This window comes from Lissotriton helveticus, chromosome 2_1 (assembly GCF_964261635.1).
Source record: "Lissotriton helveticus chromosome 2_1, aLisHel1.1, whole genome shotgun sequence".
Classification (NCBI taxonomy): domain Eukaryota; kingdom Metazoa; phylum Chordata; class Amphibia; order Caudata; family Salamandridae; genus Lissotriton; species Lissotriton helveticus.
Genome location: NC_136059.1, coordinates 779,077,005 through 780,230,437, shown reverse-complemented (window position 1 = coordinate 780,230,437; position 1,153,433 = coordinate 779,077,005). Strand labels below are relative to the sequence as shown.

Sequence of the window (1,153,433 nt, the reverse complement as noted above, 5' to 3'; positions counted from 1 at the left end):
ATATACATTCACTATTTACATGTGCATTATTGCCATTTGATATATGGGAACTTGCTGCAATAAAGATTCCCTTTAACTTGGCAACGGAGTGTTGAGCTTGGTTTATGTTGTATTTTGGTATTCTAAAGGGTGAAGAGTCCTATTTTGAAGAGTGTTCATGTTCTGTCTTGGTATTTTGAAGTCTTACTCAGGTGTTCTGAAGAGAAAGCAAGACAACATCGTAAGACCACAGTGAAGGAAGCACTCTCTTGCATTGATGGCCTAGAGGGAGAACTTAACCCACCGTGCAGGGAAATGCCCAATGCACTGGCCTCCTACAAATGCACATAAAGATTGTCATCATTATAGCATGTGGAGGCGGGAATCATGGCCATCATCTCCACTGTCATTTCCAAAAGCTGGTTGAGTCTAATCACAGTCAGAACCGAAAAGTTGTTGATTCATTGTGGATGGATCTGAGGTAAGGGCATGGTTGTGTTGTAATTTATTAAATTGGGAGGATCCTTACGATTTTAGGACGTGCGCTCTATCGAGATGAATCCGGCTTGGAGTTGGGCACAACTGTTTGAGCAGAATCTTCCTTCAGTGACAGCAGCTTCATGGCCGACAAAGTGACTCTGGGGATTTCGGCTCCGGATTGAAGTCGGCTCCAAAGGTGGAGCAAAACCTAAGACTGGATCCGACAGCTCTGAAGACAGATCTGAAGGGAGTAATCCGACTGGAGGCCTGTGCAGATCCTTGGGGCCCAAAGGTGTGCCACACAGACAGAGGTGTGTCAAAAATATACAGCATGGTCTCCTAAAGGCCTCCATCCGTTGAGATGTCTCGGATGGCCAAGAAAACTCAGGGTGCTTCGGCAACATTTGTGGATACAACTTCTTGGCAGGGAGCCAAGAACAAGACCAAAGGCACCCTCACAACCTTGCACTTCTCTGGCAGAGAGTGGCGGGGGAGACAAGTCCCACTTGGCCTTCTTGTGCTCCCACTTTGCTTTAAAGGAAGACCTAGACTACAATAAGGACCTGTTGTGGGAACGACCCTGAAAGCGGGACTGGGTCTCCACTCTTTGGCTTTCCCCTACCATAGTGGCCATAAAAAAAACAATTAAGTAACAATCTGTATTGACCTATGTTTTATTTGAAGTAGGAGAGATTGACTGCAAGATATGAAAGACTCAGAACAAAGTTAGTAGAGTTCAGTTTTTGTATTGAACATGTTCCTAAATCGAACAACAGGAGGGAAAATTTCATATACATTTGGTGGCCAAGAATTCAAGGTTAAAGTGTGCAATATTTGCAAGGGATCGGACAAGCATTTGATCAACAGGAATTCCCGCTTATCCCATCGTAACTCTGAAACTACATGAGAATATATAGGAGATAATGGTTTTGGATTTTCTGTGACCTTTTGCTAGTTTTGTAAACAGTTTTGCTCTGATCCTCACTGATTACATGTCCAAATGAATCAAAGAGGAATTTGCGAGATAACCAGGCACTGCATTTGTGATTGAGTTCTTGACTAATCTTTCCACAGCTACTCACCTTGTGACTGATGATGGTGTCCAGCTTATATCAGTGATATGCATTAGTTCTTGAACAAATCAGGTATTTAACACAAGACAGTGCATCTGTCCAACCCTCAAGGGAATGGACTGAATTCAAGAGGGCCAAAGTGATGGCTGGATGCTGTGTCCGGTTAGCATTGCCTATGGGATTGAAAGTTAACAGAATTCTGCAGGAGGAATTACTTTTTTATCATGCAGCAACTCAAACTACGAGAATTTCCCTGTTTGAGGCCTTTAAGGGTCGCAGACCTTTTACATTAGTAGAACCGCAGTAGATAGCGCTGTTATTGAAAGGTATAATGTGAGAACTGTGCAAGGGTAAGAAAGTCTTCGACAGTTAAATGGAGGTAAGACAAATCATGCAGCAGGTACAGTTTGTTGAACTATATGCAAAAGAAAGAGATTAAAGTGGAAAACATTGTTAGAATCAACCTCCCAGATAAATCAGAAAAGGTAAACTTAAATTTTATGCTGAACAAAGAATTACTGAATTGTCCAGGTCAGCTCTTTGCCTAGAAGGGAGAAAATGGTGGAATACATTTTCTGCAACACCCATCTCCTGCCATTTTGTGAGGGTGATCACTGACTGTTTCTGGTGTTAAACCTAAAATGGTATCTCCATCTTGTGCTTTGACATCAAGGCACAAGATCACTGTTGCGAGACCACATCAGAATTGTAAACAGCAGAGGAAGCAACCTGTGTGAATGAAAGACTATGCATGATTTTATAGAACAAGCTGTGGATCATCACTCAGTCTAGTTCATGGTATTTCTGTATTCTAAAGTGGATGTTATTTTCGTCATAGCATTTAATAATCAATATATTCCTTTATTATGGCATCATCTTGTTTTGAACCGGCAAGGAGCACGTGGATGCTGGAAAGCTGGGAAAAAAACTATTGGAATTGGTGTTGTGAGGGGAAGCCTGTTGCACTAGCTCTGCGAGTGTAATTGTAATAAACTAAATTATCTCTTGAAACCAGATTGAAGAGTTTTGACTCACCCCAACAAAAAAACTAACTTTTCCATGCATTTTCGACACGGTAGCATCACCCACATACACAGCTGACTACTTATCGTTTTTCTTGAGTCCCACGTTTTCTGAATAGGGCAAGCCATGAAATGAACACTGCTCATTGTGCATAACCTCTAAGCAAAAGTAACAATATATGAATGATTGTGCAATAAAGGCTAATAACCAATATCGTCTATATTTTCCCAGTAAATCAATCAATTTGACATTCGATACTAACACATGTTTGAATAGTAGTCCCTCGGAATAAATGAAACAACACAAGTTGTTAGTCATCATTTCATTTGCAAATAGACAACTTAAAATCAGACACCATTATTTCTTTCAAGCAAGTCATATCACACATCCACAGGTCTGGAGAAATTAGAACTTATGACAATAAGTGGGACTCTACTGCGCTTAAAAAACTTAATTCAGAGACCTAAATAACTTAATTTTCATCCCATAGGAACCCAGACAGAGAACATGGTCATTGGCAAGACAATGTGCCAGATAATGTCAAGGCCTTTACCATATAACACATGTACATTTAAGCATGTCTCTTAAGTCACATAAAAGGGCCACTATCTACAGAATAAATAAATGTCTTGAATTTGTAAAGGGGTTTTCAGTTGGAAATAAAGCCTGGAGTAGATTGTGCAGCAAGCAGTTGTAAGACTGAAGGCATCGCAACACCTGCAAGACTTTACAATGACATTGCTTCAGAGAAACATGATGAAAAGGACAAAAAAACACTTTCCAAAAAAGTCCCCATGGCAAAAACATACTCTACGCTCAGTGATAATGTTTGGGTGGCCTACGTGAATGTTTGACAATTATGGTACAACGACAGGCTCTGTGAGAGTCTGAGACATGCTACCCTCTGAACACAGACAACACTTTGTTCTCATGTTTCATGGTATTGTTTTCAGTCTAATCTGTCAAAAGCACAAGAAGGAAGTTGTGGGGATAGTGAAAGTCTAGCAGCCCACATTTAAAGTGCATTTTTAAATTAAGGTTCTAGAGTTAAAAGCTGCAGTACTAACTAAAATGTTTTGGAGAAAACAAGACGTGCCACGGTAACATTTCCATGCACCTGGATGTTGCAGTACATTAATGACATAGAAATGCAAATTTAATGAACGTTCATTTAAAGTTAATTTATATCACATGACTGAAAATCAAGAAAACTTTCCCCACATGACTGAAAATCAAGGAAACTTTCCGAGACCTTTATGGAAATTGTCCTTGCTGCGACCCATGTGGTCTCTGCATAAAATACATCAAGAACACAAAAAATGGTCAATAGAGGGAATTTCATTACACAGCTATGTGTGCTACTTGACCAAAAAAAGATAAATAGTTTTTGTTCCAAAACAATGCATAGTCCAAGAACTATTGTTATTGGCATTAACGGGAAGTCCAACTAGACCAAGAAGAGGCCTAGTCTGAAGAAAAAAGCAAATCATGTTTTACTCACAATTCCGGGCACCACTGCTGCTTTAGGGCGACATTTCTGAAGCGAATATGTATAATCACTTCAAAAAAAGAAAGCGCCTCCATAAATATTCATTGCATTTGAGTGATTTCATTCATTCATTGCCATTCATAATCCATATAACATTAATTTCATACATTTGCATTTTCTTGTCTAAGTGGACCATTGAGTGGTCAAGTACACCATCTATATTAGACTCCGATTGATCTTTAAGACGCATTATTCAAGAGAGTAGAATATATGATTTTTGTTATCTGTAGAACCGCAGCATGCACAGAATACTGCACAATGACAGCACCAAAGCCCTTGTAAAAGCCAAATGTCCCTTCTTCTCGCTTTATGGTATTGAAGCAGTCTCTCATGCCCTCATACTGAGTGTTGATTGGGACTACTTCGAAGCCAAGGTCTGTATTGTCAATGATTGTGCGTGTTCCCTGGATGTGCAGGCGGTGCAACACGGTCTCCAGTGGGTAAAGCAGGACATCAGCGCAGAGATTGGCAACAAAAGTTGCAATAAGTTCAGGGAAATAGGCTTCCAAGGGGTTCTGAACAGGTTTAAAATCATCCTTCAGTGGCTCACGGGAATTCTTTTTATTCAGTACGTACAGAACACATTTTTGGACGGTGGAGCTGATGATGTAATGCAGAACTCCGTGCACAACAGTGGGGAAGGTCAGGACCATGAGGGGAAGCAGTCGTTTGCTGTGCGGCACTCCCATGTTGATCACTCTTCCAATCCCTTCTTTTATGCAATCCAAAATTCCAGGATTATCCCGAATGATCTCGCTCTACATTTGCCCACAAAAAAAATTTAACATGTTAGTGCAGTATAAAGGTTGTCTGTCCACAATTAAAGATCTGTTAGCTAAATATCTTTTTTTTAATACAATACAGGGCACGGTTACTAGCAATAGAACTGTTAATTTGAAGGCAAAAAAGTGTCTCATAGCAAAGCAGGGTTTAACACAGCAGACTTATCACATCATACTATCGTTTTAGCAACAGGCATTGACAAAGCTTTTCGGAGAATCTTTGTAGTGCTCCTAGCCCTTTCATGCTAGTCAGTGACAAAGTCAGTAGTCAAGGACTCCATTTCAATGTGACTTCCAAAACCAAAAAAGTAAGTAAGAAATAAGAAAAGTGTTTTAATTTTGATAATGCTTTGTGTTACATTGAGAGAGCGTAAAACCATATAACAAACCTTTGTTGGGAGGTATAACAGTGACCTATTTTAACTATAATTTACTGGAGACGTGAATAGGCAACCACCAGCTAGTCCCTAAAAAAATAACTGAATTATGCAAGGACTGTTTTCATTACGTCAGATTTCAAACCTATTTTCCTTTTACCTCGGGTTAATCTAGAGGAAGGCTTTCCGGCTTCAGAAATTGCACACCGAGAACCCGGTAAGTGGTCCAACTTCAGGAACTCTTACATAGCCCTAAAGTTAAGCTCAGCTCGCTGAGAATTAACAATCCTTTACACAGGACATTAAAATCTTGATTGTGGGTTCGAATGTTTTCTGTAACTGAACCAAATATGCTGAAGGAAGAACGTGCTTTTGAAATGACTTATTATTGGCTAGTTTAATAATTGCGTCATGACAGCAACATATGAGGCAGAAAGACGGTCACCACTGGTGCTATGGCACTTTCACCTTTCATTGATATCAGACAAGTGATATGTCCTCAGAAGGAAAGAGATCTAGGGGCTCATTAGGATGGCGGACGGACTTGCGTCCGTCCGCCACCCTAGAGTAGGAGGGACCGTCCGCATGGGCTGCGGCGGTCCCTCCGTGCAAATTAGGATGTGACCGCCACCCTGGCGGTCACATCCTGGATATTTAACATTGCGGCGGGTGCAGCTTCAAGCTGCACCCGCCGTAATGTTAAAAAAGCATACATTGCATATGTATGCAGCAAGCAGCAGGCACCGCGCGGTGCCTGCCACTTGCTGCATACATATGCAGGGGGGTACCATAGGTACCCCCCATGTGCACCCCCCACCCCCCCTTCACCCAGGGGGCCTGCAGCGGGCCCCCGCAGTGAAGCACCGTATGCTTTTACACGGCGGAATATCCGCCGTGTAAAAGCATTTCTTTCTGTGCATCCTAATATGGTGGACGGTGTCTGAGAGACACAGTCACCATATTACAGCTTTTCCGCCGCGGTTGTAAGCCAACCGCGGCGGAAAAGCTGCGGACGGAAACCAGGACCCACCAGCCATCCTAATGTGGCGGTGGGTCTTTGGTCGGTCCGCTGCGGTTTTTCCGCATCCTCCGGGCCGGCGGTGGATTCCGCCGGCCCAGAGGATGCGGAAAAACCGCAATCCTAATGACCCCCTTAGTTCTAGGCAGGATTCATGCAGGTTTATTAATCTCTGATGGGACTGGCAGACCTTTGGTTTGCACACTAGGAAGGACATCAGATCCATTGTGATGTCTTTCCCAGGAGTTGTTTCAATCTCCCCCAGAATCTGACGGAAGCGCTCTACAATGGCTCCTTTCTGTTCAATCATTTCTGTCCCAAGTTTCTTCACCCACCCCTTCAGGGCTAAATCCAATAACATCCCATGTGGAGTCTCACAGGGTTGAGCTCTTTCATGACTCCATTACCTCGTTACGATTTAGGCTTTATTGTGTAGGAAACATTACTGATTCTGGTCTGTCTGGTCCACAATTTCGTTAACCCCACCTCCATCTCTGGGATTATCTTGTCATCCTCACCCATGCATGGATAAGCACTACTTTTCCTACCATAACAGTTTTGAAATGGAGGTCCTCTGGAGTTTACAGGCAAAATGACATGAGACGTCATTACATTTTTTTTTCATTTTCAAAGCTTTATTCGACTTTTAGTCATAAAAGCATACTTCCTAACCATAATACAATAAATACTAAGCATAAAAAACAGTCAATTAAAAACATATTAAACAAGAAAAGTCGAATGCTGATAAGATCTAAAATAATACATTAAAAGGTCGTTTAGAAAAAGATTTTAAGAACATACGTCATTAAAAGAGGCAGTTATTAATACATATTAGCTATAAGGCTTTAGCAGCACGTAATCTTATTACCCACACCCAGGCCAAAAATTTTGCTACGCCTATTACCAGTAATGTAGAAGAATCAGATGTTAAGATTCTAAGGGCTTGCGAGGAACAGCGAGTGCCCATATTTTTACAAATTGGTTTTAACCATTTTCGCCGGGGGGTAACATATAAGGGGCAGACAAAAAACAAATGTGCAATGTCTTCTATTTGATTTTTGCAATGATCGCAGTAAGCATCCTGCGATGGAGACCAGTTTTGTCTAAAAGCATTCACTGGGAGTGTTCCCACACGAAATTGAAAATATAATTTCCTGTCAAAAGGGCGTTCGATTAAATCCCAATATTTTTCATATGATGGAAGTTGTTTAGAATCCATAAAGCGAGATGACAGGGTGGACGTCATTACATAACCATGCCACCCTGGCTGTGGAAATAAGAGATGTGGGTGGTTTGATATTATGCTTACTATTAACTCCGTGCGATCCTCCTGCTCTTACATGTCCTGCCTTCTCAAAAAAAGTGTATCCCTTTCTTATTCAATACTTAGCATTGTATCTTTGCCAATGGGCGTATCCACTAGACAAGATTATGCAAAAGTCGTTAATCTGACTTTCCAACCTTGTTGGCAAACAAATTCCAAAGAATCAAAAGATTAATTGTAAGCTTGGCTCATAGCTTTAAAATACTGTACTCTGTCAGTCCACACATAGACAGTTTCAACAATTACCATCATCAAGGAATACTGAATTTAAACCTTTATGCCTTATCCACACTGTGTTTCTATGTGCTTTCTGTGTCGTTTCTAGGGTGTAGATTAAACATTGTGGAATGCGCTACAATGTAATATTCATCTTATTAGTAGCCACTTAACAATTAGGGAAGCTGTAAAAACTGAAATCTTCTGCTAATTGTTGGACTGAGTCCACTCCCTTCTGGCTCCATGATTTCAACTGGTCAGAGTGGGAGGATCAGTCAGCTCCAACCCCGGTGCTCCTCTGTACATTCTAAGCTCCAATCTGACCAAGTCTGCTAAACCATTAATCTAGTTATTGGTTCCTGCAGATATGAACGGATAGGACTAGATTAGCAATACGGACGCCTGCTTTCACTGGAAGCACGTGTTCAATTTAAGTCATGTGTTGGAGGACAGAAGAAGTTTAACCAGATATTAAACCAAGAATTTCGGGTGGTTCCTGTGGTCCACAGAGCATGGCACATATCTCTTTGGAGGTTTGAAGTTCTGTAATAATTAATCTCTCGCCTATTACCTCAGGTAAATTATGAATGTTTCATGCAAACTTCCCCTACAGCCGACAGCAACTACCGATTTTCGGAAAACACTACATTACTGGCTTATTTATGATGTTTTTAATGTTGATTTTATGTTGTTACAATTTTATTTACTCCCAAGTGGATTTTGTACGACACTTTAACACATACTGGTCCTATTGGGGATGTACAGGGCTAGCCAAAGGCAATTATCCGAAACCTTGTTTTAGTCGTAGAAACTCCTGCCAGTGGGACATGAACTTTAAATCTGTTAAGAATACATGATTCCATTGCCAACAAAAATATTTCGCTTGTTATAATTTCAGCTTGATTCACAGGACAAGAGACTTCCGAGCAACAAGGGCCCAGGGAAGACTCCACCGCCAGCAAAAAAAAAAACACTTGGACAAAAACAAACCATTATAAACGCAGTTTCAAAAGGTTTTCACTCAAAAGTCGTAGGTTTAGAAACAGATCTGAATTACATAATAAGGTACACATCTGTTAAACAAGCCAGCACTATTATTCTTCTGAAGCAATTTAGATATGTATGCATCCATAAGAAAAAGGTGTGCAAAGTAGAAACACATTAAGGCCACAGGAAATAGAATCTCCATATAAAAATACGGGTCAAAGCCGAATTCCTCCCTACAGGCATAGCGCATCTCTGCTATTGGGGCTTCAACTCATCATAAAGATTAACTGCTGGCTTGAGCAAGAATAATCGGAGCAAAAGGCTTAGGTAAAAAAGGAGGAAGTTTTCCAAGGCTTTCCAAAAGATAGTGCGTTATCAGGAGATCAGATGTATACGAGTAGAACATTTTAGTACCACAACAATGAGCATCTCCTACGTGATCCTTATTACTTGCAAAGGCTGACCTTTCATAAGACACCCTGCTGGTACAGAAAAAAATGTTTCTTTTGTTAGGCTCTTATCCACTTTAGTAGTGCAATGCTTCATCATCACTCCTACTCCTGGGTCCTAAAAACCAGGATGGGCTCAACCAGATTTCAAGGAGCACTTTGGATATTCTAGGCCGGTGTCCTAAAAAGATAAAAATACTTCAAACCAACCTTAGTATCCCTTCATTAGCGGTTGGTTGGGTATGATTAAAAAAAGGTTCTAAAGTGGGGGTAAGGATATTTTCATTGAACCGGACCGAAGGTTTTAGGAACAAGATAACCCTAATTTAGTGTTACTTAGTGGAAAATGTATCTTCAGATTTTCAAATTCTGGTGCTTCCCCTCACACATTAATTGTGTATACGTACTTGTGGTATATATTCACAATCCAACATTAGATTGGTTGTATATTGTGAGGGTGATGGTAATCTAACGTTAATCTCAAGTATTTGTCAGGGAATTGTCTTTGTCATTCAATTTGTTCATAGCTAATATGAACGTATTGAGCCTAATATCTCTTGGGCTTGTATTTCCCATGTTTAGAAGGAAGGTCTACTAAGGTTGGTGTCTTGACCTATTATATATATATATTGTAGTACACATATTGGAGAGGGCTTAACTATTGCAGAGAGTTAAGTTGATTCAAAGGAACTGTGTCATTTAGGCCTTTTTTCTAGGACCCTAATCTGTATACCCAACATTAGTCTTTCTCTAGGAGTGTTCTCATCATATCACTGTGTGTTATTTTCTCTATGATGGTCCAATACATATCACTGTCCTTATGTTCTTTTTCAATATAGAGTGATGTTAGTTTTATTGATGACTTCTTGCAGCGGATGCTACTATGATGTTCTCCAATTATGATTTTTATTTTCCTCGAATTCATTCCCACATAGCGTAATTTACATGGGCATTAGATCAGGTACACTACGTTTTCCGAATTACAATTTGTATGTGTGTGTTGTTCCCAAGAGGTAAGCAAGCCTAGGTCCAAGGTCTTGGTAAGGCTGGTGAAGGGCAAATTGAACACTAGCCTCAGGGATAGTGGCCTGTTAGCATAGGTAGGTTCCAAAGAGTGTTTTGATTAGGGATGGTTTTCTTTATGGGTCTGGTATGGACCAAGATATTGCTGAGGCTCCTATTCTTAAAAAAGAAGAGGGGTTTTTCAAAAGATAATTGATTTGGTGTCAGAATGCACAAAAGTTCATTTATAATGTTTTTGACTTGCTTAGAGGCTTTGTTATATATCCTTCTTCTTCTTCTTCTTGTTATCCTCTAATAGGGCCTCACTCTGATTGTTCTGTGCCCATTTCTTTGCCGTCTCAATGATTGGTCTTAGATATTCCCGTTCTAATAATTTTTCTGTAGGGGTCTCTACCTCTCTTCTAGTCCTTAAATTCTGAGCAATTCCTCCTAATTCATAGGAACTGGCCAACTGGGAGATTTTCCCTCAGGATATACCTTTAACGTGTACAAAACTATTATTGTCCATTGGTTTGGTGTAGAGTTGTGTAGCAAATGCGCCTTCTTTGCCCTGAATATTCAGGTCCAGGAAAGATAGTTTCAGCCTATTACTGGTCTTCGTGAAATTCAAAAAGGTATTGCAGTTGTTTAACCAATGGAGAAAGGATGTGGCCTTTTCCTCATCGCTGTACCAGATTACAAAAACATAGTCAACATAGCAACGCCATATGCATAATTCTTCACAAAAAGGGTTATAGCTCAAATGTGGTATTCTTCGAAATAGTGAAAAACAGGCAAGATATACTAGGAGCAAAAGAATTTGATAATCTGAAGATACACTTTCTAATGAGTAACAATGTATACAGGTTATTAGAGTCCTAAACACTTTGGCCAGATTCAATGACAAAGAGCACTTATTGGTCCGCCAAAACTACATTTTCCATGATTTGAAGTACACTGGCCGGTTACAATGGAAAAGTGCAGTCATGGGTGCACCCATACTACAATTACCAGGATTCTTGGTACGAAGCGGACACCATGACCTCACCAAGTATGTATTTTGGGACGCAATTGCCCTCAGAGTTTGAAATACCGGGAACCAATCTCAGGGGTATGGCGACCTGGGTGGAAAGTGGGACATTTAAAAAGGGTGGAAAGCAGCATATCACCCTTGATGAAGTAAGTGCAGGGCCTTTCAATTTTTTTTTCGTGCGATCCGACACCAGAACCTAGAAATTAATATTTTACATTTGCGGTTCAGTCTCCCTCATATTTACTTATATTTTCTTTATTATATGGGATTTCTGGTGCCAACCTTTCCCTCGACCATTTTCTGTGGATGATGGGAAACTCTTCTCAGTGTGTGACTACAGGAGTGTGCCCTTCCCCTCCTCCCATGTGAATATTTAGGATTCCCCAGTAGGGTAAGTCCCTGTGTGTGTATGTGATCGTGTAGACTACACCAATACGACATTATTTTCACAAAGCATGGTATGCAGTTATGTCTTTATTCATGAGATGAATACACATACAGTTTGGTATATGGAGTACGGTCACAGCATCATATTAAGTGGCTAATTCAGGACTGTATGTATATGTTTTCGTGAAGTATCCAGCACAGCATTTTCAGAATACTGACCACAAATGAAGGTGAAATTGACAAAGAGGTATGTTGTGCATGTTGTTCTGTAATTCCAAAGACACCATTTTGCTGAAAAGATTTGGATTTATGTGTCTTCTCTACCACAGGAAGCAAGACCTATTACGGTAAACTATAGAGGAGTACTGTCTCATCTTTTGCATGCAAGAGAGGTTTGCATGTTTTGAATGTTGTGAATATAAAATCCAGTGCAGTGTGTTCTGCATCCTAATGAAAGCTCTGGGCCCAAGATGCCCAAAAATAATGGGTAAATATCAACCAATTGTTCGGGTAAGAGGACCATAATATCCTCACCTCCACTTTAGGACGTTTTTTAATCATACCCAAACAACAGTTGATAAAGGGATACAGAGATTGGTTTGATGCATTTTTATCTTTTTAGGACCCCGGCTGAGAATATACAAAAGGCTCACTGAAATGTGGTCGAGCGGATCCTGATTTATGGGGACCAGTATGAGACGTGATGATGAAGCATGCCACAACTAGAGAGGGTGAGGGTCTAACAAAAGAAAAAAATATTTGTATTTCTGTACCGGCAGAGACTTTTCTGAAAGGTAAGCCTTTGTAAGCAATAAGGATAAAAGAAGGGATACTTATTGGTGGGGTATTTGCTCAACAAGGGAGAGTGTATCCCCTTTGCTATTGAAGGTAGCTCTTCACTCGCAGAGAGCAGGACCCTTCTTGGGCTCTGCCTAAGATTTTTGGCAGAAGAGAAAATTCGACTTTCTGTGAGCCAGAAAAGAGAGGGAGAGTGGCAACATCTAACTGTGGAGTTCTGGATGTGCTGTAGATACTGGATAGAATAGAGACCTTAATACAAAGAATTACAGTAATCCAGGTGGGAGCGTACCGTGGCTGGACTATTGCCTGATTAGCAGGAAGATGGGTAAAATTGTACAAAGAAGTAAAACAAGGGCCAACAGGGAAATTAATTGATCTTAGCAGACACAAAGATTGCGACCAGGGTAGATACCAATATTAAGACCTATGGAGACTGGGTTTCGGGCCACCACCAGTCAGAAGGCATCTTTTCCTTTCATGAAGGATACCCATTTTCTCTATATTAAGTTTTAGGGAGCTGTAGTGCATCCAGGAAACCAGGGGAGTGAGACACAAGAAGTTATATACATTTGAAGAGGCACAGCCCAGCTGGATAAGAAGCGGAGTATGTCATGTAGTAAACAAGAGAAACAAAGGATATCAGCTGGGCAGAAAGAGCGATCTAACTATTGAAGAGAGTGAGACTGAGGAAGAATCCTGAGAAACTACATGGACAAAGGAAAGAGAATCAGAATGGAAAGGGAGAGAGGTTAATACTTTGATTCTGGTTCCTCAGGCAGATTCCGACCCAGACACAGTCCTCATCATGGACATCCACAGACCCCAGATAGGAAAGGAGCACGGTGTGTTTACCCATATCCAAATCTGGCGACGGGGTGAGAAGCAATAAGGTAGCAACGCCCCCAAGGCTTGAGAGAAGATGGAGTTCATCAAGAACCAACATAAGTGTGGTTTCTCGGTTACACAGAGGATGGAATTCTGATTGAAAAATATCTAGGATCTAGTGTGCTTTAAAGGAGTTAAATAGTTGAGCATTCACATTTTGGAGGATTTTGATGAGAAGTGGAACAAGGGTGGCAGTGTGGATGTAGCTGTGGACACCAGCACCAGGGTTCGGCTTTTACAAGAGGGAAAAACTAAGGCATGTTTCAAAAGGGAGGGAGCTTGGTATTTTGCAGAGAGAAATTAGAGAGGGCATGTGGTGATGGGGCAACAGCACCAGAGTCTTTATGGAAGACAAGGGAAAAACAACGGTCCCAGAGAGTATCAGGATTTAGCTGAAAGTAGTAGGCAAATGCACCTCTCTTAAGAGAGGGAGAAGTAAGCTGTACTTGCAGAAACGAGTGAAGTGAGAGAAGACAAATGGCCAAGTTCCAAGGTCAGAGCTGCTGCAAACAAAGGAGACTTTCTTATAGGAAATGAGGAAAAGAGTTACACAGACCTTAAGAAAGTGAGATGGTGGAGTCACAGCAGGTCAGTTTAATAAGCAATTGTACAATTCTGATTTTTTCATTTAAGGCCTTAGAGTGTATGCTATGAACCAGGGGGCAGAGCAAGAGTCAAGTATGGAGGAAGGGGAAGTTGTGGGTGAAAATTAAGCTGCACCCACTGTGGAAGAGCCCAAGTGAGGTGAGCTGTGAGAGACACAGGGTAGGAGAGGACCTGCCATGAGATTTTGCGCCATGGTCGTTATGGGTCAACGGAATGGAAGCACAAGGATATCCATGAGAAGCCAGGTGAAAAAAGGAACTAAATATACTAGAGTTGTTAGACCACAGAAGTTGTCGAACTGAGGAACTGATAAGATCTGGAAGGGAGAAACATTGATGTATGGTATGGCTTCGGCAATGGGTGAGGCCACAGGTGGTGTGGATTCGAGGAGATTAGGAGACATAGGGCAATGAGGACAATCAGCCAAAATGTCAAAATTGCTTAGAAATAGAGAACATGTAGAACTGCGAGGAAGCGGTGCAGAAGTCAGATAAGACCTGGTGGAAATTAGCAGTTGAGGCTGTATGCTGATAAACCAGGATAGCAGCAAGCATAGAGGCAGGAGATATGATAATTTTCAGACTGAGAATCTCAGTCATCTGAAATGCTGAGTGGGAATATTGTAGCAGGTAATGAGTCTTTAAGGATAATGGCTAAGCCTCCATTGCAGGTAACCATGTTGGGGAAGTGTGACACTTTGAAATCAACAGCAGTGGCCAGAGACAGATGCTTTGTGTGCCCAAGATTCTTTAATACAAAAATAATATTGAGTTTGAGGTCTGGACCAGCATATATCTATTACTGTAAATTAAATATGCTCAAAATTCAAGTACATTATTCTAAATAAAATCCTGGCAATATGTGGGAAACTACACATTGGAGGTTTAAAATACACTATTCTAACTTCAACTGAACCAACACTGTAGAAAATGCATACATTCGGGGTGGGTTATGTATATTTGTGGTAGTTCTATAGTGCTAACCTAGCGAAAAGGCAGGAGAGTCCTTACAGGGCAAAGAGAAATATGAAGCAAACAAGTGATAGGCGATGTAGCTGGTTTGTTGATTGTAAATACATTTTGATGTAGTGTTCTTTAAAGAGGTGTGTCTTCACCTCTATTTTAAAATAAAGCATGTTAGGGTGCTCCTGATGGATAAAGGGGTGATGATCCATATTTTGAGTGCATAGATTGGTTAGAATTACTATTATAACTCAATTTTAACAAAAATTGGGGAAAGTGCATACCTTGGGAGGGAAGTGGTCAGACTTAGTATTCTAACTCCAGTCGAACAAACTTTGGGCACACACTGAAAAGGCCAGATTTTCTAATATTTTTTATTTTTTCCAAAAGTATTAATTTTCATCAGTAGCCAAAACCAGTTACATTATTGCGGGAAAACCACTAAGCAATAGAATACAACTTTGTACGTAAACAGAAGAATGTTTATCTAGTACATTCTGCATATATATCGAAAGACTGTAAAGAGAGTCCTGTTCAGTTTTTTGAAGAGAAGGAGGTATGAGACGCAGCTGAAATCTTTCTCTCAGAGTCCAGCTTCCATTTTGTGTCACCACTGTTAGTCATCGTGAACTTTAACTTAGGTCTGCATCGTTTTCATCCCGACCTCCTCAGCTAAGAGCTACCCAGACACCGAACTGCAAAGAGAGGCCTTGCAGCCGTATCCAGTGGGCTATAATCCTGCACTTGGCTAATAATATTATCAATGACAGCAACTTATAGCAGATTTTCCCTTTCTTAGATTTGGAATGTAGACCCCATATACTAAAATGTAGAGATTAGTTTACCTGAACCCCTCGCACCGAGGCCAGTGCCATCACAACCTTTCTCCAGTATTCACTGACCACAGATCTGGTCTAATTGATATGCAGAAGGATTTCCCACACCCTATGGACATCAGGGACACTCGTGTCTGTGCTGAATATATTTTGCTAAGGATATGTGCTGCATGGTAGGTCTGATGTAGTTCCTAAATTGGAACAGGAGTAAGCGGGTGTTACTGGACACGATCTTATGATACAACAAAACTTTGGTCCAGTTTGAATTGGTCAGTGGAGTACGTCGCATTCTCACTTGAACCAAATAGCAATGGTCCCCATCATTCTGTCCTGTAACAATGCCCTTTACTACAGACCCACTCGCCTGCACCCATCAGCGAGTTTATTGATTGATTGCATTGTGTTCAGTTCCAGTGGTCATCCCAGGAATCCTACCAAACAGGGTCGGGCTGTGGCAGTCATCTTCACACCCAGCACCTCTGTAAATTTCTGCCTCGCCTATTCAAAGGTTATGAAGGGTCCTTTGTCATACGTTATCCAGCTTCCCTAACCCTCAATAAATCCACTCCGCAATCTCAGCTGTCCGTTTCAACCTATGAGAACAAGGGTTGCTCCATATTTCTTCATCAAATAGAAAGTGGGGCCAGTCCCCACCAAACACAATTACAGAATATAGCCCAAACATTAGCTCTATTAAGTAAAGAGATTACTTGGTCTCCTCATTTTAGCACCAAGAGTGCTGAGGTCAGATCGTGTAGGGGGTAGCACCCTGCCAAGCGATTCCTTTCCTTATTAGCATGCTCGTCCCTCCGCCATAGTAGATGTTTCATCTTAGAAGCTAAATAATAGTACTCGAAATCTGGGAGGACTAATCCTTCCTACTCATAGGGAAGTTTCAGAGTGCCCAGTTTACATATGGGTCCCTTCAGTACTGAGTCAATCCTGCAGAAGACAGATCTAGGAAGTAGACACATCACCCCCTGGAAGACATCCAGACAGCTGGGTAGCAGGATCATCTAACTAAGTTCCACACTCCCTGCAAAGGACAGTGGGAGTTTCCACCAGAAGAGAAGAGATTGTTCCATACCGTGAACAACCCTCTAAATATTTAGCTCCATATCCTCCTGAGCTGTGTGAGACACATGTATACTTAGATGTTTAAAAGATGCCAGGTTGCCATACCATACCCAGATCCGGAAGTTCTATTCTTGCTCTATGTGTCAATACCCCATGGGGAACAGCCACGATTTGGACTGATTAGTAAACAAGCCAGAGAATATCCCGAACGGATCAAAAAGCTGCAGCAGGTGCAAGTCAGAGCCCCTGTGTCCTTCATATATACCAGGGTGTCATACGCATACAGTGACACCCCATGTGTTGCGAGGCCTATCTCAATGCCCGTATTATCCATTTCTTTTTTTTGGGGGGAAATATTTTTTATTGCAGAAACATACAGTGCATAATCATTCTTAGCAACATTCCTGCTTTGACATTGACAAGATATAGGTTGATGAGTAAAACATTACACAGCCAGCAGACCCGTATCCCGGAGGATGGGCGGCGCTATCCGTAAAAGCAATATAGGCATAGTAACAACGGACAAGTGCAACAATTCAGCAGGAAGTCCTTGCATCTGCGTTTCTGTTTTACCCCCCCCCCCCCTTCCCACCCAGTCCCCAACATATAAACTGTTATAACCTCAGGAGGCAACATCACATTGTCAGTCCAATCTTTAAGAGCGTTTGTAGCATTTTTCCCACAAGGCAGTATCCAGAACATGCATGCCATCATCAATTAGTGACCCCACGTCCCCGAACCCGTATCCTGCCCTCTCCCGTCCAAGTGTACACCATTATTTCCACATTCTAATTGTTCAGCTGTTACAGCTCTCCCCGTGCTTCCCATCAACCGTCTCGGGTCCCTCCGCTTCCCTCACGTCTACTGGCCCGCTCATGACGTATTATCCATTTCTAAGTAAAATATGCTAGCTAGTGGTTTCACGACTAGCACAAACGGCAGGGGCAAAAAAGGGCAACCCTGACATGTGCACCTGCCCAGCTCCCATTGTTGGGATACCAGTTCACCAAAATTGACCCAGGAATGTATACCACAGTTTCACCAAGTGCAGGAAGTGAGGCCAGAAGTTCATCTCCTCCAATACTTGGAACAAATAGTTTCACCGCACTGTATCACAGGATTTCTTGATCAAGCGAAACCACTATACAATCCAAGCTGTGGGTGAATAGGAAATATTGTACACGTGCCAGTCTCTGTGAATTGAGAATCGTGCTTCAATTTGGTATGAACCCCGCCTTATCTCATGCAAGAATGTCGGTATTACTCATGTGAGCCAGCGAGCTAGTACTTCAGATAATCTTCATGTTGGCGTTGATCATGGACAGAGGTCGATACACTATCTCCCCTAGATCCCATCCTGGTTTGGGTATCATTACAATTGATGCCACTTGCGTTTGGGGCTTTCCTATCCTGCATATCCTTCAGCACTGCTCAGTCCCGCACTTGTGAGAGGTTGGTCTAATTCCTCCCTGTCGTCTACAGACAGCCTTGAGAGTCGTTCTCTGTGTATGCATAGTCGTGTATGTTCCCATGCAGGTGTGGGCCCCTGGGTATACATTCCTTGCAGGTGCTCCTGGAAGGCATCATTATAATTTCTTTCCTTCCTCTGTGTTCTGTGGCTTACCTCAAGTGGTTGCCCATCCCCCACCAAGGAGTGCATGGTCCGCTGGGGCTGACTCTCAGTCAATGAGTGCAGATTGTCTCCCGCTCCAGCAATCACAGCTCACTCTCCAGGGTAATGGGCATGTCTCCATCCAAGTACTTTGACTCCCCTGCAGTGATTGCCTATGTGAGATTAGAGCGGGCCAGTCCCCGGCGCCCAAGCATGCCTATGTGTCTCTTCGCAAGTTAGTTATAGGAATGGGCTTTGCACCTCTCTGGGGCTGACCCGTCCCGCCGCTACACCTGTGCAGTCTAGCCCCGGGCCCGCCAATAGGTGCTATTGGGCGGTGGCAGGTTGTCTCCAAGCCAGTTGTGCACATTCTTTCCTGGTCACCCCTGGTGACGCCAGAGCAGGCTCACCCGAAGTCCAGGAGCCTCCAAACATGTGAGGGTTCCCTCTTCTCTGCCGGGACTCTCCTTCTCCTGTAGCAGCTGTGCAGCCTGTCGTGGAGTCCAACCCAGTGTGCCTATGAGCCCCCTCCCACTAGGCCAGAGGCCTCCCATCTCTCGCCAGCCGAGAATGTGGATATTCTTTTACTTCGGTACCAATATGTACCCATCAAGGAAATGAGGGAGTATATCTGTAGTGTTTAAGGATCGGTTGCTGGATTTAGAGCAGGATAAATGAAGTCAGCAAATGCCCGCAGAGGCCGAAAGCTTTTAGCAACTAGAGGCCTGATGAACACTAATAGTTTACACTGGAAACATCAGTGAGTGCAGGTTAACACTTTAGTAGTGTAGTAAAAAAACGATGTCTGAGGTGTTGGCTACATCTGCTCTGTCACCTTGCTTAAAACACCCCTCCCAGATTTAGTATTCATACAGCATGACAGAATACCACACAGTGCAGAGGGGAATGCAACACAGAGCTGAAATTCTGTTTGGGATCTTGAGGTCCTACACCCTTAAATACTCTCTCTTGCTAATAGTTTCCCCAGAGTCTCTAATCACTGGCGTGTAATTTGGGAAATGGTGCTGATCAGGCACAGGTGCAGTTCACTCACTCGCCCAACAGTTCAGTATCCTTTTCACCGGTTGTTGTTTTTCGTAAAAAGTCTCAGTTCATAAACCACTGTCTGCATCATTCAGGCTCCACCTACCTAACAGCTGTATGTATAAATATCGACTACAGATATAGATGTATTGAAGATATTGTAGTAGGGCGATGTTCTGGAGTCATCATTATGGTGGTATAGATCATTTAGAGTTCTCAAGCCCTACAGATACCCGCATCCTATAGTTGCTGTTCGGGCGTGTGCGGTACTGCTACTGTGGCCGCAGCTTCTTTGTTGCCGGAGCAGAGGCAGTTGCCTCACTTAGAAATTGAAAATGTTGAAGATTTCCATAAGAGGCCCCCTGCAGCAGTGCTAACTTTAGGCAGCTGTGGCCTCACCGGACTGGGTGCAGATAAGTTGATTTTATAGAAACTTTGGTCTCCTGGTCGATCGACTTCACTGAGCACTTTGGCATTTGAGGACTGCAGGCAATCAAGGTGCTTACCTCGGTTATGAAGGCGCATTCAGACCGCAAAGTAATCAGTGGCTGCTCCAATCTCTTACTTACAGCGAGTGGAGTGCCGATCACGCTCCATACTTTATTTTTGCAGAAAGCTGGATGCGGCTCACAGCCAGAACTGTTTGGGGAGACTGGGGGACACCTTCCACAACCAGGTCACTGCAGGCTTTGCTGCCTTCCCTTCGTTCATTGTCTCCGACTATTTCCCATGCTGGGAACACCCTGTGCTTCATTCTGGACAGGGTCTCCTTCTGCTGGGTCAGGTACATTCCTTCCCTTTCAGCAGGCAGGCTTCTATGCTCTAGGTCAACACTCAGCTCCTCCAGGAGAATGTGCAGATTTCAGGTGATTCCCCCTCACCTTGGGTAGGCTGGCTGTGGAACTGGAACAACATGGGGTGGTTTGGATCTCAATTGTACACACATTTTCAAGACAAGGGATGTGGATCCTCTGTCTCATGCTTCAGAAGCAGTTTGGAATAGTTCTCTTTCAAATCAAATTTTCTGGCTGTTCGCCTGACACAGTCTTCTTGTTAGGTGATGGCTGCCACAGCATGTAGCAATGACGTTGGTTTCAAGCAGGAGCATCCAAAAAAGGGCACCATTAAGTGTGAGATCGCTGAACCTGGCTGTCATCAGCCTTCCTGAAGTAGTAATCAAGGAAGGTCGCGGTCAGGCCCTCTATAAAAACACCCTCACCTTACAAAAACACAGAAACATTAGCACACAAGAAAAAAGCAGCATTGTGTAAGTAAAAAAACTGTTGAAAAAAAAGTTAGGAGTACGCTCCAAATCGATCAATAAAGGTGCAGAGAAAAATAAATGACATCGGCTCACAGGAGTAGAGCTTATATGTGGCTCCACAGTCACTTCCAGACTGGAATGAAATCAATGCGGAACTGCACAGCACCTAAATTCGGTGCATGGGAGCAATGTTGCTCAATCTTCCAGATCCAGGGATTTTGTAAAGGTGACAAGTCCGCGGATAGAAGTAACCATACAATTGTTTTCAATTCTCGTTCTGATATGGTCTCCGAAGCAGAGTCAGTTGCTATACACATTTAAAAATGCATTAACGGGTGGCGTGGCCAAGATGGCGAGCGGGTAAGACGTGTTTCACATCGTCGCCCTGCTCCCGGGCGCCCAATCGGCCCAAAGCAGCGAGTTATACCCTCCAGCGGTCCGGACTCAAGGGGTGGGGGGGGCACTCCTTCAGCCCGCCAACACAGATTACAGCGAGAAACTCGGGCTGGAGGCCTGCTTGAGAGCGAAGCGTGTCCCGCGCAGCCGCGAGGCAGGGAGATGGAAAAGTTGGCCAGACCTGACCGGATTGGCTGGGTCGGTGAGGGCACAGACCAAGCCTGAGAGCTGATAGAGGTACCGTAGGGCCAGACGGGAGCCCATCAGGAATTGCTGTGCCAGGTGAGGGGCGCGGCAGGGTGCCCTGAACAGCGACCAGCATTGCCCTGCGAGAGCGGGCGCCAAGGTGCATGGCGCAAAGTGAGGCCTAGAGAGCTGCGAGCAGCCCGGGACCTCCAGTGGACGGGGCAGAGCAGAGTAAAGAGGCGTTGCGGCAGCACTCCCTCGAAGAGCATCGGCCAGAGCGGTCGACTGGTGCCCGCGGGCAGGAGTGGTGACTAGGGAGCCGTCTGGGCCCGGGAGTAGAGGAGAAGGTCGATCTGCACCGGGAAGCGAGTGACACAAGCGGGCCCCCGAGATCGGACGCCCATGACGGCGTGGGTGGTGGATGTGCAGAGGTGCCTGGTGGGCCGCGGGACGACTGCAGAAGGCCGCGCACCTCACATCGTAGGTGCGAGACATGGGTGGAAGCTGTATGGCACGAGGTGACTGAGGTGAGCCACAGCACAACCCTAAGAGGACCGGGGACCCAGCGCATGGAGACCTAGCGTTCGGGAGTAGAGAGAAAAGGGGATCCCAATGGGGCTCCCCCCCAGAAACGTGAGGACAGCAGAGCGGGGAGCAAGTCCCGGGGAAGAAGTGTTCGGGACTTGTGTTGCCGATATCTTCTTTGCGGCCTATCGGCTGGTTCCAGCAGCGGACCTACGTGGTGGCAGATGCAGCCGATCCGGAGCCAGAGCCTAGGAACTGCGGAGCAGTCTGAAGACAATCCGGAGACCGATGTGATGCATACTGATGTAACAGAGCATGAACGTCTCAGAGAAAGGTAGTTAGGGGCTGCTGGAGCAGCACCACTAAGACTTGGGAAGAGCAGGACAAGTGGAAAGGCAGCGTGGTCGTCGGCACCGCGGGGGAGAGGCCACAGGGCCAGAGGGTGCCTAATCTGCAAGAGGAGCCCATGAATAGTGGTGGTGGCCCGGGGGCTACAAGACAGATATACAGCAGTGCGAGAGGGCGGACCGACTGGAAAGGACCCCCATATCCCGGGTTGAAGGGCAGCGGAGGATAGGACAGCGGCCTATGGACAAGGAGCTGAGCCACATGTTTTGTTTTCGACACGTGACGACCGCTCGTGCCTACAGACCTCCCATACCATATCCTCCCTAACAGTCGCAGGAGGGGCCTCAGGGGGTCCACCGGGTAACCCAGGAGGGAAGCCAGCCGAGGAGTGTGACTGGGGCTGGCTGGGAAAGGAGAAGTCGCAGGGGAAGTGAAGGAGGTTCGACGAGATATGGATGCGATCGGAGAGAGAGTGGCGAGCATAGAAGACCAGGAGCAGGCCAGAGATGAGGAGGTGGAGCAGCACCAGGAGAGGGGATTCGTCTCAGGGCTCAGCAGATTGATCTCCAAGCACACACAGAGGACCTCGAAACTCGCTCTAGGCGCAATAATATCCATGTGAATAATATCCATGTGAAGGTGGTCCCATCGGACGAAGAGGGCTCGAACATGGTTAAGTATTTGTAGGAGATGTTCTGGGACAAACTAGGGGTCCCCACGGACTTTGAGATTCGCATCGACGGGGCGCAAGGGCTCCGGCACCCCCGCCAGACATCCTGACCTTCCTACCGGACTATCTTCTCAAAGAACACATTCTGCGGGAGGCCAGGGCGAAACATCTGATCACGTACCAAGGCCATCCAATAGCACTCTATCAATACTTGGCTTCTATCACCCTACAGAAGAGGCAAGAGTTCCGAGCAGTGACCACGCACTTGCGGGAGCAGGGGGTGGCCTATTCCTGGGGCCACCCATTCAGGTTGATCTTACAGTGGAATGGCAAGCTTCCCCAACTTAAATCCCTACAGGACGCATGCAAGATCCTAGACTTGGAACACCACAGCAAAGAGGATACGCCCAGTCAAGACCGGAGGCCCCAACGAGAGCGTTGGAAGACCCCACAACCATGGCACAAGAGAAGCAATCAGCTTTAGAGACAGTGCTTAGGGACACCGCCTCTCAAGATAGCTTGTGATCTCTGCTGGGAGGAGTCCAAGCATCAGAGATAAGCGGGGCAGGGGGGGAGCGGTCAATGGGAGCGGGGAGACGAGGAACTTTGGGCCACAAAATGCTCCTTACACTTTTTTTTCCAGGTGTATGCGATTATGCCCTGCAGGCACTGGATGATATGAGGGGTGTTGGGGGTTCTAGGTTGGGGTTAGGGAGGGAGGGGGCAGAGAACTGGTGTGCTGCAAATGGGGATTACCATGTGAATGTACGAATCAGGGGGGACTAGACCGGGGGGGGGGGAGAGTTCACGGCGGAGCAGCGGGATAAGAGTCCCCCGGGAACCGAGGTCACGCTCCAATCCTACAACATGTCACACTCTCACCTGCATGTAGTTACCCTCAATGTGAAGGGTCTAAACAAACCTATGAAAAGGAAATCCATTCTGTCTTATTTGGAGAACCTTGGAGCCGAAGTGTGTCTCCTCCAGGAGACCCATCTCCTCTCCAGAGACTGGCACCAGATGCGGTCCAGGGATTTCCCAACAATTCTATTCTTCCACCTCTGATAAAAATGCGGGAGTGGCCATACTGCTCGCTAAGCGATTTGCGGGGCGAGTGGGAGAGAAAATAGCTGAAGTTAAAGGCCGTCTCCTAGCCTACAAGCTCTGGACTGGGGGATTTTCTCTTGTGGTGGGGGTCACTGTATGCACCCAACTCAGGTCAGGAGAAATCTTTGAAGGCGGCTCTCTCAGAGGTCATGAGCGCACAGGAGCGGTGGTTGGTGGTGGGAGGGGACCTTAACTTAGTCATGGATGCCACCCTGGACAGATCAGGTCATCGCTACACCCCGACCGGGGAATTGTCTCATGAAGGGAAGACCTGGCTACAATCTAGGGGACTGGTAGATATTTGGCGGGTGGCTCATCCGCAGACCTCTCAATGCTCTTTCTATTCACATGAACATGGTACTTATGTCAGACTTGACCACTTGATATGCTCAACACAACTATTTGACTTGGTGGGGGATGTAGACATTCCGACAGCACTCTCGTGCCCGGACGCTGTCCCTCCGGGTGCCCCAGATACGTAGACGGACGGGTAGCTGGCAATTACGGGAAAGCATGCTCCATAGAGAGGCGGTGACGAAACAGATACACAAATGCATCGCAGATTACTTGGATCTGAATGATTCACCAGACATCACCTTGTCCACGCTGTGGGGGGCCCTTAAACCGGTGGTGGTGGTGCGGGGAGCTGATAGCCATCTCTGCAGCTGAGAATAGGGAGCGCAAATAAAAAAAGTGACCACCTCACTGCCCAAGTGGTAGAGTTAGAAAGGGTGCACAGCAGGACTGGGGCCCCAAGGGTCTGGCGCCAGCTGAAGGTGGCGGGGGCTCAACTTGCGGGGCTTGACATCGATAGGGCTGAATATGCAGCACTCCGCATTAAGCACTCCTACTATATCGGAGGGGACAAGACGGGGCGCATGCTGGCGAGCAAGCTTAGGGCCCGCACCCAGCTGACGAAGGTCCAGTCGCTTAAGAATGCTAGGGGGGAGGTGGTCGAAGGAGAAGAGGAGATCGCCAGGGTCTTTCAGGAATTCTATTCTATTCGGACCTCTATCGGAGAGAGACCCCCCTCAGGCTCTCACATAACAAAGTACCTGCAGGGGGCGAACACGATGGCACAAGCTTAGGGGCAGGCAGAGTTGTTAGAAGCACCGATCTGGGTGAACAAAGTGATAGGGACGATATCGCGCCTCAAGCTCTTGAAATTGCTGTGACCGGATGGCTTCTTGGCGGGTTTCTATAAATCTTTCTGCCATATCTTAGCCCCGCTCCCGACGCAGCACTTTAATTCCTTTACAGGGTCAGGAACTATTTCTTCTGATATGATGGCAGCCTCGATAGTGGTACTTCCCAAACCTGGGTAGGATAAATCCCTCTGCGGCTCTCATCGTCCTGTGTCCCTTCTCAACGTTGGCTTGAAGTTGTTCACCAGCATTTTAGCGGCGAGGCTGGGCCCCTTAATGCAGGACATTATCGAGCCCGACCAGTCGGGGTTTATCCATACCGCCAGCGTAACGATAATACCAAACAAATTCTCCATCTGGTAGATACGGCTCACTGCACGCATATGGACACCCTACTGTTGTCGGTAGACGCCGGGAAGGCATTTGATCGGGTGGACTGGGCCTTCTTAGACAAAACCTTGGTTCGATTAGGTTTGGAGGACCGATTCAGGGTGTGGGTGTCAAGCTGCTATAGCGCGCCCACAGCAACTATCAAAGTGAACGAGCTTTTGAGCAGCCCCTTTGAGATCCAAAGAGGGACGAGGCAGGGGTGCCTGTTGTCGCCCCTTCTCTTTGCCTTATACATTGAGCCGCTGGCACAAGGATTACGGGATAACCTCAACATCTTGGGCATCCCTTTTGGCAGGGAGAGACCTACAATAAGCCTCTACGCGGACGATATTATAGCAGCCTTAGAGCTGACTCAGTTTCAGCATTCCTGCAGGAGTTGGAATCCTTCAGCCAGGTCGCTGGCTTCCTAGTTAACGTCAGGAAGTCAATGATCCTCCGATTAGACCAGTGCGGGGTAACCTTGAGGAAGGATAGGGACACCTATGCGGGGATACAGATCATAAAGTCTATCCCATACCTGGGGCAAGAACTGACTCCATCCATAGCACAGACGGTCACACTGAACTACTCCACATTAGTCGACCAGGTCACCAGGGAGCTTCAAAATTGGAAGCAACATCAGCTGTCATTGCTTGGCCGGGTAGCAGCATTTAAAATGTCTATCCGTCCCAAAGCGTTATACCTCTTCCAGACACTCCTGGTCTGGCCCCTACAGGGGACAATGCACAAACTGCAACAGGCAATAATCCAGTTTGTCTGGGCTGGGCAGAAGCACCCTCCGTATGCAGAGGGAATTGGGCTATCTGAGGCCAGAGGAGGGAGGCCTGGGAATCCCGAGCGTCCTGGCTTACTTTAAGGCGGCACAGCTTCGGTACTTGGTGGAGTGGAGCAGACCGGAATCGGAAAATATATGGCTATTCCAGGACAGGGCACTGGCGAAACTCTCCTTGTGGAAAGTCCCTTTACTCAAACGGGCGGATAGACCTATAAATCTTCAGGGCTCACTCATCACAAACACAACGCTGCGGGTTTGGGATGGTGTGGCCACTAGACGGTTTTGATATTCTTTTCCATCCCCCATGACTCCTTCATTTGATAATAGGGAGTTTATGCCAGGGATTGATGAGAGGGCGTTCTCGGCCTGGTGGGCGACAGAGTGTAAAGCGACAGGGCACTTATTTGATGTGGAAGGGATTATTCAGTTTCCCGATCTGCGACATGATCACTCTCTCCCAGAAACTGAAAGGTTACATTATATCCAGATTCGTCATTGGCTCCTCCACTCCGAGGTGTAACCACACGTAAATCGGAAACTGACAAAATATGAGAAGTGGTTAGTGACGAGGAACACGGACAAGAAAATTATCTCTGAATGATATGATATGCTGCGAACACCAATTCAGACGCAGCCAACTGCTAGTCAGAAACGCTGGGCGACAGAGTTGGGGACCTCATGGAGAAAGAATGGGGTGACATCTATTATAGAGTCAATCATACAGCACGCAACACTGCCAGCAGGGAAACCACTGTCAAGATAGCCACATACTGGTACTTCACGCCGGTACGACTCAATAAGGGGAACCCAGACCGCAGCCCAACTTGCTGGAGAGGTTGTGGGGAAGAGGGCACGTTAGTGCATTTGTTATGGGACTGCAGGGAATTGACAGGATACTGGTCCAAGATCCTAGATGACGTGGATAGACAATTCAAGACGCAAATCCCGAGAACCCCGGTCTATGTTGTGCTGGGACTCCCCAACTCACTCACTTATCCCCTAAGGTCCAGGAGGGGGAAGCAGATGGGGTTGGTCTTAGGGGCAGCCCTCCAAAACATCTTACCGCACTAGGGGGTGCAGACATTACCGACGCATACGGGGTGGCTACACAGACTATGGAACATCTTAGGTATGGAGCGAATACAGGCTTCCCTTACTACTTTCACAAAGTGGTTCAGAGAAGTTTGGCGGCCAATAGTGTCTCCCTTGGCCACCGAAATGAACCAAATCACATGACCAAAGTACCTTTGTCTCCTTCGACTCACAGCTCCGGAGGAATTCAACACTGAATCCTGATTTGAACTTCCATTGTTGCTACGCACACTGTTCCAAAGCTGGGACGGGCCTTTGGCACACCAGTAAGTGGGAGGGAAGGGGAGGGTTTGAAAATCTTTTTGACATTGTTGAGTTTTTGTGACTTTGAGTTATATCGTAACACAGATATCTCAAAGAAGCGCCTCACAAAGTTGGAGGGACTATCCTGGACTGCACCCGCACAGAAGACGCAAAGTGTTGAAATGTAGGTTATGGGGCGGGGGTAGAAACAAGACTAAGGAAGGGGCTACTAGAGGTATATGTTTCTCTTTGCAGCAGTATGTCAATAAAAATAAAGTTAAACCTAAAAATGCATTAACAAATTCTGTGACTCTCATCAGCCAGGGTAAGTTGAAAGTCTCCCTAGAGTATCAACTCCTGTCAATCATTCAATTTGCAGATTCAACCACTCTTAAAGCATAGCATAATTCATTTCATAACTCAACCTTCAAGAGTAGACCTAGTTGCAGGAGACACATAGTCCAAAGGTTGAGGAAAAATGCATTCCCTTTAGAATTTGTTTTAGGTACATGGACATGCTAGAATACAGTTCACATTTTATCCATTCTGTAGTGCCCATCCTGTCCTAACTCATATTTATTGTATAGATACACAACTTCCTATCTCTTTATTAATATGCTGTACATTGACTAGATATACAATATAGACCATAATCTGTTACCTGCACAGTCTCTATTAGGCTTGCTGAGTAAAACGGAGTTGCTATCACATAAGTCAGCCTATTGGAAAATAAGAAAAACAGTTTACGTGAAAATAAAATAAGCACATACTTTTATATACATAACTGAAACGTTTTACTATACAAGTTAAACTACATCATTTTATTCACATTCCAATGGTCATTTCTTTTCAGGTAAATGATAAATTCGCAAATAAATGCAACTCTGAGCCCATTTTGTGACAAAAAGACCTCTAAGCACAGCTGGCATGGGCCATAATTATGGCACCATAAAAACTACTGTAATATTATGTAAAATGCACTCCCAAAGTAAATGAAAATGAGGAAAATGTGGGTTCTGTCGGGTACCGAATTGATTCTAGGTTAAATGAATAATAATACTCAAACCTTTCAGTAATAATCAATGAAAAGCGAAGGGAAGAAAAGGCAAATACCATGAATCAAAGAAACAAGAACAAAAACAAAAACACACCAACATTAAATCAATCAAGGTCTGTATTTAAGGATAAATCCATATGTTCTTTACATTTTATTGTGTCAAAATTACATTAACAGGCTGTCAAGGTTCATGAATATGTAATTTGTTCCAACGGCGCAAGTGATGTGGTGAAAAAAGTGCGAACAAAAAGTGCTGAATGTGACCAATATATATACAGTGCTGTAAGCAATCTTGAAACTGGTCATCCAAAAGACATCCATCCCTTGGTACACAAAGCTCTGCACCGCTTGAAGTTTTAAGTTTCCATTTCACGAGAGGCGGAGAAATTAGGGTCAGGATTCTCACAAGCACGTTGACATTTCGACACGATGGGTTGTGTGATTTACTGATAAGTACGGCGGGTCTTCCTCAGGACAAGGTGATAAAAGGGACAGTCAGGATTTATGCAAGAATGGCCTTCCACCATGGGTTGGACTCACAATGACTATGGAAGGAGTCCTAGATGGTGATGAGCCGCATCAATAGGGTAGCATCGTTCTGTAACTCTCCGGCGTGGTTTGAGAATTGAAAGTAAGTCAACAGACTGAAAATCTTCAAAACTATGGGGCCGATTAGGATGGCGGATGGACCTGCGTCTGTCCGCCACCCCAGAGGTGGAGGGACCGTCCGCAGGGGCAGCGGCGGTCCCTCCGTGCGAATTAGGATGTGACCGCCACCCTGGCGGTCACATCCTGTATGTTGAACATTGCGGCGGGTGCTGCTTGAAGCAGCACCTGCCGCAATGTTAAAACTGCATGCACTGTATTTGCATGCCGCTTTGTGCAGGCATATGCAGGGGGGTACCATAGGTACCCCCCATGTGCACCCCCACCCCCCAACACCTTGGGGGCCCGCAACGGGCCCCCAGAAGCAAGGCTACACATGCTTTTCCACGGCGGAGAATCAGCCGCGGAAAAGCATGTTTCCTCACCCATCGTAATTTGGCTGGCGGTGTCTTGAAGACACCGCCACCAAATTACAGACAACATACCGCGGATCAGCGGCGGGCGCCGTCCGCCGCTGATAACACCGCCATCCTAATGTGGCTGGTGGTGTTTTGGAGGTCCGCAGCGGTGAATCCGCATCCTCCGGCCCGGCGGTGGCTTCCGCCGGCCCGGAGGATGCGGATTCACCGCAATCCTAATAGGCCCCTATGTGGCTATAAGGCATATGATCTATCGGATGAGTGTCAACATAAAACACGATTTGAAAGTGTTCAAGGCTTACAGTAGATACAAAGATAAAGTTAAACGTTTTTTGCATTGTACACAAAGCCTACTGGAGTAGGGCTCAAGGATATAAGCCAGCAAAAACTAGCACCCCAATATGCACTCTGCGTAACTCCCATCTCAGCGATGAAACATCGACTTACCCAGGGATCCTTCATTACGAACAGAACCACACTATGGGGCCTATTAGGATGGCGGACGGACCTGCGTCCGTCTGCCACCCCCGAGGTGGAGGGAACGTCCGCAGGGGCTGCGGCGTTCCCTCCATGCAGATTAGGATGTGACCGCCACCCTGGCGGTCACATACCCTATGTTTAACATTGCGGCAGGTGCTGCTTGAAGCAACGCCCGCCGCAAGGTTAAAAGTGCATGCTTTGCATATGCATGCACAAAGCGGCAGGCACCTGGCGGTGCCTGCCGCTTTGTGCATGCATATGCAGGGGGGTACCATAGGTACCCCCCATGTGCACCCCCCACCCTCCAACACCCTGGGGGCTCACAACGAGCCCACTAAAACGAAAGACCACATGCTTTTCCACGCCGGAAAAGCCGCCGCGGAAAAGCATGTCTTCTGCCCCATCCTAATATGGCTGGCGGTGTCTGATAGACACCGCCACCATATCAGAGCTTTTCCGCCGCGGTCGGAATGCGACCGCGGCGGAAAAGCGGCGGACGGTCTTCCTGACCCACCAACCATCCTAATCTGGCGGTGGGTCTTTGGAGCCTCCGCAGCGGTGAATCCGCATCCTCCGGGCCAGCGGTGGCTTCCGCCGGCCCGGAGGATGCGGATTCACCGCGATCCTAATCGGCCCCTATATTGGTTTTGTTATAGTCTAAAACTGAACTGCTCCAGCTCACATAAACCTACTTCCACATAACCGTGGGCAGAGCCTGAAGAATATCAGATGGGGACTCTTTCTCCAACAACTGGACTCTACCATCTAAGTTCACATCTGATAGAATTTGGCCACAGAGCTCTGAAGTGACCAAATGGCATTATAACACTTTTTAATAAATGAATACTATGCAGAGAATTTGCTTCAAATATTCTAAAAAACTTCTTACAAACTAACTGTCTTGGCTAGTGCATGCATTGAAGCAGGTTAGAGTAAATGATGAACTAAACATGTGATGTAAAAAAGATCTGTACAGCACAGCAACCGCCTGTGCAACCATCATTTTTGACATGAGGAAAAGAACTGCTTTTCACCAGGCAAGCTCCTTCATGGACTACAAGATGTGTATGATTCTACACAAAAGTTTAAGAGATCCACTTAAACAAATAAAGCAATATATTAAAAGCTAAGACTTCTACTAAGTTGTAAGGAATAGGACTCGCGCTTCCATACATGCCGTGATTTATAATGGAAGGACGAGGGCAAAAATTCTGTTTAGTTCATAAAAACGCAAACATTTAGGGACATAGGTGGAACTGGAATGGCTGGGCTTTAAATACTATTAATAATGCAACTCATCCTTGTTTCAAGAAGTAGGGCTGAGCTGGGGAAAAATCGCAAACTCTACAGTAATCGTGGCTGGTCTGTCCAAGAAGTAACTGTTTTTGCTAAATAAAGAGAGTTTAATGTTAACATACTACTTATACCTTGCATAATACACATTCCCTAGAAGAAGTACTGGAGATTACTGGATACCTATTTAGTTTTTATTTTTAAATGAAAAAAAAGACTTATCAAGCAAAACAACGTAGTACTACTGGGATTACAAATGGTGTGCATATTCAAATCGTACACAGCCAACTCACAAAAACCTTAAGCTACTTTAGAGCTGAAAAAGGCAGCAATTCAAGAACCAACATTATGAGACATACAGTGGTTTGGTAAGAAAATGAAGAATAACGGGGAGACTGTGGGAGGGGACACAACAGAAAAAAATTCACACTATAGGCATGGGAGATAACTCTTGCAGTCTCTCTCCAAGTACTCCCATAGAAACGCTCTATTCCACACTCTGAATTCGACAAGCATTAAATCTAGGCACAACCCAGAAATGGAGGAAAAGAGGAATCTCAAACTACATATAATTACAGAGCATTCAAAAAGCTACCTTTCCCTCACCACCCAAGCCATGTAGGAAAGCCTTGGCTGCCTCTACCAGAGAGGGTGCATGTTTTCTCCTTATGTCAATCACCTTCAGGTTCCCCAGAAGACGAAAAGAGGTCACCAGACCTTAAGTGGCCAAGCCTTTTTTTTTTTACACTTAGTAATGCTCTTTCTGGAAGACTGTCTGGACTTAGTTCGAGGAAAAGCAGGATGCAAATGTTCTATAACATCACTGGCTTTGTGAGATCAGCGGCTGTGCACCCTTTTCACAGCAGTCATCAGAACACAGGATCACCATCACAGTTCCTCCTACATGAAGTACTCTTCACTCAGCATCAGAGGACAGTCTACATGTCTGCTGTACCATTTGTTATTGTGCACTACAAATGTTATTGTGCACTAACTTGAAAGTATATTCACCATCACTTCGGTTTGTAACTCGTCATGAATCACAGGGAGAACTTCCAGGCTTACAGGTGGGCACCCCACATTTCCTGTTGACCAGCACTTCCAACCTCCAATCAAGATGAATTGTTTTCGACCACACAATTCCTAAAGGCCACCATATCTTCCATCCCTTCTTTCAGCCTTTCTCTCTGGCCCTCTAGTGTTTGTATCTTGCCAGTCAAATCCACTAAATCTACTTCTTTCTTCTCCACAGAGTTGGACAGACCCAGCAACATTCCTTTCATAAGAATCAGCGCAATCTCAGTGCTACCCATTTTCTGAATGAGGTCAGTGTACCGGGCATTGATAGTTCTCAGCAACAACCACTCCCTTTCAGTCACACCTGACTACTCAAGGGGAGTCTCCAGCTTTATCTACCTGCTACACAGTATAAGGCTTAAAGAACACTGCCTTGTTCCTTACCAGTCATCCTTTATTCTTACAAAGTAAAAGACCAATTAAGGACATCTCAGAAGGATATGTTTATAGAAATAAAAGCTGTACACATGTAGCAAACAAGTTAAATGGTGGTGGAGGGGGCAGGATTCTAAACCTTATCTCAAATGTACACATGTAGAAGGGCAAATCAATGGAGACTCTGATGAGGGGGCGAGTTCAGAATACATTCAGGCATGCAACTAGTGCCCCATTGAAGCGGGACAGCAATCCTTGAAGCAGGTGAAAAAGGCCGTTTGAGAAACAGCATTTCCTGTAAGACGCAATAACGGCTGGATAAACTTGTAAGGAAGAAGATTTTAAGGCAGACTGTGCAAGCTAAAACCTAGATTATACTGTAGGGCCGCTTATCTGTATCACTTTATACCCCACGTGAGAAATACGAGTGCTTTCAACAATTTAATAAGGTAAAAACAGGTATAGGTTAGTAGGTTCAAGAAGAAAGATTAGAGTAAAAGGAAAGAAGATGAGGATCAAGCAGGAGACAAAAGTACAAACATAAAGGGTTAGTGTAGAGAACTGGGCTTTTGTTGCAGTTACCCCCCCCCCCGCCCCCACCCCCACTATCTGACCCCTTTTTAGCTACTAGATGCTAACTTTCGACTCTAACAGGGCACTGAGGCCAGACCTCTGTGGCAGTGCTTATTCCCTAAAACAAGGTGTTGTCTAATTGTGCTACAATTGGCAAAGGACTTTAGCACCCCGTAAGTCCCCAGTAAATGGTACTCCAGGTTCCTAGGGGAGGGGTACTAAAGAGGTTCTCTTAGGGCTGCAGCATATCTTATGCTGCCCTAAGGGACCCACATACAAACTCCACACAGACTGCCACTGCAGGCTGCGTAACATGGTGCTAACCATGAGTGAAAACCCGACATGACACTCTCCAATGTGTCATGCCAAAGTCACTTCATCCTTCATATGTAAGATTATCTCCTTCAAGATGAAGCCATTGCACTCCAACAGAATGGGGGAAATTGGATATACTTTCTAGTGCAAGATGCAAGCCTTGCTACAAAAGAATTTGTTTTTAAAGCACGTGAGAAATTTGAAGTATCGACTATGATTGTGTTTCCATAGTCAGTTCTAGCTAACACTAAGGTCTGTCAGATAGTTTACAGGGCCTGGGTAGAGCAGTAATTAGGGTAATGACAAAGTATATAATTTTATTCTACAGTGATTATTAGGATCATTAGATAAACAACAGTTCAAGCAATGTTTTTTTCCCATAAACACTTATTTTATTAATTGCTTTCTTCCTTTTTAGGTCTCGCCTGGCGAACGCAGCGTGAAGCGCTGCAGTCGCTTGCGAGAAGTATTGTTACGGAGTTGCCTCTCATGCGAGACAAGAGATGGGCACACGCAAGAGACTGACTGTAAATGTGGACGCGCACATTAACAGGAGATGTTAACATGCGTAGGGCTCAGCTCGCTCCCTCTCTCCCCCTCCCTCCCTGTCTACGCGCACGCAGAACAGGAGATATGCAGGCGGGCATCGCGTGCTTTCACTCCCTTCACCCTCCCCCCGTCGGCTCCACGGAGAAAGCTTAGATAGGCACGCGGGCATCGCTCGCTTTCACTCCCTCCCCAGTCGGCTCCACGGAGAAAGCTTAGATATGCACGCAGGCATCGCGTGCTTTCACTCCCTCCCACCTACCCCCTGTTGGCTCCACGGAGAAAGCTTGTTGTTGCAGGAATCATGTATTCTGTTATTTCAGAATCATGAGGTGGCCTCGCAGTCGGTGTTTGTAAATTACGTAGGTAATGCACGATGGAAGATACTAAGGAAGATGCTGTGAAAAAGACGTAGGACTCCAGTCCCATAGAACCTGCAAAGCCTACTCCCGATGTTGACAATAGTACCACTGAGGATGGGCTGTGCCAGTCGTCGTAAAAGAGGAGAACTCTCCTGCTATGCTTTCTGTCAAGCGTGAGGAAAATGAAGAAGAAAACGATGTAAGTAATTGCTTTTTTTGTGTGATCTACTATACCATTATAACTTTCGCAGGACACAAGCCTGCAGCAGGCATTTTTAACTAAGGTGGGGAGAGCATGAATTTTATCATAGCCCCAAACATTGATTTAGGGTTCTTGGGCGGACAGACTGGTATTGCTGAGCCTTAGCTGTGTTAGTTAACATAATTTGCCACTGGTGTCTCCAGGCCAGTCCTACAATGACTGCAAACTTGGCCAAGTACAATACTTTTCTACTTCGCTGTAATGTAAGGGTGACGTCAGCAGGCAGTCAAACGTTTCTTAGGGAGGTATGGTCGGGTGCTTGATCTCAGAACTCAAACAACAGACAAAGTAACTTTAGTGTGAAGCTCAGTGTTAGTTTTAGAAGGAAAATAAAGTATATTTAAATACACAGCTGTTCTGATATCTGCACAATTCAATTGGTTATTCATGTTTCCCATATCAAAAGCCCAGTTCATGATTGTTTTCGAGTCTCCCCCCATCACCTTTTGGTATAATGGGTGGGTGGCTGTTTCTCACCACTCTTGAGCAATGTAGCTGGCCGTATGTTGTGTGTGTACTGCCTGGTAACCACAATTAACAAGATTTGCAATGCAATAGGTCTCGCATTTACGCGAGTTTGAGCTATTGACATTGCAAATAACAATGCCTTTTATTTTTGTTTTTGAAACATAAATAAAATGCATTGTCATTTATAATGCCAATAGCTTAAACTTGCGAAATGCGAGACCTATTGCATTGCAAATGCTTGTTATTTGAAGTAGATAATTCAATGATCTACTATAATCAAAAGAGAAACAGATTCTTAATTGACGAATTATATTTAATGGCCAAAATCCGGACTTGTTCTTCCCCAGGAAGCCTATGAATTACTCCAAGGTTTCTTACTTCATCGGAAGTTACTGTAGGAGTGCAGTGCTGTAAATGCAGCCTAAGCACTCACTGGTCAACAGCTTTACGGCAATGCTCTAGTCCTGCAGTGTTCAAGATGTTGTTTTGGGGATGATAACATCACAAACTATCAGCGCGACGCACTGGAGCTGTTGATATTATTCGAGTTGTTATTCGTCTGGAGCTGCTACTCATACTCGGGGTGGAGTTTATTCACTATATCTTGTGTCTTTTCACCAGGCTCCTGTAGGAGCTTTGTGTTGCGTCACCACTTCTGTCTTTTCTGTTGACTTGGGAAACCGCTATGTCTGGGGGTTTGAAAGTATTGATTTCCTGAGTATTTGAAGGGCCCTTCGCTTCAAGACCTATTCTAGACTATGAACAGAAAAGTAGGACACTTCGCTGGCTATATTGCGGAGCGGCCATCTTGGAACGGTCAAACTACAATAAGGCACTTCTAGTCTGCTTTCAGTCTGTGATGAATAAGAAAGGTTGGTCTTTCCCCCCTGGCACACCTGGGATTCGGCCTGCTTGGAATCTACCTGACCGCAATAAGGTTCTAGGCTCCTGTTTGGGGTTATCATATCAACTAGCTAGATCAGCCTCTTTCTTTGCTAGGTCAAACCAGAATCCTAGTAGAGGGCCAATGCCCTTTTAAACTGAAGCATAGTAGAGGGCTAATGCACTGTGCGATCTCGTAATTGTAACCCATAAGTTGAACTTTTAGTGGGCTCCAACAAGGACTGTCGCCTCTGGTGTCTTCGTAACATCGTATTAGAGCTTTCCAGTACATAGCTCTCTCGATCAGATAACGTAGGCGAAGTCTATTGCACTTTGTGTGGATGATCCTGTAACCCTGTAACTTGATCTCCTGATTGGCCTGATTTCTGAGTGTTGTCTTCATGCTTACATCCTTCATGCCTGCATCCTAGGGGCCTGTGAGGCGCTGGGGGGCCTCACAGGCGTATGTTTTTGTTTTTGAATTACTCTTGAAAAATATGACACAACTATAAGGGCCACCATGTGAAACCCTGTTCTTACTCAGGCCACTGTTCTCGCTGCCACTTCCGATCCGGGCTTCCTGATTTACTGAATCTCCAAACTGGTCAGACTCCTGACTGCTGTTTTCTTTCCTACTGCCTGCTTTCTACCTTTGGGATTTCTTGAGCGATTGAATGAAGACTCATTTCAAACGAAGACATTTCTAAAACGGTTTACCACATGAATACCAGCCTATCTGTAGGCCCATAGATTTTGTTGTTGAACTCACTAGCCCGCTGAGCCCCCGCTAAGCTTTATCCCCCACCAGACTTATATGGCAATGACTTAGCACTGTTCTTTCCTTTTCTCAATCTACAATTGTAATTGTTCCTTCCCAGACAGTCTAGACAATTTTATCTTGCACTCCTGTGGAGGCCATATTTCTTCTTTTACTCTCTTATTTTCATGTTGGTGCTCAAAAATTGCAGCCAATTAGGAACACTTGGCAGAAACGCACATGCTGTAGATCACCGTTGCGGTCTCCCTCCCACTTCCCTTCCCCCCCGATTCATACTCTTTCCCGTACCCCTAACTGCCCTCACGACCTCCCGCTAACTCTCCATTTCTCAGCCCCGTAACCAACATGCCCTTCCTCTAATCACGCACACACCCCCCATGACTACCTACCCAAACATGGCCCTAACTCCTGGACCATCCTTTACCCCCTCGATCTGTCTAAAAACGCTAAGAAAAACTTCAAGCATACACTACTCATTCGTAACCCAGAAACTCTTACTGTTGATAACTAACTCAGCATCTCTTCTCCCATAAAAACCAACTACATCTTCTATTCCAAACGCCCCTCCAAATGGAAAAGCATTTTCCTACGTCAGCTTCCAGTCACTTACTCAATCAAAATTCCCTATGGATTTAAATTATCCACTACTCCCTCCCCAATCTTTGCAGGTGAAATAGATATCTCCATCTTCAAAACGGGTACCATCCTCATACAAGCAGCCGAATCACACCTCACCATCTTTGAGCTCCACTTCAACACCTTGTCTTTCCACCTAGACAAAATTAACCCTAATCCTCCGAATACCCAATTGCTCAACACCCCGCTCTCTCCCCTTCCCCCTACCCCTCTCTCCCCCTCACCGGTCTGTCCTCCGCCCAACACCACATTCCAAATTCCTATTCCCCACTCCCCCTACCATGTCATCTATACAGCCAACGCCATCTCCCAACCATCATCACCCGAACGTTCTCTCCCTCCAATGATCCCCCCTCTTCCTGATATCCCCACTGCAAACCCCCTCTACCACTTACACTCTCCCAACAATCTGTCCCCCTAAACCTCTTCTAAAATAACTAACCACTTCCTTCCCTCCTGGATGCCAAGGCCTGAATCCCTAACCCTTCACCCTGGCTCTACTATCGTACCACCTCTGGCACCACCTTCACAAAAACCAAATTTCTATCCACTGTTTATTCCGGACACAGTCCTTCTTCACACTCTTTATGCCCTCATATCTTTATCCACATCCCCCGAGTTCTCAAATCTCTTGTCCTCCATCATGCCACCACCCACGCCTAATTGCCTTAACTCTACTCATTCCAACACCATTGACCTCACCCACCTTACACACAATTACCCAGTCTACAACAAGCACTATCCACTCACTCTCACCCTCATTCTCCACTTTAGAGATCCCCCTTTCCTCTATAACCTTGACCATACACCACAAACACCATAATCTTCTAAAACGAACATCAGCTCTCTCTTGTTAACAACTCTGGCCACTCTGTGGAAAAGTAAATTTTGCCATGTTCTGTGTCCCTACGTGTCCCCCATCTTATGTTGTATGTGCATGATTAATATGCCTATGTATTCCCCATGATCGATTAAAGACGCAATTACAGTTGTGTCCATCTCTAGTATGCCAGTTTCCAGTTCTCGTGAAAGCTACGAGTATTAGGCCTATGTAAAGCTACGTTGCCACGTTTCTCAGTGTGCACGTTATTTCATTGAAAGTCCCCGTTTCTAGGCCTCAAAAGGGCCCGGACTCAGATTCAGCTCCTGTCTCCTGAACCCTCTCCGAGGAGCGATACAGCCCCCACCTGTATCCCTGACCCTTCACTTACTTCCTGCCTCATAGTGCCCGGCTCGGCCTGGCTCTGCCTGTCAGTCTGCCAAGAGTATGTTATGATTCTAGTTATCAGTCCAGCTCTCCTTCCCTGCATTCCTAAGCTACTGAATCGCATCAATAGTTTCCGTCATGGTCTAGCCTTTACGTCTCCATGTAAGAGAAATACTGTATTAATGGTCATTTAATATTCCTCAACACACACTACATGTAGAATAATGCATGCACCAGTCTTAGTGTCTGTTAGCCTTTGCCCTGATAACTTTTGGATTCCATCAACATGTTCTCTAAACATCAGATACTAGATAGTGTTTAGGTACATGTCGCTCTGACTCTCCAGACTTTCGTCTCTCCTTCTAGCTCAGAAGTCATAGCCCCCAGCTTCTCCCTAGTAACACGTCATTGCCAGCTTGCGCGCACCACTAGGTTAGAGGTCCCGGCTCCTTAGGTAGCCCCACCCACTGTTCCGCCTACTGTATGTACTGTAATGCAATTGTTTTAGTATATATACTTGTGTATTGTTATTAAAAGCCAGCGCGCTCATTCCAGCTCCTGCCCGACAGCTGTCGGGGCCCCCCCCCCCCTGTTGGCTAGCCATCCCAGATCTTGCCCGTGCAGGTTGTCCTGTTCCTGTCCTTTATGCTGTATTAAAACCTGCAAACTCCTACTACCTCGAATCTTGACTCTTATTTATTGAGCTATCTGTTATTGTTATGTCCAGTCAAAAATAGAGGTATTATTTATTTATTTACCACATAATGGCGCCCGAACAGGGACTTGCCCTTTCCCCACGCGCCGGAGAAGCCACGCAAGCCCCCTGATCCTCTGCAGCCGTGACGGAACCATACCGTGCACGTGCAGATATTTCTGCTTCAAGTATCCCTCAGGCCCACGGAGGAGACGGAGGTTGCGGTCCAGCATCCAGACGAGGCGGTGGAGGAACGCGGCGAGTCCCGACCAGAGCCCAAGCCGAGAGTCCAAGGTCCGAGGTATCCGGAGGCCCACCCGTAACAGAAGTCCGAAGTTCGTCCGTCCGGCGTCATAGCAGTCCAGTCCAGTCCGAGGCCTTCCGTTCTTGCTGCCCGGTGAGTACCATTGCTGGGGTAGTATCTAGACAGGGTCAATTGCATTGTCTCTGGTCCGTGGGTTTGGGTACGCAGATCCAACACGAAGTGTCCACTTAGGTGGATGCGGGTCCTGACGTGTCTCTTTATGAGACCGGTAAGTTTCGTACTGTTTTAGCAGTGCATCTAGTTTCTGTTCTAGTCCGTTCTGTTCTCGAGAAATTCATGTATTCTGTTTTCAGTATTGCAGGTAGTGTTTTGTCCGAACTGTTATCCTAAATGTCATTCATGTATTTCAATGTCGTGGTATGAATGTGTTGTTTAGTAATCATCGTGTTCATTGTGTATTGTATTGTGTCTAGACTCCAGCCCAGTCATGCCATTGTTTTCCAAGTTACGTCAGTTAAAAACTAGAAAAGGTCTGTTAGAAGAAGCAGTTCCTGTCCCGCCTAGGGACAGTCCAGGTCATTTTATGTATCAGAAGCATGGCATAAGTGCCATATTATATCTAGATTTATGGGTGGAGTACACCAAACAGTTAGAAGAAAAGTACAGATGGCCCATATCGGGTACATGGGATGCCGAGTGCATCATGCGAGTAGAAGAAGTATTATGGAAAAAGAAAGCCAGACAGTCACAGAAAGATGCCATCGAGTTATGGCGCAAAGAATCTCATAAAAGAACCGAAAAAGAAATCAGAAAGTCAGAATTAAGTAGAGAATCCTTAGAAAGAGCCCAAGAAAGGGAATTAATCGAAATAGGTGAACGAGTTAAAACCGAACAGTCAGATAGACAGAGGAATGCCCTCATTAAGGGTATGTATCCTCTTCTTGCCGAGGGCTTGCCAAAAGCAACCCCGGAAGCACCATGTAATTTTCCGCCACCCTTAGTTCCGACCAAGCTACGTCACAAACCGACCGCAGCTGATATTTTTCTCTCGTCCTATTTGGACGACACAGTCCCAGAATATGCAAATCCTGTTCTGCCAGCTCCTGTAAATAATGTAATTCATGATCCTCCAGCCACCGGGGCACCTGTTGCAGTACCTGTTACGGTACCCCCGGTCCAGCCCGTAGTACAAATTCCCGCTACTTCAGTCACTCTGCCAGCACGAAGAGTATCAGTCGACGATTCCAGTTTAGGGGCCGCGGGAGGAGGTCCTCCTGGTACCCCGCCGCCAAGTAGACGTTTAGGAGCAGTCGAGTTACATGAACGTGCGTTACAGCGTACGCCCAAATATAAGACTATTGCAGAAATCAGGCGACTTCTTACTGAATGCTGTTATGATCCAGTCCCAGGCGAGGATAGTATGGTTATATATTCCGTACGTATAAGGCAGGTGTCCGAGTATTTGGTCACCCTACCGAATATGAAAGAAGATCTAGACAGAATGTATCGTTTCATTCGTACAGGACAAGATCCAGAAAGTATTGCTGAAGTCATGTCTCTCAGGAAATCTGAGATCCAGTTCATGTTATTAAAGTTTCTGATCAATTGTTTAATTAGGGAACAAGATTCCCCGACTAAAGATCCGACCGAAATGAAAATTCTGACAAGGTGGAGTGATAATATAGCCGAGGGTAAGCACAAGACACTCAATAGTATAGAGAGTATGTACAAGAAAATACGTAAAGAAATAATAAGGTTACACGAACAACGCAAAGAAGCACAAGTAAGCGAGAAAGAAAATGACTCTTCTACTGAAGAGGTAGACGACGAGACTACCGCCAGAATAGCGTATGTAGGTAAATCTAGATTTCCAGACCGACATTTACGCCTAGAACACAAGAAAGTCTTTCATCTTCCAGCACCGGAACAAGGCTCTCTAGAACAAGTATTTCAAGCTACCGATCAAATTTTGAAATCACGAATCGGTTATAGTGAGTTAAGTACTATGCATGAACAAGAACTAGCCCGATCAGCAGTCCGATGGATTACTGATTCTACCACTTTTCCAGACGAAATAGTGGCACAAATGTTTCTGAAATTACCCCCAGCCGAGCAGCGACTGGTGGGTATGTATATGATCCAGCACCTCATTACATTGTATGAGGGTCAACATTCTGATCCAGGTCCGTTACATGATATCCTGAACGAGTTACTCCAGTATAGATGGAAAGGTTTAGGTACTGATTTAATTAGTGTCATTCTAGAACAGCGCCATAAATACAGAACGTTTTTGAACCCGCATTTTGTTCATGTCTCACCTCCAGAAAGTAAACCGTTTTACATAGACAGGCAGCATCCGTTACGAGAAGTACACCCAGTTAGGACACCAGATGGTGAAATGCAACGAGTATTTGTTTACACCCCAGTTACCAAGATGGAACTCTTAGAGATGAAGAAATTAATTCCCTGTCACGACAAAGATCCAGCAGGGTTCCACCGAGAATTAAAAGACATGCTCCGTATGGGAGAATACACGTATCCAGATATTATTAAAATGTTAAAAGTCCTGTTGCCCGCAGGGGTATACGAAAAACTCAAGGAAAAAGATTGGGAGGTGGGAGAGAAAAAGATCGATTGGACAGCTCTAGAAGCTGAAGATAAGATACGAGTACCAGGTACCGGTCTTGGAGATAAATGTAAAGAATTACCAGAATTATTGATACAAGTTTTGCCTAGATTATTAGCCACTAAAAAGGAAGACTGGGATGCAATCTCAGCCTGTAAACAGAAACAAGACGAAGACACTAGTGATTTTTATTCTAGATTTGAGAAATGTTTTAGCATCAACAGTGGTTTGAAGACGAGTAGTGAGTCATACCCTCATCTTTTTGTTACTAAACTAGTAGAGAATTCAAGTCCACAAGTTAAGAATCGAGTTTTGAAAGTCGAAAGTACATGGCAAGCTAGTACCCCGTCCCAGATGTTACAGATGCTCCAGTATCACCAGAATAGAATCAGAGAAGAGCAAGAACACGAGAGAAGACGCATGAAAGACACGAAAATGAAAGTACTAGTTGCACAATCTGTTCCTCAAGACAGTCAGAAGAGGGGTCCGAATCAAGCCAGTCATCCTGCAGCTCCCGTTAAAGGGACATGCAATTATTGTAAACAGCCAGGTCATTTTATAAACGAGTGTGCAGTTCTGAAACACAATATAGCCACTGGTAAGACTAAAGAAAGACCACGTCCGCCTAGACAAGAACAAGTTTCACAGACTTCTCAGCCACAGAATGCACAACAGACAGTTCCAGCACCGCAGCCTATAGCTGCAACACAGCATGTTACACAGCAGATGTACCAGTATGCACAGACAGAGTATCCAGAGTATCAAGCGTATTCATGAAACAGCCTAGAGAGGGAGGTAGGCTTGCCTCTCATCGAGATTCCTGTAGATCAAGAAGGTCCCTATGTTCATAGTCAAGTACTAGGGAAAGACAGAAAGTTTCTGATTGATACAGGGGCAAGTAGGACGACTATAAGTCACGACGAGGTTCCAGGGGCTCCGCTCTCAGGCTCTAGAAATGTTTCCCTTGGTTTTTCAGGAAAGCCTATTGTAAACGAGATATCAAAGCCAGTTACTCTAGAAGTTGGTCCATTGTCCCGAACTACTGATCTATTGCTTACGAAGTCCTGTCCAGAAAATTTGTTAGGCATTAAGACACTGAAAGAATTAGGTGCAGTTATTTGCTGTTCCCCAGAGGGAATACGTTTGTTTTTACGTGACTTCAAGGGTCACTATGTTTTGCGTGATTTTGATCCAAGATTGTCTAATGTTCCGCAGCATCTATGGGCGCAAGGTCCAACTGATGTTGGTTTTATGCAAATCACACCCCATCGTGTGACTCTCAAGCAAGGTGTAGTGTTACCACGAATCAGACAGTACAGATTGCCACCTGAGGCTGTAGCAGCCTTATCCAAAATTATTGACGAGCGCATTGCTCAAGGAGTAGTTGTAGAAACTGACTCCAATGTATGTAATTCTCCTATCATTCCAGTCATGAAACGTACTGATCTAAATGCACCTCCAGTATATCGATTAGTGATTGACCTACGAGAACTTAATAAATGTATCATCCCCCAGTATCCAGTAGTCCCAGATATCTCATCTCTATTGACAGCCATTGATTCTGAGGCTACATTTTTCACAGTCATAGACCTCAAAAACGCATTTTTCAGTGTTCCAATTCATCCAGACAGCCAGTACCTTTTCGGTTTTTGTTTAAATGGAAGGAGCTATAAATTCACACGAGCTCCCCAAGGTTTCACAGAAAGTCCTAGCATTTACAGTCAAGCACTTAAGAGACAACTAGACAATATTCACATGCCAACTGACACTGCCCTGCTCCAATATGTCGATGATCTACTGATCACAGCCCGTTCTGAACGTGCTTGCGAGCGAGCATCACTTACAGTCTTGTATTTCCTAGCCGAGATGGGGCACAAGGTGTCTCCTTCGAAGCTTCAATTCTGTGTCCAGCAAGTGATCTACTTAGGCCACTTACTGTCCAAGTGGGGTAGGCAGTTGACACCCGATCGCATCCAGTTAATAGCGAGTCTTCCACAGCCCAAGACCCAGAAGGAGGTACGTGCTTTTATCGGCCTTACTTCCTATTGCAGACAATGGATTCCTCAGTATGCATTTCTAGCTAAACCACTGATACAGTTAACGACACAGGAGGCAGCCATATCGACTGTCCTCCCTTGGACATCTGAACATACACTTAGTTTCAATGAATTAAAGAAAGCTTTATGCCAAGCTCCTGTTCTAGCTACACCGAACTACAGTAAGCCTTTCACACTTTTTGTCACAGAACGTGATGGTACTGCATTATCTGTTCTCACACAAGATCAAGCCGGACAGTACAAGCCCTGTGCTTATTTTTCGAGCACACTAGATCCAGTAGCCCAGGCTCTGCCTGCGTGCCTCAAGTCAGTTGCAGCCACAGCACTAGCTATCAGACCAAGTGATTCCATAGTATTACGACACTCCCTGACAGTACAAGTTCCACACTCCGTGGAAGTTCTTTTAAACCGAACACAGACCCAGCACTTGACAATTGCACGTTTGACAGGTTATGAACTGACACTGTTCCAGCCACACATAGAAATCAGACGCTGCAACGTTCTAAATCCTGCTACACTGTTACCGTCAGTTACTTCAAATCCTGTCACACATGATTGTGTGGAAGTTGTTAACACTATGACTAAACCAAGACAAGACCTGACAGATATTCCATTACCAGATCCCGACCTGACACTTTATGTGGATGGTTCATGTATGAGAACGAGTACAGGAGAACTAGTAGGCGCGTATGCAGTGACTACTGACACTGAAGTTATTGAAACACACTGTATTGACACCCTGTCTGCTCAAGCAGCAGAGCTAGTCGCTCTGACACAAGCCTGCATACACGCCAAGAACCTGACAGTTAATATTTACACAGATTCACGCTACGCATTCGGAGTTGTACACGACTTCGGAGTGCTCTGGCAGGAGAGAGGTTTCATGACTTCTCATGGAACCAAGATTCAGCATGGTTTCCTTATTCAAGCTCTGTTAGATGCAATACATTTACCGACATCTATTGCCATCATGAAATGCAAAGCACATACGAAAGTTACAGACATTATTTCTCAAGGAAATGATCTAGCAGATCGAACAGCCAAGCTTACAGCTCAGACTCCAGACATACCAGTTAACAAGACACCGACATCCACTCTAGAACAGACTACTTGTATGACAGTTAAGGACCCTACTCAAGATGTCATAGATATCCAGTTACATGCTAACCCCGAGGAAATCAAGAAATGGTCCGAACAAGGAGGGGTCCAGACAGATCAGGGATGGGTGACGAAGGGTAGAGCCACATGGTTTCTCCCCGACTCAATGGTTCAAGTCATTATCAATACCGCACATAGTCCTGCACACTTAGGAGAAAAAGCCATGTTAGACAGTATCCAGAACGTTTGGTCCAACAAGCATTTACGAGCTGCAGCCAAGCAGAAAGTCCGTACTTGTATGATATGTTGTCAATTCAATCCAGGTAAAAGTGTCCCGGTGGAACAAGGTGGATTCCAACCCCCTGACCACCCTTTTGAAGTCCTCCAGATGGATTATATTCAGATGGAGCGATGTTGAGGTTTCAAGTATGTCCTTGTAGTTGTATGCGCTTTGTCCAGGTGGACAGAAGCATATCCAGTCCCAGATTACACAGCCGCGACCACTGCCAAGCAGTTGGTTCGTGAATATTTCCCCCGTTATGGACTCCCAAGGGTCATATATTCTGATAACGGCCAGCCATTCTCATCTGAACTCATGAAGCATGTTTCCCTTTTACTAGGGTACCAGTGGAAGTTCCATTGTGTACGCCATCCAGAAGCAGCCGGTCTCGTAGAGAGACATAATCAAACCTTGAAAATCCGTATTGCCAAAGTCTGTAAAGAGAAAGGTGTAGACTGGTTAGTTGCCCTGCCAGTTGCCCTATTTTATATGCGCATGGTCGCACATTCCAGATCAGGTCTGTCCCCTTATGAGGTCGTATTCGGCCGTCCCCCGAATATGTGGGGTACACCTAGACCCCGAAGTATTACAGATGTTTCCAGTAATATGCTGACAGATTACCTAGCTTCCTTGATGTCTGCCCTACACTCTTGTCGTTCACAGGTTGCCGCCGCATTTCCAGACAATACCGAGGTGAAACCGCATGAAATCGTTCCAGGAAGTCTAGTGCTTGTCCGGAATTTCGATCGTTCAAGTCCGCTGGAGCCTCGCTGGAAGGAACCGAAGCAAGTCCTTCTGACCACCCGTACGGCCGTGAAGTTGGAGGGCCGTAAGGGGTGGGTCCATCTGTCTCACGTCAAGAAATTTCATGGACTAAAACCTAAAACTTTTGCCAAGGATTGCATTTTACCTAAAGACTGCCAAAATACTATTCTCAAGGACTGTCCCGCAAATGACATTGATACCAAGCCTCCCCTGTTAGAGGAAACTCCGCAGCAGGAGTATAAAAAGATGCTTCGGTCTTATAAAATAAGTCAGCCAGTTTAATTGTCTAAGTCCTCCCCTAGGTGAAACGGTTAGACAGGTATCTGACATGTATGAAATAGACCCCCATAGTGAGAGAGTTAGTCAAAACTCAATCCGATGTATCGTTTTTCTAAGTTTTATATTGTTTTTAAGCTTAATGGTTACCTGCACGAGCTATGCATTTCATTTATGTTTTCCAATTTCTCATGTAAATAAGTCTTCTAATGCTACAGTAGAGCACACGTTTAGTGATCTGCCTCCTCACGAACTATCCTATCGTCTTGCTATGCGCAACAATTCATTCATCCGTATGTTACATTATTCACACCAGACCAGCAATGCCACTAATTGTTGGGTGTGTGGTCGACTCCCCCCTTTTCAGACACCGAAGGGAGTTCTGCCACTCTTTCCTTATCCGTTCTCACATAACGGTTCATGTGGAGCATGGTCCATGTTAACGTCATCCTCAACTGATATGTCCCTTCTGAACAGTACATGTTTTCCAGACAAGCAAGGTCTTCCCCACAGAACAGGGTTAGATCTAGAAAATGAAGTTTATAATTTGGGTAATTATTCTTCGAATTTCATGGTCCTGAATGTTCAGTCTGATCCTACTCCAGACTTACCTGCTATTTCAGTACTACCAGTCAAAGGCGAATTATGTGTCCGAAATAACGGTTCCGTACATGTAGGACATAGTGATTGTACTACTATTGTCGAGTATAGTGACAGTGGGAAATCTATTTTTAAAGCTTCACGTCATTCTTATTTTGTTTGTGGTCAGACCGCATATGTTCGTCTGCCCCTCGATTGGGATGGAACCTGTTACATTGCCTTCCTACTGCCACCAGTTTTTCTAGCCCCATCTGATTATCACAGAAACACACATCTAGTACACATTAGACATAGAAGGGAGATCGAGTCCCCGATTGTCGACCAAACTGAAACTGCTCTAGAACAGTATACAGATTTCAATAGAGGATTCTTTTTCTTTATAGGACCTATCCAGAATAGTAAGTTAATCCGTAGATTAACCAGAACCCTTGAAGCAGTAGTGAATGAGACTGCTTCTGCCCTAGGTAACTTAACCGAAGAGCAATCTGCTATGAGATTTGTCGTGCTCCAAAATAGTCTCGTTCTTGACGTCATACTGGCCGATAGAGGAGGAGCATGTAGAGTCATCGGATCTAGTTGCTGCATTTTCATTCCTAATAACGCGCCGTCTGTTTATTCAGCTATAACCAGACTTCATAAAATTGCCCATCAGTTACACCAGGATCCAGGCACCTGGACATGGTCCGGTTGGTTTTGGAGTATTATTTCTGCCTGGGGATGGAAAATATTGTCACTTCTAGGTATTGCAGTAGCGATCATATTCAGTTGCTGCCTCTGTATACAATGTGGCCCTGCGATTTGCGGCATTTGTGCTACCTCTTGTATTCCTAGTCCCAAGTCCCGTCCTAGATCCCGTTCCAAGAAAATTCGAGACGAGCAAATGATACTGTATGAAATGATAGATGGTATCATGAATATTGATGTTTCCTGATGGAAACGTAGTGACAAGGAGGGAATGTGGAAAAGTAAATTTTGCCATGTTCTGTGTCCCTACGTGTCCCCCATCTTATGTTGTATGTGCATGATTAATATGCCTATGTATTCCCCATGATCGATTAAAGACGCAATTACAGTTGTGTCCATCTCTAGTATGCCAGTTTCCAGTTCTCGTGAAAGCTACGAGTATTAGGCCTATGTAAAGCTACGTTGCCACGTTTCTCAGTGTGCACGTTATTTCATTGAAAGTCCCCGTTTCTAGGCCTCAAAAGGGCCCGGACTCAGATTCAGCTCCTGTCTCCTGAACCCTCTCCGAGGAGCGATACAGCCCCCACCTGTATCCCTGACCCTTCACTTACTTCCTGCCTCATAGTGCCCGGCTCGGCCTGGCTCTGCCTGTCAGTCTGCCAAGAGTATGTTATGATTCTAGTTATCAGTCCAGCTCTCCTTCCCTGCATTCCTAAGCTACTGAATCGCATCAATAGTTTCCGTCATGGTCTAGCCTTTACGTCTCCATGTAAGAGAAATACTGTATTAATGGTCATTTAATATTCCTCAACACACACTACATGTAGAATAATGCATGCACCAGTCTTAGTGTCTGTTAGCCTTTGCCCTGATAACTTTTGGATTCCATCAACATGTTCTCTAAACATCAGATACTAGATAGTGTTTAGGTACATGTCGCTCTGACTCTCCAGACTTTCGTCTCTCCTTCTAGCTCAGAAGTCATAGCCCCCAGCTTCTCCCTAGTAACACGTCATTGCCAGCTTGCGCGCACCACTAGGTTAGAGGTCCCGGCTCCTTAGGTAGCCCCACCCACTGTTCCGCCTACTGTATGTACTGTAATGCAATTGTTTTAGTATATATACTTGTGTATTGTTATTAAAAGCCAGCGCGCTCATTCCAGCTCCTGCCCGACAGCTGTCGGGGCCCCCCCCCCCTGTTGGCTAGCCATCCCAGATCTTGCCCGTGCAGGTTGTCCTGTTCCTGTCCTTTATGCTGTATTAAAACCTGCAAACTCCTACTACCTCGAATCTTGACTCTTATTTATTGAGCTATCTGTTATTGTTATGTCCAGTCAAAAATAGAGGTATTATTTATTTATTTACCACAACTCCAACTTCAAATACCTTGAAGCTGAACTTAACATTCCAGGAACCCACTCTATTCGATTACATACTATCTACCACCCACCTGGTGATACACACCCCTTTATTGATGAACTTTCTGACTTGACTACACAATCCTCATTAGCCAACTCGAAAAATCTCTTCATTGGGAGACCTCAACCTCCACTTGAATGACACCAATGATCCCACTACCACCCTCTTCACCAACCTTCTTGCGATCAATTACGTCAAACAACTTTGTCAGTCCCCCACCCACACCAAAGGAGCCATCCTGGATGCCATCATTACCAACAATGACTTAGCCTTCCTGACCAACATCATCCCCATTGACTCGTCCGACCACCACCTCATCCTGTTCACCATTTCCATCACGCCGCCTCCCCTCACCTTGAAACAAATTAAACCTACGAAATGGACCGGAAATCTAAAACGTATCCCTCCTGGCGAACTGGAGTTCAAACTACAAGCTCAACTGCTCCTCACTCCTCTCTCACAAAATGCAAATGAGCTTACTGATCACTTTAATAAAGCCGTCACGAATGTCCTAGACCAATTGTCCCCTCCTAAACTTAGAACTATAAGAAACATCCCTTCCAAATCTTGGTTTAACCTCGAACTTAACAACGAAAGACACTCCATAAGACTAATAAAGAGCACCTGGAGACAGCATCCCTCCCGCTCTAACCTGACACTCCTCAGATCAGCTAGATCTACATACAAAAAACAATTTTTTAACGAAAAGGCATCCTTCTTCCGTACACAAATCGATCGGGACAAAAACAGACCTAGAGAACTGTTCAACATTATCCGGCACCAAACCTCCTCAGCTCCGCCTATCCTAATGGCCTCCACTGCGAGATGTGAAGAAATTGTCCACTTCTCGGAAAAAATAAATAAAAAAAATAGCCAAAATAGGTCAATCCTTCCACTCAACACAGATCTCAACCAACCCCCTACTTTCTCCTGACATCTCCTCTAATTCACACTGCTGACACCCCTAGGTCCCCCCTCATGCTCTCCCCCTACCTCACCTCACCCTAACCCCTCATCACACATTCCTTCTCCTATCCCCTCCCTAAACTACCCCCCACACTTTCCCACCCCTACTCTTTTCATACCCAACCTCCCAAACTCACGGCCAAAAAACAATGCCTCCCGGCATAATTTCCTCTCTGTAACTGAGCACGAAGTCCAAAGCATTATTACTAAACTAAAACCATCCTCCCATACCAAAGACCCCCTCCCTTATAACCTTGTCCAAGACCTATAGCACATCATCGTCCCATCCTGGACCACAATCATCAACACCTCCCTTGCTACGGGAAGTGTCCCTAGCTCCCTCCAACTTGGTCAAATCTCCCCATGATCAAAAACGCTAATGCTGATCCTAATGACTTATTCAACCTCCTCCCCATCACTAACCTCCCCCTTCTTACTAAAGCCCTGAAAAAATGTGTCTTGCGACAATTAGACAAACTCATTAAACAATTCAACCTTCTGGACCCCTTACAATCAGGCTTAAGAAAAGGCTGCAGCACTGAAACTGCCATACTAAACATTGTTGATGACAACCACCACTTCCTTGATAATGGTGAGACATGTCTTCTTATCCTCCTTGATCTCTCCACAGCTTTTGACACGGTTAACCACTCTACTTAATGTGCTCAAAGATCGCTCTGGCCTCAATGGTACTACCCACAAATGGTTTGTCTCCTATCTCCAACATCGAATCCAACAAATTAAAATTCAAGAAGGTCTATCTAAACCCACTCCGGTCAACCTAGGAGGCCCTCAGGAGCCTATTCTCTCACCCTCACTCTTTAACCTCTTTATGGAACCGCTCAACACCATTCTAAATCAAGCTGGTATCAACTACCATCTTTATGCAGATGACACCCAACTCTATTATAAGATCAAAACCCACATGGACATCATACACCTTAATAACACCCTCACCTAAAACCAATCCTGTTTCCACCTTCAGCATCTCAAACTCAACCCCCAAAAAACTGAAATCATCCTCTTCTCCCCCAAAAACAACCCTCTCTCCATTCAAACTTGGATCTCAGACCTCAATGCCCTCAACTGCTCTCTCTCTCCTTGTCCAACTCAGTAAACTCTCTTGGTATCTCCATCGGAAACAGTCTAAACCCCAATGTCCACATCAAAAATTCGGCTAATTAAGCCCTCTTCACTCTGTCATCTCAAGAAAATCAAACCCTCTCTCCCAACTGAAGATTTTAAATAAGTGGTTCAATCCCTGGTCCTTTCACAAATCGATAACGGCAATGCCATCTTCACCGGAATCCCCAAGGTCCACATAGCTCCACTCAACCTTGCAGCCAGGCTCATAAACGGCTGCAAACGGTCCAACCACATTTCCCCAGCTCTCAAAAAAATGGCTTCCCATCGAAGGCAGATCCGCCTACAAACACGCATGCATCACACACAAAGTCCTCCATCAAAATGCACTACCTTACCTTGCCGTTAAAGTCTCCATAGCGGGCAGCACACGACCCCTAAGAAGCACTAACGCTCTCCTCCTTGTTCAACCCCTGCTAAAAAAATCCCGCTCCTTCTCCGGAAATGCCCCTTACATCTGGAATGCCCTCCCCAAAGACCTATGATGCAACCCTTCCTAAACCAGCTTTAAAAAAAATCTCAAAAAGTACCTCCTCAATAAATATTGGGGGTCTCTTCCTGCGTCTTAAACTCGCTCTTCCATATCTTATAGGTATTTCAACTCTTTTCTCCGAGTATCTTTTTACATGATATGTATAACCTCAAGACTTTTGTGATTCTCAGTCTTACCTGCTGTTTATCCTATAATGATATTGTAAATGTTGTAATTTTGTTTTTCGATATGTTTCTCAGTCTGGTAAAGCGCTCTGAAGTTTTTGATATTCTTTAATGCTGTAATTTGTCTCTTACCGTTACTAGCTCTATCATATAAAGTGCTCTGATACCTCAGGGTCCAGCCAGCGCTATATAAAACCTCTAAAAATGAAAATAAATAAATAAATAAATAAAAGTCAGTTGGGTTTCCCACCTTTAGGATGAATATTGTAGACTTTGTCGTAGCATGCTAGGCTGAAAGGGCTCGAGTCCGTGGTAGCGGTCAGAGGGAGGCACCAAAGAGCATCAAGTTTTCAACCAGAACTGCACAGTTCTTTCAATAAATGTGTATTGCTTCAGGACTGTCATGGTGGGGTGCTACCCACTGTAAGATCCAGTACTGCATCAGCACATTTTAAACTTTTACATACTGAGGAGTGGGGTCTTTTGCCTCAACCGTTTTTGCTCCAAGCAAACAGATACGAGAGGATTCTGCCCGAGGTGTAGTACTACCAGCTCACACTCGTCTCAGAGAGAACGCCCATGTGCCACAAGTAAAAACCAGCTGCTCCTTAGAGGAAATAAGTGATGCCAACCAAATGGCAGACTTAACATTTGAGGGCAGCAGTTACGCACACATAAATGCAGCACAGTTTTTCCTTTCTCTTCCTGAGCTTCTCAACCATCGGGATGCCAGTGCCATAAAAAAGAAAGGTACAAATCTTTATTACTTTATCTCTCAATATGAGCTCTTTTTAGTTCAAAACCGTCAGCCAGACATGTATGTTGATTCAGCTAAAAGTGTTTGGAATACACCAGATATAAAATAGAGCCTTGCTTAGCAGATTAGGGGAAAGCTGTGTTCTACCATCTTCTTTGGTAGGTGGATCCAGTTTTCCGATTATATATTCACAATCCTGCAAACCTGGTACAAGTTTTCTTTTGGGAAGGATAGTAATCCAGTTGTTCTTTTGATACCAGCAACCTTTGCAAGATGCTTGGAAATGACTTCATTGCACCTTTGTGTTTGCTCTAAAGGTCACTTCTATTCAGCTGTACAGACCCAGGGCTTTCTAACAGTGAGTTGAAACTTTATTGGAAGAATTAAGTTTTTTGCTTGATCTAGACGTCATCCAGTAGGATCTTCATTTTCAGCTTATCCTGTCACCTCACTCCAGTTGGTACCAGACCTTTATTGATAGCATTACTTCCTATTCAGAGGACTTTTCCTGTTTTTTAAGCTTTTCTCTGAAGAAAGAGTACCATCCAGTTTCTAATGTCTCATCTCATCCATAATCGTAAGCTACATCAGGGACTTCAGTGTGGGAGGAGGGAAGTAGCATCCTTTACCTTCATAAGCAAACACGAAAGACTCATCTGGCAAGAACCTAAGTTAAACTAGGAAGAGTGGAGAGATGACTGAGCCCTAGGGGACTTAGATTTGGTGCGGTAAAGCAAGGATGTGAAAAGAATGGAGATGACACTATATGAGGTAGGATGCCAAGTGGAAAGGAGAACTGAGATGATGCTAGATCAGTCGAAGAGGTAGGCTGCCAAGTTCCTCCTGGAACATGACAAAGTCGATAAACAGGGACTGCAGAGATAAGGCAGCAAATCTGTTTCTGTTCGTAAAAGTCTTAATAACCATTTTCGGATCTAAAGCCCATTTGATGGTGAATGAAACTGGGGATCTGAGTGAAAATAATCCTTTCCATCAGTTTTATTGAGAGATTAGTCAGTAATTGGCTGGTGAGGAAGCATCTTTTCTTGCTGACTTCTACTACGAGATATTCTGGTCTAAACACTATATGCACAATCTATTGCAACTCAAAGGCTATAAGGCTTAGAAACAAAAATCATGGCCTGTTTTAGAATGTCTACAGTTCAAAGGACATTCAAATATCAGTACTACAAGAACTCAAAAACCAAGTAGCTAAACTTCTGAGAAACATAAGGCTGCCCCACAACACCCCCACTCCGGTTCAAAAAATCAGGACTGCACCAAAATCTATTGTGACTTCTCGGTTAGGAGGGGGAGGAGGCCTGGAAACCATAAATGATATGGCCACACATTGGCCATCATATGATCTTTGTCCTAGTTCCCAAAGATTGAGAATGGCTTTTGGCCGAAGAGGAATTGGAGAAAAGATGCAGATCAAAATGTCTGACCAGATTATCAAGGGCAATTGTCTTGATATAGGAATCTGGATAACAGGATACAAAGTATCTTTCTCTTGCGTTTCTCACAAAAATCTTTCTGAGACAATTCGGTCATTGAATCTCATCAGAAAGAATTGCTGAAAGTACCCATCTACATTTCCCACACCATGGAATGAACAGTTGTCACCCTTAAGTCTTAGGCAAATATCCAATGGCAGGCTGTTTAAGCTTCCTTACTCCGTCTGGAGTCATATGCCCCAATATTTTGTTGTGGTAGTACAAGAGATGTGTTGTCTACGGGTACCATGGCTATGTCTGATGTAATTTATGGAAGAGAGGACTAGAAAGACAGACTTCATCTTTAGCATGTTGCCATGGTCTGACTTCAGACAGTGCTGAATGTCACTACTTAGTGATTAATGAGAGTCCATTAAGGAAGTATTTAATAGGCCTAGATAAAGAGATGGCTGCTTTTGATAAACTACTCACTTGCGTGGGACTACCAATGGAAACTGCTACACCGTTGAAAGTTGACCTTTTAGACATTCTTATAGATACCCCATGAGAACATGTATGAGTCCGAGACATTCTGTAAACACCCTAGTCGAGCTATAAATACACTAAAGTGAAACTAGACACAAAACAAAAGCAATAGGTGTTCATTGAGTGGTTGTCTGCCTAAGCAGAAAAGGGAATCTATGTCAAGGGAACCTCAGCACATGGTGCAGTTGGTTGTTCATGGGCCTCTTTATCAGTGACAAGACACATCATTAAAAAAGGATGACTGAGATTGAAGGAGCTGCACGGCGAAATGCACTTTCCCAGAAGTGACTGTATTTAGCTTTGCTCGAGCCATACAATAATCTGTTGTATTTTATCCAATGAAAGTGATGCCAAGAACAGACAATATTTAGCCAGACTGCAGTAGTAAAAATAAACCTAAATAAATCTCAGAAATTCTGAGAATGGACCTCTTAATATTTTAAGCCTGGCCCAAAAGAAAGGCTCCGGTACTCATAGGTCCTCCTGTAACAATCAAACACAGTAATCTAAAATGACACCAAAGGTAAAACGATTAAGGAAAATGCAGATTATTTTTTAATCATTTGGAGATATTCAATGCCTACTTATCCTTAGACGATCCTGTCCTTTAATGCTAGAAGATTTAGTAAAAGTGCTACCAAAAAATGGACATCACTAGCAATATGATGGGATGAGACAGATGATTATCCAGCAGTGCATGAATTATAGAGTTCCATGGATTTAGCAAGGATCTGTTTGTAAACATTACAGCCAATACATGCTAAAAAAAAATGAAAGCAGGACAATATACCATACTCACGCTTTCAAAAGAAGATGGCCTCCTATTTTCTTTGCATTCCATTTGTGGGAGAGCTCTCTGAATCAAAACACAGAGATGGGAGGTTACTGCAGAATTAAGTCTACAAAACAAACAGCTTTTTACTCAATAATAAGAAAGAAACATATAATGCTTTAAACAACCACAGTGTCAGTGTTACATTGTAGATCAATTAAGAAGAGAAAGAGGGGAGTACTATCAATTGAGAAGTGTCCGAAGCATGCTGCTGTATTAGCAACTATTTTCATATAGCAAGGAGACTATCTCGGTCTGAACTGGCTCACAGATGTAGCATGGGCGACAAAGATAAAGGACCACTAAAAACCTATTTTCACACTTACAATTTAAATTGTTGGAGTTTCTTATGATTTTTTACCCAGAGAAACCACGGGCTAAAGCACTAACATTTAATACTTTATGGATACAAAGTGTTAATACAAACACTCAATTTGCACATCATTCATGGTGACTTTTTTTTTAAACAAAACATACAGCTCAATTGTCAGGAAATGTTATGTACAGAAAGGGCACAGGAATGCGTGGGCCTGTGAACAGAAAGTGACTGTTCCTTTTTATAGTAGTAATTATTTATACCGATTCGTGCCATTGATATAGTGCAGACCAAGCCACAGCGGGCTTACCAAGAACCAAACACATAGAAATTGGAACTGGAAAGACACAGTAACCTTAGCACAGTGGAACAGGGTTATGGGATGAGGGTAAGAGTAGGGAGGTATTGGAAGGATGCGTCCTTCTTCATTCGAGCAACGTAGCCTGAATACATTTTGAGTGTTTTCCTAAAGGATGGATTTAGATTCAGTCTGATGTTTTGCAGATTTTGGTTCCGTAATCTTGGAGGTGAGCAGGATAGGGCTTGCTTTGTTATTGTGCTTTTCTTTGTTATGGGGATCTCGAGGATAGGTCCTTTCTCTTCTGGTGGTCTATAGTTTGTCTTTGTCTGATCTGGGGGATAAAGCACAACCCTCAAAGACAAAAATCAAAATGAAGTTTGCACATTTAATAATTGTTACTGGCCAAACAGCGGATATCCAGTCCGAGGATGGTGGGATGGGCAGCAGAGATAGTTAAATGGGTTGAAGCTGAGATAGCCATAATCAGAAGTCTGAGTAGAACAGGAGCCACAGATTATTGTTTTGGGTACTGGTTATTATTCCTGTAAATAATGATTGTATGTACTCCCCTTATCTCTCTATGCTCCATCGCACAGCACATTCCTACTCGTGTACTCAGGGTATATTGAGCTGTTATGTTACTAGTTGATTCAATGCCCATTAGATTCCCCATGTTAGACACATTTTCTGATTTGTTACCTTTACCTCAAATTGTAAAGCGCTCTGATATCCTTCGGGATCAAGTTTGCGCTATATAAAACTTTATAAATAAATATCTTTAATTCAAGATTCAGCAGATTGTGAGACTTCAGTTATTCATGAAAAGGGAAGCAAGGACCTATAAAACAAATTATTGAAACATAACAGTGGTGTAAATCTATAATTCAATAGATTTTCACTGCATCCAAAGAGGACTTGAGGAAACCATGACAATCCGGGCATAAATGTGGCATCCCTGGTACCATAAGAACACTTCTGGAACTGTGAAGATAAGGAGGAGGACTGCCCTGTTGTCTGAAACCTGAAGGAAGACTGGTCCTACTTCCCTTGAACCCAGGATCCCAGAAGTAACTCCATGGTTGGTTGGCTTCCCTCTTGTTTGAGCTAAAGGGACACAACAAACTTTCCTCTCTGCCCAACTGCCCAGATGACTAGTTCCACATTGACTTGTCCTCGACAATGCTGCTGGCCTTCATTGGAATGAGTCCGAAGCCCCAAATGGTTCCCCCAAGTCATTGTTAAGAGTTTATTCCTCCTGTCCCAAAAACTGCAAGAAGTGGGACTTAGGAACCTTTTGCCAACTTTCTTCCTTGAGAACCGACAAAGATGGGGATAGTCGTCAAAGCCTCCGCCATCGAATTACCAGTGAGCCTCAACTTGCTTGTTTGCCCTGCTGAGGAGATCTGATTTCTAGAACGTTTTTTAAGTCTGAATGTAGAGGGCTTTATCTGGACCGATTCAGACCAGTATCAGATCGATGTTGAAGCCCTTCTAGTCATGGACTTCAGACCTCGCCTGCTGAGAACTATCCTGATCTCCGTCCCACTTCGGATCCAGCTTGGCTCCTTTTGCAGAATAAATGTTTTAAGTGCAAACATAAACTTTCCAGTAGGATGAACCTGGTCCCTGAACCCGACCAGCGATCCATCGCAGCTGGCCTTAACTTTCACTTTCATCCTGTGTAGTGCAACCAGGTAATCGTGGTTGGTACTTTGTGCCTTTTGGCACTATGTTTTATTCAAAATGTAAAAAATCATTATTCTGGTTCTACTTATTGCATTCTTGTCACTTTAGAGTCATTTTACTTATTACAAATTTCTCTAGTTTTCTAAAGTGGTTTGGAAATTGTCTTGAGTTGTGTTTCCACCTAATTACCATTTGAATGCAGCATAAATAATTTACACATGCCTCAAAGGTAAGGCTGATTGCTTTGTGTCAAGCTACTAGACGGTAAAGCAAAGGTTTATTTAGTGACTTTAGTAGTTTACCCTTACCCCTCAACTAATACTCCAATTTATTACACTATACATAAGGATTTTCAATGGTATATTGGGGCTGTGTACCCGTTTAATTCTCCTCTTGTAAATCAGATTTTTTTTTCCATCATGGCTCAGTAAAATATCACATTTACATATAGAGCTACATACATGCAGCAGCACATGCGTTTTGTAAACACACCCATTAGCTGGACACAACCAATACAAAATTAAGGAGAGAAGTAATATGGAAATTGCACACCACTATGTAAACTATAAAACAAACTAGCACACTCACTGGATGATGTAATCAATGATGTCATTTGATATGTCACGAGTAATGACATAAATGAGGTCATAGAAAATGTTAGGAGTGATGTAATATATGAAGTCATAAGCAGTGCATTGTGGGGCGCAAGTTATAGTTCTGTAAACAAAAGCTGGTTAATTTATGTGTTTTTTTTTTTTTAGTTCAAAACGTTAATGTGGTCATTGACATTCACCAAACTGTAACGTTACTTTAACCTTTGTTTTTTTAAGTGAATTTGTAAGTTTTCTTTTTAAAGAACAACAAAAAAACAACAACTCCTGGCAGCCAATCAGAGCGCTCCTTCCCGTGTGAGTCTGATGCCCTTGGGAGACAATAGGCCCAAGGGAAAACAATCTTCCTACCCAATCAGGATGCTCTATTTTTTTTTATTGGGTTTGAGGGACTCTTGTGAGAGTCACTAGAACCCAACTGCCCAGATATCTATTTTTTTTAACTTTACTTTTTCAGCCACTACTGAATGGAGTTACATCAAATCACAAAAAGCACAATCTAAGTACCAAGATGTAGCTTCCTGCCACTTTTGCTGTAACCCATTTTTTGCGGTAAAATTCTTAAAGAAGTCTATGAAAAACGCATGCGGATTTTGCGACCCCCCCCTTTTTGCTTGACGGATCACCCCAAAAGTTTCCATGCACAAACTAGTCAAAAAGTATAATATTTTTGGAAAATTTCGTGGAGATTTGTAAAATGGGGCCAAAGTAATTAGCAACACGAAAAACACATTTCATGGAACCGCTGACCTAACTATAACTATGATGTATTGCATCATATTTACTGAAAAAAACGGAGGTTAAAGTGATGTTTTAGGGGCCCATTACGATGTCGGGCGGATTGCCCCCGCCAGGCTGGCGGTAGACACCGCCAGCCTGGCGGGGGCAATCCGCCCGACATCCTCACTCGTTCCCCCCCCCCCCGCCATATTAGGATGGCGGGGGGGGACCACGACGGACAGAAAGACCGTCCGCCGCTTTTCCGCCCCGGTCGCTTTGCGGCCGTGGCGGAAAAGGAATAATATGGTGGCGGTGTCTATCAGACACCGCCAGCCATATTAGGATGCCCTTCTTGACAGACTCGTTGCAGGCCCCCTGTGAGTCTGGGGGGTGTACATGGGGGGTACCTATGGTACCCCCCCGCATTTCAAAGTGCAACATGGCAGGCACCGCGCGGTGCCTGTCATTTTGTGCTTTGAAATGCACAACGTGCATTTTTACCATTGCGGCGGGTGGCGCTTTCTGCACCGCCCGCCACAATGGTGAAAATACAGGATGCGCCCGCCAGTGTGGCGGGCGCATCCTAATGCTCAAGGCGGGACCGCCGCTCCAATGGCGGGCGGTACCGTTTTGCACGAGGATGGCGGGCGGCCAAAGTCCGCCCGCCATCCTAATGACCCCTTTAGTTAGATGAAAATGCCAGTTAAAAGTTAACATTTTAAACTGAAAAGGCCACATAAAGGCACCCGTTCTAGTTTACGGAGCTAATTAGAAAAGTCTCTCCGGAAGCGAAAGTTTGTCTATGGTGATAAATGCCTTACAGGTGATAAGAAACAAGAAATCCTCTATCAATGGGGCTATACAGGAATTAAGCAAGGACTTTACCTACATAAAATTAGGTGGGTTGCCTAGACTGCTGCACCGGGAAATGGAATTGGTGGTGCAAGAACTGGAAATAGAGTCATGGAAAAGGGGAAAAGTGCATGATTACTCTGATTTCTCTATTGGAGGATAAGGTTGAATGATTGAAGAATACAATGAGAGCCTCATAGCCTCAGGTTTTGGAAGCTAATTTTCCCCAGAGACTGACAATGTCAGGATAGCATTCCATGGTTTCCTGAACACGGAGGTTCAGGGACTTTTTTCATAGGGTGTTGCAAGAGTATTCAGGGCAACACGATTGTCCTCTAGCACTCCTGCTGGCAAACAGTCTGGGTGGGGCTTTTCCTGATGACGCTGGCTGATCACAAACAAAGGGAGGTAAAATAAGTAGCGGCTGCAAACTTGAATGATTCGACTGTGCACACACCTATCAAGATCTTAGCCATATTACGTAACTAAAATGACAGGAACTACAGGATATATAAATGAAAAAAACCTATTATAACAGGTGGACTTCTATCATTGCGCTTGCCAGGTCTATTTGTGTGAGCCGGGGGAGTGCAGGTGTATATGTTTACACATACAACCACCACAGATTATGGCCTGAACGTACATTCCAAGCTTTGGACATTTTCACAGGTATCGCTTCAGGACTGTTCAGGTTTTAAGGGTTGATGACAATTTGTCTGGCTGAACTCTCTTAATAAAGATGCTTCAAAAGTAAATTAAAAAATGTCAAAGAACACACATGTATTCAGTCAATATATGCTAACCTCGAAATAAAAGACATTTATCCAGCTACAGTTGTAATAAGCACATAATAATACCTTCAAATCAACAAAAAATGGTGTCCCATATTTCTGAAAGACATATACCACTCCTTTTTAGGTTTTGCCCGCACAACGCTGTGCTTGCAAAATCTCTTGCATTAAAAAAAAAACAATCTTAAGAGGGGCTTAGAACTTGCCCAATACTTACCTGAACTTACCATTTGTTTATTACGTCGCTCTAATTTACATGCTTTTTTATTGGTCAGCACGTCAACTGTGCACATCTAACTGCTTTGCATATCCATGCCATGGAGCCTGGCCTAAGTACAGCTTCCGGTCACTGACCTCTGGCCAGTGTCCTTTCACTGGCTACCTCTCTGAAGGTTCTTTTTTTTCTCCATTTCCTATAGAGCACTCTGCTTTTCTCCTCCCAGCTTGAGGTCGCTGCTCCTTCACCCGCTCGCTTGCCTCCCCCTGTTGCTGTTCCTCCCCCACATACCTACCTGATGTTCCCCTCCATTGCTTCCCGAAGAACACTCAATGACCAACGTGCATAGATCCCGCAGATTGGAAATAGCACCATGCTATGTTCACATTTTTTCTGCTCAAAAGCACAAGAAATACTGGGACTTGTAGTTTCACAGATTCTTTTCTCTCTCTTTTCTTTTAAAAACTTATGGTGCTACAAGTGTTAGCGTGCTAAGCGCTGCAAAATAGAGAGCAGGATTGGCTGAAAGTATCCCATATGACACAAGGCATCTAACAAGTACTTTGCATTGGATGAAAAAATACAGTTGGTAAAATATTTCCTAAACACGCTATAAAACACGGTTTGCATTGAAGGGGCACTGCTTCTAGCCAGAGTAGTGTGAGCTCTGCTTGGAGCTGTCCTCACGCTCACCGGCAGCTGTTTCCCCCTTACTTGGGAACACAATTAGACTTTGAAAAAGATACAAGGCTTGTGACTCGACAGAGCCCGGATGTGCATGACGGCTGTTGTTTAAAGTTCACAGGGCATAGGTATCGCAAGCATAGGGGCGTAGGGTCAGCTGCCTGACATTATAGCTTTGTGGAAAGCACGTTTCAAATTAATTGTGTGGAAGTTATTTAAGATCTAGCAAGGCATTTGGAATGCTGTGTGGCCAAATTAAGATATGGAATGTTTTAAGATTATTGCAAAATGGAACCACCAACTCTCCCTCCAATTCAAACTTTCTTTGTAAAACAGAGTAAAGAGCAACACCGGGAAAGCCAAGGAGTTTTGCCTCTGCGAAATATACTGGTTTTGTCAATTTTTTTAAGACATGTTGCACAGCGGCGCTAGCTGCTGTACAGCATAGCATGGCTTAAAGCTTTTTTTTTTTTAAACTTTGACGCGGACAGTGTTAACAGGGTCATACTGCATTTTTTTCTTTTACTTTAAGGCATCCTGCACAGCAGTTAGCGTTGCTTTGTGACATGTCTAAAAACATTAACAAAACCAATGGATTTTACAGTCAAAACCTATTGGCTTTGCCAGTGTTTGTTTTAAATGATGCACAATTAATTAATTTCGCAAGATGGGTTTGTGAGGTGCTATACATCACATTGCATGAAGCAAAACACCTCTTCAACCAACTGACAAGAACTCTTAATGACAATGACAATCATTATGGGTACATTTCGGAGGAGTAAAATACCTTGGAAGGGGGGTGCATTCGCTTATTATCCCTTCTGCTCCCAGTGTGATGCCTTGAACAATGAAGGTGCTTCCCATGCCTTTCCAAAGAGCCCTTGGCCCCTAAAATCCAAATGAAATACTATTATTGTCAATTAATCATTTTGCTATTTATTTTATTAAAGACATAATTAAACAATTTCTGATGCTACTCGAGTGGAGTTAGTGAAAGCACAAAAACCATGCAGAGTATTTATGTTTTTTTAAAGTAATGGTTACTGAAGCTTTAGTAATGTCCCTCAAAATTACCCTTTGTCGGCATAATAAATTAACTTTGATGGAAAATGAATCATGTGCAAAAGCCTAGCTGCAGAATTCTATTTCAATGAGCTGCACGCCCATTTACTAGCTTGCCATAAACATGCTTGCAGAATGAAATAGTAAAATCTCAGCATCATTAAGTCACAAAAAGTAGATGAGATGACTTATTGTCTCAGAACAGTTAAGTCTAAGAGAAGATATAGCGGGTGCCCTGGTTTCCCAATGCAGCATGCTACTATTGCCAGTCGTATCGCAAAGTAAATTGTAAAACTTATACAACAATACAACAATTTATGAACTGTAGGAAACAGTAAGGATTTGGAAACTGGAAGAGTTCAAACAAGCTCCTATTAGCAAAAAAACTGGTTGAGAGTTATAAAAGAGGGCATTATGGATTCCATGCGAGTCAACAAACTGTTCTTTACTAAAGGGATCTTCAATAAATTCATAAACTCTAGAAGATAACCATGCACATGCAGCGACCTGGAACACTTCTAAAAGAGAGAAAAAGATACATCTTGAACCATAGATAAACAAAGCCTATGTAGAGGTTATGTTTTCTTTTTTATCACTTACCAATAGGTATACAGTATATATTAAAAACCAACTACAGATTAAAATGGGATGTAAAAATACAAGGAGCTGCATTGCTGTTACAATCTTTGCCATTTTCACCATCTGGAAAGAAAACAAATGAAACTGCTTCCAAAAGCCTCATGAAAAAAAAAACTGCATTGCCACAGTAAGGGAGCAAAGGGCCTCCACAATCTTGCGTGCATCTCAGTGACAGTGGATTTCCCAGTTCTAGTGAAGTAAGTACAATGATCTTCTTCCCATTAAGAGTGCTTTTTTTTTGTTTGCAGATTTATATAAAGCGAACTCGACCCAAAGGTATTCGAGCGCTTTACATGAGCACCGGTTACGTTACACAAGGACACAATCATTTCTTTTTGTTTTCTTTCTGATAGGCACAGGGAGATTAAGTGATTTGCCCAGAATCACAGGATGTGGACGCGCCCCTGAGGCTTGAACCATGGTTTCCAGCACCAAAGTCGGCAGTCTTTGGTGCTGAAATTTATAAACATTAGATCAGAGTAGCAAGCTCATCCCTTACTAGATGGAAGGATAGGTGTGTCGGAGGACCGGCTCAGGGAGGGGAGAACATGTATAAATTATTTAAGGAGGAAAACACTGGACTACTCCTAAATCCTGCTTTGGGTAAAATGGTGCACAAAGGAGTTCTGCTCTCTTACAAACAAAGTCTCACCCAGCCCTTCAACAACTTACCCTTTAAGAATGCTCACATATCAAGGCCGAATGGCCTTGTATTTCTATACTTGGCATTCTCAACCGAGCTCTGAACGACTTATTGACCATTATACCTTCCAGTAATGCACGAAAACCAAAATCTGAAGTGGTTCTGGCTGACTACTGCACTTCTAGCAGGAACACCCTTCATAAAGGAAAGTCTAACACTTATAATTAGCTTCTGGTGCATAGTAACGAGTTGCATTGCACTGATATATACCATAACTTATAGAAATAAGGAATGGACATCCTTTTCACACAACGTCCTAATTGTAATTGGGAACTAGTCACAAAAACCATTCAGCAATTCAGAATGGGTTTTTCAAATCACAAAAAGTGTTCAGGGCCACATGTATGATGCATTTTACCAGTCCCGTTTGCGACCGGTAAAATGCATTTTTCTATTTACAAACACTATTTTGCGAGTCTGTAACCTATTACCGACTCGCAAAATAGGGTTTGCGCGTTGCTATTAAGCAGGGGCTCGCATAGTAATAGCGAGTCGCAGGGGGATGATCAAATTTTTTGCGACCGGAATGCGATCTGAAAACAATAGCAGTTTACCACCTATTTCAAGTAGGTGGTAAGCTAGTCCCAAACGGGAAGGGGTCCTCAAGGGACCTCTTCTCTTTTGTGAATCATAGCGAAAATGTTTTTTAAGAGCTGGCTAAGTCCCATGGACCACTGTCTACCCTACAAATATTTAATTTTTCTTTTTGAAACGTACCCTGTTTTCCTTTAAGGAAAACGAGCAGCATTTAAAAAAAAAAAAAGTTGGTTTATTCAAAAGCAAACAGACATGGTGGTCTGCTGTCCACAGCAGTCCACCAACCCTTTTTTATTGCCCATTGCGAAATTACGACCTACTTCATGAATATTGTTGAGGTAGGTCAATTGCGACCCCATATGGAATTGCTAATGTGTCTGAGATACAATAGTACATTTCATTTGCGAGCCTCTAATTGAGAGTCATAAAAAATTGCAATTAGAGACTCGCAAAATGAAATGGTCGTACATCTGGCCCTTAGTTCATTGCAAAAAGCAACAAGGATTTTGTGAAACACAGGTTTGCAACTGCAGAATGGGCTTTGTTCATGAAGCTGGCTACCATGCCTATGAAAGAGGAGATTCAAGCAAGAAAATATTAAAGAGTAAAAAAAAAAATTAAGTGCTGCACGTTGCTGTAAAATTATCTGAGGCCCTCATTACAACTTGCATGGAATAGGATGGGGTATTTACCATACACGCAAATACAATTACCGTAAGATAAGGTATTGATCACGTGTGGCAAATACCAGCTTCAGAGCTTTCAGCATCAAAATGCGGCATAACGCAATAAACTGTTTTGAATACACTGAATTCTGCATGTTTTACCGCTTCTGCGGGATGTTTCATGATCCTTTCGGTAGGGTATATCGGTCATAAGCTATCAGGAGAAAATTGTCTGGGTGTGATAATCACACAACTCGTAACTCCGATCCTTGTACAAACTCTTGTATATACTCTTGTACCCAAGGCTTGATTGGTTAAAAAAAAAATAGAAGGTCCAATTGCCACTTCGATGCATGCTGTGATTGTGGGACCTCCTGGATATATTAAAGTGACTGCAATATTTTCTTTACATAATAATAGATACCTATCAAAAACGATTTCGTCCATCTTTTCCATATTTTTGAATAAAATGTTTTAATACATATGTCAATTTTGTTAAAAGATAAAGAAAATGTTGCTTATACATAAACATTGGCTGGTTATGGTCAGAGACAGATCTCGTTGTAAAAGTGTTGGGGATCCTGCACATCTGAGATATTTCAATCTAATGACAATCTAATAAAGAATTCCTTTTCTGGTGCGAAACTCTGTTAAACAGCACACTTTTAGGACACACTATTACATTTGCAAATGCTTTACATTAAGATCGATTTCTAGTTAGCTCTATAACTTTTACAGTAACCTGGAGCTTCGATGACAACCGAGACATCCACAAACACGCACCTGTGCCTTGCTGAAGCTGTACATAATATTGACAATGGTAAATGGAGTGAGGTGGTAGTTCCTGGCATGATAATTAACCTGCAAAATCAGCATTAAAAAAATACATTTAATAATAGTTCTTGATGAATTAACAGCATATAGTATGACGAACATGAAATATAAACGACAAACAATTCAAGTATACAAATCTCGAGAAAATATAGGAATCTTATCGAAAGATTACTCACCTTTATTAATGCTCTTTCTGGTGGATATGCTATATAACATCTGACTTTCCCTCTTTAGAAATCCCACCAGACTGGATCCAGAACTTCTTCCAGCAATTATTCCCATACCCCGGAGGGTAGAGCTATCGGACTCCACGGTGGTCTCGTCCCACCATTGGAAGGTACAGTCCAGAGCAATGACGTCAGTTTAAATTTGAACTCCTCTGTCTCTTGGATGTGGAGCAATAGATTCAAAAAAGCAACAAAGTACAGTACTTAACATAGAACCTTATTAACATCTAAAACCCTGCTCGGGAGGGGTCTTAGGGGCACTGAGGAATCTGCAATTAAAGTATCTGCAAGAAAGAGCATTAAAGAAGGTAAGCAGCTTGATCTTCTGATGGACACTGCTGATTACTCACCTTATGAAGACATGCTAAAGCAGTAACTCCCAAGGGTGCAGGGTCTGCGGAGTTGATTTCGCAGCAGAGATACCTGCAGGACTGGGAGGGCAAAATGGCCCTCTCCGAGGAACAGGCAGTCAAGGCAGTAATGCCTGGTGAGGTGTGAATGGATGACCATGTAGCAGCAGAGCAGATGTCCAGCACTGGAACAACACCTGACCAAGACTGTAGGGGTGACCTTGGCTCTGAAAGAAAGAGTGCAAAGGGCCTCAGGAGGCTCCTTCTTGACCAAGGCATATCACATTTTTAAGACGACAACAATCCATCCAGAAAAGGTCAGTTTCTGAATTGCCCTTCTTTTCTTAACACCAGCGAACTCCATAAAAAGTTGACCACCTACTAAATACTCATTAGTTTTAGCACTATTAGAAGCAAAAGGGCATGAGGCACCAGAAGGATGCATGAGACCAAAAAGCCTCTGAACAGTATGATTTGCAACACAGAATGAGCCAGAAACATATGTATCATATCATGAATGCCCTGCATTTTCTACAATGTAAGCCAACCAGACCCAGTAAACAGCCCTATAATTGGAATCCACTGTAGGGGTTGAAGATGAGATTTCAGTTCAGTGATGGAGAATCCAGGAGGTGGGGAGGGAGACTTAGGGGAAGTTGAAAGGCAGGACAGTGAAGTAGATGTGTTTCAACTGACAATAAAGCAGAGGGTATACTTGTGGGGTTTACTGGAGACCATGTCCTCTGTCCCCCATGCACCCTCTTGATGCGCGAGGGCAGAAGACATTTCCACTCATAACAAATGGTTGTGTGGGCTGACAAATGGTTGAGTAGGCTGCTGCGCCTACTGGGAGGTTGGTCTTTGGCAGTAAAGCACAGAAAGTAGCTCCAGAACTCCAGGGATTGCTGATGAAATTGGCAGGGTGGAGAAAGCAGAATTCCCAAGGAGCAGAACGTAGCACGGCTATAACTGAATGGCTCCAGCACCAAGAGAGCCTTATCCACTTGGAACCAAATGACATTACCATAAAGGACTCCTGGCTATCCAGGGAATAGTCTGTGGTGTGCACCCAAGCATGATGCCAAATCACCACTCCTGTGCCCATAGCGCAGTCACTTCAGTCCGCAGTGTCCTGCTCAGCGCATAAACTGTATTTGACCATGTCAAAAAGGCTGAGTCACCAGGCAACGGCCTGTGGCATATCACAATAGGGCGACTCACTGGTGGCCCAGAACATGGTTTCAACCATGTCATCACCAACTCTCCATCAAGTGCAGCAAGGCTGTGGAAAAGTAAATTTTGCCATGTTCTGTGTCCCTACGCCTCATCCATCATATGTTATGTGTGCATGATCAATATGCATATGTTATTCCCCATGTCTGATCAAGACGCAATTATAGTTGTGTCCACCTCTGGTATGCCAGTTTCCAGTCCTCGTGAATACTACGAATATCAGGCCTATGTAAAGTAATGTTGCCACGTTCCCCAGTGTGCACGTTATTCCATTATAAAGTCCCCGTTTCTAGGCCTCAACAGGGCCCGGACCACAGATTCAGCTCCTGTCCCCTGAAGCCTCGCTGAGGAGCGATACAGCCCCCACCTGTATCCTCGACCCTTCACTTACTTCCTGCCTCGCAGTGCCCGGTGCAGCTCGGCTCTGCCTCTGAGTCTGCCAAGAGTATGTTATAGTTCCGGCTATCAGTTCAGTCCTCCTTCTCTGCATTCCTAAGCTACTGAACTGCATCAATAGTTTCCGTCATTGTCTAGCCTTCTCGTCTCCATGTTAGAGAAATACTGTATTTAATGGTCATTTAATATTCTTCACCACGCACTACATGTAGAATAATGCATGGTCCAGTCTTAGAATCAAGTTAGCTTTTCCCCTCATGACTTCTAGTTTATATCAACATGTTCCCTAAACATCAGATACTAGATAGGGTTTAGGTACATGTCGCTCCGACCCTCCAGACTCTAGTCTCTGCTCCTAGCACAGAGTTCATAGCCCCCAGCTTCTCCTAGTAATACGTCATTGCCAGTTTACGCGCACCATTAGGTTAGAGGTCCCGGCTCCTTAGGTAGCCCCCTCCAATGATTCCGCCCATTCATGACATATTCTGTTACGTTTGCACCACATGTCTATGTATACGCCCAGTTACACCTACTTTTACTGTTATCTTTCGCGACTGCTACGCGTCACGCCTTCTGCTCCACCCACTGCTACGCCTACTGCAATGTAATGCTATGTGTTCACGCTATGTATAAATGCTCATGTATTGTTATTAAAAGTTAGCGCGCTCATCCCAGACCCAGCCCCGGCAGCTGCCGGGCCACTCTAGCCCTGCCATTCTGTTCCTATGCAGGTTGTCCTGATCCTGTCCTTTATGCTGTAATAAACCTGCAGAAACTCCTACTACCTCGAATCTTGACTCTTATTTATTGAGCTATCTGTTATGCTATATGCCTAGTCAAAAATAGGGTATTATTTATTTATTTACCACATAATGGCGCCCGAATAGGGACTTGCCCTTTCCCCACGCGTCGGTGAAGCCACGCCGACCCCCTGACCCTCTGCAGTCGTGACGGAACCATACCGTGCACTGGCAGATATTTCTGCTCCAAGTATCCCTCAGGCCCACGGAGGAGACGGAGGAGGCGGTCCAGCATCCAAACGAGACGGTGGAGGAACGCGGCGAGTCCCGACCAGAGCCCAAGCCGAGAGTCCAAGGTCCGAGGTATCCGGAGGCCCACCCGTAACTGAAGTCCGAAGTCCGTCGTCGTAGCAGTCCAGTCCAGTCCAAGGCCTTCCGTTCCGTGCTGCCCGGTGAGTACCATTGCTGGGGTAGTATCTAGACAGGACCAATCTAAATTGACTCCTGGTCCGTGGGTTGGTGGTGCCCAGACTCACAAACGAAGTGTTCACCTAGGTGGATACGGGTCTTGATGCGTTCCTTTATGGGACCGGTATGTTCCGTACTGTTACAGCAGTGCATCCAGTAATTCTAGTCTGTTCCGTTCTCGAGAAAATTCTTGTATTTCTGCTCTCAGTATTCCAGGTAATATTCTGTTCAAACTGTTATTTATAATGTTCTTCATGTATTTGAATGTTGTGGTATGAGTGTGACGTGATTTCGTGTTTATTGTGTATTGTATTGTGTCCAGATTACAGTTCAGTCATGCCTATATTTTCCAAGTTACGTCAGTTAAAAACTAGAAAGGGTCTGCTGGAAGCAGCAGTTCCTGTTCCGCCGAGGGACAGTCCAGGTCATTTTATGTATCAGAAACATGGCATAAGTGCCATATTGTATTTAGATTTATGGGTAGAGTATACCAAACAGTTAGAAGAAAAGTATAGATGGCCCGTATCGGGTACATGGGATGCCGAATGTATCATGCGAGTAGAAGAAGCATTATGGAAAAAGAAAGCCAGACAGTCACAGAAAGATGCCATCGAGTTATGGCGTAAAGAAGCGCATAGAAGAACCGAAAAGGAAGTCAGAAAGTCAGAGTTAAGTAGAGAATCTCAGGAACGAGCCCAAGAAAGAGAATTAATCGAGATAGGTGAACAAGTCAAAGCCGAACAGTCAGACAGACAGAGGCATGCCCTTATTAAGGGTATGTATCCTCTTCTTGCCGAGGGCTTGCCAAAAGCGACCCCAGAGGCATCCAGTAATTTCCCGCCACCATTAGTTCCGACCAAGCTACGTCACAAACCGACCGCAGCTGATATTTTTATTTCGTCCTATTTGGACGACACAGTCCCAGAATATGCAAATCCTGTTCGCGCTCTGCCAGTCCCTGTAAACCAGGTAATTCCTGCTCTTCCAGACACCGGAGTACCTGCTACGGTACCCCCGGTCCAGCCAGCATTTCAACTTCCCGCTCCGCCACGAAGAATGTCCGTCGATGATTCTAGTTTAGGGGCCGCAGGAGGAGGTCCTCCTCAAACCCCGCCGCCACACAAGCGTTTAACGTTAGCCGAATTACATGCACAAGCGTCCCAGCGTACGCCTAGGTATCAGTCTGTTGCAGAAATAAGAAAGTCCCTTGCCGAATGTTGTTATGATCCAGTCCCAGGCGAGGATAATATGGTTTTGTATTCGTTCCGCGTAAGAAAGGTGGCCGAGTATCTAGTCACCTTACCGAATATGAAAGAAGATCTAGACAGAATATATCGTTTCATCCGTACAGGGGATGATCCAGAAAGTATTGGCGAGACCATGTCTCAAAGGAAAGCCGAGATCCAGCTCATGATATTAAAGTTCCTGATCAATTGTCTAATAAGAGAACAAGATTACCCGTCTAAAGATTCTGCCGAAATGAGAATCCTGACAAGGTGGAGTGATAATATAGCCGAGGGTAAGCACAAGACCGTCGGTGCTATGGAGAGTATGTACAAGAAAATCCGTAAAGAGATAATAAAGATACACGAACAGCGTAAAGCAGCACAAGTAAGCGAGAAAGAAAGTATCTCTGATCCCGAAGAAGAAGAAGACGAGAATCCCGCCAGAATAGCGTATGTAGGAAAATCTAGATTTCCAGATCGCCATTTACGTCTAGAACCCAAGTCTATTTTTCATCATTCAGTACCAGAACAAGGTTCTCTAGAACAAGTATTTCAAGCTACCGATCACATTCTGAAATCACGAATCGGTTACAGTGAATTAAGTACTATGCACGAACAAGAACTAGCCCGATCAGCAGTCCGATGGATTACTGATTCTACCACTTTTCCAGACGAAATAGTGGCACAAATGTTTCTGAAACTGCCCCCAGCCGAGCAGCGACTGGTGGGTATGTATATGATTCAGCACCTCATTACTCTGTATGAGGGTCAACACTCTGATCCAGGCCCGTTACATGATGTCCTGAACGAGTTACTCCAGTACAAATGGAGAGGTCTAGGTACCGATTTAATTAGTGTCATTCTAGAACAGCGTCACAAATATAGAACGTTCTTGAACCCGCATTTTGTTCATGCCTCACCCCCAGAAAGTAAACCATTCTACATAGACAGACAGAATCCGTTACGAGAAGTCCACCCAGTTAGAGGGACGGGTGGCGAAATGCAACGAGTGTTTGTATACACTCCAATATCAAAGATGGAACTTCTTGAAATGAAGAAATTAATTCCCTGTCATGACAAAGATCCAGCAGGGTTCCATAGAGAATTAAAAGACATGCTCCGTATGGGAGAATATACTTACCCAGATATCATTAAAATGTTAAAGGTCCTGTTACCCGCAGGGGTGTATGAAAAGTTAAAGGAAAAAGAATGGGAGGTGGGAGAGAAAAAGATAGATTGGGCAGTTCTAGAAGCTGAAGACAAGGCACGAGTACCAGGTACCGGTCTTGGAGATAAATGTAAAGAGTTACCAGAATTATTGATTCAAGTTTTACCCAGATTATTGACAACGAGAAAAGAAGACTGGGATGCAATCTCAGCCTGTAAACAGAAACAAGATGAAGATATTAGTGATTTTTATTCCAGATTTGAAAAATGTTTCAGTATTAACAGTGGCCTCAAGACAAGTAGTGAGTCATACCCTCACCTTTTCGTTACCAAATTAGTCGAGAATTCAAGTCCACAAATTAAAAATCGAGTTTTGAAAGTCGAAAGCACCTGGCAAGCAAATACTCCGTCCCAGATGCTCCAGATGCTCCAGTACCACCAGAATAGAATCAGGGAAGAGCAAGAACACGAAAGAAAACGTATGAAAGATACGAAAATGAAAGTGCTAGTTGCACAATCTGTTCCTCAAGACAGTCAGAAGAGGGGTCCGAATCAAGCCAGTCATTCTGCAGCTCCCGTTAAAGGGAACTGCAATTATTGTAAACAGCCAGGTCATTTTATAAACGAGTGTGCAGTTCTGAAACATAACATAGCTACTGGTAAGACTAAAGAAAGACCACGTCCGCCTAGACAAGAACAAGTTTCACAGATTCCTCAGTCACAGAATGCACAACAGACAGTTACAGCACCGCAGCCTATTGCTGCAACACAGCACGTTACATCGCAGATGTACCAGTATGCACAGTCTGAGTATCCAGAGTACCAGCCATATTCATGAAACAGCCTAGAGAGGGAGGTAGGCTTGCCTCTCATCGAGATACCTGTAGATCAAGAAGGTCCCTATGTTCACAGTCAAGTATTAGGGAAAGACAGAAAGTTTTTGATTGATACAGGGGCAAGTAGGACCACAATTAGTCACGCCGAAGTTCCAGGGGCTCCGCTCTCAGGCTCAAGAAATGTTTCCCTTGGATTTTCAGGAAAACCGATAGTTAATGAGATTTCAAAGCCAGTTACTCTAGAAGTAGGTCCATTGTCCCGTACTACTGATCTGTTACTTACTAAGTCATGTCCAGAAAATCTATTAGGCATTAAAACACTGAAAGAATTAGGTGCAGTTATTTGCTGTTCCCCAGAGGGAATACGTCTGTTCCTACGTGACTTTAAGGGTCACTATGTATTACGAGATTTTGATTCAAGATTGTCTAATGTTCCGCAGCATCTATGGGCACAAGGTCCAACAGATGTAGGTTATATGCAAATCACACCCTATCGTGTGACTCTCAAGCCAGGTGTAGTGTTACCACGAATCAGACAGTATAGATTGCCACCCGAGGCTGTAGCAGCCTTATCCAAAATTATAGACGAGCTCATTGCTCAAGGAGTAGTTGTAGAAACTAACTCCAATGTATGTAATTCTCCGATCATTCCAGTCATGAAACGTACTGATCCAAATGCACCCCCAGTATATCGATTAGTGATTGATTTACGAGAGCTTAATAAATGTATTATTCCTCAGTACCCAGTTGTCCCAGATATCTCTTCCCTATTAACAGCCATTGATTCCGAAGCCACGTTCTTCACTGTCATAGACCTCAAGAACGCATTTTTTAGTGTTCCCATTCATCCAGACAGCCAGTTTCTTTTCGGATTTTGTTTAAATGGAAGGAGCTATATGTTCACACGCGCTCCTCAAGGTTTTACAGAAAGCCCTAGTATTTACAGTCAAGCACTCAAGAGACAACTAGACAATATTCATATGCCAACTGACACTGCCCTGCTCCAGTATGTCGATGATCTACTGATCACAGCCCGTTCTGAACGTGCATGCGAGCGAGCATCCCTTACAGTTCTGTATTTCCTAGCCGAGATGGGGCACAAGGTGTCACCTTCGAAGCTTCAATTCTGTGTCCAGCAAGTGGTATACTTAGGACACTTGCTGTCCAAGAGGGGTAGGCAGTTGACACCAGACCGTATCCAGTTAATAGCGAGTCTTCCCCAGCCCAGAACCCAGAAGGAGGTACGTGCCTTTATCGGCCTTACTTCTTATTGCAGACAATGGATTCCCCAGTATGCATTTCTAGCCAAGCCACTGATACAGTTAACGACACAGGAGGCAGCCGTATCGACTGTCCTCCCTTGGACATCTGAACATACACTTAGTTTCAATGAGTTAAAGAAAGCCCTATGCCAAGCTCCAGTTCTAGCTACACCGAACTACAGTAAGCCTTTTACACTTTTTGTTACTGAACGCGAAGGTACAGCATTATCTGTTCTCACACAAGATCAAGCAGGACAATACAAGCCCTGTGCTTATTTTTCGAGCACATTAGATCCAGTCGCCCAGGCGTTGCCTGCGTGCCTCAAGTCAGTTGCAGCCACAGCACTAGCTATCAGACAAAGTGATTCCATAGTTTTAGGACACTCCCTGACAGTACGAGTTCCACATTCCGTGGAAGTTCTTTTAAACCGAACACAAACTCAGCACTTGACAATTGCACGTTTAACAGGTTATGAATTGACACTGTTCCAGCCACACATAGAAATCAGACGCTGCAACGTCCTGAATCCTGCTACACTGTTACCATCAGTTAATTCAAATCCTGACCCACATGACTGTGTGGAAGTAGTTAACATTACGACAAAGCCAAGACAAGACCTGACAGACATTCCGTTACCAGATCCTGACCTGACACTTTATGTGGATGGTTCATGTATGAGAACTAGTACAGGAGAACTAGTCGCCGCGTATGCAGTGACTACTGACACCGAAGTTATTGAAACACACCGTATTGATACCCTGTCTGCTCAAGCAGCAGAGCTAGTTGCTCTGACACAAGCCTGTATACACGCCAAGAACCTGAAAGTTAATGTTTACACAGATTCACGTTACGCATTCGGAGTTGTACACGACTTCGGAGTGCTCTGGCAAGAGAGAGGTTTTATGACTTCTCATGGAACCAAGATTCAGCATGGTCTCCTTATTCAAGCCCTGTTAGATGCCATACATTTACCGACATCCATTGCTATCATGAAATGCAAAGCACATACGAAAGTTACTGACATTATTTCCCAAGGTAATGATCTAGCAGATCGCACAGCCAAGCTTACAGCACAGACTCTAGACATTCCAGTTAATCAGACACATACTCCAGATCCGACTACATGCATGACAGTTAAGGACCCTACACAAGATGTCATAGATATCCAGTTACATGCTACTCCCGATGAAATCAAGAAATGGTCTGAACAAGGAGGGGTCCAGACAGATCAAGGATGGTTAACGAAGGGTAGAGCCACATGGTTTCTCCCCGACTCTATGGTTCAAGTCATCATTAATACCGCACATAGTCCAGCACATTTAGGAGAAAAAGCTATGTTAGACAGTATCCAGAACATTTGGTTCAACAAGCATTTACGAGCTGCAGCCAAGCAGAAAGTCCGTACCTGTATGATATGTTGTCAGTTTAATCCAGGTAAAAGTGTCCCGGTGGAACAAGGTGGTTTCCAGCCCCCTGACCACCCTTTTGAGGTCCTCCAGATGGATTATATTCAGATGGAGCGATGTCGAGGTTTCAAGTATGTCCTTGTAGTTGTATGCGCTTTGTCCAGATGGACAGAAGCATATCCAGTCCCAGATTACACAGCCGCGACCACTGCCAAGCAGTTGGTTCGTGAATTTTTCCCTAGGTATGGACTCCCTAGAGTCGTATATTCTGATAACGGTCAGCCATTCTCATCTGAACTCATGAAGCACGTTTCCCTGTTGTTAGGGTACCAGTGGAAGTTCCATTGTGTACGCCATCCTGAAGCAGCCGGTCTAGTCGAGAGACATAATCAGACCCTGAAAATCCGTATTGCAAAAGTCTGTAAAGAAAAAGGTGTGGACTGGCTAGTAGCTCTGCCAGTCGCTTTGTTTTATATGCGTATGGTCGCACATTCCAGATCAGGTCTGTCCCCGTATGAGGTCGTATTCGGCCGCCCCCCTAACATGTGGGGTACTCCTAGACCCCGAAGTATTACCGATGTTTCATGTAATATGTTGACAGATTACCTAGCTTCCTTGATGTCTGCCCTCAACTCATGTCGTTCACAGGTTGCCGCCGCATTTCCAGACAATACCGAGGTGGCACCGCATGAAATCGTTCCAGGTTCCCTTGTGATGGTCCGGAATTTTGACAGATCAAGTCCGCTGGAACCTCGTTGGAAGGAGCCACGTCAGGTCCTCTTGACCACCCGAACTGCCGTCAAGCTGGAAGGCAGGAAGGGGTGGGTCCACCTTTCTCATGTAAAACTTTTCAATGGATTGAAACCCGTTTCTAAAAACATTTCCAAGGAGTCCCAGGATTTTAAAGACTGCCAAGACATTGCTCTTAAGGACTGTCCCGCAAAAGACATTGACACAACCCCTTCCCTGTTAGAGAAAACTCCGCAACAGGAGTATAAGTTAAAACTCAGGTCTAGTAAAATAAGTCAGTCAGTTTGATTGTATAAGTCCTCCCCTAGGTGAAACGGTTAGACTGTTTCTGACATGTATAAAATAGACCCCCATAGTGAGAGAGTCAGTAAAAACTCAATTCAATGTATCGTTTTTCTAAGTTTCATATTATTCATCAGCATAATGATTTCCTGCACCAGTTACGCATTATTCCTGTATTTTTCAGTTTCTCATGTAAATAAGTCTGCTAATGCTACAGTAGAGCACACGTTTAGTGATCTGCCTCCTCACGAATATTCATACCGCCTCGCTATGCGTAACAACACATTTATCCGTATGTTACATTACTCACACCAGACCAGCAATGCCACTAATTGTTGGGTGTGTGGTCGACTCCCCCCTTTCCAGACACCGAAGGGAGTTCTGCCACTTTTTCCTTATCCATTCTCACATAATGGTTCGTGTGGAGCATGGTCCACGTTAACGTCATCCTCAACAGATATGTCTTTTCTTAATAGCACATGTTTCCCAGACAAGCAAGGTTTCCCCCACAGAACAGGTTTAGATCTAGAAAATGAAGTGTATAATTTAGGTAATTATTCGTCGAATTTCATGGTCCTGAATGTTCAGTCTGATACTACTCCAGACTCACCTGCTATTTCAGTACTACCAGTCAAAGGCGAATTATGTGTCCGTAGTCATGGTTCTGTACATGTAGGACATAGTGAATGTACTACTGTTGTCAAGTATAGTGACAGTGGGAAATCTATTTTCAAAGCTTCACGTCATTCATATTTTGTTTGTGGTCAAACCGCATATGTTCGTCTGCCCCTCGATTGGGAGGGAACCTGTTACATTGCCTTCCTACTGCCACCTGTTTTTCTAGCCCCACCTGACTACCATAGGAATTCCTTCCTAGTACACACTAGACACAAGAGAAACCTCCCGATTGTCGATTATACTGAAACCGCCGCAGAACAATTCATTGATATTGATAAAGGTGTTTTCCCTTATTTAGGTACAGTTGTAAATAGTAAGCTAATCCGTAGGTTAACAAGAACCCTCGAAGCAGTAGTAGATGAGACTGCCTCCGCTCTAGGTAATTTAACCGAAGAGCAATCCTTTATGAGAATTGTCGTTTTACAGAATCGTCTCGTCCTTGACGTCATACTGGCCGATAGGGGCGGGGCCTGTAGACTCATCGGATCTAGTTGTTGCGTTTTCATTCCAAATAACGCGCCGTCTGTTTATTCAGCTATAACCAGACTCCATAAAATTGCCCATCTGTTACATCAAGACCCAGGCACCTGGACATGGTCCGGTTGGTTCTGGAATATAATTTCCGCATGGGGATGGAAAGTCCTGTCCTTTCTAAGTATTGCAGTAGCGATCATATTTAGCTGCTGCCTCTGTATACAATGTGGCCCTGCGATTTGCAGCATGTGTGCTACCTCTTGTATTCCTAGTCCTAAGCCCCGTTCTAAGTCCCGTTCCAAGATAATTCGAGACGAGCAAATGATACTGTATGAAATGATAGATGGTATCATGAATATTGATGTTTCCTGATGGAAACGTAGTGACAAGGAGGGAATGTGGAAAAGTAAATTTTGCCATGTTCTGTGTCCCTACGCCTCATCCATCATATGTTATGTGTGCATGATCAATATGCATATGTTATTCCCCATGTCTGATCAAGACGCAATTATAGTTGTGTCCACCTCTGGTATGCCAGTTTCCAGTCCTCGTGAATACTACGAATATCAGGCCTATGTAAAGTAATGTTGCCACGTTCCCCAGTGTGCACGTTATTCCATTATAAAGTCCCCGTTTCTAGGCCTCAACAGGGCCCGGACCACAGATTCAGCTCCTGTCCCCTGAAGCCTCGCTGAGGAGCGATACAGCCCCCACCTGTATCCTCGACCCTTCACTTACTTCCTGCCTCGCAGTGCCCGGTGCAGCTCGGCTCTGCCTCTGAGTCTGCCAAGAGTATGTTATAGTTCCGGCTATCAGTTCAGTCCTCCTTCTCTGCATTCCTAAGCTACTGAACTGCATCAATAGTTTCCGTCATTGTCTAGCCTTCTCGTCTCCATGTTAGAGAAATACTGTATTTAATGGTCATTTAATATTCTTCACCACGCACTACATGTAGAATAATGCATGGTCCAGTCTTAGAATCAAGTTAGCTTTTCCCCTCATGACTTCTAGTTTATATCAACATGTTCCCTAAACATCAGATACTAGATAGGGTTTAGGTACATGTCGCTCCGACCCTCCAGACTCTAGTCTCTGCTCCTAGCACAGAGTTCATAGCCCCCAGCTTCTCCTAGTAATACGTCATTGCCAGTTTACGCGCACCATTAGGTTAGAGGTCCCGGCTCCTTAGGTAGCCCCCTCCAATGATTCCGCCCATTCATGACATATTCTGTTACGTTTGCACCACATGTCTATGTATACGCCCAGTTACACCTACTTTTACTGTTATCTTTCGCGACTGCTACGCGTCACGCCTTCTGCTCCACCCACTGCTACGCCTACTGCAATGTAATGCTATGTGTTCACGCTATGTATAAATGCTCATGTATTGTTATTAAAAGTTAGCGCGCTCATCCCAGACCCAGCCCCGGCAGCTGCCGGGCCACTCTAGCCCTGCCATTCTGTTCCTATGCAGGTTGTCCTGATCCTGTCCTTTATGCTGTAATAAACCTGCAGAAACTCCTACTACCTCGAATCTTGACTCTTATTTATTGAGCTATCTGTTATGCTATATGCCTAGTCAAAAATAGGGTATTATTTATTTATTTACCACAAGGCCACACAATTAAAGAGCCAGGCTGTAAAATTCCTTTCAGCAGATTTGCTAATCTCGTCCAGCAGGTTAACTGCATTTTCAGCATTTACAGACCGCCACACAAAAGAGGCATTTTTTTCCGTTGGGGGCCCTACTGTGGCATCCAATTCAATTGCAGGGTTGGGTATCAAGCCCACTGGCCTTCTGGCGGTTCAAACACAGACCAGCATCAGTACAGTGAGGAGATAAGCAAGATGTCCACCACCTTCTCCTTACCATCATCATATGGAACATTCAGAAAAATGCTACTCACCTTCAGTAACGCTCTTTCTGATGGATACACTAAAAACAGATTCCTTACCTTGGAATACTCCTAGCCGCCAGATTGGATCCTGAAAGTAGTAGCACTTCGCATCAGTGCTAGGTGGCACTGTGAAGCTCTGCGTAGGCTCGTTCCCGACCCGGAAGGGACAGACCAGAGCTGCATTTATGTGTGCTGACATCATATTCTCAGTTTCTCTTTTCCTCACTGTGTAGATGCAGAACAAGTACAATTGTTGGAACCAGCATGCTGAATACTAACTTGGGATCTCTTTTTTTTATGCTAAGAGGCCGCCCCCATGGAATTTAGAGGGGAGTGTGGAGTGAGGGATCTGAAGTTAGAGAACTCGCCAAAAAGAGTGTTATTGAAGGTAAGTAACTTGTTCTTCTGATGAATAAGTCTAACTGCAGATTTCTCACCTTAGAATAGATATCAAAGCAGTACCATGCTATATGGTGGTTCTGTGGAATGGATCAAGCAGGCAAAATGCCTTCCACCAGATCTGGCAGTCGGGCAATAGTGCTTCGGGAACTTATGCACAGATGCTCATGCTGCAGCCTGGCAGATGTCAAGGAAAAGCACTCTGCAAGCAAACGCAGTGGTAGCAGCCTTATCGCTTACCTATTCCGGAGTCTACTTCTTGGTCAGTGCCTGGACATGGCCCTCTTCTGCACAGCCTTCCCTTTCTGCACATGGAGAATTCCATAAAAAGCCGATTGCCCACAAGCTGTTCCTTGGTACAATCAATGTAAAAGCTTAAAGCCCTTTTGGGGTCCAGCGGATGGAACCCTCCTCCTTTTTTTGAAGGGTGGATGGGAGCGAAGAATGTAGGCAGAATGATGGATTGCCCAAAGTGAAAGGGCGTCACTACTTTTGACAAGATTTACACCCCAGTTCTCAGCACCAACTTGTCTGAGAAAGATGGTTTATGGCGGGGGCACAAACAATGCGTGGAGTCTGCTCACACAACAAAATGATGTAATAGTGATGAGGAAGACAGTCTTCAACGTCAGGAGACCCAGCTAGCAACTCTGCATTGGCTTGAAGGGCGTACACATGAGAAATGTAAAGACCAAGTTAACGTCCAACTGTGGCTTTACATACGGCTTCGGAGACAATATATGTCAAGCCTTTTATTAACCTCATCATAACAGGCTATTTAGTCTGGTACAAGGCTGGTTAGTCTGGTAAAACTAGACAGGAAAACGGGCCAATGAACAATCATTATTAGTAGTGCCCACTGCAAAGCTTTCTGAGTCAAACAAAAGAACATACGACGGCTATTCTTGTAAATAATTGGTTTTATGAGCAACAACACCAGGCTACAGTTTTGTGCCAAGGCCCGGCATAAACGGATTTCGTGGAAATCAAGGCAGCAAGGATGACATTTACCACCTCCGATGTCAGATCAAATACAGTAAATCCCTGTCACTCAATCTCCAAGCATGTAGGTAGAAATTGCGCAGACTAGGACGGAGGTCTCTGCCCTTCTGCTGTGACAAAAGATCCTCCCGAAATGGTAATGTGATTAGAAGACAGATGCTCCTGCCCATTTGTGATCGGTATCACACTTTCCTGGCCCAATCCAGAACCACTAGGATGACTTGGGCTCAGTCGTTCTTGATTTTGTTCAGAACTGGGGCAAGAGACAGGAGTGGGAAGGAACTCAACCGTTCTATGTTTCATTCCAGCCAGAATGTATCTCCCAATGAGTATTTTTGTGGAAATTCCAATGTGCAAAACCTTGATGGGGCATGTTCTCAATGTGGGTTAAAGATCTAGCCAGGGTCCTCCCCATTGATAGAAAATGCCTTGCACCACCTCAGGATGTAGCCATTACTCATGATCTGCCAGACACTGCCTACTCAACTGGTCTGATCCAATCATCCGCTACCCTACCAGGTGGTTCACTATCCAGGAAATGCCCTGCATCTCCAACCAACTTCAGAGGCGCACAGTCCTCTGGCACAGGTCTCAGGACCCCACTATTCCCTGCTTTTTGCAATACCACATGGCAGTGGTGTTGTCCACAAGAACCAGCACTGCCTGCCCCTGAAGGATGGCAGGTAGGCCTTCACAGCCAGACAGATGGCCTGCACCTCCAACAGACTTATGTTAGGTTAAGCCTACCTTGAAGACCAGAGTCCTCTGATTGCCACCTTTCCAGATGACTTCCCGAATCCAGAAGGGACACCTTAGTCATCAACACGAGCTCCGAGAGGGGATGGGAGAGGGGTCTGCCACTAGTCCAATTCCGTCTGAGCAGTCACCGTTGCAGATCTGAGCCATCTCCTCCAAGATCTGGATGACATCTGTCAGATGCCCTTGATGCTGGGACTACTGGAACTAGAATGACTGCTGTACCGGTAGGGGAGATTGTTTCTGCAAATACGCATCCCTCTGAAACAGCCTCGAACATTTTGAATTGATGTTCAATTGACTTGGCAGGGGTCAATAGACGCAAGGAGCTTGCAGTGGGTCTACTTTTTTAACCTTTTCCATGCATCAGATGGCGATGTCACTGTGGGCGTGTGCGTTGGGCCGTCCAATCTCCCCACGCGTCAAATTACGTCGCACCGCGGCAGAGTGTTCGCCGCGGTGAAACGGATAACAAGCTCCAATGAAGTATGTCTTCTCATCGAAAAGGTGCGACCCATTAAAAATATATCTATGAGGGAGGTCTGTACATCGCTGGAAAATACAAAATTGGTGCCAACTACCCACCCCAGGGAATCATTAGTATCTAGACCGGCACGGGTAATATATTTGGCCATCATTAATTCTTTGAGCCAAAGAGGCCTAAAAGTCTTTTTTGGGACCGCAAGAAAGTTATCTCTAGACCTATCCTACAGGGCATGTGTAGTACCACCCAGTAAGCAAACAGCATTAACAGAGTGCAATAACAGACTGGCGGAGAACAGATGCTTGACAACTAAAAGCCTTAATCCTCTTGAAATTCTCTATCTAGAGGAGTTGTGCGAATCAAGCCGCCTGCTTCTTCAACTGTGGCGTGAACAAGAAATTGACAAAGTGGCAATCAAAGTATCAGTGAGGTCATCATTAAAAGGGAGCATGGCCTGAAAAGTAACTGATCTAATTCATGGGGTGTTCTTTGCTCTGAATCAGAGCCAAACAAATAATGGAACACACGCACATGGGAGATTTCAGTTATCCCGCCTTATCCATTGACCTGCTCGAATGACAGTCACATTTTGACTTTGCCCACCATAGCATACTGAATTGGGGGGAGAAAGGGCGAGCCTACTGGATTCCTTGCCTATCTTGTACTTTGAGTAAAGGTATTTTTCCTGATCACATGTGCACAGCCTCATTGCGAGTTCTGCTGGCCACGCTGTTATTTTTTTAAAATAATTTTCCCAATCATTTTTGTGTACATTGCGTATGTTGTACACATTTTTTCAAACAAATAGTAGCATTGCCAAGGCCTGGCCTAATGGCCATGCAAGGCAGCATTGCACCTGCACTCAATGTTATGAAGGCCCCCCGAGCTGCTTATTTCACTGAACACAACGAATAGCCCTGAGGCTAGTACGGCGTGTGGTTCACAAAAATGTGTGATCCATGTGTTCTTTTGCAGCTGGATGCAAAATTACTAATCTCCCCCCAAAAATAAATTTCAATCTATTACAGAATTACATGACTAGCTACACAGACTTTTTTCAGATTTTAAAATGATGTGCGGAGGTCTTTCAAATTGTATGCTGAAAGTTAAAAAATAAACTCCAAACTAATCTCACATGTGTAGATTACAATAATGCCTTGTACACTGCTTCTTAACGTAAGGTATCCTTCGCAGATTCAAATCATTGGATAGCCTGCCACCTGCTGGTCCGATCCAGGAACAGTTCTGAAAAAAGTTCACTATTTCATCTTCTAAAAACACACACATTACATCAGGTTCTTATTTGGACTATGGACAAACCGACCTTTCTAGGTGAAATCTTCTTAAAAGGAGAAACGAATATTTAGTGAGATTCTGTAAGCAGTGATCAAATGTCAAAATAATATATTCATTCCCTGAGGACTCTGTAAGCGGCTATAAGTAGAGATCGAAAAGTGATCAAAATTTTTTTTAATCGATTTAGCAAGACAGCTAGACAACATAGTTGAATCGGCTCTAAATAAATGTTATGTTCATAATTTATATTTTTTTGGTTCTGTGTATTCAAAACGTTGGCACTTGCAATATCTTACGGTGAATAAACTCACGTTTTTATTTATTTTGTAAATTATTGTAAAGTGGAATTTGTACATGTTGTCACATGGAGTTAAATGGAGTTAAATTTGCCTACTGAGAGAACCGTAAGATATTTCTTAATATGAAAAAACATAAAACCTTAAAAAGGGTGTACTTTCACATCATTGTATACACCTTTCAAAAATTGGTGTAGCAGATATGAGTTTCTATCACTGGTGACCCTCTTTTCAATTCCATTGCTATTTACAAGCTGCCAACATTGGTCTCACCCAACAATGGTGCGCTTTCTAAGCCACATTCATTTAATATATACGTTCATCACATGACTGTCTAGATAAATACTGCACACACAAAAGGAAATGTAGCATCTGTGCATTGTACATCCTGGGCGTTAACGCCTTGCACACAAAATATGTTGTTGTGTGCCTTTGTAAAATTCAATATTACCCGCAAGGGTATCCTGGTGAGGACTACTCAAGGACAGACAATGACAGTATCAAATAAGAAACTGGAACTCTCCTTTAGGCGATTTGAACCATTAAATATTTGCCCTATAACGAGTCACTATTTTTCTCCATACATAATTCCTCTGCAATCCAGCAGGGAATCGGTGACATGACGCTGAAACAAATGTCAAGCAAGATTACCTACTGGTACATTTTGTACAATGCTTTTTAACTTTGTGCAGTATTGAGTTTTTTTCTGCCTGCTAAAGAATGGATTTAGGGGAAATAGAGAAAGAACAAGACACGGCTCTACTTGGTGAGGCAAACACATTTGTTTACTGTTGCAGCATCTCCACACAGGTAAACAGCTGGTCTCCATTCGCTGCTTGTCAGGCAGCCACTTATATAGCAACATACAAAATGCTTATTACAAAAACTAAAATGAGTTACTTAGCAATTGCATATTGGTTACAGAAAACATTTTGTCACCTGTGCCCCTAACCTCCTATTTCCTACACATTCTTCATTGTTAAATCTAATAATGCTTAACAAGCCATGTATTTACTTCATTTGAATGCATGTGTATTTGCATGTATGTTTTATTATCCTGCTCCCTAGACTTATCAGATTCAGTGTACTCTTGACTAATTCAGTCTTCTGCTCCTGTTCGTCAATCATGTTTTCATTGTACTGGGACAACAAAATACCTGCTTGTGGTGAGACCAAAATTCCTTCAAGCTTACAAACACTGAGTTTCAGGGTTTCCTTTAATTAAGACATTGCAGGCCATGCACTCTATTTTCTAGTGAACTTTTCACCTCTTCTTGCATCTGCATGAGATTGGGCCTACACTGCTCTTTCACCACGTATAATTTTATATCGCTTTCTGTTGTAATTTCCTCTCCAACAAATGCATGCTTAGTTACATAGCATGTTTTACGCCGGGTAATATAATCAATGACATCCATGCTTTTACTTTTCGCCCAACATTCCTTAATGTTGTACTTAAATATTCCAATGGAACTTCGGTTTTTGCCTGCAACTCTGCAAGGCACAAGTTACCTGCACCACCTACCAAGCCAGACACTCCAGTACATGAACTGCTCTAGAACTAACAAGTTACATTTCTTATATACACTACAGTGAGTCCTTAGATTGCCTATACCACGCGACTTCTACCCCTTCTGCAGCTCATCACTGTACTGCACCCTGCATTGTTTAGCAGTCTTTCACAATGCAGTCTTCAAGAATGGAGAACTTCTTGACGATTGTGAAAATGTGTTTGCTGTTGTTGGATCTGGCTTAGAGTATGAGAGTTAGTGCCTTTTTCCTTGCGTGTCACAGTTGTTGATGGTGGAGGTTGAGGGTGGCTTTGTATGTGGATCTTGCGGTAGAGTTTTTGTTGAGTCTCCATTTTCTCTTGAGACGTTTGCAGTGGTACTTGGACTCCCTCATGTCATTCATGTACCAGCTGGGTCCTTTGTTCTTTTTTTAGGTCTTGTTTCTGGTAGAGCAGTGTGGTTGGCGCATTGGCCAAGCCATTTATCGAAGAGCATGGTGTCGACACAGAGGTTACCAGCTTTCTTCAGACATCTTACCCCAGCGTCTTGATGGTGCTTTGGGTTTTTCTGGTGGGTTGGCGGGTGGGTATCTTGAAATGCATGTTGTAGTGGTCGAACCATATGACTGAGGTTGTGTGGGTAATGGTGATCCTGTTGCTGGAGGAGAAAATAGGAATTAGGGTGTTGCCTGATGTGTGGGTTGGTCCTTGGAGGAGCTGGGTGAGTCAGAGGTTGCTGAGGCTTTCGAGGTGGGCCATGGAATTGGGATCCATGGTGTCTCTTCGGTGGAATTTGAGATTAGTTACCATTTTCTGACCCAGAAGTTTATTCTGATGTTAAAAAAAATACATTAAAAAAATACCACAAAGAAAACATCAATTTAGTTTTCCCTTCAAAAGTACCTGAAGAAAGTAGGATGCTGTATGCAAATCCCCAGTATACCGCCTCACTCAGGGTGAAAACACCTACCAGAAGGGATACGGAGGCAGAGATTTATAAACCCGCTTAATTGATATACTAATTACACATTAGTCTAACTGAAGCTTACCAGCTACCCAATTTAGATGCAAAATTATTTTTAGGGTTTCGGCTTTTTATTAAATTTGATGTTCCCAAATCTCCTCTATTCCTACTGTTTTTCTTTTTGCAAGGATATGTGTGTTAATTTCCAACAAGCTTCCATCTTTTAGTATATACACCCTCATCACCAGATACTGCAGGGTTGACTAAACAATGCAGTGAGAAAATGTAACATATGAGGAGCATTGCTGCACTGTTTTGGCTTTTTGACACACATTAAAGCTGTCTCAGCAAAATGTTCATCTCATTAGTATAAACTTAACACTAGACTACTTCATTTAGTAACAAGATGACCAGCTAACCATTGAATGGGCATACCACTGTCTGAAGTGTCCTGTGACCGTTCCCACTAAGAACATAGCCAGAGAATTATGCACATCAGCAAGAGTTCTCTCTCTCTTTTTTTTCTCCCCGAGAATCAACTGGAATATGGCTGCTCTTTTAATATTCTTGCCAATTTATCGGCACAATACCACAGTTCTGTAGTCTGCAGATATATTTGATCTTTTAATAAAGCACACTGATGCTTTTCAATGCTTTGACTGCACAGAGGAAAGATAATAGGGTTTTAGCCTTTTCTGTGTTTCAGGCTCATAGGAAACTTGGGGAGTTGGCTGAAGGGTTTAAAGCTTGCGTAACTCTACCCACTTCCAGTCCACGTAGCTAAATCAAAATACACTTATCATTGCCTACCTATTAACATTAACTCCTGTTTGTTACTTCTACTGATTTCCCTCAACACTAGGCAATGCCTCTGATTTTTAGGTCTTGCCTGCGTGAACATGCAGCACTTTTGTGTTGAGTAACGGGCTTGTTGCCCGCCCATTGCTTAGTATTCGTATGCTTTATTGCTGCCTCCCAATTAGGCAAGATTGCCAGCCGTAACTTTCTTTTCTTTTGGTGGAGCAGGGACCAAGCACTGACTGATTCATATGAATTAGGGTCCATCCACTGCTGGTGCAGTGATTAATGCACTATTTTTAATTTCTTCTTTGACTGGCTCAATCACAGCACCAGCAGCGAGAGGCCCATCAGTACTGCTGCCCTTGTTGCTTCTTACTAGCCCAGCCCCAACCGTGTTCCTTTTTCCCATCCCATCCCTATTCATATTGCTGATCTTTATCACCTGCCAGCTCCCTGTTTCTTCTTTGTTTCTTCTCCTCTCACCCACCCTGGCCCCTGTTTCTTCTCCCACACCTCCCAACAGAGAGAAGGGAAAAAAGGCCACTTCATAGTGCTTTATTTGAAAGTCCTGCTCTCAGCAACCCGCTGGAACTCCCATTCTTCACCACCCCCACCCAACTGCCTGAGCCAATAGCGCACCCATAGGTGAGACCTATTGGCTTTGCCAATGCTTTTTAGGTTTGGCAACAGACAGCTTTAGCTGTCAGCCAGACATTCGTTACCAATTCTTTAAAAATACACAGGTTGGGCGTTGGCTCCACCCCAGGTGTGTATTTCTATTACCTCGTGCAACTGGCTGTTTGATGTCTTATTTAACCTCATACCGAGTACTTGCATTACATTGCAAGAGGGGCTATTTTCCATCTAAAAAGTATACTCTATCACAATACAAAAATATGTATGTCAACAATGCATTTGATACACTCCATACTTGATATTATTTTTCAAAACAGGAGCCTTTCTATTGAAAATGACTGGAAATACATAGGGGTTGGTCATGTTCTAAGATCTTCTCTGAGCATGAACTAGTGATTAACATTTCTCCTCCAAGCATTTATGTCTTCTACACCAGCCTCTAGGCACTTCACTGATTGAGAAGTTGTACAATTCCACCTATGGAGTGATATGTAAGTGAATGAGCAAGAACAGATGACAAACGCAGATCACAAAAAATGGAAATGGTGGTAAGAAAAGGATTTCAGTCTCTTTTTTGTGAAACTGTCTTGATCTTAACTTTCACCGTGCTGGAGGTGTTCACTGCTAATCCAGACATTTGGGAAGCACCAAGGGTCAAAAATATGGGATCACAAAGATGCAAAATGCAATAAGTGACAGCAAACCTTTGGAAATCTTCATGGGTATAACATGATCAACAGCAGACACCTGGACTAGCTCACTTAAGAAAAAAGTCCATCACATACTTCTTGAAGACCAGTAAGGCACTAAGTAATTGAATCCTCCATTTTTGTTCATGTAATATTCTTAAATGCAGCATTGAGCTCACGGCTGCCCAAAGTACATGGTAGTGCAAGTAATCTGACACAATGTTTCAAGAGACAGGCAATCAAGGAGAGCAATGTCCGTTTAATTTTGGTACACTTAGAAAGTTACAACTGTTAACCAGTTGGTTTAGTGAGAATAGGATGCCAAATAGCAAGCTAATGAACTACTAAAATAAAAGAGTCACAAATATGGGTATTTTCGAAGTCGCCCGACAATAAGATTGTCAAAGGAGACATCCTCGAGGTCGGTAGTGTCAAGTAACTGCTGCTCGGCAGGCACAGATTTGTGTCATGCAGACACAATATTCAAATCTTTTGGGTACAGACTCACTAACTCCTATGATAGACATTACTTTCCTTCGGTTTTTCTCACAAACAACCAAATTCCCCACAAGCACAGATCAATCATTCCTCACTCACTAACTTTTTGTGAGGTCTCAAATAAATATCAAATAAAATAAACTTTATTCGGTTTCACGTGTGCGAAAACCATAAAAGTTACAACACATTCAAAATTCATTAAAAACATGATACAATAAAATTACAATTCATGTACAATATCATGGCACTTATAATCGGAAACCAATGGACAGATACCCCAATGACACTAACAATGAAGTGTACAAGCGGATGATAAAATGAACACCCCTTAAATTTGCACTAACCTACACAGGTAACCTAACCATCATGAATCTATTCTCCTGGTTTAATCCACACGTGGGTAACTAGTTATCCATTCAAACCCTGTTTCTCACAGTGGATTTCAGATAGTAAACAATAAAGAAAATACAATCAGCCTTCAATAATTGCAGGTACAAGAGAGCTGGACGAACCTGATTAAATTCAACTTCTTTAGTAGAGGGACTAAAAAATATCTCCGGGGCACCACATGAAATTTGCAAAAACACATATAATGTAGCAGGTCCTGCGGAGACTCACTGTGGCAGCCGCAGGCTGCTAACACATGACCTCTACTGCACCCTTTTGGAACAGTAAGCAGGAGGTGAAAAAAGTCCAGGCGAAACCTGGACAATAAACACTGCTCATAAGTTCATAGGGCACCCAGGAGATATGGCTCAGCCGATGGATTTGTTTTTAACATTAGAAATTTGCAGACACTTTGTTTCCGCACTTCTTGCTCGTCTCTTTCTAGTTTCCCTAAACTACTGATTGCTTCCCTAACAAACTTCACATCCTTTTTAGGTCTCGCTGATCCAGCGCGCATGCGCGGTCAGCGAGACATTTAGTAACTGGCTCTTTAAAGGGCTTTCTCCGGCCACCAGCGAGTGGTTACGCGCACGGACACGCGCTTAAGAGCACAGGTGCCATCTCGCAACTACTTTCACTTTCGCGGCCCGATGGCTATGCGGCTAATGCTTGTTTATGAATGCATCGAGCAAGCAAAAGGCGCGTCCGCTTTCTTGGGAGAAAAAAAACATACACCTCTTTAAATTTCTAAATGTAAATTCAGTGGGGCGAGAACATTTCAACGTTATGGACGGCTTATCAAGCCAAAGTATTTATAATGTGTGTGAGCTTTTCTCTCGGTGCTCTTGAACTACTGTCCCCTTGGCACTGTTCTACCTTGATTTCTTGGTCCCATCAGAAACAGAAAAGTGTACGCTATTACTAGACTTCCTAATTGAGAGCATGCTGGGATAAATTCAAAGTGAACGTAAGGAGTTGCTCAACTAAATCAGTTGTTTGCAAAAGGAGCACAGATCCTTTTAACTGCCTTCCCTGAAGGTACAAAGGTTGAACTAGAGGGAAGTGCAGTCCAGTCCACCCCATTGCTTATTTGCATTATAAAGGTCAACGCATTTAAAACTGAGGATATAACCGACGAACAAGGAAACAAATATTTTCCACAGTAAGTACAAAATGTGTTATCAATCACAAGGGTAATGTTTTGTGTTTTAATTGTGCGTCACCAACAAAAGACAACGAAGTTTAAGAGCGACGTAGTTGACTTCTTCCGCAATCTGCAAATGAGAACAGGAACCCAGTGTGTTGATATTTAGCAGAGATTACAGATTCTAATGAAACACACACTTTAAAAACACAAATTGTTTATCCAGGGTAGATGCTTAAATTTGCGTACGATTTATATGCGAATCTACCTGACCAATCACATCTACCAAAAATCGTCAACCCCAATGTCAAACGGAGGGGCAGGAAATGTATTTTTTAAAATGAAAAATATGGGCGTTTGTAGTTTTTGTTCATCTTGGTTTCTTCACTAGCACAGCAGGTACCTATTGGTTACAGTTACCAAGATTAAAATACAGTGATTTTAGTTTATTCTGATAGAAACAATGGGTAATTTTAACTTTCTAAAACTCTTTTTTTGCTTCCTGAGAATATGAATCTTTATCTAAATTCACAAAGAAAGGAATGACACATTTTTTTACGTCATACAACGGGTCTCGAGTCACGTCCCATGGAAACACGTGTGGTATAATTGCACACTTCCTAAGGCTCTTGGAAGCCAGGTTCACAACATTATTGCTGGGGCCTGGGTCGGATAACCCAATTTTGATAACAACTTAGAAAGAAGGTCACGTACAGGGCACAAATCCAAAACAAGCATTGGCATAGCCAATAGGTCTCGCTTTTGGGACCTTATAAGTATTTAGTTATGCAGCACAATATCCTTGGTGCAATAACATCAACTGTTGCATGGCTAAAAACGTATAAGGTCCCAAAGGCGAGACCTATTGGCAATGCCAATGCTTGTTTACTATGGATTCGGGATTAAAAAATAAGTCAGGTCGCGCTAGCTCTTCAAAGTTAGCTTTAATATATTTGAGCCAATGTATACGGGACATGTTATCAAGATTCATGCATTTGGTTAAGATCAGGTGGCTAAGAGCTAAATATTTGTTCAACCAGCAATTAAGCCAGAAGACAAGAAGGCGCAGAGCCAGGAAATCACCTAAATAGGGCACCCCCAATTCCTCATGAGCCACAAGGTTCAACAGACCACTCGGGCGCCCAACATGCACTTCAAAAAAGTATTCTCCACTACCTGCAGTGCATCAGTGACAGTATGCCCCCACATTTTGCTGCCTTAGCAGGCTGTAGCTATGCTGTTTGCCTGATACACTTTCAGCATAGCTGCAATTGGACACTTACCTATTTTAGCGGCAAAGTTAAAGATAGCAGCATTTAGCCGCTCCAGGTCCCCCTTTTTCCTCCGAAGTAGTGCCCCCCATTTTAATTGGTCGTCCATTAGAACCCCCAAATATGAAAAAAACAGTCGCCCGGGGAGACCCCTGGCAGTTCTGACTAAGAGAACAGCATTGTCCGCATATAGTAGGACGGGAAGCCCTTGGCGCCCTACATGTAGATAATCTACCCCCTTATCTACTAACACTCTATCCAAATCATTATTATAAAGCTTAAACAAAAATAGGGCCAGAATACAGCCTTGTCGTACACCCTCCTGATGTCAAAATCCTTAGAGACACGAAGATCGTGGGAGAATCTAACATTGGCCTTCGTGGCCCTGTGGAAGACCTCAATAAAGTTAACGATGTTACTCTCTACCCCATAGCCCTCATGGACTGCCACAGTTTAACCCGGTTGACACAATTATAGGCAGACGATAAGTCCACGAAAGCCAGGTAGATGGGTCCAGGGCAAGCGATCATATACTTACTAAGTACCATAGATAGATTGCGGCATTGGGCCATGGTTGACCGCCCCGGGCGGAATCCATATTGGATATCCGAAAATATCTTATGCTCATCATCCCATGTGGATAATCATTCTAATAATATGTGGCCCACAACCTTTACCAGTGATTCAAGGAGAGAGATCGGCCTATAGCAAAAAGTGCTATTGCGGTCCCCCTTCTTGAAAACAGGTACCATAGTTGAGGTTGCCCAAGACTCAGGACAACCATCGTTGGCTGCTGCATTGAACACCGCCAAAAGTACTGGCCCCCAAAAAGATGGATCTGACTTAAAGAGGTCCGGGGGGGTGCCGTCTGGGCCTGGAGCTTCGTTGCTGGTTAACCACGTAATACCTGCCACCACCTCGTTCTGCTCGAAAACAACTACAGGGGCATCCGTAACACCACCTATCTGATGGGATTGCTCTGTTAGGCTTTCAAGCATAATTTTAAAATGAAGCACCCATTGATCCTCGGTAATGTGGGATCCTAGTTGCCCACCTACCTCGTGCTCAAAAAGCGGTCTATTGACAATGCTCCAAAACCTGGAGCTATTCCTTAGGGTGCTCAACTCTAACAGCTCCCTCCATGGCTCCTCCTTCAGAGCACCCTTCCGTTTAGCCAATGACACTTTATACTTCTTGTGACAGGCTCGAACCAGGGTTTGATTTCTTGGGATAACCTTCAGGGCCTCCCTCAGCTTCCTCGCCGCCTGAGAGCAAAGTGAGTCAAACCATCTAGGGAATGGATTGACTACTTTACGTGCTGGAGCACTTAAGAACCGAACTCCCCGACCTTAATGGAGATAGTGTTAAAAGAGCTGAAAACGTCCTCCGGTAGAGTACCCGGGGTAGTACAAAGCGCTAGTTCAACAGCACATGATTCTCTTACCTCACGGTAAAAAGCCTCTGGGGAGATCTGGGTTCATTTAAGCTGTCGCCTACCATCCCTTGGTCACTACATAGGGGTTAGATTCAGGCGGTAGATGAATAACTGGTAGGTTCTGAAACTGAACCTCTTAACTCCTATACAAACCCGGCTGTCTTCCCCCTAAAAGTTGACTTTCATCCAGTACCTGCACACGTGCAGGCATATCCCTATTTATACTTTGATTTTTACTGGATGTTTCAGCCCCCCCCCTACTAAAGATTGGGACGGACACTGGGTTTGTGGCTGTTTTAAGATGGTAACAGGTGGATTTATCAAAGAACCAGGATCCCTTGCTGAACTTAGTTCTGGACCATACCGAGGCCCACCAGCTGTAGAGGATTTTACATTCTGGTTGCGCTCAACTAGGTTTTTCTTAATCATAGTCAGCCTCTCCAGAATGGGGCCTAATTTTAAGTCCAATAGGTTGTTCATCATTGCCTGAAGGGGTTCCAGTGCCACCAGTGGTTCCATGTTAGGGGGAGCCGGAGCAAAGAATGCAGGCCTACTAACCAGTTTGGATTTAGATTTCTTAGCTTTGCCCCCAATTGGCTATAGTTTCCTTTTGGTGCCCGCACCAGGCCGTAACTTCCCCTTAATTGGCAGTTGTTCATTCTCCCTTCTGGTGGCTAAAGATATGTGCCCAGGTTTATTTGTTAAGTTACCAGCTATCCCTTGTGGTTGGTATGTAACCATACCCCCCTCCGCCCCCCCTTATTCCCTATTATAATAACAGGGGAGAGGGGCCTTAACGTAGACTCTGGTGGACCTGCTAACAGGCTGGGTGGCCCAGCGCCAGCCTGTGATCCACATGGGACCCAGAGCAGCTAGATAAGTTTACGGGACCGGGATCAGTATCGGACTCCACCGAGAATGCACCATTACAGACAAGTGGAAGAGGAAGACCAATAGTTGGGGACCTTGAGAGACGCCTGTTGACCAGCTCAATCTCTTTATCTATTACTGCTGCTGCCCGCTGCAAGAACGAATCCATGGTATTTACTGTGGCTTTGGTACTAGTTTAGCCCTTGTAGTAGCTGTAGCTAACTTACGCCTCCCCATGACTTGGTTAACAAGTGCAGTGTTACTACAGTGTCCACTCAATAGAACAGGTGTGTGACTCTGAGGGAAAGGTGTGCCCATAGAACAGTACAAACACCAGACAAAAACTCCGGTGACGCTGCTGCTGCGAGGTGTAGTCCTCGCGGTCCCCAGTGGAGAAATGCAAAACCTGGCTTGGGCAGCTGTGAAAAGCGTCTCCCGTCACTACCGGACTCTTTGGCTGGAATTGCTAGGGCAAATGAGCTGAGCTTTTTGGGTAAAGATTCACTAACTCATATAGTAGACATTACTTACCTTCGGTTTTTCTCACAAACAACCAAATCCCCCACAAGCACAGATCGATCATTCCTCACTCACTAACTTTTTGTGATGTCTTATTTCTGGACAGTCCGTGTTTAATGTGCATCATCCCAGGGATGGAGGTGCGATGGAAGTTTATTTAATTGGATAACCAGATGCCCTATTCGTACAATCCACTCTCCAGGGTAACTAGAAAAAGCGGACGAGGCTTAGTTCTGAAGATGTTGAATCGAGTTCAGATGCTGTAAGGTACCCTAATCACACACAATTACTTCAATGTGCAGACACAAAAAAAAAATAGCTAGAAAGAAGTCCTGTCCCCCCCAATGCTTTGTTTGTGAATGTTTCTTGTACAAAGACACGTGACAAATAAGTTGCCTATTAACAGTGCTGGGGAGATGCGGGCCTTCACCCATGTAAATACGTATTGCAACAGTAGTCCCTGGCACTGAAAGGGACTACATGTGTGGATGTGCACATTGTGCCATAGAGAAATGCTGTCACACACAGTCAGGAAAGTCAATGGCTGCAGGGGGCTGACCCCATTGCCACATGCTGTATCTTGTGGTGGGAAAAAACAAAATGTGAACACCACCAATGGATGAAGAAGGCAGATTTAAAGCTTCTGAAAATATGTAGAATATATATCTTTTAGTTAAAAACAAAAGGTCTTGGCTAACGCCTGACCCAAAAGGTTCTGGTCATACTAAAGAGTCACAAGAGGCAGTATGCTACCCAAACCTTTATTTGCTATATCCAGGATAGCAACCACAGTCTACTGCCAACTATGAGGGGCGCTTGGTGCACCCCCTCAGATCACAACTTGAGAGATCTTGAACCTCGCATTGTCAGGCCTAGCTTCGGAGCACAGGCTAGATAAGCATGACACCAGGGCCAAAAATAAACGTCAGGATACCAGTTTCAAAAGCAGTCGGCACCCTAGGCAGGGGAACACACTCATTTACCAAGATGACACATTCTGTCCCAAACCCAAGGGTTTAGGCTAGGACGTGAATCTTAACAAGCAAGTTGTGTAGGGACTGGACGTATTGAGGAAATTACATGACCCCGATTCATCACTGAAACAGTTGTCCATTAAATAACTACTGGAAGGAAAAGATTTATCTAGGAGCCCTGCAGTTTGGCACTTTAAGTTAAAGTTCCTTTTGGGAATCAATGGCATACACTTGCCCTGCAAGACCTTTGGATTAACTGGCAAAAGGTTGAGCGACTCTTGGAGGCTCAATGCTTTACTGTCTATGTCCAAACACAATTAGACCAGGAGGTAGTCACTAGTCCTAACACCTCATTGCAGGTGGTAGATAACGCACACTCATTGTGCAGATCATTGCATTAATTTTCTGTAAACAGACTCTTATCAGCATCTGATCCACCCTTTGATGCTGATGTCAACTCCTGGGAAATAAACATGAAAAAATACATGGTCCGTAGACAGTGACGTGGTTGAACTTTCCTTCTATCCAGGGATGTTCAGCTGATGCCAGAGAACTAAAAACTCCTTCACAACTGATACAGTGTTTAGCAACAAATGTACAGAAAAGCAGCAGCGGCAACTCCGCTAAGGTGGAGGAGCGTTGCCCCACAGGAAAAATAAAATGATAATAACAATGTAATTATCATTTTATTTTTCACTATTGGCTCCGTAAATGGGCAGGGCTGTACTGCCGGCAGAACAGGAGGAAGAGTTGTAGGCACTCTCTTAAGTGTGCATGATGGTTTGGCCGGCCATCTTGGGCCACGGTGCTCAGACCAATCAGGACGCTGCTGTCATGGGGACAGCAGTGGCGCGATTGGCTAGGGGAATCTGGGATCATGGGTGCTTCCTGCTTTATTGACCCAAGAGGACGGAGGAGAGGCAGCCACTGGGAAGGCAAGTGTAATTTTTTCTTTTTTTTAACCTCACACCACAATGCCCCACCACTACTGCCTCTACTGGCTACATCACGCTAACTTAAAATGAGGAAAGGACCAGCAATTGCCAGTGTCTATACCAACTTAATACAACCCTGCACACCCCAAAAAACATACAACAGAAAGCCTCAGCACTACAACAACTTAAAAATACTTAAGGCACCCCCTAATTCCATAATGAGCTGCACTAACCTTGATAAATGACCGATATTTACTACTACATGTCCATCACTCTAGCCACCATATCTGCCTAGGTGAAGCCTGCACATAAGTATGAAGGAAGAGCCTCCCTATGACATCTCTGAATGGAAATGTTTTTCAAGGGACAGAGAAAAAACATATTCAAAGTGATTGGATGGACGAACCCCGTCTAAAAGAAAAAAAAAAAACACTAACAAAACTGCATTATTTACCTGACATTGGCGGCGTATAACAATACATGGATGGGCCAGGACATTCTCTGTAAACAAACTTAAAAAAAAAAAGTAGATTAACACAATGTATGCATTTCGTCAAACAGTAAACCATACAAGATATATTTTAAGGTATATGTAAAGTTGGGAAGGTGACAGACTGTCGCAACCCAGAAAAGCAGTGGTTCATTAATAAAGAAAAAACAGCAAATGAAATCGGAGACATTGCATGTGTTATGAGTGTAATGTGTGGTGAAAAATCAACCACTGTGAGAAAGTACACCTGTTAATATGTCAGTTACGTCACATGAGAGATGTGCCTGCTATGGAGGAGAATAACGAGGATTTGCCCACTCCCTGGGAGTGTGATTCAAGTGCCGGCTGCAAGGCAAAAGAGAAGGGTGGCATGGTGGCTAGAATGTCTTAGAAATTCTGACTTTGTACATACAACAACAGTCCCAAACATACAAGCAGAACGATAAGAATAAATATAGACAGAATCAATCTATATTACGAGTGACATGTCCAGCCAGACAGTGGTCTTCAAATTTTACTCAATATACAAATCGTTAAAATAAGGAATACCTTCCACAGTTCAACCAGTGTGGTACACAAGCCTGTGCCCAGCACTAACAGAACGGGTACAGAGGGTGAATATACAGAGCGAAGAAGGGCTATTAAGGCAAAAGGACGTTTCTGTCATAAATACAATTGTACAGAATTTTCAAACATAGCACCATTACATCACATTGTAATCACGTTTAGTATATAGGTGCTAAATTGGTCGACGGCGTTTCGGCCCCCCTAGTAAATCACGGGGACCATCATCAGGACAATTCAGTGAAAGCCTTAGCAAGAATTTAGCCTCTAATTGCCAATAACCCGATTGTGTCGGGCAGTTAGGAAGGTAGTGAGGAATATTCGGCAGTGGAAACGCTCACAATCGAGCGCGATAATCCGCGGAACGTGATAATGTCCGTCGGGGCCTGGTGAACCGGGTGATTCAGTCGGCATGTGTCTTCCCAGGCATGATCGGGTTATTGGAAATTAGAGGCTAAATTCTTGCTAAGGCTTTCACTGAATTGTCCTGATGATGGTCCCCGTGATTTACTAGGGGGGCCGAAACGCCGTCGACCAATTTAGCACCTATATACTAAACGTGATTACAATGTGATGTAATGGTGCTATGTTTGAAAATTCTGTACAATTGTATTTATGACAGAAACGTCCTTTTGCCTTAATAGCCCTTCTTCGCTCTGTATATTCACCCTCTGTACCCGTTCTGTTAGTGCTGGGCACAGGCTTGTGTACCACACTGGTTGAACTGTGGAAGGTATTCCTTATTTTAATGATTTGTATATTGAGTAAAATTTGAAGACCACTGTCCGGCTGGACATGTCACTCGTAATATAGATTGATTCTGTCTATATTTATTCTTATTGTACTGCTTGTATGTTTGGGACTGTTGTTGTATGTACAAAGTATGTTCCCCGAGGTCCCTGCTGACTTATTTGGGGCCCCTTGTTGTTGATAAATTAGAAATTCTGACAACAGTAAATGCAGTCTGAAAGCAGCTATGATCATTTTTGGTCGGTTAGCGCGATTGTCTCAAGTGTCGAAACCCAACACTACAGAGGTTCGTATTTCCAGCACAAACTTGCTATGCATGTCAGAGACTTCTGCCCAACTTCGAACCCACAAGACTAGGGTCTCGGAGCCATGCATTTAGTGACGTATTCACGAGTCCACTTTAAAGTTTAAAAACTTAAAAATGTGACCCTGCCTGTTATTGATTACAATACAAAGAGACGAATGAGGATGCACTAGGTAGACCCTGCAAAAAAATACTACAGAAACAAGTTCGGAAAACCCAATCGGCTCACTTTTCATAACTATGCAATAGGCAAAGCTAACAAATGTGTCTTTTTGTTAGGGCAGGTGGTTGTTAATAGCTGGATAACTGTTTTCGCTGCTCCCTGCTGTCATAGAAAAAAAAAAGACCACAATAAAGCAAACTCTTGGCAAAATAACATGGTAGCTGGGAGCATGGTCTCTTTGATGAACAGACCAACAGCAGAGTTATGCTTTATCCTCAATTAAGAGCGTTATTAAAAGGAGGCAGGAGGTGAAGTTTGTTGTTAATGGTGACTTTTAAATGGCAACAACAGCTACATTTGGCATTGCAGATACTGTCGATGATTGGACAATATTATGGGTGAAGCTGTGAGAAAGAGCGTGTCTTTACATTGTGAACAAAAAAGCTGTAATTCAAGCAATAGGTTATTAACAAAACTAATGAACCTATAAGAGAGATTATGGCAGGTCAAGGATATTCACTAAAGGTGAACAGGACATGCTTCCTAAATAAAAAAGCCATAAACCAGCAATTGCAATGTCTTTCTGTTAGTAAGGTAACTACTCATTGACTCTGAATTACTAACTACATATCAGAGGTCTAACGAAAGGACTACTTGAGCACCAACAGGAACACGAATCGGACAGTTTAACAATCCTCAAAATCCCATGAAGTTGATGGACAGCCCATCCAAGCAATGGCAAACCATGTAAGTCAAGGTCTGTAAAGGGTTTACCAAACATCCACTCTCTGTACTACTTCTTACATGCACTTCATTTCAAGTATTGGTAACACGAGGTGTCCTACCACACTACAGCTGGAAGAAGCAAGACCTAAAAAAGGACAGGTACTCGTACAAAGGTAAAATAAATAGTGACATGCATGCTATTATACGACATGCTTCCATTTAAACACCACCCAAATGAAAAGGTAAGTGAAGTGATTTGGAAACTATCATACACAGTTTAGAAATCAGCAACATTTAGATGAACATGTTTAAAATCTTAAACACCACTTAAAGGGCACAATACAGCTTCAAGAACAATCATGAAAAAAATGTAAAAAATAAAATAAATATACCCAATTACACACTGAGCAATAGTACTATTTCAATGCCAGATCTTTAATACTTCAACACATCTAGTCAACGGGCCAAGTACAGATTAGTGCAAGTGCAGTAGAACGTGCTGTTAGTGTTCTCTCGTGACTAAGTCTGTTACATTTCATACGTTCACTTTATCGCAATCAAGGACAGGCTTAAAGCAGTCTTAGAAGATTAAGGGATTTGATGTCAAAAAGAAGGGTTACAACATAGAGGTGTGAGGTTTCTAAGGTAGCAACTATTGACGTAGTTTGCTTTATTAGGCAAATGGAAATGCTGATGAGGGTACTAGCTGATTTTGGGGTGCTTTCCCCTGTACTTCCCCTCCTTACAGGATTCATCTACGCCATGGGGGCCCCACTGCAATGTCAAAAGCTGCCACTGCAAGCATGATCGACATACAGTTTGGAGAGGGGTGAGGTGGGCAGAGGCGCACACCTGCCAGTGCTCTGAACAAAGCTCTGAAAAGCTCTAGCAGGAAATGCTGAAGGCAACCTGACGTTTCTACTGCCTGATATACACTCATTTTGCTCAGCTCGAAGGCTAAGTAAGTGACCACCTAGGGACTGCTTGCCGATTGATCAACTGTGTCTCAATACGTGTACACCACTTCTGATAATGCCTTATGTTCCTTACAATTCACCGCTAGTTTTTTTTTGCGCGTTGGCCTCTGACATTCCTAATGTATTAGCAGTGTCGCACTGAAAACGACCCGATAGTTCATATTTCTGTTAATTAACCTATAAATTTAAATGTTGACTATTTCCCACAGTTCTGAAACTTTTTTTTCATATAGTCTAGGAGGTCCTCCGAGTTTTCTTACTCCCTAAATATTCTGAAATAACATTGCTTTCTAAATCGACTTTTTAATTTTTCTGATTTTTGTCCGCCCATACCAATTTTCTATTTTTCCTCAAAGTCTACATATGAGCGTTAAATAAAAACGATTTAATATGGGTAAAAAAGCAGACACTGCAATTTGAATGGAACAGGTGAAACAGAAAGAAGAAAGCACCGTTTTCCATAAACTCATAACCATTAAATCCCTCCTATTTCTCCGCATTTACCCAAGTAGAAAGATAAATTAACTGTTAGTGTTAATAAGTATCTCTGACATGTCTTACTTCTAATGTATATGGACTGGTATTTCTATCAGCTGGAGCTGCTGGGTCATTTGGGAAAAGCTTGCCATCGTTGCAGATTGCGCGGGAGCTGCAAATTCGCTGCGGTTCAGAGCGCCAGTGCGTGACGTTGGAGAGGCGGGAAGAGCCCAACACGGTGCCACTGAGTGGCGCTCCTAGAACATTGCGCTTTTAGGAGCTTTGATCCCTGCCTTCGCCGCTGCAAATATCGCGTGGCCCCTCTGCTGGCTGTGGAAAAGCTTGGCCCGGATCGGTCCATCAGAGGTGCTTATACTATCCGGACCTTGGGGGACCCAGACGGGCGGTGTGGGGCGTGAAGTTACATTATCGGACCGGAAGGCACCGGTGTCCTGGGTCAATCTCGTAGCTCTGCATTGATGTGTGTGACGCTGTGCTGGACTAACCGAGGTACGGCCGCCGCCGTGCTTTGAGTGTCTTACCAGCTGCTATCAAAATGGGCAAGCAAGATGCCAAGCAGCCAAAATTGACCTTTGAGAACAAACGCACCGCGCAGCATACGGAACCTGACTTAGAGGAGCAGGGGGATGGTCAACACGAGCCGCTGACAGGAGATCATGGGGAAGATCTGGGGACCCCTTTGTTGGAGATGCGCTCCAGCCTGCGCAACATTGACCCTAAATTGGACACTTTAACTGAGCAACTAGATTCTGTGAAGACGCAAGTGGCAACACACGAGACCAGACTAGATGTCCTTGAAAATTGACAAACGGAGTTCCATGAATTTCAGGTGGACTCAAAAGAGCAATTGTTGCATATGGATAAGCTTCTGGGAATCATAAGGGCCAAGAATGATGATTTGGAGGCGAGGTCAATGAGGAATAACTTTCGCATTACTGTTATCCCGGAAACCACCGCCATTTCTAGGATGGAGACTTTTGTGACTGACCTATTGCATGAACTCTTTGATCCTCATTTGTCATCAGTTTTTGTGGTGGAGAGGGCACATAGATCTCTGGGGCCTAGACCTCCTGTTGGCGCGAAACCCAGACCAATCCTGGCAAAGTTGTTGAACTATCAGGACAGAGATCTCATTTTGCACCTGGCCAGGAAAAAAGGACAAATTTCACATAAAGGCAACACCATCTCATTTTACCCCGACTTCACTCCAGCAGTGCAAGCGGCGCGTCAGCAATTCCTTCCCGCCAAGCGTATTCTCATGCAGGCACAGATTCCTTACTCCCTGCTCTATCCCGGCAAGTTAAAGGTTTCACACGATGGCACTGTTCAATACTTAACAGATGCGAAATCCGCCTTGAAATTCGCCAAACATGTCGGTGGGAAAAAAGTAAAAGTCTCCCGTGTTGCAGAGAGATCTCTAGTGGACCATCTGAGTGACAATGACTGACCTAGTTTCCTTGATTCTGTTCATTTTACAAATGTGCCGCAGTAGGGTGAGATGGGGTCAAACATAATTTCTGTTTCTTTTTCCTTCTATTTGATGTAAGGTGTCCTGGGGTTCCACAGCCCGAGGTTTCTTGTGGGATTCGTTATTGGAGATATTAGCTGAAAGCTTTTCTGCAGAACTCCCTTCCACCCTGTGCGAACAGGAAAGTATGCCGGTGCTTCCACGCCCTCATGGGACATATCCCTTTACTGCTTTGTGGTTCTTTGTTTTTACGGTTTGGGGTGGATACTCTGCAACCTGATTGGGGGGTTGGAGTGGGAGGTAGGTGGTGGGTAGGAGACGTTCTATTATTCACAGTTAGTATGCTCGCACATTGTAGGTCAGGTTATTGGGATTGTAATTGGGTGTTGTCATGTTGTCTCTGCTTGTATTACATATGTGAGCCTACTATGCAAAACTTCAAGCTAATACAATAAATGTTCTCACGTGGAACATCAGAGGGCTGAATGACGATAGGAAGGCTAGGTTAGTGCATGCCTATCTATCCAGGCACAATATTGATGTATGTCTATTGCAGGAAACACATTTAAATGTCACACCATCACAGAGGTTTCGACACAATAATGTGGGGTAATGTGTATTCTTCTGTTAATTCCAACTATTCCCGTGGGGTGGCGATGTTGATAATGCCGGGAGTGGACTGGCGAGAGGGACACACCTACGTAGATCCCGAGGGGAGGTTTCTTCTCATACGTGGAATTCTAGATGGCGTTTCACTAGTTATAGTAGCAGTATACGGCCCCAATGTGGATTCACCAGAGTTTTCTTTAAGTATTTGGACTAAGAACAGAGTGACCGATTGTAGCACGATATTGTGGGGAGGGGATTTTAATGCTACTTTAGATGATGCAATTGACAGGTATGGCGCGGCTCATTCCCTACATCCAACTGCTAGTGCTGCCATACAAGCTATAATATCGGATGGTGATTTAATTGGTATATGGCAGAGACGACATCCCTTAATCGGGGGGGGGGGGCGTGCATTTCTAGCCACTGCATTGCCTGGTTTCCGTTGGACTTCTGGTAGGTTTCACGAGATATAGCGGCCTGGACCTCGGAGGTCTCACATTTGGCACGCTCTCTATCAGACCATGCCCCTTGCCTGCTAAGGTTGCATCTTCCCAGTGCACCCCCTGTGCTTTCACTTGGCGCCTTCCGCCACATGCGCTTCTTGATGAGGCCTTCAAAGAAGAAATACGCTCGGACATTACTGATTATTTCACCAATAATGTGGGTTCAGTAGACACTGATGCCTCGCTGTGGGAGGCGTTTAAAGTGGTTATTTGGGGTCAGTGTATTGCCAGACAGGCGGGAGTACTGAAGGCCATTAGAGGCACGATTGCTTCATTAGAAGCCTGATAAAAGATCTTGAAAACCAGTTTTATTCTACCAATGAGCCTGAAACCGCTGCCCTCTTGAAAGCCAAACAGTTGGATTTCACCGAAGAGTCCCAACGAGGTCAAGTTCCTCGGTAAATATGCTGAGGCGCGGAGGTATGGCGAGGGTGATGGACCAGGCCGCACGCTGGCTGGTACGATCCGTCCATCTAGGTCCGCCATGTTTATTCACAAACTTCACACCACACAAGGAGGCGCCACCAGGGGACAGGTGGAAATCTTGGATGCCTTCTCTGTGTTTTATTCTCATCTCTATACTGCTACCCAACAATCGTGCCCAGAGGGATGCAAGAATTTTTGGATTCCATTGCATTAGTTTGGCTTAATCATACCCATAGACAGTACATGGATCTCCCCATTACGGTGGAGGACGTTGCTCAGGTTATAAAAAGTGCTGCCACTTGATAAGGCTCCTCGGCCTGATGGCCTGACAACCTCGTTCTTTGAGAGGAGGATTTGGCGCCCAGTTTGTTGGCGGTTTGTGAGGAGGCTCTAGAGGTGGGTGTCCTTCCTCAGTACATGAGAGAAGCAATAATTATCACCCTCTTAAAACCCGGAAAGCTAGAAACTGAGATAGATTCCTATAGGCCACTATCGCTGATAAATGTGGATGTTAAAATCCTCGCAAAGTTGATTGCTAAGACTGCAACCTCTGCTCCCCATGGTTGCGCTCCCTAATCAAAGGGGGTTTATCCCTGGGAGGGCGACTGATCATAATTTGAGAACCATTTTCTCAGTGCTACATTATCTCCACCAGGAAGTGCATGCAGCCGCTATATATTTAGACGCCACAAAGGCATTTGATACGCTTGAGTGGCCTTATTTGTTTGTCATACTGAGTCGTATGGGGTTCAGCCCGCTTTTCATCAATCGCATCCGTCTGTTATACACATTGCCGGCGGCCCGGATTAGGGTGAACGGTTTACTCTCAGATCCTTTCCCAATATCGCGTGGTACTAGGCAGGGGTGTCAGCTTTCTCCCTTGCTCTTTGCCATTACGATGGAGCCCCTGGCCGCCCGTATCAGACAGCACCACACAGCCCGGGGCATTGGCTTTAGTACTAGAAGCCTACTCATTTCGCTTTATGCAGATGATGTGACCTTAAACATCATTAACCCAGAGGTAAACCTAGACCCGGCCCTTAGAGAGTTCATTCGTTTTGGGGGCCTCATTGTTGTATCAGTTAAGTGGGCAAAATCTGTAGTTTTTTCCTCTAACGGATGGCACGCCCTAGGTAGCATCTGAGTTCCCCTTGAGATGGGAAGCCGAGGCAGTTAAGTATTTTGGTGTGTGGTTAAGTCGGGATACACAAGAGGTGTGGAATCTGAATTTTGGGAGGGCGGTCACTTGGCTGGAGGAGAAGGTTAAAATTTGGTCCAAAATGTCTTTGTCAATGGCAGGGAAGATAGCATTAGCTAAAATGGTTATTTTGCCAAAGTTTTTATATTTGTCAATATTCCAATCCCTCTTACGCAACATTTCTTTAACACCCTCAAATCGCAGCTGATTTCCCTGTCTGGGCGGGTGGTCAGGCCAGAGTTTCCTGGGACCTACTGACTCTCCCGTTGCGGCAGGGGGTTTAGGGGCTCCAGATATGCATTTATATGCACTATGCGCTCAGGCCCAATTTCTACACTATTAGGTCCTTCCGACCCCTATCAGCCCCATGTGGCGATCCAGATTGATGCGGTAGCCATGGTTCCGATTGGGGTAGCGCTCTACCAGGCTTCATGGTGCCCCCGAGGAGATATAGACATGGCTGGGACTCTGCGGTGGGCATGGGGAGAGCTGCGGAGAAGAGTGGACATCCCATTGCTTTACGCTCCTTCCGTCCCGCTGACACAGAATCCCATGCTGCCTTGTATCCAGAATGGGGTCAGTAAAACTCTGACTCATGACAAGAACCAACACACATTTGCAGATTTGTATCCTGGAGGCACATTCAGGTCTCCACCCGAGGTGGGTGCAGATCAGACGGTACCCTTTGCTGAGCTCCTCTTATATCAGAAACTGGGTGTAGCGTGCCCTGCCCTTTGAGACGGCTTCCCTGCAGCTCCTCCATTGTTGCCCGCATTGGAGAATGTGTTGAAGTCTTCTTCTCCACGAAAACTTATAATGTGCTCATATACCCAAATGCAAAACACAAACCCGTTGGTGAAACGAAGGGACTTCAGTGCTGGAACAGCGAGCTCCCCACTCCATTGACTGAGGTCCAGCGGGATTTCTGCTGTGGACAGCTCACTGAACTTTCTCCAAACTATAGGCTACGTTTGATCCACTTTAAATATTTGCATAAATATTATAGGACGCCTGTGGGTCTGTGACGTATGAAGCTCAGGGAAGACGAGAGCTGCTGGCGCTGCAGATAGGCTCCGGCTTAGTTTTTACATGTGGCGTGGGAGTGCCCACGGATAGCTGAATTCTGGTTCAAAAATCTTGTACCAGTGAACCAAATCATTGGTAGAACTGATGTTTCGGTCCCAGCCCTGGACCTACTGGGTTATGTTAAAGACACACCGCCTAAGCAACGTAAATTGCATGCACTTCTCCTACTCTTTGCTAAAAGGCAGGTTGCAATTCACTGGGGAAGGAAGAAGGCGCCCTCAATCAAGGGTTGGATAAATGATGTCACGTACGGCCACATACAACCGAGTACGGTTGAGGAGTGTGGCTCAATGGTTAGAGCGACAGACCCTGATGCAGAGTTCTTGCCCGGGACCAGGGTTCAATTCCCGCCTCGGCGGGTCTTGGGCTCAATTTCCTCGGAACTGACAATTCTCGCCTCCGTGCCTATTCTAATCATGGGCCCCACGCTGCAACTCTGGGCAATAGCTTGCTTAACCTCCACACCGGCTCCAACAGCGCTAGGATGCCTGGCTTCACCCTGGGGGTGCCCAGGAGTGGACACTTCACAGGGAAAGCCAGGAAGGGTTCCACAGCGGTATGAGTAATAGCGCCAGGAAACCGCTTGGTGGCAGTGCACTCTACAAATACCTTGACATTTACATTTACATTTACGTTTTGGGAACTTATGCCCCCGACCTCAAGGCCCCGTTACATATGGGAACCATTTTTAACCTGGGCTCAAGGGCAGCCTGAGTCTTCTACGCTGGCACACACGGAGGAGGATTAGTTGTGATACGAGCCTTTGTACTGCATATGCCTTTCTATGCTATTTATACTATCTTGCACTTCCATGGTCCATAAGCTGGGCCTGTTTGTACGTTTTTAGGTTATACACTCTCTATAGAATGTAAGATAATGTTGTGTTAAATGTCGAAGATTGATGCTTGAAGTTGTGGAAACCATATCTTTTCCGCAGTCATGTATACGTGGGTCACTTAATGTCATTGACTGTATTTCAATTTTTTTTATCATGACTGATATATTACTTGTGCTGCTGTAACACCATGCTGGCTTTTTGTGTTGTAAGTGTCAGTTGTTTTTCTTTCATTTGGAAAATATAAATAAAAAATCTTGGTACCGGACCTGCTCATGCCCTCCCACTATTCGTGGTCGCACCGGGTTGAGGCTCCCCAACATCCACTGCCTCCAACTCAGTTGGCCTCCTCTACTCAACTAATCCAGCACCTCTACAGGGTCACACAGTGTTGTATCAAGTTGGTATACACCAACCTCTTTTTCACACCACAGGCTGTCTGCCCGCTCAATTACCTGTTCGGACATGGGGAAACAAGATGACCGGTGTTGTATTTACTTGTGCTTATTGGGTTCCTTTCCTGGAACCTTCCTGTTGTCATAATGCTTTACATGTTATAGTTCTACTTATTGTTAGTTGGTGTGACTCTGTGCCAGTGTATGGTGCGGTGGCTCGTTGTTCTTCAATAAACTCACCAACCAACTAAAGTTCTGCTTCCTGAGAATTATTTGACACCCACAACATTATTTTGGCGACAGAGGATTTTGGGGTCAATTAAAAACGAGCCACTGCTTCGAGATTCATCTTCCTTTTGCTGTTTCTACAATTCTTCAATCAATTCCTCTTGACCTTACCACCTCCTCCAGCGGCAGCAAGTTAAAATGGGAATTTATTTCCCCAGCGGCAGTATATTTATTTTTTGAAAGGTGAGGAGGTCGAAGGGTGGGTCACTTTCAAGAAATGGAATGCAGTAGCTAACTTATCTACTTGCTAAAGTACTTTCGTGACTTTAACTTTCATTTCTACGTGTTGGAAACACTCGGTCTGCTGTGTGTTTGAAGTACTGGCTTACCTAACCTTTTTCTGCTGAGCTCTGCTGTCTTCTTGTCGAGCTCAGCCGTCTGCTACTTCTACAGCGAGATCATTACCCTCTCAGCTCTCCTTCAAACTGATGACGTCGTAGAATCTGCGTTAGGAGTTGGTGATCTCCTACACGTCACAAGCCAGCGTGTTTTCGAATTCTCCACCACCTTATCTGCTCGTAATTATGTTGCCTGGCAACTGTTTCTGAAGCTCTGCCTTGTGTGCGTCCAGAGCAGCACCGAGAATCTACGTGTGTGTAGACTGTCTTCAGAACGTCTCTCAGAGCATTGGCATTCTCCCTGTGTGTGTAGAAGGTCATCTGAGCATCAACGAGTCTCACTGAGTCCGTTTTTTTTTTTAGAGCAGTCGCATATGATTGTTTTTCTCTTGTTTTATTCCTACCATATCAATTCATGAAAGTTTCTGATTGGAGTGAATGACAGATCCAGTTTTACACTTTATTGGACATCTATAATAGTAAGCTAGTATTTCTTTTTACTATTGCTGTGTTTCTACTATCATTTTCACCAAACTTGTATTCATTTTGCTTATTGACTATTGTAATAAGGATGCAATCAGTCAATCAACCCCCTCCTTTCCTGGAAAGCCCTGGTACGCCTCAAATTCAATGGAGGCAATGGTTTGACGCCTTCGAAACTTACATTGGTGCTATTGGTGCCTCTAGATACAGGGCGGAAAGGAAGAAATTTTTACTTTTGAATTGTTTGGGATTTGAGGGAATGGAGGTTTATAAGCATTTACCTGATTTGGTTCTTGCTGAGGGTGAAGTAATCGATGAATATCAAGAAACAATTAAAAAACTTGTGATCAAATTTGATGTACAACCAAGTTTAGTTGTATTAAGACACAAGTTTTTTAAAAGAGCGCATCTTCCAAGTGTGGATGTTGATTCTTACTTAAGTGCTTTACGAAAACTTTGTGCTGAGTGCCAGTTTGGTGATTATAGAGACCAACTTGTGAGAGACCAGTTTATTGCACATTGCTGTGATAAACATATTCAACAAAAGTTGCTCACTATGGGTAACCCAACTTTGGAAGAAATTATAAAAGTAGCTAAGAGTCTAGAGCTCGCTCAAACTTCTATTAAAGAATTGAGTAAAACAGAGGTGCAAAAAGAAAGTGTAAATGCTATTGTTTCTCAGAACAATAAGTCTAGTTTTACCAGGAAAGATAAATCGAATGACAAAGGTGCTTATAAAAAGAATATGTGTTATAGATGTGGTTATCTACCGCACTCTAAGGAAAAAAGTTTTTGTCCTGGTAAAAATGCCAAGTGTTATAAGTGTGGGAAATTTGGCCACTTAGCTAAGGTTTGTCAAGCCATGTTGAGCAAAGCTGAAAAAGTTAGTTGTGTGTTGGAAGATGAACATGTTTCAGAGTTTGAAATGGTGAAGGAATTCAAGGATATGATTGTCACTGTTACTGATGATGGTGTTGTGACAGGTGATCCTGCAGAATGTGTAGATCCCTATGTGGATATTTTGGTGGGTGATGTTTGTTTAAAGCTACTTGCAGACTCAGGTGCGAGAATTACCATGATTTCTTTGGATTTGTTCAAACAATCTTGGGCAGACAGGGAGTTGTTTCCGCCCGATAGGGCGCCTGTCTCTTATGAGGGACGTAAAATAGTTTTGGAAGGTTACATTGAAGACATCTTACAGTTTAAAGACAGAAGGATTCAAGGAAAGATTTACGTTGCTGTACGGGGCTTGAACATTTTAGGTTGGTACCATCAGGGTTTATTTGGTATGTTGTTGAGACCTGGTGCAAAAGAACAAGTGCTTGTTGTGCTGGATATGCCTGATTCGTTATCGCTTGAGAAAGAATTTCCTAGGGTTTTTTCTGATTCTCTTGGTGCAATTTCTGGTTTCAAACATAAAATAAAAGTTAAAAGCGACGCGGTCCCCGTGAAACATAAAGTCAGGTCTGTACCTTTCAGTTTAAGGTCGGACCTTAAAACTGAACTCGAGAAACTAGAGAGAAATGGTATTATTGAGCCTATTGAATCTAGCCTGTGGCTCAGTCCTCTAGTGGTTGCACGCAAACGGAATGGAGAGATTCGTCTCTGTTGTGATCTCAGGAGTCTTAATAAGGAGATCTGTGTAGATGCTCACCCTCTTCCTAAGATTGGTGATTTGCTAGAAGAGCTAAGGGATGCGCAGTGGTTTTCCAAAATTGATTTAGCTTCTGCTTACCATCAAATTGTTCTGGAAGACGAGTCAAGACACTTTACTGCCTTCAATTCTCCCTTTGGCACTTTTCAATTTTGTAGGATGCCGTTTGGGCTAGCCTCTGCGGCTTCCGTTTTTCAAAGGATCATGCAGAGTGTGCTCAAAGATGTTAGGGGTGTCGTCATTTTTCAAGATGATGTGTTGATTTTTGACAAATTTTTAGATCAACATGATCACATCTTGCGGTCGGTTTTGAAAAGATTTGACGAAAGGGGGATTGTTGTCAAGAAGACCAAATGTGAGTTTTGGAAAAAGGAGGTTGAGTTTCTAGGTCATTTGGTTTCTGGTTTGGGAGTTTCTCCTAGACCTGGTTTGGTTAAGGCTGTTGTTGATTGCCCAGCACCTAAGAACAGGGATGAATTGCGTTCGTTTTTGGGCTTATGTGAATTTTATTCACGTTTTATCCCTGATTATGCCACTAAAATGAAGGCTCTTTCTAACATGCTTAAATCCAGTGTTACCTTTGTTTGGGATCAAGTTTGTCAAGCTACTTTTGATTTTGTAAAATCTGAATTGGTAAACGCTAAGGTCTTGAAAGCGTATGATCCTAGTGTCAGTTGTGTTATCACGGTTGATGCAAGCAATTATGGTTTGGGAGCTGTTCTCACTCAGGTGGTGGAAGGAAGGGAAGTAACCATTAGCTATGCCTCGAGGGTCCTTAGAGATCCAGAAATCAATTACTCGGTCATTGAGAAAGAGTTACTAGCATGCTACTGGGCATGTGAAAAATTTCGGACATATGTTTGGGGAAGGAAGTTTGTAATTCAAACTGATCATAAGCCTTTGGTTTATATTCTGTCTGGAGATCGTATAAAGTATGCTACCCCTCGTATTGCTCGTCTCACTACCAAGTTGTTGCAATATCAGTTTGATGCAAAATACATACCTGGAAAAGATAACTGTACTGCAGACATGCTCTCTAGATTACCTTTGCAAGATAATGAAGGCCCTGACTTGGAGGAGGATAGGGAAGATTGTTTTATTGCCTCTTTGGATGCTGTTTTCGATGGAGGTTGTTCCGAAAGAGAATGGTTTGATGCCATAGGTGCTGATGTAACTCTTTCAAAAGTTAAAGACTATATTGTTGCCGGATGGCCAAAGGAAAGAAGTTTGCCTCAACATATTCAACCATTTTGGAAAGTTTCTGATGAACTTTCTATTGAAGATGGTGTTGTAATGAGGGATGACCGGTGTATTCCTCCTATGAAATTACGTGTGTATCTGATTGATAAGGCGCATGAGGGTCACCTTGGCCTAACTATGACTAAGAGACGATTGAGATTACACTACTGGTGGCCTTCAATGGATGGTGATGTGGAAGAAAGAGTTAAGCTTTGTTGTGTTTGTGCTTCCGCTGAGAAAGGTTTAAAGGTTGTTCCTCCTCTGCAACCTATTCCTTTTCCTTCCAAACCATGGCTTAAGATTGGTATTGACCTTGTTGGGCCTTTTAATTTTCTTCCAGCCCATCTCAGATTTGCCTTTGTACTGATGGATTTTCATAGTAAATGGCCTGAGGTCAAGTTCTGTTCCAATCCCACTGCCAGCTGTGCTATTCTTTTTCTAAGGGACATTTTTATGAGGGAGGGTTTTCCTGAAAGTCTGGTCTCTGACAATGGTGTGCAATTTGTTAATTCTGAAATGTGTGTGTTTTTGCAGGAATCTGGTATTAAGCACTTAAGGAGTTCAGTTGGGCACCCTCAAACCAATGGCCAAGTTGAGCGAATGAACCGTGTGCTTGTAGAGTGCATCAAATGGGCCAAGGCAAATAGTTTCAATGTGGAGAATACTGTGAGATCTATGATTTGGTTTTATCGCACTACACCACACTCTGTCACAAAAGTTGCTCCCTTTGTTTCTCTCAGAGGAAGATTACCCGCCTCTTTCCTTTATCCTGCCTGGCTTTTGAGAACTGTGGGTCACAAGTTTTCTTTCCACTCTTCAGAAAATGATGAAGTGCAAGAGCGAGTTAAATCTGCTCAGGGCAAAATGTCTGACAGGTTTAATGAAAAGAAGTCTGTTAAAGTCTTGAATATTTCACCTGGAGATTTGGTCCGTGTAAAGAATTACAGAGCTGTTAAAAAAGGTTGTGAATCTTTTGGTGAGCCAGTTTGTGTGGAGAAAGTATGTGGAAATGCTGTCATGGTGGAGGGTGGACATTGGTGGAATCTTTGCAAAGTGGTCAAAGTCAGAATGGGTGACTCTGGCATTTATTCAGCTGGGTCTCAATTTCCACCTTCTGATTCTGTGCAGGAATATTTGCTTTCTGCTTCTAGTTCTTCTTCTAAAATGTGTCCCATGGAGAGTGGAGCTATCAGGAAGTCTTCACGTGTCACGCAGCTTCCTTGGAAACTGCGTTAGTTTTTTTTTAATATGTTTTATTTAATTTCATCTCTTTTGTTTTATCTTTGCCTTTTACTTGTTAATTTTGAAAAAAGAGGTAATGTTGTATTTACTTGTGCTTATTGGGTTCCTTTCCTGGAACCTTCCTGTTGTCATAGGGCTTTACATGTTATAGTTCTACTTATTGTTAGTTGGTGTGACTCTGTGCCAGTGTATGGTGCGGTGGCTCGTTGTTCTTCAATAAACTCACCAACCAACTAAAGTTCTGCTTCCTGAGAATTATTTGACACCCACAACAACCGGCAATCAAAGTTATCTTTTGAAAGCACTAGACACACCCGGATCCTCCTGACCGCCCCACGTGGGTACTCCCAGCAAGACAGCAACCTTAAAGGGCTCCTAGTGGAGGTTAAATCTAGCCTGAGTGCATAGATACAAAACTAGATCTCTTGGCAAGGTGTCTCAACTGCATGAAGGAGTGGATCGACAAACATGAGGACAGGCTGGACCACCTTGAAGTCCGCATGTCGGATGCGAACAACCCCCTCAGTTGCCTCCAGCGAACATTTCCTACACCAAGATGCCTTTAAATCTGTTATCTTGTCACATTTGCTTGACTTTGAGAGTCAGAGGTCAAAAGTCAGTTTATTCCTACATTTACTTTTCTTTCTGTGACTGAAGTTAGAGGATTTTGTAAAGTGAACTGTGGGACAATCGCGCTGTGCAAAGCATGTTTAAGAAAGTCTGTAAGATTTCAGGCTTTTTTCTAACACAACACTGAAATCGCTAATAAGTGAACTTTCCAAAAATGTCAAATATATTTCAATAGTTATGAAGACATTTTTGTAATTCTGTGGTGAAAAAAAAAAGATTTTTACAGCATCAAAACAAATCAGAACACTTTACTTAATGATGTGCAAATTTTACATATTTTTGCTGAAACCCAATTCCCAAACATGGTTTATGCGCTATATTGTTTTATCAATAAAACTATATATGTTTGTGGGAAATGTTTGTGGCCATTTCAATGGAAAATGTGCTATCTGTAAAGCACATTATGCTTTAGTAATATACTTATGAAAAGCGATAGATTTTAAACTGGGAAATATTCCTGCTCCTGCCCAGATGACAATGCTATTAGTGAACTAAGAGGCAAGCCAGGGATCGTTTGTACCCTATTTGTGTGCCCAATTCTTATTATACATGGATCAAACATTTAGTCTAGTAAATAAACAGAGTGTTTTTGTACCGCAGAAATAATGAACTTGCATATTTAAAGAAGCTCTCTTATGAGATAATGAAGAAAAAGGCGGCTCTATAAGACAAAATATTTTCTTATGTTCACACAATTTGAGACCAGTTCATGGGTCAAGTACATTCTAATTAGGTCTAGTAGATTATTCACGTTACTAGACCTGCAGGTCTAGTAACATTTGTATGATTTTTCGAGCCCTGGCCGGAGTCCACTGTAATTGACCGAATGGAGGACTACGCAGAATTCATGCTCCACATACTATTGGGGGGAGGCCCTGTCCCCGGTATTCATCTAGAAGCGCGCCCATCACTCCCTTGGTCCGCGGCCCTCCCAAGGCTCCCTTGCTCGCCCCATTGTTGTCAGACTCCTTAACTACAGGGACCGGGATGTCTTCCTGCGCCTGGCCGGGGAGCGCCACTCAGTTCAGTATCAGGGCAATACAGTCTCATTCTACCCAGACTTTACACTGACAGTACAAGCTGACTGATGGGAGTTCCTATCGGCCAAGAGACTCCTCCAGAAAGCTGCAATCCAATACGCACTTCTCTACCCAGACAAATTGTGTATTTCACACAAGAGGAAACCTCACTATTTCACAGATGCCAAGGATGTCCCCAAATTTGCTCAACAGGTCACTGCCGGGAAAGCATCACCTCACGTACCCACGCGGCAGCAGGAAGCGGCCCACCTCTGCGACAATAAAGAAATCTTATGTGCTCAGGGAGGCGCTGGGGCTCCGCTGATATGGCTACTCTCACCCGCTACTTGTGAGATGCTCCGGCGAACCCGTGCAGCAAATCTGTGAACTGTTGGTCTCGCACACCCTCGAGCCTGCCACAGTCATTGGTTCCGACAGACTGCTCTTGGAGGTCCTGGACACCACTTTGGGTACCTTGTGCCCAATCGGCCACCCACCCAGCCCTCGACTGGGAAGAACACCTGGCTTGCTACTACCTTCCGGGATGATTTCCATGATATTTTAATGTTTTTGGGGTGGGTTAACTGTTCTCAACCATGTTTGGGGGTCGGAGTAGGTGGTTTTTGTTTGCGTTGGATTGTTGGTTGTTTTTTCCTCTCCCAACATATTCCCCGCATGGCTACACATCATGCTTTTGTCCCCCCACCCCCTCTTAGCGGCCTGCCATAGAACTTCCCAAACTATCTTCTAATTGCCCCTACGCTCAGTGACATGACTAATTCCAGATCCCTCACTTAGAACATTAGAGGGCTCAATGATCACAGAAAGGCCTGGTTGGTCCACGCCTACCTCAACAGGCACCACATAGATATTTGCTACCTCCAGGAACTTCACTTAACACAGTCCACAGCGCCAAGACTGCACGCAGGCTGGTGCGAGGACGCCTATGTATCTGTATACTCTAATTACACCAGAGGGGGTAGCAATGCTGATGTGCAAATGTTTGCCATGGCAATTGAAACACGCCCAATATGACGAAAAAGGATAATATGTCCTCCTTGCTGGTACATTAGAGACACCCCGTTAAATGAGCTGCACTGGGCGGTCCCAACATGGACAGCTCTGATTTCTTCTCTGAGGTCGATTGGCAGCCTGGGCCCGGGAACCATCCTCTGGGGAGGAGACTTTAACGTGACACTAGATGACAGAATGGGCAGATCAGGAGTTTCTAGATGCCCCAATCCAACTCTGTGACACAACTCAACACAGTCATACAGGACAACTATTTTAAAGCTATTTATCGGATCACACAAGCAGATAACTCGGAGGAAACCTGTGTCACTACCTTCCACAATGCATGGTCACACATTGACTACTGGCTTCTATCTTGAGACGCCCCAACCAGGGCCACCTTGGTGGAGAACCTGCCTTGCACTCTATCAGACCATGTCCCTGTCCTATTGGAGCTCGCTCTGCCACTCGCAGCCCCCAAGCCTTTACCTGGCGTTTACCCCCCTGGGACAACCCGAGCAGGGTGTTCCGTGACAAGGTCCGCACTGTGATCGTAGATTACTTCAACAATGAGGGGTCAGTGACCCCCTCGATGACCCTGTGGGAAGCTTTCCAAGTAGTCATTTGGAGTACATGTATAGCAAAACAATGTATCATCCTCAGGACTATAAATGGGCAACTCACCAGATTGGAAAGGGATTTATGATCTCTAAAACTAGACTATTACACCTCAAAAAGCACTGTCAATGCTATTCGGGCAACAATAATTGAATTTGATGAGGCCACACGTGAAAAAGTACCTCGGCTGCGAGGAAATGGCATGCCGGTATATGGAAGGAGACTGCCCCAGTAAGACGTTAGTTGGCATGTTCCACATACTAAGGGTCTCCGCCTATCTGTTAGAGCTCCTGGATGACAGGCAGGAGTGTCAGTCCACTCATACAGGGCTTTTGAACATGAGGATCTCATTTTACTCAAAGCTTTACGAAGCAATGACGGTACATGTCGTGGAGGAGCAGGCTGCATACCTAGAATCCAACCAGCTGTTGCAGCTAGACCAAGCTCCCTGGTCATATATGGACTCCCCATTCACTGTGGAGGAGATTGCACAAGTCATTAAGAGTCTCCCAGGACTGGATGGACCGTCTACCTCATTTTATAAGGAATTTGCTCCCATACTGGCCCCTCATCTGCTAGCGATGTACGAGGAATCTGGAGATTGGGGTATCACCACCATCCCTGCAAGAGGCGGTCATAGTGATGCTTCTCAAACCACATAGCTTGCGGACCAATGGAATTCCTACCGGCCACTCTCTATGATCAATTTAGATAATAAAAAAAAGCCAAATTGCTAATCAACCGTCTCCTACCCCCGATGCCTACTATAGTGCGACCGAATCAATCTGGACTTATTCCACACCAATCCACTTCACATAACCTTCACACTATATTCACCTTCACGCAGACTGTGAACCCTCAACTCGTTGCAACTGCTGTCCTACCATGAAGGCCTTCGATTACCTAGAGTGGCTGTATTTATTTTAATTACTGGCATGACTCTGCCGTAGTCCTCGATTTATCCTCCAGATCTAAACCCTCTATACTTTCCCTCAATGGAATGTTATCTGAACCTTCTCTGATCACCCGCAGGACGTGCTAGGGGAGCCCATCTTATTCTCTGTCGAGATGGGGAATCCCCTGGTGGCCCAGCTGCAGCAGCACCATGCCCATTAGTGCCGAAGCTTCATTGCCAGAGGCCTGGGGGTGTCAATGTATGCAGACGACGTGACTCTGTACTTTCGCAAGCCGCAGAAGAACCTAGTGCAGATTATCCATGAGGTCATACACTTCTGAGGGTACTACGGTGTCCAGGTTAACGGGGCCAAGTCCAAACTTTTCCCCCTAACCGACTACACACCGCCCTACTCTGACTACCAACTGCAGTGGGCCTCTGACCCAGTTCGCTACCTGGGCATCTGGCAGAGCCGAGATCCAGATGAGCTCTGGAAGGTCAACTATGGCCATGCCGTGTTGTGGCTGGAGGCCAGGGTCCCGGTATGGTCCTGCCTGCCCTTTTTCCTGGCGGGACAGATAGCCATTGCAAAAATAGTTATACTACCCAAGTTCATGTACCTATTTCTAAATATACCTCTCCCACTCACTGCTCACTTTCTGGGGTGGCTATGATCAAACCTTGTTGCGCTGGTCTCGGCTGGTAGGCAACCCAGGATTTCCTGGGAAATACTCACATTACCTCTCCCAGGGGGGGGATTGGGCACGCCAGATATGGCTCTGTATGCATTAAGCACCCAGGTGCAAAACATTAATTTCTGGCTCTACCCCACACAATTTCAACCACACGGCTATCGAGGCAGACCATGTGTGGCCCGCTCTCTTGCCACAGCGCTGTATGTACCCCACAAACCACCGCAAACTGAGACAAATATGGTGGAGTGCATACGTTGGGCATGGGATGGCATGAGACAGTGTGCCAGACACCCCTGCCTATACGTGACCTCTGCACCCATTGGGTGCAACTCCCTCCTACCGCCCCTACAGGACGTAGGTGTCAGTTCAAGAGCACAGCTGCCTCAACTTAGCTGGCCTAAACCCAGAAGATAACTTTATAACCCCGTTTGAGGCCACAGCCACGACGCACCCTTCTGAGCTTGAGATAATTCTGTACCATCAACTTCGAGCTACCTGCTGCGTGATACACAATACTTTCCCTGCTTCTCCTCCTCCTCCTTTACAAGTTCTAGAACACATACTTTACCACGGTGCACTTAAACTCAGAGCAACTGCAATATAAGTTTCAAAACATAAATTCAGTACAAAGTCCTAATTCATCAAAATTTAATTTGCATTTCAAACATCATTTATAAGAACTGAAAAGTTAACAATAACTCATGTTTATTTCAGTGATAAACACGTATTCCATAATCACATAAATCAAAACATTTCCAAAATTTTTCAATTTCACTTTCTAGCCCAATGCATTTCGGGCCATGGGCCCTTCTTTGGGAGGTAAGCAAGATCCTTGCTCCAAAGAGAAATCTTTTGGATTAGGAAGCTTGATACACAGGACCCCAAAGGTCTCAATGAGAAAATTGATTATGGCTGTTATCTCGGACATTAAAATTTATATAAATGCGTATTTTGATTAATTAGGACTTTGTTCTGAATTTATGTTTTGAAACTCACATTGCAGTTGCACTGAATCAAAGTGCACAGTGGGTTAGTAGCAGGGCGTGAATAGACTGCACGCACACCACTGTAGCATGCTGAGTTAAAGTAGTTGATCACAGTGGAATTTGAGAGAAAAAAAAAAAGGGGGTGCTTCACTCATCTATTACAGTCAAGAACACATACTTGCCAACCCCTCACCACGCAAACAAATTAAAAGCCTCTACTCTACTATGGAAGCCACGGCACCCATCCAGACGCCAGCAGCGCGCACCGCCTGAGAGTCGGACACTGATCCCCCATAACAGATGCCCAATGGTCCCATGGCTGCGGCCAGATGGAGTCCCCCTCTCCCAACTACAGACTGTGGCTAAAACACTACAAATCATTTCACAATTTATATCGTACCGCGATGCAGATCCACCGCATGGGTTTGGCGGCGGATGCACATTGCCTTCGCTGCCCTGCCTCTTAGGCCTCCTTCCTACACCTTAAATGAGAATGTCCGCGAAAGGCAGATATCTGGGTTGGGGTGCTCTACACCATAAATAACATCACCGGACATTCTCCACCAAGGACTCCCTGGTCGGTCTCCTTGGATATGTCAAGGATGTCCCTCATGAAGACTTCCGCCTCACTGCTATGCTCCTTCTCCTGGTCAAATGTCGAGTCGTCATGCACTGGAGGAGAAAGCCTGCCCGCACCCAAGAGACATGGTTGCAGGATGAAACATACGATCAGGAGCAACTATCCAACTTTTGGGGACACATGCCACCACGGTTTCACCCAAAGGACATCTGGGAACCTTTTCCGACCATATTATGCCAAAGAAACACATTCCCCCACCTGGGGTGGAACTCCCTCCCCCTCACAGGTCCTGAACATGCCTCATGACGGAGCCGTGCTTGAACCCCTCCACACTCTAATGCCTGTGACACAGTGGCCGGGAGACCAGTGGCCACTCGCCCAACTGATGGATGGCCAGACTACAGTGTATATTCCCTTTGGGAGGTGTTATGTCGATATTGCAGTAGTTGTGGTCCTCCATGGCAGAGTTAATGTGCCGTATAGATCTTTACTTGGCTCGCCTTACGACATACCCCCCATCCCGTCTCCTCGTCCAATTTGAGCAATGTTGTTTATTATCAAAGGCAAATAAAGATTTTTTTTAAATATTGCACAATACCTCTTGAAATCCAACGTCTAATGATTGATCCTTGCTCAATGTTCGTAGAACAAGAATTGCTACTTTTGATAACTGTCCTTTCTCCGTAGTTGCTGCTAGAAAGCAGAACTCCTTACCTCAACCCATTCAATCTTAAATAATCACTTGCTCATTTTTTGGATGCTTTTGAAAATCGTTCTGCTCTTTAATTGACGCTGTCATTTGATTTGGGTCATCATATTGCCTAGAAGCTTTGATACACATGAGTCTTACATGTAACATAGCATAGCAATATCCTCAAAAACCAAACATTACATTTATTGGCCCTTCAGGGAGTCATGTTTTTTGTCATTCATTTCAGGGTGGCACTTGGAAGACAGACAAGAAAAAGAGACCATCAACATGAGCGTGTTGGAGAGCAGAGACAGCCTGGGCAGGAATGTTGTCCTGGTTGCCTCTTCATGAGACTGAACTAGTAACTTCTAATCTAGAAGACAAACAGAAACACCTTTCAAGGTTTCAGTGAAGGCTTAATGACATTTAAGGGTTGTGAATTAGCAATATAATCCATCATTTATAGGTTCCACGCAAATTAGTATCTTTAGGAAGGGCATTCTTTCCTTTATTGTTTCTCTTCCTTTATTTTTATGAGGATGGGATCCTTGCCTCCACAGCGAGGTGGGTTCCTCTCTGAAGATAAAGGCGTACATGTTTGCAGTGTCAGGCTGGCTCATATAGTTTCACAAGAAAAAATCCATAGTTTCACAAGAAAAAATCCACTTATGTATCTGATGGACTTTGGGGGTGACCAGTGAACAGGCGGCATGACCAGAACTATTTAAGAGCTTTACATCAGAGTTTATGTCACCCTCTCCGGAACTCACAACAAGACAATATGATCTGGGAAAAATAAGCAGAGCGACCAGGTAAATATTCTTACAATCTTTTCTTATGTGTTTTGGGAGATTCGAAGTAGAGAACTCAGTCAGTTTAACAAACCAGGGCTCATAACCCTAATGCAAGTCTAAGGTTTTGAAAATTAAATTGTAAATTCACACATTACACACCAGCAAACATGTATTTACTGAGAAACAGACAATCTATAAATGATTATATTATGGCTGATCTTATGGGTGTGGCTGAGGTACAGGGCTTTCCAGCTATTTCCCCTTAACTGTATGCCTCAATAGAAGGGCTACTAGCTTGATCAAGTCAAGTCAATTTTTATTGTATAAAATTATTAAAAATGATTACAAAAACATTTCTAAAAAGTTAAAAAAACATATGTAACTATTACTTATATTAGAGTTTGTTGGTCATATGAAGAATAAAATGAAATATATTTCAGTTTTTTGCTATAATTCCCTGTTCGGCTTGCTGTAGGAGGGATTGGGCTTTCATCATATATTTAACCCCCCTACATGCCAACATAGGAGATGATCCATCTAGCCATCGAATTACTGCTTGCCTACATGTCCGAATGTTCAATTTGTTAAAAATGTCTTTTAAAAGCCGTCTCCTCAAATTATTAAGTGCCGGGCAAGTACATAATAAATGAGTTAATGATTCATTTTGATATCCACATAGACGACAATGAGAGTCAATGTAACAATTTTGCCAGGATGGTAACAAGTGCTTTGAAAACTGTAGGCCTAATCGAGGGTTTATATATCTTTGTTTTAGGAACCTATTGAAGTGACTTTCCAGATATGTCTGTGGCTTTATCCCGGAGTATGAATTTATCACGGTCCACTCGTGTCGTCGTTTTGCTGTACTTGTTTTATCTTCCAGATAGGATTCCCATTTGACAGCATTGTTTGTGATTTTGTCAAAGGTATTTCTATCGGTCATTGAGGCCCAGGTTTCTTCGATTCCTATACTGATCAAGGATTGAGACAAAAAAGCTCCCCAACTGTTTGGCACGTGTTGTTTCTGCTGAGTGGCAATTTCTTCCCAACACAGGTTATCCAGTGAATTTTTTCTGACGGTCGTAATTTGTGGCAGAGTTTCACAAAGGTTCCCATACTGCGAAACTTCTGGTTCAAAAGGCCAAATTCTAGACGAATCTGCGCCGGTGCTGCCGATTTTGGGAGGTTTAGGGCGGCTTTATAGATCTTTGTTTGTAAACTGTTTAACAGTCCTGCTTCCTTACCACACCAGGTGACCAATGCATATGACAAGGTGGGTAAGGATTGTGTTTTCATCACTTCCAGCAGATGTCTGTAGTTTGGGCAGCTTAGTTGTTTTTGCAAATGTCGGTATGCGTAGATCAAGGACTGTGTTTTTGCTTTTAGATCTGTTTTGTGTTCTTTGTTCGTTTGGCCTCTCCCCAGTTTCAGACCTGGGTACTTATATGATGTTTCCTCTCTTATTGGGGTACTGTTTGCGTACCATTTGAATGTTGTCTGTTTTGGACCCACGATGCGGACCACTTTGGTTTTGTCTTTATTTAGTTCCAGGCATTCGTGTTCCAAATAAGTTACCAAGTTGTTAATCAACCTTTGCAGGCCTATTGGCGTTTGACTCAGAACGACAATGTCATCAGCATACTGCAGGAAGGGGATTGGGATTTTTGACAAATAGGGAGGATGACCTTTCCCGACCTCCATGTGACTGACAATGTCTGCCATATATAGGTTGAATAAACTTGGTGCCAGTACACAGCCCTGTTTCAGGCCCTGTTGTGTTGTAATTTCGGCCGTGACGCTGCAACCGTCTCCCAATTTAACTCGGGCCCAGGTGTTACTATACAAGCTTATAATTGCATCCAGTAATTTCCTCGGGAGACCCCATGATCTCAGTTTTTCCCACAGTCGTGTTCTGTTCACCCTGTCGAAGGCTGCTCGCAGGTCTATAAAACAAGCGTACAGTCTTGTCTTCCTTTTTTCTGCTTTTTCTTTCAACAGAGACAGGGTTATCAGGTTTGTTAGTGTACCGGTTCTTGGACGGAAACCCGTTTGGAACATTGGTATTATATTCGTGGTTTCCATCCAGTCTTGAAGTTGAGATAGTAAGCATGACCCATATAGTTTTGCCTCCACATCCGTCAGTGAAATCAGCCTATAGTTCCCAGGCTCATTGTGATCACCTTGTTTGAAAATGGGGTGAATTATGCTCCCGTTCCAGGATCTGGGCAGTTTTTGCTGGTTGTAAATTGCGTTAAAAAGTGGTGTTAAATATTCTGCCCAGAATTCAGGTGAGTGTTTAAAGATGGAGTTTGGAAGCCCGTTGGGACCCGCTGCCCCCTCTTTTTTCAAGCGATTTATAATTGTTTTTAGCTGGACTGTTGTTACTAGGGTATCGGGCACTATATCTACTAATTTTTCTGATTTACTTGTGAGAGTGTTTTCAATTTTCCTTATGTTCCCATTGTCACAACCCGCAGGTATCTCTGAAGTTTCATCTGGTAAACTATTTCTTGTTCTTAGGATAGTACCCGCATGTTCAGAGTTTCTGGTGCAAGTTTTACAATCTGATATACAATGCCGGTTTAGACCTTCTGCCCTATCGATAAACATGTTTTTAACATGTTGGATCCACTTACATTCTCCAATGCCTGCCTCGTTTCTTAGGGTATTACCCTTTGTCAATTTGTTAATGATACCCCAAAATTTTCGGGTGTTTTTCTGTTTCCCGGCAATTAGTAAATTGGTCCAGATTTCTTCCTGGTATGTAGTTTTTGCGTTACTCAGCATGATCTTGTATCTTTTCCGCATGGATTTTAATTTTAGCTTGTCTGGATTTTTTCCACTTTTTATTATTAATACCTGCTTCCGGATTTCTCGTGCGATTTTCCTTTTTTCCTCTCTCAAGGTAATATTGTACCAAGGCTTTTTCCCAGTTCTGAATCTTCTTGCAATTTGATTTGTGATTGGGGGCATCTTGTTATGACTTCACATAGGTATTCCCATGTTTTGATTGGGTTTTCTTTTTCTTCCGGTGTTAGTCTAAGCAGTTCGTTTTTGAATGTATCCATTGTTTGTTTTATTTCCTTTCCTCCCCATTTCAGTTTACGCAGATTAAATTTTTTTGTATACTGGCTGCTGGTGTTTTGTTTTTCCGTCTTACTCACCAGCATTTTTATCTTGGTAATTAATGGAAGGTGGTCACTTTCCACGCGTTGTTCCACTGAAAATGAGCTCACCTTCTATATCAAATTTTTGCTTATTATTGTGAAGTCTATTGTTGACTTCCGGGTGCCACTTACAAAGGTTACAGGTATGCCATTGTCCCCATTGTCATTCTTGTTCAAGATAAAAAGGCCCAGTTTACCGAGAGCTTGGATTATTTTGTCATCTTTTGTTAGATTGCTATTAAAATCCCCGGAGATAATCATGGAACAAGACTCATGGGTGTTTTGCATTGCCCTGATCAAAGTTAATAGTGTTATCAATTTTTCATTTTTCTCTTTCTTTTCTGGGTGTACATAAACATTAATCACTAATAAGTTACGAGTACATGGGCCCTAGTCCAGCTTCTCCGTAAGTTTTATTGCTAGTATCCAGTTCGTCCCAGTGTCGACTTCTTCTGCTTGCCATCTGTATTCTTGAGGAGTGATGTATGTTGATAAGCCTCCTCTCGGGTGACCAAATTTTGATAATTTTTCAGCGAGGACGTGAAACTCAATATAGCCCGGGATCGATGTTTTACACAGGTTCCAGGTTTCTTGTAGCAATATTAGGTCGTGCTGTTTCAAGAAGTTTGCGGTATCTTGGTCGTGCCCCAAACTATCAAAACCATGAACATTCCAAGAGCAGAGGCTGATCATATGTGGGTTTGTATCAATTACACTTTTCTGGTTACAAACTGTAATCTCTAGATTTAATTTTCTATTTTCTTTTAAATGTGTAGGCTTGCTAGGTACACTTATTGCTCAAGACTGATGCCACCCAGGACCAGTCATCAATCTGTTCCTGTTCTCCTTCTTGCACCACTGCCATTTCTTCACCTCTTGTGTTTTGTGATATTTTTTGCGGGGTTACTGAGCATGCTCACTTTAGACATGATTTTTGGGTATTCCCCTCTTCCATTTTCTTTTTGCTTATGGTTGTGCTTTTTAGTAGTGGGAATGGGTATTTTTTCCGTTTTTTCCCGCCTTAGACTTATACCCCAAGCTTCAAAAGACGTACTCGTAGCAAGTTTTCTATCTACTATGTCCTTAGACGACCAGGTAGTTAAAGATTCTTCTACTTCTGTTTTGTTTTTTGTGTTTAAATTCTACAGACAGAAGGTTTTGGGATGTAATGTCGTCCAGTTCTGGTATTTCTCTAAGTAGCCGCATTATATTACCTCTGTTCAAAAAGTCTTGACCCCCTATTGTCTGGTAATTGGGAGTAAATACTAGTTTATCGTTTATATCTGTTAGTGTTTGTGAAATCCATTTTGCTTCTTCCAATTTTGAATCTTGTGTTATTTCACCATCTACAATGATTTTTCTCCCTTGACTCAGAGTATTTATTGTTATTTTTTCATTAAAATCGGCTGTTCTACTAAAGTGAGTGATGAGTTCGTTACTCCTGTCCGTGTTCAGTTTATAATCCTTGTTATTTATTGTATCCATGATTTTGTCCATATTTCTATTTTGAAGTATCTGAGTGCACACTGTTTGTTTGTTTGTTTGATGAGTAGTGCAGGTTCGTCCATCTTCATTCGAAATAATTTTTATTGGTGTTCTTAAGTTTCCTTTTTCCTCTTCACTTTTTATAATTTGTCTTAAGTTTCCTTTTTCCTCTTCACTTTTTATAATTTGTCTTTGGTTGGTTTTGTCTATTACATTTTGTATGTTGTCTGCGCTGATTGCGGCATTTTGATGTCTCATTTCTTGATTTAATAATTTGACCTCAGGTAATTGCATTTTATCTGTCTGGTGATTCGTTACAGTCCGTTTTACACAGGGTTCTTGGACTAAAACCCTTTCGTCAGCCTCATCTTGAGAATTGTCTTTATCCTGCACTCCTGTTGGTTTTTTAGGAGTATTCAAATGTTTACACAGTTGTGTTTGATGTGATTTTGTATGAGTAGGGCCTGTAGGTGATTCTATAATCAGGCTATTCCCAATCACTGCATTTGACTGTGCTTGTTGATCTGGGGGATTGTCTGTATGCTTAGAATCGGTTACTTCAGAAACTTGTTTCTCTTTCTTAGAGGAGTTATGATGGAAGATGGGGTACATATGAGTGTCTACTGTAGGTTGGAATTTAAGTTGTATCCTTCCTTTCCTAGCGCGCTTTTTTTGTCTTTTTGTTAGTTTGACTTTAGTTTGGATTATTGCTCTTTGCGCCTCCTCTACTTGACCTGCTCCATTGTCGGACTTTTCTTCACTTGTCTTACTTAGCTGTTCCTCTAGGTAACTATTTTGGTTAGGATCAATTTCTATGTGTTGGCTCCTAGTTTCTAATTCTGAATTTATTGCCTTAGTATTGCTTGTGGATTTGAAGTTTTGTTTTGTATCCACTGATGATTGGACCGCCTTTAAGATAGTTTTTTTAGGGCCTTCATGCGCCAGCGAGAGTCTATTCCGAACAGTGTGGGGTGGATATGGGGTGGATATAACAGAAAATTGTCTCGTATCCCACTCACCGGTGCTCGCCGTAAGATGTCGCAGTCCGTGCTCTGTAATCTGCAGCGACCATCTGCCAAGGCCGCCTCGATGCCTGCCAAGATAATCACCTACAGTGCGACGGGGGGACGGCGTCCTGCTTGGCGTCCTTAGCGTCCTTCTCGCTTGTTCTACCTCTGCCACTGCTCTCTGCTTACTCTCCCTGTTGCACTCCGCTGCACTCTGCTTCTGGACACTCAAGGAACGTGACAGCGCTCCACTTGCTGTTACTCTGCGCTAAGCAGCTCTCTCCCGCTGCCTCCTGCTGACTCCTGAGGTCCTGAGATCCTGCTGCCCCAGTCCAAATCTTGGGACTTGGAGGGGTGGCTCTGGCCAGGGGCTCGCGGCTCTTGGCGAGTTTCTTTTACTTCCCCGGATCACTGCAGGTCTTCGTGTCAATTTACCGCTTTTTATTATTTATTGATTTTTTTTGCCTCTGAGCCTCTCACCTCTCTCCTCTTGCCTCTTCTCACTCGGCTGTAAAACAATGTCAGCCGCCTCTGGGGGCAGTGCTGTGGTTTTCGATGCTTCGGCGCTCTCTTCACCAGCAGCGTCAGCACTCGCCGTGTCACACGCCGTCTCACTCGGCTCACTCTGCTCACTTTGCTCCTCAGTCCGCGGTCCCCCGTCTGCCTCCCTCACCTCGATGGCAGGCGGCCGCTATCCTGCCGCTATCCGATGTCCGCCGTATCTGCTGCACCTCCTCCAGGCCCTCCTGGCCTTACTGGTCCTGCTGGCTGCGTAGATAGTGTAGCGTTTGGTCCACAGAGCCTTACTGGTATCTGGTGTCTGTGCAATCAGTGCACTCTCGCTGTGGGTGTAAACTCCGCTACGGCGGCGACGGAAGTATCATTGCCGCGCTGTGAAATCCTGGAATTAAATTGAGATATCTTGTCAGACCACCACAACAGCCCACTCGCTGCTGTCTGCCCGCTATTTCCGCCTGTGTTGTGGTTAGCAGCCCGAATGGACCGCAGCCGCAGCCTAAAACTCTGTGTTAAACCGGCGTTCGGCGTCCGTGCAGAATGGCGTTCTGATGTGTTCTGCTCTGCTCTGCGGCGTCTCTCGCAGCTCACTATCGCACTCTGCTGGCTAGTCCAATAGTATCACTGTAGCTTGATCAGAATCTAACCGGTGTTGGCCTACTACTACATAGAATTATGGAAAAAATATAGAAGTAAACCCTGAAAAACAATAAGTGTCACAATTGTCCGCTGATTACTACAAGAGAGGGAAGCAACTGAATTGTGTTACTCAAAATCTGTTGATTGGGTTTTCATCATCAGAGTTTTTAAAATGTTTGAAGGAGACATATAATAGCAACATTAATCTTAGCCAACCACAATAAAGTTAACATTTAGGGCCTGATTCTGATGCGGGTTAGAAAGCTTCCCGGCCGAATTGGTTTGAAAATGGTTTCCGACCCACTCGGATTGGGAGAGTCCGACCGACAGAGTACGATGCATCCGGATGCTTCAAGATACAATTTGTTGGACTCCCATTGACTTCAATGGGAGCATATGTTCCTAACTGCATCATAATTGGGCCCTGGGTCGGGAAGACACGTTCCCGATCCGATTTGGAAGGAGCAAAAGCCATTAGGAAGCCTTCCTAACCGTATCAGAATCAGGCCCTAGGTGGGAATGCTTTCCTAATTGCAATAGAATCAGGCCCTTAATGTTGAAAAAAACCAAAAACAGAAATATTTCTGTGCTCCTTGTACTTACAACTGAAGGCAGGATGGAATAAAGATCATAAATGACAGTTGCCAAATTGTTTAGATCACTTACACCCAACCAATGGATTGTTAGCTAAAGAAAGGTTTTATTTCATGACAACTGTTTTCAGAGGGTTTCAGCTAAAGATTGAAAAGAAAGACTTCACCACTGTGATGGAAATAAACAAAAGTTTTTAATTTACTAAAAAAAGGTTAGATTGCAGGGCTGCCTTTAAATATAAAGAATATGGATAGTTGACAGAAGTCTTCGAATTTGTGACAGCTGGAATGTGCATTTTGGAAAGGAGTACGTCTCCTATAATAGAAGAACTAGCTAAAATGAAATCAGAAATACATTATGGTAAGTGCTATGAAATGGGGGATTTGTACCATTTTAGAGAGCTACAATGCGAGACACACTGAATTAAGGTTTATTTGCACACAGAGCTAAGAATCCAATAGGTAGTTCCCCACACAATGGAGATACTCCTAGCGCAACACATCTATGCCAAAGAGGGTTAGTCGAACTGCAAAATCCAATGAAAATTAAAAGACTACAAGACCAAATTTTGTAATTTCTAAGCAACTGTAATGCATTTAATTTTTACGAGGCTTCGCTCTTATTACCGAAAGGCACTAAAGCCAAAATAAAATGACTAAATCATTTTTCCAGTAGTGAGGAGTACATCCTTGGTTTGAAACCTAAAAAAACAAGTTGCAAGAATTCTAATGCTAATGAGGCAGTTTATGATGGACATTTAGAGTTAGAGAAACTGGATGTGCCATCTCCAGTTAGCCGGTCCTAACCCAATGCAAAGGCAAAGAATTAGGTAAAAGGCACATAACAGCAAAAAACCCTAACTTGCACAAATAAAAAAAGACACATTGTAACTAGGCATCATTTGCAAAGTGACAAAGAAACAGGGTCATGGCACAATTACATTCTATTCAGATTTGGAGAGACAAAGTGAAGAGTGAAGAGAAGAGTGGGCAGAAGGTGGGTGCACAGTGCACTAAAGGTAAAAGGGATGCCTAGAACGTTTCTAATGCTGGCAAGATATGGTTCTGTCCATAAGGTAGGAGTGAATAAAGCTTCCAAAACCAATCCCTGAATTGCCTCTTCAAAATAATCCAAATCTGGGGACACTGATGTATTAAAAAATGATATTAATGATCAAATTAACTTAAACAATATCTAATTATTAATCCTTACCTTGCAAGTCCAATACCGAATCCTGCAAATCTATTCAACTGCTCTGAAATAGATTTAAAAGAAAAAATAAAGTTTCAGGTTTTCATTCAAGGAGGAGTTTGAGAAAAAAAAACTTGCAAATCTTTGAATACTATGTAACTGAATGGCTGTATATCAAATATAATTTGTGACTTTCTGGATGTTTACATTGTGGTCAGTACATCGGGAGAACTCCAATATGCAAGTAAGGTGGTACAGAGACGAATACTGTTTCTATCCACAATATACACACACCCCTCAAAATACATACATATGTGATTCAATTTTGAAACTCAAATAAAAAAATACGCTGTATTTTACACTTCAAATACATCTTAAAATAACCAATACATTTTAGAAATCAAGTTAAACTACATTACTTTTTTTATTATAAATGTTTTAACTTTATGTAATTTAAATAAATGAAAACACTACGTAGGTATACATTTTCCTGTATTTTTAATGGTACAACTTAATTTAAATGGTTATTATATTTAAATTAACATTTCACTTTTGCTAAATACATATATTTCTATCTCTCTATATATAAATTAATACATAAGAGTTCTCGCCACTGCAGTCCTCAGTATATTGACGATGCAGACCCAAAATCTGTGCAGAAATTATTTCTTTATTTGTGGACCCGTTTATATATATATACGTATATATATATATATATATATATATATATATATATATATACATATACACACACACAGGTATACCTATATATACACAAACACACATATATATATATATATATATACACATACATACATATATACATTTATACACACACACACACACACAAAAAACAAAGGATAAAGTACCGTTATAGTTCGGTAAAATGTTCAGTAACAAAAAAATGTTTTGAATAAAAAAAAAATTTTTAAAACACAGAAATTCACCAGTTTGGTATATCAAGTAACTATTGTGCCCTTAGGTAACTATAACTCGTGTCACCGCCATGCACAGTTTTCTTATTAATAATTTCATTGCAAGTGTTGCAGTAATATTATCAATGATGTCATAGAAGTAGTCATGAGTGACGCAATATGTGGGGTAATTAGCAGTGTATGGTGGGGCGCAAGTTATAGTTACTTGAGATAAGTACAACTATAACTGGTGAATTTCTATGTTTTTTTAGTTTAAAACGTTATTACTGAACATTTCACTTAACTAGAACGTTAATTTTTCTTTTTTTCGGTGACTTTCTAGTTTCTTTTTTTTACTTAAAGTAATATTTTGCTAGTATACGTAAAGCCAACCTGCCGAACACAGGGGTTGGTCGCAGGGCCTGGCCTAAGGCAAAGCCCTGCTTCCAGCCCCCTGCAGGCAGTCACCTCCACACTGCGAGGTTGGCCGCAAGGCCTGCGGCCAGGACCTGTAGCCAACCCACCCGGAGGCAGACAACCTCACACTGCGCACAGCTTTTGGGAGTGTGTGGCAAGAAGTTGGTTGCCCTGTAACCAACCCCACTGCACGCTGGCAACTTGATGCCGCACACAGCCTTTGGCATGTGCAGCGTATGGTTGGCCTTCGTACCACGGGGACCTCTTCGACCATATGTCTGCCCAAGCCTTGATAAGTCCCGGGGACTCCACCCCCAGCGTCAAATTGCAGGAAAAAAAAAAAGAGGAGGGGGTGGGCGGCCCCCCTCCTAGAGCCTTATCAGGCTCTGGGGACCCCCACCCCCGAAACCAAAGCCAATTAAAAAAACGAGGATTGGCATAGCCAATAGGTCTCACATTTTGGCCTTTATAAGTGTTTAGACATGCATCATAATATCCAGAACACAGTAGCGATTTTTTTTAATATGTTGGCGGTGTCTCTTACCTTAAGCATTGAATGGTAAACTTCCTAACTTACACTGCCACTGAAACTGCAGATTAAGCAAAAAAATATCATACTGTTGTAGAAAACACCAACACCAGGATGGACGCTGGTAAACACAACGAGACATGAGGCACGAAATATGGATAATGAGTTGTGTCAGTGTGGATACACATCCATGTAAGTAGCAATGACAGGCATCGACCTAGAAGCCAAGTGCTGAATAATAAACACATTGAAGACAGCATATAAAGAAGCGTAGGCGAGTAGTAGAGTCTCAAAAGACTGCAGCAATAAAATCAAGGTAGGATGTGTTTGGTTGGAGGATGTATACCAACCTCCCATATGTGATTCCAGGACACCACACACTCTGGAAATGCTAGTTAGTTACGAGAAGGATGAAATGAAAACGGAACAGAGAGAGCAAGAAGCACAAGCAAGAGAAAGAAAAATGTTAGAGGGAGTATAGAAAGATAGATAACAGACAGCTAACCGATAGATAACGGATAGATAGATAACGGATAGATAGATAACGGACAGATAGATGATAGATAACAGATAGATGATAGGTAACAGATAGAGTACAGATCGATAGGTAACAGATCGATAGATAGATACCCAGATAGAAAACAGCCTGATAAATGCTGGACAGACAACAGATGGCAGAGAGATAACAGACAGATAAATAGATAACACACTATACAGATGGCTAGAGGATAGATTTTGTGTGTTGTGCACCTAATATAGTGCAACACTGTATCTTGTTATTGCAGTGCCATACTATGCTGTCTGTGTGTTTCTGCAGCATGGTATAGTACAGTATAGCGTATGGTACACTGCAATCTGGCGGAGGTGAAGTATGGGTTGAATTTTGTATTGAGGAATGTAAAATCTACAAGGAACAGCAGCAATACCTGTGGTGATCAAAGTATAACATTGTATGTTCCATCTTTTTCAACTAAAGAGTTTAACTTGTTGGAGTTGTTGAGTCTCGTTTTCTGGGGGAAAAACATGGTCATCATATGAACAAAGTTTGCATCGTAGAGTCCCTTTTTCTTCAGCCAGTTAGTAGGGGAAATGTGAAGGCCTAACCAGAAGCTTTAGAGGGCTCAAGAATCAATACAGTAAACGGAAAGTTAAAGATGGGCTTCTGGAGTATTGTGATATCCTGCTGCTCAGCCAGAATGACTGCCTGATGGAATGTTAGTGTTTGGAATGTGTGTGTGTGTGAATCAGTTGGATAAAGGGCTTAGCAGCAGGGAAGCTGCTCCTGGAGGGGCTCCTACTTAGACTCTGACTTTACCTCCCTGTATCTTAACTTACCACCTCAATAAATCTACGTGGTAAACTACCTGGCTTGAAGCGTCCTTTTCTTCAATACTACAAGTATGCTGTAAAGGGCTCTCTTTTTTCAAAACGCTCCTAAAACAAGAAATAGAAAAGCAGTGCTTAACATAACACTAACCGAAATGGAATGGCACTTAAAAGTAGAGGGTGGACAAGGCATGGGGGGTGCAGTCTTGAGACAGATAAAGTTAGGCCTGGTTTTCGCAGAAACAGTGTGCAGAAAACACCAAACATATTAGAATGTTGGGAGCTCCATTGCAGACAATGGAGTGCTCCCTGCTTCTACGGGCCGGTAAAGGCCCGCAGAGCAACATTCCAATGTTCTACAAAGGCTTCTCGAAGTTCGAGGGGATTTATATCCCCTCGAGCTTCGAGAACCCTTTCTTTAATTTGTTGGAACATTCTGCCCTCTAGTGGCAGAATGTTCTAATAGCCTTATAGCCCTTCGTAGCAGGGCTATACCGGCTATTAAAGTCCTGCTGTTTCGTTAAAGTCCCTCGCCTTCGGCTCGGGCCTTTAACGATTCAGCGGGCCTTGTATAGCCCGCTACGGCGGGCTATAAGGCTATATTAATAATCCGACCAGTGGATTTTTCGCAATTTTGAAATTAAACAAAATCCTTAGAAACCCCACATGAGGGCGCTCAAAACTAGTCGATGAAAGGCACTATTATTAAATCAATCTGGGATAGATTTGTCGCATACAATCCGCAGTTCCTTCACAAATGCGAGTTGGGAGTCGGAGGCCTTTTATTCTGAGTTTGGATTAAATTTATCATCATGTATGTTTGTTACAGTTTGAAGCACGGCCCACTGAAGCATGAGCTGCAATCCGAGGACACAGCAAGTTATACACAGTACGTTTCTCTTTTGAATTGCACGTCCTTTAAACAACTGATGCAAAGTTGACAGAGTTTGGCTTGGCTGTACTGCTTTGTAGCATAAAACATTGTTCCCCCACAAAAGGAGATCTTTTTCCAAATGGGAATGCGTGGTAACGTGGACGACCAAGAGAAACCGTGAAAATGTTGAGATGGACAACCAAAACGAACAATGAGTGAAATCAGACAGGAGGGAACCAAGCACCCAAAGGAGTGACATGCACCCAGCAAAAGGCAGCATTTCTGAATTGCACAACAAAGGACCAATGGTAATCGACAGGCATGCATTAAGCCCAAACAGTTGATACACACTGTCTTGCGGACAGTGCAAGCGCTGCCTAGGCTCAATCATAAAAGGGTGGGAAAGGGGCCTCCCGGGCCCTGGCCCCAAGCCTTCATAGGACCCGGCGGACCGAATCCCCCCGGACAAAAACGAAAATCCCCATTCAAAACAACAGGGCACCCAACGCCAAAACAGCACCCTGCACCCAGCTGGTCCTGCGGGGGCACTTTGTGTACGAAAATGGATCCCCCTTTGCCCTGAGCCTAACACCAGTAGCTTGGCTCCCACAACCAAGTGGCCTGCCGATCAGCAGCCACCAACCGGAGGCAACCTATCCCCCATTGGATAACATTAGGCCTCAGCATTCTGCACCTGGCCGTCCTAGTGCAGCTGAGGGTGTAACAAGAGTGCATCCTTGACCCTGGGGGACTCCTGAGTCTACCCCCAGAACCTCAACTCCCACTACCAAATACTTACCTAAAAACCAATAACTCTATTTTCCTCCATAGGACAACATTGAAAGTTTTTTCTTGGAAAACTGTTCTCCAACTACATATCTATTGTATTATCTCACAACATTCTCATTCCCATTCTAAGAAAAGTGTACATAACAACATTTTAGCAAAGCACATAATATATGTCACACGTCTAACTCCCATAACAGGCACTCAACCATTTGCCACCACGCCCACCATTGCAGTCAGTCAGTCAGTCAGTCAGTCAGAATATCTTTATTCGACTTTTTCCAAGTCATACAAAGAAACAAACACAATAAAAACATCACATAAAATACATATTCCTAAATTGTCTTAAAAGCAGCAGCCATGCTGCACATTTAGAAAAGCTATATACATAATTAAAAATAGATTTGCATTTCATATCGAAAGGAACATTGTAAGACCATTGGTTTTAAGGCGAAATTTGGCCGGCAGCTTTCGCCCTTGCAGCGGCCACCAAAAAGTTAGCAGTGCAGAAGGTAATGCGAGGGTTTGACATAAGTTGTAGAAAGAGCAACGCCGGGCGCACCTGTGTGAAGCCGGCTTCTTTCAAAATTGGCAGCAAATATTTTTTCCTCTGCTCATGGTACAAACTACAAAACATGACGAAATGCATTGTATCCTGCACGGAGAAATGGTCGCAGCTACAAGGAGGGGCTAAGTCTGGTTTCTGCCAGCTCTTAAAAGAACCTAAACAAAGATGTAACAGGTTAAACCTAAACTTAGTTAATAAAAACCTGTGGTAAGGGAAAGTAACTAAGGTAAGGTGCAAGCGAGGATGCGCTAACCAGAAGGCTATGTGCCCTTACTGCTGGTTTCAGCAATTCGTGTGCCTCGCGGCGCACTTCCTTCCTGTCCCTAAATGACTTTTTTATATAGTCTATGTCCTGGACCCTAATTTTCTCTGGGGATGAAAAAAGTTCAGGACGACCCAATTCTGTAAATGATTTGGCTAAATACGCCAGCCATGGGATGCTGCTGTATTTGTCAAGCGCTAAGACGTCATGTAGAATTTTATGGTTTAAAGGAAGGTCTTCATTCAACCACGTTTTCAACCACAGGATCAGGGGGGCTAGGCTCAATGTATCTGACAGATAGGGTAAGCCCACCTCTTTGTGAATAGAAAAAGTTGGGGTTGACTGCGGTACAGAGAGCAGGGATCTAATAAATCTATTTTCTGCTCTCTGAATAGGGTCAAGATTTACATACCCCCACAAAGGGGACCCATATAGTGCAATAGCCACAGGCTTACTCTCATAGATTTTTAAAAGAGCTTCCATAGGCCTAGCTCCTAGCTTGCCAGCGAAACCTAAGAGCGCTGATGAAGATCTAATTACAGCCAGCCTCTTTGCTCTTATCTGTGGGCCCCACGATCCTTTCTGGTCGAACAATACGCCCAAATAGGGGAATGTGGTTACCTTAGAGACGGGAATCCCTCTACAAAAGAATGATTTGTGTCTTTTTTTAGTGCACTCACGCCCCATTACCATCGTGTGTGACTTAGAGACGTTAACCTTGAGGTCCAAATTATCCATATAAGAACCAAAGGCGTCCAGAAGGAGCTGAAGGCCAACGCCAGTTCGAGCAATCAACACGGCGTCGTCCGCATACAGGAGTGCCGGAATTTGGGCACCTCCTGCACGCGGAACGTCCGCTTCCTGGCTCCGCAGATGTTCCCCCAGGCCATTAATGTAGATGGTAAAGAGCAAGGGGGCTAAGATACAGCCTTGCCGTACCCCCTTTAGAGATTTAAACACTGGAGTACATCTGCCATGATTTGACACTCTAACAGCTGCAAAAAGCTCCTGGTGCAAAGTGGCCATGAACACGACCAAGGCTTCATCGATACCCATCTCCAACAAGATCAACCATAGTTTTGTCCTATTGACCAGGTCGAAGGCCGAGGAGAGGTCCATGAAGGCAAGAAACACGGAACCCTCCTTAGCCACAGTGTATTTAGAGATAAGTAAGTGCAGATTGATACATTGTTCAATGGTCCCTTTTCTCTCTCTAAAGCCATATTGTAATTCGGACAGCCCACCACAGCCCTCAACATTCTCCCTCAGTCTGGATAAAAGTACTCTGCCCAAGATTTTTATGGTTGAGTCCAAAAGGGATATGGGCCTGTAACATGCGGGATCGTCCCGCTGGCCTTTGTTTTTGAAAATAGGGACAATGGTAGATATGGCCCACGATGCAGGGGCTTGATTACTACTGACTGCGTTGAACACATTTGACATGACCTCCGCCCACAGGTTTGGTGAGTACATAAAAAAGTCAGCAGGGACTCCGTCAGGGCCAGGTGCCTTATGTTTTGTGGTTGCCAAAAGAGCTTTTTTCACTTCTTCGGGATTAAAGATGATAGGATGTACCGCCACGATGGGCAGTGGGGCCTCTTTATTTCCTTCTTCCGCGCCCCCATAGACGTTTTTAAAGTGAGACAGCCATTTTTCATCGGTAATCACGCAGTCCATGGGTGCGTTTTTGTCTTCAGAGAAAAGGGGCTGTTTAATGATCTCCCAAAATCTCCTACTTTCCTTCAACACTGCCGCTGAAAGGAGATTATCCCATGCCTCGCGTTTGATGGTATCCTTACGATTCTTTATGGCTACCTTATAATTTTTCCTTAATCTAGAAATATCATCTTTAACCCTGGGAACATTTTTTAGAGCTACCAGCAGTTCTCTATGGGCGTTCGAACATGCGGAGTCAAACCAACGCTTATTTCCTGGGGTTCCCTTTATAGGTTTGGCTAGAAGATCCTTTGACACCTGGTCACATATTGCCTCGTATGCTGCTACTATTTTTTTCCCCTGAGCGCCAGGTTTTTTACAGAACTCTACCTTGTCTTTAATTTTTGGAAAGTTTATTACATAGAAGTTTTCCGGGATCACTTTGGCCCATTTCACTCGTCTATCATTATCAGTGGTCCTCAGGGGTTGTACAGGTTTTGCTGTAGTTGGGGGTACCCCCATCTGAGCTCCCCAGGCCACTTCGAGTAATACGGGGTTGTGGTCGCTATGATGTGTTAAAACTGTGCGATAATCCGTGGTCTGGCTTAAGATGCCTTGTGAGACAAAGATGTAATCTATCACTGTTCCATGTTGGGTACCAGAAAAGGTTGGCATTCTCAGGCCCCACTCAGGTTCGTACAGATCATAATTAGCGAGCAGTTCTTCAAGCTCCTGCCCCTCTACGGAATGTTCAAAGTGAGGTCCCTGTAAGGCCGCATCGTCATCCTCATTAACACTACTTCCCTTACATGCTAGGTTACATAAATGAATATTAAAATCGCCTAATAAAATAAACTCAAAAGCAAACTGGATATTCTGAGATACTGAGTTTAAAATACTATCTAGGTTAGCAATATTGCGACCTCTATAATCGCTATTCCCAGAGTTATAAAAATTGACATATAGGGTCCTGCTACTATTATTGATCACCCTTTCGACCATTAAGATATTATCAGAGTCAGTGCTGATCTGCCTATAGCTACCTTTTAGGTCTAAGGAGAACAAGATAACCAAGCCGCCTTTAGCTCTGCCCGCTCTGCTGGAAACTGCAGGTTTGGTGAAACTGGTAAACCCATCCCACCAAAGATTGGCGGATGTGTCCCAAGTTTCTTGCAGGGCGATGATGTGATGGTTTGAGATAAAACTCAACCAGGCGTTATCCTGACGTTTTGCATTTAAACCTGCTACGTTCCAGCTTATGATCTTGCAGGAGTCAGTGGGTAACCTAGGTTCTTTTACCCCCTCCGAATCCCCTTCTACTATACGTTGCGTTAATGATCCCTCATTGAGTTCCCCTTGAGGGAGGCTCTGTATATTTTCACTGATTGGGGTCGGCACGGCGCAAACCTCCATCCGATATAAGATCGGGGGCTGGTCGGAATTTGACGGCTCTTGAGACCCCAATGCTTCCTTGTGACTAGGTTTGCTGGGGTATTCAACAATGTTATGTCGACCACTTTTTAATAATGGCATATTCAGTGCCTCACTTACTAGATCGACTCCTACATTAAGTCAATCACAGGTATTTAAGTCGGATAGAGGGCCATACCTATTTCCCGTACCCAATCCCCACCCAAAGGGGGTAGCTACCTGGCCCTGTCCAAAAGCTGGTGTGTTCCACATAGGTTGTGGTGTATTTGGACGTATCCGAAACTGGTCATTTCTCATCGGATGTATAAACCTATTGCCCCGTCCATGATGATCGTAACCCGAGAGACCAGTGCCCCAACCATTTATACTAGACTCGTGTAACATGGCAGGCCTGATGTATAGCTCATTCGAGTAGTTAGATCTACCTGTTTCTGGGTTAGTTGTGGGCTGGAAATGATCGTTAGAATATCGAGGTCTGGTGTCCCCTCCCCAGCTAATGATGTTAGTAGATCTCTTATATCTGGGGATCTTGTGGATGGTAGCAGACTGAGATTTGCTATAGAAAAATTTAAGGGTGAGGGGGATTATGGAGCCACTGCGGCGTTGGGGTGGGAAGATATTGGTCAGAATGTCTGGGAGGACCTCCGCGTTGGCGAAGTTTAAGATTACACAATCCCCCTTAAACTTTTTTGGGTTGCTCCCAATCCAAGATACCCTCCTGGTCATGATGATATCCCCTGCCAGTTTATCAAACCCTTGATGTGCCATGTGCATGTTGTTAGTGAGCCAATGTAACGCTTTGTCTTTCAAACCCTGATTGGACTCTATTTTGTCTTGTGATAGAACAGGGACGTTTGCCAGTACGAGTACTACTGGTGATGCTTCCAAGATGAATTGGGCTGAGACATCCTCTGGTTGCAGATCCGCTTTGGCGGCAGTTGTGCTGATGGGGAGATCTACAGCTTCTGCTTCCTGTCTAAGTACAGGTAATGATGGAGATGATGGCAACGGCTCTTGTAAGATGGGCTGTGGATTGCTTTCAGTTGGGGTAACCACCACGGCCATAGCCGCCATATTTGTAACGAGGGAGGATAGATTCTCCACCTCTTCAGCCAACTTGCTGTGTACGCCTCCCAACTTTTTAACCTCAGATGTTAGTTTGTCCAGTTTCCCGGTCAGGGGCTTGATTATAGTCCTGATTTTAATGTCTATCATGTCTTGAATCCTATTAAATAGGTCATCATCAACAATGCGTCTAGACTCTGCATCAATGTCGAGCTCGACATTTTTCCCTTCACGTCGTGGAGGAGGGGTGGCGGGCTTTTTCCTACCTTGTTGTTTCCCCCCCGCTTTGCTGGGTATTTTCTACAGGCTCTGACCGCCCGTGTTGAGGGCTGCGGGGGTGATAGGACTTCATCCGCTGTGGCTGCCTGGTGGTTTGAGTCAGCAACAATATTATCTGATAGATCTATTAGATCTATTAGTGGGTCAGAGTCATCAACCTCGTTGCCATTAGCTTGAGGAATAGGGTCTGCTAGATTTGTAGGGGAATTTTCAGGCGGTATATCCGGTGTCGCTGTGCTTAGAACGCTTGTGGAAGGGCTTTCTGGGGGCAAAATAGGCGACTGGCTCAAACCTAGGGATTGCCTTCTCTCAGTGTTGATCTTGCTGACCACTTGTACCAAATATGAGTCTAGGGTGTTAAGTGGCTCAGTGGGGGCAGGTACCAGTTTCTTCCCCATATTTGCTGCAGTCTATTGAAGGCTGTCTAGGGCTGGGCGGACTTACAGGATTTAGCTCAGGTGAATTCAAATAATAATAGCGGAACAGTGAGATATAGAAATCAATGAGTGGCAACAATTTGACAAACTAATCTCATCAGCGCGATATTATATGCTGGAATGTCAATCTGGAAACAGTACCTTATCGACGCCAAACGGTAGATGACAGGGAGGTGGCCTAGCCTGGCCTTTTCGTGCCTCTGAGGGCCGCAGAGGGCCCGCCCTTTGCCCGGGCTTTGCTCCGGGCTGCGTCCCGCGCTGCGGGAGTAGGTGGTTATGAAATAGGGGGCGTGTTGGACGGGGGGCGGGCCGGCAGGGAGAGCGGACCGGATGCTGGTCTCCGTGGTCTCGCAGGGGCTCCTGGTAGTCGGAGTCCCCTGCACCCTCGCAGCCCCGCCGAGCCTCACGCCCAGCCGCCTTGCTACCTGAAGATCCGAGCCCCGCGCACTCCTGTGCGATGCGGCACCCGCGGAAGCGGGTGCGGCGAGGTGTAGGTGAAAATCCGGGAAAGAATGCCGCCTGAAAGGGTATGCCTCCGTGGATACTGTTTAGTCAGGAATCCCGCCGGTAAGAGGTGCTGGGCGCCTTAACAGCCCTCAGGTGGACGGGGGGCGGGCCGGCAGGGAGAGCGGACCGGATGCTGGTCTCCGTGGTCTCGCAGGGGCTCCTGGTAGTCGGAGTCCCCTGCACACTCGCAGCCCCGCCGAGCCTCACGCCCAGCCGCCTTGCTACCTGAAGAACCGAGCCTCGCGCACTCCTGTGCGATGCGGCACCCGCGGAAGCGGGTGCGGCGAGGTGTAGGTGAAAATCCGGGAAAGAATGCCGCCTGAAAGGGTATGCCTCCGTGGATACTGTTTAGTCAGGAATCCCGCCGGTAAGAGGTGCTGGGCGCCTTAACAGCCCTCAGGTGGACAGGGGGCGGGCCGGCAGGGAGAGCGGACCGGATGCTGGTCTCCGTGGTCTCGCAGGGGCTCCTGGTAGTCGGAGTCCCCTGCACACTCGCAGCCCCGCCGAGCCTCACGCCCAGCCGCCTTGCTACCTGAAGAACCGAGCCCCGCGCACTCCTGTGCGATGCGGCACCCGCGGAAGCGGGTGCGGCGAGGTGTAGGTGAAAATCCGGGAAAGAATGCCGCCTGAAAGGGTATGCCTCCGTGGATACTGTTCAGTCAAAGGACACGCCTGCTAAGAGACCAGAGGCAAAAGAGTCGACCTCCGAACAATGAGCCAGTGCAGCTGGTCCGTCTGTTTTTACTTTCGACGCTCCGTGCGCTATAACTGACAGGGAGTTTTCATCCAGCCTGAAATTAGATGCGCCTATGAGGGGCCACAGGGGACCACAAGCCAGATTTGGAAATTCATATTGTTGAAATATTTGCATCACCTCATTTTTGGGTCCGTGGTTGCGGGCTCGTTTGCAGTGTTGTGACTTTCGTGAGTGACGCTGTCAGTCAGCATCGGGGAACAACAGATACACAGAGCGAACAGAGCCCCCCCCCCCCCCCCCCCCCCCCTCAAATAAAAGTGTCGACTCCTGCTGCAAGGTTGAACAGTTTGGGGGCCTGGACTGGAGAGGAGGCGTCTATTCCCTCGAGCACATGTAATGCTGAGGTAATTCCATTAATTGTGTTCTGTCCAGCGAGGGCCCCAGGGCTCTGGATGCTAAACAACATCAGCGAAGGCAATGTGTCTGTATTTGCAAAGACAGTGTGTGCCAGCACTTGTGGTTTCTAATGGCCCCGGCCCCGCCCCTTCGATTGTCCATCTGTAGGTGTTCAGAAGCTGTGTTGGAACAGTGCAAGCAGCAGTGGTTCTCTCTCCCCCGCTGGGCCCTAATGGGTGTCATGAAGACCTGTAACTGGCTCTCCCGGGGGCCTGCTTGTTAGCTAACGATGTTACAGGTGATGAGGATTCGGAGCGAGTTAACAGGAGGTGGGCGAGGACTTTGCTAATGTGGTAGTGGGAAATGAACGATTCCTCAAAACCCTGGCTTCTGAGCACTGTCACTGCAATTTTAAATTAGCGTGCCTTTTCACTGTGTCATCCTTTTTTTGGAGAAGGAGTTTGGCTCTTTTCCCACTCCAAATATTACGGCTTGGGCGGCAGCATTTACAACACTGGCACCAGCAGTAGAATAAAGATAAAAACACCTCCCCACAGCGTAGATTTCTGCAGTGTCGCACACCAGCAGTGCAAGCTTCCGTCCTGCGGGCACACAACAAACCAAGCATCATCCTGGAAGGCAGTGTGACACAGCTGAGTAACACACTCGTACACAACAGGTTTGTACAGCACAGCCTGCAGCTGCACTATCTTCCTGTGCACAGAGAGGGTGTGCTGGAGCGTACAAGTCCATGACTGACACAACAGGTTCATTGCGGCCAGGAGCAGCGGCAGCTTTCATCACTCACAGTACAGAAGAAGCACAGCCTGCGGCTAAGATAACTTCCTGCACATGGACAACAGTATTGGCTACAGTACAAAACTGCCACACACAAAGAACAGGTAGAAGCAGTGCTTAATTATTTGTAAAATAATAAGTGCCTGTGCCAAAAGTATTTCTCAGAAGCCCACAGGTGGCACCTACTAATCTCTGGAGTGCTGCATGCCAAGACCATGTAGGCTTGTTGTGGAAAATGTGTGGTTTCAGGAGCAATGAACTTGCACTTTGTAACTGTCTACCCCCTACAGATAATTCTAGCTTTTGAACCAGATAAAAGGGGGTCTTAAATGGAGGGCTTTGGGAGTCATGCTTTAGCTGTGTTCTTGCTTAGTAAGGCAACCAGTTTAGGGATTTTAGGACTGGGGATATGTGAGAGTTTCTTTTTGTACCAGTAATCAATCTGTCTGCGGCATTCAAGGAGGCCCTTAGTGGGGCCACGGTATATGTGGGAAGGCCACAGAGCCTTCTTCTGTTTTTCATAACTCTCCTTCCTTCTTGTAGAGGTCTCCCAGGACATTACTCACACAACCTTTATTCCAAAACATACACTCTGGACACACTTTTGTAGATGGAGCTCTACCTGTTAACAGTTCAAATAGCGATATACCTGTGGTGGACTGTGGGGACATGCAATATACAGCTTCAACACAACTCCATCTTCCAATCAAGACCATTCACTTTATACCCTTGCATAAATGTTTTTTATCATCCTCTCTCAATTGCACCTTTTATCTGTGGGTAATATGAAGCTGAAGTTTTGTGTTTTATTTCTTTTTTTAACGCACCTGTTTATTCAAATATTTGCTCAGATGCAATACACTTGTGCATTACAGTAATTTAACACAGGTTTTAATCCCCTTTTTATCCTAACAATGGAATACATTATCGGTGGTAACTCGTATCGCCCTTCGTAGTCTGCCTAGTCTCGCCCCATGATCCCTCGCTTCATACTGAGGGAACAGAGGAGTCCCCACTGTGTCCTTTGTAGCCTCATCCCCCCCCCCCCCCCCAATCTTCATTCATTTCCCTGGGCAGCCCCTGCACTGATAGATAACCTTCTCCGCCTGGCTGCATCAATCCAGATCTTGTTCCCATGCCTCCAACCTAGGCGGAAGGGTCGCTCCCAGTTCCCAAGCCACATTCTGTTTGGCAACTGCTGTCACCATCAGATGCAACAGTCTCTGATATGTGGGCCATAGCTCCTCCCCCGATACACATAATATCAACCATATCGGCTCTAGTGGGACATCCCCGTCAACTACTTTCGACATACCTTTTGTGATTTCCGAACAATTACTCCTGATAGTAGGACATTCCCATAGGATGAGGAGGAACGATCCCACCTCCCCTTCTACACTTGGAGGAGAAGCTTGGCTCAGTGGTTAGAGGCGGCAGACCCGGAAGCTGAGATCAGCCGTGGACCAGGGTTCGATTCCCCGCCTCGGTGGGTCTCGGGCTCAAAATTCCACGGACTCGACAATTCTCGCTCTGGTGCCTACTCGACTCACGGGGTCACACTCTGCGACTCTGGGCAATAGCTTGCTTAATCTCCACTACGGCCCCTCGCGGCGGGATGCCTGGCTTTCACCTTGTGAATACCCTGCTGGGGTATCTCACAGGAGAATACCAGGACGGGTTCCCTAAGCAAGCGCCTTGAGACCCCTGGGTGATTAGTGCGCTATATAAATCGAAATACATTTACATTTACTTGTCTGTTTCCCCTCGTCCCAGCCTATACAGGAGTGAACTAGAGAGGTAGGATTGGTGCAGTATTCTTAGCTGCACTCATTTGAAACGCGATCCTATGGTCACCTCACACGGTCCCTGCAGTGCCTCTGCCGAGTCGTCATCTTCTAGGATTCCTACTTTTGTTTCCAAGTGCCTCTCGCAGGCACACTAGCAGGTCTGGTGAATTATTGATGATTTTCTTATATATTAAGGAAACTGCTTTAGACACCAAGGGGTCCTGCAGCAGTCTATCCTCCAGTGGCTTGTATTCAGGTATGCTATCCCCTTTGCGGATGTGTGTCCTTAGTGCATGTTCCATTTGCAGATAGTGGAATCTTTCAGTGTTCGCCATGCTATATTCATCCTGCATTTCTTGGAATGTTATCAGTGCTTGGCCCCTCCACACATCCCCAAGTGATTCTAGTCCCAATATCCTCCATTTATGAAAACCTTCCAAGTCTGCCCACTTCCCTTACCAAATCGATATCCCATAGGGGCGTTCTTTCGGTAAGAGTATTTGCGCACTTCAAATATCTATTTGCCTTGTGCCACACCTACGTAACTGTCCAAGTGATTAGTGGGAATTGTTTCACACCCTTTCTTTGGTATAGTACTGCTGGCTATCCTCTATCTACCGTTGCTTGCCTGTCAACACTGTATGCTGGCTCCTCCCTGTCTGAATAGACCCATGCATTCACTGTGCATTCATTGTGCTGCCCAATAATACTTCTTAATATCTGGGACTGCCAGCCCCAATCATAAACCCCACTCTGTAGCTTTGTAAGGGCTATTCTGGAGCTGCCTCCGTTCCAGTGAAGCCCCCGTAACTCCCCAACTATCTTCCGAAAAAAGTCTTGCGGGACCCGACTTGGGGCATTTTGTAGAATATGAAGAAAACGGGGCAGGGCCATCATTTACCCGTTAAGGATAGTGGGGGGCCCCTCCAGTGTGCCACGTCCGTCAATGGAGAAAGATTATCTCTTAGGAAATCACGTAGATCTCTGGTACTCTGTATGCTCAGATACTTAAAACTTGTTCGCACTAACAAGGGTATGTCTCTGGCCAGTCTGGATGGAGTATATCTGGTCAAGGGGAGTAATTGGGGCTTGTCCCAGTTAATTGTGTAGCCGGAGTAGCTACCAAAAATCCCAAAAATGTGGACAAGCTTGGCCACTGTACTATATGATCTAGTAGCGAATAGGAGGATATCATCTGCGTATAGCAGGATTCATTCTTCCCATTCCCCAAAGCCTCCAATGCCTCTCAGCATGTGATCCTCCCTTACTCATGCTGCCAGTGGTTTCAACGCCAACGCGAAGAGCATCAGGGAAAGCGAGCACCCCCGTCTTGCTCCCCTTCCCAGTGTAAATGGTCTGGACACCATCCAGTTTACCAGCACTCTTGCCCTCTGTTCTCTATACAATAACCTGACCCACCCGAGAGAGCCACGCCCAAATCCCAATTTCTCTAGTACAGCAAATAGGTATGGCCATTCAATGCTGTTGAATGCCATTCGGGCATCTAGCGATATCAGGACAGCCTCTTCGCCTGGTCTGTCTTGAACCATATGGAGTACCCCGTATAGGTGCCTAAGGTTTAATCTGGTGCTTCTTTGTGGTATAAAACCTGACTGGTCTGGATGCACCACTGAGGATATCGCTGTGGACAGCCAGGATGCCAGAACTTTCGCCAATACCTTAACCTCCAAATTAAGTAGGGACATGGGCCTATAAGAGCCACATTGCTCCGGGAGTTTCCCTTGTTTAGGAATAGTTATTATTAGAGCTGTACGCTGATCTTCTGGCAGACATCCCTTATCTTTCACTGCTTAAAACATGTAGAACATAAGTTTCCCCACTAGACCAGCCACTCCTTTATATAGAATTCGATTCGCAGGCCATTCGGGCCCGGGGCTTTACCCCCTTGCAGATCCTGGATAGCTCCCACAATCTCCTCCTCAGATAAATCCTGCTCCAGCATTTGCTTGTCCTCCTCAGACAGTTCTGGGAGTGATGTATCGTGCAGGAGCGCTACACCATCCTCTGCAGTACGTGCCAAAACTGGGACGTACAGCTGTTCGTAGTAGTCTGCAAAAACTTAGGTCATTTCCTCATTGTCCTATAGAGTGTCCCATCATACCCTTTTATTTCCTGAACCCAGTTCCTACCCCTTTGTTCAAGCATTGCCAACATCTTACTGGCCTTATCCCCTACATTATAGATTTGTCAGTGCATGGGCCCTGGCACTATTCTCTGCTAAGTCTCTCAACTCTTTCTGCTTAACCCAAACCGGGTGAGCAATGTCCTCCTCCTCTGCCTGGACATTAGTTTCTAGTTCTGCAATTTCTTTCTCGAGTTCTACATACTGTACCTGCCTTTCTTTTTGTTTCCCTCTTATAAATTCCTACACTTGTCCCCGTAGGACGGTCTTATATGCCCCACACAGTATATCTGCCGATGGAACTGATCCTTCGTTTTTCACAAAGTAGAGCTCCGACTGCTCCCTTACCGTCTGGCTGAAATCTTTGTCTTTGAACCCCGTGCGTCTAATCTTGGGGGAAGCATGTTGTCCCGTTTGAGCCCCCTTAACTGTACCTCCACCGGTGAGTGGTCGAGATCGCCCTCGCACGGTGGGTCATCGAACAAAAGAGAGTGAGTTTGCAGCGTAAATATGTAGTCCAACCTAGCATAACTACCATGGGAGGCAGAATAATATGTTTAATGTCGCTATGGGGAATTATTTCCACGCCATATATCCGACAGTCCCTTTGCTTCTACAAACGCTTGCAGAGATTCCCTTCCCGGCCCATCTTGTTACATGTAATTCTATCCTTTACTGGGTCCAAAGCCGCGTTAAAGTCTCCTCTCAGTACTAGCACTCCCCTTAACAATTCCAGTATTAGAGTGCCCAGTTCCGGCAGTGTGTCCCCATGTAAGCAAGGGGGGGCCATATACCGAGCAGAAGTTTACTGTTACTACATCCCACGTTCCTGAGATTGCAGCGTATCTGCCCATTTTGTCATGCCATGTCTGTCCTAGTACCAACAGAGTTGAGACCTTCACCAAAACTCCCACCCTCCTCAAGTCGGATGTATAACCTGCATGTCCATAACAATCCAATACTTTATAATGGTTATATGCGAAACAGATCAGCAAAGAAAGAAAGCGGTCTTCCGCTACATCTGACCGAAGAGAGGGCAGGGGATCTAGTGACAATGATTGAAGCAAAGCCCCAGGATGTAAATACACCGATGGAGCGCAATGAGAACGAGGGACAGAACAGGCAAAATGTACTATACTTGTGCTGCGCCGCCCAGAAGAGGGGGCGACAAACAAGAGACTTCGCCATTCGTGCTTTATTCACCCAATTCCACAGAACACTCGGCCACCTCGATGTTTAGGTCGGGGTGACCGCCTGGTGCGACCATGCCCTCGTGGGATAATTCCCCTGCCACCGGCATTACTTTAAGTTGGGGTTATTTAATGGGGTGGGGGGGGGGTAAATACCTCAACCTGTTTTGAGGGTTGGAGTGGGTGGGGAAGATGGAAGTGGTAGGGGGATTTTATCAGCAAGTTACTCCCCGAGTTGCACATACTAAAACAGTGCAGCAGCCTGAGGAAGGGAGGGACACATGTTGTGGTATATTACTTAACTGTTTTTTATGTTTAGTTAAAACTTGAGACCCCCCCCCCCCTAAACAAAATGCTCTACAGTGAATCCCTTTCAATTGAGTTTCCTGCAGGAGGACCACATCTGGGGCGTATCTCTTGATGCTTTGTAGGACTATTGTACGCTTTATCTTACTTCCCAACCCATTCACGTTCCAAGACATGACTCAACGCCTCTTCGCCTTGGGTACCCGGCCAGAGTCGGGCTCGCCTATCCCCAGTTTACTGCATTCCCTTCAATATACTGATTCGGACGGATCACCTGTTCCCCATATCGGGCTGATCGTTGGGCATGTAATCCCCTCCCCGTTTTCCTCATTTGTTCCACACTTCTATTCCTGTGCTGTATTTGTATCATCTTTAGAGCAAACCTTTCCAAAACAGATACAACAACTCGCATAACGGGTTCCCCATTCCTTAACTCCCCCTCTCCCTGCTACCCTGCCTAGTGGGTGTAAAACTCCCTTCCTCCCCTATTTGCATAGTACCTGTCGCCCAATAACTAGCATCAACTTATTTCAGAGTGGGCTAGGTCCGACCAAAGTGTCCTTGTGCGGCTCGTATTGCCTACGACCACGATGAAGTCATTATAGGCCTAACCTGGGAGTTTTCTGCTTCAGTTTCACCTTCCCCACCCCTCCTAGTTTCCTCCGATCCCTCCCCAAATCTAGACAAAAGGATATCGCTTGTATTTCAACTCAGTGTTCTGCCAACTGTTCTTTCCCAGACTGCTATCGCCGTCAATGCTCCTTTTCTGGCTGGAGCTACCTCTCATCATGCATGTCCGCTGTCTCTGTACTGCTTTCCTATGATCGACTTGGCGTGACATGGCCCCTGGGTATCTAACCGTTTCCCGACCCCCGAGGTGAATGTCACCCCACTGTTCGCCAGCCCTCCAGCAATTCCCACGTTTCTTCTGGTGTGTTGAAGTGCCATGTTCTCCGGCATGCAGCTCACCTACTCCGTCTATTTCGGCACACCGCCTGGGCTTCCTAGAAGGACCCTACCGGAACATTGCCCTGCCCCGACTATTTCTGGACGGCTTGGTTTTTTTTCACCCCTCCTGTGACCTTCAGCTTCCTGGCAGGGTTGGTTATACCATTTGCTCATCGTCTCATACACCCTATCCTGGCTGGATTTAGGTTGTTTGCAGCTCTGCCCGGACATGTCCTTTGCCGATTGGGCACGCTCTATGGCTTAGTGCCTCCTCTCAGGCTGTATATGCCTTTGTCCTGATGATGATCCACCCACGCTAGTGGGGATAGAAACATCGTCGACACACGACATCTTCACTCCCATTGCTTTTGCATTGATCTCTGTAGAGCACAAGATGTTTTTTATACTGTGACTACTGTAAATAGGGAAATTGTTGTTAAAGTCACTATATTTATACACACATGCCTGAAGCTTGGAAATCTGCTGATTTCCAACCCTGTTTTTACCAACTGCACTTTGTTGAACAAATTGCCTGTTTGGCTGTTCGTCTAAATAAATACTTTTCTATTTTGAATGTAAAACTTTGCAGATCATTATGATGTTCTATATAACATTTCCTATACTTACTTGATAGGGACGTTTGTCTCTTACAGCATATTGTATACCATGGGTCCCTTCGGACTCACAGGGTTCCCTTGTTCCTCTATAATCTGGTTTCCCCTCTGCCACAACCCGGAGCCTGGCAGGGAACATCATCATATATTTAAGATCTTTGAGGCAGTAAAGACGGACCTACAAGCCAAATGACCTTCGTTGTCATTGAACTTGTAGTGTGAAGTCTGGGAAGAACTGAATTACTGCGTTTACATATTTCAAGCCTCCATGTGAGCACGCAGCTTGCAGGATAGCGTCTATCTCTGTAGTTTAGGATCCGGGTTATGACTGTGCGTGGGGGCGCTCCCGGTCGTGGCCTGGGGACGAGCGTCCTGTGGGCCCTCTTAATCACGAAGAAATTAGACATGCTTTTGGGTCTCCGATGTTTCAGGACCAAATCCTCCAGGAAGAGGTCAACACTCTGTCCCTCTGCCCCTTCCGGCACCCCACCACTCTGATATTGTTCCGGCGGGACCTCCCCTCTTGATCCTCCAACTTCGCTGCCAGAGCTGCCTGTTGTTTAGTAAGGTGGTCTACCCGTTCTTCAAGGCTCTTTGTCGATGCTTGCAGTTGTGTTATATTAGCCTCAACTGTGGAATTATTTTCTGAGATCTTGTTAAAGTCCGCCCTGAGGAGACTGACATCTGTTGTCACCGCATCTAATTTGGGCTCCTGTATACCCTTGAGCATTGCTTTTGCCGCCATTATGGCTCCAAGCGTGAGCTCCCCCTGTCCTTCGTGGTCTGACTGGTCTCCTGCTTTCCCAGCCGGGGTTCTGACCACCGCAAAGTTGTCCATTTTATTAGTTTGAGCAAGATCCTGCTTGGATTTACCCATGTCTGCCTTCTTGTTTCAACTGGGTGTGCCCACCACCCTACTGTTCTCCGCCACTTTCTTGTCTCGCTCCCAGGGGACTCACCACCTATGCTGCTCTTGGCGGCTCATGCACTGCTTTGGCCACGTCTGCCATCCTGGCTCGGTCTTCCAATCTATCCCACAGGGTTTTCGGCTGCCACTTTCTCCCGCAGGACTCTTCTGTCTGGCATTCACTGCATTGAGTAGGTTAGACGGACCAGGGCTTTTTGACTTACTCCTCGTGCCTACGCAGCTATTCCCTTGCAGGAGTCTGCTTACTGCCCAGTCTGGCCAGGTCCCACCTGCTATGCTTTGTAGGCTGGGGTGCAGTACTTCCTCGGATGTTCTTCTGAGCTGGCTGCCCCCTTCTTATCCTGTCAGCGACTATGTATGACCCCCTGTCTTCTCTTCTCAACAGGGCACCCGAGCCCTGCCTTCCAGCCAGGTCAGCAACCTTCTCTGCCTGTTCCCCATGCTATTCTGGCCTCACAGTTGCTGCTCGTGTGGCACACCTGCCTCAGTTCTACGTTTTAAACTCCACTGGGGGAGGACTCCCACGCTTATACGGTCACTCGCGTTACCTCCGGCCTCCGTGCCTCTGCTTTCTGGGGAGGATCCTTCCCTGCCCCGGTCTCCGCTCTCACCCGCTGTTCTCTGGCTCGCTGTTCCCTGCCCCGCCGGGAGGGGTGCTGCGCACGAAAGGCTTGTGGGCTGTCCCTCGCCCTTAGCTCGGGATCCCTCCTGCCCGCTGTTCACTTTCCTGCTGGGCCAGGTGCCAGCCCAGGCGCCCTTTGCTGTGCAGCCCCTCACCTCCGGCCCGATGCCCTCGCCGATGGTCCCGGTCCGCAGGGTCCCCTGGGGTCTGCGGCAGGGTCCAATCCTCCCGAATACTCACTCGGCTGCCTGTATTGTGCTGACTTGCCGGTTACACCAGAGTCCCTCGCTCCGGATATTTCTTCTCGGGCCTCTGCTGTACTCGGCTGCGCCTCTGTGATTCCGGCTATCTGGTGCCAATCGGGATGGGGAAAAACGTCACACACTGCTTCCGCTGCTACCTTAGGTCACCTGCTCCATTTCATAACTGTCCCAGGCTGGTACGGATTAGTGGATCGGATTTTGTGGACCAAAAAGTCGGTCTTGGCACGGCGCTCTGGTAATGTGCGGCCGTTACGGTCGGCGACGTAGTCACGCCCCCTTTGTGTTCTATTTCACATCCTTTTTAAGAGTTTTCTATCTCTCTGGAACTGAACTATACCCCATTATCTGTGAGTAGATATCAGGGGGTTAACTTTCAATCAATCAATCAGTCATTTGTTAAGCGCACTACATACCCGCGAGGGTCTCAAAGCACTGGGGGAGGGGGAGGGGGAGGGGGAGGTTGGGGCCGCTACTGATCGAACAGCAAGGTCTTTAGTATCCTCCTGAAGGTCAGCAGGTCTTGGGTCTGTCATAGGCTCAGTGGGAAGGTGTTCCATGTCTTGGCGACAAGGTGGGAGAAGGATCTCCTGCCGGTGGTTGTTCTTCGGATGCGCGGAACTTTCGCCCTTTTATATATTCTCTACAAACTTTATCACAGCTGAACTAGAAATATCTTGTAAACATGACACCTCCACCCACCTGGAGTATATAATCCATCAGCACTATTATATATGGAGTAGCATGTTCTCCCACACCACCCCCAAAATATCTATGGGGACCTCCTCCCAGGGATAAGATGTAGCTTCCTGCACACCATGGAAGTATTACTGGTTCTCAAAGCTTTTGTCACATGCCACACATTCAACACATTCCCAAACCATACACTCTACATCATGATCAAGTGCTGACCTCCAGAAATCTCTTTGAAGTCTCCCTTTTGTCTTTACTAACGCTAAATGACCTTCATGTGCCAATTTTAGCAGTTTCTGCCATAGACTCAAAGGTGGTATTAATATCCTCCCTCCAAAAAGAAACCCTTTGTTAATGGCAGGCTCTTGCCTTAGCATCCACAAACTTCTAACACACTTAAACTCTCTTTCATTGAGTTGCTCTGCACGCAAGTCACTCACTTGCTTGCTTTACTTCCTCATCTCTCTAGTTCTTGTAACCAAAGTCCCTCTTTAATACTCCCCTGGGTAACCTCGCAAACACAGACATCCTCCTCCACTGCGTTTCCTACATTCATGTCATTGGAATCACACACATCAACCAGCCTTGATAAACATTCCACAGAAAAGTTTCCTGCTCCAGGAGTATTCTACAATGAAGCAACAACCCACCTTCGAATACTAGAGGAAATGACATCAGGATCCTTCCGCATGAAGACTTCTACCAAAGGTTTGTGGTCAGGTTGAACAACAAATTTCATTCCAGACAAAGAAAATGTTTTAATCGGTTATTAGCCCCAAAAAACGCAAGTGACTCCCTTTTTATAATTGAATAGTTACATTCAGCATCTCTTAAGGCTTGGGAGACACATGCAATAAGTTTCTCTTGGCCATTTCTAATCTGAACAAGAAGGGCAATGTTGGGATTCCACTTTCATCATATTCTTGAATTAGCAAGGGTTTGTGGAATGTTTACCACTGATAATTTTGTTGTCAAGGTGCTACTCTCTGAACTCAGTCAGGGTGGCAGTTGCCACTGGCTGGAGAGAGGAGCCCCACATAATGAATAGCTGTGAATCCAAAAAACCTTTCCTCAAGTAGAGATGGTGTGATGACCCTTTATCACTGAATAAATTTGTCGACGAGGAGCCTGCCAAGTGAGCTCAGACCCCTTTATTCTTGGATGTGAACCAACACGTTAATAACACACAGATAAGTGTCTCAAAAGCTTTGTATGAGTTAATAGCACTGTGTATTTCATGCGAGATCAGATGCGATGTGTATCCGGTAGCAGATACACTTTGTTAAAGACAAGTGATGTGTGTAGCACGAGCTTACGCGTTACCTTCCACATGCAGCCCATGTGCGAAAAGTAGCATGCGCCGATATCACCATGCTGCTCTGAGATCACTATGACCGTAATAAAGAATCCTTCGTCACAGGCCTCCTAAATGCGCTGCTTACGTGCGAGTCCCAGAGCTGTTAAGTGCTGCATGCACTAGGGTCCTGAATGCTAATAAAGGACACACTATCGCATGGCTGATTAGTGGCAGCAAGTGCTCTGCTGAAAATGCGCTTTTTCAGGGCACGCTAATTTCACTGGGTTTGGATCTTCAAAGACGTTTGTGCTCACAGTAGATTACAACGTTATTGGCGCTAGGTCGATACAGGCAATGAACAGTGTGCAGTATATACGCCCACTGCACGAGGGAAGGAAGGAATATTAGCCATGTCTTTTTAAAGGGGAAGTCACACTCTTGAAAGGGAAAGTCCAAAGGTGTGACAAATCTGCTCTTGAATTAAAGGAAGCTTTTAAAAGACAAGTTTTTTGTGGAAATTTCTCTAGATCTTTCTGTATTAAAGAATACAATATTGTGGCAAACAAATACTCTTAAAATGAACAACAAAAACACAAGCACTCCGGTTGGCCTTAAATATAGGGGAAACTACATAGAAACAGAATGAATGTCACTGCAATTACACCACCACCATGCTCTTTACCAGCTATAGAGTCGGATGAAGGGATGGAAATGTTTGACAATTATTTGGAGGCACTAGATGGTCAAGGATTTAGACCTAGTAGGAAGAGAGCAATTCTTTTAAGTACCCTAGGAAAGGAGTGGCAACATATTTTCAAAGACTTACCTGCAGTGGTGAATAATGATTGTCAATCTATAGAGAATGTGTAACACTGAATTTTTCATCTCCAGTCTTTTTCTTGCTTCAAAGGAAACCATGTAGTGATGAGGAGTACCACAGAGAGTAGGCGAAACCATACATGAGTTCATTACAAGGCTACGTGAACTCTCAGTCAAGTGCAGATTTGGAGAAATGGCAGTGCAAATGATAAGAGATCAGCTTATCATTCAATGCATGAGCAGTAAAAAGCAGGAGTATATTTGGCCTGCCAAAGATCCTGCTTCAAAGAATGCCGTAGAGATTGGACAAATAGTAAAAGAATTAGAGTACTTAATGAAAGAGATGGAGTGGAGAGACATTAAATGAGGCACCAGGGGAGAAGGTGAAGCATCGACAGTGGACAAAGTGGAATGAAGAAATAGCTATGATGTCCAAGTGGAGATCGAAGGGAGGAAGAATTTGGTGTTGGAAAAATGTTGGAACACGAGTAGTAAAAGGATGTATAGTAATACTAGAGTGGGAGTAACCTCCACACTTCTGACTCAAAACATTGTTTTGCAATTGGGAAGAGTGCAGGTAGTCTGGCCATAAAGGGCACTTTGCCAGGATGTGTAGGGATGTTGTCAAAGGCAGAGTGGAAGTATTGATGGATGTAATATCTACTGCAGACTACAACTGACACCCAGATATAGTTTTATATGTAGGTGGGTCAAACAGTGGAGACTGAAGGCCTACGGCAGAACATAGTTTATGTACAGATGGGGTCTTATATGCAGGAGGGTCTAACAGTGAAGACAGGTAGAAGAATAGGACCAAAGCAGATTTTACCATCAGGCAAAAAAGTGGACCTAATGGTTGATTCTGGATTAATGCATAGAATGATTCCCAAAAGTGTATTCCTCAAAGAGTAGCCCAGTGTAAGATTGTTACCAAAAGATATAAATTCGGGATGGTATCAAGGTAAACACATAGATATTATAGGATATATGCATACAGACTTTGAGTGCAAGAGCAGGAACATTAAAAAGTTTACAGAGCTGAGTCGGGCCACCCATATTAGGGTGGTTTCACCAGTATGATCTTCATATAAGGATTGATCCACATATATCAGTGCAAGTGATGGTTGTGGATGATATAACAGTGGGTAACATCTTAAAAGGTGCAAAGGAGGTCTTCAGAGAAGAGTTGCGGCACTTGTATGTGCATGAAATAAACCTCAAACAAGGAGCCAAGACAAAATCAGAAGGGTTCCGATCATGAGAGGGAAGTGGTGAAAAGAAATGTTGGATGAAATGTTGAGCGATAGGATTATTGAGCCCATCGAGGCTTCTGCGTGGATTTCACTAGTGGTGATCACTAAAAAAAAAGATGGAAAATTGCATTTTTGTGTAGCTCTGAGAAGTTTAAATCAGAATATTGTCTTGGATACCATTCCGCTATTGAACATCAACAAGCTGAGTTCACTGTTGCGAGGGAGGTATTTCTCTAAATTAGACTTGCGATATGCGTACCATCAAATTAGCTTCCATGATTCCTCAAAACCCTTGAATGCTTTGATTACCATTGAAGGCACTTATCAGTTCACAAGAAGGCCATTCAGGCTGTCCTTGGCTGCTAGTATCTCCCAAAGGATGATAAGTGCAGTTTTCAATGGTTTAAAAACATAATCTATTTCCAGGAAGATGTATTGGTATTTGGTGACGGTATGAGTACCCATAACAAGGCCTTGAAGGAGACATTGGGCAGAATGGCAAAGCCAGGTTTAACGCTCCACAGCAAAAAGTGTGCATTTTTGTAACTGAAGTGGAATACTTGGAACACAGATTGTGACTGGAAGGAGTGAAACTGAAAAAAGATTTACTTGCAGCAATACGATTGGCAACTTTTCCAAATAAAAACGACCAGCTACAGTCTTTTCTAGGGTTAATCGAGTATTAGTCAAAATTTGACCAAGTGTCTGAAAGCATTGATGAGAAAGGGGATTGATTTCCTGTGGAGTGCTAATCATCAAAAAATGTTGATAATAAAAAAAGAGATCAGTGGTGCAAGCATTCCTGTACCATTAGATACCAAAAGAAACATAATTGTAATGGTTGATGCCAGTGCAACAGCCATTGGTGCAGTGTTATCGCAAAAGACTGGCCCATCTGAAAGAACTGTTGCATTTGCTTCATGCTCCTTGGCTGCTGTTGAGAGTCACTATTCTGTCATTACCTAAAGGAACTTAGCAGCAGCATAGGGTATACAATATTTTTAAACATATATGTGGGGACATCAGATTTCTGTCTGTACTGAACATAAGCCTCTGTTTAAGATATTGTCTCCAGGAGTAGAAGGGAAGTATTCAGCAAGGCTTGCAAAACTGGCTTCTCAGTTGCAAGAGGACAATTTCGTTATAGAATATATATTGGGCTAGCAAAATGTTCAGGCCGGTTGCTTGTCACAGTCGTCAGTAGATTGGAAGAGTGTGGATGAGAAAGGTGTAGGAAGTTGTGCAGAGGAAGGGGTGGCGGCCAGCGTAGAAGATGTTGTTCAGTAAAGCCTGAGAGCAGTTGATAAGTTAGAGTGGTCTCATGCTATGGAAAGTGATGAGGAGTTAAAGGCAGTACAAGTGATGATCAAAAAAAGGAGGTTGAAGAGAAAGTACCTTCTCTAATGCATTGAGGCCTTTCACAAAGTTTTGGATGAGTTGTTAGTAGTGGCTGATCAAGTGATTATGCGAGGCGATAAGATAGTACTGCCCAATGATGCTGAGACAAGACTGTTAGAGATAGCGCATGAAGGACATCTAGGCCAGACAGTTACTCAGAAATTATTAAGAATAGAATTTTGGTGGCCGGGATGGACAATGATATGGTGTTGTGGATTGAACAGTGTGTTGAATTAAAATAATGCGAGAACAGATTGAAAGTGGGTGTCCAAGCAGAAATAAGCAGAATTTGTGATCCAGGTCAAGTGTCTTGATTTCATTGGGCCCATGGAGTGAGTCGACAGTAACAAAAGGTTTGCCATTGTGTTAATAGATGTTCATTCAAGGCGGTTGATTGTGCGATTTCTTCCTGAGATTTCCACAAAGATCACAATTTGTGTCTTGCGTGATGAGTTCAGAGAAGAGAGTTTTCCTGCTGTACTTCTAACCAATAATGAAACTCAATTGACTTCTCATGAGATGAGAGAATTTTGGAGTGTCTAAGGAATTAGGCACTCGTGCACCACACTTTACAATCCTCAAGCTAATGGTATTGTGCAGAGAGCTAACTGCGTGGTTAAAGGTGCAAAAGAATTTGCCTAAGTCAATAAGTTGGACATGGAGGAAGTGGTTTTAGACTAGATGGTGGGAGTACCACACCACGGTAAATGCTACCACCAAAGTGATTCCCGTTTGTGCCATGAGAGGGAGGAAACACGCAAAAAGCTGTTCCCTTTCTGGATAAGAGCATTGATTGCAGAGAAAAGTGTGCCAGTAACTGGTGAGGTTAATGGCGAGGGACCTGGGGCCGTTAAGAGTAAGGGGAAAATCAATCCTGGTGATTGGGTCAAAGTGAGGTCAGGATGAATGTAGAGAGGGTTAAGCAAGTTCTGTGGCCCCTTCAGGTGAAGGAAGTGCATCAGTGACATGTTCTGTTGGTAAATGGGGAAAGATGGACTCTCTGTGGAGTGGCCAAATATTAATCTACTGATGGTGAGGAAAGTAAACGAAGGATGAAAGAAGGCGGTGACGGTGTGGATGCATGTTGGCGGAAAATAGTCAGATAGTGGTTAATACAGGATTGAATGGCAATCTGCTAGCTCCAGGTCCCGAAGGAGACAACTTGGGGAGTAACAGAGTTTATACTGAAGAGGTAATAGAAACACCAACTACTCAGATACCTCTAAGAGTAAGAAAGCCCCAAAGTTACTTGAAGGAATGTGTGCTAATCTTTATTCACTAGTTATTTTCTTACAGGTGGTACAAGAATTTGTTCCACTCGTGATTCTGTGTTCTATTGTTCAGTAAATACAAATGTTTTACTTTTAAGTTTTACTAGTTTTTGGTTTTCCCACAATTTTATGCTTGTAAAATTTCAACAACAACATATTTCAGTTTGTCAATCAAGGTTTCATGCATGTATATAAGTCAACCTGTGTTTGCTTTGAGGTGTGAAGAAAGGGAGATATGTTGTGATCTCACTTGCTTCACATTATTGCATTAGAGCTGATAATTCTGTTGTGATCTCACTTGCTTCACATTATTGCATTAGAGCTGATAATTCTGTTGTCAAGGTGCTACTCTCTGGACCCAGTCAGAGTGGCAGTTGCCCCTGGCACAAGAGAGGAGCACCACATAATGAAGACCTGTGAATCTAATACACCTTCCCTCAAGTACTGATGGTGTGATGGACCCTTAATTACACCACACTCCTAGACTTTTGCACTTGCACCAATTCAATTCAGGGGGTTTGCTACAGCGCAAGCACCGCAAAGGCTTCCCAGCGCTAGAACAACACATAATGCCAACTCACTGGAGGAGCTAATTTGAATAGAGCCAGGTTTTCAAGGCCTTGCGAAAGGGGAGGTCAGAAGGTACAAGGTGTAGCTCTAGAGAGAGGGTGTTCCATTACATGGGGGTTAAACAGGAAAAGGAACGCCTCCCCGAGATCTTCCTACTTTTGGAACGTGTAACAAATGGTCGAAGGAGGATCTGAGTAGTTTTCCAGTTATATAGAGAGGGTTTAACGGTCTTAACAAAAGTGTGACTTCTATTCTGGCGTGCTTTATGCAAAGTACACAGGGTCTTAAATTGAATTTGTTGCTTCACAGGAAGCCAGTGGAGGAGTGCCGCACCATTCCTGCAGATTAATAACTAGGGAGGTACATTAGTAGCTGGGCTGCCGCATTCTGTATAACCTGAATCCTACTAGTCACATATTGAGGGAAGCCAAAATAAAGAACATTTCTGTAATCAAGGAAGGATTAGATGAAGGCCTGGAAAATTAGTCTTCTTGCTGAGAAGGGTGGAATATTTAAAACCTTTCTCAAGAGTCTAAGGATGCCAAAACGGGTGTCAGCAAGTTTTTTCATCTGGTACTCCATGGTGTGATTAGAGTCTAGCCACTCTCCAAGGCTCTTTATCACGCATTTGGGGAGCCATTCCAAACAGACAGGTAGTGAATTTGGAACTGTCTTGTTGAGGTTATTGCCCAGCCTCACAATCTCCATTTTATAGATGTTATGCTTGAGCTTACAACTGGCCATCCAACTGGATGCGGCCCGAAGGCAGGGAGCCAAGTTGTGATGGTTGGAGCTGGGTTTAGGTGAAATGGATATCACCAATTAAGTGTCATCAGCATATGAAAATAATGTCAACCCAAAGGAGAGCAGAACTCCTTTGTGTCACCACTTGGATCATGAGCTTGCAGAGATGGAGCATGACTCAGTTTCTCTTTTCCCTACCTAAATTCCACTGTACATGGATTTCCCCACAGAAATTCTACTTTTTTCATTAACAGTTTTCTCATGTTGTATGTTTTACCAGCAAAATCGCTCACAAACTTGCTATAATATTCAACTATTAAGGGCATGATGATAACTCTTCTTTGATGTAGGTTCCTTCATCAACATGAGTGTGTCCGCCTACTCCTTACGAGGATGGATACATCACCTGAAATTCATAACCAAGGTACTTCACCTCACTAACACCAAACATGCACTTCCCAGTCTTTAAATTCAGCCCCACACCCTGCATTTGCTCAGTACTTCTGGGACTCTCTCATGTTCTTATATGGTTGAGCCGAAAATCAAAACGTAATCCTGGAAACATTTGACCCAGAAATGCCCTTTAAAATCATCATCATCATCATTGCCCTTCGAAAAACAGATGCCGGTGAGATCAAACCAAAAAGCATTCTTTTAAACGATACACTCCTGTTGATGTCACAAAATCTGTGAGATCTTGTGATGCCCCATCAAGTTCTATTTGTGGGTGCGCTGATAACAAACCTGGTGTTGTAAAAACATTTGCTTCTGAAAAGGTTGAAATAATTTCCTCAATATTAGGCAACTGAAATGTGTCTATAATTACCTCCTTGTTGAGTGAACGCAGAGGCGTCTGTCCCCATTCCACTTGTGTGTAACAACAATGAGAGCCAACTTCTTTGTTACTTTCATTGGTTCAATCACCTCACATTTTCTATAACTCATCGGTTACGGCATCCTGTATACTCAGCAGAATGCACCTTACTGTTGCCACCACAGGAACTACACTCTCCCTTAACTTTATCTTGTGTTTGTATCCAATCAGTCTCCCAAGTCTGCTCCGAAACAGCCTTTGAAATTCCTTAATAAACCCAATATCCCCAGGATGTACCTTCCTCAGCTTGAACCTGTGGAACCTTGTTGGGGGTTAAGCTTACTACTAAGCTACCTTGATTAACACATCCCAACAAATCATTTCCCTCATATGACACATACTTTCTCATGTGTGTTCTTGTTTTTTAACTTAAAAGCTGGCCCGGAAATATCCGAGCATTATAATCACTGAAGCACCATACCCGCCAATTTTGACATCCATTTTCATAAAAAAATTTCCCTTTGGGAAAACATTTCCCCAGTGTGTCCTTGGAGATGAAGGTAAAATGTGAGCATGAGTCAAACTTCATGGAAACTTGTGCTCCCTCAATCACCACTACCTCTGTTGCATAACCCATGGTCACTCCTTTCACCTGCAATACTACTTCTGAAATTCTAATCTTGGGCAATTTTTTTCCCACTGCTCCTACAACACTAGCTGAAATGGCCCTTACCCCCACAAGCATTGCATGTCTGAAACCAGGCTAAACATGAATTCTCATTAGCTCTGTGGCCTTCCACACCACACCCAAAAGAAGGCCCTTTAAAGTCTGAGTGACTTTTCTTTTGTGGAATCTTGGTTTTTACCACACACACTTCAGCTGCATTGTCTTTTACTACATTAGACTTCCCTCCCTTTTCAGCACCAAGTTCCTCTACACATTTCAACATGTGTTCCACATGTTTAGCCACCAAAAGCAATTCCTCTAATGGTGGTTCATCTTCCATCCAAAGTTCCTTCCAGATCGTGTCACTGTTACAGCTCTCTTCTTAAGTTCCTCCAAATTTAAGTTCGAGAGCAGTTTGCTAAGACAAGTGACAAATTCCTCCATAGGTTAATCTTTCCCTTGACTTCTCAAACTAAAATGATACCTTTCGAATATCCAGTTTAGTAATAGCGAATGTCTACTCATTTAGATCTCTCATCTCATTTGGGTTTAGCTCTGGTACATTTTCTAAGACTTCTTGTCCTTCCGCTTCCAAACAGTGTAATAAAAGAGTATACTTTTTTCAGCACTCAGATAGGTGCCACAAACTCATGAATAATTGCCAAATTATTTTTTCCATTTACTCCATTTGAGAAAGGGTTCTTATCTTGTTGGACCTGTCTGTGGCATTTGACACAGTGGATCATTATACTCTGATCCACTGTTTGGAAGCAATTAGTATTAAAAATCTCGCCTTAAGCTAGTCACCTCCTTCCTGTCAGACAGGGCTAATGTTATCAACATTGATGCTTTCTCTTCAAACTCCTTTCGCCTACCCTGTGGTGTTCCGCAGGGTTCTTCGCTCAGTCCCACCCTTTTCAATGTGTATGTAGCAGAACTGGCCTCACTTGTTGAATCCTTTAGCTTTTCTCTCTCCTCATATGCGGATGACAGGCAAATCGTGCTCTCAGCTTCTAATAATGCAAAGGATACCAGTCATTGCATTCAAAACTGTATGAGACACATCAATGTCTAGATGAGCAAACATTGCCTCAAGCTCAATGCCGGGATGACCACTGTGATTCTATTTAGTAATAACCCTAACTTCTGGTCAGCTCCATGCTGGCCTGCAAAAATGGGACCCCTTCCTGTTCCGACCAGTGAAGCTAAAAGTTTGGTGGTCATCATCGATGATCGTCTTATCCTAAGCAAACATATCAACATGGAGGTTTCCACTTCTTATAACACTTTTTAAGAATACTTAAGAAAATATTAATCTTTCTTCCCACCTCCGTCAGGAAGTCAGTTATTTCCACACTAATATTATCAAAGATAGACTATTGCAATAGCCTCTACATTGGCATGCAGGCCCAATATCTGAACAAACTGCAAGTTCTTTAGAATTACTCATCCAGATTGTTACTGGGATTGCCCAGACACCATTCTGTTTCTTCCACACATAAACCACTTCACTGGCTGAAGGTCTAAAACAGAATCAAGTTTAAGGCTCCCTGTTTGACCTATAAAGCCCTCCACTATTCTGGACCCCTCGTCCTGAAGACAGCCCTATCCTGGTATACCCCTACGAAAAATCTAAGATCATCAGGCACGTTCAAAATTAATTCTATCAGATTTAAAAAATCCAAATGGTGAGGGAGTAGTTTCGTGGTAAGAGCAGCCACTTCTTGGAACCTCATCCCACACGACATTAGGTCAGCTCCCGCCTCACTTCAATTCAGGAAGCACCTGAAAACATGGCTTTTCAATCAGTAGGCTCTCTTTCCCTTCTCATTCTTGCTCATGGATTCAGCGCCAAGACACCTCCGGGTATACGCTGCGCTTTACAAATTGGATAACATAACAAGGTAAGGGGGAAAAAACTGTGGTGCACTGACATTTTGCATTTCACACCACTAATATTGTAAATAATGGCACACAGAGCAAAAATTCAATGTTGGCTGTGGAGCTATTGTTTTAGGGTGGCGTTTGTGTCACTGTAGATTTATATGAAATGCTGTAAAAAAAAATGTTTTTAAATTAAAACAAAACTAGTATTTCCAGCCAGCACTCCTAAATGTCATCTGAGTATTCTTGCAGTTACTGCTCAATTTCCCTTTGCTCTTCCCAAGCTAAAATGTCCGTGTTAGTTCTTATCAATGGTCCTTGAATTACAACAATAAGATGACCACTCTGTTTTCTCCAGCTGATGTCTCCTCATCTGTATGTCACTGTGTAATGAACAGACAACTGTCTCTATTTAAGATGGCAGTTTGGGAATAATTAGCAGACGTCACTTGGTCTTCACACCACTGTGTAAGTGACACTTGGTTGTCCCAATTTAAGATAGCCATGTACCCCCTGCCAATGACTGCGTCAGCATGGTGCTGATTACTAACAGTCTGGTTGTGAACTGAGCGCACATGACCTCTTTGTGCATGTTGATAAGCTTGCACTGATAGCTTAACGTTGACAGGCTTGCACTGATTTAGTGCGTGTGTGCCCTTCAGCATACATGATCGAGCAAATACACGCACAGCACTTACTTTTCAGGAACTCCTCAATGTATTCTCCACCATCGCACCTCCCCTGCAGACATACACTGCTACTGTCCCGCAGACGATCAACATCAATGTGATGTTTCCCTGCCTCTATTTTTAGGTTGAGCGTCAGCGCGTATGCGCTGTCTGCAGGACCTGCTGTCATCATAGAACCACTTTTTCCCCACCTCCTACTTTCCATATGCTGACTCTGATCTTATTTGCTGCCTCCTGAAGGGTTCCTGCAGCAGATGCCTCACTTCAGTTGAAGCAGGTCTTGACTGACATCACTGATGCCATCAATGTTGAATTATAGATAGAAAGAAACATAGAGAAAGCAAGAGGAGTTGTCAGCAGTGACGTTGAAGCCGTGTGATATCCAGTTTCTCTCCCTACCACCTTTGTCTTGTAGATTACAGACTAGTCAGTGCACAAACAGGTCTCCGGCACTTGTGGCCGGCCTTGGATCTGCCCCCTCTCTGCCAGTGGTGGAAGCCACTGTCATTGGGAAACACCCACTCACCCTTGCTTTCACTTCCCTGCGAGCTGGGACTTGTGCACTGGCAGCACAGTAGTTTTATCACAGGTTCCACTTCAGCAACCTCTTTGGACAAGTGGACGGTGTAATATCATTATAGTATCGTTGGAGAAACTCCACTGATGAAACAGCTGGATGACAAGAACGTGCGCAAGCTTTGGGGAGGGGAGAATGTGGGGTAACAGCCAGAGCAGCCAGTCTCAGAACTAGGGAACCGTCTCAGCCTCGGTGCCGGCTCCGCATCCTGTGATTCTGGGCAAATCACTTAATCTCCCTGTGACTAAAAAAATTAATGTGTCCATTCGTAATGTAGGTGGTGCTCATGGAAAGCGCTTCACTACCTTTGGATCGAGATTGCGCTATATACAACTGCTCAAAAAATTATATATGGTACAGACACGTCCTTTATTTCACTATAATACGCAGACGTATGAATTAAGCTACCACAACTGCTCCCTCCCTGGAGGAGGTCAGATTAAATCAGAAACAGCGTGGATGGAACAGATGAAAGACTGCGGAAAGGCAGCCTTCAATACAGCTGACACCTCTTTGTTTACCACATCATATTCAATGGTAGAACAATAAATTGGGTGTATTGTAATTCTACACAGACAATATGGTTACACACTTTGATAAAAGTATTTTCTTCTGGCAGCGGATCTCACTGGCTTTAGTGCTCCACTCTGACTTTCAGTTCCTTCACCATCAGCCAATGGCTTCAAGGCAAGTTAAACTCTGCTTTTGTCTCACCTTTTTATTTTATTCGCAACGGATTCTGGAACCTCTGGTTGAAAGATCCCGCTCAACAGGGTGAAAACTTGTATTGTTTCTAATTTGTTTGTATTTCTTCGCACCTGCAGAATGGTGTAGTTTTTGCACAGCAGGTAAAGATGAACATCATATTTGAACATCCCGGTAGTGTCTACACAGGTCTCGAAGAGCAGAGGCTTTTGACTCCTGAAAGGACTAGATGTCTGTTGATCTTTTACTCCATGTCTGCAGCGCTGGTGGTCACACTGATACTTTCTCTGCTCCCCACTGTGAAACTCCTTTACCCCTTCATATCTCTCTGACTGCTGTGGAAGTGACGTGCTAACCAGTGCCCAGAAGCCTTCAAGTATTGGCATAGTTTTAAGCACCACTTACATTCAGTTCAGCCTTAGAGGTCCAATATACAAGGATAAGGCAAGGGTGCACCGTCCTACTCTAACTTAAACAAATATGAAACATATTGCATTTCCAACACTTATATGCTTAGGGACATTTCAAACAGATTTCTTTTCAGTCCACTCAAAAAACCTTTGACCTCCTCAATCAACAAAAAGAGATAATTTTGACACAGAACAGTCTTCAGCTTGTCACAAACACATGACGTGTTTGAGTTGCTTAGATTCCCTTTTGAAGTAACTCATGGTTGTTCCCTTATCTAGTTCCATGCAAGCAGGGCTAACTTGGGAGCTATCCGAGCCATTTTCAGGTCGGGCCTAGCGGAAGCGCACATGCACTGCTCACTCTGCGAGACTGCTGTAGTAGACTATGGGAGAGAAGCCACGCCCACTCTCCACAAATATTTTTCATTGGCTTGTGTCATTGTCTTTGATAAATACTGCCTTTGGAGTCGTTAATAGGCTTGTTAGTATCTCCTTATTACACCCTTGTCTTCATTTGTATCCTCCCATGGCTACTGGCCCCTTCACTTCAGTTGTTACATGGGACCTGTTATTTAGTCTGTAAGCACTATTTACTTTATTGAGTTTCGGACAAGCGCTGCTTCAGCTGAAACTGCTTGTGTTTTTTTAAACAGCAGGGCCGCCCCGTAACACGGGTGCCCGGTTTCAATCGCTTTAACCCGGCATTATCTCATGTCTGTTTCAAGCCCCCAAATAAAATGGATTTAGAAATGATTAGCGAATTAAGTCATGTGAATTCCAGGTAGCACATCATTCTGGGCTAATGGGCTGAAGCAGACAACAGTACATCTGTGTTACATGTCATCTGTACAAAAGCCACCTGACGGGTATTTTTCAAAAGCTTGTTTTATTAACAACACCACAACCACCACCAGTGCACAACCACCAATACCACCACCACCAATAATACCACCACCAGTACCTCCACCAATACCACCACCAGTACCAAAACCACCACCACCAATACCATCACCATCACCACACCACCAATACAACCACCACTACAATCACCACCACCAGTACTACCACCACTAATACTACCACCACCAATACCACCACCAATACTACAACCACCACTACTACAATCACCACTACTACCAATACCACGACCACCAATATCATCACCACCAATACCACCACCATCACAAACACCACCACCAATACCACCACCACCACCAAAAATACAACCACTACCACCACCACCAATACAATACCATCACCACCACCACCACCAATACCACCTGCACCAATACCACCAATACTACCACCACCACCACCAATACCCTCATAAATAATGCCTCATGTTAGAAATGGGATTCCTGGCTGGCTGAGGTTGGCACCAAAGCCAGGGAGAAACCACCACTCTAATCAGGGCAAGGGAACTACTCCTCAGAATGACCCCTGCTCACCCTTTTCGGTAGTGTGGCGCTAGCAGACAAGGCTAAACTTCAGGGCGCTATAGTTAAGCATTCATGACCTTTCACAGTAAAACACACTGATTCCCCCACAAATGTACACCAGGCTGTAGTTCTGTAAAAATACGTAATCTTTATGTAAAATATATATATCTATGAGGCAGCGACTTATCACAGTTTGAGGCCACAAGATCATTAAATAGGCAAATGTTCTTTTTGTGACAGTTCAAATTAGCAAACTTCCTTCTATAACACAAGGCAAGGCCACAATACTTTAAATATACCAGGGTTCTTTGGAGATTATTTAAAAATACTTCTTCTTGAGGTTTCAGGTACTCTTAAAACAGTACTAGTTACTCTTATAACAAAATGATGATGCCACAGTTCTTGATATGCAATATTTGGGGCCTTCTGCCCAGTTTCTTGAAGGTACGGCACTCCCAAGCGCCTCTGTGCGCTTCGTAGCGCTCTTCTACGCTCAGCATGGGAGAAAACCCTGGGCCCTACCAATGCTCACGCATCTCGCGTGAGACGCGTACACCGAGACCCTGCCAATACTCACGCCTCTTGCGTGAGAAGCGTACGCTACAAGCGAACCAAGGGTACAAGTCGTACTGAGCTGGTGCGACTCGCACTCCGATGCGAAGGGGGAGCTTTCCAGGCCGGGTACGTGCCGAACTCTACCAGAGGTCCAGGTAGCAGATAGGGGTGTACGGGGCATGGTGGAGGCGCACAGTGAATCACGGGGAAATATAACGTTGTGGGCCCCGAGCCTGGTGTGTGCAGATTGTTCTTAGGCGTGCTGACACAGTAAATCACGGATTGTCCCTCGTTGCAGGGGGACGTGTCAGGCTCTTGATGCGCTTCGTAGCGCAGACATACCTCGGGGTCTAGGAAGCAGCGGGCGGGTTCCGAAGGTGGGGCGCGGCACGGGGGCCTCCAGCACGGTCCGTGCTGGGGGCGAAGTCCTCTGTTGTGCGGCGCGGCCTCTCCACAGGTCAGGGGGCACAGGGGGGCGGCCGGGTGCGTTCGCAGCGCACTGGCGGCCATCCAGGCTTCAGGAGTGCGCCCAAGAGACCAGGACTCCGGCGGGAGGGGGCGGACAAGCACTCCAAGCACCTCCAATAACGAACAGGGGCAGAGGAGCAGGCGGCCTGACCCGAGGGGCAGAGAGCGACTCTGTAGCAGAGCGAGGCTCTCAACGGGTAAAAGGGCAGGCCGCTCCCGAGTGCCACAACTCTGGGAGGGGGCGAGGGGGGACGCAGTCTTGCCTCTGGCGGGAGGAATCACACGGCTCAGTTCCAGACGAGCCAAGGCACAAAGAACCCACTAGTCCTGGGGTTCAGGTCAGGGGGCAAGCTCAATCAAGCCCTTGGAGAAAGTTTCAGCACGTCAGGAAAGTCCTCTTTAGGTCTTCTCCACTCCTTCCTCAGCAAGGCAGACAGCAGGCCAGTCCTTCCAGCTTCTTCTTAGTCCTTCTAGTTGGGCAGAGGTTCGTTGTGGGAAACAGGATCTAGTTTCTTGGGAGCAGGGCTCCTATACTTATACTCAGTTTATTTTGTTCTTTCAGGCCAGGGGGCCTTTGCATAGCCCATTTCAGTTTTGAAGCACTCTGTTGTGCTGTTCCTGGCTTTTCCTTTCAGTGTGAGGGGCAGTGACATCAGACGCTCTGCAGGAGGTGGAGCCAGCATTGTGATGACAGGGGCAGCCAGGAGTACTCTGTTGACAGGCTTCCTTCTTCCTGGGCCAGGTGTCGGGCTGAGTCATCAGTCGCTCCCCAGGAGGTGTAGCCAGCATTGTGGTGGCTGAGAACAGCCCTATTCAGAGTCCAGGGGCACTCCCACCACCCACCTAGGTGTAATCCTTGCATTCACCACCTGTCATCCCCCAGCCCGGTCACTCACACAACCCAGACAGCAGATACACATCCTAGCAGAGGCGGGCTGAAATGGTTAGGCAAGCAAATGCTAGCTTTCTAAAAGTAGCATTTGCAAACACAGGATATTTGTTATGTTAAAAAAATGTATACCGCGCTCGGTCACCAGACGGTTTCATGGCGCTCATAGACAATTGCGGGGGGAACAGTTCAGCGGAGTAACTCAATAGGCTAGCTGGAAGAAGTGAGTTTTGAATAATTTACGGAAGCAAACATAACTGGGGCAAAGTCTAAGGGAAATAGGGAGGGAGTTCCACAGAGTGGGGGCCAGGAAGGAAAAACACAGTCCTCCATGCTTTTTACGTTTGTACCTTGGAACCATCAACAGGTTGTGGGAAGTGGACCGGAGATCTCTCGAGGGGGTGTAACGCTGGAGGCTGGATGTGATAAAGGCAGGAGCTTGATCAGTAAGAGCCTTAAAGACAGTGCAGCCAAGTTTAAACATGCAGCGATAGGCCACGGTGAGCCAATGCAGTCTCCTCAACAGAGGCGAGACACGTTGATGTTTGGGCTGATGAAAGACCAGTCTTGCCGCCTGGTTTTGCACCAACTGTAGCCGGTGAAGATGGTAGGCAGGTATTCCAACGTAGAGGGAGTTATTGTAGTCAATACGCGAGGTAACAAGAGCCATAATGACGAGAATGAGTGCCTCGGTGGTGAGGAACCTACGAATTTTGCATATCCTGCGCAGGTGGAAAAAACAGGATGATGTAACTGCATTAATTTGAGGCCTCATAGACAAGTCACTACATATGATTACGCCTAGGCTCTTTACCGAATTGACAGGGCAAGGTGAGGACCCAAGGGAGGGAGGCCAGAAGCTAGAATTCCAAGGGTTAGCTGGCCCACCCATCAACACTAACTCCGTCTTGTTGGGGTTAAGCTTCAGCTGACTATGGTGCATCCACTCAGAGATCACAAGCATAGTGGATTGAAAATTGGTACACGAAGAAGGGGTGGGATCCACAGGAAAAATCAATTGTAAATCATCAGCACAATTAAAAATAGTAACCGGGGTGTGACGGAGGGAAGCTATGAGAGGTTGCATATAGAGGTTAAACAAAAGTGGCGACAAGGCAGAGCCCTGAGGGACTCCACAAGATAGGGGGGAATAGGAAGCGGAGTAAGTGGACAAGTGAACTGCCTGGGAACGCTGATGCAGGAAGGATCTGATCCATGTAAGAGCCATGCCTTGGATACCCGCGTTGTTGACACGGTCGATCAAGATGTCATGATCGACCGTGTCAAAAGCAGCCGACAAGTCCAGTAAAACAAGAGCCTGGGCGATATTCTTGTCGGCTGCTTGCCTCAGCACATCCATCACGGCCACAATAATAGCTTCGGTAGAATGAGCTGGCCGGAAGCCAGCTTGCTGGTCATCCAAAAAGGAAGAGCCCTCAATGAATGTACTGAAACAACGAGTAACGTAGGTCTCCAAGATTTTCCCCAAATAGGGGAGAAGGGAAATCGGTCGAAAATTACTCATGACCGAAGGGTCAGCACCGGGCTTCTTTAGTATGGGAACTACAACCGCCTGTTTGAAAGAATCTGGGACCGTGCCAGTAGCAAACGAGTTGTTAAGCAGTGACAAAGGGGGGTCAGGACAGGTCCAAAAAACTTCTTTAAGGATTTGCGGAGGGCAGCAGTCATTAGGGGAGCCCGAGCTCACTGAATGTAACAGAGAGATGAACTCTGTCGGGGTGATGGGAGGGGAAAACATCCAGGCGGCAGGGGTTCACAGGGGGTAGAGGAGGAAGGAGAGGGAATGTTATTCTTGATGGTGTCAATTTTTTCAATGAAGTACGAATTCAAGGAATCACAAAGAGCTTGAGTAGGTAGGGGTTGAGCAGTAACACGGTCCGGCAAGGTGAGCTCCTCAACTATAGAAAAAATGTCCTTAGACTTAGAGGCTGAGTCCATAATTTTCTGAGAAAAGTAAGAGGTTTTGGCCAGTAAGATAGATTTTTTATACTGTTTCAGTAAATCAACATACTCAATTTTAGATGTTGAGTCGTAGTTACGCCTCCATCGGCGCTCAGCTTGGCGGAGGGACAATTTGTCCAATTTCAATTGATCGGTGAACCATCGCTGAGCGTCATGGGGACGTTTCGTTTTTATGATTTTTAACTGGGCCACTTTATCACTGGCAGATACCAGCCACTGCTCGAGATAACAGGCCTGGTCAGTCAACGAGGCCTGGTCCCTAGGGGCTGTAGAGGCCAAGATAGCGTGGAAATCTGCGAGATTGACATGCTTCCAATTCCGGGCAGTGAAATTGGTAATAGGGATGGAGTGAAGAAGTATTTTATTATTCTGAGTTCAGGTATACTAAACTTGACCTTCTACCATGTTCCCTGAGCTTGCTGGGATTATAGGGTGTAATAATTCCAGCAGCCCATCTTGGCCTAAGAGAACAGGTAGCCTTACAATAGTGAAAAACGAAATTGGCTGTAATTCACTATTAGAACATGCCACACACATCAGGGCTTGTCCTACCTTACACTTACAATGCACCCTGGCCTTGGGCCTACCATAGGGGTGACTAATATGAAGCAAAGGGAAGGTTTTGAGGCTGGCAAGTGTGTGCACTTGCCCAGCCAGCATGACAGTACCAGACTGCACACAGGTTCTGCAATGGCAGACCCTAGACACATTTTAACAGGCTGCTTCTGTGAGTGGCGCAACCAGCGCTGCAGTCCCACTAGCAGTATTGGCATTCACAAGCCCTGGCACTCCTGGTGCACTTTACTGGAGACTGACAGTAAATCCAATGAGCAAATCATGGAAATCAATTACATATACATTTTGCACAGGGAGAGCATATGCACTTTAGCACTGGTCAGCAGTGCTAAAGTGCCCAGAGTCATTAAACCAACAAAAACGGGGCAGAGAGAATATTGGAGGAAGGCAAAAAGTTCAGGGATGACCCTGCCAAGAGGGCCAAGTCCAACACCTCACAAATACCACCACCAATACCACTACCACCACCACCGATACAAACACCACCACCAATACCACCACCACAACCACCACCACCACCATCAATCCAATACCACCAATACCAATACCACTGCCAATACCAATACCCCCACCAATACCACCACCTCCTGCACAAACAACCTATCTGTCTCTATCTTACTTTCTATATTATGTGCAGCTCTCACAACTATCTACTCACCATGCCACATAATTCCATTACACAAATATACTCCACCCCACAAAATTCCACCCCACACAATTCCACAACAAGTCCAATACAACTCGCATTATTCCAGTTCACACCACATATATCCACTACACTCCAAACCAAAACACATAGGTAAAATACATTGTCATTTACAATGCCAATAACTCTGACACTTGCAAATGCAAGACCTGTTGCATTGCAATTGCTTGTTTCTCTCTATGACAGCTTGCGCTCATAGCCTAAAAGCTTCCCACCTGTGTTGAGGTGCCTAATGCTAATGTTATTCCTTGTCGCCAAAGTGTGGTGTTCCGTACAGATGATAAGACAGGATCCAGGGTGAGAAGAGACTTTATCCCAGGCACCTGAGCCACCACCATGTGACAGTTTTCCTTCAATTGTCCTCCCACTACATTGCCTCATAACATTCTTATTTCTATTCTAACATTAGTGTACATAATAACATCACAGTTCAGCAATTTGAATAATGTATGCCATATAGCCCTTTCAGAAGCCCTACGGTAATGTGAGGACAAATGACAGGCAGGTAGTATGGAAGAATAGCCAATCGGCCGTAGTGCTTCTCAGTCTTTCAGTTCTCCAGTGCAGGTGGATAGTGTCCAGCTCCGGTCCGACCACACCTACCCTTCCATTCACTCCTCCGGACTTACCGCCACCCGAACCAGGGGCTCCGGTTATCTCCTCTCCCGGGGGTACAGGGCTAGGACAACCTCCGGTCTGCAGCGGGGAGCGCTCTCCCCAATACAGGTTACGGCTCCCGGGGATGTCCGGAGGGCTGTTCAGCCAGGGCACTTCGGGGGCAGGAAATGACCTTGCGCCCATATCCTCGGCCGCTTCACGTCCTCCCCGGTACCCCACTCCATCGAAGCCATCCGGCCGCCGCGGCTGCATCAGGAGGCCGGGCAGGCACTGCCAAGCGCAGAGAAAGCTGCTGCACAGAGCACGGACTAGCACGGAAGCAAACACAGACGCACTCTGACACTGACAAGCGCTCCCATGGAAATAGAAAAAGGACACCACTGGTACAGCTCACGAGCTCGATCTTTCTAGGTAGTGAGAACGTCTGGCGGCCATATTGAATTGAAGTTTTTAAATTGTTGATGCAAGAAATCCTTGAAAATGTACGTTTCTTTGAAAAGTCGAAAACGTAGCTACGCAGTTCTCTGTAATATTAACAAACAATATTTGTAACTGCTTGAAGTTAGTTGGCCACCTGATTTGCCTTCCTTTGTTTTTGGTTGGTCGTTTGTAATAGTGGGTCAATCAATCAAGTTATTGTATGCCCTTCTAATGGAATATGGATTACAGTAGAAGGGCTAGAATGTTTGGGTCGTTCTTATAGATACGTACAATAAAGAACTAGGGTGTTGCTGCATTCCACACTGCATAGCTGCCAAGGTTTCAGGTTGCTTATGTGTGACATTTTCATAATTTAAGTGTAATTTTGAGTGACATTAAACGACTATTGTAGTGTCGTGCTCTAGTCGTTGCGTAGTAGCGCAACGACGCAGAGTGTGGACGCCATGTGGGCGAGTAGTGCGGAGCCCGCGAAGGTAGCGGACGCGGTTCCCGGCGCTCTCGCCCCCTGTTAATTAAAATAAACCACTTACCTACAACCAGCCTCTGCCTCTTATTAGCGGCCACAAACACTTCTACAAATTGGTGACGAGGGTTAGTGGAAAGCGAGCGCTGCTCGAGACGACCACTCTTATCGGACAACCCAATGCAGCATAGAACCACGAGGCAGCAATATCTATTCACAGCAGGTGGCAGGCAGGGCAGAGAGCGTGGCAGAGGAGAGAGCCCGCAAACTCAACCCCGGCCCACAGCATGCAGAGACCGCCTATGACCAGTGAGTGCAGCACACAGCCGAGGGCAGGAGGCCAGCTCAGCCTGACCACGAGAGGACGCGGGGGGGGGAGTGTAACTATCCCCTGGGAGTCGTACCACGCACGGACCACCCACTGGCGCACCCGAGCATTGGGACCAGCACCACCTGTGAGTACAGCAACCCGAGTGGTGTGAAGAGGGGGCACGCGACCACGTGTTCCTAACCTGGCCCACCAGCTGAGGCCTCCACAAGCGGTGGACACACCCCACGCTTGCGGCAGCCGACCTTCCCGCCGGAGGCCCTGGCGGAGCAGGCACAGCACAGCGCGGGCGGCGAACCTGCGCATCAAAGGAGCCCACCACGCCAGCACAGGCCTAGTGCGCCAGGAAGTCCCAGAGGGGCGGAAGAGCTCCAAGGAGGAAGAGCAGAGATGAGTGCCCAAGCCTCCTCACTCACAACGCCGGTCCCCTTCCTACCCAGGCCAGGGGAACACTCCATGAACTGGGAAGATTGGAAGGTATACTTTATGAATTATCTAGAAGCGCTGGAAGATGAAAGTGGAGGGGAGTTTCCCAGCAAAGAGAGAAAAAGATTTCTGCTCCACAACCTGAGCCCTGAAGGCATCAGAGTCTTCCAAAATGTAGTACCTAAAACATGACAGGCTGATGACGACGACGTATTCCAACACGCGATTGAAGACCTAGACAACCACTATAGACCGGTGGTGTGCACGTCCATAGACAGGTACAACTTCAAACAAAGAAAACAGGAAGCAGGAGAATCAATAGACGAATACGTGGCAGCACTAAAGAAACTGGCAGTCACATGCAAGTTCGGCGCCTTACATGACGAGTTTATTAAAGACCAGATCGTCATGCACACCACGAACACCTCAATCCAAGACAAGCTATGGGTCAATGGAGACGCGTCCTTGAAAGAAGTCATAGCCATGGTGAAGAAGGCAGAACTATCCAAAAGATGTGCCGAGGCCACAAAAAGGGAGAGCCCCGCAAAGGCAATGGTCAACAAAGTTACAGAAGCAGAACCGCCGGACAGGAGCAGAGGAGAGGTAGGGAACACGAAAATGAAGACTAGATACGTTCCCAGACCAATGCCCATGAAGAAATCCACAAGCGGAGACAGAAACACGTGTTACAGGTGTGGGAGCCAAGCCCACGCTAGCCAGGATAAACACTGCCCAGCGTTCCGTGTCAAGTGTATGTTCTGTGGAATCATGGGGCACCATGAGAAAGTGTGTCGCCGGAAGCAGAGACGGCCTGCGGTCAATTACGTCGCTCAGGAATCTGACAAGGACGAAGAAGAGGATAATGTGCTATGCATAGAAGAACACAAACTCGGCATCGACTGCACCCGCTCGAAAAAACCACAATGCAAACTATCAATAGGAGGAGTGCAAATAAAAGTGGTGGCAGACTCAGGATCCCCGTACACCATAGTACAACGCAAGGTGTGGGACGAACTCTTCAGACAGCACCTAGGACCACACCTGATACCTTCGGACATTCGACCAGTCCCATTTACAGGCGAGTCCATCCCAATGGTGGGGTACCGAGTCCTGCAATTTGAGTTCAAGGGAAGGCAGATGGAAAGCTATACGTAGCAGAGAAAGGACCCTCCGTCCTAGGATGGGTTGACCAGGGCGAGCAGGGCATACAACTGAACGCGGGAGGCGTCACGCAGGTCCTGATGACCAGCCCAGAGCGCCAGCCAGAAGACACCAAATGGAAGGAGGAGTATCCCACTGTGTTTAGAGGCACGATAGGAAAACTGACTAAATTTAAGCATTAAATTGACCTAATAGCCGACGCCAAGCCAGTGTGCCACAAAGTAAGAAACATCCCGTTGGTCATAAGAGAGACAGTACAGTTGGAATTGCAACGGCTGGAAGACAACGGCATCATGGAGCCGATAGACAGCGCGGAATGGTTGGCACTGCTGGTGGTGGCCAGGAAGCCCAACGGCAAGGTACGCCTATGTGTGGACTTGAGAGAGCTGAACAAAAACATCGTAGTAGAAAAGTTCCCGCTTCCGAGAATAGACGAAATGCTGGCCAAAACAAAAGACGTGGAATGGTTTTCCACCATCGACCTTGCCTCAGCGTACCATCAGATCACACGTGCCGCAAGCTGACGTCCTTCATAACCCCATTCAGATTATACCAATTTCGCAGGATGCCATTTGGGCTAGCATCAGCGGCGGCCGTATTTCAGAAGCTTATGCATAAGCTGTTCAAGGACACAGAAGGGGTACAATATTTTCAAGATGACATCCTGATAATGGGCAAGAACCAGGCAGACCATGACACGAAACTGTCCATAGTGTTGCACATTCTGGCAAGGAACGTATTCACTGCAGAATGGGAGTAGTGTAGATACGGAATGTCATCTGTCACGTACTTGGGCCACGAGATTAGTGACCAGGGGATTACACCCAAACAATCCAATGCCAAAGTCATACGGGATGCCCCTCCACCGAAAAACAAGGAAGAGGTTCGCTCTTTCCAAGGCATGGCTGAGTTTTATTGTAAATTTGTGCCGCACTTCGCCACGAAGACACACAATTTGTACCAACTTCTCAGAGACAGAACATCCTTTGTCTGGACGGAGGAGGCGCAAGAAGAATTTCAAAGCATTAAAGAGGACATCAGCACAGCAATTCCTCTTCATGGATTCGACCAACAAGCAACGTCCATACTCACCACGGATGCAAGTGAAAAAGGACTGGGAGCCATCCGAAAGCAGGAAACAAAAGAAGGTGAAGTATCCACCTTCAGCTTCGCGTCCAGATCCTTGTCGCCCACGGAGCAGAAGTTCAGTGTCGTGGAAAAGGAGATGCTAACGGCTGTCTGGGCCATGGAGAAGTTCCGTCAGTTTATATGGGGCTCGAGATTCCGACTACGGACAGACCACAAGCCACTGGTCAAAGTGCTCACATCATGCGGACATGCAAACGCTACCCCCCGGATTGCAAAAATTACGCTAAAGTTGTTGGACTATCGGTACAACGCTGAATATATACCGGGACCAAAAAACAAAGTGGCGGATTATCTGAGCAGAGCATCAGCCATGGAGGAAGCTCCACATTGCACGGAGGAAGAGGACGTCAGGGTTGCGTTCATGGAGGACCACGAAAAGGTTATAAGTGTGCAAGAATGGAAAGAGGCCTACGAGAAGGACAGGGACATCACTGCAATCAGGCAGTTCATCCTACAAGGTTGGCCAGAAAAGAAATGCCTGAGTGCAGAGCACAGGAAGTTCTTTGAAGTGCGGGAAGAATTATCCATCGGAGACCAGGGAACCTTCCTGCTAAGAGGAGATAAAGTAGTTCCTCCCATTTCCTTGGTGGCACGCCTACTATCCATCCTGCATGAAGGACACTTAGGCATTGTAACGACGAAACTGCGTGTAAAACAAACATACTGTTGGCCGGCAATGGACAGCCAGATAGAAAGGCACGTCAGGGAGTGTACACAATGCCAAAATGCTGACAAATGCCAGAGCTTGATGCGGCCATCCTTAGGAATGTTCGACAACCCAGCAAACCCGTGGGAGGAGTTGTCAATAAAAATCCTCGGTCTTGTGCTAGACGCACAAGGTGTCCAGAAATACGTGGTGGTACTCATGGACAGATATTCCAAATGGCCTGAAATCGACATAGAGGAGGACATGGACACGGAGACTGTGTTGAAGTTTCTCACAGCCACATTCCTAAGGGAAGGTATTCCGCGTTCCATCCTAAGTGACAACGGGCCCCAGTTCACGTTTGAAAAATGGAACGCCTACATGGCAAGGAATGGAATCAAGGTCAAGCACACGTCGGTATACCATCCAGCCAGTTATGGCTTGGCCGAAAGGTTTAACAGAGTCACTATGGGGTCGGTACAATCGGCAATCAGGGCAGGAAAGAACTGGGAAACGGATCACTCCCACCAGCACAGGATACAGCCCCTTCACCAAGGACAATGTAGCTTGGAAGTAACGCACCATAGTGAGCAAATGGTCCCCAGCAGTGGTCCACCACAATCTGGAAAGAGCACAAAGAGTATACACAGAACACTACAATAAAAGACGTAATATGAAGGAGGCGATGTTGGAGAGAGGAGAGTGGGTCCGAGTCAAACTAGCCCAACTGAGAAGGAAAGGTGACAGCAAGTTCAGTGCGCCCATGCAAGTGAAGGAGGTTTACAACAGTTCGGCCTTACTAAGTGATGGGAAAGTTTGGTCTCAGGATCGGATGTCCAAGTGCAACAAGATACTGCAGTCGACTAAAGCAGAGGGGGCACAGTCAGAACACTACAACGACAACGACACTGAGGTCTTCCCTTCGGAGGAAAAGACAGCAACCTCGGGAGAAGCCCTGAGGGAGACGGTGTCGGTAGAAAGGGACGATCAGGAGTGCACTCAGGGACACCAGGAAGGCACCAGTGAAGCAACACCGAAGGGCAGGCCCACTGGTGGAGACAGACCAGGGCCAAGAACTCCCAGAGAAGACACAGTGAATTCCTCCTGCACCCCGATGAGATGTACCCACGCTGGCAGAACTGTGGTAAGACCGACGAAGTACAGAGACTATGAAATGGGAGAGGTTAATGTACTGGGAAACAGATAGACTTTGGGACATTACATATCTCCCCCCTTTAACAACTGAATGCTGTTTGAGTGATAGTGTTGCGCTCTAGTCGTTGCGTAGTGACGGAACGATGCAGAGCGTGATCGCCATGTCGGCGAGTAATGCGGTTCCCGGCGCACTCTCCCCCTGTTAATGAAAATAAACCACTTACCTGCAACCAGCCTCTGCCTCTTATTAGCGGCCACAAATACCTCTACAACTATGAGTGACACTTTCTTGCAAGCAAAAATCGAGCAATGAAGCTGAGGGAAAAATATAAATATCAGAAATAACACCCATTTTAGCAACGAGAAACTCCAAGAAGATCTTATAATTTCTGAAAAGCACCAGAAATGAAAGGGCGCTGACCGAGAAACCCTTGTAAGCTGATAGTACTGTTAAACAAATGTGTAAGCAATAACAACTAAACAGATCCTGCCTTAGCCAGCCTGCACCGACCGTGCCTCCTGGCTTCTCCCTGGCAATCAATCAAATTACTGCACGTCATGCAACTAAAAAAAGTAGGTGCAGTAATTGAAATACTTCAGACATGCAGGTTACTCTGACTTCTTCAACGAAACGAGAACATGACATTCACTTGCCTCATGTTAATGACATGCAATAAAAACGTGGTTGACATCCAGTGGAGCATGAATGACAGAGAATTAAAGAAGCACATGAACACCATGCATTGGAACCAGAATGCATGCAACTAAACCGATATATTGAAACAAGACTGCCTTGCATTGAAAGTTCCGAATGGCAGGCAATGAAACATGAACAGCGACACATAGAATGAAACATGGGAGAGACCCCAGTGAGGAGCCTGAGCCAGCCTCACCAACTCACGCTGAACTCAATTTAGTGAAGATTGGTAGGGACAGGCCCGGACTGACCGTTGCGGGCACCGGGCAATTCCCCGGTGCGCCGCAAGGGTGGGGGCCGGTTTTGGGCCCTGGGGGCCGTTTTTATTACAGGGCCGATTTTGCAGCATAGCTGCAAAATCGGCCCTGTAACAAAATCGGCCGAAAACCGGCCCCGCCAAAGAGCTCGGTCGCACCCCCAGGGGGCCGGCCGAGCACTTTGCCAGGGCCGGTTTTGGTTCTCAGTCCGGCCTGCAATTATGCAGATGATATCGGCAGTATCTATACTTACAGTATTGGCTGAATGATGACACACACTCCTCAAGAACTAGAATAATTAATATGGAAGAAGATGGCTCAGTGACACTAACTTACAACTTTGTGCAGATTTCAGACAGATTAGTAGTGACTGTAGATCACGATATGGGGAGAGTGGGAAGAAACTGACAGATATTAAGACAGGAGAAAGAAAGAGCAACGCAGGTGAAATATGGGAGACACACGGATGTGAAGTACAGGATCAGGCACAATAAAAGACGCAGGAAGAGATAAAGACAACAAGAGATGGGTGGACATTAATAGAAGAGGTGAGGAGATGAATAATCAAAAATACAGAACTAGCAGGCAGGAGAGGCAGAAGAGAGGCCACAAAGTAGAAAAAAAAGATTGAGAGAGAGATCAGGACAGAGGAGCAGGACAGAGAAAGAGACGACAAAAAAATGAAGAAGATGTCTGAGGGAGATATGAAAGAGGGGAGACTTGGCGAGATGGACAAATGCAGAGGAAGGAGAGATAAGTGGAAAACAAATGACAGAGGAGAGAACGAGTGAGACATGCAAAGAAAGCACTACAAATGGGCTAAAGTGAAAGAGGGGAAATTAAGGAAGATATAGCAATGCCAGGAGGTTTGGGAGGAAGGGGAAACGTGCCAAATGTAAGGAAGGGGGAGCCAAAGGAAAATATAGAAGCAGGAGAGGGGCGTAAAGGAACAGCAATCATAGAGGAACAAGCAGGAGATGATAACATAGAGGGAATGGGTGAGAGAGACAGGAAGCAGAAGAACAATAGAGAGAGGGCGAAAAAGAGAAGAGGAGACAACAGATGAGGGGAGAAAGTGAAAGAAGAAAGAGAATAAAAATCAGTGTCACTGGAGCAAGAAGTCAAAAGAGACAGGAGCGGAATTGATATGGTGTAGTATTAACAGAAACGATTGAACAAAAAATATGCGCCGAGGCAAAGAGAAAGATTAACAGTAGGTGAGAGGGTGGAGAGTCGTTAATTTGTCACAGAAGAAGACGGGTGTCCGCTCTGGGGAGGGAAACTGTAGGGGAGAAAGCACAACTGTGTGGGGACGGCGAGTGAGAAAGGTGTGCATGAGGAAAGGAAGGGAGTGAGTGTCCGAGACTGCGCAGTACTGCAAATATGCAGAGGTCAGCAGCTGTAATTTTACTTACAGTAATAGGCTGAATGATGAATGATGGACGTGGTATGGAAGCTAATGTATGATGGTTTAGCAGTCAACCATTTTAAAAGTTCTTATGAAGAAGTTAAAAGGTCATGAGTCAGAGTGGCACTTACTTTGAGTCAAGGGAGCATGACGGAACTGTAAGAGCAGGCCGCGATGTGCTCCGGGCGCTGGGCAGCGCGATCGCCGTCCAGAAGAGGAGGACTAAACTTGCGCTGTTGCGTCTTATTCATGACTCCTGTCTGCACTGGACTGCACAATGTAGAGCGATCAGGTACCTGAGGGTGAGTCACCCATTACGCCCGCTAGGCCCCAATTTGGCCCCAATTTGGGCGGCACGACCCAACGTGGTGCGAGCAGCAGGCTCCTGGCGGCTGCACAGTGGCTCAGACTGCTAAACTTTTAAACTGTGCCCACGCCCTCAAGCTGCAATTGGACACATTAGTGCTCGAGTTTACTGACTCTTGTGACGTTGTCAATCAGTGAATCTCGACTTCCCATGCCGAGGTGATGTGAAAGTTACATTTGTAGCAGGTCCAGACTGCGCTGAGCGAGCCAGCCCCCAACCAACCCTGCTGCAAGCAGTGCATAGACGCGCTGCCAGTTAAGAGCTTTACTCTCCATGTGGTGCTCATTTAGCAGGCCCAGTCATAGAGAGGAGGCGCTATAAATGCGTGACAATGTATTTCAGTGCAGTGATGCGGACCACCACACTGAAATGCGTTAGAGTCACACCTGAAGCATGATACTTGACAGGACTGGGAATGCATTCTGCATCTTTGTGAGGTACGTTGGACTTCAGGGTTGTGGGAGTTCTGGGGCGGCAGTTGGGATATAGCTTTGTCATGTTAAGCTGTACTTGCTGTCCTGTGCTGGCAGAGTTGCTAATGAAGGAAGTTACTGTTACTACTTTGAGTTGTACTTTACAAGTTGGCGACGAGTGGCACCTCTGCTGAAACCTATGCTTCTGACACAGTTGGGTGGAAGAGCAGTAAAGGGAAAAAAAATGAAGTTCAAGAAAAGTGCATGGTTGGAAAAAAGAATGAACTGTGGATCAGAAGGGGAGCTCAGGAGTGGATAAAGCGTGGCGGCTTGTGGATGCGAGCACTGGTGTTGTTAAAGCATTGAGGCCCAGCTGTGTGTGTTGCGCGACGAAGCACGAGTGAGGCCAGTGATGTAATTGACTCGCCGAAAAGGAGAGGTTGAGGGAGTGCGCAGGCAGTCTCGCAAGGAGAGTGTGATTGACGTCTGGTGGCCATCATTGATTGGAAGTGAACAGCGGGTTGGACGTGCAGCGTGGTGACGTCACACGTAGGAAGCGGCCATTTTGAGGAGAAAAAATTACGGAAAGAAGTGAAATGCACATTGTGATGAGGACAGTGCGTTAATAGTTTGTGTCATATGTTGCACATCGGTGATATGCACACCGGATCCTTTGAAAACGTGGAAGTGCTCATCATTATTTTCGGTGATACGCACATCGTGAGTTTTGGAGTGCGTTCAGTCATGGTGATGCGCACACCTGTGGCAATTATTTTCATCTTGTGAGCTTTACAAATATAGCTCATGGGCATGAGTATTGGTGTGTGTTCACTCACAGTGATGCCCACACCTGTGACAATTATATCCTGCTTGTGAAGTTTACAATATTAGCTCATTGTGCATTATATAGTTTGTAACGAAAATTTGGGGGTGTTGTCAAGGGGCAATTTTAAAATACTGTTATTTATAAAAATTCGATTTGAAGAATGTGTGCAGCAAGACATTCACATCAACACCTCTGATTCCATGGCAAAAGCGCCACTACCAGAATCTTGGAAGGGGGCTGAAATTATCCCAATCTTCAAAAACAGGAGCAAACCAGCAAACTATTGCCCCATAAGTTTCATCGATAGCCTACAAATTATCTATGCAAGACAGTTCCTATCAAAACTGAATGATTGGATAGAGAGAAATAGTATTTTAACACAATACCAGGCTGGGTTCAGAGCTAGAACTAGCACAGTTGATCAGGTTTTTAGACTTCTCTGTTTGGGCTAGAAATACACAGTTCTTTAGAAAGGACTTCTGTGCATAGCTTTTATTGATCTGAAGGCGGCCTTCGATCTGATTTCCCAAAACTCGCTCTGGAAATCCTTAAAAGTACAAGGCGCACCAGAGGACCTACTTACCTAAATAATGAGATTAAATGAAGATAATTTATCAAAAGTTAGGTGGGGACCAAGGGGAGAACTAACAGACGCAACCCCTTTAAGGAGGGGTTTAAGGCAGAGTTGCGTGTTGGCATCCACTCATTTCTCATTATTTGTAAATGAGGCCCCTAAATATTTATTAGGATGTAGCCATAACTCTCCAAAGCAAGCAGGGGTTCCTGTTCCGACTCATTTATTTGCCGATGATACAATTTTAGTTTCACAAACTCCAAAAGGCCTCCAAAATTTGCTAAAAACGTTTAGTAATTACTGTGCTACTAAAGGTTTAGAAATAACCTCCAATAAAACAAAATACATGGCAGTAAAACCACACAAATCATTTAAGAAGAATATCACCCTTTTAGATCAGAGGTTAGACTGTGTGCCGAATTTGAACTATCTAGGTATTACATTAGAAAGAAATTTGACGTGGTTTTCCCAATTGCAAAAAAGTAGATCTATTCTGATTCAAAATGCAGTCCTGATACTGAAAAAACACAAGAACAGCATCACTAAAGCTGTTTCCCCTGCGTTGGAAGTCTACAAACACACGGCCCAATCTGCTGCCCTATATGGAGCTGAACTATGGGGGGTCTCTTGTAAGAACACATTCGTGGGGGAAGAAAACAAGTTTCTTGGAAGCTTACTATGCCTCCCTGTAAGGACACCCATGATCCCCATTACTATTGATCTAAATTTAAAGCGCCTAGATCATCAAGCAATCTTAAGAATGCTGCTATTCTGGGTGCGCCTATAGAGCACCCCAGAGTTAATTAGGTACAGGGAAGGATTAGAAGAGATGCTAGGACTAGATCAATCTGCTTCTCTACCGTGGGTCAAACACATACGTACATGGTTTTGCAGATTGGGGCTTAAACAACTCTGGGAAACTCCGTCTATAATGATAACATCCATGAAAAAGATGCTTAAAAGTAGTTTCTGGGCGTTAATGCAAAATAGCGTTTTCCAAAGCTCTACAAACGGCAGGCTAACACACCAGTTTATTTTAACAAATCTTCTCCTGTTATACAAACCATTTCTGGATGAAGTTAAACCCCAACTAGCAAAATCCTTGTACATGAAACTTTGGTATGGCATTCTACATGTTCGCACCAACACAGCTAAGTGGGGCTGTACAAATGGTGAGACAAACGGTGGTAGTTACCCTCTATGCGAACCTACCACTCCAGAAAATGACTCCCACGTACTGTTTTTTTCCCTAGCATATGGTGTTCCTAGGAGCAAATGGATCAAACCACTATGCCGGAATTTGGGAATTAGAGCATGCTCTGATGTGACCAGAATTTTAAAAAGCGATACTACACAGAAAATTGTTTTTAGCGTCAGCAGATTTTTATTTTCTGTTAACCTAATATGAATAAAGAAAGGTTTAAAATGTTAACACAGTATCATGTAACGAGGTCCTAGCATGTACGTACTCACATTCTCCCTATTCCCGAGTGGTAAGTTACTTCCTATGCAGAGGCCAACCTGCAATATCAAGGAAGTTTAGACACCTTTGACATTTTATAGCATTAGTGGTTTGCCTTGTACTCTCTCTGATAGAGATTATGAGTAGTATATATGAGTAGTACATAGGAGTAATATGCAGTTTTTTTTGCAACCATATAAGCATTTACACTTTAACCAGGGTATAGACGTGTTTCCCATATATTATATGTCCACACAGAGGCTAGTTTGCAATACCAAGGAACTCTAAATATTCTTGGCACATTATAGCATTTGCAGTTTAGCTATGTCGAGACCCCAGCATGAGTTTTAATTTTTTTTATTTTTTAGTATCTTGTAACCTTATTCCTACCCTGGAAGTTCAACATTTAAAAATATTTTTGCAATGTTTGAACTTGAAAATTATCTATTTGTTTTATAGAGTTTAAATTGCTCAAGAGCCTGGCTTATATACAGAACAAGCATTGAATATGCACAAAATTACCTAAAGAAATGATTACTGAACTGGTGGTATTTCTCTTTGTTGCATGTATACTTGTTTTTACTGTGTATCTTTTATGGTTTTTTAAACCGAATAAAGATTATTGAATTGAAGAAAGGTACACTGTTACACTCTCTGGGTCCAGAGGGAATTAAACAGTATAACCAAATGTAAAAGAAAGTACGAGGGGAAGATGAAACTGATGTTTACGCAAATGCTTTATAGGACTTAGAAAAGTATTATGCACCTACAGCTTGTATTGCAATTGACAGGTACATATGTTTCCGTAGGTAACAAGAACAGAATAAAACTATTGATGATTATTTGGCTAATTAAAAACAAATGGCGGTACCTTGTAGATTTGGTCCACTGCAAGAGAAATCATTATGCTTACAAACAATAAGAGGGTGCAGCATAGATTATGGGCTATGGGTGATGGCACCTTGAACAAAGTTTTAGCTGTTGTGAGAAAGGCAGAAGTTTCTCTGAGATGCGCAAAAGCAGCCTTAAAGGATGGTAAAGTGCGGGAAGAAGTTTGAGCAGTAAATGAAAAGAAATTTAGTAAAACAATTAACAAAAAGACTTTCAGTAATAAAACACAAGATTTTAAGGAGCAAAGGAGGTCTACTGTTACTGCTAAAATAGATGTCAACAAGGATGGAAAAGGTGTTTTGGGTTGTTACAGATGTGGGAGTCATGAGCATTTGGCTAATAGAAGGGTTTGTAGAGCATGGGATCAGAAGTGAGCAGCATGTGGTCTGATTGGACATTTTGCACGTGCTTGCAGAAGAAATAATACCAGAACGAGAATTAAGTCTGTGTTGGAGCGACACAAAGAGAATGACACTGATGAGGAGTGTTCTGAAGAGGATGATGTTGTTATTATGGTTAAGGATGCAGTTTTGGATGTTAAGAGTCAAGCAAGAAGTAGACCATCCTGGGAGATAGTTGTTGCTGGTGTTCCTGTCATTCTAGTGGCAGACTCAGGGCCACTTCACACTATAATCAATTTGGAAATGTGGTTATTATTGGAGAGGAACTGAAAACTTGTGACATTAAACCAGAGAGTTTCACGGGGGAAACCATACTCATGGTGGGGTGTAGGGATGTTTCTTTTGTTTTTAAGGGTCAAACAGCTGAAGGAGGATGTATGTTCCTGAGTATGGGCCATGTGTTTTGGTTTGGAGGGATCAAAGAAGTCTGAATATTATTCTCAACCCAAATAGTAAGGAACAAGTTTTGGTGTTGAATGAAGGAGACGATTTGGGATAAAAAATATGTGAAGATTATAAGGAAGTATTTTCAGGAAAAAGTGGTCTGCATAAAGGGTTTAAGCATAAGAGTATACTTAAGGAGGGTGCAGTTCCTGTAAATTTTAAAGCGTGAATTGTTCCATTTGTTGCGAGGAGCGAGTTGGAGAAAGAGTTGAACAGGTTGAAGATGGCTGGAGTGATTAAGCAAATTGAATCATCGGAATGGATGTCTCCAATTGTAGTGACACATAAGTCCAACGGAAAAATTAGATTATGTGGGGACTTGAGAGGTGTAAATAGAGAAATACAAGTGGACAGATTTCCGTTACCGAAGATTAATGAACTTTTGACCAAAACAAACGGAATGAAGTGGTTCTCGACTGTGGACTTGTCATCAGCCTACCATCAAGTACCATTACATGAGCAAAGCAGGAAGATAAAATCATTTATAACTCCTCTTGGATGCTACCAATATGTCAGAATGCCATTTGGGTTGGCTTTAGCGGCCTCAGATTTTCAAAAACTGATGAGTGAAGTTCTGAAGGATATTAGTGGAGTTCTGTACTTTCACGCCAATGTTTCGATTATGGGAGAGAACAGACAAATGCATGATCAGAGGTTAAAAGAATTCACGAAAGTGTTGAAAGCTAGAGGGTTAACAGCAGAATATGATAAATGTCATTTTGCACAGAACAGAGTAACATATTTGGGTCATGTGATCGAGAAGGATGGTATTTCTCCAAAGAAAGAACTAATTGAAGCTGTTAGGGAGGCTCCAGAATGGAAGAATAAAGAAGAGCTTCGTTCGCTCTTAGGTCTCGCGGAGTTATACTCAAACGTTGTAAAAATGTTTGTGGAAAAGTCTTCTGATTTGAGACAATTGCTAAAACAGAGGTGCAAATTTGTTTGGGGAGAAAAATGTGTGGAAGCTTTTGAGCTGTTAAAAAGTGAAATATGTAATGCAGCTCCCATCAAGGGTTTTGATCCGATTTGCATAGTGTGCTTATGGTGGATGCTAGTGGAAATGGTTAGGGTGCAGCGCTAACACAAATTGAGGATGGTACAAAGGAGGTTGTAATTGGTTTTGAATCAAGAAGCCTTACGCCTGCAGAGGAAGTGTATTCAGTAATTGAGAGGGAAACCCTCAGGTGTGTTCGGGGTATGGAGCATTTTAGAGCATTTCTGTGGGGGACTGAGTTTGATGTTAGAACTGATCACAAACCTTTGGTGACTTTGCTTACAATTGGTGGTATGGTGAAAGCTTCAGCAAGAATTGCTAGACTTTCAATGAGACTACAGGATTACAATTACAGGATTAAGTAGGTGCTAGGGGTACAGAACAAAGTTGCTGATTGTTTGAATCGTATTCCCTTACCTATTAAGGAGGTACCGGGAAGTATTTGGGATGATTATCAAATTGCTTTGGTGGAAGAAGAAAGGATGAATTCAATTGAGAGGAAAGAGTGGATTGTGGAGTATGAGAAAGATGATCTGCTTAAGAAAGTGAAGGAGTGGATTTTGGAAGGTTTGGGGAGAGAAGAAGCCAGACAAGGCAGAGGTGAGGAGTTTTTGGGAGGTAAAAAATGAGTTGGGTGTGGAGTCTGGATTTTTGATGAGAGGTGGGAAAATGTTACCACCACTTGGTCTCAGGAATAAAGTTTTGGATTTATGTCATGAGGGACATTTCGGAATAGTAAGGACTAAGAAAAGAGTTAAAGCTTTGTATTGATGGCCAGGAGTTGATCTTGAGGCGTAGAGAAGAGAAGAATAAGGGATTGTGAACAGTGTGCTGATTCAGATAAAAGTTTACATACCTGAGACCACATTTAATACCTATGGAGTGGCCTGAGATGGTTTGAGATATGTTGGCAGTGAATGTTGTAGGTCCATTGCAGTCCAGGTTTGTGTTAGAGTACCATTTCAGTAAGTGGGTGGAGTTGGATATTGTAGAAAAGGCTGATGCGGACACTGTTGTGAAGTTCCCAGGAGAGGTGTTTTTGAAGGAAGGTTTACCTAAGAGGCTTCTTAGTGACAATGGAACACATTTTACGGCATCCAAGGTTAAGCAGTTTTTGCAGAGAAATGGTGTACAGCATGTTAAAACGTCAGTGTATCATCCTGCTGGTAACGGTGCTGTTGAGCGCTTTAATAGAATTATTGAAGGTACAATTCAAATTGCTTGTGAGAATAGGAAGAATTGGGAAGTGGAAGTCAAAAAAATGTTGTGGAGTTACCGATTAACGCCATCTCTCACAGGATTCAGTCCTTTTGTTCTAATGCGTGGGAGAGAGCCTTTTACCAAAGATAACATAAGATGGATGGACAGTACAAGACATGTAGAGTGGTCACTTGAAGTTGTCAAGGGCAACATCATTAAAGCACAGCAGGTGTACGAAAGGAACTATGATAAAAGGAATGCTACTAAGGGTGAGACATTAAGAGTAGGAGATTCGGTGAAAACAAAATAATGGGGTAAAGTGCCTAAAGGGCATAGCGTATTTTCAGAAGCGTTGAGAGTTGTGGAATGTTTGAGGAACTCGGGTAGATTAAGTGATAATCAGGTGTTGCATATAAGTCGGCTTGCTAAATGCAAGGGTTATGGAAACGGAGAAGGAGGAGACGTTGGTGGTTCTCTTAATTTGAATAATTGGTTATGGGAAGACGAAGTGGATGAGGAGATGGGGCAGATGCTGTGTGAAGCAGCATGTGCGCAGGAGGTGTTGGATGGATCAGTGGTCGAACAGGAGCGTGTGGATACTGGTACAAAGAGGTTGGGAAGGATGGGTAGAGTAATTCGCAATCATTACAAGCTTAAAGATCTTGTGCTGGGATGTATGACATTACAACGCATGCTTTTACCACGCATGCTTTTACAACGCGGATTTTACATCGCATACCATTACAACGCATAGCGCTTTGGGGTGCTGGATAGTGAATAGTTTAATTTACTATTCCAACTCCAGTCCCCGTGGACACTAGGGAAGGTGTTGGAAAGTAAATTAAATCTATTCCCTTACCTAGAGCGCCCTCCAGCGCAATACGTTGTAATGGTTTGCGTTGTAAAAGTTGCGTCGTAAAGGCACTGCGTGGTAAAAGTTGCGTTGTAAAGGATGTTTCCCCTTGTGCTGTGTTAGCCTTTATCTTTAAATTATAAAAAATGTTCTTCGTCATGTGCATAGTATTAGTTGTATTGTAAATAGTTGTTTTGTTTTCTTTCACTAGTTGCTCACTCTATGCAGGAGGGGGGTGTGTGGTGTTGCTGCATTCCACATTTGGAATGCATTCTGCATCTTTGTGAGATATGTTGAAATTAAGGGCTGTGGGAATTCTGGGGCCGGCAGTTAGGATGTAGCTTTGTCGTGTTATGCTGTACTTGCTGTCCTGTGCTGGCAGAGTTGTTAATAAAGAAAGTTACTATTAATACTTGGAGTTGTACTTTACAAGAACTTATGAATTGAAGTTTGTGTACAACTTTACTACAGCGTTGGCATAATTGATCACTGCACTACATTGCACCCATCCTCAATCTACAAAGAATGGCCAGTGACACTCAAGCCCCCTTCCAAAAAGCCAGCTCCACCCACCAGCACGACGCATCAAAATGGTTCTCCGAAGAGCTAAAGACAGCTAAACTAAAAACGCGACAGGCAAAACAGAAATGGCGAAGTTCTTACTTGCCAGAAACCAAAGAACTCTTCATACAAAGTACGAAAGATTATAAAAAAGCTATCCTTCAAGCCACAATTACTTTCTTCTCAACCAAAGTGTTAAACTCCAACAATAGAACAAAAGACATATTCAAATTAGTGGGAGAATTATCTGCCCCAGACCGACTAATACTACAGGTCATTCCGAAACAGAAATTATGTGATGACCTAAACCTCTTATTCGTAGACAAAATAAAGAAAATACAAGCTATTGTTCCCCTAGCAAATCAGACACAAAATCCCCCTCAGGAAATAGGAACCACACTTCCATTTCTACTTTCCCCTGCATCAGCAAAGACCACCTAGCAGAACTAATAATAAAAAAAAAAAAATCTGGCTCCCTCAAAGACATATGGACGTCAAATACAAAAAATCATCCTCTAATCCTTCCCAGAAGTGATTCTTTCACATTTAAAGTAATCTCTCTCACAAGGCTATGTTCTTCAATCATTCAAAGAAGCCGTAATAATCCCGCTACAGAAAACACATGGAGAGGACCACAGTTGTTAAAAAAATACAGACCTGTCTCCCTCCTCCCTTACCCAGCTAAAGTCTTAGAAGCACATGTTGCAAAACACCTGTGTTCTTTTCTAGAAGAGAGATTACCTCGACCCCCACCAGGCAGGTTTGCTCCCTTCCCACTCTTCCGAATAAGACATTCTTTCAGTGGTTGACGATATGAGGAATGGGGCAGATGACAGCAGTACTCAAGCACTGGTCCTATTGGATCTATCCACAACATTTCACACTATATCATAGCATTCTGATGGACTGAATTGCCAAAGCAGACTTAAAAGGCTCACCCTACAATGGATGAAATCCTTCCTGACAGACCGCACCCTGTCAGTTCGTCTCTCCCCATATTGCTCATCTAAAGTCCGCATGAATTGTGGAGTACCTCAGGGTTCCTCCAGATCCCCTCACCTCTTTAACCTTTATATCTTTATATCTGCCCCTTGATAAACAATCCCCAGCAGAAGAATGTTAAACTATATAATTATGTTGATGACATGCAACTGATCTTCACCATTGATGGAGCATGATTATTCAAGAATTTTTTGCCCGATCAATTCCTGATCATTGGTGTAATACTAATACCTACTTAAGAAACATGACTAACTGAGTGTCTCGTGAAATACGTGAAAGTTTAAAACTGCACCGTAAAAGCATGCAGAAGTGTTACAAATTAATCTGAGGTTAAGTCATTCATGACAGAGAGAGAAACCTACTAATGTGCTATGAAAATAATTATGAAAAGTAATAATGCAGTTTGTAGTTTTTGTTTAGCAAAAATGATTATAAAAATGTTTAAGTAAAATGATTTCTGCTTATATTTTTCTCTGACATGCTTGCTCGTTTATTAATGAACAGTAATCATATTAAGCTTGTAAGTGTAATGAAATGGTGTTATTATTGTTAAATTATTTTTTATGCATCTTGATTTCTCTAAAATGTTTTCAATATTAGCATGGTTATTCATTAGAAAAACGATAATATAGTGGTTTTTCATAATAGGTCTAAAAAAAAATTCTTTTGTCCTTCATTATTTCCTTAAAATAGACTAGAAAAATCCTGACCAGAATGTACTGTAATAGCGGGTATTATCGCTGAAGTTTCCTTCCTACCGTTTGAATAATGGACATCTTCTATGTAACTAAAAACTGTGTCAAACTTGTTGCAAGCTCAGTGGAAGTGTGTGAAGGGGGAATGTTAAGTTACAAGGAAAGTGAAATTGTGCATCCTAGAAAACAGTGAATACTAAAAAAGGTATTACGTGTGGGTTCCGGACAATTTGAGTCAGAGAACGATCATACCACCATCGTACCATGGATTTTGGATCAATAGAAATCATGCAACATCGCAAAAGTTACTTTTTGGGCAGGAACTATGAACGTCTGGAAGTATAATTACCCCGGGGGAAAAGGACGGGCGGCTATTTTTCCTTGCAAATCCTGGGTCTGACATGCTGTCAGTCTGAACTCTGATTTCTCTGAACTGAACTCTCTTGATGTTCTTCTGCACTTTACCGGCCAGTGATGTCGAGCAGACTAAACTCTTTTGGCTGAAGGGTTAATGACTTAAGCTTTACACGCTGTATTCTAGCATTCCACTGGGTCCAATCTCGTGGTGTCCTGGTCCTGATAAATCTCCAACCAAATCTTTGATTCGTATGACTCTAAATTGCATACTGTAATTGCAATGTGTTTTTCTCTCTCCCTCTTCCCTTTTCACCATGTACTCAATTTGTGATGTATTTGCTCCGAACTGTGATGTTTTGTGATTTTACCTGCACACAAATAAATAACTGTTATTAAGTGATTCTGATGTACATTTATGCTTTGACCATTTATCTTGAAATTTGATAAAGGTATATTGATAACTTATCCATGTGTTTGTCCCTACTTATTGATGATTTATTGATATTGTATGATTATTGTTATTAGATTGGCACTTCTTTATTACGGTCCTCATGAAGGAGTGGCTTTCCGTATCTAGTTATCTTAGTCCCTTTTAGCTCATACAAAGATCTATCAGAGGACCTAATGGTTATGTTTTATTGTAGAGTTTCTATTGGCCAAACTCAGTGTTACTGTGAATTGTGTAGCTGTGAATAGAGTTCACATTGTGGTGGGAAACTCATTGTCTGAGCCCACAAAATTTACACCGCTTCCGTTGGATCAGTTTTCTGGTAACAGATGGTGGTTATTTTTGACTAAAAATACTAGGTAATGAAGAGACGGAGTTAAGAGACATTGATGGAGTTAAGAGACATTGACAGACTATAGAAAATGTGTTCTTATGTGTTTGATGTTGTGGTCCATCATTGACTTTAATGGAAAGTAAACGGGCGGTCTTAGTGTGGCATAAACTAAGCGTGTTTTGTCTGCTGTGGAAGTTATACTGTGCATAGGCCGTGCTGGTGCTAGCATAGGGAACTTGAATTGTGACAAGTGGAGATTTTTTCGGTTTATTTAAAAGAGCGCATTTGGAGAGATCTTGAAAGTTTTCATTTAAGTGAGGGTGAAATCGCGCTGGCCGAGATTTTGCTGGAAGCAAGCCAAAGAAATTCTCAGATTGTGTGGTTCTATCGTTTTCCTTTTTAGATAAGCAGACACATTGTTTAATGTCATTTATTTGTTAAAGACTTTGTAAAGATGACAATGACTTTGTAAAGGGAGGGTCAGTCGCACGAGTTAAACTGATGTCACTAGATGCTGCGCTGGTATTAGTTGGCCGGCAAGAGATTGTCATAAGGTGCGACGCTGATATTGGTTGGTTGGTGTGGAGCCGCTCTAATATTCTACAGTGTGATCAGTTTTGATTGGTGCAACAAATCATAACACAGAAATTCTTGAAGATTTATTTAGATCATAGAATAATGAAGTTTTTTAACTTGATAAAAGCCTTGTTTAGTAAAGATGAGCCAATGCCAATTAGAGGAGGAGTTCCTGTGGTTCCGGAAGGAACCCCTGCTACATTTATGGCATTTGAGAAGAGCTATCACACATGTACATGGTTGGAGAACTGGATGAAATATACTGAGCAAGATGGTAGTGTAGCATTTCCAGAGAATGGGACTTTTAATACTAGAATTTTAGAAAATGTACGGAATCAAATTAATAGCTTGAGACCAAATCCTAAACCTATGCAGTATGAAGCTCTTGAAGAGTGGGGACATGAAGCATATAAAAGAGAAAGAGAAAAGCATCCGTGTAGATACAGGAATACTGTGAGTCGATATGCTGAGGCAAAGTGGGATGCACAGAAGAAAATGTGGAGAAAGGATATAGCTGAGGGGGAACGAATGTTTCTGGTCATGGTAGCTGAGACCAGTGAAGGAGAGAAATATAAAGAAAAGAAGAAACATGTTGAGGAGTTGAAGTCTAAAAATACTGATTTAATTGTTGAGGAATTTAAAGATATTGTCAATGATTTCCTGAATTAATTATTATTGAACAGACCTCCACCTTATAATGAACAGCAGAACTATGTGGAGTCAAGACCCCTTGGGTTACAACCAAATGCCCTAAAAGTGTATGCAGATACAGCACATGAGAAGACATCATTAGTACAGAATCAGACTCCAGTTAGATAAGAGATTTGCCAAAAATAACGACATCATTTAACGCAGATGCTTTATCGCTCCCAGTAACTATAGGTCCTAGTGTTCCATTACGTAATAATGAAAAAGGAGTTTCGTAAGTTCATACTTTAACAGTTCCCAATAAAAATATGAATAGAGTTTACACTGTCTTGAGGAAAAAGGGTGTGAGGAAACAGGAATGCGGCAAATGAGAATAATGGAGCAAAGGCTAGTATGAAAGAAGGGTTAGAGTGTTTGATATGTATTTCAGACAAAATAGTTGAATCTCTGAAAAAGGGTTCACAGATAGAGCCGAGAAGGATGTTGCAGATGGAGAGGTAGATGACATCGTCATCAGGAGGGTCAAAGACTGGTGGAGTTAGTGAAGAAATTCATAGATCAGGACAAGGTGCATCTTTCAGATCTTCCCCAGAAGATTTAGATGAGTAGATAAAAGAGATTGCACCTGGTTGCAGCATACAGAATAATTGTTCTTCCCGAGAATCGAGCATACATGTGAGCAAATTAAAGGTGGAAATAGAAGGAATTATACTAGGAACAATTAGTCCAGAAAGGCTAGCTAATTATCGTGATGAAGAATGAATTTTTATGTGTAAGGATATTACTCGAAAAGCGAGAAATACACAGGAGAGATTTGCTGAGATTGCACAAACATATGGAGTTGACATAGAGATGTCCAAAGCTTTACAAAATAATATCGATTGGATTTTAGTGACAAGGATTTAGAGAGTTTGAATGTTTCAGGAAATCGTTTGCAGATATAGGAGTTGATTAACACTCTAAAGCGTTGGGGTGATGTGGATCGATGGGTAGGCAGGTGGGCAAAAACAAAAGAAGACTTTACCTGTGTATTCTCTGCGGAAGGCAGACACTAGAGAAGTGAATACAACAGTATGTCCTATGAGAGAAGTACCAGGAGGTGGGTTTGTTCATGTACCTTGGTCCAGGCAGGATAGATTATCATTTACAAATGATTTACCTAGGTTGAGAGAGAAGCCAGTAGAGTGGTACAAACAAGTGGAAGAGCCTGTTAAGGTTTCTAAAGTCTTGTGGAAAGATTTGGATGCATTGTTCGATATTGTAGTTCCAACTGATTTGTGGGTTGATTGCAAAATTGCTATAGACTAGACAAAAGAAGAATATCCGAATGATCCAAAAACTGCAGCTCCATCAGAAGAAGTCATGAAGAAATATAATCAGGTTATTACTTATTTGAAAGGGAAAATGTCACCAAAAGAAACAGATTGGACGGAAAATAGACAGGACTACTCAGGAGTTGAAGGAGTCAGCCCAGGCGTATTATAAAAGGCTCTTGCAGGCATTTAAACCGTATAGTGGTATTGAGAATGTCTCTGAGAAAGATATGGGACTTTTGTATATCAGTTTGTGTACGGGTTGAAGCCAGAAATAAGTACCATGATTCAACAGCATCTGATTTGTTGGCAAAGCAAGTCGATTGAGGAAGTTTTTCGTTATGCAAAACATTATGGAGATTATTTTGATTCGTGTCACAAAACAATAAAAGAGAAATTGATGTTGGTTCAGATGAAAGCAGCAAAGAAAGGAGTCTTCATGAATATGAATACGGATTTTACAGGACTTTATCAGGGAAATGATCAGACTACTACTGGAATGAAAGGTTTAGTGACAAATACTGTGCCGAGTTTGATATCACAAGGGAGTGGTCGAGGTGGTAATTTGGAGAAAATGAAGAAGTTTCCGTGTCATGTGTGCAGCAAATTAGGGCATTGGAAACGCAAGTATAGAAATATTCAGTCAAATACAGGTGGCGTACAGTTGATAGACACAGGAGTAGATGGAATGAGAAAGATGCGAATGAATAATGAAATAATGAATCAACAGAATCAAAATCAGTAGATGTCGGTCGACAGAGAGCAGAGTCAGAGAATGCCCCAAGATCCTAAGCAAAATGTGAATGGTCAAGTGAAAAGGTCCAGTATGAATTTGGGTTTCCATACCAATGATCAATTGAATTAAAATATGCAGGTGGCTTCACAGTCCTTGATGCAGATGGATGAGAGCGATTCAGACACATCTCAATAACGGTGCCTGAGGGGGAGGCGAAATGCGAGCTTGGCCCATCCTTGGAGGTAGAACAGAGTGGTCCCTATGTGAATGGCGAGGTTGATGGAAAGTCTATTACATTCCTCGTAGACACTGGTGCTACCCGTTCCATTGTGAGAACTGTGGACATTCTGAACCTACCCCTCTCAGGAGAAAGAATCCAAGTTTTAGGAGTTTCAAACAAATTGATTAGAACCCCAGTGACCAAACCTATGAAAGTACAAATTGGAGGTTTTGAAGATTTACACAAATTTGTGGTGTGTGACACTATTCCACTTAACCTGTTAGGTAGAAACCTATTGTGCAAAATGAACTGATCCATTTATTATACACCAGATGGAATAGCATTTCATACAAAAGATGAGGATGTGGAGTTTAAAATGGCACAAAAGAAAATGGAAGTGACTAGTCCATATCCTTTATTTACAGCAAATGATTTGCCATTTGAATTGAAAGATACAGTGTTGACTGATGTGAGGGATTTTTCAGGAAAATATATTGGACTGATGAAAGGAGTAGCTCCAATTTGGATTACTGGAAAACCAAGTGCAGATTTCCTGAGAATACCAGCTTACAAAATGAGTCCTGAGACAATTGCAGGAGTAACTCCTGTGATTGAGATGTTGATTGAACAAGGTATTCTGAAAGAGATTTTAGGGAGTCCATGCAATTCATCTAACATGGGAATTCGCAAACCTGACGGAAAATATAGACTAGTTCAGGACCTGCGAAGAATCAATCAAATTGTGATACCTTGTGGTCCAATAGTGTCAAATCCAGCTGTGATTCTGTACCAAATTCAATGTGAAGCAGAATGATTTTCAGTGACTGACTTGTGTCAAGCATTTTACTTGATACCCTTGCATCCAGAGAGCCAATATTTATTTGTGTTCCGGTTCAGAAGCATGGTGCCAAGTTCCACCAGGGTATACTGAAAGCCCCTCAATCTTTAACCATCTTTTGAAAAAAGTCTAGAGTCATTGATAATGCCTAATAACTCAGTATTAGTGCAATATATTGATGATTTGTTGGTTGCATCAGGAACCAAAGAGGCTTGCATTTCCGATACGATTCTTCTACTGAACCATTTGGCAGTAGGTGAGCATAATGTGTCACCAGTGAAGTTACAATTTTGTCAAAAAGAGGTCCTTTCTTTGGAACATAACATTGAGAAGAGAGTCAGAAAAGTGTCTCAAGATCGGATCAATTCAATTTTGCAAATTAATCCACCGAGTACACAAAAAGAAGTTCAAATGTTTCTGGGAATGGTGGATATTGCAGGCAGTGGATCCTAAATATTTCACTAATAGCTAAGCCATTGCAAAGGCTGACACAAAAAGATGTGTCAGATCCTGTGATCTGGATGAAGAATGAATGAGTTCACTTTTCGAACTAAGAGCCAATTTGTGTTGCGCACCAGCATTGGGAATGCCCAACCTCAACAATGATTTTGTACTATTTTGCAGTGAACATGATAGTTGTGCACTTTCAGTTCTGACGCAAATGCACGGAACAGCACACCGCCTAGTGGCATATTTTTCAGCCACATTGGATCCTGCAGCTGTTGCCTTACCTGGTTGTCTGAAAGCAGTTGCTGCCACATATGTGAGCTTTGAACAGCATGAAACAATTGTGATGGGACATCCATTGAAAGTATATGTGCCACATTCGGTTGAGATTTTGTTAACGCGAACTCACACACAGTATCTTACAAGCAGTCGCTTAACAAAATATGAACAGATGAATTTGGGTGCGGAAAATGTCTGTGACAAGATGCACAACTTTGAATTCAGCTACTTTGTTGCTACTTCCCAGTTGTGAAGTAGTGGTGGATGAAGCAGATCATGATTGTATTGATGTGACTGAGTTGTGTACAAAACTGAGACCTGTTATACAGGATACTCCATTAACTGAATCCGATCATCAGTTTTGTTTGTGGATGGATAATGCTTGAGAGACATTGAAGGTAACTTGCGAGTTGCATATGCAATTTGTACAGTGATGGGTCTTCCTGAAGCATCATAGTTGAAAGTAGTGAGATTAGTACAAGTGGCAGAATTGAGTGCACTCCCTGTGGCATGTTGCATTACAGAACAAATGTGAGTTACCATATTTATAGACAGTCAATATAGTTTTGGGGTGGTGCATGATTGTAGGCAATTGTGATCTCAACGTGGGTTTATGACCTCTTTGGGTTCACCAATACGAAACGGAGAATGTGTAAAAAACCTATTGATGGCACTACATTTGCCAGCTCAAATTGCGATGGTAAAATGTTCTGCTCATAAATCTGGTAGTGACTCTATCACAATTGGCAATAGAGATGCTAATGAAATTGTGCACTATTGTACTATAAATTTATATGAAATAAATGGGAAATCATTGGAAGAACAATATGACAAATCTGAATGCAGACTAATGTTTTCAATTGTTGAAACATGGGAAGAAATTAGAGAAGGACAAGATTCAGGTAGTTAGGCAGAAAAAGAAGGGTGAATAAAGTCAGAATGTACACACAGACTAGGAGACGAGGTGGTGGTTTATACAGATGGGAGATCTGTGTTGCCAGCTAGTTTGCTGTCACCAATGGCAAGAGCCTGCCATGGTCCAACTCATCTAGGTAGAGGTGCTATGATGAGACTCTTTAAACAGACATGGTACAATGCCGAGTTCAGAGCCATTGCAGAGTCTGTGCCATGATGTGTAACATGTTAGCAACAAAATGCAGGAAAAAAACCAGTTGTTAATTTGAGTCAAATTGGAAGGGCAGGTGGTCCATTTACTCGTATGTAGATGGACTGCATAGAAATGCCTTATAGTAATGGATTAAAATATGTCCTTGTGATTGTATGTTTGTTCTCATGCTTGGTTGAGGTATACACTAAGCAACGAAATGACAGCTTAACTGTTGCTAAACTGCTACTTAGAGAGTTAATACCGAGATGTGGGTTTCCAGTCTCATTGGAATCAGAGAGAGGAACGCACTTTAATAATGAAGTGGTGTGTATGATTTGTGCAGCTTTACAAATTGAGCAGAAATTGTATTTTGCTTCTCTGCCAGAAGCATCAGGCATGGTTGAACATGTAAATGGCACAATAAAATCATGATTAGCAAAGGTTTGTGCGTCCACGTCATTGAAATGGCCTGATGCATTACCACTGATGTTGATGAGTTTGAGAAGTATCCCAGACAGAAGAACAGGACTGTCCCCACATGAAATTATTATGGGGAGGGCTATGAGACAGCCAACAGTCCCAGAAAATCAGCTTGTGAACATATCTGATGATTTAGTGCTCAATTAATGTAAAGAATTGGCTGACGTAGTGCATTCTGTGTCTCACCAGGTTTGGGAAGTCACCACTACTGTTCAGCAGGGCCAAACACACAACTTGTGCCCAGGTGACTTGGTACTTATAAAAAAACACGTGAGAAAAACATGTATGGACCCTCATTGGCATGGGCCCTACCAAGTGATTCTTGATACAACAACTACAGTTAAATGTGGTGTTCTACCTAATTGGGTGAATGCACCACACACTCGTCGAGTCCCATGTCCACTTGAAAGTATAGAGCCAGTTGAAGGTGAATGGACTGAGCATCAAGTAAAGTGGGCACCAGTTACTGGGTCTTGCAACACTGTTGAAAATGAAAGAGAGTTAATCCCTGAAGAAGCTGAGAAAAATTTTGAATCAAATGAAACAGGCAGTGTACCAGAAAAACGAGTGCGAAGAGGTGACCAATGGCCCAGAAAGACTGAACAGTTGAAAGATACTTTGGTTAAAAGAATCCCAAACACTGTATCCAAAGTCTCCAGTCAATTTGAACAAAGTGATACAGACTGAGAAGAAATTACAGTGCGCAAAACAAAAAGAGAACGAGTTCCAACAAAGAGGTACGCAGCACCTAAATGGACATATCTGGCTGCTACAAGTGACTGGGAAAAATAATTCATTGTGTTTTGTATCAAAGACAACTCATCATTCGAGCCACCCTAAGTGAACTGTGCACGAGAAAAAGAGAGCTTAAAAAAAAAAAAAAAGAGAGGAGGTTGAAGAAATAAGTCCTTAATTGGATAAACAAACCTTGCTAATCTAGTTGTTTTGATATTAGATGAGAATTTATCAAATGGATGGTTTCCTAGACTGACAGTCTACCTAGACGAAGGTGTTTACTTGCTTGCTTTTTATGTATTTTTCTTTTATTTGTCTTGTTAGTATCCATACTAATTGTGCCTTATTTCGTTTATCCTCTTAAGTCTACCAAACTCTTGTATGAGTACGTGAACACTATGGATGCAAGAGATTGTTATGTGTGCATGCAATTACCCACATCTGTCTCTGAAGGGGTGACTTATCATCACCTTCCTTTAATATATGGAATCTCTTGTACTGTACTAACCCGTTTATTCTATGGCAAGGAGCAGTTTCAATGTTTTTATTCCAATTATGATCTAGTTTTTCCTGAAGTACCTATTAAGAAGCACATGAATATAGTGTCTAGTGAGAAAAATGCTGAAATAATCGGTGAATTTTTTCATACTACAAAGCCAATTGACACTGTATACGAGCATAGAATTAATTTGACATGCATTTTACGAAGTGTAGAAATAGACTTTATTAATATCGTAGCGGATAGATGAGAAGAAATTAAAAGAAAAGCTGTACAACAGAAATCTATAATACTTCTTTGGGCTTATAAGGAGGGTGACTACAAGAAAGATGAGACTTATGCTACAATGACTCTGGACTGGAATCACAAGGGAAAGCTTTGCATACTAAGACAAAATACTGAATCAAATAATATATTCGTTGGTTCCAGTGAGTGTGAACACACCTTCCTAATTACAGGGGGTTGGGGACTAAAAGGTGGTACTGACACAGTTTTTCCAGGAGTGTACTTTGTTTGAGGTAAGAAAGCTTATTATACATTGCCTAAATATTTGTATAGTTGTTGTTACATGGGTATTGTTTCCCCAAAAATATACCATGTGGATGATCATCATGGAATCAATAAAAAGAAACTAACATGAAGAAAAAGGGGAATACATGTTGCAGAAATTGTGGGTGATATATTTGGGGCAATAATACCTTCAGTGGGAGTGATTTTGAACTCATATAAAATTAGAAAGTTGTCTACAGTGGTTGATCATTTATCAATGGACACCGCTGGTAGGTTCCTAGTTATTGATACTGAAATGGTTGCTTTTAGATCAATGGTTTTGCAGAACTGGCTTGCGCTGGATGTATTGTTGGCAAAAGAGGGCAGAGTCTGTCGCATGCTTAAAATTCAACAATGTTGCACTTATACCCCTGACAAAAGCAGAGATTTGCAGGGATATATCAGTAACATTACTAACCTTAGCAATAATGTAACCGAATGAAAAGTTGATGGTGCATGGGAGAAGCTTGGTAAGGGTTTTTTTAGTAGAAAATTGGCTTTTTGCACTGGGTAACAGTTTAGTGGGACATAATAATTATAGCACTGATATATAGATGTTGCAGACGCAAAGTAGAAATGTAACAAAGTAGAAGGAGAAATAGGAAAAGGTCTGATATAGAATTAGAAGACAGAAAGGGTACTTATTATGAAGTGAAGAAAGACATAGAGGGTGTTAGGCTGGAACAAATGAAAACACATGTATTGTAAGATAATCAGATTGTAATCAGATTATTAGGGATTGTGCGATGGCGTGATTTGCCATGAGATGGAGGATTGATGGAGCGTGATTATTTAAAAATTTTTTGCTTGACCAGTGTTTTGACAGCAGTCCTAGGGGCAGGAGGCCTGGCCATTTCTGTTGGCCAAAAGGCGGGGTTCCAATGCTTTACTTTGTTGGTTACGGCTATCTCTGTTTCATCAGGGGTGAGCTTGAACTGATTGCCGTTCATCCAGTCTCTGATGTACATCATAGTGTTTTGAAAAAACTCCCTTGTGTCCTGTGTCTCATCGATAGTGTTCCAGTGGAAGGGGTGTAAATTCTGTGGGCTCAGACAATGAGTTTCCCACCACACCGTAAACTCTATTTACAGCTATACAACATTTTTGGTTTCATTAGCTCACATGTCCAAACCTTAAATAGTATACTTACTTAAAGGAAGGGCCACCCCCACTTACAAGTCAGGACACACACTTGACCCCATCTTCGCAGGAGGAAATAAAATTCACTTCAGCCATACCACGGAACTGCTTTGGACAGACCACCACTGCATCGATTTCTCCTTTACTAAACCCATCAAACACAAGCACTTGTGCCACCTCCCATGCAGAAGCTGGAACAAAGTCCCCAAAGAACACCTTACTACCAGCCTCACCTGCACTCCACCCCCAACTACAACAAACACCAACACAGTGGCAAGCAACCTCCACCAATGGATCACCAACTGCGCCAACACCCTCACCCCCACCCCCCTGCAGAACACTACAAGACGACACAACCAGAAAGCCAACTGCTTCACCACGGATCTCCTAGAATCTAAATGCTCCTGCAGGTGTCTGGAGAAGACGGGGAGAAACAGTAAACCACAGAACCACGCTCCGCCTACAAAACAACCATCACAGCACACCGCCAACTCATTAAATCAACAAAGACAAACTTCATCCAATCCAGAATCCTCTCTAATGCCCACAAATCCAAGGAACTCTTCACCATCTTACAGGAAGTCACCAAAGCCCAACAGCGAAACAACCAGCACCCCTCCCTCCCAGGACCTCTGCGACAAACTCAGCTCCTTCTTTCATCACAAGATCAAAACTCTCTACGACAACTTCTATCAACAAGACCACAGTACCGCCTGAACTCCCACCCCCAACACTGCCATCCAACAGACTCTTCACTCCTGGACCCCTCTTACTACTGAAGACACCTTAAAGACAATGAAGGGCATCCACTCCTGGAGTACCCTCTGACCCCTGTCCACCACACATCTTCCACAAGGCCGCCACTGCCATTGCACCCAAATTACACTGATCAATGAACTGCTCCCTCAAGACTGCCACATTCCCCGACACCTGGAAGCACGCAGAAGTCAACCCTCTCCCAAAGAAGCCCTTTGCAGACCCGACGGACCTCAAGAGCTTCAGGCCCATCTCACTGCTTCCCTTTGCAGCCAAAGTCATTGACAAGGCCGTCAACACCCAGCTAGCTCACTTCATAGAAACCAACGACATCTGGATGCCTCCCAATCCACATTCTGTGGCAACCACAGCACAGAGACCACTCACCTCACCGCCACTGATGACATCCGCGCCCTCCTCGACCAAAGACACGCAGCCGCCCTCTTCCTCCTTGACCTATCAGCAGCCTTCAACACCATCTCCCACCGCACACTAGTCACCAGACTCCATGACGCCGGCATCCAAGGAAAAGCGTTAGAATGGAAACAATCCTTCCTCTCAGGCAGAGCACAGAGAGTAAGACTCCCACCCTACCTATCAGAACTGACAGAGATCAGATGCGGAGTAGCCCAAGGATCCTGCCTCAGCCCCACACTCTTTAACATATACATGGCTCCCCTCACAACCATCATTAGAAACTACGGGCTCAGCATCGTCTCCTACGCCGATGACACCCAGCTTATCCTCTCCCTCACCAAGGAACCCGATACCATGAGGCGCAACTTCCAAGAAGGGATGGAAGCTGTCACGACCTGGATGAACAACAACTGCCTGAAGCTCAACTCGGGGAAAACAGAAGTTCTCATCTTCGGCTCCACCCCCTCCCCGTGGGACAACACTGGGTGGTTCCCCACCCTCGGAAACCCACCTGCTCCTATGGACCACGCACGCAATCTAGGCATCATACTCGACTCTTCACTCACCATGAACTGCCGTATCAACGGCGTATCCTCCACATGCAAGACGTTCAAGTGGATCCCTCCCGACTCCAGGAAAACCATCACTCGCGCACTCGTCACCAGCAGACTAGACTACGTCAACACCCTCTATGCCACAATCAGTAAAAAACTCCTCTGCAAACTCCAGAAAGCCACAGCCAGACTTATCCTAGATATCCTACGACAGGAGAACATCACCCATCATCACCGCGATCTTCACTGGCTCCCCGACGAAAAAAGGATAATGTTGAAAATGCTCACACATGCCTACAAGGCCCTCAACAACATCGGACGACAAAACCTCAATGACCGAATCTCCTTCACGCCCCCAAGAGAAACCTCCACTCAGCCAACCACTCCCTAGCCACTGTCCCATGCTATCACAGGATCAGAACTGGTGGAAGATCCTTCTCCTACCTAGCAGTCAAGTCCTGGAACAAACTCCGCTCCACCTCCGACGGAGTCCGACACTGCACTAGTTAAAAAAGGACCTCAAGACCTGACTTTTCGACTGACCCCACCAGACCGGCTCACTCCCTCCCCCAGTGCCTTGAGACCCTCACGGATGAGTAGTGCGCTTCACAAATCCTGATTGATTGACCTGTGGATACTCTTCCAGGGAGAAGGACTGCTGTACTGCTTAAAAGGATTGCTGTTGTGCTGGACTGTGCCTCTTAAGGACTGCTGACCCGCTGTGCTACCTTGCTGCCTGCTTGCTTGCTCTTACCTGGGTGAGAAGGACTAGACCTGTATCTGTTGCTCCCAGTACACCAGAGTGACTCCAAGGGCTAGCTGGCTAGCCTCCTGACTTGAGTCTCAGAGGCAGAGTGTTCCAACAACCTTGGTCCCACCACCTGGACTTTGCCATCTGTGAGTCTACCGGGCCAAGTGTTGAAACCCCAGTCCTGGACCCTTGGAAGTGGGCCTTTGGTGCTCTGCCAGCCTCTGTGGATCCAGTGGAACCAATGCATCTCCTCTGTTGCGTGGTGCAACCCCAAGCAAAACAGACACATCACCACTGCTATGAGGATCGTCTCTGTTGCAAAGAACTGCATTGCAGCCCGTCACCTCATTGAAATAGCCGATGCGGGACGCACCCTCAGCACAGGCACCTCACATCCCTTGTTGACGACTCTGTCTGAAGCATTGCCCTGACTGTGTGATGCATCTTCGACATCGGGCTACTCATAAGAAGACCTTGTTGATGGTATCCTTGACAATAACTCAAGTCCTCACACTGCAGACTTGTCGCATTTCGGAATTGAGGCATCACTTCAGCTGTGCAACGCATGTTTGGCTGGGACCCTCGCAATGCTTCACAGACCAGGATTTAAGGTACTTTGTTCAGCGAACCTAACTGGGTCCCTGTAGCTGGCCTGCGATCCATCCTGAAATGGTGACTTTGTCCCTGTCTGGTGCGACCAGATGTCCACATATGGTACTTTGTGCTTTTTGACGCAATATTTAATGAAATCTTTAAAATTGATTATCTCCCGTTCTACTGGTTAGATAAGTATTGTTTTGGACTTGTTTTAATTATGAAAAATTACTCTATTTTTCTAATCTGGTATGGAATCCTTTTGTGGTGTGTTTTCTCTGTGTTACTGTTTGAAGCGTAGCACAAATACTTTACACATTGCCTTTGAGTTAAGTCTTACTGCTCAATGCCAAGCTACCCAAGGGTTGAGCACAGGTTAATTTAGGGTTTGCTTGTGACTTCACCATGACAAGGATTGTAGTTCATGCTTGAGTAGGGTCCCCCTAACCAGTAAACCAATTTCTTACAATATTGAAAGTTAATGTTTCTCTTTCCAAGTTCCCAGACTGCATGCCACCTCATTGAGTAATCCTGAATGCGTAATGCTTTGGTGATTTATGTATGCTACAGTCACCATGTTGGTGGTTCTTACTAGCACATTGGATTTCTAGAGGTTCTTCTAGAACCTGAGCAGTGCATGAAAAAACTGCTGTCAGCATTCTCCATTTGGGGGATTTTGATGCTTCTGTTTAATTCCATCATGCTTGAACAGAATGTCTTTTCCAGAGTGGCTCCCTATCCAATCATACTTTCATCTTTTGTCAAGATCTTCAGCTGGAGCGGATGCATTCACATTCCACTGAGTAAATTCCTTGAACTCATCCACTACTGTAATATCTGTGTGATCTCTGATGTTAATGTGGTAATCTTTTCTACATTACAAGAAAAATAATGACGATGACTGTTGAGGTGCCATAAAAGTGGTCGAAGATGTAGCCCTGCCCACAGGACTGTAAAGACGCAAGATGCCATATGGCGCTGAAGTTTTATACTAATCTCCCTAGGGCTTTCTTGGGATGAAAGAAAGTAGTCAATTGTTTGTGTAAATGAAGCATTCTCTTTCTTGGCAGAAACATTCAATTCAAGTCTGTCCTGAACCTGGCACCTAAGAATACCACGTTTTTCCTCAGAATCAGCTGACATTTGGTTAGGAAGTTTAAAAGAAACCCATGCAGGCTTAGCATATGAATGGTCTTCTGCAATGAGTGAAGTGATGTTGATTGTTTTGCAACATTAATCAACCAGTCATCCAGGTGTGGATACACTGTCATTCCCTGAAATGGAAGAATAGCAACCAATCGATCTAGCACCTTGGTGAAAGCTCTTGAGGCTTACCCAAGGGCAGGATTCTGAACTGCCAATGGGACTGGACTTTCGGGTGCAAAACCTTAGATATTTCTGATGACTCTCTGCCATTGACATATGAAGGTATGTGTGTATTAAATGTATATACATCATGTATAAGGATCCTTCTGAACAAACTCAATTGTTCTATGTAGTATCGGCATCTTAACTGGCATTTTCTTGATGCACTTGTTCAAGGCCTTCAGATCAGTCGCTATCCTGAATCCTCCGGTCACACTGGGAACTAGAGAAACTATTGACTATGGACCTGATGTAGGTAATAGGGAAATACCGATTCCTAAATACCGAATTTTACCGATTCGGTATTTAGAAATCGGTATTTCAGATGTAGGTAAGAATTCGGTACAAAAATACCGAATTCTTAATATTCGTTATTACCGAATCGGTAATTGAGATTCGGTAATAACGAATACCTACCCATTCATTCCTATGGGCTTGGAGGCCCATAGGAATGAATGTGAAGACATTCGGTATTACCGATTCGGTATTACCAAATCGGTAATACCGGGAGGTATTTCAAGGGTGCCAGGATGTCCAAAGTACCATGAAAAAGGGGTTTTACCTATGCCTCTTATAAGCACAATTATGCACGCATTTAATGAATCATACAGAGAAAACCACATTAATTAGTGAACTCTGACAATAATGTCATTCGCATTTAGGCTTTTATGCATTTAAATCTTTTCGAGAAACAAAGAAAGATACATAGTCAACTGTACTTTGAGCAAACATAAATTTTGCTAGGGAAAAGCATAAAGACACATTGTATGTAAAAATAGACACAAATGAATAAGTGCAAAATGAATTACAAATGATCAAAAGGTATTTACAAAAGTAACAAGTGTAACAGTATCATCCAGTCATATGCATCAATATATTAGAAAATAGCGTCTTATACATTCAATCAGAAATCCTGTCGCTGTCTAGTTATCAAGAAACCATTTCTAAAAAATGCAGAAATGGGAAACAAAACTCAATTAAGACAAAACATGGCTTTTTGCCGACGCGTTTCGAAATCCAATGTGTGAATCATCGGATTCTCATCAGGGCGAGGAAATATATCCGTCGATACTGTTTAGGGGGAACAAAAGGGGGAAGCGAGTTTAGAGGGCTGAGCCTTACATGAATATAAAAGCGCTTATTCCCAATGAATGCACCAGATGGGTGCAACATACCTCATGCGACCAAAGGTGTATGGTCCCAAATAGTTATTTCAAAATCAGCTTTCAAAACTAGTCATCGGACACTGTGGATGTCAACCTGCAATGAAGCGACATAGCTACATCAATAAATGCTGTGTGGCTGCTGGGTTTTGCAGCTTGGGGGGCAAAGAGGGAAATGTACATGGGTTCAATAGTTACCTTCGAATCCAGTGCGTTCAAGACTCGAGGTGCAAGGAGTTCAATTTCAATGATCTGTCCCGAAAATTATGCTACAAACAAAAATGGATGTCTATGTTTAGAAGACATGTAGCGTTTTCGAATATAAAATGCCCAGGGTGTTTGGAGGAAGGAGCTTACTTTATTGCGCGGTTAGCTGAGAAAGAATTCCGTCAGGATTCCAGTCTGTTAAACCATCCCGGCGGTAATGGTTGCTTCAAGAAATGGCAAAACAATGGCTCAGTGCCGGATTTAATCCTGCATGAAAAATAGCGGAAAACGCATTACTCAGGGCCCTTCACGGAGGGTAAAGCATTTGTGTGCGCCTGGAAGAGAGCGGGACTCACCGTTGGTGCTTAATTTGCAGCGGTGTGATCCAAACAAAGGGGCAGAGAAGGCGGAACGCTACCGCGGTAACAACAGTAAAAAGACACCCAGTGGTCACATGCAGCTGACAGCCAATCAGGCGGATTTGGATGCTGTGATTCAAGCTGTTGGGAGTTGTGGGACTTGTAGTTTTCTGTGTAGTGGGACAGTGTGGGAAAATGGCACCACTCATATTCTGGTTACCTCACTCAGTACATTTAACCCATTGTTAACGCTGTTAAACTTCATGATGAGATACGCCTCTTTGCGTAAAAGAGCTGCCTCAATGTCTTGCGAACAAAATTTAGGGTCCACCCATGTGAGGACCGTCCATTTAAAATCATTTTCTGCATGGTTTTTATTCAGGAAGTGTTCAACCATGGGTGCAGATGTAACCTTTTTCTTCAACCTGGATCGGTGTTGTGTGATCCGTACATTTACTGCTTGACTCGTTTTTCCTATGTACACTTTGTTGCAGGGACATACCACAGCGTAGATGACATTCTTAGTCCTGCAATTTGTAAACATGTCGTGTTTCCATCTGACCCCATCATGGTCAAATGTGTTGCCTTCCAGAGTGGTCGAACACGATACACAGTTGCCACATCTGTGGTGCCCGCTTATTGGTTTGAGGTTCCACTGCGATATTAGGTCGCTTTTTTGTTTTGGAATGTAGCTGTCTGCCCTGATCAGATGTTGTCCAATGCTCCTATTTTTGCGCCTGGCGAAAATGGGTTTCTTAAGGGGATGTTCCAAATCCTCTAACAAATGCCAATTCTTCAGAATTATGCGTTTGAACTGATTTGTGTGTGATCCAAAAGTCGTGACACACACCAATTCATTTGTTTCATTTTTTTCTTTTTTCTGGAGCAGATTCTCCCTTGGAGTGAATCTGGCGCGTTTTTTCGAATGCTTAAGAAGTTTTTTGGGGTAGCCCCTTTTGGCCATTTCCGCGCAAAAGTTTGTTGCATGTTGTTCAAAATCTGAAATATCAGTGCAATTCCTCCTAATTCTGAGTAGCTGCCCAAAAGGGAGGTTTTCTTTCAAAAATCGTGGATGCGAGCTTTTGAAATGAAGGATCGTGTTCCTATCTGTGGTTTTTTTGTGTAAGGTGGTTGTGAGGATGTTTGTAGCATAATTTTCGGGACAGATCATTGAAATTGAACTCCTTGCACCTCGAGTCTTGAACGCACTGGATTCGAAGGTAACTATTGAACCCATGTACATTTCCCTCTTTGCCCCCCAAGCTGCAAAACCCAGCAGCCACACAGCATTTATTGATGTAGCTATGTCGCTTCATTGCAGGTTGACATCCACAGTGTCCGATGACTAGTTTTGAAAGCTGATTTTGAAATAACTATTTGGGACCATACACCTTTGGTCGCATGAGGTATGTTGCACCCATCTGGTGCATTCATTGGGAATAAGCGCTTTTAATATTCATGTAAGGCTCAGCCCTCTAAACTCGCTTCCCCCTTTTGTTCCCCCTAAACAGTATCGACGGATATATTTCCTCGCCCTGATGAGAATCCGATGATTCACACATTGGATTTCGAAACGCGTCGGCAAAAAGCCATGTTTTGTCTTAATTGAGTTTTGTTTCCCATTTCTGCATTTTTTAGAAATGGTTTCTTGATAACTAGACAGCGACAGGATTTCTGATTGAATGTATAAGACGCTATTTTCTAATATATTGATGCATATGACTGGATGATACTGTTACACTTGTTACTTTTGTAAATACCTTTTGATCATTTGTAATTCATTTTGCACTTATTCATTTGTGTCTATTTTTACATACAATGTGTCTTTATGCTTTTCCCTAGCAAAATTTATGTTTGCTCAAAGTACAGTTGACTATGTATCTTTCTTTGTTTCTCGAAAAGATTTAAATGCATAAAAGCCTAAATGCGAATGACATTATTGTCAGAGTTCACTAATTAATGTGGTTTTCTCTGTATGATTCATTAAATGCGTGCATAATTGTGCTTATAAGAGGCATAGGTAAAACCCCTTTTTCATGGTACTTCAATAGGCCCGACCTACCCTCTTTCCCACAGGGCCAAACCCCTCCTTTCCTCTCATTCAAGGGTGTCCAAAGGGCACCCTGTTGCACCCCTGAAATGTGCATGTGTGCACATGTGGCACACATGCATGCCCTAAGGCCATAAAAGCATAAAAGTGCTTTTTGAAAGGAAATCGCTACATACCACCAACTTGGAGTTGCTGGTAAATAGTGATTCCTTAAGGCTGAGGTGCACTGTTTTAAGTGCTACCTACATTGCATTTAAGGAATCGGTATTACCGATTCCTTAAATGCAAGGCCAATAAGGAATCGGAATTAAGGAATCAGTATTTACCGATTCCTTATTACCGATTCCTTCCCTACATCCCACATGGCTAAATACCGGTCGGTAACGGTGAAATTTAACGAATTTCACCGTTACCGACCGGTATTTGCCCACCTACATCTGGCCTATCTGGCAGATGCATCAAAGTAAATACCGGGAGCAAATGGGCAGATTCTCAGAATCTGCCCATTTGCTCCAGGTATTTTTGCATTTGGGACGCATCATCCCAAATGCAAAAATCGCAATTTAAGGAATCTCTAAATTGAGATTCCTTAAATTGCGATTGCATTTAAGGAATCCCAAATTGAGATTCCTTAAATACAATGCATGAAAGTCAAATAAATAGCGAATTCGCTAATAGGGGGAGCAAATTACCATGAAGTTGGACTTCATGGTAATGTGCTAAAACTTTGAAAAAAGCACTTTTGTGCAATTTTCAAAGTTTCATGTTGCGCACACACATGCCCTTATGGCATGTGTGTGTGCAACATATGTACATAGATCAATTTCAGGGGTGCAACAGGGTGTCATTTTGACACCCTTGCACCCTTGAAATTGCATGAGCAATTTGCGAGTACCTAGTGGTACTCGCAAATTGCTCATGCAATCTCCAATACATTCCTATGGACCTGTAGGCCCATAGGAATGAATGGGACAGCATTCCTTAATTGCGACTAGCAATTTGCGAGTATCAATTAAGGAATGTTAAGGAATCGCTATTTTAATAGCGATTCCTACATGCATAGGCTTTTGCTATTCCTAAATAGCGATTCCTTAAAAATCGCTATTTAGGAATAGCAAAAGGCTACGTTGATGCATCTGCCAGTATATCCCTTCTTCTCTCTTGGAATGAGGTACAGGACCAATTTCTCTTTTCTGTAGGAATGAACATATTCCTTCTTTTGGGCTCATTCTTTCTCTATGAATGCTGATTTACAGATATGAATCACTCATGAATATCCTGGCAAGGAGAGAAATTCTATGTGATAGCCGTGTTCCACGTTCCCAAGCATCCATTGTGGACTTTTCCAAATTTCCTGGGAATGGTGTATCCTTCCTCCAACTTGAAAAGATAGATCATCCACCTCCTTGGCCCTGGCACACCCAGCAACACTGACAATTAGTGCCTCCTTCTTGGATTTTCCTTACAGAGTATTTCTGGAACAAGTACTTGCATTGTTTATTTTCATATTTCTGTCTTGTAAAAGACTGGCGAAAAGAACCTTTACTTCTGTAAGCAGATGAGACAGAGCTTTTAGACTGCTGTGTTCTGAAAGAAAAAGTATGCTTTCTTTCTTCAAATATCTGGGCCCGTATTACAGAAGTGCCCCAGGAGTGAAATGGCGTTTGCATCCGCTTTGTACACCCTCGGGGGCCTTTTGTATTACAGAAGTGGCTGCAAATGCTTATACGGCCCCTTCTGTGATACAGATAGCACTGGGTGCATGTACCACCAGTGCTACCATTAGAGGGCATTCCCTCATTTGCATGGGATGTGGCCCCATGCAAATGAGGGAATCTTTTTGTCTATGCGCTCGTGCGTATTACCGACATGGGCGCAGAGAAGAACATTCCTTAAGGAGGCACACTGAAAGTGCACCACATAAAGGTTGCACAATTTCAGTGTGCCTCTTAAAAGCAGCCTTCTGCAGGGATGAAAATGGGTCCCAGGGACCACCCAGACATCCCCAGCAGGCGAATGCAGTCACTCACTGCTTAAAAGTGCAAGTAGGTTGCCACTTGCACAGAGAAACACAGAACAGCTTTTAAACAGCTTCTCTATATTTCTCCTGGATGTGCTGCCCTGGGGGTAGCTATTTCCTGGCTGCCCAAAGGGAAGCGCATTTAACATAATAGGGCACACTTTCCCTCTTTGCACGTTGCACACCTGCTTAAAGGTGAGCCGTGCGCAAAAGAGCGCCCTCTGCGTAATAGGGCCTGTGTGTCATTTTTCTTGTAAGCTTGCTCCAAATAATCTTTTCCCTTGGAAAGGCATTTTTTTTTAAAACACATTTTTATTCATCAAATGACACATAGAGCATGGCTCTGTAACCCAGGGACATCTGCACAATAAGTATAAAGCATCATGACTTTGACTTTTCAATGAAAAGAACAAGGATAAAGAAAGAGCGATACAGATGAAAAATATCATATGCAAACCCCACCCAACAAACCCCGCCCCCCTTGTCGCACTAACAACCTCCTAAACTCAACCTAGTCTTGGCCTTGTCCCACAACCACTCGCAACAGAACACATAAATGCAATAAACCACATCTTGCACCAGCAGAGTGACATTATACTGGATTAAGGGGCCCCACGCAGCAACTGGCTCCCGCAGCCAAATTGAAAATGCTTCTGCGGGCACCCTCTTGCAATGAAAATAGGAAGCTCCAAGCCCATACAGAAGTCCAAGCCCCTCTTCCATACCGACACCAAAGGTGGCGTCGGAGCCTTTCATGCTCTAGCAATGTCTCTCTTCGCCAAAGTGAACCCCAGCAACATAAGGTGGCGTTTATAAATATTGCCTCAATCCTATTTATGACATGTAAAAGGGCTAATTTCGGTGACTGGGGCAAATCCCAGCCCAGCACCTCAGAGAGCCAAGTCACCACCCCTCTCCAAAACCGTGCCAAGGAAAGACCGTGCCAGATCGAATGCCTCAGGGTCCCCTCCTCCGAGTTCACATCTAAGGCATACCGGGGAGGCCACCAGCCCCCCCTCCACAACCAGACATGCGTAAAGTAAACCCGATGAAGATATTTAAACTGGACAAGAGATAGGCGTACCGCTATGGCTGTCCCCTTGGGGAGGCCAGGGCCTCCGTCCAGTCCTCCTCATCAAGCGGGCCAACATCTCCCTTCCAGGCCTCTTTAAGCTTCTGCAATGTGGGGGAGCTGTGAGTAACCAAGGACCGATAAATCTTAGATATTCTGTGGTCCTGAAGGTCCCCCATAAATACCTTGGCCTCCACTAGGCTGAACGCCGCCAGTGACTCCAGGCCCTCCAGACTAGGGGAGAAGGCCTTTCGAAACTGGAGGTATTTGTAAAATTGGGTTTTAGGCATTTGAAATTCTTTTTGTAGGTCTTGAAAGGACTTCAGGATTAGCCCCCGCATGACATCCCCCAGGGTAGAGATTCCGATATTGTCCCAGCCGTGAAACCCTGATAGAGTAGCTAGCTGTGGCAGGCGGCCATTATTCCATAAGGGGGTTTCCCGGGTCAGCGTGTTCCACCACCCCGTCCTCCGTAAGGCCTGTCACCAAAATTGGAAAACCACCTGGTTTTCCGACGACAGGGATCTACGTACTGTTGTTGAGTATAGAATCGTATGCAAGGAGAGATTCCCATAAGGCACTGCTCCACAGCCTAGGCGGGGTCATCTCTACCCCCATACCACTACTCATTTAAGACCATTAGATGTGAGGCATGAAATAGTACAGTATGTCAGAGGTCGCCAGACCACCACAATACCGAGAGAGGATGCATGTCCCTAACGCGACTCTTACCGCACCTCCCGCCCATAAGAATTGACCCAAGGCTGCATTGACCTGGCTGAACCATCTAGGGGGAACAGGGTAGGGATGATTCTGCAACTGGTCCAGTAAACGGGGGAGCGCAACCATCTAGAAGATGGCCTATCGACCATGAATAGACAACGGCATGTGCGACCATACCTTAAGATCCTCCCAGACACGTTCCCGGACCGGAGCCAAGTTCCTCTGCCATGCCACCGTGGGTGAGTCCAATAGGGAAACTTCAAGATACTTCATCCCGACGGTAACTAACCGAACCGACGAGGCCCAGGCACCCAAAGCCAATGTGCCCCCCAGAAGCCATAATGTAGACTTTCTGGGATTCAAATAGATACCCGATCATTCCCAAAAGATCTGCATAATACGAAGCAACCAGGGGCCTGTCCAATCAACGTCTGTGAGAAAAACAACACGTCATCGGCATATAGTGCAATACGATCCGAAAATCTGTGCGCTTACTTAAAGCCAGTCACCTGCGCATCCGTACGTACCCAGGCAGCCAGCGGTTCAACCGCCAATGCAAACAAGTAGGGAGACAGCGGGCAGCCCTACCGGGTACCCCGTCGAAGAGAGAAGGTGGAGGAAGTAGAGCCAGCAACACATACCAACGCAGTAAGATCAGTGTAGAGTAGGGACAGGTAGGACAAAAAGAGCGATCCGAGATTCAATCTACATAGCAGAGCTAATAAGTATACCCAACTAAGGGAATCAAATGTCCGGTCCATATCAGCCAGGAAGATCGCTGCCCGGTCACTATGCCCCCGAATGGCCGCCACTGCTACCTGTGCACGGCGACTATTATGTCGGGTCACCCTCTGGGGCATGAACCCGGATTGGGCGGGGTTAACCAAGGTGGTAATGTGGGACCGCAAGCGGTTGGCCAGTACCTTGGCCAATATTTTAGCTTCTACAATCAGGAGCGAGATGGGACGGTACTTTGCATGCTGGTCTGGGGGTCTACCGGGCGTATGGAACACCACCACCTCCCATTGTCTCCAATCCCGAGGAAGACAGCCCGGTCGCGGGACTCCTCCACCACTTTAAGGTAATGGGGTCCGAATTGCAGGAAAAATTTCCTAAAGAACTCACAGGGGAACCCGTTGGGCCCCGGGCCTTACCCGAATTAAGGTCTCCCAGGGCTGCACCCAATTCCTCCTACGTGAGAGGGAGATCAATCTCCGCACTCGCCTCATCGGCCAAGGCACAAGGCGGGAGGTCGTCCAGGAACCGGCATATATCATGTTAGTGAAGACATTCTTTGGGTTCATATAGCTATGTAGAGAAACTTTCAGCGATAGCAAAGGAGTCTGGGAGAGGCTGTCCATTCGGGCCCACTATCCCAGGGAGGGACTGGGAATGGAACACCCCTGCCAGAGCCTGTGAACCATCTTACAAGATTTATCCCCCATTGGTAGATCCTGCTGCGCGTTGCCAGCCAGATAAGGCGGGCCTCATCTATGAGAAGGGCTGCATAGTTCTGTTGCGCCAGCAGCAGCTGTCGCTGTATTTAGGTACCCACCACGCCACGACTACGATGCTTGAGGTCCACCATATTCGCCTCTGCTTGGAGCAGAGCCTCCCTCCGTGTCCTACGGGCTGCCACTCAAAAAGAAATATCTACTCCCTTCAGGGTGGGCTTCAATGCCTCCCACAGAGGTTCCGACTCTGTAACCGACCCCACATTAAGCGTCAAATATTGATCCAGCACGCTCTCCAGGTACTCCCTGTAATCTGACTTCTGGAGGTTCAACGTCGAGAGGCACCAGCGGAAGGGCAGTTTTGCCCAGCTCATCTGTAGCGTAAGAGTAATCGGCGAGTGATCAGAAAGACCCCTCGGAAGTATATCCGCCTCCACCACCCTAGCAGCAACCGCCCGGGGTACAAACAGATATTCAAGACGAGAGTAGAAATTGTGAACCGCAGAGAGATATGTATAGCCCTGGACCCTTCAGTGCATCCGGCACCAGGGGTCCACCCAGTCCAGCCCGATACTAATGAGGAAAGTTTTGTAACTTGGCTAGCAACCGCACCCTCCCCAGGCCTCCAAAGATCCCAGGCCACAACTAGCATGTCATTCCAGTCGCCCCCTATCACAGATAGACCCGCCGGCATGTCTGCCCATAGGGACATAAGCCGCTCAACTAGACCCCATGAAAGCTGAAGAAGGGCATAAACACAGCCCAGCACCACTGGTTCCTCTCTGACTGTGCCTTGCAGAAATAGGTAGCGCCCCTGGGTGTCCTCCCACGTGCATAAAGGACTCGGCGGTGAATCAAAATTCCCCCCCGTGACCCCTGCAAAACCCGGAATGGAACCCCTGAGCGTAACTATAACTCCGGAGGCAGAGCGCCTTTGAGCCCATGTGTTTCCTGTAGCATGAGTATGTCCACATGGGCCCTCTTAGCAAATTGGAGAATAGCCCTTCGGTTGATTTTATCGAGTACACCCCTGACATTCCAGCTTACCACCTTGAGAGTCCAAGGGGATACCTAGGCACCATTAAGTGGGTCTGCCGTAGAGGACCCTAATGAAATAGACGAGTGCCAAAGAAAACACGTGAAGCGAGCATAGAGGCCTTACAACACAACAATACAGTGCGACTTGTTGATAAAAACATAAACAACCCAACAAACCCCCACCCTATACTTCAACAATGAGAAGCATCTGTCAAGGCGAGTGCCGCCCGTGGACCCCAACAGGGAGTCCCGGTGCACCTCGACCAATGGATCCCCAAAGTACAGCCCAAAACTCGGCAGTCAACCTCTCCGCTGGAAGCCCAACAGAGAAGCCGGCCCTCACTTGAACACCTCAGATTCAAACAGCAATGTCTAAGTTGCCTGGGACTGTGAACTCCCCTTCTGATTAGGAGACTGATGTAGTCTGCCGGGATGCCGATTTGGCCTGTGAGGATGCACTGCAGGAGCGGGATCGACGGCGGGATCTAGAACATCTGCGATCTTTAAGCTTTGAATGAGGCTGCTTCCGAGTTGCCTCACTCGAGGAAGAGTCTGATTCCCGCTGAGGCGGTGTATGAGGACGCAGAAGTACGGTCTCATCTGTCCACTGAAACGGTATACAACCTTTATAACGCAACTTTTACAACGCACTACCATTACAACGAAACTTTTACAACGCAAAAACTATTACAACGCATGTATTTACACGCATGTTTTTACAACGTAGGTACCTTTACAACGCATACCATTACAACGCAAGTATTGGTAAGTATGTAATTATAATTAAAATGTTATATGTTTGGGTTTTTTTAAGGGGTATTTTTAGGGTTCAGGGTCAGTTTTGGGTTTTTGGGTAAAGGGGTATTTTTAGGGTTCAGGGTCAGTTTTGGGTTTTTGGGTAAAGGGGTATTTTTAGGGTTCAGGGTCAGTTTTGGGTTTTTGGGTAAAGGGGTATTTTTAGAGTTCAAGGTCAGTTTTAGATTTTTGGGTAAAGGGGTATTTTTAGGGTTTAGGGTCAGTTTTGGGTTTTTGGGTAAAGGGGTATTTTTAAGAGTTCAGGGTCAGTTTTAGGTTTTTGGGTAAAGGGGTATTTTTAGGATTCAGGGTCAGTTTTGGGTTTTTGGGTAAAGGGGTATTTTTAGGGTTCAGGGTCAGTTTGGGGTTTTTGGGTAAAGGGGTATTTTTAGGGTTCAGGGTCAGTTTTGGGTTTTTGGGTAAAGGGGTATTTTTAGGGTTTAGGGTCAGTTTTGGTTTTTGGGTAAAGGGGTATTTTTAGGGTTCAGGGTTAGTTTTGGGTTTTTGGGTAAAGGGGTATTTTTAGGGTTCAGGGTCAGTTTTGGGTTTTTGGGTAAAGGGGTATTTTTAGGGTTCAGGGTAAGTTTTGGGTTTTTGGGTAAAGGGGTATTTTTAGGGTTCAGGCTCAGTTTTGGGTTTTTGGGTAAAGGGTTATTTTAAGAATTCAAAATCAGTTTAGGGTTTTTGGGGTACAGGGGTACAGGGTAAAAATAAAGTAAAATTAAATTTAAATTAAATTAATTAAATTAAATTAAATTAAATTACATTACATTATATTAAATTATATTAATTTCAATTAATTTACAATTAAAAAATTAATATATACTTACCAATACTTACGTTGTAATGGTATGCGTTGTAAAGGTACCTGCGTTGTAAAAACATGCGTTGTAAATACATGCGTTGTAATAGTATTTGCGTTGTAAAAATTTCGTTGTAAAGGTATGCGTTGTAAAAGTATGCGTTATAACGTCATATATCCCACTGAAACACCTCCTCCGGTGAGTCGAAGAAATGGGTCCAGGACCTGTGCACCACCTGCAGCCGGGCCGGATACAGCAGGGCGTATGGAAGCTTGAGATCTCGAAGTCAAGCCTTGGCCACCAGAAACGACTGTTTCTGTTATTGGACCAACTTTGTGTAGTAGGCAAAGATCAAGATGCGGTCATTATCAATTAGCAAAGATTCTTTGGCCCTGGCCTGCTTAAGTATAACATCTTGATCATGGTAGTTCAGCAACTTTGCGATGACTGACCTCGGACGGGCCCCCGGCGGAGGTTTCTGTATAAGAGCCCTATGGGCCCGCTCTATCATGAAGCAGCGGGACAGGGACTCTGGTGGAAGCCAGCTCTCCAACCATTGAGTAAGGAACTGCTCCATATCCCCCCTCACACCCCTCCGGACAACCAACAAAGCGGAGGTTATTACACCTGGCCCGTCCCTCTGCATCCTCCACGCGTGTCACCAGACCCCGCTGGGTTGTCTCAAGGGTGGCTACCCGTTTTTGCAGGATAGCGACTTTGTCTTCTACTCCAGAGATCCGCGTTTCTGTCTCCGTGATGTGGGCCACAGCATTCCGCAAGTTTTGGCAGAGGAGCATAACATCTGAGCCGACCGTCCCGATTTTAGCATCAAGGACATCTCTGGACTGCTTGATAGAAGCCATGAGCACAGCATTGTCTGGTACGTCCAACCCAGTCCCCTGCACCCCTCCAGGCACCGCAGCGGTGGCCCCGGGGCCGGTATATTTATCGAGCGTGCTCTGTTTGACCGAGCCACCACTCATCTTGTTCCTCGTCATAGTGTCCACTAGGCCTTCCTGTCCGCAGGCCACTCAGCACCAACTTGCCCGGCCACTGCACCCGAGGACCACAAGCTCACCAGCGTAAGGGTGAGATCGTCATCCTCCTGTGCACGTAGTTGGCTTTCTCAATCCTCCAGGTATGGGGAAACGCAAGGTGGAGAGGTCCCTCGCACCGCGAATCCGGGTCTACCGCGGCCCAAAATGGGCAGGAACGCAGCAGGCCTCAAGGAAATAGTGACAAACAGAGGGGGCCTAGGGAACAACCAGAATCCGGTAGACTGGAGTCGAAGGCGATCTCTCAGGGTAGAGGACCATCTGGCCGCAAACAGCCCCCCCCACCATCTCAGCAATACTAACGTCCACCGTCAGCAGGGATAAAGGACCGGGATCTGGCGGGTCACCCACGCTCTCTGCAGGGCCCTTAAAGTGGCTGCCCTCCTCTGACCAGGGCTCTAGGCAGCAGCCAAGGACCACCACTAGCTCCAGAGGTCTCACCAGGCACCCCCTCCGCCACCTTGCGTGACTTGATATGGCCACTGGATTGGGCGCACAATGCCAGAGGGAGAGCTAGGCCAAGATTGGCCCTCCAAGCATCCAGCAACTCAGGGGCACGGGCCCAACTCCCGTCTTAATTCAGCCAAGCAGTCGCGGGGCTCGACTCACAGCGCCTCCCTTGGTCGGTCACCCCCGCGGCCAGAGAAGACCGCCGATCACTCAATGCAGTGTCTCCCTGCGGCCATAGAAAGCTACCAATAGTTCCGCCACAATCCCAGCAAATACAGCAAGGGAAGGTGAGGAGGCTGCAGATGTCCAGAAGCTACCACCCCGCCCAACCCCCTCACCGCTCAGGCCGCAGCTGCAAGCAGACCATCCAGAGCCCCAAGGACATCGCTCCTTGTATGCCAGCCACCGCCTCAGGCTACGGCGCCGCAACACCTCTTCCCAGGCCGCACCTCAGGCCACCACCTCCGCAGCTCACCTTGCTGAGATGCGGGGTTAGAACGGGAACAGATTGCAGACCCCGAGCGCGCCCCACCATGGACATGATCCAAATGTGTTTAAAGGATCGGCGGTAAGGATAAATTAAGGATAAATGTGCAGGCTGCAGACGGAGCTCGACTAGCACACATCCACCATCTTCACTGCCGGGCCACGCCCCCCCTTCAAAAGGCATTTTTAATTAAGTTACTCTCTGTGCAGCATCTGTGTTCGAACTTTTCAAGAACAGGTTCTGAAAGGCTGCAATAGAAGCTGAGGCTGAAGCTCTTACTGTATCAAAAGAAATGTCAGACAAAAATTCCGCCTGGCATGCTATTTTCTCCAGCAAGTTAGTGGAATCTTGACCATGTTGAATTGCCTTAAAAAGGGATTTCAAAGCAGTTATCTGAGATTGAGAGGTGTACGCACTATAAACTCCAGCCTGCAAAGCTAATTGACAAACTACATACGCTTTCTTTAGGGCTGCATCATTTTTCTTCTCCTTCGGATCTTTGGAAAATATCCTCTGCTTTGGAAGATCTGCCAACCAAGCTTGCCACAACCAAGTCCACGTGTATTGATTGGATCAGGCAAGTTAACCTTCATATCTTCTAAAGGATATATTTTGTCCATGAATCTTGGGAGAATATTATCCAGATTTTCCCACTCATTCAATGTAACTTACTTTACAAAATCATAAATTGGTATAGCAATACATGGCAATTTTCAATATTGCCTCAAAACACATTCATTGGCGTTACCAGGAACATCATCAATCCCATATTTTCTTTGACATGATTTATAAACTTAGGTGAAGTCTCTCTGAAAATATATTTCCATATTAAATCTGGTGAGGGGGGCTGCAGAATTACTAGAACCCCCAGATTGTGAAAACCACAATAACAAAATACAGCTGTAGGCTCACCATTCTTAATCTTTTCGCATGTTGTGGGTGATACCAAACGCGGTTGCCAATTTCAACGCATACAGCCTTATTTTTTTTTAGTTTTGAATACCTTTATTGAGAAACAAGTTGCAATTTGAGTTACAGTATTTACAGGCGGGAGGTCCGCAATCTCAAAGAAAAACACATTTGTTACATACATCACATGGGCCATCATATGCAGCAAAACCATGGCATTACACCGAAAGAAAAATACTAAGGTGGAGCAGGGGTGGTGCCCAGGGCAGACCCCACACAGATGGGAGAGAGCACAAGGGGCCCAGGGGCAGGGCCGGCTCTAGGCTCACGGAGGCCCTGAGCAGGGAGTGTAGGTAGGGGGCCCGAGGCCGCCAAATCCCTGCCAGGGGCCGCCATGCAAATATGTATCTAAGGATATATATTGGTGTGGCGGCCCCTGGGGTTTGGCGGCCCTGTGCAGGTGCACAGCTTGCACATGCCTTAGGCCGGCCCTGCCAGGGGGCACATGAGTAGGGGAACAGCACCTCACGGACCAGCACCGGCGCGGAGCACGGGAGAGGTAGCAAAGGACACGGCGTCCCGTCGCAGGAGATAGGAAACGAGGGGACTTCCGATATCAATCGGGCGGCAAGTGGCTGGCACCAAGTCCCAGAATTCAGACAGAAGTGTCTGACAGCGGGAAGCATCCTTAAGCCAAGTGCTAACTCTGGGCACCGACCTGCGACCCCAGCACATGGGGAACCTGCGCCTTGCGAGAACGAGAAGCATTGCAGTCAGCCTGCGAGTAGCGTCTTGGCAGAATTTGACAAAGCCTAGGAGGCAGAGCAGTGGGTTAGGCATGATGAAATAGAGGTAATCTCAGTTATAGCGAAGCACACGCCAGTATGCTGAGACCTTAGGGCATAGCCAGGCGAGATGGGAGAAGTCTGCAGCAGGAACAGAGGACTGCAAGCATCTGTCGCTGGGAATGAGGCCCATTTTGTGCAGCTGAGCAGGAGAACGGTATAGTCTATGCAAATATTTAAAATGTATGAGGCGCAGATGATAATTTGGGGATAGGTGCTTGGTCCGATTACAGCAGTCCTCATGACAGAGATAGGGGCCGAGGTCTGCACTCCACACTGCACGGGCGCAGTCAGTTGAGATAGAGTAGTCCGCTAGATCTTAGTGACCAGCTTATGGGGGAGGGGAAAGTATAGAGGAAGGGAAGGCCAATCATCGAAGGGGGGAGAGGAAACATGGTGTGAAGTTCCCTGCAGAGAGCTCTGAGGTGAAAATAAAGTTTTTCTGGGGTTAAGGTCCGATATCGCAGAGAGTCCCAAGCGAGAAGCGCGCTTGAGCATACATCCCATCTGCAGGGGGGAATGTCGGGTAGTGTGTAATGGGTATAGCATTTGCAGAGAGCAAACTAAAGCAAGAATATCTCCGGAGCCTGTCCAAGGCCCATCGCAACATCTCAACCGTGTCTAACTCGCTGCGTGGGGACTTCGCTGGGGCAAAAAGAGCGGTCGAGAGCGGTCAGGGGGCTGCAAGATCAGCCTCCACGCAACATGCGTCTGGAAAGGCATCAGGTGTAGCCAGAATTGGAGAAAGCTAGCTTGGGCGCTGAGGGCGTAGATTTGGAAATCCGGGGGACCCAGTCGGCCACACGAAAGAGGGAGAGTAAGTATAATATATGCAATTCTAGGTTTCTGTCCCGCCCAGACAAGGGTGATTATGAGTGAGTGGAGTCTGCCGAAGAAGTGAGCTATAAGGGGGATGGGGACGTTCACGAATAAATACAAAAACTTCGGGAGCACCATCATCTTGGCAAAGGCTATGCGGCCAGCTAGAGACAAAGGTAGCTGTCACCAGAGTTGGATCTTAGACTCCAGCCAGCCAGCCCACTGCGAGGCCGAAATTGGTCTTCCAAAGTACGTCCACATCCCTGCTGAGCCAAATGCCAAGGTATCTGATAGGTCCACACGCCCATATAAATGGGTAGTCCGGAGTAAAGGGGGCAGTGGCGTCAGTAAAGGGAAAAAGAATGGATTTGCTCCAGTTAACCTGAATGCTGGAAAGGCCCCGAATCGTACCACCTCGCGGACCATAGGGCCGAGGTTCACCTGGGGGTTACGGACATAGAAGGTTACGTCATCCGCATACATGGAGATGACCAGGGCACAAGCCGCGAAGCCGAGGCCCCTCTGGGTATGGTGTTGCCGGAGCTTCGTGGCAAGGGGTTCCATCGTAATGGCGAATAGCATGGGTGAAAGCGGGCACCCCTGCCTTGTGCCCCGAGCAATGGGAATAGGCTCTGTGATCTGACCATTGATCCGAAGGCGGGCCATGGGGAAGGTGTAGAGGAGCTGGACTTTGCACAGAAAAATGGGGCTGAAGCCCAAGCGAGAGAGAAGATAAAAAAGAAAGGGCCACTCCAGAGTAACTAATGCTTTGGTGGCATCCAAAAGGGTCGCCACAGCCGGAGGAGCGGGATTATTTTGATGAAGGTTGGAAAAAATGGTCCTGAGATTATGTGAAGCAGCACGGCCAGGAATTAAGCCAGATTGGTCCGGGCGAGCAATAAGCTGCATGTGAGGGAGAAGGAGGGAGGCCAGCAATTTGGCAAAGGTATAATTATCAGTATTGATGAGAGACAAAGGGTGATAAGAGTCGCGGAGCTCGGGCGGCTTGTCCAGCTTCAGGATAAGCGTTAGCAGAGCCTCGAGGAGAAAAGGAGGGAATTGGCCACACTTAAACGAGTCGTTGTGCACGGCAGCGAGGTGCGGGACTAGAAGGGGTGCGAAAGCTTTATAAAAGGACGCAGGCAAGCCATCAGAGCTGGGAGCCTTGTCCGTGGGCAGAGTGTTGATGGCTGCCAGGATCTCCTCCTTAGAGAAAGGTTCATCCAGGTATTCCCGTTGGCAATTGCCCAGCCAAAGAAGCTCGAGGGTAGCAAAATATTGATCAAAATATATAGCGCGGGGGCACAAACACAGCTGTATAGAGCTGGGAATAAAATGCGGAGAATCGAGCCACCACTTCCTCAGGAGAGGCAGTTCGATCCGGACCACTGTCTTGAAGTGCAGTGATATAAGAGGCTGCGTGAGGCTGCCGTAAGAGATTAGCCAAAGTCTTACCAGGACGGTCCAGAGTACTGCGAATGGAGGGCAGCACGCCGGATTGTTTGGAAATGTACTCACCTCAGATCACCACCTAAAAGCCCTCACAAAGTGTGGAAGGGGAGTCAACAGAGCCTTCATTGAGGTCAAAGTAATTCTTTATTGCTGTCTGAATTTCATCATAGAATACGTAGTCTCGGAGCGCGTTGGTGGGGCAGCCACCAAGAGAACACATGCCGCGGGAAGAGGGGAGTTGCATACAGAGGTGATCGGGAGCGTGGTCGGAGAGGGTGCATGCCATGTGTTCCACCGAGGTGAGCCACGCGAAGGTGTCAGGTTTCCTGATCCAGAGTTCCAAGCGGGACCAGCAGCCCCAGGAGCCCATCATGCAAGTACCCTCGCGCGTCAAAGGGCGAACATGCCGCCACATATCAAGCAATGAGTTGTAGGTGAGTATGGAGTTTAGAAGAGAAGTCGTGCGCCGGTGGAGAGCATGAGATGGGATGTGCAGCCAAACCTGCGCAAAGAAGTCAGGGTCGTCGGTATCGGGACCAAAGAGCACCACAAGGGTCAATGGCTGTGCCAAGAGGGAGAATGAATCGCCCCAGGGTCCGTAATCACCCAACAAGTGTGCCAAGGGAGCCCTCTGCGCAATAAGATGGATACCCAGCAAGAGTAATTGGAATAGAAGTGTTGTGTATTGATTTAGATTCCGTATGAATTTCCCGATTCATGCCCTTATATAGGTATAATTCACATTGCCCTTATATAGGCATAGAAATCCAGTCCTTATTTAGGCATAGTCCATGCTACCCAAATACAGGCTACTTCCATTCGTTCATCTACGTCACAACGAGTTCTTGGGAAACCAGACTCTTAAGCTTTAGGGACTTCCCCTTGCCTGGATATTGATTTCTCCAAGATCTCATTTATTATGCATGAACATCTATTCCTTAGGGGTTCATTCAAGACATTCATATGCCTGACTTTTACGTCAATACTGGCATTCCTAAACGCCTTCAAGGTATAAATACACCTTCACTTGCTATGGCAAAGCAGTGCGGTTCGGTACAGTTCGACTACCTACTTGCATGACGCAGCTCGCCACAGCAAGTACCGAAGGAAGCCAACTCCCCAGCTGACGCACTAACTAACGCTGTCATTCTCCTGCAGAAAATCCAGCTTCAGTGTTTCTGACTCCCCTTGCGGGTTGTTGGGAAATCGAGTCCCGGGAAAGAGATACCAACCTCTCTCATTCTACGGCATGGAGCTAATTAGAACCTAGAGAAACCTTTGGCAATTCTTGGCGAAACTAAACTAAACTAAACTTATGCTAAAGCAGCACCTACATCTTCCCTTGTACTAGACTTAGGTTAGGTACACTGGGGTAGGATTATTTAGAAGCACCAGTTGAGTATTTTAGCCTGTGTTATTTATGTATGTATTTTTATATATGTCATAGCAACAGACTATGCTATTACAGTATTATTTTATATTACTGTTTACGCTGTACGCATTATACTTCACATTCTGTTTTAAGATTTTAGCAGTTCATATCTCTTGCATGAGAAAGAAGACTGTTCAAAAAACCCTTTTTATTGAAACGCCCGTTTCTCTATTTCTGTGCAACTCTGTAGAAACGAAGCATGCACGATTGAGTGAAATAGTTATCTATTGTTTCCACAACTCTGAAGATATTGTTCCGACTCTAAGGGAAACAAAGTTGTCATGTTTATGCGTTTAAAGCAAAACCAAAGGTGGTGATGGACGGAGCATTGACAATACAAGCACTCACCCCCAGTCAACTGATCTGGGTTTAATCCATCACCGTTCTTTAGCCCACTCTGCCACCCCAGTTCAGTCTGACCCTGTGCCTCATGGGCAGTGGCATCACTAGGGTTGGTGTCACCCAGTGCGGTAACTCATGGTGTCACCCCCGCATCTCCCCTGTGTCTCATACCTACGCACTACTCCGTGCCCCGTACCTCTAAGTTTTCCCTGTGCCCCCTACCTCTGCACTCCCCAGTCGTTGTACCTGTTCTGGGGTACATTTTAACACTGCGGGGACCCCCTGCAGTGAGCCCCTGCGAGACCCCCTACAGTGAGCCCCCCCCCAGCCTCTGCTCTGAACACACCCACTCCTGCCACCTGTGGATGGGAAGGGGGGCTCGAGAGTTGTCTACTCCTTGGAATCAAAGAAACTGCACCCAGGACTCAGAATCAGAGAAACTTCACCCAGGAATCAGAATCAAAGAACCTGCATGAGGACTCAGAATCTAAGAACCAGGACTCAAGATCAAAAAACCTGCACCAGGAATCAAAGAACCTGAACCATGACTGGGAATCAAAGAACCTGGACTATGAATCAAAGAACCTGAAGTAGGACTCGGAATTAAAGAATGGTCATCAGGACTCAGAACCAAAGTACCTGAACCAGTACTCATTAAAAAAACCTTCACCAGGACTCGTAATCAAAGACCCTGCACCAGAACTCGGAGTCAAAGAACCTACACCAGGACTCGAGATCAAAGAACCTTCTCCAGAACTAGTAATTAAAGAACCTGCACCAGGACTCAGCATCAAAGAACCTGCACCAGGAGCAGGAATCAAATAAACTGCACCAGGACTCAGGGACCTCAAGAACTATAAGTTGGTTTTCAAAACTAACCACCTACAGAAACCTGAAGTTCTTGGGCGTTTTCAGCTTTTTTCCGGCATCACGGTACCCTCCAAAGCTCTGCTAATGCCGCAGAACCCCAGCCCTCCATCCTTGCGGCCCCAATACCTACAGAAACCCAATATTAAGCCACAGCGCCCCCTGCAGGACTCACCCGTCCCAGGATGTGCTCGATCTCGTCCTCTGTCCAGCGAGTCTCCTCTCCTGAGCTGTGTCTCGGCCGTGGGCCCCGCTGCCGCTGGTTCCGCTCCTTGGCCCCCAGGGGCCCAGTTCTGGCACAGGAGTATGAGGAGCAGGCCACTCCAGCACCCTCCCATCGTCTGGAGTTGGGGTTGTACTTGGAGCTGGCTGCTAACAGCCATTGACTTTAAACCTCCTGTACCACATTAAAACCATGTCTCCACCCCTGGCCTTTTAGGATATCTAGACTAGTTACCCTCACTGCTCCCCTCCCACTGACCCTACCTAGGAACTCCAACGTGGACTTGCACTCACCCAACGAATGGGGACTCACAGGCTGCGGCCTAGTACGGTCCTGGTGCTGTTGAGTCTCTACACCCGCTCTCGTCTCCGCCTCCACTGGCTCACCGCCCGCAGGTCGCACCATCATTTCCCCCCTCCACTTTCAAACACCGGAGGTGCCTCTGGTGCGGTGCAGCATCATGGGAGCCGAGGGCACGCCTCTCGGGTGACCGAGTGATGGCTTGCGTGACAACCAACACGAGCTACAGGCTGCAGGCCCCGGTACACACCAGTTGAACTCACACTTGTGTCCAAAATATAATATGTGGAAAAAATAATCCTAGTTATGGCGTCACAGAACTAATAGGGCCACTAGAGAGAGCAGGTGTAGACATTGTAAAGGGACAAGAGACGCCGGTGGCATTTCTTCAGGGGAATGCGGCCGCAATCTTGACTGGCTCAGACAAGACATAATCACCTTAAAATGCACAACGGAAGTTTACCTATTTATCAAAAAAACCACGAGCAATGTAATCTTTACGTCTATTTAGAATTAATTATTATTAGAGAATGATGCATGTCGGCGCACGTTAATAATTCAAAACAACTCCCTGACTTTTGTTTTAAAGTCAAAGCAACGTTCTTTTCTTGACAAGAATCCCTTCTCGTATCATTTTAATGTCTTAGGAAACGCACCCCTCGTTGTTATATTTTCCAACCTACCGCCGCAGTATACTCTCATGTTCTAACATGGTGCTTCGTAGCATGCCCTTCACCTATAGACTCAGGTCCCATCCCACCCACACTTAAAAGCGTATTTCTGATGCACTAAAGTAACTGCAAGGGTTCAGCCAGGCGTTGAGCAGTGCCGAAGGAAGGAAGTGCGTATTTAATGAAAAATTTCCTAGTTAAAGGCCGTGCAGGCTGGTACGCGGGGCGGTCCCATTATTTTGCATTTTGGTCGGTGTCACAGTGTCACCCCAAGTGAAGGTGTCACCCGGTGCGGTCCGCACCCCCGCACCCCTCTAGTGACGCCACTGCTCATGGGAACAGTCCAGCCCGAACTGCCAAACCATGCCTTCCCTGGACTGGACACAAGCTTCCGGGGACCGGTTTCTGGCATTACAGCCGTCTTCAGCCCGGCTTGCTTGAATCCAGTGGAAAGGTGAGCAAGGGATTCACTCACGTCTGAGCATACCCCGCCAACCTATGGCGAACAATGCAAAACCAAAGGTGGTGATGGACGGAGCGTTGACAATACAAGCACTCACCCCCAGTCAACTGATCTGGGTTTAATCCATCACCGTTCTTTAGCCCACTCTGCCACCCCAGTTCAGACACGGCCATATGCAAATCAGTCTGACCCTGTGCCTCATGGGAACAGTCCAGCCCGAACTGCCAAGCCATGCCTTCCCTGGACCGGACACAAGCTTCCGAGGACCGGTTTCTGGCATTACAGCCGTCTTCAGCCCGGCTTGCTTGAATCCAGTGGCAAAGTGAGCAAGGGACTCATGTCTGAGCATACCCTGCCCACTTATGGCGAACAAAGCAAAACCAAAGGTGGTGATGGACGGAGCGTTGACAATACAAGCACTCACCCCCAGTCAACTGATCTGGGTTTAATCCATCACCGTTCTTTAGCCCACTCTGCCACCCCAGTTCAGACACGGCCATATGCAAATCAGTCTGACCCTGTGCCTCATGGGAACAGTCCAGCCCGAACTGCCAAGCTATGCCTTCCCTGGACCGGACACAAGCTTCCGAGGACCGGTTTCTGGCATTACAGCCGTCTTCAGCCCGGCTTGCTTGAATCCAGTGGAAAGGTGAGCAAGGGACTCACGTCTGAGCATACCCTGCCAACTTATGGCGAACAACGCCAAACCAAAGGTGGTGATGGACGGAGCGTTGACAATACAAGCACTCACCCCCAGTCAACTGATCTGTTTTTAATCCATCACCGTTCTTTAGCCCACTCTGCCACCCAGGTTCAGACACGGCCAGATGCAAATCAGTCTGACCCTGTGCCTCATGGGAACAGTCCAGCCCGAACTGCCAAGCTATGCCTTCCCTGGACCGGACACAAGCTTCCGAGGACCGGTTTCTGGCATTACAGCCGTCTTCAGCCCGGCTTGCTTGAATCCAGTGGAAAGGTGAGCAAGGGACTCACGTCTGAGCATACCCTGCCAACTTATGGCGAACAAAGAAAAACCAAAGGAAATGATGGACGGAGCGTTGACAATACAAGCACTCACCCCCAGTCAACTGATCTGGGTTTAATCCATCACCGTTCTTTAGCCCACTCTGCCACCCCAGTTGAGACATAGCCAAATGCAAATCAGTCTGACCCTGTGCCTCATGGGAACAGTCCAGCCCGAACTGCCAAGCCATGCTTTCCCTGGACCGGAAACAAGCTACCGAGGACCGGTTTCTGGCATTTCAGCAGTCTTCAGCCCGGCTTGCTTGAATCCAGTGGCAAAGTGAGCAAGGGACTCACGTCTGAGCATACCCTGCCAACTTATGGCGAACAAAGAAAAACCAAAGGAAATGATGGACGGAGCGTTGACAATACAAGCACTCACCCCCTCGGAAGCTTGTGTCCGGTCCAGGATATTGAGGATATTGAAATTCCACACACATACCAGGAGCATGAACTCTGGTTTAAAGGTGCCCAAAAACATTTAAATGACATTACAAGGCTCAGTCCACTAGGTAGACCAGGAGCAACATGGCCGGTTTTAGCAGGTTACACACCTCATCCTGAAATCGAAGACATGACAGATGTAGACTTACTTACTCAACTCAAAGAGCTAATCAAAATCTACAGACAATTGGTCCAATATGCCATGCGTACTCTCACAATCCAACCTCCAGTAGTTATTCCACAACAAACCTCTCACCTGGGGAATACACTAAAAATTACACCACAGACTTTACACGCAGTCATGGGTAAAATACACGCAAAACGTGAACAAATTCCGTTCTGGATAGCTAAAAAAATTACTCAAATCGAAGCAGTATTTCCTAATACTAGCCCTCATGAGAAACACAGAATTTTAACAATCTGTTTACCAATGGGGATCACACCACATCTGGAGGACTGCACCACTTGGGGTACAGTCTTCGCTGCAATCTACACTAAAACACATGGTGTTCCGTCCATGGCGGTAATACCCGATGTCCTGAAACAGATTCAAAACGAATACGGGTCAGAGCCTGCTCTAAATTTAGGTATGAAATGACTGAAAAATTTTAGCCAGGTCTCAGCAATAATATTATCTAATATTAAAGGAGAAGCAGCATCCATGGCGATCCGCCAAAAATTAAGGGACGTTGATGTAACAGAACAACCACAAGAACTAGCCAGAATAATTGAAAAATCCTATGAAGAATTGGTCAGAGACAGTTTGGGTGGGAAACCAGTAAAACCACAACTGTCCGAAAGTCCTGAAAAGGTCTTTACTAAAAGCACTCCTACCTCTTCTAAAAAGAAGTGGGAGAATAGCAAACAAACTTCCAAAGAGAAGCATTCTCATTCCCGCTGTAGGTCTCCTCAAAAGGAGCCCCCTGAAAGGAGTTATAACATCAGGAATAGGGATAATTTAAGAAAACTTGACTGATATCAAGATACTGATACACGTTCCTCTCGTACCTTTGAGAATTCGTCACAGAAATCCGAAAGAAGAGGACGGTCAGAAAACAAGGAAAAACGTGTGAAGTCCAAAGATCAACAAGTAAATTAAAACCTCAATTCACCGAAAAGAAGGTCGCAGGTCTAAAAATCAGACATGTCGCGGATCTTGAGGACACAATTCAAGAACGGAAAAAGGCTCAGACAATGCTGGACAGCGCAGCAGAAGTAACAATAGCTTGCCAGAACCTGAAGGGACTTCTGGAGACAGTGGACTTGAATGAAGATATCGAAGTTGAAACTGCAGATACCTGGGTTAGCTCTCCACATAGGTTATATGAGATAACACACCGGATGGAGGGAGACATACCAAGAAAAGCGAAAGCACTCTTTTGGGAGTGACTTTTAAAGGGCTATGATATACTTCTAGCTGAACAAGACTGGCCACCAGAATTTGTCAGGGAGTGCCCACATGGCAAATACATCATTATGCCAGCCTTTTCTGATCATATTCCAATACATTTCAAATATACTTATGCCAGGAAATGGGCAGTTGCCCAAGCCCCAGCATTATACAAAAATCATGTAGGATGGGATGAGGACTCTCCTCATTTCAATATCCAGTTGAAAAATCAACCAACTGCACAAAGGCAGTACCCAGTTAAGCGAGAAGTTAAAAAACAGGTCAGGGAGATCTTAGATCAACTTGAATACCAAATGGTGATTGAAACAGGCACCTTATCAATGAACAATCCTTTGTTACCTGTCTCCAAACCAGACAATACGTATTGTCTAGTATTGGATTAGAGACATCTAAACTCTTGTTGCTAAACATTTGCAGTGCAAAATGCACACAGTACAGCATTAATGAATATCATTGTGCGTAAAAAATACAAACCACGTTAGACATATCAAATGGTTTCTTTTGTCAAAAAATTGCACCTGAAAGTAGGTTTTTGACTGCTTTCTCAATAATGGGGACACAGGGCCACTTCTGTCATCTCCCTCAAGGATTTAAGAATGGATAGGCACTTGAACAGGGTGAACACCATTATACTGGGCTTCGCCTCTGAAGGGTATGAATTCAATTTTAAAAAAATCAAGAATTGCCCATCTCAACGTCCTTTTTTTAGGATATGAACTATCAAGTGAAGGCAAAAGCCTGGCAGCCAACTTTTTAGAAAAGTATGCGCTGCACCAACCCCCCAAAACGCTGAAAAACTTACAGTCGATTCTAGGTTTCCTGAATTTCGGAAGAACTTACATTCTAAACTACGCAGAAAGGGTTAAACATCTCTCCGGATTAATCAAACCTGATTTTAAAATCATTCATTGGAAAAAAGAACCCACAGAGATTTTGCGTTCACTCCAAAACAGAAATGTTAGCAACTAAACATTTACAAACCCGCGTAAATGTATGCAACTTAGTGATCCAAATCATCCCAGGTCAAAGCGGATTCACCTACTTAACTTTTAATGAAGGTGAAAAAGTACCAATCGCATACAAATCACATTTGTACACACAAGCAGAAATGAAATTTACATTGACAGAAAAAATTCTGACAGCTGTTCAAATCGCTGTAGTAAAAGAGAGAGCCCTAGCGCAGGGAAAACGCCTTATGGTTGTGACACCTGCACCTGTACAAAAAATGGTTAATCTGACCCACTGACACGAACAACTGTCAAGATAAATTCCTGAACAAAACACAAGGGTTTAAAATAAATAGGCCAGAGCCAAGATATGTTCAAAGACAGCATCCTGGAATAGTAACAACATACAGTGTAGGGAAAATCTGCCTTGATTGGTTACAGAGATCTACACTTAAGGATATAAAGCAACACTTATCTTTACTTAAAGATGGTGCAGACTTTATGGAATTCTTGCTAGGACCAGAAGACCGTGTCAAAAACGTTTGATATATGCCGGTATATATGCTGCATATAAAGAAGTATGGAAGATTACGCAAGCAGAGACTGCCTGAACGAATACGAGAAATTGAGCATATTAATTTAGAGAAATCTCTCTCTGTAGTTGACAATGGGTTAACGACTCTATCGTCCAGGATATATTCAATGGACAGCATAGTGGTTTTGCCATAGACATCATGGAACAAGACTTGGTCATGTTGCAACATGGTCAGTCACAATTGTGTTGTATCATGCGATTAGGCTGGACGTTACAAAACCTTCATTCAGGCTATGTGCCTTGGCGTTTAATCAATACTACGTCACTGTTTTCAGGATTTAATCTCACTGATAAACAGATCGAATTGGCACAAAGGGGAGCAGACTATACGGTGCTGAGCATTGAAAAACTGGAAAGATTACCATTCACAGTGGCAGAAAAAACAGCTACTGAATGGATAATACATGGAACAATCACTCTGCCTGTTACAATTTTCCATTTTCAGTATTGCCTAAAACACATACCAGCAGGCAAATATGAAAGGTTGGGTAAAGAATACATCAAGACATCCTGGGATTTATCATATACAAACAGATGTTGGAGTGGGGGGCATGAAGTGTTTCTTAGCGGTTCAAATTGTGAAAACGCACTAAGCGGTTCTCTCCTTTGCCAGGGTATTCATTTACCCTGTGACTGTTCCTCTAACAACTTATCCTCTCACCTGCAAGGTTCACCAGCTGCAGTGATTGATCCAATTTTTGGACAACTTTCAAATGGAAGTTACCTCATGTTGAACATCACAGCTGCTGTGGCATGTTGCCAGGTATTCCATATCTAGTAACTGTGTCCTCCAGGGTCACTTGCTGTATTGTTTCCAAAAACCAAAACAGTCAAGGAGTCGCCACTTTGGCCTTCACTGAACATCTGTTCTATATGAATTGATACTCTAAGCAGAATGAAAGCCATTCTTGTGCAGAAAACTGTGCCACTGACCTCTGCCAGAGAAACCTATGATCTACAAGTCGCAAGGACTTCTGCCGAGATACATGCCCTTTTGAATGCAAACTGCCCTATACATTTCTCAGAAATGTTAAGTCGTATCTTAAACATGTCTGATACGAGCGGAATTGTACATCTATTTAAGAACATATTTTACAGACTGTTAGCACCTTTTCAAGCAGTCCTCGGAATAATTCCAAATTTCGTGCACTCTGTGTTTGGCAGACTGCCCCTCTTTTTGGGACTCGTTGCAGGGATACTATTTTTGCTCCTACTGCTACGATATGGCACGCCAAATCACCAGCGACACCCAGTTCTCCATGGAGACAACTCTACTGGCAATGAAGTGTCGTGAGCGCATTGTTCAAATTCTGGGGTTACCTCGTCTACGAGAATTGAACACCACATGGTTTATGTCATTCAGACCAATGTGGCAAGATTGCATCTTACCTGTTCTACGCTGCCTGCTTTGCGGTGAAAAATGCGTGCTAGACATCTCTCTAACACTCCCATCAGTCATGCCTACGGATATCGATACTCTGCTGGACCCTGTAACGGCCCATACTCTCTGTTGTATGTGGTATTCATTGAGATCTCACAGACTCAAAATGCTGATGCTGAGGTACGAGAGGAAATAACAGGCGCGGAGGTAACATCCGATACGAACATTGCTGATGCGACCAATGCTGAAGGTGATGCTTTACATCTATGTGCGGTTGATCTTCTAAACGAGGTAATCCAACTTTTGCCTACAATGATAGACGACATTTTGTCTACAGACATAGAAGATTTAATGTTTTCTCCAAGCCCTAACACTGACTGTTGATTTTGGCACACAGTGTTCTCAAAAACTTTGAATTTGACCTTCATTTTTCAAAACAAGGTTTCTAACTTTGGAACGTTTTTCTATGATTAATTTTGTTTTCCCAAATTTGTATTTTTCATTTTTTAGCACAAGTAATCTGCTTAAAGTAGAACTATTCATAGAGAACAAGAATTCTTTGAATACTTCCAGAGACAATATTTGACCTTGTCCATGAACAAATGATTATTTAATCTGACATGAAATGGTTTCGGCACCTTTTCTTCTGTATTTACGAGCCATTTCATAAACGTATATTTTCATTTTTCATTCAATTAGCATTCAAATTTAAATATATGCTTAGAATGAAACATTGCTTTAATGTGTACAGCACCAATGTATTTTTATGCTTACAACCAGTTCTAATGCATTTTTAATGTATTTTTGACATATGTTTAGCACTTCAAGTATAGATATATTTTAGATATGTTATTATGTTTAGAATTTAGTAACGTCGTACATAAGAAAGTGAAGTAGGTGGTGTGTATCAATTTAGATTCCGTATTAATTTACCGATTCATGCCCTTATATAGCTATAATTCACATTGCCCTTATATAGGCATTTAATTCCAGTACTTATTTAGGCATAGTCCATGCTACCCAAATACAGGCCTGGCTACTTCCATCCGTTTATCTACGTCACAACGAGTTCTTGGAAAATCAAACTCTTAAGCATTAGGGACTTCCCCTTGCCTGGATATTGATTTCTCCAAGAACTCATTTATTATGCATGAATATCTATTCTTTAGGGGTTCATTCAAGACTTTCATATGCCCGACTTTTACGTCAATACTGGCATTCCTAAACACCTACAAGGTATAAATATGTCTCTCTATTTCTGTGCAACTCTGTAGAAACGAAGCATGCATGATTCACTGAGTGAAATAGGCTTCCAGTATTCCACGGGGAGGAGCAGGAGATCGCGTGTAGAAAAGTCAGCCCATAACGCACCGGATGCCCAGGCTGCTGGCGCAAGGCGCCTCTTAGTTCCCATCGTAAATAATTACCAAATGAAGAGACGGGCACTGGAAGTAGGAAAACAAGAATAGAGTTTTATTTCTCATGAGGAGAGCATGTCATTTGGGACACTCGCATAGTGTCTTCGGGAGGTGCTCTAACGAGTTTCTCTGAGGCTTCGTCTTTTATACACAGGTTTGTGGCACACAAGCATCCTTTATTACAATCAAGACATTGTGAAGTACGAAGATATTCCAACACGTGGCTACAGTAGGGGTCCTTATCCTCCATACAATAGGAGGGGGCTGTCATGCAGCTGAGTGTTCTGCTGATTCCTTTGGAATGTGTGCTCCTGATCGAATCTCAGGGGGTGGGGAGGTCAGGATCAATAGTGGCTCTTTTCAAGAGAGGCGAGTGCATACAGTAGTGGGCAATAAACTGTATCCTCAGGCTAAGGGATGACCAGTGGTCCATGTAGACAATTAGGTTCAGAGGAAGAGGTCATCAAAGGAGGGGTATTCATGGAGGGAAAGGAGGTGTTGGTCAGGCGCGGGGTGCGATTTTCAGAGACAGAGTCATGCGGGAGGGGAGGGCTCATGACTTGTGCATGTGAGAGCGGGGCGGTCAGGGTGCATGGGGGAAGCTTGCAGGGTCAGGGAAGGGGCGCTGGTGATCGATCGCAAACAGAGAGACCATGGTACCTAAAATGGCTGTCGTGTACGTGTGTGCATGGGTCTATGCTAGCGGGATAACACAGTCAGTGTTTTAGCGATATCTGTTCTGCTTACAACAAGGGGTACTGTGAACACAAATGAACGCCGCTTATGTACATACACATTGCTATTTTCAACACGCGGACACCCTATCACAGGTCCCGCGTTTCAAGATCTAAGTTCAACTATCGGCTTGAACATTACCCGACAACCAGCTCGCACCACCGTCCCCCTCGCTACACTGACTATCGAAGGGGGGTCGGAACAGATTCTCGCTTCTTTCACCACATATTGTGGTGGGCCGCCTGTGGAATTACGATCAGAAAACAACTTCTGGAACGTTACATCCATACTTTCCAGGAATATCTGGGCCAATCTAGAGATTATACTCTTACCGCATCAATTTTGAAGGTGCTTCTACATCTTGGATCATCGGATTTGAATGATCCACTTTCATGCCCTGACAAAATTCCCAAGGCACTAATGGGAATGAAACGCGTTGGCTGTGCCTGTGTATTTTAAAAAAAAAGGGGAAAACAAAGAACCCATTAAAGAAAGAATTGAAGATTGACAAAATCTATGGACTTTTTGTATCATTGACTTCACTGAGTGCACCTCTCAACTCTCTTGTAAAACTAGTTATCTATTGTTTCCACGACTCTGAAGAAATTGTTCCGACTCTAAGGGAAATAAAGTTGTCATGTTTATGCAGTTGTCAGAAACTAATTACTTCTTGTTTATACTGGAAGTTTCTAGTGACCTGTGAGTTAGCTTGCACACAGACACAATTAAGCTTAATATACTCAATAGAGACATACTGACCTCAGTCCTATGTCAAATCTATAGTGTATATTATTCCAATGCGCAGAGCCTATCAGGAATATAGGTACTACACTACAGAAGGAGGAATGAATTTCACCCCAGTGTCCGGAGAGGAGCCTGGAGGAGGTGGCAGGCAGCAAATGGGTCTCTTGAAGGAAACAGATGTCGAACTTATGCCAGATAAGGTGGGCGTGCACCAGGCGGGCCTAGCGGTGGTCATTAAGACCACGGACGTTCCAAGTCCAGAGAATGGTATCTGTCATGTCTGTGTGCCAAGGGAGTGAATGACGGATAGAGCCGATGTGTAACGGGGAACATGAGCAGAGGAAATGAGAAGTGCAGTGTGAAGCGCAATGTAGCAGTTATTGTGTTACAGAGAAGCACAAAAGACAAAACAATCAAAGAAGCCTTGCAAGGAGGCAACAAACCCAGAGAACCCATCCACCCACTCCAACCCCCCAAATAGGCTGGGAGACCATCCCCACCCACCTGAGGGAATCAGAACTGGGAAACTCAGTGTCCAGGAAGGGAATTATCCCTTGGAGGCATGGTTTTGCCTGGCGTACACCCCTGCTGAAGAGACAGGGTGGCCAAGCCGTGAGTGTGGCAGATAGCGTTTTGATCAGAAGAGAACCGCCGGGAGACAGGGAAACCCAGCATGAGAGCAAGCGGAGAACATAGGGGAAAGGAGGTGAGGGGGAGGCCTAAAAGGCAGGAGAGGCGAGTGGCCCCAGAGCCATGTCAAGCCTCTGGGCCAAATGAACAACAAGCAGGAGCCTGACAGAGAAGAAGAGAGCCGCCTGCAATGGGTGGAGCAAAGTGGAAGTCAGCCATGGAAGGCAACACTACACCAACAAGCGCAAAATACAACGACACAATAACAATAGCAGGATTCAAACATTGTCACTTAAGTTGCCGTCAGCAACAGCCTGGGAAGAGCGTTGTGCCTGGACAAGTTTTTTGGCATAGGTCAATGCGGCCTTCAGTTCCAGGAAGGCTTGCATCTTGGAGCCCTGCCTGACTCGCAGCTTACCAGGGCACACCAAGGAGTAGGAGATGTCAAGTTTTTGAAGTATTCTCTTGGCTGGGAGGAAATTGCGGCGGGCAGCCTGCACCGCCATTGTGTAGTCGGGGAAAAAGGCCTGGGAATTGTCTTGATGACGGATTTTCCCCCTTCTCCCTGGCCACACGAAGAACAGCATCTCGATCCCTGAAGTTCAGCAGCTTGGCAATGATGGGGCGAGCCGGTAGGCCGGGAGCAGGATGAGGGCCAAGGGAGCGGTGGGCGCGCTAAACAATAAAAACAGTGGAGAGGACATCGCTAAAGAGATCATGGAGGAGCTGATCCACAAAGTCTTCCATTTTGGATATGTTGGAGGATGCTGCGGAGGTTGCTCCTACGGGAACGCGCCTCCAAGTCCTCATTCTTATTCTTCATCAGCTCAAGCACCTTGTCCATTTGGAGAATTGATGGTCTTGTGTCGCGGCATCCTCAGCATCTGAAACCATCGAGTCAAGAGTGTGTCATGCAAGTCGACCCGGGCCTTAATAGTGTCCAGGCGGGCAGACAGCTGGTCGAGTTGGGTGGCGCTTCCAGTAACAGTGGTCTGCACTTCCAGCATGATGGCCTTCAAATCATCCTCCCTGGTTGGACTAGCATCGGACTGGCGGGCCGACTCGCCCGCATTGGTGACCACTCCATCTTGCCGCGTCTGCCGGCTTTGCTCAAAAGCGATTTTAGGTTTTTGGGGGTCGGCTTTCCCCATGGCAAGGCAAGGTGCGTAGACGGAGCCGCCGAGGATTGAGAGAGGCGAGGCACCAGCACCAGTCCCTTGCTCATTGCACCATCAGGATTCAAGCAAGCCGGGCCGAAGACGGCTGTAATGCCAGAAACTGGTCCCCGGAAGCTTGTTTCCTTCCCAGTGTAAGAATTGGCTTTTGTAGTCTGGTCTGCCCTGTTCCCATGATGCACTGGGCCAGGGACAGACTAATTTGCATACAGCCAGGTTCTGAAACTGGGATGGTGCAATGAGCTAAAAAACTGTGTTGGATCTAGCCCTGATCTCTTGACTGGGTGAGAGTATTCTGCTTAATTCAGAGACTCTGTCCCTCACCACCCCTTGTTGTAAATATTTTTGTCCACCCTAAGCGTGGAAGGGTATACTCAGACATGAGTCCCTTGCTCATTGCACCATCAGGATTCAAGCAAGCCGGGCCGAAGACGGCTGTAATGCCAGAAACCGGTCCCCGGAAGCTTGTTTCCTTCCCAGTGTAAGAATTGGCTTTTGTAGTCTGGTCTGCCCTGTTCCCATGATGCACTGGGCCAGGGACAGACTAATTTGCATACAGCCAGGTTCTGAAACTGGGATGGTGCAATGAGCTAAAAAACGGTGTTGGATCTAGCCCTGATCTCTTGACTGGGTGAGAGTATTCTGCTTAATTCAGAGACTCTGTCCCTCACCACCCCTTGTTGTAAATATTTTTGTCCACCCTAAGCGTGGAAGGGTATACTCAGACATGAGTCCCTTGCTCATTGCACCATCAGGATTCAAACAAGCCGGGCCGAAGACGGCTGTAATGCCAGAAACCGGTCCCCGGAAGCTTGTTTCCTTCCCAGTGTAAGAATTGGCTTTTGTAGTCTGGTCTGCCCTGTTCCCATGATGCACTGGGCCAGGGACAGACTAATTTGCATACAGCCAGGTTCTGAAACTGGGATGGTGCAATGAGCTAAAAAACGGTGTTGGATCTAGCCCTGATCTCTTGACTGGGTGAGAGTATTCTGCTTAATTCAGAGACTCTGTCCCTCACCACCCCTTGTTGTAAATATTTTTGTCCACCCTAAGCGTGGAAGGGTATACTCAGACATGAGTCCCTTGCTCATTGCACCATCAGGATTCAAGCAAGCCGGGCCGAAGACGGCTGTAATGCCAGAAACCGGTCCCCGGAAGCTTGTTTCCTTCCCAGTGTAAGAATTGGCTTTTGTAGTCTGGTCTGCCCTGTTCCCATGATGCACTGGGCCAGGGACAGACTAATTTGTATACAGCCAGGTTCTGAAACTGGGATGGTGCAATGAGCTAAAAAACGGTGTTGGATCTAGCCCTGATCTCTTGACTGGGTGAGAGTATTCTGCTTAATTCAGAGACTCTGTCCCTCACCACCCCTTGTTGTAAATATTTTTGTCCACCCTAAGCGTGGAAGGGTATACTCAGACATGAGTCCCTTGCTCATTGCACCATCAGGATTCAAGCAAGCCGGGCCGAAGACGGCTGTAATGCCAGAAACCGGTCCCCGGAAGCTTGTTTCCTTCCCAGTGTAAGAATTGGCTTTTGTAGTCTGGTCTGCCCTGTTCCCATGATGCACTGGGCCAGGGACAGACTAATTTGCATACAGCCAGGTTCTGAAACTGGGATGGTGTAATGAGCTAAAAAACGGTGTTGGATCTAGCCCTGATCTCTTGACTGGGTGAGAGTATTCTGCTTAATTCAGAGACTCTGTCCCTCACCACCCCTTGTTGTAAATATTTTTGTCCACCCTAAGCGTGGAAGGGTATACTCAGACATGAGTCCCTTGCTCATTGCACCATCAGGATTCAAGCAAGCCGGGCCGAAGACGGCTGTAATGCCAGAAACCGGTCCCCGGAAGCTTGTTTCCTTCCCAGTGTAAGAATTGGCTTTTGTAGTCTGGTCTGCCCTGTTCCCATGATGCACTGGGCCAGGGACAGACTAATTTGCATACAGCCAGGTTCTGAAACTGGGATGGTGCAATGAGCTAAAAAAACGGTGTTGGATCTAGCCCTGATCTCTTGACTGGGTGAGAGTATTCTGCTTAATTCAGAGACTCTGTCCCTCACCACCCCTTGTTGTAAATATTTTTGTCCACCCTAAGCGTGGAAGGGTATACTCAGACATGAGTCCCTTGCTCATTGCACCATCAGGATTCAAGCAAGCCGGGCCGAAGACGGCTGTAATGCCAGAAACCGGTCCCCGGAAGCTTGTTTCCTTCCCAGTGTAAGAATTGGCTTTTGTAGTCTGGTCTGCCCTGTTCCCATGATGCACTGGGCCAGGGACAGACTAATTTGCATACAGCCAGGTTCTGAAACTGGGATGGTGCAATGAGCTAAAAGACGGTGTTGGATCTAGCCCTGATCTCTTGACTGGGTGAGAGTATTCTGCTTAATTCAGAGACTCTGTCCCTCACCACCCCTTGTTGTAAATATTTTTGTCCACCCTAAGCGTGGAAGGGTATACTCAGACATGAGTCCCTTGCTCATTGCACCATCAGGATTCAAGCAAGCCGGGCCGAAGACGGCTGTAATGCCAGAAACCGGTCCCCGGAAGCTTGTTTCCTTCCCAGTGTAAGAATTGGCTTTTGTAGTCTGGTCTGCCCTGTTCCCATGATGCACTGGGCCAGGGACAGACTAATTTGCATACAGCCAGGTTCTGAAACTGGGATGGTGCAATGAGCTAAAAAACGGTGTTGGATCTAGCCCTGATCTCTTGACTGGGTGAGAGTATTCTGCTTAATTCAGAGACTCTGTCCCTCACCACCCCTTGTTGTAAATATTTTTGTCCACCCTAAGCGTGGAAGGGTATACTCAGACATGAGTCCCTTGCTCATTGCACCATCAGGATTCAAGCAAGCCGGGCCGAAGACGGCTGTAATGCCAGAAACCGGTCCCCGGAAGCTTGTTTCCTTCCCAGTGTAAGAATTGGCTTTTGTAGTCTGGTCTGCCCTGTTCCCATGATGCACTGGGCCAGGGACAGACTAATTTGCATACAGCCAGGTTCTGAAACTAGGATGGTGCAATGAGCTAAAAAACGGTGTTGGATCTAGCCCTGATCTCTTGACTGGGTGAGAGTATTCTGCTTAATTCAGAGACTCTGTCCCTCACCACCCCTTGTTGTAAATATTTTTGTCCACCCTAAGCGTGGAAGGGTATACTCAGACATGAGTCCCTTGCTCATTGCACCATCAGGATTCAAGCAAGCCGGGCCGAAGACGGCTGTAATGCCAGAAACCGGTCCCCGGAAGCTTGTTTCCTTCCCAGTGTAAGAATTGGCTTTTGTAGTCTGGTCTGCCCTGTTCCCATGATGCACTGGGCCAGGGACAGACTAATTTGCATACAGCCAGGTTCTGAAACTGGGATGGTGCAATGAGCTAAAAAACGGTGTTGGATCTAGCCCTGATCTCTTGACTGGGTGAGAGTATTCTGCTTAATTCAGAGACTCTGTCCCTCACCACCCCTTGTTGTAAATATTTTTGTCCACCCTATGCGTGGAAGGGTATACTCAGACATGAGTCCCTTGCTCATTGCACCATCAGGATTCAAGCAAGCCGGGCCGAAGACGGCTGTAATGCCAGAAACCGGTCCCCGGAAGCTTGTTTCCTTCCCAGTGTAAGAATTGGCTTTTGTAGTCTGGTCTGCCCTGTTCCCATGATGCACTGGGCCAGGGACAGACTAATTTGCATACAGCCAGGTTCTGAAACTGGGATGGTGCAATGAGCTAAAAAACGGTGTTGGATCTAGCCCTGATCTCTTGACTGGGTGAGAGTATTCTGCTTAATTCAGAGACTCTGTCCCTCACCACCCCTTGTTGTAAATATTTTTGTCCACCCTAAGCGTGGAAGGGTATACTCAGACATGAGTCCCTTGCTCATTGCACCATCAGGATTCAAGCAAGCCGGGCCGAAGACGGCTGTAATGCCAGAAACCGGTCCCCGGAAGCTTGTTTCCTTCCCAGTGTAAGAATTGGCTTTTGTAGTCTGGTCTGCCCTGTTCCCATGATGCACTGGGCCAGGGACAGACTAATTTGCATACAGCCAGGTTCTGAAACTGGGATGGTGCAATGAGCTAAAAAACGGTGTTGGATCTAGCCCTGATCTCTTGACTGGGTGAGAGTATTCTGCTTAATTCAGAGACTCTGTCCCTCACCACCCCTTGTTGTAAATATTTTTGTCCACCCTAAGCGTGGAAGGGTATACTCAGACATGAGTCCCTTGCTCATTGCACCATCAGGATTCAAGCAAGCCGGGCCGAAGACGGCTGTAATGCCAGAAACCGGTCCCCGGAAGCTTGTTTCCTTCCCGGTGTAAGAATTGGCTTTTGTAGTCTGGTCTGCCCTGTTCCCATGATGCACTGGGCCAGGGACAGACTAATTTGCATACAGCCAGGTTCTGAAACTGGGATGGTGCAATGAGCTAAAAAACGGTGTTGGATCTAGCCCTGATCTCTTGACTGGGTGAGAGTATTCTGCTTAATTCAGAGACTCTGTCCCTCACCACCCCTTGTTGTAAATATTTTTGTCCACCCTAAGCGTGGAAGGGTATACTCAGACATGAGTCCCTTGCTCATTGCACCATCAGGATTCAAGCAAGCCGGGCCGAAGACGGCTGTAATGCCAGAAACCGGTCCCCGGAAGCTTGTTTCCTTCCCAGTGTAAGAATTGGCTTTTGTAGTCTGGTCTGCCCTGTTCCCATGATGCACTGGGCCAGGGACAGACTAATTTGCATACAGCCAGGTTCTGAAACTGGGATGGTGCAATGAGCTAAAAGACGGTGTTGGATCTAGCCCTGATCTCTTGACTGGGTGAGAGTATTCTGCTTAATTCAGAGACTCTGTCCCTCACCACCCCTTGTTGTAAATATTTTTGTCCACCCTAAGCGTGGAAGGGTATACTCAGACATGAGTCCCTTGCTCATTGCACCATCAGGATTCAAGCAAGCCGGGCCGAAGACGGCTGTAATGCCAGAAACCGGTCCCCGGAAGCTTGTTTCCTTCCCAGTGTAAGAATTGGCTTTTGTAGTCTGGTCTGCCCTGTTCCCATGATGCACTGGGCCAGGGACAGACTAATTTGCATACAGCCAGGTTCTGAAACTGGGATGGTGCAATGAGCTAAAAAACGGTGTTGGATCTAGCCCTGATCTCTTGACTGGGTGAGAGTAGTCTGCTTAATTCAGAGACTCTGTCCCTCACCACCCCTTGTTGTAAATATTTTTGTCCACCCTAAGCGTGGAAGGGTATACTCAGACATGAGTCCCTTGCTCATTGCACCATCAGGATTCAAGCAAGCCGGGCCGAAGACGGCTGTAATGCCAGAAACCGGTCCCCGGAAGCTTGTTTCCTTCCCAGTGTAAGAATTGGCTTTTGTAGTCTGGTCTGCCCTGTTCCCATGATGCACTGGGCCAGGGACAGACTAATTTGCATACAGCCAGGTTCTGAAACTGGGATGGTGCAATGAGCTAAAAGACGGTGTTGGATCTAGCCCTGATCTCTTGACTGGGTGAGAGTATTCTGCTTAATTCAGAGACTCTGTCCCTCACCACCCCTTGTTGTAAATATTTTTGTCCACCCTAAGCGTGGAAGGGTATACTCAGACATGAGTCCCTTGCTCATTGCACCATCAGGATTCAAGCAAGCCGGGCCGAAGACGGCTGTAATGCCAGAAACCGGTCCCCGGAAGCTTGTTTCCTTCCCAGTGTAAGAATTGGCTTTTGTAGTCTGGTCTGCCCTGTTCCCATGATGCACTGGGCCAGGGACAGACTAATTTGCATACAGCCAGGTTCTGAAACTGGGATGGTGCAATGAGCTAAAAAACGGTGTTGGATCTAGCCCTGATCTCTTGACTGGGTGAGAGTATTCTGCTTAATTCAGAGACTCTGTCCCTCACCACCCCTTGTTGTAAATATTTTTGTCCACCCTAAGCGTGGAAGGGTATACTCAGACATGAGTCCCTTGCTCATTGCACCATCAGGATTCAAGCAAGCCGGGCCGAAGACGGCTGTAATGCCAGAAACCGGTCCCCGGAAGCTTGTTTCCTTCCCAGTGTAAGAATTGGCTTTTGTAGTCTGGTCTGCCCTGTTCCCATGATGCACTGGGCCAGGGACAGACTAATTTGCATACAGCCAGGTTCTGAAACTAGGATGGTGCAATGAGCTAAAAAACGGTGTTGGATCTAGCCCTGATCTCTTGACTGGGTGAGAGTATTCTGCTTAATTCAGAGACTCTGTCCCTCACCACCCCTTGTTGTAAATATTTTTGTCCACCCTAAGCGTGGAAGGGTATACTCAGACATGAGTCCCTTGCTCATTGCACCATCAGGATTCAAGCAAGCCGGGCCGAAGACGGCTGTAATGCCAGAAACCGGTCCCCGGAAGCTTGTTTCCTTCCCAGTGTAAGAATTGGCTTTTGTAGTCTGGTCTGCCCTGTTCCCATGATGCACTGGGCCAGGGACAGACTAATTTGCATACAGCCAGGTTCTGAAACTGGGATGGTGCAATGAGCTAAAAAACGGTGTTGGATCTAGCCCTGATCTCTTGACTGGGTGAGAGTATTCTGCTTAATTCAGAGACTCTGTCCCTCACCACCCCTTGTTGTAAATATTTTTGTCCACCCTATGCGTGGAAGGGTATACTCAGACATGAGTCCCTTGCTCATTGCACCATCAGGATTCAAGCAAGCCGGGCCGAAGACGGCTGTAATGCCAGAAACCGGTCCCCGGAAGCTTGTTTCCTTCCCAGTGTAAGAATTGGCTTTTGTAGTCTGGTCTGCCCTGTTCCCATGATGCACTGGGCCAGGGACAGACTAATTTGCATACAGCCAGGTTCTGAAACTGGGATGGTGCAATGAGCTAAAAAACGGTGTTGGATCTAGCCCTGATCTCTTGACTGGGTGAGAGTATTCTGCTTAATTCAGAGACTCTGTCCCTCACCACCCCTTGTTGTAAATATTTTTGTCCACCCTAAGCGTGGAAGGGTATACTCAGACATGAGTCCCTTGCTCATTGCACCATCAGGATTCAAGCAAGCCGGGCCGAAGACGGCTGTAATGCCAGAAACCGGTCCCCGGAAGCTTGTTTCCTTCCCAGTGTAAGAATTGGCTTTTGTAGTCTGGTCTGCCCTGTTCCCATGATGCACTGGGCCAGGGACAGACTAATTTGCATACAGCCAGGTTCTGAAACTGGGATGGTGCAATGAGCTAAAAAACGGTGTTGGATCTAGCCCTGATCTCTTGACTGGGTGAGAGTATTCTGCTTAATTCAGAGACTCTGTCCCTCACCACCCCTTGTTGTAAATATTGTTGTCCACCCTAAGCGTGGAAGGGTATACTCAGACATGAGTCCCTTGCTCATTGCACCATCAGGATTCAAGCAAGCCGGGCCGAAGACGGCTGTAATGCCAGAAACCGGTCCCCGGAAGCTTGTTTCCTTCCCAGTGTAAGAATTGGCTTTTGTAGTCTGGTCTGCCCTGTTCCCATGATGCACTGGGCCAGGGACAGACTAATTTGCATACAGCCAGGTTCTGAAACTGGGATGGTGCAATGAGCTAAAAAACGGTGTTGGATCTAGCCCTGATCTCTTGACTGGGTGAGAGTATTCTGCTTAATTCAGAGACTCTGTCCCTCACCACCCCTTGTTGTAAATATTTTTGTCCACCCTAAGCGTGGAAGGGTATACTCAGACATGAGTCCCTTGCTCATTGCACCATCAGGATTCAAGCAAGCCGGGCCGAAGACGGCTGTAATGCCAGAAACCGGTCCCCGGAAGCTTGTTTCCTTCCCAGTGTAAGAATTGGCTTTTGTAGTCTGGTCTGCCCTGTTCCCATGATGCACTGGGCCAGGGACAGACTAATTTGCATACAGCCAGGTTCTGAAACTGGGATGGTGCAATGAGCTAAAAGACGGTGTTGGATCTAGCCCTGATCTCTTGACTGGGTGAGAGTATTCTGCTTAATTCAGAGACTCTGTCCCTCACCACCCCTTGTTGTAAATATTTTTGTCCACCCTAAGCGTGGAAGGGTATACTCAGACATGAGTCCCTTGCTCATTGCACCATCAGGATTCAAGCAAGCCGGGCCGAAGACGGCTGTAATGCCAGAAACCGGTCCCCGGAAGCTTGTTTCCTTCCCAGTGTAAGAATTGGCTTTTGTAGTCTGGTCTGCCCTGTTCCCATGATGCACTGGGCCAGGGACAGACTAATTTGCATACAGCCAGGTTCTGAAACTGGGATGGTGCAATGAGCTAAAAAACGGTGTTGGATCTAGCCCTGATCTCTTGACTGGGTGAGAGTATTCTGCTTAATTCAGAGACTCTGTCCCTCACCACCCCTTGTTGTAAATATTTTTGTCCACCCTAAGCGTGGAAGGGTATACTCAGACATGAGTCCTTTGCTCATTGCACCATCAGGATTCAAGCAAGCCGGGCCGAAGACGGCTGTAATGCCAGAAACCGGTCCCCGGAAGCTTGTTTCCTTCCCAGTGTAAGAATTGGCTTTTGTAGTCTGGTCTGCCCTGTTCCCATGATGCACTGGGCCAGGGACAGACTAATTTGCATACAGCCAGGTTCTGAAACTGGGATGGTGCAATGAGCTAAAAAACGGTGTTGGATCTAGCCCTGATCTCTTGACTGGGTGAGAGTATTCTGCTTAATTCAGAGACTCTGTCCCTCACCACCCCTTGTTGTAAATATTTTTGTCCACCCTAAGCGTGGAAGGGTATACTCAGACATGAGTCCCTTGCTCATTGCACCATCAGGATTCAAGCAAGCCGGGCCGAAGACGGCTGTAATGCCAGAAACCGGTCCCCGGAAGCTTGTTTCCTTCCCAGTGTAAGAATTGGCTTTTGTAGTCTGGTCTGCCCTGTTCCCATGATGCACTGGGCCAGGGACAGACTAATTTGCATACAGCCAGGTTCTGAAACTGGGATGGTGCAATGAGCTAAAAAACGGTGTTGGATCTAGCCCTGATCTCTTGACTGGGTGAGAGTATTCTGCTTAATTCAGAGACTCTGTCCCTCACCACCCCTTGTTGTAAATATTTTTGTCCACCCTAAGCGTGGAAGGGTATACTCAGACATGAGTCCCTTGCTCATTGCACCATCAGGATTCAAGCAAGCCGGGCCGAAGACGGCTGTAATGCCAGAAACCGGTCCCCGGAAGCTTGTTTCCTTCCCAGTGTAAGAATTGGCTTTTGTAGTCTGGTCTGCCCTGTTCCCATGATGCACTGGGCCAGGGACAGACTAATTTGTATACAGCCAGGTTCTGAAACTGGGATGGTGCAATGAGCTAAAAAACGGTGTTGGATCTAGCACTGATCTCTTGACTGGGTGAGAGTATTCTGCTTAATTCAGAGACTCTGTCCCTCACCACCCCTTGTTGTAAATATTTTTGTCCACCCTAAGCGTGGAAGGGTATACTCAGACATGAGTCCCTTGCTCATTGCACCATCAGGATTCAAGCAAGCAGGGCCGAAGACGGCTGTAATGCCAGAAACCGGTCCCCGGAAGCTTGTTTCCTTCCCAGTGTAAGAATTGGCTTTTGTAGTCTGGTCTGCCCTGTTCCCATGATGCACTGGGCCAGGGACAGACTAATTTGCATACAGCCAGGTTCTGAAACTGGGATGGTGTAATGAGCTAAAAAACGGTGTTGGATCTAGCCCTGATCTCTTGACTGGGTGAGAGTATTCTGCTTAATTCAGAGACTCTGTCCCTCACCACCCCTTGTTGTAAATATTTTTGTCCACCCTAAGCGTGGAAGGGTATACTCAGACATGAGTCCCTTGCTCATTGCACCATCAGGATTCAAGCAAGCCGGGCCGAAGACGGCTGTAATGCCAGAAACCGGTCCCCGGAAGCTTGTTTCCTTCCCAGTGTAAGAATTGGCTTTTGTAGTCTGGTCTGCCCTGTTCCCATGATGCACTGGGCCAGGGACAGACTAATTTGCATACAGCCAGGTTCTGAAACTGGGATGGTGCAATGAGCTAAAAAACGGTGTTGGATCTAGCCCTGATCTCTTGACTGGGTGAGAGTATTCTGCTTAATTCAGAGACTCTGTCCCTCACCACCCCTTGTTGTAAATATTTTTGTCCACCCTAAGCGTGGAAGGGTATACTCAGACATGAGTCCCTTGCTCATTGCACCATCAGGATTCAAGCAAGCCGGGCCGAAGACGGCTGTAATGCCAGAAACCGGTCCCCGGAAGCTTGTTTCCTTCCCAGTGTAAGAATTGGCTTTTGTAGTCTGGTCTGCCCTGTTCCCATGATGCACTGGGCCAGGGACAGACTAATTTGCATACAGCCAGGTTCTGAAACTGGGATGGTGCAATGAGCTAAAAGACGGTGTTGGATCTAGCCCTGATCTCTTGACTGGGTGAGAGTATTCTGCTTAATTCAGAGACTCTGTCCCTCACCACCCCTTGTTGTAAATATTTTTGTCCACCCTAAGCGTGGAAGGGTATACTCAGACATGAGTCCCTTGCTCATTGCACCATCAGGATTCAAGCAAGCCGGGCCGAAGACGGCTGTAATGCCAGAAACCGGTCCCCGGAAGCTTGTTTCCTTCCCAGTGTAAGAATTGGCTTTTGTAGTCTGGTCTGCCCTGTTCCCATGATGCACTGGGCCAGGGACAGACTAATTTGCATACAGCCAGGTTCTGAAACTGGGATGGTGCAATGAGCTAAAAAACGGTGTTGGATCTAGCCCTGATCTCTTGACTGGGTGAGAGTATTCTGCTTAATTCAGAGACTCTGTCCCTCACCACCCCTTGTTGTAAATATTTTTGTCCACCCTAAGCGTGGAAGGGTATACTCAGACTTGAGTCCCTTGCTCATTGCACCATCAGGATTCAAGCAAGCCGGGCCGAAGACGGCTGTAATGCCAGAAACCGGTCCCCGGAAGCTTGTTTCCTTCCCAGTGTAAGAATTGGCTTTTGTAGTCTGGTCTGCCCTGTTCCCATGATGCACTGGGCCAGGGACAGACTAATTTGCATACAGCCAGGTTCTGAAACTGGGATGGTGCAATGAGCTAAAAAACAGTGTTGGATCTAGCCCTGATCTCTTGACTGGGTGAGAGTATTCTGCTTAATTCAGAGACTCTGTCCCTCACCACCCCTTGTTGTAAATATTTTTATCCACCCTAAGCGTGGAAGGGTATACTCAGACATGAGTCCCTTGCTCATTGCACCATCAGGATTCAAGCAAGCCGGGCCGAAGACGGCTGTAATGCCAGAAACCGGTCCCCGGAAGCTTGTTTCCTTCCCAGTGTAAGAATTGGCTTTTGTAGTCTGGTCTGCCCTGTTCCCATGATGCACTGGGCCAGGGACAGACTAATTTGCATACAGCCAGGTTCTGAAACTGGGATGGTGCAATGAGCTAAAAAACGGTGTTGGATCTAGCCCTGATCTCTTGACTGGGTGAGAGTATTCTGCTTAATTCAGAGACTCTGTCCCTCACCACCCCTTGTTGTAAATATTTTTGTCCACCCTATGCGTGGAAGGGTATACTCAGACATGAGTCCCTTGCTCATTGCACCATCAGGATTCAAGCAAGCCGGGCCGAAGACGGCTGTAATGCCAGAAACCGGTCCCCGGAAGCTTGTTTCCTTCCCAGTGTAAGAATTGGCTTTTGTAGTCTGGTCTGCCCTGTTCCCATGATGCACTGGGCCAGGGACAGACTAATTTGCATACAGCCAGGTTCTGAAACTGGGATGGTGCAATGAGCTAAAAAACGGTGTTGGATCTAGCCCTGATCTCTTGACTGGGTGAGAGTATTCTGCTTAATTCAGAGACTCTGTCCCTCACCACCCCTTGTTGTAAATATTTTTGTCCACCCTAAGCGTGGAAGGGTATACTCAGACATGAGTCCCTTGCTCATTGCACCATCAGGATTCAAGCAAGCCGGGCCGAAGACGGCTGTAATGCCAGAAACCGGTCCCCGGAAGCTTGTTTCCTTCCCAGTGTAAGAATTGGCTTTTGTAGTCTGGTCTGCCCTGTTCCCATGATGCACTGGGCCAGGGACAGACTAATTTGCATACAGCCAGGTTCTGAAACTGGGATGGTGCAATGAGCTAAAAAACGGTGTTGGATCTAGCCCTGATCTCTTGACTGGGTGAGAGTATTCTGCTTAATTCAGAGACTCTGTCCCTCACCACCCCTTGTTGTAAATATTTTTGTCCACCCTAAGCGTGGAAGGGTATACTCAGACATGAGTCCCTTGCTCATTGCACCATCAGGATTCAAGCAAGCCAGGCCGAAGACGGCTGTAATGCCAGAAACCGGTCCCCGGAAGCTTGTTTCCTTCCCAGTGTAAGAATTGGCTTTTGTAGTCTGGTCTGCCCTGTTCCCATGATGCACTGGGCCAGGGACAGACTAATTTGCATACAGCCAGGTTCTGAAACTGGGATGGTGCAATGAGCTAAAAAACGGTGTTGGATCTAGCCCTGATCTCTTGACTGGGTGAGAGTATTCTGCTTAATTCAGAGACTCTGTCCCTCACCACCCCTTGTTGTAAATATTTTTGTCCACCCTAAGCGTGGAAGGGTATACTCAGACATGAGTCCCTTGCTCATTGCACCATCAGGATTCAAGCAAGCCGGGCCGAAGACGGCTGTAATGCCAGAAACCGGTCCCCGGAAGCTTGTTTCCTTCCCAGTGTAAGAATTGGCTTTTGTAGTCTGGTCTGCCCTGTTCCCATGATGCACTGGGCCAGGGACAGACTAATTTGCATACAGCCAGGTTCTGAAACTGGGATGGTGCAATGAGCTAAAAAACGGTGTGGGATCTAGCCCTGATCTCTTGACTGGGTGAGAGTATTCTGCTTAATTCAGAGACTCTGTCCCTCACCACCCCTTGTTGTAAATATTTTTGTCCACCCTAAGCGTGGAAGGGTATACTCAGACATGAGTCCCTTGCTCATTGCACCATCAGGATTCAAGCAAGCCGGGCCGAAGACGGCTGTAATGCCAGAAACCGGTCCCCGGAAGCTTGTTTCCTTCCCAGTGTAAGAATTGGCTTTTGTAGTCTGGTCTGCCCTGTTCCCATGATGAACTGGGCCAGGGACAGACTAATTTGCATACAGCCAGGTTCTGAAACTGGGATGGTGCAATGAGCTAAAAAACGGTGTTGGATCTAGCCCTGATCTCTTGACTTGGTGAGAGTATTCTGCTTAATTCAGAGACTCTGTCCCTCACCACCCCTTGTTGTAAATATTTTTGTCCACCCTAAGCGTGGAAGGGTATACTCAGACATGAGTCCCTTGCTCATTGCACCATCAGGATTCAAGCAAGCCGGGCCGAAAACGGCTGTAATGCCAGAAACCGGTCCCCGGAAGCTTGTTTCCTTCCCAGTGTAAGAATTGGCTTTTGTAGTCTGGTCTGCCCTGTTCCCATGATGCACTGGGCCAGGGACAGACTAATTTGCATACAGCTAGGTTCTGAAACTGGGATGGTGTAATGAGCTAAACAACGGTGTTGGATCTAGCCCTGATCTCTTGACTGGGTGAGAGTATTCTGCTTAATTCAGAGACTCTGTCCCTCACCACCCCTTGTTGTAAATATTTTTGTCCACCCTAAGCGTGGAAGGGTATACTCAGACATGAGTCCCTTGCTCATTGCACCATCAGGATTCAAGCAAGCCGGGCCGAAGACGGCTGTAATGCCAGAAACCGGTCCCCGGAAGCTTGTTTCCTTCCCAGTGTAAGAATTGGCTTTTGTAGTCTGGTCTGCCCTGTTCCCATGATGCACTGGGCCAGGGACAGACTAATTTGCATACAGCCAGGTTCTGAAACTGGGATGGTGCAATGAGCTAAAAAACGGTGTTGGATCTAGCCCTGATCTCTTGACTGGGTGAGAGTATTCTGCTTAATTCAGAGACTCTGTCCCTCACCACCCCTTGTTGTAAATATTTTTGTCCACCCTAAGCGTGGAAGGGTATACTCAGACATGAGTCCCTTGCTCATTGCACCATCAGGATTCAAGCAAGCCGGGCCGAAGACGGCTGTAATGCCAGAAACCGGTCCCCGGAAGCTTGTTTCCTTCCCAGTGTAAGAATTGGCTTTTGTAGTCTGGTCTGCCCTGTTCCCATGATGCACTGGGCCAGGGACAGACTAATTTGCATACAGCCAGGTTCTGAAACTGGGATGGTGCAATGAGCTAAAAGACGGTGTTGGATCTAGCCCTGATCTCTTTACTGGGTGAGAGTATTCTGCTTAATTCAGAGACTGTCCCTCACCACCCCTTGTTGTAAATATTTTTGTCCACCCTAAGCGTGGAAGGGTATACTCAGACATGAGTCCCTTGCTCATTGCACCATCAGGATTCAAGCAAGCCGGGCCGAAGACGGCTGTAATGCCAGAAACCGGTCCCCGGAAGCTTGTTTCCTTCCCAGTGTAAGAATTGGCTTTTGTAGTCTGGTCTGCCCTGTTCCCATGATGCACTGGGCCAGGGACAGACTAATTTGCATACAGCCAGGTTCTGAAACTGGGATGGTGCAATGAGCTAAAAAACGGTGTTGGATCTAGCCCTGATCTCTTGACTGGGTGAGAGTATTCTGCTTAATTCAGAGACTCTGTCCCTCACCACCCCTTGTTGTAAATATTTTTGTCCACCCTAAGCGTGGAAGGGTATACTCAGACATGAGTCCCTTGCTCATTGCACCATCAGGATTCAAGCAAGCCGGGCCGAAGACGGCTGTAATGCCAGAAACCGGTCCCCGGAAGCTTGTTTCCTTCCCAGTGTAAGAATTGGCTTTTGTAGTCTGGTCTGCCCTGTTCCCATGATGCACTGGGCCAGGGACAGACTAATTTGCATACAGCCAGGTTCTGAAACTGGGATGGTGCAATGAGCTAAAAAACGGTGTTGGATCTAGCCCTGATCTCTTGACTGGGTGAGAGTATTCTGCTTAATTCAGAGACTCTGTCCCTCACCACCCCTTGTTGTAAATATTTTTGTCCACCCTAAGCGTGGAAGGGTATACTCAGACATGAGTCCCTTGCTCATTGCACCATCAGGATTCAAGCAAGCCGGGCCGAAGACGGCTGTAATGCCAGAAACCGGTCCCCGGAAGCTTGTTTCCTTCCCAGTGTAAGAATTGGCTTTTGTAGTCTGGTCTGCCCTGTTCCCATGATGCACTGGGCCAGGGACAGACTAATTTGCATACAGCCAGGTTCTGAAACTGGGATGGTGCAATGAGCTAAAAAACGGTGTTGGATCTAGCCCTGATCTCTTGACTGGGTGAGAGTATTCTGCTTAATTCAGAGACTCTGTCCCTCACCACCCCTTGTTGTAAATATTTTTGTCCACCCTAAGCGTGGAAGGGTATACTCAGACATGAGTCCCTTGCTCATTGCACCATCAGGATTCAAGCAAGCCGGGCCGAAGACGGCTGTAATGCCAGAAACCGGTCCCCGGAAGCTTGTTTCCTTCCCAGTGTAAGAATTGGCTTTTGTAGTCTGGTCTGCCCTGTTCCCATGATGCACTGGGCCAGGGACAGACTAATTTGCATACAGCCAGGTTCTGAAACTGGGATGGTGCAATGAGCTAAAAAACGGTGTTGGATCTAGCCCTGATCTCTTGACTGGGTGAGAGTATTCTGCTTAATTCAGAGACTCTGTCCCTCACCACCCCTTGTTGTAAATATTTTTGTCCACCCTAAGCGTGGAAGGGTATACTCAGACATGAGTCCCTTGCTCATTGCACCATCAGGATTCAAGCAAGCCGGGCCGAAGACGGCTGTAATGCCAGAAACCGGTCCCCGGAAGCTTGTTTCCTTCCCAGTGTAAGAATTGGCTTTTGTAGTCTGGTCTGCCCTGTTCCCATGATGCACTGGGCCAGGGACAGACTAATTTGCATACAGCCAGGTTCTGAAACTGGGATGGTGCAATGAGCTAAAAAACGGTGTTGGATCTAGCCCTGATCTCTTGACTTGGTGAGAGTATTCTGCTTAATTCAGAGACTCTGTCCCTCACCACCCCTTGTTGTAAATATTTTTGTCCACCCTAAGCGTGGAAGGGTATACTCAGACATGAGTCCCTTGCTCATTGCACCATCAGGATTCAAGCAAGCCGGGCCGAAAACGGCTGTAATGCCAGAAACCGGTCCCCGGAAGCTTGTTTCCTTCCCAGTGTAAGAATTGGCTTTTGTAGTCTGGTCTGCCCTGTTCCCATGATGCACTGGGCCAGGGACAGACTAATTTGCATACAGCCAGGTTCTGAAACTGGGATGGTGTAATGAGCTAAACAACGGTGTTGGATCTAGCCCTGATCTCTTGACTGGGTGAGAGTATTCTGCTTAATTCAGAGACTCTGTCCCTCACCACCCCTTGTTGTAAATATTTTTGTCCACCCTAAGCGTGGAAGGGTATACTCAGACATGAGTCCCTTGCTCATTGCACCATCAGGATTCAAGCAAGCCGGGCCGAAGACGGCTGTAATGCCAGAAACCGGTCCCCGGAAGCTTGTTTCCTTCCCAGTGTAAGAATTGGCTTTTGTAGTCTGGTCTGCCCTGTTCCCATGATGCACTGGGCCAGGGACAGACTAATTTGCATACAGCCAGGTTCTGAAACTGGGATGGTGCAATGAGCTAAAAAACGGTGTTGGATCTAGCCCTGATCTCTTGACTGGGTGAGAGTATTCTGCTTAATTCAGAGACTCTGTCCCTCACCACCCCTTGTTGTAAATATTTTTGTCCACCCTAAGCGTGGAAGGGTATACTCAGACATGAGTCCCTTGCTCATTGCACCATCAGGATTCAAGCAAGCCGGGCCGAAGACGGCTGTAATGCCAGAAACCGGTCCCCGGAAGCTTGTTTCCTTCCCAGTGTAAGAATTGGCTTTTGTAGTCTGGTCTGCCCTGTTCCCATGATGCACTGGGCCAGGGACAGACTAATTTGCATACAGCCAGGTTCTGAAACTGGGATGGTGCAATGAGCTAAAAGACGGTGTTGGATCTAGCCCTGATCTCTTGACTGGGTGAGAGTATTCTGCTTAATTCAGAGACTCTGTCCCTCACCACCCCTTGTTGTAAATATTTTTGTCCACCCTAAGCGTGGAAGGGTATACTCAGACATGAGTCCCTTGCTCATTGCACCATCAGGATTCAAGCAAGCCGGGCCGAAGACGGCTGTAATGCCAGAAACCGGTACCCGGAAGCTTGTTTCCTTCCCAGTGTAAGAATTGGCTTTTGTAGTCTGGTCTGCCCTGTTCCCATGATGCACTGGGCCAGGGACAGACTAATTTGCATACAGCCAGGTTCTGAAACTGGGATGGTGCAATGAGCTAAAAAACGGTGTTGGATCTAGCCCTGATCTCTTGACTGGGTGAGAGTATTCTGCTTAATTCAGAGACTCTGTCCCTCACCACCCCTTGTTGTAAATATTTTTGTCCACCCTAAGCGTGGAAGGGTATACTCAGACATGAGTCCCTTGCTCATTGCACCATCAGGATTCAAGCAAGCCGGGCCGAAGACGGCTGTAATGCCAGAAACCGGTCCCCGGAAGCTTGTTTCCTTCCCAGTGTAAGAATTGGCTTTTGTAGTCTGGTCTGCCCTGTTCCCATGATGCACTGGGCCAGGGACAGACTAATTTGCATACAGCCAGGTTCTGAAACTGGGATGGTGCAATGAGCTAAAAAACGGTGTTGGATCTAGCCCTGATCTCTTGACTGGGTGAGAGTATTCTGCTTAATTCAGAGACTCTGTCCCTCACCACCCCTTGTTGTAAATATTTTTGTCCACCCTAAGCGTGGAAGGGTATACTCAGACATGAGTCCCTTGCTCATTGCACCATGAGGATTCAAGCAAGCCGGGCCGAAGACGGCTGTAATGCCAGAAACCGGTCCCCGGAAGCTTGTTTCCTTCCCAGTGTAAGAATTGGCTTTTGTAGTCTGGTCTGCCCTGTTCCCATGATGCACTGGGCCAGGGACAGACTAATTTGTATACAGCCAGGTTCTGAAACTGGGATGGTGCAATGAGCTAAAAAACGGTGTTGGATCTAGCCCTGATCTCTTGACTGGGTGAGAGTATTCTGCTTAATTCAGAGACTCTGTCCCTCACCACCCCTTGTTGTAAATATTTTTGTCCACCCTAAGCGTGGAAGGGTATACTCAGACATGAGTCCCTTGCTCATTGCACCATCAGGATTCAAGCAAGCCGGGCCGAAGACGGCTGTAATGCCAGAAACCGGTCCCCGGAAGCTTGTTTCCTTCCGAGTGTAAGAATTGGCTTTTGTAGTCTGGTCTGCCCTGTTCCCATGATGCACTGGGCCAGGGACAGACTAATTTGCATACAGCCAGGTTCTGAAACTGGGATGGTGCAATGAGCTAAAAAACGGTGTTGGATCTAGCCCTGATCTCTTGACTGGGTGAGAGTATTCTGCTTAATTCAGAGACTCTGTCCCTCACCACCCCTTGTTGTAAATATTTTTGTCCACCCTAAGCGTGGAAGGGTATACTCAGACATGAGTCCCTTGCTCATTGCACCATCAGGATTCAAGCAAGCCGGGCCGAAGACGGCTGTAATGCCAGAAACCGGTCCCCGGAAGCTTGTTTCCTTCCCAGTGTAAGAATTGGCTTTTGTAGTCTGGTCTGCCCTGTTCCCATGATGCACTGGGCCAGGGACAGACTAATTTGCATACAGCCAGGTTCTGAAACTGGGATGGTGCAATGAGCTAAAAGACGGTGTTGGATCTAGCCCTGATCTCTTGACTGGGTGAGAGTATTCTGCTTAATTCAGAGACTCTGTCCCTCACCACCCCTTGTTGTAAATATTTTTGTCCACCCTAAGCGTGGAAGGGTATACTCAGACATGAGTCCCTTGCTCATTGCACCATCAGGATTCAAGCAAGCCGGGCCGAAGACGGCTGTAATGCCAGAAACCGGTCCCCGGAAGCTTGTTTCCTTCCCAGTGTAAGAATTGGCTTTTGTAGTCTGGTCTGCCCTGTTCCCATGATGCACTGGGCCAGGGACAGACTAATTTGCATACAGCCAGGTTCTGAAACTGGGATGGTGTAATGAGCTAAACAACGGTGTTGGATCTAGCCCTGATCTCTTGACTGGGTGAGAGTATTCTGCTTAATTCAGAGACTCTGTCCCTCACCACCCCTTGTTGTAAATATTTTTGTCCACCCTAAGCGTGGAAGGGTATACTCAGACATGAGTCCCTTGCTCATTGCACCATCAGGATTCAAGCAAGCCGGGCCGAAGACGGCTGTAATGCCAGAAACCGGTCCCCGGAAGCTTGTTTCCTTCCCAGTGTAAGAATTGGCTTTTGTAGTCTGGTCTGCCCTGTTCCCATGATGCACTGGGCCAGGGACAGACTAATTTGCATACAGCCAGGTTCTGAAACTGGGATGGTGCAATGAGCTAAAAAACGGTGTTGGATCTAGCCCTGATCTCTTGACTGGGTGAGAGTATTCTGCTTAATTCAGAGACTCTGTCCCTCACCACCCCTTGTTGTAAATATTTTTGTCCACCCTAAGCGTGGAAGGGTATACTCAGACATGAGTCCCTTGCTCATTGCACCATCAGGATTCAAGCAAGCCGGGCCGAAGACGGCTGTAATGCCAGAAACCGGTCCCCGGAAGCTTGTTTCCTTCCCAGTGTAAGAATTGGCTTTTGTAGTCTGGTCTGCCCTGTTCCCATGATGCACTGGGCCAGGGACAGACTAATTTGCATACAGCCAAGTTCTGAAACTGGGATGGTGCAATGAGCTAAAAAACGGTGTTGGATCTAGCCCTGATCTCTTGACTGGGTGAGAGTATTCTGCTTAATTCAGAGACTCTGTCCCTCACCACCCCTTGTTGTAAATATTTTTGTCCACCCTAAGCGTGGAAGGGTATACTCAGACATGAGTCCCTTGCTCATTGCACCATCAGGATTCAAGCAAGCCGGGCCGAAGACGGCTGTAATGCCAGAAACCGGTCCACGGAAGCTTGTTTCCTTCCCAGTGTAAGAATTGGCTTTTGTAGTCTGGTCTGCCCTGTTCCCATGATGCACTGGGCCAGGGACAGACTAATTTGCATACAGCCAGGTTCTGAAACTGGGATGGTGCAATGAGCTAAAAAACGGTGTTGGATCTAGCCCTGATCTCTTGACTGGGTGAGAGTATTCTGCTTAATTCAGAGACTCTGTCCCTCACCACCCCTTGTTGTAAATATTTTTGTCCACCCTAAGCGTGGAAGGGTATACTCAGACATGAGTCCCTTGCTCATTGCACCATCAGGATTCAAGCAAGCCGGGCCGAAGACGGCTGTAATGCCAGAAACCGGTCCCCGGAAGCTTGTTTCCTTCCCAGTGTAAGAATTGGCTTTTGTAGTCTGGTCTGCCCTGTTCCCATGATGCACTGGGCCAGGGACAGACTAATTTGCATACAGCCAGGTTCTGAAACTGGGATGGTGCAATGAGCTAAAAAACGGTGTTGGATCTAGCCCTGATCTCTTGACTGGGTGAGAGTATTCTGCTTAATTCAGAGACTCTGTCCCTCACCACCCCTTGTTGTAAATATTTTTGTCCACCCTAAGCGTGGAAGGGTATACTCAGACATGAGTCCCTTGCTCATTGCACCATCAGGATTCAAGCAAGCCGGGCCGAAGACGGCTGTAATGCCAGAAACCGGTCCCCGGAAGCTTGTTTCCTTCCCAGTGTAAGAATTGGCTTTTGTAGTCTGGTCTGCCCTGTTCCCATGATGCACTGGGCCAGGGACAGACTAATTTGCATACAGCCAGGTTCTGAAACTGGGATGGTGCAATGAGCTAAAAAACGGTGTTGGATCTAGCCCTGATCTCTTGACTTGGTGAGAGTATTCTGCTTAATTCAGAGACTCTGTCCCTCACCACCCCTTGTTGTAAATATTTTTGTCCACCCTAAGCGTGGAAGGGTATACTCAGACATGAGTCCCTTGCTCATTGCACCATCAGGATTCAAGCAAGCCGGGCCGAAAACGGCTGTAATGCCAGAAACCGGTCCCCGGAAGCTTGTTTCCTTCCCAGTGTAAGAATTGGCTTTTGTAGTCTGGTCTGCCCTGTTCCCATGATGCACTGGGCCAGGGACAGACTAATTTGCATACAGCCAGGTTCTGAAACTGGGATGGTGTAATGAGCTAAACAACGGTGTTGGATCTAGCCCTGATCTCTTGACTGGGTGAGAGTATTCTGCTTAATTCAGAGACTCTGTCCCTCACCACCCCTTGTTGTAAATATTTTTGTCCACCCTAAGCGTGGAAGGGTATACTCAGACATGAGTCCCTTGCTCATTGCACCATCAGGATTCAAGCAAGCCGGGCCGAAGACGGCTGTAATGCCAGAAACCGGTCCCCGGAAGCTTGTTTCCTTCCCAGTGTAAGAATTGGCTTTTGTAGTCTGGTCTGCCCTGTTCCCATGATGCACTGGGCCAGGGACAGACTAATTTGCATACAGCCAGGTTCTGAAACTGGGATGGTGCAATGAGCTAAAAAACGGTGTTGGATCTAGCCCTGATCTCTTGACTGGGTGAGAGTATTCTGCTTAATTCAGAGACTCTGTCCCTCACCACCCCTTGTTGTAAATATTTTTGTCCACCCTAAGCGTGGAAGGGTATACTCAGACATGAGTCCCTTGCTCATTGCACCATCAGGATTCAAGCAAGCCGGGCCGAAGACGGCTGTAATGCCAGAAACCGGTCCCCGGAAGCTTGTTTCCTTCCCAGTGTAAGAATTGGCTTTTGTAGTCTGGTCTGCCCTGTTCCCATGATGCACTGGGCCAGGGACAGACTAATTTGCATACAGCCAGGTTCTGAAACTGGGATGGTGCAATGAGCTAAAAGACGGTGTTGGATCTAGCCCTGATCTCTTGACTGGGTGAGAGTATTCTGCTTAATTCAGAGACTCTGTCCCTCACCACCCCTTGTTGTAAATATTTTTGTCCACCCTAAGCGTGGAAGGGTATACTCAGACATGAGTCCCTTGCTCATTGCACCATCAGGATTCAAGCAAGCCGGGCCGAAGACGGCTGTAATGCCAGAAACCGGTCCCCGGAAGCTTGTTTCCTTCCCAGTGTAAGAATTGGCTTTTGTAGTCTGGTCTGCCCTGTTCCCATGATGCACTGGGCCAGGGACAGACTAATTTGCATACAGCCAGGTTCTGAAACTGGGATGGTGCAATGAGCTAAAAAACGGTGTTGGATCTAGCCCTGATCTCTTGACTGGGTGAGAGTATTCTGCTTAATTCAGAGACTCTGTCCCTCACCACCCCTTGTTGTAAATATTTTTGTCCACCCTAAGCGTGGAAGGGTATACTCAGACATGAGTCCCTTGCTCATTGCACCATCAGGATTCAAGCAAGCCGGGCCGAAGACGGCTGTAATGCCAGAAACCGGTCCCCGGAAGCTTGTTTCCTTCCCAGTGTAAGAATTGGCTTTTGTAGTCTGGTCTGCCCTGTTCCCATGATGCACTGGGCCAGGGACAGACTAATTTGCATACAGCCAGGTTCTGAAACTGGGATGGTGCAATGAGCTAAAAAACGGTGTTGGATCTAGCCCTGATCTCTTGACTGGGTGAGAGTATTCTGCTTAATTCAGAGACTCTGTCCCTCACCACCCCTTGTTGTAAATATTTTTGTCCACCCTAAGCGTGGAAGGGTATACTCAGACATGAGTCCCTTGCTCATTGCACCATGAGGATTCAAGCAAGCCGGGCCGAAGACGGCTGTAATGCCAGAAACCGGTCCCCGGAAGCTTGTTTCCTTCCCAGTGTAAGAATTGGCTTTTGTAGTCTGGTCTGCCCTGTTCCCATGATGCACTGGGCCAGGGACAGACTAATTTGTATACAGCCAGGTTCTGAAACTGGGATGGTGCAATGAGCTAAAAAACGGTGTTGGATCTAGCCCTGATCTCTTGACTGGGTGAGAGTATTCTGCTTAATTCAGAGACTCTGTCCCTCACCACCCCTTGTTGTAAATATTTTTGTCCACCCTAAGCGTGGAAGGGTATACTCAGACATGAGTCCCTTGCTCATTGCACCATCAGGATTCAAGCAAGCCGGGCCGAAGACGGCTGTAATGCCAGAAACCGGTCCCCGGAAGCTTGTTTCCTTCCCAGTGTAAGAATTGGCTTTTGTAGTCTGGTCTGCCCTGTTCCCATGATGCACTGGGCCAGGGACAGACTAATTTGCATACAGCCAAGTTCTGAAACTGGGATGGTGCAATGAGCTAAAAAACGGTGTTGGATCTAGCCCTGATCTCTTGACTGGGTGAGAGTATTCTGCTTAATTCAGAGACTCTGTCCCTCACCACCCCTTGTTGTAAATATTTTTGTCCACCCTAAGCGTGGAAGGGTATACTCAGACATGAGTCCCTTGCTCATTGCACCATCAGGATTCAGGCAAGCCGGGCCGAAGACGGCTGTAATGCCAGAAACCGGTCCACGGAAGCTTGTTTCCTTCCCAGTGTAAGAATTGGCTTTTGTAGTCTGGTCTGCCCTGTTCCCATGATGCACTGGGCCAGGGACAGACTAATTTGCATACAGCCAGGTTCTGAAACTGGGATGGTGCAATGAGCTAAAAAACGGTGTTGGATCTAGCCCTGATCTCTTGACTGGGTGAGAGTATTCTGCTTAATTCAGAGACTCTGTCCCTCACCACCCCTTGTTGTAAATATTTTTGTCCACCCTAAGCGTGGAAGGGTATACTCAGACATGAGTCCCTTGCTCATTGCACCATCAGGATTCAAGCAAGCCGGGCCGAAGACGGCTGTAATGCCAGAAACCGGTCCCCGGAAGCTTGTTTCCTTCCCAGTGTAAGAATTGGCTTTTGTAGTCTGGTCTGCCCTGTTCCCATGATGCACTGGGCCAGGGACAGACTAATTTGCATACAGCCAGGTTCTGAAACTGGGATGGTGCAATGAGCTAAAAAACGGTGTTGGATCTAGCCCTGATCTCTTGACTGGGTGAGAGTATTCTGCTTAATTCAGAGACTCTGTCCCTCACCACCCCTTGTTGTAAATATTTTTGTCCACCCTAAGCGTGGAAGGGTATACTCAGACATGAGTCCCTTGCTCATTGCACCATCAGGATTCAAGCAAGCCGGGCCGAAGACGGCTGTAATGCCAGAAACCGGTCCCCGGAAGCTTGTTTCCTTCCCAGTGTAAGAATTGGCTTTTGTAGTCTGGTCTGCCCTGTTCCCATGATGCACTGGGCCAGGGACAGACTAATTTGCATACAGCCAGGTTCTGAAACTGGGATGGTGCAATGAGCTAAAAAACGGTGTTGGATCTAGCCCTGATCTCTTGACTTGGTGAGAGTATTCTGCTTAATTCAGAGACTCTGTCCCTCACCACCCCTTGTTGTAAATATTTTTGTCCACCCTAAGCGTGGAAGGGTATACTCAGACATGAGTCCCTTGCTCATTGCACCATCAGGATTCAAGCAAGCCGGGCCGAAAACGGCTGTAATGCCAGAAACCGGTCCCCGGAAGCTTGTTTCCTTCCCAGTGTAAGAATTGGCTTTTGTAGTCTGGTCTGCCCTGTTCCCATGATGCACTGGGCCAGGGACAGACTAATTTGCATACAGCCAGGTTCTGAAACTGGGATGGTGTAATGAGCTAAACAACGGTGTTGGATCTAGCCCTGATCTCTTGACTGGGTGAGAGTATTCTGCTTAATTCAGAGACTCTGTCCCTCACCACCCCTTGTTGTAAATATTTTTGTCCACCCTAAGCGTGGAAGGGTATACTCAGACATGAGTCCCTTGCTCATTGCACCATCAGGATTCAAGCAAGCCGGGCCGAAGACGGCTGTAATGCCAGAAACCGGTCCCCGGAAGCTTGTTTCCTTCCCAGTGTAAGAATTGGCTTTTGTAGTCTGGTCTGCCCTGTTCCCATGATGCACTGGGCCAGGGACAGACTAATTTGCATACAGCCAGGTTCTGAAACTGGGATGGTGCAATGAGCTAAAAAACGGTGTTGGATCTAGCCCTGATCTCTTGACTGGGTGAGAGTATTCTGCTTAATTCAGAGACTCTGTCCCTCACCACCCCTTGTTGTAAATATTTTTGTCCACCCTAAGCGTGGAAGGGTATACTCAGACATGAGTCCCTTGCTCATTGCACCATCAGGATTCAAGCAAGCCGGGCCGAAGACGGCTGTAATGCCAGAAACCGGTCCCCGGAAGCTTGTTTCCTTCCCAGTGTAAGAATTGGCTTTTGTAGTCTGGTCTGCCCTGTTCCCATGATGCACTGGGCCAGGGACAGACTAATTTGCATACAGCCAGGTTCTGAAACTGGGATGGTGCAATGAGCTAAAAGACGGTGTTGGATCTAGCCCTGATCTCTTGACTGGGTGAGAGTATTCTGCTTAATTCAGAGACTCTGTCCCTCACCACCCCTTGTTGTAAATATTTTTGTCCACCCTAAGCGTGGAAGGGTATACTCAGACATGAGTCCCTTGCTCATTGCACCATCAGGATTCAAGCAAGCCGGGCCGAAGACGGCTGTAATGCCAGAAACCGGTCCCCGGAAGCTTGTTTCCTTCCCAGTGTAAGAATTGGCTTTTGTAGTCTGGTCTGCCCTGTTCCCATGATGCACTGGGCCAGGGACAGACTAATTTGCATACAGCCAGGTTCTGAAACTGGGATGGTGCAATGAGCTAAAAAACGGTGTTGGATCTAGCCCTGATCTCTTGACTGGGTGAGAGTATTCTGCTTAATTCAGAGACTCTGTCCCTCACCACCCCTTGTTGTAAATATTTTTGTCCACCCTAAGCGTGGAAGGGTATACTCAGACATGAGTCCCTTGCTCATTGCACCATCAGGATTCAAGCAAGCCGGGCCGAAGACGGCTGTAATGCCAGAAACCGGTCCCCGGAAGCTTGTTTCCTTCCCAGTGTAAGAATTGGCTTTTGTAGTCTGGTCTGCCCTGTTCCCATGATGCACTGGGCCAGGGACAGACTAATTTGCATACAGCCAGGTTCTGAAACTGGGATGGTGCAATGAGCTAAAAAACGGTGTTGGATCTAGCCCTGATCTCTTGACTGGGTGAGAGTATTCTGCTTAATTCAGAGACTCTGTCCCTCACCACCCCTTGTTGTAAATATTTTTGTCCACCCTAAGCGTGGAAGGGTATACTCAGACATGAGTCCCTTGCTCATTGCACCATGAGGATTCAAGCAAGCCGGGCCGAAGACGGCTGTAATGCCAGAAACCGGTCCCCGGAAGCTTGTTTCCTTCCCAGTGTAAGAATTGGCTTTTGTAGTCTGGTCTGCCCTGTTCCCATGATGCACTGGGCCAGGGACAGACTAATTTGTATACAGCCAGGTTCTGAAACTGGGATGGTGCAATGAGCTAAAAAACGGTGTTGGATCTAGCCCTGATCTCTTGACTGGGTGAGAGTATTCTGCTTAATTCAGAGACTCTGTCCCTCACCACCCCTTGTTGTAAATATTTTTGTCCACCCTAAGCGTGGAAGGGTATACTCAGACATGAGTCCCTTGCTCATTGCACCATCAGGATTCAAGCAAGCCGGGCCGAAGACGGCTGTAATGCCAGAAACCGGTCCCCGGAAGCTTGTTTCCTTCCCAGTGTAAGAATTGGCTTTTGTAGTCTGGTCTGCCCTGTTCCCATGATGCACTGGGCCAGGGACAGACTAATTTGCATACAGCCAGGTTCTGAAACTGGGATGGTGCAATGAGCTAAAAAACGGTGTTGGATCTAGCCCTGATCTCTTGACTGGGTGAGAGTATTCTGCTTAATTCAGAGACTCTGTCCCTCACCACCCCTTGTTGTAAATATTTTTGTCCACCCTAAGCGTGGAAGGGTATACTCAGACATGAGTCCCTTGCTCATTGCACCATCAGGATTCAAGCAAGCCGGGCCGAAGACGGCTGTAATGCCAGAAACCGGTCCCCGGAAGCTTGTTTCCTTCCCAGTGTAAGAATTGGCTTTTGTAGTCTGGTCTGCCCTGTTCCCATGATGCACTGGGCCAGGGACAGACTAATTTGCATACAGCCAGGTTCTGAAACTGGGATGGTGCAATGAGCTAAAAGACGGTGTTGGATCTAGCCCTGATCTCTTGACTGGGTGAGAGTATTCTGCTTAATTCAGAGACTCTGTCCCTCACCACCCCTTGTTGTAAATATTTTTGTCCACCCTAAGCATGGAAGGGTATACTCAGACATGAGTCCCTTGCTCATTGCACCATCAGGATTCAAGCAAGCCGGGCCGAAGACGGCTGTAATGCCAGAAACCGGTCCCCGGAAGCTTGTTTCCTTCCCAGTGTAAGAATTGGCTTTTGTAGTCTGGTCTGCCCTGTTCCCATGATGCACTGGGCCAGGGACAGACTAATTTGCATACAGCCAGGTTCTGAAACTGGGATGGTGTAATGAGCTAAACAACGGTGTTGGATCTAGCCCTGATCTCTTGACTGGGTGAGAGTATTCTGCTTAATTCAGAGACTCTGTCCCTCACCACCCCTTGTTGTAAATATTTTTGTCCACCCTAAGCGTGGAAGGGTATACTCAGACATGAGTCCCTTGCTCATTGCACCATCAGGATTCAAGCAAGCCGGGCCGAAGACGGCTGTAATGCCAGAAACCGGTCCCCGGAAGCTTGTTTCCTTCCCAGTGTAAGAATTGGCTTTTGTAGTCTGGTCTGCCCTGTTCCCATGATGCACTGGGCCAGGGACAGACTAATTTGCATACAGCCAGGTTCTGAAACTGGGATGGTGCAATGAGCTAAAAAACGGTGTTGGATCTAGCCCTGATCTCTTGACTGGGTGAGAGTATTCTGCTTAATTCAGAGACTCTGTCCCTCACCACCCCTTGTTGTAAATATTTTTGTCCACCCTAAGCGTGGAAGGGTATACTCAGACATGAGTCCCTTGCTCATTGCACCATCAGGATTCAAGCAAGCCGGGCCGAAGACGGCTGTAATGCCAGAAACCGGTCCCCGGAAGCTTGTTTCCTTCCCAGTGTAAGAATTGGCTTTTGTAGTCTGGTCTGCCCTGTTCCCATGATGCACTGGGCCAGGGACAGACTAATTTGCATACAGCCAGGTTCTGAAACTGGGATGGTGCAATGAGCTAAAAGACGGTGTTGGATCTAGCCCTGATCTCTTGACTGGGTGAGAGTATTCTGCTTAATTCAGAGACTCTGTCCCTCACCACCCCTTGTTGTAAATATTTTTGTCCACCCTAAGCGTGGAAGGGTATACTCAGACATGAGTCCCTTGCTCATTGCACCATCAGGATTCAAGCAAGCCGGGCCGAAGACGGCTGTAATGCCAGAAACCGGTCCCCGGAAGCTTGTTTCCTTCCCAGTGTAAGAATTGGCTTTTGTAGTCTGGTCTGCCCTGTTCCCATGATGCACTGGGCCAGGGACAGACTAATTTGCATACAGCCAGGTTCTGAAACTGGGATGGTGCAATGAGCTAAAAAACGGTGTTGGATCTAGCCCTGATCTCTTGACTGGGTGAGAGTATTCTGCTTAATTCAGAGACTCTGTCCCTCACCACCCCTTGTTGTAAATATTTTTGTCCACCCTAAGCGTGGAAGGGTATACTCAGACATGAGTCCCTTGCTCATTGCACCATCAGGATTCAAGCAAGCCGGGCCGAAGACGGCTGTAATGCCAGAAACCGGTCCCCGGAAGCTTGTTTCCTTCCCAGTGTAAGAATTGGCTTTTGTAGTCTGGTCTGCCCTGTTCCCATGATGCACTGGGCCAGGGACAGACTAATTTGCATACAGCCAGGTTCTGAAACTGGGATGGTGCAATGAGCTAAAAAACGGTGTTGGATCTAGCCCTGATCTCTTGACTGGGTGAGAGTATTCTGCTTAATTCAGAGACTCTGTCCCTCACCACCCCTTGTTGTAAATATTTTTGTCCACCCTAAGCGTGGAAGGGTATACTCAGACATGAGTCCCTTGCTCATTGCACCATGAGGATTCAAGCAAGCCGGGCCGAAGACGGCTGTAATGCCAGAAACCGGTCCCCGGAAGCTTGTTTCCTTCCCAGTGTAAGAATTGGCTTTTGTAGTCTGGTCTGCCCTGTTCCCATGATGCACTGGGCCAGGGACAGACTAATTTGTATACAGCCAGGTTCTGAAACTGGGATGGTGCAATGAGCTAAAAAACGGTGTTGGATCTAGCCCTGATCTCTTGACTGGGTGAGAGTATTCTGCTTAATTCAGAGACTCTGTCCCTCACCACCCCTTGTTGTAAATATTTTTGTCCACCCTAAGCGTGGAAGGGTATACTCAGACATGAGTCCCTTGCTCATTGCACCATCAGGATTCAAGCAAGCCGGGCCGAAGACGGCTGTAATGCCAGAAACCGGTCCCCGGAAGCTTGTTTCCTTCCCAGTGTAAGAATTGGCTTTTGTAGTCTGGTCTGCCCTGTTCCCATGATGCACTGGGCCAGGGACAGACTAATTTGTATACAGCCAGGTTCTGAAACTGGGATGGTGCAATGAGCTAAAAAACGGTGTTGGATCTAGCCCTGATCTCTTGACTGGGTGAGAGTATTCTGCTTAATTCAGAGACTCTGTCCCTCACCACCCCTTGTTGTAAATATTTTTGTCCACCCTAAGCGTGGAAGGGTATACTCAGACATGAGTCCCTTGCTCATTGCACCATCAGGATTCAAGCAAGCCGGGCCGAAGACGGCTGTAATGCCAGAAACCGGTCCCCGGAAGCTTGTTTCCTTCCCAGTGTAAGAATTGGCTTTTGTAGTCTGGTCTGCCCTGTTCCCATGATGCACTGGGCCAGGGACAGACTAATTTGCATACAGCCAGGTTCTGAAACTGGGATGGTGCAATGAGCTAAAAGACGGTGTTGGATCTAGCCCTGATCTCTTGACTGGGTGAGAGTATTCTGCTTAATTCAGAGACTCTGTCCCTCACCACCCCTTGTTGTAAATATTTTTGTCCACCCTAAGCGTGGAAGGGTATACTCAGACATGAGTCCCTTGCTCATTGCACCATCAGGATTCAAGCAAGCCGGGCCGAAGACGGCTGTAATGCCAGAAACCGGTCCCCGGAAGCTTGTTTCCTTCCCAGTGTAAGAATTGGCTTTTGTAGTCTGGTCTGCCCTGTTCCCATGATGCACTGGGCCAGGGACAGACTAATTTGCATACAGCCAGGTTCTGAAACTGGGATGGTGCAATGAGCTAAAAAACGGTGTTGGATCTAGCCCTGATCTCTTGACTGGGTGAGAGTATTCTGCTTAATTCAGAGACTCTGTCCCTCACCACCCCTTGTTGTAAATATTTTTGTCCACCCTAAGCGTGGAAGGGTATACTCAGACATGAGTCCCTTGCTCATTGCACCATCAGGATTCAAGCAAGCCGGGCCGAAGACGGCTGTAATGCCAGAAACCGGTCCCCGGAAGCTTGTTTCCTTCCCAGTGTAAGAATTGGCTTTTGTAGTCTGGTCTGCCCTGTTCCCATGATGCACTGGGCCAGGGACAGACTAATTTGCATACAGCCAGGTTCTGAAACTGGGATGGTGCAATGAGCTAAAAAACGGTGTTGGATCTAGCCCTGATCTCTTGACTGGGTGAGAGTATTCTGCTTAATTCAGAGACTCTGTCCCTCACCACCCCTTGTTGTAAATATTTTTGTCCACCCTAAGCGTGGAAGGGTATACTCAGACATGAGTCCCTTGCTCATTGCACCATCAGGATTCAAGCAAGCCGGGCCGAAGACGGCTGTAATGCCAGAAACCGGTCCCCGGAAGCTTGTTTCCTTCCCAGTGTAAGAATTGGCTTTTGTAGTCTGGTCTGCCCTGTTCCCATGATGCACTGGGCCAGGGACAGACTAATTTGTATACAGCCAGGTTCTGAAACTGGGATGGTGCAATGAGCTAAAAAAACGGTGTTGGATCTAGCCCTGATCTCTTGACTGGGTGAGAGTATTCTGCTTAATTCAGAGACTCTGTCCCTCACCACCCCTTGTTGTAAATATTTTTGTCCACCCTATGCGTGGAAGGGTATACTCAGACATGAGTCCCTTGCTCATTGCACCATCAGGATTCAAGCAAGCCGGGCCGAAGACGGCTGTAATGCCAGAAACCGGTCCCCGGAAGCTTGTTTCCTTCCCAGTGTAAGAATTGGCTTTTGTAGTCTGGTCTGCCCTGTTCCCATGATGCACTGGGCCAGGGACAGACTAATTTGCATACAGCCAGGTTCTGAAACTGGGATGGTGCAATGAGCTAAAAAACGGTGTTGGATCTAGCCCTGATCTCTTGACTGGGTGAGAGTATTCTGCTTAATTCAGAGACTCTGTCCCTCACCACCCCTTGTTGTAAATATTTTTGTCCACCCTAAGCGTGGAAGGGTATACTCAGACATGAGTCCCTTGCTCATTGCACCATGAGGATTCAAGCAAGCCGGGCCGAAGACGGCTGTAATGCCAGAAACCGGTCCCCGGAAGCTTGTTTCCTTCCCAGTGTAAGAATTGGCTTTTGTAGTCTGGTCTGCCCTGTTCCCATGATGCACTGGGCCAGGGACAGACTAATTTGCATACAGCCAGGTTCTGAAACTGGGATGGTGCAATGAGCTAAAAAACGGTGTTGGATCTAGCCCTGATCTCTTGACTGGGTGAGAGTATTCTGCTTAATTCAGAGACTCTGTCCCTCACCACCCCTTGTTGTAAATATTTTTGTCCACCCTAAGCGTGGAAGGGTATACTCAGACATGAGTCCCTTGCTCATTGCACCATCAGGATTCAAGCAAGCCGGGCCGAAGACGGCTGTAATGCCAGAAACCGGTCCCCGGAAGCTTGTTTCCTTCCCAGTGTAAGAATTGGCTTTTATAGTCTGGTCTGCCCTGTTCCCATGATGCACTGGGCCAGGGACAGACTAATTTGCATACAGCCAGGTTCTGAAACTGGGATGGTGCAATGAGCTAAAAAACGGTGTTGGATCTAGCCCTGATCTCTTGACTGGGTGAGAGTATTCTGCTTAATTCAGAGACTCTGTCCCTCACCACCCCTTGTTGTAAATATTTTTGTCCACCCTAAGCGTGGAAGGGTATACTCAGACATGAGTCCCTTGCTCATTGCACCATCAGGATTCAAGCAAGCCGGGCCGAAGACGGCTGTAATGCCAGAAACCGGTCCCCGGAAGCTTGTTTCCTTCCCAGTGTAAGAATTGGCTTTTGTAGTCTGGTCTGCCCTGTTCCCATGATGCACTGGGCCAGGGACAGACTAATTTGCATACAGCCAGGTTCTGAAACTGGGATGGTGCAATGAGCTAAAAAACGGTGTTGGATCTAGCCCTGATCTCTTGACTGGGTGAGAGTATTCTGCTTAATTCAGAGACTCTGTCCCTCACCACCCCTTGTTGTAAATATTTTTGTCCACCCTAAGCGTGGAAGGGTATACTCAGACATGAGTCCCTTGCTCATTGCACCATCAGGATTCAAGCAAGCCGGGCCGAAGACGGCTGTAATGCCAGAAACCGGTCCCCGGAAGCTTGTTTCCTTCCCAGTGTAAGAATTGGCTTTTGTAGTCTGGTCTGCCCTGTTCCCATGATGCACTGGGCCAGGGACAGACTAATTTGCATACAGCCAGGTTCTGAAACTGGGATGGTGCAATGAGCTAAAAAACGGTGTTGGATCTAGCCCTGATCTCTTGACTGGGTGAGAGTATTCTGCTTAATTCAGAGACTCTGTCCCTCACCACCCCTTGTTGTAAATATTTTTGTCCACCCTATGCGTGGAAGGGTATACTCAGACATGAGTCCCTTGCTCATTGCACCATCAGGATTCAAGCAAGCCGGGCCGAAGACGGCTGTAATGCCAGAAACCGGTCCCCGGAAGCTTGTTTCCTTCCCAGTGTAAGAATTGGCTTTTGTAGTCTGGTCTGCCCTGTTCCCATGATGCACTGGGCCAGGGACAGACTAATTTGCATACAGCCAGGTTCTGAAACTGGGATGGTGCAATGAGCTAAAAAACGGTGTTGGATCTAGCCCTGATCTCTTGACTGGGTGAGAGTATTCTGCTTAATTCAGAGACTCTGTCCCTCACCACCCCTTGTTGTAAATATTTTTGTCCACCCTAAGCGTGGAAGGGTATACTCAGACATGAGTCCCTTGCTCATTGCACCATCAGGATTCAAGCAAGCCGGGCCGAAGACGGCTGTAATGCCAGAAACAGGTCCCCGGAAGCTTGTTTCCTTCCCAGTGTAAGAATTGGCTTTTGTAGTCTGGTCTGCCCTGTTCCCATGATGCACTGGGCCAGGGACAGACTAATTTGCATACAGCCAGGTTCTGAAACTGGGATGGTGCAATGAGCTAAAAAACGGTGTTGGATCTAGCCCTGATCTCTTGACTGGGTGAGAGTATTCTGCTTAATTCAGAGTCTCTGTCCCTCACCACCCCTTGTTGTAAATATTTTTGTCCACCCTAAGCGTGGAAGGGTATACTCAGACATGAGTCCCTTGCTCATTGCACCATCAGGATTCAAGCAAGCCGGGCCGAAGACGGCTGTAATGCCAGAAACAGGTCCCCGGAAGCTTGTTTCCTTCCCAGTGTAAGAATTGGCTTTTGTAGTCTGGTCTACCCTGTTCCCATGATGCACTGGGCCAGGGACAGACTAATTTGCATACAGCCAGGTTCTGAAACTGGGATGGTGCAATGAGCTAAAAAACGGTGTTGGATCTAGCCCTGATCTCTTGACTGGGTGAGAGTATTCTGCTTAATTCAGAGACTCTGTCCCTCACCACCCCTTGTTGTAAATATTTTTGTCCACCCTAAGCGTGGAAGGGTATACTCAGACATGAGTCCCTTGCTCATTGCACCATCAGGATTCAAGCAAGCCGGGCCGAAGACGGCTGTAATGCCAGAAACCGGTCCCCGGAAGCTTGTTTCCTTCCCAGTGTAAGAATTGGCTTTTGTAGTCTGGTCTGCCCTGTTCCCATGATGCACTGGGCCAGGGACAGATTAATTTGCATACAGCCAGGTTCTGAAACTGGGATGGTGCAATGAGCTAAAAAACAGTGTTGGATCTAGCCCTGATCTCTTGACTGGGTGAGAGTATTCTGCTTAATTCAGAGACTCTGTCCCTCACCACCCCTTGTTGTAAATATACCAGCACCAAGCGAGGCAGATGGTAGTGGAAAATGGAACAATGCGGCAAGTGATAGTTACCAAGGGAGGCTGGTGAGAGTGTAGATCAGGCCAGCTGCTCAGGGCCACAGATTATAGTCCCACTTTAGAGAGCTGCAATGAAGCAAGGCCCCCCGGAGAAAGTAGATGGCAGGAGAGTGGGCTACTCTTGCCAAGTCAAAGTCCAACAGGCATCAGCAGACAAATCTGCAGCGCCAGGCAAGGGGGGGGCCAAGTGGGGTGGGAATCAGGTAGTATCGTTGTTTGGAGAGCAGACAAAACAGTAGCCGACCGCAGAGGTCGGATCACCCACCAGGCCAGCCCAGCACCAGTCACAATGGGAATACAATGGGAGTCTGCGAGGACCGCTGCCCCCAATGGAGATAGGTGGAGGCCGCACTAGCCAGTCTGCAGGCCTCGACAAAGGAGGAGTGTTGGCGTGGAAGGTCCGGAGCGCCAGGGGCGGACGAAGATGAGACAGCTGCGCGGTCCCAGGCCCCTTACGGTGAGCGCTGCAGGAAATGCAAGACTGCGGGGGTATACGCAGCGGGGATACGCGGTGGGCGTGCTGCCCGCGTCGCAGGGCCCAGGGAAGGCAGCGAGAAGTGGTAGGCCCCAACTGGGGGACGGGGAGGCCCAGGCCCAGCTGTGCGGCGCACGCCCCCCCACTCCACTGCAGAAAGTCCCCGTGGCAGCGCGACTCACCAGGAGAATAAGAGGCCAGGCAGCAAGCAGGCTCCGATGGAGTGGTCTGGTCCAAGCCGGTCAGCAGAGGCAATGGGGAGAGGCGGCGACGTCTCAGCGGTGTGGCGCTGGCTCCAGCCGCGTGCTTGCAGGAGGGCCCAGCGGCCGCGCCTGGACTCAGCGGATGAAATTAGGTGCATTGGCAGCGGTTAGGGCCCAAAGGGAGACCGATCGATGCCCCTGGGTAAAGAGGAGGATCAGGATGTCGGGAAGCAGGAGGGCAGCTCCGCCAATGTCCGCAGGATCATGGTGGATTAAAGGCTTGGCTGGCAGAGCCCACTCAAGGTGCGTCAATCTTGCAACCGGCTAAGCCACGCCCCCGTACAGCCTTATTTTTAAAAGGAGAACGTAACAATACCCCATATGATTTATCCTCACAATTCCTGAATGAGCTGGGACACAGGTTCCCATATTCCCTTGCTCACATTCTGGAGGCACTCCCACAAGTCCAGCAGGCCTTCTAGAATAATTGCATGGATTACAGTAAGGAAAAAGACCTCATCACGTAATACCCTGTATCCTCATTTGAGCTGAGAATCCTTTCCCTCACCTTCCCTTATTCAGCTTAAAGGAAGCAAGGTTTCACCACAAGCCCAGCAGAGAGGCTCCTTGCTCCACAGTGGAGACGCCGAGGGCAGCTGGCATGTCAGCATTCCCTTGGCCTCCTTCCAGACAGGAAAATGCCAGTCTTTTTTAGCTCCCAGCTGATGGTCAGTGGGGTTGGCCATAACATTTCCTGTTTTGTTTCCTGTTCTGTGGTAGGGTCATGCCTCAAAGGCGATGAATGGAATGACGGAGTAGAGGTAATTGCATTTATATAACGCTTACAACCCCTGACTTGGCAGTGAAGTACTTTAATGAAAACTGCTTCCTAAATGTTTGACTTCACACTCATTGGAAAGTGTTTGCCAGGTAAATTGTCACAATTGCCACAGTATTTTTTAATTGTCTAGTGAAACTCGCACCTAATTTTACTGGGAGAATTTAGTCCAATGCTGTAAGCTTATGTGAGGTTTAAAATAGCGAAATAATATATAAAGCTCTTATTTGAAAAAAAAAGAAGGGCACTTCCTTCAGCAAATGCTTCCTTCACTTATTTTTTATAATCTTCAAATTAATAATTGTGTTTCTTCCATCTCTTTCTGGTGCACCACATTCTTAATTTTTTACATTTTCCAGGATGACCTCAATGAGCTCAGTGTATCACTACTAGACAAAACAAATTGTGACACCCTAAATTATTGTAGGCTAACCCTCTGGTAACTTGGCACAGAGCAGTCAGGCTAAACTTAAGAGCCATTGCGTAAAGTATTTCTACAGCACTTCAAACAGTAACATAGTTAAAATGCCACAGAAAGACTCCAAATCAGATTAGAAAAATAGAGCATGACTTTATAAATAAAACAAGACCAAACCAACAAAAATCAAACAAGTAGAAGTTTAGATATGAATTTTCAAAGAATACACTGTTAAATAGCGTGTAGAAGCAATAAGTGCTTAAGTGGGTGATCTGGTCGCGCTGGACCGGAAGAAAGTCAAAAGTTCAGGATGACTGCGATAGAGCACAGATCAGCTACAGTGACCCACTTAGGCCTGCTGAACAACAGTACTTTGATCTGGGATTACGTTGACTTCGAAAAAGATGCAAGGTACAGCCAAAGCGATGCTTCTGTGTCGAGCCATGCATTGGGTGAGATGCATAGGAATTCTCCACACAAATGGGGGCGAGGTATTGGTTCCGAGTATGATGTGCTAGTTTCAAATGTGATGCATGGCTATTACTTCCGCTGCAGAGGATGCATCGATTCCAACAGCAATGCGCTGGTGCAGAGTGAAGTGCGCTGGTTCCGTTCCATGCTTTGACAAAGATGTGCCGGATACAACCCATGCAAAGTCAAAGATGCACTGGTTCTGATGAGGATACATGGGCTGGCTTGAGGAAGCTCCTTATGCCTCACTTCCAGTAGTCCAAGATTGGCAGGGCACAACTTGACAGGGCAGACTCACAGCTTGCAGAGCCCAGATGCAGATGCAGGTAGTTGGAAGTCTTTTGTATTCCTGAGACTTTAATCAAGAGTCAAGCCAGCAAATCCTTGGTGTCACTTGGGGTTCAAGTGATTCAGGTCCAGACTTTCTCACCCAGGCAGGAGAACAGCAGGCAGCAGGGCAGATCTGCAACGCAAGAGCACAGCAAGGTAAGAATCCAGCATAGCAGCAGTCCAGCAGATTAGTAGTCCTTCCAGCAGCACAGCAGTTCTTCTTCCTGGCAGAGTGGTCCAAAAGTGTACTAATGTCATGGTGTCAATAATCCAGTACTTATACCCAGTTGTGCCTTTGAAGTGCAGGAGAATTCAAAGAAAGCTTAGCAGTGCACAGAGGCCCTTTCTTCCTGCCCTGGTTCCAGACTCTCTACAGAGGGGTATGCAGCCCTTTGTGTGTGGACAGGACACAGTATATTCAGGTGTAACTATGAGGCTGTGCCCAGGTCCTCCACCCCATTTCCTAGGATGGCCCAACAAGACACACCTAAGCTCCCATGATGTGTGGCTGTCTAGAGGGATAACACAAAGCCCAGCTGATAGCCCACACTATTAACACTGGGGCTTATATGTAATCAGAGTGCAGACAACACCCAACTGCACATTTCATTAACCACTTGGATGCTAAGGCTATTTGTTCTTCTTCATGTAATTTCCATTGAAATCAATGGAAACTCCATGACGAGCTGGGCTCGTCATGAGCGTCGAAGGAGTTAAGAAATACAGGAGGTTACCTAACTGAGTTCTAGAACCTCCCTCCTTTTTAAAGGTGTACTATGTGTGTGTTTCCTTTTCAAACTGAGTTCTGTTTAGTAAATGACTACCTATTACAAGCATCCTCCATGATGGACACGGATCACAATAGATCCAGGTTGTTGTTAAATTAAACATAATACCCTGTTATCATGGTCTTTCTCTTTCCAGCTATAGGTACTATTAAGACCCGTAACCATTGAGAAGAAGGGTAAGTGACCAACTTTCCTTTGCATGTCACTAAATTAGTAAGAAGCTTCATACTGGTCCTGAAGAAGGTCCCCCGACCCGACTGGGTGATGAATGGGCTGAAACATGTCAACCATTCACTTTTGTATACAGGCGCTAGAGAACAGTAGCACTTCTTGATCTGTTCCGCCTTTTGTTTTAACCTTGCCCCATCTCCAACTGAATAAACTACTTTTTGAGGAATTAAGGTAATTTTAAATTCACTTCACTTACACTTACACAATTACTGAGCACTACTGTAATTACCAGTTGGTCTCCCTCCAGGAGGAGGAAAGTATATTTTAAAGACCCTATGAGGATGCTTTTCACATAGCCTCAGAAGCGGATAATCAAGATATAACGTCCATTACCATTTACGTGAATGAGGGTTTTTTAAGTCGGTTAGAAACCCTCAGATCCTGGTTACAATAAAGGACAAGTGATCCATTTTCCTTTGATTCTCTATCGAAAGTAAGTAAATGCCAACTGTTGTTCCTGAGCTAATATACTGACTATAAACAGATCGGGAATGCAGTAATCAATTTATGCCATTGACTTGCATGTGCAAAACAAAATATATATTTGTTTGCAACTCACAAAAATAATTTGAGTGCGGCTCAATGCATTGAAGTGACTGCCTTAATAGTGACGAAGTTTTGCTAGCTAAAATGGAGGCCATGTTTAAAACATTACTCTTACCAGTCCTGGAGCGGACTAGGCTCATGACCTCAAAAATTGATAGTATGGAGGATCTGATCAATTCAAACCATACAATGCTACAAACACTACTTGGTCCTAATACTACGGGTGCCATTAAAACGTTAGTATCTACTAAGGCCATTAGTAATAACAATATGGAAAAAGGTAAAACTATCCCTAATAAAACCATAGGAATGAATAGTACCACACTTAAGGGGGGCGAAAAACGTAATACCACATCTTCCAAATCAGGAGCTAGCATTCACGCCCAGGTACCAAAGCCCCAATCGAAACCAGCGGCTAAACAAAATAGTGGTGGGAGCCAAATAATGGGTCCTCCCCCACAACCTACTTTAAATCTTCCCCACCCAAGTACCCCTAGAGTCCAACGTACCGCCCCCACCAACAACAGGAATGGGGGACGTAAAAGACCAACCATCCCTAGTGTTGATTTACCACCAGAGGCAGCCCAACATACCATCGTTTTGACAAAAAATCAAAAAAGACAGGAAAAAAAAAAAAAAAAAAAGACTGCCAATTATCACAGGGAGCACAGGAAACCCTAGCAAAGTGAATACTTTCGACCCTCTCTCAGTGTGTGTAGAAACAGATTCCACTCATGTTCTGAAGAAAAACATTCATTATAGGTTTGAAATAGGTTATGGCTGTACCTTCTGTGGAGGCCTAATTGTAAAGAAGTCCCAAATCAGTGAGAAGAGCTTTAATATCGCTGCGTATAGAAGAAGATTATGTTTACCTTCTTTTCAAAATGTTAAATGAGCAATAAAAAAAGGTACTTGGTCACCAATCCTGATTAGGTCTACAAATGTATAGAGGCCAAAACGAGTCGACCTTTGGAAGAGCCCACAGAAGATGAACTTTCTAACTTTTTGGGTTAGGGAAACTCAACACAACCATTCCACATGACCTGGGATTGACCTGGGATTTGAACAGTGTCCAAAAAAGTGGACACTGTTGCAAAGTCATCCTGTACCCTGGCCCCTCCCTCCCCCCCCCAGCTTTTTGCTGACTGATACTGGTGGTAACAACAGAATAACTGTTGATGAAGATCTCAAAGTATTCTTATTAGAGCTGAGGAATTTCACACTATATCACAGTGTTTCCAATGGGGCGATAAATATTATTTGCAACTCACAGGAACATCCATGGGAAATTGTGCAGCTCCATGCTAAGCAAATGTATTTATGCAAATGTTTCAAGATGATCACATTTTTTCCAAGGCCATGTGGTAAAACAATTTAAAGGTGTATTTCAGATTCATTGATGATATCTTCCTTGTATGGAAAGGAGCTAGAGGTGAATTGGAGGATGCCGTCAGACATTTGAATGAAGAAGACAATCGATTGGGGTTTACACATGAAATCAGTGAGAATCAAGTGATATTTTTAGATGTGGAGCTCACATTAAAGGAGAGTAAATTCAGTACTAACATATTTGTGAAACAAACTGACCGTTACAATTTACTGCCCTTTCAGATGTTTTAACAATTTACATTAAAAAGACACTTACCCTGTTTGCAATTATTACATTTAAAGAGAGACACGGCAGATACTGAATTAAACGAAACAGGCAAATCCATGATGTGCAATGAGTTCAAAGAAAGAGATTATCCAGAGGGTATAATTGGTAAGGCAGTGGAAAGAGCAGATGAAAAGAATAGATTACGATTATTGGCAAACAAGAAACAAAAGAAAGATTTCACTAGAATGATATTTGTGATATCTACAAAGAATTTCAAAATCAAGAAAATAATTCTTAAACAATGGCAAATGTTACAACAGAGCTGTATTTTAAAGGAATATTTGGTCAATTACCAATGTTTGCATATGAACGGTCAAAAACCGAAAAGGAACTACTATATCCAAAGAAGGAAATCAATGAATCCACCAATCAAACTAAAGCATGGAAGGGTACCATGCTATGCCTGAATTGCAACAATTGCAACAACATCATAAAAGGCGTTAAAATAAACCATCCTTCCAAGGGCACAACAATTAAATTGAGAGCAAATGATATCTGTGAGTCAAAACATCTGGTGTACATGCTAAAGTGCCCGTGCAGTTTGGCCTATATGGGCAAAACAGAATGACCAAACATAAAGCAATAGAAGAACAAAAAATGAGAAATCATCAGTGGAAAGCACTTCAATATTAAGGGTCACAATATCAGCCAACTGAGATTTATTTATTAGACCAAGTAAAGATACATGAGAATATGGATAACAGAAAAACATTATTATACTGGATAAAAAATTGGACACTGTTGCAAAGTCATCCTGTGCCCTGGACTCCCCCAACTTTTTGCTGACTGATCCTGGTGGTAACTGGCATGACCTACCCTATAGGCTCCTAGTATATAATAGGCAGGAGGATTTAAACTACCTAGAAGTCCCTAGTACCCTAGGGCATGGCAGTTTAGAGGCCAGCTGCTCTTTTTGCACTTGCATGGGTGCACTGTTTAAGCCTGAGGTCAGTTTAAAAGCAGTCCTGGGTGCCAGGACTGCTTTTAAAAAGTAATTTGTGCCCAAACTCGACTTTGGGGTTTGGGGCACTTAAAATGGATAACCTGCAATGTTGTGGCATATTAAGGACCCCCAGGGTCTCCCTAGGTATCCCGGGGTAGCGGGGGGGTCAGGGATTTATAAGTTATACCCTTATAAAATGAGTTTTTATATGCCTGGGTAAAGTGAGATTTCACATTTCGCTCTCCACATTGTGGTAAAGTGCTGCCCAAATTTGACTTTGAGCACTGTGGAGGGAGAATCTGCAATATATCTACAGATTCAGAACCCCTAAAGTCTCCCCTAGTTGCACATGGGGTGGGGTTCCTGTAGATATAAGGCAAATACTTATAAAATATGTTTTTGTAAGTCCTGGTGCTAGAAAAATTGCCCAAGTAATTTTTCCTATTGCAAATCCCCTGTTACATTGGTTAATAACTCTTGATAGGAGAGGGATAGAAATGCCACACAAAGACTTCCCAGAATGGTATTAATAAATCCAACAATATCATATTATGTACATATAAGAAGTTATAAGACTTTCTTGTTTGTAAGTTCAAAGTCAGCCTTCCAGTGGTCTGCCCTGATTGGTCGGAGTTAAGTGGATTATCCAGGCTGCCTTGTGGAGGTGAGAAAGAGCCCATGGGGTTAACCAGCTCTGCTCGCAGGGCAGTGTACTGTTCCATGGGAATGCCAGGCCAGGGGGAGGAGTCGTAAACTATGTTTTTCAAAGTGGAGTGCAGAGACCAGTGTCATTTACAGCTCTGACCTTCCCTCCTTAGGCAGATGGTAGGATTAAGGAAGGTATGAGCAGATGCAGGGGGGATAGCCTAAGTAAATTAGCCATCCTAGGGGTGTGTTTAGCCAGCTCTTACCTACTTGCTGGAAATTCAGCCATTATGGATTTTGAAGATTTGATGCATTCTGGGACAAAATAATGCCACACTCTACAGGATGTGGTCATATATTGGATGAGTTACCCTGCTCCCATTGGTCAGAAGTGACCTCCTGCTTAACCCAGAGAACTAGGAATAAGTATCTGAGAGGGGCAGAGCCCTCCAGATCTGCTGCTTGAAACTTACTGAAGCAAGAAGTGCCCTGTTGAGATGTTTTGCTGTGCAAAGATTTCAAAGGCCTGACCTCTGAAGACTGCATCCTCTGAAACTACAGCCCTGTGGATTATCTTGCTGAAAAAGAACTAAAGAGTGGACTACATGAAAGCTGCAGGTTAAAAGAGCCCATCTGGAACATCGCCAACTAAATCTGCACCTTGGAGAACCACAAGTGGATTTGTAAGGGGTTTGTACCAGTGGATTGTGTGAACTGAAGTCCTCAACTTTCAAGGACCATCTTGGAGCTTCCAGACCCTTAGAGTGAGTTTGAGACACTTTGGGACCCCTTGAGGAACTTCAGGAAGAACTTCAAGAACTTTGGAGAACTTTGGAGGAGCTTTGGAAAAAAGTTTCATAGAGGGACTGACTCAACCTGGCCAGCCAGGCCGCCAGCCTTCAACCGCGAGCTGGCCAAGCCATCCATGTTCGTCCCGCTAAAAGCTCCATCGGTCCAACTTCCAGAGTTTGACCAGGACTAGAAGAAATCTGAAGCCGACGAACCCTCACCAGATCCGGCTACATGAAGAGCATCGAGAGACCCCGTGAGAAAAAGCTCCAGAAAAGTTTCTAAGCCCGCTCATAGAAAAGGTGACCGGGAGCAACCGCGAACGCTAAGCCGCCTGCCTTCCATCACGTGTCGGCCTGGATTCCTGGGTTGCCCCGCTGAAGGGCTAAAATAAAAGTTTCTAAGTCTGCTCCAAGGAAGTTGACTGGGAGCTCGTTGAAAGGCAATCAGCAAACCCTCACCGAATCCAGACTGGCTGGGAGCTTCTAGGGAGCTTGGGGAGAAAAGCTCCAGAAAAGTTTTTAAGTGTGACGGTAGAAACTGAGACCAGGACCTGCTGCGAGCTGTAGCTGATCAGGGCTCTATCGCGCCCAGCCTGAAACTTTGACTTTGGCCCGGTCTATCGTGAGCAGGTATCACAATATGGTGCTATAATCTTATAAGTGCTATATTTGATTACATCTTTGAAAATTCATATCTCAGTTTCCCTACATTGGATTTTTGTCATTTGAGTGTCATTTCAAAGAAAGAAATATGTCCTATTATTATAAGTTGGTGGTGGATTTTTATTATGTGTTGTGTCTTAATTATTAACTGAAATGGTGTTTTTAAATGCTTTACATACCTGCCTTTGATGTTAAGCCTGTCTGCTCGCAGCCACGTTGCCAAGGGTTGAGCATAGAAATAATTTTGTAAGACCTATGCTGAGTCCTTCCATGTGTTAGTGGCCTTATTTCCAGTGGCAGACCTACATTTACCCCTACCAATAACCCACTTTCCAACGTTTGGTGCTGAGAGGTGTGGAAGAGGACTTGTGTTTAAAAAGTACACCTTTCAGTGAATGATTTAAGATTATAAAAATCCTCTAAATTGCCTTAGAACAAAGTTTGATTTGTGGAATTTGGACTAAACTGTTTTTAATCCATTGTTCTAAGTCAGTTGTGCCTAGTTTCTTGTGACCCAAAACTAGGGAACCATGGAGCTGGACCTGGCTAAACTGTCCCAGTTCAAGCTTTCTGAGCTTAGGGAACAGTGTAGGCTTAGAGGGCTGCCCACTGCCAAGAAGATGAGATAGGCAGGGTGCTTGAGTCCCTAAAGGCCTGGGCCGGGGCAGCTGATGAGAACCCAGGGGGGTGGAAAGATGTTCCCCCCTTTCTCACCCAAGAGGGGGTGAGGATGAGACCTCTTCCATTATTACTAGTATTAGCCAGGTGATTCCAGATGGTGAGAATGAGGAAGGGTCCCTTACTCAGGTTCCACTACTGTCCCTTGCAGAGAGACAGCTTCAGACTCAATTAGAGTTAATTGCCTTGGAGAAGGTGAAAACCGAATTGGCTAAGAGAAAATGGGAGAGGGAGAAGGAGAAGAGAAATGGTGACAGCGAAAGTGAAGAAGATGTTGAGATGTTCAGGGGTGGTAGATTTGAACCTAAAATTCTCAAGGGCATAGTGCCCAATTACACAGAGGGAGATTCCAGTTGCGCGGAGGGATAGGCTCCTGACCCCGAAGGGAGAGGATGCAGAATTTTACCAGCAGATGAAGACATGCTTAGTCAAGAGATTTGGTCTGACTCCAGAACAGTACAGGGTGAAGTTTAGAGGCACCCAGAAATTTTGTTCAAAGTGTTGGGTAGACTTTGTGGACGTTTCAGTAAAGGCACTGGCAGGCTGGATTATTGGTAACAAAGTTGACACATATGAGGGATTGTATAATTTGTTTTTGAAAGAACATATTTTGACTCATTGTGCAGAAGAGAAGTTACGCCAGTATCTAGTGGACTCTAAGCTGACAGACCCCAGTGTCAAGGCTCATCTAGTGAATTAGCGTGGTACATTATCATGGAGCGTAACGGGGGTGGAAAACTACAATTCTCATCATGCCATGCTCTCTACCCAAGGACACACTGATGCAAACAAGCTCTCTGACGTATTGTCATTGGAGCAGTATAATTTAAGATGGCGTCCGGACGAGGATGCCGATTATTCCTGCCGATATTGTTTCCTGAGCTAATCCGGACGGTAAGGGTGCGGTTGCACCACCCCTTGCTTATTTGAAAGTGCCTCCTGTGAATCTCGGAGTCTTCCGAGATTAATCCTGCTTTTCCTCTACCCCCACCCCTCTTGGCGAGACGCACGTTTCCTTCGTGGTCTCTTGCGGGTGGAAGATTGGGTACTCTGGCTTTCTCCCGTTTGCAAGATGCACACTTCCTTGGTGGTCTCTTGCGGGAGAAAGAACCTTTGTTTTCTTACAGAGCTCCTTGAGTAACTTAAGTCTCGTAGTGAGAGAACTGCGAGAGTCTGACTTTACGTTTTGTGTTTAAACCCTTGGTACTGGGAATCACTATGAAGCAAAAGTGTGTGAAATACATATAAAGCTCAAGGATTAGAGTTTTTCCATTTAGGATGTTTAGTACAGAGATTTGATATAGACTTCATTGGATCTATAACTAAATCCAGAACTGTGTTATCTTTCGTTTCTAGAGGGGATCAGTTGGGGGTATCCAGGGCTAAGCTGTTACAGTTCAGTAAAGGATAAGCACGAGTCTTTGAAAGATATGCACATATACATCTTTGAGTTAAGAACCCCTGAATGAGAAGAACCATTGCTTCCATGTTTTGTTTATGGAACCTGACTCTATATTTCCTTGTAATAGAATTGTGATGGTACCTTGTGACTACCCTCCTGTCTCCCCCTATTCACAGCCAACCCTATTTTGTTTTACAGGTAGTTACATATATATATATATATATATATAAAGAGATAAAGTGGTTACTACAATACTGCCTGATAGATAGGAATAGGTGGGAGTTGGATATCACATTAATACTGTTTCTCTCTCTTTGTTTACTCCTAGGTCTCCCTCCCTGCTGTTCCTACACTTTCCTTCCCTCGCTTGACCATCCCATTAGTCCGAGAGGACTTATTCTATCCGGACTTGGGGCTGTCGAAAGGTGGACCCCATTGAGCTTTAGCCTAATTCTAAGGAGAAACTGGTGCAGTGACAGAATAATCGACCCACGTTTTCTCTCCTCCCGATCAGGTGGAAGCAGACATGGCAACCCTAGATGATGTGTTAGCTGCATTAGTTTTAGTCCAATCTGAGCTGGCTAAATCGCGTAGTGAGACCGCAATGTTACAGCCAGAGTAGATCGCTTGCAGAGGAATCTCTTTGATGCAAGTAGCTCTTCTCTTCCCCAATCTGGTACAGTGGTAGTGGAAGTCCCCTCACAAATTCTGTTGGCCCCGCCAGAAAGATATCATGGGGACATGCACAAAGTTTAGGTGTTTCTAACTCAGGTGATGCTCCATTTTCACTGCAAACCTAAGATGTTCGCTGCAAATCAGGCCTTTCTGATCCCCTATTTAGGTGGAGAAGCTGCCCAGTGGGCAGTACCCATAGTACAAAGAGATTACCCCCTTCTCCATGATTGGAAAGCTTTTAAAAATGGCTTTGAAAAAACTTTTGATCGCCGAGCAGAAACCTTTTCTGCAGATAAAGAGTTGCTCGAATTAAGGCAAGGAGGTAAAGACCTCTTGGTGTACTTGAATACCTTTCGTAGTCTGGTGGCAGAAACAGATTGGCCAGAATCTAAACAAGCCACTATATTTTACCAAGGTCTGAGGGACGACTTGAAGGATGTCATAGCCCAAGTGGATCCTCAACCAAAGACCTGTTCCGCTCTGATTGAACTGACGCTGCGTTTAGATCACCGATTGAAGGAACGCAAGGGCGACCATAGAAGAAGGGAACGGGGACCACTACACGTGGAACAATCAAGAACAGCAGAGCACAGAGCAATTACCTCAGAACCTATGGAGATTGGGGCAGTCCGAGCCACTCTTACACCCCAGGAACGAGATTACCGAAGAAAACAAGGACTCTGTCTCTATTATGGGAAGAAAGGGCATTTCCTACGGGAATGCCATGTTAAACCTAAGAGTAGTCGTCCTAGGTTCGGCCAAGTAGCCGCGATAGCTGCAGACCAGCTGTCGGAAACATGACGAGCTTGAGGAGTGAGGAAGGATACTCCTTGATAAGAATACAGGGGTAACCCAAATAACCCAACGGCATCTGGGTGATCAATATTAAGTACAAAAAATGATGCCTAGGGATCAATAATCTAAACAACTGAGGAAAAGAGATACCACAAATTATCCCTTTCGCATGTGTTATTACACTAGAGAAGTAAATCTGTATATCCAAATCCCTTAACTAAATGAAAACCCGAAAAAGAATTTTACAAAATAGAAATTATTTGTGGTATTTATTCAGCCTTCTTTTTTTTCAACAAAATGTGTAGTGTTTTTTCCATTACTTTGAAAACACTTATAAACCTCTATACAACAATATTACACATATACATATATATACACATTATACACATAAAATGTAAAGACGCACAATATATACAAATTCACTAAAGAAAAGAATATACATATATTTTTCTCATATAGTATTTTGAACCTACAAATATATTCGCCCTTGATAATTTCCAATAGAAGGATGCTTATAGACCCATAGTTAACCAAAAAAGCATTCCTATAAAGGTCACTTTTCTAAAGGGAAAGTAAGAGATGTCAAAATAAATCTCTATTTTCTATAGATACTCCCTATAAATTTCTTTTGGATGTTCCAACAATTTTTTGGTGGTGCCTTTGAAACAGAAGGTGTCGACGCGTTTCAGCCTATTAAAATTTCAGGCCTCATTAGGACTAGGGCGTCCGAGGTTCTGCCGGAAAAAAGTCTCAATCTGCGGATCTTCTGAGGAAATGTTCCACTTTTCAACAATAATGACCAAACGCTGTATGATAGCACAGAGTATGAATCTCCACTCGCCTGCAGTATAAATGCGCGCACTCCCAAAATACTGAAGAATATGCCGCCAAAACCAATGACTCGATTTTTAGATTTTCTCTTCACCGCGTAGTTACTCCGCGTCCCGGGGAATCGCCATAGCGTTATCCATGGAAGACAGAGATACTCCTTGAGCAGAAGTGAAATCCCTTCAGTAAAAAATAAATCAATATCAAACCTGAACATTTCTTTATCGAAATGAAGCTTGTAGTAGGAGAAGACAAAGTAGCAATCCATGTGATGGTGGATTCTGGGGCCATGGGTTGCTTCATGGATGAAGAAGAAGCCCTCAGATTGGGAGTAGACTTAATTAAAAAGAACATCCTGGAAGGAGTCTTTGCTGTGGATGGTAAACTGTTGGAGTCTGGTCCTATTCGTTTTTGTACTAAGGAACATGAAGTATGGTACCAGGCTAATCATTGCGAGTTCCTTACTTTTAATATCATCCACGCTCCTCAATATGGAGCCATATTGGGATTGCCTTGGCTTCAGAAGCATGACCCCACAGTGGACTGGTCTACGTTGAATATGAAAATGGATTCAGAATTCTGTTCCACCCACTGCATCTACCCCCCTCCCCCCCACTGTGCCATCCAAGGCTTTATCCTGGCGTCATCACATCACCACAGCTGCGGAGAAAGATGTGGTCTTACCAGAGTGCTATCAAGAATTTCCCCTAATATTCAGTGATAGCATGGCTGAAGAATTACCGCCGCATAGGATGTACGACTGCCAGATAGATCTCATACCAGGTGCTGTAGTTCCTTACAGCAGGATATATGCCTTAATAGAACCCAAGAATCAACATCTGAGGCAGTATCTCGATAAATATTTTTCTTTAGGGTTCATTCGTCCCTCAAGGTCACCTGCGGCTTCCCCTCTTTTTTTTATCCCAAAGGCCAATGGGGAACTATGAACATATATCGACTTTAGGGCTCTGAATGCCATCACAGTGAAGAATCAATACCCTCTTCCCCTTGTCTCGGTTTTACTGGAACAAGTAAAAGGGGCCGCGATATACACAAAACTCGATCTTCGTGGGGCCTATCACTTAGTTTGCATGCATGAAGGAGCCTTCAAGACCAGATACAGGCTTTATGAATACCTTGTTATGCCTTTTGGCCTTTGCAATGCCCCTGCCGCCTTCCAGTTGGTTTTGAACGATGTTCTCCGGGAGTATCTAGACCGATTTGTGGTCATTTATGTAGACAACATCCTTGTCCTTTCTGCAAACACCAAAGAACATCAGGATCATGTTCGGATCGTGCTGCGAGCTTTGCAGAAGAACGACCTTTTTTGCAAAATCAGCAAGTGCGAATTCCACGTTACTACTGTGGAGTTTTTGGGAGTAATGCTTACTCCAGCTGGCCAGATTATGGCAGAAAGAAAGGAAACTGCCATTTCGGAATGGCCCAGCCCCAAGACGGTGCAGGACATACAATGCTTTTTGGGATTCGTAACTTTTTACAGGCTATTATACATCATTTTTCAGCTTTGGTGGCACCTGTCACAAGATTATTGCGAAAAATGTTGCTTTCAAGTGGGATGAAGAAGCCCAGATTGCCTTTGATGCTTTGAAATCGACTTCTCGCACCAGTTTTGGCTCATGCAAGATCCCGAATTGCCCTTTATTATAGAAGCTGACGCCTCTGATGAAGCAGTAGGAGCTGTATTATCACAAAGACATCCTACTACCGGACAGATGCAGCCTGTAGCCTTCATGTCTCGTAAATTGAATAGTGCTGAAAAGAATTACACCATAGCAGAAAAGGAACTGTTGGCCATCAAGAACGCCTTTTCTGAATGGAGACATTGGATCCAAGGGGCGAAAAACCTTGTAACAGTCTACACAGATCACCGCAATCTGCAGTTTATGAAATCAACTAGGCAACTTACTCCTCGACAACTCCGGTGGATGATGTTCTTCTCCGAATACAATTTTGTTATCACCTTCAGGCCAGGAAGAGACAACAAGAAAGCAGATGCTTTAACCAGACAAGATACTCAGATGGAAGAAATCTCAAATCCAGCACAAGCAATAATTTCACCGGATCAAGTGGTTTGTGTAACTCAAACTAATGATTTCCTTCACAAGATAAGGAGGGGGATCCGTACTTTCTATTGGAGAGACTGGCTCAAACATCATCCCGAATGGAAGATGTTCCTTGGTGCACCCACGAAAGGCAAGCAAGTACTATTACCTACCAAAGAGGTTAGACAACAAGCCTTTCATTGGTGTCATACACTTCCTTGTGCAGGACATGGTGGGGTTAAAAAAAACATAGAAAACACCCTAAGGCAGTTCTGGTGGCCATCTGTTTGTGGAGATACCCTTCTTTGGGTACAGGGGTGTGGTATTTGCGCTAAAATGAAGACAGATAACAGGAAGACTCAAGGCCTGTTGCAACCTATGCCTACTCCAGACAAGCCTTGGGAGCAATGGTCAGTTGACTTTATTGTTGGGTTACCTAAAGATCAGGGGCATACGGTCATACTTGTGGTTGTGGACTATTTGACAAAAATGGGACACTTTATAGCCTGTGGACAACTTCCTACCGCTGGGCAGTTAGCAAGTCTGTTACTGGTTCATGTGGTTAGACTACATGGGCCGTACCATAGTGTCAGACAGGGGATCTCAATTCACAGCACAGTTCTGGAAGGTTTGGTGTGCGAGGTTGAACATATCTTCCGCTCTGTCCACCAGTTTTTATCCACAGATGGATGGCCAGACGGAACGGTTAAACCAAACTCTCAAACAATTCCTGCAATGTTATGTAGACACTAACACTGAGGCTTGGATGGATTGGCTGTGGATAGCAGAGATTGCATATAATAATGCACTTCACAGTTCCACACACCATTCACCCTTTTACAGTTCCTATGGGTTTCACCCAAGTTTTGTCCCATTTGTAACCCCCAGTCGTTCCCTGAAACTCCCAGAAGTTCAGCAGAGGTTGACACACATTAAACGTACTCTACTTGACACCACTCCACATCTCAAACACGCCAAATGTATGTACAAAAGACAGGCCGATAAACATAGGAGACCCCCTTCCGGAGTACAAAAATTGGGTTTTGGTCGGGCTTTCTACACGTAATATTTGCTTCAAGAAACATAGCTTTTTGAATCCTAAATACATTGGCCCTTACAGAGTGTTGCAAAAGGTGGGACAATTGGCGGTGAAATTGCGTTTGCCTGCGCATTTTCATATCCATCCAATGTTTCATGTCTCTCTTTTGAAACCTTCTCGTTGTCCAGTCAAGAAGCGACCTATCCCTTTATGGGTTGATCAGAACCTGGAATACGAGGTAAAAGCGATTGTGAACTCTAAGATATCACGAAACCGTTTGTGGTATTTAGTGTCTTGGAAAGGATACGGGTCTGAAGAGGATTCTTGGGAGCCTGCCTCTTCTGTGCATGCGCCCCAGGTGGTGGCAACTTTTCACCGAAAATTCCCGGATAAACCTTGTTCCTGTCAGTGAGCTCCAAAGGGAGGATGTACTGTCAGGGGTCATCTAGTGAATTAGCGTGGTACATTATCACGGAGCGTAACGGGACGGAAAACTACAATTCCTGTCATGCCATGCACGCTACCCATGGACGCACTGATGCAAACACGCTCCCTGAAGTATTGTCATCGGAGCAGTATAATTCAAGATGGCGCCCGGATAAGGACGCCGATTATTCCTGCCGATCTTGTTTCCTGAGCTAATCCGTACGGTAAGGGCGCGGTTGCACCACCCCTTGCTTATTTGAAAGTGCCTCCTGTGAATCTCGGAGTCTTCCAAGATTAATCCTGCTTTTCCCCTTCCCCTCGTTGGCGAGACGCACGTTTCCTACGTGGTCTCTTGCGGGTGGAATATCGGGTATTCATTCTTTTCCTCCCCCTTCCCCATTGGCGAGACGCACGCTTCCTTTGTGGTCTCTTGCGGGTGGAAAATTAGGTACTCTGGCTTTCTCCCGTTGGCGAGATGCACACTTCCTTGGTGGTCTCTTGTGGGAGGAAGAGCCTTTGTTTTGTTACAGAACTCATTCAGTAACTTTACTCTCGTAGTGAGAGAACTGCGAGAGTCTGACTTTACGTTTTGTGTTTAAACCTTTGGTACTGGGAATCATTACCTCTCACTATGAAGCAATAGTGTGTGAAATACATATAAAGCTCATGGATTAGAGTTTTTCCATTCAGGACGTTTAATACAGAGATTTGATATAGACTTCATTGGATCTATAACTAAATCCAGAACTGTGTTATCTTTCGTTTCATGGGGAGATCAGTTGGGGATATCCCGGGCTAAGCTGTTACAGTTTAGTAAGGGACAAGCACGAGTCTTTGAAAGGTATGCACATATACATCTTTGAGTTAAGAACCCCTGAATGAGAAGAACCATTGCTTCCTTGTTTTGTTTATGGAAACTGACTCTATATTTCCTTGTAATAGAATCGTGCTGGTACCTTGTGACTACCCTCCTGTCTCACCCCATTCACAGCCAACCCTATTTCGTTTTACAGGTAGTTACATATATATATATATGTAAAGAGATAAAGTGGTTACTACAATACTGCCTGATAGAAAGGAATAGGTGGGAGTTGGATATCACATTAATACTGTTTCTCTCTCTTTGTTTACTCCTAGGTCTCCCTCGCTGCTGTTCCTACCCTTTCCTTCTCTCGCTTGACCATCCCATTAGTCCGAGAGGATTTATTCTATCCGGACTAGGGGCTCTCGAGAGGTGGGCCCCACTGAGCTTCAGCCTGATTCCGAGGAGAATCTGGTGCCGTGACACCCAGTGAGTTGTGGGAATCAGCTGATGAGTGGGTGAGAACCCGGGTTTCAATTCAGCTCCAAGGGGTTGAGACCAGAAGAAAGAACAGGTTCCTTACCCTAGGAAAAGCCCAGGGACTGGAGGTCAAAAACCTAAGGAGTCCTCCAAAGACCCACAAAAACCTGCACAAGGAGGGGTGGCCCGAGCAAACCCAAATTCAAAGGGAGGGGCTTTCAGGGAAAGCCTGTGTTGGACAGGCCCCATGAAGGGCTCGCTCCCTCCCCGCATGGCAGGGCCCTGGTACCGGCCCTCCAGGTGCTACCCGCAGAAGCAACCCGCAACCCGTCCCCCATGGGACGTCTACCCCCGGTATCCCCTGTGTCCCTGGCCTGGGCCACCGTCAGCACCCTTGCCCGGGCCAACCGCCATCTTGGACACTGCGCCACGAGGCCGCGTGGCCTCAGCTCGGCCCCAACCCCGGGCCTGGCCGGGCCCCGACATCCCGGCACCACCATCCACCCAGGAGGTGAACGGACCACTTGGCAGGTCAATGGGAGTAAGAAGTGTCGATGACTCTCTCCCGCCAGGTGCCGATCACCCCCGGCCTCCCTGGGTGCCGGCTCCACCCCCCTGCTGGGTGTCTGGACTCCCTCATCCCGGACCTCCCGACCTCCAAGAGCGAGGGTCCGGACATCAAAGAGCGCCAGACCTATAACTGAGGCAGCCCCAGAACAGGAAGGCAGTTGTATCCTGGAGTCGAGAGACCCCGCGACGAACTCATCCTTGACGGACTGCTGGCGCTGCCGCAGCCCTGCCTTGTGAACTATTGTCCTGCCTGCTGGCGCTGCCGCGGCCTTCTGCAACCTTCATCTTCGTGGGACCTGCTGGCGCTGCCGCGGCCCGTTGTAACTTCCATCTTCGTGGGACCTGCTGGCGCTGCCGCGGCCCGTTGTAACTTCCATCTTCGTGGGACCTGCTGGCGCTGCCGCGGCCCGTTGTAACTTCCATCTTCGTGGGACCTGCTGGCGCTGCCGCGGCCCGTTGTACCTTCCATCTTCGTGGGACCTGCTGGCGCTGCTGCGGCCCGTTGTAACATTCATCCTCGTTGGGACCTGCTGGCGCTGCCGCGGCCCGTTGCCACCTACGACCTCTTCAGGACCTGCTGGCGCTGCCGCGGTCCGACCCGTCCGAACACCGAGCTCGAGGATTGTGAGCTATCACCGTTCCACCGCCGTACCTACGGGTACCAAGACTGTCCCGCTACCCCCTTTTTTCTACTAGAGACTAGAGCTGAGAGGACCACCGTGTCCTGATCTCCTTGTATCATACTGCCTCATTTCAAGAACTGCCTATAAAAGGTATTAATCTGATCTTCGTGTGGTGCCCATCTGTGGGGGGGAAGTTACCTGTCTGTGCGATCGCTGGAGACGGTCCTCACTGGAGGCCTCTCCCCTTGTGCTCGGCCGACCCTCCAGGTCCCCGTCTAACATTGGTGGCCAGCGGCGGGATCCGAACCAACGCGTACCGTACAGACAGTAACTCACCCTACGACTAAAACCACAATGACGACCAAAGAGAACGGATCGGCAGAGAAGTTCCAGATGGAAAAGCTGGAAGAATACAACCACCGAGAGCTCAAACAATTTTGCATGGACTTAGGCATTGCTACCACCGGGCTAAGCACGAAAGAAGACTTCAAAAATGCCCTAGAAGCCTGGACAGAGACGAATACCGCCACCCCCCGGGACCCCGAAGCCCCGGAAGTCAACACCACCCTGACGGAAGAACGGAGAACAGGCCCCTCCCGAGAAGAAATCCAGGAGCGGGAAAAAAATAGACTACACGAGTTAGACTTGGCACGGCTCAAATTAGACGGAGAATTGAAGCTGGCGGAACAAAAAATAAACTTAGAACACTTACGGCTCAGAGAAGAGCGAGAGGAAAAACAGAGACAGAGGGATCTCGAGGAAAAAAGACTGGCGTACGAACACGAGTGCAAACTAGCAGAGATAGAAATACGCAAACTGAACAAGAACCTAGGGGTGCCCGAGTCACCGCGCTCCCCGGGTACTACCGAGCAGAAGGTCCACATCCCCAAGGATGTGGTCCGAGAATACCACCGAAACGACGACATACAGCTGTGGTTCAAGGCCTATGAGATCGCCATGACTGCCCACCGGGTCGCTCGAAGTGACTGGGGAGCCGGGTTATGGGGGAGATTCGTCAATGAGGGCCGTGATGCCCTGCTGCAGCTTCCGGACCATCAAATGACGTCCTATGACCACATGAAGGCCGCCCTCCTCAGTCGATATGGGCTTACGCCCGAAATGTACCGCCAGAGGTTCCGCAACTGCACCTGGATCCCAGGCACAACTTGGTTGGAATACGTGAACTATTTCAGCCGGGCCTTCGAGGGATGGATCAAGGGTAACAACGTAACCACTTACGAACAACTCTTCAATCTCATTGTGTGGGAGCACCTCTCCAACAACTGTTTCATCGAGCTCAGGCAGCACCTCCTCGACAGTAAATTGACTGAACCACGGCAGCTCGCCACCGAGGCGGATCGGTGGGAGAGCACCCGAGTGGCCCGGAGTGGGCCGAACGAGCAGAACAGAACCAACCAAGGTCATCACCGTCCCCGGGGAGGAGGAGGAGGACAGGGCCGGGGCAGAGACGCTGCCCCAGTCGCTCCCGCTAACACCACCCCGCCCCCAGCAGGCCGGGGAAACCCCCCGATGCGCCCGGGGTTCCGAGCCAACGTTACGTGTCATCGATGCTAGCGAGTCGGCCACTATGCCAGTGACCCGACCTGCCCGAAGAACCAGGTTCCCGGGCCCCGCCAGGTGGCGGCCGCCGCCCTAGGAGAAGAACAGGTCTCCGAAGACTCTGAAGCATACGAGTCGGAGCAGTTCGAGTGGGAACCCGCCGCCATGACCCTGGCCTGCCTAGGAGGAAGAGACATGGTCCCGCGGACTCCCCTGCCCGCCAACACTCGGAAGTACAGCCAATGGGTGAGCATAAATGGGCGCAAGGCCGAGGCACTGCGTGACACCGGGGCCAGTGTGACGGCCGTCCGTTGTCACCTGGTGACCCCAGAACAAATCCTGCCAAACGTGCTTTGCCCCGTCCGATCGGCAGACAACTCGGAGAGCCTGTGTCGGATGGCCTGCGTCCCCTTCGAATGGGGAGGAGTGTCCGGCATGCTGAAAGTAACTGTCCGCGACGATGCCCCCGTGGACTGCCTCCTGGGGAACGATCTCGAGATCTCCCCGTGGGCAGCTGTTGAAAGAAGAGAGCATCTGGGGATGTTGGGTCTCCCGGACTGGGCGTGCGTGACCACCCGGTCCATGGCCACCCGCACCATCCCGAGACCAGAAGAACCGGAATGGTCAGCACCTCCGCCCTCGATCGCTCCAGAAGAAGACTTCATCCATACCGACCACCCGGAACCCACCACAGAGGGGTCCGCACAGCCCCCCGAACTTCCCGACCTGGCTCAGTGGCATCAAGAAGGGGGGCCCACCCAAGAACAATTCCGGCAGGAGCAAAAGACCTGTCCCTCCCTCGAGGGACTGCTACAGCAAGCGCTCGCCCAGGGCCAAGGCGACACCACCGGGGCCCACTGGGTTTATTGGGACAATGATCTCTTGTACAGCGAGCAGAGAATCGCAGAGCTAGGGGCCGGTCGAGTGCTGGTGGTGCCCCTCCACTTCAGAGACTTCCTGTTGAACTTGGCCCATGATGTCCCCCTGGCTGGGCACCTGGGGCAAGACAAGACCTACCACCGCCTGGTGACTCACTTTTTTTGGCCCAAAATGAGAAATGACGTCTCCAACCACTGCCGGTCCTGCCCGACCTGCCAGGCCAGCGGGAAGAGCGGCCGCAAACTCAAGGCACCCCTACAACCATTCCCCGTGGTGACCACCCCGTTCGAGAGGGTGGGAATAGACATTGTGGGGCCCCTGGACCCCCGAACAGCACAAGGGCATCGCTTCATCCTGGTCCTGGTGGACCACGCCACCCGCTATCCTGAGGCGGTCCCCCTTCGTACTATAACAGCCCCAGTAGTGGGTCGAGCCTTAATGGGGATCTTCTCTCGAGTGGGCTTCCCCCGGGAAGTCGTCAGCGACAGGGGTACGAACTTTATTTCAAAGTATATGAAATCCCTCTGGCAGCAGTGCGGGGTCACTTACCGATTTACAACGCCCTATCACCCCCAGGGAAACGGACTGGTCGAGCGGTTCAACCGCACTCTCAAGGGGATGATCTTGGGGCTAGAAGAACCCCTACGCCGCCAGTGGGACGTGCTACTACCGTGCCTCCTCTTCGCCTACCGAGAAGTCCCCCAGAAGTCCCTCGGCTTCAGCCCCTTCGGACTCCTGTACGGACACCCCGTTCGCGGGCCTCTCAGCCTAGTGAAGGAAGAATGGGAAATGGCCCCCCTAAAAACCCCTCCAGACGTCTACAAGTACCTCCTGACCCTCCGCAATCAGACCCGGCGATTCAGGGAGATCGCCAAGGCCAATCTTGAGGCCAGTCAAGAGGACATGAAGAAATGGTACGATCAACATGCCTCCTCCATCGAGTTTGAACCGGGTCAGCAGGTATGGGTGATGTCCCCCATCGAACCGTGTGCCTTGCAGGACAAATGGACGGGGCCCTTCAAGGTGATCGAGCGCAAGAGCCCCGTCACCTATCTCATCGACCTGGAGTCCCCCCGGAACCCCCTCCGGGTTCTCCACGCCAACAGACTCAAACCACACTTCGCGCGCTCAGAGCTCAGCCTGCTGATGGCTACCGACAGTGGCGCAGAAGGAGACTCCGAGCCCCTCCCTGACCTGACCTACAGAAGAGATGGTTCGGTGGACGGGGTCCGACTCTCCAAGGCCCTGACCCCGGAGCAGCGTCAAGATTGTCGGGCCCTCCTGCTGCCGTTCGCAGACCTGTTTTCTCTCACACCCGGAGTCACCTCCTGGTGCCTGCACGACGTGGACACTGGGGACAGTCCTCCTGTCCGACACCGGGCGTACCGAGTACCGGATCGGGTACGCACCTGCATCCAAGAAGAAGTCTCCAAGATGCTCTCCCTCGGAGTCATCGAACCTTCGGACAGTCCCTGGGCCAGCCCGGTCGTACTGGTCCCCAAGGCCGCGGCCCCGGGCACCCCACCTGAGCTCCGATTCTGCATCGACTATCGGGGTCTGAACGCGGTCACCCGAACCGACGCTCACCCTATCCCCCGAGCAGATGAACTAGTCGACCGCATGGGGGCAGCCCGCTACCTAAGCATCTTCGACCTGACAGCGGGCTACTGGCAGATCGGCCTCACCCCCCGGGCCCAAGAACGTTCCGCTTTCTCCACCCCGGATGGGCACTACCATTTCAGAGTGATGCCATTCGGCATGAAAAACGCTCCAGCCACTTTTCAAAGACTGGTGAACCAGGTATTGGCGGGCCTCGAAGAATTCAGCGCCGCCTACCTGGACGACATCGCGGTATACAGCCGCCACTGGACAGACCACCTCCACCACCTCCGAGAGGTCCTGCAGGCCCTCCAACAGGCCGGCCTAACAATCAAGGCCAGCAAGTGCCAAATCGGCCAGGGGTCCGTGACCTACCTCGGACACCAAGTGGGGAGCGGTCTGGTGGCCCCCCTTCAACTCAAGGTAGCTGCCATTCAGTCCTGGCAACCCCCCGAAACACAAACCGAGGTCCGAGCCTTTCTGGGGCTCACCGGATACTACCGGCGGTTCGTGAAGGACTATGGCAGCATTGTGGGGCCCCTCACGGAACTCACGTCGAAGAACCACCCAAAAAGAGTCAACTGGACTTCCGACTGTCAAGCGGCCTTCGAGAAGCTGAAGGCCGCCATGTGCACCGCTCCTGTGCTCCAGGCCCCCGACTACAGCCGCGAGTTCATCGTTCAGACCGATGCCTCCGACCATGGTATTGGGGCCGTCCTCTCCCAACTGAACCCCGAGGGAGTCGACCAACCAGTGGCCTTCATCAGCAGACGCCTACTGCCCCGCGAGCAGCGCTGGAGCACTATTGAGCGGGAGGCCTTCGCCGTAGTGTGGGCCCTCAAGAAGCTCCGACCTTACCTCTTCGGAACCCACTTCCGGGTACAAACAGATCATCGGCCCCTGCAATGGCTAATGCAAATGCGGGGGGAGAATCCCAAACTATTGCGGTGGTCCATCTCCCTGCAGGGGATGGACTTCACTGTAGAGCATCGCCCTGGTCAAGACCACGCCAACGCGGACGGCCTGTCCCGCTTTTTCCGCCTCGACGAGGAAAGTCCCCAAGAGGATGGGTGACTCTCCCCGCCTTCAGCTGGGGGGGACGCATGTTGGACAGGCCCCATGAAGGGCTCGCTCCCTCCCCGCATGGCAGGGCCCTGGTACCGGCCCTCCAGGTGCTACCCGCAGAAGCAACCCGCAACCCGTCCCCCATGGGACGTCTACCCCCGGTATCCCCTGTGTCCCTGGCCTGGGCCACCGTCAGCACCCTTGCCCGGGCCAACCGCCATCTTGGACACTGCGCCACGAGGCCGCGTGGCCTCAGCTCGGCCCCAACCCCGGGCCTGGCCGGGCCCCGACATCCCGGCACCACCATCCACCCAGGAGGTGAACGGACCACTTGGCAGGTCAATGGGAGTAAGAAGTGTCGATGGCTCTCTCCCGCCAGGTGCCGATCACCCCCGGCCTCCCCGGGTGCCGGCTCCACCCCCCTGCTGGGTGTCTGGACTCCCTCATCCCGGACCTCCCGACCTCCAAGAGCGAGGGTCCGGACATCAAAGAGCGCCAGACCTATAACTGAGGCAGCCCCAGAACAGGAAGGCAGTTGTATCCTGGAGTCGAGAGACCCCGCGACGAACTCATCCTTGACGGACTGCTGGCGCTGCCGCAGCCCTGCCTTGTGAACTATTGTCCTGCCTGCTGGCGCTGCCGCGGCCTTCTGCAACCTTCATCTTCGTGGGACCTGCTGGCGCTGCCGCGGCCCGTTGTAACTTTCATCTTCGTGGGACCTGCTGGCGCTGCCGCGGCCCGTTGTAACTTCCATCTTCGTGGGACCTGCTGGCGCTGCCGCGGCCCGTTGTAACTTCCATCTTCGTGGGACCTGCTGGCGCTGCCGCGGCCCGTTGTACCTTCCATCTTCGTGGGACCTGCTGGCGCTGCCGCGGCCCGTTGTAACATTCATCCTCGTTGGGACCTGCTGGCGCTGCCGCGGCCCGTTGCCACCTACGACCTCTTCGGGACCTGCTGGCGCTGCCGCGGTCCGACCCGTCCGAACACCGAGCTCGAGGATTGTGAGCTATCACCGTTCCACCGCCGTACCTACGGGTACCAAGACTGTCCCGCTACCCCCTTTTTCCTACTAGAGACTAGAGCTGAGAGGACCACTGTGTCCTGATCTCCTTGTATCATACTGCCTCATTTCAAGAACTGCCTATAAAAGGTATTAATCTGATCTTCGTGTGGTGCCCATCTGTGGGGGGGAAGTTACCTGTCTGTGCGATCGCTGGAGACGGTCCTCACTGGAGGCCTCTCCCCTTGTGCTCGGCCGACCCTCCAGGTCCCCGTCTAACAGCCTGGTAGGTTCTTTGATCCCTCAAAGGTGGGTAAATGCTTTGACTGTAATCAGCCAGGGCATAAGCAGTGAGATGCTGTCTGTGCCAAGAAGCTCCCGCCTAAGGAGCCATCCACAGGGATTGCCAGTGTCAGTGTAGGGGTGGAGAGTGGTGCCCCAGACAGGGGTAGTCGGGTGGTGGAAGCAACCTTAGTGTCCCTGGGTGGGGTGAATATTTCAACCCTTGCTGCCTTACCTCCAAACATGGACAAGTACAGACAGAGGCCTAAAGTGAATAGGACTGAGGTTGAGGCTATCAGAGACACTGGGGCTAGTGTAACTATGGTCCTGGATGAACTGGTGCCTCCAGAGAGGTATGTACCTGGTGAGTTTCACCAGGTGACGTTTGCAGACAGCACTACCAAACTCCATCCTATGACTGCTGTGGATTTGAAATGGGGGGTTTGACAGACCCTATGAAGGTAGCTGTGTCAAAGGTGCTCCCAGTTCAGTGTTTACCGGGCAATGATCTTGAAGCCTCTGTGTGGTCAGAGGTGGAGAGAGGACTCCATATGAAAATATTGGCGCTCCCTGAGTGGGTATGTGCTGTGACTAGGTCACAGACTAGCCATAAGGAAGGGACAGGACACTTGGACCCTGGAACTAAGGGCCAAGCATCCAAGGGCAAGGGTGCTGGGCCTGGTGAGCCAACCCAAGGAACTCCAGAGGTGCAGGAAGAATCTAACTATGATGTGGAGGATCTGGCCTCTGTGGGAGGGGCTACATCCCTGACAGACCTGTCAGATTTGGCAGTACTGACAGGAACAGATGGACGCTCCAGAGAGGAGTTCAGTCAGGGGCAGCGTGACTGTCCCAACCTTGAGAGCTTGAGGCGGATTGCTTCTAAGCAAGACGAGGGGGATGACAGTGGGTTTCACAAACTCAACTGTGAAAATGTACTGCTTTATACTGAGGTCGGAAACCTCAAGGAGGGGGCCACCAGGAGGTTGGTGGTACCCCAGAAGTACAGAGAGTACTTCTTGACTCTGGGTCATATAATATCCCCTTGGAGGGACATTTGGGACAGACAAAGACATGGAACCGTTTGGTGAACCATTTCTACTGGCACCATATGTCTAAAAAGGTAAAGGAGTTTTGTAGCTCCTGTGTCACCTGTCAGGCTAGAGGCAAGGCAGGGGACAATACAAAAGCTCCCCTAATACCACTGCCAGTGGTTGGGGTTCCTTTTGAAAGGGTGGGGATGGACATTGTTGGTCCCCTGGACCCACCTACGGCATCAGGGAATAGGTATATCTTAGTGGTAGTTGACCATGCCACTAGCTACCCTGAAGCCATACCTCTTAGAACTTTTGATTGGTGTGTTCACCAGAGTGGGTTTTCCAAAAGAGGTGGTGTCAGATAGTGGCACAAACTTCCTGTCCAGCTATCTGACTGCTATGTGGGATGAGTGTGGTGTTAACTACAAGTTCCCCACCCCCTATCACCCACTAGCAAATTGTATTGTTGAGGGATTCAACAAAACCCTGAAGGGCATGATAAATGGGTTGTCAGAGAAACTCAGGAGGAGATGGGATGTTCACCTCCCATGCTTACTATTTGCCTATAGGGAGGTGCCACAGCAAGGGGTTGGTTTCAGTCCCTTTGAGTTGATGTTTGAATACCCTGTGAGGGGGCCATTGAGCCTGCTGAAAGTATATTTAGAGAAGCCTCCCATAGAAGCAAAGGACAATGTGCTTGACTATGTGTTAGGCCTGAGATCTAGAATGGCAGAGTATATGTACAAGGCAAACAGGAAACTGGAGGCCAGCCAGGAGCTCATGAAGCACTGATATGATCAAAAGCTTACTATGCCTGAGTATACTCCAGGACAATTGGTGTGGGTGTTGGAGCCTGTGGCTCCCAGGGCCCTCCTTGACAAGTGGAGTGGGCCATATCCAATCTTATACAAGAAGGGTGAGGTTACCTATTTGGTTGACCTTGGCACCCCCAGGAACTTTCATAGGGTCTTGCATTTGAATAGATTGACACCCCACCATGACAGAGCAGATATAACCAAGTTACTGGTCACTGATGAGCGTGTTGAGGAGGAAACTGGACCTGCGCTCGACCTCGTACCCACTAATTTGCAAGATGGGTCAGTGGAGGGAGTTGTGCTCTCTCCCAAGTTGACAGACCGGCAGCACAGAGACTGTAATCAAGTGCTGGAGCAGTTTTCTGGCCTGTTTTCTTTGACCCCAGGCATCACTGAGTGGTGTGTGCACCACATTGACACTGGTGACAGCATACATGTCAAAAATAAACTGTACAGGTTGTATGACCATGTAAGAGCCAGCATTAAAGCTGAGGTTGCTAAGATGCTGAAACCGGGGGTAATTGAACCATCTGAGAGTCCATGGGCCAGTCCAGGGGTGCTAGTACCTAAACCTAATCCTCAGGGGGGACCCAAAGAGTTACAGTTCTGTGTGGACTACAGAGGATTGAATGCAGTCACAAAGACTGATGCTCACCCTCTACCTAGAGCTGATGAGCTCATTGACAGGTATGGGGCTGAGTACTTTTGATTTGACTTCAGGTTACTGGCAGATTGCCCTCACTGATGGAGCAAAGGAGAGGTCAGCTTTCTCCACACCAGAGGGACATTATCAGTTCAAGGTAATGCCCTTTGGATTAAAGAATGCACCTGCCACCTTCCAAAGGTTGGTGAACAGGGTATTGTCTGGGCTGGAACAGTTCAGTGCAGCTTACCTGGATGATATAGCTGTATACAGTTCTACCTGGGGGATCACTTAAGCCACCTAAGGTAAGTGCTTCAGGCCATGCAACAGGCTGGCCTGACTATTAAGGCAAGCAAGTGCCAAATAGGGCTGAGTTCTGTAATGTACCTGGGCCACCTGGTAGATGGGGGCCATGTACACCCCCTCCAAGCTATAATCCAAACTATTTTGGATTGGACAGCTCTGGTTACCAAGACTCAGGTCAGGGCATTCCTTGGAGTGACAGGGTACTATAGAAGATGTGTTCAATATTAGGGGACCATTGTGGGGCCCCTAACAGAACTCACTTCTAAAAAGAGGCCCAAGACGGTGATTTGGATCCCACAGTGACAAAAGGCGTTTGAGACTCTGAAAGCTGCGTGTTTAGCACCAGTGCTACTAGCCCCTGACTTCACAAAGGAATGTGTAGTTCATACAGATGCTTCAGAGCAAGGGATTAGGGCAGTATTGTCACAGCTAATTGAAGAGGGCCTTGATCAGCCAGTTGACTTTACTAGTAGGAGGCTTCTTCCCATAGAGCAGAGGTGGAGTGCCATTGAGAGAGAGTCCTGTGCTGTGGTGTGGTCCCTGAAAAAGTTGAGACCATATTTGTTTGGGACTCACTTTCATGTTCAAACTGACCAAAGACCTCTCAGATAGCACATGCAGATGAGAGGGGAGAATCCCAAGCTGTTAAGGTGGTCCATTTCCCTACAGGGAATGGACTTTACAGTGGAACACAGACCTTCGGTTGCCCATGCAAATGTAGATGGACTTTCCAGGTTTTTCCACTTAGCTGATGAGGACTACCACGGTGTAGGTTAGTAACCCCTCACTTTTAGTTTGGGGGCTGTGTTGCAAAGTCATCATGTGCCCTGGGCACCCCCCAACTTTTTGCTGACGGATACTGGTGGTAACTGACTTTGACTGACCCTGGGCTCTCCCTAACTAGGCCCAGGGCCAGTGTTATGCTGAAAGAGACACCTTAGAATACAGTTAAAAAACCTACATACAATAGGGTACACAATGGTATGGTGGGGTACCCCTGTGATTGGCATGACCTACCCTATAGGCCCCTAGTATATAATAGGAAGGGGGATTGAAAATACCTAGAAGTCCCTAGTACCCTAGGGCATGACAGTTTAGAAGCCAACAGCTCTTTTTGCACTTGCATGTGTGCACTGCTGAAGCCTGAGTTCAGTTTAAAAGCAGCCCTGGGTGCCAGAACTGCTTTTAAAAAGTAAATTGCGCCCAAACTCGACTTTGGTGTTAGGGGCACTTAAAAATGGATAACCTACACTGTTTTGGCATTTTAGGGACCCAGATGGTCCCCCCTAGGTATCCCAGGGTCTCCCCTAGGTATCCCAGGGGTGGGGGGTCAGGTACTCATAAGGTACACCCTTATAAAGCTAGTTTGTTTAGGCCTGGGTAAAGTGAGATTTGCGATACAAAGGAGAGTTCTGGGCTGTTCCTGTGATGTAGGTGCAGGTCACTGGGATGTGGATATGTAAAGGTGGTTAATTGATAACCAACCAGTGGGTATCCATTTTGCTGACTATATTGGCCTCACACACCCTTGCAGGTGTCATGATTCATCATGGGCAATGCTCCTCGTTGGGTGGGCGGTGCAATACCCAACGGGCTACACCTCAAAGAGGGGCTCTTTGGCGGAGATCTTTTATCCAACTGCCCGTGGGTGAAGTGTGGGTGAGGGGCCAGAGTAGTAGTAGACGGTATGTGAAATATAAAATAAGGCAGGGGTACCAGAAGGAGCTTTATTCGGGTGGTCCCGTGCGCTAGCTAAAAACAATAGTTAGTCTGGGAGGTCTGGAAAGTAATGTTTCCCGCGCTCAAGACTATACTAAGAACGTGAAGGTGGTGGAGTGAGATTTCACATTTCACTCCTCACATTGTGGTAAAGTGCTGCTCAAATTCGACTTTGCTGCTAGGAGCACTGTGGAGGAAGAATCTGCAATATTTCTACAGATTCAGAACCTCTAAAGTCTCCCCTAGTTGCACATGGGGTGGGGTTCCTGTAGATATAAGACACGCACTTATAAAATATGTTTTTGTGAGTTCTGGTGCTGAAAAATGGCCCATGTCATTTTTCCCATTGCAAATCCCCTGTTACATAGGTTAACATGGTAGGAAGTTATTGAATAATAACTCCTGATAGGAGAGGGATAGAAATGTCATTCAAAGACTTTCCAGAATGGTATTTATAAATCCAACCACATCATATTTTTGAATTTCTCTTAAAGTGTACATACAAGAAGTTATAAGATTTTCTTGTTTGTAAGTCCAAATTCAGGCTTCCAGTGGTGTGCCCTGATTGGTCAGAGTTAAGAGGATAGCCAGGCTGCCTTGTGGAGGTGAGAAAGAGCCCATGGGGTTAACCAGCTCTGCTGGCAGGGCAGTGTGCTGTTCCATAGGAATGCCAGGCCAGGGGGAGGAGTCGTAAGCTATGTCCTTCAACAAGGAGAGCAGAGACCAGTGCCATTTATAGCTTTGAACTTCCCACCTTAGGCAGATGGTAGGATTAAGGAAGGTATGAGCAGATGCAGGGGGAGAGTCTAAGTAAATTAGCCATCCTAGTGGTGTGTTTAGCCAACTCTTACCTCCTTGCTGGAAAATCAGCCAATATGGATTTGGATATGGGCCAAAATAATGCCACACTCTACAGAATGTGTATTGGATGAGTCACCCTGCTCCCATTGGTCAGAAGTGACCTCCTACTTGACCCAGAGAACTAGGAATAAGTATCTGAGAGGGGCAGAGACCTCCAGATCTGCTGCTTGAAACTTACTCAAGCAAGAAGTGCTCTGTGGAGAGGTTTTGCTACACAAAGATTTCCAAGGCCTGACCTCTGAAGACGGCACGATCCGAAACTAGAACTCTGTGGATTATCTTGCTGAGAAAGAACTAAAGAGGGGACTCCCTGAAAGCTACAGGTTAAAAGAGCTCATCTGGAAATCACCAACTAAATCTGCACCTTGGAGAACCACCAGTGGATTTGTAAGGGTTTTGTACCAGTGGATTGTGGGAACTGAAGTCCTCAACTTTCAAGGACCATTTTGGAGCTTTCCAGACCCTTGGAGTGAGTTTGAGACACTTCGGGCCCCCATGAGGAACTTCAGGAAGAAGTTCAAGAACTTTGAGCAACTTTGGAAAAAAGCTCCATAGAGGAACCGACTCAACCTGGCCAGCCTTCAACTGCGAGCCGGCCAAGCCATTCAGGTTTGTCCCGCTAAATGCTTCCAGAGTTTGACCGGGTCTTGAAGAACTCTGAAGCCGGCGAACCCTCACCAGATCTGGCTACATGAAGAGCATTGAGAGACCCCGCGAGAAAAAGCTCCAGAAAAGTCAGCTGGTAGAAAAGGTGACCGGGAGCAACCGCGAATGCCAAGCCGCCTGCCTTCCATCGCGTGTCGGCCTGGATTCCTGAGTTGCCCTGCTGAAGTGCTAATGAAAAAGTTTCAAAGTCCGCTCCAAGGAAGTTGACCGAGAGCTTGTCAAAAGGCAATCGGCGAACCTTCACTGAATCCGGACCGGCTGGGAGCTTCGAGGGAACTCGGGAAGAAAAGCTCCAGAAAAGTTTCTAAGTGTGAAGGTAGAAACTGGGACCAGGACCTGCTGCGAGCTGTAGCCGCTCATGGCTCCATTGCGCCCCCGGCCCGAAACTTTGACTTTGGCCCGGTATATCGCAAGCAGGTATCACAATATGGTGCTATCATCTTCTAAGTGCTATATTTTATTAAATCTTTGAAAATCCATATCTCCGGTTCCCTACATTGGATTTTTGTCGCCTTGGTGTCATTTTAAAGATAAAACTATTTTCTATTTTCATAAATTGGTGTTGGATTTTTAGTATGTGTTGTGTCTAAATTATTTACTGAAATGGTATTTTTTAATGCTTTACATACCTGTCTTTGAAGTGTTCCCATGATGCACTGGGCCAGGGTCAGACTAATTTGTATATAGCCAGGTTCTGAGCTGGGATGGTGCAGTGAGCTAAAAAACAGTGATGGATCAAGCCCTGATGTTTTGACTGGGTATTAGTGTTCTGTTTAACTCAAAAGCTCTGTCCATCACCACCCCCTTTTCTGAATCGTTTTGGCCACTATAGGAGTGGCAGGGTATGCTCAGACATGAGTCCCTTGCTCACTGCACCATCAGGATTCAAGCAAGCCGGGCCGAAGACGGCTGCAATGCCAGAAACCGGTCCCCGGAAGCCTGTTTCCTTTCCAGTAAAGAATTGGCTTGGTAGTTCGGTCTGCCCTGTTCCCATGATGCACTGGGCCAGGGTCAGACTAATTTGCATATAGCCAGGTTCTGAGCTGGGATGGTGCAGTGAGCTAAAAAACGGTGATGGATCAAGCCCTGATCTTTTGACTGGGTATGAGTGTTCTGTTTAACTCAGATGCTCTGTCCATCACCACCCCCTTTTCTGAATCGTTTTGGCCACTATAGGAGTGGCAGGGTATGCTCAGACATGAGTCCCTTGCTCACTGCACCATCAGGATTCAAGCAAGCCGGGCCGAAGACGGCTGCAATGCCAGAAACCGGTCCCCGGAAGCTTGTTTCCTTTCCAGTAAAGAATTGGCTTGGTAGTTTGGTCTGCCATGTTCCCATGATGCACTGGGCCAGGGTCAGACTAATTTGCATATAGCCAGGTTCTGAGCTGGGATGGTGCAGTGAGCTAAAAAACGGTGATGGATCAAGCCCTGATCTTTTGACTGAGTATGAGTGTTCTGTTTAACTCAGATGCTCTGTCCATCACCACCCCCTTTTCTGAATCGTTTTGGCCACTATAGGAGTGGCAGGGTATGCTCAGACATGAGTCCCTTGCTCACTGCACCACAGTATTCAAGCAAGCCGGGCCAAAGACGGCTGCAATGCCAGAAACCGGTCCCCGGAAGCTTGTTTCCTTTCCAGTAAAGAATTGGCTTGGTAGTTTGGTCTGCCCTTTCCCCATGATGCACTGGGCCAGGGTCAGACTAATTTGCATATAGCCAGGTTCTGAGCTGGGATGGTGCAGTGAGCTAAAAAACGGTGATGGATCAAGCCCTGATCTTTTGACTGGGTATGAGTGTTCTGTTTAACTCAGATGCTCTGTCCATCACCACCCCCTTTTCTGAATTGTCTTTGAAGTTAAGCATGTCTGCTCTCAGCCACGTTACCAAGGGTTGAGCATAGGAATAATTTTCTAAGAACTATGCTGAGTCCGTCCATGTGTTAGGGGCCTTATTGACAGTGGCAGACGTACATTTGCCCCTACCAATAACCCACTTTCCAACAGACACATTGATGCCTACTGGGTTAAGTGATCAAATGGAATATGCTTGTTTCCTATAAACTCAAAAGCATGAAATCAATGTATCACAGGTGAAATATAAACAAGAATTTTTCAGGACACCAAGAAGGTTCATGATTTATCACAAGAAAGATAGCAGCAATAAGAGAGATGGATAATGACCTCCTATAGCTACTAAGTGTTTTTTACTGAGTAGGAGTAATTATGATTTGTCACTTTTATTACATATCATAAGGAATGTTTTAAGATTTTTTAATGATTGCTTTTTATGTTTAGGAATCTAAGGAATCAGGGTTCATGATTTTGTATTATTTTCGTTTTTATTATCTTATTTCAGAGAATATTTGGGTAATTGAAGAGACCAAATAAATATAAAGGAGGAGACAGGACATGCAATACTGAGAAATGTTGCAGTCGTAGCTAGAAATAATTGTTGATAGGGTAAGGACCTATTTTGAGGGGAATCTTGGAATTTCTGATTTTTATTGCTGTCTTATATTTATGTTCACTAAACACTCGACCAGAGTTTACTTTCAAACTTGAGTGCCAGTATTTGGAAGGAATATCCAATTTAATTAACATTTTTATTTTCATCTGTCTATTACTTCTCATGAATATTAATACACATCACGTTCTATACAGAACACGCCAATGAAATTCACGGAAGTACTCTGTTATTTAGTGAGCATCAAAGGCCTAAATGTCTTAATGATTTGTTCATATATCATGTAATTCCAACACAATTGCATTAGAACATTTTTTTTGTATATTATCAGGACAATTTGTCCTTGTTCTATTACAATTAAATACGATCCTTGACAAAAAAAAATAATTTTTCGTAATCATTATATTTTACACAAAACATAGTAAGGAAACATAAGGCAGCACCCTGCAATTGAGTGATTACTGAAAGTCTCAATCTCGTTTCAACTGTATATGAGCAAACCTGTAGCCCAGGACAGGTCCTGCTCTTTTCTTGACCATAACACATGAATAACAACAGGGTATAAATAATCTAAAACGTTGATGCTCACACACAACACCAAGAGAACGACGGGGAGCAGTGTGTATGGAGCGGCTCACACTTCACCGGTAAGATTTTTAAGACTAACGCATTAGAATGAATGGTGTTTAACGTTAGCCAGATAGATCGGTTTGACATGGACTACAGTGGCTCAAACCGCACCAATAAGCTTATTAAGATTTATGCATTATAATGAACAAGTGTTTCATTTTAGTTTAATAGATCAGTTTTAACGTAGATTGCAGCCTTTTAGTATTTGGATAAATACTAATAACAGGATTGTAGCGAGTTTAAACGTGAAAGTTTTACACCCAATTCAGTGAGTGTACATATACATGTGGGAGAGGTTTTCCACATGATTATATATTTTCAGCATTGTTGGTTTTGGGAAGTACATTGCAGTATTTAGCTTTAAACATTTAGAAATAATTTGATGTTATTCAGCTAGGAGTTATGAAGGAAATTGCACATCACAATACCTTTTTTCATTTCACAAAGCAAGCCGCCTGATGAAAGACCTGGGGGGTTGTAAAAGGCATTGGGGATTAAGTTGGAGGAAAATAATATATGTAAATATCAACCCATAATGGCAAATTGATGTTAAAGATGAAAATGGATGAATAAAGTATACACATTTGATGGAACACAGATTTGAACACTTTATTTTCAGTATATGTTTAGAGTATTACTATTAAGAATACAGATTGAAACCCAATAAGGGACCACAATTAGTGCTGGGTTGGAGCCAGGATTTGTGTGAAGGTATAGTGCGAAAGCTCAAAACTTGTCACAAGGAGACAGTATTTGAACCTTAACCTTGCCACCTCCGGGTGGAATATAGACTATTGTAGTGCATTCATACACACCACTTAACGCTTTCAAAAATTGTGGTTGGGACAGGCAAGACATGACCACGCTCTAGGTTTATGTTTTTTGCAATTATATGTTCACTTGTGAATAAATATTAATTTTGTCCATTTGTGACTGTTTATATGTATTTTTATAATGTTGTACTACTGAACATCCCTGTATGCATTATACCAAAATAAATACACACAGTGTTGTGCACCAAGATAGATGGTAATTGGCAGTCACTTCAATACTTTGAGCCTCACACAAATTATTTTTGCGAATTGCAAACAAATATATTTTGTTTTGCACATGCAGGTCAATTGCATAATTCGATTCCTGTATTCCCCAACTCTTTATGGTCAACTTTCTAAAAGTGGAATTTTACAAAACTGTAGTTTAAAGTCTGACTTTACCATAGGTTGTGATTTTAAATTGTGAGTCCTGGACACCAAACTTGAAAAGTCCACCTCTTCGCAATTGGGAATTACACTTCAAAGAAATAATAAGGTAGTCCCAGTGTTATCCTATAAGAGGCATAGGTATTGCAGTAGTGAAAAACAAATGTCAGGTTTTTTCACTACCAAGAGATGTAAAACTTAAAAGTACATGTCCTACCTTTTTAAATTAATGATATCCTGCCCTGTTGTTAGAAAGGACTTACCTTAGGAGAGACTTATATGTATAAAGAGGGAAGGTTCAGGTCTGGCAAGAGGTTTATCTTGGCAGGTCGTAGTGGCAGTGTAAAACTGCAATGACAGGCTCTATAATGGCAGATCTCAACCATGGTTAGAGGTCTACTTAAGTGGGTGGCACAATGAGTGCTGCATCAACTGTTGTTTTTGCACACGCAGACCCGCCAGTAGCATCTACTTTACAGGTCCTGGACACATTGAGTGCACTTTATTAGGGACTTATAAGTACATTAAAAATGCCAAAATGGGGTTAAGCCAATATTACCATGTTTAGGGGAGATAGCACAAGTACTTTAGCCCTGGTCAGCATTTGTAAAGTTCACTGAGTCCTAAAGCCAGCAAAAGCAAGGACAGAAACTAGAGGGAGGTAGACAAAAAAGTTGAGGCAAGGCCACTCTAAGGGTGTCAGGTCTAACATGTGTCCTCCCCAGCTGAAAGTGGGTAGTGCTAACTAACCCCTTGGGGTTCTCTTCACTAAGGCTGAAGAATCTAGAGATTTGGTGTGGTCTGTTCCCGGGCGATCCTCCGCTGTAAAGTCCATTCCCTGTATAGAGATGAATCACCTCACTAGTTTGTGATTTTCAACCATCATCTGCATGAGCCATCCGAGGGCCTGTGGTCTGTCTGAACCAGAAAGTGAGTCCCAAACAGGTATTGTCTCAACTTCTTTAGTGCCCAGACCACAGGAAAGGCTTCTCTTTCAATGGCACTGCTATATCGTTCCCGTGGAAGTAACCACCTACTAATGAAGTCTACCTTTTGGTCTAGGTCCTCCTTATTCAGTTGTGCTAACACTGCCCCATGCCATGCACAGAAAAGTCCATTTGCACAATGAATTCCTTGGAAAAATAAGGGACCCTGAGCACAGGTGCAGTGCACCTGGGTTTCTTGAGTTAGTCAAAGGCTTTCTGACAAGCCTCTGTCCAGATCACCAATTTGGGCTGCTTCTTAGAAGTCACCTCAGTTAAGGGGGCAACCATGGTGCCACAGCCCTCAACAAATCTTCGTTAAGAGCCTGTGAGGCCTAGGAAGGCTCTCACTTCTATTTGGGTTTTAGGCGATTGCCAGACCATGATGGTTTCAATCGTGACCTGGAGGGGCTGCACTTTGCCTCCACCTATCAGGTGTCCTAAATACACCATGGAACCCTGCCTAATTTGGCACTTTCTGGCCTTAATAGTCAGGCCTGCCTGTTGCAGAGCCTGCAGCACCTCATGGAGGTGAAGCAGATGTTTCTCCCAGCTGGAACTATTGATAAGAATGTCGTCTAAATAGGCGGCAGAGAATGCCTCCTTAACAGCCAAGACCTTTTCATCCAACCTGTGGAAGGTAGCAGATGCAGTTTTCAAGCCAAAGTGCATCACCCGAAATCGTTGGTGACTCTCTAGGGTGGAAAATGCTGACCTCTCTTTAGCTCCCTCAGTCAGAGCGATCTGCCAGTACCCTAAAGTCAAATCAAAGGTACTGAGGAATTTGGCTGCGCCCAGCCTATCAATGATCTCATCAGCTCTGGAGATGGAGTGATGCATCTGTCCTGGTGATGGAATTGAGTCCTCAGTAGTCCACTTGCAAGCCTTACGCCTTTTCAACACTGAGTCCTGATGATGGTCTCGGAGATCGAAATGATATTACCTGAGTTAAAAGCATTGTATTTAGTGAGAATTATTCGATGCATAAGGCATCTGCTGACCCTTTTGTACAGAAGTGTCTTGACTTTGTAGCAAGTACTTGCAGGCTTTACTCCTTTTCAACACTGAGTCCAGATGATGGTCTGGCAGACCTTTTGTGCCAAAAAATCGACAGTCTGTCCTTTTTAACATCATTATAGTGCTCAGTCCTTCTTCAAAAGTTGACAGATAATGATTTGAATCACATTGACTGTGGATTTGTGAAACTGTATAGTTAAGAGGATTTTGCGCTTCCCTAGATCCCAAGATTGAATGGCTGTTATTAACTTACAGGGATCATAAGGTGGCCCAGTGTTGTCATACCGATGTACTACTATGTTTTATATTATTATTTGTATGGAAATTATGTATAATAGATGTGATGTTATGATGATGTATTCTCTATAAATACATTCATGTTCATATCAATACATTGTTGGTACAGTACATGAGTGATTTCCTGATGTTATATAGTTGGATCATATTAATGACAAGTATAATATTGAAATTAGCATAAATAATTCCTCCAGGAACATATTTTCTGTAAATTACATTACCCAGTTCCTTGGGGAAATATTGGATTGCCCTGCTTATAAAGCATATCTTTCTAAAAGTGGCATTTTCAGACCTGCAATTTAAAAACCAACTTCACTAAAAGATGTATTTTGAAATTGTGAGTCCAAAGACACCAAACTCCAATTTTCTAGCAGCTCCCAATTGGAAGATACGCTTGTAGGAAGTTACAAGGCAGCTCCAATGCTAACCTATGGGAGAGATAGGCCTTGCTTTAGTAAAAGTGACTTCAGCATTGTTTCACTACTAGGGCCTGTAAAACTTAAAAACACATGTCCTAGCTTTTAAATACATTGCACCCTGCCCACGGGGCTACCTAGAGCCTACCATAAGGGTGCCTTACATGTAATAAAAGGGACGGTGTTGGTGTGGCAGTTAGGGGCACTTGCCAGGTTGACATGGCATTAAAACTGTGCACACAGGCTCTGCGGTGGCAGGCCTGAGACACATTTGAAGGACTACTTATGCGGCTGGCACAAACATTGCATATTGTTATTACCATTTTATTTTCCTATTGAAGTGAGTGGCTCTCGAGGAGGGGTGGGGCTGGCAATAGCAGGGAGAGGAGTGGTTTGCACTCCTTTAGTGCGCATGACTGCTTGGCCGGCCAGAGAGTCTGTGCACTTTGCATCTTCTCCACCGTGCTTGGTTTACACAGCCTGGCGAGGAATATGCAAAGCTTCCCAGTAACCGTCTGAGTGCCGTGATTCGGTGCTCAGACCAATCACAACACTGCATTGCAGCTTTATAATTGCCTATGCAGAGCCCAGGTGCTTTCTCGTCCTGGCTGGAGCTGGCGGAGACAGGAAGAAGAGGACGTAGAGGAGGCGGCGGCCGGCCGGCACAGGTGTTTTTTTCTTTTGATTTCGTTCCGTCCAGCACCCCAGTGCCACTCCCCCACCCCTCCCGATCGGTAGCAGATTTGTAGCAATATTTGTTCTAGTGCAGAAGATGTGTGTGAAAACCTACATATTGTAGAATAATGACACATTTTCTAAATGGAGTTTGTTGCAACTGTTTTAATTTACTTAATGCTGATTGGCTAAATGTGTGGGAACAATGTTCAACTATGCTAATGTATGAAATCCTTTGTTCAGAATTTCATGAAAGTATAATCATTCTTTGTGTTTATTGGAATCCTTCCCTCTATCTTTAGGAGACGAATCTATGTCTGATTGCTCTCCCGTATTTTACTTGTACTTTGCTGACCTGAACTTTGCTGAGTTCTTTGATTGGCTCTGTATGTTGACTGATTTTTGCACTCTGATTATTGATTAATTAAATCTGGCTACAATACTCTATATCTGTATGACTTAAAATCTTAAAATAAACCATTAAGGTTGAATCTTTCTCTGTCTGCCATCCTTCTAAGACCAAATGGCCTCTTCGGGCCTCATTTATGAGGAAACCACGCAGCGCAGTGCAGCAAGTCACCTTGCTGTGCTGCACTGCTTGACAGGGAAAGGGCATGAATGTGCTGTATTTAAGACAATATGATGCATTCCTGTCCTTTCCCTTGCGCTGGCGCCCTTTTGGCATTCTAGCACCAACAATGGCACCCTTGCACTGTGGTGCAAGGGTGCCTGTGTTGCATCCAGGATTGTTTTTGTGCAGGAAGGGGCAACTTCCTGCACTAAACAAATCCTGGAAGGCATATTCCTGCAGCACAGATAGAAGAAGGAAGAAACAAGGAGAAATAGAGATATTTCTCCTGGCTATGATTCCTCTGGGAAGGTATCCGTTTTTGGCACATCGCTAAGTTTACAAGTTCTTTCAAATCTGAGGATGCGTTAAAATCCATGGGAGTGGCATGGGAACACCCCCGAAATGCCCATGGAACGCCTAACAAGATCAGAGTAACGCAACACAGCGATTTACTCTGCATTGCATTGCTCCTAATGTTTTTTAAGCCACTCAGAGCCACGCAAAGTGGCTTTCAAAATCTGACTCTGAGGTCTGCGTCACGCATGTAACCGCTATGTGTGGTGCAAACGTAAGGCAACCCTCTCATAAATGAGCAGTATCCGTATCTACATTAAAATCATTTTTTAGAGATGCCACGCGTCCAGCGGGGGGCACCGCTCTTGGCCCATAAATTAGTGCAGTAGAATCATAATACCGGTTTCCTACCTAGCCTGTTAAATCATGTCACGCTCTTGACAATGTGTTGCTTCTGGGGCGCTTACTCTAAAACCGTTGCAACTTTTATTGTTACCAAGGATCCGCTGGTTAAAATGCGTTTATGGAGTAGCAGCAGACCTCTTGTATAACCATCTTTAACAATCTGCCGTAAAACAGGGAAGCGAGGGCCGTTTGCAGTGTTGACTTTATACCAGCATGGCGGACAGAGCTGTTGCTAAGGCGCCAGTTGCTACAACAATACGGAACTCTGACCAGTAAAACGAGTCCCATGTGAGCGCTGATTCTGAATGTTTCTAGAATTATAACCTGTAGGGTTGACAAGAGTCCAGACAAAACTGCCGTATACGGAGATTAATAATTACAGTAAGTATTTTCTCATCCCACAGATTTTAAGCACACAGTACTATGTGTAATTCAATGACCTTGAGAGAGCGAGAGAACGAGCGCGCGCGAGAGAGAGAGAGAGAGAGAGAGAGAGAGAGAGAAAGAGAGACTCAAAGCAGGAAAGGAGAAGGGGGGAATTATATAAGAGAGTCAGAGAGGGCGTTAGAAAGACATTGATTTTGACTGTCAATGTTACTTGCGAGACATGTGCGTCACCAGATAACATTCTGGGGCTTATTTACAAGCCTCTTGCGCCACTTTTGCGTCATTTTTATGATAGGAAAAGTGTCGCACGGGTGGCGCAAGGGGCTTGTCAATCTGCCCCTTTGTATTTTCGTTTTGAACATGCGCGAAATGTGATATACATCATATTGTTTTATTGATTTGATGTGCGCTTGCTGTTGTTCAGCCTTTTGCTCTATTCACAAAATACATTTTTAAGCATGCCTTCAAACATTTGACATTAATATCACATGCTGCCAACTTAAGTAAGTATTCTAAACGAATTATTCTACTGTGTTGTTGTTCCGAACGGCGACACGATTTGAGGACTTGAATTACAGCGCACTGACATTAATTACACATATCTTGTATTTGTAAAATGTGAAGCTTCACTGGACGGCACTTTAAATAAAGTGCTTCAGAAATACGTTAACATTTTGTTGACCTGCAGGTGGAGATGGCCTAACTAATGTTTATACATTGTTAGGGTTGTTTAAATAGTAAGTTTTCATTTCCATTTCCGTTTACATATAGGGTGGTCTGCAGAAAGACAACATGCCGATCATTAAAGTGCCACCGGTTCACAAATTTGGAATAATAGCCCACAGACGGCATCAAGATTTACAACAGAAATATTTAGAAAAAGCAATGGATCATCCCCGTGAAGAACTGAGGTACGAGTTAATATTTGTGATTTAATAGGTCTTTGAGTAAAAATACACTAAATTATACTGCAGAATAGCAGCAGAAAGAAAGTAATGCCTGTAGAAACACAAAGTTATTAACTGAGTAGCACAACTACTTGTGCGAGAGTGAAAGTTTTGGTTTCACATCAAGGGTCACATGTAAAAGAAAAAAAACAAACGAAAAGACATACCATGGTGAAGAGACTGAAGATGGTTTTGACCAAAAGCTCAGGAGATGTGTTTTAGTTCAGGGCGGGATTCTTTTATAATCATCACCGGTTAGTGTCTCCTTCTTCTGATTTTTAGGTTAAAATGTTTTTATTACGGAGCAACACAAAGAAAAAGTGCAATAAGATCGGGCCATGCAGGGCCCGGTAGATCCAATGAAAAATGCGTTAAGGTACGAGAGCTCCATTAAAAAAAATACGTTCCCACCACCCACCCAAATAGAGAAGAAGAAAGAAAACTAGAAGAAGGAGATACAGAAAAAAACAAGCATTTACAATGCAATGGTCTCGGCATCATTAAAGATAGAGCTATTGTCAATGTTCATGACATTTCTTTTTTTTTTCTTTAAATCATAAATAAATGGCATTGTCATTTACATTGCCAATAGCTTAATCGTTAAATAAATGGCATTGTCATTTACAATGGGCAACTGCAAGACTTTGTTTGTAATGTAAGCCATGCTTTCGCAGTACTGTTGAATTTCATTATCCTCGCCTTGTGCTATTTTTTCAGTCGTATATAGCGTGAGTTTTGTGGAATTAAGCATAGTGTAACCTACCTTTGTGTTTTGGAACCTTGTGTAACAAGACGTGTTCAGCTGTTCTTTGTTTTAGCTCCTCTGTGTCAGTGTACCGTTTAAGTGCACAAGCATACCCTGCTCTCTCTGGAACAGTCACTCTGCACTCTGCCCTAAACGGCACTCTGCCCTCAACAGCACTCTGCCTTCAACGGCACTCTGCCCTCAACAGCACTCTGCACTCAACAGAAGATATATGGCCCTCCGCACTCAACAGCACTCTGCCCCCAAGAGCACTCTGCCCCCAACAGCACTCTGCCCCCAACAGCACTCTGCCCCTAACAGCACTCTGACCCCAACAGCACTCTACCCCCAACAGCACTCTGCCCCAACAGCACACAGCACTCACCAGCACACAGCACACACCACTCAACAGCACACAGCACTCTGCACTCAACAGCACACGGCACTCTGCACTCAACAGCACACAGCACTCTGCGCTCAACAGCACACAGCACTCTGCACTCAACAGCACACATCACTCTGCATTCAACAGCACACAGCACTCGGCACTCAACAGCACTCAGCACTCAACAGCACTCAACTGCCCTCAACTGCCCTCAACAGCACTCTGCCCCCAACAGCACTCTGCCCTCAACAGCACACAGCACTCACCAGCCCTCAACAGCACACAGCACTCAACAGCACACAGCACTCTGCACTCAACAGCACTCAGCACTCAACAGCATTCAACTGCCCTCTGCCCTCAACAGCACTCTGCACTCAACAGAAGATATATGGCCCTCTGCACTCAACAGCACTCTGCCCCCAACAGAACTCTGGCCCCAACAGCACTCTGCCCCCAATAGCACTCTGCCCCCAACAACACTCTGCCCCCAACAGCACACAGCACTCACCAGCACACAGCAGACAGCACTCAACAGCACAAAGAACTCTGCACTCAACAGCACTCTGCACTCAACTGCCCTCAACTGCCCTCAACAGCACTCTGCCCTCAACAGCACTCTGCACTCAACAGAAGATATATGGCCTTCTGCTGCGCGTAACCGCACACAATATGCAATAGGCGGAGCTAGTCTACCGCCTATGGCCCCAACAGCACTCTGCGTGATCGGAAGTCACTTACATTTCAAGGGTAACAGCTCCGCCTATTTCAACTAATGCGAGAGTATCACGTATACAATTATACATTCTGACTGAGTGACGCGTCAATAGGATTCGAAATAATTTGCCTTTGACTATGCAGACTAGACTACTTCACGGAGCTGGACCTGTCCTGGAAAGTTACAACACCTTCGAACAGCAATCACCCCACAGCGAGCCAATAACTACACAAAACACGCCACGCTCAAGGTCCCCCGGGGGCACTTAAAGATGGTGAAGAAATGAAACTTTGCTGCGAGTGTAGCCAGGGCTCCCCGCTGCTACCGAGCCTCCGTAATGCGTGTAACAAGCCCGGCCGTCCTGTAAACACTGCTCCCAATGTGCGGAGGGGTGGGGGTCACCCGCCATGAGAGAACACGTGTGTGTAGCGCCCAGATGTGCAGCAGCCGGGCGCGCTGCGGCCCATTCCTGCTCAGGGCTGGGCCAGCAGGTGGCGGAGAGTTGTGACATAACGTAGACACCGGATGTTGGTTTAGGTTGGGTCCTGGAACAAGACGGGGATATCTGGTGCAGCCACAGGGTGGCACGAAGAAGGCTGAGGGTGTGTAGCAGCGTTGGATGGAGGTGCAGACTGGAGGCGTTAAAGCAGGGAACCTACAACCGTGCAGGCACGGGGTGAGAGAGTGCAGGGCGCGGATGTTAGTAGAGCTGACTTTAGGTGTTAAGGCTGGGAACCTACTACCGTGCATGCACGGAATGTGAGAGAGTGCAGGACGTTGACGTTAGTGCAAACTGTAGGTGTTAAGTCTTGGAAGCTGCAACAGTGCAGGCACGGGGTGCGAAATAATACAGCTGCTTAACTAAAACGAGCTAGAATTCGGGTAAATGCAGGCTGCACGAGTTTGTGGCTCTTAAAACAGCACTATCAACTGACCCCTCACGTCACTCGGGTTTTTAAGATCACACAGACCAAGGTGTCAGACTGTGGTGTCAAACAGCGGTACTTGTCCAGGTATTACCATGTTCAGGCTCGGGTCTCAGATAGTAGAGTCATCCCTAGTGGTATGCAGACAGAATATTGCCTCAGACGGCAGACTTGGTTACTTCGGGTATAGACATAATATTATTGTCTCGGGCCTTAGACAACAAGCTCCATTGTTTTTGTAGCGTGCAAGGCATTCTGGGATGTTCGCCGAGCGCTCTCTCTCTCCCCATCTCTCTCCCCCCGTCTCTCTCTCTCTCCCCCCCACCACGCACTGCGCAGGTTTCGTGCATTTCTGCTGCTCGCCGGTTTGTGGGCATCGTTCTCAGCTGAGCCTGTGTACACAGGGACTCTCTCTCCAATTGCGCCTAAACGGTGCAGCTGCCCACTAATTGCTGTACTATATAACACATACTTACTCTCTTATACAATCACTGATACAAGTACACATTGATATGCACAGCGTCACACACCTCCCAGCCAGCCACACACACACTCAGTCTTCCATCCATCCAGTCATTCTTCAATATGTAAAACGTATTTAAACTTTACAAAAACACACAGACACTAGATGATGTCATCAGTGATGTCATCAGTGATGTCACTGACCATGTCATGAATGATGTAATATGTGACATCATCAGCAGTGGATTGCGGGTGCGCGATATATAGTTAGTGCAACTAACTATATATGGAATTTCAATGGTTTTGTGTGAGTAAAATAAGGTTTTGTAAATGCTAATTCCTAACTATATATGGTCTATAACCTATGGTTTTTTCAGTGAATTTTCAAGGTTTTGTAAATGCTAATTCCTAACTATATATGGTCTATAACCTATGGTTTTTTCAGTGAATTTCATTGGTTTTTTAACAGCTAATATCTGTAGCTGTAAAATGTATTCTTCTTTAAATCCAAAAATATATTTTATATGTTTATTAATAATTTTTTTTAAAATATTTTTTTTTCTTCGTTCCCGCTTCGCGAATCGGGAAGCTTCCCGTTAGCTGACCTTGATGCCGCGAAATAGACCGCGAGCCGGTAAACGTTTCTTTACCGCAACTGCCGCGTTAGAAAACAACATCGTGACGCCTCCCGTCCGCATGACGTTTCGCGTTGTCGCGTGATACGTCATATGACGTGCTACGTTAGCGAACTGGTACGCTTACCGAGTCGCAAAGCACAGGTTTCTGGAAGCAAATCGGGAGGCCCTGCAAAGCGCTTAACGTAAACACAGCAGGTCATGTGACTTGGTAATAACACTTTTCATTGGTTCATTTCACTTTTGGTTTCCTAATGATGTAAGACTAGGTCATATAATCTAAAATGAAACTTTTCATTGGTTGAGAACTATTGTTTTTCCCAAATGATGAAAATCCCTCCTTCTTTCCTCACTCTGACTTTCATCATTGTGAGAGAAAGACCCTTTGTTACCAGTGAGCAATGGCTTCTTTAGTAGCTTCAGCTGGTGCTTCCCCACCACCTCCACCACATCCAAGGAAGAGTGGACCACCTGCTCAAGTTATAATTCAGCAAGAAGAGGAAGAAGAGGAACAGGACGACGAGCACGAAGAGAGGCACTTTTTGCCTGAGGAGCCCAGGACGTCTCACCGGAAAGAAAACTTCATTTGGCAATTTTTTAAAATTCCCAAAGGTCAGAAAAAAGTAAATGCAAGATACGTAACTTGCCTTATATGTCAAGATAGACTGTCCAGAGGGACCGACAAAAAATACAGTTTCGGAAACTACACAATGCATCGCCATATGACTAGGTGGCATCCTAACAACTACAGTACTGCACAGTTTCGTAACGACCTAGATAATCTCCCTATTATGGCCAGAAGATCTGTTGTACCGGAAGTAACGGGACCAGAGGGCAGGGAGATGGTGCCAAATATTCAAACGAGATTTCATGAAGTAAAACACGTCTGCGTACATTGCAATGGATTCATTTGCTACGGAGAAAGAAGCATCACTCTGATCAACAGAGCTATTGACTATCATATGCAAGTTTGTACGAAACGCCCCAAATAATAAATACTTTTTTTTTGTTTTGTTGCTCCTGTTGAGCCCTTTACAATGAATCGTTTTCATTGCCCCCTGCAAGAAAAACCCAAAAAATATAAAACTGTTCAGAAAAATTCAAAAAAAGTAAAAAAATGTTCAGAAAAAAAATAAAAAAAATATAAAACAACAAAAACAATAAAAAAAAAAGTTCTTTTCAGAACTACCTCCCCGTTATTAAAAAATTGGTACAATATTTGGAACTGTGCCAACCTCTATTTCTCATAGTTCGCTTCCCAGTTCGCTCGCCGGTACGCGAACCGGAAGTGAACCAAATTTAAAAAAAAAAAAAAAGAACAGTAAGTATAAGGGAAGGAAACGGACACTCATGTTAAAAGAAAGACAGCTATAGGGGAGTAAACTAGAGATAGTATTACCCGTAATCCACTGCTGATGATGTCACATATTACATCATTCATGACATGCTCAGTGACATCATCAGCAGAGGATTGCGGGTTTTTTGGCAACGTGCCTTATCCACGGTTTAATAACGCTGCCTTTTGCTTTATATAAGTTTTCAAATTGTATGAAATATATACCAATAGGTCGTTATGAACCTTTAGGTAGTGCTTTTCTTCATGAGGTCTGGTCGCTTCCATACACATACAGATGTTTCAAAGATGATCAAGAAGTTTATCTGAATGGAGAGGAATGCACTGAGACGCCAGATCATTCACTAATGTGTAGGCACATACAGTTACACGGTTCATGCAACAAACACCGACCAAATATGGCTTGCGTGTTGCAAGGCACGCCAGTTCCTGCTATCATCCCCACGTTCAAGTTGTTGGAAAATGGTAGTTATTTGATGCTCAATAATGAAGATTGTTCTGGGTTAATTAAAAGTATTCGTTTTATCGTAACAGTAAGTGAACGGGTTATTTGCTGCAGAAATGTTCTATTTCCTCCCACACATGAACATAGGGAGTTTTCAATCTGGCCACAAATACCAACCTTGGGAGCAGATTTCAACGGCATGGCAAGAATAAGAGCTCTTTTGTCTCAAAGAGAGGTGGCCTTGAGTTCGGCCCGTGAAACTTTCGTGCTTCACATAGCGAACACCCGTACAGAGGTGCAGACCCTTTTCAATACAGATTCGCCTTTCCATTTCAGCAAGATGGTTCGGACTATCTTTAACGCGTCCTCCACAAAGGGCCTGGCGCACTTTTTTAAAGTTGTTACCAGTGGTCTCGTGACTTCATTTGAGAAAATCTTTGGAGTCATCCCTGCTTTCTTTCATTCTATTTTTTCCCACTGTGCTTCGCGGATTCCCATTTTTACTTGCATTACCAGCGGACGCTCTTGTGCTTTTTTACATTTTTAAATATGGATGTCCCTCCTGTGCAAGCTCCCGCCCTGCAGCTGCTGACACTGTTCCGCATTCGCATGCTAGAATATTATGGCACAATGCCGTTGGCGATATTAAGCACGGCATATGGATTATCTTTTCGATTCTCCTACTTCACCTGTGTCCAGCCTGTATTTCACTGCCTGACCTGTGATTTCGATTGGGCCATTGATTTGTGTCTCTGCGGACCGGTTTCTCCTGACGTCGACTTTAATCAGCTGATGACTCCTATCATTACTCACGAGTTGGTTTGTCCTGGCGAAAGGATTATGGCTGTGGCATTGATGCATGGACTAATTGGTCCCTGGAATTTACTGGCGGCAACACAGTCTTTCTTGGAACAGAGCTTTCTTGAAAACCCACCGAGCTGTCCTCTGATGGTGATAGAGGATCCGGTGCTGGGAGAGCACGTATGTTCTTTTCCGCTTTTAAATTGGATGGCTGAACTCTTTTCGGATGAAGACGGTGACTTCCTATTGGAGGCTGTTGCAGCTTATTTTGCATACACAGTTATGTCATAGACCTTTTTCATGTTTGATATGCTGAGTACTAGCATTTCATTGACAATTCATTGACTTATTTGTCAAGTTTTTATTATTTAGCTTGCCTATTGGCTTAAGACTTGATAAAGTACTTGGCTGTTTTATTTTTCTTTAGCATTAAATTTTCCTAGTTTTTAATGTTTTACCTTGCGGACCGTCCACATATAAAGTTGCAATCTGCTCTCATGAGATGGCACTTCTATTATCTTATTCAGTTCGTTTCCGGATCATGGGGAGGTGTCATCTAGGTCCTGGATATCTTTACACCGTGTTAAGTTAGCATGGGCTCATTACCGGTTTAAACGCCATTTTTCCTTTTTTGCAACTTCTGCACACGACACTTAGTTGTTGCTTTAGCTTTCAACCTAGTAGTTCATCGTGGTTTACATGAGAATAATATGTTATTGCTCTACTATCTGCTTTGCTTGTTAAACTATATCTGTACAGCGAGTGCTGAAGTTTCAAGAACAACACGATACAGAATTGTTATGAGGTCTGATCTCCACGACTTCATACTCATAACATAAGTGCAGCTTCTGCCAATTCTGGGCATGAGGCGGGTTTTATATTGCTTTGCCGAACACACATACACAACAGTTGATGCGGTTCAGATGAAGAGAGAGCTGGTGTATGCTGATGTGATTCCTTCAAATCTAAGACACTAAAGTATGGGCATGCCCTAAACCAACACAAACAGACCTTCTTAGCAAATAATATAATATGTGTATTAGGGAGGGTGAGATATAAGCAGCCGCGGGCCGTGGAGGGAGTTACGGTGGGGCAGGGAGGCGGGGAGGGGGAGGGGCAGGGTGGAGCCCTCTCCACCCTGCCCCTCCCCCTCCCCGCCTCCCTGCCCCACCGTAACTCCCTCCACGGCCCGTGGCTGCTTATAAGTGTTGCTAACTCTTATTCATTTACAGCATGTTAACATACTGTCACCATTCGCTTTTTATGTACTAGTAACTATGCTGGTAATTTTGCTACTGATAATATGTGTACTTGTATTATCTAAGATACTACGCCTGAGAAGACGGCATTAGTAAATAAACATTTCAAATACACATGTGTTCTTCTTAACTCCATGTTCTGGTTTCTAAGAAATATATAACGACCGACTGTTCATGAGTTCCACGTATCCTGAGGTACTATAAGTTCATATTCTGGATTGTCTAAACATTGAGAGTTTGTTATATCCAATGTGACACTGTACCTAGCTTGCTAAGGGGTTTTTGATTACTAAGGTGAGTTTTGGGGCACCCTAATTCGCCGAGGTTCCAATCCTCTGTCCACAGTTCTGTGTGAGAACAGAAACCCTGCGACAGGGGCACCCCCGACCCTTGCTGGAGCTTCATCACACTTGCGATACAACTCCAGCAATGCGCCACCTTTACGGCACAGATACATCACGCATCTGTGCTGTTTTTGCCCCATGATGCGCCGCATTGTAAATGCAGCACACCATAGGTGACGGAACAGCGGCACAGAATGACTAACACATCCCTGGTGATGCGCCAGTCATCATAAATCTATCCCTATGCTTCTTATCTTGTTAGAGATGAACTGCCATATGTATCATCAAAGTTTTTTGCATTTCCTAAATAGCGAACTTTAAGGAATAAATAGCGATTCTTTACCATTCCTAGTTTGCGATGAGCTATTTGCTAATTACAAATTACCCATTCATTTCCTTCATTTCCATAGGGCGGTTGGACTCACTTTTAGCTCGAACGGCTGAATGGATTTCCACGAAACTTGGCAAAATTGTAGGGACTGGTAGCCCGATGTGCCTTTGCTATGTCTCAAGATATATGCTCCAGTGGTTTTTACGAAAATTAACTTTGAAAAAAATATATTGGTCTACATTGGCCTATATATATGTTGGAGCCCAAATGTAGCCCAATGTAGCCCAATGAAGCCCAATGAAGCCCAATGTAGCCCAATGTAGCCCAAAGATGGCCGCCAGAGACAAAAAAAACAAATGTAGCCCAAATATCAGCCAGATGTAGCCCAACTATAGCCCAGTGACAGAATGACCAATCAGCTTCGCAAACCTCCGTTACGCGAAGCGGAGCGCTGTTACAGATATATATCTTTTTTTGAACGTTAATTTCTCAAAATCCACTGGAGCACATATATTGAGACCTAGCAAAGGCACATCGGGCTACCAGTCCCTAATATTTTACCAAGTTTCGTGCAAATCCATTCAGCCGTTCGATTATTATTATTATTTTTTTTTTTTGCCCCGCGGGGCCCTTTTAAAACCTCCACATCAAACCTAGGGGGTCAGCGAGGATCTACTATGCCCCCTTATGGTCATTTGCCCCTTCGCTTTGGCCTCCTCTTGTCTCTCGATCCTACCGAGAGACAAGATGGCGGCCGCTACGGACTGTTTGGAATGTTCACAGACGCCAGAGAACCAATCAGCTTCGCTTCACAAAGCTCCGTTGCGCGAAAAGTCCGCGAACCGGAGCGCTGCCCGGTCCGCTGTTACAGATATATATCTTTTTTTGAACGTTAATTTCTCAAAATCCACTGTAGCACATATATTGAGACCTACAAAAGGCACATCGGGCTACCAGTCCCTACAATTTTGCCAAGTTTCGTGCAAATCCATTCAGCCGTTCGGGCTAAAAGTGAGGCCAACCGCCCTATGGAAAACTCAATGTTAAAAACACGTTTTGGGACCCCCTTTTTCCTCGACCCCCCCGGGACGAACCCCCCCCCCAATTTTCAGGGGCTGCTCAGAAACAAAATGTGCCATTTTCCTGAAAATTTCAGCCAATTCCGTCCACAAACGCCAAAGTTATTAGACATAGAATTTTCAAAAATCCCATAGAGAAAAAATCCTAACTATATATACCTACTGGCGACCGCCAGTAGGTAATATATATATACACACACACACACATATATATGTGTGTATATATGCCAGTGACCACTGGGTAGGGATAGTCAGGATTGTGTTTCCATAGGAAATGCATTTTTTGTGTTGCTAATAACTTTGCCCCCGTTTGTTAAATCCCAACAAAACTAACCCCAAAAGTGCTACCTTTTGACTAGTTTGTAAATGGAACGTTTTGGGGAGATCCGTCAAGCGGGGGCTGCGAAAAAGGGGGGGTTCAAAATGCATTTCACAATTAATTTTTCAATAGGAACTTTAGACACAGCTACAGCCCAAACCGCTGAATTGATTTCCACCAATTTTGGCCGAAAGCTAGGTCTTGGCCCAGAAAGGAAAGAGTGCTTTTTGTAATTTGGTATTATTTCATTCAGTATTTTGTGAGCAATTAATGCTCAAATACTCTGCATATATAGGGACGCGGCAGATCCGCAGAGCGGACAGATCTCTTGCTGAGATCTGTTTAGCTGCGACCACATCAACAAGGAAGTTGTGGCAGCCATCTTAGGGCTCAGGATTCATTTCTGAGTCCTTAAAGAAATGCAAAGAAAGATTAACGGGGCAAGGTAGGGATTCCCTGATCCCCTAGGCACGGTGGTGGGGTCCCAGAAGGACCCTGTACATGGCAAAATGCATTTATTTAAATAATTTGCAGTGAATTCGCAGAGCATCCGTGAACTGTGGCAAAATGTAAATTAAAAAGTGTGGTCTCCCACGATTCCCCCCCCCCCCCCCGGTGTTGGCCCAGGGCCTAGGGGGATGACATGTTTATTTTTTGGGGTAGGGACACATGTGGACCCCCCTCCACTGGACGATTTCAGCCCATGGTCACCATTCCCTGATTCCAATGTATTTTTTGGGGCTGGAGGTGCGCGTGGTCCCCCTACCCAGGCCGTATTTGGCCCCAGGAGCACTAGGACCCAATGTATTTTGTAAGGGGAGGAGGGCCTTACTGCCTCCCTCCCAAGCTCCCAAGCTTCTGAAGGCCCCGGGTACTCCATCTCTCAAGGCTGAAAACTAAGCAAAAGGGAAGGGGGCCACTTGGCCCCCCGCCCTGAGCCATTACTGGCCTTGTGGATACCATCCCTCAGGGCCGGTTCACTAGCTATGTTCCACGGAGTCCACAGCAGGACATAGTGATTTTCCTGCCTTTACTGGCACTGGCAGGGAAACCTGTCTTTGCTCCCTCTTGCCAGGAGCGTTTTCCAAACACCTGCCATGTAGGAGCAAACACAAAGTTTGCTCTCAGAAGGCGGGAGCCTTGGAAATGCTCTCGCTGGCTGGGAGCAGGCTTTTGATCTTTTTCTGAACCAGATCCAAAAATTGTTTCCATCCGAAGGGAGCAGCTTAAGTATCTGCTCCCTGCGGTTGAGAGCAGTGCCGGCTCGCGCTTCAAGCGAGGCCCTGGCTGAGGATATAGAAGCCCCCGAGGCCCCCAATGAATGTATGGTGGGTGCCCTGGGTGGGTTCCCAAGGCCGGTAAAGATTCTGGAGGGGGATTGTGAAAAAGCTTAGCTTCACATAAAGTATAGCAAATGGATTCATTATGAAAGTAAAAAGATTGTAATATGTAGCTGTTGGTGCATTTTGGAGCACATTGTCCCACCGTTTGGGAAACACTGCTGTAACATGTATACCATTTGCCAGGCCTAAACCTACTTTCTTTAATAACATAAGATACCCCTAATGTAGGCTCTGAAGGCTCGTAGAGCAGAGTGCATGGTATTTGAAAAACATAGGGTACACCTGTACCTAAGTTGTATATGTCCAAACAGTGAACAACTGTTGCAAGGCTATCTCTCCCATATATTTGCCCCAATACACATAATACATAATAACTTCAGTTTGGGAACAGATGGAAAAATGTTTATTTCACTCAGTTAAATTGTAGTTTAAAATCCTCTATGATGGTAAAGTCATATTTAAGGTTACTCTTGTTGGCGTTTTTCTCCCTAAACCAATTGTGTCTTTCAGCCATTGTACAGGGTCACATGAATTTAAAAGCTCTTATGTGGTATGTTGTGGTAGTTTTTCCAGACATGGGGACAAAACAACTTTGCGTGTTGGGCAATGTGTTCCCCTCCTGGACAGGATGTCGTGGAGGATTGTATGCAGCACTTCCTGAGATTTAAAGGTAAAGCCAGAAGATCGTGCCCACCCCCTTCCTGACGTGCTAAGGCTGCCTGCCCAGCCCTGACAAATGCAGCTCACACCTAAACCTGCCAGCCTTTGTGCCCCAAGGCAGATTGGAGCCAAACCCACAAAAGGGGAAAGGATATGCAAAGGGGGCAGCCCCCTCCCACAGGCTGGCACCGGGTGTTAGGATGGCAACTCCAGAACCTCTTGTCAGAACACTTCTGGAACGGTAGACGATTCAGGAGGTCTGATCTTACTGTTTGAAGACGGAAAGACTGGACCTGCTTGCCTTGAACTCGGGACTCCCATAAGTGACTCCAAGGGTCAGTTAGCTGACCCCCTGCTTAAGCTACAAGGACACAAGAAGCTTCCTGAAGCTTTATTTGAAACTGCCCAGCTGACCAGCACCAAATAAACTTGCTTGAGCCCTGCTCCTGTCCACAGTTGGAGTGAGTCCTGATCCCCAAGAGGTGCCACCCCAGCGTAGCATTTCCCCTCTCGGGCCCACTTTGGCTCACCCTTGGTGACACGTATTAGCAGCTTTAGGCTGCCTTTGCACAGTCACACATAATACATTTGTTTTTGTAACATGATATTATTTCAGCACGCTATGCATAATATTTGTTATACAGTGATTTTTCTTGGAATGTAGTCTGAACATTTCGTACAAGGTCGAACAACATGGAGTATTGTTTTTCTTGTGCCCATTCAGCAACATAATTTTTAGACATAACACAGTAGCAGAGTTGCAGGTTTTCTAATCCAACAGGTTCCACAATATAAACTGTGCCCTTGGAAGCTAGAGGGGAGAATACCAGCAGAGAGAGACAAGTCCTGGAACAGGGGCAGCCGCTTTGGGTAAACTGAATTTACACCTACAATTCAGACCATCTAACTGAGCACACTAGGTATGGGATTCAACACTAAACCCAGAGATCACTGAAATATACCTGTGCTCACAAGTCAGGGTCGTCTAAGATAGATATATTAGCCATGGTCGGGCTGTTCATAGTTTATAGTCTGTTAGTAATGATAATCACTTTTCTTAGTAGTATTTGTTTACTAGTTGTAGCAAACCTGCTTCAAACTAGACTATGATAGTTTCAATAAATACATTCTAAACTTCATTTGTGTCTTTCTTCTGTTTACTATGCACATGCATGAGTGAGGATGAAAGGTGATGATCTGTTTCCACTGTTGCCTGGAGGGCTAGAGGTTCATGTTTTAGGTTTGCCAAAATTACCTGTTATTCTGGAAAGGGTAGGAATGCAGGTGAGGCATTGTGAGCTAGTCAGATTTGGGCCTACTGGTACTTATGTGGTAGTGAGACTCAGTCCCTACAGCCTGATGTCCTCTTCGCCCAAGGCACAGTTCTATTTCAAAACAGAATCTCTGCAACATGGCGCCACCTATGATAGTCTTGTACTAATTCAAAGGTCTCCTGAGTAGTGCTTGTGTGTACCCATATTACCTTCACAACTACCAATGGAGATGTCTGTGGTGCTGGGGATATATCCGCCACAGTATTTTTAGGAAGTACCAAATTTTGTCTATTGGTTGTTCAAGCTTGAACCTTTAAAAAGATTGCCCATATTTGTGTCTGCAACTTTTTTCCATTACTGCAGTGCCTACAATAAGCCCTGTGATTGTTCATTCAATTATGGGCGAAATTCCCTCAAATCATGAAGAAATTCCATTTTGAATCACCAAAAAAATCGACCAAATAGAAGCTGTGTATCCCCTTATAGGACCCCATGACTGCTCCACTTGGGGCACAGTCTTTGCCGCTGTCTATACCATAATGCATGGTACTCTGTCTATGTCAGTCTTAACTGAGGTGTTAAAACAAATACAGAACAAACAAGGGGCAGCTGTTGCCCTGGATTTGGGGATGAAACTAATGGGAAATGCCTGCAGATTCGGGCTAACATTAAAAGAAAAGTGGCTTCTATCGCTATACGCCATTGGCTTAGGCAGGTTGTACAAGTTGACCGAAAACATGACCTACCTTTAAATATTGCGGATGTCTATACTTCTGTGGGACACAAAAATTTGAGAACGAGACTAAACAAACAACAGCTTGGCAAACCTAGTTCTGACAAGAATACTGCCAAGTTGAACCCAAAGTTTGTTAATGAGATAAACTAAAACCTAAAGAAAAACCTAAATCTTGCAGGGGATCTCCGCCTCCAACTTCTCAGACTGTCGCTATAATTTTTGTGGTGGCACACAGATAAAGGCACCAAAAAGGTATCAAATTTCTGATACTCATCCTTCTTGTTCCTTTCAGGCCTCATCTGACAAGCAGTATGAGAGAGGAATGCGTTCTGTTTGCAGACAGGAAGAGTATGTGAAAACGTAGAGTGACTCACAATGCTCGTCTGACTTGAAGATAAAGAAGGAAGAAAAACCTCCTCAATTTAACCCCCAATTTCAGAAAAAGAAAGTTGCAGCTATCGTTATGTTTCATATAGGTACCCCAATATAGGCCCAGGTAGCAACATAACCTCTCACCTATATTTGTCCTGTCATTACACTACATAAAGGTTCTTGGGACTGACCTTTTACCTAGTTACGGTACTGCTAACAGGACTTGGGGTTTTCCTTGACAACTGCCCTCATTCATTATGCATGTGGTTTCTTGGAAACTCAGCAGGACTACCCTCTCCTGCATAATGACCATGTATAAGCGTCATTCCTTCAGTCATCCTAAGTCTTACATGACACAGCAAGGTAGATCCCCTGAGGGTACCACTTTAAGTATATAAACACCAGGCTGAGGCAGGGAAAGGAAAAAAAGGGCTTCCATGTTGACACACTGACGTGAGACGCTGAGGTTCCTGCATGCAGACACTCTAGTGGTCTGACATCCCTCAGGGGGTGTCCATCTCAAGACCAAGACAGGGTCCCCCAGTCTCTCATTTCAGGTAATGGGGTTGACTTTATCCTAAAGGCATTCTTGCCTTTACACCTACATGCATGCTAGTACACATTTTATTGACATGCATTTTTATACCTGCCTGTATTCATCATTTTAGCACTATGGTAGAAATCTACCATCCTTTTACTCTGTTGGTGCTTATAATAATTTATATCAGTTTAGTTTACAGCCCATTGGAAGTATTTTACAAGAACACGCAAACAAGAGGCATGCATTTAACACCGGCAACATCCTATAATCCACAGCAAGAAAAAATTGTCGAATCACAACAAAAACCTCTTCACAAATGCAATTTGTTCAGGACAAAGTTAATCAAGTAACATCTTTTGAATGCAAGACAGCATCAATTACTAACCTTAATTGAAATCACTGAGTTGCAGTTTCTGCGAGCATCATCAGAGGGTGATTACTGTAAAGTAAACAATGCATATTAGCAGTGAGATGAAAACTGTTCAGCTAATGGTGTTTGTCAATCCTTTGCCAATTTTGTTGCCTGCCACAGATGTTTTCTAAGCTGCTTCATAAAAACAGAAATGAACTTGGGATGAGGAAAGTTTTTATGCCCGTCTGGATAAGAGTACAACGCCAAGCCTGTACACAGCAGATCCATCTGCTACCAGCTCACAACTCCAGATGGAGTTTTAGGATTTTGTGCTGCAGGTAGCCGCACAGTGTTTGTACAGACATCATCAGCATAAAAGGAAGAGAAATCCAAACCACTGCATGTCACAGTAAAGGCTACAGCCTGTGCTCACCATACACAAGAAAGGGGAGAGGGTCAACTCTATATACAACTCCGCCACCCCGAACCCCCTAAGCTACATATTCACACAAGAAGGGGTGGAGAGAATAAAATAAACACCACAAATAACACCACAAAACAGAGAAAAATTCATCCGTTTTGGAAAACTGCCCTCACTCACACACCGAAGTGTGTGACATGCTTCATCATCGGGTCTGCTTACAAAATGCCCTGGTGTAGCCACACTCAGGACGGAGCATAAGGGAAGGGGGAAAAAACAAATAACCACAAGACACAATACAAGAACAAACACAACATAAATAGTGATTGATCAGTGAGTGTCACCCTGTGACTAGGACTAGTGATTCTACAAAGTGCTGATAATGGAAAAAGTGCTCTAAAACTGGTTTGAGGATACCCTTCGAGCCTTTATTAGTGGGTTTCAGCAAGCAGGATTAAAAGCGAAAGGATGGGTAGTGTTTGATGAAGAAGATTTAAGTTCTCAAAACTCCCCTCCTGGTGCTGCTTGTGTCGCCAACATATTTCGACCGATTTACTGCGCCTCGAAAGGTCACCCCGTTCTTCTTCAGGACGTGTGTCGTTTCCTAGTCCTGGTTATGGCCCAACCGCAATTCGGTCCAAGTGCCAATGTAAACTGATCTCAAAAGCGATTTCAAATCTATCAACACTTGTGGAGACTCCCAACAGCGCAGAAAACAAATACTGAAACAACATGTAACAATATACATGTATATTTACATTTCGGTGCCAGAGGACTAAGTAACCCCTCAAGCAATCCCGTTCATTGTAATGACTATTGCCCCTTCAATGGTCCGTAGTGACAATAGTTATCCTACTCCAAAGCCCTCGAGGTGTATGCATTTCATCCCCGGGCATTAAGTATAAAAGAAAAAAGTATATTTATGAGTATAGTGCTGCATTAAAATGAGTCGTCATATCTCAAAATGTCTATGCCCTCTTCCAATCTATCTCAAATTGCCCCCAGGTGTATGTCCAGAGTATATCTGTATGAAACAAAAGCCACTCATTCGTGTACTCACCGAGTCTATTATAATTATAAGCTCGTCAAGACGCCCGGCAGGGAGGTCTCCCAAGAACACAACCTATATTGCAGAGTTTCAAGCGCTACAAACTTTACTGTCTAACACCACTGTAGTCATAAAGCCAGCAGACAAAGGTGGTGGAGTGGTCATTCAAGATATTGGCGATTACGATAAGGAGTGTAGACGCTCTTAGATGAACAAATGCAAGAAAATCCCTTTTCCTGGTTTTGACTAACAGATAAGACTACGTTGAGTAGTCTCCCTGTTTAACCTTATTCTATGGTGACCTATAAGTTTAGTCAATTCTTGGAGTTCAAAAAACAAATTAACAAATTTACAAATATATCATGAGGATTAAACAATTCACATTTAACTCTTAAATACTGATGATTTTGAACAATATGAGCTATGCATCAGAAATTTGACAGAGCAAGATTAACAAAAGGTTTTGCGTTTTTATATTAAATTTTATTATAAAAAAGATCTGATCTGTTATTCATCATTATTCCATAAAAAACATCATACAATTTACTAAAACATTACAATAGATTTTATAAAAACCATTGAAAAAAGAAACTGTCGACGCGGCGTTTCGGTGAAAACGTTGGTCACCTTCTTCAGGACAATACTTTCTTATATTAAAAACAATCTAATTGAAAAATATAAACAAAGGTTTTCATCACAAAACATTCCACAAATTGACAAAACCTCTATAAATTTTTTCTATATCATCTTGTTGTTAATCATGTTATGACCTATGGTCCTATGTTCTCATATCTTGTTCATTGCTCGCCATTTTATTAAACAAAAATACTCATTTTATTCAGAAGATTTTTTCTTTTCAAGATTCAAGATCTATTGTTCATACATCATATTCTCAATATGCGAAACTAGCAAACATATTGGTGAGCATATACACAGGGCTTTAACATTACATATTCAACTATTTGTTATTTTGTGGACTCACATTTACTGACAAACTCTGTATAAAGCGTGAGTTCTATAATTCCTTACAAAGGATACTCACTTTTGTATAATTTTATGTCGCAGCCTGTCTTAATTGGCTTTAAATTGTAGTACCGGAAGCCTGTTGGAGTTCCTGCTACTCGGCTATACTGTAACGTAAGAAGGACTTGTTAAATTTCTATTATTACATCTTACTGGCAGTCTCTATTCTATTACGACTTGCAATCTTATGTCGAGAATATGATTACCTATAAGGAGGAGTCTTTTATGTGTTCTCTGCTCCAGGCTTCTTATTTCCTTGTTGTCAGTTGGTGTTTATTTATTTGGCCAACTGTTGGGACATAATTCACATTGGCGCTCTTAGATGACCTTAATGGCTATACTCCTCTGATCAGAGATACGTCCCCCGAATTAAGGGCGAAGATTTCTGAACTAGTTAATACTGCTGGATCCAAAAAGCACATTACTAAACAGGAGGCTGACTTTCTGACAACGAGCGATGGAATAATTCCATACTTTTACACTTTGCCAAAAACCCACAAAAACAGGACCCCTCCACCCAGGCGTCCTATAGTTTCGGGCATTGTCTCACTTCTGGAGCCTCTGTCACGTTATTTTACCAATTCTTGAAACCACTTGTACAGAAGACCTCAACTTACCTTAGGGATACTGAAAATCCTTTGGCTCTCATTCAAGATATAACAGTGGATAATGATACCACGTTCTTAGTATCATTAGATATTGAGAGTCTTTATACTAGTATTCCTCAGGATGAGACTATCGGGGTTCTTAGTGAGGTACTAAAGAAGGATACCTTGGATTATAACACCCCCAGATAATTCATTATTGAGTGCGCAACTCTGGCACTGAAACAAAATGATTTTGAATATAAAGGGGATTTGTTCCTACAGACGACAAGGACATCCATGACCAGTGTTTTTGCCCCCAGCGTAGACGGCCTTTATGTATATGACTTTAAATGTAAAAACATCCTGACTGCAGACAATCCTTATGCGTCCAATCTATCTTTCTGGAAAATATATATTGATGACATGTTTATCATTTGGCAGGGACCAGAAAGTTTACTGAAAGAATTCTTCAACTGGATCAACAGTTGTAATACAAATTTAAAGTTCACTTACTCTTACCACAAAATGAAATGATCTTTTTGGATGTGGTAATTTCCAAGACTGATGGTAAATTAACAACCAGAACCTACTACTAGCCTACAGCTAAAAACAACTTACTGTCTTTTTCCAGCTTCCATCCGAGGCCTTTACGGGAAAATCTTCCATATGGACAGTATTTACGCATAAGGCGGAATTGTAGTAAGGTGAGGGACTTTCACTCTCAGTCTGCAGAACTTACCAATAAACTCCGTAAACGGGGTTATCCTGATAAGATCCTGGAACGGAGTTGTAAAAGGGCCTGTAATCAACCGAGGGAAGCATTGCTGGAGGACACCAATAAACATCCAGAAGATGTTCCTCTTACGTGTGTAACTACTTACAGTATTGCGTCCAACGCCATTACAAAGTTAAAAAGAAACATTGGCGGATTCTTGAGAGTAATAACAGAAAATAGGAAAAAACATTAATCTCTTTTAGAAAAGCGTGAAGCCCTGATAAAATCAACAACAACAGTGATCCTACAGTACTTAATGCTTGGGGCCTGCTCAGTGCCACAGGACATTTCCTCTGTGGCTCGTGTAGGGTTTTTCACCTGACCACATCAACAAAACACATGATTGGGAAACAGGTATGACATGGACGCAATGGTTACATACAAACTGTAACACGACTAATGTGATCTACCTTATCACATGTCCATGCGGAGTACGGTATATAGGTATGACCACAAGGAAAATAAATCAGTGAGTGTGTGAACACCGTAGTAATATCTGGTGTAGGAAGAACACAACTAAGCTGACTGAACATTTCCTTAATTCAAATCATACAACCAATGATCTTCATTAGAACGTTATAGAACATATAAAACCAAACAACACAACATCCCAGGTATTATTTGAAAAAGAGCAGCAGTGGGTTTATCGACTTGCCACACATGCTAATGAGCTCAATTATAGTATTCCCTGGGGTTCAGTGGTGCACCGTTGAACCTTTTGTGACCCTCTTGAATATTTACCACCCTAATTCCATGTCGGCAGATATAAGCTATTAACCCTCTGGATCATACTTGGAACCATACTTAGGGGCCGATTAGGATTGCGGTGAATCCGCATCCTCCGGGCCGGCGGAAGCCACCGCCGGCCCGGAGGATGTGGATTCACCGCTGCGGTGATTGAAAAGACCCAGATTAGGATGGCAGGGGGGTCATCTGCGGACGGGAAGACCGTCCGCCACTTTTCCTCCGCGGTCCCGCGGCAGAAAAGCTCTAATATGGTGGTGGTGTCTATCAGACACCGCCAGCCATATTAGGATGCATGCGGAAACATGCTTTTCCACGGCGGGTTTTCCGCCGTGGAAAAGCATGTGGTCTTTGGCGTTTGGGGGCCCGTTGCGGGCCCCCAGGGTGTCGGGGGTGGGGGGTGCACATGGGGGGTACCTATGGTACCCCCCAGCATTTACATGCACAAAGCAGCATGCACCGCGCGGTGCCTGCTGCTTTGTTCATGTAAATGTTAAACATGCATTTTTAACCTTGCGGCAGGTGCTGCTTCAAGCAGCACCCGCCGCAAGGTTAAAGATACAGGATGTGACCGCCAGGGTGGCGGTCACATCCAAATTGCACCGGAGGGACCGCCGCTGCCACTGCGGAGGGTCCCTCCACCTCGGGGATGGCGGACGGACGCAGGTCTGTCTGCCATCCTAATAGGCCCCTTAGTACTAGATGAATTTATGGTTATTGAGATGTTGTTGAAGCTTTACATGTAAATCAATGGATTCCAGTGATACAACGTACACAATTTTATGTCCATGGCGGTATAGATATGCACTGAACCTTTTACATCTTGGTTCATTTTTGGAACATGGCACATTCACCACTTCGGGCATTTCTGTCAACATTTCTTTTAAATGATTAAGCTTCACATCATCTACAGCAATTGTGAATGCCCTAGAAAATGTGTCCCCACTGGTTTACGGTCTTTTTAATGTTTTGTGCTTAGTTATGGATCGAGTGACTTTCTCTATGACTATACCGGTTTTTCGAAAATAATTAATGAAGTTTTCTTAAAAATCAACATTCATTGGTTTGTGCAATACCCATAATAAATCATGGGTGGTAATCATGAATTGACTGACACTTTTAAAGAAATTCATACAGATTGGTTTATGCAAAACCCATTACAATTATGGGTCGTAATTGTGAATGACTAATAAAGTTTTGTAGAAATTGCCTGCCAGATGTACCGACGGATAGAGCGGGGTATCTGGATTGGACAAGCCAGAGGTACTGACAAAGAGAGCGGTGCCTCATTTTCCCTGGGCTTTTGCAAGGTGAAGTGAAGTGTCTTCCTCACATTATCAGGGGCGTAACGCAGGCCCCCCACAACCCCACTGGGTGGGGGGGCCCCAAGGTCATGAGGTCCCCCTCAAGGTTTGTTACGCCACTGTGCAGAGCCATGGTGCGACATTGATTTCAGTGACGTTGCTTCTGTTTGTTTGTATGTTTATGCAGCGCTGAATTTTGCTTTAGTAAATCAGGTAATTGCCATCGCTCTTTGCCCCCAGTACCCCGCCTTAGTTCAATCCATGATATGTTCTCTCAGTCTGAAAAAAGTGTCAGTAAGTGCTGAGTGAGAGCTGTTGTGTCTTATCTGCCAGTTTGCGAGTCTTTTTCAGGAAGGAGCGGTCTCCGTCAGCCTTCTTGCAGCCTCAAAGATTGTTTGTAAGCCGTTTTACTTCTGCTTCATAAACATGGTTTCCTTTGAGTTCTTGTGCGAGCCCACAACAGTAAACTGTATTAAGAATATATTACCATCACGGAGCGTGTGGGCATATGGGTCTCCTGGGCATGACCATGCCCTCTGCTGGCACAGCCGGTCACAAAAGCCACCCACCCAAGTATATACTGCACATTTAATATTCCACTGCGCTCACAGATATAAATTAGCTGTACACACCCGTTCCATTCGTTTGCAAAATGTCCCTCACTGAGACCACTAAAATAAATGTTTGAAAGAACCAGTCAAATTGACGTGGAGGGGTTTGCTGTTGTGATTAGGATGTCGTCTGCGTATGCCGCTAGTTTGACAGTCTTCTTCTTGATCTTGACGCCTGTTATATCTGTGTTGTCCCTTATTCTGGCTAGCAGGGGTTCTAGAGTGAGCAGGAAGAGGCCGGGGGAGAGGGGGCATCCTTGTCTGGTGCCTCTTCCCAGCGTGAGCGTTTCGGATGCACTCCTGTTTACCACTATTTTTGCTCTCGGTTTGTTGTAGAGGGCCATGACCATTGCCGTGTATTTTTCCCCCAGTCCGAAACTTCCCATGCAGTTCCTCAAGAAGGGCCACGAGACTCTGTCAAAGGCCTTCTCCGCATCCAGCGCTATCATGACTGCCTGTTCATTGCTACTTGCTGTGTGGTTGATTAGATGGCATAGTAGCCTTGTGTTGTCCTGCGATAGTCTGTTTTTAATGTATCCCACTTGTGAGGTGTGGATAATGTCTGGCAGAATTCTGTTTAGTCTATTGGCTAAGACCTTCGCGTAGATTTTGCAGTCGACATTTATTAGCGATATTGGTCTGTAGTTCTGGGGATATTGTGGGTCTTTCCCCTCCTTGGGGATTATGGTGATATTGGCCTCGCACATGGACTCCGTCATCTTCCCGTTCTGGATGCATGTCGAGTACGTTTGTGCCATTAGCGTTTTAATGTGTTCGCTGAAAGTTTTGTAGAACGCTGCGGAGTATCCATCTGGTCCTGGCGCTTTGTTCTGTTTCAGTTGGCTTATGGCTGTTCCAATCTCTTCTTCCGTTATGTCGGCTTCGAGCGGCTCCCTCTCCTCCTCCTTGAGTTTTGGCAGGTTGGTGTTATTGAGCAGATCTAGTCCTGCATCTTTGCTCAGGGTCTGATCCTCAGTGTACAGCTCTTGGTAGAATTGTCTGAAGACTTCTAGTATTCCTTTGTTCGTTGTTTGAGACTTGTTCGTTCGATCTGTTATTGCTGCTATCGTGTGCTGCCTCTGTTTTGCCTTTAAGTAGGATGCCAGCTGTTTCCCTGCTTTGTTTGCTGCGCATAGGTTGACTGATTTGAACTTCGTCAGCCAGGACCCCGCCCTCTCGCTTAAGATCTTGTTCAGTTCGTATTTCTTTTTTGTGAGCAGGGTGAGCGTGTTCTTGTCCGTTATGTTTGCGCAGTGACCTCTCTCCAATGCTGTTATCTCCTCCTCGAGCTCAAAGATTTTCTTGTTTCTGCTTCTGTTCATCCTGGATTTGATGTTTATCAGTTTCCCCCTTAGTGTCGCTTTGAGGGCGTCCCATATGGTGTCCTTCCCTACTTCGCCATTGTCGTTGTGCTCGAGGTATTCTTTAATTGTGGCTTCGATTTCTTTAACGTTCTCTTTGTTCTGGAGAATGTCGTCGTTAAGCCTCCATCTCCTCGTTGGGTTTTCGTTGTGTTTGCCGCTTAGAGTGAGTGTTATGTGAGCGTGGTCCGAGATGGTGATTGGGGCTATCTCCGTTTCCTCTATGAGGTGCGTGTGCGTGTTGGACATCAGTATATAGTCAATCCTGCTGTAGGAGTTGTGTGGGTGTGAGTAGAATGTGTACTCGCGCGCTGTCGGGTGTTGAAGCCTCCATGGGTCTGCTAGATGCTGTTTGACGCACAGGTCTTTCAGGGTGTTGTTGTTGTTGTTGGAGTTATGGCTCGGTCTGTTTGGGTGCCTGTCTGTTGCCTGGTCCATTGTCTTGTTCATGTCCCCGGCTGTGATCAGGAGGTCTTCTTGGGGCAGGCCGGATAGTTTGCTGTCCACCCCCTGCCAAAATTGTTTGTCTTCAGAGTTGGGGCCGTATATGTTGACCATGTGAATTCTGTCGCTTCCTCTCTGGACGCTCGTTATTAGCATGCGGCCGTCTTCGTCTGCATCCGCTATTTGTGTTGTTAGGTTGGCCCTCTTGCTCAGGATCGTTATAACTCCTCTTTTTTTTCCCTTTGCCGGCGAGCAGAGTACTTCCCCTATCCATCTAGCTTTGAGTTGCTTAGCTTCTTCTTCTGAGAGCTTGGTCTCTTGCAGCATGTATACGTCTCCCTTTAGTTTGGCCAGGTGTTCTAATATTTTCCTTCGTTTGACCGGGTGGTTCAGTCCTTGAACGTTCATGGACACTATCTTCAGGTCAGTGGACAGGCCAGCTTTTGATGGGTCTGTCATGGTGGTCTGGTGTTGTCGCTGGTGCTTTGCGTTCTGCCGCCCCCCCCAGGGGGTTGGATGGGAATAGAAAGAAGGAAAAAGTATAGGATGCCTGTAGAGAGAGGCAAGAGTAGAGGTATTTTGTTCATTACACTAATGGTGGCTGTACCATGTACTGTCATGTCCGCCAGCTTCACTCCCCCCCCACCCGCCCACCTCCCCCCCTCCCCCCTCCCCCGTCAGTAGTAAACCGGGTGTGCGACAGCAAGGGTCCTCACACTCCCCCCCTCAAGTCCTTTCTAAGTCTCTGGTGTTGGGTTGGCCCCCAGCCCTTACGGTTGTTTCGTTCGGTCGAGTACTGCCTGAAAAAAGGATATGGTAGTTGGTGTTCTGCCCCTTCTTCCCGTGGCTGCGGTGGCTCTGCTGAGGTAGCTGCGGTTGCTCTTGTTTTGCGATTGTCTGAGGTAGATTTGTTCGTTAAGTTCAAAAGTCTTGGTGCTTGGTTGCGCATGCGTGTTGCACAGAACATTCCTTTCCTATTCGCCCCCTTCGTGTGTTTCGTCCGAGGATGCCCTTCGCTTTGCCCCCGGGCTTGGTAGCTCCATCTCTTCTGGTTCCGGGCCTTGTAGGTATCTGTGTAGGTCGTTGGGGTCATCGAAGATTCTGCTTCCGTGCCTATCTGTCACTTTCATTTTGGACGGGCCCGCAAAGGTGAATGCAATGTTCTTTTTCCGCAGGTGGTCCCTCTGGGCTAGGAAGCCTTTCCTCGCCTCAACTGTTAGTTTGGAGAAGTCTTGGGTGATTGTTACTTTGCTTCCGTTTACCAGCATCGGACGGCCCTTCCTGGCTACCGCAAAGATCGCATCAGTTTGATTTTCTCTTAGGGGTTTGCATATTATAGGTCTCGGGGCGTTGCTGTTTGCTTGCTTTCTGGCCGGTATGCGATATGCTTTGGTGATCTCGAGCGGTTTGTCGAAGCTGAGTCCGATGAGTTTCGGTAGTAGAGACTCCAGCATTAGGGCGCATGCCCCCGGTGTATCTTCCTCCTCTTCGGGCACTCCCAAGAGTCTTATGTTCCCCTTGCGGCTCCTGTCCTCTTGCTCCGCCATGGCTTTTTGTAGTGCCGTTGTTCTCTTTATCACCAAACCCAGGTCTTTATGTGTTATGTTGGCATTGTCTTCCAGCATGCCTATCCTTTTCTCTGCCTCATCTATTCTGCCATTAGCTCTGCTTTGCTCGGCTCGGATCGCTATTAACTCCATCTGGATGCTATCTACTGTCTTCTTCGTGGCTTTTGCCAGCTCGTTCCCTTCTGTTATTTTCTTCAGGAGCGTGTCTAGCGTGATTGTGCCGTCCCCCTGGCTATTGCGCTCCTTGCTCGGGGAGGCTGGAGTTTCATTCTTGCTTTTTTTCAAGTCGTTTGTGCCCTGTTTCCCGTCTCTGCCTGCCATGTCTTCGGTTCCCCCTTTGGCCTGGTTAGTCTTGGGTTTCCCTTCTGTTGGCGGCTGTCTTTTGGCGGCTTTGTTTCCCCCCTTCCCTTCCTTGTTCCTCAGGGTGCTTATCGCTGTTAGGGGGTTGTCTCTGAACCTGGGTGGCCACTTGACCACTCTAGTTTTTGTCCTATACTCCGCCCGCCTCTTGCGGTTCCACCCCTTGTCTTCTTGGTGGCTCTGCCCCCTCCACCGCTTTCTTTCGTTGCGCGTTCGCTGGGGGGTGTGGGGCCTGGCTGTGGCTTGGTGTTCCCACGGCTCTCTGGGCCTCCCCTTTCACCCCTTGTTTCCGTGTGCGCTTGCAGCCCTGTCTGCCTCAGGGTGGCTACCTGTGCCTCCTATTTCCTTAGTCAGATGCTTGTTGTGCTTGGCCTTCTTCGTTTCTCTCTGTTTCGTGCTTGTCTCTGGCGTCTTTTTGTTTGTGCTTCTGTTCCGCTGCTTCGACGTTGTCTCCCCGAGCTTCTCCCGCTTGTGCGTGTTGCTTTGTATGCTTTGCTAGTTAGTTTCTCGCTGTACCGTTTGCCGTGGCATCAAGATGGCAGCCACGTGCTTCTTTCCTTTACTAAGATGGCCGCCGTGTTATCGGCTTGTTCCACGACGTTGTTTGTCTGAGCTCGAGGCTTGTGTATGCCGCCTTACAAGTTCGTGCTTTGCGCCTTATTGCAGCATCTAGATAGCTTTATCTCCGTCTGCGCTTCCCCTCTCGTCTGTGCCGCTTAACTGGTTCCCCGCTGTTCCGCGTTACCGCTGCAACAAGATGCTGCAGCAAGATGGCCGACCCATTGCTTCTCTCCCTTTACAAAGATGGCCGCTGCGTTGTCGGCTGGCTTTTTTGTTACAGCTGCCTATGCTGTGTCAAGATGGCCGCCGCTCAATTCTTTGCCTCTGCCAAGATGGCGACTTGTATTCTCGGCCAGTTCGTTTGCTACGCGCAGATTTTTGCTGCCTGCTTTGCGGTGCGCTTGAGCTATCTACCGCCGGGGCCCGCTTACTTGATTACCGCCTCCCGGTGGTTGTGCTGAGTTGGCCGTTGCTTCTTCTGTCTCTTCTGGGCTGGTTGCTTCCAGTCGCTCGTGATATCCTGCCTCCCTTTTCTCCTTCCTGGGGGCAGTCTGATATGGGGGCTAGGATGCTCGGATGCTGCGGCCGCTGTTGGTCTGGTTCTGCCTATCGCTTGCACGGCCGTGTTATCCTCCCCGGTTCGTCTTTAGTCACGCCGCCATCTTGGGGTCGCTCCTTTCTCTCCTGCCTCGATCACCTTCTTCCCCGCCGATTGCTTCGTTCTTTGCCCTTTCGGCCGTTGAGCCTCTCGTGGGGTGCCGGTCCGGTTCCTACACGCCTCCGTTATTTTTGGCTCCGTTTCTTTCGCATTAACCTTGGATGCGCGCCGCTCGTTCAACTTGGGGGTCGGGAGCTCCGGACTTAGGTATCCTGCCTCCTTGCCATCCAAGCCACGCCGGAAGCCTCAGGCTACAAACTCAACAAGGAGAAATCGGAGTGCAAGCCAATGAATGTCCACACCACAAGAGAGCATGGCAGACGAAACCACTAAAATATCTAGGACTCCACTTTGGAAGAGACCTCACATCAACGCTACAACATAACGAGGACCTCACACTGAAAAAAATAAAAGAAAGGCTGGAGCTATGGTCGCCAAAATACATAAGCTGGTGGGGACGAATTGAAACCATCAAAATGGTGATAACCCCGGCGATAAACTACACGCTAACAATGTTACCACTCCCAATGACAGAGACATTCCACAAAAAACTAGACCAACTCATAAACATCTTCCTATGGAAAAACAAAAAACCAAGGATAAGCCTACAAAAACTAAGACTGGCTAGGGACCTTGGAGGCCTCAACCTGGCGAACTTCAAAACATACCAAACGGCATGCCTGGCGAGACAGGGTATTGCCTGGATAGACGGCACACAAACATACAAACCAGTATGGCTAGAGGTCGAACAAGACATCCTGGGAGGGCTCAAGCCAATAGCCCTTCTAACAGCGAACCGGCACCCACTAAAGTCCAACGCCATACTGAAACACACGAGGGAGGCACTGATGAAAGTAGACAGACGCATGGCGCAGAAGCTGAAAAGTACAGCATGGGAATCTATCTGGTTCAACACAAAAGTAACCTACCATGGAGCGACATTGCACAATGACACATGGATCGAGAAAGGCATCAGCCTCCCCAACCAGACAGAAACCAAGCAAGGACCACTGACGTTCCAGAACCTACAGCAGCTACACGACCTCCCAAACCAAGAGCTCTACAACTTCCTAAAGATCAAGACAGCAATAACGAAAGCTAACTTACGCAGAGGGGAGCCAGGCATCATCAAATACCTGCAACTCCTCAACTCAGCAGGTCACCAAACTGCAAAGATCTACAAGCTCCTAAGCCCCTCCACGCTGGCGCAGAACAAGAAAGCCACTAACGCATGGGAGACGCTCCTGGGCAGGCAACTGAATGAAATAGAACGAGCAAAAATGTGGAGCTCAGCGACAACAAACAAGGTCACCCCACAACTAGCGCAAACAAAGTATTGGCTACTCCACAAGGCCTACTGGACGCCATCCGAGCTCCACAAAGTCGGCATCGCAGAGTCAGACAAATGCTGGAACTGCCAGAAAGAAGAAGGCACCCTTGAACACCTCATTTTCACCTGCGTGAAAGTCAAGAGGTTCTGGACACAAATCAACACCTTCTTGAACGATATGCTCAAAACCGACCTAACAATCAGCTTCGTAAGCCTGGCGACAGAACACCTAACAGCGAACCTAAAAAGTAGAGAAGAGAGAGAACTCCTAGACCTACTGCTCACAGCAGCCCTTAAAATAATCCTAACGAACTGGAAGAACACAGCCAAAGCAAACTTTAAAACATGGATTAATTGGGTCACCTTCCTGAGAGGAGCAGACAACATCACAGGGAACTTCTCGAAAGAACACAACGCCAAACTACACATGTGGAGCCCACTCGATGACCACCCCCCACCCCCTCTTTCTCTTTTTCTCTTCCTTCCCCTCTTGTAATTGAGGGGAAAACAAACGAGAAGAGCGCGCATCCACAAATGGACTGTCATAGAAAAAAAACGCTACTGTACGCACCACCTATATATATATATTTTTGTATGGTTTTTGTATGCCAATAAAAAAAAAAAAAAAATTTTAATAAAAAAAAAAAAGAAAGAACCAGTCAAATGTTCCAGTTCCTTCCAGTGATGCATTTCAAGGGTTCCATATCCAGCCTACGAGTGTATGAAGCAACGCATGTTGTCATTTGTTAAAAACCAGGAAGCATGTTATAAACAGTCCTTGTAAACTTACCTTCTAAAACACATCCCCTCTGTTGTACCATGTGCACATTCGTCAGGAATGTTTGGCTGTAAGTATGTTTTTATAGCGCTATGCACGGTGTGTATGTGTGCGCGCTGGAGGGTGTTTTTGCGCTATGCACTGTGTGTGTGCGCCCTGAAGGGTGTTTTTGCGCTATGCACTATGTGTGTGCATGCTGGAGGGTGTTTTAGCGCTATGCACTGTGTGTGTGCGTGCTGGAGGGTGTTTTAGCGGAATGCACTGTGTGCGTGCGCAGGAGGGTGTTTTAGCGCTATGTACTGTGTGTGCGCTGGAGGGTGTTTTAGCGCTATGCACTGTGTGTGCGCACGCAGAAGGGTGTTTTAGCGCTATGCACTGTGTGTGCGCACGCAGAAGGGTGTTTTAGCGCTATGCACTGTGTGTGTGCGCGCTGGAGGGTGTTTTAGTGCTATGCACTGTGTGTGTGCTGGAGGGTGTTTTAGCACTTTGCACTGTGTGTATGCGCGCACCAGAGGGTGTTTTAGTGCTATGCACTGTGTGTGTGCGCACTGGAGGGTGTTTTAGCAATATGCACTGTGTGTGCATGCCGGAGTGTGTTTTAGCACTATGCACTGTGTGTGTGCGTGCCGGAGGGTGTTTTATAGCTATGCACTGTGTGTGTGTGCATGCCGGAGGGTGTTTTAGTGCTATGCACTGTGTGTATGCGTGCTGGAGGGTGCTTTAGCACTATGCACTGTGTGTGTGCACGCTGGAGGGTGTATTAGCTCCATGCACTGTGTGTGTGTGTGTGTGCGCTGAAGGGTGCTTTAGCACTATGGACATCTACATCATGGAAATAAAGGAATACGCGTACTAAGAAAAAAGTGGTTAAGCTAGAGACCATTCGGAGTCTGAGTTTAACTGGGAGGCAGGCAATTGTCAGGCTGGATGAACTTAGCTGTCTTAAAGGACCATGTCTACTTGTAAAGCGACTGGCCGCCAGTGTATCTTGGCACTGTCAACATCTGATCTCATACACCCTCTACCTATAAAAATAGAATTCAAGGGGTCTGATTGATATGTATTTACCAACAAGCTTTGAACATTATCATTAATGGTGCCATACCTAACATGCAAACAAACATTTCAAGGTGACTTAAATAGGAAAACCATGGGCTACATTGCATGAAATACATTGAAGCAAACGAGTACAAACAAAATGTACATTCTTTTTTCACCAGTTTTGTGTTAGTCTCACTTGATGTATTGCAGGAGGGGTACACAGTGTAGGAAGTTGGCTGTATATACTATACCAAAGTGAGGTATAGTGTGCACAGAGTCCAGTGGAACCCCAAAGCTAGGCAGTGGTGAAGTTAGATAGCACCTTACCCTCTATTTGTGGTAGTGTGGTCGAGCAGTCAGGCTTTATCAGAGGACAGTGTTAAGCATTTATTGTAGACACTCTGTCAGCAAATGATGTCACACACTGAAAGACTGAACGTCAGACCAATTGTTTTTGTATAAAAATATTCTTTTAGTTATTTTATTTCCTAGAACCAAGCAAGCCTAACAAAGGTAAGTAATAAATACTTTGCAGTAATAATTCAGTTTGTAACACAGTTTGGATTGCAATTGTAAATGTACTTTGATTTGACTTACAGTATTGTTTCAGAGAATTGCAATGCGTTGTAAATTCTGTACATGAACTTGAATGGGGTTTTCAGCAAAATACCAGGTAAGTTACTTTTTGGATTACTTTTCTTACACAGAGTAGTATAACTGGATACTACTCTTTGACATTTCCTGTAAAGAAGTAAGTAAAATTGTTTTTGTTAAACAGTACAATTTTAAAGAATTTGTTTAGGTTTTTAAACTCCACACTTGAGCACTTTTCAAAGAAAAACAGTCAATGTTATCCTGTGGAGGAAAATAGTGTTATCGGTTTTAAGGTAAGTATTCATTAGTGGGAGTTTAGGTTCTGGGGTAGACTCGGGGTCCCCCAGGGTCAAGGTTGCACTCTCATTAGTCCCTCAGCAGCACTAGGGTGGCCGGGTGCAGAATGTTGAGGCTCAATGTTATCCAGTACGGTATAGGGGTCCTCCGGTTGGTGGCTGCTGACAAGCAGGCCACTAGGTTGTGGGAGCCAAGCTCCTGGTGTTCGGCTCAAGGCAAAGGAGCATCTGGTTTAGCACACAAAGTGCACCTGCAGCGGCACAGGGTCGGCTGGGTGCATGGTGCTGTTTTGGTGTCTGGTGCCCTATTTTTTTTTTTAAATGGGGATTTTTGATTTTGGTTTTTAGCTGCAAGCTCGGTCCAGGAAGACTTTCAAGAGAAACCAACAGCTGGGCAGGAAATTTGAAGGGATTGGGGAAGTAGGTGCATCCCGGGTTCTGTTCTCCAGGGCGCAGTGCGGCTGGATGCAGGGGTGTCTTTTGAAGTCGGATTTCACCTTACTGTGCCACTCGCTTTTGGAGGGTCTCCGTGTAGAGGTTGCAGGCAGGGCGTAACACAGGCCCCCGCAGCCCATGCGGTGCGGGGACCCCCTCAGCATAGTTTTCAGGCCTGAGAGCTCTGGATTAAATCTGGAGGAGGGGTCTCTCTATGTACCTTGCAGGGGGACCCCTTCAACTTTCGTTACACCACTGCACATTATATGGATGCTATCAGCATTCCTTATACAGATGAGGATATGAAAACCTACTGATACAGGCTACATGGTTGTATTTGTTCCAGCCTTGTTTTTATCCCTTTGTATTTCGCTAATGGCACATTTCACGCAGTAGCAATATACTTTTTGTATGGTCCTGAAGAAAGCCAAGAATTAATCTAATCCAAGTGGATGAAACATGTAGAGCTGTCTTTGTTCCAATCCCTGACAGTTATTATGTTAAAACTGTTGTTGCACTGTTTTTACTCGGGGCAGTAGGAGATACCCATTAAAGTTGTTCTCTCTTGTTAATTTTTAATTCACTTTTTTCACTTTTGTTTACTGTGTCCACCACTCTTTAAAACATCTCTTCACATCTAGTGGATCTGATTGAGCGCGCTATCGCGCGATAGGTATTTGTGTAAAATTTGTGGGAACGCTTGTTAATCTTAGTAATTACACGCAAGCCCTTTTATTATTCTACAAGAATGATGATAGTATAGTTAATTTTTTTCAACTTTTTTAACGGAATGGGTATTGGAATATTGAAAATTGTATATAATACTATGGGAGTTAGCATAATTTTAATGGTGTCCAAGCGATCCCACCATGAGAGATAGAAGGGGTACCATTTGGCCGTTAATGTGGAGATTTTCTATATACATTTCTCCATACACAGAGAAAGTGTTGTTGAAATTGAAGAGGTAAAATATAGTCCTAAGTATTTTATGTGCTGAGAATTCCAAGTAAAGTACTAAAATCATCCTTGAAAGTATACTTGTTCAAAGGTAGTAGTTTGCGTTTATCTCTATTTAGTTTGTAGCCTGAAACGGAGGCAAAGAGCTCTACCTCATGTAAAAAGGTAGGGATAGAGGATTGCGATCTTGATATAAATAATAGTATATCATTTGCGTACGCTGCCAATTTAATTTGTTTGTTATTAAAGTAAAATCAGAACATGTCTTTATTTTGACAAATTCTAGACAGAAAAGGCTCAAGAGCTAGGTTAAACAGGAACGGGGACAAAGGTCAGCCTTGAGGAACACCTCTTCCCAAACCAAAGTAAGGGGATGTGTTACCATTTACACATACAGCTGCCCGTTGATAAGAGTATAGAACTGAAATTAAGAGAGATATGACCAGTTAACTCAGTCAAACACTTTTTCCGCATCCAAGGCCACAGCTGCTAGTGAATGAGGTAATTGAGAGGATTTTGATAGCAGATCCAAAAACAGGCAAGCGTTTTCTGAGATAAGGTGACCTTCAACAAATACGGATTATTCTGCGCCTTGTAATTCGAGGGAGGAAGGGTTCCAGGCACATGGAGAAAGCCTTAGAAAACAATGTTTAGTCAATATTGACCAGTGAGATAGGCCTGTCATTTTTACAGTATTTTAAATATTTCCCTTCTTTAGGAATGAGACAAATTAGGGCTTCCAAAAAAGAACCAGAGGAGTCATCCGAGTGGGAAATTGTTTTTTTTAGAGGGTATGTAATTTGGTGAGAAGTAGTTGTGCGAAATGTGTGAAGAACTCCACTGTAAAACTCCACTGTAAAACCGTCTGGACCTGTGGCCTTGTCTTTCTTGAGTGTTTGTAAAGTCATGAGGAGTTCCTGTTGTGACATATCAGATTCTAAGGGGGTGAAATCTATTTTATTGTCGGAAGAACGTTGAATGCCTGAAAGGAATTGAGAAATCTATTGTCTCGAGGGTAGAGTTTCTGGCGTATATAATGATTTATGAAAAAGAAGAAATTTGTTTATTAATTCGGGATCTTTAAACATTAAAATCTTTTGCTCATCCATAATAGATTCAATGTTAAACTTGTTATGTTTAACTTTTAAATATTTCGCCAAGAGTTTACCAGCTTTGTTCTGGCCGCCATAAAACTTTGCACTAGATTTTAATAAATATAGTGAGGAATTGTCTGTTGATTCTTTGTTGAATTGAAACTTTGCATTAATAAGCTGAGACAAACAATCTTCCGATTTCGAAGAATAATAGGAATGCTCCAAATTCTTTATCTTAGCCAAAAGATATCTGGTTAGCTTACATGAGATTTTGAGCTTTTGGATACAAAGCTAATAATAAAATCTCTGGTGGCTGCTTTAAGTGCATCCCAAATAAAGGGGAATGGTAAGGTATCAGTTTGATTGAGGGAGAAATATTCATTAAATAAGGAAATAAAAGAAGAATTAAACTTGGGGTCTAAAAGGCGAACATTATTAAAACACCATCTCTTAGGTAGATTAGATTTTGGCAGTATATCCAATTGAATAGAAATGGGAGCATGATTAGATATTAGAATGGATCCAATATCTGCATCTCTTAAAAATTGAGATACATTTTGCGATACAAAAAATGGTCTATTCATGATTGGGTTTGATGAGCCGGAAAGTAGTAAGTATATTCTCTCGTGGTAGGATTACAAAGTCTCCAGGCATCTATATGCGTATATTGCTGAATGGTTTGAGTAAATAGTTTATGCGTTTTATGCCGTTTTAAAGGAGCCCAGCGACTTGCGATCTATGAAGGGATCAACTTCTTGATTGGAATCTCCAGTAGGGATGAAATGATCATCAATGCAAGATGAGATCTGTTGAGCTAGAGACGTCCAAAAAGAGGGGTCTCCGTTAGTGGGAGCATAGTTATAAAGCAAAGAAACAGGTGCATTTCTAATTTGTAAATTAGTATATAACCATCTTCTATCTTCATCAGATATCTGAGAAAGCAATTCAACAGAAAGCGATTCATGACAGAGATTTAATGCCCCATTTCATTTGCCATCACCTGGTGAGCAAAAGACTTCCCCTACCTAGCCTCTTTTCAGCTTCAAGGATTCAGTTGCCGTTAAATGAGACTCTTGTATAAGAGCTATAACAGCCTCCAATTTAGATAAATGTGTTAAAATACTTTGTCGTTTAATGGGAGAGTTCAAACCTCTGACATCCCATGAGACAATTTTCAAAGACATGGGCACAACTACAAAAATATAAAAAAAACAATAATGTAGATAAACTATCAAAAAGCAGAAGACACATCTTATATCAGCCCAACCATGTAAGCAAGTAATATGACGATAAATAGAAGCTAAAAAGAGTGAATACAAGTATAAATGTGAAACATTGAACCGAGAAAATAATAGGACATAGAGACAAAAGAAGAAAGGAAGAGAAAGGTACAACAGTAAAAAAGGTACAACATACCTAAGGTTATCATAAGAGGGCCAGGGGATGAAACCACATCAAATGGATGGCACGCCTGGACTCAATGGAATGAAGGACGAGGAAAGACCATGTCACATCACATAGGGCACAGGTACAAGGTGGGCACAGACATCAACAACCTTGCAAATGAGGAGAAAAAGCAATTATTATAAAATAAAGGGAAACTATAAAGTAGAATGACAAAATAAACTGTTAAGAGACAATGCAACAAACAGCGATCAACTATTAAACCGTATATTAGAACTCTGAAACAGGAGATGAAGAAGAGAAACTACTATGGGCGTTGAATAACATCAAATGTTTTGAGATGATGATGCTCCAGAGAAGTCCATAGATTCTGATTTACAAGACTTAATGAAGCTCTGCAGATCTTCATATGTTGTAGTTTTGTTCTTATAGGTTACCTTAAACAGACATGGGTGAAAAAGTCCATAGCAGGCCCCCAGAGAACGTAGATCAGGTCTCACGTTCAGTAATTCTTTGCCTCTATTCTCTGTGGTTCTGGCATAGTTTTGAGCAAAAAATAAAGTGGAGACGGACCATGTAACACATTGAATTGATTAACTGCTGAAAAAACTTTGAACAGGTCTGCATACAAGAGAAAATAAAGGATAACTCTTCTTGGTCTCCAATAAATAGACACACCTGTTTGCTGATGGCCAAGTCTGTGAGCACGCTGGATATTAAGCAATGTTCCTTCTGGTAGATGAAGCAATTTAAGAAGAAAGACCTGCAGAAAGAGAGAGGGTCAGAGCCCTCTGAACCATCTAGCAGACCATAAATACAGAGATTATTTCTTCTATTCTGATTTTTAAGGTCATCGACCTGCCTGAAGAGTGTTAACTTTATCGTTGGTGAGACCGAAGGAGGAGTCGTTATGCTCTACTGTTGTAAACTGGTCATTCTTCTGAGACCAGTTCTCTATTATGAACTGCAATTTGGTAGTTGTTTCTTCCATGACGGGACGAAGAGCACATATCTCCTCCAGTACTTATCTAAGGAAGCAGGAGAAGAGAGCTTTGACGGAGAGTGTGCATCCTTTTTCAAACGCTTAGTAGCAACCTTCCCTGCAGCAAGTGGGACAGAGCTCGAGGGTGAAGGGCCCTTAGAAATAGAGACAAAAGAGTCCTTCATTTGGGAAAATTTTGGGAAAATCTTACAGGTTTTGATGAATGATTGTGTAGAACCTGATTTAGGGCTGAAGAAAAGAAAGAGAAATAAAATGCAAATAAACCCTCTCATTGGTTTAGAAAAAAAGAAAGAACCAGACTGTCACCAGAGAAATGAGGTGTAGAAATGCCTCACATTTGAATTTTTCAGAAAGGAGAGAGAAGCATAGAGCAGCCTTTTTAAAACGACTTACATGACTATTCTCATTGTAATTGTGACAGAAGCAGAGCAGGCAAAGCAGTAAAAATGACAGACGTATTTATTTCTGCCTTGATAAGTATATTTTTGTCAATGAGAGAAGTCCCAGAATGAGAGAGAAAACAGCTACATTGGCTACCTCTTACTTAATTGTGCACTGTCCACAAAGAATACTGCATCGTGAGGGATGCAAGGAGATAGAGGACACTGAATGTCTCTTCACACGTACTGTAAGCGAGGGGATGTCATGCTTAAAATGGCGGCTGCGGTCTGCGCAGCTTGAAGTAAGAATTTGGCATATGAAAAGTTAGATTGCACATCCTGAGAACTGCTCATCAAAGGTGTCTGCTGCATCAGTCCATCCTCCGCTGGTCAAAGCGCCTCACCATATGCATTGAAAAGACTCCAAAGTGTGGTCGGTCTGTGCCGGCCTGAGGAGCCTCACTTGGGCACTGCCATCTTCTGCGGGCGTCAAGCCACGCCCCCTCGATTGCGAGTAAAATAAAGTGCTGCAATAATGCTGCAAAATGTTCATTTTTTTCAGAAAAATTTGCAAATCTATGCAGCAATGTGCTGGCTGATGGTCAGTTTCCTTGACACATTCCTGATGAACTCGGGTCACTCGCAATTACCATCATCAGGGAGTGAGACTTTTTCTCCTATTAAACAGTGCAGTACCATCACTCTTGTGACGAGCCAGGGTAAAGGCACTGTATTCATTTTTCGCATTAGTGACTAGTCACTTCTCACCTCTTTTCTCAGTTCATGACTTTTCCTCAAACTATAATGCACATCAAAAGCTCAAGCATACTGAATGTTTCCGGTTATTGTCTTTGGACCCTGGTTTATTTATTCTTTTTTTATTTTAACCGAACCAGCATCTGTTAATTCCTTACCCCACCTCCAGGTTTTATAGGCTAAAACCTACAATTCATATACTCAGCCCTGTAATCATCACAAGTTATCTATTTAGTATTGCAACAACTAACTGCTATCTTTTTTGTTTTGTTTGCTCCTACCAGAAATACTAATAATATCCATACAATAAAAACCTATAACAAAATGATTACAGCTGAACTATCTCATTTGTATTACCAGGACCTGTTTAATCCCCACTCATGCTAGGTGAGCACAATTCCTGACTTTGAAGTTGCCAGATTCTTTATATTTTCGTTGAAAATTATCACATTCTGTAGATTCAACTAAAAGTGGTTACCATCTTTGAAGGATACCCAAGAACAAGTTAAACTTTGTATTTAAATACCAGTTATAACTTGACTAGTGAAATACATCATCCCATTCTTAGAATAAAGTCCTCTTTCAAGAACAATTGACTCTTGTTGTACTTCTTTAATCAAAACCTTAGATGTAACCTTGAACTCCTATATTTACACACTCACAAACCTTCTATTTAAGAGAGTATATACTATGACAAATCCTTTACCTTTGCCTTTAATGGTCAATGGCACAGTATATAAGTATCCCAGGATGCAAATTTTCACCAACTTTCATGCCATGTATTGATGGAAAAACTTGAATGTAGGCTACCTCCAAAATCGATTGCTGTTCTTTCCTGAGATTGTGATACTAGTGGTAACTTTTTTTCGTAATAGCAACACAACTGTATGCCTGTGGTCCTGGATGGGTTACTGTAGGCAAGATGGATCTGCTTCTATGGTTACCCCCACTTTTTGCTTGAAGTAAGGTTGTTTCTGACTAGTCTGACTGGGATCCTGCTAATCAGGACCTTAGTCTCTCTGCTTTCTCCCTTAAATTGATATAGTTAGTACTAAGGTACATCCCAGATTGGATACTGGGGTACCCTTATCAGTCTCTAGTATATGGTACTAAGGTACCCAGTTAATAGGTACCCCAGAGGTCCCCCATAGGCTAAAGCATGTATTATGCCATCTATGGGAGACCATTCAAACTATCTCAACATGCTTGCCATTGCAGCTGTGTAAGCTGGTGCTAGCACCACTTACGAAAAAGATAGGTTTCCCTATATCTAAGGTCACTGCACTTAAAACCTACAAGTCACTCCTACAGCAGGCCTTTTCAATCCTGAAGGCAGGGTGCTTGGTTCTAAGTGTGAAGGTGCCCCTGCACAACCAGGACACCCCTATAACCTTGGATGCCATTCTCCCGGGTTGTAAGTGAGACAGCCATATAAAATCTAGTGATGACCATCTCTAAACTGGTTGTAACAAACCCTGTCACGTTTGGTATCAAACATGTTGGAATCATACCTCCCACACTGTAAATGGTGTGGGAGGTATGATTCCAAGCACTGTAAAGGCCCTCCGTACTTCCGGTACCAGTCGTCTAGACCCAGACAGCACAACATGACTGCCGCCGACCAGAGACATGATTCTGCCCTCCTGCTGCTGAGCCAAGCTCTAGCAGGGGAAGGCAGAACAATAGGCATCCTCCTGGACAGGGTTTTGTTATTGGGGTTGGGTGGGAGCGTTGCCAGCGCCACATAGCCTTGGTGCAGGGCACCTTTGGTGCCCTCCATGCATAGTCCAGCTCAAACCAGTTCAGGGAGCTGTTGGCATTCGCTCTGGCATAAAACTGGACAAAGGACAGGGAAGTATCCTCCCCCTTATCCAGCCCCTCCTCAGGGACATGATACAATGCAGACATCACTTCAACTTCGACCATCTGGGCACTCTGAACTTTGCTCTGGGCATCAAGGCTGCAACTGGGAGGGCTCCTGCTACTCCTGATCTCTTTGCCCTGCTCGTCTGCTGGAATGTCCATGCCTGTGCTCCATACAGGAACCCGTCCAGGGCCTGTGGACATCCAAGACACCTAAAGGAATTTCTCTTGAAGTGAAGGGGTCACTTCTCTGCATCTACAGGCACTGGAACCAAGCTGACCGGTCTACTGATCCTGGGCTCAAGGCTCAGCAACACAGGTGGTGGTTCTTCACATCCCTTGAGGCCTGCCCTGTCCTCTCACCAATTTTGAGGCTAGTATCCCTCGTCGGAGCCACAGGAACCGAATACCTGTGCACTGCGTCGACTTGCAGTGGCAAAGGCTTATTGGCTTCCTTCCAACAAGAACGCAGTTATGTTCCTACGCTGCACACAACCTCTGTGAGGCTCCTAGATACTCACCTTGGGTGGTTCCTTGGGTCCCTGGAACTTCTATATCCTCTGACTATTGTCTTGACTCAAGTAGGGGTTTGCATACTACTATTTTAGTATGTGGTTTGGTCTCCTCCTGGGGAGCACTGTGTATTCTGTGCTACTTACCGGTTTCTATTGCAAAGTATAGTGTGCATTGTGTATATCTCTGGCTAAAACACTAAAAATGTTGTTTGAGATCTGACATTTATATTCATGATTCGGATGATGAATAAGCACTCATTTAACTTTGATGATGATGCTTGTTTTCTGCAGAGTGCTGTCATAGATTTTCAAGTTGAAATGGAAGCGTGGGTTAATAGATTTATGTTTGTTAATATATACTATGATAGCCACCCAAATTGTGATGCTCATATCACTTCTTTCAGATCACACATTCAGCACGCATTTTTGTTGTGCACTATTTTTCATTTTTTCAGTTTATTACTTTTACATTTCTTTTCACTTCACGATATTAATGTTCTATTTATTTCTAGTTATACTCTCATAATGGTGATTCCTACTTGTCAGTTGGTCCTGACAAGCTTCATTCAGTGCCTACAGTGAGCTTTTACGCATTTCTGACGATTGATGGTTTTTTAGCAATCACCTCGCAGGTTATGTTTCTATTTGAGTAAAGTCCTGAGTCTGCTCTTTATGTCCATGTAGGCGCGTCATGACGCGGGAGTTCACCCAAACCAGGAAGTTAATACCGACGCTTTGAATAGGTTAGTGTGATGTCAGGCGAGCGTCTCGTGTGGATTGTGTTCAAACTTCGGGTCTGCGTTTACTGTGGTGTCGGGGCAATTTCAGGTGAGCTTCGTTGACACATGTGTACTAGATATTAGCCGCATAATATGTTGGCACGTCGGAACGTCTGAGTTAATTTGGCCATTATGCTTCAGGAAACAACTTTCACGCTTAGGCTTCAGGACGCCATCCTCTGCCCCGGTACTTAAGACTGCTTGCAACATCAATCATTTGCAAGGTTAGTTACAGTGAATGTGTGGCAGAGACGATAGTTACCTGCATTATCATTAGTAAGATTATCCACCGATTTGACCATTTTTGTTACAGTTACCAGACTGCGCCTTTGGTTTTTGCCATGACGCCAACAGCCTTTAGAAACAACAACTTTTTGTCTGTATACATACAAGGTGAGAACAGTCATTAGGTAATCTCACCAGTTCTCTAATTTTTTACCATCAGTCATCTGTCATATTTCATCCAAAGGTGCATCTCACCTTTACCCTGTTGAATCTACTTTTTGGAACATACAGGTTCCAGGCTCAAGTTGAGCAGGTATGAGAAACCCATAGTGTATTTAATTGATAACCGCCGTGAGTAGAAACACTATGTAGTCTTAGTTATTCTTTTATCTTCTTTCCTCTTTCTCCGTTGTCTTTTTCCTTTGTGAGTTTAGTATTCTTCTACGTGTAGACCGTGAGTGTTTATTTTACATGGTCACTTGATCAGATCACTTATTCAAGCACTTTAAGGTGTAGGGTGCATGATGTACTTGACTTTCACAGAATTGTTTTTTTCTGAAAAATTTGGGGTAGATCCTAAATGTGCATCATTTAAAATGTTTCCCATTCTTTCTTTACAGATTACCCCTGATGAAGGGACCAGGTGTCCCGAAATGCATTGGGACCTGTTATTATTTTGCGTTGTTTAACAATGTTTTCCTCATTTAAAAAAAAAAATCGAGATATTATTCCTGTTAACATTTATATGTGAATCTTAGGACGCTATTATGTATACTATGGAAAATTTTCTGGTATACACTTTTCATTAAAAATGTTGTGTTCAAATTAAGTAAGACATAAACTTGTTGTGCATGTTAGAGTTCTAGTCACCAGTCTGGGACTAGGCCACTTTTTCACTTACATAAATGTACATCACATACTAAGCCAGCCTCTCATAGTTACTATCAGCCAAGGATGCCTCCTGGAAAGGAATACTCATTCTGCTTATGCTCTCTTTGCGATCTAAAATGGTTGTGTCCTACCTCAGTGATCATACTTAGTAATTGATCTTTTGGGAGTAATACTTTAAATCTCTGTCTCATACACGTAAAATACATCTGAATCTGTCCTCAGGCCACCAAGCCACTATTGCGGCAAAGCATCTTTGGATCAGCATAAATAATATTTAACATTAGTACCCTTTGTGCCGCTGGAGATGTTTAACTAAATGATTCTCTGTTGAGACAAAAGAACCCCTACTACAAAAGTGCTCTAGGGTGGTTTGATGGATTGATCAGCCTTTTTTGCAATCTTACAAAGACATACAACCCAAGCAGGAGATTGTTTTTGAAAAACAGAAAACCTATGTTTTTAGTATCCTGGGTTTTTCTTTAATCTCTGGGGCACATTACTAATTTATTTCCTGCTTGGGACTGTCAAACCATGCATGGTGATCCCTGGCATAAACATAGTGTTGGTAGCCATATCCAAAAGAAGCCTGGACTTCCAATTTCATGGAGCCGGTGGTTGCTGACTCACTTGGGCATTTGTTCCTGCTGGCAGAGCTAGTATAGATGTGCTGTTATATACAAAGTGGTTCTCTACGAGAGGTCGTCAAACTGGCATGAAGAATCATTTGTTGCGTGCCCAATTACAGTTCACCTTCAAGGGAGACACTCACTTATCAAGTTGTTCATGTATTCCTTATCTGACTGTCAATGTTCTCTATGTGACATTTCTTGAAAATACTGTTCCTTGTCCATTCAGTCATAAATCAAGATGATAAAAGACAGTTGACTTGGCTTACTAATGCACTTATGCAAACTTACATCTCTCATGTCTCCATATCAGACTACACAAAATTAATAGATAAGTAATCTAGCTCTCAAGTTACAATGGAAGAGCAACTAGATAAGGTAGTAGAATTAAATATAGCTCCTATTGTAACGAAGGTTGGAAGAGATTTAGATAGGCTTCATAATCTCTATCTCTCGATAGTTGGCAGGACAAATATCATTAAGATGCTTGTCCTACCAAAATTCTTGTATATATTTAGGGCAATTCCGCTGATGTTTGATAACTCTTGGTTTAAGAAGCTAGAAGTTATGATCAATAGGTTTATCTGGTCTAAAGGAAAAACTAGGAGAGCATTAAGATTCATGGCACTCCCAAGAGAACGAGGAGGCTGGGCATTACCAGATTTGAAACTCTATTATTGGGCTGCTGCCTTACAATATATGGTTGGTTTAATAGGTGGAGTGGAGGCGGAGGGGGAGGATGAATTAGGAACATTAGCAATATATGGTCTTTTGATGGGGGAGGAGGTAAATAATATACTTCTTAGACACTTTGATTCAGCCTATTTCAAGAGGACTCGATTTAAGACCATCATGGCAGCATATAATATTTGGAAGGCCTTTTGTAAAAGATATGGCTTGGGCAAAATCAGCAGATATACAAGAATGAGGAACAACCCAGCTTTTCCCGGTGATATTTTTTCTGATGCAGCTTTTTCGGTATGGGTGAGAAAGGGAATCACGAGGGTTGGAGATTTAATGGATTCCCAGGGTATGATGCAGTTTTCCGAGATCCAGGCAAAATAAGGTATAGAAACAAGACATTTTTTTAAGTACCTTCAAGTAAGAAGTTTCCTGGCAAACAAAGGGGGGGTCCTAGTGGATTTCAGAAAAATGCCATACTGGAGGTGGTACAGGAGGGAGTCACTTGTACTATTAAGAGGTTCTATTATGAATTAATAGAAACAAAACAGGATGATATGGATAAGTGGGGGGAAAGTTGGGCAAGAAAGCTGGAGGTAGAAGTGGATTGCTTTAAATTATCACTAGAGTTGGGGCAGAATGTTCTGTGCTCTGCAGCACTACAGGCACAACACTACAAGACACTTTATCGGCTTTACTATACTCCGGCAAAAATTGCGCAATGGGGGGCGGTTACTGGATTTAATTGCCCAAGATGTGGAAGTCTTCAGGCTGACATAGTACATGTATTTGCAACTTGTCCACAATTATCCATATTATTGAAAGAAATACAGAATTTTGTGCAAGGAGGATTAAAAATAACAGTTAACTTAACCCCCTCGATAATAGTGCTGGGGGGGGTGAATCCGGACGGTACTCAGGGGGAAGGATGCTATTTTATTTTTGTAGCAATGGCTGTATTTAGACTATGTATCGCTTCGGCGTGGCTTGATCAAGTACCACCGACATTTCAACAGTGGTTAGCTAGGATTCTTAATATATATAATTTGGAAAAAGCAATCTATGCCAGAAAAGGGAAAAAGGGGAGGAAGCTGGGATTGAAAATATGGGAGCCAATAACTACTTGGAAGGAGGAGGTATAAGATAGTATGCTGGTCTAGGGAGATGGACTATTTATTGATATGCTATCTAGGTTTCTTTAGGCTTGTATTAACTCAGATGTCTTGTTTTAGTTTTTCGTGGATATCATTTATTCTTTGTATGTATTGTATATGATTTCTCTGTAGAAATTTGGAATGATGGTTTTCTATGTAGAAATTCTGATTGATTGTATATAATGATCTGCTTCTCACCCCTGGTTTAGGGGGGGGAAAAATGTGTAAAAAAAACCTAAGAAAAATATAAAAAAAAAAAAAAAAAGGAAGAGCAACTAGAGACTGTGACCTGTGCTTATACTAACCTCTGATGTAACCCACGATTAGGACTTTACAGAGACATGCAAAAGATCTCCTAAAATTACAATTGTTCCACCCTTTTAGAGTTCAAGATTTACTGCTGGGGCATAAATGCCACCATTTAAAAAGGAAGTATATGAAGTACACGTAAAGATTAAAGATTCAAAAATTCGAAATCAACTTCATGAAAGTGAAAATTATATAAGCTAAGTATTGTGTGCTACTTGTAACAAATCTGAAATATTCAGAATAAAATAGCTTCTATCTTTCTCAATTCAAAAATCGGTTTAACAAGCCATTATCATATAAATCAATCAAAGGAAAAGCAAATTATAACTGTGAAAACGTCATACAAATGTCTATGTGTCTCTATCAGCTTTTTAGTAGGACCAAAATCAAAGTTAAGTTGACTGCTGAGTGCACATATTCAATGTAGAAAATGGGTTCTGCTCCATTTAAAAGCAAACACAAAAAGATGATGGACGGAGTGGTGAAACTTTTCAGCCACTCACCCCCCAGTCACAGATCTGGGTTTAATCATCCATCTTTTAGTCACTATGATGCCACCCCACTTTGGACCCAGCCATATGCAAATCAGTCTCGACCCTGTTCCTCATGGGAACAATCCAGCCCAAACTGCCAGGCCAGGTCCTTCCTGGGCTGGAAATTAGCATCCTGGGACCCTTCATCAGCCAGGTTAGCTCGAATCCAGTGGCATAGGGAGAGAGGGACACACGTCTGGACATACCCATGGCCACTTAGGGCAAACATAGCAAACACCCTATGTTGTTCCCTTTTGTGTTTGACAGCAAAAATATTTCCCTGAGAGCAGACAGCGGTCCAACGGACCGCTGCCTGCCCTTAAAAAATGTAAAGAAACTTGTTTTTCTTTTAAATGCAGCCATATTTTCCTTTAAGGAGAATGGGCTGCATTTGAAAAAATAAATATTGCTTTATTTAAAAAACAAACACAGACATGGAGGTCTTCGGTCCCCAGCAGGCCACCATCCTTGTGTTATTGCCCATTCCCAATGGGTCGCAAATTGCGACCTGATTCATGAATATTGTATAGGCAGGTTATTTGCAACCTCATTGGCAATAGCTAAATGTGTCTGACACACATTATTACATTCCATTTTCCGAGTCTCAAATTGCGAGTCTCAAAAAATTGCAATCTGCGACACGCAAAATGGAATGGTCGTACAACTGGCCCTCGGTTCGACTGTGAAATCCTTGACCAGGTTGTCCCGCTTGGTGTATCTGACCTTGGTATCCATCATGGTCAGCCTCAAAGTGCACCTGGGTCTCTGTCTACCCTGTTATTAGACTATCATTGTCGCTCAGTGATGTTTGGCACTATTTTCACTTAAAACTTTAAAAATCTCTATCTCTGTTTTTTCTTATTGATTTCTGTTGGTTTTAGTGTCATTTTGTTTATTAGCTGTTATTCTATTTTTCTAAGTAGGAAATTCCTATTATTTTGGTGCTTTTATTTTAAAACTGTTTTGGTACTGCATAAATACTTTACACACTGCCGTAAGTTACGCCTCTCTGCTCTGTAAAATAGCTACCAGGAGGTTGAGCTCCAATTAATGTGGTGCCTTTTGGTATTCACCCTGACATCCTGGCAAGCTACTGTCCTTACTACTTAGGGTGGGCAACTACCCAGCCCAAATAATAATCCACATTCTTACAATCAATCTGCCTTTAGCGATTTCCCTGAAATTCAAGAATTTGGCTGCGTGTAGCAGTTCTTTTAGGATATGTCTAATGCCAGGGACTGCCCCAGCCAGAGTTTAGTAGATTTTGTTTCTGAAATTCTTTTCACCAGCATCACAGGAAGATGTTTGGCAAAACAGTGCAATAACAGTTGGCCTACAGTGCCATGAGGAATGACAGACTGGTCAGCACTTTCTTTATTTTTTAAAGACTAACAACCAAGGTGGGGTGTGTTTCTGAAATAAAACAGTGTACCTGCTGTACCATGAACTTTCCCCCAGTACATGGTGTATATTCATATTTGTCATGCTTTTGCAGGCACATCCTGGGTAGGAAATAAACATGGACAACAATACATTGGCAGACCTTTAGTAAATAGGGGGATCTTTCCAGTTTCACGTGAGACAGTGTTTGTTCACCACGTGGCCCTACCTGAATGTTTTCAGACAGCTGAGCTCTTTGAGCTCTAAATGTGGCGGAGGAGCTGAGACGAGCGTGGATGTGGCAGATGCACTGTAAAAATCTAGACCTGAATGAGACCCGTACACATTTTATGCTGCCTAATGTCCTTCAGCGGTGGTAATCGTGAGACTGTATCTGGTGACTGATAAGCTGAAAAAGGGGGTGAAATTACAGATAACGTTGCTGGTGAGAGAAGGTGCCTTCACAGAATTACCTCCTTTCCTTCTGCACGCTATCCCTCCTTCCAGGGAAAGTAACAGACCAGAATCCACACTCATTTACCACAAACCTGATGCAGGTGGTACATTTGTGTGGGGTCTTTTTGGAGGTCTGTGGTGTAGGGAAAGAGTGGTCATAGTAGGTGAAGGGACATTTTTTGCTTTTTTTCACCAGTGCTTTATTTAGAGGGTGAACAGGGGCCAGAAACAATAGCTGTATACAACCCCTGCATCCCTGGGACTGGTGTCTTTGGGGGCAGAATTGTTGGGTCTAGAATTGGGCCATCATCGCACCCGGCGCCAAGGTCGAGGAGGAACCATTTCAATGACAGACTGAGAAGAGATAAGAGCAGCCTGCAAATATCTTTGTATGTTCCGACAACAACATTCTAACTGTAGTGATTAATACGTTTGATAGAGTGATCCGTTGTTTGTCTGATGATAGTGCTGACTCTTGCTAAAGTAGCATAGAGGGTTAATGTTCCTGCTATGAAGCACAACATTGTAGCATGCATACAACTGATTTATATTTTTTGTAGATTGCTCAGTGGGTTACTGCTTTTTTACAGAGATTCTCCTCCTTGTACTTCATACGTTATCGCCATTCATACAGGGCTCAGTGAGCTATGAACTGGTTTCAAAGTACTGCATTCAAACTGCAGGGCATAGGTTAAGAACCTTTTTGCTTTTTTCTCAATTGTTCATCATTCTAAGGTTGCTAAAGAAGGAATCCATTTGGTAGTAAAACATTTTGATTAGTTTAGACATCCCTAACCACTGTGTAATACTTTATATTCTGAGTTTGTGAGGCAGATTTACTATCACTTTACACCGGATGTGCATCATAAAAGTAACACACACCTGGCGCAAATCTTGAATTGTATTGGAAAATAGCCCTAAAGTAACATGAAGAAGCAACATGCTCTACTTTGCGCTACTATGTTTCAAGGGGATGTATCATGGGTGACACCCACCCATAGAGTTGGATGCTAATCCCTGTCTTCTATTATTGGTAGAGAGGGACTTGCATCAAACAAGTACAGCTCCTTGAAGCAGGCGTAACTGTTCAGCACACAAAGTGCAAAAGTGATAAACTTTGTCAAAGAATAGAATGTTTTACTGAAAGGGTACCCATCTAATACAAAACCAAATGGTACCCTTGCAGTCCAAAGCTTATGCTTGAGATCACATACGCCCCTGTACTACTGTGCAAGTGTGTTGGCAGGCTAGGGTAAGCCAACGCTAGGTGACAAGAGCAACAGCCCCATACCATAGTAGAGATAGTGCTGTTTTGCTCTCTTATTTTCACACAGCATAGCGCAGTATTTATGTTATTGCCTGAGAACTTGTTGAATATGCCCGTTCGTTTCTCCAGAAGTAATATTCTTAACATATAACGGCCAACAGTATTGGTGGTAGGTGACTCCTAGACCTTGTGGTTCTCATTATCTCATTTCCTATAAATTGATTTGCACATTCATTTATTGTCTTTGTATGATATGACTGTTGATGTAAAAATCTCTGACACTGTACATTGGTAGGAGTAGCGCTAATAAATGTGAGAGAGTGGCTAAGAAGACATGAGCGGCACCATTGTTGGAAGGTAGGGAGGGAATACATGGAAAAGAATGTCACCGGGGCATTGGGGGGGGAGGGAGGCGTTGAAGGGGTGGTGATAGATTGCTCCAACAAAGATTTTTGCACTGGGATCCACGAAAGCTAAAGCCAGCCCTGGTGGTGGGTGTTCTGGGGTCTAGCATAGAGCCTGGAATTTCCTAAAAAACAATCCGTTAGCATTCATATGTGTCCTATTCAGCAATGGTCCTAGTCATAAAAATATGTATCGGAAAGATGATTTTGATAAAGAGATAAGTTGAACTCTGTCTCAAAGTCACCTTTGAATAACACATTTAAAAGACCAACTCATATTTACATTTTTCTAACAATACTGATTCCATAGTTCATAAAGTATAGGGGTCCACCAGTGAGATCCTTGTAAGAGTTGCTATTTTACAAACTGACTTCTGGTCTTATTTGTTGCATCTGCTGGTAAGCAGCAGGGTGAGCGTTTCTGTACAGGCCTTCTTTTAAAGTAGTATTATTCCTGACAGAACCTCCGTTCACTTTGCACAAGGGTCAGTTTCAGACATGCTCTTTTTCTGAAAAATATTCCCTAGGATAATACCAGTAGGCCTATGCCTCTATTTTTTAAAGCGTCCGTAATGGATTGAAAGGTTTATCTATTTCACAAACACACAAGTGCTAAGTTCAGAAATATATACCATTGTTTTTAATGTCAGTCCAAGACCAAAGGTACCAAGGTCAACTAAAAGAAATGTAGGTGTTCACAATAAGCTGACAACTTTGAGGAGAGACATCTTATTTTCTCCTTGGTATTTCCTCTTTCCACGTGTTCTGCAAGAGGAATTTGCCACTAAGGATTGATTTGGAGAAGGAAGGTATCCTTTTTTGCACAAAAACAATCCTGCCTGTAAGGGAGTCACCCTTGCACCATGGTGCGCCTTCATTGGTGCTAGGTAGTCTTACGTGTGCCAGCACAGAACGAGAGCTGAAAAGCGGCATGTCTTAGTAAATATGCCATTTTTCAGCTCTCTACCATTCACACAATGCAGATCAGCGCAGCAACTTACCCTGCTGCCCTGCATTGCATGAATTCTAAGTAAATCTGCCCCTGGGAGATACAAGATTTCAAGTGGCTGGAAATATTTTTACCAGCCAGTATCGCTGAATGGAATTCCACCTATTATGAGTAATGTAGGGGAGCAGGATTGCTACACTGTGGGCCTACCGGTGAGTTACGAGGAGCCGAAAATAAGAGACACACACTCATTAGTTACTGGGTCGGACAGGAAGCCACGAGCGACCTCCGTCCATTTATTTATAGCCTTCTGGCCACGCCTGGCCAGAAGGTGATACATTTTGTGGGCGTGTTTCCGGGCTCGGCCCAGACCCGCGAAACACTAGACTGTCACATCCCTTCCCAAGTTGGTGTTTATTTTTCTTTTCTTTCCAACAATACTTGTAAAGTCAACATGCAAAGTCTGCCAACATCCGACTGGGTCTGGGATTCGGTCTCAGGTTATGAGTGCTCCGTTCTCGAGTGAGCACGGGCTCGGGTTCTCTTCTCGTTGGAGATGAGGATGAGTTGGTAGTCTCCTCATTCTCAATGGGCTCACACCCAGTGTCGGATTGGCCAGCGATGTCAGCGACAGGCCCTTCTCCCACCTCTTGGTTCTCATGCCTAGATGAAATACGTTTAAACCATGACACATTTCTGGTGATTTCTTCCCCATTCTTTTGTGCTGTTACAGCCGTACATTTGGTTGCTTTGACTGTCCATGGTTCGACTTCATACGGAGTCCTAAACTTTCCTCCTGGCCGACGTGTTCTCACCAGCACCGCATCACCTGGGGCTAACACTCTGTCTCGCGCCCGCATCTTGTGGCTTGCCTTCTCGTTCGTTCTTTTCATTCTCTCCTGGGAGTCAGCCGGTGAGTATGGTTCAGGCATCCAGTGATCAGCTGTTGGTAGTAGGTCACGCCGGGGCCCTGCAAACATCAGCGACCAGGGAGATCTCTGGGTGGTACTGTGAGGGGTGCTTCTGTACTCCCTCAGGAATAGTTGTAGTGCTGCCTCTGGGTCTGCCCCCTCTACTAATGCGATCCTCAGGGTCTTATTGACAGTCCTCATAAATATTTCCGCCTCCCCATTACCTTGGGGCCATTGAGGCGTGATTCTTTGGTGTTTTATTCCCAATCCTTGCAGGAATTCTTTGAACTCGTGTCCCTGAAACGGGGGCCCATTGTCCGTTTTCACCACCTGCGGGATACCAAACATTGCGAATATTTTGCTGAGGATTGGTTGGACATTTGTGAAGTTGGTGGATGGTGCCACTTCCACGACTGGGTATTTCGTGTAACTGTCTACCAGTACTACAGTCACCCTTCCATCTGGAAAGCTCCCGAAGTCTAAGCTGACCCAGGTCCAGGGCGCTGGGGGTGGCTCTTCCGTGACGATGGAGGCCGGTGCCTCCGGAAGACTGGTCACTTGGCAGGCTCAACAGTTCTTTACTAGCATATCCACCTTTTCGTCCATTTGAGGAAACCACACCTTTTCCCGCATTCTGGCTTTCATCCGCTTCGTACCTTGATGTCCTTTATGAGCTAGGGAGGTTGCACGGTCTTGGAGAGTGCGGGGAATCACTACTCTTGATCCCCGAAGTATAAACCCATTGTTCGCTCTACTGAGCTCGTTGTGTATTCTCCAGAACTGGGACAACCGCGTCCGATCAGCTTCATCCCAGTCACTCACATTCCACAGGAAATTTTCCCAGAATCCGGTGTCTATCGCCACCTTGACTCTCGTAATTACGGCATCCTCCTCGTACTGGGCTACGATGTCTTCAGGTGCCAGAGCTAGGGGACACGACAGTTGGGACACCATGTCTATGAATTCTTCGGTCCGTATTTCTTGATCCAGGGCTTCACTTGGCTCCACCGGGGGATGTCGTGACAGAAAATCCGCCGGGTTTTTAGCTCCTGGTCTGTAGACCAGGTCCATTTGATAATGTTGAATCTGAATGGCCCATCTCTCAATCCTCGGTGGTGGGTGTGGGGCCGTACCTTTGAACAAAGGCACGAGTGGCTGATGGTCTGTGACCATTCTGAAAGGTTGCCCTGTGATGTATAAGTGGAAATGATTGCAGGCCCACTTCACAGCCAATGCCTCTCTCTCAATCTGTGAATACCTGGCCTCATTTGCTGTGAGCGCCTTGCTTGCAAACGCCAGTGGCACCCACACTCCAGGCTCTGCTTCTTGCATCAGCAATACCCCTAGCCCAACTGGACTGGCGTCCACTAGTATTTCCGTTTGTCGTGCCGTGTCAAAGTAAGCCATCGTCGTGCTGTCCAGCAGCCCTGCTTTTATGTTGTCAAAGCCTCTGCTTCTGCCCGGGACCAGTTCCAGGGGTTCTCCTTTTTGGTCAAGTTCCGCAGTGGTTCAGCTATGGTGGCGAGCTGTGGGATGAACCGGGCACAGTATTGTGCCATCCCCATAAAGCTTCTCAGTTCCGATGCAGTGGTCGGGGCTGGAGCATTCTTGATGGCAGTTGATTTCCGTGGATCTACCTTGACTCCCTCTGAGCCAAACACGTATCCAAAGAATTCTATGGACTGTTTGAAAAACTGACACTTTTCTTTATGTAGCGTGACACCAAATTCCGCCAACCTTCTAAGAGTAGCTTTCAGTCTCTTATGATGTTCCTCGCTGGTTTTGGTATGGATGAGTATGTCATCGCTGACATTTAACACCCCACTCAGCCCCGACAGAATCTCTTTGATTGTGTTCTGAAAGATTTCAGCCGCGGACGTGATGCCAAAATTGAGTCTTTTATATCTCCGCAGGCCTAAATGCGTGGAAAACGTCGTGATGTACCGGCTCTCTTCCGCTAACTTCAATTGACGGTAGCCGGCGTTTAAATTCAACTTGGAGAACCATTGCGCTCCATTTAAGTCTGTTAGTATGTCCACCGTGGGCGTGAGATGCCTCTCCATCTTGATCCGGATTTTGCCAGGCTGCCGAGGCTTCTCAGCAATCACCATCGGTGACACCCATGGTGTCGGTCCCGTCACCTTTTCTATTACCCCTTGCTCTTCCAGTTTGATGAGTTCCTGTTCAACTGCCGTTCGAAGATGAAACGGTATCCTCCGATGTCTTAAAGCAATCGGTTGTATTGCTTTGTCTATATGTAACTTGACTGGTGGCCTCTTAATGGTACCTAACCCTTGAAATAACGACGGGAACAGTTGAAGGATCTCCTCTGTATGTAGTGCTTTGACTGCATTTGCGAATGCAATTAGCTTGAGGTCTTCCGCCGTGTGACTACCAACTAGCAAATCGGCTTCTTTATCAATTACTTGAAAAGTTGTCGTCAGCTCTTGATCTTCAGCTTTCACCTGCACCGTCATTTTCCCTCTCAGGGGCAATGGAGTCTTGCTGCCATAGGTGAGGATGCGTGCCTTCGACGGCACCAGTTGAGGTCTTGGCCGTAGCGCCTTGTAATGCTGAATGCCCATTACATTGATCGTAGCTCCAGTATCTATGACTCCAGTTACCGTTGATTGCCCGAGTGGGCTGGGTATGCTCAGACGTGAGTCCCAGGCTCTCCACACCACTGGAGTCAAGCTATCCAGGCTGAATGAAGGCTGATAGCCAGAAACCGGCCCTTGAATGCTTGATTCCGGTCTGGGAAAGACATCGCTTGGTAGTTCGGACTGGACTGTTACCATGAGGCACAGGGTCAGAGCTGATTTGCATACAGCCAGTGTCTAATCCAGGGTGGTGTGGAGTGAAAAAAACGATGGATTTAGGCCCAGATCCTTGTACTGGGGTGAATGTATGACATTGTTCTACATTCTGTCCATCAACTGTGTTTTTTGCAATTTTCACCCCGAGTGGGCTGGGTATGCTCAGACGTGAGTCCCAGGCTCTCCACACCACTGGAGTCAAGCTATCCAGGCTGAATGAAGACTGATAGCCAGAAACCGGTCCTTGGATGCTTGATTCCGGTCTGGGAAAGACATGGCTTGGTAGTTCGGACTGGACTGTTCCCATGAGGCACAGGGTCAGAGCTGATTTGCATATAGCCAGTGTCTAACCCTGGGTGGTGTGGAGTGCAAAAAAACGATGGATTTAGGCCCAGATCCTTGTACTGGGGTGAATGTATGATATTGTTCTACATTCTGTCCATCAACTGTGTTTTTTGCAATGTTCACCCCGAGTGGGCTGGGTATGCTCAGACGTGAGTCCCAGGCTCTCCACACCACTGGAGTCAAGCTATCCAGGCTGAATGAAGGCTGATAGCCAGAAACCGGTCCTTGGATGCTTTATTCCGGTCTGGGAAAGACATGGCTTGGTAGTTCGGACTGGACTGTTCCCATGAGGCAGAGGGTCAGAGCTGATTTGCATATAGCCAGTCTCTAACCCAGGGTGGTGTGGAGTGCAAAACAACAATGGATTTAGGCCCAGATCCTTGTACTGGGGTGAATGTATGACATTGTTCTACATTCTGTCCATCAACTGTGCTTTTTGCAATTTTCACCCCGAGTGGGCTGGGTATGCTCAGACGTGAGTCCCAGGCTCTCCACACCACTGGAGTCAAACTATCCAGGCTGAATGAAGGCTGATAGCCAGAAACCGGTCCTTGGATGCTTGATTCCGGTCTGGGAAAGACATGGCTTGGTAGTTCGGACTGGACTGTTCCCATGAGGCACAGGGTCAGAGCTGATTTGCATATAGCCAGTGTCTAACCCAGGGTGGTGTGAAGTGCAAAAAAACGATGGATTTAGGCCCAGATCCTTGTACTGGGGTGAATGTATGACATTGTTCTACATTCTGACCATCAACTGTGTTTTTTGCAATTTTCCACCCCGAGTGGGCTGGGTATGCTCAGACGTGAGTCCCAGGCTCTCCACACCACTGGAGTCAAGCTATCCAGGCTGAATGAAGGCTGATAGCCAGAAACCGGTCCTTGGATGCTTGATTCCGGTCTGGGAAAGACATGGCTTGGTAGTTCGGACTGGACTGTTCCCATGAGGCACAGGGTCAGAGCTGATTTGCATATAGCCAGTGTCTAACCCAGGGTGGTGTGGAGTGCAAAAAAACGATGGATTTAGGCCCAGATCCTTGTACTGGGGTGAATGTATGACATTGTTCTACATTCTGTCCATCAACTGTGTTTTTTGCAATTTTCACCCCGAGTGGGCTGGGTATGCTCAGACGTGAGTCCCAGGCTCTCCACACCACTGGAGTCAAGCTATCCAGGCTGAATGAAGGCTGATAGCCAGAAACCGGTCCTTGGATGCTTGATTCCGGTCTGGGAAAGACATGGCTTGGTAGTTCGGACTGGACTGTTCCCATGAGGCACAGGGTCAGAGCTGATTTGCATATAGCCAGTGTCTAACCCAGGGTGGTGTGGAGTGCAAAAAAACGATGGATTTAGGCCCAAATCTTTGTACTGGGGTGAATGTATTACATTGTTCTACATTCTGTCCATCAACTGTGTTTTTTGCAATTTTCACCCCGAGTGGGCTGGGTATGCCCAGACGTGAGTCCCAGGCTCTCCACACCACTGGAGTCAAGCTATCCAGGCTGAATGAAGGCTGATAGCCAGAAACCGGTCCTTGGATGCTTGATTCCGGTCTGGGAAAGACATGGCTTGGTAGTTCGGACTGGACTGTTCCCATGAGGCACAGGGTCAGAGCTGATTTGCATATAGCCAGTGTCTAACCCAGGGTGGTGTGGAGTGCAAAAAAACGATGGATTTAGGCCCTGATCCTTGTACTGGGGTGAATGTAGGACATTGTTCTACATTCTGTCCATCAACTGTGTTTTTTGCAATTTTCACCCCGAGTAGGCTGGGTATGCTCAGACGTGAGTCCCAGGCTCTCCACACCACTTGAGTCAAGCTATCCAGGCTGAATGAAGGCTGATAGCCAGAAACTGGTCCTTGGATGCTTGATTCCGGTCTGGGAAAGACATGGCTTGGTAGTTCGGACTGGACTGTTCCCATGAGGCACAGGGTCAGAGCTGATTTGCATATAGCCAGTGTCTAACCCAGGGTGGTGTGGAGTGCAAAAAAACGATGGATTTAGGCCCACATCCTTGTACTGGGGTGAATGTATGACATTGTTCTACATTCTGTCCATCAACTGTGTTTTTTGCAATTTTCACCCCGAGTGGGCTGGGTATGCTCAGACGTGAGTCCCAGGCTCTCCACACCACTGGAGTCAAGCTATCCAGGCTGAATGAAGGCTGATAGCCAGAAACCGGTCCTTGGATGCTTGATTCCGGTCTGGGAAAGACATGGCTTGGTAGTTCGGACTGGACTGTTCCCATGAGGCACAGGGTCAGAGCTGATTTGCATATAGCCAGTGTCTAACCCAGGGTGGTGTGGAGTGCAAAAAACGATGGATTTAGGCCCAGATCCTTGTACTGGGGGAATGTATGTCATTGTTCTACATTCTGTCCATCAACTGTGTTTTTTTCAATTTTCTCCCCGAGTGGGCTGGGTATGCTCAGACGTGGGTCCCAGGCTCTCCACACCACTGGAGTCAAGCTATCCAGGCTGAATGAAGGCTGATAGCCAGAAACCAGTCCTTGAATGCTTGATTCCGGTCTGCGAAAGACATGGCTTGGAAGTTCGGACTGCACTGTTCCCATGAGGCACAGGGTCAGAGCTGATTTGCATATAGCCAGTGACTAACCCAGGGTGGTGTGGAGTGCAAAAAAACGATGGATTTAGGCCCAGATCCTTGTACTGGGGTGAATGTATGACATTGTTCTACATTCTGTCCATCAACTGTGTTTTTTGCAATTTTTACCCCGAGTGGGCTGGGTATGCTCAGACGTGAGTCCCAGGCTCTCCACACCACTGGAGTCAAGCTATCCAGGCTGAATGAAGGCTGATAGCCAGAAACCGGTCCTTGGATGCTTGATTCCGGTCTGGGAAAGACATGGCTTGGTAGTTCGGACTGGACTGTTCCCATGAGGCACAGGGTCAGAGCTGATTTGAATATAGCCAGTGTCTAACCCAGGGTGGTGTGGAGTGCAAAGAAACGATGGATATAGGCCCAGATCGTTGTACTGGGGTGAATGTATGACATTGTTCTACATTCTGTCCATCAACTGTGTTTTTTGCAATTTCCGGTTACCGTCGAACCATCGATCTGGATCTGACACTTTGGCTGTGGTGTTCGCCGCCTTTTGAGCTCACTTACGAATGATACATAGTAGCATTCATCCTCATCGTCTGTCGACGAGTCATCCAGCCGTTGTGAGTGGCGGGATGGCATTCTGTTCCCTCTCGACGAGTGGACATCCCGTGTGTCCTCCAGGGCCAGCTGCCGAACTGCTTTGGTGGGTGTTTTCTTCCCCGCTGATCCTTGCCCTCGCGAATTTCCTCTCGCACCACCTCTGCATACGCAGGCAAAGTGATTACTTCCTCCACATTTGTCACGTCTTGCCCCGTGCCGGGCAGCTGTCCCGGTTGTGTTCTTCATACCCACAGGAACCACATTGCGTACGCCCCTGTGTCCTGGTCGGCCATCTTCCTCTACCTCCGCGGTTGGTGCTCCGCACCGCATCTACCCTCTCCGTCTTGACAGTCACCTCAGTGTTTACTGACGGGTTGATGGCCGATTCCATCGCTGTGACTCGCGCATCTGACAACTCATGTGACCGGGCCAGCATTAGTATTTCATCCAGCGTTATGCGGGGCTGTCTCAAAATTAGCGTCCTTAGGTGTTTGTTCTTGCATCCCTGGATCAACTGCGCTGTTACCTCTTTCTCTTGATCATCATCCGGGCATGTGCTTATTAGTTCCCTCAGTCGGGCATGAAAAGCGTCCATCGTCTCCCCTTCCCTTTGCCGGGATTGTCTGAATTTGAACCTTTCGTAATGGGGCAGTTGTGGGTCAAAATGTGCATTTAGCGCTTGTACTGCGGCATCGTAATCTGTTGCCGCTCCGGTGTTTGGCAGATGTAAGAACAACTTGTAGAGCTCATCGCCACCAAAGTGCAGTAGCAGGGACCTTTTCACCTCATTGTCTTTTTCCCGCGTTGCTGTGAAGTAGTTGTTCAGGCGACTTAGCCACACCCCCCAGCGTGGCGCCGCCGTGCCTGGATCCGCCAACGCGCTGAATGGAGAATTGGATTGATTTGGGCGTGCGGCGACTGTTGGACCACTGCGCCCACAACCTGTTGCCCTGCCGGTCCCGCTCTTGGCGCTGGGGCTGCTGCTTGTTGGGCCCCTCCTGCCGTTGCTGCGTCTTGTATCATCGACATGTCTGTAATGGACTGAGCCGGTTCCTCTCCTCCACGTGTTAAGATGGCGCGTGACAGGTGGCACTGATGATGGCGTACCAGCCACTTCCTTTCTGTACAGTGCGTGTGTTGCTTGCCTTCCTTGTTATTCCACAGTCACTTATTCCCCAGGTTAATGTCCTCTAATTAAATTGTCCATGGCTATCATTTAGCTGCAGTGCACCCTTACTTTCCACTCCCTCACGATGCAAATCTTTATTTCATTTGTCTCTGCCAATGCTTGTTTGGACCAGAAAGGGTGGCTGCAGCCCACACGCCAGCTCACAGGCGCCGCTCCATATCAAGGGGAGCTCAGCGCATTCCGTTGGCCACGCTACCGTCTTCCGTCCAGATTGAGTCTTCGTCGCGCGTCTCCGACGTTGGGGCAGGCCTCCTGACTACTGCGCATGCGCGCACTCAAGTACGCGGCGGCCGGGCCTTCTCCACACACCCAGACGGCGCCGCGTCACGCCAGCCGACACCTCTGAACTCCGGTCCTCATGCAGCTCTGCGCATGCTGCTTACCGGTGCAAGTCAGACGACCTCTTCCAGCTCCGGTAACACCACGGCGGACAGTGCGTGGATCTGGGACCACGTCGATACCGCCAGGACCGTCCCGCTCCGCAGCCAGGGTTCTTTCTCTCACCGCTCCACCACCCTCGTCGCCAGTATAGGGGAGCAGGATTGCTACACTGTGGGCCTACCGGTGAGTTACGAGGAGCCGACAATAAGAGACACACACTCATTAGTTACTGGGTCGGACCGGAAGCCACGAGCGACCTCCGTCCTTTTATTTATAGCCTTCTGGCCACGCCTGGCCAGAAGGTGATACATTTTGTGGGAGTGTTTCCGGGTCTCGGCCGAGACCCGCGAAACACTAGACTGTCACAAGTAACACGCCCTCGGAATGGGGAGTAACTTTCCATGCCCAGAATTAAAGGAGTAATTTTGCATGGTATTCCCTATTCGGAGGGGTTTGATGCTCCCATTGACCTGCAGGTGCTAAATCGGTTTCCTGCGGGGTAAGGGTGGACTCAGTGGAGTTGGGAGGGCATGGAAGCAAAAGAGAAGAGCAGAAAATAATTATCAAAGACTCTAGAATGAGGCTCGACAGCAGCCAAAAAATCAAGCAATTTCAGTGGAATTACCAGCTGGTTAAAATCAGATCTCATAATCCGCCGCTAGGAAAACCAGAGCTGTCGCGATCAGGCAGAGCAGAATTGCATACATTAATTCAGGCCCAACCGATTCATAATCAGGGCTTATGTGAGGCATTATCTCTTTTTTTAGCATCTTTGTATTGAAAGCAACTTGTCCTTAGTAATGTAAATGCAGGCAAAATCACTGACAAAAAAACATCCCACCAACACTCCTGACTCTTTAAAGGTACCATCCACTGTAGAACAAAAATGCATTACTCTTTACCCAGTCCTGTTCCACTAACAATTACCAAAAACAGGAATTTTATAATGCTGCTTTGCTCCATGATGTCAGTTGTGAGTTTGCGATCTGTTGTGACATCGTTCACCAGAGGACCTCTTTAAATAAACATGCCTACATGTTATAACCAACTCACATTGTTTGGAGCAAAAATCTGCAGTACATGTATGCACATCATCTTTGTGTCATGACAAATAAGGTTAAGCAGTTTGTTCATTTAGATGTCATAACCTCATTAGGGGCATATTTATCAAGAGTTTGCGTTGCGTAGCTGCATCCTGCAGCACACATAGGAAGCCTAGGTGCCTGCATTGGAGCTAGGCAGCCCATGGTGCACCATTGAAGGGGAAAAGGCACGACTGTGTGGTATTGTGTTAAATACGGCACATTCCTGCCCTTTTCCTGTAACACAGTACAGCAAGATCACTTGCGGTGTTGCGTTGCTTTTTAATAAATAGGCTTCTAGGTGTTTACTGAAAAGAAATCGAAGAATGGAGCTCATAAAGGCAATATGTCTAATGCACCTAATGCTTGCAGATATATTTTTTCATTAACACCAGATGAAAAATCTTATTCCATCATAACTTCATTCGAGGTTTACATGTGGATGTGTGCCAGTGTTATTCTTGTGGCTAGCAAGATTTGTGATGTGAGATTACCAATTGGGAAGGAGGTGGTTCAAGTGCTTTTTCTAGGCACCAAAATGTATAATAGTAGGCTCTAGGGATAGTTGAATTTTGTACAGCATATTAATATGGTACAGTATTGCATTCCAGAATGTCTGCTAGTCCACATGACCACCAATTATGCCACCATGTGACCTACATAGTCACAGCTTCACCAACAATGTATTTGTGAGAATTAGCCACAACCTGTATATTGTACTAAATGAGGCTAAAACAAAATATATGATCTTCTCTAAGAGGAATACCAAACCATCTAAAAGACCCATATATGTAGGAAGTTGCCCCCTAAAGCAAGTTTCTGCATTCCATTATCTGGGTATCCATTTAACCCCAAAGCTAAATTGGGCATTACACATCTTAAAAGCCCAACTGTCATTAATCCAGCAAACTGCTTATTTAAGTAAAATTCATAAAAATACAGTGTCTAGGAAGATGAACCCAGCATTGGAAATGTATAATGCAAAAATATTAGAGGGAGGGGGGCTCTTTATGGGGCCGGATTGTGGGGCGTTGGGAACACAAACTTTCTTACCTCTGTAGAAAACCGTTCTCTTCTATCACTTTTAAACCTTCCCAATGGTACCCCCTTGGTTCCTATGTGTTTGGATTTGGGCCAAAACTACTAGCTTACAAATTGGCCGATAAGCAGCTAATGTTTTGGCACCGTCTGTGGTCGGTTAATGAGCTCTCCCCTACAGAGCAGTGACAATTGATCTCCTGAAGCGACCCCAGGCAAACTCTTTTCTGTGGTTTAGCTCTTTGAAACATCGACTTTAGAGACTTGGGATGGAAGAGTATTGATCTACTCCTGAAAGGTTGTCCCACATTCCAAAATGCAGGGTCAAGGAAATATACTGGTACACTATTATGGTGAAGGAGGTGGTTAAACCGGTGGGTACACTGTCCCAGGATTTTATGAGTTTTAAATTCGTCCCATTTTATGAGGAAAGTATTGATGAAATTGTTCCACCCCTGGCACGTAAACTAATTATACAATTCCATTTTAAAACTCTACCCACTAAACTGTTCTGCAAAAAGTGGTGTAGTAAGGCTCCCTCAGATGATCAGTGTCCAGCGTGCAAGGCTAGTTCCGAATCAATAGTTCACTTGTTATTTTTTTGCCGCCATTACAGAACCTTGCACGAACCTTGAGGGGTAAATGGATTGTTCCATTGTGTAAAATAATTAGTGCTGGCCAAACATTTTTTGGTTTTGAGAATTCTAGCCACTGACACCCGCAGGGTGGTAGTTTTTGGTCTGGCCAGATTCTGGCACCCATTATGGATCAAACCTTTTAAATGTATTAAATGTATTATATGAGCTGGTTTTTTTCAAGTCTTACAAGCTTTACACATCAAATCCTGGTTCACTATTTTGAAGAATTAGTCTTTGATTCTGCATTGTTTTAACTATTGTCACATTTCGTAAAATTATTTTTATTGCCTGTACTATTTTTTATTTGTGTTGCACTATGTAAGATCTTTGTGATCGAAAATAAAGTTATTTGATGATGATGATGGAATATTGTTTCTCAGCTTAATTTATAAAAAGAAGTAGTGCCCAATATATAAAATCAAGACCACAGGCTTGTGGTCTTGATCACATATATTCTTGGGGTCGAAACGCGTGATCCTGACATGCTAAGACAACAAAAATTCTTTATTGCATCTTTAACTGGATTCTGTGCCCTTGTTTGGCCCACCGCCGTCGTTCTTTGGGATCCTGGTTTTATATATTACCTACTGGCGGTCGCCAGTAGGTATATATAGTTAGGATTTTTTCTCTATGGGTTTTTTGAAAATTCTATGTCTAATAACTTTGGCGTTTGTGGACGGAATTGGCTGAAATTTTCAGGAAAATGGCACATTTTGTTTCTGAGCATCCCTTGAAAATTTGGGGGGGGTTCGTCAAGGGGGGGCCGAGAAAAAAGGGGGGTCCCAAAACGTGTTTTTAACATTGAGTTTTCCATAGGGCGGTTGGCCTCACTTTTAGCCCGAACGGCTGAATGGATTTGCACGAAACTTGGCAAAATTGTAGGGACTGGTAGCCCGATGTGCCTTTTGTAGGTCTCAATATATGTGCTCCAGTGGATTTTGAGAAATTAACGTTTAAAAAAAGATATATATCTGTAACAGCGGACCGGGCAGCGGCCCAGGACGCGTACTTGTCGCGCAACGGAGCTTTGTGAAGCGAAGCTGATTGGTTCTCCGGCGTCTGTCAACATTCCAAACAGTCCGTAGCGGCCGCCATCTTGTCTCTCGGTAGGATCGAGAGACAAGAGGAGGCCAAAGCGAAGGGGCAAATGACCATAAGGGGGCATAGTACATTGTCGCTCACCCCCTAGGTTTGATGTGGAGGTTTTAAAAGGGCCCCGCGGGGCAAAAAAAAATAAAAATAATAATAATCGAACAGCTGAATGGATTTGCACGAAACTTGGCAAAATTGTAGGGACTGGTAGCCCGATGTGCCTTTGCTAGATCTCAATATATGTGCTCCAGTGGATTTTGAGAAATTAACGTTCAAAAAAAGATATATATCTGTAACAGCGCACCGCTTCGCGTACTTTTCGCGTTACGGAGCTTTGCGAAGCGAAGCTGATTGGCTCTCCGGTGTCTGTAAACATTCCAAACAGTCCGTAGCGGCCGCCATCTTGTCTCTCGGTAGGATCGAACAGCTGAATGGATTTGCACGAAACTTGGCAAAATTGTAGGGACTGGTAGCCCGATGTGCCTTTGCTAGGTCTCAATATATGTGCTTCAGTGCATTTTGAGAAATTAACGTTCAGAAACAAGATATATATCTGTAACAGCGCTCCGCTTCGCGGAGATAAAATTATATGTGTATTACCTAGCTGTTGCTAACACCAGTTAGCGACGGCTAGTAGAAGATAGCGACCATCTTGGGCCCCACTTTGCATGTGAGTGATATTTATCACTAATGACATGCAAAGTGGGCATGCCAAGATGTTAGCGACTGGAAACAGTCGCTAACATCGCTATCTCCTATTATCAACTTTTGGAAATATTCGAGATAAGCGCGAATATCTCCAAAAGCTACCACCTGCCCTGAGCAGTTCTTAGCCATGTTATCCAATGGGAGGTGGATAACATGGCTAAGAGCATTAGCTCGGTAATGCATGAATATCGCTGAGTTTTCAGCGATATTAATGCATTGCGGTCGTTTTTTATCGTATTTCCGATAAACCTTGATAATAGCAAGGTTTATCTGCGATAATTTCTGACGGTAAAAAAATGGTTGCTAAGCATCGTTAGGGATAAATATCGCTTAACTTTGGTAATATGCCCCAACGTCTGTTAACGTTCGATTCGAAGGAAATCAGGAAGTGTTGAAAAACATTGTCTGCGCCATCTTGTCTTTTTTCAAATGCCACACTTTTGTCGTGCACGGCAGCCATTTTAGATGCCTTGACCAGACCCACTCTGTGCACGCTGTCGATCCTTAGCATGGCTCCCCACCCTCGCAAGCATCTCCCCCAGGCAGTGGTCACCCCCGCTCTCTGTCTTATGCATGGGTAATAAACCTCCCCCCATCTGCGCTGCTCTTCCCTGAGAATCACACCCTGTGCCCGCCCGACACCTCCCTTTCGCCCTATTCACTACCGCACCCTCTGATACTCCTTTTCCTCTGTGTCCGATTGTCCAGGCTGGTCCTAGGGTATCAGCTAGCCCTGCAGATGTAGTTTATGGCCACAGCTGTAAAGAATCACCCCTCTTCAAAGGAGTTATAGTAGATCAAGGCCCACACTCGATGAGATCCGTCACAGCAGAAGCGTTGCTATTATCTGAAAACCATCCTGTATTGTGATTGGGGAGGGGACCGAGCCTGAAGCGGAAGATTCCAGGGATGACTCTTTGTACATCAAAGTTTTTACAATTATGTGTCACATTAAAAATATATAGCACTCCGACAAAGTAGTAAGATTATAAAACTTTAATAATTTATAAATATATACAAGAAAACAAAAATAGTAATAACATATAAACATTTTTAGGGAAAAACAACGAAGTAGCGGTCGGCTGTGCGAATAGTCCCAACGCAGCACAACGTCCAGATTTCCGGCGTGGGGCGTCGCGGGGGGTGGGTCATCAGTAGCAAACTGTTGTGCGAATAGTTCCAAGGCAGCAGAACGCGCTGAAATCTAGATGACACTAAAGTGATGTCTAGTAAGTTGCCACCCAGCAAATAACGGCATGGGGCGTCGCGGGGGGTGGGTCATCAGTAGCAAACTGTTGCGCGAATAGTTCCAAGGCAGCAGAACGATGGCACCAAGGTGATGTCCAGTAAGTTGCCGCACTGGTTTTGGTATCCTACAATGCTGCTCCGAATAACGGCGCGGGGCGCCCCGGGGGAGGCGGTGAACGGGCCTGTCCAGGTGGAGTGTCATCTGTTGTAGTGGGGCGCCCCTTTACCGTTTCAGTTGCCATTCCGTCCGTTTTTGGTCCACTGTGTCAAAAGCCGCAATTCAGCTGAGTTGCGCCCACTCTTGCGGTGCAGCGATAGGCGGCTGTCACAGGACTCTCAAAATGGCGGCAGGCTGTTTCCTTTTTGGGCCTGGTCCACTGAAATGGCCCTGGGACACCTTGGAAATCGGACGCTTGTCTGCTAGGTCTTGGACCCCATTCTCGAAAGCGTCCCCTCCGCCTTGAGAATTCATCAAAAGTTTTGGGGGCTCCGACTCCTGCAGGCTTCTGGTGGGGAGCGGCTGCCATGATTGCTCGCGGAATGACCACGACTGAGCTACGAGATGGTGGTGCTCTCATGCTGACGCCAGCTTCAGTCTGAAACATCCAGAAACAAGGGGGGGCTTTCATCGTTTGGGAAAAAAAAAAAGTTTTCATCCAATGAAAAGTGTTGTTTTTAGGTCACATGATCAAGCCTTCCATCATTAGGAAACCAAAAGTAAAATGAACCAATGAAAAGTTTTATAAACAAGTCACATGACCTGTTATGCGGCATAGGGTGTAAAATGCGGAGAAAATACGTTGGCACGTGAGGCGGCGTCAGTAGCGGACCGATGTGCGAATAGGCCGAAGGCAACACAACGCGCCAAGATCCGGATGGCACCGAGGTGGTGTCCAGCAAGTTGCAGCACTGGTGTGGCCATCCTACAATGCTGAAAGTCGGCGTGGGGCGCCCCGTTGGCACGTGAGGCGGCGTCAGTAGCGGACCGATGTGCGAATAGGCCGAAGGCAACACAACGCGCCAAGATCCGGATGGCACCGAGGTGGTGTCCAGCAAGTTGCAGCACTGGTGTGGCCATCCTACAATGCTGAAAGTCGGCGTGGGGCGCCCCGTTGGCACGTGAGGCGGCGTCAGTAGCGGACCGATGTGCGAATAGGCCGAAGGCAACACAACGCGCCAAGATCCGGATGGCACCGAGGTGGTGTCCAGCAAGTTGCAGCACTGGTGTGGCCATCCTACAATGCTGAAAGTCGGCGTGGGGCGCCCCGTTGGCACGTGAGGCGGCGTCAGTAGCGGACCGATGTGCGAATAGGCCGAAGGCAACACAATGCGCCAAGATCCGGATGGCACCGAGGTGGTGTCCAGCAAGTTGCAGCACTGGTGTGGCCATCCTACAATGCTGAAAGTCGGCGTGGGGCGCCCCGTTGGCCTGTGAGTTTGCGTCAGTAGCGGACCGATGTGCGAATAGGCCGAAGGCAGCACAACGCGCCAAGATCCGGATGGCACCGAGGTGGTGTCTAGTAAGTTGCCGCACTGGTGTGGCCATCCAACAATGCTGAAAGTCGGCGTGGGGCGCCCCGTTGGCCTGTGAGTTTGCGTCAGTAGCGGACCGATGTGCGAATAGGCCGAAGGCAGCACAACGCGCCAAGATCCGGATGGCACCGAGGTGGTGTCTAGTAAGTTGCCGCACTGGTGTGGCCATCCAACAATGCTGAAAGTCGGCGTGGGGCGCCCCGTTGGCCTGTGAGTTTGCGTCAGTAGCGGACCGATGTGCGAATAGGCCGAAGGCAGCACAACGCGCCAAGATCCGGATGGCACCGAGGTGGTGTCTAGTAAGTTGCCGCACTGGTGTGGCCATCCTACAATGTTGAAAGTCGGCGTGGGGCGCCCCGTTGGCCTGTGAGATGGCGTCAGTAGCGGACCGATGTGCGAATGGGGCCAAAGGCAGCGCAACAATATTTTCTGAATAGAAGACACCACAAGGCGCTGAGATGCCAAGATCCGGATGGCACCGAGGTGGTGTCTAGTAAGTTGTCGCACTTCTGTGGCCATCCTACAATGTTGAAAGTCGGCGTGGGGCGCCCCGTTGGCCTGTGAGATGGCGTCAGTAGCGGACCGATGTGCGAATGGGGCCAAAGGCAGCGCAACAATATTTTCTGATTTGAAGACACCACAAGGCGCTGAGATGCCAAGATCCGGATGGCACCGAGGTGGTGTCTAGCAAGTTGTGGCACTGGTGTGGCCATCGTACAATGGTAAAAGTCGGCGTGGGGCGCCCTGTTGGCCTGTGAGATGGTGTCAGTAGCGGACTGATGTGTGAATGGGGCCAAAGGCAGCGCAACAATATTTTCTACAATATTTTCGGAGTAGAAGACACCACAAGGCGCTGAGATGCCAAGATCCGGATGGCACCGAGGTGATGTCTAAGTTGCGGACCGATGTGCGAATGGGGCCAAAGGTAGCGTAACAAGATTTTCTGTATGGAAGATACCACTAGGCGTTGAGATGCCAAGATTCGGATGGCACCGAGGTGATGTCTAGCAAGTTGTGCCACTGGTGTGGCCATCGTACAATGGTAAAAGTCGGCGTGGGGCGCCCTATTGGCCTGTGAGATGGTGTCAGTAGCGGACTGATGTGCGAATGGGGCCAAAGGCAGCGCAACAATATTTTCTGACTGACACCACAAGGCGCTGAGATGCCAAGATCCGGATGGCACCGAGGTGATGTCTAAGTTGCGGACTGATGTGTGAATGGGGCCAAAGGCAGCGTAACAATATTTTCTGTATGGAAGATACCACTAGGCGTTGAGATGCCAAGATTCGGATGGCACCGAGGTGATGTCTAGCAAGTTGGTGTGGTCATCCTACAATGCTGAAACTCGGCGTGGGTCACCCCATTAGCCTGTGAGATGGCGTCAGTAGCGGACCGATGTGCGAATAGGCCGAAGGCAGCACAACGCGCCAAGATCCGGATGTCACCGTGGTGGTTTCATAGTTGAGAGGCTCTTCATCTGCAGTGGGGCGCCGAGATCCGGATGGCACCGAGGTGATGTCTAGCAAGTTGCTGTACTGGTGTGGTCATCCTACAATGCTGAAATGTAGTGGGGCGCCCATTTACCGTTTCAGTTGCCATTCAGCTGAGTTTCGGCTGCTCTTGATGCTACAGCGACAGGCGGCTGCAAGAGGACTCTCAAAATGGCGGCCTGTTCTTTGGATTTGGGCCTGGTCCACTAAAATGGCCCTGGGACACCTTAGAACTTGGACGCTCGATTTTTTTTTCCTTTCCTGTACATGCAAAAAAAGGTAAATGCCCGGTACGTTACACGCTTCATCTGCCACGATGAACTCTCCAGAGGAACCGAAAAAAAATATAGTTGTGGTAACTATACCATGCATCGTCATATGGAGAGGTGGCACCAATTAATTATAGTGCTGCATAAAAGAGAGATTTGGAGGAGAACCCCTGACCTGCTAGTACATTCATCAAAGAAGTGGCACTGAGAGCTTCAGAGGCAAGGGAAACGGTCCCAAATATTTAGAAGAACTTTGGAAAGATTAAAATGACATGTTTAGATTGTGGTAAATTAATTTCATGTGGACAGATGAGTGTTACTCTAATAAATACAGCATATGAACATCATCATAGTCGATGGTTGGTAGAGACATTTTGACTATATCCTGGACCTGCCCGTCCTCGCCCAAAATGGCGCCAGAATAAATGGGACTCGTAACTCCTTGTTGTGTACTGGTTGCAGAACCTTGAAATCACGAGATACGTATGCAGTTTTGAAGCACATGGCGGGCGGGGACGAGAATTGATTGAATATTTCGACATCCCTATTGATATTAAGTTCTGATGTGTTATTGATTACTGTACTGTTGAAAGTTCGAATTAACGTCACCCATGGTACTTGCCCGCAAATGTATATCTAGATAATTTTATTGTAACTGGCCCTGTCGTATTTTAATTATAAAATGTACGTCCACCGATTCCGTAACTGTTAGACACCTTAGTTCTTGCAACCTAATGGCCCGCCCGTTACGTTCCTCTACAGTGTAAATGTCTATTCATCATATACGATTACAGTTTGCTCCGTGGCAGGCCCACGTGGTTATAGGCTCGTATTTGTATAATGAAATTTTCACAATAAAGGTTTTTAAAAGAAAACATGGTAGTAGTATATACATTGGTAAAGTTTTTAATAATAGTCACTGTTTTAGAATCATTAAAAGGCAAGTGAAATAAAGCAGACCAATTACATGAAGGGTAAAAGGTATAATACGAAGGAACGCAGTAAAGATAAATGGTCAAGGGCTGTTGTGTTTTCTATTCCTGCAACATAAAGTGATCGATAAGAATCTCATATTCAGGCGTATCGGCGACTAAGACAGCAGGTCGACCCTCTTTTGCTCAACGGCTCCGTCATGGGACGAAGAAACGCTCTTTTTCTCGAAAAAATAATATATTTTACTTGCAGGACAGTTGTAAAATTTCCGGGAAAGTACATTAGCCTGGAACATTATAACATATATTTAAGAAAAAATAATGTTCGGAAGTAATTAAAAGCGTAATTTTTAGGTGATATGACCAAGGCTTTCATCATTAGAATAAGAAAAGTAAAATGAACCAATGAAAAGTTTTATTAACAAGTCACATGACTTGTTATGCTTACGTTACGCGCTGCGCGCCCCGGATGACTTCCGGATGCGCTAACGCGGCGCGTCATATGACGCATTACGCGACAACGCAGGTCCAGAATATAGTCAAAATGTCTCCACCAACCAGCGGTCGAAACACAACCCCTTTCAGCAGGCTAAATAGTTCTGTTAAATGACAACAGAAGGGACAGGCAACAAGAACCATCAGTCAAAGAGGGGAGGGCTAGTTCTTCTCTACCGGGTTACATTGGGGCGCTACCGGAACTGATCGAATTGGTAGTCTACAGTGTTTCTGGATGTTTCAGACTGAAGCTGGGGTTAGCATGAGAGCAGCACCATTTCGTAGCTCCGTCGTGGCCATTCCGCAACCAATCATGGCAGCCGCTCTTTATCGTTATTTTGGGCGGGGTGGGTGGCGGAGCCGAGCTGTTTTGCAGCCATCATTGTGTGGAGTTCAGTTCATCTCACTAGTTTTGTATTTGTCATGAGGGGTTGTTCCTAATGTTTCTATTTTAGCGAGGTCAAAAAGAGATCCCATTAGTGGCCTACTGATTTTGCTCGATTCATTTTCTTTTTTTTTACACGATTTTTCGTTATCTGCAAAGACTAAACAGAGTATTGCGACTCTGTGTTTGTTTGTAAATAGAGAATGAACCAAAGAGAACTAATTCTAAAATAGTAAATACTTGGATAACAATCAATCAAATGGAGAGAGAAGCAGGCACGACGGATTACAACGGGGGCAAAGGCCTGCGTTAACTACCTTTCACTATCTGCAAAGAGAGAGTACTCCTAATAGAAATGAGGGGGGGGGCACCATTCAAAGCAGATCAGTGTGCATAAACACGAAAATGTTTTCACTTACCACGTACTTGACATTCGACAGCTTATGATATTTGCTATTAAAAAACCATTGAAATTCACTGAAAAAACCATAGGTTATAGACCATATATAGTTAGGAATTAGCATTTACAAAACCTTGAAAATTCACTGAAAAAACCATAGGTTATAGACCATATATAGTTAGGAATTAGCATTTAAAAAACCTTATTTTACTCACACAAAACCATTGAAATTCCATATATAGTTAGTTGCACTAACTATATATCGCGCACCCGCAATCCACTGCTGATCATGTCACATATTACATCATTCATGACATGGTCAGTGACATCACTGATGACATCACTGATGACATCTCAAATGACATCACTGATGACATCACTGATGACAACATCCAGTGACTGTATGTTTCTGTAAAGTTAAAATATGTCTTACATATTGAAGAATGAGTGGATGTATAATAATAACAATGCATGTTTGTCAAAGTCTTGGGTCGTTGTACAGTTGCGCTTTAGCCTGCAAAAACTGGCCAAACGGGATATTATTAATTTGACATGGAGGATGGTTGCTGGTGTAGTGGAGCATAGTGTTTTTATCAGTAGATTTGGTAAAGAGCTCTACATTGATGTATGAAATGAATGAAATGAAATGAAAGTGAATTTATAAAAGCGCAATTGCTGCCCGGGGGCGTCCAAGCGCTAGGAACCAAGAAGAGATTAACGTGACGGCAGTGGCTAGCTGAATTACTGAGGGGGTTTAAACAAAAATGTCTTTAGCTGTTTTCGGAATGTATCCATTAACATGTTTTATAATTAAATCGAGGAATTCACATTGTTGTCTGTCGGTGTGAGAAGTGAAATTAAGATTTACATCTCCTAGATTTAACCAACTAATGAATTTGTCTAACATCCCTGATGTGCCCGTCCATATGAAAAAAAACATCATCGATGTAACGTGACTATTTAGTAATATTCTCGAAAAAGGGAGCTAGGTGATTAAAAATATGGTGTTCTTCAAACCTAGAAACATAAAGGCAGACCAGACTGGGAGCACAGGTTGCTCCCATGCTGGTACCTTTAGTCTGTTTATATAAATCCTTATTGAATAAAAAGATATTATTTTTAAGAATCAAGGATACACAATCTATGATGAAGGTTTCATGGGCATTGAGGTCTCTTTCTTCTGCACTAAACATGGATTTGATCATTTCGATCGTGGCGTCCTGTGGAATATTAGTATAAAGCGCCTCGATATCCAATGTTACCAAGACTTGAGTTTCAGGATTGAATTCAAGGCCTTCCAATTTTTGTGTGATAGCTGTCGTATCGTTTATATATGCTTTTTGAGATACTACAATCAATCAATCAATCAATGACACTTATAGAGCGCGCTACCTACCCGAAGGGTCTCAAGGTCTCAAGGTCTCTCAGCTTCTTCCTGAAGGAGAGGTGGTCTTGGGTCAGGCGCAGGTCGGTCGGGAGGGAGTTCCAGGTCTTGGCAGCCAGGTAGGAGAAGGACCTTCCTCCTGATGTCGCTCTTCGGATGCGGGGGACAGCGGCGAGGGCGAGGTTGGCTGATCGGAGGTGGCGTTTGGGAGCGTGGAAGTTGATTCGGCTGTTGAGGTAGCTCGGGCCTTGGTTGTGTAGGGCTTTGTGTGCGTGGGTGAGGAGGCGGAACGTGATTCTTTTGTTGACGGGGAGCCAGTGAAGGTCTCTCAGATGTCCGGAAATGTGGCTGGTTCGTGGGAGGTCGAGGATGAGTCTGGCTGAGGCGTTCTGGATCCGCTGGAGTCTCTTCTGGAGTTTGGCGGTGGTCCCGGCGTAGAGGGCGTTGCCGTAGTCCAGCCGGCTGGTGACGAGGGCCTGGGTGACGGTCTTCCTGGTCTCTGTGGGGATCCACCAGAAGATCTTCCGTAGCATGCGCAGGATGTTGAAGCACGCCGAGGAGACGTTGTTGACTTGCCTGGTCATGGAGAGGGAGGAGTCCAGGATGAAGCCCAGGTTGCGTGCGTGGTCCGTCGGTTTGGGTGCGGTACCCAGGGCGGGGGGCCACCAGGAGTCGTCCCAGGCGGAGGGCGAGGAGCCCAGGATGAGGACCTCCGTCTTGTCCGAGTTTAGTTTCAGGCGGCTGGTCGTCATCCACTCGGCTACCTCTTTCATCCCTTCGTGCAGGTTGGCTCTGGCGGCGGCGGGGTTGTTGGTCAGGGAGAGGATCAGCTGGGTGTCGTCGGCGTAGGAGATAATGCTGAGGTTGTGTTTGCGTACGATGGCCGCGAGGGGGCTCATGTAGACGTTGAAGAGGGTTGGGCTCAGAGAGGATCCTTGGGGGACGCCGCAGATGACTTCGGTGGCCTCTGACTTGTACGGTGGTAGGCGGACTCTCTGTGTTCTTCCGTCGAGGAAGGAGATGATCCATTCCAGTGCCTTCCCCTGGACTCCGGCGTTGTCGAGGCGCTGCACTAGGGTGCGGTGGCAGACCGTGTCGAAGGCCGCGGAGAGGTCAAGGAGGATGAGGGCCGCTGTTTCTCCATTGTCCATCAGGGCTCGGATGTCATCGGTGGCGGCGATGAGGGCGGTCTCGGTGCTGTGATTGGCTCGGAAGCCGGACTGTGAGGGGTCGAGGGATCCGTTCGTCTCGAGGAAGGCGGCCATCTGCTTGTTGACGTTCTTCTCAATGACTTTGGCTGGAAACGGGAGGAGCGAGATGGGGCGGTAGTTCTTGAGGTCGGTGGGGTCCGCTGTTGGTTTCTTGAGTAGAGCGCTGAGTTCGGCGTGCTTCCAGCTCTCCGGGAAGGTGGCGGTGTCGAAGGATGTGTTGATGATGTCTCGCAGGTGGGGTGCGATGACTGCGTCGGCCTGGTTGAAGACGTGGTGAGGGCAGGGGTCGGTTGGTGATCCGGAGTGGATGGAGTTCATCGTGCGGATGGTGTCTTCGGTGCTGATCGGGGTCCAGGCGTGGAGGGTGGTGGTGGGGGGTGGTTGTTCGGTCATGGTGTGCGTTGGTTGGTTGTTGAAGCTGTTGTGTATGTCCGTGATCTTGTTGTGGAAGTATGAAGCGAGGGAGTTGCAGAGGTCTTGCGATGGGGTGATGTCGTTGTTTCCTGCGCTGGGGTTGGAAAGCTCTTTCACGATGTTGAAGAGTTCCTTGCAGTTGTGTGCGTTGTTGTCCAGCCGGTCCTTGAATGCTGTTTTCTTGGCGGCGCGGATCAGCTGGTGGTGTTTCCGGGTGGCGAGTTTGAAGGAGGTCCTGTTGTCCGGTGTCGGTTCCCTTTTCCAGACTTTCTCGAGGGCTCGGCAGTTCTTCTTGGAGCTCTTGAGTTCGTCGGTGAACCATGGGGCCTTCTTGCTGCCGGGTCTGCTAGGCGGGGTCCTCAGAGGGGCGAGCTCGTCCGCGCAGATGCTGATCCACTTCGTGAGGTTGTCGGCGGCTTGGCTGGGGTCTGCTGAGCTGGCAGGAGGGTGCTGGCTCAGGGACGTGGCGAGCTGGTCTGCTGTGATCTTGTTCCAGCTTCTGCGGGCGGTCTGTTGCTGGTGGTGGTGGGTCGTCGTTCTCTTGAAGGTGAAGTGGACGCAGCTGTGGTCCGTCCATTGAAGCTCAGTGGCGTGGCTGAAGCTGACGTCTTTGCTGGAGGAGAAGACTGCGTCGAGTGTGTGTCCGGCGCGGTGGGTGGGGGTGGACACCAGTTGCTTGAGTCCCAGGTTGGCGAGGTTGTCGAGCAGGGTGCTGGAGTTGCGGTCGTTGTTGTTTTCCAGATGGAAGTTGAGGTCTCCCAGGAGGATGTAGTCAGCGGAGGGGAGGGCATGCGGGCTGACGAAGTCGGCGATGTCCTCGCTGAAATGTGTGCGTGGTCCGGGGGGTCGGTAGATCAGGGTGCCTCTGAGGGTGGTGTTCGGGTTGGTGTGGATCTGGAAATGCAGGTGTTCGGCGCTGGTCAGGGTGTTGTCGGTGCTGGTCGTGAGACGGATGGTGTTCCTGTGGATGATGGCGATGCCTCCTCCCATCTGGTTGGCGTTGCGGTCCCTGCGGACGATCTTGTAGCCTTCTGGGATGGCGATGGCGATGTCGGGAGCTGAAGAGGCGTTCATCCAGGTCTCCGTGAGGAAGGCAACGTCAGGGGCTGTGGCGTCTAGGAGGTTCCAGAGTTCTACGGCGTGTCTGTGGACGGAACGGGTGTTGAGCAGGATGCACTTGAGGTGTGTGCTGCTGGTGTTCGATTTGGCGGGTGCTGGTGTGAGGCAGGTCCGGATGCAGGCGAACTTGCAGGCGTGGCAGCTGAAAGGTCCGTGGGTGCGTCGTGGAGTGGCTTGGTGGCACTCTGGGCGTCGGCCGGTGTTGAGTGCGTTGAGGGTGGCGGCGGAGTACGTCCTGCGGGTCGGTCGGGATCGTCGAGGTCCAGGGGTCCTGGCGCTGGTCGCGGTCCGGTCGCGGACGGGCGCAGACGGGCTTACCTTTGGCGCGCCTTCGGCGCACAATCGGCGCGCCCGCTGCGCGTGACCGCTGCGCGTGACCGCTGCGCGTTCGCACGGTCGCCATTTAAGGCGAAGTGCGCGGGTGGGCGGAGCAGCTGGGAGGCGGGAGCGGGGAGGGATACAGAAGAGAAGAAAGGGGCGGGGACAAGCGGCGGTGGCGGGAAGGGAGGGTGGAGGGCGGCGGACAACACGAAGGAGGGGGATGAACAAAACAGGCACAAATCTGCTACAAAACAAGGGGTATGAGGGGAAAGATACCAAGATACACGGAGAATACTACACAAGCACAACTGTTGGACAAAACAGGAAAAAAAAGGAAAGAATAAAGGAGATGCACGGAGTTAAGGAAAGAAAACAGGCACAAATGTTTGTCAAAACAAACCCTACTGCGGGGGCAGCCGGCAGCCGGCAAAACGAGGCAGTAGCGAGGCAGAGGGCGGGCAGGGGCACACGCAGCAGCTGGTGGCCGTGCGGCGCGGGGGTGTCCCACAAGTGGGTCACACTCACCTGCGTCGCACGGTCGCCATTTAAGGCCAAGTGCGCGGGTGGGCGGAGCAGCTGGGAGGCGGGAGCGGGGAGGGATACAGAAGAGAAGAAAGGGGCGGGGACAAGCGGCGGTGGCGGGAAGGGAGGGTGGAGGGCGGCGGACAACACGAAGGAGGGGGATGAACAAAACAGGCACAAATCTGCTACAAAACAAGGGGTATGAGGGGAAAGATACCAAGATACACGGAGAATACTACACAAGCACAACTGTTGGACAAAACAGGAAAAAAAAAGGAAAGAATAAAGGAGATGCACGGAGTTAAGGAAAGAAAACAGGCACAAATGTTTGTCAAAACAAACCCTACTGCGGGGGCAGCCGGCAGCCGGCAAAACGAGGCAGTAGCGAGGCAGAGGGCGGGCAGGGGCACACGCAGCAGCTGGTGGCCGTGTGGCGCGGGGGTGTCCCACAAGTGGGTCACACTCACCTGCGTCGCACGGTCGCCATTTAAGGCCAAGTGCGCGGGTGGGCGGAGCAGCTGGGAGGCGGGAGCGGGGAGGGATACAGAAGAGAAGAAAGGGGCGGGGACAAGCGGCGGTGGCGGGAAGGGAGGGTGGAGGGCGGCAGACAACACGAAGGAGGGGGATGAACAAAACAGGCACAAATCTGCTACAAAACAAGGGGTATGAGGGGAAAGATACCAAGATACACGGAGAATACTACACAAGCACAACTGTTGGACAAAACAGGAAAAAAAAGGAAAGAATAAAGGAGATGCACGGAGTTAAGGAAAGAAAACAGGCACAAATGTTTGTCAAAACAAACCCTACTGCGGGGGCAGCCGGCAGCCGGCAAAACGAGGCAGTAGCGAGGCAGAGGGCGGGCAGGGGCACACGCAGCAGCTGGTGGCCGTGCGGCGCGGGGGTGTCCCACAACTGTAAGAATACGTCCGCATACTTACTCAGGGGCTCAGTAAGCGATCCTATGCTTGAGACAATAGGTCGCATAGGAGGATTATCTATATTTCTATGGACCTTCGGGAGTCCGTATAAAGCTGGAACAGTGGGATTGGTATTATTTAAAAAATTGAATTCTTCTTCACAAATGACATTATCATCTTTTGCTTGTGCCAGAAGGGTTTGAATCGTAGTTTTCAAATTGGCCCATTCACTAAAATTAGATGATTTGTAATGCAACCTATTGTTTAATAGGGAATACATTCTGTTATTGTAATCGAGAGTATCCATAACTACAATACCTCCGCCTTTATCGGCTGGTTTGATTGTTAAGTTGGTATTATTCTGTAAAGCTTGGAGAGCAGCTTTTTCCTCTCTAGTGAGATTGTGCTTCGTCCAGTGTTTCTGTTTTAATAGGTCATCTACACTCTTGTCAACACTACGTTCAAAGGCTTCAATATCCTTTGGAACCATATTGATATTAGGGGTCCACGATGATTTATTTTTTAATCCGGATTTGTTGTCTCTGATCTGTCTTTCTTTGCCTTCAAAAAAGGTTGCCAAACGGATCTTCCTAAAGAAACTCTGAAGATCTCTTTCAAGGGAGTATCTATCTATTGTAGCAGAAAAAGCAAAACCTAAACCTTTCTCTAACAGGGTAATTTCACTATTTGTTAAGGCATATTGGGACAGGTTAATGATGGGTGCTTTCTTAGAGTTTTCTAATCCCAATTTTTCTGGCTCCTCGTATGAGGACGTCGAAGGAATTGGGGAGTTTGATTGTAGTTGCCCCGCCCCTCCCTTTTTTATATAACTATGTCCTTCACACTGGGTGGTTGTGCCTAATAATCAAATGAAACGCAGTGGGTACTAAATCCCGGGTGATCGTCTCCACGGGATCTTTGCTCTCTTTTGACTTTAGGGACACTGTAATTTTCTTAAACTGTCAACACTTCTAACCAGGAAGTGTTGGCATTCATCTTGTGCTAGGTAGACCGAGGCACAAAAGAAGCAGAAAAACAAATGTGTGGAATGCAAAAAGGGGAAAGGGTAGAAACAACCTGACCCGCTAGGGCTGCTCAGGTGGTCCCACAAGGATATTAACATATTTAAACGTTATCCGCTAATAGAATTAGCATTTAAAAAACCTTGCGAATTCACTGAAAAAACCATAGGTTTCAGGCCTTATATAGTTAGGAATTAGCATATAAAAAACCTTTGAAATTCACTGAAAAAAACATAGGTTTCAGGCCTTATATAGTTAGGAATTAGCATTTTAAAAATCATTGAAATTGCTCCTATATAGTTAGTTCGACTAACTATATTTCGCGCACCCGCAATCCCCTGCTGATGATGTCACATATTACATCATTCATGACATGGTCAGTGACATCACTGATGACATCACTGATGACTTCTCAAATGACATCACTGATGACATCACTGATGACATCTCAATTGACATCACTGATGACATCATTCATGTGATAATACGATGCACCTCCTCACACTCTAATCTAACCTTTGATACACCCAGTGTTAATTACAAACTACCATTCTTGAAACCATTGTCACACCAATACCAGTTACTACATACGCACTCACTGATTTCTAGGTCTACACACACATCCACTCATTCACCCATACAATCACTCATACATACAGTCACTCATCAATACAACACTATCATATGCACTCATACACCTATACAGACACTCACACACTGCCACTCATCCATGGAGTTTCTCACACACCTAGTCAGTCATGCAAAGAATCAATCACACTCCCATTTCCTCAACTATACAGTTATACACACAACACCTTACTTATTAAAACATATACTAACACATACTTACTCTCTTAAACAATCACTGATACAAGTACACATTGATCCATACAGCCACTTGCACAATCACTGGCTCTCATGTATAGTATAGTCATTTATATATACCAACTCTCACATGCACTGTGTTTTACATATGTACTTACTTGGACATGTAGCACTCAGATATACATTCACTCACCAACACACCAATGCACACAGTCAACCGCCCATACAGCTGTTTCCATATGCACTCTTGAACCCATACACCTAGTGAATCAACTGCTCATACATCTATGCACAGAGTCACACACCTCCCAGTCACCCACACACACACTTAGTCTCACATACAAATACTTGGGCAACCAATCAATAACCCATCTAGCCACTCATATAGCTACTGATCAACACATACAGCATCTTACACAACAGACATACTGATGCACACATTCAGACAGTTTAGTCACTAACCCATGCATTCAGTAAGACACATTTAATCACTCACTCATACAGTCAGTCACACACCTACTAAATCCTTCATCCAGCCACTTATACATCCACTCATTCTTCAATATGTAAAACATATTTAAACTTTAAAGAAACACACAGTCACTGGATGATGTCATCAGTGATGTCATCAGTGATGTCAATTGAGATGTCATCAGTGATGTCATCAGTGATGTCATTTGAGATGTCATCAGTGATGTCATCAGTGATGTCACTGACCATGTCATGAATGATGTAATATGTGACAGCATCAGCAGTGGATTGCGGGTGCACGAAATATAGTTAGTCCAACTAACTATATAGGAGCAATTTCAATGGTTTTTAAAGTGCTAATTCCTAACTATATAAGGCCTGAAACCTATGTTTTTTTCAGTGAATATATATATATATATACATATATATATACAGCGGTTCCGCGGCTGGACTGTTTGCCTCAGCGAAGCAGAACTTTCTTTCCTGGCAGCATTGGGCGGAGATTCACCTGACATGCTCGTGATTTGCACTATTTGACTCAGAGACCACCACCAGCCCACATGGGTTTTATGTTTCAAACTACGAGTCCCAGGATGCTTTGGTGCACTTACTCACCTGATTGCAATGATTGATGTTCATTCACAATAAAGGAGACCGCTGGGAAGTTCGTTTGGTGGTGTTCACTTTGCAGCAGCCAGCCTATGAAGAAGGGAGTGTTTCCCGAAACGCGTCAGGTCACTGCTGACGTTAGAGTGTGCCAGCCCCTCCCAGACCCAATGGACAATTGAAAGTGAGTGCGCCCTGCACGAGGGTGAATGTGAAACAGTATTTGGATCGGCTTGCCTAGCCGAGGGGCGCACCGCCGCAGATCACAGCGGTTCCGCAGCTGGACTGTTTGCCTCAGCGAAGCGGAACTTTCTTTCCTGGCAGCATTGGGGAGAGATTCACCTGACATGCTCGTGATTTGCACTATTTGACTCAGAGACCACCACCAGCCCACATGGGTTTTATGTTTCGAACTACCAGTCCCAGGATGCTTTGGTGCACTTACTCACCTGATTGCAATGATTGATGTTTACTCACAATAAAGGAGACCGCTGGGAAGTTCGTTTGGTGGTGTTCACTTTGCAGCAGCCAGCCTATGAAGAAGGGAGTGTTTCCCGAAACGCATCGGGTCACTGCTGACGTTAGAGTGTGCCAGTCCCGCCCTGACCCTATGGACAATTGAAAGTGAGTGCGCCCTGCACGAGGGTGAATGTGAAACAGTATATATATATATATATATATATATATATACACATATACATTTAATAAATATATACATTTATGTGTGTATGTGTGTGTATATATGTATGGTTGATGTATATATATCTCTTTGAGGTGCATAGATGTGGAGTTAAGAATTGTAAATCACTACTTACCTATTTGCACTTACCTTCTCAGTATTTTGGTCCTCTGTTTTTCTGACACAATATTTTGTCAACTCAATATATTTGACATCCATATCCTAGCAAACAACCCACTCCTGCAGCTTCTTTTTTATGCCTGCTTTCTCCTCTCCCTTTGTCATGTTTTTTCAGTCTTTTTCTTCTTCCTCCTCCTCATTAGTGCGTTTTTCTCTCTCATTCTCTAGGTCAAAGTCTGATCAGGGAATATAAGTTCCGGTCCCCAATAATGAGTCCCAGAAGGCCGTAGTTGCACCCACTGGCTCAAATTAAGCACTGTTTGTAGCTACTCTTTCTGAACCTGTATATGCTTTGGTAGGACAGGTTAAAATCTATTTTTGCTTTCTCTTAAGAATTTCTCTCTTCAGTCTTGTCCATATCTGAGTATGTATGTTTTTTTGCCACATTAATTCCATGCTGAAGCATAAATGGGACCAAATCAATTTATGAATAAAAATAATTAGTCTACAAGAAATGAGTCATGCAATTTTAGGAGGTAAAATCCGACTGGGTATTTTCATGTAACTGTAGTGTAATTTATCATCACGAGTAAATGTCAGATTACATGTTGTGAAATCCAAGAGTGACCCATTATTGCATAACCAACCACTTGACTATGTGTTGAACTCCTGTAATCCATGACTGAAACCTTTCATTCTGATAAACTAGGACAACGTTTGCTTTTCCAGTATAGACAAGTGTGGGAAAGTGGTATGTGGATTTGGATTTTGTTGATGCTGACTTCTGGTAATCTAGTTTTGCTAATTTAGACTACAGGAGGGTGTTTATCTTCTAGTTGTGTTTTTGGTAAGATCAATGGCAGATCTTTTAGTGGGATTGCTATGTGCCTCACCCACGTCCTTCTAGGTTTTTTTTGTCAGTCATGGCTGAATTCCCAATCGAGTTAAGTTTTTAAAGTGAGATTCTAAGTCACTCTATGCCTGCAATTGTATTGTTTTGACTTATACTGGGTGCTCCCTTGTGTCTGGACAAAGCTAAACCTCTCTGAAGAGCTGTAATGACAGCGAAACACATGTCAGGGGTTGATTTTATTCATTTCAGGTTGGCTTGGATGGTATTGTACCAATCCAAAGCTATAATATTGTGCCTGGAGTGGTAAATGGCTTTTGTCATTTTACAGCTCGGCATGGATAGCACTATGTTAATCCTATGCTTAAAGACTTTGCTATACAAATGGCAAAAGACTTTGTCCATTTCTATCTCGGCGTGGATAGCACTGTGCTAATCATATGCTTAAAAACTTTGATAGACATTTGAGGTGAGCAAATTTAGAGTGTCGCTGGTGTTGAGGGTGCTCTATACAGGAGCTGCCTTCCACCTAAACTTGGGAACTATATATATATAGATCTGTAACCCAATGCAAATTCCTCGTCTCTGCAAAACCAAAACAGATTTGTGTTGCTTTTATGTTTATTTGCAATATAAAGTGATAAAGAGTTGCTGAAATCTCCTTGATAGTCTGTCATTATATGTATATTAAGATGGTTGAATATCATGTAAGAAATGAAGGAGTAAGTTAATTTCCATGCACTCAGTATGTCGTAGCCATGATACATTAGTAGTACAAAGGAATACACTTTTGAATCATGCAAAAAGTGACAGATGTCCCAACCTGGAAGTGTCATCACTTCTGTTACTGGGGGGCCCCACATGACAGTGCTGGGTCATGTGTGTTGTGACATCACCTTGGTCCCGTGCTAGTCACGTGCTCAAGGTCCTAACACATAGTTAGGGTTATGCGGCAATCCTCAACAAACCACGACCCCTCAAGATCAGGTGACCATGATGTGATGTTAAGGAGTACACCCCTTTTTATGCTTAGGATACATATAAGGAATACATGCCAAAAAAGGGGTTCTGGCTCCTATCAGTAAGGCTGAGCCCAGTTGTCAATAAACAACATACGAAATGCCAAAACTGATTTACCGGCATGTGTTACTTTTACTGGGATACAAGGACCATTCAATGTGGCCCAAAGGTTATTACCTTATCTCTTTATTTTTCAGAGGGAAGGTATTTCTTTTAATTACTTTTTTTCAAACATTCTGAAAGATTCTTTACAATATTACAACCATCACAACATATAAAGAAAAAACGCATTACATTTATATGTTATGTTATGTTATGTTATGTTAGAGGAACTTATACCGCGCATGGCTGCCCCAGCAACAGGGCGTCCCAGCGCTAGCGGAGCGGGAAGTAGGAAGTAGTGTAGCTAGATGGATGTGAAGAGCCAGGTTTTAATCAGTCTCCTAAATGTCCAGTGATCGCTGGTGTTACGTGCAGTCAGAGGGATGGAATTCCACAGTGCAGGTGCCTGAGCTTTTAAATATCGACCACCAGCTCTGCAGCGGCGGACTCATGGAGTGCACAGCAGATGTAGATCGGCAGAACGTAATGCCCGCCTAGGAACATAGGCTGTGCAGATCTCCTGCAGATTAGGGGACCCTGGCCATGCAGGATCTTGTGAGTGGTACATAGGGTCTTAAATTGAATTCTTTGCCTATGGGCCACCAATGAAGACGGTGAAGAAGATTGGAGGTACGGCATAACCTGGGTACGGCAAAAAGAATGCGTGCTACTGCATTTTGTAGTCGCTGGAGTCTGGCCGTGACTATTTTATTAGTGCCCAGCAGTAGACCATTGCAGTAATCCAGACGTGATTAAACCACCGACTGCACTATCAGTTGGCGGATAGAAGCGTCAAAGAAGCCTAAAATATGTTTAAGGCTGCGCAGGAGGCCAAAATATGTACCAGCCACCTTCTTTGCATGAGGCTCAAAACTAAGAGCAGTATCAATCAAGACCCCTAGATCTTTAACAGTGTTTTTTGGTTGGAGGGGAGCCTAATGCCGTAGGCCACCACTGGGAGTCCCATTTATGTGTGTCGCGGCCTACCAGGAACAACTCTGTTTTAACAGAGTTCAACTGCAGGTAGTTGTTAGTCATCCAGTCAGAGATGACCATGACATCCTCACGGAATTTCAGTTGGTCAGTAATCGGCTGTCAGTAAAGGTGAACACCAGCTGGGTATCGTCCACATACAATGTCATTTTGATGTTACGTTCTTTGGCTAACAGAGCTAGAGGGCGGACATACACATTGAACAGCGTAGGGCTCAGAGCCGAGCTCTGGGGGACACCGTGCTTTAGAGGGTAGACACTGGATAGATATGGGGGGGGCGTGAACCTGGAAAGAACGTTCCGAAAGAAACCAGGCCAGCGCCCCGCCTTTGACTACGATCTCTTCCAGACGTTGCAGAAGATTTTTATGGGAGGCCGTGTCAAAGGCGGCACTAAGATCGAGTAAAACCAGTGTCGATGTGTTACCCTCGTCTTGAGCTGCCCAGAGCTGCTCTGTGACTGTCAAGAGTGCTGATTCTGTGCTATGTTTGGAACGGAACCCGTTCTGAGAGCTGTCTAGAATTGAATTAGACTCTAGGTAGTTAGTCAGAATGGTGTTGACATGGGATTCCATAATCTTGGCCAAATATGGAAGCAGAGCTATAGGTCTGAAATTATCTGATAAGGATGAATCAAGAGTGGGCTTTTTAAGTAGCAGAACAATTCTAGCGTGTTTCCAGGAATTGGGAATCACTGCTGATTGGAGGGAGTTGTTGATAAATATCCTACCCTCCAACAGCAAGCAGTTGTAGAATTTTTTTAAAGATCTCATGTTTTACAGGGTCGTCAGGGGAACCAGATTTTACTTTCGCTGTTAAGGTAGCTAGGTCTTCAAAGGACACAGGCGGCAGGGTCTGTAAAAGGTAAGAGGCAAGACACAGAGTGGGGATTGCCATGGATTTGAACGGGCCTTGCTTTGCGTCTCGGGCGCTATAAATAAGATCAACCTTATTAATAAAGAATTTTGCCAGGCAGTCACATTGGGTATTAGAAGAGATGGTGTCAAAGGAGCCTGTTGGGGGTTGCAACTTATCTTTCACAAGGGAAAAAATGGTTTTGGAGGGATTGGAGCTGGAGGCAATAGATGCTGCATAAAAAGAGGCTTTTGTTTTTTGAACTAGATTGTGTTAGATTTTTATGGCCCTTCTGTACGTGTGTTTAGCAACGTCGTCATATGACCGCCTCCAGGCCCGCTCTAAGATTTTACACTTTTTCCTTTCTGCTCGTATGGTCTCATTATACCAAGTGTGTGTTTGAACTCTCCTGGACTCAGACAATTTCTTCGGGATGCATTGATCGAGTGAATTATTAATTCAGCCCATAAATGCTCTGTCGGCTGCCTCTGGATCAAGAGGCCAGACTAGGCGGGAAGCATTTAGAGTATCTCAAAAGGTGGTTTTGTCCAGTTTGTGCCAGGGACGTTTCCACAGCAATTGGCGGGGGCCCTCAGGGTGGTCTCTTCTAAATCCAAGTATATAGAAATAAGGTAATGGTCAGTCCATATCAGAGGGAGGGGGGGGGAGTACTGACAGATTTTGTAGATTCGAAAAGACTGGGTCAAGTAAATGACCCGCTTGATGTGTGGGGCCCACTACCAATTGAACCAGTTCACAGGCTTCCAAGTCATCCAGAAAGTTGGAGATCTCATGGGAGTCGTGACAGTCCAAATGGAGATTGAGATTCCCTATAATATTTAAATTAGCTGACTCTAAAACGAGGGTGGAGGCAACGTGAGTTAGAGCCTCTTGAAAGGCCCTGGCTGGACCAGGAGGGCGATAGATGAGAAGCCCGGTATAGGTGAAGTTATGGGAGAGAGATATTTTGCACAAGGCGCTTTCGCAATCAGGAATAGGCTGGGAAGATTATGAGCACTGAAAGACAATTTTGAATATCACTGCTAGACCACCCCCTCTGCCTTTAAGCCTGTTCTGGGTAATCAGCCTGTAGCCTGCCGGTAGAGCCAGATTTGTGGTTACCATAGAGTCCGCCGCATTGCCTCCATCATCTGTATTGTCTATTGCCAATTGTTTGTATGTTTTGTGTTTTTAGGAGCTTAACTATCTGAATTGTAAACTACCTTACAAGAACAAAGAAGTATTTAAATGATATAGGTTAAGAAAATGTTATAATCAGATATTATACTTATACCATTTTTGAATAATAAAACTGAATAATCGACTTACTATCTGGGTGGTGAGTCTTCATATTGTTGGATGATACTATCCCACATTCCCATGGTGGTCTTTTTACATGGAATTCGCCTTCCACTCATCAGGGGCAGAACCCAGGAGAAGATCTAGTATATCAGCATGATGTTTAACTAATGACCTGCAGTTAGGACTGAGTATAGTGACTCGTGTAGGGCAGGAAATGTCAGGAAGATTAATGGGGTCCGGTGTGCCTCTGAACGCACTGTTTTTACAATGTTTCAGGGGGATATTAGGGTACCATATATAGTACTTACAAGGTACTTTAGGCTGAAGAACAAGCAGCTGGTCCAGTGAGTAGTGAAGTCTTTGGGGAGGGCCTTGGCCAGGGGGCCGGTGAGTAATGTGAAAGAAGCAAGAAAATTTGCAAAAGTGCTGAGGCAGAGTAAAATCTTTAAAAGTTTAAAAACCAAACAAAATCACTCGCAACTACTACAATCACTATGTGCATTCAGTGTGAGCAGTCAGGGACACAGCAAAGACGTCAACTAATAAACAAGAACTGCAATTCAACTATACACAAAACATTTAAGACACACAACAAACACAGACCCAGATGGGTGAGTTCCTATTTACAAGGTTTCAACCTTCTATTCAGGGCTAGATACAAACAGTGTATACAATTAAGAAGAAATAAACTCCGGACCGTTTTTTTGATACAATCAATTGTTCAATTGACAGCCAATGAAATTATTGAGAGAAACAGTGAAGGGTTTACATTTTATGGACTCTGTTTGAAAAGAAGGTCGATGCGTTTCAAACCCCTCTTGCGCAAGAACCACACTCCACGCTGTTACTTGAAGCATAAAAGGCCATTTTATTAGGACAAGGTTGCACTCATATAGACTTTATTACATAGTACATCAATGCAATAAATGTACTTTCCCCACCCCATGCCGACTCATTCTCGATTCCTCCTTCTCAAAACCATCTCACCTGTTTGACTCTTCCCCATTCACTCGGTGACCTCCTTCCTCTCCGCATTCTCACCTTCACTTGCCCTCCGAGCATCCTCTGTTGAATTTCCTTCATTAGTTGCAACTAACAAGTAGTCCCTAGTAGGCCTATCGATAAGGCAGAGAAGGAGGTTCCTCAGTTGGATTTGACAATGGGGTAAAGGGGAAGGGGGGGGAAGCCTAATAGCCACCAAATGCCATAACCACATGAAAAATAAAACACAGAGAATGAGGGAAAATTATCAAAATACAATTCAAAACACAGAGTATATGTACTTGCACAATTTTTAATTCACAATATACAACAGTTAATATATGGTAGCAATTTAAAAAACATAAAAATGTACTTGAAAATGTACATGGGTGCACAGGAATAAATTTAAAAACACAAGAACACAGGTTGTCGACGCAGCGTTTCGGTATCTATGATTTTGACCTTCATCAGGACAGGGTTTCTAAAAGAAGAAACATCTTATTTAGTAGAGGATATATTACATTTTGATCATCAATTTATTCACATATTCACAGTATTACAAGGAAGACCCATGTTGTCTAGCATGATTGCCTGGCAAGTACAGTGTCACATTATTTCTTTACACAAAGTGGGCACATTTTCGCCTCTTTTATTAAGCATGTGGTATGGTCTTGGAAGGAAAAAGGGGGAACCATTTGGGAGGGTAGGGTTTGTGGATATTCCATAAGCCCAGGGCCTGAAGTTAGGATAGCGCATTCGTAGTCAAATATTGTATTACAGCCAGTTTTTATTAAACAATACTGGAACAAAAAAGGGGACTGTACATTTCTTACCCATACAGAAACTCATTAGAATGGAGTTATATGAGTACCTTTGAAAGGAGAAGACAAGATCCTCTCTATTCGGAACTGTATAGGTGTTGTGACATCCAACCTTCTGGGGGCACGTTCCCTTAGGTGATGTGGTAATACTAAAAGTTTTTTTTAAAAGAAATTTATTGGTATTATTCATATGGGACATAATAACAATTGTTCCTGCAGTCTGAGTGTGATGTGAAGAATTACCTTTGCAGTTAATCTTCTTGGTGTGTCCTTTGGTACTAAGCACCAATGAGATGGTTCAGATGTGAACTCTCTGGGGACTACCTTCATGGATTGGATAGTCTCTGTGAGGGCCCTGTGTGGTGGCAAAAGACGGGTAGATACAGTATATTATCTCTACTTAGATCGTGAGAGTATCTACTGAGGGCAGTTTGTATGTTTACCTTCAATGAATTTAGTATTCCTGGTTTGCGTGTGATTATTGAACGTCGCTCAGGTAGATCACGGGGATCTCTTTGGAGTTTACTGTCGTCAATTAGTAAAGCTCTGTGGGAGTCCTCTGGCGTCCTCTATATTTGGAAGAACAATATATAGTATGTAGTGTCCCTCATTAGGAATCAATTGGCATGTCTACAGTTCTAAACTATTTCGTGATTACCTTGTAACTTTAAGAAGCAAAAAGTGGGAGAGTGCAGGTAGCCACCGGTGATTCCTTCATCCCTGGTCAATTCTGGGGGAAGATTAATAGGCACCGTTTAGTGATAAGCCTATTTTGCATTCATTATGGAGTAAGAACATAGTCGTTCAGTACTTACCCCAGTGTCCATCTTTTTCAATGTGATTCTTAAAAAAGTGGTCCCGAGTCTGATATCGAGACGCAGATAATTCTTTACTGCGGGGAAATGATCTGTTACTGCGCTGGGTACGTAATATCACCAGGCTGAAGAAAAATATGCAGAATATTTATTTGCGCTATTTTTTTAAAGTTATTATCAAGATGCTAAATATCTCTGCAATTTGGAAAGCTCTTGTTCTAACGTATTTTACCGCTATGTTTCTAAATGCCATTCTTACGTGTAGTTGTAACAAATAATTAGTTAGGACAAACAGTATTCTATTTATTTTATCTATGGCCACTAGAGGGGGCTTACTGCTTACAGCTAAGGTTTGCTCTACTCTTCATTGAGCCTGACATTGCCTTACTTTAAAGAGATTTTTACTTTCTTATGAACTGTGGAATCAGACAGTTCAGTGCCGCTGAGGGTGTTTGACCTAATTTCGCCCTACCCACGGGAAAGCTTACCTTCAAAACGCGCTTCGGCCTCCCTGCTACCTCGCAACTCTCCGTCCACGAATGCAGCAGGGCGGAGGTCGCGTCTTTTTATATACAACGCCTGGGCACTTAGCTCAGCCGGCGCTCGTTCGGCTGATTATTTGGCGCGCTATTTTTTTCACAAGTAGAACTACTCGAGTAGTTCAGGTGATGGAACTACTGGTGTAGTTTGGGATGGGTTCTTATCTAAACTTATGCTTCACTTCCTGTCGGGCAGAAGTGCTTCAAACCCAGCGGAAAAATGAATTACCGCGCGGATTCCGCCGCGTGTCTGACCGATCTAGTTGTGCATAAAAACTATATGTTTAGTTTATACCATTTAACTTACGATCGGAGGGGCTCCTTTATTCGCCACATGCAAACCGGGGACCCGCCCTCATGATAAGATGTTTATTTATGGGTAGAGGTAACCACCTAGATGTCCATCGTGTGTCATTACTGGAAACAGAAGCACATAGCGATGGTAACCTTTGTGGAATATGTCTCCTAAGTAAAAATGCATTCTTAACACTTAGAGGACTACCAGCAATGCCTCTTGTGGTAAAGTCTATAGGGCTTCATACAATATGTTGTGCATTCTTATAGTTGTCATCGAAACACCCGAGGGGCATATAATATTGGTAGTTAAAAATATAAGGATAGTTCCGGTATCGGAGGGCGCAAAAAGGTGCATATATATCTTTGGGGGCCCTACTAGACTAAGATACGCTCCCAATCCTCTTTGTTATTCAATCCTTTCTTAACTGTTTTGAATTTTGACATGAAGAATTGTTCTCTTTTCCTTCGTTTGGCTTCAGTGTCACCGCCTCTGGCGCTCATGTGTATTTGTTCCAACACACACCAGGATAGGTCTTCTAGTGTGTGGTTGGCCTCCTGCCAGTGTTCGGTCAGGGGTGCTCCTTTCTTTTTGGTTCTTATGGCAGATCTATGTTCATTAAGTCTTAATCGAACTTCTCTGGAGGTTTCGCCTATGTAGGGTAAGTTGCACGGGCATTTAATCAAATATATTAAGTTTTTAGTCCTGCAGTTCATCATTGATTGAATTTTATGAGTGTTTTTGTTTACATCTATGCAGGCACCCTTAATTATTGACTTGCAGTTGCCACAATTCCCACATGGGAAAGTTCCTGTTGGCAGGGGAGCATTGTTAATGCTTAGTTGTGGATCAGGTTTAGTTTCCCTATACGTGTGGACTAAGCTATTTCTTATCGTTTTATTGCGTCTGAACGCAAACATAGGTTTGGGTAATTTTTCTTTCTTTTTATTAGTCACTAAGTGCCAATTTCGGTTTATAATGTTCTTTATTTTGTTACTGACAGAACTATAGTTAGTTACAAAAATAAGAGGTTTGGTTGCTTCAGTTTTCTGTTGTTTGTTCTGCAGGAGGTTGTCCCTATTATAATATTTTGCTCTTTTATAAGCGTGTCTGATCATTCGTTTCGGATAACCTCGATTAACAAATTTCTCGGTGAGAATGTTGGCATGTTTGTCGAAATCTTGCATCTTGGTGCAGTTTCGTCTCAACCTGAGGAATTGGCCGAAAGGTATATTGTCTTTCTGGCATGGTGGATGGAAGCTATCATAATGCAGCATGGTGTTGCGATCAGTTTTTTTCGTAAACAACTCAACTAATAGTTTATTCTCCTCATTTTTAATCAAAATATCTAAAAATTCACACTGCTGTGTATCATGATTAGAGGTAAATTTCAAATTGCTGTCACCTAAGTTCAGCCATATGATGAATTCTTCCAAAGTTTCTACTGGGCCTGTCCATATGAAGAAAACATCGTCTATATACCTAGACCAGTTGGATATGTTCTCATAGAATGGTGCCATGGGGTTAAAAATATGGTTATCTTCGAACCTGGCCACGTATAAACAAGCCAGGCTCGGCGCACAGGTGGCTCCCATGCTGGTCCCCTTGATTTGTTTAAAAAAATCGTTTTGGAACATAAAAATGTTATTTTTCAGGACTAATGTCACACAGTCCACTATAAAGGTTTCTTGTGCAGTAAGATCGCTCTCTTGACTTGAAAAGAGGCTTTCTATCATTTCAATAGTGCTGTCCTGGGGTATGTTTGTATACAAAGCCTCTATATCGAGGGTTACTAAAATTTGGGTGTCACTATTAAAAGGAATTCCCTCAAGTTTCTGAATGATATCTCCTGTATCTTTAACGTAGGCTCTTTGGTTAACGACATGGGGTTGGAGAAAGATATCTGCGTATTGACTTAATGGCTCTGTGAGGGAGCCTATACTAGAGACAATGGGCCTCATGGGTGGGTTCAGAATGTCTTTGTGAACTTTCGGTAACCCGTAGAGGGCCGGGATCACTGGGTTTTCATTGCAGAGGTATTTGTGTTCTTCGTTGCAAATCACCTCATCTTCTAATGCTAGGTCTAGTGTTCTTTTGACTGTGGTTTTTAGTTGTAGCCAATCTTCTCTTTTGACCTGTTTATAGTGATCCTGATTGTTTAATAAACCCCGCATTTTTTCAGTGTATTGTTGTGTAGACATGATCACAATGCTACCGCCTTTATCTGCGGGTTTAATCGTCAATGTTTGGCAATTCTGTAGTTTCTCTAGAGCCTGTTTTTCTTCTTTTTTTAAATTTAAGTTGGTCCAATTCTTTTGGTCCAAGAGGTCAGAAATACCCTTCTCAACTACTATCTCAAAGGCTTCTATGTCTTTGTTAATCTGGCTTATGTTTGGGGTCCATGAGGATTTAGGTTTCAGTCCGGACTTATTGGAAGAGGGTAATTTTTCTTTCCCTTCAAAAAAGGTTAGTAATCTGACTTTTCTGAAGAAAGCCTGGAGGTCTCTCTCTAAGTTGAACCTATCTATGGGGGATGCAATGGCAAAGCCTAAACCCTTTTCTAAAAGTTGTATTTCTATCTCTGTTAGATTAATCTCTGATAGATTGATTACAGGTGCCTTGTTTATGTTTCCCAGGTTTTCTGGCTCCTTGTCTGGTATCGGTGATTGTATTGAGGTCGAGGGGTGTAGTTGCTCTTGCCTCTCGCTCTCCCACGGTTGTGGGGAAAATTTTGTCGCTGCTCTAAAAAAGAGAGGGTATCTCTCGATTGAATTCCGATCGTATCCTTCTCTTTTAGGGAAGAGTGTTGACCATGCTCAGTTGATTCAGTTTCTGAGTCAGAGCTCGTATACGAGGTATCGAAAAACCTCACTTTTTTACGATTGAAATTTTGTCTTTGATTTTGTTGTCCTGGTCTGCGGAACTGGGGGTATTCGCGTGGTCGCTCGTAATAATCTTTCTGAAGATAGGGATAAACATGTTCCGGATTGTATTTTTCTATATCTTTCTTCAGTTTATTACTCTTTTTGTTTATCAGATAATCCCTGTAGCCATTCACATCATTTTGGATGTCTTCTAACTTTTTTCGGGCTTCTTCCAGACCAGTGCATTCTTCTAATTTTTTCTCTAGTTCTTTTAATTCCTCTCTCTCTATGATCAGGATGTCGGTTGCCGTTTCTATTATTAACAGCATCCAGTCTCTGCTGCATCTGTTTGCTATAAGGGTCCAATTTTTTATGAATTTTTGATTGTTTATAAAAATACCGGGCTCATTAGTCACCTGGAGACCTTTGGGAATAGTCCCATGTCTGCAGTAATCTATTAGGAAATCTGAATGTAATTCTGTTCTTATTATCCTTTTTTTGTTGTTCCACAGGATACGCCATTCTTCCTCATCACTGTTATTAGCATTGATAGTTGTTACATTTTTGATAGTGCTATTTATGATCTTGTTAAATTGATCCTCACTATAGCTGAGTGTTTTCAGGCCTTCCATAGTGGCCTAGAGAGCAGGATTTGCTCTGAGGTATGTAAAGAACCACCTCCCCGGTTAACAAACCGTGTAAAGACAATACAATGAAAAGGGAGGTCTCCTCACAATCCGTAAGGGGACGAGGAGAGACACAATAGTTGCAACTAACAAGTAGTCCCTAGTAGGCCTATCGATAAGGCAGAGAAGGAGGTTCCTCAGTTGGATTTGACAATGGGGTAAAGGGGAAGGGGGGGGAAGCCTAATAGCCACCAAATGCCATAACCACATGAAAAATAAAACACAGAGAATGAGGGAAAATTATCAAAATACAATTCAAAACACAGAGTATATGTACTTGCACAATTTTTAATTCACAATATACAACAGTTAATATATGGTAGCAATTTAAAAAACATAAAAATGTACTTGAAAATGTACATGGGTGCACAGGAATAAATTTAAAAACACAAGAACACAGGTTGTCGACGCAGCGTTTCGGTATCTATGATTTTGACCTTCATCAGGACAGGGTTTCTAAAAGAAGAAACATCTTATTTAGTAGAGGATATATTACATTTTGATCATCAATTTATTCACATATTCACAGTATTACAAGGAAGACCCATGTTGTCTAGCATGATTGCCTGGCAAGTACAGTGTCACATTATTTCTTTACACAAAGTGGGCACATTTTCGCCTCTTTTATTAAGCATGTGGTATGGTCTTGGAAGGAAAAAGGGGGAACCATTTGGGAGGGTAGGGTTTGTGGATATTCCATAAGCCCAGGGCCTGAAGTTAGGATAGCGCATTCGTAGTCAAATATTGTATTACAGCCAGTTTTTATTAAACAATACTGGAACAAAAAAGGGGACTGTACATTTCTTACCCATACAGAAACTCATTAGAATGGAGTTATATGAGTACCTTTGAAAGGAGAAGACAAGATCCTCTCTATTCGGAACTGTATAGGTGTTGTGACATCCAACCTTCTGGGGGCACGTTCCCTTAGGTGATGTGGTAATACTAAAAGTTTTTTTTAAAAGAAATTTATTGGTATTATTCATATGGGACATAATAACAATTGTTCCTGCAGTCTGAGTGTGATGTGAAGAATTACCTTTGCAGTTAATCTTCTTGGTGTGTCCTTTGGTACTAAGCACCAATGAGATGGTTCAGATGTGAACTCTCTGGGGACTACCTTCATGGATTGGATAGTCTCTGTGAGGGCCCTGTGTGGTGGCAAAAGACGGGTAGATACAGTATATTATCTCTACTTAGATCGTGAGAGTATCTACTGAGGGCAGTTTGTATGTTTACCTTCAATGAATTTAGTATTCCTGGTTTGCGTGTGATTATTGAACGTCGCTCAGGTAGATCACGGGGATCTCTTTGGAGTTTACTGTCGTCAATTAGTAAAGCTCTGTGGGAGTCCTCTGGCGTCCTCTATATTTGGAAGAACAATATATAGTATGTAGTGTCCCTCATTAGGAATCAATTGGCATGTCTACAGTTCTAAACTATTTCGTGATTACCTTGTAACTTTAAGAAGCAAAAAGTGGGAGAGTGCAGGTAGCCACCGGTTATTCCTTCATCCCTGGTCAATTCTCGGGGAAGATTAATAGGCACCGTTTAGTGATAAGCCTATTTTGCATTCATTATGGAGTAAGAACATAGTCGTTCAGTACTTACCCCAGTGTCCATCTTTTTCAATGTGATTCTTAAAAAAGTGGTCCCGAGTCTGATATCGAGACGCAGATAATTCTTTACTGCGGGGAAATGATCTGTTACTGCGCTGGGTACGTAATATCACCAGGCTGAAGAAAAATATGCAGAATATTTATTTGCGCTATTTTTTTAAAGTTATTATCAAGATGCTAAATATCTCTGCAATTTGGAAAGCTCTTGTTCTAACGTATTTTACCGCTATGTTTCTAAATGCCATTCTTACGTGTAGTTGTAACAAATAATTAGTTAGGACAAACAGTATTCTATTTATTTTATCTATGGCCACTAGAGGGGGCTTACTGCTTACAGCTAAGGTTTGCTCTACTCTTCATTGAGCCTGACATTGCCTTACTTTAAAGAGATTTTTACTTTCTTATGAACTGTGGAATCAGACAGTTCAGTGCCGCTGAGGGTGTTTGACCTAATTTCGCCCTACCCACGGGAAAGCTTACCTTCAAAACGCGCTTCGGCCTCCCTGCTACCTCGCAACTCTCCGTCCACGAATGCAGCAGGGCGGAGGTCGCGTCTTTTTATATACAACGCCTGGGCACTTAGCTCAGCCGGCGCTCGTTCGGCTGATTATTTGGCGCGCTATTTTTTTCACAAGTAGAACTACTCGAGTAGTTCAGGTGATGGAACTACTGGTGTAGTTTGGGATGGGTTCTTATCTAAACTTATGCTTCACTTCCTGTCGGGCAGAAGTGCTTCAAACCCAGCGGAAAAATGAATTACCGCGCGGATTCCGCCGCGTGTCTGACCGATCTAGTTGTGCATAAAAACTATATGTTTAGTTTATACCATTTAACTTACGATCGGAGGGGCTCCTTTATTCGCCACATGCAAACCGGGGACCCGCCCTCATGATAAGATGTTTATTTATGGGTAGAGGTAACCACCTAGATGTCCATCGTGTGTCATTACTGGAAACAGAAGCACATAGCGATGGTAACCTTTGTGGAATATGTCTCCTAAGTAAAAATGCATTCTTAACACTTAGAGGACTACCAGCAATGCCTCTTGTGGTAAAGTCTATAGGGCTTCATACAATATGTTGTGCATTCTTATAGTTGTCATCGAAACACCCGAGGGGCATATAATATTGGTAGTTAAAAATATAAGGATAGTTCCGGTATCGGAGGGCGCAAAAAGGTGCATATATATCTTTGGGGGCCCTACTAGACTAAGATACGCTCCCAATCCTCTTTGTTATTCAATCCTTTCTTAACTGTTTTGAATTTTGACATGAAGAATTGTTCTCTTTTCCTTCGTTTGGCTTCAGTGTCACCGCCTCTGGCGCTCATGTGTATTTGTTCCAACACACACCAGGATAGGTCTTCTAGTGTGTGGTTGGCCTCCTGCCAGTGTTCGGTCAGGGGTGCTCCTTTCTTTTTGGTTCTTATGGCAGATCTATGTTCATTAAGTCTTAATCGAACTTCTCTGGAGGTTTCGCCTATGTAGGGTAAGTTGCACGGGCATTTAATCAAATATATTAAGTTTTTAGTCCTGCAGTTCATCATTGATTGAATTTTATGAGTGTTTTTGTTTACATCTATGCAGGCACCCTTAATTATTGACTTGCAGTTGCCACAATTCCCACATGGGAAAGTTCCTGTTGGCAGGGGAGCATTGTTAATGCTTAGTTGTGGATCAGGTTTAGTTTCCCTATACGTGTGGACTAAGCTATTTCTTATCGTTTTATTGCGTCTGAACGCAAACATAGGTTTGGGTAATTTTTCTTTCTTTTTATTAGTCACTAAGTGCCAATTTCGGTTTATAATGTTCTTTATTTTGTTACTGACAGAACTATAGTTAGTTACAAAAATAAGAGGTTTGGTTGCTTCAGTTTTCTGTTGTTTGTTCTGCAGGAGGTTGTCCCTATTATAATATTTTGCTCTTTTATAAGCGTGTCTGATCATTCGTTTCGGATAACCTCGATTAACAAATTTCTCGGTGAGAATGTTGGCATGTTTGTCGAAATCTTGCATCTTGGTGCAGTTTCGTCTCAACCTGAGGAATTGGCCGAAAGGTATATTGTCTTTCTGGCATGGTGGATGGAAGCTATCATAATGCAGCATGGTGTTGCGATCAGTTTTTTTCGTAAACAACTCAACTAATAGTTTATTCTCCTCATTTTTAATCAAAATATCTAAAAATTCACACTGCTGTGTATCATGATTAGAGGTAAATTTCAAATTGCTGTCACCTAAGTTCAGCCATATGATGAATTCTTCCAAAGTTTCTACTGGGCCTGTCCATATGAAGAAAACATCGTCTATATACCTAGACCAGTTGGATATGTTCTCATAGAATGGTGCCATGGGGTTAAAAATATGGTTATCTTCGAACCTGGCCACGTATAAACAAGCCAGGCTCGGCGCACAGGTGGCTCCCATGCTGGTCCCCTTGATTTGTTTAAAAAAATCGTTTTGGAACATAAAAATGTTATTTTTCAGGACTAATGTCACACAGTCCACTATAAAGGTTTCTTGTGCAGTAAGATCCCTCTCTTGACTTGAAAAGAGGCTTTCTATCATTTCAATAGTGCTGTCCTGGGGTATGTTTGTATACAAAGCCTCTATATCGAGGGTTACTAAAATTTGGGTGTCATTCTGAACCCACCCATGAGGCCCATTGTCTCTAGTATAGGCTCCCTCACAGAGCCATTAAGTCAATACGCAGATATCTTTCTCCAACCCCATGTCGTTAACCAAAGAGCCTACGTTAAAGATACAGGAGATATCATTCAGAAACTTGAGGGAATTCCTTTTAATAGTGACACCCAAATTTTAGTAACCCTCGATATAGAGGCTTTGTATACAAACATACCCCAGGACAGCACTATTGAAATGATAGAAAGCCTCTTTTCAAGTCAAGAGAGGGATCTTACTGCACAAGAAACCTTTATAGTGGACTGTGTGACATTAGTCCTGAAAAATAACATTTTTATGTTCCAAAACGATTTTTTTAAACAAATCAAGGGGACCAGCATGGGAGCCACCTGTGCGCCGAGCCTGGCTTGTTTATACGTGGCCAGGTTCGAAGATAACCATATTTTTAACCCCATGGCACCATTCTATGAGAACATATCCAACTGGTCTAGGTATATAGACGATGTTTTCTTCATATGGACAGGCCCAGTAGAAACTTTGGAAGAATTCATCATATGGCTGAACTTAGGTGACAGCAATTTGAAATTTACCTCTAATCATGATACACAGCAGTGTGAATTTTTAGATATTTTGATTAAAAATGAGGAGAATAAACTATTAGTTGAGTTGTTTACGAAAAAAACTGATCGCAACACCATGCTGCATTATGATAGCTTCCATCCACCATGCCAGAAAGACAATATACCTTTCGGCCAATTCCTCAGGTTGAGACGAAACTGCACCAAGATGCAAGATTTCGACAAACATGCCAACATTCTCACCGAGAAATTTGTTAATCGAGGTTATCCGAAACGAATGATCAGACACGCTTATAAAAGAGCAAAATATTATAATAGGGACAACCTCCTGCAGAACAAACAACAGAAAACTGAAGCAACCAAACCTCTTATTTTTGTAACTAACTATAGTTCTGTCAGTAACAAAATAAAGAACATTATAAACCGAAATTGGCACTTAGTGACTAATAAAAAGAAAGAAAAATTACCCAAACCTATGTTTGCGTTCAGACGCAATAAAACGATAAGAAATAGCTTAGTCCACACGTATAGGGAAACTAAACCTGATCCACAACTAAGCATTAACAATGCTCCCCTGCCAACAGGAACTTTCCCATGTGGGAATTGTGGCAACTGCAAGTCAATAATTAAGGGTGCCTGCATAGATGTAAACAAAAACACTCATAAAATTCAATCAATGATGAACTGCAGGACTAAAAACTTAATATATTTGATTAAATGCCCGTGCAACTTACCCTACATAGGCGAAACCTCCAGAGAAGTTCGATTAAGACTTAATGAACATAGATCTGCCATAAGAACCAAAAAGAAAGGAGCACCCCTGACCGAACACTGGCAGGAGGCCAACCACACACTAGAAGACCTATCCTGGTGTGTGTTGGAACAAATACACATGAGCGCCAGAGGCGGTGACACTGAAGCCAAACGAAGGAAAAGAGAACAATTCTTCATGTCAAAATTCAAAACAGTTAAGAAAGGATTGAATAACAAAGAGGATTGGGAGCGTATCTTAGTCTAGTAGGGCCCCCAAAGATATATATGCACCTTTTTGCGCCCTCCGATACCGGAACTATCCTTATATTTTTAACTACCAATATTATATGCCCCTCGGGTGTTTCGATGACAACTATAAGAATGCACAACATATTGTATGAAGCCCTATAGACTTTACCACAAGAGGCATTGCTGGTAGTCCTCTAAGTGTTAAGAATGCATTTTTACTTAGGAGACATATTCCACAAAGGTTACCATCGCTATGTGCTTCTGTTTCCAGTAATGACACACGATGGACATCTAGGTGGTTACCTCTACCCATAAATAAACATCTTATCATGAGGGCGGGTCCCCGGTTTGCATGTGGCGAATAAAGGAGCCCCTCCGATCGTAAGTTAAATGGTATAAACTAAACATATAGTTTTTATGCACAACTAGATCGGTCAGACACGCGGCGGAATCCGCGCGGTAATTCATTTTTCCGCTGGGTTTGAAGCACTTCTGCCCGACAGGAAGTGAAGCATAAGTTTAGATAAGAACCCATCCCAAACTACACCAGTAGTTCCATCACCTGAACTACTCGAGTAGTTCTACTTGTGAAAAAAATAGCGCGCCAAATAATCAGCCGAACGAGCGCCGGCTGAGCTAAGTGCCCAGGCGTTGTATATAAAAAGACGCGACCTCCGCCCTGCTGCATTCGTGGACGGAGAGTTGCGAGGTAGCAGGGAGGCCGAAGCGCGTTTTGAAGGTAAGCTTTCCCGTGGGTAGGGCGAAATTAGGTCAAACACCCTCAGCGGCACTGAACTGTCTGATTCCACAGTTCATAAGAAAGTAAAAATCTCTTTAAAGTAAGGCAATGTCAGGCTCAATGAAGAGTAGAGCAAACCTTAGCTGTAAGCAGTAAGCCCCCTCTAGTGGCCATAGATAAAATAAATAGAATACTGTTTGTCCTAACTAATTATTTGTTACAACTACACGTAAGAATGGCATTTAGAAACATAGCGGTAAAATACGTTAGAACAAGAGCTTTCCAAATTGCAGAGATATTTAGCATCTTGATAATAACTTTAAAAAAATAGCGCAAATAAATATTCTGCATATTTTTCTTCAGCCTGGTGATATTACGTACCCAGCGCAGTAACAGATCATTTCCCCGCAGTAAAGAATTATCTGCGTCTCGATATCAGACTCGGGACCACTTTTTTAAGAATCACATTGAAAAAGATGGACACTGGGGTAAGTACTGAACGACTATGTTCTTACTCCATAATGAATGCAAAATAGGCTTATCACTAAACGGTGCCTATTAATCTTCCCCCAGAATTGACCAGGGATGAAGGAATAACCGGTGGCTACCTGCACTCTCCCACTTTTTGCTTCTTAAAGTTACAAGGTAATCACGAAATAGTTTAGAACTGTAGACATGCCAATTGATTCCTAATGAGGGACACTACATACTATATATTGTTCTTCCAAATATAGAGGACGCCAGAGGACTCCCACAGAGCTTTACTAATTGACGACAGTAAACTCCAAAGAGATCCCCGTGATCTACCTGAGCGACGTTCAATAATCACACGCAAACCAGGAATACTAAATTCATTGAAGGTAAACATACAAACTGCCCTCAGTAGATACTCTCACGATCTAAGTAGAGATAATATACTGTATCTACCCGTCTTTTGCCACCACACAGGGCCCTCACAGAGACTATCCAATCCATGAAGGTAGTCCCCAGAGAGTTCACATCTGAACCATCTCATTGGTGCTTAGTACCAAAGGACACATCAAGAAGATTAACTGCAAAGGTAATTCTTCACATCACACTCAGACTGCAGGAACAATTGTTATTATGTCCCATATGAATAATACCAATAAATTTCTTTAAAAAAAAACTTTTAGTATTACCACATCACCTAAGGGAACGTGCCCCCAGAAGGTTGGATGTCACAACACCTATACAGTTCCGAATAGAGAGGATCTTGTCTTCTCCTTTCAAAGGTACTCATATAACTCCATTCTAATGAGTTTCTGTATGGGTAAGAAATGTACAGTCCCCTTTTTTGTTCCAGTATTGTTTAATAAAAACTGGCTGTAATACAATATTTGACTACGAATGCGCTATCCTAACTTCAGGCCCTGGGCTTATGGAATATCCACAAACCCTACCCTCCCAAATGGTTCCCCCTTTTTCCTTCCAAGACCATACCACATGCTTAATAAAAGAGGCGAAAATGTGCCCACTTTGTGTAAAGAAATAATGTGACACTGTACTTGCCAGGCAATCATGCTAGACAACATGGGTCTTCCTTGTAATACTGTGAATATGTGAATAAATTGATGATCAAAATGTAATATATCCTCTACTAAATAAGATGTTTCTTCTTTTAGAAACCCTGTCCTGATGAAGGTCAAAATCATAGATACCGAAACGCTGCGTCGACAACCTGTGTTCTTGTGTTTTTAAATTTATTCCTGTGCACCCATGTACATTTTCAAGTACATTTTTATGTTTTTTAAATTGCTACCATATATTAACTGTTGTATATTGTGAATTAAAAATTGTGCAAGTACATATACTCTGTGTTTTGAATTGTATTTTGATAATTTTCCCTCATTCTCTGTGTTTTATTTTTCATGTGGTTATGGCATTTGGTGGCTATTAGGCTTCCCCCCCCCTTCCCCTTTACCCCATTGTCAAATCCAACTGAGGAACCTCCTTCTCTGCCTTATCGATAGGCCTACTAGGGACTACTTGTTAGTTGCAACTATTGTGTCTCTCCTCGTCCCCTTACGGATTGTGAGGAGACCTCCCTTTTCATTGTATTGTCTTTACACGGTTTGTTAACCGGGGAGGTGGTTCTTTACATACCTCAGAGCAAATCCTGCTCTCTAGGCCACTATGGAAGGCCTGAAAACACTCAGCTATAGTGAGGATCAATTTAACAAGATCATAAATAGCACTATCAAAAATGTAACAACTATCAATGCTAATAACAGTGATGAGGAAGAATGGCGTATCCTGTGGAACAACAAAAAAAGGATAATAAGAACAGAATTACATTCAGATTTCCTAATAGATTACTGCAGACATGGGACTATTCCCAAAGGTCTCCAGGTGACTAATGAGCCCGGTATTTTTATAAACAATCAAAAATTCATCAAAAATTGGACCCTTATAGCAAACAGATGCAGCAGAGACTGGATGCTGTTAATAATAGAAACGGCAACCGACATCCTGATCATAGAGAGAGAGGAATTAAAAGAACTAGAGAAAAAATTAGAAGAATGCACTGGTCTGGAAGAAGCCCGAAAAAAGTTAGAAGACATCCAAAATGATGTGAATGGCTACAGGGATTATCTGATAAACAAAAAGAGTAATAAACTGAAGAAAGATATAGAAAAATACAATCCGGAACATGTTTATCCCTATCTTCAGAAAGATTATTACGAGCGACCACGCGAATACCCCCAGTTCCGCAGACCAGGACAACAAAATCAAAGACAAAATTTCAATCGTAAAAAAGTGAGGTTTTTCGATACCTCGTATACGAGCTCTGACTCAGAAACTGAATCAACTGAGCATGGTCAACACTCTTCCCTAAAAGAGAAGGATACGATCGGAATTCAATCGAGAGATACCCTCTCTTTTTTAGAGCAGCGACAAAATTTTCCCCACAACCGTGGGAGAGCGAGAGGCAAGAGCAACTACACCCCTCGACCTCAATACAATCACCGATACCAGACAAGGAGCCAGAAAACCTGGGAAACATAAACAAGGCACCTGTAATCAATCTATCAGAGATTAATCTAACAGAGATAGAAATACAACTTTTAGAAAAGGGTTTAGGCTTTGCCATTGCATCCCCCATAGATAGGTTCAACTTAGAGAGAGACCTCCAGGCTTTCTTCAGAAAAGTCAGATTACTAACCTTTTTTGAAGGGAAAGAAAAATTACCCTCTTCCAATAAGTCCGGACTGAAACCTAAATCCTCATGGACCCCAAACATAAGCCAGATTAACAAAGACATAGAAGCCTTTGAGATAGTAGTTGAGAAGGGTATTTCTGACCTCTTGGACCAAAAGAATTGGACCAACTTAAATTTAAAAAAAGAAGAAAAACAGGCTCTAGAGAAACTACAGAATTGCCAAACATTGACGATTAAACCCGCAGATAAAGGCGGTAGCATTGTGATCATGTCTACACAACAATACACTGAAAAAATGCGGGGTTTATTAAACAATCAGGATCACTATAAACAGGTCAAAAGAGAAGATTGGCTACAACTAAAAACCACAGTCAAAAGAACACTAGACCTAGCATTAGAAGATGAGGTGATTTGCAACGAAGAACACAAATACCTCTGCAATGAAAACCCAGTGATCCCGGCCCTCTACGGGTTACCGAAAGTTCACAAAGACATTCTGAACCCACCCATGAGGCCCATTGTCTCTAGTATAGGCTCCCTCACAGAGCCATTAAGTCAATACGCAGATATCTTTCTCCAACCCCATGTCGTTAACCAAAGAGCCTACGTTAAAGATACAGGAGATATCATTCAGAAACTTGAGGGAATTCCTTTTAATAGTGACACCCAAATTTTAGTAACCCTCGATATAGAGGCTTTGTATACAAACATACCCCAGGACAGCACTATTGAAATGATAGAAAGCCTCTTTTCAAGTCAAGAGAGGGATCTTACTGCACAAGAAACCTTTATAGTGGACTGTGTGACATTAGTCCTGAAAAATAACATTTTTATGTTCCAAAACGATTTTTTTAAACAAATCAAGGGGACCAGCATGGGAGCCACCTGTGCGCCGAGCCTGGCTTGTTTATACGTGGCCAGGTTCGAAGATAACCATATTTTTAACCCCATGGCACCATTCTATGAGAACATATCCAACTGGTCTAGGTATATAGACGATGTTTTCTTCATATGGACAGGCCCAGTAGAAACTTTGGAAGAATTCATCATATGGCTGAACTTAGGTGACAGCAATTTGAAATTTACCTCTAATCATGATACACAGCAGTGTGAATTTTTAGATATTTTGATTAAAAATGAGGAGAATAAACTATTAGTTGAGTTGTTTACGAAAAAAACTGATCGCAACACCATGCTGCATTATGATAGCTTCCATCCACCATGCCAGAAAGACAATATACCTTTCGGCCAATTCCTCAGGTTGAGACGAAACTGCACCAAGATGCAAGATTTCGACAAACATGCCAACATTCTCACCGAGAAATTTGTTAATCGAGGTTATCCGAAACGAATGATCAGACACGCTTATAAAAGAGCAAAATATTATAATAGGGACAACCTCCTGCAGAACAAACAACAGAAAACTGAAGCAACCAAACCTCTTATTTTTGTAACTAACTATAGTTCTGTCAGTAACAAAATAAAGAACATTATAAACCGAAATTGGCACTTAGTGACTAATAAAAAGAAAGAAAAATTACCCAAACCTATGTTTGCGTTCAGACGCAATAAAACGATAAGAAATAGCTTAGTCCACACGTATAGGGAAACTAAACCTGATCCACAACTAAGCATTAACAATGCTCCCCTGCCAACAGGAACTTTCCCATGTGGGAATTGTGGCAACTGCAAGTCAATAATTAAGGGTGCCTGCATAGATGTAAACAAAAACACTCATAAAATTCAATCAATGATGAACTGCAGGACTAAAAACTTAATATATTTGATTAAATGCCCGTGCAACTTACCCTACATAGGCGAAACCTCCAGAGAAGTTCGATTAAGACTTAATGAACATAGATCTGCCATAAGAACCAAAAAGAAAGGAGCACCCCTGACCGAACACTGGCAGGAGGCCAACCACACACTAGAAGACCTATCCTGGTGTGTGTTGGAACAAATACACATGAGCGCCAGAGGCGGTGACACTGAAGCCAAACGAAGGAAAAGAGAACAATTCTTCATGTCAAAATTCAAAACAGTTAAGAAAGGATTGAATAACAAAGAGGATTGGGAGCGTATCTTAGTCTAGTAGGGCCCCCAAAGATATATATGCACCTTTTTGCGCCCTCCGATACCGGAACTATCCTTATATTTTTAACTACCAATATTATATGCCCCTCGGGTGTTTCGATGACAACTATAAGAATGCACAACATATTGTATGAAGCCCTATAGACTTTACCACAAGAGGCATTGCTGGTAGTCCTCTAAGTGTTAAGAATGCATTTTTACTTAGGAGACATATTCCACAAAGGTTACCATCGCTATGTGCTTCTGTTTCCAGTAATGACACACGATGGACATCTAGGTGGTTACCTCTACCCATAAATAAACATCTTATCATGAGGGCGGGTCCCCGGTTTGCATGTGGCGAATAAAGGAGCCCCTCCGATCGTAAGTTAAATGGTATAAACTAAACATATAGTTTTTATGCACAACTAGATCGGTCAGACACGCGGCGGAATCCGCGCGGTAATTCATTTTTCCGCTGGGTTTGAAGCACTTCTGCCCGACAGGAAGTGAAGCATAAGTTTAGATAAGAACCCATCCCAAACTACACCAGTAGTTCCATCACCTGAACTACTCGAGTAGTTCTACTTGTGAAAAAAATAGCGCGCCAAATAATCAGCCGAACGAGCGCCGGCTGAGCTAAGTGCCCAGGCGTTGTATATAAAAAGACGCGACCTCCGCCCTGCTGCATTCGTGGACGGAGAGTTGCGAGGTAGCAGGGAGGCCGAAGCGCGTTTTGAAGGTAAGCTTTCCCGTGGGTAGGGCGAAATTAGGTCAAACACCCTCAGCGGCACTGAACTGTCTGATTCCACAGTTCATAAGAAAGTAAAAATCTCTTTAAAGTAAGGCAATGTCAGGCTCAATGAAGAGTAGAGCAAACCTTAGCTGTAAGCAGTAAGCCCCCTCTAGTGGCCATAGATAAAATAAATAGAATACTGTTTGTCCTAACTAATTATTTGTTACAACTACACGTAAGAATGGCATTTAGAAACATAGCGGTAAAATACGTTAGAACAAGAGCTTTCCAAATTGCAGAGATATTTAGCATCTTGATAATAACTTTAAAAAAATAGCGCAAATAAATATTCTGCATATTTTTCTTCAGCCTGGTGATATTACGTACCCAGCGCAGTAACAGATCATTTCCCCGCAGTAAAGAATTATCTGCGTCTCGATATCAGACTCGGGACCACTTTTTTAAGAATCACATTGAAAAAGATGGACACTGGGGTAAGTACTGAACGACTATGTTCTTACTCCATAATGAATGCAAAATAGGCTTATCACTAAACGGTGCCTATTAATCTTCCCCCAGAATTGACCAGGGATGAAGGAATAACCGGTGGCTACCTGCACTCTCCCACTTTTTGCTTCTTAAAGTTACAAGGTAATCACGAAATAGTTTAGAACTGTAGACATGCCAATTGATTCCTAATGAGGGACACTACATACTATATATTGTTCTTCCAAATATAGAGGACGCCAGAGGACTCCCACAGAGCTTTACTAATTGACGACAGTAAACTCCAAAGAGATCCCCGTGATCTACCTGAGCGACGTTCAATAATCACACGCAAACCAGGAATACTAAATTCATTGAAGGTAAACATACAAACTGCCCTCAGTAGATACTCTCACGATCTAAGTAGAGATAATATACTGTATCTACCCGTCTTTTGCCACCACACAGGGCCCTCACAGAGACTATCCAATCCATGAAGGTAGTCCCCAGAGAGTTCACATCTGAACCATCTCATTGGTGCTTAGTACCAAAGGACACACCAAGAAGATTAACTGCAAAGGTAATTCTTCACATCACACTCAGACTGCAGGAACAATTGTTATTATGTCCCATATGAATAATACCAATAAATTTCTTTTAAAAAAAACTTTTAGTATTACCACATCACCTAAGGGAACGTGCCCCCAGAAGGTTGGATGTCACAACACCTATACAGTTCCGAATAGAGAGGATCTTGTCTTCTCCTTTCAAAGGTACTCATATAACTCCATTCTAATGAGTTTCTGTATGGGTAAGAAATGTACAGTCCCCTTTTTTGTTCCAGTATTGTTTAATAAAAACTGGCTGTAATACAATATTTGACTACGAATGCGCTATCCTAACTTCAGGCCCTGGGCTTATGGAATATCCACAAACCCTACCCTCCCAAATGGTTCCCCCTTTTTCCTTCCAAGACCATACCACATGCTTAATAAAAGAGGCGAAAATGTGCCCACTTTGTGTAAAGAAATAATGTGACACTGTACTTGCCAGGCAATCATGCTAGACAACATGGGTCTTCCTTGTAATACTGTGAATATGTGAATAAATTGATGATCAAAATGTAATATATCCTCTACTAAATAAGATGTTTCTTCTTTTAGAAACCCTGTCCTGATGAAGGTCAAAATCATAGATACCGAAACGCTGCGTCGACAACCTGTGTTCTTGTGTTTTTAAATTTATTCCTGTGCACCCATGTACATTTTCAAGTACATTTTTATGTTTTTTAAATTGCTACCATATATTAACTGTTGTATATTGTGAATTAAAAATTGTGCAAGTACATATACTCTGTGTTTTGAATTGTATTTTGATAATTTTCCCTCATTCTCTGTGTTTTATTTTTCATGTGGTTATGGCATTTGGTGGCTATTAGGCTTCCCCCCCCTTCCCCTTTACCCCATTGTCAAATCCAACTGAGGAACCTCCTTCTCTGCCTTATCGATAGGCCTACTAGGGACTACTTGTTAGTTGCAACTATTGTGTCTCTCCTCGTCCCCTTACGGATTGTGAGGAGACCTCCCTTTTCATTGTATTGTCTTTACACGGTTTGTTAACCGGGGAGGTGGTTCTTTACATACCTCAGAGCAAATCCTGCTCTCTAGGCCACTATGGAAGGCCTGAAAACACTCAGCTATAGTGAGGATCAATTTAACAAGATCATAAATAGCACTATCAAAAATGTAACAACTATCAATGCTAATAACAGTGATGAGGAAGAATGGCGTATCCTGTGGAACAACAAAAAAAGGATAATAAGAACAGAATTACATTCAGATTTCCTAATAGATTACTGCAGACATGGGACTATTCCCAAAGGTCTCCAGGTGACTAATGAGCCCGGTATTTTTATAAACAATCAAAAATTCATCAAAAATTGGACCCTTATAGCAAACAGATGCAGCAGAGACTGGATGCTGTTAATAATAGAAACGGCAACCGACATCCTGATCATAGAGAGAGAGGAATTAAAAGAACTAGAGAAAAAATTAGAAGAATGCACTGGTCTGGAAGAAGCCCGAAAAAAGTTAGAAGACATCCAAAATGATGTGAATGGCTACAGGGATTATCTGATAAACAAAAAGAGTAATAAACTGAAGAAAGATATAGAAAAATACAATCCGGAACATGTTTATCCCTATCTTCAGAAAGATTATTACGAGCGACCACGCGAATACCCCCAGTTCCGCAGACCAGGACAACAAAATCAAAGACAAAATTTCAATCGTAAAAAAGTGAGGTTTTTCGATACCTCGTATACGAGCTCTGACTCAGAAACTGAATCAACTGAGCATGGTCAACACTCTTCCCTAAAAGAGAAGGATACGATCGGAATTCAATCGAGAGATACCCTCTCTTTTTTAGAGCAGCGACAAAATTTTCCCCACAACCGTGGGAGAGCGAGAGGCAAGAGCAACTACACCCCTCGACCTCAATACAATCACCGATACCAGACAAGGAGCCAGAAAACCTGGGAAACATAAACAAGGCACCTGTAATCAATCTATCAGAGATTAATCTAACAGAGATAGAAATACAACTTTTAGAAAAGGGTTTAGGCTTTGCCATTGCATCCCCCATAGATAGGTTCAACTTAGAGAGAGACCTCCAGGCTTTCTTCAGAAAAGTCAGATTACTAACCTTTTTTGAAGGGAAAGAAAAATTACCCTCTTCCAATAAGTCCGGACTGAAACCTAAATCCTCATGGACCCCAAACATAAGCCAGATTAACAAAGACATAGAAGCCTTTGAGATAGTAGTTGAGAAGGGTATTTCTGACCTCTTGGACCAAAAGAATTGGACCAACTTAAATTTAAAAAAAGAAGAAAAACAGGCTCTAGAGAAACTACAGAATTGCCAAACATTGACGATTAAACCCGCAGATAAAGGCGGTAGCATTGTGATCATGTCTACACAACAATACACTGAAAAAATGCGGGGTTTATTAAACAATCAGGATCACTATAAACAGGTCAAAAGAGAAGATTGGCTACAACTAAAAACCACAGTCAAAAGAACACTAGACCTAGCATTAGAAGATGAGGTGATTTGCAACGAAGAACACAAATACCTCTGCAATGAAAACCCAGTGATCCCGGCCCTCTACGGGTTACCGAAAGTTCACAAAGACATTCTGAACCCACCCATGAGGCCCATTGTCTCTAGTATAGGCTCCCTCACAGAGCCATTAAGTCAATACGCAGATATCTTTCTCCAACCCCATGTCGTTAACCAAAGAGCCTACGTTAAAGATACAGGAGATATCATTCAGAAACTTGAGGGAATTCCTTTTAATAGTGACACCCAAATTTTAGTAACCCTCGATATAGAGGCTTTGTATACAAACATACCCCAGGACAGCACTATTGAAATGATAGAAAGCCTCTTTTCAAGTCAAGAGAGGGATCTTACTGCACAAGAAACCTTTATAGTGGACTGTGTGACATTAGTCCTGAAAAATAACATTTTTATGTTCCAAAACGATTTTTTTAAACAAATCAAGGGGACCAGCATGGGAGCCACCTGTGCGCCGAGCCTGGCTTGTTTATACGTGGCCAGGTTCGAAGATAACCATATTTTTAACCCCATGGCACCATTCTATGAGAACATATCCAACTGGTCTAGGTATATAGACGATGTTTTCTTCATATGGACAGGCCCAGTAGAAACTTTGGAAGAATTCATCATATGGCTGAACTTAGGTGACAGCAATTTGAAATTTACCTCTAATCATGATACACAGCAGTGTGAATTTTTAGATATTTTGATTAAAAATGAGGAGAATAAACTATTAGTTGAGTTGTTTACGAAAAAAACTGATCGCAACACCATGCTGCATTATGATAGCTTCCATCCACCATGCCAGAAAGACAATATACCTTTCGGCCAATTCCTCAGGTTGAGACGAAACTGCACCAAGATGCAAGATTTCGACAAACATGCCAACATTCTCACCGAGAAATTTGTTAATCGAGGTTATCCGAAACGAATGATCAGACACGCTTATAAAAGAGCAAAATATTATAATAGGGACAACCTCCTGCAGAACAAACAACAGAAAACTGAAGCAACCAAACCTCTTATTTTTGTAACTAACTATAGTTCTGTCAGTAACAAAATAAAGAACATTATAAACCGAAATTGGCACTTAGTGACTAATAAAAAGAAAGAAAAATTACCCAAACCTATGTTTGCGTTCAGACGCAATAAAACGATAAGAAATAGCTTAGTCCACACGTATAGGGAAACTAAACCTGATCCACAACTAAGCATTAACAATGCTCCCCTGCCAACAGGAACTTTCCCATGTGGGAATTGTGGCAACTGCAAGTCAATAATTAAGGGTGCCTGCATAGATGTAAACAAAAACACTCATAAAATTCAACCAATGATGAACTGGAGGACTAAAAACTTAATATATTTGATTAAATGCCCGTGCAACTTACCCTACATAGGCGAAACCTCCAGAGAAGTTCGATTAAGACTTAATGAACATAGATCTGCCATAAGAACCTAAAAGAAAGGAGCACCCCTGACCGAACACTGGCAGGAGGCCAACCACACACTAGAAGACCTATCCTGGTGTGTGTTGGAACAAATACACATGAGCGCCAGAGGCGGTGACACTGAAGCCAAACGAAGGAAAAGAGAACAATTCTTCATGTCAAAATTCAAAACAGTTAAGAAAGGATTGAATAACAAAGAGGATTGGGAGCGTATCTTAGTCTAGTAGGGCCCCCAAAGATATATATGCACCTTTTTGCGCCCTCCGATACCGGAACTATCCTTATATTTTTAACTACCAATATTATATGCCCCTCGGGTGTTTCGATGACAACTATAAGAATGCACAACATATTGTATGAAGCCCTATAGACTTTACCACAAGAGGCATTGCTGGTAGTCCTCTAAGTGTTAAGAATGCATTTTTACTTAGGAGACATATTCCACAAAGGTTACCATCGCTATGTGCTTCTGTTTCCAGTAATGACACACGATGGACATCTAGGTGGTTACCTCTACCCATAAATAAACATCTTATCATGAGGGCGGGTCCCCGGTTTGCATGTGGCGAATAAAGGAGCCCCTCCGATCGTAAGTTAAATGGTATAAACTAAACATATAGTTTTTATGCACAACTAGATCGGTCAGACACGCGGCGGAATCCGCGCGGTAATTCATTTTTCCGCTGGGTTTGAAGCACTTCTGCCCGACAGGAAGTGAAGCATAAGTTTAGATAAGAACCCATCCCAAACTACACCAGTAGTTCCATCACCTGAACTACTCGAGTAGTTCTACTTGTGAAAAAAATAGCGCGCCAAATAATCAGCCGAACGAGCGCCGGCTGAGCTAAGTGCCCAGGCGTTGTATATAAAAAGACGCGACCTCCGCCCTGCTGCATTCGTGGACGGAGAGTTGCGAGGTAGCAGGGAGGCCGAAGCGCGTTTTGAAGGTAAGCTTTCCCGTGGGTAGGGCGAAATTAGGTCAAACACCCTCAGCGGCACTGAACTGTCTGATTCCACAGTTCATAAGAAAGTAAAAATCTCTTTAAAGTAAGGCAATGTCAGGCTCAATGAAGAGTAGAGCAAACCTTAGCTGTAAGCAGTAAGCCCCCTCTAGTGGCCATAGATAAAATAAATAGAATACTGTTTGTCCTAACTAATTATTTGTTACAACTACACGTAAGAATGGCATTTAGAAACATAGCGGTAAAATACGTTAGAACAAGAGCTTTCCAAATTGCAGAGATATTTAGCATCTTGATAATAACTTTAAAAAAATAGCGCAAATAAATATTCTGCATATTTTTCTTCAGCCTGGTGATATTACGTACCCAGCGCAGTAACAGATCATTTCCCCGCAGTAAAGAATTATCTGCGTCTCGATATCAGACTCGGGACCACTTTTTTAAGAATCACATTGAAAAAGATGGACACTGGGGTAAGTACTGAACGACTATGTTCTTACTCCATAATGAATGCAAAATAGGCTTATCACTAAACGGTGCCTATTAATCTTCCCCCAGAATTGACCAGGGATGAAGGAATAACCGGTGGCTACCTGCACTCTCCCACTTTTTGCTTCTTAAAGTTACAAGGTAATCACGAAATAGTTTAGAACTGTAGACATGCCAATTGATTCCTAATGAGGGACACTACATACTATATATTGTTCTTCCAAATATAGAGGACGCCAGAGGACTCCCACAGAGCTTTACTAATTGACGACAGTAAACTCCAAAGAGATCCCCGTGATCTACCTGAGCGACGTTCAATAATCACACGCAAACCAGGAATACTAAATTCATTGAAGGTAAACATACAAACTGCCCTCAGTAGATACTCTCACGATCTAAGTAGAGATAATATACTGTATCTACCCGTCTTGTGCCACCACACAGGGCCCTCACAGAGACTATCCAATCCATGAAGGTAGTCCCCAGAGAGTTCACATCTGAACCATCTCATTGGTGCTTAGTACCAAAGGACACACCAAGAAGATTAACTGCAAAGGTAATTCTTCACATCACACTCAGACTGCAGGAACAATTGTTATTATGTCCCATATGAATAATACCAATAAATTTCTTTTAAAAAAAACTTTTAGTATTACCACATCACCTAAGGGAACGTGCCCCCAGAAGGTTGGATGTCACAACACCTATACAGTTCCGAATAGAGAGGATCTTGTCTTCTCCTTTCAAAGGTACTCATATAACTCCATTCTAATGAGTTTCTGTATGGGTAAGAAATGTACAGTCCCCTTTTTTGTTCCAGTATTGTTTAATAAAAACTGGCTGTAATACAATATTTGACTACGAATGCGCTATCCTAACTTCAGGCCCTGGGCTTATGGAATATCCACAAACCCTACCCTCCCAAATGGTTCCCCCTTTTTCCTTCCAAGACCATACCACATGCTTAATAAAAGAGGCGAAAATGTGCCCACTTTGTGTAAAGAAATAATGTGACACTGTACTTGCCAGGCAATCATGCTAGACAACATGGGTCTTCCTTGTAATACTGTGAATATGTGAATAAATTGATGATCAAAATGTAATATATCCTCTACTAAATAAGATGTTTCTTCTTTTAGAAACCCTGTCCTGATGAAGGTCAAAATCATAGATACCGAAACGCTGCGTCGACAACCTGTGTTCTTGTGTTTTTAAATTTATTCCTGTGCACCCATGTACATTTTCAAGTACATTTTTATGTTTTTTAAATTGCTACCATATATTAACTGTTGTATATTGTGAATTAAAAATTGTGCAAGTACATATACTCTGTGTTTTGAATTGTATTTTGATAATTTTCCCTCATTCTCTGTGTTTTATTTTTCATGTGGTTATGGCATTTGGTGGCTATTAGGCTTCCCCCCCCTTCCCCTTTACCCCATTGTCAAATCCAACTGAGGAACCTCCTTCTCTGCCTTATCGATAGGCCTACTAGGGACTACTTGTTAGTTGCAACTATTGTGTCTCTCCTCGTCCCCTTACGGATTGTGAGGAGACCTCCCTTTTCATTGTATTGAATTTCCTTCATTGCCTCCCGTGCCCCGCTATCAGTCACCCGAGTACCGTTCTCCCCCTCGAGGGGTGGATCGCCCGTATGTGACTCCCCACCCCTCCAAAGTACCGCCAACCAGGGAACCCCCATAGGGCGGTTCACTGCCCCACCCCCAGGCACTTTTCGCCTCCTGTGTGCCGACCCCGCACCACTCGGCGGATGACCAATCCACCACCCAAATGTATATTCTCTCTAATTCACCGTTGACGGGACAACCGTCAGTTGCAAAAGGTGCCAACGTTCCCAGCACCACATGAACCCCCAAGTTCCCGTGCAGTGAATGCATCTGCAACCTTTGGTGTCCAGTGGCCGACCAGCCACCACTCCCCCATGCATCATGCGCAACCAAATAACATATCCAGGCAATCCCATGTCTGGGAAAAATTGCCCCCCTCCAGTGAAAGACCATGCCACTTTGCACGTATCCTGTGTAACCAAACCATTGTCGGGCCAAACCGTGTCAGTGACAGCAGTCCCCCCCCCTCCTGTCTGGTCAACGACCATCCACCACCTGTGTCTGTACTCAAATTTACCGGGCACATTGCGTCGGGCCAAACAATGGCCAGGACAGTGACCCCCCGAAGCGTTGAACGAAACCACCACCGCGTGACCACAGCACATATTGCAAGCCACTCCTCATCCGTGAAAGGTGCCCCCTCCGTGGTGAACGACTAATCCACCACCTCTGCCTGCACCCCGAGCACACCGATAAGAGTCATTATTGGGCCAAACTTTGGTCGCAACAAATGCCTCCTTGGCTGGTGAACGATCAACCACCCTTTACTGGCGTCCAACATAGACAGAGGGTTGTCGGGCCGCAACCTTGTTAGTGCAGAGTATCCCCTTTCGGGTGAATGACCATCCACCTCTTTTCCCGCCTACACTGTGAACCTATGGGATTCAATGTGACCGAAAGCTCAATTGTGACATGAGCCCCCCCGCGGTGAACGACCATCCACCCTTTGCTCGTATTCAGCGTAAGAAGATTCAGCGGGACCAATCTGCTTGCGACAAGCACCCCCTCCTAGGTGAACGACCATCCACCCTCCTGGGTGCATCCTGCGGAAACAGACAAGATTCTTGGACATAATTCCATCCTGTGCCAAATGCCCCCTTTGCGGTGAACGACCATCCACCTTCTTGCATACAACCAGTAAACAGAAAAATCTGGGCCCAACCTTTCTGTTCTGACGAGCGCCCCTTCCTTGGTGAAAAACCATCCACCCCTTTGCTCGCCTTCGACAGAGATAGATAGGAAACTAGAGCCCAAAACCTTCTCATAGCCAAATGTCCCTTTTACGATGGACGACCATCCACCCTCTTGCTCGCCACCATCGTAGACAGATAAGATTTGATGGGACCGAAATGTTTGTCTGTTGTACTTGCCCCCATCTTTTTGCACGACCATTCCCCCCTCTGCCTTCCTCCCGCGTAAACCGCTCAGCAATATTTAGGCCAAAACTTTGCTTATGATAAGAGACCCCCCCCCCACGGTGAACGATTATCCACCACTAAGTCCTGCCCCAAAACACCAGTAACTGGTATGGAAGGTGCCGACCCGGTCCATGCCGGTGGCCCCCCTCACAGCGCAATCCCCACACCGACCTCAGTGCCACCATTATCCGTTTCCTTGCACCATGTCCCCCTTCATGTATCATCGTGTAAAATCATACCCCATGAATCCCAGCATACGTCTGTCTCCCACCTGAAACCTTGTATTGGGGCGACTCCTTACCACATAACACAATGTCAAACGTCCAGACCAAAGAAAAACCCCAACACATCCCCGATTCTTTCATCATGTGTCAGCCCTTGTGCAACTGGCTAGTTCGCCTCTTCTGACAGTCCATGCCCAGTAGCAAGAGGGCCACTCCCGCCAGGCGACCGCCTGGGGTCCTGCTCCACTACCAACTCCTGTAGTAGAAAAGAATAATTAGTCCTGCATGAAGTGTATCCTTTGTCCCTTAGCCCCGGTCGACAAGCGTCCACTCACCCCGTCATCACAGAACACCTTGTCGGGCACCTGCAGCCCTGAATGTTGCAGCCGCACCCCCTCTATCCCCCCATGGCCCTCCGTCTGTCAATGCTGCCACAGCCCCACAACGCCCAAACCGTGCGCCACTGTATACAGCCCTGCGTGTGAAGCCTATAACGACCTGCAGAACTGAAAAAAAAAACACCCTCCTCCTTTGGAAACAACACCCCCAGTCCTATGCCTTCAATCTTAAGCCACTAATCTTGTTGCCTGTGAAAACTGCCCTCCAACCGTGACCACCAAACCCACCCCCGTTCCAGGCGCCCAGACAAACCATCCTTACAAAGCGCCTCAAAGCACCAAAGTCGCCCTGCTTGAGAATCAGGTGCCCCCAGTCTGTACCCCCAAGGCACGCCAACAATGCCGATCACCCAATCATCCGCTGCTCAACATTGACCACTGTAAACCCGCCTCCCAGGGGAAACTAATGTACTACCAGGACCCCTGCAACTCATGAGAATAGCACAGCGCCAGAGTCTACCTGCCACTGTCCCACGCAGGTTCCCCACACCACATATCCCCAAAAAACCATCCCTACCTACCCTGTCGCGTACACTCCCGACGCACCATTCGGTCTCGCACTCAGCGTGCCCATGAAAAAATTCCCCGTCCAAACATCCAGCCTACAAAAACCCTCACTCCCGTGTGTACCGCTACCAAACCAGACATGCTATAAAGCCACCTGCACCCCATGCCCCCCAAAAACCCCACTCACTTCACACCCCAGCCACACCAGTTCGTCACAGCCTGTGCGCAGAGCGCCCTGACACCCACAAGTCCAGCCACCGCTATCTAGAGCTGTACTTAAATAAATGGGGACAGCATATCAATCAAACCTGCTTCACCAATAGCGCAAACCTCAAGCCCTACCACTCATATGCCAGTCTTCATATCTGCAGCATTTGCCATCGCAGCCACATACTCCCGCTCCAGCGTCCCTGGCCTTATGCAAAAAACTTCCCATTCCAGAAAATTCCTGCCTCTGCGCCCGACTCCCAGCTCATCTCCCTACAACACTGAGCACCATGGACCCATATCCTCGAAACACAGAGATGGGCTTCCCAGCCCCTTCGATCCCCTGCCTGTCAATGGCTTGCCTAAATTCCTCCTGTGCAAGTCAACCCCATCCTGATAGCACCCAAACGTCAGAAAGCCCAGAACAGTGCGCGCAGGCCCCCAAATACCGCTCATTCCACCAATTACTGTTTGTGGGGCAGTCGGTCCCTCAGGCCCCCCAAGCGCTCCATTCGTCCTGAAAATGCCCCGGGACCCCTGGCACAGAATTTCAACCATGCTCAAACACTGTTACCTAACCTTCCAATCCAGCAACCTGTGTGCCCCGTCAGTCCCCAGCCGGTCCCATGCCTACCCGTCACTTGACCCTAAACAGTACCCCAGCAGCCTGCCGTAGCAGCACCTGCATCCCCTTGCATCCACCACCTTCCAATGCACCCCAGCCAACCAGCCGAGGACCCTCGCAGCTCCCCCCTTTGCCCTCAACCATAGACCCGTACCTGAGATTCCATCCAGGGCCTCCTGCTCCTGTTCAGTCGCTGATGTTCCCGCTGTCGTCGTCCCCCGTACACGACTGTAACCGTATCTGTCTCCTGGAGCAACACTGCTCGAGCACCTGCTTTATTTTATCTATTAGTGCTTCCTGATGAAGCTAACTTAGTAACTATTTTAGAATGGCGCTGGCAGCTTGCCGGCGCCATTTTAAAATAAAACAGGAGTGGGGCAGAGGGCAGAAGGTCACAGAGTGGGGCAGAGGGCAGAAGGGCACAGCAACGAGTGGGGCAGAGGGCAGAAGGGCACAACAACGAGTGGGGCAGAGGGCAGAATGGCACAAAAACGAGTGGGGCAAGGGGCACAAGGGCACAACAACGAGTGGGGCAGAATGGCACAAAACGAGTGGGGCAAGGGGCACAAGGGCACAACAACGATTGGGGCAGAGGGCAGAATGGCACAAAAACGAGTGGGGCAAGGGGCACAAGGGCACAACAACGATTGGGGCAGAGGGCAGAATGGCACAAAAACGAGTGGGGCAAGGGGCACAAGGGCACAACAACAAGTGGGGCAGAGGGCAGAATGGCACAAAAACGAGTAGGGCAAGGGGCACAAGGGCACAACAATGATTGGGGCAGAGGGCAGAATGGCACAAAAACGAGTAGGGCAAGGGGCACAAGGGCACAACAACGAGTGGGGCAGAGGGCAGAATGGCACAAAAACTAGTGGGGCAAGGGGCACAAGGGCACAACAACGAGTGGGGCAGAGGGCAGAATGGCACAAAAAAACGAGTGGGGCAAGGGGCACAAGGGCACAACAACGAGTGGGGCAGAGGGCGAATGGCACAAAAACTAGTGGGGCAAGGGGCACAAGGGCACAAGAACGAGTGGGGCAGAGGGCAGAATGGCACAAAAACGAGTGGGGCAAGGGGCACAAGGGCACAACAACGAGTGGGGCAGAGGGCTATTAAGTGTTCGGATCCCTCCTGAGGCGAAAGCCGGGAGGTCTGGGTGCCAACTTATTTTTTAAAATTGTTCATTAACTGGCTTGACTGCAAAGCTGGCTTTGCTGCGCTCACTCATTTTTTAAAATCTTTTATTCTTGTTTGCCTAAATAGCTTGATTGCAAAGCTTGCTTTACCTTTTCCTGCGCATCGCTGCCCGACCCACGCCTCAGCCGATCATTTGGCTGCTCGGTCTCGGCAGGGCTCTCTGACTAATAGCGGCCATATTGCTACTGAATTCGCGCCGTGACGCGCTCTAGTTTTTCTTTAGAAGGGAATGTCCTTCACTCCGCCCAGCGGACGCGCCGGTCGCATGCCGGAGTCATGCCAGAGTCCTGCCCGTCTGCACCCGTCAGCGCCAAGGAAGCGCCAGGGGCCAGTCAGGCTATCGCCCTCACTCCCTCTGTTAGTCATTACATCACATATTCCCTCTGTGCCATGAAAGCTCTCCAACCCTCTAAGTTACCATGCCACCATAAACTCCGGCCAGAGGAACTGCTGAAAGGATGTAACTGTCTGTGCTTCAAGAATGACCAGTTGCATGTTCCCACTCTATTACCCACGTCCGTTATCACCAAGCCTCCTACCCCTTTTCTCCAACCCAGCGAAACTGGCTTTCTTATCAATGCCCGCTCTCTGGTGAAAAATAATATTGCCTTTCATGATTTCGTTTCTGACAGGAAACCCTCTTGGGATTTTATTACAGAAACATGGGGCTCAGACTCTGCTGGTCCTGATCTGGTTAATGCCATTCCTGATGGCTACGCCCTCGTAAGACAGGACAGGGTTGGTCGTATAGGCGGTGGTATAGGCAAACTGCATAAAACTTCTTCTCTCTGCCGCATTGATTGCCTTTCCTCCCTCCAGAACTCTTTTCAAGCCGCCCATTTTACTCTCAGCCCCTCCCCTACTGTATCTTTCACGGGCGTCCTTATCTACAGACCCCATGGCCTAAGGTCTGCCTTCCCCACCAGCCTCTTGGAAATCCTTGAACCTTTCATTGATGTCCCCAATTTTACCATCCTTGGGGACTTCAATTTCCATCTGGAAAACCTTAACTCATCTGATACTGGCTCACTTGTTGATTCCCTGGCCTCCTGTGGCCTTCCCCAAAGGGTAAATTGTCCCACCTACTCGGCAGGCCACATTTTAGATGGGATCTTCTCCAATGACATCAGATTGGAAGTGGGCGCTCCCATCTCTCTCTCGTGGTCCGACCATAAGGCAGTTCCCTTTGACTTTTATCCCGGTCCACGTGATCCGCCTCTCAAACACAATAGTGTCTGGACTCTTAAAAGGAATTTTAGAAACATCAATAAAGTAGCCTTCACCCCCTTTATTGCTAAATTTGTATCCTCCCCCATACCCGACACTGATGCAGCCGCTCTGGAACTGACCAATACCATCAATGAAGCAGTTAATACTCTAGCCCCTTTGAAACCCCACTATTGCGCCAGGAAACGGCCCTCGGCCCCCTGGTTCTCTGATTCCCTCAGATTACGTAGGCAGGAATGCAGGAGACAGGAAAGACTCTGGAGAACTCAACTTGAGTCTGAGGAAAAAACCAAACATAAAAAACTCATCACAAATTATAAGGCCGCAATCCTTGCAGCCAAACAATCTTATTTCACTGATTTGACCTCCTCCCTCAGCTCTTCTAGAGATCTTTTTAAAATTGTGGACTCCCTCTCTCTCACCCCGTCCCCAGATCCCATTGTTCCGACACAAGTACACTGTGACCAGATTTCCATGTTCTTCCACAACAAAATAGCTGATATTCACTCTGCTTTAGAATCCCTCAATTCCACTCAAGCTCTTGTCCCACCCACAGATCCTATGACTAACCCCTCTTTGCTTCTAGTATCCCCAGAATGCCTGTCCAACTTTCCCCCGCTCTCCTATGAAGGCTTAAATGCTCTTCTAGATAAGCTTAAATCTGGCTCCCCCTTGACCCCTGCCCTCTCAAAATTATGAAGGACTGCAAAGAAGTTCTTCGTCCCCATATCTGAAGGTCATGAACCTGGCAATTTCAAATGGTGTCTTCCCTGAATCTTGGAAGCTGGCTATCGTGAAGCCCTTGTTGAAAAAGCCTACTTTGGACCCTGGCACTTTCAAAAACTTTCGTCCCATATCACTTTTACCTGCCCCTGCTAAAATGCTTGAAGCGCACCTCAACCACCATCTCAGTGCCTTTCTGGACAAAGCCAGCCTGCTGGACTCTTCACAGCACGGCTTTAGAAAGGCGCACAGCACCGAGTCAGCCCTTACAGTGGTAGTCAACAACATCCGCGCTAGGGTCGACAGAGGTCATCCCACCATCCTGATCCTGCTCGACCTTACAGCTGCCTTTGACACCCTGTTCCCAACCATCTTGTCCAGGCGGCTCGGTGAAATGGGAGTGGAAGGACCTGCCCTTAGTCTTCTGACTTCCTTCCTTAACCAACGTTCCCAAAGAGTCAAACTGGGTGACTTCCTTTCCTCTGCCAAGCTTCTGCATTGTGGGGTCCCGCAGGGCTCATCTTTGAGCCCTACGTTGTTTAACATATATATTGCTCCCCTTGCAAAGCTCGTAAGATCTTTTGGACTGGAAGTCCTGTCATACGCCGACGACACCCAGATAATGGTCTCCCTATCCCATTCTGTGGAGTCCACGGCCCTCAACTTCAAGAACTGCATGGAAGCCGTGGCAGGCTGGATGTCCTCGAACTTCTTTAAATTAAACGGGGAAAAAACCGAGATCCTCGTCTTTGGTGGCAAACAAGATCTTTGGTCCTCGGATTGGTGGCCTCCTTCCCTCGGAACTTGCCCCTCACCGTCCTTAGTTGCCAGAAACTTGTTGGTCACCTTTGACACCACACTGGCATTTGATAAACAAGTTGGCAAAACCGCGTCAACTTGCTGTGGGGTCCCGAGGATCCTCAGGAAACTAACACACTATCTCTCCCCCGATGCCCGGAAACAGGTGGTTATTGCTCTTATTTCACCCCGCCTGGACTATTGCAATGCCCTCTATCTTGGTATTTGCAAAAAACTCATCCTCCGCTTACAGACTATTCAGAACGCTGCAGCCAGGTTTGTGGTGAATGCCCCCAGACGTGCTTCTGTTACAGAAATCAGAAAAGACCTCCACTGGCTACCTGTTCAGGCTAGGATCAACTTTAAGGTTCTGGTCCTGACCTTTCAGGCCCTCTATGGCCTGGGTGCCGAGGACATCAGGTCTCTCGTATCCTCTTATACCCCGGGTAGAGCCTTGAGATCTGCTCACAAAAATCTTCTTGTGACCCCCCCGGATCGCCAAGGCCAGATGGGGCGGGAGGGCTTTTTTTTCCCTCGCCCCCAAGCTATGGAACTCGCTTCCTACCAACCTTAAAACCCAGCCTTCACTTGCCCTTTTCCGGAAGAATCTTAAAACCTGGCTATTTGCTCAATCATATGCCTAAGCGCTGCCTCTCCTGGTGGTCCCCGTCCACTCAGTTGCTTTGTTTTCTATCCATCCTTTGCGCCTTGATGCCTCCGGGTTAAGTTGCGCTCATATAAATCGCGAATTCATTCATTCAATCATTCATTCAGGGCAGAATGGCACAAAAATGAGAGGGGCAAGGGGCACAAGGACACAACAACGAGTGGGGCAGAGGGCAGAATGGCACAAAAACGAGTGGGGCAGAGGGCAGAAGGGCACAAAAACGAGTGGGGCAGAGGGCAGAAGGGCACAAAAAAAACGAGAGGGTGGCAGTGATGAACCAGAGGGCGCATTGCGGTCTCGCACAACCCCCCCCCGCGAACACGCAAAGCACCCCGCGAACACGCCAAGAGCCCCTCGAACACGCAAAAATAAAAAAATCCGCAAATTCGCGAATTTTGCGGATCGCGAATTTGCAAATCCGCAAATTCGCGGATCGCGAATTCGCAAAATTCGCCCATGCTTACTCACTATTCTCATGGCATACCCCCACATCCATGTCCGCAACCCCTCACTCATCAGCAGACTTCTAAGCCGCATGTCAACTATCACACACTGGTCATAGTACTGAAAAAATTCCACAAAAGCTGCAATGTTCGAGCTGCGCGATCCCACGATGGAGGGCAGGCCGCCGCGGACCCCCCTACTGCTTCAGGCCAGCATCCAGAGGCCGTTGTGTGCCCCACTGGCATTCCCGTCTGCCAGAACAATACCGGTCCTGGTTCCCCCCCCACCAGGTCGCTCCAACCAGGTGAGGCCCAAGCACCACTGGGCCTCGCGCCGTGCATGGCGGTCCCTTACTCTTGCTCAGAGCCCCAAACATCCTCTGTGTACCCAACCGCCTCCCATGCAGCACCCCAAAACAAAACCCCCTGCAGTAAGTAGCCTAGCCACACACCTCCGTCCTACCCTAACTGGCATGCCTGAACCCCTACATCCACGTATCCACTGTATGCAAAAGAGCCTACCTATAAGCCCCCTAGGCCCTCCCCAGCACCTACTCCTGAAACGTGCTACAACGCTTCCCCCCCAAGGGGGGTGCAGGTCAACGATAGGGGCCAATCTGCGTCCAATATGTGCAGCAGCACCCCCCGCCCTCCGCCGGGCCCCCCGGGGGTCCAGCAACCTCATGTCCTCGTTAAAATTACGTTACGGCTGGACCCTGCTCCACGTTCCCCCGCTCCTGTCACCTTTCATTCAATGAACTGAACGTCTGCTCCTGTACTTGCACACTTGGATTTCCCATCCAGTATCGTTACCGTTCCTATTGTGAAGCGCTCAGACACCGGCGGTTCACTTTGAGGAAGCTGCTGCTAAAGTAGAAAATATACTCGAGCGGCAGAAAGAAGCAGCGGCCCGCTTGTGCTGCGCATGGTGCCGTTCATTCTGATTTTCCAGTGTGGGACAAAGACCAGACGCTAAAAGCGCGATGGACGTGACCTAATGCCCTGCGTCACTTGCGGATCTCTCCTTAGCACAGCAGAGTTTTTTGGTCGCTCCGTGAACTCCACCCAAGCCTAGTTGAAACGCACCATCCACGCAGCTTTTACCTCCGTGTGCATTACAAAACTATGCACAGCATGCTGTTTTAATAACAGTTTGTTCAAAAATTATTTTCTGGCATCTGTTTGCCGTTTTTGAGGGGTTGGCCCTTTCTTGAAGATGGCTTTACATGCCTTTGTGATGTGAGTGCCTGTTTTGTTGCTTAGCGCTTCTGCAACGGAGTACTTGGACAATATATCTATTACCGTTAAAATATATTGAGCTCCATTATTATGCTTGGCTAGATCTTGAATACTGATTATGTCTGCCTACCATTGATAATCTAACTGCTCATTAACAATGGTCGTTCTCCTCTTAAAACTCCTTGTGGAGTGAATATGTCTCTTCCCCACATAACTAGGTCTTCACCTGCACCCGGCCTGGAAGTCCCGGTAACAAAAGTGACGACTGTTCCGTGGGAGGGACAACTGTCACTTTTTTCTGCTTTATGTAAAAGGTATTCGCTTGTACTACTTACATCTGATTTCCCACCTCTTAATAGGTCTCTTATAGGGTGGAGTGAAGGGATTTTATGCAATTTTATAACAATCATTACGAAGGTGTAATATTTATTCCCAGGTATTACCTTTATGTGTTAAGCGCTGTACCTGTTTTTGTAGGTGTGGTTAGATCCAGTTCCCTGGACTTGTGATAGTTAATTTTAAAGTCCGCCACTTCCTAAAAGAGTTCTAGTTCTTCTCCCAAAATTGTGTGCGGAGCTTCTTGGTGTGGCAGTGGCCACATAGCTTCATCTATGTACACTGAATAGTTGTTTTATGTGTTCTTTTGCTTCTACCTTGTCAGGATTGCTTCCTTTGCACCCTGGAAATGCATATCCTGTCTTTTATGCTCACAGAAGACAACACACTGGCCCACTGTGTCATAGTTTGGCACAGCAGTACAAAAGGGGGTGGTGATGGACGGAGCATTTGAATCAATCAAAAACTCACACCCAGTCAAAAGATCTGGGTTTAATCCATCACCGTTCTTTAGCCCACTCTGCCACCCCAGTTCAGACATGGCTATATGCAAATCAGTCTGACCCTGTGCCTCATGGGAACAGTCCAGCCCGAACTGCCAAGCCATGTCTTCCCTGGACCGGAAACAAGCTTCCGAGGACCGGTTTCTGGCATTCCAGCCGTCTTCAGCCCGCTCCGTCCATCATCCCCTTTTGTATCGCTTTGTTCGCCCTAAGTGTGGCAGGGTATGCTCAGACATGAGTCCCTTGTTCACTTGGCCACTGGATTTAAGATAGCCTGGCTGATGAGGATTATGAATCCGAAACCGGTCCCAGGATGCTTGTTTCCGGTCCAGGGAAGACATGGCTTGGCAGTTCGGGCTGGACTGTTCCCACGAGGCACAGGGTCAGACTGATTTGCATATAGCCATGTCTGAACTGGGGTGGCTGAGTGAACTAAAGAATGGTGATGGATTAAACCCAGATCAGTTGACTGGGGGTGAGTGTTTGATTTGTTCAAACGCTCCGTCCATCATCCCCTTTTGTATCGCTTTGTTCGCCCTAAGTGTGGCAGGGTATGCTCAGACGTGAGTCCCTTGTTCACTTGGCCACTGGATTCAAGATAGCCTGGCTGATGAGGATTATGAATCCGAAACCGGTCCCAGGATGCTTGTTTCCGGTCCAGGGAAGACATGGCTTGGCAGTTCGGGCTGGACTGTTCCCACGAGGTACAGGGTCAGACTGATTTGCATATAGCCATGTCTGAACTGGGGTGGCTGAGTGAACTAAAGAATGGTGATGGATTAAACCCAGATCAGTTGACTGGGGGTGAGTGTTTGATTTGTTCAAATGCTCCGTCCATCATCCCCTTTTGTATCGCTTTGTTCGCCCTAAGTGTGGCAGGGCATGCTCAGACGTAAGTCCCTTGTTCACTTGGCCACTGGATTCAAGATAGCCTGGCTGATGAGGATTATGAATCCGAAACCGGTCCCAGGATGCTTGTTTCCGGTCCAGGGAAGACATGGCTTGGCAGTTCGGGCTGGACTGTTCCCACGAGGCACAGGGTCAGACTGATTTGCATATAGCCATGTCTGAATTGGGGTGGCTGAGTGAACTAAAGAATGGTGATGGATTAAACCCAGATCAGTTGACTGGGGGTGAGTGTTTGATTTGTTCAAACGCTCCGTCCATCATCCCCTTTTGTATCGCTTTGTTCGCCCTAAGTGTGGCAGGGAATGTTCAGACGTGAGTCCCTTGTTCACTTGGCCACTGGATTCAAGATAGCCTGGCTGATGAGGATTATGAATCCGAAACCAGTCCCAGGATGCTTGTTTCCGGTCCAGGGAAGACATGGCTTGACAGTTCGGGCTGGACTGTTCCCACGAGGCACAGGGTCAGACTGATTTGCATATAGCCATGTCTGAACTGGGGTGGCTGAGAGAACTAAAGAATGGTGATGGATTAAACCCAGATCAGTTGACTGGGGGTGAGTGTTTGATTTGTTCAAACGCTCCGTCCATCATCCCCTTTTGTATCGCTTTGTTCGCCCTAAGTGTGGCAGGGTATGCTCAGACGTGAGTCCCTTGTTCACTTGGCCACTGGATTCAAGATAGCCTGGCTGATGAGGATTATGAATCCGAAACCGGTCCCAGGATGCTTGTTTCCGGTCCAGGGAAGACATGGCTTGGCAGTTCGGGCTGGACTGTTCCCACGAGGCACAGGGTCAGACTGATTTGCGTATAGCCATGTCTGAACTGGGGTGGCTGAGTGAACTAAAGAATGGTGATGGATTAAACCCAGATCAGTTGACTGGGGGTGAGTGTTTGATTTGTTCAAACGCTCCGTTCATCATCCCCTTTTGTATCGCTTTGTTCGCCCTAAGTGTGGCAGGGTATGCTCAGACGTGAGTCCCTTGTTCACTTGGCCACTGAATTCAAGATAGCCTGGCTGATGAGGATTATGAATCCGAAACCGGTCCCAGGATGCTTGTTTCCGGTCCAGGGAAGACATGGCTTGGCAGTTCGGGCTAGACTGTTCCCACGAGGCACAGGGTCAGACTGATTTGCATATAGCCATGTCTGAACTGGGGTGGCTGAGTGAACTAAAGAATGGTGATGGATTAAACCCAGATCAGTTGACTGGGGGTGAGTGTTTGATTTGTTCAAACGCTCCGTCCATCATCCCCTTTTGTATCGCTTTGTTCGCCCTAAGTGTGGCAGGGTATGCTCAGACGTGAGTCCCTTGTTCACTTGGCCACTGGATTCAAGATAGCCTGGCTGATGAGGATTATGAATCCGAAACCGGTCCCAGGATGCTTGTTTCCGGTCCAGGGAAGACATGGCTTGGCAGTTCGGGCTGGACTGTTCCCACGAGGCACAGGGTCAGACTGATTTGCATATAGCCATGTCTGAACTGGGGTGGCTGAGTGAACTTAAGAATGGTGATGGATTAAACCCAGATCATTTCACTGGGGGTGAGTGTTTGATTTGTTCAAACGCTCCGTCCATCATCCCCTTTTGTATCGCATAGTTTGGCACAGAGCACAGCAGTCTTGGCGCAAGTAGATAATGACATAATTCCCACATAAGTCTGCTAGATGTAGATTTTGTTGTTCTGGCATATCTCAAACCCATCTGTGCTGACGCTGCTGCTCATAAGTTAGTTCCTCCTTCCATGTTCCTGCACTTCTTGTCTCACCTGGTACTTTGATCTAATCCCTTAGTACATGTTTGAACTCATCCTTCCTTTCTGACTTCCGGTGCTTTCTCTGAGCACCTCAATAAGCTCTAGACTCTCAGCGCCTGCATGCATCACTGGCCTCCTACTTCTTGACTCTGTGGGGCCGTCTGGCAGCACCCCCTGCACTGCTTCAGGTTCATAATGCCATCTGGCAGCACTGCCGACTCAGCTCCTGACTCTTGACAACTTCTGGTAACATCCACCTTCTCTGCTTCTGAACCTCAGCGGCAATCAGGTTTGGACCTTCGTGGTGTCTGGGAGTCACTGTATCCTCTCATCCTGAATCCTTACAGCACACTTTTTCTGTTTTCACTGCTCTTGATGGCTATTACTTCTCGGCAGTAAAATGTGTACAGGAACAAGATGTTCCTGTCAGCTTTGTTGGATTTCCGCTTCTATTCACACATGCACATTCATCTTTTTTCTATCCCTCCTACCACTTACCAAGGGAACCATGGCGTACCATTGCCAGTTCCCAATCCTTCCCACCCGTGGTCCTTGACCAGGACTGAGTTATAGCCAGAGTGGGCCATAGTTTCTATCCAAAGTGTGAACATCACTGGCTTGAAGGGTGCACTTGCCCAGTGCCACATATCAATATGCTATTTAACAGCTTTAATTCATCTTAACTGTCATTGTGCATGTCTGGAAATTAGCTAATGTCATTTTGAGGAATAATGGGTCAAATGCAAATTTTTTGAGTATTAGGTTGTGAAGTAAATTCTCGCCACCTGAAAATTGAACCGAGAATGGAAGCTTTGTAGCATTTTTATATAATTGAACTTGTTTAAAAACTGTTCAATTTGGGCATATTAAATTAGGTTAAATCCTCTTTAACACCGATACCAACAATTCTGACTAAAATTGCCATATTGCAATGTAGTAACATATGACAAAAATAAGACAGGTTTCAAAATGCGGGTAAAGAATTATTTCTGGCATCAAGAAGGTTAAAAATTCATGTGAAGCAGCAAGTTGTGGTATATCTGTCAAGCAGTGCCCGTGGCAAAGTTAATGTTCCTTCTTGTTTGCCCCAGGACATGGTATGGCTTGATTTCACAGTGCCTGTGAGGGTGGCATTCCCGTAGTCTAATCTGGATAGCACTAGCACTTGTGCGGCTGATCTAAGATCATTCAGCGGTAGGTAGAGTTTGAGTTTGTTCAGAAGTTTCAGGTTGTAGAAGGCGCTCTTCACACTATTCTTTATATGATATTTCATGGCCAGTTTGGAGTCCAGTGTGATTCCAAGAGACTTGAGAGTCTGCTAGAGTTAGATTGCAGTTAAGAGCGTCTATGGAGTTTAGCCATTCTTGCAACTGGGGTACTTGATCTGCTTTTTGATATGAGAAGAACTTATGTCTTAGCTTGGTTGAGTTTTAGGTGGTTGTGAGATAGCCATAGTTGGTATTCTATGAGGGTGGCATTTAACTGGTGTACATCATCTCATGAGGAGATTTCCATGTAGAGCTGGGTGTCATCTTCATATAGCTGGAAGGGGATATTTGCTTGGTTGAGAATTATGGTGAGGGTCTCTATGTAGATATTGAACAGAGTTGGTGAGAGGTCAGACCTTTGGGGGACACCCTGGGTATTTACTGTTGTGTCAGAGTTCAGATTGTTTATTTTTATTTTTTGAGAGCGGTTTTGTAGAAAGGATGTGAACCAGTGATAGACCATCCCTTTCGCATCAATCCTTTTTTTGGAGGGAGTCCAAGAGAAGCTTGTGGTCAACCGTGTCGAAGGCTGCTGATAGATCTAGGAGAATTAGAAGGTAGCATGAGTCTATATTCAGTGATTTGTGTAGGTATTCAATTATGTTTAGAATAGCTGTTTCAGGGTGGCACCCTTTTCTGAAGTCTGATTGATGGGGGCCCAGGAGGTTTTTGTTGTCGATGTGTTGTTTAGTTTTGGCTAGGAAGGGATTATTGGAAACAGATCTGAAGTTATTGAGGTTGTTCGGGTCTGTTCCCATTTTTTTGAGAAGTGCCTTGATTTGACATAGTTTGAGACAGTCTAGCATCACTTCAGTCTTCAGGGAGCTGTTTATGATCTTAGTCCAGAGGGGGTTAGGGCGTTGTTGAGTTTTTTGTTAGGGAGGCTGGGAGGGAGTCTGCAAGGTGGGAGGAGGGTTTGGACACTGCCAAAAATCAGAAATGTCTGCCTCCGAGACTGAGCTGAATACCTGCCATGCTACTAGAGGTTCTGTGTGGTGCTTGTATTTTATTGCACCCGTTGTTGTCCTGTGGAGTGATCATTGCTAGGCTGGCTGTTGAATAAGAGGGGAGGTTGTCATCTTCCTTTCTGGGAGAAGGGTAGCTGTTGGAAGACTGTGATCATCAAGGGAGAGCTACATTTCCATGATTTTTTCATTAAAGAAATTGGCGGATTTGTCACACCGTTCTTTGGAGATCTAACATTTATTTGAAGCTGGCTTGGAGATTTGCTGTTCGATGATGTTGAAGAGCTTTTTGTTTTTTGGCCTTGTCTGGAGCTCTGTAGAAGAAGATGGCTTTTTCTTTAATAACATGTGTTTTTGTATTTTCTGCATCCCTCCTGAACTGGGCCAGGTGGGCTGTGGATGGGTTTGCTCGCCAGGAACTTTCCGCCCCCTTGAGCTGCATCCTTTCTATGTTGAGGTCTTAATTGAACCAGGATCTTGAGGGTGTGTTTCTCACCCTTTCCAGTTTTAGAGGGGCAACTTGATGCAGGATGGAGGACATCGTTGCAGTGTAGTAATTGGTGAGTTCCGTTGTTAAGAGGTTCTCTGATGAGGGAGTTAGTAGTGTACACATTCTTTCTTTCAGGTCCATTGGGGAAATTACCTTATGTTTCTCACCCATTGAAGTGTTTTTTGCATATGCATTGTGTTTAGAAGCACTTTTTTGATGTGAAACAGAATGATGTGGTGATCCGACCAGTCGACAGGAAGGATGTTGTCAATAGTTAGTGCTTCTTCATGAGCTGTGATAGCATCCAGGGATGAGCCTTTGGTGTGGGTTTGACCTTTGCAGAGCTGGAAGAGGTTCTTACTGAGTAGGAGGTTGTTTAAGGATTGCATTAAAGTTTTACGATTATCATTCCAGTGCAGGTTGAGGCCACCTAGGATGATGTATTTGGTGAGTGAGAGTGAGCAGTGTGTTATCAGACCTGCTAGATGTTAACCAAAGGAAAGTATCTTACCTGGTGCGTGGTAGAGGAGGTGAAAGTTAATTGTAATGTTGTCTTTCATCTGTATGGTGGTGCTGAGATATTCAAATGTGTTGTAGGTGAAGAAGTCTGTTTCACCCACATTGATGTTGTTCTTGTGGATAATGGCTATGCCTCCACCGTGAAAGTACCTTCCTGTCTTTCTTGATGTTTGCGAACCCTTGTGAGACTTGCAAGTCCATTATTGGGTTGGAGGAATCATTTAGCCATGTTTCCATGATGAATGCAGTATAAATGTTATAGTTCAGGATGGCTTCTGCTAGTACTGTTCCATACTTGGTTGCAGATCTGGAGTTAATGAGCATGCATTTGGTTTCTTTGCAGATCTTAAGAGCTTGAGGGGAAGAAGACAGGAGTATATTGATGAGGTGTGTTGGTGGCCTGGTCGTTCCCGTCCATGTGGGGTTTCTCCTTAGTCTTTTGATCACCCGAATTGTAGAGTAGGGGTTGATTCTATTAGGAGTCAGGTTGTAAGATTTGGCTAGCTTGTCGACTTGGCTCAGAGACATTGTGGCTCTCATTCTTTTTGGCCTCTGAGCAGTGCTGTTGTGGGACAGCTGTGTGTCTGTGTTCTGGTTCGATTAAGGTGTTGTCTGTTGCTGCCTGTAAGGGGGGAATGAGGGTGATAGGAAGGAGTCGAATACCTATTAGGCTCATTGTGATAATGTGTAGAACTTGTAATATTTTTATTGTCAGTTTAGTCACTTCCTTAGCTTCAACGTGGATGTTTGATTTCTTGAGGAGGGGTGGGAGTTACGCTTTATCTTGTACTGGGCAAGGTGGTCCCGGATCAGAGAGTGTATGTCGGTGGGAGTGGGATTCGAGATGTTGATGTGAGTGCGATCAGGGATGAAATTTAGTTTTTGGCTGCTAATGACAGGTCTGCTGGGTGACTAGTGTAGGCCCCGTTTAAATGGGGTTTTCAGTGTATTGGTGAGTGAAGAAGGTAGTTAGTTGTAGTTAGGGGCATGGGCATTTTCGTTCGATGTTCCAAGAGGTCGGAGGAGAAGGGGAATGGGGTGGGGATGTTGCTTGTAAGGTTGGAGGTAGTCGGAGGAATTGATGAGTTGTGAGGTGGGATTAGTGGTGATGTTCTGAGCTGAGCTGGTATTCTGAGCCGGATTGGTGATTATGTTGGTAAGTGAGTAGATCCAATTTTGCACACAAGGGGTAGTGGTGTGGCCCAGTGAACTATCAGGTACAGCGAGATCAGCACCAGGAGGCGTGAGGGCAGGGTGAGGTGTGAGGGAGGGAGTAGAGTTTGTGGTGTGTGTTGTGTGTGTTTCATTGAGGGTAGGTTGAGTGGTGAGGGAGGGAGTAGGGTATGCAGTGTGATTCGTGCATGTTGCAATTTGTGTACTGAGACTTGGGAGTTAGGAAATGTGCGCCATTGATATGGTGCTTTCTATTGTAGGGAATATAGATTCAAAGGTGAGTACGTTTGGCATCACTGGCTTGTTTCATGATGGTTTCGTTAGCATTACCTTTGAACTTTGGTGAGTAGGATATTGTTAATTTACAGCAATATTCAATGTTAGTGGTGTTGGTTATGTGCAAGTATTGTGTTAGGTCTATGTTGCATTATGCAGGCCGGGTAGTGTAAAAAATTTGATCTGTTCTCTTGAGGCCTTTTGAGAGGTTGTGATAGATATCAGCGATGAGCAATTCGGGGAATTGTTCAATCAGTTTCTGTTTGAGATTTTTTGCCACTATGGTAGAAAGGTTGGGGGATGATAATGGAGAAGGAGTTTGGGCTGTGAGGTTTCAGGAAGGAGGGCAGTGCAGACATGGAAGGTGCTGGGGAGGTCCGCATCATAGCGGTTCTTTTTGGAGTAGAGGTGGTATTATACTGGTCCATACAAGGTCATAGTGAGCTGTTGATTATGACTATTTACAGGTCAGAACATCCATGTTGGTCCATGATGATCCAGAGAAAACTATGTGAAATACCGAAACGTTGAAAAAATCCCAATAATTGTACTATTTATAACAATGTTTTATATTATCTCTTTCTAATGGTGTTATATTTTTCTGTTTTTGTGTTAATTATTTGTGTAATACCATGTTGTGTCTAGTTGTGTTCAATTGGTGCTACTCTGTTCTCATTGACCCCCCAACAAAATCCTAGTAAATATATTTACATATGTTTGGAAAATTGTCTGGTTTAGCCCGCTGATGTTCTGTGATCTTGATATAAAATGTTGTACGAATGAAGAATTACTTTAATTATCTGGTCCAATTGGAAACACTTGTAGAGAGCAGCGAAATCCTTAGGGAACCTTAGATGTGTACGTGTGATTAATGCAACCCACAAATTGAGTAGCCCCCTTTTGTTGTGTTTATTTTAATATTATGCATTATTTCACTAAGCATACACAAAGCATCTGTTGCCATGGCATTCCTACGGTGGGAGGAACAGACTAATTAGACAATGACTATCATGTAGAATGTTGAAAGAAAAAAGAAATTGCCCTGGGCAATGCTTGGTCAAGCTTTCCTTTGATACTACTTGGCCGGCAGACACTGGGCAACTTGATATTTCAGCTGTTTTTTTGCACCCATGTTTCCAAAATGTAACCTATAATTCTGTATTTTTTCCCATCATTTGAGGTTTAATTAGTTGAAAATGGGTGATAAATTTAAAGATGTTCTGAATAGGGGACCCTAAAATATGCCTTTCCCTTGACCCCAATAATCTTTCAAATAACCCTGCTTGCACATACATTGCCTTCAAGTGTATTGATCAAGTTGCAGTAAATTAAAATATTTAAAGGCAATGATACTCAACAAAGTTTACCAATAGATGGAAAATAACATTGAAGTGTTTAATAGAATAATGCCTGAGTCCTGAACTATGTAAATAAAGCTCTCTATACTTCAAAAATTCGGTCATCTTTTTAGAATACACTGAGAGTTATGCACTCCTCTGTCTCTTACCGCTTTCACCATTGACCACATAGGCAAGGAAATGAGGTTCAGTTGTAGAAACGGGAACAATTGAATGGGATAAGAGAGGAAACAGAGGCACTGGACTCCACCACTCTAACTTCTCACTTTGCTGGGCCCTCTGTCTGGAAGACGTACCAGATATCTAAAAGCAATAGGAGGTATCTTTAGTAACCTGATATGAAAGTACTGCATTTAACCCAAGAATGGGTATACCTTAGTGATAGTGTTTTGTAACGAACTCTCTGTACTTTGATGTGAAACTTGTTATATTGAAGCTAAACATTCAAGAGATGAGCAACTTAAATATATAACACTTCTCTGTGCGAGTTAGATAACTACTTCAAGGTTTGTCACTATGCACTGTGTGGAAGATGAGTTTTAGTTTTTACTTAAGTTTAGTATGACTGCAAGGTAATCAGTAAACATTAATATCTGTGATTAGTATTATTAGCACTCTGAATACCTTATTCATAATCCTGTATGCAATATAGTGCTGACTTAAGAATCCCTCCTGTCCGTTACAGTGTATGTTAAATGTTCAGGATGGTTCAAAGTTTGATTTTATTTTACAACACAACTCCAATATACTTCTCTGTATTCCCAATGCACCAGAAGAACTCCATAGGAAGAGACTTTTCTTTGCAAGACAAAATATCAATCTTAATAACAAGGGCTTGGCTGCAGCTACATAGTATAGTATCACATTTGCCTAGTGAAGATGCCATTAGCTGCAAAGGGAGTTGTACTTAGATATCCAAGATGAGCACCACATCTCCAAACTATACGAGAGTTCAAGACCGGCTGAAAAATATACTTCGTGGCCGGGAGCAGTTGCAATAGTGATTTCTCAATATACACAGAGCCTCTCTTCAGGCAGTGCTGACTCTCTGCAAGGGGAGCCAGCTTTCCCTTTCCTGAGATGGACTCATCACAAGCAGGATTGGAGTATCGCTTCCCCTCACCCACTGAGTCTTAAGCTGTAAGCCGCTCCTCTTGCCCTGCTTCAAGAAATGTAGAAGCTGAAATTATCATCTTCCAAGCAAACCATGGTTCCCCAGTATTAATTGGACTTTTATTAGTAACAGACAGTTACTCATGGCTATTGCAAGCTTTATTAGTAGTAGTGTCTTTGTGCACTTCTTTATCTGTGCCGCCCATTTTACTGGGCTATCTGTTCCAGTCATGCAGGTAGCCCGTTTCTTCTAAAGATTGGTGACCAATCATAATGTTAATGCTGTCTAATGTCTGTTAAAGCTGATAACTTATCATGTATTGATTTGTGATGTTGCGCGATAGCGAAGGTCCACCCCAGCTATGCTCACCCACTGTTATTTTCTACCTCTATTGGTGGTGCTGTTTTTTGGAAAACTAAAATAAAGTTTATTAGAAAAAATAAAAGATAGGTCACCAATAAGACTTACTCTTAGCAATAATTCAACTGTGTTGAGACACTAAACTACCAATATGTACACCAAATAGTCAGAACTTTCAGAACTTTACCCGGGAGCATGGATGTGTCATAGAGTTAACCTAAACTCCTAGAATGGGATCTGCCATTTTTTATTCTTTTCGGCGGTTTATGCAATTTTGCCAATCTTAATGGGTGTCTGAGATAACTTGTCCATTCCCCGCTTGTCGCTATTATGTTTCTTCTGCTAGCGGAAACCTTACGTGCAGTTGATGTGTCTTATTTTTAGTGATAAAGGGGGTTTGCAAGTAAAAGACTTCTCACTTGCACAGACTTTCCTGGAGTTATGTACTCATGTAGTCAACTTTACCACAGCTCAACTGCATTGACTGTGGGTTTATTTTGTCAGGGCTAATATTGTTCTCTACTAGAAAATGTTATTTTCTTTTATGTTTGTTCATAACACATGTAGCAGTTTTATTGTTTAATTCTAATATTTTCTATTTCAGTTTTCGTGTAAAATGAATGTAAATATCTTAGGTTAAAAATCATTGTTATTATAATGTTCATTAAACGAGTCATGTTATTTATTAGGGATGTATTTTGTATGCTTAGAAGAGTGTGTTATTTTTCCAAAGTTTTCCATCGCTAAATTCGGGAATGAAGGCAGTGCTATCAACCACCTTTCTAGTTAGTGACTTATGCTTTCTAAATCCTACCCCCACTCATACTAAGCCTTAAAGCCTTGAGGTACTGGGTTTTTAAGAACCGGCACAGAACCGGTAACCCAGCGGTGCCAGGGAATCAACACCCAGAGACCTCGGGTTCTTCCTGATCCAGACCACAGAAACTCAGAGTCTTCTAGGTGAAGTCAAAGATTAGTTTATTGGCTGCAACCAAGGTAACAAGTGTCCTAGAAGTACAATACGGGTATGTTCTCAGGAGACTGCACACTTTTACAAAGTCAGGCTTCTCTTCTTATACACAATTTTAGGCTTCAGGCAAAACATTCTTGGTTGTAAAGTAAATCGTTAACATACTTTTAGTACAAAGAAAAAGCAGAGTCATGATGACATGTCCATATTTCACTTCGTGCTGCCTACAACAAATCATTTGGCAAGGCCCAACATTTCATCAGATATCACTGGACCCCTAATAAAAACGGGCACCTCCCCACCATAAAGTAAGTGAAGCAAAGGAGTGGAGATAGATGTGAGCGAGATATGGCAGGTGTGCGCGCTGAAATGGTTTTATGGTTTGTTGAGCCTAGATGCTATCTTGCTCGGCCACTGGGAGGGGAACTGACCTAACGAGTTCGGCCTGGGGCAATGGTTCCAACTTGTACAGGTCATGGATAAGTCGATTAAGGAGTATGTGTCCTTGTGGAGTTGAATTCAACTGGATTAAGGCCTATGTAAAGGGCAACACATAAATGAAAGCCAAGGGTTCAGAATGTAAGTGACGATTTCGAGGTGAAATCGTCACTCGAATAGGCTGAAAATACATGTACATGATGTACTCGTCATTCTCGGTCTTTTGATACCGAATTCGTCATGTTTCGACGAAGTTTTAATTCTCGAGTCCAGAACTATTATATGAATCCAGATTTTTCAGAACCACATAGGCAATTACATAGGCAATTAATCTATCCTCATGTTAGTCTGAGTCCAGATCTATATTCCTAAAGTCATTGAGATGTTGCTGTAACATCATTCTAGTACTTAGTTCATCTCTTGACACAGGCTTCCTTACACATGATGTAACACAGAGGCCACATATTGCAGGAGCACACTGTATGCACAGTCAGAACATGAAAAGAATGGCTAAGACCATCCCAATGACCATTAGAATTTTCCATCCCCAGGCAGATATCAGTTCCCAGAACCATCCCATTAACGACCAATCTCCTTTATCCACATGAATAGATTCGGAAATCTTATGCAGTTTGGAGATGGCCCTGTACACTGTTGGAGCTTTATCTGGGATGAAAATGCAACAATCAATTTGCATACTCCACCTCGGTCTGCAAGTATAACATCCAAAGCGACCCGGTTCTGAAGGGTCATAAGTCGATCCGACTGGAGCTCAGCAGTCAAGTTACTAAGGGCACCAGCAGTTTCGGTCACGGTGGACTCAACTACCCTTGTTAATTGCCTTATGTTTCTACTGTTAGCCATGGATCCCCAGAACGGCAGAAAACCCTTTGCAAAGTCTCCAAATTCTTGACCTGCAGTGTCTTCTTTACTCAAAACACCTCTAACTACCCTTGTCCGGTGGTAATCCGCCGCTGCTGTGTAGGTGGGAGGCAACAGGAATGAAACAAAACATGAGCCCGAGAAGTCAGGGGGCAACCATGTGTAGGTTCTATCATGGCAGATGGAATAAGGACCCTTAGCGGCTAAAAACGCAGGGGAAGTCTGAGATCCAAAAACATACGTTTCTGTACAGATACTCTTCCCTAGCTGAGCTCTGGGATTCTTGCCAATACCTTGCAGACACAGGTGACCTTGATGGGGTATGATCCAGATAGGGGACGATCTTTTGGCTTGCTGTTTCTCACTTAAAGTAGTGCCATATCCGGTCACGTTCCAACCTACATATGCAAGTATCTCATCATCCGGAGTATCTTCATAGGAAGTTACTTCCTTGATCATGTCAACTATACCTTTGACTAAGGCGCTAGTCTTGAGGTTGTCTTTTACAGAACGTGGGGGTTGGACTTCTCGTGCATATATGAACATTGTCCTATATGCCCATACTGAACCATTGTGACTAAATGGCAGGACCAAATAGGGGATACCTTTATCCGTTGTGTGAGGCATGAGACCGCACACCCAACAGTTAGTCGTGTTCATTACAAGTTGGTGTTGGTGTAATAACTGAACAAAGGAGTTATTAACGAACTCTAATCTCCTATTTGATTCGTGGTCAGGCAGAGGGTGGAAGGAATGAGAGGAAACAGTAGGAGGAGGTATGGGTGATGCAGTGGGCGCAAAGGTTACATTGAAAGAGAATAAAACATAACTTATCAAAAAGATCATTACGCTGGATAGCATAAAAATACACAATATTATAAAACTTTTCTTTGTCATCATGTTACACAGTCTCTGCTTAAAGTTCATTTGTTTGGCAGGTCTCTCCACATCAGGAAACTCCATCCTCTCTAAAGTGCTGCCCGCGGTGGGAGGTTGCCTCTGCTAAAGGATGCTTCCGTCAGTCTAGGGCAACTCCCTTGGACTGACCAGAACTACAGACCTAACGTCGTCAGCTGCACCCAAAAGACTTTAATCAACCGCGGCCCTAGCAGCGGAACCCGGATGGCGGTTCGAAAAACAAAAATAAGCAAGTTTTCTAAATGGGAGAGCTGTACTTTCAAAAAGAGTACTTGGGAGGAAAAAAAAAAGATTTTATTTGTCCATAGGTCTTGGTCTCAAATCATAAAAAGGAATCACTCTTATCAGTTCGTTTTTCTCGGTCTCAGATTGTAACGTCTTTTTCCTGGTACTGTCTGGTCCTGAAACAGGAGTTCAGGCTCCAAAAAGTTCAATTGTTCTGATGGTGGCACAGTCTCTTGAAAAGTGCCCTCGTTTTCACATTCAGGGTTAGTTTCTTTTACACGGTCATTGCTGAAAGGTATGATACGTGGCACAGTTGTAAGCTCTGAGTCAGTGACACCCTTCTGGACCCACTGGTCATGTGGCGGAGGTGAAGGGATTCTTTTGCAATGGACCCTGTGGATCCAGTTGGCCTTCCCCTCCACTCGAACAGCTGACCTCGTGGAAAGAAGGATGAGATGCGGCCCTGTCCACCTGGGCTGGTCGTTCTTTGTCCTTTGAAAGTTTTTCACGAGAATCCAGGATCCAGGGACAATGGAGTGACCTGGAGTCTCAGAGACCGGAGGCAGGGTGTTGTGGACCTGTTGATGTAAAACACGCAATTTAGCCGTCAATTCATACAAGTAATCAAGCAAAATAGGGTGTTGCAGCTCGCTGAACTTCGTGGGTCTAGGCACTCCCCATATGTTGGCTGGCCGGCCAAAGACAATTTCGTAAGGGCTGAGTTTCACTCGCGAATGCACAGTCATTCTGGTGGATAGGAGTGCTAAGGGTAGAGCGTCAGGCCATTTAAGACCTGTGCTCGCTTGGATTTTGGCCAATTTAAGTTTTAAAGTGCCATTGTAACATTCTACTAATCCAGCTGATTGGGGGTGATTTGCAGCGTGGAACTTCTGCCTAATGCCTAGCCCTTCACACACTCTTTTCATCACACGACCCACAAATTCACTTCCGTTGTCAGACCAGACCATTCTAGGCATTCCGAACCTGGGGAAGTACTCTTTTACAAGGGCTTTTGCTGTGGACAAGGCAGTATTGTCTTTTAGGGGATAGGCTTCTACCCATCTTGAGAAGGCACAAACAACAACGAGCACGTATTTTAAGTTGTTGCACCTCTCCATGTGTATGAAATCTAGCTGCAAAACCTCGAACGGATACGTAGGAGGTGCAAAATGACCAGCTGGAGTTGGGGTTCCCCTACCAGGATTGTGCTTCAGACATACCATGCAATTCTTGACAACATTCTCTGCACACTTGGGAATCCCTGAATTCTTCCATACTGGGGCCAACAACTCGCAAATCCCTTTCACGCTGATATGAGCCATTCCATGAGCCATTGTAACCACTGCAAGCACATATGCATCGGGTAACAACCATCTCTGATGCTCTGTCAATTCAATCCAACAACCATTTGCATCCATTCTACCTGTACTCTCTCTCCACGTGCTCAACTCTTTCTCTGTGGCCTCAGCATGGATGGATTTCACACTCTCTATCGTGTCCTCACATATTCCAACATCACCATTCCATCTTTCAGGGCCTGCAACATACATTCGGCTCATCACATTCTTTGCCGTTTCTTTAGCGATCTCATCAGCAAATGCGTTTCCACGACCAACATCATCAGTCACCTTCTTGTGAGCACTACATTTCACAATCGCCATTTGCAGAGGTAAGGTCAGGGATTCAAGAAGCTCATTCACCAACTGACCATGCTGAATCTTAGCTCCATGCGAAGTCAGGAACCCACGTTCTCTCCACAATCGTCCAAAGCTGTGAGCCACGCCAAAAGCATACTGACTATCAGTGTAGATAGTCACTCTCATTCCTTTAGACAATATACATGCTCTTGTTAGTGCAACTAATTCTGCGGCTTGAGCTGAACCATGTGGTATTCGTGCAGTTTCAACAACTGTGTGTAAAGTCGTGACAGCATATGCTGCAGTCACGTTCCCATTTGGGAGCTTAAAGCATGAACCATCCACCCATAATGTAGCATCACATTCAGCAAGAGGAGTGTCAAATAAGTCCACTCTCCCTTTTGTCTCTTCCTCTGTTGTGAGGAAACAATCGTGCTGTTCTAAAGCATCTGATTCCTCTGCAATTGGTAACAACGTGGCTAGATTCAAGGTACTGCACCTTTTTATGTGCACATGGCTCGCTAGCAGCGTCAATTCGTAACTGGACAGTCGAGCACTAGTTAAGTGCTGTGTCTTGGTCCTATTTAACAATGTGTCTACTGCATGCGGGACCATCACGATTAGTGTATTATTCATTACTAGACCAGCAGACTGTCGAATAGAAACAGCTGCTGCTGCTGTGGCTCTTAAACAACTTGGCAATGCTTGTGCTACCGGATCCAAAGTTGACGAAAAATAGGCGCATGGCCGCTGTCTACCTCCAAATAACTGAGTCAACACAGACAATGCACAGCCTTCCTTCTCGTGGACATACAATGTGAAAGGCTTACTGTAGTTGGGGGTACCTAACACAGGAGCCGAACATAATGCTGTGCGTAATTCGAGAAAACGTTTCTGACATTCTTCAGACCAAGGAATGGGATTGGGTGTATTTTTACACGTTAATGCCACCAAGGGTTTGGCCAACAATGAAAAATTTGGGATCCACTGTCTACAGTACGATGTAATGCCCAAGAAAGCATGCACTTCTCTCTGTGTTCTTGGCACATTCAATTTCGCTATTGCCTGAATTCTTTCTGGGGTCAGTTTCCTTCCGTCCTTCGATAAGAGGTGACCTAAGTAGGTCACTTCTTGTCGGCAATATTGAAGCTTGGAAAGTGACACCTTGTGATGTAAATCACACAGATGACGCAATAATGTCAATGTGGCCTTTTTACAAATTTTCTCAGTGTCTGCAGCAATGAGCAGATCATCCACATATTGTACAAGAGTAGCACCTTTAGGCAAAACAATCGTGTCAAGCTGTGCTTTCAAAGCTTGACTGTATATTGAGGGGCTTTCACAGTAGCCTTGAGGAGCGCGTTTAAAGCGGAAGCTTCGACCTCCTAAACTGAAGGAAAAGATATCCCTGCTCTCCTCAGCAATTGGGATGCTGAAGAAAGCATTCTTTAGGTCAATCACCGAAAACCACGAAGCAGAAGCTGGAATCATAGTCAACAATGTGGTAATGTCGGGGACAACTGGGAATTGTGGCACAACTATCTTATTTACTTCTCGAAGATCAATCACGAATCTGTACACAGGTGGCTGAGAAGGGTCAGTTCGTTTTAAAACAGGCAGAACAGGACTATTGCAAACGTTGCCTCGTGTTTCTTCAATCACATCCTTTTCAATCAATTCGTAAACAATCGCTAGCAAAGCTTTTTCACCCTCATTAGATATTTTGTATTGGGGAATTCGTGGCATTTTGACATTGGACTTCAATGTTACAACATATGGTGGAATTTCTAAAAGACCTACATCATTAGGACCAGTGGCCCAAAGAATATCTGGGAGAAGTGACAAGTCTGCTGGAAGTGCATCTCTCGACAAATACATGGGAGAAACCACTTTCTTACCTAAAGTAAGTTGTACTCCTGAAGGAGAACAGTACAAAGTCGCATACAATCTTTTTAACAAATCCAATCCTAGCAAATTTTCACCACAACCTGTCGTCAGAATAAGGGGTGCTTCGAATTCACAAGGACCAACAGAAAGAGATAAAGGGTCAGAAATCGGATTTCTAACTGGGGCGCCGGAAAAACCTACAGAAACGTTCATTTTGCCAGACAAAGGTGCGCCAGGGAGTTTGGAGTGCATAATAGAACTCTTTGTAGCACCAGTATCCAACAGAAAAGGTTCTGACACACCTGATGTAATCACCTCAACGTAAGGTCCACTCTGATCTACTGGAACTGAAACAACTCCCTCTCTTTGTCTATGGCTGTCCTAGCAATCATTATCTTCCCACTGCTCATTTTCTGTGTAATAATCATCAACGTAGTATTGTGCTGTCCTGTCAGATACGTTATTTTGCTGATCAAACCTGTTCATAGAGTTTTGTGGTGGAAGGGGACGTGTGTCCTGAGGGGCGTTTCCACGCCCTCTACCTCTAGGTGCTTGCTGACTGCCACGACCTCTAACACCAGAAACTCCATTTGCACGTTGTAATAGAATAGGACAATTATACTTGTAATGACCCTCTTGTTTGCAATATAAACACTGGTTGGGGCCTAAAGGTACACGGGGTTGAGTATACTCGAATCTTTGCGAATTTCTCTGATACTGTTGAGGCTGCTGAAAAGTATTTTGGTAGTGATTCTGACCATTATTATTTTGATTACCACCACCACGTGGCGGATAGGCTTGCTGTAGCAAAACCTTCGTTTTTAGTTCTCTAGTTTTCTTTTCCACTTTATCTTTCTCATCTTTGTCTCTATTCTCGTAGTATTGTGCAGTAGCCAATATCTGGGCTGAAGATGAGACTGCCCAAGAACTTTCTGAATCTTTTAATTTTTTACACAATTCTGGAAGCAGATTGTGCACGAATTTATCGACAAATAATCTCTGACCACCTTCTGTGGTCATATCTTGACCGCTGTGGTCAACAAATGTTTCTTCAAATCTGGTGAAGAAATCTGAGACTGTTTCTTCTTTCTTCTGCTTGCATGCAGACAACTTATCCCAATTTACGCGTATTGCAGGCATTATCGTTTTCATGTAATCTACTATTTTACCAGGGAGTTCTGCTATCAAAGGCTCAGGCTTGGCACCACCAACTTGTCGGGCATCTGCAGCAGTAATATTAGCCCATGTGTCACCTAATTCCTGGTCATGATCTATATGACGAATTTTACCCCATAAAGGCTGTGGAACAACATTTCCAAATAACATATCGATATCTGCTAAATTCATTATACATGACCCAGCAGTTTGCGACAACTCTTTATAGTACCCTGCAGGATTTTTACGCGGATCTGGTAATGTTTGTTTGAGTGCTAAAACTTCAGCTCGCTTCCATGGGACATGTACCCATACACGCTGAAAGTGTGGCAGAATAGGTGGGACAGCAGTCGTGTCACCCTCTCTCCATTGTGGGGGAACTTCTCTCATTGGGTATTGTCGCGCCTTTTTCCTACTGGATGTATTAGATTCAGATGGTGACCCAGAACTGCTTCCCTTACTCCGATATGATAACAACATTTCAACTACTTTCTCCACATCTGGACCTACAATCATACCCTCTCCGAACCTAAACCGTACACGACACATTTCTCGTGGGATGCATTCCTGATCATTGTCTTCTAAATCCTCACAAAGGAAAACACACATCTGTTCGAAAACATATCTCTGTGTCGCTGCTTCCCATTGATGGAAGACTTCCATGACAGACTGTACATCATATTTTACAGTGTCCATGACCCATTTCCGTGCTAAACTATTCAGTGAATCTCTCTCTTGATAATCGGGTAGTTGACTTCGCAACTGTCTTCTTCCCATGTTAGGGGTCGTAGTAGGCGACCCGAAAAGAGGTAAAAGAAGATTAGTAACAGTGCTGGCCATTTTCTGCCGAATGGAAGGTGAAACTGAAGGACAAACAGGTGGAAAAACGGGGTGAGATAAGGCAGGGGTAGAGATAGCAGAAGAGGTATCAGGGGAAATAGAGGGGGCACTAGGCAAAATCGTAGAGGGGGCATTAGGAGACGTGAAAATTACAGTAGGCAAAATCGTAGAAAACACAGGCGAAACAGAGGTGGTCGGTGGGCCTGGAGGAGGCTGCACCGAAGAAGTAGGAGCCAGCTGAAGAACAGCTGGTGGGTGCTGTGGAGGAGCAGGAGGCGTAGTTTGCGCAACTAAAGGTTGCGGGGGTGCTGTGGCATTCTGCGCGTAGGGGGGTGGTGAATTTAGTAAATGCGACATTAATGTGTCTTTTTCATGCTCTTTTGCTGCCTCTTTCTGAAGAGACCTCAAAACTGGATAACACTTATCTATTGCCATTTTACGTTGCCTGTGCAACTGCTCATTCATCTGCTCTTCTTCATTATCTTTAAACTGCACAGCAGCTTGCATTACTGAAAGTCCCCCTTCTCTCTTATTTTTCTTAGCTAATTTAATTTCTTTTTGTTTGGCTTCTTTACGCCATAAGCGGAAAGAGTCAAACATCGCCGGCCGGGCTTTCTTTTTAAAGAGTTTTACTTCAAGGTTGTCTAAGATTTCGGAATCAAAGCTACCATATTGGGGCCATTTTAAAACACCATCTTTCCTGGTGTATTTAATCCATACTTAGTTGTAGGTGATGGGGCCTACCCCATGTTTTACATATAGCTCATAAATCGGAGTTCCAACTGGAGGAACCGGACATGAGTCCTCCAATCGGGAGTCCCTATTATTTCCACCAAGACAAAACAAATTCCCAAGTCTAAGACTAGGCATCTTCGCTCTCTAGTCTAGTTCCAAACTTCAAAGGATTATCGATTACGATATTTCTCGTGAATACACGAGTCCTTCGGTTTTGGTGCTTGCAAGTACCAATACAAAACTTTGTATCCCAAAGATACCAAAACTAAGTCCAACTAAGGACTGGGAGACGCTCCACTTATACTTAACTGAAATATCGATGACGTCACCAGAAGACTCGTCTTAGTGTTTCGCTCTACCAAACTTCAAGGGTCCAAATCAGGGCGATAGCCAGGGCAGCAGTCCTTGTAGCCGTCGGGAAGCGGGGAACCTCGCAGCAAAGACCTTCGGACCACGTCGACATGCAGGGGTCGATGAGGTGGTTGGCCGTCCTCCAGAATTTCCACACGAAGCTCCTCACGATCTTCAGGCTGACTGGTACCACTGGAATCGCCCCAAACGTTGGGCGCCAACTGAGGTACTGGGTTTTTAAGAACCGGCACAGAACCGGTAACCCAGCGGTGCCAGGGAATCCACACCCAGAGACCTCGGGTTCTTCCTGATCCAGACCACAGAAACTCAGAGTCTTCTAGGTGAAGTCAAAGATTAGTTTATTGGCTGCAACCAAGGTAACAAGTGTCCTAGAAGTACAATACGGGTATGTTCTCAGGAGACTGCACACTTTTACAAAGTCAGGCTTCTCTTCTTATACACAACTTTAGGCTTCAGGCAAAACATTCTTGGTTGTAAAGTAAATCGTTAACATACTTTTAGTACAAAGAAAAAGCAGAGTCATGATGACATGTCCATATTTCACTTCATGCTGCCTACAACAAATCATTTGGCAAGGCCCAACATTTCATCAGATATCACTGGACCCCTAATAAAAACGGGCACCTCCCCACCATAAAGTAAGTGAAGCAAAGGAGTGGAGATAGATGTGAGCGAGATATGGCAGGTGTGCGCGCTGAAATGGTTTTATGGTTTGTTGAGCCTAGATGCTATCTTGCTCGGCCACTGGGAGGGGAACTGACCTAACGAGTTCGGCCTGGGGCAAGGGTTCCAACTTGTACAGGTCATGGAAAAGTCGATTAAGGAGTATGTCCTTGTGGAGTTGAATTCAACTGGATTAAGGCCTATGTAAAGGGCAACACATAAATGAAAGCCAAGGGTTCAGAATGTAAGTGACGATTTCGAGGTGAAATCGTCACTCGAATAGGCTGAAAATACATGTACATGATGTACTCGTCATTCTCGGTCTTTTGATACCGAATTCGTCATGTTTCAACGAAGTTTTAATTCTCGAGTCCAGAACTATTATATGAATCCAGATTTTTCAGAACCACAGCCTGCTGCCGAGGGCTAATCTGGTTGTTGAAAGCCCTGATCCCGATGTTATAGGCCTGAGCGGCGGGCAAGGGTCTAAGACGAGGGAGAGGACCTTTAAGAACTGGTATGGCTAGAGACCGAAGGGCTATAAGGCAATTGGAACATTGCACCCACTGGGGGTAAACTGTTCTAAATTAAAAAGTTAGAAACATGAAGCCAAACATTTGAATGTTGGAGCTCAGGGCTTATACCAGCCATTATAAGCCAAGAGCTACTTCATTTTCTTCCATGAAGCTCTCAACATTCCATTGTTCTAATACCTCATATTTAACTCGGTGTGCGCTCTCTACTCCCTGTTCCATGCAAGTTTGAAAGGCATGGTAAGGACACTGGGAGACAGGAACTTTCTTCTCACCTTATTTCAAGAGAAAGCACGATTTCCCGATGTGCAAGTTATATATGAACATACTCTCCATTACTTTGTGCATATAATTATACCCAGATTTCCTCAAATTTCTCAATGGAAAACATACATAATTAAGGTGCACTTACCTTATGATTATTGCTAGTTACTATTTCTAAAATGATCTCAATCCAAATCAGCAAAATATTCCTCATTATTGACCCCTTTTATCAATAACTTTGCAACATCTTCACAGCATACTGTATGCTGGCCCTCGACTTTCCACATGCTATGTATATGTATGTAATTCATGGAGTGCTCTATTGCATATCTCACCCTGGTACTATTCATGTTTTAATATATGGATGTCTTGTACAGTGTTCCTAAACTTGAATCTAGACTTAAACATTCCCCAAAAAAACATAAAATAAATAAAAACGTTTATGAATCATAATTCTTGTGCATTGTTTGTCATTTCAAAGGTGTTATAAAGTATGTGATGTTATAGCATGGAGAAACCAGATGCCTTATTTGAAATAGTTTGAAGTAGTAATTTAATGTTGGTTGAATACTAATGCTAATGTAGCTATAATTAATTTATATACAATTTAGAAAGCCCCTGGAACTGACAGAGGAATTTATTAATCAATTCAACGCTGCCAAGGATCCCCAGGAGCAACAACGTTTTCTTGATCTTGCTGGGAAATTACTAATCAGATCCAAGGTAATGTAGTAGCATTCCTTTGGAATTCAATACATGTAGCATGTTAATTTGGTTTGTAGGAATACTAGGTAATAGAAATGTACAATAATTCCTGAGAAAGTCCTATACATTTTAGGGATAACAGTGAGTGTCTGAGAGGGCATTTTGCTGGGGCAGTCTTTATTGCTTCCTTATGTCAGTGGTTATCTTGGTGCTGTTTGAGATTGGCCAGTTTCCTTACCAGTAACCTGCACTGTTGCATGCAATTGTCTTTTTCAAATTGCATTCATTAGCTGTGTGAGGTCAATCTTCTGAAGACCACACAAATAAATATTTTTCTTCTTAATAAGTTTCACAATTGTTCAACAAATCACACGATGAGGGAACTCGACCATGTGCACAGTGAGATATTTGATCAAGTACTTCGCACTCAAAATATCCACAATTTTCAAATTGACACTCAACTTAGAATAGCCCACCGCTAAAGCCACTTAGAAACAAAAGAGAAATATTAACCAAGGAGCATCAAATATGTACTTTAAATTTAAAGCAACAATTTCTGCCGTTAGTCAAAAGTAAAAAAGTTCCAAGCAGGCTTTCTTCATGACTTCATCAATGTCTTTAATATTTTCATTCGTTGATCATATCCACTGTATTGATGAACATATTCTTTTTCACAAACAAAGGTTGCAAAGTTTACACATTTTCCACAGCTACAGCAAATGCGTTTCATCCCTACCGGGACATCATCAGGGCTTAAAATATAAATGTCCTTTATCCAGACCAACCAATGGCGGCTAACTGTATCCCAATATTCTTTCCGAGTTATATGGTTGTTTGCGACCAGTATTGATCAACCCAAGTACTAACAAATGAAGTGAGTGCGTTCTTTCATATAGTAAAGTCACAGTGACGGGTCATCACAGATCCGACGTCCAATGTTGGTTACGAGCTGATATGTCAAAGCGACCGGAATAAGCCGTGTCGGTGGGAATTATCGCACCGGCTGTCATAACGGAACGATGGGTCTTTGAGAAGGGTCGAGACTTGATAGATCACGGAGACGGGACGGGATTAGGAAATAATTGGAAATCAACAAGAACACAATGAAACATACAGGGCGATTGGGCTGAATATGCAATAAGGCTTATTCCGGTCGCTTTGACATATCAGCTCGTAACTAACATTGGACGTCGGATCTGTGATGACCCGTCACCGTGACTTTGACTACGTTTCACAATTGAATAACATGTACACATTTTCTGTGAACGTATGTAGCCTTCTGTGAGCTCAACAAATCTTACATATGGAGACAGGACTAATCAGTCCTCAGGTTGGTGAGAAAAATCATGTGATGAAAAAGAATGGGACTTCAAAAGAAGAAATTGCTGTAAAGCGCTCTACATTTTCTGCATGCCCCTCGTTGGCTGCTTTTGACATTTGGGGCATATTATCAAGGCAGGCTAAATGAAATTATCGCTGCTTTTGCGGCCGTTTTCGGCCGCAAAGAGGCGATAATTTAATCGCCTTATTAGCAAGCTGTCACTAACATCAGTTAGCGACAGCTTTTAGGGGATAGTGAGTGGTTTGGGACCCACTTTGCAAGTCAGCGATATTTATCGCTAATGACATGCAAAGTGGGCGTACCCAACCAGTTAGTGACTGAAAGCAGTCGCTAACGTCGCTATCGCCTATTAGCAAGTCAGGCGTAGCGCTAAAAAAATTTGCGCTAAGCGCGAATATTGCTTAAAACGAACGCCTGCTCAGACCAATTCTTAGCCATTATATCCAATGGGAGGTGGATATTCTGGCTAAGACCCTATTGGCGATGATGCATGAATATCGCTGGTTTTCCAGAGATATTCACGCATTTCGCCGCTATCGCCCGTTATTTTATCGCATTGGAGATAAACGTTGCTAATTGCACGTTATCTCAACAATAAAATCTGGCGATGCTTGGTGATAAAAAAAATGTCGCTAAGCTTCTTTAGCGATAATTATCGCTAGTTGTTGATAATATGCCCCATGGAGTTTTGATGTTTGCTTTGGCTATGGTGCACTACAGAGGCTACACACACATATGCTCTGATAAAATTGACTGACTTTTATTTCAAAATAGCCATAAATGCTAATCTGGTAAAATAATTGTCTGTGTGCAGGAACCATGCACAGTTGCACATAGTGCAGATGTCTGGTGTGTTGAGCATAGGAATTTTGTATTCCCTTTCATCTTAGATATAACTAGATTACTTGTTATCCTAAAGCCTGGGCTGAGGGACATAATCCCAATACATATAAGACATTTAAGCCTTAAATCTGTAGCTTTTACAAAGTTTACAACATATTGCTAACCTGGGTTGATACATTCAGTAATGTAATTGGATCTTTATTACACATTCCCCTTCTAATAGTTTGACAAAATTAAATATTTTTTGCGGGAGCTCTGTTGTGAACATATTGCTAAAAACACACATATATCTCTCTGGCATCACACAAGTTCTTTATTCAAAATTTGGAACTCAAAAGAGGTCCACATGAAAAATTAACATTATGATAAAATTATGCACAACCTGCACAATATTTAAAAATGGTACATTCAATACAAATTTAAGGACATAAAAAAAGTTTAAAACGTTTAAAAACTCCAAAACAAAATATTTCATTGAGTGGAGAGAACATTAAATGGTGGGTATAAACTAACAGTTGAGCATTGTATTTTAAAAGCAAGGGTCTCAGAAATGTACAATGTAAAGGAAGCAATGCAGGACAGACAAAAAATACATGATTCAAATACTGAATCGCAAGATTACAAAAATTACAATCAGAGTCCTTCATTCGGGATGGACTTTTCCCTTGAGGCACAGGGTCAATACTGATTTGCATATGGCTGGGTCTAAACTTGGGTGGCGAAGTGAGCTAAAGAACGATGATGGATTTAACCCAGATCTGTGACTTGAGTGAGTGTCTGAAAAGTTTCATACTCCTTCCATCATCCCGTTGTGTTTGCTTTGTTTGCCCTAAGTTGGCAGGGTGTGCCCAGACATGGGTCCCTTGCTTACTTTGCCACAGGATTCAAGCTAGCCTGGATGATGAGGGGTGTTACCCCGAAACAGATCCCAGGATGCTTGTTTCTGGTCCACGGGAGACCTGGCCTGGCAGTTCGAGCTGGACGGTTCCCATGAGGCACAGGGTCAAGACTGATTTGCATATGGCTGGGCTGAACAGGGGTGGCGAAGTGAGCTAAAGAACGATGATGGATTCAACCCAGACTGGGGGTGAGTGTCTGAAAAGTTTCATTACTCCATCCATCATCTCCTTGTGTTTGATTAGTCCTCAGATATTAACATATTGTTTAATCATGAGTTGGAAAATTGAAATGTAGTCTAATGTAAAATGTTTTTTCCTAAACTCAGATCGTTCTATTGGGATAATCTATTGCTTGTCCATCGAGGAGAGAAGATGCTCCAATATGCTTATCAACAACATTTTACCAGCTGTATCTAATAGGGAAATTTTGCAGATAATTTATGGGCAGATTACAGGGACCCTTTTTGTAAAAAGAAACTATAATTATTATACTCCAAGATGGATAAATTGTGCCATGTACATAACAATGTTCAAAAACCGGACCAAAAAAAGTTTAGGCTCTCTTTTTAATATTAGATTGGAATTTCATCTGGGCCCATCGCACCTAAGGATCTAATTTCTGAGATGAAATCAACAATCCATTCCACAGAAGGAGGACTTAGATTTTGGAACAGAAGAATGCTTCGTACTTTACTCCTCACTACGATTGGCAGCATATAACTCTTTCAAATAACTACTCTATTGTTCCTCCTTGACTAAGATAGGGAGTGACCTCACTATAGTCCCAACATACTGCACTAATCTCTAAAAATGTTCTCATATCATTACACTTAGCTGCCTCTCTAAGATCTGTCTATTTATGATCACATTCTTGCTTTTTATGGACATTTTTAATCTTATCTGCTTTAGGAGAGATTTGAATTTACCACCTGTAACAGAGAAGTATATAAATTGGCTTCTAACTAGCCAATTTATATCTTCATTCAGGTATGAGAATGACTGTTGACAGTGTCTCAGATAAGGAATAATATTCTCTCATCTTACGTTAGCTACTATTTGTTTCATATACCGAGTGTGCTTAGGGATAATATTTGGATTCCACTTCTCGGTTGAGTTCTCAAACCTCTCCATGTCTCCATCAAAATGCCATAAGCCCACTTCGGACAGACTGAACTCTAGCTGGAATAAATAACTTTATGATCACTAATGTGACTATCAAAAATAGTCACTCCAGAAATGACATTATAAATTGAACAGGAAACAATTAGTTAGTTGATGATAGAGCCACCAGTGATAGATTTATGGGTCTATCGGGCTGGAGAATCTTTATCAATTCTACCATTTACAATTAAGTATACATTTTTCCTTAAGAGATGTAGGAGGAGCAAACCTCTTTCATCTGTTTTTATTTTTGCTGGGAACATTTTAAGACATCTTCTCTACCAAACCCAGCAAATGATGTTATTTAATGGTTAGAGACAAATGCTATCTGCCTAACATATTATTTTTCCAAAATGGCAGTTATAAAAGAAAACAGTTCTGTGAGTAATTTGTTATAAGAAGCCTCAGGAGGTTTGGGCGAGCGGGTAGCGGCATTTGAGGAAGCGGAACTTTCTAGAGATGAAGAAACGGAACACCTCTAGCAGGAACTCATCCGCCTCCGTGACCAACAAGTGGACCTGCAGGCCCATGCATAGGACCTTGAAAACAGATCCTGACGGAACAACATTAAGGTCTGCATAGTGCCATCCAAAGCAGAGGAAGCGAGCATCGTTGGCTTCTTACAGGATATGTTCCGGGAGATCCTAGGGGAAACAAAGGACTTCGACGTTTGCATAGACAGGGCACACAGAGTTGGCCTGGCGCGCTGCGCACCTGCACCCCATCCCGACGTATTAGCTTTCCTGCCCGACTTCCCTTTAAAAGAGAGGATCCTTCGGGATGCGCCACAGAAGCAAACCCTTACGTACCAGGGACACCCGGTGACAGTCTATCAAGATCTCTCGGCCATCACTCTCCATAAACGGAAAGCCTTTAAGCCAGTTACGATGTTTTTGCGTGATAAGGGAGTCCCCTACTCCTGGGGCCACCCCTTCAGACTGATCTTTAAATGGAATGGGTCCCTGCATCAAATGAGGTCCTTACAAGACATCTGCGCCCTTCTGGGTATCGACTTCCACGAGGACGCCTCCTCGCAAGATAACTCGCAAGGACCTCCACCAGTTCTGTCGCAGCGCCCACCCCAGAATGGGTGGCAAAGGTTTGGTCGCAGACGCTCACCCAAAGCTTCCATGAAATCGGACCCTGCCACTGTGGCCCAGGAACAGGCCCTGGCCATTCAAGAGGTGTCCAGAGATGCAGTGACGGCGGACTGACTGGACTGGGAGAGGGGTTTCCATTGCATCACAATCATGCAGGTCGGGGAGGGGGATGGACGGGGGGCCGGAGAGGTCGCCAGTGCCACAAGCCCTCCACGTAACTTTACCACAGGACTGTTTTGGGGGTTACCTGGCCTGGGACTATGATGCAACAGTGGGTTCTCTATGTTGGGGTTAGGGTGGGGGGACGGGCAGGGGGTGTTGGGGTTAGGGAGAGGAAAGGAGAGTGGCTAGTTCATTGGGGAGAAGTTGGGGATGGGGGCGGGAGGGCGGGCGGACTGGGAGTAAGCGTTGGGTGAGTTGCGGGGATGAGGGGAGGGGGGTAACCAGTGTGCCGACAGGGGCAGGGACCCACGCGCAAGGTGCAGTGCGACAGCAGAGGGCGAACCGCGTAACCATCATTCCCTTGCGCCCAGATGGCTGATACCACCTTGAAAATTCTAACACTGAATGTGAAGGGCCTCAACAACCCCATCAAGCGGCGGGCGGTACTGTCATACTTAGAGAATTTGGGCGCCGCGATCTGCTAGCTTCAAGAAACGTATTTACTTTCTAAAGATTTGCACAGCATGAGGTCCCGAGCATTCCCGCAACAATTCTCCTCCACCCCTGACAAAAAGGTGGGAGTTGCGATTCTGGTTGCCAGGCACTTCCATGGTCAAGTTAGAGACAAAGTAGGGGAGATCAAAGGCAGACTTTTGGCCCGTAGCATCACAGTGGGAAGCATGCAGCTGACAGTGGGATCCCTATATGCCCTGAACATGGGGCAGGAGCCTTTTCTACAAAATGCCCTATCGGAGGCCTTGCGCTCCCCCTATCCCTTCCTACTCCTGGGGGAGGGGGGACCTTAACTTAGTGATGGACAAAGACAGGGATAGGTCAGGCCACCGCTATGGCAGTACAGGCGCTATCTCGGCTGTCGGTAAAGAATGGTTAAAGCAAAGGGGGCTAGAGGACCTGTGGTGGGCTAAGCATCCTGGGGCATCACATTACACTTTCTACTCACATGTGCACCACACATATGCTAGATTGGACCACTTCATAGGCTCCTCTGAGCTGGAAACACGGGTGGTGGATGTGGACATCACCCTGGCAGCCATTTCTGACCACGAAGCTGTTGAGATCACGATCAGTGCCCCTAGCATCAAGAGACCCCCTGGTCAATGGAGGTTGAGGGAACCCCTCTTACAGAGCGTAGAGATAGTCCAACAACTCCGTAAGCGCATCACTGATTACATTGAGGTTAATGACCGCTTTGATACACCTATGACGGCAGTGTGGGGGGCATTCAAAGCAGTCGACAGGGGCGAACTAATCGCCATAGCAGTGGTGGAGGTCAAAGATCATAAAGCCAAACACAAAGCCCTCACTGCCAAGGTAGTAGAGCTGGAACGAGTACACAGCCGCACGGGAGCCCCAAGAATCTGGAAACAACTAAAGGTTGCCAGAGCACAATTAGCGAGTCTAGACACGGATCGGACCGAGTACACGGCTCTCCGCCTACGACATACCTATTATGTAGGGGGGAACAGAACGGGACGCCTCCTGGCGAGCGCGTTGCGGGCCAAGGTTCAACGCTCAAACAAAAATTTTAACCTTACGTAATGATAGGGGGGACGAGATACATGATGAGGCACAAATCGCTTGGGCGTTTAGGGACAATTATTATGCGTCCCTCTACAAGGCGGACCCCATACCAGTGGATAATGCTGACACTTATCTGCGGGGCGCCGCAACTACCGCGCTGAACTCAGCGAACGCGAGTGCTCTGGATGCACCTATTCGAACTGAAGAGATGATCAGTCCCATCTCCCGTCTCAAACCCCTAAAATCGCCAGGCCCCGACGGCTTCTCCGTGGTTTTTATAAAACCTTCTGCCCGGTGCTTGCCCCGATCCTTACAAAGCTTTTTAATTCATTTCAGGGCCCCAGCTCCATCCCGCTGGATATGCTGGAAGCTGATGTAATAGTGCTGCCCAAGCCGGGCAAAGACGCCACTCAATGTTCCGCCTTCCGGCCAATTTCCCTCCTTAATCTTGACCTTAAGGGGTGTGCTGGCCTAGAGGCTTGGACCTTGTCTCCCGGGGATTATAGACCCGGACCAATCGGGTTTTAGCTCCGGGAGACAATGCAGTAACAACACCAAACGCATCCTCCACTTGATCGACAAAGCCCATTTCCAGCAGTCGGACTCGGTACTCCTAGCCATTGACGCTGAGAAGGCGTTTGACCGCACTTCGGGGTGGGTGAGCGTTTTCAAGCCTGGGTTGCAAGCTGCTACCATCGCCCACAGGCGCGGGTTCGCCTCAATGGCTTATGCTTCAGTCCCTTCGAAATTCAACGTGGCACCAGACAGGGGTGTCCCCTTTCCCCCTCTTGTTCACGCTCTACCTCGAGCGTGCGTGACCACCCTGCCATCCGAGGCATAACTTTTGGCGGGGAGCCACATTTCATTGGCCTGTACACGGATAACATCTTGGCGGCTCTCGATAATCCCGAGCGTTCAGTGTCGGCCTTCCTGGAGGAGATCGAGTCCTTCGGCAGGGTGTCAGGCCTTAGGATGAATAGAGGGAAATCGCTGATCTTACCGCTGGGTAAAAACGCTCACACTCAACGTGGAGCACCTGCGTATGGAGGGGGACTGTTAATCCAGATGCAACTCCCTTACCTGGATATTACCCTCACACCGTCAACAGACCAAACGGTAGCTTTGAAGTATGCCAACATAACATCGCAGATTCATAATGACCTGGGGCATTGGACAAAGCAGCCGTTGTCCCTGCTGGGAAGGATTGCGGCAGTGAAAATGTCGGCACTCCCCAAGATACTATATATCTTTCAGACCATCCCCGTGCTCCCACCGGCTGGGACTATTAAAACTTTGCAAGCAGCGATCCAGCACTTTATCTGGGGGGGGGAAAGAGACCGCGAATGAACAACAGCTGGCATATCGGGGGATGGACGAGGGGGGTCTGGGGATTCCCAACCTACAACTTTCGAGCGGTCCAGCTGAGAGATCTACTGGAGTGGTATAGGCCCGAATCGGAGAAGAGGTGGCTCTTCCTAGACAGGGCCATGGCCCAAACATCTTTGTGGAAAATTCCATTCCTTCGCCGCCTACACAGACCTCGCTATCTCCAGAACTCACCCATTACACGCACCATATTGAAAGTGTGGGACTCGGTTGCTACTGGACGAAAGCTCACAACCTTCCCTTTGCCGCTCACTCCTCTATTGGACAATCCTGTGTTTCCCCCAGGCACTGACACCCGATCGTTCCCACAATGGCGAGGCTCCAGCTGTAGAGCAGCGGGGCATCTCTTCTACTTGGAGGGCTTATTCCATTCACCGCGCTGTCTCAACGGTATGATATCAACTCGCCACAGCTTTTTCAATATTTTCAGCTTAGGCACTGGCTAACACAACCTGAGATTAGCCCTTTAGTTGGTAGGCACATGACTGAGTTTGAGAAATGGCTGGTTACAAAGGACTCGGAACGAGGCCTAATTACAGACCTCTACAAGATGCTCTCTCCTCTCTCTGAGACACACCACACGGCAGGCCAGAGATACTGGGAGGGGGAGTTGGGGAGAACATTGACGCTTCTGGAATGGAGTCGATTTATTACAGGGCCAATCACACAGCTAGGAATACAGCGGGTAGAGAGTCAGCTGTGAAGTTAGCCACGTATTGGTACCTCACACCTGCTAGGCTACACAGGGGCAAACCCGTCCGGAGCGTGTCCTGCTGGAGGGGATGTGGTGAAACAGGCACTCTGACGCACCTTCTTTGGGATTGCACAGAAGTCAAAGCATATTGGATAGCAGTCCTTAACGATATAGATAGTTCCCTAGACACTGCAATCCCACGATTTCCAGCCTACACCATTCTAGGACTCCCGAATGCACTCACTTTCCCTCTGAAATCCATTCGGGACGCCAAATGGGTCTTGCGATACAGGCAGCCTCCCAGCACATCCTATCCCTTTGGGGGACTAGCACGTGGCCCACTCACACGGGCTGGTTGCACAAACTCTGGTTTACATTAGGGATGGAACGCATCCAAGCCACACTCACACAGACTACAGCCACATTCCACACTGTCTGGCAACCGCTGCTCACACTTCTCTCTCAAGAATTTAACGAAATTAAGTGCCCAAGATACCTCCGTCTACTGCGCCTGACAGACACACACGATGCCACCACAGAGTCTGAGAAGGAAGCGCCGTAAATACGCCGCAACCAAGACACCCCACATTCATAAGGCTCGGCACACTGGTTGGGGAGCGGGGAGTTTTCGGGGTCGGGAGGGGAGTTTGTTACTTTTGTTTTTACCAATTTGGCTTCACGGACGATTTTTTTTCAGTGTCATAACTCATTGTGGTGGCACAACAAGAGAACAATGGTGGGGCTCAACGACCCTTGAAAGATATGTGCTATACTATACAAAGTGGTTCTTCCAGCATGTCATTTACTTCTCGTGGCCTCAATATTGCATTGTGCTATCTATGCTTTTCCTTGAAACCAATAAAAGAAATTTAAACATAAAACCTAATTTCTTTGTAAATGAACGCAGTCCATTTATGGCCTTCTATATTTGTGCACATCTGTTGACTAGCAAAACGTAGAAGTTTCTGTCAACTTTTGCCCTTCTGCGAAAACAGTGGGTTTTGTCTTTGTTTTTTTTCCCGGTTATCATAATGTAAGTTTTGGGGCTGTTTACTCTTCGTCCAGGTCCCCCATGAAAATGGTGTAATCATTTATAAGGGTTTGCAATCCCCGCCGGGTTCTAGCAGTTAATATAGAATCATCTGCGTATACAAGGACCGGGAGGGGGCAAGAGCCCATCATTACTGTGTCTCTGGTGGGTAGAATTAGGCAGGATTCTACCCGATTTATATATATGGGAAAAAAATATCGGGGCTAAAACGCAGCCCTGCCTACCCCCCCTAGTGATGTTAAAACTGCCTGAGCACTCATCCCTCCCACCAAAACGGACCTGGCCATTGTGTCCACATAAAGTTGCCTTATAAAGCTAATAATCACTGACCCAATCCCCATCTCCTCCATGATTTTCCACAGCCTTGAGTGAGAAATGCAATCAAAGCCTGCGAAAAGATTCATGAAGGAGAAATACAGTGTCCCCTTCTTCGCCACAGTATATTTCCTGATAACAGTGTTTAAGTTTAAACACTGGTGGACAGCACTCAACCTTTTTTAAAACCGTATTGTATGTCTGCCGTGTGTAATTTTCTCCTGCCCATTCTTCTGGTCTATTATGTAGAATACACCCCATGACTTTAGCAGTAGCGTCCAGTAACAATATTGGGTGATAGTTATGTGGTAAGGACTTGTCCCCCTTCTTGTAAATCAGGACTATAATTGAAGTTTCCAAGAACTAAGCGGTTCTAGGTATACATAGAGGCATTATAGACTTTTGTTAGCTGGGGAGCCCATAGATCAGACTGCTCTTTATATAGATCCAAGGGGGTACTGTCAGGGTGGGGGGCCTTCCATTTGTTGCTCTCCGACAGTGCTCTTTCAACTTCATACAGGGTCGCAGATGAAGAGGGTGGTACAGAGTAATACTATTTTGAGTTCTACATTTTGTATGTTGTGGGGTACCGCATAACTGGCTCCTTTTGACGGTTGGGCTTCGTATATGACCGAAAAATAATTTACCCAACCTCCACAGATGGCTCATTTGGGCCCTTAAAATAGCTATTATTAATTACCTTCCAAAATAGTTTGCTATCCTTTAGGGCACTACCCTGTGTCAGGTCCCCATGCTGCTTCTCTAATAGGCTTCTTCCTATTTGCCAAGGTCTATTTAAAGTGTACACAAGTCAATCTAACAGCATGAACATCCTTTGGATTCTGTTTTAGTGCTTGCTGAAGGTGTTTTCTTGCCAGTGTACACTTTGAGTCAAACCAAACTCCCTCCCTCCCTCATGAGCAATGGTCGGGAGTTTGCTGTAGGTCAGAGCTTGTTTCACGTGGCGCGTTATAGCAGAATATGAATTAATAATATTTTGACGGTCGACCTCCAGATCAAGGCACTGGGTAATCTCTGGCATAGTCTGCGAATGACAGATGGGAGAAAGGTAGAGAGATTAACTTTCTTCCACTTAATAGTAAACCTGTTTCTTTTTTAAATAATTGGGTCAAAGACTGCCTTGGTTCTCTCCGTCAGCCTCTTGAGTAAGAGCATTCTGATTCCTACTATCTGATGGTCACTACACCTTGAGAAAACAACCTCATAATCACTAATTTCTGGGTTTAAGGGTTCTGACACCGTAATGAAATCTATAGTGGTCTTGTAATCGTTCCTGGAAAAAGTATGGGCTAGGGTATTACTTCTGTTTACCTCCCTATTTTGTATTCTCAGGCCTAAACGTATCCTTGGAGTATTCAGGGCTGTGCCGTATGTGTCGTGAATAAAATGTGTGAGGGCTTTACCTTTTATGTCTGTGATACCACAGATTGATTTACCCGAATGTGGGCAGTGATGAATGTTAAAATCTTCAACCCAGATAAAGCTTATTGAATTTTGGTGAATATTGACGATTTCTTGGATGGCAAGTTCCAGGTCTGTTAGAACTTGTTTTTTTTTATTGTCAAAGCAGTTATTATAAAAATTAATTAGTAATACGTCCTGCCCCTTGCCCATAGTACATAATAGGAGATGAAATGGGTATACACCCGTTACAACGGATCTTTTACTCCGCAGACCCATTACAACGCGACCATTACTCCGCATACCATTACAACGCATTGCGCTGGGGGGCGCTCTAGGATAGGGGATAAGTATAATTTACTATCCAACACCTTCCCTAGGGTCCACGGGGACTGGAGTTAGAATAGTAAATTATACTTACCACTATCCAGCGCCCCAAGGCGCTATGCGTTGTAACGGTATGCGGAGTAAAAGTCGCGTTGTAATGGTCTGCGGAGTAAAAGTATGCGTTATAACGTCATACATCCGATGAAATGATAGAGATTCATTAACAAATTTCAGAACTTTTCATGGGGTGGTGCTCTCTACATGAGTCGCAAGCCCCCCTTTTCGCAGAGGGTACTACTGGTGTAAAATAACCTAGGTAACCGTTAATGTGGTTATCTGACAATTCCCATGTTTCTTGCAGGCATAAGATGTGAGCATCTGTTAGCAGACTCTGCCAGTCTGGAAGCCCGGCATGTTTTATTTTGTAGAACCAAGCAAGACTTGGCAGGGGTAAGTAAGAAATGATTTTGAATGCAAAGCTTACACAGAAATGCAATTGTGTAATGTATTGGTGTCGATTACAGGTTTGTATTACTTTTAAACAGTTCAAAATACAGTAAGATTACTTTATATTACTCTTGGATTACCTTTCAGTTACTTTCAGGACTTGAGGTGATATGCTGATATATCACACACTGAATGTTGCCACTTACAGGTAAGTATAACAATTCTTAAGTTAAGACACCCTTACTTATTTTTCATACAAAAACAGCAGGTCAACAGACATTTTTTAGGAACAAAACTCGTAAAATTGGTTCCTTTGGGAAAAAGATTGTTATCGGTTCTCACGTAAGTAAACAACTTACAAGTAGGAGTTTTGGAGGTCAGGACCAAGGCTCCCCAAGGTCCACTTGGGCACTCAAATTGCACCACCAGCGGCACTAGGGCTACGGGTTGCAGAGTGCAGGGGCCCAATGTTAGCCAATGGGGCTGAGGGGGCCTTTGGTAAGGGACTGCTTGCAAGCAGGCCACTTGGCTGTGGGAGCAAAGCTCCTAGGGTTAGGATCAGCTCTGTAGGAGCCAACAATCAGGACCAGCGGCACAGGGGCGGCTGTGTCCAGAGTGCAAAGATGACGTCGGAGACCTTGTGGATTTCAATGGAGGTCTCCGGTTCGGAAAATATGCTGCAGGCTCGGGCAGGGAGGCTTCTTGAAGACAAACACCAGCTGGGGAGGTAAGTTGGGATCTTGGGGGATGCCTAGACACCGTCAGTTGGGCTACCTGAGGCTGTGGGGCTTCGGGTGTAGGGGTGTCTTTTGGAGTTGGGTTCTTCTTACCAGCTCCGGTCGCTGTCGGGGGGATCCTTCAGGTTGAGGCTGCAAGCATCGGCTTGAAGCTTGAGTGGGGTCAGGGATCACAAGATCCAGGTCAGGGTCGCTGGGGTGACCTCCTGGTGGTGTTTGGCTACGCAAACTTGGGCCGTGGGCGTCAGGTGCAGAGTGGTGCAAAAGCGTGGAGCCACCTGGATCCTGATTTTGTGGGTGAGTCTTTGTTGAGCAAATCCGATGTTCACAGGAGACCAGGGCAGGTCTTCTGGGCTCTGCGGGGCTGCTGGCTGCAGGACACCCCTGGTTACCACTGTAGTCAGGTCAGAGTTGGGATAGGTCGGTAGGGCTAGGGCCAAAGCAGTTGGTGTACTCTTCCTAGGTCAGCACTGCTCTACGGCTCTTTGGTCCTTCTTTGTTCTTCCTCGAATCTGTGGAGGCAAGGTTTAGGGTCCCTTCCTTGGGTTGAGTACACCCCCTATTATGCCACCATCCAGTGGGAGGGAGCATGAGTCTCTTCCTAATTGGCTGGGTCCCCTCCTATTCAAGATGGAGGGGACTGAGATGTGTGCTTCACCTCGCCATCCCTAACCGAGGGGTGGAGTTGACACAGGTAGGCACACCTCTCTTCCTAACTTGGTTTTCCTGCCAGTTCCCCTGCCCAAAGTGGGGGTCAGAACCGGTGTGAGCCAGTTGCTGGGGGCAGCAAAAGGCAGGGACAGCTTACAAAGGTGGCAAGCCTTTGAAGCTTCCCCTTCACGAACCCAGTCCATCCTGGGGGAGGAGGCATGACACTTCTGCCCAGAATGGGCTTTGTTTCTGGACCCAGAGAGCAGAGGCCCTCTACCCAGGGGTCCAGAAACTTATCTGGTGGTGGCAAATGGTGGGCAGCCATTCAGGAACATACCAGGGCTGGTCATCTTTCAGGGGGGATTTCTAAGATGCCCTCTGAGTGCATTTTACATTAAATCCCACACTGGCGTAGTGAGAGTTTATTGTACTGAGACATTTGCTACCAAACTTTCCAGGTTTTTCGTAAAGCCATTATGGAGCTGTGGAGTTTTTATTGACCAACTTCCAGACCATATACTCTTTATGGCTTTACTACACTTACAGTGTCTAAGAATGGACTTACACACAGGAGGGGTACAGGGCTCATGCCACTGTACCCTCACCTGAGGGCTAGTGCACCCTTCTAGAAGGGTGACTTATGTAGGCTCCAGGCAGTGGGTTGCTGGCATGCCATATTGACTCTTCACTTTTCTCTGCACCAAAACATGCAGCCTGCAATGGCATTGTGTGGGTGTTACGGTACAGGGCTTCTAAAGGTGGCACAATAGGTTCTGCACCCTCTAAAGGCATTCCCTGGTCACAGTGCCCATGGTGCTCATGGTACCTTTTTTAAGGGGCTTACCTGGGGCTAGAGATGTTCCAATTGTGGGTACAAAGTTCCAGCTTTGGAAAAGAACAAATGCCCTGGAAGCCTGATTGGCAGGGACCCAGGGCACACCAAGTCAAAGTGCATCGTGTGGCAGGCAAAACGTAAGGGGTAACCATGCAAAACGGGGCACTTTCCTACATCCATCCTTCCTGCCTCCAGGTGCCACCTGTCTTTCAAGGTAGGCCACAAGCACTTTCAGTACACTGCGCTACTATTTTGCCTTACCAGGTGATGGCTGTGGTCGCAGCTCATCTGTGCAGGTTAGGAGTTTCAGTCTTCTGCAACCTCGAAGACTGGCTGTTGAAGGAGTCTTCACCCCAGACTGTTGTCTCCCACCTCCAGACTATGGAGGACCTCCTGCATTTACTGTGGTTCACTATAAATGTGCCTAAGTCACACCTGACTCCTTCCCATAAGCTACCTTTCATTGGAGCTGCTCTGGACATAGTGCAGTTTCTGGCTTATCCTCCCGAAAAGTGAGTCCAGGATATTCAGGTTATGATACCGATATTTCGGCCACTATCCTGGATTTGGTGAGAAAAACTCTTAGGCTGCTGGGCCTCATGGCCTCCTGCACCCTGTTGGTAAATTATGCCAGATGGCGTATGGGGGCTCTGCAGTGGGACCTGTAGTTCCAGTGGGCGCAGCATCAGGAAGTGTCTCCAATGCGGTTCAGATCTTGGAAGGAACTCCAAAGGATCTGCATTGGTGGCTGACCAACTGCTATTGGTCAGTGCTAGACCCCTCTCCCTTCCCCAACCAGATTATACAGTAGTGACAGATGTGTCACTCCTGGGATGAGACGGCCATTTGGGAGAGACAGAAATCAGAAGACTCTGGTCTCCTGTGGAATCGGGGCTCCACATCAACTTGTTGGAGCTCCAGGCAATACGACAAGCATTGAAAACATTTCTTCCCTCGGTCAAGGAGAAGTTTAGTGCAAGTGTTCACAGACAACATCACCGCCATGTGGTACTGCAACAAGCAGAGTGGGGTGGAGTGGGGTCGTGAACCCTTTGTCAAGAGGCCCTGCGTCTCTGGACATGGCTGGAACAGAAGGATTTAACCCTGGTGGTTCAACACAGGCAGGTTCTCTGAACGCCAGGTCAGATGAACTTAGCCATTGTTGCCTAGCGAATCACAAATAGCTCTCCACTCAGAGGTGGGGCAAGGTCTCTTTCAGCAGTGGGGAGAGCCTTGGTTAGATCTGGTTGCCTCGGAAGAGAATGCACAATGTCAGCAGTACTGTCCGTTGGAGTTTCCAAGGTGGTTATCGCTTGGCGACGTTTTTTGTCACGAGTGGAGCTCAGGCCTTATGTATACCTTCCCGCCTATACCACTTCTGCCCAGAGTTCTCAAGAAGTTCAGGAACAACTGGACTCAAGTCCTTCTTGTACCTCCGGACTGGGCATGGAGAGTTTGGTATCCCAAGCCTCTGAAAATGACCGTTGATTTTCCTATCAGGCTGCCTCTTCGGAAGGATCTTCTGTTGCAGCAACAGTCGCAGCAGCAGGGGAGGGTCCTCCACCTGAACTTGTCAACTCTGTGCCTCCTTGCATGGAGATGGAGCGGTGACAGTTGATTGCTTTTGACCTTCCTCCTCATTGAGTTTTAAATGCTATCTTGGCAGCCAGGCGGACTTCCTCCAAAGCAGTATATGCCTGCCCGTTGGCAAAAAGTTGTGAAATATTGTACAGAAAAGTCTTTCTGATATTCTCTTCTTTTTATTCTTACCTTTGCAAAGCAGGGCTCTGCTCTGGTCACTCTCAAGAGTTATCTTTTGCTCTGTCCGCTTTCCTGCAGCGGACTGACCTACCGTCTTTATTGAAGGACCCCATTGTAAATAGGTTCCTGAAAGGGCTTGTACATATGCTTCCCCCTTCACCCTTCATAAAGCCTCGCTGGGATCAGAACCTGTTTCTCACCTATCTCATGAATGCTCCCTTTGAGCCACTTCACAATTGTCCCTCCAACTGCTTTTCATTAAGACAGCATTTCTAGTGGCAAGTATAACTGGCAGGAGGGTTAGTGAGCTGCAGTCTTTATCATCCAAGCCTCCCTATCTTATGGTATTCCAGATAAGAAAGTGCTTTGATCCCAGGCTTTTTCCCTGCCTGAAGTGGTGTTCCCATTCCATTTGGGACAATCTGTCATCCTGCCCACCCTTTATGCTCCTCAACATCCCTCTAAAGAGGAGGAACAGCTCTACTCTCTGGACCCAAAAAGAGTGTTGTTGTTCTACCTTGACCACACAAAAGAGTTGCGGGTGGAAGACCAACTCTTTGAGGCTATGTAGAAGCAAAAAAAGGTCAGGCAGTTCAGAAACAGACCATTTAATGCTGGGCCGTTCTCTGTATCAAAATCTGTTACTTCCTGGCTAACAAGTAGCCTCCTGAGGGCTTATGGGCCCATTCAACCAGAGGAAAAGTGTGACCACAGTGTTGGCTTGTGGTGTTCCATTCCTGGACATCTGCCAGGCAGCAACGTGTGCACATTTTCCAAGCACTAATGCCTGGACAGTAAGGTCTGCAGGGATGGGCATTTCCCCCGTTCAGTCATGCAGGACTTTTTAGTTCAGTTAGCAGCCTATCGCCTGAATGCTATGACTTGGGTATCCATTCAAAGGTAAGGAATCTGTTGCTAGATGTCAATATCAGATTAGCAAGTTACTTACCTTCGGTAACTCATTATCTGGCAAAGACAGTATCTAGCTGCAGATTCCTTACAGACCCACCCATGCCTCCCCGCTTTCCAGACACATTTATAGGGCTAGGGTTTCTCCCTTTTCAGAGCCCTAGTCTAGACACACAGTTCAATTCATAGCTCTGCGTTTCGGGGTTGGAAATTAGTGAAAAGTAACTGTTATCCACATGCCTGGGTGGCTGTTATATAGGTGACTGCGACGTCACATCTGGCGCCAACGATTCTGATGATGGCGTGCGGAATTGAATGGAGCCACCTAACAGTGCACAGGGGTACTGCTCAAGTAAAAGTTTGTAGATCCAGTCTGGGAAATTCAAAGGTAAGGAATCTGCAGCTAAATATTGTCTCTATCAGATAATGCAGTACCAGGTAAATAACTTGTTCTTCTAGGGGGAAATGGGGAAGAAGAGTTGCAGAGAAACATATCACTAAATTGGTATTCCTTCTGAACAAGACTGGGACCTGGTTTATAAAAAGGTAAGTCATTGCAAACTAATGAACAAATAAGTAACATATAAGACTTATAAAGAAAAATATAGTGAACACTTACACTGCAGGACATGAGGACAGACACATCCTGTGTGTCTCCAAAGGATCAGTGGCAATAGAAGATGCAGTGCAACTGGATGAAAGACCAATGGAGCACCGAAGGCTTAAGGGAACACTGGATAATCAGGCAGCAAAGAGAGAAACCTACTAAATGAACACAAGAACACAACAAAAGTGCAGAAGAGAAGGAGGCCTAGAGCGAACTGTAACGCTTACCTGGGAAGCCATGAATACTCTAGTTGCCAGGCAAAAGCTTCCAGTGTTTAGAAATCGTATATGGTACTTATGCGTTACCTGTCCTGGAAGCAGGAGTCAACACCCATGGCACCATCTTGGAAAGGTGTGCTTGCATAGAGACGGCTTCTTGCCAACATCAAGTTTGGAGGGGAAGGACATCTTACCAGAGGCCATGCACACGCTAGTGTCCACAGCCACCAGGCTCCCCTGGTTCATTGGCTGCTAATGTACATTCTCAGCTCCTCTTGTTGTTACATTTATGGTGTTCACCACCAGCAGAGAACCTATAACCGGAAGTACGGCAGATAGCCAGTTACTCCCTCCGGACACTGACTGGAGTCAGAGATGTTATTTTACTTCAAAGGGCCATTAATACTCATATTACCCTGCGGCCATTCAGGCTTATTAATAGATTGGGTTCTTAATATCCGTACAGGCTGTGGTGTCAGGGGACATTCAGGATTCTTACCGACTAGTCTCAGTCAGTCAGAATATCTTTATTCGACTTATTTAAAAGCCATACAAAGAGGGGAAAAAATTTAAAAACATTTCATACAGGATTTTTCTTCCTTTTTCTTAAAACACGATAAATACAGACAGACAATTAAGAATATAACAATCAGTTAAAAAGAGTATTAAATTCAGAGATGAGTATAAATGGTAAAACATTTACTTTAAGGCGAATCTTGGCAGACAGCTTTCACCCTTGAGGCCGCTACCAGAAAATTATCTGTACAAAAAGTGATGTAGGGGTTAGGCAATGATTGTAGAAAGAGCAGGGCCGGTCTCACTTGAGTGAAGCCAGCCTCTTTAAGAATGGGCAACAAGTATTTTTTTCTTGGCTCTAAATACAACCCACAAAACATAACAAAATGCATTGTATCTTGTACAGAAAACTGATCGCAGCTACAAGGCAAGGCTAGTTCCGGCTTCTGCCAGCTTTTAAAAGAGCCTAGATAAAAATGTAACAAATTAAATCTAAACTTAGTTAAAAGGAACCTATGGAAAGGAATTGTAACGAAACCAAGGTAAGGTGCAAGTGAAAAAGAGTTAACAAGTAAGCAATGTTCCCTTACTGACGGTTTCGCCAGTTCGCATTCTTCACGGCATGCTTCCTTCCTTCCCATAAAGAACTTCTTTACAAGATCAATGTCATTTATCTTAATATTCTCGGGGAAGGAAAAAAGCTCCGGACGTCCCAGATCTACAAATGCCTTGGCCAGATAGGCCAACCAAGGGATCTTATTTGATTTGTCCAGAGACAGGACATCAGACATGATTTTGTGATTTAATGGAAGTTCTTCATTCATCCACATTTTCAGCCAAAAAATCAGAGGGGCCATGCTCAGCGTGTCAGACAAAAAATGTAGGCCCACTTCTTTATGGATGGAGTAGGTGGGGGTCGACTGTGGTACAGAGAGCAGGGTTCTAATGAATCTATTCTCTGCTCTCTGGATTGGTTCCAGGTTTACATACCCCCACAACGCGGAACCATATGACGCAATGGCCACAGATTTACTCTTATAGATGTTTAGCAGAGCTTCCATAGGCCTGGCCCCTAGCCTACCAGCAAAGCCCAGGAGTGCTGAAGATGATCTAATGACCGCCAGCCTCTTTGCTCTTACCTGCGGGCCCCAGGTCCCTTTCTGATCAAACAGTACGCCTAAATAGGGAAATGTAGATACCCTGGAAACAGTGTCCCCCCTACATGTAAATGTTTTATTTCTCTTCTTGCTGCACCCACGCCCCATCACCATTGTATGTGACTTGGTTACGTTTACCTTAAGATCCAATCGCTCCATAAACGAACCAAAGGCATTCAAAAGGTGCTGAAGGCCAACACCCGTGCGAGCGATCAGTACGGCGTCGTCCGCATACAGGAGCGCCGGGATTTTAACCGCTCCTGCATACGGGACGTCGGCTTCCTGCTCCCCTAGGTGTGCGCCCAAGCCGTTAATATAAATGGTGAAGAGCAAGGGGGCTAATATACAGCCTTGCCGTACCCCTTTTAAAGATTTAAAAAGGGGGGTACATCTACCCTCGTTGTTACCGACTAGTCTCAATTATTCTCAAAGCAATTAAGTAACACAGCTTCCCTAAAACTCTGTTATTGCTTTAATGTTTTTCACTTTTCTGAATGTATCCAAATATTTGCTTACAGTCAACAACATGGTATTTCTTATTGCAATTTCCTCCAAGTGATTACCACTTTTACAATAACAAGAGCCTAATTAGCTTCTGCTCCTTTGTTTTAGGTATTAAGAGCTTTGCATACTATTAGTTTGTTTCCAGCATCTATGATCGAAAAACAATGAGAGCTTTTCAGTTGATTGAGCAACAACCTCATCAGCCGTATCAAGGTCAGGAAAGCCACAACCCCAGTACTTTACAAATTAGAAGATCTTTGGAAGAAAGTTTAAATTTGCCCTCAGTGAAAAAAGTTCAGTTGCTATTTTTAGGAATTAAAAAGCATTGAACATAAAGAGTAATAAACGTGTATATGATACTAAAAGATTGATTGAAATATTTATGGAATTTGGTACTGGGTTACAGTGGCATTGAAATATCTGTTTCCAGCCTGCATCAGATTCTGGCAGTTAGATGTTTTATCCCCTACATGAGAAATACCTATATGGTTCTGTCATTACCGGGTACATTACCATATGTATATCCCCAATTCAGGGGACAAATTCACTGACATTTACTGCATACAAAATATCATTGAGAGGGCTAACCGGGAGTCGGTCTTTGGAGGGGAGTGGGGACTGGAGGGCTATCCAGACTCGAGTACTCTTGTGGGTGGGGGAGCATTATCTGTCCCCTTCATGTTTTGCCCTGGGCAGAGGTTGTGGGGTGGGTTGAGTGAGATGCCCACACTCCTATGCATTGTAATTGGCCAAGGCTTTCTTTTGTTTCCAGGTAGGGGGCAGGATGGAGATGTGTCTGGGGCCTACTTGGAGGAAGTCCCCAAGTAGGTGTTAGTGACAAGGTCTGAAAACTGATATGGTCTGACGAGAACCCTTCCTAATTGCCTGACGAAAGGGTGACTCCCCCCAGTAGCCATGGTGCCTTCACGGAATAATGTATGTAAAAGATGACAAGTATCCCCATAAGAAGGTCACAGGAGAAAAAACTCACAATGGGGTGAATTCTCCTTTGGCAATCTTGTCATTCTTTATTAATGATGAAGATAGCGCTAGAGTAATCATCAGAAAATAAACTTCTCCTAACATCTTTTTTTTAAAACATAGTTTTTATTGAGTTTCCGTGTGCAAGATTATATACACATGCAACATATGATCTCACGCCTGGCCAGAGAGGGATACATAGTGTGGGGATGATTCCGGGTTATACCCGGACAGGGAAACACTAGAACGCTACACTGCCTAACACACTACGCAGTAGTCACTGTTCATGGTTGACCGGATTCTAGGCATGATTTCTCGCTGACCACAATGGAGTGTCGGTCAGATAACCAAGTGGGTTCATCCTGGTCATAGATTTAATCTTTTACTTAGTGTGTGAAATGAAAGTCAGAATCTTACAGCGGGGCAGGTTGCAGGCTGTGTCTGGCAAAGTTCTTTTGAAGCTCGTTAGCCACTGGACGAGGTCCCACCGAAGCCATTGGTTTTGTCATCAGAGCTAAAAGTAGGAGGAATTAGAATTTCTTGGCTGCCGAAGTCCTCGTATTAGGTGAATACTTTTTGCACTTTTGCCCGGTCACAATTTCATTTCAGACTTAGGTCCTCATGAATAAAATGCAGTAATGGTTGCAAATCCTCAGATTCTGTAAATATGAGATTTTCCAACCACTAAAACACTTCTTGAAATGTGCCAAACCCACTTAACAATTCGGAAAAGGGTCTCCGAAATGTTAAATGGGTTTAGTAAACGATAAAGAGTAGGTATTCAGAAGGGGCATGTCGGAAGGTTCATGAAGTGCTTAGGGCGTCCGTTACAAATATTGAAATTCGGTTAGAAAACAATAATATTTTACCACCAACTCAATGGAGGAAGTAACCCATTTTCAAACTGAAAGGGCCCCAAAAGAGACCTCTACCTACTCCTAAAAATCAGGTTTGTGTAGCTTTTCATTTTTTTTAAACACATCCCATTTTCCTTTAAAGAAAATGGGCTCCATTTAATGAAAAGTTTGCTCTATGGAAATGCAAGTACAGACATGGTGGTCGGCCACCATCCCTATGATTGCAGGCAATCATAGTAAGTTGAAATTTGTGACCAACCTCATGAATATTGATGAGGTAGATCAAATTGCAACCCATTATATTCTGTATTTTGTAAACTTGCCTATTAGTTCATAGGGGGAAGCAGACTGAACAACGAAGTCTGAACCACGCAAAAGTCTTAACCACGCGTGGTTTAAGCACGCAAATTGATTAACCATGCACAACTGAACAACGCGTTAAGTACAGTATGTACATGATGTATTATGCATATTAAACCATATATATATTACACTAATAATTTGAAAATGGAAAATAAATAGGTGTTCTTTAAATACTTACAATGAAGGCTAGATGGCAGTATTTGCTTAAGATACTGCTTGCTTCTGACTTTGTTTTTCAGGCTGTTTACCTCATTTGACAGCAGTAAAGTTCAAGTAATCCAGTGTTTGGGCAACATGACTTTCAGTGGTACCTAGGATGCAAATATTTCCGCCCCTTAATCCATTTATTATTACTTCCAAGCCTCTCATTTGTATAAATAACCATCGAAATTAGTGCAGCAGCACAGCTGGGCTTCTTCACTGATTTGCAATATAAGTGTTATGGCTCAGAACCCTGGGGTGTGTTAAATTAGCGAAATGTAATATCATCACTTCACGAATCCATTACACTTCTATCCCAGAATACCTTCCAATAAAGATTTGCAAAATTACTTGTGAAGATATATTTATTTTGTGAATGGATTCATTTCTCAGTGTCAATACTGCCATGTTAGCACCTAGCTAAGACCGAGCAGATGTTACTGCACTTCTAACACTCACCACACATTGGTGAATAGTTCGCTTTTGGTGTATAGCTTCTCCTATCCAGATCCCTTTACCTTACTCAGTTGCCATCTTTGTCTCCTATTGAGTATCTAACATCACACTATCATCACTCTGAGATTTAAATATATCAGTCAAAAAGCCCAAATCAAGGCCACTACGATTCTACTAGGAAACATAGCCCAGGGCCTATTCAAAAGGTCCTGGGACCTGGTCCTTTGTATGAGAAATATAATACTTTTGACCTGGAACCCAATGTATGTATATTTTGGACAGTCCAGTGGCCCATTTGAAAAATCTGATATTATTTTGCAGAGCAGCTTTTTAGATTGAAAGGAACATATATCACCCTGTTGACGTAGGGAAATCTCACATTTAGATTTATGCAAATGAACGGAAAGGAACACAAAAGGCGCTGACCTCGATGGTGTTAACCAATTGTGCGTGCATATATCTGCCAACTAGTAGGAGTATGCATCTTAGGAAAACAGCCTGAACAACGAAGTCAGAAGCTAATGGAATGCGTGGTTTAGGTACAGTTAATATACTAGCATCTATTTGAATTGTTCAGAAGTGCGTGATAAACACTTCTGTGGTTTAGGCATTGTCGTGGTTGCACTTGCGTGGTTAAGGCTCACGTGTTTCATGCAATCGTTATTCTGTCATACAACCGTACATAGGTTGGTTTGCAAAATCAAAAACTATTCCGTAAATGTTGAGCACAGTTTGCAACCACTTTTACCGAATCTATTTTATGTGCATAAGGTTACATTGTCTTTTTAATGGAGTTCAAAATCCTCCTGCAGGGCAAGATTGGAGATATATCTGGTGAAGTCCTTTTGAAATCTGACACTTTAACGCAAGATCCAGCTGATAATCTGAGCTTGAAAGTAAAACATTTTTTTCAAAGTTTCTGGAGTTTCTCCTCTTGTTCACTTCTAAGGTTCCTGGGACCTCATGGGAAAGTACTCTCTCCAGCAGATGCCACCATCAGAGTCCAGGTCAAGTCTACCTGGACACCTCAAGAAAAAGACCTCGGGCAGCCTGCTGGGTTCCTGTAGTCATACAAGAGCTGGGCGCAACTCCTCTTCACATGTGGCAAAGATCAGCCATTTGATGGGGAGAGAATTCGGGACTGTCTGGACATGGTCTTCGGCTGGTTCCAGCGTAATAGCCTGAAGGCCAACTCCAGCAAGTCGGAGGTTTTATTTTTCGGCTGTGCTATCGATCCCGAATGGCGGCAGTGGTGGCCGGCCGCTATGTGTCCTCCGGCACAATCCTCCCTGGTTGCCAAGAACCTCAGTGTTAGGCTTGACAACAAGCTCTCTTTGAGAGCGCATGTTCTCGGCCTGTCCGGCACCTGTTTCGGTATTCTGAAAATGCTCCGCAAGTTTCTTCCTTTACTATCTGCGGAGCACAGACGGATTACGGTGCAGGCGCTAATTGGATCTAGGCTAGATTATGCCAATGCCCTCTTTCTAGGCCTACCGGACTATCTGGTTCAGCGCTTGCAGGTGGCACAGAACTCCGCAGCCCGTGCGATTTTTGGTCTGCATAGACGAACACGGGCTTCTGGGCTGCTGCAGACGCTGCATTGGCTGCCGATCCGGAAGCGGATTATGTTTAAATCCCTGACGCTGGTGCACAAAGCCCTGTTTGGCTCAGGCGCGGGATATCTGCAGAAGAGATTGGCTTTTTATCGCCCTGCCCGCTCTCTGCGCTCTGAATCCCTTTTTACTGTTGTGGTCCCACGGGTGAGGAAGGCCCGTACGGGGGGGGCGTTCTTTCAGCCTCAAGGCCTCCCAGCTGTGGAACTCGCTTCCATTGGTACTTCGCAGCACTCCCAATTTGCTTCAATTCAGAAGGAATTTGAAGACTTGGCTTTTTAATCTTTCTGTTTAGGTGGTTTTTCTTTTTCCTGCTTCTGGGATCTGTTCTTCATGTTATGTTCTACACTGTAGCTGATTGTGGAAAGCGCCGGGACACTCTTTTAGAGTAGCCGTGCGCTATATAAACGCATTTTAACATAACATAACATAACATAACAAATGATTCTTGAAGTCCACTTCTTGGTCCTGGGAGCAGGTTCAGCCCTTCTAGTCTCCACACAGGTCTCAAACAGCAAGTCAAGTATTCTTCTGTTTTTCCCCAGGTCCAGAAATATTCTGATGAGTTGTGGGTGAGGTGTAAATGTTGTAGGATTTATTCGCTAGTTGGTAGGGGTGATTCCTGGACACTCCTTAGCAATAGGGAAAAGGTTCACATTGGCAAACCTTCCCCCTTTGGCAGCACATCATGTTTGCCTTACTACTACATATCCACAGTGGACTATTCTGATCCAAATCCAATATGGCAGAATCTTTCTGCCCCTGGAGGGAACTTGCGCGATAGCCAGGGGAGTGTTTAGGCAAATGAGCAGTCCCTTACTTCTTTGCTGCACCAAACTGCTTGTGGAACCAGCTCCTCCTCCCTTTATGCTGATACCAGACTGGCTATGGAGAGACCAGGGGACAAAAGGCTTATGTTCCCTAGGTCTCCCTTTACATTGAACTATTAATGGACAGGCCTCTCCCTGGTTCTTTTAAAGTTAATGAAGTTCCTGAACTTCCTGAGCTAATATGTGACACATGCCCCACACCCCAATCTTCCTGCCAAAAGTACTAAGCCATTGTTCCTGCTTTGGGATTAGTTTTTACACCTCACTAAGAGGATGCACTCACAGGGTCATCTGGAGGTTCAGGCAATCCCTCTAATTTATTACAAATCTTACCACTGAATTGGATTTTTCATAAACATAAAAAATATGGTTATACGGCTATTCCGCCGCAGCGCTAAGGGGTCAGGGGGCCGCGCGGCGTGCCCATGCTGGTGACGGAACCGCTCCGTCACCAGCCTCGGTTGAGCTGTGCTCATGACGGAGCAGTTCCGTCATGGCCCCACCCGCTCAATGGAATGCGCCGCTCAGGCGCGAAATCAGCGTCGCGCAGGCACGTCGAGCGGGCCATGAAGGAACCGCTCCTTCATCAGCACAGCGCCACCGCGGCTGATGACGGAGCGGTTTCGTCATCAGCGCGGAAGAGGTTAAACAGTTCAAAACTGTGTCTCAAATCAGAGTTAGAAGAACTTTCAGTTTTACCTGGTGTTGATGGCCAAAACAAACATGCATTACAATTTCCACCCTAGATAGGGCGGGCAGTGTAACGTTGGATTTTTATTAGGCCAGAAATACTATTCCTGCTCCAACCCAAATAGCATTATGGAGAGTGATTACATTTGGGGACAACACATTACTAAAAAGTAAAAACATAAATACTTTAAAAAAAAACCTTAGGTGAAAAAAATGTGCAGCAAAAAAATGTATATCTACAACTTGCAAAAACAAAGCAAAAAATACATTAAATGCAATTATATTAAATAAACAGTATTATATACATTGATTGCTTTAACCCCTTCAGTGCTCATGACGGAGTGATTCCGTCATGAGCGCCGGTTGAGCTGTGCTAATGAAGGAACCACTCCGTCATGGCCCCGCCCGCTCAATAGAACCTTCAGCACAGCGCGAAAATTTGCGCCGCGCTGAAGAGGTTAATGGTTTAAGGTTTCATTCTTTACATTAGATATAATGTCCCACGATATTCTAGATACCACGATATATCTGCAACAATATTAATGCCAAACGACATTCTTGTGTCAATAGTAAGGTGGAAGACCCTTTCTAACTTAACAGAAATGTGGATCACTGAAACAATATCGATGACACAAATATAGAACTACCTAAAAATCGAGTAAAAAATATAGGATACAAAAATATCGATATCCTATCTCCAAACAGGTAAGTACAAAAATATCGAATCAAAAATATCGTTGTAAAAAATATAGATAGTCAAAATATCGATTTTTTAAAAATGCTTTAAAGTGATGAAAAATTAATGAAATAATAAATATAATTAACTTAAACATACTTAAAATACTTAAATAACATTCAAATTAATAAATAATTAATGTAAGTTAAAAACCAACCATACAAATTGATTTATTAATACATATATATATATATATATATATATATATATATATATATATATATATATATATATATATATATATATATATATATATATATGTATATATATATATATGTATATATATATATATATTCACTGAAAAAACCATAGGTTATAGACCATATATAGTTAGGAATTAGCATTTAAAAAACCTTATTTTACTCACACAAAACCATTGAAATTCCATATATAGTTAGTTGCACTAACTATATATCGTGCACCCGCAATCCACTGCTGATCATGTCACATATTACATCATTCATGACATGGTCAGTGACATCACTGATGACATCACTGATGACATCTCAAATGACATCACTGATGACAACATCCAGTGACTGTATTTTTCTGTAAAGTTAAAATATGTCTTGAGTGGATGTATAAGTGTCTGGATGAAGGATTTAGTAGGTGCATGACTGACTGTATGAGTGAGTGATTAAATGTGTCTCACTGAATGCATGGGTTAGTGACTAAACTGTCTTAATTTGTGCATCATTATGTCTGTTGTTCTGTAAACTGCTGCATGTGTTGATCATTAGCTATACGAGAGGCTATATGTGTTATTAATTGGTTGCCCAAGTATTTCTATGGGAGATTGAGTTTGTGTGGGGGTGGCTGGAAGGTGTGAGACTCTATGCATAGATGTGTGAGCAGTTTATTCACTAGGTGTATGAGTTCAAGAGTGCATGTGGAAACAGCTACATGGGCAGTTGACTGTGTGCATGAGTGTATTGATGAGTGAATGGATATCTCAATGCTACATGTCATAGTAAGTACATATGTAAAACACAGTACATGTGAGAGTTGGCATATATAAATAACTGTGCATGAGAGCCACTGAATGAGTGAGTGGTTGTATCGATCATTGTGAACTTGTATCAGGGATTGTATAAGAGAGTAAATATGTGTTAGTATATGTTTCAATAAGTAAGGTGTGTTTAACTGTATAGTTGAAGAAATGGAGGTGAGATTGTTTCTTTGCATGACTGACTGGGTGTGTGAGTAACTCCATGGATGAGTGGCAGTGTGTGAGTGTCTGTATACACTGAGTGTATCTAAGGTTATATTAGAGTCTTAAGAGGTTTATCGTATTAGCACAAGAATGATGTCAAATGAGATGTCATCAGTGATGTCATCAGTGATGTCATTTGAGATGTCATCAGTGATGTCATCAGTGATGTCACTGACCATGTCATGAATGATGTAATATGTGACATGATCAGCAGTGGATTGCGGGTGCACGATATATAGTTAGTGCAACTAACTATATATGGAATTTCAATGGTTTTGTGTGAGTAAAATAAGGTTTTTTAAATGCTAATTCCTAACTATATATGGTCTATAACCTATGGTTTTTTCAGTGAATTTTCAAGGTTTTGTAAATGCTAATTCCTAACTATATATGGTCTATAACCTATGGTTTTTTCAGTGAATTTTCAAGGTTTTGTAAATGCTAATTCCTAACTATATATGGTCCATAACCTATGGTTTTTTCTGTGAATTTCATTGTTTTTTTAACAGCTAATATCTGTAGCTGTAAAATGTATTCTTCTTTAAATCCAAAAATATATTTTATATGTTTATGAATAATTTTTTTTTTAAATATTTTTTTTTCTTCGTTCCCGCTTCGCAAATCGGGAAGCTTCCCGTTAGCTGACCTTGATGCCGCGAAATAGACCGCGAGCCGGTAAACGTTTCTTTACCGCAAGTGCCGCGTTACAAAACAACATCGTGACGCCTCCCGTCCGCATGACGTTTCACGTTGTCGCGTGATACGTCATATGACGTACTACGTTAGCGAACTGGTACGCGAAGCGAGTCGCAAAGCGCAGGTTTCTGGAAGCAAACCGGGAGGCCCTGCAAAGCGCTTAACGTAAACACAGCAAGTCATGTGACTTGGTAATAACACTTTTCATTGGTTCATTTCACTTTTGGTTTCCTAATGATGTAAGACTAGGTCATATAATCTAAAATGAACACTTTTGATTGGTTGAGAACTCTTGTTTTTCCCAAATGATGAAAATCCCTCCTTCTTTCCTCACTCTGACTTTCATCATTGTGAGAGAAAGACCCTTTGTGATCACTGAGCAATGGCTTCTTTAGTAGCTTCAGCTGGTGCTTCCCCACCACCTCCACCACATCCAAGGAAGAGTGGACCACCTGCTCAAGTTATAATTCAACAAGAAGAAGAAGAAGAGGAACAGGAGGACGAGCACGAAGAGAGGCAGTTTTTGCCTGAGCAGCCCAGGACGTCTCACCGGAAAGAAAACTTCATTTGGCAATTTTTTAAAATTCCCAAAGGTCAGAAAAAAGTAAATGCAAGATACGTAACTTGCCTTATATGTCAAGATAGACTGTCCAGAGGGACCGACAAAAAATACAGTTTCGGAAACTACACAATGCATCGCCATATGACTAGGTGGCATCCTAACAACTACAGTGCTGCACAGTTTCGGAACGACCTAGATAATCTCCCTATTATGGCCAGAAGATCTGTTGTACCGGAAGTAACGGGACCAGAGGGCAGGGAGATGGTGCCAAATATACAAATGAGATTTGGTGAAGTAAAACACACCTGCGTATTTTGCGATGGATTCATTTCCTACGGAGAAAGAAGCATCACTCTGATCAACAGAGCTATTGACTATCATATGCAAGTTTGTCCGAAACGCCCAAAATAATAAATACTTCTTTTTTTTGTTTTGTTGCTCCTGTTGAGCCCTTTACAATGAATCGTTTTCATTGCCCCCTCCAAGAAAAACCCCAAAAAATATAAAACTGTTCCGAAAAATTCAAAAACAGTAAAAAAATGTTCAGAAAAATAAAAAAAAAAGTTCTTTTCAGAACTACCTCCCCGTTATTAAAAAATTGGTACAATATTTGGAACTGTGCCAACCTCTATTTCTCTTAGTTCGCTTCCTAGTTCGCTCGCCGGTACGCGAACTGGAAGCGAACCAAAAACAGTAAGTATAAGGGAGGGAAACACACACTTATGTTAAAATAAAGACAGCTATAGGGGAGTAAACTAGAGATACTATTACCCGTAATCCACTGCTGATGATGTCACATATTACATCATTCATGACATGCTCAGTGACATCATCAGCAGAGGATTGCGGGTTTTTTGACAACATGCCTTATCCACGGTTTAATAACGCTGCCTTTTGCTTTATATAAGTTTTCAAATTGTATGAAATATATACCAATAGGTCGTTATGAACCTTTAGGTAGTGCTTTTCTTCATGAGGTCTGGTCGCTTCCATACACATACAGATGTTTCAAAGATGATCAAGAAGTTTATCTGAATGGAGAGGAATGCACTGAGACGCCAGATCATTCACTAATGTGTAGGCACATACAGTTACACGGTTCATGCAACAAACACCGACCAAATATGGCTTGCGTGTTGCAAGGCACGCCAGTTCCTGCTATCATCCCCACGTTCAAGTTGTTGGAAAATGGTAGTTATTTGATGCTCAATAATGAAGATTGTTCTGAGTTAATTAAAAGTATTCCTTTTATCGTAACAGTAAGTGAACGGGTTATTTGCTGCAGAAATGTTCTATTTCCTCCCACACATGAACATAGGGAGTTTTCAATCTGGCCACAAATACCAACCTTGGGACACGTTTCAACGGCATGGCAAGAATAAGAGCTCTTTTGTCTCAGAGAGAGGTGGCCTTGAGTTCGGCCCGTGAAACTTTCGTACTTCACATAGCGAACACCCGTACAGAGGTGCACACCCTTTTCAATTAAGATTTGCCTTTCAATTTCAGCAACATGTTTCCGACTATCTTTAACGCATCCTCCACAAAGTCCCTGACACACTTTTTTAAAGTTGTTACCAGTGGCCTCGTGACTTCATTTGAGAAAATCTTTGGAGTCATCCCTGCTTCCTTTCATTGTATTTTCTGCACTCTGGTTCGTGGATTGGCATTTTTACTTGCATTACCAGCGGACGCTCTTGTGCTTTTTTACATTTTTAAATATGGATGTCCCTCCTATGCAACCTCCGACCCTGCAGCTGCTGACACTGTTCCGCAATCGCATGCTAGAATATTATGGCACAATGCCGTTGGCGATATTAAGCACGGCATATGGATTATCTTTTCGGTTCTCCTACTTCACCTGTATCCAGCCTGTATTTCACTGCCTGACCTGTGATTTCGATTGGGCCATTGATTTGTGTCTCTGCGGACCGGTTTCTCCTGACGTCGACTTTAATCAGCTGATGACTCCTATCATTACTCACGAGTTGGTTTGTCCTGGCGAAAGGATTATGGCTGTGGCATTGATGCATGGACTACTTGGTCCCTGGAATTTACTGGCGGCAGCACAGTCTTTCTTGGAACAGAGCTTTCTTGAAAACCCACCGAGCTGTCCTCTGATGGTGATAGAGGATCCGGTGCTGGGAGAGCACGTATGTTCTTTTCCGCTTTTAAATTGGATGGCTGAACTGTTTTCGGATGAAGACGGTGACTTCCTATTGGAGGCTGTTGCAGCTTATTTTGCATACACAGTTATGTCATAGACCTTTTTCATGTTTGATATGCTGAGTACTAGCATTTCATTGACAATTCATTAACTTATTTGTCAAGCTTTTATTATTTACCTTGCCTATTGGCTTAAGACTCGATAAAGTACTTGGCTGTTTTATTTTTCTTTAGCATTAAATTTTCCTAGTTTTTAATGCTTTACCTTGCGGACCGTCCACATATAAACTTGCAATCTGCTCTCATGAGATGGCACTTCTATTATCTTATTCAGTTCGTTTCCGGATCATGAGGAGGTGTCATCTAGGTCCTGGATATCTTTACACCGTGTTAAGTTAGCATGGGCTCATTACCGGTTTAAACGCCATTTTTCCTTTTTTGCAACTTCTGCACACGACACTTAGTTGTTGCTTTAGCTTTCCACCTAGTAGTTCATCGTGGTTTACATGAGAATAATATGTTATTGGTCTACTATCTGCTTTACTTGTTAAACTATATCTGTACAGCGAGTGCTAAAGTTTCAAGAACAACACGATACAGAATTGTTATGAGGTCTGATCTCCACGACTTCATACTCATAACATAAGTGCAACTTCTGCCAATTCTGGGCATGAGGCGGGTTTTATATTGCTTTGCCGAACACACATACACAACAGTTGATGCGGTTCACATGAAGAGAGAGCTGGTGTATGCTGATGTGATTCCTTCAAATCTAAGACACTAAAGTATGGGCACGCCCTAAACCAACACAAAGAGACCTTCTTAGCAAATAATATAATATGTGTATTAGGGAGGGTGAGATATAAGCAGCCGCGGGCCGTGGAGGGAGTTACGGTGAGGCAGGGAGGCGGGGAGGGGGAGAAGCAGGGTGGAGCCCTCTCTACCTTGCCCCTCCCCCTCCCCGCCTCCCTGCCCCACCGTAACTCCCTCCACGGCCCGCGGCTGCTTATAAGTGTTGCTAACTCTTATTCATTTACAGCATGTTAACATACTGTCACCATTCGCTTTTTATGTACTAGTAACTATGCTGGTAATTTTGCTACTGATAATATGTGTACTTGTATTCTCCACCCTGCTTCTCCCCCTCCCCGCCTCCCTGCCTCACCGTAACTCCCTCCACGGCCCGCGGCTGCTTATAAGTGTTGCTAACTCTTATTCATTTACAGCATGTTAACATACTATCACCATTCACTTTTTATGTAATAGTAACTATGCTGGTAATTTTGCTACTGATAATATGTGTACTTTTATTATCTAAGGTACTACGCCTGAGAAGACGGCATTAGTAAATAAACATTTCAAATACACATCTGTTCTTCTTAACTCCATTTTCTGGTTTCTAAGAAATCTATAACGACCGACTGTTCATGAGTTCCACGTATCCTGAGGTACTATAAGTTCATATTCTGGATTGTCTAAACATTGAGAGTTTGTTATATCCAATGTGACACTGTACCTAGCTTGCTAAGGAGTTTTTGATTACTAACGTGAGTTTTGGGACACCCTAATTCGCCGAGGTTCCAATCCTCTGTCCACAGTTCTGTGTGAGAACAGAAACCCTGCGACAGGGGCACCCCCGACCCTTGCTGGAGCTTCATCACACTTGCGATACAACTCCAGCAATGCATTCGCCGAGGTTCCAATCCTCTGTCCACAGTTCTGTGTGAGAACAGAAACCCTGCGACAGGGGCACCCCCGACCCTTGCTGGAGCTTCATCACACTTGCGATACAACTTCAGCAATGCGCCACCTTTACGGCACAGATACATCACGCATCTGTGCTGTTTTTGCCCCATGATGCGCCGCATTGTAAATGCAGCACACCATAGGTGACGGAACAGCGGCACAGAATGACTAACACATCCCTGGTGATGCGCCAGTCATCATAAATGTATCCCTATGCTTCTTATCTTGTTAGAGATGAACCGCCATATATATCATCAAAGTTTTTTGCATTTCCTAAATAGCGAACTTTAAGGAATAAATAGCGATTCTTTACCATTCCTAGTTTGCGATGAGCTATTTGCTAATTAGCCGAATGTAGCCCAATGAAGCCCAATGTAGCCCAATGTAGCCCAAAGATGGCCGCCAGACACACAAAAAAACAAATGTAGCCCAAATATCAGCCAGATGTAGCCCAACTATAGCCCAGTGACAGAATGACCAATCAGCTTCGCAAACCTCCGTTACGCGAAGCGGAGCGCTGTTACAGATATATATCTTTTTTTGAACGTTAATTTCTCAAAATCCACTGGAGCACATATATTGAGACCTAGCAAAGGCACATCGGGCTACCAGTCCCTACAATTTTGCCAAGTTTCGTGCAAATCCATTCAGCCGTTCGATTATTATTATTATTATTTTTTTTTGCCCCGCGGGGCCCTTTTAAAACCTCCACATCAAACCTAGGGGGTCAGCGAGGATCTACTATTCCCCCTTATGGTCATTTGCCCCTTCGCTTTGGCCTCCTCTTGTCTCTCGATCCTACCGAGAGACAAGATGGCGGCCGCTACGGACTGTTTGGAATGTTGACAGACGCCAGAGAACCAATCAGCTTCGCTTCACAAAGCTCCGTTGCGCGAAAAGTACGCGTCCTGGGCCGCTGCCCGGTCCGCTGTTACAGATATATATCTTTTTTTAAACGTTAATTTCTCAAAATCCACTGGAGCACATATATTGAGACCTACAAAAGGCACATCGGGCTACCAGTCCCTACAATTTTGCCAAGTTTCGTGCAAATCCATTCAGCCGTTCGGGCTAAAAGTGAGGCCAACCGCCCTATGGAAAACTCAATGTTAAAAACACGTTTTGGGACCCCCCTTTTTTCTCGGCCCCCACTGGACGAACCCCCCCCAAATTTTCAAGGGCTGCTCAGAAACAAAATGTGCCATTTTCCTGAAAATTTCAGCCAATTCCGTCCACAAACGCCAAAGTTATTAGACATAGAATTTTCAAAAAACCCATAGAGAAAAAATCCTAACTATATATACCTACTGGCGACCGCCAGTAGGTAATATATGTATATATATGAACGTAAAATTAATTAAAAATATAAAATATTTTTACCGTAGGATAGCAGAAAGAGTAAAATTTACTATTACCACTCCAGTGAGTGCAACAGTAGAGGAAGCGTTGGATAGTGTAGGGGTAAAAATTACTATTCTCACTCCAGAGAGGGCAACAGTAGGGAAAGCGTTAGATAGTGTAGGGGTCAAAATTACTATTCCCACTCCAGGGAGTGCAACAGTAGGGAAAGCGTTGGATAGCGGGAGGGTAAAAATTACTATTCCCACTCCAAAGAGTGCAACAGTAGGGAAAGCATTGGATAGCGTAGGGGTAAAAATTACTATTCCCACTCCAAAGAGTGCAACAGTAGGGAAAGCGTTGGATAGCGTAGGGGTAAAAAATACTATTCTCACTCCTTAGAGTGCAACAGTAGGGAAAGCGTTGGATAGCAGGAGGGTAAAAAGTTACTATTCCCACTCCAGTGAGTGCAACAGTAGGGAAAGCATTGGATAGCGTAGGGGTAAAAATTAATATTCCCACTCCAGAGAGTGCAACAGTAGGGAAAGCGTTGGATAGCGTAGGGGTAAAAATTACTATTCCCACTCCAGAGAGTGCAACAGTTGTGAAAGCGTTGGATAGCGTAGGGGTAAAAATTACTATTCACACTCCAGTGAGTGCAACTGTAGGGAAAGCGTTGGATAGTGTAGGGGTAAAAATGACTATTCCACGCCGGAGAGTGCAACAGTAGGTAAAGCGTTGGATAGCGTAGGGGTCAAAATAACTATTCCCACTCCAGAGCGTGCAACAGTAGGTAAAGCGTTGGCTAGCGTAGGGGTAAAAATTACTATTCCCACTCCAGAGAGTGCAACAGTAGGGAAAGCATTGGATAGCGGGAGGATACAAATTACTATTCCCACTCCAGAGAGTGCAACAGTAGGGAAAACGTTGGATAGCGTAGGGTTCAAAATTACTATTCCCACTCCAGAGAGTGCAACAGTAGGGAAAATGTTGGATAGCGTAGGGGTAAAATGTACTATTCCCACTCCAGAGAGTGCAACAGTAGGAAAAGCGTTGGATAGCATAGGGGTAAAAATTACTATTCCCACTCCAGAGAGGGCAACAGTAGGGAAAGCATTGGATAGCGTAGGGGTCAAAATTACTATTCCCTCTCCAGAGAAGCAACAGTAGGGAAGGCGTTGGATAGTGGGAGGGTAAAAATTACTATTCCCACTCCAGTGAGTGCAATAGTAGGGAAAGCGTTGGATAGCGTAGGGGTAAAAATTACTATTCCAACTCCAGAGAGTGCAACAGTAGGGAAAGCGTTGGATAGCGTAGGGAAAAAAAATACTATTCCCACTCCAGAGAGTGCAACAGTAGAGAAAGCATAGGATAGCGTAGGGGTAAAAATTACTATTCCCACTCCAGTGAGTGCAACAGTAGGGAAAGTAAATACTTCATATATTAATAAAAAAATAATTTGCAGTCAACATGCTACTTAAAACAATCCATTCAAATATATTCAAGCCAAAAACTTGAAAAAACTAAATATGGGAAATTTTAATCTACACTACTTCTCACATCAACACTAACCTTGATATCTCTGAAAACATGATCATGAAACTACTACTATTTCTGCCCAAAATCAAACACACTTTATACATGCTTTTTCCAAGGAAAACAGACAATGTTTTCAAAGCAATTGCCTGCACAACCAATAGATCACATACAAACTGCAGCTGTTAAAACAAAAAGGATGATCCAAATCCAAGTCACAATAAACAACTCTGCAAAGTCCACTAGTAAATTTACAAACAGGAAATCTACTCCTCTAAGAAAGTTGGTTACAAAGAAAGTTTACAAAGGACATGCAGCACCGAAAGGTACACTTTGTTAGTTTACTCCATACCAGGAGCTCTGTGATACCACTATCTTTAACATCACACATAAAATACCGACCATCAGAAAGAATATCATAAACAGATCCCAAGTTTCTACCTCAAATGTGCACCTTATAAACAATATAGACTACCAAACCCTCAAACATACCAGTCACCATGATTTCCTTTCACCAACTAATGTTATAGCAGTCAATAGCAAGCTCTGCCCCTCAGGCTCAACATTTGAACCATTGCTTCTGCATCTAACTAAATCATTAATCTTCATCCGAGTCTAGGGCCTTTCCCAAATGATAAACGTGGCTCCGACAATACAGCGCCTGCTTACTATATGCTCATCTCTTCACTTCCATTACTGGCCAAAATCACTGATTATTTAGCCCCCTTCACGCTGAATTTCCTAAAAACAAATAATCTATTTTGAGATTACCAATCAGAATTCAGACCACACTGTTTTAGAGAAACTGCAACCCTAAACATCAGGGAGCAGCTATTCAGCATATAAAACAGCAGCCACAATGCAACACTAATATTTTAGACTTATTTGCAGCCGTTGACACAATTGATCGCTAATCACTTCCTTCTTGTCTTGGCAGTAATTTCTGAATTCATGGAAAAGCCCATGCTGGGATACGATCTTTATTTTCAACTGGAAACAATGAGTCAAACTCAGGCATCACACATCTAAGCACACCAGGATCAGTTACGGGGTTCAGCAAGGCTTGTCCCTCTCCCCTACACTTTTTTCATACATATGTTTGGTCCTCAGCTGATGCAATTTCCTGATTTGGTAAAAACTTTCAAATTTATGCTGATGACACCCAAATCTGAATAAACCTCCAACAAGACAGTCCTGACATCTCAGCCACTTGCCCAAGTTTTTCTAGCTACCAAAACCTGGACGTACAAACCTTTCTGTTTTAACATTAAAAAAACGAAACTTTAATGTTTGGTATGAAAATCATTTTAATTGGCCTTCAGAACATGAACACCTACATGCTCCTTTCAAAACAGTGCAAAATCTAGGAGTTATCTTTGACTTAGATCACTCATTTACCTCCACAAACCCATGCAAAATCTAAAAACGCACATCATCTCCTCTACAGCATATTCAAATCTACTTCATGCTGGGCGTGACACACAGGATCCTCCTCATTCTATCTCTAGTACTATCCAAACTAGTCTGCTGCTCGTCAGTTTTTTTCAATGCCTGGTCCAAAATAGAGCCACAAGAATGATTTTGGGTCGAAAACACATGAACAGATATCCTTCTATTGTTCCAAACTAAAATACCTGACCATCAAACAACAAGGCATATTAAACTCCTGGTCCATCATCTGGAATGCTACACATAATTTAACCCCCAGGAACTTGACTTAGCTGTTCACACAGAAGACCAAATAGGAATGAAATCTACTCTGTAACAAAGTCACTAAGCTTTCTGTAACTTAATAGAGAAGAAAAAGGCTAGGAGCAAACCAACGGACAGAATTATGGAACATGCCACCTCCTAAATGCAAACATGTTCAAAATACAATAGATTTGGCTTATGAATGAAAGTGCCTTTTATGTCATTAATGGGTTTAGGAAAACAATTGTAAGTAACAAGGACCCCCTGAGGTACAATTTGTTTCCTGGATCAGGGTAAAGACAATATATTGACAAGTAACATTCCAGGCAAAACCACTGTTAAACGGAACAACGAGAACCAGCAAACCAGAAAATACTGGACTAAAGTGAATGTATGGTATAAAAACAAACACATTTTCAATAAATTTCAAGTATACATTGATAAAAATTATATATAAAAAACCATGTGTATATATTAAGACACAAATTACAATATAATCAAAATACATAAAATACATAAAAAAGATTTCATAAAGTTGAGGTAAAGATGACTTCTTCGTCTTTACCTCAACTTTATGAAATCTTTTTTTATGTATTTTATGTATTTTGATTATATTGTAACTTGTGTCTTGAAATATACACATGGTTTTTATATATAATTTTTTATCAATGTATACTTAGTATTTTCTGGTTTGCTGGTTCTCGTTGTTCCGCTTAACAGTGGTTATGCCGGAATGTTACTTGTCAATATATTAATGGGGTTAGGCACTTAATAAGTCGTCCTACATGCACTATTTACAGTGCACATCTTTTCCCTAGGGTTTGTCAAAGGCAGTAATCATCACTAAAATCTTTACCTACAAAGGTAATCAGTGATTTTTCATGTAACAAAATAGGTATCTTTAGGCTTTAATACAGAAAAAGAACCCTTAAATGCTTATTGTTTTTAACATATACTTTTCACAATCAATATGTCAGACCAAATGCATTTATCATAACTTTTCATAGCAAACAGATCAGACCGATTGCAAAAGAAATATGTTTTCCTAGTGAACCAATCAGGTCTGTAGCTGTTATCATTGGCTTATAAGTTACCTTAGCCAACTGAGGCCTTCTGTACTGAGGATAAGCTTTTCCACAAGGTAACCATCTGGCATACAGTGATAAAATCACCTAGTATACAAAATTAAACTTGGCAAAGCAAAATACAATCTCTCCGAAGAGGGGTAACAGGGATCATGACAGTATACTCTATACCCACGATTTGTTAGAGGGGGAAACAACACTAACACCCTTGCCTAATATAAACATCTGTGTGATTCCACGTAGCAAAATACATGCCTGTAAGTTTTAATAAATAGTGATAACAATCTACCCTTAAATGCCTATTGACTTTAACAAAGGCTTTTTACAGTCAATATGTTAGGCCTATTGCCTTTATCAACACGTTTCATTATAAACAATTAGGACTATAACCTATATCATTGGTGTGTGATCATATCCAAATGGAACGTACTGTGTTGGTTCATAAACCTGTCCACAAGGCAACCATCAGGCATATCGTAACAAAACTACAAATATGCACAAAATGCTGTTGTAAAAACAATATAAAATTCCTGCTAATGGAGCCTAATAAGATTACCGAAGTGCAAATCGTTGAGTACCATGGTTTGTTCAAGATGGTCACCAACACCCACACTCTTGCCTACTACAGTAATCTGCGAGATTCCGAGTAACAAAATACCTGACTACAGGCTTTAGCATAGTGTATCACAATCCCCCCATAAAAAGCCCATTGCTTTTAACACATGTTCTTCACAATAAGTAAGTAAGGCCTACTTGCTTTGTCATCACTTTTCATTATAAACATATCACATGTAAGGAATCTGACATACTTTTCCCATTGAACCAATAAGGCCTCTAGACTTTACCAATGCCTTGACACTATATAAAATGAGGCCTATCGAAGTGCACATAGACCGGCAACCATCAGGCATTTATTTATAAAATTGCAAATATGTTCAAAATTGCAGTTTGCACAACAATATACAAGCACTTTCGATAGGGACTACCTAGAATTATTACAGTGAAATTCAACTCTCAGGGTTTGCCAGAGAGTGTCACCGACGGCCAAATCCTTCTGTACTAGCATAATCTGGCAAATTGCATGTAACCAAATACCCTTCTCTGACTGGTAAATGTGAAAATAATCCACAGTTAAAGGCCGATTGGCTTTACCATATGATTTTCCCAATAAATAAGCCGCACCTACTGCCTTTGCAATGTATTTTCATACTAAATAGGCAGGACCCATGGCATCCCACCACACCAATCAAGCCTATAGCTGTTATCATTAGTTTGTCACCAAACCTAACTCAGGCCTACTGAAGTTAGTGTAATCTTCCTCACAAAGCAACCATCAAACATACAGTCATGCAATTGCAAATGTATGTAGAATTACAATTATAATTAGCAAAGCAAAATAGTGTCTCTTCTAGCAGGCTTAACAAGGATTCTCGCAGTTCAAATCTATACTTATCTTTTGTCTGCGCGGGTAATCAACACTTAAACCCTTGGCAATCAAGCAGGGCTGGCCTAAGCGCTGGTGGCGCCCGGTGCGACAATGTCTGTTGGTGCCCCCCAATGACCTCCTTCTCCATGGATTCCCTCACTATCACCCTTCAACAGTGTCCCTCAAGTCTCCATTACCACTTTCTCTCTCATACATTTCTTTTGTTTTATAGCGCCACTCATACCAGTGTAATGTGTCAGAGCACTTTACATCACATACACATTACACAGAGACAATGAATCATACGTGTGTAAATCAGTGTATTGATAATGTTACATAAGACAGATGACTGCATGGTGTAGGAGTCACAAGTCATCTATACTGGTAGACAGTATAGTATAAGAGTGCTTGGTCTGGAGAAGCACAAACTCAGAATTTAGAATGTAACACCATGGATGGGGGTTGGCTTTACTGATAAGAACTGATTTCTACCCAAGTGAAACTTTTTTGCAACACTATGATATGAAAGACAGGGGGAAAAATCATAAAGCTCTAATCTATACCTTGTGGTTTACATGCAGCTCTTTGATGATAGTTAATAGCTCACTATTCTACATTAGGATTTACACTTATAAAATGCAAGTAACAACAGGGTCTCTCTGACAGAAGCAGTAACGCACAGACATATTTACATTGTATGCACTTTGTAATCTGAATAGTACATGTGCTTTGCAGCAGGCATTTTAACCTCCGGCGCTCCTTCGTGAGTCAAAACTTCCACTCGACAAAACTCCGATCTCTCTGTAGCAGGTCCATCAATCACCAGAGGTACTTGACATTTTTATGGTTACCTGAAAATTGTTGGAGGCAAGGAATGCGGCAGCCGGTGCTTTTAAAATCATGTTGTATTTGAAAACATGGCACCCCCTTCCCCCCTCCAAAGTCAGCGCCCAGTGCAATGACACAGATCGCACCCCCCTTAGAGCTGACCCTGCTGCTAATCTATGCTATTCCGTGTAACAAAAAAACTACCTTTAGGTTTAAATACTGGGTAATAACAATTCAACATTAAATATATATTTACTTTAACATATGCTTTCTACAATCAATATGTCAGGCCAACTGACTACTGCCTTTCTAGTACATTTTCATAATGAACAATCAAGCATAAAACAGTTATCATTGGATTGTCACAAAAAACAATTCAAGCAGTTGTACTGAGCGTACGCTCTCCATAAGGCAACTACCTGGCATGAGTCATAAAAGTAAAAATGTATACAAAATTACACTTGGCAAAGCAAAATACTCTATCTTATAAGAGAGGATTATTGTAGTGCATATCTTCTATCCCCACAGTTTGTTTGGTTGGCTCACCAACACAAAAACCCTTGCGTGATACAGTGATGTGTGAAATTAGATCTAACGAAATACCTGCCCATAGGGAATAGCACAGTGTAATAATGATGCATCCTTAAAAGCTGATTGTCTTTAACACATGATTTTAACAATAAGTAGGTCAGGCCTACTGACTTTGTCATAAACTTTCATAATCAGCAGATCAAATCTATTAAATCTGGCATTACTTTTCCTAAGAGGCCTTTCACCTTTAATATTGGCTTTATACTTTGCTTAGCTCCAGCCTATTCAAGTGCACATAAATTAGCAACCATCATCCACAGAATTATACAATTACAAATATATAGAAAAAAAGCAGCTTGCAAAACTATGTAAAACCCCTCCCAACAGGGCCTAACAAGAATAGTCACAATGAAAATCTCCAGGGTTTGTTAGAGGGGATGGTTAATGTCAAAATCATTGCCTACCACAGTAATCTGTGAGATTACATGAAACAAAATACCTGTCTATGTCCTGTAACACAGTATGATAACAACCAGCTGTTAAAGCCATACTGGCTGTAATATATTTTTTCACAACTAATTAGCCAGACCAACTGCCTCTGTCATAATGTTTAATAAATAATCAATAAACACAAAAGGAGCCTAAGGGGGTATACGGTCATGTCGCCCCCCACTCAACAGTCTACAAACACAAGTCCCGCTTCAGGGCGGAGCACGAAGCATGAAGCGGTCATCTATACGTGGTAGTGGTGATACTGACGATCGCAGTTATCACCGGGACACGTGACCGGTTGTCGCGTGATCCCCTGAAGAGTGGGTTGCAGGTATGAGGGATGACAGCAACCACACGGTCCGGTGGGAGACACAAATGAGGCGAAAACAGGTTACCCTGGCCGCCCTGATGAAGTTGCATAAATAGGCGGCAACAAAACATGTCGGCTTGTGAAAATGGCTTAAATGAAACCATTTTTTAAGTGAGGACGCTCACGGCGCCAAATACAATTACATTTAGCAAGTGAGTGATACCTCGTTTTAAAATTGAGAATTGCATTTCTTTTCTCACGGGGACCAGTGGGCACTTTAGTGACACAAGCACTGACAGTGCATTTACACACGTTTTTTCACTGTTTCTTTCCCTTTTCTCACCTTTGAGAATTCTATGAAGCAGTACACTCTTTTCTTTTTGGGCAAGAAAGTTACAGAGGATGATGATAAGTGTGTGAGCTGGTGAGTACCAACCAGCAAGCATCCCCTGGTGTTACTACCATGCGGTACTTTCTTCTTTTTCTCACATTTTTTCACAAACTTTGTGTGGACATAACAATCTTTCTTTCAAGTGAGATTGGGTGTATTGACATTTTTATTTTAAATTGAACAATTGGACACTATGCTATTGGTAATGTGCCTTGCCTTGGAGGATGTTTTGTAAGTTCTTACAAACTCCTCAGGTGTCTTTAGAATATATTCAGTCGTTCAGAATTGATCAGATCTACTTGTGTTAATAAATAATCAAACCAGAACCATAACTTCAAACATGAGGTTTCCAGTGTACCAAATGGTCATATATAGCATGCTACTACTACCAACTGGTGCCTACAGTTTTGAGTGTAAGCTTTTCCACAGGGCAACCATCAGACACAGTCACACGATTAGAAAGGTTTGCAAAATTATAGTTGGCTAGGCAAAATACTATCTCCCATAAGACGACCCAACAAGGATTCTGACATAGCAAACCTTTTTTATATCCATGGTTTGACACACTAGGTGACTAACATAAAAATCATTGCATGCAACATTCCATGTAACAAAACACCTATATGTAGGATTTAATATAGAGTAATAATAATCAAAATATAAATGCTTAATGACTTTAACATATGTGTTTCACAATAAATAAGTCAGTCGTAGTTCTTATCTCAGCATTTCATTATAAACAGATCAGACTTATAGACGTGATTGTTTGCTTACCACCATAACTAGCTCAGGCCTGCCATAACAAGTATAAACTTTACCACAAGCCAAAAAGTGCAGTCCGAGCAGTCATTGTAGTAGAAGCACACTAAGTCAGCTCAATCAAATCTTGTACTCAGGGGAACCATTATTTGGGGGAAGCCTAAATACCCCTATCTTAGTGGGACTCTGAAAGCTCTAATTTACTGATCACATAAGGTCAATGACAGTTGCATTGTCAAGCTAGACCTAAAAACCCATGTAGATTAGTGTAGCCCTGGGTTCTCAAGCACAAAACTGCACTATGAAGTCTAGTGGTAATAAATGTCCTCCTCTCAACTGTGCTGCCGCCAGACAAAAAAAACACTGTACTTTTCTACATATCTTAGGCACTTTTAATAGCATTACAGTGTCATGTGTGTGACCCTGAAAGTTCAGACTCAGGCAGCCTTACTCTTGCTGGCTCAGGCAGCTGGATTAATAAACAAAATGAGCACACCTGAGTGGAGAGCTAGCACTTTTTTTCTGGAAGCACACAACTTCAGCCCAATCAAAACATGTACTCCTGGCAACCAAAGCTCTGTCCTAGCAGTGCTTCTTAAAGACTTTTTAGGTTGATTACGTAATGTCTGGTGACAGCTGCACTGTTAAACCAAGCCTAAAAGTCTTATTGAACAGTATATCTCCTTATACCTAATGAACTCACAATCAATTTGTTATTTTCTCTGTTTCATTACCCCCAATTTGTCATTTTCATTTTCTCCTCCCACTCCTTTTTTCCCACTCCCCTACACCTTTAAATTTGATTGGTCTAGTATATGTTCTACATAATAAATACAGACGCAAATGTTACAATGGGATATGCGGCCAAATTTGGGTTCACTTTTGTCACAATGCAGTTCTGAACAAAGATTTTGGTAAGGGTCTATGGATGTGCCCTTATGTATTTTAAAGCAGGCACATTGTTTGGACAACTCTACCCCGTGGTGGCGGAAACCAAGTTGGTTAATTACCTTCTAGATTTAGCACTTCCTGCAGAAATTAGAGGGGTTTCCATTATGGCATAAATCTAAATCTAGTCTTTAACCTTTGTTGGTGACACTGTGCTTCTTTGTCTGGTAGTAACCCATAAATGAATTAACTTTTCCCAAAACAATATTCTGCACAGGAAAAGTAAACTATCTGATCCTATACACCTGTCAATTAATTATTCAATCAATTGTTTCTCTTTTTTTTAGAGAAGAGCAGGCTACAGCTCTATGGGAACTGGGGAATTTGTGGATCTTCCCAAGGCATGGACAGAGCTCATTTTGTTGGCTCAGTGCAAAGGAAAAACCCAAGAAGGTACTGTCTGTCTTTTAATTTCCTTAATCTCTGCCCAATTCACAAAGATTGGTGTATAAGTGCATGCTACTTGAACCTAAGTTAGAGCTTGGCGGATGTCCTGTCCACCTTAGTACAAGTACATTATATCCAAAAACAATTGTAGGAAGGCAGCTGTTGTATCTGTCATGTTTGTGACATAGTACCCGTCCGACAATTCTTAATCAGGCACTTACTCTTGCGCACTTGTGGGTTACTCTTGGAAACTGGTAATAAGCTATTAGTGATCCACAGCAAAATCTTTGTGAATCGAACCCTCTGTCTCTACAGTAGATATGATCATTTCATTAGTAATTTCATGTGAATTTATTGTGATGATATTAAAGCAAGTCAACAGTCCTCCTGTAATATTTACGATTTCACCTGAGAATGCACGTGCATGGACATCATGTACATAAAAGTCTTTAACAGATTGAGGAGCGACCATATAAACAGCTCCATTGATGCTAATTTGAAATGATTTACTCTTTAGCCTCCTAATAAATATTTTAAAGATGGCTCCTTTACTCTTTTTCTTTGGCTTCAGTGTTTGCTGGGTTGCTGCACGAAAAATCACTGTTCGGAATGTAGTTGTAAATCAGAACATAACCATTGAATTGCACCGCTATGTAACAGCACTGATTACTGGAAAAAATAAATTGAACTAAATACTCACCTCGATTACTTCACAGTGTGCCTAACACTGTCTCATTTCCAAGACGTGTTTGGGCGCCATGTACCTAGGATGGCCACCCAGTCAGGTCCTTACAGATACTAATTCCAGGCCTGAACTTTTCACTTAGAAATTATTTAATCTCAGGTGTGTTACTACAATTACTGCAACTGAAGCATAACAAGACTGCTACACCCAGAATGCATCAGGACATTACATAAAGCCCAGGGTGGGAAATAGAGTCCGAAATGACCTGGAGGGATGTGGTGACTCTACATGTGGAAAGCAGTATTCAGGCATCCCCGCCATGCATTCACTTAACACTACACCATCATCCATGAGTCTAACTGCAAGACCTCTGATGTTTGCCCGAGGCATGGTTTTTCCATTCAGTGATCTCCCACGGTGGTGTCTGTGTTTCGTCCAGAAAACCAGGGCTGGTAATTCAAATGCTACTAGTGGGCCTGCAGCACTGATTGTGCCAACCACACGAGTAGCCCCAAAGAAATGTCTCGGGCCTGCCACCACAGTGCCTGCGCGCAGTTTGCTAACTGCCATGTTGACCTGGCCAGTGTACCCACTTGCCAGGCCTTACCCTTCCCTTTTCTTACACCTAGTACACCCCTATGGTAGGCCCAAGGTACCCCCTGGACAGGGTGCAGTGTATGCAAAAGGTAGGACATGTACTAGTGTGTGCAACATGTCCTGATAGTGAACTACTTCCAATTTCGTTTTTCACTATTAAAAAGCTATCTTGCCCATAGGACAGAATGGGGAATGCTGTGTAACATGTTTACCTGCATATCTTCCCATAGGAGCGAGATAGAAACTTGGAGTCTGGTATGCCTGAACTCAGAATTTAATAATACATATCTTAGGAATGATGGGTTTTATTAAATACTGTGTTTGAAAATAGCACTTTTAAAAAGTGGCTATTTTCTTGTTCAACCTTTCTGTGTTCCTATGCCTGTTTGTGGATTGACTGTCTGGTTTGAGAGTGACAGGGGCTGGGGAGGCTCCAGGAGTTTGGGTGAGTCAGCAACAGGCTGAATAGACCTATCTGCATGTGGAGTGGTGCGTGGGGAAGCACCTGGGCCTGAATAGGGCTATGCCTGCCTTCCACAATGCTGGATCCACCACCTGTGGTGCATCTGATGACCCTGGCCAACACTGACATAGGAAGAAGTTGTGCACTGGCAGGGTGCACCCAGAACTGGTTTGGACTGGGTCCAGGAGTCCAGGACCCCTCACACATAGAGAACAAAGACTTTGGGGGTATAAAAATGAGAGCTGAAAGCCCTGAACTTTAGACTACTTTGGAACCAATGAGGAACCGTTGCTGACGAGAAAAGCTGAAGAGCTGGAGGAGAAGTACTGCACTTGCTGTGTGTCTGGAGTTGGCCTGCAGTTGCTATTTCTGCCAAAGGAAGGACAAGGGACTTTGCTGTGTGCTGTTTCCCCCTGCTTGACAAGGACTTTGCTGTGAGCTGTGTCCTGAAAAGAAAGTCTCCAAGGGCCTGAGAAGAGCTGGCCTCCTGTTGTGGAAAAACAGGGACATACAAGTTTCCAAGACTACTTCGTGATCAAGAGGAACCTGTTGCCAAAGAGGACAGCCGAAGAGACTGAAAAGAAGTACTGCCCTTGCTGTGTGTCTGGGGCTGGCCTGCAGTTTGCTGTTTCTGCTGAGAAGAGGATCAAGGGACTTTGCTGCGTGCTGTGTCTCCTGCTTGAAGAAGGAATTTGCTGTGTGCTGTGTCCATCTGAAGAAAAGTCTCAGGCACAAAAGGACTTCACCCCCAGCTTCCCTGACTTCTTTGCTGGAAGTGCTGACCTGCCCAGAGGTGCCTGTAACTGTGTGTGAGGCCCTTGCAGCTGGAAGCACGACACAACGAGGGAGAAGCATGACGCCGCCATCGCATCGCCAAGGAAGCGTGTCACCGCTGCTCGCCGTTACATCACCGGAGAAGCGTGTCGCTGGTCTGAAGCATCGCTAAGAAAGCATGTCATCGCTGCCTCTGTTCGCCATTGCATCACTGGAGAAGCGTGTCGCAGGGCCTTTCGCGGCTCAAGAAACCACCGATTTTGCTGCACGGCCGTCGAGCGTGCAAACAACGCATCCACGTTGACGCATCGCTCCAAACACTACATTTTATCAAATCGCACTGGATCGTCGCAACGCATCGAGGCACCATCTTGTGGCATTGCAACCTGAGCAGGAAGAATTGCCGCATCGCCTTCTCTGCTACTCTTTTGTTCTGCGTTACGCATCTAAGGTACTCTGAGAGAAAAGTGTTGCATTTTCCATCTACAAGGTTATTTTTGCAACAACCCTTTTTAAAGACATTCTCCTGAGTGTCTGTATGTTGGACTTTTGTCGATTTGGTCTTGTTTAGTTTAGATAAAGATATTTTATTTTTCTAAACTGGTGTGGTGTCCATTTGTGGTGTTTTCACTTTGTTACTGTGAGTGCTGGTACAAATACTTCACACACTGCCTTTGGGATAAGCCTGTCTGCTCGTGCCAAGCTACCAAGGGGGTGAGCAGGGGTTATCTAAAGTGTGTATCCCCCTTACCCTGACTAGAAGCAAGGGTCCCTATTTGGACAAAGGTAACTACCTCTGCCAACTAATGACACCCATGTCTTACAAGCCTAAATAACAATAGATGGACGGAATGCTGAACAATGTCAAACATTCATCCCCAGTCCAGAGATCTGGGACTAAAGTCATCATGTTTTTGCTCCCCAAGCCATTCCAGTTGGACACTGCCTTACACAAATCAGCTTGGGCCTGCTCCCCACGGGAACAATCCAGCCAGAACTGCCAGGCAAGGTCCTCTGTAGACCGGAAACGAGCATCCTAGGACCGGTTTCGGGGTATCACCCCATATCAACCAGGATAACTTGACTCCAGTGGAATGGTACGCACGGGGCCCACGTCTGGGCATACCCTTTGCACTTAGGGTGACAAATGCAAAAAGAACAATTGATGAACAGAATGCTGAACAATGTCAAACATACACCCGTATTACAGAGATCTGTGCCCAAATCCATCATTTTATTGCTCACCACACCATTCCAGTTTAGACCCAGCCATATGCAGTTCACTCTTGTCCCTGCTCCACATGGGAACAATCCAGCTTGAACTGCCAGGCCAGGTCCTCCCTAGACCGGAAACACACACCCTAGTACCAGTTCTGGGGTATAACACCTCATAAGTCAGAATAGCTGGAGTCCGGTGGAATGGTGAGTGTTAGAAATGGTGGTCTCTACTTGGCAATGGTTTGCTCCTTTGTCCAAATAGGGACTTTTCATTCTAGTCAGGATAAGGAGGCAAGCCTTCTAGAATTACCACTACTCACCCCTTGGTAGCTTGGCACGAGCTGTCAGGCTTACCTTAGAGGTAATGTGTAAAACATTTGCACCTGACACACAGTAATACAGTGAAAACACTACAAAAGGACACACACAAGTTTAACCCTTTGGATGCACGGGCGGATTATGAGTCGGACGGCCAGGGGCCGTACGATTTGCACACACGTGAAATTTTTCCGCACTGTGGGAAAATGTTGGCCGCGTTTAAAGGGTTAAAAAAACATACCCAATATTTATCTGTGCAAAACAGGACCACAACGATACATTTCCAACATACAAGGATTGGAATCTGTACTCTGCAAAAATAACCTTAAAAATGCAGGTCTTTGAAGGCGGTAGCTCCGTCCGGTGCTACCGCAGTGCTGAAAACAACCAAATCCGCCAGGGTCGGTCAATTGCGTTGGTGCAGACTGGTGTCGATGTCAGAAGGCTTGTAAACAGTACCTTTTTGTTCCGGTTGACCACGGTGGTGTGTTCTGACAGTGGCAGTCATCAAGGCTGTGGTGTGAAGCAGAGTGGTGCATAGTGTGGTGCCCACTGGCAGCAGTGCAAGCAGCGGCTCGGTGGTGGCGCCGATTATCATTGTGGGTGAGACCAGGGTTGCGGTTTGAAGTGCAGCGGTGCCCTCTCTGGTGCTGACGATCACAATGCAACCTTCAGAAGCCATTGCAGATTGGCGGCCGATGGGGCTGGTGTCAGTGGGCTGCGGATGCGGTGTGGGGCGGGACGGTGCTGCGTGTGACTTATGAACTGTGCCCCCAGACCACAGTGCAGACCACAGAAGCAATTTAACTGGCCATTGCATCGCCAGTGAGACCAGGGTGGCACAGTGAAGCCAGTTGGTGCGGAGTGCGGTGCCCACAGGTCGTGGTGCAAGAAGCGGCTTGGTCGAGGCGGCGGTGGTCATGGTCGGTATGACCAGGATTGCGGTGTGAAGGGCGGCGGTGCCCTCTGTGATGACTTCCAGTCATGGAACCCCTGGCGGTCTTGGTGACGGCCTTGGGGTCTGGTTTTCCATCTGTGGCAACTGAGACACACAGTCCCAGAGGCGGTACCCAGAGGTAAGTCAAGTCTTTGCTGTCCCTGAGACTTTATGAACAGGAGGCAAGCCCTCTTTCAAGCCCTTGGAGACACTTAGCAAACAAGTGAATAAAGTTCAGTCCAGTCCTTTCACTGTCCAAGGCAGAAGCAGCAACTGCTGGCCAACCCAGCAAAGCAACAACACAGCAAAGGGGCAGTACTCCTCCTGGCAGTTCCTCTAGCTCTTCTTCTTGGCAGGTTCCTTGATCCAAGCAAATCCTGAGGTCTGGGACCCAATATTTATACTCAGTATCTCTTTTTTCACTTGGGCAGAGAGTGTCTATGCTCAGTCCAAACCAGTTAGGCCCAGCTTCCCAGCAGGAAGTGAAGACAGCATTGTCCAAGGCAGACCAGACCCATTCATGTGCAAGGAAATCTCCTCCCACTACTCTAAATGCAGCTTAGGTCTATTCAGCTCACCCGTTGTCACTCAGCTGAGGCACACAGGATGGCTAAGCAAGAAGATAACTACTTTCTAAAAGTGGTATTTTCAAATACAGAACATAAAAATCATCTTTACTAAAAGATGCATTTCTACATTCCCTTATCCTGTCTCAATGGGAATATATACCCATAAGATGTTATAAAGTATTCCCCTGTCTATCCTATGGGGCAGATAGCCTTTCAATAGTGAACAACTAATTACACTGTATTTCACTATCAGGACATGTTACACACACCAGTACATGTCCTACCTTTCACATACACTGCACCCTTCCCATAGGAGTACCTTGGGCCTGCCTTAGGGGTGACTTACACATCATAAAAGGTAAGGTTATTGCTTGGAAAGTAGGTTCACTTGCCGAGTTAACATGGAAGTAAAAACTGTGCGCAGACACTGCGGTGGCAGGTCTGAGATACCTTTACAGGGCTACTTCTGTGGGTGGCACAATCAGTGCTGCAGGCCCACTAGCGGATTTGATTTAAAGCCATGGCACTCCCAGTGTACTTTATTAGGGATTTACCAGTAAATCAAATATGCCAATCATGGAAACACCTATCCATAATACAATTTACAATATGAGCACTTACACTTTAACACTGGACAGCAGTGAGAGTGTGCACCGAGACGCTAAACCAGCAAAATCAGGAGGTCAGAAAGCAAAAAGACAAGGGAAACACATCAAAAGATGCCAGGTCTAACAGTGAGTATGAGACCCACGTCTGGCTTGTCCACTCACATGTACATGACTTATTTTCTGGCTTCAATGGCTTTACTTGTTGGTAATTGGAAGCAAGGGGCTTGGTGAATGTATGGGAGGAAAGAGGATATTTAGTTCTGGCAGCAGAAAGCATTCAATCTTGCTCCCCTTTCCAGACTAAAAAAGTAAGGGTAGAGTCGGGGACAAGGTTTGGCTGCAGCTGTAAAATCAGGTCTGATGTTTCTGAACCTGTTGAAATCCCATTGCAGGAACACGGGATCAGTTTTGATTAGGGGTGGGGGGCAGATTTGGCAGTGTTTTGACCAGTCTGCATTACGCTTGTAACGCAGAGTTCCAGCCAAACTCCGCTAAGCGCGGCGTGATGGAGTTTTTTCTCACGTACCACTTATCAAAGGTAAGTTGGCAAGCGTGAGCAAGAATTGGCATCCCGTAGCTTACATTTTGGGCACTCAGGAAGATTTTCCAAACCCAGGCGGTTGCAGGCAAAATCTATCTAAGCAGCAGCATCAACTAGAGCAGCAATGCCCTCTGGCATGCCATGTGGTGCCGCTCATGCTGATCTTTCAGCTCGGAACGAGCTCCTGGTACTGAAACTCACGGCCATGTGCCGATTTCTCCTCGAGTTTCACCCACCCTTAGTCACGATCAGGTGGAGCAGAATTCTATATGGTAATTCCATTTTGCGAGACTTGTAATCAGGACCTGATTATTCAAGATTTGGCTTGCATTACAGTTTTAAAGTGTTCTGTATGATTTATCATTCTTAGGTCTGCTGCCTGCCCAGTTTCATCTTGTGGCAATGGCTGCCACCCTGTGGTTGGATAAGGAACTGCTTTCATACTACTACTGTAGAAACCAGGGGGCATATTATCAATGGGGTTTATCTCCGCTTATTTGGCATTAAAAGCCAAGAAAGCGGAGATAAAATTATCTCCCTATTACCTAGCTGTCGCTAACACCAGTTAGCGACAGCTAGTAGTAGATAGCGACCATCTTGGGCCCCACTTTGCATGTCAGAGAAATTTATCACTAATGACATGCAAAGTGGGCGTGCCAAGATGTTAGCGACTGGAAACAGTCGCTAACATCGCTATCTCCTATTACCAACTTTTGGAGATATTCGCGCTAAGCGCGAATATCTCCAAAAGCTAACACCTGCCCTGAGCAGTTCTTAGCCATGTTATCCAATGGGAAGTGGATAACATGGCTAAGAGCATTAGCTCGGTAATGCCTGAATATCGCTGACTTTTCAGCGATATTCATGCATTGCGGCCGATTTTTATCGCATTTGCGATAAACCTTGGTAATACCAAGGTTTATCTGCGATAAAAATCGCCGCAGGTCGGCGATACATTTTTGTCTCTAACCAAGCAATAGCGATAATTATCGCTATTGCTTGGTAATATGCCCCCAGGATCATATATTCATGAGTAGCCCACATAATGCCTCATCTTCTGTTTTTTAGGTCTGGCATTAGCCAAGACCTTTTGATTTTACTAAAATTATGTATAATATAGTTACATAAAGGGGCTTTCAGACCCCTCTCTTCCTCCATTCGTCTGTTGTGCCATTTACATTTTGCTTCCGCCCACTACGCCGTACAGCATGAGGCAATTGGTGAGCCTACTTATGTCACTGGTTAAATTTACTTTGAGTGACTGCATTTTCTTTCACAAAGAGCACATCCTCACACAAGCTAGTTCCCTTCAGTGCCAATGGCTTTGTTTTTACTTTGTAATTACTTTTTTGTTGCCTTTGTGTAGAGCTTGATGTGATAGCATAACACTTCTGATGGAACACAGGGCACATTCAATCTTTATCAGATCCCAATTTCTGCCAATGCTGTTGTAAATTCCTTTTGGAGTGTTTTGCTTTTCTAACTGCCGCCATTTCACAGCATACCAGATGTGTCCATTTGAAACTGTTCTGTATTGTCATCCACTTTTACTTTTTTCTTTCTCTCCTTCTTTCTTTTCTTCTCTCCTTCCTTCTTTCTTTCCTTCCTGCCTTCTTTCTTTCTTGGCTTTTCTTTCATTGTTTCTTGCTTCCTTTTTTGCCTTCTTTCTTTTCTTTGTTTCTTGCCTTCTTTCTTTCTCACCTTCATTTGTGACTTCTTTCTTTCTTACCTCTTTTCTTGCCTACATTCTTTCTCTCCTTTATTCCCTTTTTCTTTCTTGCTTTCTCTTTCTCTTCTTTATTTCTTCTCTTCTGAATTATTTCTTTCTTTCCTGCCTTGCTTCTCTCTCTCTCTCTCTCTCTCTCTCTCTCTCTCTCTCTCTCTCTCTCTCTCTCTCTCTCTCTCTCTCTTTCTTTCTTTCTTATTTTCTTTCTCTCTCAAAGGCAAGACACTTTCAGCCAATGCCAGACTGATTGACATTTTTAGGTCTGTGCTAGCCAAGACCTTTTGATTTTACTAAAATTCTATTTATAACATACTTACCTATAGGTGCTTTCAGCCAGACTTCATTCATTAGTCTGTGGTTGGTGTCATTCACAATTTTCCTCCAGCCACTCCAGCATTCATCAAGGTGCAATGCATCAGCCTACTTCAGCCATTGGCTGACTTCACTATGATTTATGGCACGTCACCCTTTTACAAGGACACATCCAAACACAAAGCAGTTCCCTTCCGTGCCAGAGAGTGCTATTGTAATGTGTGGCTTTTTCAGATCCCCCCCAATTACCTGTAGCATTTTTTTTTTAGATTGATGAGGGCCCAGCATATTCCCAAACAATAACGTTTTGCAAAAACCATGACAAAACAAATCAAGAAGGATGTCTGCAAATGCCAGACCTATTAGGTTTGACAGCACTTGTTTACTATCTGGGACTAAAATCTGCCACTGAATCACAGCAGACCTAATGTCTGCCTTGGGTTTCTGCCACATGCCTTTTAAGGCTTACTTCTCATTTGGGATGTGAATACAGCAAGGGCATTAAGGACTTGTTAGAAGGATAACAACACGCCTAACTGTGCTGTCCTTTCTTGGTTGTTGGGTATTTTTAGTATTAGTTTTAGCGCTGAAACAGGCAGTCTAGCAGTGGGAATTTGTTGGAAGGGACACACACCTATATTAGCAAACAAATACACTCTCACTGCAGGGGTTGCACAATTCGTTTCACTTATACCAAATTTTGGGGCATATTATCAAGAACCTCGTTAAAATACTGGGTTTGATAATATGCCCTTGAGCATTCCAATAGAAGCCCATGTTCACACCAGAACATGGGCTTCTATGGGTATTCACAGGGCATATTATCAAGCCCATTATCGCCACTTTATTCCTGCAGCTAAAGCGGCGATAATTTTAATGCTGTTTCTTGATAATATGCCCCTCTGTATTTTGCATGATGATTCAGCTGACATGCACATGCTGATATCCAATGAGCACGAACACAGCACAAGTGTTTTTATTCATCATTTTACTCATATCTTCAGATTTAGCACTTACTTCAGAAACCAGTCTATTTAAAAATCAGGAACAACGGTTCTAATTGCTTGTGTATTAGATACACAAATAGCCATTCTGTAATTATATTGCATGGAGTATGACTAACAAAGTGAAAATCACAAGTATCTACCCAGTTCCATAGTTGTCTCTGTATCTTTCATTCCAATATTCTAGAGGCTTTGGACATCCTTCTTGCATCTTTGGACCAGGCACCACTGGAGTCAGATCAATGTCCGGTTTTGTTTTTCCTTGCGGAATCAGTTTTATATAGGATTTGTTGTGATGCAGTTCAAAAACCATATTTATACACAAGCGAAGTAAAACTTTCAAAGGTAAGTGTGAAATAATTTGCTTTTCTGTTTTACCAAATGTTAGATTTACTGCTTCATTTCTACATCCTGCATCCCTCTGCCTTCTTAATGTTTTTACCTCACCTAAAATGGCCACCGTGTTCAAACGTAAAGATGTTAGAAACAGATTATCAGGCTGTGATAGTATTAACAGAGACGATTTTCCTCTCACCAGGTTACATTAGCTGGCAACAATATGTCTGATAAAAGCGTAAAGAAACGGTGATCATGCTTGTCACTCACAGATACCCACATTGGGACAGCAGAAACAGGGAGAATTAAAAAAAAATATTGATGAATTATTTTCCTCACTGATTTGCTGCTTACAAGAAGCAAGGCAAGCTGCAGTAACTGTGCCTCTTTTACTGCCAGCCGCCCTTCTCGTAAGCAAGGACTATAAGTACAAAGTGCGTGTTTACGCACTGCTTGCAGGTTTTCAAAACACGTCAATACTGGCATTGTCATTTACAATGCCAATAGCTCAAACTCTTGCAAATGTGAGACCTGTGCATTGCAAATGCCTGTTTTTCCTGCCTCTGAGGTGGGATTCACCTCATGCAGTTATGAGTGGGACAACGACAAGGACAACAGAGGTGAGGTAATATAAAAAATATACATTACTCATCTCCCTTTCTTTTCGTCTGTGCATGCACATGCACAAACACAATCTGCTTAATTTTTCCGGGACACTAGCATAGTTTGTTTAAACAAAAATCACCATGGCAGAAAGGCATTTCAAGAACAATGTTGTCTTGGATGGGTTTTCTGACCTGTCTTTTTGTGGGCAACACATTATACTTATAAACATGTTTTTTTTAACTAAGGACATTGCTTACCAGTTGAGACCATCTCAAAACTGTTTTTTTCTTAGTGTAGTTGTTTTTTGCGAGGGAAGGCTCTATGCAACATACAAAGCAAGCAATTGAAAGGTATGTAAAACGTTAAAAATGAGACAAGTCCTGGTTTTTGCTCAAAGTTTAGTGACTTCCAGTGGACAATGTAAGAAGGAGCATGAATTCTCATTTTCTGTTCGGAGACTTGAAGAAACAGAACCATTAAATCCCGTTTTCAGGAACCCTTTCACCTAACATAAAATAATTATAGAGGACACTCACACGAGTGAACAAGTTGAGCTATATATTGTTTAACTTTCAAAACAATTAAGAAGGGAAAAGGACTTGCATATAAAATGACGAGACTTTAATGTATTGAGACAATTGACTTTTTCTCTAATTTGCATTTATTTACTTCCCTATTTTTGCTTTCAACTACACTAGATGTCACTGTATACTCTATTCATCACTTTGCTTCTAACTTTTCTTCTTGAGTTTGCTGGTACACATACACATATGTGCATAGAAAAGAAATGATTACTTACTGCTTGCATATTTACTGATTATAATAATAGTTCTTTGAAGTATTCCACTTATTATACCAGTAAAATGAATGATTTCAAGAATATTCACTAAAGACCAGAAAAATTAAATAATCTGTCTAATCAAATGGGAATTGAATAAATGTGTTTCGAACTACGGGCAATATTATCAAGAAAGGGCGATACATAATTGCTGCTTTTATCGGCAGGAAACTGTCGCTAAAGCAGCGATAATGAGCTTGATAATATGGCCTTGTGAATTCCCATAGAAGCCCAGGTTCTGGTGTTAACCTGGGCTTCTATGGGAATTCACAAGGGCATATTATCAAGGCCATTATTGCCGCTTTAGCGGCAGTTTCCTGCCGATAAAAGCGGAGATAATGTATCGCCCTTTCTTGATAATATGGTCCTACTTTCCTAGACAACCCACATAGCTATTCATCTTGCTGATCGGATGAGTGAAACTCGTAAGCACAGCAGATAGAAATTTATAAATAGCCATGAAATGTTTGAAATGTTTATAGGTGTTTTTTAAAGCAACTAACTGGCAGTAGGTGCTATCTCCGCCTTGCTCCGTTAATGCCACCCCAGAGGTTGTGTTGATTCGTTCTGCTGATGATTTACAGCTGTGAAAGTCACATTCTTTCCAGATGAGTGTAACTGGGTGAAATTCAATTTTAGCAAATAGGCAAAGGGCCCTTTAGCTGTCTTTGTCGTCAGGTCTGGTCTGCAAGGCATCAGGGGCCTTCAGAGAAAGCGGGAATTAGTGGGCATGTGTAAATAACTCTGCTGTCTCCTCGGAACTGGTGTGGAGTAAGGCTGAAGGAGGAAGGGGCTGCGAGAAGATGGAGCAGATATTCAACCATGGCTTTCTCCACAAACCTCGTAGATGTAAAATAAGTGTGTGTTGTGCCGGTGTTTATCGCCTCCCTGTCCCAGCTGCAGTGGAATGTGTCTCAGAATCGTAATTGGAACTTCGGCAGTGCTCCGCGGAGTATCTAAATGAACCTGATTTACAGAGCAAGAATGCTCTGCAAATGAAAAGAGAAGCTTTGGTAAACAAAAGCAGGAAACCAAGAAGAAACATAAACATGATAAAACGTAATGATACAGTTGTTAGCCCCTGCTGTGTGGGAGGAATGAATCACCTGGTGATAACCTGACCTTTACAGAACATTTCATGGATATTGTCTCATCTAATACCGGATGTCAAAATACCCAAATATTTCTTGGATACCTCAATCTCCACTGGAATGTCCCCAATGATGCAGTGGTCAATAGTCTCAAAAACTTTCTCTGTGACCTCGACCTCACACACGTCTGTAACAGCTCTACACACGGTTAAGGATCAATCCTTGATTTAGTAATCTCTAAAGCGGACTCCATCCAGCTAGATATGATCCATCCTTGTGATTGGTTCGACCATCATATAATCACCTTCTTCATCAATGAAACTGTGAAACTCAACTCAGTTCAACCCACGAGACCTAAAGTATGGAAGAGGAATTTGAAAAACATTGACATTAACACAATCACAACCTTAAGTTATAACCTACTTCTTCCCCCTGAAGGGGTATCCGAAGTTCATGATCTCACCAACCACTACCTCAATTACATGAACTTGATACTAAATGGGGTAGCCCCCCTTCAACTAAAGAGAGTCTCCACAAAAGACAACTAGCGCCCTATATCCAACATTACTACCTTGGCCAAGCTATTAGAAAAATGTGTACATCTCCCGCTGATAAGACATATTGATCACTTTAACTTACTCAACAAATACCAATCAGGTTTCCCTACAGATCACAGCACAGAATCAGCCATGACCCATATAATTGATGATGCACTACAAATCCTAGATCAAAATGGAGCCGGCTTACTCATCTTGCTAGACCTTTCCTCTGCCTTTGATACCATCATACGCGACAACTTGATAGACCTTCTGAAACTCAGAATGGGATTATCATGATCAGTGGTAAATTGTTCTCCTCGTTCCTCCAAAACAGATCACAACGATTCAAGGTCAACCAATCCCTGTCCAACCCAGTCCCAGTCACTTTAGGAGTCCCACAAGGGTCCTCACTAATTCAGACATTGTTCAATCTGTTCATGGAACCTCTCACCGAAATTCTCCACTTGTCTAACGTGCAATACCACATGTACGCCGATGACACACAGCTATACCTTAAGATCCACACTCTAGAAGACATCAAATCGCTCAACACAACTGTTTGAAAAACCCAGACCTGGTTGGCAGAAAACCATCTAAAATTGAATGCCCTCAAACCCGAATTCCTCCTAATCGCCCCTCTCGCCCAAGTACCCATAATGCAAGACTGGATCAAACACCTCACTGCACTCAACTGCCATCCTATCATCGTGGACTCAGTGAAATTGCTGGGAATAACACTAGACAGAAACCTCAATATGCAAAAACACATCAGCGCCGCAACAAAAGGAGCAAACTTTCAGATAAATACGTTGAGAAAGTTGAAACCATTCCTGCCGGAAAAGGACTTCAAGCTGGCAGTACAAGCCCTAGTCATCCCAAGAGTGGACTACGGGAGTGTCTCTCTCTGCGGCCTACCCAAAGCCACAACAGCCCCGCTAAGAGCATCAATCAATGCCGCAGTGAGGCTTATCACTGGATCGAAATGAAGCTCCCACATATCCCCTGACCTAAAATCCCTCAACTGGCTACCTTTGGAATTCAGAATTAATTTGAAAATAGCATGTATGACACATAAAGCCATACATCACAATGCACCACGATGTCTGGCACGGAAACTGGCGCCCTCATGTGGTGTCAGATCCTCAAGAAGTACCAAAAACTTGCTACTGAAGCTGCAAAGATTCAACAAGAAGAAAACATACAAGCAAACCTTTTCAGGGATGGCACTGAGAATCTGGAATGCACTACCCCCAGAAATTAGACTTATACCCTCTTCTGAATCTTTCAAAAAAGAAGTGAAATCGCTTCTCATGGTGAAATGCACCTGAACCTGGATCACTGTTAATAGACGACCCTAGGTATCTTCGAAGTGGAACTTTAGAATGCCTACGGTCTACCTACTTATCCCGGATACTGTAATTACATGATTCGTGTTATTTTGTGATCATTTTGCTATGTCTAATCTAGCGTTAACACGCATTGAACTCCATGTCATGTACATGTACTAGGTAACAATGACACTTCCTTGTAAAGCGCTCTGATACCCGCAAAGGGTCTTGTTCGCGCTGTATAAAACTCTCAAAAGAAAATAAAAAAGAAAGAAAGAAAATAAATGAAAGAAAAAGGAGGGTCAAAGAGGCAGGACAGACCCCTTGCAAGCAAGTATTTATAAAGCACACTGGAGCAAACAATTCAAAAGCAGGGGGATGGCTTTAAGACCATGAGATAAGTATACTAAAGTATACAAGCAGTCGTATGCTTACGTACAACCTAAAAAGCTGATGGATGGAGTGCTTGAATTGATCTCAGCCACTGGTAATTTCCCGAGCTGCATCCCAGTCCATCGTTCTTTTGCACACCATGCCACCTCACTTTGGACCCAGCAATCTGTAAATCAGTATACTTTAGTGTGTTGAACTTAAAAATAAAGAACATGCGCCTATGAAATATTTACAAGGGGATTCTTGAAAACAAAAGAATACTGGCCATGTCACATAGGAATTTTTCTACCTGCACACAGGGACGATGGTGTTTTTTCTGTACCCTTGACCACTGGCATGGTGGTTAAGGGTACAGAAAAAACATCAGTCTTGGGTATAGAAAATGAGCGACGGTCACCTCACGCAATACAGCGTGGTGTCACTGACCTTTTGCCATAGATAACTTCAAGTCTAAGGTTTATGCTGGCAGAGCTCACTGAGTGCCCACTGGTGTAAACCAAGAGCTTCCTCGACTCTAACTAGAGTTGGGAACTGTAAGTTTGGGGACAGGACCAGAGCCGATATACAGTAGTGCGCCCTCTCTATCAAACTCTTCATGACTCCCTTGCTTTTTTATTTTGTTTCTCCAATGAAACCCCTTTGTCTATATACTATCCATTTTACCCTTTTCCCTCCCCTTTCTAACCATTCAAAAGGAACATACTCCTAACTTTCATTTGATAAGTTTTGGATGCATTTCTGTAGCGGGGAGTTACCTACTTAGAGATTGTTTCTGAATTTGTACAAACGTATCAGTTTGCGGTTGTTCGTGGAAACATACAAACTTAACACCCTGCCCCCGATTGCCATCATTTCAGACCATGCAGTTACGGGAAATCAACTGTTCTGTGTTCATATGTGATAATTGGCAGTGTAAAATTTCAAGATATAAAAGTTACAGTGTCAAATTCTTTGCATGCAAATAGTATTTTGGTGCACACAAATGTATCTCAGATATTCTTAGCATATTTGATCCAGTCTACACATGCATCACATATTATGTAACAGTTTGCAGCAGTATTTTCATTATATTCTTTCTGCCTCTTAATTGTTAGTCAGTGTGTATAAACCTGAGAAGAGCTCTGTTGTGTTGTCATCCTAGCTCTACTGTTTGTGAAGTACCTACTTTGTGGCTTTGCATTTTAAATTTCACTACCATACACTGTGCAAATAGTAAGCATATTTGTAGAGCACACGCTCACCCCGAGGACATTTCTTGGTGATAGTGACAGATGATGGGTTTTTATTATTACCCTACTCAGTGGTGCTTAAACATATATCAGCTCTTTTCTGTTCCTGGTGTACTACTGCTACAGTGGTAGCAGGGGTGTATTTTACTCCTTAAAGTTGGTGGGGTGAGTTTGAGAATTTCCACCATTACTTGAATGTTGGGGCTCTAGGGCCACACAGGGTTTAAGGACAGTGTCCAGACAGTGATTTTATATGGTAAGAAGAAGTACTTCAATATATCAGTTCTTAACACAACAGAAAGATATGGGGACTTGGAATGCAAGGCTGCTACTACTCTGCTGTTATCCAATACTTTAGGGAATATGCACTGCAAGGGAAACTCCAGAAAGCTGCTGCCTCTGGCCTACAAAGCCTACAACAGCTTTATGCAAGGTCAGTGAACCAAGGACCAGTCTCCTCAATGTGCTCTGATTCTCACTTGCACAAAAATTTAGTCTTTTGCAGTTCTCTGCCCTATGGGGAGGGGTTGGGGTGGGAAGAGATGTTTGATGCTGTGGGTAAGTGAATTTTCCTGCTGTTGATTGAGCGGGTACCTCTGACACAAGGCGATTGCCAATGATTTCAGCTGATGATCGAGTCCGCCCCAGCCCTACCTCCTCCAGGTGACATCCAGCCTTCAGACTCACCACAGTGAGTGGTTGAGGTGCATCTCATGCCCAAGGCAAACCACCTGGCCCAGCAAGGAGCACAGTGACCCCACAGCAGTTTAGAGGGTTACTTTAGAGAGTCTAGGATCCTTCCCTTGAACCCCAGGTTGTGCGACAGAGTCACTGGGTCCTTGAGTTGCTCAGCAGGAGAGCAACAGTCACTTAGTCCCTCATGGAACCTGGGCCAGAGTCACACATAGAGCTCAGATCTTCTCAACCCTAGGGTGCACACAAGCACATTTGAGACCATGGGATGCAGTCTTGATTGGCACGGCACACCAGGGCACACAGGACCCACTTCTGGGTTGCTTTTGTCAGTGTTCTTCTCTTTGACCGGTAACCACACTGATCACTCCGAGGCGTGGGAGGAGGCTGAAGTAATCATTGAGGCCCGATTGTGGGCAACTGGTGGCACACTAAGACAGAGAAGCCTGTCTAAGCCTAGGGCAGTGCCACCGTCACACTAGATGTGATGTTGCTGAAAATTATTTCCCTTTGAACGCAGCGTGAATTTCGCTGCGGTGCGGGCATTTTAATCAGTGGGCGGGGTTTGGATGGCCCCCCGGCCGGGGGTCGTCCTCAGCATGGAACGGGTGAACTCAGTCCTCTTGCTCTGAGCAGCTCCACTGCAGGCAGCTACGAATGGGCCGCTCGAGGCAGACTGCATAGGTGTATCCAGCCCTCTGTTCTTCAAGCAGACTGTTGAGGACTGCTTCATGTGCTGTACCCTCACCACTGGGAAGCAGGCTGTCAAGGATACCTGACATAGATCTTAGGATGCCCTGCGGGTGGTCAGTGGGATGTTCTGGAACCCTGGTAACTTCAGTCCTTCTTTTACACCTTTCTCAGCCACGATTTGTGTATTGCACATATGATGTCCTGGAACTTGATTAAGGTAGTTCCTTCACTTTGTGTATCCCTCTTCTTCTAAAACAGACACATTCTTTTCCCCTAGGTAATATCAGGCGGTATGGGGTGCTGCTTGGGGTCTTTACTTGGAGACACTCACAGCATAAATCCGACGAAGAGAGAAAACCTTCACACGTGGACCCATCAGCCTTTTGGGAGTAGCAACTCTGGGGGAACCAATAGGTCTGGCCCCCTGAAAGGGTTAACCATACACTTCAGAGGAGAGTGCTGTCTCAAGAATCCCCACAACCTTCATCTAATGTAATGTCATTGCTCCTGGCAGGAAAAAAAGAAAAGGCAGCAAATAGTCCCTTCTGCATACTTCTGCACTTTTAAAGGGAGCCCTGTGTCCAACCGTCCCAGGCTTCAAAATCATACAGAAGCTTCTGGAATTAACTCGTCTGCTAGTCCGGCAGGGCCCCTCCAACCTCCATCTTGTACAACATTATGCTTTGCCACTGACTTACAGCTTATTGATCCTCAGCACTTTAGGAAAGGTTGGAATGCTCCAGGAAGGGAAGAGGTGCCTGAATACCTATGCAATAAAGAAGCATCAGACCGTCTACTTTATCACCCTGAGTTAGGGAGCCTCCAGGGCTCGAATGAGACTGATGTGAGAGGATATGTCCGTTGATGATAGGAACTTAATGTATATGAGCCCCCCTCCCTGAGGGCTATTGTAATCTTACCTAGTTAGATTCATTTCTGTCTGTCGGCTGAAAGATGATGACCTTTGATAATAAATGACCATTGCATTGTATGATATGCCTATCAGCCGTGGCCGGACGTGGGGAGTGGGAGGGGCAGGATGGGGGGTAGTAGTGTATGGATTACGGACTTTAAAAGGTAAGTAAACATAAAAATAAATCAAACGAATTTTGTTGCACACACTGCATCACCAAATGCGATGCAGTGTGTGCAACAAAATTCGTTTTATTTATTTCTATGTTTAATTACATTTTAAAGTCCGTAATCCATACATTACTACCCCCCACCCTGTCCCTCCCCCTCCCCACGTCACCGCCCGGCCGGTACTCCCACTACCGGACGCTGCTGACCCCTATTAATAAATAGCTAGTGGAGGCAGCCGATACAGTGGCTCCGATAAGGACCTCTCAGAAGGGCGTACAGGCCTGTTCTGCACACTGGTTTTCACAAGAGATTGCCCTCGAGAGAGCAGCTTGCAAAAAGCTGAAAAGAGCTTGTCAATGACATTAAAAGGAGGCTCATAAGGTGTTTGATATACAGGCCCTTAATTCGACCCATTTTTTTTTAAGTTGACACACAGCACTTTCTACTCCCAATGCATGAAGGATGCCGATAATAATGGGAAAGATATTTTTAAGATGGCAGCAATTTTCATAGATCCAAAGGCAATGACTTCGCCTTACGAGATCAATCATGACATCTGCATGAGATTAAGTGACTTCTTCGATGACAAGATCACTAAAATTTAGGCAAACCTTTGAATCTCAACAGTTTAGACCCAGTGCAAGTGTCTAGAGATATAGCAGGGCGCACAGCGAAAAGGAAATTGATTAATTTCCAACTAATCACAATAGAGGAACTGAAGGCCCAATTCTCAAGTGGCAAATTTGGGCCCCCTATAAACCGATTCCCCCACATATCTTGAAACTAATAGTCAACTTTATTGCTCCTTCTTACCATGAGCTGTTCTCAGCTTCTCTCCAAACTGGGGTAGTACTAGACTCATGGAAGAGCGCACATGCAATTACCCTGCTCAATAATAATAAAAGGGATTTATAAAGCGCATGGTTACGCCATCTCGGCGTGTCCCCGCGCTGGGGTGAGAGAGAATGGCAGCGGCCCGGTTCCACGATGCCCACCTTGCTTAGCCTGGGAACAATTAGGTTTTAAGCGCCTTCCTAAACCTAGCTTCAGAAGTCTCCATCCGGAGATTTACAGGGAGTTTGTTCCAATTCTGAGCTGCCAAGAATTGAAAGGATCTACCTCCCATTCTGGCCTTCTTCACCTTCGGCTGGTCTCACTGTTGCTGGCTGTCACCAAGATTCTTGAAAAGAGTGTGACCTTCACCTGACAACTTTTCTATCAGAAGGCAACCTCTTGCACTCTTCTCAGTCTGGGTTCAAGACATGACAAAGCACTGAGGCAGCAGTGAATTCATTAAAACAAGCCTGGATTTAGGACTCTATGTAGCCTTGATGCTATTAGCCTTGACAGCAGCATTTTAAACTGTGGACCGTGAAATCATGTTACACAGGTTGGAGTCCTTGGGCGTAGCTGGATTGGCTCTGGGTTGGCCAGGCTTCTTTTTGGAGACAGGTAATATGGATGTAGCCCTTTTCCTCCAGGGAAAAACCTTTCAAATAGGGTGTTCCTCAGGGCTCCTCTCTGATCCCCGCTCTTTTTAATGTTTATATGACCCCCCCCCCCCTGGCATTTCTTGTCGAGTCCTTCAGCATCAAGGCCATATCGTATGCTGACGATACACAGCTATTGCTCACATATGGAGAGGATTCAAATCACTCTGCATGAATGCTCTACTGGGCTGGCTTAAAATGAATCGGCTACAATATAACCGAGACAAAACAGAGATTCAGTTGTATAGCCCTGATCCCCTGCCAGGGTGGACAGTAGCCTGGCCCAGTAGCAACACCCCACTGTCCGCCCAACTAAGGGGGCAAGAAATCTGGGCATATTGTTTGACACATAACTCCTCTTCAAAACCCTGATTGCAGTGGCTGTGAAATCCTGCATTACAATCCTAAGAACGCTCAGGAAATTCCTGAACTCCCTTCCACGTGAAGGGCAGGTCACAGTGGTCAGGGCTCTGATTCTGTTCCAGGCTGGATTATGTCAATGTTCTTTACCTGGGAATGCCGGACTACCTCCTACAACGTCTCCAGATAATACAGTAGATGGCTATCCGCCTCCTTTATACACTGTATAAACACTCTCCTTTTTCTCAGTTTCGAGAGAAGCTACACTGGCTACCAGTCCGTACGCAAATAATGTTCAAAGCACTTACAATAGCTCATCAAGCTCTTCACAACTCCAGACACAGTTACTTGAACGAGAGAATTCTTGAGTACAGATCTACTTGGCCGTTGCGCTCTGGTAATGCACGCCTGTTATCAGACCCCCTTTTTAAAAGAAAACCTAGGGGGGAAACCTTGTTTGTGGTCCTTGCCGCAAATATCTGCAACCAGATGCCTTTCCATCTGAGAAGCATTACAGATGAAGACACCTTTAAAACATCCTTAAAAACCTGCATATTTAAACTTTAATCAGACTGCTCGCCCTCCACTACTCATTCGACCTCCCGTCCGTTCTTTTATGCCAAAAGCCGGGACGCTCATTGAGTAGCTGTGTGCCATATAAAAGCTAATCATTCATACATTCAAGTATGGCACCTTGCTATCAGAGCGTGAATCTTAATTGTTGTTGAGTATTTTGTAAATATGTTGGCTTCCTAGGCTCAATAATGTGGTACGGGAATAGATTATATTAGCAGTGATGATAGTGAAAAATAATCTAGGGCCTTAGGTGCACTGCATGCATGCAGGTATCCTCATGCCCACAAAACCGCAATGTTAGATTCAGTCTGTCCAGGAGGGACAGCAGCCACTGAGTGAGTGAGTGAGTGAGTGGCAGCTCTGGGGATCAATGGATGCAGACAGCAACATGCGTCCCCGATGTCCTTTTTGCAATGAGACACTTGTTGTGGCATTGGGAGTGTCCCCTGTATGCCTCTGTCTCTGAATATACAGCTAGGAGCAAGGATTCATAGAAGGAATCACATCTCATGAACATTCGTGAAGTGAGATTTCTCTGACGCATTGGAGGAACCATTCTCTTTGCAGTGGTGGGTCCACATCATGCTACACGCGACAAAGTGGGAAACCAATGCTTGTATTTATCACAGCCACTGGCGATTGCTCGAGGTCACATTTTATCTCTGTCTTTCATACACTTGCTGTTTTTTGAATTGATACATCAGGCAAATTGCAAAGAACTGTCCGGGTCAGATCACAGACACATTACAGAAATGTGACCCGACCCTTGACGCATGTAGACCATTGACTGTCCAGGCGTCTATGTTGCCTTACATTTAAACAAAAAAAGCGTCAGTGGTATTACTGTAGAACTATATAGACCCTGAGCTGGTAATATAACATGGCCTGGTATGATGGTTGATATTAGCATATAATGGTTGATATTGGCATATGTTGGTATATTCAGTCGCACTAGTTATTTTGGCTGCGTTGTAATCATTACATTTCTTTTCACAGATTGGATCCCTGACATTTTTAAGGCTATATTGGTGTCACATGTCTGGCCAGCTAGCTTGCCATGATGAGTATAAACAGAGGCTTTACACGTATTTGCAAGGTAACACGTGTCAGTGTATGCATGTATAGATAAAGTCTGTTGTTTTGACTGTCTTTTTGTTTTATTAAATAACCTGAAGAATTTCCATTATTTGCAATTGTGATTTTATTTCCTGGTTCTTTTGGTGGGTGATTCACTCCATATAAGACGAAAGAGGAGTTTAGTTCACCCTTGTTTTGCATTCATCGAGTTACCCCTTAGCAGTATGGCACTCGTATATATTGCTTTTAACCTTTTCTATGCTGGTGATGGAACCGCTCCGTCACCAGCCTCGGTCGCGCTGTGCTGGTGACGGAGCGTTTCCGTCACGGCCCGCTCGGCGCGCCTGCGTGGCGCTGATTTCACGCCTGCACGGCGCATTCTATTGAGCGGGCGGGCCGTGACGGAACCGCTCCGTCACAAGCACAGTGCGCCCGAGGCTCGTGACGGAGCGAGCATGGGCCACCGCCGCAGCGAAGGGTTAAGATGATAAATGCCTCATGTTCCTATTTAGATCTCACAATTCCTTCTCCAAACGGAAGAGAGGCAAACGTAGCAGCCAGGCCTGCTGTACTAAGCTACACAAAAATGTTCTTCATTTAGTTTTTTTGCCACTCGGGGCCTGATTTACCTTTGTGAAGGTCCCTTTGCCTCCACAGTTGTGGCGGGGGTCCTGCACTTGTGGCGGGACCTCTGTACTGCAGCTTCCCTTTGCAGAGGTCCGACCATGAGTGCGGGTATTCCCCCCGCCACGACCACAGGGCCTCCGCCACGGGTGGGGGTTCTCCACCACGAGTGCAGGTCTCCCCCCACAACTACGGGGCCTTCGTCACAAGTGGGGGCAGTCCGCCACGCGTGTGGAGGTCCTTTGTGAATTGGGCCCTGTATTTCTTAAAGTAGACCATGCAAAGGAAAGCTTGCTCAATGAGTCAGGAAACTGATGGTTTCATTACAATCTGCTTAAGTGAATGCAGGATGCTCCAATCAATTTTGCTAGAGGAGGAACATAGATGTTAAAAGGAGCGGGGACAGCAGTGGCGTAACAAAACGTGAGTGGACCCCCCTGCGAAATATGCTAAAGGGGCCCCTCACACTCACTTCCTTAGGGGCTGAGGGGGCCCCCTCCAGTATGAGTAAGTCTTGCCCCCCCACACCGCGGGGCCATGGGGGCCTTTGTTCCGCCCTTGGGGAGAGGGAGGAGCCCTTCAGGACCCCACATTGATTAGTTGTCTCGTTAAACAAAAAGTAGCCTTGCATGAGATTGTGATTGGTCCTCGACAAAGATTGAAATCATTCTAAAACGGCCCTGAAGTTGTCAGAGGCGGGCAGCAGGTCGAGTAGAATTAGGCCTGCGAGTCTCCCTTGACCAGGATTGGCCCCAGTTCCTTTGAGGCGTGGAGAAACACTGTTTCGAGTCTCTGGGATGATGATGTCCAAAAGTCGGGGATAATATTCGGTTCATTTCAAGTATGAAGATAATTGTTTAACTACTATTTGGTTTAGGAGTATCTCAGTGAGGGTAATAGGACAGTCGTTGATGAGGTGTTTGGATCCAAGTTCTCTTTCTCCAAGAGAGGCATTACAAGATCCATTTTCCAGCACTGGAGAACTATTTCTGTTGTCAAAGACTTTTTAAAGATTTCCTGAACAATTTTGACAATGCCTAGAGCAATAATCTGCAGCAGAGTACCATTAGGGAGACCTATTTTATTCTATTCACAAAGGATTCTAATATTCTGATAGCTGGCAAGTCAAATAGCGGCCAAGAGACGAGTGCTGCAACCATGCTCAGTGATGGCTCGGGCGATTTCTTTTTTTGTTTTATATAGCGTGAAATAGATCTGAAGGTATCAAGTGCTTTACATGAGTACCAGTTGTGTTACAGACGGCCCCGCTCCTGCCCCACCAAACCCCTGTTTGAACCGCCTGCAAGATTAGGAGTTTTTTGCTGTCTGGTGAGCGGTTCTTTGGTGTTCCTAGTGTGGTGCCAAAAAAATAGGCACCGCAATGGGAACGTCAACGACAGCTGCAGTCCATGCCATACAGGTACTGGTGTGCATGCACACAGAGGGACACACGTTGTGCCCCCCTTTGTGCATCCACATGGCATGAGGCACTTTGTTCCCTCATCGCCACATTTTTCATGGCAGTCGCACCGCCATGAAAAGTGTAGCGGTAATGAAATTCGTAATATGGTTGGTGCAGCTGCAGCAGCCCTGCCAAGCATCTTACGGCCTCAGGACTGCCAGGCAACTGCCAGGGAAGTGCTGTTGCCTGGCTGTTGTGCCAGTTGTGGTGGTGCCAGGGCGGCACTACTGCCGTAGACATAATAGGGCGGTCGGGAAACTGCCACAGTGAGTCTGGTAGTCTGTGGCCTGCCAGACTCATAATAAGGCCCTAAGTGATTTGCCCAGAATCATAGGATGTTGAGCGTCCCTGCCGAGTCTCTAACCTGGTTCCCCAGCTTCGAGGTTGACCACTCTAGCCCTTAGGCTTGTGGTTCTGAAATTCTCAAACCTGTCTGCATTTTAATCTTGCCCTCACGTAGACCAGTGCTGTGGGCCCAATGAACAAGTGGCTTTTCGTGCATATATTAATTTGGGTTTCTCTGTCTCTGAATGAACTGCAGAGAGTAACCCTTTTCACCTGGAACTGACCTTTTGTAAAACTAGTTTCTCTAGCTGATCGTTGTCTGAGTTTTTCAATTACTGATTAGGACCTTGTTAATTATTAAGTTTCCTTGCGCATGTGTTATCTGAAACAACATCTAAATGGTTTCTTTCCTTAAAGACTTTCTTTTCTGAAACTTGGGTTTTTGCTATGTGTCGTGACTGCCATCTAGTGTTACTTTTTATGTAGGCTTCAGAAGTTAGTTTGTGAGCAAAGCAGTCTGACCTGTTGTGAATCACATATACACATTAACCAGGGATTTCTTCGTGCGCTGGAGTTATTTTTAGAAGCTGGCCTTTCACCTAGGAATTGACCCTGCCAAGCCAATTTCCCTGCAAGATCGTTATTTACTTTTTCCAATCACTATTCAAGACATTTGTTAACTTTTAAGTTTCTTTACGTCTCTGTTAATCTTGCACATTATCTGAAACTACTTTTCTTTATTGTTCCTTCATTTCATGGGTTACACTTTCAATTAAAGGTTTGTGCGGGCCTTCCAGATTATTATTTTAGATATGCCTAAATATTAACTTGTGGGTTGGGACACTGTAAAATGAGCTTTACTGTATGATGCTGTGTGATGTCATGTACTTTCTATTGGTTGAATTTTGGTGCAGGGGTGTGCATTTTAAATGTACCTTTTTGTGTATAAATAGGGATGTCTCGCCTTAGTAAAATTGAGCAGTTTCTTGAGTTGTACATCGTGCTGTATTACTGGGATTTCTGCTAATAGCTGCAGCTAATAAATTTGATCTCTGACGCCACCTAGAAGTATTCCGTGTCTCTGTATACCAAGGCAAGGGAACCTAGAGGACTCTGGGCGTGTCCCTGACGCCGCTGGGTACTTGAAAACCCGGTTCTTCAGTTGGCACGACCAACGCGGGCCGACTTCAGTGGTACCGGTCCAAGCCCAAAGATTGCGAGGAGCCACGTGAGGATATTCTGGAGGAGGGCCCCCACTTCATCGACCCCTGCATGTCGGCGTGGACCAAAGGACTTTTCTGCGAGGCTTCCCGTTTTCCAACGGCTGCGAAGGACTGCTGCTCTGACTGTCGCCTTGTCTTGGACCCTCCGATTGATGTTTGTAAAGCGAGACGATAGACGGTCATCTGGTGGCGTGACAGATATTTAGTTAAGTATAAGTGGGTCGCTCCCACGACTTTGTCTGGTTCCTTGGTTTTGATTTGATTGTTTTTGATTTGGCTGCTGCAGTATCCAAAGCCGAAGGGCTTGTATATTTACCAGTATATCATTTTTTGATTCTCTTTGAAGTTTGAAACCAGACTAGTGAGCAAGATGCCTGGTTTTGGTAAAATTGGTAATTGGTTTGTTTGTGGTAGTAACAGGGATTCCCGATTGGAGGATTCATGTCCGATACCTCCGGTTGGAACTCCGACTTATGAATTGTACTCAAAACATGGAGTAGGCCCTATTACTTATAATGAAGTATGGGTCCGCTACACTAAAAAAGATGGTGTTTTGCAATGGCCCCCACATGGTAGTTTTGAAACAGAGATTTTAGATAATCTAGAAGTTAAGCTATTTAGGAAGAAAGCCCGGCCGGCAATGTTTGACTCTTTCCGCCTTTGGCGTAAGGAAGCCAAACAGAGAGAAATTAAGCAAGCAAAAAGAGATAGGAAAGATAAAAATATGTCAGTACTAGATGCTGCTAGACAGTTTAAGGAAGATGGAGAAGAGCGTGCGAGTGAAGTCTTAGATAGACAGCGTTTCATGGCCATAGATAAATGTTATCCGGCCTTGCCGTCTTCCCCTCCGAAAGTGATGGAAGACCCTGAAAAAGATCCTTTGATCTCTCATTTACTGAGATTGCCTCCTCCCTATGTGCAGGGTGCTACTGCGTCTCTATTATCCCCGGTTGTTCCACCCTTTGTTGTTCAACCTCCTGCTGTTGTTCAGCCACCCGGTGCTCCACAGATGGTTTTGCCTTCTCCTGCGCAACCCATTCTAGGGTCGCCAGCCTTGCTATCAGCTTTGCCTCAAACTCCTTTGCCTTCTGCTTCTGCATCTTCAATTTCTACTGCTCTTGTCCCTACACCTTCCTTGCCTCAGAATACTTATTCTCCTGTTCTTATGTCTACTTCTTCTCCTTCTGTTCGAAAACGAATGACAGAAACTGTTTCTAATTTATTGTCACCATTGTTTGGGTCACTGAATATGACCCCTGTTTCGGAACGTAAGCAGAGTCGTAGTCAGCTTCCTAGTTCTGAAGAACGGACAGTGTTGGATTTGTTGGCTCGTAGGTGGATTTTAAATGCTTTGAGGTATAATTTGCCAGCAGTTATGGATGTTTTCTTTCAGTGGGAACCGCCTAAGCAAAGGTATGTTTTTGATGTAATGTGTACTTTTCTGCGTCAGGAATGGGAAGATAATGAGTTGGGTCCGATTCCGCAGGATGTGCTCGATGTTCAGTCAGATTTTGCCAACGGGATGATAGTGGAATCTGATGTTACAGATGCCGTAGAGACAATACTTGCTTTCAGATCTAGACTTCCGCCTCAGACATTGTATGAACCTGATTCCTCTGTTAGGAGGAAAGTGAAACAGTACCCTATGAGAGAAGTTCCTCCAGTATGGAAAGAAGCAGTTCAGGCTAATGTAAATTTGGGTATTCAGGCCGCTCGAGCTCATTTTCAGCGAGTATGGGTACATGTCCCTTGGAAGAGAGCAGAGGTCTTGGCTCTTAAGCAGACCTTACCTGACCCTCGTAAGAATCCTGCTGGTTATTACAAGGAGTTGTCCCAGACAGTTGAAGCGTGTATTATGAATTTAGCTGACATCGATATGTTGATGGGTAATGTAGTCCCTCAACCCTTGTGGGCGAAGATTCGTCATGAGAATCATGCGCAAGAATTAGGTGATACCTGGGCGAATATTGTTGCTGCAGATGGTAGACAGGAGGGAGGTGCTAAACCTGAACCTCTAGTTTCAGAATTACCAGGTAGAATTATTAATCTGATGAAAACGATGATGCCCGCTTTACGAGTGAATTGGGATAAGTTAGCAGCATGTAAGCAGAAGAAAGACGAGAGTGTATCTGATTTCTTCACTAGGTTTGAAGAGACGTTTATTGATCATAGTGGTCAGGATATGAGTACGGAGGGTGGTCAAAGGTTATTTGTGGATAAATTTGTCTTTAATTTGCTTCCTGAACTTTATAATAAGTTAAAGGACTCTGAGAGTTCATGGGCTGTCTCTTCGTCGGCCCAGATATTGGCTACTGCACAATATTACGAGAATAGGGATAAAGATGAGAAGGATAAAATGGAGAAAAAAACTAAAGAGTTAAAGACGAAAGTTCTTTTGCAGCAAGCTTGTCCGCCTCGTCAGAATCAGCCTCAGTTTCAGCAACCTCCACAATTTCAGAGATTGTTACAGAAGCCCGAGCCTTATGTACAGCGATTCTTTCCTGGCCCTAATCAGTGTGCTTATTGCAGAGAGGAAGGTCATTACAAGAATAGTTGCCCGGCTTTGTTACAGCGTGCGAATGGTGTATCTGGTCAAAGAGGTCGTGGTAGTTTTCAGCAAGCTCCTAGGGGTAGGGGACGTGGTGTGATCCCTCAGAATGAGCGTTCCTCTTCCCTACAGAATTCTGTGAATTATTTTGACAGACAGAATGTTCCGAGTGGTCAGTCTGCCCAGTATTACGTTGAGGATTACTATGTCGAAGGTGAGAGTTCTGGTTATAATGATAACTAGGACAGCCAAGGACAAAGTGAGGGAGTAGTGTTAGTTCCAGTAGACCAGAGTGGACCTTATGTTGAAGTGAATACATCAGGTGTGGTAGAACCTTTTCTTTTGGATACTGGTGCGATGAAGAGTTCTATTATGCACTCTAAACTTCCGGACGCACCTTTGTCTGGCTTGACCAATGTTTCAGTAGGATTTTCAGGCGCCCCAGTTCGTAATCCAGTTTCTAGTCCTTTGTCCCTTTCGATTGGCCCTTGTGAATTGGAAGCTCCACTTATTTTAACGACTGGTTGTGGTGAGAATCTGTTGGGTTTGGACTTGCTGAAAAGATTGTATGCGACATTACATTGTTCTCCTTCAGGAGTACAACTTACCCTTGGTAGGAAAGTGATTTCTCCAATGTATATGTCTAAAGATTGTTTGCCACTGGAATTACGTTCGCTTCCTGATACACTTTGGGCTACAGGTCCAAATGATGTTGGTCTTTTGCAGATTCCACCTTATGTTGTCACACTTAAATCGAATGCTAGGCTACCTCGTATTTCCCAATACAAGATCTCGAGTGATGGTGAGAGAGCTCTTTTAGCGATTGTTTATGATCTGGTTGAGAAGGGTGTAGTTGAGGAAACGAGAGGTAATGTTTGTAACAGTCCTGTTTTGCCTATCCTTAAACGTACTGATGCTTCTCAGCCACCTGTGTACCGGTTTGTGATTGACCTTCGAGAGGTAAACAAGATAGTCGTGCCACAGTTTCCTGTGGTACCTGATATCACTGCTTTGTTGACTTTGATTCCTGCTTCGGCAGCTTGGTTTTCCGTCATCGATTTGAAGAATGCTTTCTTCAGTATTCCTATTGCTGAAGAGAGTAGGGATATTTTTGGCTTCTCATTAGGAGGCCGAAGCTTCCGGTTTAAGAGAGATCCCCAAGGTTATTGTGAAAGTCCCTCCATCTATAGTCAGGCGTTGAAAACTCAGCTTGACGGTTTTGTGTTACCTGTTGGTGCTACTCTTATTCAGTACGTTGATGACTTGTTGATTACTGCTGATGATGAACAGATTTGTAAAGAGGCTACTCTTTCTTTGTTGCGGTATTTGTCTGACCTTCATCATAAAGTGTCACCTTCAAAGTTACAGTATTGTCGCCAAGAAGTGACCTACTTAGGTCATCTCTTGTCGAAGGAGGGAAGGAGATTGACCCCAGAACGAATTCAAGCAATTGTGCAAATGAATGTACCATCCACACAGAGAGAAGTGCGTGCCTTTTTAGGTATTGCATCGTATTGTAGACAGTGGATCCCCAATTTTTCACTGTTGGCGAAACCTCTGTTAGCATTGACTCTGAAAGATACTCCGCATCCTCTTCCTTGGTCTGACGAATGTCAGAAAAGTTTTTCTGAACTACGTGATGCATTGTGTTCGGCTCCTGTGTTGGGTACTCCAGACTATAGTAAGCCTTTCACGTTGTACGTGCACGAGAGAGAAGGTTGTGCGTTGTCAGTGTTGACACAGACGTTTGGGGACAAGCAACGTCCATGCGCGTATTTCTCCTCTACGTTAGACCCAGTTGCTAAGGCGTTGCCGAGTTGTCTGAGAGCTACAGCTGCAGCGGCTGTTTCTATCCGACAGTCTGCTGGTTTGGTATTGGACAATACGTTGATTGTAATGGTCCCACATGCAGTGGACACCTTATTAAACAGGACTAAGACACAGCACCTTACTAGTGCACGTCTGTCAGGTTACGAGTTGACATTATTGGCTAGTCATGTGCACATTAAAAGATGTAATGTGCTGAATCCATCTACGTTGTTACCGATCTCTACAGAGACGGATCCTCAAGAACAGCATGATTGTTTTCTTCGTACAGAGGAAGAAACGAAAGCTAGAGTTGACCTAAGGGATACTCCCCTTACGAATGTTGATGGTACCCTATGGGTAGATGGTTCGTGTTTTAAGCTTCCGAATGGTGAAACGACTGCAGCGTATGCTATTACAACTTTACATACAGTTGTTGAGACAGCACGCATACCACAGAATTCTGCGCAAGCAGCAGAATTGATTGCATTGACTAGAGCGTGCGTGTTGTCAGAAGGAAAGCGAGTGAATGTTTACACCGACAGCCAGTACGCGTTTGGAGTTGCCCATAGTTTTGGGCGTTTGTGGAGAGAGCGTGGGTTCCTTACTTCGCACGGAACGAAAATACAGCATGGGCAGTTGGTGAATGAATTTTTGGAATCTCTCACTCTCCCGAAGCAGATTGCAATTGTGAAGTGTAGTGCGCATAAGAAAGTTGTGGACGATGTTGGTTGAGGGAATGCGTTTGCGGATGAAGTTGCGAAGGAAACGGCGAAAGACATGATGAGCCGTATGTATGTTGCAGGCCCAGCTAATTGGGTTATGGCTGGTGGAATGTGTGAAGACACAATAGAAAGTGTGAAAATGATTCAGGCTGAAGCGACTGAGAAAGAAGTGAGTGTTTGGAGAGAAACTACGGGTATGTTGGATTCAACAGGTTGTTGGGTTGAGTTGTCAGAACACCAGCGATGGCTGTTGCCAGATGCGTATGTGCTCCCAGTGGTTACAATGGCTCATGGAATGGCTCACATTAGTTCGAAGGGAATATGCAAGTTGTTGGCTCCAGTTTGGCAAAATGCTGGAATCCCGAAATGTGCAGAGAACGTGGTGAAACATTGTATGATTTGTTTGAAGTATAATCCTGGTAAGGGAACTCCAACTCCAGCTGGTCATTTTGCTCCTCCTACGTATCCATTTGAGGTGATACAGCTGGATTATATACATATGGAGAGATGCAACAATTTGAAGTATGTCCTTGTGGTTGTTTGTGCCTTTTCCAGGTGGATAGAGGCCTACACCCTAAAGGATAATACTGCCTTGTCTACAGCCAAGGTTTTGCTGAGAGAGTACTTCCCTAGGTATGGTTTGCCGAGAATCGTATGGTCGGACAATGGGAGTGAATTTGTGGGTCAAATCATGAAGAAAGTGTGTGCTGGATTAGGAATAAATCAGAAGTTCCATGCAGCGAATCACCCCCAGTCTGCTGGACTTGTTGAATGTTACAATGGTACCTTGAAGCTGAAATTAGCTAAGGTACAAGCAAGCACTGGCCTTACATGGCCGGATGCCTTGCCGTTGGCTCTTTTGTCAACAAGGACGACTGTGCATTCTCGAGTGGGACTTAGTCCGTATGAAATTGTGTTTGGTCATCCTGCGAATGTTTGGGGTGTGCCTCGTCCTAAAGAATACAGCAGTATTGAGTACCCTATGTTGGTGGATTACTTACATGACTTGACTGCTAAATTACGTGTTCTCCACCAACTGGTCTATGACAGTCTACCGAAAGCAACTGCGGATCCAGGACACACAATTCCACCCGGCGACTACATTCTTACGAAGAATTTTCAACGAACAAAGAATTTGGAGCCGAGGTGGACTGGACCGCATTTAGTTTTGTTAGTGACTCGAACTGCTGTTAGAGTAGCTGGCAAGAAAAACTGGGTGCATGCCACCCATACAAAAAAAGTTCCATTGCCCTTACCATATGACAAGTGGGTGAGGGAAGGTATAGCCGATTCTGAATGTGAAAAAACTCCTAGATTTGTTCCATTTAGTGATGCTCATTTGACATGGACACGGTCAGAACGCGAGGATGATGATGTTCTGCAAGCTGCTGTGCCTCCTCATCTAAAGATTGACACCACCAATCCAGAACTTTTGTTTACCGACCAAAGTGTGCCGACTAAATCACGTTACAACCTCCGATCTCGAAATAAATAAAGGGACTTTGAACATTACATATTTTTTTTTTCCCACACTGAGACCAAAAAGAGACAATTTTTTCAAGTATTTTGCATTTGACTTTTGTTTTTCTTTTTCTCTTGCTTTTTCTGAAATTTTAATATGGTTTTCTGTTAAATTTTTTGATTGGTTACCATTTGCCAGTTGCAGGGTCACGTAGGAGTACCAACGGTTCAGTTTGTGACCTGAGTAGTGGCAGTAGGTCTGCAGGACTTGCAGTGTCCCTACGACCTGCTAATAATCACAGCTGAAGTACTCTATCAAGATTGCATGAGCGACATTAGAAAATGGAGATTGTATTGAGGAATGACGATAAAAAGCAGGAGATGAAAAAACGATATTACAGAATGTTGTTCTCTAAGTGTGGTATAGCTTTATCTATTTTAATACTTTTATGTATTCTATTAGCTACTATATTCTGGTTTGTTTCTCCTACACAATTGACGTCTGCACCAACTTCTCAACCTACTCTTTCTTTTTCTACTGTTTCTTCACATGAGTTTCATACGTTACCTGAACATGAACAGACACGAAGATCAGAATTTGTGAACAATTCGTTTATACAGATGTTGCATCAGCATCAGCTAGTCATAAATACCACAAATTGTTGGGTGTGTGGTCTTATGCCACATACTACAGATAAGGGAATGCCCTATTTGGTTTTGCCTTTTTCGCCTAACGGGTCAGTTTGGGCACTCCAATCAATGTTTATCTATGCGAATGAAGCCTCTCCTGTACGTTCCGTCAAAGACAATGCAAGTAATAATGCCTTGATACGGGGAATAGTTGATATGATTAGAGATATCGATGCGTATAACGCTATCCGTAGAGATGAGGTACGAGCATATGTCGGTTGGAATAAGACGACATATAGTGTTAGCTTGACGAAGAAAGAAAGACAGCGAAGGTCCCCTCCTATTTGGATTGTACCCCACTGAGGTCATCTTTGTTTGCAAGGTAATGGTCAGAATCCGAGAGCTCAGCTTGGTAAGAGTGTGTGTGTTCACACATACGTTTATACGTCCCAGAAATCCCCTCCATTTGTGCCAGCTAAAGGCACGTATTTTGTTTGTCATGACAGAGCATACACATGGTTGCCATCTGATTTTTCTGGCACATGTTATGTGGCATTTTTGCTTCCCCCTACATACACTGTTGTTTTCGACTACCATAAGACAAGATATGGTAGAGGTGTAATCGATGCGAAAGATACTGTCACACATGAAGCTGGAGACTTCTTTAAGGGTTTCCTACCCTTTTGGGGTCCTATGGCTAATAGTAGGAATATTCGTCAGCTTACGAGAGTGGTTGAGGCCACTATAAATGAGACTGCAGGTGCCCTTAGCAATATTACAGCTGAGCTTCAAGCGGATCGCCTTATGACATTACAGAACCGTTTTGTTTTAGATATTATACTTGCAGATAGAGGTGGGGTATGCAAATTGATTAGATCTAGTTGCTGCGTTTTCATACCAGATAATGCCCCGACAGTGTACCAAGCCATCTCTAGACTACATAAGATCTCTGAGTCTATTCATGTGGACGAAGGAGACTGGTCGTTGATGGGATGGTTATGGGAGTCGTTGTCCAAATGGGGATGGAAGATTCTGACGTTTCTTGGTATGACGTTAGCCATCCTTTTCTCGTGTTGTTTATGCATCCAGTGTGGTCCCGCCATTTGTAGTCTTTGTGCTATGATCTGTGTGAGAAGACCAGTTCCAAGAGAAGTGAAGGATAATAAGATGATGTTACAGCAACACCTTGATGACCTCATGAGAATAGATGTAGACCTAGATTCAGATTGACATGAGTTTAGGTTATTGCCTACGTAATGGCAAAAGGAGGGTCTGTGGTTCTGAAATTCTCAAACCTGTCTGCATTTTAATCTTGCCCTCACGTAGGCCAGTGCTGTGGGCCCAACGAACAAGTGGCTTTTCGTGCATATATTAATTTGGGTTTCTCTGTCTCTGAATGAACTGCAGAGAGTAACCCTTTTCACCTGGAACTGACCTTTTGTAAAACTAGTTTCGCTAGCTGATCGTTGTCTGAGTTTTTCAATTACTGATTAGGACCTTGTTAACCATTAAGTTTCCTTGCGCATGTGTTATCTGAAACAACATCTAAATGGTTTCTTTCCTTAAAGACTTTCTTTTCTGAAACTTGGGTTTTTGCTATGTGTCGTGACTGCCATCTAGTGTTACTTTTTATGTAGACTTCAGAAGTTAGTTTGTGAGCAAAGCAGTCTGACCTGTTGTGAATCACATATACACATTAACCAGGGATTTCTTCGTGCGCTGGAGTTAATTTTAGAAGCTGGCCTTTCACCTAGGAATTGACCCTGCCAAGCCAATTTCCCTGCAAGATCGTTATTTACTTTTTCCAATCACTATTCAAGACATTTGTTAACTTTTAAGTTTCTTTACGTCTCTGTTAATCTTGCACATTATCTGAAACTACTTTTCTTTATTGTTCCTTCATTTCATGGGTTACGCTTTCAATTAAAGGTTTGTGCGGGCCTTCCAGATTATTATTTTAGATATGCCTAAATATTAACTTGTGGGTTGGGACACTGTAAAATGAGCTTTACTGTATGATGCTGTGTGATGTCATGTACTTTCTATTGGTTGAATTTTGGTGCAGGGGTGTGCATTTTAAATGTACCTTTTTGTGTATAAAAAGGGATGTCTCGCCTTAGTAAATTTGAGCAGTTTCTTGAGTTGTACATCGTGCTGTATTACTGGGATTTCTGCTACTAGCTGCAGCTAATAAATTTGATCTCTGACGCCACCTAGAAGTATTCCGTGTCTCTGTATACCAAGGCAAGGGAACCTAGAGGACTCTGGGCGTGTCCCTGACGCTGCTGGGTACTTGAAAACCCGGTTCTTCAGGCTTGGACTGATGATTTTGTTAATATCAGACCATAGCATTCTGGTTATGAAGCCCTCTGAGTCTGGCGTTAGATATTAAACGCTACCATTTTTTGGTTTCGTTTTTTTAACAGAGAGGTCCATGTGCAGCCCCTGACCCTTTCAGAGTCACCTAGTGCAGTGTGACCTGTGGGGTTCATCAGCATTCATATTTCTGTGCCACTTTGTTCAATTACTATGTCACTCTTTTGTAAGCCCTGATCCTTTTGTTTGGGTTCCCTTTCTTTTCCTATAAAAGGAAAACAGAAGGCATGATAAAACCCTGCCATCCTCTACCTCTCATTGTCATGCCTGCCTATTCTTTCGTGCCACTTGGATGAATAATCCACCATCAAATTAAACACAGACAATGTTAATTCTAGTTGGCCCATATTATATTCTGATGTCTTCCTGTTAGCCTGGAGAGCACTACTAAACACAGTGTTCCTGTTTGATTCTAATCTTTTATTGATCAGCAAATTTCATCGGGTGTCTTCTACCTGATAAATGCCTCTTAATATAGTGATATAAACTGATGTACTAAAATAAATTGCCCCAGCAATAGAGGTGGCTGGTACCCTTTGAAAGTGGTGGGGCACTTTACTTGCCCCACCACATTTATGCCCAAAGCCAGCTTGTGGGTGAGTGAAACTCCTAGCTGCTCCCTAACCAATGAGATTTAAGTTCACAGGGTTGACACTACCAACTTTTACAGCTTTTTTTTACTGTAATCAATCCCAGAGTGCCCCTCATTATCCAAAACCAACATGTAAGAACATTTCTTCCTCTGTGCAGAGCTTCTGTGCTCGCCCTGGAGGTGTTGCCAAGGTAATGAGCAACCCTTCCTCTGTGGTGACTCAAAGCCACAAGTGGACAAGTGGAGAGACGGGAAGAGTGGAAAGACTCAGAGGGTGAGAGAACAGGCTGAAGGGCAAGCAGAGACATTGTGTAGAGCAGAGAGACTGGGTAGAGCAGAGAAACTGGCATGGAGAGTAGCAGTCAGAGCAGACAGAATGGAGAGAGCAGAGTGGAGATCGGCAGGCAGGCTGGGGGAGTGGAGAGACTAAGGGGAGCAGACAGACCGGTGGAGAGGGAGGGAGATGAGAGGGAAGTGGACGTGTTGATGTCAGAAATGGCGCTTTTGGGGAGGGATTGAACAGAGTGAGGGTGAAAGTAGACAAAATGAGGAGCGCTGAGAGGCTGGTGGATACAGAGAGGATGGGGTGAGAGGAGAGACATTTTGGAGAGGAGAGAGGTAGGTTTGGGGAGTGCAGATACTGGAAGGTAAATAAGACAGGTGGGGAGAGAGTAGTGCTGATGGTTGGAGGATGAGTGGAAAGGCTTGAGTGAGAAAGTTTAGTAGAGGAACTAGTAGCCAATGGACATGAAGAGGAGAGGGTAGAAACATCGCAGCCCGCAGCGCCTGTCAGGAGAGGGGGAGAACAAGGCCAGACAGAATAGAGAATGGGCCGGCTGAGGGCATCCGCTCGGCTATAAGCGGAACTGTGACAGAAGGGGTCATGAAGAAGCCCAGGAAAGGCAAATACTACCTGAATAAAGGACGACCCAAAAGCATGTGCAACTCAGAATGAGGAGAGGGCAGGGAAGGGGTTGTTTAGGTTACTGTTGAAAGAACCAACTTGCATTAAGACAAGATTGTAAGTGACCCTAATGTGTAAGATACGTGATGAACACACTTTGGAAATCAATAAAATGTGGTTTAAAACAAAAGATTGGAGAGGCTTGAAAGGCAGCAGAGAGTGGTGAGTCCAGTAGGCAGAACACACTGGGGTGATCGGATAGATGCAAGGAGAGGTGGCATATTGAGAGTGAGAACGAACAGACTGGGCAGAGTACAGAGAATGGGGGAGAACAGAGAGGCTGGCAGAGGGCTGACAGTCTGGTGCAAAGCAGATGTACTGGGGTGAAGCAGTCAAACTGGAAGACAGTGAGGGGAGACTGGAGGGAGAGCGGGCAAGCTGCAGCCACAAATGACACTCGGGGGGAGTGAAACATTTGGGGGTGATAGAGGATAGAAAGGAGCCATTTGGAAAGAGCAGTAAGGCTGGCATGGGGAGTGGTGTGAGAGCAGATTGATAAGGAGAGAGAGGGAAGGGCAAGGCTGGCAGGTAAAATGGGTAGACAATACAGAACACAGACAGGCTAGAATGAGTTGATAGATGAGGGAGACGGGGTAGGCTAGGGGGAGGCGATATACTGGCGGAGAGTATTGATACTGAGGGAGAGCAGATAAATGCTGAAGACAGGACCGAAACTGAATGAGGAAGTGTACAAGCTGTAGAGGGCAAGCTTGGAGGACAGCAGGGCGATGAGCTGAAAACAAACAGACTAGGGGAGAACTGATAACCCAGGGGAGTGGAGGCAAACTGGGTTTGGCAGGCAAGCTCATAGACTTCTGATCCAGAAAGAGAACAGGCAAACCAGGGAATGTGGGCAGACCTGTGGGGAGAATGGGCAGATTGGGGTAAGGCAGTGGGCACGCTAAGGATAAAGTGACCAGACCCAGGAGTGAGGAGTAGAAGAAGCAAACTAGGGGAAAAGCAAGCAGACTTGGAGTAATCTAGTTGGCTAAGAGGAAACTGGGAAGACTGGTAGGAAGTGGGCGTGCTAAGGGCAATTAGACCACACTCGAGAAAAAATAGGCATTCACTCTGGGAAGCAGGTGGGCATGGTGGTGGGGAGTGAATGAAACAGCATTTTTAAAGCACACAGCTACTCCAAAGAGTGTCCCAGGACTGCCAGTCACCTCCACACTTAACAGCTAGGAAACACTTAGTTGCAGTGTAGCCAGGTTTTTAGTTGCTTAATGATGGAGGGCAATTCTGTCGTGACTCGAAGAGCCAGAGGGAGTTTGTTCCAGGCTTGTGTACCTAGGAACATGAAACCTCGGGTTCTGACCCTGCGGACCTTGGGAATGATAGCGGTACAAAAGGGGGTGGTAATGGACGGAGCATCTGAACCAATCAAACACTCACACCCAGTCAAAAGATCTGGGTTTAATCCATCACCGTTCTTTAGCCCACTCTGCCACCCCAGTTCAGACATGGCTATATGCAAATCAGTCTGACCCTGTGCCTCATGGGAACAGTCCAGCCCGAACTGCAAAAGCCATGCCTTCCCTGGACCAGAAACAAGCTTCCGAGGACCGGTTTCTGGCATTACAGCCGTCTTCAGCCCGCCTTGCTTGAATCCAGTGGCAAAGTGAGCAAGGGACTCACGTCTGAGCATACCCTGCCACACTTATGGCGGCCAAAAGCGGTACAAAAGGGGGTGGTAATGGACGGAGCATCTGAACCAATCAAACACTCACACCCAGTCAAAAGATCTGGGTTTAATCCATCACCGTTCTTTAGCCCACTCTGCCACCCCAGTTCAGACATGGCTATATGCAAATCAGTCTGACCCTGTGCCTCATGGGAACAGTCCAGCCCGAACTGCCAAGCCATGCCTTCCCTGGACCGGAAACAAGCTTCCGAGGACCGGTTTCTGGCATTACAGCCGTCTTCAGCCCAGCTTGCTTGAATCCAGTGGCAAAGTGAGCAAAGGACTCACGTCTGAGCATTCCCTGCCACACTTATGGCGGCCAGAAGCGGTACAAAAGGGGGTGGTAATGGACGGAGCATCTGAACCAATCAAACACTCACACCCAGTCAAAAGACCAGGGTTTAATCCATCACCGTTCTTTAGCCCACTCTGCCACCCCAGTTAAGACATGGCTATATGCAAATCAGTCTGACCCTGTGCCTCATGGGAACAGTCCAGCCCTAACTGCCAAGCCATGCCTTCCCTGGACTGGAAACAAGCTTCGGAGGACCGGTTTCTGGCATTACAGCCGTCTTCAGCCCGGCTTGCTTGAATCCAGTGGCAAAGTGAGCAAGGGACTCACGTCTGAGCATACCCTGCCACACTTATGGCGGCCAAAAGCGTTCAAAAGGGGGTGGTAATGGACGGAGCATCTGAACCAATTAAACACTCACACCCAGTCAAAAGATCTGGGTTTAATCCATCACCATTCTTTAGCTCACTCTGCCACCCCAGTTCAGACATGGCTATATGCAAATCAGTCTGACCCTGTGCCTCATGGGAACAGTCCAGCCCGAACTGCCAAGCCATGCCTTCCCTGGACCGGAAACAAGCTTCCGAGGACCGGTTTCTGGCATTACAGCCGTCTTCAGCCCGGCTTGCTTGAATCCAGTGGCAAAGTGAGCAATGGACTCACGTCTGAGCATACCCTGCCACACTTGTGGCGGCCAAAAGCGGTACAAAAGGGGTTGGTAATGGACGGAGCATCTGAACCAATCAAACACTCTCACCCATTCAAAAGATCTGGGTTTAATCCATCACCATTCTTTATCCCACTCTGCCAACCCAGTTCAGACATGGCTATATGCAAATCAGTCTGACCCTGTGCCTCATGGGAACAGTCCAGCCCGAACTGCCAAGCCATGCCTTCCCTGGACCGGAAACAAGCTTCCGAGGACCGGTTTCTGGCATTACAGCCGTCTTCAGCCCGGCTTGCTTGAATCCAGTGGCAAAGTGAGCAAGGGACTCACGTCTGAGCATACCCTGCCACACTTATGGCATTACAGCCGTCTTCAGCCCTGCTTGCTTGAATCCAGTGGCAAAGTGAGCAAGGGAATCACGTCTGAGCATACCCTGCCACACTTATGGCTGCCAAAAGCGGTACAAAAGGGGGTGGTAATGGACGGAGCACCTGAACCAATCAAACACTCACACCCAGTCAAAAGATCTTGGTTTTTAATTCATCACCGTTCTTTAGCCCACTCTGCCACCCCAGTTCAGACATGGCTATATGGAAATCAGTCTGACCCTGTGCCTCATGGGAACAGTCCAGCCCGAACTGCCAAGCCATGCCTTCCCTGGACCGGAAACAAGCTTCCGAGGATGGGTTTCTGGCATTACAGCCGTCTTCAGCCCGGCTTTCTTGAATCCAGTGGCAAAGTGAGCAAGGGACTCACGTCTGAGCATACCCTGCCACACTTATGGCGGCCAAAAGCGGTACAGAAGGGGGTGGTAATGGACGGAGCATCTGAACCAATCAAACACTCACACCCAGTCAAAAGATCTGGGTTTAATCCATCACCGTTCTTTAGCCCACTCTGCCACCCCAGTTCAGACATGGCTATATGCAAATCAGTCTGACCTTGTGCCTCATGGGAACAGTCCAGCCCCAACTGCCAAGCCATGCCTTCCCTGGACCGGAAACAAGCTTCCGAGGATGGGTTTCTGGCATTACAGCCGTCTTCAGCCCGGCTTGCTTGAATCCAGTGGCAAAGTGAGCAAGGGACTCACGTCTGAGCATACCCTGCCACACTTATGGCGGCCAAAAGCGGTACAGAAGGGGGTGGTAATGGACGGAGCATCTGAACTAATCAAACACTCACACCCAGTCAAAAGATCTGGGTTTAATCCATCACCGTTCTTTAGCCCACTCTGCCACCCCAGTTCAGACATGGCTATTTGCAAATCAGTCTGACTCTGTGCCTCATGGGAACAGTCCAGCCCGAACTGCCAAGCCATGCCTTCCCTGGACCGGAAACAAGCTTCCGAGGACAGATTTCTGGCATTACAGCCGTCTTCAGGTCGTCTTGCTTGAATCCAGTGGCAAAGTGAGCAACGGACTCACGTCTGAGCATACCCTGCCACACTTATGGCGGCCAAAAGCGGTACAAAAGTGGTGGTAAAGGACGGAGCATCTGAACCAATCAAACACTCACACCCAGTCAAAAGATCTGGGTTTAATCCATCACCGTTCTTTAGCCCACTCTGCCACTCCAGACATGGCTATATGCCGTCCATCACCACCCTCTTTTGTACCGCTTTGGCCGCCATAAGTGTGGCAGGGTATGCTCAGACGTGATTCCCTTGCTCACTTTGCCACTGGATTCAAGCAAGCCGGGCTGTAGACGGCTGTTATGCCAGAAACCAGTCCTCGGAAGCTTGTTTCCGGTCCAGTGAAGGCATGGCTTGGCAGTTCAGGCTGGATTGTTCCCATGAGGCACAGGGTCAGACTGATTTGCATATAGCCATGTCTGAACTGGGGTGGCAGAGTGGGCTAATGAACGGTGATGGATTAAACCCAGATCTTTTGACTGGGTGTGAGTGTTTGATTGGTTCAGATGCTCCGTGCATCACCACCCCCTTTTGTACCGCTTTGGCCGCCATAAGTGTGGCAGGGTATGCTGAGACGTGAGTCCCTTGCTCACTTTGCCACTGCATTCAAGCAAGCCGGGCTGAAGACGGCTGTAATGCCAAGAACCGGTCCTCGGAAGCTTGTTTCCGGTCCAGGGAAGGTATGGCTTGGCACTTCGGGCTGGACTGTTCCCATGAGGCACAGGGTCAGACTGATTTGCATATAGCCATGTCTGAACTGGGGTGACAGAGTGGGCTAAATAACGGTGATCGATCAAACTCAGATCTTTTGACTGGGTGTGAGTGTTTGATTGGTTCAGATGCTCCGTCCATCACCACCCCCTTTTGTACCGCTTGGGAATGATAGCCAGATGGCTGGAGGAAGACCGCAGAGTCCTGGAAGGGGTGTAGAGAGACATCCTCCTCCTAATGTAGCTGTCGCTATTACCATGTAGGGCTTTCTGTAGTAAACGCAGTGTCTTGAATGTAATGCTCTTTTTCTCTGGGAAGCACTCAGGCTGAGGGTAAAGTCGGTCAACTTGAGGAAGAATCAAAAAGCCCAGATGAAAGCTTGAAGACATATGGGAAATCAAGAGGTTTGAGGGGCACATGGGCAAACTGTCTGTAGACAGGTAGACTACAGAGGACCAGATAAAAACAGGGAAGCAAAATGAGGGGACGTGGGTGCAGAGAAGAAAAATCAGGCAGGCAGGCAGAAGGGAAATCAAGCAGACTTGTGGTGACTGGGAAGACTAAGGGAAAGCAAGTAGGCTCACGACAAAGTGGTAGACCCAGGAGGATTGGCAGCATGGGAGGAAAATGAACAATGTGGGGGGGGGCAGGGTAAGCAAGCAGTTTGAGGGAAAGTAGACAAACCGGGGAGAACAAGCAAACTAGAGAAAAAGCAGACTGACTGGGGGAAAATAGGCAGGAGGAAATGAAAGCGTGCAGGCAGGGGAGAAGTGAACAGGCTCAGAGGAAGTGAAAGTGAACAGAATTGGGAAGGAAACTGGCCAGACTGTGGGAAGGCTGAAGGGAAAGCACACTTGGTGGATTATTGATAGACTTGAAGGAAAGTAGGTAGGTTGCGTGGAAAGCAATCAAACGCAAGGGTAAGTAGTGAAGTGTCTTTGCTAACTGCATTAACAATGGCCAAATCCGGCCGCATCTCTGCTATTTTTCCAACGGTTGGGGAAGTAGTAATGTTTCTTTGCTATTTGCATAGCCACCAGCCACATAGTGCAAAAGCTCTGCTTTTTAACCGGTGACCAGTAAATAATTATGTTTCTTTGCTATTTGCCAGGCCGTTAGGTACATTGTCCATAATTGCAGCTATTTAGCCAGCAGCTTGATAAATAAGGAAGCTTCTTTGCTATGTACATCACTCTTAACAGTGGTTAATCTCTACTATTTACCCAGTGGCTCAATAAATAGTGAAGTTCCTTTTCTGCTTGCATGGCGTCCGGCCGAACAGATGTCTACTCTTAGCCAGTGGCTGGTTAAATAGTGACGTTTTTGTGCTGTTTGCACAGCCTCCAGCCAAGCAGTGCCTAATCTCTCCTATTTAGCCAGTAGCTCACTAAAGAGTGAACTTGTATTGCTATTTGCACAGTCACACGCCAAATCTTACATATTTTCGGCTGTTTAACCACCAGTTGGGTAAATAATGAAGTTTCCTTACTATTTGCAAGGCCACAGGTCAAAAAGTGCATCCGTCTGCTTTTTAGACAATGGCCAGGTAAACTGAAAAATGCCTTTGATATGTGCATGGCCACCGTTCAAACAGTACCTAATGTCTGCTACCTAGCCAGCAGCATGGAAATAAGAAATGTGCTTTGAAATCTTCACAATCACCGGCCAAACAGTGCATAATCTCTACTTTGTAGCCAGAGGCTGGTGAAATAGGGAAGTATCTTTGCTGTTTGCAGGCCTGTCAGCCAAACAATGCATAATCTCTGCTATTTAGCCAGCAGCTGTGTAAACACCAACGTTTATTTGCTATTTACACAGCTACCAGCAAAACAGTAAATAACCTCTCTCATTATCCTGTGGGCAAATAAACAGCAAAAAATACAATCTCTCCAGCAGGTCGCTTTATAACTGTCCCTATAATGTTTCCTTATTTGAAGTCAAGGGGCCGTATTACCATAAGTGCCCTGGGGACGCAATGGGCGTTTGCGTGCCCCTGGGGCACTTTGGTATTATAGAAGGGGCGCGGACGCTTGTGTGTTCCCTTATATAATACCAATAGCGCTGGTGCACTTAATGCGCCAGCGACACCTTCAGAGGGTGTTCCCTCATTTGCATAGGGGCGTGCCCTATGCAAATGAGGGAATTCCTTTGACTTTGCACCCACACCATATTACAGGCACGGGCGCCGAGTCAAAGCAGCCCTCAGGAGGCGCACTGACACTGCCATTTAAAAGGTGGTGCACTGTCAGTGTGCCTCCTGAGAGCAGCCCTCTGCAGGCGCTAAAGGGGGTCCCATATACCCCCCAGACATCCCCTTGCAGGCGGGTGCAGTTACTGACTGGACCTGCCTGCTGCCTGTCAGGGGGTCTCTATTTCCCTGTGAAAGTGCAGGTAGGTGCTGCTTGCACTGTCAAAACACAGAGCAGCTGTTCCGTGTTTTCACATATACGTGCTGCCAGGGCCGGACTGGGAACCAAAACCGGCCCTGGCAAAGTGCTTGGCCGGCCCCCCCCCTGCGCCCCCCGGGCGGGAGGGGGGCGAGCGCTTTGCCAGGGCCGCTTTTCAGCCGATTTTGTTACAGGGCCGATTTTGCAGCTATGCTGCAAAATCGGCTCTGCAACAAAAACGGCCCCCAGGGCCCAAAACCGGCCCCCACCCTTGCGGCCGACCGGGGGATTGCCCGGTGCCCACAACGGCCAGTCCGGGCCTGTGCGCTGCCCCCAGGGCAGTGCGAGTTTGCGACTGCCCTGGGGCAGTGTGAGTTCGCGGCTGCCCTGGGGGCAGCGCATATATCATAATAGGGCGCATATTGCTTGTTTGCGCCTGGCGCATCTTTTAAAAGGTGCTCCGGACGCAAACAATCACAATGCATAATTCGGTCCAAGGTGTCTTAACTTTATGCAGGCATATTTTAGTGTTCTTCTGCATTCTACCATTAGAGGTCAGTATAAGCATTCGTCTTTGTATAAATACTTGGCATCTCTACTCTAGGCATCCACAGAATGGAAAGTCGAACATCTATAAACAACGAGGAATATTTGTTTTAAAATATGCGTCTCTTTTATTGTAGCAATTCCAGCATGTGAAGAAACGTATCAGCCATACCCCAATGTCCTTTCAGCTTTACATCTGATGCTTAAGGCGGGGGAAATTATGTGTGGTTCTTCGGTGACGAGGAAAACACATGGCGCAAACAAGGAATTCACAGTAAAAGAAAGGAACTCTCTTGGCAAGGTAGGTAAGGATTTTTAGTATGTCGAACATTGAAGCAAGGATTGAAGCTGGAATGATTTCTCCAAATTCAATAAAGGAAATGTCATTAAAATGATCCTTTTCATCCAAAAATGTGTGATAAAGACACTGCATGATTCATTTCCCTAACAATGAATTAGCAAGTAACTATTATGTAAATGATATTAAACCAAACCTCGACATGTGTTACATCTTGATTTTGGAAATGTGTTGGGCACTACTTGGATGCCTAGCACAAGTGGCGTGGCACCAAAGGATGCCCCCTACCTACATAATGTGGCGTGAGGCAGCTGAGGCCCTGAGACTCCCATATTTCACAGCTTTGGGCTGAATGCAGTAGCGTAGCAAGGGTACCGTGGCCCCGGTGCAAGTAAGGGAGATGACCCTCTGGCTTCTGTTGGGGTAGTAAAACACAACACACCAATCAGCGGGGTTGAGTGGGACTCTCAGGGGTCTGCCCACTATGCTACTGCACCTGCTGCATGATTGCTAGCCACGGTGGCCGAATGGGGCCCTGCATTGTAGGGTCCGGCTTGCCTTGAGCCTCTGCTTATCTGCCCCGTGAGCACGGTCCTGATGGTGGAGTCGTAGGCAGAAGCGCTGTAGTTTATTCAAATGACTCACGCATGAGACTTGGAGTTTTTTATTTATTTATCCTTTGGATGTTTGGATTTTGTTTACGTTCTCTCGAACGCCTACAGTTACTTAGCTCTAGCCTTGAGTTTTTCAGATGGGTGTAAATAGTGAGCAGCGGTAAAAATATTTAACTGAGCTACCAGGTGTTTTCAGCTTTTCACCATCAAGGGGTGGAGTCATGACAGTGAACGATGACCGGTATACGCCATATGACAGAGCCGCCTTCCTTTAATGCTGTTAGGGACGCAGCCCTTTCTCCCTTTCTGTCACATTTACCAGCCATGTTCATGTTGGCAGAGTGTGAAATACTAGTCGGTATCAATCTCCGTGCAAGGCCCAAACAGAAATGATGGTTGTGTGTGTGTTGTGTGTGTGGTTGTGTGTGTATGTGTCGGCAGTTAACGTTAAAAATGAGCAATGGTCTGGCTTAAACCTGACCATGTGTCTGTTTTGAAGTTATGATTACCAGCGCACACCTCACATGCCACAACGTGCTCCACTCAACTTGTTGTTGTCCCGTCTTCTTTGTTCACAAAACACTAAGACAGTACCAATTTGATTCAGTGTTTGGAAGGAACGCCCTAAACATGTGCTTTCCAAATACCAAATCAGCATTTGGTGGCAAACTCAAGATGTGATGTGGTAATGTGTTACCGATTCGCAACTCGAGTTTCATCCATAATAAAAAAAACGTTTTGCGGTCACAAAAGGCGTCAAACATCTGGCACTATGCTCCTTAATTGTAAGGACACATTTACAAAGTTCCGCACAAAAAACATTTTAGATGTTGGTAAAAGTAATAGATATAAATTACATTCAAACAAGCATTTAAAAAATAGTCAAATTATAAAAATCTAAAAAAGTTGCAAGTCACTTTTGTGGGAACACTCTGGCAACAGATTCTGTATGTGAAATTATATTGAGTTTCACCACATCCTAAAAAATACAAACAAATATAAAATTAGATGCAAAGTATCCAATAAGACTACTCTTACAGGATCAAAAACATGTTAGTTCGAAGAGAACCCTCTACTTGGTACAAGGTGTACATTTGTGTAATGTTTTTTATTGCCGTAGTCGTAAATTGAGCTGTACATTTAACAATTATGTACATTTGTCCATTCAGACACAGTGCTGTTGCCTCTACGCCAGACTCAATCCAAAAGTCTCCCGAAATAGAGCATAAATATCAAATACATAAGTATTCTCTGCCTGAACAAATTGTGATGTGTTTCAGAGATGTAGGGCCTGACTCACAGACTGCACTTTGTGGTAAGTTTTGTAGCACTACAGTAGTACTACAAAGCTTACTGCGTTTGTAGTAAATCTGGTGGCAGAAAAAGACAAATACAGTAAATGGTCCTAGTTATTTAAGACACTTTTACAGCATTACAATGTCATGTTTTTGCCCCAGAAAATTTAAGATCAGCCAGCAGGATAGATAAATATTATCACAGCTGCATGGAGAGCAAGCACTTTTTTTGTGGATGCACACAATTTCTGCCCAATCAAAACATGTGACCCTGCCTCCCAACATGTGGGCAGAGCCAAACCCCTCTCTTACTGATGCTCACATAATTGTCTGGCAACAGTTGTACTACCAAGCCAGACCATAAACAAATTTCTACCAACTGGATCTTCTGTTTCCTTCCTCAGGGAGGAATGAACAACAAAGAGTTTCAAGAACTCTAGAGCATTAGTGTCAGTCGACACTAACTTGTGTGCTTGTGTTCTGCTTTGAGCATGTATCTGTATAGACTATTTTGCCTATGGTGCATGTGTGTTCAAGTGTAGGTTGCTGCAAGAGCGACTCATCTACCCCTGCGCTAAACACATATATCCCTTTTCTTAGGAGCCACATGCTCTTAGGGAGTGCATTTTTTGATCTGTCATTAATTTAAGAATTTCATTAATACCAGAGTTACCTCCTACCTTTGTACCAGGAAAAAAAGTAAGAAAACATACCATTCTACCCTGTGTCAATTGAATGAGAGAAGTGTGTTTGATCAGTCGAAGAATTAATTAGTATTAATTCATTGATAAATTACAGACTGTGTGTGTGTGTGTGTGCGCGTGCGTCCACACGCACATATGTGCTCCAATCGCAACACAATTGTCCTTTGTTGTATATTCTATGAAAGGGATTTTCCATCCATGCATCTCTTTATTTTTTTCTTTTAGTCTGAGCCGACCCCCATTCGTCAATCAATCTATAAAGATAAAGGCACAGAATGTGGCATGAATCCTGTCCTTTGGCACAGCCTGCTGGCTTGGTTTTGTGTTCGCAGCAACAATCCACACTTGCCCGATGTTCTAAGTCATCTTCCTGACTTCCAAGAGGAGCTTTTTAACGAAAACTGGTAAGAATCAGCCTGTGGTGGTAAGGTGAAACATGAGGTGGAAAGAACTTTCACATGTGAATGCCATTTACAGTGTATGGGGAAAGTAGTCAGCTGCACAGACGTGTTAGAAAAGGGAGGGATGGTTCTTCCATGTGCCCACCTGTGTTAGTTGATGCCACAACCTTGTGCAGAGACTTTTCACTCCTGGCAAATGATCGGGTGGCTAGCCATGTTACATTTGTCTCACTGGTGTTTATAGTGAGATGTATGATTGTGGAGTCTAAGGCCGGGAAAACCTTATTTTCCCGGCCTTAGACACCACAATGATAGATGTAGATGTATCCGGGAGAAAGTGATCTCACAAATAAGCTTATCTCTGTAATTAATTAAAATTCCTTGCTGGTTGGTTATTAATTTCCTCCAATGGATGGATCCACAGTAAGGCTCCAGCTTTCAAAGAATTTGTGTAGCTCACTGTAACTTGGGTGCACAAATACTTTAATTTGCAAGTGCAAATCCTCTATCCCAATTGACGGAATACGAATTTACACTTGTAATTTCATTTTCTCCTACACTGAACCCCTCTTCTCTTTTGGATTTCCCTTTGTGTGCCGGTCAGCTCACGGGTGGGTTGGTTGGTGTTTTAGACTGGCTTCAATTGTTTTGAAGACCCATAAAGTTGCATGTTTGCCACTATTTTCAAACCTCTTCTAAAGCAGTTTCCCAGCCTGAAACAGTCAAAACCTTCTCTTTGTTAAAGTGGGATAATGGAGACAGAATACCTCCGATGGTTGGTTTACTGGATGGGGAAATTATTTTCTCTGTGGCATGGACGTGTTAGACACCCCGTCCTACTTATAGGAATAAGTATGAGTATGCCTACTTCGCTTTTATAAACATTTGTTTAAATCATGCACTTTCTGTGACATGTTGTCCCAAGCTTCAATGCTCTTTGGGCTTGAATTCATTTCATAGGAAGAGCTCTGAGGATATCTTTGACCATGCCCCAGGTTGCATACAGGCTCTACTGTTTGCGTTGCTGTTGCTTGACAAACTGATTTGGCCCAATGAAGCAGACAGATAGGATATGTTGGCCTATAGTCCTGCTAGGTCACTCTGCACCACCTGTATCCCTAACCTTACAGAGTGACAAATGAATGTGCAACCTCACAACCCTGACTCCCCAAAGTGATAACAGACCTAGAACTCTTTTGCTCAGTCATTTACGCCTACCAAAAGAGATACCCAAGAAATACACAACCTGCAGTTTCAATATTTATTGAAGCATTGTGATTCTTGAGTAAAATACTTACGCTGCAATGATTAATAGAAGGAAACAGAATAATGTGATTAACATTACGATAATGGTGAAAAAGATGAACAATTCAACCATTTTGCTGATTACACAAAACTATATTCTTGCATACAAGTACTGTAATATAGTGAACTCCTATATAGTGCATTCTACCCTATTATATCTAAGGTGAGTGGGTCTGCCAAATCCCTGTTGGGTGGTCCAACTCCCCATTATCTGTGGGTAAGTGTCATCAAGCTGCCTGTCTTTGTGTAGATTTGGACAGCATCCCTCGCATTAGGTAACAGGAATCAGCTGAGATGGAATTCTGGCATGTACCGACCTCTCAGTGCCAGCGAAATGCTCCTCTGAATAAACAAAGGCTTGATGTTATATATACAATAACATCCTCCATGTTACCATGATGAAGCCCCAGTCAGGCCACTATTGTTTATTCCATTAGGATAATTTTGTCGCCGAGTAACTGAAAACAAATGACAACATCTTGTGTGCTGAACTTAGCTCTTGTACAGAATGTTCAAGGTGTTCTGATAGAGTGCCTACGAAGTGGTATTGTAAGCAAAACTAGTTGGAGTATTGTTATACTGTGCGTGCACGCAAATGAATGTATGTCAAATGTCACCATGTTTAGGGGAAGAAAGGCAACTTAAGAAAGAGAGCATGTAAAAATGGCGTTTCTTAACAAGGCCTAAGACCTCCATGTGACAATAGTATCACGTACATTTATATGGGCACATAATAAGATGCCTTTATATTATACAATTCATGAGATATCAAGCACATAATGAACGTCTCTCATTTTTGGTTAAGGCCTCTGAAAGAATCTCGAGTCAATAAATGACGAGCACCACAGTCTGAGAAAAGACTGGGCACCCTTGTGTTGCAAACCTCACCTGTATGATTTTGTCATGTCAAGTGCCCTATGTTAGGAGGGTATCCTGCAGCCAGCTCACAATAGCTGGTCCAGGGTATTATAAATTCTGTCTTCAAATGTATTTTCCCATTAGAAGGTCCTACAATTCCCAGAAAGCAGAGTGCTCAGAGTTGGTTGAAAATAAAAGTCGTGTTGTGGGGCCAGTTGGTAGCTGTGGTTCAGTCACTGCTGTAGGTCACATATAAAAATGATCTTTTCTATAGTATATATGTGGAGAAGGAAGGTGAAGAGAGGAAGTAGAAAACTAAAATGTGCATTTAGTTATTTTTTCATGTCTGAGAAATATTTAAAGGTAATTCTTTGCTCTGTTTGGAACCTTTTAAGCTTCAACAATAGGCTGAGTGAGGCCTTACTTCTGCAAACTAGTCAAAGTAGCCCTCCAGTGTTCCGCAGTTACGTCAGCACAGTATATATATATATATATTCATCTTCTGTTACATGGAATAACTGCACTGCGACGAGATGCACTCGCCTCTGCCTTGTCTCTCAGGCTATTTGTTCTGTGCTTCTGATACCTATTCTTTTAGTTTGGGCCTGTGTAATGCATCTGTTCAGTTATTGAGTTTGGGTCCAGGGCTCTACTATTGAATCATTTATAAACGTTATCATTACTTATAATACGATTACCACGCACGTCAACCCGTTCTTGCATGAAGTCCACTTTAAAAGTAAGACAGGTTTGAGAGATAGATTTCATTTTGCACGATTTTAGCAATGCAAGGCGGATGCATGAAATAACTCTTCGTTGCAGTATTTTTACAGTAGTCTTTTCAGTCATACAAATATTTTCCACTAGATGTTGCTGGTTACTAAGTGAATTGATGTAGGAACCACAATGTGTTCAGTTCCAAAAGCAAAGAACACGGCAGAACACCGAGGAGAGATTGTTTATTTTTGAAAAGCATGCGGACACATAAATAATGTTTAGTGACAAAAACCAGGTCCCTATTAATAATACCTGCGAGTTATGATCTTGAACTGTGGCATCCTCTCTTGTGAGTATGAGTTGCATGAGTAATTATGTAATGTAAGAAAACTTTTGTGGAATTTCTATGGGAAATTCCAACTGTACTTTGTGATGTCTTGTATTGTCGGAATAGCATTGTATGCATCTCCCACCAGGTGACATGTTGTTCATTCTATCAGGACTATGTGTACCCTGACACCGACCCTTCATCTGTACACCACCCAGGGCAATATCCCCAAACATTTCTCCCTGGTGCTATTAAATCATCCTTGGTGTTACATAAGGCAATATTTGGTGCAAACACCTTCTACCACTGTAATATGAATGCGGATTTGTAGAGGTGTAGAGGTGGTAATGTGTGATAAGAATATTTGTGCAGGTTTATTGTGTTACATATTTTTATGGTGTGTATGTTTTGAGTTATTTATTTTGTGTGTTGTGTTTTTGTTCTGCATTAATGTGTTGTGCTGTGGATGTTGTCTTGAGCTCTTTTTGAGCAATTTGGTTGATGTGTTGCCTGGTACTGTTTTGCTGCATTATTAATTTGCTTTATGTTACTGTTTGGTGTTCTGTTTTGGTGCATGATTACTTTAGAGATGCCAACAAATGCTAATATAGTTCCTTCAAAAAGCAGAACTTGTCTTTAAAATCCTGAGGACAAACAACCATTTACCTCTGTCTAAGGTGGTGAAATACCGCTGCTCCAGCTCTCTCTTCAACTATTAAATACCCCAGGTTAGCTCACAACTGTGGCAGAGACATGTTCTAAATTAGCACATTCTGGGGCTTATTTATGAGAGCCCTGCGTCACCTCTGCACCACGTATAGTGGTACATGCATGGCGCAGGACTCTTATTTCAATTTATGAAGCCACTCAAAGCCACCCAGGTAACTTTGACTGGCCTCATAAATCAGGAATAAGGCAACGCAGTGCAAATCGCTGTGTCACCTTACTCTGCGCCCTGGAGGCTTTCCATGGGCGTTGTGGGTAGTTTGACCATGCAAAATCCATGAAATTTGAGGCTGCCCCAGATTTACAAAGTGATGTAAACCTAGGGAAGCATCAAATCCTTATGCCTCCTGAGGTAAGGGGTAACAAGGAGAAATGTGTTAATTACTCCTCGTTTTTTCCTCTTTCCATGTGTGCTGCATTTTGCAGTATACATAGAAAGAGGAAAGTGCCCCGTAGGATTGTTTTTTTGTGCAGGAAGGTGCCCCTTCCTGTACAAAAGAAATCCTGCCTGCAACGGAGGCACCCTTGCACCATGGTGCAAGGGTGCCTATGTTGGCGCTAGGCGCCAGCGCAGGCAGATAGGACAGGAATGCACCGTAGTGCTTAAATACGGTGCATTCCCGCCCTTTCACTTTGGCGTGGAGCAGCGGAGCAAGGTGCCGTGCTGCACTGCCATACGGCAAAATGGCATGAATGAGGCCCTCTGTGCTCACCTTTGTAATCCTGCCCCTTTTGAAGTGTTCCTACTGCATTAGTGTTTCTACAGAACTGCACTGCTCCTTGTTTCGAGAGCTGAGCTGCATCGATTATCTCGAATACAATAAATATATGAAAAAATACTTATGTCACATTTTGTTTTTTTCGTTTTGATTTAAAAAATTTATTTTCTGTTTTGAAACATTTAGGATGGATTCGGTCCTAGCTTTGTTTGTCCTGGGAGAAGCAGCCAAACTAAACGCGTGCTGTTTGCAGGCGTTACTGGATTTAATGGGAGCTATCGTTCCAAACACTGACTTTCTTCAAACGCCGGTAACAGCATTAATATTTAAGGAAGTATTGTATATGTGTTGAGTAGAACTCGATGCAGTGGTGTTCTGGTGGGCTCTAGAGTGCATATCCATCTGTAGTATTTCCTTGACTGTCTGGTACCAACACTTACTTGCCAGGAGTATGTGCACAGACAGACATGTATACCATGTACCCCCAAAGAACAGGCCTGAGTCCAGAAAGGATACTTTAGCAGGTAAAGATATCTTCTCGTGCAGTACATTCTGCATGTCTGTTTGGTAGAGAATTGAGAATTAAATAGCAGCAGTAAAATGTATGTTTATTTTCACTGTAGGGCCTCACCTGCAAGAAAATGATGCAGTGCGGCGCTGCAAGCCATTTAGCGGCTCCATGCTGCATCATTTTCAATGTACAGGGATCTCTCATCTTAACAACCATATGACGTATTCCTGTGCTTTCCACTGCGCTGTCGCACAATTGCTGCCATGCAGAGATTATTGTTTTGTACAGGAAGAGACACCCTCCTGACAAAAACAATAATTAATGGCATTTTCCTCTTTCTATTCGTACTGCAGAGTGCAGCATGCATAGAAAGAGGAAAAGAAGAGGGGAAATAAAAGTATTTCTCCTCGTTGCACCATTCCTACGCAACGGTCGCGTCATAAAGTCTCACCCTGAAAGCCATTTTGGTGTCAGAAAACACCAACTGTACATGGTGCCTCAATCAAAAGGGATAATCTCTGGCACAATTATGACTATTTCTTATAGGGTATTATGACTTTCCCAACCTGTCACTATGGTGCATAACCTTGGCTTCTGTTTAGGTATGGACATTACGAAAACGGAAGGAAAGAGAAAAAAGAGAGAGAAGAGAGAGACCAAATTCAAAAACGAGCCCTACCTTGAAGAGGCTTGTTGAAGTTCAGAGAAGGGATATTCCCACCCTCATTCAAAAGCAACTAACATCCATATAAATACCCATAGAAATCCACACTGAAAAGACAGATCTCCATCAACTGCCCTCTGTGGCCAGTGTCATCATTTGGACAATCTGTTCATCTTGCACACTCAAACCTCTTGATGTATTAGGATAGCTCCGTCCTCTGCCCGATATACATGCAAAATATCCTGCCTTCTGACACCCTCTGACCGCCCATTTCACCCCTATCTTGAACCAGAACCTGAGGGGTCCCGGGAACGGCAATCGATATTTGAGGGGTCCTCCCTGTGGCCGCAATAGTAGACTGCTAACAGTGAGGCCTGGCGCCTGATCGACAGCCGGGACCACAGTGGGTGTACTGCGCCGTGAACATACAGCCCTGCTGATTGGGTGCCTGCGGGGCGCAGCAACACGAGTCGCCTTGCGTGGCAGAAGAGAGGCCGCCGGGACCCAATGTGCTGACACCGCCGACCGAACCGGGAGGCTGCCGGAGCTGCGGGAAGGAGGTGAAAGCCGGGCAGAGGGAAGCGGTCTCCGGGCAGGATCGGCGCCTATACGACCGGGGCGGCGCTGTGACGGTGGTGACCGGGGCCGCTCCTGTTCAACCCTCGCTGAGGGAGCTGCAGTCCCGCTTGAAGCGACCCCCACCTGCGGATCCTGGGAGCGGACCTGGGACCCGGATCCCGACACTCTGGCTGTGAGGCACCTGCTGGGGCCTTCTGTGATAGCCTGCTGTCCGCCGCGGCCGGCTGCGGACGCCATTTTGTCTTCTACAACACAGAGCCTGCCATAGGATCCCCAGTGAGACTGACGCTGGGCGAACTTTTGGCGCCACACAGGACCAGAGGACCGGAGCCGGCGCACAATACCACACACGCATGTTCACTACATTGTGACAGCACACGTGAAGTACCAGGCACACCTAGGGGGACAACTGGCATATATTTGCGGGCGAAGCCATACCAGAGTGCTCTGGAGCAACGCCGGGCGAGGCTCGGGGCTGGCTGTTGACGTCAGTGTACCGCCGAGTGGGGCAAGTATCCCTTCACTGCTCACGCCGACCATTTCCCTGCGAAGGTAAGAGCCGCATGCCCTTGCGCCTCTTTAGCTGTGTATTGGTGACGAAGTGCGCTGTGTGCACGACTCGCAGTCGTTGGGTACGTGGCTCCTGACGCCGGACACCGCGAGAGACATGGGAAGAAACAGGGCTAAGGCGCAGGATGAGGGCGCCAACGCTGACCTGCAGTCTACAGGGTCCGAAGATCCACTGGCCTCTTCCAATGTGGAGATCATACCGCCGACGGGTAAGAGCACCCAGGACGCTAAATTGGACCTCATCCTAGCTGAAATAAAGGCATCCAGGGAAGCACTGGAGCTACGCGTAGACAACATGGAGACCGGCCTGTCGCTACTACGAGCAGATCATAACAAGCTGGCGGAGAAGGTTTCTGAGCACAAGATAGCACTGGATGACCTGATCCCGCAACATACTGTTCACTCCGCGAAGATGGAAAATATGGAAAAACAAATCAAACTGCTGTGGGACAAGGTGGACGATGCGGAAGGGCGCTCCCGCTGCAACAACTTGCGAATTTTGGGGATACCGGAGCGCAGCGAGGGGAGTAACCCCACTCAATTTGCGGAGGACTGGCTGAAGAAGATTGTGGGCCCGCAGGATCTTACTCCGCTGTATAGTGTAGAGAGGGCGCACAGAATGGCGGCGATTCCACCCAAGCCTGGGGCTCCCCCGAGACCACTCATAGCGCGATTGCTGCACTATAAGGATAGAGACTCTGTGCTGAGGGTGGCAAGGGAGAAGGCACAGCTGCGCTACGAGGACAAAACCATCTCAGTGTACCCGAACTTTACCCCGACGGTGCAGAGAGCCAGGTCAACGTTCCTAAGGGTGAAGCGCAAACTACGGGACAGAAACCTTAAATATGCTCTGTTATTCCCTGCTCGCCTCAAGATAATGCATGGCAATAAATCCTACTTCTTCGACTCACCTGAGGAAGCGGCAGAATGGATGAAGGTGACGCTCACTCCACCGAATACCCAAGACCTGTTTGACGATGACCGGGGTGGTGGGCCTTCCCAACAAGAAAAGGGACGCACGCCTAACAGAACTGAGAAATGCGCAACAGGATGTAAATGTGGGATACTTGTAAAGCGCACTGTTACTCTACCCGAGTGTCCTGGCGCTGTAGACCGCTGGGGAACCCGTCCTGGTTTTCCCTGTGAGATGGTCCCTTTCTGGGTATCTCCAGGGTGAAACCAGGCATCTCCGGCATCTGTGGGGGGCCGTTGTAGAGATGAGGCAAGCTTAATGCCCAGAGTTCCCGAGTGTGTTCCCTGGTTAGAGTAGGCACTGAGGCGAGAATTATCGAGTCCGTTGACCCTGGTCCAAGACCCTGCCGCGTCGGGAATTGAACCCTGGTCCCAGGCCGTTCTCTGCTTACTGGTCTGCCGCCTCTAACCAGTGAGCCACACCTCTCCACAATCCTCGAACAGCGGTGGAAACACATCGGCCAGATCAGGGAGAACCACGAACATTGGCCACCTAACGGAGGCAGCGTTGGCGGCACATGATGCAGGAGGGCGCTCAGCTACAGCCAACCACTCGGACACGCCAACGGAAGTGTCGGGGTCCGCCGATAGCCTGCAGTTCCTTCCCAAGATCACGGCACAGGTGGCAAATGACTTTTGACTGCGACCTACGAAGGCTTCGATTGGTAAAGTATGAATCGCATGGGGGCGGTTATGGGTAAGGGACACACCAGCTAAGGGCGTCACAAACTGATCACACAAGCTCTGGACTGGTGCGTGTGGTCCCCTCCCCCCACCACATAGACATGTTTTGGACACTCCATTGTCCACGTTGGGCAATAAGGTTTGGACCCAGAGAGTTTTTCCTTTGGGACCGGAGAGTTCTGGGGTTCACAATTGGTTTGGCACTGAAGTTATGGCACATCTTACTCGCACTCTTAGTGTTGCGGAGCCCACTGGCATTGACTGAACAAGATCACAATGGGGACTGTTAATGAGTACAAGGTGTGCACCTGGAATGTTCGAGGCATGGGCTCTGTACATAAAAGACATAGATTGCTGGCACAGCTCAACAGAAGGAACGTTAGAATTGCCTGCCTCCAAGAGACTCATTTGAACAGTGTGGAGGGTGGGAAGCTACTTAAAAAATGTAATGGGCAAAATGGGCAATTGTTTGCTACCTCTTATTCTGTATTCTTGAGAGGGGCGACCGTGTTGATGAGAAACTCTGTCCCGTTTAAACTGGTGGAGCAACGCCTAGATACGGAAGGTAGATATGTCTTTGTCCGTGGGATACTGGATGGCTCCCCTGTAGTAATAGGCTGTATCTATGCTCCCAATTCCGGCCAATCAGACTTTTTAAATGCCGTTAACAGTGTGATGGCGGAATGGGCAGATTATAGTTGGATACTTGGCAGAGACTTTAATGCTGTGTTAGATGTTTCATTGGACAGGTCACATCCACCACTACAGGCCACTGAGAGTAGGAGACATGCAGCTGCTCTGAAGAGGTGGGCCGGGGGTTGGGGGCTGGCAGATGCATGGAGGAGTAAACACACGCTGAGTAGGGAATATACCTTTTACTCACCACCCCACAGATTGCACACCAGGATAGATCACGTCTTTTGCACCACTACACTACTGGGGGCGATCGCCTTGGCGGAACACATGGGCAAGACTCTGTCAGACCACAACCCAGTGGAAGTTACATACCGATGGGGCCGAATTCCAACACCGATACCTACATGACGCCTAGCGCAGGAACTCTTAGAGGACACGGTTTTCCGCACAACACTTGCAGATGCTATAACGTCATACTTTGACACGAACACTGGCTCGGCGAGTTCCCGCCAAGTGGAATGGGACGCTTTCAAAGTGTCCATTAGGGGCGCTGCAATGAGTACTCGGGTGGGTATGAGGCGTATTGTACTGGAAAGGCTCCAAGAGGTGGAAGGGAGCCTGGCTATGCTTGAGAGTGAGGCTGCTGGCACTAACATACCATTCACGCCTCTCCAGGAGGCACACATACAGCATGCAGAGCTGCTTGAGGAATTACGAGCGCTGGACTTTAGGGAATACACCTGCAGACAACATGCACAGGCGGAAAGGGTTGGCCCACTGCTAGCACGCATGGTACGTTTTGGAGGTACTCGATCAGGGGGGGATCCCAAACATCGACACAACTAGGCATAAATACAGCATTCAAGACTTACTATGAAACCCTGTATGGCCCGCCCCGACCGATACCAGACTCAGCGTTTGAGGAATTTATGGAGGGGACAGACTTGCCGCGCCTTGTGGATCACCAGTGCAAGGAACTGGCTGGCCCTATCACGGTTGCGGAGATACGACAGGCGATACGCGCGCTACCACGGGGCAAAACGCCTGGCACAGATGGCCTGCCGGCCGAGTTTTACGGTGCTTTCATTGTCCTTGTTGCCCCACGCCTCCAAGTGGTGTATCGAGAGGTGTTGCAGACGCGGGGCCTCCCACGGATAACGCTCCAGGCCCTAATAGTGTTGTTGCTGAAACCGGGCAGGGATGGCCTACACTTAGCTAATTATAGACCCCTCTCCCTGTTAAACACAGATTATAAAATACTAAGTAAGGTACTGGCGATGAGGCTGGCGCAATATATACCGAGTCTAATACATCCTGACCAGTGCGGTTTTGTACCGGGTAGGAGCACTGCCATGAACCTACGGAGGCTCAGTCAACTTATGCTGCGCGATCCGGAGACATTACATAGGGAGGGTTGTATTTCCCTAGACCTGAAACAGGCCTTTGACTCCCTCAGGTGGGACTATATGGTGACGGCACTTGCACGTTTCGGAATCCCACCTGAATATATTGCATGGGTGCAACTACTATACGACCGCCCCACAGCTAGGGTCCGCACGAATGGCTGCATCTCGGTGCCCCTAGCAATAGAGAGGGGTACGAGACAGGATGCCCACTGTCCCCGCTATTGTTTATATTGGCGTTATAGCCCTTACTATGCAAACTTCGGAGACTGGCGCAACATAGGGGCATAGTTAGAGACGGAGCGACTCATGTGGTATCGGCGTACACTGATGACATTATTCTGTACTTCAAGGACCTGGGAGGGAACCTGGACCCTGTACCTGATATATTCGAAAGTTTTCGCACATTGTCAGGGCTCACTATAAGCGAGTCAAAATCCTACGGGTTTTACTTCTTGGCAACAGAGGCGGAGGCCCAACTACCCTTCGCACCGCACACCTTCCAAGTGGCGAAGATAACCTTCCGCTATCTTGGGATACAGATTTACAGAGGCGCGAAGGACATGCTGGAGGGAAATTTAGGGAGAGCAGTCACGGCGCTGAAATCCCAGGTGCTCTTCTGGACTGCACTGCCACTCTCGGTGTCGGGCAGAGTGTCAATTTCTAAGATGGTGGTGTTACCCCGTCTCCTTTACTACTTCACAAGCATGCCCTTCATAATCCCCGCCTCCATGTTCAAAACACTAAATACTCTACTGACTGAACTAGTATGGGGCGCTGGGAGGAGACGGATTAGTTTGGCCAAACTACAGCTCTCTACAACTGCAGGAGGTATGGGTGTACCGGACCTTCGGGGATACAACTTTGCCTGCCAACTGCAATGGCTAGCCTATTGGATAGCCGGACGAAACTTACACGAAATCAATATCTCCGAAACCGACTGGAACAGGGGAAGTATACACACTATGCTGTTGCCAGGAGCCGCGATCCCTCGGCTAGCGCCTCCGATACTTCGACTTGCGATTACATATTGGAGACAGGCGGTGAGATATACGTCCCGCACGACATCCTACGCCCCTACGATCCCACTAATAGGACTCCCAGTGGAACTGAGACCACTCTCGAATCAAAAGTTGACGGAGTGGCACGAGACGGGTGTAACTCAGGTGAGGGACTTCTTCCATGATGGTGGGATCCTGTCGTTTGACGACTTTCGCACTACACATCGCACATCGGGAGGGTCATTCCTGCTACATACCGGGGTGCGTCGCTATATTACACAGATGTGGGCACCAGACGGACGAGAGCCCCCTACGAACCCTCTACTCACCATGCAATACCTAATGGGATCGGGCAGTCATCTCACGAGATGGCTGACACATGGTATACGTGAGGGCAGGTCAATTTCATTATAGCCGCTACGGGATAAATGGGTACAGGATATAGGAAGGCCTGTCCGGGACAAGGAATGGGGCAGAATACTTGCATTTCCGAAAAAGGTATCACGTAACCCGAAATTCAAATTCATACAGCTTATGATACTACATAGAGCTTACCTAACGCCACGCCGCATACATGCAATGTTCCCCACCGCAGCAGATACGTGCCCCCGCTGCAATGTGGAGGACGCAAGCTTGCTCCATATGTTCTGGGAATGCCCAAAACTGGGCTACTGTTGGACGACCATACATAATGATCTGGCTAGGCTGGTCCCTTCCAAACCATACACTACACTTGAATATACATTATTAGGGCTGGGTCCGGTAGAACGGAAGAAAAGTTTAGGCACAAGATTCACTGATCTGGCCCTGTTACTAGCGAAACGCACCTTAACAATGAAATGGAAATCGCCTAGGCCACCAGATCCGGAAATGTGGAGGACAGAGGTAGTGAGATGGGGTAAGGCAGAAGGCATGACGTTACAGCGAGAGGAGCGTAAGGGACTCCGGAAGAACCCTATATCACTAGATTGGAATATGCTGATAGGGTCTTTCGAGGCAGATGGTAGTGATATGTCCGAAGCTTCTGTGGAGGTGGGCTGATAGCTCTTTGGTCGAGACCTGCCTGTGTAAAGCATGGTTTACATGCATCTAGGTGCGCATCATGGACACGTCATATGAGGAAACATTTGTATAATCCCCTATAAGGCTGTATTGGATGCACTAAGAGTACTTGGCCCACGTGTGGTGGGACACACAACACGATAGCTGATGACTGCCGTACAAGTGCCTGGGTGGGAGGGACGGGGAGGGGGGCGTTGTGTTGGGATTGTTTAGCAACATAAACTGAAAATTGTTTAATGCTGTAAGGGGATGGTATTTCAATACTTGCCTGATTTATGCACTTCGTGAAAGTACATGCCATACCGTGACACTGTCTTATTATGCTGCCAATACACAGATTTTCAAAAAAACCATTCCCTTGGACCCTTGTCCCTTGTGGACGTGTTTGGAGTAGGTATGGACATTTACATCAATCATCAAATCTCCAGTATCACCCAGCCCTGTTTATATCAAATTTGTCTCTTAAAATCTGTTTTCCATTTCTTGGCTTCTCTCATAAAATTCAAGTGGCCAGTATGTTTGTCCACTTGTGTCTTCACTACACCAAAGTGCCGATTTGGGATTACCTTTTAAATTAATGAATAACTGGAAAAGATTAAAAATTCTCTAGCAATGGGCCATCTATGGCGACACAATTTTGAATTACGTAACTTAATTGGTTTGCCCCTAAGGAAACGTATAACCTTTAGATCCCCATGCATGATTCACAAGATCTACAGTACTGTAACTTCCTTTCTGCTTACCAAAATAATAAATACGTATACTCCCTCCCACAATCTAAGATCAACGTCTAAACCAAACATCTTGGTTCCATTACAAATGGAAGAAGAGTGCAGCCATTCCTTCCGGGTTTTGGGACCCTTCCCATTTAATTCTATCCCTGTTGAAATCGATGTTTGCCATCTTTGTTGCATTTTAGGAAGACGTTAAAAACCTGACTTATTAACAGTGACCTATACCTCCTTACCTTCACTTTTGGTTTGCAGCTTCTCTCAGTGCCCAGAGTCTCCATTATAAGTGAGAGAGTGTTCTGTCAACAAAAAGAAAAAAACGAGGTCTTTCGTGGAGGGACTCAACACCAGACACATACATAATTGCACGCCTAAGCATACATATGTACCGGTGCTTAATTTGAGCCTGTGGTTTTTGGTGCTCAGCACCAGCACTTAATTATGAACACGAGCGCTTTTCATGAGCACCAGTTAAGGACATTGTTTTAAGCACAGGAAGATTAAGTGATTGGCCCAGAATCACAGGATGTTGAGTTGACACCGAGACTTGAACCTGGTTCCCCTGCACCAAAGTCAGCAACTCTGACCCTAATGCCACACCCTCTCCCCACTTTAATGGTTTGTAGTTGGTTCTACTTTAGGCTGTGCTAACAGGAGAAATGGGCTGGTGCAAGCTGCTTCCTGACGAAAGCCCCGGCGCTTATTTTTCACAAATTAACCACTGATATACACATAGAAACATTTAAAGAGCTATACAATCATGCACGAACCAATCCCACCATCTGAAGCAAAGAAGATCATTACCTGTCTCCAGTCAATCCAGCCTCTGCTCTCCTGGGCTACAAGATGCCTAACACACAGTTATCACTTCCATTCTGTCTCAGTCGTCCCACACTCTGGTGATTACACTCTGGCTCTTGCTGGCACTTCTTTTGTGGCCCAGTTTTCTCAGGTAGTGTTTGACGGATACAGTGGCCCTTGCACAGTGAATAATCTGCATGTGATTTGCTACATTGAGACTGGGGTTCATGTTGCAGATACCACCGGTTGTTACTGTGTGTGTAAACATGTGACACTGAAATTGGTTTGACTGGTGGCCACTCCAAGAATACAGAGATGTGCAGTCCTCTTTAAAAAAGACTTTGAACATGAATTATGTACTGTGCTCTACATCACGGAGCTACTTCCAGGGTGCTAGCACGCTACTGTCGGAGGCCCCTGATTTAATACATGGCTACAAGCAGTTTTTCAGTCAAACTCGGAATCGGAGCATTTGTCACCAAAAACTGCTTTGTATGTTTGGCCTATTCTGTCTTGAAACCGGGGTAGTGGATCTCCGGGGCATTGCTTTCTATCACAAGAAATCGCATTTGTGTTCATGACAGTGGTAACAACGCACAATACAAGAAGCATGTCTGCTTCAGTAGCACTACAAGCAAGAGTGCCAATAAAGGGCATCCGGTGAGCTGCCACCTGGAATAAGTGCCAAGTGACGTGGATATGAGACCTGTATATGCAGTGGGCCTTGCATTAAATTACATTCAATAGTATTGTGTCCGCCACTTTGGAAAAAAAAATCATAAAATCAGTCTAACCTTTAAAGCGCATTGAACACAACTCTATTCCAGATAGGTTGAGCTTCCCAGACCTTTCACTCAGTCAGGAGTTACCCTATTACAATCAAATCAATTAATCAGGTGTTTTTTAAGCGCGACTACTCACACATAAGGGTCTCAAGGCGCTGAGGGGTGAGGGGGAGGTTGCAGTTTCCAGGCCATCAAGGAGGGGGTCTGTCAAAGAGTCAGGTTTTGAGGTTTCTTGCGAAGATGGGGAGCGATGTCTGTCCGAGGTGGAGCGGAAGGTCATTCCAGGCTCTGGCAGTGCAGAAGGAGAAGGAGCGGCCTCCAGATCTGGTCTTTCTGGTGCGGGGGGACCACGGCATAGGAGAGCTGGGCTGATCGTAGGGTCCTTTGGGGTGCGTGGAATTTGAGTCGGCTGTTCAGGTATGCTGGTCCGGTGTCGTGGAGGGCCTTGTGAGCGTGGGTTAGCATCTTAAAATGGTGACTCTAGCTTCGATGGGGAGCCAGTGGAGTGTGCGCAGGTGCTGGGAGATGTGGCAGTGTTTTGGCAGGTTGAGGACCAGTCTTGCGGCAGCGTTTTGGATGTTCTGTAGTTTTCCGGTGAGGTTTTTGTTTATTCCGGCATAGAGTGCGTTGCCATAGTCTAGCCTGCTTGTGACCTGGTCGTGAGTGACGATCTTTCTGTGTTCGAGGGGGATCCATTTGAAGGCCTTACGTAGGAGGCAGAGGGTGTGGAAGCAGGAGGATGAGACGGAGTTGATCTGGCGGTCCATTTTGAGCTCTGAGTCCAGGATGATTCCTAGGTTGTGTGCGTGGTCCGTGGGGGGGCAAGGGGCCACCAGGTGTTGTTCCTGGCATTGGGGTTTGGACCCATGATGAGTACTTCCATTTTGTTGGTGTTTAGTTGTAGGCAGCAGTTTTTCATCCATTTGGCGATGGCTTCCAAGCCTTCTTGAAAGTTGTGTCTGGTGGTGGTGGGTTCGTTGGATAGGGAGAGGATGAGTTGGGTATTGTCTGCGTATAACTCAATGTTGAGTCCGTAGGTTCTGACAATGGGGGCGAGCGGAGCCATGTAGACTTTGAAGAGCGTAGGGCTGAGGGAGGACCCCTGGGGGACTTCACAGGTGGTAGATGTAGGGTCTGGGAGGAAAGGGGGGAGTCTGACCCGCTGCGTTCTGCCGGGGAGGAAGGAGCGGATCCAGTTGAGGGCCTTGTCTTGGATCGCTGCGTCGTGGAGTCAGCGTATTAGGGTGCGGTGAGAGACTGTGTCGAACGCCCCTGAGAGGTCGAGGAGGATGTGGGCTGCCGTTTCTCCTTTGTCCAGTAAGGTACGGATGTCGTCTGTTGCGGCGAGGAGGGCGGTTTCCGTACTGTGGTTTTTTCTGAAGCCGGATTGGGAGGAGTCGAGGATGTTGTGCTCTTCTATGAATGTGGCGAGTTGGCTGTTGATGGCTTTCTCAATGACTTTCGCTGGGATTGTGAGCAGGGAGATGGGTCTGTAGTTTTTGAGGTCAGTGGGGTCCACCGAGAGTTTCTTCAGGAGGGGTTGATCTCAGTGTGTTTCCAGTCGCCAGGGTGCGAGGCAGTTGCCAGGGAGCGGTTGATGGTGTGGCAGAGCATGGGTGCGATGGTGTTGGCGCCTCTGTTGAAAATGCGGTGGGGGCAGGGGTCCGTGGGGGCCTTGGAGTGGATTGACTTCATCGTCTTTAGAGTGCCTACGGTGGTGAGGGATGCCATTTGTCGATAGCTGGCTTCAGGGTGTCGGGGGTGGTTGGTGAGGGTTCAGTGTGTTGGTTGTCTTCGTTGAAGTTGTCGTAGATGCTCTTGATTTTGTGGTGGAAAAAGGTGCTGAGTTTGTCGCAGAGGTCTTGTGAGGGAGGGATGATGGTGGACTCGCTGGTGGGGTTGGCGAACTCCTTGATGTTGAAGAGTTCTTTGCTGTTGTGTGCATGAGTGGAGATTCTGTCTTCAATCACTTTTTTCTTGTTTTTCTGATGAGCTGGTGGTGGGGGTTGGTGGCGGCTCTGAAGTTCTGGGCTTTTGTAGATTTGGTGTTCCTCCAGGCCTTTTCGAGGTGGCGGCAAGTATGTCTGGACTCTCGAAGTTCGGTGGTGAACCATCTAGCTTGGCGTGGGTGTTGTTGTTTTTCTTGAGGGGGGCTATGGTGTTGGCGCTGTTGGAGATCCATCTGTGCAGGGTTCGGGCTGCAGTGATGGGGTAGTCGTTTTCCGCGATGGCTGGAGTGGACTTGCTGAGTGATGAGGTTAGCTGGTTGTCAGTGATTCTGGTCCAGTTTCTTCGTGGGAGCCGGTGCTGATATCTGTGGATGGTGGGTGTTCTGAAGGTGAAGTGGACGCATCGATGGTCAGTCCATGGGAGTTCGGGGTGTGGCAGAAGGTGATGGTATTACACCCTTCGTGAACCTTGAATGACCACTCTATCAATGTTACTAGCATAAAGTAATAGAAGCAAAGTACAAGAGTTACATTTGAGGAATGTAACCGTGTAAAAGGGAATCACATTTTTTTAAATAAGGAATGACGTATATTTTTACGACAATCTCACAGTGATTTTAGCTGTGGTGCACCTTGTGTGGAAAAGTCAGCCCATAACGCACCGGATGTCCAGGCTGCTGGTGCAGGGTGACTCTTCGTTCCCATCTTAAATAATTACCAAATAAAGAGACGGGCGCTTAAGGCAGGAAAACAAGAACAGAGTTTTATTTCTCATGAGGAGAGCATGTCATTTCGGACACTCTCATAGTGTCTTCGGGAGGTGCTCTAACAAGTTTCTCTGAGGCTTCGTCTTTTATACACAGGTTTATGGCACACAGACATTCTTCATTACAATCAAGACTTTGTGAAGTATGAAGATATTCCAACACGTGGCTACAGTAGGGGCCCTGATCCTCCATACAATAGGAGGGGGCTGTCACGCAGCTGAGTGTTCTGCTGATTCCTTTGGAATGTGTGCGCCTGATCGAATCTCAGAGGGTGGGGAGGTCATGATCAATAGTAGCCCTTTCAAGAGAGGCGAGTGCATACAGTAGTGGGCAATAAACTGTATCCTCAGGCTAAGGGATGACCAGCGGTCCATGTAGACAATTAGGTTCAGAGGAAGAGGTCATCAAAGGAGGGGTATTCATGGAGGGAAAGGAGGTGTTGGCCAGGCGCGGGGTGTGATTCTCAGAGACAGAGTCATGCGGGAGGGGAGGGCTCATGACTTGTGCATGTGAGAGCGGGGGCGGTCAGGGTGCATGGGGGATGCTTGCAGGGTCAGGGAAGGGGCTGATGATCGATCGCAAACAGAGAGACCATGGTACCTAAAATGGCTGTTGTATATATGTGTGCATGGGTCTATGCCGGCGGGATAACACAGTCAGTGTTTTGCAATATCTTTTCTGCTTACGACAAGAGGTACAGTGAACACAAATGAACGCCGCTTATGTGCATATACATTGCTATTTTCAACAGTCGCCGCTTTTTAACGTAAGCTAGTTCTTTTGTGTTTACCCTAACTGATGGAGTGTACATATAGTCATGTGTGGCCAATGAAATAACATTCGTTAAATGCTAGCAAATTTGCGTGTAACCATATGCAGTCGATACAATTGGCGGAATGTGGTACGTATGAATTTACATTTGTTGGGTTATCGTACAAGTCTAGAGATCGACATAACACTTTAGTCGAGGGCCATCAGAAAAAACGTTCCGACATATTATAGACTCAGGTTCTGACTTTCTTTTCAATGACATCAACATACAGTAAAAAGTGCTATATGAGACTTTTGGACTTGAGTGACCGATGAAACATTTTTGAAAGCAATAAAAATAGTTGAGGGAGGAATTCAGTTCGATGTAAGCAACTAGTCAAGGGGTGGGTAGAAAGTTCAGGAAGGGGGGGGTCTTAGTGAAAATGTTTTTTTCAACGACGAGCCACCACTGGTAGACTCTGGTAGTCCGTTTTCTTTTCGTTGGCGCTTTTGAGCACCGGCGGTGGAGCTATAAGTCCAGCTCGGAATCATCCTTACGCGTTGCAGGGTGCGATCAGTCCTCTGCTGTTAGATCACAGTCCTGTTTCCTAACTGATCTTCTTAGGGGTGCCTTATGCTGGGCACCTGCGTGTCTTTCTTCTTCCGTGGCAAAACCTAATTCTATAGTCAAAGTTTTTGCGAAAAGGGTAAGTTTGTTGAATAATCGAGGGACGAGAGGGCGGAGTGGGGCCAGATCTTTGAGCACATCAAGGGACCAAAAGGAGCAAAGGATAATCGAGCAGGCAGGCCCATCAGTCGGACTCAAAAGGGGACGGGGACTTCAGGCACGAGTGGGTCAGCAAGTCGAGGGCTTCAAGGCAGCCCTTCATTCCTTCATCTGCCGAGTTTGAGAGTTGTGCCTCGTCCCGCGTCTCGTTGCTCTGCGGCTCCACCTTTAGTCGCGGTCACACGTGCTTCATGATCTGTGGCCAGGCTGTGCGTCATGTCCAGCTCCTCTCCTCCGATGATTGTATCTTTCAATGGGTAGAAAATAAGTTTTAGAAAAACTGGCAGGAGAAGACATTTATATATCTCAATTCCGTCCCCAATCCTATGTAGGTGGGGAATAGGTTCAACGGTCACAGTCAGAAGTCATTATTGATGGAGTATGTAGGAGGGCATTATCATTGAATTCATAAAACCCATTTGGTGTTCATTCGTGGAGAGATATTGGACCTTTATACACAGTGTATTATATCGAAACTAAAAATCGAGTCCTTATGTAGAGACTCGCCCTTCCCTTTAACTCAAGTATCGACAATCTTACATTTCTCTTTGGGGTCGGCTAAATCTTGCAAGCAGGGGCATTATCGTCATGAAGATGGGGGAGGGGGGGGGCAGATGTAAAACATGCGTTTCTTGGGGAATGACCGTTAATCAAGGTCATAAATTACGCTTCGAGGGTAGCTGACATGAAGCTGGGGTTAATCGGGGGAAGCGGGGGCGCTTTGGACATCCGCACTTAAGTGCAGAGGGGTGGGACAATCTGGGCATTGGGGATCGCATTTCTAATGAACTGAAAAACAGAAGACCATTGACGTTATAGTCCCCCTATAAAAAGGCCAGATTAGGGGACATCAGTCGTCTGACCTGTCCTTTCTTTCATTACCAACTCGGGTTCTATCGTTTTGCAGAAAGGAGAGGTAGTAATATGGCAAGTCACAATTGTTTTGGTTTCGGTCAATTTTGCTGAACACCTTTGTGTTCGAGGAAACCCAATTATGTTTTGTGCCGGAGGGGCACAACGTCACCATACAAGGAAAGAGGGAACAGGGGGATTTGAAGAGAGAGAGAGAGAGAGAGAGAGAGAGAGAGAGAGAGAGAGAGAGAGAGAGAGGGAGAGAGACCGCACTCTAAATGGTCCATTCTGTACACGTGTGACATGGAGCGAGATAGAAAGAGGGAGAGAGAGAGAGAGAGAGAGACGTGTACAATAATGGTCGATTCAGTGCGCACATAACACAGAACAGCGGGGGTTAAACAATACGGGAACACAGGCAGAGGGATGACGTAGATCTATACATCACGTAGACAAACTCAGACGGGGGAGACAGTACATGTATTATATACAAAAATCCAAGACAAAACATAGAACAGTTATTGGCCAAAATGATCTCTTCCTGTACGCTGCGCATTCTCAGCATCCTAAGCTCTCTTTACCCTTTTTTTTTCTCTTTTTATTGTCGGCTGCCTCTACTGGTGGTTTTGATTGCGCACACTTACACCTCTGCCAATTGGTCAGGAACTAACCTGATCGGGCTAATGCTCACGGTGGCATTTTCGAGTCATTTTAGCAAATGTGTTTCCAGGCTGAGACAACAGTTGGTGTCAATTGGAGAACAATGGGGCAGCTTTGAGTTACAGGTCTATGGGGATGCGAAAAAGGAGGTAGTAGGTTTTAAATATTGGCAATATTCCTAAGCCTCCCGGCGGAGGGTACTTGTGTAAACCTCACCCCAGAGTATTCTTTAAACTTTTCCCTATTTAGTTAAGCGTAGAGTGCTTAATCATGAGTGCACATTATTTTTGGTTGTATTATTTGGGGTGCGTAGGCACCATAATCGAACGCCTTTTTTTTTCGTCTCTTCGTCCGTTAGATCACTATTTTCGTACATTTAATCGACATTCCGATGTGACCTGCAGAGAGAGGGAAAAAGGAGGGGGGCAGGGGCTACATTGATAGACACATTAGCGTGCATAAACCCAGAAAGGCTTTTACTTACTGCATACTCGGCCTATCTCCACGGGATGCAGTCCCTGCCAACTGGGCGTTCAAGCCCAGGTGGACCGTTAGTGTGACTTTTCTTATACAGGTAGTATATAAAGCATAGGCTAAATACCAGGATCTTTAGCGGTTGCTTTTGGCTGTACAAAAAGGGAAAAATACACAACTAAAACTTGGACCCTTCATATCTACAATATCGCTATATATTATACCTTTTTAACCCTTAACTAATCGAGCTGAGTCATTTCACCTGTATTTTAGTTATATCGGAAACGGGGGTCATTTATTCGAAGCGTACCAATTTACACGTGACAACTACGTAGCTTTTCAAAATCTTTAATAAAAAGGTCAGTGCATAAATACGGGCCTACAACCCAGGGGGCTGGCCAGAACCGTGCATGTGGGAATACTAATTAGTGGAAAACCTAATAGAGTCGGTGGTCGTTAATTTCATAATAAAAAGTGCGACAAGTGCAATATAATCATATCGAAACTTCAGTGTGAGCGAGTATCATAAGCATTGAAATTCGAACTTTCAATAATCATGATGCGCCAAAACTTAACAACAATTCATTGTCCGAATGTTCAATCGGTACCCATCTCATGTCAATTCATTGTCCTTCATTGTCCGAACACATAATCAGTACCCATCTCATATCAATTCATTGTCCGAGCTGACAGTATACATCCTATATCAATCCATTGTCCGAACATATAATCAGTACACATCCTATATCAATCCATATGTTTAAAAACTACATACATATCTCATAACACCAAGGCTGAGCAATCGGGGTACAATAAGGAGTTGAAAGTTTCATTTGCATCGGCGCCATTTTGGGTGCAGTCAGGCAGATCCAGGCATAGTCTAAATCTCCACTAACTCGTGGTTGGCCCAGAGCTTCTTTCGGCAGTCAAAAAAGGTTCAGTTAAAGGGAAAAAGAAAGGATCGGTGGTCTGAACCATCAGTCAAAAGGGGGGGGGGGCAACAATTTTCCTACCGGGTCATACTGGGTTTTCACCGGAACTGATCCGAACTGTAGTCTGCAGGATTCTAGTCATTCAAACTGAGGCTGGCGACAGCATGGGAGCGCCGACGTCCTGCGGCTACATTTCCATCGTTCCGTGGGCAATCATGGCAGTCATTCCCCATCGGGGGTATCTGCGGGAGTCGGGGACTCCCGCGGCTCCTCTAGAATCTTCAAGGTCGAGGAGAACTTTTATGATGGTGGAATCAACAAGTGACCGGGCCATTCCTTCATGCTGGGCCCGCTCTTGCAAGGTCGACCGCCATTTTGAGAGTTCGGCAGCTACCGGCGATCGCGGGGTCAAATGAGCAGACGGGCTCCAACCTGCCGGGCGAGGCGTTGCAGCATCGCCACAGTGGACGAACCCTTTGCCGGGTGCGAGGAGCGTTGGGGGTGCAGCTGGGGAGCCTTCACCTGGGGAGGTGGGAGAGGCTCGTTCGCGCCGCCTCTCCCTCCCGGTGCATCCCACGGCGTCTCGCTTGACATTTGTTATGGCCGGACCAAGCGATGAGGACGGGGGGGGGGGTCGGAGGCATGTGCAAGACATCCCCCCCCCCAGTGTTGTCGCAGCCATTATTGAAGAAGTGGCGCCTAGTACGTTTCGGGCCGGGCCTCCGGTTGATGGCGGCCGGACGCTCTTTGCCCTGGCCCCAGGAACGGGTCCCTTGGTTCATCCGGTGGGGCAGACCTTGGCGCGTGGTGCCGCCTTCGGGCTATTTGCGCAGTGGCCTCTCCACCCCCAGGCCCCTTATGGAGACTGGTCCAGACTGTTCTGAGAGGGGGGGGGTCGGAGGCATGGACATTCCCCCCCCCCTGCAACTCTCCAGGGTTGTCGTAGCCGCCACCGCGGCCGGATCCCGTCGGCCCCGGCCTCCCCTCAGGCCCACCTCATGCGATGACCTCCGGCCGACGGCTGGCAGCAGGACCCGCCCTACATGTGTTGAAGGTCTCGTCTTCCGGTTGGGCGTAGCCGCAAACCTGTTGCACTTTGGGAGCTTCCAGAATGGGGCGGATGTCTGCTGACTTGTATCTTTCCCAGGTTGCCGTTATTGGGGCGTGGCAGGCGGTGGGACAGACATGTTTGGAGCAGTGAGGGGCGATGAAGCCTCATTGCCTCGTGGCCGTCGCAATGTCAAGCTTGGCTTCTCTTATCATTTTCATGTTTCTCATTACGGGCTTATTTCTAACGTTTCTTGTTTCTAGGACAATCATAGGTTTTATCGTTAAGTATTGTTATCGTTTCCTTATTCGTTATTTAATAAAAGTTTCATCAGTGGCCTACTGATTTCGTTTTCTTATTCCTTTCTTTCTAGTTTGTTTCATGCTAAAGTTTCTGTTAACAGGATACAGTGATCACTTCGTTATTATTGCATGTGTCCTTTTCACTAGGGGTGCTCTCTGGTCGGGCCAGATGACCTACCTCTAGTAAATGGTCCGGGTGGAACTGGTTTATCAATCAGTGGGGAGTAGATAGGCATGACAGATTACAACGAGGGACAAAGGTCCGCATTACCTACCCTTCACTACTTGCAAAGACTAGACAGAGTATTTCTTTTCTATGTTATTTGCAAACAGAGAATACCTCCAAAAAAAGAACAATTCCAAACAGTCAATGTTCGGACAATCAATCAATCAATGAGGAACGAAATAGGCACGACGGGTTACAATGGGGGCAAAAGCCTGCGTTACCTACCCTTCACTATCTGCAAAGGGAGAGAGAATATTCCTATTCTTCCTCGTTTGTAGGCAGAGAAGATCCTTAAGAGAACCAACTTCGAACAATTCAATGCTCGATTCAATCAATCAATCAATGGGGAGAAAAATAGGTATGACGGATTACAATGGGGACAAAAGTCTGCATTACCTATCCTTCACTATCTGCAAAGGGAGACAGAATATTCCTATTCTTCCCAGTTTGTAGACAGCGAATGTCTCAAAGAGCAACAGAGCAACCAATCAATCAGTGGGGAGAAAAATAGGTATGACGGATTACAATGGGGGACAAAAGTCCGCATTACCTATCCTTCACTATTTGCAAAGAGAGAGAGACGTTCCTATCTGTCGCTGTTTGCAAATAGAGAATGTCTCCAAGAGAACCAATACTTCAAGTAGCACCCAAGGCTAAATGAACCAATCAATGAACAATACCAGTATCTAAATACCGTTTCCAATATCAATAATCAATCAATCAATCAGATGGATAAAGCCATCCTACCAATTAGACGTAAAGACGTCCTACTTAACCTTACCCGGACCGGACCGTGTGGACAGTTCTTCGCCTTCCTTTTTCCAGCGCCCGATCGTTCTCTTTCTCCATGTTTTTACCGCAGCATTCCTGTGGGATTCCAGTCAGGACAATAGGTCACTTGAGAGAGGTCCGTTCGGAATCGGTGAAGTTCATTCAATCGGCAGCCGGACGAGGGCCCTCTCAAGGCAGGTATACTCCAATCGTTTAGATGTTCACCCCATCGTCTGGACCTCTCTTACCGGACCTTATGTCGCTGATGGGCCCCGCGTTGGGACGCCAATTGTGGAAAAGTCAGCCCATAACGCACCGGATGCCCAGGCTGCTGGTGCAGGGTGACTCTTCGTTCCCATCTTAAATAATTACCAAATAAAGAGACGGGCGCTGAAGGCAGGAAAACAAGAACAGAGTTTTATTTCTCATGAGGAGAGCATGTCATTTCGGACACTCTCATAGTGTCTTCGGGAGGTGCTCTAACAAGTTTCTCTGAGGCTTCGTCTTTTATACACAGGTTTATGGCACACAGACATTCTTCATTACAATCAAGACTTTGTGAAGTATGAAGATATTCCAACACGTGGCTACAGTAGGGGCCCTGATCCTCCATACAATAGGAGGGGGCTGTCACGCAGCTGAGTGTTCTGCTGATTCCTTTGGAATGTGTGCGCCTGATCGAATCTCAGAGGGTGGGGAGGTCATGATCAATAGTAGCCCTTTCAAGAGAGGCGAGTGCATACAGTAGTGGGCAATAAACTGTATCCTCAGGCTAAGGGATGACCAGCGGTCCATGTAGACAATTAGGTTCAGAGGAAGAGGTCATCAAAGGAGGGGTATTCATGGAGGGAAAGGAGGTGTTGGCCAGGCGTGGGGTGTGATTCTCAGAGACAGAGTCATGCGGGAGGGGAGGGCTCATGACTTGTGCATGTGAGAGCGGGGGCGGTCAGGGTGCATGGGGGATGCTTGCAGGGTCAGGGAAGGGGCTGATGATCGATCGCAAACAGAGAGACCATGGTACCTAAAATGGCTGTTGTATATATGTGTGCATGGGTCTATGCCGGCGGGATAACACAGTCAGTGTTTTGCAATATCTTTTCTGCTTACGACAAGAGGTACAGTGAACACAAATGAACGCCGCTTATGTGCATATACATTGCTATTTTCAACAGTTGCACACATGAACAAAATTCTTAATTTGTGTTTTCAAAATGTGCACAGGATGAAGACTGCCCCCCTGATTTCACCTCCTGGCCCTGGGAGGTGATCTCCGTCTACAGCGCGGTGCTTGCTGACGTCTGCGTGAGTGCAGATACCGCCGAAATTCAAAAATATGCACTGGTTGGTTTTAACACTGAATCTTCGTCGGCCAATCCCAGAAATGAAATGCAAGACACAAGTTTGTGCGGACTCTTGGGGCACATAATCCCATCTGGCAATAACTGTAAGTATGGCGGTACAGGGGTATGTTTTGTGAAAATAATGTTTTTGCTAGTGGTGTGCTTGATGCTTTCTCTAGACACAGTGCTGCGAGAGTTTGATTCACTGACGCGTCATCCATGGGGAGATTAATATGATGTGCAGAAACCATTGATAAAGTCTGCACGTGAAGCATTGTTCTTCTAACCGCAACATTTCAATGCATTGTAAGGACGCAATAAAACCTAATTTCTGTCCGCTGTTATATGCACACCGGTAAACGAAGCTAGCACTGCAGGTTTGGCTTCATGAATACCACGCAATGGAATTCAAACAGGCCAAAGACTTATGAAGACAATATCTAATTAAGGCAGTGGTGCGAGGAGAGGAAATGCTGCACTATGATTAGATTGAGCAGCCAGCATCATTTTTCAAGAGTGGATTTTTGCTTCTTTGTTGCATTATTCTAAGAGCATTTCCAGATTTCCTTTCTACCAGAGCCAAGTAAATGAAATCTGGTCATGTGAGGCAAGCAGTCCATCGCCTCACCATGTTCAGTCTGCGAGTCTCTGACCTCTAATATTTTTCTCATGCACCACAAAGCAGAGAGCACTTTAGCTTATTGCAGCAGCAGCTGCAAATACACTGTCACCATTAAGATGAAATATATTATTTTACAAAACAAAACCATGCCAATTATACCCAATCCATCTTGTTTTAGACACCTTCAGACAGTTCAGTTATTTTAGCATATAGAACTGTGCATGCGGCACTTGCAGGTTTGGTTTTCTCATAATTGTAACTTAAAAATTACAACATTCAAAACGTCACCGAACAAAAAAACAAGACATGTCTAACCTGGTCATATGACATGAGTCGTGTGGACGTATTTCCCATTGTACATCATTCACTGAGTGCACCTTTTGTACAGCACGCTGTGGTCCCTGCTGCCCATGACGCAGCCCTGGGCCTTGAACTGCACAATGTAATAAATCACCCGGGGACAGATTTACAATAACTGGCGCATACCTGCATATCAGCAGGGATGCGCCAGTTATTTTGCGGCATGGAAGACAACTCTTGCGCCACCATGGATGCGCCGCATTTACAATGCGGCGCACCATAGGGCAAGAATAGACAGATGCGTGACGCATCTGATGTCGTAAAGGTGACGCATTGCTGGAGCAGCTCCAGCAAGGCTCGGGGTGCCCCTATGCCTAACATGCTGCGTCAATCCTTACACCTGCTTCAAGCAGGCGCAGGGTTTTGGTGCAATATGGCTGTAAAAGTGACTGAGTGAAATCTTGGAGATTTCACACAGCCAGTTTTAGGAGGCGTTCCTGCGCCGGAACCCCCCCCTGTGCCGGAACGCCCACATGTGGAACAGGGTGACGCATCTCCCTAGATACATCACGTTGTAAATGCCGCGCTTCATGGCGCTAGCTTTGTGCCGCCGCTGCGTCACAAAAGTGAGGCAACAGCGGCGCAAATGTGGCATACGGGGCTTGTAAATCTGCCCCGCGGTGCTTGTCTGAGGTACATCCTACAAGCCCCGTTGAGGCACGCCACCCTGTAGTCCCAGGTGACCCCGCCCTGTGTTCTCCTGCTGCCCATCACATTATGCTCCTCGCTGAACACCATCCTGTGCTTCACTGTTGCCCATCACACTGTGCTCCCTGTTGATTGTTTTTTATTTAAATTTATTGATTTCAAAAACGGAAAACATAAAAAATAAAGAGGAGGAAATCTATCAATCTAGCAATATTACAGTCTTATGGGTATGGCGATCAATAACAAGACGTGTGAAGCAGTCAAAATTGCAAAATAAACTTCACTTAAGAAGTAGGTTTCTCAGGCATGTGACAATATAGACCTAAATGTAGTTCTAATGTCAGCATTGGGGAAGGAATGCATTATTATCAACATATCACTATCAGTCTACTACTAGGCAGAATTATCGATATTAGCATCGTGGTACATTTATCAAAATACATTCGCAATGGGGCAAAAATGTCTCTAAGCCTGGATTTTGACAGCACAAGCATGTTAAACTATCTGACATAGTAATGCAATATAATAAAATCCATCAGCTTTAGGAACAAAACCTCTGTCCCAACCGAGTGCAGCGCAGACCAAATCTATGCAATCGACTTATAACACATTTGTAGAAATGTACATTGTATCAGTTGATGCCTACGTGCTCAAGGAAACATTTATTAAGGATGAGCTGCAGAACATCCTTTGCTCACCTCTGATGTCTTGATTAATTTTGGTTTGCCATCTCAGACGGGACTGTGTCAGGTCCGATTGGACACAGCGCCAAGTAAAAGTGTATAGATGAGAGATTATATGCTTGGGGGTGGCACTATGGGCCACATGTATGAACCTATTTTATGAATGCAAACAGAACGATTCGCAGCATCGGCCGGTTGGCAAATGCAAAAAAAGGCTATTCCTATGTATCATACCTTATTTTGCAATTTGGTAACCTTTTACTGAATCGCAAAATGGGTTTGCGATTTCTGTATTTGTAGGGGCGTGTTTAGGGTGTTTCCGAATCGCAGTGGTATGTATGAATATTTTGTGACCATGAATGCAGTTGCTGAACTTTCACATTTTACCACCAATTTCAAATTGGTGGTAGCCCGTTTTCAAGGAAAAATATTATTGCTTTATTCGAAAGCAATCACGGACATGGTGGTCTGCTGACCCTAGCAGGCCGCCGTCCCGGTGATTTTAGCGATTCCTAGGAGGTCGCAAATTGCTACCTACCTCATTAAAATTAATGAGGCAGGTCGATTTGTGACTCCCTAGGAATCCCTAAATGAAACTCTGGGAGTTTCATCCATTAGGAATAGCGATTACCTAATTACGCTTCGCAGAAAATTGCAATTAGGTAATCGCTATTGCTAAAGCTGATACATGTGGCCTTATGTACTAAATCAGTCAGTTATGAAAAGGATGGAGGCTGGTAGGAAAGCTTCGTAATCAACAAACAAGGGGGGCATATTTACAAGACCCTAGCGCCACCACAACGTCACTTTCAGTGACGTTGTGGTGACGATGGGGGTCTCGCCTTATTTACAAGGCAGTGTTAAGCCACTTAACATGGCCTAACGCTACCCTGTAAATAAAGTAAATAATTTGGGAGACCCAATAAACCCTTGGAGGCTTGGGCAATACAATAAAAGGTAAAAGGTGCCTACAAGGGATTTTGTTTACAAAGAACATATATTAATGTAGAATTACTTTGAGGGTTAGTCCTACAGGAACAAACACCAAAATGTCATTAGACAACAACAATAAATGCAGATCACAAACAGGGCCTCTTATAGATGGAAAAAATATAATGAGAAAGTCAGGAAAATAGAAGAGGACATGAAACTTCTAGAATTAAGATTGGATCCGATAGTAGTAACATCTCCAGATCATGAAAAGCTGGCCAAATTGAAACATCAATTAGAAAATATTCTGCAAGAAAGAGTAAATAAGAGGTGGGAAGCGAGTACATCTTCCCACTTTGAGTTTGGAGAAGCTTCAGGAAAAATCTTGGCATGGAAAATAAAAACTGACAAAGCCCTTAACTATATAAGAGAAATCAAGGTTGCAGGGGAGACAGAGACTAGATCTACCAACCAAGAAATAGGAAGGGCATTTTATGAATTCTTTGAGGAGATTTATAAAGAAGATCTCTCCAACGATCAACAAGCAAGAGATAGGTGGTTAGATTCCATCGTACTTCCAACTTCATCAACAAATCAAAAAATATCCCTAGAGAAAGAGATCTCAGAGGAAGAAGTTATAAAAGCGATGCGTCACTCAAAAAAGGGGAAGGCGGCAGGGCCGGATGGTCTCCAGGAGAAATATACAGATCTCTTGAACAGATTATAGCCCCAGAACTCACGGTACTCTTTAACGGAATCTTTCTAAATGGCGATATACCACCCAAATCTTGGGGAGAAGCTATTATAGTGCTTATTCCTAAACCTGGAAAATCCCCATTAGAGTGTGGTTCATACAGACCAATATCACTTCTCAATAGTGATTATAAACTTTTTACAAACATTATTTCCACAAGACTGGCTAGTGTTATTGGTAGTATCATCCACCCTGATCAGAAGGGATTCATCAAAGGCAGACAGTTAGCAGAGTTAACTCATGAACTGGTGGGGGCCATAGACATCGCAACTGCCACCTCTGAGCCTCTAGCTACCCTGACCCTAGACGCAACAAAAGCGTTTGATAGAGTCAATTGGCTCTATCTAAATGATGTATTAAAAAAATTTAACTGTGGGGAAGGCTTTCGTAGAACAATTAAATTACTATATAATACACCTTCTGCAAGGATAATGATCAATGGGGGTCTAACTAATGCATTCAATATAACCAGAGGCACAAGGCAGGGCTGCCCGCTCTCCCCACTCTTTTTTAATTTATATATAGAACCGTTCGCTCAAATGCTTAGGAACGAGGCTAATATTCCATCTTTTAGCTATGGAGAGTGGGAAAAGCGGGTAGCTTTATACGCGGATGATATCCTGGTATGTACATCTGACCCAGTTAAGGCATTCCCAGTTATTATCGCTTGTGCGAAAGATTTTGGTCAGATATCGGGATACGACATAAATTCTAGCAAGATAGAGATAATGGTATGGAATCTTCCAAATATCCAGTTAGAGGCAAACATCTCAACATCTATGCGCTATTTAGGAGTAAGAATAACACAGGAAGTGGATAAAATCGTATCAAATAATTTAGAAAGAATACATATTGAAAGTAAGAAAGTTTTAAAGTCTTGGTCACATCTACCACTCTCTATAACGGGTAGAGTAAATCTAGTCAAAATGTGTATCCTCCCCAAGTTCACTTTTATTTTTAATACAATTCCAATCGCATTTGAGCAGAAACAAATGGAAAAATCTCAAAGAGAAATTAATTCTTTTATATGGAATTACAAAACAACAAGAATAGCATGGAAGAAATTAAGAAGAAGAAGGGAAAAGGGGGGTCTTGCACTTCCAGACTTGATGTACTACTTATGGGCTTTCCAGATGTCACACTCGAGAATGTTACTGAAAACACCGTCCAATTTAACTTCTAATTCCATGTACAAAGCAATAATTTTGGGGGCAAACTTAACACCAGAAGGATTCATGTTCAAATTCGGAAATCATACATTTTTCAAAAAAATTAAACTTAAAATGGCACAATCATGGGCTAAAAATTGGTATAATATAAGGAAAAAAATAGGCTTGTCATACTATTCTACGTATTCTCTAATTTGGGACTCACCTGGTCTACCATTATTTTTGAAAGATAGGCTATCAAATACCATAAAACAAGCAGGTTTTACTAGGTGGGGTCAACTGATCGTAGATGGGAAATTAATAGCCTGGAACGAATTACAAGAACTAGTAGGAACAGAAATATCTAGATTTAAATATATCCAACTAGATAGCTGGGTGAGATCACAAAGCCGTACAGACTCCAACATTGGGAAAACTAACGCACTAGAACAAATGCTGGTAGAGCGACCCAGTGGAGGAAAAGAAGTAGCCACTTGGTATTGGCAGATGCTAGAAGAAAATGATGGGGAGTTTAAATTACCAGACGAGTTATGGGGAACAGTGATTGACACTCCATGTGATTAGAAATGGCAACAATCTTGTGGCTTACTGTATAAAACGGTAAAACCCGCATGGCTAAGACGTAACCATCTTTTTTCAATTCATCGTGCATACATAACACCATTAAAACTGTCTAAATTCCTACCAGCCAAAAAATGTAACAAATGTAACATGGCAGGTGCAAATGACATACATATGTTTCTAGAATGTCCAGGTCTCCTGAACTTCTGGGAAGAGGTGAAGAACACTCTGAATTCTATCCTTCATATATCTTTGTCAATTACTCTTCCACTTGTCATTTTTGGAACAGAAGACAATATTAAGGGCAAGGAGAAATCTCTCCTTTTTTATGCGATTTTATTGGCAAGAAGACAGATTTGTATTCAGTGGATAGAAAAAACTCCCCCTCTACATTCTCAGTGGCTTTCTTCTTTATATGAAACATCTAAAATGGACCTCAAAAGAACTGCTAGTAAACGTAATTTGGCCTTTTGGGATTTCTTGATTAAGATTAACTGGAAGTGAACCCGGGTTTTTTTTTTATTTAGTTTTTTATGAACAGAATCTATATTATTGTCTGATCAGTGCTAAGTGCATGTCCAATAGATACTTATACAGTACCTTGATAAACCTGCTATGTCCCCTTTTCACACTGTCTTATGAAGAAAAATTTGCTGTGCTTCTGTACATTAACATGTGACTTATTTTTTGTTGTCTAATGACATTTTGTTTTTTGTTCGTGTAGGTCTAACCCTAATTCTACACTAATATAAGTTCTTTGTAAACAAAATCCCTTGTAGGCACCTTTTACCTTTTATTGACCTGTAAATAAGGCACCCTTTCACACTGTGTTTTGCGTGAAAGGGGTGGGCAATGGGTGTTGCAGTGGACATTCCACCACAACACCCATTGATTTTAATGCTACCCCCTTTTTACAAGGGCTGTGCCAAAATAAAGACCAGGAAAACCTGGTCTTAAACAGGCAAAACAAGGAGAAATGCTTTATTTCTGCTCGTTTTTGCTGTTTCCACATATGCTGCCTTGTGCAGCACATATAGAAACAGCAAATTGCCTATGATTGTTTTTGTGCAGAAAGGTATCTCTTCCTGCACATAAATAATCATTTAAAAAAATAGAGTTTTGTAACTTCTTTGTGTGCTGCATTAAGCAGCACACATGGAAGTTACAAAACAGCTTTTTTTATTTGCGGGAAGGGGGACCTTCCTGCATGTAAACAATCTTTCCCTCAATACAGGCACCCTTGCACTATGGTACAAGGGTGCCTGTATTGGCGCTAGGCAGCTAAAGTTAGCACCAACGCAGGGGGAAACAAGGGCTGCACCATATTCTAGTAAATATGGTGCAGGCCTGCGTTTCTAAAGTGACAAAGTGTGTCGTTAGCCTTCTTGGCTTAATGACAGGTTTGCCACTTTACAGTAAATATGCCCCTAAGGGTCTTGCAAAACCCGAAGGAGTTAAAGTCAGTTAAAGTCAGACATGGACTAAAAATCTGTTCAAGAGACTTACATGTATATTCAGAGAAGTCCCCAATTAATGCAATATGCAGTCTTTCAATTTTTTGCAAATATGCTGCTCTCCAATTATATTGGAAGCCAGGCACACCATTGTAGTCTCATATAGGGGAATATAGGAGAAACCTGCTGCAATGGTTTAACAGACAATTCCATGCATATGCTCTAATCTCAAGTGGGTCTATGCAGCTACATTTCCTAAAGGGCGCTCACACAATCTCTTCACAAGGAATGCAGGGCTAGACGTGTCTCTCTTCATGTGCAGATTACAAACTGGCACTGAGCAATATAGTAATAAAGCTCAAAATCACGGACCACCAAGCCGCCCTGCCCATATAGGAGAACCAATGTGGACCAACCAAATGTGGGCTGCTTGCCTGCCCTAGCCAGTCGAATCATGACTTGTTGCAAATTTCAAAAGAACCTCTGGGTCACGGTAACAGGATTATTTTAAAATAAATATCACAGCTGGGACAAGATCACCATTTTATGATGCCAGTTCTGCCAGCCAAGGTAGTTTTATCCATCCATCTATCAGCTTATTTAGAAAGATTTCACAGTTGTTGTTAATAATAACCATGGGGTCTCTATGTACTTTAATACCCAAGTAAAGAACCCGTTTAAGTGTCCATTTCAAGGGGAATTTCAGTGGGTACTGCTGAGAAACTGCAGTCAAATGGAAGAGAAGGGATTTGTCCCAATTCATTTTCAGACCTGACAGGTCTTCAAATTGTGTTATCTCATAGGCGTTGAGCGAGACTCCACAAAAGCTATTAGGTTTGGTGGGAAAAGTCAAATATCACGGCCAATGAAGTCTTCTCATCAGCCAGACACTTTTGGCACATTCGCACCTTCGAGATTTCTACCTTCGGACTTAGGCTCTTTTTTGGAGCTCAGCTTTTTTCAGCAGGGCAAGGCAACAGGCTGTGCTTGGGAAGGCCATATTGAAGTCGGATAGGTGTGCTCCGAGAGGGAGTTGAACTGAATTTTCAGGCAGTAAATTGGTCCACGGTGAGTGAATAGACTTAGGTGAGTGGTTCCAATCCTCTGGAAGTCTGGAAGCCCAAAATTGTTTTATGTCCAAATCTTTTTGATATTTCAGAATAAACCCTTGTGACCAGCAATATGGTCTCAGGACCTCAGGGCCAGTGCTTAGAAGTCGGAACTTACTCCAAGAGAGGCCACCAGTAATGTACAGTTGTCTCCCAGCTGCAACTGATCACTGGTCACTCTAGAGAAAAGGCCTCTTGCTATTTTCTAAAGTCCCTTTAGCCACGCAGTTGGTAATCCAACTGCCCTTGGGAGCAGTTTCAGCCCTTCAGATCTCCTAACAGGTTTTAGAAAGGATTTTCAGTTTTCTCCCTTTCTTTTGTAGTTCCAGAATGTGTTCTCCTAAGCTGTGGGGGAGTTGACTTTTTTGTGGAATTTACTAGCCAGTGGGTGGGGGTGACACCCGGATACTTTCTAATCAATAAGAGAGACACTCCTGGGCAACCCTTCACTCGTTTGCAGCACATTCAGTTTGAGTTACTGCAAATAATTCCATATTGCATCATTTTAAGGGAAATTCAAAATGGCACAGGCCTCTGGGCTAGCCAGGGATATGTTTAGAGAATTGAAAAGTCCCTTCTTCCTTAGCTACACCAGGCTGACTTTCTCCCCTCCAACTGGACTGGTATCCACCTGGCTACAGAAGACCTACATAACAAAGGCTTTTCTTCATCAGGTCTCCTCTTACACTTATTTGTGAATGGGCAGGACTGACCCTTCCCCCTGACAAGTGACACATACCACCCACCTAACCTATCCTGCCCAACAGTTCTAATCTATTGTCCTACTCTGTGAGCAGTTTTACACTTCATTAAGGTAAAACACTGGCAAGGACAGCTGCTTGCAGGCTAATGCAAATTAGTATCCAGGAGCTTCAGGTAGGAGAAAGGTAACTTACTACAAGTTACTTGTACTAGATATTTATGAATAATCAAACTTTTATTTTTAATAAATATTTAAAATAGTGGTTGACCCATTTCTGTAACTTGTCTGAAACCAAAGATAGTAAAATGAATATAGAATAATTGAGACTCCAGTTTTCCGCCTAGGATGCCGAAAGCCTTCATAGTGAAAAAAGCTTTTGGGAGTTTGTCACTATAGGGACATTCCAGCATTACATTTCTATATGTCCCACTTTTAAATACTACGCACCCTACACTGTGGGCTAACAGGCCTACTTAAGAGTAACTTAAAAGTAAAGGTTTTTCCCTGTCAAAAGAGTTATTTTGCCAGATCATATTGCAGGTCATATTGCAAACTTCAAATGCAACACTTAGGCCACATTAGTAGGCCGGAAGCCTTATTTTCATTATCACAGAAGTGGATGGTACAATACGTGCTGCAGTCCACAGGTGACATTTACATACCATGGATGTAGTTTTAGTGCCCCAGTGTGCAGAGTCTAAAGCCAGCCATAACATTTTAAAATAAAAACTGGAGTGATCACCCAAAAAAGGGAATTTTCTGGTAAGGTGAAAGCCACTTTACGGCCTTCCTTCAAACCAGAATTATAGAATCGCTCATAACTATCGTGAATCGGTGCAAGAAGTGATGAACAAATATTTCTGGTTCTGAAGAAAGCTAAATATGGTCTTTTTTTCTGGCTGCAGGCCTTGTTTACTCTTATTTTATGTACCTACAGAATGACAATGGAAATTCCTCTGACATAGATTCAATCAGTCGAAATTACAATAATGGAAGACATTTTTATCTGTACCTTTTGGAAGAGTACAAGTTACTACTCTTCTCTATAATCGTTCTAATTTATATTAAGTGCACTTGCTGTTTACAATTAATATTTTTATAATTATTAGAACACAGTTTGGTATTGCTTTAGTAAGTTGTTTTTGTATGCAACTAATGCTAAATGAATTGTATTTTTCAGCTGATCCACTGTTCTGGATTATCCGCTACAGTGGACTTTACAATTTGGTCAAAGTCTACAACCATCTCCGTGGAGATGTGAATCGAGAAGGCCTTAGAAATGCAGCATGGAAAGCTATTCACATTCAAGAGAGGAACGAGCAGGATTCTCGAGTTTTGGAAGCTGCAAAAGTGGCTGAGGTACAGAATGGCTTTCATCAGTAGATGTCTGGATGAAGAATTAATTGCAACAAAATGATTAACTAACTTATACAGAAATAAGTTACTGCAAAATGAAACACATTGGGGGTTCATCTTTGAATGCCAACGTGCTTGGTAAAGATTTTATCTACTTTTTATGACATTCAGGGAATTATTATGACTTTGGCAGTCTTCCTGCGGCACTGCCACCACTCCGTCCGCAAGAGGACCGTCAAGACCTTAGTGCGCCCGCCCACAGGATTCAGAATTGATTTCAGGTCAGGCGGGCGATGTGCAGCGGTCTCAGGGCTATGGTCTGTTAGGCTCATGAGAGAGCCTAACATACAGACGGGTGCCGTGAGAGTGCTGACTTCACGTTCCTCCATGGTGTGGCATGCACCATGTTGTTTTCGTCACACCATGCAGGAATGGGGGTGTAATTCCAGTGGTGCCCCCCTTCTACATGCACCTCCAGGAGTGACAGGGCACCCTGTTAGGGCCTCCTTAGATGCTCTCAGGCACCCTTTTCATGGCGGGCTTACCGCCATGAAACGGGCGGTGGTCAGGCAACTCGTAATGTGCTCGGAGGTGCCTCAGCGGCACCACCAGCATATTACAGCTCATGACCGCTGTGCCGCCGCTGCAGGTTCCTGGATCCCGGCAGACGCAGTGGTCCTGTTGGCGTTCAACCTTCACATTAAGAATACTGCAGGCAGACCCGCAGTGTGGCAGTGGTCGGACTGTGACCGGGAGTATGTCTGTCCTGTGAACCGCCGTACTCATGATCCGACCCTCAGTCTTTATCTATTTAGTGGAAAACAATCAATTATACACAAACACAGTTGAAATAAAATGTTTGGCTAAAATCACTGGAGTCTAGAAGAGGTCCTTCTTTTTTCTCTGCAAGCACTACAGTGGATGCCCAAATTGTTATCAGTTAACACCAGAGCTATGATCCCCCATCAGGTATCCATCTCTTCATTGTGACAGGGCAAGCCTACATGAACCTTCTTGCACTGCATCACCCAAGGGCCCCTGCTAGACAATGATTCATTTATCATTTATCCTTTTCCATATATATATCTCACTAGAGAAAATATTTGATTCAAAATCATTGAGTAATATGGTTACAGTTTCTTTCCTTGGTAATTCCAGCGCCCTGGTTACAATACAGGTCCCAAGGTGTACAGTATAGTACAGTACATTCTGTGAAATGAAAGGTTGGATGACTGGTGTTGGGTTTGGCAAGACTGTCTACCCATAATGCACGTGCAGTGACACTCATGATGCAGCAAATTGGACTAGCGAAAAGCTCTTTGAGCCAGCCCAAATGAAAGGAAAGCATATCTTCTCACAGCAGCGTGTATTCTGTGTTGGCTAAGTTGAAAAAGAATGGAAGTCATGCATAATTTCCTTTTCAAACAGAGTGAGCCTCCCTGAAAAAGCTTTAAGGGGGCTTTCTATAGTCTTTAAAAAAATAGTGAAATTGGATAACCTACAGCTGGGTTACATAAACTGGGTAATTCTCTTCATTTTGTCTGTGTTAATTTGCACAGAGGTGCTATTTAGCATCACATTACATATTTCCAAACAGTGTTTTATTCTTCATCTGTACTTTTAATGGTGGAAAGTGCAATGTTTGCATCATCTGCCATCATTATATTTGCTTTCTGTTTAATATACTATAAGAACATTATTATTTTCTGATGCAAAACAGCACCAACATCCTCAAAAAGAAATGGAGCACATCATTTGTAAATATGATTTGTTTTAAATTCTGTTTATTTGAGCCGAGACTAAGACAACACAAAGCGATAACTATCAAGGCACATACATAGGTACATTTCCGGATCAGTACAGAATCTTCACATTCATGACTTGCACACAGTACTCACGTGGGAGCATCCATTACAATACCAGTTTCTCAGGGGCATATTATCAACAAGTAGCGATATTTATTGCTAACTAAGCTTAGCGACATGTTTTTTATCGCCGTTTATCGCAGAGATAGTGTGCTATTAGCAACGTTTATCTCAAATGCGATAACATTTCCGGCATTAGTGGCGAAATGCGTGAATATCGCTGGTAATCCAGCAATATTCACGCATTATCACCAATGGGGATTTAGCCAGAATATCCACCTCCCACTGGATATAATGGCTAAGAACTGGTCTGAGCAGGCATTCGTGTTCAGCGATATACGCGCTTAGCACAACTTTTTTAATCGCTACGCCTGCGTTGATAATAGGCGATAGTGATGTTAGCTGCTGCTTTCAGTCGCTAACAGGTTGGGTACGCCCACTTTGCATGTCATGAGCGATAAATATTGCTGACATGCAAAGCGGGCCCCAAACCGCTCACTATCGCCTACAAACTGTCGCTAACTGCTGTTAGTGACAGCTTGCTAATAGGGCGATGAAATTATCGCCGCTTTGCGGCCGTAAACGGCCACTAAAGCGGCAATAATTTCATATCGCCCGCCTTGATAATATGCCCCTCAGTTCTTTATGTAGTCTGAACATTTGGTACCCCAGCCAATTTTCGACTCTGTTTCCTCCAACGATCCCATATTTTACAGCATTTTGTGGGGCAACTTCTGACTTTGTATACCGAGTTCTTCGCAAGCATGCACCAGGCTACGTTTTGGGCCCATTTTAAAATGGTTGGTATGTTCTCTTTTCCCACAGCTGAACAGTTTAATAATCAGTGTCCTATATATTTGGGAGTTTGCATGATTGTGGAGGGGTGCTGCCAGGACTCTGCCTTCCACTGGGGATTTCTCCTCTAGGGGATCGAGACTACTTGGGACGCATCTAGACAGTGCATGTTTGAGTTGGAGGTACTGGAAATGTTGTGTGGAGGAAAGCTTGCATTGTTTTTGGAGCTCAACAAGAGACAACATGCCCTGGGGCCTCTATATCTCCCATCTTCGAGATCACTAGCATAACCCATTACTGAAGAGGCTCCATTATCAGCATGAATATTGCGTGGTGTGGCTGAAGTAGGTTCTGTTTCCCCCTGCAAAGATTGGGTTGAGGGCGTGTCCTGCCTTGTGAGTGGGTGTGGTGACGAGTTGTTTCAGTCCAATGTTGGCGAGGTTGTCAAGGCGTGTGGTGGAGTTGTGGTCACCTGGGTTGTCGAGGTAGAATTCAGGTCTCCGATGAGTATGTAGTCCATGGAGGCAATGGCATGGGGTCCAATGAGATCAATGATGGTGAAGGCGAAGGGAATGCGGGGGGGTCTGTAGGCAAGGGTGCCGCAGAGTGTGGAGTTGGGCCTGGTCTGGACCTGGAAGTGCAGGTGTTCGGTGGTGGAGAAGGCGTTGCTTGAGGGGGAGAGGCAGAGGGAGTTTTTGTGTGTGATGGCAAGTCCTCCTCCCGGGTGGACGGGCGCAGACGGGGTTGCCTTTGCGCAGCGGCCTCCATTAAATAGGGGAGGGACGTGCAACTGGGAGGCAGAAGCGGGAACCAGCAGGAGGGAGGGGCCGCAGGGAAAACGGCAGCGGGATGGAAAATGGGATAAAAACACAACAGGAATTAAACACAGGAAAACAACGAATAGACCAGAAACAATGAAATAGACCAGAAATAAACAAAAATCACGCCAGAAGCAGGGTCAGGCACAGCAGGAGAAGCAGTGGCAGAATGAAGCGGGCACAAAACAGGACAATTGGCAGCTTTGAACACCTACCAGGAGGAGGTGAACGGGGTCAGCGGTGAATGCGCAGACAGCGGAGCTGCTGGGGAGAAGAGCAATTCTCAGACCAGGAGGTCAGAGGACATGCTTGTGCTCCCCCGCAGTGTCCGCCATTAAATAGGGAAATGGGAGGGACGTGCAGCTGGGAGGAGCGGGCAGGAGCCCGAAGGGGCCGAAGGGGAAGCAGTGGCGAGATGGAAAATGGACTAAAAACACAACAGGAATTAAACACAGGAAAACATTGAATAGACCAGAAACAATTAAATATACCAGAAATATACAAAAATCACACCAGAAGCAGGTTCAGGCACAGCAGAAGAAGTGGTGGCAGAACGAAGCGGCACAATAAAGGACCTGGGCAGCCTCTAACACCTACCAGGAGGTGAATGGGGTCAGCGGTGGACATGCGGACAGCGGAGCTGCTGGCAGAAGAGCAGTTTTCAGACCAGGAGGTCAGAGGACACCATCTGCAGAGCTATTGAAACCTGAAGTACTATAAAAATAACATAAAGGGCTATACCTACCAATAGCCCCAATCCCATTACCCAATAATCAGTCGGTTGGCAGTGAAGAATAGTTCAATCATTTATTAAGCAAAATACTACAGGAGCCTCTCCAACCCTCACCCATCAGGTGCGCGTAGAAGACTGTTGGCTCGTATTCAAACATGAGGTTATATACTTTTCAGTTCAACACATATAATCACAGTAAAAGGAAAAACATCGGTTGGCCCTCGAGCTCCAGGGAAGGACCATATATGGCACACATGATTAGTTCAAAGCTTAACTATTTATTACTGGGAAGGTCAGGAGGGGTGACTCCCTTTCGTCTTGGTGCCCGGGAGTGTAGGCACGGCGCCTCCAGGAATGCTCTTATCGCACCCAAAGCCAGATGCGACCTTGACTCTCAGGACAGTCGAGTGGACAACCTACGTTCAGCTGCTCCCAGTAATTCAGATGAACTGGGGCTTGACAGCTGCCGGAGACTAACACGTGATCACAGCCCGCGTTTGAGCATAGGTTCGGAAAATGGCGTCTGTATGGTTCTCGGCCTACTCTGTTAGCAATAGATACGCAAGGAGCGAATAAACATTTTCCTCCGTGGCAAGCGCATATATATATATATATATATATATATATATATATATATATATATATGTAAGCAAAAGAGAGTACGTATAGATGCATCATGCTAACATAATGTAGGTCAGATACTCCTTATGCATGGGAAATCTATTTTTTATCCCTCAAACCAGTGTAGTGTTTAGAAGGCAAACTTGGGTGTGACAGGGCTCGAGTCGGGGTACAACGCGGGTGGACGGCGTCCCCCCACTTATTTTACTGGGTGGACGCCGTCCCCCCTGCCAAACAGCTGCACTTCACTCTTTGGCCTCTCTGGGACAAGGAGCTGGGAGCTCACATGACGCTGCTCACGTGCTGATTTCACAGATGCAATCGCATCTAAGGGGTGAGCGAGGGGAGGCAATGAGCCCGATGGTGCAAGCCACCTTTCGTGACGTCACTTCCTGTCGTGACGTCACTTCCGGTGACAGCGTCCCCCCACTTCTTCTTTTAGGACTTGTGCCCTGTGTGCAAACATCTTTATTTGACCTGCCTTTGAGGGGCATCAGGCTATTTGGAGAAAAAGCTGATTCGGCACTAAAAGGATTCAAGCACAGTTGCATCACAGCACGATCAATAGAGTTAATGACGCCAATTAAACTATTTGCCCACCAATAGAGTCAACATATGACAGAATAGGGAAAATAAAATAAATAAAGGAATAAAACCCCTTACCTTGGGCTCGCCGCGTCACTGATGCGGCGAGTGCAAGGCAAGTGCGGCTATTTATTTATTTTACCCTATCCTGTCGTATGTCGACTTCTGCTACCCTTGTTATGAAACACAGAAAGTGCACGATCACCCAAGGGTGTCTTCGCGCTGAGTTAGATATTGCAATGTAGCATGAACAAGAGGAGGCCAGATATTGAAAAGCCAAGTTTTTACAAGTTTCTTAAAACTAAATAGAGTGGGAGCTGCTTTGATATTTATGGGCAAACTGTTCCATAGCAACGAGGCTTCAGAAGAGAAACAGCTGTCCCCCCATTTAAGTCTCTTAAATCTGGGACAGGAGATCGTCAATGTATTTTTTGATCGTAGGCCACGATTGGGTACGTACCAAGAGAAGGATTGCCCCTCCCCGCCTCACCGCTCTTACTTGTACCAGCAGCGCCTGGCTAGTTTACAGACAGCGCCAAGCTTCTCAACCTGTACGGCACAAGCCAACATAGTAGTTTCAAGAACGTGGGCAGGACTTCAACAGAACCCTTTACAGCCAGCAGGGGCATTCACAATTCAGGTCTTAATTCAGCATGTTAACAAAATAAGAAATAATCCGGTCACCATAATCTGGAATTAATTTACACTAAAGTGCTGTTTAGCACAGGATTATGTGCTTGTGAGTGGTAGTCTATTTCTACCCATCCATTTCCTTTTAAGATGGCCGGTAACATTTTGCTTTGTGCGTAACATCAATATATAAATTGTACTGCTCTGACACGGTGCAAACAGAAATAGAGTAATGTACACCATTTGCAAATATGTAAAAATAAAAAATAATAGAACCCCAAGCACTTAATGATATTTTGAGCCCTGGAGTGTTAAGCAGTCCTTAAAAGCGTATATACCAGGGAAGTTCTTTTTTTTATGCTTCACAGTGTTTGACATAGAGACTTTAAACACGTGGGAATTGAATTTTGGGTTCATGAATCTTTGAGAAATCCGCGAGGCAGTAAAACAAGGAAAAGAAGAAAGTTGCTTTTTGGAATTGGATAGCACGCACAACAGACACGCAGAACTGTTTTATTAGATGCTATTCAGGAGCATGGGAGTGAGTTACAGTTTCTGTTCGGAGTAGTTTTCAGGACATTTACATGCGGCGTTGAAGTGATGTCAATATGCTGCAGCTCCTCTTAAATTGTAGCAGCTGCAAACTTGAGTAATCAATGTGCCACATACCTCGATTAGACTAGATGTTAACTTTCAGGAAAAGTTTTGCTCCCTGAGCTCAGAAAATCTCCATGCTAGAAACAGCCTTCTTCAGACCTTGCCTTACTGCTAATCTTTGGAAGTGTGTAACACTGAAGGGTTAAACTGAGAAGCCAGTTCTGTTTGAGACTGAAAATACGGTCACAGCTGACCACCCATAAATATGCCAATTAACACCACAGGTAAAATTAAAGTTAGAAGGCTTGGTAGGCAGTGCTTAATTTGCACAAGAATAAGTGCTGTTGTTTAAAGATCCGCTCAGAAGCCTGTGACCGGCATTATTAAATGTCAGTGCGCCCAATGCAAGAGTGCCCAGTCTTGAATCCTCCTCAGACCTCTTTAATCCCCTGTCAGACACTCCCTGCCCAGTCATCTAACTCCTGCAGGTTTCTGCTTTCTCCCTTTGAGATGGTCTTTCCCTTCCTACTTCTTTTACCTTTGTGTGTTTTTCCTTCTCTTTCTCTCCGGAAATGTCTGAATAAGAAAAAATAAGTAACGGTCTCCAAAAATGAGTGCCGGTATTCCCCACTGACAACCAAAGGCTCAAAGTTGGTACTATTCTGAAGAAGGCACTTGGGATTTAATGGGAGGGACTAAAATTAGTTAGACCGAAATGTCATCACTATGTCCTGATTTTAATGTTTACAACAGAAATTATTGAAACAAATCTATAGACCTGGTTTGTCATGAGTGTGGTGTGATATAAAGTATCTGAATTAAGAAATCCAAAAACCGCCTTTGAGAGGTCAGTTGGCACTAATCAGTTTCATAATGATCAATCATTCTGATATAATGAAACAAATGATTGCGGAGAGACATTTGTAAAAAGCTATAAAAATGTAGTTTCATGCCAATGATTATTCTCTAGATTTGTGAACTTCACTTGGTACAACATAACCATAAGTGGCAGAGTAAAACTATTTGATGTATTGATGCACTCCTGTGAACACCGCCACTAAGAGAATTTTTTTACCTGTTCAACTGTTGGTTCACCTACAGTTTCCTCTTATTTTCACCCACCAGTGGTGGCCCGGCACGGATCAGGGGTTGGCGGGGCGGGGAGGCAGGAGCAAGTAAATAAAACATATAATTTAGCTTACCTCCTTGCAGTGTCTTCCTCCAAGGTTTTGCGCTCAGCCATGGAATGGGGTCCTGGCATGTTCTCTACGTAGGATGTAATTCAGCCTGTGTGGAGAACAGGGAAAGTGTGCATGAATGTTTGGCCAGCTCGAGAGGATGAAAACCACGCCTCCCCTCCCTTGCTCTGTCAGCTGAGCAGCCCCATAGTTGCCACGTCCACAACCAGGAAAAAATAAAATGATAGTAACTTTTAATTATTATCATTTTATTTCTCCTTACACTTCTGAAACACAGTGGGGCGACGCTCCACCGCCTTAGTGAAGGAGCCGCCACTGTCACCCATATCTTTTTCATGTAAGGTACCACATGAATAGATTATGCTATAAACACATGGTAACTTTCTTGGGGGTTCCCCAACACATATGACGTCTTATGGATACACTAATGCAGTCCATTAACTTCTGAATCCTAATCTATTGTAAAATGGTCCGTAAAATAATGAAAATATAAATCCTTTCTACTGTTTTACTTCGGACAAGATTGAGAGTTTGGGAGGCAGTAGTCTCTTTGTCAGGGTGGCGGGGGACATTACATCAGCCACCCTAACAGAATGCCAACTTTCAAACTGAGCAATCACCACCAGGCCCACAGTGATCTCTGTACCTTCAGAGGAACTGCTGTCACTGAAATTCTTCTGAGGGGACAACAACTTTGGTGGTCAGTCACCGACGTTTTGATGGCAGTCCAGCAAACGTTTTGTTTTTCAAAAACAAACTCTCAAATTGTGAGTTTCTTTTTGAAAAACAAATAAACAATGACCTGACCTCCATAGAAAGGGAGCTTCTTCCCAGGTGTGAGGGTCATTATTTGTATTTTTCTGTTCATTACTGCTAAATGATGAACACAATCTGTTTAAAAATGGACATCACACCGTCTATGTACTGCCTTTCATCCCGACGGTCTCTTTTCTGTAGAACAGTTGGAGGAAGCTTTCCGTCAATGGATTCAGCTGGTGCTACGTTGACAAAAAGCTGCCAGTCTTCAGGACCTTAAATAGGGCAGCAGACCATCAGTTTGGCGGATAGGATACTTCATCACGTTGCTGACAGAGAACCCTGTCCAGTATTTGGACAGAATGTCGGATTAGAAATATTGAGTTGCAGAAATTTCAGAGAAAAAAATATTGTGATACAAAAATATTGCTGTTGAGAATATCGAGTTTTTTTGTTTTAGGTAAGTAATATTGTTTTTAATTATATCGCTGTTGTTAATATAATGTTCAATAAAATAGCTGTAAAAAATATCTTTATCTTTATGTGTGTTAATTCATATATTAATTTTATGTGTTATTATTGTTTGTATAGTTGTTAGTATTTTGAAAAATAGTTTGCAATTTTAAGTAATTTATACTTTTAATTTATTAGCTAATAGTAATTTATATTTTTGTAGCGAGTTGCTAGGTTTGTAAGGGTTAATTACTTATCATTAATAATTATTCGTTTATTATTAATTAGTCGATTGATAATTATGTAAATTGTATAATAATATAATTTTACAGTTATGTATTAAGTGCTGGTAGCTGGATTTTTAAGGGTATAAGGTGGGAAATTAATTACGTAATAGTTAATTCATAATTTATAATTTATGTATTATTAAATATTTAATTGATTAATAGATAGGCAAATTGTGTAATAATTATATATTTTTTGTTATATCAGGTGTGGGCTGTTGGGTTTGTAGGCGTATAGGGTGGGGAGTTAATGTTAACTATAATGAATTAACAAGTAACAATTTATCATTCATTATTCAAATGATAATTATGTTAATGGTGCAATAATTGAAATTTTTTAAGTCACATATTAGGTGCAGGCTGCTGGATTTGTAGGTGTATAGGGTAGGGAGTTAAATAATAATGAGTAAATTACTTAATAATTAAATATTAAATTATAAATTAACATTTAGGTGAATATTTTGACAAACTGTGCTTCTCCGTCCACACATCCATCCGTCACACGCCAGGAAAGCCACTACCATGTTGGCTGCTGTTCAGCGTGGCTGCTTGTTATACTGGTGTTGGCCATCTAATCTACCAGGCTCCTAGAGAGAGGAGTGAGGGCAGTGAGGGTGGAGTCCTTACCGTTTGAGAAATAGGCTCTGCACTCTTTTCTGTTTCCTTGCTCCCATGTATAAAGAATATTGTGACCCTCAGCCTTAACTCCAGGACACAATGCAACTGTAGGGCTGAGAGCTACCAGCCTGGTCTTGCTAAGCCAGATCTTGCCCGCACTGATGATAGCGCTAGCTGCTTCTGTACCTGATCTACTCGTGGAGATGGGTGGGTTTGGGTTTACAGTAGGGCGGAAAGATATTTTTTGTCCTGCTCTGTGCCTGGGCAATTGAGTGACCTACGCTGTATTAGCCATCAGGAAGTATCTACGAGAGAAAATTGGAACGACTCACTGGAGAGGCACTAAAGGAGCCTTGGGGACCTAGTTTTGGTCTGGAGCACAAAGACTGTTTGCGGCATTAAGCTGGTATTCATTCAGATACTTAATATAGGTGGTGTGTGTGAAGGAGGCAGCATCAGGTTTCTACTACCAAGGGAGGAGGTAAATGACTGGTGACAGTCATCGGCCAGCCAGCCTATTTGATTTTTTTCTCAGGCTCACAATAAGTTTGAATTTAACTTACACAAACCATGAGCAAACGCAAGTTGCCAAATGGGAGCGACATTGCCACAACTTGTTCTAATACTGGCACTACCTTGGATTCGTTTCTGGTGTGGGCTGTTGGTGTGGTATTGAAGGAGATTGAACTGATGGAGTGACGGCTGTCCCTTGGGCGAGAAGAAGATTCAAGCCCTGCCATCTCATGGTTGAGTTCTTCACAATCTGCAAAATATGCTCCAGCTTAGAAAGTTCATGGAAATAAATTGCTCCCTGAGACTTTTGTGCTCGGGTCAGGGGGGCTGACGGAAGGGGAGCCAGTATCTAGTTCATGTAGTCCATCAACAGCTACATCTGATCCCTGTTCTGGTCTTGGCCTCAATAACAGTTTATGTGAACCTGTGGTGAAAAAGAAAAGGAAATTGAAATCAGGCCCAATTTCAGCTATCATTAAAAAAAACTGGCACCAAAATTAATTGTATTCAGCAGAATCCAGGACCACTGCACCAACTGTTCTCTCTACAAGTTGTCATACAAAAATAGTGGCTATATGCAGTTAGATTGAACTGGGGAAAAATAGTAGATGAAATAGAGAAGATTTTGACTTCTGCTGTTGCACTGATTCTGAAAAGGCTATGTTTTGAAATTGATGATTAAGGAATTTGTTTCCAAGAATATGCGCACATGACTCAATAAATAATTCTAATGCTGTGAACATTCAAGGGAGGGACAATAAGCAACTGCAGAACTTATCCATTAAAGCGGGTTCCACCACCGTTTCGATAAAGACCATTATTCCTGCTACAGCAAAGAGGCATGATATAAACCTGAGGGTTTTTTATTTGCAGGCTGGACCCAGGCAAAGGCCTAAAGATTTGCCAACCATCACCGGGCATTCTCCACAATCCAGCTCTCCACACTCACATCAGGTCCTATATTTAAGCCAGAGTGTTGCCCCTATGTGGCAGTTCTGGTTGGGATACCCCTTGTTCCATTGCATACAGATGAAAATTACATGGCCCTAAAAAATAAAGTGTGCCATTGGCTCACAAGAAACTCTGACCTGACTAACTGGGAGTTTGATGATATGCACATGGTGAGGAGAGTTGCTGAATTGCTCCTTCCTCAAAAGCACTGGAAAGGGATTGTATTGTGGTCAGTTGCGGGTTTCCAAAGCTGGTGCATTGCTTGATTAAATCTGGCAGTAGGAGTTGAGTCAAGGGACTTCCTGATTTGCTTTCTATTGTTCCACTGGGTTGTTTCTATAGCTCATTCGCAGCAAGTGGCCAGGGGAAAAGATTTGTAGACTCATGGAGAGTCCATGGTATCCCGACTCACAACAGATTCTAGATGCTCACAGATCTGGATGCAAATGGCTGACTTGAGCCACATGTTGTTTATTTAAAGAGGCAATGTTATCAAAAAGAGCGTTCTGTTAGATCTGAGCCAAATATTGTGCTATCCCCTAAAAGGACCACCTCTTACCCATTCGAGGGCAGGATAGGGTTATAACAGGAAGACTTGCTTGTCATAACTAATGTAAAAGAGCCATTGGTACTAATGACCATTTCAAATTAACTCCCCCTGAATCAGAAGGAACCTGCATTAATTGAAGACAACCCTCCTACACATCGTATAAAGGGTTTTAGGATTCTTTCTTGGAATGTGTCAGGGATCCAACAAAAGATTGAGGTAAAAAGTGTAGTCCGTAATGGAACTACAATCTCTTCCAATACGAAGAAATTGTCCAAAGGGTAAATTATCTTTAAGAGCCCTGAAGAGTGGCTGCTGTATAAAAGCAAGCTGTTCCTGTCCTGTCCGAGCACAGCAGTTGAGTTCCAATCTGAGACTAAGAGGTTACCCTGAACGCCAGATTAGAAACTCGTCTAAAAGGGCTAGAACAATCCCCGCGAGGCTCTATTACAACCTACCCACAATGAACAAACAGACTCTTTGACTTGTGTAATGTCCTTCACATCAGACTTGACACGCACCAAAAGCATTATTAAAAAACTTTGGGGTATTTTGAAACCAGTGGACCTGAATATCCGAGACCGCGATTTGCCTTTAAGCGAACTCAAAACCTCAAGGACATTCTTACACACACTAGAACTAGGAGTGTGAGCAATAGGGTGCAAAGAACGCTTTGGGATTTCCCCCCGGTAACATGTCACTACCCATGTGGCACCTGCTCAGTGTGTAACCAGACTGGAGTGATCAAAGAGGTTGCTTTCTCAGATACTTTTACCTGGAGATTGCTGAGACACACCAATTGTAACACAACACACTGTATTTATTTAGCTACCTGTCCGTGCAACATGAGATACGTGGGGATGACCCTTGGACCAGTAAAACCACGCATACCAGAGCACAAGAGCATAAGATGTCAGAGGGTCACTCCGAAGATGTACACACACTACAAGGAACGAAACCATGCCCTGTAATACTTTCGTTGGCTGGTTTTGGAAACCCACCCCAAGATAACACAAAGGGCACTGTTCATAATATAACAGAGATGGGTTCACCATCTTGCATCAGACCGGGATGGTTTGAATGACTAAATCCCTTGGTCCTCCTTAACGAATAGATGAGCCTTACTACCCATACATTGACCATGTTGTCTGCACACCACCTGTAACAACAGTAACTGTTATACATTATGAGGGCATGAATGGACTAATTATCTTGCCTTCCACTGGCATACTCAGACCGGGAAGCACTTGTAGGATAGCACCTGTTTCTAATACACCGGGTCAGAGGGACAGCATGAGCGACCCCCTATGACTGACGCTACTCATGTTTTTTAGCGCATTGTATTATACACTAGTTACTTCACAACATACATTCCAGGAGTGCCACGCTAACTAACTAGACCCGATGGCACTGTTGGTCTGCTGTAACACTTTTGAGCAGCATTGACGAGACTACACTATAAGATGGCCGTCTACTCCTACGAGCGGTTACCTCTTGGAGCACTGATCTACGCTCCGGTCACATGCCTCCGTACATGACGACAACCCGGAAGCCAGCCCATCCCCGCCCATGCTGGCAAGTATTTCAACACGAGTCAGAGGCAGTGTTGGTCTTCCCGGTTCGAGTGGCAAGGGGTAGGTTTTCCAGGCCTCTCCGGCGACCACCAATCGTGAGTAAATAGTTGAAGGTTATGCCCTGCTCTACGTACTTTGTGGGTATAAAGGGACAAGTGTGTGGGAGGCCCCGACCACGCACTCTTGCATATCAGCATGCTAATAATCCCCGTTTACACTAACCATTGGGCACACTTGTGGATGCAGTTGGTCAAACATACCTGCCACAGACGTACTCCCGCATACTTGGAGGCATTATACGCCCAGTGACTGGCTTGAGTGGAACTATTGAGCACACCACGGTGGGCCCCTCAAAGTTTGGCGGGGTCCTTGGTCTGCTTGGAGAGGTGTTTCAGATGGTTGCCTCCCCACTACCTTTACGCACATGGTACAATGGCACTGAGGCAACTTACCATTACCTGTCTAACCTCTTTCTGGTGTCCACGACTCATACAGTTGTCTTTGCTATATTTTCACCCGCAAGACACCAGACTATAGGTGTCCCAGTACCGCTTCGGACACGGATTGGAGTGTGTGATAGTACTGAGTTAGGTGAGTGCCTCCTCTATCAGGTGTAACCAGCTTCCTTGTGACTTTAAATCCTACTTATAAATAATTCTACTCGTGCAATTGTTGCACTTGGTTCCTCGGTCTTTTGTTTTTACTTACATTTTAACTATTGCTTGTTTTTAACTCCACTTTAAGATAGGTTACCTAACCTTTACAGAGGCCATCATTGATACCTCCTTTGTCATCACCACCACTGTCTGTATGATTCAACAGAGAGAGAGAGAGATGCTAGTGTAATACTGGAGAGAGGACTTCGTACTTTTCACTATAATAGTTGTGGCTACCTTATGTATTTCTCTTAGGTCTCCCGACATTCATGGAGAGACTGTTTCCCAAGTACTAGACGTGGTAGGTAGCATCTGCACCCTCCACATTGTGTAGTTAGTTCCTTTACACTAGGTCCTGAAGAATTGCAGAGGATCACTAGGACCATGAGTCATGAAACATGTTGACCGCCAGAGTTGGTCATAGCTGAACTGAACCCTTACGTCAGCAAGCTGGCACTCTTAGTTTGTTTTTATTCAGGTGGATAGCCCGCCTGAATGAAATTTATATTTTGGACTATCTAACTTGTTTTAACCACCTTCATTTACTCACATCTTCACTACTTGGCCCCTCACACGCACCGTACCATATGGCCAAGAACAAAAGATCTCCGCTAAAGAGCCCCTTCATGGGTACCCGTCGGGTATTGCAGCGCCGACCCGACGAGGAGCAGGTTCATATGATGAAGCATGACACCTAGCTTGCTGGGTGTGTGAGGACCCTAGTTCCGACAAGAGGAATTCCCTTCCTCTTCTTTTGCAAGCCTGACTAATCTTTTGATTATCTGGCTCTGTTTTGTTTCCTCTGTTCTCTCTCTTTCCGACCGAGGAACTGCATACCCTTTTTTCCTCACTGCTTGACAGGGCTTGTATACTGGACCTCTATAAAAATCCCCATAGTCACTTCTTGTTGATTGGGATCCAACAAAAGATTACCAACAAGGATTGGTTAAGGTTTATTGAAGCGTTTGACATCATAAGCTGTCAGAAGAGATATGGACCTATGACCACATCTCAATTACTGGGTTTAGATCTTTTTTTCACCTACAAGTCCCTCACCTGTTGGAAGGGGGAAGGGTTGTCTTTTAGTCCTTGTATCAACTATGGCTGGGAATGTTCAAGTAAATGATCTGTTTTTTAATTCTGATAGATACATCTGCCAGTGGATTCCTCACCTTGTGAATATCCCCCTTGCGTCAGCAACATTCGGAAATTCTTTTCGTAGCTTCGCGCCGACGTGGACTTGGACGTCATAGAGGCACGGCATCGCTCGCGACTCTGCTGACGTCACCGACGCCCATAATAGGCCCACGCCGGCGTGATGACATCAGTTCCCTTTTTTCCGCGTCGTCGACGCTAACGGTTTCGGGAATCTCAGTAGCTTAACTGGTGACTTTGTTTCATTTTTCTGTGTTTCCTGCTTCTTTGTTTCGTGACGATGTCGAAGAAGACCGGTTTCAAGCCCTGCAGGGAGTGTGGGAAAATGATGTCCATCACGGATCCGCATGAGAACTGTATTTGGTGCTTACGCTCCGATCATGGCGTGGATGGATGTACATCTTGTCATAAGATGAATCCGAAGGCCCTGCGGGAGAGGGACACCAAACTACTTGTGGCAAGGCTTAAGGCCGACAAGGGTAAGAAGACTTCAAGATCCCGCTCGAGGAGGACGAAGTCGAAGTCGAGGTCGAAGTCAAGGTCCCGATCTCGAGAGGGTTCGGCCTCGAAGTCCTCTTCGGACCATGCTTCAAGATCGAGGAAGAAGCACAGGAAGAGGAGGCAGGAGTCTCGACTTCACTCGGGTGAGAAGTCGAACTCGAGGTCGAGGTCACCCAGGAGGGTTTGTTCGTAGGTGGTCCCGCCGCAGGAGACTCCGGATCAGGAAGGTGAGGCTTCGCCTTCGAGGTCGCAGGTACCCTCTCCGGCTCCGGAGTCCAATCCATCTCCGGCGCCGTCTCTGGCTCGAGAGGAGGAAGAAGTAGTCCCTGTGGAAGATGATGAATCTGATCATATGGTTGAGCCGGGTTCGATCCCACCTCAAGGTCAGCCTGAGGGTGTTCAACCACCTTTTTCAGCGCCGGGCCAAGACCCTTCAGCGTTCTTGTACGCTATGTATGGTGTGTTTTCAAGGGCGTGGTACCCCTCTGGTGCACCTTTGGGTCCCATGGGTCCTCTGGCATTTAATTTGGGTGTTCCACATTCTTATGCCCCGGCTCCGTTCATGCCGTTTATGCCAGCCCCAACGACGCCGTGGCAGTTCCCGGCTCCGCCGAGGTCGTCACCGGCTCGTCCGAAGTTGACGACTCCGATGCCGGCGTCACCCGTTCCAAGTAGACATCAGGAGCATACAACTGGGCCATCGAAGTTGGTACCGACGTCGGTTCCGACTCCGTCGGAGTCGTTTGTGGATCCGGTGCCGAGGCGTGTACAGGAGAGGTCCAGGAGAGAAGCACAATGCCTCTTGGAGTTATGCCGACTCTCGCCCTGACTTAGAGGAAGGTGAGCTGGGTGAAGATTGTTTTGAAGAGCTGGCTGATGCCAGTGGCCTGGATTTTTCCCCGGAGTGGGAATTGCCCTCAGGGCATGATGCGCCTTCAAAGGATGTCCAGCCATATCATGTGGTGATGAGAAAGGCTGCGGGACTTTTAAATTTAACATTACCAACGGTTGAATTTAAGTCAAACCTTCTAACAGAAGTACTTCACTCACCGAGTTCGGCTGTGGAGCCTTTACTTCCATTTAATGAGGCATTAACTGAGCCCATTATGGAGGTGTGGAAGAAGCCACTCTCTGCTCCTGCTTTATCCAAGAGTGTGGCTAGAAGGTATAGGTTAGCTCCAGAGGACCCTGCAGTCTTGACATCTCACCCTTCTCCAGAGAGCCTGGTGATTCAGGCTGCGTGCTCTAAGAAGTCAATAAGTGCATTTCCCCAAGTTCCTGGGGACAAGGAGGCTAAAAAGCAAGATCAGGTGGCCAAGAAAACTTTCTCATCTGCAAGTATGGTTTTGAAGTCTACAAATGCCACTTGTCTCATGGGGAGGTATGTGCACGCACTTATGGACTCAATGCGTGCTTTGGCTCCTAAGATCCCTGAGGAGAACAGGAGTGATTTCGAGGAGGTGTTGTCTGACACCCAAGCAGCGGAACGCCAAGTAATTCAGAGCGGTCTTGACACGACTGATTCTGTAGCTCGGATTATGGGTACTGCAGTTGCTACGCGAAGATCGGCTTGGCTAAAGTCCTCGGACTTTTCTACTGATGTTCATGCAGCGCTTTTGGATCTGCCTTTTGATGGAGAAGGACTTTTTGGCAAGAAGGCAGTTACAGCCCTCGAGAGGTTTAAAGACAGCAGAGCTACTGCCAGGTCTTTGGGTCTCCAAATTAGAGGTACATCAGCCAGAAAGTTCAGAGGATTTGGACGCTCTTCCTTTCGGAACTTTAGACAAGGTCAGCAGCAGCAACAACAGCAGCAGCAGCAGAACACCTTGTAAAGGTCATACAGGGGGAAGCAAAGGGGTCGTCTTTGAGGGTGTCAAACCTCTTCCTCCTCCACCTCCTCCAACCCCCCAGCCACAGAAAAGCAGCCCTAGATCTGCCATTCAGGATCATGTGGGTCCGGTAGGGGGTCGGCTTACCTACTTTCTACGGGATTGGGAATCGGTTACATCAGATCTTTGGGTTCTCAATCTCGTAGAAAATGGGTATGCCCTTCCCTTTCGGGAATTTCCTCCCAATTACCCTCCTTGCCAAGGTTATTGCACGGAGGAACATCTGTTGCTTCTACAGGAGGAAGTACAGACTTTATTAAGAAAGGGTGTGATAGAGGTGGTCCCAGAGCAGGAAAGGGGTCAGGGATGCTACTCCCGGTATTTCCTGATCCCCAAGAAGGATGGCAGACTTTGTCCAATCCTGGATCTCAGGATCTTGAATCTCTATCTGAAACAAGAGAAATTCAAGATGCTCACCCTTGCACAGGTTCTTTAAGCGCTGCTGGAAGAAGACTGGATGGTGTCGCTCGACTTGCAGGATGCGTATTTCCACATCCCAATCCTGAAGTCGCACAGGAAGTATCTCCGTTTTACGGTGGGATCGCAGCACTATCAGTTTGCGGTCCTTCCTTTTGGAATTACTACTGCGCCTCGAGTCTTCACCAAGGTGATGGCGGTGGTGGCGGCACATGTCAGAAAGTCGGGGATTCCGATATTCCCCTATTTGGACGACTGCTGTTGTACCGTTTGGGTTTTTCGATAAATGTACCCAAGTCTCACCTGGTGCCCTCCCAGCGCAACCTGTTCATAGGTGCGTACTGGACACTACTGTGTGTCGTGCATTCCCTCCTCCTCAAAGGATTTGCGACATACAGGAAATGGTTCATTTGTTTCACAGTGGAGCGGTAGTTCCAGTCCTGAAGGTCCTTCGTCTGCTCGGTCTGATGGCTTCATGCATTCTGTTGGTCAACCATGCACGCTGACATATGAGGGCGCTCCAGTGGTGCCTCCGCAGGCAGTGGTTTCAACACCAGGGGGATCTCAGGGAGTCAGTGAGGATCTCCAGAGAGGCTGCAGCGGATGTATCTTGGTGGGGCGTGGAAGGCAATCTGTCACAAGGGAAGCCTTTCCATCTGTCTCCATCGGTGGCCACGGTGATAACGGATGCATCCACTCTAGGGTGGGGTGCTCATCTGGGGGATCCGGAGGTCAAGGGTCTTTGGTCTCCAGAAGAAAGGTTGCTTCACATCAACCTTCTAGAATTGCAGGCGATACGTTTGGCACTCAAGGCCTTCCTCCCTTCCCTTCGCGGTCGGTCAGTGCAAGTCCTGACGGACAACACGACCGCGATGTGGTACATCAACAAGCAGGGAGGAGTAGGGTCGCAGTGTCTCTGTAGAGAGGCTCTGCGGCTCTGGGCTTGGATTCAGGACCATCAGATTTGTCTGATGGCAAATCATCTGGCCGGGGTTCTGAACGTGCGAGCAGACAGTCTGAGTCGTCCGTTCTCAGCCGACCACGAGTGGAGGCTCCATCCAGAGGTTGTTCTCGACATCTTTCGGATGTGGGGAACTCCTCGGGTGGACCTGTTTGCCACTCGCGAGAATGCTCACTGCCCGTCGTTCTGCAGTCTCCAGTATCCGATGCAAGGAGCCTTGGGGGGGCACGTTTCAGTTGAGTTGGGGAAATCAACTCCTTTACGCGTTTCCTCCCATCCCCTTGATTCCTCGGGTTCTGAGGAAGATTCGCCAGGACCGGGCCCAAGTCATATTGGTCGCCCCGGGTTGGCCAAGAAGGGGGTGGTACACAGATCTTCTCCACCTCTCCTCTCACCGGCCGCTCCGTCTCCCTCTCAGGGCAGACCTCCTTCCTCAGATGGAGGGGCAGGTTCTACACCCCCACCTCCAGACATTACACCTTCATGCCTGGAGATTGAACGGGGCAACCTGAATACCTTTTCTCTCCCGCCTGACGTGGTGGATGTCATCTTGTCAGCCAGGCGTGACTCCACTAAGTCCATCTATTCATATAGATGGTCAAAATTTGTCACTTGGTTTGGGGAGAAATCTATTCACCCTTTGAGATCCCATTTGTCTGATGTTCTCCAGTTTGCCCTCTCTCTAGCGCAGCAAGGGCTTGCTGTTGCCACAGTTAAGGGCTATCTTTCAGCGCTGTCGGCATTTCTCTGCTTGCCTGACCAGCCGTCTCTTTTTAAATCTCCTGTAGTTTTAAGGTTTTTGAAGGGCCTCACAAATAAGTTCCCTCCTACTCCTTTTATTGTGCCTCAGTGGGACTTAAATCTTGTCTTGACCTTTTTAATGGGTGCTCCCTTTGAGCCTCTTCACAAATGTCCTATGAGGTTTTTGACTCTTAAGACAGTCTTCCTCGTTGCAATAACCTCAGCAAGGAGGGTAAGTGAGCTTCAAGCTCTTAGTTCCAAGCCCCCTTTCTTGACCATTCATGCTGATCGAATGGTTCTTAGGACCAGGGCTGCTTTTCTCCCAAAGGTGGTGACTCCCTTCCACCTTGGTCAATCCATTACCCTCCCTACCTTTTATCCTCCCCCACACCCTCCCAAGGAGGAGGAGAGATTACACCGTCTGGAACCCAAAAGGGTGGTGTCCTTTTACCTGGACAGATCTAAGGACTGTTAATTGGATGACCAGCTCTTCATTGGGTTTGCTGGCTGCAAAAGAGGAAGAGCGGTCCATAAAAGAACTTTGTCAAGATGGATGGTCCTCTGTATAAAGATCTGTTACTCTTTGGCCGGTAAGGAACCACCAGAGGGTATAAGGGCTCATTCTACAAGAGCTAAATCTTCAACCTCAGCATTGGCTAGAGGTGTTCCTGTAGAGGACATTTGTAGGGCGGCAACTTGGTCTTCCCTCCACACTTTCGCGAAGCATTACTGCTTGGATTCCGAAGTGAGGAGGGACGGCCACTTTGTGCGCTCTGTCCTCCAGGATTTCCTGGTTTAGAAAAGTGGGACCCTCCTCCGGGAGTGCTGCTGTGGGACTCTATTCACAAGGTGAGGAATCCACTGGCAGATGTATCTATCAGAAGAACAAGTTACTTACCTTCAATAATGCTTTTTCTGGTAGATACAGTATCTGCCTGTGGATTCCTCACTGACCCACCCACCTCCCCGTTGTCCGCTCTTCTATACCAGAGAATCGGTGTTGTAAATATTTTATGGTGAAGGAAAATTTATTATTTCAAATGTTTTCTTATATTTACTTTACACTGTGTGTTTTACCTTGACTATTGTGTACTGTGTATACTATGTATATATCTACTGTTATTGGTCCGTCCGTGTGCCTCAAAGGCACGGAAAAAAGGGCGGAACTGATGTCATCACGCCGGCGTGGGCCTATTATGGACGTCGGTGACGTCAGCGGAGTCGCGAGCGATGCCGTGCCTCTATGACGTCCAAGTCCTCGTCGGCGCGAAGCTACAAAAAGAATTTCTGAATGTTGCTGATGCAAGGGGGATATTCACAAGGTGAGGAATCCACAGGCAGATACTGTATCTACCAGAAAAAGCATTACCGAAGGTAAGTAACTTGTTTTTCTCATTTCCAACTAGTGAATATGTCTTAACCTAAAGAGTTTAACATAATTTGAATCAATTTTTATTACAGTTATTTTGGGCCTCAACTGGTGGGAATTATTGAAGACCTAGAGCTCATCCTCTTGGATCAAGCAGATAAAGAACCGAATGGGGATTCTCTTTCATGGGCGGATGATTTTAATATAGCTAAAAGCATCTCTATTGCAAACCATGTCTATGGAATCATAAGAGGCTGGGTGATTCTGTTTGCCACTTCACACATTTGGCATATAATTTGTCCTTTGCAGTTGACTTAATGGTTGAGAATCCTGCAGATATTCCAACCTTTGTGGGGAGAGGCAAAGGAAGCACCAGTGACCATATTCCTGTCAAGAACTGCCCAGGACTATGTTGGGAACACAGTCAGGGACTTGGGCAAGGACTGGGAACTGGGTAGAAAACGTACACGGAAAGAGGAGTACAGTGCTGCCCAGGATCAAACGGGAAGTCAGAGGAGAAAAAGGGCTCCAAAGGGTTAGCCTATACAAGTGAACAAGATGGCTAAGACTCAAAGGATGGGCACTCAAGAGGCAATTTAGCATTCAGAATAACTACACCCAGGATGGACGTGCAGACATGTATACAAATATATACACATACAACAACATTAACAATAAAGAGAATGTCGGATAAAGCACTCAGGAGCTCCATACGGTAAGACTAAAGCTCAGTAAGTTCCTCACCCACAATTCCTGTTACAGATACTGACTGCAAATACCCACCTATAGGATATGCATGCAAGGGCAGGGTCTGTAGAGCTGATACCTATGGTGATGTTATAAATGAAACTCAATGACAATACCACCTAGGTTGTAAACTGTGCCCACGGATCCTAGCGATCAAACAGGAACACGCAGCGCAGTAACGGCAAGGGGGTAGAACTAAATACAAGCACAATAGACGAGGAGCTAACAAGAAGGAGTACTTAACAGGAAAGGAAGGAAATCACAGGGCACACTTGGCAGAAAGCAAGTAACAAACATACAAGGTAATAGAAGCAAGACAGCAGGAATAGAATGACAGTAAACTAAGAACTGGAACCAAGGAAATGGGAAGAAAAGCAGGAACTGGAAAAGGATATACAGTATGGGAGGCTACAAGGGTATGCTAGAATAGTATTTAATCAGGAGTCAAGAAAACAAAATAGCACAGAAGGCTGTGCTGGAGCAGGAACAAGAATTGAGCAAAAGCTCAAAAGTCAAGGTAGCACTGCAGGCAGTACTAGTTCAGGACCAAGGCAAACTGCTGCAGCTCATGAACAAGGAATACTAAGGCTCAGGAGTCAAGGAAGCACTGCAAGCAGTGCTCATTCAGGAACAAGGAAAACAGCAGCAGCTCAGGAACAAGGAATAACTAAAGCTCAGTAAACACTGGGGACAAGGGGCAGTCTCACCAGTACACAGCTACAATGACCTACCTTGGCCTGTAGGGAGCTGGGTGTTAAAAGAGCTCACAGTAATCACATGCAGCAGGTGTGAGCAGGTTAGCAGTAGCCAGACCAGGTGAGCTGAATTCCTCCACCCATCCTTGACCTCCAGGGGTGGAGACGAAGCAGTGAGCAGGGAATTTTAGGTAACAGAGTGTCAAACATTAGCAGGCTGGCCTCAAGCACGAGCAGGCTGGCTTTCACAAAACCCAGCATGGACTGGGAATGGATATCAATTCCCAAATAGTGACCAAATGGCTGGAAATCAGGACATGCATGCGGGGAAGTATCTGGAAGCTTATTATAACGGATGTATGACGTTACAACGCATGCTTTTACCACGCATGCTGTTACAACGCAAGTATTACAACGCAAACCTCTACAACGCATTACACTTGGGGGTGCTGGATAGTGAATAGTTTAATTTACTATTCCAACTCCAGTCCCCTTGGACACTAGGGAAGGTGTTGGATAGTAAATTAAAACTATTCCCTATCCTAGAGCGCCCCCCAGTGTAATGCGTTGTAAAGGTTTTCGTTGTAATACTTGCGTTGTAACAGCACTGCGTGGTAAAAGTTTTGTTGTAAAGGATGTTTCCCTATTATAACACAGGAAAGTCACACCATGCACCCCTCTGGTGGTGGGCACGAGAGTGCAGGGAGCGAATCATGACAGTTCTAGTGTCAGATGACCTGGTCCCGCTGTTAAAAAAGTTGTAAGGTCTGTCCTGCCCCCTTTAGTGATCGTTATTCTGTTACTCTTACTCTTGCCTACATATTTCCAGTTTCTCAGGCGCTTGGTAAATCCCAGCCAAGAACGATGCTAAAAAAGGGGTACATAGAAAATGGCAACATATTGACCCTAGTAAACGTTTCACAGAAGTGGTTGGCAATAATTGCATGGGAATTCTAAACTGCTTGGGAGAAAATTGTGGGCCAGTAAGTATATGTGAAAATGTCTCTAGGATTTGTAAATCCATTTCTCATTTATTACTGATTGATAACTCATAGATAGTATGCCCTGTTTGTAGATGGTTTAACTCGAAATGCACAAGTACTTATAAAGTATTAAAAAGAATAACTCATAAAATTCCACGGGACGCAGTGGCGGTGAGAGCATCTAGAAGGAACTATAAAATAGCCATTGAAAAAAGAAAGGATTAAAAAAAAAATGAAGGACTGGGACGATCTGGAACAGCAGCGGCTCTGAAAGATAATAGAGCCTTTTGGGAAACAGTCAACAGGCCCTTCTTAACTAAAGAGCCAGAGTCAGGATTAGATGGTCATATATTGGAGCACAAATGGGTTTCTCACTTTGCAAAAGTATTTAACCCGGAAATTCCTGATTAAAGTCAAAGACTCCTAGTTGATCCTGTTGCAACTGCTGTGGCTTTAGTTGGGTTTTGTAAAACCATCTCAGTGGGGCGTGTATATACAGCTATACTCCATTCAGCAACAAGCAAGGCAGCAGGACCAGACAGGGTAGAGTCAGAGATTTTCAAACATATTTTAGAATTCTGGGCTCTGTTGCTTACAAATATCTTTAGGTCAATAATAATTGGAGGGACGATTGAGTCATGGAGGCTGTCAGTTACAGTCCCTATATACATAAAATGAGACAAGAATGTCCCTTATAATTATCGCCTGATTGCACTTCTTGACTTGACTGGAAACATTTTTAAAAGGGTAATTATTGGGGAAGTTGGAAGCCTGGGCGAGTGCAAAATCAATTTCTTCTTAAGTGCAATATGAGATTGGCCACTACTGAGCAAGCTTTACATCTTTTCCTAATTTAGGGTAAATATGTCAAAGACAGGAGAGGTGCTATACAAGTGGCTTCCATGGATATCTCCTGTGCCTTCGACTTTGTGGAGAGAAATAAATTGTGGGACATAATGGGAAATGTAGGAGTGGAAGTATCTTTATTGAGTGTGCTAAAAAGTCTACAGTAAAAAAAAAAGAATACGAGACTCCCCCTATTCAAGTTACACATGGGGTGAGACAAGGGTGTATTTTGGCACCTTTTTTATATAAATACCCTTGATTCTCTGTTTACCAACAGTACTTCCTGAAAATGCCCTGAAAATTGGTTCTCGCTAAGTTCCTGTGTTACAATACGCGGATGATGTTCTTCTTTTGGCCCGCATTGCTAAAGGTTTGCAGGCACATTTTGATGGGTTTTAGTTTCATGCAGGGACTAAATCTTACGGTACACAGTGGCAAATCCTATATTTTAACATGTGGGCCAAAGACCACCCGTTTAAAGAAGTTTTTTGTGGAAAAACACCCATTATAAAAACAATGAATTTTTGTTACCTGGGTATTTTATTTAGTACCAATCTGAGATGGAACCCTTTAATTACGCAACAGTCCCATTCGATGGAGGCAGTATGTGAATCTCTGTTCAGATTTGCCAAAAATTTGGGACATAAACCTGCCAAAGATCTGACCACGCTACATAGAAATAAATGTCTGTCTGAGGGCACATATAGTGGTGGAGTGTGGGGGCATACGTATGTAAAGACGCTTCAGGCAGCAGAAAATACGGTTTTAATCAGACTTTTAGTACTCAGCTGATCCAAGTTTTCTCACTCACAATGAAATGGGTCTAGATGTTTTAGAAGATACGGTGGGCTTGGCTGTGGGTTAAAATTAGGTCTACCCAGCAGCTAAGTTTTACTCAGGGAATAGTGGAGGATTGCCTGCAACAGATTAATATATTAACTATCTCATAGATTAAGTATATAAAAAGTAATCTTCAAAACCTGAGATTATCTAATTCTTTAAGAATACTAGTGAGATTAGCTCACACTTGAAGACCTTGGTAAACCAACAGAGATAGGATGAGACTTGAGAACGTTTTCAGATATGATCACTGTCCATTCATGTAGGGAGGCCAGATATTTTTCTCGCACATGATCTGTAAGTCCCAGGGATATTAACATTATAAAAGACTTATACCGTAAACATTCTTCTGCTCATTGTGAAAATATTGAGCTAAAAAATCCTCAGTGAGGGCTTATGCAATGTTAAAGTCAGTTCTGGGAATGGAACATTACCTTTTCTCCCTTACTAGTGCTCATGATAGATTTTTTATCAATCGTTTTTCGATTTAAATATCTCCATTTCCTTTTCTCATCCTTGGCAGGTTTTCTCCCGCCAAACCAAAGAGGTGTGCGATTCTAGATCTCCACAGGACATGTTACATTTTGTATTATTGTACAAATTCTTTGCCGAAAAGGCAATTTCTCTGTCCCCTTTTAAAGAGTTTGAAGTTCAGGCACGCCCGAGTGGCTTTTTTGAATTTACAGCTGATGCCAAATGCTTTTACCTTATGTGCAGTGACAAACTTTCTGCGGGCAGCTTACAGATCTAGACTTTCTAGACCTGATTGAATTGTGCTCTGGCCTGTGCCTACATTGTACTTTTTATATCTTTAGTACGGACTGTATATGAATTTGTGAGTTTTTAAAAATGTACTCTTCACTTCTTAATACGGCTAGTGTAATAGTCCTATTTATTATCTTAAATTATGTTTCATTTTTTTCATTCCTTGTTTTTAATGTATGATTGTATGTTTTATGATTGCATTTGCTTCCAAATAAAGAAAGAATATTTCCATTTATATATTCAATTGTCAGCCTGTGAAGACATAGAGCCCTATCTATTATGGATACAGGCACCAGAACATATATTCTATATAACTTGCCTTCAAGTAAACGTGATTCATTTTTTAGTGGCTTTTCCCCTCACTGGGTCTTGCTTTACTTCTTTACACTGTTGTCCGTGCGACAGAGTGTCCATACAGTCCACTAAGCACTTTAGGTCATTTTACACTTTAGTCTCTGTTTTTAGAACTCCTTATTATGTCCAATTTTATCAGGAAAATGTCTTAAAACACATCAAGAAGTCTTACTGATTCTACAACGTTTTGAGTCCCTAACAAATTGTTACCCAGGTGATGAGTTTAGGGAAATAATATGCTACATGATTCAGCTATGACGATACGGAAGGCCAATGGTGATGTATATTTAAGTAACTGAAATTTGTTATACTGATTTGTGTGATCTGTTTGCTCTTGTTTTTAATATGTGTTTTTTAAATTGATAATTAATTATTAATTTGTTTACTAATAATGCTAATTGTTTTATATATATATATTCACTGAAAAAAACATAGTTTTCAGACATGTTATAGTTAGGAATTAGCATTTAAAAAACCTTAGAAATTCACTGAAAAAACCATAGGTTTCAGACAGGAATAGTTAGGAACGCAACGCAGCGCAGTTGCGCTTCCTGGAAGCACTTGGTGGGCTACTTGGCCCCTAGGGTCCCTCAGGATTGAAGGGGAATTTTTTCCCAACTTAAAACGCGCCACAGGGCTTGTTTGCACACATCACCTCAGGCCCCGTCCCCTCCCTTCACCACTGTGTAAACGCGCCTTGTGGCCGTTCTAAGTTGAGAGATTAAGTCCCCTTCAATCCTAAGGGTCCCTAGGATCAAACTAGCCCACTAGGTACCTCCAATAAGCGCCACAGAGCTGCGTTGCAGAGAGGTGTAAAAAGGGACGTGGCCTCTGAACACCTGTCTGCAACACAGCTCCCTGGCGCATACTGGAGATACCTGTTGGGCTATTTGGCCCTCAGGGACCCTCAATATTGAAAGAAAATTAATTCCCCAACTTAAAACGCGCCACGAGCTCGTTTGCACAGTGGTGAAGGAAAGGGGCATGGCTTGAGGTGACATGTCTGCAAACACGCCCTGTGGTGCATTTTAAGTTAGAGAATTAATTCCTCCTCAATCCTGTGGGTCCCTGGGGGCCTACTAGCCCACCAGGTACCTCCAGTGTGCCCCAGAGGGCTGCGTTGCAGAGAAGTGTTGAGAGGCCACGCCCCTTTTACAACACTCTGCAACGCAGCTCCGTGGCACTTACTGGAGGTACCTGATGGGCTTGTTGGCCACCGGGGACCCTCAAGATTGACAAGGAATTAATTCCCCAACTTAAACCGCGCCACAGGGTGTGTTTGCACACATGTGAACTCAGGCCTCGCCCCCTCCCTTCACCACTCTGCAAACTCCAGTGTCCCGGGATGGGCTCCCCAGGACACTGCAGGAGCTGGCCCTGGGAGAGGCAGCCCCAGGGCCCTCAAGGGCTCCAGGAGGGGGGCCGCATGGCCCTCCTCCCACTTTTTTAAAGTCCAGGGGATTTAGAGCCCCAGGGAGGTGGTGGTCCCCGGGCTTGTGGGGGGTTCAAGCCCCCCCCCACAGGTTTTTTTTTATTAATAAAAAAATAAGCCCCGGGGGGTGGTTGTCCCGGGGCTGCAGGGGGGCATTGTGCCCCCCCCGCAATTTCAATGTAGTCGAGCCCCGGGTGTGGTGGTCCCCGGGGCTCGGGGGGCCTTAGGGGCCCCCATTATTAAACTTTTAAGCCCCGGGGGTGGCAGTCCATGGGGCTGTGGGGGGGCCATGTGCCCCCCGCAATGTGAATCAAGTGGAGTCCCGGGGGGTGGCGGTCCGGGGGGGGCCTTAGAGGCCCCCATCATTAAACTTTTAAGCCCCAGGGGTGGCGGTCCCCGGTGTCAATCAAGTGGAGCCCCAGAGGGTGGCGGTCCCTGGGGCTCGGTGGGGGCTTAGAGACCCCCCAAAATTATACTTTCAAGCCTTGGGGGTGGCAGTCCCCGGGGCTGCGGGGGGGCTGTGTGCCCCCTGCAATTACACATGCTTTTGCCCGGGAGGTGGTGGTCACCGGAGCAGTGTGGGGGGGATTGGGCCCTACCCACACTTTATTTTTATAAACATGCCCCTGGGCTAATTTTCATAGAAGCATGTGAGACCGCGCTTGGTGTTTTTTTTTTTATCGGCAAGATTTGCGCACCCTGGGCGGATTTTGCCGATTAAAAAAAAATAAAAAAATTGGGGGGCCCTGGGGGACCTTGTGGTACCCCCTGAGCAGGCCCAGGGGGCCAGGGCGTTTCTACCCTGTCCCCTTTTCGTGTTTTGCGCATTTTTGTTTTAGGTTTCTTGTGCCTCGGTTCCTTCAATATAGCCTTGATTGTAACCCCAACCTACAATACCTGGATTTTATCCTAATCTAACGGGTTCTTTATTAGTCCCTACTTTTTCCTTTTGTCACTGTTTTCTTTTCCTTCTCTTTCCCATTCTTTCTACTGTTTCTGCCTTTCACTCTCTTGCCTCCTAATAGGAGAACACACTCGATTTAGGGATCGGGGTAAGCCCTACCTTGAAGGTATATGGTCTGCTTGGCCGAGTCCCTATTTGCAGGATGTATGTTTTTGAGTTGTTAATCATCAGGTCCAGGTCTTCCATAAACTGAGCAAAGGTGGTTAAAAGGATTGCAAACCCCATTCAGTCCTAGCCATCAGAACAGTGTAATCTGCATATAGTAGGACCGGGAGGCCCCGCCGTCCTGCCTGGGGGAAGTCTGCCTTAGCCTCCAAGAGGGTTTTCTCTAGGTTATTGATATACACGTTGAATAAAACGGAGAAATGAGCGTGATACAGTCAAGCTGGCTGTAAAACGCGCAACTGCCTTGGTTTCTCAATGAAGATCGAATGCAGAAGACAGATCCATGAAGGCTACAAAATGGTACTAGGGCCGGCTAGCGTGTACTTATTCATTATCATAAAAAGGTTTAGACATTGATCAATTGTGGAGCGGACAGAACGGAAGCTGTATTGGGCCTCCAACAGGATGTATTGTTAAGGGCCCAAGACGATAACCTCCCAACAGTATCGCCCAACCACTTTTACCACAGAGTCTAACTGGGATATAGGTCTATTACAGAGGGTACTATCCCTGTTCCCCTTTTTAAATACTGGGACGATTATGGCAGTGGCCCAGAAGGCAGGGGTGCCAGACAGCTTGGACAAATTAATTACAGAAGTAAGCAATGTGGCCCAGAACTCCACATCTGACAGATAAAGATCCGGAGGGATCCCATCAGGTCCCTGAGCCTTGTTGCGTGTCATAACGGTGATACCTTCGCTTCATCCTCCGTTATAGATAGAATTGCGATTTCGCCACCATTCTTAGATGGTGGTGACAGGGCCGAGGCTCCCTTAAACATGCCCTCAAAGTGGCTAACCGAATAATTCTCAATAATGTGTTCATCAAGGACATTTGCGGCCTCAACTCCAAGAAAGGGGCTGTTAATAATGCTCCAAAACTTGGCACTACACTTGATAGTTGTTTCTTCCATGAGTTTCCTTCAGAGTCTCCATGTGCTTACTAAGAGCTAGCTTATATTGCTTCCTTCGAATTTTAACTAGGGAGCTGTTCCTGGGGATGGCATGCAGCGCTAATCTAAACCTCCGAGCAGAAAGTGAGCATACTGGGTCACATGATATAGGGGTACCCTTTCCTGTTGAACTCTGGGTGCCGGGACCATTAATACCTCAGCAACAGACTTGGTGATGGATTTAAGGCATGGATGATAGACTCATCTGACTCAACCTCCGCGTTCCGGCAAATCTGGAACTCACTCTTGCACGTCTCCAAAAGTGACTCATACAGGGAGCCTGAGGAAATCTGTGCCCATTTGAGCCTTCTCTTTCCCTCCGTGGGCTGAAATATCCCTCCTCCACTACTCCACCTTTTCTAATCAAATATAGGCCAGTTAATTTTGATACACAGTGAGTGGTGGTCGCTGTGGTTACTGGCTTTACTAAAAAGTCAGAGATCAGATACAAAAGAGAAGTAGAGACTAAGATAAAATCAATAATGGAAGGTTCACAACCTAGCCCCTTGAAGGTAGGAATTTGGGTCCTCCTATCGGGGTCTAATTTTCCCATAGTTGGTTGCAAGTTCATGTCACAAACTATGGAATTTAGTTTATCCCCCTGCTTACTACGTTCAAAATGCTCACCCGCTACACGTGGGCAGGAGGAACCCTCAAAACCTCCTAAACTCTGCCTCCTTAAGTCCCCACATGAGTTGATGTTGAAATCCCCTAACAGGACTAAATTACCAGTCTTACGTGGACCGGCCATATAAGATTCGACATGAATGTGTCCAATCAAGTAACATTACAGACCTTGGGGAGGAAAGATGCAGCATTATAAAAATTCAAGAGCTGTAATCTATGAGACCCTGATGAAAATAATAGAGGCTTGAGACATGAGTTATTAGTTTTCAGGTCCACAATATCTCCCCTTATCCTAAGTGACACATAAACTGCACTTCCATCGACCAGCCCTTAAGGGGTTGCAGGTATGTTAAACAACTTAAAACTGTCCAAAAAGTAAGTATTCTCATTGGTCCAGGTCTCCTGCAGGCAAATATTATCCAATTTTTTAATGAAACACAGCCATTTCAGGTCTGTAAACTTACTAGCCAAGCCGGCTAAGTTCCAGGAGATAATGTTACAAAAATGAATATCCAGAACATGGCTACTGAGGTTCCACTGAGCTGGCTGGTCCTTGGGATCATAATATATACAAGGCATCTTGTGGTTTATGGGTACAGGCCTGTCTAGTCAATCACAGTTATCAAGTTGCCCCAGCGGTGCAAAGGTGTTAAAAAGATGGACCAGTGAAGACACTTGAGGCCACTCGAATAGAGCCAGGGCCGCTGGTTTCCTTGACTGTGATGCCACAGGTGAAGGTGTGTAAAAGTAGCCCAGAGGAAATGCCCTAATGGAGGAAACCAGATCTTTACTATTATAGTGGCTGGTTGCATGAAGAATTCTTTCTGCCAGGTGTGGTTGGTTAAAGTTGATGATTATACATCCACCACAAGTAAACTGTTTAAACCTCCTATCCAGGCCACCCTCCGGACCATGATGATGTGCCTCTCCACTCTGAGACCCAGGGGTGTATTATTATTAAGCCAGTAAAGGACTTTGGGCCAGATGTAGGAGCCCTAATACCGGTCGGTGACGGCCGAATTCGGCCGTTACCGACCGGTATTTGGGTTTTGCAATGTAGGGGGCTTGAAATTACAGAATCGGTATATTTACCGATTCGGTATAATTACCGATTCGGTAAATTACCGAATCGGTAAATATACCGATTCTGTAATTCTAGATGTAGCTCGCACTTCAAAGAGTGCCACAGGCCCTTAAGAGTCGGTATTTTACCACACAATCCTATTGTGTGGTAAAATACCGAATTCAGGTGTGCATGCACCTCTGTGCCATGTGACACACAGACATGCCCTTAGGGCATGCATGTGTGCCACATGTCACACAAGCCTGTACTTGGGGTGCTAGAGGGTGTCAAAGTGACACCCCCTGCACCCTTGCAGGATTCGGTATTTACCGATTCGGTAAATACCGAATCCGTATTGCCCATTGATTCCTATGGGCTTCAAGGCCCATAGGAATCAATGGGCAATACCGATTCGGTATTTACCGAATCGATAAATACCGAATGTTACTGATTCGGTAATCCAAAATGAAAATTTACCTACATCTCCCACCTTCTAATTTACTGATTCATAAATACCGAATCGGTAAAATTCGGTATTTATGAATCGGTAAATTAGAATTACCTACATCTAGCCCTAGGTTCTTTAACTGGTAAAAGTCCTCGGTGACACCCGGCTTCAAACTGGTACATTACCCAAGACCATGACATAGGGAGTTGCTTCCGGGGGTAAATGAATGAAATTAGGTCCCTGGGACTGTGTGTCCTGCACCCTGGTAGCAACAATTGAGGCTTCCCCGCCTGTCAACCTCTTACTGGATGCCAACTCACTTCGGTACATAGATTCTAACCTAGGTAAATACTGAGGGCGTGCCCTCACCTGTGGTCCGCTTGTGGAGGGTAAGTATTGTCCATTACAAATAGGAGGGCCAGACTGGGGGATGATACTCCCTTGGTGCGTGCTGCATACATTATAGGCTTCTCCTGTAGAAGTTACGGGGACCGCAACTGTGTCACTGGAGGTAGGAATGAGACTGTGTTTTTTAATTAGTAGAGACAAGTTGGAGAGTTCCCTCTCGATGGTGGATAATCGCTGCTTTATTGGTTCTAATTTGGAGTCCACATCTTCAAGAAGGGAACCCACACATGTTTCTAGCAGGGCAGTCGATTCATCTTTTGAGATGGGAACTGCTCCCTGAGTGCCGGGGATTGGAGTATCTACTTTAAGACATTTTCCCCTGGCTCCTGGAGGGGAGCACTTGCGATTGGCCCCGTGTCCGACCCCCTTAGGACCGCCCCTCCTGCACAAGACCTTGAGAAGCTTGAAAATGGGCCAGCATCCTGACCCCTGGCGTAGGCAACGGGATTGTCTGTTCCGTTCGGGTCTGCCCCTCGGTAATCTGAGTTCCATTAATCTCGAAGTGCCTGGTACGTGGTTTGTATGAACGGTGGGGGGTGAGGAAGGAACTGCCAACTATCCCACCTCCAGGGAACACTGTAAACCACGTGCAGGAACATAGACTGGGGGGTACTGAAGATTCACAGGTGACTGTAAAAGTCAACGAGCAACCAGTTCAATTTCCTTATCGAGATCCCCCACTGCTCTCTGTAAAAAATAGTCCATGGCCGCATGTGCAGCAGCAGTTGTCTTGCGCTTCCCAATGGCTCTTAACTCTATGAGTATGTAAAAAGGGCTGGACAGAGCTTTACCAGTTAATCGGGTCCTTTGGCTTTGCTAATATCCCAGAGTAACCAGGGGTAGCAAGGGTAACAAGGGGCACCAGAGATGAAAGAATATGGCCCGATGTCAAAATAAAGTGTCCTAGCACTGGGTGCAGATTGAGGATTAAACAGCGAGGCCCCTTAGAACCTATGTAATTTTCCCTCACAGTTAATATGAAAGTGCCAGTTAGTAAGATTGATGTAGTGCCCCCAAAGGGCTTACCTTGTTGTGTTGCGGTCTACTAACTCCGGGCCTGTAAAGACCGTGTTGAGTGGATCTGAGATCTGCCATGCCTTTTTATCTGGTTCCCTGTAGAGCAGCCTCACTAGTGAAATTCGGTGGAGTTCCCTAGTCGAGGCACCGGAGCATAACACCAAGAGGGAGGGCCCAGCCTCCTCTGGACTCTAACAGGCACAGACGGGCCCGCCCTTGGCCCAGGCTTTTCCTGGGCACAGCCCGGGCAAGACCACGTGCGTCCCATGTTGCGGGAATCTGTCTGTGGTTTTAGGCACTCCTGCACTGGAAATGCTGGAAATGTAGTTGTAGCGTTGCGGCCCCCTCTGGCCGAGTGCAACTTGAGAGCCGTAGTCTCCCCACTAGGCTGCAAAACAACAGAGTCCCCTATAGTCATATAATCTACGGCATCTCTATTAGTGAATGAATACTACAAGAGCTCCAGCTGTGGGCAGAATTTAGAAGCTTCTTCCTGAAACCTCTTTAAGTTGCTTTGGTGTTGATGTATTTATTGTTATGCAGCTTCTAGTAGGGACTAATTGGTTTGGTGATAGAGGTTTCATTACAGCAGATGAGTCTGAATCTCAGATCATCAAACCTGGCGGTGTTATTCCTGGAGTTGGTAGAGGCAGTGATCTTTAATATACTGAATGGGTAAGGAAGAAGATTTGTTGAATTAAAACAAAATGCCTGCCTTAAAATCACCGTCTGTAATTTCTGTACTGAGCTGATTCTTCAGTGAACTAAGCTCGTCCTCATAGAATAAGAGAACGGCTGTTTCAGGTGTGAGATGTGGACTGGAGACAGATTGAGAATAAGGTGTTGCTTAAAGGCAGATGCATACCTTTGGACATGACTTTGATGGGCATAGCTTTAGCGATGCAAGAAGAATATTTATGCCACGAAAATGATTTAAAAGAAATTCACATTTTTTTTTCATTAAATCTTTTTATTAAACAATGCTCCTTACAACATATAACGACTTGTACATCCTTAACAATGGCAAGATTGATACATACTCAATTAAAGTGGATGGTCATTTAAATACAGAAATCTCATTTCTATTTCTGGATCATTCTACTTGTGTGGTACTCCCTCCCCACCCTCTCAATAGTCTAGGATCCCCGGTATTTCTACCAGGGCGACCATACTTTGTTCCGTTTTTGGGAGCGACCTCTGTTTAAGTATATTGCTTTTTCCGGACCCGAGCACCAGTTCATGTCTTTTTCCCAGTCTCTCCAATCTGCTGCCCGATTGGACCCCATAATTGAGCGATATTTCTTTTGGCCACGACTGCTGCTATTTTAAGCCATTATTATGTATATTTCGCCCATTTGTCTTCACCCGTCACACATAAAAGCAACCAACGCGGACTGGGATCTCTAGACTTGTGACTCGTCATATAATGCGTGTCACTTCCATCCAGTACTTATGTACTTTTCTGCATTCCAAGATTATGTGAAAGAAGGAGCCAATCTCCCCGCATCCCCTCGTACAGTATCTGGATATACCTCGGCCCATGTTGTGTAATTTCGTTCTGGATGCATATAATCTGTGTAAGATACGCAATTGGAGAAGTCTAAAACGGACCCTTATCGCAACCATCCTTGGGCTTTGGACCGCCTCTTCCTAATCGTCGTCCTCTAGGATTCCCACATTCATCTCCCATGCTCCCCTCAGGGCGTACACCGGATTGAGTAAACTATATAGATCTTTTTATCTGTTGGGAAGATTGCCTTAACTCTCATGGGGTCGATCAATAATCTATCTTCTAGTGCCGAGTATTCCGGAGGCGCTTCCCCTTTTCTAATATGTTGATTCAGTGCATGTGTGAGTTGAAGATATTTGTATCTTTCCGAGCTCGCCAGCTCATATTCAGTTTGTAGTGACTCAAATTTTATTTGTTCCTGTCCTCTCCAGAGGGCACCCAGTTTTTCTATCCTCAGCAGTTCCCATTTCTTGAAACCAGAGAGTTCTCCAACCTCCCGTAGCATGTCGCTGTCCCATAGGGGAGTCCTCCCCGTCAACATGCTAGATGTTTGGAGGTTTCCCGCGAGGCCTGTACCACCGACTGTGTGTGTTGGGGAAGTTGTTTCTCCTGTCCTCTGCGATAGAGTGCTTCTAAGTACCCTCTCTGTCCCATTGCCCAATGGTCTTCCCTGAAAGCCGGGTCGTTACGGTCTGTAAACGCCCAGTCGTTTATCACCGTCAGTTGAACTGCCCAGTGATATTTTCTGTCTGGGACCGCAATGCCGCCCTCATAGACCCCTCTTTGTAGCTTACACTGTGCCACTCTTGCGCAACCCCCGTCCCACAACAGTTTACGGAGCTCACTATCTATACCCTGGAACATGTTCTTAGGTATTTTGTAGGGGGTATTTTGCAGGATCTAGAGCAGCCTGGGCAACGAGAAACTCAAATTCTTAAACATGAACAGCTGGCCTAGATGGACGATTACACCACCCAGGTCACAGAACCTCGAACTACATCTTCCACAGAAAGGGATAGAGTTCATCATTTAAAAAATGTGGGAGTTTGTATTTAATTAGTGTGGGAGGAATGATTGATGTTGCTGTTTGAGGCTATCCTCGAGACTAGAGGCCAGATTCACAAAGCAGGCCTGTCAAAAGTCTGACATCTACTGCAGGAGCTGCACAATGAATAGGTCTCCCCAGTTTGGAGAATTCTCAAAGAATTCCTGGAGTGCTCTTGCAAATAACTATCATTGTAAATTGCCGGTGGACTTGAAATCGGGCAAAATGTAATCACGCTGTCCTTCCTCTGGGTTGAAGATCGGCATAAGCAAATCATGTGAAAATACGAAAAGAATGTGAAAATACACACAATGTGCATAAGACCAGCATCTGTTAACATAACTTTAAATGTTGTTTCCTCTCCACTACATCCCTGTGAAGTATGAGGACGTCCTCTTCCCTTCCCCAGCTCAAGCATCCACTAATTCTATTTGAATACTGGTAAAAGTATGTGTTTGTAGGAGTTAACAGCCTCATGTAGGACCTTTGTAACTATCCATGATTGCTCACGCCAGTTAGTCCTAAATAGTCGGCTGTACATTTTGTGTTTCTGCTGTTTTAAGTGCAATTTAGATTTTGTAAAATTCCATGAATCCCGATTCTGTAATGCAGGATGTCAAATTTAATTTTTTTTTTTTTACTAAGGTGAGCAAATACGTATGTGAATGTGGCTCTAAGTGCATTGTGAGGTTCATCTAGAAGGAACAAACGTGGAACGCACAGTCTCTGTCTTTAGTTATTACCTATGCATAATGTTACCAATCATGTTGTCAACGAGCAGACCTCGGTGTTAATTACTGGCACGAAATGGCTGCAGTTCGCACATATAGTTCGTCATTTCCTGTTCTAACCGCTCTCATTATAACGATGGATTGGTACATGAGACAGAGCGTGGGTGATTGATAGCAGGCTGCAGATTTATAATATTTAGTAAATATGTGATCTTTGGCATTTTGTAAATGGAAATGACAGAATATAAAATTGAATGTTCTCTCAAAAGAGAGCAATCGAAGCATAACTTGCAAAAATATGTCAGGTAATTACAATGCATGACATTTAGAAAATAGCAACTTCATTTCTTATATTCAGCAAGCTCGCTCGCCTTCTGGGATTTACTCACTCACGGCACCTCACTCTGAAGAACAAAATAATGAAAATTCAGTCAAACGCATTAACATGATAAAACATCTACCGGAGACGCACAATAAATTAATGTGTTACTGGAGAAAGAGAGTGTGCTAACTTTCATCCACATTGTGCCCGTCTGAACACCTCCCCGGAGCTTAATGTCTTCAATCAACTGTATAATTCCAAAATGTTGTGCCATTTTACACAATCAAGTATTGTTACAAGATCAGCGTAATTAAAAGATTGGCCAAGTACATTTATTATTACCTGACCTAAATTAGACGCCTGTCCGTATAACTCCATTCAAACCAGCCGAAATAATGAAACCGCCGTCCCATTAAGTTATGTGGGCTTGTCAAGCTCAACAGTTTGCAGTTTAAAATGGAACAACAGAGTTGCAAAGTCAGTATGTCTTACCTGTGACACTAGAGGACAAACATATAGACTTTGCCAATATATTTTTTTCACCGATAGCCCCCACGCATGTGCAGGCCATCTTGGAATTTTCTTTTTCTTTTAAGAATAGCCATTCTACGATGGCCACTATATGTGTGCATGCATGGCACTCATATTGAAATTGTTCTTCTTAAAACAAAATAAATATCGTTGCAAGTTGCAGCCAGTGAGCAGAGCAATATAACTAAGGATACAAGTAGCTACTCTGGGGTTTTTCATTTTTAAATAACGAGAATGAGTGCATGAAAGGGGAGCACATAGAACAAAGAGAGACAGAGAGAGAGGGGGTAAATAGTCACATAGGGGCACATGCATCAAGCTAATTACTGGTCGCAAAGGGGCCGATTAGCAGAATCGGCCACTTTTTGACCAGTAATTAGTCGTTTGGGATGCATCAAGCGCAAAGCCATTCGCAAAATAGGTCATCTCAAAATTTGTGATGATCTATTTTGCGAATGCAGTTAGGGAATCGCAATTTGAGATTGCCTTAATGCAATGCAAGAAGCATTCTCAGAATGCAACTTTGCATGTAGGAATCGCAAATTACAATCAACTTCAAGTTGATGGTAATTTGCACTTCCTTACTAAGTGCAATGTGGCACACACACATGCCCATGTGCACACATGCCAATTTAGGGGGTGCATCAGGGTGGCCTTTTTGCCTCCTAGCCCTCTTGAAATTGCATTTCTATGGGCCTCTAGGCCATTAGGAATGAATGGGAAGGCATTCCCTATTAGCAAATCGCAATTTGTGATTCGCTAAAAGGGAATGTGTAGGAATCACAATTTATTTAGCAATTTCTACATGCAAAAGGAATTGCGATTCCTAAATAGTGATTCCTTAATAATCACTAGTAAGGAATCGCCATTCCTTATGTTGATGCATGTGCCCCTTAATTCCTGCAATGCTAGGTTCTGACCACAGTAGTAGCTGGATAAAACTCATTAAAGCAAAACCTGATTAGTCTGAAATGCTGCTTAGGTGGAACACACACAAGAAAATGGAGGTAAGCAAGTAAATTAAGAGCACAGAATCTAGAACAATTAGAAACCCATTGAATCATGAGCAAGGGGAGGACACCAACTCGCTCTAGGTCTATATTGAATACATTAGGTCAATTAATCACAGCTGAAGCTGTGTGTAGCAAGACATAAAACGGACAGTTCCATTTGTTGCCTCTTCTATAGTAGAGTAAATTGAATGATGCTGGATTTCGATGTTGTGATGTTTTTCCAGCAAAACATGAGTGAAGAGACTTGTAACCTGATTGGTGTCTGTTTTTTTCTCTATAATAAAAACTTTAAGCCAACTCTTGACCCTCTATTTGTTATCAAGAGCAGGGAGAACATAATGAAAGTGAACATCTACGTAAACATAGCCTCACATGACTGTGAAGAACCCATATTCAACCCTTTTTATCTACCAATCTAATGCTTGGCTTATTATATGCAAAATGTTGGTCCATATATTGTGATGTTCTCATGATCAATTTATTCCCTTCATCCCTCAATACCAAGCCAGTTTCTGCACCTTATCTGATTTTGCCTTTTGATCTGGGATTTTCTCTGCTACCATGCTCTATGGCCTTGTTTTACTTCTTGCACGCTATCTTCCTTTTTGTCTTTTATTAAGCTTTTTGATGTTATTCTTACGGTCCTTCATATTTCTATTTATGTCTTGCCTATACATGCTTATTGTAAAGTGCTCTGATACCCGCAAGGGTTTTGTTCGCGCTCTATAAAACTTTCAAAATAAATAAATAAATAAATGGATGTTCTATCTTTATGAATGGTATGTTGTATTCAAACTTTTGACTTAAATGACAGCAGAGTATCATCGTAAACCCCCCACAGAAAACGTGTGAAGTCTGTGCTTAATTCAGAATTCTATCATTCAGACACATTTGGCTTCAACAGATTTTAAGCAACTGAATTACCCCACAGGCACGTAAGTTTTAAATCTAAGCAACAACTCTATAAATTGACTTCCCAAAGCCAGGTTCAAACGGAACTATAAATCTCTCTATATCCAACACTTGACAATTGATTTAATTATAGAGGACATGTTTGAAGCCTTCTGGATTCTTTCATTATGAAAGACACCCTTTTGAAGGAATGGTTTTCTGCAGTTTCTCACATCCTGTACTAATGTGCTCCCGAAACAGTAACTAGACACAATATCGAAAAATAAATATCGAATGGACATAATATTGAATCCAAAATATAGAATGGACATAATATCGAATGGACATGATATAGTTGTTAATAATATCGAAATGCAGGTAAGTAATATCGACTGTCAAAATATCAAAATACATAATATAGGCATTACAATATATCGAATTTTTAATAATATCGAATTAAGTGTTTTGTATGTTAGTATATGTGTTAAAAGTGTATATTATTTTTGTAATGTATGTTTAATTTTTTAAAGTAAGGAATTTTATGTTTTTTAATTTTTGGGTAATTTATTTCCATAGTGGAATGTGGGTTTATAGGGGAATAGCGTGGAAAGTAATTTAATTATAGTAAATTAAATATTAATTTATAGGAATTATTAATTATTTTTAATTTAATTTTGCATTTAGTTTTGTAGTGGGTTGTGGGTTTATAGGGGAATAGGGTGGGAAGTAATTTAATTGTAATTAAGTTAATATTTTTGTATTTATTGGTATTGATAATTAATTTATAGTTAAATAATTATTAATTGGTAATTAATGTTTATTATTTGGTAATTAATGTTTATTAGTTGATTAATTGATAATTATGTTATTTATATTAATTTATTATTCGTAGGGGGTTGTGGGTTTATAGGGTAATAGGGTGGGAAGTAATTTATTTGTAATTAATTAATGATGGAAATTATTTTTGTGTATTGATTAATTTATTAATTGGTATTTTTTTAAATTATGTATTAATTGTTGGTATTGAAAATTAATTGGTTGCTGATTAATTATTAATAGGTAATTCATTATTAATAAATAATATTTATTTTGTATTTATAATTACTTAATTATTAAATATTATGTAATTAGTAATTAATTTTTTATTGGTATTGATAATGAATTTATTTTTATTTGAATATTAAATCATTACTTTCCCTACTGTTGCACTCTCTGGAGGGGGAATAGTAATTTTTACCCTACGCTATCCAAGGCTTTCTCTACTGTTGCACTCACTGGAGTGGGAATAGTAATTTTTACCCTTCCGCTATCCAACGCTTTCCCTACTGTTGCACTCTCTGGGGTGGGAATAGTAATTTGTACCCCTGCGCTATCCAACGCTTTCCCTACTGTTGCTCTCACTGGAGAGGGAATAGTAATTTCTATCCCTACGCTATCCAACGCTTTCCCTACGGTTGCACTCACTGGAGTGGTAATAGTAATTGTTACCCCCTACGCTATTGAATGCTTTCCCTACTGTTGCACTCTCTGGAGTGGAAATAGTAATTTTTATCCCTACGCTATCCAGCACTTTCCCTACTGTTCCACTCACTGGAGTGGGAATAGTAATTTTTACCCTTACGCTATCCAACGCGTTCCCTACTGTTGCACTCTCTGGAGTGGTAATAGGAAATTTTACTCTCCCGCTATCCTACGCTAAAAATATGGAATCTTTTTTATTAATATTACGTTAATATATATATGTATTAAAAAACAAAATGTATGTTTATTTTTCTTTAACTTACATTAATTATTTATTAATTTTAAGGTTATTTATGTATTTTTAAGTATGTTTTAGTTAATTATATTTATTTTTTCATTAATTTTACATTACTTTTAAGACATTTTTAAAATGTTGATATTTTGACTAACTATATTTTTTACAACGATATTTTGGATTCGATATTTTTGTACTTACCTGCTTGTAAATAGGAATTCGATATTTTGGCATTCTATATTTTTTCCTCGATATTTTGCTAATCAATATTCTGTCGGTGATCGTTAGAAACACCTTTGCTGGAAGTTTATTTTTCTCTGTCTAATTCCTTTTCACTTAATTTGTATGTACCCCCTGTCAAGCCACAAAGTCTATATAAGTCACCTCAGTAAAATAAATCACCTGCTGAGAGGATCTATATTCTTTTTGCTTCCTTGTATGTATATCTAAGTAATGACTTAAGAGCTGCAAGAGCAAAATACAGGAAAGAACTTTGGCACCTGAAGATACATTATGGCGAAAGATTCTGGGCAACCTTCTCCAGTGAAGAAAAAGACTCTAAATCGTTCTGGAGAATAGTGAACACGACAGAAAGTGGCAAATTGACTGCAAATAATGCAGATATATCTGAATTAACATGGGTAACATTTTTGCATGCTCAATTCTCAATTTGTATAGCGGAGAACAACGCTATTGCAAGACACTTGGGAATTCACAATTACCCATAATGAAAATGTTTGTCAATCACCAGAACCTCCCCACAGAAGCTGTAGGAAGATCTGGGAAGGTGGTATCCGCTGAATAAGCCGTTTTCTCCATGACGGCTTAATTAAAAGGCTTAATCATCAAGGGCTACGGAGATGGTGCGCCTTTCCCTCACGGTCTTCCCCAAGCTCTATTCAGAAAGCTATTGCTTAACAACCTTCGCTGCTGGCGTCGGCCAACGGCCGTCGCGCACTACCTTCGTAGTGCTGCACACGTCCATTGGCTGACACAGCCCCGCCCACTGCGCTAAACCGCCACACCGCCACGGGATTGCCGCCGCGGTTAAGCAGTTAATTGTGCTTGTGGATAGTGAAGCCAAAAATGTTGGTGGTCTTTTGTTGAAAGATCTTAACTGAGCCAAGGAGGCAACAATAATTAACGTTAATCAAACATGGATTTGTCAAGGAACAGGAACAGCAGCAAATCTATTGGCACTTTAACTAATCATTGGAAAAACCCTGGAGACTCACATTTGATTGCAGACAGAGAAACACACTGTTGGAAAAACTGTCCCACTGGAGAATCCCAGTGAAGTTGCTTTGGGGCATAAAATGTCTGTAAATAACACTGGATACGAGTCAAGATAGGGATATGCTTGCCACATCTCTCAAAACGTCCGCACCTCTCTTGGTGTTAAACAGGTTTGCATGTTGGCACGATCGTTATTTAATCACTCCATAGCCGATTTGCCACCTGAATTAGAGTAATAAAACTTGCACCCGATTCCTCCCAGCCGCCCTGAACTCAGCAGACCATTATTATTGAACCTGGTGTACGCAGTTGATGTGGCTTTACCAAGCAAAACCTAAACAGGGCTGCAGAGTCTCCTCAAGAGACTGTCAGAATATTCCATCTGCAAATCATTAGAGGTGAACTCAACAAAATCAAAGTCATGGTAATTGCTGAGAGCATCAATAAAAATGAGTAGATGCTACGTAAATGGTCTAAAATCAAGAGATTTTGCAAATATATTTGGAGGTGATAATCCACTCCAGAGTTTCCGTTCTTCTGCAAAAATATTGAGTAATATGCAAAGCCTGTGTTCTAATGACAGGTCTTATGAACCTTTCTAAAAACACCAAGGGGTCCCACACTGTTCCCCTAGATATAATGAATCCCTAACACCTACAAGCAACTGTCTCGACTTCCAAGATTGGCTTACTAGGCACAAGTTCGACTCGAATTTGGAATACGAAACAGATTATAGCCAGACAAGGAGTCTTTATGTTGTCAAACACTTAGGGCTAGAAGAAAGGAACCCATAAATCAGCTCCCCTGGGCCGAAATAAATACCAGCACCGTGAAATCCCTCGCTCGATCCTGCCTAGAGACTTCGCTTAAAATAATAAGAGAGCATTAGAACGCACCAGTCACTTTGCAAAATTGTAAAAAAGCTTTTGGACACTAGTATAAGGACAATTACCTTTAGTCAGGACAACAATGCCATGACTAAACAGCCACATGCTTGGATGGTCTTCTGTAATTACACAGCCTCGCACAGCCAACCGTACCTGGCAAAGGATACTCAATAATGTATACTTTATCACTTCAGTGGTGTTTAGCCTCTGGACCACTAAAGCCAAGTGTCTCAAGAATAGCGAAAGTAAACTTCAGCCCATATAATAGAAGTATGGAAACTCTGACCGACCTGGTGTGTGAAAGGAGGAAACTGCTTTGTTAACCGTTTCATCTCAGAAAGATCTGGCCTTGCTGGCAGGCCATTATTACCTCCTTTAATTCAAGTGACCCTGTGATGAACACTCGATCTGTAAAGTACCTGATATTGGCGAAAAAAACTGAAGGGATGTTCCGAAGATCCTGTCTAACAAGTAATCATTGTTTTATACTGTCATTAATATAGCCTTTTCTTTAGTATTTGAATGTAATTTGTGAATATTTTAAACAAAATTATAATAAAGTGTAATCACATGCAATAATTTTTATTAATTATCATGAATACATGAAGTACAGCTGTATGCATGTATGTCTGTATGCATGTATGTAAGTGGTATGTATATAGCACAAAACTAGCCAAGCAGGCAGTAGAGTGTGTAAACCGTTGGAGGCCTATTTACTAAGATTTAATGGCGTGTTTCCTTCACAAAAGTGATGCAAAACTATGCAATGTTTTTTTTACCTGTTTACATTCCAGCGTAAAACCTATTTTACACAGGAAAATAACTTGCAAGTAGCGAAGAGCAGCACATAGCGCTACTTTGCATTACTTAGCGCCGGGGGGCATGCCATGGGTGGTGCATGGGCCTTACTATGCAACCACCCAAGGTTTCTGATGCTAGGCCCTATTTACTTAAAAAAGTAGACAAGGTTTAGCGTCAGAAAATAGCACCCATTTCAAATAGGCGCTATGAAGTTTTCTGAGTTTGTATGTGTGCTGCACTGTACAGCACAGATACAAAATTGGAAAAGGTTTCAAATTAGGCTAATCATGGTAATTTGTACTGAAAGTTTTCCCTTAAGTACAAAAACTATGCTAGACTCAGGGAGACACTCTTGCACTATGATGCAAAGGTATGTCTGTGGCACACAACACCATATTTAAGCGCTGGCGCTAGGGATACGGGAGGAGAGGAGAGTGCTATATTTCTGAAAATATGATGCTCACCATTTGCAGCTGCTGCACTGTGCTCCATGAGAATCTAATAAATATACCCTTTAATATATTGTTGCATACTGTTCTTTAACCCCTTCGGCGCTTATGAGGCACGGTGAAGCTGTGCTCATGGCAAGCTGAGCTCGTCATAACTGCAGTTGAACGCCCACGCGGGGCTAATTCCCCTCCTGTGCGGACATTCAACGGGAGTGGGTGAAGTCGTGAAGAGCTCAGCTCGTCATGAGCACAGCTCTTCTGTTCAGCATGACGAGCTGGGCTCGTCATGAGCACCGCGGTGCTGCGCGCCGCTTCCCCCCGCATTCCCGGGGGAATTAGCCCGGCGTGGAAGGGGTTAAAGATGTGCCTTTTCAACACTTTTCTAAATTGGAAGAACCTGGAGCAGTCCTAATGGATACAGGGATGTTGCTCCAGCTCCTGTGTGCATGGATTGAAAATGTTTGGTGCCTTGTTTTTTTCTTTTTTATTCTTCTTAGCTTACAGTCTGATGAGATTCTTGCTGTGTGTGTACTACCAGAAATAATGAAAATGTCAGCAAACTAAGTAGAGGTGTTGCGTGTGTTGGTTTTATAAATGAGGTAACTTGTTTTGAAGATGGTATTGACCTTTCTGGTAGGTGAGACATGCTGTGGTATGTAGGATGCCCATAAGGGGTGCAAGTGTGGAGTCGGGGAGGCCAAGGAGTAGGGCATTACACCATCCAGATGTGAGAGTACATGGGCCTGAACAGCAGTTTCACTTTTCTTGGGAGAAAGAGCTGGAACCTGGCTGTCTTTGTGTTTTTTTGTCAAATTAATATGCTCTTTCAGGGTCAGGTTGGTGTCCAAGGTGAATCGAAGTGACTTGACATTCAATGAAAATGGGGGCTTCAAACCCAACAAGGTTAAAGTCCTTCAGCCAGGTTTGTATTATTTCCTGTGTGTTCTTCTTGGCAAATAACAGGGATTCTGTCTCGATTGGGTTGAACTTCAGAAAGATGCAAAGATCCAGGTTTTGATGAGGTGCAGGAAATGTTTGAGGCATTGAATGTCTAGAGCAGGGGAGGTTTTCAGGTAGAGTTGTGTATCATTGGCATACTGCTAAATCTTGATGTTGTTCTCTGTGATTAAAGCCCCAGTATAACCTACATGGAGGGTTATTGAATATCCTGTATTATATTCTTTCTGTATTTGCCATGGCACCACTAAGTTCGGCCCGTCCATCATATCTAATTGCGTTTCTAGGAGCATTCAGTGGTCTTGTAGTCATTGTGCTATCCAATTGTCTGTCCAGTATACAGCTACTATCATCCAACCCCAGGATGTCATGATCCACAAGTGGGTCTAAAATATTGAATATTTTCACAAAGAACTCTGCGGTATCTATGTTGTGTGTGTAGGCATCTCATTGATTCACTGGACTGCCACACAGAAAGCCCTCTCCTCTTATGCACCTGCTGTTGGGGTCTTGAAAACCGTGCCAATCTAGGCTGACATATTTTCATTGTTTATATTATGGTCGGTGCCATGTTAATACGGATGCTTACAGGGATAGCTAAAATGTCAATCTATGAATTGAATTGACATATTCAATGCCATACTTTTTTTGTCTTACTGGGACTTTAATGTTGCCAGATTTATAAACATGACTTAAAAATCGTTGATCAGGTACTATAAAAACCCCTGTATTATGCCGTAGTTTGGAGAGGCTTTGCAATAGAACTATCAGGCCATAAGCCATGCCAGTGTGCTGCAAAGCAGTCAGGGGTTGTTCTAGGGCTCCGAGAGTGGCATAGAGAAACAGCCTTCAGCTCGGCATTGCTTATCATTTCCGAACAAAAGTTGTGACAAATAACACTCATTTCTCACTAAGAACAGTATTCTGGCTGACCCATCTTAAGAAACTGTATTTATAGTTTTTCTGTCTTCTGCTTCCGCAAAGCATGTGCAATCAATCAATCAAGAACATTTGTAAAGCGTGCTACTCACCCGCTAGGGTCTCAAGGCGCTGGGGGGGGGCTGCTACTGCTCGAAAAGCCAGGTCTTGAGTTGCTTCCTGAAGGAGAGATGGTCCTGGGTGAGTCGTAGGTGGGTGGGGAGGGTGTTCCAGGTCTTGGCCGCCAGATATGTGAAGGATCTTCCTCTGGTGGTGGTTCTGCGGATCCGAGGGACGGTGGCGAGTGCGAGGCTGGCGGAGCGGAGCTGGCGGTTTGGCGTGTAGAACCTGAGGCAGTTGTTGAGGTATTCGGGGCCCAAGTCGTGGAGAGCCTTGTGTGCGTGGGTGAGGAGTCTGAACGTGATCCTCTTGCTGATGGGGAGCCAGTGCAGGTCCCTCAGGTGGGCGGAGATGTGGCTGTGTTGGGGGATGTCCAAGACGAGTCGTGCTGAGGCGCTGGAGTTTTTTCTGTAGTTTGGCGGTGGTCCCAGTGTAGAGGGCGTTCCCGTAGTCCAGACGGCTGGTGACGAGGGCCTGGGTGACCGTTTTCCTGGTTCCAGTGGGGATCCAGCGGAAGATCTTACGGAGCATGCGGAGTGTGTTGAAGCAGGAGGAGGTAACAGCGTTAACTTGCCTGGCCATCGTGAGGGAGGAGTCAAGGATGAAGCCCAGGTTGCATGCGTGGTCTGTGGGCTTGGGTGGGGGGCCCAGAGCAGGGGGCCAGCAGGAGTGTTAGGGTGTTAGGATACCAGGAGCGTACTAACCATGTTAGAATTGTTCATATTGTATTCGCTGGCCATGTCATGTACGACGACTGAAATGCCAGAAACCGGTCCCCGGAAGCTTGTTTCCTTCCCAGTATAAGAATTGGCTTGGTAGTTTGGTTTGCCCTGTTCCCATCATGCACTGGGACAGGAACAGACTAATTTGCATGTAGCCAGGTTCTGAGCTGGGATGGTGCAGTGAGCTAAAAAACGGGGATGGATCAAGCCCTGATCTTTGGACTGGGTAAGAGTGGTCTGCTTAATTCAGACACTCTGTTCATCACCACCCCCTTTTCTGAATCATGTCATGTATTACTGCATTTATTTTCTAATTCTGTTTGGTTACCGTTCATGGTTTATTCATTAGATTTGAGTTTTAGAAAATAAAAAGTTTCAAGTTTTACCTCCATGTTTTCTAGTGCTATTTTGAGTAAGTTTCTGTTCTGTCTTGAGAGCATCTGGAAAGATGTCTTAAGTGCGAGTTGCATTGACAAAGGTGAAAAGGGGTGAGTGAGCCTCTCTGGAGAACGCTTTGATAAGGATGAGGGTAATGCATCACCTTCATAGGAAGTGGCTTTGATGAATTTGAATATGTCAGCGAGCTCTGTGAAGGACAGGGCTTTGTAAGATAACCATTGTGGGATTCTAAAATAAGGTGTGGGAGATAGATGATTAGACTTGGTGCTAACAATGTTCTTTCGGATCTTCTTTATCTTTTCATTGAAGACGAGGTTGATGACATTGCACTTGTCTGTAAAGTGTAGGATAGGTTATGTAGGCAGGGAATCGACACAGCGCTTGATTGTCTTGAAAAGTTTTTCACTTCTTTTGATGGCTTCATTAATTGGGTTGGTATAGTCGTTTGCTTTGGCATATGTGATTTGCTGTTTCTGTGATGCTCTGTGGGACTTCAGATCATGAGGTCATCCTTTTAAGGTGAATAGCATCTCTGTCGCTAAGGAAATTACCCCAAATATAAAGTGAATAAATACTGCAAGACCATGGCAGCAATTATTATATACATTTGAATCTCACAGTGGCATTTCAAGAGAATATGGCGTCAGAAATCATACTGTCTCCAGAAAACTATGAAAATATTTCCGCAGCAATTACACTCTCAACAATTCCATCAATTTGCTCCTCCTACCCATCACTTTTTAATAAATGAGGGAGATTTACGTTGGGTTATTCACATTTAGGTTGCCTTGCCTGTAGATGCTTCAGTTAACTCTTGCTGTTTTCTGGAAGTGACCAAGCTACACATCAACATTTGGGAACCAAATATAGTATGTCTAACTCTTCTAGTAGGATGTCTGTATCCTATAGATGTTGCTTACTGTCTTTATGTCTAACCAGTTCTAATCCTTACAGAAAAAAAACTATTCTCTGCCCTGCAATGAAAGAACCCTACTTACTGCTCTTCATCTTGTCTGCGACGTATGTCATGCATCTGTGGAAATTGTTTGTGGTGGTGGTGCGGTTGTCGGTGAGTGAGAGGATAAGTTGGGTGTCGTCTGCGTATGAAATTATGTTGAGATGCCGGGCAGCGGAGTTATGTATATGTTGAAGACTGTGGGACTGAGAGATGAGCCCTTTCAGAGGTGAAAGGTGGGAGGAGGATCCTCAGGGTTCTTTTCTGAGGAAGGAGGTGATCCATATGAGCATGTACCCTTGGATGGCGATGTGGTGGAGTCTTTTGATCTGCATGTGGTGGGATACGGTGTCAAACATAGATGGCTGTTCTACATCTCAGCTGGAGCAGGTCTTTTGTCTCTGGATCTTTGCTCTGTGAGAATGTATTCACTCTGTGTCTTTTTAAAAATAACAAGTCCCGGGTTATATGATAAAAAATTGGGTGTTCAAAAACAGCAGCTGGATTTCTCTATTATGTCTAGATGTTAATGTCCGCCCACGGTGAATAACAAGGAACAGTGTTGTTTAACCTTGTATGAGATGTTCCGACTGAATTCCAGCAAAAGAACAAAATACGAAAACATGTGCAGGTATTTGCAAAATAACAATGTAGCACTAAAATAAGCATGATATTTTGTAACGTGTGCAAAGCAAAAGCAGCCTACAACATGCACAGTTAGGCTAATATAGGGAAAATGACAATGAGTTCCATAGGGAACACACAACATGTGAAGGCCTTGGAGAAGCATTAGAAGGCAAGTGAGATAGACAGCCACAATTTTGCTGCCTCTCCTGGGTATTCATCAACTCAGGTGCGGCAGATTTAAACAAGGAAAGCAAGTGTGAGGCCTGGTGATATTTGGACCCAAATTATTTGGGATGTGTGGAAACTCGATTATCTTTAAAAGTGAAGAAAAAGCACAGACTTGAGTGGCTGTGTATGCATTGAGGGTTAAAATGGAATGAAACTTGAAACATTCTAAGCTGAATGAAGGGTAGGCGGCTCAATAATATGGCATGGCGCATCGTATGAGGCCTTTGATTATAGCCTCGTATATTTCATTTCTGAAGTAAAAGGAAGCCAATTTCCTCATGAATAGAGTCTTCTGACCCTGATGGAATCTCGGGAATCATGTACATTCCATTATGCAGATACCTGAATGATTGAAAAGCACCATTATATGCCAGAGTCTGAAAGAAAGCTGCTCAACATTGAGCTCATTAACATACCATGCAGTGTACAAGAACTGAAGATGAGGATTTATTGACATTATAGAACACTCTAGATGGATATCAAGTCACAGATGTCCTTGCTAATCTACACGTTAATTGCTGTATTCAATGGTACATCTGTACAATTTAGTGATTCATTTGATGAGATGCACACTGCATCTTTTTGGAGAATGAAGGCTGTATCATCTAGAATCTGCAGAGAAGTTATTTAAATAAAGCAAGTTGTGGGAGGGAAGTGTCTGGGCTGCATGTTGGAAAGTGCAACGTTTTGAGTGGTCTTCTTCACTTTCTGGACATCTGGACCTCTGTGCACTGGATGCCGCTAAATGCCTTCTAATGCTTGTGTACTTCAAAACATGACGAATAAGTAATTAGCAAGCACTATGTGAGAAAGTGGCTCTATATATTCTGGACCAAAATAAGGTACAGTGTGTATAGAGTCCACAAACCCCAGAGATATAACAGAGGTTAAAGCCTGGTGTGACCTTCCTCTCTAAAGTGGTAGCTTGGTCGAGCAGTAAGGCAGTACCAGAGGACAGTGTAAAGCATTTGTTGTACACACTCAGTCAGCAAAAGATTTCACACACTCAAAGACTGAACTCCAGGCCAATTGTTTTTATATAAAAAAAAATAGTTGTTTTATTTCTAGAACCAACAGGTATCAAAATATACTGTTCTCAATCTGAGAGGTCTCAGATGAGTAATTTGCAGAAATTCAATAAACTTTGCAAATACAATAGGTACAGGGGTTGCAGTAGGCAACACAATTCTACACACAATTTAGCATTGAGCTCAATGGATTTCCTTATATAAACACAGTTGATTACTTTGTAGATTACTTTGGTAATTCCAGGACTGGCTCCTAGGTTCAGTCCTGATGTCTAAGCTGAAAATAGTTTAGCAAAAACGTTTTAGGTATTGTAATGATTTTTCAGGAATAAAAAGCTATTTTAAAAGTTCACAAAAAAGATCAACAGAAATCTGGCAATGTTATCCAATGGGAGAAAATTCAGGTTGCATGTAAAGTATGATCTTTTCTGATAGATACATCTGCCGTGTGGATTCCTCACCTTGTGAATATCCCCCTTGCGTCAGCAACATTCGGAATTTTTTCTTCGTAGCACGCCGGCGTGGACGACATCACAGGAGCACGGAATCGCGCGCGACTCCGTCTGACGTCACCGACTCCTTATTAGACCCACGTCGGCTTGATGACGTCAGTTCCCTTTTTTCCGCGTCGTCGACGCTAACGGTTTCTGGGATCTTCTGCGATACTTTGTATCTTCTACTAGTTACAGTATTACTATTTCATCTTTATTTACTCTTTCTTCATCGAGAATGTCGTCGAGGAAGACAGGATTCAAGCACGTATGATGTCGATCACCGATCCTCATAACGATTGCTTATGGTGTCTTGGATCGGACCACGATGTTAAAAACTGTCGTTCCTGCTTCAAGATGAATCCTAAGGCGTTACGAGAACGTGAAGCAAAACTTCTTCTTGCGAAGGTAAAGGGAAGAGAGACTGGGAGATCTTCGAGGTCGACGTCGAGACGCTCGAAGTCGAGACAGAAGTCACGTTCGAAGTCAAGATCGAGGTCGGCTTCGAGGTCAAGGTCCAGAGCGAGGTCGAGATCCAGAGAGAGGTCGAGGTCTGGATCCAAGTCGGCTTCGGGTCATGCTTCGAGCTCCTCAAAGAGGAAGCACAAGAGGAGAAAGCACAGCTCCAGACATCATTCTGGTAAGGAGTCTTCGGATTGGAAGAAGAAGTCTCGTAAACATCACAAGGACTTCGTATCTCCTTCTCCCATGCAGTCTCTTGGAGGTTCCCCGATTCCGGAACAAGAACCGGATCCGGAGTCACACCATTCTTCCGAGCATGAAGATGAAGAGGAAGTTCCTCGAGCTCCGACTCCGGTGGTAGTCCCTGTGGATCAAGAGGGTCAGAATGAACCGATGTCGGAGCAACCTCCTTCAGGTCAACCAGTAGGTTCGTACACTCCCTTTCCTGGTCCAGGACAGGACCCCTCGCATTTCCTTAATGTGATGTTTGGAGTTTATTCGAGAGCAATGTACCCCACTGGTGCACCGGCTGGTCCCATGGGTCCATTGTCTTTCAACTTGGGCATTCCTCAAAATTACGCCACTGCTCCTTTTATGCCGTTTATGCCGGCGCCTTACACACCTTGGCTCGGTACGGCTCCACCGAGGTCATCGACTCCGCATACGGCTTCGCCGACTCCGGATCGACCTCGTAATTTGGATCGAGGTACCACGCCGGTCCGTGAGTCTCATCCTCCTACTGCCCCGGCTCCTCGTTCGACGTCGGATCCGGCTCCGTCGGAGTCGTTACCGGATCCATCGACTTCGGTTCGTATGGAATGGTCGAGACGCAGGGCTCAGCGTCTCTTGGAGGAGAAGAGGTATGAAGATTCTGATGTTGAAGAAGGTGAACTTCTAGATCAAGGGGACTGTTTTGAAGACCTACATAGTGCTAGTGGTCTGGAACTATCTCCTGAGTGGGGTTTGCCATCTGTTTCTGATGCACCATCTAAGGACGTGGCACCCTACCATGTTGTTATTAGAAAGGTTGCAGATCTACTCAATCTGACTTTACCTACTGTTGAGTACAAACCTAACATCCTCACAGAGGTTTTACACTCTCCTTCTTCTATTATAGAGCCTACACTTTCATTTACTGAGGCTTTAACTGAACCGATAATGGAGGTCTGGAAGAGACCGTTGATTGCTCCTGCTGTTTCAAGGTCTGTGGCAAGACGCTACAGAGTGGCACCTGGTGACCCCGAGTTTCTCTCTTCACATCCTTCACCAGAGAGTCTAGTGGTACAGGCCGCTTGTTCCAACAGGTCTGCAGGTTCTTTTCCTCAGGTGCCAGCAGACAAGGACTCTAAGAAGTTGGATCAGTCTGCAAAGAAGATTTTCTCCTCCGGTAGCATGGCTCTAAAATCTACGAATGCTACTTGCCTTTTGGGGAGATATGTTCATGCTTTGATGGACTCTGTGAAGCAGTTGTCATCTAAGCTTCCGGAGGATGATAGAAAAAACTTTAATGAAGTGGTCTCTGATACTCAAGCTGCAGCCCGCTTGGTAATTCAGAGTGGCATGGACACAGCAGACTCTGTTGCCAGGATTATGGGCTCTACTGTTGCCATCAGAAGGGCAGCATGGCTGAAATCCTCCGATTTCTCTGCAGATGTACAATCCACGTTGTTGGACTTGCCTTTTGATGGGACAGGCCTTTTTGGGAAGAAGGCGGATGTGGCTTTGGAAAGATTCAAAGATAGCCGTGCTACTGCAAGATCTTTGGGTCTCCAGACAAGAGGTTCTACCACTAAGAAGTTTAGAGGGTTTGGTAGATCCTCTTTTCGTCCCTTCAGACAAGGCCAGCAACAACAGCAGCAGCAGCAAAACCCTCTGTACAAATCTTATAGAGGTAGACAGAAGAGTCGTGGACGTGGTCGTCAAGTCTCCTCTTCCTCTACTTCCTCCAATAATACCCAACCCCCACCTTCATCAGCAAAGCAGCCCTAGATCCACCATTCTGGATCATGTGGGTCCGGTAGGGGGTCGGCTTACTCATTTTCTACAGGATTGGGAATCGGTTACATCAGATCTTTGGGTTCTCAATCTCGTAGAGAATGTGTATGCACTTCCTTTTCAGGAGTTCCCTCCCAATTACCCTCCTTGCCAAGGTTATTGTTTGGAGGACCATCTTCTTCTTCTACAGGAAGAAGTCCTGGCACTGTTCCGAAAAGGTGCGATAGAGGTGGTTCCAGAGCAGGAAAGGGGTCAGGGGTGCTACTCCCGGTATTTCCTGATACCCAAGAAGGATGGCAGACTTCGGCCAATCCTGGACCTCAGGATTTTGAACCTCTATCTCAAACAGGAGAAGTTCAAAATGCTCACACTTGCACAGGTTCTTCAAGCGCTGATGGAAGAAGACTGGATGGTGTCGATCGACTTGCAGGATGCGTATTTTCACATCCCAATCCTGAAGTCGCACAGGAAGTATCTCCGTTTTACGGTGGGATCGCAACACTACCAGTTTGCGGTCCTTCCTTTTGGGCTTACTACTGCACCTCGAGTTTTCACCAAGGTGATGGCAGTGGTGGCTGCGCATCTCAGAAGATCGGGGATACCTGTGTTCCCCTATCTGGACGATTGGCTGATCAAAGCGGAGTCACCGGAGAATGTGCTTCATCATCTGCAAGAGACAACTCAGTTGTTGCACAGGTTGGGTTTTTCGATAAATGTACCCAAGTCTCACCTGGTGCCCTCCCAGCGCAACCTGTTCATAGGTGCGGTACTGGACACTACTGTATGTCGTGCATTCCCTCCACCTCAAAGGAATCACGACATACAGGAAATGATTCCTTTATTCTACAATGGAGCGGTTGTTCCAGTCCGGAAGGTCCTTCGTCTGCTCGGTCTGATGGCTTCTTGCATTCTGTTGGTCAATCATGCACGCTGGCACATGAGGGCACTCCAGTGGTGCCTCCGCAGGCAGTGGTATCAGCACAACGGAGATCTCAGGGAGTCAGTGAGGATCTCCAGAGAAACTGCAGTGGATCTGTCTTGGTGGGGCGTGGAAGGCAATCTGTCTCAAGGAAAGCCTTTTCAACTTCCTCCATCAGTGGCCACAGTGATAACGGATGCATCCACTCTCGGGTGGGGTGCTCATCTGGGGGACCTGGAGGTCAAAGGGCTTTGGTCTCCAGAGGAAAGGTTGCTTCATATCAACCTTCTAGAATTCCGGGTGATACGTTTGGCACTCAAGGCCTTCCTCCCTTCCCTTCGCGGTCAGTCAGTTCAAGTCCTGACAGACAACACGACCGCGATGTGGTACATCAACAAACAGGGAGGAGTAGGGTCGCAGTGTCTCTGCAGAGAGGCTCTGCGTCTCTGGTCCTGGGTTCAGGATCTTCAGATTTGTCTGATGGCAAATCATCTGGACGGAGTTCTGAACGTTCGTGCAGACAGTCTCAGTCGGCAGTTCTCTGCCGACCACGAGTGGAGGCTCCATCCGGAGGTGGTTCACGACATCTGTCAGATGTGGGGGACTCCTCGGGTGGACCTGTTCGCCACTCGCGAGAATGCTCACTGCCTGTCATTCTGCAGTCCCCAGTTTCCGATGCAAGGAGCTTTGGGGGACACGTTTCAGTTGAGTTGGAAAGATCATCTCCTTTACGCGTTTCCTCCCATACCCTTGATTCCTCGGGTTCTGAGGAAGATTCGCCAAGACTGGGCTCAAGTCATATTGGTCGCCCCGGATTGGCCAAGAAGGGTGTGGTACACAGACCTTCTCCACCTCTCCTCTCACCCGCCGCTCCGTCTCCCTCACAGGGCAGACCTCCTCTCTCAGATGGAGGGGCAGGTTCTACACCCCCACCTCCAGACATTACACCTTCATGCCTGGAGATTGAACGGGGCAACTTGATTTCTTTTTCTCTCCCTCACGATGTGGTGGATGTAATTCTTTCTGCCAGGCGTGACTCCACTAAGTCCATTTATTCGTATAGGTGGTCTAAATTTGTCTCTTTGTGTAGGGAGAGAGATGTTGACCCTTTGAAGGCTCATTTGTCTGACATTTTGCAGTTTGCTCTTTCTTTAGCGCAGCAAGGATTTGCTGTTGCCACGGTCAAGGGGTATCTTTCGGCTTTGTCGGCTTTTCTCTGTTTGGCGGATCAGCCTTCTCTTTTTAAGTCTCCAGTGGTTTTAAGATTTTTGAAGGGACTCACTAATAGATTCCCTCCTACTCCTTTTGTTGTTCCTCATTGGGATTTGAATCTTGTGTTAACCTATTTGATGGGTTCCCCCTTCGAACCCTTACACAAGTGTCCCATGAGACTTTTGTCTTTCAAGACGGTCTTCTTAGTAGCAATCACCTCGGCAAGGAGGGTGAGTGAGCTTCAGGCTCTTAGTTCCAAACCCCCATTCCTGACCATTCATGCTGAAAGACTGGTTCTTAGGACCAGGGCTGCTTTTCTGCCTAAGGTGGTAACTCCCTTCCATCTAGGACAATCCATTACCCTTCCTACCTTCTATCCTCCCCCTCACCCGTCTAAGGAGGAAGAGAGATTACACCGCCTGGACCCTAAGAGGGCGGTGTCTTTTTATCTGGACAGAACTAAAGACTTCCGGATGGATGACCAGCTGTTTGTTGGTTTTGCTGGCTGCAAGAAGGGCAGAGCGGTGCACAAGCGCACACTTTCCAGGTGGATAATCCTGTGCATCAAGATTTGCTATTCCCTGGCGGGTAAGGACCCTCCTGAGGGTATTAGAGCACATTCAACTAGAGCAAAGTCTGCAACATCTGCTTTGTCTAGAGGTGTTCCTGTTGAGGACATTTGCAAGGCTGCGACTTGGGCCTCCCTCCACACTTTCGCGAAGCATTACTGCTTGGATTCCGAGGTGAGGAGGGACGGCCACTTTGCGCGCTCTGTTCTCCAAGATTTCCTGATATAGCAGAGTGGTCACCCTCCTCCGGGAGTGGGGACTGCTGTGGGACTCTATTCACAAGGTGAGGAATCCACACGGCAGATGTATCTATCAGAAGAACAAGTTACTTACCTTCGGTAACGCTTTTTCTGGTAGATACAATTCTGCCTGTGGATTCCTCACATGCCCACCCGCCTCCCCGTTGTCCACTCTGCTATACCTGGTTTTATTGTTTGTATATATTTTGGGTTTTGATGCCTTTGCTATGCACTGTGTGCTATTTTGGTTTGTATGTACTGTGTACATTGTATATATGCATATTTGCTGTCGTTGGTCCGTCCGGGTGCCTCGAAGGCACGGAAAAAAGGGCGGAACTGACGTCATCACGCCGACGTGGGTCTAATAAGGAGTCGGTGATGTCAGACGGAGTCGCGCGCGATGCCGTGCTCCTGTGACGTCGTCCACGCCGGCGTGCTACGAAGAAAAAATTCCGAATGTTACTGACGCAAGGGGGAATGTTCACAAGGTGAGGAATCCACAGGCAGATATTGTATCTACCAGAAAAAGCGTTACCGAAGGTAAGTAACTTGTTCGTTACTTTTGTAATCCAGTACTGGGCCCCTGGGGACAGCACTGGGGTCTCAACTTAAAACAGGTAAGTAGTTAGGTTTCAGTATTTCGTATGATTTTTAAAGAACATTTCTAGTTTTCAAAAGTAGACATAAGAAATTTCATAGAAAAGCAGACAATGGGTTCCTATGGGGAAAATACAAGTAACTAGTAAACCCGCTAGGGATGACTTTTGCGGTTCAGTACTGGGCTCCAGGTTACAGTACTGGCTCCTCTCCTGATCACAGGTGAGTATTTCGGAATTCGGATGATTTTATATTAATATTTTACTTTTCGAAGATTTTTCGAGTCAAACCAGTCAGTTATTCAATGGGAGGGAAAGTGAGTTACCGGTTTCCTGGTGAGTACTCGACTGGTGAAGTTGTGGTTCTGGGCGTAGACTCAAGGGTCCCCCAGTGTCGGGGAGGTACAGTTGGTTTACCCTCAGCGGCGCAGGGGCGGCCGGGTGTAGAGGTAGTTAGTCCCAATGCTATCCAATGGGGGACAAGGGGCCTCCGGTTGGTGGCTGCTGGCTAGCAGGCCACGTGGCTGTGGGAGCTGGGCTCCTGGTCACTTGCTTAGGACAAAGGGGGAAGCAAGATAGGACAAAGGTGGCATAACCAGCGGCACTCGGGCGGCTGGTGCAGGGTGCTTTTGAGCCGTCAGGCGCTCAATGTTATCCAATGGAAAAAGGTAAAAAGGGAACAATGGCTGAAGGCTCGGGGGCGGAGACTCTCCAGAGGTGACCAGCACGTCAAGAGGTAAGTTGGGATCTTGGAGCACAGGTAGGTACCCCAAAGGGAGGCACACAGGGCTGTAGGGCGCCGGGTGCAGGGGTGTCTTTGGGTGTCGGAAAAGCTTACCCTCAGCTGGTCGCGGTTGGGAGGGGCCCCTGGTTCTGAGTCTGCAGGCGTCGTCTGGTTCATCGAGGAGGGTCTTTGGGCACTGGACTTCGGGTACCAGTTGCCGGGGGACGTCCTCGTGGTCTTGGATTACTCGGGCACGGGTCAGGCTCGGCGGGTGCAGAGTGGGCTGGTCCGGAGCTTCCTGGCTGGCACCAGGAGGGTTGTTGCAGCAGAACCTCTGATGATGGGAGTCCCAGGCTTTAAAAGGGTTAAGGCAGGCAGGTCCTCTGGGTGTCCCAAGATTGGTGTCCACAGGAGTCGCCGGGCTTTAGGCAGGAGCAGGTTCCAGGATCGACAGGCTGGTAGGGCTGGGGCCAAGTTAGTTGTTGTCGTCCTGTTGTTAGCAGCTGCACGGCGGGTCCTCTTCCTCTTAGTCTTCTTTCTTCTTTTCTTTACGGGATCTGAGGAAGGAAGGTTCAGCGAGCCCCTAAATACTGAATTTAGGGGCATTACAGGTAGGGCAAGGGCAGGGACCAATAGGTCCCTGTATTGGGGGGGTACACCCCCTAGCCTGCTCCTCTCCTGTGGGAGGGGGGCAGGAGCCTAGCTGTGATTGGGCAGGGCTTCCCATCTTCAAGATGGCCGGAGCCCGGGGTCGTGCTTCCTTCATCTCCCCCACCTGAGGGGTGGGTTTGGCACAGGCTGGCACCCCCCCTGCCTGACGTAGTTTTTCCTGCCAGTCTTCCCACCAGAGTGGGGGTCAGAACTGGTGGGACCAGTTGCTGGGTACAGCAAATGGTCTGGAGAAGCTCACAGAGGCGGCATGCCTTTGAAGCCTCGCCCTGCCCATCCTGGAGGAGGAGACCTAGCACCTCGCCCAGGATGTACCTTGTTGCAGGCCCAGGAGAGCGGGAGGCTCTCCACCCCGGGGTCCAGCAACAAGTCTGCTGTCTGGCAGTCTCTGTAGCCACTCAGCCCAGACATGGATTGTAGGTTATGTTTTCAGGGGGCATCTCTAAGATGCCCTCTGGTGCCTTTTACATTAAATCCCACACTGGCATCAGTGTGGGTTTAATGTGCTGAGAAGTTTGGTACCAAACTTGTCAGTCTTCAGTGTAGCCATTATGGTGCTGTGGAGTTCGTAATGACAACCTCCCAGCACCATATACTCTTAATGGCATCACTGCACTTACAGTGCCCAGGAATGGCCCTGGGTACTGTAGGCCTCACCTCTGGCATAGGGTACCCAGCTACAGGGGTGACTGAAGTATGCCAGGGCAGTGGGTTCTGTGGGCATGGCACAGAGGGATGTTTGCCATGTCGACTCTTTGTTTATTTTTGTACTTAGACACTCAGCCTGCAAAAGCAGTGTGTGGGTGTCAGGGTACAGGGCCCCTGAGGGTGGCACAATAAGTGCTGCAGTCCTCAGGGGTCTTCTCTGGTCACCATGCCCTGGGTACCTAGGGTACCACTTACTAGGGACTGATAGGTGGCCAGAGATGCCAATTGGGTTTTAGTTTCAACACAGTTTTTAGGGAAGGAACACAGGCCCTGGGTACCTGGTTGGCAGGAATCCAGGGCACACTCAAAGTACATCAGAAGTTCAGAAAAAAGTGGGGGCATACCAGTGCTAGAAAGATGGCACTTTCTCACATACTACTTTACATAATTGGCATTCAGGATACTCCGTGGTAGAAATGAGCAAGACTGAAAATAAAACAAATGTACCTTGTGGGTTACAACTTAGTTTTACACCACCAAACCCGGTGGTAGACTATAAAACCATGACAGTATCGTCCAGCAACTCGCCTTAAGTGCAGGCCAATCTGCATAACATACCATGAAGTGTATTCATAAACTCAAGTTTACCCATGAGTGACATGCTGCTGAATAACAGATATTTGTTATTTATTACCCAAGCGGTGTACTCTTTTTATAGAACTCGCCAAGGCTGAATGGACCTACCAGGTTTCCATCCTGTGACGATGGTCTCCAAGCAGATGCCTGCAGTGGTTGCTTAGTGCACTGAGCCACCAGAACTAGCTCCAGTAGTAACATGTCAGCTGAACCATTTTTACATGCGTAAGCCTAACGCCGACATTGTATAAAGCAACAGTAAAGTGTGCCTTGGCGCCTGGGCATCCTAGTTGTAAGATGTATAAAAGTGAAACATGCAAAGCATGCTAGCTTTCATGTTGCTGCTGTAACAGTAACTAGCATTGTTCTTTACTGCATATGCCTGTGTAGCGATGTCATTGGCGACACATGTTTATGTTTAAAACAATATTGTATAACTTGGCTTAGGTAAAATATATAAACCCATCTTTTCAGCATTTAACTAAATGGAGAACATCTAATTCATCGACAAATGCAGGCTTTTTGTAGTGCAAATATGATTTCTAGAAAGATTACTAATTTTGACAGAGTCCTAGCAAACCATCAACCAGTTCTGCCAGGCACCCGCCTTCTGAAGTGTCTGTAATTACATTTCCTCATCACAGAGCTCTGCCCAAAACTGCATCATTAAGTCCTCAGCGCGAGGACAATAAATCTTCTGGTGCAGCAGCTTTGCTCTCCAGCAGAAAGGCAAAGGGAGAAGGATTGCAGGACAGAACATTCCCAGGAAGCACCACTTTGTACTTACCAGAGGACTATCAGGGGGGGAAGAAAATTGAGGCAAATGGTCACAACAAAAAGCAGGCTGGAATTCCAGTGTCTTGTGACTGTGCCTTTGAAACAGTCCTTTTTATAGGCACACTCGCTTCTTTCACCCAGGAACTATGAAGCAAGCAGTTTGATACTGTTAGGGGGTACCCTGTTGCATCAGACACGCCCATGAACGTATTTGAGGAGCCACGGTGGCTGAGGTGCATTCCACCATTTGGAAAAGAATAGTGCTCTACTAGACAGTTTTGATAAAAAAAACAGGCAAAGTACTAAAATATAAGGCTAGCCACTGTGTGGGAACTTTGCACAGATAGATTCAGGATTCATAGTCAACACTATTTTATGACCCTTGCAGCTTGGAGCTCTCACCACCAGTATATCAGAACAGTGCTAGATTTTGTAGAACACGAGGAGAAGCCTGCTGTCAGAGTGACATGAAACTGAGGACCTGCCTTCCTTCTGTTGAACTTAAAGTTTGGATGCGAATCTCAGTCATTAGGAACGCTTTCCTCTAGGAAGAAACAAAGGACATTCTCTGTTTTATGGCTTAACAACGAGACTGATTTCAGAAGGGACTCAACACCTTCTACGAAGGCTATATACACATGAAATGACATGCCTTCTTTTGGGGGGGGAGTTTTATATAGCGCAAACTCGACCTGAAGGTATCAGATATCGGCGCACTATAAATGAGCACCAGTTACATTACCCAAGGGCACATTCATCTTGTTAGGCACAGGGAGATTAAGTGATTTGCCCAGAATCACAGGATATTGAGCGTCCTTGCCGAGACTCAAACCCAGTTCCCCATAATCAACGTCAACCACTCTAACAGTTAGGCCACATCCTCTCCATGACACAACACTACAGTCATGACTTTCACACAAAGCCTAGACTGAGCTGGATTTTTCTATTTTTCATTAGCCTCCTGACAGCAAGGTAGCAGTTTAACTGGGAAGACTTTGAAGCCCCTGTAGAGTGCTGTAAAAGTGCTCAGAGACGGACGTAATCCTAATGATTTTTCTAATTTCCCACTCACTCAACAAAAATGTTCAAAATCCTTAACATAACATCTATCTTCGAGCACTTTCACAGGATTCTGAAAGGTCTTCACAATCATCTCATCTGCAAAACGACCACATCACAGTGCTGGACAGCACCTGCTCTGCTGCGGCTCAGGGGGACGAAGGCAGCTTGGCTAATGAGGTAGGAGTTTTGGTGACAGAAGCCACATGAAGGCTTCACTTGTATTTTGGCTCCAGTGGCCAAGAGGACCATGAGTTGACCCAGAATCAGGCATCTAGGTCAAGCTTCAATGACGCTTTCAGTAGTTTGCTCACCGCTAACCCATATGTGTGGATCTGCAGTGAACATCCAAGAAAAGAAAAAATGCATGAACAATGCCTGTACTTCTTAGTCATCTTTTTTGCAAACTTACCAGCAGAGCATCCAGGGGTCTACTTGGAGCATGGACACGGTCTTATAGCTTCACATTCTAATGCACCTGCAACACCCAACTTATGCTCTGTCATGACTATACTGTAGAAATAAAACTCTATCTCAGAGTTGAATAATTATAAGGTTGTGGTGGTGACATGGACTTCAGGCAATACTTAAAACCTTGTCTCATGTAAAATTAAGGTTCTGGTTCTAGAAGGGCAAGTATCCACTCGTTTCTCTCCACTAGCTTCCGTTTTGTTATTTCTCTGTTCCAGACATCAGACTTTTCAGTTTTCTTTCAGCTACTCAGAGTATTCAAAAAGATATGGTGAGAAAATGCCCCGGGTCCCGGAGCTAAGGGCAGGATGAACGTTAGTCGTCTGTCTCCCGATCTCTAGAGCAACGACATGCTCTGCCTCACCCGTCAACCCTAGGCTCCTGCACTAGGGGTATACAATACCCCAGTACAAGCCTACTAGGGTACTCCCTACCGTGTCTGGCAACTAGTCAAAAATACACTGTAGTACCAGATGGTAGTGCACCATTCATACTTTAGTTTTCGGTCCTGATAAAGTGCCACTTGACCCGTTAGGGGCAAATGGGGCACAAAACATGTTGACCTACTTTACTTTGGCAGCCCTTTAGGAACATTACATCCGCATAGGGCACCCACACCATTTAATACCTCAACATTAAAATCATACCAGAGTAGGATGGCTCTTGAACTTTTTAATCTCACCAATTCGTGCACTACCCCGCCCTCACAACCGCACGCGCCCAACGGCTTCTTCAAATAGATCTCAGACAAAGAGCCCCGTTTCCGGGAGCCCGTCGGGCATTGCAGCGCCGGCCCGATGAGGAGCAAGACCCAAGGATGAAGCATGACATCCTCCGGGGTGTGTGAGGGCATCACGAAGAAAGACCTTTCTTTCACCTCACGTCCTGTCATGAACTGCACACCCGTCTGATACACATTGTTTGTTTTTAGACACAACCAAGTGGCCCAGGACCCTGTAGGAGGGCTACTGTCTGGTACCTTGTAAGGTAAACACCCAAAATATCAAATTTGAAATATCAACTGGCCAAAATATCAAATTAAAAATATAGATATGCCAGAATATAGAATTACCAAAATATAGTTGGTTAGAATATCGAAATTGAGGTTTAAAATATCAATTTCCATAATATCGAATTTAAAATATTGTGTTCCATAATATCGAGAAAAAAAATTGTGTTATGTATGCTAGTATATGTGTTACAATTATATATAATTTTTGTAATGTATGTTTAATTTTTTTGTAAGTAATGTTATGTTATTTAATTTTTGGGTTTATAGGGGAAAAGGGTGGGAAGTAATTTAATTATAGAAAACTAAATATTAATTTGTATGAATTATTAATTATGTTTAGTTTAATTATGCGTTTTAGTTCTGTAGCGGGTTGTGGGTTTATAGGGGAATAGGGTGGGAAGTAATTTAGTTGTAATTAAGTAAATATGTATTTTAATTTAATTGTATTGATAATTAATTTATTGCTAATTATTTATTAATTGATAATTATTTTTTATTAATTGTTAATTATTCTTTATTAATTGATTAATTGATAATTATGTTAATTGTATTAATTTATTATTTGGAGTGGGTTGTGGGTTATAGGGGAATAGGGATTGAAGTCATTTAATTGTAATTAAGTAATTATTGAAATTAGTTTTTTGTATTGATAAATAATTTATTGTTAATTAATTATTAATTGGTGAATTGTGTATTACTTATTACATTTTTGGGATTAAATATTATTGTTAAATAATTATTAATAGGTAATTATTGTTCAATACAAAATATTTATTGGTATTCATAAATAATTCATTATTAAATATGTTGTGATTGGTAATTAATTGTAATAATTTTTTTATTGGTATTGATAATTAATTTTATTCTTATTTAAATATTAAATCATTACTTTTCCTACTGTTTTTTACCCTTACGCTATCCAACGCTTTCCCTACTGTTGCTCTCTCTGGAGTGGGAATTGTAATTTTTACCCCTAGGCTATCCAACGCTTTCCCTACTGCTGTACTCGTTGGAGTGGGAATAGTAATTTTTACCCCAATGCTATCTAGCGCTTTCCCTACTGTTGCACTCTCTGGAGTGGAAATAGTAATTGTTACCCCAACGCTATCCAACGCTTTCCCTACTGTTGCACTCTCTGGAGTGGAAATAGTAATTTTTACCCTCCCGCTATCCAACGCTTTCCCTACTGTTGCACTCTCTGGAATGGGAATAGTAATTTTCACCCCTACACTATCCAACACTTTCCCTACTGTTGCACTAACTGGAGTGGGAATAGTAATTGTTACCCTCCCGCTATCCAACGTTTTCCCTACTGTTGCACTCTCTGGAGTGGGAATAGTAAATTTTGCCCCTACGCTACCAGCGTTTTCCCTACTGTTGCACTCACTGGAGTGGGAAAAGTAATTTTTCCCCCTACGCTATCCAATGCTTTCTTTACTGTTGCACTCACTGGAGTGGGAATAGTAATTTTTACCCTCCCACTATCCAACAAATTCTTTACTTTTGCAAGTGTTGGAGTGTGAATATTAATTGTATTCCCTTAGCTATGCAATGTTTTTAATTTTGTTGTATTTAATGTAGTGTAAATTATTAATTAACATAAAAAATATTACTTTAATTATTTAAATTATTATATATTATTTATTTTTATATTTAGATAATAGGTTTATTTATATATATTTGTAAATATATTTGCAATAATGTTTTAAATATTTTGTAATTAAGATGAATAATTATTGTATAATATTTATTGTATAATGCAGGTGGCAGCGCGGCCATCATCCTCCTGGACCTCAGCGCCGCATTCGACACGGTTAACCACCGTGTCCTTCTAGCTCGCCTCGAGAGGATCGGAGTCACAGGCAAGGCCCTCGAATGGCTCCGGTCCTTTCTTAGTGACAGAGTCTTTAAGGTTTTCTCGGAAACCAACTGCTCCCTCCCTGTGCCATTGCAGTGTGGGGTACCACAGGGTTCTTCCCTTAGCCCCACACTGTTCAATGTGTACATGGCACCTTTAGCAGAGGTTGTAGCCCCCTTCGGAATCCAGCTGATAAGCTATGCTGACGACACTCAGTTAGTAGTCTCCCTAAACCGGGTGGAACCCCTTCCGACTAATCTTTGCAGCTGCCTGGAGGCGGTTGCGGAATGGATGGATGCGTCCCATCTGAAGTTGAACGGGGGGAAAACTGAGCTGATGCTGCTGGGAAGGAAGGCCACCTTTAATAACACCATCATGTGGCCCCCCTGTATGGGTCCTGGGCCCATTCCAAAATCCGAGATAAAAAGCCTCGGCTTCTGGCTTGACATGGAATTGTCTTTCAAAATCCAGGCAAGAAAGACAGTGGCTACCTGCTTCGGTCTAACTAAAACAATCCGAAAAATTCTCTCCCAGCTACCCGAAACCGCTAAGAAAACCATAGTCCAGTCTCTCATTCTATCTAGGCTGGACTATGGGAACGCACTCTATCTAGGCGCCCCCATCTCAGTCACCTGACAACTTCAGATCGCCCAGAACTCCGCAGCAAGGCTACTCACTGGAACTAGTCACCGTACATCAGCTGCACCATCACTTAGGATTTTGCATTGGCTCCCTATAAAGGAGCGGGTACACTTTAAAACCCTCTGTCTGGTCCACAAAACTCTTCATGGGAATGGTCCTCCCATCTTAAACGATATGGTCAGACCATATATACCATCTAGGGATCTTCGTTCAAAGCAGCAAAACCTTCTCACAGTCCCTAGGACCAACAGAGCCCGAACAGGGGACCGCCTCTTCTCGCGAAATGCGGCCAGGCTTTGGAATGCTCTTCCTCTTTCACTCCGTCAAGAGCCCAGCCTGCTCGCCTTTCGGAAAAAGTTAAAAACTGCTCTCTTCCCTAAGATATAGATAAGCTGGCTCAGGACATTCTAGATTTTCATTTCTTTTAATTCTTATTCCTTCTGTTCAATTATCAAGCGCTGGGATGCTTCCGAGTAGCCATGCGCTATAGAAGAACCTCTTCAATTCAATTCAATTCAATTATTAAGTAAATATATATTTTAAAAACATGTTTTACATTACATTTATTATTTTTACATTTTAAGCTTTTTTACATTATTTTAACTATGTGTTATTTAATTGTGGTTAGTATTTAATTACTTTTATATTATTTTTATACATTTAAAAAATGTGATATTCTAGTTAACTTTATTTTAACATTCTATATTTTGTACTCGATATTTTAGTACTTACCTGTTTGTAGATAGGCATTCTATATTCTGTCCTTCGATATTTTAGAGTCGATATTTTCGGCAGTCTATATTTTGTACCTCGATATTTAGTCACTGAACCTTGTCAATGTGCTCTTCCCCCTAAAAATTTTTAAATGTGTCTAGTCCCTGATTAGAATATTTACCTGTCCTGCAAAACCATAGTATATAGTATAGAAACTATGCCCATGGCATGGAATGTTATATGTCACCTGTAGAATGCACAACGTATTGTGCCATCCACTACTGTTATAAGGAAACATGGCTTCAGGCCTATCATAGTAGCCTGACTACTGTAGTTTAAATCTGCAACCCAACCTGTCAAAATAAGCTTTTTGACAGGGGAAAACCATTTTCTTTTAAATAGTAATAAGTCACAACTATTTAGGCTTGTAGCCCCCAAGTTAGGGCGCATGTTGTTTATATGTGGGATATGTAGAAATTTCATAATACCATTTCCCAGCAGTGAAGTCCCCAAAAGCTATTTTCATTGTGGAAGGCTCCGGCTGTCCTGTGAGAAAACTAAAGTGCATAATTTTCATTATGTTCAAAAAATTAATCATCCTTTATTTTTTTATTAACATCCAATCTAGTTGTAAAGTTGGAGTTTTAATGAATATTTAGTCACTTTCAGAAATGTACCCTTTCTCTGCCTGAAGCTCTTTGGGGCTAATATGCATTAACCTGACAGGAGTTCCCGAGCCAGTGCTTGCTTGAACTTAATGAGGTGTGAAAACAGCTCCCAGAGCAGAAAGAAAGGCCTGGGTGTGGAGCAATGTTTTTTCTCCTTGCAGGTGAATTAGTCAAGGTAGACCCAGCACTATGATTAACTTGTAAATGTAAGGTGAAACCTGGGGAGGCAGAACATTTTTCCCCAGCTAAGGTGGCTCTTAACCTGTGGGAGAAAAGGTGCACAGAACCTTTGAGGGGCCACAATTGGAGGGGGCTAATCATTTCCCTTGGGCACATCTCTGAGTGGTCACACTGGCTCCGTACAAGGGAAAAAAGCATTTCCCATTTAGGATTTTAGGAGTACGGTGTCCTGTGGGATAGTCGGCAGTTGGACAAACAGGAAATGTGGAAAAAGGTTAGTAGGGTTGCTACTGGGAACATTTACCCTATTGTTATGGGAGAGTCATCCCCACCCACTAACTAATGCCTACCATAAATGTGGCACTAAGGCACCCACTTCAGAATATTTTCTGGACCAGTGGAAGATAAGAATAAGGACTGCACCTGCTGTTTGAGATCTGAGAGGAGAGCTGAAGTGTTGGACCTGCTTCCACTTGTATTCACGTCAAAGGGGCCGATTCCGATCTGGTTCGGAAAGCACTCCAACTGAGCCGGATCCGGGCTGTTTTCCGAATGATCCAGACTCCTGCTGTCCGAACGAGCGAGTACGATGCCGCCGTATGCCGTCAGACTCGGTTCGGTCGTACTCCCATAGAAGTCAATGGGAGCCGGTCGTACAACGCGTACATGGGCTTCCTTTGACTGAATGGGTATGTCGCGGACAAGTGCGCCCCCTACAGTGGGTACTCGGTGGTGCCATCCGCACCGTACTTGCCTGTGTTGGGGAGACCCATGGGTCTCCCCCTGTGTCCGAGTCGTGAGCTGCGGGTAACAGGGGGTCCGACGTGGACCCCCGAAGTCCGACTCCGGGAGCTATTGCGAGCCGGACGCTCTGACTTGGATGGGAGTCTGTCCCAGGGGCTGCTGGGACCAGGAAGAGGAGAGGAGGTTCGACACTGGAGGCAGTAAGCTGCTTCAGGTACATTAAAAAAAATATATTATTAATACCCCTCCCCCACATGAACCCCTCCCCCATGTGACACCACTCCCCCGTGCGACACCGTTCCCCCTGACACCCCTCCCCCCACAATACCTCCCCCCACAACCCCTCCCCTCCCAGGATCGCTCCCCCGCGAACCATCCCGAGTTTCCTCCACCCGCCTCACCACTTTTTGTTTGTGCCACTGCAGAGGATAGGAACCAACTACCCATGCCAATCTGCTCACGGTGCTACTTTGTTAGACTCTGGAAACAGGTTTCCCCTGCTTAGTGCTTCTCCGTAGCAGCAAATCCATTTCAGCGTGCCCTCTGTCAGAAAGTGCATGGCCTCGAAGAACTCATTATCAGATAGAGCCTGTAGATTTGCTCCGCTGAAAGTTGTAACTTTCAATTCAGAGATTAAATCAAAGGTACATTCTTTGACTGGGGCGAACCTGCTTGGCCTATTCGACCCACACTCCACTGCAGTCTCCCTGAAATTGCATCTAAGTCCTGTAGAACCGCACACACTGACAATTGATTGGGACTTTACTTGGTGCTTTTTGCCTTAAGCTTTAAAAAAATCATATCTCTGCTTCCAATTATTGGATTATTGTCGTTTTGGTCATTTTTATTCGTCAAATTCTACTCTATTTTTATAAATTGGGTGGGATTTCTGTTATTTGTTTTACTTTTAAGCTGCTTTGGTATTTCTAAATACTTTACACAATTTCTTTAAATTAATTGACTTTATTACTTGTTGTGGACTACGATCCACTCTAATAATTCACTTGCTTACAAATATGGATCAAAAACGTATGCTCAGAAAGGCTTCTTCATGTCTAGATTATGGCACTGCTATCCTTCTGGGACTTCTTAAATATCTAACTGCCAGACAAAGAATGCATATGACAGCTACACATGTGGTACTTTGCATTGATCATTGTCAATCTGTTTCCTGCCTTTCCTGTTTCCTATTCCTGTGTAGCACTACTTTAAAGCTAGCTAGAAATGTTGTGAGGGACTGATTTTTCCTGTTGTAAAATTGCAGGGAATTCACAAATCCATAAGGTTTATCATGTACATTTAACACCTGCATGTGGTAAATGTAGAGGGTCAGGGAGAGGGTTGGGGAAGCAAAAGAGAGAAGAGGAAGAACGCTTCTGGTAGGGGGAGCATTGCAATCTCAGTCCTATCAGAACAAGCATTTGTAATGCAATAGGTCTCGCATTTGCGAGAGTTTGAACTATTGGCATTGTAAATGACAATGCCTTTTATTAATGTGTTTTGAAAACCTGTAAGCGGTGCGTAAACACCTGCATTGTACTTATAGTCATTGCTTATCACAAGCAAGGCTGGCAGTAACCGATCCTCTTTTACTGCCAGCCTTGCTTCTCGTAAAGGTGTTTACACACCGCTTGCAGGTTTTCAAAACATAAGTAAAAGGCATCGTGAAACAGACACAGACTCTCTTTGCTACTATGGGCCGAAGACCCCGTGCCGTACCGTTTTCTGTCTTGCCCAGAGCATCCCCTGCTCGTGCCCTCTTTCTGCATCTGCAGCGCTCCATCTGTTCATCCACTCCTGTTTACCCTGCATCCTGAACCCTCTGCCTCTCTTTGCTCCTATGGGTACATCTATTGGTCCCTGCACACTTTTTGCTGAAGTATCTTGTGCCACTGATTTCTGTCTTTGCATCTGCACTCCTAACTGTACGTCTGAGCTCTGCTCCCCCTTCCAACCTGTGTACCCATCTATCCCTACACATGTCTCTTTCAAGTCTCGGTCTCTCTCCAGCCTTCCTTCCTTCTCTGTGCCTTCGCTCCTCCCTCACGGTTTAAGGCCCCTCCAGCTGCTCCCTACTACCTCTCTGCGCACTCCTCTCGCTATGGACGCCTTAGCACTCCTTATTTAATGTTTGCAGTTTTATATAACGCAACTTTTTGCCTGTGGGGAGTAGAGTGCATTACATGAGAATACAGACCAGGACATACTGTATCCAGCGAGAGAGCCATTGTGCTTTTGAAACAGCCATGGCTCAGTGGCTTCTTGTTATTCTAGATGGTTCCTGGTCACCCTGCGCACCCACTGTGTGATACTGGGAACTCTGTTGGTCGTATTATCCAAGTGCCCTGGGAGTATGACAGGCACGTGCTCCTTGGCCTTCATGTACATGGATGCATGGCACTGCGAAAGTGAGGACTCAAAATACCACCCCAGTGTTTTTATAGTTACTAATGAGCGTGCGCACACTAAGTGCCATAAAGTGAGCAAACTATGTAAACCAGCCAATAATGTTATCTCAATCGGGGACCTTAGCCTGTGGCTGGAACAGTGCTACAGGCATCTCTTTTCATTCTAAACAAAACATGGAGGTCCTTGGCCTACACTTGGACCAGTTCCTGGTGACTGGTCCTGTCTCTTAGTATCACCACCTTTACGGAGAGGCCTTCAGCTTCTGGCTAGAGTTGAGGTCCAGTGTTGGCGTCCACTTGGACCCTGGAGTCCAGAGGATCAGATGAACCTTTCAGGCACCTCTCTTGTATTGTTGCAAAAGATATAATCTCAGAACCACACAAGGTATTTCACCTACATTTTAGCTTATTCTATACTTTCCGGTTGATGGTATGGGATGGTAAGGTATGCTATTCTGGCAGGATGTTGTCTTCCTGCACCCCACCTAGGCTGAAGGAAACGTCTTTGGGTCTCAACTCTCTCCAAGTCAAACAAGCATTTGCATTGCAATAGGTCTCACATTTGTGAGAGTTTGAGCTATTGGCATTGTAAACAACAATGCCTTTTACTTATGTTTCGAAAACCTGCAAACGGTGTGTAAACACCTTTACGAGAAGCAAGGCTGGCAGTAAAAGAGGATCGGTTACTGCCAGCCTTGCTTGTGATAAGCAAGGACTATAAGTACAACGCAGGTGTTTACGCACCGCTTACAGGTTTTCAAAACACATTAATAAAAGGCATTGTCATTTACAATGCCAATTGTTCAAACTCTCGCAAATGCGAGACCTATTGCATTGGAAATGCTTGTTCTGATAGGACTGAGATTGCAATGCTCCCCCTACCAGAAGCTTTCTTCCTCTTCTCTCTTTTGCTTCCCCAACCCTCTCCCTGACCCTCTACATTTACCACATGCAGGTGTTAAATGTACATGATAAACCTTATGGATTTGTGAATTCCCTGCAATTTTGCAACAGGAAAAATCAGTCCCTCACAGCATTTCCCGATGTTTAGAGTTTAAAGTTTACCCAGTACCGTCCAACTTGCTTCAAGGTGAAGAGAGTCAAATGGATTTGAAGATACTACTTTTTTTCAACTAGCTAGCTTTAAAGTAGTGCTACACAGGAATAGGAAACAGGAAAGGCAGGAAACAGATGGACAATGATCAATGCAAAGTACCACATGTGTAGCCGTTGTATGCATTCTTTGTCTGGCAGTTAGATATTTAAGAAGGCCCAGAAGGATAGCAGTGCCATAATCTAGACATGAAGAAGCCTTTCTGAGCATACGTTTTTGATCCATATCTGTAAGCAAGTGAATTATTAGAGTTCATCGTAGTCCACAACAAGTAATAAAGTCAATTAATTTAAAGAAATTGTGTAAAGTATTTAGAAATACCAAAGCAGCTTAAAAGTAAAAAAAATAACAGAAATCCCACCCAATTTATAAAAATAGAGTAGAATTTGACAAATGAAAATGACCAAAACGACAATAATCGACCGTCGGTGGCGCCACGGACACCCTCTATCAAGGAGGAGAAGGTAGATGTGATCCACAGATGCCCTCAACAGCCCAGAGGAGGAGCGAGGGCTCCGCAGACCCCCATGTGCGGCAACTGCAGCATGGAGCATCCCCCGGGGGGAAGATGTCCCGCAAAAGGGAAAATGTGCTCTCAGTGCGGCATGCTCAACCACTTCGCTAAGATTTGCCGGAGCAGTGGCGGGCGGCGTAACGCCCTAAGCACACGCGGACCTGTACAAGGTGTGCGACAATTGACTTTGGAGGATCCAGGTCCCAGCAGCGACAAGTCGCGATCAAACTTCGACCTTGAAGGGGATGACGATGATGTATTCTTCGTGTCATTCGTTGGCAGGGAAGGTTCCAGAAGGCAACCGCCTCCAATGTGCGACATCACCGTAGCAGGTTCCCCGGTGCACGCCCTGATAGACACGGGAGCATCGGTCAACGTGATGGACAGCATCCAATATGAGAAGCTGGCGCCTCGCCCACCCCTCCAACCGTCCAGGGCACAGATCTACACATACGACAGCAATGAGCCACTCCCTCTGTGAGGGGTCATGGAGGTGGAGGTCACAAGCAATGGACAGAGCCTGAAAACAAGGTTCCACGTCACAGAGGGGAAGAGAGGGACCCACCTAAGTTGCCACACGGTGGAAGACTTAGAACTGGTGTTTTTCGCCAACCAAGTACATGAGTTGCATGCACAAGAGATGCTCAAGGATTTCCCCATGCTGTTTCAGGGATTAGGGTGCCTCAAGGGGAAGACTTCCAAGCTGCACGTGGACCACACAGTCAGGCCCATGGCGTTGAGGCACCGGAGGGTGCCATTCCACCTGTGGCTGCAGGTGGAGGAAGAACTCCAAAACCTTGAAGACTTGGGAGTTATTGAGAAGGTGTCGGGCCCAACTCCGTGGGTCTCTCCCCTCGTCATCGCCCCGAAACCAAAACATCTATGAGCCATTCGACTGTGTGTCGACATGCGCCTACCGAACAAGGCCGTGAAACGTGAGCGTCATCTCACACCTACGATGGATGACATCGTCGCTGACCTCAATGGTGCCAGATGGTTCACCAAATTGGACCTCAATGTGAGGTATCACCAACTGGAGCTCCACCCCGACAGCCGCAACATCACCACATTTTCTACACACGTCGGCTTACGTCGCCCCAAAAGGCTAAGTTTCAGCATTTCATCGGCATCGGGGGTCTGTCTGGCGTAATCAATTTAAGCAAAGACATATTCGTATTCTCCAAGACCCTCGAGGACCACCACGCACATCTCAGGGCCACCCTGAAACGGCTCACAGACAATGGACTTACTCTGCACAGAGAAAAGTGTTCCTTCTACCAGGAGTCGGTAGACTTCTTCGGCTACATCTTCTCCAGAGATGGTTTGCGCGTTGACCCGAGAAAAACAGAGGCCATCCGTTTGGCACCAAGGCCGACAACAGCTACGGAAGTCCAAAGCTTCTTGGGGATGGCCACATACTGTGGCCGGTTTATCCCCAATCTTGCGTCCCTCTCCGAACCACCCACTTCGAGTCCTAACGAAGGCAGGACAATCATGGAACTGGTCGGCCAAGGAAGACACGCCGTTTCAGGCAGTCAAAGACGCCCTCATCGACGATCAGGTGATGGCGTACTTCCGCTCAAACAGGCGCACTGAGGTCGTGGTGGATGCCAGCACTGTCGGCCTGGGAGCTGTACTCATGCAAGAAACGGAGTTGAGAGACTGGGTACCCACAGCATATGCCAGTCAGGCGCTGACTGCCATAGAGATGCGGTATGCCCAAATAGAACGAGAGGCACTGGCTATAAAGTGGGCGTGCCAACACTTCCATCTTTATCTCTACGGCCATGAGTTTAGGGTGATGATGGACCACAAGCCCCTCCTCCGGCTGTTCGCTGGAACTACCAGACTTGCACCCCCACGGATTGAGAGATGGGCTGTGCAGCTGCAGGCTTACCGCTTCGAGGTACGCTTCCGCCCAGGGGTCGACAATCCGGCTGATTTCCTGTCGCGCCATCCGGGTGCACCTTTATCAGCCACCACACAAGGAGATATTGTTGATGTCAAAGAATTCGTTCAGATGATTTCCCAGGATGCCTGTCCCGTTGCTCTCACGCTGGGAGACATAGGGAAAGCCACCGAGTCCGACGAGTGCCTCATGAGGGTGAAGGACACGCTGAGCAATTGGAACTGGAGACACTTCCTCGATGGCGTCAGCTCTCTCACGAGAGAGGAACAATGTTTTCGGCAGCAAGTCTGGAGAGCTCAGAGCGAGCTCAGCGAAGGCCCTCACTGGGTGATACTCAGAGGAACATCCCTTGTGATCCCAACAAATTTGCAGAAAGAAGTTGTCCGGCTGGCGCATCAAGGACACCAAGGGGCGTCCAAAACTAAAGCCTGACTCAGAAGCAAAGTGTGGTTCCCAGGGATGGACGTTACGGTGGAGGAGATGGTGCATAACTGTCATTTGTGCAACATCATGAGTGGAGACCCAGTGCCACACCCGGTAATCACGGAAGACCTGTGCCCAGAACCATGGTCCAAACTGAGCATCAATGTCGGATCATTCCCAGACGGACGGAACACGTTAGTGCTCATCGACTCACATTCACGGTTCCCAGTGGTAGAGGTGGTGCCCTCGACGGCGTTTCCCCATTTCAGAGTGATACTGGAGCGAACATTTGCAATGACGGGTTTGCCCGAGGAAATCCGGTCGGACAATGGACAACCCTTCCAGGGCAAGGAATTCCAGACCTTCCTGGCATCCCGAGGCATCAGGCACAGAAAAACTACCCCACAGTGGCCCCAGACAAATGGGGAAGTGGAGCGGTTTATGCGAACTCTGAACCGGGCCCTCCGAATCGCGGTGAAAAAAAGGGGATGATGCCGAACAATGCCTCTCATAATTTTTCAGTGCATATCGACAAACGCCACATCGCACGATCCGGTGTGCCTCGGCACACTTGCTACTCCGAAAGGCTTCCCGAGACTGCGTCCCGGCTGGCCCGTCCTGGAGTCTCGGGAACTGGACCAGAACACCGCACAAGGAAGAAGGAAGTTGTCAAATGACAAAGCGAGCCAAGCTCGGAGAGCCCGACCAATGAACATTGTAGTTTGGGACCGAGTGATACTAAAGGACCGTCACCCAAACTGGAAATACCGTACGGCATATGAGCCTGAAGTGTGGGAAGTGGTCAACGTCCAAGGGACCATGGTGTCAGGGGCGCGAGGTACCCGGGTGGTCACACGAAACACCTCCTGGTTTAAGAGAGTTCCCAGGGATCTGGGAGCAGGAGACCCACTGGTCGAAGAGATGGAGTGCAGAGAAGAAACGGTTGCAGCAGAGACTTCACAGAATCAATGCGAGGAAATGCCCACACAACCTCGGACAGAGCCAGAAGTGAAAATTGTCAGGAGGAGTCCCATGGATGGAGAAGACATCCCAGTGGAGAATCCTGAAGGGTCGGGAACAAGTAACAACTCCCGGAGCCAGATGTATGGTCTCCGGCCGTATTCGACCCCCAGCCAGAGACTGAGAGACTATGCGTGGTGCGCGCACCAGGTCTGAGTGCTCCCCAGAGAAGAGACTATATGTCTGAAAGATTGGAGGGATGTAATGACGGAGCCACCCGGCCCGTCCATACACGCATGCACGCATGCACGCATGCACGCACACACACCCCGAGGGCGGGCTCGTCCTCAGGTATAAATAAAAGGGCGCGAGACCGCGCAGGGTCTTTGGCCCACAGTAGCAAAGAGAGTCTGTGTCTGTTTCATGCAACTAGTGTAGGCCCGAATCAGAGGCCTAGGTTCTCCCATTGCCCCGGTGACCTGCATCCCCACACTGAATATCCACACCTTTTTAACTGGAGAGGGAGAGTACTTGCAATCCTCGCCACAGAGGAAATACTTTTAGTGGGAGAGTCCCGGCACTTCTCAGCATGGAGGCAGAACTTTTATTGGGAGAGTGTTAGTGTTTAGGAGTTAGCGCTCTGCAAGAGAAACATACGCACACAGGGGCCTGTGTGAGAGAGAGGCTCAGAGACAGAGAGTGGTGCCAGGCCAGGCTCATCCGGAGTAAAACTGCAGGACAAAGAGACAGTCATGGGAAGAAAACACACTGCCCTGTGTTAGAGTGAAGGAGAGGGGATGAGGGGGACATTTTAATATAGCAGAAGGGCACATACATGCGTGCAAAGGTTAAAGAGACATGAGTAAACTGTGTGTACTGTGTAAATGACACATGCACACCTGTGTAAGAGTGAAACTCGCTCCCGCACATCTCTGTGGAGGGTGGAAAGAGAAACAGAGATCGCAAAGAGTTCTTGTCCAAGATCACTCTGCCGGTTTGACGGGCACTGTGATTTTTAGGCCCTATTAAAACAATACCCGTGCCCCCACTGCCCGGTCGTAACATCTGCAAACCCCCTCTCGAGTACCCCAGCTTCACCCATTGTACTGCTGCTCTGTCGATGTCCTGAGCACTTGTGAAACTAGCACCCCCCTGCCTGTACTCACAGTGACCCTCCTGAGCGCCTATGACACTTGCCCCGCCCCCAGTGCACGGTGGTAACATCGGCCACCCCTCACCCTACCGAGGTTCTCCCCCCTCGCCTGTACTTACTGTGCCGAGCTCCTGAGTGCCAGCCCTACTGTTTGCAGGCCTCTTGCGGAAGAGGTCTGCTGTATATACACCGGGAGGCTGCCAAACCGAGCATGGTGTCCCCGCGCTCGGTAGTAAATAAAACAAGTGCATTTCTCTCACCGTCGCGGGTCCAAATTCTAAATAGAGTCTAATGAGAAGGGGGATCAATAGACTATAGTCTACTTACCTGGTGATTCATTCTCCTTTGATGGCAGCTGCTGTGCCGCTATGTAAACTCCTTGACCCACCAGGAGTATATGGCGTCTCCAATCAAAAGAGGGGAGAGAAAGTGGACTACACCGGTCTCCGTGGCAACAAGTGGCTGGCTTGCGAGTGGCAGCTGAATATCCTTGGCTCCCACAATGGGGGCGCTCCACTGCCATTTCCCATGTGCGGATGAAGGCTCTGAGGGAACTTCAAGAGTCTCAGTGCCACAACTTTTTGGGCAGCCAGCCTGTTTGTGTAGGCTTTCACTCGTGTTTTCCGAGCACTCTCCAGCGGTGCTAGGCTGGACCTAAAAATGATGGTGCCTTGGGTATTAGGAGATAATTTAAGAGAGGGACTCTAAAATTTGGACTGCCTAGGAGAGTCATGGGGCTCTGTTGAAATGGTGCCGTGTACATCCCGATGTATGCCTGCCACTCCATGGAGATATACATGATCCTGCTGCCGGGTGGTTTGGAACCTCCCGTGCTGATCAGTAAAGTGCTGTTGTGATTAGCTGCGGAGTACGGAGCCTGGCGCCCTGGTCCGCTTGCCATGGTCCGGGGGTGGGGAGTGGCGTTTCGGCTGCCTCTCAGCCTGGGGGCGGAGGCTGGGGACCGGCGGGTACCTGGTGCGGAAGATTGGCCGTGGCCCTTGAATTGTTGAGCAAGGTGGCTGGCTGGGATCGCTTGTGGCTCTACGGCACACCTCTGACTGTGCCTTGCGCTTGGCCCTAGCTTGGGGTGATGCCATTGTGTGGCCTGTTGTGGTGCGGGCCTGGTTCTGGCCCATGAGGAGGGTGGATGGGACAATCGGGTGAGCAGCTGCGCCCCCACCCCCCCCGCAGTCTCCTAGGAAGAATCCTGCGTCGAGGATGGCTGAGTGACCTGTGTGTGATCCCTGAAGGGGGCCGTGATGGAGTCCCCTGAAGCAGACCTCAGCGGGAGTGGCCACAGCGAAAGGTAGGAGCCGTCTGCATGTGCTGCTGCAGCGGCCCCGAGGCCCCCTGGGGAATATCTGAGGCTGGGGTGCCCTCCTGCATTGCTAGACATACAGGGTCTGGCCTGGACGAATTCTTGGGACCTGTCAGAAAAGGGGATCCTGAACTCCTGCTTATCTCCTTGGCGGCAGCATGGACCTGGCCTGTGTAGCCAATTAACTGCAAAACTTCGTTCACCTCCATCCCCACTGGGACTTGCACTGGGACTCACAGGAGCAAAAAAATGTAAAATAAACAGAGCGCGGCGTCCCTGAAGCGGGTGCTGCGCTGAGTTTTAAACTCCCAAATAGGAAGGTGAAAGCGCGCCATATGACTGGACTGATACAGTGCCTGAGATGCTGTGCGCGTGCACATCTCCTGTCCGGGCAGTCACGGCGAGCAGGAGACAGGGAAGGAACAAAACATGCCTCCCTTCCAATGAAAAGCACGCATTTTGGACCTGAGCCAATCAGAACCATGGGTGGTGCTTCCACCCTGCTTCCAAAGCAAAATCGACGACAATAGATGTGCTGCGTTGCTAAGCAAGACCTAAAAAGCGAAGATTGTGGCTTGAGGCCTATTTGCTGAATTTATCAGCCTGAAAATTGCTTAGATTTTCCCACACCAGGTGTGGAAAAACGGATCAACTAGTAATCAGTCTGTGTGGAACTCCTTGTGTTAATTATTCTCTGCCTGCTTTGTAATGAAGGCCTTTGTAGTGTGAAGTACACTTCTCTATCCGTTCTGAAAATCCTCTGCATCCTTTGATATGGGCCAAGTGACCTCTTTCTCCTACATTGCAGCTTGCCATTGAAATGACCCCGGTTGACCCTGCACCGCACCTTTGATCATAAGCAGTTTCTGAACTCACAAAGAGACTTCTTTTCACAGCATAACTCACCAGCTCCTCGGGTCTACTTTTGTGTTCATAGTTAATTATGACTGCACCAATTACTAAGTTGCAGAAATGCTGACTTTGGTGAATGTTCTCATTGTTTAATTAAGTTTATATCTGAAACCTGTTTTTGATGTGATGCGGGTGGTAACTGCATTGAAGAACTAACGTTTTTCAACGTATCTAATGGGGACTTATTTTGGCATGGCTTTATACAATGTATCTCCTGAATTATAGTGCATTACGTAGATAAATATTTCTCTCTTTGTAGAATATGAACTAGCCAGTCCTACGTGGATCTTAAAGGTGTTTCCGTTATTTGCTGGATGGCATCATAGTAAGCCTTTTTGAATAGTTTATAATTGTGCTGCTTAGAATAAATATGAAAGGCTAATGGACAGTTCTAAATTTGCTTCAAGGCAAATCTGTGTGACTTGTACTGTCGGGCCAGGTGCTTGGAGAGTGAACCATTAATTTTTTGGTACTAAAGGTATTTAATCAAAAAAGCATTCACAAAGCAAATATGTCTGGCTGCAATTTGCTAATGAAATCAAGCACAGGTGAGCACAAAGGAGCACAGACCATTTGTGCAGTGCCGCTGTGTAACTTGATGCATGGCAGTGCAAGCTGGGGAATAATAAACAAGGCATAGACATGTAAGGAGCAGAAAGGGATGGCTGTGCAGCGTTGTGGCACAAACAGACTGTGCATATTTATAATCCCCTGGGCGAACACGTGTTAGCACATGATTACTGTGCCACAGGATACATGCTATACCTCAAGGCTGGACCAGCACGGCAGAATGCAGTCTGAGGTTTCTTGTGTCCCCTTCAGATGGGATGTTTCTTAGCAGTTTGAATGGGCCATTGCTCTTGAAGAAGGGAATATGCTTGTTTAGATATGGTTGGTCCATGTCTGTGGTGGCACAATGTGCAAAAAACATGATGGACTGGAATGACTCCTAGAGTAATTCCCAGCAACTGAGATTATTTTGAGCGTTGCATTTATCACGTTTTAGTTTTATCAGTAGCTATAACTTTTTTTGATTGCTGTTGTCTCTGCCTTGCTGGTAAATGTTGTTAGCACTGTTGTCCTAGCCATGGTAGCAGCTGTGGTCACTGCTGTGGCCACTGATTTTTCAGCAGCTGTTGTCCCTACTGTCATGACCGCTGCTGTTGCTACATTGGTCCTAGATATGGCAGCTGTTGTGGTTGCTGCTGTAGTTCCTGCTGCGGTTACAACTGTGGTTTCTACTATGGTCCCTGCTTCATAGCAGGTGTCACTCTAAGATCTCTGGTGTGCTATCAGCTATTCTTGCTCTTGTGGCCCCTACCGTGATGACAGCAGTTTTACTGCAGTTCTCCCTGCTACATTCATAGCTGCAGAATGTTCTGTAGTTAAATTCATTGTCACTGCTGTTGTCCTTTCATGTTGGCCGATGTGTTTTTTGTGGTTAAAATTGTGCTGGAAGCTGTCCTCACTGTTGTGTCCATTGCTGTACATGCAACAGATGTTGCAGCTGTTGCTGCTCCTGTAGCTGTGATGGTGTGGAGAAGTGTGGCTCAATGGTTAGAGCGGCAGACCCTGAAACAGAGGTCTAGCCCGGGACCAGGATTCAATTCCCCGCCTTGGCAGGTCTTGGGCTCAAAATTCCACGGACCTGATAATTCTCTGTGCCTATTCCAATCATGGAGTCCCACTCTGCAACTCTGGGCAATAGCTTGCTTAATCTCCACAATGGCCCCCACAACGCTAAGGATGCCTGGCCTCCACCTTGGGGGTGCCCAGGAGTGGACACCTCACAAGGAAAGCCAGGATGGGTTCCACAGCGGTATTCGTACAAGCGCCTTGAGACCCTTGCGGGTGAGTAGTGCGCTATACAAGTATCAATTTACAATTTACAATTTATGGTGTTTGCTGCTATTGTCGCTCCTGATAGTGATGGGTTTCCTGCAAAGGTAGACACTATGTCACTTGTGTTGTAGCAGCTCTGGCGGAAGCAGCGCTGATTGCTCTGGCTGTGGCCTTTGGTTGCTGTTCTTGTCCCTGCTTGGTGGTAGGTGCTGCTACTATTGTCCCTGCTGAAGTGGTAGCTTTGCTCACTAGTGTGGTCTGTGCGGTGGTTGAAGCTGCGGTCGCCACTCTCGCTCTTGCTCTTCTAGCAGTTGTGGTGACTGCTGTGGCTCTACTGTTGTTATAGTTATGCTTTCTGACGTGGTCCATACTGTGCATGCAGCTATTGATTCTGTGGGGGTAAAAAGCGGTGACCGACATCCACTCTCTGTGTGTTTAGAATATATGCAAATGTGTAGAGTGTAATATAGTATTTATTACCATTGTTGAGTGTGGGGAGGCGCCATAACTCATGAGAGGCAAGACCTCGAGTGAGTCATGATGTCCCTACTGTCCCTCAGTAATGGCAAGAAATACAATAGTATATTCTGCACTTCTGCATACATGGTTCATGCCTTGGCATTTTTAGTCATGTGTAATTGATTTAACAAAAGGAATTTAACCAAAACCAGGATGCAAGGGGTTAAAAGCCTGCAACACGGTAAAATCAGACTGAAGCAATATTATGTCCATTAGGAGGGTTGCTTCCCTCTGTAAAGTAATCGCTACATGCGATCTGTAAGGCAGTAAACCGAGTTATGTTCATGTCAATTTTTCAATTTTGTGGTAATAAACTCAAATTTGACCTTTGGTATGTAGTAATAAATGTACTCATGCACGTTTATGAATACAGTTGCTCTAAATTACATGTTATTGAGCTATATATTTTTTTCACTGCCATGGCATAAATATATTTTTGTTTAGCATGCGGTCTCATTAGACGGTTAAAGCTGTCTCTGGTTCGACCTAAAAAAGGAGTCTCTTTATCTGCCCCTACACTCCATATAATTACAGGTCAAACAGCTGATGTAAAGAGGCTAACCAGCGTTCCAGCGCTTCTCTTTCTATACATTTTCCCGTTTATTTCTTATGAAATAACCTCCAGGAGATAGCAAAAGCTGCATCAAATAGATGTGCAAAGGAATTTGGATTAGTATATGTTGTTGGAAAGTAATGACAGCAAAGACCAATTCTGTTAAAAAGGGGCCAGTCTCTTCCTTCTTGACATCTTTTCAATCTTCCATATAAAGGTAGTTTTTGTTAATAATACTAAGGGAAAGAAGATTCCTCATCTTGAACACGGGAATGAGGACTTACTGAGAACAAAAAGTGCATTGAAATGGCAGAGGCATGTAATGCCGCTCCACAAAAATCCGAATTATTATGAAGAAGATGGTTATTAATGTGCTGATTGTTGATGTTAGTAGAAGCGATGTTAGTATTATTATTCCTATTATTGTAATATTAGTTGTATTACATGTTAATGGGTCACCTCAAGAATTAACAGAAGTGCTGTTGTGGAGACGAAGCCTGGGGTCAGACTGAGCTCCACACATGCACGTTTACGTTTTATAAATGCAGCTGTTAGGGGTCAGTAAGTTTCAGGCAAGCTAAGGTCAGTGTGGGTAGGGAGCAATGAACGTACCTAACAAATAAAGCCGAAACTGTAGAATGAAATGTGTATGAAAGGATTGATTTTAGCAGGAGCATACTGGAATTGTGGCCCACTTTTTCATTGTAGGGGGATTGCAGTCAGCATTTCAAACTGGAGCTGTCCTGTCTCAGAGCTAGCACTCAACTCAGGAGTAAGCACAGTGACAAAAAAAAAGTAGGGCTAGAAGTAATGAAGATTACTGCCAGTGGTGGCCGCCATGGCTCACGGATTGCGGACGAGTCGGGGGAGGGAGTCACATAGGGCGGGAGTCACACGGGGAGGGGGGGTTGGGGTATACAATATAAATAAAAACAAATGTACCTTGCTGCCTGGTCCCGCGTCTCTGCTCCTGCTCTCCTTTCATTGGAACAGGAAGCACAGCCAGGCCCCACTGACCAATCACAATGCTGCAATGCAGTGTTCTGATTAGTAAGCAGACAGGCTCCCATGACCAATCACAACGCTGTAATGCAACATTGTGTTTGGCCTTAGCACCGTGACATGGCGCTCAGCCAGGGGCTAGAGTGGTGGGCATGTTCTCCATGCAGGCTATGCTACAGCCTGCATGGAGAACAGGAAAAGTGTGCATGACTGGTGTGGGCGGCCCGAGAGGGCCAACCAAACAGTCATTGCACACTTAGGAGTGGGCAAACCACTCCTCCCCCACCCTGCTTCGAGAGCAGAGGAGCCCCGCCCACCTGCAAAGGAGCACAAAGCATAAAATGATAATAACTCAAAGTTATTATCATTTTATGTTTCCTTTCCTATGCAGTGCACTGCTTAAAAGCAGTGGGGTGACGCTCCTCCGCCATAGCGGAGGAGCCACCAGTGATTACTGGTATGGGTGTACTACAGGTTGTCTCACAATATTGGGCAGCTCCAATTACTATTCAATGCCTTGTCACATTTGCCTTTAGCTAGTACATCACAACAGATCTCTACTTGGATAAAAGCTGTGTTTTTAGGTATTTTTTATTGAAGAGTTTGAGGTCTGGGATGAGGCACAGCCACAAAGAGAGCTAATTCATAACTGGAGGGGCAGGTGGAAAAAGAGCTGCGCCTCCTGAGTATCTTCGGAATCTGGGGGAAAGTATGCAGAAATCCCTCAAATTTGATTTTGAACAGTAGGAAATAAGCTTTTCACCGGAAAGTCAGGGAACCAATGTGAAAGGGAACTGGAACATACAATGGAGGAGAACTGCGTAGGAGGAGTGGCCACCGAGAGTGGCGGCTGGAGGGCGGTACACCACATCGGGACACGCATGGAGAAAACCCTGATGAAGGGACCAGCCGAAATGCATTGGGCATGCTGTGAAGATTGTGAAGAACAAATTGTAATGTGATTGCAACATTACTATCTTTGAATACATAAGGAATGGAAAATGATTAAAAGAAAGAAAACAAGAATATAAAGATTTACTTGAATTACTTTTGCTACTAAAATGATTGAACCTTTCAAGGAATAAGTGCAGATTGGGGACGTCTTTCACAGTTTGAGGAAAAAGGGTGAGATATTGAATTATTTTATTTCTCAACCCCAGGAGACGGAACCCGTCAGCACCAAAACACAGTATACCTTCAATTTACGCTCACAGAGTGATTTAAGGAATGAGAGTGTCTCACCTAATAAACTTTAGTTCCATACATAAAGAGCAGTATGAATCCCACCGGTGGCTGCAGCAACAGACCAACCATCTCATAAGGGGATAACTCAACAGACATTAAGAGGCATTCCGCTGGCTGTATGGAAGTGGGACCTGCAACCAATAAATACATGACCACCAGCTGGCACGGAAAGCCCCATTACAGGGAAAATTGTGCCCAAACTGTTCAAAATCGCAATTTATAAAAGGTGACGTCCAAGCTGTTGATACAAAAGATGAAGATCGGAATGAGTTGCTGCTACCTGAGGTAGACCTGCTCATCAAACATCTAAACAATGACGGAGGTGTGTTTTTTGTTACACAGACCCTTAGCAGTTCATAGACTCAATTCTTTTTCGTAACTTTATTTTTATCCCCAAGTGGCATTTCTTAATCTGCTGAAAATCATGATCTGAGCATAAAGGTATATACAGAACACAGCCTTTAAATCATCCACTGATTCCCCTCGACCCCGACCTTTGTGACCCTTAACTTGAAGGTCTTGCATCGAATGCAGGTCATTGGAGCTATGCTTTTCAGGTAGGTGGTATCAGGAAAGGTTACTTCCTTTCACGTCTTCTGGCCAGGCAATCACAGAGAGAAACATAATGTAAATATTCCTGTGCACGGCGCTTTTCAATTGCAAAGATTTTATACCAAAAAAAGAGATATGTCTTTAAGCTTTGCACACCACATTAATCCCTGAAGTCACTTCAGTGCACTGCAAATCGTGTTTCCGTGGAATTTGACCTTAGATTTGTGGCAGACACATTGAGTTTACAGAAAAAAAAACCACTCATTGCCTAAAACATTTCCAAAACACAACCTCCAAACACTGAGACAGTCTACACCAGTGTTACTTTACTTGATAGCTGACCTCCTGAAAGCTCTTGAGCCTGCTTGCTCTTTACCTCCTAAAATGTTGAGTCATTCCATAGGGAGCTTCTCTTTGTTGATGATCTTTCTGCTTTGGAATACATTACCCATCGAATGCGTTACAGCAAAAGATAAATGTGTTTGCTATATTTAGAAATCAACAAATTGATTATTCGTTTTGATAAAAATACATGTTGATGTTTCGGAAAGAAAACGTTTATCGCACCTTGGTGCTGCGTAGCGAGATAGTTGGGCTCTAAAAATACTGTGAACGAGTTTCTCAGGGCCCTTGCCTTCGATTTGAATCAAAGAGTACTAGATTAAGAGGCTTTAGGATATTTAACTCACAGTTTTTCGGTTCTGCTTTTAAGTAAACGTTGTCTTAATTTTAAATCTGTTTAATACGTTTTTGACTTTGAGGTTAGAACAGAACATACAACCCTTTAATAAAACCAGGATATCTGAGGTCGGTGGAGGCAGCAAGTTGAACCATATATTCCAGGTATGGCCCCCATATGTCTCTAGGCCTCATTCTTGGAGTTTCAGAGAGGCATATGTTACAGCTTGTTCATTACAGAAAGTCACCTCCTTTAACCAATCACATTGCTTGGGAAGAGGTCCTCTCATTCACGCCTGGGCCACCCGGCGCTGGGCTAACAATAACAGGAAAGCTACTAGTCCTCTCTTGAAAAGGGGTGTATCTACAACATAACCCAGGAGCACAGAGAGCAGGGATTGGTGCATGCATTATTTCACCGATTGCGTTTGCTACTTCAACCCATAATGCTTGGATCAGGGACCAGCCCTATTGCAAGTGTAAAGAGACTGCAGGGTCTGTAGAGCATTGCATGCATTTAGAACCCCGGAACTGGTCCATCTGGTGCAAACGCAGTGGTGTGTAGTCTACTCAGTTAATGAAGTTAAAGTCAAGGAGTCTGTGTCTCTGGTTGACAGAGACACGTTTAATCTGTTCACAGCAATGAGCCCGGATCTTGCAGACAATAAGAAATCCAAGTTCACCTTCCACTTCGCCCGATGGGGCATCTTCGGATGGGGGAAGAAGGCTTTCAGTCATCATAGGCAGGCGAGAAACTCAACCCCTGGTACTGTCTGATATGTACATTTGTGTGAGAAGCAGGAATTCTTGTGATTCACAGGGAAAGTCGGGCCACTGGCCTGCAGTGACATGGCAAATCCTAAAATAGGAGAAAATGTTCAGAGCATTGCTCTCGCCCAGGGACCGAAACTACTCAAGGTAAAGGAAATGGCCCTCGCCAAACAGCTGTCTCCAGTCCATGTAGCATGTCACAAATAGATCTGTCCAATGGAGGAGGTAAAGATGGGCTGTCAAAAATAGGCATTCTTGGTGGATAAAGCAACAAGACTCCGGCACTCTTTGCCAGTGTCCACATGGCCCACTGCGTGCAAGGGACCTACTCACTTAATTACTGGGGCACGTTTGCCTTGCAGCGAGCATAGTGTTGAGTCTGCCCTTTCAAGAAGATCGGGAGATGGGGCACTGGGAACCCTGGACTGATCCAGCATATGCAAAAACAACAGTTGATGGACAGAATGCAGAACAATGTCATACATTAAACCCAGTACAGAGATCTGGGCCAAAATCCATCATTTTTTGCTCACCATGCCATTCCAGTTTGAACCCAGCCATATGCAAACCTGTCTTGACCCTGTGCCCCATGGGAACAGTCCAGACCAAACTGCCAAGCCAGGCTCTTCCTGAACTGGAAACAAGCATCCTAGGACAGGTTTCAGGCTTTCATCCCTCATCAGCCAAGATAGCTTGATTCCAGTGGCATGGAGAGCACGGTACTCACGTCTGAGCATACCCGTCCCACTCGGGGTGACAAATGCAATAACAACAGTTGATGGACAGAATGCAGAACAATGTCATACATTAACCCCAGTACAGAGATCTAGGCCTAAATCCATCGTTTTTTCCCAGTTTGAATGGGAACAGTACAGCCCGAACTGCCAAGCCGGGTTCTCCCTGCACTGGAAACAAGCATCCTAGGACCGGTTTTGGGCTTTTAAGCCCTCATCAGCCAAGATAGCTTGATTCCAGTGGCATGGAGAGCACAGGACTCACGTCTGAGCAAACCAGTCCCACTCAGGGTGACGAATGCAAAAATAACAGTTGATGGACAGAATGCAGAACAATGTCATACATTAACCCCAGTACAGAGATATGGTTCAAATCCATTGTTGCTGTTCGCCCTATGAGGAATGGGTATGCCCAGAAGTGGGTCCCGTGCTCACTACGCCACTGGAGTCAAGCTATCCTGGCTGATGACGGCTGATAGCCAGAAACCGGTCCTAGGATGCTTGATTCCGGTCCAGGGAAGACATGGCTTGGCAGTTCGGGCTGGACTGTTCCCATGAGGCACAGGGTCAAGACTGATTTGCATATGGCCATGTCTGAACTCGGGTGGCGTGGTGAGCAAAATAACGATGGATTAAACCCAGATCTTTGACTGCGGTGAATGTTTTGCCAATGTGCAACATTACGTCCATCATCTTGTGTGGTTTGCTGTTCGCCCGATGTGGGAAGGGTATGCCCAGACGTGGGTCCCGTGCTCACTACGCCAGTGGCGGCAAGCTATCCTGGCTGATGATGGCTGATAGCCAGAAACCGGTCCTAGGATGCTTGATTCTGGTCCAGGGATGACATGGCTTGGCAGTTCGGGCTGGACTGTTCCAGTGAGGCACTGGGTCAAGACTGATTTGCATATGGCCATGTCTGAACTGGGGTGGCGTGGTGAGCAAAATAACGATGGATTAAGCCCAGATCTATGACTAGGGGTGAATGTTTTGCCAATGTGCAACATTCCGTCCATCATCTTGTGTGTTTTGCTGTTCGCCCTATGTGGGAAGGGCATGCCCAGACGTGGGTCCCGTGCTCACTACATCACTGGAGTAAAGCTATCCTGGCTGATGACGGCTGATAGCCAGAAACCGGTCCTAGGATGCTTGATTCCGGTCCAGGGAAGACATGGCTTGGCAGTTCGGGCTGGACTGTTGCCATGAGGCACAGGGTCAAGACTGATTTGCATATGGCCATGTATGAACTGGGGTGGCGTGGTGAGCAAAATAACGATGGATTAAACCCAGATCTGTGACCGGGGGTGAATGATTTGCCATTGTGCAACATTCCGTCCATCATCTTGTGTGTTTTGCTGTTCGCCCTACGTGGGAAGGGTATGCCCAGACGTGGGTCCCGTGCTCACTACGCCACTGGAGTCAAGCTATCCTGGCTGATGACGGCTGATAGCCAGAAACCAGTCCTAGGATGCTTGATTCTGGTCCAGGGAAGACATGGCTAGGCAGTACGGGCTGGACTGTTCCCATGATGCACAGGGTCAAGACTGATTTGCATATGGCCATGTCTGAACTGGGGTGTCGTGGTGAGCAAAATAACAATAGATTAAACCCAGATCTGTGACTGGGGGTGAATATTATGCCAATGTGCAACATTCTGTCCATCATCTTGTGTGTTTTGATGATCCAGTATATGCCATAGAGTGATTGAGCTACGAGAAAGTAAGGCTCCAGGTCCAGAACTGTGAAGCTGCCTGTTTCATAAGCATGCCTTAGTCTCTCCCAGTTCACTCCTGAAGTCTTACCGCCCCAGATGAGTCTTGTCACCCACGTTTGTAGACAAGAGAACATTTTCCTGCCAGGTGGGATGGGGATATGTTTTATTTGGGGAGAATTAGCATCATAATCAGTGCCATCCGTTCTGCCAAGGATAAGGGAAGTGTAATCTATATCTCAATCCGAGCCGCTGGGCTGTCCAGCATTGGTCATAGTTATAATGAAGGACAGGTCCTGTAGACCAAGTAATCAAACTGTGTTAAGTCTCCATGTTAGTGGAAAGTCTAAAGTGACTTGGGTTGTGTTTCCTGAAGCAGGAATATTGCAGACGTGTTCCCAATAATGAGTAAGCCAGTAAAGGCAACAAAGTGGATGATGTTTCAAATGATGGGGTTAAGTTATGTCACAGGGTCTCAAACAAATAGAAGCATGCCGTCATTGTATATTGAGATGAGATACTGCTGTGTGGGAAATCACAAACTCCTATGAAGATGTTTCTCCTGCAGCAGGGAGGAGAGTGTCTCTAAGGCAAGAGCAAATAATAGCAGCAACAGGGGTCAGCCCTGTCGCATTCCCCTGCCCATTTCAAATGGCCCTGTGAGGCAGCGGTTGACTGTGACCCGGGAGGTCTGTCCGTTTATAACAGTTTTGTCATGTTAATAAAAAAATGTCCAAATCCCAGCCGACAGAAGACTGAGAAAAAGAAGGGTCACACCTGTGAGTCAAAGTCTTTCTTGGTGTCAATGAATACCAAGATTACCCGAGTCTCAGGTTTTAGTTAGTAATATACGAAGCTTGTTAAAAGTAGCCCTGCTGGGTATGAAGCTTGACTGGTCGGGTCTAACCAAATTGGGCATTAATTGGTTTAGCCTGGTAGCCAAGATTAGGGCTAGAAGTTTTTTTTCCATAAAGAGGTCGGTCTGTAGGAGCAGCGCTCTCAGGGTTCTTGTCCGGTTTTAAGAGGATAGAGATGAGAGCATCTCTTGTAGTGGGGGAGGCTATCGGGCTCTAGAGATGACTGGCAAAGCTCAAGGAGCCGGGGAAGTGGTAAAACCATAACCTCTTTATAGAATTAAATGGTTGAACCATCAGACTCAGGAGCTTTGCCACCTGAAAAGCTATTTATGACTTCTAGGACTTCATGTACTGTCACTGGTGTCATGAGGAACTCCTGCACCCCTCCCTCCATCCACATCAAAGTAAAGTCTTCCAGAAGGTCTCTATTTGGTCAACAGAAGATGAGAGCTTTGGCGTGTAGAGGTCTGTTAGACCTTGCATCCTTAGGGTGGTCTTCCCCCAATCTATTTGCATTTTACCTCCATGTTTTGCTGTATCTTTTTGCTTTCTCTAGTACTCTGAGCACTGCTTTAATCAGTGCTAAAGTGCATGTGCTTCTAACCAAAAACATGTGTTTTAGTTGGTGGATACATGATTGACATGTTTAATCTTCTTGTAAGTCCCTTGCAAAGTGGTATCCAATATACCCAGTGTCTATAAGTTAAATGCTACTAGGGGGCTGCAGCTCTGATTGTGCCACCCACCAAAGTAGCCTTTCAGAATTGTCTCAGGCCTGCCACAGCAGTGCCTTTGTGTGCAGTCCTATTGGTCCATTGACTTCACCTTTATAACTACTTGACAAGCCGTTAAGTCCCCTTTTATTATATATGTCACCCCTAAGGTAGGCCCTAAGTAGCCCCAAGGGCAGGGTGCTATGCAAGTAAAAGGTAGGACATGTACTGTTATGTTTTGCATGTCTTAGTAGAGATAAACAGCTACATTCTTTTTTCACTACTGTGAGGTCCACCCCTCTCATACGTTTAGCATTGGGAATTCCCTTTTACCTGTTTAAGTGGTAATTCCTAATGAAAGAGGAGTAGCTTTTCATGATTTATCTTGGGATTGTTAATGATAAATTCTCCTTACTGGTGAAGTTGGATTTAAACTTACTAATTTAGAAATGTCACTTTTATAAAGTGTATATTACCTGTCCTTACTGCTCTATTTGCCTGATACCCTGTCTCTAATACACGGCTGGGCTACGCTGGGTGACAGCTACATTTGTGAATTCCCTCTAGACAGCCACAACATAGGACACTCAACTGCATCTGCATTCATCTGCATTCTGATGGGCATTCCGGGGGCAGGGAGGACTGAGAGGGACTGGCACTCAGACTTCAATAGGTTGTGTCCTGTCCACACACAAAGGGCTGATTACCCCCCACCAGTAGCCTGGCAGACGGGACAGGGTTGAAAGGGATCCTTGTATCCTTCAGAGGGCTCCTTTGAAGTCACCCCATACAAAGGCATTTTTGGTTATAAGTACTGGGGCTCTGACCCATTCAAATCAGACACTTTTTTGGACCTTTCAACAAATATTGCTGGATGTGGGATACTTGTAAAGCGCACTGTTACTCTACCCGAGGGTCCTGGCGCTGTAGACCGCTGGGGAACCCGTCCTGGTTTTACCTGTGAGATGGTCCCTTTCTGGGTATCTCCAGGGTGAAACCAGGCATCCCCGGCGTCTGTGGGGGGCCGTTGTAGAGATGAGGCACGCTTAATGCCCAGAGTTACCGAGTGTGTTCCCTGGTTAGAGTAGGCACTGAGGCGAGAATTATCGAGTCCGTTGACCCTGGTCCAAGACCCTGCCGCGTCGGGAATTGAACCCTGGTCCCGGGCCGTTCTCTGCTTACAGGTCTGCCGCCTCTAACCAGTGAGCCACACCTCTCCATCTACACAGATCTACATCTGCACATTGCCATAAGGACTGCTGTGCTGCGAAGAGGGACTGCCACTTTGCTAACTGCTCTGCTGTGTTGACCCGCAACTTGTTGAGCTGCAGGAGGGACTGCCCATTTGCTACCTGCCTTGCTGTGCTGGCCTGCTGCCTGCTACTTTTTACTTTGCTGAACTAAGTGTTCTCCAATGGCTTGCTGGCTTGTCCCCTTTTCTTGAAATTTCAGGGCCATCAAAGATTTTACTCGCTTGCCTTTGCTTTGGAATTCTGTCACTTGTGAGTCTGGGGTTCACTGACGATGCTGAGCCTCGCTCCTCCGGGCCCAGGCAGGATGCTGCATCACAAGCAGCCCTCCCGGGCTTGCTGACACGGGGGACTGTTGACAGAATACTTCCCTCAAGATCGCCGCCCTTCACCGCAGGTGCAAAAGACTCTTCTTTTCTATCAATTTAAGCTTACTGAGCACTTAATGTCACTGTACCACATGTCACCTTTGTCAGTAATTTTTGTATTGACAGCCTTCTGATTACTTGTAAACATTGACTTAATCTTAGATTGATATTAAAGGAGAGTCTTTTGCAAGCATATTCTAGTAGGTGGTTTGCTTCAACCTGTGTTCCAACATGATTTGATATGCGTTTCATGATTTAACCAATGTATATGCTATACTTGCCATACTTATTTAATAGGTAGCAAGCAACTCATCCTGGTTCTCTTTAATATTATTTTTTCAAAGCAATTGGGTTCTCCTCTACAGAACCATTGCAGGCTACTATATACATACCCAGGTTCTTAAGGATACAGGGCCGCCCTATTGTTGCTATATTTTAGGTGTATACCTCAGCCAACCAGAAGCCCCATTTCTAACAAGGTCTCCATAGAAGGCATAGCACTCCTGCTTGATTGGCTCCACACCTAGCCCAGGAGTCCCTGTAGGGGAACGCAAAGGCAGAAAGATTGTTGTTGGGTGGGTGCCCTTCATAGCCAGGTGAATATTTCCACTAGGTATCTCTTCTTCACCAAATATCCGTGCTCTGGCATGTTTTCCCAAATAAGTAACTACATGATATGCAGTCTCTCTACACTGAGCGAGCTGCCCATAAAGTCCCGCCCACAGGGTGACATCAGGTGAGGATTCATATTGTTGCTGTGAGATAATCATTTGCGGTTCAAGAGAGAGGTGTTGCTTCTGAAGGCATTTAAGGATCCCCAACTCTTTGGAAAGGGCGATCCTCGAACATACTCCTTTAAGATCTCCCAAACTGTCAAGGATGTGGGCACTGAGGCCATATTAGCGTCAAAGAATTTCTCAATTGCCTGTGCCATGTCTGATTTAAACAATGAGTCTAACAAGGCAGCTGAGGTAAATGAAGCTTTGCTAAGGTGGTTTCTCTAGCACCATGCGATATTGAACCATTTGCTGCAGATGGTAAAGTAGACCAGGATAATTTAGGAGGAAATTGTTTGAAGAGAGACCTTCAGTTGCCAAAAAAAGTAAGAGCTTCAAACAGTAGGAGCTGAGTTGAGTATCTGTTCCTTGTGTTTTCTTTCCTAAGCAAAAATGCTAACATTGCTTGCTCTATAATGTGAGAAATCCTAATAGGTTTTCTATATTGTGTTGGAATACCTTCGGATATAACCACCAGTTTGAAATTATAAGTTACCTAGTATTGTGGGGATATGTGGTATAATAATGTTTTCAGGAAAAAACTCTGGTCCTCGTTCTAAACAAAGATCGCTGACATCTTGTATGAAAAACGTCAGCTTATTTAAAACGAGTTTCCCTGAATGAAACTCGTTTTTCCAATTACAATCTTTGTGAGTCGGCTGAAGATACGTGCATTGAAATCATGCGGTTCTGTATAGGTATTTACCCAGGATGAAAATTCCTGGGATAACAAAATATATACAATTTAAGGGTAACGTGTGTGCAACATGAAGTTAAATTATGCCTATGAGCACGTGTTACTGTAGTGTTTATAATATGTGTATGATCAATGTGAGAAGCTTGATTTTGCGCACGCAAGGTACTTTGTTCAGTTTAATTTGGTGAATTTTTGTTTTAATGTTGATCTTTTAATATTTATTTAAGTAATACAGGTATTACTTATTGTTTGTGATTGCAATTCACTCTTCAATTGAGCCTGTTTTCCCGAATCAACAACCTCTCTTACTGTTAGTCCAAATGCGACTTTGTCCACTAAAAACAAACCTCTTTCAAACAAATACCCCTCTAAGTGCTTGTTTTACTCAAAAAGGAAGCATAGACATGTACATGCCAATTTAGTATAAGGTACCCCTCTTGCTCTTGACGGTCATTTGATGACACGAAAGTGGTGCTGGCAGGCCTGGTAGGACATCAGAGAGCTAACTGCTCAGGGTCATTTGCTGCACGGGTTCAGATCATGCAGCCACTGGTTTCACTCTTAGCTGCCCTAGGGCGGCATCCACCAGTTGGCTGGGATCATTTGGGGGCAGTGAACCTGGACGCTGGCAGTTCCAACTCCAGCAGTCTGCTGCATTCCATTCCACTGCTTTCCTGTTGGATTCGGGAAGCAATGGTCGCATGTGCACCATGAAGGTGGCCTTCGTGTGTAGATTTTGGTGGGAACTGCTACTGTGATTGTTTAACGTCTGTGAAAGTGGCATATTTCATTGGTCAAAGCCACAGCTAGATGCCAAGAAGTAAGGTGGAGATTTTCTGTGTTATGTGGAAATAAGGGAAGTCTCTCCTTCCCAAGACAAAGACTGCAAATGATGTCATGGCAACCTCAACTCTTTATAAGGGAAGAGCCATGGCTCAGACTCCAATTACTACCCCATTTATTTATGGCTAACCTTGGGTTAAGGGACAGTGTTTCCCTTGGCCCAAATTTCCTTTGACAGTGCCCACCTCCCACTCAAGCTTAGATCGCATCCCATGCAGAGGCCAAACATCTTTCAGCAGGGAAACGTCTTCTTAGTAAATGCAGCATTGTTTGGCTCTTTCTCCTTTTGCCTGCCGGATTACTCTACTTGCCCTCAGGACCTTGCCGCCACTGCCGCTTTTGCCGCCGACCTCCGACCGCGGGCCGCGACTGCCAGGGAACTACACCTACCAGCTGGCAGTGCGGTCCCGCGAGAGGTGCGGCGAGAGCCTCCAAGACCTAGCTGCCGCCAGGACATAAATTGGACAGAGGGCTCCCGCGGCGCGGGACGCCCTTGCAGCATTGTTTGGCCCTTTCTCCTTTTGCCTGCCGGATTACTCCACTTGCCCTCAGAACCTTGCTGCCACTGCTGCTTTTGCCGCCAACCTCCGACCGTGGGCCACCACTGCCAGGGAACTACACCTACCAGCAGGCAGTGCGGTCCCACGAGAGGTGCGGCGAGAGCCTCCACGACCTAGCTGCTGCCAGGACATAAATTGGACAGAGGGCTCCCGCGGCGCGGGACTGGCCAAGGGCGGGCCCGTTTGAGCCCGTTCGAGGCTGGAGCAGGCTGGGGTGGGCTACCCCCCTAACGTCGGAGTTCAGAAAAAGACAGTGAGTACACTCATTTGTGCCTGTTTTCCATACCAACCGCCTATTTAATTAAACTGACATGGCTGGCCGCTTAGGAAGGGGTAAGAAGGCTGTACCGGGAGTCTCTGTGGCTGGAACACTAGATCAATTCATCGTAAGAGCAACGTCGGTACTAGCTCGTGAAATCGATCTGACAGAGCGCCGCCTCTCGCTAGATCCGGCCTTTTCTAAACGGTCTTCTATAGGCAATATTGCGCGGTCTGTGACCCCGGAGCGTAGTATAAATACAAATATCACTGAGGATCTAGCAACCATAAACCGTAACAGTGGCGTAACAACCCCAGACACGATGAATAACATGGATGATGGGTCCCCCAGCGCGCAGACCCAAAGTAACACCAATACAGCGATCGGGCTGAGTGGAGGGGTATCTACTCGCGCTTCGGTGATGGCTGCATCTGGGGTTGCACCACCTCCCTCAGGTTATATATCTGGAGCAATCCCCAAAAAGAAGCATGGGGGGGTGCTAAAAGGGGAAAACACCAAAAGGCGGCCAAAGTTAAGAACAGTAGTACCTTGGCGCCTGCTGCACAAACCACTCCTGATCATTACACACCGAGACTTAACACTTCACCTACAAACTCATCTGCTGGTATCACGGCTGCACTAGACGAGGAGTTCTGGCAAAAAGTTGGCGGCATCTTAGCATCTTCTATCCAGCCCATTGTGGATAGACTAACCCAAATCGAAGGAAGATTAAAGAAACTTGAGCAACTGACTTTATCTAATCTCGAATCTAATAAGAAGAAACACACAACAGTGACTCAAGATAAACATTTGTTACAAAACGATACAAGGAATATCCTGGCCCCAAATTCTACGTCTCAAATATCGGCTTCTAATCACACTGAAGATATCCCGCGGGTCAGCGTTGGAGCTGGACTGGGCCCAAAGAATGATATAGCTCTTCATGAGCACATGGACATACTAAAGGAAAATAGTGCAGCTAATCACATGGAGGGAAGGGGTACTACTAAAACTTTGCAGGGGGGAGGGAAGGGACTCAGTGAAAATGATGACCATGGGGGTTCTTTGCCGAAAATCGACCTGCCAGTAGAATCTATTCCTTACGTTGTTGTTCTGGCAGGGGTTCCTGAATTAGGGAGGGGTAGTGTGGAATTGTTTACCGAATTGAAGAACAAAACCACCCATTAGCTTAATGCCAATAGACCCCTTCCCCCACAAATGCACAGTAAAATTCTGTTTGTACGCAGAGTCAGTTGGGTGGGTAGGAGCAGGAAAAATATACTAGGAGATTGTATTATTATTAATTTTAAAGACACACAAGTAGTGCAACATATCTGTGACAGGTGGCCCTATATGCCAAGATCTAGAATTCAGCCACTTGACCTCACTTACTTTTATAGCCTCCAAACTTGTAGGGTAAACTATGCCCTTAATGGAAGCACTCTGGAAGGGAACCCTGAAGTCAATCATGCCAGAAATAGGCTTGAAACTGATGGTTATGGATCAGAATTTGGCATTTCCACCAGCAATAGGTACATCGCACTTGATATGGTGGATTGACTTACCCCAAATACTGTCACCACGCAGAGTGTCCTGTTAATGGATAGGGAAGAGGAGAACACTAAACAATATTGTGTAAAGAAATCCATCAACGAGGATTTGGGGGGGTTGACAATCTGTCCCGCTCAGCGTCTAGACGGTGCTACAGAAAAATTGATTTATCCTAATGCTGCTATAAAAAACAACCAACATATGTTGAACGAGGGTGATTTCCCCCCATGAATCGTATACTACCCTGAAAACAACTGCAAGGGAAGAGTCCCTGGAAAACAATCGACAGGCCAAAGAACATAGCCTGTACTCATCGATACGGCATAGAAAAGCCAGTAGTCTATTAGGAGATGTTGGCACCCAAACAGTCACCAGTACAAATACCAATAAACCAGAGATGGTCAATACCCTTAAGTTGATGTCTTGGAACATCGCTGGGCTGTCCGCTAGAATGAGGGACCCTGACTGCTTATTCTTGTTAACGCGGGATTACTGGTTACTAGTTACCTTACCAGATCCCAAACCAAGTCGACTGGGTCGTTGGTACCTGTCATTGAGTAAAAGGTAATCTAACAATAGGTCAATCAATTAAGAACTTACACCACTCCAAATGACCACAGACCAAGATTAAGTTTCAAAGATTTAATATAAAGTCAAAGATAACTGAAGATACAAACTTCTTAAGATGAGATTCAAAAGATAAACTGGTATCACTATGAACATGAATTCTTTGAATAGTCTAAGTCTACAAAACAGAATAATGAGTACAAGTTCGAATATCATGAGCGTTGCCAAAATGGATACAAGTTGCAACCTCAAAGTCATTACAGAAAAGAAAATTCAGATTAGTCTGTCCCTACACTACACTAAGTGACATCCCTACTTAACAAGATCTTTACCCCAAAAGGTGTCAGCCGTGGTGACTTCCTAAGAAGATCACGCACTTCTCTTTGTTTCTTCTCTGATAATGGGTCTCTCCTGATCAGCCTATCTGCCTACCCATCCGCTTCCTTAGGCTCCCAAAATCATCTGCTCTACTCTCCTCCCGGGTCGCTTTCCCTAATACCAAATCACATTTCCGATAGGAACGCCCCTTGGGACGCCCCTCACGTGGTACATCTTTGCGCGGTAAACTCCATGATGGTACTCTTCAAGACCCTCGTTAAAGTTGACCTTGGCTCCCAGGCTTCTTCTCCAGTGCGCCAATACCCCCTGAAATTCCTGAAGACTCCTACAGGCCTGCGCCAAGCGCCACTGAACAAAGCTCCATTCATTTCGACTGATTAGGACCCCTTGCACCTGCATACATACAGGCCGTCCCACAGTGGGCCTCAAATTCCAAACTCCACCATATCTATAGGTCATAAAGCATTATGGAAAGCTCTGTACTTGGCACCTCTCGACTTCTCCTCTAACGAGCACATTACAAATCAAAAAGAACATCCCTATCAGTTCGGGCCCTACTTGATTTACATGAAGCGGGTCCCTGCATTCTGGAAACCTTTAACTTGATTTAAACAGCATTCTTAACTAACATACGTTCTTAAAGCACACATCTATAAAGCATATATTTCAAACTAAATTCGATAATACATTTTGGAAGAACCACGTTAACCCCACCTCACATTATTTTAGCAGCACGTTTAGATTTTCTGTGAATTGCCATGAGGCCTACACAATATACTGGTTTTGTAGAGTTCCACTTAACTCTTACATGATTCCTTTAACATGAGAACGTGAGGTTTTCATATTCATTCCAACACTTCTACATTAATCTCACACAGTTATGATTATTGTTACTCTACTTAAACATTCTATACATTTCACTACTGAATATAAGACACTCCGTGTATTTCACTTCTAGATATAAAACACTTGTGTGCAAAGCATGTTTAAACTAACTACGTGCTTGTAAATATGGTGCACTTATACATTTTTCAGACTTGTGCTCTCTCAATCCCCCCTTTGATGACCTTCAGGGGTCATCACCATCAAAACACCATCACAAAATGTGGAACTCTTCAAAGTGAGGTCGTGGCAGTACCACTTCTTTTCATTGTCTCTAATGCCTTCAGACTCTTATATTGCGTATCCTGCATCGCTGTCAACCTTTTCTCCTGTTCTCTCATAGATCTCTGCAACCTGTTTGCTCTATACCACTGATACAAACGCACCAATCCCCACAAAGTGATTACACAAATCACAATTATGATGATGGGTTTCAGTATGTACCAAACGATACCCTTTCCTAGGTTGGCAAACCAACCTCCAACTTTACCCATTCCATGACCTACTTTTTCCCACACGTTTATCTTTGTCAGATCCTCAATTTCGTGGTGTATGGCAGTGATGTTTCGTATATACTTCTCTAGAGGTTTTGAATTGTCTGGAATGTAAGTGCAACATTCCTGGACCTTCAAAGCCTTACAGACTCCGCCCTCTTTGGCTAACAGAACATCTAAAGCAAGTCGGTTCTGAAGAACCATTGCCCTTATCGATTGCATCTCACCCTCCACCAGCATTAATGATCTAGCAGTACTGGCAGATAACCTATCTACGACTGTAGCCAATCTCCTAATTTTGATGTCATTCAGTATCACTCCTAGGATAGGGAATGCAGCACCGAATACATCCCCAATTACTTCTGCTGCACCCAGCCCTCTCTTCCCTCTAGTTGGTATTCCTTTCTTTGTCGTTTCTAAATTCTCAACATGATATATTTTAGGGAAGACAATAGCCAGATAGCATGATCCGTACCAATTATCTGGTAGCTTCACATAGGCATTTCTTCCACATACAAAATATACATTTGGAATTGCTTGCATCTCTTTCAGAAAGTCTTTGGAGTAATACTCCAATTGAAAGGCATGTTCGCAACTGACTTGACCTACATACAGATTCTCATAATAGGAGTAACTCCTGTGAATACACAGTTTCCCCCATTTCTCCTTGTCTAAAGCAATTGGACCAAAACTACCCTTTCTTTGGTGTATCCTTTCTTCTTTGGTCCAATCCGTTTCCCATTGCCCTGAAGCCTTTAGAATCTTCTGCCTCCTGTATCTAGTATCCACCTGCCCTATAAACTTTTTCTCGATTTCTGACACTTGACAAGTCAGATTATTTCTTCGGGCATGTGAAGTATCTAACGTTTTCCATGGAATGAACCATTTGTGTAATCTGTCTTCGCTTTTGTAATAGTCCCACTTATTTAAATGCTTGTAATTTGGGACCTCTGGCAATGTCGAGTCGAAATTCGAGAAATAGTACTCAAATCCTTCTCGTCCATAGAATATGCTCAACAACAAACTGCATGTGATTCCATATGTCAATGGAAGATGATGGTATCTGATACCCTCCTCTAACGAAGCTGGTAATTGCATACAAACGTAGCAATTCTTCGCCTCCATGACATCAATGTACTCATAAAGCAATTTGGCATAAGCTTTTGACCTGAAATTTCCCTGTGACTCGTCTGTGTGTAACCTTTTTATTTCTGCATCTAACAACGCTTTGTCTTTATCATTGATGTTTCCCTTATAATTAACAGTAGTAGTTCTCGGTGTTGACACTCCCTTGACTTCCCTGACTGCCGTTGCATCCCTCTCGTGTCCCACTATGTATGAGACAGTAACCACTAAAACTATCAGGGAAATCACTACTCCTAACAGTGTGCCAACTATACATTTTGCCCTGCGGTTCGGGTTGCCAGCCTCCATGTTCTTAAACAGTGTAGCTCTTGACGTTCTTCCAGCATTCACTTCTCCTTCTCTCTGAACAAAGTCTTTCTTTAAAACAATGTCTCTTTCTTTGGACTCTGAGAAGCTGACAATTTTCTCCGCAAAACAGTTTAAAGTCCTGTAGAAAACAGACAACCCTAGCCCTTCTCCATCCGCTAAAAGGAAACCCCTACCATTTTTTCTTCTTCCACTCGGCGCTAGGTTATCTTGCAGTAATTTTAATAATGTCCTTTCAAAAAGTCTTTTTGCAACAAAGTGTTAGTCCAAAACAATGAGCGCTCCAAGAACTTCCACTACTCGCTCAAGCATTTCTAACCGAAGGAGAGTTCCCTCCAACACTGGATATCGTGAACAGCAAACCGGAAAATCAACTGTTTCTAAAATCAATTTTCTTATTCCGCTTAGGAGAGGAGGATAGACGATGTTGAGTGTCAGCAACCTTTCGGTCTCCGCCCCCGGTAGCAGGAACAGTATTTGCACTGTGATGATCGGATCAGTTCTGATCAGGTTCACTTCCCTGACCCTCCCGGTTCTGTGTCCCACAGACATCTGCAACGAGGTAGGTCCAATCGGGAGTAGAGTACCTTCTGCTAGGTACTCGCACCCTCCTTGATCTTCTAAGACCCTCCTCGGCCTGATCCTGGGTATCTTCTTCTGGATCCGAGTCTTCGGATATAGGAGCAAGTGTTTCTTCCTGGGCTGACCTTAAACTTAGTCTCCTTCTTCTTTCCGGCCAAGTGGCAGCTCCAAGCCTTATTCTCCTATTTCTCGTCCTCACACTCGGTTCTTGATCGCTCTGGTACTGATCTGTGTCTGAATCGTATTCACTGCTACTCTCTCCTTCAGTTGCGTCTTCAGTCTCACTGCCGTCCTGTCTTCGCTCTTCGTCTGGATCCGATGCGTTCCCAACTTCTTCCGACACCCCCTCAGCTGCTTCGATCCCTTCTTGTGACTCTCCTTCCACTTCTGGACTTTCGTCTGGGATAGGAGCTGTTTCTTCTAGAGGTGCTGGAACTCTTCGAGTATGGGATGCATGGATCCAATTTGGCAGCCCCCCGCACTTCACCGCGGTGTTCGTGATCAGGATTACCTGAAAGGGCCCACGCCAGCGAACATCTAGGCAGTTCTTCCGGACGTGCTTCTTGACCAACACCCAATCTCCTGGGTTCAGGTCATGACACAGGTTCCTCGATGCTGGAACTTCAGCCGCATGCACCTGAAGGGACACAGAACGGATGGCGTCAGACAGTCCTTTACAATAATCCAAGATCAGATCATCTGTAATATTCAATAGGGCAGCAGTTGGAACCGTGGGAAGTCTCATGGCCCTCCCCATCAGAATCTCGTGTGGGGAGAGACCTGTCCTCCTGTCAGGGGTGCTGCGCATACTCATGAGCACTAAAGGAAGAGCATCTGGCCAACTCAAAGATGTGGATGCCACTACTTTAGCCAATCTATTCTTCAGAGTGCCGTTCACTTGTTCCACAATTCCTGAAGCTTCTGGTCGATAACTACAATGCAGTTTCTGATCAATCTTTAGAGTGGAGCACAACATTTTCACTATTTCGCTGTTAAAATGTTTTCCTCTGTCCGATTCCAGAGAGGCAGGCACCCCGAAGCGCGGTATCAACTCCCTGAGCAACAATTTAGCCACTGTGAGTGTATCGCACCTACGTGTAGGGTACGCTTCAACCCATCTGGAAAATACACATACAATCACCAACACATACCTAAGGCGATTGACTCTTGGCATTTCAATAAAGTCTAGTTGCATTCTATTGAAAGGCCCCCCTGACCTCCCAATGTGACTCAGTGTGACTGGTGTCCTTTTGCCTATGTTCAGTTGTTGGCAGGTAACACATCGCTTGCATACTGATTCTGCCGCTATTCTGAATTTAGGGCAATACCAAGTTTGTCTAAACACTCTCATCATAGCATCCCTTCCTAGGTGTACTGGACCATGTATTTCTCTTGCCATGGGATTAGCTAATTCTTCAGGTAACACAGCCCTCCCATCTGCTGAAACCCAAAAATCCATTTCACTTCGCACACATCCTGCTGTTTCCCATGCCTTTTTCTCAGTTTCTGGTGCGTTCTCCTGCATTACCCTTAAATCTTCCCAGGTATCCACGGTCTCTAACATCATGCTCAATTCTGTCTTTTCTTCTGCACCTTCAATTTCTACTTTTGAGAAAGAATAATTTTGTTCCGCACAATAACGTGCGACTTCGTCAGCGTATCTGTTGCCTTGTGACACAAAATCTGTATTCTTAGTATGGGCTACACATTTTACTATTGCAATGTCAACTGGACCTTGTAATGCTTCTAACAACAATCGCACAAATTCTCCATTTCGAATGGGCGAACCAGAGGAGGTCATGTAACCTCTCTGAGACCACAACTGCCCGAAATCGTGAACCAAACCGAACCCATATTGGCTGTCAGTGTATATGGTGACTCTCTTTCCGTTTCCTGCTATGCAGGCACGAGTTAGGGCAATGATTTCTGCTACCTGTGCGGAATGTACTCCTTCCAGGCAAGCGGCTTCCACAACTCCAGTAATGGTACAAACAGCATAAGCTGCTCTCAACCGACCAGTATCGTCTCTTAAACATGAGCCATCGACAAAGTAAATCTCATCAGGGTCAGACAATGGCTCATCCACAATATCTGGTCTGGGTTTCGTGCATAGTTCAGTCACATCAAGACAGTCGTGGTCTTCACATCCTTCGCCTTCTATTACAGTAGGTAATGGCATTAAAGTAGCAGGATTCAAGACAGAGCATCTCCTGAGGGTCACGTTCTCTGCGGCAAGAATAACTTGCTCATAGCGCGTGAGCCTGCTATTAGTCAGATGCTGCGTCTTCGTCCTGGTCATTAACAATTCTACAGAATGCGGTACATACACCACTACTGGATGTCCCATCACAATACTCTCGCTCCTTTCAATGCTGACACCCGTTGCAGCAACGGATTTGAGACATCCGGGCAACGCTGCGGCTACTGGATCTAATGTAGCCGAAAAATATGCAACTGGTCTACGGGCATTTCCGTGGGTCTGTGCCAAGACTGACAAAGCACATCCCTCTCTCTCACAGCAATAGAGTGAAAATGATTTCTCGTAATCAGGCATTCCCAGAGCCAGAGCACGACATAAATCGTCTCTCAGCTGCAAGAACGCCACCAGACATTCTTCGTCCCATGGTACCGGATCACTCACCTCCTTGTGCGTCAGTTTCTGTAAGGGTTTTGCTTTCAGTGAAAAGTTGACTATCCACTGTCGGCAGTAACCTACCATCCCTAGAAACATTCTAACTTCTCTCTGTGTCGTAGGCGCATTCATCTTCATTATCGCCTCAATCCTCTCTGGGGACACCTTGCGTTTTCCTTTTTCTAACCGGTGCCCCAAATATTGTACTTCAGTCAGACAATACTGCAACTTGCTCGGAGATACCTTATGTCCATTTTCGGCTAAATGGTTCAGTAACGCAATTGAGTCTGCTTTACAGGCTTCCTCTGTCTCTGACGCAACAAGTAGGTCATCTATGTACTGTACCAGAACCGAATTCTGCGGCAGTACTAGATTTTCGAGATTCTTCTTCAACAACTGATTGAAGATGGATGGGCTGTCTGTGAATCCTTGTGGGATTCGACACCATGTTAAAACGCGATCTTCCATTTTAAAAGCGAAAAGATATCTGCTCTCTTCATCCAATGGGATTGAAAAGAAGGCCTGGCAAAGATCTATCACTGTGAACCATTCTGCTTGACATGGTATTTGTAACAGTATCACTGAAGGATTCGGTACCACAGGACAACATGAAACGACTATGTTATTAATTTTTCGTAAATCCTGCACTATCCTGAATTTCCCACTAGGTTTCTGTAAACCCATAATCGGGGAGTTACAAGGACTACCCACGATTTCTTTCAATATACCCTGTTGAATCATTGACTCGATCACAGGTTTTATTCCTGCAATCGTTTCCTGGGACAATTTGTATTGAGGCGTTCTTGGAAACTTGGCATTTGGTTTTACCAGTATTTTTACCGGTTCTACCCCTTTAATCAATCCTATTTCTTCTCCTGTAAAATCCCACACCTCTGACGCCACTGCATCTCTTAAGTCTTGGGGAAGATCTTCTACGGTCAGAGTAGGATATAATTCTACACAGGATTTTGAATTTGCCACCTGGAAAGTAGCCTCATCGTCCGTAGTCTGTACCTCCACTCCTTGCGGGGTGCAGTATATTGTGCAGTTCAATTTGCACAACAAATCCCTTCCTAACAGACATACCGGACTCGAGTCACAAACCACAAACTGATGCTCGTTCATATGGTTTCCTATCTTCACAGACACTGGTTCTGTCAAGGGACTAGTCAGCCTTTTGTTTGCGACTCCTACCACCTGAATTGTTTCCCCTGACATCGGCAAGTCTGGAACCACCGCTGATCTCAGAGTTGATCGAGTAGCTCCAGTATCCACTAAGAACGTTGTGGGACACCCTGCCACTTCTGCCTCAACAAACGGCCCTCTTTGATCCACCTCTAGGACTGCCCCGAGGGTACAGTCCTCTTCACTGCTCACACGTTGTCCTGTCAATGGATCAATGTAATAACGCTTTTCTTCCTCGATGAAGAGAGGCATCTGTTTAAAGACCTTTCCCCCTGTCGCTATTTTCGGTGGCTGTGGGAACTGTGCCCGTGGAGCCGAAGTCCCCCCTTTGGCCACCTTGCTTCCTGGAACTGTCACCTTTGGAGCTGGAACTTCTTGAACCTGCTCTTCTACTTCTAGCTCTCCATTTTCAGGGTTAAAGGGACACTCGCGTCGCCAATGTCCCACCTGGTGACACAAATGGCACTTTGTCGTTTTCTTTAAAGTGGCAAAGTCTACCCTAGGTCTCTGCCCTTCTTCATTATCTTTGTTCTGACCGTTTGGTTTTCGTCCCATTCCCTGCTTCTGCTGTCCACCCTTCCCGGCTGACTGCATTTGCACCACCATCAATTTCTCCTTTAGATTCTTGGCTTTAGAATCTATTTCGTCACTACAGTATCTCGCATAACGTAGGATCTCATCTAGTGGTTTGTTTTGCCAGCAAATTAAATGTTGCTGAATCATTAAACAAATATCAGGTCTCAACCCCAAAACAAACTTAGACACAAACTGTCCTATATCTTTGGGATCCATTACATCTAGTCCACTGTATTGCTTGAATGTTTTCAACAACCTCTCATAAAACTCATGAACGGTCTCCTTCGGTTCTTGTCTCGTTCGGTCTATTTTCACCCAATCTATATCCTGTGGTGGTACCTTATCTTTCAGCCATGCTATTACCCTTTCATACTTTCGCATGACAATCTCGGACGGTCCATTAGTTCGAGCATCCCTCACTGGTTCAGTATTTGGCCATTCAACACTAGTCTTGCACGGGGTCCACAAATCAGATGGGACCACAATGTCAAACAACGTGTTCAAATCAATCCACAATACTTTCGAGATCTTTACAAACCTTTCTACCTGCTTATACCATTCTACTGGATTGTCCCTCAACTTCGGAAATGAGTTGGTAAATGCAGCTAAATCTCCTCTACTCCAGGGCACATGTACGTAATTTCCGTTCGATATTTCTCGCAAAGGGAATGCCTCCATCTGCATTATCCTTCCCTCTGGGGTCATTATACTTGCACTCCGTCTAACAGTGCCCTTTTTCGACCACCTCTCTTCCCATTTGTCCAGTTCTCTCCACACCCTTATCCCTGATACCAGCTCTCTTATGTGTGTTTTTAATCCAGTAGTTCTCTTCTCATCTAGGTCTTGGTCTGCGTACTGCAATCTGTGGTTACTCTGCAATGCCCTTGTCCTAGATAAATCCACGGCATACCTGTCTGCCAAATTGGTCAGTTTCTCATGAAACGCTCTAGCTTTCCTAGTAATATCCTTTGCCATGAACAATAACTCATCCTGTTCATACAATTCTATCCTTTCCAAAGGCAATGTTCCATCAATTATCTCATCAACATCTGATTTTAAACTGGTGACATCAAGTCTCTTTGCCTTAATTTCAGCTTTCAACACACTAAATTTAGTTACTCCATCCGCATCTCTCCCATCCCAGCTCCGAGATCTACGTTTAGGCACTGGTGAGTTATAGGGAGTCGTCCCCTGTTCCCATCTCTCTAGGTCCCATGCCTTTCCATCTTCTCGGGGTGGATGGTGAAACACTCCTTCACGCCTCATAGCCCCCCGTTCCCCATCCTGGCTAGTTTCACGGGATGCATGGTAAGATATTCCGTTACTCCCTCTCTCCTCACTACTTCCCTGTGATTCCTGATTATTCGAGGCATGGCGGGACCTATCACTGTTCTCCTTTCTCCAATGTTGAACGTCTTCTCCGAGTACATGATGAAGGCACCTAAACCTATTCTGAAAAGCATGTACCATTTGGTCTCCACCTTTCTCCCAGAGACGGGACATCTCCTCACACTCTACACTCCTACTATTTTGCTCCTGCTGTTCCCTCTCATCCATAGGACGTGTAACTCCTCTATTCTCCTGACTTTGGCCTTCCCGCCCCTGACTACTTTCGCTGGCCCCACAATGAGATACAGTCCCGTTACCTCTGCTTTCCCATTCTGGTTCTGTTCTTGACCTGTTACTCGGGGTTACTGCGGACCTATCCCATTCCCTCAAATCAGCTCTTAATTCTGTATAGGACTTTGGCCGCGGTCCCCTTAGGTCCATCGGTCCTCTCTGACCTCCCTGTCCTGTGTTGGGACCTACAGATGTATCTAATGGGGTGTTCCACGTTACCGAACCTGGCAATTGCTTCCATGCATTTGTCACGTTATTCCTCCTTTCCATCTCGATCCTTTCTCTATCCAATTGCCTCTGTTCTTCCTCTCTATCTCTCTCTGGGTTATAGATCGATACTATAGGACCTATGGTAACAGGCACTTGAAGAGCGTCTGGCAATCCAAAGGACTCAACCCTTTCGGTGGCTGGCGTTTTCTGCACCACAAACCTTCCCACTACATTCTGTACTGTACTAGGTTGAGGTGTCTCCCCACCTTTGATAGGTGTCCATTCCGATATAGGGAGTGGTGTATACCCCTCTATGGCATTCCCATCTTCCCTTGCGAGCCCTCTATCTTCAATTTCCTCAACTCTCGGAGGTGGTCTGTCCATCAATAATCTATTTATCACATTGTCCTCCGACTCGCTCTCCTCATCCTCTTCCATGAGGTTCCTCCCACCTACCACCTCCCTCATTGGATACAACTTCTCTACTTCAATAGCCTGTACCCTCCATCTCTTTGCCTCCTCGTCCCATTTGGAATCTCGCACTGCTCTTACCGATCGCGTCAATCTTTGTTGACGCCTGTCCAAATTTCTATTGTGTGCCGCCCTAATCCATGCATTAAGGGCCTCAAACTGTGTTGGTCTAGGTGAAGGTTTCAATGAGGACATGGTTGCTTTTAGCCGATGTAACACCTCTAGCTTAAACGTTCCGTACTTTGGGAACTGCATTTCCTCATTTCCTTCAGTAAGCTTATTCCAAGCCCCAATCCATAATATCGTATGCAGCCCCACATTCGTTGCCATATAATGAGCTGGTGTACCCTCCGGCGGTGCCTCTTCCCCGTAATAATGTTCACTTCTTTTTCTTTTAAAAATCCCTTTCAAACACTTAAAACACTTCATGATTTCTCTTTTCTCTGCGTTTGTTTACTTCCTAATGACAATCTACCAATGGCCGTGCCGTTTCCGCTAACTGGCCTATCCGATCGCGACTTTTCACTGACGTCGCACCAGCCGCCCAATCTCGTCGCGGCTCTTTGCCGACGTCACACCAACCGTCCTATCGCATCGCGGCTCTTCACTCCCCACCCTATCTCAGCGCGGCTCTTTTCTGACGTCACTCGTCCCCCTTTGCAGCAGTTCCCCTCCTTTCTCCGCTCGTCTCCTCGGTCATGCATGCGTCCCATTCATACTCTGAAAAATGATTACTTCCGTCCAAGCGATCACCTTTCTTGACTGTACGCCCACAGTCTTTCTGTAGTTGTCACCTTAACTTGACGAAATGTCTTTCCGTTTACGTCCAGACAATCGCCTTCTCTGATAGGTTGCTCACACACAGTAACTTTCGACCAGCATCCGTTACTCATAGGCTCACTCTTACACTCCCCCTATCTCGGTCCCACGGCAGTCAATGGTACCTCGTGACCTCCGTACTATAGTCGACAACTACTCTGGATGTTCGATACACCCAAAACCACTTAAGCTCTGGCCTGAACATAAGATTTGCCAGTTCACCCGTTTACCAGGTAACCGGTTCACCAGGTTGCGCGCGCTCACAACCTTCTCTCATTTACACTACAGGCATTCAACTCCGCAAGACATTACAATACAAATACAACACAAAACACCGCAATCTGTTCACGCATGACCCTTGTTATACTCACTCTCCTCCGATACTGCTGCTTTTCTCGCACCGTCTGCACCTTCGGCGCACGATTCTTCCGCTGTTCGTCTCTCGATGTCTAGGGGCCTTGGGGTAAACTAACCTCTCTAGATTACCTTCCTCAAGAAGATAACCATCCTAACTGCTACCAACTGTTAACGCGGGATTACTGGTTACTAGTTACCTTACCAGATCCCAAACCAAGTCGACTGGATCGTTGGTACCTGTCATTGAGTAAAAGGTAATCTAACAATAGGTCAATCAATTAAGAACTTACACCACTCCAAATGACCACAGACCAAGATTAAGTTTCAAAGATTTAATATAAAGTCAAAGATAACTGAAGATACAAACTTCTTAAGATGAGATTCAAAAGATAAACTGGTATCACTATGAACATGAATTCTTTGAATAGTCTAAGTCTACAAAACAGAATAATGAGTACAAGTTCGAATATCATGAGCGTTGCCAAAATGGATACAAGTTGCAACCTCAAAGTCATTACAGAAAAGAAAATTCAGATTAGTCTGTCCCTACACTACACTAAGTGACATCCCTACTTAACAAGATCTTTACCCCAAAAGGTGTCAGCCGTGGTGACTTCCTAAGAAGATCACGCACTTCTCTTTGTTTCTTCTCTGATAATGGGTCTCTCCTGATCAGCCTATCTGCCTACCCATCCGCTTCCTTAGGCTCCCAAAATCATCTGCTCTACTCTCCTCCCGGGTCGCTTTCCCTAATACCAAATCACATTTCCGATAGGAACGCCCCTTGGGACGCCCCTCACGTGGTACATCTTTGCGCGGTAAACTCCATGATGGTACTCTTCAAGACCCTCGTTAAAGTTGACCTTGGCTCCCAGGCTTCTTCTCCAGTGCGCCGATACCCCCTGAAATTCCTGAACACTCCTACAGGCCTGCGCCAAGCGCCACTGAACAAATCTCCATTCATTTCGACTGATTAGGACCCCTTGCACCTGCATACATACAGGCCGTCCCACAGTGGGCCTCAAATTCCAAACTACACCATATCTATAGGTCATAAAGCATTATGGAAAGCTCTGTACTTGGCACCTCTCGACTTCTCCTCTAACGAGCACATTACAAATCAAAAAGAACATCCCTATCAGTTCGGGCCCTACTTGATTTACATGAAGCGGGTCCCTGCATTCTGGAAACCTTTAACTTGATTTAAACAGCATTCTTAACTAACATACGTTCTTAAAGCACACATCTATAAAGCATATATTTCAAACTAAATTCGATAATACATTTTGGAAGAACCACGTTAACCCCACCTCACATTATTTTAGCAGCACGTTTAGATTTTCTGTGAATTGCCATGAGGCCTACACAATATACTGGTTTTGTAGAGTTCCACTTAACTCTTACATGATTCCTTTAACATGAGAACGTGAGGTTTTCATATTCATTCCAACACTTCTACATTAATCTCACACAGTTATGATTATTGTTACTCTACTTAAACATTCTATACATTTCACTACTGAATATAAGACACTCCGTGTATTTCACTTCTAGATATAAAACACTCGTGTGCAAAGCATGTTTAAACTAACTACGTGCTTGTAAATATGGTGCACTTATACATTTTTCAGACTTGTGCTCTCTCATTCTTTATGCAGGATTTTTCTATTATCTGCCTGCAGGAATGCTGGGCAATGGAGGGCATACATGTTAATGGTTACCGTACTTTCCATTCTCCTGCTAGTCGGTCGACAAGGGGAAGGAACAAAGGGGGTTTATGTAGCTATGTATCAAATCTTTTGAATGACGTGGTAGTGAAACTCAAAATTGGATCTGAATACTATCAGATTCTGCAAATAAGTGACGTGGGTAACCAGAAAACAGTTTTGATAAACTTTTATAACAACATTCCTAAAACGGAAATAAGTAAGGTATTAGAAGACTTATGCCAAACACTTAGGAACATTGAAGAATAACAGCCTGGGGACATATGTGTCATATGGGTGGGTGACTTTAACTGTTTTCTATACCCACATACCCACTTGGGCATTTGTGGTTTGGGTACAGATAGAGATGAAACCCGAGTACACTTCTCCCACACAATCTTGGGGAATCACCTTAATGATTTGATCTTCCAATTTGATTTGGGCTTTGCACATGAATTATGCTCTCCACCGGTTCCTTTTAAGCCAACATTCATTGGGATGGGATGCAACTCAGTAATTGATTTTGCTCTTATATCTAATTGATATTCCTGTTATGTCCTTACTTATAAAACATGTAACATAGCAATGAGTGACCACCTTCCAAATAGCCTATCATTTTCTCTTGCTGGGAGAAAAAAAACAACTAATACTATAGAAAACCTATATAGTCATAAATTAAGCCTCGCAAAGAGGAATGGATATGCTATAAAGTGGAATAAAGTAGAGCTTACGGCCTTTTTTGAAACCCTTGTCAAAAATAAATATAAGGAATTTGAAACATGTCTAACTGTGACTGGTGAATATGCCCTAGTTACTGAGGCTTTCCTTAGAATCTCTGAGGAAATACGTAAACTCCTCATAGGGACCCAGAAACAAGGTAACATCAAGACGCAGGGATGGTTTGACAGGGACTGTAGCAAGGCCCATGCCCACCTACTGATGGTGTTAAAAAGTGAGCCTAGAAGTATGGTTGAAGTAAGACTTGCTAGAACTGCCTATCAACGAGCAGTTAAAAACCGTAAGAGTCAGCTGAACAGAAAGCCTGGCAGGCGTTGCATCAAGCCTGCCTAACTAAGGATAACACTGGTTTTTGGAAGGTGTAAACGCCCCATTTTTTGTAGACAGAGTAACTGACACAATAGAAGTGGCAATCTCGGAAGATAGATGGGTCAATTATTTTAAAGATCTTTACCAGGCAGGTGACCCAACTGAGAACGTGAGATTGGATACAATTGGAGGAGACGAGACTGTGCCCCAGGCATCTTTTCCAATGAACATCGAATTCTCACTGGCAGAAGTCTTAGCTGCTATAGATGATAGTGCTGCAGGGAAACCCCAGGACCAAATGGGGTGCCAGTGGATATATATAAATTCAATACCGATCTATGGGCCCCACTTCTAACAATTTCCTGAATAGCTGTAACAAATATAGGTTCTATTCCACCTGGCAAGAGGCCATAGTGATCCCCATTTTTAAAAAAGGCGACCGCAATGAACCAAAATGCTACCGTACAATATCTTTATTGGACTCACTCATGAAAGTTGCTGGGAGGGTCATATTAAATAAATTACAGCTCTGGGTGGAAGAAAAGGGCATACTCTCACAGTTCCAATATGGGTTCAGGGCAGGATTGGGTACAACAGAACAAGGCTTGAACTTAGCGCTGATTATAGCCAAGTACGTAGCAGCAAAAAAGGAAAAATTATTTTTAACATTTGTCGATCTAAGCTCGGCATTTGATTGCTTAAACCACGATAAACTTTGGACAATACTGCTGCAAATGGGCGTGGAACCAAATCTGCTGACATTTATTAAGGAGTTATATCGGGGGCCTGGGCACGTTTTGGGAATCAGGGCGAGTGTACATCCAAGTTCGGCATAAACAAAGAAGTCAGACAAGGATGCATACTCGCACCATTCCTGTTTAATTTATATATAAATAGTGTAGCTTCCCATCTTACACAGGACAAGCAGGACTACCCTCAAATCAGGAATACCCCAGTCCAGATTCTATTATATGCAGATGATGCAGTAATTATGGCTCGGACCCAAGTTGGCCTCCAAAGATCGCGTACTAATTTTTCTAATTATATGAGTGATAGAGGTCTAAAAATAAATATAAGCAAAACGTTCACTATGTGCTGTACTACTACTAACATTTCTACATGCAAAATCTTTCTCTCAAATACAAAAATAGACACTACTGATAAATTTTCATATCTGGGAATTAATTTTGAGAAAAGAGGCACCTGGTCTGCGGCGGCTCAGGCAAGAAAACTGGTTTTCTCGCTAGCTATAGGGGCCGTCCGAAATTTTGCTAATAAGGTGGGTGGAAGACCTGTGCCAGTGCTTGTGGACATATATAAATCTAAATGTGTTTCCACAGCGATATACGGGTCAGGGATTTGGGGAATAGCAGAAACGCACAATATTCAACTTTGTGAGAATGCTTTTCTCCGTTATCTACTACCCGCCCCAGGCTCCACTTCTACTTATGTATGTCATAAGGAACTGGGCTTGCATTATATATCAGATCTAATCAAAGTTAACCCTCTTCTTCTATGGCATAAGGTATGGTCTACTGAGGAGACAGGTCTAAATAGAGATATAATCAAGGACTGTCTTAATCTCCAGGGTGTGTCAACAATCTCCTGGATCACGTATGTAAAGAAATCATTTTATGACATTGGATACCCAGAATACTTTGACTCCCCAAGTTGCTTAGAGACTGTTTCAAGGAAGAAGCTGAAAGAAATGTGTGTACTTTTCTTAGAAAACAAACGCTGGATGACAGAGAAATGTAAGACCACAGTCATGGAGAAACACCTGATGCTCCAAGGTCAGGGGATTCAGCCATACTTGATTCAGATGCAAAGTTGTTATTCTCACATGCTACTTACACGTTTTCGTGGGGGACCTTTTTAGACTGGTTACATTCCCTGAAGTAAACTTCTGGTCTCAAAATGTGATATTATGTCCATGTGACGATACTTCTGCTCAATCAATGTTACATTGCATACTTTTTTGTTAATTTTATACCCTGCCCAGGAGAATATTTCTAATTCCTATGTTGAAAAAATGGGGATTTAGACAATGTAGAACAGCACTGTTGAGATTACAAATGCTGGAGGATGAACTGACTATGTTCCTTCTGTCGTCGTTCTTGAAAGCTATAATTAGATACAGGACCACAATGAATTGATTTTTAATAATCCTTCAAGTTACTGTAAATTCTTTTAATGTATTTTTTCTACTTTTATTGTATTTATATGGAGTAAGACAACGTTTTTATGGAAAAAATCCTTTCATAATATGATCTGTTTTTTTATTGTGCTTTCATGGTTTGTATAATCAAAATCGAATAAAGCAGTATTTGACTTGACTTGAAATATAATAGCTACTTTATGGTGGGAGAGTCGTGCTTCTAAAGCCGAGCCCAGAAATCTTTCTTCCCACTGTGTGCCAACTAGCTTATACGTAAAAGCTCGGGGAAGGTAGAAGGGCTGTGGGAGAAGCTGTGCCATGTGTCTCTTGTGAGTCAAATGCTTCATCAAAATGTACACCATGCCACATCCTTTCATCATAGAATTTGTATATCTGTTTGCCTCTTCCCATCTTACAAGAAGCAATCCTATATTTCTGGTCGTAATTTTGAAGTAAACTTGGCACTTCTTAAAAAAAGATTTGCTATTAATTGTGAATATTGAACACTGGGCTAAAATGAAACTTTTAAGGAAAAAAAGAAAACACATTTTAGAAAAGTAATGTTTTTCAAAACGTCAATTGATTTAGCAGCCTTTTTCCAACGTGTGACTCCAAAACGTGTGTTCGTTTTGTATCGTTTGCATCTATTCATGCTCTCTATTCCGAACAGAAACACACCCAACTACATAGCAGTACGAAACTATGTAATAAATGGTACAGTCGTCTCAGAGGTGCGCCGTTGATTGCCTTTCTGTTCATCCTGTTTCAGCATTTAAGTGCACCATACCTGAGCGTTTCCTTCTGTTTTTCTAATAGGCTGAAATAAATGGCCCAGCAAATCCATTCATTAGTCCAAGTGATAAGCCTTCATCGACTTCGTGTTGCTCCCAGCATGTGGGCTGGAGGCTCACCAACGCGCTCTCCCAGCTGTTCCTACCACGCATCGCTCCTCGGATCTCTGTGCCAAAGAAACACGTGCCGCCAGCCTGGCTGACTGAGCGATGGAAGAAGCAGAAAGCCGCCAAGGAGAGGAAAGCGGCTCGACCCCCTTTACGGTATTGCATTCGCACCACGCACTGTGTACATTATGCGCGCCATTTTGTTCCCATGCGTTGTATCATTCTTTATTTGACAGGAGGAGACACTCATCCCAGTACTCAGGGCCGGTCCTAGGAATTGTGGGGCCCTGGGCGAAATGGAAGATGCGAGGCCCCTCTAATTTTCATGTGACATCACATGAAGTGACATAGAAAACCGACATCCAGTGGCGGAGGAGGTTTGCCCCACTGCTTTTAAGCAGTGTCACTTAAGGAAAAATAAAATTATAATAGCTAAGTTATTATTTTATTGTTTGCTTGTTGCGGCAGCTTTGCAGGAGGGACGGGGCGTGGCTGCTCTGCTGACAGAGCAGGGGAGTGGAGGAGTGGTTTGTACTCCCTAAAGTGCACATGAACGTTTGGCCGGCCATTGGGGCTGGCCAAACATTAATGTGCACTTTGCATGCTCTCCTTGGAGGTTGCATTACAGCCTGCATGGAGAACATGCCCAGCCTCCCATTCTCTAGTTGAGTGCCGATCCATGGTGCTCAGACCACTATGAGGAGGCTTGGAGCGAGATGCATCCTGCTTCCTGCCCTGGAAGCGGGGAAGAGGACCGAGAGGAGGCAGCGGTGATGGCGAGCGACAGACAGGTAATTGTGTGTTTTTTTTATTTCATTCCCTCTCCCCGCTCCATAAAGTGTGTTTGTGCTCAGTACATGCAACAAACAAGGCTAAATAAGTGCAAGTCCTGGATACTTGTGTGTGGTCGTTAATAATTAAGTAACTGGATTGGATAGTAAATCTGTTGACCAACAAAGCCTGGAGAGGAGGCAAGCAAAGACCTCTGTATCTTCACAGATGATAGCAGAATAGTTTTGTGAGTTGCACCCATCTGTATAACTGATAACGGCTGTATAACTGCAGATCAGTAGTTTGAATCTATGTAATGCACAATCATCCTTCCAGGATCCAATATGTGAGCGTCATTATATAGTATAATAGCAACTCCTTAGAAAAAGTGGAATTAAACATTTTTATATGGGAGCGGCAATTCAAATGACAGCTGAAAAATACCTTTATCACACCATCACATAGGTATTGTGTTTTTCACTACTGTGTTACTACCCAATGTGTTGTGTGCATCTTTTCATGGTATTCTAGGCAAGGGCTCAGAATAACATAACCTTTAACAAGCATTGGCAAAGCCAATAGGTCTTGCCAATAAGAGCAATTGGCATTTGCAATGTGTATTTGGCATGTTGTACACTAGCGTGGCTGCTGTTCCACATGGTTAAAAGTTAGTGGCACAGAGTGCCCTTGAGTGGAGTGGTGGGAGTAGAGTGTCATAGACTGGTTTTGATGGAGTGGAGTGTTGCAGAGTGGAGTAGGGGGAGCACAGTGTCATACAGTTGAGTAGAGGGGGTAGAGTTCAGTGGTTCAGTGGGGGTGCAGTGTCATATAGTGTAGTACGATAGAGTGGAGTGCCGTAGAGTGGAGTGGGTTGGGTTGTAATCGGGTGAAGTGGGTTGGAGTGGATTGAGACAGTGGGTAGATTGGATTGGAGAAGTTAGGGGTGGATTGGACTGTAGAGTGAATTTGATTGAGTGGAGTGAGGTTGATTGGAGTGGATGGACTGGATTGGATTGTAGAGGGGTGGATTGAAATGGGGTGAGGCGGATTGGAGTAGGGTGTATTAGATTGGTTTGAGGTAGGGTGAATTGGATTGGGTGAATTGGACTAGAGTAGGGTGGTTTGGAGTGGGGTGAATTAGAGTGGACTAGATGGAGTGGATTGGATTGGACTGGAGGAGGTGGATTGGACTGGTGTAGTGGGGTGGATTGGACTGGATTGGGGTGAATTAGAACGTGGTGGGCTGGAGGGATTAGATTTAGTGGAGTGGATTTAACTGGGGCGGGGTGGTGGATTGGAGCAGATTGGGGTGGATTGGACTGTAATTGGGTGGACTGAATGGGGTTGGGTCGGGGGTGCAGTGGAGTGGGGTGAACAGGAGTGTGGTGCACAGGACTGGAGTGGAGTGGGGTGGAATGTTGTGAGGTGGGTCAGATTGTAGTGGGGCGGATTGTAGTGGGGCAGATTGGAGTGGGGTGGATTGGAGTGGGATGGATTAAAATGGGGTGGGGTGGGGTGGAATGGAGTGGGGTGAACAGGAGTGTGGTGCTCAGGAGTGGGGTGGACTGGAGTGGAGTGGAGTGGGGTGGAATGTTGTGAGGTGGGGTGGATTGCAGTGGGCGGATTGTAGTGGATTTGAGTGGGGCAGATTGGATTGGAGTGGGGCAGATTGGATTGGAGTGGGGCAAATTGGATTGGAGTGGGGCAGGTTGTTGTGGATTGGAGTGGGGCAGATTTTTTGGATTGGAGTTGGGCAGATTGTTTTGGATTGGAGAGAGGCAGATTGTTTTGGATTGGAGTGGGGCAGATTGTTTTGAATTGGAGTGGGGCAGATTGTTGTGGATTGGAGTGGGGAAGATTGTTGAGGATTGGAGTGGGGCAGATTATTGTGGATTGGAGTGGGGCAGATTGTTGTGGATTGGAGATGGGCAGAATGGAGTGGGGCGGATTGTTTTGGATTGGAGTGAGGTAAATTGGAGTGGGGCAAAATATTTTGGATTGGAGTGGCTTAAATTGGAGTGGGGCAAAATATTTTGGATTGGAGTGGGGTAAATTGGGGTGGGCAAAATATTTTGGATTGGAGTGGGGTAAATTGGAGTGGGCAAAATATTTTGGATTGGAGTGGGGCAAAATATTTTGGAATTGGAGTGGGGTAAACTGGAGTGGGGAAGATTGTTTTGGATTGGAGTGGGGTAAACAGGAGTGGGGCAGATTGTTTTTGATTGGAGTGGGGTAAATTGGAGTGGGGCAGATTGTTGTGGATTTGAGTGGGGCAGCTTGTTTTGGATTGGAGTGGAGTAAATTGGAGTGGGGCAAAATATTTTGGATTGGAGTGGGGTAAATTGGAGTGGCCGAAATATTTTGAATTGGAGTGGGGTAAATTGGAGTGGGGCAGATTGTTTTGGATTGGAGTGGGGTAAATTGGAGTGGGGCAGATTGTTTTGGATTGGAGGGGGTAAATTGGAGTGGGGCATATTGTTATGGATTGGAGTGGGGTAGATTGGGATGGGAGGATTGGAATGTGGTGGAGTGGGGTGAATTGGTTTGGTGTGGATTGTATTAAGTGGAGTGGATTGGTGTGGGGTGAGGTGGGGTGGGGTGGATTGGAGTGGGGCGGATTGGGGTGTACTGCACAATTATGTGTCAAAGCATAATTTCTGAAAATACACATGAGAAAGAAACAATGTTGCTTTGCAATAAAATTATCCTCATCTTTTGAGAGCAGTGTCCACAAGCAAAAACAAAAGAAAGCATGAGTGCAAATTAAGAAAAGAAGAACCTGGCAAAATAAAAGAAACTTGACTATAGAAAATAAATCTTTGCAACCCTGCCCTGGGCCTCCCAGCACTACCTAATGGATATAACGCCCTGCAAAGGGGGCCCCACACCAGGACCTTGCAGCCTAGGTCCTAATGGAATGCAGCGAGGCCCACCTGCTCTGGGCCTCGCAGCACTCAATCAGTCAATCAATCAGTGACACTTATAAAGCGCGCTACATACCCGTAGGGTCTCAAGGCGCTGGGGGGGGGGGGGGGGGGTGCCGCTACTGCTCGAACAGCCAGGTCTTCAGCACTGGATATTGGGCCATGTCCGTGTGAAAGGAGCCCCACAGATGACCTTGTAACCTGATCAAGTGCTTCGAGGCCCATGGGATGGAGAAACACCTCCCCTGTGCCTCAAAGCAGCAGTGAGACACTTTTCTTAACACTGTACTACTGTGCCATGCCAGTCTGATCAGGATGCTCCCTCCTCCCCTCATCCGCCTCTCCTTACCTGTTAATGTCTGGCTAGTCCTAGAAACAAAAGAGCCTTCTGTTGCCGGGAAAGGGACTACACAAAGGGCAGACAAGGTTTTTAACAGAGGTGCTGCCCCGCCCTTGTCCCTTAGAGGCGGCATAATTGCTGGCCTTGCTGCTATCACCCACTATACCAAGTCTTCCCCCCCACCCCCCCCCCCACCACTGCACCTTTAGGAATGACACCACGCCATGAGCAGCGAGGTCGAGACTCCTCGCTTGAAAACTCATTAGTGATGTGATTGCTTTGTGGAGGGGAGGGGGCCCTGAAGGAGCAGGTGGGCTGACTAAGAAAGTGTGGCCTTTCACACAGAAAAGGGGCCCCATGTTTTTGAGATGAGCGCGAGGCCCTGGGCAGCTGCCCACACTGCCCATGCCTAGCGCCGGCCCTGCCAGTACTGAGGTCCCCGAGGTGGTTTTGTTTACTTTAAAAAGCTACACAGTAGTAGCAGGTGCATGTCGGTTAACAAATCAGAATTATGAAAGATTGCTGCTCTCATACCACTGCGAGTACATTCTTTTCGGCGAGTGAGCAGGAATTTTGTTAACATGCTTTGTGTTGCGAAAATGTATTGCTCTGCATTATACGTGCCAACAGTTGTTTCCTTTCTCCAATACAAGTTCACCTTTAAGCCTATTTTGTTTTACTCCATGGAATAATGGTATTCTTTCTTTGATGTTTTGAGTCAGGTGTTATTTTTAGGACTTGCCTTGTGATAGGCCTATAATGGGCTTACAGTCCGCCTATTGCTTATTATTGGTTGACTTTATTGTCGCTCTCTTTTGTTTGCTTCTTATTCGATGACTTGGTTTATCCATCATGTGTTTGTCCCTTCGCTGGACACATCCCCTTTACCATCCTTTTGCTTGACTGACTTGTTTTTTTCCATTGCTCACTTTTAGGGAACGATTTTTGTCCTTTTCTTTCTACATCCCATGAGAATGCATGTGTTTTCTAGCTCTCATCTTCCTGTGTTGCTTTAATCATCCAAACTCTGCCCACCATGCACCTGGTGTTCTTTCTGTCTCTTGGGTGACTCTCCCCACGTGGCCACAGTCCATGTTTCCCTCCCCTTCGTATACTGTTGTTCCCCTCCTCTACCCACCTGGGCTTATTTTTATTTTCTCCCCACCTTTGACCCCTCCATCCTCTTCCCCACTGCTACTCCAACTCCCCACAGGCAATTCAATTTTTTCCACGTTTGGAGGGCTCAGCAACTGCCATTTGCTGCTCGGCATTCTTTTATAAACAAAAAAGCACTTTCTCACACTTAGCATTCCTTTTTTATTTACTGAGCTATGTGGCATCTGCCGTTCTAGATCAGTCAATAAAAAAAACGCATAATTATATTGAATGTGCACACATTGGTAGTGATGAATGTGCCTGCTTAATGAATAATTTGACTGTCAATAGTAGCCGAGTCATCATGGCTTTTTCAAGGCGTGTTTTCTCTCGTAACTACAGAAGTAATTAAAACATGATGCAATTTCCAGTTGGTGAAAGGGTACCACCTTAGGTGTGGTGAACCTACTTTGTAGTAATGTGACTTGCAGTAACAAGGTCCAGACTATAGTGGAGGGACGGCAGAGCAGGATTTGGATTATCTTCACTCTAATGACTTCAGAACATTTCGGTGATTCACATTACTACGTACTACATTCGCCACACCTAAGGTGTTACCCTTCGGAGTACTTTATTGCTGGTTCTGTCTTCACACACTTCTATTGTACGTATGGATTTACCTAGTTTACAAACAGTGCATTTTTGAAAAAATGCATTAACTGTTACTTCGTGTGGCTATCAGTTGGAACATCAAAACCTTACCTTTGGACTTTAAGGGCCCGATTACGATATTGGAAGGACCGCAACCAACCGACAGTCGGTTGCAGTCCTTCTGACATTACAGTCTGCCCGCCGCATTATAATGCAGCGGGTGGAGGGACTGTCTGCGACGCCTCCGACAGGCTCCAGCTGCGTCGGGAGGCACCATAATCACCCAATGACAGCGGAGCCAGGATCGGCTACTCTGTCGGGATTATGATAGCCCTTTCTGACAGCCATTTTATGTCGGCCTTTCCAACATGAAAAAGCAGTTGGAAAGTGTCTTTGGGGGCACTAACTGGGCCCCATTCCCCCTTGGCCCTCTGTAATGGGGCCTGGTGCCCACCTTGACATCCCTGCACAATTTGGCAGGCACTATGAGGTGCCTGCCAAACGGTGCAGGGATGTTTACAAGCATGAATTTGTCAATGGAAGCTCGTGCTGTGGGCTTTTTCCGTCTGCCGCACAAGCTTCCATTGAAAAATGAATGTATGTGACAGCATCATAATACTGCAGTTGGAACCACTGATCTAAGGTCGGGCGGTTCCTTTCCGTAACTGTCCGCCCGACATCATGATTACACCCATAACTGTGGTGTGCACCAGACTCTCTTATTATGTTGTTGAGTGCGGCCTTTTTGGCACACTCTAATTGCACTCATTAGGTAACAAGTGTGCAGCCTGTGTAGCAGACAGTGACACTGGGGCTCTGTTAATATACACCTTGTTTATTTCTACATAGCCTTATATGTATTTGGATGTGTGGATAAACTCAACTACTGCTAACAAATGTAAAGTTGAATAATTCCAGTTATCATGATGAAAGGTGGAATGAATAGATATGCATACATATCTGGCCAGTCTAACCATCCAGGCTTAGGGTTAGGGCTTCTTCGTCGCAACGTTTCAGTAATAACTTTTTGTAGGTGTGTGCCTTCATGTGTAATGAACTGAATCTTTGACGTGACTCTTAATGAACCAACGTATTAATCAGGGTCGTATTGGTAAGACGGGCTGTTGGGCAATGGCCGATGGGCCAGAGCCTAAGGGGTCCATTATGATGTCGGGCGGTTTGCCTCCGCCAGGTTGGCGGTGGGCACCGCCGTCCTGGCGGAGGCAAACCGCCCGACATCGCAAGCCCAAATCCCCTCCGCCAGATTAGGATGGCGGAGGGGAAGGCGGCGGTGAAAAACACCGCCGCCTGTTTTCCGCCCCGGTTGCCTTGCGGCCGGGGCGGAAAACCTGTAACATGGTGGCGGTGTCTGTAAGACACCGCCCGCCATATTACAATGGGCTGTGGGGCAAGCCTTTCCGTGGCGGCAATGCCGCCACGGAAAGGCAGGCGATCTTCACTCTGGGGACCCCCTGCGGGCCCCCAGAGTGAAGGACAGTAGGGGGGTGCACACGGGTGGGGTACCTGTGGTACCCCCCTGCATTTGCATAATGAAAGCGGCAGGCACCGCGCGGTGCCTGCCGCTTTCATTTTGCAAATGTTGAAAAGCATTTTCAGCATTGTGGCGGGCGGTGCAGAGAGCACCGCCCGCCACAATGCAGTAAATACAGGATGTGCCCGCCACTGTGGCGGGCACATCCTAATCTCACCCCCGGGACCCCCACCCTTATGGCGGGCGGTCCCATTCCCCACTATGGTGAATGACCCCCTAAGTGTCACCTGTGAGCCGGTTTTTAAGCCCTCCCTCTATCACTCGGCACACAAAAACTTGCTATCTTCGTCAGCCCCCCAGCCAGACCGCTGTAAGGCTGACTATCAGGGCGGAGACTTGCATTACTAGGCCTGCCTTCGCAGACTTCAGCTTAGCCCCTGAGGGGCTGCACACAGACCCAAAAGCAGTGTGCCTTTTCCCCTGCCAGGTTGTCAAACAGAGCAAGGGCCAGGATCGCTGTGGGGATCAGTGTCAGGTGATATGGCCATTTGGCCATCTTCACTTCAGCCCGATTACCCCCCAACACACACACACTTCCGAGGCTTACCCAGAAGCGTTGTTCTATGCTTCCATCCACCTCTGCCAGGCCATAGCCCAGGGTCTATAGTGGGCTGGGAACGAGGTGAGTGGGAAGAGGCCTCCCTGGGGCTAGTTGTTGCTCTGGCTGTAGGGTCATTCTCACCTCCCCCTCTTGGGTTCGACCCAGCAAAAAAGCATGTCCTTTCCCCTGGCCCCTCCCCCACTGTGCCATCACATCACATTCAAACCTTGGTGGACAGGGAGTGAGAGAGTATGCAGGGGCATTGCTTGGGGCCAGGTGTTGTCACCTCAACCCTGTGTCTTTCTGGCCTGAGAGTAAGGTTTCTGAGTGTGATAGAGGGGTTTTTGGTGTGTTTGCATAGGCCTAGTTGTGAGAGCTGCCAACTTTGGAACTCGAGAACTATTTTGGAGTACGGACGTTAGCTCAACATCCTGCGATTCTGGGCAAATCACGTGCTCTCCAGGGGCTGAAAACGAATTTGATCTCCTCTAACGTAACTGGGGCTCATGTAAATAGATTCAATGCCCTTGGGACCAGTTTACGCTATATAAAACTACAAAAACATTAATAAAACAACCTGAAATCGATCATGTTTTAAAATTCTGGAAACACCAGTGTATGATAATTAAAGACAAATGTTTTATCTATAATACAAACCTTATTTCTTTTTAACATGGCTTTTCTGCCTTTGTTAAGTTGACGTTCAGTCACGGATCATTAAGGCAGCTGTATAAATCAATATAAAATGTATGTGCCTTATGTTTACTGTTTACAGTACATACTGGTTAGGGGGAAAAATAGCGGATTTGGTGCTTTTAGTCATTTTTGTGCAGGCTAGATATTACAATACCCATCCGATCAGGTGTTGTGGCCCTTGGACCATTACATTTCACCTTGCCCACCTGGCCAAAACTCAGTCTTCTAATTTATACCCACGCTCCTGGCTCTATAAGTTATAAAATGTTATAATTACCAAACATTTCTAAAAAAACGTGCCCAGTGAGACTAATCAATTGGTCTTTCATGTAAGGGCACAATCTGGGAATGTGGGCAACTTTTTTCAGGAGTTCCCGGTCTAATTGTGATCCCAATGCGACCCTGGCGTTAAGGCGCATTTCTTGTAAGGTGAACATTTCCTTTCTCTCAATGAGGCTGTGCTTCTCGAAGATCTGTGTAATTTGACGTGCTTAGTAGGACAAGTGTTGTATTTTGAAACCGAAGCCTGTCCTTCTTTAGAAAAGCAACTGGAGCCGCTCAGGACCATCGTGCCTATTTTTATGCATTCATTTAGATACGCCTGGTGTCTTTAGGGTGTCTAACTTCTCCCGCCTCTCGCTCGGAAGCAGCATGCCGCCGTGCATACTGATGTTGGCTTCTGCATATGAAAATCAGCCGCCCATTCACTCCTCTTTTAACATTACTGAGAAACTATTCAACAAAATGAACTGACAGCATTTAGGGAGTAGAATTTGCAGCTCATTGCCGTAGCAACCCGCGGCTTGACTCTCTGCTAAAGGCAGCAGCATCAGTGACTGCTTAATTACTCTTGAAAAGCTTAAGTCAGAACCATGTAGTCTTGGTTTGAGTCCGTTTTGGCCTAATTATAACCCATTCACCAAACAAGGTTTGACAAAGCCAGTAGGTCTGATTTTTTTTTATCTTACATGAAAACGTGTATTTAAATGGAGATGGGAGCAACAAGCACGGAGTGAAGCATTCACTGGTGTAATGTTTTGCTATTGCATTGTATTTTTATATTTATAATGCACAATAAATGTCGGGGTCAAGACCAATCTTTGGTTTCGGGCTCTTACAAATAAAACAGCAAATATAATAAAAGTCCATATGTACAACATTTAACAAAATGAAAAATGAAACAAATCTTTCCTAGAACATAAATCACAAATTGAATCATCTGTGGATTTGATCCTGCAATAAAATTATATAAGTAAAGAAAAATGTCGTTCTGGAGGGTGGAGATCTTTGGACCTTGTCACTATTAGCTAAATGTCCAACAGGGAAGCCTGTTTTATTGAGGGTGCCTGGAAAGCTGTGTGGGAGATGTGGAAATTTCTGGAGGAGTGTGAGAGACCAGAGACAACCGGTGCCATTCAAAGATTACGTAAAGGATTAGTTTTACATTGTATCTTCAGACAGGTATGATTCCTGAAATGTTTACTTTTCCATATTTTGGTTATGTGTCACAAGTGTTTCCATTGTTTTCATGTTTCTCTTTCTTTCCTCATTGTAAATATTAGTGCGGTGTTATCGATTCATTTTTATTACCTGCATTTCATCATTTGTTTCCTGCTATCTCACTGTCCCTCAGTTGTTTTATTTGGTATTGCTTATATTAATACTGGGTTGTATGTTGTTATCTTTAGGGTGGAAGATGCATTGTGGCCTGTATCTTGCCTTTTAATGTCTCTTTAATATAGCCATGTCATCAGGTGGAATCTGTGGTGCAGAGATTCCACCTGGGGATAGAAGAAGGGGAGAAGCTGGACTGGCGAGCTCGTATCTGAACTGGCTGGAGGTGTATTCCAATAAAAACTTGAATTGACAACTGCCTGTGTACTTCTTATCACACTTCCCAATAGCTAATGGCCACATATCAGGCTAATACATACTATTCAATCACTGCAGTATTTGGCCTTTTACAGTATCAAGGATCGTGCCTGTCATCACTCCTGACAACAAAAACCCCACAAGTAATACTTTAAATGATTCATGGCCCTAACCCTGGCCAGATGCTCGCGTTTTACTACTGAATAGCACCCTTCAGCACCCTTAAGAGATTGTGAGGCAAAGGCCACCACTTACTCGCTCTTCTTCATCAACTTCTTGTGAAAGAATAGCTCCAAGGCCCTTCAAACTAGCATCAGTAGTGAGCAAAGTCTTTTGTTTAATATCAAAATGGCCAAAAGTAGGCATTTCTCCACAATCTCACTCTTTATCTCCTTGACAATTCCTACACGTTCCAAAGATCCTTAAAAATTCATACTAAGGAAAAGTGTCCTTCTCTTCGGCATTTATTTTGTGTCAGGACTCCATTATTTTTGCATTGCCATTTCGTGTCAAACACCTCTGCAAGACCCTCCTGGTCGTTTCTGCTGATGTCTGATGACATTCTAAACAGGTCCTAAGATGCGTGGTATTTAGTATAGGGATTTTGGCGCCTCTTGGTGGAGTGAACTTTTTCAATTTATATAAAAATATGTAATGTCATTTAAAAAATAAAATATCTAAAATTAAATACTTTAAAACAATGTAGTAAATCAGAATAAAAAAATATAACAATTAATACATTTAAAAATTATCATTTACAAATCTTCGAAATTCACTGAAAAAAACCATAGGTTTCAGGCACATTATAGTTTGGAATTAGCATTTAAAAAACCTTAGAAATTCACTGAAAAAACCATAGGTTACAGCCACGTTCTAGTCAGGAATTAGCATTTAAAAAACCTTAGAAATTCACTGAAAAAACCATAGGTTTCACATATGTTATAGTTATCTGGACATTTCACTCATACAAAACCATTGAAATTGCCCCGTTATAGTTCGTTCAGCTAACTATAACTCGCGCGCCCGCAATGCACTGCTGATGACGTCACATATTACATCACTCATGACATGGTCAGTGACATCACTCATGATATCTCAAATGACATCAATGATGACATCACTGATGACATCATCCTTGTGAAAGAGTGGCAGACCTCCTCTCAGCGTAATATAACATTTGATACATACATTCAAAAATAGAAACTAACATTTTCAAAAAAATGGAGATACCAATGCCAGTTACAACAACCTATTCAGTAATTCCACCATCTACATACACATCCACACATTCACCAACAGTTCTATATAGTCACTCATACATGTACTCACTCATCATATGTACTCATACACCTATACATCCTGTTACACACCGACACTCATACATAGAGTTACTCACACACAAACTCACACATGCAAATAAACTATCAAATATCCATTTATTTGCATATACAGCTATACACACACTACTACACTTACTTTTACAAAAACGTACACATACTTACTCTCTTAAACAATCACTTATAGAAACACATACTTATTTATACAGGAACTCTTCCAATCTCTCACTCTCACATATACTCACTTATATACATCAATATTCACATATACTACATTAAAACATATGTAGTTACTGATAAAGACACTAGTGAGACAGTCATTCACTCACTAACACACACATATACACACTCATCCACCCATACAGTCCTGCACATATGCTGTCTTCAAAACACATACAAAGAGAGAGTCAGTCATTCATGCGTCTATGTGCTAAGTAATACCCCCACTAAACCATACAAACACTCATACTGATACTAAGAAAAACATCTAATAACCCATATACATACACATGTAGCTACTCACCAACCCATGCAGCCACTTATACACAAAGTGAAACACTAATACATATATTTAAGTATTTAAACATTACTCACTAATATATGTATTCACTGAGATACACTTAATAAGCCAGTTAACCAATCAATTTTTTTTAAAATCCATGTAAACACTTATTTAAACATTTATTCTTCCATCAACTTTTACATATACATATATAACACATATTTATTTTTCAGAAAGACACACATTCACTGAATGGTGTCATCAGTGATGTCATGAGTGATGTCACTGACCATGTCATGAGTGATGTAATATGTGACGTCATCAGCAGTGCATTGCACGCGCAAGGTATAGTGAGTTCAACTAACTATAATGTGGGAATTTCAATGGTTTTATGCGAGTAAAATTTCCAGCTAACTATAACTGGTGTGAATACTATGGTTTTTTCAGTGAATTTAATAGGTTTTTTAAATGCTAATTCCTAAGTATAACTGGTGTGAAACCTATGGTTTTTTCCAGTGAATTTCATAGGTTTTTTTAAATGCTAATTCCAAACTATAACTGGTGTGAAACCTATGGTTTTTTCAGTGAATATATATATAGTCCAACAAAAGCCCGAAAGCAGATTCCGAGTGCATACGACAGCTTGCCCACCTTCTCCTCGAACTTACCCACACTTCCGGTGATCATTTCATGCCGACACATTTCAAGGCTTGCGCCTGTTCTTGGGCAGTGATTACAAAAACCAACATGAACTCGCTAATTAGCATATCCGGTATTTTTATTCTCTTTATTGACTATGCCAATTATCACAAATGTTCCTGGGACATGTGGTCCTGAAGCGAGTTAACAATCTCCCCTGAGTGGGTGTGCTGCTGGTGTAAATGTTTTCCACAATTAAATTCCTATAGTAGGATCCAGATTATAGGGGCAAGTTAAAACAGAATGGCTCATTGTGCTGCATATCGGGTTCGAAACAGTTCCAGCCCGCAGCCTCTCATGCAGTATTGAGATGGTGCTCCTCATCGTGGTTCGGTAACCACGCAAGTTTATAGTCCACCCAAAAAAGTGTTGTGTTTTCCCTTTATTTCTGTTTGGGTGTTGCATACGTCTTTTTCAAATTGCCTCTAAGTTAAGCCTTACTACTTTTGTGCCAAATTACTAGAGGGTTAAGCACAGGTTAATTTAATGACTTTTGTGGTTCACCCTGACAAGGATTGCGGCTGTTGCTTGTGCAGTGTTTTCACCTCCCTCAACTAACAACCTGACTTATTACACCAGTTATGTACATTTAAATATTTTGTAATTACTTGGTTGCTCTTACCTGCAAAATAATAAAGCCTGATGTCAGTGTAGCAAAACTTAACTGCGATGTAAAAATTCCCGATGTAATGTTTGCGATGTAATGACTTCCTGTTTACTGTGATATAAAGGTAACACACACTTAGCTGCAGTTTTACATAACATCACTTTACTAAACGAAGATCTTTATTGCTGAGACATTAACTTGCAGCTCATCCATGTTGACTGGCTTATTTGAAAATTATTTCTTCTAATTTGCCTGACACCTTTGGCATTAATTAAGCTGGCGAGATAGCTCAGAGAGGTGCTGAGGACTACAGGTAACTTGGAGGTCAGACATTTTGAAGTCTCCCAAGATTAGATCTCTATGAAATGTTAGTAGCAAGCAGCAAAAAAGGAAGTGAAAAATAAAATATTAAGATCTTTCCACATCTTTTCCTACTAATTTTGCACAATCTGGCCAGAATTGGCATGTATTTAGCATCACAGAAAGCGATATATTTGAATGGGTTGAATATTAATAGACATATAAACAAAATGCCTTCCAACAGTGTTGAATATACTTTCCTTTTCTACAGCCAGCGCTATATAAAACTTTTCAAATAAATAAGTAAAACAATACATACAGTGCACACAGTGAAAGCATAGCTGCTCTGAAGACTAATTTACCAGGAAAATGAGATATTGTGATGGTATTTCCCTTGAGTTTCATTACATTACCAAACTGTATGCCCACGCTAGAGATAAAAGAGCATCCTTTCCATTTATAATGCAAGTGCAACTGCCACAAGCACAGAATACATAGGACGCTTGTTGCATACATAGCTTTGTGGCCCTCTCAAAAATATGTCTATGAATAAATGTATGGCCACTAAGAAGAGACCAATTTTGTCAACATTTGTATTTTGTCATGGCCTTACTTCCGAGTCTTATATCTTCAGATTAATTAATGTTTTACATTCATTGACCATGCATAGTGCTCCACTGCCGTTCAGCTATTTTCACTCTATACAAATAGCATATACAAACACCCTGACATTCATAGGTATATGCTCCTATATAATGATGTGTTTTGTGTATAGCATGGGAGAGAACGATATTTTAACAATCCACCAATAGCTATGTAAAAGACTAACAATACATTCATTGATATGTGTGCCCCTTCTGAGGGTAGAACACTGCTCCTAAATGGTCATTTGCTGAGAAGTTTGTGATTTAAATTTGCATTGATCATATACCTGAAGAAGTCTGGGGGAACCCTATGAGCCAAACCAACAAGTAACAAGCATTGGTAATCAGTTGGTATTACTTTGCTGATGCTGAGTGAGCGATGCCATTGGCTTTGTCAGTGCCCAATCGGCTACGTTAAAAGTAAAGAAAATACTTTCAAGATGTCTGGCATGTTGCATCTGTTTGAGCAAAGAACTGTTGTAACAGGTGCACTGTCTTGCTGAATCCTGCGAAAACCTCATTTAAGATACCTCTGGCAACATTGTATTAAGAATAGGATAATCAAGCATTTCTGGAACTGAGTCAGAGCAAGTGACAGTGCATGTTAAGATGTGACTGGTGCGATGATCTTTCTGGAGAGTAACTTTCTTCAATGATATCCAATATCTTGAAGTTGCCCAATAGTCATAGCTTCTCAGAGAACCAAGACTGAGAAACTGGCAGAGAGCTGCCTATGGGAAAAGCTTGCACGGCTTTAGTCTGAGACTATCCAGTATGGCCTTAAGTTGAAGAGGAGGTCTTCTTTTGGGGGATCCCTCTCTTGAAGGATGGATCCCGCCACTTAGAACCCAATTATTGAATGGTAAAGAAATAGGCCAGAACTATGCTACTGGTGGGTAGATCTCATGGGCTACCACATCATAGCCTTTCCTCACTAGTTAGAAGTCTCAAGAAATGGACTGGAGTCACTGGAAGCCAGACCCAGTGACCCTGTTTCAGCAATAATTGGGTGATGTATTGTGATGCACCATTGTTAGGGCTTTCAAACCAGTTGGAGGAGTCCAGAGCACTGGGTGCAATTCTATTATTCTGCCAAAATGGTTGCACTTTCTCTCAATAGTAGCCCATAGTCGATTCAGACACTTCAAACTTTCAGGAAATGATCTCTAGGTAGCACCAAATAATCTGATAGAGACATCTAGCCGCTTATTCCTTAACTTTTGAATTCTCTCCAGGCTCCAGTCTGGTGCCAGACATTTTTCATTAGTACCTCTGCGAGCTGGGGGTCGTCGTCGTACGACTCCACATTGACGTTGCCTCCGGTTATGATGTCAGCGGAGTCCATATGTTTCAAGTTCTATAATGGGAGTTTATATGGAATTCCAATATTGAGGAATCTTTTGTCTCTGAGTTTCCACCTCAGTGGAGTTTTGGGCTCTCCTCTGCGATTTATATTACTGGGCTGGGTGAGGTTCCCACTAGGACAAACTTTTTTGATCTCTCTTTTATTAGTCAGGTGCACTTTTCATTGAATTCCTATAGCGCAAGGGCTGGAGTTACTTTAGGTGATTTTAGCAAAGGTTCTGTTAATCCTCTTGATTGGGGTTATTCACGTTGTGCTGTGACTTTCTTTATCTGTGCATTGGCTATTGTTCCCTTGTCATGTACACCTCTTTCATAAGGCTTTACATATGGTAGGGTCAAGGTTTAGGTTTGTATATGCCTGAATACTCATTTTAGTAATGGTTACCATTGGTTTATGGGAGTTGTATTTGTGCCTACTTATGTTCTTCGAACATGGGTGTTCCGTGAGCATTGCTTGCAAAGTCATCTGGACTGCGGTGTCATAATATTTTGCCCCTCAAGGTTAAGTTATTATACCCATCTCCTGAATTTTGTGGGTGGATTGCTTTCTTCCCTTAAGAGAATATCCCCTTCTATGGTTCTTTCTCTTCTTTAAGAACATTCAGATTTTTTGGCCCATATATTTTGATATGCTAGGATTGTGGGTGTAGTTACACTGTCCTGTCAGGAGTTTGGATGTCTCTTACTTCTGTGGGACATTTTTTCCTCTAATCTGCAATGGCCTTTCTTTTAGTGTTTGTTTTTCAGTACTGAGGTAATTATTTTTGAGCTTATAGTTTGTTGACCTTTGTGTTCTTATGGAACTATATCAACCACGTTGTTTATTGAGGGTGTTGTAGTGTAGTTCCTATATTCCCAAAAGGCTCTGCGCATTGGAATAATATGTACTATAGAATACACGTAGGACTGAGGTCGACTAGGTCTCTATCGGATATACTAAACTTAATAGTGAGTGCCAGCTAGCTAAGAGGTCACTAGAAACTTTCTCTAATTCACAAGAAGGGATTAGTTTCTGACAACCGCATAAACATGACAACTTTGTGTCCCAAGAATAAGAAATATATTTCTCAGAGTCGTAGAAACAATAGATAAGTATTTCACTCAGTCAATTGTGCATGCTTCGTTTCAACAGAGTTGTAGAGAAATAGAGAGAGATAGGTTTTTTCAATAAAAAGGTTAATTGAACAGTCTCCTGTCTTATACAAGAGAAGTGAACCGTACAATTGTTAAGCAAACTGCAGAGTATAATGCGTACAGCGAGAATAGTATTATAAAATAATACTGTAAAAGCATTGTATGGTTTCTAAGCCATATATAAATACAAACATAAATAACATTGACTAAAAATACTCAACTGGTGCTTCTAAATACGCCTATTCCAATGTACCTAACCTAAGTCTAGTACGCGGGAAGAAGTAAGTATTGTGTAGCATAGGTTTAGTTTTTTTTGCCAATAATCTACCCAAGGTTTCTCTAGGTTCTAATCAGCTCCATACCTTAGTTTAGAATGAAGGAGGTCTGGTATCTCTGTCTCGGGATTCGATTTTTAAAACACCCCGCAAGGGGAGCTTGGAAACACTGGAGCTGGATTCTCAGCAAGAGAAGGGCAGCCTCTTGATCAGTGCGCCAGCTGGAGAGTGGGCTTCCTTCGGCACTTGCTGTAGCGAGCTACGTCGAGCAAGTAGATAGTCGAACTGCTCCGAACCACCGTAGTTTGCCGTAGCAAGTGAAGGTATATTTATACCTTGAAGGTGTTTAGGAATGTCATGGTTTGACTTAAAGTCGGGCATATGAACGTCAGGAAAGAACCCCTCGGGAATAGTTGTTCTTTGCAAAGTACATGAGTTCTTTGGACAAATCAATATTCAAGCAAGGGAAAGTTCCCTAACTGCTTAAGCCAATTTTCCAAGAAATCGTTGTGATGTTTGGTACAGGTGGAAGTAGCCATGCCTGTATTTGGGTTGCATGGTCTATGCCTAAATAAGGGATTGATTTCTATGCCTATATAAGGGCAATGTGAATTGTGCCTATATAAGGGCAATGTTAATTGTACCTATATAAGGGCATGAATCGGGAAAATTCAGTCGGATATATATATATATATATATATATATATATATATATATATATATCCGGATATATATATATATATATATATCCGATATCCGAGATATATATATATATATATATATATATATATATATATATATATATATATATATATATATATATATATATATATATCCAAGCTCCAGTCTGTACCAAAAAATCCCAGGGCACTCTTGGGCGGGTGCTTCGACACGCCGGTACGGTGTGTAAATATTAGGGCTCAAAACTAATTTTTCTTTCACTGAACAAAGTAGAAGCACTCCGTGGTAAGCGGTCAAAGTTGTTTATTCCAGCAGCAAAGTGTGCACAGACGTGTTTCAGACGCCTAGTCCTTCGTCAGTGTATCAAAATCGCGTGTTGCGAGGCGGCTGTATTTGAGTACGCGACTAACATATTGAAAGTGATGACGGCTCATACACCCTGTTTTTTCATGCAAATCGGGCGGCCATAATGATGCTATAACATATAGACATCACAATATTGGGACGCGCTTTAAATACAGCGCAAAGACCTCCAATAACAACGATATAGCCGTGTATCGGCATATTGGCCACCCAAAGCCGGTTCTTATTTCGACAATAAAGCCGTGTATCGGCTTAACACCAGCTATCGGTTTGCATTTTATAACACTCTAAGACCTTTTATGTAATTAATCAGGGCAAAAACGGTATCATTTAAATTTATAGCAGGATTCTAGAACACAATTCGTCTCATTCATATTAGCGACAAACAATCAAAATAGAGTAAGCAAAAAGAAAAAGAAGAAAGCAAAGAAAGCAGTGGATACAGTGTACAAATCAACATCCCCAATTCATTTTATCGATCAATTATTTTCCCAAATGCGCTGTTAATTCCTCCCCACTATTCATACCCTGTGGGGTCTTAGTTTCTAGATCTATGATGTAGCGTGACTCTAGTCTTCGCAACTTCATGCGTCTATCCCCACCTCTAGGTTGTGCTGGGACGTGATCTAGCCCCCAATATTGTAATAGATCCCTATTACTTTGGTGTACTTTAGCAAAATGGCGGGCCACAGGGTATGTCACATCTTTATTTGTAATTGCGTGTTGATGCTCCAAAATACGCAATTTTACGCTGTTAATTGTGCTGCCAATATATTTCAGGCCGCATGGGCATATCAGGCAATATACAACAAAAGGGGTCGAGCATGTGATAAACTTGTTGATTTCTCTGCCTCTTGGTAGGCCCGGCACCATATAGGTCAGTACCCTCCTGCTGTTTTCACACGCTTTACATTTCCCGCAGGGGAAAAAAACCCTCATTTCCTTCAGGGTGCCGCTACTTTTGGGTTTTGGTGGCATGAGATGGGGCATGAGATGGCTTTGTACTATTTTATCCTTGATGGATTTTAGTTTGCGGAATGTAATCAATGGACGTTCTGGGACATCCTTGCCTATTACAGGATCTGTTTGTAGTATATGCTAATTTCTAGTTAATATAGTTCTTAGGTAGTTGGCATCATCAGAGAAGTTTGTTATCATTCGGAATTTATTTGTTGTTTGGGTTAGTTCACTGGTTCTCTCTCTTGGTGATAATAATGTGCTTCTAGGAATTTTGAGCACTTTCCTGTATGTTTTCTCTAAAAGGATGCTGTCATAGCCTCTAATTTTGAATCTTTCAATAGATTCTCTGGCTGCCTGAGAGAAATCACACTCTCGTGAACAGTTCAGTCGTAATCTCAGTAGTTCTCCATATGGTATACTACGAACTAGGCTGGGAGGGTGGCTGCTTCTTGCATGCAGTATGCTATTCCCAGCTGTAGGTTTTCTGTATAGAGTTGTATCTAATTTTTTATCACTACTGAAAACCCTGAGATCTAGATAGTGGACCTCCCTTCTGCTCATCTCACAGGTGAATTTTAAATTCAGATTATTCCTGTTCAGAGTGCTCACGAAGTCCTCTGCCTCGCTGAAGGAGACCCTCCATACGAGAAAGAGGTCATCAATTTAGCGCCTCCACACCAGGACATGAGCCGCCCATTTAGCATTATCACCCGCGAGGGCCACCTGCTCCTCCCACCAGCCAACGAACAAGTTCGCGTAGCTGGGGGCGAAGCAGGTTCCCATCGCAGTCCCGGACACCTGTTTATAGTATTCTTCCTGAAACATAAATGTTATGTGTTAAGCAGAACTCTAATAGCTCTATAAGCATTACCCCATGTTCTGTGTATTTAGCTGGTCTTTTGTTTAAATAGAATTTGATTGCCTCAATCCCCTTAGCATGTTGAATACAAGTATACAAGCTTGTAATATCAAGAGTAATAAGTATATAATTAGAGTCCCAATCAATAGTTTCTATTTGACTAATAAAGTCTTTCGTATCTCTCACATACGATTTTAACTTGATAACATGGGGTGCCAGGAATGAATCAATATAGATGGAAAGATTCTCTGTCAGTCCGCCCTTGGAGGAGACTATAGGTCTGCCGGGAGGTGATTTAAGGTCTTTATGCACCTTAGGTAATTGATAGAAGGTAGGTGCTATCGGTTCAGCGTTTCTGAGAAATAAAAATTCGTCCATATCCAACATAAGTCTATTGCGCCATTTGTTTAGAAGATCATAGTAAACCTCCACACTCTGTAGATATTCCTCTTTACTTGATTTCACATAGTCTTGTGAATTCTCTAGTTGTCTCAGTGATTCTTGGCAGTATTGTTGTCTACTTAGTAGCACAATATTTCCGCCTTTATCAGAAGGCTTCACTACCACATCTTCTTTTATCCCGATCTCACGGATTGCAGTTGCCTGTATTGTGGTCAAATTATTCTTGATGCTCTTGTTCTTTTTAGTTCTCATTCTATAGTTTCTTTAGGTCAACAATAACCGCATCTGAAAATGTATCAATTGCATCATATGCCCTTTGCGGATTAAATTGAGATGATGCCTTGAACTCAGTTGGTGGTGCCTGTTGTTCAATACCTGCCCTTCTCATCCGTGTCATAGTATCAACACATTCCTCCTGTGTTTGACCTAGTCTGATACCTTCCAATAGTTCAATAGTATTTACATCTTCGCTCACAAGAATATCAGTTATTTGGTTGGAAATCTTTTTAGTTGTCTTTTTAGGTTTATCTATAGATGGTTTGAGCGTGAAAAATTTATGGAGCTTGATTTTACGCACCAGTTTGTATAGATCGATTATTGTCTGGGTGTATTCAAGTTTTTCATTTTGACAGAATGTCAATCCCAATTGTAATGTTTCTTCCTCTTCTTGCGATAAGATCTTGTCAGTCAGATTGATGATCGTCAGATTAGCTTCCGGATCTACCGTTTGTTGCCCCTCTTCTTGCGGACATTGTTCTGTGGTATATTTTTGGCTCTTCCCCTTCCCTTTCCAGCCACCTCTCCGAGTTCTTCTTCTTAGTCGTCCGGTGGTTTTATTTTTCCATCTCTCAGCCACGACTCGCGTATGAGATTGAATTCCATTTGAAAAGAATTCTTCTTGACTTCTTTTGATGGTCCAGGTACGTCTTCACCTGATTGTTCATCCCCCGTCATGCTCGATTCAGAGGTCTGCACTGGGGTTGGGGGTGCAGTCGTTTTCTTTTTCTTGATCAAGGCTTTTCTTGGGCCATCAAACTTTTTAGAGAAAGTCAGGATCCTCCCAAGTGCATAATCTCTCTCGTCTCGTTCATATTTCTCTTCTTTTCTTTGTCTTATCTTCAGTTCGTACTTCACAAGGCGCTTTTTCATTTCATCTCGCAGTTGTGTTTGCTTTGCTATGTCATCATCCTTTGCTATTTCCTTTTCTAAATTGCTTATCTCCTCCAAAGCTTTAGCCCGGTCGCTCCATGCAAATTTTACTAGCAGGTCCAGCATTACTTTACATGAGGTTGCAGTGAGCTCCGCCCATTGATCCAATAACCTTGGGTCCGGGTTCTCATATGCGGGTACAGTATATATGCGCAAGCCTCTGGGTACCCTGTCCACCTCAATATAGTTCTGTAGGGAGGTAGCCTCCCACCATTTGCGGACTTCTCTTTCACTGCATCTCTCCAACTTCACAAAAAAATTATGGAGCGAACCCTGGGTTGTTTTGCCCCTGCCTCCTGATTCTGGCGTATCACCTACGGTCAAAGTTCGTTTTTTAAAGATATCTAGTGCCGCCTCACGACGGTCTTCCTCATCACACATGCTGCTTATTATTGGAAAATGGAGAAGCCTCTCAGTGTGCCGTCTTATAACCACCTGCGCCCTGCTTTTGAGATTCAGTCCAAATGCATATGCAATACATAGAGAGAAAGTTCAGGCATCTCGTGTGCGGGCTTACCGGTGACACCGTCTCGGTCATCCAATCGGCCGTCTGCTACACGTAACGCTCCTCTCCACGGTTTTGGTCTCCTCAAGGCGGTGCCCTGTTAAAGATAGATCCAAGCTCCAGTCTGTACCAAAAAATCCCAGGGCACTCTTGGGCGGGTGCTTCGACACACACTCCGGTACCGCGTGTAAATATTAAGTCTCAAAACTTCATTTTCTTTCTCTGAACAAAGCAGAAGCACTTTGTGGTAAGCGGTCAAAGTAGTTTTTCCAGCAGCAAAGTGTTCACAGACGCGTTTCGGAGGCCTAGTCCTTCGTCAGTGTTTCAACATCGCGTGTTGCGAGGCGGCTGTATTTGAGTACGTCATCGCTACTAACATATTGAAAGCGATGACGGCTCATACACCCTGTTTTTTCATGCAAATCGGGCGGCCATAATGATGCTATAACATATAGAAATCACAATATTGGGACGCGCTTTAAATACAGGTCTTTGCGCTGTATTTAATGCGCTTTCAATATGTTAGTGAAGACGTACCTGGACCATCAAAAGAAGTCAAGAAGAATTCTTTTCAAATGGAATTCAATCTCATACGCGAGTCGTGGCTGAGAGATGGAAAAATAAAACCACCGGACGACGAAGAAGAACTCGGAGAGGTGGCTGGAAAGGGAAGGGGAAGAGCCAAAAATATCTTTTTTTTGATCAAGGCTTTTCTTGGGCCATCAAACGTTTTAGACAAAGTCAGGATCCTCTCGCCCTGCCATAGTAAACTTGGTTTGGATTTTGAAAGAGAGAGCAGGGAAACCTGCTCTCTCTTTCAAAATGCAAGCCAAATTGCTTTTCCACACGGGGAGCTGCATCTTAGCAGCTCCCCGTGTGGAAAAGCAATGCCGGCTCCCGAGGGACGTGGGGAGGCGGTGGGACCGTGGGGGGATTAGGGACCCTCCACAGTCCCCAACGGAGAGAGCCAGCCCAGGGGGATGGGGTCCCCGGGGCTACAAATGGCCTGGGAGGGGGGGGGGCACGCGGCACTCTCCCCAAAATGTAAATAAAAAAACAAAGGCTGGCCCCAGGAGATGGGGTCCCCAGGGCCTTAAGTGGCCTGAGGAGTGGGGCAACGCAACCCCCTCCAAAATATATATATATATTTTTTAAAAACATCATGTCCCGGGGGATTGGGTCCCCAGGGCCGATTAAGGCCTCGGGAGGGGGGCCACGCTGCGCCTTCCAAATTATTTTGTAAAAAAATAAAAGATACGGGGCAGGCCCTGGGGGATGGGGTCCCCAGGGTCAATAAGTTAGAAAAAGAATGGGAGGCCACACAGCCCCCTTCTTAAAAAAATAAATAAATAAAAGATGGGCATCACGCTGGAGGCCACGTCCCCTCCCTGCAGCACTCTGCAAACGCGCCCCCTGGCGCGTTTGCAGATGGGGAACGAATTCCCCTTAAATACTGGGTGTCCCTGGGGGCCAACTAGTCCACCAGGAACCTCCAGCATGTGCGTTGCAGAGGGGTGTGCTGAGGCCACGCCCCTTTTTACACTTCTCTGCAACGCAGCTCTGTGGCGCTTAATGGAGGTAGATGGTGGGCTAGTTGCAACCCAGGGTTCCTCAGGATTCAAGGGGAGTTAACCGCCCAACTTAAAAAGCGCCACGGGGCGTGTTTGCACAGTGGTGAAGGGAGGGGAGGGGGCCTGAGGTGACATGTGTGCAAACACGCCCTGTGGCGTGTTTTAAGTTGAGGAATACATTCCTCTTCGATTAGGGTCCTTGGGGGCCAATTAGCCCCCGAGGTACCTCCAGTAAGCGCCACAGAGCTGTGTTGTAGAGTGTTGTAAAAAGAGGCATGGCCTCTGAACACCTCTCTGCAACGCAGTTCTCTGGCGCATACTGGAGGTACCTGGTGGGCTAGTTGGCCCCCAGGGACCCTCAGGATTGAGGAGGAATTAATTCTCCAACTTAAAACGCGCCACAGGGCATGTTTGTAGACATGTCACCTCAGGCCACGCCCCCTTCCTTCACCATTGTGCAAACGCGCCCCGTAGCGAATTGTAAGTTGGGGAATTAATTCTCTTTCAATACTGAGGGTCCCTGAGGGACAACTAGCCCACCAGGTATCTCCAGTATGCACCAGAGAGCTGCGTTGCAGACAGGTGTTCAGAGGCCATGCCCCTTTTAACACCTCTCTGCAACGCAGCTCTCTGGCTCTTACTGGAAGCACCTGGTGGGCTAGTTTGACCCTAGGGACCCTTAGGATTCAAGGGGACTTAATCTCTCAACTTAGAATGGCCACAGGGCACGTTTACACAGTGGTGAAGGGAGGGGACAGGGCCTGAGGAGACGTGTGCGAACACGCCCTGTGGCGCGCTTTAAGTTAGAGAAGTAATTCCCCTTCAATCCTGAGGGACCCTGGGGGCCAACTAGCCCACCAGGTGCTTCCAGTAAGTACCACTGCGCTGCATTGCAGAGAGGTGGTGCAGGCCGTGCCCCTTTTTACACCTCTCTGCAATGGCGCTTACTGGACGTACCTAGTGGGCTAATTTGCCCCTAGGGACCCTCGGGATTCAAGGGGACCTAATCGCTCAACTTAAAACGGCCACAGGGTGTGTTTACACAATGGGGAAGGGAGGGAACGGGGCCTGAGGTGACGTGTTCAAATATGCCCTATGGCGCGTTTTAAGTTGGGGAAATAATCCCCTTTCAATCCTGAGGGCCCCTGGGGGCTAACTAGCCCACCAGGTGCTTCCAGTAAGGGCCACTGCTCCGCGTTGCAGAGAGGTGGTCCAGGCCGAGCCACTTTTTACACCTCTCTGCAACGCAGCTCTGTGGCGCTTACTGGAGGTACCTAGTGGGCTAGTTGAACCATAGGAACCCTCAGGATTTAAGGGGACATAATCTTCCAACTTATAATGGCCAGAGGGCGAGTTTATACAGTGGTGAAGGGAGGGGACGGGGTGTGAGGTGATATGTGCAAACACGCCCTCTGGCACTTTTTAAGTTGGGAAAATAATTCCCCTTCAATCCTGAGGGACCCTGGGGGCCAACTAGTCCACAAGGTGCTTCCAGAAAGCGCCACTGCGCTGCGTTGCAGAGAGATGGTCTAGGCTGTGCCTCTTTTTATATCCCTCTGCAACGCATCTCTGTTGCGCTTACTGGAGGTACCTAGTGGGCTACTTGGACCCTCAGGATTCAAGGGGACTTACTCTTCCAACTTAAAATGGCCACAGGGCGCGTTCATACAGTGGGGAAGGGAGGGGACAGGGCCTGAGGTGACGTGTGCAAACACGCCATGTGGCGCGTTTTAAGTTTTGAAAATAATTCCCCTTCAATCCAGAGGGCCCCTGGGGGCCAACTAGCTCACCAGGTGCTTCCCGTAAGCGCCACTGCGCTGCGTTACAGAGAGGTGGCCATGCCCCTTTTTACATCTCTCTGCAACGCAGCTCTGTGGCACTTACTGGAGGTACCTAGTGGGCTAGTTGGACTCTAAGGACCCTCAGGATTCAAGGGGATCTAATCTCCCAACTTAAAATGGCCACTGAGCGTGTTTGTACAGTGATGAAGGGAGAGGACGAGGCCTGAGGGGACGTGTACAAACATGCCTTGTGGCGCATTTTAAGAGGTAGTTTTAATCCCCCTGCCCTATTAATATAGTAGGGGCTTACAGAGGAGGTCATGCTAATCACAGAGGGACCCCAACGCATAGTGTTCCCTAGTGTATGTAGGTAATTTCACTGTATTCCAAGTGTCTTTTAACATAGCACTGGCTCTAGGACTGGTTAGTCAGACTCAGTTATCACCAGTATCCTTCTGAAAAAGTTGAAGGTACAGGATGATTTTGCAACAAGGCTTCTTTCTGCTCTTCTGTTTGTTCTTTCTGAACGTTTTCCTTCTTCCTGCACTTTTCTTCGTCTTTGTGGACTTCTGCTGCTTCTTTCTGCATTCCTTTTTTTTCTTTCTGTGCATTTTTCTTCTTTTTTCACATGTCCTATCTCTATAGACATAGTTAGAAATTAGCATTTAAAAAACCTTTGAAATTTACTGAAAAAACCATAGGTTTCAGACACGTTATAGTTAGGAATTAGCATTAGCTTTTTCAGTGAATTTCAAAGGTTTTTTAAATGCTAATTTCTAACCATGTCTGTAACTGTATATGCAAGCAAATGGATGTTTGATTCTTTATTAGCATGAGTGACTACATGTGTGAGTAACACCAAGAATGAGTGGCGGTATGTAACAGGATGTATAGGTGTATGAGTACATATGATGAGTGAGTACATGTATGAGTGACTATATAGGACTTTTGGTGAATGATTGGATGTGTATGTAGATCTTAGAATTACTGAATAGGTTGTTGTACCTAGTATTGATATGTCCATTGTTTTGAACATTTTATTTTCTATTTTTGTATGTGTGTTTCAAAGGTTGTATTAGGGTGAGAGGAGGTCTGCCACTCTATCACAAGGATGATGTCATCAGTGATGTCATTTGAGATGTCATCTGTGATGTCATGAGTGATGTCACTGACCATGTCATGAGTGAGGTAATATGTGACGTCATCAGCAGTGCATTGCGAGCGCGCAAGTTATAGTTAGCTAAACTAACTAAAATGGGTGAATTTCAATGGTTTTGTACGAGGGAAATGTCCAGCTAACTATAACACCCCTGAAACCTATGTTTTTTTCAGTGAATTTCTAAGGTTTTTTTAAAGGCTAATTCCTAACTATAACGTGCCTGAAACCTATGTTTTTTTCAGTCAGTGAATATATATATATATATATATATACATATATTCATCCACAGCAGTCTCCCACCACACTGTCACCGCGATAGTAGAGACCACGCAAATCCAACGTATTTCTTCGGCAAAAAGATATTTATTTAGGTAGGGTCACTAAATCTGACGCGTTTCGGGAATCCGCCCTTGCTCACAGATCGCATATATATATATATATAACCTACTGGCGGTTGCCAGTAGGTATTTATAGTTAGAAACTAGTTTCCATAGGAAAAGCATTTTTTGATTTGCTAATAATTTTGCTGTCGTTTGACTAATCTTCGTGAAATTCTCCCCCAAAAAGTCTATCCAGGTCAGCTCCTATCCTGAAAGTTTGGGGGTGATTCGTCAAGCGGAGGCTGAGAAAAAAGGGGGGTCCCAAAATGAGTTTTTCCCATGTTAAATTCCCCAGGAGATTTTGAGACGGGTTACAACCCGAACTGCTGAATGTAATCACCCCAAATTTGGCAAAAAGTTAGAGCTTGATTCAGAAAGTGCCCATTTTTTTAAAATGGTGTAAAACTGTTCAGTAGTTTTTGAGATATTAAAAAAAAAGAGTAACAAAAACAATTTCCCATAGGAAACTCTGGGCAAGGGTACAGCCGGAACTACAGAACGGAAATACCCCAAATTTGGCAAAAAGGTAGTGATTGGATCAGAAAGTGACTTTGTTTTTTAAATAGTGTAAATTCATTCAGTAGTTGCTGAGAAATTCAAAAATAAAAGTTTCGATATCTAGGGCAGCTGTGAAGTCGTGACCCCTCCCGACCACGAGCTTCATTCTAATTGGCTGTCAACACTCCAAACCTAGAAGTGTTGGCAGCCATAATGTGACTCGGTTGAAGCGAGTCACCAGAAAACAGAGAAACAAAGATATAAAACAAGAGAAGGGGGCAGGGTAGAAACACCCAGAAGGACCCCCAGGGCCACTAAAAGCATGTTTTTAAAACAATGAAGCGCGTTTTATTTTGACGAGGCCCCCGGGTGGGCTAGGTCCCGGGGGCATTTCTTAAAAAATAATAGTAGGGGCCCGCGGAGGCCCACGCAGCCCCGGGGACCCCCATGTCCCAGGGGCTTCACTCATGTTGGGAGGGAGGCCATGTTGCCACCCTCCTGGAGCCAGTGATGGCCCTGGGGACCGCACCACCCACAGGGCCGGCTCCTGCAGTTTGCTATGACAGGGCGGGAGCCCCGCGGCTTCCTCCCTGTCATAGCAAACCTGCTTTGAATTTTGGAAGCGAGAGCTGGGGAACCTGCCTCCGCTTCCAAAGTCCAAAGCTGATTGCTTTGCCACATGGGGAGGTGCATGTCAGAAGCTCCCTGTGTGAAAAAGCAATGCCTGCTCCTGCAGGACACGGGGAGCCGGTGGGACCGTGGGGGCATTGGGGCTCTCACCACGGTCCCCAACAGTGAGGCCAGGCCTCAGGGGATGGTGTCCTTGGGGCCGAAATCAGCCGGAATCAGCCACGGGAGGGGTATGACTTGGCCCTCTTCTTGTTTTTAAAAATGTTTTTTAAATAATGAACATGTCGGCATGCTTTGGGGGATAGGGTCCCCGAGGCGAATGTAAATTAGTGAAAGTGGATTTTTTTTTCAGTCACGACTCTAGTGCGGCTCTCAGCGCGACCCACTGTGTGAAAGCGATGAGTGCGCGGTTCACGGCGTGGCACTCTAGTACTTCTAAAGTCTTTCAAACACCGAGGGGTATCTTCTCAAGGACACATTGCCGAGTTAACAGCACTTTATCGCAACCAAAAGGGTGATAAATTTAACGCACCATTCACAAGCTAGAGCAAACAGCCCATATCACCAGTTTACAAGCGATAGCAGCCTCAAAAGGCATTGTCAAGGATGACCCCGGCAAATATGGCTAATGAGATGTAGAGTAGGCGTTCCCGTGCAAAGAGCAGCGAGCACATCACTTCACAAGGTTCCAGAATAACCTGAAATCTCGAGCTCCCAAGGCCACCCCAATACTGACCCACCTTGCAGCGTCCCACTCAGACCTAGCCTCCTTGGTCAGGCGTTTGTAACTTTCCCTCGCCTTCCTGATGCCAGGGATTGAGCCCGATTTAACCTCCCTAATCAGACACCTCTTCGCATCACTACATGCTTTATTAAACCAGTGGTTTTGCTTTTTTGACCTGTGGGGCTTAAGATCACTGGAATAGAAAAGACTTGCCAGAGAACCAAAGAATTTGTTGTGAATAAACTGCAACCCCTGAGGATGGGGGTAGAGGGGATCACTAGTAGTACCCAAGAGGTTAGAAACCTCTAAGAGGGAACTTACAACTAATTGATAAAGTTATGCCAACCTGTCGGAGACCTGAGCAATCCTCTGCCATCTAACACGTCTCTCTCCCGCTGCTAAAACTAAATTGGGATCAACGCCAGCCTCCTGACGCCCCAGTGCGGTATGATGGCCCAGGGGTGCTAGAAGTTCTAATGATAATAAATTGTGATCGCTATCCACCCTTGGGATCACAGAAAAGGCTCTAAGGCAGGCCCAGAACTCTACATTCACCAATATGTAGTCTATTGTTGTGCTTCCCCCTGGTCTGTTAAAAGTTGTTTTGCCCGGAGTATCTGGGGCCAGTCTGCCATTGCAGGCCCTTAATGAATTCGAGAAAACCATCTTATTGATTGCAAGGGCCAAGGGAAGTAGGCGCTTTTCAGGATACATGGTGCAGTCCGGAATCTGCCAACTTTCATCCTCCTCCGAGGATATAGAAGGGATCCCCAGGAGAGGTTCAAAGTGGCAGTTGAGATCTGCACCAATGATTTTATGAGCCGACGGGGGAAGGGATTGAAAAAGAACCTCCAATACATCCAGAGTTAGTAGGGCCCGCTGAAGCGGGAGGGGGCGCAAGTAGATGCTGAACACTGCACACAGTGTGCCACAAGTAAAATTCAGTAGCACGCAAAGGATATCCGGGCAGTGGGAATCAATAACCTTTACTGTACATCCCAGATGGACCGCGACCCAGATACATAACCCCCCCGATGGTCTGCCCCTCACACCCTGGACTGCCGGAACATGAAAGGGCGCAAAGCCTTCTCTGAGTGGAGGGGTCAACTGCCAAGTCTCTTGAAAGAGACATAGATCATAGGAATTAATCAACTCTCCCCACTCAGGGTTTAACAGCTTTGTTCCTAGCCCTGCTACGTTCCAAGACCCAATCAAAGGAGTATGGAGTGGCACAGACGCTGCGGAATGTACCAGCGTTTGGACCCCGCGAGCGCACAGGGAATCTAAGTATAAAGAACTGTCCTCTTCCTCTACGGGACAGGGCAGGCCACAAATAGGGGAAGATAAAGATATATTTGAGTTTGCCCCATGTTGACCAGCCAACTGCCCAGGAAGGCTTTCCTCTATACTAGAGATCCCCACACCCTTGCTTGGGGGTACATTTGTAGCTACTCCTGTTGGACATGGAGTTGGTGATGGTCAATCTGGATAGCTTAATGCAGAAAATCTATTACCCACTGGGACATTTGCTTCAAAATCAAGTTCTACAGAAAAGGGGTAAAACGATACAGGCCCACCCTTAACAGGGGGTTGAGAATAGAAATACCCCAGGTGAACAGTGTTAATCGTGTTCCTATAAGAAGACCCTCCATTGCGTAAAATGTGTCCCACAACCCTTGGGTCCCGGACGTTTACTATTACACAATCCCCGCTAATGTCCTTTTGTCGCGTTCCTAACCAGCTAACTCTGCGAGCAAACAGAATTTCCCCCTGGCCAGCACTCATTAAGGGTCTGTGCCTACTTAACCAGGAAGTAACTTTATTCTTCAATCCCGCAAAGAATTCCCCTGTTTCGCTGGAAAGAGGGGGAACACCTGTAAGCACCACCACGTATGGCTGGGCTTCCGGGGGAAGCTGGGGATGGGGTGGAGATTTAGAAGAAAAACCCTGCACGATGTTATTCCGTGGTGGACCCTGTGAAGACCTGAATGCCTTTGTGTGCCGCAATGGTCCAGGGTTTTCGGTCCAGACGCAGCTGGCGATTTAATAAAGCAAACGTTAGGACCTGGGACATTTGTGGCTGGCAAGGGAGTCGGCTTATTGGGAGGGGCTGGAGCAGGGGTGGGGGCATTGTGACACAGGCTAGCACCCTTGGATTGGCCTTGTGTGGCTGCCTCGGTAGATCCCGAAGCAACTACCAAACTAGTGTTCCCCACTGTAGTGTCTGGCTGAGCTTTCCCCAGGCCTTTACTATTTATCAATTAGACTAGTCTATCGATCTTGGAGCTTAAAGACTTAACACTGGAATTAATGACCTGTTCCATATGCTCCTGGAGATCGGTCAAAAGGTGACTAGCCCGAGGGGAGGACCAGGGATAGAAGCGCGAGAGCCTTGATCACAGTCACCACAAACAGAATTAGGCGCTGGTCTCTTAGTGGGATCAGCAGTCTTTTTAGCTTTCTTTTCTCTAGGGCGTCTTATGTACTCCTTAGGGGAAATAAGGGAAGGAGAAGGGGAGGGTGGGGGTTGGGCAGTCTCCATCTCGATATTTAAGTCGGACTCAATCTGGGCACAGGGTAAGTCTACAAAAGAGGGCATAAGGGAAGACATAAAATCAGCCGGAAAAGCTGTGGCTGCAGAGCAATCCTCTAAAAGAGTGGAGGAGGGCACGGCTGGGGTAATGGGGAAGCGCCTTTCAGTATTTTCTATTGCATTGGCTACCACCCCTATTGTTTTCTGGAGCATTTTATCGATAGCGGTAAGACTAGGGAGTGGTTGGGTCGAGGCAGCTAGTTGCCTGGTCATGGGGCGCGGGGCAGGCGTCTTATCAGCTTTACCCATATTAGTGCTATGCGCCACTATGACCCAAGAAAAAAGATAAAATAAGGCGCTTAACATACACTAGAACCAAATATAAATCAATAAAATGGCCCAATGTAACGACAATTAGAAAGTCTCACTCTGACTGGAAAATATAAAATAGCATTAAAACAATCCACACTACCAATAGTCCAACAATATGTAAAACCTTTGGAGAAGGAATTGGGGGGGTGACCCAGCCCGGCCCTCTTTGGCCCCTGACGGCCACAAACGGCCCGCCCTTTGCCCGGGCTTCGCCTGGCGCCCGCCCGCGCGCGTCCCGCGCTGCGCGGGATCTCTCTGGCTAAGTAGGAATATGAGGAGGAGCCTCAATGCTGGAAGGTGGGAGGGCTGACAAGCTGCAGGTGAGTCCGGGAGGCGATGCAGGTGCAGGGGCTGATGGAACTTGTGGTCCTTCAGTCCGCCACCGGGCCAGAAACACAAGGGCGGGGGACAAATTCTCAGCGTCGCGCTGCCCCGGCAAAAGTCATTCCTCAGGTCGCAAAATAACCCACTTGGTGTAAGCTGGAAACAAGGTCCGCACTTCTCTACACAGCGCAGCGGCACTTATAAATTCACTATACACTCTCCTTGCAGTACTCTAATGATCCAGTCTCTATGTACATACTTGTACAATGATAGAGACAAAGTTACATAACCAAAGGTTTCCCCACTGCCAGAAGTAACATGGTTGCATACGCTGTCCACAGCACAATGTAATGTGGTAGGGCCCAGGGGCACCATCTTGCATACATAATGAACACACAGACACAGATAGTGGAACTGGGTACGGGCACGTGCGCTCAACTCATTTTTATTACCCGGGTCACATTTCCAGTGACGTCTGTGCTGGATGCGTGTGGGGTGAGTGTAAGCCAACCCTCCGGGAATGGTTGGTGCTGGCAACAAGTACAACACTAATCATTGGATCAGACACAGAGATTCAATCATAAAGGGTCAATGATTTGTGCTACACTAAGGTACGGGCAGCAGATGTAAAATAATACACAAAAGATTCTATTGTAAAGGGTCCATGACTTGTGGTACACTGAGGTAGGGGCAGCAGATGGGAAATTATACACAAAACATTGTATCATAAAGGGTCCATGAGTTGTGATGCACTGAGATAAGGGCATCAGAAACATTCAGCGTGTGCGCAGCCAGCGATGATATGTGGTCCGGGAGGGCCGCACTGGTAGCAATGTCTGTTGCCTACTAAACTGCGTCATCTGCAATCGTAACTCGATCTGAATTGTGAGCCCTGCAGTCCGCAATGTAGATGGAAGGCAGTAGTCAGCACAGACATCGAGGAATGCTTTTTGTCACTTCCTCTTGACAAAATCCATGGACATAGAGTACAATTCTGTCTGCAAGTAATAAATCAAGACTAAATTCAAATTGTGAGCTCTGCTGACCGCAGTGTAGCTAACAAAAGATGAAATATGTATGGAATACTTTGTCAAAATGTGTAGGTTTTGGGGACGTTATAGTTAGTTGCCTACTGGACTCTGAAATTATTGAATCAAGACTGCCACGTGGCATTGAGTTTAGCTGCACAGATTGGGAGAATTTGTTTTTTTATATTTCTAAGATTATAGTCTCTTACACAATTTGCATCGGTACTAATGTAGAATTGTGAGCCCTGCTGACCGCAGTATAGACCAGAGGCAGTGGTCAGGAAGGGCCCACAGCCACATGGTGTCGACTTGAGCTGTATAGAGTTAGTGGTAGGTGTGGGGCTCAGCGTGTGCGCAGCCAGCGTTGATGCGTGGTGTGGGTGGGCCACAGTGGGAGCAATGTCTCTTGCCCACTGGACGGCGTCATCTGCAATCGTGACTCCTTCTGAATGGTGAGCCCAGCTGTTTGCAGTGTAGATCGAAGGACATCGAGGAATGCTTTTTGTGACTTCCTCTTCAAAAAAATCCAACAAGATAGAGTACAGTTCACTCTGCAATAAATAAATCAAAACTGAATTCAAATTGTGTGCTCTGATGTTCGCAGTATAGACTGCCATTCAGTGTTCCTTTGGTCTTGCAAGATGAATTGGGTCATTGTACTAAAGCTATGATTGATATCAAAAAAGTTCTTGAAGCAAGGATACTAAAAGGATATTATGTAGGATTTAGGGATGTTGTAGTTTTTTTTTAAATCTCTTTATTGAGCAAAAGAAGCAATCCACTTGTGTACAGTGAATAATGAAGTAAGCCTCCAACAGGCCCCACTTGTAGCATATTTCAGTAAACCAACAATCGTACAAAGGGATCATTGCAAGTGAGCATAACATATTACAAATTTTCATTTTTGCTTTCAATGAAGTCATAAGCATGACATTAAAGGAAATGATATCACCAAAAGAACCTAAAATCAAACAATAAATCATAACTGTGAGTATGTGAGGACAGAGGGACTGACTAATAAGCACAGTAATTATGTTAAGTTTAGGGCATTTTAGCAAGCGGTGGCAATCAGTAGGGTAAGCAGCAGCAGTACAAACCGCAGCAGGCAACATCGTTGGAGGAAGTCGCCCTCAGTCGCGCAATGACCATTAATCAAATCTATACATACATCGCACAGGTTAGTCCCACGCAGCACCACCATCTCCTGCCGAGAATGCGGCCAAGTCTCGGGCACCAAGGAGCAGTGAGACGGATGGGTACAGCATCCTTTCACCGAGCATCTTAGCCCACACCCTCCGGCACAATAGAGGCAATCGAGCGAGCCTGCGCTTCCTGGGTAAGTTCCGCAACATATGAGCGGTATGGTCCCCAAATGTCCAATGGTCGGGATGCAGAGGGAAGTTGCTCAGAGTATTCCACACTGTTAACGTTGCAATAGGCCAGGCTACGGAGCCAAGCATGTACAGTGGGGGGTCGTTTAGCACACCAGAGTAACGCTACCTCTCATTTAGCCAACAAAAAGCAAATGGCTGCCAAATTACGGAGTGGGTGACGAAAATTGACCACATAGCCAAGCAGTGCTATTTCTGGAGTAGGCACCAATGTTAGGCCCAAAATGTCGCCCAGAACCTTATGAACCTGGAGCCAATAGTCTTGTAAAAGGGGGCAAGTCCAGGACAGGTGGGCAAAATAGGCCTGCGGGGCATTGCATTTGGGACAGGAGTGTGGTCTGTTTGCATCTATTTTGTGAGCAAGTGCCGGAGTGTTGTAAACCCGCCTCAGAAACTTAAAGTGTATGAGTTTGTGTCTGCTATTAATGGACACGCCCCTGGTGGCAGCGCAACACGCTGCCCATTGATCGTCAGTAATCTGGGTGCCGAGGTCACCTTCCCACGCGGTCCGCACGGCTGCATCCGAGGAAGGAAGCGAGGCCAAGCAGAGTCTGTAAAGTTTCGAGACCACATGTGATCCCGTCTGAGTCTGGATTATGTATGTGAGCATGTCAGCGTCTTCGGGGGGAAGCGGGAATGTGGGAAATTCAGCACGCAGCATGGATATAATCCTAGTCAGAGTGAAAGAGTCCATGAAAGTTCGGTCTTGAAACCTCTGATCCTCCGTTATGGAGAAAACATGGCCATCTGGGAAAAGATCCCCAACCGTGGTCAATTGGAATTTGGATAGGGTGCGACGCACCACCGGTTCACCAGTGATGGGGAGCCAGTGAGAATTAGGCAACGGAAGAACAGGGGAATACAACTTATCAATGCGCAGCAGCCGTCTCAGCTTCTCCCAGGCCCAGCACGTGGTGGAGACAGTTTGTATATCTTGAGGACCTCGGGGAAGTCCTCGGGGAAGAAGTGAATTAAGGGCCACAGGCAGTGCCATATCTGCCTCTGGCCGCAGATGAAGAATTCTGGCGTCAGGGTGAAACCAGGAATGGGCATACGAGCATTGCGCAACTAGATAATAAAGGAAAAAAATCAGGCACTCCGAAGCCGCCGCGTTCATAAGGGAGCGTCAACGTACGCCAAGCTACTCGGGTATTTTTACCGCCCCATACCAAACGCAGCAAGACAGATCGAAGTTGAGAAAAAAAAACCCTGTGAGTGGGATAGGGATATTGTTAAATAAGTATAAAAACCGAGGGAGTACAATCATTTTAAGAATGGCAATCCGGCCAGCCATTGACAAGGGAAGTCGGAGCCAACGCTCCGTGTTATCTTCCAGGAAGTCTAGTGCACAGCCGTAGTTTAAGCGGACGATGGACACCGTGTCCAAATGGACATGGATTCCCAGATATTTCACGGAGTCCGTGTTCCACTCAAGAGGGAAAGTGCTCGTCCACTGTGAGGTGGCGGGGGTAAGCGGAAAAATTACAGACTTGTGCCAATTGATACGAAGGCCAGAAAATTCGCCTAATCGGGTTATTTCCAGCAGTAAGGGTTCAAGATTCGTCCGAGGAGTACGGACATACAATATCGTGTCGTCCGCATATAAAGAGATTAGGAGAGGGCCCGTGCGAAACTGGAGTCCGTGGTGGAGGTGTTTCTCCTGAAAATGGCGCACCTGAGGGTCCATAGCAAGAATGAACAGCAAAGGGGACAATGGGAACCCCTGACGGGTGCCTCGGGAAAGAGAGAAGTTCGTGATGATGGTGCCGTATAAACGGATCCGGGCAGTCGGTGCTGTGTACAACAGTTCGACCGTCGCCACAAACAGTTCTGGCATACCCATGCGCCTCATGACCGATAAGAAAAAGGGCCACTCCAAAGTGTCGAATGCCTTTTCGCCATCCAAGAACACCGCTGCAGCGGGGGTGGCTGGGTCAATTCTGTGCAAAACCGAGAACAGCATGCGCAAATTTAGGGAGGTGGACCTGTGTGATTGGGCAGGGGAAATAATGGATCCCATCAACAGGGACAGCCGGATCGCCAGGGCTTTAGCCAAAATCTTGTAGTCTAAATTTAATAAAGAAAGGGGTCTATGGGAACTGCTTAAGGAGGGGTCGCGGTCAGGTTTGGGAAGAAGAACAATCACCGCCTCCCTGAGTGTGGGAGGGAGAATGCCAGATTCAAAGGCCTCCGCATAGACCTCTACCAGTTTCGGCACCAACTCTTCTTTATATTCTTTGTAGAAGTCAGCCGAGTATCCGTCAAGACCCGGGGCCGAAGAGCTTCGCAGTGAATCAATGGCCTCAACTATACTGTCTGGGGTTATGGGCATGGCTAGAAATTCTTGCATGTATTTTTCAAGGTATACCATGGCGATCTCATTTATATATGGGCCGGGGTCGCGCTGTTCTTCTACTAACGAGGAGGTGTATAATGTTTTGTAGTATGTCAAGAAAGTATCGCAGACAGCAGGGGTGGAGTAGTGTCGTGTGCCATGCGTGCCCACAATTTCTGATATATAGGCCGCCTGGTGGGGAGGATGGAGCATCTGTGCAAGTAGTCTGCCCGGTCTCTCTCCCTCGCCATACTGACGTGCCGTATAGTGTTTACCCAAAAAGCGCAGTTCCCTGTCTGCAGCATCCCTGAGTTCTATCAGCAATGTCAGTCGTCTGGCCACTCTTGATTGCGATGGAGAAGCAAGTAGGTCCCTCTCTATTGTAGAAAGCTCGGTCTCAATGCGGGACAGCGTGGAGCGTATCTCCCGCAGAGCCCCCACATGTTTAGCAATGCATGTCCCGCGAATGGTGGCCTTGAACCCTCCCATAGCGTAGCCCAGGAGCTCACAGAGCCCGTGTTAATGTCGAAGTACTCGTCAATGGCTCCGCGGATCTCTTCTTTAAACACTGGGTCTTGCAGGGCTCTGCCAGGAAACCGCCACTGCCTCTCATAGCCACCCAACCTAGGAATCATCAGAGTCAAAGCAACAGGAGAGTGATCAGACAGCGTGCGCGGCAGGGTGGAGAGACACTCCACCCATCCAGCGACACCAGGGGAGAGGAGCTAATAGTCAATTGTAGTGCTAGTGTTGTGGAAGCCGGAATGATGTGTATACTCAGGAGCGTCAGGGTGCAGTCGAGCTTCTATGTCAATTAGGGAAAAGTGTGTACAAATCTCTGCGAGGACTGATCTGGCCTGACTCTTGCAGTCCGGGGAAGGGGAGGTACTGTCTCTACCAGGGGTCATTAGCAAGTTAAAATCACCCCCCATCACTAACAGGTCTATGTCAGAGTGAAGCAGCAACAGTTGTAGGTCCTGGAAAAAAGCGGGGGAATCCACATTAGGCCCATATACCCCAACTAGTGTAATCTTGTACCCAAACAGCACACCAGAAACCAGCACATATCGACCCTCATCATCTGTCTTACTACCAGTAAACACAAAGGGAACACGCTTGTGCACAAAAATAGCAACCCCTCTGGCATATCTACTGTAATTCGAGAATATTCTATGTTCGCCCCATCCCATAGCCATCGAAGAGGCGTCTGCCTGCGCCAAGTGAGTTTCTTGCAGAAAAAGCACATCTACCTTGTAACGTGCTGCATAGTTCAATACCTGTTTGCGCTTACGGGTGTTGTTTAAGCCACGGACATTCCATGACATAAGCGTGAGTCTGGACGGGCCAGACTGCAAACCTACCCTGGCCATAGTGCTGCATCAAAAAGAAAGGCATTTCGGCTTGCATCAAATAGTCTACTCCCAGGAGTTCCATCAATACTCACAATCAAAAATGACCAAACAAAGAAAACAATCCCTGCCCTCCACCCGCCAACCAGCCTCCCTATGACCCCAGAGAGGCAAACCCTAAACAAGCGCTGATGTGAGGTACAAAACTGAACATGTAATTAATGCCCTCAATCGAAAAGGCAGTAAATAAACCAAAACCCCAGGGGAGGAAAACAAATAGGCATACGCCATGGGGGTGGCAACACCACTCCATGCGGGCTGACCAATCAAGGCGACCACAGTGGTAATGACAGTTGAACAAGTGTCAGAGATAGAGGAGACCACATCAACCAAGCAGGACAGCGGGCAGGGTCTAGCAATGGACCAGCAAAGATCGAACAGCAGAGATCGTTCATCCCTGGCCAGTCTCAGCAAAGAGGTCTGCACTGGACTGTGTATCATTTCGGGCCGGGGAGTGCGCCGCGGATCCAGAAGCCGATGGTGAGCCCTGCCGCCTGTAGCCCTGACAGAATTCCTGAGCCTCTGTGGGGGAGTCAAAGATGTGGTATCTGCCGTTCACCTCAACCTTTAGTCGAGCAGGCTACAACATTCCGTATTTTAAGCCAAGATTACGAAGAGTTGCTTTGACCCCATTATACTTGCGGCGGGCCTCAGGAACCATAAGCGTGAAATCCAGGAAGAAGGATAGGACGCTGCCCTGCCATCGTACCTCGCCGGCCTCGCGGGCAGCGTGAAGCGCGGCATCCCGATCCCGGAAATTCATGATCCTGGCGATTATGGGTCGCGGAGGCTGACCAGGGCGAGGATTAGGACCTAAAGACCGATGTGCACGCTCGACCACAAAACCAGACGTGAAGGTGTCCCTGCCAAACAGTTCAATGAGGAGCTGCTCAACAAAAGTGTCAAAACGGCCCGTCGCAGTCGTTTCCGCCACACCAAGGGTTCGGAGATTATTGCGTCGACCACGTGCTTCCAAGTCCTCATTTTTCATGGGCACGTCTTTGAGAATTTTTTCTACCCTTTCCAGTCGTTTAAGCGCTTTAGCGGCACCGTCTTCCGCATCAGAAATCCTGGATTCGGCCAAGTCCAGTCTCCTGTCGTGGGCCTGCACAAAGCGGGTGTCGAGCACCTTAAAGCCTGCGCGCATCTCGCTCATCTTGGTAGCAACCATGGCGGCGGTGTCACCCATGCCCGCAGAGCCAGTGGCCCCGGCGGAGGAGCTTGGCGGAGGGTCCGTGGCGAGGAGAGACGTCTTATCAAAGCTCAATTTTCGCTGATTCGGGTCCCTCTTCCACATGATCAGGGCAGCAAGCGTGGCGTTGGCGCCCGCGAAGGAGGGTGGAGCCGCAGACGGCTTGGAAGGATGTGACAGGGCAGAACCAGGCCTCAGGTATAGTCACGGCCACAGTGTGCGGTGGTGAACCAGGGGGGTGTAGTAACCCAGCGGCAGCGTGTAAAATCAGTTCCACTCCCAGGCGTCGATCGTGCCAGAGAGCAGGGACCGCCGCGGTCCATCTTCTCAGAGCCCCACTGCGCAGCGAAGTCCACTGTGGCCAGAGCAGTATGGGAGTGTCCCCTCCCTGATTGTATTGTAGGAGAGTAGGTGGGTGCTGTGGGCCACCACGCGTGTTTGCCAGGCGGGGCCGCCTATGGGGAAAGGTAGTGCCCCGCGGCGTCCCAGCCGCCACTGCCCCAAGCCCCAGCTGCCGCCGGGCGGATGGCCCCGCTCCCCACCCCAGTCCCGCAGCAGGTTCGAAAATCGAGGCCCCAGCTCCAGCGCGCAGCCAGGCCTAAGAGCCACGCCCGCGCCCCGGAGACCGGCGCCCCCCCAAAGAGCCCGCGAAGGACCAGTGGCAAGCGTGAGCGCCCGAGCCCAGCGCGCGGCGGGACGGAGGCCCGGCAGCCGAGCGCCACGCCGCCCTTACAGATCTCGCCGGCGCAGTGAGGGAAGATGGCGCCGAGGCCCGAGCGGCCCGGATTCCCCTCCGCCAGTAGCACCGCGCAGGACACTTTCGCAGCCTCCGGATCAGCCCAGCTGGTCAGGGCGATGTCGACATACGGAGCGGCAGCAGTGTGGGGTCTAGCGACAGCGGGTCACATGGATTAAGTCGCCTTAAGAAGCCCGCATGGAGGAGCTTCACTCAGAAGCGGCCATCTCGCTCGCCTCCGTGGCCACGCCCCAGGGATGTTGTAGTTAGTTGCCTATTGGACTCTGTAATTAATGAATCAAGACTGAATTTGAATTGTGAGCTCTGCAGACCGCAGTGTTGGCCGGAGGCAGTTGTCAGCAAGGGCCGCACTGGGAGCAATGTGTCTTGCCTACTGGACTTCGTCATCTGCAATCACCACTCCATCTGTATTGTGAGCCCTGCTGTCCGCAGTGTAGATCAAAGGCAGTAGTCTGAACAGACATAAGTCTTCGGTGCTGTGCCACTGTGTTCACATGGGCCCTGTGTCGAGGAAGCCCGCAGTCATGGCGGCAGCCCATTTGCAGGGTGAGGGCCACCGCTCTGGCAGACACACTGGCCTTCACACAAGTGAACCATGCCTAGAGCCCCGGCCATTTTATTCACACTTCTACGTTGGAGTGGCGAATTTGGACCAGCCCACTGTGCTTCCGCTTACAGGAGACGACGACACAGGTGCATGAACAAGATCTTCCCCACTGCCTGAGGTAACATGGTTACTTCCACTGTCCACAACACTACAAACACCAGCAGTATATGTACACATGGAGATGTTTGTGCTCTGCATAGTGAGGTCTGTCCAGCACATCACCGCTAGACTTGGTATTGTGTGCATTATTATTGGTGGGTGACTTGCGTCCTTCACGCATGTTTGGTTGCCACATCTCACAGCATTCAGCTATTGTGTGGCTGAGGGGCCATGCCTTTTTTCGAAGGTCCGCTGTCCTGTTCTGCGCTGTCTCAATGGAAGTAGGGTGGGGTGGTCCAGGGGGGATCCTGAGTGTGGTGGCAGTGGGTGTTGATGCCTTCTTGGGGGTTGGAGGTGCATGATCAGTAACTCTATGACACGTGTAGGTCTCAAGATCTGATTCTGGGCAGGGCTCCTTTTTACACTGTACGTAGCCATCCTACTTTACACTAGTAAAAGGCAAATGTTACATTTCTACTGCTAATGCTGCTTATCGCCTGCTTTTGGATTACACCGCAGATTTGTCTGCTCGTTGAAAATATCAGGAAGTGGTGTTTTGTGTTATTTTTGTACAGGAACGCGTACTCTGCATATTATTAGCGTTGGTTGTTGCTCTCATTTGTGGCAGTTGTTTTTTGGCGGAAGCTATTGCTGGACAACTGGGGATATCGGCTGTTTTCCACCAGGTTGAGAATGGAATGACAATTTATAATTACTGAAAAAACTTTAGGTTTAATGAACATTATAATTAGAAATTAGCATTCAAAAAACCTTTGAAATTCACTGAAAAAATATAGGTTTCAGGGACGTTATAGTTGGACATTTCACTTGTACAAAACCAGAGAAATTTGAATGTTATAGTTAGTAGAGCTAACTATAACTTGTGCCCCCGCAATGCACTGCTGATGACGTCACATATTACATCACTGATGACATGGTCAGTGACATCACTGATGACATCTCAAATGACATCGCTGATGACATAATTCACGTGATAATCTGATGCACCCTCTCACACCCTAATATAACCTTTGATACACCCACTCTAAAATACAGACTACCATTTTAGACACAATAGACAAATCAATAACAGTTACTATATACCCACTGACTTATTCCTAGCTGTACGCACACCTTCATTAATTTACCGATACAGTTACTCATACATGCAGTACTATTATATGTACTCATACACCTATACAAACACTCATGCACCGTCACTCATCCATAGAGTTATTGACACACCTAGCTAGACATGTAAATCAATAACACTGCCATTTACTCACCTATACAGGTATATATTCACTATCTACCTATTCATACATATACTAACATATACTTATCCTCTTATACAATCACTGGCACATGCACACCCTCATTTATACTGCCACTCTCACAATTAATCACTCTCACATCTAGTCATTTATATACTCCAACACTCACATATACTGTCATTCACATATTTAGTTACTCACACATATACCAGTGAGACATACATTCACTCACTAACAGACTGATACACATACTCACTACCTATACAGCTATTTCCACATGCACTAGTGAACCCATACACCCAGTAAATTATCCCCTCACACATGTAGGCAGAAAGTCACACACCGCCCACCCACCCACACAAACACTGAGGCACCCATACAGATACTCAAGCAACCAATAAGTAACCCATATAGACAGTCATGTACCTAATCATCAACCCATGCAGCAGCTTACACAACAACTGAGAGACTGATACAGACATTCACACAGTTTAGTCACTAACCCATGCATTCAGTAAGACACATTTAATCACTAACTTATACAGTCAGTCACACACCTATTAAATCCTCCACCCCCCCATTCCACACCAACTTATTCTTCAATACAACTTGGCATTAACATATATAAAATATATTTTAACTTTACAGAAACACACATTCACTGGATGATGTCATCAGTGATGTAATTTGAGATGTCATCTGTGAAGTCCCTGACCATGTCATGAGCGATTTAATATGTGACGTCATCAGCAGTGCATTGCGGGGGCGTGAGTTATAGGTAACTCTACTAACTATAAGGTTAGAATTTCTCTGGTTTTGTACGGGTGAAATGTCCAACTAACTATAACGTCCTTGAAATCTGTGTTTTTTTCAGTGAATTTCTAAGTTTTTGTAAATGCTAATTTCTAACTATAATGTCCCTGGAACCTATGGTTTTTCAGTGAAAAAATAAAAAATAAAAATAAAAATAATATATATATATATATATATATATAACATATATACACACACAGGCATATGTGTTTACACATAGTTAGGTGTGGCTCTGCTATATACAATAATGCAAGATATAGGATATATATTTGCAAATCTTATTATGAGATGCAGTTGGCATCTCTCTTCGCTGTTTGTAATTCTTTGTATATATAGATCGATATATACAAAGAGCACTGGCTGTATATATTTGGGAGTATTTGATCAATATTTATAGCAGACTTATATCAGTTTCATTGCCATTTTTCCATCTGTTTTTTTTTCTGAGGACAGGTTTGAATTGCTTCAGTCCTTGTTTTTGTTTTGGTCTTCCCGCTTTTGTAGTGAGTGCATTTATTCATCCTGGCTCTATTGTGGATGTTCTTTGGGAGTCCATTTGTCTGGCGTTCTCAGGGCAGGTTTGCCACAAAAACTTCTTTGTTGTAGGAGGGAACTGTAGTTTACATGGAATTCGCTATTGCCTCTGGTCCTCCTAGTCCATAGGCTCACTTCACCCTTTGGGGGTCATATACTATTGTCAAACTGCTAGTTATTGTCTTCTGATACAGTAATATTCCGCTACCCTTTGGGCATGGTTTTTTCATGCTTTCAGGGTTGTTTTTACTTACATTGTCTGTGGTCCTTGCCACAGTTTTTGTACGGAGCCAATGTTCCTTTTCATCTAAATCCTATGCATGTCTGGTCTCATGTTAATGTCGACCAGCTGGTTCTCTCTTTGAACTTTTGTAGGATTTGTTCGCAGACCCTGCTGCCGGTGCGGTATAGCTATGGTATTTAATTAAAAATGTAAGGAATCTGTGGCTAGATGTCTCTATGAGATGAACAAGTTACCTTCGGTAACGCATTATCTGGTAGTATAGCTGCATACCCATCCTCACCGCTCTGTGATCAATCTGTAGTGTAAGAAGTATACCCTTTTACAGGCCTGGTGTATACACCAGTGGTCAGTGTTTCACTTATCTGTGTGCTTAGATGAACCACTTGGTCTTTCCGTACAGAACTTGGATGCGTATTAACATACCATTCATTACTACATCCTAACTATTTATTCAAAGAAATATTGATGTTTTTTGGCACACTGTTTCCACAGCCAATTTCTGTAGTGGCTCCACATTTTGGCACGGAAGGTTTCACAGAAGAAACTGACATCTGCGCGCTGGAAGGGGACTTCGCTGATGTCATAACCGACATCAATATGGAGTTGTATGACGCCGCCCCCAACGTGCAGAGGTACTGCTGAAAAACTTCTGGATCCAAATTGGTGACTGGAGAGAATGAAAAAGTCAAGGAATCTGCAGCTAAACTATGGGCCCGATACCGATGCAGGCAGGAAGGCGTCCGACCGTTGGTTGGAGTCCTCCTGCCTGCATCATACTCTGCTGTTCATATTCCCTTCCTACCGAGCCATTCAGATGATCTGAGTCAGAAGGGAATCTGATTCGGTTTACCGAATGGCTTCAAACGGGCTCGGAGAGCCTGTCCGCCATCCGGAAACCCTTTAGTAATCCCCTGGCCGGCTCTTTCCTGCCGATGGATTACGATGGCAGTTTCCCAGTGCCTTTTTGTGCTGGCCTTTCCAGCACAGAAAAGCATTGGCAAACGCCTTTAGGGGCCCCCAGCAGGTCCCCCATGGGAGCAAGGCTGCTGAATGGGGCCCCCCTGTTGATCCCTGCACCCGGTGGCAGGCACCTTGAGGGGCCTGCCACAGGGTGCAGGGTTGAACTGCTCCTCTGCTCTTTTCAATGAGAGCATGCATTCCGTTCGGAATGCATGCGCCCATTGTAAAGAAAAGGCATGCGACTTTACAGGGCTGGAACCGACGACAGGAGGTTTTTCGGTTCGAGTTCCTGACTGATGTTAGACGGACTCGGGGCCGGTGAGGATGGGTAGGCCATTAAGGAATCTGCGGCTAGTTGTGTACCTTTGGTAACACATTAGCTGGTAAAGGCATATTTACCAGCAAATGTGTTACCGAAGGTACACAACTTGTACTTTTGGTTGACTATTAATTGGCTCCTGAGGGCTGTCCCTCACAACTTCTTGCACGCCCTTGTGCCACTCACTGCTAATTATGTTACCATGCCAGAGTGTGGCCAGGTTCCCCTACTATAAAGAACTAGTTAATCTAAGATGGGAAATGTTGGGGTCAAGATAAGAACCCTCTGGCTTATTCCCTAAAAAGAAAAATCTGATTCTGTCTGTTGAGTTGGAAAGAGTTGGGAATGTTACCTGATGTGTGAATGAGTGCTAAAAGTACCAATAAGTGTTGTGTGGACATTTTTCTTCTCTTATGTAAGAATGTTACTGTATGTTCAACTATCAGCTCTGGAGGACAGCGACATATAAAGAATTTCTAGTATGATTAGGCCCTTCTGCTGCAACGGTTGTGTGTAAGCACACTACAAGTGTGAAATACGCAACCTTCTGCATATGTGCTGTTGTTTTTGGAGACCAATTACTTAACATGTTTATAATGTTTGGTGGGTCCCTAGAACCAAGTTGGTGCACTAAGTATATAGTTGACAAAATAGTTTATATTCTCACATTACATTATACAGGAATGTGGGCCCACTCCCCTACAGGTTAGGAGTGATCCAACCATACTTCAAATGAGATATAGGTGGCTTTTTAAAAATCCATGTATGGTGACACATTCTAGGCAAGTCATACAAAATGTAGCACTTTGTCTACCGTTTATGAACCTATTGTTATTTAGATAGAGCATACATACATAAATGATCACACCTTATTGTCCTTTATCTTTCTCTTGTTACTTTTAACTTTCTTCTGTTTATGCTCCAAAGCTTGACTCTCTGGTAGTTCCAAATACTAAGAGGATAACTGGAGTCTGACTATTCTGGATGATACTGTGTGTGTGTGTGTGTGTGTGTGTGTGCGTGCGCGTAAGTAATTACGCACGTGTATGTGCATTTTTTCATTGCAACCTGTTCTAAAAAAATGACAGCCTGCACCCCTGATCATGATCCGACTGCCACCCAGAAGCCGTCGCATCTGGCATTTTAACATTGCAGCGGGTGCTGCTGGCTGCAGCACCTGCCGCAATGGTAAAATGCCATGTTGTGCATTACCATGCACAACGTGGCAGGCACCGCGTGGTGCCACCACCTTGTGCATGGACATGCAGGTACCCCCCAAGTTCACCCCTCCAACCCACCACCCCCCGGGCCGCAACGGGCCCCCAAATCAAATCCCCGTCAGCCTTTCCATGGCGGCATCGTTGCCATGGAAAGGCCTTGATATCTCGCCATCATATATGTACTCCAACATATTTGTACTCTAGCACTGCCCGGCTGGCAATCGCAACGATTACCGACCGGTGGAAAAGTGGCTGACGGACTATCCGTCTGCCTCGGTGCCCACCGCCATCGTGATATGGCGGTGGGTAAATCACATTACCATGTCTTGAAGGTCGCCACTGCCTGCACGGTTGTGGCGATCGTTACGTCATCATAATCACTCCCTAAGTTTCTGACTCTGTGCTAAGAAAGGCCACTGCAGTCTTTCTTGGCTGCACTTCTCTTTGTCTATGTGATATATTTGTCACAGTTTAGGCACTACTTGTAGTACACACTGATATTTGACTAGAATCTTGTCTCGACAGTAAAGGTGCCTTGGTCCCTTTATTGTATTTTACTAATTTATCCATAGATGAAGATGAGAGTTAAGGACAGAGCCTCATCAGAAGGGATGGACAGGCTAATACAATCGGGAGATGGCTCTACCATGTGCAGTGTTCACATAAATAATGGAATTTGAGAAGTCATGACTTGCTATGGATGCTACACTTTAACGTGGTGTAAGTGATGTGATATGAAAGAGTATAAGGTATGCATGGGGAAGGCGCACATTATAGTTAATATAGTGTGGCTAGAGAGTTGACAACACTATAAGTAGAGGTTTGCAAATGATAGTAATTTTACATCAGTGCTTAAATTATAACTTAGTTATAACTGTAAAGTTATAAATAACTTTAGAATTTCTAAAGTTTGTGTTGTTTATGTTGATGTTGAATAGAAAAATGAATTGCATTTTCTAACTATAACTGAGTGTTAACAATCGTTGTTTGATTGAATTTCAGTATTTTTTATTTTATAAAAAATATGTTTGAAATCATAGAGTAGAGAGTTGTTGAGTGTAGTATCGTCAAGTTGAGTGTTGTAGACTAAAGTGGAGGCTTGGCAAATAAAATGATAGGACAGTCCTATCTTTTTCGGAGCAGAGACTCCCAGTTTTAAAGCTACTACTAGTAAAATGCCTTAGTGAATGGTAAACAATGGTAAAATTACACAAAAGTGTAAGTTTACCATTGTGCATCAGGTTTATAAGACACAAACCTTTAATGATATTTTGGTCTCTGGTATGCTGCAGTAATTTCGAGGTATAGCACGTTGCATGGCGATAAGAAACAACATGTGATTGTGTAACGACTGCCTTTACAAATGTAAAAAGGTAGGCATATTGTTTTAACCACCCTTTGACTGTGTTCTGACTTTTAAGTGTGTATTTATTGTTATACTGCTTTATAAGTGTAGAGGAAAGGATGATTCCATTTAATTTAGTGTGTAAAAATGAGTATCATTTGTTTTATTACTTTATATATTTTAAATAACGTTTGTGGAATACTGGCGGTACTACCATATCATGGGTTTTAATTATAATATAGTGTAGCAGAGTGTTTTAATAAAATTTTACACATTTAAAAAAAAAGTTTTGTAACTACACTGTACTACACAATTTTTCCTCTTAAAACTCATAATGCAGACTAAGGCCCTCATTACGATGGTGGACTTACTGCCGCCGCCAGGCCTTCGGTGGTGATCCGCCAGCCATCTAGGGGGTCGCTAAAACCGCTGCATTACAATGCAGCCAGCCGAACTGCAGAGGTCGGGGTAGGACCCTCTGACAGAAATAAAGATCCTGTCGGGACGGCGGACGGATTGCTAATCCCTACAATGGGGGTGTGCCTGCGAAGGCACCGCACTAGGGATTAGGATATCCCTTTCCGACTGCCTGTCCATGGCAGTTCCACCACCATGAACAAACAGCCAGAAAGGGACTTTGGGGGCCCACAGTGGGGTAGCTAGGGAGGGTGGTGGGTGCAGACCGCCCCAGGTGGCACGAGTTTTGGGGGCAACGGCTGGCCCATCCTTACCCCGCTCTTACCTGCGGCCGTTGTGGCTGCATGACTCACGTGCACAAGCCCTCTGCTCTTCGATCAGGCCGCCGTGGGTGGCAAACGCAGGGGCTGCAACAAGTGCCCTAAGGCCTAGTTATGCCACTGTCTCCCAAACATCTATGCACCATGTGCCAGGCACCACATGGAGCATGGATGTTTAAAAACATCCCTTCTACTATTGCAGCTTGTGCTGCAGCCCTTTTCCAGCCTGCAGCACATGACGTAAAGTAGTGTAAACAATATTTTGCCCTTCTGAAATGAAAACCTCAAAATAAAGTTTAAACCACGCTTAGTGTGTGTTCTGGGTTGTAAGTAGAAATATAGTGTAGTACAGTGTTTTTTAATTTTTTTAATATATTTCAATTCTTATAAATTTTCGCTTGAATAAATAATGTAGTATTATAAAAATATTAAATTATTTGTACACTTTAAAAAAAAATATTTAATATATATTAAATCAAGGCATAAATAAACACATCGGTGCATAGTACAGACGAGGGTCGTTCACAGTATCAACATACAATACAATAAATATTGACTGGGGGGAACGAAAAATCGATACCATAAATATTCACATATCTAGGTCATGGGGAAAGTGGGACATCAAAGGCTACATTCGCAGGTGGCACACAAATATTCCCTCTGTAATTATTCCAAGGGCCCCAAACATTGTTCCACTTCCGAGGACGACCCCTTGCCAGGAAAACAGTTTTTTCACGGAACATACACCAATCCATACTTTCTTTCCACCCCTCTATCATTGGCGGCCTTTCAGAGCCCCACTGCTGTGCTATGTTTCGCTTAGCGATCATGGCCCCCAACGTGACCCATTGGGTCTGTGCAGTATTTAGGTACGTAGGCTCCCAAATATTCAGCAAGCATCTCCTAGCTTCCGGCAAGAGAGCCACACCTGTCACTTCCTGCATAATATCATGGACAAAGCCCCAGTAGTTTACCATATACCAACATTCCCATATGATATGGAGAAACGTCCCCAATTGACCACATCCCCACTTACACAGACCCTCTTCCGTTAAACCCATTCTCATCAGACGTGGACCCGTGACATAAACTCTATGGAGTATTTTCAGCTGGACAAGTCTCAGCCTTGCTGGAATCGCAACCTCCTTTGGAGAGGAGTTTGCAGATTGCCAGTCTTCATCATCAATTTCGAGACCATCTCGGGTCCACGTATCCCTCAAATCTACTAGAAGATCCACTCTGTGATTTAACAGTTTTTTATAAATAAGAGAAATGGTGCTATCGGGCAGATGTCCATCTAGTATGTGGTCTTCCAAGGGGGATGCCTCCGGTATCTCTTCCCCCTCGAAGAAGACCGATCTCAATGCATGACTAACCTGCGCATAACGAAAATACTCAGTCCCACTCAGCTCATATTCAGTTTGTAATTCAGCAAATGACTTAATCTTCCCCTTCGCTCAGAGATCACCTACAGTAGTAATCCCTATCAGGTCCCATTTGTCAAAACCTTTCGTATTACATAGCTTGCCAAATCTATCAGATCCGAAGAGTGGGGTAGCCAAAGTCAAGCGGTCCTTCCATCCAAGCGAACTAGTAACATGATACCATATACGTACCGCCACCTTGGTCGGTCCCGTCAGATTTTTCTCTACTGATCTGGTATACAATGCTCTGCTGTAACTACCACCAGGAAGTAGCCATCTGTCAATGATATAACCGGGATCTGTATCGGACCCGTAGGTACCATGATTTATAACCCCTAATTGCGACGCCCAGTAGTATCTCTTGATATCAGGGAGGGAGATCCCTCCATCATACCACGGGAGCGTCATCTTGGCTAATGCTATACGCGGCCTGCCGTCCCAGAGTAGTTTACGCTGCAAACCCTCCACTTCGCGAAAATAGCTAGCAGGTACCACATCTAGAGTGTTTTGGAGGGCATAAAGAAAACGGGGCAGGGACATCATTTTAAAAAGGGCTGCCCATCCTAGCATCGAGAGCGGAAGTTTCTGCCACCCAGCTACATCACTTTTCAGCCGGGCCAGTGGAGGGAGAAGGTTTTTTTCATACCGGATCGTGGGATCCATTGAAATATAAACCCCAAGATATTTGAACCCTTCCTTTGCGATTTGAATGGGACAATTCCGATGCAAAACGGGGGCATCACCACATAATACATACAAATAAGATTTCGCCCAGTTTATGATCAATCCTGAATTTCTACCATAAGAGGCCAATACATCACAGAGCACAATAAGGGACTTCCTAGGAGAGGAAAGATAAAGTAAGATGTTGTCAGCATATAAAGAGATCCGATTTTCAAACTGCGGAGACCAACGAATACCCTTGATCGAGGGCTCCCAACGGAGCCAGGCCGCTAAAGGCTCGAGAGCCAGCAAAAACAGAAGGAGAGAAAGCGGGCAGCCCTGCCTAGTGCCCCGCCCAAGACAAAATGGCGCAGAGACACGACCGTTCACGACAACCTGCGCAAGAGGCTCAGTGTATAATAGGCGTACCCAGCTAATGAACTCCGGACCAAAACTGAATTTAGCCAGAACGGCCACAAATATGGCCATTCCACCGTGTCAAAAGCCATTGTCGCGTCAAGCGATGCTATGATTGCCGGCTCTCGCAAGGTATGCGCCCTCGCAAGAACCCCATGCAGCCGCCTCAGGTTCAAAGCCGCATTTCTATGCGGAATAAATCCAGATTGGTCGGGATGTACAAGATCACCAATGACTTTGATCAATCTATTGGACAGTATTTTAGCCAGTATCTTGATTCCGAATTCAACAATGAGATCGGCCTGTACGAAGTGCAGCTAGTTCTGGGCTTCCCTTCTTTATGTATGACCACTATCGACGCCAGTCTCTGATCCTGGGGGAGCACACCACACTCTCGGGACTCTAAAAACATATCTCCCAAATAGGGGGCGATCTTATGGGGTCGAAGCTTGTATAGTTCGATAGGGAGACCATTGGGACCCATCGCTTTTCCGGAATTCAAGGAGCGCACTGCCAAGGCTACCTCATCCGCGGTAAGCATACCGTCCATGAGGTCACGATCTTCCATAGACAGACACAGAAGCTTAATATCCCTCAATAATAGAGACGAATCTTCCTCCGGTCTATCTGAGACGGAAGTGTAAATAATACGAAAGTATTCAGCGAAACGGTCCACTATCCCCTGTGGGTCAGTTATACAAGCCCCGTTCTTCGTCTCAATCTCTGGAACCACCCGATCTGCTCTATCCTTCCTATCTAACCAGGCAATCAGTTTACCAGCCTTGTCCCCCACATCATAAAGACGCCCATGCTGCTCTCGACTTAGGGCTCTAGCACTGTCAGTGACCGATGTCCTATAATCAAGCTGCTTAAGTTGTAAAACATGCAATCTGGCACGGGTCACCTCTTGTTCCAATTCCATTTCTATGTTGGCTATTTCCGACTCAATTCTCACTACGCCTCCTCTTTCTGCTTTTTGACACCTGCGATCAGGGATAAAGCCTGACCCCTGACCACAGTCTTAAAAGCCTCCCGCAACGAAATCGACGAGGAAACAGATGCTTCATTATCTTGAAAATAATGCTCCAACGCTTGTAACAAATCCTTGCGAATCTTAGGATTACGCAGATACCAGGAATTAATGGGGGCGATTCTACCACTTGAGCCAGAAGCAAAATCGAATCCAAGCCATAACGGCGAGTGATCCGAAATACCTCTGGCCAGATGCTGTACTTCAACTATACACAAAGCCTGGGCCACAGGCACCAGACCATAGTCAATGCAAGAGCGACTACCATGAGCGCCAGAGTGGTAGGTATATTGCTGCTGAGTAGGATGAAATATTCTCCAGCTATCAACCAAGCCCAGTGTCTCCATAAAGTTCAGCAGCCATCTTTGAGCCCGCCTCACGTCCCTTGACGGACCTCCTGTCTAAGGTGCCAGAGACTACAGCATTGAAATCTCTACCCAAGATCAATAATCCACTAGGAAGATCCAGCACAATCTTCCCCAACTCAAGAAAGGTCGTATTCTGCAGACCCGGAGGGACATAGATCGAAACCAGGGAGAGAGTGTGCCCCTCCCAACGTCCCGAGACCGCGGTATATCGTCCCCTCTCATCTGCAACAACCAAATCAACTACAAAAGGGAGAGAATTCTTGAGAAGGATCCCAACATCCCGGGACCCAGAAGTAAAACACGCCTGCGCCACCAGCCGATAGCCTTTCCTGTTCATCGCCTTACATACATTTCCAACGAAATGAGTTTCCTGAAGTAGGACCACATCCGGGGAATGTCTTTTAAGGAATTGTATAACCACACTGCGCTTGATTTTATCTCCCAACCCATTAACGTTCCAACTCAATACCCTCAACCTCCTACCCCCATCATAAAACAGAAAGAAGACCCAACCCTCCTCTGAGCCCCGCACCATAAAGAAGCAATCTTGAAATACAATGCCTTGCGAAAACACAAACAAGACACAACAAATCAACATTTCCCCCCCACCTCCCCCCAAACATCCCGTTACACTACCCCCCTCCCTGCACCCCTGCTTACGACTATCAAGCCTCCCCAACTTGCAGTGTGCCTGTCGCCCCCACATCTAGACTAAACTACAAAAAGTAAGTCAGAGGAGGAAAGAAACCTACCGATAGCCCGTTGACCCCCCTTATGTACTGTGCTAAGTCTGTGATCCAAAACATTACAACAGTGGACCATTCCCCTGCTCTCCCCGGGTCCCAGAACAACAGTTCTCATTCTTGTTCCTGCGCACCCCCGTTTTCTCCTCCACTCTCTCTATGGGGCTCTTGCTGAGCAGTTAAGGTGTCCAACCAGTCTGCAACGATCTCCGGCTTATCAAAGAAATAAGTTCTCTCTTCATGTTCGATTCTCAGCTTAGCCGGGTACAGCATGGCGTATTTGAGACCCATATCACAAAGCCTTCTTTTCACCCCCATAAAACTCAGTCTCTGCTTCTGCACTGCCAGCGTAAAGTCCGGAAAGAAACTGATGGACGAGTTTTCATACTTCAAGGGGCCCCCCGATCTGGACGCCTGGAGGATTACATCTCTGTCTCTAAAATTAAATATTCTGGCTATCAAGGGCCGGGGCGGGCCACCAACATGCGGTCTACCTCCAGGAATTCTGTGTGCCCGTTCGACGGTGAAGAACTTGCTCAGGCCTTTGGGTCCAAAGTGATTGATTATTAGACCCTCAACAAAGAGATTGGCCGCTTGCCCTTCCACTTTTTCCGGCACTCCAATGATACAAATGTTATTCCTCCGGGCCCTCCCTTCAAAATCCTCCAGTTGACGGACAGCAAGTTCATTGGAGGCCCTCAGAATCCGTACTTCAGATTGTAATTCAGTGACGTCATCCGTAAGACTGCCCGTCTTAATGTCCAAAGACTTCACTTTCTCACTCGTCTTTGTGAGGTCCGTCCGAATCAAGTTAACCTCAATGGACACAGTGTCCAATTTATGAGCAAGGGTCTCCATCTTCTGTCCAAGCGAGGACTTGATCCCGTCAATGGCGGCCATCATGTCGTGTAACGTCGGCTCCACTTCCAGGGCAGAGGCGTCTTTTACTACTTCTTGTGACTTTCCCAGTCCACTTGGCGACCCCTTAGTTTGTGCATATCGGTCCATGTTGTTCGATTGCATACACCTTCCCCCTCTAGTGTTCTTCGATTGCCTTTTGTCCCCCTCCGGCTTATTTGTACATTTTTTAAGTAGCGTAGTAGTTTCCAGGTATTACCAAGGCACTGCCTAAGCTACTTTAATAAAAAAATAAATATGTAAAAAATTGAAAATACACTCTTCCACACTATATTTGTAAAATATAGTGTAGTACATTGTATGTTTACATGCTTTAGATTATTTAATTTTTTTAAAAGTACCACAGTATTTCCTAGTTGGTACTGCAGTACTCCATAAACGATTTTAAAATTAATAGAAACATAACCATAATTTTCCCTACCTATTTTATAGAGTGGTACTAAGTGGGGAAAAATATAAAACCCACTACTTACCTATTTTTAAGGGTCTAACCCCGAACACAGCCTAAGTGTGGTAAAATCAACATTGTTGCCTTTTACGTTTGTAGTGGTAGCCATTAGCCAATCATATACATCTGTGTCATTGGAAAGTACTGCTGTATAATGTGAAAATACTGCAGTATACTGTGGCCTGAGAGATTACTCCGTTTTAGTGCCTTATAAGTCCAAAACGGCTGAGATTATTTTCATGAAATCCCAAAAGAATCCTTTCCACACCATAATCTATATTTCTGACAAATTTCATGGAAATACGTTTAGATGGTTTGCCACTTCGTCTGCCTAAAACGTAAAAAAAATACTCAATTCAAAATGCATTGGTTGAAAAATGCGTTTTAGGACCACCCTTTTTTCTTTGCACCCCCTTGGCGATTCACAGCAAACTTTGCATTGTCCGCAATCCAGAAAAAGTAATTGGTCTGCAAAGTTTCATGGAAGTTCGTCAAGAGGTATCAAGGTTATTAGCGAGCAAAATGCAGACAAATTCCTATCTCTGGGAATCCTAATTATACCTACTTATGGCCTGATTACGAGTTTGGCGTACGAGTTACTACATCACAAACATGACGAAGAACCTTTCCCCCATATTACGAGTTCCATTATGTTCCATTGGTTATAATGCAACTCTTAATACGGTGGACGGGATAGTTGTTATGTGTGTGATAGCGGAACCAGTCTTCCTTCTTGTAATCAGGTCCAGAGTAACTATTACGACTCTGTAATCACCAGGGTATGTGTATGTGAAGTTAATATAGAAAATCTATATTAATGTACTTTTTGATATTTTGACCCTCGATAGTCTAGTCATGAAATTGTGACCCTTCAATATTCTCTCTTCAATATTTCTGACACACCCCATATGTAGTAGAACCTATGATCTTAAACTTTACCTCTTTGATTCAATTTGTGCTTTTGTGATGAATGTGATGTCCGCTTCAAACTCAACATTTAAGTATCCAAATGAAATCAGTTCAGTCTAGTGATGAGTATGATAAAGCTAAATCCCTAAAATACATAGGGAAATAACTCTGCTCTCAAAGCAGATTCCAGTAACTGGAAATTAAATAGACATCTAGCCCCGGTGAACCAAATTTGTACTTACTGTCAAATATCTGCAAATGGTATAAAATGGTATAACATGAACACACGCTTTGAGGTTGATATTGTTTGTTAAATCACCCTACCAGTATTTATAGATTTTTAACAACCAACCATTTTGTTGAAGTCATAAACAGCTTGTTATGTAGTTTAACTTATTCCTTCCAAGTTTCCTCAGATCAAACATGCTGCTCCCATTTAATGTAGCCCACCCCACTCAGGAGTGTCTTCCAATAGGGTATCCTGATGCTTGAGCAGGTGTAGATTTGGGTCTGGGGAGGGATGGTGAGCAAGAGGTAAGTGAAAGGTTAGTTGAAGAACCAGGTCTTCAGCTTCTTGTGGAGTTCTAGAAACTAGGAGGAGCCTCTGATGTATAAAAGGAGTGTTTTCCATGTTTGGGGGACAGTGTTGTATAAGGATTGGTCTCCGGTTTTGCTTTAGCAGATACAGGGGTTGTGTGTGAAAGAGAGTGCAAAGTGCAGGAGTCTGTAGGGTTAGTGGAAGTGCAGGTGGCTGTTGAGGTATGCTGGTCTTATTGTGCAGTGTCCTGTATGTGTGCATGAGGAGTTTGAATTGGCAGGGATTGTGTATCCCGATATTTTGAAGAACTGTTAAAGAGCATAATATGCTATCCTGTTGGGTTGTGGACAGTCATTGCTGGAGCTTCACATTAACGGGCACTGCGATCTGTTGATGCTGAGGCGGGAAGTGCATATCTCGTGCGTCCTGACAGGAGGTCCCTTTAGCATGAAGAGTCCGATTCACTGGAACTTCTCATTGGCGGGCAGCACAGGAGGCAAGATCTTGGTGTAAACTTGACCATTTGTGAAGAGGCCAAAACTTCAGAATTTCTCCTTTCCTTTAGAGAGGAGCTCAACTGATGCCACACTAAGGGCCCAGGACATGAGGGACATGTTTTGGGGAGTCAGGTATCCTCTTCAGTAGAGTCCAGCAGGGTTCAAGCAGGTTCACTGGGCAGTTGCAGTGAGCCTCTGGAGATTGTTATTTCTGTGTAGCGGTCAGTGAGTTTCTCCCTTGGGGTGATTCAACCTGGGTTGAAGGGTGCACGTCCAGCCTTCCTTTTCAGTGAAGCAGGGCAGCAGCAGCAGAGCAGCAGAGTATCAGGGCAGCAGAATTACAGTCTTTCTAGCAACAAATCAGCACAGTAGCTCTTCTTATGTAGTATGTACAGCAGGTCCAGGAGTGCACTGAAGAGTGGGTCTGAAGGTTCAATTTTTATACCTGGTGCCTTCCTTAAAGTAGGAGAAGTTTCTATAGAATTTCATTTGAAGCCCTTGACGTTTCCTGACTTCCGTGCCCTGACTCTAAGCTGGGCTGCATGAACAAAGCAGTGGTGACAAGTCCTTTGTGTAAAGGCATGGCACAGCCTACCCAGTTACAAATGGGGCTATGCCCAGTCCCTCCCCCATCCTGCCAGTTGATGGCCAATCCATTCACACCTAATCCCTCTGTTGTTTGGCTGTCTGGTAGAAATAAACAAAGTCCAACTACACCCAGTCATTTTACCAAGGAACAGGCTTCAGGCACAAAATGATTCTGCAAATAAATGGCAACTTTCTTAAAGTGGGATTTTCAGAATTGTGACCTGAAATTCGACTTTACCATTAAAGTGGGTTTTAAATGGCACTTCTTTCTTTTGCCACCTTACTCGAATTTCCAAATGGCTCACAATTGGAATTTATCACTTATTAAATGTAATAAGTTAACTCAATGTTATCCTATTGCTGTTGGAGAGGCAATAGGGACAAACAAATGTAAGAGATTTCCACTACCAGGACATATAAACATTAAGAGCACATGCCCAGCTTTTTAAATACACTGCACCCTGCTCTCTGGACTGTTTAAGGTCTACTGTAGAAGTGAGTTATATGTATTAAAAAGGAACATTTAGGTCTAGCAAAAGGTTTATTTTGCCAGGCCGAAATTGCAGTTTAAACCTACGCACACAGTCTGCAATGGCAGGTCTGAGACATATTCCAAAGGCTAATTAGCGGATGGCACCATCAGTGCTGCAGCCCACTAGTAGTATTTAATATGCAGGACCTGGGTACATACTGTACTACTTTACTGGGGGCTTACAAATGCACTAGGAACGTACAAAGTAAATTAAATGTGCCAAATGGGTGTACGCCAATTTCACCACGTTGAAAGGAGAGAGCACAAGCACTTTAGCACTGGTTAGCAGTGGTAAAGTGTGCATAGACATAAAACCCAACATAAGCAGAATCAGAAAACAGAAACAGGTGAAGGCAAAAGGCTTGGGGTTGACTCTTTGGAAAGGGCCACGTCCTACCATAATGTACAAACCAATTGTTTATCTTGTTTGCCAACTGGTGAGGAGCTGAAGTCTGTTATTAACATTTTTGATAATTAGTTTGTGTGGCCAGTGTTGATGTGGTCAAGAAGTGCTAGAGAGTGATAACTGAGGAGGAATGAAGAATGGCTTGCTCACAAGATAATGTGCATGTGAAAGGATTGGGTTTTGTGTTTAATGGTTGGCCTTTGATTAAAAATCATCATGGTGATTTGTAAGGTTTTTGTCAGAATTCTTCGGACTTGGATGTGTTACTAAGAGCAGGAAAATGTGTTCAATCAATTAGTTTAGTAGAACAAAATATATATTGCTACACATTCTTGACACATGGGGTCCCCATCCCTGATCCACAAAAAAAGTGCTCAAACTTTCTTTTAGGTGTCCACATATGTATAGGAATGTGGAAGAGTTTATTAATAAATGCAAAGTTGGTTTGTTGTATAACAAACATTGGAAATTGAGCGGAACTACTTTATGTCCAGTACGGCTACCTGATTCTGCCTGGAGCTAGTTGGCTTCAGATATTGCAGGACCCATAGTGACATTACCTTCTGATTTATATTGCTTGATTGTATTGGTGGATTCATTTTCTAGATGATTTCTTATGCCTTTGTTTTTGAAATGACTACTGATATTGCTATTTTCTCTCTAAAGTTTTTCTTTGGAAGGGCCTCCTTCCGAACTGGTTACTGATAATGGAGTACAGTTGGTTTCTGATAGAATGGAGACATTTTTAAGAGGCAAAGGTATAAATCATTTAACAGTGTCTTTGTGTAGCCCACAGTCCAATATGGTTGTTGAACGTGTGAGTAGTCTGAGCAAAGAAGGTGTTCAAACAACATTGATATGTGGTCTAGATGTAAAAGGATTTATAAGAGGGAACATTTGAGCATATCATGACACACCACACAGTACCACAGGAGAATCCCCTTTTATGTTATTAAAAGGGAGAGAGTCATGTAATGTGTTAGTTCCTACTTGGTTGAATAGCAAGCATCCTGGCCATCTTGAAAAGGAATGCGTTGATTATGATAAGCTTCCGTCTAGAGTTGAAGCTGCTCATGATAAAATGAAAGTTTATAATGATAAAACTCATAAGTTCTTCAAGGTTGTCTTGACCATTCGGAACCTTAGAGTGTAGCTCGACTGTTGGTGTGGCGATCAGTGGTGTATATATGTTTGTGCTGGGCTGTTATTGATACATAAATAAATAAGAAGGTATGAGTATAAATCAGCACACAAGCGAATGCTATTCAGCAAAACGACAGAATAATCTTTTGGTTCAATCATGTCATTCCTAGATATTGTGTCTAAGAATTCTTTCAGTTCATCTCTTACACTAAGAGGAACAGGCGTAACTTTGTGCTTAATGGGAACAGCATCCCATTTTATCCTAAAATCATGTTCAAATCCCTTCACAAACACAACTTTCAAGTCATTTTAAACGCTTCCCCTTCCTAATTTTCTGTATGAGAAACAGGAGAGCTATCAATATCCAATGGAAAGCCCAAAAAATAAAAGGACACTACCTCAAACCAGCAGAACAAGGGTAAACACTGAAGAGAAGAAGGCCCTGCCCCCGGGTGTGTTCTCGGTGAGGATACTGAGACCAAGGTAAAGAAAATGCCATGCCCAATGAAGGCTGCCCGATAGTGAGGAGCGAATCGGAGCAGCCAAGCAAAGGGACACACTAAGGGAGAGAAACAGGCACAGCAGAGCGAGGAATGAAGGCAAAAAAACTGCTGGCTACACAGCTCCTCGCAGAAAGCCACCCAAAGGACTCGGTTGACAAATGATAGACACTCGGGAAATATCTAACTCGCGCCACGCTGACAGGAAAGTGTGCAGCGTGCGTAAGCACTATTAACCCCATCGGTGCGGGGGTAATTCCCCCGCTGGGCTGGGGGCCGCGCATAGCGCCCGCATGCTCATGACGAGCTCAGCTCGTCACAGGTGCACCGGCTCCCGTGGAACGCTCAGCACAGCAGGGGAATTCTCGCCGCACCTGAGCGTTCGACGGCTCATTACGAGCTGAGCTCGTCATGAGCACCGGAGCACCGTGCCTCATGACGATGCTCAGCTCGTCATGAGCATGGAAAAGGTTAAAGAATCACTGTAGCCATGACCTGCATGTTTAACAAAAAGAAACAATATGACATTGAAAAACCAGCAAATATAAAAGGGCATGAAATACCAATTAAACAAATAATGAAATACCTATAAATGTGAAATGAAGGTAGTTATCTTGACTGAGAGCAGCAAGAAAATAAGGCTGTTCGCAATCAAGAAGGATGTCATACATTATGTGATTGGCCACTGCATTGTTGATTGTAAATTCTCCCATTTGCCAGCCTGTTGCTTCGCTTTTTGGGAGGTGTGGTTTATTGTCATCTTGGCTGCTTTTAAAATACAAGCAAGATTACAAAGCATAATAGGAGCCTCCAGTCTTGACATAACATTTTCAGTTTACTCTGTGTTTCATAATGCTGTAAATCTCCAAGCGTTTTCCTTGTTTTGAGAATTGTTTCAACCACTAGTATGTGTAACTACACTGTTCCAAATAACCACAAGATGGCAGGCTAAAACAAACTTTCCTCCCGGATGTGATGAATCCCTTTCTCTAAAACATCTTTTGCAATTACTGGTATTTAGCTAGTGCATGCTGTGAAAATATACCAATCATTCCGGTAATTAGCGTTCTTATGTTTGTATATCATGATCCTTATCATTAATTTAGTGTTGTGTCTTAAGCAAAGCAAAGCATTAGACGCTGCCAAAAATATCAATGCCATCAGTGCATTTCATAGTTAGTTTATGGTCCATTTTACTCTATTCTATGAGTTTTAGAGGACTGAGAAAATTCGCTACATGACTAACATTGCTATACATTTTTAATTACATATTGCTATTAAAAGGTAGCATTAATTGTATGTTTCATTGAAGAAGGCTTAACACATGACTGAATTTTGCAAATGCACTTTTTCATAGAGTATCTTAAATTACGACGTTGTAGACTTGCAAAAACAAACCTGAACATAAATATAAAGTAACAATAGTTCATAGAATACCACATTTCTTTAGCAAACTAAAACACGAAGAGCTCAGAAACGAGATTCACAAATAAATATGTTGAGCCATCACGTCTCTTCAAATCCTGTTTGAACGAGCACCCTTACTGGCTAGCAATAAATAACATGGGTTTTCAAATCGGGACTGGCGAAGACAGTAAACTCAGTAAATGTAATAGACTGTGGCGGTTGGGGGGCTAGGAAAGGGTTACAGACGGCCAAGCAGCGTGAGCTTTCAGCTCCATTGCAACCAATTAATTAGGCAACAGTTACTGCAATGAGTGTTATTGTCGGTGATGATTCACCCTCCCAGAAGCATAAGAGATTATGAGCGGCCAAGTGTTTCAAAGCCATGCATTGCAAAACTCAGGAAAGAACCTGAGGCAGTAACATCTGAAGTTTAAATCGAAACAAATCTCGTGTTTTTTGCTCTTTTTTAGTTTTTAATGCAGATTTATATAGCACGAACTCGCCACGAAGGTATTGGAGCACTTTACATGAGCACTGGTTAGGTTACACAGTCAAGCACAGAGAGATTAAGGGGCATATTATCAAGGAATGTCGTTAAAATTATCGCCGCTTTAGAGACAGGAAACTGCCGCTAAAACGTCGATAATGGGCTTGATAATATGCCATGCAGAATTCCAATAGAAACCCGTGTTAACACCAGAACATGGGCTTCTATTGGAATTCTCGAGGGCATATTATCAATCCCATTATCGCCGCTTTAGCTGCAGTTTCCTGCCGTTAAAGCGGCGATAATTTTAACGCCGTTCCTTGATAATATGCCCCACAGTGATTGGACACGGGAAGTGGACGCAACCCCGATGTTCGGAACCCTGGTTTCCAGCACCAAAATCTGCAGTCTAGCCGACGGACCACATCCTCTCCCCCAAGAAGAGCCCATTCCGCAGAAGGGGGGGGTGGTTTAGGGGGAGTGGTGTGGTGGAAGATGGTGGTGGTGAGGAGGGGATGGGGGTCGGATATCAAACACTAGTGCTGTCAGACTACATCCTCATAGGTTGCTATTTTTTATTTACAGGAATAAAGCCCTACATTACTCGAGCAATCACCCTAGGAGTCTGAAACAAAACCTTCCATTAGGACAGTTCCTTCTAATTCGAAGAAATTGCTCCTTCAAAGATGAGTACATGGAACATGCCAATGCCCTCAAAGATAAGCTACTAAACAGAGGCCATCCTTCAAAACTTGTTAAACATGCCATAAAAAGAGCGTGGTGGACACTGCGGGAAGAGCTGTTAACAAGAAAAGAACGCAAACCTCAAACTCAAATAGTATGTGTATCAACATACTGTCCTTCGTCTAACTGGCTAAAGAAAGTAATCCACCAAAACTGGCACCTACTTAAAGAACTTGACACACAGTTTACAGAAGCACCATTGTTTGCTTTTAAAAAGGATAAAAGCATTGCAAATCAAATTGTGTGTGCTGCACTACCAAAAACTAGAAGGTCTACTTTAAGAGACTATGTCAATTTACCCCCGATCATAGGCCACCATAAATGCGGGACGTGCCTATGTTGTTCATCTACAATTGAAGGCACGTTAATCCAACATGAAGGAATATCTTGGAAGCATGATTTTTTTAAGAATTGTAAAACGTGGAATCTGATATATGGCATTCTTTGCCCGTTTAATAAACTCTACATCGGGAAGACTAATCAAGAGGCCAGACAACGGATTTCCCAGCATAAGTCAAGGATAAAGAAAAAAGTTCTGACAGCCCCTCTAGTCCAACATTGGATTGAGAATGCCCACGGAGAAAATGACCTAAAATGGACAGTTATCTCCAAAGTCGAACCGGATTTAAGAGGTGGCGACTTAGAGGCCAAGCTTCGAAAAAGAGAGGCACTACTGATTCTAAAATTAAATTCTGCAATAAATGGATTAAACAAAATGTCTGAGCTATATAATCTGTAAACACAGAGGTGAGAAACATCCTGACCCTACACAGAGACCAGTTTGTCTATGCCCTCAATTTACACAACTACCTTGATGCACAACGAGGAAGGGCATTATTAACACACAGACGTTAATCCAAGTCGCGTGTACTAAACATATCAGCGCTCAGCCTTCCATTGATATTTTTTTAAAAACACCGTTGCGCCCAAGAAAACCTCTTGTATAGAGAAACTACATTACCCAGAAAACCATTTATACATCGGAAGCAGGCATTCATTTAAGTTCAAACTTTGACCTGGAAGAGATCGAATGGCCAGTTGATTGATTCTAATACTGCCCGAAGGAGACTCCGCAATTCCAACTCAAAGGTACGTCCTGCTCGATTAGTCCAAACTTTGGGTTTCACATATCAAACAATCAGCAAACAAAAAGCGGCAATCAATGCATGTTACACGACGAGAGGTGCGCAGATGGATCCCAAGGGATGGGCAGGTCCACTCGATCCGTACCCTTCCTACGTATAGGGGGTCATTATGATTGCGGAATTCCCGCATCCTCCGGGCCGGCGGAAGCCACCGCCGGCCCGGAGGATGCGGGAAAACCGCAGCGGAGCCTCCACAGACTCACCGCCAAATTAGGATGGCTGGTGGGTCTGATAATCTGTCCGCAGCTTTTCCGCCGCGGTCGGAAGGCGACCGCGGCAGAAAAGCACTAACATGTCTGGTGGTGTCTATCAGACACCGCCAGGCATATTAGGATGTCTGCAATTCTATGCTTTTCCACGGCGGCTCTTCCGCCGTGAAAAAGCATACGGACCTTCACTTCGGGGGCTCGTTGCGGGCCCCCTGGGTGAAGGGGTGGTGGGGGGTGCACATGGGGGGTACCTATGGTACCCCCCTGCATTTGCGTGCACAATGCAGCAGGCACCGCGCGGTGCCTGCCGCTTTGTGCACGCAAATGCTGTGCATGCATTTTTTACATTGGGGCGGGTGCAGCTTGAAGCTGCACCCGCCGCAATGTTAGAGATAGAGGATGTGACCGCCACCCTGGCGGTCACATCCTAATCAGATCGGAGGGAACGCCGCAGCCCATGCGGACGTTCCCTCCTCCTCAGGGGTCGCGGACGGACTCAAGTCTGTCCGCGATCCTAATCGACCCCTATGTGTGGAGACTGATCCCTGTGGTGCGGGAATTCATTCACTGCAGAAACACAAAGGACGATAATAGAAACCATCACTTAAGCCTCTATTTTCTTCCTACCCATTTACAATTGTCAAGCCTCCTCAAATTAAACCTATGTCAAATGTGTGCTGGTTAGGCAAAATACTCAAGCGTCTGCTCATAGTTTGCTGCCTATTCCTGGGACATGCCCTCCTGTTTATTTGTAGCATTCCGCACTATTTGTCCGTTGCCTCTAGGTTTTTCAACCTCAATACACCGTGTGCATCCACGCATCTACAGGGCCCCCCTCTCTCTAAAGTCACGAGGGTCCCCCACACACACACACACCACACACACCCCAAAAACTAACAAAAGAAGGTAAAAGCCTGGCAGAGTTCACATATGTGTCTCCTCCCGTAATGTTTACTCACCGAGTTTATGTGATCCATAAACCCGAACTGGTGTCCGGCAGGGAGATGGCCAGAGAACACAACCTATGCAAAAGATAATGCGGGTGGGAGAGTTACCTTCAGTTCACCCGTCCCCGAGGTACACCGAAGGTCCAATACGTCCTCCAAGTAACGAACATTTCAATGCCATCCTCGGGTACCATCTAATTACACCAGCCCCTGTGATCACCCTATGAGCCTCCTCCTTACTGTTCCGTAGGCACACCGTCTCCTGTTAGCCTGTACTCCGTGACACCGCGTAGATGGTGGGCGCGGTGTCGGGGAAAATTCTTAAAGCCATTCCCAGAGGTCCGCGTCCCACGTGACCACACCGTCAGTGTGATGACGCGGCACGCTCTATCCATGCCAGGTACTCAGGATCATGGGAAATGTAGTTCATAGGGGCGGATCGACTAACTTTGTCGGTTCTCGCCACCTATGCGTCTTTCTAAAAAAAAACGGATTAAAGATAACATTATTAACGGGGGTCACAGTATGTTAAAGTGAAAGAAAAAGAAAAAGTCTCAAGGGTTGACAATGGCGAGTGCAGTGAGAGATGCACAGATTATTCTGCTAGGAGCTCGATTCACTGGGTCACGTCGGCAATCTCCCCAAGCCCAATATATCTTCCACTCTCATTCCGGGGTCCCCATCTAGATTCCCAAGTCTAGCCATATTCCCCTCCTGATGGTTAATAGGATGTGGCCATCATGCTACCGTATGGGTTAACAATACCAGGCTTTAGCCCCCTATTGAATATGTAACTGGAGAATACATAAATTAGTAATCAATGAATAAATTGCCAGAACTAGAGAGGATAGGGACTCTTGATGTCTTCGGTGTCATCTTCATCAAAGTATAGTAAATCCCTCATACTACTGCTATGTCCAGGTAGGAACGTGTTGATATCAGTAATTGTAAGTCTCTATTGTCTGCTTAATGACTGCCATGGGATATCATCGTTGAGTCCCACCACATGGCTCCTAAGGCGATACACCCATCTTTGCTCCCGTCGGAGCAGGAGCCTCTGATCCTCTGCTTGATGTCTACCCAATTGGACCCTTTCTATCATGGTCCATCTTAGGTCATCTATGCTATGGCCAGCCTCCTGAAAATGCGCTGTAAGTTTTGTGTTGGTTTTACCACACCTTATTGTGCTCCGATGTTCCGTTATTCTTACACGCACCTTTCTGCTCGTCATCCCCACGTACATTTTTTCGCACGGGCAGGTTAACAGGTAAATCACTCCCTGGGAGTTGCAGTTAGTGTGGGATCTCTGCTCCCAGGGAGTGCGGAGGCCCAGCTCTATGGATTTGGAGTTGCTAGTGAGGTGACACACACTGCACGAGCCACATTGAGTGTGGCCTGTTAGTCTAGGTAGGCCAGGCAATACAGCAGGTTCCCTTCCTCCACCCAGGGCCCTGGGTCTAGTGTGTACAAGGAGATCCTTAAGATTTTGGCTGCGTCTGTAAGAAAAGAGAGGTGTTTCAATGTTCATGCCTCCTGTGTTGAGTAACATCCAATTTTGTAAAACAAGACGTTTTATTTGTTGGGAAGCGGTGTTAAAAGTTGACACAAATACCGTTTTTTCCATCTGGGGTCTGGTGGTTTTGGACAGTAGCGCATCACGATTTGCGTTGAGTGCTCTTTTCTTGGCCCTCTTGATCACCTTCGGTGGGTATCCTCGCTGCTGTAGTTTTTGCGTCAGGGCCTCTGATTCCGTCACAAAATCATTTATAACAGAGCAATTCCGGCGGATCCGGAAGAATTGACCAACTGGTAAATTCTCCCGTAAAGAGCGCGGATGGAAGCTTTCAAATGCCAGTAAGCCATTTTTGTCCGTCGGTTTATGGAATACCTTGGTCTTCAGGATGCCATTCCAAGGTTCTATTACCAAGTCCAGAAATGGTAGATTAGTCTTGGTGACAGTCGAGGTGAAGTGAAGGAACGGATTCTGGGCATTAAGCCACTCAAGGAATCGATCAATAGATGTTCTCTCGCCCCTCCAAATCACCAAGACTTCATCGATATACCGACGCCAAAGTCTTAGATTACCAGCCCAGAGACCGTTGGTATCGAGGACTGTCACTTGCTCAAACGCCCCCACATACAGTCCTGCTAGGCTGGGGGCGAAAGCGCTCCCCATTGATGTTCCATGGGTTTGGAGGTACAGTCCGCCTTCGAACTCGAAAAAGTTTTTAGTGAGGGCTATCTCTACCAGGTGTAAAATGAAGGCCTGAGGTGTTACATAAGGCCAATCACCTTCAAACAATACATTTTCCAGGACCCTGAGAGTTTCCAGCTGCGGAATGTTCGTATATAGGGCCTCTATGTCGAGCCCTATCAGAAACTCTTCTTCCGGGTTGAAAGGCATGTCCTTTATCAAGTTCAAAACATCCAGGGTGTCTCTCAGATAAGTAGGTAATTTTTGAACCATAGGCTTCAGATAGAAGTCGCAAAACTTCGAGAGAGGTTCCAGCAGGGACCCCATCCCAGAGACAATGGGTCTACCGGGAGGGGGTCGCACTGCTTTGTGGATCTTTGGTAAGGCATAGAAATACGGAGTCCTTGGTTGTTTGTTAACAAGGAACTCCGCTTCCTGTTGCGTGATCCAATCGTTGGTTTGCGCCTCTTCCACCATAGTCGTGATTTTTCTGATGATCTGCTCCGTCGGGTCTTCCCTCAGTCTGAGGTAAGTTCTAGAGTCGGCTAATAGGCGGAGACATTCCCCACGATAGGTCTCAACGTCCATAATAACTGTCGCCCCGCCCTTATCTGCGGGCTTCAGGATGATTGCTGGATTAGACCCCAGTTCCTCCAGAGCTTCTTTCTCCCGATTGGAGAGATTGGAAAAGTGTCCTGATTTAATTGAATTCGATGTCTCCAAATCATGGATCACAGCCTCCTCGAATGTCGCAATCTGGGGGGGAAGGACAGCCAACTGAGGTGTAAAAGTCAACTTTGGGCGAAATGGCGTGTCGCCTCTACTTCCTTCCTGGGTGTCCCGGTTCTCAAAAAACACCCTCAGTCTCAGATTGCGAAAAAAGACAGCTAAATCCTGTCGCAATTTGAACAGGTCTGGGTGATTGGTTGGAACGAATCCCAGGCCCTTATTAAGAACTTGTTCTTGCAGGTCAGATAGAGGGTAGGAGGACAAATTGACTACTATTGATTGTCTCGGCTCGTGCTCGGCGTTGTTTCCTGCGCCATGCTCCTGGTTATCCGCTGGGTGATGTCCTGATCTTGATCTGACCAGTTGACTCTCGTTGGTGTTTTTTGCTTGCCACGTCCGCTTCCCCGGCCTGTCGCTAAAAAAGGCCCCTGGTAATTCTGGAATTGGGCATTCTGGTATTCAGGATTCTGAAAACTTTGGTTCCCAAAAGTTTGATTCTGGTAAGGTGGTATGGGAGAGAAACCCATCATAGGCCAATTGTACCCTTGGTTAGGGTACTGTTGAAAAGGTTGTTGGGCAAATTGTGGTCTCGGGCCCCGCCAGTTACCGCGCCCTCATCCTCTCCTTCTCGGTGGGAGCTCATTTTCACTGCCCTCGCTAGAGCTACTGGTGGTGTATTGGCGAGGACGGCATTGCTGGTTGCTCTTATTGCCCTCTGCCATTTTTTGTTTTGCATATTCAGTTGAGGTGTATGGATATGCCTTTTCCCTCGTGAAATTCTTCAGGTCTTTTTGTAATTTCGAGATCTTTGAATGAATCAAGTGATCCCTATACTCAGCCAGTTCCGTATTAATTTGGTCCAGTTTGTGGTCAAATGTTCTCATGACAATTTCCGTCTTAAGTCCTGCTTCCGTCGTCTGTATCTTAATCAGCAAGGCATCTGCTAGTCGTTTTGCAGTCCGAATGATTAAGACTAACCAGTCTCTGGTACACTTCCAAGATACCAGAGCCCAATCACGTCTGAATTCCTCATCCTCCAGAAAAATTTGTGGTTCATTGGTCACAAGTAGACCCCTAGGGGTGGCATTCACCCGCAAGTATTCTGTGAGGATCGCCCCATGTAGTATAGTTCTAACCTGGTTCTTCTTGAGTTCCAATAAGGTATCCCATCCTTCCCCCTGTGCTAGCACTTCAGTGACTGTACTATCACCCAAGAGGGATGGTCCTGCCAAGATGTCGGAGACTATGTCGTCCCCAAAGGACAACCCTGGGATAAGTTCCATATCTCTCGTTGGCTGATGCTAGATGAAAATGACCACGAGAGAAGACCCTAGGGCTTTTATCTCCCTAAGTCTGCCAAGACTAGTTCACAATTCGCGAGTACAAAAAGGTGTGTAGGTAGGTGACCGTGTGAAGGTGGGTACGTGTCAATACGTAGGAAACCTAAGGTGTCTACCCTAACTAGTACTTAGTAAAGGGCTCAAAACTAATTCCCCTGCGGCTATGCTGCCGCTCTCAAAATATTCAGCACAGAAAAGGGGTGAGGGTCTTATAGGTTTAGACTCTACCACCCCTGACCCCCAGAAATCACAAATGTACACACACAGAGGGGGTGTATAGAGTAGACCACACAAGCAAAACACAAAAACACAAATACCCCAAGCAGGCAAATCGCTCTGTTTGGAAAAACTGTCCTCACTCACATACCGAAGTACGTGACATGCTTCATCATTGGGCCTGCTTACAATACGCCCTGGTGTACCCACACTCAGGGTGGAGCATAAGGGAGGGGGAAAAAATAATAAATTCCACTTAACAGGACGTACAACCAGAAAAATTCAACATAGGACAACACATAACATAAATTGCGGTGAAAGCCGTGCAAACACCCAGTGACCAAAACTGTAAGTGCGACCAAAAAGTGCAGTTCAAGGGAAGTGCTTAAAACTGATTAGGGGTGCCAACCAAACAAGTATATTTATTCAACTTTCCTTGGTACCCCTATCAGGATTAAAAAGTAAGAAAGGGATGGGAAATGCCTTAAGGAGAAAATTAGGAATCTCAAGGCTTGTGTGGTCCACTCTATACATCCCCTCTGTGTGTGTACAGTATGATATTGATCATTGAGATAGACACTAAAAGTATGGTTGATTTTTCCTCTTTTACTTCTTCTTCATTAACACTCTTGTACATATTCACACATAGATTTTAAGAATAAGAGCTCTCCCTCCTTCCCCTCGTAAATCTGATGGCTTTGTTTGACTCAAACTAATTGTCAAACATTACAATTCCTTGAATAAAAAATAAAAATAACTTAATACAAGATCAAAATAATAAAAAGTTTTTTTGAGATCAAAGCCAGACTGAAATAGTGGTCCTTGCAGACGAGTGCTGGTTCCTTGTTCTTGCTGAAATTAAGAAAAATATTGAGCAGTATTGGCATATTGTTTAGTTGATTATTTTTTATTTACTGGCAGCCATTCTATAGCTACTCCCATTTTTGCTTGAGTGTGAGTGGAATCCACACAGGGACATCTTAAGGATTTTGTTGACCCTGGGCCAAACTTATTTTGGAGGCCCATGTTTTGAATGCGCTCAACAATAAAGGACCAATCTATCTATCTAAGAAATTGTCAAAATACCAGCCATTTAGAACCCTCCGCTCAGACACTTTTTAACCATCCTCAAGTTCCGCACTGTAAGGAACGGCTGTAGGTCTTTCTCCAGAATCGCGCCTGAGCTATGGAATGCACTACCTGTACAGCTCCGCCTAGAAACCAGCCACAAAGCATTCCGTAAAGCCCTCAAAACGTTGTTATTCTAACGCTCTGTCCTATACTTCCTAGGTTTCTGCTTCTCGGCTAGCGCTATGAGACCTACGGGTGATATATGCGCTGAATAAATATCTAATACATACATACATACATACAATGTATGATCCAAATATATCTAATAGTCAGGGATAGTGACGTGTGTCTTCAATATTGTAACGCAGCAGTAGCTCACTAATATTACTGCAAATCATCTCTGTGAACCCCTCTCATCTCCTATATGGATGTCCTGTTTTAGACCTAAAAGAAACTTTTTTATGGATGTTACCTGAAACATAAACACATTTCTCTGCAAAATACCTGTAATAGACTCATGCCCATCACCCACATTAAAAATAAATGAAAGGAACAATTAAAGAACAATATTTCAAACAATCTGTTTAAGAATTATATAAGGTGATCTGGGCAAGTCTCTTCACAAAACAGAGCTGGCTCTATCAGGGCTCCAAAATGCAGAGCCCTCTTTGCCCATGCCTTAAAAGGTCTCTGAATCCACGCCTTACACCACATCTTCACCTGTTACAGCCACTGCACCACACAACTGCAGCTCCCTGCTAAATACTCGGCATGGAGCCACAACCTCTGAAGCCCTTGAAAGACAGTAGGGTCCCTAACTCACTTGGCCACAATTTATCAGTCCCTCATTCCGCAGTTGTACACTCAGAGCATTCAAATTGCCTCATGCCAGTTACATGTACATCATACAGTCCTATTTATTTTTGTTTGCATTCTTATACCAGTAGTCTTGCATTTACAATGAAGAGCAATAACTCCAAGTAACCGAATGCAAATAAAATAAACAGAATTGCATGAACCACCCTCCTCTGGAGAGGGACAAATTAGTTTCTCTGTGACAGCTTTACACTGTTTCAGTGTGAATAAATGAAATCTACAGTCTATTGCAAGCTGAATTGCTTTAAGCCATTCTTACATTTTTGGTACACAATAAACCGTAGCCAGAGTTTGGGAGTTATTTACGTAGCACTGTGCAAAAACGCGCAGCGTAGCGGGCATTTTTTGCTTGCTCGTGGTCCTCAACGTCAAGGTGGCGAACACGAGCAAGCAAAATCAACATCCCGGCGAGACTTTATCCTCGTTCGCGATCAGCAACATCAAGTTGCAGAGCGTGGAAAATATACCTCCCTGCGAGATTCTCAACGCAAGGAGGTCAGGTTTCTCATTGCGAGTGGTCGCATATGCTTGCGACCACTCGCAATGAGAAACTACCAGTATGCGTTGAGAAAGATGCCGCTCGAGTACAAATCTGCTCGGGCGGCAGAAAACGACTGCTTGCACTGTGCAAGATGCCATATGTAATGACTGCACAGTGCGGACAAGCATCCGCCACTGTGCAATCAGTGCAAACAGCATTTTCCCATCCGCACTACTCAGTTCGCGTAGCTACGTGCAGCGCCACTATGCAAACTACTCCCAGGGTTAAAGAGCATACAGTTTAAGCAACTGGGAAGGCTGTGATTCTAGGTCTCCTAGGGTTGGATGTACTAAGGCATTTTGTAGTCACAAAGGGTCCGATTCACAAAGTCAGACAGTTTGTGACTGCATGATGGCCATTTCGGTACGTACCAAACCCAAATTGCAATTCGGTAATACATTACCAAATCGCAAATTGTGGTTTGCGATAGCACAATGAATTGCTATTTGGAAGGGGCATGTTTGGGGAATTTGCCACCAATTAGCGATTCATAGAGGGATGTTATAGAAAACTAGATTATTGTTTGATGAAGATGAGAACCCACTTAAAATAATCACAATCCATATGAGGATGACCCTCAAAAGTCAATAAATAAACCTGTTCCAAACCCTCTGGGAACTTGTCTCAAAATTAGTCAGGTGCAACTTGGAGGCAATATGTAAAAAGGAAAAATCTTAAAATAATTTAGAAAATAGAATATGTTTCAATAAACAACATGATACCAACATCACAACAGTCCAATCAGTGGAGCCAGTGTTATAAATGTTCAAAGTTTCAGGTTTAAAATAGTCCCAACTGTGGGTATCTGTTCACACAGGACCGCAAAAAATGTACAAGTTCAGGTTGACTGTGATGGATCGTGGGCTGTATCCAGGACCATGTTTATCTCGATGGAAGTTTTACCTTCTGGCTTCCAGTCAGTAGCTGTGTGGTTAGGATGGACTCTGCACCGGATCCGGTGAAGCCTTCGATGAGGAGCTCCATGATGCGACTCCGTGGAGATGTGTGCTGCTCTATGTTGGTTCCAGTGTGGCATCCTGTCTGGAGCTGCATGGTGTAGCTCTACATTGCTTGGTGTTGGATCCGTTGACACCTTCAGTAAGGATCAGCATGACTTTGTGTCGGATCCGATGAAAACTTCCCAGCCATCCTCTCAGGAAGACCTTCAACATCCCACGCCCATTCCTTTTGTCCACTGTCTGGAGGGAATGCACATCACACCACAGGTGAGTCATTAACGTTCTGGTGATCCTGGACACTGGCAGAAAGGCACATATGGCTTAGGCAGGAAAATGCCAACTTTCTGAAAGTGTCCTTCTCAAAAGTGCTGTTGGGTACAAAGCCAGCACTGTCAAAGGATGAGGAGACCTTGGCAGGTACGTGTCTGCTGTGGATGTATCTGCTTCCTTGTACATATCCCACTTCTCTAAAACACACATACATTCGAAAATAGCGACCGTTCAAACTTTTTAAAAGAAATATGTACATTTCTGCACGAAATATAATTTAAAGACTATTTTAGTACATTTTTTCCCCAAGTGTGCTTTTTTTTGTAATTTGTTAGTAGATGTTCATTGTAGTGTGGCCTCCTGTATTAGTTCGAGCATGGGCTTCTTTAAGCTGCTACAGTCAAGCAAAGTATTTCTTTGCGTGGTTGACATTATATCTTATTTTCAGTTTGTTTTTCGTTATTTTCACAGTTGATTGACTATTGAAGTAAAGGATTTAACGGTGTCTTAAAAAGAGAAAAACATGAGCATTATATTGCAGCAACACTGCAGACCGGTCTGCTGATCCCCAAGCTCCTACTGACTCCAAAGGCTTTAGCAACACAGGAGGTGGGTTTCTACATCCCTCGAGGCCTGAGCCGGCTTCTCACTCAGTTTGAGGCCAGAATCCCTCATGGGGGCTGCACAACCCGAACGCCTGTGCACCACATACTTTTGCATGTGCAAAAAAAAAACATGGTTTTCACCAAAGGGTTCGAAGGACTTGAGTTGTAAATAATATCTTCAAGATAAACAATCCATATGCTCCAGAGTATCTCTGGCGGGATTGCGTCCGTAATGGAGGATTGGCGTTTGGGCGTATAGGGCCCATTGACATGGCATATGAAATCTGGGCTGAATATTTGGATTTTGATTACTATATCATCACAGGATACTCTGGAGCATATGGATTGTTTATCTTGAAGATAATATATACAACTCAAGTCCTTCGAACCCTTTGGTGAATACCAATCTTGACAATTCAGATTAAAAATATATATACTACTTATCCATTACCCAGATGAAACCACTTACTGTATACCATCTAGATACAAATGGATTTGGAATAACACAGGAATGCCCTGAAGAAATTCTATTTTACAGAACTAAACGCTTTGGCTGTGGCACAAAACTTTAAGAAAATAAAAGAATTTAAGCAGGAACCACAAATCATCATTTTTGATAAGGACTCTGTATGATATGACCTGACCATATATGTTTCACAAGTGGTGTTGGACCAAATTTTGGGACAATCATAATTTACTCTGTTGACAAGGGTGGTGCCCTTGGGCAGGGGGCGCCTTTGGAGCTAGCACACAGAACTAATTTTTGACTCACGATACAAATAGAGCTATATATTGTTTGGGGTTGGTGCTGACCTTAGGTCAACTGGTCCACTGTCCGGTACATATGTATGTGGTTCTCTTTTCACTTAATCTATACTATAAGATTGCATTCTGGTAAAACAAGCTGCTTCCCCCTCCTTCAAGACTAAGCCTGAAGGCTGCTCTCCACAGCTACCACTTGGATAGCTTTCTAAGGTTGTCAGAGACCTCTTAGATCACCATAAGGGTTGTCTGGACTGGTGCAAGGTACCCACCTACATAAGTGGACATCTTCTACCAGGCCAGCTTCTCACAAGCTGTAACTCATTTTACTATACATGACAGAATTTCAAGTTTTGTGGTAAATAAAGCCCCCCCTCTAACTTTCCCCTGGTTAATCTGAGCAGGTCAATGCTATGTGTTGAGCACTTGTCAAACCTAATGAAATTGACCTGGGGAAAATGTGAATTATATTCCTATGCATGCAGACCCTATTGTGGAACACACACATTCCTGTATAATTTACATTTTTTCTAGGGAATATTTGGAATAGGAGGTATTTATTATACCTGGTAAATATCTCATCCTGGGGTAAGCTGGGTTATAGTATTAGCAGGTTAGCACATATGCAGTAAACAGCACAGTCCGGTGGAAAATGGCTACACATATCTCTTCTGCATCACTATATATGTACAGAACATGTTCATGATGGCGGCCTCTAGAGTTAAACAGACATTTTAAATTCATTCACATTATCCTTTCCCTGTTAGAGACTGAGAGACGGCGATACAACTCATGTTCCTGTATTTATAGTGACATTTAGGTCTTAAGAAGCTACCATCATAACAAAGAATTAAAACCAGCTACTCCGAAAACATGAAGTGCACACAGCTACCCTGATGCACAACACACCAACGAGGGAAAGGTAAACCATGAGCCGTTTTTGGACCTGGCCCTTTTTAGCAGGGTTATCGCCAAACTTTTTGCCTTCTTCCTCCTATTTTTCTGACCCTCTTTTTGTTGGCTTTAGGACTCTTGGCAGTTCATCACTGCTAGTCAGTGCTAAAGTGCATGTGCTCTCTCCTTTAAAACATGGTATGATTAGTTTACACCTGACTGGCATATGTAATTTACTTGTAAGTCTCTTGTACCGTAGTATCCTATATGCACCAGCCCTGTAAATTAAATGCTACTAGTGAGCCTGCAGCACTACTTGTGCCACCCACAGACGTAGCATTTCAAACATGTCTAAAGCCTGCCACTACAGGACCTGCAAGTGCAGTTTACTGCCACATTGACCTGGACTTTAAACTACTTCCCAAGCCTTAAACTCCCCTTTTACCACATGTAGGTCACCCCTTAATTATGCCCTAGACAGCCTTATGGGCAGGGAGCTGTATAGGTAAGAGGTATGACATGTGCCTTTATTGTGTAGCATGTCCTGGTAGTGACAAACAACCTATTTTGTTTCTCACTACTGTGAGGCCTACTCCTCTCATAGGCTAGCGTTGGGAATTCCCTTATATGTGTTTCAGTAGCAATTCCTTATCAGAAAGGAATGGCAAATCCTGCTTACTGATGTAGTGGGATCTTACATTACTATTTTAGAAATGGCACTTTTAGAAAGTGGGTATCTCTCTGTGCTTATAACTCTGGTGTTTCGCAGCCTGACTCCAATCCAATCTAGGGCAGAGTGACAGATTCTTTATGGGCATACTTTCCAGACAGCCATCACACAAGAAGGATTGGGTGTGACAGGGTTACTCTGCATTCTCTGCATACTGATACTTTTCCTTGTCTGGGAGAGTCTCACACAAATGACTAATTTGCCCCCCATTGATATCTGGAGTCAGGTCTTGCATTGAAAGGGGATGTTGTGCACTTTCAAGGATTCTTTGAAGTGTCCCTTAAATCAAAAACATTTTTAGTATCAGTATAGGGGCTCTGACTCCATGTTTGCAGAGCACTTTTGGAACTGGGACTGAACCTCTGTCAGAAGGACTGCTGCGTTGCTCACAGGACTCATCTGGACTGCTCTTCTGCTGTTGCCCTACTGCCTATTATTTCCTAGGTGGCCTAAAGAACTCACTGAATTGCTTTTTTGCTTGTTGCCCTGCTGCTCCCAGTCTTTGGTTTCATTAGGCAATGCTGAGCTGCCAGGAGGAACCGCTAAATATATCCTTATTGCATCGTTGTCTTGGCCTGCCTGTTCCTTCATGCTAATCAAGTGTTCTCCCAAGAGACCCAGCAAATTGGGGGCGCTGTGCCTTACTTCCGGCTTTTCATGCACCTGCACGTGTTGAATTGCTATATAGTCCCTGAAGTCCAGGCGTCTGGAGCACTCTGCTGTTTCCTTACACTTAGCACAGGGTGAACGTTTCCTATTTTTTCTCTTGCCCCCTGTTTTAGGAGAAATCCCAGGGACATCAAGGATTTCCTTCCCTGTAGCTGCAGGGAACCTCAGCTTGTAACATGAAACAAAGCGCTTCCCTCTACATGGGATTTGAAGCACTGAAACAACTGCGGCTCTACAAGCACGCGGGGAGCAGCATTCTTTGAAACCCTCAGCGTAATAAATTAAAGTGGGTTGACCTCGTCCTGAGCACCAGCGGATGAGTGGTCTTGTGATCAGCAGTGCCCTCTCCTCTTTGCAAGCACCACAGATTGCAGCAGTGCACATGACCAAGTTCACCACCTACATGGGAGCCCCGCACTACCTTTGTGGGCAGCTTTGCTTTCTTTGGTCACGAGGATGCCACCCAGTAGCCATGGAGGGCACTATCCATGGGAGACAGAGTTATGGTTCCCGTTGGAAAAAGCTTGTTGATATGGGAGCTGCATTAGGTCTTTGACATGAGCACCAGTTGTCTGCGGGGAGTTGCATTAGTCTTCCCTGCACATGGTGGGGTGGGGGAGACCCAGTGAGGTTTCCCCATCGAACCCCGTGGTGGGTGTCCCCGATTACAACATTTAGGTGATTGCCACATTCACTAAAATTGCCATAATGAATGTAGTAGGAGTGCAGATGTTCCTGATTTGTACGCATGGAATCTAATTACTGCATAATACCTAATAGAAGCACAGATGCGCTGTGCGTATTGTCGCAGGGATTCCGTTCTCACACAGAACTGTGCATAGAGACTTGGAGCCTCAGTGAATTAGGGTGTGCCAAAACTCACCTTAGTACCCAAAATCTCCTACCAGACTAGCAACAGTGTCTCATTGGTACTTACAAACTCCCAATGTTTAGACAAACCAGAACATGGACTTAGAACACCTCAGGTAACGTGGAACACATGAACACTCTTTCGTTATACAATCATATCAATCCAGAACAAGGAGTAAATGAGGACGCGTGCACATTTTAAATGTTTATTTTCTAATGCAGTGTTCTCAAGCGCAGTATCTTAGCTAATACAAGCAAACATATTATAAGAAACAAAGCAATCAGCATAGTTACTAGTCCATAGGATACAAAGGGTGTAAGCATGTTAAAATGCTAGAGGGAAGAAAGCTAAAAGACACCTAATTCTCACCCCCCCTTGCTAGTATATTATATTATATCTAAGAAGGTCTCTTTGGGTTTTAGCAGGGTGGCCCCATACCTCAGATCCTAGTGGTAAGGGATCACATCATCTTCCACCAGCTCCCTGCATGCGAAGCACCATCAAGTGTGTGTATTCTCTGTGCGTTGCAATATTAAAATGCGCCTAAAGCCAGAATTTGGCCGCAGCTGCATGTATGTTATGTCTAGAACGTGCGAAGATCAGACCTCACAACAACCACTGTGTTGAGATATCCTTGAAGGCCTCGGCACTCACTGTACAGACACAGCTCACCAAGCAAAGCTGATATCAGAGCAACAACATATTATTCTCGTGTGAAGCAAAACATTCTACTAGGCTCAAAGCTAAAATAACAATTATGTGCCGTGTGCAGAAGCAGCAGAAAGGTAAAATGACGTTTAAACTCCCAATAAGCTCATGCTAACTTAACACAGTGTGTAGGCAAAGCATATCTATATGACAGTATAGGGTGATTTATGTTTTTTCCCAACTAACTCTGCATTACATGCACCGATATATACCATTTTGTGCCTCACATTAGACAGGGTTGTGAGTACTATCTCAGACTTTGCCTACTATGTGCAGTCTTTATGATCTTTGACATTTTGGTGCACAGTATTGCTGATTCATGTGTTTTATTTTATAATCCTAGGCATTTCATGCCCTTATGTTATACTGTATGTAATTTTGTTTCTTGCACTGACAAGATAGTGAGTACTATTTCATAAATTGAATATTATGCAGTTCTTATTATTCATAATTTTGGTCTATGTGTTATGTACAATGTATACAATATTTTTATATAATCCTGTGTGGAGCCTCTTTTGTGGTGTATTTTGTTTTTGTGTGAGTGTGTTGCGCAAACGCTTTACGCATTGCCTCTGGGTGTAAGCCTTCCTGCTCTGTGCCAAGCACCAGGGGGTGCGCACAGGTTATCTTTGGTGTGTAACTGACGGTCCCTGTTTAGAGTGGTGGGTTCGTACCCCCAGCCAACCAGAAACCCAATTTCTAACAATGGTGAAGTTTAAAATTGTGAGCTAGACACAGTCCTAGTGGTCCAGCATCTAGTACACTAAATTAACATACAGTCTGTGCACCTTTTAGCGGTTGTCTAATGCAAATTAGCTGAATAACGTTATCCTGCAGCAGCAATTTCCAGTCTTAGAGAAGTTGCCCTGGCCACTGCTTTATCACTAGAGGGTTGAAGATATCCAGCCTTTGGTGGACAGTCAGAGCCATGTATGCCTCTTAGGTGGGAGAATAGATTTTTCATGTTAGAAGGATACAAAAGGGGATTCCGTGCAGAAAGTAGACTTTCTCTACAATCCAACCCACATTTTACATTGGCTGAACTATGCACTCCTCACAGCAGGTGCCCACAGACGGACGTAAGTTCCTCAATATGAAGTGTGCTGGTTTACCCTGCACCTCCTCTGTAATACCCAGGAAAAGAAGACAAAAAATTGATTTGCACTTTACAAACTCCTGCTTCTCTTTTTGTTCAAGTTCAGATCATTTGTCTTCCTCATAGAACAATGTAATTATGGACTGCAGTGCAAAATATTGGGATCTCCAGGTTTCCTGTTCTAATGTTCCCTGTGAGACTGACCACAAGTTTGCGACCAATAAAGTTTTTTAAGAACTGAGATTTTCTTTTATATGTTAACATAGGACTTCCCAACTCAATGGTTAGTATATGCATAAGCCATCCCGGGTTGTGTCCTAACTTCTTTACCTGGTCTTTATTCAGTGGTATGTACTATTCCATTAGTTGACTGCATTTACTTTGTTGTACTGGTTTACACCCATTTATAAGCTCATCGGAAAACTGTATTTCATATTGGCCTCAATCTCTGATTTCGAAATACTAATAAAATTATGTAAACACAAAAGGAACAGCCTATCTGGCTCGGTTCTTCAAAACCTGAATCATACTGGGTCGCAATTCAACCTACCTCATGAATATAAATGAGGTACTTTGCATAATTTTTAAATGTAGCCCTTTTTAATCTCCAATGGTCAATTTTAAAACAGCACGCCCCAGAGAAGATGCATTCCCATCAATGTATTTTACTTACTCTGTCGGTGTGATGCCACTGCCCTTTATATACGCACGCATCTTTAACCTGGATCTTTTTCTTTAGTTTTACATAGCAGTTACCCCCTTACCTGCCTCTACCCATGCTTTTCGAAGTTAAGAGATTAATACAATAACCCAAAATCAATCATGTATTTGAATTCTAAAACAATAAACATTATGAGTGGCACGAGTACTGAAACAGTAAGAATGAAAGTTGAATCTGTGCATGTTAATAAAAGATTTCTGATATGAATTTTGTGTTACTTACAAAAGGTAAGTGATATGAAATGCTTTGTGAAGGACTAATAATATTTTCAATGTCATTGTCTCTTTAGATTTGAAAACATTACGTTTTTAATACATTTTATTTAATATTTATGATATTATTACATAGTTCTTTTTGACAAAGAAATAAAGTAATATATTGCAAATGCCAGATTGCATTAACATCTCATCTGCTTTTCTGATTTTGTTTGCAACATATTCATACTTCTGGAGATGATTCCTATCAAATTTCCCCAGGTCTATAAAAAACCCGCAGTACACTTGTCGAGTCCTTCTTTAATTATCTATTCAGATCCCCATCATTGTATTTTTTAGTTCCTCATTGCCATACAGTAAAAGTCACAGAAAAGCTGAAAGCACACACATCTTTTCTTCTGCTAAGAACATAAAGAAATGAGTGGAGAGCAGAAGCCTGTCAACACACACAGTCGCCAGGTGAAGTGCAACTGCAGGTCTCTGCTTCTTGTTCTGTCACAGCTACTGCGACTCAAAAAAGGATTCTCAGCTGGCATTGTAGATGTGGCTGGCCTGTATTAATGAAACCGTAGGAATTGCAGTGGGTCGCAATTCAACCTACCTCATGAATATTCATGAGCTAGATTGCATCATTTTTAAATGTATTCCATTTTTCTTAAAGAGACTGGACTGCGTTCAAAAAGATAAGTTTACTTTTTTTGTTTAATAGTTGCCAGTAGTCCCATGGTGCATGACCCACTCTTCAACAATTTTTTTACAGTCACAAAGGGGAAGAAGTCCCTATTTTGTGAATGAGTTGCCACCTCCTTCGAGTTGTCAGATGTTGAAGCTTGGTTGTAGTATGTTAACACATCAGAAATGGATTCAGTATTTGGAAGAGATGCCTATTAACATACCCCTTTCAGATACCAAATCAGTATCCATTTGAAAAAGGCATTAGTACGTAGGAAAACACATTTTAATGGTGGCAAACACTGAATTAGAGCTTTCGCAACTGTTAATATGCATGGTACAGTAGACCCTAAGGGCCCGATGTTTGAAGCTTTTTAGCGGTAACTAACGGTGCAATTTTCAGAATCATCCCGTTTGCAACCGAAAAAAGCTTATTTTATAGTTCAAAGGATCAGTTTGCGCTTTGGTGGCCTATTACCAAGACACAAATTGGGTTTGCGATCGGTATTAGGAAGGGGTGTGTTTAGGGCATCCCTTCCTAATAGCGATCTGCAAAGGTATGTGTAATGTTTTGCAACTGAAATGTGGCCGCAACACATTTGCATTTTACCAAGAGCAGGCAATGGTCCAACAGGCCACTGTCTGCTCTTAAAAAAATTAAAGGAAGGAAAACAGTTATTTTTTCATTTTGAAATGCATACCGTTTTCTTTATAAAAAATTGCTTTATTTAAAAGCCATCAAAGACTTGGTGGTCTGTTGACCCCAACAGGCCACCATCCCTGTGTTTATTGCGATTCCCAGTGGGTGTCATACCAGGACCTACCTCATGAATATGAATGAGGTAGGTCTAATTGCGACCAACTGGGAATCCCTAAATATATGAAACACACTTTTGTACATAGCTGTTTGCCATTACCAAATAGCGAATCGCAAACTTTCGGTATTAGTTAATCGCAAACACAAAGCTATGTTCATCAGGCCCTAAATCCTTAGCCTACACCCTTGTGGATGCCAAAGTCACCATGCTGCTATTTTCCTCAGAGTCAGAGCCCTCACTCACAACAGCTTTCGCCAACTTTGCAGGTGCACGTTTTGCTGCCTATGGACCTCACTAAAGTCCAGAGAACTATGGTCCCTGCCACCTCCCCTTCATTTGTGAACATATGGTGAATGAACCCATTCAGTATTAGTACAAAATAAGGTGCAAATTGCAAAGAATAGATGAATCCGCAAAATAAGACAGTTGAAGAGATACACTCAATAGAGGAAAAATATATATATATATATATATATATTCACTGAAAAAACCATAGGTTATAGACCATATATAGTTAGGAATTTGCATTTACAAAACCTTGAAAATTCACTGAAAAAACCATAGGTTAGAGACCATATATAGTTAGCTGGACATTTTATTGACATAAAACCAATGAAATTCCATATATAGTTAGTTGCACTAACTATATATCGCGCACCCGCAATCCACTGCTGATGATGTCACATATTACATCATTCATGACATGGTCAGTGACATCACTGATGACATCACTGATGACATCTCAAATGACATCACTGATGACATCACTGATGACATCTCAAATGACATCACTGATGACATCATCTAGTGTCTGTGTGTTTTTGTAAAGTTTAAATATGTTTTACATATTGAAGAATGAGTGGATGTATGGAAGACTGAGTGTGTGTGTGGCTGGCTGGGAGGTGTGTGACTCTGTGCATATCAATGTGTACTTGTATCAGTGATTGTATAAGAGAGTAAGTATGTGTTAGTATATGTGTGAAAAGTATGGTGTTCTGTGTTTAACTGTATAGATGAGGAAATCGAAGTGTGATTGATTCTTCACAGGACTGACTAGGTGTATGAGTGCATATGATAGTGTTGTAATAATGAGTAACTGTATGTATGAGTGATTGTATGGGTGAATGAGTGAATGTGTGTGTAGACGTAGGAATCAGTGAGTGCGTATGTAGTAACTGGTATTGGTGTGTCATGATGTCATCAGTGATGTCATTTGAGATGTCATCAGTGATGTCATTTGAGATGTCATCAGTGATGTCATCAGTGATGTCACTGAAGTATGGTGTTCTGTGTTTAACTGTATAGATGAGGAAATGGAAGTGTGATTGATTCTTTACAGGACTGACTAGGTGTGTGAGTAACTCCATGGATGAGTGGCAGTGTGTGAGTGTCTGCATAGGTGTATGAGTGCATATGATAGTGTTGTAATAATGAGTGACTGTATGTATGAGTGATTGTATGGGTGAATGAGTGAATGTGTGTGTAGACGTAGGAATCAGTGAGTGCGTATGTAGTAACTGGTATTGGTGTGTCATGATGTCATCAGTGATGTCATTTGAGATGTCATCAGTGATGTCATCAGTGATGTCATTTGAGATGTCATCAGTGATGTAATCAGTGATGTCACTGACCATGTCATGAATGATGTAATATGTGACATCATCAGCAGTGGATTGCGGGTGCGCGATATATAGTTAGTGCAACTAACTATATATGGAATTTCATTGGTTTTATGTCAATAAAATGTCCAGCTAACTATATATGGTCTCTAACCTATGGTTTTTTCAGTGAATTTTCAAGGTTTTGTAAATGCAAATTCCTAACTATATATGGTCTATAACCTATGGTTTTTTCAGTGAATTTCATTGTTTTTTTAAAAGCTAATATCTATGGCTGTAAAATATATTCTTAATTACGTGACGTATCACGTAGCCACGTGAGACGCCTCATGACGCGTCGCATAACCGTGACGTATCGGCTCTGCAGCGCAAACAAAACCCGTAACGTAAGCGTGCCGGAGCACGCTTACAGATATATATATTTTTTTAACCTTAATTAGACAAAATCCACACGTGCACATATCTTGAGGCCTTGCAAAGGCACATCAAACAAACAGTCCCTACAATTTTGCCAAGTTTGCTGGAAATCTATTCCCTTACTTTTTTTTTTACTGTTTCTCTTGGTTTTCCCCTTGTTACGCTTACCGGGATGCTACCCGGTACGCGAACCGGACGCTCCAAAAACACAAGATGGCGGACTCCCGTTACGCTGCCGGTTAGCTGCCCGGTTCGCGTACTGGGAAGCGCCTCTACCGCGAAAAATCACGGGGGACTTTAATATCCCCCTCATCAATCCTAGGGGGTCAGGAGGGGTTTACCTTGCCCCCTTTCCTTCATTTCCACCTTCTTTTTTCACCACATCTTGTCTCTCGAACCTACCGAGAGACAAGATGGCGGCCGCTCCGGACTGTTTACAATGTTGACAGCTACGCTGCCGGTTAGCTGCCCGGTTAGCTGCCCGGTGAGCTGCCCGGTTCACGTACCGGGACGCGCCTCTACGGCGTAAAATCGCAAAAAAAATATTTTTTTTTTTTTGCCCCGCGGGGCACTTTAATATCCCCCTCATCAATCCTAGGGGGTCAGGAGTGGTCTACCTTGCCCCCTTTCCTTCATTTCCCCCTTCGTTTTTCACCACATCTTGTCTCTCGATCGTACCGAGAGACAAGATGGCGGCCGCTCCGGACTGTTTAGAATGTTGACAGACACCGGAGAGCCAATCAGCTTCGCTTCGCGAAGTTCCGTTACGCGTCAGGTACGCGAACCGGGGCGCTAACCGGAGCGCTGTCACAGATATATATATTTTTTTAAACGTTTATTTCTCAAAATCCACTGGAGCACATATATTGAGACATAGCAAAGGCACGTCGGGCAAACCACATCTACAATTTTGCCAAGTTTCATGTAAATCTATTCAGCCGTTCGAGCTAAAAGTGAGTCCAACCGCCCTATGGAAAAATGAATGGGAAAAATGCGTTTTGGGACCCCCCTTTTTTCTCGGCCCCCCCTTGGCGAAACCCCCCCAAATTTTCAGGGGCTGCTCAGAAACAAAATGTGCCATTTTCCTGAAAATTTCAGCCAATTCCGTCCACAAACGCCAAAGGTATTAGACATAGAATTTTCAGAAACCCCATAGAGAAAAAATCCTAACTATATATACCCACTGGCTATCGCCAGTAGGTAATATACATATATAAACATATATAATCTGCATATCTATATAAATATAAATGCATGCATACACATACATATATGCATACATATGCATGTTATTTACATGAAAGTTTTAAAAACACTAATAAAAGCAAAGCTAAAAAGCCACCTCATTACAAACAGAATGGCTTTAACTTAAACGAGGGCGAGATCTATTGCATTTTCAATGCTTGTTTACTTTGGTTCTATCAAGAAGGCATTCAGATGTGTCACACATTTGCCATAAATTCTGAATGTTAGCACTCTAGTTGCTCATTAGATCACTGTAGTAAAGCTAGTGCTCACCAGGGAAGTCTGCTGCTAATCATGGTTTGCAGCCATTTTCCCGCATTTTTTATCCCGCAGACTTTCAGTCCGCATACCATTATCCCGCAAGGTCATTGACCTCGCATACCATTATCCCGCATTTTTTCAAAACGCATGTGCATTTATCGCGCATGCCTTTACAAAGAATTACGTTTTAAAGGCATGTATGGTAAATGCATTTGCGTTGTGAAAACCACGATGACGAGAGAGGTAAGTGGGTTTGTGTTAATTTTTTCGTGGGTTAGTGATTGTGTATTGTAGTGTAGTGTTGTGTAGTGTAGTGTTGTGTTAGTGTAGTGTAGAGTTGTGGTGGTTGTTTAGTGTAGGGTCATGCTGGGGGTAGTGTTTTAGGGTTTAGGGTTGTGTTGTAGTGTTTGCGTAGTGTAGGGTCATTCTGGGGGTAGTGTTTTAGGGTTTAGGGTAGTGTTGTAGTGTTTGCGTAGTGTAGGGTCATGCTGGGGGTAGTGTTTTAGGGTTTAGGGTTGTGTTGTAGTGTTTGCGTAGTGTAGGGTCATGCTGGGGCTAGTGTTTTAGGGTTTAGGGTAGTGTTGTAGTGTTTGCGTAGTGTAGGGTCATGCTGGGCGTAGTGTTTTAGGGTTTAGGATAGTGTTGTAGTGTTTGCGTAGTGTAGGGTCATGCTGGGGGTAGTGTTTTAGGGTTTTGGGTAGTGTTGTAGTGTTTGCGTAGTGTAGGGTCATGCTGGGGTGTAGTATTTTAGGGTTTAGGGTAGTGTTGTAGTGTTTGCGTAGTGTAGGGTCATGCTGGGGGTAGTGTTTTAGGGTTTTGGGTAGTGTTGTAGTGTTTGCGTAGTGTAGGGTCATGCTGGGGGTAGTGTTTTAGGGTTTTGGGTAGTGTTGTAGTGTTTGCGTAGTGTAGGGTCATGCTGGGGTGTAGTGTTTTAGGGTTTTGGGTAGTGTTGTAGAGTTTGCGTAGTGTAGGGTCATGCTGGGGGTAGTGTTTTAGGGTTTTGGGTAGTGTTGTAGTGTTTGCGTAGTGTAGGGTCATGCTGGGGGTAGTGTTTTAGGGTTTTGGGTAGTGTTGTAGTGTTTGCGTAGTGTAGGGTCATGCTGGGGGGTAGTGTTTTAGGGTTTTGGGTAGTGTTGTAGTGTTTGCGTAGTGTAGGGTCATGCTGGTGGTAGTGTTTTAGGGTTTTGGGTAGTGTTGTAGTGTTTGCGTAGTGTAGGGTCATGCTGGGGGTAGTGTTTTAGGATTTAGGGTAGTGTTGTAGTGTTTGCGTAGTGTAGGGTCATGCTGGGGGTAGTGTTTTAGGGTTTAGGGTAGTGTTTGCGTAGTGTAGGGTCATGCTGGGGGTAGTGTTTTAGGGTTTAGGGTAGTGTTGTAGTGTTTGCGTAGTGTAGGGTCATGCTGGGGGTAGTGTTTTAGGGTTTAGGGTAGTGTTGTAGTGTTTGCGTAGTGTAGGGTCATGCTGGGGGTAGTGTTTTAGGGTTTAGGGTAGTGTTGTAGTGTTTGCGTAGTGTAGGGTCATGCTGGGGTGTAGTGTTTTAGGGTTTTGGGTAGTGTTGTAGTGTTTGCGTAGTGTAGGGTCATGCTGGGGGTAGTGTTTTAGGGTTTAGGGTAGTGTTGTAGTGTTTGCGTAGTGTAAGGTCATGCTGGGGTGTAGTGTTTTAGGGTTTTGGATAGTGTTGTAGTGTTTGCGTAGTGTAGGGTCATGCTGGGGGTAGTGTTTTAGGGTTTAGGGTAGTGTTGTAGTGTTTGCGTAGTGTAGGGTCATGCTGGGGGTAGTGTTTTAGGGTTTAGGGTTGTGTTGTAGTGTTTGCGTAGTGTAGGGTCATGCTGGGGGTAGTGTTTTAGGGTTTAGGGTTGTGTTGTAGTGTTTGTGTAGTGTAGGGCCATGCTGGGGGTAGTGTTTTAGGGTTTAGGGTAGTGTTGTAGTGTTTGCGTAGTGTAGGGTCATGCTGGGGTGTAGTGTTTTAGGGTTTTGGGTAGTGTTGTAGTGTTTGCGTAGTGTAGGGTCATGCTGGGGGTAGTGTTTTAGGGTTTAGGGTAGTGTTGTAGTGTTTGTGTAGTGTAGGGTCATGCTGGGGGTAGTGTTTTAGGGTTTAGGGTAGTGTTGTACTGTTTGTGTAGTGTAGGGTCATGCTGGGGGTAGTGTTTTAGGGTTTAGGGTAGTTTAGTTGTTTAGTGTATGCTAAAGGCAGATTCGTTCTAAAAGTTTTCGTTATTTTAATTTGCGGCCTAATAGTACATGCGGGATTTTTTTTGCGGACTGATGGTATGCGGGATTTCGTCATATATTCGCTAATCATACTTTCTATGGCAAAATGAACCCCCTCATTTTGTTCCTTTTTAAATTAAATGTTTTAAGAGTTACCACTTTATTCCAATCAAGATGGCTTCAGGTGTGCCATACCTTTGTAATAAGTAGGACTATTAGCACTCTAGTTGTTCTTTAGAACACTCTGGGACATTCTGTCATTGGGCTATAGTTGGGCTACATCTGGCTGATATTTGGGCTACATTTGTTTTTTTTGTCTCTGGTGGCCATCTTTGGGCTACATTGGGCTACATTGGGCTACATTGGGCTACATTTGGGCTCCAACATATATATAGCCCAATGTAGCCCAATATATATTTTTCAAAGTTAATTTTCGTAAAAACCACTGGAGCCTATATCTTGAGACATAGCAAAGGCACATCGGGCTACCAGTCCCTACAATTTTGCCAAGTTTGGTGTAAATCCATTCAGCCGTTCAGGCTAAAAGTGAGGCCAACCGCCCTATGGAAAATTGCATGGGAAAAACACGTTTTGGGACCCCCCTTTTTTCTCGGCCTCCCCTTGACGAAACCCCCCCAAGTTTTCAGGGGCTGCTCAGACACAAAATGTTCCATTTTCCTGAAAATTTCAGCCAATTCTGTCCTCAAACGCCAAAGTTATTCGACATAGAATTTTCAAAAATCCCATAGGAAAAAAATCCTAACTATATATACCTACTGGCTATCGCCAGTAGGTAATATATATAAATATATATATATATATATATATAACTAATAGAAAAACAGTGCATTGCCTGGAGCAACCAATAAACGCTTCTAATGGGCCTCACATAATTTGTAAATAAATTCACAATCCATAAATCACGACCGAAGGACATACATTTCTCCATGGGGCACATTACTCAAGATGCATATAATGTATTCCTGTGCAAAAATTTGTATTCTAACCGTGTGCCATTCTTGTGTTGCACAAAAAGCCCACCCTTGCACCGCACTTACAAAACATACACTGATTGTGTCATCATTCATGGAAATACAAATAATGCTGTACTTGCATGACACTAAATACTATTTAACATTCACAATGGCACACAGGCAGGACGAGCAGTATTTGGTGAGTTTTCCACTTGAAGCACACTCTTAAGTAACATTCTCTTCATGCAGACAGCCACTGATGGTTAGATGCCATTATATACACAACAGTCATGAACATTGTACAAATTATGTGTGGAACTATAACACAATTTCTTTTTGCCCATTGTTTGTGCCTATTTTCATTTACATCTAGTATTTTATACAAAGCTAGATTACTTTTCTAGGGGTGTTGGCAGTGTTCACGCCTCATTACAAACACTTTGCATAACATTTTGGGTCAGGAACTGGCCAGCCACAAACTTCTACCTTTTCTAGTCTATAAAGTTAAATACAGCCGGCAAAGGGGGTATTCTGGTTGGCTGACCAGCACCGATTGTCTTCTTTGAGCGCTAATGAGTTTTATTGTCCATATAATTATATTAGTTTTAACTGACATCCCGACTCTTGTAGATTAGGGACCTGATTACAAGCTGAGTGTTAATATCTGATCCGTGTACAAGCAGGAGTTTATGTTGATATCAGAATTCTGAACTGTGCAATAACTATCACTCCACTGCTATGTTCCCTGACAGGTTTCGGCAGATCACACCTACAGAAATAGGTAAGGGACAAAGCCTGGAAAAAAGTAAAACAGGCGGAACACACTTTAATATACATTTCTGCACGCTTTGGCTCTTTTACAAGTGAAAAACTTGGAATAGGAGGCATTTTCCCCACCCTGTAAATACCTAGGGCCTTATTTATGAAGGCCTTGTGCCTCCGGTGCGTCACTTTCAACATGGGAAAAAGTGACGCATCGGTGGCGCAAGGCTTTCATAAATGAGGTCACTAATCTCCAGGTAATAGTATCACTATTGGGCCTAACAGGGTTGGATTGGGATCACAATTAGGCTCAGGCACTCCAAAAAAAAGTGACAAACATTCCCAAATGATTAGTATTTTATTTGTAGCTTTATATAGCGTGAACTAGGGCTAAAGTCATTGGAGCAATTACAATGAGCACCAGCTACATTGCACAAAATCAAATTATTTTTTATTTTAGGTAGGGAGATTACATGATTTGCCCTGAATCGCTGGATATTGAGCTGGGGCCAGAACTTGAACTTACTTCCCAAGATCCATCGTCAGCAGCTCTGAGACCATAACGCTACATCCTATGTTTCTTTTTCTCTGGGAGAGGTGACCTGACAGCAAGGCCTATGGAAAAAATCTCCCACCCCTCTACCAAGGACTAAAAGACACTGGGACTGAGGTGACAACACCTGGCCACTAAAAAGGCCAATTCTCTTACTAACCCCATCCCATTATAGCCATAGGGTATGACCTAGCAGAGGGTCAGGAAAAGCACACAGCTGATGCTACTACTCTAGGGGGCTTAGATGAGACTGCCCCTTCCTCCACGCGGCCCCTGCATACTCCCACCCACCCCACACCTGGAAGGGATGGCCCAGAGGGGGTATGACACTGCTTCTGGGCCAGGCTGGCTACAGGAGGCAGGGGGGGTGAAGTGATAATGCTCTAACGGCCAGCCCACCGCCTGGCCCCCAGCCTCAGTTTGACAGCGTGGCAGGGGAGTGCCATGATATTGGTGACATTTTACAGTGGTCTGTCGGGGCCGAAGTAAAGAGTACATTTCTGTTGGCCAGTGTACGGAGGCCCTAAAAAACGGCCCACAGTTGACCCCGAGGCACCTGCCTTTCGCTATAATTGTTTTGACTATAGATTTCCCAGTCTTTTGTCATTTGCCTTTTCTAAAGATTATTATCTATTGTAACAGCAATATAATTTCAGCGACTGAAATAATAAAGTACAAGTGACCATATGCCGTAATATTAATTTATAGGAGAATAACTTGTGGATTTTCTGCTTGGCCAAGTTGTAATTGTTTTCCCTTCTCATTCAGTAGTTATTGCTCTATTCACCCGTCATCATCCCAAACTTATATGTGCATTCAAAAATCCAACATCTTTGTTGATCACAAGACTTCCTTACCTACCTTCTTTGGTCTGCATTGCCAGTTGCATTTCTGTATTGCTTACCATACGCATAGGCTGGATCACAAGTATGGGGCTCAATTAAGAGATGTGGGGTAGAACCTACCCAAACACATTAAGGTCCGATTCCGATTCGGGAAAGAACAATCCGAAAAGCCGTTTGGAGCTTTTTTCCCATACGAATCGTACCCTGCAACGACCCCCGTACGTACGACGAAGTATGATTCGTACCAGGAGCCGTACTCCGTACGAGTCGTACAGAGACCGTACGAACCAAATCCCCGACCGAATCTCCCTCGGAACCCGCTGTAAGTGGCATCTGTACGGTTCGCGGCTGGTTTTCACGACCCAGCAAGTACGATACGTGTCGGAGGGTATGGTGCATACCCCCCATGATCTCAGGGGTATGCACCGTACCCCATGTATGCTGGGTGTACGCACCGTACCCCATGTACGCTGGGTGTACGCACCGTACCCCATGTAAGCTGGGTCTACGCACCGTACACCCAGCCTACATGGGGTACAGTGCGTACACCCAGCGTACATGGGGTACGGTGCCTACACCCAGCGTACATGGGGTACGGTGCGTACACCCCATGATCGCAGGGGTACGCACCGTACCCCTGTGATCATGGGGTGTACGGACCGTACGGTGTGTATGTATTTGTGTGCTTTTCCGTACGACTCGCCCTTACCTGACGTGGACCGTACGAATCGCGTCCTCATACCTCGGTCCGGATCGTACTCGTCGGGTCGTACGGCATGTGTACGAGTCATACGGCATGTGTACGAGTCATACGGTTCACGGTTTCAGCCTTGCAATACGTACGGATCGCGACGATTCGGATGGATTCACGGAATACGGATCGTACTTCGCGACTCGGACGGACGGGTTTGATTCGTACGGAGAGGGCTCCGTATACAAATCGTACGGATGTTTTTTTTCCCGAATCGGAATCGACCTCTAGGTGTTGTGGCTGAGGCCTCAAGGATGAAGCATGCCGCTAGTGGAACTGGTGGGTGAGGCTCCTTTTCATAAACCAAATAGGTACCTCCTTCCCTGTACATATTCAAGCGAGGGACTGATAATGTTACATTGTAAGAGTTAACTCTCGAGTGATTTGGGTTGTTAAAGTTTTGGAATATGAGTGAACTCGCTAACCATGCTTCTCACTACCTTCTTTCCTTTGATATGAGATGAATCTCTCAAATCTGCACTTTCTCAACAACTATGTACTACACCACACTATGTAAAGCTACTATTAAACTATCAGCATCACATTTGCCTTTAATAAATTATTCAGTTTTCTATCTCCTGGCTTATGAGGCCGCTCTTCTTCATCTTTACAGACTGTAACTTCTGAAATGAATCGCCACAGTTTTACTTCTTTCTGCTTGATGTCACCTTTTTGTGGATACTAATCACGTGTTATGTTATGGTATGTCGTCTTATCTTGTTATGTTATGCCTATTTGTATGGCACACATATCACCAAGGAAGGTGTTCTGGTGCCTTAAGAACGAGGAAGCTGCCCTGACTGGGTACTATTGGAAGAGCCAGTTTTTAAGTTTCTTACTGAATTCTATGTTAGAGCTCTGACGTGGAAGGATAGGCTGTTCCAGGGTTTGGTAGTCAGGTACAAAAAAGCGAGGTCGCCGGCTCACACTCTTTGCATGCAGGGGTGTGGGCGAACAGGAGGCTGCCTCAGAGGAGATGCCTGGTTGGTGTGTGGAAGTTGATACGGCGGTTGAAGTATGCCGGGCCTTGCTTATGTAATGCTTTTTATGTGTGTGTAAGGAGCTCGAAGAGGGCCTGTTTGTATATGGGGGGGAGAGGCCTTTGAGCAGTTTGGGGTTGTGAGTGCAGTGTGGCTGCTTAAGAGTGAGTCTGGCAACTGCATTCTGAAGGATGTGGAGTTGTTGGTGAGCTGCCCGGTGATGTTGACGTAAAGTACATTTCCCTAGTCCAGTTTGCTGGTGATCAGGGCTTGGGCAACCTCTTTCTTATTTCCTCCCTTTGTTGATTCTGAGCTCTCTATCTTTCTAAAATATACCAGCCTTGTTAGAGTATTATTGAATTGTGATTATGACTGTTTTATTTCCCTGTTGTACCCCATTGTACCCTTATGCTGGCTTAGTTAGTTAGTCCTTTGGCCTGGCATGGTGGCTCAGTAGTCTAGGGCATCCTCTACAAAGATCTGTTTTGACACCATATGTTCAAATCCTGATGGGTACACTCAGCCTTTCATCCTTTTGTCAATAAAATGAGTACCATTGATTTGGGTAACCAAAAACACCTGTTATCCGGTGCCAAAATGCCACTAGGATAACAAAGTTTGCGCTTTACAAATATGCATGTTGGCTAAAGTTTCCATTCTGTGTGCATCATGCCTATACTCCTTCAAGCATGTCGTTTTTCTTCCTAAAAGGTACTCCTTAGACACTTTTATCCCAACTGCTCTGGTGTAACGATCTCCAGAGATATATGCAAAATGACATTATCCCATGTGGGAACTCGCACTCCTCTAGCACCAAGGACATTTTTGCAATATGGCACCCGCTGGTTACCCGCTTGGTGTGATACCAAGGCATTTTCCTGTAGCTGCCCTAATGTATCAATGGATCTGTCTACAAACTTCCCTGCCCTCTCATTTTGTCCCGTTCTACCCCAGATTACTTGAATACTTAGCAGACAATGATTCAAGCACCATTCCATGTTTCACTTTGTTGCTGTTTATGTATGACACTCTCTGTGGCCTGGGTCCGTTCAGTCACAGACCCTGACTCTCTGTGCTAACTGAGTCAAACCCATCTTACTGATGAGGTCTATCACCCTTGTGTTTGTGCTTTCTAAGTACTTCACTTACATGCAATTATCATGCAGTCCTCCTAAAAAGTACCCATCCGAACAAACTACGAGGGCCTGGAAATGTACCAAGAATGGAAAAGAGCACTTAGAAAAAGCTGTGGATGTTTTGGACTGCTGATCAAAATATTCAAAATTATGACAGAAGTGCTCAGCCCCCTACTGGGGTTCTCTGGCTATTTATTTTAGTTACTGTCTATTTTCAAGCGTGCTTTTACATTTCTTCTTTAAAAGCTTACAGCTCATGGCTCCTATGTGATTTGTATCAAGCTGGCTTCATTTTCACCTTCAGTTCCCTTTCTTCTTCGCAATTGCTCATTGTATTCATGATCTTGTTCCTGCCTTGGTCTGCTTTCTGATTCCCGCCGTCTCTTGTCGTCTCCTCTGAGAGCTCCAGTCCCTCTTACCATTTCAAATCGGTTGAATCTAATGCCCACAAACAATACAATACCATCTTCTCTCATTCAATTATTCTGCTCCCTCTCGACCTTGGAAAAAACCTCCTCGCTCTCATTTTTCTTGGTAAATGTTCATTATTGTAGCATGTTCCTGTTTCCAGTCCTAAATTGTCATAATTTATTTAATTCTTCACTGCTGTGAACCTCCTGACCTATGTTAGTGCTTTAGCAGAAGCATAAACAGACAAAACTGCATTTGTAGCTGTTTATTTCCCCCACTTGAAAGCCCTTAAATTGTGGATCATTATAAAAGGTTTTAGGAGGTCATTCAAACAGTTGCTGCAGTTGTTTAAAGGGGGAACAAGACTCACTCCTCTCGGCATAGCCTTTAGGATGTGCAAAATACTGCACAAAAGGGTTCCCAAAGCAGGATTCCCAATGTATTTACTGTGTACAATCAGGAAATCAGAAATAGAGATTCACATTCATATTTCCAAAATTAATAATGACTAAATATGTTCAGCAAGGCATGTTGTAAAATTCTTAGTATCCCAGACTTATCAACAAGTAGGTGCAAAATAAATCAAAATATTATCAAAGTAAAAATAAATAAAAGACTTGTTGCTGATGGCCGCCTTGTCGCTCCTCTTATCGGGCTGGAAGGGGATGGGCCCTCAAGCCACAGACTCCACTCCAAATCCATACTCTGCTTCATAGTATGAGAGCAGCGCCAGGATTTGTCTGAGCGGCCTCATCTGCCACTCAGAAAGTAAACTGGAACCAGTGCCTTTTTTCCAACCCAGCTGTGTATCACAGCTGGGTTGGAGAAACACAAGTGCGCATGTGTGTTTGGATGGCCTAGGACGGCTGGCCAAACACACATGCACATTTTAAAGTGCACTCTACCCTTACTTCCTGACATGCGCGGCCCACCCAACCCTCTACTTATTGCGGGGCTCAGACAGACAGCATGAATAAAATGATAACTGTGTTATTATGATTTTATCTATTATCTGCTGCCACAGGCTGTGGAGCGACAATCCTTCGCCATTAAGGAGGAGACGCCCCTGCATTTAGGATTGGTGCACAGCAGGAAGACAATTTGCAACATGTGCTAAATAATTCTCTGACCTCACATTATGGGGCCAATTCCGATTCCGGTCGCAAGGGCTCTGAACCATGTTCGGAGCCCTTCCGACCACATTACAATGTGCCGGCCGGATTCCTTTCCGACCAAACCATTCTGATGGGCTCAGTCGGAATGGAATCCGAATCAGATTTCCAGAAGGCTTACGATGGGCTTGGAGAGCCGGTCTGCCATCTGGAAATCCATCAGTACTCAGGGCCCCTCTGTTGATCCCTGCACCCGTTGGCAGGTACCTTGGGGTGCCGGCCACAGGGTGCAGGGATGAACTGCACCCCTGCTTTACACAATGCAGGCATGCATTCCGCTCAGAATGCATGCTTCCATTGTGAAGCATACGAATGCAACTGAACAGGGTTCGGTCGCATTGTACTTGCAGGGCCGTAACCGATGACAGCATGTCAGTTAAGTCTTCTGACCGGTCCGTCCGACATCGGAATCGGCCCCTTAGTAGTGCCTGGATGTTGCAGTTTTTCACTTTAGATTTTTGTTAGGAAATGTTTGTTATTTTCATACTGCATTAGTAATTCCGATGAAATAGTGGATAATGCAGGAGAAAATTCTTCCTTCCCTATTTTTCCACTGCCACACTGCTTCGCTGGTATGATCTTTTGTTGATGTACACATTTCGGTTGATTATGTTTTTAACATCTAGTTTTATTGCAGTAGTTTTGTATTATTTTGCTCCATCACTTGTGTGAATAATCAATGCTGATGTCTGACTTTGAACACGGCTCTGTTTGTGACTCCCAGGATGGGTCAAATAGCCATATTTTGTTAAAACAAGACAATCACTAGTTGTAATAACAATTAAATTTACTGTAGCAATTTCAAATTCTTTTCACATCAGTCTTAAGCAATAAATAAATAAATCACTCAAACCTTTATTTAAAAAGTAATATCACAACAAAGGGGGTGATTATGATGGTGGGCGGATTGCCACTGCCCGGCCTGCATTGGCGATCCGCCTGCCATCTTCACCTGATTTACCCCTGCCATATTATTATGATGGGGGGTATCGCGGCAGACAGAAAGTCCGTCTGCCACTTTTCCACCGGTCGGCAATCATTACGATTGCCAGCCGGGCGGAGCAGGGGCATAATATGGTGGCGGTGTCTAGCAGGCGCCGACATCCATATTATAATGCCTGTTCTCAAAGGCCTGGTTGGAATTTGCTTTGGGGGCCTGTTGTGGGCCCCTAGGGCGCAGTGCCTGCTTGCCATGTTGTGCATGGGAAAGCGCAACATGCCTTTTCACCATTGCGGCAGGTGCTGCTAGAAGCAGGACCCGCCGCAGTATTGGAAATGTGGAATCCTAATCAGTGGTGTGTGACTGCCGCACGTCTGGTGGCCAGTCCCAGCACCGCTAGGGTGGCGGGCGGACCAAAGTCCGCCTGTCATCCTATTCAGCCCCTAAGTACACTTTAATAGTCTCATTACAGGGTGCCAGGTATTTAAAAGTATAACATTTAAAAGGTTAACATAAAACACATCCTTACAGTGACAAGGCAGCAAATCAATCATATAATTTGTAAAGCGCACTACTCACCCGTGAGGGTCTCAAGGCACTGGGGTGGGGGATGCTGCTACTGCTCGAAAAGCCAGGTCTTGAGGAGTTTTCTGAAGGTCAGCAGGTCTTGGGTCTGCCGTAGGTAGATGGGGAGGGTGTTCCAGGTCTTGGCGGTGAGGTGGGAGAACGATCTGCCGCCTGAGGTCGCTCTTCGGAAGCAGGGGACTGTAGCGAGGGCGAGGTCGGCGGAGCGGAGCTGGCGGGTGGGGGTGTAGAAGCTGAGTCATCTGTTGAGGTACGTTGGTCCGGTGTTGTGGAGTGCCTTGTGTGTGTGGGTGAGGAGCTTGAAGGTTATCCTATTGTTGACCGGGAGCCAGTGCAGGTCTCTCAGGTGGGGTGTGATGTGGTTGCGGCAAGGGATGTCGAGGATCAGGTGTGCAGAGGCGTTCTGGATGCGTTGGAGCCGTCTCAGGAGTTTGGCTGAGGCTCCTGCGTAGAGGACGTTTCCATAGTGCAACCTGCTGCTGACAAGGGCCTGGGTGACTGTTCTTCTCGTTTCAGTGGGGATCCACTTGTAGATCGTACGGAGCATGCAGAGGGTGTTGAAGCAGGAGGAGGAGATGGCGTTGACCTGTTTAGCCATGGAGAGAGTGGAGTCGAGGATGACCCCCAGGTTACGTGCGTGGTCGGTGGGTGTTGGAGCGGTTCCCAGTGCGGTCGGCCACCATGAGTCGTCCCAGGCCAAATGGTTGGATCCGAGGATGAGGACCTCTGTCTTGTCCGAGTTCAGCTTCAGTCGGCTGTTCCTCATCCATTCAGCAACAGCCTTCATTCCTTCATGAAGGTTGGTTTTGGCGGTGTGGAGGTCCTTGGTGAGGGACAGTATCAGCTGGGTGTCATCGGCATAGGAGAGGATGTTGAGGTCGTGCTGACAGGCGACGTGGGCGAGCGGTGCCATGTAGATGTTAAACAGGGTTGGACTGAGGGATGAGCCCTGGGGTACGCCGCAGATAATCTCGGTGGCTTCAGAGCGGAAGGGGGGAAGGCGGACGCTCTGTGTTCTGCTGGAGAGGAAGGAGGTGGTCCAGTCCAGGGCCTTCTCTTGGATCCCAGCGTTGTGGAGGCGTGTTCGTAGTGTGTGGTGACAGACCGTGTCGAAGGCGGCTGACAGGTCCAGGAGGATGAGGGCCGCAGTTTCTCTGTTGTCCAGCAGGGACTTGATGTCATCGGTGGCGGCGATGAGAGCAGTCTCAGTGCTGTGGTTGCTGCGGAACCCGGACTGGGAAGGGTCCAGGATGTTGTTCTCCTCGAGGTAGCGGGTCAGTTGTTCGTTGACGGTCTTCTCAATGACCTTTGCTAGGAACGGGAGAAGGGAGATGGGCCGGAAGTTCTTGAGACCCTTGGGGTCCGCCTTGGGTTTCTTGAGTAAGGCGTTGATCTCGGCATGCTACCAGCTCTCTGGGAGGTTGCTGTCTTGAAGGAGGTGTTGATGACTTTCCGGAGATTGGGTGCGATGGATGTGCTGGCTTTGTTGAAGATGTGGTGTGGGCATGGATCTGACGGAGATCCGGAGTGGATGGTGTTCATGATCTTGATGGTGTCATCGGGGTTGATGTTGGTCCAGTAGAGCAGGCGGTTGGTGCGGATGGTGGTCATGGGGGCGGAGGTCTCAGTGGTTTGTCAGGGCGGTCGTGGCGTTGAAACTGTCGTGGATGTCTGTGATCTTGCGGTGGAAGAAGGTGGCCAGCGAGTCGCACAGGTCTTGCGAGGGTGGGACGTCATTGGTGTTGGAGCTGGGGTTGGAGAGTTCTTTCACGATGTTGAAGAGCTCTTTGCTGTTGTGCAAAAGCTATTTTCACTGAAGCAGGGTTAGCTGTTCCATAAGAACGAACTTGGATAAAATAACACAATTTAATGATGTTTTCCCTCTCTAGAAAACCCCTACAAAGTTATTTTTGGAGTTTTTAAAATAGGTCTTTCAAGCCCAATTATTTGGTAAAGTCAGATTTGTAATAAATATTTTAGGACAGATACTTATAGAAAGTTAAAAGAACAGATGATGGATGGAATGCTGAACAATGCGAACATTCACCCCAGTCACAGTTCTACGTTTAATCCATCAATTTTTTGCTCAGCAGGCTAGCACAGTTTGGACACAGCCATGTGCAAATCAGTCTTGACCTTGCGCCTCATGGGAACACTCCAGTCCGAACTGTCAGGCCAGGTCCAAGTGGGAAGTGTATGCCCAGATGAGAGGCCAGTGCTCACTGCCCCATTGGATTCAAGTTAGCCTGGCTGATGTGGGGTGATACACCAAAACCAAGTCTAGGACGCTTGATTCCAGTCCAGGGAGTATCTGGCTTGGTAATTCGGGCTGGACTGTTATCATGAGGAGCAGGGCCAAGACTAATTTGCATATGGCTGGGTCCAAACTGGAGTGACGTGGTGAGCAAAAACACAATGGGTTAATCCCAGATCTTTGTGACTAGGGGTGAATGTTTGCATAGTTCAGCATTCCGTCCGGTGCTGAGACAGAATATCGAGTTGGAAATATCAACTTACACAGATATCGAGTTGAAAATATCGTAATTCAGAAATATCAACAGTGAGAATATTGTGGTCAAGAATATCGAATTTAAGCTAAAAAATATCATTTAAAAAAATATAGAAGACATTAATATTGTTTGCGAAAAATATAGATATTTAAAATATCGATTTTTTTAATTAGTGTTATGTATTTTAGTTTACATTTTAAATGTACGTGATGTATGTTTTTTGTAAAATTATTGCTTATGTTTTTTAATATATGTGTTACGTTTTTAGTAGTTATGAATTGTATTTTTATTTCATTTAGCATTTTTTAGTTCCGTAGCGGGCTGTGGGTTTATAGGGAAATAGGGTGGGAAGTAATTTGATTATAATAAATTAATGATTATTTTTTATTTATTTAATTTAAATTTTATAGTGTTAATTGTGGGAAGTAATTTATTTGTAATTAAGTATTAATTGGTTGTTAATTGATATTAATAAATTAATTGATAATTAATTATTGTAATTATATGATTTGTTTAGGTGTGGGTTGTTGGGTTTATGGGGTAAAGGGTGGGAAGTAATTTATTTTAAATTAATTAATAATTATTTCTTAATTAATAATAATTAATTGATAGAAAATTAATTACGGAAATTGTGTAATCAATTTTAGGTGCGGGGTGTGGGGTTTATAGGGGTAAAGGGTGGGAAGTTATTTACGTTTAATTAATTAATAATTAGTTTTAAACTTATATTAACTAATTAATTGAAAATTAAATATGGAATTTGTGTAATTAATTTTAGGTGTGGGTTGTGGGTTTTTTGGGGTAAAGGGTGGGAAGTAATTTTTGTTTGATTAATTAAGAATTAGTTGATCATTAATATTAATTAATCAATTTATATTTAATGTGGGTATTTTTTTTGTGTCTGTGTTTTATTGTTATAGGGGTACAGTGTGGGGAGTACATTCATTTTACTTACTTTAATAATAGTTGTTCAATGCTATTAGTTTTGTAATTGAAAATACATTTTAAAAATGTAATAATGTTTCTATAGTTGATTTTTTGCTGTGGGTTGTGGGGATTATAGGGGTAACTTGTGGGAAGTTGAATAATTGGTATTAGTTTTAATTTGTTTTTTAATTAATCATTTTCCTGTAATTGGTAATCAATTATTTTAGTTTAGTACATTTTGTTTTTTATTTGGATGTGGGTTGTGAATTGTGTGGTGTTATAGTGTAGGAAATAAAAAAAGTAAATTTATGTAATAATTACTGTTTCTGTTTCTAAATAATTTTTTATTCAAAATAATAATTTGTTTGGAAATATTTTTTCTTTTATTTAATATATTATTTGTAGGTATTTGTTTTATGTATTTAACATCATAATATGTGTTTTAATTCTTTTTAATATTAAATATATTTGTATGAGTATTTTTAACATATTTATATATTTTTTAATGTATTTTGTTTTAAAAATATTTATATTGTAAAAATGTTGCCTGTTTTTAATTTCAAACTGACAGGAGTGAGAATAATAAATGTTACTCCTCTGCAATCTTACACTTTCCCTACTGTTGCACTCACTGGAGTGGTAATAGTAATTGTTACCTCTCCGCCATCCAACATTTTCCTTACTTTTACCATTATTGAAGTGGGAATAGTAAATTTTATCTCACCCCTATTGTTGCACTTACTGGAGTGGGAATAGTAATTTTTACCCCTCCGCTATCCAACACTTTCCCTACTGTTGCACTCACTGGAGTGGGAATAGTCATTTTTACCCCTCCGCTCTCCAACACTTTCTCTACTGTTGCACTCACTGGAGTGGGAAAAGTATCTTTACCCCTCCGCTATCCAACACTTTCCCTACTGGTGCACTCACTGGTGTTAGAATAGTAATTTTTACTTCTCCTCTATCGAACACTTTCCCTACTGTTGCACTCACTGGAGTGGGAATAGTAATTTTTACCCCTCCGCTATCAAACACTTTCCCTACTGTTACACTCACTGGAGTGGAAATAGTAATTTCTACCCCGCCGCTATCCAACATTTTCCTTACTGTTGCACTCACTGTAGTGGGAACGGTAATTTTTAACCCCTCGCTATCCAACACTTTCCCTACTGTTGCACTCACTGCAGAGGGAAATTTAAGTTTGAACATTTTTAAATAGTGTAATATTTTAATTTATAATAGAATGTTATTTTAAAATTTGTGTTAATATTATTGGTACACACGCACCACACACACACACACACATATATATATATATATATATATATATATATATTTGTGAATTTGTATATAATTTTAAAATTAAAAAATTTAATTAAAATGAATATTTTATTAATTGTTTTAAAGTAAAGATATATGAATTATTCCAACCAAAGTGTGTCCCGAGCTCGGGGATGCACTCCATTACAGGCAGATTAATTAAAATCCTTGCATTCAGGGGAGCTAGCAGTTGCATTGCTGAGTTAGTTGTCGCCTAACATGTTTCAAAGCCCCAGCTCCTTTCTCAAAGGCATTACCCAGCCCCACAACAAAACAAAATGCACTCGTTTTTTTCCCTTCTTAAATACCTTTTAGTAGGTTACACCTGTAACCTACTAAAAGGTATTTAAGAAAAAGGAAAAAAAGCTGTAACCTACTAAAAGGAATTTAAGAAAAGGGAAAAAAACGAGTGCATTTTGTTTTGTTGTGGGGCTGGGTAATGCTTTTGAGAAAGGAGCTGGGGGCTCTGAAACATGTTAGGCGACAACTAACTCAGCAATGCAACTGCTGGCTCCCCTGAATTGCAAGGATTTTGATTAATCTGCCTGCGATGGAGTGAATCCCCGAGCTCGGGAAACACTTTGGTTGAAGTAATTACACGGCAGTCCAGGCCGTGGGGGACAGCACCACCCAAGAAAGTGAATGGGCCGCAAGGTGAAGACTGAACTGTTACCTGTTTGCGACATCACAGCGCTTTGAAATGCGTCCGCAGTTGAGGAACTGAGGCCCACTGGAGGTTTGACATTATTGACAATCTCCTCAGCCACACAACACCCATTGGAGGGTTGAAAATAATTCACAATGCACTACGAATACCAGAATCCTCAGAAAAATGACTCAGTTGTAACCTACTAAAAGGTATTTAAGAAAAGGGAAAAAACGAGTGCATTTTGTTTTGTTGTGGGGCTGGGTAATGCCTTTGAGAAAGGAGCTGGGGGCTCTGAAACATGTTAGGCGACAACTAACTCAGCAATGCAACTGCAGGCTCCCTTGAATGCAAGGATTTTGATTAATCTGCCTGTGTTGGAGTGCATACCCGAGATCGGGACACACTTTGGTTGATATATGAATTATTATGTATGTGTGTTTTTTTAAATTAAGTTTACTTATTATATTGTTTAAAATTTAAATGAAATGTACTTAAGTTTTTATATTAATTTTATTATTTAACATATTTAAAATGTATTATTTTATATTATATATTTATATATATAAAAAATTCTAGATTTTGTACAACTATATTTTTTACATTGATATTTTCCCCCCAATATTTTTGTATTCACGCGTTTAAGTATAGGAAGTCGATATTTTTGCATTCTATATTTTTGCATCAATATTTCTTACTTTTATATTATTAACATCAATATTTTGTCAGGGAACCATTCGGTCCATCATTTTTTCTTTTTGTTTGTTTTACTTATTGAAAGTTACCTGTTATCTACCTAAAGCCTTTAAAAAATCCATTTGTATGAGCTTCCAGCTGTCACCCAGGAGCTGAATGGATCCTTGATGAGGTATAAAACTGCCCTAGGCGCTGAAACAAAGCTCTTGTGTGTGGGGAGTGTCTTCTGTTCCTCTGAAAGGAGGACCATCTGGGCTATGCTCAAAAACGTAATGAACTTCAAAGATGCCTACCATGTCACAGGCCAATGTAGCTAACACCTCCGTCCGTCCCCTCCTTTGTCCATCTAGTCAGCCAAGCACCAATCCCATATCCGGTTTTAAATGCCAACAGAGGGGTGTTGTTAATTGCTTGGCCACCCTTCATGGTTGGGCCCAGGAGCACTAAACATAGGAAGTAAGGTTCTTCAATTTTGGATTTAGATAAAGGGGGCAATGCAGGATTGTTTGCACTGAGACACAAAGGACCTCCTGCAAAAGATGGTAGGGTTACCCCAGGGAACCTTTTCTCTATTGGTTAAGGAGTGGTCTGGAGTCTCCCCCACCCACATGCTAGATCTAGTCATAAATGTGGCATCCTTTGGTACCTTCATCAGAACACTACTGTACTTGTGAAATACAGAAAAACTGCATCTACTGTCGAGACCTTTGAGTAGGCCCTAAAGGCTGCACCTGTTCCCACTTGCACCCAAGACAAATAAGTGGGCTCCGCGCTTGACCTCCTGTTAAACTACTTGAACATAACTAGCTTAGAAGCTTTTTGACTCCAAAGAACTCTGGCAGACCCGACACACCTGCCAAGTCCATCTGACGAAGATGCATTGCAGTTGGGTGAAAGATTCAGGTTGTTCCTGCTTGGAGCTTTTCCACAGCCGGAAATCCGTTTCTGCAAGATGTTGCAGAGAAAGTTTCGGGACTCATGGAGCCCTGTTTGGCTACAGCTTTCAGTCTTGCCCTGAAGGAGCTCTAAAAAAGTGACTATGTCCGAATGTACGAATCTTCACTGGACAAAGGCTCCAACAGTATTGGGCCAGTGAGGGTCCTAACTTGGGCAGTAATTTGGAATTTCTTCTGCTCAGAGCTTTCCTGCCAAAGTCAGCATCTTTACTGGGACCTCATCTGCCAGGTATTCAGGCTTGTGGGATCCATTTTGGCCAGAGCCTGCTACCTTGTCACGCTGAAGATTTTTTACGTCCATTTCAGAGACTAAGCTATAAGGAAAAACTTCTGATGGGTTCAAACCTGGTTTCTGTATCCAATCAGTGCTCAATCATTGTTGGCCTTACTTCACGCCTAGGTGCCAGTCAAACGTAACCTGATGATCGCAGCTGACACTTTGTCCTTGTTAGTGTTATTTCTATTAAAATGTATATCTCTGGTTCTCCTTATTGTATTTTTGACATTTTGCTCATAATATTATTCTCTATTTTTATAAATTAGAGAGGGATTTTTATTATGTTGTCTATTAAGCTTTTCTGAACTGTTTTGGTAATTCTAGATGTCTTCAATGATTTCTTAAGGTAAGCCTCTCTGCTCTGTGCCATAACTGCCAAAGGTTTGGCCTAGGTTTCAATCATTGAAACCCCTACTGAACCTAGAAGAATAGTAACATTAATACTTGCAGTGGACTACCATCCACCCCAACTAATAATCGACTGTATCACACTTGTGGGTATTGAATATTCTAGAAGTATATCAATTATAGCTTGAGTCATAGACCAATTAGAAATTTGGCAGAAAAGTAGAGAAAGATGATAAGAAATATGTTACGGAAATGGGATTTTGATATTGCAACCACAGAAACATTGGGGGCCTAATTAGGATGTTGGTCAGAAAGCCTCTGACCGTTGATCGGAGACTTTCTGACTGACATGGTAGGTTTAAATCATCTGGGAATCTGACTTGGTTCTGATGGGCTCAAGGAGCCCATTGGAACTGCACCATAATTCCTTAAGGACATCGTTTCCACAGTCGGATTATGATGTCAGTTTCTGACAGCCAATCCATGTCAGCCATTCCAACATGATTGGCTGTCGTAAACTGACTATGAGGGCCTCTAGCAGGGCCCCTTTCCCCACTTGCCCTCTGCATTTGGGCTTGGGGGCACCTATTGTGCTCACCTCAACATCCCTGTACAGTGTGACAGGCACGTGAGGTGCCTGCCACACAGTGCAGGGATGAGTGCAAACTTCCATTTGTAAATAGGAGCATTTGCTGTGGGCGGTTTCAGCCCGCCACACAAGCTCCCACTGTAAAATGGAAGTTTGCGACTAAATGATCCTAATGGGGTTGTCGGAATTGCCGACCTAAGGGCAGGCGGTTCCTTCCCAAAAATGGTGCCGGTCGGGGGCAACTCCGACCGACATCATAATTAGACCCCATGTGCGAGCCTGCAGAAGTTTCACCTAGGGGCAACCAGGGAATTGGAGTGTTTTTTTGAAGGGTGAAAGCAGAGATAATTTATAGCTGTTTGAAAACTAATTAAACCGATTGAAACTTTAATTCCATCTCTATTCCTTTCAACATAAACCATGATATCAGTTAGCTCAAATGCCTAAAATAGAGATTTAGAGAAAAGATGATCCCACCTATTAAAATCTCATGAACTTTAGTAATAAGACTAATGCATTTAATGCATAAAAAGACATACTCCATTTTACAGAATAACCAAACAAATTGTACATTAAATGCATAGGTTTGCAACTATTACTGTGCTCTGCTTCTAAGTAGGTGCTTAATGCCTCTTCGGGAACCCAATCTATCCCCTATTATTGACACTGGACAATGAAACATCATTTGCTAGCTGATGGTTTTGACATTTATTGTAAAAAACTACTGCACTTTTCACCTTTTCTCCTAGAAATTTCTCAAGAAATATATCTGAACAGAAGAGTTAGCAGATCCCTCTCTCACCATAGCAACAACCCTTTCCCACTGCTTTTCCACAGGGAAACCCTAAAGGGTGAAAGGCCAGATGTACGCCCATTCATTTTTGCGAGTCGCAAATTGCGTCGAATTGTGGCTCGCGATTTGCGACTCGCAAACATTAATGAATAACAGTGTCTCAGACACTATTTGCGATTCCCAATGGGGTTGCAAATTGCATGCCTCATTATTATTCATGAGGCAAGCCCAATTTGGGACCCCATTGGAAATGGCTAGCACTCACAGGAATGGTGGCCTGCTGGGGTTAGCAGATCACCTTGTCTGTGACTGCTTTTCAAATAAAGTAGCTTTCTTTTTTTAAATGCAGCTAGTTTTTGTTAACGCGGGGTTTCTGGTCACTAGTTATCTTACCAGATCCCTAATCATGTCGACTGAATCGTTGGTACCTGTCATTGAGTAAAAGACAATCTACTACTAGGTTAGTTAATTAGGAACTTAGACCACTCTAAAGAACCACTTACCACTGGGAAAGGTTAAAAAGTTTTAATTCAAAGCCAAAAGTATCTGGAGATACAAACATCTCAGAATAAGATTCAAAAGGTATACAGGTATTAGTACAAAAAGATACTCTCTGAATATCCTTAAACGACAAAAGGAAATTATCAAAACTACTTCAAAGAGCATCAGTGTTGCAAGAATCGCCGTGAGTTGCAACCTGAGAGTCATTTACAGAAAGGAAAAAATACAAGTTAGTCTGTCCCTACACTAGACTAAGTGACATCCCTACTTAACAAGATCTTTACCTAAAAAGGTGTCAGCAGTGGTGACTTCCAAAGAAGATCACACACTTCCCTTAGTCTTTGTCTCAAAATTGAAGTCTGTCAGTTCACTATCTGCCTACCCATCCGCTCTCTTAGGCTTCTCAGATCATCTGCTCTAACTCCTCCCCAGGGTGCTATCCCTAATACCAAATCACATTTCCGATAGGCACGCCCCTTGAGACGCCTCTCGCGTGATGCAGTTTTGAGCGGCAAATCCAGTCCTGGTGCTCCTCTGGACTCTTCATTAAAGTTGACCTTGCTTCCCAGGCTTCTCTCCGTCCAAGCGGTACCCCCTAAAATTCCTGAAGACTCCTACAGGCCTGTGCCTGACACTTCTGAACAAGGGCCTATTCATTATTTCTGATTTAAGTTCCCCTTGCACCTGCAAACAGACACCCTCTCGGTAGGCCCCAGATTCCAGTCTCTATCATATCTCGGACCATAAAACATGTATAAGAATTCTCAGTTAGTGCCTAGCACAACTTTCCCCTAACGAGCACATTTTAGATCAAAGAGAATGACTTGGTCTTTTCAGGCCTAATTGATTTACACAAAGCGGGTCTCCGTCTTCTAAAACATTTCCTTTCTTTGGTTTAAACAGTATTTAACTAACACATATTACTATAATATAATGCAACACATCTATGTAAAACATATACTTCAATACTATGCCTAATAATACATTTGCACTCGAATGACTTTAGAATCCACGTCAAGAAAAGTGTAGCAGCATCTTTCGTTTCCTGTGAAATGCCATGTGGCCTACACATTTTCATGTTTTGCAGAATTACATTTCGTTTTCACTTATTCATTTAACGTGTGACTCCAACATCATTTTAACATTTCTACAACCTCTACATTAGTTTTCCACTCTTATATATGCATCTATTCTAATTAAAACAAACACTCATATAATTTCACTTATATAAGTTGACACTCTTGTGCAGTACAATTTAAACTAACACTACGTGCTTGTAAATATGGTGTACTTATACATTTTTCAGATTTGTGCTCTCTCAGTCCCCCCTTTGATGACTTTCAGGAGTCATCACCATCAAAACACCATCTCTAAAATGTATTTCTTTCAGACTGACGTTGTTGCAATACCCCCTCGTTTCATTGTCTCTAGAGCCTTCAGACTCTTATATTGTGTATCCTGCATTGCAGTCAGTCTTTTCTCCTGTTCCCTCATGGATCTCTGCAACCTGTTTGCCCTATACCACTGGTACAGTCGCACCAATCCCCACAAAGTGATTACACAAATCACAATTATGATGATGGGTTTCAATATGTACAAAACGATACCCTTTCCTAGGTTGGCAAACCAACCTCCAACATTACCCATTCCTTGGCCTACTTTTCCCCACACATTTATCTTTGTCAGATCCTCAATTTCATGATGAATCGCAGTAATATTTTGTATGTACTTCTCTAAAGGTTTTGAATTGTCTGGAATGTAAGTGCAACATTCCTGGACCTTCAAGGCCTTACAGACTCCGCCCTCTTTGGCTAACAGAACATCTAAAGCAAGTCGGTTCTGAAGAACCATTGCTCTTATCGATTGCATCTCTCCCTCCACCAGCATTAAGGATCTAGCAGTACTGGCAGATAACCTATCTACGACTGTAGCCAATCTTCTAATTTTGATGTCATTCAGTATCAATCCCAAGAGAGGGAATGCAGCACCAAATACATCCCCAACTACCTCTTCAGCACCTAGACCTCTCCTCCCTCTTGTTGGTATTCCTCTCTTTGTCGTTTCTAAATTCTCAACATGGTATATTTTGGGGAAGACAATTGCTAAATAACATGATCCGTACCAATTATCTGGTAGCTTCACATATGCATTTCTTCCACATACAAAATATACATTTGGAATCGCTTGCATCTCTTTCAGAAAATCTTTGGAGTAGTACTCCAATTGGAAAGCATGTTCACAACTGACTTGACCTACATACAGATTCTCATATTAGGAGTAACTCCTGTGAATGCACAGTTTCCCCCGTTTCTCCTTGTCTAAAGCAATTGGACCAAAGCTACCCTTTCTTTGATGTATCCTTTCTTCCTTGGTCCAATCTGTTTCCCATTGTCCTGAAGCTTTTAGAATCTTCTGCCTCCTGTATCTAGTATCCACCTGCCCTATAAACTTTTTCTCAATTTCTGACACTTGACAAGTCAGATTATTTCTTCGGGCATGTGAAGTATCTAACGTTTTCCATGGAATGAAACATTTCTGTAACCTGTCTTCTCTCTTGTAATAGTCCCACTTAGTCAGATGCTTATAATTTGGGACCTCTGGCAATGTCGAGTCAAAATTCGAGAAATAATACTCGAATCCCTCTCGTCCATAAAATATGCTCAACAACAAACTACATGTGATTCCATATGTCAATGGAAGATGATGGTATCTGATACCCTCATCCACAGAAGCTGGTAATTGCATACAAGCGTAGCAATTCTTCGCCTCCATGACATCAATGTATTCGTAAAGCAATTTGGCATAAGCATTTGACCTAAAGTTACCCTGTGATTCGTCAACATGTAATCTTTTGATCTTAGCATCTAGCAAAGCCTTTTCTTTCTCAGTGTTTTCTCCTTTTATCTCAGCAACAGTGATAGGCTTTTGTGTTGATGCTTTCTTTGTTTCTGATCTTGTCTTTGTTACGTTCTCATGTCCCACTATATATGATACAGTAACTACTAAAACTATAAGAAAAATCACTAATCCTAAAAGTGTGCCTACTATGCATTTTGCCCTGCGGTTCGGGTTGCCAGTCTCCATGATCTCAAACAGTGTAGCTCTGTTTATCGTTCTCAGCAAAGTCCCTTACTTCTTCTCAATGTCCTTTTTACTTTGCACGAAGACTCTCTTCATTTGAACCACAATGTCTTTCTTTGAACCACACTTGGAAGCTGACAATACTCTCCCGCAAAAACAGTCATTAAGTTCTGTAGCAATAGACAACCCTAGCCCTTCTCCATCCACCAAAAGGGAAGTCCCTAATTCTTTCTTCTTCCACTCGGCGCTAGGTTATCTTCCAATCAATATTTACAAAGTTCTTTACAAAGTCTTTTTAGCAATCTGAAACTATGCGTGGTCCCAGAAGTTCCACCACTAGCTCAAATATTTCCATACGGAGAAGGACTCCCTCCAATATTGGACTCCTTGAACAGCATCACGGAAACTCAACAGTCTCAAAGATCAATTTTCTTATTCCGCTCAGGAGAGGAGGATAGACGATGTTGAGTGTCAGCAGTCTTTCAACCTCCAATCCTGGCAACAGGAATCTTATTTCCACTGTGATGATTGGGTCAGTTCTGGTCAGGGTCACTTCCCTCACCCTCCCAGCTCTGCGTCCCTCGGACATCTGCAGCGAGGTAGGTCCACTCAGGTGTAGAGTATCTTCTGCTAGGCACTCGTACTCTCCTTGATCTCCTTAGACCCTCCTGCTCTTGGTCCGATACACCTTCTTCCAGATCCGAATCTTCGGATATAGGAGCAAGAGTTTCTTCTCGAGCTAGCTTCAGGCTCGGCCTCCTTCTTCTTTCAGGCCAAGTAGCTGCCCCACTTCTTGTTCTCCTATTGCTTTCCCTCCTGCTCGGTTCCTGATCACTCTGTTCCTGATCTGTTTCCAAATCACATTCACAACTGCTCTCTCCTTCTGTTGCAGCTTCAGTTTCGCTACCGCCTTGCCCTTCTTCTTCTGGATCTGCAACGCTCCCAACTTCTTCAGACACCCCCACAGCTTGACTGATCCCCTCTAATGGTTCACCGTCTTCAGCTGGATTCTCATCTGTGAGAGGAGCTGTTTCTTCCAGGGGTGCTGGAACTCTTCGGGTGTGGGAAGCATGTATCCAATTCGGCAGGCCTCCACACTTGATAGCCGTATTCGTGGTCAGTATGACCTGAAAAGGTCCTCTCCAGCGCACGTCTAGGCAGTTTTTCCGGACGTGTTTCTTCACCAGCACCCACTCTCCTGGGCACAGGTCATGACACAACTCTCTTGAAGATGGGACCTCAGCAGCCTGCACCTGGAAGGACACAGAATGAATGGCGTCAGACAGTCCTTTGCAGTAATCCAGGATCAGGTCATCTGTAATGTTTAATAGTGTCGCAGTTGGTACAGAAGGAAGCCTCATTGCCCTCCCCATCAGCACCTCGTGTGGAGAGAGACCTGTCCTCCGGTCGGGTGTGCTGCGCATGCTCATCAACACTAAAGTCAAAGCATCTGGCCAATTCAAGGAAGTTGAAGAACACACTTTGGCAATTCGACACTTTAGTGTCCCATTTATCTGCTCCACAATTCCTGAAGCCTCTGGTCGATAGCTACAGTGCAACTTCTGATCAATGTTCAATGCGGCACAGAGCATCTTCACAATTTCACTGTTAAAATGTGTTCCTCGATCAGATTCCAGAGAGCCTGGCACCCCGTAGCGCGGGATCAATTCTCTAAGTAACAGTTTTGCTACGGTGAGTGTATCGCACCTACGTGTAGGGTATGCCTCGACCCACCTGGAAAATATGCATACGACCACCAACACATACCTAAGGCGGTTGTCTCTAGTCATTTCAATGAAATCTAATTGCATTCTGTTGAAAGGCCCCCCAGACCTCCCAATGTGACTCATGGTAACTGGTGTTCTTTTCCCTACATTCAGTTGCTGACATGTGACACATCTCCTACAGACTGCTTCTGCTGCAATCCTGAATTTTGGGCAATACCAAGTTTGCCTAAATACTCTCAGCATGGCATCCCTTCCTAAGTGTGTTGGACCATGTATTTGTCGTGCCATTGGATTCACTAATTCCTCCGGTAACACTGCTCTTCCATCTGCTGAAACCCAAAAATCCATTTCACTTCTCACACAACCTGCTACTTCCCAGGACTTTTTCTCTGACTCAGGTGCATTTTCTTGCATTTGTTTCAGATCTTCCCATGTATCTACGGTCTCTAACATCATCTGGACTTCTGTTTTTTCTTTTGCCCCGCCTACTTCCACCTCCGTGAAAGTATACCCTTGCTCCGCACAATAGCGGGCAACTTCATCAGCATATCTGTTTCCTTGTGACACAAAATCTGTATTTTTAGTGTGAGCTGTACACTTGACCACTGCAATTTCAGCTGGACCTTGCAATGCTTCTAACAGTTGTCGTACAAATTCCCCATTTCTGATTGGCGAACCAGAGGAGGTCATGTAACCCCTCTGAGACCACAATTGCCCGAAATCATGAACTACACCGAAACCATATTGGCTATCGGTATAAATGGTGACTCTCTTTTTGCTACCTGCTATACAGGCACGTGTCAATGCAATGATTTCTGCTACCTGAGCGGAGTGTACTCCTTCCAGGCAAGCGGCTTCCACAACTCCAGTAATGGTGCAAACAGCATAAGCTGCTCACAACCGACCAGTATCGTCTCTTAAGCATGAACCATCAACAAAGTAAATTTCGTCAGGGTCGATCAATGGCTCATCCACAATATCTGGTCTGGGCTTCGTGCATAGTTCAGTCACATCTAGGCAATCGTGATCTTCACATTCTTCGCCTTCTATATCATTAGGAAGTGGCATCAATGTAGCAGGATTCAAGACCGAGCAACTCTTAAGGGTCACGTTCTCTGCAGCAAGAATAACTTGCTCATAGCGCGTGAGCCTACTATTGGTCAAGTGCTGCGTCTTGGTCCTTGTCATTAACAATTCTACCGAATGCGGTACATACACCACTAATTGATGTCCCATAACAATGTTCTCACACCTCTCAATGCTGACACCTGTTGCAGCAACGGATTTGAGACATCCGGGCAACGCTGCGGCTACCGGATCTAATGTAGCCGAAAAATATGCAACTGGTCTACGGGCATTTCCATGTACTTGCACCAACACTGATAACGCACATCCCTCTCTCTCACAGCAGTATAATGAGAAAGTTCTCTCATAATCTGGCATTCCCAAAGCCGGAGCACGACACAAATCCTCCCTCAGCTGTAGGAACGCCATTAAGCACTCGTTGTCCCATGGTACCGGATCACTCACCTCCTTGTGCGTCAGTTTCTGTAAAGGTTTTGCTTTCAGTGAAAAGTTAGCTATCCACTGTCGGCAGTAACCAACCATTCCTAAGAACATCCTAACTTCTCTCTGTGTCGTTGGCGCATTCATTTTCATGATGGCCTCTATCCTGTCTGGAGACACCTTGCGCTTCCCCTTCTCTATTCGGTGACCCAAATACTGTACTTCTGTCAGACAGTACTGTAATTTGTTCGGAGATACCTTATGTCCATTCTCAGCTAAATGATTCAGTAAAGCAATGGTGTCTTCCTTACACGCTTCCTCTGTTTCTGACGCAACAAGTAGGTCGTCTATGTACTGGACCAGAAACGAGTTCTGTGGCAATACCAGACTTTCAAGGTGGTTCTTCAACAGCTGACTGAAGATCGAAGGGCTATCTGTGAACCCTTGTGGAATTCGACACCATGTTAAGGCGCGATCTTCCATTTTAAATGCGAAAAGATACTGGCTGTCCGCATCTAATGGGATGGAAAAGAAGGCTTGACAAAGGTCTATCACTGTAAACCACTCAGCTTGGAATGGTATTTGAAACAGTATCACTGATGGATTCGGTACCACTGGACAACATGAAACCACAATGTTGTTAATCTTTCGAAGGTCCTGAACTATTCTGAACTTCCCACTAGGTTTCTGCAAACCCATAATCGGGGAGTTACATGGACTACCCACGATTTCTTTCAGTATTCCCTGTTGAATCATTGAGTCAATCACAGGTTTTATTCCTGCAATCGTTTCCTGGGACAGTTTATACTGAGGCGTTCTTGGAAATTCAGCATTTGGTTTTATCATGATCTTCACTGGTTCCACCCCTTTGATCAGTCCTATCTCTTCCCCCAGTAAAATCCCATACTTCAGCTGAGACAGCATCTCTTAGGTCCCAAGGAAGGTCTTCCACAGTCAGTTTTCTCATTGGCAATCTTAAAAGTAGCATCATCATCTACGGTCTGTACCTCCACACCCTGAGGTGTGCAGTATATGGTGCAATTCAATTTGCACAACAAGTCCCTCCCTAACAGACATACAGGACTAGAATCACATACCACAAACTGATGTTCATTTGTGTAATTCCCTATTTTCACTGACACTGGTTCTGTCAAAGGACTAGTCATTCTTCTATTTGCGACTCCAACCACCTGAATTGTTTCCCCCGACATTGGTAGGTCAGGAACCACTGCTGATCTCAGAGTTGATCGAGTAGCTCCAGTATCCACCAAGAATGTCATCGGGCACCCTGCTACCTCTGCCTCAACAAATGGCCCTCTCTGATCTACTTCCAGAACTGCCCCGAGGGTACAGTCCTCTTCTTTGTTCACACGTTGACTGGTCATTGGGTCAATGTAATAACATTTTTCTTCTTCAATAAAAAGAGGCATTTGTTTATAGACTTTTCCCCCTGTCGCAATCTTCGGTGGCTGTGGAAACTGAGCTCGTGGAGCCGAAGTCCCCCCTTTGACCACCTTGCTTCCTGGGACTGTCGCCCTTTGAACTGGAACCTCCTGAACCTGCTGTTCTAATTCTAGTTCTCCACTTTCAGGGTTAAAGGGACACTCGCGTCTCCAATGTCCCACCTGGTGACACTGGTGGCACTTTGTCGTTTTCTTTAAAGTGGCAAAATCTATTCTAGGTCTCTGACTTTCTTCACTATCCTTGTTCTGACCATTCGACTTCCGTCCCATTGTCCCCGTTCCCTGTTTCTGCTGTCCGCCCTTTCCGGCTGACTGCATCTGTACCACCATCAGCTTCTCCTTCATTTTCTTTGTCTTGGAATATATCTCATCGCTACAGTATCTGGCATACCTTAAAATTTCATCTAGTGGTTTGTTTTGCCAACAAATTAAATGTTGCTGAATCATCAAACAAATATCAGGTCTCAACCCCAAAACAAACTTTGACACAAACTGTCCTATATCTTTGGGATCCATTACATCGAGTCCACTGTACTGTTTGAATGTTTTCAACAACCTTTCATAAAACTCATGAACTGTCTCTTTTGGTTCTTGTCTTGTTCGGTCTATTTTTACCCAATCTATGTCCTGAGGTGGTACCTTATCTTTCAGCCAAGCTATTACCCTTTCATACTTTTGCATGACAATTTCAGACGGTCCATTTGTCTGAGCATCCCTCACTGGTTCAGTAGTTGGCCATTCAACACTAGTCTTGCACGATGTCCACAAGTCAGATGGGACCACAATGTCAAACAAAGTGTTCAAATCAATCCACAATACTTTCGAGATCTTTACAAACCTTTCTACCTGCTTATACCACTCTACTGGATTGTCCCTTAACTTCGGAAATGAGTTGGTAAATGCAGCTAAATCTCCTCTACTCCAGGGCACATGTACATAATTCCCATTTGATATTTCTCTCAAAGGGAATGCCTCCATCTGCATTACCCTTCCTTCCGGAGACATCACACTCATGCTCCGTCTGACAGTGCCCCTTTTGGACCACCTCTCTTCCCATTTGTCCAGATCCCTCCACGCTCTTATTCCTGCTATCAGTTCCCTTATGTGTGTTTTCAATCCAGTTGTCCTTTTTTCATCTAATTCCTGATCTGTGTATTGTAACCTATGGTTACTCTGTAGGGTCTTTGTTCTGGACAAATCTACCGTATACCTGTCTGCCAGTTCAGACAGTTTCTCATGAGTGGCTCTTGCCTTCCGAGTAACATCTTTTGCTATGAACAGCAGCTCATCTTGCTCGTATAACTCAATCCTTTCTAATGGCAACGTACCATCTATAATCTCATCCAAATCAGATTTTAAACTGGTGACATCAAGTCTTTTCGCCTTTATTGTAGCTTTCAGTACGCTAGCTCTAGGGGGTCCATTCACATCTTTCCCATCCCAGCTCCGAGTCCTACGTCTGGGCTCAGGTGAGTTATGTGGAGTCCTCCCATGCTCCCACCCCTCCAGGTCCCATGCTGTTCCGTCCTCTCTGGGTGGATGATGAAACACTCCATTGTGCCTCACAGTCCCACCTTCCCCTTCATGCCTGGATTCTCTGGGTTCATGGTAAGACATTCCATTACTCCCCCTTCCTTCACAATTGGTCTGTGACCTCTGATCACCCGATGTATGGCAAGATCTTTCATTGTTCCCCCTATTCCAGTGTTGCACATTCTCCCCTGGCGCGTGATGAGTGCACCTAAACCTATCTCTGTATGCTAGTACGATTTGGTCTCCACCCTTTTCAAAGAGCTGAGACATCTCTTCACACTCCATGCTTCTACCTTCTCGCTCCTGCTGGTCCCTCCCATCATTAGGACGTATTACTCCTCTGTTCTCCTGGCTTTGACCCTCACGTCCCTGACTGCTTTCGCTAGCCCCGCAGTGAGATACTGTCCCATTGCCTCGATTTCCCCACTCAGCTTCTGCTCTTGACCTATTGCTCTGCGTTTCTGCGGACCCATCCCATTCTCTCAAGTCAACCCTTAACTCTTTAAAGGATTTCGGACGTGGTCCCCTTAGGTCCATCGGTCCTCTTTGACCCCCCTGCTCTGTTGCGGGACTCACTGTTGGCTCGAATGGGGTATTCCACGTTACCGGTCCTGGCAATTGCTTCCAGGCATTTGTCGTGTTATGCCTCCTTTCCATCTCAACCCTTTCTCTGTCCAACCGTATCTGCTCTTCCTCTCTCCCATTCTCTGGGTTGTAAATCGATACTATGGGTCCTATGGTAACGGGTACTTGGAGAGCATCTGGCAATCTACAAGGTTCCGCCCTCTCTGTGGTTGGCGTTTTCTGTACCACAAACCTTCCGACTACACTCTGTGCTGTACTAGGTTAAGGTGTCTCCCCACCTTTGATAGGTGTCCATTCCGATGTAGGAAGTGGTACATACCCCTCTATGGCAGCCCCATCTTCCCTTGCGAGCCCTCTACTTTCTATCTCCCCAACTCTCGGAGGCAGTCTATCTATCAATAATCTATTTATCACATTGTCCTCCGATTCGCTCTCCTCATCTTCTTCCATGAGTGTCTTTTCACCTGCCACCTCTCTCACTGTGTACAACTTATCCACCTCAATAGCCTGTACCCTCCACCTCTTGGCGTCCTCATCCCATTTGGAATCTCGCACTGCTCTTACCGATCGCGTCAGCCTTTCTTGACGCCTATTCAGATTCCTATCGTGCGCCGCCCTAATCCATTCGTTAAGGGCCTCAAACTGGGTCGGTCTAGGCGGGGGTTTCAATGCGGACATTGTTGCTTTTAGCCGATGTAACACCTCTAACTTAAACGTCCCATACTTTGGCAACGACATTTCCTCATTCCCTTCCGTAAGCTTGTTCCAGTACCCAATCCATAATATCGTATGCAGCCCAACATTCGCTGCCATATAATGAGCCGGTGTACCCTCTGGCGGTGCCTCTTGCCCGTAAAAAGACTCTCTCCTTTTTCTTTTAAAAATATCCTTCAAACATTTAAAACACTTCATTTTCAATCTACTAGTTTCTGTTTTCTCCGGTTTGTTTACTTCCTGATGACAATCCACCAATCTCAGCTCGGTTCTCGCCAACTGGCCTATCAGAACGCGACTTCTCACTGACGTCGCACCAGCCGCCCAATCCCGTCGCGGCTCTTGCCGACGTCACACCAACCGTCCTATCGCGTCGCGGCTCCTCACTATCCACCCTATCTCAGCGCGGCTCTTGCCGACGTCACTCGTCCCCCTTCGCAGCAGTTCCCCTCCTTTTTCAGCTCGTCTCCGCGTTTATGCATGCGTCACATTCATACTTCAAAAAATGATTACTTCCGTCCAAGCGATCACTTTTCTTTGACTGTACGCCCACAGTCAATCTGTAATTGTCACCTTAACTGGCGAAATGTCTTTCCGTTTACGTCCAGACAATCGCCTTCTCTGATAGGTTACTTACACACAGTAACTTTCGACCAGCGTCCGTTACTCACACACTCACTCTTGCACTCCCCCTATCTCGGTTCTGCGGCGGTCAATGGTACCTCATGACCTCCGTACTATGGTTGGCAATTACTCTTGAGTGTTCGATACACCCGGACCACTTAAGCTCTACCTTGAACTTAAGATTTTTACCAGGTTGCGCGCGCTCACAACCTTCTCACAATCACGCTACAGGCATTCAACTCCGCAAGACATTACAATACAAATACAACACAAAACACTGCAATCTGTTCACGCATGACCCTTGTTATACTCACTCTCCTCCGATACTGCTGCTTTTCTCGCACCGTCAGCACCTTCTTCGGCACGCGATTCTTCCGCTGCTCATCTCTCGATGTCTAGCTCTAGGGGCCTTGGGGTAAGCTAACCTAATCTAGATTACCTTCCTCAAGAAGATAACCATCCTAAACTACTACCAACTGTTAACGCGGGGTTTCTGGTCACTAGTTATCTTACCAGATCCCTAATCATGTCGACTGAATCGTTGGTACCTGTCATTGAGTAAAAGACAATCTACTACTAGGTTAGTTAATTAGGAACTTAGACCACTCTAAAGAACCACTTACCACTGGGAAAGGTTAAAAAGTTTTAATTCAAAGCCAAAAGTATCTGGAGATACAAACATCTCAGAATAAGATTCAAAAGGTATACAGGTATTAGTACAAAAAGATACTCTCTGAATATCCTTAAACGACAAAAGGAAATTATCAAAACTACTTCAAAGAGCATCAGTGTTGCAAGAATCGCCGTGAGTTGCAACCTGAGAGTCATTTACAGAAAGGAAAAAATACAAGTTAGTCTGTCCCTACACTAGACTAAGTGACATCCCTACTTAACAAGATCTTTACCTAAAAAGGTGTCAGCAGTGGTGACTTCCAAAGAAGATCACACACTTCCCTTAGTCTTTGTCTCAAAATTGAAGTCTGTCAGTTCACTATCTGCCTACCCATCCGCTCTCTTAGGCTTCTCAGATCATCTGCTCTAACTCCTCCCCAGGGTGCTATCCCTAATACCAAATCACATTTCCGATAGGCACGCCCCTTGAGACGCCTCTCACGTGATGCAGTTTTGAGCGGCAAATCCCGTCCTGGTGCTCCTCTGGACTCTTCATTAAAGTTGACCTTGCTTCCCAGGCTTCTCTCCGTCCAAGCGGTACCCCCTAAAATTCCTGAAGACTCCTACAGGCCTGTGCCTGACACTTCTGAACAAGGGCCTATTCATTATTTCTGATTTAAGTTCCCCTTGCACCTGCAAACAGACACCCTCTCGGTAGGCCCCAGATTCCAGTCTCTATCATATCTCGGACCATAAAACATGTATAAGAATTCTCAGTTAGTGCCTAGCACAACTTTCCCCTAACGAGCACATTTTAGATCAAAGAGAATGACTTGGTCTTTTCAGGCCTAATTGATTTACACAAAGCGGGTCTCCGTCTTCTAAAACATTTCCTTTCTTTGGTTTAAACAGTATTTAACTAACACATATTACTATAATATAATGCAACACATCTATGTAAAACATATACTTCAATACTATGCCTAATAATACATTTGCACTCGAATGACTTTAGAATCCACGTCAAGAAAAGTGTAGCAGCATCTTTCGTTTCCTGTGAAATGCCATGTGGCCTACACATTTTCATGTTTTGCAGAATTACATTTCGTTTTCACTTATTCATCTAACGTGTGACTCCAACATCATTTTAACATTTCTACAACCTCTACATTAGTTTTCCACTCTTATATATGCATCTATTCTAATTAAAACAAACACTCATATAATTTCACTTATATAAGTTGACACTCTTGTGCAGTACAATTTAAACTAACACTACGTGCTTGTAAATATGGTGTACTTATACATTTTTCAGATTTGTGCTCTCTCATTTTCCTTAAAGGAAAACGGGATGCATTTAAAAAAGAAAAATTAAAGTTTTCAGTTTCATTTTTTTAGGGCAAGCAGTGGTCCCTGGGACCACTGCCTGCTCTTAAAAAACTATTTTCCAACACACAAAGGGGAAGGGGTCCCCTGAGGACCCCTTCCCGTTTGTGAGTGGTTATTCCACCTGCTTGAAGTAGGTGGTGGTAAACTGCGAGCGTTATGCGACCACAAATGCAGTTGCAGAACAGTGGTACATAGCACTGAGACTCGCTATTAGGAAGGGATGCCCCTTCCTAATAGCGAGAGTTGCAAACGCTATTTTGCAAGTCAGTGACTCGCAAAATAGCATTTGTACATGCCTGGACCCTTTATTGCGGTCACAAACGGGCCGATCTTCTGTTTGCGACCGCAAAAAATGGTCGTACATCTGGCCCATAGTCTGTTCCCCACTCCATTTGATCTCTACATTGAATATCCATGTGCACTCCTGAAAATCTCCGTCTCCTAACATCGCTACACTTGTTCGCCTATAGGGGCACGGAGGCACTGACCCACCAAAAAATGGCCTAGGCCTGCTTGGTCTCCAATTACCTGCTGACATGATGTTACACCTTTACAGGAAAACTATTGTCTGTTTTCAAATTAAAATCATGCCAGCAACAAATAGGGCTCCACTGTCCCTTTCAATCTGCATATGTGCCAGGCACTGACTTTTTCAGCTCACCTTACACATTCACAGTAGACAGCAGACATGAAGCACTTGCCCTGGAGAGTGAAGCGTGACTGCTAACTAGCTTTTAGCTTGCCAATTTTCATCTCTATATCCTATCAAAAGGAAGGATAGAGGAGGAGGACCCACCTCCAGCCCTACACTGGCATCTGATAAGGCAGCTCATATTCCGGGGCATGAGTTGCAAAGCTATCATTCATGAGAGCTTCTACTTGTTTTTACTGGGGCTTAATTCCTGGAAGGCAGAATCCTGTAGCAAGGAATGTGGTGTCCCAAGGTTAAGCTGTTATAATATCTTGCGTGTGTGTGCATGTGTGTGGTGGTTTGTGGGTGTGCTTGCATGTATAGAGGTGGGATTGTGTGTTTTTGAATATATGCATGCATGTCGGTCTTCTACCATAAACACAATCAGTTCTCTGTGCTGGGCTCCTTTATTAAACATTTCCATTTTTTCTAACTTAGCATTGGTTCGTTTTTTAGGAAAAGGTATTGCTAATAATTTAAATGAACGGATTGCATAATTCTAACATTTATGAAGTACTGCAACGTTTGCAGCCCCTTGACTGCCCATTCATTGTGAGTACAACAGAGAGGTAAACTATGTGCAATAAATAATCTTTGTATGGTAGTCAGAGAAACAGGGTGGAGTGCCTAAAAGTTGTTTCGATTTATTACTTCAGACAGTTTTATTTTAAGTGCCATATTAATAGGAGACATTGTAGCCCAAATCAGAGGTCCCAGAAGAGGTGCTACATACAATAATATGGTGGGACACTACACACAAAAATGTGTATAACTACACAAATATGGCATCCAAAATGTAATACTCCTAGAAGAGTGATTTGTAACAAGGGGTTTGGAGGCACACAGTGTAAAAGTAAACGTGGTGCAAAGTAGGATGTGCTTTTAGTGATCCCAAATTGAACAGACGAGTATGCACTTGCCTACAGCTCACATGTTCACAGGCCCAGCAGGGATGATTAACCCTTTGAAGTTAAGTACTGATATTTACCGAAAAATACTGCATGGACAATAGCCTGCTCTACATCCCCATATTAATTTTTCCTTTTTTCCTGTTTCCCTCATTATCTCCCTCACTTTCTCTTTATGTATCTCCCCATTTCTGTTTCTCCTTTTCCACTCTTTTTTTCTTTCACTACTGTGCCAGCATCTCTCTCCTCTCTTCTCTTTTTTCTCCCCACTTTCATATATTTCTGTCTTATAGTTACACCCTCTCTCTGCACTCTCACCTCATTTTTTCTCAATCCTCTTTCTCTCTGGAAGTAAAAGTTTACCCATTCAGGTTTTTTTTCTACTCTGAAATGTGGTCCTTATAATATTGCTTTACCATTATAAAAGTGTAATATATGTTCCAGAATACTCAGAGTAATACAAAACATGATGAGCTACTCCTGTGGTTCCTAAACGTTTTCGACATGTGGCCCCCTTGACTTGTTGGCCGTTGGCCGCGGCACCCTGTTATGTTTTCTTGGCAGGCGGGGGAGGGTGCAAAGCCAGCCTTGGGAGTACTTCCATTTTTATCCCTGAAAATATTTGGGATGAAGTTGAAGGTTTTATAATCATATACGCTAGACCATCACAATTTAATCTGGTTATAACTGTGTTGAGCATGGACCAAAGAAAACCTCTTGCACAGAGGATACTGTTCCATTTGCCCACTCCTAACATGATCAGATTTTTTACGATGTGATCTAGCGTTTTAGGAATCCTGAAGCGCATGGAGAGGGTAAACACTAATCTATGCAAAACTATTAAACTCTGGAAAGTTTACAAGTTTTTCTCTTTGCCACTTCTGCATGAAAATAATGCATTTTGGAACAATTTATGTTACACTGACTCTTTTAAACAAAATTGTTCTGCATAAAATATACTTTGCAGACAAGAGCTAGAATTATTGCCCTGCACAATGATACTAAGGAAAATGCTGTCTACATTTCACATTGTGCTTAAAAAAGTGCAAAAGACAAACCTGCAGAAAAAACTTTGGTATGCATTTTCCAGCGTATCATGTTTTCACTAGTGTGACAATTATCCTGCTATGTGTTAAAAATAATTGTGAAATGCAGAAGAAAAATCTATCTCAGGAGAAGGTTAACGTCAACCAGAAAACTTTTAACCTTCGCGAAGGATTAAAATCACTGGCAAAAAAACTGTGCATACTCCTAAAGCCCAGTGGTAGCTGGTGACATTTGAAAGTGGTGCGCCGTAAAATGATTGTCATACTGCACCGCAGCAAGCGAGCGTACAGAGTGAGCCCGAACAACCTAAGAGGTGTTTGGGGGGTTCTCCCCCCGAGAAAATTTAGAAAAAAGAGTATATAAATGTTAAAGAACTGCCACACAAGGTGTTGGAGACAGCTGTGCCATCATGCTAGACCTAAACATGGCCTAGATTGTTGAGGCTAAGATAAAAGAGAGTCAGACATGGAAAGGTATGGAGTAGGATTGAAAAGACAGGGATGGAGTGTTGAGAAGGATGATGTGCATGGTGAGGAGTACGAAGAGAGAGAGAGAGAGAGAGAGAGAGAGGAGGTGATAAACTAATAAGGTAGAAGAGGAAAGAGTCAACAGATGGTGGAAAGACTGACAAGAGGAACTTGACTGGAATGTGGAGGAAGAGAGAGAGAAGAAAAGAAGTAAAGAAAGGAAAGCAGGTGGATGAGATTCGAAAGACAGTATAGAGAGATAGGAGAAAAAGGTACACTTAGAGAAGCATAGTGCATGGGTGTAGAGAAAGATAAGTAGCACAGAGAAAGGTGATAATAAATGAGGCATAAGGGAGAGGGCAAAGTAAGAAAGAGCTTTGAGGGGAGCAAAATTATAAGAGAACAAAGAGAGGGAAGGTAGAGAAACAAAAAGCATGCCACTCCATACATTGGACAGGACATCTTTTATACATTCAATACAGCCCAGGAATCCTCAACTATGCCAAGTGACTCACAAAAGCACCTTCCTTGATGATATGCCACACACATCCAATAGAACGTATTGGGCAGAGCCTTGAGCACATGTTCAACACAGATCAGATACACCTGTTGCATCATTATGATTTCTCCAGATATAGGTGCGGGAAATGTTTGATTCTGTCCAGTATCCCTGAAAATAAATTCAGGCATTACAATTTATTTTCAGCGTAATGAGGAATAATACGTGGGGAAATAACGTGTTCCATAGGTGTATAAGCAGTTGGCTAAGCAGATGCCAGAATCATTCACCCATAGCTCAATTAATAAGGCACAACCTCCTAACCGAAAACTGGACGAGAGCACACTGCGTGTAACACATCATCCACCATGTGACGATTCAGACATGACTTTATGATAGGAAACCTCAAAACCTGGGCATTTGTCTGGACGGCCAGAGTGCTACGAGACAATTCGAATGGCAGAATATACGCAATACAAATATCACCAATGTAACACAATGCAAGAAAGACAAAGAACAAACTACAAAAAGTGAGAGACAGAGCACAAGTCAAACAGGTAAACGTATGGGGGGGAAAGAGACAGAGGGAGAGAGGACATAGAAACAAACAGATCACACGACCAGCAGTAGACACACAAAGGCAAAGAAGCAGAGACATAGCAGAAAATATAGGAACACTAAAATATTATTTAAATAAATAGGGGCCTTTATTTTTTTTTCCTTTCTTGGTTCACAGAGCTTACAACCATATAGTTACTTTCACTGCATTGTCACAGCTGGTATTATCGCTTAAATTAATGGTACTAATTATATCCGTATTCGAAATGTAAAAGTTTGAATCAAGGGATATAGTTTTGGGCCTGACTGAAAGTTAAATCAAGATCTCAGCTCAGCCTAATTCCCCGAAATATCGGCGGGGGAGGAGGGACGGACGGAGGGAAGGAAATGGGGGAGCGGTATTCTTTTTTTTTTTTAAAAACATTTTATTGATTTTATAACACAAATACAAACAACTTGCAAGGAGAGAAGAAAAAGAGACATCAGTATACACAACGTTGCAGTACATGGTGTTGGAGCGGGAAGGGCAATACCATGAGCAATTGTTCCATTGAGAAAGAATCTCACAGGGGGGGGGGGCAGAAGCAACAAATTGCAACCAGTATACGATAGTATGTGAAGGAACCCCCGGGTTACGGGGACGTGGGTGCAACATCTGGGTCAGGAAGAGGAGGGGCACATATATCACCACGGTAAGTGTTCCATTGAGTCCATATCTTCCCCCATTTTCTGGGGGTACCTCGAGAAATATAGACAGTTTTTTCTCTGAACATGCACCAGTCCATGTTTTGTTTCCATTTCCGAATCCCGGGCGGGCCCTGAGCGCCCCACAGTTGCGCAATGTCTCTTTTGGCAACCATATTGCCCAAGGTCACCCACCGAAGCTGCGACACGGAGTAATCATTCGGTTCCCACACGTTCAGCAGGCATCTCCTAGCTTCCGGCATCGATCGCACCCCAGTAACCTCACTCATCACCTCGTGCACACGGGACCAGAATCGCACTATCTCAGGGCACTCCCAGATGATATGTAAAAAGGTGCCCAGGAGACCGCATCCACGCCGACACAAACCATCCACAGAGAAGCCCATGTGTATCAAACGGGGACCAGTGACATACACTCTATGCAGGATTTTAAGTTGCACAAATCTAAGGCGCGCCTGGATGGCCACCTCTTTAGGGGAGGAGATCGCCGCCTGTCAGTCCTCATCGTCCAGTTCCAGCCCATCACCAGTCCAGACCTCTCTAAGGCGAACCAGGAGATCAGACCTAGAGTTGATTAACTTTTTATAAATAAGCGAAATCGTACTATCAGGAACATGTCCGTCCAGTACCCTGTCTTCAAGCGGGGACGATTCCGGTATCTCCACACCCGAAGGGAAGACCGAGAGCACCGCATGGCGGACCTGCGCATAGCGAAAAAATTCACGATCGCTCAAAGCGTACTCGGTTTTCAATTCCTCAAACGTCTTCATTCTCCCCTTAGTCCAAACATCATCAATCCTACTGTTACCAATCAAGTCCCACCTATCAAACCCCCGGAACTGCCAAAGTGAGCCAAGTCTATCAGACGCGTACAGGGGGGTGGCACGAGTCAATCTACCAGTCCACCCAAGCGCCATGGAAGCATGTCGCCACACCTGGACGGCCGTCCTAGTGGGGCCCATCACGTTGCGAGGGGTTCGTTTCGAGTAGAGGGCTCTATTGAAGTCGCCCCCCGGTAACAACCATTTGTCCATCTCGAAGGCCGGATTCGGCAAAGGGTCATACATGCAATGATTTATCGCCCCCAGTTGAGACGCCCAATAATAGCGACGGATATCAGGCAAAGCAATTCCACCGTCGTACCACGGGAGCGACAATTTAGCAATGGCGATCCGGGGCCTACCCCCCCACACCAGTTGCCTCTGTAAACTTTCAACCTCACGGAAGTATGTAGCCGGGACGACGTCAAGTGTGTTTTGCAAAGCGTAGAGGAAGCGGGGCAGTGACATCATCTTAAACAATGCCGCTCTACCCAGGGGAGAGAGAGGAAGTTTCCCCCAAGCGACCACATCTGCCCGAAGGCGCTGAAGAGGGGGCAGTAAATTACGGTCAAACCGCAGTGCAGGGCTCCGCGTGATAAAAATGCCTAGGTATTTAAAGCCATCTTTCACAATCGCAATAGGACAACCACTTGGCAGAAGGGGGGGCGGCACCCGACAGGACGTATACACAGGACTTCGACCAGTTGATGACAAGACCCGAGTTTTTGCGGAAGGATGTTAAGACATCAAACAGCACAATGAGGGATTTACGGGGTGATGTAAGATAGAGCAGAATATCATCAGTGTAGAGAGATACACGGTCCTCAAACTCCGAGTTCCACCTAATGCCCTTCAAGGACGGTTCCCACCTCAACCAGGCCGCCAGCGGTTCCAAGGCGAGAGCAAACAACAAGGGGGACAAGGGGCAGCCCCGTCGCGTCCCTCTGCTCAGCGCAAAGGGCGCAGAGACCCGACCATTGACCACCACCTGAGCCATGGGACCGGCGTAAAGCAATTTGACCCACCGAACGAACTCCAAACCGAAACCAAACTTAGCAAGAACCGCCCACAAATACGGCCATTCTATTGTATCAAACGCCATCGTAGCGTCTAAGGACGCCAAGATGGCGGGCTCACGCAGCGTCTCGGCCCGTGCCAGGACGCCATGCAACCTTCGGAGGTTAAGCGCCGTGTTACGATGCGGTATAAAGCCGGATTGATCAGGGTGAACCAGTTCCCCAATAACGGTCGCCAAACGTGTCGCCAGCAACCTGGCCAAGATTTTAGGTTCCGCGTTAATCAACGAAATGGGTCGAAAAGAGGCACAGCGATCCCGAGGTTTACCATCCTTGTGGATGACAACAATAGTGGCCAGTCTCTGGTCTGGCGGGAGAAACCCCACCTCCAAAGACTCAAGAAACATAGAGCGCAGATGAGGAGCTAGCGAATCCGGGCGCAGTTTATATAGCTCAATGGGGAGCCCATTAGGGCCCGAGGCCTTGCCGGATCGGACCGAACGGATAGCAGCGGCAATCTCGTCCACAGTAGGCGGGGCATCCAGAGCATCTCTATCAATGTCAGACAATCGGGGAAGTGCAATATCACGCAATAGCAGGCAGGAGTCCTGCTCCGAACGATCAGACACCTGGGAGTACACCTCGCGGAAATAATCGGCAAAACATGCAACAATATCAACAGGGTCTGTACAACACTCGCCATTCTCCTCAACAATCTCAGGGACGACACGACTTGCATTCTCCCTCTTATCCAACCAAGCAAGCAGTTTCCCAGCCTTATCACCCACATCATACAAGCGTCCCTGCTGTTCCCTCCCCATTTCCTTAGCAGCTTCAGTGACCAGAGCTCTGTATTCATGTTGCTTCAACTCCAGTAGATGTAACCCCTCAGCGGTAACCCCAGATTCCAAGCGCTCCTCCAGGGCCGTGACCTCCCCTTCAAGTCGAACCATCTCAGCACGGTTGGCCAACTTAACGCTACCAATCAGTGAGAGGGCCTGGCCACGAATGACCGTCTTGTAAGCTTCCCAAAGTAAACTAGGGGAGGAAACAGAGCCCACATTTGCCCCAATGAGGCCTTCATACCGGTGATGGCACCCATGAGATCTCGCAGCGAGGGCTCGTCTTCAATCGATGAGTCCTCCGGCATTGTCGTCGAGGGTTTAGCTACTGCTCCCGGCGATCCCTTAGCTAGAGTGTACCGGTCCATAATGTTTGTTTGCAGAGCACTCCCTCGAGCGCCCGGTTTAGGCCCGCGCTTCCCACCCTCAGGCTTGGTGGCCATCTTGGATCCTGGACCCGTACGGGTCGCCTGTTGACGGGTGAAAATGGTGACTGCGGAGGCAAATGTAGGACCAAAAGGGCGAAGGTGGTGCCAGTCTCAAATCTGGAAGCCGCTACAGATCGGCAGTAGGAGCGGAGAGACCAAGGGTGCAGGAGCGTCCGGCCATCCACGGAGCCTACAAAGTCAGGTTGAGCTCCGGACAGGAATCGAAACCGAAAGCCGTTGCCAGCCCACGCAAGTCTGGCAGTCCGTTGTTGTTCACTTACTGGACGGCAAGCGAGACAAGATAGCGCGGGGCGTCACCCTGGAGCAGGCCAGAAAACTGCGACAGTCCGTAGCTCTGGACCCCGAAGTCCAAAAAAGTTCGCTGAAACAAATAAATGAGCAGTAGAACTGTGCCAATAAACACCCGTCGTCCGAATCAGGATAAATTACAGGATAGTCGATGGAGGTGGCGAGGGTCCGGGAGCCCTGTGCTCACGCGACCATCTTGGGTGCGCGCGAAGCTCCTCCCCCGGGAGCGGTATTCTTAAGACTTTCTGGTTCATTAAGACTGTAAACAGCGTGCGCAGTCATTGAAACTGGAGGCCATTGGAAAAATCAAGGGGACAGTGGGCACCGGGTGGGGGCTGAGGTTAAGAGGCTGTAGACAATCAAATTTGCTATGAATGCTGAGGTGGTAAAAAACACGTGGTAGTTGAAAATTGTCTGCAGGTCACCATGCCAGGAACTCTCAGTAATACACTACAAACTGACATTTGGGAAAGGTAATGAGGAAAAACTTATTAATTGCAGTAACAGCTACAGCGAATAACACAGGAAATTCGCAACTAGCCAAAAGGTGTCTGTCTGCCAAACCATTGCTAACAAAATGTTACAGTGCATATGACGCAGATTGTTTCTTCACAGAACATGAGACCGTGCGCTGCTTCAGTCCTCAAACATACATTTATATAGAAAAAAATGTAATGGTCCGGTTTCCTCATGGTCGTAACTCAGGCCTGAGAAATAGTGTACCACTTAACTAAGAATATCTACTCCATTCCCCGCATGAATGTAATTATTTAGCCTTCTCAAGAACCAGTTTGTTTGACAATATGTTTCAGAGAGTTTGCGCGGCAACATGTTGAAGGTTCAATTGCAGCGCCATTAGTCTGATCTGGAAGACGGGTGCTAAAGATGGAGGGAAAAGATGTGGCAAAAGCGGTAAACCTGTGCCAGTTTCGCACTTTCATACCAGAGCTGAAGCCACCTTCCTCTCGGCTGCCTTTCCTTGTGTATGTGGAAAGAATTTGCCAGCAGGACGCTCATTCCCGCAGGAAATCTTAGGGCCGGCCGGGATGAACCCAAATGTCAACGTCAGTTTCTCCCCGCCTCCTCCCAGGTCTGAGCATGCTGGTTTCGGAGAATCGGATAAAAGCACTCATCAAATAATTTCGGCGTTCCCTGTTTTGCCACCTTGTATGCCAGCAAGTGAGACTTTTAATATGATTAATTCCATGTGTAACACAAGCGTAGAACAACACTCATTAGAAAGTAATCCGCATAAGAAAGGTGATCACATTCGCGGTGGAAAAAACAAAATAAAAAAGGATTAGTCCCCAAGGGTAGTAAAATACTAATACTCATTAGTGTTGTGAACGAGCGGCCAGTAATGGGTAACTGAGCACATCTCTGGCCCCTTAATCTGTCATCCATTAGTTCTCAACAGCACCCCTCGTGGCTCGGCGGACTACACAGGGATAGCACAGCATCACGAGAAAGAATGACTACCTCGGTCTAACCGATGGGCAAAAAGGGGCTTCTTGAAATAACTCAGCCAAAAAAACACTTAGGGGGCCATAACTATGGCGGGCGGACTTTGTCCGCCCACCATACCCCCGGGAAACGGGACTGCCCGCTGAGGGTGCGGCGGTCCCGCACTCCCAATTAGGATACGCCCGCCACACTGGCAGACAGATGGCGCTGAAAGCACCGCCCGCCGCAATGCCACAAAGGCAGGTTGTGCCTTACAATGCACAACGTGACAGGCACCGTGCGGTGCCTGCCACGTTGTACATTGAAATACAATGGAGTACCATAGGTACCCACCATGTGCACCCCCACCCCCCAGAGTCCCTGGGGGCCCGCAACCGGCACCCGCATGCAAACTCCGCATGCCTTTGCCGCTACAGAAAGGCGTGTTCCGCCCACATTGTAATATGGCTGGCGTTGTCTAACAGACACCGCCACCATATTGAACCCTTTTCCACCCGGTCGACTTGTCGACCGGGCAGAAAAGCAATGGACGGTCTTTCCATCCACCGCGGACCCCCCCAGCCATCATAATATGGTGGGGGGTCTTTGCTGCAAGGACGGCTGGCAGATGGCCCCCTCCGGTCCGGCTGTGCGATCCGCCCACCATCCTAAAGGAGCCCTTACTCTTTTAAATATTTCAACATTTTGGTAAAAGTGCAAATCGTTTTTTTTACTCATTGGGAAGGTATAGTTATGTTCTGCGTGTGTGATCTCCCTAATGCGTGGACTGCAGTAGTGCTTTACTGAAAACGGCATGGCAGTTGCGGCTCACGGGGGGGGGTGGGTCGCATGGGGGTGGGGCCCAGGGGGGAGAGGGGGAGTTTTAAAATACATTTTAAAATCCTACCTGCGCAGGTCCTCGCCGCCTCGGGTCTGTTGGCGCCTACAAGAACGGAACAGCCGCATCATTGCTGGCAAGTGGGTGGCAACCTCTCTCAGACAATCCTGGCACTGCCAGCGCCAGGATTGACTTGGGGCATGGTTACTCTCCACCCGCCTGCCCATTAGGAGACCGAGGTTTGAGCCTTTGCTCAAACCTCACTCTCCTAATGGGCCTGAGCCAGCCTGTGCAGACACTAGTGCGCATGACTGGGCACGGCGGAAAAATTTGCCGACCTTCCCCAGTCATGCGTACTTGCGTACTTGTGGTGCTGCCTGCAGCCCCTGGTCTGACAATCATGTCAGTCAACATGATGTTGGACCGCCCACCCCTTCATACTCTGAAGGGGGTGGGCGGTCCGACGTCATGCTGACTGACATGATTGTCAGTTCTCCCTCGGCGTCTCTGAACTTAAGTAAACTGAGAGTTTACTTAAGTTCAGAGATGCCGTGGGAGCTGCCGGGACGGACGGCTTGTGGGGCAACGCCCCGGTGCCCTAATGGACGCACCACCCCTGCTAAAGCCTCATCTAAAAAAATATTTTGTACAGTTAGCGCAGTTTATGATACATTTGAGACGTGTTCCCTTTTTGAAACTGCAGAAAATACCGTAGTTTAAAACGCATAGCTGATATAAAATATGGCATACCAATATTGTGGGGAAGTATGGCTCAATAGTTAGAGCGGCAGACCCTGATGCAGAGGTCTGGCCCGGGACCAGGGTTCAATTCCCGCCTTGGCGGGTCTTGGGCTCAATTTCCTCGGACTTGATAATTCTCGCCTCAGTGCCTATTCTAATCATGGGTCCCACTCTGCAACTCTGGGCAATAGCTTGCTTAATCTCCACAACAGCACTGGGATGCCTGGCTTCACCTTGGGGGTGCCCAGGAGTGGGCATTTCACAGGAAAAAGCCAGGAAGGGTTCCATAGCGGTATGCGTACAGCGCCAAGACACCACAGGGTATAAGTGCGCTATACAAGTACGAATTCAAAATATGTCCTATGCTTTTGTGGTGACATTTTAGGAGCCAATCAGACTTTGGCTTTAGGAGTTACATTGTGACATTATGAACTATACTGCACTATATTTACAAGAATATGGAGCAGCCCTGCTTTTCCCCTGTGCTGGAGCTACACTTAGCAGCCTAGCACCAACACAGGCACCCTTGCACCATAGTTATTTAAATGCCGTTTTGTAACTTTTTTGCAAAACTTCATGTAAAAAAAATTATTGTTTATGTGCAGGGAGTGGGACCTTCCTGTACATAAACAATCATTGGCCTTTTGCTGTTTTCATGTGTGCTGGACAAGGCAGCACACATAAAAACAGCAAAAACGAGGAGAAATGAAACATTTCTCTTTATGGCGCCAGGGTAAGACCAGGTTTTCCATGGTCTTAATTAAGGTGCTGCCTCCTATTTACTCCTCCCTTGTAAATAGGAGGCAGCGCCAGAATCAATAGGTGTTGAAGTGAACGCCCACAGCAACACCCAATGCCCTCCCTTTTCACGCTAAGCATAGCATGAAAGGGGGCCTTATTTACAAAGCAGCGTTAAGCCACATTAAGTTGCTTAGTGCTGCCTTGTAAATAAGGCGAAGCCCCTGTCGCCAGAGGAACGTCACAAAAAGTGACGGTCCTGTGGCAATAGGGGCTTGTGCATGTGCCCCCATGTGTATTTAAATGTTGACAGGTGTAAAGAATACAGAATCAAAGTCCCATTTCGAAATAGTTATCAAAAGTCATATTAATTCTGGAGATAGCCGATGAAATTGATAAACAGTACTAAATGCATTACCATGTGTAAAGGTTTTTATTTTTATCACAATGCTTTGCTAAAATCATCTTGACGGCTGGAAAACACGACTTTCACTAAAAGGACATTTAGTCCAAATAATCTAAGACATTCCTCCCTCTTTCTGACAGTGGCTTCACAGGTTTTCCTAATAAAAGCGCAAAGCCTCCCTAATCTTAAAGGGCCGTACCAGCTGTCGCAGCTGTTTATTGTAGCAGAGATTTGTAATACACGCCAGGGGTCTGCAGGACACCAGACACTGCACACAAGCCAGATTAGGGCTTTGTGAGAAGCTGGCCTGGTATGCGATGTCCACTAATGTAAGTGGGCATCTTGCACCAGTCCAGACAACCCTTATGGTGATTTAGGAGGTCCTTAGAAAGCTATCCCAAGGGTGGCTGTGGAGAGTAGCCTTCAGGCTTAGTCTTGAAGGAGTGTAAAGCAGCTTGTTTTACCAGAATGCAATCTCACAGAATTGACTAAATGAAAAAGAACGACACAAAGTAAATATAAAAATACGTATTTATTATTATATAACACTATCTAGTATGTTACAGTATCTCCTACACGGACATAGACACAAAGCACACAATACTTAGGCAAAGGAATCACAGTAAAGAGCACTAATACACAGTGGGCACGGGGTGGGGGGGACTAAACAATATACTAAGAAAGTGGTATAAGAACCACGACTCGAGTTGAGACAATGTCGAGAGGACGTAGAATTGCTGGGGACCCACAGAACCACCCATGGTCAGTAAATAGGGATGAAGAGCATGTGCAGTGTGAGAACATGAATGCATGCTCTGTACAAGTCTATGTGCAAGTCGTGGTTGAAGTTTTAAAGATTAAGGACTCTTCTCAGTGGACCCTGAAGAAACCGAGACGAAGACAGAAGGTTGGATAGCCACTCCACCATGGAAACCATGGTACCCAAGTTACTCATTCCAGGGAAGCCGGATGCCTAGGTGTAAAGTGGCGTCGGAAACTGAAGTCGAACCCCATGGAGGACTTAAGGAAAGCGTCACTGCTGGAAGAGGAGAAAGTGTCCGGAGGATCCAAATGTTGATTCTTGTAGAGGAGTACCTGAAAGCAGAGGGGACAAAGTCTATGTCACTCAGGAGTGACCAGGAGACTTGGAAGACAGATGCCCTCTGATGTTGGGGTGCTTCAGGAAAGATGACAGTGACCTTGACTCTGCAGCTGCGAAGACCAGGCGATGCTGAGGACAACCAGGACCCGGATATGAGCTGTCCTACGAAGGATGTCAAGTGCTGAGGGGCCAGTGTCCGGCGGGAGCACCAACAAGCCTTGGCAGATGCAACCCATGCAGGAAGTCAAGAAAGTGCATGGTTGGGACCAGCAAGGTCCAGGAGACTCACCACAAGCATGGGGGTCAGGGCAGACCCCAATCAATCAGGGGAGCCCAAGGAAAACAAAGGTGCCCCTCAAATGGACAGGCCGAAGGTACAGTAGTCGCAAGAGGACCTCAAGCAGCTCACCAAAAGATGCAGGCCATGATACACACAATGCGGGTGGATGAAGATTCTGGTCACTTAAGGTGCTTGAGGTTGCGGCTACATGGAGAACGAAGATCTTTTTGCAAAGATGTCAAGAAACCTTTGTAACTGCAGAGGGGACGCTGTATTCAGGGGTTCAGTTATTGCAACCTCCATGAGGACGACTGGCCTCAAACTTGGTGAGAGGGCACAGCAGGCCTTGGGAGCTGGGGAAAATTACCACCTGTGTTGCAGAGTCCATGGAGTCCGGAGGAGCTCAGGATCTGCAGACCAGTCGACTTAGTTGCGGTGCCTCTGAATGCAGGGTAGTGACTCCTTCACTCCAAGGGAGATTACTTCAGTAGTCCTTGATGCTTCACAGGCCTTGGAAGGTTCCTGCATGATGCACATGGCACAGACAATGCAGCAGACTGGAAGGGAGACGAAGTTAGGCTCAAACAAAGTCAAGCAAAGGCTAGAGTGTGCAGTTAATAGAAGTGCAGTGGTTTAAGTTCTGAATCTTATCCCACGACAAATCTAGAGACCTACACCCAGGTAAGCCCTTAAGTAGGCTAGGTAAAGGGTAGGGAAGATTTAGGGGACCCTCCCAGGGGAGGGTCTGGACAGGAGGAGGTCACTCCCATGTCCTTTGTCTAGTTTCGTGCCAGAGCAGGAGCCAACGGGTCCTAGGACTGGTTTGAACTGGACTATGCACAGGGATACCAAATGTGCCCCTCATGCAGACTTCCAGGCACTGGCAAGCACACCCACCCAGCCCTAATACACTAAATCCTGTCTGGGTGGTGGTCACATCTTCCTGTGACAGGATGCCTATTGTTCTGCCTTCCCCTGCTCAAGCTTGGCTCAGCAGCAGGAGGGCAGAACTATGTCTCTGGTCGGCAGCAATCATTTTGTGCTGTCCAGGACTAGAAGGCTGGTACCGGTAACACTGAGAGCCCTTCCAGTGCTTGGAATCATACTCCCGTACCATTTACGGTGTGGGGGGGTATGATTCCAACATGTTTGATACCAAACATGATAGGATTCCTTGCAGCCATTTTCAAGATGGTTATTGTGCGAATATACAGTGCCTCTCTGTATAGTATAAGGCTGCTTCACTGACAACCCTGGAGAATGGACTCTGTAGGCTGCATGGGTGTCCTGCTCATGCCTAGGCACCCTCTCACTTAGAACCAAGCACCCTGCCTTCAGGATTGTAAAGGCCTGCTATAGGGGTGACTTATGGTTTTTAAGTGCAGTGACCCTTAGATATAGTAAACCTATATCTTTAGTAAGTGGTGCATGCACCAACTTACACAGGCTGCTATGCAGGCCTGTAGTTCCATTTTGAATGGTCTCTCCTGGGCGGCATAATACATGCTGCAGCCCATGAGAGACCTCTGGGGTACCTATGCCCTGGGGATATGGGTACCATATACTAGGGACTGACAAGGGTACCACAGTATATAATCTGGGATGTACCTAAGTACTGAACACAACAATTCTGATAGATACATCTGCCGTGTGGATTCCTCACCTTGTGAATACCCCTTGCGTCAGCAACATTCGGAAATTCTTTTTTTCGTAGCCTCGCGCCGACGTGGACTCCTGACGTCATAGAGACACGACCTCGCTCGCGACTCCGCTGACGTCACCGACGCCTATAATAGGCCCACGCCGGCGTGATGACATCAGTTCCCTTTTTTCCGCGTCGTCGACGCTAACGGTTTCGGGATACTCTGTAGCCTTAGTACATTGTTACTTCGTTTCTTCGATTCTCCATTCTCAGATATTTCTGTTCTGTTGTCATGTCGACAAAGAAGACCGGGTTTAAGCCTTGCAGAGAATGCGGGAAGATGATGTCCGTTACGGACCCTCACCAAGACTGTATCTGGTGTTTAAGCTCGGATCATGACGTCGATGATTGTTCATCTTGTCAAAAGATGAATCCGAAGGCTCTTCGTGAGAGGGAATCTAAACTTCTTGTTGCCAAACTTAAAGCAAGTAAGGTTAAAAGATCCTCAAAGCATCCGAAGAAGTCGAGGTCGAGATCCAGTTCAAGGTCTCGAGAGGCGTCGGCCTCGAAGTCATCATCTGGGCATGCTTCCGGTTCCCACAAGAAGCATAAGAAGAGGAGACACAGATCACGTCATCATTCCAGATCAAAGTCTCCCAAAAGGATGAAGTCGAAGGTGATTCCTCCTCATGAGTCGGTAGGTGAGGCTTCACCTTCGGAGTCGGTGGTCCATTCTCCGACTCCTGTTCCAGATCCGACTCCGACTCCGTCTCCGGCTCCGTCTCCGGCTCCATCTCCGGCTCCATCTCCGGCTCCGGAAGACGCCGATGGAGTTCCTGTTGAGGAAGGGGCTTCGAATCCTGTTGAGGAAACAGATTCTAATGTACCTCGCGGTCAGCCTGAGCATCCACCATTCCCGACTCCAGGTCAGGACCCTTCTGCGTTTTTAAACGCGATGTATGGTGTTTTCTCGAGGTCGTGGTACCCCTCTGGAGCACCTTCGGGTCCCATGGGTCCAATGGCTTTCAATTTGGGTGTTCCACACTCGTATGCTCCGGCACCCTTCATGCCGTATATGCCGGCTCCGACTCCATTGTGGCAGTACCAAGCTCCACCGAGGTCGACGCCGGTGTCGACGCCAGCTCGGCCGAAGTCGACGACTCCGGTCCCGGCGTCGCCGACTCCCTTGGATTCTATGGGGCAGCCTTCCAAGCCCTCGGATTCGATTCCGAAGTCGGCTCCGGCGCCGTCGAATTCGGCGTTGGATTCGACTGCACTTCGAGTCAAAATGAGGTCTCGTAGAGAGGCTCAACGACTTCTGGAGGAGCAGAGAGTTAATGATTCTTCTTCTGAGGTGGAAGAAGGTGAATTGGAAGGGGATTGTTTCGAAGACCTGGCGGATGCTAGTGGTCTGGAGTTTTCACCGGAGTGGTCTTTGCCTTCTGGACCTGATGCTCCCTCCAGAGATGTCCAACCTTATTATGTTGTCATGAAGAAGGCAGCAGGACTTTTAGGTCTGACTTTGCCCTCTGTCGAGTTTAAATCGAATTTGTTGACAGAGGTTCTCCATTCTCCTAGTTCATCAGTGGAACCTTTGCTCCCATTTAACGATGCCTTAAAGGATCCTATAATGGAAGTTTGGAAAAAGCCTTTTTCTGCTCCTGCAGTTGCAAAAAGTGTGGCTAGGAGGTATAGAGTGGCTCCTGAGGATCCTGCTTTCTTATCTTCGCATCCTTCCCCTGAAAGTTTGGTAATTCAGGCCGCTTGCTCTAAGAAGTCTGTTGGGGCTTTTCCGCAGGTGCCTGGCGACAAAGAGGCAAAGAAACAAGATCAGGTCGCGAAGAAGATTTTTTCTTCGTCCAGCATGGCTTTGAAGTCTTCTAACGCCACTTGCCTCATGGGAAGGTACATCCATGCTCTTATGGACTCTATAAGTTCTTTGGTCCCTAAGGTTCCTGAAGCTAGTAGAAAGGACTTTGAAGAGGCTTTATCTGACACTCAGGCAGCGGCTCGTCAGGTCATCCAAAGTGGACTTGATACAACTGATTCTGTGGCAAGAATTATGGGCACGGCGGTTGCCACGAGGCGTTCAGCCTGGTTGAAGTCATCTGACTTCTCAGCTGATGTGCAGTCTGCATTATTGGATTTGCCTTTCGATGGCGAGGGGCTTTTTGGAAAGAAGGCAGACGCGGCCTTGGAGAGATTCAAGGACAGCAGGGCAACTGCTAGATCTCTGGGCCTTCAGGTCAGGGGTTCTACGACCAGAAAGTTTAGAGGGTTTGGTCGCTCTTCCTTTCGGTCGTATAGACCCGCTCAGCAGCAGCAGCAACAACAGCAGCAGCAGAATACCTTGTATAGGTCTTACAGAGGGAAACAGAGATCACGTCCTCGAGGTCATCAAGTCTCTTCCTCCTCCACCTCCTCCAACCCCCCAGCCACAGAAAAGCAGCCCTAGATCCGCCATTCAGGATCATGTGGGTCCAGTGGGGGGCCGGCTTACCTACTTTCTACGAGATTGGGAATCGGTTACATCAGATCTTTGGGTTCTCAATCTCGTAGAAAATGGGTATGCCCTTCCCTTTCGGGAATTCCCTCCCAATTACCCTCCTTGCCAGGGATATTGCTCAGAGGAACATCTGTTACTCCTACAGGAGGAAGTCCAAACACTTTTGAGAAAAGGTGCGATAGAGGTGGTTCCAGAGCAGGAAAGGGGTCAGGGATGCTACTCCCGGTATTTCCTGATTCCCAAGAAGGATGGCAGGCTTCGTCCGATCCTGGATCTCAGGATCTTGAATTTTTATCTGAAGCAGGAGAAATTCAAGATGCTCACCCTTGCTCAGGTTCTTCAGGCTCTGCTGGAAGAAGACTGGATGGTGTCACTCGACTTGCAGCATGCGTATTTTCACATCCCAATCCTGAAGTCGCACAGGAGGTATCTCCGTTTTACGGTGGGTTCGCAGCACTACCAGTTTGCGGTCCTTCCGTTTGGACTTACTACTGCACCTCGGGTCTTCACCAAGGTGATGGCAGTGGTGGCGGCGCATCTCAGAAGATCGGGGATTCCGGTATTCCCGTATCTAGACGATTGGCTGATCAAAGCGGAGTCGTCAGAGATTGTGCTTCATCATCTGCAGGAGACAACCCAGTTGTTGTACAGGTTGGGTTTTTCAATAAATGTACCCAAGTCTCACCTGGTGCCCTCCCAGCGCAACCTGTTCATAGGTGCAGTACTGGACACAACCGTATGTCGTGCATTCCCTCCCCCTCAAAGGATTCGCGACATACGGGAGATGATTCCTTTATTTTACAATGGAGCGGTCGTTCCAGTCCTGAAGGTCCTTCGCCTGCTCGGTCTGATGGCTTCATGCATTCTGTTGGTCAACCATGCACGCTGGCACATGAGGGCGCTCCAGTGGTGCCTCCGCAAGCAGTGGTATCAGCACAATGGAGATCTCAGGGAGTCAGTGAGGATCTCCAGAGAAGCTGCAGCGGATCTGTCTTGGTGGGGCGTGGAAGGCAATCTGTCCCAAGGAAAGCCTTTTCAACTTCCCCCATCGGTAGCCACGGTGATATCAGATGCATCCACTCTCGGGTGGGGTGCTCATCTGGGGGATCTGGAGGTCAAGGGCCTTTGGTCTCCAGAGGAAAGGTTGCTTCACATCAACCTTCTAGAATTGCGGGCGATACGTTTGGCGCTCAAGGCCTTCCTCCCTTCCCTTCGCGGTCAGTCTGTTCAGGTCCTAACGAACAACACGACCGCGATGTGGTACATCAACAAGCAGGGAGGAGTGGGGTCGCAGTGTCTCTGCAGAGAGGCTCTGCGTCTCTGGTCCTGGGCTCAGGACCATCAGATTTGTCTAATGGCAAATCATCTGGCCGGGGTGTTGAACGTTCGTGCAGACAGTCTCAGTCGGCAGTTCTCTGCCGACCACGAGTGGAGGCTTCACCCGGAGGTTGTTCACGACATCTTTCGGATGTGGGGGACTCCTCGGGTGGACCTGTTCGCCACTCGCGAGAATGCGCACTGCCTGTCTTTCTGCAGTCTCCAGTATCCGATGCAAGGAGCCTTGGGGGACGCGTTTCAGTTGAGTTGGAAAGGTCAACTCTTTTACGCGTTTCCCCCCATACCTTTGATTCCTCGGGTTCTGAGGAAGATTCGCCTAGACCGGGCCCAAGTCATATTGGTCGCCCCGGATTGGCCAAGAAGGGTGTGGTATACAGATCTTCTCCACCTCTCCTCTCACCCGCCGCTCCGTCTCCCTCACAGGGCAGACCTCCTCTCTCAGATGGAGGGGCAGGTTCTACACCCCCACCTCCAGACATTGCACCTTCATGCCTGGAGATTGAACGGGGCAACCTGATTTCCTTTTCCCTCCCGCCTGACGTTGTGGATGTCATCTTGTCAGCCAGGCGTGACTCCACTAAGTCCATCTATTCTTATAGATGGGCGAAATTTGTCACGTGGTGTGGGGAAAGGTCTATTGACCCTTTGAAAGCCCATTTGTCTCACGTTCTCCAGTTTGCCCTTTCTCTGGCGCAACAGGGTCTTGCCGTTGCTACAGTGAAGGGCTATCTTTCTGCGCTGTCAGCTTTTCTCTGTTTGCCTGACCAGCCTTCTCTTTTTAAGTCACCTGTGGTTTTAAGGTTTTTAAAGGGCCTTATTAATAAGTTTCCTCCTGTCCCTTTTATTGTGCCTCAGTGGGACTTGAATCTGGTCTTGACCTTTTTGATGGGTGCTCCTTTCGAGCCTCTCCACAAATGTCCCTTGAGGCTTCTTACCCTTAAAACGGTCTTCCTCGTTGCAATAACCTCGGCAAGGAGGGTAAGTGAGCTTCAAGCTCTTTGTCACAAGCCCCCTTTCTTGTCCATACATGCTGATCGAATGGTTCTCAGGACCAGGGCTGCTTTTCTGCCTAAGGTGGTAACTCCCCTCCACCTAGGACAGTCTATTACTTTACCTTCCTTCTATCCTCCCCCTCACCCTTCTAAGGAGGAAGAGAGACTGCACCGTCTGGACCCTAAGAGGGCGGTGTCCTTTTACTTGGACAGATCCAAGGACTTTCGTTTGGAGGACCAGCTCTTCGTTGGATTTGCTGGCTGCAAGAAAGGAAGAGCGGTCCATAAAAGAACTTTATCGAGATGGATCGTCCTCTGCATAAAGATCTGCTACTCTTTGGCCGGTAAGGAACCACCAGAGGGTATAAGGGCTCATTCAACTAGAGCTAAATCTTCGACCTCTGCATTGGCTAGAGGTGTGCCTGTTGAGGATATTTGTAGAGCGGCAACTTGGTCTTCCCTCCACACTTTCGCGAAGCATTACTGCTTGGATTCCGAGGTGAGGAGGGACGGTCATTTTGCACGCTCTGTCCTTCAGGATTTCCTGGTCTAGAAGAGTGGACACCCTCCTCCGGGAGTGGGGACTGCTGTGGGACTCTATTCACAAGGTGAGGAATCCACACGGCAGATGTATCTATCAGAAGAACAAGTTACTTACCTTCGGTAACGCTTTTTCTGGTAGATACTATATCTGCCTGTGGATTCCTCACTGACCCACCCGCCTCCCCGTTGTCCACTCTTCTATGCCAGAGTTACTGTGATGTAATGTATATATATTTTGTTGTCAAGGAAATGTTCCAATTTCTTTCCTGCTTTTGCTTAACACTGTGTGTTTTGCCTTGATTATTGTGTACTATGTATACTTGTATATTTCTACTGTCATTGGTCCGTCCGTGTGCCTCGATGGCACGGAAAAAAGGGCGGAACTGATGTCATCACGCCGGCGTGGGCCTATTATAGGCGTCGGTGACGTCAGCGGAGTCGCGAGCGAGGTCGTGTCTCTATGACGTCAGGAGTCCACGTCGGCGCGAGGCTACGAAAAAAAGAATTTCCGAATGTTGCTGACGCAAGGGGTATTCACAAGGTGAGGAATCCACAGGCAGATATAGTATCTACCAGAAAAAGCGTTACCGAAGGTAAGTAACTTGTTCTTTAGGGAGAAAGCAGATAGACTGGGGTCTTGATTAGCAGGATGTCAGTCAGACTACTCAAAAACCAGCAGAGCACCAGGCAAAAAATGGGGGTAACTATGCAGAAGGATCCTACCTTCATACAGGCTTTCTGAGCAAATTCATTACGTAATTTATTTTAAAGAGGTAGGACTTTAAAGAGCCCAGCAGTCTCACAGCCATAAAGAGTGTTGAAGGCATGCGCTGTGGCTTTCCCAAGCCATATAGTTGTTGCCAAACTGTGTGCTTGATGTGCGGTGCCCCTGGCTATTTTCGACGTTGCACAGGGGTGCTGCGGCACACAGATTGGGAACCACTGAGCTACTCAATCACTCCCAACCGAGTACAACTTAAGAACCTGGGTCAGCGACTGTGGGTGCATAGGAAATTGGTTTATTAGTAGGTAGGGGTATTCACCATCAGCTAGTAAAAATGACATAATCGCTGATCGGTCCAGTCAAGTCTCAGTGAATTAATCCTTGCTGAACCCTTGGTAACTTGGCAAACGAGCAGGCAGGCTTAACTTAGGAGACAGGCATGGGTAAAGCATTTAGTACCATCAAAATAGTAAATAAGTAAAAGTCCCAACACAAACATAGGAAGTATGTTTATCTTCAACATGACACCAAAACATCAAAAATTCTATGTAGGGAACTGGAGATATGAGTTCCTAAAATGTAGGTAAACCTAGTTCTAAAAGACACGAAGCGCACCTAAAGGTATCAGGTCGCGCTGGACTGGGGCAAAGTCACACATTCAGGCCGACTGCAATGGAGAGCAGGCTGAACACAGGACCATGTCAGGCCCACAGAGTATTGTATCTTATGTTTTTGGTGTGCGGTGCGTGCAGCGTTGCTTCACGAGACTTCGTACTGCATCGAGTTGCTCTGCGTCAGTTTCGATGAATCAGCGTGGCTTTGCGAGGCTTCGTGTCGATATGCATTGGTTCTGTTGAAGCTTTGAGGTGAGTCTTGGCAAGGCTTTATATTGAAATGCTACAGTTCTGTTGGGGCTGAGCGGCAATATTTCAAGTCCCCTTGCCTCGATTCTGATTAGGCCTTCAGCTGTTTTCTTGGTTCCTTTGGGGAGATTAGTGTCCTCTAGCACTGGTCAAGGGTTTAAAGACTCTAGGTTGTCACTTGGGGGTTGGGACTCAATCTCCTACAATGCACTTGCACAGGCCTGGACAGGTCCAGTTACTACTGGTCTCCTGGGATGTCCTCTCTTTGGCTTTGCAGGTTCAGCTCGTTTGTACCGATTGCTGGTCAGGGAGTTTGTTGTGTAGTTCCTACCAATCCGTAGGACCTGTGCATTGTTCAGACAACACAAACTAAGGGCTTGGTGTCAAGACTGATTCCAGACACACCCGCAGGATATGTTGGCCTAAAGATCAGCTAGCTCACAGTGCCACTGTAAGCCCCCCTACCCTAATCTACCAGGAAATGAATAATTTCTGGCAACCATTGAACATGATAAACCTGATTCCTCAGGAATTGTGGAAACAGTACAGAACCTTTCACTCAGTCACTTGTGCTCACCTATTCTCAGAGAAATAAACATAGACTACACAGTGGGATGTTTGCAATAATATGTATTAAACCAATATTATTCTTGCATAAAATACATGCTCTGTAATGATTGGTAGACAAAAGCAGATAAACGTGATTACAAGCACTAACAGCGTAAATAGTAGATATAGTTCAACCATGGTGCTAAACAATTGTATATATGCAGACATATATACACGAAGGTAATCTAGCGTACTCCTACTATGCGGACCCTGCTCTAAGTGTACCTAGAGTGTGTGTATGTGTAGAACCAAGAATTACCCCAAAGGACTATCCAACCCCATTACCTGATGGGATAGAGTGAAGGATCCCGTCTTGGTCACAAACACGACACACCTTGCGAGTTTTCAGGTTGCTGCGTTGTGATTTCTCAGCATGCGAGGACCCTTGGTATCAGCAGAAGAACCTTCTCTACTAATCTATCGGGATGCTCATCTTTTATAATAGAAAACAGCCTTGCGATGTACGCATAGATTAGTGATGTTGTAGATACGTAGATAGCCTTGTCGCCCGTTGATGAAGATAGTGATGATATTTGTACGTGGTAAGGAACGGCACTATGTTAGGGGTGTTGTGATAATGTTGTGTGAAGTTAGATGTAAAACAAGTTTAGTTTCAGAGAAACTAAGACTAAATTGTTGTGCGTGCGAATGTATGCAAAAGGTCACGGCTTGGAAATGTTATTCATGAGGACAAGAAATAAGCTGTTTCGTTACATGGGCCTAACCCGGGAATATAGCACCCACTCCTCATAATAAGGGTCGATATAAAAAGCTATCTAAAAAGCCAGCAGACAGTTTTAAAAGCGTTGGAAAACTACTCTTTAAAAGCATCTAAAAGCGGGTTTCCCAATAAAATATGTAAAAAGTTTTATAAGTATTATGGTAATTGAGATCCCAAGCACTCTAAAAGTCACGGTGCCAAGAAAAAGAAAATCTGGTTTGGTGCATTTTGTTTCAAAAGAGACCACATTTTTCCCACACGGAAAGAAGGGCAATTGTTTATGTGTTCTAGGTGGTAGATGCACCATTGTTGTTGCCCACATCCGCAGAGGTTACCAGAGGTGCACCTCATAGCATGTTCATGGAGCACAGGTGATTCCATCCAGTTCCCACAGCAGCAGCTGAGTGAGGCGTGGTGTCTCACAGGTTGTCTGCAGAGCATTTGATCACATCTCTAGGAGCTGAAGCATCCCAGGGTCGCTCTAAGAATGCGTTCATCATCAATGAAATACGCTAGGGACAGCAATTCGCATGGGCCTTTCAGGGGTCCATCAGTATTCAATGTCCAGTGGCGCAATCAATTCTGATCCGAGACATATATCCAGGACACATTCTTGGTTGCAAAGCAGGCAGTGGAAGACTGGTTGAATCCAGTCAAGCCAGACCGACCTGAATGACAAGAACCAGTGCTCATTTAATTCTCAAAGCAGAGATGTGCCGAAGCAGTGTATCATGTGCTCACTGCAATGCAGCACTAATGGTGCCTTCTCCATTCCAAGTTGAACTGGGAAGACCATTGTGGAGCAAATAGAATAAAATCAGTATTCCCGCCACAAGTAGCAGGACAAGTGGGAGCCCTCCAAACACGCATCCCAACACGGAGTGTATGAAAGATGGTATAACTCCGAATATTGTCTGAAAGGTGCTAACCAAACCAGACACAATATATTTTAAAACATGCGCTATTCCTTTCATATCAGACATGTTAAAGATACAGAGATGCAGCGCCCCAAAATGCAGCGGGAAGTTAGTGTGGAGTAGTGTCTGGATCTCAGACGAGAACCTTGCCACCTGGAGATCAAACGTCTCTTTGGCTGAAGTTAAGGCCACATTCTTCTGTAAATTCATGGCTTACAGTTTGCACAGGGAGTCAAATGTTATGTTGTAAACATTTATCGCAAGTCATAGCGATGCCTCCCTAACTATACGGGCAGGTGAAAACTGTACTTGTGTACAAGTGACTATGGAATTACCTGTCCCAAGATTAGTGTTGCAAAAACAGCAGTTGATGGACAGAATGCAGAACAATGTCATACATTCACCCCAGTACAGAGATCTGGGCCTAAATCCATCGTTTTTTTGCTCACCATGCCATTCCAGTTTGAACTCAGCCATATGCAATTCAGTCTTGACCCTGTGCCCCATGAGAACAGTCCAGTTCGAACTGCCAAGTCAGGTCCTCCCTGGACTGGAAACAAGAATCCTAGTACCGGTTTCGGGCTTTCAGCCCTCATCAGCCAGGATACTTTGATTACAGTGGAATGGAGAGCATGGGACTCACATCTGAGCATATCTGTCCTACTCGGGGTGACAAATGCAAAAACAACAGTTGAAGGACAGAATGTAGAACAATGTCATACATTCACCCCAGTATGGGGATCTGGGCCTAAATCCATAGATTTGTTGCTCACCATGCCATTCCAGTTTTAACTCAGCCATTTGCAAATCAGTCTTGACCCTGTGCCCCATGGGAACAGTCCAGCCCAAAATGCCAGGTCATGTCCTCCTTGGACAGGAAACAAGCATCCTAGGACCGGTTTCGGGCTTTCAGCCCTCATCAGCCAGGTAGCTTGATTCCAGTGGCATGGAGAGCATGGGACTCACGTATGAGCATACCCAATGCAAAAAAACAGTTGATAGACAGAATGCAGAACAATGTCATACATTCGCCCCAGTACAGAGATCTGGGCCTAAATCCATCATTTTTTTGCTCACCATGCCATTCCAGTTTGAACTCAGCCATATGCAAATTATTGTTGACCCTGTGCCCCATGGGAACAGTCCAGCCCGAACTGCCAAGCCAGGTCCTCCCTGGACTGGAAACAAGCATCCTAGGACCGGTTTCGGGCTTTCAGCCCTCATCAGCCAGGATAGTTTGATTCCAGTGGCATGGAGAGCACGGGACTCAGGTTTGAGCATACCTGTTCCACTCAGGGTGACAAATACAAAAACAACAGTTGGTGGACAGAATGCAGAACAATTTCATACATTCACCCCAGTACAGAGATCTGAGCCTAAATCCATCATTCTTTTGCTCACCATGCTATTCCAGTTTGAACTCAGCCATATGCAAATCAGTCTTGACCCTGTGCCCCATGGGAACAGTCCAGCCCGAACAGCCAGGCCAGGCCAGGTCCTCCCTGGACTGGAAACAAGCATCCTAGGACCGGTTTCGGGGTTTGAGCCCTCATCAGCCAGGATAGCTTGATTCCATTGACATTTAGAGCACTCGGGGTGACAAATGCAAAAACAACAGTTGATGGACAGAATACAGAACAATGTCATACATTCACCCAGTACAGAGATCTGGGCCTAATTCCATCGTTTCTTTGCTCACCATGCCATTCCAGTTGGAACTCAGCCATATGCAAATCAGTCTTGACCCTGTGCCCCATGGGAACAGTCCAGCCCGAACTGCCAAGTCAGGTCCTTCTGGACTGGAAACAAGCATCCTTGTACCGTTTTCTATTTGTTCGCCCTAAGTTGGCAGGGTATTCCCAGACGTGGGTCCCTTGCTCACTTTGCCACTGGATTCAAGGTAGCCTGGCTGATGAGGGTTATGAACACGAAACCGGTCCCAGGATGCTTGTTTCCGGTCCAGGGAAGACACAGCTTGGCAGTTCGGGCTGTACTGTTCCTATGAGGCACAGAGTCAGACTGATTTGCCTATGGCCATGTCTGAACTGGGGTGGTGGAGTGAGCTAAAGAATGATGATGGATTAAACCCAGATCAGTTGACTGGGGGTTGGTGTTTGATTTGCTCAAACGCTCTGTCCATCATCCCCTTTGGTATCGATTTGTTCGCCCTAACTTGGCAGGGTATGCCCAGACTTGAGTCCCTTGCTCACTTTGCCACGGGATTCAAGATAGCCTGGCTGATGAGGGTTATGAACTCAAAACCGGTCCCAGGATGCTTGTTTCCGGTCCAGGGAAGACATGGCTTGGCAGTTCGGCTGGACTGTTCCCATGAGGCACAGGGTCAGACTGATTTGCATATGGCCATGTCTGAAGAGATTAGGATCAGGAAGGAAATGCAGCTTTGATCATGCTGGACCTCTCAGCAGCCTTTGATACTGTCCATCATAGAATATTGATGGGCAGGCTGCTAGAGATCGGAGTAAAGGGGTCAGCTTGGAAGCTGCTTAAATCATTTCTTTCCGACGGGGTCCAGACTGTGTCCCTTGGGGAGTTCACAGCAAAACCCTTCACGCTACCGTGTGGAGTACCACAGGGATCCTCCATTAGTCCGACTCAATTTAATATATGCGCCCTTGATCGAATCCTTTGGTTTCGATTTAACCTCTTATGCAGATGTCACACAAATTGTAGTGTCACTGCTACCTGACATGATACAAGATACGGCCACTCGCTTTTGGGACTGCCTAACAGCTGTAGGAGGCTGGAAGACCGAAAACTGCCTCAAGCCTAATTCCAGTAAGGCGGAGGTGGTTCTATTTGGCAACAATCAGAATTTTTGGTCACCGGGCTGGTGGCCGGATAAAATGGGCCCTCTTCCTAAACCTATTAGGAAAGTAAAGAACTTAGGAGTTTATATTGACAATAAACTCAGTCTTAAGGATCAGGTCAACCCAGTGGTCTCAACAATATCCTTTACCTTAAGATCCTGCAAAGCCAGCTCCTTCCCACAGATAGCCAAAAAACTGCTATCACTGCCTTAGTTATGTCCAATAGGTGCTTGGCAGTTTGGGCTGGACTGTTCCTATGAGGCACAGGGTCAGACTGATTTGCATATGGCCATGTCTGAACTGGGGTGGTGGAGTGAGCTAAAGAATGATGATGGATTAAACCCAGATCAGTTAACTGGGGGTTGGTGTTTGATTTGCTCAAACGCTCCGTCCATCATCCCCTTTGGTATCGACAAGATTAGTGATGCCCGGTTCGATTCCACAGCTACCTTGATTATTCAACATCAAATAGCACCCATTCAAGAGCAGCCTGAACACATGTTGAATCATGGCAGCTGGGGAGCCCTTCAGATACCAAGACAAGTTCATCATTGAAGCATTGCTTGCTCCATGGAGACAAATGTCCTTGCAAACCAAGGAACCGCTTAAAGCATCTTCTCAGTCGCAGCCACTAAGAAAAACTTCTGTGTCTCTATTCCTGCATCATATATGCCTACCTGTTGTTGGAATTGAAAGGTCGTGACCTGTAGGGTGACGTAACCGTGGATTATTTAGTCAGTGGATGGTGTTTCAGCTACGGTGAAAGGTAATTGATCTAATTTTTTAATGTGCAACATGGTATATTTCGCATCTCTACATGCCATTGTCATCTGTCTTTCTGTTAGATTATATGTTTCTGAACAGATTTGTACTGTTCGCCATGGCACGTGGCCAGAGAGTAATGTTTATAACGTGAAGCTCGATATTACTATTGACCATAATTGTGACTGATGGTGTAATATAGACATGTCTTGCTGTATTATATAATAATTGCGGAAGACACTATGTTGCCAAGTGAATACATTCTGGATGATAAATTGCTCATACCATTGTCAACCACAGCCAAAGCCTTTTCTAGATTAACCCTATCAATCTTGTGCAATCTCTCAGCAGCTTCCTGTTGAGAAATCCTCCACAGCTCATTGTATATTCCATACAAACATCGCTTTTGACATTGGCTCTGGGAAACTAGTAAAAAACCCTGAGGTCCATGTCATCAGAAAAAGCCACAAGTGTTGTTTCACCTGGGAGAATGTTGAAGTTTTCAGCAAACCTTGGCATAACTTTTCAACACTATATGACATCAGCACCCAAATGTTCTGTCTGTACCTATCGTTGATCAGGCCTATTGATCCAAAACCCTCCGGTGTTACCCAGGAATCTAGATTGACACCCGCTTGTCTCCATAGGCCAAACTAACCAATCCTTCCAATTGGGGTCCGATTACCTGAAAGAACAATGACGTATTATAATGTCTAGTGTATCAATCAATCAATCAATCAATCAATCAATCAATCATTGTACTTATAGAGCGCGCTACTTACCCGTGAGGGTCTCAAGGTGCTGAGGGGGGGTGCCGCTACTGCTCGAAGAGCCAGATCTTAAGGAGTCTTCTAAAGGTGATCAGGTCTTGGGTCTGCTGTAGGTGGTTAGGGAGTGTGTTACAGGTTTTGGCGGCGAGGAAGGAGAAGGATCTGCTGCCGGAGCTCATTCGTTGGATGCGGGGGACAGCAGTTAGGACGAGGGTGGCAGAGCGGAGCTGGCGGGTGGGGGCGTAGAAGCTGAGTCTGCTGTTGAGGTAGGCTGGTCCGGTGTTGTGGAGTGCTTTGTGTGCGTGGGTGAGTAGCTTGAAGGTGATCCTCTTGTTGACGAGGAGCAAGTGTAGATCTCTCAGGTGGGGGGTGATGTGGCTGCAGCGAGGGACGTTGAGGATCAGTCGGGCAGAGGCGTTTTGGATGCGTTGCAGGTGTTTGGCCGGCATTCCATGCGTAGAGTGTGTTGCCGTAGTCCAACCTACTGCTGATGAGGGCCTGTGTCACCGTTCTTCTTGTTTCGGTGGGGATCCACTTGTAGATCCTGCAGAGCATGCGGAGGGTGTTATAGCAGCAGTAGGAGACGGCGTTGATCTGGTTCAACATGGAGAGGGAGGAGTCGAGGATGATTCCTAGGTTGCGAGCGTGGTTGGTGTGTGTCGGTGCTGTTCCCAGCGTAGTCGGCCACCATGAGTCGTCCCAGGCAGAGGGGGTGGATCCGAGTATGAAGACCTCCGTCTTGTCCGAGTTCAGCTTCAGTCGGCTGCGTCTCATCCATTCGGCGATGGCCTTCATTCCCTCGCGGAGGTTGGTTTTGGCGGTGTGCGGGTCCTTGGTGCGGTAGAAGATGAGCTGGGTGTCGTCGGCGTAGGAGATGATGTTGAGGTAGTGCTGGCGGGCGACGTGAGTGAGGGGGGCCATGTAGACATTGAACAGCGTTGGGCTGAGGGACGATCCCTGGGGTACGCTGCAGATGATGTTGGTGGCTTCGGAGCGGAAGGGGGGAGGCGGACAGTCTGGGTTCTGCCTGAGAGGAAGGATGTGGTCCAGTCCAGGGCCTTCTCTTGGATTCCAGCTTGTCTTTAGTGTGCGGTGGCAGACCGTGTCGAAGGCGCCTGACAGGTCTAGGATAATGAGGGCTGATGTTTTGCCGTTGTCTAGTTGGATCCTGATGTCGTCTGTGGCGGCGATGAGGGCTGTCTCGGTGCTCTGGTTTCTACGGAATCGGACTGGTATGGGTCTAGGATGTTGTTGTCCTCGAGGTAGCGGGTCAGTTGCGTGTTGACGATTTTCTTGATAACCTTAGCTGGGAGATGGCCCGGAAATTCTTGAGGTCCTTGGGGTCTGCCTTGGGCTTCCAGAAAAGGGCGTTGATTTCGGCGTGCTTCCAGCTTTCCGGGAAAGTAGCTGTCTCGAAGGAAATGTTGATTACTTTCCGTAGTTGGGGTGCGATGGCTGCATCTGCTTTGTTGAATATGTGGAGTGGGCAGGGGTCTGACGGTGATCCTGAGTGAATGGCGTTCATGATCTTGCGTGTTTCGTTGTTGTTGACGTTGGTCCAGGAGGTCAGGCGGTTGGTGCGGGTGGTGTTAGTCAGGGGGGTGGAGTCTGACGTTGTTGTGGCGGTCGTGGTGGTGATGAAGCTGTAGTGGATGTCAGCGATCTTGCGGTGGAAGAAGGTGGCCAGCGAGTCGCACAGTTCTTGTGAGGGCGGGATGTCGTTGGCATTGGGGCTGGGGTTGGAGAGATCCTTCACGATGCTGAAGAGCTCTTTGCTGTCGTGTGCGTTGTTGTCCAGGCGGGCTTTGAAGGACGATCTCTTGGCTAATCTGATGAGATGATGATGTCTGCGGGTGGCGTCTTTGTGGGCTGCGTGGATGTTCGGTGTTCGTTCATGGAGCCATTTTTTCTCCAATTTCCGGCATGCTCGTTTGAAGGTCTGGAGTTCTTCGGTGAACCAGGTGGCTTTCTTGCTGGTGCGGCTGTTGGAGGGTATCTTGAGCGGGGCGAGGGTGTTTGCGAAATCGTTGATCCACTATCTGAGGTTGCGGGCGGTGGCGTCTGGGTTGGTGGGGTCGGTGGGAGGGTTCTGGGCGAGGGTAGTGGGCAGCTTGTCTTTGGTGATTTTGCTCCAGCAGCAGCGGGGCAGCTGTTGGGTGCGGTGGTGCATGGTGGGCTTCTTGTAGGTGAAATGGATGCAGTGGTGATCCGTCCAGTGAAGTTCGGTGGTGTGGTCGAAGGAGACCTGGGTGCTTGTGGAGAAGATGGGGTCAAGTGTATGGCTGGCGGCGTGGGTTGGAGCGGTGACGAGTTGTCTGAGGCTGAGATTGTCTATCAGGGTGGCGGAGTTGGCGTCATTGTTGTTCTCGAGTTGGAAGTTCAGGTCCCTGAGGAGGATGTAGTCTTTGGAGGCAAGTGCGTGGGTGCTGACATGGCCAGTTCTCAAAACGTGAGAATGCGGGAATACGAGCTGTGTTCAAATCCTTTGTTTTTGCTATGCCTAGACATGAAGTTTGTTGCACTGTCTTATTCCGTAAAATCATTTTGGTGTGGTATGAGGCATGCTCTAAATCTGAACTCTGTCCCCTGAACCTGCAAATCTTTTGTACCCAGATAGACTTTGTGTATATTGTGTCTTTCCAAAAGTAAAAACCTTGTGTAGACAGTTGGTAAATAAAGGAAGCAGAGTATATCAGCTTGGTGTTGTTAGAGTATTTTTCTATACAGGTGTAGGTGCAAGCCTATAGTAATATAAGGCCGGGTCTTATATTTCAAAACATGAAAAATAAGCAAACTTTTGTACAAACTTCTTTGAACTACCTTGCGGTGGCATTGGGCAGTGTTCCCATTAGGTGTAATTATAAACAGCGCTTGGGGTGCTGCCTTTATGTAAAAAAATGGTGAACATAATTCTGGTAACAGAACATGTCTCCAAAATTACTTGTACCATCATACAATTCATCATTGAAATGAACAAATAAGGAATTTTCAAAAGTTCAGTAGAACCATATACATCATATGAAACCATGTCCCATATAATTTCTTCAGGAACTGGAAACACTGTAATGTTCCCCAGGGACAAGTCTCTTAGTTCACGGTGTGATGATGCATGTGGCTGATTTACAACTGCTGGCGCATCTCTGGTAATCAACAGGGATGCGCTAGAACAGTTGTAACATGCCAAACAACCTGTGCGCCACCACTGATGCACCACATTTACAATGTGACGCACCGTGGCGAACAGATGGGCACATGTGTGTCGCATGCCCTGGCGGAAAGGCGGCGCATTGCTGGAGTTGCATCGCAAGCGCAGCTCCAGCAAGGCTCGGTGTGTCCCTATGCCTAACATGCTGCATCAATCCTTATGCCTGCTTCAAGTAGGCGCAGGGTTTTGACGCAGCATGGCCGCAAAAGTGACTGAGCCTTTTTTCCAAGGCGTTCCTGCGCCGGAACAACACCCCCTCCCCCCTGTGCCGGAACACCCACATGCGGCGCAAAGCTTTACAACGTGATGCATATCCCTGTTGTGTCACGTTGTAAATACCCCGCAGCATGGCGCTGGCTTTGCGCCGGCGCTGCGTCACAAAAGTGACACAACAGCGGCGCAAATGTACTGTACAGGGCTTGTAAATCTGCCCCCAATGTTGTAGCAAGCCTCAGCCAGACCCGCTAGTGCAAGGGGTTCGCCCTTCTCTGCACAAAAGTCCTCAGACCAATAGGAAGAAGTTGGCACAGAAACTGGAATAGAAAAAGTAACATTTATTACACCTCATGAGATGGTGCTACGGTTCAGACAGTGCCCTTCGGTTTTGCAAGAAGTAGCACCACGAGCTAAGAAAGCATGGTTTATTTATACCCGCACAGGGGCTCAAAAGAAGGCGGTACAAACACAAGAGCACAACTTATGTACATATAAGGTAATATCGAGAAGCAAAATCAATCATTGGGAGGAGATAACAGTCTTGGAGGCTGACAAACACGTTCCTATGTGGAACTAATCACTAACAGATGTGGACCCTAACGGACATGAGCAAAGTGGGGGATGCTAAATATAACTTGTTGCCGGGCAGATTCCAAGCGCCGTGAACAGGAAGATAGGACAAAGCACATGGTCGGCTCAAGGCAGCATGTAGCAGACAAAATGATTGCCGTAAATACAAAATGGAGTCCACTAAATGGCAAGATAACGTCTAGAACTAAGATGTCTTCTGCTAATGCTTAATCTAATCGCTGTTAAATTACAACACCAAGTTCACAAGTTGTACTGCAGAACATTCTGGGAGAAAGTGTCCATTCAGAAGTAGGAAGAAGACAGATTACAATACCATCCAAAGTAACAGGAAAAGTGGGCCAACTGTAATCCATAGATGTATTCAGAGAACAATGATGTAAGTCTTTTTCAGCCAAAGATAGAAAGCATAAACTCGAAGCTTGAAAGGGAGAGGCGGTGTCGTCAGCCCAAGTTCACTTGGATTCGATGGAAGTCAACATAATGCCATAGAAGCCCGCTGTCCGTTCTATTCTTGGCAGCTCAGCAGGTTTTGTAGAACTGAGAGATGACTCGATCAGCATATTGACATAGACGTTGTCAATTTTTAAAATGGTAATTTATGTTCTTGTTGACTGTACAGTTGTAGTTGTTTCAGTAGGGAGAAACATCATTTCATTTTCGTTTACAGCTTCTCTTTGAAAAGTGGAATGTTCAGTTGTCATTAAAGCTTCCATCTGAACTTCGTGTATGGTAGCTAGAGGAGTGAGGCGGTGACCCAGGAGCCCAGGTGGTCTACTGTTGAGAACCGCCCACATAGTGTAGTTTGATCAGATCAATTGAGACAAATTGTTTGTCTCGGCGGCCAGCAAGAGGCAGAAGAAGGACAGTTCTGGTTCCTTCAACAGGTAGAAAAGGCACAAGTGCTCTGTAAGATGGCCCAAACTCTTTCTTGTCCACAATTTTCTCTCTGACCAGGTCCCCAATCTTCGGACCCAGGCAGGTCTTGGCATTACCGTTTTCACTTACCCAGTGGTGGTGTGTTTTACTTGGGCGTTGCTTTGTAAAGCTCTGTATTCTTTTAGGTCCCGTAATATGCAAACGATCATTGAGGCCAAATGGTGTTTCAGCTCCCACTGTGCCGACACTATTGAGGTTGGATACCCATATCCTTACCCCTAACGGTGTAAGTTGTGTATGACTACCTACGGATTTGCTTGGCATGTTGTTAAGTGCCCTCTGGACCCCATATAGGTGATTGACCCAACTACAACCTAATATCCTTGCTGTTAAGTCACGATTTTTCCTATCCACTACTGAATTTCCCTCAGGATGATAGGGGGAGGAGTACTGCAAGGCCACACCCAAACTCCCCTTGGCTTATTTGTAAGCCTGAGAGCTAAACACTGGGCCCTGGTTAGAATGTAGTGCGCCAATTGCATATATCTTGATCAAGACTTGCAAATCCTCTATAACAGTTTGAGCATCAGCCGAGCCCTGAGGCCAAACCCACAGGAATCTAGAGGATGAATCCACTGCCACCAAGATGTACTTGCAAGTCCCATCAGAGTATAAGGGGCCTCAGTGATCCAAATAGACACATGCAAGATGTTTGCCTGAGATCAATAAAGGTGTTTGTGGTGGATGTGCACTGGTAGAGCCCTTCATCTGCTGACAGATGCCACATTTAAGGACAAAGTCCTTGGCCTGTTTAGTTAGACCTGGCCAACAAGAGAGCTGCTTTAGTACTGAACCTGTTGCAGAGATCCCTGCATGTGCTGAACGCAGACCCTCATGTGTAGCTAGTATTAGTCCCAACCTGCGATCAGTGTTTGTTATTACTCTATCCCCCACTCCTGGAATTTGAGAATATGGAATGTTTTGCGCATCTAATTTGTAGGAGTACTTGAGTGGAAAGCCTTGCAGAAGGGCTGAGCTTTGCGTGTGGCATTGGCAGTCATCATAGTTGCTCCGTCTTTTCTCGTGTCAGAACGAGTTATTGCAGCAACTGCAGCAGTGTGGACCGTTGCCTTGGCGGCCTCATCTACCATTGAATTACCTTCAATGTTAATGCCAACACTCTGATGACTCAATTTATGAATAACATGAGCCCGTACAGGCCTTCTTTCAGGTTTGCCAATTGTTCCCAGAGCATCTTGTGCTTTACTGTGCAACCTTTGGAATCCCTAAATCCATTCTGGCCCCAATAATGTGCATATTTGTTATAGGACTGTACGTAGTAAAATGAGTCACACCATGAGCGTAGGAAATTTGTGATCCGTATTTTGCAGTGCCAGCATCATGACTTTTATTTCCAGCAACTGTGCAGTACAGCGTTTGTTTTTACCCGGAATAAACTTTCCATCCTGCATGCGCCCTTTTACAATTGTGCATGCCACAGAATATTGTTGTTTTCAGTGGGGGCGCAACTATTAGGGCGCTGGGGTGTTGCCCCACAAGCCGCCCACACCCGCAGCTTCCTCTGTTTACTTAAGTTCAGAGACGCAGAGGGAGAACTCACAATCATTTCAGTTAGCATGACGTCGGATCGCCCACCCCCTTCAGAGACTGAAGGGGGGGGGCGGTCCGGCGTGATGTTGACTGACAGGCATTGTCAGACCAGGGGCAGGCAGCACAAGTGCCTATGACTTCTGAAGGTCGGCAAATTTTTCCGCCGTGCTTAGTCATGCGCACTAGTGTCTGCTCAGGCTGGCGCATGCCCATTAGGAGGGCAAGGGTTGAGCAAAGGCTCAAACCTCGGTCTCCTAATGGGCAGGCTAGTGGCAAGTAACTGTGCTCTGAGTAAATCCTGGAGCTGCTGGAGCAGTGCCAGTATTGCCTGAGAGGGGTTGCCACTTGGCACCAGTGATGCAGCTTTACCTGTAGGCACTGACGGACCCAAGGCGGTGCGGACAGGTAGGATTTTTATTTTATTTTAAAACTCAACACCCTGTCCCCCACCCCCGCACGACCCCCACCCCCACGACACCACCCCCTAGCGAGCCGCAACTGTGTACTGGTGCTTTAAAACCCCGAACAAAGCATGACCTAATGGCTCCTTTAAATGTATGCGATCCTCTTTCAGAATGTAATCTTTGTTCAACATCAAAGGTGATATGTAAACTGTTTTTTGATCAGTTAGAAATCACATTGAAGAATATCCAGCGAGACGTGCTTTCTCAAATTCAGACACTGGGAGAGAAAGTTCAGTCTTTCACGAATAAGCACAAAGCTAGCCTATGCAAGGACAAAAAAAGCCTTCAATTCCAGACTTTACCTTCCAATCTGAGTAAACTACTTTTTACATCCTCTCCCTGCGAAATCTATAACTGTTGGTCACCCAATCACTCAGCCTCTGCCCATCACCGCCACCCGTTTGCTACCTTCCAAAGCACTGGAAGAGGCAAAAAGATCCAAATTCCAAAAGTTCTTTGCTCACTAATAAATCAGGTGATGACGTTTTGCAGTAGCCACTGGAATGTACACCTTATGTTATCCTCTTAGAGGGTGTGCTATAGAGGGCCCTGAAGTGCTGAATGAAGACTAAGCACTTGTTGTTACGGTATACAATCCTCACGGCATGATTTTTATGGCCCTCAATGACCAAGAATGGAACCTTTAAGAGACAGAATATCTAGTTCCACTAATGAACATTTTTTGCTGAGGGTTTAAAGGTGCCTGTAATTCAGGGGCAGAGATACTGGGCCTTAGTTAATGATTCTGAATTGGATCCCTACTTTGAATCTGGGCATTTTCGGTTAAGCTTCCCAGGATGTGGAATAGCATATGTGCCCGGGAACACTAGTCTCTTTATCGTATGTAAAATCTCTCCTATGGGGAATTTACTGCAAAAGTTTCCATATTGTCTGAAAGGGTGGAAAATGTCAGCAGATCTGCAGCTGGGTTTACTGGGCACAGAAAAGAACTTTGTCAACGCCGCCCTGTGCTTGGAAGTGCAGGACTACCCGTCCACTCAGAATTGGCTGGAGTGATGTGCGCTGTGGGAATACCGCTCCAGAGGATCTGTAATGACAGCTAGAGTAGGCTTGATTTAACAAGACTCTAACATTCGGCAAAATATGGAAACACTTTCCAAATATCTCGCCCACAGGGCATTTCTTTTGCTGCTTGTATTTTCTTTTGAGATTTGAAGTGGCAGGGTGGCTTTTGTGCTGTTTACCCTCCCCCTGCTTCTCAACTTTTGGATTCCTCGTTGTATTCAGACACCCAGTTTGCACAGTGGTGGAACCCACGTGGGAGTCCGGCGCCGATTGGTTGAGACCATCTATGTAAAGTGCATCACTTGACTTGCGTGTCTAGAAAGCGGCTGTGAGGTATACCCGAGGGCCGAAAGTACCCCCAGGTGATAGGTGTGATAAAGACTGCAGGCTCCCCCTTAACAGCCTTCATGCGTGCATATGTAACATGCCAGTAGTCTTGCCATGTTTTATATATGCATTGTTCAGTGTACAAATGGCACGTTTTATTGTACAAACATGGTCTCTTAATATGCAATGGGAGGTTGGTGCACCCAGGCTCATCCAATCGCAGAAGTTCTGCAAGTTCCTTATAGACTGACCCATAAACATTAAACAAATATATATATAATGCAGCAATTTGTTCATGATCAAACTATATACTTTAAACATTAAACCAACAATAACAGACCCAAGCGCTTTGAGACACAGGTGCTACAACAATATCCTCTTGTTCCAGCTACCCTGGAGTTTAGCCACTTTCTAAATTCTGATTTTGAGAGAAAAGTTGGTCACAGGGACTTGGAGATATAGTGATTTGTCCAATAAAACCCAATGCCCTCAAACGGGGGCACTCATTCTCCTGTTGCCACAGCCGTGTATATTTTGGTCTATAGCTGTCGTGTGTGGTGTACATAGTGTGTTGAAGCACATTAATGTATGTATTACGTGTATGTAGGATTCATTTATTTGTATAAATAATGTTTTAGTGAGCAGTAAACATCAGGAGCCTTTCCATTTCTGGCCTCTTACCTTCAAACTACAGAAAATACACACCTCAGAAGTTCAGTAATTCAATCTTTTCTAAAGAACAGCAACATCACCACTAGGAGTATCTAGGTGCTGTGAATTAGTAGGACATGTGAGGTAATAAGAAGCTCTTCATAGATGCTCTTGTGAGAGATGTAGAATGTAAATTTTATAGTTTCCTGGCAGGGTCCCCTGATTTGAGTTGTGTTGTGAGGAATTATGAAGGAGGGGGAAAAATAACCACTTCCTGAGAAGACTGACCTGACTACAGGCTGCTTGGGTTTTGGCGTTGACTTGTTGAGTCTGGAGTCTTGAGTGGGTCAATAGGGAGGCTCAGGGACTTGGCACAAGGAGATGGTGAATCATCTTTGAGTGCCATGTTGGTGGCCATGTCTTAATCCTTGGTCTATGGTTGCGTTTGCTCATGAGACATCTAACATCTGAGAGTGGGTTGTATGTGAGGGTGTCTTCAGTAGAGGACATCGCTAAGCGACATCAGTGCAGTGGTGTATTACATTTCCTTCATTGCCTTGCTGGAACGCTGGAGCACAAGGCAAATATTGGGTGTATATTTCTGCAGGTAGCAATGTGTTATAAAATTGTTTTTAGACTCTTTTTCAAAATTTTCTTGGGGGAGAGCCCCCCCGAATCGCCCTTAGGTTGTTCGGGCCCGCTCGCTATGCTCGCTCGCTGCGGTACAGTATGACAACAATTTTACCCCCCCACCACCTTCAAATGTCACTAGCAGCCACTGGCTGTTTTATTCCTACGGCAGGCTGGGCAGATTCATATGTATAAATAATACATTCATATCGATCTAGAGGCATTATTTTATTCGGTGGAGGATATTCTTGTTCATACTGCAGGAATGCTTGTGTTTGTAATATAGAATCAAATCTGTAATTTACATCTGTTGCAGTGAGATAGGTAGACCATTAAATACATCGTGGATGCAGTGCTTTAGCATTCAGAAGGCTTGCCTTTGTAACGCCTCCAAGGTCGATACCGCGGTTATGACAATTGTGTTGCCCATTTGCTAGTGCTCTCTCTTTCACTACAGCAGTCTGTACTGCTGTGAGTTTGTTTCTATTGGTGCAAAACGCATTTCAGCGTTTGTATACAAATGTGATTTGTATGCAATAGGTACTGTATCGCCTTCATTAAAAGTAATGTAAGTGTACCCGGTTGGTCCAGAGACTATGTGGATCACCAGGTTAGTCGTGTTGACATGTGTGTGTAAATGTTTGGAAGCTATGTTGTCAGCGTGTACGGAACATAGGATAGAATTATATTCCTGTGTCCTAGGGTGTACTGAAAAATCAGGTCTAATTAAGTAGTAGAGAGCTTTTACCTTTTCTGTATAATCCAAAATGTATGTCCCACCAAAGTTCAAGAATCATAAAATGGATTGTACTCTTTTCAGAGTTGTTGGAGGTTGGAGCAGTGAACATGTTTTATAAAAATTGTGCCGCCTGCTTTTGCCTTCACTTGACAACTCACACACTAGAGATAGGACACTGAGGTGGGCAATTTTTGATTTTTTTAATTGAATATGTAACCCAGGTGAGCAAATCCAAGGTTTATTTTTTTCACTCTGGCCAAGCGTTCCATTAATTCATCGTCCATCAGATAGATATCATCCACATAGGACAATGCCTCTCCATCAACATTTTGAAGTAACTGTATTACCCTGGTTGAAAACAACCTGAGTTGTTCTCACACCTATGGGTTAATCGACAAAATTTATTTATTTTAAGACAATTTACCTTCCAGTATGATGTCAATGCAGTCAAGACCATCTGGAGCCCCACCGGGGTTTGGTCGAGCAATATTGTATCATCCACATATTGCATTGATTGAATTTTGATTCCAGCAAATTTGGGGGGGAATGTTCGCACACCTGCCAAGCACCCTGGTTGGTCTGCCAAATACAAATTAAAGAGTAGCGGGACCAATATGCATCCTTGTTTTAGTCCATTGTTGGTTTTTATTTTGTTGGTCGTAGACCATCCTGAAGTAAATCTTATTTTCACCTAAGTTTCTGAATACAAAGTGATGAGTGCTTTTAATAAGGTTTGGGGTATATCCCACAATCTCAGATGGGATACACTATTGAATGCTGTTTGAAAGTCAATATATCCTAGTTACAAGGCCCTCCCTTTTGTTGCGAGCATGCCCTCTATCATATTGTGTACATACAAACAAAATTATCTTCAGTGTGACAGCCCTTTTGAAAACCTGTTTGTGTGTACAGAACATTTACGCTCTTCCACCCAAATCGGTTCTTGGTGTAAGATACTGGCATAATACCTCCTCTCTACGTTCAAGAGAGCGATCATCTGATAGTTTTTGGAGTTTGATCAGGAGCATTTTTTGTGGACCGGAACTAAAAGCGAGCCTCTCCATGACTCTGGAATGCTTCCTCCCGATCTGCATTGTGGCCCATTTTTGCAGAGGCCCTTTGTACACCATAGTTGGGATGCCATTTGGGCCAGGCACCCCGCCGGATCGCATTTTTTAATGATATATACAACTTAGGCAAATGTTATTTTCGTAGTTTCCTTAGTTCCTTTTTGTTGCTTCACACTCTTTTATTCCTTATTACTTTCCGTTTTGTTATGTCCTACACCTTCCTCACTGGTAGGCTGCAGATAAAGTGCTTGAATGTAGGGATCCCTTGCTGTGGGGATAATATTTGTTGCGGTTGGTGGTTGATTAGGCTTGAAGCATTTGTTTATCAAGATCCAAAATTTCCTTTGGTCCCTTGATTTTATAATTTGATGGGTTGATCTTCCATCATTCTCTTATAAGTGAATCTAGCTTTCCTTTACTCCTGGCTGGTTGCTGGGACCCTTGCCTATAGTGTTACGTGTTCACTATTACTGGTCAGGATCCTACGCATTATACTATTTAACTTGCTTTTATATTTTCCCTAATGTTTGTTTATTTTCGGTGAGAAGTTGGACTTTTGATGTTAAATTATTCCTGACTTCATCCCGGTGGTTAGGTTTCCCCTCAGAACTTCCAATATCGATTCTCATGAATTTGTGGTCGGTAGTTCACCTCATTCTTGGAATAATTTATCCTTAAAATGGTCCACTTTTTCTTCAATCTTCTCTTGATACTCCGTGGCGTGGTCCACCTTACATTTTTTACTCGTTCTAATTTGTCTTCAATACCAATCGGGTTGGTTTTTTCAGGTAAGGATTGCATGATCACTTGCCATTGAAGATATCACTACAAAGTTTTGAATTGTGTGGAAATGAGCAACAAGACCCAGATATAATCCAATGTAGCCATTCTAAAGCACGAAGTGTGTGTATAGGCTGCAGGTGAATCTGTATTTAATCTTCCATTTAAAATACGAAGACCCAATTGATTCAAATGAGCTTCTACTTTTATTCCATGGTTATCTTCCCATGGAGTCAGCTTTCTGCAGAGACACTCGGTTCGAGGGAGGACCAAGACCGGACTTGGGAGCCATCGCTCGTCTTTTTTTGAGAGCAACCCAAGACGGACCAGCAAGTATATAGATTGACTGATGACCACAACTACAAGGGAAGAGTCCACCAACCCTTTTTTTAATTGAGGAATAAAAAGGTGTACAACCTATCGAATCATATTTCAGGAGGGCAGAGAAACCAACAAATAGGAGGATTTGTTTGGGAACAGTAACACAAACTAAAGAGATTCAGAAAAAAACAGCAAGGGACTGTTCTGTTTTAAATACTGTTCACCAAAGTCCTAGAGGGAAAAGAAAATATAGACGAAAAATCACAAATAGAAGATCCTAGGTGAACGACTGGGAATATAAAGAATAAAAATCACAAGAATAAAAAATGCAAATTAGGAAAAGTGGACGAAATGAATAAGATGAATATGATATAAGGGTCTCCTCAAAATTGGCAACCATCCAGTGCCTGATATAGGAGAGACGTATCTATTTGGTCTTGAAAAAGATGGTCAATTGCAATTAAACCATCGAAACGCGTTGACGCCCAGTTCCACATAATCAAGGGATTGAGCTTACTCCATAGATACTAAAATCAGTTTGTGTCTTGGAGTAATCTCTTATATTCATGTGCCCTGATATGTATTTATATGACAAATAGAACTGTCTGTTGTGTTCTCTCCTGTTTCTCCCTTTTTATGATTTTTTATGTTCCAGAAATTTCTTCCAGGAAAGGATTGTTTTTTTAAAGCAATTTTTATGCTATGTGGTGCTAATGTGTATGTTTTTTGCATTTGTAATGTACTGTTTTTAACCTTGTGGAAATATTCATAAAATGTTTTAAATAAAAAAATAAAGAAGAATTATATAATTCAATGTTTGGTTTTGAGATATCCATTTCTAATATATGGGCTAAATTGATGTTAATTATACATCATTGTGTATTGGTAGCTTGAGTCCTCAAGTGAGTTTCCTTTTCACTATATACCAGTACTCTAATCCCCTGGGTGTAAGGGGTCTCTCTCTATTTTTTAACCACTATCTTCCCATGGATACTGAATTCTCATATTAAGAATGGCCCACATTTGATCATCCAGGGTTACTAAAGGAGAGTTTAATTCTGATTCCATAAGATTTGCAATAAAACCTCCCATTATTATCCACAAGAAACTGAGATGAGAGATCCCTCTTAGCTGATAGCATTCTACCTAACGTTGTTTCACGTTTAGCCCTGGATGGGTGGAGATAAATGCGGCCTAGGATCACTGTTTGTTGTTCCAGGCTGCTTGTGTCTGGTTTTTGGATCTGTGCCTTGAGAAATATATAGTCTCAGTGGCCTTTGCACAGTAGTGAGATCTGTACTGCCAAGTTGTTTTTAACATACATTTACAGACCCCCCCAAGGCGTGACCCCCTACTTGGGAAGCTATTGCATTTGATTTGTACACGGTATAATACTGCCAAGTTATTGTATGCAGGGTCCAAGTTTCTTGTAATGCAATAATGACATAGCTCATCAGGTGGTGTATTGACATCCTTTTGTCTTCTTTGTCGATTAATCCTGGAATGTTCCAGGAGCAAATTTTAAGTTAAAGATGGAATTATTTGGGTGGTACTATACACAGGAATATTAGGAACATGGGCCGAGGGCCAGTGGAAGCCAAGTTCAATCTTGAGAATGTTTCCATTTGATAAAGTACCGGTGTGCGCCCCCTTCTTTACCTATTGTAATTTGAAGTGATCCTTCTCTCCAAGGCCTGGTTCTTAGTCCTTCTCTGGTGCCATGCAAGATGGAGCCTGCTATGAGCCTTGCTGTGTTGTTATAATTCTCTCCTTTTTATTTTTCCTTCGGTGCTTTGTCAGTTCTTTCTTTTAGGATTGCTGGGTATTTTGTTGTTACTTTGTCTCTGATCTGAATTCCCAAGCCTCCCAGATGATTTTCATTTTTCTGGCTGAAGAATGTTATTTCCGTTGCCTCATTTATATCGCCCACCTCTGGGACACTAAATGTCACTATGTCTGCAGTTTTAATTTTCTCTAGATCTGGCAAGTATGAGCACAGCTACAGGATGTTTCCTCTGTTAAATGTGTCCCCTTTCCCTTGTGACATATACTCAGGATATAAATTCCTCTTAAGGTCTTTGGGAATCACTTTTATGTTCTCTATTTGATGAATTTGTTCTTGTTGTCATCACTGTCATGCCAATGAGCCAGCATTGACCTCCCTGGGGTCTGGGGGAGACTTTTACGAATGGGCATTTCTTCTTGTGAGTAGTTGAGCTGTGCTTCTGAAGATAATTCCTCTCCCCGTGCCATATATTGGGAGTGCTGTAGCCTGTCACAGCTTACCAAGGAGGTATTTAATACCCTATCATTTTGGCTTCTCTCCGTTAGGTTCCATTGTTTTACTTGGGTTGCTGTCTCTTGACTGTCTAAGGTCTTTTGTGGTTTAGAGACATTTTCTTCACTCTCCCCAGATAGGTTGCGTTCCTAATGGATTGGTTTCGCAATTACTTTTTCCCAGTTCGTTCCACCTCTGGCTACTTTCAGTTGATAATTGTATTCATTGTTTTGCCATGAACATAGTTCTTTTCCTTTCTGTACTGTTACTTGACCTCCTATGGTGCATTTGTGTTGTGGTTCCCCTGTTAATCCTTTGTACCTCCCCCGGGTTGCATTTTCACCATTTCTCTACAACTTGGACTGGAGGAAGGCTCCATTTGCACTTTACATTCCTTGTTTGCATGCTGAAGCCAGTGTAGAAAAGGTCCTTCTCTGTCTTTCTTACCCCTATTCACTTTGTTTACTTTTTTTATTTTGTCTTGTTCTTCCTGGATAGATATTGGCCATCCCTAGGAGGTTTTTTGTGACTATTTATTGCTTCTGTGCTCAGCATTAGATTCTTAGCTCTTCTTTTAGGTTTTGTTTTTGCTGTTATGTCTTGTTCCTTGCTTATATTCTTTAGTATGGTGTGACTCTCTTGTTTGTAACCATCTTTCAGAGATGTCTCCAGCTCCTCCTGTTTGCCTTTGGCTCTTTGCTCTGATAACTCTGAAATCTCTTGGGTAATTGACTTAATTCTTCCCTTAGTTCCGTTTACATTATCTCCCATGCCTCTACTTGGGTAAGTGTTTTCTTTATTTAACTATGATATGATTTGATATGCATTTTGTTGTTGCTGAGAGGATGAATTGAAGAATTGATTCTGTCTTGCTGTCTATTTGCCTCTCTGTTCATGTCCTCAGTTAGGGAGCTCTTCATAACATTTCCAACTTCCTTAATATAGGACTGCAACAACATTCCTCATACTTTTGGGGCTGCTCTATCCTGGCCTGGGCTCTGTGTATGAAGGAGTTTAGTCAGTCTAATTTGTTGTCAATTCCAGATATTAGGCCAGGCACCAACTGCAATATATTTATTTGAACATCCAGCTTGTCAGCATACTGGCAGGCCCCATTGGCCATTGAGCTCAATGCTTTATTAGTGTGGTTATAAGAAGGTTCTCGATCTTGCGGACCGATAAGGCAAAGTTCTCTGCCCTTGGCAATGTTCCTGATTTGGGGGGCTCATTATCCCAAGTAAGAAAGCAAAAGTTCGAATGATTTGAGCACCAGCTTGCTAATGAACATCGTTCTCCTTGTTGATTGTCGGTACCTCTGGTTGATACTTGATTTGTTTGCTGTTGTCTCCTATATTATTTATTGGCAATGCTGGATTGGGATCGCCTATCAATGGAATTGACTGTGCTGGTCATTGTTTTGAACTGGTTTGCCTTCACAATATTAATAGCGAGTAGGTTGCCAGTTGCTTGGAAGAGTAAGGCTGGAGGTAGGGTCAGGTCGGTACGATGTTCTTGACTGCGCATTCCTCTTTCGCCCCTTTTTAGACCTGTTTCCTTTGTGAAGCTCAAATGGCTTGTTAAACTGTTCATCATACTTCTAGAGCTCTTTGAGAAGGTTGAGGAGACCCATATTGGTGATAGTTTATGTGATGATTTATATGGGGATCCAGAGTTCTGGAGGTCCGGTGATTCTAAGTGCATCGAGTCCTGTTGTATTTCCCTTCTGAGTTTCTTATTGCTGGAGGACCCAACTCAGTCATTAGATGGTGCTTCCTTTGAGGTTTCCTCAAGTCAGATGTCTCCCGTTTTCCTTACTGATGTGCCTTGGTCCAACATTGTTGCTATTGGTCCTTTTCCTAAAATGATTATTTCTGGGGACAGGGTTATTAGTGGGGATGTTCTTGTTTGATTATCCTCCCTTTGTATGTGACTGCTGAGGTCCTTGACTCCAACAGGATTATCTACTGGCTTTGCTTATTGACATTTCTTACTTGCCGAACTCAGGAAGTCTCCAATATCTCTACTATTGTTTTTAATTTAATTTTTTGCTGGAGTCAAGATTAATATTGATGGCTGCTCCTCTTGCTGTCCCTCATTAGGACACATTGACTGTTTTCCTTACCTTCTGTCATGTGGATATAGCATCTTAGTTTTTTGTCTTTTTGCGATCTTGTGTGGGCTGTAATGTGCTTGGAGCTGCACCTGTGTAGAAGTTCTTGTGCCCATTATTTCTTCCCCTTGCTTGAGTATTATAGGGGGATTCCTTTTTCCTTTAGTTCACCACAACTCTACGGTTTGGGCATTGGCTCCTTGATCACCGCTGGAAGTGGGGACGGGGGCCCTTCTGAATTCCTATTTCCGAGTCCCAATGTCTCTGGGTAATTTAGTGTCTCCTGTTTTTGCCACCAAACCCCTTTTAATAATTTACCAGATAAGCTAGTGGCTTGGAAGGGAAAAGGGGAGTCATGGGTGTCACAGGCTATACTCTTCCTCCAGTTGTTGTGGTCGTTGCCCCCAGGAACCCTAGAAATCCTCAGAACCCCCACTACTACTTAATGCTTGATGCCGGTGCCGATTTGGCTAGACTAGGCTAGCGTCAGCCCCCAGTGGTTGCGGTGGTTGCTGGGGGGAAGCTCATCTTTTTCTTAGGAGATCTTTGTGCTTTGACTTAGGCTTGGGATTTAGCTTAGGCGTTGTGTGCCAACACAAGTCCAACTGGCTGCCTCATAAATCCATGGACGTGGTTCCTTTATGACTCTTATCCCTGGGGGGCCCTCGCTGCCAATAATGACCTCCTGATGTGTTATCGGCCCATCCCATCCCATCCCAGCCTGGATTACAGACTGGGCAAGGAAACAATAGAGGCAGTGGAGGCATTAGAGACGGTAGAGTGAACTCAGGTCCACATCCACTGGTTCAGACAGAGCTGAGGTACGAGGGGAGGCAAAGATGGGAGTTTGCCCCAGTTACTGTCACCGCAGAGTGTTTTAGCTGAAGAGGGAGGGGTCGCTTGGTGAGTCGCACTTTTCTGGCACACCGCAAGCCACACTCTGTCTAAGCCAGGCCGCTTCCATTGGTAGCCAGGGGTGCATCATCAGCCATGGCCGACCACGGCTCAGCACAGCACACTCACTGCACTTACCCCCTCACCCTGGTCTCCCTGTTAAACATGGAGACCAAGGCGGCTTGGCAGCTTTGTTGGCGAGGCGGGAAGCTATGGAGGCTGTTCTCCGGTTGGCCCGATCAGCCTGCGACAGGTTGCAACAGACTCCCACCACTCCTTCAGTTCCTCTACTCCTCGGCGACCAGCTCCTCCTGCCTCCATCATCCGACTCCAAGAACTCCAGGAATGTGGGTGTGGTTCTGCTCTCGGTGTACACTAGACAGCCCGGCCTAACCCAGGAATATAACAAGTCCACTCCTTTCTTGTTGCAGTCCGGCACAGTCCTTTCTTTGTTGAGCCTTGTAAGTGCAGTAGGTGCAGTATTTCAGAGAGCGATCCTCTCTTTGAGGCAGTCCAGGGGTCCATCAGGACACTCCTTCTTCTTTTCCAGGCAGTGATCTAGTGAGCTCTGCAGAACCGCCTTATTTATCCTTCATTTCTGGGCTTGAGAGAGGGGGCACCCTAACCAGAAGGGACTAAGCTACCTCCCTCTAGTTTGACCACTTCTTGTGAAGTGCAGCAACCTTCTAGTTCAGAATGCAACATTCACCCAGAAATAAAAAATGGAGAAACTCTCTCCTTGGAATGTGTGTATGTGTAACCCAACCTAGAGGTATGTGACTAACAACAGACTACTCTACACACTCTCCTTCCAGCCCCCCTCCTGATCTTATTAGGTCCTCTTATCTGGCTAGAGATCAAGAAAGTAGGGGTGGTCTAGGTCCTGTGACATCTTCTTTTCTGTAGATGCTCCTGGTTTTGAAGTCCTGCTTATCTACCCAGCCACCTTCCTTGCCCTAGCTTCTCCAGGAAGGAGATCTCCTCTCACCAACTGGCTGTACTATTGGAGCCCCAGGCCTCTTCACTCCTACTCATGGAGCAGCGTGGCTCAGGCTGTCAGAGGCTGACCAATCAGAATGCTACAGGGCTGCTTTAGGCAACTTCAGGATAGTACGTTTTAAAATTACTTTCCTGCAATAGTTAAATAAAATCCAGCATTGGCAAGTTGTTGGGTTTAATGAAACTATTAATTTTATATGTTGAATGATGTGTGTAGCTAGCTCCAATCCAAAGTTAAACATTATTAAATGTAATAAAGTTCTCCCATGCTAGCCTATGGGGTTAGCAACATTGAAATAGGGAATAATATTGCCTGTTTTGCCCTACAAGGCCATGTAAAACATTATTTATATTGTCCTTGCGTTCTATAACTATTCACCCTACCCTTAGGGGAACATGAAGCAGACCTTAAGGGTGACATATAAATAATGAAACGGTTAGTTTTGGATGTTGCCAGTGCGTTTAATTCCAAAGTCGAAAGTGCACATAGTTTTATGTAAAACCAGCCTGCAAAGCAGGCTTGGGTTTAAATTACATCAGCCACTACTTAGCTCACACTTATGTGCATTAAGACCACAAGAATCTATAAACCTACATCCCAACCAAATTCTAGTGACTAACAGTTTGGCTGACCTTACTAATTAGAAGTATACCAATCAGCATATACCTTTAGAGGATAGATCACTGGCACTGGGCATTTTCAGAGTCAGTTACCACCAGCATTAGTCCAAACATGGGGATGATCAGGGCAAAAAGGATGACCTTCCTACAGGATGGCTTTCCCCTAGTTGACGTCCCCCCTAGCAAGGATAAGAACCTGTCTCCCTTATGATAACTGCAATAGTCACAATAACCCAATGAGGTTATCAAGTAAGAGTGATGGAGAGATGGATGGCCAACGAGTGAAAGGAAAGAATATGTGGAGCTGCAAGAGAGGAGAAAATGAACAGAAAATGAAGGTAAAGGGAAAACATGTTGCTGGGGAAAGCGACTGCAGAAAAAATAAAAATGAGACAGGTCGAAAACAACAAATAGAAGAGATAAGACAGTATTATAATAGATGGGAACATGTAACATATGAAGATGGAAAAGATGGAAATTATGTTGATATGAGAAACAAGAAAAGAGGACAAACTCGAGTAAAAAGATTGCAGAAAAGGCTACCACCATTGTAGCGTAGCATATTCCCTGAACCTCGCATTACACTACCAAGGAAATCCCATTCTTTTGTGGCGTAAAATGCTGGTCAGAACTAACAAGGACTACATGAGAATTATAATAGCGCTTGCCTCAGGAAGCTACATAATTAGGGTTTAACCATTTTTAGTGAAGCAACCAGTGCTTGTTTGTTTCATCTATCAGGGTGTTAAGCTGCCTGCCTTGGAAACCAAACGTTTTAGATTTATTGAGTAAGAGACCCCCATTTCAAAATTTCCCTGAAATCAGGAAAGCACGGCTGGATGCTGCCTGGAAGAGCGTGTATTCACTTATGCACATGTACATATAAACATTGCCTACCAATGGGGCTAAGCAATCTGCTTGGCAGAGCAGGGACAAAATGGTGAAGGTATATGCTATTGAATCGGCTAGTTTCACATCTAGTAGCAGAATGATATTTTCAGTGCGAGTCCCGGAAGATGGCTCAGTGAATCAACACATGGCTCGACATTTGCAACAATCTGGAGATCACAAGTTCAAATCATAGAAAAATAGACTGAAAATTCCATTCTTCCTGTATTCATCACAAATGGCGGAAGAGGGATATGAATGGATCTATCTTAAGGTATCAGTATAGTTTTGTGTGCAAACTGACCCATTGTTGATTGAATTAAGTGGTAAAGCATCAGAGGTGCAGTACATTTAAGAATTCAGTTGTGTATGAATGTGTGCTCGGGACTGTAAGGCGGTTTGAAAACAGACTATTTTCCCTGGGATATCTTTTGGCTTGATTCTTGCACATTTTCTTGAAATTCTAGCTCGACCCCCCTTTCAGTTAGCTAAACTAGAGTGTGCGCTGCAACTCACATTTTAAGTTCCAACCCACCACTTTTCAAATTCACCTGCTGACGCTGCCCATTTACATTGAAAAGTGTTTCCCCCTTTAAGACAAAGTTTCCCTCACAAAACTTCAGTCATTGATAACCATAAATTCTGTTAAACTTACATTTCTCCTGTTGCTCAGCCGCCCTAACCCACTCACGTTCACATGTGGCTCAACACCCTCTGTATGTTCAACAGTAAATCATGCATCACTGAACCTGCCAGGTCTTTGGAATTTATATTTGACAAGAATTTGAGCTTCCATGCTCACATAAACTCCCTGTGCACAAAATCAGACAGATTCCTCCTGGGAGAGAAACCTTTCCTCCCAGAATATGATTCTAAATATGTGACTCAATCCCTAGTGCTTTTTGTGATTGGCCTCTGTATTTCTCTATTGGCCAGTAAAGTAGACACTGTGTCATGGGCCCTAGTGCAAGGAAGGAAATGGGCCCATTTGCTGCTGTTTGAAATATAAAACACAGCAAAAATCCGGGTTCAGTGGGCCTCTCAGGCCTCTGGGCCTCGGTGCTACTGCACCAGCTGCTTCAATGGAAGCTACGCCCCTGCTGTTGGTTGGTATTTCCAAACTCCATAATGCTCCTTCTTCTACCCTCTCCATAAGCCTACTTTTGATGCTGCTGCAAGATTAGTTTCAGAGCTCAGAAGGTCTGAGAATATCAAATGTGTTCTTATTACCATAAATTGACTCCCCTCGGAAGGGAAGAGCCTTTTTAAACTGGCCTGCATAAAGCTCTGCTCATCCGAATATTAAACTCACCCTCTCCTGATGATCCAGATCCCTGCAAAGCTCTGACAAACTACCTACCAAAATCCTAACTGTTGAGTAAAAAGACCTCTCAAAGTAGCTTTCTCATGTAGCAGCTCCCTGGCATGAATCTTCATTCGCCCCGATGGTCAGAACCAATCCTCGCTTTGAGGTATTTAAAAAGGGCTGAATTCCATCCAATTTCAACTGGACTTCCACTTTAAAAGACTCCTATTAACCTGTTAGCTCTGCCTCTGCCAACATTCTCACTGATCTCCCCACTTAACCATGGACCTCATTTGGGAGTAGTCATGGGTCGCAGCTGTGACCGCTAACGTGCTCCCTGCTACTCTTGGCACTTCATTTGCGAACCCAGGCCTCAGAGGAGGCAAATGTTTTGCCTACTCTGAGGCCAGGGGTTGCAAAAAAGTGCCAAGAGTAGCAGGGTCCAGGGAGAAAGCTAGAGGTCCCAGCTCGGACCCCTGACTACTCCCAAATGACATGCATGCACTTAACTCACTGATGCTGTAATTTTTTTATATTTTTATATTTTTTCTTGCTGTTACACATTGTGTCTGCTCGATATGTCCTTTTGTACTGTATATACTCCTTGCGTTTATTGCAAATATTTATTACTCTGCCAACCTATGTAAAGTTATCTGAACCCATCTCAGGTTTTGTCTCAACTATGTAAAACTGCAAAATAAATACATACATTCATTGGGTGAAATAATCTTTTAGGTTAATATTTTCTTTTGATGCTTAGTGCTTTTTTCTGACAAATGAAGAACAGCATTAGGCAACAGAGGTAAGTAAGGTCTTCAGAGAGTAGTATACAGAATAACCTGAAGTTGGGCCTCTTCAATATTTAGGCCCCGGAAGACAGCCTCCACCAATCCATCCTCCGCCTTTTCTGCACCTTAGTTTAGTCCTTGTATGTGATGTTTTGCTTTTTTCTGCATGTTCCAGCTGTACCTCGTAGTTTCCCCTTGGATCTCAGCTTTGAAAGTGTCCCACACTACCTCAATGGGAGCAGTCCCTTGATTCTCAGTCATAAATAGTGGTATCCACTCCTTAATATATGAAATAATTTCCATATACAGCAGCAGAGCCATTTCAAACTACCAACCCACTTTAGGTTATACAGCTGCATAAATATCAAGTTCTAATACAAGGGGGTTATGATCAGACATCATCCGAGGGTATCAAAATATATGGGAGGCAGAGACCAATTTACTGGAGATAAAGAAGTAGTCCAGGCATACATGGACCTGATGAGGAGAGGAATAGTAAGTGTAGCCTGGATCAAGTGGTTCTTCAGGTTATTCTAGCTAAATCAGCTATAGGGAATATCTCTGCTAAAAACGTGGTGAAAAAAATACACTGTATGGAAAAATAAAGCCTACAAACTTAGTGAAAAGGTGGGGCACAATTTAGTGTTCCGGGACAGACAGCACACAACTCGTAGCAATATCAAACACATTTTATATCCTGAGCTGGACCCCATTTCTGGAGTAGGAGAGTACGCTCCGTCTTCCAAATATTCTACCAGAAATGATATGCCAAGGAGGAATCGGATCTGGAAGGGATAGAGTCATATCTAGATCAAGTGTCTATGGGTAGTCTGGACAGGTAGGATCGGGCCATCTAGATCTTCCTATCAAAATTGAATAAGTCGCAGCAGCAGAGTCGAGATTGGCAGTGGGAAAGGCAGTGGGAGCGGACTATATCCCAAGGGAATTTTATCAAGTCTTCGCCTGTACCTTGAATATGTTTATACTGGAGGTATCCTAGACCATACAGAAGGGGAACTCTCCTCCTGATTCAGGGGCTGTACCGAGGATGGTAGTACTTCCTAAAAAGGAAAACCAGAGAATCAGCTAGGATCCTATAGACCCATCACATTAATTAATTCAGACACTAAGCTTTCACCAAAATCTTAGCCTCAAGATTATCCCAGATTATCAAAAAAATCATCTCTCCTGTTCAACATGGTTTCACCCCAGGAATGGACACTACAGGCCACATTCTTTGGGTAATCACTCTATTTGACATGGCCAAAACCCAAGGAGAGCCTATGTTGTTACTAGATGCTGAGAAAGCATTTCATAGGGTCTCCTGGCCTTATCTATGGATGATATCAGAGAAAAAGGGCCTAGGCATAGATTTAATTTCATGCGTAAAGAAGCTGTATATCAATCCTACGGCCAGAATCTCTTTAATGAGGGGAGAGTCGAAGTTGGTTAAGATCCAGAGGGGGACAAGGCAGGGCTGTCCCTGCTCCCCCTTACTATTTGCCCTATATATAGACCCTTTATTCTCACAGATCCAAGGCAATGCTTTTTTGAAGCTCAACTTAATTTACAGATAAAAATCACCCCCAACTGGTTTTACTAGGAGTTCTGGAGCAAGAGTAAGCGGCTCTTTCTACAGCTTTCCCAATAGCGGTGTTTTTATTTTTAGCTATGGCAGTGATGAGATTGTGCCTGGCAACTGCTTGGCTTGACCCGGCACCTCCTCCGTTTAGTCACTGGCTGGCCCGGCTAATCTCTGTGTATTAGATTGAGAGTACTGTTTAGGCACATAAATAGGCCCGAGCTAGGAAAAGAGGTTTTCAAATCTGGACTCCTTTGAGGGAATGGTTTCTACTTCAAGGACAGGAATGAAATTCATGTAATGTACGTCGGATATGTCCTGAGGCTATTATGTAATGCTATTATATATGTACATTTTGGTTATATTTCCGTCTACTCGCTCAGCCTGTACTTGGTTATTTGTTTTTTCTTGCTTTTTATATGCTTAGTTGGGGGGGTGGGAGGGGAATTTAATGTTTTGGAAAATGCAATAAAGACGGTTAAAAAAAAAAGACAATAGTATTTAATAGAGAGACTATAGTTGGCACAAACTGTGAACCAGGCAAGGCTTTACCTGACATCTATGGAAAAACCTATTCTTAGTGTATGTATAGCCCGTTTCAGTGCTACCCCTTTTTAGGTCTAGCTGATCCAGCGCGCATGCGCTGTCAGGGAGATATTTAGTTAAGCAGCTTTTGGAAGTGCTTCCAAAGCGGCGATCAGCTTACCTGCACACGCACAAGCACGCGACGTGCACAGCACTTTATTCGTCGCACGTGTGCACAATTCGCGGTTTTTAAAAATAATATTTTTTTTTCCGCGGCCCGGCCGCACGGTCAATACTTGTTCAGTTTGTTGCGCTGCTTGTTTTATTATTGCAATCGCATTGCGTGAATGCGCCAGTGCCTTCTCCCCTCCCGAATCGCAGCTTCTATACCCCAGCTGTGTTGATGACTGCATCATATTGCTTCTACCACCGGGTGCCCGTGCGATACTTGTTTTTATTTTATTTGAAAACAAAAACAACAGTTGTGTGAACGTGCCAGCGCACAACTCCTCTCCCGAGTCACAGCTTGCTTGCTGTTCCTTCTTGCACATTATTATTTATTTAGTTTCCATGTCCGAGCTGTCTTGATAAGTGCACCACATTCCTCCGGCCGCTGGGCCCCTGTGCTATCATTATTAAATTAATTTTGCCATGCCATATTTGAGAATAAAACTTAAACTACAAACGTTTAAATAACAGCTTACTTGGTTAAGGAGCGGCAATGTTTTGTTTCAATCTAATGCAGACGTGTCTCCAAAAGGACATCCCCAGCACAAGGAAACAAACAAATACTCAAAAGACGGTGTCCTTCTCCTATCTTCACCACTGCCTCCTACTCCTCCTTTGTTTGTGTGCGTCATCAATAAACCTTCCATTACAGGCATTTCAGGAACAGGCAGTTCATCTTACTTGGAAGGGAGTGGTTAGCTTCTTCCCTTGAAGACGGTGCCTGTCATTTGAGCCCACTTAGTCTTCGAGGAATTCCTAGTATTTCATGCAGTGTCAAAGGTATGTGAGATAGTAGGGTACAGCTGCCCATGGGTTTTTTCTTCTGTACTTTTCTTCTAGTTTATTCATTCTATCCAGGGTATTATTGAAAGACATTTATGATTTTGAGGATTTCTGGGACAGTATGGGGATATATTTTTTTAATACCGACTAAAAATCAGCATTTTCACACTATCTTCAGCATTGCATAATTCGAACAGAGATGACTAGCGTTCGTTTCCAAATTAATAAGATAGTGTAAACGTTTCTCATTTATGCAACTGGAAACATTTTTGGGTTGAGGAATTCCTCAACTTGGCAGAGACACAAGTTAAGACGTGTAAAAAAAGCCCTTTGAAATATTCTCCATGCTTCAGTTTCAAATATTCTCCATACTTCAGTTTCAGTTACGTTAGTTTTTATTTCTAACCGATATACTGCTTTGTGTTTCAATAAAAGCGTTCCTTACTAAAATTTAATTTTCTTTAACCGATAGGGTGTTTAGGTATTTCGTTCTTTTGAAGTTGCATATATCTGGGTCTGAAAAGGTATGTTTGGTTCCTATTCTGCAGTATTACATAAACTGGTGGAGTCGTTTTTTTGAGGTTACATTTTTCTCTCCAAATAGGTACCCTCTATGGTATGAAAAGCAAACTTTGTGGTTTTTTATGGTGCAGTTTTACTACGTGCAGCATACTAACAACTCTCATGGATTAGCATCTGGCAATCCTTCTCTCTAACGTTCTACAAATTGCCCACATTGCTTATACTCCCAACTGCATACCCACATTAAACAAAATTATAATTGAGCTCCCACGAACAAAGACTTCATAACTGGACCTGCGGTTCTAAACCTTTTGACTGTTCTGGACCTCCACTGAATCTTTAATAGTACCCAGAGCCTATGCTGAAAACCCAGAGACCCCGACTGTCTCAATTGTGATGATTTCAACCACAAAACAACGTGCACAAATAAAGGAACAAGCATTAATCAAGCAAAAAACAAATGGTAAAATATTTAATTAAATTCCTATCCGGATTTAAAGTTGAGCTTTAGATTACTCACTCTACCTGCAAATGCCTTGCATTAATGGCTGACTCACTCGCACTCTCACTGACACTCTCACGGACTCTCAATCTCTCACACTCTCACTGACACTCTCACAGACTCTCCCTCTCTCACACTCTCACTTACACTCTCACAGACTCTCACTTTCTCACTGACACTCTCACTCACACTCACACTAACTCTCACTCACACTGACTCACTCACACTGACTCTCACTCACACTGATTCTCACTCTCACTGACAGACTCTCCCACTCTCTCACTCACTCACTGTCACTAACAGACTCTCCCACTCTCACTCACTCACTGTCACTAACAGACTCTCACTGACCGACTCGCCCACTCTCTCTCACTCACTAACTGACTCTCCCACTCACTGACTCACTCTTTCACTGTCCAGACTCTCACTGACCAACTCACCCACTCTCTCTCACTCACTAACTGACTCTCTCACTCACTGACTGACTCGCCCACTCATTCTCACTCACTGACTCACTGACTCACTCTCAACACATATTGCATTACAAATGCAATAGGTGTCACATTTGCGAACGTTTAAGCTATTGACATTGTAAATGACAAAGCTGTTAATGTATCTATTTTCAAAACAAACACATAAATAAAAAATGTGTCATTTACAATGCCAATAGCTCAAACTTTCCTAATGCGAGACCTATTGCATTGCAAATGCTTGTTAGGTCTCGCTGCGATGAGACACTCTAGTAGGGCTTCCGAAAATGCTTCCAGTGTGGCGATGAGCTTGCTGTTACGCGCGCACGTGCGCGCTTACAAGCATCTGCTTTCACTTTTGGTGCCGCGCGCGCGACGCTGCATTTGCTTTCACTTTTGGTGCCGGGGGCGCGATGCTGCATTTGCTTTCACTTTTGACGCCGCGCGCGTGCAACACTGCATATGCTTTCACTTCTTTTTTTTATTTTTTATTATTTCATTTTGCGGCCCGGCCGCACGGCCAATGCTTGTTCTTTCTCCCTCTTATTCTCATCCCCATCTCTACCTTTCAATGTTACGCACATTTTGTTTTCATCTCTCTCACTCTGTAAAAACCTATATTGACTATTTTTTTTAAAAGTCTTCAGAATGCATATACATAACACGCCGATTTACCTGTTTGTTCGGCTTCGTGTAGAAGTATTAAAAAAAGTACCGATGAGGCCATGACGGGATTCGTCATTTTCATCTTTCAGCAATGTTCATTTTTTACGAGCTGCTTTTGGCCTCTCAGGACAAGTCGAGGATAAACACAAAGGTTAAAGTTCAAATTCCGAAGCCCTCGTTCCAATAAACACATGTGAGGTCAAGCGGTTGCTGCCAACCCCTTTGTTGATAGAATACTGCCTTTTAAAGATCACCGAATAGTTTAGTTTTTTTAAACAATATTTTTGGAGGGGAGAGGAAAAACAAAAGCCGTATAAGTGTAACCACTGACACCCAGATATTTGTATCAGATTAAGTACTGCATACTGACTGCCTAAGTGGAGTTTTGCACAGCTACCACGAACTGCAATGCATATCCCAGGGAATGTTTCTCTGCCTTAGTCACTGATACCGAGTGTTTTACTGTCATCTAAATGCTTTACATCTCAAACTCGCGTTTCACAACAATGCAGCCAATAAAAGGTTTTTCATAATGCGGGTCTCGTAATTTAATCTAGTCATTATTTGTGTCTGCACACATACACTTTAAAACTATTTCAACTTTCTCCCTGTGCCTATCTCAGAAGGTGAGGCTCTGAGAAGCAGTGCAACCTACTGGATATTGTCCTCACTTTGGGCCATATGTATCAAGCTAATTAGCATTTGCAAAGGCCGAAATTCTGCGAATTTCGGCCTTTGCGAATGCTAATTTGATAAATGGTATGTATCAAACATGTTTGATGCAAAATAAGGAATAGCAAAATTTGCTATTCCTTATTTTGCAGTTGCACTTAAGGAATCGCAAAAATTGCGATTCCTTAAATGCAATGTATCAAACAAAAAATATTCAAAAAAGGCCATTAAGGATTCGCTAATTACCACCAACTTCTAGTTAGTGGTAATTTGCGAATTCTTTTCAAAAAGCTTTTTTCCAAAAAACAAAAGGTGCCATATGACGCCCATACATGCCCTTAGGGCATGTATGTGCGCCATATGCCCCCAAATGTCTTTTTCAGGGGTGCAGCAGGGTGTTCTTGAGACACCCCTGCACCCTTGAAAAAATTCCTAATTTGCGATTAGCAAATTGCTAATCGCAAATTGCCCCTTCATTCCTATGGGCCTCCTGGCCCATAGAAATGAATGGGTAATTTGCGATTAGCAATTTGCTAATCGCAAATTAGGAATGGTAAGGAATCGCTATTAAATAGCGATTTTGTACATACATACCGTTTTGCGAATTCCAAATAGCGATTCCTTAAAATTCGCTATTTGGAATTCGCAAAACGGAAGTATGATACATATGGCCCTTTGTCAATAAAGTCCTACCTACATGCTGATATACCAAACATTCATCCTGCTGAAAGACAAAATACAAAATATTGTGATGCATTAATCAATGCTACACAGTTCTTTATTGCTATATATACATTTAAATTCAAGAATCAACAGAAACAAAGTTGGTAGAGCTGTTTTGCTAAAACCTCCTAGTTTCTTTTCCCTCACACATATTCAGTCCACACACTTTTCTGTTCACCTCAGCACACCCTCGCTCGCTCTCTCTCCCTCTTCACCACTCAAGCCTCATCCCTTGCCACATTCATTCTCCTTATCACCTTTCTCTCTCCAGCGCTCTCTTCCCACTTGCCCCGAGTACAGCCTGCTTTTTTTACTGCACCCCCTCCTCCTCTCCTCTGAGTGAATAATTTATGGTGCATTTTGTCTTGCTGCTCTCATTAAGCTCTGATGAGGGAGGCTGCGCCCATGATGTGCCTGGGCCGGAAGTGATGGGAGGCATACGCTCTAAGATTGTCCGCACTACCCGAAGAGCAGACTGTATAGCTCTCCATCTTGGGTATTTCAGTGCTTTTATGCAGTGCCGCACGTTAATTATTCCAGCACTTCCATATGCAATATTGTCCTGCATTTCTGTACTGTAATACGCTGCAGTGTTTTCATGCAGTGCAACACTCCCATACATCACCAATATTTATACTGTGGCCCTTTTAACCCCCGCCCCCCCCCCCCATATATACATTCCTGAGGCATTCACCTTCCATTCCTGAGACATTTATGTTCCATTTCTGAGGCATTCACCTTCTATTCCAGAAATATTAACCTTCTTTTCCTGAGGCATTCACCTACCATTCCTGATGCATTCACTGTGCATTCCTGAGGCATTCACCTTCCATTCCTAAAGCATTCACGGTCCATTCCTGAGGTATTCACCTTCCATTCTGTAGATTCTTCAACAAGCATTGGCGTGGCCAATAGGTTTCCCCTTTGGGACCTTATAAGTGTTGAGCCACGCAACAGTAGATGTTGCTGCACCAAGGATATTGTGGTGCATAATTAAACACTTATAAGGTCCCAAATGCAAGACCTATTGGCTATTCCACACACACACACACACACATACATCCGCACCCACAACCACATCTGCACCCACAACCACACACAGACACAACCACACCCACACACCCAACCACACCCAACCACACACACAACCACCGACACACACACACACACACACACAACCACACACAACCACACACACAACCACACCAAGCATTGGCATAGCCAATAGGTTTCACCTTTGGGACATTATAAGTGTTTAGCCACGCAACAGTTGGTGTGATTGCACAAAGGATATTATGCTGCATAAGTAAATACTTAGAAGGTCCCAAAAGCGAGAACTATTGCCTTACACACACAACCACACACACAACCACACACACACACACACACACACACACACACACACACACACATACACACACACACACACAACCACACACACAACCACACCAAGCATTGACATAGCCAAAAGGTTTCTCCTTTGGGACCTTATAAATGTTAAGCCACGCAACAGTTGATGTGGTTGCACAAAGAATTTTATGCTGCATAAATAAATACTTAGAAGGTCCGAAAAGCGAGAACTATAGGCTATGCCAATGCTTGGTGTGGTTGTGTGTGTGTAGTTTGTGCTATAAAAAAAAAACAATTGCAATGTACCTTACTGAATCTTTGAACTGCTAGTGTTGCATTATTATTAGCAATGCCAACAACTAAAACTTTTATAATGCGAGACCTATTGCATTACAAATGCTTGTTTTTTTTGTATTTGTGCTTCATTAAGGAATAACACTTGTGTTATTAGATGTTTTGCCATGCATCTCAATAGATCTGTCATGGAGATGGGCTTTGCCTTTACACTGTGTTAAGTTAGCATGAGCTTATTAGAAGTTTAAACGCCATTTTTCCTCTCTGCTGCTTCTGCACACGGCACACAATATTATAAATGTTTAGAGTCTAGCAGAATATTTTGCTTCACACGAGAATAATATGTTTTCCTATAGTATCAGCCCTGCTTGGTAAGCTATGTCTGAACAGTGAGTGCCGAGGCCATCAAGGTTATTTCAACACAGTGGTTGTTGTTCGGTCTGATCAGCGCACGTCCTAGACATAACACATATGCAGATGTGGCCACCTTTGATTTTGGTGCATTTAATAATGCACTGTGCAGAGCATGCACACACAGTTTGGAGAACATTCGCATGCAGAGAGCTGGCGTAGAAAATGATGTGATCCCTTTTTACTAGGACCAGAGGTAAATGTAAATCCAAAGAGACCTTCTGTAGATATAATATAATATGCTAGCAAGGGAGGGTAAGACTGAAGTGCCATTTAGCCTTCTTCCCTTTAGCATTTTAACATGCTTTCTCCCTTTGTATTTTATGGAATAGTAATTATGCTGATAACCTTGTTGCTTATAATATCTTTGCTTGTATTAGCTAAGATACTGCGCTTGAGAACACGGCATTAGAAATAAATATTTCAAACTTGCACGTGTCTTCATTTACTCCTCGTTTTGGACTGGTATGATAGTATAACGAAAGAGTGTTCATGTGTTCCACGTTACCTGAGGTGTTCTAAGTCATTGTTCTGGGTTGTCTAATCATTGGGGGTATGGAAGAACCAATGAGACACTGATTGCTAGTCTGGTAGGGGATTTTGGATACTAAGGTGAGTTTTGGTACACCCTAATTCACTGAGGTTCCATGTCTCTATGCACAGTTCTGTGTAGGAGCAGAATCCCTGCGACATGGTGCCCAACCGTTGGTGGTCTTATTACATGACACTTGAGTAGTGCTTCTATCAGTCCTTAACCCCTTCACTATTGTTTCCGGATAATAGTAGTGTTGGACAAACCTACCTATAGTTATACAGGATTATTCAAGCTTGAAAACGGTTTTCGTTTGAATTACTACCCAGTTGTGCTACGTAGATTTTGTTTTGTCACACTTTATTTCTGTGTCGGAATGGGTGACGTTGACATACCGCAGCATAGTCGCATTGTGGTACGCAATCATTTGCAGACTTATAACGTCGCCTTGGAGGGCATGGCGGTGATCATGGTGGAGAGTGCGGAAGTCGCGTACCCATATGAGATCTTTTACTCGTGGGTGACTTTTCCTGCAGTGGACGCAAATTCTGGTGTGTTTCACACATATACTCACTCAGCCGTGCCCACAGAATATGTTCCTTATAGGACACAGGAAGTTCCAATTAATGCTTGGCAGCATCGTGTTTGGTTTAATGGCGCCCTTCCCCACTCATTAGCGACAACTAGATTGGGTCCTTTGTCCTTTCCAGGCGCAACTTGGCCAGTTTTGGCAGGATTTACCCCGCATCCTCCAATGGGTGCTGTCCCCGTTGCTGATCTACGGGTCCTACATACAACCGCAATTGCGGTTATTAGGGCCTTGGTACAATACATTACCCGCAATCTCCCAGGCGGGGCCGGACCTAGTGGTATGAAGCTGAGTCCAGTGATGGTTAATGCTGTGATGGGCAAGCATCCCCAGGATAAGAATGATATGCCTTTCTGGCTTGCCGAAAAATGTGACCAGCTGGAAGCTGTATTTCCTGTTGAAATACACAGGATTCTTACAATTAGTTTACCGAAAGACTTGATACCAGATGCCGGTGACTGCGAGTAATGGGGCAGAATTTTTGCGGCAGTGTACACGAGGTGCTTTGGCACTCCATCAATGGCTGTCCTTCCTACGGTCATTAGGCGTGTTCAGGACAAACACGGACCTGAGGCTGTGGTTGAATTGGGAATGAGACTATGCGGCGCATTTGACGTAGTTTCCGAGCTCATCCTTTCTAATAGAAAGGGGGACGCGGTAAACTTTCAGGTGTCTAATGCTTTGCTCACGGTCCCCGATGCCGATAAACCCCGACAGTTACCGAAGATTATCACGGCTGCTTATAAAATTATTGGCCGTAATAGTCTGGGTGTCAAGCCATTTTCTACTAAAGAGAAAAAGCAACCCCAAGGGTCGAAGTCTGAGAATGACGATCAACCCAAGACCAAAAAGAAACCTTGGTCTAAAAACAAAAAACAGGGTAAACAACAACAGAAACAGGAGTCCCGTCCCCCGTCACCAGTGCCTGTGTCTACTGAGCGCATTTATGACTTGCGCGACCGCAGTACGATTAAGTCGCCTGATAGATTTCAGGTTCCTGATCAACGCTCTCCTCGTTCTTTTCAGGACACATTGGCCTCATCGTCCGGTGGTGGAAGCGGCGGAAGAAGTAGGGGTGGCCCGCAGTCTCGCGACCAGCCCCGCCCGAAAGACGGAAAAGGCAAGCAGGACGATTCTTCGCAGAAGAGGCCCCAGTTTCAGAAAAAGAAAGTTGCAGCTTTACCAGCGAGATATGCCACAGATAGTGAGAACGCAGCTTTGGAAACTGACATGGGCTCTGACCTTGCTGGACAGCACGGCGGAGATTACCATAGTGCGAGAGGCCCTGCGTCCACTACTGAAGGTGACAACGACTGACCAATATGTTGTTGTGTTGACAGCTGATACCAGAGTAGCTCCCCCTAATAGGCTTTATGATATTGTCCTTTTAATTGAAGGTGACATATAACGTACCATAAAAGGGGTATTTTGGGAAAATCTTACAACTACCTATGACATTTTGTTGGTGGAGGCTGGCTGGCCCCCACCTTTTGTCCTCGCAGCTCCGAGAGGGGAAGAGGTGATCCTCCCTAGTTTCGCGCATACTGTCTCACAGGAGCATGGCTGAATTTTGCAGAAAAGTGGGCTTAAGCCCTTGCGCCGGCTCTGTACCGTACACAGTGTGGTTGGGATGAATTTTCCCCACACCACGAGATTCCCTTACGGTCTATGCCACAGCCTCAAACTCAATATCCCATCCGACGTGAAGCTAAGGCTTCCGATGCGGAAATCCTTGAACAATTGGAATATCAGGGTGTGATTGAAACTTGTGTGTCACCGATGAATAACCCGCTTTTTACTGTGACCAAACCTGACGGTTGGTACCGTTTGGTATTGGATTACCGGCATTTAAACTCGCATTGCCGTACCTGTGCAGTACAGAATACCCACGACTCTTCTCCAGTTGATAGTCTTGTGCTTAAACGGTTTAAAACCACACTTGACATATCTAATGGTTTTTTTGCCCACAATTTGGATGGTCTAAGTTCCCAATGGACCAGTTTTACCTGTGGCGGTAAACAACGCCAGTTTAAACGCCTAGCGATGGGCTATAATGTGTGTTTGCCGCCCGCATTGTAACTCTCTTGGAGAGAGTTTAACCGGATGCGTGTTCGTATGTGGATGACATCTATCTCACAGACAACGAACTTTGGGCGCATCTGTGTCGCGTTCAAGGTCGTGCACACGCAGACTTTAGGGGACTGCACTGCACAATTGGCAGAGCTTCGTGCTCTGATGCTTGCATTAGAGTACGCTGATCCTAGTGTGACGACTCTTATTGTGAGTGATTCTTACTACTGTGTCCAGTCTTTCAATGAAAATCTGTTCTTTAGGATTCAGAATGATTTTCGTGAATCCAAGGGTAGCACAATAAAACATAAAATGATCTGGGTCCGAGTGGCTGAGCTTAAAGATTAGTTGTCACTCGTGTATGTAATTCATACTCTCGGTCATCAGCACGTAGGAGTTCACGCTGTTGACAATTCTTTGGCCGATGAGGCCACAAAATCAGCAGTATCGACATATTTGGTTGCGGCAGTTACACGTTCCAAGAGTAAGATTGATGATGATATCTGGGCGGCTGTAGCTGCGACTGAGAGGGGAAGTAAATATCCTAAGGCGTTCCCTTCGAAGTATTCATACCACTTAAGTCCTGATAAAGTTTCTTATGTGAAAATACCGGACGTTGGTTGATCATTCTGCAACTTTATTATTATACTTATGATGCCACTCTTCCTTGTGCATTGTAGCCACGAGTCAATGCGAGTGTGGTACACTCATGTACCATAGAGTACCTCTTAACAGTAATCCCATGGCTAGGTTGCCCAAGTTCAATACTACTACAGTATATAGTGCTGTGTGGCACACACCAGTGCTTAAAAGGCTGGGAATGGCAGAGGGGCTTTAATCATTTATTGGTACAGTCACATTTTTCAGGCAATGTCGTCAGGGGCGTAGCTTGGTCAGTAAGATGGGGGGGGGGTGTGAACTTCAGATTTTCCAATAATCACGCAGGCATTCAATGTTAAAATGCACTCTATGACAAGCAGGGCACATGAGAGGGGTCTAAGGGGCAGTGGAAAGGGAGAGGAATGTGGACTGGTAGGAGTACTAAGTGAGAGATAACACAATATTCTGTAAAACAACTATCATTGTGTATGTATGTCTGTGTGAAATCTGACAGATACCTCGCCATACCCGTCTGAAAGTACCTGTCCACAGCTATTTGTCAGAAAATAAACTTAATAGGGATTGTAACACCCCAAACAAACCCCCCCCCCACCAGAAGCTACGCAGAATGTTGTGCCTAAAATGGGTGTGGCTCAGGATTGAGCGGTCAGCAATGTGGCTCCCTGATAGTGAGATCATAGGGGACGTTAGGCTTACTATTAATTTAGAGAGAGACTGGAAACAAGCTATATTTTCAGGAGCATCCTAAAGGTCACTACATGTGCACATATTCATGGTATTTTTACCATTATTAACTCTTACATTGAGTGTTTGTGAACGTATAACGATTTTCTGCACTGTGCTACACCAAGAACTGATGCTGGTAAACAATGTCAATATATTATATCTGTAAAGTGAACATTATGTCCTTAGTTACGTATACCCTTACCTGGTTCCTACAGCCAGTATCACATTAAGGATTTTGGCACCCCGGGAAAAACATAATATGGGGCCCCATGTTTGTAGTAACTTTGGATGTTATAACCCACTGTTGTGCTAAATGTAGCCCACATGATGCAAAACAAACATTTGGAAATGGGTTTCACACAAAAACAGTTGAACTATGTCTTTCTGAGAACCCAACACATCCTTAAAACGTCACTGGCAGGAAGAAGATGGGTTCAAATATAGAAATAAACAGAGGTTAACTAGAGAGAGATACAGTTGACTTTCCCAGGGGCTCCCTTGGAAGGTGGGGTCCTGGTCAATTGCCCACTTTGCCTGAGCCTTAAAACGTCTCTGACTACAGCATGTACATCTATTCATCTGCTGAGTTGTGTAAACGCCTTCCTTACCAGACAGTTGTTGTCATGTCTTAATGAAGCACTTTGGTACATTCACAAAGTATTTGCAGCCATGTTTGTAAATAGCTTCGCTGTGCACAGTACTACACCGACCACTCATCACTGAGTGGTGTGTCTGCTGGGTGCTGTTCAATCCGACTGCATATTTATCTTTGGGAAGAATGATCTCTGAGGATGTATATGCAAAAACCTCTTCTGCTCAGTGTCCACAAAGAGAGCAGATGTGTGATAAAATATTAATGAGCCGTTCATTAGTATGTGAAGGGTACCAGAAAGGGGACATGCATATTACATTTCTATCTAAGATGCTAAACTATGCAGCAGCTCCTTTAATACAAGTATCAAAGAAACTGATGAATCTTCCCAGACACCAGTCTCTTGCTAATTGCAAGGAAACACCATAGACATAAATCTGCCGGGGCTCGTAATAAGGAGGCTGCCTCATTTGCCTGTCAGAAGTGGATGCAGAACATTATCCCTTTTTAGTTTCCTTTTACTGAGCTGGCAGGAGTCGCATGTTGTTGCTCAGTATTCGGCGAAATCAACTCAGCCGGATTTTTAAAATGAGTTCTGTAATCCGATGGTGCACAAGCAGCCATTTTAAACGATTTCCATCAGATATGCAGATTGTCTTTTCGACAGAATTTCAAGGACCCGTCAATAACGTCATGATTGTGCTGTGTATCATCAATATGGTAGATATGTGTTTGGGACCCTCCAGTTTTACATTTAGGGCCCCAGGAACTGAAAGTATTACGCTAAAATGTAAATTATAACAGTACAGAATTTGAGATTTACATTTTAACTTAGCTCTACTCAGTGTGGACATTGCCAAAAGCTTCAGAGCACGTTACAAAGAGAAATAAAAAACGTAACGATTTGCAGAGCCATTAGTTCTAGATTTATACCCGAAGCTACATCTTCCTTGTTAACTGGTGACTTTGTGTGTGTACTGTTGATGGGAGAGTGGTTGAATACAACACGAGTCAGTGGGTTGTGAATAAATGTATGCTTTCATCTATGCCCCTCAATTATTTCTCATCCATGGACTTGAACACTCATCTTTACACTCATGTATCTATTCATTTACCGTTGCAATTCATCTTGCATGTACGCACCATTCAAACACACACACGCACACACACACACACACCCTCAATGAAGAAACACTTTCACTTCTTAACCAGACTTACTGACCTAGCAGTGATTCTTTATATTTAAAGTTATCTCTAATGTAGAGAAGGACAGCTAAGGACTCTCCTAGTTAGCTAATAAAAATATACATATCTTCCACAAATTTTCTGTTGTGCCTCACTCACCATTTTACTACTAGTAGATCTGGTCACTGCTTATAGGGAGCCTGGTTGTTTTTCAGATACACCCTGGAAAATCATTAAGCCTACCTAGGGCTGCTTGTGCCAGAGTCTGAAGTAGCTTTTTGTCTGGCATGTCTTTATTGACTTATGTCATGAACAAGATGTTGGAGATGGGCCAATAGCTAACAAGGTTAATAATGGTTTATTATAGCCTTAGAGCCCAACCTAGCGGGCTCTCCCGGCCATTAAAGGCCCACTTCAACATTAAAGGCCCAAGCCGAAGTCAAGGGCCTTTAACAAGGGAGCGGGCCATTAATGGCTAGTAGAGCCTGCTAAGGGGACTCTAAGGCTATTAGAACATTCCGCCACTAGTGGGCAAAATGTTCTAATTAGTAAAACAAAGGTCTCTCGGAGTCTGATGAAAAGGGGAAGAAGTCTGACCAGTCCTTTTTGAAGAGGTCACAAGACCAGGAGGAGAGTTCTCCTGAGGGAGCTGCCCTGGTACCTGAGGAGGGAACTGCATCTGGGGAAGCTTGGCCTGACCTGGCGGAGCCCCTGGGTACAGGGGAACCCTCCAGAGAGGACCTTTGCCTAGGGCAAAGCACTTGCCCAATTCGTGACGGCCTTAGGCAGCAGGCTGAAAGGCATAAGCAGGGAGATGTCAGTGGCTCCGATAAAGTCTGTGAGGAAGATGGGCTCCTGTAAACTGAGGCCAGGGACCAGGAGAGTGGTGGTCCCCCAACTGTACAGAGAGTTCACCCTAACTTTAGTCCAAGACATACCCTTTAGCTGGACATCTGGGATAAACCCTAACCTGGGACAGGTTGGTTGTTGATTTTTTTGACCCCAGATGTCTGAAAAAGTTAAGGAGTTCTGTCACTCATGTGCCATCTGTCAGACCGGTGACAAAACAGGTGGACACCCAAAGGCTCCCTTGATTCCACTTCCAGGTGTTGGGACTCCCTTTGAGAGGGTATGGTTTGACATTGGTGGTCCCTTCAACACTCAAACTGCATCTGGGAACACATTAATTCTACTAATAGTGGTCCATGCTACTAGGTACCCAGAGGCAATTCCCCTCAGGATTGTGACTGTCCCTGAACTGGCAAAGGCCCTTGGTATCTTTACCAGAGTGGAGATTCCCAAAGAGGAGTTATCTGATAGAGAGAGCAATTTCTTGTCCGCATACCTAAAAGCTATGTGGGATAAATGTGGTGTTAACTATAAGTTCACTACCTCATCACCGCCAGACTTATGGTTTGGTTGAGAGATTCAATAAAAGCATTAAAGGCTTGAAAATGGGCTTACCTGAGTACCTCTGAAGAAGACGGGATGTATTATTACATTATCTCCTGTTTGCATACAGGAAGGTGCCTCAGAAGGGGGTTGGCTTTAGTCCCTTTGAACTAACTTCTGTTTGCATATCCTGAAGGGGTCCCTTAAGTTTGGTGAAGGAAGACTGGGAGAAACCTCTCAAAGAGCCCAAACTGGACATAGTGGACTGTGTACTGAGCCTACGTTCTGGCGGGAAACATCATTAACAACGAAGGCAGTACTACGCGTAACGTTTACAACGAGGCACTTACCACGTAAACGTCTTTCCAACGCGTATGCCTTCAACGATCGTATTTACCACGAAAAAAAAAACCGTAGGATTAAAGAGGGGGGTTGGGGGGGGTCTCCCCCCCCATAAAAAAACGATCCCGCCGTGCCGAAAAAAACAGTGTCATAAGAGAGGAAGCGGATTAAACTTCCGCTTCCTTTTTATGACGTAAGAACAACGTGGCAAAGAAGATGAGGGGAAAACGAATTCCGTGGTAACGCATGCGTGGAAAAGGCATGCGTTGCAACGGAATTCGTGGTAACAACATATAACCCGTTCTGGCATGGCTGAGTGCATGAAAATGGCAAACAAGCTGACTTGAAGTGCACAGTTGTCAAAAGGCAGTTCCTGCCTTTACATCCGGAAATGGAGAGATTTACAAAACGGCATTTTATTAAGATACATGGAGCATTAAATTGTGGACCTCATGTGATGATTTGCTTGCAAGGTGTGGATAAAACCATACAAATCTGCAATATGGCTTGTATAACACTGCACAACAAACACAGGTGGCATACTCGTGTAAACTGAATACCTCCTGGAACTAAACTGAATATCAGCTTACCCTCAGCTTAAGGAAATAAAGCGTCATGGACTGGACAGAGGTGGTATCCTCTGTAGCGACACACTGTTTATGATACCAGAGATGATAACATTTACCATCTCCAAAGAATTCAGTTCACAATTATATCGATGGAGTGCCAAGAGATTATTGGGTTATTGTTATTCCGACAAATGTTCACCCCATAGTGATCCACAGAGGTCATAGAGAGGTGATATTACTAAACAGAAGACTCACATTAATGTATGTGTCATGATTCGTGAATCAGCAAAGAAATACAGGAGATAGAAATTATCACCCCCATTGGTATGTAACCATCAGTAGTTTCCCTAATCAATCGTAGCATTGGGATTTCAACATGACTACATTCATGCATAGCTGAAGTGTCGTAGAATCATTAGTGCTATGTTATGCTCTCTCGGTATAGCGCAGTGAATTGTCCCCGAAGGAATATCTCAAACACTTCTGCTGAAGTATATGCCTAGTGAAAACTGACTTAAACAGCCAAGTTTCTAGGAGTTTTTTTTAACTTTCCCAGCTCTTTGCACAGACGAATTGCTAGGGGAAGTTTATTCTAATAGAAAAAAGCCAAGTAGGAAAAAGACCTTCCTCCAAATCTGGGAGTGCGAATCTGTGGAAATTGAAGAAGGGCGTTATCTGTAGAGCTCAGCACACTATTTTGTAGGTAGGTTGAAGCCTTACAGTTCAGAGTTTTAGAGGGAAAGCCAGACTAAATATTACACACCAGTCTGGCTGCAGTATTCTGCACACCCTACAGTTTAGAAAGTAAAGCCTCATTTTCACCAGCAAGTACAGTATTTCCATAGTCAAGACGACTTGTAACTCAGGCCTGCATTAGGGTTTTCCTGGAGGCAGCAGGCAACCAAGTAAAGGCTTTTTTCAATAAATGTATGGTGGCAAAGCAAGTTCCGCAAAGCGTAGAACCATGTCATCATATTATCTCAAGGAAAAAGGAGTGTTGAGCTTTATGCCAAGATTTTTAACTTCTTGCTTTGGGACAGGGCAGGTCCTAATGCGGATGGAGACCAATCTGACTTCCATAGATATAGGGCCTTCCCAAAAAATGGTGCAAGTGGGGACAACAGTCAACACATCCATATATTTGAGTACATCAACTCCACATGTGTTAAAGAACTTCATTGAGAGGTATACCAGCAAAAGACCTACTTGGCCTCACTTGTATGCTGTGTTGAGTGCCAGCATTGTTATTTGCAGGGTCAGCAGCATCCGATCAGGACCTTAAAAAATAAAACAAATGCTGTACATTGGCACTTGAGGTCACATGCCTAAGGACCCTGGTGGAGATGCGATCCCTTCAACATATGAGGGAAGGCAATTAAAAAAAAATTTTTATTTGTAAACTATTAAATGAAAACATACCAGGGACATACCCTATAATGTAGAAACAGTCTGGTATGATCCCTCAGAAGAAAAAAAATATAGATAGACCATTGTTAGAATAGAGGAACAAAACTGGTGACACAATAACACTGTTAAATAGTAGAGGACCTAAACCACTGCTTTACTGTTAGACCTGGGATTCTTGCCATGGTATTCCTGGCTTTTTGCCTCTGCCTCCTGTATTTTTGCCTGTGTGCTGGACTTCGTTTTTGCTGGTTTAGCTGCTCTGGGCAGTTTGCCACTGCTGATCAGTGCCAAAGTGCAAGTGCTCCCTATGTAAATTGTAATTCTGATTGGTTTTCCATGATTGCCATATTTGATGTACAGGTAAGTCCCTAGTAGAGTGCACTGTGTGCCAAGGGCCTGTACATCAAATGCTACTAGTGGGCCTCCAGCACTGGTTGTGCAACTCACACAGGTAGCCTTTCAAATGTGCCTCAGACCTGCCACTGCAGTGTCTTCATGTGCAGTTTTTAACTGCCCTGTCAATCCGGCAAGTGCACCCACTTGCCAAGCCCTGACCTTCCTTTTTCTTAAATGAAAGGCACCCCTCAGGTAGGCCCAAGGTACTCTCGTGGGCATGGTGCAGTGTATGTGAAAGGTAGGTCATGTGCTGCTGTATTTTACATGTCCTGTCAATACTGTGTATTTCGTTTTTTACTATTACAATGTCTGTCACATTTTACATGTTTAACTTTCAATTTGGAACAGCTAGAGATTTGGAGTTTAGGCTCTCTGAACTTAGAATTTAATAACACACCTTTTAGTAAAGTTGGTTTTTAAATTGCGTGTTTGAACATGGCACTTTTAGAAAGTGTGCATGTTCCTGTTTCCATCCTGTGTGCCTCTGCCTGTTTCTGAATTCACTGTCTGGTTTAGGGGTGAGATGAGCTGGGGATGTTCGTTGACTCTAGACACAAATAGGGTTGAGAAGTGTCTTGCCTTTCTTGTGTGACTCATCTGAATAGACCTTTCTGCATTTACAGTGGTGGGAGAAGTATTCATTAGCACCTGAATAGGCTGTGTCTGCTGTGCACAATAATGTCTCCACCTCCTGTAGTGAAGCTGCGGCAGGGAATACAGAATTGTTTTTTACTGAACTCAGAGACTTTTGAAACAAAGACTACAAAGAGAAAATGGGGTATAAATATTAGACATAAAACCCCAGAATGTTAGATTACTTCTGGAATGAAGAGGAACCTCTGCCAAGGAGAAGGGCTGAAGAGCTATGAGGAGGAGTAATGCCCCTTTGCTGTGTGTTTATTTGCTGAATTGGCCTACAGTTGCCTGCTACTGCCTGAGTAGAGGACAAAGACTGACCTTTGCTGCAAATCCTGCTTGAGAAGATCCCCAACGGCTTGATGTAGAGCTTGCCTCTTGTTCTGAAGTCTCAGGGACACACAGATTTCACCTGCAGCATCCCAGGGTCCTAGATATGTGTTCATCCATATGTAAATGGATGATAGAGTGGTAAACCAAAATCCTGCACACTCATTGGTATCATTAACAGATAGGGCTTTTATCACTGAAGTCTTCTATCGGCATTCAGAACAGACCATGACATTTTATCATTAAGCCTCCTCAAATCTATGTGTAAGCTATAAATCTAGCATTTTTTTTAACACCAACAGTGGTTCGGTCATGTCCTTATGCAAGGGTCTAAGTTTCTCAATGACATATCAGATTACAGCCTAGATGTACAGAAATAGGAATAGCGATTACCTGATTGAGATTTTTTTGGAATTTGCAATTAGGAAATCGCTATTGCTTATGTATGACACACATTGAGTTTCATTTAGTGATTCGGAGTGAGTCGTAGATAGACCTACCTCATGACGTAGCGGGCGCCATCTTGGCTTGGGCTTAGCCTCCCATCTCGGCCCTGCCACTCCCCCGCCGCTCCGCCCCTATTTAAACAGGCAATATGAGGCAGCGCAGCGGACGAGCGCAGCGGACGCGACGGAGGCGCGCCGGAGTTGCGCCTGAGTTAAGCCCGTCTGCGCCCGTCCGCGGCCGGCCGGGGCCCGGGGCACGAGATGCTGCTGGGTACATCTCTTATTCTTCGTCTCAGCTATGCCTCTTGTGGTCCCCTGGTCGTATTAACTCCCGTACCACCACTGGCCTAAAACTTTTGGGTCTCTACAGTCCTCCTTTACCCTTCCCTCCTGACCTTGTATCTTTTCTCGCTGTACCTGCTCCCACTTCATCCCCTGCTCCCCCTGTACCCCCAGTCCCGTTTGCCCAATTGTTCTCTACCTCAGTCACGCTCCTCAACACTAGGTCTGCCATAAAACATCAATACGAGCTATTTGACTACCTTGACACCTATGAACCAGACCTCATGTTTTTAACTGAGACCTGGTTTAAGTCCGACTCCCTGCCCAACGTGCTTGCCGCCTTACCATCTACATATTCCGCCATTCGTGCGGATCGCCCCGATGGCAAGCGGGGCGGCGGAGTGGCTTTAATAGCTCGCACTGATTTTAATTTCCAGATCCTTCCTTCCCCACTCATCACTGATGTCGACCTTCTTGTAGCCCGCTCTACTTCCCCTCAAGCCCCTTTCACTTTTGTTCTTATTTACCGTCCTCCTCAGTCGACTCCTTCGTTCCTCCCCGAAATACAGACCCTTCTGGCCACTTTGGCAGTTAATTATTCCTCCGTGTTAGTTTTAGGGGACCTCAATTTTTGGCCCAACGACCCGGCTGAAAGCCCCCAATCCAAGAACTTCACCAGCCTTATGGAAAATTTGAATTTCACACCGCTCATCTACGGTCCTACCCACCTACATGGCCATACATTGGACCAAATCTGGACGCTCAATGTTCCATCCACTCCTCCTATTACCTCCCCGTGCCCATGGTCAGACCACTCCACCATCACGTTTTCTCTTGCCTTGGCACGCCCGGTCAAACCCCCTCTCCCCAAAAACACCTGGGTTCGGAAATGGGGTAAGGTAAACATGCACTCCTTCTGCTCGGCCCTGGCTGCGACCTGCCCGGATCTTACTGATTTGGCAGCGGCCCCCCAACTGGCCGCAATTAACAGCTGGCTTACAAGGGCAGGCGACGAATTCGCTCCCCTTAAGCGTCTCTCAGTAAAACGGGCCCATGCAGCCAACCGATGGTTTACCGCCGACCTTAAAGAAAAAAAACTTACTGCAAGAAGGGCGGAAAGAGTCTTGCGTAGAACTTACGATCCTGCCCTAAAAATAACCTACCTGGCCACTCTGCTTACCTACAAAAAGAGCATCCTGGAAGCCAAGGCTGATTATTACTCCCGCAGGATACTGGTGGCGGAGTCACAACCCAAAGAAATTTTTTCCCCCGTACATGAGCTTGCCTCATCTACCAGAGCCACACCTACCATCTCCCCGTCCCAATCCCTCTGTGACTCGCTCAATGAGTTTTTCATAGACAAAGTTGAAAACATTAAACATAACATCCCCCCTCCCTCTTCAACTTTTTTGGATCCTTCCCCTCCTCCCTCTGCTGTTAAACTGACTAACTTCCCACTCCTAACTATTGATTCCCTCCGTCCTCTGCTTCAACGGGTCAAATCAGGTTCCCCCCAGGACTTTGCTCCCGCTCGCATACTCAGGGAGATCTACTCCACCTGTCCTATTCCCCCCTTGACCCTTCTTAACGCCTCACTCACCCAAGGTCACGTCCCTACTTCACACAAGGCGGCGACTGTCATCCCTATCTTAAAAAAATCGGATGCCGACCCCTCCTCTGCTTCTAATTATCGCCCCATCTCACTCCTTCCCTACCTTGCTAAGGTTCTCGAATCCCACATCACTACCACGCTTAGCACCCACATTGAGGCAAATCATTGCCTCTCCCCCTGTCAGGCTGGTTTCTGTCCCCTGCACTCTACCGAAAAAGTGGTCGTCTCGGTCATGGACAAGCTGCGTGAAGGCATTGACATCAATCTTCCGCAAGCCCTGGTTCTCCTGGACTTATCCGCCGCTTTTGACACGGTGGACCACACCATCCTCCTGAACCGTGTCAAGGCGGCGGGTGTAGAGGGCCTAGCCTTCACTTGGCTGGAGTCCTTCCTCGCTGGGAGAACACAGGGTGTCCATCTGGCTGGTTTTGTGGCGGCTTCTCGTAAGGTAGAGTGCGGGGTTCCCCAGGGCTCCTCACTTTCCCCCCTTTTGTTCAACCTCTACATCTTCCCCCTTATTTTTATGTTACAGCAACTGGAGGTCACCGTGTTTAATTACGCGGATGACCTCCAGCTAATTTTCAACTTGTCCCACTCTCCTTCATCTGCTTTGAATGTCCAAACCATCATGACCCTCATACAAGATTGGATGAACTGCAACCACCTCAAACTTAATCCGGACAAGACCGAGCTGGTCCTGACCGGAGGTGGCTGCAGCCCCTGGTCTTCCTCCTTTTGGCCATCCACTCTTGGTGCTCCTCCACTCCCGGTCCCCAAAGTGAAAACTCTGGGAATCTATCTTAAATCCCAGCTTACTGTCCTCCCTCAAGTTAATTCCGTTGTTTCTTCATCCTTTTTTTCCCTCAGAGTCATCAGGAAAGTTTCCCGTTTTTTTTCCCCCCCAGCCTTAAAAATCATTATGCTGGCCAATGGTACTGTCCCGCATAGACTATGGTAACATAGTCTACAACGGAGCCCCTGCATATATGATCCACCGATTACAACTAGTGCAGAACCAGGCGGCCCGCCTGATCCATGGTCTTCCTAGATACCATCGGGTCACCCCACTACTCAGAACCCTGCATTGGCTTCCTGTGCGAGAGCGAGCCCTATTTAAACTCGGCTGCCTCACTTTTCAAGCCAAAGCGGGCACTGCCCCAGAGTTCATCTGTTCCCTTATTACACCCTATTGTCCAGGCAGAGAACTCCGCTCGGCCCAGTTAGCCCTCCTTACCATCCCTCGCTTTAAAAAACAGAGGTCGGGCGGAGTGAGATTTGCTGTTCTGGCCCCTACTTTTTGGAACTCCCTCCCGATCGCTCTACGCACCTCACCCTCCTACCTTCTGTTCCGTAAAAATCTTAAAACTTTTTTGTTTACGCAAGCCTATGCTTAATCCTTCTGTCACTGCCATCCACTGATCATCACTAGCGCCATGAAACCGTTGGGTATGCGAGCGCTGTATAAATGTTTTTAAATTCAAATTCAAATTCATAATTTGCTACCCAGTATATTTTGCTGCCATCACATGGATGACGACTCGCTGAGGTCAGGAGACCACCATGTCTGTGACTGCTTTTAAATAAGGCAATCTTTTTTAATGCAGTCCGTTTTCCTTAAATGAAAATGGACTGCATTTAAAAAGAAAAATTTTAAACTTTGAAGTTTCATTTTTCAAGTGCAGGCAGTGATACCTTGGCCCACTTCCTACTCTTAACAAGCATTTACAATGCAACGGTCTCGCCTTTGCAAAAGTTAGAGCTATTGGCATTGTAAATGACAACATTTTTATTTATGTGTTGGTTTTGAAACAGATAAATAAATGGCATTGTCATTTACAATGCCAATAGCTTAATCTCTCGCAAATGCGAGACCTATTGCATTTGCACCCGCACACACAGAGCAACACACAGAGCCACATGCACCACACACACACAGAGCCACACACAGAGCCACACAGAACCCCACACACACACACAGAACCCCACACACAGACAGAACCCCACACAATGCAAAAAAAACTTTTTTGCTCCAAACTTGTTTTGACTGACAGTGTTTTTCATTTTTCTCACCCTGAACAATAGGGGGAAAGAATGCTGGCCTACTAAAGGCTGGACTTGTAAATGAATTATAAGGTCTAATTTGTAAAACTACAACAGAAGATCCCATAATTCAATGCAATAGTATTTCATTTGTTGCCATGATCCAAAGCAATATTCACAAGGCCGAAACATGCTGACAATAAGCTCAATATCGGAGAGCAAAGTGTGCGACGTTCTATTTTGCCAATGAGGAAATCTATGATTCCTGGACCGTGCATTCCTGGAATTCTGACACCGACGCTGTAGGGGCTGATTCCCACCACAAATGGCGCAGTAAGACAAGCAGATATGGGGATCTCCCGGAAAAAAGGACACACTCACATACAGCTATAGCTATTGCTGTCTCGTAACCACTTTTTATATTAATAAATGTATCAAATCTATTTCGGACACTGGAGTACATGTCAGTCTGTTTTGTGAATGGTCCTGCTTACATCACACATTTCCTCATTCACAAAACATAGAAACCACAGATATCCGCCGGCTTCGGGCCCTATGCTTCTGCTACTTTAACACACCAAAATACTCTTCTGCCTCTCAACGTATGAGATATCCTTTTTATATAGCACATGGAGTCCCTTATGCCTGATATTTTCTGATCTTCTTTGCACTGGTCCCTGGGTTCCTCGAGTCCCACCCCCCTTCAACCCCTTTCGCCCAACATTTTTTCAGCCCCCTACCCCACCTAGATTGCACCATTTCAAACACTCTATTCCTTCAGTTTTTCTCTCATCTGAGGAATATGTTCTTCTCAGACACGTCATCTTACCAAATCAGAGAAATACCACTGGCAGTCTCCATCAAATCCAGTCACTATTGGGCACTCCTTACAAGTAACATGAGGCATGGCCTGTTGTGATATGTGTGGTAACTGCGGTTGAGCACATCAAAATTGTGAGTTTTATTATAAATATCGGCAGGTCAACACTCCAGATGTATATTGGAGGAAAAAGCTCAGTATTTACTGGAGCATGCAGATTTTGGTGCAGTAAGCTCCAAGGTCCACCTTATTACTCAAAAATTAGCAATATATATTTATCGTAACTGAAATTCCAACTCAGCCGTGTCAGATTTGATCAGAAGCAATAAATATCACACCAAGAACTGGGGTCTCATAATGACGGCCTCAGATTCCACGAGGTCACGCTTGCCAATTTTTTTCCAGTGAAACAAGACCGAGAAAAGTGGCAAAACGTGAAATTATGTGGTAAAAACAGATTCTGCACATTACAATTCATGCGCCATTTGATAATTCAGAACACGAGGTATTTACCACACGTGGTAAATACCTCGCTCTGGGTTAATCAGCTGGAGCTGGGAAGGCCGGAGTGAGGAAGCCAGGCTGCTCTATTAACTTGAAGTTAATTATGCTCTGTCAATATACACCAGCGGTTCCACTGTGAGGAGAATGTGCATTCAAAAGCCAGTGCTAGAGAACATATCCAGTTCTTAGTAATCTGGCTGTGGCCACTGTCATTAGGTTCTCTTGCCCTGTGCAATGCTCACTCGTGGACTGAAACCCTTTCCAGAGCTGAGGCTTCAGAGCCAAGGCACCTTTAGTCATCTCTTCTGCGGACAGGGGGTGAACGTTCAGCTTACTGCAGGAAGATCCAGCAGAAGGCTACCTCTTGCTGTTGCGCCTCGATGTCCTGTGAACTGATTTTGCGATGACTGGCAACGATCCTTTTATTAAAAATGTAACTACAAATGTGTCAGAGGACTCGCTGAGGAATTCATGTGTTTTAGGGAGGAAAAGTTCAGATAGCACTGCTTGGAAATTGCAATGGTGGGACAAGTGTAAAGGAGCTGAAGGGTGAACGGGGGAACTTGGCAGCTGTTAGTTAGCTCCGGTCGCGAGCTCTCCTCGGGGATGGCGGAGGCAGGTCTCTTTCACATACCTGTGCCTTCCAATATGCTGAGAGAGTGCGGAAAATCGGGGGTCTGGAAAGGCGAGGTTACTCTAGTTGTCGTGGCGGCACTACTCTGGTTTAGCGCGGCAGGGCAGAAACGACGGGCCAAGAACGCTGGGATAAGTGTGGGCGGAGGCTGCATCGTGGCTCAGCTGGGGCTGCCGCGCTTCTGCGAGAACTGGCTTCCTGGGGAGCGGGATCAGTTTGTGCTCGTTCTTGGGGAAAGTCAGCCAGGGAAAGCCTCACAAACACTATAATCTGCGAGAAGCAGCAGCCAGGAGATGACATAAAAGGACCCCTGATGACCCTGGTAAGGAGGAGGGAGCGGGTCCCGTTAGAAGGCAAAAATATTACTAGCACCAATGGTGCTTCTAAACAGAAATCAGCCACTCCAGCCAAACTAGATAGTAGAGGGAGACCCGGTTGAGAGAGTAGTGTGAGCAGTGTGAACAGATACACACTGAGAAGTAGAGGTGTTTGGGAGAAAGGTGATTCTGTTTTGGGCTCGCCTATCGCCAGGGAAAACCCCCTGTGGGGTCACCGTCCCCACAAACAGAACAAGGCAATATTACCTCCCAGGCTGTACGTGCTCCCCACGACTCTAAAGTAACAAGCACTCACCCGAGGACGATTTCTGGACGATTTCTTCCGGCGGGCGGCGGTTGGGGGAAATGAGTAAACGCCTACCTCCCAATGACAGAGAGAAAAGGGGCGGGACTTAAAAAAAGACTCAGAAACGCCCACGAATCGCGTTGTGACGGGGGTAAGAGTGATTTACAACCATCTCTTCCAATGGCTAGCCTCCATTTACGGAGCTAGCCAATGGAAGAGAGAGGCGGGACAAAGCCCCGTACTGTCTAACATAAGATTTCGCCTGCGCAGTGGACGCCAGGTGAAACCTAAAAACCTGGCGGGGAGGGGCATTGAAAAGTGCTCCGTGCCCTCTCACTGAAGGGGGCATTACTTTAGTTTCAAAAAGAAAATCCTGGTCTGGGATTTTCTTTTTAAAAATAAAAATAACATTGTAAGTTTGCAGTATGGCTCCGACAGTCAAACTTACAATGCATTGACGTAACTGTTGTGATGGTGGTTCTTGCCACTGCTAGAAATGTCTGCAGGGCCGGCGGGTATTTCTAAACTTGACTGGTGGCACCTCTGTTAAGGCGACAGAATAATTTACTTTGTCGCTACGGTGGAGAAACAGCAAACCATCACGATTTAACATGGTCCCTTAGTTCTCTTGCTGAAAGACCCTCTGCATTTTAGGACGGGCTAATCTCTTCCTGTCAATTGTCTTGCGGCCCATATCAAGGGCTATGCCTGCCAAAATTCAGGACAATACATGTAACATAAAAGTTATGCAGCAATACAACATACTACAGAGGAGCAATAGATATGCAGCAGCCTGCCCCTTGCACAGCTTCACTGACATATTCAGGTTGATGCCACAGGGAGGAACTCACTGCTGTTGCTACTTGACCACAAAACGTAATTCAAAAGCAAAAATACATCTGTACATTCACATCAAATAGTAACTAGGGGAAAAGTATAGATTTCAACAAAATACCCATTTTGGCAACAACATTTTTTATTTTGTTTATTCAGAGTTTTATATAGGGCGACCATGACCCAAAGGGTATAAGAGTGCTTAACAATTACATAGTAGCAAAATTACGACAAAAGAGAGAGGCGTCAACACAAAGGAAAAAAAATGTACGTTTTCACTCACTTAATATTACTTCAATCAGATATGGGAATTATTTTCTTTGCCTCTCAAAAATGCCAGCTCTAGTCTTAAATTTCGAAAGTAAGGTGTAGACATTCCAGATTGTTACCCAGCGTCCCTGAGCTCTCCAAAGTAGCCTTCTGCCGCAGGTACGGCACATGCTCTGAGTCCGGTTTCCACAGAGTTTATAAAATCACCTCAAGATAATAACACTAGCAAATCTGTCATAAATATTAGAAATATTTCTGTTTGCCTATCCATTCTCTCCTTGCCATTGGAGTCAAGCTAGCCTGACTGATGAGGGATGAAACCCTGAGACCAGTCCTAGGATGCTTGTTTCTGGTCCAGGGAGAACCTGGCCTAGCAGTTCGGGCTGGACTGTTCCCATGGGAAACAGTGTGAAGACTGATTTGCATATGGCTGGGTTTCAACTGAAATGGCACAGGGAGCAAAAAAAATGATGGATTTAGGCCCAGATCTCTGTACTGGGGTGAATGTTTGACATTGGTCAGCATTCTGTCCATCAATTGTTCTTTTTGCGTCTGAAATATGTATCAAGGAAGATGTAAAGCAACGATGCATGGGAACTAAAGCCATCTGAACACATAGTACAAGATTTGCAGTCTAAAAGAACAAAGGCATTTCATCCCAACTAGGCTCGCCCCAACAAATGCCATAATTTTGCCCAAATTATAGAAAATGTAAAGTCCCTAAATCAGAGAGCGATTGCAACACATGAGCCAGCCTTTTGCAAGCGGGATTCTGCGGAAACTTAAAAATAATAGTCTGTTGAAAAAAAACATTATGAGGCATTATACATCGTACATTATATAGCATGATTTCTAAATGCAGTGCCTGAAACATAGGTATTGTAGACGGTTTCGAAGAGGAACTCACAAAGTAATATAGAAGGCTAGCGACATTGGTAAAGCCTGGAGCCTTCTTGCTCTATAGCTGCTAAGATGTGCCCAGCATCTACTGCGAACACTGGGTGCGCAGCAGACTGTATGTAGGACTATACGATGCGCAGTAACCTAATGGAAAACAATCACCATAAATCTTTGACAAAAAAAATAACAGCAGCTTTAAATACATCCATCCTTTACGCATCCAGCAAACTCCATCAACCATATAATTCTGTAAGAAACTAAAGACTCATCTCTACCCTGCGTAACCTCCTGGGCTACCAGACTCCTATTAAAAACTGCCACCACCCCCTACCATAATTTTGACTTCCTACACCCTTCTAGAAGTAGCACTCCCCCTTTCTGTAAACTTCATTCGTACTATCTTTTGCATCCATTGCCTCTTACTGTTCAGCTCTCCGCTGCTTTGCAGATAGGTTTGGCTACATGAGTACCATACATACAAAAATACATACAGACGCAGTGCCAAGGGGCATACTCTTTCTACTCTATTTAATATCCCATTAGAACTTCTGTGCCACAAAATAAAATGTCAGCAGAATTGCTGCCCAGCTTGTCCTGTCTTTTCCCCGCAGGCATTTTCTTTTGCAGAGAGCACATGCTGTTCAACCCCTTCAGGTCTCCGGAAGAGGCCTGCGGCCACTTGCTTCTTGATTTTACATGCTTCCAAGAAATGGCTAATTGTCACTTACAAGTGATTGGAGTAAACGATGTTCTTATGGAAGGATTAAAATAAGAACCATTCACATCCGACAGCACCTTGCCTCGTGGGATGTGTCCTACACACTACACTCCAGCACAAGGCTTCCCCCAAAGGTTTAGAACCAATGTTAGTTTCTACAGCAAACGTTTCTTTTCAGACAGCAAACACGTCATTGGTGGAAATATCTGAATCATTGTGGACCAGAAATGGACCCTTACCGTGATTTTGTTTCTGCGCCTAGGTGAGCAGGAATTGAAACAAGCGGGAGGCGGCTCGGGCGCAGCACGTCTTCCGGAGACGTGCGCATTCACAGAGCTGAATCGGCTCGTGCACAGGCCAGTAGCGGCTCGTGCACAGCTCTATCTCCCTTGCAAGTTAACACGGTGACTATAGAACTCGCTGGCGGGAGCGCTTCGCGCTCCAACGCCAGCTCGACCTAAGAAGTATTTATTCAACTATTCTTAAAGGGGAAGGGGGTCCCTTGCAAATGAGTAAACACCAGCTTTCTCCAACTTTAAATTGTCGGTAAATTGTGAATGTTTTGTGGCTGCATTTTGGTCTCAAAACATTCGTACATGTAAATGTAAATGTAAATGTAGGCGTACTTGTAAAGCGCACTGATACTTCGGAGTGTCCTGGCGCTGTACTCATACCGCTAGGGAACCCTTCCTGGTTTTTCCCCGTGAAATGTCCACTCCTGGGCATCCCCAGGGTGCAACCAGGCATCCCTAGCGCTGTTGGGGGCCGTTGTGGAGACTAAGCAAGCTATTGCCCAGAGTTGCATGCTTAGAGTAGGCACCGAGGCAAGAAATCAGGTCCGGGGAATTATGAGCCCAAGATCCGCCGAGGCAGGAATTGAACCCTGGTCCCGGGCCAGACCTCTGCATCAGGGTCTGCCGCTCTAACCATTGAGCCACACTTCTCCACATAATGCTGCAATTCAGTATTTGAAAGGGATGCCCTCAAAACACCCTTTCCAAATCGAAAAATTCTAATTGCAATTTGGTAATAAGTTATTGAATCGCAATTTGGACTTTGTACATAAGAAAAATAAATGTTTGCAGTCACAAACAGCCCTATTCTGAGAATCAGGCGGTTTCCAAATGCAAAAATGCTTCAGAAATCTAGCCCTATATTCTCATTCAAGGAAGTGTTTTGTCTACTTCGTAGCTTCACGCTTACATCTTATAGGGCTACGATGCTCAATTTCTCCAGTGCATATATTCCTGGTGTTCATGTCTATGTAAGGGCACTTCATGCCATACACCCCTTTCCTAGAATTGAACTTTGTGAATTGTTTCAGTTTCCACAGTTTCTGTACTCCTAAATCGATTTCAGTCACTTTTCATGTCAGGCACAGTTTGCCATCGAAAGGATGTTGTCCCAATGGGGCCTGTAGTTTCCACAGGGTAGATTGTTTGTCCTTGGCTTCAGGTTGTTTCTTTGGGCATGTGTGTACTAAGATGTCTTTTAGACTTCTTCCTCCTTTAGTATTAAATCTTTTTATTGAAAAAGCAGCTTGCACTTAGACAAAGTACTTTCTACAGATCAAAAAACATACAATACAGAGGGAGATGGCTTGTAGCCCCAAAGACCTGCGCGTCCCACCCCCCTCTCAGAAGAACTGTAGAGCCGAGTCTGCAATAAGAAGAAGAAACAAAGACCTGATCCAACCCACCTACCCCCACCCCCATGCCACCCCCCCACCTACCCACCCACCGCCCCCGTTCCAGGTCCAAAGCCCCCAAACATCAATACATCCATCCGCTCCAGAGCATCTCAGGAATCGACCTGTGACAGGCGTAACAAACGCAAATACCGGGGACATGTCACTTCTCTGAATTCTGAAGCCAACGGGGACAGAAATGGCTGCCACAGTTCTGAATACTTGGACCCCTCCCCTGCTTTAATTAGGGATAATTTTTCCATGCCGAAAACCGACCAGAGGCGATGCAACCAACCCTGGAATGTGGGGATATGTGGAGTGCGCCAGAAGGCCCAAATGTCCAACAAGCCACATTATGTTTAAATCCAGTACAGTAACAGTAAAGTCAAACCAAAGGCAGATATATTGGAATTCCGCTATACTCAATAAAGTTACTACTCTAATAAACACTAAGCAGTTCCTTCAAGAAAACTATTCCTCCAACCTAATAACAAACTTTGAGACAATAATCGAGACATTAAAACAAACGCTCCTACACAAATTGCAACAAGTTGTACCACCAAGACTAAAAAATAAAACTAGTAGGCCATCTACAAGCGCAAAAAGGCTAAATAAATTAATAAGATCACAGTTCCTGGAGCCCTCTATATCGAGACAAGCAGAAATTAACAAATTAAAGAACCAACGAAAGAGGGAGAAACAACGGCAAAAAAGTCTAACATATGATAAAAACTGGGTCGACCTGCGGATAGCAGCAAAACAGTACAACCAACGTACTTACTGGTCACTAATCGCTAAAGAAACAGGTACAAAAAAGGCCTTGCAAGCCAACCCAGTCCCCCCTAAAGAATGGGAGATATATTTGACCATTTTGTATAAATTAAATACTAACTATGAAAGGCCTATAACTCCCACAAACAGCTGCGAAGGAACTACCTCTTCTATTGGAACTGTGTCCCCCTTTTCTGTAGAAATGCACATACGGAAGGCAAGAACAACAGGAGCCACCGGCCCAGACCAAATACCTAATATGGTCCTTCAGACTGACCCTAAGGGATGGAGCAAGATACTATCTCCCGTCTTTAATTTCATCCTCAATACAGGGAAATTGCCGAAATCCTGGAAGGGTAGTATCGTTATACCGATATATAAAAAGGGACCGAGACATCACCCTGGCAATTACCGGCAGATAGCACTACTGGATGCTACGGGAAAGATCTTCGCAGCGGAGGTTCTTGATCAACTAAAAAAATGGGCTTTCACACAGGGACTGATCCCGCTCTGCCAAGCAGGCTTTAGACCAAAGCACTCAGTCTTAGACAACATCGCGATGTTACAAACTATCCTTGACAAATATGTGGTAGTTAAATCCCAGCCTGTGTATGCAGCATTCATTGATTTTACCACTGCATTCGACCGAGTGGATAGAGCGACCCTTTGGGAAAAACTGAAGAAATTAGGAATCTCTGAACAGTTGTTACGAATTATAATTGCACTGCATACAGACACCTGGTGCCAAGTACAAATGGGAAGGGAAAAAGGCCTGACTAACCCGATCCCAACCCTTAACGGACTCAAGCAAGGGTGCCTTCTTGCCCCATTGTTGTTCTCCTTATATCTCAGTGATTTGCCTCAGCATCTACAGCGAGAACTAAACTATCCACCAAAGGTAGGTGCCCAAAAAATTCATACCCTACTTTACGCGGACGATATTATAGTGCTGGACCAAACACCCTTTGGCTTACAAAACGATCTGGATGCCCTGCATAAATATACTAAGGAAAATTTTGTAATACCTAACTTAGCCAAAACAAAAATAGTCTCTTTCTCAGGGAAGAAAAAAAGCAGTAAATATTGTTGGAGACTTGGTGACGAAAAAATTGAAGAAGTCGAGGAGTATACCTATTTGGGTAGGATCTTCACTAAGTCACTAAAAAACAACCGTCAGTTTCTAAACTTGTCGAGAAAATCAGAGGTGCACACAGGAGCACTGCTAAGGTTATACGCAGCCTCGGGCAATAGACATTTTTCCTCCCTGCTTAAATTCTACAGTGTGAAGATCCCTGCAGTTTTATCTTATGCCTTGGAGTATATACCTATAAAGCAGTGGACATTCCTGGACCTAAAAGAAGGAAAAATTCTGAGGAAAATGCTAAAAGTAGCGCAGTCTATCCCAGTACAAGCACTCCGCCTTGAACTATCGCTCACGAGCTCTTATTCTCGAGGTATTGCCAACATCATTAGGTGGGCTTACAACCTGCTCCATGCAAAGGATGGGACACTTCGCTCCCTGCTTAAAATAGAGACTTTTGATAATGATTCCACGAAGCACGTATTTTATAAAAACATGTCTTTCGCCTTCAAACTGGCGAATATTAGTACCGATTTGTTATTGACTTGGACACCGCCTCAATTGAAACTCTTCTTAAAATGTTATACCCCAAGATTAAGTTTTGACCTTGACTCATCGCATTGCGCCAAACTAACTCTATATAAAAACTTTGCTGAATCAGTGGTATTTAAGAAAACCCAGAACTACATAGACTTTAATCTCACTCACAGCGTTAGGAGATTAATTATCATGCTCCGGTTGGGCATTCTACCCACCCAAACTATAACTTCAAAATGGCATCAAAACGAGTCACCAATATGTCGTCTTTGTAGCGGTGGAGAGCAGGACTTAGAGCATCTACTGTTCATATGCCCCAATCTAAAAGTGGTAGCGGCGAGAGCAAAACATCTGTATCCTATATATCTCAGATGCCGCATCACCACCGTCAAGGAATTGATTATGGCTTGCAAAACTCCTCCAAATGAACTAGTTTGTTATAAACTGTACACATTTTTAAGACCTTTTTATATCTTTGTATTAATATGAGAAATTAAAAAAAAAATTGTAAGAATTTAATTTTATACATTATTTGTGGTCCTCAGTAGAGTACCAAACCAAATAAAACTTGTAGGTGTAGGCGCCAGAAGGCTAGCGTGTTCTGAACTGCAGAGCCCAGGGCAATAGCAATCAGTCTGTCCCTACACGATTTCAGCGGGTAGGTTAGCGCATTCCGTCAACCCAGCAGGACCTAGGCAGGGAACCTAGGAATTTCTGTGTCAAAGTGTGCATCTACCTCGTCTAAGACCAACTTCCAGTACCCCTGGATCTGGGCGCAGTCCCACAACAGATGAACTAACGTACCTTTTTCGCCACATCCCCGCCAACAGGTGGCTTCTCTTGTGGGATCCATTTCGTGCAACCGTGCTAATTTAGTGAAGGTGTCTGTCAATCCCATATGGTAAGCTGAATGCCTTGCTCGATAGTAAATACCCTCCCATTCCTTGTTACTTAACACCCTTCCTAGGTCGCTCTCCCAGCGAGCTCTACCCGAGTTATACACATGAGAGAACCAGTCTAACAGCATGTGGAATAAGTCTGAGATGAGCTGTTTGTCTACCGTCCGCGTAATTAGCCAATACTCATAAGGACTGAGCTTCCGATCCGCCCCCGCCCAAACCTGAGCATTGAGTGCCCAATGACGCACTTGCAGATAATGAAGCCGTTCTTTCTCTGGCAGGCCATATTCCCGTCTCACAGTCTCGAAGGGAGCTATCCCCTCTCTCGTATACAAGTGGAACAGAAATCTACACCCCGCTGGGCGCCATTGGGCAAAAGCCTGAGTGTCTCGACCCGGTCCGAAATCCGGGTCCTCTATCAGCGGCGTAAGTGGAGATGGAAATGTGGTCAGGTCGTGCTTCGTGTTGGTCTGGTCCCAGACTTCCAGGGGGACTCTCGTGATAAACGAGGCATACAAATTAGGAGGTTGATGCTGTTTGCGGAGGAAAGGGACCTCCTGCAACGGGCGGCCCGCTACTGCCTGGTCCTGAAAGAGCCAGTGTTGTTCTGACTCCCACCTGCTCCATTCCACCAAGGTTCGGAGTTGGACCGCTTGGTAATATAGCATCAGATCCGGGAGGCCCAAGCCTCCTTTCTCCGGTGGCAACATGGCCAGCCTAAGCTTCATTCTCGGTCGTTTGCCATTCCAAATGAATTGGGCGAGCTCTGACTGTGTTTGTCGGATCCACCCCTCTGGGGGACAGAGCGGAGTAGCGCGAAATAGATACAGGATTTGCGGAAGAATGGTCATTTTTATGGCAGCTACTCTGCCCAGCCAAGACAACGGGAGATGCCGCCATCTGCCCAATTCCGCGCAGAGTGTCCGGCGAAGCCTGGCATAATTGATATGCACCATATCTTGCAGTGTGGTCGCCAACTGAATTCCTAGGTACGGGATAGCCTCTGGCGCCCAACGGAAGGGAAAGTGCTCTTGCAAATAGGCCCGTATGTGCCCCCTCAAGCGAAAGGTCTAGTGCCACCGTTTTCGTCATTGTTAGAACCCGGGGTCTCTGGTTGGCAGAGGTAAGTACCTTAGACCAAGTAGGGACCCTTGCTTCCAGTCAGGGCGACGGAATAACCCTCTGAGATAACCCCTGCTCACCCTCTAGGTAGCATGGCGCAAGCAGTCTAGGCTAAACAGAGGCAATGTGGATAACATTTGCACTTAACACAACAATAATCCCCAATCCACCACAAACTGAGACCACACAGGTAAGTATATTTTATAAAAATATATAACCTTATCTAGTTTCAGCAAGTAATTAAAGCAGTTGCATGATAAACACTTCTTTAGAAAGCTGTTGCATTTTTATCTTTACGGGTTGCACTTAATCTTAATAATGGTGCTTGTAAATAGGAAGTTCTTATGCAAAAACATGTATAGTCTCAAGTCCCTTAAATCAGTAGTTAAAAATATGGCCACTGATTCCTAATCAAGCGCTCTCCCAAGAGCAGGGTAAACAATGCCAGCGTCCAACAACATAGGCCCCTACAACGAGCCCCTGGTGTCAGGGACTCTAAGCGATTCCTGCGCGTCTCACCGGATGCTGGGGGGAACGGGGTCTCCTTCTCTTGGGCTTGGTGTCGTTTTGGGCCCCCCGGCGCACCTCGCGGGGGAAACGCTCACTAGCGCTCCAGCCCGGCCGGTCTCAAGATGCTCTCCGCCTCTCTTGGTCCGTCAGAGAGCAGCGGGGAGCTGGAGCACTCGGTAATATCCCTCGGCGAGGTCTGCTCCGTCGTCCCCGGTCCCGGCGGTGATCTCTCGGCTCCTCGGCAGCTTCAGTCGAGGCAGCCAATACCGTCGCGGCTCTCCAGACGAGCCCCCTTACACCCGGGAGTCAGCCACTGGCAGAGCGGCTCCCGGGACAGGCAACCGATGATGCTCCGCTCGTTGGGCCAATCACGGCCCACCACTACTGATGACGCTGCGCCGCACGGGCCAATCCCGTCGCGGCGTTAGTGAGGGGGCTCGGCTCCCTCCACCAATGGGAGCGCGGCGCCTTCGTTCTTTGGTGCCTCAGCTCCCCAACGATCGGCGATCTTGGGGGGGTATTCCTGGCCCCCGGGCCGCGGTGGTGACACAGCTCACAGTCGTTTTCAGTGCGCCTTGCACTGGGAAGGCCCACAAGTCTCCGGGCTGCCCCACACACACGCGTGTCGATGAACACGCCGATCGTGGCCCCTCAGCAGGCTGGGTCAGCGCGGCGCTCTCAAGCAGATGAGAGAGAGCAGCCCACGCGCTGGGCAGGCAGACTACAGGGTTTCACGATCTCCTCGCCGCACAGCAGCTTCAGGGGGGGGCAAAGCAGGGTCTTGTAGTCCTTGGGCAACCTTTATGTCCCTGGGTTGCAGACAGGGGGGCAGCTCTTCTCAGGACCTTGGAGATTCAAGATTGTAGACACAGCACACAGCAGAGTCTTGGCAGTTTCAAGTAGGCAGGGTCACAGCACACAGCAAAGCCCCTTTCTCCTCCTCAGCTTCCAGGTAGACAGCAGACCAGGTCAGCCCTTAGAGCACACAGCAAGGCAGTCCCCTAGCTGTCCTCCTTCCAGCAGAGGTTCCTTCTTGATTGTAGAATTTCAGAATCTAAACTTCTGTAGTCAGGGGTCCTTTCCTTATACCCCTCAATGTCTTTGAAGTCCTTTGAAGTCTTTGTGCATGGAGGCCCTGGGTCCAGTCTAAACCAGTTCTGGGGGTTGCGGAGCACTGAGGTGTCTCTGGTTTTCTTCTTCCTGTCAGCTTCAGGGCCAGAGGTGTCAGTTGACCACCAGGAGGGAGCTAGCATGGGGGAGGTAGGCCGGCACAGCCCAGTACTTATCAGGCGTTCCTTCCTCCCACCTCCCAGGCAGCAGATGTGCCCTTTCATCCCCGGGCTGGCTCCGACCCTCTCCTCCGGGGGCCCTGCAGCCCCCCTGTCACATCCAGACCAGGCAGGCATTCCACAAACCCAGGCACACAGAAAGGTTTAGACAAGAGAACAGCCACTTTCTAAAAGTGCTATTCTCCAACACAGGATTTAAAAACACCCTTCACTAAAAGATGTGTCATTAAATTCTGAGTTCAGGGATATCTTTCATTTATGTCCCATCTTGTTCCTATGGGAAGATAGGCTGGCATCACATGGGGCCAGTCTCCTCCATGTTACTCTATGGAGCAAGAGAGCCTTACAGCAGTGAGCACATAAAATGGCTGCTGCCCACTACCAGAGCATGTGACCTGCACTAGTACATGCTCTACCTTAGCTATACACTGCACCCTGCCCAGGGGGGTACCTTGAGCCTTCCATAGGGGTGGCTGATGTGCACAGACGGGGAAGGGTTAGGCCCAGCCAGTGGAGACACTGGCCAGGGGGACAGGGCAGTCCACTGACTGCACACAGGCCCTGCGCTGGCAGGCCTGAGTCACTATTTTAAAGCTACTCATGTGGGTGGCGCAATCTGCGCTGCAGGCCCACTAGTAGCATTTGTCATCACCAGCCCTGGCACACACAGTGCACTTTACTAAGGACTTCGTGGTGATACAAATATGCCAATCAATATCACAATTTACAGAGGGAGCACTTACACTCTGACACTGATCAGCAGTGGCAGAGTGTCCCAAGCATCTTAATCAGCAAAAACGAAATCCAGCACAGCATCAAAACACATGAGTCAGAGGCAAAAAGATGGGGGAAGAACCACGCCAAAAGGTGTCAGGTCTAACAGTCATATTAACCTTAAAGCCCGCCGCGCCAGCAAACGTATCTAGGATCTCCGTACATGCCGGCAGGGAAGCTTTGGGGGAGGCAAGGGAGATAAGGACATCGTCTGCATATAAGCTTATCGTGTGCACATATGCACCAAACTTAATCCCCTGCACCCTTCTATCCGTTCTCATTGCCTGCGCCAACGGTTCCATATAAAGCGCGAATAACAGAGGCGATAGCGGGCACCCCTGCCGCGTCCCCCGTTCAATGGGAAAACGGGGTGAGGAGCACCTGTTGACTCTAACTGTCGCCGTGGGGAAGGTATAACAATTCAGGACCCAGGTTCTAAATTTCACTCCTATCCCTGCCTTTATCAGGACTTGTTCCAGATATGGCCAGTGAACCCGGTCAAACACCTTTTCGGCATCATCCCCAAGCATCATGCATTCCCCGGTTGTCCGCGTGGCCTTCTCTATCAGAATGTAGAGCCCTCTTAGTGTTGTCGACTGTTTGTTGCTCCGGGATAAACCCCGTCTGATCTGGCTCGATCAACCCCTGCATGAGCGGTGCCAGTCGAGCTGCCAGGATGCTAGTGTAGATCTTGAGATCGACGTTAAGGAGGGATATGGCGCGGTATGCTCCGCACTGTGTGCGGTCTTTCCCTGGTTTAGGGATGAACGATATAGTGGCGTCCAATAAGTCCCGCGGGATTGCTCTGGACTCTTCGAATGAGGTAAATAGGGCGGTCAACAAGGATGCTATCTGAGGGCAGAATATTTTGTAGAAAATTGCTGTAAAACCGTCTAGTCCCGGAGCCTTGGCTAACTTAAGGCACGAGATCGCCGAAATCACCTCCTCAGGACAAATTTTACTATCCAGGTGTTCTGTTTGATCTTTCGACAAAGCAGGGAGAGAAACAGACTCTAGAAAAGCCTCGCTGTCTGCGGGATCGAGCCGCGCCCCCGCATAGAGGGAAGTATAAAAGTCGCTAAAGGCCTTTGCTATGTCACCGTCGTCGGTGGCCCGCTCCCCCTCCCATGTGGCAATCTCTTGCACCATGTGTCGCTGTTAAGTTTACCGGAGTGCACGTCCCAACACGCGCCCGCACCTATCCCCCCCGGTGTAGTACATGTGCCTTATCCTTAGGGTCGCAAATTCTGCCCTATCCTGATCTAAGGCGGCCAGCGGCTGACGTGTTTGGCGACCCTGCCTCCACACCCGAGGTGCACCATTCCTTTGGTGCATCTGTTCTAGCTCTCTTGTACGCAACGTAAGTTCCTCGCGCTTGCGAGTACTCTCTTAGTTTTCCGCAGCCGAGACCGCGATAAACTCCCAGCGTAGCACCGCCTTGAGCGCCGCCCAGTGTGTAGCCCGAGATGTGTCCGAGTTGTGATTATGTGATAAGTAGTCTTTAATGGCCCCTTTAATTTTCTCTACAGTGTCCTTACGGTGTAATAACGTGTCGCGCAATCTCCAGCAGCACGCAGCTCTAGTCACGGGTGGGAAGGAGAACACCACCGACAATGGTGCATGGTCGGAGAGCGCCGCGGCTCCTATCTCTACCTCTGTCGCCAGCGCTTTAAGTGATGTGGAGGATAAAAAGTAATCCAGCCTTGCATATGTTTTATGGGCATTAGAGTATTAGGAATATTCCCGGACTCCTGGATAAAAGCTGCGCCAGAGATCAACCATCCCCATCTCCTTCATTCTAGCCAACCCCTCTCGGGATAAAGTTCCTGCCTGCGTGGCTCGCTGCCCTGACCTGTCCAATAGGTTGTCAAATACCATGTTTAGGTCAACCCCGATCAAAATATGCCTATCTGGTGTCGCCGCAGCCTCACTAAGCGCTTGATGAAAATATCTCTCCTGTCCCTCATTGGGTGCATAGACTGAACTGACTGTGAAGGAGGTGTCCCCTAGGGAAAAGCTATAGGAGAGCAGTCTCCCTCGTGTTTCGGCTACCTTCCGCCCTACTCTCCCCCTAAAGTGCTGGGCCACTAAAATCGCCACCCCTGCCATCTTAGTGGGGCCTGAGGAGAGGAACTGGAGCGGGAAGCTATGCGATTTCATCCGAAAGCAATCCTTGGCCAGAAGGTGCGTTTCCTGAAGCAGGCAAATATCAGCCTTTGAGTTCTCCAGGAACGAGAGGATTGCTTTCCATTTCACAGGATTATTTAGGCCTCGGACATTCAGGGTGAGGAGACGTAGTTCAGACGCTGGCATAACTAATCCTTGACCTCGAACCCTCTATGTCCCCGTGTAATGATGCGCTTCCACTCCAACAGTCGTACACCCAAAACCTCATCCTTCCACACACATACACGTGCTCGTGGACCTGGAACCCCCCCGCCCCAACAAATCTACCCCCAATAACTCGCAACATAGAAATAATAAATTCCCTCCCAACTGGAAAGACATAAGCAACATCATTGTCCATCATCCTTAGATGATTGGTAGAAAGCAACACTGGGGTAGTCTGTCCAATCGTAGAATACCCTCTATCCCGCCGAAAGCACACCACATAATGCGTTTAAGACCCAGCCAAGATTATCTATCTCCGAATTCAGCTGGGGTGGGACGCCTCACCGCCCGATGACACTGCCTCCACCGTTGCCCTCTGGCCATCTTTGATTTCTGCTGCTGGCGGCTTCCGGACCCGACGTCTTCTAATCTGTTGTCGCCACCTCGGTCTGCCATCGTCTGTCTCTGTTGTGGGCTCCTCCACCTCTTCCATCTCAGCAGGCGGGTCCAGACCCAACAACTGACATGCCTCCATCAGGGACCTGAGTTGATGCAATTTATTGTCCTTTTTGAAGATCAAACGGAAGGGATGGCCCCAGCTGTAGGAGATGTTTTGTTGCTGAAGGAAAGTCATGACGGGTTTAAAGCAACGTTGTTTCTGCAGTGTAAGGGTGGACAGATCTTGAAATAAGACAGGGGTTTGCCCCTAAAAGGACAGGGGGTGCTTCTGCCGCGCCTTCAACAAGATCTCCTCCTTAGTGCAAAAGTCCTGCACACACGCAAGAATGTCAGGCGGTGGGGCTGAGGGAGGGCGCGGGGGACCCACTCTATGCACGCGGTCTATCCGTATGTCTGTGTCTGCTGGACATCCAAGGATGTGAAGAAACCGCGTGCTGGTGAAGCCGAAGAGGTCCCTGGTGTCTTCGGACATTGTAACGTCCCGGATGCGGACATTATGGTGACGGGAGCGATTCTCCAAGACCTCCACATGTGATTGGAGGTCCACCTGCTGATCGTGAATCCGGACTATCTCCTGACGTAGTGCCTCCATTTCCGTATCCCTGGAATCACTTTTTGTCTCCAGGTCCGCCACTCATTCCCCTATGCCATCCACGTCTTTGCGCACATCTTTGATCTCCTCCGCAAACTCCTTCTGTAGGGCGTGAATGTCTCCCCGCAGAGAGCCAAAAAGCGACTCCAGGAACGCCTTAGTGATCGGTTCTGAGCCCTCCGCCTGTCCTGCCATTGTTGGGGACGTATTGGCCGCCATGCCCTTGGCCTGTTGATTCATTTGGACCTTAGCAAAAAGGTCTTTGACCGTTTTCTCTTTCTTCACCCTCGCGGTGGAATCCCTGAGCTCCAATGGGACCGGGCACTGCAAGGGGCCCCCTCGCCGCTCAGGCCCACTAGTTACTGCCTCCTTCACCTTATCAATCGCCATCTTACCAAGAGGACCCCCCACTGCTAATCTCCAAGTGGGCTCCTGAGGTGTACCGCCAGGTTCAGATGGGGGCAGGCTCGCTGTGAGGCCGAGCCACTATTGCCATATAGCGCCCAGTTGTGTGTTCTTAACATGCACAGATCAGTCCGCCAAGGATGGCACACTCCGTGCTATTTCACCTCCGTTCCTGTGGGTCCTCTCGCTCACCCATGTTAGTCCAGAACGCCCACACGTCCTCACACTGCTGGCCTGGTCCAGCAAAGCCCATTTCTGCCACCACTATCCAGCGGTGGACGTAGTCCCACACGCTTGGGCCCCGCCGTCTGCTCCCTCCACCACGATTCAGGGGGGCTAGCCCCGGCTCACCTCTCTTTCACCGGGGCACCTTCTGTATAGTCGCCCTGCCGTATCCCCTCCTGCTAGGTGCCCCAGGCTCAGGGGCATGATACTGCAGGAAGAGCCTTCCTCCGGCCATCAGGACTCTCACGGCTCTTGGTACCTGCCAATCGCTCACTGCTGCCGGGGAACCACGAAACCTGGCCGTCTTCGTCCCACCTACTTCCACACCAGCCCTCCCGATGCGGAGGCCGATCCATACCGAGATCACCGCTGCCCCGGCTACACCGGCTCAGACTCAAAATTGCAGCTCACTTCGGATCTTCCACTGCTCAGCCCGGTCCGTGCCTGATGTCTCCCGCTTTGCAGGGCAACCACCGTCACCCGCCACCAAACAAGCAGCCCTCTTCCGCACAGTGCATCCGCCGCTGCCCCGATCTGCTCCAAGGGCCGTATGCTTCTCATCCCTCACTTTGCGGCCGGGGTACCGTCTCTTCCGCCACCAAAATCGGGCGGAATGCCACATGCTGCTCCTCTGGTCGCCTCCGGGCAGTTCACTGCTCCCGCTGCCTCTGCTGAGCAGTTTCCTGAGCAATTGCCAGGCCGCTCGTCCCCCTCTGCCCTCTGTCGGCCGTGCCTTCCGCTGATCTCCGCCTCCGCTCCTTATCGGCTACCGGTCGGAAGCACCGACCCCCACCAGTTCGGTATCCACCGGCCTCCAGCTGCCCCCTGTGTCCTCGGGGATACTCCCACCAGTACCGGGCGCCGGCTACTGCTAATTTTGTCATGTATTCCTATAGGTTCTGAATCGATCCCCCTATTCCTGACCCTATTCTGGTTAAACTAACTATCAAGTTAACTAACAGTCAGCCCATGAGGCAAGAAAAGCCCCCATGATGCAGATACCGTTATCTGACGCAGTCACACTACGGCACAGGAACGTGTTATCTGATTAGGTCATAACGCTTGAGATCTAATTAGACAAGCGACATTCCTCCAGCCCCTGATAAGGCATACGACGTTCTCATAACAAATCAAACCTATGACAACCTGGAAAATCCGTGCGGCCATTGTTTTGATTTCACAGAGAACTTCAGTAAAAGAATGTGCTAACGAGCAAGTCGTATGACATCTTTATTGACGTATCTATGTCCATCCTTACGTCAATCTCGGCACCTTTAAGGTATAAATATTGCCGATCTTGCCCTATGCAAACACACGCGTGGTGACGAGACGGAGCAGCCATACTTGCCGAAGCCCAGAAGCAGAGCAGACCCCGCTGGCAGCAGCCCCGCCTTCCTGACGCGCTGAGAGACGCGCTGCTATCTCCTACCGAGAGACCCAGCACCGGCGCTTTCGGGCAGCCCTCGCAGGCAGCCTGGAATATCGAGAGCAGAGAAAGAGATACCATTCCTCATTCATCCTAACTTCCAGGTACAGAACTGAATAACCCCTCACAGAGAATTCTTTAGTTATTCACTTGGCAAAAACAAACTTAACTTAAACTGTAACTTTCTATTCCCGCCCACGCATTAGACTTAGGTCAGGTACACGGGGTAGGCGTATTTAGAAACACCAGTTGAGTACGTTTAGTCAAATGTATATGTGTATGTAAATATATTTTAATCATTTTAAACATCATATGGCTCAGAAACCATATCAATGTTTTTACAGTATTAATTTATACTATTGCTTTTAATGTATGCACTTTACTTAACTATAAGTATTGCAATAATATCGATCCATTTCTCTTGTACGAGAAAAGAGACTGATCAATAAATAACACCTTTTTATTGAACACGCCCGTCTCTTCCTTTTCTCTACAAACTGATGAGACTAAGAATGCACGTACTGACTGAGTAAAATAATTGCCTTGTGCTCACACGACTCTGGAGATACACTCTTGATTAGGGGAGAGCAAAGTTGTCATGTTCTATGGTTGTCAGAAACTAAATCCCTTCTTGTCTACTCAGGGGAGTTAATTCTTTCCTGAACATTCGAGAAAGTTTCTAGCGAACTCTGAGCTACGCTGGCAAACCCAAAACTTAAGTCTAGTATCGACAGTAGTAGACCTAGTTAACGTCTGGCCTAGGCCTTTACTGCTGTAGGTATTATTCCAATGCGCAGAGCCTATTGGGAAGATAGGAACTACACTACATGGCGCCCAACGCGTTTGGAAAGGGCGATAAAACTAACGTAAGACATTTATAGTAACTCAGTCGTGCTTTCTCACTCAGACCCCTTTTCCCAAATACTCCAAAGACGTCTGGAGTGGGTGAAAGGTAATATCCTCCAAAACCTCGCAGGAGGGAACTCCTATGTAAGGTTCTTGGTTTAGTCAACGTTGAAGGATACACTGTTCCAAAATATTGTGCATCTAATCTTTGTTCCATAAGAAACCTGATCTGCAAACAAACAAAATAACCATCCTGACAGTAAAATGTCAGAAAGTGATGAAGAAAGAGAGGCAGTTAGATTAGCAGCTGAAATAACAGCAGCAGATACTGCACTAAAGGATGCAGACGCGGATATAATACTCATTCCGGTCAGCAAAAGGAAATCTATAACCTTAAAACTTATAGAAAATGGACTGACACCTAGAGGTGGCACAGTCATATTCGTAATTGAGGCACACGAATATCGGCAGACAGAGGTATACTATACATGGATACATTTTCCAGCAGCAAATGCTGTAACAAAGTACTTCCACTATTACAAAATAGAGGTTCCACCCGACATTTACACTCCTTTCGAGGAGGTGGAAGTACCACTCAAATTCCAAGAGCATTTGCTCTTATTTGATGGCGCCCTAATACATAATAATCACATCACAAGGCTCGGTCCTTTAGGTAGACCAGGAGCAACGTGGCCGGTCTTAGCCGGATACACACCACACCCAGACATCGAAGGAATGTCTACAGGAGAGCTGTTAATACAGCTAAAACAATTACTAAGAATTCATAGACAATTAGTCCAGTATGTAATGCGGACTTCAACAATTCAGCCAGCGATTAAACTTCCACAGCTGACCCCTCACCAGGGGAACACAAATAAAATCACACCACAGAACATCCAATCCTGCCTAGGTAAAGTTCCGGCTAAACGGGAACAGATACCATTCTGGTTGGCACAGAAAATCACCCAAATAGAGGCGGTGTTTCCTGACACCACCCCGCTAGAAAAACACAGGATTCTGACTATATGTCTCCCAATGGGAATCGCACCACACATAGAGGACTGTGACACTTGGGGTACAGTCTTTGCTTCAATCTACACAAAAACGCACGGTGTTCCATCCATTTCGGTAATACCAGATGTGCTAAAACAAATTCAAGATGAATACGGTCCAGAACCAGCTTTAACTCTTGGTATGAAATTACTGAAAGACTTCAAGCAGGTCTCGGCTATATTACTAGCCAATATAAAAGGTGAAGCAGCAAACGTGGCGATCCGCCAGAGGTTAAAAGAGACAGATATAGCAGACCAACCAGCTGAAATTGCCAGAATCATAGAAAAATCTTATGAAGAACTAGGTAGAGATAGTTTAGGTGGAATACCAGTAAAACCGCAACTGACTGAAAGTCCAGAAAAAATATTTTTTAATAATAATTCACCAAAAAAGAACTGGGATGGAAACAAACAATTCAATCCAAAAGAAAAGAAATTCCAGTCCCGAGGAAGGTCTCCTAGGCGAAGGGAGAAATCTCCGAACCAGAGACACAGGTCACCCCAGAGTGACCCCTCTGGGAAAAGATATAACCTTAGAAATAGGGATAATATTAAAAAACCTGATAGATATCAAGACATTGATACACGTCCCTCTCAATCTTTTCAGACTTCCTCGCAGAAATCGGAAAGAAGAGGACGATCAGAACAAAGAGAAGAGCACGCCAAGTCCAAAGACAAGGAACCTGCTCAACAAAAAAAGAAATTACAATTTCCAAAAAAGAAGGTAGCCAGTATCAAGGTAGTTAACAATGCCGAGAATACTGAGGACACAACTGAAAAACGGAGAGTGGGCTCAGACAATGCTAGACAGCGCAGCAGAAGTGAGCATAGCTCGCAAAGTCCTTATGAATCATCTGGAGACAGTGGACACGAATGAATATCTTCAAGTGGAAACTGCAGACACCAGAGTTAGCAAACCCCACAAGATATACGAGATAACATTACGTATAGAGGGAGATAAGACTAGGAAAATAAGGGGACTATTTTGGGATAACCTCTCCAAGGGCTATGATATCCTTCTAGCTGAAAAAGACTGGCCACCAGAGTTTGTCAGGGAGTGCCCTCATGGCGAAGAAGTAATTATGCCTGCCTTCTCGAATCAAATCCCGATTCATAAAAAATACACACTTGCTAGAAAGTGGGCAGTGGCCTTAGCACCTGCTTTATATAAAAATCATGTAGGATGGGATGAGGATTCTCCTCCTCACAAAATCCAGTTAAAATCACAACCTACTGCACAAAGGCAGTACCCAATTAAGCAAGAAGCTAAAAAACAGGTAAATGAAATACTAGATCAGCTAGAATACCAGGGGGTGATTGAAACTTGCACCTCACAAATGAACAATCCTTTGTTTCCGGTCTCCAAACCAGACAATTCATATCGTCTAGTTTTGGATTACCGACACCTTAACACATGTTGCAAAACCTTTGCAGTGCAAAACTCACACAGTGCTGCACTAATGAATAACATAGTGCGCAAAAAATACAAAACAACCTTGGACATCTCCAATGGATTCTTTTGTCAAAACATAGCACCAGAGAGCAGATATTTAACTGCATTCTCAGTAAATGGCACTCAAAAGCAATTCTGTCGGTTAGCCCAGGGGTACAAGAACAGCCCGGGGGTATTCTCAGCGAGAGTAACAGAATTACTGCAACTATATGATGATGAAGCGTTATCTTATGTCGATGACATTTACTTAACAGATGATGACTTGGATACTCACTTGAAAAGAGTGAACACCATAATACTTGGGTTCGCAGCAGAGGGTTACAAATTCAACTTTAAAAAGTCTAGAATTGCCCATCTGACAGTCCTATTCTTAGGATATGAGTTATCAAGTGAAGGCAAAAGCCTGGCTGACAATTTCCTAGAGAAATGTGCCGTAATCCAAGCTCCTAAAACACTAAAAAACCTACAGTCAATTCTAGGCTTCCTAAATTTCGGAAGAACATACATTGCAAATTACGCAGAAAGGGTCAAACCCCTTTATGATCTAATTAAACCAGACTTTAAAAGATCCAATTGGACTCAAACACACACAGAAATTTTGAGATCCTTACAAACAGACATGCTAATTAAAACAAAATTAGAAACACGTGATAACACACGCAATCTTGTGATTCGAGTCATCCCAGGGAGATGCGGATTCACATACCTAACCTCTAATGAGGGAGAAAAGGTACCAATTGCATTCAAATCACACTTATACACAGAAGCTGAACAGAAATTCAGTAATACAGAAAAAATCATTCGTGCAGTTCAAACCGCAATAGCTAGAGAAAAAGAGATAGCTGACGGACATATCACAGTCAGAACAGCAGAATCAGCCTTTGAGGCACTAACAACACCGTGTAATTTACCAACAACAACATTGAATCCAGAATGGATACAATGGGTGAATTCAATCACAACGGACAAAGTATACTACTACTTTGATCCAGAACTAGAAGAATTAAAAAATCTAAAATATGAAAAGACGTATCCTCTGCCAATCGACATTCTGCCTCTAAGACATTACGCCTGTGTAATTTATACAGACGGACATGCTCAACCCTCCGTTTGGGGAGAACATGCATACAACCCCACATGTGAGATTACAAAAGAAGTGTGGCGCGGAGGTAAACTAAGACCTCTATTAACAAAATCACACTCAGTAGAAACTAATTCAGAACTACAAACTGAAATAATAGCATTAAAAATGGCGCTGGATAATGCGGATCGCGAATTCCCGACACTTATAGTGTCAGATTCATATTACTGCGTCAAAGCATATAACAAGGATTTGCAGACATGGATTCAGAACGGTTACAAAGATGACACAGATGCACCAATAAAGCAGAAATTGCTCTGGGAACAAATAGCTCTTTTACAAAAAGAACTACCAAAGACTCACGTGACACACTCACTGAGTCATCAGCGTGATGGCGTTCACGTTGTAGGGAATTCATTGGCTGAAACAGCCGCAGCGGCAGCCACTATACCGGCTCCCGTAGATCGAAAAAAGCGTACATTAAAATACATTGACGGTGAAACAATGCTGGCGGTGAAAACGTCATCAAAAGGCGACTGCTCAGCGTTACCGATCAACTATCCACTCAATTATACATACATAATCGATGCAAAATCCGTCCCCTTTGCTCGAATCGCTGGAGTGGGGGATAGAGTGATTCCAAACATGGACAGGAGAAGCTTGTTAATCGCAGACGCACACATGGGCGAGGGTCTCAGACACCTCAAACTGAAAGATTCTCTGGAAGAATTACAATCACGGTACTGGTGGCCAGGCATGAGCCTGCATTACACCATGTTTGTAAAAAACTGCCCAAACTGCAACAGAGATCGCAGTGGGGAGAGAAACAGTTTAATACCTCGTCGTATCAAGGCAGATAATATGACCAATAAAAAGCAGGGCTTGCGATTAACATATACAGGCTAGTTTCCACTTATAATGTAGATCACCAGCACTCGGCTGACGTCCGGACTGTTATACAAAGATTTGCGAGTCTAAATGGCATATACGCTAAGAGCATGCTACGTTCGACCATTGTTTTCACTCAAGCCCACCAGCCTGGGGGGAAACATGGCCGAATGAGCACAGTCCAGCGGGAATCTTCTCACTTCCTTCCTGAGGGTACGGGATGGTGTAAAGAAAAAACCAAGGCAGAAAGCAATCTATAATGGAAAGGATATTAGGTTCGGGAGCTGGGTGGGTCAAACATCTAATAAGTGTCCAACGTAGTCTAAATAACTTGCCAAGAAATTCTCTGAAGGGATTCAGTCCGTACGAATTATTATTTGGAACTAGAATGATTATCTCTGACCTCGACAGTCAGACTTCAGTGGTTAAAGAAAAAAGCTTTGATGTCAAAGACCGTTTGGCTATTTTGCAGGACTTAAACAAAACAAGAAAAGACCTGAGCAACATACAGTTGAAACAACAGCCAACAACCACTGAAGAATCACCACCTGTCCCAGCAAGACCTGTCTGGATTCCAAAAGTCGGGGATCTAGTCAGGGAGAAGATCGCGGTAAAGAAGGAATTTGGGCCTTCTTACAGAAAATCAGTTCCTGTCTTGTCTGTCAACGGGACAAGATCAGTTGTACTACCGCCACTTGCTGGTAAAAAGGAGAACCGAGTTGTATCCATCGACCTGGTAAAACCACAACATGTGGCCGATAACAAACAGTAGGCCAAGTGGACTCCCAATAAGTAGCAGAACACCAAGGTTTGCTACCAGTACAGAGGTCCTAACAAAGAGGCTCATCACATTCGAAACGCCTACAGAGGAACAACAAGGACTATGCAACGATGCAATAGAACTCAGACCTCTGAAAACCCAAATAAAAACATTTAGCAGAGACACACCAATCTATAATGAAGTACCAAGTGAAAATGCAAGAAACAAAAATCCTGAAGCAATTGGAACAATTGACAGAACTGCATCCGGCTACTTCATCAACTTCGATGATTCCTCTGAAAGCCTCAGTGAATCAAAGACACAGCCATCATCAAAATCCTTTAAAGACAAAGCTAAGGAACTTTTGAACCAACTGAAAGAAACATATCTGATTTCTCCATGGATTGAATTTTTTTTTATTTTTTTTTATTTTATTGTGTAAGTCGTTCATTGCACATACAGTTATTAACATTACAGGTGGTATGCCTACAACCTCTGCGGGCCGGCCTTACTTTGCCCCAGTTGGAGCTGCCTTGTGATATACACAGCCATTCAGCCGACATCCTCCGGACCGGCGGCACATTAGCAGCAGACATGATCAAACGATTACACAGTGCGTCATGTTACCCATATCAAATATGTACACTTACAATTTACTTTTTCTTGTCCTTATTCAGAACTGTAAGGACCTTAACCAAACCAAGTAACCCTACAATCGTAGTCTCTGTGTCACAGCATTCTCCTCTCCGTGTACCAACATTTCCAATACAGCCACACTCTCACAACCAATAAGATCGCTAAGTGCATCATTACCCTCAATCAGTACCTGTCGATGCCTGCATCTGTAGATAATCCTTTAAATACATCCAGAAGTCTTTGGGGCGAGTTCCAGTCGGCAATTCCTCCCCGTAAGTAGTCAGTGTATCTTGACAGTAAGTCAAATCTGTTAGCCAGTCTTTCATTCTTGGTCCCTGTTTTACATTCCAATGCATTGCCACCCTCCTCTTAGCCATTAATAAAGCAATCACGCAAAACTTCCTCTTTGACGCTCTGAGCTGCGGTGCTAGTCCCAATAAACAGACCAGTATCGTGCAGTCCAGTGGCTCCCCAATCATCTTACCAACCTCCCGCACCACCTTCTCCCAGTATTCTCCTACTAAGGGGCAGTACCAGGCCAGGTGTAGGAAATCCGCGTGTTCCTGCCTGCATCGCACACAATTCGAATCGTCCCTCAACCCATACCTGTGGAGCCTCTCAGGCGTATAGTACACCTGGTGTATGTATTTATAGTGTATGATCCTGAGGTTCCCGTTGGGTGTCAGCATACTGGTAAGAGAGCATGTTATCTCCCAATCTTCCTCAGATATTGCCTCAGTCAGTTGCGCGTTCCATTTAGTTCTCATATGTTCAGTGTTGCCCCCTACGTCTCTCTGTAAACTCGTGTAAAGTCTGGATACCAGGTGTGTGGCCGCCGGGGCCGCCAGAAGCAGTTGCAGTGTGTCTAGTGTAGTAGGCTCTTCTGGGAACGCAGGAAAATGGTCTTTGACCGCTCTCTGTAATCTGTAGTATGTGAAGCTGAATAATAACGTCGGGTGGCTTATGTAATGTAGGCTGTGCAGCGTTCGGAAAACCCCATCTTCGTATAGGTCCCCCAATGTATCAATGCCTGCATGTCGCAAGAGATCCATCCCCACCTGTTCCTGTGTGACCGATAGTGCTGGGTGATTAGCCAGAGGAAGTTTCGGCGCATATATCGTCAGCTTTCCGGAAGCCGTACCCATCAGTCTCCAGGCCTCAACCGTAGTGTTCACTGGATTGATGTCTCTATCATGTATTCTAGGCCGCCTGTGTGTCAGTATGTTAATCAAGGGTATTGGATCAGCATCCCCCGACTCCACTGCTACATGTGTCAGAAATGGTATTTCATGAAACCAGTGATGTGCAAATTGAGCTTGGGCGCAGAGGTAGTACAAGTACATATTTGGGATCTTAAAACCTCCCTTTTCGTACGGTAGTGTCATTGTTTGCAATTGTATTCTAGCATGCTTACCTGCCCAGAGTAGGCTCAAGATCGTTTTAGTGATATTTCGGAATACCTCTGTTGGAGGCCTAATGGGGATGTTTGTAAATAAGTACAGAAGTTTGGGCAATATTACCATCTTCACTATTGCAGCTCTATCTGCTAATGATAATGGTAGCCTGTTCCAGCGTTTAATTTTGTCATCCAGAGATGACAGCACTCTGCCGTAATTAGTTCTTATTACTAGTTCTGGGTCCCTGTGGAACCACACCCCTAGATATTTAGTGGGTTCCTCTTGCCATTCCAGTGGGTAATCTAGTGCAATCGGGGCAGTGCTATCCGTCAAAGCCAAGACCAGGGACTTCGACCAGTTTATTTGTAGTCCAGAGTGTTGTCCGAATTTAATGTATTCGCGTATGAGTGGGTTGAGATGTTGCGCAGGGTTTTTTACATACACCACCATGTCATCCGCATATAGGGAGATGTGGATCGGAAGGGACGGGAGTTGAATTGCAGATTCATGATGGTGTTGTCTAATTTTGCAAGCTAGTGGCTCTAACACCAACGCGAATAACATGGGAGATAGCGGACAACCTTGTCTCGTTCCCCTACATATGGCAATTGGATCTGAGACGTACCTGTTCACTCGAATACGGGCCGACAGGTTCGTATATAGCATTCCTATCCATTGTGTGAATATGGTCGGGAACCCCATCCTTACCAGTACCGCGTGTAGAAATGGCCAGGCTATTGTGTCGAATGCCTTAGCTGCGTCTAACAGCACTGCTACAGCTTTGATGTTAGGTGCTAGATAATGTGCCAGGGCAAATAGCGTCCTAGTGTTGTGCGCTGTGGATCTTTCCGGAATAAAACCTGACTGATCCGGCCTGATTAGTAATGGCATTAATGGCTTAAGTCTCGCGGCCAGTAGACTTGCTATGATTTTTGTGTCTACGTTAATTAAGGACAGGGGGCGGTATGAGTCACAGTGCTTTTCGTCCTTACCCGGTTTAAGCAGAGCTATAAGCATTGCTTCCCTCATGGATGTTGGTAATGTGTGTGCTTCGTGTGCTGCCCCATATAGCCTGACTAGATGAGGTGCCAGTGTGTCTGCAAAGGTTTTGTAGAATTCTGCCGTATAGCCGTCTGGCCCCGGTGCCTTGTTGTTTGGTAGCAGTTTTATCGTATCTAGAACATCCTCCACTGTTACAGGGCGGGCTAAATAATCCCTATGAGCGTTCGATAGCCATGCAACTTCAATGTCAGCCATATATGTTTGCATGTCCGCCTGTGTCGGTGTGGGTCTCGCTTCATATAGAGTACCATATGTGGACATGAATTCCCCCAGAATCCCGTTTACATCTCTGATAAGTGCTCCCTCTTGTGTCTTAATCTCAGTTATGTTATGTTGTGGTCTACCCTGGCATATTTTCTCCGCAAGTGTTTTGCCGGGCCTCCCCCCTTCTCCATATGCTCTCGCCCTGGTGCGTTTGGAAAGATGGTTTAGCTCATCTGTCGCGAATTGTTGGTGTTCCTGCAATAATGTCTTGATGCGTGCTAATAGTGAGACGTCCCCCGATTGTGCGTATTCTTGCTCAAGCCTTTGTATTGCCTTTTCTCGCGTAGTCAGTTGTTGTCGTATGTCCCTCAAAACACCCGCTGTGGTGCTGATACACACCCCCCTTATTGTGGCCTTGAATGCTTCCCATATTAGACAGGGATCATCTGAAGTTGGGCAGTTTATTTCAAAATATTCCACAATTGCTTTATATAAAGTGTCTGTGTATACCGGGTCTTTCAGGGCTCCTGCATTAAATCTCCACGTATAAGGCGGAGGTGTGTAGTGTGGTATCTTCAGCTCCAAGAGTACCGGACTATGGTCCGATAACGTCCTAGGTAAGTGACTGATCCCGATTGTCCACGACAGTAGTTCACTCGTGCCTAACCAATAGTCTAATCTGGACCAACTGTTGTGCGCTGCAGTGATATGTGTTGCCGCCATCACCCCCGGGTTCCACTGTCTCCAGATATCCGACATCTGTAAATCATTAATCGCGTCTGTTAGTTTCATTCTCGCGCGCCTGTGTGGTTCTGTTGTGGTGTGAGATCTGTCTAATCCGTCTTGTAACGCTATGTTAAAGTCCCCACCCCATAGTACGTGTTCTACCTGGAGCTGTGTTATTTCCTGCCATATTTTTGTGTAGAATCCAGGGTCGTCTATATTAGGGCCATATGTGTTCACCAGTGCTAATCGATGGCGTCTCACCAACCCAACTACAATTATGCTCCTCCCCTCTGCATCTCGGTGTATTGTCGAAATTTCAAAGTGTACTCCTTTTCGTATGAGAATGCTTACCCCACGAGAATATGTGGAGTAGTTTGAGCTAGAGATCGACTCCGCCCACCTTGCCCCTATCTTGCTGTCTGTGCCAGCCGCCTGGTGCGTCTCTTGTAGGAACACTATGTCTACATGTAATCTATCCAAGTAGGCAAAAATCTGTCGTATCTTCTTTGGATTCCCCAGTCCCCGAATGTTCCATGTCATGCATTTAAGAGTGGCCGATGGTGTCATGTTATTACTAGTGGAAGTCATCTCGGTGTGGCGAGACATATATCCCCTTGGATGCATACATTCGGTAACTCTCTATTTCGGAGTGTGGCACATTTTTCCCGTCATGTTCCCTGCTATTTACGGAGGTCGCAATGCTTCTCAGACACAGTGACATTTGTCGAACAACTCTTAATTTCCCTACTCTCCCCCCACCCACTTCAGCGCCCAAACTTTGCCAAAGCCATCCCTTTAATACAACTAAAGAACCTGCAGAACTGTAATAGGGGCGCACCCGCTTGGGGGTGTCGCCAGGTGCACACTTCTCCATCCACATGGTGGATGTGGACAGGTGCCTATGACAATATGAATACTTTGCTTGTCAAACCCGTGACATCTCTCTCCGCCTCCCTCCGTGTTCTCTTAGTGTAGTACCACCAACTCTGGTATCTTTCAGTACATGGTACATCGTATGCATTAAAGTGGTCGCAGTCTTGAGCCACTTCCCGCTCACCTCCTCCCCCCATTTCTCCGTTACCTGAGAGCATCGGTTTAGTTCCACACCGCTCCCGGCGTGTGAGCGACAACGGATCATTTCACAAGTCTGCTTACTGCTTTCCTTTGGCCATTGGCCTTGTAATTCCCACATCTTGTCTCGCTCACTGCCTCCGTCCCGTCGCTGTAGGAGTTCGTGGGATATGTAGTTTTCGTCGCACGTGATGTTGGCCAGATGGAAGCAGCATGTCTCCTATTCCAGTGTCTCATGTTGCCGCCGTTCAGCTGCTATTCATCGTCGCTGCCGTGGTTCTCCCGCTCCTGCGTTTTTTGTCGTTTTCCCAGTTTTTTGACATACTCTTGTGCTGCTTGTACCGTGAGTAAGACAGTGGGCTTACCCGCTGCGACAACCCTGAGTTTAGCTGGGTAGAGCATCGCATATTCAACACCCATGTCACGCAACTTCTTCTTTATTGGTGCAAATTCTTTTCTAGCCAGCTGAACTGCCATGGTGTGATCTGGATAAAATTGTAGTGTGTTGCCCTGATGGTTGATGATTCCTTTTTCTCTCGCCAGCCGCAGGACAGTGTCTCTATCTCTGTAGTTTAACAGTCGGGCGATTATCACCCGAGGCGCCATACCCGGTTTAGGAACAGGTGCAAGAGAGCGATGTGCCCTTTCCACAAGAAAGACCGACGATAGAGTTTCCGCACCGAACAATTCCTTCAACAGTGACTCTACGTAATCCTCCATTCTCCCCGTGTTGGTGGTCTCCGGCAGGCCCGCTATCCGCACGTTGTTGCGCCTGGACCTGGCTTCCTGGTCTTCCACCTTTGCGCGTAATACCTCCACTGTCTTTTCCAGTCCACCACATACCCTTGAAGTGTGGGCCGCGGCATCCTCCACTCCTGATATGCGTTGTTCCGCCTCCACCAGCCTCTCACCATGCTTGTCGAGTTTGGCGGCCATGTTGTCTACCCGCAGCACCACATTATCCAGCTTGTTGTTCATGTCGTGAAGGCTTTGTTGGATGGCTCGCAGAATCTTCTCCATGCCTGATCCCTCTCCAGACTCTCCTTCTCCCTCTACGTCTGACAGCCTCGAGGCACCGCTTGTTTGCTTTCTCGCCTCGAATTGCAGTTTCATCTGCTGTTTCTCTGGCTTGCCCATAGCGCAGGATCGAGGTGGAGCGTTGCGTCGCATTTTTACAGTGGTGCCACTGGGTAATCTGTTAGGTGTCTGCTGCTGGTGGTTCTTGGGCGTAGTTGACCTTGCAGGCTCTGTGTTGTTCATTGGCTGCACACCAGTGGGGCGAGTCTTCTCCCTGGCGTTCTCTCTGGCGTTCAAGTCTCTGTAGTAGACCCCTGTGATGGCTCCTGTTTTTCAATAGGTGTGTTACTGGGGTGGGCCCTGCATGTCTACCCCCTCTGTCCCAGGTGGAGGGTCAGCGCGGTTGTATATGCAGCTGTAGCTCTAGTAGTGGCGGCCGCCGGCTGCCTTTGTGGTTATGCTTGCCGTTTTCCTTATGGTTTTCCCTCCATTCTAGGCAGACTGGCGCCCCTCCCCCCGCACTCCTGACAAAGCAGCCTCGTAATTCGTTTTCCCCGTCGTCTCAGCCTCAGTGCCCGCAATGTGTCCCCAAAGTACCTGCCGCCTCCACTCTTGTGCCGATTATGCCCTCCTGCCGGCGGTGGACGCCGTTACTTGTTCATAGGTAGGCACTCGACCGGGCTCCGTGGACGCTCGCAATTATGCGTTCCACCGCAGCCGCCATCTTGCCTCCGCTGGAACGCACGGTAATTCCCGACTCCTTGGCGCTCCTGGGCTAACGTTACCCTCATATGCCACACTGGAATTGTCCCTCTATCTCGGAGCTGCTTGCGGTGCGTTGAAAGTCGCACCCTTGTGTCTCCATCGGGCTAGAAGTCCAGGCGTTCAGTTGTCACGTGACCGCCATCTTGGCTTCTCGTTCTGTCCGGTATCGTTTTTGTGGCATAAATTGACAGTCGTCGTTCCCACACCCGATTACTCCGCTCTAGCATGCAGCTGTGACTCTCCTACCTCCTCGGTAGCATTTTCGAAGGTTTCTCGGCGACGCACACGGGGTTTTTGTCGCAATGAAGGCACCCGTCCGGCGGAGCTGACTCACGAGTCAACCATCCCGCTGTGCGCCCTCTAGCGCCCCTCCATGGATTGAATTTTGGGTGGGTTTTGGTGCATTTATCCTCATACTTTGGCTCATCATGGTATTAACTTTGGGACGCTTCATTGAGGGAAAATATGCTAAAATGGACACAGCAAGTCAGAACATCAACTTGGTCCTCAAACCACACACATCTTCACACGTCGAGAAAAGAGAACTTTCTTCAGCCAACTTCACAGCCAATCCTATACCTGGTGGGGTAGCCTGGGACAACACTGACTATGAAATTTATGGTCCGGTCGAGATCCTGAAATACCCACACCAAATCAAGATCTCCTTGAGTGACTTTGCAAAACCAAACTCATTTGCTGATGATTGGGACTTCGAAAGCATTAATAACATGATGTCTGACTTAGTAATGTCTGCTAAATTTACAAAACATGATTATTTGCAAGGTTCTACAAATTATGATAGTATGTATTGCTATAACCACTATGGTAACCATTTTTTACATAAATCTGCACAACCTAGAAATGTTTTAAATTATAATCAATGGGAACATTGTGCAACACCTCAAAAAGGGAGCTCAAGAACTGTTTACGACAAATATTCATATTTTTCCGGTTTTAACACAAGTAATGCTGAAACATTTTATTATAAATTGTCAAACAAGACAGGGATGAAAACCATGATAACCAACACAAAGTTGATATATTCAGATTCATTCTTCGAGGAAATGAATACTTTAGGATTTAATTATTGGGACAAAAATGTTGATTTAAAAAGTGTTTGGGGTACAAAAGAATGGCAAGTACAGGGTTTAGAAGCTTTGTTTAGAGCTTGCATGATCCCAGAACAAATGATATTTTTAAATGACACTGTTCAACAAACCACCTGTCTTGGCCTAGCCAAAATCAAAGATTTAAATAAACCGTCTATTCCAAAGCCAACAATGTTTAGCAATAGCTCTAATACGGATGAAGAGATAGACGTAAACCATATATTAAACCAAAACAGAACACATCCTAATTGGAAACAATGGTTGATCTGGCCCACAGATACAAATAACTGTCAAGACAGATTCCTGAATAAAACACAGGGGTTCAAAATGACCAGGCCAGACCCTAGATATCCCCAAAGACATCACCCAGGGATAATAACAACCTACAGTGTGGGCAAATTATGCCTTCAGTGGCTACAAACTTCCACACTGTCTGAAATTAAGCAACACCTAACTTTACTTACTGATGGTGCTGACTTGCGTGATTTCATAATGGGACCACGCAAACAGCGTCAAAAGCGTTTCATAGCAGCCTCTGTATATGCAGCATACAATGAGGCCTGGAAGGTTAATCAAATTGAAACAGCAGAGAGAATACGGGAAATTGACCGTATTAATTTGGAAAAATCACTTTCTGTAGTGGACAATGGGTTAATGACTCTGTCCTCCTGAATTTTTTCTTTGGACAGCATTGTGTCGTCAGCAATGGATATATTATCGCAAGACTTACTGTTATTACAACATGGTCAGTCACAATTGCGTTCTATTGTACAGCTTGGCTGGACGTTACAAAATCTGCGTTCAGGCTATGTGCCTTGGCGTTTAATCAACACAACGTCACTATTCCAAATCTTTAACCTTACTGATAGACAAATCGGTATGGCGCAAAAGGGTGCTGATTATACAATCTTGAGCATTGAAAAACTAGAAAGATTACCAATGACAATGTCAGAACGACCTGTCAGTGAATGGATAATCCACGGAATCATAAATATTCCAATCTCAACCTTCAGGTTTCAATACTGCCAAAAATATATACAGGCTGGCATGTACGAGAAATTGGGAAAGGGGTACCTTAAAACAACTTGGAACCTGCCCTATTCGCATGCATGTGTCAGTAATAAAGGACAGAAAGTGTTTCTTAGTGGCAACAATTGTGCTATGTCACTAAGCGGCACGCTTCTGTGTAACGGAATTAGTTTGCATGGAGCCTGTGAAGGGAATTCATACAACCTTTCATGTCACCAGCAAGGCGCACCTGCAACCGAAATAGAACCATTCTTTCAAAGACTCTATAATGGGAGTTACATTCTTATTGTAGACCGCAAATGTTGTAGTCTTATGCCCGGGACTCCTTATCTAGTCACTACGACTGCGAAGGTCAAGTGCTGTGGACGTTCTTTGTTCCCCAGCTCCTTTCCAGACAGGGAGGCAAGGGCATGGCCCAGTTTGAAAATTACTTCTATTCGAATAGATACTTTAAGCAGAATGAAAACAGTGCTTCTTCAGACGCCTACAAGGCTCTCGTCATCAAAAGAAACGTATGATCTACAAGTCGCAAGGACGACTGCAGAGATACATACATTATTATCGACTAATTCCCCCGTACATTTCGCGGAAATCCTGAGCGAAATCTTAAATATTTCTGATACCACTGGGGTCTCAAAAGTATTTAAGACAGTATTTTCGATGGCATTAACACCATTCAAAGCCATACTGGGTATTTTTCCAGATTTCGTCCATTCGATTTTTGGCGGACTTCCCCTGATCCTGGGACTAATTGCAGGAATCCTATTCTTAGTCCTTATTTTTCGTTATGGCAACCCATGTCACAGATCAAACTCTCGCGACAATGGAAGATACAATCCTAGCCATTGGATACCGGGACCGGATATCAAAAATCCTGGGACTATCCCGGCTTAGAGACCTGAACATGACTTGGTTTCTATCATTTCGACCAATGTGGCAAAGATGTGTTTTACCTGTATTGAGATGTCTGCTATGCGGAGAAGAATGCGTGTTAGACACCTGTCTGACGCTACAATCGGATGCGCCAGTGGATGCAGATACATTGTTGGTTCCTACCAAGGTTCACGCTTTGTGCTGCCCTCAAAGGCTGCCAATCCTGATGACGGCATTCGTGGAGTCTTCACCACTACGATTGAAGAGTAGTGAAGTTCAAGATGAAAGCAGCATTAATCAGGTACGACCTTCTGTCAGCAATGCGAATCAGAATGTCAATGGAGACAATCATGCGCACGAATGCATGGTTACACCTATTTCCGACTTAGTGGAACTTTCCCATGAAGCTGTTGACAGTTTTTTCGAAAGCCTTAATGATATGATGTTCTCTCCAGAACAGAAATAGAGACTTTTGAGCAAGCTCGCACACGGCGTTCCCTGAATTCGGCCTTCGACTTTAAAAATAAAGTCACATGAACAATTTTTCCCACCAGTTCACGGACAGCAATTTTTTAGCAGCCCCAAATTATTTTTTACAAAATTTTCGGGACACTTATCTTCTGCTTAAAGTAAGAAACTATTCCTAGAGAACTACGATTTCTATTTTTAGATACTTTATAAACTTTAGTTGCCCGCTGGTATGTTCACAAATATTTTATCATGTGATGAAATGGTCTCGAACTTTCTTTCTGTATAGCCATATTAAGAGCCATTTCATGTGTATTTCTCATATACCAAATAAGCAATAATGTCTACAAATGCGTGTTTACTTTAGCGTTTAATTCATAGCTTAAGTGCATACAATATATATGACTGCAATTTTTCAGTATATTTGAAAATTTCAAAATGCATTTATGTATTTTGGGGTGGTGAGGTATACACTATACTCTATAGTATGTTGTACTATGTTATACTATGCATAGATTAGTAAATATGACCATAGTTAGCGTGGAGTGGGTGTCATGTATTCCTATAGGTTCTGAATCGATCCCCCTATTCCTGACCCTATTCTGGTTAAACTAACTATCAAGTTAACTAACAGTCAGCCCATGAGGCAAGAAAAGCCCCCATGATGCAGATACAGTTATCTGACGCAGTCACACTACGGCACAGGAACGTGTTATCTGATTAGGTCATAACGCTTGAGATCTAATTAGACAAGCGACATTCCTCCAGCCCCTGATAAGGCATACGACGTTCTCATAACAAATCAAACCTATGACAACCTGGAAAATCCGTGCGGCCATTGTTTTGATTTCACAGAGAACTTCAGTAAAAGAATGTGCTAACGAGCAAGTCGTATGACATCTTTATTGACGTATCTATGTCCATCCTTACGTCAATCTCGGCACCTTTAAGGTATAAATATTGCCGATCTTGCCCTATGCAAACACACGCGTGGTGACGAGACGGAGCAGCCATACTTGCCGAAGCCCAGAAGCAGAGCAGACCCCGCTGGCAGCAGCCCCGCCTTCCTGACGCGCTGAGAGACGCGCTGCTATCTCCTACCGAGAGACCCAGCACCGGCGCTTTCGGGCAGCCCTCGCAGGCAGCCTGGAATATCGAGAGCAGAGAAAGAGATACCATTCCTCATTCATCCTAACTTCCAGGTACAGAACTGAATAACCCCTCACAGAGAATTCTTTAGTTATTCACTTGGCAAAAACAAACTTAACTTAAACTGTAACTTTCTATTCCCGCCCACGCATTAGACTTAGGTCAGGTACACGGGGTAGGCGTATTTAGAAACACCAGTTGAGTACGTTTAGTCAAATGTATATGTGTATGTAAATATATTTTAATCATTTTAAACATCATATGGCTCAGAAACCATATCAATGTTTTTACAGTATTAATTTATACTATTGCTTTTAATGTATGCACTTTACTTAACTATAAGTATTGCAATAATATCGATCCATTTCTCTTGTACGAGAAAAGAGACTGATCAATAAATAACACCTTTTTATTGAACACGCCCGTCTCTTCCTTTTCTCTACAAACTGATGAGACTAAGAATGCACGTACTGACTGAGTAAAATAATTGCCTTGTGCTCACACGACTCTGGAGATACACTCTTGATTAGGGGAGAGCAAAGTTGTCATGTTCTATGGTTGTCAGAAACTAAATCCCTTCTTGTCTAATCAGGGGAGTTAATTCTTTCCTGAACATTCGAGAAAGTTTCTAGCGAACTCTGAGCTACGCTGGCAAACCCAAAACTTAAGTCTAGTATCGACAGTAGTAGACCTAGTTAACGTCTGGCCTAGGCCTTTACTGCTGTAGGTATTATTCCAATGCGCAGAGCCTATTGGGAAGATAGGAACTACACTACAATTTGGGCCGAGGGCCTGTGCTAAAGCAAGCTGTCGGCGGGATCTTCGGGAAGATGTGTCCGATCACGTCGCCATCTTGGCCACGCTCCTCTTCCTCCTTTAAAAGATAATATTGGCTTCTCAAAAGTGAGACCACCCGATGCGAAAATCCTTCAGTTTGTAATGATTTATCTAATGGTTTTGGAACTAGGACCAAATGTATTAACACAAATGAACCTATCTAGTTTTGGATGTTTAGCCAGAAGTTGGTCCATTATTTTTTAAATGCTCTCTTCCTAGCCTTCTCATACAGATGGCAATAATAATTCTTCTGCAATAATTTGTTAGTGGGTTTCTTCAACTTCAGTGCAATTTAGTCTGAGACGTAAAAATTGTCCCACAGGAAAAAAATTTCTAAGAGAACAAGGGTGAAAGCTCTCAAACCATAAATTATTTCTATCGGTCGGTTTATAAAGCACTTCCATAGTTAGGTCCCCCTTTTCAGGTGGAAATCACTAGGTCGAAAAATTATAATTTCTCCTTATCCAGCAGCATGGAAAATGTCAGAAAGGGTTCAAGGGAGCCAGTTAGAAAATATTGCAGCCTCCTTCTCAATGTCTTGTCTTTGAAATAAAAGTATTTATTCAACCATTTTCCTAGGGGAAGGTGTCCCTTGCAAATGAGTTAACACCAACTTTCAGTTCATGTTAATTTGTAGATGCTTTGCAACCATGTTTTGGTCACAAAACATTCGTACATAACACTGTGCTTCGATGTTAGGAAGGAACGCCCTCAAAACGCCCTTTCCAAATACTGAATCGCAAAAGCCAAATTACAACTCAGTAATAAGTTACATAATCGTAATTTGGGCTTTGCATATCAGGAAAAGCATTTTTGTGGTCAGAAACAGCGAATCGGGCCATAAATCTAGCCATATAGTGATCATTGTGTGCACATTCAAGGAAGTGTTTTGTCAACTCTGAAGCTTCATGCTTACATCTTATAGTGCTACGATTCTCAATTATCCCAGTGCGTATATTCTTCTACCTCCCCTAAAACAAATCATTGGCTTCTCAAAAGTGAGACAACTAGGACAAAATGTAGTAACACAAATGAGCCTATATATTTTGGGTTTTGTATGTGTTGCTCTCTCCCTAGCCTTCTCGAACAGATTTCGTGGATAATTCTTCTCTAATTTTCCGGTTTATGGCCATCTGCTAGAAAACTGTTTCACTTGGAAAATCCCACTTGCACCTGGTGTTTGAGGACCTCAAATCCACTTTTGACCTCGTCCCCCATTCTAAACTATGGCAGACATTGAAGAACAACAAGATCCCATTAGAATTGTTAGATATATTTATTCCGCTCCACCAGGATACATACACCCAAGTCCGCTGGGGGCGAAATAATTGAGAGGATTGATGTTCACAAAGGCGTCTGCCTGGGATGCGTACTTAAACCTACATTGTTTTCTTTATACTTAAACTATGTGGTCGGCCACCAGCAAAACTGGGAAAAGAACTCTCCTATGCTGACTAGTAGTAAGATACCATTGTTATTGTTAGCAAATTATACTTTACTTCTTTCTAAAACCCCGGCAAGTCTGCACATTTTGGTAGATAGATTCATGTCTTTCTGCAATGACTGTGGGTTGGTGATCAACCATCCAAAAATACATTCATAGTCATTAGCCAACACAGGTCCTATAGAGGTTTCATCATGCCAGAGAGAAACCCCTTGGATAGGGTAAATGATTTCAATTACCTCGGTTTAACACTGACCAAAGATATATCTTAGTCCTGCGAGGTGGACAATATTTCTTAGAAATTAGCCCAGCAATCCGCTGCAATTATAAGGCTATACAAATCCTCTAAATGTAGGCATCTCTCTCCAGACCTAAACATCTATGGAGCGAAGGCTGAGGGTGGGGACTCTATGGAGAGGAGCTCTAGGGCTACATATGTCTAACTAAGCTTAGCTCAGCGGAAAATAACTTCCTTAGAGCACTGACGAGGAATAGGGTTTATTTTATTTTGCCTGTTCCGTCGTCTGTCGACTTCCTCGCACCCCACCCTTCCCTGATTTGATTTTGGGTTTTATAGAGCGCATAGCTACCCTAGGGCATCCCAGCGCTAATCACACCTCGCTTACCTGCTGGAGCCGCGACTGGATCTCCCTAAGAGTACTCCTTTGCTACACCTACGACACGATCTGGGAGCTTTACCCACAGCTACTAAGGTTCAGCTAAGACACTGCTATCTGTATTGGCTAATACTTTACATGGTACCGGTCCTTGATAGCTTCACACTTGCTCTAGATAGGGTAAGAAGTAGATAAAGGATCCCCTTTACCCTGACGTATGCCACAGGCCAATATCAGCACGAGAGAGATATACAGATACAGATGCATTGGTCATTATACCTGCTTACCATACCTTTCTGTTTTTAGCCGTACCTAAGGTACCCACTAATAAAGGTATAATCTTGGGTTTACCTAAAAGTATTTTTAGATGGTCTGGTCTGAACCCCAACTAATGAGGCTCAGTCCACCCTAGTACTATATCTTACCGGGATGGGAGGAGGCTGCCAAGGATGAAGCACGCCACGAATAGTAGGTGAGGCTTCATCATACAATCTAATTGGCACTCTCTAGTTAAGTATATCTCGTTTGGGATTGGTAAGAGGGCTATCTCTGACAAAAGATTTGCTGGTTGCCTACTTTGTTATTACAGTGTTTACCATCACATTCATATTGTGGTTTTCCTGGTGATTTTGTGGTGTTGTACCTCAAACTCTCTCTTTGTGAACACTCGCTGACGCTCTCTCTCGCTCCAAGTGCACTTTAGGCTGCATTGCCCCACATCTGGCCCTGTGTTTTTAACTTCCTTTGGTACTCAACTGTTAGGAAGGATGTCAGTGAGGTAGCAAAATGGATTTACCTAAAAGAGCATTGATTTAGGTCAAAGAATATTCTAGAAGCTAAAAACACGTCCTCGTCCAAAGCAATTCATGGGGACAAAATGTGGTCACCTCTGCCAAATGATTCAATAGGTTGTCTGTCTGCAAACTATTGTAAAGGTGCCCAAGAGCTCTGTGATTTCTGATTTGAAATATACAGTGAAACAACTTTTAAAACAGAGGAGAGTAGATTGGTACATTCTATATCTCCTTTAAATCAGAATGTAAAAGTAAATTAAGTAAAAACATTATATCGTTGAGCTTGCTGTAGTTCAGAAATCGATATTCTTATCTTTTCTCAGTGTTTTTTCTGTATTTAGCCCCAACAGCCTGTCAAATTGAAAATAAAAATCAATTTGCTTCTCTGGATGTGGCGTTGGCTAATGTCAAAAAGTATTTTGAAATTCCTTTTTCTCCGTGTCTGACATTTGCAACCAGCAATTTGAAAGCAGTGGTAGTGTAGTGTAGTTCCTATAGTCCCAATAGGCTCTGCGCATTGGAATAATATCTTCAGTAGTGTAGACGTAGGACTGAGGTTAACTAGGTCTCTACTGACTATATTAGACTTACGTTTTTTGCGAGCTAGCTCAGAGTTTACTAGAAACTTTCTCGAATAAGCGAGAAGGAGTTTAACCTCCCTGGATAGACAAGAAGGGATTTAGTTTCTGACAACCATAAAACATGACAACTTTGCTCTCCCTGATTAAGAGTATATCTCTAGAGTCGTGTGAAAACAAAAGACAGCTATTTCACTCAGTCAAAGGTGCGTACTTAGTTTCACCAGATTGCAGAGAAAAAGAAAGACGGGCGTTTTCAATAAAAGGTGTTATTTATTGAGCAGTCTCTTTCCTCATACAAGAGAAATGAATTGCTACAATTGCAATACTTATAGTTAAGTAAAGTGCCTACAGTAAAAGCAGGATTATGAAATAATACTGTAAAAGCATTGATATGGTTTCTTAGCCATATGATACTTTAAAATGGATAAAATAGATACATACATATATACATTGACTAATCGTACTCAACTGGTGCTTCTAACTACACCTACCCCGGTGTACCTGACCTAAGCCTAATACGTGGGAAGGAGTAAGTAAGTAGCAGTTTAAGTTAAGTTTGTTTTGCCAAGAATCTGACTCAAGAATTCTCTGTAAGGGTTTAGTCAGTTCAGTACCTGGGTATTAGAAGGCAGGAGGTCTGGTATCTCTCTCTCAGGACTCGGTATCCCAGTCACCCGCAAGGGTAAGCTGGAAACGCCGGAGGCTGGATTTCTCGGCAGGAGAAAAGACAGCGTCTTTCTCAGCGCGTCAAAAGGGAGGGGCAGCGTCCGTGGGCTCTCGCATCAGCTGGGCTCTTCGGAAGTAGATAGCTGCTCTGCTCCAGGATTACCACCGTGTGTTTGCTTAAGACAACGTTGGTATATTTATACCTGAAAGGTGCCGGGTTTGACGTAAGGCTGGACATAAGACGTCAATAAAGATGTCACTAAGAACTGGTCGTTCTTACAGTGCTTTACAGGAGTTCTCGGATGAAATCAAAACAAAGCAGCGGGGATTTCCCAGGTTGCTGGAGGCTTGGATTTGTTTAAGAACTCGGTGTGCTTTCTAGGGGGCTGGAGGAATAGGCTTGCTTAATGTGACAGCATGCGCTTATGACTGAATTATGAAAAGGGTGTCTATGCCGTTGTAGGGATATTATTGATTTATAACCACACAAGGGCAAAGAATAGGAATATCGATTCAGGTACCTAGATAAACACACTACAGTACCACTGCAGTGGTTATATTTGAAGTTAAATATATACACACAAACACTGATCACAGAGCTCTTGTCTTCTCTTCACAAAACACAATTAAACATAGAGGCATATGCACAAGGGTATTGAGCCAGGAACGCCACTTTTTTTGACATTCCTGTGCCGCAATACCCAACGCCATTCTTACAAAGCGGCGTTAAGCCACTTTGTGTGGTGTAACGCCGCTTTGTAAATATGGTACCCGTTCACGCAGGTACCTCTGTATGAAAGGGGTGTCCTGTGGGCATTCCACCGCAAGACCCATTTTTTTTATGCTGCCCCAGATTTACAAGGCGGGGTGAATCTGAGGCAGTGCCATAAATCAACTCCATGCAAAAGCAGGCGTTAGAGTGGCACAACGAGGAGAAATGCAGCACACATAGAAGTAGCACATCACCATTATTTGTTGTTTATGTGCAGGAAGGGACAATTAGCTTCCTAGCACCAAGGGTGCCTGTGTTGGTGCTAGGAAGCTAATGTCAGCACCATCACTAGGGAAAGCCCAGGGGTGCACTGTATTCTTGTAAATAGGGCACATCCCTGCCTATTGGAAATGATGCATTGCGGCACTGCAAACTTTGCTGCAGCAACGCGCTGCACCATTTCCGTGTACTTATGTCCCATATCGTTTGAAAAGCATATATCTGCTAAAAGGGACGTTCTGTAACAAAATTGCTCAACTACTTCTTTGGTAGTCATAATGTTGCAATAAATTAGGTAGCCTTTAGCATCTTATTAATGCAAAGTAAAATTGACATTTTCTTACTGTCAAGAATACAATTTACGAAAGCATATTTTCAATCAGGAGGATTCATTCACAAACTGCAACTTGTACAGAATGCAGCAGGCAGACTTGTGATGGATCTTCCTAAATTCCACCCTGCTTCAGTATCTATTCTCAAGTTGCATTGGCTTCCTCTAGGATAGAGAATTTTGTTGAAGGCCCTTTGCCTCGTCCACAAAACTCTTCATAATTCAGGCTCTGAGGGTATCAAAAGGGATTTTTCAATGGTATGTTCAAACAACTACGATCTGCCAGTAAACACTGGCTGGTAGTTCCTAGGATCAGGAGAGCCAGGTGGGGGGGGAAGAGCTTTTTCTGTTGCTGCCTTCAAGCTTTGGAATACTCTTTTGCTACCGAACTCTGGACAAGACTCTCACTCTCTGTTCCATAAGGTCTTAAAAACATGGCTCTTCACTATTTATTTGTTAGGTTCCCTTCTGTGTTTCCGTGGTTCCTGAGACCTTTGACTCTATCCGCAGCGCCTTGACACCTTTGGGCAAAGTTTGCACTTTATAAGACTAATATTCATTCATTCATTTCTGATAAACATAGAATGTACTTTTCTGGTAGCTGATACGTTAGACATACATGTTTTTCAGAATGTGAGTGGCATAAATGTAAGTGGTGGGTGGAACCCAAGATATGGCAGTGCAAAGCTTACTCCTTAATTTGGAATGCATCCTTCCTCATGATTAGGATTGTAAAAAATTTCAAAGTCCAATGTTGCGATTTGCAACTTCACATATTTTTTTAATTTTGCAAACTTCATGAACTTGTAACTTTTTTTTTTAATAGCAGCATCACCAGTCAGTATTATCAGTGAGAATGTCTGTCAACTGTCCTCCATCAGATCCACCACTCCGGGCACTTCCCCTGTAGCTCCTAGTGCATGCACTGCTTGACAGCGTTCCCAACCTTTCCAAAGTCCCTTTAGTGGTGTTATTTTCAGATGCAGGTGTTTCCAGATGTGGTTTTTACTGATGCCACTATCTCATTCACTCGCATTGCCCCATGAACTGCCACCCCAAAGGGCTGCCTTGAACATTGTGTCTTAATTCTGTGATGCACATATTGATGGCATGACCCTAAGCTACTTCGTCATCTTGTTAAAGTCAAAGGGTTACTTTGTGTCTTCCTTGAAGATGACTCAATCCTAACATGGCTGTCTTGCAGCAGTGACTGGCATTTGGATTGGATCCTGTTTCTAGCTTGGTGATGTACGCCCAGGACTTACTCTTCTCACAGTTGAACACCAATGTATGAACCTCCCTGCTTTTAGCTAGGCCTGGGTTTATTCCCCCGGTACCTGACACATGTCAGTTGCCTAAATGCTGCCAAGTACTTATGGTACAATCTGGCTGCCTTTGGGCACCAACGTTAATGAGCTCTCTTAGAGCCAATCTATCAATCCTCACAGTTCCAGGGGGAATGTTGTCATCTCCCAGTCTGCAATATGACACATGCCTTTAATTTCCGTATTTGCCTTGTTGCCTCTCGACTAGTTAGCAGAGTAGAGCTAATGTATTTGGGCAGTCCGCTGTACAATTGTTAATGAGTGGGACCATTTCATGACTGTCTGACCAAAAATGAGAACATTTTATCCCGCAGCTCGTTTTCCTATATATGGAGTGTGACTATAATTGAGACACGCTTCAACATTGTGATGTTTCTCATAAGGCCATGTGCCTTCCAACTGTTTGACCAGGCCATGACACACAATGATCCCCCAGTTGTTCCCCAAACCCACACTACCAGCCACATCGGTACAGAGTTGAATCAGCAGGAAGAGGTCCATGGCTCCCTCCAAATCAAAGTGCCTTTCAAATATAACAAGCAACTATACCACATTTTAAGGTCATGCCAAACCTCTACCGTGAACCTGGTACAGTGGTGCATTTTTATTGCCTTTGTGGTCAATTTGATCAAGCATTTGGAAAAGGACCTACCGGCCAGAATGCCTTTCCGTGCAAGGTTCAGCTTCCCCTAGAGCTCTTGGATCGCCCTTGATGTTAATTTTTCCTTGGTCTCTGCTCTTTGTATAGCTGTAAGAACACAGTCTCCAGCACATGCAAAATTACAATTAACACATGATGAAAAGTCAGTGTTGGCAAACATATTTTCTTCTTTATTGTTCTTTTTTCTTTCTTTTAGTCAGTTGTTATAGTTCCTTAGCCAACAAGTGTTTCGTCACTCGTTAGGCACACTGTCCCATGACTTCTTCACACCTCCCCCAGGCCAGGAAGATCTATCTGTGGCAGGCGAGCGTCAAAGGTCTTGCAGCCCTTTGTAATGCGACCCCCAGCCTCTCATGCTATCTATCAGAAGCAGCCCCCCTTCCTGCCTCCCCTGCTTTTCGGCGGGAAGACAAGCGGGAAAAATTAGCCAGCCCAGAAGGTGTGCCTACCTCTGCCAATCTCACCCCTCAGGTGGGGGAGGGCATCTAACCTGGGCTTCTATTGGAATTCTATAACGCTTATTAGCAAGCCCATTATCGCCGTTTTAGAGGCAGTTTCCTGCCGCTAAAACGGCGATCATTTTAACAAGGTTCTTGCTAATATACCCCACTGTTTTTTTAAATGCATGGTACACATTCTTTGGAGCAGGCATATTAACCCTCTGAGCTACCTAGATGAGTCAAAGCTGCCACTGGACAAACTCCTGTCTCTCTCCAGCAGGTTCATTAATCACTGGAGCTATCTTGACACTTTTATTGTTGCACAGAAATTGCTGATTATACAAGGAGCTTTGCCGTGCTTTTAAAACTGCTCTCTGCAGACCTCTGGAAATGTGTCATGGACCGCTGGGGCCCATGCACCACAGTTTTGGAACCACTGCCCTACGACATTTTACCTTTCTTTTATTTCCCTCCTTAAGACTCAGGTCATGCTATGGCTCTGGGGACCTTGAGTACCTTACGTCAATGATCAGGCCCCCGCTAAAACCTTTTCCAGCTCTTACAACTGTATCAGGCCAACCCTGGTTTGCTATGGGATTGTTGTCTCAAGGGGATTATGGGGATTGTATTACCCTTGGTGCTGTAGTATTTTTACTTTCTAGCATTTTATTAACTGTCAATTGCACTGAAACTAAATATCATCACGTGTTAACTAAATGATACTTATTTTATCACTCTCGCATAAGTCAGGTTGCCTTAATTCAAATATTTTTTTAGGTTTTACATGTACCTCTGTCTGCAGCAAGCACATTCATCTATTTAGGTAGGCCAATTGTTCTTGAGCATAAAACCCTCATAGAGCAAATTCTTCCTGATGGCGTTTAAAGTGAATAGTGAGCATGTCATGCTCCCTAACAAAGCCGATAGTTTGAAATGATGTATGCTTCTGATTAACATTGTATTCTGCATATAAAGTCTGCTGCAGTAGTTCAATGCTCCTGTGATTTTTAAGACAATCGTGATACTTGCTTTTGTTTTGAACACTACCTATATTCAATTTTAGTGCTAAATCCAGCAGTTCAAACAATTCTCAATTTGGGCTTTTATACTGTGATGCTGGACATATTTAGAATCACACGTATTAATATAAATTCAGGAGTATTCTTAAATTGTAACAATGGTGTTATAAATAATATTATCCACCATATTGTCATTTGAGAAGTCTATGAATTACACCACTCATTCTTTACTTCTGGCAGAGTTCCTTTTTAGGTTGAAGCCTACCAGACATTCCTAAAGACATCTTGGGGACATTCAGAATGTTTCTCTTGGAATGCCTTCCACCCATTGCTTACCATTGGCTTTGAAGTTTGTAACACACATTTTATGGCTTTCTGTTTGCTGGCTTTTTTGTTTTAGGCTGTCCAGTGTGAGTTCATCCTTCCCAAGGAGCAAAGCCCTTTCACACTGCATCTCCTTGTATTCTTCCACGAGTGATCCTTTCTGTAAACAAGTCTGTTAATCTTTTTCTTATCTTGTCACATTTGCTGTACATTCAAAGACAAAGTACAATGTCTTCTGAGGGAGATTGGTGTTTACTTTTCTTTCTCTGACTTCAAAACGGACAGATTTACGTGACAATCTTGCTGCATATTGGGGGTGGAAAATGTTTTTTTCTAGCACACAACAACATTTAAATGAACTGTGCAAGCGTTAATTTTGAAGTGTGAAGGAAACAAATACTTTAATATGATCAAAACAAATCAATACACTAGGTGATGCCATTTCCACACATTGAGTGCTGTATATTTGTATTAGTAAACCTGTATGCCTGTACAAATGTAATGGTCATTTCACTTGAACATGTGTAATGGCAGTGTGCTACCACACCATGCGTACTCCACTCTAGATTACTCCGCTCTACTCTGCACTACTCCACGCTCATGCACTCTTCTCTGCACCACTCCACCTTACACCAATCAATTCCACTCCACTCTGTCACTTTGTTCTCTGCATCTCTACTCTACTTTGCACCACACTACTCTGTGTCACTGCACTCTATATCACTCTACTCTACACCACTGCACTCTACACCGCTCCAGCCTAGCCACTCCACTCTATGGCAGAACTCCACTCTACGCCACTCCACTCTATGCCACTATGGCATTCCACACCACTGCACACTATGCCTATACTCTCTATACAATGCACTCCGCTGTATACCACTCAACTCTATGCCCCTGCACGCTTTACCAATCCTCAGTATGTCACTCAAATCTACGCTGCACCACTGCATTCTATACCACTTAACTCTACATAATTCCTCTCTAGGGTACTCTAATCTACACCAGTGCACTCTACTCTCCACCTCATCACTTTACGCCACTTCACTCTACTCTGAAGCAAACTACTCTATGTCACTGTACTCCATTCTGTATCATTCCACACTATGTCACTGCACTCTACACGGACAGATTTACGTGACGATCTTGCTGCATACTGGGGGTGGAAAATGTTTTTTTCTAGCACACAACAACATTTAAATGAACTGCAAGCGTTAATTTTGAAGTGTGAAGGAAACAAATACTTTAATATGATCAAAACAAATCAATGCACTAGGTGATGCCATTTCCACACTTTGAGTGCTGTATATTTGTATTAGTAAACCTGTATGCCTGTACAAATGTAATCGTCATTTCACTTGAACATGTGTAATGGCAGTGTGCTACCACACCATGCGTACTCCACTCTAGATTACTCCGCTCTACTCTGCACTACTCCACGCTCATGCACTCTTCTCTGCACCACTCCACCTTACACCAATCAATTCCACTCCACTCTGTCACTTTGTTCTCTGCATCTCTACTCTACTTTGCACCACACTACTCTGTGTCACTGCACTCTATATCACTCTACTCTACACCACTGCACTCTACACCGCTCCAGCCTAGCCACTCCACTCTATGGCAGAACTCCACTCTACGCCACTCCACTCTATGCCACTATGGCATTCCACACCACTGCACACTATGCCTATACTCTCTATACAATGCACTCCGCTGTATACCACTCAACTCTATGCCCCTGCACGCTTTACCAATCCTCAGTATGTCACTCAAATCTACTCTGCACCACTGCATTCTATACCACTTAACTCTACATCATTCCTCTCTAGGGTACTCTAATCTACACCAGTGCACTCTACCCTCCACCTCATCACTTTACGCCACTTCACTCTACTCTGAAGCAAACTACTCTATGTCACTGTACTTCACTCTGTATCATTCCACACTATGTCACTGCACTCTACACGGACAGATTTACGTGACAATCTTGCTGCATACTGGGGGTGGAAAATGTTTTTTTCTAGCACACAACAACATTTAAATTAACTACTCAACATCAACATTTAAATGAACTACTCTAAATCACTACACTTTACGCAGTGGCACTCTACTCCACTGTACTCTACGCCACTCTACTCCACTGCCCTCCACGTCAATGCACTCCACGTCACTCTACACCACTGCACTCTATACCACTCTACTCTGCAACACTGCACTCTAAGCCACTGCACTCTACTCCACTGCATTCTACACCACACTACTCTGTACTACTGCACTCTATGCAAATATACTCTACACCACTCTACTCTGCATCACTGCACTCTATGCCACTCCACTCTCACTCTACACCACTGCACTCTCTGCTACTCTACCCTATGTCACTCTACTCTACACCACTGCACACTATGCCACTTTACTCTACACCACTGTACTCTAATCTATGCCACTGCTTTCTATGAGTCTGCATTGTACTTTAACGCTGCTGAATTGTATGCCACTGTACTCTACACCACTATACTCTGCCTCACTCTACACCAGTGCACTCTACGCCAGTTCACTCTACTCTACACAACTCCACGCCAGTGTATGCCACTCTATACCACTGCACTCTACTCTACGCCACTGCACTCTATGACGCTGCACTCTACTCTGTACAACTGCACTCTGTTCCACTCTACTCCATGCCACTGCACTCTACGTCAATACACTCTAGACCACTGCTCTCTACTTTGCAACACTACACTCTACTCTGCACTACTGCATTCTATGCCAATGCACTCTAAGCCACTCTACTCTGCATCACTCCACTCTATACCACTGCATTCTTTAGCACTCCACACCACCGCTCTCTAGAGCACTATATTCTCCTCTTTGCCACTCCACACCAATCTACTCTGCACCACTCTATATCACTACACTGTATGCCACTCTACTCTGCACCACCGTACCCTAGGCCACTGCACTCTACTATGCAACACTCTAATCTACGGCACTGCATTCTACGACACTGTATTGTATGTACCAGAATTCTATGCATCTTTACTCTATGCTGTTGAACTCTTCACCACTATACTCTGCAAAACTCTATGCCTTTGCAATCTACACCAGGCCAATGTACACTACTCCACTGTACGCGAATCCACTCTTCATCATTCTACTCTACGACACTCCACACCACTCTCCTCTATACCACTAACTTTTAGCCATGCTGAACAACAGCCACGCTGGTGTACAACTTGGCTACAACACATTGGCAAAGCCAATAGCTCTTGCATGGACGAGAGGTGTTGGCTTTGTCAATGCTTGTTCGTATGGCTGATTAATTGCAAAATTCTGAGACTGCAGCAGTATGTGATTGAGACTCTCTCTCCATCCTGTGATGCAAACTGCAATGTGTACTGTGCATGCTCCAGATTCTTACGCACATTCCTGCTAGTCGAAACATTCATGTGTAAAACAACGTAGGTTCTTCAATTTTCAATCCAGAACTAAAGCTCTTGCTACTCCATAGAGAGTCCATTGAGTTAACCAGAAAAATCAAATTAGCCTACCATTGAGTTGGAGTCAAACGCATAGAATAAGTCTTTACAGCTGTTTGCCTTCTTCATCATATCCTGAAGGAATAGGGAGCCAGCATCCTTTTTGCTAAACATGGTCCCTTCGTGTGAACCACTTTTTCATAAAAAACATTTTTGACATATGCCACTTTGATGTTAGTAGTATTCCCTGATTCAATGGCAAATTAGGGTTGGTCAAAGAGATTTATACTCAGTTTAAATGGTACACTCTTGTCTTTTGTTATTCATATAATGAATATGAGCTACATTTTACCTGCAAGTGGTGGCATTTTGCCAGGCAATAAAACAATTTACCTAAAAACCACTTACATTTTTAGTGGATATTATATCAAACAATAACAGGCATTGGCATAGCCATCAGGACTGAGTTTAATGTGCTAATCATGAAGGCTGGATCGCGGGAGAGACTTCGTTGTATACCTTTTTTTGCTTCCTATGACAAATAAAGACAAAATGTAATTATTATAATGTAGTTTTACTGTGACCAGGCCTTCATTTGATCTAGAAATAGAAAGAGGACCACATTAAGGCAAGAAAGCTTCGATATAAACTGCCATTCGTTTATATGAAATGAAAAAAAGGGGAAAAAAACACCTGATCTTGATGGCACTTATGGTAGGCTGCCTTGCGGGAAAGATAACAGGTGATACTGAGAGGCAGTGATGGCGGTGGAAAAAAAAGCAAAGTTATGACACAGAGGTGGTGGTCGAAAGGAACAAAAGGAGAAGCAGTCGGGGATTTTTCACTACCTCCAGTTGGATTCGGGAGTACAGTGATCTTTAGGGCCCAGTGAGACCTTTCCTTTCATGGGCCCTAGTGCTAGTTCATCTGCTCCACCATTGATATCTATGCCCCTCTGGAGGCTAAAAAAACTTTATAGATGGAACAAAAAACAGACCTGGATAATAGCAGCTTTTGTAAGTAGAAAGCCCAACTTGGTGTGGCTGCTCTGATCACATACACAATGCACCTTCATGGCCACATTACAACATAGGCCTACATTTTCAAACATTTGGCACTTGGTTTGTGCCACAAACGTGATGCAAACATCGCATAATTATTTTTGGGATTTACTTTCTAGCGCAAAAGTCGTATTCTGTTTCGAAAGTTGCTATAAAGTAACGCAGAACAAAGTAATGCTTTGTATTTTTCTGGGGCAAGATAGCATTTCACATTAGTACGTGGACTTTCCCATGCAACCACCCATGGTCTTTGGCGCAAACCCTATCTACTAATGATAGTAGGCAAGGTTCTACAGGAACAAATCGCACCATTTTGAATCAGACATAAAAAAGAGAAAGGTTTTTATTTCTGCTATTCCCACTTTGCACCCGTGCTGCACGCTGCAGCAGAAATCTGAAGTGGGAGAAGTTGTAAAGTTCGTCTAAGCTTTGTATTTTGTATCTTACAGTACAAACCCTATGCTTGACATGACGCAGACACCTTTGCACCACATGGAAAGAAATCTGAGTGGCACCAGTGAACCTGAATGTGGGCTTGCGCTAGGGAGAGAGCAAGGGAGTGTTATATCATAGTAGATATTGCGCTTTCTTGCTCTTTCCCTCATGCATTGAGTGCAGCAACTTTGGTTAATGCACTGCTTTGTGTGACACCTTTGTAATTCTCGGCCGTCGTGTAAAGTTCAAAGAGCAAGGCCTCGTCTAGTGTGGTGGAAAAGCCAAGTGTGGAAAGTGAAGAAAATCAGGAAGTACATGCAAATGAGAAAGAGCTGGCACTTTTAGGAGCGAGTCTGCATGACATTTTAATTTCCTGTTCCATGGAATCACCGTGCGGGTATAAATACGAGGAAAATCATTTAATTCTGCGGCCGTTTGTTGGTATCTCTCTCCGTAGCTGAAGATTTTTACTTTCTGTGCGAAAACCCTCATTTTTTTACTACCTACATAGCAACTTCAAACCTGCAGTCTCTATTTGCATGTTAACAGTGGTTTTTGGTCCATATCACTTCTGTTTTATGGATTACATTGGCCTGAATCCTTCCAAATGACCTAGCTCATTGCAAATCAATTTGAGGTCATTCTGCACACTGGGAAAATTACCACTTGCATTTCAGCTGCTCGAAAATCAATTCTGAGTAAATGTAAGCGGTTTGGACGGTTTCTTGATAATACTGTGTTGGCTTGTGCAGCAAAAAGCCACAGTGAGGGTTCTGATGTGGAACTAAGAAGCCGTGCAAGTGCAGCCAACCAGGAACTCTACAGTGGAAGAGCTGTTCAAGAACAGAAGGAAGTGCTCATATATCAAACAAGGTGTCAGTTTCAATACTACAGTCTGTCCATCACAGAGCAAATGCTTCACTTCTCGGTACTCAAGTCACTGCTCTAGAGGTTATAGAGCTGAAAAGAGTTTATTCATTTATTTAATTCTCTTTGTCAAATACAAGTCATTTTTGAAACAGAGCAAATTAAAGATCAATACTCATACATTTTTTGTTTGCAATCTCCGAACCAGCGGTTTATGAAGAAAGACTGTGAAAAAATCACCAATCCCAAATTTTAGGAAATATTGGGATCACAGAGGTTACGGGGAACTTGCTTACCTGCGCAGAACACGAGATACAGGTGGAATTTGTTCCTGGTCTACCCTTTAATATAACACAAAATCGGGCTGATCTACAACCCTGTCTGTTTATTTATTTTGCAGTATGTGCAGAGATATTTTAGGGCATGGGTAAAGTAACCAATTGCCCAGGTCCCCCACCTTTCAAAGGCCCCCTAAGAAAATAAACATTCTCTTTAACTAGCTGACCTCTGTCTGTTTCTATATCTTTCTGACTCTCGGGATGTGAAGCGTAATTTTGGAGCCTGGCGGACATGTACTAATTATTTACACATGTTCTACATGACCTTTTGTGACAGTGCCTTATGAACTGAATGCACCACACAGCTCTAATCCAATAGTCACAAAAATTTCAAGACGATATTGATTTCCGGATTTGCTCATTGCCAATTGTATTGGCTCTTGTCAATCCCTTGAATTTATGGTCGGTTTCTTCAATTTTTCTGTGTGGGCTTCTTCACTCCGTGTCCCATTTGTAACGATGGAATGACATCTTCGTTATTTTGCTCTCCAATCAATTTACTTCAGCCAAGTTCTTTAGGACTTCCAATTTATTTCAGCAACTCAGGCTGCATCTTTCATATGAAATAGATGTTTTATCTAATTGTCCTGGATGCTCAGATAGCTAATTTTCTGTCCTGATGATGACCGTGAATGTTTACGACGGTTGAAACGTTGTCGAGATATATGTGGCCGCAACTATGGAAAGAAGCATTGTTATGTTTTTTTGTTGTTTCAGTTTTATTCTGAATTCCCTATCTATGTATAAACCCTTCCCACAGCCACTTTTTTGACTACACGTTGTAATGTTGATCATTTTTATTGTTTATGTACCGTGCTGAGCACCATTGTTTTTTATGTGTTTGAGTTTTGTAATACATTTGTGAATACATTTTGTATGAATTTTTGTACATAGGTTTCCTGATCATCTTCTTTCCTTTCCGTCTCACATTATTTTTCTTTTCACTGATATGTTTAATTGATACTTTTTTTGGTTGTTTAATGTACATTTGTTCTTTGTCGCCTTGAACCTCTGTTAGGATTCTAGGGCTAGATGTAGGTAATTCCCATTTACAGACTCTTAAATACCGAATTTTACCGATTCGGTATTTAAGAGTCTGTAAATGGGAAGGGGGCAGATGTAGGTAATTCCGAATTCAGGAATACCGAATCTGTAAGATTCGGTATACTGAATCTGTAAGATTCGGTATTGTCCATTGATTCCTATGGGCCTTGAAGCCCATAGGAATCAATGGGCAATACCGATTCGGTATTTACCGAATCAGTAAATACCGAATCCTGCAAGGGTTCAGGGGGTGTCACTTTGACACCCTCTAGCACCCCAAGTACAGGCTTGTGTGACATGTGGCACACATACATGCCCTAAGGGCATGTCTGTGTGTCACATTGCACAGGTGTGCATGCACAGATGTGCATGCACACCTAAATTCGGTATTTTACCACACATTAGGATTGTGTGGTAAAATACCGACTCTTAAGGGCCTGTGGCACTGTAAACTGTGCCACCTACATTTGGAATTACAGAATCGGTATATTTACAGATTCGGTAATTTACCGAATCGGTAATTTTACCAAATCGGTAAATATACCAATTCTGTAATTTTCAGCCCCCTACATCTGAAAACCCAAATGCTGGTCGGTAACGGCCGAAATCGGCCGTTACCGACCGGTATTTGGGCTCCTACATCTGGCCCCTAGTGTTTTCCCCTGGTTCAGGTTTGTCAGGGTTGCCCCTGCTGTTCATAACTGTTTCTATATCTCAGCCTTTCTAATCTCGGGCTTCCTCGACCTTTGAGTCTCTCGCTCTCTGTTTGCCTAGTGGCATCTTAAGGATTTTGGGGGGCCTTGGAAATACATATTTCAACAGTTTTTGTTTGAAACCTATTTCTGAAAGTTTGTTTGGCATCATGCGACCTTCAATTAGCAGAAAATGGGCAGTAAGATTATGAACAGGGCGCCCCAAAAATACTTAAAACGACACAGATTACGTTAACTCTTAACAGACAGCTGCAGTTGTCACATTAGACCTAAAAAAAAAACATTTATTAGAGGAATGTGCACCATCATCCTATGGCTGAACTTGACTTTGCCTAACAAGGCACCATCAGTATATTTCGTCCTTGTTCTCCCTTCCAGAGCGTATCGGGATAATTAAATTAAGCCACTCAGAAGAAAAGCTTTGGTGCTGATAAATAAAGGAATGTGTTGGAAACACTAAACCTGTTTCATTAGTGTCACCTCAAAACCAAACCAATTGGAGTCTGTTGTAGCCTTTCATACATTCAGGACAGGAGACGGTAGGTGAAAAGTTCCAAGTGTTATTTCAGGTCCATAGGGCCACCGCTGCTCTCTCTACAGAGGAGGGCCACCAACTGGCTATCATAGAACCCCCAAGCTCGAGGGCCACTATGGCAACTCACATAGGTTCTATATAGCCATTGCTAAGCACAACAGATTCCATCCAAGAAAAGGGATGTTTTATAAAATTATTATAATTTCTACTTAATTTCTGTACAACCACAAAAAAGGCAATACTGTTGATATACCATTGTTCCATAATCTTAGCAGTTGTATGTACTTACAAGCATTCCAATTACTTCTACATGACTTTTCTAAATACATATAAAATATTCCACTTTGAGAGTATTGTTTGTTTCTTCACAGCGTAGATGTAGCAGAAATAAACTCCAGTGTTAATAGTTCAGTTTTCATCAACAATATGGCTAAAGGATACTTCCCTGTAACCCGTTTAAAAGAATCCTTTTGGAAGCAATAGCTATTTGCGAGAACATTTGAAATCAATGTAGCGAGGTCCTGGCTGAAGCAGGGTTGTAGTACAATTACTTATCAAAATACTCTGTTAACCTCGAGGAGGATTATACCCAATAATCCAAGATGGATGCTATTCCTCTGGGAGATGCAAGAATCTGAGGCATGCCAGGACGCTGCCATGCAGTCCATTCTCCCCACAGGTGTAGCTTCAAATCACACAGCACCGGCTTTCTATGATAACCTCCAGCCTTTCTTTTTCCGAAAGGAACCTAAAACAAGGAGATACGGTGTACTGCTTTCACGGACATGAGGCACATAAAGGGGCAAACAGTACCTGTAACCCTGGTTTCTGACAACTTGCTACTGAACTTTAATTTGTGAGGCGGCTGGGGAGAGCCTGTAGTTTTTAATAGTGAAGTGATTTGACCAGTATTTAAAATGTCATAGAAGGTACATTCCAGTGGGGAGGAGTTGAATTTTGTGACACCCTGTTATAGAGATATTCACAGAGATGGATGAAGATAGTTTTACTGGGGATGTAAATCAACCTCACAAAGAGGAAGTGCAAGTACAATTCACCTAAATCTCCTAATAGTAGATGTTGAAATATATAAGTTGGACCACTATTAGACTTTTATGGTGCTAAGGCTGTCTGTAGGGTATTTCTTGAAATGGTACACTTGTTCTCACCCTTACTGGTAGCATGCTGTTAGAAAAGGATGAACTCCAACACAAAATCTAGCATCACTAAAGCTGTTCATCTAAATGAGGCAAGCGCTGTTCCTCCAAACCTCTGAGAAAATCCTTGTATCCAATCTAACGGAACCCTTGCGCAACAACATGGATTAATAGATTGACATCTGACATTACAAATCCACTACACTGGTCTGTCAGTCACAGCCTACTCCCAAAAAGGCTTAAAGCATGCAACCATCGCCCTGTTTCTTCAAAACTGAGTGCTGATTCCAGCAACCCTGCCAATTACTGACCCACTCCTAAACATCCACTTCCTAGCAAGATTCAGGAAGCAAGATTACCTCCCAACTCTAAAATTTGGTGGAAAGACAAGACATTCATCACAATTATCAATCAGCTTTCAGACTTGAAGGGGCACAGTGGCCGACAACAGAGAGGACCTTTTTTTTTTATCCAAACCAGCCTGAACTTCTTATTGTTCTAGATATTAATTTATGTTGTATTTATTTCAATGATTTGTGTAGCCCTGTCTTGTGGCAAGAAAGTCAATTTTCAGAGCAAACTCTCGCCAAAGTAGGAAGTTTATAATCTCAGGACTTCCTCCAGCGTACATTTGTTACAGGGCTACAAGGGAGAATATATTGTTCTTTGTGGGGGACTGCCCTCCGTAAGTGGGTGTGGGGGGTGATCCTTGTGACAACTAGAAGGGAAGGAAACCTCTCTGAACAGGCTAGTTTTCATAACTATCAGCAGTGTACAACCTAATGAACCATAGATTACCTTTGCAACACTTAGGACAATTGACTTTACTAACTGTCTCAGGACTCCCTGCTTCCCGTTCGTTGTGGTTTCCTTTGTATACATGGGGGAGATGCTATTCAAGAATAACAATTGATTGATGGAATGCTGAACAATGTCAAACATTCACCCACAGTACCAGTGGCGGCTGGTGACATTTGTAAGTGGTAAGGCATAATATTTGTGGCAGAGCGTATCACGGCGAGCGACCTAAGGGGGGAAACATTTAGCAGTACAAGAAAATGCAGGTGTACATTTCCAAGCAGCAAAATGTGCGACTGGGCAACAGTTAATGTGGGGCACGTCATGATCATTAATGTTATGCTCAATTAGGCACAGAAGGTAAATGGTCCTATGAGCTCTGCAACAGTGCCAATGTTTTGGGAAAAATATACACAGTTCCCTTCCTATTAGTCTGCATTTTATTGACTGGGTATATATTCACTTTTTTAAAATGTTTCATTCTGCCTACTGTACACCATTACATTTTTTTTGGGGTGGTGGTTGCTACAAGGTGCTGAAAATAGCCTGAATGTCTTAACTGCAGAGCAGATTACAAGAAAACCTTTAATCCCGAAACAGACCCCTAAATTACCACTATATCTCGGTCATAAAAACATCGAGGCAGCAGCTGCTGTTCCACAAACGGGGAGTATAATTGAGCAGGCACATGCCCCAAGCCTGACCGCCGCTGGGCACACCCTCACTGGCACACATTTGTTTTCTCCAGCAGAGGTGTATCGTAATCGTATCCTCCTGATAAGATACACAACCTGGCTCGAGAGAACATGTGTGACCCCATGTCTCCAAGGACCTGAGCCTGACGCAGATTTCTGAGGGTATAGGGGAGGCAGAGAGTGGAGACAAGCGTGGGGAAGGGGGAACACTGGCCTCTGCTCCTGGCAGACTACAGGCTCACTGGCAATAGGCCTGCCCATGCCTCGCTACTTGGGAGTCAGTCTGCAGCTATTGGAAGCCATCATTGACTGACTGACTTCAGGCAAGCAGGGCTGGGCTCGTCCACAGCAGCCAACGATTTGTAGCTCCACTCCATTGGCATTGGAAACATTTGCCTGGTAATGGTGAGCCCCACCACCAGTAAAAGGCAGCACACAGTGATGACTGCTACCAGCTAGATAACCAGAAGGTGTGCATTCTTGGTGCTACATGAACATGATTCTGATCTGCTTGGCAGTTTGCATCCCCCAATGGCAGGTGCAGGAGCAGTTTGTGCACACCAAATGTGATTACTTCATCAATTATTTATTACGGGAACACAGCCAAGGGGTGCGGCCATTGGAGTCCGCTGTTGATCCTTGCCCTCCATGATTCTGACCGGTGACAGCAGCAAGAGAAGCCGGAAATAGTTCTGCTAAACACACACCCCACTGGTAGCAACACTGTACACTTCCTTCCATTACAGGCCAGTTACATCTCGAGCATCAGCAATCGATTCTTTCCCTCGCTCTTTGGCTTCAAGTGCGCAGCCACTGACAGAGCAAGTCACAGCTTATTTTTTAATACAAGCGCGCGCACAACTCCATATTCAAACATGAGGCGTCTTGGCTGTTTGCAACTCAAATTAAAGAAAATGATTTTGCATTTTACTAGTTTGATTCACACAAGTACAATGTAAATACGTTTTCTTTGATTTAATTTACAAACAACAAAGACGCTTTAAATCCAGTTTGATTCTCCATTTTACATTCTGAGTCATTGGATTTCCTTGGGCAGCGGAGGACAAGCACTACTGTTGCACCATATTTTAATTTTTACCATTTAGGATTTTAGGAAGTGGAACTTAACTTACTTCGAATGCCAATGCTACTGGCACTGCTGCCTTCCAGGTCAGGACGGACGACGGAGAGGGAAAGCTATGACTCATCGTCTCTCCCACTCCCTCTTACATAATGAGATGGCAGGGGAGGAATGAAGACAGCAGCCTGCTTCACCCCTCCTAAGCCCGCCCCGTCTTGTGATGATGAGTGTTTAATTGTTGCCAGTGCCACCCACTCCCTCGTTCTTCCTATCAGCTTGACACTCCCCTGCCATTGAAAAGAATGGAGTTCTGTGAACTCCTCCCAGGGCCATTGTATAAACACCCAAAAAGAACCCTTATTCACGGCATTCAAAGTCGGCATGCCCTCTGCCATGATGTCACTGCTGTAGATTGTGCCTGCTGGTCGAAAAATACCTCACCCAGCAGGCATGCGCAGCAGGACCATACCTATGCAAAGTTGCTCACAGCTGCCATAAATATGACTCATGAGAGCAGCAAGTAACCAAGTAAATTCGTTTCAGCTGCCGTTTTGTAATTCTTTTCTTGCCCCTCCCCCAAGGGTGGCAGGGCAATGCCCATTTCACCCATTAACACCAGCCGTCCTTGCCTAGTATAGAGATCTGTATTTCTAGAAACAGTAGACAAAGGCTCAACTGTCATCATGGGTGGGGATTCAATACCTGTTTTGAGCCCTCTGTCTTTATGAGGGATGTAGCCAGAGAAAAGGATAAGCTTTTGGGAATACAGGGTGCTAATACTCTCTTCAGGAGCATCTCTGCTAAATCAGCCCTGAAAATAATTAAGCTTGCACTAAACTGTGGCCTACTTGCATGCAATGGGTGCAACAAACTCTAACTTTGCTAGAAAACCGATCTTTTCAAGGGGAAGCTACAAGATTAACATTGACTCCATCTTAATTGATAATTACTCTTGGGCAGATTTGATAAATATGGAGGTGGTAGGCAGAAACTCTTCTCTTATTGTTCTTTTCCATGAATGGCACTCTCCGAGCCATTAATGCTCAAAAGTCAGGAGAGGCACTCGGTCTAGATAAAATCCTGGGGGATTACTTAGAACTGAGCCTATTGTGTGGACCCCTATAATAACCCAAACACCAATGCCATTGTAGCCAGAGCCCAAATTCCTGCCGGAAGAAGGCAGACGTTGTCCCTATCTTCAAGAAGGCAAAAAGGTCTGACCCTTCTAATTACCGCCCAGTAAGCTCAATAGACAATGTACAGAAAATCTTCTGCAAGCAGGTTCTGGGCAAATTGATTTCCTTGGTGGATGTCAATGACGTACTAACCCAGTTCCATGCTAATTTCTAAACAAAGACAAGCATAATGGACCAGGTTTTTGGTGTTTAATGATTAGATGGAAAATAATTGACTTAACCGCATGCGCGCTAGCGGTTTTCCCGCTGTGCGCTGCGTTTTTTTAAAAGCCGCGTTACATGACTAGCTCAGCTCGTCATGAGCGTACGAGCGTCGTAACTCATGACGAGCTGAGCTCGTCATGAGCGCGGAAGGGGTTAAACAAAGGCAGCCTTTATGTAGCATCTGTCGACCCGAAGGCTGCCTTCGATACAATCCCCAGAGTGAAATTCTGGGAGATCCTAAAAACATAGGGTTACTTCATATATTACTGGACATAATCATTTGTCTGCATGGTGGTAATTTTGACCAAATCTGCTGGGGTCTAGATGGAGAGCTTACTGATACTCTACTCGTGGAGAAAGGGGTGTGGCAAGGTTATGTGCTTGCCCCATACTCTTTTTTTCTATTCATCAGTAGGTGTGTCAGATATCTCTTTGAATGTGAAAATGATTTCTCGTCTAGGGGGCCTCAAAACCCCAGAACCCTTGTTTGCCGAGGCCGCAGGCATGGACGTGGAGTCTAGCAGGGGTCAGCCCATGGTGGCCTCTTGGTCAGAAACATTGGTAAACCTTTTCTGGGCTGGTGAGCCGCTGGAACTCAAGCTGTGGGCGTCGGGTGCAGAGGCAGGTGGTTTTGCAGTTCAGTAGGCAGACCTTTGGTCTTTAAAGTTGTTTTTCTTTTGGACAGGTCCGCTGTCGACAGGTGCTCAGTAGTCATTATGGAAGGCAGGATGCTGTTCCTGCTTGGGGGTTGGTGTGAAGCATATCCACCCAGAGCAGGCTTTGTTTCTGACCCTCAAGAGGAAAGGGCTCCCACCTCAGTCTCATAAACATGCCTAGAGGTAGAAGGCTAGTGGGGACCAGTCAGGCACACACTAGCAAGTTGGTAGGGTTATAGGGGGCATCTCTGATGAGCCCTCTGGGAGCATTTCTTAATAAATCCAACAATCATCTGCGTGGGTTTCTTAAGCCGAGATGTTTGGTACCAAACATCTTGGAATTTGGTGAAGCCATCATGTAGCTAAGGATCTCGTAGTGTCAAGCTCCCAGCCCATGGATTCAGTATGGACTTAGACACTATAGGGGCATATCTGCTCATGCAGTTATGCCCTCACATGAGGGCATAATTGCCTTAAGGCTGTAAGGCTTGCTGTAGGGGTGACTTATCTATGCACCTTGCTGTTCTGGTAGGCCTGGCAAACAGGGATGTGTGCCAGGTCAACTCTTCACTTTTATCTGCACCAAAACACGCAGGCTGCAGTGGCAGTATGCCTGTGTTTGGTGAGGAGTATCTTAGGGTGGCACAATAAATGTTGCAGCCCTTAGTGACCCTCTCTAGTCACATGGCCCTCGGTACCACTGATATCTTTTACTAGGGCCTTATTTGTGAGCCAGAAAGGTGCCAAGTGTGGAAACAAAGGTACAGCTTTTGGAAGGAACACACGCACTAAGAATCTGGTTAGCTGGTAACCAGTTCACTCTCAGGCAAATATATATCAGTGTCAGATAAAAAGTGGAAGGTAACCATGTAAAACAAGCATTGGTATAGCCAATAGGTCTCGCCTCTGGGACCTTATAAGCGTTTTGCCAGAGGTGTTTAGAAGTTTGGGAAGAGATGCACCTGCAGTTCAATCAAACGAGAAGAGGGCATGAGGAAATCTCTTATAAGATCTCAATCAATGGAAAAGGGATGCTTCACTGCAACTTGTGCGTGCTTTCACCTTATAAACATTTAACACATGATCCGAGACAGTTGAATGCTAGAAGCGAGAAGTTAGGGAGAGAAGAAGGGAGAGAGGGAGGAAGAGACGGAGAGAGGAAGGGAAGGAGAGAGGAAGGGAGAGAGGAAGGGAGGGAGCAAGGAATTGATGAGAGATACAGAGAGGGAGAGGGAGGGAGGGAGGGAGAGAGTGGGGAAGTGAGGGAGAGAAGGAGGGAGTGAGGGAGGGAGAGAGGAAGTGAGACAGGGAGGGAGAGAGGAAAGGAAGAAAAGAGGGAGAGAGAGAGAGAGGGAGAGGGAGAGAGGAAGTAAGAGAGAGAAGGAGAGAGAGCGGGAGGGAGGGAGAGAGGAAGGGACGGAGAGAGGTAGGGGCGACGAGAGGGAGGGAACGAGGGAGGGAGCGGTAGGGAGAGAGGGAGAGAGGGAGAGGGGAAGGGATGGGGAGAGGGAGGGAGAGAGGGACACCCCTTTACAACCATGTATTGCATGACAGCTTGGTGCCTACAGCGGGTTTAAGATAAAGAGACAGGAAGTTTAGGGTGGCGGAAGAAAGAGGCATTTGTTGTCACTAAGACTGCCCTGTAGTGAGGATGGTCTGCAACCCTTGCATTGTGCAGCATCGGCTTTCAAGAAACATCTTTGGGCCACTGGACTTTTTTTCTAAATTAAGTACAGGGTATCATTGACAGCACATGTGCTGCAGCTGCCGGCCACGCAATACAAGATACTTCCAAACACCTCTGGCAAAACGCTTATAAGGTCCCAGAGGCGAGACCTATTGGCTATACTGTGGCTACAACAAGCTACTAGTGGTGCTGCAACTAGTGGGCGGAAAGGTAAATACAAATAATAAAACATGCAACACGTGGAGGTACGGAGCCCGCAATATGAAAAAGAGGTCATTTGTTCCCCATCAGGACATGCAACAAAGAGCCAGCCCTGTGCCTCTGGTGTGCGGGGGGGGGGGGCAGCCAGAGAGGGAGAGAAGAGAAGGGGCAGTCCATGTCAGCACTGCCACATGCCTCGTGTACTTCATCATCCACATGAAAATTCAAGCTGTTTTCTGGCAGCGAAAAGATCAGGCTCTCTCCACCAATCCGGCGTGATTGCTTCAGAAATGAACAGCCCCTACCCACCACGGCTCCCGAATTCTCCCAGGAAATTCAGGCAACGTGTTCGGATAATGAGATTCCTGGGACAGGCGTTACTTACAATCAAACCGCCGAGGAAAGGGGCGAAAGAAGGAAGTGTGGTCGCGTGGGCGGAGCCCGGCATCTTGCAAATGAGATTTTACGGTGCCTCTCGTTACCGCCGTTAATCTTTGGCAGCTCTTGGATAAGGGTTTAATATTTATATATTTCAGGGCATAGGCTTGTTATAACGTGAAACAGCTAACTATGTAAAGAAAAAAAAAGCTGTTTAGCCTCTTACACATCAACATCCAAGGTGGCTATCAGGGTTTCTGTGTACTGCTTATAAGGAAAGACGGGCAGCTGCAAAGTTGTTTGTAGTAACAATGAAAAACAATGATTCACAGTGCATAGTGATCGGGGTAACATATAGAGCAGTAATGAGGGAATCACAAGGCGATGATCCTCGTGGAATAGTCTTTTTATATATTTTATTTCTAAGACACTGTAGGATGGGGGTTGATATTACAGCAGCTGATGCCAAACATTACACTTGTGTGTATGTACAGCAGGAACCTAGGTACTGGGTTTGTGAATGATGCCTCTATTAAGGTCTATGTAAAACAAGCACTCATGCTTGTGCTGGCATCCACCTGGCGGGAGCGAGCAGCGGCGCATGGGCCATCTGTTTTCAATTAGTGTGCGTGCCGCTGCTCGCTCCCGCAAGGTGGATGCCAGCACAAGCACGAGTGCTTGAAAAGAGCTGACCAATTTCTAAAAGTCATCTCCTAGTGCAGCGCATGTGTGCTCCCTAGGCGAGACCTAAAAAGGGTTACTTTCCAACCCAACTCCTCCAAATGAAAGAGGATGATATTACCCTTCCCCAAGAGAGTCTTCCTTATCTAAGTGGGAGAACCTGGAAAGTCTATCTGCATTGACATGGGAAGTCCCAGGTCTGTGCTCCACTGTATAGTCCTTTCCCTGTAGGGAGATATATCACCTCCAAAGTTTTGGGTTCTCACCTTTCATATGCATAAGACATCTGGTAGGTCTGTGATCATTTTGAACAAGGAAGTGAGTACTAAGCAGGTATGGTCTTAACCTCTTCAGGAACCAAACCGCAGCAAAGGCCTCCTTCTCTATGGCACTCCAACTCTGTTCCCTGTAGAGTAACCTCCTGCTAATAAAAGCAACAGGCTGGTCCTGGCCATCATCATTGGTTTGGGATAGGACTGCGCCTATCCCTATCTCAGAGGGATCAGTCTACACAATGAACTGCTCAGGGTAATCTGGAGCTTTTAGAATTGTTGCTGAGCACATTGCCTCTTTCAGGGTGTCAAAAGCCTTTTAACAATAACTGTCCAGTTTATCTTCTTGGAGGTGAGTTCTGTGAGGGGTGCCACAATGGAACCATATTCCTTCACAAACCTCCTGTAATATCCAGTCAAGAAAAGGAATGCCCTGACTTGGGTCTGGGTTGTTAGAGCCTCCCAGTCCAGAGTTGTCTGGACTTTGGGTTATAAGGGTTATACGTGGCCTCCACCTACAAGGTGGCCCGAGTATACAATAGTTCCCTGTCCTATCTGGCATTTGGAAGCCTTGATAGGGAGGTATGCAGATTGCAGGGCCTTTAAAACCTTCCCTAGGTGGACCAGGCGAACCTGCCAGGTGGAGCTAAAGACAACAATATTGTCTAGATATGCTGCACTAAAGGCCTCCAGTCCAGCAAGGACTTGATTCACCATCCTTTGGAAGGTGGCAGGGGAATACTTTAAGCCAAAGGGCATAACATTGAACTGATAATGTACTTCTGGTGTGGAGAATGCTGGATTTCTTTTGCACCTGGGGCCATGCTAATCAGCCAGTACCCTGCAGTTAAGTCAAACGTACTGAGAAACCTGACTGCACCCAGTATGTCTATAAGCTCATCAGCTCTGGGTATAGGGTGAGCATCTGTCTTGGTGATAGTATTGAGACCTCTGTAGTCCACATAAAACCTCATCTTGCTCTTTCCACCCTGTGGTTGAGGCTTGTGGACTAAAACCACTGTGCTATCCCAGGGACTGTCAGAGGGTTGAATAACTCCTAACTCCAGCATTGTGCTTTCTTCAGGTTTGATGCTCTGTCTAAATCCACCTCCTTAGGAAACCATATCCTGGTAAAGATATCAATGAAGGCTGTGGCTACTGCAGGGACTGTAGTAGTCCTAAGGTGAATTGCCTCAGGATAACTGGTAGCATGATCCTCTACTACCAGTATGCATGTGTTCCCTGATGCTGTGACAGATTTAAGTGGACCAATTATGTCCACTCCTACCATTTCAAAGGGAACCCCGACCACTGTTAGTGAAATTAAGGGGGCCCTTGGGTGCCCACCTATCTTGCCCTTGGCTGGACAGGTGACTCAGGAGCTGCAACACTCTTTCACCTTCTGGGACATGTTTGGCCAGTAGAATTGACTGACAAGCCTATTCCAAGTTTTAGTCTTGCCAAGATGCCCAACTAGGGGGATGTCTTGGCTCACTGTGAGGAGGAATTCTCTAAACTGCTGAGGCACTACCACTCTCCTAGTGGTACTGGGCTTGGGTCTCTGTCCTCAGTGGAAAGGAGTTCCTCCTCCCAGTAAGTTCTGTGGTAGCCACTGATATTTCCCTTTTTCAGAGTAGCAGCTTGCTGTCACAGGCTTTCAAGAGTAGGACAGGTCCTCTGTCCTTGGCACAGCTGTTCACTAGAGGGTCCCCCCAGGTTCAAGTTCCATAGGCTCAGTTCCTTCTGGGGGTAACAGATCCTCTCCCCGAGGAGAGGGGGCCTGCGTGTTTTGCTGTACAGGAACTGGTTCCCCAAACTTATTACTTTTTCTCTTGGAAGGTTGGGACATTATTTCAGGCTCCAACACTTCTCTTTCACCCAGTGCTCAGCTCTGTGCCCTGGATTTTACACATAACAATTCAGGGATTCCCAGCATGACTGCATGGGCTTTCAGTTCTACCTCAGCCCATGCTGAGGTCTCCAGATCATTTCCTAGCAGACATTCAACTGGGATTGCAGAAGAGACCACTACCTGTTTCAGGCCAGTAACTCTTCCCCATTCTAAGGAAATCTTAGCCATGGGATGTACCTTAGTTACATTGTCAGCATTGGTGGCTGGGCATGTTTGTTCAGTCAGATACTGTCCTGGGGAAACCAGTGTCTCTGTCACCATGGTGACACTGGCTTCCATATCCCTCAGGGCTTCTACCGTAGTCCCATTAATCAAGGGTTGCTGCCTGTATTTTTTCTCATTAGGGAGACAGACAGCAAGAGCGGCCACATCTACTCCACCCTCAGAGACTAAAGTAGCTTCAGTGCCAACTCTGATTAGCTCTGGGCACACTGTTGAACCCAACTGGAGACTTGCCATAACAGTGATAGCTGGAGGAGTAATAGGGGGATTCTTGTTAGGACTTGCCAGGTCTCCAGTTTTGTGCCGTAACTATTTACATTTCAAACACCTGGCCATTTTAGGGATCAAAGTTTTACCCTTTTATCAATTGTTGCATTTTGAACAGTTCTGTGACCCACCCTCCTGTGTAGGTTTTTGCGGGCCTTTAGAAGACTCTTTACTTTTATCCCTAGGATGTTCACCCACTTTCCCCTGGAGAGGTTTTGTAACCCCTTTCTTTTGGTCACCCTCAGTGATAGTCTTGGTCACCCTAGTCATGTCCCAGTGGTCTGCCTTCTTTCCCAATTCTTGGAAGGAAATTTGTGACCTAGGTCTGCCAAATACTGATGCAACTTTTCATTAATGCAATTACTTAAAATGTGGTCTTTCATCAGCAGATTATAAAGCCCATCATACTCATGCACTTCACTTCCAGTTAACCAGTCATCAAGTGTTTTTACTGAGCAGACTACAAAATCAACCCAGGACTGACTCGAGGTTTTATGAGCCCCCTTGAACCAGGTCCTATACTCTTCAGTGGTGAGTCCAAAGTCCTCAATCAGGGTACCCTTCATGAGGTCATAGGATTCAGCATCTTCCCCAGTGAGCGTTAAGAGGCTATCCCTGCACTTGCCAGTGAACAGCTCCCAAACTAACGCTCCCCAGTGACACTTCTTTACCTTTCCCATTTCATGGGCCCTCTCAAAGGCTGTGAACCATTTTGTGACATCATCACCTTCCTCATATTTGGGGATAATCCCTCTGGGGATTTTAGGGTCATAAGAACTCTCTCTGTCCTTAGGAATTATGATGCTGCCACCTTATGGGTGCTAGGCCCATATCTGCTCTTTCTCTTTCTTTAGCCAGGAGTCTGTCCTCCAGGGCTATTCTACAAGCTATGCTTGCTAACAGGATGTCCTCCTTGTTGAGATTTTCCTCAATGCTGCTTGGGGTGCCTGATCCACCTGTGTGGGAGCTTGGTGGCCTGTGCACTACTATTGGAACGATGGGTACAGGGACCACATGTTCCTTGACTAGGAGAGGAGGCTGGGAATTGTCCCCCTCTTCACTACTTCGCTCTTCAGTGAGGAGGTCCTCCTCTTCAGAAAGATGTTCCTTAGCATATTCTGCCAAGAGCTCCTGGTGCCTGAGCTTGGTAGGATTGAAACCAGTTAACATTTTCTTGAGTCTAGAGAGGGTCCTTAGTACCTTCATGCCAAGATGGAAGTAAGTGGTCAGGTTGAGCTCCATAACCACATTCTCTGTATCTTTATTTAACAAAAGTCAGGGCCTTTTTAAAAGAACTAAAGAAAGAACTTTTAGGTAAGCCTGGGCGGTGAACTCCACTCTGCTCACGGAGTTCTTGGAGTTTTCCACACTCCACGTTATGCGGAGCGCGCAGAGTTTTTTTCCTCGCTCATGATTGTCAACATCAAGTTGTTGAGCACAGGCGAAGATAATCTATCTCCAGGCGAGATCTTTCCTCATTCACGCTTATCAACGTCAAGTTGGTGAGCGCCAGCGAGAGAAATCAACCAACCAGCAAGATTTCTCAACACGGGTGATCGGATCTCTCAATGTGAGTTGCTCCGTATGTTTGCAACCGCTCGCGTTAAGAAACCATCCGTTCGGGTTTAGAAAGCTGCCGCTGGAGTAAAAAATCTACTTGAGCGGCAGAAAGGAAGCAGCTCCCGCTTTTGCCCACTTGCGCTGCACATGGTGCTGTTAACGATAAATTCACAGTGCGGACAAACACCCGCACTGAAAATTACAGCGAACAGCAATTTTCTAACACACCCCGCCGATTGTGGAGCTCTGTGTAGCACGGAGGAGTTTTTTCTGCACTACACGGAACTCCACAAACTTACTTTTAGGCACTTTTACCGTCTAACTATAGTAGACTTTTTAAAAATTCTATAGGGACTTAGCCGAGGCCCTAGCAAGAATTTAAAACAATTGAAAAAATTGTCTATTCAAAAATACAGTTAAATCTAAAGGCTTTTTTGGATTTCGGTCCTGTGATGACTTTTTGTCAGTGTGATTCAGCAAAAGAAAAGTTGTAGACCCCACAGCTAATCCACCAATGTAGGTAGCTGGCTCTGTATATACTATGCCAAAATAAGGTACAGTGTGCACAGAGTCCAGTGAATCCCCAGAGTCTTTACAGAGGCTCAAGTAGATAACATTAATGCTCTCTTTTGTGGTATTGTGGGCGAGAAGTTAGTAGTCCTAAGCATTTGTTGCACAAACACAGGCAATAAATGATACAGATTCTCAATGACTAAATCTGAGACCAGTGGTTTGTTAAAATAATACTTTTAGTATATATTTATTTTATGGAACCAAAGATACTTTGTTGCAAGTAAATGCGTTTTGCAATATCACTGCTTTTCAATGTAAAGAGTGGACACTGCATTTTTCAACAATACAATTTTATCCTATCGGAGGAAACACAATAGCAATATGCAGGTAAGTAAACAATTTGCAATATTGAGTTCCTGGATAAAAAATCAGTACCAGGTAAGGTCCAGGTAAATGACAAAACTACACCACCAGCATCACTAGGGTGGCTGGGTGGAGAGTTCAAACTCGATACCTGGTGCCAATGTTATGCAATGGAGAAAGGGGGCAATCAAAGTGGTACTACTTACTGGTAGGCAGCACATTTTGTTAACCCAGTCTGCGGGGGTTAAGGTAAGCATGGGGGTGCATAAGGCAGCACCAAACTTACACCTCCAGCGGCTCAGGTGCGACTGGGTGAAACATGCCAACACACCGTTGGGCGCCCAATGTAAACAAATGGGGAATCTCAAAGGCCATAATAAGGCTGCAGGCTCAGGCCAGGAGGCTGATCGAAGTAAGGTAAGGTAACTTGGAATGTGCTCAACAGCCTACTGGTGAAGGTAGTGGTTGGGTAGGGCTCATCATGCCGAGGCTCCAGACGTCGACATGGAGCCTGGTAGGGGTCATCCCACGGTGGACTCTTGCTCAGAAATGCTGGGGAACCTTTGCTGGACTGGTGGACCACTGGAAATCAAGCTGTGGTCATCGGGTGCAGAGTTAGTTGGTTTCACGGTTCCCCAGGCAGAGCTTTGGTCTTTAAAGTTGTTTTAGTTTTGGACAGGTCCGCTGTCCATGGGAGATCAAGAGTCTTTATGGAAGTCAGCCAGTCCTGCCAGGGTTTTGGAGGTTACTGGTCAGCGGGACTAGTCGTGGGAGCTGCAAAGTTCAAAGATCACAGACAGACTGGCAGGGCTGGGACCAAGTCAGTGGCTGCAGCTTCTTGTCATGCACGGATCGGCTCTTCTTTGTCCTCTTCTTCGTTGGTCATCGATAATCTGTGGATTAAGTTCCAGGGGTACCCCTAAATATTAACTTTTGGGGCATTAAAGAGGTCAGCAGGTTAAAGCCACTGGGCTACTTACCTTTAGGGTGCCTACACACTTTGTAGGTCTACTCCATCTGGGGAGGGGGTATATCCCTAACCTGACTGGGTACAGCCCTCCAAAACAATATGGAGGAATCTGAAAGGAGGGGTCACTTCAGGCCTCTGGTTTACTAATTTTCCGGATGACCTTGCCGCCAAAAATGGGACTTGGTCAGGGGAACAGGTATCTCCACTAGCTGTACCCTCAGCGCAACAAAGAATGGGAAGCCTTTTTGGGCTCACCACCCTTCTATCATGTTCCTGCTTGGGGGTAGGTGTGAAGCACCTCCACCAGCAGACTTTGTTTCTGATCCACAAGAGGGAAAGGCTTCCACCTCAGGGGGCATAAAAATGACTAGAGGTAGCAGGCTGGTGGGGACCAGTCAGGCACTCACCAGTGAGTTGGTAGGATGTTAGGGGGGACCTCTGAGATGGCCCTCCGGGTCATTTCTTAATAACTTCAACACTGGCATCAGTGTGTTTTTATTAAGCTGAGATGTTTGGTACTAAACATCTTGGGATTCGGTGAAGCCATCATGGAGCTGTGGAACTCGTAGTGACAAGCTCCATCCCAAGTATGGCTTCACTGTGCACATATAAGGCCTCATTTATGAGGTTTTGCCATAGGGACGTGCAGCAGGCCTTCCTGCTGTGCTCCCCTACGGCAAAAAAAAGGGCAGGAATGCACTGCATCTATAAGATATGGCACATTCCTGTCCTTTTCCCCTGCGCCGGCGCATAGTGGGCTGCCGAGTGCCAACGCAGGCACCTTTGCACCATGGTGCAAGAGTACCTGCATTGCGGAGATGATTATTTTTGTACAGGAAGGGAAATCCCTCTGTACAAAAATAATCACAAGAGGCTTTTCCTCTTTCTATGTGTGCTGCAGAATGCAGCACACATAGAAAAAGGAAAAACGAGGAGAAATAAAAATATTTCTCCACGTTGCGCCTCCCTTACGCCTCCCCTGGGGAGGCGTAAACTTTTGGCACTGCCTCAGATTTACAATTTCGCGTAAATCTAGGGCAGTGTCAAAAGGCCATGGATGTTGCTGGGAACACCCCCAGCAACCCCAATTGCACGCCTCTTTAACACAGAACACTGTGTTAAAGGGACTGATATTTATCAGGCAGCATTAAGCCAAAAAGGGTGGCTTAGTGCTGCCTGATGCGTTCCAATGGAGCAAAGGGCCTCATAAATCAGGCCCATCATGTCTAAGATAGGACTTAGAGACTATATGGGCATATCTGTTCATGCAGTTATGCCCTCACATGATGTATAGTGTACCCTGCCTTACTGCTGTAGGCCTGCCTACTCTTTGAGGCCGAATTACTGATAATGATGCGATTACTCCTGCTTGCGTAATTAAAAGTTATTTGAGGGTAAAAAAAATCCTACCACAAGAATAAACTTATAGAGCGGCTTCTTGCACTCGCTTTCCATGTTCAACTGACTTTGAACACTATTCTTGGAACAAAATGAATCCTTGCATTAATTTTGGACACAAGGGTACATTTTGCCCTAAGAAAATAGCGCTAAATGCTGAGAGTAAATTGGGGGAAATCCTACACACAGAGCAGATTTAGCAAGCACGAGTGGCTGCACAGTGCCCACTATTCATGTTCTGTTGCATCTAGCACTATTTCCTAGCGCAAAATGCATTCTTACACCTCTTTTGGACACAAAGGGGGATTTTTGCTCTAGGATATAGTTCAAAATGCAGAAACACGTAACTCTTCTTGCCTAATCTTGCAGATTTCCTCGTGATTATGCTACACTGAATGACAGAAGTTACTCCCACACCTATCTAATACAGTTTAGCCAGGGATCCAAGAGTCGCGAGGCAATGGAACACCAAACTGCATTTGGGACTTTCTAGTTCAAACAAAAAAACAACTTGGATGTCATGGATAACCATTGGACATACCTTTACAGAAACATCCTTCATACTATAAAGTTTACATTCCCTATGAATTTACATCATCGTTTACATTCGCCATACCAAAACTTCAGGGCAAGTGAGAGCTGGTGAGATGCCAGGCGTGATGACAATATTAGTGAGTGTAGTAAATAGTATGTCCACATAAATCAAGAACTTTCAAAGACTGATGATTTTCCTCTATGCCCAGGCCTAGAATTGGAGTACAGCACTCTCTATTGCTGGCTTCTTCTTCCATACTCTTATCACAGGCTCCATTGAATTCTTCCAGCATGTTGTTCCATACAATCTGGAGCCATGATGTATCAGTTAGTTCCTTTCCAACCTTAAATCATGTTTTCTCGCCCTCTCTTCATGACATAGTATAGAGTGTAATAAACAGTAAAAGGCCTGTCCCACTGGACACTCTTGTTTTTATTTTAATATTTCAAGGGATATGGTAGTCTAAAACTTTTATTACCACCAGCCGAGTTTCTTCTGGCTATTCACACCTATCCAAGTGTCGGAAACTAACACAGTACACACACGTTACAAATACAATTTGTCGTGATACCATCACCCACCAGACAGTTTTTGTGGAAAAAGTGTGGAGAGGAGAGTGAGTCCCTCACGGAAGAACCGCCAATCGGGTTATCTGGCTAGCAATTGCCAGTGTACCCAATTATCATCATTGGTGACTCACTCTCATAACAGTGGAAAATGAAGACGAACACCAGAAAAAGACCAACAACATATAACAGTGCTTCTTCACAACATCAGCCCCACAATCTGCTGACTGTTCATATCATAGCAAGTCAACATAGAATCTTGCTATTCTCATCTGCACGTGTAAGGAAGAAAGAAACCCCCTCGTGAGAAGAGAAAACGTGAATCTCACACAGTTAAAATAGAAGAGTTCACTAGCCACTCTGGATTTATTCTGGGCTGTGAATCCTTCCAGCTTAAAAATGACTCACACCATGCAAAGTCTCAGGTAGGTCATAATTGCCAACATGTTTCGTTGCAATTATTTTCCGCAACTTCTTCAGGGCAAATGGGGGTTACCCACTTCAATTGCCACTTTCTTTCAAACCACACCTGTGATGGTAAAAACGACAAAAACGACAAATTCGAAAGATAAAATGAGCCAGGGGTTCAAGACCCTCACATATCTACTAGCTAGATCAAAGTATGGTGCTTAGTTATGGTACTCAAATCAAACCGTGACATAATCACCTGGGGTTAGCGTCTCTCACGCATACCTGCTACCCCTCTTAATCGGTACGACCGTGTCCTCAAGGATCACGTGTTTCTTCCGACGACCCACTATCGTTGGGTATTCTGCACACAGAAACGAAGACGTAGACCAAGTTCAATCAATGTACAGCTACAATGTTTTTTGTCCTGTCCCTATCTACAACTACGCCATACACTCAGTCACCATCATGTAACATCAGAATTGTATTATGAGCATTCAGTCCTCAGAGTGCACACGTCTCCACCAATACCGTCATTGACTGCACGGTGTCGATAAAGCATTTCTGGTTGGAATACCAGTTCAATGGTCTTACCGCACAAGTGGAACTGCTTACCCACGCTGGATCACCGGCACTTCTTGATCTCAACCGCACCCAACCCAGGCTACGGAAGCAGGATATCAGAGGCCGTTCGATGACGTGCAGGGCGTCGCGAGTCACATGACAGTAGTGCGCCTGCCGCAGCGGCCATCTTACAGTGTATCCGATTTCGCGTGTTACCATTGAACCGATCAGACTTTCCCTCATCTATCTCATATTTCCGCCCCATAATCGGCGTCAGGACCCAATGTTTGAATTATAATTGCATGTGGTCTCGCCCCAATCTACCGGATTCCTACCAATAATTCTTTTCATATAGGGGCCAACAAGGTGATGAAGGCGTCTGCACTCTGGGGCGGACATCTTGGAAAAGGGTGAGAATCGATGGCTACCCTGTATCTGATGCATAGATAAGTCATTGGAGAACGGAGCACTACAATGTCTGATTATCACATATGTGCCCCGTTATCGTGTGCACTCATCGTTTGGTAATCTTATTCCATTCGATAAGATCGTTCAACCCCTCACGGTCAACCTGTTCCTGGTAGATCCAGCGTGCTTCTTTTCTGGCCAAAATATTTTCAACATTGTGACTGTCACACATTACTCTCTCCAAAACAACCCACTCCAAATCCTTGGGATCATGCCCCATGTCGTTAAAGTGTTGCACCAATCTCGTAGTCAGCTTTTTTGCTCTGAGGGTGCTTAGGTGTTCTTGGATGCGGACTTTCACTTTTCTCGAAGTAAGTCCAATGTAATGGAGTCCACATTTGCATGTTAATCTGTGGATCACATTTACAGTATTACAGTTACTAAACTTAGTAAGGTGCCAAATTCTGCCAGTGGGTGGGGATTCACAGCCCAGAATAAATCCAGAGTGGCTAGTGAACTCTTCTATTTTAACTGTGTGAGATTCACGTTTTCTCTTCTCACAAGGGGGTTTCTTTCTTCCTTACACGTGCACATGAGAATAGCAAGATTCTATGTTGACTTGCTATGATATGAACAGTCAGCAGATTGTGGGGCTGATGTGAAGAAGCACTGTTATATGTTGTTGGTCTTTTTCTGGTGTTCGTCTTCATTTTCCACTGTTATGAGAGTGAGTCACCAATGATAATAAATGGGTACACTGGCAATTGCTAGCCAGATAACCCGATTGGCGGTTCTTCCGTGAGGGACTCACTCTCCTCTCCACACTTTTTCCACAAAAACTGTCTGGTGGGTGATGGTATCACGACAAATTGTATTTGTACCGTGTGTGTACCGTGTTAGTTTCCGACACTTGGATAGGTGTGAATAGCCAGAAGAAACTCGGCTGGTGGTAATAAAAGTTTTAGACTACCATATCCCTTAAAATATTTAAATAAAAACAAGAGTGTCCAGTGGGACAGGCCTTTTACTGTTTATTATGGTTTGAGTGGGGGGCAGCCTGTACCTTTTTTTCCCCCTGAGGCTCCAGTTAATTGGACATAGTATAGAGTGTCTCAAGAAAAAAGTTAATTTTTCCGTTCTTTGGGCTGGAGAAATATAACTGTTTTGCTGAATACGACTCTATTGACAAAAACTATTTTATTTCAAGAAATTGAACACATCTTCAAGGAACTTTTCTATAGTGCCAGTCACTGTAATAATGTAGGAATAAATTCACCTTGTAGAGGCGCAAGAGAGGACACTACTTCTGGTTGAAGGACAAAACGAACAAAGAGCAAAATGAGTGCATAGCGATGGTTAAGTTAACCATTGTACTATTTGGAGGAACATGGTTAAGCTAAACATTTTACTACGTGGAGGGAGTAACAAAAATTACGAAATTGATTGAATGGTAATCGTTGTGTTATTGCTTCAAGGAAGTAGTGGACGTGGCAGATGATGAATCTCAGATTTTTTTTTATATTTCCAAGAACATGAGTAAAGATTTTGTGTCAGAGTTATGTGCAAGGACGTGTTGGATGGTCCGTGGGGAAAGGTCGAACTATATACGTTAAGATAAAAGACGGTGAAAATGAGTACAAGGAGAGGGGCATCCCTTAAAAACTGGTGCTCATCCCGTCCACCAACTTCTCACATCCACGCCCTCTTTTAGATGTCGGGGAATGATGATTATCTGGAGGGATTAGGTGTCACAAACCCTGCCATTGGGAAACGTGTGCTGTAATCTGAGTACCAGTGAGAATGGTTTTGGGAGGCCTTATTTGCAATGTCCAACAGCCTTTTCTGCCCAGTGCTATCCAGTGCTTCAGGACATCAAAGACCAGCACATCGGACAGCAGTGGAGCCACACCGCCACAATAAGCTGTCAGCCCAGAGGCAAACCCAAAATATGCAGGTTCTGATACTGCTTGTCTGACAGAGGCAGTGCAAGCCACATAAGTTCCTCACAATGTTCTTTAATTATGCAAAGCTAAACACTGTTATTATATGTGTGTTCTTTTGTTATATGTAAAGTGCTTCACTGCCTTCACCTGTAGCGTTTGTGGCCACGTTTGAGGTATACAAATACTGTTATTAAATAATGAATAAATAGGCCAATTAGACTGCATTTTATTAAGAGAGTATACAAATTAGAGATGGTCTCCCATTCTTCACCAGGAAAGACTGTGGTACTAATATGTGTCAATTTGTCGTACATGCCACTATAATCTGTTCTGTAACTGCCAAAATATGTTCAGTAACAGGTGTGGACACACCAAGCCTGACCTTCTGCAACGAATCAACTTCAATAAGAATAAAAAGTACTTTGAGGCGTGCTTCAATATTTTTTGTACTTTGTTGACATATGCAATATTTTCACTACAGGGAAGAGATGGGGCCTCCAGAAGGCGCTTCTACCTCCAGCGCAAACGTGGCGGATATGTATTTAAAGAAGGTCTTGGAGAATCAGGTAAGGCAAGCTATGTGTTTATTAGATTACAGTGAGCATGCTTACACCAGATATAGCAAGAGATGTTTACCTGTTTCGAAAAAGGCCTATATCTATGATCCATCAGTTCTTGGCTTCATCAAGGAGCCAACTTCACAAAATCTTTGGTGGGATAGAGAGCCGCCCCGCCAGCAGCAGCAGACAGAGATGCTGCTCTCTGCGGCCAAAAGCGGTAGAAATTTGAGGAAACTGACAAACAAGTTACTTACCTTCGGCAGCGATGTATCTGTAAGAGACATATGTTAGTTATAGACTACTTACCTTAGAATTTCCCCCAGGCGTCAGACTGGATCCGTAGAATTTTTTCTCAGCAGTACCCCTGCACGTCGGTGTCGGTCGACTCCGCATCCGTCGTTGGCGTTGTGGTTGCTGGGATGACGTTGCGGTGCCTACTTAGACGCCACCCCTGCACGCTGACCTCAGTTCTAACACGACTTTCCATGCCAGGAGCACAGAGCCATGCAAGACTCTGACCACTGGTGTGCTATAACTAGAGCCTTGTAAGGGGCTCCCTAGCCCTAGAAGTCAGTTCGCAGAAGGGGGAGGATGGGTGGGACGGTAAGGAATCTATAACTAACCAATGTCTCTTACAGATACATTGTTACCAAAGGTAAGTAACTTGTTCATCTGAATGAGACAGTTAATTATATATTCCTTACCTTAGAATAGATGCCCCAGCAATATCAACCCGAAGGAGGGTCTGGGAACCAAGTTCAAACCAGGAAGTCCTGGAGGACCGAACAGGAAAAATAGCCGTCCCTCTGGACTTGACTGTCCAGGCAGTAATGTCTGGTGAAAGTGTACAAAGATGCCCACGTGGCTGCCTGACAGATGTCAGGGAGTGGAACTCCACATGCCAGTGCAGTGTTGGCTGCCGTAGCTCTAGTGGAGTGAGCCCGTAGCCCCACTGGAGGTTCCCTTTTCACCAAAGCATAACAGATTTTAATACAAAGGACAACCCATCTAGAGATGATACACTTTTGAACAGCCCGAACTTTCTTGGCAAATACATAGCCAACGAAGAGTTAATCATCCAACCGAAGTCTTTTGTGCGGTCAAGGTAGAAGGACAGCACACATTTTTGGGTCCAGACGGTGGAGTCTCTCCTCCTTAGAAGGGTGCGTAGGTGGGAAAACGGTGAGCAAAGTAATGATTTGCCCAATGTGAAAAAGTGTAGCCACTTTTGGAAGGAACGGGGGCCTTGTTCGAAGCATCACTTTGTTCTGATGCACAGAGAAGAAAGAGCTTGAAGCTCACTCACCCTGCAAGCAGAAGTGATCGCAACAAGGAAGGCCGTTTTTAAAGTGAGAACCCTGAGAGAACAGTTATGAAGGGGCTCAAAGTGAGCACACATGAGATGGATCTATGACATAATATCGACAGACAGAATATCTACATACAAAAATATCGACACAAAAATATCGAAATCAAAAATATCGGAGTTATATTTTCATAAAGGTAAGTACAAAAATATCGAAAAATTAATATCGTAGTACAAAAATATCGAAATTAAAAATATCGTTTTTTTAATGTATTAATAATAATGTAAAAATAATTTAAAAATACATATAATTTTACAAAATATTAAATAAAAACATTAAAACATATTAAAAAAATTAAAACTAATACATATACATTTAAAATAAATTAAAAACTCTACATATAAATTAATATATATACGTACTCCACATATTGCAACAGTAGGAAAATCGTTGGATAAAAATTACTATTCCCACTCCAGAGGGTGCAACAGTAGGGAAAGCGTTGGATAGCGTAGGGGTAAAAATTACTATTCCCACTCCAGAGGGTGCAACAGTAGGGAAACCGTTGGATAGCGTAGGGGTTTAAATTACTATTCCCACTCCAGAGGGTGCAACAGTAGGGAAAGCGTTGGATAGCGTAGGGGTAAAAATTACTATTGCCACTCCAGAGGGTGCAACAGTAGGGAAACCGTTGGATAGCGTAGGGGTTTAAATTACTATTCCCACTCCAGAGGGTGCAACAGTAGGGAAAGCGCTGGATAGCGTAGGGGTAAAAATTACTATTCCCACTCCAGAGGGTGCAACAGTAGGGAAAGCGTTGGATAGCGTAGGGGTTTAAATTACTATTCCCACTCCAGAGGGTGCAACATTAGGGAAAGCGTTGGATAGCGTAGGGGTAAAAATTACTATTCCCACTCCAGAGGGTGCAACAGTAGGGAAAGCGTTGGATAGCATGGGGGTAAAAATTACTTCCCACACTACTCCCCCTTTAACACACAACACCTACACATACAAAAAAACACAATTAATATAAATTTCAATTAATCAATTAATAACAATTAATATTACTAAATTGAGTAATTATAAATGAACTAATTACCACATATTAATTACTAATTAATTAACAATAAATACCAATAAATAAATACAATCTCTTTAATTAATTACATTTAATTATATCACACCCTATCCCCCTGTAAACACACAACCCACTACACATAAATAAATCACACCATTTAATCACTTAATAATTATTAATTACCAATTAATTATTAATTAACAATAACAAAAAGCTTAAATATATTAGCACATTAACTAATTAATGTATTTAAATAATTAATATTATTTAATTACCAATTAATTATTAATTAACAATAACAAAAAAGTAAATATATTAGCACATTAACTCTAATTAATTTAATTTACTAATTAATATTATTTAATTACCAATTAATTAATTAACAATAACAAAAAATTATATATATTAAAACATTAACTCTAATTAATGTAATTAACTAATTAATATTAATTAATTACAAATTAATTATTAATTAAACATATTTACAAAAATATATTAATTAATTACTTATTATTAAATTACTTCCCACCCTATTCCCCTATAAACCCACAACCCGCTCTGATACTAAAACGCAAAATGTAAACAAAATTACTAATTTTCAAACATACATTACAAAACATATTTAACAAACATATAAACAACATAATAAAATACATAACACTAAACAAAATTTCGATATTAGTAAATTTCGATATTAGTAACATACATACCTTAAAAAAACGATATTCTGTCTGTCGATATTTTGGACATCGATATTCTATACTATCGAAATAAAACAGCGATATTATTGTATATCGATATTTTAATTTCGATATTTTGTCTCACTACCCATGAGATAAGTGAGAACAAGATTCAAGTCCGACTAGGGCATTATGAAAGGATATGGAGGAAAGAGATGAGTAATGCCCTTAAAAAATCTATTAACAATAGGGGGCTTGAACAAAGCAGGCTGATCAGGCAGCCAAAGGAAGGCAGAGATAGCCACACAATAGCCTTTAAGAGTGCCCAGAGCAGAGCCCTGCTGGGCAATTGAAAGAGTATTCAAGAGGACCTCTGAAAGAGGGGCAGAAAGGGGATCCAAAGCCTTTGCTGTGCACCATGCCACAAACTTGTATACCATTTTAGTGGAGGGACGCCTGGATGTCAAGATGACATTACAGACTTTGAGTGGAGGTCAAAAGCTATCAACTGTCACCACTCCATCTACATGCAAGGAGGTGGAGGCTGGACAGGTTCGGGTGAAGAACCCTTCACTGCTGCTGCGACAGAAAATCCTCCAGAAGGGGCAGTGTGAGTGGAGGATCGATGGACATGCTCAGGAGCTCTGGGTACCAGGCTCTTTGTGCTCAGTCCGGAGCCACAATAATAACTTCTTCCCGGTTATGCTTGATCTTCTTCAGCACTCTCGGCAGAAGTGATACAGGCAGAAAGGCCTACATTAGGCTGCGCAGAATTGCTGACGTGTGTTTTCTTCGGAGGCACACCGATCTAACCAAGGCTCTCCCCACCGCTGAAAAAGACCTTGCACCACCTCTGAGTGAAGATGTCTTTCGTGATCTACCAGGAAACATCGGCTAAGCTAATCTGCCCTGGAGTTCAGATAACCTGGCAGGTGTTTAACCACCAGGGTCATGCCCTGATGTTCCAGCCATGTACTGAGGCAAAGGGCCTCCTGACATAAGGTTCTCGCCCCTCACCCTGCCCTGTTTGTTGCAATACCATATGGTGGTGATGTTGTCCGTGAACACTTGCACTACCTTCCCTTTGAGAGAGGGAAGAAATGATTTCAGTGCCAGGTGGATCGCTCGGAGCTCAAGCAGTTTGATATGGAGCCCGGACTCCGCCTGAGACCAGACGCCTCTGAACTCCGGGTCTCCCTGATGGCGACCCCGTTCCAGGAGCGATGCATCTGTCACTAATGTGAGGTCTGGTTGGGGAAGGGAGAGGGATCTGCCTCTTGGCCACTGCAGTTATTGCGCAGTTCCCTCCGAGATCTGGACGTAGTTGGAAAGATTCTCCTGATGCTGCCCCCACTGGAACTTCAGGTCCCATTGCAGAGCCTGCATGAGCCATCTGGCATGATCCACCAGCCGGATGCAGGAGGCCATGAGGCCCAGAAGCCTCAGGGTCATTCTCACCAAATTGGGGATAGAGGATGAAACATCGGCATCATAGACCGAAAATATCTCTGAGTTGCTGCTCAGGAGGATAGGCCCAAAACTGCACTGTGTCCAGAACTGCCATGATGAAAGGGAGCGCCTGAGAGGGGGTCAGGTGTGACTTCAGGTACATTGATAGTGAACCCCAGCGAATGCAGGAGGTCCACCATAGTCTAGAGGTGGGGAACAACAGCCTGTGGAGAGCCCTCCTTTAACAGGCAGTCGTCAAGATAGGGGAAGACTAGAACCCGGATCTGCGCAGATGAGCTGCGACCACCACCATCACCAAAGGGCAGCATGGTGAACTGAAAATGCTCATGGCCTATCATTAACCGTAGGTAGCGTCTGTGGGCTGGCAGGACAGCAATGTGAAAATAGGTATCTTACAAGTCCAGTGCCACCATCCAGTCACCAGGGTCGAGGGCAGACGGGACCTGAACCAGTGTTAACATTTTGAACTTCACCTTCCGTAGGAATTGTTGAGGATCCTGAGGTCTAGAATAGGACGCAAGCTTTTATCCTTGTTGGGCACCAGAAAGTAGCAGGAATAGCAATCGCAACTTATTTCTGGTGTAGGAGCACTCTCAATAGCCCCCTTGGCCAAGAGAGCTGAGACTTCTTTGCAGAGAAGTGCCAAATGATTCTCTGACATGCAATCAAAAGATGGTGGCATGGAGAGACGGGTGGTCTCAAAGGGGAGGGAGTAGCCGATTCGGACTATTTGCAAAACCCACCTGTCCAAAGTGATGGCTTGCCAATGGGGGAGGTGATGGGGAATCCTGCCCCCCACTGGCCTTTGGTGCTCCTGAAAGGACGTACTAGGAAGTCTTGGAGGTTGCTGCAGGGGAGAAAGGAAGTACTGGCCCACCCGCTGGCTTCCATACCTGTGAGGTCACTGGGTCCCACATCCGCGGCCACGCAGAGGCTGGGCAGCTTGTGTAAACTGGTGGCTGGACTGAGTTGAACGTGGCTGGGCACCCTTTCTGTAGCCACAAAAGGGGCAAAAAGCAGACTGAGGTGTACAGGAAGACACAGCGAGGCCCAAGGATCTGGCCGTAGCCCGAGAATATTTAAAGCGCTCCAGCACCAAGTCTGCTTTGCTGCTAAAAAGGTGACGGCCATGGAAGGGCATGTCCAGCAAAGTTGACTAGACATCCCCAGAAAAGCCAGACATCCTCAACCAGGCATTGCGCCTAAGGGCTACTACCAACGTGGCAACTGTTCTGCCTAGTTAGTTGTGGTATCCAGTCCACATTGAATTGTGAATTTAGCTGCGTCCCTCCCATCTGCCATGGCTTGGGAGAGAAGGGCCCGGGCCTCCTCCGGGCACTGAGGCAGCACTTGCGTGATGTATCCCAGATAGTAAGGGAGTATCACCCAAGAGGTACGCTGTATTCACGGACCGCAGTGCCAAGCTGGAGGAAGAGAACATGCGCTTCCCATGATGAACCAGCTTTTTGGATTCCCTGTCTGGGGGAGCAGAAGGGAATTTGCCCTTGGAGGAAGAGGCTTGGACCACCAAGCTCTCAGGGGAAGGGTGTTGCATGAGGAAAACTAGTTCTCCCGGAGCTAGGAGGTCGTGTCGGGCAATCGTCCTTTCCACAGAAGCCCCTGTGCAGGGCTTGGACCAGGTGCCCAAAAGGACGTCAGTGAGTGCTTCATTGAAGGGCAGAAGGGGTTCGGAGGAGGTTGCCGCAGGCTGAAACACCTCTGTCAGGAGGTTAGTCCTCACTGCCAATAAAGAAAGCTCCAGGCCCAAGGCCTTGGCTGCCCTTCGCACCACCACAGCGTAAGATGCTACCTCCTTCATAGCCATGGTAGGGGGGGAAAGCATGCCAATGTCTGGAGAAGTGTGCAGACCACTGGCATCACCCAGGTCCTCTCTCCAATCCGGTCATGGGAAGATCGAGTTAGGTCGACCGGTGTTGATCCGGATCCAGTTCTGGATCCACAGGGGCCCGAAGGCATGCCAGCAGAGTCGGGCTACCCATAGATAATGTGGACCACTTAGTAAAATGTACGAAGTTGGGCAGGGGACAGAAATGGGGGGAGGTGCGGAGTCATCCTTGAAGGAGTCACAGAAGACGGAGCCTTACAGCGATGACGCTCCGGGTCCCAAGTCGCATTACCCGACCGACGGGGATAAGGCAAAGAGCACCGGTGCTTCTTCACCTTCTTCTTGTGCTTCGACTTATCCGAGGACTTCAAAGACTTGGAATGGGACGAGATGTGAGGACTCCGTGAGTGGTCTCGAAAACTTCCCCTCTAGCGAGACCGGGAGCGGTGCAGAGCCAACTGTTGGGCCTTTAAGAGCTTTTGGGACCACTCTCACAAAGACTTTGAATTCATGGCCTGGCAGTCGGAGCATGACTTTGGGTCGTGGTGGCGCTCCAGACACCAAAGGCACATGAGGTGCGGGTCCGTCACAGACATCAACTTGTGACAGGCCTTGCAGGGTTTGAAGCTGGTCTGACAGTGAGACATCCCTCGTGCACCAGGAGTCTAAGACAAAGCTTCAAAAAAGCTTAGTCATAAAGTGACTTAAGGGGGAGCTCTCTCTGGATCTGTGCTAGGCAGGTGTGGAAAAAGAAAGAACTGATGTTAACGCGCAGGGGCGGCGCCTAATTAGGCACCGCAACGTCATCCCGGCAACCATGACACTGACGACAGATGCCGAGTCGACCAACGCCACCTACCGATGCAGGGGTACTGCTGTGAAAAAATTCTCCGGATCCGAAGTCTGTGTTGCTGACAGTGCAAAGTGTGCATGTTAGCAGCACAAGCGACGGCCGCATTAGGGCTTGGGAGAGAAGGGCCCGTGGATGAATGAGGGGCTCTTTTTATTTCAACACCTTTCACACATTCACTATCCAGAGACTTGCTGCACATGCCCTGTGCAGAGAAGTATGTCTTAAGATAGGAGCCTGCTCAGGCTCTGAGGTGTTCTCAATGTCACCCTAAGCCCTATCAGAAAGCAGGATAGAGCAGATGTCGGAAACTTTATGGCTTTGAAGGATCCAAAATTATTTCTAGCGGACTATACTTACCAATAGCCCATATACATTTATCAGAGATAAGAATTCAGTCGGCAATGGAGAAGATTCAATCGTTTATTTCTGAAAATACAAGCCCTGGCAGGGGAGCCTCAGTCTACACGACCCTCAAAGGTGCGCAGAGGAGACTGGTTTAATGTTCAAAACACAAAGCATACATACGTTTCATGTGTTCAAAATGACACCCTACAAGGAAAGATACAACTTGTCCGTATGCCAAGAGGAATACCCATATAAGGAACAATTGATTGCTAGTAGCCTAGGCCTAAGCTATTCCGGGGGCAGGTCAGTAAGGTGCCTCTGTGTCTATCTGTAGCCCGGGGAGTACAGGAACGGGCTCAGCTAGAATGTGCGCATCCCACAAGAAAAGCGGATGTGACCTTGGGTTTCCTTGAGCTACCGGCTAACAACTATAATAAGCGGAATGACTATCGTCATGGTTTTGACCAGCAAAGGTGATCACGTGATTTCAGGGAAACCACACGAGCAGACAGGGAAACGAAACAAAATGGTTATGGTTATATCAATAGGGATAAACGAGTGAATAGTGAATCTATGGTCACTAAAAAGTTCTCAATGTATTCTAACTATGTGATAATATAATTACAAGGTTATATTGGATATATTAGGCCAATAATACATGGTATCGAAAATTCGATCCCAACTGCTTGGATAAAGAGTGCACAAAAGTGATACTGCAGCCGTAGACTCCACCTATGAACTGAAAATAACACAACCACCATTTTTAAAATTTCACAAAGGGTGGCACTGAGATTTTGGAATTTTGAACGATAGCAGTAGACATATCAATCCAGGTTTCACAGCTGTTTAGCAAGAACTTTCTTTTCATTTAAATAGTGGCCTACTGCACACACGGGGCACACTTGTAGAGCTGAAGGCACACATTTGAACACTACTGGTGCTACGGAAGGTTCAATGCGCAATATTGGTTTAACATTTTGCTTACAAATATGTGGTTTGCGTACACCCAAGGACAAAGAGTGAGTATTTTCTGTAATGTTTGCATAAGCAGATGGTCAGTTTGTGTGCTGCAGATAACGGGAATTCACAGGTAAAGAACATTTTAGGGGGAATATACAAAATAAGAGCCTGCCTACTGCATCCACCACAAAAACCACACTGTCCATGTGATAAACTTGCCAAGTGCACATAGACTTTTTGTTTTGTTTATGGCTATATGTATGTTGGTGCTTTGAATATGAGACAACATTATTAAATGATTTCTGCTACCATTGCAGACGTTTGATGATCACACTTTCAAAATACATCAAAAAATCAACACGTGTGAAGCTAAGAACATATCGAGTTGTACATATTTCAAAAGACCTAGCATATACATATTTCCACAGATAATAAATATTGTATCCATATTTTGAGTATTTCTGAAAAAAATACCACTTTTCCATGTTATTAATGTGTCAGCTACTTTGACCTGATTCCTGCAAAGCTAATCCTTATTCCAAGCACAGGGACGGCATGGGATAGTAGTATGCTGGGATGGAAGATTACCTGCACTGGTTAGTCAGGAATTATGGGCCTTAGAGTCAGGAATAACTTTTACTCCACTGAAACAAGCCACGCATCACCTCACTTCAAGCAGAATCACTCCTAACCAGAGCACAGGTAATTCTGACTCCAGACACAGGAACTCCAAAATCAAAGCTTACAACTTTGAGTCAGGATTGCCTGTGCTTGGAGCCGGAAGTGACAGTTCTTGGAGACATTATTAGATGACTGTGCTGAAGAAAGTACCACGTCAATGAATGCCATCTAATATTCTGCTGGAGTAGAACCATTGCACCCCCGTTGGTTGACTTTGGCCTGATCACTACACTGACTTGCAAAACTAAGATTGGGATTTAGAACCACCACTGTTTCAAATCATCAGCAACCACTGATGCATACTGTCACCGATGCCCACAGACCAGTCAAAAAACGCATAGGCTCAAATAAGGACAAACCCATCAGGGTTCATGGGTGTGCCTCTACAGGAAGGGCATTATTGATGGGGCTCTACTCTGTCACAGTGAACATATTGCTCCATTACACAGTTTAATTAGTAATGACTACTACCACTATGAGCGTACAGCTGAAGGGAAAAAAGCTTGAGAGAACGAAAGTCATGGTATACGAGAAAGGCCTCTGACTCTTCTGAGGGGAATAATTATTTAGGGCCCGATTCACAAAAGTAATCTGGGACAAAATCATAACTTTACGACTTTTGGTACTCACAAAAGGCATTTAGAAGTAGTAAAGTTAGGATTCCTAACTTTACTACTCCTAAACTGATTAAAAGTCCTAACTTTACTACTTTTGGTATTCACAAAAGGCATTTAGGAGTAGTGAAGTTATGATTACTAACTATCCTACTCCTAAATTGAGAAAAAACCTAACTTTACGACTTTCGGTATTCGCAAAAGGCATTTAGGAGTAGTATAGTTAAGAATCCTAACTTAACTACTCCTTAAAGCCTTTTGTCAATACCAAAAGTCGTAAAGGTAGGATTTTGTCTCCGAATATTTTTGTGAATCGGGCCCTTTGTTAATTGGTGGTGTGCATAGGCTCTCTAGCAGGGTCTGCCTAGGACAGAATATAGGCCCGGGCACCAAAACAAAAGTGGCCCCCAGTAGTGAATTAGGAAGTTAAATAAAGTGACCAATGTTTGCAATATGGGGCAGTTTTAAAATTGTAAAGATAAGCTGTAAGGTAGCAAGGTATGAAATACTATATCGATTTTGCTTGCTGCAGGCAATATTTGTTTTAACATCCTTAAATAAGTCCCGCAGACCGGCCCGCACACTGACCTATCAGACCGGTTATTCAGTTACTGCCTGATTGCCCTCAGGACCAGTCCGACCCTGCTCTTGCTTGCACCCTGCAATGCACATGTACCAGAACGCTGAGAGGTATTGGAGCATGATCACAGGTTTCGAGGACTGCAATTTTTATTGTTTCATTGTTAGTGTTCCATATTGGATTCATCTGAGGAGAATTTATAAAGAAACTTCTTATTTTCCACTCTCTTCTTGTTTTTTGAATGGAAGACAAATTTGTTTAATCAACAAAAAATATATGGTATCCGCTTGGAGAGTTCTAATTATGATACTCTTGAAACAGTGGTGTTTTAGGAACTCATTTTATCATATATCCTTGAATGAGAAACGTTTGTCTACTTCTTTGTGAGTGCAATTGTAATTGCTGTGTACACCTTGCACGTATATCTGTTTTTAAGATAGGCTATCGGGCCACTTATATTAACTGAAAGCCATGAGTACTAGGACATATGTTTAGTGAGTTATTTCGAATAATTGCTTACTTTATGTGAATTAAGTTGTTGGCAATGTGATATGTCTACGCATTTAATGGGTTGGGTCTACGTGAATTACATAGAGGGTGGAATTCAGATGTGGAAGATCAGGGGGCTACTGCACTATGTAGCGTGGGACAAATGACTAAGGCTTTTGAGAATGCTTTGGGACCTTTCTTCTAAAGCAACTCTGGTTAATAGACTTTTTTAGTAGCCTGAGAGGAAAAGGGGTTAAGAACAGTTTAAATCTTAAGGTACACTGTGATCATTATGATCACACAATAAAAGTCTGAGTCAGTAACTTAAAGTTAAATGGTTTATTAAAAAATTCAAAGACAGACTGATCTAAATCAAGGTCAACAAAATACGGTAAAAATTTGACATAATCAAAGAAAGACCAAAACAGCATACAATATTGGTCTTCAACAGCAAACAACACATAAGAATTTCAGTGGCAGCGATACAAAAAATAGGGAGAACACTTTGATGACTAGGGGCCAGATGTAGGAGGCCATTTACCGACCGGTAAATGGGCATTTGAGATGTAGGGGGCCAATTTTACAGATTCGGTAAATTTACCGAATCGGTAAATTTACCGAATCGGTAAAATACAGAATCGGTATTTTTACCGATTCTGTAACTGCCAGATGTAGGTGGGACTCTTCTGAGTCCCAAAGGCCTTACAGATTCGGTATTTTACCACCCAATCCAATTGGATGGTAAAATACCGAATCCAGGTGTGCATGCACATGTGTGCATGCACACCTATGCCATGTGACAGACATACGTGCCCTTAGGGCATGTCTGTGTGCCACATGGCACACATGCCTGTATTTGGGGTGCTAGAGGGTGTCAAAGTGACACCCCCTGCACCCTTGCAGGATTCGGTATTTACCGATTCTGTAATTAAATAATCAGTATTTCCCATTGATTCCTATGGGCTTCAAAGCCCATAGGAATCAATGGGAAATACCGATTCTGTAATTACAGAATCGGTAAATACCGATTTTTACAGAATCGGTATTTCAAATACCGATTTTACCTTCATCTCCCACCTTCCATTTTACCGATTCATAAATACCGAATCGGTAAAATTCGGTATTTATGAGTCGGTAAAATAGAATTACCTACATCTGGCCCTAGATTAATGGTTTCAATCATTCTCCCCATACATGGAAAACATTTGCAGCATCTACTAAACCATGCACTAAACTACGGATAGGAGAAACCCTATTGAATCAAGGAATTAAAGAAAGGTGTCCGCATCAGAACCTCTATAAGAAGTTCTATAGCTAAGGAGTCATGTATAGCATAACGCCACACAATCTAGGAAGGCAATAGAGGTCTGTCCCTCTCTAAATCTAAAGAGAATATGACTAAACCCAAGGTGGGTTCACTAATTAAAATACGCAAAGAAACTTGGAGAAATATCACCTCATACGTATCACAGTACTATTACAGTTCCCAAAAAAGAACTTGGCGCCTTGAACACTACTCCCATATCCAGTCTCTGCTTCCAAAGCATCCTTGGATTTCTCCCTTTGTCTGATAGTACCAACTGGTAACACTCCCTATGTTCTTCATTAAAATGATCTGACCTTGCGAATCCTTCCTCGTCTCACTATCTCTGAAATATGATATGCTATTCACTAACTAATGAATGCCCTTTGGTCTGTACCTGCAGAGGAGAAAGCATGCAGAAAAACAACTTTCACCTCAGTATTAAATGTCTCAACTGGAAGCTTAAGTACCACAATCATGCTAACTCAACAGTTTTCTTTAAATGCATTTTAATTCTACAACCTATATATAATCCAATAAATGACATCTTTAATAAGGAGAATTAAACTGTATCATATTGTACAAAAAACTAATAGCTTTACTATTGAACAGATACAACTGTGGAGAAGTGTGGCTCAGGGGTTAGAGGCAGCAGACCCGGAAGCTGAGATCGGTCCTGGACCAGGGTTCAATTCCCCGCCTCAGCGGGGTCTTGGGCTAAAAATTCCACGGACTCGATAATTTTCGCCCCGGTGCCTCCTCGACTCACGGGTTCACACTCTGCGACTCTGGGCAATAGCTTGCTTAATCTCCACAACGGCCCCTCGCGGTGGGATGCCTGACTTTCACCTTGTGGATACCCTGCTATCTCACAGGGGAATACCAGGAAGGGTTCCCTAAGCAAGCGCCAGGAAACCCACTGCGGGTAGCTGTGCGCTATATAAGCTCAACTACATTTACATTTACATTTACAACTGGTATCATCGTGAGAGGAAAAACTGCATTATGGCCCATCTGAAGGAAAAACTGCCCGTATATACTTCGGTGCCCAGCGATAATCAATAGCGCGTTCTGCCTGTTAAGAGTGTCCCCCTGCGTGCTCCTGACTCCTTACGACATCAACGGGTGGTGCTCCTTCCATCGACTGCTTGCCTGTTCTCACCATGTAGGTATGTGGGAGAGCAGCTGGACAGTCCTGTTAATGTCTCCGTGAAGCGCCAGCCACCCGGATTGCTTCTGGTCACGTGGGTGGCGTCGTGACATGCACGTAGGGTGCCGTGGTGATGTGCGTGTTGCCTGCAGTCCCGATCCTGGGTCTGGCCGTCCCATTGCCACTGGCAACCCAAACTGCTGATATTAGGCTGCAGATCTCAGATCTACCAATAGTGGCTGCACCCCTGTAGCGTGATATCGCACAGCCATGCTTGTCCTTCGTAGTGGGCAAACAATAGGGTCTGAAGCAGTGGCCCTGATGATGCTATACTTTCAAATGCTGATCATTATAAATGTTGCCACAAACACCCCTCATACTATAAATAAGAGGGTATAGGTGCCTTTCATACAAAATGCCTCATTTTATAATTATTAAGATGTTAATCACACCCTTAATTCCTCTTATTACTAATGGTGTATTGAGCACCTATCACTAGTTCTACTTTAACAACAAAGTAATATCTCCATTGTCTATATGTCAGGGGGTGGATATCTACCTATTATGGGAATGCCATGGAATTTCATTGTGGAGCACCACCAGAGGACTTCTTAGACGGTATACCCATTTCTGCTCTCTCAGGAGGAGAGCCCTCATCCTTTCACCAATGGAAGGGTTCAGAATGGGTTTTCAATTACCGTCCAGGTAAGGTCGTCGATGGTGTGGCGTTTCTCTAAGTAGTGTGCTGTAAGTTGGGTGATAGACTTCAAACACCTTATTGTGCTGCAATGCTCCATGATGCGTGTCTTGACCTTGCGACTGGTCATGCCCACATACTGCATGCAGCAGGGAGAAGTGATAAGGTAGATCACAAAGTCGGAGTTGCAATTTGTTTGTGATCTCTGTTCCCATGGATTGGTGAGTCCAACATCTATGGTTTTAGTGTTTTTAGTAAGATGGCACAAGTTGCATGATCCACACCGGGAGTGACCTTGTAAGGGAGGTAATTGTCCTGGTGTTACTTTCCTCCTCTGCTGTTGTGTCATAGGCCTGGTGTGCACCACCAGATCTTTAAGGTTAGCGCTCCTTTTGAAGGAAAAAAGGGGCCTAGCTAAATTCATCCCATTCAAATTCAGTTTGCCCCAGTGTTAATGGCTGGCACGGAAACATTAACAGGACTGTCTCGCTGCTCTCCCGCATACCTACACAGCGAGAGCAGGCAAGCAGTCGGTGGGAGGAGCACCACCCTTGGTAAGGAGTCGGGGGCACGCAGGGGGGTGCAATCTTAACAGGCGGAACGCGCTACTGATTATCGCTGGGCACCAAAGTATTTACTGGCAGCTTTTCCTACAGATGGGCCATAATGACGTTTTTTCTCCCACTATGCGATACTTGAGGGCTTCCTACAGCTAGCACCCGCATTTTTCCAGTATACCACATTGGGCTATGGTATTAATATATTTCTCAAAAGCAGTAAGCTTAATTGGCCCAGATCCATACCGCGTAGCACAACCAGGCTACAGTAACTGTCATCCTTTGCATTTCCTGAAGCACTGAGCAGTAAGGCCTCTATCACCGCATGTAATTGATCAATATAGTCACTACTTGTCCTAAATTATGGGGATTCATCATTTAATCCTGTTGAGGTGCAAACAAACCACACCTCTTTACACCATTATAACATGATATTGTGATCCTTAACTACGACAATGTCTTTTCTCTTTTTTTGTAACCTTCCTCCCCAGAGTGTGACTACAGGGGGTCTATCCTTGCCTCTCGCCATTTTTAACATGGTTTAGGGTTAAACTTGGTAAGCGAGGATACACCGAGTGCCCTTATGTTTGTTTGATTGTATGAATATACAGTACGATGTATGCGTCGCTTGGATCTATGCCTACTTAGTGGGCAGGGCATGCGAATGGTTAATTATGAGCAATTGTCTTGACTCTGAATTTCAGGAGTATTTTAGAGTGATCTACCCATGTCTTTGGTGGAGTGAGTTGTCGAACAAGTCATAGTTTATTATATATAGAAATACGAGGCAGAACAATCCTTTTAATGACCCTTTATTCTTATGTATCTTGTCCCCTGTTCCTATGTAATGTAGTTCCTATATTCCCAATAGGCTCTGCGCATTGGAATAATATATCCTACAGATTTGATGTAGGACTTAGGTCAGTAGGTGTCTATCGAATATACTAAACTTAATTATGAGTGCCAGCTAGCTCAGAGGTCACTAGAAACTTTCTCGGATTCACAAGAAGGGATTAGTTTCTGGCACCGCATAAACATGACAACTTTGTTTCTCTAGGACTGGAATAACTATCTTCAGAGTCGTGGAAACAATAGATAAGTATTTCACTCAGTCAATCGTGCATGCTTCGTTTCTACAGAGGTTGCAGATAAATATTGAGACGGGCGTTTTCAATAAAAGGTTTATTGAACAGTCTTCTTTCTCATGCAAGAGAGGTGAACTGCTACAATCGTTAGAAAGAATGCAAAGTATAATGCGTACACCAAGAATAGTATTGTAAAATAACACTGTAATAGCATTGTATGGTTTCTAAGCCATATAAAAATACATACATGAATAACATAGACTAAAATACTCAACTGGTGCTTCTAAAATACGCCTACCCCAATGTACCTAACCTAGGTCTAGTACGAGGGAAGAAGTAAATATGGTCTTTAGCTTAGGTTTAGTTTTTGCCAAGAATCTACCAAAGGTTTCTCTAGGTTCTAATCAGCTCCATACCTTAGAATGAAGGAGGTCTGATATCTCCGTCTCGGGACTCGATTTTCCAACACCCCGCAAGGGGAGTCAGAAACACTGGAGCTGGATTCTCAGTAGAGGAGGGCAGCTTCCTGATCAGTGCGTCAGCTGGAGAGTCTGCTTCCTTCGGCACTTGCTGTAGCGAGTTGCGTCAGGCAAGTAGGTCGTCGAACTGCTCCGAACCACCGGGCTTTGCCATAGCAAGTGAAGGTATATTTATACCTTGAAAGTGTTTAGGAATGCCATGTTTGATGTAAAGTCGGGCATATGAACGTCATGAATGAACCCCTAAGGAATAGATGTTCATTGTAAAACTAAATGAGTTCTTGGAGAAATCAATATTCAAGCAAGGGGAAGTCCCTAACGGCTTGAGCTGGTTTTCCAAGAAATCGTCGTAACGTTTGATGAACGGATGGAAGTAGCCATGCCTGTATTTGGGCTGCATGGGCTATGCCTAAATAAGGACTTGATTTCTATGCCTATATAAGTTCACCATGAATTGTACCTATATAAGGGCATTAATCAGGAAAATCCATTCGGAATCTAAAACGCCATACAACACTTATACAGTAAATCCACGAGCACAGTCGAGGGAATACCTCGGGATCAGAACTAGTAGTTCTGACACCCTCTTATTTCGACACGAGGTAAGGGAGATACACCGATATTCTGGGACCGGCAGAGTCCGGAAGAAGGTCAGCGTGACCCCAACCGAGGGGCACAGATACATGGCCAAAACATGTCGACAACCGGGCAATAAGGAGGGGTGTAAGGAGCACATTACATCTCCCAAACACCACCATTCTTCACGTTTTTAACCCTGTGCGGAGGGTCCAGGAATAAAGTATAGGCATTACGACACCTCTGAGCTAGTTTACATCTACACTGCACTTTTACTACAGGTGATCCTAGGCACTTTTGAAATCATTGTTTCTCTTTTGTGCTGTGTTTGTCTTCCCCTACCCTATTGCTCCACTCCAGGCATTGGCTGCACTGGGTTGTATGGTAGCAGCCCTATGATGATGCATGTCACACAATTGTGTGAGTGAGGGCAGTATTAAGACACACAGCACATGCCACCACTAGAATAAAGACACATTTTATTACTCCCTACTCTTTAATGTTGCCAAACTAAAAATGCCTGCTATTTATGGGGTTCCTAAAATGTACAAGAACGCTACAGGTCCACCGTATAAACCCATAGTAACCACCATAGGGTCAATTACAGAACCCCTGTCTAAATATGGAGACTCCATACTCCAAAAAATCCAGTCCTATGTCAGATATGCCGGATATTATTATCAAAGTAGAGCATTTACCTTTTAATACCACGAGAGACACCATGGTCACTATGGATATAGAGGCCCTTTATAGCAATATCCCGCAGGAAGAGGCCCTACAGACAGTTACCTGGTTTATCCAAGAACTTCAGATTGACTTTTCAAGGACATTCATTATAGATTGTTTATGAATTATTCTACAAGAGAACACCTTCGAATTTAATGGCTCATTATACAAATAAACCAAGGGAGTCAGCATGGGGGTATCTTGTGTCCCCACAGTAGCAAATATATATATATGGCTCAATTCAAATCCAAATATATCTACAATGAAATTGCCCCCTTCAGTGAGTCTATTACCAACTGGTCCAGGTATATAGACAACATTTTCTTTATCTGGACAGGCAACCAAGAAGAGCTTTCTGAAGTCATGATGTGGCTTAACCTCTGTGACAGCAACATGCATTTCACGGACTGCATCAGTAACGAATGTGTCGAATTCTTAGACATCAGAGATAATCAACAACATCTTGAGGTCGACTTGTATGTCAAACCGACATCAAGAAATACTCTTACATTTCGAGAGTTATCACCCCAGTCCCAAAAAACTAGCATCCCATTCAGCCAATTCCTGAGTCTCCGCAGGAACTGCACTAATCTAGCTGGCTTTGACCAACGAGCATTTGAGATGAAAGCTAAATTCGTATCTAGAGGATATCCGACACGGTTTGTACATGACTCCTATAAAAGAGCATGATACTATGACAGACAACACCTGGTTGGTCATCGAGACCCAAAACAGCTTTTGAACTTGGTGTTTGTCGCAAAACATTCTACCATGAATGAAAAAATATGTTACATCATCAACTCCCACTGGCACATTCTCACATACACAAACCATTATTTTCCCACAGAAGGAACAAAATCTAAAGGATTTGGTGGTGAGATCTCGTATGACACAACGCACGCCTGCCATCCCGACTACCATAGTGGGCAATACACCTCCCATAGGAAACAACAAATGCATGTCATGCACAGCGTCCCAGTTTGCTGTCGAAGCCACCATATACACTATTAATGGTGTCAAGATATCACTGAGAAATCTTACAAACTGCAAGACCAGTATCATTTGTATATTTATTACTGTGCCCATGTAATCTAGGATGTAGGGGAAACCTCCTGTACCATGGTGACAAGATTAACTGAACATCGGTCAGCAATCCGCACCAAGAAATACAGTACACCACTGGTGAAACACTACATTGAGGAACAACATACCACGAATGACATATAATGGCTCATTTTAGAGAAAATCCACACCAACACAGGAATTCTCAGCACAGAGATCTGGAAACAAAGAGAGGTTTATTGGATTTTCTCCCTAGATACTTACAAAAAAGGTTTAAACAGTGGAATACCATGGGATCAAGTGATTAGATATAATTCTAAATGATCCACTAGTTTTCCAGCTGTCATTTCTGCCACAGTTAGATCTCTCAGACACTTCGCCTTATGAATTTTTACATGTCTGTATATGATTTTGCTGATTTCAACTGCTTTGCCTATGAGATTACATTTGGATTGGGACATTTTCCATCCCTTTTCAAGATTGCCGGCCCGATTTTGCCAGTTATCGCATAGTCCTCTCTCTATCTCCATTGCCTATTACACACCTGATCCCCAGATGACCGACCCGCCTGGGTTTTAATCGGGTCCATTTAAACTCGGTATTTTAGCACTCCCATGTACGGCTAGGCCCGCGAGGTCACTCCCGCCCATGACTCTGCACTTGTGGGATCCCCACCGCATTGACAGCTCCTCAAGCACGCTGGAACACTCTGACCAGCAACAGTGCAAATTGTGATTCTTGATGAAATAAATGTGATTCCATGTAAGCTATACAAATATATAATTCATCATAATGATAAACTGTATCCATAATTGTCTTCATAGACAGAGACGAACATATATGAATATGCATACTCGATAGGCTTGTATCTCCATATATACCATTGAATAAATGTGCATGCACAATAGAAGGATTAGTGTTGGGGTATGGCTGAATAACTAGGTGTGTTCCATTCACTTTCAATGGAAAAAAATAAATTGGTTAAAAAAAATATTTTAAAAAATTAAAATATTTTGGAGATTATGTATTTATTTAAGTACATTGATCATGTCTTTACATGTCTAGTATTTTGATACCAATAAATTGTTTTCTATATAGATTTTGATCTGGGTTTTTGTATTCATAATTGTCTGCCCATATTTTCATTAGTTGCCTAAGTAGTTATATATACAATTGTTGTCCTTGCCCTGACTTCGGAACGCATCTAGTAACAGGGGAACCCCTTTATGTACAATTCAAAGAACCACTATAAACAGAGAAATACTATGTAATACGTTAATTTGAAATAAATGTCACAGTTTCCTTTAATTAAGAGGTCAGCAATTTTAAAACTCGTACCTGATGTTGACTGAGCTGAATCACAAATGATTTTGCACACGTATACATAATTAAAGAAAAAGGGGCCAGATGTACTTCCTGGCAGCTCCACTAAACCGACACCTTGCCACAGTGCTGAATCCTTCGTCCAGTTCAGGGTTCACGGCTGCCACTGCTGCTGCCCCATGGCCCCTTCGCCCTGCACAGCTCCCGCCACCCAGCCTCTAGTACTGCCCCCCTCCAATCCTTAATGGCGTCCGCTGCAGGTGAGCGCGAGTAGGACCGTGATCTCTGGCCGAGGTCCATTCTCTCCCCGGCAGCTCCGCTAACCTGACGCCTCGCCGCGATGCTAAACCCTTCCTCCAGTTCAGGGTTCACGGCTTTAGACGGACTCAGGCGACATCAGAGCCGCGCCTGTCTCCGCCTGCCTGGTGCCTTAATTGGTATGCAAAACAGGGTATCCCAGTGTAGTAGATCATTTGCATAGGGGAAATAATTTAAATCAAAACATTTTAAAACGGTAAACATCACTTACAACGAAACTTTTACAACGCACTACCATTACAACGCGGTCATTACAACGCAAACCATTACAACGCATTGCGCTGGGGGGCGCTCTAGGATAGGGAATAAGTTTAATTTACTATCCAACACCTTCCCTAGTGTCCACGGGGACTGGAGTTGGAATAGTAAATTAAACTATTCACTATCCAGCACCCAAAAGCGCTATGCGTTGTAATGGTATGCGATGTAAAAACCGCGTTGTAAAGGCAGGCGTTGTAATAGCCTGCGTTGTAACGTCATACATCCTTTTAAAACAGACTATTTAAAGAAGTGAAAGGGCAAGTCAATTGCAAACCAATGTTATTTAATCACATTGATAGAAGTAGTTGTTTACAAAAATCAATTTAGCAACAAACATCTCAAAATTATTGGAACTAGCGGTGCCCGGGAGAGAGAGAGGAAAGTGTCAGGTAGTTAGTGATGGGTAGGGAGGTAGGGGTATAGTGACAATAGATCACAAGCAACTCTGGTATAGGAATGCTTATTATACCAAATAGACAGCATCTGAACTTTTAGCAACAAAGAGTAGCCATACAAAACATATTGACATCACAGTTACTAAATCACTATTGAATGATTGTTGGCCAGATAACATAAAGTCGACGTTTCGACCCCTTGTTTGTAGGTATTTGAACCCTTAATCCTGGGGTCTTCATCAGGACTGGTGTAGTGTGACAGGGACGGTAGGCACCTAGAAAGAGAGGGCGGTGTGTGAATACCGGACTAAGACGTAAAAAATAATAATTAAATAAAATAAAAGTCCCAGAAGAAAGGGCTAAGCTACGGGTGTATACCATGGTTAGTCGTCGGGGGGGGGGAGGCCTCTCACAGTCCAAATGTTGAGAGAAGGGGAAGTTCCAGAGCTCTCCAAGAAATCAGGTCAGTGAGAGTGAGACGTCACCTGAAGGATAAAGGTAAAGGTTATACAGGGGACACACAGTACTACAATGTAACCACCATGGACCGATCACCACTGCGTCCACTTCAGCGCTGACAAACCCAAGGCACCAAATCACCCCCCCCCCCACCACGAAGGAACTGGAGCAAGGTTACAGACGAACAACGGAACTCCACAATCACACAAGACAACCTTGTCTGGGCATCCGATGCAAACATCCCAGCCAGAGGACTCCACACTTGGATCTTCAACTGCGCAGACTAGCTCGCCCGCTACGCAAACTTCAGCAAACAGTGGCTCAGGAAAGCCGCCTGGTTCACCACCAATCTCCAAGAAGCCAGGTGCACCTGCAGATGCCTAGAGAAGAACTGGAGGAACACCAAGACAACCAACAGCTACTCCACCTACAAGGAAGCCATGATGGAATACCACCACCAAATCAGAACAACCAAGAGAAACTTCATCCACAACAGAATCCTCGCCAACTACGCCAACTCCAAGGAACTTTTCAGTGTCAGTCAGGAATTCACCAACCTAAGCAGTGAAGCCACAGACATCACCCCATTCCAAGACCTCTGCGACAAGCTTGTAACCTGCTTCCACCTCAAGATCAGAACACTCAACGACAATTTTGTCAACTACCCACAAGACACCACAACCAGCCTTCCGCCACCCAGAGGCATCAACCAGCCCACCATCTCCAACTGGACACCAATCATGACCGAGGACACCACCACGACCTTGAAAGGCATCCACTCAGGCCCCCACCGACCTCTGCCCCCCACACATCTATTACAGGGCCACAAACACCATAGCACCAGAACTGCAACGGACCAACAACTCCACCTTCACAACAGGCACTTTCCCAGAAGACTGGTAGCTCGCAGAAGTTAGGCCCCCTGCTCAAGAAGCCCACGGCCGACCCTACCGACCTAAAGAACTACCAGCTCATCTTGCTCCTCCCCTTCTCAGCCAAAGTGGCAGAGAAAGCAGTAAACCGGGAACTGACAAGATTCATTGAAGAGTACGCCATCCTCGACCTGTCCCAATCTGGATTCCGAAGCAACCACAGCACCGAGACCGCCCTACTCGCTGCCACAGACGACAGCCGCACCCTCCTGGACCGAGGCCACTCCGCACCACTCATCCTCCTCGACCTGTCTGCAGCCTTCGACATTGTCTCTCACCGCCTCTCACTGTACACTAGTCGACAGACTACACAACGTTGGCATACAAGGAACAGCCTTGGGCTGGATACGATTGTTCCTCACCGGAAGAAGCCAAAGGATCAGGCTACCTCCTTTCCTCTCCGCCCCCATGGAAACCACCTGCGGAGTCCCACAGGGGTCATCACTGAGCCCAACCCTCTTCAACATCTACGTGGCCCCCCTCGCAGCCATCACGGCAACACAGCCCCAACAGCGTATCCTATGCCGACGACATCCAGCTCATCCTCTCCCCCACCAGTGACCCCCACCAGCACAAAACTTAACTTCCAGAGAGGAATGCAAGATGACCAACAGCTGCCTTAAACTTAACGCCAAAAAGACAGAAGTCCTTGTCCTCAGAACTACTCCTTTAGCATGGGACAACAACTAGTGGCCCACTGCCCTCGGAAGCCCACCCACCCCCTCACACCACGCCAAAAACCTTGCCATCATACTCGATTCATCACTCACCATGAACCGACAGGTCAACGCCGTCACCTACAGCTGCTTCAACACCCTCCGCATCCTTCAAAAGACCTTCAAATGGATCCCCCCAGCGTCAAGAAAGACAGTCATCCACGCACTCATCACCAGAGCAGACTGGATTATGAAAACGTGCTCTACGCTAGCATCAACAAGTCCCTACCCCGCAAACTCCAGATGATACAGAACACCACTGCCAGACTCATCCTCGGCATCCCCCGGCATGAACATATCAGCCAAAAACTGCGGAGCCTCCACTGGCTCCCACTGGAGAAGAGGATCACCTTCAAAATCCTCACACACGCCTACAAATGCCTGCACAACAACAGACCCAAATACCTCAATGACAGAATAAACTTCCACGTACCCAAAAGAATCCTCCGGTCTGCCAATCTCGCACTAGCTGAAACCCAGCGCATCCACAGAGCCAGAGCAGGCGGAAGATCGTTCTCTCACATTGCAGCCAAGATCTGGAATGAGCTGCCAACAGACATCAGACGCAATTTGTTTCTGAATCACTATTTGGTAATCAGTGTTCTAAATATATGAAATGTTTATTTCTAAATGTGTGATTCCTAGTGGGTGGCAAATTGACCAACCTTATGAATAATAATGAGGTAGGTCACAATTTGTAACTCATTAGGAATGACAGTCATCACAAAGATGGTGGCCTGCTGAGGTAAGCAGACCAGCATGTCTGTGACTGCTTTTTAATAAAGTAATCTTTTTTTTTTTTTAATACAGTCCATTTTCTTTAAAGAAAAACGGGATGCGTTTAAAAAGAAAAAATTAAACTTTGAAAATTCAAGAGTAGGCAGAGGTCCGTGGGACCACTGCCTGCTCTTACTAACAAATTTTTTAATCATTCACAAACTCGAAAAGGCCACAAGGGGAATCTTTCCCATTTGCGAATGGGTTATCATCATTTTCAAAATGGTGGTAAAGTATTACTGATTTGCAACTAGAATCTGGTCACAAAACAATAATACATACCATACCGATTCGGTATTTGGAAGGGACACCCAAAACATGGCCCTACTAAATTCCGAATTGGAAATGCAAAACAAGTTACCAAATAATATTTTACATTTTGTACATTTGAAAAAACATTTTTCTGCAAATCGGGCCGTTTGCGACTGGAAAACTGCTTTGTACATCTGGCCCTAGGATATGTGTGATTTCTCAAATGCAAAGAGCACTTAAGATGGCAGAAAACGTGGCAACATTGTTAATTGCCCATTGTTACATATTTAGGTTAAGTAGGGGCAGGGGATGGTCAGGAATTGACCACTGCAGATGTGATGAAACCCACAAATGTTGCATGCTAGTTTGTATTCACTAGCATACCTAATACATTCTTCCATTTCGTTTTACATACCTCAAACCATTCCAAAGAATGATGGGGAGATTTGGTAAATGGTACTAGAAAAGCCTCCAAAAACCTAATATTTGGAGGGCTGACACCGACGTAAGGGAAGACATTTATTAACAGAAATGATATATTTCACCTTGAAAGATAATAATAAAACAATGTTAGCCACATGTTAAACTTGTGAATAGCAGTAATGAGGTGGGGCTTCTTCCAATGTGAAATAGTTTACGGTAAGCAATGCCCATGTACATCTATGATTTTAATAGGCTTGTGCGAATGCTTTGGGATTACCATGAAAAGGATCAATCTAATTACGCAATAGGAATAAACTTATATGAGGTAAATATACACACATTAAAACATCTTTGTGGAGTGGGCCATTCTTTCATTCTTTGACTTCCACAGAAGATAGATTCCAGATGTGGTAGGCCTGGTGGTTATTTACATATGGATTTAAGTCTTCCTTCTCCCTACCATTTCTCCCAAAAGATTGTTCGGGCCATAGCCTGTAGAGCCTCTGTATACATGAGGGTGCAATATTCTTTATTTAAGTCTGGTGATCGTAAACACAGTAGCTCTGAGTCAGAAACACAATCATTACTCCCCAAGGGAGTAGAAATAAGTCAACTCTTTTCTCAGCTGTACATTTTTTTGCCGTTCACAATACTGTTTTTCCAGGGGTAGTTTGTAGCTGTGTTTTGCTACCTGGAGGTACTTACACAATTCCTGTTTAGATTGTCTAAGCATCGGCAATGCTTGGTATGTTTCCTGTATGTTTTCACTAAGTAATGCTTTTACCAGTAGACAATCTTCTTTCCCTTCATCTGTCAGAATTTAGGAGTGATTCCCTCCGCTCCTTACCCTAAAAATATAGTTGAACTAATATGAATCTTATACACATTTTCAAATGTTTCCGAAGCTACCTTTTCAGTTTTGTTTTTTATTCAACAACGTTCTAGTATTGTGAAATGTGGAAAACATGCGCAAGGCCATTCCTTTGTCCTGCCCTACTCCTAAACCAGTAGGCAGATTTTTTTCCACTCAAGTAAGCGGATCTTCTCGTGGAAATATTAATCATTTGAATAAGAATTGCCAAATGAAATGTAAGGATGCACAGGTTTATTCCTGTTAATGAATTTGTGAATTTACAGAAATTCACCAATCACATCTGTGGTTGAATGATACATTTATGCTTCCAGCTCCTGAAAGATAGAACACTGCTTAAATGTTGGAATACTGCTTGAACAAAAGAAAAATTGGTGGTTTTCCTGGGTGGAAGAGAATTTCAATCCCCCAATTAAAAACTTTTTGACTGTTACTTTTGCTTCTTCTTGAACCTCTGTCTCAGGATGGTATTCTAAGAACCAGTGGACCCCTAATGAACTTCTCCTCTAGTTGGGGAAATGGTGAATATCAAAAGAAATAGATTGAGTTGCATATATGGTTGGAACAACATCAGCAAATGCTTGGCATTTGGCTCTGGTTCTGACTGAACGTGGAAAAAATTGCTCGCTCGCTGGAAGCGGTGGCGTGCTGTCCAAGGAGCAGGTCACGGAAGGAAGGGACACTTGGAGCATCAGAACAGGGTTCACATAACTTTTGCTTCAAATCCTGAAGATTCTGACATTTTCTTGTAACAGTGTCCTTTGAATCACATGGGCATTTGCAGTCTTACTTTGTTTTAAAAGAAGTATTTAAAGACCTTTATTTGTGGGAATCATTGCTTGTTTTATTGCCAAACACAAATTCACTTCTGTCCACCAGTGGTAATTTTTTTAATGGACAACCAACGAATTGGTGTACCTAAAATCTTACATCAAAACTGTCTTACGCATACAGGCCACGCTCACAAACTCCACCACTGCATTTCAAAAAGCGTGGCTTCCTTTGCTATCCCTCCTGTCCAAGGAATTCAATGAGGTCACATGCCCTAGATATCTCCTTGTTCTACGCCTCACTGACGCTATGCATGAATCCCGGTGAACCCTTGTCTACTCGCACCGCTCATTACTGGCCTACTCGTAGATTTCTTGCTGGCACATGGCACACTGGTTGGGGTCAGGGAGGGGGGGTCGAGTTGGGGTTGGGTGGGTTTTTTTTTTTTTATTGTCCTGCCTTATCGCAATGGTTAACATTTGCTTCCTTGGCATCGTACTCTTGACTTGGCATATGTACCTCACTTCTCTTTTCACCTTCAGGGAAGACATGCTTGTCTGTCTCGCCAGCTGTTTATGCCTATTGCCTCTATACTCTGTCACGATGCCTACTGATGCTTTTGTTGAAAAAATTAATAAAACACATTTGAAACTAAAAAACTCTCTTTAACTGCAAACACATCAGATTTGCATAATGATTGTTTTGTTATAATATTGTAAGTGGTGCCTTTCTATCTGCATTGCTTTGCATGTATTATTTCACTGAATTCTTAAGTGTAATTTTTTTTTCATACTGCTCTTCAGAACACATTTTCTCTGAAGGAATCCTAAATGTTTGTACCAAGATTGTGAGGGTAATCCTGGGATTTCTCTCAGAAACGTTTCACTTCTAGGTGCTAGATTGTTTACCTCTATGGGAGCACAGCTGTAGCTCCCATCAAGATTGACTCTTCCAGTTACTATTTCTGTTTCTTACATTATGTTTTAAATGCCCTTTTCCTGAGCATACCAAGTGTACAATATCTTTTTCATAGGCCCTCAACAACTCTTTGCATCACAGTGCGTGTGAGAATTTGGCCTGGCATATGCTGTCCACTATTCTAGTGGGCACCTTGCACCAGTCCAAATGACCCTTATTGATGGTAGGTTTTAGGACAACCTATATAGAACGCTATCCTAGTGGTAGCTGTGGAGAGCAGCCTTCAGGCTAAGTCTTGGAGGAATGTAAAGCAGCTTATTTTACCAGTCTATAATCTCATGAATGATCAAATGAATGGAGAACCACACCAGGTATATATATAAAATATATGTATTTATTCTAAACACATCCCTCTAGTCTCTATATGAGGCTAGAGGCAAAAGTACATTCAGTAAACTTTTTTAGCACACAGTAAATCAGCACAATATACATTGAGCCCTAGGGGTGTGTTAAACCATATATTAGGAAAGTGGTATAACAACCGCAACTGACATAGATACAAGGCCTAGAGCCTTTAGTACCGCTGGGACCACCAGAAATCACCCAAGGTAGTGACACAGGGTACCCACGGGGGATGCGTGCAGTCTCACCAGGGAAAGTCGCGGTTGGAATTTTAAAGATAAAGGGCACTTAGAAGAGGACTTGGAGCAAACCCCTTTAGAACTAGGCAGGTCTAGAGTCAATACCCACAGGAGCACCGGAGTATTCGAGTTACCTCACCCAGGGAAGCTGGGTGCTAGGTGTCTTTTGGTGTCGGGTTTCATTGTCGAATTCAATTGCGATCTGCTGCAAAGTGCTGCTGGCGACCAAGTTGAAAGTGTCCGGGTGGATCCAAGGGTGGATCCGAGATCTGAAGAACCTGAAAGCAGAGGGGACAGAGTCTGGGTCACTTGTCAGTGACCAGGAAGGCAATGAGCGGATGTCCACCGATATAGGATGATTTCAGGTGAAGAAGGTGAAGCTTGACTCTTCAGCCACGAGGACCAGGAGGCGTCGACAACAACCAGGAGCTGGATTCGAGCTGTCCCACAAAGGATGTCGAGTGCTGCGGTGTCGGTATCCAGATTGGACTCAACAAGCCTTGGCAACACCAACCAATGCAGAAAGCAAAGATTGGCTTTGGTACAGACCAGCAAGGTCTGAAGGACTCACCACTTGGTGGGGAGTCAGGGTACATCAGGAGTAACTAGAAAAACCCAAGAAATAGAAGAGTTACCTTCGTGGGGACCCACCAGTCAACGGACCAGGGATCACAATGGAGCCTTGAGCGGAAATGCTAGAAGCAGGCCCACGGAACACTCATGGAGTGTAGGCCCACAATCTTCAGTGCAAATTGTGCTCGGGGCTTGGACTACAAGTATCCCAACACACAACTTGGGAAAGCTCAGGAAGTTGATGCACTGGCAAATGTGCATATGTCCAGGAGTTCCGGTTCCACGTCACTTGTGAGGGCTGCGGGTCTCAGCTTTGCTGGGATCTCGTGTTAGCCTCTGAGAAGTCTGAAAGTCTATGTCCTGAGTCACAAATCCTTCGGGAAAAGCCTTGGAAATGCAGACAAGCAAGATGCTTCTTTGGTGCCTATTTGAACAGGGGAGTCACTCCTTGACCCCAAGGGAGATTCTTACATCTTCTAGTCGTGTAGAATGTCGAAGTTCCAGGATATATGTTGCAGGGTGTCGTCCAGGTGTAATATGAAGTCCTAAGGACTGGGGTCCCATGCATATACTAAGTTAGGAGGTTGGACATACTCTAGGGACCCACCTATGGGAGTGTCTGGGAAGAGGGGTGGTTACACCCATTCCCTTTGTCCGGTTTCGCACCAGAGCAGGGGCTGAGTGCCCCTTTAACCGGTTTGAACTGGGGTATGCACAGGGACACCAAGTGTGCCCCCAGCACTGTCTGAAAAGCATTCTCTGAATGCACCCACCCAGACCCAATACACTAAAGCCTGTCTGTGACAGGAAACCTATTGTCCAGGCCTCCCCTGCCGGAGTTTCATCCAGCAGCAGGAGGTCAGACCCATGTCTGTGGCTGTGGCATCCATTTTGTAATGCCAGGGCTCTTACTATTACTGGTTAGACCAGTGTGTACATGTCTCTCCCTCTAGAACAGTGGAATTCTACCAGTGCCGCCAGGACTGGAGGGAGGGTAGGATTCCAAAGTGTTTGACACCAAACACGTCATGTTTCCATGCAGCCATTCTAAAGTTAGAATTTACCGCAAGGTTATAATGCACTTAAGAGTATATGGTCTGGCTGCATCACAGAACAGCCGCAGAGAATAGATTGCGAAAGCCGCAGAGGGGTCCTGCTCATGCATGGGGACCCTCTCACACAATACCAAGCACTCTGCCTTCAGGATTGATAAGGCCTGCCATAGGAGTGACTTATAGGTTTATATGTGTCAGTGATTAAAAGTAGATATAGGTAACCTATATCTTAGTAAGGGGTGCATGCACCACCTTACCCAGGCTGCAGTAGCAGACCTGTGGTACCATTTTGGAAGGCTTCCCAGGGGTGCCATAATACATGCTTCAGCCCCTGGTAGGTATCTGGGGTACCTATGCCCTTAGTAGCCAAGGTACCATAGACAGGTGGTCTGGGCCCCTCCGTACTCGTCCAAAGTACCACCTCTGGAGGTCGGAGTCCCGCAGGGCTCGGTGTTGAGCCCGACTCTTTTTAATATCTTTTTGACCCCTCAGGCAGTGCTGGCTGAGTCCTTTGGGGCTCAGATCCTGTCATAAGCCGATGATACTCAGCTCCTTTTCACCTGCAGGAAGGGGGCTGAGTTTGACGAAGAGGGCATCCGGGGTTGCCTTGGGGCTGTTTTCGAATGGTTTCAGCGAAACAGCCTCATGTGCAACCCTGATAAATCAGAGGTGCTCTTCTTCGGGTGTCAGTCTGACCCGAATTGGCAGAAGTGGTGGCCGGTGAATATGTTCCCTCCTAAGTCATCTTCTCTGATTGCCAAGAACTTGGGGGTCAGGATTGACAACGACTTGACACTTAAGTCCCAGATTCTTGGGTTGGCCGGCACCTGCTATGGCCTCCTTAAAATGTTACGAAAGTTTCTTCCCCTGCTCCCGTTGGCAAATAGGAAGACTACGGTCCAGGCCCTTATTGGTTCGAGGCTGGACTATTCAAACGTCTTATATTTGGGTTTGCCCGAATATCTTCTCCAAAAATTACAGGTGGTCCAGAACTCGGCGGCCCGGGCCATTTTTGGCCTGCATCGCCGAGCTAGAGCTTCGGACCTTTTACACTCCTTACACTGGCTGCCTATCCGGAAGCGGATTGTTTTTAAAGCACTTATGCTGGCGCATAAGGCATTCCATGATGTGGGAGCGGAATACATTCAGAAACGGCTTGCCTTTTACAAACCGGCTAGAACCTTAAGATCGGAATCTCTCTGCCTTGCCGTTGTTCCTGTTATCAGGAAAGCACGGATGGGGGGACGTTCTTTTAAACGCTTGGCACCCCAGCTTTGGAATGCCCTGCCTTTGCCGCTTCGCGGTACATCTAATCTGCTGGCCTTCAGAAAGGGTCTGAAGACGTGGCTTTATGGTCAGTAATTTGCTCTTTTCTCTCCTTGTGCTTGCCCTATGCAGTTTGTTGTGGGTTTGAAAGCGCCGGGACACTCTTCGGAGTAGCCGAGCACTATATAAGACACCCATAACATAACATAACATAACATAACATAACAAGGGACTCACAAGGGTAACCCAGTAACCAATCTGGAGTGTACCTAAAGTACATGCAATCAATTTAGAGAGGAAGCAGCTAGGCTGGGGTCCTGGATAGCAGTGCCCCAGCCAGACTAAAGTAAAAAAAAAAGTGAAACACCAGCAAAAAGTGGGGATAACCGTAGTAAGCAGATCCTACTCTCCTACAGTGCGTTTTTTTCTCTGTCTCAGAAATTCCACTGTTCACTTTCCTGCCTGCATTTCTTGGATCTGTAATAAACAAGGACTTAGAGGTTCAGATTCAAAATGAGATTTATGTGAGCAGATTATGTCTATTTTTTTAGCTTAGCTCTGATTTATTTCTGATTTTCCAAGAGTATGTCACAGATGTTTGTGGACAAAAAGCTTAGCAAATTGGATCCTTCGAAATGTAATTTTAGTAACAAAATATGACATTAGATTTTGTTAACAATACTAATGCTATTCCAAACCAAAACTCTGCATACTAGAACATTTATTTTTTGAAAGCTGTCTATACGCGCATTTCCATACATGTTTATAGTTAATGGCTGTAGCTTCCTCTTGAGGTATTGAACTTGAATCTGTATACATTGCAGATTTTCTTTCGATATCTAGGTATGTTTCTAAAGATAACATATAAAAATTAGTTTGCGGAGGACATGTTGTTATTAAATAAAAACATATGTAGCTCCTAAAATATTATTTTGCACCAGATACCTGCAACTAAATGATATTCATCATTTTACAAACATTCAGTTATGTAAATATCATGTTCATTTGTGTTAAAATTACCAGTTTCTAAGTTAACTCAGAGAAATCCTAGAGAATACCATGCATATGTAATGTGTCTGTTCAGAATTTTCATCTTTTTTATCCTTTACATGCTTCATCTTATTTCAATTTATTAACTCAAGAAGGCATATCATCTGATTTATTCCCAAATTCCATCAATAAGATTGCCACTTCTCTACTGCCACTCGTTTCCTTGTTCTAGGGACCACAGACAACCAAACTGTCCATACTTTTACATTACTATAGCCAGTTATTTAGTGTGGGCACCTGTGCTGCCTTCCGGTTCAGCATTATTTTATGATTGCAAGTAGTAATTCCAGATTAGAGAATCGACCCTCCTCATTCCTTGACACTGGACGATCTAGTAAGTCCAAAAGATAAATATCTGTTGTGGCCAGCTGTGGCAGACATACTTACATGAACAATTGTCCAAAAACCCGAAACTGTTTTCAGAAAAAAACAGCTCAATAATATATTAGCAGGCCTTACAGAGTCCACTTCGTTTTGTTCAAGTCACAACTCAACTTTTTTCTCACAATCTTATATGCAACCTTGAGTTTTAAAGAAGCTCATTTAATAATAATGGAATTTATGTATAACTTTATTTGTGACACATCATGGAAAAGTATTAAAGAGGAGGGTATTTTTGAGGTTAATATTCTTATTATCAGATTTATTTGCTCTATGATTGAACTGGTTCCTGGTTAGATGTATCAGTGTTTCCACTTCCAATTCATATAGAGGCCTTCGCTTGTTCTCTTGTTAATTTTAAACTGATTTGAAATGATTCAGTTACACAAGGTTCTTGCCTTGTCTTGGACATAAGCCATGTGTCTGAAGCAGACCAAATTAAACGTTTCTGCAGCTGTTGCTCCACCCACTCATTCAAACATGTTATTTTCATGTATTGCTGTTGTAGACAAATATGTTAGGCTTTCATTGAGTCGCATAGATGGCATTTGGGTAAAAAGCGAATTACAGAATTCAAGAAGTGAATTGAGTTTATATTATATATTTTTTAAATGTTAGCGTAGGATCCTGCTGTTTAGGAGGTCACACCCTTTTTCATGTGGTTGAATACTTTGTGTACGCTCCTCACGGGATCTGACAAGCTGCGAGAATCATGTAGCAAATGTAATTATACCTGTATGACACAAGCATAATAGATGCATGCAAATAAACATACTCGCGCACAACTGGTAACTATCACTGAAACGATTGGTAGTTCATGTGATCAGCCTCGTTACATGACGCACATGGCTATTTGTAAACATATACCGAGTGACACAGGTAGTAACTGGTCACCAATATACCAACCAAATATAGGCATGCATGTACACAAGGAAGCACATGCATGATCTGGTACATACCAGAAGTTTGTTGCATGTCTGAAGTATGAATGCTGACACATGTGATTGATCGGCTCAAACAAGTGCACTTGGCCACTGGCAAGTGTTGGACTAAAGTATAGAAGAATAAATGACACCAATCACGTTTTTAACTGTCTGTTGTTTGTCCTTTATTTGTCATTTTTGTCTTACAGGTTTATTCTAGCAGTGGGTCCGTAAGTACAGTCTAACCACAGCATGCACAGCACACCTTAGTGTGTGTGCTGTAAAAAGATACATGTGGCGTATTTTTGCCTTTTGCACTTTTTTCACTTAACACTACTTCACTTTAATGTGGTCCTGAAGAAAGCCTTTACAATTTTTCAAAAGGCTGAAACATGTTGACCAGCAGGATAATGAAGACCAATTGTTAATCTTAATGTTTATCCTTATCTTTGTTTTTAATATATCCTGGGCCGCTGGGAATAAAAAGTTGGTCGGTAGGGAATCCCAGAGATATTTTTAATCTCACTACTTCACCACACACCACAAAAGTCCCGCTTCACTGTAATCAGGCGTTGTAGCACAGCTGGGTAGCATTCGGCTACCCAGCTGGGAACCCGATGATGAAGCATGCCACCAACTAGGTTGGTGGGTGAGGGTTCTTCTTACAAACCTATGTGGTGCCCAGCACTATAAGTGTTACAGAGTCATCTGTATTGGGGTCATCCACGTTGTTTATGAAATACATACCCAGGGACAGGGACAGTCCCACTACTTGGTCCTTACTCGCTCGTTTGTTTTTTACATCAATACTTTGCTAACCACCATTAGTGCTTTCTAACTTTCATATATACTGTTTCGATAGCCTGTCATTCTGTACTGAATCAGTTTCTGTTTCTGGTCTAGCCTACGTGATGACATTATCTAGCTCTACCATCAGAACCCTGTGAACTGATTGCTTGCCCACTACAGGGCTGCTGCATGACAGTGATGGATGCAAAGCACAAGGTACATTGGGCTTTTATTTTTCAATAGCTAAACACCACTTTAGGGGTTTGTTTCTGAAAAATATAAAAAGACTGCTGACGGAGCCTTAACAACATGGCAGCTCACTCTGTATTTTGCTTTCCTGAAAGTGCATCTGCCTCATGGGTGGATGCACCTTTGCTAAAGAGATCCCCACCAAACAGTTGGAGGTCTCTAAATAGGGCAGGTGGTTATATGCTGTAGGACAGAGAAGAGGATTTCTAGTTGCCCAGTGGCTTGAGATCCACCTGTTAGCCTCTAAACAAGACCAATAGAAATTTACACAGATGGTGAATGCCAGTCATGGATGACACCTTAAATTAGAAATGAACACCATTGCCGTGTGGCATGGAAATCTCAATGCTCAGTACCACATCTCTCAGTGGCTCACTACATAAATTGAACAACATGGGAGACAGGATGAAATCACATATGCAAAATCCTGGAAAGTGGCAAGGAGTTGACGTAAATTAATTGCATAAACATTTGTAAATGAATAGTCCTGGAATCACCTTGCTTTTTTTCCGCTGCGTTTTATATAGCGCAAACTTGACCCAAAGGTATCAGAGCTCTTTACATGAGCACCAGTTACATTACATAAGGACACATTCATTTTTTGTTTTTTTGTTAGGCACAGGGAGATTAAGTGATTTGCCCAGAATCACAGGATGTTGAGCGTCATTGCCGAGACTCTGACCCGGTTCCCCAGATTTGAGATTGACAGCCCTAGCCCTTTAGGCCACATCCTCCCGACTCCACTATTGTATATGCCATCATGGCATGGTAGCAGCAGAAAGTGCTGAAGGACTTTGAGCTTTCAGGGGAGTTTATTGAGTAATAGGAAAGGAGAATTCCTCTAACACTATTATGCCTCATGCTTGTTGGAATTTGCTTTGTAAAGGGTTCAGTAAGACTTTTAATGCCACCTGAAATATTCAGAGATAATTAGCTATAATGAAATGGTAAAGAGGGCAGTAGGAAATGTTGGAACATTCTAGGATTTGGATTACACTCACCTATAAATAGTGTGCCATTTCCATAAACAAATATATACTACAACCACTGGAACTTCAGAATGAGAAATGAAGATCTAGAGGATGGAGTTCCTGCCTACTGTGTTAAGAATGATCCCAGTCTGAATACCCACTAGTGTACTCTAGAAGCCTTCTTACTAACTCTGTCTGAATCTTTCCCTTTCAGGTTTTGATTGATGGTCATTTTCTGACTTGAGTCTCAAGAATATTTGGATGATAGGGTACTTGTTATCTTTTGAATGAACTTAGCTGAGCAGAACCAAAAGTACATGAAGTTGAATACGTTCCAGGACCATAAGAGGTTACTGGTGTGTCCACAGTATCTCAGTTACATGAAGGGGAGACTTTGGAAGACTTGAACCCATTGCTGCGTTGCCAAGCCCTCTGTGTTACACCCTGTAGATTTAAAATGTCCCCAGGGTAGAACATGTATGCCAGTTATAATTTGCCAAAGAGAAAATGAACAGCTGTCCAAAGAACATCCCTGATAACTGACTTACAAAGGGATCCAAGGGGTATATTATCAAGGAACGGCGTTAAAGTTATTGCCGCTTCAACAGCAGAAAACTGTCGCTTAAGTGCGATAATGGGCTTGATAATATGCCCTTGAGATTTCCAATAGAAGCCGATGTTCTGGTGTGAACATGAGCTTCTATTGGAATTCTCAAGGGCATATTATCAAGCCCATTATCGCCGCTTTAGCAACAGTTTTCTGCCCCCAAGTTATTAGGAAGAAACAGAACTGCCAGAGACTAACGTGCTGGATGTTTGGTTTCACCTCACCCATTTCCTGAATCAGCACACACAGGCATCTTGATCAATATTATTAGGACCAGTAGTTTGGCTTTCTTTTAGAAGCCAACTAGTTCGGATTATGTGCTAAAATATGATTGAAAATATCCCATTAATTGCGCTACAAGAGAAATAAGGCTAGATAGAGGATAAATATCATAAAGAAAATTAACATTTTCATTTTTCTTTTTTTTCTTTCTACGAAGCATCTGCTATTAATTGTTAGTAGCTATAAAGTGTACTGTTGTGTAGGTGGCATAAAGCAAAAGCAACCCTCGGCTAGCAAAGCTCACTGTTTATGCATAACTATTGAGCTCCTTTTCATATATTCTTTAATTTTGTGTTACATCTTTCCTAAGACAGATTTTTTCGAACATTAGTGTGGGTCTGAAAGTTCTCCATTTCGTTAAATGTTTTTGTTTTGATAGATGTATTGCAAACAACACCTCACACTTTTTTCCTGGGCAGAGTCTTGCTTCTAAGGCTAAGCTCACAAAGTTGAGCCTACGTTTTCTTTAATTAAACCAGTTCACCTCTGATGAATTCTCTATTTAGTCAGAACTTTATGCCCCACTTCCAAGGCCTACTGGTGTATGCGTAATAATAATATTATTCAATTCACCTTGTCAAACGTAAGAAAAACGCTAAGCATTACTTAGGCACTTTTTTTAAAAAAAGAGCACAGGTTATCATGATACGTAAATTAAACAAGAGGATAAGGTAGAGCGGGAGGACAGAATACTTCTTGCACGTGGATGTGTTAAGCACCAGACTGTTTGGCTTAATTTACCGTGAAAATTATCTCACTGTCCGGAATTGTAATAAGCTGCAAGGCCATGCGCCTCCGTTAGAAATCACCTGCAGTGAGATATGGTCTCAAGCACATCTCAATGCCAATATTTCTATCTGTTATCTTACCTCCTCCATGTGGTGGTGATTATCACAGATGTCCAGCTGCGCTTACCACCGTGTCATATACATCTGTTAAGGACCGGAACCGATGCATGTATTGTGTCCTATAGCTGCACCCGCAGCCCTCCTGCCAGTGTCACGCGTCGGGTATTGCCATATACCAGTAGCGATTTGGTGCTAAAGAAATGTTCTTGACTATTTGTTTTAGTTTGTTTTTGCAATTTCTACAATTATCTGCTTAAACTGTCAGCACGCACACCGCAGCAGCTCAGATTTAAATTAGTTTTGATAGCTCTCGGTGGTTTGTTGTCAGACATTTCAAACAGATGAGTTTGTGAGATGCGGTTTGTTTTTTTGTTAGAATATCATTACATAAATAGAATATTCCCAGCGGCCTTGAGCCTAACCTACCCAACAGACGTGGCGCAACTCTAATTTGCATCCTGAGGCCTAAGAAGAAAGTACCCCCACCTGGTGTTAGACTTAAACAAGGTTTTACAACAGCAAGCAGATTTTATTTCCTCTTTCCTTACTTTCCGTTATAGTTTCAGTTCTGCATGTGGAAGTGGAGGCGACAGGTCTTCGGATTACTCTGCTGCTGAGAGTCGAACTTTGCTCATTGATAGGCTCGCGCTGCCAGCTGTGCTGCTGAGACTTCCAGGCAGTAGAACTGGATTAAAGGCTCTCTGTGATGACAATGACAACAGTGCCTGATCACCTTTTAGCTGAAGCCTAATAGCACCTTATAAAATGCATTTTATGAATCATATCTCCACACTTAATAAGATGCTGAAAAGTAAGAAAAAAACAGATATTCAAAGCACTCTGAATTTTCTCCTTGCGTCCAGTTGTCAGGCTGTGCAGAATAAATAGGCATTATGCAGTGAACCCTGAGAAGCCCCTTGGAATTAAGGAATTATTAGGTGAATCGATAAAAGCGGCTCCCATTCCCCCATAATACCTCGTTTCTCCCTACCGTTTCACTTGGTGACTTCAGCATGGTCGGCGACTGGCTGCCGCCCCCCCGCCCCAACTCACCACATCAAACCCCGGATACAGGCTCATGAAACATGGTTAACTTTTGGAAGGCGGGGGGTCGCGAAACCCCCCGGCCGTATTTATTAAGATATAAGATCATAACATTTTTATTGCATGATAACCGTTTTATACAAAAATCATCAAGACATTAGATACAATGTTGTCAACAAATGTGAGAGCCTAACCTTAACAGAGACTCTAATACAGCTTGCTTCCTAACCGAATCTAACATCCTCATCTAGATTTTTGTATATTACATTTCTGGCCATATGGCAAGGTCGCTAACCGGTGTCAGGTCCTACGAGCTGCGCCTTACCTAGAGGTGTGCGCATGCGCAGTCGGGCCCGGTAATTACCCGGTCCACGCCGTGAACTCCACTTACCCACTAAAGGAGGGCCCTTACTCAGCGCCATCCGGTGACGTCATAAGTATGCGCGCGCGGGGTGGCTACCAGCCTAAGGAAAGCGTGACTACTCCAACCCGCGGCCCTTTGAAGCACCAGTTACCTTGCCCCTGAAGTTCTAGGAGGGGCCAATGGCCCCTCCCCCTGGGCGGTAACCTCCATGGGATGATGCCCGCCCCCTCAGACCTTAAAATTAGCTGCTCACCGGTCATGACCTTACCGCATGCCCCACACCTAATAAATACGACGACCTATGGGAAAAAATTCTAATGGACAACTACTCTCAGCTAAATCACATCACGCATCAACGTATCTACAAAAGGAAAAAAGGCCTAGACTCAATTGGAACAACAAAACATATTGCAACACATATCCGTAAAAAGGGGAAAAAAATTCCTAAAGAAAGCATCATCAGCGAAATATACAAGCACATCCAGTTCGTATGCCTGGAAAATTGAAAACCACAACCTACAAATTTACACCTAAACCAAACCTAGTACAGCATTGACCATTTTTGTTCCAGGGATGGTGGGAGGGAAAAACAAGAGGCCCCCGAGCGCGGGGCACGACAGGCTTTGGGGGAGCATCCAGGGAACAAGAGGGTCTCCCGGGCGCTCCCTGCCTCTTTATTCCTAAGGGGTCCGAGGGGGGGTGGCTACACCCCCCATCCGGCCCCTCCTGTGGCCCGCCCCCCTGACCCGGAAGTCCTATAATGACATCCGGGTCAGGGAGGGCGCCACCTAATCGGCGGTGAGGCGCGCCCAGAGGGGCACGCCCCACCACCGAGAGACCTGGAGGGGGAGGTGGTCGCCGCGCCGCCATGCGGGCGGGGGGGCCAAGAGCCCCCCCTTTTCACATGGTCGGCGACTGGCTGCCGCCCCCCCACCCCCAACTCACCACATCAAACCCCGGATACAGGCTCATGAAACATGGTTAACTTTTGGAAGGCGGGGGGTCGCGAAACCCCGCGGCCGTATTTATTAAGATATAAGATCATAAAATTTTAATTGCATGATAAACGTTTTATACACAAATCATCAAGACATTAGATACAATGTTGTCAACAAATGTGAGAGCCTAACCTTAACAGAGACTCTAATACAGCTTGTTTCCTAACCGAATCTAACATCCTCATCTAGATTTTTGTATATTACATTTCTGGCCATATGGCAAGGTCGCTAACCGGTGTCAGGTCCTACGAGCTGCGCCTTACCTAGAGATGTGCGCATGCGCAGCCGGGCCCGGTAATTACCCGGCCCACGCCGTGAACTCCATTTACCCACCAAAGGAGGGCCCTTACTCAGCGCCATCCGGTGATGTCATAAGTATGCGCGCGCGGGGTGGCTACCAGCCTAAGGAAAGCGTGACTACTCCAATCCGCGGCCCTTTGAAGCACCAGTTACCTTGCCCCTGAAGTTCTAGGAGGGGCCAATGGCCCCTCCCCCTGGGCGGGAACCTCCATGGGATGATGCCCGCCCCCTCAGACCTTAAAATTAGCTGCTCACCGGTCATGACCTTACCGCCACAGGCCAGTATTGTTAACCGACGATCTGGCCTCCCCCTGTCTTGACCCACCCTAGAAAGTGCTCACCTAGCAAAAACCCTCCAACCAGGCCCAGACATTATTAGACCACAGGACGTTCCCTGCTTCAGTCAAGTGTACCCCATCCCCCAGGTAGAATTGTGCGCCCCAGATACACCCATGTGGAATCGTCTGCAACCGGGGGGCTCGGAATAGTTTGTCCAACTGTGTGTTGATCCTCTTTACCGAGTGATTCAACGCCCTGACCGAGTCCCCCCCTCGCCACTGCCACCGAGGGATAAATTGAGACCATACTACTCTGCAACCCGGGCAAGTCCTGGACACCCACCCCGCAGTGGAGATGATCTCCTCAATGAGGATGCGCCTCCCCAGTTTGGCCAGGTCATTCTCCCCTAGGTGAAGTATCACCACTGACGGGGAGTCGGGCTGCAGAGCTAGGAGTCCCTGAAAGAAGTTCCTTAACTGACCAAGGCACAGACCCCCTCTCCCGAAGAATGAGATGTCTAACCCCTTCAGTGCCGCCCTTCTCTTACGGTCTCCTGAAAGAAAAACATGTTGCACCCGCCTCACATAAGAGTGGCCCACAATCCAAATCTTCATTATCCCGCGTCCAGCATGCTGCTTGTGCTGTGACGGTGTAGCTCCTTCACTCCTGGCGGTGAGTTCCTCCCCTGCGTCACAGGTTTGAGAAACTGCAAGAACCAGAAAACATACCAAGCGTGAGAATCATCCTGTCATAACATGTCAATCCGTACATATCGTTTATAACAATCAGATGACCATCTCCCAATTTTCTTCACACTCTCAGCCGAGAGACCCCCTAGCGCTGCTTCAGTTGCCGCCCCTATACTAAAGGAGTGCGTGCCATATTCCTTGGGATCCAACCCTGCCTGTCTCACCGTCAGTTCCAGGACCCGCCTAAACTGGTACCTAGTCAATGGTGTCCCATCGGCATGACACAACAGTGCACCCCCCGCCGTGCCCTCCCGTTGCCTGTGGAAAACCTCCACATGAGAAACCGGGCAACAGGGGTTAGTCCCGGCCCGGTGGAGCACTATGGTGTGACCCCGAGATTCCTGATCAGTTTTTGACCTCTGAATTGTCACCCACATGGTATCTTCTCTGATCCTAACACTAGTCAGTTGTAGGCCGACCAACTTATCCCCTTTTGACCCTGCCACCAGTTCGCCAATTCTTAGAGCCCCATAGAAAGCGAGGGAAAAGGCGGCTTTGAACAGATGTATCTCCCATTCTGAGCTACAAACCTCGTGCAATGCCAGCAATAAGGCTGCCAGGCGCGCCAATCCTATGGGCCTTCTCGTATCCGCAGAGTGGCCCTGTAACCGGCGCCATCCCCTCAAGGCCTTGCGCACCATAAAATTATTGGTGGGGTCCCGCATGCCCTTAGCCTGCGCAAAGAAAGAGACCGCCGCCCTATGTCTGCTTGCGGCTGCCACTGATCTCCCTTCCCAGTGCATCCATTCTAAATAGTCCGCAAAGCTGTCCTCCTGTGCCCACCTAACCTCCCAATCCTGCCCTAAGAAAGCGCGGTAAGACAAAAACGCCCCTTCGTAAGCTGTCTTGGTCCTGGGAGCTAGGCTAGCAACCACGAGGTCCTGTAATCTGGGGCACCAATCTGCCAGAGTACTGCCGGGAATTGTGCTGGCGAGGGGTCTGCTGCAGGAAGATGTTCCCTGAAAACCTGCATTTTAAAGCGAGAAAGGGAGTCCGCTGCATTGTTGAGGACGCCTGGGACATGTTTGGCCCTGAAGAGTACATTCCATTTTAAGCACTGAAGCACAATCTTTTTAATCAGGCGCAAGATGAACGGACAGCGTGCTCCCTGTTGGTTTATGCATTCGACCACTGTCATGTTATCCGACCAGAACACCACTGATTGGTTACATAGATGTTCTGGCCAGACCTTTAATGCCACCCACACTGGGAAAAGTTCCAGGAAGCCAATGTTGGCGGTCAAGCCCCATCTTTTCCATTCCTCCGGCCACCGTTGGGCGACCCACTTGGTCCCTAGGATGGCGCCAAAGCCCACACTACCAGCAGCGTCTGTCCATAAACCCAATTCTGCTGATGTAGCGGGAGGACCTGACCACACTACCCTGCCATTAAAGTCCTCCAGAAATGCCATCCATATATGCATATCCTGGCGAACCTCAGCTGACAGCCTAGTGCGGTGGTGTTTCTCCCGTAGTCCTTTCATAGCCTGGGCAATAGAGCGTGAGAATGGGCGCGCCATTGGGATGACCCGCAGTGCAAAATTCAGTTGCCCCACCACTTCCTGCAGCTGCTGCAAGGAAACCTTGCTTTTACATAGGCATTGACGCAGAGCTGCCCTGAACCTAGACACTTTGTCCTTGGGCAACCTGAAGCATCCCTGTACTGAGTCAATTTCGATGCCCAGGAATTCCAAGCAAGTAGCCGGGCCAACCGTCTTCCCGGGCGCCAGCGGAACCCCAAAAGCCCGCATGAGCACGCAAAATTCCTGCAGTGCCCAAGCACACTCCTGAGAGTCTGCCGCGCCTAGGAACAGGAAATCATCCAAGTAATGCATGACCTGTTGGTGGCCCGTCGCCTGTCTCATGACCCATTCTAGAAATGAGCTAAATGTCTCAAAATAGGCACATGATATGGAACAGCCCATGTGTCCATGTAAAACTTGCCCTCGAAAGTGAAACCTAAAAGGTGGTGGTCCCTCGGGTGCACCGGGAGGAGACGGAAAGCGGATTCTATGTCAGATTTAGCCATCAATGCCCCTGGTCCCAGGGCACGCAATAGGGCAACCGCTTGATCAAAAGAAGCATATTTTACACTACAAATCCCTTCGTCAATCGCACCATTCAAGGATGCCCCTCTCGGCGCAGATAGGTTGTGGATCAGTCTAAATTCACCTTTCTCTTTTTTGGGTACTACTCCAAGCGGTGAACATACAAAATTAGGGACAGGTACCTCCTGGAAGGGGCCAGCTATCCTGCCTAAGGACAGTTCCTTGGTAATCTTAGCGGACACTACCGTTGGATTTTGTTTCACTGACAATTGGTTCCTGCAATTACCGCTACCTGTGTAACCCACTGCCGGGTTCCTAAAACCTTGTGAAAACCCCTCCTGAAGTAGGGTGGCCGCTGCGTGGTCAGGGTATCTATTTAACCATGGGATCAATGCTAACACATCTATTGGTGTGGGGGGGCCCGGCTCGTCTAAGTTACTCTGGCTTCCCCCTTCCCCTATGACCATGGTTGCCTTGCTTGGACCTGCAGGTTGTCTCGGGGTGGGACGGGTGTCCACAGACTGCACACGCATGCCTAAATCTACAGGTGCCCTGTGCTCTTGTGCATGTGCGCTTATTTAAATCCCAGCATACTCTCATCCAATTTCGCAAATCACTAAAAACCTGGCTCTTCCCACAATCCTGCTAAATCCCCTCTGTTTCCTCAGCACCCTTTCAGCGCCATGATACCTCCGGTGACAGTGCGCTATACAAAATCCCCTTAACATAACATAACATAACATACCCCTCTCCTTTCTGACCCCCCCCTATTCTTCCCCGGGACCTCATTCCCCTGGGTTGACCGAAAGGGCTGTTGAGGCCTGGCGGAGAACACCCTGACTGCACTGGTGGCCTGAGATGGGGCTGTGTCACCTGAGAACTGTTTATGCCACGACATAGAGTCCACCTTGTCCCACGCCAGTGATGCGTCAAATTCCTTGGCCTTCCTGAAATTAACATCATACTCCTTCCACGCATCCCCAGTGTATTGGTCGCTCCACCCCACAATCCTGCTCAGGTAGCAAGCCATTGCAGCCTGCACATTTGGGGGGCGTTCTGCCGTGATAGCCGAAAGGACAGCAAAGGCCCTGATCCAATTCTTCAAAGTCTCCTCTACTCTAAACCTGGAGCATTGTGCCCTCCATTCACTTGGATGCATCCACTCCTTCAATACCTTGGCCTGTTCCATTTCCCTATTGTCTAGCAACAAAGAGAAAATGTATACATATTTTCTCGCCCAAATCATCTCCTCACTTCCTTGGACACATGTTGCCCCAAGTTTTCACCTCTGGTTGGCACTAGGCCGTCCCCCAAGAGAGGCAGGGACACTTCCTTACCATTCAAGGGCACTTGGGCCGGTAAAACACTATCACCGTTCGCCTGGGCGGGACTGGAACCTGTAAGGGAAGAAGATGATGGACCCGCACTACTGTCTGCCGCCGTTGCAGCCTTAATCTTCTCTACCAACTTTTCCGCTTCTGCTACATGATCAGATGAGTCAAAGCACACACCCCCCTTCTGCAACCACGGCAGCAAGTCCGCTATCCGAGATACCAATTCTGAAGGAACTGAGTCTGGGTTACCTGCTGGGACTGCATGCGCCGCCGGGGGCATGACCGGCTGCACAGGAGTAATAGGCAAGGGTGCGGCCGGTGGTGGCAAGCCTGTGACTGGGATCGGTACCACGGATGAAGGGGCAGGCCCCACAGGTGGGAGCGCCGGCGGGATGGCTGGAGCCGGTGCCGCGGGAGCTGGGACCACAGGCAGAGATGTAAGGGGGGCCGGTACCGCAGGTACTGGTGTAAGAGGCTCAGGGGCGGGGCCAGTGTACCTGGGCTTCTTGGCCTTAGACCTCTTAGGCGGGGTAGCAAAATCCCCCCTTGGCAAGGGGGCCGCCCTCTGGCGAACAGGCCTACCCGTGGGCCAGGAGCATCATCAAACTTCTCATTGATGCGGGCCTCTAATTCATCAATTTTCCCCAATCGCTTGTTAATGTCGCTCATTTCACGCATCATGGCCTGCATCATAACCTCCATCCTAGACCCTCCTTTACCACCCTTTGGCCCTGGCATGTTGTAAGCCAAACCACTGCCTACACTCGTAATGTCACACTTGAGCGTACGTGCGCTTTGTACCTTCACCAGATGGAGGATGTCCAGGGGGCTGTCAGCACCATGCAACGGCAACCGCAACACCACCGGCTTATCCGGCTATGTCAGGGGTGAGTAAACCTAGTGTAGACCCACCCGGCGGCCACCGAGAGCAATGAAATGCTAGCCCCCCGTTCTCCTCTTACCGACCAATCCTGCGTACTTTCCGCTGGTATCGCGTCAGTAACCGCGCCCTACGTCCACGCCCTCGCGCTGACCAGTCGAACTGCAGTAAAGTTCTCTTTAATTGCCTGTAAATAGAAAATGTATTAATACCTGGGAGTATTCGGCGGGAGCAGTTGTTAAAACACGTATCTGAAAGGGGGTTGTAATACCTGGGAGCTCACTACCCTTTTTTCACCACCCTCAAGACTGTCTCTGCCTGTATGCCCAGATAATTGAAAGCACCCCTGCTTTCTATTTCCACGGGCTCCTCTAATTAACAACACCCAAAATTGTTAAACAAAAGATAATATGCATCCACATTAATCAGTCCCCAAAAATCAGCAATTAACTGCACCCTTTCACCTGGTCTTCCATTCAGGTCCTGCCCTGGTCGACCCTGCTTCGCACCCTGCTTTAATTCACTCTAACAGCGGCTACTTCCGACGCTGCAAAAAGCGAGGGAAAGGAACAATAGGTTAACCCGCCTGTGTGAGGAGCGGAGAAGGCGGGGGGTTACGCGTGCCGGTTCAGTTCCAAAATCAATCCGTAGCACTAACGCGGTCTTCCCGCAGCTAATCCAGCAAATGCAGCTTCCACTCTGGCTGCGCGTGTCCCGCCACCCCGCCCGCCGAGAAATACCTCGTTCTGTGCAAAGCTGCTGAAAGACGTTGAGCAGGTCTCTTTTTTCCGCTCGCCGCGAGGCCCCTCAGCTGGCAAACCAACTAAGCGGCGCTCCACGTGGCTCCGGCGCCCTGACTCCCGACGATCACCCGGCGACCTCCACCAACGAAGCCCCGAGCTTGGACCGCCCGCAAAGGAACCTGTAACAAAAATTGAAAAATAATTACAAACAAGAGGCCCCCGAGCGCGGGGCACGACAGGCTGTGGGGGAGCGTCCAGGGAACAAGAGGGTCTCCCGGGCGCTCCCTGCCTCTTTATTCCTAAGGGGTCCGAGGGGGGGGTGGCTACACCCCCCATCCGGCCCCTCCTGCGGCCCGCTCCCCTGACCCGGAAGTCCTATAATGACATCCGGGTCAGGGAGGGCGCCACCCAATCGGCGGTGAGGCGCGCCCAGAAGGAGGAAAAGGAAAAAGAGATACTCACAAGGATACACAGTCGGGTACCCAAGTGAGAGTGAAGGCTGGCACTCTATGGGTAGCTGAGCACTGTTACTGTGTTGATGATACACAGAGACGTGTATGAGAATGGTGATGAGGAACTCTGGAGTTGGTGTTAATCGCAAGCGGTGCTGTCGCACTGACATGTGAATCACAAATGTTCAATATGGTGGTCTGTACCGACATATGGTACGAAGCCCATCTATAGAAACGAGTATTTTTCAATGAAGATGAATCCTTCAATATTAGCACTCCTCAAAGCATGTGACGATCCACTACACGGGCAGCACAACAGCATCAGTCTGTCTGCTGTTGGCCAAATGACCATTGGGCATTCTACCTGTCAGATGTCCCTAAATCCATAGGTCTTGATGAGACCCTAGATCAGGTGTAGGGTCGAAATGTCATCGACAACAAAAGAAAGCGAACCATTAACAGCGGGTATTATTGTATATTGCTGCTATCTATTATGTATTGAGTTGCTAAATTGTAGACTTTTTGAATACCTCGGAAACCTTGTAAAATACTGTCACAATTATGTCACCAATATTTTAGGTTCATGTTTCTCACTGGGGACACTACGCACAGTTTTTTTTTCAGTGTATATAGAATTTTGTTTGTAAAATATAAAATATGTTGTATCAAACTAAAATCATATATGTATGTGGTTTCTTCACCCTTTGACATCATTTTAACCCTTCTATTGCGATTATGTACCTTATTATCTATATTGATTCTATTATTCCAGAGGAACCACTGTTTCTGACAATAAGTTGTAAGTTTCAGCAAAAATTTAATATTGAGGCAGCAAATAAATGTATATTTTGCTCTTCATGGTGTTCTCCCCTTGCAATCTCAGAAAAGTAAATTTCCCTGGGGGACTGAATCTACGTCCCTGCTGACCACCACAGTGCCTCCTCCGTTCTGAGCAGTGGGAAGGCAGTGTCATCCCTAGAGTCTCTCCTTCTGGTGTCATGGTGTGCAGGTACACATTCTCTCACCCCCAGATTCAACCCACCTTGATAGACCTGTCCAAACCATTTTCCGGCCAAATTTAGCACAAACAATCCATTTGCAAGGCATGTAATCTAGCTTAATATTCAGAATTTATCACTATGTAACCTACATTCCACAAAATCAATTGTCGATCTATTTTGTTTAAGGCACATTGTAAGTAGATGATAGGAAATTCCAAGCCAGTACTTCGGCCTCCCATGTACACCATTGCTCGAAAATGTCAAATCCAAAACCTTCCTAGAGTTAATATCAAGATGCTCTTTTCAGAACCCTGTTTACCAAAAGGTTCAAAAGGTGATATGCAATATTTTAATAATGAAAATAATATATAAAATGTTGGTGCATCTGGAATCTTTTTGGGGAAATTGTCACGTTGGCAGGTCCCAACTAAAAATCAGGTTACATCGCAGCATCTCCTCTAGTGAAGTTAGCATCCTTGACCAGCAATCCTGATGTTTTGTTTTGTACATTCAAGCATGCAGCCATATGTTAGGACCTGCAACTCTTTATTGCAAAATGGAGCTTACAATGCCATTTCCCTACCAGGTACTGGTGCTTGGACAGTGCCGGGGGGCTGGCAAGCCACCAACATCTCTGCACTTTGATCCTCATGGTTTTAGCAAAGCTATTTTAAAAAGTTATTTTAACTTGGATGTTTTGGTGAAGTAAACTTATTGCCATTTTAAAAAACAGAAAACAGAAGCATTTTGCTTCCGCTTTTGGATGGTGCTTAGCGCTGATTGGCTGACTTTGACCAATCAGAAGCTAGACTGGAGGAGCCAGTTGTTGACCACCGTCTACTTTTTCACACCGTAGTGTGGAGGCCTGGGTTTCCCTACCAGGTACTCGAGCTCGGACAGTACTGGGAGGCTGATAAGCCACTAACATCTCTGCACTTTGATCCTCATAGTTTTAGCTAAGCTGTTTAAAAAAGTTATTTTAACTTGGATGTTTTGGTGAAGTAAACGTATTTCTATTTTAAAAAACAGAAAACAGAAGCATTTTGCTCCCACTTATGGATGGTGCTTAGCGTTAATTGGCTGACTCGAGCCGATCAGACGCTAGACGTGAGGAGCAAGTTGCTGCCCACCGTTTACTTTTCCACACCGTAGTGTGGACACTGGGTTTCCCTACCAGGTACTCGTGCTCGGACAGTACCGGGAGGCTGGTAAGCCACTAACATCTCTGCACTTTGATCCTCATGGTTTTAGCAAAGCTATTTTATAAAGTAATTTTAACTTGGATGTTTTGGTGAAGTAAACGTATTGCTATTTTAATAACCAGAAAACAGAAGAATTTTGTTTCTGCTTACGCATGGTGCTTAGCACTGATTGGCTAGCTTGGGCCATTCAGATGCTAGATGGGAGGAACCAGTAGTTTCTCACAGGCTATTTAATGCACACTGCAGCGCAGACATGTGCAGTGAGTGCACAGCTGGTGCGCCAAAGGCAAGCCCGTCTGCTCCCGTACGCGTCTGGATGCCGAGCTCTTGTCTCTTGAAGCACAATGTTCCATCTGTGTCAATCACGCCTGGTTCCCACTGGGGGGTCCTTTTAACTGCAAACAATGTGCATTTAAAATAAGACTGGGAGGTTTCAGCTCAATTCCTCGTCCCTACATTTCTGAGTTCAGGTTTCTCAGCCTGAATTGTTGGTCCCTGTCCAAGCACCATGCTGTGGTGTCTGACCTACTATTAGAGAAATCCCTGGATGCATTGTTTCTAACAGAAACCTGGCTCACACAGGGCACCGTTGCTGAATCATGGTTAGCACTGCCCCCAGGGCTATACTATGAAGCAATTAAATAGGGTCGGCAACAGAGGGGGGAGATTGCGATAATCTTTAAAGAGTACTACCAATGCAACTTCTTTAAGGCAGATATTCCTGACTGTGAAACTACCCTCTTTAAAATTACCCTAAACCACAATTTTACAATCTCTGGTCTCCTTATTTTTTGACCACGAGGACCATCTAAAGTGTTTAGGTAAGAGCTGGTTAACAAAGTTAACTTATTGGCCAGTAAATCTGCAAATTTTAATGTTCTGGGAGACCTCATCTCACATCTGGAAGATGATCTTAAAAAGGAGATCAGCAGCTTCTTAGCAGAATTAGAGGCCTACCAACTGTTGCAATGTTGCTGTTCCTCTCAGTTGGTCTGGACAGACCACATGCTGGTGAAAGCGGCATGTTCTTTGTCTGAATCTCCTTTTCTATCACAGGACAGACTTGTTCTTAAACGACACTGGAACAAATTAAGACTGGAGGATTTTTACAATCTGCTCGAAGAGGCTCCTTTAGGCCCGCTCACTGAGGTTGATCGTGGGTACGATTCATTCTATGAGTGGATCTCTGGGGCCCTCGACTCTCTGATCCCTGTGTGTTGGTCCAAGTGTCGTCGGAAGGAGCCGAGTCCTTGGTATGACAGCACCTTGGCATCTCTTAAAAGGGCCTGTAGACAGGCCGTAAGACTATAGAGGAAGTCGTATGATCCAGATTTGAAGATCTGCTATCTTGCCAAGATCAAGATCTACCACAGGGCAGTGTGTCAAACACGTGCTTCCTTTTATGCCCATGAGTTTCAGAATTCTGCTAATCCATCGAAACTCATTTTCAAAGTATTAAAGGACCTGATGGTTAAGAGAGCTACTGCGGTGGAAATATGTTCGGACACCCACTGCGAGGGTCTGGCCTCCTTCTTCCACGAAAAAGTGCAAGCCATCCAACGCACCTTTCCAACGGGCTCCCTGACGCCACAGCAGGTTGGTTGCACCTTAGGTGATGGGGAGTGTCTTTCTATTCTGCCTCCCTTATCTATGGAGGGGTTTGACTCCCTCAGCGTTAAAATCAAGTCTGGATCTCCGGCAGACCCGCTGAAACCAGCCCAACTTAAGACCGTGGCGCCGGTTTGGCGTACCCCGGTGCTGTCTTTGATCAACCTGTCTTTTTCTTCTGGAGTGGTTCCCGTCAGATGGAAGCAGGCGGTGGTTACGCCAATCTTGAAGAAGGCGACCCTCGACCCCCTTAAACCTGAAAACTACCGCCCTATCTCTCTCCTTCCTTGGGCAACGAAAGTAGCGGAGGCCCATGTGAATGCCACTCTTTCAGACCATCTTGGTAGGTTTAACATTCTTGACCCTAATATATATATATATGAAATATATGATTTGTTACTTGTACTCATATGCACTGTATAAACATCTATTGCACTTAAGGTACTGTAATTTTGAATATACTGAACTGTATTTTATGATTGTACTTTTATGGATTTTTGTGTAATCCGAATAAAGATTTTGAATCGAATCGACCCTACTCAGAACGGGTTCCGTGCGGGTCATAGCACGGAGACGGCCCTTCTCTCTATGGTCGAGCACCTGCATTCCGTGTTGGATTCGGGTCGGACGGTGGCACTATTGTTATTAGATCTCAGTGCCGCCTTCGACACGGTCTCGCACGGGATTCTGCTTCGGCGACTGGAGGAGGTGGGCGTCTCCGGCCTCGCCTTGTGCTGGTTTCGATCCTTCCTTACGGATATTTCATTCCAGGTGGCGATCCCGCCCGGCAAGTCGTCATCTTACCCGTTAGAGCAGGGGGTCCCACAGGGGTCATCGCTGAGTCCCACCCTTTTCAATCTTTATGTGAGACCGTTGGCTGCGGTCGTCAAGCGGTGGGGCCTGACTATGGTCTTCTACGCCGATGACACGCAGCTGGGGACTCAGATCTGGAGGCTCCCAGGTTCTGTGATGGTCTGCGGGAAGTGGCTAACTGGATGAATTCCAACTGTCTCCAGTTAAACACCAAGAAGACGGAGATTATGGTGGTTGGTAAACAGGTGGCTTTGTGGGGTGACAAATGGTGGCCCTCGGATCTGGGCGTGACCCCCCTTCCAGCGTCAGAGTTAAAGAACTTGGGGGTGTGGCTTCATCCCTCTCTGAGCTTCATCTGTCATACTAAGAAGGTGGCAGCTTCTTGCTATGGCATCATTAGAGGACTTCGACCCATCCTCAAATTCTTTGACGCACCCACAAGACAACTGCTGGTCCAAGCATCAGTGCTGTCCAGGCTGGACTATGCCAGTTCACTACTGGCGGGGGTTAACCAGTCAGAACTCTCCCGACTGCAGCGGGTTCAAAACGCCGCGGCCCGACTGGTGACAGGTTTACCTAGGCGGTGCCCGGTGTCGAATACCCTACGCTCTCTTCACTGGCTCCCTGTGCAGCAGAGGATTAGATTCAAGGTTCTTTGCCTTGCATTTAAAATCCTCAAGGGTATATCCCCACAAATCTTGGAGAATCTGTTGATTCCTTACGTCCCTTCCCGCACTCTCAGATCTCTCAGCCAGAACTTAGCAGTGGTCCCGCGTTTTAAGCTGAGCAGAGTTGGTGGCCGCTCTTTTCGAGTTTTGGCGGCGAGCTGGTGGAATTCTCTTCCTCCGCAAATCCGGGCCATTGATGAGCTCCTTCAGTTTAGACGGGCCATCAAGACCTTTTTATTTGTTTAGTCCCTTCACTGTGTCACTTCTTCTTTCGGTCTGATTTTAATGCTGTGTTGTGTTTACCTTTTCAAAGCGCCAGGACGCCCCTTTGCTGGGGCAGCTGTGCGCGGTACAAATAAAAATAACATAACATAACATAACATGTGTTCCCAATGTCATGTACCCAGCAGGGCACCTGCTAGATCCCGTATTCTCCAATCTGGCTTCTATAAAGGTCTCCCTCCTCTCCCTATGGAGTGGTCGGACCACTTCCTTGTCTCTTTTTCCTTACGTTGGTAAGGTAATCCACTACAGAACTGTCCGCAGCCTGCTCTAAAGTGACCCTGGGACAAATTAGATGCTAACCATTTCTCGGATCTGCTGCTAACTCATAAACCCCAGTTACCCTCGAACATAGATGCAGCAAATAACCTCTTTCAGGACTAGCTGACACATGCCCTGGACAGCTGCATTCCTGCTAAACTCAGCTATTAAGAGAGAGCAGTCTAACTCCTGGTTCAATGAGTCTTTGACCAACACAAATAAAAATTGCAAGCAACTTGAGTGTACTTGGAGAAGCTCTTATGACCTAGAAGCAAAAGACCAGTATCGCTCATCCATCAAGGTCTATCACAAAATGGCTCGGTCAGGGAGGGCAGAGTACCTTGCTGGGAAAATTAAAGAGAGTAATAATCCCTAAAAAACGATCTTCACCCATCTCAAGGTTATGAAGAGTGCAAATCCAAAAACAGAATCACCCATCACCTCGACCAACCAGTGTGACGAGTTGGCCGGATATTGTGTGTACCAGGTGGAGAAAATCTACGGAACTTTTCCAACCATAAATGCCAACATGGACTGTATGGGAGGGTGAAGGGATTGCGGAAACAAGGATGGAAGAACAGTCTTCTCCTTCCCTTTACTATCCCTCACCGAGGTTGAGTCTTTCTGTACTAAAATTAAAGTAGGCTCCCCAGCTGATCCCATGAAACCAGATTTACTCTGAAAATTCCAAAAACATATTCTACCAGTATGCAGGGAGTAGATAAATGTATCCCTGACTTTGGCGAGAGTACCTCTTACATGGAAACATGCTAAAGTAACTCCACTATTAAAGAAACCATCTCTGGAGCCATACAAGCCGGAAAATTATCGCTTTATATCTCGGCTCCTTTTCCTGGTCAAAGCTACTGAATCTCATATGAACACTGTCCTAACAGAATTTGTAGAGCGCAATGAGATACTGGACCTCTCACAAAAAGGTTTCAGATCACGCCACAGTACCAAATCCGCACTGTTGGCAGTGACAGAGCAAATTTGAAGCAGTTTATATGACGGAAACTCTACTGCTTAATTCCTCTTGACCTAAGTGCCGCTTTCGATACGGTATCCAGATGAGATCCTATTGCGACGCTTGCAGGAGACAGGGATCGAGGGTGTGGCCTTGGCCTGGAACAGATCTTTTCTGGATGGTAGAACTTTTGGGGTCACTGTACCACCCTACGCTCGCAAGAGTATGCTATTCATCACGGAGTACCACAGGGATCAATAATAAGCCCAACGCTTCTTAATATTTACCTGCAACCCCTTACGGCGATAGCAAAAAGCAGAGGGCTGTCATCAGTGTCTTATGCTGATGACACCCAATTAGTTGTCTCTGTTTCCAAGAAATACAAAAACAACCTTGTTAAATTAAAGGAAGACCTGCTAGCCATTGCTGACTTAATGACAGCAAACTGTTTGCAGTTAAATCCCAGTAAATCTGAAATACTACTATTTGGGAGAGACAGTAATTTGCGGTCGGAGAAATGGTGGCCAGATGAGCTGAAACCTGCACCCCTGCCTAGGGAGCCAGTGAAAAATCTTGGAATTTGGATTGACAGAGGGCTATCCTTTGAAACCCTAACAAAGGTGGTTGCCGGGAACTGTTTTGGGCTTCTGCGAGGATTAAAGCCCCTTCTTGGTTTCTTGACTATTGTCCAGGCCCCAATCTTATCCAGGCTGGACTATGGTAACTCCCTATACCTAGGCGCTAATAAATCTGGTATTCAGCATCTTCAAAGGGTACAAAACTTGGCAGCATGCACTCTTTTTGCTCTCCCTAAATTTCACTCAGTGTCAAAGCTTTTACCTAAGCTGCATGGTTGCCTGTGGATAAAATAACTAAATTCAAGACATTGTGCTTGGCACACAAAATTTTGACCCAGCAGGCCCTTCCTGTACTAGCGAATATTCTAGCACCATACTCTCCAAGACGTAACCTGCGTTCAGTCGATCACTTTTTAGCCTGTACCCCCGAGTCCTACGAGCTAGAGCCGGGGGACGCTCCTTTAAGGCTTTGGCGTCTGGACTCCAGAACTCGCTCCCTGTATCCATTAGGGGTATTCAGAATCATCTAACTTTGCAGCATTGTGATTGCTAAGAGGATAAGAGGGAGGCAAGCTGCTTCTGCTTCCTGTGAGCAGAGGGAGGAGACGCGATGCGGGACCGGAGGTGAAGCTAAGTTTTAATTTTTTATTTATTTGATTAAATCAACCCCTTCCTCCCAGCGCGACCCCCACACCACCTTCACCTGCCAATCATGCTGGCCGCGATTGACAGCAAAGCATAAATAAAAAAGAACTAGTAGCACCAATCATACACACTTATCATGATGATGATCACCTCCACTCAGAATGGGTGTGGTCGTGTGGTAGCAGCTCAATTATAGGACAGTGAGTCCGTGGCCCTTCCTCGTCCCCATCCATATGTACCTCCCTGCATTCTTCCGGGATCCTCAGTAGGTAAAGGCCTGTAGCAAGTTGAATCAATAAGTGGCAAAATACTCTAGGTACTCAGCAAAGAAGCAACCACTTATTGTAAACAATCAAGTCATCAATAATGCACAATTATTTCTTTAAAAACATAAATGTAGGATATCAGGCTTCTTCTGGATCATGAGTCCAGCAACAGCACTAGCATCTGTGAATCCACTCGCCCTGCGGGACAATCTGTCCAGAAATCCCGAGCCATGAGGGACAGCTTGGCATACTGTGAAAACTGACCAAGCTGTATCCGAAACCAGTCCTGCGCTGCACCCATAGTTATGAATGTGCTGTTTAAATAAAGGTATCCAGCCATGGTTCAGCCACTCTCAAACCACTGTATTAGGTACATTTATTCTTTCACTTGCCGTAAAGGTTGTTGCCACTGAAGGTGAAGTGACCTGGCATAAGATGCTCCGCGCAGTGTGCAGGTGACCACCAGCTCCCACCCCTCCGCTACTTGCTGAACAATAAACATACAGTCCCTTGGAAGGTCAGCGCCTCACATTAAGTACTTTGGGAGGTCTGCACTGTCCCTCCACCTAGCTAGTAATGTCTTCTCCCCATTGGCTCAGTTTGCTAATGACTGTGCTGCGTATTTCAACATTCTGGCTATATAATACATTTACATGTCTGGGATGCTGAGTCCCCCAAGCTCCAGGTCCAACTTCAGTATCTCTAGATTCACTATTTATTTTGCCTGCTCACACTACAGACACCAGTAGACAATTTAATTTGTTGAACTTAGACCTTGTGATACTGGAAAGTGAATTCTGTAAAATATATAGGCATCTAGGTAGCAGTACCATTTTGTTCAGGGCAACCGTGCCCATCACATACAGTGGCAGTTGGTTCCAGACCGGACGGAGGCTTCTGGGTTTTTAATCACCCTACCCATATTCAGACGATAGCGGTCTTCCAAGAAGTGCACCTCCTGGATCCCCTGATACCGGGAATGACCTCGCTCCCATTGGAGCTCTGTCATGAGGAGATTACCCTGGGGTCGGCTCTCCAGACTCGCCAGTGGGAAGAGCATTGTCTTATGTTTATTTACATGTTGTCCCAATGCCCAACCAAAGTCAGCCATGATCTCCAACAAGAGTCTCACAGACCTTTCTGAGTGTGTGATATAGAAATGTGCATCATCCACATACAGCAAAACAACATGGGTACTCCCGCCCACCCTGATACCCTATTCCGTCAAATCCTGTCGTAGCTTAATCGCTGAGGGCTCCATCGCTAAGGTGAAAGAAGCAGTGACAGGGGGCATCCCTGTCTCGCTCCCCCTATCAATAGGCAATCAGAAATCAAATTCCCGGTTTGGACCCATTCAACAGGCTGGGTATAATGTAGTCATACCCAGGATAAGAATATCAGCCCCATTCCTGCTTCTTAACACCTGCCAGAGACCTGCTACCAGTTGAGCATGTCAAATACTATTCCAATATCCAATGGTACTTATGCTGCTTTCAAGGCTGTATGACCTTCTGAGTGTAGCACATGGGGCAGTCTTCTTAGATTCATATGCTTACCTCTTCCAGGCATGAAACCACACTGGTCCTCGTGTATGAGGTGAGGTGCTACCCTGCGCAATCTAGTCGCAAGAATCTTCAACAGTATTATTAAGTCTACTCCCAGCATAGACAGTGGTCTGTAGGAACCAGGGTCCATAGGGTCTCTAATTGGCTTCGGGATCATGACAATCTGAGCTTTGTCATGGACCGTGGCAGCACCCTCAACTGCCTTGCCTCCCAGAGAGTCTCCAGCAGGCTAGGGACCAGAAAGTTGGAAAATACCTGATAATACTCCACCAGGAGTGCAACTGGTCCCGGGACCCCGTAGTGCGCCATGCCCCAAAAAACCTCCTTCAACTCCTCCACAGGTAGCTCCTCCTCCAGCTCCCTCTCCTATGTTTCTGTAAGTCAGGGAAGCTCAAGTCTCTCCAGAAAACCCCCAATGTCTACCAACGGGTCCTGTGTTGCCTCACTATAAACAACCAACAAGTGTCCCTGCAACAAGGAAATGATGCTGGACTGTGTCCCAACCACAGTACTGTCTCATTGCCAATGACAAAATCAACAGGGGATGCTCCCTTTTAAGCAGGCAAGTTAGGAGCAGCCCCAACTTATCGCCCTCCCTGTGCAGATGTTGCCAGTATTGACACCAGACAAGGCAATGTAATCTGTCCCACAGCCCTCGCACTCTCCTCTGGGCTGTTAACAGCTTATTTTGTCCTACTCACACCACATGAGCATCTCGCTGGAGGCTGGCCAGCTTCTGCTCCTCCACCGCCAACTCTGCATCGAGTCGGCGTCTTATACCACTGATCTTAAAGATGCATTCCCCCCATGTCACCACTTTCATGGCATCCCATTCTGAACCACTATGAGCTGTTGTGTTCAAATTAGTGTCAAAGTACTCAATCAGTACTTCTTGGAGCTCATCCAGGTACAGCGCATCTCCCAGCGTCTCTGGTCAGGGGCGCCACATTGGCACCTTCAGTCTGGGTCCTCCTGCTCCCCACTCCAAAAACAGCATTGCTTGGCCTTGAGAATCCTTCCTAAAAACCACACATCCAATACACTAGTAGCTAACTCTTCAGTCACCAGAAACCTATCAAGGCACCTCTATGTATTATGCAGTGGGGTGTAACAGAAAAATTCTCTCATGCCTGGATGTATCTCCGGCCAGATATCTTTGCAATTCACTCATTCCATTATGGATCAGTTTTACTGCCATAATGGGCTTGGTAAGCTAGGACACAGTTAAAATCAACCGCCAATATATATATATATTTTTTTTAAACAAATTTTAATAATTTTTTCATGTTTCACAAACATAACATTCCCATGGTTGTACGGGCATCATATATGATCAAGTAATTATACAGCTCCGTAAGATTCCAATAAATCATAGTCCTTCATCACACTAGATCGTCCAGACCTTCATCTCCTTTTATACAAGGGAAAGTGTTCATCAGATGCAGGAATCATTTCCCATCCGACTTGCATTGTAGACCTGAGGGGTCGATCCATCCTACCCCAGGAGTATTCGCACATTGTCTTCATCAATCCGCCTTGCCAGAGAACGAAGAACGCAACCCCCCTCCCAATCTATTCGCCCCCTTCCCCGGTCCCCCTCCTTAGCCCCGCCTCCCTCCTCTCCTCAGACATGCCGCTCTCCCTAACAGCACACTTGCTGCACAAAATACATTCCTATCTGCTTGTTGGATTCCCTATGGCAATAATCCATGTCTCATCTAGGAAGATGCACTTGCGTTAGTCGTTCCCCCACCTGCCATCCCATCCCTCCACTATCATCCGCTCAAATGAGCGAGATCCAATATAAGGAAGCAGCCCCGCTCTACCCCAAGAAAGAATCCCCAATCATTAGTGTTGGCAGCAAACACATTCAGGAGAGACACCGCCATGGCAACAAGAAATCCGTACACTGATAGGTATCTCCCCTCGATGTCTGCTTTAATGCCCCGGATCTGGAAGGGGACCTGCGGGGCAATCCAGAACATAAATCTCTGAGCATTGTTAGAGTATGTGGCAGAATACAATTGATCCCTCCATTAATTATGTAATTTATGTGTTTCTCCCTCTTTCAGGTGTGTCTCCTGCAACATTGGGATATGTACACCCTGTCTACGGAGATTAGACAAGGCAAGCGCTATCTACTGCGCGCCGCCAATATGGCAGATGCGCCAGACCCCGCCAGTAAACCGGAAGCACTTTTAGCGCTTCCGGTTCACACAAAATGCCAGACGTTTGGGGGACACAGGTTTAGACCAGCCTCCTGCCTGGTGGTCCCACTGACGCCTCTTAAAAGGGGGCGGTGGGCGCAGGAACAGTCTCTTGTTCCTCGTGTTCCCCACCAGGATGCATCCGGGCCAGGGGCGGCCCGTAACTTGTAGGGGGGGCCTATTCGAAAGTATCCGTTCGATAAGCTGTACTCCCTACGCAAGCCTACTCCGGTAGAGTAGCATTTGTAGTTTACCAGGATCTGATCTGGGGCTGCCAGTCATTGACCTTGCCATAGGCTCTAGAGGGGACAAGCAGAAAGTAAAGTATATACATTTGTAGATTACGTTAGGAGTGGTATTTGTATCAGAGCATGTTAAGGTTAGACAAGTTGAGTATGCATCTACCAATGTATTTGGACTTTCTGCGTAAAGTGTACATAATGAAAATTAATATTCAATGTTTTTAATATGTAATAAAATACGGCCGGGGGGTCAATCCCCCTAATCCAAAACAGTGTGGTTTGAAATGCTTGCCCTTGGGGGGGGGGTGTCCCCATCCATTAAGGGCAGAGTTGGGGGTTACTTCTTTAAAAGGGGTCATAGGCAAGTACCAGACCATAACGTCTGTGCCCTGTATATTTTGATATATGAGTTAACTCCGCAAACATTCCACGTCACCAGTCTAGTACACATAGTCATATTATCGCAGTCCATCCCAAACCCCCTATACCCCCGCAACCACCACAACTATCACCTGGGCCCCACCTGACTGTGCAATCCTCAATACTGCACAATAGTGATGACCACAATGCTGCTGCTGTAAACCAAAACTTGGTACAACAATCCTCAATCTCCCTCTGGGTACCACAAAAATGAACAACTCATGCATCCCCAGTCAATACTGTAAAATGTTCCCATGCGTTCAGAAGTGTAAGTCACAACGGAAACCTAAGCTTGCACCCAGGTTCGTAATCCTGTTTCGTATCTAGGGAGAGGTTTGCCCTGTGCCATCCATGGACACAGCCATCTCCGAGCTCAAATCAACTCCTGCCAATGCACTCTGCACACTAACCAACCAACCATGTTCTCACACACAACACCAACATTTTCATCGGTCTCAATCACACTCATCAAACTCTATGCACTCGGAAGGAGCAGATGAAAGGCTATTTCCCGTCTACACAGTGCATGCTGCTTAGCTAATTATTTCGATACAAAAGGGGATGATGGACGGAGCGTTTGAACAAATCAAACACTCACCCCCAGTCAACTGATCTGGGTTTAATCCATCACCATTCTTTAGTTCACTCAGCCACCCCAGTTCAGACATGGCTATATGCAAATCAGTCTGACCCTGTGCCTTGTGGGAACAGTCCAGCCCGAACTGCCAAGCCATGTCTTCTCTGGACCGGAAACAAGCATCCTGGGACCGGTTTAGGATTCATAATCCTCATCAGCCAGGCTATCTTGAATCCAGTGGCCAAGTGAACAAGGGACTCACGTCTGAGCATACCCTGCCACACTTAGGGCGAACAAAGCGATACAAAAGGGGATGATGGACGGAGCGTTTGAACAAATCAAACAGTCACCCCCAGTCGACTGATCTGGGTTTAATCCATCACCATTCTTTAGTTCACTCAGCCACCCCAGTTCAGACATGGCTATATGCAAATCAGTCTGACCCTGTGCCTTGTGGGAACAGTCCAGCCCGAACTGTCAAGCCATGTCTTCCCTGGACCGGAAACAAGCATCCTGGGACCGGTTTCGGATTCATAATCCTCATCAGCCAGGCTATCTTGAATCCAGTGGCCAAGTGAACAAGGGACTCACGTCTGAGCATACCCTGCCACACTTAGGGCGAACAAAGCGATACAAAAGGGGATGATGGACGGAGCGTTTGAACAAATCAAACACTCACCCCCAGTCAACTGATCTGGGTTTAATCCATCACCATTCTTTAGTTCACTCAGCCACCCCAGTTCAGACATGGCTATATGCAAATCAGTCTGACCCTGTGCCTTGTAGGAACAGTCCAGCCCAAACTGCCAAGCCATGTCTTCCCTGGACCGGAAACAAGCATCCTGGGACCGGTTTCGGATTCATAATCCTCATCAGCCAGGCTATCTTGAATCCAGTGGCCAAGTGAACAAGGGACTCACGTCTGAGCATACCCTGCCACACTTAGGGCGAACAAAGCGATACAAAAGGGGATGATGGACGGAGCGTTTGAACAAATCAAACACTCACCCCCAGTCAACTGATCTGGGTTTAATCCATCACCATTCTTTAGTTCACTCAGCCACCCCAGTTCAGACATGGCTATATGCAAATCAGTCTGACCCTGTGCCTTGTGGGAACAGTCCAGCCCGAACTGTCAAGCCATGTCTTCCCTGGACCGGAAACAAGCATCCTGGGACCGGTTTCGGATTCATAATCCTCATCAGCCAGGCTATCTTGAATCCAGTGGCCAAGTGAACAAGGGAGTCACGTCTGAGCATACCCTGCAACACTTAGGGCGAACAAAGCGATACAAAAGGGGATGATGGACGGAGCGTTTGAACAAATCAAACACTCACCCCCAGTCAACTGATCTGGGTTTAATCCATCACCATTCTTTAGTTCACTCAGCCACCCCAGTTCAGACATGGCTATATGCAAATCAGTCTGACCCTGTGCCTTGTAGGAACAGTCCAGCCCAAACTGCCAAGCCATGTCTTCCCTGGACCGGAAACAAGCATCCTGGGACCGGTTTCGGATTCATAATCCTCATCAGCCAGGCTATCTTGAATCCAGTGGCCAAGTGAACAAGGGACTCACGTCTGAGCATACCCTGCCACACTTAGGGCAAACAAAGCGATACAAAAGGGGATGATGGACGGAGCGTTTGAACAAATCAAACACTCACTTCCAGTCAACTGATCTGGGTTTAATCCATCACCATTCTTTAGTTCACTCAGTCACCCCAGTTCAGACATGGCTATATGCAAATCAGTCTGACCCTGTGCCTTGTGGGAACAGTCCAGCCTGAACTGCCAAGCCATGTCTTCCCTGGACCGGAAACAAGCATCCTGGGACCGGTTTCGGATTCATAATCCTCATCAGCCAGGCTATCTTGAATCCAGTGGCCAAGTGAACAAGGGACTCACGTCTGAGCATACCCTGCCACACTTAGGGCGAACAAAGCGATACAAAAGGTGATGATGGACGGAGCGTTTGAACAAATCAAACACTCACCCCCAGTCAACTGATCTGGGTTTAATCCATCACCATTCTTTAGTTCACTCAGCCACCCCAGTTCAGACATGGCTATATGCAAATCAGTCTGACCCTGTGCCTTGTGGGAACAGTCCAGCCCGAACTGCCAAGCCATGTCTTCCCTGGACCGGAAACAAGCATCCTGGGACCGGTTTCGGATTCATAATCCTCATCAGCCAGGCTATCTTGAATCCAGTGGCCAAGTGAACAAGGGACTCACGTCTGAGTATATCCTGCCACACTTAGGGCGAACAAAGCGATACAAAAGGGGATGATGGACGGAGCGTTTGAACAAATCAAACACTCACCCCCAGTCAACTGATCTGGGTTTAATCCATCACCATTCTTTAGTTCACTCAGCCACCCCAGTTCAGACATGGCTATATGCAAATCAGTCTGACCCTGTGCCTTATGGCAACAGTCCAGCCCGAACTGCCAAGCCATGTCTTCCCTGGACCGGAAGCAAGCATCCTGGGACCGGTTTCGGATTCATAATCCTCATCAGCCAGGCTATCTTGAATCCAGTGGCCAAGTGAACAAGGGACTCACGTCTGAGTATACCCTGCCACACTTAGGGCGAACAAAGTGATACAAAAGGGGATGATGGACGGAGCGTTTGAACAAATCAAACACTCACCCCCAGTCAACTGATCTGGGTTTAATCCATCACCATTCTTTAGTTCACTCAGCCACCCCAGTTCAGACATGGCTATATGCAAATCAGTCTGACCCTGTGCCTTATGGCAACAGTCCAGCCCGAACTGCCAAGCCATGTCTTCCCTGGACCGGAAACAAGCATCCTGGGACCGGTTTTGGATTCATAATCCTCATCAGCCAGGCTCTCTTGAATCCAGTGGCCAAGTGAACAAGGGACTCACGTCTGAGTATACCCTGCCACACTTAGGGCGAACAAAGCGATACAAAAGGGGATGATGGACGGAGCGTTTGAACAAATCAAACACTCACCCCCAGTCAACTGATCTGGGTTTAATCCATCACCATTCTTTAGTTCACTCAGCCACCCCAGTTCAGACATGGCTATATGCAAATCAGTCTGACCCTGTGCCTTATGGCAACAGTCCAGCCCGAACTGCCAAGCCATGTCTTCCCTGGACCGGAAACAAGCATCCTGGGACCGGTTTCGGATTCATAATCCTCATCAGCCAGGCTCTCTTGAATCCAGTGGCCAAGTGAACAAGGGACTCACGTCTGAGTATACCCTGCCACACTTAGCGCGAACAAAGCGATACAAAAGGGGATGATGGACGGAGCGTTTGAACAAATCAAACACTCACCCCCAGTCAACTGATCTGGGTTTAATCCATCACCATTCTTTAGTTCACTCAGCCACCCCAGTTCAGACATGGCTATATGCAAATCAGTCTGACCCTGTGCCTTATGGCAACAGTCCAGCCCGAACTGCCAAGCCATGTCTTCCCTGGACCGGAAACAAGCATCCTGGGACCGGTTTCGGATTCATAATCCTCATCAGCCAGGCTATCTTGAATCCAGTGGCCAAGTGAACAAGGGACTCACGTCTGAGTATACCCTGCCACACTTAGGGCGAACAAAGCGATACAAAAGGGGATGATGGACGGAGCGTTTGAACAAATCAAACACTCACCCCAAGTCAACTGATCTGGGTTTAATCCATCACCATTCTTTAGTTCACTCAGCCACCCCAGTTCAGACATGGCTATATGCAAATCAGTCTGACCCTGTGTCTTATGGCAACAGTCCAGCCCGAACTGCCAAGCCATGTCTTCCCTGGACCGTAAACAAGCATCCTGGGACCGGTTTCGGATTCATAATCCTCATCAGCCATTCTATATTGAAACTAGTGGCCAAGAGAACAAGGGACTCGCGTCTGAGTATACCCTGCCACACTTAGGGCGAACAAAGCGATACAAAAGGGGATGATGGACGGAGCGTTTGAACAAATCAAACACTCACCCCGGTCAACTGATCTGGGTTTAATCCATCACCATTCTTTAGTTCACTCAGCCACCCCAGTTCAGACATGGCTATATGCAAATCAGTCTGACCCTGTGCCTTATGGCAACAGTCCAGCCCGAACTGCCAAGCCATGTCTTCCCTGGACCGGAAACAAGCATCCTGGGACCGGTTTCGGATTCATAATCCTCTTCAGCCAGGCTATCTTGAATCCAGTGGCCAAGTGAACAAGGGACTCACGACTGAGTATACCCTGCCACACTTAGGGCGAACAAAGCGATACAAAAGGGGATGATGGACGGAGCGTTTGAACAAATCAAACACTCACCCCCAGTCAACTGATCTGGGTTTAATCCATCACCATTCTTTAGTTCACTCAGCCACCCCAGTTCAGACATGGCTATATGCAAATCAGTCTGACCCTGTGCGTTATGGCAACAGTCCAGCCCGAACTGCCAAGCCATGTCTTCCCTGGACCGGAAACAAGCATCCTGGGACCGGTTTCCGATTCATAATCCTCATAAGCCAGGCTATATTGAATCCAGTGGCCAAGTGAACAAGGGACTCATGTGTGAGTATACCCTGCCACACTTAGGGCGAACAAAGCGATACAAAAGGGGATGATGGACAGAGCATTTGAACAAATCAAACACTCACCCCCAGTCAACTGATCTGGGTTTAATCCATCACCATTCTTTAGTTCACTCAGCCACCCCAGTTCAGACATGGCTATATGCAAATCAGTCTGACCCTGTGCCTTATGGCAACAGTCCAGCCCGAACTGCCAAGCCATGTCTTCCCTGGACCGGAAACAAGCATCCTGGGACCGGTTTCGGATTCATAATCCTCATCAGCCAGGCTCTCTTGAATCCAGTGGCCAAGTGAACAAGGGACTCACGTCTGAGTATACCCTGCCACACTTAGGGCGAACAAAGCGATACAAAAGGGGATGATGGACGGAGCGTTTGAACAAATCAAACACTCACTCCCAGTCAACTGATCTGGGTTTAATCCATCACCATTCTTTAGTTCACTCAGCCACCCCAGTTCAGACATGGCTATATGCAAATCAGTCTGACCCTGTGCCTTATGGCAACAGTCCAGCCCGAACTGCCAAGCCATGTCTTCCCTGGACCGGAAACAAGCATCCTGGGACCGGTTTCGGATTCATAATCCTCATCAGCCAGGCTATCTTGAATCCAGTGGCCAAGTGAACAAGGGACTCACGTCTGAGTATACCCTGCCACACTTAGGGCGAACAAAGTTATACAAAAGGGGATGATGGACGGAGCGTTTGAACAAATCAAACACTCACCCCCAGTCAACTGATCTGGGTTTAATCCATCACCATTCTTTAGTTCACTCAGCCACCCCAGTTCAGACATGGCTATATGCAAATCAGTCTGACCCTGTGCCTTATGGCAACAGTCCAGCCCGAACTGCCAAGCCATGTCTTCCCTGGACCGGAAACAAGCATCCTGGGACCGGTTTCGGATTCATAATCCTCATCAGCCAGGCTCTCTTGAATCCAGTGGCCAAGTGAACAAGGGACTCACGTCTGAGTATACCCTGCCACACTTAGCGCGAACAAATCGATACAAAAGGGGATGATGGACGGAGCGTTTGAACAAATCAAACACTCACCCCCAGTCAACTGATCTGGGTTTAATCCATCACCATTCTTTAGTTCACTCAGCCACCCCAGTTCAGACATGGCTATATGCAAATCAGTCTGACCCTGTGCCTTATGGCAACAGTCCAGCCCGAACTGCCAAGCCATGTCTTCCCTGGACCGGAAACAAGCATCCTGGGACCGGTTTCGGATTCATAATCCTCATCAGCCAGGCTATCTTGAATCCAGTGGCCAAGTGAACAAGGGACTCACGTCTGAGTATACCCTGCCACACTTAGGGCGAACAAAGCGATACAAAAGGGGATGATGGACGGAGCGTTTGAACAAATCAAACACTCACCCCAAGTCAACTGATCTGGGTTTAATCCATCACCATTCTTTAGTTCACTCAGCCACCCCAGTTCAGACATGGCTATATGCAAATCAGTCTGACCCTGTGTCTTATGGCAACAGTCCAGCCCGAACTGCCAAGCCATGTCTTCCCTGGACCGTAAACAAGCATCCTGGGACCGGTTTCGGATTCATAATCCTCATCAGCCATTCTATATTGAAACTAGTGGCCAAGAGAACAAGGGACTCGCGTCTGAGTATACCCTGCCACACTTAGGGCGAACAAAGCGATACAAAAGGGGATGATGGACGGAGCGTTTGAACAAATCAAACACTCACCCAGGTCAACTGATCTGGGTTTAATCCATCACCATTCTTTAGTTCACTCAGCCACCCCAGTTCAGACATGGCTATATGCAAATCAGTCTGACCCTGTGCCTTATGGCAACAGTCCAGCCCGAACTGCCAAGCCATGTCTTCCCTGAACCGGAAACAAGCATCCTGGGACCGGTTTCGGATTCATAATCCTCTTCAGCCAGGCTATCTTGAATCCAGTGGCCAAGTGAACAAGGGACTCACGTCTGAGTATACCCTGCCACACTTAGGGCGAACAAAGCGATACAAAAGGGGATGATGGACGGAGCGTTTGAACAAATCAAACACTCATCCCCAGTCAACTGATCTGGGTTTAATCCATCACCATTCTTTAGTTCACTCAGCCACCCCAGTTCAGACATGGCTATATGCAAATCAGTCTGACCCTGTGCCTTATGGCAACAGTCCAGCCCGAACTGCCAAGCCATGTCTTCCCTGGACCGGAAACAAGCATCCTGGGACCGGTTTCGGATTCATAATTCTCATAAGCCAGGCTATATTGAATCCAGTGGCCAAGTGAACAAGGGACTCACGTCTGAGTATACCCTGCCACACTTAGGGCGAACAAAGCGATACAAAAGGGGATGATGGACAGAGCATTTGAACAAATCAAACACTCACCCCCAGTCAACTGATCTGGGTTTAATCCATCACCATTCTTTAGTTCACTCAGCCACCCCAGTTCAGACATGGCTATATGCAAATCAGTCTGACCCTGTGCCTTATGGCAACAGTCCAGCCCGAACTGCCAAGCCATGTCTTCCCTGGACCGGAAACAAGCATCCTGGGACCGGTTTCGGATTCATAATCCTCATCAGCCAGGCTCTCTTGAATCCAGTGGCCAAGTGAACAAGGGACTCACGTCTGAGTATACCCTGCCACACTTAGGGCGAACAAAGCGATACAAAAGGGGATGATGGACGGAGCGTTTGAACAAATCAAACACTCACTCCCAGTCAACTGATCTGGGTTTAATCCATCACCATTCTTTAGTTCACTCAGCCACCCCAGTTCAGACATGGCTATATGCAAATCAGTCTGACCCTGTGCCTTATGGCAACAGTCCAGCCCGAACTGCCAAGCCATGTCTTCTCTGGACCGGAAACAAGCATCCTGGGACCGGTTTCGGATTCATAATCCTCATCAGCCAGGCTATCTTGAATCCAGTGGCCAAGTGAACAAGGGACTCACGTCTGAGTATACCCTGCCACACTTAGGGCAAACAAAGCGATACAAAAGGGGATGATGGACGGAGCGTTTGAACAAATCAAACACTCACCCCCAGTCAACTGATCTGGGTTTAATCCATCACCATTCTTTAGTTCACTCAGCCACCCCAGTTCAGACATGGCTATATGCAAATCAGTCTGTCCCTGTGCCTTATGGCAACAGTCCAGCCCGAACTGCCAAGCCATGTCTTCCCAGGACCGGAAACAAGCATCCTGGGACCGGTTTCGGATTCATAATCCTCATCAGCCAGGCTATCTTGAATCCAGTGGCCAAGTGAACAAGGGACTCACGTCTGAGCATACCCTGCCACACTTAGGGCGAACAAAGCGATACAAAAGGGGATGATGGACGGAGCGTTTGAACAAATCAAACACTCACCCCCAGTCAACTGATCTGGGTTTAATCCATCACCATTCTTTAGTTCACTCAGCCACCCCAGTTCAGACATGGTTATATGCAAATCAGTCTGACCCTGTGCCTTGTGGGAACAGTCCAGCCCGAACTGCCAAGCCATGTCTTCCCTGGACCGGAAACAAGCATCCTGGGACCGGTTTCGGATTCATAATCCTCATCAGCCAGGCTATCTTGAATCCAGTGGTCAAGTGAACAAGGGACTCACGTCTGAGCATACCCTTCCACACTTAGGGCGAACAAGGCAATACAAAAGGGGATGATGGACGGAGCGTTTGAACAAATCAAACACTCACCCCCAGTCAACTGATCTGGGTTTAATCCATCACCATTCTTTAGTTCACTCAGCCACCCCAGTTCAGACATGGCTATATGCAAATCAGTCTGACCCTGTGCCTTGTGGGAACAGTCCAGCCCGAACTGCCAAGCCATGTCTTCCCTGGACCGGAAACAAGCGTCCTGGGACCGGTTTCGGATTCATAATCCTCCTCAGCCAGGCTATCTTGAATCCATTGGCCAAGTGAACAAGGAACTCACGTCTGAGCATACCCTGCCACACTTAGGGCGAACAAAGCGATACAAAAGGGGATGATGGACGGAGCGTTTGAACAAATCAAACACTCACCCCCAGTCAACTGATCTGGGTTTAATCCATCACCATTCTTTAGTTCACTCAGCCACCCCAGTTCAGACATGGCTATATGCAAATCAGTCTGACCCTGTGCCTTGTGGGAACAGTCCAGCCCGAACTGCCAAGCCATGTCTTCCCTGGACTGGAAACAAGCATCCTGGGACCGGTTTTGATTCATAATCCTCATCAGCCAGGCTATCTTGAATCCAGTGGCCAAGTGAACAAGGGACTAACGTCTGAGCATACCCTGCCACACTTAGGGCGAACAGAGCGATACAAAAGGGGATGATGGACGGAGCGTTTGAACAAATCAAACACTCACCCCCAGTCAACTGATCTGGGTTTAATCCATCACCATTCTTTAGTTCACTCAGCCACCCCAGTTCAGACATGGCTATATGCAAATCAGTCTGACCCTGTGCCTTGTGGAAACAGTCCAGCCCGAACTGCCAAGCCATGTCTTCCCTGGACCGGAAACAAGCATCCTGGGACCGGTTTCGGATTCATAATACTCATCAGCCAGGCTATCTTGAATCCAGTGGCCAAGTGAACAAGGGACTCACGTCTGAGCATACCCTGCCACACTTAGGGTGAAAAAAGCGATACAAAAGGGGATGATGGACGGAGCGTTTGAACAAATCAAATACTCACCCCCAGTCAACTGATCTGGGCTTAATCCATCACCATTCTTTAGTTCACTCAGCCACCCCAGTTCAGACATGGCTATATGCAAATCAGTCTGACCCTGTGCCTTGTGGGAACAGTCCAGCCCGAACTGCCAAGCCATGTCTTCCCTGGACAGGAAACAAGCATCCTGGGACCGGTTTCGGATTCATAATCCTCATCAGCCAGGCTATCTTGAATCCAGTGGCCAAGTGAACAAGGGACTCACGTCTGAGCATACCCTGCCACACTTAGGGCGAACAAAGCGATACAAAAGGGGATGATGGACGGAGCGTTTGAACAAATCAAACACTCACCCCCAGTCAACTGATCTGGGTTTAATCCATCACCATTCTTTAGTTCACTCAGCCACCCCAGTTCAGACATGGCTATATGCAAATCAGTCTGACCCTGTGCCTTGTGGGAACAGTCCAGCCCGAACTGCCAAGCCATGTCTTCCCTGGACCGGAAACAAGCATCCTGGGACCGGTTTCGGATTCATAATCCTCATCAGCCAGGCTATCTTGAATCCAGTGGCCAAGTGAACAAGGGACTCACGTCTGAGCATACCCTGCCACACTTAGGGCGAACAAAGCGATACAAAAGGGGATGATGGACGGAGCGTTTGAACAAATCAAACACTAACCCCCAGTCAACTGATCTGGGTTTAATCCATCACCATTCTTTAGTTCACTCAGCCACCCCAGTTCAGACATGGCTATATGCAAATCAGTCTGACCCTGTGCCTTGTGGGAACAGTCCAGCCCGAACTGCCAAGCCATGTCTTCCCTGGACCGGAAACAAGCATCCTGGGACCGGTTTCGGATTCATAATCCTCATCAGCCAGGCTATCTTGAATCCAGTGGCCAAGTGAACAAGGGACTCACGTCTGAGCATCCCTTCCACACTTAGGGCGAACAAGGCAATACAAAAGGGGATGATGGACGGAGCGTTTGAACAAATCAAACACTCACCCCCAGTCAACTGATCTGGGTTTAATCCATCACCATTCTTTAGTTCACTCAGCCACCCCAGTTCAGACATGGCTATATGCAAATCAGTCTGACCTTGTGCCTTATGGCAACAGTCCAGCCCGAACTGCCAAGCCATGTCTTCCCAGGACCGGAAACAAGCATCCTGGGACCGGTTTCGGATTCATAATCCTCATCAGCCAGGCTATCTTGAATCCAGTGGCCAAGTGAACAAGGGACTCACGTCTGAGCATACCCTGCCACACTTAGGGCAAACAAAGCGATACAAAAGGGGATGATGGACGGAGCGTTTGAACAAATCAAACACTCACCCCCAGTCAACTGATCTGGGTTTAATCCATCACCATTCTTTAGTTCACTCAGCCACCCCAGTTCAGACATGGCTATATGCAAATCAGTCTGACCCTGTGCCTTGTGGGAACAGTCCAGCCCGAACTGCCAAGCCATGTCTTCCCTGGACCGGAAACAAGCATCCTGGGACCGGTTTCGGATTCATAATCCTCATCAGCCAGGCTATCTTGAATCCAGTGGCCAAGTGAACAAGGGACTCACGTCTGAGCATACCCTTCCACACTTAGGGCGAACAAGGCAATACAAAAGGGGATGATGGACGGAGCGTTTGAACAAATCAAACACTCACCCCCAGTCAACTGATCTGGGTTTAATCCATCACCATTCTTTAGTTCACTCAGCCACCCCAGTTCAGACATGGCTATATGCAAATCAGTCTGACCCTGTGCCTTGTGGGAACAGTCCAGCCCGAACTGCCAAGCCATGTCTTCCCTGGACCGGAAACAAGCGTCCTGGGACCGGTTTCGGATTCATAATCCTCCTCAGCCAGGCTATCTTGAATCCAGTGGCCAAGTGAACAAGGGACTCACGTCTGAGCATACCCTGCCACACTTAGGGCGAACAAAGCGATACAAAAGGGGATGATGGACGGAGCGTTTGAACAAATCAAACACTCACCCCCAGTCAACTGATCTGGGTTTAATCCATCACCATTCTTTAGTTCACTCAGCCACCCCAGTTCAGACATGGCTATATGCAAATCAGTCTGACCCTGTGCCTTGTGGGAACAGTCCAGCCCGAACTGCCAAGCCATGTCTTCCCTGGACCGGAAACAAGCATCCTGGGACCGGTTTCGGATTCATAATCCTCATCAGCCAGGCTATCTTGAATCCAGTGGCCAAGTGAACAAGGGACTCACGTCTGAGCATACCCTGCCACACTTAGGGCGAACAGAGCGATACAAAAGGGGATGATGGACGGAGCGTTTGAACAAATCAAACACTCACCCCCAGTCAACTGATCTGGGTTTAATCCATCACCATTCTTTAGTTCACTCAGCCACCCCAGTTCAGACATGGCTATATGCAAATCAGTCTGACCCTGTGCCTTGTGGGAACAGTCCAGCCCGAACTGCCAAGCCATGTCTTCCCTGGACCGGAAACAAGCATCCTGGGACCGGTTTCGGATTCATAATCCTCATCAGCCAGGCTATCTTGAATCCAGTGGCCAAGTGAACAAGGGACTCACGTCTGAGCATACCCTGCCACACTTAGGGTGAAAAAAGCGATACAAAAGGGGATGATGGACGGAGCGTTTGAACAAATCAAATACTCACCCCCAGTCAACTGATCTGGGCTTAATCCATCACCATTCTTTAGTTCACTCAGCCACCCCAGTTCAGACATGGCTATATGCAAATCAGTCTGACCCTGTGCCTTGTGGGAACAGTCCAGCCCGAACTGCCAAGCCATGTCTTCCCTGGACCGGAAACAAGCATCCTGGGACCGGTTTCGGATTCATAATCCTCATCAGCCAGGCTATCTTGAATCCAGTGGCCAAGTGAACAAGGGACTCACGTCTGAGCATACCCTGCCACACTTAGGGCGAACAAAGCGATACAAAAGGGGATGATGGACGGAGCGTTTGAACAAATCAAACACTCACCCCCAGTCAACTGATCTGGGTTTAATCCATCACCATTCTTTAGTTCACTCAGCCACCCCAGTTCAGACATGGCTATATGCAAATCAGTCTGACCCTGTGCCTTGTGGGAACAGTCCAGCCCGAACTGCCAAGCCATGTCTTCCCTGGACCGGAAACAAGCATCCTGGGACCGGTTTCGGATTCATAATCCTCATCAGCCAGGCTATCTTGAATCCAGTGGCCAAGTGAACAAGGGACTCACGTCTGAGCATACCCTGCCACACTTAGGGCGAACAAAGCGATACAAAAGGGGATGATGGACGGAGCGTTTGAACAAATCAAACACATGATTCTCGAAGTTAGGATCTTGGGTTTGTCGGACCGCCGGCAGGATGGCGTTTCTATCTCCATATTTGTGGATTTTAGTGATCATTGTGGAAGGTGGTGCACCCAGTTGCAGCTGCAGTACCAGGGCTTGGTGCTCCCTCTCAATCGCAAGGAGTGGCGATAGCTTTGCAGACGGTATCGCTGAGGTAACCCATGACTCCGGGAAGACAGCAAGCAAAACATTAATGAGCCGAGAGCACCCCTCCACATCCTCCACACTAATTTCGCGTTCTAGAGCCCTTGCCGAGAGATCGTTCATCGTCGTCCTCAGGGCAGCAATGTTCTCCTGCAGCTTAGTCACATTTTTCTCAGTGGCCAGTGACCGATCCGCAAACGGAGGTCCACCTTCAGCAAATTGACATCCTGTGAGACCGCTTCAATTTTAGCCTGAACATTTGTGCTTAATGCCTCAATAGCTGCCAGAATCTGAGCAGTGGTGTAGCCCTGTGGCTCCTGATGAATGCCATTCCGGATTTTTCGGGCCGGGAGCCTGGTGTACGTCGTGGACTCTGACGTTTTGCACTGACCATGGTGCAATGTAGTATTGGAAAGACTGGGACTTTTTGGGAGTGACATTGCGGGACTAGAAGGGAGCAATAGATTGCCACGAAGAAGCGTATGCTGAATTTGCTTGGAATGTACTCCACTAAGCATGGGCGGATTTAGCGAATCTGGCGTACGCGAACTTGCGTATTTACGGATTCGCAATCCGCAAAATCTGCGAATTTGCGGATTTTTGTGTTTTTTTGTGTTTGCAAGGGTTTCTGCCAGTTCGCGAGGTCTGTTTACCAGTTCGCAATTGCGAACTTACTTTTCGGCTCGCAACGGCCGCGACTATGTTGTTTCTACGTCTGGTTCATCATCACAGGTTCACAGCACCCTCTGTTTCACCACTGCCACCCTCTGGTACACCCATGCCACCCTCTGGTACATCCTCACTGCCACCCTCTGGTTGGTTTATCACTGTAGATTATGGGGGTGAAAAAAAGCAAGCACATCTGCCCTGCTTCAACTGCCATGAATTAATTAGGGGTTGATTAATGTGTCACTGATTTTTAAACTTCCAGTCTGGCTGGCACCTGCTTCCTTCCTTATCTGTAATTTGCTTTCTGTTGCAGTGCATTTTTTTTTCACAGGACCTTTATGGCCTACTTGTAGCTTTTGTATGAGCCTGCTGTGAGGGTCAGAGCAGGGTCATAGAATAGTTGCAAATAGGCAACTTAGCTCTGGAGGGGCCCCTCAGGAAGCACTAGAGTGAATTGTTACTAATGTTAAGATTGAACTTTTGCACCTGCTGATTGCTTTCAGTTTAGCAAAAATCTTTTTTCTGCAATTTTGCGCAATTTGCGGGGCGCGAATCCGTGCGAGATCATTTTCGGAAGCCGCGAATTCGTGCGAATACACAATTTGTTTTTTGCTGCGTGTTTGTTCGCGTGATTTTTTGCATGTTCGCAAGCCGCTTGTAGCGCAACGTTTGCGAAGTTACCCTAGCGGTCGTACATGGGCGCGGCCATCTTGTTTGCGTGACGTAATTCCGTTTCCGGGCGCTATGTGTAATCTCGCAAAGTGTGCGGCTCGCTCGTACATGTTCGCGTGTGATCGCAAGGAAAATTTCGTGCGAACTTACCCACGCGGTCGTGAACGGGTGCGGCCATCTTGTTTCTCATTCATTGCTATGGTTCTGTATTGTATTGTATTGTATTTATTGCTTATTAAGCGCAACTGCCACCCCCAAGGGTATCCTGGCGCTGAGACCGAAACGTACATCTATCAAAACAGCTACATTACTCTGGGAAACAGGTAGGTTTTAAGGCTCTTTTTAAAAGTGAGCAGATCAGGACAGCTCCTTAATGCCAGGGGGAGAGTGTTCCACAGCGTGGCAGCCGCAAAACTGAAAGCGCGACCACCCATTCTCGTTCTATTAATTTTAGGAACTTTTACCAAGAACGCCGAAGATGATCTTAGAGGTCTGGCTGCCTGATACCAGAGGAAGAGAGTCTGAAGAGGTATTGGTCCCAGTCCATGCAGGGCCCTAAAGACAAGGCAGAGAGCCTTAAACGCAATTCTCTGCTGGACTGGAAGCCAGTGTAGATCGGCCAAAGCTGCCGATGAAGAGGCGGACCGAGGTCGAGACAAGGCCAATTTGGCGGCCATATTCTGTATCCTTTGGAGCTTTAGGATCAGAATCTTCGGAGCACCCAAAAGTAGTGCGTTACAGTAGTCAATCCTACTGAGGATGGAACTACGCACTACCTCAGCTCTGGATCCCCGTGGAAGAAGTGGCAGGATTTTCCGTAGAACACGGAGCAGACCCATGCATGTTGCTGCCGTTTTGTTTACGGAGGCATCAAGCTGCAAATTGGGTTCAAATAGAACTCCCAGATTGCGAGCTGACTCTGCCGCCTCCACCGATCCCGGGATGGACACTGGCCAGAAATCTGCCGGTAGTGTACGGGGAGTTCGGTCCAAGGAGCAGTGGAGTACCTCCGTTTTTGATCCGTTGAATTGCAACGCATTGGCTCGCAGCCATGCTGCTGTGGCTGCCATACAACGGTGAAAGACATCCCTTGAAATAGCCTCTGAACCCTCAAATGAAAAAATCAACTGAGTGTCATCGGCATAGTTGACAACAGATATGCCGAATGACTTTATCAGTGCTATCAAGGGACGGAGATATATATTAAATAGGATCGGGCTAATTGCCGATCCTTGAGGGACTCCCTGTTTCACCCGCCTAGTGGCTGATCGAAAAGGTGGTAATGCCACGGCTTGTTGTCGGTTGTCCAAGTAGGACGTGAGCCAGTCTAGGGCCAGGCCGCACACTCCCGCACTCCGAAGACGGCCAAGTAGAACTTCATGGTCCACCGTGTCGAACGCGGCCGACATGTCAAGTAGCACCAAGAATGCAGACTTGCCCTTGTCGACTCGCGTTCGCAGATCGTCCAACACGGTGACCAAGGCCGTTTCGGTGCCGTGCGCTGGCCTAAAGCCATATTGTACAGCATCCAGACACAGATTTGTTTCTAGGAAGTTGGATAAGGCTCTTGTGACCCATCTTTCAAGGACTTTAATCGCAAATGGTAATAGCGAGATTGGCCTATAATTGGCCGCACAAAGAGGGTCCAGAGAAGCCTTTTTCAACAGAGGTGTTACAATGGCCAACTTCCAGCTGTCTGGAACTGACGCTGTGGTCAACGATTGACAGCAGATGGAATGCAGCGGAGGGAAAAGCTCATCTTGAAAGGCCTTCCAGATCTTGTGAGGCATGGGGTCCAGCGGTGATCCTGACGATACACTGCTTGCCAGGATAACAAATTCCTCTAACGAGGGGACGGGGAAGCTGGACAACTGAGGCATACCTTCCTTGTTAGGTACCCAATTGGAATCCATGTTGTCAGACGGTTCCAAAGGAGAGACTGCGGTTGTTACAGATTGATCGCAATTTTTCAGTCCAGTCAGGATAGTCCTGATTTTCTCCTCAAATGCAAGGGCCAGCGAGTCGCACAATGCCTGTGAGGCCGGAATAGTGGACGCCATGCAAGGCGGGTCAGACAAAGTCTTGACCAGTCTAAACAGGGTCTGAGATTTGTTAGAGGCCTTCGCCAGAGTGTCTTCCAAAAACTTGGCTTTTGCGGCTCTTAACTGGACCTTGTATTCGTGCAAGGCTGCTTTATAAGCTGCCTTATCCTGCTCCCTATATCCTCTCCTCCAAGTGCGCTCCGCCTGTTTACAGCGGAGTTTGGAGTGCCCTAATTCTTCGCTGAACCAGGCGTTAAGGCCCCTGGGCCTGTCTCTTACCTTGCGTAAGGGGGCCAGGTCATCAAGAGATGATACAATATGCTGGCAAAGAGAGGCATAGCTCTTATCCACATTCTCCTCCATCTGAAAGGTTCCCGGTAGGAGTGTGGGTCGAATCGGTTCCCTAAGGAGACGACTCCATTGCCGATTCAGCTTCCTGCTGGTCGATTTATTGGGTCTCCATGGGCCAGGTATAAGGAGGGACAGGACAATCATAGAATGATCGGTCCAACCCTGGGCCTCGACCTTATCTACCACAACCAGGTTCTTATCTGCAAATACCAAGTCTAGTATATGTCCCCTATCATGGGTGGGTGCCTGAACCAGTTGAGCAAGTTGGATATTGCTACATGCTTGACACAGTTCTCGGAAGGCCAAATCATGGGGGCCAGAAGGCCAGAGGTTGAAATCACCCAGTACTAGAAAATTGGTATGCGAGTTCGAGAGGTCGTAAATCAGATCAATCAGAGATTGAAGGGCTGTCGTAGGCAAAGAGGGCGGTCGGTAGCATAAAAGACCTGCTACTAAGGTACCTCCTTGAGCCACGATGGAAAAGCCCATTAGCTCAAACCCTGCTACCTTCGTAGTCACCAATTCGGTCAAGGATATAGAGTCTCTGAAGATGTAACCTACCCCACCACCCCTGCCCGGGATACGGGGGGTGTGTCTTATCAGATAGCCTGGCGGGCACGCCCAACCTAATTCCATGTCACAGTCCTTCGTGGCCCACGTTTCAGTCACGAATAGTATATCTAGCTGTGACGATTCAATTAATAAGGCGGTCTCAGCGTAGTGCTTTATCAAAGAGCGAGCATTCAGCAAGCCGCAGGACAATGTCTTATGCGGGGTGAGGATGGGCTCGGGCTCTAAGTTCTCAGTGGAAGCAGGGCAGGGGTATGCAGGGGCAGGCGCGCCAGAGGCGCCCGGGACGCGAACGGGCGCAAACGGGCTTACCTCTGGCGCACCTCCGGCGCATCTACGGCGCCTCCGCTGCACGCATCCGCTGCGCGTCTGCTTACACATCCTAGTTATAGTATTACGCCGAGCGGGCTTCCGGCTGCTCGAGCCTCTAACCCAACCAATATGGCGCCTGAGAATGTCTCAGAGCGTCACTACCTATCCAAGATGGCGGACGAATCACCAGGACCAGGGACCCCTAACTCAGTCTCGCAAACGCGGCTTGTGGGGCACAATTTAGATGCAGGTAAGCCTATCTAATCCCCAGGTGACAGCAGTAGCAGCGCTTAGATTTAAACAGCGGCGGAATACAGCTGCGCAATTACAATGACGCAAATTTAAAAGTAACGAACAGTGCAGGTTTTAAAAACAAGAATCCGAAGTAATGCGCGTGATGTCAGGAAAGGTCTGAAAGACGAGAGCTAGGAGCAGCTTTTATAAGCTCTCCAAATGCGGGCTTCCGGCTGCTCGAGCCTCTAACCCAACCAATATGGCGCCTGAGAATGTCTCAGAGCGTCACTACCTATCCAAGATGGCGGACGAATCACCAGGACCAGGGACCCCTAACTCAGTCTCGCAAACGCGGCTTGTGGGGCACAATTTAGATGCAGGTAAGCCTATCTAATCCCCAGGTGACAGCAGTAGCAGCGCTTAGATTTAAACAGCGGCGGAATACAGCTGCGCAATTACAATGACGCAAATTTAAAAGTAACGAACAGTGCAGGTTTTAAAAACAAGAATCCGAAGTAATGCGCGTGATGTCAGGAAAGGTTCTGGGCATGCTCTCTGTATCCTTTCTTAATCTCTGCCATCCTTTGCTTGTTTGAAGTTTATTTTGATCTATTTTACTCATTATCTATCCCTCTATTTTTCTTGCTCTATATTTTTGTGTTTTCTGCTACTTTTTGTTCATTTTAAACTACTTTTTTAAACGCTTTTCTTTTCTTCTTCCCTGTTCTATTTCTTCTTTCTTATTTTGCTTCCTTTCTGCCCAGACCATGGCAAAGGGAGCCGGGAAGAAGCCCGCAAAGGGGAAGGGTCCCGCACCCCGTGCCCGGCTCCCGTGCGGGCGTTTGAGGGGGGAGACAGTTGTAGCTCGGGAGATTTTTAGTGCGGAGGAGGTGGCCGCACTAGTCTTTCACGTCCAGCGCCGCCTCCCCAAGACCTTCATGGGAGGCGGCAGGATCGCTACCGGCTACGGGATCCGGGAGCGCCGGAAGCGGTGGGAGAAGGTGTGCCGGGCCATGTTTGAACACTCTGGGGTCCGGCGCACCTATAACAAGGCCACCCACCGCTGGACGGATCTCATGGACCGGGAACGCGACTTGCTGGACGTGCTCGGCGTAGAGATCTCCGGGCTTGGTGAGTAGTAGTAGCTATTTCTATCTATTTCATCACTACTCTGTTTTATCCCGCTCTGTGTGTTATTATATTGCAAATTTTTGTTTTTTACCAAGAGCAATAATGCTGCCGATTACATTGTAGGTAAATTATATTTCAAAATCTTCTATGCATTTCAGGTGCACTGCTCTCCTTCTCAGTAGCCTTGCTACTATGCTTATTTGTTTTCTATTTTGTGTTCATTTCATTGGCCTGAGAATTTATGTATGAGTGTAGTGTAAAGAACTGCGTAATGCTAGACACTAAGGGTCAGATTTTCAATTACCGGCGCATCCCTGCAAAGTAGCAGGGATGCGCCAGTAATTGTGCGCCATGCCACCACCACCCATGGTGCGCCGTATTTACAATGTGGCGCACCATGGGCCCAAAACGTCACAGAAGCCTTACGCATCTGTGCCGTAAAGGCGGCGCATTGCTGGAGTTGCGTGCCAACGATGGCGCAGCTCCAGCAATGCTCTGGGGTGCCCTATCTCCCCAATGCTGCATCAAGCAGTACGCCGGCTTCAAGCAGGCGCAGGGTTTGAGTCACGCATCATTGTCCTAAAAGTGACTGATTGACATCTTGTAGATTTCCCTCAGCCACTTTTAGGATTCGTTCCTGCGCAGGAACGCCCTCCCTTGCGCCGGAACGCCCCCTGATGGCGCAGGGCTTTACAACGTGATGCATCTCCCATATGCGTCACTTTGTTAATATACGCCACACCATGGCGCCTCTTTTGTTCTGCCGCTGCGTCACAAAAGTCACGCAACAATGGAGCAAATGAGCCGCAAGGGGCTTCTAAATCAGCCCCTACAAACTCAAGTCCAGTCCTTCCTTTAGACACATGGCTATAAGAAGAAATAGTGGTGGTGGTCGGTGTATTGATAGTTTGAGTATTCACTGATCTGCAAGCACGATTGACTTTGTCTGTCACTTCGCGTGCTGCGGACTGCTGCCTGCCAGGCCTAGGCAAACCTTTTTAGTAGTTTGTTTAGTGAGTTACATAGGAACTTTCCAAGTCAACGGTCCGCAAATCAATAACGTAGTAGACCACATGAGATCGGTCAATATATCCCGTGGAATAGTTGTCTATTTGCTATTTCGCCAAAATATTTTGTTATTGTTCTTTTGAAATGTTTGATTTGGTTGACAAATATCATCCATGTTTTCTGGTCTTTCTTTCTTTCATGTTGTACATCAGCTCCCCCCAGGGGCAAGAGGACACAGGAGGAGGAGGAGGGTGCTGTTCAGGATGCAGGCCAGGAGCGATCAGGCGAGGGCTCCTTTGCTGGCCCCAGTAAGTTTTAATTTTAATATAGAGTACCTATTTTTTCCTAGCGTTCCTCATTCGATTTTTTCTAAATCGTCTTTGATCTTCTTGTAGACTTTTGGTTTGGCTAGTAGGACAATCCATTCTACTACTGTTGCAGGGACAAATCTGCACAAACAGAACTATGGACACTAAATAATGCATTGCTTAGCTTATCAATTATAATAGGTGCTGTTAGACTTTCCACATACCTCAGTGATAACAGACTTTGTAGTTGAACCCCCAATCTCCTTACTGACTAGATAGTCTGGCAGAGTCATTTAGCTCCCAAAGTCACCGATGATTGATCCCCAATGATGATTAGATTATCCAACGCAGGACAAGAGTACGGAGTCAGAGTCAAGAAGTGTCAGAGGCACGGACTCATGCTTGCAAAAATTCCACAACCTTTAGCTCATCCACTCTAGTCTGGAGGACCAAAAACCACAGAGTCTATTTAAGTTTAAAAGCTTTATTAAAAGTAAACACATTTCTAAAAATCAACTTTGTCATAAAACTAAACGTTTAACTGAAAATGGAAAAGTGCTTAGTGCTGACGATTAATTGGACACATTTCTTGTGGTCGAGCCGAGCTCTCACCTGGTTTGAACTTGATCCTGCTCATGTTCTTAGAAGTCAAGCTTCAGTCTGTTAGGAGAAAAAGTGGTGCGTGTTAAAAATAAAAAGCAAGCATTCATCAGTTGTGCCAAAAAGTGCAGCAAGACAACAGCCTTCCCTGGAAAAAGGGACATTTTTACTTTAGAGTAGACAGACACAAATTATTACATTGTATTCTGTTTTTTTCACATTTCTTTATTCCTCCTAGACCAAATATTATATAGTAGTGAGTGGTGTATTCTAACATTCTTAAATGTACTTTGTAGGTGGAACATCTGGTGGTGGGGCCAGCGCGGAGGTGGTGGTATTGGACGAGGGGGACAACTCTGGGGAGGAGGCGGTGCAAGTGCCGGACGTGCCTCTGAGGGTTCACACGGTGGTGGCGGGCAGAGGTAAGCTATATATTCCTTACTTATTGAGATTGAAGACTGCATAGTGTTCTTTCTGCATGGGTGTATTATAAATCAACCAGGTAGTAGCCTCCTCTAAATGTACTTCGACTTAGCTGTGAAGTTTTTGGCGAGAAGAATCCCAATAAGATCTGAGATGAACTTGATGGATCGGATGAACGAAAAGCGAAAGAAGGGTGTAAGTAAGTGTGGAAGGACGAGAAATTTAATGATGACTGGCAAAGGAGAATGATATGTGTTTGCTTGGTCCCCGAGGTGGCTGGGAAGGAAAGAATATGGTATGGTGCATGGCTGGGTGAATGATGAAGCAAGGATGGGTGGAAGGAGAACAGCCTGGGTGGGTGAAACAGAAACTGTATGTGTGCATATACTTTGAAGGGATGGATGCCTGGATCATGGTATTATCGGACTCTTAGATAGCATATGTGTATCTAGAGAGAGTAGACGGTCACTGGATGAACTAAGTGTTACTTTGAAGAGCATGTAACACCACACCCGCACGTCCGTTCCAGTGTAGGAAAGACAAGGAAAAGAAGTTGTAATTTTGTCCAAATACTACCATGAATAGTAGCAGTAGTTTGTATTGCAACTGCAAGCACAGCATATATCCGGTTATTACGGTGGACACTCCCTACCTCTCTTAATAACTTTAGTTTAGTAGTAGTATGTCTTTCATGTGTTGTGGCACACTGTTCACTCAATAATAAGCAAAGCACCTAAAGTCATCCCATATGTCATCAAATACATCCCATGTGAAGTGATAGATAATCAGATTATTTAGCTTCTTCATTTTCCTTTTCTAGTACTCATTTGCACTGTAGGGTGAAAGCTAAATTAATTAAGCAGTAGCCCTTTTACCAGAGTATTCTCAGTGCCACCCGTAATAGAAAAGTAAGAGCTTCACCACCTGCATGTACTGGACCGGTACAGTAACGCAAGTCTGTCTCACTCATCATGTTGTGCGTCTGTTTTTCTCGGGTGCAAGTTCACTGCGCTGGCATTATGCCGGCTTGCATAAGATAACGTACCAATTTTACTAAACAAGAGAGAAGAAGAAGAATAACTGGTGTACTGTCATAGTCGACTGTAATGGAAGTCCATAGTGCTCGTAGAATTTGTTCCTTAAACTCCCACTAATGTTAGAGCAAGGATGAAGAAGTGGGAGGTTAGATAGATACTGTCCTCAATAGTTATGTACTGTGCTTTCAATTTGCTACTTGTACTGTGACACAACTTTCTGCTCAATCATTTTGTGTTAATCTTAAGGAGCATTGGTTACAGAGTGACTATGTCTTTCTTTCTTCATATAGTTGCTCCTTCCAAATCAACGAGAAGACCATCAAGGAGGGAGCTGGCTCAAATGGCCCGGCAACGGAGGCTGGATGCCACTGTCGCCGAATATCGGCGGCTGGTGGCCCTGGAGGAGGAGGAGACGCAGTCTACCGTTACAACATCCACTGGTACAGCTGCATCCTCCTCCGGGCACCCACGGGCTGCCAGCCAGCGCAGTGCTCCAGAGGTACGGAGCCGGGCTACCAAGGCCAACCGCCACCGCCAAGCAGCAAAAACAGCAGCTGCCCCCCACAGGAGTTGCAAGGCACGCCAGCGCCGCTTATCCCTAAGAGTGTCCTACCTGGAGCAGGAGGTCCATACCTACAAGAACTTGGTGGAGGGCCTCCGCTTTGACCATGCCACCCTCCGCAAGGAGTATGATGCCCTGGCCGCTAAAGTCAACAGCACCCTCCCGTAGTGTAGTGTCCCTTGCCCCTTTTTTAGAGACTTTTGGGGGGTGGGAATTGGGAGTTGGGTTGTGGGACTTTTGAAGGACAATCGTTGGGGTTAGGGAGGGTCTTGCGGGAGATTATGTTGTTAGGGCTACAAAAATATACTTTTTGAAACTTTATCTGACCATACCTGTTTTTTACTGCTTTTGAGTCTGGTGGGTGGGGGTTTAACAGTAAGTTTGTTTTCCTGAAGAGTCCTAGGACTTTAGTAGTACTACCGTCAATCTCTCGTCTATTCCTAATACTCCATTATACTACCTCCCACCAAACGCTTATCTTACCTGTAATTTGTGTTTGAAAGTAGGGCTAGCTCCACGGGAAATGGCGATTAAGGTTGGCAATCCTGGGCGGATGAAATGTCCTCATTGCGGTGGTACTAGTGGTGTGACACAGTGGCAGTTGCATGCCTATGGAAAAAAAGAAAATGAAACCTGGTTTGTCCTTACTGTAGCATTACAACGGTATGATAGAGAATATAGCAGGTGACAGTACACTAGAACAGTGCCACACAGAGCCTAACAAATGGTAAAGTATTGGAAGTATAACTAGTACTTGCGTTGAATTTCTTTGACATTGGCTACTACTACAAGAAATAGTACTGAAGCTGAGTAAGTCTAGAATATATCCTCGGATTCCTTCACCAGCCTGTTGCTATGACCTTATCCTCCCCAGCAAGTGTGTGGAATTATTGATGTCATTTAGTCACACATCAAGCAAAACCACACAGCCCGGGGGAAGAGGGTTAGGGACGGGTTTGGAAAATGGATGGGAATGGGGGGTTTCTTTTTGGGTAGGTTTTGTTGAGAGAAAAAAAAAAGCACAGCATGGACAAACAATAATTCAAGATAAAGAAATCTTTGGGTACAAAGCTAACCATAAATCTTTTTAAGTGACATAAAGGAAGTGCATGCCCTACTGCATGCATTGTTAATGAAAAGTAAGTAGTACTAGAATGCGACAGTACAGGGCTGCAGCGTTTTCACTTGCCTATCTCTGCACTCAGAGAAACACTTCTTATTCTTACATTAAATTAGGTTAAAAAATTAGCCGAAGTAAAACCTATAGAATGGCTGTAGGGATCAATTTAGAAGCAGAGAGAGATCCAAGAAATGGAGTCACACTCATAGAAGAAAACAATGGATACTGTATCTGTATGTTGTTGTAGTTCTCCTGTTAAATTTGGTAAGTAAGTTGCATTCAGCAAACAATTCCTCTTATTAGCGGCACTCCTCCATTCCAGCTGACGCTTCGTCCATCAATGTTGGTGACCAGAAGACACCCTGTCCACTGCTTGCCTGGCGGATGCTGAATTGCGGCTCGCTAATGTGAAGCCTGACTCCATCCTTTTTTCCCCATTGCACAGACTGAAACCCGGCCTGTAATTATTGAACGAAAAATAGGAAGTGCTATTACAACACCACTGATAAATAAATACAAGGTGTGTACGCTGTGTAGTGCAAAAAGTCACACTTTGATTTTCCAAATAGACAGTACAATATTTTTGAAAGTGCGAACTCTGTCTGAGTCACCTTTTGAAGGATAAATAAGTATGGGCAAATTAATTTAGCGGATCTTTCCCCTCAAGCTAGGTGTACTGTAAACTGTGTTTTAGAACAAAATTAGACCTTCCCAGCAGTGCTCCCTCCTCCCACCCAGACCCTTACTAAAGCCAGTCGCCAAAAATGTAGAAGACCCACAATCAGATCTCAAAAAAAGAGGCCTAGCAGAAAACTGGTGATAAAACGTACTTTGAAAGTAAAAGTAGGCCCAAATACCCCCTTACCCACCGTGGATTGTATTTCCAAACCACTTGCAAGCAAGCAAAAGTATCCATAGCCAGCATCGCTCCAAGACTCGAAGGCCCCTCCACCCAAACACATGCAATAGAAATACTGCTAACCCTAACGAGCCCTAAGTTAAGAATAGTGGCAAAGGCTTTCTTTAACTATGCCAAATCCCCCCTTTCCCACCATACTACTGGTTTAGAGTCTGGTGGGTGGTGGTTTAACAGTAAGTTAGTTTTCCTGAAACTTAAGTCTGTGTCATTTTCTTCCTTTAAGTGTAAATGGCTAAATGTTTTCAACAGTAAGTGCCTCTCACCGAGTAAGTGATCCCCCCTTTCCCACCATGGATTTTCTTCAAATCGCTTGCAACAAAAATTACACATTCCCACGAGTGCTCTAAAACCCCAGAACTCAGTTGCAAAAATCAAGAACACCCAAACACAGGCAATCCTGCTGCTAGGGCTAACCCTAACGAACCCTAAGTTACAAAAAGTGCCAAAACCTTTTTCCTCATGGATGTTGTTTAAACCAGTTTTATCCGGGATTAGACCTTCCCAGCAATGGCCCCAGAGCCGTCAACCCAGGCGAAAACAAGTAGAAGACCCCCAAACAGCCAAAAAGCAAAAGTACAAAAATGTGGACTTTGTCACTTTTGTGAACAGTTCCAAAATCACTCAGCGCGCGCTCTGCAGCTAGGCCCTAACTCCCCTCTGCCTCCATGGATTTCCTTCAAACCTCTTGCTATCTAAACTATCCATACCCAGTAGTGCTCCCAGACCCCGAACCCCACCCACAAACACCAGGAAGCCCCCCAAACAGGCCCCTGAAAACGCTACATTGAGCGAAAAGTCAGAAAAGGCAAAACCTTTTTTCCTCATGGATGTTGTTTAAACCAGTTTTATCCGGTATTAGACCTTCCCAGCAATGGCCCCAGAGCCGTCAACCCAGGCGAAAACAAGTAGAAGACCCCCAAACAGCCAAAAAGCAAAAGTACAGGTGATTAAAGTTTTAATTATATTAACTTGTGCAAAACAAAGAAAGACAGAAACACAGGAATAAAAGTCAATAAGTACGAAAAAGAAAATGTCCGAATTCATTGGCTCATTTTCAGGCCTCGGTGTCAGGGAAGAAGAGTTCATCCTCATACTCTGCGAAATCATCAGGCAGGAGTAGGTCAGTGTCACCTAACACAGAAGAAATTCCCTCATCTAAGTTGCTGTCCTCCTCGTCTTCTTCCATTGTGCGATCTGGTACTTTGAAATCTGGTGGTATGAGGTGCTCATTCATCTTGATCATTGTCAATATCTCCACATTTTTGGGCGAGAGGTGGGTCCGTTTGCAAGTTACAATGCCACCAGCAGCACTGAAAACACGTTCAGAAGACACGCTTGCGAGTGGGCAAGACAAGTAATGTATAGCCAGGCGGGAGATCTCTGGCCACAATTCTTTTTTCCCATGCCAATACGCCAATGGGTCAGCATTAACATAGACCTCTGTTGAGTCATTCAGATAGTCCTGCACCATCGACTCAAAGTTCTCCACGTTTCCTCCACTTTGCTGAATTTTCGCTCGGACCTTTTCAGAACCATAACCAATCTCAGCTAGCCAATCCTCTTCATCACCCGATATTTCTGTTGTGTCTGGTGCAGATGATGCGGTTGCTGGTGTCTTTAACGGCTGAGAGGTTACTTCTGCCACAGCCACAGGTGCAGAAGTGGAGTCTTCTGACTGGGGATGGCCTGCTGATGCTGATGTACTGCCTTTTCCTTCAATTTGCTTCCGTTCTCTTTCAAACCTGATGGCTGACCAGGCTACCCAACGTTTGTACTTTGTAGCATCTTCATCACTAAAAGGAAATAATGCAGAGCCTGCCAGCGCCTTTTTGTAGCGTGGATGCAGAATAGTAGCACAAATTTAATGCTGTTCTGAGTGGATCTTTTGAAGACGTTCATCGCCACGTAGACGCTCTAATAATTTCTCCGCCAAAAGAAAAGCTTCTTGCTTTTCTTCATCGTTTTGAAACTTTGAAGACACCGCCTTCAGTTTGTGCTCCAGCATGCGCAACAATGGGATAGCTTTTCCCAAATTACAGTCCTCCCTGCTGACTGCACGCGTGAAGAACTCAAAAGGACGAAGCATGTCTGTCAGGCTTTTAACTAGCTCCCATTGCGCCGCATTTAACCTCAGGTCCTCCTTCACAGCTGTACCCATTGTTAAGAAATACTGATCGAGTACCGTAAACTGCTTATACAGACGCTCAAGCATGTAGAAGGTTGAGTTCCAACGTGTTGGCACCTCCTGAATGAGTGCTTTCACTGGCATTCGACGTTCATGTAGCAGGCTCCTCAGATGCTTCCGGGCCTTAAAAGAATGGCTGAAATGGTTGCACATTTTTCGGCAGGTGACCACTAACTGGCATGCTGGACTTTCTTTCTCCAAGAATTTTTTAACAACCAGGTTTATACAGTGCGCCAAACACGGCACTCTGAAATAGTCACCCAGTTCCATGGCCTTAGCTACATTGGCGCCATTATCCGTGGAAACATAACCAATGCCACGTTTTTTTGGAGACAGCCAGTGAAAGACCTTTGTGTTGAACTCATTCAAAATGTTTTCTGCTGTATGACGTTTCTCCAAGCCAAACATGGCTAGTGTTGCATGTTTCCGAGCAGCTTTAAAAACTTGGTCCAGGTCAGCACCTGCGTTTAGCTTTGCTTTAACCCCTGAAAAAGAGACCCAGTGTGCAGTGATGCACATGTAATCAGTGCCTGCGGCTCTGGTCCACATGTCTGTTGTGAGATGTATAGTGTGAACAGCACTCTTCTGCAAAGCTGCCCCAATCACCTCCAGCACATCTTCATTTAGTGCTGGAACCGCAACTCGGGCAAAATAGTACCGGCTAGGAACCTTCCATTTAGGGCAGAGCGCTGCCACTAATTCGAGAAAACCAACCCCTTCTACAAAAGAAAAAGGTAGAAGATCCAGCGCTAGCATTTTAGCCAGCTTAGTGTTATACAGACGCACCATTGGGTGGTTGCGGTCATATGGCGCATCTGAAAACAACATTGTTTTAATGTTGCCCTGGACCATTTTACGGGATGATGATGATGATGACTTCTTCGACCCAGTTACGCTCGCTGATTAACTTTTTCGCATTGGTGTCTCACTCTGTCCCACACTCTTAGTGTGGCTCCCAGGGGTACTGGGTGTAAGTGAAGTGTGTGACACTTCTTCCTCCTCGTCATCATCAGATGGAACATCAACGTTTTCTCGACTTGCAATTCGGGCTTCCTTGATCTGCTTTAGGTGCGCCAACCATTGGACAGTGTGCTGGCTCTTAAGATGACCTCTCTGGCCTCCAGTCCCATAGTTGGTACCAAGCTTACCACGACTAATTGCAAGCTTACAAATGCTACAAATGGCTATGGTTTCCCTTTTTGTGGAAACACTAAAGAAGTCCCAAACTGCGGACTTGAAATGTCTGTGGGGGCCGGAGGAGGCGATACTGGTGGTGGCCGTGCTGCTAATGCCAGATGAAGTGGAGGATGTGTATTGCTGAACTTTACTATGTTGTGCACTTTCACCACCACTAATTGAGGTCGAGGTGGATGGAGGTCCCTTCTGGCGAGTAAGAAATATGGAAGCGGCACGTTGTGGTGTACTAGTTAACATCAATGATTCTGGTGTTCCCATTGCCTCCTCGTTGACTTCATCATCACGCTCAGCAGCTTGACGGGCTAGGGTCAAAATGTCTGTTTGCTGCATGCCCGCTGGGGCTTCAGTGACGTTAGTGATGATGACTGCGTCGTTGTCGTGAGAGTCTTCAGCAGCAGGAGTATACGCCACTTCTTGTTGAGCGTCATCACACTCCATAACTTTGAGAGTTTCGACGACCTTCCTTTTACGCTTTGCTACCTTTGTCAGATCATGGTGTGCCTCCTCAACCTCACTCTCAGACGGCAGTGGTGCTGGTTCCCAAGTAAGATCCATATCATCAGAAGGAGGTGGGCTTGAAGAAGATGTAGACACCAACACCCTTGATCTTTTCCTTGCTCGGGATGTGGACGACAATGAATGATCATCAGGAGGAGTGGCTTCCTCGAATGATACCTCGGCTTGATTGTCGATTTCCAGATGTGCCCCTACTTCTGGAGGAACAACTATTGTGGCCACTTGTTGTGCCCCTCCATGCACCTCTGCTTGCTCCTCTCCTTGCGCCGCCTCCTCTCCTTCCACATGTACTTGGGCTTGTACTACTTGCACATGTGATTGTTGTTGCGGCTGTGGTTGTTCAACACTCGTCAGATGAGTTACAACAACCTGTGTTGATTCTTGAGGGACATTGCTGCTACTTTCTTGCGATGAGCCAACATCACTGGTCGATGGTGATTGAACAACTATACTGGCTGCCTCTGCAGCACTCAAGGGTTTGGACCTAAGTTGGCGTGGTGGTGTTGGCACTGAGCCCAATGGAGCGGAGGTGCTGCTCCCAGCTTGGTCCCCAGCAGACCCCGCTGCTGCAGCTGGGGTACTTTTTTTTTCCCAAAAAATGTGGCGGTCGTCATCACACCAGTCTCCTTGGCAAGTGGCGCCACTTGCTTCTTCTGCTCCTTACTGGCAACTTTCTTGCTAGAGGAGCTACGGGCAACTTTTTTTGGGGCCATCTTCTTCAGATGTCACTCTGAACAGCAGGCCGCAGTTGCACAAGTTGCAGAGTTGTCTGTGGCCACACGTGACGTTGTGCTGCACACACCGCAGCAGGACTTCTTCCTGGCACTGGTGGTTCTCTTGTGCACCTACAAGCAATGGAAGACAGAGGAACATCAGTTATACACGCCAAAAAGTCAAAAAAACACACAAAAATCAGCACAATCCCAGCCCATCCATGGCCACAATGGTGTTTAAATTCAAGAAGACAACCCACAGAAAGACTAGGCCCATGCACCACTCACTACCCCTGGGCAAAAGGCCCCACCAGCAGCCCCAAAAAAACGACAAAAAACACAAAATTCAGCACAATCCCAGCCCATCCATGGCCTCAATGGTGTTTAAATCCAAGAAGACACCCCACAGAAAGACTAGGCCCATGCACCACTCACTACCCCTGGGCATAATGGATGAAAGCTAGGCAAAATAAGTGCAGGCCTCAGACACTGCCTCTCTTCAAAATGGCCCCTTGCACCCCAAGCACATGTTGCCTGTACCAGCACTCAAGATGGCCACCACCACCACCCACATGGCCAGTCCAAATCAACAGTAGCACCCCCAAAAAAACGAAAAACACACAAAAATCACCACAATCCAATGCCATCCAGGATGTTTACATTAAAGAGAGTGAAACCACCACACAGGCAGACTCAGTCCATGCACCACCCACTACCCCTGGGCAAAAGGCCCCACCAGCAGCCCCAAAAAAAAACCAAAAAACACAAAATTCAGCACAATCCCAGCCCATCCATGGCCTCAATGGTGTTTAAATCCAAGAAGACACCCCACAGAAAGACTAGGCCCATGCACCACTCACTACCCCTGGGCAAAAGGCCCCACCAGCAGCCCCAAAAAAACGACAAAAAACACAAAATTCAGCACAATCCCAGCCCATCCATGGCCTCAATGGTGTTTAAATCCAAGAAGACACCCCACAGAAAGACTAGGCCCATGCACCACTCACTACCCCTGGCCAAAAGGCCCCACCAGCAGCCCCAAAAATCGACAAAAAACACAAAATTCAGCACAATCCCAGCCCATCCATGGCCTCAATGGTGTTTAAATCCAAGAAGACACCCCACAGAAAGACTAGGCCCATGCACCACTCACTACCCTCTGGGCATAATGGATGAAAGCTAGGCAAAATAAGTGCAGGCCTCAGACACTGCCTCTCTTCAAAATGGCCCCTTGCACCCCAAGCACATGTTGCCTGTACCAGCACTCAAGATGGCCACCACCACCACCCACATGGCCAGTCCAAATCAACAGTAGCACCCCCAAAAAAACGAAAAACACACAAAAATCACCACAATCCAATGCCATCCAGGATGTTTACATTAACGAGAGTGAGACCCCACAGGCAGACTCAGTCCATGCACCACCCACTACCCCTGGGCAAAAGGCCCCACCAGCAGCCCCAAAAAAACGACAAAAAACACAAAATTCAGCACAATCCCAGCCCATCCATGGCCTCAATGGTGTTTAAATCCAAGAAGACACCCCACAGAAAGACTAGGCCCATGCACCACTCACTACCCCTGGGCATAATGGATGAAAGCTAGGCAAAATAAGTGCAGGCCTCAGACACTGCCTCTCTTCAAAATGGCCCCTTGTACTCCAACCACATGTTGCCTGTACCAGCACTCAAGATGGCCACCACCACCACCCACATGGCCAGTCCAAATCAACAGTAGCACCCCAAAAAAAACAAAAAACACACAAAAATCACCACAATCCAATGCCATCCAGGATGTTTAAATTAGAGAGTGAGACCCCACAGGCAGACTCAGTCCATGCACCACTCACTACCCCTGGGCAAAAGGCCCCAACAGCAGCCCCAAAAAATCAACAAAAACCACAAAATTAAGCACAATCCCAGCCCATCCATGGCCTCAATGATGTTTAAATTCAACAAAACAGTTGTATAATGCATGCACCCATAACCAACCCTGGTCCTACTGGATACTGTGGCTACCCACAGTATATTTTATTTAATGTTCTGAAAAAGTTCCAAAATTGTAGTTGCAGCAACTGTAATGCCCCAACAAACTTACTTGTGAAAGTTGATTTCTAATCCAAAAGTGATCCAAAGAAAGTCAAAAAGGCCTCAAATCCAAATATCCAGCAGCACCCACAAAAAGTAATCCTTCCAGGTCAAGGTCCAAATGAAAGTGACCAGCACATGAAGAAAGCACTGGGAGGAGCCTGCTGGACAGGAACAGGAAGTTGGAGACTGTGGGGCACTTCCTTCCCCTCCCCCCCAAAAAAATTGACTCCTTGCAACAAAAAAGTGCATTCAAATGTCAACCTGAGGAGTGATTCTGATAAAAAATCATCATTTTCTCAAGGTTTATGCTGTTTTCTGGTGGATTTCTTGTGCAGAATTGCAAAATCTCTATTCTCGAGTGCGAGATTGTTCCTGCCTGCCGCACCTACGTGTTCGCAATTGCGAACTCTCGCAATGCGTGCTGTGCAAGGTAAGGTGGCAAGCTGCGATGACGTATTCGCGGGCGCCAACTCCCGCGGGATCCCGCAGCAAGATCCAAAATGGCGCAGCACTCGCAAAATATAGAGAAAAACAACTCGGCAAACGCTGCATGACGGAAAGTGAACACCGTGCGCCACGCCGCGCGCCGCAATATTGTATCACCAAGCAAAAAAATCCGCCGCGTGCGAATTGACGGATTTTCGTCAAATTCGCAAGAGTTCGCGGATTGCGAATTTGCTGAAAATCCGCAAATTCCGCGAGCGGAACGGATTTTACGCCCATGCTTATACTCCACGATAGTCTGGAAATTGGATTGAATTTAAGGAATTGGAGGATTGGAAGGTCATAAGGAAATTCGAGCGGAGACTCAAATTAGAATTAAAATTGATTAGAACCACGAAGTATAGGAGGAAGACTGTTGGATTTAATGCCATGATCGTTTGGAACTTGGGTTGAGGATTAGAAGGTTTGAGAAAAATATATTAGTGGAAAATTACAGTGGAAATAACATTTTCTAAACCCTGATGATGTCCCAAATGGGGACGAAACGCGTCGGCTGTTAACTTTGTTGTATTAATAATATTACTGTTGCTTGGAAGCTGACTGACATCAACATATTGTTCTGAATAAAGAAAATGAACCATACAACATTCGCCTGGAGGATTACTTCTTGGAAATTGGCATCACAAAATTTCATGTTTTATTTCTCACGCTCCTTCTGTATTCTGATTTATGTAAAGCAAGCTAGGGGATTTGAACGGTGTGCCCCTATGAAGTTGAGCGTGTCGTGGTATAGAATCAATAGTTCAGTTCTTTATTTTGAACTGATAGCTGCTCAGTGCATGCAGTAGTAGCCTACATCGTCTTGTCGTAGAGGAATAGTGTTCCCTCATGGTGTAAAGATGATTTTTATATTGTGTGTTTGAAAATACCACCTTTAGAAAGTGGGTATTTTCTTGCTCAGCCATAATGTGTACCTCTGCTGGTATGTGGTTGACTGTCTGGCTTTTGAATGACAGGGGCTGGGGATGTGCATTCTCTCAGATGGCCACCAGGGTGGGGGGTTGATGTATGTCCTGCCTTTTCTGGATGAGTCAGTTCTAGGCTGAATAGACCTGGGCTGCATTTAGAGTGAGACCGTAACTGGAGAAACCAATGCATCCCCGAACCTCAAGCATCGCATCTGTGTGCCACGCCTACAAGAACACCGGGGCCGCAGTAAGAAACCGGTGCATCACCTCCCCACACAGTAAGAAACCGATGCATCACATCCCCTTCAGTAAGGAACCAACACATCACCACCCCTGCGTGGCACTACAGCACCAATGCAGCACCTCCCGTGGGTGTAAGGAACCGACGCATCACCTTTCCTGGGCGTAAGGAACAGACGCATTACCTTCTCTGTGACAGTTTGTGAGCATGACGCATCCAAGGTACTTTGTGTGAAACGTGTTGCATCTGCAATTTGCTTTCAACAGAACTGTTTCTACATTTTGAAAGTCATATTTGTATTACTGTATTATGGATTTTTCTTGTTTTGGTCTTGTTTGGCTTAGATAAAGATTACTTCTTTTTCTAAACTGGTGTGGTGTCCATTTGTAGTGTTTTTACTGTATTACTGTATGTGCTTTACACACTGCCTCTGAGATAAGCCTGTCTGCTCATGCCAAGCTGCCAAGGGGGTGAACACTGATTATTTTAGAAGTGTATCCCCCTTATCCTAACTAAGAACAAGCATTTACAATGCAACAATCTCGCCTTTGCCAAAGTTAGAGCTATTGGCATTGTAAATGACCAAATTTATGTGTTAGTTTTGAAAACAGATAAATAAATGGCATTAACATTTACAATGTGATAGCTTAATCTCTCGCAAATGCGAGACCTATTGAATTTGTACCCACCCACACACCCACAGAGAGCCACACACACACACACACACACACAGCACAACGAGGCAACAGGGGGGCAGAAAAGCGAGCACAACGAGGAACAGGGGGGCAGAAAAGCACGCACTCACCGGCTGGGGCGGAGGACTCGGCAGCTTCTCTACCACCTCCAGGCGCTTGTTGTTTTTTAGGGGTTGGGCTAGTGGCCCGTGACTGTCGCAGAATTAAAGATACTTAAAAAGTGAGTCTGGGTGCACCATGATAGTGTCACAGCCACAGGGCTCTGCAACCTGTGTGACTGCATTTTAAGAACATGGATCCCCCCCTCCCCCACCTTGTCAACCAGGTGGGACTAAGGTGAGTCCACTCCTATCTAACAATGTGTACCTTTACTGTGAAAACTGCACCCAAGAGCCTCTGTGTGTGCTTGGTCCTCTGTGTTGAGTGCGAGGGCATCTGGGGAGAAGGGAGCATCTGAGTGATGTGCACAATCTTTAGTCGGCCAGGCCTCTGCATTTCCGGACCCCGAGCGTTGGGGGAGTGTGGGCCTGTAAAACACAGGCCTCATTAACATACTGCAAGGTCCCAGGATTAGTCGCTGGCCGCAGCTGTGAAGATTGCACCGCGTCTCTGATTCCGCGGGAGAAACACAGCCTGGCTCCGACCTCAAAATCCCCCAGGAGCTAGCAGCGTGGCGGCGCACTTCTAATTATTGGCAGCTCAAGGCCAATTGAAGTGCAGGTCAGAGGGGGGCCGCGGTGGGGGTGCAGGTGCCTTTGTGCAGGCCTGTATCCAAGCCAGGGTCCTCCCAGAGTCTACCCACATGCAGCCGAACCGAACCCAAACAGCAGCAAGCAAGACTTGTGAACACTCACAACCCAGCGGCAGCCATTCCAGAGTCGCCCAGTCCAAACACGCTGTGATCCGCATCACCAAAGGTTGTCACGTGACCGGTTCTTTTAGCGGCAGGACCGGAATATAAAGGCACAGCCAGTACAAATATTAGGAAAGTCGTCTAAAGCCGTTTTTTTACTCAGCACATCAGCACATACTTAAATAATATATATAAGCAGCAAGCACTTAAACAAGCACAACCAGTGAGAGGGGGGGCAGGAGAGCAAGCACAAGTAACGAGGGGGGGCAGGACAGCAAGCACAAGCAACGATGGGGCAGGACAGCAAGCACAAGCAACGAGGGGGGTCAGAAAGCAAGCACAACGAGGGCGGGTCGGAAAGCACGAGGGAACAGATGCACAACGAGGGAACAGACGCACAAAAAAGTACCAGCTCAGGGGGGAGTCTCTGTCTCTTGCGTGGTCGGTCAGACAACGCCATGACCAGAATTTAAAGGCACAGCCAGTACAAATATTAAGAAAGTCGTCTAAAGCCGTTTTTTTACTCAGCACATACTTAAATAATATATATAAGCAGCAAGCACTTAAACAAGCACAACCAGCGAGAGGGGGGGGCAGGAGAGCAAGCACAAGCAACGAGGGGGGGCAGGACAGCAAGCACAAGCAACGAGGGGGCAGGACAGCAAGCACAAGCAACGAGGGGGGTCGGAAAGCAAGCACAACGAGGGGGGGTCGGAAAGCACGAGGGAACAGATGCACAACGAGGGAGCAGACGCACAAAAACTTACCGGCTCAGGGGGGGAGTCTCTGTCTCTTGTGTGGCCGGTCAGACAACTGCCATGACACCACCATCTTTCTCCGAGGCGAAGCAGAAATGCCTCGGAGAACGCATCGTCATTTTCAGATTCGGTGCGGGGTTTTCTTTCTCTCCTCTTCCCATTGGCTGGAAGGTAAAATTCCAGCCAATGGGAAGAGGAGAGAAAGAACCTAAAAAATACACCTCCGAATCCCAAAAAGACGGGGTTTGAACGGAGTGATGCCCCTCTCCTCCAATGGCTGGCCAGCATTTACGAGGCCAGCCAATGGAGAAGAGGGACGGGTTCAATCCCCGTTCTCTAAAACATCATTTTTCTCCCAGCGGAGACTGCGCAAGCGCAGCCTTCGCTAGGCAAAACCTAAAAAGGGTCCATTCTTGGACAAAGGTGCAAACCATTGCCAACATTAGACACACATCACATTCAATTCTTATTTTTTTTTCTATCAATTACCACCAACCTCCATACAAGAATTTCTGCCTGCCTTACAGCCATCAGGGTGTAGATGGCATTCTGCATTGTAATGCTAAAGCCATCTAAAACAGAAAGTCTTCAATTTCAGCATATTTTGCTCCCTCCTCTTACTACCTTCCCTAGTGCACTAACACTCACTTGGTGCACTGTAACCTTTGTGTGTAATTTGATTCCAACAGGTGATGGCCGTCATTTGATCTCAATTGCAGCTGTTAGAGCCGAGCTACTCAATATCACAGTACTCTACAAACAACTCCTTTTCTACATAGCCTGATTGACATCTGTCATGAGCAAGCTGCATTTCTGCAACAACCTAGTGTGGGCTAGTTTGACAATTGCAGCACCCCTCACCCCTCTCCTAAATAAAATGGTTTCCTTATCTGTGTGTTAAGAAAAGTGAATTATTATTTGGGATGGACAAGTGTCCACCTCAAAGAATAAGGCAACCTGCTAGATGTGTTACAAACTAAATAGAATAAGCCTGCGCTCAATCTCAAGTAATGTGACACAAAGCAGTCAGGCTAAACTCAAAGGTAATGTTTAAATTATTTAAACAATGAATATACAATAGGAAACAATCACACAAAACACAATGGAAATCTGCGGATTTTAAAATAAAAATAAAAATGTTATGAGTACAATAAGACTAAAATGACAAAAATGCATCAAGGGGAACTGAATGTTTGAAGTATCAGACAGTCTGGGATCGTACACCTTGGATGCCCTCAATCTCATCTGCGGAGTTCCGTAGGGATACTCTATGTGCCCGACCCTCTTCAACACATACATGATCCCACTAGCCATCATCTTTGCTCTCACAACATCATACAACACACAACTCATTCTTTCCCTCAAGGACAAGACGTCCAGTACTCGGGTTAATTTCAGTACCTGTAATTCCTTCTTTCTCCTGGAGCAATGTCAGATGTTCTACATTTGTCCAGATCCTTGATTACCGCTTTGTGAAAACAGTTTAGGGCATCATGTCGTGTTTGTGGAATAAACTTCGATTGTGGTTTAAACTCACTTCTTCTGCTTGCTTGACGGATTCCTAGTTCTTGCAGAAGTTGAACACTGTCTTCCATGTCAGTGACACTTTTCTGTGCGTGCGGCTCCTGTAGATCGTACATGGCTACTAAAGTTCCTCTTGTATCCTCCTGTATCCGAGGTGATTAAGGTGCTACACACTACTTTAGAAATTAGAATAGAATAGAATAGAATAGCATAGACTTAAGGTGGGTTTCCCTCACTAGTTCAATCCATCCTGAAACTTCTGATGAGCAGACGTGAGGAACTTGCATACCGACTGATCCTGGCCGGTCGTGGCACTTTTGCCAATTACCTTGGTTCCCTCTTATTCACTTTGGACCATGGATTATTTCACAATGGAGTGACTATACAATTATTTGCCTTTCTTGGTAGATAAGGAGCTGTTTAAACGCAAAGCAAAATAAATCGAAACTTTTCACTAACTCGATATCACTAGTGGCACCAATCTCTTGATTATCTGGACCACTTCCTTCGCTCAACATATGTGAAGAGCTCTTTGCCTATCTTACAGAACAGTTAAGCTGTCTATACTATATCCTCGGCTACTCTCACTTTTTGGATCATTCACCATCCTAATAGGTGTCATAATCTGCATTACAGAAGAGGCTGTGTAAATTACTGTTTCTCTTCTACAATACCAGAGGGCCTTTTAGTGTCAAAAGCATTGTTATGTTATGTTAATGGTGGTCTTATAAAGCGCTCGGCTACTCTGGCAGAGTTTCCCGGCGCTATACAGACCTGCAGAGGCTGAGCCAAAAAAAACTGACGAACTACTGTCCAAATAACCAGGTCTTAAGCCCCTTCCTAAAGGAGAGCAGGTTGTCTAGTTTCCTGAGGGAAAAAGGCAGTTTGTTCCATAGTTGAGCTGCCAACAATCTGTATGAGCGTCCTCCAATACGCGCTCGTTTGGTTACAGGTACAATAGCTAGCGCTTGAGAGGCGGATCGTAAAAATCTAGAGGGAAAATAGAACCGCACTCTTCTCCTTAGATAGAAAGCACCGGTGCCATGAAGAGATTTAAACGCCGTGATGAGAGTCTTGAAATAAATGCGTTTGCACACCGGCAGCCAGTGCAGCGAATTCAGAAGAGCAGAGGTGTGAGCCCTTCGACTGAGGCCGAAAATGGCCCTTGCTGCCGAATTCTGAACAGATGGAAGACGGGTAAGGAGATATTCCGGGAGGCCTAGATAAAGTATGTTGGCGTAGTCCAACCGTGAGCCGATCAGAGCCTGTACCGTAATCCTCATGTGGGCATGAGACAGAAAGGGAAGAAATTTCCTAAGAGTTCTTAGAAGGCCAAAGCATTGGCCGACTACACTAAGAATCTGGGGTTTAAGGGTCAGGCCATTATCAATTTTCACGCCCAAGTTTTTCGCCATGGAAGTAGCCGACGATGAAGGATACATAACGGCGGGCCACCAAGATTTCCAGTTGGCGTCGGGGGAACAGCCAAAAAAAAGGACCTCTGATTTATCCGAGTTGCATCTAAGCTGGTTCAGTTGGAACCACAAGAAAACAGCCTCGAGGCAGCTCATGATGATATCACCGGCAAAGTCTGTGTTCTTATGGCAGGTGAATAAAAGCTGCGTATCGTCGGCGTAGGAAACAATCCGGGCTCCATGCGATTCAACCAAATCAGCCAATGGAGACATGTAAATATTAAAAAGAGTGGAGCTCAGAATCGATCCCTGTGGGACTCCCACCTCAAGCGGAGGAACTGAGGCAGAGAAAGGAGGGGCCCAATCGATTGTTGGCGGCCAGATAGAAAAGACTCAAACCAACTGAATACCGTTCCTCTCAGACCAATCTCCTGGAGTCTTGAAAGAAGCCGGCTGTGACGGACGGTATCAAAAGCCGCCGAAAGATCGAGAAGAACCAACATCGCCTTCCCTCCATTGTCCAAAACCTCCTTTATAGACTCAGTAACCTCCGGCAACGCAGTCTCCATGCTTAGGTTCAGGCGAAACCCGGATTGAGTGTGATGGAGAATATCACGGGTTTCGAGGAAATTCGAGAGAGTGGAGTGGACATGTTTCCCCGCAATTTTAGCGAAGGCAGGGAGTAACGAAATCGGTCTATAGTTAGAGTGGACGAGGGGTTCCAGATTAGGTTTTTTCAGTAGCGGGAGGATATGAGCCATTTTCCATGTACTGGGAACAATGCCGGTTTTAAGAGAGGAGTTGAGAACCAGATTAATGATAGGATTGATAATGTGTGCCATCTTGGCCAAAAACTTCGCAGGACAAGGATCCGACGGAGAACCAGACTTTAATTTAGATAGCAGGTCTAGGGACGTTTGTGGGAAAAGGGGAGGAAAAAAGAGAGCAAATGAGGCACGGGGAGATTTGAACAAGTGTTCTCATACACTCCCAGGGTACTTTCAATATATTCACCTATGATCTTTTTCCTTTAATAACTCTTTAATAATTGTACATTTGCACACCTTGCTAGTTAGCTCTGTACCCTCTATGCATATGCACATTCACAGCTGAGGAGCCATACACAAAGGGGACAAAGGAAGAGGCAAAACTGACACATAAAAACCCCATAGAGCATGAAGCCATTAAGCAGGACTGACACCATGCTCGAACTTTCAATACATGCTAGCAAGACAGGGGCTCTGGTTGCATTCACCTCTTGTCACTATATTGTACCATGCAGCCAGACGATAATTAGCTCGACACAAAAACCAAAGGTGTAGGTATTATTCAGACCCTCCAGGATTTAGCGATTTCGCGATTTCACGGTTTGCCACGAAATCGGCACTTTTGTAAAAATGCCACAATTTTTACAAAAGTGCCCGCGAAATCGTCACTTTTGTAAAAATTGCCGTGATTTTTACAAAAGTGCCAGCGAAAATGAAGTGGCCTCATTTGCAGATTATGGCTTGTCATTTTGTAGTTAAAGGAGTTTGCTTAATATAGTTCTAAGGCAACTTTATTAATTCCTTTGTTATGCTGCCTGACATACCTACATACACAGTAAAACACAAATGAGAAAATACAATACAAAAAGCTTAACTGAGATGCAGCAATTATCTGTCCTTAAAATTAGAACAGGAAGATTGCTTCTGTCTGACCCTCTGTCTTTGTACATCAGCTGAAATAGCTTAAGACAGGTGAGAAAGTGTCAGTCCATTGGTAGTACTGTTTTGACCTGCCCCGAATTCCACAAACTGTCCACACCACTCACAAAGGGAACATGTCTCAGGAATGTCATTTAGTTTTGCCGCTTAGTCTGAAGAAACTACTTAATTATTTAATTTGAAAAACCCAATTGACCAGACATAAATATAGGTTCAGGCCTCCAGTGGGTCTGTGAATACAACTTCAGTCAGAATGCTTGAGGCTTTCAGGGATACAAATTCAGCAACTATTATATGGAAAAACTATCAGACCAGAACGAAAAAATACAGAGGTACCCAAACTAAGTTTACAACAACAAGCCCTTACAGAGTTATTGGGTGTTTTATCATTTATTTTTTTTAATAATCTTTTTTTAGATTTTATAATTTTTCCAGTGTCTGACAAAACAATCATTCTGATTTGCTTATTAACATTAGAATATAGAAAAACAAGTGTCACAGCATCTCTTCATTAGTAATTAAACAAGTTCTTGGCACTCTCCTCCTAACAATGATTAGCCCTTCAATGGGGACTTTTACTGCTCAGTGGCGAGCCCAGAATAGAGCGGCTCGTATAGTGCCTATATTATATCAGGCAGTGTGTGCCAGAGACATACAGTCAAATAGGTCTACACTGCCGAAAATTGCGTGACTTAATAAACGGAGTTAAAGATTGTTTGGTGTATTTTCTGTGAAATTTACAATAAGAAATGAAGTGCAGCACTGATTGGGAGGATCTTTCATCCTAGGGACAAGGACACACACTAAAGATTCTTTGGTAACCCATTGCATAAAAAAGTAAGTAGATTACAGCATCAACCCTAAAGCAGAATAGTAGGGGTCTTTCCCTCCGACCTCGAGCACTAAGTAAATATTGTCCCAGAGCATTTGAGGGGTCAAATATAAATAAACTGAGATTGAGGGTTTTTTGCTTTCTGTTGTTAACCTTTGTGAGGGAGCAGGATTTAGCAACGTGTTCACTGTCTTTTTTCCTATCCTCCGCTGGAACAGTGCTCTGTGCAAATTTGAGACAGCCCTACCTCAAAGGTGTTTTTCACATATGATAACCATGGGTTTCTAAGGCAGTTTGCCGCGAAATCGGCACTTTTGTAAAAATGTCACGATTTTTACAAAAGTGCCCGAGAAATCGGCACTTTTGTAAAAATGCAGCGGTTTTTACATAAGTGCCCGCGAAAATGAAGTGGCCTAATTTGCAGATTATGGCTTGTCAGCGCAATTCCTGTGCCATCAAGCCTCTTTGAATCTACATGCCAGGAACTGCACAACGCAGTGGCATATGAGTATGCCAAGTATGTCCATGAGTAAGCCTGGACGTCTGTGGATGTCGAAAGAAGCGATGCATTATTACACCAGGGCGCACAGCTTCCAAACATTTTAAATCTACAGCAGGATGTGAGTTACCAACAATTGTTTTAGAGTTAGAACGACCTCAAGGACCATTGCCGTTTGCAAATGTAATTGCATATTCTTTTTTCAAAGTATCAGGACTGGTTGATTTTTACATGTGTAAAGTGTACCTACGAACGCGGAAATACCACAACTGGATACAAGATACAGGGTTTTACTGTCATTTCAGTAATCCCATTTTGGCCACATCCCGTAAGGGGAACCTAAGCTTAGCTGCCCGTCTCTCCGTGTAGGACAGAATAAACCTTTCTAATTCAGAAGTTGCTTTAATATATGAAAGTAGGGTTGTCTCAATGCATCAAGATATATTTTAAATACAGGCACATTGGACATGGAAGGTGAGGGGGTAACATGGCCAACTAGAGCATGGGCGTCAATTCACTAATATGCTAGGGGTACTGGAAGGGACATTAAAGGAAATTACTTCACATTAGGGCCTATTTCAAAGTGGAATACTCAGCTAAAACAGTTTCCATTGTTTTAATGCTGAAAATGAATGATTCAGAGTAAAATAAAGTGCTGCACAAATGCCGCTAAATTTCCATATTTGTGCCGCTAAATTTCCATATTTGTGCCGCTAAATTTGCTAATCCATGCCGCTATATCCTGGGGGGTCTGATTATTGAGAGGAGAACAAACAGACAACATATGTCACTTGTAGTGGGAAAGAAACATGCACTATGCGAGCAATTGTAAAAGCCTTCAGGTAAAGGTATGTTACTGTTATTTTTCCACATAATGCTTTCCATTTCCCCTTTCATATCCACTGGACATTGACAGAGTGCCTAACTCCAAAGCATCAAATGGATCCACTGGAACCTAATATACAGAAGGGACACGTGCTACATGGAACTCATTGACAATATGTTGCGATTATTTCTTAATAATGTATATTGGAAGTGGTATAGTTAAGTGAATGTTATACTAACTTTTATGTAGGGTGCATTCAATTAAATAAGTCTACTGTGCCATATTGAATGATATCATACATCCTAGAGGTGTGCAGCCATAGCGTTTAGAGGGTACTTCAGTTGTCATAAGCAACTTAATGAAAAAGCGACTTTGTGAGGAAACCAGAAGCATGTCCTTTTTGCATGTTGTGCTTTATTAAATCTCCTTCCACTTTTGATTCACTGTTAGTCACTTTATTTTCTCCGCAGTTGGGTAGGCAACTTCTGAATCAAATGTCAAAGGAAGAAGACCTATGGCGGAAGGATCTGTCCTTAAAACAGAGAAAGGAGGATGAGAGCTTCATAGAAACAATGCAACAAAGAGAGCAATCACTGAAAATGGATAACAGGGCTTATGAACTACTTGGTGCCACATACGAGGAGATGAAGTTGGGGCTGTAGAAAATCGGACAATACATTTAGACTTAGAGTATCAAAAGTTTAAAGAAATTGTACAACTTTAATAAAATTAGTAAAATAAAATAAACTTAAGCATGTGCGTGGTGAGTAGTACTTTGGCGCCACAAATTGTTGAGTTTTGACACAACCAATAAAAATGCCCATGAACAACACAACTTCCAGTGTGCCATATTTCTAGTTTTTATAATAAGGAAAATGTATTTGTGTTAGTGCGTTTGGGTGTAAATGCGGTTTGACTTCAAGATTTGTATATACTACCGTTTTGAGGGCACGCGCATAAAATGACCAAGTGTGTACTGCTGGTATTAAAAACTATGTAGCGTTGTAAAAAAATTGGGTTCTTTAGTAGAAGTCTTTACTACGTTACTTTATTCTAAATAATAACTAGTTATTAATAATTAAATAATACAATTTGTGTTTTAATTTCAGAGTGAAAAAGAAACAACTGGCGACTTTTTTTTTATTTTGTTCAATAAAGTTTTACAACATAACCGGGTTTTGCTGGGGGTAAAAAGCACGCACATAGCCCATAACTGTTCGAATTGTGCATAGCAGGCCAAGAAATACAGAACAGTAGCCACTCAACGCAAAGCATGCAAACCACTGATAAGCCATTGGCACTTTTTCATTGAACCATGTTCCGGGGGCTCCCTGAGCAGGAAAGGTCCATCTGCAGCTGAGTCTGTCCAAGAGTGCTCAGTGATGTGTGGGCGAGGATACAGATAATCATAACCAATCGAGTGGACTCGCCCAGTCCCTCAAAGCCAGGTGTCGCGCGTTCGGTCTCAGCCTCAGCCTGCAGTCAAGTAGATGGTCCGTAGGCCCCAAATGTCTTTGGGCTGCAATTGTGCCGGCATCATTCACACTAGGCTGCAAACTGCTCCAGACATTATGACACATCTTGCAACCAGTTTTTGATTGAGGGGTAGGGCACCTGCCCCAATGTATAGCCATGCTGCGCTTAGCTAAGAGAAGCAGCATTGAGCTTAGTTGTTGGGTCTCAGAAGGGACCTCCTTTACATAGCCCAGTTAGGCAACTCTTGCAAGCAATGATCGGGTGATAATTCTATAAAAGTCTGTCGAGAGCATTGCTTTTGAAGGGCAGTGCCAAGCAAGGTGCAGAAACTTGGCTGAAGGGGCAGCACAAAGCAGGCATCTTGTATACTCCACGACTCCCAGCCCATGTAGTTTAGCAGGTATGCCATATGTCCGATGGAGGAATTTGAAATGAATCAATCTGAGTCTGTAATTGAGAGACAGTGTGCCTGATTGGATACAACAATAGTGCCATTGTTCCACCGAAGCAAGGGGGACACGTGTCCGCTGCTCAACAATTTGGAGATCCAGGGACAATCACCGGGTTCTCTCTTGGATTCCTGCGTAAAGTTGAGTGATGAGCTTGCGAAGTGATGAGTGTGTATGTTGCCCAGTGCATGCAGAGTCGGGAGGGAGAGTTTCAGAAAAGTACAATGCAAAGTATTGTTCGGGCGCGGTGCAATCCAAGGCTATGTGCGAGGAGTCTTATTCTGTGTATATGGAAAAACTACTCCTCAGGATAAAGGCTGCCAAGCATATCACTGCCCAATTGGCGCGCTCTGCGGCATGCCCCATCACACGATTCACTGGGAGGGTATGGTTTCAAGCTAGTGGCACTCTAAGTGCAAAAAGGCAATTCATCTGAACTCATTGATTTAGGCCATCCCACTCCTACAACGTGCAAGCCACCATAACTAGTACGGCACAAGGACACCTGACTGGTAGATATAATTGACTGGGCAGAGGGCAGGGGTTTACACTATATCTATGGTGGAGTGTGGTTGCATAGGATGTAATCAAAAATTGGCAGCCTAGGCACAATAAACATATAAGTTAATGTCGGGGACATTCAAACCTCCCTGGGACAATGGGAGGGTTAGTGTTTCCCATGCTAACCTGGGCTACTCATCTGCCTTTATCAGGGACATCAAAGTAGAGAGGAGCTGCCTGAGAAAATGCCTTGTGAGGGGATGGGAATATTGATGAACAAGCAGAGAAACCTAGGGAGAATAACCACTTTGGCAATGGCAATCCTCCCTCCTACAATCGGGTTAGGTGTGTATTCATTGACTTTATTATTCGTGACGTTTTGCAGTGCAGGTCCTGAGGATAACCATCTTAAATACTTTCCATAACATGGATGAGGAGTTCATTAAGTGCTCATTATGAGTGAAATAGTCAAGGACCTCTGTTTAGATCTCGTCCCGGGATACAGAGTTGAGAAGCACATATAGTGGCATCCTCCACAAGAATGCCCTGGGATCGGCATGGGGGTGGGGGGGTCTAGCAGAACCAGGCCATGGTCAAAAAGAGTCCTCAGGAGATGGGTGGGACCAGTGACCAAAGTGGGCACTTCCTGTGTGGCCAGCCAGTAGTCGATTCTGGATCAGGTGTTGTGTGTAGACGTGATGCATGTACCTTTGGCACCATGGGCATTGGTTGATTACCATGGGAAACAGCCTTTACCATGCAGGCATGCATTAATTGCCATGTAATGGCTTTACATGCATATTTTTTTACCACTGATATGCCTTTACCACACAGGCCTTTACAACAAAATATTAAGTTTAATCAAGGTAAGTGTGTGGGTATATATACAAATATAAACATTTATATATTACCTACTGGCGGTCGCCAGTAGGTAGTTATAATTAGGATTGATTTCCATAGGGAAATCGCAACATTCTATTGGGAATAACTTTGGCGCCGGTTGAGGAATCTGCCTAAAATTTTCCTCAATTTTGCCTCGCGGCGCTCCGGTCCTTCCCTGAAAGTTTGGGGGGGATTCGTCAAGTGGGGGCTGAGATAAAAGGGGGGGTCCCAAAACGTGTTTTCCCCATGTTAATTTCCATAGGGCGGTTGGTCGCACTTTTAGCTCGAACGGCTGAATGGATTTTCACCAAACTTGGCAAAATTGTAGGGACTGGTAGCCCGATGTGCCTTTGCTATATCTCAAGATATGTGCTCCAGAGGATTTTGAGTAATTTAGGTTCAAAAAAATGTATATATCTATAGCCGCGCCCCGGTACGCGCACCGGGAAGCGCTCCGGGCGTGCCACGCGACTTGCGCATGGAAAGCTGATTGGCTCTCAGGTGTCTGTAAACATTCGAAACAGTCCGGAGCGGCCGCCATCTTGTGTCTCGGTAGGATCGAGACACAAGAGGTGGTATAAACAAAGGGGGAAATAACCAAAAGGGAGCAGGGTAGACCCCCCCTGACGCCCTAGGTTTGATGTGGGGGCCATAAAAGGGTCCCTCGGGTAAAATAAAATGTTACATTTTTTTCGGTTTTTGCGGGGGGAGCGCCCGGTACGCGCACCGGGGTGCGTACAGGGGAGCGTACTTTGGTGAAAAATAGTTAAAATAATAGTGTAAAATAATCATTTTGAGTGATTACAGGTAGGGTAGCTCTGAAAAGAGCTTTTGGGTTCAAAAGAGCTTTTGGGTTCTGTGGCTGTTTTAGGTACCTACAAGTACGTCCCACACACACCCACACACACACACAACCCCACACCCCCACACCCACACACTCCCCACACACACCTCACACACGTACACCTCCACCCACACCTAAACACCCCACACCCCCACACCGACACCTTACACATCCACACCCACACCCACACATTCCACACACCCACACTGATACACACACCTCACCACCCCCCGACACACACACACACACGCACACACAGATACCTCACACACACACACCCACACCTCACAGACACACCCACACATCCCACACATACACACACATCTTACACACATACCCCCCACACCCACACACCCCCCACACACACCTCACACACCCACACCTCCACCTACTCTCAAACAAACCACACACCTACACCCACACACACCTTACAACCCCACCCCCCCACCCACACCCACATACCCCAAACACCTACATACACCTATACACCTCACCCCCCAGACACATACACACACACACCCCACCATCCCCCACACACACCTCCCCCCACCACACATGGTAGTGTACCCTGCTCCCTTATGATGTTTTCAAGTATTACATTTTACTCTCTTCTGAATCTACACAAAATTGGCAGTGATATGGTGCATTAGAGACAGAGAGTGAGAGAAAGGAGGCAGGAGATGAAAAAGAGATGTGAAAAACACATTGGAGATAATATAGTGGGAGAAAGGAAGTAACTATGAGCAAATTTCCTATGTAACAAAAAAAAGTTGCACTGTAAGTCTCAGTTTATATTATAATCATTTTGGTAGCATTTAATGAATTACATATAAAAATGAATAATGTCTCGAACAATTTTTAATTATTAAATAAAAAATTATTGTTGAGATTGTTCATAATTTAATAACACTTCTAACATTACATCATCCGGAATGTCCTCCAAATTTTCATTACATGATTCAAATGATTCAAGTTGTTGATCCTCAAACTCATCCATGAAATCCAAGTCTTCGTTAAGAATATCTTTATTCATAATTTCAAAAGAAATTGTATTGCTCTCCTCTTTACCTTCCATTTTTGCTGTAAATTGCATAAAAAATAACTATCAGTAGAGTTAGGGCATTGTTGGGTTTAAGTTCAGACAGGTACTTCTGAGTTTTTAACAGTGAAGTTATTTTTGGGCAGTGTATGGTATCAGGCAGGAAGTAGAAATATAAACAGGTGCATGTGATGAAGCCTAAGTAAATTCATAATTATACCAGAGAAGCCTAACTCAATCCATAGGTATAACAGATAAGCCTATCTCAATCTATAACTATAACAGAGGGACAGTAAAAAACTATCAGAAAACGTTTTTCCAATTTAAGTTAAAGTGCAGAACATAGTTCCCCTTACAAATGAACAACTTACCTTTCAGAAAGGAGTTGATGTTTTCAGAGGAAATCTTTAATAAATGTACCTCAGGTAGTACTAGTCAAAATGGCCGTGTTTCCCTCTCATTTTTCATTTATATTCATGTAGATAACCAATCAAATGTCAGGAAAAAAAAGTAGAAAATGAAAGTAACATTTTAATTGGTTGTAAATCCAAACTCTTGTCAAATAATTTACCTCAGGATATTTAGACAGGGCTACAGGGCAAATGGCTCAATGGAATTTGAACAAATTTGGGAAAATGGTAGGGACTGGTATGTAGTATGGCCTATTCTATATTTGGTGAACATCTCTACAGAGGTTTTTATGTAAATTAACTATAAAAAAAATTTAGGGAGCGCTTACCGGTGCGCGCCCCGGTACGCGTACCGGCAGCGCTACGGGAGTCCTCCATCTTGTGTTTCGGAAGAATTGAGACACAAGATGGAGGACAAACAACGTTGGGAATGGGCATAAGGGGGCATGGTAGGCACTCCCTGACCGTCTAGGTTTTCTGAGGGGGTCTTAGGAGGCCCATATAGGCGGGAAAAAAAATTAATTTTTCACGGGGGGAGTGCCCGGTACGCGCACCGGGAAGCGTACCGGGGAGCGTACTTTAGTGAAAAATAGTGAAAAAAGTTAGAAAAAGATAATCATTTGGAGTGATCAGAGGTAGGGTAGCTCTGAAAAGAGCTTTTGGGTTCTGTGGCTGATTTAGGTACCTACAAGTAGGTAACAATGCACAGTCTTAAATTCAGGAGGAATATTCTATTCCCCTCATCTGAGAAGTGCACACCATCTCCTCTGTAGATATCTTGCATGTTGTAACGCAAGTTGTTGTTGTATATTGAACCCATTCCATAGTCTCTCATGTAAGCAGAAACAGATTTATTCACATGTTTCCGTGCTTTCTCAAATTGTGGACAAAATTGGTTGGACCAGTTCCATTTCTGTCTTTGGCATATATTGGAAAATACCAAGGCAGTTTGAGGAAAAAGTGCCATCAGTTGTTCAAAGGTGTCCTTTAAAAGCATTTCCAGACCTACCCCAGTCAAAGTGCCTAAGTCATTTCCACCACAGTGCAGAATTATGAGGTTAGGGTGTGGCAAATGCAAAAAGGTTTTCACCAATGGTATCAATTGGTGACATCTCAATCCTCACTGGCCAATCCATTTAATGTTCACATTTGGTAAATCAAGGTTGTGAACATTTCTGGTAGCTGCATACCTTTGAGCCCAGTGGATATAGCTATGTCCAATAATCCAGACAGATTACATGGTAGAGGAGGTTCTGGTGCAGTCAGATGAAGTGTAGGAATAAAATGGCAGTTGGAACAGTAGGAGTTGCAAAAAAAAACCTGTGGAGTTTCAGTGCTCTTGAATCACAAGCAATGATTGGTAGATTGAGATAGTTGAAAACTGTAAGTTAGGGTGCATGGTTGTGTTCTGTGTAAGAAGTAATTTGAATGGTTAAAACAAAGTCATTTAAAGAAACATTGCACCAGATAAGCTGGTGTATTCGCAGGTCAAACATCCTTGCTGAGGTGATTTGCAACATTGTAGAATAAACTTTTAAACCTGAGAGCTCAGTGAGGAGGGAGTTGCTATGGTAACAGGTAGAAAGGGCTGAGGGGGGAAGGGTTTTGGTTTGGAAATACAGAGGGAAGAGTTTTGATTGGTTACCATGAGCAATATGTGGGTAGAATTAGAGGTTTTCTGTGCCATTAATGGTTGCAGTGCCTGGAGAATATACCTTTTGCTCTGCTAAAGAAATATTGGTGTGTGTATCTGACACTGTTCTGAATCTCCTAAAGCATTTGTAAAGGTGAGTTATGATTCATTTAGATAGAGAGTTCAGATTAAGAAGCACATAGGACCTGTGTTGTGTTCCTAAAATGGTAATTGAAAAACGATTTTAGTGCAAATCAATGGGTTTTAGTAGTGAAAATGAATGCTTGTATATGAAGCACATAGGACCTGTGTTGTGCTCCTAAAATGGTAATTGAAATATGATTTTAGTGCAAATCAATGGGTTTTAGTAGTGAAAATGAATGCTTGTATATAGGATCTGTGCAGTGTTTCTAAAATGTTAATTGAAAAACGATTTTACTACAAAACAAAGAAATATTGGTGTGTGTATCTGACACTGTTCTGAATCTCCTAAAGCATTTGTAAAGGTGAGTTATGATTCATTTAGATAGAGAGTTCAGATTAAGAAGCACATAGGACCTGTGTTGTGTTCCTAAAATGGTAATTGAAAAATGATTTTAGTGCAAATCAATGGGTTTTAGTAGTGAAAATGAATGCTTGTATATGAAGCACATAGGACCTGTGTTGTGTTCCTAAAATGGTAATTGAAATGCGATTTTAGTGCAAATCAATGGGTTTTAGTAGTGAAAATGAATGCTTGTATATAGGATCTGTGCAGTGTTTTTAAAATGTTAATTGAAAAATGATTTTAGTGCAAAACAATGGGTTTTAGTAGTGAAAATGAATGCTTGTAAATAGGATCTGTGCTCTGTTCATAAAATATTAAATAAAAAACGATTTTAGGGTAAATTAATGGCTTTCAGTAGTGAAAATGAATGCTTGTACATAGGACCTGTGTTCTGTTCATAAAATGGTAATTGGAAAACGATTAGGAAGCACACTGAGCTTGTTTGCTGTTGGTTTGTGTTATTTTTTTGGTAATGCTTGGTTGCAAGAGAGAGGAAATGTATTTTGTAAAATAGTGAGTTTTCAGTACTGAAATGGAATGCTTGTACTCCAGCAATGCATCCTTTCATATGGGGAAAGCTGCATGTGAAAGCGTTTGCCTCAGTCTTACGCTTGCTGTAAGGCAGGCGCAAGATTTTGATGTAACAGTGTCCTAAAAGTGATGCAGTGAAATAGATTTTACTGTGTCACTATTATGAGGCTTTTTGCGGGGGAATGCCCCCTCTGTGTACATTACATATATACAATTCATACATTACACCTGACAGAAGTATAATGTGGCGCAGAGATTTAAAAAGTGACGCATCTACCTACATGCGTCACTTTTTAAATATCGCGCAAAAAGGTACATGTTTTATGCCGCCGATGCGTCACAAAAAGTGACGCATTAGCAGTGCAAAACTGACGCAGAGCCTCATAAATGAGGTTCATCTTTTTTTGCACACTACTCCAGTTTAGTCCTGTCCATTGCACTCTTGGACACAAGCCTCACCTTTTGTGCTCCCCTGGACAGGCTTCATCTCATCTGTACTCCTGTTTAGGTGTCACAATCCTATCACATGGGGAAAGCCCTATGTGAACGCGTTTGCCTCAGTTTTATGCCTGCTGTGAGGCAGGTGCAAGATTTTGATGTAACAGTGTCCTAAAAGTGACGCAGTGAAATCTCATAGATTTCACTGCATCACTATTACGAGGCTTTTTGCGGAGAAATGACCCCTCTGTGTACATTACACCTGACAGACGTATAATGGGGCGCAGAGGTTTAAAAAATGACTCATCTACCTACAAATTTGGGGTAATGCTTGGTAGCATTGTTTGCAAGAGAGAGGAAATGTATTTTGTAAAATAGTGAGTTTTCAGTAATGAAATGGAATGCTTGTACTCCAGCAATGCATCCTTTCACATGGGGAAAGCTGCATGTGAAATCGTTTGCCTCAGTCTTACGCTTGCTGTAAGGCAGGCGCAAGATTTTGACGTAACAGTGTCCTAAAAGTGATGCAGTGAAATCTCATAGATTTTACAGTGTCACTATTATGAGGCTTTTTGCGGGGGAATGCCCCCTCTGTGTACATTACACCTGACAGAAGTATAATGTGGCGCGGAGGTTTAAAAAGTGACGCATCTACCTACATGCGTCACTTTTTAAATATGGCGTAAAAAGGTACATGTTTTATGCCGCCGATGCGTCACAAAAAATGATGCATTAGCAGTGCAAAACTGACACAGGGCCTCATAAACGAGGTTCATCTTTTTTTGCACACTACTCCAGTTTAGTCCTGTCCATTGCACTCTTGGACACAAGCCTCACCTTTTGTGCTCCCCTGGACAGGCTTCATCTCATCTGTACTCCTCCTTAGGTGTCAGAATCCTATCACATGGGGAAAGCCCTATGTGAAAGCGTTTGCCTCAGTCTTATGCCTGCTGTGAGGCAGGTGCAAGATTTTGATGTAACAGTGTCCTAAAAGTGACGCACTGAAATCTCATAGATTTCACTGCGTCACTATTATGAGGCTTTTTGCGGAGAAATGACCCCTCTGCGTACATTACACCTGACAGACGTATAATGTGGCGCAGAGGTTTAAAAAATGACGCATCTACCTACATGCGTCACTTTTTCAATATGGCGCAAAAAGGTACATGTTTTATGCCGCCGATGCGTCACAAAAAGTGACGCATCAGCAGTGCAAAACTGACGCAGGGCCTCATAAACGAGGTTTTTTTTTTGCACACTACTCCAGTTTAGTCCTGTCCACTGCACTCTTGGACACAAGCCTCACCTTTTGTGCTCCCCTGGACAGTCTTCATCTCATCTGCACTCCTGCTTAGGTGTCAGAATCCTATCACATGGGGAAAGCTCCATGTAAAAGCGTTTGCCTCAGTCTTACCTCAGTCTTACGCTTGCTGTCAGGCAGGTGCAAGATTTTGACGTAACAGTGTCCTAAAAGTGACACAGTGAGATCTCATAGAATTCACTGCGTCACTATTACGAGGCTTTTTGCGGGGGATTGCCCCCTCTGTGTACATTACACCTGACAGAGGTATAATGTGGCGCAGAGGTATAAAAAATGACACACCTACCTACATGCGTCACTTTTTAAATATGGCGCAACAAGGCACATGTTTTATGCCGCCAATGCTTCACAAGAAGTGACACAAAAAGTGACGCATCAGTAGCGTAAAACTGACGCAGGGGTTTATAAATGAGGCTCATCTTTTTCTTACACACTACTCCAGTTTAGTCCTGTCCACTGCACTCTTGGACACAAGCCTCACGTTTTGTGGTCCCCTGGACAGGCTTCATCCTGCTTAGGCCTTATAATTTTTTTTTAGAATAACATTTGAAAAACAATGAAAAGGTCATATGTATAAGCTTTTTATTACACTACTAAAATATTTTTGCTGCAAATTAATGAGTTTTAAATTTTTGAGAAAGTTTAAATAGTAGGACCTGCACTGTGTTTCTAAAATGTTATTGAAAAATCGATTTTGGTGCAAATTAATAGCTTTTACATTTTTGAGAAAAAATAAAAAGTGTGTGCATGATTACATAAAACAATTTGACCTTTTCACAATTATGTCACCTGTGTTACCTGAGATTAGGAAGTAGATTGTGCAGATGAGGTGAGACATGTCCAGAGGGACAGAGGAGGTGAGGTTTATGATCAAGACTGTAGTGGGAGAGAGGCCTTTCCTGGGAAGCATAGGTGGTGAAGCCTGTGTATAAGAGTGCAGTGGACTAGACTTCATGAAGTCTATCCCCTACTGGACTCTTAAACACAGGTCTCATCTTCTTTGTACCTGTGGACAGAGCTGTCTTCCACTATACTCTTCAATACAGGCCTCACTTTTTGTGCACCCCTGGAGAATCCTCACCTGATCTGAAAACCCTGAATAGATCGTTTGCTTTTTGTCATTGCTTTGTTGTTTGGTAATAGTTGTCAATAATGTGCTATTTTTTTCTTTAACACAGATTGAAATCAAGATTTCAAGAGTAAGCAAACATGCCCTCAAGGGAAAGGAGAAGAAAACAACATAACCGCCAAAAAACAAAAACAGCAACGGAATTACAGCACTCTTCCACAACAAATACTTCAAAAAACAGGAACCAAGCTCCTGGTAAGACAACTAAGTCTTTCATACGGAACATATGTACTTAAAAAAAAATTGTTGGACAGCATGTAGAAAAAGAGAATGAGAGAGTAAATTTGAAAAGGAAGGTGAGAACCTCAAAGAATCCTACAACTGAAGCAGGAGAGAATAATATGTATAGGAATAGAAGGCAGAATCAGTTTAGAGACATTCGTAAACGAATGTTTCGCAATTGGGTGGTTTTAAATTTGTTAAAAAACATTAGGAAAGGTAAACAGAGAGCTGCTTTTTATAGGAAAAAGAAAAGTGAAGAGAAGATTGTTGATCAGGCTTTTGAAGTTAAGAAAAAATTATTTATTTTAATAATCAATAGAATTAGGACACTTAACAAGACAATTGATGTTTTCAAATCAAACAGTAGATGAAAAAGAGTAATTAATCGGACTAATTTTTGTAAAGTTTTTCTGGAGATTGGATGCACAGTTCAAGTTGTGAGCCATTTTTTAATGAGGAGAGTTACTTCCAGGAGAATGATTTAGTGCATGCAGTTGACACCAGTGGTTGAGCGTATGAAGTGAAAGACCGTTGTCCGATTGAAAAAGATAAACTTGTGCCTAGAGAACCAGAAGAGGTGTTAACTGATGAAGTTTTAGGGAGACATACTAAGGGTCCAGTGTACACTTGGAAGTGTAGTCGTATTTGTAGTGTGCGACAGGAATCAATTGATTTGTTTTGTAATTTCTTACGTACATATAGTAAGAAAAGTCTAAAGCAGAAAGTGAAGTTGTTGCAAGACTTAGATCCTTGCAGAGTGAGAGAAAACACAGGTTTGCAAGGCCATTCACTGGCTTGTCTTTCTAAAAAAGTCTGTCAGAGTGTTTTTCATCATTTTAGGATGTTAGCAGTGCATCATACCAAAATGAGGAAATTAGTGAGAATGTTGTATTATGCAAAAAGTCCAGCACTTAAGCTTAAACAATTAAACAGTGCTCTTTTGCACGGAACTGAATTAGATGTGAAGAAGATTTGTGAAGAAATTGAGATTTGTTATTTTGGTGAAAAAGAGGATAGTGTAGAAATTGGCACAGCAATCCAAGGTAATGTGGAAGACAATGTACAGATTTCAAGTACAGAAAAGTTTGAGCAGGAAATTACCAGGTTTAAGGTGAAATCAAGTGAAAGGCCGAATTTTACTTGTGTGTGTTGTCGACGAAGTCATTATAAGCATCAAACTAGATTAGTTGATTTATATGTAAAAAGTGAAAAGATGAATAATTATGAGTGGAAGGATTTTGCAACTTATTTGTGGGTGGAGAATTGTTTTGATTTGAGTTCTGATCAGCGTATTTGTAAATATTGTTATGATAAATTAAATCAAAACAGAATGCCTGCTAGAGCTGTTCATAATAATCTGGAGTTGGTAGACATTCCCCGTGAATTGATGGATTTAAATACATATGAGTCTATTTTGATTCAATGTGTCCACCCTTTTCAGGCAATTGTTCGCATGGAGCCTAAGATAGGGAAATTGCCTCCTACAGATTTGCAGAGAGGATTAAAGGGAAGAGTTGTTTATTTGCCTCTTGATTTCAAAAAAAATATTGATACAATTGGTATAGAAAAAGTAGAAGAGGAACCATTAGTTATTCTAGTTAATGGGGTTCCGACAAAGAGTAAGAAAATCTGGCAAGATTTAGTGGATGTTAGGAAAGTCAAAAAGGCAACGTTGTATTTAGTCAAAAACAATGTGTATTACAAAGATGTATGTGTTGCAGCAGAGGAAACAGATGCAGATGAAGACAGTGATTGTTCAGGCGGCCAAATTGAAAAAGTTGATGTGTCTAGAAGTGAAGAAATATATGAACATTATACTGTTCATCCTTTGCATTCCAAAGAAGTAATGGGGAATGCAATTGAATTGTTTCAAATGAAAGCAGCAAAAGGAAGTCCCATTAGTGTATGGGAAGAAAGTTTGGAAGCTCGTTGTTTTCCACAGCTATTTCCAACAGGTCGAGGTGGACGATATGACGATCGTCCACTTCAAATTCCTGCATCTGAATATCGAACTGTAAGATTATATGCTGAAGATCCAAGGTTTCGTCAGTGCATTCCCTATTTGTTTCATCTACTGTATGAAAGTGACTTGTCTGGGCTTTCTTATGCAGTAAACCATATACTGAAAAGTGGAGCACATCTGCAAAATGTTTCGGCGAGGGACTTTATGGAGAAAGTGAATCTGCAAGATAATATTTTGGAATCTCATCTAATCAATCTCATGGCATGTCAGCGTGGTACAAATGGTTCCTCACTCTTAGGTGTGCCGAGTATGCATGGGACGACTTACTTCAATTTCTACGAGAGGCAAATGCAAATATACAAAATAATAGAATTCAAAACACCTGGAGAACTGTGTTCTTTGGATCCAGTGAATGTATGCAGATATTTCAATCATAGATTTGAAGCTATGATGTCTTTTATTGCCAACAAAAAAAATCCTCCCCTTGGAGAGGTTTTGGATTTCTTTTGGATAAAGGAGTATCAAGCGAGAGGTGCTCCTCACATACATATGTTGTTGTGGATTAAAGATGCACCCAAATTTGGAACAGATTCGGATGAGACAGTGATGGGCTTCATTGAAGAGTATTCAACATGTGCTGTTCTGAAAACTACCGAAGAAAACAGTTTAAGGCAACAAGTTTTGCGCTTTCAATCCCATCGTTGTGGAAAGTACTGTCGTCAAAAATTCAGAAACAAGGACAAGTTCTATACAAAAGGTCGTTTCAGCTTTCCACGACCAGTGATTTCTAAAGGAAGAGTAAATAATTTGATGTCTTCTCTGCGACATACTGTGACGAGGAAATCAACAAAAAATACATACAATTTAAAAAGAAACGAAGAGTCCAAGTACATCAACGACTACAACCCAGTGATTTTGTCCATGTGGCATGCTAACATGGATATTCAATTCGTTGCTGATAACTCTATTGCTGTGGCTCGATATGTGATGTCTTACATCAAAAAAAAAGAAAAGACAGAACTGAAGGAAATGTGGGAGGACATTTCACATGAAAAGAGTCTAAGCAAGAAATTATACAGTTACAGTCTGAAGATGTTGTCGCATCGAGAAATTGGAGCATATGAATGTTCTGATCGATTGTCATCAGCAAGTCTCTATGCCAAATCTAGAACCATCATTTGGGTGAGTCTAGGTCTTGCTGCAACACGAAATCGAGTTTTGAAATCTGTACAAGAAATAGAGTATTTGGCGGAGAAAGAACCAGAAAGTACAGATATTTTGAAGACAAACATGTTGGATACATACTATCCAAATAGAAGTAGTCATCTTGAGAACAGTTGTTTGTATGAAGTTCTGCAAAAGTATATTTATAAGAGAACCATCAGAGAAGATATTAACAATGGAATATATGCTATCATTGGGTGTGAAGGATGTCCTCTGACAGAAAAAAGGCCATTTGATTAATCATCGAAAATTGAGTTGCGAAAATCCAGAGAAAAGGGAATTTTACTATTTAGCTCTTTTGCAACTCTTTAAGCCATGGCGTACAGAAGAAGAACTACTTGGAGATTTTCTCTGTTACGAAGATTCTTTTAATGCAAACAAGGATACCATAGAATGTCCTGTTTTTCCAAATTATCTGCAAATGTTGAACGAAGAAATAGAGCAGGAAGCCACAATTGCTGCAGAGATTGCTAGAGACAGTTCTCAAGACAGTCAGAGTTCTGCTTCATTGAGTCAGGATCCACTTGGAGAACCAATTATTCAAAATGAAGCTACCACTGTCATGGATGAGGTGGAAAGAGCTATGGAACAAGCTCAAGATGATGTAGTTAACTTAGAAGATTTGGTGAAACAACTAAACCTTGAGCAGAAACAGATATATGACGAAGTCACAGATCAGATTGAACATGGATTCACTCATGAGAAAAAAGAGTGCTCATGTACATCATTTAAACCAGTCCAACTGTACGTAAGTGGAGAAGCGGGAACTGGAAAAAGTTTTCTGATTAAAGCAATTGCAACTTATCTGCATAAAAGGACTGAATCACCGCTATCTTGTGTTGTTACTGCTCCAACTGGGCTGGCTGCACATAACATTAAAGGGATTACTTTACATCGTTTACTGATGCTGCCAGTGGAGCATGATAACAAATTGCAATATCACAAGCTATCTGGAGATGCGTGTTCCGAAGTTTTGAGAGTCCTGAAGAAAATGAAACTTGTTATCATTGATGAAGTAAGCATGGTGTCAAATATAATGCTTGCTTTTGTGCATTTGAGAATGCAAGAAATTCTTAGAACAGACTATGATGTCTTATTTGGAGGAAAACATATTATTGTTTTTGGAGATCTACTGCAGTTGACTCCAGTGAAAGGACAACCTGTGTTCAAAATGCTCACGCATGAAGATACCAGGAAGTGCCTAGGAAGCATTGGAAACGTTAATATATGGTTAAACTTCAAATATGCAGAACTGCTTCAAAATATGCGGCAGGCAAAAGATGAAGATTATAAAAATATTTTACAAGATGTAAGAATCGGAAAAGTAAGTCAGCAAGGGAAAGAAGCTTTACATGGACGATTAATTTCAAATGTGTACCCAAATGAAAACATTCTTCCAGAGAATATTTTTAAGAAAATTAACGAGAAGAAATCTGGCATATGTTTGATGCCAACTCTGAAAGAATGTTCCATGTTCAACAACAAAATGTTAAAGTTAGAAAATGAAGAGATAGTGAAACTGGAAGCTACAGATAAAATAGAGCATATGGGAGCAACAATTGTTTTGTCTGAAAATTTGAAATCAAAATTGGATTCATTAGAGAAGACTATATCTAAAACTGCTGGTTTTGAAAAGACTCTGAATGTGTGTTTAAATTGTCTTATCATTTTGAGAAGGAATTTAAATGTTGAAAGAGGTCTGGTAAATGGAGCAATGGGTCATGTTGTTGGTTTTGTGAATTACAAAAATAGAGATGGAATTGAAATTTTAAAAATTAAATTTGATGGCATTGATGAAATAGAACAAATTTGTCGTTGTTCAGCTAGATTTTTGCTTGTGAAAGACTTAAATGTTCGCCGAAAACAGTTTCCTGTTTGTTTGGCATATTTATTTATTTATTTATTTTATTTAAACACTTATAAAGCGCAACGAAGGCCCAAGGGCATCTCGGCGCTAAGTATCTGCTGAATTCAGCCCTACAAGAGGATGTGATCATTGGTCAAATAGCCACGTTTTGAGGTGCTTTCGAAAGGACAATAGAGAGGGGCTACTCTTTATGGACAGTGGCAAAGTGTTCCAGAGCTTGGGTGCTGAAACGAGGAATCTTCTGTCACCCCATGAAACCAGTTTGGTACGGGGTACTTCCAGCTGGAAGCGATCAGAGGACCGCAGGGACCTGGTGGGCCGGTAGGGAACAAGTTGTTGAGTGAGAAAGACTGGTCCCTGGTTGTGCAACGCCTTATAAACAATGCACAGAGCCTTAAACTTAGTTCTGTTCCTGATGGAAAGCCAGTGAAGTTCTCTGATGGTTCCTGAGACTGATTGAAATTTGGGGATATCACCCAGCAGTCTGGCAGCAGCATTTTGAATGGTTTGCAGCTTATTAAGGACTTTTTCTTGAGAGTTCAAGAATAGGGCATTGCAATAGTCCAAGGTGGACAAAACCAAGGACGTGATCAGTGTTTTACCAGCTGAGGCAGGAAGAAAAGGGAGGCTTTTTTTTATGATTCGTAGCTTATAGAAAGCAGAGGAGGCAATCTGATTTGCGTGAGGGAGGAAAGTGAGACGGTCGTCAAACATGACACCTAGGTTCCTCACTTTACTGATGGGAGTGGGGGGAGGGCCCATGGACTGTGGCCACCAGCGGGAGGACCATTCTGGGGTTAAGTTTCCAAAGATAACTACCTCGGACTTATCCGAGTTCAATTTAAGGCAATTGGAGGCCATGCAATTCCCTATTGCCTGCATGCCCAGATTGAAATTATCGGCGATTTTTTGGCCGTCATTTCTGATGGCCAAAACCAACTGGGTGTCATCAGCGTAGGATGTAAGGCTCATCCCATGAGCTCGAATGGTATTGGCAAGGTCCGACACGTATATATTGAAAAGTGTCGGACTCAGGGATGAGCCTTGGGGTACTCCGCACGGCAGGGACAGGGTGGTGGACTGAAAAGGCCCTATGGTGACCACCTGAGTTCTTTCAGCAAGAAAGGAAGCCCAGAGAGTCCTAGCCTTGTGCCTAATCCCCTGGCCTTCGACACGGTCGATCAAGATGGCATGATCGACCGTGTCGAACGCCGCTGACAGGTCCAGCAGTATCAAGACTGCTGTACCACCCGCATCGCGAATGGTTCTGATGTCCTCTGTTGCCTTGATCAGGGCCGTCTCCGTCCCATGATGTTGGCGAAAACCAAACTGGGAATCATCCAGTAGATGGTGAGTTTCTATAAAGGCTGACAGTTGGACATTTAGGGCCTTCTCGACAACTTTAGCCAAAATAGGCAGATTGGCAATAGGCCGGTAATTTTTGAGGTCGTCCCTATCTAGGTTTGGTTTTTTCAGCAGCGGCTTTAGTAGTGTCTTTTTTAGATCGGAGGGGTAAACTCCTGTGTTAATCAAAGTGTTGCAGATGGTAGTGATGGCTGGGAGCAGCACTTCCGCGACTGGAAGCAATACTTTAAAAGGGCAGGGATCAAGGGCAGAGCCTGATTTGATGGATGACAAAATATCCCTGACCTGAGTGATAGAGACCTCCTTAAACTGAGAAAGAGAAGGGCCAGCCATGGAGGGACTCGCCATCTCAGGGGCAGTGTTTAGCGGCATTTTTACGCAGTTGGCAAAGACAGCATAAATGTCATTGACTTTGTTGTAAAAATAGTTTGCCAATGCATCACAGAATGATTGGGAAGAGGGAGGTTGTAGATTAAGCAAGCAGCCGGCCAACTGTTTGGTGGTCTCAAACAAAGCCTTGTTTGAATTTTTGGAGAGTTCAATTTTCTCAGAAAAGAACTTCTTCTTGGCATCTAGGATCATGTTTTTGTATATGATGACCGAGTGCTTGTATGTTATTTTAGCCTCTTCGGAATAGTGTCTGCGCCAATTCCTTTCATTCCTCCGACACAGCTGCTTTTGTGTCCTTAGAGTTTCCAAGTATGCGGTATCAATTCATAAATCTCAAGGTTTAAGTGTAGATAGCGCTTTGGTGAACATTGGAAGTTCTGTGTTTAAAGAGGGTATGGCATATGTGGCATTATCACGAGTCAGAACTTTATCAGGATTGTACTTGATTGAGTGTGATGAAACAAAGATTTGTGCAGATCTACATTGTGTTAAAGAATACAATAGGTTAAGAAGAGAGTATGCTCCACATTTGCCTCAATATCCTCTGATTGAAAAACGTGTGGTAGGCCGAAAAAGAAGAAATGAGAGTAATTGCAGTGAGGTAGTAGCAAAAAGACAAAAAGTAGACGAAACTGTAATTGTAAGCAGAAGGAAAAAGGATTCTGTTGAAGATGTTGGTGGATTTCACTTTGAAAACAGGTCTGGTGTCAACTGCTATGCTAATGTAGTGGTTAATGTTGTTTTTTTTTCTTCAAAATATTCAAGAACAGATTGTTGAAAATCGGGATCAAAGATTCTGTTGTTTGTTGAATTCCGTGTTTGAGAAATGTACCAGTGATAGAGCAAAAATAGAAAGTGTTTCAGAAATCCGAAATCTTCTAGACATATGTACTGGTCAAAATCAATTTTCACAGAATATTCAGCAGGATTGTCAGGAATTTTTAATGTATATGTTTGATGTATTGGAAGATGAAGGTGTAGATATAAAAAATCTTTTTAGCCTTTCTTATCAATGGCAGCATGACTGCGACAACTGTACTTTATCAAGTACTACTAGAATAGACACTGAAAGATTTATATATTTGACTTTACCAGACTGCAAATCAGTGCCTTTTAATAATCTAGTTAAAGCAGCGGATCACAATATGGTGTGTCCCCAATGTAAGTCTACAATGCTGTCCACATTATTTCTACAAAATTATGGTCAGTATATCATTTTAATGTTCCAACGATGTAGACCTGATGGAACTAAATTGACAACTTCTATTAAAAATTTCGTGGCTTCACAGTTATCGATATCAGGAAGAACCTTTGCAACTGCAGCTATTATTTTTCATGAAGGTCCTTCTACAACATCAGGGCATTACACATGCTATTTAAAAAGTTGTAAAGGTTGGACCCAATGTAACGACACTCATTTGACTTTCAAACAACGTTTGCCTTTTGGCTTAAAAAAATCATACATAGTGTTTTTACAACCAGAATTTAGGTAAAGGTAATTGGCCTATGAAGACGGGAGCAGTTAATAAAGGTTATTTTGCTGTTTAAAAATATATTCTGAGTAAAAGTGATCCAGGTAATATAAAAAATTGACTTGTCATATAGGTACTGTAAGTGGATCTCATAGTAAGTGATATTAGTATTATACAAAATGATGAACATGAGTGAGTCAGAGATGGTTTTACAAATACTTAAATATTGTGAAAATGTTGTAGAGCCTTTCTTTCAGAACGTCGGAAAAAACGCCATTTCAGAGTTTCTTTGAATTAATTTGAAAATATACTCATACATCTGACACTATTTGGCCAAAAGGAAAGGTACAGGAATGAGTAAAGAGTCATGACTGAAAAAAGGGGTATATGAAAATAATGAAAATATTTCAGCTGTTCTTGGAGCTTTTCTTCTAGAAAGTCGATGAAATGGATTTTTTACTGAATAGCAAAGTACTTTGCAACGAGAAAAGGACCTCTATGACATACTATTTGGCCTCAAGGAAAAGTAAGTCAATCAAAGATTAGTGTACATTTGTCATTTGTCAGTATCTAAGGTTTTTTTTAAAACACAATCTTTTAGATTGTGTTTTTTTTCCCTCTGTCATATGATGAGTAATTTGAACTGACTGTTTTAAGTGAAATTCAATATATTCTGAGAACAGCAAAAATAAACTATGTAACATGTTGTACAAGTTATTCTATACTTTGGATTGTGTAAATTAAATTGTATTCCCATTCCCTGGCACTCACTTTCCTTTTTCCATCCTCTTTCAGCTCTTTTTACTCACTTATAATGTCTTTCTCTTACTCTCTGTAACCCCCGTTCCTTTACTCCACTTCTTTGACAAACCCTCATTCTCATTTCAACTGTCTGCATCCCCTCTCTCCCTTGCATAAGTTTTCAGCTTTCAGTCTCTCTGCTTTACTTCCCTTTTCCGTATTTTCCTCCTTTGCTCTTTTAGTAATTCCTGTTTACTCACTCAGCAGTATTATCGCACTCTATCACTATAAATCAACCACTCTCCCTCGCTTATCTTTGTTTCCTCCTTACTTTTGACCGTTTCACTCTATTTTTCGTTCACTACTTCTATGTCCTCAGTGCCTCACTCTCCTTGTGTTATGTTCACTTGTGTTTATCTTTTCCGTCTCAGTCATTATCTTTTTACTTACTACTGTTTCCTGATTTAGTTTTGCTAAGTCACATTGTTTTAGTATCTTTCTTACCTTCAGTTCATTTCTCTGTTCTTCTTTTCCTCTGTCAGTGTATCTATATGCCTTACTTTTAGTAATTTGCTCTCATTCTATTTCTTTTTTTCTGTTTTTATCCTTCTACCTTACTTTATTTCCCTTTCTGTGTCCTTCACTCTTACTTTATTTCTAGATACACTGTTATGATTTTTAACCTCTTCATTCGTATATTTTAATTTAAAATACACATTTTACTAATTATAACTTATTTTTTCTTCTCTCTTACACAGATACAAAGTGCAGTAAAAAATAATTCAAGTTACATTTATTATATGGTAAGTATGACTAAAAAAATGTACTTTGTCATCACCCTTTGCTTTTAGCTTACTAATATTTTCTCAACCAACCTCACTCCTCTGTCTTTGTTCTGCTTACCACACTTATTCTTATTCTCCATGTTTACTCCAATTTCCCTATTTCCCCTCTCATATTCAACTTCTTTCAATCCCTATACTTAACTTCACTTACCCTCTGTTCCCTTCCTTTGCTTCTTCACTCATTTTGTTTTTCTTAATTATTTATCTTACTACACACACACCTCATCCCCCTCTCAACACATACACACACCTCTAAGATACACCCCACACACACACCACACACACACCTCATACACACAAAAAATCCCCCCACACACACTCTTCACATACACACACACATTCCATACACACACATACATCGCACACATATACACCCCACACCCATACACTCCTCACACATACTTCACACACCCTCACCTCCACCCACACCAAAACACCCCACACAGCCACACCCACAGACACACCTTACACACCCACACCCCGACCTACAGCCACTGACTCCCTATAAGTCACACACCCTGCATTACTTATCCTTCTTTGCTGTTTCACTCAAACCCATTCAGGTACTGTTTTCTTTACTCTCTTTGACCTTTCTCTTTGTCACTCCCCATGTCGTATCCTAATTCAATTTTCAGCCTCTTTCACCCCTCTTTACTTACACTAACTGGTCTTTTCTTACCCTCACTCACCGTTCTTCATTTATCCCGGTTACACCACTACCCTTCATTCCCCATTTTTTACTGTCCTTTCTTTTTCTTCCAACACCCACTCACATTCTCCCACTATCTCTACTTTAGTCTTCTTCCTCTCTCTTTTCCCTTCTTTCGCTCCTTTAGTCATTTTACTTTTCTCACTTTCACCCTATTACACCTTCTCTGTTTTTTACTATGTAATAAACAATCCCTCTGTGTTCATCCTGTAGCTCTCTTTCTCTTAACATTACTCTCTTTGTGTTCTTCCCTCATGGTAACTCCTTCATTAAAAAAAAATTCTATTTTTTTGGGGGGCGCGCCCCGGTACGCGTACCCTAAGAAAAAAAAATTGACAGAGATTCATTAAAAATATAGGTTTATTTTTATAAATGAAAGGTAGTTCTAAAAAGAACTGTTTTTTTTCTTCTTCTTGTTGTTTTATATATTTTTTATTGTTTTTTGAACATTTTGTACTTTTTTTGGCTTTTCAAAGTTTTATATTTTTTTTGTATTTTTTATGGGAAGAAACAAAGAGAAAGGGAATTGAAAATGGCTCAATTGGAGCAAAAAACAAAAAACGGAAAAAATTACTTCTTTTTTTTGGGGCAATCGTGATTGTCACCAGCAATGACGATGAGCTTTACACTCTTTTCCCCATAGGCCATAAGCTTGCCACATCCAGTACAAGTGACTTTAAAATCACCAAATCGTTCCTGTATACAAGGCATCACCTCTGATGCTTCTGGTCCCGATTGAGTGGGTTGCTTTCTTTTGTAGCTGGTCCTTGAACACTGGGGGAGGTGACTGGCCAGTTCCCTGATCTCTGCACGAGAATAGTTAGCAGGATGCTTCCGGGTCATATGCCGAATCATGGTATTATTACCAAATGAATATTTTTTATCTGGATTGCCCCTTGAGAGTTCTGCACCACAGAACTGGTGTAAAACCTATGTTTTTTTCAGTGAATTTAATAGGTTTTTTAAATGCTAATTCCTAGCTATAGCTGGTGTGAAACCTATGTTTTTTTTCAGTGAATATATATATATATATATAAAGGAACCCTCCGAAACGCGTCATGCCCTGATGTTCAACAATAAAATGATGGTGTTTTTGAGCCCCGCTGTGCCTCCCGAATCTGATTCAAATGATGACGATTACCGGTGGAAATATTTGGCGTGAAGCGGCTTGTAGCGATGGAGCGCTGGGAAGGCACTCCCTTCAGCTTGTAGCGGTAGAGCGCTGGGCAGGCACTCCCTTAAGTGTTCCGGGAGTCGTTGGCTTGTTTGGAGACTCCTGGACCGCCTTGTGGTACTGAGGCAACAGAGTGATGCTGTTAATTAGACAGTCCATACTTCATGGAGGAAACCGCTACTTTATCGGTTTCCCTGACGCTGCGGCCAAAGATACTGGAAGGCTGGGAAATGCGGGACAAAGACACCATTACAGCCCAGAACGAAAACCCCAGTCCTCACCTGAACTCGTTGGAGATCGGCTTTCTAATGGAGAAAATGAAAAATACGCCGAAAACGGAGCCGCCGACAGTGGGTTAGGAATGCTGCTTGCTGGGAAATGGAGTACACCTGAGGAAACTCGACGACTCCGTGCCACGTTTTTGAGGTGCCCCATATTACTTTAATGTTGGAGAGCTATAATAGACATTGAAAAGGGGACTGTGTGTAACAAGCACCTAGACATTGAGGGCGTTTGATAAAGGAACCCTCCGAAACGCGGCATGCCCTGATGTTCAACAATAAAATGATGGTGTTTTTGAGCCCCGCTGTGCCTCCCGAATCTGATTCAAATGATGACGATTACCGGTGGAAATATTTGGTGTGAAGCGGCTTGTAGCGATGGAGCGCTGGGCAGGCACTCCCTTCGGCTTGTAGCGGTAGAGCGCTGGGCAGGCACTCCCTTAAGTGTTCCGGGAGTCGTTGGCTTGTTTGGAGACTCCTGGACCGCCTTGCGGTACTGAGGCAACAGAGTGATGCTGTTAATTAGAGAGTCCATACTTCATGGAGGAAACCGCTACTTTATCGGTTTTCCTGACGCTGCGGCCAAAGATATTGGAAGGCTGGGAAATGCGGGACAAAGACACCATTACAGCCCAGAACGAAAACCCCAGTCCTCACCTGAACTCGTAGCAGATCGGCTTTCTAATGTAGAAAATGAAAAGTACACCGAAAACGGAGCCGCCGACAGTGGGTTAGGAATGCTGCCTGCTGGGAAATGGAGTACACCTGAGGAAACACGACGACTCCGTGCCACGTTTTTGAGGTGGCCCATATTACTTTAATGTTGGAGAGCTATAATAGACATTGAAAAGGGGACTGTGTGTAACAAGCACTAAGACATTGAGGGCGTTTGATAAAGGAACCCTCCGAAACGCGGCATGCCCTGATGTTCAACAATAAAATGATGGTGTTTTTGAGCCCCGCTGTGCCTCCCGAATCTGATTCAAATGATGACGATTACCGGTGGAAATATTTGGTGTGAAGAGGCTTGTAGCGATGGAGCGCTGGGCAGGCACTCCCTTCGGCTTGTAGCGGTAGAGCGCTGGGCAGGCACTCCCTTAAGTGTTCCGGGAGTCGTTGGCTTGTTTGGAGACTCCTGGACCGCCTTGCGGTACTGAGGCAACAGAGTGATGCTGTTAATTAGACAGTCCATACTTCATGGAGGAAACCGCTACTTTATCGGTTTCCCTGACGCTGTGGCCAAAGATACTGGAAGGCTGGGAAATGCGGGACAAAGACACCATTACAGCCCAGAACGAAAACCCCAGTCCTCACCTGAACTCGTAGCAGATCGGCTTTCTAATGGAGAAAATGAAAAATACGCCGAAAACGGAGCCGCCGACAGTGGGTTAGGAATGCTGCCTGCTGGGAAATGGAGTACACCTGAGGAAACACGACGACTCCGTGCCACGTTTTTGAGGTGCCCCACATTACTTTAATGTTGGAGAGCTATAATAGACATTGAAAAGGGGACTGTGTGTAACAAGCACTAAGACATTGAGGGCGTTTGATAAAGGAACCCTCCGAAACGCGTCATGCCCTGATGTTCAACAATAAAATTATGGTGTTTTTGAGCCCCGCTGTGCCTCCCGAATCTGATTCAAATGATGACGATTACCGGTGGAAATATATATATATATATATGTATATATATATATATATATCGTATGCGATCGTATGCGCACGCGTGCTTCCGGGTGCGCTGAAAAAAACATAGGTTTTACACCAGTTATAGTTAGCTGGAAATTTTACTCGCATGAAACCATTGAAATTCCCACGTTATAGTTAGTTGGACTCACTATAACTTGCGCGTGCAATGCACTGCTGATGACGTCACATATTACATCACTCATGACATGGTCAGTGACATCACTCATGACATCCCTGATGACACCATCCAGTGAATGTGTGTATTTCTGAAAAATAAATATGTGTTATATATGTATATGTAAAAGTTGATGGAAGAATAAATGTTTAAATAAGTGTTTATATGGATGTTTTTTTTTTTAATTGATTGGTTAACTGGTTTATTAAGTGTATCTTAGTGAATACATATATTAGAGAGTAATATTTAAATATTTAAATATATGTATTAGTGTCTCACTTTGTGTATAAGTGGCTGCATGGGTTGGTGAGTAGGTACATGTGTATGTATATAGGTTATTAGATGTTTTTCTTCGTATCAGTATGAGTGTTTGTATGGTTTGGTGGAGGTATTACTTAGCACATAGATGCATGAATGACTGACCCTCTCTTTGTATGTGTTTTGAAGACAGCATATGTGCAGGACTGTATGGGTGGATGACTGTGTATATGTGTGTGTTACTGAGTGAATGAGTGTCTCACTAGTTTCTTTATCAGTAACTACATATGTTTTAATCTAGTGTATGTGAATATTGATGTATATAAGTGAGTATATCTGAGAGTAAGAGATTGTAAGAGTTCCTATTTTAATTAGCATGTGTTTCTATAAGTGATTGTTTAAGAGAGTAAGTATGTGTAAGTTTCCTTAGAAGTAAAGTGGTAGTGTGTGTATAGCTGTATATGCAAATAAATGGATGTTGAATAGTTAATTTGCATGTGTGAGTATGTGTGTGAGTAACTTTTGGATGACTGTCGGTGTGTAACAGGATGTATAGGTGTATCACTTCATATGATGAGTCAGTATATGTATGAGTGACTATATTGAACTATTGGTGAATGAGTGCATGTGTATATAGATGGTGGAATTATTGAATTGGTTGTTGTAAGTGGTATGGCTATCTCCATTTTTTTGTAAATTTTAGTTTCTATTTTTGAATATTTGTTTCAAGGGTTACATTACAGTGAAAGGAGGTCTGTCACTCTGTCACAAGGATGGTGTCATCAGTGATGTCATGAGTGATGTCACTGACCATGTCATGAGTGATGTAATATGTGACGTCATCAGCAGTGCATTGCACGCGCAAGTTATAGTGAGTCAAACTAACTATAACGTGGGAATTTCAATGGTTTTATGCGAGTAAAATTTCCAGCTAACTATAACTGGTGTAAAACCTATGGTTTTTTCAGTTAATTTAATAGGTTTTTTAAATGCTAATTCCTAACTATAACTGGTGTGAAACCTATGGTTTTTTCAGTGAATTTCAATGGTTTTTTAATAGCAAAAATGTTTAACCCGGGGGCGCAAGGGTAAGTGCAATATTACGGCGCGCCCCGGGGCGCGGACCGGGGCGCGTCCCGGGAGCGCTATTGCCGCGAACGAAAACAACATCATGACGTATCGCGTACACGCGTGATGCGTCATATGACGCCCAGCGTAATCGCAACCGAAAGCACGCAATCGCATACGATCGCGAAACGTCCTGACGCGCTTATGCTACGCACCCGCGGGCGCGCCCCGGAACGCGACTACGGGCGCGCCCCGGGGCGCGTAGCGTAAGCGCGTCGGGTCATGTGACTTGAAAATAACAGTTTCTATTGGTGCAGAACAGTTTTGGTTTCTAAATGAGTAATGCCTGGGTCTTGTGACCAGCCTGGGTCTTGTGACCTGAAAATAACACTTTCTATTGGTGCAGAACAGTTTTGGTTTCCAAATGAGTAAAGCCTTGGTCTTGTGACCTGAAAATAACACTTCTAATTGGTTCAGCACAGTTTTTTTTCTCCAAATGATAAAAAACCCCACCTTTCTTCCTTACTCTGACTTTGTCCTTTGACTGAGGAAGACCTGTTTCATCTACAGAGACAATTCTTTTGTACTTTGAAATGGCTACTGTAGCAGCAACAGCTGGAGCATCTGCACCACCACCACCACCACAACCACCAAGAGGAACACCACAACAATACATTGGTGGTGAAGAAGAGGAGGAAGAGGAAGAGGAGGAGGGGAGCAGATGGCTGCCTGAACAAAATACCCCATACAAGCCAAAAGAACACATTGTATGGGAGTTTTTTTCACTTCCAGAGGGCAAGAAAAAAGTTAATGCGGCCAAGGTAACATGTCGAATCTGTGGTGCAGAACTCTCAAGGGGCAATCCAGATAAAAAATATTCATTTGGTAATAATACCATGATTCGGCATATGACCTGGAAGCATCCTGCTAACTATTCTCGTGCAGAGATCAGGGAACTGGCCAGTCACCTTCCCCAGTGTTCAAGGACCAGCTACAAAAGAAAGCAACCCACTCAATCGGGACCAGAAGCATCAGAGGTGATGCCTTGTATCCAGGAACGATTTGGTGATTTTAAAGTCACTTGTACTGGATGTGGCAAGCTTATGGTCTATGGGGAAAAGAGTGTAAAGCTCATCGTCATTGCTGGTGACAATCACGATTGCCCCAAAAAGAGAAGTAATTTTTTCCCTTTTTTGTTTTTTGCTCCAGTTGAGCCAGTTTCAATTCCCTTTCTCTTTGTTTCTTCCCATAAAAAATACAAAAAAAATATAAAACTGTTTTAAAAAGCCAAAAAAAGTACAAAGTGTTCAAAAAACAATAAAAAAAATATAAAACAACAAAAAGAAGAAAAAACCCAGTTCTTTTTAGAACTACCTTTCATATATTAAATTAAACCTATATTTTTAAAGGATCTTAGTTAATTTTTTGTCCTTGGGGTACGCGTACCGGGGCGCGCCCCCCCAAAAAAAGAATTCTTTTTTTAATGAAGCAGTTAGCATGAGAGAAGAACGCAAAGAGAGTTATGTTAGGAGAAAAAGAGCTACAGGATGAACACAGAGGGATAGTTTATTACATAGTAAAAAATAGAGAAGGTGTGATTGGATGAAAGTGAGAAAAGTAAAATGACTAAAGGAGCAAAAGAAAGGAAGAGAGAGGAAGAACACTAAAGTAGAGATAGTGGGAGAATGTGACTGGCTGTTAAAAGAAAAAGAGGGGACAGCAAAAAATGGGGAATGAAGGGTAGTGGCGGAACCGGGATAAATGAAGAACGATGAGGGAAAGTGAGAAAAGACCAGGTAGTATAAGTAAAGAGAGGTGAAAGAGGGGGAAAAATGTAATTAGGATAAGACATGGGGAGTGAGAAAGAGAAAGGAAACAGTACCTGAATGGGCTTGAGTGAAACAGCAAAGAAAGATAAGTAATGCAGTGTGTGTGACTTATAGGGAGTCAGTGGGTGTAGGTCGGGGTGTGGGTGTGGGTGTGTAAGGTGTGTCTGTGGGTGTGGCTGTGTGGGGTGTTTCGTGTGGGTGGAGGTGAGGGTGTGTGAAATATGTGTGAGGAGTTTATGAGTGTGGGGTGTATATGTGTTCGATGTATGTGTGTGTATGGAATGTTTGAGGTGTGTGTGTGGGAGGATTTTTTGTGTGTATGAGGTGTGTGTGTGGTGTGTGTGTGTGGGGTGTATGTTAGAGGTGTGTGTATGTGTTGGGAGGGGGATGAGGTGTATGTGTAGGAGTAAGGTAAATAATTAAGAAAAAGAGAATGAGTGAAGAAGCAAAGGAAGGGAACAGAGGGTAAGTGAAGTAAAGAATAGGGATTGAAAGAAGTTGAATATGAGAGGGAAAATAGGGAAAGGGGAGTAAACATGTAGAATAAGAATAAGTAAGGGAAGCAGAGTAAAGACAGAGGAGTGAGGTTGATTGAGAAAATGTTAGTGAGCTTAAAGCAAAGGGTGATGACAAACTACATTTTTTTAGTCATACTTACCATATAATAAATGTAACTTTAGTTAATTTTTTTTACTACAGTTTGTATCTGTGAAAGAGAGAAGAAAAAATAAGTTATAACTAATGAAATATGTATTTTAAATTAAAAGATACAAATGAAGAGGTTAAAAATCATAACACTCTATTTAGAAATAAAGTAAGAGTGAAGGACACAGAAAGGGAAATAAAGTAAGGTAGAAGGACAAAAAGAGAGAAAAAGAAATAGAAGGAGAGCATATTACAAAGAGTAAGGCATATAGATTCACTGACAAAGAGAGAGAGAAGAACAGAGAAATTAACTGAAGGTAAGAAAGATACTAAAACAATGTGAGTTAGCAAAACTAAATCAGGAAACAGAAGTAAGTAAAAAGATAATGACTGAGACAGAAAACAGTCTAATTAGGGATGCATTTAGAAGAATGAGGAATAGAAGATAACTGAGAGTAAGTGAAGAACAGTCATAGAGTGAAAGGATGAAGGGAGAGAGGATAATATACAACGATTGAGGGAAATGGACTGAGGAAGTTAGTAGGCAGATACACTAGAGAAAAACTGAGTGAGGCGGAGTACAATGAGTGAGAAAAGGAAATGAGTAAGAGAGCAAAAAAAGGAAAGAGAGGAGAAGACGACTAAAACAGTGGTACTGAAAGAAAATAATTTGGTGATGAAAGTAAAGAGAAGGACATTGAAAGAAAGGAAATGAGGGATAGTAATGGAACCAGAGTAAAAGAAATGGGATGAAAAACGATGAGAGAGGAGCAGTGAAGTTATTGTAAAAGAAGTGATAGAAGGTAGATAAACACAACTGAACATAACACAAGGAGAGTGAGCACTGAGGACATAGAAGTAGTGAACGAAAAATAGAGAGAAGAGGTCAAAAGTAAGGAGCAAACAAAGTTAAGCGAGGGAGAGTGGGTGATTTATAGTGATAGAGTGCAATAATACTGCTGAGTGAGTAAACAGGAATTACTAAAAGAGCAAAGGAGGAAAATACGGAAAAGGGAAGTAAAGCAGAGAGACTGAAAGCTGAAAAGTTATGCAAGGGAGAGAGGGGATGCACACAGTTGAAATGAGAATGAGGGGTTGTCAAAGAAGTGGAGTAAAGGAACGGGGGTTACAGAGAATGAGAGAAAGACATTATAAGTGAGTAAAAAGAGCTGAAAGAGGATGGAAAAAGGAAAGTGAGTATCAGAGAATGGGAATACAATTTAATTTACACAATCCAAAGTATAAAATAACTTGTACAACATGTTACATAGTCTATTTTTACCATTGCGGCTGGTGCGGCTTCAAGCTGCATCCGCCGCAATGGTAAAAATGCATACATTGCATTTGTATGCAGAAAGCGGCAGGCACCGCGCGGTGCCTTCCGATTTCTGCATACAAATGCAGGGGGGTACCATAGGTACCCCCCATGTGCACCCCCCACCCCCCCTTCACCTAGGGGGCCCGCCACGGGCCCCCGCAGTGAAGTTACACATGCTTTTCGACGGCGGAAAACCCGCCGCGGAAAAGCATTTTTTAAAGCCCATCCTAATATGGCGGACGGTGTCTGAGAGACACCGCCACCATATTAGAGCTTTTCCGCCGTGGTTGTAAGCCAACTGCGGCGGAAAAGCTGCGGACGGAAACCAGGACCCATCAGCCATCCTAATGTGGCGGTGGGTCTTTGGTGGGTCCACTGCGGTTTTTCCGCATCCTCTGGGCAGGCGGTGGCTTCCGCCGGCCCGGAGGATGCGGAAAAACCGCAATCATAATAGGCCCCCATGTATGAATTTATAAAGCCAAAAGGGAAACGTTGTTTGAAAGTCAAATGAGTGTCGTTACATTGGGTCCAACCTTTAGAAGTTTTTAAATAGCATGTGTAATGCCCTGATGTTGTAGAAGGACCGTCATGAAAAATAATAGCTACAGTTGCAAAGGTTCTTCCTGATATCGATAACTGAGAAGCCACAACATTTTTAATAGAAGTTGTCAAGTTAGTTCCATCAGGTCTACATCGTTGGAACATTAAAATGACATAGTGACCATAACTTTGTAGACATAGTGTGGACAGCATTATAGACTTACATTGGGTACACACCATATTGTGATCCGCTGCTTTAACTAGATTATTAAAAGGCACTGATTTGCAGTCTGGTAAAGTCAAATATATAAATCTTTCAGAGTCTATTCCAGTAGTACTTGATGAAGCACAGTTATCACAGTCATGTTGCCATTGATAAGAAAGGTTAAAAAGATTTTTTATATCTACTCCTTCATCTTCCAATACATCAAACATATACATTAAAAATTCCTGACAATCCTGCTGAATTATCTGTGAAAATTGATTTTGACCTGAACATATGTCTAGAAGATTTCTAATTTCTGAAACACTTTCTATTTTTGCTCTATCACTACTACATTTCTCTAACACAGAATTCAATAAACAGCACAATGTTTGTTCCCGATTTTCGACAATCTGTTTTTGTAAATTTTGAAGAAAAAAAACATTAACTACTACATTAGCATAGCAGTTGACACCAGAACTGTTTTCAAACTGAAATCCAACAACATCTTCAACAGAATCCTTTTTCTTTCTCTTTACAATTACACTTGTATCTACTTTTTGCCTTTTTGCTAATACCTCACTGCAACTAATCTCATTTCTTCTTTTTCGGCCTACCACACGTTTTTCAAACAGAGGATATTGAGGCAAATGTGGAGCATACTCTCTTCTTAACCTATTGTATTCTTTAACACAATCTAGATCAGCACAAATCTTTGTTTCATCACACTCAATCAAGTACAATCCTGATAAATTTCTGACTCGTGATAATGCCACATATGCCATACCCTCTTTAAACACAGAACTTCCAATGTTCACCAAAGCACTATCTACACTTAAACCTTGAGATTTATGAATTGTCACTGCATATGCCAAACAAATAGGAAACTGTTTTCGGCGAACATATAAGTCTTTCACGAGCAAAAATCTAGCTGAACAACGACAAATTTGTTCTATTTCATCAATGCCATCAAATGTAATTTTTAAAATTTCAATTTCTTCTCTATTTTTGTAATTCACAAAACCAACAACATGACCCATTGCTCCATTTACCAGACCTCTTTCAACATTTAAATTCCTTCTCAAAATGATACGACAATTCAAACACACATTCAGAGTCTTTTCAAAACCAGCAGTTTTAGATATAGTCTTCTCTAATGAATCCAATTTTGATTTCAAATTTTCAGACAAAACAATTGTTGCTCCCATGTGCTCTATTTTATCTGTAGCTTCCAGTTTCATTATCTCTTAATTTTCTAAATTTAACATTTTGTTGTTGAACATGGAACATTCTTTCAGAGTTGTCATCAAACATATGCCAGATTTCTTCTCGTTAATTTTCTTAAAAATATTCTCTGGAAGAATGTTTTCATTTGGGTACAAATTTGAAATTAACCGTCCATGTAAAGCTTCTTTCCCTTGCTGACTTATTTTTCCGACTCTTACATCTTGTAAAATATTTTTATAATCTTCATCCTTTGCCTGCCGCATATTTTGAAGCAGATCTGCATATTTGAAGTTTAACCATATATTAACGTTTCCAATGCTTCCTAGGCACTTCCTGGTATCTTCATGCGTGACCATTTTGAACACAGGTTCTCCTTTCACTGGAGTCAACTGCAGAAGACCTCCAAATAAAACATCATAGTCTGTTCTAAGAATGTCTTGCATTCTCAAATGTGCAAAAGCAAGCATTATATTTGACACCATGCTTACTTCATCAATGATAAGAAGTTTCATTTTCTTCAGGACTCTCAAAACTTCGGAACACGCATCTCCAGATAGCTTGTGATATTGCAATTTGTTATCATGCTCCACTGGCAGCGTCAGTAAACGATGTAAAGTAATCCCTTTAATATTATGTGCTGCCAGCCCAGTTGGAGCGGTAACAACACAAGACAGCGGTGATTCAGTCCTTTTCTGCAGATAAGATGCAATTGCTTTAATCAGAAAACTTTTTCCAGTTCCCGCTTCTCCACTCACATACAGTCGGACAGGCTTAAATGATGTACATGAGCACTCTTTCTTCTCATGACTCAATCCATGTTCAACCTGTTCTGTGACTTCGTCATATATCTGTTTCTGCTCAAGGTTTAATTTTTTCACCAAATCTTCTAAATTAATTACATCCTCTTGAGCTTGCTCCATAGCTCTTTCCACCTCATCCATGGCAGTGGCAGCTTCATTTTGGATAATTGGTCCTCCTAGTGGATCCTGACTCAATGAAGCAGAACTCTGACTGCCTTGAGAACTGTCTCTCGCAATCTCTGCAGCAATTGTTGCTTCTTGCTCTATTTCTTCATTCAACATTTGCAGATAATTTGGAAAAACAGGACATTCTATGGTATCCTTCGTTGCATTAAAAGAGTCTTCATAACAGAGAAAATCTCCAAGTAGTTCCTCTTCTTCACGTCATGGTTTAAAGAGTTGCAAAAGAGCCAAATAATAAAATTCTCTTTTATCTGGATTATCACAACTCAATTTTCGATGATTAATCAAATGACCTTTTTTCTGTTTCACTAGACATCCTTCACATCCAATGACCGCATATATTCCATTATTGATATCTTCTCTGATGTTCCTCTTATGAATATATCTTAGCAGAACTTCATAGAGACAAGCGTTCTCAAGATGAGGACTTCTATTTGGATAGTATGTATCCAACATGTTTGTCTTCAAAATATCTGTACTTTCTGGTTCTTTCTCCGCCAAATACTCTATCTCTTGTACAGATTTCAAAACTCGATTTCGTGTTGCAGCAAGACCTAGACTCACCCAAATGATGGTTCTAGATTTGGCATAGAGACTTGCTGACGTCAATCGATCAGAACATTCATATGCTCCAATTTCTCGATGCGACAACATCTTCAGACTGTAACTGTATAATTTCTTGCTTAGACTCTTTTCATGTGAAATGTCCTCCCACATTTCCTTCAGTTCTGTCTTTTCTTTTTTTGTGATGTAAGACGTCACATATCGAGCCACAGCAATAGATTTGTCAGCAATGAACTGAATATCCATGTTAGCATTCCACATGGACAAAATCACTGGGTTGTAGTCGTTGATGTACTTGGACTCTTCGTTTCTTTTTAAATTGTATGTATTTTTTGGTGATTTCCTCGTCAAAGTATGTCGCAGAGAAGACATCAAATTATTTACTCTTCCTTTAGAAATCACTGGTCGTGGAAAGCCGAAACGACATTTTGTGTAGAACTTGTCCTTGTTTCTGAATTTTCGACGACATTACTTTCCACAACGATGGGATTGAAAGCGTAAAACTTGTTGCCTTAAACTGTTTTCCTCTGTAGTTTTCGGAACAGCACATGTTGAATACTCTTCAATGAAACTCATCACTGTTTCATCCGAATCTGTTCCAAATTTGGGTGCATCTTTAATCCATAACAACATATGTATGTGAGGAGCACCTCTCGCTTGATACTCCTTTCTCCAAAAGAAATCCAAAACCTCTCCAAGGGGAGGATTTTTTTTGTTGGTAATAAAAGACATCATAGCTTCAAATCTATGATTGAAATATCTGCATATATTCACTGGATCCAAAGAACACAGTTCTCCAGGTGTTTTGAATTCTATATTTTGTATATTTGCATTTGCCTCTCGTAGAAATTGAAGTAAGTCGTCCCATGCATACTCAGCACAGCTAAGAGTGAAGAACCATGTAGGAGTTCCTAAGTTTCTTAGCATACATTTCAATTCCCCATGACGACGGTACCAATACTCATTTGTACCACGCTGACATGCCATGAGATTGATTAGATGAGATTCCAAAATATTATCTTGCAGTTTCACTTTCTCCATAAAGTCCCTCGCCGAAACATTTTGCAGATGTGCTCCACTTTTCAGTATATGGTTTACTGCATAAGAAAGCCCAGACAAGTCACTTTCATACAGTAGATGAAAAAAATAGGGAATGCATTGACGAAACCTTGGATCTTCAGCATATAATCTTACAGTTCGATATTCAGATGCAGGAATTTGAAGTGGACGATCGTCATATCGTCCACCTCGACCTGTTGGAAATAGCTGTGGAAAACAACGAGCTTCCAAACTTTCTTCCCATACACTAATGGGACTTCCTTTTGCTGCTTTCATTTGAAACAATTCCATTGCATTCTCCATTACTTCTTTGGAATGCAAAGGATGAACAGTATAATGTTCATATATTTCTTCACTTCTAGACACATCCATTTTTTCAATTTGGCCGCCTGAACAATCACTGTCTTCATCTGCAGCTGTTTCCTCTGCTGCAACACATACATCTTTGTAATACTCATTGTTTTTGACTAAATACAACGTTGCCTTTTTGACTTTCCTAACATCCACTAAATCTTGCCAGATGTTCTTACTCTTTGTCGGAACCCCATTAACTAGAATAACTAAAGGTTCCTCTTCTACTTTTTCTATACCAATTGTATCAATATTTTTTTTGAAATCAAGAGGCAAATAAACAACTCTTCCCTTTAATCCTCTCTGCAAATCTGTAGGAGGCAATTTCCCTATCTTAGGCTCCATGCGAACAATTGCCTGAAAAGGGTGGACACATTGAATCAAAATAGACTCATATGTATTTAAATCCATAAATTCACGGGGAATGTCTACCAACTCCAGATTATTATGAACAGCTCTAGCAGGCATTCTGTTTTGATTTAATTTATCATAACAATATTGACAAATACGCTGATCAGAACTCAAATCAAAACAATTCTCCACCCACAAATAAGTTGCAAAATCCTTCCACTCATAATTATTCATCTTTTCACTTTTTACGTATAAATCAACTAATCTAGTTTGAAGCTTATAATGACTTCGTCGACAACACACACAAGTAAAATTCGGCCTTTCACTTGATTTCACCTTAAACCTGTTAATTTCCTGCTCAAACTTTTCTGACCTTGAAATCTGTTCATTGTCTTCCACATTACCTTGAATTGCTGTGTCAATTTCTACACTATCCTCTTTTTCACCAAAATGACAAATCTCAATTTCTTCACAAATCTTCTTCACATCTAATTCAGTTCCATGCAAAAGAGCGCTGTTTAATTGTTTAAGCTTAAGTACTGGACTTTTTGCATAATACAACATTCTCACTAATTTCCTCATTTTGGTATGATGCACTGCTAACATCCTAAAATGATGAAAAACACTCTGACAGACTTTTCTAGAAAGACAAGCCAGTGAATGGCCTTGCAAACCTGTGTTTTCTCTCACTCTGCAAGGATCTAAGTCTTGCAACAACTTCACTTTCTGCTTTAGACTTTTCTTACTATATGTACGTAAGAAATTACAAAACAAATCAATTGATTCCTGTCGCACACTACAAATACGACTACACTTCCAAGTGTACACTGGACCCTTAGTACGTCTCCCTAAAACTTCATCAGTTAACACCTCTTCTGGTTCTCTAGGCACAAGTTTCTCTTTTTCAATCGACAACCGTCTTTCACTTCATACGCTCGACCACTGGTGTCAACTGCATGCACTAAATCATTCTCCTGGAAGTAACTCTCCTCATTCAAAAAATGGCTCACAACTTGAACTGTGCATCCATTCTCCAGAAAAAACTTTACAAAAATGAGTCCGATTAATTACTCTTTTCCATCTACTGTTTGATTTGAAAACATCAATTGTCTTGTTAAGTGTCCTAATTCTATTGATTATTAAAATAAATAATTTTTTCTTAACTTCAAAAGCCTGATCAACAATCTTCTCTACACTTTTCTTTTTCTTATAAAAAGCAGCTCTCTGTTTATCTTTCCTAATGTTTTAAAAAAAATTTAAAACCACCCTATTGCGAAACATTCGTTTACGAATGTCTCTAAACTGATTCTGCCTTCTATTCCTATACATATTATTCTCTCCTGCTCCAGTTGTAGGATTCTTTGAGGTTCTCTCCTTCCTTTTCAAATTTACTCTCTCATTCTCTTTTTCTACATGCTGTCCATCATTTATTTTTTAAGTACATATGTTCCGTATAAAAGACTTAGTTGTCTTACCAGGAGCTTGGTTCCTGTTTTTTGAAGTATTTGTTGTGGAAGAGTGCTGTAATTCCGTTGCTGTTTTTGTTTTTTGGCGGTTATGTTGTTTTCTTTTCCTTTCCCTTGAGGGCATGTTTGCTTACTCTTGAAATCTTGATTTCAATCTGTGTTAAAGAAAAAAATAGCACATTATAGACCACTATTACCAAACAACAAAGCAATGACAAAAAGCAAACGATCTATTCAGGGTTACAAATCAGGTGAGGATTCTCCAGGGGTGCACAAAAGGTGAGGCCTGTATTGAAGAGTATAGTGGAAGACAGCTCTGTCCACAGGTACAAAGAAGATGAGACCTGTGTCTAAGAGTCCAGTAGGGGATAGACTTCATGAAGTCTAGTCCACTGCACTCTTATACACAGGCTTCACCACCTATACTTCCCGGGAAAGGCCTCTCTCCCACTACAGTCTTGATCATAAACCTCACCTCCTCTGTCCCTCTGGACATGTCTCACCTCATCTGAACAATCTACTTCCTAATCTCAGGTAACACAGGTGACATAATTGTGAAAAGGTCAAATTTATTTTTGTAATCATGCACACACTATTTATTCTTTATCAAAAATGTAGAATTCATTAATTAGTCCCAAAATCGATTTTTCAATAACATTTTAGAAACACAGTGCAGGTCCTACTATTTAAACTTTCTCAAAAATGTAAAACTCATTAATTTGCAGCAAAAATATTTTAGTAGTGTAATGAAAAGCTTATACATTTGACCTTTTCATTGTTTTTCAAATGTTATTGTAAAAAAAAATTATAAGGCCTAAGCAGGAATACTCATGTGATGAAGCCTGTCCAGGGAAGCACAAAACGTGAGGCTTGTGTCAAAGAGTGCAGTGGACAGGACTAACCTGGAGTAGTGTGCAAGAAAAAAATAAGCCTCATTGATAAAGCCCTGCGTCAGTTTTGCGCTACTGATGCATCACTTTTTGTGACGCATTGGCGGCATAAAACATGTGCCTTGTTGCGCCATATTTAAAAAGTGACGCATGTAGGTAGATGCGTCATTTTTTAAACCTTTTGCGCCACATTATACCTCTGTCAAGTGTAATGTACAGAGAGGGGTCATTTCTCCGCAAAAAGCCTCGTAATAATGACACAGTGAAATCTATGAGATTTCACTGCGTCACTTTTAGGACACTGTTACGTCAAAATCTTGCACCTGCCCCACAGCAGGGATAAGACTGAGGCAAACGCTTTCACATGGGGCTTTGCCCATGTGATACGATTCTCACACCTAAGCAGGAGTGCAGATGAGATGAAGACTGTCCAGGGGAGCACAAAACGTGAGGCTTGTGTCCAAGAGTGCAGTGGACAGGACTAAACTGGAGTAGTGTACAAGAAAAAGATGACCCTCATTTATAAAGCCATGCTTCAGTTTTGCGCTACTGATGCGTCACTTTTTGTGACGCATTGGCGGCATAAAACATGTGCCGTGTTGCACCATATTTAAAAAGTGACGCATGTAGGTAGATGCGTCATTTTTTAAACCTCTGCGCCACATTATACCTCTGTCAAGTGTAAAGTACACAGAGGGGTCATTTCTCCGCAAAAAACCTCGTAATAATGACGCAGTGAAATCTATGAGATTTCACTGCGTCACTTTTAGGACACTTTTACATCAAAATCTTGCACCTGCCTCACAGCAGGGATACGACTGAGGCAAACACTTTCACATGGAGCTTTCCCCATGTGATAGGATTCTGACACCTAAGCAGGAGTGCAGATGAGATGAAGACTGTCCAGGGGAGCACAAAAGGTGAGGCTTGTGCCCAAGAGTGCAGTGGACAGGACTAAACTGGAGTAGTGTGCAAAAAAAAAGAACCTCATTTATGGGGCCCTGCGTCAGTTTTGCACTGCTGATGCGTCACTTTTTGTGACGCATCAGCGGCATAAAACATGTACCTTTTTGCGCTATATTTAAAAAGTGACGCATGTAGGTAGATGCGTCACTTTTTAAACCTCTGCGCCACATTATACTCAAAAATGTAAAAGCCATTCATTTTCCCCAAAATCGTTTTTGACAACACATTTAGGAAACATAGCACAGGTCCTATGTACAAGCATTCCATGTCATTACTGAAACCTCACTATTTTACAAAATACAATTCCTCTATGCAAACAAACTCAATATGCTTCCTACACAGAGTTAACACAGGTAACATCATTGTAAAGAGTCAAATTGACGCCTGTGTCTAAGAGTGCAGTCGGGGATAGGCTTCATGAAGCTTAGTCCACTGCACTCTTAGACACAAGCCTCACCACCTACGCTCCCCAGGAAAGCCCAAACATGTACCTTTTTGCGCCATATTTAAAAAGTGACGCATGTAGGTAGATGGGTCACTTTTTAAACCTCTGCGCCACATTATACTCAAAAATGTAAAAGCCATTAATTTTCCCCAAAATCGTTTTTGACATCACATTTAGGAAACATAGCACAGGTCCTATGTACAAGCATTCCATGTCATTACTGAAACCTCACTATTTTACAAAATACAATTCCTCTATGCAAACAAACTCAATATGCTTCCTACACTGAGTTAACACAGGTAACATCATTGTAAAGAGTCAAATTGACGCCTGTGTCTAAGAGTGCAATCGGGGATAGGCTTCATGAAGCCTAGTCCACTGCACTCTTAGACACAAGCCTCACCACCTACGCTCCCCAGGAAAGCCCAAACATGTACCTTTTTGTGCCATATTTAAAAAGTGACGCATGTAGGTAGATGCGTCACTTTTTAAACCTCTGCGCCACATTATACTCAAAAATGTAAAAGCCATTCATTTTCCCCAAAATCGTTTTTGACATCACATTTAGGAAACACAGCACAGGTCCTATGTACAAGCATTCCATGTCATTACTGAAACCTCACAATTTTACAAAATACAATTCCTCTATGCAGTAAAAACTTTTGACCAAGCATTATCAAAAAGCATGACACAAAGCAACATTAAAAAACCACAATTTGCTTCCAAATCTTCTCCATCGAGTATACAAGTCTCTATGTATATTAAATGAATCATAGCTCACCTTTACAAATGCTGTAGGAGATTCAGAACAGTGTCAGATACACACACCAATATTTCTTTAGCAGAGCAAAAGGTATGTTCTCCAGGCACTGCAACCATTAATGGCACAGAAAACCTCTGTTTCTACACACATATTGGTCATGGTAACCAATCAAAACTCTTCCCTCTGTATTTTCAAACCAACACCCTTCCCCCCCTCAGCCCTTTCTACCTGTTACCATAGCAACTCCCTCCTCACTGAGCTCTCAGGTTTAAAAGTTTATTCTACAATGTTGCAAATCACCTCAGCAAGGATGTTTGACCTGCGAATACACCAGCTTATCTGGTGCAATGTTTCTTTAAATGACTTTTTTTAACCATTCAAATTACTTCTTACACAAAACACAACCATACACCCTAACTTTCAGTTTTCAACTATCTCAATCTACCAATCATTGCTTGTGATTCAAGAGCACTGAAACTCCACAGTTTTTTTTTGCAAACTCCTACTGTTCCAACTGCCATTTTATTCCTACACTTCATGTGACTGCACCAGAACCTCCTCTACCATGTATTCTGTCTGGATTATTGGACATAGCTATATCCACTGGGCTCAAAGGTATGCAGCTACCAGAATTTTTCACAACCTTGATTTACCAAACGTGAACATTAAATGGATTGGCCAGAGAGGATTGAGATGTCACCAATTGATACCATTGGTGAAAACCTTTTTGCATTTTCCACACCCTAACCTCATAATTTGGCACTGTGGTGGAAATGACTTAGGCACTTTGACTGGGGTAGGTCTGGAAATGCTTTTAAAGGACACCTTTGAACAATTGATGGCACTTTTTCCTCAAACCGCCTTGGTATTTTCCAATATATGCCAAAGACAGAAATGGAACTGGTTCAACCAATTTTGTCCACAATTTGAGAAAACACGGAAACATGTGAATAAATCTGTTTCTGCTTACATGAGAGACTATGGAATGGGTTCAATATACAACAACAACTTGCGTTACAACATGCAAGATATCTACAGAGGAGATGGTGTGCACTTCTCAGATGAGGGGAATAGAATATTCCTCCTGAATTTAAGACTGTGCATTGGTACCTACTTGTAGGTACCTAAATCAGCCACAGAACCCTAAAGCTCTTTTCAGAGCTACCCTACCTCTGATCACTCCAAATGATTATCTTTTTCTAACTTTTTTCACAATTTTACACTAAAGTACGCTCCCCGGTACGCTTCCCGGTGCGCGTACCGGGCGCTCCCCCCGCAAATTATTATTTTTTTTTCGCCTATATGGGCCTCCTAAGACCCCCTCAGAAAACCTAGAGGGTCAGGGAGTGCCTACGATGCCCCCTTATACCCATTCCCAAAGTTGTTTGTCCTCCATTTTCTGTCTCAAATCTACCGAAACACAAAATGGAGGACTCCCGTAGCGCTGCCGGTAGGCGTACCGGGGCGTCACCGGGAAGCGCTCCCAAAAAATTTTAAAACTTAATTTACATAAAAACCACTGGAGAGACATTCACCAAATATAGAATAGGCCATACTACATACCAGTCCCTACCATTTTCCCAAATTTGGTGGAATTCCATTGAACCATTTAGCCTGTAGCCCTCTCTAAATATCCTGAGGTGAATTACTTGACAAAAACACATCTGAAATGTTAGAATTTACAACCAATTAAAATGTTACTTTCATTTTCTACTATTATTTCATGACATTTGATTGGTTATATACATGAATATATATAAAGAAAGAGAGGGAAACACAGCCATTTTGACTACTACTTCCTGAAGTACATTTCAAAAGCATTTCCACTGAGAACTTAAACTTCTTTTTGAAAGGTAAGACGTTATTTTGAAAACTGAAGTATGTTGTGCACTTTAAGTTAATTTGGAAAACATTTTCTGATAGTTATATACTATCCCTCTGTAATAGTTATAGATTGAGATACACTTCTCTGTTATAGTTATGGATGGAGTTAGGCTTGTCTTGTATAATTATAAATTTACTTAGGCTTCATGATATACACTTTTTTATATTTCTACTTCCAGCCTGATACCATACACTGCCCAAAGATAACTTCACTGTTAAAAAATCAAAACTACCTGTATGAACTTAAACCCAACAGTGCCCTATCTCTACTGATATATTTATTTTTTTATGCAAATTACAGCAAGAAAATGGAAGGAGAGAAAAATATTTCCTTTGAAATTGTACTGGAGAGCAATAATGAACAAGTTATTGAACCCAATGAAGACTTAGAATTCATGGATCAATCACAGGACTATGAATTAGTTCAATGTGTGGAAGCTGTAGATTTGCTAATTCAAAATTAGGACATTTCCGACAATCTGTTAATGGAAGTTATGTTAAATTTGGAAAAAGAATCTGAAAAATAAATTTATATTTAATAATTCTAAACTTGTTTCAGACATTATTCATTTTTATATGTAATTCATAAACTAGTACCAAATTGATTATAATGTAAAGTCAGATTTATAGCATACTGTGCAACTTTTTTATGTTACAAAGTAATTTTGCTCATAGTTACTTCCTTTCAACCCACTATATTATCTCCAATGTGTATTTGACATCTCTTTTTCATCTCCTGCCTCCATGTTCTTTCTGCTTTCCTGACAGACTATGATATGGATTCCATATACCACAATAACTACTGTAACTACATGCAAGATATCTACAGAGGAAACGGTGTACATTAAATTTAGGACTCAGCATTGGTACCTACATGTTGGTAGTTAAAACACCCAAACAACACAACAACTCTATTCAGAGCTACCCTACCTCTAAGCACTTTAAATTATTATTTCAGTGTTTCACTGAGTTTTCCCCATGTGTGGGGTGGGGAGGTGTGTGTGGGAGATGTGTGGGGTGTGTCTGTGAGGTGTGTGTGTGTGTGTGTCTGAGGGGGGATGAGGTGTATAGGTGTGTGTAGGTGTGTGGGGTATGTGGGTGTGGGTGGGGATGTGGGTGTGTAAGGTGTGTGTGTGGGTGTGGGTGTGTGGGGTGTTTGGGTGTAGGTGGGGGTGTGGGTGTGTGGGGTGTGTGTGGGTGTGGGGGGTATGTTTGTAGGATGTGTGTGTATGTGTGGGATGTGTGGGTGTGTCTGTGAGGTGTGCGTGTGTGTGTGTGTGTGGGGGGGAGGTGTGTGTGTGGGATGTGTGAGGTGTGTCTGAGGTATCTGTGTGTGCGTGTGTGTGTGTTGGGGGGGTGAGGTGTGTGTGTGAGTGTGTGTGTGTGGATGTGTGGGTGTGGGTGTGGATGTGTAAGGTGTCGGTGTGGGGGTGTGGGGTGTTTAGGTGTGGGTGGAGGTGTGCGTGTGTGAGGTGTGTGTGGGGAGTGTGTGGCTGTGGGGGTGTGGGGTTTTGTGCATGTGGGTGTGTGTGGGACGTACTTGTAGGTACCTAAAACAGCCACAGAACCAAAAGCTCTTTTCAGAGCTACCCTACCTGTAATCACTCAAAATGATTATTTTACACTATTATTTTCACTATTTTTCACCAAAGTACGCTCCCCGGTAGGCTCCCCGGTGCGCGTACCGGGCGCTCCCCCCGCGAAAATCAAAAAAAAAAAAATTGTCCCGCGGGACCCTTTTTATGGCCCCCACATCAAACCTAGGGGGTCAGGGGGGGTCTACCCTGCCCCCTTTTGGTCATTTCCCCCTTTGTTTTTTGCCACCTCTTGTGTCTCGATCCTACGGAGACACAAGATGTCGGCCACTGTGGACTGTTTCGAATGTTTACAGACACCCGAGAGCCAATCAGCTTTCCGTGCGCAAATCGCGTGGCGCGCTCCCCAGTGCGCGTACCGGGTCGCTGCCATAGATATATAAATTTTTTTGAACCTAAATTACTCAAAATCCTCTGGAGCACATATCTTGAGACATAGCAAAGGCACATCGGGCTACCAGTCCCTACAATTTTGCCAAGTTTGGTAAAAATCCATTCAGCCGTTCGAGCTAAAAGTGCGACCGACCGCCCTATGAAAATTAACATGGGGAAAACATGTTTTGGGACCCCCCTTTCATCTCGGCCCCCACTTGACGACTCCCCTCCCACTCTTTTAACCGAGGGAGTCAGCCACGTGAATAAAGACCCTTGTGGACTGACCCACCTCCTTTTAATATCACCATTCCCTCACGACTACACTTTCACCAGACCCCTCACACACACTCAACCATTGGCTGCAACAAAAGAACTATTTATTTATTTATTTTAAAAATTTATAAAGCGCAGCGTATACCCGTGGGTGTCTTGGCGCTATGACTTTGCTGAAAAATCCGAGATTGAACATGTATCTACCTTAAAAAGTATTGTCCTGAGCAGTTCATTGGTCAAATAACCAGGTTTTTACCAATTTTCTGAATTGAAGTAGCGAGGGTGCCAATTTTATTTCCTTTGGAAGCGTGTTCCAAAGTTTGGCAGCAGCGTTGGTAAAGCTTCTGTCGCCCCTTGTCACCGTCCTAGTGCGTGGCACTACCAGTAGATGTCTCTGTTCAGATCGTAAGGATCTTTTTGGTAAATAATAGAAGAGTTTCTGTTTGAGAAATGCTGGTCCAAGACCCTTGAGGGCTTTATAGGTGAGACACAAGGTCTTGAATCTAATGCGATTTCTCACTGTTAACCAGTGGTAGTTCCTTATCGCTTGCTTGGTGGACTGAAACTTAGGAATGCCAGCTAGTAGCCTTGCGGCAGCATTTTGTATAAGAGCGCCTTTTGGCGCCCGTCGGACATTGCAGCGCCAGTCTGACGAGGAGCAGGAGACCAATGATGAAGCATGACACCTAGCTGACTGGGTGTGTGAGGTCTTCTAGTTCCAATAAGGGAACTTCCTGTTCCCTGCCTTTACTCTCCTCCCAACACACACATACTTTTAATCTTTCCCCTGGGGAACTTTGTACTTCTTTGTTATTTGGTTGATTGGACATGTACACTGGACCCCGTTAAACATTGTCCACAGGTGGTTCCCACTTTTGTATTGATCTCCAGTAAGCAGCACAGAGCTGCGTTGCAGAGAGGTGTAAAAAGGGGTGTGGCCTCTGAACACCTCTCTTCAATGCAGCTCCCTGGCGCATACTGGAGGTTCCTGATGGGCTAGTTGGCCCCTAGGGACCCTCAGTATTCGAAGGGAATTAATTCTCCAACTTACAACGCGCCAGTGGGCACGTTTGCACAGTAGTGAAGGGAGGGGGCTGGCCTGAGGTGACGTGTGCAAACACGACCTGTGGCGTGTTTTAAGTTGGGGAATTAATTCCCCTTCAATCCTGAGGGCCCCTGGGGGCCTACTAGCCCACCAGGTATCCCCAGTAAGTGCCACAGGCCTGCTTTGCAGAGAGGTGGTCCAGGCCACGTCTGCTCTCTCTTCCAAAATCCACACCACAGTTTGCTATGGCAGGGCGTGAGCACCATGGGATACTGCGGGAGCCGGCCCTGGCGGTCCCCAGGGGCATCACAGGCTCCAGGAAGGGGGCCGAGTGGCCCCCCTCCCAACTAATGCACAGCCACGGGAGGTGGCAGTCCCCGCGGCATGTGGGGGGACTTTGGAGACCCCCAAACATTAAAAAACAAGCTCCTGGGGGTGGCAGTCCTCGGGCCCTGGTGGTCCTTGTGGGACCTCTGAGCAGGCCTAGGGGGTCAGGGTGTTTTTACCCTGTCCCTTTTTCTTGTTTTTTACATTTGTTTTTCTGTTTTCTTGTGACTCAGTTCTACCGAGTCACAAGATGGCTGCCAACACTTTGGAGTATTGACAGCCAATTAGAATAAAGCTTGTATTCGGGAGGGGGCGTTGATCCACCACGCCTCTATAACGCCTCTATATATCGAAACCTTTATTTTTTGTTTTCTCAGCAACTACTGAACGGATTTACACCATTTAAGAAAAAGAGTTCTTTCTGAAACAAGGGCTACCAATATGCCAAATTTGGTGTCATTCCGTTCAGCAGTTCAGGCTGTAACTGTGTCTAAAGTTTCGTATGGAAATTAATATGGAAAAAACACATTTTGGGACCCCCTTTTGTCTAGGCCCCCGCTTGGCAAACAAATCACCCCAAAACTTTCAGGATGGGAGTTGACCGGAGCGTGCCACAAGTTTTGAAACGTTTGCGAAGATTCCTCAACCGGCGCCAAAGTTATTGGGAAAACAAAAAACGCTTTTCCTTTGGAAACTAGGCTCTAACTATAACTACCTACTGGAGACTGCCAGTAGGTAATATATACACACAAACATATATGCATATATATAAACATATATAACCACACACACACACACACACACACATATATATATTCACTGAAAAAACCATAGGTTATAGACCATATATAGTTAGGAATTAGCATTTAAAAAACCTTATTTTACTCACACAAAACCATTGAAATTCCATATATAGTTAGTTGCACTAACTATATATCGCGCACCCGCAATCCACTGCTGATGATGTCACATATTACATCATTCATGACATGGTCAGTGACATCACTGATGACAACATCCAGTGACTGTATGTTTCTGTAAAGTTAAAATGTGTCTTACATATTGAAGAATGAGTGGAAGTATAAGTGTCTGGACAAAGGATTTAGTAGGTGCATGACTGAATGTATGAGTGAGTGATTAAATGTGTCTCACTGAGTGCATGGGTTAGTGACTAAAGTGTCTTAATTTGTGCATCATTATGTCTGTTGTTCTGTAAACTGCTGCATGTGTTGATCAGTAGCTATATGATTAACTATATGGGTTACTGATTGATTGTCCAAGTATTTGTATGGGAGACTGAGTGTGTGTGTGGCTGGCTGGGAGGTGTGTGACTCTGTGCAGATCAATGTGTACTTATATCAATGATTGTATAACAAGGTAAGTATGTGTTAGTATATGTTTGAAAATGTAAGGTGCTCTATGTTTAACTGTATAGACAAGAAAATGGAAGTGTGATTGATTCTTTACAGGACTGACTAGGTGTGTGAGTAACTCCATGGATGAGTGGCAGAGTGTGAGTGTCTGTATAGGTGTATGAGTGCATATGATAGTGTTGTAAAGATGAGTGATTGTATGTATGAATGATTGTATGGGTGAATGAGTGAATGTGTGTGTAGACGTAGGAATCAGTGAGTACATATGTAGTAACTAGTATTGGTGTGTCAATGGTTTCAAAAATTATACTCTGTATTTAACACTGGGTGAAACAGAGGTTATATTAAAATGTGAGGAGATGCATTGTATTGTCACATGAATGATATCCTCAGTGATGTGGTCATTGATGTCAAATGAGATGTCATCAGTGATGTCATCAGTGATGTCATGTGAGATGTCATCAGTGATGTCATCAGTGATGTCACTGACCATGTCATGAATGATGTAATATGTGACATCATCAGCAGTGGATTGCGGGTGCGTGATATATAGTTAGTGCAACTAACTATATATGGAATTTCAATGGTTTTGTGTGAGTAAAATAAGGTTTTTTAAATGCTAATTCCTAACTATATATGGTCTATAACCTATGGGTTTTTCAGTGAATTTTCAAGGTTTTGTAAATGCTAATTCCTAACTATATATGGTCTATAACCTATGGTTTTTTCAGTGAATTTCAATGGTTTTTTAATAGCAAATATCATAAGCTGTCGAATGTCAAGTACGTGGTAAGTGAAAACATTTTCGTGTTTATGCACACTGATCTGCTTTGAATGGTGCCCCCCCCCTCATTTCTATTAGGAGTACTCTCTCTTTGCACATAGTGAAGGGTAGTTAACGCAGGCCTTTGCCCCCGTTGTAATACGTCGTGCCTGCTTCTCTCTCCATTTGATTGATTGTTATCCAAGTATTTACTGTTTTAGAATTGGTTCTCTTTGGTTCATTCTCTATTTACAAACAAACACAGAGTCGCAATACTCTGTTTAGTCTTTGCAGATAACGAAAAATCGTGTAAAAAAAAAAGAAAAGGAATAGAGCAAAATCAGTAGGCCACTAATGGGATCTCTTTTTGACCTCGCTAAAATAGAAACATTAGGAACAACCCCTCATGACAAATACAAAACTAGTGAAATGAACTGAACTCCACACAATGATGGCTGCAAAACAGCTCGGCTCCGCCACCCACCCCGCCCAAAATAACGATAAAGAGCGGCTGCCATGATTGGTTGCGGAATGGCCACGACGGAGCTACGAAATGGTGCTGCTCTCATGCTAACCCCAGCTTCAGTCTGAAACATCCAGAAACACTGTAGACTACCAATTCGATCAGTTCCGGTAGCGCCCCAATGTAACCCGGTAGAGAAGAACTAGCCCTCCCCTCTTTGACTAATGGTTCTTGTTGCCTGTCCCTTCTGTTGTCATTTAACAGAACTATTTAGCCTGCTGAAAGGGGTTGTGTTCCGACCGCTGGTTGGTGGAGACATTTTGACTATATTCTGGACCTGCGTTGTCGCGTAATGCGTCATATGACGCGCCGCGTTAGCGCATCCGGAAGTCATCCGGGGCGCGCAGCGCGTAACGTAAGCATAACAAGTCATGTGACTTGTTAATAAAACTTTTCATTGGTTCATTTTACTTTTCTTATTCTAATGATGAAAGGCTTGGTCATATGACCTAAAAATTACGCTTTTTATTACTTCCGAACATTATTTTTTCTTAAATATATGTTATAATGTTCCAGGCTAATGTACTTTCCCGGGAAATTCACAACTGTCCTGTAAGTAAAATATATTCTTTTTTCGAGAAAAAGAGCGTTTCTTCGTCCCATGACGGAGCCGTTGAGCAAAAGAGGGTCGACCTGCTGTCTTAGTCGCCGATACGCCTGAATATGAGATTCTTATCGATCACTTTATGTTGCAGGAATAGAAAACACAACAGCCCTTGACCATTTATCTTTACTGCGTTCCTTCGTATTATACCTTTTACCCTTCATGTAATTGGTCTGCTTTATTTCACTTGCCTTTTAATGATTCTAAAACAGTGACTATTATTAAAAACTTTACCAATGTATATACTACTACCATGTTTTCTTTTAAAAACATTTATTGTGAAAATTTCATTATACAAATACGAGCCTATAACCACGTGGGCCGGCCACGGAGCAAACTGTAATCGTATATGATGAGTAGACATTTACACTGTAGAGGAACGTAACGGGCGGGCCATTAGGTTGCAACAACTAAGGTGTCTAACAGTTACGGAATCGGTGGACGTACATTTTATAATTAAAATACGACAGGGCCAGTTACAATAAAATTATCTAGATATACATTTGCGGGCAAGTACCATGGGTGACTTTCAATAGTACAGTAATCAATAACACATCAGAACTTAATATCAATAGGGATGTCGAAATATTCAATCAATTCTCGTCCCCGCCCGCCATGTGCTTCAAAACTGCATACGTATCTCGTGATTTCAAGGTTCTGCAACCAGTACATAACAAGGAGTTACGAGTCCCATTTATTCCGGCGCCATTTTGGGCGAGGACGGGCAGGTCCAGGATATAGTCAAAATGTCTCTACCAACCATCGACTATGATGATGTTCATATGCTGTATTTATTAGAGTAACACTCATCTGTCCACATGAAATTAATTTGCCACAATCTAAACATGTCATTTTAATCTTTCCAAAGTTCTTCTAAATATTTGGGACCGTTTCCCTTGCCTCTGATGCTGTCAGTGCCACTTCTTTGATGAATGTACTAGCAGGTCAGGGGTTCTCCTCCAAATCTCTCTTTTATGCAGCACTATAATTAATTGGTGCCACCTCTCCATATGACGATGCATGGTATAGTTACCATAACTATATTTTTTTTCGGTTCCTCTGGAGAGTTCATCGTGGCAGATGAAGCGTGTAACGTACCGGGCATTTACCTTTTTTTGCATGTACAGGAAAGGAAAAAAAATCGAGCGTCCGAGTTCTAAGGTGTCCCAGGGCCATTTTAGTGGACCAGGCCCAAATCCAAAGAACAGGCCGCCATTTTGAGAGTCCTGTTGCAGCCGCCTGTCGCTGTAGCATCAAGAGCAGCCGAAACTCAGCTGAATGGCAACTGAAACGGTAAAGGGGCGCCCCACTACAGCAGACGAGCCTCCACCTAGGAAGGCCCGTTCACGCCGCCTCCCCCCCCCCCCTTCGGGCACCCCACGCCGTTATTCGGAGCAGTATTGTAGGATGGCCACACCAGTGCGGCAACTTGCTAGACATCACCTCGGTGGTAACCGAATCTCAACGCCTTGTGGTGTCTTCTATTCAGAAAACATTGTTATGCTGCCTTCGACCTATTCGCCGCAAGTGCGCACGCAACTCAGCTGCATAGCTTGCTAGACACCACCTCGGTGCTAACCGAATCTCAGCGCCTTGTGGTCTCTTCTATTCCAAAAAAATTGTTGCGCTGCCTTTGGCCCCATTCGCACATCGGTCCGCTACTGACGCCATCTCACAGGCTAATGGGGCGCCCCACGCCGAGTTTCAGCATTGTAGGATGACCACACCAGTACAGCAACTTGCTAGACATCACCTCGGTGCCATCCGGATCTCGGCGCCCCACTGCAGATGAAGTGCCTCTCAACTATGAAACCACCACGGTGACATCCGGATCTTGGCGCGTTGTGCTGCCTTCGGCCTATTCGCACATCGGTCCGCTACTGACGCCATCTCACAGGCTAATGGGGCGCCCCACGCCGAGTTTCAGCATTGTAGGATGACCACACCAGTACAGCAACTTGCTAGACATCACCTCGGTGCCATCCGGATCTCGGCGCCCCACTGCAGATGAAGTGCCTCTCAACTATGAAACCACCACGGTGACATCCGGATCTTGGCGCGTTGTGCTGCCTTCGGCCTATTCGCACATCGGTCCGCTACTGACGCCATCTCACAGACTAATGGGGCGCCCCACGCCGAGTTTCAGCATTGTAGGATGACCACACCAGTACAGCAACTTGCTAGACATCACCTCGGTGCCATCCGGATCTCGGCGCCCCACTGCAGATGAAGTGCCTCTCAACTATGAAACCACCACGGTGACATCCGGATCTTGGCGCCTTGTGCTGGTCCCGGCCTATTCACACATCGGTCCGCTACTGACGCCATCTCACAGGCTAATGGGGCGCCCCATGCCGAGTTTCAGCATTGTAGGATGACCACACCAGTACAGCAACTTGCTAGACATCACCTCGGTGCCATCCGGATCTTGGCATCTCAACGCCTAGTGGTATCTTCCATACAGAAAATATTGTTGCGCTGCCTTTGGCCCCATTCGCACATCGGTCCGCAACTGACACCATCTCACAGGCCAACAGGGCGCCCCACGCCGACTTTTACCATTGTAGGATGGCCACACCAGTACAGCAACTTCCTAGACATCACCTCGGTGCCATCCGGATCTTGGCATCTCAGCGCCTTGTGGTGTCAGTCAGAAAATATTGTTGCGCTGCCTTTGGCCCCATTCGCACATCAGTCCGCTACTGACACCATCTCACAGGCCAACAGGGCGCCCCACGCCGACTTTTACCATTGTAGGATGGCCACACCAGTGCCACAACTTGCTAGACACCACCTCGGTGCCATCCGGATCTTGGCATCTCAGCGCCTTGTGGTGTCTTCTATTCCGAAAATATTGTTGCGCTGCCTTTGGCCCCATTCGCACATCGGTCCGCTACTGACGCCATCTCACAGGCCAACGGGGCGCCCCACGCCGACTTTCAACATTGTAGGATGGCCACACCAGTGCGGCAACTTACTAGACACCACCTCGGTGCCATCCGGATCTTGGCGCGTTGTGCTGCCTTCGGCCTATTCGCACATCGGTCCGCTACTGACGCAAACTCACAGGCCAACGGGGCGCCCCACGCCGACTTTCAGCATTGTAGGATGGCCACACCAGTGCTGCAACTTGCTGGACACCACCTCGGTGCCATCCGGATCTTGGCGCGTTGTGTTGCCTTCGGCCTATTCGCACATCGGTCCGCTACTGACGCTGCCTCACGTGCCAACGTATTTTCTCCGCATTTTATACCCTATGCCGCATAACAGGTCATGTGACTTGTTTATAAAACTTTTCATTGGTTCATTTTACTTTTGGTTTCCTAATGATGGAAGGCTTGATCATATGACCTAAAAACAACACTTTTCATTGGATGAAAACTTTTTATTTTTCCCAAACGATGAAAGCCCCACCTTGTTTCTGGATGTTTCAGACTGAAGCTGGCGTCAGCATGAGAGCACCACCATCTCGTAGCTCCGTCGTGGTCATTCCGCGAGCAATCATGGCAGCCGCTCCCCACCAGAAGCCTACAGGAGTCGGGGGCCCCCAAAACTTTTGATGAATCCTCAAGGCGGAGGGGACGCTTTCGAGAATGGGGTCCAAGACCTAGCAGACAAGCGTCCGATTTCCAAGGTGTCCCAGGGCCATTTCAGTGGACCAGGCCCAAAAAGGAAACAGCCTGCCGCCATTTTGAGAGTCCTGTGACAGCCGCCTATCGCTGCACCGCAAGAGTGGGCGCAACTCAGCTGAATTGCGGCTTTTGACACAGTGGACCAAAAGCGGACGGAATGGCAACTGAAACGGTAAAGGGGCGCCCCACTACAACAGACGAGACTCCACCTGGAGAGGCCCGTTCACGCCGCCTCCCCCGGGGCGCCCCACGCCGTTATTCGGAGCAGCATTGTAGGATACCAAAACCAGTGCGGCAACTTACTGGACATCACCTTGGTGCCATCGTTCTGCTGCCTTGGAACTATTCGCACAACAGTTTGCTACTGATGACCCACCCCCCGCGACGCCCCACGCCAGAAATCTGGACGTTGTGCTGCGTTGGGACTATTCGCACAGCCGACCGCTACTTCGTTGTTTTTCCCTAAAAATGTTTATATGTTATTACTGTTTTTGTTTTCTTGTATATATTTATAAGTTATTAAAGTTTTATAATCTTACTACTTTGTCGGAGTGCTATATATTTTTAATGTGACACATAATTGTAAAAACTTTGATGTACAAAGAGTCATCCCTGGAATCTTCCGCTTCAGGCTCGGTCCCCTCCCCAATCACAATACAAGATGGTTTTCAGATAATAGGAACGCGTCTGCTGTGACGGATCTCATCGAGTGTGGGCCTTGATCTACTATAACTCCTTTGAAGAGGGGTGATTCTTTACAGCTGGGGCCATAAACTACATCTGCAGGGCTAGCTGATACCCTAGGACCGGCCTGGACAATCGGACACAGAGGAAAAGGAGTGTCAGAGGGTGCGGTAGTGAATAGGGCGAAAGGGAGGTGTCGGGCGGGCACAGGGTGTGATTCTCAGGGAAGAGCAGCGCAGATGGGGGGAGGTTTATTACCCATGCATAAGACAGAGAGCGGGGGTGACCACTGCCTGGGGGAGATGCTTGCGAGGGTGGGGAGCCATGCTAAGGATCGACAGCGTGCACAGAGTGGGTCTGGTCAAGGCATCTAAAATGACTGCCGTGCACGACAAAAGTGTGGCATTTGAAAAAAGACAAGATGGCGCAGACAATGTTTTTCAACACTTCCTGATTTCCTTCGAATCGAACGTTAACAGACGTTGGGGCATATTACCAAAGTTAAGCGATATTTATCCCTAACGATGCTTAGCATCGTCAGAAATTATCGCAGATAAACCTTGCTATTATCAAGGTTTATCGCAAATACGATAAAAAACGACCGCAATGCATTAATATCGCTGAAAACTCAGCGATATTCATGCATTACCGAGCTAATGCTCTTAGCCATGTTATCCACCTCCCATTGGATAACATGGCTAAGAACTGCTCAGGGCAGGTGCTAGCTTTTGGAGATATTCGCGCTTATCGCGAATATTTCCAAAAGTTGATAATGGGAGATAGCGATGTTAGCGACTGTTTCCAGTCGCTAACATCTTGGCATGCCCACTTTGCATGTCATTAGTGATAAATATCACTCACATGCAAAGTGGGGCCCAAGATGGTCGCTATCTCCTACTAGCCGTCGCTAACTGGTGTTAGCAACAGCTAGGTAATACAGATATAATTTTATCTCCGCGAAGCGGAGCGCTGTTACAGATATATATCTTGTTTTTGAACGTTAATTTCTCAAAATCCACTGAAGCACATATATTGAGACCTAGCAAAGGCACATCGAGCTACCAGTCCCTACAATTTTGCCAAGTTTCGTGCAAATCCATTCAGCCGTTCGATTATTATTATTATTTTTTTTTTGCCCCGCGGGGCCCTTTTAAAACCTCCACATCAAACCTAAGAGGTCAAGGAGGATCTACTATGCCCCCTTATGGTCATTTGCCCCTTCGCTTTGGCCTCCTCTTGTCTCTCGATCCTACCGAGAGACAAGATGGCGGCCGCTACGGACTGTTTGCAATGTTTACAGACGCCGGAGAACCAATCAGCTTCGCAAACCTCCGTTACGCGAAGCGGAGCGCTGTTACAGATATATATCTTTTTTTTGAACGTTAATTTCTCAAAATCCACTGGAGCACATATATTGAGACCTAGCAAAAGGCACATCGGGCTACCAGTCCCTAATATTTTACCAAGTTTCGTGCAAATCCATTCAGCCGTTCGGGCTAAAAGTGAGGCCAACCGCCCTATGGAAAACTCAATGTTAAAAACACGTTTTGGGACCCCCCTTTTTTCTCGGCCCCCCCTTGACGAACCCCCCCCAAATTTTCAAGGGCTGCTCAGAAACAAAATGTGCCATTTTCCTGGAAATTTCAGCCAATTCCGTCCACAAACGCCAAAGTTATTAGACATAGAATTTTCAAAAATCCCATAGAGAAAAAATCCTAACTATATATACCTACTGGCGACCGCCAGTAGGTAATATATATATATATATATATGTATATATATATATATATATATATGTCGAAAAGGACGCCATCCGACAAGTTCCCATGTAACAGTGGAAAAATAACGCCAGAGCGAAACCACAGCTAAGTGCTTATTTTCTTGGTGCTTTATTTCGTGCTAAATCTTCGCCAGCAATCTGTCATGACGCGTTTCGCCTCACGAAGAGGCTTGGTCACATAATTTGTCAATGACATAGAAGAGGGTATAAATAGTAAAAACCACTACAAATTCAGCTGTAAGTCGTTAACAGTCAATGAACATGGAAAAAATACTGCCTGAAATGTCGTGGCAGTAAGCAGCAAATTCGGGGCATGGTGCCTGTAACAATGTAAACATCTCTTTCTTTAACATACAAAATATGTGTAAGTATACATTACAAAAAATGCTTAAAAATTGCTAAAAAACTATTTTTACACAATAAAATCAATTTTATAAGTTATATTTACAAGGCTAAATCCCATATTTCATACAACTATATATTTACATTGATTTATCTAGAATCGTGCAAACGCAACATAGGGATATTGGGAGGAGTGGAAAACCCCAAAATTTGTCATTTCCTGCCTCGCAATCCCAATTCCCTCACCAAGTTCATTGTTTCCTGTATATCTAGTCAATCATCACAGACTAGAAATTATACTTGATTTTTTTGTCAAAGTGGAAACTCATATACCATGAAATATTTTCCTATATCTCTTCTATAAGTACTGGGGAGAACAACCAAACGTGAATAGAGTGTACATGTGATTCTAAAATCAAGCGCGAAACAACCACCCCATTTCCTATTCTAATTTGATAACACCTGATCCCAGGTGATTCAATTCATATTTCAAGAATAGGTAAGATGTGTGAATGGAATGTTATGTTACTACTGTTCAAGAGATATCATTATAAACAAGTGTACATGTCCTCTCTAGCATTCAGGCCCCCTGGGTTTTTACTGTTAAATTCCAGGATGTATCGTGTTTCCAATAACCGTAGCTTCGCATCCCTGTTTCCTCCCCTCTTCAGGGGCGGGATTGTGTCGACCAGATAGTATTGTAACCCATCCGGGTTACTGTTGTGTGTCGACTCAAAGTGGCGTGCTACAGGATATGTTTGATCCTTCCCTGAAATGGCTTGTAAATGCTGTAGGATTCGCTTGTGGGCGGGCAGCCGAGTGCTGCCCACATAACAGAGCCCGCACGGACATTGTAATACGTACACCACATACTCCGTTTTGCACGTAAGTCTATGTCTGATAGCAATGGGCTTATCGTGAAAGGGAGTGGAATAGTGAGTTTTATTGACACCATGTCTGCAAGCTTTACAAAATGGACACTTCTTGAAACCCTTACTCAGGTCCATCCAGGTCCCTGATAGTTGTTTGTCCAAATTGTTGCTGACTAACGCATTTGCCATCGTAGTAGACTTTCGAAAAGTAAGTTCAGGTTTATTGGAGACCAGACTGCCTATTACTGGATCCCTTTTTACTAAATTCCAGTTTCTGCTGAATATTTTTCTGATCTCAGCATGCTGGGTGCTGTAAGTCACAATAGCCCTCGATTGTACTGAGTCTGTCTGTACACCCTCAACCATGTTTTTACCTTTTAACGTTTCTGATCTTGGGATATTGCGTGTACGCTCAATGGCTATATCTAGTAGATCTGTGCTGTAACCTCTATCTAGAAAGCGGATCTTACTGTCTCTCTGAGCTTTATCACATTCCTCATCAGTACTGCAAATACGTCTCATACGCAGCATCTCTCCATAAGGGATGCTACGTATGAGATGTCGAGGGTGCTGGCTACTGGCATGTAACAGCGTATTTCCAGAAGTTTCTTTTCTGTGCAACCTGGTCTCCAAATTCATTTCATTGATGTAAACCTCTACATCCAAAAAGAAAATCCTCTCTTTATGGATCTCGGATGTAAACTGTAAATTGAAGTTATTAACATTCAATTTACTGACAAAATCAGTAGCATCTTCCATGGACCCCTTCCAGATCATAAAAAGGTCATCTATATACTTCAGATATAAAATAACGTTATTGGTCATTATGGCCTTGTGGTCTACCATGAGGACCCGCTCCTCCCACAGTCCCATGTGCAAGCACGCGAAACTTGGAGAGAAGCAGGCCCCCATGGCTACCCCCCGTAATTGTTGGTATATCTGGCCACAAAAAATAAAAAAGTTTTGTTCAAGACATAACTTCAACATGCCAATAATCATTTTGTTATGGTGTATATAGTTCATGGGGCGTTTGTCCAAATAGTGCTCTACTGCTTTGATCCCGTCACAGTGTCTTATAGAGGTGTACAGTGACTTTACATCCAAAGTCATTAGCAAATATTCCTCACTCCATGTGACTTGTTCCAATTTGGTTAAAAAGTCAGTGGTATCTCTCACGTATGATTGCAGTTTTGTTACCCATTCTTGCAAAAAGTAATCGATATATCTTGAGATATTCTCAGTTGAACTGTTGATTGCAGATATGATCGGCCTTTAGGGTGGCACATATACATAAGCCAACAATACAGTCCAAATAACGAAGGGCGCACAGATTAGCTGTGCTTGCGGCAAGGTTGGACTAACCCTTGAATACATAGTTACCACCAAAAGTAGCACACAGTACTCTCCAGAGGGTTTTTCTCTCTTTTATTATGGTAAGCCATCCTTACTTCACCTATGCATTTCGACCAAACTGGTCTTGATCACGGTACATGGTAGTAGTCCATCTTTGCTTTCCTCTTTTTATACCAAACTCCAAAATTGTTTAATATGATGCATTGTGGGATAGGTAGGTTTTAGTCTATAATCACATATTTTTCCAAGATATTTACAAATTTATTTATACCAACATTGGTTACTTTCTCAAGTGGTTTCACAGTTCTGCTTCTTTCAAAGTGTGGATGGTATAACAATCTCAAAGTCTTATTGACATTTTGAATTACATGTCTCTGTAATGTAGTAATTCTTAGAAGTACTTACATATGTATGTATGTTTATGTGCGTGTGCATGCATTTATACTATGACTGGCGGTTGTAGCTATAGATAGGACATGATTTCCAATAAAATGCTGCTTTTGATTTGCCAATAACTTTGCGCTGTTTGACGAATCTTTACAAACTTTTCAAACATAATTTGATGCTCACTCCAGCTGCTGTCTCGAAAATGTTGGCGTGATCCGTCAAGCAGAGGCCGACAAAAATGCATCCTCAGTTTGAAGACACACTCAAACTCTGAAACAGATGAATACCATGGATTCTACTTAAGGCAAACCAGTATTCTTCATTAAGAATTATTTCAAACCTTATGAGTTTCGGAGCAGCAGCTCCTTGATCACAGGCATTTCATGAAGCTGTGCCGTGATGCTGAAAAGGCACTCTCTCTGCATGTAATTCATTTCAATTGCTCTTCATTGGGCCTCGCAGGTGAAAACAATGTATGTTGCAGTGCATTCTTGTTTCTCACCAGTGGGTTCTGTCTTGCCCTTCAAAATAATTATTACCTCTGGTAGGTTCTGTGCTTTCCCAAGCTGTTAAGTTAATTTTTCTAGCCAGTGGACCTCTGAAGAAAGAAATGCTCAGAGATTGTGCCTGTCTGTTTTCCCACCAACAGGCTTGAAGAAGTTCTGTGTCCTATTGTCCCCTCTCCAACTTCAGGGGTGGTGCAGTCTTCAAGGCTGGACTGCTGTAGTTTAAATGCTTTCAATGTATCCTCTATTTAAAGACCCGCTCGAGTCTGTTGGTGCAACACATGTTGTACTCACCTGCAAGACCCACCAGAGGGTAATTGAAATAAATAAACTGCTCCGAAACATTTAAGGCTTCAAATATTTCTGAATATGGAATACCGGTTTGGCTTAACTAGAATTTATGGTATTCATCTGTTTTAGAGTCCGTCTTCAAAAGGGGGGGGGTGGTCGCAAAATAATTTTCTCCATGTTAATTTCCATAGTAAATTTAGACATGGCCACAGCCCAAGCGAAATTACACCAAATTTGGCAATAGGGTAGATCTTGGCCCAGAAAGCAACATTTTTGTTAAATGGTGTAAATCCATTAAGTAGTTGTGGAAAAATTTAAAGAAATTCTCAGTTGTATATCTAGGAGCGAGAAGGTTCTGCATATCCCCCTGATCTCATGCCTGAGATCTGATTGGCTGCCATCACTTCAAACCATGAAGAAAAAACTTAAAACAAATATATCACTGATGACATCATCCACAAAACCACTCACAAGCGCACACACACCCTCATACAACTTCTCATACACTCAGTCCCACTCCCACACAACCCCTCACATACCCATTCACAGACCCATAACAGTACTCACACATTTAATCACTCATCCATAGAGCTAGTCACACATCCATGTATTTCTACTGCCACACACACAGCCACTACCTCGCTCATTGAGCCACTAATGCACCCACTCTCTCACCAATACAGCCACTCACACACCCAGTCATATAGACACTTTCACATCCATTTATACAACCTTACAGCCACTCACACACTAACTCAATCACCCATACAGTCCCTCATGCACCAACTCACAGACCAATACAGCCACTCACACATCCAGTCATCCAGTCATACAGACACTTACACATCCACTCATGCACCTTTACAACTACCCATACAGCCACTCACACAGACATTCACACTCCGAAATAGTGAAACCCACTCAGTTGACCAAATACCCTCTCACACAGCCACTCAGCTGCCCATACAGCCACTCACATATCCACCCATATAGCCACTCACACATCCACTCTCTCACCCATACCATCACTCATTCACCAATACAGCTACTCACACACCCACTTACTCAGCCATTTAGGTACTCCCACACCCACCTATTCACCCATAAAGCCATTCACACACTAACTCACACATGGATACACACTGTCAAACAGTCACTCACATAATACATGATAAAAATCATACTACAGTCAGTAGACTAGATAGATAGATAAATAGATAGATAAATAGATAGATTGATAGATAGATAGATAGACAGACAGATAGATAGATAGATAGATAGATAGATAGATAGATAGATAGATAGATAGATAGATAGACAGAAAGATAGATAGATAGATAGATAGATAGATAGATAGATAGATAGATAGATAGATAGATAGATAGATAGATAGATAGATAGATAGACAGACAGACAGACAGACAGACAGACAGACAGACAGACAGACAGACAGACAGATAGATAGATAGATAGATAGATAGATAGATAGATAGATAGATAGATAGATAGATAGATAGATAGTTATTCACTGAAAAAACTAAAGTACCAGGGATGTTATAGGTATCCTTAGATTTCACATGCACAAACCAGAGAAATTCTGCATTTATAGTTAGCTGAGCTAACTATACCTCGTGCCTCCACAATGCACTACTTATGACCTCACATATTACATCACTCATGACATGGTCAGTGGCATCACTGATGACAACTCAAATGACATCACTGATTACAACATCCAGTGACTGTGAGTGTTTTAAAAATGTTTATGAGTGTTAAATATATATACTAAGGTGTACTGATGAATCAGTGGGTGTATGAGTGCCTGTATGAATGATTCAGTGGGTGTGTGACTGACTCAATGGGTAGTGATTAGCTCTCTGAGTATGTGTATGGTTGTCTCAATGTCAGTGTGGGTGGGTTAGGGGGTGTGTAACTGCCCGTGTGGATGAGTGCATGAATGAATCAGTAGCTCTGTAGGTTAGTTAGTGAGTGTGTGTGTGTAAGGGGCTGTATGGATGAGTGACTATATGTATGGCTATGTCAGTGAGTGAATGGATATGTCAGTGGTATATGGGTGAGTAACTGCATATGTGAAAGGCGAGTATATGAGCGACTGTATGTGTGACTAAGTGATTGCAAGAGTGGCCGTATGGGTGAGTGTATGCTTGTGTCAGTGAGTGTATAGGTGAGGGAGTATGGTTGTGAGTAGCTCTATGAAGGACTGACTTTGTGTGAGTGGCTGAATGTGTGTATGAGTGGATATACCCATGGCTGTATTAGTGAGTGAGTTGGTGTATGAGTGGCTGTATCGGTAACCAAGTAGATGTGTGTATAAACCTATAAATCAGCTAACTATAACTGCTGGATTTCTCTGGTTTTGTGCATGTTAACTTTGAGCCTAACTATAACGTCTTTGTGACCTTTGGTTTTTCTCATTGAATTTCCATGTTTTTTTAAGTAGCGTGGTGGGGAAACGGGGCGCTGCCTGCTACCAGCTCTCAGGAATCCTGCTCTGTAGGACTTACAGAAAGTACCAGGTGGGCTTCTTGGTCCCCAAGGTCCCTTAGCATCCAAGAAAATTTCTTTACCCAGTCAGTAGTGTATGAGGAGATGCATTTGCAGAGTGGTGCAAAAAACAGGCATGGCCTCTGAACACCTGTTAACAAACTGAAAGTGTGGGACTTGCTGGATGTAACAGTGCCAGGAGGCGCGTTTGCAGAGTGGTGGAGAAAGGACGTCCTTGATGATTGTACAGGTACTGACTGTATGAGTCTATGTGTACCATTGCCAAGGGCACATTGCCAATACTGGGTGTTTTTGACAAAGTGTAAAATACATGTATAGACATATTTTACAAATTTAACTTTAACCTTTGTATACATTTGTATATATATCGACATGCATTTTCCTTCTTCACAGCAACACCGAAGGTCGCAATACATCAGTAGTCACAAATACAAATGACAGAATGTAAAACAGATATTTAAACAACTCTTCATTTTCCTTAGAATCCTACTGAGGACCAAATAAATGAATCAGAACATCTCTAAAACCAGAGTACCATACAGAAGTGCTCTATTAATTTCTCCTAAACATAAAGCAGGAGTTTTCACATAGTACAGCATCCTATTTATTATTATTATTTTTTTTTTTTAAAGGTTTTATATAGTGCTGGCTAGACCCGGAGGTATCAGAACGCTTTACATGAGCATCAGATCATAGTTACAGGTTACATCGTTACAAAGGTTACACAGTTATTAGAGCATGGCAACATAGTTACTTGTAAGGTCAAGATAAACAATAAGCACAAATACGTAAGGGGAAAAGCAGGCAAGGGGAAATATTCAGGGGAGGGGGGAAGAGGCTGGGGAAGTAGACAGGTAATGAAGGTGGGAAAGAGGAGGGGAGGGTGAAGTATACCGCATGGAAAGAGGAAGGGAAGGGTGACGGGGACACAAACCGGTAGACGAGTCAAAGCAACGTTCAAAGTCCAGTAAGCTGTGATCCCAGGGTCAGTGTTATCACTTCCCTATCTCTGTTGCGGGAGGATCCCTTTATGCAACGGACTCTCTCAGAGGGGTCGCTGAGACTCTAAGGCCTACATGCTGGATACTTCTTCAAAAAGGGGAGAGGGAGTGCTTTGGCAAGGGGTGCCATACCATACCTCGGCTGTGAGTGGCTCCCTTGGTGCAGTGGACTCTCTCAGCGGGTACGCTGAGACTCCAGAGTATAAATATTGGATCTTTCCCCAACAAGGGGAGAAGGAGTGCTTCATCAAAGGGCACAAAGGATGGGGGCTAGGCAGACTAGCAGGCAAGGTGAGAGATTCAGGGGAGAGTGGATAGGAGTTAGGAGCTAGGGAGGTAGACAAAGAGAGAAATAGTACTAAATGGGAACACATTTAATTAATGGGTTATTATATAGCGCTGGCTAGACCCGATGGAATCAGAGCGCTTTACATGAGGGACAATAATGTTGCAATTTACATCACTTAAAAGTTACATAAGTATCAAGAAAAGCATTTAAAGAACATAGGGGACAAGGTGAATGGAGCAAGGAAGGGTAAGGGGATAGGGTAAAGGGGTAGGAGGAAGATAGGACGCATAGACGAGGGGAAAATATGTCCAAGGTCCGGCTGGGTAGGTGACGGCAGGGAGGGGAGTCCACAACCCATCTCCTCTTTAGCTATATGGTAGCTCTACCGGGCATCAACCAAATCGCTAGGTCTCCGCAGTCTGGGGTAAGTTCCGCAGGTTCCAAGTCTTGATGTGTAGGCAGGTTAGGGGATAGGTTCAAGGTCTGGTCAATGTCCAATTGTTGTCCCAGGGAAATAAGACAACGTGTAGGGGACCACTATGGAAGCCATCTTGGGGGCAGGCAGGGGACTGTACTGTACACTGGTACACTGGTTACCATCCTAAGGTCAGACATCGGGCAGTTAAAATCAATATCCAGGACAGCAGCCACCAGAAATTAACTAATCCAGCGTGCACACACCATCACACGCACAGACATGCACAAGCACACACCAATGTGAGCACACACTTTCATATGCGCACTGACGCACACAGACAGGCACATAGACAAAAACATCCGAGAAAACAAGCCCACATAAAATCCCATGCTCTAATACAAAAACACCCAAATACCTGCACATGCAAACACCATCACATGCACAGACATGCACAAGCACACACAAATGCGCTCACACTCTCATACACGCAGACACACACAAACACACATACAGAAACTATCAAAAACACAAGCACACATACAATCACATGCTCCGGAACAAAAATACCCAAGGACGGACACACAAATACATGCAAACACACACACCATCACATGCACAGACATGCACAGGCACACAACAAATGTGCGCACACACTCTCATACGCGAACGGAGGGCGCACATACAGAAACATACAGAGACATCCACAGCACACATACAATCCCATGCTCTAATACAAAAACACTCAAATACATGCACACACCATCATACGCACAGACATAAGCACACATACAGAAACATCTGTGCGCACAAACAAAAGCACACATAGAATCACATGCTCTAATACAAAAACACCCAAATACATGTCCACACCATCACACGCACAGACTTGCGCAAGCACACACAAATGTAAACAGTCTTTCATACACGCACAGGGGCACACACACACATGTGTCCGCACACACACCCTCATACACGCACAGACACACACAAAAGCACTCCCACTACACATTTCTCCAGGATTGCCGCAGCATTGATGGCACACAAAGGCAGAGTCAGCGGTACCGATCTCCTAAGGGCACTGCCATCTTAGGACCAAGCAGTCGGCCCACGTTTTAGCGCAGTCGGTGTGTTCCTCATAAGAGAGCAATGGGTGCACACTGATGGTCACACTGTTGCTCCCGGGTCTGTCCAGATGCCACCAGGTCCAAGGATCTCGCAGGGTGGTCAGTGATGCCTATGTCTTAAGGGCGCCTCTATCTTAAGGTCAGGCGTCGGCCCGCATGGTGTCTCTGCCGGGTGTACATCTCACAGTGGAGCAGGGAGAGCTTCCTGACGCTCGCGCTGGAGACCGGCTCAACTCGGGCGCGAGAGCTGGCAATGGGAAACCCAGGTCTTGGGAACGTCGTCCTCCTCGGATTAGGTGTTCAGGTCCGATCGTCAGCCGCCACCTTAGCCCGCGGCCCAAAGAGCCTCCCACAGCCGGGTTGAGCACACTCCCGTGAGTGAAAAGTCAAGTAATCTTTATTTTCCTGGTGACGATGGTTAGAAAGCCACCCCAACTCCACTTTAACGACAAGCATCCTCCAAACCCGTGCATGCCCAGTCACCAGTGCGTTCTTCATCCAGACCTCTGCTATGCACTGCATGGGCACCGCCAGCTGTTCGGCAGGGAATACAACGTGGAAGGTGGGGGTGTCCCCGTGGGTATCGTCCCTGGGGCTTCCCTTTCTGCCCCTCAAGCTGCGGCGCTTAGGTATCAGTGTACACTGGCGCTGCGGCAGTGCTTTCCCCCCATTGGTGCTCACGGGACTCAACAGGCATTGTTAGTGGTTAATTCCCTCAGTATGATCTCGCCGCTGCTTTAGATGGAGGGCGCGAGACGTCCCCAGACTTGCGGACAGGGGTGCGGGGTAATTGCTGGTCTCCGGTGGTGGAGCACTTGCGACTGGACGCCGCTGCTGGCTTCTTCAGGCCGACTTGTGTAACTAAAGTTCACAATGTTGAGTGGTGTACAACTAACATCCTAAAATGACAAAATGTGCTTTGGCACACTTTGGAGCATATTCCCAAGAATGTGTGATAACCATCGCAAAAGTAACTTAACGTACCTTCCAACATCGCAGTCTATCATGGGAGAATTACGCCGTGTTAACAAAGCATTCTCAACACGGCAACACCGTGCAATATACTCCAAATAACGCGTCAACTGACCGCGTTAAAATCAATGCCAAACTGCAAAAATGCAAATCTGGAACGCAAAAAAGCTGCGATGAGGCCAATTGCGATACAAAAATCTGTGTAAACCAGCTACAGACCTGCAATTTACACGCGTCAGGCGGGAAAAATCTCCATAAAACTAGAAAAAAAAATGACTAACAAATGCGAAGCACAATGCCGTAGCAAGTACGGAGGAGAACCAGAACCCCACAAGCCCCCCAGAGGACCAGCCTGGGACCTATTTTCATCTTTTATAAGTAAATGTTTGTTGTTTGTTTGATAAAGAAATACACATATATATAAAAACTGGATGTATAACGATATACATCGGACCTACAACCTAGTGTGAGTGTGTTTTTGAATCTAGACAATTGGTCGGCAAGAGAATAATTTCTCATTGATGGATTAATTCAGGTCTCCATCAGCTATATAAGTAACTGTTGTATCCATTCCGCTGCATTATTTTTGTTTTTTGTTTGTCTTCTGCCCAGACGCAGGTGGATTATTAGGGCAAACCCCTTTTTCTGGTACAGAGCCCAGTGGTCATCGCTCAAACCCTTACGCTGGACTGGCATACGCCAGGCCAGCCCACTATGCTTAGGCACAAAGGGGGGGACAACAACGCTACATGTGCCAGGACTTCCATGTAGGTTTCTGCTGACCACAGGTCTAGTTGTCAGCATGCCACAGCCACACCCTCACGCATGGTTTACAACCACACCACACCCATCCAGCACACGCGTCACAGGACAAGTGACCCTGCCAATGAAAAGGGTTGGGTGTACGTGCTCAATGCCATTCCCAACCTCTCTCGGGGTGTATCCCTGTGGTGTGAATGTTGGCATGAGGGCCCAGAGGCCTGCAACATCACATTCCGCCGGCCGGAGATGACATGATGGCGTCCGCATCACTATACTCAATCAAACAGGGTCCATGACTTGTGGGTTACAAACTTGGTGGCACTGGAAACAATGCGGCTGGCACACTGCCACGGGACGGTGACTTTCGGTGCACCGAGGTTGGGGCACCTTAAGTGCTGAGCGGGTGTGCAGCCTGCGATGATGCTCCGTCCCGGCGGTCCGGTCAGCTCAGGGTTTGTGTGCCCTGTTGGACCGCAGTGTAGGCCTGAGCCAGCGGGCAGCGTGGGCCTACCGCCACGTGGCATGTCACAAAGTGGCATCACAAGGGCTGAGCAGCTGTGCAGCCTGTGATGATGCCCTGTGCACTGCTATGTCCTCCCCATGGCAAAATCAAGACCCAGCATCAGAAGTGAGACCTGGTGGCCTGCGGAGTGGGGCTGCATGATGTGGAGGGTGCCATGTCCGTGGGCCCCGGCCTTGGGGCTTGCAGCGGCACGTGGTGGGCACTCTTTTCTACATGCCAGTGGCAGAAGGTGAGCAGTGAGGCCTGGGTGCGCAGGTGCGGGCATGCACCGCTGGGCGGCGGGAGGGGCTGTGGTTTAGCTGCCTGGGTGCACTGGGGCGGACAGGCGAGGATGTCGTGTGCAATTGTATGTACTTTGTCATTCATGTATCTTGACTCTGTTTCAGATGATGGATTTGTTTCCGATGTGGGACCTGGTGAACTGCACGTGCTGGGAGACACACCAGTGTCAGCAGGTGAGCAGTGTGGCCTGGGTGCGCAGTGTCAGCACTCTCTCCCTTTCCATCTCTTCTGTTCTCTGTTTCTCTCTCCCTCTCTGTCCATATTATCTCTCTCTCCCCCTCTCTGTCTATCTCTTTCTCCCTCTCTTTATCTCTCTCTCCTTCACTCTCTCTCTGTCCCTTGATGTGCGCAGAACACACCTTCTCATCATGATTTTTTGTCTTGCAGGCTGTGACCTACAGATTGTCCCGAGGGGAGCCGCCATGTGTCTTCATTTCTGTTCTGTGTTTCTCTGAATACTTTGCATTTGTTGAATCGAAGGTGAATGTGTGATGCTCATTGTGGATTATTTGGTACATGATTCCACGTAGTTGATGTGGCATGTCTTTGGCCGGGGGGGCTCAGGGAGGGGGGATGCTGGGGGTGGTGGTGGGTGTTGTGGCCCTCTTGGGTATCTGGCCTGCATGATCAGTGGCTCCATGGCATCTGGTGACCTTCAGGTGTGGCTCTGGCCTTGGCTCCCTTTTGTGGTGCAGGCTGTGGTCCGACTTTATACCAGTTCAGAGCAGGTGTTAGTTTCCTGCTGCTAAAGTGCCTTATCGCATGTTTTGTGGTCATATTGCAGATCTGACTGGTTGTTGAGAATGTTGCGGAGTCGTGTTGTCGCATCTTTTGGCACGGGAACGCCTACTCTGCATCTCATTAGCGATAGTTGCGTGGGGTCATCTGTGGCAATGTTTTTTGCGGCTGCTATCACAGGTAAACTGGTGCTATGGGCTGTTAGCACCAGCTTGTGAATGGGATGATACATTTATCACGACTTTGGTTGCGTTAAAGTGCTGACAACTCGGCGATAGCTCCTTGAGAATATGCCCCTTTGTTTGATAAACAAGTTAGTGAGTGTCCCTGCAAATCCGTATGTTTTCTAATCTTGCAAGGATCCAATCCTTGAAAGTGCTTATTTTCTGTTTTAAACTCCGCCTTGGACAGATATGTAGAAATGTCCTTAATATATCAATGAATTGCTGTTGAATACTACAATTCCATTTCTATACAGGCGCCTGATTCTGTCTTCCTTATACCTGTTCTCCAATAACTTGTTCTACATTTGTAGGTACCATCACCTCTTTCACTATAGGACTGCCTCTAGTCATTTTATAACATCATCCTCTGTAATCAATAGCATGAACTAATCTATTATCCTGGAGATAGCTTTCTTCACTAAAGAAATATTCTGTACTAGAAGTATGTATGCATTCTCTACTAAAAACTACAAAAAATACGTCTATTCACTAATCGTTTTTTCTGGTTTTATCTCCTCAAGTACAACACCATTTTGTCAAGAGTCTTCATTCTATTTATAATCAAAATAAAAACCTTCACCTTCATAGCAAACGCCTTTTTAACTACTCTCTCAACTCGTTCTTTCTGTTTCACTGCATGTCTCCTTCTTCTATATTTCTCAGTAGATTTATAACTACTCTACTACGAAAAATCCTAGCTCTGCTTTCCTTAAACTGCTTCTGTCTCCTGGTTAAGGTGTATACATCTTTGTTACATTATTTCCTGTTCTTGCTATATAGTTTTTGTCTGTTGTTATTCTTTCTCATAGTTGGAATTTTATTTTCATTATTTAATAATCTTAAGAAATTCGTTTGTCGTCTTACTAATAGCTCTTTTTTGCTCTCCACTTTTTCTTCATTTTGGCTCTTTTGAGTCTCAGTTCTGCATAGATGCAGTACTTTCTTCTGTTCCTTTTCGCTCCAAGCTTTTGTATGCAATCTGTCTGTAATCATGCACATATTGTTCTGTGAAACAAATATAACTATATTTTTCCAGCCAATGTCCCAGCTGCTTTACTATTGGCTTACACATAATACAATTTTTTTTATTTGTTAAGTTGCCGTTTTAAATGTACAAATCAACGTACCTACATAACTACAAGCACTTACTTTAATGTTTAAATTCAAACCAAAACACAAACTTAATTTATTACTTATCTTTTAATATTATAGCACCCTCTCCTACAACACAGCTGTACCATAAGTCAGTTCTCAGTTATACACGCTAAAGACCACTTTATCCCTCATGTACTAAATTTTTAAATAAACATCAACCAAAGTGTAAAAGTACATGCAGTGCCTCAATACTGTAAATCCAAAAATGCAACATAAGACCTATTTCTGTGCCTCTCTACAACTGTGCCATCTATACATTTAGTGTTTCAATGCTTTTCTACTTAGATGTGTCAGATTAAAATTTTGGAAAACACTCCAATGTAAAATCCTGCACATTAATGTGTATCATACCATATAGTTCACTAATTCTACTTAATACATGCAAACAGTGTGTGACAGGTTACATATATAATGCACCAGATTGGTGTGAGAGTACATATTCCTCACTAAAACTTATAAATACATGTGTTTCTGGTTGAGTACAACAATACTCCCTGGATATTGCCTAAGTATAAAAGAACTATATCAGTGGTTCCATATCTGCATATTTAGTGCCTGTGTATTCACATAACTATATTTCTTCTATCTGGGTGATTGGATGAACGCATTTGTGTTGGCTGCGTAGTTCAATGAGTACATAATTAGTGCCTGTGTGATTCGAAGAGTGCATGTGTAGTACCTGCGTGGTTGAATACGTCTAGATATCACACTTGATATATCATTGCATACATGGCTCTCTAAGAGTATACATTGCTCTGTTACTCAGCGTCAACATGCATCAATACTTTTCTAAAGCTGAAAACGACAATTCTCACCTTTGGAAAGCACAAAATGTTTTCCTATTAGCATACCTACATCATTTTGCAAAGATTAATTGTGTCTTTAAAACGTATATTCAGAATTTCTCAAAGAAAAGTTACATGTCAGGTGAAGCTAGCTCAGACACTCTCAAAAGACAGTCTTCACTATTACCCCTCCCCAATTCTAAACAGAGCATGTTGAAAGAAATGCACCACCCTCACTATGTACATGACATTTTCAACAGCCTTAAAGAACATAGATCACCATGTATACATATATGTGATTTCACAAAAGATATACACCTTCAGGCCATCTTTCCAAAAATATATAGTTCTCTGCATCTTTAAGTAAACTCAACAGTCTCATTGTACATATAACTATCTGCAACCAGAAAAAAACATATCTCACCATCTAAACGTATGCAAACTGATAATATAAGTTAAAAATCACATTGCCAAGCACTTCCTAATACATACCTAACAAGTATTACTACTTTATAATTTATATATATAGGCACAGCACTTTTTCTTATGTGTTAATCATGACTACAGTACTAGAGTTTAAAATTATGACTAAAACTGCCACAACTCCCAGAATGCAAATAATATAGATGTATCTATTCTGTACATAATACTTAGACACATTGTCATTGTTAAAGGCATTGCTCATGGTAATTTTCAACAGTACTAACATCTTAAACACATACACTGTAGGAATAAAAATGATGTTCATGTAGTGCCTTACATGAGTTAGCATTCGCGGAGCCATTTTGTGTACAGGCGCCATTTTGTCTCATGATCTAAACTAAACCTTTGCCATTTCTGAGAAATGGCCTTCTCTAGGTTATGTTTTTCGGAGCCGAGTTCTGCCACACTAATGAATGCACCGTTCTTATCAGTGCATACCTTTCCTTTAGATATAAGCCTTCTCCCACTTGTCTAGTGGCGGGCGCAGGCGGAATGACCTTGACTGCTAGATAATGTGTGTCTCCTTTGTAATTTACTGTCCAGCTGCATCTCTCTGGATAATTCCAAGATGGGAGCGTTTTCATTGATTCTGAAGTGTACATAATGTATCATTATACTTGCTGATATCAGTCCCTCAGCAGCACTCCTTAGTGGCTGGGCAGATTGGGCTGTGCTCTGAGTGTACTCTGAATAAAAGATCATTGGTTTGTATTCTCTACTGTCTGACCGACTCTTCATTTTAGTGGAAGGCTGAGAGGTGGTCATTGGTGTCCCGAGTGACTCTATTCGGGCCACTTCCTTCAAAACTTTGCCAGATACAGTTCATCTGATATATTTCTTTACACAACACCCTAACACTCTTTTTAATCAAACTCCCATTTAGATCTTCATTTCTAAGGTACATTTTTTATTTAATTAAAAAGTTATATACATATTACTGAATTGAACTCGTAGATTATACCATTCCTTTATCTCTCGGGATTATTTTGATACTGAGGGGCATATTTACATGGATTTAAAAACGCCGTAGCGTCAATTTTTTGACGCTACGGCAGGTTCTTATTCTTGCCATATTTACAAGTTGCTGCAAAGTCCAGTTAGCGGCATTTTTTCAGCGTTAACGTGATTTTTCATAACAGCACTTTTGTTAGCGCAACTTACCGAAAAAGAGATGCAAGGTAGGCCTTCCCACGTAAAACCTCCAGCAAAGCACACAACACAACAGTTACATGGATTTCTTTGTATATCGCTGAAAAATAAAAACGGGAGCTAAGTTCCAATAAAAGCAGATTTTTTTAGTGTCAGAAATTAAATTATCTGGCCTTAAAAATGGTGCAAAAACACTTGGGGCCTCATTTAAGAGGTTTTGGTGCAGGACAGCACTGCAAGGAATCTTGCTGCGTTGCCCTGCAACTAAACAAAAGGGCAGGAATGTGCCCTATCAATAAGATAGGGCGCTTTCCTGTCTTTTTCCCCAACATTGGCACACAGTGGCTGCCATGCATCAATGCAGGCAACCTTGCGCAAGGGTGCCTGTGTTGCGGGGCTGATTGATGTTGTGCAGGAAGGGACAACTTCCTGCACAAAATCAATCAAAATCAAATCAAACAACGCCATGGACCTCCTGCTATTGCAGCTAGGAGCTCCAAGGTGACCACCACCTTTGTCATGCCTCAGTTACCTGAACAACTGCTCCGTTCCATTTGGGTGACAACTGGACCTGATCCCCTGTAAGTACTGACCTCGGTAGATCAGAACATCAGCAACAGGAAGCTGCATACTGGTAACCACAGAAAGCCAGAGACTCTTCAGAGCCATCTGGAACCGTGGAAGAAGGAGAGACGCACAACCAGTTAACCTTAAATTTGGTCATCTGTCGTCTGAGGAGTCACATTCGTTGGCTGCGCAGACTCTACACGGAATGTCCACATCGCAGTGGAGCCGTTGTCGCTGGGGGCGTATTCAGGGGAAGTTCCAGGATCTTGTCTCTGAGTGGAATTGTGCATAGTCACCACTGCATGCAGCACCTTCGGCCTCTCTTGTATAACCTGCTCTAGATTGGGGGTGGATTGTAGTTGTGGTGGGGCTGCCTGCTTCTCCTGTTCCATCCACCACAACTGGCTACGTGAATGTCAGCTTGTTGTACTGACCCTAACCACAAGAAACAACCCCCTCTGCCTCTCGAACCCCGTGGTGTAGTCAAGGAAGAAAAGTACTGTGGCATTATCCACTTTCACCTCCCCCAGCTTGCGTACCTCCCTCAGTGAAGCATCACAAACCCTGTTGGAAGTGCAAAAGATAGGGTCTAGGACCTGTCCCTGGCGGCAGATGGCTCCCTGGCAATGGTTGGGCTAGCTCCACAACAAAGAATGGGGAGAGTGCACCTCATGGAAGTAGGTCATGCAACCATGTCTCAGTATATGCCACTGCATCCGCTCCTTCTGTTTCCTTGTGCAGACCCACCACCTGCACATTGTTCCACTGGGAGCGACCCTCCGCATCCTCTGTGTTTCCCTGTGCCCCAGGGAGTAATGGTGGATCAAGCTTCGTGCCAAGGGCCAGGGGCTGGACCAACCCTCGTGCCCCTAGCACCCACCACCACCACCAAAGGTCGATATCAGCGACTTGAACTAGTGGAGTCTCCCACCAGTGGTGTGCAGAGTCCTCGGTGATGTGGGCTCACCGCACTGCAGGGATTGCTCAGGGCATGGTGTGCGCCACACACAGGTTCTAGGCTCTGGGCCCGACACAACCCTGGGGCCTTCTCCACTCCTTGTCCCACCTCCTCCTCACTTGGACCGTGACACATGGGCTCAATACACCGTGCTCTCTCCACAATCTGGGACTCAGCTAGCAGTAGCCTTAGCCAGACCATATTTCACAAGCCTGGCTATAGCAGTTGCTGCCGAGTCCACTGGGGAACCTCCAGATGAAGGTGATGCAAAAGGGCTCTCTTAGGCGTAAGGTCACTGCGTTCCCACCACACAAGTTTGGCGCAGTTCAAGGGCCCCACCCTCCACAGCATCTGGGCAGCACCACCTCTTCCGGCCTGTGATGCAGAGAGGTGCGGCCCACCATTGGCAATCTCCTCTGTGTACCCCAGTGTAGTGGTGGTGTGTGTTTTTGCTATACAGGCCTCCCCACATCGGTGGGCAGGAGCACCTCTACTGATCACAGCTCCAAGGGGCACCAGGTAGTCTTCTCACACATGTCTGCAATGTTTCTCCATCCTACCTGCCAGACTTCCCCACAAGGAAAGGGCGATCGCCGACGCCCCAATGTATACTGCGGCCCGACGTGGCACGCCTCCACTGTCAAGCCACAGTAACTCCACAGCACTGGTGCCTCCCACTCTGGATCTCAGACGAAGGCCCAGCAAGGCCTCCAGGCCCCGGGGACTGTCCATGCTTCCACGCATCGACCGCCATAGTGTCAAAAGGATGGTGCAATGAAAAGTGCTGCATCACTTTTTTTCCCCAGCGATGTGCCACTTTACATAAATGAGGCCCTCATTTTGCATTTCCTCTTGCTCTGGGACTCTGGCTGGTCACCCTGGCTGTTTGAGTGGTTTGGGTGGGTTGTTGACCTATGCTGAACTTAGTCCTGGCTGCTCCATTCCGCTGTGTTTATTATCTTTTTTCCTTAGAGGTGTATTTGTAAGCTCTTTTTACCCCTAGAGGCTGAAAAGTGACATTGGGCTTACTAACGTGAATGTTTTTGCTGCTAATTGGCCGGCTGTCACTTTTTCAACACTAAGGTGTATTTTTCTATCACCTTGACGCTGATGGCGACAATTTTCAGCATTGGTAAAAAAATTGCCGCTGAGCAACGTCAAAACTGCATTGCAGCAATTCTTGTAAATATATCCCATAGATTTGTAAAAACTAAGCACGAGAATAGTACTCCACTCTCATAAAAAGTAACCATAAAATGGCAACCTCATCAAATTTCCACTCGACCATCATGAGAAAGGCAGCAAAAGAAATCATGTCTTTCATTTAAGGCTACAGTATCTCCACTTGTGAATGGTTAGCATCTGTTAACCTATTACCTACCTTTCAAAACAAGGTTCCTGTTGGCATGTTTTCGTGATTTTTTCATGATCATCACTGAGTAATCGTGAAAAAAAAAATAGTTCAAACCTATATCTAGGTTCATTTTTTTAAGTAAATACTCCACAACAGTTTATTACATAGTCTTGGGTTGGAAATTAAAGCTTGCCATTACTTAAATGGTGTCATCTCTCAACACCCTTTCACCGATAAACCCTTAGCTCAGTGTACCTAGCAACCCAGTGGAACCAGTAGGCCACAAGTTCACAGCACATTCTAGAAGGAACATGCTACTTCTAAATGAGATGCAGCAGGTGTGGCTTACTCCACAAATTAGAACGCATATCCATGTCTGTATTACATTTCTTTTATTTAAACAAGAGCTGTTCGAAATGACCCTTTTTTCATGGTTAGCCCTAAACTTTTTGCTTCTTCCTCCCTTGTTTTTCCTGACCTGTGGTTGTTGGCAATATGACTCTGGGCACTTTATCACTGCTGATCAGTGCTAAAGTGCATAAACTCTCCCTATTGTAAATTGATGTATGGATTAGTGATACCATGATTGGCGTGTTTGGTTTACTTGTCAGACCCTAGTACAGTGCACTGAGTGTCCCCAGGGCTTGTAAATACAAAGGCTACTGGTGGGCTTGCAGCACTGGTTGTGCCACACACAGAAGCAGCCTTGTAAAATGTGTCCAAGGCCTGCCATTGCAGAGCCTGTGTGCAGTCTGGTACTGCCATGTTGACTTGGTAAGTGCACCCACTTGCCAGTCCCTAAACCTTCCCTTTTCCTCATATCAGACACCCCTATGGCAGGCCCAAGGGCAGGGTGCATAATAAGTATAAGGTAGGACTTGCCCTGGAGTGTGTGGCATGTCCTAATAGTGAATTACAGCCATTTTCGTTTTTCACTATTGCAAGGCTACCTGTTCTCCATAGGCCAGAATGGGCAGTTAAATTATTATATTTTATAATCCTAACCGACTCCGGGAACTTGGTAGAAAGTCGAGTTTAGTATGCCTGAACTCAGAATGATAAAATACATCTTTTAGTGAAGTTGCTTTTAACGTTCTGTGTTTGAAAATACCACTTTTAGAAAGTAGGTATTTTCTTGCCTAACTAGCTAAGCCTGCCTCTGCTAGGTTGTGTATTCCTCGTCTGGAGTTTGAGTGACAGGAATGGGGGATTCCAGGAGACAGAATGAGTCCGCCCAGTGGTGAATAGAGAGATCTGCATCTAGATGGGAGGGAGAAGTTGCACCTGGCACCTCAATAGGACTGTGCCTGCCCCCCACAGTGCTGGCTCCACCCCTTGTGGTGCATCTGATGTTTCTGCCCTGCACTGTGAAAGGAGAGAAGGAATCATGTCAACAAAGTGCTCCAGGGCTGTGCTTTCCTCCACAATGCTGGCTCCACCTCCTGTGGGGCTTCTGATGTTTCTACCCTGCACTGTGCAAAGAAAGAAGGAGTCATGTCAACGGAGTGCTTCAGAACTGGTTTGGACTGGGCAAAGGCCCCTCTGCCCTCAGAGAACAAAGGGTTTTGGGGTATAAATATTGGGACCCTGATCCCAAGAAATTAGATCTTCCTGGAATCAAGAAGGAACCTCTGCCAAGGAGAAAGCTGGAAGACTGAAGAAGGACTGTCCTGCTGTGTGCTTGTGGACTGACCTTCAGTTGCTTTGCTGCCTAAGAGAGGGGAAGGACTTTGCTGCGTGCTGTGTCCCCTTGCTTGAAGAGATTTTCAAGGGCCTGAGGAGCGCTGGCCTCCTGTTAAGAAGTCCCAGGAACAAAAGGACTTCCCCCCCAGCTTCCCCCCTGAACTCTGCTGAGAGAGTTCTGCCCTTCCTAGAGTGCTGGATCCAATTCTGGGTCCTCTGGAAGTTGTGCTAGCTATTTGGGGAGCTGGACAAGAAGAAAAGAAGAGCTGCAATTTTCATGCATCGCTCACTTGCGGAGCGCATCGTCGACAGTGCAAGAAAATTTCTTTTGCCGCGAAGATCGTTGCAGCGTCTGTTGCCGCTGCAAGAACATGTGCATCGTTCGCTTGCGGAGCGCATCACTCTGGTGCGGGAAGTTTCCTGTTGCTGCGAGTATCGTCGCAGAGCCTGTCGTTGCTGGGTGAGATTGCAGCACCGCTTGCTTGCAGACCACATCACATCTCTTCGAGTGTCGTCGCAGAGCCATCGCATCGAGGGGCCTTGAGAGGAGAAGATCGACGCTGTGCCACGCTTTGCCACCGCACCTGAGATCGTCGCCCTCCCTAAGATCGTCGCATCATACCTTTGCGAGACGCTTCCTACGAAACCTGCGCACCGGAATCCATACAAGGTATCGCCTCCCTCCCCATACAGACCGGATTCGCCGCAACACACCCGCTGAGTTCAGCGGGGCTGTCGCATCGCCTCCCCAGGGTCTCAGGAGTGACGCATCGCTTGTTTTTCAATGCTGCAGCTTTTCACTTTGGAACTTTTGTCGCAGCTAAAGGTACTTTTGGCTAAATGTGACGCAACTGTGGATTATTTTAACGCAAACCCTAGAACTCTTTTAAAATCATTTTCTTGAACTGTGTATGTTGGATTTTTGTTGTTTTGGTCTTGTGTAGTTTAGATAAAGATAATTTATTTTTCTAAATTGGTGTAGAGTCCATTTATGGTGTTTTCACTGTGTTACTGTGAGTGCTGGTACAAATACTTTACACATTGCCTTTGATAAGCATGTCTGCTTGTGCCAAGCTACCAAGGCGATGAGCAGGGATTATCCTAAGAGTGTATCCCCCTTACCCTGACTAGAAGCAAGGGTCCCTATTTGGACATTGGTACCTAGACTTCATCCAACTCTAACATATGCCAAAGATAGATATGGAAGTGTTCAAATCAATTCTGTCCACAGATTGACAAAGCCAGGAAATTTGTTCATAAAACTGTTTCAGCATTCTTCAGAGACCATCGCATGGGCAGTATCTATAACAAAAATTTGTGTTCTGAAATCCATGGAATTTATAGAAATGATTGAGTTCACTTTGCAGATGAAGGCAACAGGGTGTTTCTAACCAACCTGAAACTCTGTACCTGGTCTTATGTGTGGCAGCCATATACACACAACCAACTCAATGGCTATTGTAAGAGACACCCTAGTACCCGAAATATTGTGAAGTTGTTTTGTTTTTTACAATCTTTCTGCTGACGTAACGATTCCCTCAGATACGTCGCAAAATGGAAATCAAAAGCAGACATTCAATGACCACTAACAAACACATCTGTGAATAATATTTAAAAATATCCATTCTGAACATTGTACTGCACATATTACTATATACATACTGCTTTCAAAGAATGTTTAAACTCATATTTTTGTACTAAGTTTCTTCAAAAAACATCTTTCAGACCTATTTTGCGTTTTCGCTGTTAGGAC

At 44.9% G+C, this 1,153,433-nt stretch overlaps 2 protein-coding genes across 2 annotated transcripts; one reads left to right on the top strand and one right to left on the bottom strand.

Annotated features, from left to right (window-relative positions):
- Window positions 1-2,862: 2,862 nt before the first annotated feature.
- On the bottom strand, window positions 2,863-172,835 carry SLC25A46 (solute carrier family 25 member 46). Its single transcript, XM_078675493.1, has 8 exons — window positions 172,488-172,835; window positions 129,733-129,775; window positions 97,412-97,469; window positions 66,647-66,724; window positions 63,045-63,145; window positions 56,047-56,103; window positions 28,305-28,362; window positions 2,863-4,862 (listed from the first exon to the last, which is right to left on the bottom strand). Exons 1-8 carry the CDS (start codon window positions 172,726-172,728, stop codon window positions 4,284-4,286), a joined length of 1,215 nt encoding a protein of 404 aa, XP_078531619.1. The 5' UTR covers window positions 172,729-172,835; the 3' UTR covers window positions 2,863-4,283.
- Window positions 172,836-314,028: 141,193 nt separating this feature from the next.
- TMEM232 (transmembrane protein 232) lies at window positions 314,029-1,076,658 on the top strand. Its single transcript, XM_078677355.1, has 14 exons — window positions 314,029-314,150; window positions 314,928-315,067; window positions 459,120-459,231; window positions 504,530-504,635; window positions 514,569-514,726; window positions 526,633-526,732; window positions 549,245-549,408; window positions 552,244-552,422; window positions 557,259-557,382; window positions 578,211-578,433; window positions 588,503-588,681; window positions 702,726-702,964; window positions 974,565-974,649; window positions 1,076,307-1,076,658. The coding sequence occupies exons 2-14, from the start codon at window positions 314,949-314,951 to the stop codon at window positions 1,076,496-1,076,498; spliced, it is 1,980 nt and encodes a 659-aa protein (XP_078533481.1). The 5' UTR covers window positions 314,029-314,150; window positions 314,928-314,948; the 3' UTR covers window positions 1,076,499-1,076,658.
- The last annotated feature ends 76,775 nt before the right edge of the window (window positions 1,076,659-1,153,433 follow it).

Bases quoted from the DNA above. Each gene is read 5' to 3' on its own strand.
- SLC25A46 (XM_078675493.1), bottom strand. From the start codon at position 172,728: ATGCAGCCGCGGCGGCCGGATGGCTTCGATGGAGTGGGGTACCGGGGA. The intron at 63,146-66,646 runs GTGCGTGTTTGT...TTTGGATTTTAG, and splicing joins ACAGCTTCAGCAAGGCACAG to GGGCCAAGGGCTCTTTGGAA. The intron at 4,863-28,304 runs GTAACAGATTAT...GGGCAAATGTAG, and splicing joins GCCTAATAGAGACTGTGCAG to AGCGAGATCATTCGGGATAA.
- TMEM232 (XM_078677355.1), top strand. From the start codon at position 314,949: ATGCCGATCATTAAAGTGCCACCGGTTCACAAATTTGGAATAATAGCC. The intron at 315,068-459,119 runs GTACGAGTTAAT...TATACAATTTAG, and splicing joins CATCCCCGTGAAGAACTGAG to AAAGCCCCTGGAACTGACAG. The intron at 514,727-526,632 runs GTAAGTGTGAAA...TTCTTTTCACAG, and splicing joins GCGAAGTAAAACTTTCAAAG to ATTGGATCCCTGACATTTTT.